Source organism: Lissotriton helveticus, chromosome 4_1 (genome assembly GCF_964261635.1).
Source record: "Lissotriton helveticus chromosome 4_1, aLisHel1.1, whole genome shotgun sequence".
NCBI classification, from domain to species: Eukaryota; Metazoa; Chordata; class Amphibia; order Caudata; family Salamandridae; genus Lissotriton; species Lissotriton helveticus.
Genome location: NC_136063.1, coordinates 149,965,476 through 150,988,714, shown reverse-complemented (window position 1 = coordinate 150,988,714; position 1,023,239 = coordinate 149,965,476). Strand labels below are relative to the sequence as shown.

The following is a 1,023,239-nucleotide window of genomic DNA, read 5'->3' as shown; positions in this document are numbered from 1 at the left end:
TGGGGCAGGGAGGGGCGTCGCTTCGGGGGGCCGGTGTTTGGGGGTATGAACATCCCTGCATAAATGCATACTTGGCTTTGCAGTTGGGGCCACAAATTGGGTTTCAGTTTGCTATTTTTTTGTGTGTTTGCTCATAGCTGGTAAGTTTCAGATTGCCATGTGTGACGTTTCATAATTTCAGTGTAATTATGAGTGACATTTCAACAATTATGTGTGACATTTTCTCGCAAACAAAATCAAGCAGTGAAGATGAGGGAAACATTAACAAATTACATTCTTTTGAGGAACGAGAAACTTTAATACCTTAAAACAGTTGTAAAGCAACAGAAATGGAAGGCCACCAACCTAGTAAAAAGCAGTTACTCACAGCTAATCCTCGTGAAAAAATAGTTGTGCAAACATGCGAGGGTCATGTAAGTTAACAGGTTTCTGTAAAAAGCTGTAGTTTTACGTTGCTCTCTGACAAAGAAATGTGTCCGGGCGCTTTGAAAATCCAAGTTTTGCTTAAAATGCAATGCTTTTACAGCTAAGAGGACGTGAATGAGGCCTGCAGATCTTTGCCCCAGACTCCTCTCAGGCGGGGTGAGGAGAGAGTGGCACATTCGCATTAGGCCGAAGCTGGCAACCCATCAACAAGAAGGTGAGTGATGACTTCTTCCACCTGGGTTTGTTTACAGTCTGGGCTGTCCCAAAGTTGCCCTGAGAGGCCAATAGCCTGCCCTCTGGAAACTGAGCAATGCAGGCGATTGTGTCCCAGTTGGGCTGGCGCCCTGTTACCAGCCCCTGCTTGGCCTAAACCGCCCTCCCTTCCTTTTTGGAACCAGGCTGCGGAGTACAGTGGGGCTTCCTCGCTTCAGTGCCTTATGATACCGGGCCCTGCCAGTGAAGGTCACGGCAGCGCCGGCTGCCATTCCCCTCTGCTTGCGCCAAATCGACACATTTAAAAAGAAAAAAAAAACTGCAGCAAAACATAGCAGTGCAGCATGGCCACAACAAACGGCAATCTTCACCTATAATTAACTGATTAATAGCTGGAGCAAGCAGGTGCGTGGTGTGCCTATAATGATCAGCTGTGAAACAGTCAGGCGCGTAATTAAAGAGGAATGTATTGTGCCACAAGGGTTCTGCGTGCTAGCACATTCGACCGTAAAATTCTAAAATCACGTACTTGAGCTATGATGGGCACTTCCTGCGTCGAGGGTCGGCCTCCAGCAACCCAACTCGGACCCCGCTCGCAGCATTGAACAAGGCCAGCCGCCGGGGGCATGAGGTCGCGGCTCAGCTACATAGCTGCTGCACAGTCAGGAAAGTTCTCTGGGCACTGCAAAGCACTCCGGTTCCTGGTTCAATCATGAGCCTAAATGTTTGCCGCCGCGGCCAGCTGGGGATGCAACGCACTTCTAATTCAACTGCGGCGGGCGGGCAACTGCAGCATGACTCACGCCTATCACCCTGGGCACTCGCCGACTCCTCCCACGTGATCAGTGAAATGGCCACGCAGTGAACCCAATCCTAATAACTGTCTGTTACATTGTCAATAGTAGCAGCTTACCTCGAGCTCAGGCAGCCCGAAAGCCTGTTGGGACAAGCATAGAGCGAGCGTTGCCGCTCAGCACTTTTGCTCTGCACGTTGTTCACAGTAAAAAATGGTGGGATAGCAGCCAGCTTTCTGGGCGCTTCACAGCCCAGGAGGTGCTTCGAATGCGTGACTTTGCATTTCAGTGCGGTGATGCGGATCACCACACTGAAATGCAATAGTGTCACTCCTGATGCATGATACTTGGCAGGCTTGTTTGCTGCCAAGAATAAAAGACAAACCATTGTCTTTTGATGTAAGAGAGACACAGAGATGTCCATCTGATGGCTGAGTTTCAGGATGTGAAACCAGATACTCTGGAATGAATAGTCTTCCTGCTTGTTCAAACCATGTGACCCTAAACATACTTTTTTTCTTTATTGTCACATATGAGAGTTCTTTTAAATACGTGAGTTCAGGATGTGTGCTGTGCAGGCCTCTCTTATGTTTGATTTAATAGTCTATAATATTGCTCAATGTATGATAAGAATGTATACCACATTTAGGGTTTGCTTTACTACTGACTTGCCTCTTGATTCACCAATGGCAGCGTTGGTGGGGGTTAGCTTTTAATGTTTCTAGGTTCACATTTAAAAACTATCACTTTTATTAACTGTCTGTCTATGTAGCGATGTAATCTAATGTACTAAAGTAAAAGGCTTCCACGTTTTAAGGAAATACACTTTTAAATATTTTGAAGAGACTTTTATCACATTTTTACATTATATTTGTTGCACAATATACATGCTAAAAAGTTTTCATTGCTTGGGTTGTGAACAGACTCTTGCACCGATTTGACAAATCTACCATTTTTTTAAAATATATTTTTATTGCAGGAAACAGTCAAAGTTACAAGTTGGTCACCCGTATAATAATCTGTGATGCAAGCACCGACAATGAAGCAACACCCATACACGGCCATTCAGCCCACAACCCGGAGGTCGGGCGGCGTTGACATCGAATCATTGCATAAGGGCCCAGCGGCCTTTCAATGTTGAACAGGTGAAAATAAAAGGTTCTCTTCTGCTTTTCTAAACAACCTGAAGACAAAGAAAAACTTCCTTCCCCTCCCAAGTAAACAGACATCCCCAGAGGACTAAATTCCAAATCTACAGTGCCATAAATCTCCAGTGCTGACGGAAGCTGATAACGCTCCCCCTCCCTCTATCCACCTCCCTCCTCCCACCCCGCCATCGGTGTTCTAGTATACGTGCAAAGAGCGTGCGGTAAGAGACTTTATCCTTCCTGACGGGAACACCACGTCTGTGCTACTCTACAGGGACGGAGGCTGGTCACCATCAACACTATCAGTGTCAGTGGGTGTGTCGTGATCGCACAGGGCCTGCACCAATGCCTCCCACGCCTGTGCCGCCTCTAGGGCCTGCTCGTTCTGTTGCCGCCTCGCCAGCTATCGCAAGGTGCTCTCGCCCCCTGCCCATTTAAGAAGTTCATTGCGCCATTTAGTGCCTGTTGGACCAACCCGTGCCTTCCACTGTCTGGTGAGTTCCCGCTTTGCCAGGAGCAGCCCCAAGTCGATGAATTTACTAGAAATTTTATTTTTGGGGGTTGACAAATCTACCATCGCAGCTTCTCATAGCAGAGACAGAGATGAGTGTGTGTGTGTGTGGTGAAAATACATTTAAGTGATCCCAGGGCAGAGACTCTAAGCCTTTGTGTTGTACATGGCCATAGTCATGAGTTTCCAGGGAGCACTACTAGGCCTAGGTGGGATGGACAGGGGCATAGTTTAAGGGGGGTGTTTGGGTTGGGACTTTCCCAAATGCATTCTTGGCATGGTAGTTGGGTTTGGGAACCCTAAGTTGTGTCTGCTATATCTGTATTGGTTTTTCTTGCAATTCTCATTTCATTAAGAGCTTTAGTTTGTTCATTTTTTGTAGTGTAAACTTATATATGCTCCAAAATTCCTGCCTGATCGAGAAAGGATGCCAGCACTCACGGGGCTTTTGGTTACATCAGTGATTTTATTTCAGCAAAACAAACACGTTTTGGATGAAGTCCTTCGTCAGTGTTTCAGAAATTGCGTTGTGAGGTGCCATCTTTTAAGTGTCATACACTTGGGCATAGAAACAAATGAGGAATGGCGATACGTATATTACGAGCACCATTTTGGGATGATATTCATCCATGGTCGCTGCACATTATTATATACAGATATTTTATATTTGAATCGTGAAATACGAAAAAAACATTCAATTATGTGAAAGATAACATAATCAATTATCACTGTGTATTCACAACCATTTCATTTGATATCGCAGTGGATCGGCAAATAGCAACCTCCTATGTCGGGTTGCTAACATTTCCTCTAATTTGTGTTTTATCTCGCCGTGTATCGGCACCCAATTTATGAGACATGATTAGAAAGATATTTAGATAAATAGATAAAAGCAACTTCATACAATAGTTCATTAATTCATGTGTAACCTAGACCTCAGGCAGCCAACATCCCTGTACAATCTAGATCCCTAGATGCACTGTCAATTCCTCCCCACTATTTAGCCCATTCAGGGTTTTCATCTGGAGGTCAATGATATATTGTGACTCTAGTCTTCTCAATTTCAGCACTCTGTCCCCCCTCTGATGTTTACTGGGACACAATCAATGCTGAAGAACTATAGCAGATCTCTGTCACTCTTATGTTTAATGGACCGCGATGGGCACCTGCTTCGCCCCCAGCTATGCAAATTTATTCGTAGGCTGGTGGAAGGAGCAGGTGGCCCTTTTGTGCTCCTGCACTTCTTCACAGACTTTACTATGGGCGTGCATTGGCAGTTTTAAAGCACCTGTGATATATCTTGACACCTGCCTCAGTGGGTGTGGCCGCTCGCACTGCTTCTTGTTATCCGTAGTGCTAAAGTGTTTCTTCAGTGAGTTGTCATGCACCCCATAAATAATATTAAATTCAATCAAACCCCAGTGGGTTTTGGTGCATCCTTCTGCTAATCCACAGACATCTTGTTGCCGCCATTGTAAGTGCCTGTCCCTCAAAATGGCTCCGCTAGTGGAGAAGTGCAGAAGCACAAAACGCATCGCTTGGACTTATAGACATTTATGTGTGGCACTCCTTTTGTTACCCAAGCGGCAGCCTCCATTAAAGATTTGAAAGCTACACTTCCCTGTGTGGACCCTTCTGTTGTGGGAACCTTTCTGTTGGATTATAACAGCTTGCCTGAGCCGTGGAAGGAGCCCCACTGCATCAAAGCAGACCCGAGGTGACACCAACCATCGGAGCCATAGTGAATGGTTACCAAACCAATAGTACATTTGCATCCATAGAAGTGCTGCTTGAATAGGTGCAAATGTTTTGCTTTTTGAAATTCACAAACATTGGCAGTAGTAGGCTTGGAAAGCTGTGTCAGTCCTAAGTTTCCAGATATACCACTGGTAATTATACACTTAAAATGCAGTGAGGTGAATGCTTACAAACAGTATAACCACTGGCAGACTCATGGGGAAGCATTCCAACCCTTACAGAGATATACAGGCACAGAGACAAGTATTTGTATTATGCTCCTCCCTCGGTGCTTTAGTTTCTTGCCTGGTCCACACATACATTTAGTAAGAGGCATCGTAATTGTCACATTTTTCAAACTCTCCTGTAAGATACACATGTACATCTGAGTTTGTCACTCTGTGTAATGTTTAGTGCTAAGGTCAAATTTAGTCTATTTGAGTGTATATCTTGAATATTTACATGGTTTACATTTAATTGTGTGTTAATGTCCTCTTAGTGTATATATGTGTATGTTTTTAGGGCTTCATTTATGGCATTTTGACATAGGGTAGTGCAACAAGGCACATTTCTTTGTGTGCTGAAGATTGCAGCACACATAGAAAGAGGGGGAAAAAAGAGGAGAAATTAACATATTTCTCCTTGTTACTACTCACCTCAGGAGGCGTATGGATTTGGCACTTCACTAGGTGTACATCACTTTGTAAATCTGGAGCAGCGTCAAATTCCATGGGTGATGCATGGGAAAACTCACCGCAATGCCCATAGAGTGCCTAACAAGTGCAGAGTAAGGTGACGCAGCAATCTGAACTGCGTCGCCTTACTCATTATTTATGAGGCCACTCAAAGCCATGCAGGGAGGCTTTGTGTACCTTCATAAATCTTTATGGGAGCCCTGCGTCACGCATAAACCACCTTACTAGGTGCAAAAGTGACGCAGGGCTATCATAAATAAGCCCCTGATTCTCAAGCATTGTGCCAATAGCGTACCTGAGCGCACCCCTTAGTATGTTGCTGTACCACTGAGTTTGCGTGTGTGAGAGTGAGTGGCGTTTTGAAAATATGTGTTCCTTTCAGTGTCTCTGATTGTATCTTTATGCCTACGTGAGTCTGAGACAATGAACATTTATGTTTTTTATGCTTGTAATTTTGGCACCATTTGTTGAATCCTCATGAAATTTAGCACAACACTATCAAGATTAGCCAAGGTGTGTGTGTTATCTTGGGTTAGCGGTCTAGTGTTTATTCCTTAAAATATAGAGGTCACTCCACTTTGGAATGTATTGTCATTAATGCTGTTGAGGTGTGGACTTAAACAGCTGTGAAGATTGCTGGATGGTGGTAGTAACTTCTGTACTTGGAAATAAACCAGCTGCACCGCACCTTGTATTCTGCATCCATGCTTCCAGGAATTACCACAGTTTGGCATGGCTGGTTCCAAGCAGATCCATGCGGTGTAAATAGTTAGAGGGGATAGGACAAGAATTATTTCTAATTTCCATACTCATAAAGAGTGCCTTTTGTTGGTTGATGTAAAACAATTTGCTAGTCTTTGAAATATAAGTGCAAAATAAGCAAATGATGGACGGAATGCTGAACAATGTAAACCTTCTCCCCCAGTTACAAAGAGCAGGGTTTAATCCATCTTTCTTTTGCTCACCACACCACCCCAGTTTGGACCCAGCCATATGCAAATCAGTATTGACCCTGTTCCTCATGAGAACAGTCCAGCCCAAACTGCCAAGCCAGGTCCTTCCTAGACCGGAAACAAACCTCTTGGGACCAGTAATGGGGCATCAGCACTCATCTGCCAGGCTAGCTTGAATCCAGTGGCTCAGTGATCATGGGACCCTCGTCTGGGCATACCCTTTCCACTTAGGGCGACAAATGAAAAAGAAACAAATGATGGATGGAATGCTGAACAATGCAAACATTCACCCCAATCACAAAGATCTGGGTTTAATCCATCGTTCTTTTGCACACCATGCCACTGGGGATGAACGTTTGCATTGTCTACATTCCACCCACCCAGGTGGGGGCCTCGCCATCGCCCACAAGAGCACCCTCTGTCTCACCACCTCCAGCGAAACCTTCCCCTCTGCTGAACACCTACACTTCCATATCCAGACCATCCCCAAAGCCACACTCTGAGGAAACCTCGTCTACAGACCCCCGGCCCCGAACACCCTTCGACACCACCATCACTGACTTCATTGCACCCCACGCCATCGCTGAACAAACTACATACACATTGGAGACCTGAACTTCCACCTCGACAACTCCAGCGACCCCAACTCCACTATCCTTCGTGACAACCTCGCCAGCATCGGACTTAAACAACTCGTCAACACACCGTCCCCCAGAGCACGACACACCCTCGACCCCATCTTCGCAGCAGGAAACAGCGTCCAATTCAGCCACACAATGCAGCTGCCTTGGACCGACCACCACTGCGTACACTTCACCCTCAACAAACCCAAGGCACCCAATCCAGCCCCACGAAGAAACTGGAGCAAGGGTACCGACGAGCAACTTAACTCCACCCTCACCCGAGACAACCACACCTGGACACCCGACGCAAATGACGCAGCCAGAGAACTCCACACCTGGATCTCTGACTGCACAGATGAGCTTGCCCCGCTGTGCAACCCTGACATACAATGCCCCAGGAACGCCACCTGGTTCACCACCGCTCTCCAAGAAGCCAGACGCACCTACAGATGCCTGGAGAAGAACTGGAGATACACCAAGACAACCGAAAACCACACCACCTACAAGGATGCCATGACGAACTACCACAACCAGATAAGAGCCACCAAGAGGAAATTCATCCGCAACAAAATACTGGCCGACTCCACCAACTCCAAGGAACTTTTCAGTGTCATCCAAGAATTCACCAACCCACGCGGCGAAGCCACAGACATCACCCCATCCCAAGACCTCTGCGACAAGCTTGGAACCTATTTCCACCTCAAGATCAAAAACCTCTACAACAACTTCATCAACCATTCACCAGGCCCCCCAGAAACACCAGCCAGCCCACCATCTCCAAATGGACACCGATCACGACCGAAGACACGGCCTCAACCATGAAAAGCATCCACTCGGGGGCCCCCACCGACCGCTGCTCCCTCACATCTACCACAGAGCCGCGGCCGCCATCGCACCCGGACTAGAACGCACCATCAGCACCACCTTCAAAATAGGCACCTTCCCAGACGACTGGAAGCGCCCTGAAGTCAGACCTCTGTTCAAAAAGCCCACAGCTGACCCCACTGACCTCAAGAACTATCAGCCCATCTCGCTCCTCCCCTTCTCAGCCAAAGTTGCAGCGAAAACAGTCAACAGGAAACTGACACAATTCATTGAAGAGAACGCCGTCCTCGACCCGTCCCAATCCTGATTCCGAAGCAACCACAGTACAGAGAACGCCCTTTTCGCCACCACAGACGACATCCGCACCCTCCTGGACCAAGGCCAGTCCGCAGCCCTCATCCTACACGACCTATCAGCAGCCTTCAACACCGACTCCTACCGCACACTAGTCGCCAGATTACACAACGCAGGCATACAAGGAACAGCCCTGGACTGGATCCGATCATTCCTCACCGGAAGAAGCCAAAGGATCAGACTCCCACCCTTCCTCTCCAACCCCACGAAAATCCCCTGCGATGTCCCGCAGTGTTCATCACTGAGCCCCACCCTCTTCAACATCTATATGGCCTTCCTCGCAGCCATTGTCCAACAACACGGCTTCAGCATCGTATCCTATGCCGATGACACACAGCTCATCCTCTCCCTCACCAAACATCGCATCACTGCCAAACTAACCTACCAGAAAGGAACGCAAGACGTCGCAGTCTAGATGACCAACAGCTGCCTGAAGCTCAACGCCGAGAAGATAGAAGTCCTCATCCTCGGTACCACCCCTTCTGCATGGGAAAGCACCTGGTGGCCGACCTCCCTGTGAAGCCCACTTACCCCCTCAGACCACGCCAAGAACCACGGCCTCGTACTCGACTCATCACTCACCATGAACAGACAGATCAACTTTGTCACCTCCAGCTGCTTCAACACCCTCCGTATCCTCCGCTAGACCTTCAAGTGGATCCCCCTGAGTCAAGGAAGAAAGTCAAACAAGCACTCCTCACCAGCGGACTGGACTATGGAAATGCACTCTATGCTGGCATCAACAAGTCCCTACTCTGCAAACTCCAGACAATACAGAACACCGCTGCCAGACTCGTCCTCGGCATCCTCCAGCATCAACACATCAGTCAACTCCCCTTGGAGAAAATAATCACTTTCAAAATCCTCACTCACGCCTACAAATGCGTACACAACAACAGACCCAAATACCTCAATGACAGAATCAACTTCCAGGTACCCAAAAAAAACCTCGGATCTTCCAACCGCGCAGTGGCTGAAACCCCGCGCATCCACAGAACCAGAGCAGGCGGAAGATCCTTCTCGCACATTGCAGCCAAGACCTGGAACGAGCTACTGGCAGACATCAGATGCGCCCCCTCCCTGAACACCTTCAGGAAAACCCTCAAGACCTGGCTCTTCAGCTAAACAGATCTGCGAACCCCCCCTCTCCCTCCAAGCGCCTTGAGACCCTCAGGGGTGAGTAGCACACTTAAAATCCCCTGATTGATTGATTGATTCCATCCATCATTTGTTTCTTTTGCTTTTGTCGCCCTAAGTGGGAAGGGTATGCCCATATGTGGGTCCCATGATCACTGTGACACTGGATTCAAGCTAGCCTGGCTGATGAGGGGTGATGCTCCGAAACCAGTTTCAGGATGCTTGTTTTGGGTCCAGGAAAGACCTGGCTTGGCAGTTCGGGGTGGACTGTTCCCATGAAGCACAGAGTTCAGACTAATTGCATATAGCTGGTCTGAACTTGGGTGGCAAAGTGAGGTAAAGAACGATGATGGATTAAACCCAGATCTGTGACTGGGGGTGAGTGTCTGAAAAGTCTCAGCGCTCCGTGCATCATCTCCTTGTGTTTGTTTTGTGCGCCCTACGTATATCGTATTTCTTATCACAATTAATGCCAGTAGGATTGCATTGTTATGTGCACCATATCCTAGATATAGCATGTCTCGAAGAGACAGCTCAGGCGCTGCCTATGCAAGACCTCAAAAATAGTGTGTGGGGGGGGACTAATTAGCAAAGACAATGCACCTGGAGTGACATCGTCCCAGTTGACGTCACAGGATGGGATGTTACAGTCCTATCACATCTATTTTCAGGCTTTTGGTAGGTGTGTGACTGCCTTGATCATAGTTAGGAGGGGAGTGCGCTGATTAAAATCACATGAGCTAATAGGTAAACTCTTCAACAAATTGAAAACTAGAGAAGCAAAACAGTTTAGCAGTTTTTAAACGGCCGAAGATTTCATTTTTATTTTTTACACAAATAAATATCCATGTTTCAGCTTGAAAATATACTGTTTTGAAGATTGTTCATAAGGGTTCTGATGAGTCGAATTTCTCTCTCGCTGCCTCGGTGTTCAAAATGGACGTGCGACATCGGAGTTAATACTCCTTCATTCCACCAGCAGAGGTCACTGTTGCCTTGTTAACACATCCTTGGATTCCATCCTTCCCTTTTCTTAGTATAATGTTTTCTGTTTATGAAAGGGAGGTTGAAACTGGGATAGGGCGATGGGGAGGGAAAACCCAGGTAATTAATCTTATCGCTTTGGAGAGCATGGGGATATTCTTCAAACTTGGGATTGCCACGCCTTTATAACAGGTTGGATTGGAATAAAAAGAAAAAACGTAGAATTGTCCATATTTGGGAATTGGGATTTTTTGGGGGGTGTAAAGGGCATAGAAGAGTACACACAATGGACATAGGGAATGACAATATCACTGAACAGTTTTCACAATCGTGACAAATGGGGTAGAATGCAAAGCTCTTCGGCACCCTTACATAGGGCCAAGACCACGCTATTTTATTTAAAACATTAAAAAATAAAAAAATACACAGAATGGCTGAGTAAGTGCGGCTCGTGGCTGAGAGTTGCAGCACTTGACTGAGAAAACACGAACCCACTTCTGTGGCTGGGTCGAGTGCCTACAAAAGGAAGAGGTCAAACCAGGGATAATGGAAGTCCTCATATTCAAACTCACATGGTCCCTGGGTGGAGAGTTTCCTGTGGTGAGCACTAGGCCCAGCTACACAGATGGAGTAGCGCTTTTATCAGAACAAGTGTGGGATTCCTAGGTGGTAGGATTTTTGAGGATCTCCACAGATTCCGAAACTTTCCCTCGCAGAAATGAGAGGAAAATGTGTGTTTTTAGCAATATTTTGAGGTTTACAAAGGTTTCTGCTTAAGAAAATGTCACAAGATCCATGCAAGTCATGCCACCCTGGACTCCCCGCGTATCTAGTTTTCAGAAATGACTATGGGGTTTGCTAAGTTATATTGAGTGGTGTCCGATCCCAGGCCCAAAATCCACAGCTACCAACATTGCAAAGAAGTGTCCATTTAGAGTGGATGTCACCTGTTCATGATGCATTTTTTGGGCCTTTACTGTCACGGGTGCTTGGACCACCCACACAAGTGTGCTCCTATTTTGATTGGCAGATTTGTGAAAATGCTAGGTGGTAGGAAATATGTGGATACCCAAGATTCCAGATCTTCCTATCTGTGAAATGTGAGCAAAATGTGTGCTGTTAGCCAAACTTTGCACGGTCTTTTGGGTATGAAAACTACATGTGATCCATGCAAATCACAGCATCTTAAGCTCCTCTTGGTTTCTAGTTTTCAAAAACGTCTGGGTTTAGTATTTTCCCTGGGTGGAAAGCGAGCCACAGACTTAAATCCCCAGTTAACCACACCACCAAACCAAATCATTTGTCTTTCAGATTTTTTCCACAGGATCTATATGCAAGTTCAGAAGAAAGGTCACAACTTCCCCTACCCACTGAGTATACCCAACAGTGTCAAAGCAAACCTGGTGTAAGGGGGAAGAGGGGCAACAAGGGAAGAGTAGTGTCCCACGGAGTACCCAGTGAAGCAGGTAAAGTTCAACTCAGTCACATGTGTTTCTTGTATGTAAAGAGCAGAGAAGAATGATTAATGTATGTACCAGTTTTATTCCAAGGCTTTATAATTCTATGTACCTGTATATGTGATGTTAAGCATTTCACTACCTGCTTCACTCCCCTCTTCCACTATAAACCAATCCCAGTCCACACTGGAACTTTGGTGCAATCTATATGAAAACGAAAAGAGAATAGAGACAGATTTTGTACTTCTGCTTTGGTATAGCAACTATGAAATTATAAATGCAAGGAACAACAAAACACTTGCCTGCTATTAAGAAGTAGCAGAGAGTTAAGTATAGCCCAAACATTAATTTATCCATAAGCAAACTGATATGGGAGTATTTAACAGTAGGAATAGTTCCCTTAAACTTAAAAAGAAGAAATATGCAAAAATATGCAGGCGATAAGTATGTCTCCTTAACATCAGGGAACACTAAATGTGCTTTATCTTATTTTACAGCTTTACTAAGCATGCACAGCGAGAACCCGGAATCTCCAAGGCCGAAGAGACTACAATCAGATAAGTAGTTTATGTGCTTAGCATCCCATCGCAAGGCGCGTTTCCACCATTTAAATGTTTTTGGGCGCTTTAGAGATTTTCTCTTTTCTATGTCTTTGCAGGAGTTTCAAATACGGGATATTGAGGCACTGACGATGAGGATGACAGCAGGAGCCGGAGAGAGCTGCCGCACTAGATCGTCAAAGGAACGCCGACCGCAGCAGGATCCCAAACAAACCAGAATGGACAAGGTGAGAAAATCAGACGTGGAAGAGCAGCATGCAATCACTAAAACGCGTAGTGCTCTTCCACAGCCCCAGGTTCGTTTTAAGCTCACATCGCTCCACTCCTGCCGCAACCTATAGCGGAGGAGAAACATTCGTGGCAGTCTACAAATCATGTTTTAAGGCATTATGGGGCACATGCATCAATGTAGGCTTTTGCGATTCATTAATTGCGATTATTAATGAATCGCAATTAAGAAATTGCAAAAGCCTATGCATGTAGGAATCGCTATAAAATTTGAGATTCCCAAACATTCCTTAATTGCGACTCGCAAACTGCGAGTCGCAATTAAGGAATGCCTTCCCATTCATTATGCCCATAGGAATGAATGGGAAACTTTGAAAAATGCTCTTTGTGGTATTTTTCAAAGTTTTTGCAAATTACCATCAAGTTCAAATTGATGGTAATTTGCGACCCCTATTAGCGAAATCGCTATTTGCGATTTCATCATGCATTGCATTTAAGGAATCACAATTTGCAATTCCTTAAATGCAATCGCAATTTAAGAAATCGCACTAAATTGTGATTTCTTAATTTGTGAGAGTCTTACAGTTTGATGCATCGCAGAAGCCCTTTTTGCGGGTGCAAACAGCAGATTATTGCGAATCGCACCATTTGCGCTCACAAAAAAGGTGAATGCATGTGCCTGTATGTGCAGTGAAAAACAACAAAACGTAACAAGTGCCAGTACTGAGTACTATTAGGTAAATCATTTAATATTTAGACCCATGAAACTATGTGTGGCTTCACAGAAGACATCGCGATGTTCCGCGTCACACGCTAAAGTGGGGTGAGGCGCGCGGACGGCTTTTTGAAAGACCTGTAATCGGCGAATTCAGTTCTTTGGTGGAATTTATTTGGACACAGTTTACGAGGATCGCTCTAAACACTTGGGAATTTTTCAGCAACACAGTACATGCTGTTTAGCAAATCAAACCTATGTGAAGACTAGCTGGAGACACCCCCTTACACATCCTCATTTCTCTATTCTTGATACAGCTGATTCATTCTGCTGTTTGACTCAGATTCTGTGGTCCTGATGAGAACCCTGCAACTTGTTGGGTTCGAAACGCATCTCCTCCCCCCCTTTTTCTGTGCTTGTTTTTTGTCAAACAAACCTGGTTGTTAATTAGGTCGTCCACTGGTGCACTGTAAATTATTGTTGGACATTGTAGACTGTGGCAATTTCTTGATTTAGAGGTGCGCCACTGTGAGATTGTAGAGTTATTGTATGGTTGTTTGACCTGTGTGTGCAGTATGCCTCCCTGGTTTGTAGCCATCCTTAAATTTGAGTAGTCTGGTTTGGCCCGACCCGGTGAGGTCTGTGGGTTGAATGGGTTCGAGTGAGTGAGGCTGTGAATGAAGGGTTGTATTGAATGTATGTGGGTGTCTTTATGGTGTATTGATTTTTCTCGAACTTTGTTTTTTGATGTGCTTGTAAATACAAATTGTGTATAGAGTGATTTTTGATAAGCAACTAAAAAGCTTACTGCCAAATAAATTGAATAATGGCTCTATAAATAGTGTGGACCTGCTGATTTAGTTTCATGGGTCTAAATATTAAATGATTTAGCTAATAGTACTCAGTTCTGGCACTTGTTACGTTTTGTTGTTAATTTGACTCAGCAGCCATACTGAGTAGAGTCAAGGCCCTTTGGTGTTCTTTGATGTATGTGCAGTGGGCACCTGGCCCAGAGACACAAGTTGGACACAATCTTTATTGGGTGAATTATGGAAATGCTGTGGGTAGGAATGTTGTGGCTCATTGCAGCTTCTGGAATATTCTGCCACAGAAACATGAAGAAAATTGGTGTTGTTGCCAAAGTTTCATTTTTGCAAGGCCTTCTGGATAACAAAAAGCTTTGTGGGATCCACACGAGTCAGATCACCCTGGATTACCCTGGGTAATATCTGGATTTGGTAAGTTTTCCTGGGTGGAGGTTGTGCTAGGCTTCAAATTCTGCTGCTACCCATATTTAAAAAAAAGCCTGGTATTTTGCCTGGTGGAATTTAATATTTTCAGGTTGCATTTAGGGGCATTTTATATCACATTCGCAATGTCTAGCAACACAGATGGGTACCATTTTTATTGGAAGATTTGTGGAAACACAGAAAAGTAGAACAATTGTAATTAGCAATTGGATGTCTCTGCATTTAGGCTTCCAAATATAAGCCATTGTGCAAGACATTTTGCAAAATACCCTTTGAGTCTATTGGTAGCATGAATAGCCCTATTTTCAGAGTTTTGTAAACTCAGTATCATGTACACATTTCAGAAATGCATAGAGTTCCTTCATACACATTTTGTCTGTACACAATAAAAAGTCATTAAAAGCTGCAGCTCAGTTGTCAGCTGTGGATATCGTGTGTTTTGGAGAACCTACAACACATCTCTATCCCTGTGAACAGATGGGTCTGTCAGATGTAACATGTTGTATTTTGCTTTTATAACTCAGCCATCGTGACAAAATTTTACAGATAAAAAACATTTTTAACAACGGCTAATTTATATTAATTTTGTTTATTTCAACAATTAGTTTATTTGGGGGAAATCTTGAGAGAGCTACATAAATGGCCCCTGCTGAATTTAGAATTGCATTTACTTTTCAGAAATATATAGCTTTCAAATATCACCCATGGGTTTCACACCTTTTTCCACCACAAACTGTAAATAGGTCGAAAACACATAAATTAGGAAAAATTGACTACCCTCTATAGAAATGCAAAAACGGTGTTAAAATGTTTTTGATACAACCTTACTTCTTCCTGAAAGCTCCTGAGTTGGTGGTCCGAGCAAATCAAACCTTTCGCTGATCCCATTTTTTTTTAAAAACAGGCTTTCTCGAAGTATGCTTTTCCCATATTTCTCCAAAACACAAAAAGTACTTATATGTTGGCTATGTTGACAGTTCCCTCCAGGGAAACCTACTAACGATTTTGATGCCCCATGATGTTGGAAACAGGACACAAACTTGGCATGGCTCCCTTTTGTGGGACAATAAAGTTATGACTGATTAAGTGTGAACTACTACAAACATACAAAAAGAGATTAGCAATGCAGGGTGTGGGTAGGGGGTCTTTTGTAGCTAAGATGTTAATAATATGCACTAGAGCATTAAGGGGCATATTTATGAGTTCTGGCGCATCTCTGCAAATCAGAAGGGATGCGCCAGAACAAATGCGTCACGCAAAACTACCCTTGCGTCATGGCCGATGTGCCGCATTTACAATGTGGCGTGCCGTGGCGCAAGGGTAGGCAGATGCGGGACGCATCTCGTGACGTAAGGCCAGCGCATCGCTGGTGTCGCGTCGCAAGTGCGACGCGACTCCAGCAATGCTCGGGTGTGCCCTATACTTAACGTGCTGCGTCAGTCCTTACGCCTGCTTCAAGCAGGCGTAAGGAATTGATGTAGCAGCGTCGCACAAGTGCCTGCGTGAAATCTTGTAGATTTCACGCAGGCACTTTTGCGAGGCGCACCTGCCCCGGAACGCCCACCCTGCGCCAGAATGCCCACATGTGGCGCAGGGCTTTACAACGTGACGCATCTGCCTAGATGCGTCACGTAAATGGGTCGCAGGGATGCGCCACATTTACGCTGCCGTTGCGTGACGCAACGGCGGCATAAACATGGCGCAAGTGCCTTGTAAATCTGCCTCTAAGTATCCACCATGTGACCCTTACAGGGTCTTTCCTACAAATGGAGGACCAAGCTAGTTAGGCACTGAATTACAGGCACAGCAGTGCATGATAAGAAAAAATCTAGCGCTAAGCTAAAAAATAAATGACTTTATGAGTGCTAATTCAAACTTTTATTTAGAGTTATTACTGTTTTTTGAATGCCCTCATTTCTGAATGCCGCCATTTCAGTTGCTGAATGACCCTATTTCTGAAAGGCCAATGTTTGTTTTAATATTGTATGGCAGCACAAAGGTTTGCAATAGATGAAAATGGGTTAAAAAATAAACAATTGTGACGAACAGAGGGGGCAAAATTTGCCTTACCCAGGGCCCAAAAAATCTTTAAGATGCCACTGGTGGGCACAGAGAGGGAAGAAGAGTCTGCAGCAAAGCAGCGCTGGGTTGGGGGACGGCTGCCCATTTGGGGACCCTCAACTCTTCAGGATGGTCATTCAACCCATGGTCAATGAATAACTCAAGAGCCACTCTTAACGTTCTTCACGGGGCCCTATCATTTCCAGTTGTGCCACTGTGAGGAATATTCACAAGAGCAACCCACTACACAAACACAATGGGCATCTTGGGGTACCCCCTTGTCCATCCAGCGCATCACAGTAATACTGACCAGTAGAGATGGGCGAGCCACTGAAAGCTCAAGCCAGATTCTGGCAAAGCTTGAGGTCCTGTTGGAACCTCAAGCCCATAACAAGCCGAGCCTACAAGTGGCTTCTGCCTGCCACTCTCCCTCTACCCAGAATGTAGTGTTACGGCCAAAGATACAGAGTTCGGAACAGGGAAGCCAGGTTTAATTCTTGGTGTCGGCTTAACATCCTGTGATTCTGGGCAATCACTTAATCTTCCCGTGCCTATATAAAAAAATTAATTTGACTTTCTATAGTGTAACTGGTGCTCATGTAAAAATGAAAGTGACTTTCTAAAGTGTAACTGGTGCTCGCGTAATGTGCTCCAATACCTACAGGTCGAGTTTGTTCTATATTAAAAGTGCAGAAAAATGCACACGGAGGAGAAAACAATGCATTAACAAAAAAAATAGAGACCAATAGATATCCATTTAGTGGCTGAGTTGTAAAAACTAAAACCAGAAAACCTGCATAAATCACAGCTTCCTCACTTAAATTGTGTGATCTTAGGGAAATATTTTATTTCTACAAATCTTTTTCTTCCTCATTCTGTATGAAAGCACTTACAAATATGCAAGTTTAGTTTCATAAAATGGGCGTGTGCATCTGCATTGTATGCCCTCAGACCACAACAGTATTACAGAAGGGACTACAAATGCTTGTGCGTCCCCTTCTGTAATACTGATAGTGCTGGCTCATATATAGCACCAGCGCTATCATGAGAGGGGGTCCCCTCATTTAATCACTTTGCCTCTACGCCTGTTAGTTGTTCGCGCGTCCACTTCTACTGTGTAGAAACTAGTCTTCCGAGGCACATAAGGCAGCAAAGAATTTTCCAGAGGGTTGGTAGTTCATTTTCCAGACCTAACATGTGGATAACAAGCATTTATAATGCAATGGTTTCGCCTTTGGAAAAGTTAGAGCTATTGGCCTTGTAAATGACAACATTTGTATTTATGTGTTGGTTTTGAAAACAGATAAATAAATGGCATTGTCATTTACATTGCCATTAGCTTAATCTCTCCTTACAAGATGTATGTGCACTGTGGGGTTTCCAGGGCTGAGGCCCGCGAGCCCAGACACTCATTAAAACCCACACGGCGATTTCATGCAAATCAGGAGGCCTCGGTCACTGCCCTGTGCCATATTGCCCCCCTCACTGCCCTGCTCTTCAGACTGAGCCTTCCTTGCTCCGCTGGTCCAGCCTCAGAGCCCTCGCTGCCCTCCCACTGTCCGGCTCCATACTCAGCCCCTCACAGCTAAACTCCACACTCAATTCTTCACTGTCCCTCCTCAATCTGAGCCTTCTTCGCCCCCTGGTCAAGTCTCAGCCCCTCCTGCCCTGCTCTGATCTCAGCTCTCTCACTGCCCCTCTCCGGCTCATCCCCTTCACTGCCCCTCGTCACTGCCCCTCGTCAGTCTGAGCCTTCCTCGCCCCTGGTCAAGGCTCAGCCCTCACTTCCCTGCACCAGACTCTGGGACAGGGAGGGGCGGCCTCTCAAAGTGAGCTGGCTGGCTCCTATGCTGCTATGTGTCCGCCCCCCCCCCCCCTCCGGCTCTTTATTCTTTCAAGTTTCTCTCCCTTCCCTCCACCGCTCTCAGGTGCCGCGGAACCACTGTCCGGATCCCCCTGCCCTGCACCGAGCCCCCGGCGACCCCGGGGCCCCTCCCCTACAAGCCCCCGGACCCCTGCCCCACCAGCTGTGAGTGAAACCCCGCTCGTTTCTCAAAGACCGGACAGTGTTCAATGGGACAGGGCTAGTGTCAGCTACTCCAGCCGTCAGTACCACAGAAGTGACGTCACTTTAACATACAAAAATGAACATGTGCAGACTCCTGTAGAGCCAGTGGTTACATGTGCAATTCAGCACTCCGTGGGTTAATTATTAAAGACATATGATGTCATTCACCATCACAGCCTGTTTGTGACAGAGGGTTTTTTTCGAATTATGTGACGTAATTCACATATGTCCTGCCAAGCACCGCGTTCTCTGCAATAACGATGTTATTGTATGTTATGTTATAGTATGTTACTTTATAGCATTATATGCTTGTGTTACGCTACCGTCTAAATTTTATATTTGTGTTTTGTGTTGCTATTCTGTTTTAAATTTGTTTGAACACAAATGTTTTGTTTGTCAAGTGATTTTTAGGTTACTTATCTTGTGTTACATTAAGTTATATTTTATGACACTTTTGTGAAGTTGTATTTTTTTTTTGCTGGTATGTTGTGGCATCCTATTTGATATCACCTGAAGTTAAATGTGTTATTTGTTTTACACCCACGTTAGATTTGTCAATTTTTTTAATGGCATGCAGTGTCATGGCGTGAACCCTTGCTTGTATGTTCATAGTTTGTTTTTACTTAATGTTTGTTGTGTCTTGTTTTGCTAACTTAATGTTTGTTATGTTAAATTATTGTATGTTAAATTATATTGTATTGGTTTATTGAGTTATGCTATATTGTTATGTTAAACTGTGCCGTGTTGTGTATGTTTTTATTGGTGTGGCCTGTGATAAGTTACAGAAACGTTTGTAATGTATGTGCTTTTTTGCGGATGAGCTTTTATTTCACGATTTAGGGGGCGGGGCGGGGGGCTAAACGAATCCACGCCTTCTTTTTTCCTAAAAAAAACATGTATTCTGGACGTGCGATGGCAGCCCTTTCCTGGGCTGGGTACACGGAAGATCCGAAACAACCAATAATCAGGCTTGTACGATGGATATAACACACACGCGCACACAGACTCTCTCTCACACTCTCTCTCCCTCACACACACAACACACACTCTCGCACACATACACACAGCACACACCCTCGGGCTGTCTCTCACACACACACAACACATACACTCTCATACACACATTCTTTCTCAAACAAACACAACATATACACTCTCTCATACACACCCTCTTTCTCTCTCACACACAAACCACAGCACACACTCTCTCACGCACTTTCTCCCACACACACTTACCACAACACTCCCTCTCTCTCACACAGTCTTCCTCTCTCTCACACACACTTACACACACACACAAAACCCACAACATTCACACTCTCTCACACACAATCTGCCCGCTTCTAACCACGCCGTTCTCTGTAGGGATTGTGCTTTGTGCGGCACGTCGGAGGTGAGCGGTGGAGAGCGAGGCAGTAAGCACACGGGTTCTGCCCTGAAATCGCAACGCCTGTAACCAAACCCGCAGCCAAGAAAGGCGCAGCACTGAGAAAAGTGAACTCTGCCCGATTTTTGGAGCCCTCAACTGTTATTCGCAATTCCCTAATATTAAGTTGTTTTTTGAGATATCCCGTGGCTGTTGCTTCTAGGCGTCACAAATAGCGCGTTACTGTTAAAAACGCAAACTTTCGATGCTGGATATGTGTGGCTCAAAGTGAGGAGCCGCATGAAAGACTGCATGACGCGTTTCCCGTGTTCGTTCTAAAGTGTTTGAAATACTACACACATCCAAGGCGTTTTCACGTGCTCTGAAGTCGACAAGAGTGAATGAGTGACTTTCTTGTTGGTTGCCGTGTAACCCGATTGAAGTTTGCGCCCGAGGAGCTGTGTGCAGGGAGCTGCTCCGTTCCTCCCTGGAACGAGCTGTTCGCTCGTTCCAGGGAGTGGCTTTTTGTTTGAAAATTGGCAGAATAAAGAAGTGTACACCTCCCCCCCCCATTCTGTGTTGGGAGGCCGGGCAGGTGTGCGACCAGGGGGAGGAAACCCCATATCCTCTGGATAGCAGCTCAATTGTGAACAAGGAAACAGTGGCCGCCGTGTACAAAGGACATCCGGCCGCCGAGGTGAGAGCAGGGCGCCGCCTTGAAGAAAAGAAAAAAATAGGAACCGCCCACCACCGCAATGACGTTGTCAAAGGGGCAGGATGAGAAAAAATCACCGGGAACGCCCACCAATCGCCTCGCACAACGACGGACGCCTCTCTCTTCCAATGGTTAGTCTCCATTTATGGAGCTAGCCAATGGAAGACAGAGGCGGAACAAAGCCCACATATTATTCTCATAAGATTTCGCCTGCGCGAAACGCTGCTTGCGCAGCTTTCGACAGGCGAAACCTAAAAACTTTTCTGACATCTACGATGAACTTCCACCCTAAGGCAGATTAATAACAAAACGCAGCAACCTGCAGTTAGTTAAATAACCGCGAGAGGGCAGACTGTGTCTGCACCTTGTGATAATAAGCCCCTGCTAACGGAACTCTTCTCGTTCAGGAGACCAAAATAATCTTCTGCCAATAAGCTCCGAATTGGAAAGACAGAATTTAATTTTCTATTATTTAGAAAGTAATGCATGAGCAACATAACTCAAAAAAATAGGAGGGGATGTGCTTCCAATTAAAAAATGATGAAAAAATAAGAAATACAGAGTTTGGCTCGGGCTTGGGCTACCAGCCTTGGTACTGAATCTCAGTATTTTTTAGGTGAATGGCTGGCTGAATGTGGCTCATTCAAAGTGCAATAAAGCTAATGGATAAAGATTGTGACCCATGAGCTCCTGGCAGGGCTCGAGTCGGGGTACCACGCGGGTGGACGGCGTCCCCTCACTTATTTTACCGGGAGCTCAATAACTGGAGCAAATGGAGCCGCACATTCACTCTTTGGCCTCTCTGGGGCGAGATCGCAGCTCATTCAGAACGCTGCTCACACGCTGGCTTCTCTGATGCAATCGCATCTAATGGGTGAGCGAAGGGAGGCAATGAGTCTGATGGTGCAAGCCACCTTTCGTGACGTCACTTTCTGTCGTGATGTCAGCGTCCCCCCCACTTTTTTTTTAGGACTTGTGCCCCGGCTCCTGGTGTGGTTGGAAGCAAATGTGAATGACACTTGAATAGACCAATGGATGAAGAGCAAAAAACTAAAATGAATGTGTCCTTGTGTCGAGTTCGCGATATATAAAAACTACGAAAAAACAAAAAAGAGGGATGACTGAAAACACTCCTGCGCATGTGTATGCAAATATTTTGTTTACGATCATTCTATTATTAAACGAGGCTGGACGGACAGCTAAGGTTATCTCTAGTACAGTCTAAAAGCAAGGACGGAGCCACGCACTTGTTCGAATTCATTCTTTTTCAAATTGAAATGCGGTCACCTTTGCCAGCAGAATCTCCCAGCAGTTCAGGACACCCCGGGGGAGCGCGCGGCTCTCTGTGCCCGAGAATGAATTCTTGGAACAGTGCACGGTTGCACTGCCCCCTCAGCACTGCTTGTCAAATGCATTCATCTTTAACACTCCAGGTTTTATTGTACTAACTGGGAAAAATGAGTGATAATCCATAATTAAGCTTTCGCGTCTGATAGATCTTTTCAGATAAGATTAATAATTCACTCTTTCAGAATAATCTTTCTGCAGAAAAATAACGAGCTCTTAGTTGCTGTATATTTTGCAGTTCACAAAAAGAGACTAAATGCAGCTTCTCTCATCAGTGGTCATTGCAGTCCTTGCTCCCCTCCTCCCCAAACTCGCACCCTTCCTGGCCTGTCTTGCAAGTTCCAAAACCCTAGATTAGCCGCTAAATTGACACTGCAGACCTCATTACAGTGAAGAGCACTGGCCCGCATTGCATGACGGGAGTATGGCTCGTTGAGCACTCCTCACCCAACATGGTCTCCCCAATGCCACAAAACTGTGGTATAATAAGAACAGGCGGGTCCAGCTTACCTGTGGAACTGAAACCATGCATAAAGAGGCCAATGAATGCTTGTCAGTAACGAGGCCTACGGACACGTCTCTGTATCTCCACCCACACCTTTGACACATACCTGTCATCTCTCACCACCTAAACAAGGCATTCTTTGCATCCAGGGCACAAGTCCTAAAAAAATTAAGTGGGGGGATGCTGACGTCACGACAGGAAGTGATGTCACAAAAGATGGCTTGCACTCAGTTGCAGTTCATAGTTATCGAACTCCCGGTAAAATAAGTGGGGGGATGCCGTCCACCCGCGTGGTACCCCGACTCGAGCCCTGTTTGCATCACAAACAACAAACTGCACCTCAACAAGCCAACCTCTCTCCAAACATTACTGACCAAGACCGGTTCAACTGTGTTTGAGGGAAATGAGAAATGCAAATACCTGATCCATTCACAAAAAGGTTGCCTTTTAACCTTAATCGTCAACCTCTTGTTCACTTTTTGCAGCTCACCAGTGGCTAATTTGTAAAAGCGTAAGTGCCGGTGCTCAAAGCTCTGATCTGGTGGTTTCAGAGTGCATGGAGCCACAGAATTATATACATTCTGTGGGCCTATAAATATGTATAGAAAGCTGAACTCTGTATAATCAAAAGCAATAATTAGTTCACAGCATATTTCCGTCTAACTAAGTGTATTTTCTTTAGTTAGCTAGAGTGAGAGTAGGCCTCAAATGCTTTCACAATTAAATAAATATTTCTTACAATGTGTTAACACACTTTTTTTAGTTCCAGGCTAAAGATAACATCTTCTAGCTAGAAGAATAGGTCATTGTTTGTTTTAGAGAAAGTTAGAGTAGATAGGAATGAATTGAGAGTTAGTGGGATTTGCACTATGCATGGGGATGTGAAGAATCCTCCTGTGCCGTTAATGGTCTTTATAGTTGTGTTAAAAACTATACATTCAAGCATTTAATATTGGTTTGGAATTAGCAACCACCTCACATAGAAATTTCTACACTAAACTGGTCCTGAAGAAAGCCAATTGACTCACTAGACAGTAAATGGCTGAAACATGCCAACCTTAGATGTCTAGGGCCATTAAACCACTGGGACATTCCACTGTTTTTAACCTTGCCAAAGCACCTAATTAATAAATAGGAAACAAGGATCTGGCAAGCAAATTTAATTCACTTTTAATCCCTACGCCATAGCTTAAGCACTCCGCTTACAAGCAGGTTGAGCTCTCCCACTCACACTAGGTGAGTAGGGTGTGAGTCAGATAATGAAGCAGGCCACAAATGGGATCTAACAAAAAATATCCTGGAGATGTGCTGATGACACCGATTTACCAGGGTGTAGCTTTCATACTCTGAAGAGATATACTATGGGCCACACAACTATCTCGTGGAAAAAAACAGGATTTCTAAGATAGGTCAACCTTCCTTAGTGTGGTTACTTCAAATAGGCTGAGGGTTGTACATAAACATAGCTTCTCAGTCCTTGATAATGTTTTATCAAGATTAAACAGCGCACAGCTGTAGGAGTAAAGGGACTGTGCATCCCTACAACAACCTAGGATCCACAGAAATACTTAGATCCAGGAAGAAATCAACTGATCAGAATACTTCCCCTTCTTGCTATAAGAATCCCTCACACACCACCGTCTTTCTATAGCTAGGTACTTTTTAATAAAAAATCACCACTCCATCCATCGTGGCGGAAAAGTTTGGTATGACATTTACAGATCATGATGTCAAACAAATCCTGGCAGGTCCATCTCTCCTGTCTGACAATAATATCGTACAGACAATTGTACAAACCCAAGATTGGGACACACTAACGACGAAAAAAAGAAATAGGATTAGAGTTATATTGCATGGAGTAATTATGACCTGGTACCTCAGAGTGAATTCGGCTCCTAGAGGTTTGCTGGTCCACCACACACCGAGGATTTTCCTCGAAGATGACATCTTTCGCAAAGAATGGGCCCAGATAGTTTGGCATTGTACCAAGGACAGGCCATTTTAATCATTAAAACTGCACAGAGACTCTCTGAGGGCATCTTAGTTGACATACAAACCAGAGAGGGAGAAATGAGAGCAACAGTGACAGTTTTTAAAAACAAAAAAAGGCTAGATGAAATAAACAAAGTCAAAAATAAAGAAATTCCAGAAGGATGTCAAAATGTTTTCTTTCTGTAAAGTATGCCCTTAATACACCCCAGAGTATAATAGATATTTAACAGATAATAATTCTGACCTGTCTGTGACAAATTCATCGGATGATAGTCAGATTCCAAAAATTGGGGAAGCGACAACAAACGAAAATGGGGGACCAAGTCTAGAAACAGACTAAGATCCTGGGCAAGGCGCTGGCAAGGATATAACTACCCAACAGCTTCTCCATACTTCCAGGTCCCATTCCCACCACATGGTTCGTGAAATGATGCCATAGGGGCCCACTTTTAACCCAATGATCCCTTCTCAATTTCCAAACAACCAATGCCCACCGTTTTATTCAAAGGCCAGGAATGCAGGGGAAAAGAGGAAAGGACAACAGGGTCCAATGGGATTTAGCAGACTCACAAATGCAAACAAGGAGCATGTCCCATCCGCAACAGAGCCCCAGCACATCAACAACTTAGTAACTACCTTAACTCCTTGGCTGCAGGGTCGATTCCCCCCGCTGTGCTGGGGGCAGGGGGGCGCACACAGCGCCCCGGTGCTCATGACGAGATCAGCTCCTCATGAGCCACGTTTCTCGTGTGCTCATGACGAGCTGAGCTCGTCATGACCACACCCGTTCGTTAGAACGCCCAGCATAGGAGGGGAATTAGCCCCGCACCTGAGCGTTCTAAAGGTCATGACGAGCTGAGCTCGTCATGAGCACACAAGAACCGTGGCTCATGACGAGCTGAGCTCGTCATGAGCATGGGAGGGGTTAATGGATAAACCCCTTAGAGACTCAGACACAGGTACCTAACAAAGGCCTAGGGTTTGTACCAACACTAGTTCTGGATACGTTTCATTTACACTGTGATTTAGCAGCCTTTTCCCATGAATTACAGCTCATAGCCCATTATGGCGCACAGGACTTTGCTACAGAGACTTTAACCGCAGGCCTACGCAAAAAAAACACTTACTACCCTCCTTCAAATACCAACCCAGTAGAGATTATAACTTTTGAGAAGACAGTATATGCTGAAATTTAGAAACTTGATGTCAGCACAATTGGCAAATTTCTGAATTTGAGTAATGAAGAAAGAAAACTACTAGAGGAACTACAAAAGGACACAGAGATCACTATCAAACCGGTAAACAAAGGCAGTGGTGTTCTGTTACAAATTACCACGGCATACACAACAGAATGCCATAGGTTAATAGTGGAGAAACAAAACAATATGATCTTAGACACAGAGCCCACACCCACGCTGATGGCAGAAACCAACACCAAGATTGAAGAGGCAGAATGCGAAGGGTGGATTAGCAAACAAGGGAGATTTTATAAGAAACACCAATCCAAGAATAACCTACTTTTACACAGTGCCTAAACGCGTAGCAGGCATTTTTTGCTTGCTCACGGTCCTTAACGTCGAGTTGGCGACCGCGAGCGAGCAAAATGACATCCAGGCGAGACTTTTTCCTCGTTCGCGATCGGCAACATCAAGTGGAAAAAAAAAACTCCCAGCGAGATTCTCAACACAGGGAGGTCAGATTTCTCATTGCGAGTGGTCGCGTATGCTCGCGACCACTCGCGATGAGAAATTACCAGTCCGCGTTGCGAAAACTGCAGCTCCAGTACAAATCTATTCGAGCGGCAGAAAACAACAGCTTGCACCGTGCAATACGCCGTTTGCAATGATTGCACAGTGCGGACAAGCATCCGGCACTGTGCAATCAGTGCGGACAGCATTTTCCCTACAGCACTACGCAGTTCGCGTAGCTGGCGTAGTGCGGAGTGCACTTCACGTAGCCTAACGCTACTACGCAAACTACGCCCAGGGTTACACATTACCACTTTTAAACATTATATTGCTGATATCTTTGTGGTATGGGTAACAAGACAACACTGCTGAGTTTCATTGCATGGCTAAACAGTCAAGATAGGAATCTTAAATTTACCCACACCATGAGTGTTAAACCTCTCATGTTTTTGGACATAAACATCTTTCACGAAAGCAGCTAACTACAGACGGACATCTTCCATAAACTGCAGGGCCGGACTGGGAACCAAAACTGCCCCTGACAAAGTGATCGGCCGGCACCCCTGCCCCCGGGGGGTTGTGGGTGCCGCCGAGCTCTTTGCCAGGGCCGGTTTTCGGCCGATTTTGTTACAGGGCCGATTTTGCAGCTATGCTGCAAAAACGGCCCTGTAACAAAAACGGCCCCCAGGGGCCCAAAACCGGCCTCCCACCCGTGCGGCGCACCGGGGGATTGTCCGGTGCCCCCTACAGCCAGTTCGGCCCTGATAAACTGACCGCCAAAAACAATCTGTTAAGATTTGACAGTTTCCGTCCTCGACCTTTAAGGGAAAATCTACCTTACGGACAGTTCCTGCGTATCCGCAGGAACTGTAGCCAGATTAAATAATTCAAACATCAGACAGAACTTATGGCTGACAATTAAAGAGCATGCAACTATTATGAACACACAATCCAGAAAAACAAATAAAAGGGTAAGAAACCATGAGGCCTTACTAGAAACTAACCCAGTGCAGAGCAGGCAAAGTGCATCTATGCGAAGTTCCACAGATTGGAAAGCAACTTTGTGGAACTTTGCTCCACTCCGTGCCCTCCAAAAATATTTAAAATTGATTAAAAGGCACTTACCTGCCCTGTGGCTGCTTCCTCCTCTACATCGCCGCCCTGCTTTACTAATGACCCTACATTGTCCGTCTTGCATGTACGCACCCGCAAGATGTACAATGTAGGGGTTATCAGTGAAGAAGGATGGTAAGGAGGAGGCAGGAGAGCGGCCATGTCCAGGAGGAGGTAGCCACAGGGCCACCCCTGACATCAGAACCTCAGTTCTGAACAACCTACATCAAAGAATAGACCCATGTCTGTGACAACAGGACTTGCACAAAGCAAAAGAGGGATACTCTGCACCTGTAGCACAGAGGGGCCCTGTGGAAGTCTGAAGCACTCTCAGACTCCACTAAACTAGTGGTACTAGCTCGCTGCAAACTGCAGTTAAAAGAAATCCCTGGATCCGAAGAATTGCTGGCCATCGAGCCCTCAGAGGGATTGCCTAAATGTAGATGGGCTAGTGCATTGTGGGAACTGTAGTCATGCCTTCCATAGAGTTGCAGGCAGCTACTGCGTTCCCCGTGACCACTGGACGTCAAAGTATTGCAGAAGTCTTTCTTCCACCTTTGCGTTATTCCATCTGGAGAATGGCAGTGCATGTTCGTGTTGACTTTCATCCCCTGCTGCAAGTTTTAGTTGGGGCCAATAGGCTGCTAGTGACCACCGTGTGTACTGCAGCTTGCTAAAGGGTGCTTGCCCACAATGAGCACCATTGCTGCTTCGAATAGGGGGGGAGGTGACATCTCAATTCATGCAAATGAGCATTTTTCATGCAGGCACTGTATTGTTATTTATTGAACCGGTTTCAGCAAGTGTGTGAATGTAGTTTACCCAAAATAGTGCTCGCCAGGCTGCCAAGCTGTCACAGGTGGTCGCTGGGGGATGCAGCTGTCAGGTCTGAGCAGGAGATAGAAAGAGAAGTGCCTTTGAAACAGCAGCTGCCCGCCTCCTCTCTCTTCTGCCACTCGCCTCTGCTCCTGGTCTGCAGCCAGCTCCAGTCCAGTAACTAATACTGTATGTTTTGACATCGGGGGGGCTCACCTGAACACTGGGGGGCTCACAAGTGACTGGGCGAGGTCACAAGTGACTGGCAGTACCTCAGATGAGGTTAGGAGGACGGAGTTTACTCAGTGGAGTGTGGAGGATCTCCGGTGGCAGGACATGAGTGACTGCAGAAGATCACCCGGTTTCGATGAGCGATGGTCGAGAAGTTGGAGCCACGTGTGGATCCAGTCTGTTTACTGTAGCACGCAAGTGGAGAAGGGGTCAAGAACAGGGTGGGATTCCTGGAAGTTGAAGAACCGGGTCAATCAGAACCGGCGGCGTCAGGGACACGCCCGATGTCTTCGGATTCCCCTGTCCTGGCAAACAGAGACACGGAATGCTTCTAGGTGGCGTCAGAGATCAAATTTATTGGCTGCAGCCAGTAACAGAAGTCCTAGAAGTCATCACGGTATGAGTTCTCAGGAGACTGCTCAATCTTACAAAGCAAGTCATCCCTTTTTATGCCAAACATTGTGCTTCAGGCAAACATTCCTAGTTTACAGTTCAACCAATCACATGTTTCCACAGCAATAAGTATTGCATAACGACAAACCCATTTTACATTTGTTCGGCCCATGATCAATCACTGAACAAATCCAACATTCTTCTTTAGACAAGCCGGACAAAACCCATAATAAAAGGACCACAACCCATATCATAAATAGACCATAAAAGTAGGAACAGAAAACAGATAGAAGTAAGATAAGGCATGTTTGTGTGCAGTAAAGTTTTACGACGTCCTGTGCTCTGATTCTTAATCTAGATCAGCTAAAGGGCAGGAACTGGTTCAACAAGGTCAGCTTCAGGCAACAGGGTCAGTTCACTCAGCACGAACTGGAGCTAAGGTATACGTATACTTAAAAAGAGACCAGTTCATCCACAGTCATCGGCCTATGTGAGGGCAACCACAAAATGGCTGCCACACACAAAATGGAACCCAAGGGTTCAAAACGAAATCCCTAAATACGTAGTGAATCCATCGGTCTAACATGACGAAAACACTCATACTTGCCGCACTAACTAGTTACGGTTCGCTAATATCAAATTCATAACGAAACCATGCCATTTATAGAACGGGTTCAAAATTCACGGAACCACAGACCCTCCTTTTGCCCTTACATAGGCAATCACTCAGTCTGCGTCTGAGTCGATGTCAATATTCATCAGATCATCAAGATGCTGCTGGAGCATCATCCTATTACTCAGGACTTCTCTCGAGACAGGTCTTCTCACACACGTAGTAGCACAAAGGCCACACACTGTACACAGAGACAACATGAGAAGAGAATCGCGAAAACCATCCCAATGATCATCAGAATCTTCCATCCCCAAGTGGATAACAATCCCCAAAACCATTCAGTCAACGACCAACTGTCATTATCCACATGTATAGACTCGGAGATCTTATGTAACTTAGAAATGGCCTGGTATACTGTAGGAGCATTGTCTGGAATGAAAACGCAGCAACTCGATTGGATCACTTTACATACTCCACCTCGGTCCGCAAGTATGACATCTAAAACCATTCGATTCTGTAATGTCATAAGGCGATCCGCTTGAAGCTCAGCAGTCAAATTACGAAGGGCACCGGCAGTTTCATTTATGGTGGATTCAACCACTCTCGTTAATTGCCGTAAGTTTCTACTATTTGCCATAGGTCCCCAAAACGGTAGGAAACCCATAAAGAAGTCTCCCACTTCTTGTCCAGCGGTATCTTCCTGATCGAAGACACCTCTAACAACTCTTGTTCTGTGGTAATCTACAGCAGCAGTATACGTAGGGGGCAACAAATACGCCACATAACATGTGCCCGAAAAATCAGGGGGCAACCATGTATATGCTATATCATAGCAGACAAAATACGTGCCCTTAGCTGCTAAAAACGGTGGGGAAGTTTGGGACGCAAAAACATACGTCTGAGTACAAACACGCTTCCCTAACTGAGCTCTCGGAATCTTGCCTTTCCCTTGCAGACAAAAATGACCACGATGGGGTACAATCCAAATCGGGGGTGACCTTTTTCGTCTCTGCTTCTCACCCAGACTAATACTATATCCAGTTGCATTCCAGCCAACATATGCTAATAACTCATCCTTGGGAATAGTCTTATACGTTTCGATATCTCTACTCATATCTGTAATTCCCTTCACCAAGGCTTTATTACTTGAGTTATCTCTCATAGAACGCAGGGGATAAACTTCGATGGCATAAACAAACATCGTCTGATATGCCCATACGGACCCATTGTAACTGAATGGCAGAACCAGATAAGGAATACCTCTATCCATAGTATGTGGCATAAGACCACACACCCAACAATTAGTGGTGTTTGGTGTTGATGCAGAAGTTGTACAAAAGAATTATTCACAAATTCCGACCTTCTAATTTGCTCGTGTTCAGGTAGAGTATGAAAAGACTGCAAAGAAGTAGTAGTAGGAAAAGACATAGGTTGGGAGGTGGGTGCAGAAGTCAATTGGGAAGAAAAAACAAGATATCCCACTAAGAACATCGTTATGCTAAGTAACATTAAAAGACATGTTATCAAAAACATTTGCTACTCATTAGTTTACAAAGTTTCATTTTCAAGTTCTTTTTCTCGGCGGCTCTCTCAATCTCAAAAAACTCCATCCTCTAACCGATGCCGTTGACGGCGGTTGGTTTTCTTCTGCTAAAGAACGCTTCTGTCAGCCCAGGGAACTCCCTTAGACCAACCAGAACCGTCGACCTTGCGTCTTCGGCTGCACTCTCTAGTCTTTTCACTGTGACCCTACAGCTGAACCCGGATGGTGGTTCACAAAAATATACCAAAAAAGTTTCTTGGCTGAGACAGTTCAGTTCCAAAAAAAATCAAAAAGGAATTGCTCCTTTTATTAGTTCATTGTCCCTAGGTCGTAGATTATAACGGTCTTTTCCAGGCTTCGTTTGACTTCAGAATAATAGTTCAGGTTCAGTGGTGTCCAATCTTAAATGTGGAGGCACAGCAGCTTGTAGAACTTCATCATCCTCACGTTCAGACCTTGTCCATGTCAAATGAGCATCACTAAATGGAATGAATCTAGGGACCTTCTCACAATCAAAATCAGCTTTACCATCCCTTACCCACTGATCATATGGCAAAGGCAAAGGAACTTTTTTACAATGGGTGGCATGCACCCAGTTCTTTGTGCCTGCTACTCTAACAGCGGTTCTAGTAACCAACAAAATCAGATAGGGGCCGGTCCATCGAGGCTGCAAGTTCTTGGTACGCTGAAAATTCTTCACAAGTATGTACTGTCCAGGTTCAAGTACGTGGCCTGGATCTGTAGTGACTGTCGGCAGAGTGTCATAGACCTGTTGGTGGAGAACACGTAATTTAGCAGTCAAGTCATGTAAGTAATCCACCAACATAGGGTATTCAATACTGCTGTATTCTTTCGGACGAGGCACTCCCCAAACATTCGCTGGACGACCAAACACAACTTCATACGGACTAAGTCCCACTCTAGAATGTACAGTCGTCCTTGTTGACAAAAGAGCCAACGGCAAGGCATCTGGCCATGTAAGACCAGTGCTCGCTTGTACTTTAGCCAATTTTGGCTTAAGCGTACCATTGTAACATTCAACAAGTCCAGCAGACTGGGGGTGATTCGCTGCGAGGAACTTTTGGTTAATTCCTAATCCAGAGCATACTTTCTTCATGATCTGACCCACAAATTCACTCCCATTGTCCGACCATACAATTCTCGGCAATCCATACCTAGGGAAATACTCTCTCAACAAAACCTTGGCTGTAGACAAGGCAGTATTATCTTTTAGGGGGTAAGCCTCTATCCATCTAGAAAAGGCGCAAACAACCACAAGAACGTATTTTAGGTTGTTGCATCTCTCCATGTGAATATAATCTAACTGTATCACCTCAAACGGATACAGCGGAGGAGCAAAATGACCAGCTGGAGTTGGAATTGCCTTACCAGGATTATATTGCAGACAAATCATACAATGTTTCACCACGTTCTCTGCACATTTCGGGATTCCAGCATTCTGCCAAACTGGAGCCAACAACTTGCATATCCCTTTCGAACTTATATGAGCCAATCCATGAGCCATTGTAACCACTGGGAGCACATACACATCTTGCAACAACCATTGCTGGTGTTCCGACAACTCAATCCAACAACCTGTAGAATCCAACATACCCGTACTCTCTCTCCATACATTCATTTCCTTTTCTGTAGCTTCAGCCTGAATCATCTTCACACTTTCTATCGTGTCTTCACACATTCCACCAGCCATAACCCAATTAGCTGGGCCTGCAACATACATACGGCTCATCACATCCTTCGCTGTTTCCTTTGCAACTTCATCCGCAAACACATTCCCTCGACCAACATCGTCCACAACTTTCTTATGCGCACTACATTTCACAATTGCAATCTGCTTTGGGAGAGTGAGAGATTCCAAAAGTTCATTCACTAACTGCCCATGCTGAATTTTCGTCCCATGGGAAGTAAGGAACCCACGCTCTCTCCACAAACGCCCAAAACTGTGAGCAACACCAAACGCAAACTGACTATCGGGGAGAGGCTATAGTAATACCAATCTTTAAAAAAGGAGACAGGCACTTGCCATCGTGCTACAGGCCCATATCCCTCCTCGACACCTTAATGAAAATTGTTGGACGCATAATCCTGAAAAGATTAACCACCTGGATAGAGGAGAAAGATATACTCTCGAAACTACAATATGGTTTCCGGTCTGGCAGAGGTACAATTGAACAGGTCCTCAATTTACATCTAATCAAGTCAAAATACATCGACACCAAAAGGCACAGTCTCTATATAACATACATAGATCTCACTTCAGCATTCGACTGTGTCCTGCATGACCAACTATGGGACATCTTAAACCATTTCGGGATGGATCCGTCAATCCTTCTTTTCATTAGGGCCTTGTACCGTGAAGCAGGAGCCAGAGTGAGATACGGACTGAGGGGAGAGTGCTCGCCACGATTTAACATCAATAGAGGGGTTAGACAGGGGTGCATTCTGGCTCCCCTGCTTTTCTCCCTTTATATAAACGCGATCGGCGAGCATCTCAAAACCATCGAGTGTGACTTCCCTAAAATAGGAGGTCAACCGATTCCAATCCTGCTTTACGCAGATGACGCTGCAATTCTATCCCGGACCAGAATGGGCCTACAAAAGGCAGTATCAGCTTTCACGACTTTCATGAATGACAGGGGCCTCAAAGTGAACATAGCAAAATCGTACACCATGCTATGTAACAAAAGACAAAAAAAAAACCATGCCCCATCTTTATTGAGGACCAAAGATTGGAGACAGTGGAGGCCTTTACATATTTGGGAATCTGTCTACACAGAAAGCTATCCTGGAAAGCGGCAATAGAGAAGAGGAAACTTGCTTATAGGAGAGCGATTGGAGGTCTCCGGGATTTTGCAGGAAAGATAGGGGGCAGACCGGTTAAACAACTACTAACTATATATAAAGCTAAATGTGCATCTACCGCTATCTACGGGGCTGGCCTCTGGGGCGTAGACAAAAATATCTCACAGATACAAACTCTGGAAAATCAATTTTTAAGGTATCTTCTCGCCGCCTCAAAGGCAACCTCTGTATATAAAATGCACATCGAACTGGATCTCCCGTACATAACAGATACTATAAAAACTGAACCCCCCCTTCTCTGGCATAAAATTTGGACTACCCCTGAGACTGCTTTTAATAGAGAGGTGCTACAAGACATTTTTAACTTGGAAGGGGCTAAACATTTCAATCAATCTAATTGGCTGAATTATGTGAGAAATTTCTTCTTTGAGATTGGGCACCAAGAGTGGTTCATAGATCCCTCGTCACTAGAAAATATCTCGCGAAAACACCTGAGAAAGAATTTAATGGCCCATCTGGAAACAGTCAGATGGAACAAACAAAAACTTTCTGACACCATCCTGGCATATCAAAGGGTGACACCTCACAAGGGGCTCCAACCATATCTATCATCAGATTTTCCGTGCTACTCAAGGATGTTACTCACCAGATTTAGAATGGGCTCTTTTTATCGATACGTAACATTCCCAAAATGCAATGACTGGTCACGGATCACCTCTTTCTGTCCCTGTGACACTACCTCACAACAATCTAATATTCACACCATCCTCTTCTGCAAGTTTTACCGGATTTTGAGAAAAGCCCTATTATTACCCTTACTAAAGAGATGGAATATCAGGACATGTAAAACTGCTTTCGAGCGTCTACAGGAACTTGAAGATAAGGAGGTGACAACCAAAATGGAACAGTTCTTAAAATTAGTGATAAAATTTAGGAAAACTTTAGATTGAAATTGGAGATAGTGATTACTCCTATTTGTTTTTTATCTGTTTTTTACGTAGACTTTTTAACTTTCCCTGAATCTTTGTATGAAATTTTTAATTGAAATATACTTAATCATTTGTTATATAAATGCATTTTTTTAACTATGTATATTAAGGTATGCTTATATGATATTTGTCTAAATATCGAATAAAGCTTATTTTGAACCTTTGAACCTTTGACTATCGGTATATACATTCACTCGCTTTCCTTCCGACAACACACACGCTCTAGTCAATGCAATCAGCTCTGCTGCTTGCGCAGAATTATGTGGTATGCGTGCTGTCTCAACAACTGTATTTAAAGTTGTGATAGCATACGCTGCAGTCGTTTCACCATTCGGAAGCTTAAAACACGAACCATCAACCCACAGCGTACCATCAACATTATCAAAAGGAGTGCCCTAAGATCCACTCTAGCTTTTGTTTCTTCCTCTGTACGAAGAAACAATCATGCTGTTCTTGAGCATCTGTCTCTGTAGAGATCGGCAACAACGTAGCTGGATTCAACACGTTACATCTCCTAATATGAACATGGCTAGCCAACAGTGTCAACTCGTAACCTGAAAGACGTGCACTAGTAAGGTGCTGTGTCTTAGTCCTGTTTAATAAGGTATCCACTGCATGCGGAACCATCACAAGCAACGTATTATCCAATACCAGACCAGCAGACTGTCGGATAGAAACGGCAGCTGTGGCTGTAGCTCTCAAACAACTCGGCAATGCTTTAGCAACTGGGTCTAACGTCGCTGAGAAATACGCGCATGGACGCTGCTTGTCCCCAAAAGATTGTGTCAACACTGACAACGCACATCCTTCTCTCTCGTGCACGTACAACGTAAAGGGCTTGCTATAGTCTGGAGTACCCAACACAGGAGTCGAACACAACGCATCACGTAATTCAGAAAAACTTTTCTGGCATTCATCAGACCAGGGAAGAGGATACGGAGTATCTTTCGTTGTCAATGCTAACAGAGGTTTCGCCAACAGTGAAAAGTTGGGGATCCATTGCCTACAATACGACGTAATACCCAAAAAAGCACAAACTTCTCTCTGTGTGGATGGCACACTCATTTGCGCAATCGCTTGAATTCTTTCTGGGGTCAATCGCCTTCCCTCCTTCGACAAGAGATGACCTAAGTAGGTTACTTCTTGGCGGCAATATTGCAACTTTGAAGGTGACACTTTATGGTGAAGGTCAGACAAATACCGCAGCAACGAAAGAGTAGCCTCTTTACAAATCTTTTCCTCATCAGGAGCAATCAACAAATCATCAACGTATTGAATAAGAGTAGCACCAGCAGGCAACACAAAACCATCAAGGTGAGTTTTCAACGCTTGACTATAGATTGAAGGACTTTCACAATAACCTTGGTGAGCTCTCTTAAATCGGAAGCTTCGTCCTCCTAAAGAGAAGCCGAAAATATCCCTACTCTCCTCAGCGATCGGAATGCTAAAGAAAGCATTCTTCAAGTCAATGACAGAAAACCTGGCTGCCGAAGCAGGAATCAACGTCAACAATGCAGTAATATCAGGTACCACGGGAAACTGTGGCACGACGATCTTATTGACCTCTCGAAGATCGATCACAAACCGATACACAGGTGGCTTAGAAGCATCAGTACGCTTGAGAACAGGCAAAACAGGACTGTTACACACATTTCCTCTCGTTTCTTCAACTACACCCTTCTCAACCAGATCCTAGACAATCGCCAAAAGAGCTCTCTCACCATCGCTCGATATTTTATACTAGGGAATACGAGGTAGCTTAGCATTAGTTTTAAGGGTAACAACATACGGTGGAATCTGCAAAAGACCAACATCATTTGGACCCGTAGCCCAAAGCGTATCAGGAAGAGAACGCAATTCCAGTGGCAAACAATCTTTAGACAAATACATTGGAGAAATCACTTTCTTACCAAGAGTGAGCTGTACTCCCGAAGGAGAACAATGCAATGTCGCATACAATCTTTTCAGCAAGTCCAATCCTAACAGATTCTCATTACAACCAGTCGTTAGAATAAGTGGAGCTTCCAATTCACAAGGGCCAATGGAAAGGGACAAAGGACTAGAAACTGGGTTACAAACTGGGGCGCCTGAAAATCCTACGGAAACATTAGTTAAGCCAGACAAAGGTGCGCCAGGGAGTTTAGAATGCATAATAGAACTCTTTGTCGCACCAGTATCCAAAAGAAAAGGCTCTACTACACCTGATGTAATTACTTCAACATAAGGTCCACTCTGACCTACTGGAACTGACACTACCCCCTCTCTTTGCCCATGGCTGTCCTAGCTATCATTATAGCCAACACTCTCACCTTCGACGCAGTAATCCTCAACATAATACTGGGCAGACTGTCCACTCGGAGCATTCTGTCTGTCAAAATAATTCGCAGAATTCTGTAGGGAAGAGGAACGCTCATTCTGGGGAATCACACCACGACCTCTTCCTCTAGGCGCTTGCTGAAAACCACCACAACCTCTCTGACCTGGTACACCATTCGCACGCTGTAACAGAGCCGGGCAACTATTCTTGAAATGACCTTCTCTACAATAAGCACACTGATTAGGGCCAGGAAAGAATCGCTGAACATAGGGCTCAGGTTTCTGTAACAATCTCTGAAATTGCGGAGGTTGCTGAAACTGAGGCTGATTCTGACAAGGCGGATAAGCTTGCTGCAAAAGAACTTTCGTCTTTAAATCTTTCGTTTTCTTCTCCGCTTTATCCTTCTCATCTTTATCCCTATTCTCGTAATATTGGGCAGTAGCCAATATCTGGGCCGACGAAGAAACGGCCCATGAACTCTCAGAAACTTTCAACTTATTGGAAAGTTCGGGAAGCAAGTTAAAGACAAATTTATCCACGAACAACCTTTGATCACCTTCCGTACTCATATCCTGACCACTGTGATCATTAAACGTCTCTTCAAACCTAGTGAAGAAATCAGACACACTCTCGTCTTTCTTCTGCTTACATGCTGCTAACTTATCCCAATTCACTCGTAACGCAGGCATCATCGTTTTCATCAAAGTAATAATTCTACCTGGCAGTTCTGAAACCAAAGGTTCAGGTTTAGCACCTCCCTCTTGTCTACCATCTGCAGCAATAATATTCGCCCAAGTATCTCCTAATTCTGCTGCATGATTCTCATGACGAATCAACAAATCATCAACGTATTGAATAAGAGTAGCACCAGCAGGCAACACAAAACCATCAAGGTGAGTTTTCAACGCTTGACTATAGATTGAAGGACTTTCACAATAACCTTGGTGAGCTCTCTTAAATCGGAAGCTTCGTCCTCCTAAAGAGAAGCCGAAAATATCCCTACTCTCCTCAGCGATCGGAATGCTAAAGAAAGCATTCTTCAAGTCAATGACAGAAAACCTGGCTGCCGAAGCAGGAATCAACGTCAACAATGCAGTAATATCAGGTACCACGGGAAACTGTGGCACGACGATCTTATTGACCTCTCGAAGATCGATCACAAACCGATACACAGGTGGCTTAGAAGCATCAGTACGCTTGAGAACAGGCAAAACAGGACTGTTACACACATTTCCTCTCGTTTCTTCAACTACACCCTTCTCAACCAGATCCTAGACAATCGCCAAAAGAGCTCTCTCACCATCGCTCGATATTTTATACTAGGGAATACGAGGTAGCTTAGCATTAGTTTTAAGGGTAACAACATACGGTGGAATCTGCAAAAGACCAACATCATTTGGACCCGTAGCCCAAAGCGTATCAGGAAGAGAACGCAATTCCAGTGGCAAACAATCTTTAGACAAATACATTGGAGAAATCACTTTCTTACCAAGAGTGAGCTGTACTCCCGAAGGAGAACAATGCAATGTCGCATACAATCTTTTCAGCAAGTCCAATCCTAACAGATTCTCATTACAACCAGTCGTTAGAATAAGTGGAGCTTCCAATTCACAAGGGCCAATGGAAAGGGACAAAGGACTAGAAACTGGGTTACAAACTGGGGCGCCTGAAAATCCTACGGAAACATTAGTTAAGCCAGACAAAGGTGCGCCAGGGAGTTTAGAATGCATAATAGAACTCTTTGTCGCACCAGTATCCAAAAGAAAAGGCTCTACTACACCTGATGTAATTACTTCAACATAAGGTCCACTCTGACCTACTGGAACTGACACTACCCCCTCTCTTTGCCCATGGCTGTCCTAGCTATCATTATAGCCAACACTCTCACCTTCGACGCAGTAATCCTCAACATAATACTGGGCAGACTGTCCACTCGGAGCATTCTGTCTGTCAAAATAATTCGCAGAATTCTGTAGGGAAGAGGAACGCTCATTCTGGGGAATCACACCACGACCTCTTCCTCTAGGCGCTTGCTGAAAACCACCACAACCTCTCTGACCTGGTACACCATTCGCACGCTGTAACAGAGCCGGGCAACTATTCTTGAAATGACCTTCTCTACAATAAGCACACTGATTAGGGCCAGGAAAGAATCGCTGAACATAGGGCTCAGGTTTCTGTAACAATCTCTGAAATTGCGGAGGTTGCTGAAACTGAGGCTGATTCTGACAAGGCGGATAAGCTTGCTGCAAAAGAACTTTCGTCTTTAAATCTTTCGTTTTCTTCTCCGCTTTATCCTTCTCATCTTTATCCCTATTCTCGTAATATTGGGCAGTAGCCAATATCTGGGCCGACGAAGAAACGGCCCATGAACTCTCAGAAACTTTCAACTTATTGGAAAGTTCGGGAAGCAAGTTAAAGACAAATTTATCCACGAACAACCTTTGATCACCTTCCGTACTCATATCCTGACCACTGTGATCATTAAACGTCTCTTCAAACCTAGTGAAGAAATCAGACACACTCTCGTCTTTCTTCTGCTTACATGCTGCTAACTTATCCCAATTCACTCGTAACGCAGGCATCATCGTTTTCATCAAAGTAATAATTCTACCTGGCAGTTCTGAAACCAAAGGTTCAGGTTTAGCACCTCCCTCTTGTCTACCATCTGCAGCAATAATATTCGCCCAAGTATCTCCTAATTCTGCTGCATGATTCTCATGACGAATCTTCGCCCACAAAGGTTTATTTATTTATTTATTTAGAAGTTTTCTATAGCGCTAACAAGACCCGAAGGTATCAGAGCGCTTCACAGTAGTGGGCATGAAAAAGAGAACAACATGAAACAAACCCAATAAAAGCAATCGCCGAGAGACAATTTGGAAAGAAGAAAAGTTCGGACAGCAGGGCTTCAAGGTTGCGGAACTACATTACCCATCAACATATCTATGTCAGCTAGATTCAAGATACATGCTTCTACTGTCTGAGACAACTCTTTGTAATAACCAGCAGGATTCTTACGAAGGTCAGGTAAGGTCTGCTTAAGAGCCAAGACCTCTGATCTCTTCCAAGGAACATGTACCCATATTCGCTGAAAATGCGCCGGAGCGGCAACAATACCCAGATTTACATTAGCCTGAACTGCTTCCTTCCATACAGAAGGAACTTCTCTCATTGGATACTGTCTCGCTTTTCTCCTAACAGAGGAATCAGGTTTGTACAATGTCTGAGGCGGAAGTCTAGACCTAAAAGCCAGTATCGTCTCTACGGCGTCTGTAATATCAGATTCCACTATCATCCCTTTAGCAAAATCCGACTGAACATCAAGTAGTTCCTGCGGGATCAAACCCAAATCATTATCTTCCCATTCCTGACGCAGAAACATACACATCACATTAAAAACATACCTTTGCTTAGGCGGTTCCCACTGAAAGAAAACATCCATAACTGCTGGCAAATCATATCTTGAAGCATTTATAATCCATCTACGAGCCAACAAATCCAACACAGCCCGTTCCTCGGAACCAGGAAGCTGACTACGACTCTGCTTACGTTCCGAAACAGGGGTCATATTCAGTGACCCAAACAATGGAGACAACAGAGTAGAAACAGTCTCTGTCATTCTTTTTCGAACAGAAGGAGAAGAAGCAGACATAAGAACAGGAGAATAAGTGTTTTGAGGCAAAGAAGGTGTAGGAACAAGAACAGTAGGAGTCTCAGATGCAGAAGCGGAAGGCAAAGGAGTTTGAGGCAAAGCTGGTAGAAAAGCTGGCGACCCTAGAGCGGGTTGCGCAGGAGGAGGCAAAACCATCTGTAGATCTGTAGAGCACCGCAGGAGGTTGAACAACAAAGGGTGGAACAACCGGTGGTAATGGAGGCGCAGTAGCACCCTGTACATAAGGAGGAGGCAATCTCAACAAGTGAGAAATCAAAGTATCTTTCTCAAGATCTTCAATCGCTTTTGGAGGAGGAGACGGCAAGGCCGGGTAACATTTATCTATGGCCATACAACGCTGCCTATCTGACACCTCAATTGCTTTATCTTCTTCGTTTTCTTTAAACTGCCTAGCAGCTTGCATTATTGACACATTCTTTTCTCCTTTATCTCTTTTAGCTTGTTTAATTTCTCTCTGTTTGGCTTCTTTACGCCAAAGGCGGAAAGAGTCAAACATTGCCGGCCGGGCTTTCTTCCTAAACAATTTTGTTTCTAGATTATCTAAAATCTCAGTATCAAAACTACCATGTTGGGGCCATCGTAAAACACCATCCTTTTTAGTGTAGCGGATCCATACTTTATTATAAGTAATAGGACCCACTCCGTGTTTTTAATAGAGCTCATAAGTCAGAGTTCCAACCGGAGGTATCGGACACGAGTCCTCTAGTCGGGAATCTTTGTTGCAACCACAACTAAACCATTTTCTAAGTTTGCTAAGACCAGGCATCTTATAGCTCACTAATCTAGCTTCCAACTTCAAGGGGTTATCGACTATCGATACTCTCGCAAATATACAAGCCCCTCGGCTTTCATTGCTGCTGCAGCCGAACCAACCAAGAACCAAGAACCAAACCAAGAACCAAGAACCAAACAAATTTGTGGGAGCGACCCACTTATACTTAACCAAAATATCTGTCACGCCACCAGAAGACCGTCTATCGTCTCGCTCTACAAATCATCTATCGAGGGTCCAAGACAGGGCGACAGTCAGGGCAGCAGTCCTTCGTAGCCGTCGGAAAGCGGGAAGCCTCGCAGCAAACACCTTCGGTCCACGTTGACATACAGGGGTCGATGAAGTGGCGGCCTTCCTCCAGAATTTCCTCACGAAGCTCCTCACGATCCTCGGGCTTGGACCGGTACCACTGAAGTCACCCCATCTTGGGCGCCAACTGAAGAACCGGGTCAATCAGAACCGACGGCGTCAGGGACACGCCCAATGTCTTCGGATTCCCCTGTCCTGGCAAACAGACACGGAATGCTTCTAGGTGGCGTCAGAGATCAAATTTATTGGCTGCAGCCAGTAACAGAAGTCCTAGAAGTCATCACGGTATGAGTTCTCAGGAGACTGCTCAATTTTACAAAGCAAGTCATCCCTTTTTATGCCAAACATTGTGCTTCAGGCAAACATTCCTAGTTTACAGTTCAACCAATCACATTTTTCCACAGCAATAAGTATTGCATAACGACAAACCCATTTTACAGTTGTCCGGCCCATGATCAATCACTGAACAAACCCAACATTCTTCTTTAGACAAGCCAGACAAAACCCATAATAAAAGGACCACAACCCATAGCATAAATAGACCATAAAAGTAGGAACAGAAAACAGATAGAAGTAAGATAAGGCATGTTTGTGTGCAGTAAAGTTTTACGACGTCCTGTGCTCTGATCCTTAATCTAGATCAGCTAAAGGGCAGGAACTGGTTCAACAAGGTCAGCTTCAGGCAACAGGGTCAGTTCACTCAGGTCAAACAGAAGTCAGCACGAACTGGAGCTAAGGTATACGTATACTTAAAAAGAGACCAGTTCATCCACAGTCATCGGCCTATGTGAGGGCAACCACAAAATTGCTGCCACACACAAAATGGAACCCAAGGGTTCAAGACGAAATCCCTAAATACGTAGTGAATCCATCGGTCTAACATGACGAAAACACTCATACTTGCCGCACTAACTAGTTACGGTTCGCTAATATCAAATTCGTAACGAAACCATGCCATTCATAGAGCGGGTTCAGAATTCACGGAACCACAAAGTGCAGCTGGCAGTGGTGATGGAGTGAATGCTGTGAGTGTGTACACCAAGGGTGGGAGCGGGCTAACAACGGCATGAGAAGGGCCAGTATTGTGCTATCAACCTATTTAAAGTGCGCCTATGCTTCGCCAAGGACAGTAGCACTGCCGCAATTTGGCCTAACTGCAATCAGATGGTCACAATGAGCACGCACAGCCGTTGATTCCACCTCTTGTGGAACTCTGTGGAATCCTGCAGGATTTTGAGTTAACTCCATGGAATTCCGCGGAGTAGAACACCATAAGTTCCGCCCACCCCTAATATATGCATATGGCCATGTCTGAACTGGGGTGGTGGAGTGAGCTAAAGAATGATGATGGATTAAACCCAGATCAGTTGACTGGGGGTGAGTGCTTGCAATGTTCAACACTCCGTTCATTATCCCCTTTGGTTTTGCTTTGTTCGCCCTAATTTGGCAGGGTATGCTCAGACGTGGATCCCTTGCTCACTTTGCCACTGGATTCAAGCTAGCCTGGCTGATGACAGCTAATTAGCCAGAAACCGGTCCCAGGATGCTTGTTTCCGGTCCAGGGAAGACATGGCTTGGCATTTCGGGCTGGACTGTTCCCATAAGGCACAGGGTGAGACTGATTTGCATATGGCCATGTCTGAACTTGGGTGATGGAGTAAGCTAAAGAATGATGATGGATTAAACCCAGATCAGTTGACTGGGGGTGAGTGCTTGCAATGTTCAACACTCCGTTTATCATCCCCTTTGGTTTTTACTTTGTCGCCCACCCCTAATATGCAGAGACAAATCCTCCAATAAAGGCAGAGGAGCGTCGCCACACAGGAAAAATAAAAGGATAATAACTACGTTATCATAATTTTCTTAATTGTTATTGCCTTTGTAAAGGGTGCTAGTGGGGTGGGGCTGCGATTCCTGCAGAGCGGGGGGGGGGGGTTAGTGGTGGCACCCTCCTGAGTGTGCATTACGGTTTGTCCGACCGTCTTGGGCCAGCCAAACCACCATAGGCACTTGACATTGTTCTCCACCGGGCTGTGTTGTACAGTCTGGTGGAGAACATGCCCAGCCTCCCAGCCCCTCACTGAGCACCTAACCACGGTGCTCAGACCAGTCATAACGCTGCTGTAGATCAGCTTAGTGATTGGCCAAGGCAGTAGGGATTCTGGGTGCTTCCTGTTTCATTGACTGAAGAGGACGAGGACAGAGGAAATGCGGCACTGGGCAGGTAAGCATTTTTTTTTCTTTACCCCTTTTCTTTTTTTCAACCCCTCCCTTCCCTTCCCTCCCCACCACTATTGCCCAGCAGCATCCACTACTGCTAATATGGACCGGTGAATGATGGCAGAGCTGGTGGTCTATGAAGGTAGAGATTGCTCGCAGAAATGGAGGAAAATTTGGAATGCATATTGAGGCAACATATGTGAAATTATAGACCAAATTGTTGATGAAATATCACATCCCATTGACAATGTGGGTGCATGCTACGGCAAGGGGAGGGTGGGGAGTTCACGTGGTTGATGATGTGGTGCAGCAACAGTGTCAACTTTGTAGACAATGGTTATGCTCCTAGTGTTGATAAAAGACTTTTATAAAAACAAAATAGATGTATATGGTCATCCCAAGTTTGTTTCCCAACACTGACACCTTCCTTTCCCGCATCCATGCGAAAACCCAATGGTTCACGGAGTAGACCTCTGTTCTGCCTTCTTTTCCATAACTGTACATGAAGATGATTTATTGGTGGTGTTTGTTACTTTAGATCACTGAAAGGTGGACTCCATCAACCTGCTCAATAAATTAGCTAAAAAATAAAAAGGCATATGGCTTTGAAGGAGGAATTGGAATTTTGTCTGCAATGCTTGCAACACTTTGGTCAGGAAATGTCCACTGGCCAGCGTCATTTATGTTCTGACCAAGCCATCTGAAAGTTGCCCTGTCCTGTTTCCCAGGTGCATACTTTTTTGAGTATGGCAAGATATTGTAGACAGCGGATCCGGAGATACACCGAAATGTCAAAATCTTCACAAGATTACAATAGTAAAGATACCCATGAACAGTTGCAGTTGTCTACGGAAGTTAAAAAAACACATTTGTTGAAGTTATGCAAAAACGTGCATCTACACCCACCCGATTATGATAATCCTTTCGCGAATTCAATGGGTTTGCCCTGCCACAAAAACCTGTTGGGAGCCCAGTCGCGGCTGGGCTCTCACCATGTTTGCTTCCTGCTGCAAATCTTGTTGAAGCTCCTGGAAATATTGTATTGCGTTCCCATTTGACTGTTGTGGTACTACAGGCTATTGTTGCGATTGCTATTACCACAAAGACAGAACACCTATGTACAGCATAGGTGTCCAGTTAAGAGATTTGTTTGTTGTCAGCTTCCCACATCACCCTTGCCTTAATGCCTCGCCTTTAACCCCGCTTATTTTGTGCCTTCCCTTGAGGAGGGAGAGTCCCACTACTATTTATTTGTCCCCGCTCATGTTACCAAGCTATTTGTTGATTTGACTGATGTACCCCTTTTCCAACTGTGAGCCGATATATTTCGTTGATGGTTCTTGTCTCCGATATAATGGTGGGTTCCTGGTTGCAGGTTATGCTGTATGTATGGTATACCGTATTGTGGAGAGTTGTTTGCCAAATGTCAGATCTGCCCAAGAAGCTGAGCTCTTCTCTCTCACCAGAGCATGCGTTTTACCCAAAGAAGAGATTGTGACTGTGTACACAGACTCAAAGTGTGTATTTGGGATGACTCAGGAATTTGGGCCCCAATAAAGGAAATGTGGTTTCCTCAAAAATGGGCATAATTTCCAAATCTTCTCAATGAACTACAATTACTGAAGACATTGGTTGGAATGGTGGTTAAGTGTGCCACACTCCAACACCCCTATTATGAGGTTTCTAGGGGAAATGCCCTCGCTGACTCAGACACTAAATATACTGCTTTGTGTGATGCCAATGGTACCATGTATGTAATAAGAAGCAATTTGTTGCCCATATAGTCTCTGAAAGATTTTTCTCTATTGAGATAACAAGGAACCAATCTGTAAGGAGGGGTAAAGTTTTTAGAAAAATATTTATGGGCAGCTAAACAAAGTATGCACATAAAGTATGACTAGTATGTTCATAAAGTGTGCCAAGTCCACGTACACTTGTAATGTCTCTAGTCTAAACATAAGTGAATGGTCTGCAAAGCATACCTAACACGAGGCGCCCCTGGATCACCGTCTAGACACTTATATCACACTACCCAACCATGGTAAATACCATGTACACCAATTATCCATTACCACATTGTTAGTGACAGAGATTGTGTCTCTGTCTTGAATTCCCACAATGCCTACAGTGTAGAGTATGGCCACACTTTCTCCTCCCGGGAAATGAAGTTGGGAGGCCTGGGAGACCCTCCACCAGTTCTGAGGTCATGTTGGTGTATCCTGAAATCCAAGGAACAGACTCTTCCCCCATTGGTGGCTCCACCCCTTATGGATTTCTTCCATCGAGCGCCTTGTATTGTATATGGCGTTCACAGTTCTGGCCCACATTTTCCTTTTATGGCTAAAGGTTTTAGTCTTCACCAGTGCTCCCATCAACTGGGGACCAGCTCTCAGTATCTTATCATTATCACAGTTAGCTAATTTTCTGAGAACCTGGGGGCTCTTCTCAATATTTTCAATCCAATGGGAGTGTAGCTTCTGCTGTGTGTGGTGAATAATATATATTTTGGTTTGTTTCTGAAGACACTTTTATAGTGGGAGCTACAGGTGTTGGTGATGCGTTGGTTTTCAGCTGGTGTTTATCAATAGATGAATTTGGATGGACAAGTCGATCATCGTAAATCCTGTAACTCTAAACATGACAGCCAAATGTCCTCCATACCAACCTTGATGTAGGTTTGTCCATTGAGGAGGGAACTGGCGTCTGAGGACTGCTATCATTCCTTCCTACGTAATGGCAGTCAATCCAACAAAACCCTGAATACGGCATACAGCTATACAGTTAGCCGCAAGCCTGACGGGTAGACATGGCTCTCTATAGCAGAGGAATGATGGTACGTCTATCGAATTCTAAATAAGGCCCTAAGAGCCAGATGGACAAAGCCTTTTTGCGGTTGCAAATGGCCCGATTCATAGAATCAGACCATTTGCAACTGCAAAGCTGCTTTTTCTGATGTAGCAAACCCAAATTGTGATGCGGTAACATATTATTGAATTGCAGTTTAGGTTAGCAATCAAATAGCGATTCAGTACTGGAAAGAGGTGTGTTTAGGGTGTCCCTTCTAAATACTGAATTGAAATGGTATGTATTCATGTTTTGCGACTGAATTTCAGTTGCAAAACATTAATATTTTACCACCCACTCAAAGGAGGTAGTAAGTCACTCACAAACAAATTCATTTGTGAATGTTGAAAAAAGTATTTTTTTAAAGTAGGCAATGACACTTTTCATTTTGTTTTTTTGTTTAAAGGTATCACATTTTTCTTTAGGGAAACTAGGTTACATTTAAAGAAGAAAAAAATTGTTTTATTTAAAACTAATCACAGACATGGAGGTCTGCTACCCACGCTGTGATGGCTGTGATTCCTAGCAGGTCACAATTTACAACCTACCTCATTAACTTTCATGAGGTAGTTCAAATTATGACCCACTACGAATTGATGATTTGCAGAACAACCTATTAGTGCATAGGTCACTTTGCAAATTACCAAAATACTACCAGTTGTACATCTGGCCCCAAATTTCCTTCTGGTGAAGGAAATCCACCTGTGGATTCAGAGGTTCTCACACACAATGGTGGATTTTCAATATCCTCTATCTCAAAAGGAGGCCATAACAACACTGGAGTCATCATGAAGGTTAATTTGTCCTATTCTTATGCCCTAACTACTCCCCAGTCTCTTCACAGAAGAAGCATACATATGTGGAAAGAATGTTGGAAGAATGATCCACTTCTTCTACAGTACTCCTGACATAACGTTTGGAGTAAAGGTGGTAATGGTATAGGACCTTAGGAGCACTTGGGGCGGTGAAGTTCATTGAATATCTTTGGCGCCCCTCTGGGCGTGCAGCTCAGCTTGTGTGCTTGGCCTATCTTCTATAGCCATGGAAGAAAGACGTCTTGCATGAGGGGCTTTAAGTCAAACAATAGCAATAGGGCCCCTAGAGTACAAAGGGCCCCAGTCGGAAGGAGCAGATGCCTCAGACCTATCAGATGCCTTTTGAGTCCTCATTGGCTGAGGAAAGAGCTCACCTGTTCTGATATGCCTCAGAGAATAGGTGAGTTTTGCAGAGTATCACCGGCTGCAACCCTTCTTCATTTAGATGGTGTGAAAAAGACAGAACATGTTTCAAGTAAGAAGATGCATTTGTTTTGAAGGTGCCCAACTGCAGAATGTTAACCATTTGCTCCTGCGCGGACTTCCGGTGTAGGGCGGCCTGCAGCCACTGTGACATCCAGTTTCTCTTTGCAGATTTCAAGGTATACAAAAGTCCTCATAAATCTTGTGCTCCAATTGGTCATTTGTAGGGAGGAGTGCATCACTATCTGCTCAGGAAAGAGCGGTGGTCTCTCTGACGTAGACAGAGCAGGTCTGAGTATTGACCCCAAAAGAAAAACCTGACTAACACACCTTTTACTAAATTACAAAAACATTCTCGACCGTATGAAAGCTAAAGTAACATCCCAGTTAAACCAATAAGGCGACTCAACAAAGTGACTCAACTGCAGGACCAGCCAATGAGGGACAATGTTGAAGAGAAGATGCTGAAGCGCATCCTCCAGGGTGGTCTACAGATCTTCTAAGAAGGCAGTTCATTGGTTGTGAGTGACGCCTCTTCTGAAAGAAGGACCGGTTGTGGCGTTGGAGCATCATAGCACAAAGTAGGCGGTCCTCTTTTACTGGTGGTGCCTACTCTTCATGGAAGCTCAGTAGGGAGTAGTCAGTCCCAGAGTGTGCATACAGGACTCGTGACTGCACAGGCCAGACAGGATTTTGGTGGCTACCTCCCCCCAATAATGAACGCGAAGGCCCTCATTACAGGTATGGCTAAGCAGCATACAGGGCAGGGGGCGGGGGTGAAGCTTCTGGAGTTTGAATTACTGGATCTAGATAGGTTTGTATTGGTAAGGTGGGCACTCGGGCAATGCGCCAGCATCCGAGATGCAGCTGTGGGCTGCTTTTCTGGCCTGCGTGAAGGCCAGTTTGGGCTTTTTGTCTCAGTCAAGTTAAGAAAACAAGCCTCTTTTAGACAAACCTACCCCTTCTTATCATAATGCTTAAAAAATTGTAGCAATTTTTTTGTGAAAAGGTGCAATCCGCACTTTTTGTAGGGTGTCTGGGCCTATTTCGCATTCCAATCCACCCATGGATCTAGATACTCCATATTCACATTTACTGGGTGGGAAGAAGTGGTGTGGGGGGCTCCAACTTTTCTCTGAACTTCGACTTCATTCTGTTATAAAGACCTATCATCATCATATTGTAACTACGTAGGGAACAAAATATTCAATATATTCAAGGGAATCATTTTAATTGAAAATAACATTAATAAAAAGTACAAATGAAATACAAAAAATTGATGCGGTCTCCAAACTTTCTTTTATCTTTAATGATGCATTAAAGCAGGTATGTATATGTATATGAAGTAAAAGCAACACCTCCAAGAAAAGGCCGCTCACTCCCGTGTATGTCAATAAGTAGCTGCATTTAATCGAATTCCAGCGCTATTTAGAAACTCCCTTTCGAGCATGCACTCGTAATGACATATCTATAACTAACACGACTTAGAAAGGGATTATTGAATATTCAGTGGCTACTCCTGTTTTAGCTTTAAACCGTCACTAACAAGTACAAAGCATGGTATGCAAAACAGGAAGCCTCCTGCCCCCTCAAGGAAACATATATAACAGGTTAAAAAAATTGTCAACTTAATTTGTCCATGTCACAATTTTCTTAAATCTTTTAATCCTTTCTTCATATATTTATATATCTATATTTAACATTTGTACAAACAGCTGGTTTCGTTTGACTAACTGTGAAACAACACATATGGTAAATTATTCAGCTCTGCTGACGTCACAGCGTTGCTCCTCCCCTTCTCTCTTTCTGCTACCAGAACACACGGCGAGGCTCCGCCTCATGGCTCACAGTAAAAAAGCTGGACCACAACAAAATCCAGAGTTGGCCTTTTTTCTGGGAGCTATTCTGACCTCACGTCATCTTATCGCCCACCTGAGACGTACAATCCCTTTCGTCTGCCAGCAGTAAAAAAATTGCTTTGACAATAAATAAAAACACAATGCTTAAAAATCACAATTAGAAAAATAAAATAAAAAAGATAAAATGTTACATACAAATAAAGCATTCAAAATGTATACATTTGGTTCCAGCCAAGTTTATATTTTTTAAGGGCCACAGGTGATGTGTCTGTGTTCAATTTGCCTCTGAAGTCCATAGGTTCGAAGATTGCGGATGTCGGTGACGGTACACAGACTCGCACACATATATCCATGGATTCATACCAACTTGAACTCCTGATGAGGTTTGCACTGAAAACACATTTAACTCATGTGATTGTTATTACACTTTAGAATTTGGGAGTAGAGCACAGAGTAGTTTGTGAAATTACTAGTGGGCTTGGTAAGGCTGGAAATCCACCATATTGATTGATTTATAACAGTGCCCAAAGCAAAAAATCACAACCATTAAAGCATAAAGTCTTGAACACTAGAGGACATCACCTTGTTCAAGGTACAGCCCCTTTCTAACAGAGGCACCTTCTCAAAATACAGGGCCCAAGCCATCAGAATGCACTGGCTCAGCCCAGAACACAATGCCCAAACTATCATGCCACGCTGCTTCAACTCAGGACGCAGCACTCTTGTCGTCGGACCAGACCACCTCACGAAGGTTTACTACCATCAGCCCAGACTTCATCAAGACAAGGTGTTCTATCATCGGACCGTACCTTCTCAGGACTGTGTACTACCATCAGACCAGAACTCCTCAGGACTTTGTGTCCTACCATCAGACCAGACTTCATCAAGACAAAGTATCCTACTATCAGACTGGACCTCCTCAGGACTGTGTGATACCATCAGATTAGACTTTATCAAGACACAGTGTCCTAGTATCAGATCAGATTTTATCATGACACAGTGTCTTATCATCAGACTACACATCCTCAGGACACATTGTAACATCCGACCACATATTATCTTGGCACCATGTCTTACCATTAGGCAACACAACCTTAGTTTGGTGCCTGAACATCAGACGAGACGTGCTCAGGACCTTTTGTCCTACCTTCGGATCAATCAATCAGGTGGTTCTTATATAGTGCTCTTATCCCCCGAAAGGGTATCCAGGTGCTGTGCTCAGTTGGCAGTCGAAGAGCCCCTTCCTGAAGTGGGTCAGTGACGGTGAAGTACGGAGGTAGAGGGGAATGGTGTTCTAGGACTTGGCCGCAAGGTAGGAGAAGGAGTGTCCTCTGGTGCGGCAGTCGCGGATGCATGGTATCTGTGCGACGGCGAGGTGCGCGAAGCGATGTTTCATGGGAGGTAGGTGGAAATTCAGGCGGTGGTTCATGTAGGTGGGTCCTTTGTCGCGGAGGGCTTTGTAGGTGTGGGTCAGGAGCTTGAATTGGCATCTTTTCTGGATGGGGAGCCAGTGGAGGTCCTTCAGGTGCTGGGTGATGTGGGTGCTCTTTGGCAGTCTGGCTGCTGTGTTCTGGATCGTCTGGAGTCTTTGCATGAGTTTGGTGGTGGTGGTGCCTTCATGGAGTGCATTGCGGTAGTTCAACCAGATGTTGATGAGAGCCTGCATCACAGTTTTCCTGGTGCTGATGGGGAGCCACTTGTAGATTTTCCAGAGCAAGCGGAGAGTGCAGATGCAGGCTGAGGAGATGGTGCTGACCTGACGTTTTATGGAGAGTTCGCAGTCTAGGGTGAGGCTGAGGTTGCCGGTGGGTCTGAGTTCCGATGGCCACCAGGAGTCGTTCCAGATGGAGGAGTCTCGGTTGAAGATCAGTTCAGACCACACATCATTAGGTCACTGTTTCCTAAAAACACACAAACCATTCAAGGCATTGTGTCCTGCCTACAGACCACACCTCTTCAAGACTATGTATCCTACCATTAGACTACACCACTGCAGAACCCTGTGTCCTACCAACAGACCAGATCTCTTCAACACATGGTGTCCGACCATCGGAAAACAACCAATTCAGACCAGTGTCCAAATCATGTGGTGCCCTCCTCTCAGCATGAAGGGCCCTACCCATCGTACCACACCATCTCAGACACAATGTCCTAACCAGGCAACTCCAGACCCGCAGAATACAGAGTCCTACCACCAGACCACAACTCATCTCCTCAGTACAGAATGTTCCAACCAACCAACTACACCACCTAAGGACACAATGCATAACTATAATACAACACCCTTAGAATAGTGTGCCCTAACGATCACCCTAAACACTTAAAAAAACAGAACCCCTAACCATAACACCATCCCTCAAAACACAGTGCCCTAATCCACACCCCCTTGGAGCAGAGTTCCAAAAAAAGGCCTCTTAGAATACAGTGTCCTAAGCACCAGACAAAACCCACAAAACACAGTCCCCTAATCATGATGTCAACCCCCTAGAACCTGGTGCACCTTTTAGTACTCTGAATGCATGAAGTGCACACGTGGGTGAATTGTCTTTCCAGTAACTATCACCCATTGTGCTTGTATGGTTGATGATCTCCCAGGGTTCTTTTGCGGCATATTTGGTGGCCCTTATTTCGTATAATTGTCTAGCACACATGACAGCACAAACCTTCAGATTGCTGCGAAGCATTCAACAGGGTGTTACGGCCCCTCCTTGGAGCTGGTGCTGTGCTGGACTGCACTGTAGGAAGTTGGTAGTGAACGTCCTCTTGTCGAACTGGTTACCTTGCATTGGAATTTGAGGCCTTGACTTTCACAGCAGGCTTCCACGCCACCCAACTTCACTGATCCAGTGAGTTATTTCAATCTGAAATATTTTAGTGAGAAAAGGAAGGTGTCAACAAAATGTCTCTTAAAAAAATAAAAAATAAAAAAAGTAAACATTCCAATCAGCCGGGTTAGTGTGCCAATGATCGTGGCTTCTCCAAAATCTAAAAAAAAAACTAAAAATGTCTGCCAAGCAGACCACTGACAACAGAAAACCTTAGTCGAATTGACCTCTCGGCCTAAAAAATAACCCTTAGTGGGCGTGGAATTACTCATGCCCCACCAAGACTAGAACTTCACCAGGTGATATTCTGAAAGTCTTCAAAGTGGGCTCTTCTCTCCAGGGTCAGCCTTTTCCAGATTTTTGTGCTGCAATTTTCCAATTAGAGGTGGACGAGCCACTGAAGGGTCGAGCCAGGCTTGAGCCAGATGCTTGGCTCAGCTCGAGGTCTTCTTGGAACTTCAAGCCAAAAATGAGCCTCACGCCTTCAGGTGGTTTCTGCAATTCACTCTTTAATCTCAATAACCATTTTCTAAAAAGTCTTCTTGCTTCAAATTAATTTAACATGTATTAAGTGGATTTGCTTCCCATAATGTCTGGTGTAGCTCTTCAGAGAATTACTTTTAAAGCACTAACCTTTGATGTAAAACAGGAGAAACACATACCCCTTAAGGGGCTGATTTTACACAAGTTAGCCATTCTCATGTTTGTCGATGGGGTTCTTTGATCTTTCTATCGGCTAGCTTTAGACATGAGAGGCGCTACACACATTGAGGTGCTACAGAAGCACCTAAGAACTTTACAGGGAACGGGAGCAGAGAATCCAAAAGGCGTATCAAGCTTGTGGCACAACGGAAGCAGGAAACCTTAACAAGGACATTGAGTGTTTGAGGACTGCTGGTCAAGTCAAGGGAGAAGTCAACTCAATTTTGATTTTTTTGAAGGAAAACAGTGTTATTGTCCTTTTAAATTACATCCAAGAAAATGAAATGCAAATGTATGCTTTAGTAATAGATATTGATATTAGCCAACTCAAAGTGCGTATTTTTTCTTCAATTACAGCTTAAAAAAACAATCTATCTATAAGAAGCATCTTCATTTTAAACTACTTGCCCATCAGTAAAGTGTCTTCGCTTCTCCTCATCAGCACATTCCCTAACCCCTTTTCTAGGAAGCCTCAGCCACATTGGTATACCATCGTATTTTCCTTGGTGTTTGTTGAGGTGCCATGAAACTAGATACTCTTCAGGTAATTGTGGTGCCAAATTTATAAATAAATGAAAAGACCAATAAAATGCTGAGTCACGCCTGGGAGTCTTGCCAATGTCCCTAGCTTACAAATAATTGACGATTTTAACTCCATCATCTGTAACCAATTGGTGGACTTAGACAGCCATCGTAAAATGCAACATTCACTGGGACCAGTAATGGTAGCCATGGAAGGGAGCTGATTAAGGCTTTGTGCTAACCAGCAATAACATGGGGCCTTAGGGAAGAGTGATGTAGCAAATTGGTCATTGGCCCTAATGCAAGCAAGAGTAATGGTCCCCAAAGCTTTTTTTGTAGTAAACATAACAGCCATATCTGGAATATAGGGGGGCCTCAAGCCCCTAGGCCCCAGTATCACTGGACCTGCTGCTCTATTGATAGCTACGCCTCTGCGAGGAAGCGGTGTGCCAGAGAGGTGTGGTGTCACCAACGTATTGTCGTCAGCCTGTGCGAAGGGATGTATGGGACCTGTGCACTGGCATGTCCTTGCAAAGCTGGCCTCGCACACCGTTGCTGGCCATGTATATCTCTTATTTTCAGTTTTGTTACTAGATGACAGTGATCCCCAATTGCAGTCGGGGACATGACAGGGCACCCTGGAAGAGCGTTTATGTTCGGAGTGGTTCTGGGCACCCCTTACACCAGGCATCTCTTAGCTCCACAGCTACCATGAGTAGCTCTCCTGTGTACAACCCAGTCTGCTAAATTACAAGCATCTGCTTGGTTGCATTACTATATGTATACCGAAATTGAGAGCATGTATTCAAGACGAAATGTTTGTATTCAGAACTCCTAATTTAATATTTGGCGAAAAATGGCTACAATTCCATAATATATTTAACACTGATATTTGAGTTCAAAATCATGTGGTGCTGTGGAGATGTATTAGTAATATTATCTTGGTGCCAGGGGCATTGCTGCTATGGCTGTTATGAATTATCTGTGTAGAGGCATTCAACATGGACCAATCTTTTTTTTTTAGGTCGAGCCTAAGCAGCGCATGCGCCCTCTGTGAGGCATGCAGTAGTGGAGTATGGCTTTGTAGCCCCGCCCACTCTCCACCCATATTTTTAATTGGCTTGTGTCATTGTCCTTCGTAAACACTGGTTTCCGAGTTGATCGTAGGCTTGTTAGTCCCTCCTTGTCTGCATTTGTTACCTCCCATAACGACTATACCTTTCACTGGTGTTGTTACATGGTCTGCTAAATCAGTTGGTGAGAACTATTTTTTTGAATGGCCTTCCCCTATTCCACCCAGGACATCGCAGCAATCTTTGACTACTGTATTTATTTAAATTACTACACGGTGCGCTTTAACTATAGCAGCCACGCTTATTTAATTATTTAATTGACGGCACGGTCCGCTTTCAGTTTTGTGGCCATGCTTATTTAAGTATTTATTTTACAGGCGAACGCTTTCACATTAGCGGCCGCGCTGGTTTTATTAATATATAGCGCTGGCCGCTTTCACTTCAGTGGCAGCGCTGCAGAACGTTTCTAAAATAATTATTTTTTGTTGCTTTGTGTGAAAGCGCACCATATGCGCTTTCCCTTTAATGGTGGCCACGCCACTATGTTTAGACGCTGCTCATTGTAATCTGAATATGGTGAGCAGCGTCTCAAGAGAGGGGCGCGGCCAACATTAAAGTGCTCTTGCATTTGCGAGAGCTTGAGCTATTGGCATTAAAACAAGCATTAGAAATGCAATCGGGCTCGGATTTATTTGAGTTTGAGCTAATGGCATTGTAAATGGTAATGTATTTTTGCTAAGTGTTATGGAGTGTGTTAATGTGGTGGTGGTGGTAGTGGTAGTACTGGCGGTGGTGTTAGTACTGTTGGTGGTGGTAGTGGTAGTACTGGTGGCTGTAGTAGTGGTAGTACTGGTGCTGGTAGTACTGGTAGTACTGATAGTGGTAGTACTGGTGATGGTGGTGGTACTGGTACTGGTACCGGTAGTGGTAGTACTGGTGGTGGTGGTACTGGTAGTACTGGTGGTGGTACTGGTAGTGGTAGTAGTGGTAGTACTGGAGGTGGTGGTACTGGTAATGGTAGTACTGTTGGTGGTAGTACTGGTGGTGGTAGTACTGGTAGTGGTGGTACTGGTGGTGGTGGTACTGGTAGCGGGAGTACTGGTGGTGGTGGTACTGGTAGCAGTAGCATTGGTGGTGGTGGTACTGCTGCCCGTAATACTGGTAGTGGTAGTACTGGTGGTGGTGGTGGTTCTGGTGGTGGTAGTACTGGTGGTGGTAGTAGTGGTACTGGTTGTGGTAGTACTGCTACTGGTAGTACTGGTGGTGGTGGTGGTAGTACTGTTGGTGGTGGGAGTGGTAGTACTGGTGGCTGTAGTAGTGGTAGTACTGGTGGCTGTAGTAGTGGTAGTACTGGTGGTGGTAGTACTGGTAGTACTGATGGTGGTAGTACTGGTAGTACTGGTGGTGGTACTGGTAGTGGTAGTACTGGTGGTGGTGGTACTGGTAGTACTGGTAGTGGTGGTACTGGTAGTACTGGTGGTGGTGGTACTGGTAGTGGTAGTACTGTTGGTGGTAGTACTGCTGGTGGTAGTACTGGTAGTGGTGGTACTGGTGGTGGTGGTACTGGTAGCGGGAGTACTGGTGATGGTGGTACTGGTAGCAGTAGCATTGCTGGTAGTGGTACTGCTGCCCGTAATACTTCTACCAATCTGCACTCTGCACTACCACTCTGCACTACCAATCTGCACTACCACTCTGCACTACCACTCTGCACTACCACTCTGCACTCTGCACTACCACTCTGCACTACCACTCTGCACTACCACTCTGCACTACCACTCTGCACTACCACTCTGCACTCTGCACTACCACTCTGCACTACCACTCTGCATTACCACTCTGCATTACCACTCTGCACTACCACTCTGCACTACCACTCTGCACTACCAATCTGCACTACCAATCTGCACTACCAATCTGCACTACCAATCGGCACTCTGCACTACCAATCTGCACTCTGCACTACCACTCGCACTCTCAATCTGCATTCTCACTCTGCACTACCACTCTGCACTACCACTCTGCACTACCACTCTGCACTACCACTCTGCACTACCACTCTGCACTACCACTCTGCACTACCACTCTGCACTACCACTCTGCACTACCACTCTGCACTACCACTCTGCACTCTGCACTACCACTCTGCACTACCACTCTGCACTCTGCACTACCACTCTGCACCACCACTTTGCACTCTGCAACACCACTCTGCACTACCACTCTGCACTACCACTCTGCACTCTGCACTACCACTCTGCACTCTGCACTACCACTCTGCACTACCACTCTGCACTACCACTCTGCACTCTGCACTACCACTCTGCACTCTGCACTACCACTCTGCACTACCCCTCTGCACTCTGCACTACCACTCTGCACCACCACTGTGCACTACCACTCTGCACTACCACTCTGCACTCTGCACTACCACTCTGCACTACCACTCTGCACTACCACTCTGCACTACCACTTTGCACTCTGCACTACCACTCTGCACTCTGCACTACCAATCTGCACTCTGCACTACCAATCTGCACTCTGCACTACCAATCTGCACTCTGCACTACCACTCTGCACTCTGCACTACCACTCTGCACTACCACTCTGCACTACCACTCTGCACTACCACTCTGCACTACCAATCTGCACTACCAATCTGCACTACCAATCTGCACTACCAATCTGCACTCTGCACTACCACTCTGCACTCTGCACTACCACTCTGCACTACCACTCTGCACTACCACTCTGCACTCTGCACTACCACTCTGCACTCTGCACTACCACTCTGCACTACCACTCTGCACTCTGCACTACCACTCTGCACTCTGCACTACCACTCTGCACTACCACTCTGCACCACCACTCTGCACTACCACTCTGCACCACCACTCTGCACTACCACTCTGCACTACCACTCTGCACTACCACTCTGCACTCTGCACTACCAATCTGCACTCTGCACTACCAATCTGCACTCTGCACTACCAATCTGCACTCTGCACTACCACTCGCACTCTCAATCTGCACTCTCACTCTGCACTACCACTCTGCACTCTACACTACCACTCTGCACTACCACTCTGCACTACCACTCTGCACTACCACTCTGCACTACCACTCTGCACTACCACTCTGCACTCTGCACTACCACTCTGCACTACCACTCTGCACTACCACTCTGCACTCTGCACTACCACTCTGCACTCTGCACTACCACTCTGCACTACCACTCTGCACTACCACTCTGCACTCTGCACTACCACTCTGCACTACCACTCTGCACTCTGCACTACCAATCTGCACTCTGCACTACCAATCTGCACTCTGCACTACCAATCTGCACTCTGAAGTACCACTCGCACTCTCAAACTGCATTCTCGCTCTGCACTCTGCACTACCACTCTGCACTACCACTCTGCACTCTGCACTACCACTCTGCACTACCACTCTGCACTCTGCACTACCACTCTGCACTACCACTCTGCACTACCACTCTGCACTCTGCACTACCACTCTGCACTACCACTCTGCACTACCACTCTGCACTACCACTCTGCACTACCACTCTGCACTCTGCACTACCACTCTGCACTACCACTCTGCACTCTGCACTACCACTCTGCACTACCACTCTGCACTCTGCACTACCACTCTGCACCACCACTTTGCACTCTGCAACACCACTCTGCACTACCACTCTGCACTACCACTCTGCACTACCACTCTGCACTACCACTCTGCACTACCACTCTGCACTCTGCACTACCAATCTGCACTCTGCACTCCCAATCTGCACTACCACTCTGCACTGCCACTCTGCACTACCACTCTGCACTACCACTCTGCACTCTGCACTACCACTCTGCACTACCACTCTGCACTACCAAACCAGCCCGAAGCACCCACCACGTCGACCCTGAAGTATCACCTCACATCAGTGCTCTAAAACAAACTCGCTTTACATTCCGTGTTCAAACAAGGAGGTGCAAGCTAGCTGAAAACTGTAAACCTTTTATTCCAAACAAACATTTTAAATTTCGGTAAAAGCATTTCAGCTATTCAAACATTGAAATTAGCCGAGTAAAGCTGAGATGAAAGGAGCAACAAAATAATGCATGGCGCGCGCCCACCAACACGCACTGCAGAATGGTGAACGCATCTGGATTCCATTACAGCACTTCCCTGACAGCTCCTAATTGATATTTATGGACGGCCGTGCGCGAAACCGCCGAGAAAATGCCAACATGGCCGCCTAATGCCCTATGGCATCAAGACTACTACAAAAACAGCACCGCAACGACCAATCAACATTCAGATAAGAAAAAACTAAGGAATGTGTCTTTCCCGAAGCCCTAAAGACACTTTTTTTTTTCTTTAACATTAGGATCTCGGAGCTCCGCCCTGAGCCCTAAAAAACAATGCCTTTTATATGTGTTGGCCTTTAAAACAGATAAATAAAAGATTGGTGGCCTCCTAACTCCGAAGCACCCCAGAGTGCGGTCACCTCAGCCCGCAATCTTGGAGTCCAATTCGACTCATCCCTTAGCTTCGATGAGCATGTGCGCATTACTGCGGGGCGCTGTTTTAGCCTGATTAGGCAGTTAAGGAAATTTTTTGACTTTCTGCCCATCTCCGCCAGGAAATCAGTCGCGGTGGCTCTTATTCTCTCCCGGCTGGATTATTGTAATGGTCTCCTAGCTGGCATAAAGAAATCTTCCCTAAAGAAATTACAAAGTGTGCAACACGCAGCGGCCAGGCTTGTTCTGAAACTCCCCCGCAGGTCGTCGGCCTCTGCAGCTCTCAACACTCTCCATTGGCTGCCCCTCCATAAGAGAATTCTCTTTAAGCTCCTTGTCACAGTGTTCAAATCTACCAGGAACACCGGCCCATCTTATCTGACCAAACGCTTCCTGCGCTACACTCCCACTCGCTGTCTGAGGTCCTCAGGAGCGAATTTAATTTCTGTACCCAAAATTAAACTAAAAACTAAAGGTGGGAAAACTTTTGCTTTTCTGGCTGCCAAGGCATGGAATCGTCTCCCCCCCAACCTTAGGCATGCCCCCTCAGAAAGCATCTTTAGGAAACTCCTGAAGACCTGGATCTTCTCTCAGTCTGACTCATCGGTCCTCGCAGCTATCTGATCCTTGCTCTCCTTTGCTGGTTCTCTGTATGCTCAGCGCCAAGATGCTCCTTCCGGAGCGATAGTCGCGCTATACAAATTCCAATAAATATCAAATATCAAATTGCAATTTACAAATCTAATCGCTTAAACGCTCGCAAAAGCGAGACCTATTGCATTGGAAATGCTTGTTTTACATTGCTGCTCGCAACTCTCTAAGGCGATCACTTGCTGATAATCTTGCATTCAGTGGGCCACTGATGTAATCTTGTTTAATGACATCACTATTACAACACTCATTAATAGCTTGGGGTGAATTTTATTGAACGTAAGTAGCTCTTATTACAGAAAAAGCTGGTGAATTCTGCCTTAGGACAAGAAGTACCAAATAGATTTTTTTTTACACAATTTTTTGTTTTTTAATGAGGACGTTTTAGGCAATCACCTGAGTTTAAACGTCAGTGTTCCTGTCTGCCGTGGGCAGCCACTTCTGAACGTAATTACACCGCGCAGGCAGTAGTCAGAGTTGATTGGCGCTGTAATGCAACAGCGCGCGCGCTCCGCCCTGCAGCCACGGCGCGCGAGCCGCCGCTTCACTCCCAGCGCGCGCTCATCCCGGTGCCAGCCAGAGTTCCCCTGTCTCTCCCGGCGATGAGTGACAGCTCGCTGACGTGATCCGGGGGCGGGAGCAGTACCCACGCGTGACCCCTCATTACCCTCGGCTTCCTGCAGGGGATCGAGTTAGCAAGATGGCGGATGAGTCTAAGGGGATCTGTGCATCAAGCCTGCCCTCAGGAGGGAAGATTAATTGTAACGCACGCTCTACTTGCAAAGCACAGCTCTGGGTGGCAAAGAACTGCGCGCGCTGCAACGAGAGGATTCCACTTCTGTCATTTGGATAACTTGTTTTTTTTGGAGTGGTTACTATGATGACGTCAGTGTGCTTTGTAGGGCGTTGGGTCCCGGGTGTGGCAGAGGCCAGACAGACTTTGAGTAGGCAAATCATCTATCTCTGGGGTTATGAGGCCCCGATGAAATATTTAGAGGCCCCCTATTCAGAAACTGAGGCATCGGTTACCAGTGCCCTGATACTAAATTAACCATGCACAAATACATGCTAACAGGCAGGCTAGTTTGGAAAGCACCAGATTTGAATATTGTGCTAGGCTAAACTATTATTAGGCGATATTTACAAACCTGCTACAGGACAAGCTCTAGGGTACTGGATTTTAACAGGCGGATTAACTGCCACTCTGAGGGGGGTCTTAATGGCGGCCTTTGGGTCTCATTAAAGCAATGCAGGATTCTGGTGCGGAAATACCGCACTGTATACATACAAATGCCTGCGGGGCCGTGTTTGCTGAGTGCATCATCACCTCACGTGTTATCACATTCTACATGCAACCCCCTGGGCTGTATTAGTAAGATATTGTTTCATTATTTAATAATTAAGTTGTTACCTACAGGTGTTACTGTCACAAATACACCGCGCCCAGTCAGCAAACCCCCACCCCTCAGTCATAAGTGAAGTTACTTGCAGCTCTACAAGGCCCACCAACGGAGACATTTTTTTTACTTCAAGATAACTTTGGAAGAATTGCACGGTGTTAACACACAAGAGCAGGCCCTTTCCTCAAAGTTTCTGCTAGGAACCACATTCAACACTATTCCTTCCAAATAAAACATCTGTCTGCACCAGTTCATCGCAACCACTTAAAATTAGTTTTAAAGTTTTCAATATAAAAAAATGGATTGAAGCCATTTTAAATTGGATACAAGGGGGCTTAATAGGGCAATATGTGTCCATTGCCAAACCTGACCCCCCCCCCTTTTTTTCTGGGGGATTTTGGGGGGCATTAAAGGGCATTTATTATAAGAATTAGTACTAGTGATTGGCAACTGCCATATAGTAGGTAAACAAGTACATTTGTCACAATAAGAAATAAAACAATAATGCCTGCATCACAACATACTTTAGGTACATCACAGACTTCCTACAGAGCTGACGCGATTAAGGGTCTTGTTTTTTAATTCATTCTTGGGAGCTTTTTAATCTGGCAGTACCTCCTAGATCCTATGATATTAGATACTTTAATTTGATGTTTTAGACACACATTCTAACTCAACTGTGCAAAAGGAAGCATTTTTTGGTCCTAAACTCCCATCACAATTCATCAGTATAAGTGGAAAGTAGTACTCCCGAAAAGTTATGAATGACAAATTTCAAGGAATACTGCATGGAATTTTTATGACTCCCATACGAATCGAAATTTTACTACTAACTTCGAATGAATCTGGGTCTGTGTTTATGGAATTGGCATTGTAATACTAATCCCTCAAACTGTTAACGTTAATTAACAACATTTGTACAGCGCACAAATACCCTCAGGTGTCTTGGCGCTGTTTGCAGAGTGACAAATTCTTGCCCCACAAGACACTAATCTGTAACAGAATTTTACCTGATTTTCCAAAAAGAAAGACACCTTTTGAAATTCGTCAAAGCCCCAGTGGCATCTCTTGGGCTGCAGATGAAGCTTTGCACTTGTACCCGCACAGTGACTTATCGCTCTACAAGGTTTTATCCAAACCTAGCTACAAGTGGCCACTCACAGGGCAAGAATGAAGCTCTTGCTGTGCTTGGCTGGACTCCCAAGGTTGAGGCAGAGGCATGGATTGTAGGTGTAGGTCTGGAGTAAGAAGTTCCTGGATCCCAGGAGGACACACTGCAAGAACTTACCCAGAATCTGCAACATCCACCATGAAGCTTATAATAATAATAATCCACATTTGTAAAGCACACAATCACCCGTAAGGGTCTCTAGGCGCTGGGGGCCGTCGGGAAGATTAAGCAAGCTATTGCCCAGAGTCACATGGTGCTGGGCTAATCTGCCGCCGGTGCCGGGGATCGAACCCTGATCCCCAGATTCCAGCGTCAGCCGCCCTGGCCGCGGCGCCACACCTCTCCCAGCTTCACATTCACTGCAAACATTTAGCAAAAGACACAAGACCCCGCCTGCATGCTCCAGTCTTCAATTCACAGCAATCTGGCTTTCTTCTAACAACTCCACTTCTCATCTTCCTCTGAAAATGCAAACTTACACATACATACATTTCACCCTCCAGGACATTCCAAGGGCACACCAATCCAAGACAGCATAGGGCAAAGATAAAGAGCTGCTCCATGAAGTACAGCCTCAAACTTTATTTACTGAGCCAGGGATTTTACTCTCATTAATGAATTTATTTTTTGACAACTCATTTACAATGTTCTTTGACACAAAATAGATTGTTTGCTCCTTTCAGTAGTTTCCAAGAACATTTTAATGTGGATATCAACATATGTGCCTGTTCTCCGAGAGGCTGATCGTACCAGAGCGATTTGGCAATTCTTGTGTATCTGTACAGCTAGTTGTAGGGTACTAATTACAGTCATCATCGCACACAACGCGGAATGCAGTTTCCGAATGCTGGCTCATCAAATTCCCATGAAGATCTTGAATAACTCGCGATGGGAGCTGCTAATGGTCAAACATAAAATCAAGGTTGCCACCTGGCTCTCTGCTTCCAGTCCTGGGCTTTACTATAAGGTGTACAACTGGATTTACAATCAGATGTACACAACTGGTTTTAATATGGGGTATACAACTGGCTTTACAATCAGATGTACACAACTGGCTTTACTATGTAGTGCACAACTTGCCTTACTATAAGGTGTACACTCAGCATTGCTATCAGGTGCAAAACTGGCTTTACAACCAGATGTACACAACTGGCTTTACTGTGAGGTGTACAACTGGCTTTACTACTGGGTGTACAATTGTTTCAATGGAAGCAAACCAAGATGTCAACTCCCAGAACACTTTAGGCTGTCATATAAAAGCCCAGGACTAAAAACATAGTGCCTGATGACAGAAAGTGACATGATAATCCTACATAAAAAGGACATTTCACAATTGATCAGTATAAGGCTCTGTAACAGGGGTTTCAGCACAGTTGTACTGCTCCTGCCTACACCAGACAACCACAATTTTCTAATTAGGTAGAGTACTGCAAGCATTTTGGCTCATCTTGAAAATGTCAGGATGTTTGATATTTACCTGGGTAATTGTTAGAATTGACTTCATCTGTAATACCCGGCATACCCCCTGAAGTCGCAAAATGCACCAGAAACAAGGACATCCTTGAAAATCCAATGGAACAAAAATTACACCAGGACTGCAAATGTGAGACCTAGTAATGGTTTACACTTTGAGCTACTTGTGGCTTCACCAGGAAGTGATTTAGTGATTACAATTAATATGAGCAGCATGGGTTCTATGCAAGGGTGGCGTTTGACCTATCACTCAATCCGCCACCCTACGGAAGCTACTGGGTTCGGTTAGGCATCAGTCTTGTTTCTAGTTCCATCATGGTATGGTCCAGTAACATGACACAAGGTCCAGGTCACACTTGTGAGAAACTGAACAAAGAAAAGGCAGCAGGCTTTGAAAAAAACACCACAAGTCCAAGGGCAGAGGCCCCTGGCTGCAGTCAAGTTCATAAGACACACATTCTCAATCGAAATAAATAGCAACATAACACAGATTACAGTACATGGGACATTTTTGATTATTTGCAAGTGGTTACCCTGTTATGACAATTAAAAACTATTTACAGTCGCCTGCACTGTACAAGGTTTCCAGTATATACAGAGAGAGCAGAGCTCATTCCAGTCCAGGGAAGGGGAAAGCCGTTTCAGAGTTCGGCATCCAACAGGGGAAGCCATGATGTTTCTTGAGAGTGACTAGAAAATAGGAGAACAGCTCTATTTAGGGCTCAGGATGGCCACTGTCCCAGCCTGTCCGGGGGTTTTCACGTTCTGTTGCACTAATGGCACATGAGAGGCCTTAGTAGGCAGCACAGAGTACCAGCACAATTCCAAAAAGCATTGGTAAACACAAGCACTGTGTGGCTTTGTAGAAATTTGAAAACTGACATTTAATGCTGAGAAAATGTATTGAAAGGGGTACAAAACCCATTGTTGAACAAAATACCCCAACTCTCTATGAAATAAATAGCGAGCAACCTCCTACGAGTCTCCAATTTGACAACTACAATAAAATACAAAAATAGGCTATTGTTTCCAGTACACGGCACCAAAGGGAGTGGAAGCCTTCATGTGGTTAGTAACCATGGTGGAAATTCCAGCTCACCGCTTACAAATGCTTTGTACTGTATTCAGTTGTGTGCTTTGTCTATTGTACATATCTACATATGTGCAGAATGCAATATGTTTTTAGTACAATTGTGTAGTGTTGTAAAAGGTGAGGACGCAAGAGAGGAAAAACCTTAAGTGGGCCATAATACCCCTATCAACTCAAAAATGGGTATAATAGTGTATGACACTCAGCAGATATGCATCGATTGTTTATGTCATGCTGTTTTTTTCATATGCAGTATTTATGAAAACATGTAAATAATCATATTCAAAGCACCAGCAGTTAAAACTACGTAATGAAATAGTATAATTGTAACTAAGCTGTGTGTGTAAAGCCTGATTACTTTGTTCTCTTAATAGATTGTAGGTAGAATCTATGAGATAACAAACATTGTATTCTCAAGTCAGTTACACTATACTAACAACAAGTTATGTGGCCTTTGCACTAGAGAATTGAAACGGGAAAGTGTGTTTATAAGTGCAAAAAACGTGTTATTTGCCATATTAGAACATTAGAATGTTGGGGGCCCCATTGTAGATAATGGAGTCCTCCATGCTTCTACGGGCCGTTAAAGGCCCGCAGAGCAACATTCCAATATTTTAGAAAGGCCTCTCGGAGCTCGAGGGGATTTAAATCCCCTCGGCCTCCGAGAGGCCTTTGTTATATTTGTTAGAATATTCTGCCCTCTAGTGGCAGAATGTTCTAATAGCCTTATAGCCCTTCGTAGCAGGGCTATACCGGCTATTAAAGTCCCGGTCCCTTGTTAAAGTCCCTCGCCTTCGGCTTGGGCATTTAACGCGGGAGCGGGCCTTTAATAGCCGGTATAGCCCACTGCCGCGGGCTATAAGGCTGTAATATATGTTCACTAACATGGAGTAAAATATAATCATCTGAAAATGTACTAGCTAAATAAAAATAAACCTGACCCCAAAAACAATTCATTTTAGTGGACACCAATGATCAATTGCAAGATCCAGCTAGAATCAACCAAAATGTTTTTTGTAGCAGGTCGGGAGATTAATTTCCAAGAAAGTAAATGCCTAGTGGGTTAGTAAGAGGACATTTATACCTACAATAACACATCAAAGAGCAAGAGGAAACGTGAAGGAGGGTAGGACAAGGTAACAGAAAAGAAGAAAGATAAGAGAATATGGTAATGCGAGAGAGGATCATAGAAAGACCAAGAGAGGCAGTGGTAGACGGTCATCTACAAGTAATTCATAGAGAGAAAACCTACTTGATGTTTCATATTAGAGATGTAATTTAGATGCAGTGCTACTCATGGTAGAGCAGAAGACTACATTTTGAAGGAGATCTGGACTGTGCAATGCAATGTCCCACATCCTCCAATGCTTTAGAACAAAACAAACTGGATTTCCACCAGTAATGTCCTCACGGGCCTCAACACTGTACTAAGGACACTGATCATTAATTTCCATTTTTTATATGTGCATTTCTTAAACTTAGAGGAAAAATGCATTCCTGTCAGATTGGCATTACTTTTAAAAAGTTTGCTAAAAAGGCATCTTTTCTGTAAAGTTTCCCAGTGACTCTGCCTTATTCCTGTGGCCCTTTGGGTATATTTAAAATGTTTCCATCCAAGCAGCTGACTGAATGGGAATTTTCTTAAGTAAGAGATAAGGTGGGACTGCCGCGTCCTCTTCCAGTTTCAGAAAGGATCTTAGGTCTAGTGGTCAAGTTGTCTCCTGTAGAACAGCGCTGTATGAACAATAGGCCTGTCGTCCTCTTTGGGGCTGTTTATGTTTTCTTGACCAGGAACAGCAGAAGGATTATCTACTTCATAGGCAATAATGCATTTATGACTGTGCGGGTCCCGACCCTCTCAGCAACTAGGTTAAAGTTGCAACTTGAATTTCAAATCTGTGCACATTGCTCGCCATTCCTGGAGATACATAAAGGCAGTGACTACCTTACTGCGCATTAGGGATGTATTGCTCCTGTTCTTGTATTAATCACTGTGGAGAAGTGTGGCTCACTGGTTAGAAGCAGCAGACCCTGAAGCAGAGGTCAACCCGGGACCAGGGTTCAATTCCCGACGCGGCAGGGTCTTGGGTCAATGTCCGCGGACTCGATAATTCTCGCTTAGGTGCCTACGCTAACCGTGGGTCCCACTCTGCAACTCTGGGTAATAGCTTGCTTAATCTCCACAACGGCCCCAGCAACGCCGGGGATGCCTGGCTTCACCTTGGGGTGCCTTCTCACAGGGAAAGCCAGGATGGGTTCCCCAGCGGTATACAGCGCCAGGACGCCACGTAACGAGGTAACAGTGCGCTTTACAAGTATACATACATTACATTACTGCAGTTCATTAAGTGACAAAAACACATTGTGCCTTGTTCAATCAATGGTGGTAATTTTGCCACCAGTAGTAAACGTGAATAACCTTTGGTAGTAACAAATCTCCCATTGCTGAACGGAAAAATACCACAGTCAGTCCATTTAATGTCAAGGCTAACATTTTGGGCAGCTCTGAGGGCAAGATCATTGGCTTTTATCATTGCAAGAAACAATATAAAAAATGGCGGTATTTATCACTAAAATGATCTTAAATGCCACACTCTGAAGCACAGTCTAGCTATGGTCAAAATGCACTCATAAAACGAGGGCTTTGGCTTTTCCACAGGTTTATTGTCATTTGAGAACTTACCCCAGACTGAGCTATCGTTCATTTGGCACTGGGATGCCTACGGGTTGCCACACGCTATACAAATGCGACTAGTTGTCTCTCTCTGCTAAGCGCCTTGAGACCTTTTTGGTGATTCGTGCGCTATATAAGAATCTATGACTTATGACTAGTATAGTAGTATAGTATAGCATTGCCCCTTCATTTCCCACTTGTATTTTTGAACAGTAGTTATCAATGACATCTAGGATACAAATGTACCTTTGTTGGTAATACAAATACAGCAATTGTAGGAGCCGGAAAGTAAAAAAGGATGTCTTCCTTGACCATCGATAACAACGCTGTACCACAAGTGGTAATGAAGAATTACTGGGGAATGGGGAATACCACACTAGATTCTCACTGAAACTCCCTATGTCACCTCGGAGTTTCCCATGGATTATTGAAATGAATTGCACTGAATCTGCAGAAAACATCCACAAAGTTGACAAAAAATCAAAGGAAAGCTTGCGTACGGGCAGCAGGAGTACATAAGATACTCTAATTTACTGGTAACAATTTGTCATCCATATGTGGGTAATTTCTTTCACTGTCAGTATGTGCCTAGCGACTGACTAGCTCATGGAGTCCACAGTCCCAAGGGAGCCATTATGTTGTCCTTGCCGCACACATCATCTTACAGTACAGCGGGGGAGCTCGGCAAGTAATTTTTAAGTGCGTCACTGCCTTCACACACTGGAGTGCCGAAGCAGTCTTTCAAGAAAGATAAGTAGAGCTGCAGGGAATGGATTCATTTTTGTGTTTCCTGCCTACTGCATGTAGGTCACTTCCTTCTTTATGTTCTGACCAGGCCAGGAACTCAAATGGAAGAGAATTGGATGAAACATTGGTATTAGCACTGAACAAGAATCAGACCTGTAGCAACCATCCTGTTAGCCAAGATATGCCTTGGACTTCACCAAACCACTGGCCAATGCTTTCTGTGGTCTGGATTGACAGTGCAACTTTTACCACATATTTATGTGAGCATTACCAGAGAGGGGTTTTGGCTCCGCCCACTTGTAGGAACCCAGAGTACATGTTTTGATTGAGCAGAAGTTGTGTGCTTCCTCAAATAAGTTCTTGCCTCCCCCTGCCCCACCCCACCAGCTGTGATTATTTTGCCTATGTATCCAGCTGCCTAAGCTTAGAATTTCAGGGGCACACTTTGGAATGTTATTAAAGTGTCTCAGATAACTAGATAATTTATGTTGTTTTCTTCTGGCAGAGGCACAGATGGGAGGAGAGCGGTCACTGAACTACACAGATTTTTAGGTCTAGCTTGACAGTGCAACGGTCACCTGATTTTTTAACCTACTCCCATATTGTTCTACAGGTCTTTGCTTTTACACAAATATATATATATTCCCCTGCTATTTATTTGTAATGCATCTCATTACCATACAACATTCCCTTAAAGCCAGACCTATTGGCATTGCCAATGTTTGAGGGGGGTTTGAGGGGCCATCCAAAAGGATCTGCGAAGGGGTGGTGCCACAAAGTTTCTTCCATTGGTATAACATCCAGGCTCGCTTGATGATGATTTGCACTTAGATGGACAAGAATATTCATTAAAGTTTAAAATAAATACACTGAGTGTAGCCTGGTGTACCTTTCTCAACATTTTTTGGCATTGATATGAAGAGCATTAATATGAATATAAAGAGTAACCTTCACAGATTTTTCCTTCTTTTCCTGCAGAAATGTGAAAACGATTTATGAAAATTTTCACATATTACCAGCATGAGAGTAAGAGCTACCGCCTGCCTAAATGTTTAATAGACGAGTGCAACAAAACAACCACTAACTTTCCTTCATTGGGGTCCTTGGGGACATACTCCAACATGGGCGGCTAAATGGGACTGGCAAGGATGTACGTGTAAAGGCGGTGAACGTCATGTAACTTTATAAGTAGAGGTAGTGTGGGATGGGTCAGCCTCTCGAACCTGTTGAATAACGATGCACAGATTTAATATTGAGGAGAAATGATTTGTTACCTGTATCAGACACCTACGTTCCATCAGTTTACTGATTCTCTGACTTGTGCAACGCACTGAAGTCAGTCGTCAAAATATTTTAGATTACCATTAGGACGCCATTGCCTACATCGATCATGTAGGAGCCACCTTCTTACAGCGATCATTTGGGATCCACCTACTATCAGTCGTGTGGCAATCAGGTTCGTTCATCAATCGTGTGGCAGCTATTCTCATTGATGGATTCTTAAGTGTTATTGCACTCTCCAGAAGGATTTTAACAGTGGCTAATGCCCTAAGCATGCAGTCTCCCTCATCCCACTCGACACAAACACGCCGACTGACTCTGCTAGCTTCATGTCCCGGCCACTGCGGTAGCCCATGAACAGTACTACGATTCTCTACAGGGGGGACTCCTACTCGGATCTTATGGAAGTCCAGTGGCACAACAAAGGGCCCAGCTGTGCGGGGGCAGAGGAGTCGCCACAGCACAGTACACTGTCCTGGGAGCTCCTGATTGAGTCCGGAGGAGGGGGGGCTCAAGTTTCGTTACGTCACTGTGGAAGCCACTATCACCGGCTTTTTTGCACTCACCTTAAAATTATTATCTAGAAGCCATCTACCTGGATCAGGGTAATTGGCACCTACCTTACCGAGAAAATCTTGGTAGCCATCACCCTACATTCATCATCCAAGAGGTATCTTACCTTCTTTTAGGCAATAGTAGCTACCCTTACGACAAAAAACGTTTGGCAGCTAACTTCTCTCTTCAAACAGTCCAATATCAAGCACTTGTCATCCACTTTCTTCCCAGAAGTGTTTTTGCGGCCTCTCTCTACACTGGTCATCTAGCGTCTGTCACCCTACCTTCATCATGTGCAGCCCAGTACTCAATTTGTAAGTGCCAGGGCCCAAAATTATGACAGGAGCAAGTCTCCTGTAATTGACAGGGTTGCGATACCAAGGCTGCGTAGTCTTGATTTCATCTAATGCCTCTTTCTTCTTCCCCTCTACACTTCCTGCCTCTTTACTTCATTCTTCCGGCTTATTTTTCACCCCTGCTTTCAGTATGTGTCACTGTTTTCCAGGAGCGGCCTGTGCAGGTAAGAGCGGTGAGGCAGGGCTGATGGGGGAGTCGATAGACAACGACAAGGAATAATAGAAACAAAACCACCTACCTTGCGCTCAGCGCATCGCCCAGTTGGCGATGCGGCGAGCATAATCTAAGGAGTTTTCTTTTCTTTTTTTAATTTCCCCTCCACGTCATCTGTCAACTCTCCCCCACCCTGCCACCCCCTCTCACCTGCACTGGCCGCTCCTGCTGTTTTCATATCTTTCTCATTTCTTCCTTTTCTACCTTACTCTGGTTCACACTAATGATGCAAATCAAGTCCTAGTCATCCATAAAAGGGAGTGCTGGTGCCCCCGCCACCCCCACCTGCAGCCACGAGCAGAAATTAAACACTGGCGCTGTCCCCTGTCTATGAAGCATGTGGCAGCCATCTTCCTGCACAGGGTTTTTGGGGCCAGATGTACAAAGGCCTTTTGCATTTCTTAATGGGCCGAATCGAAATTTTGGCCCGTTAAGAAGTGCAAAACAGCCTTTTCCTATGTACAAAGGCCTTTAGGGAATCGCAAAATGAGATTTCTACCTAGTTGAAATTGCATTTGAAACTCCCTAAATAAGAAATCGCAAATAGGGATTTCCTATTTGCGAATTCCTAGCACACGTGCAAAGCATTTCCTAGGTGTAAAATGAGCATATAGGAAATGCAATTACTATCGACTCAAAGTAGATGGTTACCATGTAAAAAATTTAAAAAGCCGTCCACGCTGCTTTTTTTTAAAGTGCAATAGAGTGCACACATGCCCCTATGGCATATGTGTGCTCTATATGTACACCACTCTTTTTGGGGTGCATTACGGGGAGCTTTATGCACATAGCCATCCTTGGTTTAGCATCTCCAATATAGCAATTTCCTAATAGGAAATCGCTATTTTGGAAATGCAAACCCGGCCCCTTGGTATGAATGGCATTTCCTAATTGCGATTTTATAATAGCGACTCCTACTCTGTAGGAATCACTTTTAAGAAAATGGTAATTTCACACATATTTTGCATTTCCTAAATAGAGATTCCTATGGACTTGCTATTTAGGAAATGCAAATTGCATTTTCGTACATCTGGCCCTAAGTCACCACTCCATATGTAGGTCATTTGATGTTTCACACCGGTGTTCAAGGGAAACAAGAGTGTTCAGATTTTCCATATGACTTGAAGGAGTTTCAAATGTGGGGCAACATTAGAGTCATGCACAGGAGCCAGAGAGAGGCAGGGAACCGACTTGTGAGTCCATGCCTACCGCCGGACTTGATCAATTTACCAAACCTGATAACAGGCAATCACACGCGTTATCGGAGAAGGCGCGACAATGATGATGGAAAGACTGTGGCAGTCGAGCGAGAGCATTTAATTTCTTCTAATGGAAAGATGTGACAATGACTGAGCGGTGCAGCGTGTTGACTGACAGCCGCTGCGCGAACCTATCTCCTTATCATGAGAACAAAAGTAAGCTCCAGATCTGCCTTCCTTTGCAGGTGGCCTGCCGCCCTCAAGCCTTCCAGTCAGCTGAATTATCTGCAAACGATGCATATGTCAGGAGCACAGACCATGGATGAGACGTCCAGGCGGATCCTTTGATTATCCACTCAGGGTTGGAAGCTGACAGCATTGAACGCAAACCCAATAGATGTCCATTTTACCATGGCTTGAGTGGCGCAGTAAAGGAGGAGGTGGCCTACCAAGAGCACAGCAGCCGTAATGAAAATTCAGCAATCAATGGCATGTCTGGACCGAGCGGGATCTCAGGCTCCGCTGCAGCGGCAGACGACAGATTGATGGAGTCGATGAGCTAATCATGTTAGAAAAGCTTTCCACTCCATTAGCAGGAAGCAAAGAAGGAAAGGACAGGGGCGTGCCGCCATCTTTCCCACACTGACAGCATGGCTCCTTATGGCCGCTCTGGGGAATGGAGGAGGAGGGGCAAGCGTTGGGAACGCTGTCCAGCCACGGCGGGCTCTACTCTGAGAAGGGATACATGGAGCCACGTGCCCTGAGATGAACCTCAGGCCTTCCTTCCTGGGTCTCGCGGCAACAAGTCAATATCACTTTCCCATTCCCCGCCGCGTGCGGCCCGCGTGCCTCCACAGTGCCAGATGCGCCAATGAATTATGCAGCTTAATGGCTGATGAGACCGAGTCGGGTTTTTAACAGGCACACTTAACGAAGCCTGGTGAGATTTAAAATGGAAGACGCGGAGAGTGCTCTGGGGGAATTCTGTGAACGGCATTTCCTGATCACACGTCAGCTGACAAGGAACACAGCGTTTTGGGGAGTGAATGAGCTGAAAGACAGAGAAATGGACCCATGGGTCTCTTTTCTACACAACATTAGAAAACGTGCAAATGTATGCTTTTTGATATATATATTTTTTTCAATGATGTTTGATCTCAATATTCTTCTTATTCTTCTGTAAAGTGCTCTAACCATTTATTTTTGAGGTTTTTCAGTGCAGGAACTTGCTGCAATGGCACTAGAGCACTTCACATAAGAATATTAAGCAGAATACAGGTATCAATCATCATTGGAAAAAAAAGGCAAATATAAAAAATTTAAGTGTGGCAGCAGATGCTGAAGCAGATATCCCAGACCGTTTCCTGTAGGAAATGCAATAGTACATAATGCAATTAAAACAAAAAATAAAGTACGGGGGCTCACAGTAGTCAGGAATAGGTGGTCTGAGGTGGAGGTGCAAACTAAGGAAGAGATGTGGGCTGTGAAGAAAGTTTGGCCCGTAGAAGAGGTGCAGCCTAAGAAGCAAGCGCATTGAAGCGGGAGATAGAGTGTAGTGCTCTCCGGAAATGCACAGTTGCTCGTGTGGAGGGCCGGAAGATCTATTCGGAGGCTTCCAACGTTTTTCAGGGTACACGTTGGTCATGTCCATATGCTCTGTATTTAATTTGAAAAAAAGTTACTGCAGGGGCTCAAAGTTGATCTCAGGGGCCTTCCACAAGTGATGCCAAAGGCCAGGGCAACCAATGCTGCCTAGTCTTGATTCCACCTCATGCCTCTCTCTAGCTCACTGGTATAGGTTTGCTTTCGTCCATGCCTTCTCTGTAGAAATATTTTTCTATCTTTCTCTCCATCCTTCGTTCTTCCTTTCCCGCCTTGCTCTCTCTGGTCTGATGATGAAAAAGAATGAGTGAGTTGAAAAGGGTGAAGGAAAAAGTGAAGACAAAGGAGGACGGTAGGGGTTGTGGTGGTCAAGAACTGTTCAGGAATCCTCTCCAAAATTATAACTTTGAACCTTTGACAAAACTTTTGTAGTTTGCTTCTGATGCTGGAAATAGAGTTACATATACAACATCCTAGTGAAAGCCTGTCTGCATGGTGGGAAAATGGAATGCCCGCTCCACAAATTGTACAGGGGTGTAGCAAAACAAGTTTTTCCAGTGGAAAAATTACCTACCCTATAGGTAATAATGGAAAAAATATAACATAAATGCAGTGCTGTCCCTAACCAAGCAGAGTTCTCATAGTGAAAGAATTGGTTGGAGTAGGGTTAGCGATTACAGGCATTCTCCTTGAAATCTAAAAATGGCAAAGTTTCAGAAACATTCCATGAAATCCCAGAAATTTCCAAATCTTAGAGAACAGCAGATGTATTGCTACTCACATGGATTTACAAAGATCTTTGAGACTCAGACCTGGAGTGTTCGGTTAGATGTGCCGGAGTACAGAAGGTTACCAGATATAATTCTGTGGCCTTGCTCTTTCACAAATAACAGGTTAAGATGGCAATGAATTATGGAGGATGCAGTTGCAAAATGTAGCCTGTTGTCCCAAAATGTTAAACCTAGTTAATAGGTAGTGCCTAGTTCTATTAAATGATATAAAATATGCTGACACCAATTTCAATTAGGGTTTGCAGCGCTCCAAAACAGAATGTGAAGTTGGAGTTGTTGCAAACTTAAGAAAGGCAGCCAGACTTTAACAAGATGGAAAAAAAACACCGGCTAGAGGAAAAGCAAAGAAAGCGGTTTCCAAAGCACATGGACTTCTGGAAACAAGAACGACTCGGTATTTATTAGGGTAGGGCAGTAAATATCTTCAGCATCTTGGGTAGAAGATCTTTAGTCAGTTGTCTTTAATATCCAGCTGGCCTTCCGACGAGGCTGAAATGCCAGAAACCGGTCCCCGGAAGCTTGTATCCTTTCTGGTGAAGAATTGGCTTGGTAGTTTGGTCTGCCCTGTTCCCATGATGCACTGGGCCAGGGACAGACTAATTTGCATATAGCCAGGTTCTGAGCTGGGATGGGGCAGTGAGCTAAATAACGGTGATGGATCAAGCCCTGATCTTTGGACTGGGTAAGAGTGGTCTGCTTAATTCAGACACTCTGTTCATCACCACCCCCTTTTCTGAATCGGCCTTCCTCAGGTGCCTTCCCAGTGAGTGTTTATGCCTGATTCAATACAACACAAGACGAGCACACATGTGTCTAACAGCAGATAAGCCCACCTTTGTACCATTCTTATTATTCCACCACCCTCAGACTATCAGGCCGGGAGATGGGAGAAGCTCAGTCTCATGAACTAAGACTCTGGCCTGATTCAGCGTTCGGTGGTAATTTAAAACTCTCCAATTTCTGCGGGAAAAGCTAATGATTGGGAGTGCATTGTGAACAAATTTAAGCTGGTGAATTCAATCCATATTTAGAATTTCCTTCAGAAGTTGGAGAATTTTCAGATAGCACAAAATTTTAAATCAAGCCATTGGTGTCTTGGGCAGAGGACGTTTCTCCAGGTCAATGGGAGTTACTTGGTTTCATTCCATGTAGGGACAAATTTCACAGTTAAGGAGAATGATTACAAAGGATGAAACAATGCTGGGGAAGAACTCATTATGGGGTTGGAGTAGGACACAAATATAACTAACAAGTGATAATAGCCCTGATGGACAGCTCTTCTAAGCTCCACACAGCAGCATGTTGGTTGGGTAGGATGGGAGATCTGCTCCTGGTAACAGGCAGCAGTTCCTGGTTGTGTGCTGGTAACCATGCGCTAATGACTATCATGCATTACAACAATCTACCTTTGTTTTCAGATGATGTGGGGTATTTTTAGTATGTGAGCACGGTAGATCCGAACCGATCCAGCTATCCATGGGCAAGCAGAGCAGGCAAACTCACCCTGTTCCTAAAGAAACGCCCCCTGCCGGACACCTTCGACAGGTAATTATGTACCCCTTTCCCAATTGCTTTGAGAAAATACAGGCTGCCTGGTGGACTACTGACTTCCAACAGCATCCTGAGCCGTGATTAAAGACGATCCACAGTGTACGATACATGGAGCAGGTAACAGCTCCCGTACTGCTACCGTACCATATTTATACTCAAGAAGGAGCTTCCTAGGTCTTACTTTCAGAGATTATATGAATTTCAATTTTGAGACAAACGCAACCTTCCCTGTAGTCCAATACAGTTGCTCAGTAGCATGACATTTGGTACTGTTCATAATAAATCTCATTGTTCTATTTTGTTTTTACAAATACATAAAATTGCCGAGACGCCCATCTTTTTTTTCTTAAGTGGTCTTCACATTTTTTACAGGATAACTTTTTTCTAAACCAGCCATGCCCTGAAGAAGCCTCGCTTATTTTCATCTTGCCATGGCTTGGTAGTACATCTGGACATATGACCCCCTGTCTGTCTGGAGGTGGAAGGGATGGCAGTGAAGTTTCTGAGATGGCTACTGTCCTTCATGCTGCAAGTGAAGGACTATGTACATTTCACATCACCGTTGGATCCACCGTTTACTTTACAAAAGGAAAAGGCAGGTGGCGACTGTGGTGGCGTCAGAGACAAAAGTGGCAGGGCAGTGACGCGGCACGGACAGAGGACGAGATGCTCTACAAACAGCTGTAAGGTCACTTCCCTTGGTCGCGTTCCCTTTGAGTCTTGCTAGTGATTGGCATTCATTGTTCAATCCTCCATTTTCTTGTTTGTTCTTTCTTTGTACCATCCGCTAGGCTATAGAGCTGCTTCCAGGAAGCTGGTGTCCAAATTCTGGATCAGGACCCGGATGAAAGACATTTCTTTCCTGGTGTTCTCGAAGATGATGCGCGGGTCGTCCGACTGGCAGCGCAGGCAGTTCGGAGCCATGACCATGGCCAGGTTGTTCACGTCCATCTTCGTGACTGCCACGTTGGAGGGTTGCACAAACACCTGGGTTCAAGGGCGATAACAAAGAGTTAGATGTTATAAGGAAATCAATCAATCGGGGATTTGTAGCAGCATGTTCACAACCCTCCTCTTTCCTATTCACATGGTATAAATTATCATGACATACACATTGCTCATAAATGTCAAAAGCACTTCCCTTGCTTGTTCTTCAATAGCACGTGTTAGAAAAACATCCCTATAACTACATAATGCGACACACTGCACCTTTTACCACGCCTGTTTCTTTCGACAGCACTACTGGTATTTTGATGGCGTGTTGAGAAATCACCAACCGGTGTAATGTTTCCCTTAAAACATGCGGAGAACTTGAAAAGCTCACCAGATGAGTTGTTTCATACTTCTTGTATGTGTTTTTTGTACCAAGGTCTGAGCACAGGCGCCAGGTCTTCCCTCGGAATGACCTCAAGGGGTCTGTAGGATAGAACTGGGGATGGGAGACATCTCTGCAGAGTATGTTCAGGGGGTAAAGCACCTTCACCCCGCATCCGTGAGTCCGCATGCTGTCACAACGGGGTCGTTACAACGACCATGTTGCGACGACTTATACCATTTCTCTGCAAGACGTTACAACGACTTGCGGAGGGGGGGGGGAGGTGTTGGATTAAAAATCCAACTCCTTCCCTAAAGTCCGCACAGACTGGAATTGGAATAGTAAATTTTACTATTCCAACATCCAGCGCCCCCCCTCCGCAAGTCGTTGTAACGACTTGCCGAGTAATGGTATGCGTTGTCACAACGCGGTCGTTGTTACGACCGCGTTGTGACAGCATGTAGATTAATTACATGCGGAGTGAAGAGACATATCCTGGTCAGGGATATGACTGCAGAGCATCATGAGAAGTGCAGCTTAGGCATGTTTTTCAAGAGGGCGGAATTATAGGTCAACAAACCAGTTTGGGTGAGACCAGTGTTTTTTTTTTTAACTAGAACAGATTTGAATGCAAAATAGCCTTTTCTGGGAATCTCTTATTAGCCATTAGGGGTGGGAAATGTTTAGAGGTTTTGAAAAGCTTATGTCTGTCCAGTCACCTTAGATAGATCTGACCATGAGTGAGGACCCTGTGGTGATCGCCGGGCAGGAGTAAGGGTGTAGTGTCAGTGTAGGGTCATTCCCCGACTCCTGCTCAGATGATCATGCCTGGCATCCCTTCAGCGTCTGTATACCCTCACAGGTGACAAGTAGTGCTCTACCAATCTACTGATTGATCGATTGAGCAGTAGAACAGACTTGGAATCTTCACATGGTGTAAAGATTGCAAACCCACATGGCGTGTGGCCAAGATAGGGGGAGCGGGGGTAGAAGGTTAATGAAGAACCTGCTGGACTTGGTGCACGAGAAAGGGCATCACCAACCACAGCCCGGAGAGCTTTATGTGATTCTCAGAAGGATCTGGAAAGCTGATCTCCTGGGGGCCGCAAGGACGAAAACAGCAGAAAATAAATTCTTAAAATGGGACGGACCAGTAACCATTTGGAATTGGGGTGACACTGGAGTGGGGTTTAAGAGTATTCATTCTTCTTGGAAGCAAATGACAAAAACAACTTCTACTCATTGTGAGCTGGTACTCTGAAGGAGGCTGTGTTCTCCAGGGAGAGGAAGCCACTGGTGGGTAATTGTGGGTAAAGTGCAGAGATGTCAATTGACGGCCTCTGATGAGCTGAGTTTAAAGTGGACAGTGGAACCATTATATTGAAATTCTATTTTTTCGAAGCGACTTTTATTATTTTGCTCTTATTTTAATTATAAAGTGCCTTCTATTTTACTAAATTGGTGTGGGGCTTTTACTGAGTGATTTATTAACTAGGTCTTGTGTTGCATCCTTAAGATGCCTGTTCTGAAGCATACCTACCATCTCATTCTGATTAGGAACTAGATTACTACTGTGGTGAGAAGCTCTTTTCCTGCTGTGATACCCAGCTGCCTACATATATCTACATAGGTTTGCAGACCTGATTGCAAAAACATTTAAAAAGTGAGGCTATGGTCTATAACCTATTACACAAAACTAATTGTGAACATTAACACTCGCGTGAATGTAAAGGTGGCACGCACATTTTGCACTGAGATTGCGCATGATGTCATGCCTGCCGACTGTAACCACATCAATATGCTCTACATTTGACGGACACAATACAAAGACCTGAAGGTCCTCTTGAGTAGACATGTCTGTGGTATGTGGTTGTAATGCTTGGCATACTTCAACGTCGATCGCTACCCGGTCAGCACCTCATCAAGGGGTTAAAACCCAAGGTAGAGAGAGATGAATACATTAAAAAAACACACACAGAAATGGGGACACAAGGGACCTCTGTATTTTTTTAAGAAAAAAGAAGGCATGGGTTATTGAAATCACTAAGCAGAAGAGCATGCTACTAAAGGTGTTCCGCAGGAACCACAAAGAAAAAATCTGGTTAGTTCACAGACCGCCTACTACCCAGTTCTTTGTGCGTCTTTCCTAAAGAGAAAGAGGGCTGAAAGAGTGTAACATCAAGACAAGGTTATAGGAAAGGAAGAGGCGTGGAGGAAAGCTATGAGACCAAGAATTGACAGGAGGATCTTAAATAATGGCTGCTCCACAGACATCTGGCAGCCAAGGGTCTAAAACTATCAACATTCAGCCTGTGAAGCCCCACAGACTTAACTGGAGTCCATCATCCTGGAAACTGCAGTGAAGAAGGCATTGGTATCATGTGTCCCCTGGTCAGATCATGCAGTGATGAATGTTGTATTCCACATCCAAAAAGCTTTTAGCATCTAAGATTAAAAGCCTCACATCTGATCACAAGGCTTGGGGACTACATCTGGGAAACTTGGTGTGGTCCCTGGCTCTGCCTGCGTCAGTCAATGGCGATGTGCTCTTCCTCCCTCATGGTAATTCACATCGAAATAGCGACACAAAGAATCCCATGTAGGGGAAACGACAAAAATCACAGAAATGGTCCTCAGAAGCTCTGAGGGAGATGAAAGCCAAGCTGCGAGTGGCTACCTCAAAATGTCAACAGTTGAAAGTAACAGGTCATAACCATATAAAACGCAGTAAGACTCGAGTGGTGGCAGGAGATTGAGCAGATCACTAAGCGCTGTTCCTCAAACCTGGTGCAAGCGGCCAGTAATTGTTCAAGATACAGAACAAGGTAGACACGGAAAAGATCCAGGGCAGCAGTGTGAGAGCGGTGATGGGGTCAGACCCCAGGATGTCTTTTTTGTACAATACACAGGATCAGGTATTGTACTGAAACAATCAGCTGAAAAATGGAGGGTGAAAGCCAAAGGATTCCTGCCAAAGTTTAGGCAGAGGCTAAGAAGATAACAGGGAACGTCTATCCCTTTGTTAGTAATTAAGGACAACATAAGGGAAATAAATCCATCTAGCGCTCAAGGGAACCCCGTCCCTCCAGGTGACATCCACCATTCACTTGTAACCTACTCCTCTCCTCCTGGTAAAGGAATGTGCTCAGACATTATCAGGAGCTTTTGTTAAGGTTGTGAATACTCCTGCTGAAGGACAATGAGTACCTGTTTATACGAAACATTTTCGGATAAACGTCCAGCTAAAAACCCATGAATAGATCTGGCAGACTCAAAAATATTTCAGCTCAATTTTAGGCCCCAGCGTTGAAGAAGTTCCTTGAAAAAGTAGACACTCTGCAGTTATCATATCAAGTTCAAGTATATGTGAACTGATTCAAAAGCAAGCCAGAATAGGTACAGTGTATCAACATTTGTTGTCCGGCCTTCCGGACGATCTGGAGGCACAAAATCTTAAGTGGGAGGGCAAATTTGGGAAGACCAGGGTTGGTTTGAGGCCTGCATTGGATTTAGCCAGGGACGTCTTAATCTCTGGTTGCCTCCAGACCCAAAGTTACATGGCAATGTTCGATCTTTATTATACGCCTGCAAAAATAGCAAAATGAGGTGGCAGGAAGGGCGATCATTGTGCAAGGTGTGGGCTGCACGCAGCGGACTCTATTCATATGTTTTATTCTTGCCCGAATCTGCGTGAATTTCTGGTTGATGTTGAGCGTTTTATCAACTCTATGCTTAATATCCAGTGTTCACTCTCCCCGGAGATGGTGATGATGGGTTATGAAGGTGCAGTAGGGGCTAGTAATACGTGGTATGTATCCGCGTTCTTGTTCATAGCCTTGTCAATGGTTCAGCTATGTATTACCTCGCAATGGTTATGCCCCGATGCACCTACATTCACTAACTGGAGATCCAGGTTACTTGCTACTTACAACCTGGAGATCTCAGTATTCTCACTAAAGGGTAGGCAGAGGCGGAGGCTGGGCTGCAAGATCTGGGCCCCGGTCGAGGAATGGCTAAAATAGCTTGTGTGTCCATCATATTCAAGATGTTTGGTATTATGTTGGTATAGTTCCATGAATTCTTGCTGTCTTTTTTTTCTTTCCGTTCCCCTACCCCATTGATGATTTTGCTTTATTAATTACTGTCTCCCGCTGTTAATGACATCTGATGTATGTAATTGCTTTGTTATTGACAGCCATGACTGCAGTGTCTGGTTTTTTTATTCTTTCAAATGAAAAAAAAAAAGGAAAAATAAATTTCCACCCAAAAAAAAATCAAGTACAGGGCCACAGACTACTACAATATTAACAATTTGGTTTAAGTGATGATGTGCCCCTAGAGGGTGAAACTTTATGGGTGCTGGAAATGGAGAAACAGGGACATGCAGCACCCTGTTGCAGCTGCACCTCTTCATCCCCCCCTGACATGATCGAACTGGGGATCCTGATTGGCTGGTAGCAAGAGGTAGCCAAGAAATCTGAAGCAACACTTGGTTACTTCGTGTTGTTTTGTGCCCAGAGCTCAACAGTGGTCCAACGCGAGGTGGTCATGCCACCTCCTGTAGAATTTTCTTCTAGACTTTTCCAAGGTTCCCGTCTCCGGCACTGGTACTCTGCAACATGGACCCGGAACAGTTCCATGTTATGTCGGTGGCCTGAGGCATGGGCTTTCAGATCTATGCTGACAACACTCTACGGTGTTCCCCATTAGTGGAACAGGTAAGGACAACAAATTGGATCTGATTATTATCCATGATAGATAATCCATCATTTTTCAGAGAAGTTCTGCATTTAATGAATGAGAGCGGACGGTCTTTTAAGGACCAGCTGGCGTTAGTGGGGTGCAGTGCAGCAACAGCTAAAATTGGAGGAAGACCACAAATCTACTCGGATTTGTGAGTCACCAGTCCTTCTTTTCCATACTGCCTAATGTTTGGGCCCACTGCTTGACTACTCTGGAAGGTAAACATAAGCATCTGATAGGCCCTGCGCCATTTAACCCGCATTTTGGCTAACTTGCACCCTCTTTTGGAAAAAAATTAGAGGACCCCAATAGCCACAGCTATTTTGTTAAACACTTTGCTAATTTCAATCTTTATTTCTGGGATTTATGAGTAATGAATCTTAAACCTTTTTTCCAATGTTATTTCATAATCTTAATAAAAATGTGCTCTTATTTATATAAACTGGATTTGGATCTGGACATTCTGACTCTGTATCTTTTGGCTGCGCAGATGATGTAGACTGTGTGAAGTAATTGTATACTTTTTGCCCAAGAGGACAGCCTTGGAAAGCCACTTTGCAGTTCTGGACTGTTATGCTGTCTCAACAGGCCCTGCCTGCTCTCTATGGAATGGGAGAGTCATTCTGGGTCAGGAGCTCTGAGCCCTCAATGCCAATCGTTTTTAAACAAAATATCCCCGAATTCTGCTTGCTTCCGAGATTTGGCAGTAAGGTGCAGATGGAAGTTTAGAGGGAAGGCTTCTGTCTGGGAGAAAGGGTGGCTACTCCCATGTCTCTCAGACAGTCCAATCTCTTTAGTGAACACCAGCACAACACTAACATCACTTACACTGAGGTGTTGTACCTGTGAAATCCAGGTAATTTAAGGGGTTTTGGAAAAAGATGCAGTGAGGGCAGAACCACACTCTTGAAGGCTCAAACAGCTATGTTCCTATCACTGGACCAGCGAATCAGGACAGGGAGAGCAGAAGGAAATTCTCCAGTAAGAATTCTAGGAAGGACACAATTAACTCTTCTCAACTCAACACAATTGGTGCCTGGACCAGCTCAAAGGGGATTTGTGAAGAAAAGGCATGTGTAGCAATAGCACAAATGTCTCACAGGACAAAGGAAAGCTTCAAACCTGTTTAAATATTTGTGTTATTATTAGTTATTATTCCCTGATTTTAGGCGCCCACTTACCGGCATTCTAATTGTTTGACACCGCCGCTTGAGCGGGTCCGGGTCCTGGGAGGGATTTGTTTGGACTTTGGCCGCCATCTTGGAGTGGAGTGGAGTGGTGTTTAGGCGGCACGATTGGCGAGCGCTCTAGTGCGCAGGAGACACTCGGGGGCAGCTACTTAAGGCGAGTCGCTCCAGCGCTCGGCCTGACAAGGTAGCGTTTTTGCTGCTCAAGCGCGTCGCGCTTTCTATTTGCTAAGGCGATTTTAACTTAAACCTGTTTAAATATTTGTGTTATTATTAGTTATTATTCCCTGATTTTAGGCGCCCACTTACCGGCATTCTAATTGTTTGACACCGCCGCTTGAGCGGGTCCGGGTCCTGGGAGGGATTTGTTTGGACTTTGGCCGCCATCTTGGAGTGGAGTGGAGTGGTGTTTAGGCGGCACGATTGGCGAGCGCTCTAGTGCGCAGGAGACACTCGGGGGCAGCTACTTAAGGCGAGTCGCTCCAGCGCTCGGCCTGACAAGGTAGCGTTTTCGCTGCTCAAGCGCGTCGCGCTTTCTATTTGCTAAGGCGATTTTAACTTAAACCTGTTTAAATATTTGTGTTATTATTAGTTATTATTCCCTGATTTTGGGCGCCCACTTACCGGCATTCTAATTGTTTGACACCGCCGCTTGAACGGGTCCGGGTCCGGGTCCTGGGAGGGATTTGTTTGGACTTTGGCCGCCATCTTGGAGTGGAGTGGAGTGGTGTTTAGGCGGCACGATTGGCGAGCGCTCTAGTGCGCAGGAGACATTCGGGGGCAGCTACTTAAGGCGAGTCGCTCCAGCGCTCGGCCTGACAAGGTAGCGTTTTCGCTGCTCAAGCGCGTCGCGCTTTCTATTTGCTAAGGCGATTTTAACTTAAACCTGTTTAAATATTTGTGTTATTATTAGTTATTATTCCCTGATTTTAGGCGCCCACTTACCGGCATTCTAATTGTTTGACACCGCCGCTTGAGCGGGTCCGGGTCCTGGGAGGGATTTGTTTGGACTTTGGCCGCCATCTTGGAGTGGAGTGGAGTGGTGTTTAGGCGGCACGATTGGCGAGCGCTCTAGTGCGCAGGAGACACTCGGGGGCAGCTACTTAAGGCGAGTCGCTCCAGCGCTCGGCCTGACAAGGTAGCGTTTTCGCTGCTCAAGCGCGTCACGCTTTCTATTTGCTAAGGCGATTTTAACTTAAACCTGTTTAAATATTTGTGTTATTATTAGTTATTATTCCCTGATTTTAGGCGCCCACTTACCGGCATTCTAATTGTTTGACACCGCCGCTTGAGCGGGTCCGGGTCCTGGCAGGGATTTGTTTGGACTTTGGCCGCCATCTTGGAGTGGAGTGGAGTGGTGTTTAGGCGGCACGATTGGCGAGCGCTCTAGTGCGCAGGAGACACTCGGGGGCAGCTACTTAAAGCTCCCCGCCCCGCGCAGCGGTATCGCGCAGCGGTGACACCTTCACTTAGCCTGAGTCGTGCCAGAGTCCTGCCCGTCTGCGCCCGTCCGCGCTCGGTCGCGCTGGTCCGGTGGTGACTCTGTTTCCGTACACCTATGCACGATGCTCAGCTATACCAGGGAAGCTCTTTTGTCTGTTAACCACCGTCTGCCATCTTGCGACGGAGCCCGTGTTGACCCCTTATGTGGCCTTTATCGGTGCGCGTGTGGCGGGTGGCTGCTTGAAGCACCCTCCCTACTGGGGGCTATCGGAGCAAAGTCTGCCATTTGCAGTAGCAGCCCCTTGGACCATATTACCATCTGGAACCTGAACGTAAGGTCGTTAGTCAAACACCATCAGGACATAGCTGACCTTATGGGCAAGGAACCTCCTGATATATTTTGTATGACAGAGACCTGGCTCCAGGACTCTGATACAGCTGTCCTTAACCTGGCGTTTCCCTCTGAGTATTCCACCTATACGCTCAATCGCTCTTCCAGGGGCGGAGGAGTAGCACTTGCTGTAAAATCTTGCTACCCATGTACCTGGAGAGTTCTAAACATAGCGGGCTGTCAAAGCGCCCTGTTTAAGGTTTCTGTTACATCTCATTTTACCTTCACAGGGTTGCTCATTTACCGCCCGCCGGGCAGCGATGTGGCATTTCGAGAGGCTCTCCCTGAGGCAGTCAGTTCACTGGCAGTAGGGTGTGCCAACTTTTCCATCATTGGAGATTTGAACCTCCATTTTGACACCATGGCCCTACCCTCAGTGAGCAGGATGGGGGCTGATCTTGAGGCCCTTCAATTGGTCCAACTGGTCTCGGATCCCACCCATGTCGGGGGACACACTTTGGACCCCTTCTTTTCAAACTTAGCGGGGGTAAAGGTGGCCCCCTCTCTTCCCATGCCTTGGACAGACCACTCGTTGGTGACGATTCACTGCCCACTGTCAGAGGCTCCTTTTAAGTCCTTGTTGCGAGTTTTGCCCAGGCGACGTTGGAGCAAATTAAAGTTGGAAGACTTTCACCGCCTCCTTACGGAAGATCCATTGGGCTTAGTGGAGGACGTGGAATCTGGTTATGACCATTTCTGCGAATGGGTAACCAGGGCCCTTGACTCCCTTATCCCGATGATATCGAGTAAGTGCGGTCCTCGTGACCCCAGCCCCTGGTACAATGGTACTCTGCGCGTATTGAAAAGTTCCGGCAGACGTGCAGAGAGAGACTGGCGGAGAACGTTCGATCAGAGCAAAAAAACCTTCTATACGGCTACTGTCAAGGTCTATCATCGAGCTGTCTGCAGAGCCCGGGCCGCTTTTTATGCTCTGGAATTTCACAACAGCTCGAATCCGGTTAAAACCATCTTTAAGGCTCTTAAGGACCTTGTGGCAAAAAAGCCCGCTTCTGATACCATCAGCTCTAATGCTCACTGTGAAACGTTGGCGGCCTTTTTTCTGGAGAAGGTTCATACCATCTACAGAGCCTTTCCTGTTGTTGTGCAGGCCGACGCCGGGCCGCATACCCTGCCTGGACAGGTGGTGTTAGACTCTTTCCCCTGTCTTTCTCCGGAGACTTTCAAGAGTTTGTCTCTCCAAGTCAAATCTGGGTCTCCGGCAGATCCGCTTAAGCCAGTAATGTTTAGAGACTCGACACTCTCACACCCAGTCCGCGAGCTGATTAACATCTCGCTCACATCTGGCCGGGTGCCTTCGAAGTGGAAGCAGGCAGTAGTAATGCCCATTTTGAAGAAGCCATCTCTCGACCCCAGTAAATCGGAGAACTATCGACCCATCTCACTTCTCCCGTGGCCAGCCAAACTCGCGGAGGTGCATGTTAACACCGCCCTCACTGACCATCTGTCGCGTACCAACGTTCTGGATGATACGCAGAACGGTTTTCGAGCTGGTCACAGTACGGAGACAGCTCTCCTTTTTATGGTCGAGCATTTGAGGGCAGTGCTTGATGCAGGTCAAACGGCGGCGCTTGTTTTGTTAGACCTGAGCGCTGCCTTTGACACTGTCTTGCATGAGATCCTCCTTCAGCGCCTCGAGGAGGCAGGTGTGACCGGTACTGCACTCCAGTGGTTCCGCTCGTTTCTAGCGGATCGGTCCTTCTGTGTGGCCGCCCCGCCCTACCAGTCCAAATCCCATCCTCTGTCGCTTGGGGTCCCGCAGGGTTCCTCGCTGAGTCCCACGTTGTTCAACCTTTACGTGAGGCCGCTGGCTGAGGTTATGAAGCTCTGCGGTTTGACTATGGTGTCATACGCAGATGACACTCAGCTAGCGGTCACGATCAGCGGGGATCCCGAGGTGGAGGCCCCACGATTCAGGGACGGACTTCGGGCGGTGGCCAGTTAGATGACGTCCAACTGTCTCCAACTGAATGCCAAAAAAACAGAGGTGATGGTCTTCGGCAAGCGGACGGATCTCTGGGGAGATACCTGGTGGCCCTCTGAGTTGGGTCCCACCCCCACTCCGGTCTCGGAGATTAAAAATCTGGGGGTGTGGTTGGACCCCTCACTCAATTTTGTTGGCCATACCAAAAGGACGGCGGCCTCCTGCTTTGGCATTCTGCGTAACCTGAGACCTGCACTCAAATATTTTGATGCCGCAACCCGCCAACTTGTGGTTCAGGCGACGGTACTGGCTCGGCTAGATTATGCCAGCTCCCTTTTTATAGGGTTAAATCAGGCCGAGCTGACTCGTCTCCAGAGAGTGCAAAATGCAGCAGCCAGAGCAGTTGTAGGCCTTCCTAGGTTCTGCTCGGTCTCTCGCACCCTGTGTGCTCTCCACTGGCTGCCTGTCAGGCAGCGGATTCACTTCAAGGTGCTTTGTTTGGCTTTTAAGATCTTAAAAGGCCCTTCTGCTCCAATACTGCATAATCTTTTGCACCCCTATATCCCTGGCCGTTCCTTCCGCTCCTCGGATCACGAACTGGCAGCAGCTCCACGCTTCAAACGTAGTCGAGCTGGGGGACGTTCCTTCAAGGTGCGGGCAGCAGCTCTGTGGAACGCATTGCCTCGCGAAATTCGGACCCTTGCCGACCTGCTTCCCTTTCGTAGGGCTGTCAAGACTCTCTTGTTTCCTTAGTTCTGTTAAAACTCGAATTTTTAAATAAATCTGCTCTTTGGTTATGTTGTGTGGCTACCTTGTCGGGCGCCGGGACGCTCCTTCGCTGGAGCAGCTGCGCGCATTACAAATGGCATTAACATAACATAACATAACATAACATAACATAACATAACATAACAAAACAGCTAGGAACCTCTGTCATTAAATCACTTACTCACACAGACTCACAGACAGACACACAACCCTACACACTGCATTGGCCAACTCATGCAGCAGTGCAGTGAACGTGGCTTGTTTTCTTTGTCTCCTGCAAAGGGCTCAGTAATTGTCTGGCTTATTCCTCCACAAGGTATGCCATCTAGAATGTTGTGGAGATGGAATATACCAATGGGCTATACAATAAAAGACCACATTTGCAATCCTCCTACAACAGCCTGGTTAGATGAGAATCATGGAATTTAAGGCCACATCTTCTGCCACGTACTGAGTCGCAAGCTGCAGTCGGACTCACCTGCAGGAAGCGGATGAGGTAACAGAGCACCATTTTGTTGATCTTGGGCAGTGAGTGGACGACGGCGATGGCCGCCTCTGGGTCCTCGTAGTGGGTGATGCACTCTTCGTAGAACTCGTGGGGTATCAGCGGCTCCTCCAGTTCTCGGTACCACAGCTTGAGCAGCGAGGCTAAAGGGAGGCAGAAGAGAAATGGACTGATGTCAAACCTGAGTACCGAGGTGATGGGACATTAGTCTCGTTAGCGCTCTAGCTATGAGGATACATTGTTCTGTACTCAAAATATACAGCTTAAAGAATTCAGACAGACATAAAAGAGACAAAAGAATAACATCCGTAGTCAGAGAAACAACAGGACTACCATCCATTCAATCACTGAAATACTAGGTCAAGCATGAATACATTTTACATGTCTTTAGCCGAATATCTTTCTTTTATGTCCACCATTTTCTTACTATTCGCAGAGCTCGTAAGGTAACAAGAGTATGTGAAAGGGATCCTCCAGGGGGTGAAATGCAGTGCCACTGGAATTATGCGGCAGAGTTAACTATATGATGCAGCAAGAAAAGACAAGTTATGTAGCTTAACCCCTCCGCTGCGCCGAACATTCCGCGCTGTTACGGAACGTTCTATTGCGCGGGCGGGGCCAGAACGTTCAGCGGATGTGCGCAGCACTACCAAGGTAGTGCACGCGACGTCCACTGAACGTGCGCCGCACTGAAGGGGTTAATGTGCATATTATATGTTAGTATTACTTATTTTTTTGTTATTTTATTCAAGTTAACAGTCAATGGACAAATGTTTCATCTCATCAGTATCACTTTAACACAAAAACAAGAGGGACTGAAACATGACCAGTCACACTTTGTGAAGGGCCTTACACAGTGCAGCAACACATGTTGCTGAGTTTTAGTAACTTCTGATCCACTTGAGCAAGACACTAAATATTCCTTTTTGTTCAGATCTGCATATTAAGCAGCAGATGATGGATTGTGTGGTAAATGCAGCAAATCCACAATTATGCAGAAAACGAAGCGATCATAGAATTGCATAATTCCAGTGCCCCTAGTGATATGACACAACAGTTCGTAAAACACCACCACACGTCAACAAAGGGACATTCAGAACCCTTAAGTTTGGTGAATGTTGGTAAAAGGAGTTTCAGTAAGAAGAACTGGGTGCTTTTATTTTCACTGAATTACCTCTTTAAGTGTGTGCTGTGAAACCAATGTGTAACCTGTAGTGGAAAGGTTTGAATTAAAGCAGGGCTGATTTTCGCAGTAATAACACCTGTTCTTTACAGCACTGTGAAAAATCACACTAAACAAATAAAGAGCTATATAAAAATACGCTATGTTGAAGATTGAGTACCTCACATGCCATCATCTACAAGAACACCATCCGCTGCATGACCTCCACAGACATCTCGACCCTGAAATAATGGAGCATCTCACCTTCCAACTCCATATATATGGAAAAAATACCATTAGAGGCACGCTCTACTACAGACCACTGGAACCACACCCCAGCTTCTGCAACAACATGCTGACCTCATCGCCCCGATCGCCATCGACTCCAAGCACTACATCTTCTTTGAGGATCTAAAATCCACCTCAAAGACCCCAGCTACACCAAAACAACTGACCTCCTGGAATGCATGAGCAACAGCGGCCTCAAGCAACTAGTCACCAACCCATCCACAATGCAGGAGACACGCTCAACCCCATTTTCAAGTCCAGCGACTCAAATGAGTACAGCCATGTCCCACTGCACACCCGATCCGACCAATACAACGTCCACTTCACCATCTCAGGACCTACTGGCACCATGGCCACCAGCTCCACGTGCAGAAACTGGAAAAATATATCATAAGACCAGTGGAAAAAGGCTCTCAACTCCCACTTCCCAGACACAACATGTAACCCAGAACAAGCTGCGAAGAACTTCTGTCAGTGGATCACTGAATGTACTGACAAAATCCCTCTTGCCAAGCCAGCCAAATTCAAAAGACCTGACGGAAGAGCCAGCTGGTTCACTGCGTTTCTGAAATCCACCAAATGCAACTGTTGGGAACTATAAAAAAAGCGACGCACCTGATGCAAAGAGACAGGCGACCATACCACCTTCAAGACAGCACTCAACCAGTTTCACCATTTCCTGAAAGAAACAACGAAGAACGCCCTGGCAGACCACATAGAAACTAGCATAAACAGCAGGAAGGAGCTCTTTGGCATCGTGAAGGAGTTCTCCATCCCTGCAGCCGATGGAAAATACATCCCCCCTCCAAGGAACTGTGTGACACCCTCGTGGACTTATTCCACAACAAGATCTCAGCCATTTACGAAAACGTCAAACCCCGACCTATCACCCCTGACAGCATCAGCAGGCTCACACCCATGATGACCAACCCCAAACACCTGCTCAGCCTCTCACAACTTAAGCCACAATCTCCATGAACGGTGTGCACTCGAGAGCACCAAATGACCCCTGTCTCCACCACGTCTTCATCCTCTGGAGCAATTGGCGACGAGCTCAAGAAAATCCTGAAAACCTGCATCACCTCAGCCGCCTTTCCTGAGCACTGTAAAAATGCTCAAATGAGGCCCCTCCTTAAGAAATCATCTGCCGACCCAGCAGGACCGAAGAACTATGGGCCCATCTCCTTGCTCCCCTTTCCAGCGAAGGTTCTTGAAGGCAATCAACCAGCAACTCACCGAATACCTGGAAAACAACTACCTCATGGACCCCTCTAAATCAGAATTCTGAGCCAACCACAGCACAGAGACAGCCCTGATTGCAGCCACCTATGACATCAGGACCCTCCTGGACCACGGATACATTAAAGCCCTCATCCTCCTGGACCTGTCAGCAGCCCTCGACACTGTCTTCCATCACATCTTGATCACCAGACTCCACCACATCGGAATCTAGAGAGACGCCCTCAAATTGATCGCCTCATACCTCACCAGACGAACCCAGAGAATCAGTTGCCCACCGTTCACCTCGGAACCTAAGAAGAGCTGTGGCATCCCCCAAGCATCGTTCCTCAGCCCCACCCTCTTCAACATGTACATGACCACCCCTGGCCAGCATCGTTAGATCACATGGACTCAACATCATCTCCTACGCCAACTACACCCAGCTCATCTTCTCACTGTAAGAAGACAACTCCACCACCAGAGTCAACTTCCATAGATGTATGATGACGTCGCTGACTGGATGAAGGGCAACTGTCTCACACTCAACACAGACAAGACGTAAGTCATCATCTTTGGGACCAAAACCTCCCCATGAAACGAATCATGGTGGCGTGCAGAACTCGACCCATCCCCTGCTCTGACAGACCATGCCCGAAACCTCTGCATCATCGTGTACAGCAAGCTATCTATGAAGAAACAGGTAAACTGTGTCTCATCCACCTGCTTCCACAACTTACGCATGCTCTGCAAGATCTTCAGGTGGCTCCCAGTCAACACCTGGAGGACCATCACACAGGCCCTTGTCACCAGCAGGCTGGACTACGGGAACACACTCTACATTGGAATCATCACACTCCTCCTGAAGAGACTACAGATAACACAAAACTCAGCAGCCAGACTCTTCCTCGACCCCCTCAGACGAACCCACATCACATTGGCTCCCGATCCAGAAGAGATGCCAGTTCAAGATGTGGCCCCACGCATAAAAAGCACTGCACAATGAAGGACCAGCTTACATCAACAAACACATGACCTTCCACCAACCGACCAGACACCTGCCTCTTCCTCACAGACACCCCCCCGGATCTACCGAAGCAACAGCAGGGGGCATTCCTCACACCTGGCGGCCGAAACTTGGAACCCTCCCTGCACCTCAGAACTGTCCCATCACTCCAACAATTCAGGAAAGGAATCAAGACCTGGCTGTTCGAATGAACACATCGCCATGAAGCAACTCCTGCACCTTGAGATGGTCATGGGTGATTTACTGCCTTTTACAAATCCTTGATTGTTTGAAGGAGTCCCAAAGCTGCAGACATGCAGATGGCATGTGCTATTGCTCCCAAGCGATACAGAAGCAGCATCACCTGAGACCTTGAGCTGTAGACATACAGATGACATGTGTTATCCCTACCATGCGTGTCACCTGAGGACCTAGGCTGTAGACAGAAAGAGGACATGTATCATGCAGTGTAGCTCGAGTCCCTAGGCTCTAGACGTACAGATGACATGTGCTATCCCTACCATATGGTGTTGCCCAAGGCCCTTTCTGTAGCCACTGAGATGACATGCAACCCCTACAATACAGTCCCACCCAAGTCCCTAGGCTGTACTCATATAGATGACCTGTGCTACCCCTACCGTGGGGGTCTCCGGACTCCCTACGCTGTAAGCATACAGATGACATGAACATGCTCCATGATGGTAGCTCTGGGACCCTTCATCTTCATCACTGCCAGTCACTCAGCTTTCTTGAAATGACTTTTTCCAGTCCTCGGTGCCTGGATACGGGTGTTTATCCCGTGGGAGGGAAGGGATAGTCATAGAATAAAAGCGCTATGATGCGGCCAGCACTGACGGCGTCATATTTTTTGTTTCCGTTTCATCGGGTGGGGTGGGGTGGAAGGCAACATAGACAACGGCATGGTGCGTATGCAAAGAAATAAGTACAAGAATAGTAGGAAACAGTGTATTTCACAAGAACTACATTTCTGTAGGCCAGCTGCAGGGTAGTTATATGTCAAATATGCACCATACCGCCTAAAATGAGTTCCTCTGAGGGGTCCAGTGCTTATCCCTCTCAAAACATATCTGCCAAGTAGTTCTGCGTCATGTATGACACATTCATCCCTTAGTTGTCTCAAGGGGATTTTTGGCACCCTGGTTCCAGTGTTTCCACACTTGCAAAGAATGTGCTCCAGTCCCCTGTCACAAGTAGATGCAGAGGTAAGTTTGGCAACTTATATATGATTATTTCATCCAACTGATAAAATCATGAAATGTAATAAAGACTCAAAGCTGATCTGAAGCATTTTACCGACGAGAGAGTAAACAAAGAAACAATCAAGTATGTGGTGTGCATTATAAAAGTAATCAATAATGGTACACATAGGGCAACATATAGCCCTTTGTGCCATAAATTACACAAAACACACTTTCAATTTTGGGTGAACACTGAAAGCAAGGGCTCGTGTTCAAGTCACTCGAGATAACTTCAAGGGTACTGGTCCCAGCAGCAAATGCGGCTGCCCGAGGCCACCGCAGGAGGCCACTCAAGAAGGCAGCCCTCTAGTGGCATCAGGACCCCCCTCACCCCCCTCCTCCTGCTGAGGGGGCAGGGACTCTGGGGGAGTCCCCTTCTTGGCGGGGCTGTGCCGCATCATATCCAGTGCGCGAGGCGGGGTGAGGTGTATATAGGTCCCCCTTACCACGCTGACGACCTCTTTGTCGCACTGGACACGCCACGGTTGCTGCCTCGTGGGTCACGCCGTCTCCCACCCTACCGCTTACCCGACGTGGCTAGTGGTAGGAAGTATGGTGAGAATGTTGTAATCTTGAACTTTTTTCGTTGCAGGCGGAGTTACAGGGCGATCTGGAAGCTAATGGGTACAGAAGGGTACCTCTGCACGGCACATAGGGGTGCCAGAGCCCAGGAGCCTCATGGGAGGTTCCCGGAAACAGTGTCGGCGCCCCGTTAGTCATTTGGGCAGTTGTGGGCCTGAACAACCGGGGGCTTGCCTTGCTACTCTCTGCCCTGACAGGGGCGTGAGTAATAAGGGACCAGGTGTCACGTGATCCGGGAGGAGGATCACCAGAAGGGGCAGCACAGATGTGGTTCGCCCCAGTGCTGCTCGGCTTATCAGGCAGGCAGGTGGCGAGAATGCTGCTTGCCCTTGGATCGCCGTAAGATAACGCACCATATTACATAATGTTGTATGTAATAAACCTGCAGCATTTTTCATACAAAATCTGTGTGGTGTATACTTATTTGCATGCATTCTATGTGTTTGGGGTGGGGAGTGTTGCCATGATGGTACTATGCCTCGTGCCGGACATTTATTTGTGAAATCTGTCTCACTCGAGAATTTCTGCTTTCTGCTTGCAGCAGTGCCCGTCTGTAAAAAAAAGAAAACAAAATGTTTACGTCGAAAAGCCGCAAAAGTCTGCATTTTACGCGAAATGTCAGGCGTACCACCGGCCGTTTAATGAAAATTTTACACCAGCCTTTAATCTATACTGATGAATTGTTTTCCCACCATGAGTCCAACATACATAAAGCCAATTCATTCAGCACTCCAGAGCCTTGCTCTGGGTGGGAGGCTTTGCTGTGCCTGGGAAGCCTACGTCATGCTTCCTTTTATTGATATTTGGACATGTGGTGGGCGGCCACGCTGGTAAACACCGCAGTAGAACACTAAGCATCATTTGTTCCCTCGTCTGTGTCACTGAGTCAGCCTCATCATTCATTATGCAGATGAGCCGCGCACCACAGAGGCCCGCTTCAATTAGAGTCGCGGAGACGGGAATGTACGGAGACAAGAAAGGGCCATAACTCTGCCGAGAAGGCCTGCGGCCCACCAGCTGTCCGCCCGCCCGCGCGCCTCTTCACTTTCTGCCTCGTAAGCAGGACCACTGTGCGCTCTGCGCAGTCTGGAGGCCGGCGGGGGCTTTTAATTTAATGTGCATGTTATTTTACCATAAGAGGGCACAAGGACGTTTTTCCAAGGCTCTTGTCACTCACAAAAACACCTTAAATCACAGCAACAGGGACCAGCTCTCGCTTCCTGCTCTGCAACCTTAGCCGGGCTTCCGTCCACAGATGACTTGGATGGTCCAGAGGGGCATCCGCCATCTTTAGCCGGACACACCTATAATTATATAAGGGAATAGACCTGCCCAGCTGCACAACACGCATCTCTAACAAACACTACCTGACCAGCTGACTTTGCACTGCGCTGTAAATTCTATGAATGAATGATTTGGGTTTTGTATGGCGCAACTTAGCCCGTAGGCGTCAAGGCGCTGCAGATGGATAGATATGTGTGAGAGGGGAAGGGGGTGCGCCGGCTATAGGTAGGCTTCCCTAAAAAGCCAGGTCTTCAAGGCCTTCCGAAAGAGGGGAAAGGAGGGTTGATCCTTGAGCTCCGCTGGAAGGGAGTTCCAAATCCTTGGAACAAGAGTGAAAAAGGCCCTCCCGCCCCACCTTGCCTTAAAGATTCTGGGTACAGCAAGAAGATTTTTATTTGTTGAGCGGAGTGCCCTGCCAGGGGAATACGCAAAAACTGCCCGAAAGGCAACCCATCTCGTAAGCCTCTAGGATGGTTACTGGAGTATTCGAGTAATGTATTGCGGGAGGTAGGTTTAGTAAACAGCTTAGTAGAAAGTCCACCATCATGTGGAAAAATAGTCAGGTCAAGAAAGCCAATTTGATCTTTGCTGGAGTTCGAGGTGAACCTCAAATCATAGGAACACGTGTTGCGCCAATCAAGAAATAAAGATAAATCGTCCGCACTACCAGTCCAAATAAAGAAAATGTCGTCGATATATCGACGACAATTAAGAACGTTGTCAAAATAAGGATTAACATCACAGTCAAAAATATATTGTTGTTCAAAATCGTCCACAAATAAAATAGCAAAATTGGGGGCATAAGAAGCCCCCATAGATGTCCCCTTAATCTGTAAATAATATTGTCCATCAAACTCAAAATAGTTGTTGGTTAAAGAAATCCGTAACAACTCAACAATAAACTCCGTCGGGACAGGTACAGGAGCCATCCTGGTGTCCAAGACTTTCCTGATCACTTCCAAACCCTCTAGTTGTGGAATGTTGGTGTATAAGGACTCAATGTCTAAACACACCAACAATTGAGTTTGAGGGCAGAATTGCATCGTCTCTAACTGGGAAATATATTTTTTCCAGCCACAGTATTGGGTACTAAGCTGGCAGAATAATTTGCTGCTATTGCTTCAAGCAAGTTCTATAAGAAATATTCCACTGATCAAGTGTGTCTTTTCGTTTTTAAAGTAAGTTTGGTTTTCTTTAGTTATTTTGTACAGTATTAAATTGGCTCTGTACAGAATTCTTAATTTTGTCCTCTTTTGCTCTAGCTCTTCAAATTTATATGCGGATGACCATAAATTAATAATTGGTCCTCTTCACTTCTCTGAAAGGTGATGTTGCCTGGTTTATATTTGGTTGTGGAGGTTATTTCTTTAGGTCACTTTTGGACGTTTTCACTGGGTGTTCTCTTTTTCATTTTACTTAGCTCTTACACTTTCTCACTTTTTAGTTTTCTTTGGCTCACTTGCTTTCTGTCTAAACTCTATTTGGAATAAGTCATGCTGAATGAATAACGTATATGAATTGTCACATTTCTGAAACCATGTTTTTATTGTATAGATTCTCAACGCTCAAGTAAATTCCTTGTCCTGAAGATGACCGCTTAAAACAAGCAGCGGTCGAAACGCCGTTGACGCTTCTGTGTGGCCCAAATTTATTAAGGACAATGTGTTTATGTTCATGTTGTTCATTTTTATTATGTAAAGATCTCATGTGCCACTTGTCTGGTTTTTGTTATATGTCTTTTGATGTATACCAGCATTGTTTGTCTTGAGCGTAGATTTTTTAATGTGTTTTTTAATGATTTTAAATAATAAACATTATTTGTGATATTGATTACGTTGTTCCATAGGCTTTTCCTTTTTCTTTTATTCCAATTTTCTTTTTCTTTCTGAGTTAGACTACGTACAGTTAGGAAGGTGGTTTTGCTTTCCCTGAAACTATTGTTTGATGTTATAACTGATTGTCCCGGGTTCGGGGTTTTTGGACAGCCCCTGTGGTTGTTAATGATATTACAGACAAAGGCGCAGAGTCAAAGGATCCCTCAGAAGGCGCCCTGACAGTGCGCCATTTAAAAGGTGGCGCACTGTTAGTGTACCTCCTGACAGCAGCCGTTTGCAGAAGGTAAAGGGGGTCCCATGGACCCCCAGACATCCACTTGCAGGTGGGTGCAGTCACTGGCTGCACCCGCCTGCAAAGGGATCTCTATTACCCTGTAAAAAGTGCAGGCGGGTGCTGCCTGCACTGTGAAAACACGGAGCAGCTGCTCCATTTTTTCACATGAATGCGCTGTCCCCAGGGCAGCGCGAGTTCATGGCTGCCCTGGAGGCACTGTATACATCATAATAGGGCGCATTGTAATTCTTTGCGCCCGGCGCACCTTTTAAAATATAATATATCATTTGTAAAGCGCACTACTCACCCATGAGGGTCTCAAGGCGCTGGGGTGGGGAATGCTGCTACTGCTCGAAAAGCCAGGTCTTCAGGAGTTTTCTGAAGGTCAGCAGGTCTTGGATCTGCAGTAGGTGGATGGGGAGGGTGTTCCAAGTCTTGGCGGCGAGGTGGGAGAACGATCTGCCGCCGGAGGTGCGCCAGATGCAAACAATCACAACGCATAATACGGCCCCAGTGTTCTTCAACCTGGTCTAGAATGAGAGCTACAACTGAGCGCTGAAAATCCAACTGAGCTCCTGACTTTGACAATTGTTGCAGCAGTGACCATCAGAGTAATGACCATAGCTTGCAGGATTGCGGATTGCCAGCAGTAGGGACCTCCCAGATATATATCATAGCATCTGAGTGACACCAAAATATATCCAGAATGACGACTAATACAATACTACGATGACTCTACTGTATGCTCTGTACGTTGAAGGCGCTCAGTGTACCGCTCCACCACAGGGTGACCTCCGACTGTACTGTATGCTTTGTACGGAGAAGGGACGCACTGTACCGCTGCACCGCAGGGTGACCTCTGAATGTACTGTATGCTCTGTACGTAGAAGGCGCTCACTGTAGCACTCCACCGCAGGGGGACCTCCGACTGTACTGTATGCTCTGTATGTAGAGGGCGCTCACTGTACCGCTCCACCACAGGGTGAACTCCGACTCTACTATATGCTCTGTACATTGAAGGCGCTCACTGTACCGCTCCCCCACAAGGGGACCTCTGACTGTACGGTATGCTCTGTAGGTAGAAGGCGCTCACTGTACCACTCCACCACAGAGTGGAGTGGTGTGGCTCACTGGTTAGAGGCGGCAGACCCGGAAGCAGAGAACGGCCCGGGACCAGGGTTCAATTCCCGACGCGGCAGGGTCGTGGACCAGGGTCAGCGGACTTGATCATTCTCGCCTCGGTGCCTACTTTAACCAGGGATCACACTCGGCAACTCTGGGCATTAGCTTGCCTCATCTCTACAACGGCCCCCACATTCGCTGGGGATGCCTGGTTTCACCTTGGAGATACCCAGTAGGGACCATCTAACAGGGATAGCCAGGACGGGCTCCCCAGCGGTCTACAGCGCCACGACGCCTCAGGGCAGCAGTGCGCTTTACAAGACACATACACACCTCTGACTGGACTGTATGCTCTGTCGGTGGAAGGCACTCACTGTACTGCTCCACCGCAGGGTGACCTCTGACTGTACTGTATGCTCTGTACGTTGAAGGCGCTCACTGTACCGCTCCACCACAGGGGGACCTCCGACTGTACTGTACGCTCTGTACGTTGAAGGAGCTCACTATACCGCTCCCCCACAAGGGGACCTCTGACTGTACTGTATGCTCTGTAGGTAGAAGGCGCTCGCTGTACCGCTCCACCGCAGGGGGACCTCCGACTGTACTGTATGCTCTGTAGGTAGAAGGCGCTCACTCAAGCGCTCCACCACAGGAAGGTGAACTCGGGCTGTACTGTACGCTCTGTAGGTAGAAGGCTCACTGTACCACTTCCCGACAGGGTGACCTCTGACTGTACTGTATGCTCTGTAGGTAGAAGGTGCTCACTGTAGCGCTCCCCCACAGGGTGACCTCCGACTGTACTGTACGCTCTATAGGTAGAAGGCGCATACTGTACCGCTTCCCTACATGGTGACCTGACTGAACTGTATGCCCTGTACATTAAAGGCGTTCATTGTAGCTCGAAGGCACTCACTGTACTGCTCCACCACAGGATGACCTCTGACTGTACTTTATGCTCTGTACATTGAAGCCGCTTACTGTACCGCTCCACCACAGGAGGGTGACCTCTGACTGTACAGTATGCTCTGTACATAGAAGGCGCTCACTGTACCGCTTTTCCACAGGGTGACCTCCGACTATACTGTATGCTCTGTATGTAGAACGTGCTCACAGTACCGCTCCCTCACAGGGTGACCTCCGATTGTACTGTACGCTCTGTATGTAGAATGCGCTCACTGTACCGCTCGCCCTCAGGGGGATCCATGACTGTACTGTATGCTCTGTACGTAGAAGGCGCTCACTGTAGCGCTCCTCCACAGGGGACCTCCGACTGTACTGTATGCTCTGTACGTATAAGGCGCTCACTGTACCGCTCCCCCAAAGGCGGATCCATGACTGTACTGTATGCTCTGTACGTAGAAGGCGCTCAATGTACCGCTCCCCCACAGGGGGATCTCTGACTGTACTGTATGCTCTTTATGTAGAAGGCGCTCACTGTAGCGCTCCACCACAGGGTGACCTCCGACTGTACTGTATGCTCTGTAGGTAGAAGGCACTCACTGTAGCGCTCCACCACAGGGTGACCTCCGACTGTACTGTATGCTCTGTATGTTGAAGGCGCTCACTGTACCGCTCCACTGCAGGGTGACCTCTAACTCTTCTGTATGCTTTGTGAGTAGAAGACGCTCACTATGGCGCTCCACCACAGGGTGACCTCTGACAGCACTGTATGCTCTGTACGTAGAAGGCGCTCACTGTACCGACCCACCACAGGAGGGTGACCTCTGACTGTACTGTGTGCTCTGTACGTAGAAGGCGCTCACTGTAGCACTCCACCACAGGGTGACCTCCGACTGTACTGTATGCTCTGTATGTTGAAGGCGCTCACTGTACCGCTCCACTGCAGGGTGACCTCTGACTCTACTGTTTGCTCTGTGAGTAGAAGACGCTCACCATAGCGCTCCACCACAGGGTGACCTCCGACAGCACTGTATGCTCTGTACGTAAAAGGCGCTCACTGGACCGCTCCACCACAGGAGGGTGACCTCTGACTGTACTGTATGCTCTGTACGGAGAAGGCACTCACTGTACCGCTCCACCACAGGAGGGTGACCTCTAACTGTACTGTATGCTCTGTACGTAGAAGGCGCTCACTGTACCGCTCCACCACAGGGGGACCTCTGACTGTACTTTATGCTCTGTATGTAGAAGGCGCTCACTGTACCGCCCCCCAAAGGGGGATCCATGACTGTACTGTACACTCTGTACGCAGAAGGCGCTCACTGTACCGCTCCACCACAGGGTGACCTCCGACTGTACTGTATGCTCTGTACGTAGAAGGCGCTCACTGTACCGCTCCACCACAGGAGGGTGACCTCTGACTGTACTGTATGCTCTGTACGTAGAAGGCGCTCACGGTACCGCTCTACTACAGGAGAGTGACCTCTGACTGTACTGTATGTTCTGTATATAGAAGGCGCTCACTGTACCGCTCCACCACAGGAGGGTGACCTCTGACTGTACTGTATGCTCGGTATATAGAAGGCGCTCACTGTACTGCTCCACCACAGGGGGACCTCTGACTGTATGCTCTGTACGTAGTAGGCACCCACTGTACCGCTCCACCGCAGGTTACCTCCGACTATACTGTATGCTCTGTACTTTGAAGATGCTCACTGTAGCACTTCCCTACAGGGTGACCTCTGACTGTAGTGTATGCTCTGGACGTAGATGTCACAGACTTCCATCACTTTACAACATGTAGCTATCACAATATGGTGAAGGAGACGTTTCACTGTATAGCATGCTCTGGGCTCCGAAGGTACATAGTTCACCGATCAACAACATGCCCCCCACAACATGTAACCTGATGGCCACTGACCCATTCTGTCTCTTGTACACCCAGAAGGCACAGACCTCCCTTGCGTCACAACAGGGACTTATCACAGTGACTCATAAAATGTCACAGTAGCTGCCTTCTGGCTATAAAGTATTCTATTCATACATTCTGGAGTTTTTAAAGCCAAGAACCGCTGACTGCAGGGGTACAACGTTACAATCTTGCATTTTGTCCATGGTCTCAAAGCGAGTGTGTTGCAGGGATTCTGCACATTCACCGAACTATGCGAAGGAAAACAGGACTTCAGTGTACAGGGGCTAAGCCTTCCCACCACCTCAGAACCCTCAAACCCAAAACCGACTAGCTATAGTGTCTCATTTGTTCTCCTACATAATCACAAAGCTACGAAGGATTAGACAACCCAGAACACAACACTCCTGACTCTCTCAGGAATCGCGGGAGCAAGACATACCTTTTTGTTCTCTCACTCGTACTAGTCCACAATAAGAATAGTCAGTGTTATTATTATAGTTTAATATTTATAAAGTTTTATATAGCGCGAACAAGATACCGAAGGATATCCGAGTGCTTTACAAAAGGATGGAAGGAAGGTAACAAATGCAATAACGGCATCAGATAAGATTAACAGACAGAACAATTAGAGGACAAAGGGGTCAACAGAGAATAATACAATAACTGGTACGTAGCGGGCTAAGAGGGGAGCAAACAAGAGGGTAACATATGTTTATTTTAACTATAGTGCTCTGGAATGCAGTATACGAGCCACTACCAGCAACAAAACACATAAATCTAAAACAGCATTGTAGCAAGTCCAAAGATTACAAAAGGGGATATTGTGGTAAACAGACAGTGGATAAAGGACTATAAGGCCTAACCACCCTTCCCTGGGAAAGGTAAAGTTTTATTATATAAAAGAAGATCTCTGGGCTTTGTCAGCAGACCCCATACCTTAGTGCCTAGATAGTGGCGTTACATCTTAGGAACTGAATAGCTCTTCTCCTTGGAAAGGTCCCTCTCCAAGCCTGTGTTAAATGCACATGCATCCTCATCATATCAATGCACGGGTTTCCAGCAGCTGCAGCTGTGTAGCATGTTTTGTCTAAGTGCTAGGGACTGACCAGAACAGAATAACAAGGGGCATTGTTTATCGACCTTGTACTCCGTCTTCAGACTAAACTCCAGGAACAAGCAGAGAATGCAGAAAGCAGACAGTTCTCATGTGAAAGGCACAGACAGAGTCTTGCAAAATAAAGTAGTAACATGCGCAAAAGCAGCATCATGGCAGCAGAGCTCATGCTAACTTAGCAATATCAACAATGACCCTAACGGCCATATGACATGGGACTGAGGCGCAATGCGGACTCTTCACTGAGGGTCTCTGTAACTGATGGTGGGACATGGCAGGCTTTTAAAGCAGGGATCGGCCTCATTCCTTCAGGGAAAGAGGTGGGGATAATTGCAAGGCTTTTCGCAAAATGCTATTAATTGGTTAACTGAGCAAAACAGCTTCAGTCCGCAGGGGTGTAGCTATCAATGGTGCAACAGGTGCAGTGGCACAAGGGTCCACTGCCCTAAAGAGGCTCTGAGCTCCAGTTATTCTACTATTTTACAAACAAAAGAAAACCCAGTGAGCATTTCCATTGCTTGCCCTAGGGCTCACTGCACCACGGTCAGTCCTTTTCTGAACACATGAAGGCCTGACTCGGGGGCTGGCACAAGCTGTTCCACAGTGCAAGACGCAGCACACTGGGGTCCATCCTCGATGGTTTGATCTCTTCAAACTCTTTGGTCAGTTCGCTGAGGATTGTCTGGAGCACAGAAGCTGAGGCTGATGGTGGTGTTTAAAGATATATGTTCCAGAATGCACTATGTAAAACATGCAGAGCTCTGTGCCTTATTTGCTGCACCAACTAGAGGAAGAGGTGTGTTTTCATGGCAGAGGGTATGTGTTTGTGTTTCTTCGACTTAGACACACCCTAGTTTTCTTTTTTGCATCTTCTGGCATTGCTGGGTCTGCATCTTGTATACCTCATACTGAAGACGCTACTATATCTAGTCTAGAAAGGACCAATGCTCTCGCTAGATTAACATAGTGGTTCACACTCACTAGAGATATCGCCTTTCTTAGCGTGCTATGTTGATGGTTTGCACTTTAGACCACTGCGTATTCTGGAGGGGTGAAACATTTTGTGAGACACGGCACCCATGTTTGTGGCCCTTTACAGTGGGTTCGCAGCCATGCGTCATCTGGTCACTGTGGACAGCAGTGGCGGCTGGTCATCTTTTAAAGTGGTAGGATGTAATACTTGCCCCGAAATGCCATCATGTGAGGAAGCAAGAGAGGCCAAAGTCTTCCAGAATGAGAGCACCAGCAATTTGCCATGGGTACCCCATACACTAAGAATTACTTACCAGGTACCAGCGATGTCAAACATGGGCGCCAGTATGCCAGCATCAACATTTTGTAATCGGGGATGCCATAAGCCATAAATTGCCTCCAGTATGCCAGGGCTGTCTGCAGACTCGCAAGCATAGCACTCACACACATACACACACACACTCACTAGCTCAGGCTCACTTCATTTACTAACTCATTTGCACGCACTCTCTCCATCTTTACCACTCGCTGTCACTAACTCATTTTCACTCAGTCTCGCTCACAATTAATCTCAGTGTCACTGACTCTCACTTATTCTCACTCACATTATCTACCACTCATTCATTCCCTTTCACTCACACGGTCACACATTCACATGCTGTCTCACACACACAAATTTTCAGTTACTTATGTTTACGCAAATTCCCTCACTTTGATTCATTCTCACTCAGTCTGTCATATTGCCACATATATTTATTCTGTAGCACTATCTCATTCTCACTTGCTCTCCCTCACTCCTACTCTCACTCACTTTCACTCGCATACAAATGCTCACACATACACACTACCTTCCACATGTGCACGCACTCACTCATTCTCACTAACAGTCAATCTTACTCTGCCTCACTCATTCTTACTTACAGTTACACTCTGTCACTTTTCTCACTCACACTGACTCTCACTCACATACTCAGGATACACTGTCTCACACACACCCCTCCTCGGGCATGCACAAAACATTCACTAGTTTTTTCCCAGCTTACCTTCAGCTGCCTCTTTAGCAACTCAGCTCAACAGATGCTCAGGCAAGCACACAGATCCCGCACGCCTGGAGCACTGAAGCAGAAAACTGAAAGCTGAAGCTTGTGCACTGTGCTTGCTCCAGCCTTTACCTACTTGCTTTATACCCTCACCTTCTCCCAACTCGTCACAGGACGGGGTGTGGTTAGTGAGGTACCTGACCCAAGACATGACACATAGCCAACAGTGGGTCTTCGTGGTGCTACTCTGGCGACAAGCCATACAGCAACAGGTATGGCACCCACCTGAACCCATCACGAGACGGCCCAAGGGTATGTGAGGAGTTAAATATATTATTGGCTTAGGATGAAAACAGTTCTAACATGTACTAATACCCATAGCATACAGGCCCTTCCCAGGAGCACAGGAGAGAACACTGTATCCACAGACGCACACAATCCCGGCTTGCCAAGGGGCATAGCTTCAGGCGGGGTGTTACACCCCCCCTAATAAATGTATTTTCAGATAAATAGTTGGGTAAAGGTGCTCTCAGCCGGGTATGGTGAGACGTCTGTTGGATTTCACCTGTGATTTTTGCTTACACACACTGACAAAAACACACACTCTCATCTGTTTTTGAAAGCCATAAAATGTTTTCTTTTTCAAAATATTGATTCTCTCATTTAGTACTCCTATTTATCCGTATTCCTCTCTTTTTCCACTGCCTCTTATGCCCCTCTCATGAGCCCTGCTTGTCCCTCCCACCCCAATCTTGCTGACTAAGCCACGCCCCTGGGCTTCCCCTTCAGTCATGGCGGGCACTGCCGCAAGGGCTCATGGGAGCTAGCTCTCCTCTCCCTGGATGCGACGTCCCCGCCTCCGAGGCGGAAGGGCTGTAAAGGGGACGACCTCCCGCGCTCACGGCGGTGCGCCTGTGTCTTCCAGGATGTGTTACGCCTGATGATTTATCACATCTGTCCCCAGACCGAAAGGCCACGCAGTGAAGCGCCCCTTCTGCTGACATGACTCCCAGCAGCGTCTGACCTTTTGCTGACTCAGGCCTGAGCACGTGCGCTGCGCCGTGCAGAGAGCATGTTTCTGTGGGCAGCGCCCTCACATGAGGGAATGCGTGCAGTAACAATGCAGCAAAGCAGCCTGCGAGCCCCACTTCATGCTTTCAATGCGCAAAATGGAGAGATGTTTGGAACGGCATAGGGTGCAAGCACTGGAGCATCAACCAGAGGTGCCAATCTGCCATGGCGTTGTGGGCGATGCCAGGGTTACGTATCAGCAGGTCACACTGGAAATATGCGGCAGGGGCGGGCCAAATTATGTGATATGTGGCAGGGTTGGGTAAATAAAGGGACAAGACGGTGTGACCAACGCCGCCACTCATGGAGTACCACTCCACTACTACTTAGGTGAGACACCCTGAGACCAGGGGCTACCCGTGTTATTGTAAGACCGGCCGCTTGGGGAGCCACGGAGGGACCTGCATGGCATACACTCGTTCTACGGTGTAGAATCGGGGGCAACACCGGGTTCTCCCTGATGCGTTCCCTCCAAGGGGCTTGGTCTCTGCCTGTCCTCTTGGGAATGGAAGGGGAACACTGGCATTTTGACATGGTAACACTGCCAGGTTCACTGTACCTAGAGCTAGTGCGACAGCACTTTGCTGACTCACTGGCCTACCATACAGCCCACCGTGGCCCAGTAGGAACACTTGCCTACCCACCACCCAGAAGTACTAATTTTCTCTCATAGGACCAGAGTCTCCTCTTAAAGACGACCCGACCTATGACTTTTAAATCTATTTTTGCAAATACCACCCGAGTCTGATCATGTCCCTGTATTTGTCTCCCATGCTTTTCTCTTTTGCTTTCTAGGTTGCACTGGGGCATAGACTAATTGTCACGTTTCTGCGGTGCTCTAATAGGGGCCTTACACAGCAGACACCTCCAGTACCACATAGGGGCGCACATATCCCCTACACTTGCACGTATTTTAATCTACACAACCACCACTTTCCTCTCACTGGTCCTGATGAAGCGCACTGGATCGCTTTGACCACGATAGCGCGAAACATGTCGACCTGACCACACTTTCTGTTACGTAGGGTACATTATTACCCACATTGTAATACTCAACCTTCCATTTATTTTTATCATGACAGGGGTACCCATAAAATAATTAAACTACTATTCCCTGGTATCCCCGGACCATTTTTACACCACCACCTGTATCACCACTCCAACTAGGACCCTCCCCACTCACCCGCACTCATCATACGGCTGTTCTCTGAAAAGATCTCATAAAAAGTGACCCTTCGGGGGACCCGTAGGGCATTGCAGCGCCGGCCCGACAAGGAGCACCGCCCGATGATGAAGCATGACATCCCTCAGGGTGTGTGAGGGCATTAAGAGACAATAAACGTCTCCCCCCCAGTCCCCTCCTGCCTCCTTGCAGAGGGTCCTTACTATACCTAGCTTCTCTTTACCCTCTTTCTCCACTTCTTCCTTCCCATTATCCAATGTTGGGCTTGTGAATCGCACAGCACACATTCGGATGGAACAGTGACCCCCGTATTTGGTTGTATTCCTAGTCTCTGGAGCACGGGCACTGGACCTCAATCAGCTCCCGCACCCCCCCCCTCTTTTTTTGACTCACCAAAATCTAGGCATCATATCTGGCGAATAGTTTCACAAGGCACAAACACCCATGGGTCAAGTGGCACCCACTGGGTAACAGGGCTGCAGGGTTAGGATCAGTCTCTTATCTATGCCAAAATACGTCCAGAAACATAACAGCAAGAGAGGCACTTCAAACGGATCCAGACAACCAGCTTCAGCAAATGGACCAAGGTGAAAAGACAACACCCAGCTCATCCTCTCGCTCTCAAAAGATTCCTCCATCACTACGACCAACATGCACAACTGCATGACGAGTGTCGCCGACTGGATGAAGATCAGCTACTTGAAGCTTAACATGGACAAGACGAGAGTGCTGATTTTTTGGAACACCTCTCCGTGGAGCAAAACCTGGTGGCCCTCTGAACTCAGAAACACACCGATAGACCGCGACCGCCACCTGTGCATCAGATCAATGCAGTCTCCTCTGCCTGCTTCCACACCCTCTGCATACTCTAAGATCTTTCGATGGCTGGCCGTCAGCACCAGGAAAACTGTCACTAAAGCACTAGTTACCAGCAGGCTGGAGTACAACATGATCTACGCAGGAATGACCACCCAACTCCTGAAGATGCCAGTTCAAGATCCTGAGTCACGCCTACAAGACCCTCCACGATACATCAACCACTGCCTGAACTTCCACCAACCCTCCAGACACCTTTGCTCTACCTTCCTCGCACACACTCCCTGCATTTGCTGAAGCTACAGTGGAGGACGATCCTTCTCACTCGCCGAAAAGTCCTGGAACGGTCTCCCCCTTCACCTCCGAACAGCATCCTCTCTTCCGGAATTCAGAAAAAGACTTAAGACCTGGCTTTTCGACTGATCTCAGCAAGAACTTCGAGCCTGGATACTCTCTAAGTGATTAGCCACGCTCTATAAATCCGAGATGATTGACTGAAAGGAAAAATTTCCCGTCTTCGCCCTGAGGCCGGAAAGGGTCACTTCTGATTATAATCTGAGGGTTAGGGTAATGCGGGCTCCGCAGACTCAGTCATGAAATGTTTCCTGTAGGTCTGTCAGCTGCTTACAAAGGAGACTCCTTCAGTTTGTCCCATCCTGAAGCTCTTAATTTCTCGGAGTGTCTCGCTTTCTCGAGATGCCCTCCACGCAGGCTTCGGTATGGGCTTCGATCGTTCTTCTCATGGTGATGAGTTTGCTCCTACCCCTCCTCTGGGCAGTACAGATTCCTCGTCTTCCAGGGCAGGTCACAGCGGCAAGGCTTCCTCTAGATTCCTACGCAAATTCCCAGACTTGGCGGATAACCCTGAACGGCAGGAGGGGAGGTGCTATGGAAGATGCAGAATTGAAGTGGGTGTGAAGACAAATATGGGGATAATCATTTTTAAATTGTGCTCTATGCTTCTGGTAAAGCTACAAAAAAATTACACCCCACCAAACATTGTTGCGTTTAGTCTTTCCTTATATGGTTAGAGGTGTAGCTATTTCTTTAAATCATTTCTTCTACCGGTAGACCTTCCCAGCCAGAACTCTTGTATGAGCTGCTGTTTCCTCCAGGAAGCGGCTTCTAAAAGAAGATCCCTTCATCAGGCTCTTGCCAAACGGAGGTCCAACCTCAACCCAGCGCCGCTGCAAGGGCATCACCAAGACAATGCTCAGAATCAACGTAGCACAGGAGCACATTCTGTTAGTGCGGCCTGAAGTGGGCTCCAGAAATCACCAACGAAGGACACAAAATAAAGAGAACTAAGGCGATCACCTAAATCTGCATGACGCAGTGGTCCTTTGAGAAACAGATGGACAGGTATGACCAGCCAGCGCCTTTTTGAAAGAATTACAGAAATGGATTATGACAAAGAAACTAAGTTGTAGCGCTGTGTTTGAGGGTGATGTATGTGTGATCCCCTACCCTAATGCCGCCACATCCCACCCTGCAACGTCACAGTGTTCTAGTTACTACAAGTAATGTTTCTGGCCCTCACCCCGTACTAGGCATTCTCAACAGGCCAGAGACTAGGAGGGAGACACGTGGTAAGCACTATAATGGGAAAAGTGCTGACGCTAACCATTTGGTTTGATCTAAAGATTACTTTAAATGTTTCTGGAGGTCTTGCTTCCTTCAAGGCTACACATGATATGAAGCAATTACAGGCCTCGCAATATCACACGCGGAAATTGGAAGAGTCATCAGAGCATAAAGAGATGAATAATAGCGTTGGAGCACCTGGGGCTGACGAGGTGTCAATCAGAGTCACAAGAAGGGCGGTCCAAGGACACGAACCACCCTTGGGTGCGCGCGCCCTGGCTATGGTGGGGGATGGGTGTCGGGCAGCCCCTGTTACGTGACCAATCCATGGCCCCCTGCCCCCAGTCCCTCCCAATGCACATCCAGTGTACGGAGGAATGTAATGCACTGCAACACTAGAGGGAGATACATGAATTGAGGCACAACTCAAATTGTGGAAATGAAAACTACTTTGGACTACCGTGCAGAACAGAACTAGGTATGTAAAGTGTGTGAGCAGGGTCACATTGGGAACAAAATTTGGCCCGAGAACCGAAAGAAAAAGTGGCCAACATTTGCAGATCATGACCTTTCATGAAACATTGCTTACTATCTGGAGTAATTTTGGGAGAAATATCTGATAAATTCAGCTTTCTAAACTCGTGGGGCCAGTAGCATTGGCCAAGACTAGACGCCCCATTATTCCTCTGCAACTTACCCCCAGGTCTCCTCACCTGATCTTCAGGCCTATACATTTCTCTACTTAGGGTGCCTGAATTTATTAGTCACCTATTGGTCTCTTAGTCTGTGCCCCCACCCCCATAGATCCCTGAATATCCTGTATATATCAGGCAATGAGTCAGAGAACCATGCATATCCTTTGTGTCTGGAGACTTCTCTTGACCCTCAAGGAACCAGGGGTCTTCCTATTTTGGTTGTCACTCAGGAGCCTCTCTGCAAGCGATATCTTTGGGATTGCATACAACTTTGGTACTTGATGTGTTTTGTATTTTGGGTAGAAACTTGATTTGAATCTGGAAAATCCACAGGAATTCACTCCAAAAGCCTTTCTTTCTGTAGGTCTTTATACCCCTTTCTTACTTAATGTGTACATCTCTCTCGCTTTCCCTATCACTTTTAGCCCCTCTCTCTAGTTCTTTCTTTTTCTCTCATACTCTACTTCTTTTCCTCTCATTGGTGTTTCTCTCTTCTGCCTATGGGCTTCACTCAGTCTCTCACATTTCCCCTGACTCTTTTCCCATCTTTCCCTCTGTTTAGAAATACCCCCCTCTCTCCCACTCCCTTCTCCCCTATGGGCTCTATCTCCAGTTTTTTTGTATATCTTGCAGGCCCTTATTCCTCAACATTTTGAGGAGAGATACAAAATGATATATTTCATTTCTCTATCTTGCAAACAATCCCCATTTTTCCTGTGTTGTTTTGTGTTGTCAAAAAGGTTTTCTTTTTGCTCATTTTGGTTATTTGTGTTATTTTATTTTCGTTCAGTGGTGAACTGGAGTCCCTTCCCCGTTTTTAAGATGACAAGGTGGCAGCGGGCGCCCGTGGCTCCTCTGTCTGTCTCTGGAGACAAAGGTAGAGCCTCGTAGATGGCCACCACGCGTGATCTGTCTCCTGGCACAGCCCCCTTTCACACCAACCCCAGGTAACATTACTGCTAGCTGTAAGGCTCAAAAAGATCACAACCACTCCCAGTGGCCTCACTGTCACGCTGTGACTCGGGACAGGAGGGGACCCACAAAATGCTGTGCCAGTTCAGTTTGGCCCATTGTCCTACTGCACAAGACAACGAGGCAGGCATGATCTGTACTTCGTTATAATGAGCTCTGAATTTCACCATAAGGCTGCAGCAGCTTTTAACCCCTTCGCCGAGGGGGTAATTCCCCCACGGTGCGGTGGAGGGGGGGCCTTGCCTAACACACCCAGCCCAGCTCGTCATGAGGCACACTGCAGCTGTGCTCATGACGAGCTGGGCTCGTAATGACTCCGCCCACTCCCGTAGAACGTCCGTACAGGCGCAGAATTCACCGTGCGGGGGAGTGGCACGGCCGTTATGATGAGCCCAGCTCGTCATGAGCACAGCTCCACTGTGCCTCATGACAAGCTGGGCTCGTCATAAGCACGCAAGTGGTTAAGGTTAAGACCCAACAGCCAAGCCGGCCCAGGAAACTGTAATTTTATCTACAGCTGAAAAAGCTGCCCATCAGCTGGGCCTTTGCCTCAATTCAACGCTGAGAAGAGCACAGAGAACTGAGAGGGGAGGAGACTGAAAAGTGCAGTGAAAGAGCGAATGAATGATGATGAAACATTGAGTAATGGAAGGAAGCTGCTATGTTACAGTGCAACTTGGTGCCAGGTATAAGTGGAGACAGCATGCAAACTAGAAATAGTTTTTCTAGAAGAAAGGAACAGTGGTGGCTCCTCCGCTAAGGCAGAGGAGCGTCGCCCCATTGCTTTGCAGCAGTGGAAAAAAGGAAAAATAAAATGATATTAACAATGTTATCATTTTATTTTCTCCTGCTGCAGCAGCTTTGCGGGGCTGCTCAGATGATCGAGGCTCTGTTAGTGCGCATGAATGTTTTTTTTGGCATTCATGCACACTTTGCATGTTCTCCACCCAAGCTATATTGCAGCCTGGTTGGAAAGCATGCCCAGGCTCCCACTCACTGCCTGTCTGAGCGCCGAACCACGGCACTTAGACCAATCACAATGCTGCATCGCAACGTTGTGATTGGCATAGGGGAGCCTGGGTGCGCTTCCTGTTCCAGCCGGAGGAGGGACGACGAAGGAGACACGCGGCGAGGAAGTACGTTTTTTCCTTCTTTTTTTTTTTCACCCGCCCCACCACTCACAATCTGTGCCGGCCGCCAATGGGAAGGAAGTTTAAGTTAAAGTGGATTAAATATTTCTGCAGGTTCCGTAGGCAGCTCGTGCAGCTCCATTCGCACTTCAAATGAGGCGATTTCCACGTGACCCTAGCCGGTATTTTTTGTAAACAGAGCTGGAAACCCTCGTTGAGTATGGTGTGGTAATATTGAACCTTGTAAATAGAGCATATACAGAATGTACAGCCAAACGGCACCCTCACAGCTATCAATGGTAGAGCAGGTGCAGTGGCTCCATGGCACACTGGGCCCTGGTTATTGCTGTATTTTACTAGCCAAGCAGCGAACAAGGGGTACATTTCCCTTGTTTACCGTAGGGCCTCTCGCACTATTGAATTTCCCACTTTCATATAGAAGCTAATTAACCACATGCAGCCACAGCGAGGCAGCAGTCACCCTAGGCCGCACGGGCCAGGCGCACAGTCACTTTCAAAAGGAGGATGTCCATACCAGTCCTGGACTCAGGGATTATTTTTTAAATGTACTAGGAATTCAAAAGTTTAAATTAAGATGGCTGCTTGATAGAAGAAGTTGCAGCCAGGAGGGTTCATCTCTATGCGCCACGGGCTTATCCGTGCGGTGTCTTGAGGAACTCATGACCATTGGGGCGGGACCATAGCGTCACTTCCTGTTGCTAAAGCAGCATCTTGATCTCAGCGGCATGGCTTGGAGAGGCTAAGGTGCAGTTGTTTGACGTAGCACTGGAAGCGCCTATCAGAATCGTGAACAATGCCTCCACACTCAAGTCTGAACCGTGGGCCTGCACATGGTGACACTCTTACAAGAGATCCTTCACAACCTCTGCAAGGACAAGGAACTTGCCTAACACACCCAGCGTCAAACAGAGCCAAGAGCCAGGCTTGAATGAGGTGCCAGCAGCGGTGCTGCACCATCAGGACTGAACATCATCCCAGCTGCGACTGTAGCCTGCTATACCTTCTTGCTGGCCACAGATCGACGAAAAAGCATTGGGAAACCCAGCAGGCTTCACCTATGACATCAGGCCACAATTCTATTAGTCTTCCAATGATTGTTTTGGTTTTGATGTTGCTTAGAGTCAAAAACCTCTCTTGCATGCACGGCCAGGCTGGCCAGCCGGGCAAACGGGCAATTTCCTGGGAGGCTGGTGCCACAGGAAGCCAGTTTTGACACTTGGAGGCTGGTTTTGGGCCGCTGGCGAGTTACGCGATCCCTGCAGCAACTTGAAAGAGTTGCTCTGGGTCTAGCCGGCAGTAGCACGTTTGCACATGGGGGCTGAATTTATCTTTTTTGCCAGGGCTGTTTTAAGTTCCTTAACCGGCCCTGCTTTCATCCCTGAATGGAACTCACCAGAGGCAGCAGGGTGGTTGCTCGACATGTTTGCTAAAGAGAAGGTGGCATGACTTTGGCTCATTATAAGGATGTTGTTGCCGTGCCACCCAGAAGAAATAGGGTTTCTGTGAGAGAGTGGCTCTATATATACTGGACTAGAAGGAAGTACAGTGTGTATAGAGTCCACCAACCCCAGAGGTATAACAGAGGTTAAAGCAGAACTGACGTTACTCTCCAAAGTGGTAGCTTGGTCGAACAGTAAGGCAGTACCAGAGGACAGTGTAAAGCATTTGCTGTACACACTCAGTCAGCAAAAGGTTTCACACACTCAAAGACTGAACTCCAGGCCAATTGTTGTTATATCCTCAGATATTGTTGTTTTATTTTTAGAACCAACAGTTCTAAAAATATACTTTTCAAGGTACGAGTACTCTCATGTAAATACTTTGCAGAGGAGTAATACATTTGTACACACAATAATTACAGGATAGATAATAAGCAACACAGTTTTGAAACACACTCTAGCATTGAGCTCAATGGATTTTTCATAGGAAAGTACAGTTGATTACTTTATGGATTACTTTGGTAGTTCCAGGACTAGATCTAAGATTCAGTCCTGGGGTCTAAGCTGGAACCAGGTTAGCAAAAACGAGTAAGTTACTGTCCAGAATTTTCAGGAATATAAAGCGGTGTTAAAAGTTAGAAACTTTTCAAGGTAAATCTGACAATGTTATTCAATAGGAGGAAATTCAAGTTGCAGGTAAAGTACAATCGCGTTACTTTTGTAACCCAGCACGAGTCTCCTAGGGCCAGCACTGGGGACTTAACTCATCACAGGTAGGTAATCGAGTTTCAGTATTTCGTACAATTTTTAAAGAATATTTGCGTTTTTCAAAAGTAGACAAGACACTTGGTGGAGAAGAGTCTTGCCGGTGGCAGAGGCAGGCTCCATCTACTTAGCGCTTGTGTACTATCAGCTGCACGGATAGCGCTGCACTTCTAGCGCGCTGTTTTTAACTGATGCGACTGAGGCTCATTTTAAAACGTTATCGTGTGTGTTGATATTTTAAAAATTGAAATTGAAAACTGTACCTCACTATACCTGTACTTCACCTCATCTCCAGGCTGAGTTAGAGCTTGGGGAACCACGTAGTCCGCCCACTCCCGCCCCGTTCCGCTGCGTCCAATCATGGGCGTTTGAGCGGAGGGTGAGGAGGAGCCCAGCACTTCCGGGTTCAGGGCTCACAGCTCAGCGCTCTAGCGACACTGTGTGTGGAAACTATTTAAAGACCAGGTAAAGCGCACTCGCGCTGTGGAGAAGAGTCTTGCCGGTGGCAGAGGCAGGCTCCATCTACTTAGCGCTTGTGTACTATCAGCTGCACGGATAGCGCTGCACTTCTAGCGCGCTGTTTTTAACTGATGCGACTGAGGCTCATTTTAAAACGTTATCGTGTGTGTTGATATTTTAAAAATTGAAATTGAAAACTGTACCTCACTATACCTGTACTTCACCTCATCTCCAGGCTGAGTTAGAGCTTGGGGAACCACGTAGTCCGCCCACTCCCACCCCGTTCCGCCGCGTCCAATCATGGGCGTTTGAGCGGAGGGTGAGGAGGAGCCCAGCACTTCCGGGTTCAGGGCTCACAGCTCAGCGCTCTAGCGAGACTGTGTGTGGAAACTATTTAAAGACCAGGTAAAGCGCATTCGCGCTGTGGAGAAGAGTCTTGCCGGTGGCAGAGGCAGGCTCCATCTACTTAGCGCTTGTGTACTATCAGCTGCGCGGATAGCGCTGCACTTCTAGCGCGCTGTTTTTAACTGATGCGACTGAGGCTCATTTTAAAACGTTATCGTGTGTGTTGATATTTTAAAAATTGAAATTGAAAACTGTACCTCACTATACCTGTACTTCACCTCATCTCCAGGCTGAGTTAGAGCTTGGGGAACCACGTAGTCCGCCCACTCCCGCCCCGTTCCGCCGCGTCCAATCATGGGCGTTTGAGCGGAGGGTGAGGAGGAGCCCAGCACTTCCGGGTTCAGGGCTCACAGCTCAGCGCTCTAGCGACACTGTGTGTGGAAACTATTTAAAGACCAGGTAAAGCGCACTCGCGCTGTGGAGAAGAGTCTTGCCGGTGGCAGAGGCAGGCTCCATCTACTTAGCGCTTGTGTACTATCAGCTGCGCGGATAGCGCTGCACTTCTAGCGCGCTGTTTTTAACTGATGCGACTGAGGCTCATTTTAAAACGTTATCGTGTGTGTTGATATTTTAAAAATTGAAATTGAAAACTGTACCTCACTATACCTGTACTTCACCTCATCTCCAGGCTGAGTTAGAGCTTGGGGAACCACGTAGTCCGCCCACTCCCGCCCCGTTCCGCCGCGTCCAATCATGGGCGTTTGAGCGGAGGGTGAGGAGGAGCCCAGCACTTCCGGGTTCAGGGCTCACAGCTCAGCGCTCTAGCGACCCCCGCTCCCCCTATAAATGTGTGTGGGTCAGCGTCCGCGCAGCGGACGCGTGCAGCGGGCGCGCCGGAAGCGCGCCGAAGTCGAGCCAAAGTCAAGCCCGTCTGCGCCCGTCCGCGGCAGGACGGGGCGCGGGGCCATAACCCCTGGCTCTCCTACACCCGCCAACATAAGGTATGGCAGACAGGAACTGTTAGACCTGCAGCCCCACACTCCCTTATGCTGCAACCACGCCATGAGCGCACTATCTATGAAGAACTGTAGCGCATGTACATTTACGCCACTTAATAATGTGATATTTAACAATGCGACAAGTACAATAAAAGCAGCTTTACTTAACTGTAGATCTATGCGGAAACACCGTATAGAAATATCTCACTTACTTGAAGATGATGATATTAAGATTCTGTTTCTCACGGAAACATGGCTGGATGAATATTCAGATCCTGACATTATTCAGGCCCTACCACCGGGCTATTCCCTCTCGCGACTGGACAGAAAGGCTGGCAGAGGAGGTGGCATTGCTATCGCTACTAAAGCGCCTATAGAATGCACCCTCTCTCCTATTTCTGTCGACCATAGTGAAGCTGGCTCCTTCACCATAACCACAGGACCTAACCACTCCTTTTCCGGTATTCTTATATACCGTCCTCCTGGTAGGCTCTATGATTTCATTCCCACTCTTATGGAGTCCCTAACCCACCTTGCTCTTAGGAAAAATCGCTTATTAGTACTAGGCGATCTCAATGTTCATTTTGAGGACTCATCAGATAAAGAGGCGGCAGATATCATAGCTGAGCTACTCTCCATACAACTAGAGCTAAAAAACTCCGAACCCTCTCACCAACAAGGGCATCTATTAGACCCAGTATTTGGGAACTGGAAGGGAGTCCAAATCCTGCCTCACCAGCCTATACCCTGGTCTGATCACTTTGTCATCCCTATACTACTCCAAATGGATGGCAATGTGCATCACAAACAAAGCTCACAGCAATACACACGTAGGAAATGGAAAAACTTTTCCATAGACTCCTTCATAAAAATCCTCCAAGAGGCTGGGCCTCCGAAAGGACTGGATTGTGAGACAGCATATGATCACCTGCAAGTATGTATCATAAAAGCCCTGGACATCACTGCCCCCAAACGCACGGTGACGAATGCCACGAGGAAAAATAAATCGGCCCCTTGGTTCAGTCAGGAGCTTCAAGGCGCCAAAACTGCTTGTAAAAAGCTTGAAAGAGAATGGCGTCAAAATTTCTGTCCTGAAACTAAAGCCCGGTACAAAGCTGCACAAAAAGAATATAATAAAAAGATACGAATGTCCAAAGCCTCTCACTACAATGACCGGATTCAGGAAGCTGAAAACTCCTCGAAGGAGCTTTTTCAGATATTTAAGGTAATATCAATAATTGACTCGAGCCCTACCTCCCATAACGATTCCGTGGAAACCTGCAATAAAATCGCGAACTATTTTTCTGGCAAAATCGCGAATATATATGCAAGTTTTCCTGGAAACAAAATGCCTGGTATTGATTTTGTAGAGAGTAATGATCACATAAGCACCCAATTCCATCTAGACGCTTTCTCTGTTCCCTCTGCCAATATACTAGTGTCTACCTGTAAGAGTATTAAATCCGGCTCCCCAAGTGATCCTGCGCCTCCTAAAATCCTAGCAGCCAGTCTGTCGGTTTTAGAGCCCCACCTCAGACACATACTGCAACTATCCTTTTCCAATGCCTGCCTACCTGCAGAATGGAAGAAAGCTATAGTGCTCCCCATCAAAAAGAAACCCAACATGAGTCAGGATCTATTGGAGAATCTACGCCCCATCTCCCTGCTACCTTATGTGGCTAAACTAGCAGAGAAAATTGCCAATGTCCAACTTATGACCCATCTTGAAGCCCAAAATGCTTTTCACACATCACAGTCCGGCTTCAGATCTAGATTCTCCACTGAAACAGCTCTCCTGAGAGCTACCGAAACCCTGCGAGAGGGAGCCGATGAGGGCAAGACTATGGCCCTTATCATGCTAGACCTCAGCGCCGCGTTTGACACTGTAGCTCATTCCACCTTGCTACAGTGTCTAAACCGGGCGGGTGTCACCAAAGAGGCTCTGGGATGGTTGAAAGTTTTTCTCACCAACAGAAGCTTTCAGGTCCAAAGAGGGATCTTCCTCTCAGATAGTATGACACTGGGACAAGGGGTACCTCAGGGCTCTGCCCTGAGTCCTACCCTGTTCAACCTGTACATGGCTCCTCTGGCAGAGGTTGTTCAATCGTTCGGCGTAGAGCTAGTCTCTTACGCCGACGATACTCAACTATTGATCTCCCTATCTCAAGCTCCCTCCTCTGAGGCCGAAAACTTCAAATCCTGCATGAGTGAACTTGCAAAATGGATGAACGAAAACTGCCTCAAATTAAACGGTACAAAAACGGAGGTACTCGTAATAGGAGGAAAAGAGACAATGTGGACAAAAGACTGGTGGCCTACCTGCTTAGGACCTTTACCTACTCCTAGTCAGGAAGCTAAAAACTTGGGTGTCTGGATAGACAACAAGCTCTCTTATGACAGCCATGTCAAAAAAACGGTAGGTAAGTGCTTTGGAGTCATGAAAACTCTCAACCGTACCCTGGACCTGCTCCCGCTGAATTCCAGGCGTACCATGACTCAGGCACTTATCACCTCCCGAATAGACTATGGCAATGTGCTGTTGTTGGGAACATCGGACAAAAACATCAGGAAGCTACAAGTCCTGCAAAATTCAGCTGCACGCCTTGTGCTAAGACTTCCTCGTAGGGCTCCTTCTAAACCCTCCCTGGCCTCCCTTCATTGGCTGCCTATTGGGCAGAGGATACTATTTAAAGCTCTCCTATGGTGCCATAGGAGTATCCATCAAAAAGCCCCCTCCTATATGTCCGACTTAGCCCTACCATATGAACCGAACAGGTCCCTTCGCTCCAAGGGGATGGGGCTGCTTAAAACATCGCTCGTGAAAAAAGCTAGGATGGGTGGAAGGTCCTTCCGCACTCTTGCGGTCAGGAAATGGAACACCCTCCCTTCTCCCATTAGGCTAGAAAATAATGAGGCCTCTTTCAGGAAACTGCTGAAGACACATCTGTTTACCCTTTAAACCACCTCCTTCCCTGGGTTTGGTTAAGATTCTCTCTCCACAGCGCGGGGACACGCCGGGAGGCGTCACCAGGCGCTTTAAACGCCCCTTTAAAAAAAAAAATTCATAGAAAAGCAGACAATGGGTTCCTATGGGGAAAAATACAGGTTACTAGTAAACCCGCTAGGGGTTACTTTTGCGATTCAGTACTGGGCTGAAAGGTGCAGTACTGGCTTCTCTCCTGATCAGAGGTGAGTATTTTCGGATTCGGACTTTGGCTGATTTTATGGGAATATTTTCAGTTTTCAAAACTCCACACAGAAAATGTTCGAGTCAAAATGGGTCAATGTTATCTAATGGCAGGTAAGTAAATTACTGGTTTCCAGGTGAGTACTTGGTTGGTGAAGTTAGGGTTCTGGGCGTAGACTCAGGGGTCCCCCAGGGTCAGGTGAGTACAGTTAGTTCAGTCCCAGCGGCACAGGGGCGGCCGGGTGCAGAGGTAGGTAGGCCCAATGTTATCCAATGAGGGAAGGGGGGCCCTCGGTTGGTGGCGGCTGGCTAGCAGGCCACACGGTTCTGGGAGCTGGGCTCCTGATCACTTGCTCAGGGCAAGGGGGGAAGTAAGATAGGACAGAGAGGTCACATCCAGCGGCACTTGGGCGGCTGGGTGCAGGGTGCTTTTGAGCCTTCGGGCGCTCAATGTTATCCGATGAGTATCTTGAACAAGCATTTACAATGCAATGGTCTCGGCATTATTAAAGGTAGAGCTATTGGCATTGCTTATGACATTTTTTTTCATTTTCTTTTTTTTAAAAACATAAATAAATGGTATTGTCATTTACAATGGCAATAGGTGAGCATTAGACAGTAGTAGAGAGTATTCCCGGACACAGAGCCACACACACAGACAGAGCCTCTGTGTGTGTGTACGTGGCTCTGTCTGTGTGTGTGTGTGCGTGGCTCTGTCTGTGTGTGTGTGCGCGGCTCTGTCTGTGTTTGTGTGTGTGGCTCTGTGTCCGCGAATACGCTCTACTACTCTCTAATGCTCACCTATTGCCATTGTCAATGACAATACCATTTATTTATGTTTTAAAAATAAAAAAAATGAAAAAAAATGTCATGAGCAATGACAATAGCTCTAACTTTAATAATACTGAGCTTGGGAGGAGGGATCCCTGATCTGAGAGCTCCGGACTGTCCCCGAACCATGGAGGGGGCTCCCTGCATGTACTTTGCAAGGGGGCCCCCTCAAGTTTCGTTACACCACTGGCATAACGTTACTCTTTGATGGTAGTGACGGGTGTGGAAAGGAGCTTTATGGATTCTGTGGTTTGAAAATAAAACGCTGCCTGTGGTGAATGGACAAAGTGGGCAGGAAAGATGAGACAGTGACAACAGGGTGACAGAGTGACGAGGAGGGACCAGACTGTAATGAGTGCACGTCTAGCTGTGGTGCGCCGGAGCTTGTGGTTGTGAAGGCTACTAATACAGCACTGCCCAGTTCCTAGCGCCTTGAAGTGGAGGCTGGGTTTACTATCGGAGCTGATCACCCCAGATAACGCATCTATTCACCGAGTGTAGTTTCCCAGGGCCGGCCTGTGCGGTAATGCTGCTCCTGTGGAGTACGGCGGCGCGATGCACACTGGTGTCCGGAGGTCGGGAGAGCTGTCAGATGCGGGAGCGCACGGACCCTGCTGGGGACACACGGATGTCTCTGGTGAGAGCACGATTTATTTCCTAGCCCCAGAGCAGCATACAGTGAAAAGCTTAAGGGACTATACTGAGAACACCCAGTTTCAAAGTCCAAAACAAGTAAGATGTAATGGTTTGTAGAAGTGAAAATGGCCCATTGGGTGTTATCTGCTCAGAAGGGCAATGTAAAGTGAATCTTGCCTTACTAGGACATAACAAATTGTAGAACATATTTGAATCAGAAATCTACCATGTTTAGTCTTTGTCTTCATTACGACTTATTGAGGACTACGATGTCATCATCAATGCATATAAATGTCAACACTGATAAAGAGCAAGTCAGGGTCTAGGGTATTTGCGAGACTTCACCAGCGTAAAAAAAAAATTACTAAAAAACTTGACTGCAATAGATTTACTGTAGACCATGACCCACATACTTCAATCTGCTTCGAGGCATCCAGAGTAGGGTGCTGGTGCAATACAAATATACACCATTGCTAGGTTTTCCAACAAAAGGGACTGGAGAATAAGAAGTGCCCCATGATGGGCCAGCGAAAACCACCCACTAGTAAGATTGCACAACAGTAATTCATAATTCACCTGCCATGGGCCCCAGCAACTCCCTTTATGGTTAGGGCATCCATTTAGAGTTGTTAACTGCCACTATAAAAATCATATAATCTGAAAGGTATAATGGTCTGTCCAGGTGAAGAAAACAACTTTAGAAACGTTAACATTTTACAGCAATGTTATGCTTGCTGATTTCACAAACCTTATAGATAGGAAATAGTGCTATTATTTTGTGGATGGGTTTACTGGCCAAAAAGACTTAAGTACCATGGACACAGTCATTCCCTTTCAAATAAAAACGCGCCAATGCAATAGGCAGGTCTGTGGGATTGATGAGGAGACATCCTACCAAACTAGCCACTTGCATTTATGTAAACTAACTCCCAACCATAAATATTAGCATCAAATGAGTACTTATCGCATAGTATGTTTTTTTGTGCTAAATTCAGCATTTCTCGTTACTTTGTTGTGCAAGAGGCTGTGCAACGCTTTATAATAAGTTTGAAATTAAACGTATTGAGACACCAAGTGGAAAGGCAAGTAATTTCAAGAATTACAGAACTGGGACTCATGTCCGAGTCCGATTTCCTACAGAATTTTGATCAATGTAATAGGCATTGTACGAACCGGACCATAGCTGCACGTCAGCACTCACATTCTGAATGGTCTTTAAATATATATTTCCAGTCATGAAAAGCAGTTTAAAAACAATGTACACAAAAAAGCTCACTCACGACTACCTCCTCCCCTTGCACCATTCAATACTCAGGGAACAGGCAATCTGTAATACTACGACATCTGCTTGCCCGGCCTGCTCCCGGCTCACCACTAGGCCTGCCCATCCAAGAAACATGGCGAGTTTTTCATACGACGGCCTCGGTGCAAAGATATTAATTACTGCAGTGTGTCGACCCCGCACTCAGCGGGAGCAGGACCCGTTTAAGTGACCCAGAAACAAAGGGAAACAAGCAAAAGAAAACAACATGTTGCAATGGGCACTACTTATCGTGTAATCAAGGTAAATCTATGGGGTTAAATACAGAAGCTGGGCTTTGCACGAGACATATGTCTGCAATTAATCTTTTAGAAAACGCGGAATGTAAAGACCGACATTTGTTTTAACGTTAACCACTTGCTGCTAGTATCTGCGGTCACTATATGGAATATTTATTTGTGCAACAGTTAACATGCTAACAAATGGTTAAGTGCTCAAGTAGACAATCCTTAAAGAACATGGCATTCCTATAAACCTCAAGTGTAACTGTAGTAAGGGGTATGCTTTTCAAAGATGCTCACCTAGAGAGGGTTATGATAATCAAAGGGTTAAAATAATTAACCCGTAATTAACATTATAAAAGTGATATTTAGTTTCTGATCAAGGGACGAGAGTTATGAATGATGCACCGTGTGCAGTGGCACCAAGGACCTCTGTGCACCTTTCATCTAGTGTTTTACTCTTCAGTGCGGTTCTTTTCTCTGTGCTTCCAACAAAGCAGATGGCAGTCTCGTACAGCAGGATGCGAACCTTTAAGATTTTAACACTTGAACAATGGTACATTAAATGAGAACATGTACGTACTGTCGCGCATCGATAAAATAATATACATAGATGAGATTTAAGAACAGCAAAATAAGTCCGTCGTCCTATAAAGGAATCTGAACTAAGGACTGAATAGTTATGACACACTTATGTAGTTTTTTTTAGCGCGAACTCGACACCAACGCATTGGGGCGCTTTACATGAGCAATAGTTACATTACACAAGGACACATTCATTTTTTTTAGGAACAGGGAGATTAAATTATGTGACCAGAATCAGAGGGTCTTGCACCGACGCGAAGCCAATTCCAAAGCCGGCAGCTCTGGTCGTAATACCACATCCTCCCCGATTTCATACTTGAACTGTGTAATGCACACACTTTAATACAAAAAAAAGTATGAAGGCGTTTTTGTTACTGTAAATAAAACTATTTTGTTTAAGGGGCCATCTGTACACACCCCCTCCCCCCGAACCCATCCTCGCGTTAGAGTGTGCTAAAGGGCGGCCTCTGTTGTAAGATACACCACCACCAATCACACCATAGCTGCATGACGTCTCAGAGCTGAACACCCTTGGTGAGCAGCATTAACGTGTGCCCCCACCGTCGTCCATGCCCCCATGAAGACCCAATGTCCACTCCTCGGACCAACAGCATACAATACTTTGCCGCATACGATTGAACAATTAGACAAACCACCGGGAGCTCGGACTCACCCATCGTGACGAGCAGGGAATCCTTAAAACGCAGGGCCAATCCTAACGCGGCCCAGGGGGGTGACGTCAGCAGTGCAAGGACACAATTCCCGGGCCGCGGCGTTGTTACTGTAAATAAAACTATTTTGTTTAAGGGGCCATCTGTACACACCCCCTCCCCCCGAACACATCCTCGCGTTAGAGTGTGCTAAAGGGCGGCCTCCGTTGCATGTCTGCTATTTGGAGTTTGAGCTAGAGCTGTCCTCAGACTCAGACCCTACGGTGATGGGTGAGTATTGGTCAGATCATCCCCGTCACTCGAACTTCCCCGCACAACGCCGATCCCGACGGGTGCTCACAGTTACGCTTTTGCAAGTTCCTTCCCCACACCGACACAAACAAGCCGGCTAACCTCATTATAATACGTTAGGAACGCATCTTCTGAGGCGCCAGAAGAGCCGCCAGCTCCGAGAGCCGCCATGTTCGCCGCAGATACTGCGTCCACGTGATGTAGGTATCTAAGACGCACACACGCAAAATGCCGTACTCGGAATAACATTGAAAACACTATGACACAAAGTGAGCAAGAAACAAATAAAAACTTACCTGGAGTGGCAGCTGCGCTGATCCTCACCACAACAACCCAAAAAAAAAATGGCTGCCGCGAAGCTCTGATTTTTTCGGAAACGGGGGCGTGGTTTTGCTGTCCTGAGTGACGGACGACGTCACAGGGCTAAAGAAGGCAAAAAATCACGCCCCCGAATCCGAAAAAGACGGGGCTTGTTTGGAGTGATGCATCTCTCCTCCAATGGCTGGCCTCCTTTTAGGAAGCCAGCCAATGAAGGAGAGACAGGGCAGGGAGGCGGGACCTTCTGCGCTACTAAGAGTCATTAATTCTCCGGCCTAAGACTGCGCAAGCGCAGCCTTTTAGGCCTTCGACCTAAAAAGGAACAAAGGCTGCAGGCTCGGGGACGGTGACTCTCCAGGGGCGACCAGCACTTCGAGAGGTAAGTTGGGATCTTGGAGCATAGGTAGGTACCCCAAAGGGAGGCACAGGGGGCCGCGGGGCACCGGGTGCAGGGGTGTCTTTGGGGGTCGGAAAAACTTACCCTCGGCTGGTCGCAGTTGGGGTGGCCCCTGGTTCTGAGTCTGGTTCGTCAAAGAGGGTCTTTGGGCACTGGACTTCGGGTCCCATTCGCCGGGGGACGTCCTCGTGGTCTTGGTTCGGGTTGGCCGGGCCTGGGCTCGGCTGGTGCAGAGTGGGCTGGTCCAGAGCTTCCTGGTGGGCACCAGATGGGTTGTTGTGGCAGAGCCTCTGCCGATTGGAGTCCCAAATCTTCGAGAGGGTCAAGGCAGGCAGGGCCTCTGGGTGTCCCAAGGTTGCTGTCCGCGGAGGTCGCTGGGATTAGGCAGGAGCAGGTTCCAGGATCAACAGGCCGGTAGGACTGGGGCCAAGTCAGTTGTTGTTGTCCTGTTAGCAGCTGCGCGGCGGGTCTTCTTCTTCTTGATCTTTTTTCTTCTTTTGGTATCGGGATCTAAGGAAGGAAGGTTCAAGGAGCCCCTAAATACTGAATTTAGGGGCGTTACAGGTAGGGCAAGGGCAGGGACCAATGGGTCCCTGTCCTGGGGTGAGTACACCACTAGCCTGCTCCTCTCCTGTGGGAGGGGGCAGGAGCCTAGCTGTGATTGGGCAGGACTCCCCATCTACAAGATGGCCATGCCCGGGGTCGTCCTTCATCTCGCCTCCTCCACCTGAGGGGTGGAGTTGGCACAGGTTTGCACCCCCCCTTCCTGACGTAGTTTTTCCCGCCAGTCTTCCCGCCAGCGTGGGGGTAGGACTGGTGGGGGGCTGGTTGCTGGGTACAGCAAATGGTTTGGAGAAGCTCTCAGAGGCGGTATGCCTTTGAAGCTTCCCCCTGTCCATCCTGGGGGAGGAGACATAGCCCCTCGCCCAGGATGTGCTTTGTTGCAGACCCAGGAGAGCGGGGGGCTCTCCACCCAGGGGTCCAGCAACATGTCTGCTGTGTGGCAGCCTCTGCAGCCACTCAGCCCAGACGTGGATTGTAGGTTTGGGTTTTTGGAGGGCATCTCTAAGATGCCCTCTCGTGCATTTTACATTAAATCCCACACTGGCATCAGTGCGGGTTTAATATGCTGAGAAGTTTGGTACCAAACTTGTCAGTCTTCAGTGAAGCCATTATGGTGCTGTGGAGTTCGTGAATGACAACCTCCCAGCACCATATACTCTTAAATGGCAACACTGTACTTACAGTGCCCAGGAATGGCCCTGGTTACTGTAGGGGTACAGGGCTCATGAACCTGGGCCCTCACCTCTGGCATAGGGCACACCCAGCTAGTGGGGTGACTGAAGTATGCCAGGGCAGTGGGTTCTGTGGGCATGGCCCACAGGGATGTGTTCCATGTCGACTCTCGCTTTAGTTCTGTACTTAGGCCCTCAGCCTGCAAAGGCAGTGTGTAGGTGCCAGGGTACAGGGCCCCTGAGGGTGGCACAATAAGTGCTGCAGCCCTCAGGGGACTTCTCTGGTCACTATGCCCTGGGTACCTAGGGTACCATTTACTAGGGGCTGACAGGTGTCCAGAGATGCCAATTGGGTATTTTGTTTCAGCACAGCTTTTCTTTGTAGGGAAGGAACACAGGCCCAGGGTACCTGAGTGGCAGGGACCCAGGGCACACTCAGTCAAAGTACATCAGCAGTTCAGAAAAAGGTGAGGGCATACCAAGGCAAGAAAGATGGCACTTTCTCACACAACCCCCCCCCCCCCAAACGAAAGTTGAGGAGACTAACCTTGCCCTGGGGAGTCTTCATTGTCTAAGTGGAAGAACCTGGAAAGTCCATCTGCATTGGCATGGGCAGTCCCTGGTCGGTGTACCACTTCAAAGTCCATACCCTGTAGGGAGATGGACCATCTCAGTAGTTTGGGATTTTCCCCTTTCATCTGCATTAACCATCTGAGAGGTCTGTGGTCAGTTTGAACCAGGAAGTGAGTCCCAAACAGGTAGGGCCCCAACTTCTTCAGGGACCAAACCACAGCAAAGGCCTCCCTCTCAATGGCACTCCAACGCAAATCTCTGGGGAGTAGCCTCCTGCTTATAAAAGCAACAGGTTGGTCTTGGCCTTCCCCATTGATTTGGGAGAGGACTGCTCCTATCCCCAGCTCTGAGGCATCAGTCTGCACTATGAACTGCTTGGAGTAGTCTGGTGCTTTTAGAATGGGTGCTGAGCACATTGCTTCTTTCAGGGTGTCAAAAGCCTTTTGGCAGTTAACAGTCCAGTTCACTTTCTTGGGCATTTTATTGGAGGTGAGTTCTGTGAGGGGAGTCACAATAGACCCATATGTCTTCACAAACGTTCTGTAATATCCAGTCAAGCCAAGGAATGCCCTGTCTTGAGTTTGGGTGGTTGAAGCTGCCCAGTCCAGGATGCTCTGGATCTTGGCCTGTAAGGGTTGGACCTGCCCTCCACCAACAAGGTGGCCCAAGTACACCACAGTGCCCTGCCCTATCTGGCATTTGGATGCCTTGATAGTCAGTCCTGCAGATTGCAGGGCTTGCAGAACCTTCCCAAGGTGGATCAGGTGATCCTGCCAGGTGGAGCTAAAGACAGCAATATCATCAAGATAGGCTGCACTGAAGGATCCCAACCCAGTCAGGACTTGGTTCACCAACCTCTGGAAGGTGGCAGGGGCATTCTTTAACCCAAAAGGCATCACAGTAAACTGATAGTGCCCATCAGGGGTGGAGAATGCTGTTTTCTCTTTGGCTCCTGGGGCCATGCCAATTTGCCAGTACCCTGCAGTCAAGTCAAAGGTGCTTAGAAATTTGGCTGCCCCTAGTTTGTCTATCAACTCACCTGCTCTTGGAATGGGGTGAACATCTGCCTTGGTGACAGAGTTGAGCCCTCTATAGTCCACACAGAGCCTCATCTCTCTCTTTCCATCCTGTTGATGAGGTTTGGGGACTAGAACCACTGGGCTGGCCCAGGGGCTCTCAGAGGGTCCGATCACCCCTAGCTCCAGCATCTTGCTGACTTCAGCTTTGATGCTTTTCTTGACTTGGTCTGATTGTCGATAGATTTTGTTTTTAACAGGGTTACTTTCACCAGTGTCCACATCATGGGTACACTAGCTGGTCAGACCAGGGGTCAAGGAAAAGATGCTAGCAAACTGCTGCAAGACTAGCTTGCAGTGAGCCTGCTGTTGGGGAGTGAGGGTGTCTGAAAAGACTACTTCATCCACTGACCCATCTTTGGGCTGGTAGAGAGGAGATCAGGGAGAGGTTCACTCTCTGCTTCCTGTTCCTCATCAGTCACCATCAGCATGGTGAGGTCAGCCCTGTCATGGTAGAGCTTGAGGCAGTTCACATGGATAACCCTTTTGGGTGTCCTGCTGGTGCCCAGGTCCACTAGGTAAGTGACCTTGCTCTTTTTCTCCAGGATAGGGTAAGGATCACTCCATCTGTCTCGGAGAGCCCTTGGTGCCACTGGCTCCAAAACCCACACCTGTTGCCCAGGTTGAAATTCAACCATGGTAGCTTTTTGGTCATACCAGTGCTTCTGCAGCTCCTGGCTGGCCTCAAGATTTTTGGATGTCTTATCCATGTACTCAGCCATTCTGGACCTTAGGCCGAGCACATAGTCCACAATGTCCTGTTTGGGTTCTTGGAGAGGCCTCTCCCAACCCTCCTTCACAAGACAAAGTGGTCCCCTTACAGGATGACCAAACAGAAGTTCAAAGGGTGAAAACCCCACTCCCTTCTGTGGCACTTTACTATAAGCAAAAAGCAGGCATGGCAACAGGACATCCCATCTCCTTTTGAGTTTTTCAGGGAGCCCCATGATCATACCTTTCAATGTCTTGTTGAATCTTTCTACAAGACCATTGGTTTGTGGGTGGTATGGGGTAGTGAACTTGTACTGCACCCCACACTCCTTCCACATGTGTTTCAGGTAAGCAGCCATGAAGTTGGTACCTCTGTCTGAAACCACCTCCTTAGGACATGCTACCATGGTGAAGACACCTAGGAGGGCCTTGGCTACTGCAGGAGCTGTAGTCACCCTAAGGGGAATTGCCTCAGGGTACCTAGTAGCATGATCCACTACTACTAGAATGAATTTGTTCCCTGAGGCTGTGGGAGGTTCTAGTGGACCCACAATGTCCACACCTACCCTTTCAAAGGGCACCCCCACCACTGGCAGGGGTATCAGGGGGGCCTTTGGCTTGCCACCTGTCTTGCCACTGGCCTGACAGGTAACACAGGAGCTCACAAACTCCTTCACTTTTTGGTTCATCTGAGGCCAGTAAAAGTGGCTAACCAATCTTTCCCAAGTTTTGGTTAGCCCCAGGTGTCCAACTAGGGAGATGTCATGAGCCAAAGTTAGGAGGAACTCCCTGTACTTCTGTGGCACTACCACTCTCCTGGTAGCTACAGGGTGGGGGTTTCTTGCCTCGGCATACAGTAATCCCTCTTCCCAATAAGCTCTGTGGGTACCACTGACATCTTCCTTTGCTTCTGCAGCTGCTTGCTGCCTCAGGCTTTCAAGAGTGGGGCAGTCTCGCTGGCCCTGGCACAGCTTTTTCCTAGTGGGTCCCCCTGGGCCCAGGAGGCCAGCCTGGTAAGGCTCAAGCTCCATAGGCTCAGTTCCCTCTAAGGTTTCCAAGGCTGTGTAGAAGCTGGTTCCCTAGTCTCCTTGCTTTTTCTCTTGGTTGGTTGGGCCATACTTTCAGGTTCCAAACCCACTTGTTCACCCTTATTTTTGCTCTGTGCTCTGGTTTGGACACACACCAGTCTAGGGATACCCAGTATGGCTGCATGGGTTACTTGCTCAACTTCAGCCCAGGCTGAGGTCTCCAGGTCATTTCCAAGCAGACAGTCAGCTGGCAATTGTGGTGAGACCACTACCAGTTTCAGGCCAGTAACCTCCCCCCATCCTAATGTTACCATAGCTAGGGGGCGTTCGGTGGTAATGCTGTCAGCATTCGTGACTGGTTAAGTTTTCCCAATCAGTTATTACTCTGGGGAAACCAGCTTTTCCCTTACCATAGTGATGCTGGCACCTGTATCCCCAAGGGCTTCTACTCTTGTCCCATTGATGGAGGGGTATTGCATATATTTGTTACAGTTGGTTGGCCACCCAGCCACACTGGCAAACTCCATATTCCCCAAGCAGACTAGACTAGCTTGAGTGTATTCCCAGACTTGCTCTGGGCACTCCTCTGATCCCATCTGTAGATTTACTGTCCCTGGTGTAGCTGGAGTGGGTGCCTTAGGGGCTTTGTTGTAGGGGCAGTTCTTGTCTACAGGTAAATGTCCCAACTTATTACAGTTGTTAGGATCAAAGTTTCTTCCCCTATAGGGGAAGAGGCACATAGGGAGTAGATTGGGACCCACCCCCCTGAACAGGCTTTTGGGGCCCTTTGCAAGACTCAGACTTTTCATCTGGGGGATTCTCACCACCTTTTCCCTGGGGGGGGGGGGGCTGGGGGGGGGTGTTTGTGACCACTTCCATTTGGTCACCCCCAGTGGCTGTCCTTGTCACCCTAGTCTTGACCCAGTGGTCTGCCTTCTTTCCCAATTCTTGGGGAGAAATTAGACCTAGGTCTACTAAATGCTGATGTAACTTTTCATTTTTGCAATTACTCAAAATGTGTTCAGTCATAAACAAATTATACAATCCAGTAAAGTCATGCACATTGTGTCCAGTTAACCAACCATCCAGTGTCTTTACTGAGTAGTCTACAAAATCTATCCAGGATTGGGTCAGGGTTTTGTGAGCCCCCCTGAGCCTAATTCTGTACTCCTCGGTAGTGAGTACAAATCCCTCAATCAGAGTCTTCTTAATGAGGTCATAGGACCCTGCATCAGGCCCAGAGAGGGTCAGAAGCCTGTCTCTGCAGTTACCAGAGAACAGTTCCCACAGCAGTGCCCCCCAGAGACGTTTCTTTAGCTGTCTGATATCACAAGCCCTCTCAAAGGCTGTGAACCATTTGGTGATGTCATCACCTTCCTCAAATTTAGAGACAATCCCTTTGGGGATTTTAGGATCATAAGATTGCTCTCTATCCTTGTTATTGGTATTACTGCCACCAGAGATGGGGGTTAGCCCCATCTCTTTTCTTTCTTTTTCTAGAGCCAGGAGCCTGGTCTCTAGGTCTAATCTCGTGGCCAACTTTGCTAAGAAGTTGTCCTCTTCACTGGGGCTTTCCCCAATGTGTTTCCTGGGGACTAGTTCACCTGTGTGGTTCCTAGGCTCCCAGAGGTTGAATCTTGGAGTCGGGGGTACAGGGACCCCCTCCTCCCTAGGAATGATGGGAGGATTATCAGTGTCATCCTCCTCATCCCCTCCTTCTTCCTCTGGCTGGGTGTCACCCTGCTCAGAGGGGTGGTCTTTTGCATACTCAGCCAGGAGCTCTTGGAGCTTTTGTTTGGTTGGATGCAGACCTACAGTTATTTTCTTTACTTTGCATAGAGCCTTTAATTCCTTGAAGTCCAGGTGCAAGTAAGGTGTGAGGTAGAGTTCCTCCGCCATGTTTGTATTATCTTCACTAACAGCTGAGTTCTGTTGAGACATTCTAACCTGATAGTTCTAACCCTCTACCCTAGCCTGTAGTGACTTATTTTCACAAAATTCTAATGGGACTTAAGCAAAGCTCTATCAGATTTTTAGTATTTTTGGAAAAGACCAATTTCAGAATTCTAAAGGCAATTTAGGAGTTCTGTTGTGTGATCAGATGGTAACCAAGTAGTTCAACAAATGCAAGTTTGTATCCCACCGCTGCCACCCATGTGAGAGAGTGGCTCTATATATACTGGACTAGAAGGAAGTACAGTGTGTATAGAGTCCACCAACCCCAGAGGTATAACAGAGGTTAAAGTCAGAACTGACCTTACTCTCAAAAGTGGTAGCTTGGTCGAGTAGTAAGGCAGTACCAGAGGACAGTGTAAAGCATTTGTTGTACACACTCAGTCAGCAAAAGGTTTCACACACTCAAGAACTGAACTCCAGGCCAATTGTTGTTATATCCTCAGATATTGTTGTTTTATTTTTAGAACCAACAGTTATAAAAATATACCTTTAAAGGTACGAGTACTCATGTAAATACTTTGCAGAGGAGCAATAAGTTTGTACACACAATAATTACAGGATAGATAATAAGCAACACAGTTTTGAAACACACTCTAGCATTGAGCTCAATGGGTTTTTCATAGGAAAGTAATGTTGATTACTTTATGGATTACTTTGGTAGTTCCAGGACTAGATCTAAGATTCAGTCCTGGGGTCTAAGCTGGAACCAGGTTAGCAAAAACGAGTAAGTTACTGTCCAGAATTTTCAGGAATATAAAGCTGTGTTAAAAGTTCACACTTAGAAACTTTTCAAGGTAAATCTGACAATGTTATTCAATGGGAGGAAATTCAGGTTGCAGGTAAAGTACGATCGTGTTACTTTTGTAACCCAGCACTAGTCTCCTAGGGCCAGCACTGGGGGCTTAACTCAACACAGGTAGGTAATCGCGTTTCAGTATTTCGTACAATTTTTAAAGAATATTTGCAGTTTTCAAAAGTAGACACTTAAAAGAAATTTCATAGAAAAGCAGACAATGGGTTCCTTTGGGGAAAAATACAGGTTACTAGTAAACCCGCTAGGGGTTACTTTTGCGGTTTAGTACTGGGCTGACCGGTGCAGTACTGGCTTCTCTCCTGATCACAGGTGAGTATTTTCGGATTCGGACTTTGGCTGATTTTATAGGAATATTTTCAGTTTTCAAAACTCCACACTTAGAAAATTTTCAAGTCAAAATGGGTCAATGTTATCTAATGGCAGGTAAGTGAATTACCGGTTTCCAGGTGAGTACTTGGTTGGTGAAGTTAGGGTTCTGGACAAAGACTCGGGGTCCCTCAGGGTCAGGTGAGTACAGTTAGTTCAGTCCCAGCGGCACAGGGGCGGCCGGGTGCAGAGGTAGGTAGGCCCAATGTTATCCAATGAGGGAAGGGGGGCCCTCGGTTGGTGGCGGCTGGCTAGCAGGCCACGCGGTTCTGGGAGCTGGGCTCCCTGGTCACATGCTCAAGGCAAGGGGGGGAAGTAAGATAGGACAGAGAGGTCACATCCAGCGGCACTCGGAAGGCTGGGTGCAGAGTGCTTTTTAGCCTTCGGGCGCTCAATGTTATCCAATGAGGATCTTGAAAAAGGAACAAAGGCTGCAGGCTCGGGGACGGTGACTCTCAAGGGGCGACCAGCACTTCGAGAGGTAAGTTTAGATCTTGGAGCACAGGTAGGTACCCCAGAGGGAGGCACAGGGGGCCGCGCGGTGTGGGGGTGTCTTTGGGGGGTCAGAAAAGCTTACCCTCGGCTGGTCGCGGTTGGGGTGGCCCCTAGTTCTGAGTCTGCAGGCGTCGTCTGGTTCGTTGAGGAGGGTCTTTTGGCACTGGACTTTGGGTCCCAGTCGCCAGGGGAACGTCCTCGTGGTCTTGGTTCGGTTTGGCCCGGCCCGTGCTCGGCTGGTGCAGAGAGGGCTGGTCCGGAGCTTCCTGGTGGGCACCAGGTGGGTTGTTGCAGCAGAGCCTCTGCTGACGGGAGTCCCAATCTTCGAGAGGGTCAAGGCAGGCAGGTCCTCTGGGTGTCCCAAGGTTGCTATCCGCGGAGGTCGCCGGGATTAGGCAGGAGCAGGTTCCAGGATCAACAGGCCGGTAGGGCTGGGGCCCAGTCAGTTGGCGTTGTCCTGTTGTTAGCAGCGGGTCTTCTTCTTCTTCTTGATCTTTTTTCTTCTTTTGGTATCGGGATCTAAGTAAGGAAGGTTCAGGGAGCCCCTAAATACTAAATTTATGGGTGTTACAGGTAGGGCAAGGGCAGGGACCAATGGGTCCCTGTCCTGGGGTGAGTACACCCCCTACCCTGCTCCTCTCCTGTGGGAGGGGGGCAGGAGCCTAGCTGGGATTGGGCAGGACTTCCCATCTACATGATGGCCGGAGCCCGGGGTCATGCTTCACCTCGCCTCCTCCATCTGAGGGGTGGAGTTGGCACAGGTTGGCACCCCCCCCCCTCCTGACGTAGTTTTTTGCCGCCAGTCTTCCCACCAGAGTGGAGGTAGGACTGGTGGGGGGCTGGTTGCTGGATAAAGCAAATGGTCTGGAGAAGCTCTCAGAGGCGGTATGCCTTTGGAGCTTCCCTCTGTCCATCCTAGGGGAGGAGACATAGCCCCTCGCCCAGGATGTGCTTTGTTGCAGTCCCAGGAGAGCGGGGGGCTCTCAACCCAGGGGTCCAGCAGCATGTCTGCTGTGTGGCAGCCTTTGCAGCCACTCAGCCCAGACGTGGATTGTAGGTTCGGGTTTTTGGAGGGCATCTCTAAGATGCCCTCTCGTGCATTTTACATTAAATCCCACACTGGCATCAGTGCGGGTTTAATGTGCTGAGAAGTTTGGTACCAAACTTGTCAGTCTTCAGTGAAGCCATTATGGTGCTGTGGAGTTCGTGAATGACAACCTCCCAGCACCATATACTCTTAAATGGCAACACTGTACTTACAGTGCCCAGGAATGGCCCTGGGTACTGTAAGGGTACAGGGCTCATGCACCTGGGCCCTCACCTCTGGCATAAGGCACCCAGCTAGAGCGGTGACTGAAGTATGCCAGGGCAGTGGGTTCTGTGGGCATGGCACACAGGGATGTGTGCCATGTCGAATCTCGCTTTAGTTCTGTACTTAGGCCCTCAGCCTGCAAAAGCAGTGTGTGGGTGCCAGGGTACAGGACCCCTGAGGGGGGCACAATAAGTGCTGCAGCCCTCAGGGGTCTTCTCTGGTCACCATGCCCTGGGTACCTAGGGTACCATTTACTAGGGGCTGACAGGTGTCCAGATATGCCAATTGGGTATTTTGTTTCAGCATAGCTTTTCTTTGTAGGGAAGGAACACATGCCCTGGGTTCCTAATTGGCAGGGACCCAGGGCGCACACAGTCAAAGTACATCAGCAGTTCAGAAAAAAGTAGGAGCATACCAAGGCAAGAAAGATGTCACTTTCTCACAGTTTCCCAGTCCTACCAGTCTGGTTCCCCATTAATGGCAGGATTGTCAGAGAGTGGTACTGAGTGCTGGGTTGGGAGATCAGTGGGTGGAGCCTGGGAGCAGGGAGGCTAAGAAGGATGGTAAACAGAAGAACCATTGTCTTATGGAGGAAATCCATTTTCTTCATCGCCCACTAGATTCTATTCAGATTGTTGCTTCCTTTATCTGCAGCAGCAATTCACAGCTGGGCATCTCTCTTGAAAGATTTATGCCGGGCTGTCTCAGAGTAGTTTTGGGGCTTTGCTTTTCAACGCTCGCATCATTCATCATCTTCAATCAGGAGCTACCAATCTGACAGACCCTCAACAGACTGCCCAGGAGCTTGCTCAATATTATGACTCCTTGCACGCAGTCAGGGATCCCCCCCTCCTGCAGAACGTGCTAACCCCATTATAGAGCAGATAATGCCACAGCTCTGGCTGCTGACAGCCACCGGCTCGACGAACCCTTGACAGCGAGGGAGATAGCGGAGGCCCTAGCCAATCTCCTCCATGGGAAATGCCAGGTCCCAACGAAATCCGGTTAGAGGTTATCAATAGCTACACATCCCATCTCACTCCCTCACTACTTTTTTTTAAACCATTTTATTGCATTTTAATAATATTATTTAATGGAACACATGTCCACTTCTCAAATTTCATATTTCACTATACTAATTCACCACTAATCCTTTATGGGTTCCAGAGTAGCGTGCTACTCGCCAAAAAAAGCGCTTTAACACCCCATCAGGAGTAACAAGCGCTATATAAATGCAAACCTTTTCCCTCTTCTATCCTTCTGAATCCAAATAACTGACTAACCTATGCACCACTCAAATTACTTTCATATTTCACTATACTAATTCAACACTAATCCTTTATGGGTTCCGGAGTAGTGTGCTACATGCCGAAAAAGCGTTTTGACGCCTCGTCAGTGGTTGTAAGCGCTATATAAATGCAATTACAATACAATACAATACAATACAATACAATACATGGACATAGTACATTGACAGTATGTATATACTCATCACCAAAACAGGGTCGTTTTGACATCATACAGAGTCAGACAAAGACATGGTCTTTATCATAAACTTATGTAACCAACTAAATGTTCGAAAACATGCGGCAACACTCCTTCTGCTCAGGACAGTTGTAAACATTGGCTAAGTCTTTTCCAGTCCAAATCTACGGCAAGTTTGTTGGGATCTGATCACAGTACCCACAGTGCCAACAAATGCCATTAGACTATTACTTAATATCATCCAGGCTTGGGGAAGAAAAAAAAAACAGTAAGTAGGATAAACTATAACATGGAGAGACAAGAAATGACAGAAGCACAGGCCCATTAATAACTTCGTGCTGGTAAATAGCGAGTCACGGTCTCTCAGATACTTAAGGAAATGCATTCGCTGTCAAGGCATACATCAGCATTCATCTGAATGGTTCTCGCTATAAGTTTGTAAATCCGCAAAGAGAACATCCCTTTCTGCGGCTAAAGGATACTTCCGTAGCCCACGAGCTCACTCCCGCCTGAGGGCTACTTCCTCTCTACTTGGTATGTATGAGAAAAGAGACCGGTTTAGGAGGCATTCTCAAGATTTGAGAGGAGTGATAATATCCGTAAGACTCAAGCACACAAAGCCGCCGGAGGATTGCAGCTCATATCGACCCATTTTATTAACCTAGAGTCCAAGATAAGAGCCAAGGTAATGGTCAATAGGCTCTTGATGGTAATTCATAATTTAATACGCCATGACCCAAAACTTTTTTTACTAGGCCGCAGTGAAGGACATGGCCTCAGAGGGTTAAATAATGTCTTGCTGCGCTCAGTGGATCCGGAGGAGAGGTGAGCCGTGAAGTCCATTGACTCTGAGAAGGCCTTTGTCTCTCTACACTCGCGGTCATGTTCCGCCTGCTTGAGCATATGAATTTCGACCCTGTATTTCTTAGATATGTCACAATAGTAGACTGGGCTCGCGTTAAGGTTAATGGGATATTGTTATCACCCTTTAACAGACAGTGGGTGGAGTAGGGCACAAGACCAGGATGCCCGCTTTTGCCCCTCCATTTTGCATTGACTGTAGAACCTCTGGCGTGATGGATCCGGCAAGATGCAGAATAAGTGGGTTTAACTGGGAAACTTTCCAATAGGATAGAATGTCATTGTACGCAGATGATACCGTAATGTATATCACTGATCTCGGGAGATCCAGACCCACATTAATACAGATGCTGCAGGTTTCTGGGAAGTACTTGCACTTAACTGTTAATTGGGGAAAATCTACATATCTACCTGTATCAGGCAACTACACAAATATTTTTGAGTCAGTTCCATTGCGCTGGGCATCAGACCATTGTAGATAATTGGGTGTGCAAGTCGCGATTAACACACAGAGGGCATGGGATAGAACCCTTTAATGAGGGGTGGGTGGGGGGGTACACTTTTTAAGATGATCTTGCTCCCACGTCGGATGTAAATTTATTAAAACTTTCCACATGAAATACAATGTTTCTTTTTCCAGACACTACAGTCGGTGTTGCAAAGATTTTACTGGGCAAGGAAACAGGCGTTTCGGAAATGTGTGATTGTAGCTTTGGTCCTAATGTCAACTTATATTACGGGGCAAGTCACATTAATGATTTGCAATGCATAGACCGCGAAGAACCTACGGTCACTTCTGAACTCAACTGTACATAGTGGCGTGGCATACTTAATCTATTATAGGGGCAACATGAACTTTGAGACCTTTCAAGTTACCAATTGGACGACATTGGCCTACTGGCTCGTTGCACTCAGGTGCATCAAGTGGGAGAAAGTTTTAACTGCTGAACCCCCCTCACCCCCCTCTCCACCCCCTCCTGTTATACGGTAACTGGACCAAAACACAAGAAAATTAAAGAACATTCTAATCTTGGACCCCATAGAAATTTCTAGGCCTGGGAACATCTGCAAGGGAGATCATATCCGACCATTTTCGTATCTGGTAGAATCATATAATATGCACAACTCCCAGCTTTATCAGACTTTGACATGCCTTAGAAACACATTGTCAAGAATTAACCAACCTTTCAGATTATAATCCCTTGGAATTTCAGGTAACTATCAGTTTTGGAACCAAGCTGTATATCTAGACCTTACTGTCTATTGGTGGCCAACACCTCCGAACCCCCTCTTGACACTCCATGACAACTAGGCTCAAGATGTGAGCTCTTTGGAAGAGGCAGATTGAACTGAAGCAAAGATGGCCCCTGTGTCTTGTCGATATCAATGAGACAAAGACTCATCCAATTGAAATATTTACATAGGGTATATTAGAATATTGGAATGCTGGTAGCTCCATTGAAAACAATGGAGTGCTCCGGGCTTCTATTGGCCGCTAGAAGCCTGGAGCTCCAAAATTCCAAGGTTTGTTATTCACAGCTGTTGCTGTGAACAAAGGCCTCAGTGACCTTGAGGGGATTTGAGTCCCCTCAGGCTCACTGAGGCCTTTATCTATTTGTTAGAACATTCTGCCCTCTAGTGTCGGAATGTTCTAATAGCGTCACAGGCCTCCTTAGCGGGCTCTACCGGCCATTAAAGGCTCGCTCCCTTGTTAATGCTGCAGCAGGACTTTTATGGCCAGTAGATCCTGCTACGGCGGGCTTATAGCCCAAATGGACATACTAACATGAAGGAGAGACTCAATCCTTGTCAAAACTGAATCAGGAACATTCTACCACGTGGTGTGGACTTGTCCTATCACACAGCAGTATTGGAAGTGCATATATTCAATATCAAATTCTTAACAGTGCTGTAGGCAGCCAGGTGACTCCTGATCGTAAGATGGCCCTTTTAGGCTTCATGAATGAGTGGGAGGCCCACAGACGACCAGACTGCTGGTGGCAATGGGTTTATTATTTGCAAAGGGAGACAATGCCCACCATTCGCGATTTAATATTTATAAAAGGGAGACACTGCCCACCATTCGCGATTTAATATTTATAAAAGGGAGACAATGCCCACCATTCGCGATTTAATATTTATAAAAGGGAGACACTGCCCACCATTCGCGATTTGAAAAAGCCCTCCAGCACAAGAATAGAACCATGATATGGACTGCTGTGTTAGGGCTGAAGAGTATGTCTATAAATTCAGAGTATGTCCACAAAAGCATTTGAAAGTGTGGGGCATGTGGTGAAAGTATACTTAAACATTGCATTGAGGAGTACGTAACTAAATTGTGCATATGTTCTTCACATACTGCACTTAATATATTTTCTGATGTAGACTGTGTTGATGCCTATAATACCTTTGTGTTGTAAAACAATAAAAGGTGTTGTAAAAAAAGAGGCACCAATATTGCCAAGGTTTTTTTCTGTTCTCAGTGACTTTTTCTCCTTTCCTAGTCTTAAGGAGACAACTTTCTCACGCATAGTAATTGCAGGGTGGCAATGTGAATACTGTGTGAGTCACCCTTCCCTCGATCAATCAAGAACAAAACAAGAGACATCTTCACAGCATCCGTTGTTTGACACCATTATTATATGACTGATTGCGCATGTGCACTTATTAATGGGCATCTAGGAATGCTTTTTCATAAAACATAACAAACCTCATTTTAAGATGGCTGCCATGCATGTAAATACATGCACACGCACACTTGGTGGCTGTCTTGGAATGCTTTTTCTTAAGGGTTATGAAAAATTATTCCAAGATGGTCATCTGTAGCTTTGAACACACTGCAGCCATCTTGAAATAGTTTTTCCTAAGTTGCAACAGAAAGTATTCCAAGATGGTTGACAAATGAGTGCACATGCATAAGGATGTCAATGTCTATAGAATAGTATAGAAAACATTCAAAATGGATGCCCGCTACAGTCTTTGCAGTTGGCAGTGGACAGAATGCTGGAGCAAACGGGTGCTGGTTGGAGAAAGTTTAATAAACGAGAAAAGTGTAGGGAAAATAACAGAGTGTAAGAGGGGAAAGCAGCAAGGGGTGAGAAAGGAGGGGAAATAGGTCCTCTGTGTGTGATAAACACACAAAGAGGAAGACTAGCCACCGAATCAGGAGCAGGGAAAGGAGATAGACAAGAAGCATCCAAAACATACGCAAAGGGCGGACCTAAAGTCCGCTCTGTATTATTGGATACAAATGGTCTGTTGGCAACAAACAGCTAAAGCTGGTTTTAGGCAAGACCTAAAAAACTACCATCCCAGAAGATATGAGGAGTGATGCAACCAAAACTCACCTCTGTCCCTGCAGATGTTTGGAGAGATTGCGGCTGAAACCCATTTGATAGATCTGGCTATGAATGGATCCCGCCCGCCCTCTCCAACCCCGAGCCAACAAGTCCGCACTGAGACCAGACAATCCCTCTATCCGTTTGATTCTGGCTCTCCTTTCTGTAATTTCACCTAGCACTCTGAAGCGTCCATACGAGGTGCTCGGCTGGGTCCAGCAGCTCCCACCAGGCCTCCTAAAAGAGGCCAACTCTGCCTAAATTCAGGTGCCACGAAAAGCACAGCATGGACAGGTAACTTGAAACATCAGCGATGCAGAGAATGAACTCAACGCTTAGCAACTCAAGGAAGAGATCCATTCCCCCAGAAGTAACCCAAATAAGAGACACAAACATCCAGTCTAGTGAAGTGTCTATGTTGTCCCATAGGATGTTGGATTTTGGACTTGAGGTGAAATGGATATGTAGGATTCTCCACCCTCAAAACAGGTATGATGGATACTCTGTGTCTGTGCAAGGGTGTAGTCTCAAGGTCACTGAGGAATTAATCTGACATTACAGATCAAAAGACAATCTTCATGCAGCTCCAACGCCTAAATAGCTTTTGTTCAATTGAGTTCCCTTTATGTAAGTGTTTATTAAATATAATATTTCTGTGCATGCACACTGATGTCAACCTGGCTCTGCGCGACCTAATGAACTCAAAAGAAAGTTGTTTTATCAGTTGTGTATTTTCAAGGGAGCCCTTTGGAGCCCCTATGAAAGAATGTAATGTTTGTCCATCAACTGATGGCAAAAGCTGTTGTCTCTATAAAAGCGAAGCAAATGAAGGCGGATGACCTTGCACTTTGCACCCTCACACCTTGGTGGGTGAGGGGGTGAAGGTGTGGTAGGGGGAGGAATTATTTTGCTTGGTTTGGAAATGAGTCCAGAAGAAGAGGAACATCCTATGGGCAGTTCCACATTGGAAGGATCTTTGAAGGGTTCTGTGCAGCGACAGCTCCTCTGCTAAGGTGGAGGAGTGCAGCCCCACTGCTCTTTGAGCAGTGCAAAAAGGAAAAATAAAATTATAATAACTCAATGTTATTATCTTTTTATTTTTCCATACAGAGGCAGTTTTATCGGGTGGGCGGGCAGGGTTCAGAGTAGATTAGAGTGGCTTAGAGGGTATTGGCAGGGTGCACTGGCGTACAGTGAAGTCGTACAGAGTAGAGTGCATTGGTGTAGACTGCCGTGGCATAGAGTGCAGTGTTGCAGAGTAGCGTGGAGTGGTATAGAGTGCAGTGGTGTAGAGTGCAGTGGTGCATAGTAGGGTAGTGTGTGGTAAAGTGCATTGTTATAGAGTAGAGTGGAAAGGTGTAGAGTAGAGAGACAGAGTAGAGTAATGCAGAGAAGAGCGCTTTGACATGGAATGTAGTGGCGTAGTGTGGAGTGGTGCAGAGTAGAGTGCAGTGGAGTGGAGCAGTGCAGAGTAGAGTGAGGCAACAGAGTATGCATGGTGTGGTAGCACACTGCCATTACAGACAACACATCTTCCATTGAAATGACCATTACATTTGCACTCATATAAAGTTTTACTGATAAATGTACACAACGCACAAACTATAATGCGTGAAATGTCATCACCCAATGAATTAAGTTGACTGTCAGCACAGTTCATGTACAAACATTGAAATGTTGTTGTGTGCTAGAAAAATAAAAAAAAAAATAACATTGTACAGCGTTCATCAAGCAGGCCCCCAGTAGCCAGCATTTTTGTCACATAAATCCTCTCACTTTAAAGTGAGAGAAAGAAAAATAAACACCAGGCTCCTAGGAAGACACTGCCTGACATTTGTCCTTGGTCTCTGAATGCACAGCAAATTTGACAAGATAAGAACAAGATTTAAAGGCCTATTTACAGAAAGCAAGCACTCATGGAAGAATATAGTAAACAAGGTTTGGGCAACGGCAGGGACAAACTCGAGCTGGACAACCTAAAGCGAATCAAGCCAGCAAATAGAAAGCCAGAAAATGTGAGCTACAAAACACAAATCCAATGGTAAACAATGGGCGGAATGCATTCCTAAGTAAACCTGCGGAATGTCCTCAAGATGTCTTCAGCAAACCAGGCAGCTGCCCTGCTGCCCTGTCTGGTAGGCTGCAACTTAAAAAAGAGCCCAAACATTTCATAGGCTGGCGGCTGTGTAATAGGACATTCTTGAGCCATGCTGCACAGACTCGGGGATGTTGTGCAGGCAAAGGTGAAAACCTCTGGCAAAACCAATAGGTCCCATTGGCGAGGCCTATCGGCTTTGCCAATGCTTGTTGGGCGTTATGAAAAACCTTTTGAACTTTCTGAAAATATATGAATAATAAACGTGTTTAGAGGGCTTTTGGCAACTCTTCATCCATTGTTCTGTTGTATGATGTAATGGACTGAAGACAAATATAAATGACACATCATGGGGCATTAGCTGGATAACTTCGCTTTGAGTGACAGCATTTTACCCAATCACAAGGAGCATATCCGAATACAAAGTAGTTCCTTCAGTGCCAAAGGTTAAATTGGCAATGAGTATATTTTGTGACAAAAAATTATTATGCTTTTAGCAGATTTTTTTATTTACTAGATTGAAGAAGGCCCAGCAGATTTCCCAACAAAGGTTTGGGAAAACCATGACAAATGTAACAAGCATTAACAAAACCAAAAGGCTGGAAGCCAATGTCAGACATATCAGTTTTGCTAATGTTTGGACATATATTGGAGCTGCAAAAAACATGCCGGAGTGGCAGTGTGACAGACATTGTGAAAGAATTGAGGCAGCTTGATAAGCTAAGGAGAAAGCTTGTACTCCCTGCTGGGGAGTGTTTGAGGAAATCATCAAAGATGTGACATGAACGTGGTTAAAAAGGTTGAGTCATCATCACATACATCTAGGGCCATCCTGCAGACATACCTTCCAGTTCTGCATCTCCAAACTCTGAAGGCAAGGAAAGCAAATATAGGGAGATGTGGCCTAACGGCTAAAGCTGCTCACCTTGGAAACGAGGACCCAGGTTCTAAGCCTGGCCTTCTTTATACAACCTGTGATCCTGGCCAAATCACTCAACGTCCCCATGAGTACAAATGTGCACCGTCTGGCTCAGCAATGCCTTTAGGCCAAGTCAACACTATCTAAAAATACCCAAAAAATTTGAATATGGAGTGCGGACTCTAACAATCTCGTTTGTGGAAGTCAAGCTCAATTTTACTTGCTGGGTGAGAAAATGGCACCACCGTGAGATTGTTGTCATTCAAAGAGATCAAAAACACAGAGTGCACCCTGAAACCACATCCCCATGCTACGTCTTACTCATTGCTTATCTTTTTGGCACGGTGTTCGCCTTTGGAGTATGCATGGTGGACAGTGCACAGAGACACTTTCCGCACTTTCACACCAGTGGTGTCATCAAACCGAAAAGCTTAACAAGAGGCTTCAAGAATAAACGAGCATTGGGCAAACCAACATGTCTGGTTTTAATGTGCTAATGTTTAAAGCGTTAGCAATATTAGAGCGATGCAAGTGGGAGGAAGCCAGTAGGAGTGGAGAGAGAGCTGTAGTTGTGAAGTAATCGGTCATAGAGTTCACTGCAAGCACTGGAGTGGAGGCGGAAGAATGAACTCAAAAAGTCAACTGAATTAGGTGAGAGCTGAACACTCCACTGGGCTGAGCCGAGGCATGATTGACATTCTCTCAAGCCAATGGCTGAAAGAGACAGTGCAAAGTAAGCCAATGATGCAAAGGGCGGGCTCAATGCCCCCTCTATATACATTATTACCAACAGATCTGTTTGACAGGTGTGTTGTCAAATCCCATACCTAAAAATATATGATTGTCCACAGGACCTCATCAGCACATGCGAGCCAGGCCAAATAAGGGTGGATCAAACAGAGCCACATTCTGAGTTGCAATTGACTGCCTGCGTAGCCGTTTCCAGTGGGCCACTCAGCACAGGCATTTGGAGAAGTGTGGCTGTCATCAGTGTCTATGATCTCCAACATCTTCTGGGCGACAGCAATCCAAGCATTCAGTTACACCTAGGTCTTCGGTTTGGCACCACTGCCCCATCTTGCCCTTGTCAGCTCGCTGCTGTCTTGCCTTTATCCTCCTGGAGGCACCGGCAGTGATGCATCGAAGGCAATACCTCAGTGGGTGATCCCGAGAAGATCCGCAATATACCCGTATCCACCCAATTTTCCTAACAGCTTAATTTCCTCCTTCTACTTATATAGTGTAAACATGCCACTGCACAACACTGATTCTTTTAGACCAGAAGCCTTCTTTAGAATATGCGGCAGGAAAGGAGAAAATTATGTAGCAGGGATGAATACATTATGTGGTAAAAAGCCAAATTATGCAGCATAATACGCAGTATTTTGTGATAGTATTCATTATTTGACATTTTTACACATTATTACACTGTCTAGGGAAAGATTTCACCTTATTAGTACCAGTGAAACACCCAAAAATAGCAATAGCCATCAGATAGGTGACCAGTCAACCGTTGAAAAAGGGCTTTCCACTGAGTGGGGACATGTGTTGCCAAGTTTTTGTAACTCTCGATCCATTTGAGCAAGAAACATTTCTTTCGCTAAAATCTGCAGATTCTGCAGCAGCTGGGACATTATGTGGAAAACGCAGCTAATCCATATTTCTCCAGAAAAAGCCAGAGAAACGCATGATTCCAGTAGCCCTGCCTGTATCCTTCCACAATGAAATATAAGATCTTGTGCGTGGTGGCGCATAGTGCTTACCACCGACCAACTGGACTGGGCTGATATCGCCGAACCGGGCCAGTCACTCAACAGTATCTGCTTAGGGCAGGAGGAGGTAGGGCCGAAAAAACTGAATTTTGAACAAATATTATTTATTGCATTGTGACATTTATATAGCACTTAATGCCCCTACGTGGGGCGCTGATGCGATTGCCTACATGGGGTAGAACCGTACACCATGTACGGGTTTGGTTGGAAGTGTGTTATCTTGTTTTCGTCCTATGCGGGAAGTGTTTGCATGTGGTGTGTTAGGATCACCTAGGTGCAGTTATTGACTTATGGGACACAGCGCTTAGCAGTGTGATGGATGACGAAGTGTGGTCGATGTAAGCGCAGTTTATGGTTTTCAGTAAGGTGGCAGCTTTGAGCAGCTTTGAAGGTTCTTATTTGGTATTTCTTATGCTCATGGTCCACTCTGTCCATTCTGAGAGATTTTGTTTAAGTTTATGATCCTGAGAAGGCATAAGTTGAAGTGAAAAGTGGTGGACAGGTCTGCTGGGATGGACTTTATTAATATCATCCCAATTTCATTGTCATTGTGTGATGCCAAGATGTATGTTGCTAGTCGTGACCTGCAGTGCTGGATTATGTGAGAGTCCACAGTTACCCTGCAGGATGTGGGACATCTCTCCAGTTAATCTGTGTCTGTGCAGTTGGTGATGGGCGATTTATTGCGGTGGACTTGACCCTTAGCAGTTTTGTCTTATGTGGGTGTAAGAATGTCAAGCAGTAAACGGAAATTATTAGGCAGCCTGTATGAACTACAATCAGCTGAAAAGAGGACTGGTCTAATGGCTAGAGTAGTCGAACTTTAAGCGCGTTCGAGTCTCGGCAGGGACGCTCAACATCCTGTGATTCTAGGCAAATCACTTAATCTCCCCCTGCCTAACAAAATGAATGTGTAACGCAACAAGTGCTCATGCAAAGCGCTCCAATACCTTCGGGTCGAGTTTGCGCTATATAAAACTTTCTTTTTTTTAAACCTGTCTGACTGATGAGTATTACGGAATTCGTTTAAGTGCGGGTTATATATTGTATCACAATGGCATTATATAGCCTTACTACCCCTGATGAGGCATTGTTGTGCTTTACGCTGGCCAGCACGCTGCTCCAGGCCCCAGGGTCAGTGGTTATTTTGGTAGTTATTGCTGGTTATTGGGATTAGTCTTCTGCTCTAAGGGTTCCATGCCATGCCCTTTACGCCCGGTCGATGTGGTAAATTACATTAGTGTGATCTCAAGTGGGAGAGCGGGATAAGTAAATCTATGCAATGGTTGGCCGCATAAATAGATGAGTTCAGGGCACAAGTCGGAAAAAAAGAAGTGGGGGGACGCTGTCACCGGAAGTGACGTCACGACAGGAAGTGACGTCACGAAAGGTGCCGAGCTCCTTGTCCCAGAGAGGCTAAAGAGTGAAGTCCAGCTGTTTGGCAGGGGGGAAGGCATCCCCCCGGTTAAATAAGTGGGGGGACGCCGTCCAACCATGTGGTACTCCGACTCGAGCCCTGGATGAGTTACAGAAGATTGGGTATTGTTAGGGCGCAGGGAACGACCTTTAAAGGAGAGGTTGTGACCTTTGAAATGAGGTCTGGGCAATCTGCAGATCTACAACAGTAAGGATTAAGGCAGACATGCTTGTGACTTAGAGTGGGTTGTGCTCAGAGAGCGGAGGTGTACAGAGGATGGAAAGGAAGGAGATAGTCCTTTGAAAGAAAAAGGAGAATCGAAAGGTGGAAGTTTTGAGTCAAAGTCAGTTTTCATGCAGGGTGTTTGGGAATACCACAGAGGCTTTTTGAGACAGAATTCAAACCAGTAGAAAGAAATAACATCGCAACGGCTGCAGGTACGAGCGGGGGAGGCCGCCGCCCCCAAAACTCGTGCTGCTCGGGGCCGTCCGCTCCACCCCTCTCTTGCTACGCCACTGTGTGCTAGAGAGGTTGAATGCGCCACTGTTATATATAGATACTTTCATTTTCCAGGCTTCATGATGGGCCTTTAATGAGAGCCGCTGCCAGCTGGTACAGGCGGAACAAAGGGAATTTTTGATGAAAAATCAGCAGCGTGTGTTTGAAAAGCAAAGGCGAGAAGAAGGGAAGCACATTCCCGTGGCTGCCTTTGAAAGGCAGTCTTGTGTAATGACCTGAAATTACAATAATACAAAATGTTTTACCTACTTAACGCCAGGCTGCTTCCAGAACGGCTTTGCAGAATGCCGATCGCCAACTCCTGGGGTGAGTTTACTGAAATGAGTGATGCTGAACCGTTCTTCTCTCGGCTTTCACCGGGAACAAGAGGTCAAACGGGGGCTCCCTGTATGCGCCTCCAGAGAAATAATGGCAGGAAATGGAGACTGTAAATGCCAAATCAGCTGCCGTATTGATAGAGAGGTGTAACAAGCATTGTCAATGCCAATAGCTCTGGGTTTAAAAGATTGTTGTACGGTAATATGAAGCATTACAAGTATATAACAAATGAATAGATATGTATTTGTGTGGAAGCAAAGAACTGTAGAATTATATTGGTGTAGGTTATAAGGCCGGGTGCACTGTCAAGCCAGATCAAACAAGCATTGGAAATGCAATAGGTCTCGCAGCATTAGAGTTTGTGCTTTTAGAATTGTTTATGTTTTTTTTTTTAAATCTTTAGCATTTTTGTTTCCTGTAGGCAATGCCACATAAATACAAAATGTGTCATTTACAATACCAAAGTTGAGAAACCAAAAGCGAAGCGAAACCACGTGACAAGGAGGAATGCAGCTATTAAGCCCCTGTACGGAGAGAGTGGCGCGCTGCATAAATGCTCTATAGCATATCATACATATTAGCCGTATTATTTTATATTTTAATATGTTTTGGTCATGAGCGTACCGGCAAACACCGGGTGAAATTAAGCCCCTGAATGAAGAGACTCTCTCACCACACAACTGCCATATAGCATACCGCGAGCACCTTCTGTTAAAACAACTTTGAGAGGGAAGTTTGAGGCATTCTTCGAGTTCATTTTTGTGCTCAGGACAACATTTTTATGACTGCTGTTCTAAAATGCAGTACACGACTCTACTGTGTATTATTATTTAATAAACTTGGCCAAAAACAGTGACGAAAAAGGTTATTTGGGGACTGCTTTCAATTACAACAAGCATTTCAAAGAAAAGCCGTGCGGAAATCAATTAGTAACAGGATACTAGGTTAACCAAGGGCGGCAGCATCTGGAAAGGCCATGCATTTCATTAGCAGATAACAACCAAAAGCGAAGCGAAAGCACATGACCAACGAGGAATGCAGGTATTAAGCCCCTGTATGGAGAGAGTGGCGTGCTGCACAAATGCCCTATAGCATACCATATATATTAGCTGCAGTTTTTTACATTTTAATATCTTTTTGTCATGAGCGTACCGGCAGACACCGGGTGGAAAAGAAGCCCCTGTCTGGAGAGAGCGGCGCACTGCACAACTGCCCTATAGCAAACAATCTCTCCCAACTAACATTTGGACACTTCACTGAGTACTGCCAAATGTTAAGCTTTGATAACCGAGATAGGGCCTAATATTAATTTGCCATTGAGATGGCATTTCAAAGTGACAATAAATAACCATCAAAATGTTCCCCACCTGCGTGCAGTGACTAAACTGTGTTTAAATGAAACTGCGTCCAGGCTACTCCAAAAACAGTGTGAGGCACGCCTGTTTGTTGGGGTTCTGGTATGATGGTCGTGGTGGCCCGACTGCACAGGTGGTTACTTTTGGTATATGCTGACCATCTGCGCCATTCTTTTGACTCGGTGTAAAGTGCCCCCCTTGCCTCTGTTGGAAAGATGGCTGTTATATAAGACACCCAGCTAGTGTGCGCCCCACTGCACTGAACTCCCGGTAGGAGAGGAGTGTAAACGTTTTTGCCTATCCACCAGCGTGCTCACCAATTTGTAATTTCAGACAGTTTGCAAGTCAGGTTGTGGAATAACGCATAAGACACGATTCCACAGGCTCGCTAGCAAGCAGAGCGCCTAATGAGTCGCCTCATAGACATATGACTACAAGATATTTTCTGTTCTGACGAAGGAAAGGGTTGTCTTCTGTAACACTGTTATTTCTTGACGCACAGATCAGTATCCACTCGCACAAACAGGCGGTGGCACTCTAGGCAACGTCTATGTGCTGAACTTAAAGCAAGGGGGCTGTCAGGGATTCACCAGTGATCTCACATAGAAAAAGTCCTGAGGCACGGACGTCAATGCCCTAAAATGCAAGTGTAGCGAAAATAACATCACACACATTGTTACCCGCGATGACATCACAGGTTGGCCCCTGGGCAAGGAGTGGAAGGTACAGACAATAAACCGGGCTGGAAGCCCTGTCTGCTTTCTGTTCTAGCCGGTGCCTTCTTGAGCCCTGAGATCGGGGTTGGACCACGCTCCGGGGTAGCAGCTGACACATGATTAGGGCTGCAGCCTCTCACTCTAAACACAAATGAATGACGCGCTGCCGGAGTAATATGCCAAGTGGGGGAGGTGTGCTGTGTAGGGACGGCTCAGAGGCCTGAGGCAGAGCGCACCATATGGAGAGGGAGGGGGGTGGCAGTGGGAGGGTGATTGATGGGCGGGGCAGTGCTGGGGAAGCATTTTTGTTTCCTGTAGGCAATGCCACATAAATACAAAATGTGTCATTTACAATACCAAAGTTGAGAAACCAAAAGCGAAGCGAAACCACGTGACAAGGAGGAATGCAGCTATTAAGCCCCTGTACGGAGAGAGTGGCGCGCTGCATAAATGCTCTATAGCATATCATACATATTAGCCGTATTATTTTATATTTTAATATGTTTTGGTCATGAGCGTACCGGCAAACACCGGGTGAAATTAAGCCCCTGAATGAAGAGACTCTCTCACCACACAACTGCCATATAGCATACCGCGAGCACCTTCTGTTAAAACAACTTTGAGAGGGAAGTTTGAGGCATTCTTCGAGTTCATTTTTGTGCTCAGGACAACATTTTTATGACTGCTGTTCTAAAATGCGGTACACGACTCTACTGTGTATTATTATTTAATAAACTTGGCCAAAAACAGTGACGAAAAAGGTTATTTGGGGACTGCTTTCAATTACAACAAGCATTTCAAAGAAAAGCCGTGCGGAAATCAATTAGTAACAGGATACTAGGTTAACCAAGGGCGGCAGCATCTGGAAAGGCCATGCATTTCATTAGCAGATAACAACCAAAAGCGAAGCGAAAGCACATGACCAACGAGGAATGCAGGTATTAAGCCCCTGTATGGAGAGAGTGGCGTGCTGCACAAATGCCCTATAGCATACCATATATATTAGCTGCAGTTTTTTACATTTTAATATCTTTTTGTCATGAGCGTACCGGCAGACACCGGGTGGAAAAGAAGCCCCTGTCTGGAGAGAGCGGCGCACTGCACAACTGCCCTATAGCAAACAATCTCTCCCAACTAACATTTGGACACTTCACTGAGTACTGCCAAATGTTAAGCTTTGATAACCGAGATAGGGCCTAATATTAATTTGCCATTGAGATGGCATTTCAAAGTGACAATAAATAACCATCAAAATGTTCCCCACCTGCGTGCAGTGACTAAACTGTGTTTAAATGAAACTGCGTCCAGGCTACTCCAAAAACAGTGTGAGGCACGCCTGTTTGTTGGGGTTCTGGTATGATGGTCGTGGTGGCCCGACTGCACAGGTGGTTACTTTTGGTATATGCTGACCATCTGCGCCATTCTTTTGACTCGGTGTAAAGTGCCCCCCTTGCCTCTGTTGGAAAGATGGCTGTTATATAAGACACCCAGCTATTGTGCGACCCACTGCACTGAACTCCCGGTAGGAGAGGAGTGTAAACGTTTTTGCCTATCCACCAGCGTGCTCACCAATTTGTAATTTCAGACAGTTTGCAAGTCAGGTTGTGGAATAACGCATAAGACACGATTCCACAGGCTCGCTAGCAAGCAGAGCGCCTAATGAGTCGCCTCATAGACATATGACTACAAGATATTTTCTGTTCTGACGAAGGAAATGGTTGTCTTCTGTAACACTGTTATTTCTTGACGCACAGATCAGTATCCACTCGCACAAACAGGCGGTGGCACTCTAGGCAACGTCTATGTGCTGAACTTAAAGCAAGGGGGCTGTCAGGGATTCACCAGTGATCTCACATAGAAAAAGTCCTGAGGCACGGACGTCAATGCCCTAAAATGCAAGTGTAGCGAAAATAACATCACACACATTGTTACCCGCGATGACATCACAGGTTGGCCCCTGGGCAAGGAATGGAAGGTACAGACAATAAACCGGGCTGGAAGCCCTGTCTGCTTTCTGTTCTAGCCGGTGCCTTCTTGAGCCCTGAGATCGGGGTTGGACCACGCTCCGGGGTAGCAGCTGACACATGATTAGGGCTGCAGCCTCTCACTCTAAACACAAATGAATGACGCGCTGCCGGAGTAATATGCCAAGTGGGGGAGGTGTGCTGTGTAGGGACGGCTCAGAGGCCTGAGGCAGAGCGCACCATATGGAGAGGGAGGGGGGTGGCAGTGGGAGGGTGATTGATGGGCGGGGCAGTGCTGGGGAAGCCTTTGATGTGGCCTGGCGGCCGTGGAAGCCGGGCCTTTGAAGTGAAGCTAAGCTTCACTTCAAAGGTGTCGGAGGAATGCGGGCGGCTGTGCACGTGCTTTTAAGCTCAATGCGCATGCGCATTGAGCTTAAAAGTCACGGGCACTGCAAGGAATCGCCACGATTCCTTGCAAGTTAGATAAAGAGTAGATGAGCCCCTATAGTCTCGCTTGCTCGATGCGCATGCGCATCGACAGGCGAGACCTAAAAACCTCATGTAGGTTAAAGAATGCCCTCCTCCTATCTATGCTGCTGCCAGAAAAAACAAGCATTAGCAATGCAATAGTCTCACATTTACGAGAGTTTGAGTTATTGGCATTGTAAATGACAATGCCTTTTATTTATGTGTTGTTTTTAAAACAGATAAATAAAAGGAATTGTCATTTACAATGCCAATAGCATAAACTCTAGCAAATGTGAGACCTATTGCAATGCAAATGCCAGTGCCCATGGTATACATTTTTTTTAAAGCATTAGGAGAGAGAGGTTCCGCCTGCAACAGCAGGCAGAACAAAGCTATTTGAGAAAATAGTACTCGGAGGCTGTAATTAAAACCTATCGAGTAACAACACACGTAAAGGGGGTGTCGCCATGGGAGGTTACAAAATGAGACAAGGCACTACTAAGGAGGGACTACTAAGCCTATTGACCAATGAACAGCCACAGTTGACAGTGGACATTGACACAAGCCAATGCACAATGTGGGTGGAGAGTGCGCGGAGCTTCAAGTCCCTATTCAGGTTTAGGCATCTGGATAAAGAAAACGATCACATCTGCTGGTGGGCCACACTGTTTTTGAGGAAGCACACATGCTTCTTCCCAATCAAAACATGTATTTCTGGCGCCCAACATGTTGATGGAGCCAAAGCCTCTCTCTAGTGATGCTCACATATTTGTCTGGCAACAGCTGCGCTGTTAAGCGAGACCATAAAAAAGGGTCCGGCCAGCCAGGGTGGAAGGAAAATGATCCAGACTGGTTCTTATAACATTGTTTTTCACACTTCGTGTCTGTGTATTCATGATCACAGAAGCTATTCGATGTAAGACAGTTTGTCCTTCCGGGGATGCAAATTCATAGATTTGTTGAAGCAGCACAACCATTTACACTTCCTCCGGCTTCCTCACCATCATCCAGATGGTGCTTCAGGAAGGATAGACACCCTCGTATCAGAAAGAGGCTCTGCCTTGAATTCTATCCCACAGTCTTTCTTCTGTTTCAATAGCTATTCTATTCACACCCGCCAAATAATTCCCAAATCTCACTACCTGTTTTCCTATCGCCATCTGGACACATCGTAACCCTAAGTAGTTTGTTTACTCATCAGTGTCCAGTTCCAAACAGTCTGTATGCATTCCAGTCGAAAGAATAAACAGTCTTCAGCAATCACATGGTTTTGGGTGCAGAGTCTGATGGCAACAGCAGTGGCACCCCCAAGGCACGCCTCCACGTCTTACCTCTCATACAGCATTGTCTATCCTTGAGGAGTTGTTCTCCAAAGAGCTTACCGTGGCTTGGTGGGTGAAAGCATCTTACCTACAAGTGTTGAGGCACCCCGCTTCTGGTCAACTTAGTAATGGATATCCGCCTTTTGGAGTCATGCCGTGTCATGGGAGTTAGGCTACTGCTGGAGGAATAGTGATCACGAGACGCCTAGAAATGCTTCAGTAGGAGCGAGCTCATGATAATCTATCACACCGTCTGAGTGATAATGGCACTTTTGCAGGGGAATGTAGTCCTGATTAAGACTCAAAGTTAGAGGGGTGAACACAGTGACTGAAACTGGCTGAGGTGGCAAATTCAATGAGAACATGAGTGGTGGTACACCTAGCATCACTAACAGCATCATACATATCTGGGTCAACAAATGTATTCGCATATCAACACAGTTGGGCCTACCTTTATCCATCTAACACTATTTACATCCTTGAGTTTTCCAGGAGGAGATTCAATGCAAACCCTGGACATGTTTGACTTCAGGGAGGATGCTGCGGTCTCAGTTTTTGGACGCGGGGTCCGTATCCCAGGAACCTGTGAGCGGATGTGCAGTCCTTCTACAGGCTGAGATGCCATTTGAGCAGAAGGGTTCCATTGGGTGATTCATAGGGAGATTGCAGTATCCGTGACCCCACAGTGTCCCAGAAGGCCATGGGTCCCCTTGTCAAACAGACCTTCAGAGACTTCTCGATAAAGGCAACCAGTACAGTCAGTCCTCCTCGGCTCGCGAAACTTTTCTCTGCCAGCTTTCTTTGCCTAATGGCGTGGGAGATGAAAATGTAGGGCTGCAGAGAAAGACCTGTACCAGAGAGGGAGCCCTCTGCATGGAGGAACTTAGAGGCCTGTCCCAAGCAGCACAGAGTTCATGTTGATCAATAAAGCAGGGTGCAGTATTTGTATACTCAGCTCTGCAATCCCTGCTGAGTCCTTCACTTCCACAAGGCTGGGTTTTATTCAGCGTCAAGGGTCAGGAATCTACAGCATCACTATATTAATTCTGGTAACAGAGGTATAACCAAGCACAGAAGGAGACGCACAGATCATCATACATAATTTGTATTTTCCACTGGAAGAGGTGCCAACTCTCTAAAGATCCATAATTAAAATGTCAATTTTATTGAAACAAATGAATACCATCATATGGCCAGGGTCCACCCCAAGCCTTGTTGATACTCAAAATAAAACAGGCAGCGACAGGGCGGGAGACACTCCTACGGTCTGATAGCAGTGGGGCTATAACAACTTAAAGAGCAATAGAAAGAGTAGCAATAAGCCTTGGAGGGCAGAATGTTCTAATTTGTAAAACAAAGGCCACTTGGAGCCCGAGGGGGCTTAAATTCCTGCGAGCTCTGTGATGCCTTTGTTCACAGCAACAGTTTATAGTTGTCTATCTCGGTTAACAACAGAGCTTGCACCCAAAAAACACCACAAACCCAACCTCACACCACTTGGCAACTGACAAGCCTATTGATCTAGAAGACAAATAAGAAATTGGGAGATGAACCTTGTCTTAGTAATTGAAAATTTGATTTATACACACAGAGTTCAATGTATAAAACACAGTCACCTAACCGAGAGTACAATCATGACGGATCCCTTCAAGCTGAACCAGACAGCGGTCTACGATGGCGACCCAAGAACCATATGCTAAATGCTGAATGCTCTAAAAGGCTACGCAAATGGAAGAGTATGTGCTGTACATGTGCTAGTGACACAAACTAGGATATTTCATCGAAACCTGCAAACTGCACCTTTGATGGAAATCTGGGACCTCCACGTTTGATGGAAACTTGGATCTCCTTTTTTTAGGATCAGAACATGAAGATATCATAGTATATAATCGCACCCTACAACATGCTTCTGATGTGACAGAAACCTAAGATGACCCTCATGAACGGTATGAACCTGTCCTTCGTAAGGCATGGTTGGAAATGTCAGCCTCTTTTCTGTCATAACAGTAAATTGGGGCCTCCTACTGGAATGAGAAACAAGGAACTCATCAGTGTGATGAGCACATTGGATCCACACGAACGACAGGAACTTGGAAACGTGTGTGTATGAGACAGGAACATGGGATCCCTTTCATGTATGGTGGGACCTGGAACCTACTTGAGTGTGATAAAAACAGGGACCTTCGCCTGTCATGGTACGAACATGGGGCCGCTTATCTTCGGAACCTTGGAAGGTGTTTAGGTTTGAGAGGAATGGTGGCCTTCTGTCGTTATACTGGGGATCGGAGGCCTGCGTCATGAACGGGAGAACCTCCATAATTCGATTTTAGGTACTACTTCTTTCCTTATTTGAAACTGGAATCGTATCATTACACAATGGACCCAGAGAACTCCAATACATATGATGCATACTGAGGTGCTTCATTTGAACCGGTGGTTTCCAGCGCTCGGCACAGGCACTTAAATGTCAACACCGGCACTTATGACGGGCTGTCACATGGTGGCGCTGTTTGTCTAATTTAGAGCCAAACAGAACAACAGTTGTTTAGCAATTCAATAAACATTCAAAATGATTACTACCTGCTGCCAAATCCATTCTTAGAGCTTTAGGGGTCCGGAATTGTCACACTTGTAGGAGTGTGAGGGCTAATAGTTGTGTTGAAACTGTAATTGGCAGTGCTGACAGCGGCAATGTACGCTGCAAGCAGAAGTGGACTCATGACAGGGCCCTGGCACTTATTGATTTTTACAAATCAAGCACTGGACCTACATTACTCCATTTCTCACTGGCACCAAAAAAACTTGGAGTGGGAATATTGGGAGCTCCTGGTAATATATTTTCTTTTCCGCTGGATTACAAGCACCTTGGGTGTTTCTTTTGCATCCCCATAAAGGCGTCATCTTCCCAATGACTCCTGAAGCAGATGTTTTAGCCGAAGGATCTGGAGACCTCACAATGTCTGTTTTCTTCCAAGCTGGATACTTTTGCCACCATTTCAGATTCTATGGACGTCACTGCCCAAGTGATCTCACATGTTGGTTTTGGTCAGCCTTGCCGTGAGAGCCGACTCTTACCTGGCACGTGCGGGTCCTCCAGGCCGGTGGGAATTTTCCATTGATCCACCTGCAGCTTCAGGGCGTTGACTTCATCAATGTCACCAGGGACTCTGAAAGGACAAAAAACAAGGATGAATATCAGATGTGCCCTGCGTTGTCAATGCAGCTGTGATGAGCATCTGCCAGTCCCATACACATTCAACGCCTCGTCAGGGGTAGTGAGCGCTATATAAATGCAATTACAATACAATGTAATACGCGCCTGCCAGGTGGAGGAGTATTCCTTCAAATAAAGTGCTTTGAATGATACATACATGTTTTTGTGCTGTAATTTAGTGCTCATGAGTGGTGCGGGAGTTGGAGAACTGAGAACCTAAGTTCTTTACATCTGCTTACACCCTACAATATATGCCTGTCCTGATCTCGGTGTGGTACAGAGCATACACCTGGACTGACAACTAGTGTTGCAACTATGCTGACAGTCTGTAATGAAGGAAATGCCTGTCCCTGAAGTAGCACCATCACTCACCATAAACCATCATTCACTCTGTGCAACATTCAGACTGTAATCATCGCCTCGCTGGTGCACACACTGTGAGTCACATTGGAATACTTTCATTTAAACATTGACTCAACTAAAGACAGCAATACAACAAAAACAGAAAGAAAATGTAAAAAATAAATCAACAAACACACAAATCATATATACAATCGTTTTTATAGTGGAACAGACATTACGCACAGATATTTTACACAACTTCTTAGTACCCGAGTCCTATACTAGGGATGCTGACTATTGATCAAATGGCGGTACACATGGGTGTGTAAAAAAAAGAGTTCAGTCACTGTTGTCCCATGCGATGGTACTTTCGAGGTGTCCAGTTATCGTGTGGGTGTCTGCTTGAGTTGTGTTGAGCAAGAACTAAACATTCCATGATAATGGCACGTGGACACTTTTGTGCCAAGCCTACACGTTTCGATCTCTGTTGGGGGGGGGATCAAACGGGAAACAACCTTTACAACGCAACTTTTACAACGAACTACCATTACAACGAAATTTTTACAACGCAAAAACTATTACAACGCATGTATTTACAACGCATGTTTTTACAACGCAGGTACCTTTACAACGCATACCATTACAACGTAAGTATTGGTAACTATATAATTATATTTAAAATTTTATATGTTTGGGTTTTTTTAAGGGTTATTTTTAGGGTTCAGGGTCAGTTTTTAGTTTTTGGGTAAAGGGGTATTTTTAGGGTTCAGGGTCAGTTTTTAGTTTTTGGGTAAAGGGGTATTTTTAGGGTTCAGGGTCAGTTTTTAGTTTTTGGGTAAAGGGGTATTTTTAGGGTTCAGGGTCAGTTTTCAGTTTTGGGTAAAGGGGTATTTTTAGGGTTCAGGGTCAGTTTTCAGTTTTTGGGTAAAGGGGTATTTTTAGGGTTCAGGGTCAGTTTTCAGTTTTTGGGTAAAGGGGTATTTTTAGGGTTCAGGGTCAGTTTTCAGTTTTTGGGTAAAGGGGTATTTTTAGGGTTCAGGGTCAGTTTTCAGTTTTTGGGTACAGGGGTATTTTTAGGGTTCAGGGTCAGTTTTCAGTTTTTGGGTAAAGGGGTATTTTTAGGGTTCAGGGTCAGTTTTTGGGTAAAGGGGTATTTTTAGGGTTCAGGGTCAGTTTTCAGTTTTTGGGTAAAGGGGTATTTTTAGGGTTCAGGGTCAGTTTTCAGTTTTTGGGTACAGGGGTATTTTTAGGGTTCAGGGTCAGTTTTCAGTTTTTGGGTAAAGGGGTATTTTTAGGGTTCAGGGTCAGTTTTCAGTTTTTGGGTAAAGGGGTATTTTAAGGGTTCAGGGTCAGTTTTCAGTTTTTGGGTAAAGGGGTATTTTTAGGGTTCAGGGTCAGTTTTGGGTTTTTGGATAAAGGGGTATTTTTTTTAAATTATTATATTATTTATTAAATATAATATATTATTTATATACAGGGTAAAATTAAATTGATTAAATTAAATAAAATTAATTAAATTAAATAAAATTAATTAAATTAAATTAATTTTAATTAATTTACATTAAAAAAATATTATAAAATTACCAATATTTACAATAAATTAAATTAAATTAAACTAAATTAAATTATATTAATTTTAATTAATTTACATTAATTTTTTTTATAAAATTACCAATATTTACAATTAATTAAATTAAATTAAACTAAATAAATTATATTAATTTTAATTAATTTACATTAAAAAAATATTATAAAATTACCAATATTTACAATTAATTAAATTAAATTAAATTAAATTATATTAATTTTAATTAATTTACATTAAAAAATATATTATAAAATTACCAATATTTACGTTGTAATGGTATGCGTTGTAAAGGTATTTTCGTTGTAAATACATGCGTTGTAATGGTACTTCGTTGTAATGGATCCTGCGTTGTAAAAACTGCGTTGTAATGGTAGGCGTTGTAAAAGTATGCGTTGTAACGTCATACATCCGGATCAAACAGCTCAGCAAGATCTTCCTCGGGGCTCATCAAATATTTAAATTCAAGTCAGCACTGTCCAATAGTGGTTGAGAATTTCTGCAATAACTGGGTAATTGTTTGCTGGGGTGGTTTGCCTGTAGATTCCCACCTCTCGGAACTGAGCTCGAGTGTGAGATACCTACCTTTTAATTATTCAAGAATACATCAAATCGTACGTCTGACATCATAATGTTGACAAAGATTCTAGCATTCAAAATAAACATAAATGTGATTCCTGGATAGACGAAAACGTTAAGATTTGGGAAGAACCACATATGTAAATGTGTGATCTATCAATTTTTGTATTTTTATTTTTTTTAAGTTAGATTTATAAGGAAAGAGGGACAGGGGTCAGATGCCTGGAAATAATCCCTAAACCCCAGGTGAAAGGGAAGGATGTTTGGACAATGCTTGGAATTTCAGACACTAGCATGTTATTAAATGGCCAGATTGCTTTGCATACCTGGATCCCTTATGCCGAAATCCTGCACCCAGCGCCCCTCTAACATCATGTATCAATGAACTGTAATTTGTTTTTTACACGGGGCAAGTGGCAAAGGTAAAGCAGGGATAGAGAGCAGATGTGGCTACGTCGTCAGCTTGCAAGCAGGGAGGCATGGAGGCTGATTGCTGGTTCTTAATTCAGAATCTCTTCTCTCTCTGCCGTGGTTCGTTCACAAGCCAGACTGCAAGCAGTGAGAAAGAACACACTACCCGGGCCCGCTGTAAAACACTGACCAGAGGCATTTACCGAAGACTCGCCCAGAGCCTGTAAGATAGAGATGCATTCAAGAACGCTCCGAATATTAACGCTCCGAATATTACCGCTCCGAGATCCCAGAGTGACCGGACGAATGATGTCTCTGCAGGTGCAAGGCCTGCATAAGCCCTTCAGAAACACCGAGTGTGCACTAATAACGCTGCATTCACAGCAGCATATATATATATATATAAGAATTACAAGAAATGCAAACACAGAGAAGGAAATAGGCGAGCATCTCTAGGGGATGCTGGGGGGGGGGGCGGCTTGTAGGATTTTGCGGAATGCTGACAAGAAATACGATTCCGAGGGACCTATTATTTTCTCGAAATTAATAGGTGTAATTCTAAACACTGCAAGCGAACGAAGCTACTGAGCAGAATGTTTTACAGGGATGTCCTTTTAATACACCTCATTGCTGCATTTTTTATTTCTCTGCACAATGACGCATCTTTACATATCCAATAATGCATGATGCTCAGTGGAGACTTTTGAAAGAACAAGATTAGACCAATAACTAGGCCTGATAAAATTTCATTTTTTTGATTGCATTACGATTGTTCCGCGAAATGCCAAAGATTACGCCATTACGAAACATTGAGTAATTGAGGCTTAATTTGGGTAAGAATCATATCATGGGAGCAAGGGCCCAAAGGTTCATGTTTATATTTTAAATCTATTATTACTAGGAGTGTACTGGGTGCTGCCCACCATATGCAACGCACCTTTACGGGGCCATCCTGCTGTTCATCCTTCACCACATCACCAGGAGTGCCTCCATTCTAATGGGCCCGCGGTCCCCAGAAGGAGGGTCTTATTCTCCCTCCCACAAGAAACAAGGTCTCTGCTACACTGCATAGCTTTCAATTCCAGGTAATATAAAACAAAGACTTCTGTAAAAGTAATGTTGCCCATTTCAATTCAGTCATCTTTTTCCAATGGCCATATGTCGATGCTTCTAATCAGAGGAAGCCGGAATCTGTAGACGCCCTATCACTCTTTGACATACTGAATGTTAAAATTGACTGCGCGTTGGGACAGGATGGGAAAAGAGGGGTGTACCCCCGCCCGGAGTGACCCAACACCTACTCGGAGTGACCAAACAGCATGTGAACTTGGTATCCTGGCCTTTGTGGGGAAACAGGGGTGTACACCCACCCGGAGTGACCCAACACCTGCCCGGAGTGACCCAACCGCATGGGAACTTGGAATCCTGGCCTTTGTGGGGAAACAGGGGTGTACACCCGCCCGGAGTGACCCAACACCTGCCCGGAGTGACCCAACCGCATGGGAACTTGGAATCCTGGCCTTTGTGGGAAACAGGGGTGTACCCCCGTCCGGAGTGACCCAACACCTGCCCGGAGTGACCCAACCGCATGTGAACTTGGAATCCTGGCCTTTGTGGGAAACAGGGGTGTACACCCGCCCGGAGTGACCGAACACCTGCCCGGAGTGACCCAACCGCATGTGAACTTGGAATCCTGGCCTTTGTGGGAAACAGGGGTGTACACCCGCCCGGAGTGACCCAACACCTGCCCAGAGTGACCCAACCGCATGGGAACTTGGAATCCTGGCCTTTGTGGGGAAACAGGGGTGTACACCCGCCCGGAGTGACCCAACACCTGCCCGGAGTGACCCAACCGCATGGGAACTTGGAATCCTGGCCTTTGTGGGAAACAGGGGTGTACCCCCGTCCGGAGTGACCCAACACCTGCCCGGAGTGACCCAACCGCATGTAAACTTGGAATCCTGGCCTTTGTGGGAAACAGGGGTGTACCCCCATCCGGAGTGACCCAACACCTGCCCGGAGTGACCCAACCGCATATGAACTTGGAATCCTGGCCTTTGTGGAAAACAGGGGTGTACACCTGCCCGGAGTGACCCAACACCTGCCCGGAGTGACCCAACAGCGTGTGAACTTGGAATCCTGGCCTTTGTGGAAAACAGGGGTGTACACCTGCCCGGAGTGACCCAACACCTGCCCGGAGTGACCCAACAGCGTGTGAACTTGGTATCCTGGCTTTTGTGGAACAAGGGGTGTACCCCCGCCCAGAGTGAGCCATCAGCATGTGAACTTGGTGTCCTGGCTTTTGTAGGAAACAGGGGTGTTTCTTCCCCCCCCCCTGCACGGAGTGACCAACAGCGTGTGAACTTGGTATCCTGGCCTTTGTGGGAAACAGGGGTGTACACCCGGCCACAGTGACCCAACACCTGCCTGGAGTGACCCAACCGCATGTGAACTTGGTATCCTGGCTTTTGTAGGAGACAGGGGTGTTTCTTCCCCCCCCCTGCACGGAGTGACCCAACAGCGTGTGAACTTGGTATCCTGGCTTTTGATGACCGAGCCAACTCACAAATCTAGCGTGTGCACTGAGGCCTAAGTCTGTCCATGGTGTTCCAAGATCTAGAACCTGTCCTCGACCCTGCTGCGTGCAGTACGTGTGCCCTCTTTTTTGACCTGGGACTATTGTCCATGCCCTTGGTTGTGGACAGGGAGCGTTGGCGGCAATATACTCATTTTTTTTTAGTTGCTAGAACTCAGCAAACTATTTCTTGAGGAAGAGTGTGGCCCACTGGCCCCTCTCATGTATCGTTCCTTACACGGACATCCTCTGTGCATGTCGAGTGTATGTATAGTGCGATCTCTCTTTTGTTGTGAGAGTCCGATTGTTAGGAACAGTAGAGTCCACTTTGGAATGCACAAAATGGCGGAAGGAATACAACTTGCCCAGGCAGCTGAAGAGTACTTCCTGGATTCCTGGAGCTGAAGCGAGGAGACCCAGACGCTGAGGTGGGAGAGGATAGAGACAGGGCCACCCTTAGAAACTCCATGAGGATCTTTTTTAGCAAGGGATTGCTGATTAGTCCTTCCGGATCACTGCCAAGTGGTACAGGGGCGGCGAGACTCGGCGAGTCAGCATATTCTGTTGTCATGGGTTAGAAAGCTTCAGGCACTTTTGATTTTCCCTCATTGCTACTTCTGGAATGCTCATGACAGGTGCAGAATTATCACATTTCATTGTGCCCATGCCTTGGGAAACTCCTCCTTGGAGAGCCGTCAGCTTGCACAGAGGTGCTATCTGCACTTCAGCCAGAAAATGTCATTTGAAAGGGAATCACCTCAAACCAGTTCTTTCTAGTACTTTACACAGAGGCTCAACATCTTCTATCAGGAAAACGAGTATAAAGGGGAGCTCTAAACCAACCCACTGGGTTCTAGTTTCAAGTTCTTCTTGACCACAGAAGAGAATGCTCTGAAGGGTATTCAAAGAGCTACTGGTATCTAGGGCTTGTGACTGCAAGACAGCTAGCCTCCCAAAGGAGACGGTACATCGCAACTTGCTGGAGAAGTTGTGGGGCTTACGAGCACCTAGGAGCCTGCCTGATCAGAAAGGGAAGGGATGTGCATGGACAAGCAGAAGGAGAGACTGAACAGGAGGAGAAGCAGAGCTATGGGAACACCCAGAAGAGGTGAACTTGTGTACAAGAGTGTACCCGGCCCGGACACAAGCGGAGAGGAACACCCAGCCTCTCCTGCATAGTTCCAAATTTACCAGCCTAGCACCCTGCAACTTCCCCTTGTTCTATGGGACCTGCTCTGCTGCTGAGCTGTGGGCCAAGATATCGTCATCACCGTAGCTGCAGGACCACTGATGGCCTGGAGGCCACATCTGCTGAACATGGACGACTGCAGATTAGAAGCACCAAACACAACTCAACTGCAAGATACAAATTGAACTACGGGCCCCTATATCGAGAGATTGCTCACAAAAAAACAAGTAGTGAACTTGCACCGGAGCTGATTCTCACCCTACGCTTCCGTTAGTAGGTCCTTGAGGTAGGTTGGAGCTGCAGCTATTGTGATAGACCTCTGTAGCAGGACATGATCTGCCACAACTGAACCAGGGCACTGTTGTGGGTGCGGGGCCTTTAAGCCTTGTTTTTTGCTCACAGCATCGTAGAACCGTGCAGCTGCACCCCTTTACCGTGTGTAGTTAGTATTCTGTTTTGCTGTGCCATGAAAATACATCCCTTTAGCTGGACAAGGATTGGCCTAGACAGTAGATTATTGTGTCTGTTGTTGTTTGGGGAGTTCTGAGTCTCTGCCCACACACTGCCTCCCTTGGAAGCCTTTGACTGGTCGCCCCCGTTAGAGTAAAGTGCCGAAAAGGTGCACATGGCCCAGTCTGCAGAGTCACAGCAGGACAGGCCCCAGGACATCAGAGGCAAATGACCCCAATCTCTACACTTGTAGCCCAGTGGCCCCCGCCTTCTATGCAGCCCCCTCTATCTGGCACTGTGCAATGGAGGATACAAGTGTCAGACTCACTCCCCCTGGCGTCATGGCAGCACCTGTCTCTTCTCCCTCAGACCACCCCCATCTTGTACATTCTGCTCCACAAAATGGGAAGCAAAACATTCCTCTCATATGTCTCACCTACAAATACAAATACACTGTCCCCCACTAGGCTGAACAGAGAAAAAATGAGTAATTCACTTTAAGGTTTGTGCTCTCTCTCTCCAAATTCCCCTACTATGCTCTTGCATCTAACCTACATTTCTTGATATGATTCTACAAAGGCGGTATATGCAGAGACACCAGCATAGTTCCATTAGTTTAACCCCTTCCATGCTGATGACGGCCCCTGTTTGTCGTGCACTACGGTGGGCGTGTGCTGATGACGGCTGGGGGCCGTCATGAACCCGCCCACTCATTAAAAGCGCAGCACAGGCACAGAATCGCGGCCGAGCCCAAGGGGTTAATGCATGATGAGCCAAACACAGGGTCATAATAATAATAATAAAGGAATTTGTAAAGCACATGGTTACGCCATCTCGGCGTGTCCCCGCGCTAAGGTGAGAACGGAAGAAGCAGCCCGTGCTACGTTTACAAGGCAACTGCGGAATTAACTTAAGAACAGATAGGTTTTAACTTCAGAGGTCTCCATCCGGAGTTTTAGCAGGAGTTTATTCCAGTTCTGAGCTGCCAAGAACTGGAAGGATCTACCTCCCATTCTGGCCCTCTTCACCTTCGGGATCTTCAACAGGCCAGTCCCGCTCGATCTCGGGGACCTTCCCGGCACGTAGCTGGTGACAAGATCCCTCAAATAAGAGGGACCAGTTCCCTTGGTGATGCGATTGCAAGTACAGAGTGCCTTGGTGGGAGTGAGGATTGAGGATTCCAGTTGGTCTCTACAATATGTGATGCGACAGGAAGAAGGGTAGGGTTACTTCTGGGACTGTGGCGCTTACTTCGAGTTTGGAAGACAATGCCACAAACTCACAGCCTCTCAATATATTTAGGGTCAGGATGTCCACCATGTTTCTGCCAGGAGAGCTTCCGCAGGCGGAAAACTTTGATGACGGCCAGACTGCCATTGGCCCTTCGGTCATAGTGTCTAGGACATTCCACTGTATTTAGGGCGGACATTTCAACATTTCTTTTTCCTCTGTGGGACAGCCACAGAAAGCCTACTGGGTCAGAACAGGAAAATAAACAAACAAACATCGCAAGCTGAGAGAAAACTCCCAGTGCGCCAAAGGTATTTCATTCATAGTTTTAAAAACTAGCTTACAGTTTGAGTATTTTTTCTAAAACCCAAAAACACAAATTGTTGTGCTGGCGCATTTAACATGGTGCTTGCCCTGCAAACCTTCAGTGCCTCCAGCCAGGTCACCATGATGGCAGCTCTTCTGAAGATCGAAGACTCTGACCAACTGGTGGAGATGTCTACCTACATATTGTGGACTACATTTATTTATTTATTTTAAAGGTTTTATATAGCGCTGGCTAGACCCGGAGATATCAGAGAGCTTTACATGAGCATCAGATCATAGTTACAGGTTACATCGTTACAAAGGTTATTAGAGTTATTAGAGCATGGCAACATAGTTACTTGTAAGGTCAAGATAAACAATAAGCACAAATACGAAAGGGGAAAAGCAAGCAAGGGAGGTGGGAAGGAGCTGGGGAAGTAGACAGGTAATGAAGGCGGAAAAGAGGAGGGGAGGGTGAAGGACATCGCATGGAAAGCGGAGGGGAAGGGCGACCGGGACACAAACTGGTAGACAAGTCAAAGCAACGTCCAAAGTCCAGTAAGCTGTGATCCATGGGGAAGTGGTATCACTTCCCTATCTCTGTTGCGGGAGGCTCCCTATACGCAGTGGACTCTCTCAGAGGGGTCCCTGAGACTCCAAGGCCTACATACTGGATCCTTCCTCAAAAAGGGGAGAGGGAGTGCGTTGGCAAGGGATGCCATACCGTACCTCAGCTGTGAGTGGCTCCCTTGGTGCAGTGGACGTGGTGCATATTCATTTTTCATAGGACAATAATTAAGTGAATTTAGGCACGGGGATATTAAGTGATTTGCCCAGGACTGCCATGGTATCGGAGAACATCCGTCCGCTACCCTGTCAGAGCGAGTGCAGCCCGTCGAAGGATAAATATGGCCTTAGGGCCTTATTTAGATCTCAGCAGATGGGTTACTCCATCAGAACGGTGACGGACATCCCGTCCGCTGAAATGTAAATCCCATCATATCCTATTGGATTTATATCTTGGCGGACGGGATATCCATCACCGTTGTGACGGAGTATTCCGTCCGCTGAGATCTGAATCAGACCCTTAGTCTGGCTGTTTTGGGAGAAGCACAGAGAACCTCAGCATCTAGAAAGCCCATGAACTCATGGTACTCTGGAATAGCCAAGCACCACTTAAGCACTCGCCGCTCTTGTTCAAACAGACTGAGGCAAATCTGAATCCATGAGAAGGCACGAGCACCTATCAAGTGCTAGCACACGGCAGACTCACAAAACGTCTGTGGCATCATTTTGTTTTACACTCTAAAGATATCCGGGTTTGCCATCTGGTTCCACAAATAAGCCAGTCACGAGCTAATGCTTCTAATAAGGTCTTGTGTGATCTGGAAGGAGACTCTTTGAAATCTGTATAGCAACTCTACCTTCTTGGGCCCCCACGAGGTTTTTTGACTCCCACTGCTGATCTGCCAGATCTGACTCTCTCCCCTGCCCCCCTTCCATCTTTGCTCTGCTGGGGACTTGTTTCTTCTGTCTTGGACTTGTGCAACTCTAGCTATTGTAACAATGTGCCTTTTACCAAAGCACCCCTTCTCCCCTTGTTGGGGAGGGATCCAGTATGTATACTCTGGAGTCTCAAGAGACCCCTCCGAGAGAGTCCACAGTGTAAAGGGAGCCACACACAGCGGAGGTGTGGGAATGAAACCATTCCACTGGGATCACCACACACCGGTCGTTGGACACTGTTTTTCCTCGTCTCCCGGTTGTGTTTCTTTCACCCTCTCCCATCTCTTCCCCGCTTTGATTCTTTGTCTACCTCCCCTGCTCCTATCCTCTTGCGCCTGGATCTCTCCCCTTACCTGCTTTTTACCTTACGTATGTTTTTTAACGCATGTAGTACACTCCACCAACTTGTAATTGTACTCTGAAACTGTGTAACTATGTAAACTATAACTATGCTCTAAAATAATGCTTATCCTCATGTAAAGCGCTCTGATACCTCCAGGTCTAGCCAGCGCTATATAAAACTTTTCAAATAAATAAATTAAAACACAGTAGGAACTTCCACAAAGAGTAAAGTAAGGCCATAATACAGATTCACCCATAAGCATCCTTGCGTGATGTGTGGGGTGCGGCTAGTAGGTCCATCGGGGAGTGGACCCTGGTTGGAGGAGGTCATCGATGGTGGAGCGGTGCTAGTGCATGTCGGGCATCCATCTAAGGTCACATTAAGATCAGAACAGAGAGTGACTACCTCCCTCTGCTGAATTAGATGAATGATGTTGGTTCCTTCCTTAGGATGGGCCAATGTCAAAACTTGGAGGCTATAATTTTGCATTAACTCTTTAATGCTACTCTCACAAAAGCAAGAAGCGCATTAACAGGATCTGTTTTAATAAATGTATGGTCCTGCATGGATCGCGCCACCCTTCTCTTACCGGCCTCCTTTCTTGCTCGTCCTCAAGCAGCAAAGTCATTTTCTATGTAATTGTTTCATGTGTGCTTTACTGTTCCATTTAAATTTAATTTAATACTACATTTCTTACAGAATTGTCCATCTTTTTACATTTACATGCAGGACATGCATGATAGCATGCAGGTTTTGAGCTGAAAACACGGATCAAAACAAGCATTGGCAAAGCCAAGAAGTCTAGCCTTTGCAAGTGTTATAGGTTTTGCCAATATGTTTTAGCCATGTTGTACACCAGCGTGGGTGCTGTTCAGCATGGCTTAAAGTTAGTGGGGTAAAGGAGAATGGTGTGGAGTGTCGTAGAGTGGAGTATTATGGAGTGGCGTGGAGTGGTGTAGAATAAGAGTGGAGCGCCGTGGAGTGTCAGAGTAGCATGGAGTGCTGTGGACTGTCGTGGAAGAAGTACAGTGTTGTAGAGGGGAAGGGCGCAGAGTTGAGTGATGTAGAGTGCCGTAGAGTGGACTGGCATAGAGTGTAGTGGAGTAATGTAAAGTGGAGTGGCATAGAGGGCATTGCGTAGAGTGGAGTAGAGTGTTGAAGAGGTGAATGGCATAGTACAAAGTAGATTGTCGTAGAGTGGAATGGAGTAGTGTAGGAGAGCACAATGACAGTGAAGTAGAGTGTTGTAGAATTGAGTGGCATAAACTGGAGTAGAGTGGAGTAGTGTGTCATAGAACAGAATGAAATAAAGTGGCACGGAAAGGCATAGAGGGAGTTGCATAGAGCATCATAGAGTGGAGTAGAGTGCCATGATGTGGAGTAGAGTTTAGTGGAGTGGAGCATCACAGAGTGGAGTATTGTAGAGTGGAGTGCCATTGAGTGGAGTAAAGTGCCATAGAGGGAAGTGGCGTAAAGTACAGAGTAGATTGGCATAGAGTGCATTGGTTTTGAGTAAAATGGTGTAGAGTGCATTGGCGTGGAGTGCAGTGGCATTTTGTGGAGTGGCATAGAGTGATGAGGAAAAGAGTGATGCAGAGTAGAGTGATGTGGTGTAGAGTCCAGGGGCACAGAGTGGATTGTTTCAGAGTAGAGTGGAGTGGCGTGGTTCAGAGTGGAGTGGTGCAGGGTAGAGCGCAGATGAGTGGAGTGGTATAGAGTGCAGTGGCATGAAGTGCAGCGGTGCAGAATAGATCAGAGTGGCGTGGAGTGATGCCAAGTGTAGTGGCATAGAGTCAAGGCCAGACTGGCCATAGCGGGCATCGGACATTTGGCTGGGAGGGTGGGGGACGGTTTTGGAGCTGTGAGAGCCAGCTTTGTTACTGGGGGCCTGGCTTGCAGCAGTACTGCCATATCAGCCCCCAGTGGTTTAGAGTAGAGTTGTGCAGAGGGCAGTGGAGTAGAGGTCAGTGGTGTAGAGTAGAGTGAAGTAGAGTGGTGCAGCGTAGAGTGCAGTGGGGTAGAGTTTGGTGGCAAAGAGTCCAGTGTTGCAGAGTACAGGGTTGCAGAGTACAGTGTTGCAGAGTACAGTGTTGCAGAGTAGAATGGATTGGCGTAGCGTGCAGTGACAAAGTGTTGCAGAGTAGTGTGTAGCGCGTAGAGTGCAGTGGTACAGAGTAGATTAGCACAGAGTGCAGTGGTGTAGAATGCACTGGCAAAGATTAGATTTCAGTGGGGCAGAGTAGAGTGAAGTGGCACTGAGTGTATTGGCGCCGAGTGCAGGGGTGTAGAGTAGAGTGGCATAGAATGCAAAGCAGATTAGAGTGGAGTGGAGTGGCACAAAGTGCACTGGAGTGGTACAGAGTAGTGTGCACTGGCATAGAGGGCAGTGGCATTGAGTGCAGAGTGCAGTGTGGAATGGTGTAGAGTGCAGTGGTGAAGAGTGCAGTGCTGCATAGTAGAGTAGTGTGGGGTAGAGTACTTTGGCGTCGAGGGGTGTAGAGTTGGGAAGTGCAGAGTAAAGTGGCATAGAGTGGAGTGGTGCATAGTAGAGTGGAGGGGCGTTGAATATGTATGGTGTGGAAGCACATTGCCACTATAGACAACACATCTTGAAATAAAATGACCATTACATTTGCACAGACATACAGTTGTACTGATAAAAATATACAGCGCCCCAACAATGGGTGGAAATGGCATCACCTCGTGTACCAATTTATTTGTTATGATCGTAATAAAATGACTGTTTCCACCACACTTTATAATTTCAACAAAAATGTGCTTAATTTGTGCTTTGACAATTCTGATATATTGTAAAACATCTGCATAGTTCATTTCAGACATTTAAATTTTGTTCTGTGCTAGAAGAAAAACAATTGTCCAACCTTCTTCAGGAACACACCACTGTAGCCGGCATGTATGTCACATAAATCCTCTCACTTTGAAATCAGAGAAAGAAAAGTAAACACTAAGCTCCCTGGAAGACAGAGTCTGACACTTGACCTCTAATGTTCAATGCACAACAAATGTGACAAGTTAAGAACAAGAGTTAAAGGTCTGTTTACAGAAAACTCAAGCTGGACAGCCTAAAATGAATAGAGCCAGCAAATATAGAGCGATCAAATGTGAGTGCAAACCGCAAAGCCAATGGTAAGCAGTAGGCAGAATGCATTCCAGGGAAGCTTTCCGAATATCCCTAAGATGTAGGCTTCGACCTAAACAGGGCATAAAGCTTTTGCAAAAAACACAATAGGGAGTTAATTATTCTGTAAAATAGTCATATTATTTAGGATAAGCACTTTAACCCCTTAACTGCGCGTCAAATTCTCCCACAGTGAGGGAGGAATAATGAGTGGGCAGGGCTGCGTCGGCCAACGCAACTGAAGTGCGCAGCACCAGCGAGGTAGTGCTTGCGTCGGCGGTTGGCCGACCCAAGCACGGAACGGGTTAATGACCATTTGGTCCAGGGCGAGAAGGAACCACATACTCCCTTGGAGAAAAAAGGACACTTTCTTTTGGACTCCCACTGTAATGATGTGCCATTATACCCCATTTCAAGGCGCCCGCATGATGTGACACTTGTTCTAACCACAGTGGGTAAAGGGAATCGTCTCCTCATCCCCATGAACGCATCAAGTGTTTTCACTATCCCAATTTTCCCACATGGATGTGGTGATCTAACCATTCCGCTTGGTTCCCCAACTCGGATACCATTGCGAAGCAGCGGGAGGCGGATCCTGAACAAAGGCTACCATCAGGCTTTCATTACGCAAACGTAAGTTATAAGCCCTCTGCTGACATCATCAAACACTGACTTTTGGATGTCATGTGGGAGATAAAACAACAGAGGCACTAGCACCACAATGGAGGGAGGAGGTGGTCCTCTCTGCACCGTTGGTATAAGCTGCAAAGTTAAAATGTACCTTGGGAATTAAAAGCAGGCTACACAGATGCACACAGATGCACAAGGACAAACGTGCTGTAGAATGTAATGTGCAGGTGTGCTTGGAAGGGTACACTACATTTTTCACTCAAGACACACACACGCACACACAGTGTGTCTGGGTGTTGTGTGTTTACATGAACAGGATGGGAAACAACCTTTACAACGCAGTCATTACATCGCACTACATTTACAACACAGTCATTACATGGCAACATCCTTTACAATGCATGTCACTACTATGCAGCCATTCCATTGCATATCACTACAACGCATGTCATTACAACGTAGGCATTACATCGTATGTCATTGCAATGCATAGTACCCCTACGCTATCCAACACCTACCCTATTCTTCCACCCACTGGAGTTAGAATAGTAATTTTTACCCCTACACTATCCAACACTTACCTTAAATGCAATGTAATGGTATGCGTTGTAATGGTATGTGTTATTGTGTTATAATGGTATGATGCGATGTAATGGGATGCGATGTAATGTAATGCGTTGTAATGGTATGCGTTGTAATGGTATGAAGCGATGTAATGGAATGCGTTGTAATGGTATGTGTTATAATGGTATGATGCGATGTAATGGAATGCGTTGTAATGGTATGCATTGTAATGGTATGTAGCGATGTAATGGAATGCGTTGTAAGTGTAGTTTTAAAAAATGCGTTGTAATGGCATGCGATGTAAAATGATGCGTTGTAAAATACGTTGCAATGTAAAAACTGAGTTGTAAAGGCATGCTTTGTAAATGTATGCGTTGTAACGTCATACATTCGAACAGGTTTGGTGACTAGAAATAGTCTCACAGTATAAACCAAGGTGGATTATTTTAGCATGGAACTTTGTAGTCGGTATGTCCAAGAGATAGTGGACATTGGCAGGAAGAGATGGAATAGTGGGTTAAGTGTGGAACACGTAGGTGCTATAACAGATGCCAAAATGAAAAGTGCATTGGGCCGAGTAGTCTTTATGTGTTCTCACTGTCCAGGAACCTAGATAAACCGGTGATGTCCCAGCACACCCAGGTTTAGATCACTGGTGTGCTCACATCTTCTAATGCCAGGGCCGGAATGGCCATAGCAGGCACCGGGCAATCCCCCGGTGAGCCGCACGGGTGGGGGCCGGTTTTGGGCCCCTGGGGGCCGTTTTTGTTACAGGGCCGTTAGCTGCAAAATCGGCCCTGTACCAAAATCGGCCCAAAACCGGCCCCGGCAAAGAGCTTGGCGGCACCTCCAACCCCCCCCCCCCCTCCAAAGGGGGGGGGGGGGGGCAGCAATTTGCCAGGGCCGGTAGTGGTTCCCAGTCCAGCCCTGTCTAATGCCCCCGACTCAATCCATTTCCTGCGTCTCTGTGCCTTTTCTGTCTCTAGCTTTTGGTGTGAAGTACTTTTGTATGCTTTTAATGGCTCCACATAGCGGTGTGTCACATAAGGCTTCCGGAGTTGCGACCCTCCGGTGATGTATAAACTACAATGGTTTAATGGGCTGTAAACTCAAGCAGCTAACTTGTACAGGCTACAATACTTAAAGCCTCATTTAGTCATTCATAATTCAACACACTCTATAGCTTCATTATTATTAATATAATACGTAAAACTGAGGCGTTCGTAGACGTTTCAACAGCTAATGCATTAACAGGTACTAAATATTTCATAAGCACGGTATATTATATGTAGTATGCTTGTGTAAATGTATGTTGCATGAATGAGAAACAGGACGAATCACATAAAGTTCACTGTATAACTACCATACTCGCTCCCGTAGGCAGCTGATGCAAGCAGCAGCCGGGTCCAGATAATGTAAGCTGCTTGGCATCATTTATGTAACCTGCTTGTCACTCATCTTTACTTGAAGCTCTCTTCAACGAAAACATACAGGTAACCATTTCCAACATACCCTTTCAGCTACCAGTTAATGGCGCCCTTTACATATTTTGTGTGCAGTGTGGATGGACATCATTAATACCTCTAGGACAGAAGACTGGTTTCGTGGTAGCCAGGGCACAAGTCCTAAAAAAGAAGTGGGGGGACGCGGTCACCGGAAGTGACGTCACGACAGGAAGTGACGTCATGAAAGGAGGCTTGAACCATCGGACCCATTGCCTCCCCTCGCTCACCCCTTAGATGCGATTGCATCTGAGAAGCCAGCGCGTGAGCAGCGTGCTGTGAGCTCCGATTCCGTCCCAGAGAGGCCAAAGAGCGAAGTCCAGCTGTTTGGCAGGGGGGGCGGCGGCGTTCAACCGGTAAAATAAGTGGGGGGACGCCGTCCACCCGCGTGGTACCCCGACTCGAGCCCTGATGGTAGCTTCAGGGTCTATTGGGTCACATTCATTCACATTATGATTAAGAAGGACCCATAGACGCGTACACCTCCAATCCCAATGAAGTTTTCAAAAAAAAGAGTAGCTTGTCCTCTCCAGTATAAGAGTGGTTGGGGCCTAATTACGTGCAAACCCTTTTCTCTGCAATGTAATCCATTTTGCTGAAAACGGTAGGTGATGCGAAACGTGGTCAGCTTGTTAAAATCGCAGCCATGATCAGGCATCACTGAAAGATTGCCTCTACAAGATGGCTGCCACACATGCCAAGCACAGATGACTGGGCAAGGACTAGATCTGCAGCAGCCATCTTTTTTTTTTATACTCACTTTTATTGATTTTGAACAAAAAACACCAGTGAAAATTGAAGCACAGCACATTACAGTAATAATAGATCGTCGCCACAATATGTCCCAGGAGTTTAGTTCGCTTTGCAGTCCATGACCCATGAGGCCACATACAATATATATAGTCAGTGGAATATGGCATGTTTATTCTATCTGACCCAACCATTTTCCCCAAACCTTGTGATGTTTAGCCAAGCATCCTCTGGTTTCATACAGAGGTTTCTCTTGCGCCGCGCACCAATCCACCCCTCTGCGCCACTTCGTTATACTAGGTGGGCTAGGGTTTTTCCAGTTGGCAGCAATATCTCTTCTGGCCACCACCATGGAGTGTTAAGGAATAGCTTATCAGTTCTGGACCCACTGAGCCCATCCGTGATCCCCAGGTGCGTGTTCAGTGGATTGTTTTAGAAGGGGGCAGGTCCACACCATGTGAAAGAAGCCTGCCTGGTCTTGTTCGCAGCGAGTGCAGGATGCAGTCGGCTTCAAGCCAGCACTATGAAGATGTGTTGGGGTTATGTAGGCAGCATGCAGGTAGTACAGTTGGACCAAACGGAGCCTGGCTGAGGTGGTGACTGTTTTGGGTGCTATCAGTGTGTCCCTCCAATCTTCTTCAAGGGGTCCCACCCAGCCCTCCCATTGACTCTTGAGCCAGTCTAGCATGGTTGGAGTGTTGTTGGTTAGGGAACAGTAGATACTTGAGATTCCTCCCTTACCCACATTTCCCATCATGGTTTGTGCCTTCGGAGGGCAGTATTCTGGCAGTGTTGTGCCATTTGGCATGTGTGTATGGAGGGTGTGGTGTAATTGCAAGTATCTATAAAATTGTGATGAATGTAGGCAGTATCGGGCATGCGGATCATGGAAAGTGCGCATATGGTCGCTGGCCCACACGTCCCCATCTGAGAGATACCAATCCGGTCCCACGCCAGGAACCCCTCCAATTCACTGACTTCCTTAAGCCAAGTGCCTTGCCCGAGCGGTGTGCATTGGATCAGTTTGTTCATCCACTGGGTATGGCTTAGAGAAGTGTGCCAGGTCAGGAGAACTGCTTGTGTCACCACAGGCAAAGTTCTGGGTATAGGCCCCCGTACATCATCGCCTCGATCCTGGGAAGGCCTAGGTCGTTCAGTTCGATTCTGTACGTTGGGTCAGACCAGCACCCATTAAACCGGGCATGCAGTGTGAGTAGGCGGGTTGCCAGGTGGCACAGATCTAAATTGGTCATGCCATGCCTCCGTCAAAGGGTGGGATCCGACATTGGGATAAGGCCATTCGGGGTCTCCGCCCATCCCAGAGAAACTTAGTGGCTAGACTGTCCAGTTCTCTGAAAAAAGTCTGTGGGAAGTGGAATGGGGTGTTTTGGATCATGTAGAGGAATCTGGGGAGGATCATCATTTTGAAAAGGGCAACTCTCCCTAGGGGGTTAAGTGGTAGTGTTTGCCACTTACGGAGGTCTTCTCTGGCTCTCTTAACTAATGGGGTAACATTGAGTGACCAGGCGAGGTCAGGGAGCAATGCGACCCAGATTCCCAGTTTTTATTAGACAATTGCCGCATAATAGGTATTGTGTATTTATTTATTTATTTATTTCAGGATTTGTAATGCGCATGGCTGCCTCAGCGACGAGGCATCCCAGCGCAACCAGACACCAGACAAGAAACAGGGAGACACAGCGAGCGACGGATATCAAATAGTAGGGAACAGCCAAGTCTTCAAAGATTTTCGAAACGTCAGAAGGTTGGGGGTGGCTCGGATGCTTGCTGGAAGGGAGTTCCACAGCTTGGCCGCCAAGAGGCCAAAGGAACGACCCCCTGCCCTCGCTTTCTTAACTCGAGGGACACAGACCAGACCTTGATTAGTCGAGCGCAAAGCGCGTCTAGGCCAGTCAAAGCAATCTCCTGATCTATGTAGGGGGACCAGGACAGATTTGCTTGGATTCAGTCGCAGGCCGGAGACCTGTCCGAAGGAATGAAACGCCCGGAGGCAGTGGGGGCCAGACTGAGCTGGTTCTGCGAGGAAGAGCAGGACATCTGCGTACAAGGTGATTTTGTCTTCCTCTAAAGTCTTGCCACTTCCATCCCTGAATTAGGTCGTCGGATCGAATGAGGCATGCCAGGGGCTCCATCGCCAGGGCAAAAAGGAGGGACGAAAAGGGGCAATCCTGCCTCAGACTCCTCCTATTGGGGAACATCTCCGATAGTGCTCCATTGATGAGCACTTGCGCTTGAGGTCGAGAGTACAAGACCTTAACCAATTTGCGGAAATGTTGGCCCAGGCCGATTTCGACCAATACATCCTCCAAGTACTGCCAATCTACGGAGTCAAAGGCCTTCTCAAAATCAATTAGGAGAAGTGCCAGATATAGAGGTAATAATGGTGATTTGCTAGGGCCAGCAGACATCTTTAAAGTACAAGCACTACTAAAATATAAAGGTAATTATTACAATGTGTATAAGCTTCACAATGGCAATCCTGCATTATCACGTTTTCTACTCATCAATATTTCAGAGACAGCAATGCTGCAAAACAGGAATTGTAGCAAATGCATTCTTACATCAATATAAAATTTGGGAGCGCTAGATGGAGACAGACATTCATTGGCCTGATTCACATCCATTGCTTTGCAGAGCACTGCCAATAACAGTCCAATGGGGGGGAGGAGCCAAGCTCGCGTCCGAGATGGCCGCGTTTTAGCTCGGCTCCGTTCACTCTCCTGTCTGCAACACATATCCTGTACTTTATCCTGCCCTGGGAAGTATTCCACGATGTGCAGTGGAACGACGATAACTCACAGGCACTTACCGTTTGCTCCGGTGGCTCCTGGGTGTCACGGATCCTGAGTTACGCCCCTGTCTGCTTCGGGGCCTCCGGAGCGGCCGGGCCTGGCACTCCCTGGCGGCGCCCGGGCTGGACGGGGCGCGGTGGCCGGCCCTGGGTGGTGGTGTGGAGTCGGTCGGAGGGGGCGATGTGCTAATAGACCGCTTGCGGCCTCCCGGGCCTGGTCCGGCGGTCCTGCAGCCTGGTGTTGGGGCGCTGACTTCCATGGACGGGATTAACCGTACATCTGGCTCGTCTCCCCTTTGTTCTCCGGCCCGGCCATTTTGAGTTCCTCCGCCCGGACTCGGAGAACGGTGCCGGCGGCGTGTGGGGTGCCGGCGCATCGCCTTCTTCTGGTGGCTTCCCTTCCTGCCCTGGAGGCACCTCCGCTGGTGGTTGCCGGTATCCTGTTTTGCCCCGCTGATATCCGGGCGGGGGTCAGTGTTTGCAGCGGCCCCGCCGGGCTTCTAAGATGGCGGCCGGCCCCATGACTCTCGGCCTCGCTGGGACCGGCATAGCGGGTCCGCCGCACGGCTCGTTTTCTGAATACTGCAAAGGTGATCCTACACTTGGCGACATCCTGGCCGCCCTGCGCTCCTGGGGGGCGCCCATAGCCGCACCTATCGCCATCCTGGAGAGAGGTCCCTTGGCTGGGCCTGCCGGACCCCCCTCGGTTTGTGCGGCGTCATCTCTGTTGTGTGCTGCCGGAACTTTCCTTGGGGTCGTGGACCTGGAGGCTGCTGTTGGTGTCGACGTCCGGGGGTCCGCTCCCCTTCTTCATCCTGTGCCTCCTTTTGCTCTGGAGGTTCGCCAGCCGGATCCCGTATTGACCGACCTCGATGGGTCTCCTTTTCCTCTTTTGCCTAACATGGCCGAACGAAGATCCTGTGACTGCGCCGCTGGACCGGCTTTCTCCGTATTCCAATCGGAACTGTGCCTGCTTTGCCTGAGGTGGTTACTGTACTTTCTGGATCATCCGGGACGCGATCGCTATAACTTGACTGTTTTTTTGATTCGAATCCCTGTTCTTCACCTCCGGTTCAATGCGATCTGGTTCCTGGTTCGTCGGACTACTACAGTTGGTGAAAAACGAGTGTCATGTATTCCTATAGGTTCTGAATCGATCCCTCTATTCCTGACCCTATTCTAGTTAAACAAACCAACAAGTTAACTAGCAGTCAGCCCATGAGGCAGAAAATCCCCATGATGCAGATACCGTTATCTGACGCAGTCACACTACGGCACAGGAACGTGTTATCTGATTAGGTCATAACGCTTGCGATCTAATTAGACAAGCGATATTCCTCCAGCCCCTGATAAGGCATACGGAGTTCTCATAACAAATCAAACCTATGACAACCTGGGCAAAACCCTGCGGCCATTGTTTTGATTTCACCGAGAACTTTAGTAAAAGAATGTGCTAACGAGCAAGTCGTATGACATCTTTATTGACGTATCTATGTCCATCCTTACGTCAATCTCGGCACCTTAAAGGTATAAATATTACCGATCTTGCCCTATGCAAACACACGCGTGGTGACGAGACGGAGCAGCCATACTTGCCGAAGCCAAGAGCAGAGCAGACCCCGCTGGCAGCAGCCCCGCCTTCCTGACGCACTGAGAGACGCACTGCTTTCTCCTGCCGAGAATCCAGCCCCGGCGTTTCTGGGTAGCCCTCGCAGGCCGCCTGGAATATCGAGACCAGAGAGAGAGATACCATTCCTCATTCATCCTAACTTCCAGGTACAGAACTGAATAACCCCTCACAGAGAATTCTTTAGTTATTCACTTGGCAAAAACAAACTTAACTTAAACTGTAACTTTCTATTCCCGCCCACGTATTAGACTTAGGTCAGGTACACGGGGTAGGCGTATCTAGAAACACCAGTTGAGTACGTTTAGTCAAATGTATACGTGTATGTAATATATTTTATTCATTTTAAAACATCTTATGGCTTAGAAACCATATCAATGTTTTTACAGTATTACTTTGTACTATTGCTTTTAATGTATGCACTTTACTTAACTATAAGTATTGCAATAATATCGATCCATTTCTCTTGTACGACAAAAGAGACTGATCAATAAATAACACCTTTTTATTGAACACGCCCGTCTCTTCCTTTTCTCTACAATCTGATGAGACTAAGAATGCACGTACTGACTGAGTAAAATAATTGCCTTTTGTTCACACGACTCTCGAGATTTACTCTTGATTAGGGGAGAGCAAAGTTGTCATGTTCTATGGTTGTCAGAAACTAAATCCCTTCTTGTCTAATCAGGGAAGTTAAGTCCTCCTTGAACATTCGAGAAAGTTTCTAGTGAACTCTGAGCTAAGCTGGCAAACCCAAAACTTTAAGTCTAGTATCGACAGTAGTAGACCTAGTTAACGTCTGGCCTAGGCCTTTACTGCTGTAGGTATTATTCCAATGCGCAGAGCCTATTGGGATGATAGGAGCTACACTACATGGCGCCCAACGCGTTTGGAAAGGGCGATAAAACTAACGTAAGACATTTAGAGTAACTCAGTCGTGCTTTCTCACTCAGACCCTTTTCCCAAATACTCCAAAGACGTCTGGAGTGGGTGAAAGGTTATATCCGCCAGACCTCGCAGGAGGGAACTCCTATGTATGGTTCTTGGTTTAGTCAACGTTGAAGGATAAACAGTTCCAAAATATTGTGCATCTAATCTTTGTTTCCATAAGAAACCTGATCTGCAAACTAACAAAATAACCTTTTGGACAGTAAAATGTCAGACAATGAGGATGAAAGAGAGGCAATTAGATTAGCAACTGAACTCGCAGCAGCTGATGCTAGCATGCAAGCAGCAGCCGCAGAGATAATACTCATCCCGGTCATCAAAAGGAGATCTATAACTCTAAAACTTATAGAAAATGGACTGACACCTAGAGGTGGCACAGTCATATTCGTAATTGAGGCACACGAATATCGGCAGACAGAGGTATATTATTCATGGATACATTTTCCAGCAGCAAATGCTGTAACAAAGTACTTCCACTATTACAAAATAGAGGAACCTCCTGAAACGTACACTCCTTTCGAGGAGGTGGAAGTACCACTCAAATTTCAAGAGCATTTGCTCTTATTTGATGGCGCCCTAAAACACAATAATCACATCACCAGGCTCGGTCCTTTAGGTAGACCAGGAGCAACGTGGCCGGTCCTAGCCGGATACACACCACACCCAGACATCGAAGGGATGTCTACAGGAGAGCTGTTAATACAGCTAAAACAATTAATAAAAATTCATAGACAATTAGTCCAATATGTAATGCGGACTTCAACAATTCAGCCAGCGATTAAACTTCCACAGCTGACCCCTCACCAGGGGAACACAAATAAAATTACACCACAGAACATCCAATCCTGCCTAGGTAAAGTACCGGCTAAACGGGAACAAATACCATTCTGGTTGGCACAGAAAATTACCCAAATAGAGGCGGTGTTTCCTGACACCACCCCGCTAGAAAAACACAGGATTCTGACTATATGTCTTCCAATGGGAATCGCACCACACATTGAGGACTGTGACACTTGGGGTACAGTCTTTGCTTCCATCTACACAAAAACGCACGGTGTTCCATCCATCTCGGTAATACCAGATGTGCTAAAACAAATTCAAAACGAATATGGTCCGGAACCCGCTTTAACTCTTGGTATGAAATTACTGAAAGACTTCAAGCAGGTCTCGGCTATATTACTAGCCAACATAAAAGGTGAAGCAGCAAACGTGGCGATCCGCCAGAGGTTAAAAGAGACAGATATAGCAGACCAACCAGCTGAAATTGCCAGAATCATAGAAAAATCCTATGAGGAACTAGGTAGAGATAGTTTAGGTGGAATACCAGTAAAACCGCAACTGATTGAAAGTCCAGAAAAATTATTTTTTTAATAATAATTCACCAAAAAAGAACTGGGATGGAAACAAACAATTCAATCCTAAAGAAAAGAAATTCCAGTCCCGAGGAAGGTCTCCTAGGCGAAGAGAAAAATCTCCGAACCAAAGACACAGGTCACCTCAGAGTGACCCCTCTGGGAAAAGATATAACCTTAGAAATAGGGATAATATAAAAAAAACCTGATAGATATCAAGACATTGATACCCGTCCCTCTCAATCTTTTCAGAATTCCTCGCAGAAATCGGAAAGAAGAGGACGATCAGAACAAAGAGAAGAGCACGCCAAGTCCAAAGACAAGGAACCTGCTCAGCTAAAAAAGAAATTACAATTTCCAAAAAAGAAGGTAGCCAGTATCAAGGTAGTTAACAATGCCGAGAATACTGAGGACACAACTGAAAAACGGGGAATGGGCTCAGACAATGCTAGACAGCGCAGCAGAAGTGAGCATAGCTCGCAAAGTCCTTATGAATCATCTGGAGACAGTGGACACGAATGAATATCTTCAAGTGGAAACTGCAGACACCAGGGTTAGCAAACCTCATAAGATATACGAGATAACATTACGTATAGAGGGAGATAAGACTAGGAAAATAAGGGGACTATTTTGGGATAACCTCTCCGAGGGCTATGACATCCTTCTAGCTGAAAAAGACTGGCCACCAGAGTTTGTTAGGGAGTGCCCTCATGGCGAAGAAATAATTATGCCTGCCTTCTCAAATCAAATTCCAATTCATAAAAAATACACACTTGCTAGAAAGTGGGCAGTGGCTCTAGCTCCTGCTTTATATAAAAATCATGTAGGATGGGATGAGGACTTCCCTCCTCACAAAATCCAGCTAAAATCACAACCTACTGCACAAAGGCAGTACCCAATTAAGCAAGAAGCTAAAAAACAGGTAAATGAAATACTAGATCAGCTAGAATACCAGGGGGTGATTGAAACTTGCACCTCACAAATGAACAACCCTTTGTTTCCGGTCTCCAAACCAGACAATTCATATCGTCTAGTTTTGGATTACCGACACCTTAACACATGTTGCAAAACTTTTGCAGTGCAAAACTCACACAGTGCTGCACTAATGAATAACATAGTGCGCAAAAAATACAAAACAACATTAGACATCTCTAATGGATTCTTTTGTCAGAACATAGCACCAGAGAGCAGATATTTAACTGCATTCTCAGTAAATGGCACTCAAAAACAATTCTGTCGGTTAGCCCAGGGGTACAAGAACAGCCCGGGGGTATTCTCCGCGAGGGTAACAGAATTACTACAACTATATGATGATGAAGCATTATCTTATGTCGATGACATTTACTTAACAGATGATGACTTGGAGACTCACTTGAAGAGAGTGAACACCATAATACTTGGGTTCGCAGCAGAGGGTTACAAATTCAACTTTAAAAAATCCAGAATTGCCCATCTGACAGTCCTGTTCTTAGGATATGAATTATCAAGTGAAGGCAAAAGCCTGGCAGACAATTTCCTAGAGAAATGTGCCGTACTCCAAGCACCTAGAACACTAAAAAACTTACAGTCAATTCTAGGCTTCCTAAATTTCGGAAGAACATACATTGCAAATTACGCAGAAAGGGTCAAACCCCTTTATGATCTAATTAAACCAGATTTTAAAAGATCCAATTGGACTCAAATACACACAGAAATTTTGAGATCCTTACAAACAGACATGCTAATTAAAACAAAATTAGAAACACGTGATAACACACGCAATCTTGTGATTCGAGTCATCCCAGGGAGATGCGGATTCACATACCTGACCTCTAATGAGGGAGAAAAGGTACCAATTGCATTCAAATCACACAAGTACACAGAAGCTGAACAGAAATTCAGCAACAAAGAAAAAATTGTTCATGCAGTTCAAACCGCAATAGCTAGAGAAAAAGACATAGCTGACGGTAGACATGTCACAGTCAGAACAGCTGAGTCAGCCTTTGAGGCATTGACAACACCGTGTAATTTACCAACAACAACATTGGATCCAGAATGGATACAATGGGTGAATTCAATTACAACGGACAAAGTATACTACTACTTTGATCCAGAGCTAGAAGAATTAAAAAATCTAGAATATGAAAAAACATATCCTCTGCCGATCGACATTCTGCCTTTACGACACTACGCCTGTGTAATCTATACAGACGGACATGCTCAACCCTCCGTTTGGGGAGAACAAGCATACAACCCCACATGTGAGATTACAAAAGAAGTGTGGCGCGGAGGTAAACTAAAACCTCTATTAACAAAATCACACTCAGTAGAAACTAATTCAGAACAACAGACTGAAATAATAGCATTGAAAATGGCGTTAGATAATGCGGATCGCGAATTCCCGACACTCATAGTGTCAGATTCATATTACTGCGTCAAATCATATAACAGCGATTTGCAGACATGGATTCAGAACGGTTACAAAGATGACACAGATGCACCAATAAAGCAGAAACTGCTCTGGGAACAAATAGCTCTTTTACAAAAAGAACTACCAAAGGCTCACGTGACACACTCACTGAGTCATCAGCGTGATGGCGTTCACGTTGCAGGGAATTCATTGGCTGAAACAGCCGCAGCGGCAGCCACTAAATCGGCTCCCGTAGTTCGAAAAAAGCGTACATTAAAATACATTGACGGTGAAACAGTGCTGGCGGTGAAAACGTCATCAAAAGGCGACTGCTCAGCGTTACCGATCAACTATCCACTCAATTATACATACATAATCGATGCAAACTCCGTCCCTTTTGCTCGAATCCCTGGAGTGGGGGATAGAGTGATTCCAAACATGGACAGGAGAAACTTGTTAATCGCAGACGCACATATGGGCGAGGGTCTCAGACACCTTAAATTAAAAGATTCTCTGGAAGAATTACAATCACGGTACTGGTGGCCAGGCATGAGCCTGCGTCATACCATGTTTGTAAAACGCTGCCCAGACTGCAACAGAGATCGCAGTGGGGAGAGAAACAGTTTAATACCTCATCGTTCTACTCCAGGAAAAATCAGGAGTAAGAAGGAAGGGTTGCGATTAACATATACAGGCTAGTTCCACTTATAATGTAGATCACCAGCACTCGGCTGACGTCCGGACTGTTATACAGAGATTTGCGAGTCTAAATGGCATATACACTAAGAGCATGCTACGTTTGACCATTGTTTTCACTCAAGCCCTCCGGCCTGGGGGGAAACATGGCCAAATGAGCATAGTCCAGCGGGAATCTTCTCACTTCCTTCCTGAGGGTACGGGATGGTGTAAAGAAAAAACCAAGGCATAAAGCAATCTATAGCGGAAAGGATATTAGGTTCGGGGGCTGGGTGGGTCAAACATCTAATAAGTGTCCAACGTAGTCTCAATAACCTGCCAAGAAATTCTCTGAAGGGATTCAGTGCGTACGAATTATTATTTGGAACTAGGATGATGATCTCTGACATTGATAGTCAGACTTCAGTGGTGAAAGAAAAAAGCTTTGATATCAAAGACCGTTTGGCTATTTTGCAGGACTTAAACAAAACAAGAAAAGACCTGAGCAACATAAAGTTGAAACAACAGCCAACAACCACTGAAGAACCACCACCTGTCCCAGCAAGACCTGTCTGGATTCCAAAAGTCGGGGATCTAGTAAGGGAAAAGATCGCGGTAAAGAAGGAATTTGGGCCTTCTTACAGAAAAGCAGTTCCTGTCTTCTCTGTCAACGGGACAAGATCAGTTGTACTACCGCCGCTTGCTGGTAAAAAGGAGAACCGAGTTGTATCCATCGACCTGGTAAAACCACAATCATGTGGCCGATAACAAACAGTAGGCCAAGTGGACTCCCAATAAGTAGCAGAACACCAAGGTTTGCTACCAGTACAGAGGTCCTAACAAAGAGGCTCATCACATTCGAAACGCCTACAGAAGAACAACAAGGACTATGCAACAATGCAATAGAACTCAGACCTCTGAAAACCCAAATAAAAACATTTAGCAGAGACACACCAATCTATAATGAAGTACCAAGTGAAAATGCAAGAAACAAAAATCCTGAAGCAATTGGAACAATTGACAGAACTGCATCCGGCTACTTCATAAATTTCGATGATTCCTCTGAAGGCTTCAGTGAATCAAAGACACAGCCATCATCAAAAAGCTTTAAAGATAAAGCTAAGGAACTTTTGAAACAACTGAAAGAAACATATCTGATTTCTCCATGGATTGAATTTTGGGTGGGTTTTGGTGCATTTATCCTCATACTTTGGCTCATCATGATACTAACTTTGGGACGCTTCATTGAGGGAAAATATGCTAAAATGGACACAGCAAGTCAGAAAATCAACTTGATCCTCAAACCACACACATCTTCACACGTCGAGAAAAGAGAACTTTCTTCAGCCAACTTCACAGCCAATCCGATACCTGGTGGGGTAGCCTGGGACAACACTGACTATGAAATTTATGGTCCGGTCGAGATCCTGAAATATCCACACCAAATTAGATCTCCTTGAGTGACTTTGCAAAACCAAACTCATTTGCTGATGATTGGGACTTCGAAAGCATTAATAATATGATGTCTGACTTAGTAATGTCTGCTAAATTTACCAAACATGATTATTTGCAGGGTTCTACAAATTATGATAGTATGTATTGCTATAACCACTATGGTAACCACTTTTTACATAGATCTGCACAACCTAGAAATGTTTTAAATTATAATCAATGGGAACATTGTGCAACACCTCCAAAAGGGAGCTCAAGAACCGTATACGACAAATATTCATACTTTTCAGGTTTTAACACAAGTAATGCTGAAGCATTCTATTTTAAATTGTCGAACAAGACAGGAACCAAGACTATGATAACCAACACAAAATTGTTATATTCAGACTCATTCTTTGAAAAAATGAATACTTTTGGTTTTGATTATTGGGACAAAAATGTTGAATTGAAAAGTGTTTGGGGTACAAAAGAATGGCAAGTACAGGGTATAGAAGCTTTGTTTAGAGCCTGTATGATCCCAGAACAAATGATATTTTTAAATGACACTGTTCAACAAACCACCTGTCTTGGTCTAGCCAAAATCAAAGATTTAAATAAACCGTCTATTCCAAAGCCAACAATGTTTAGCAATAACTCTGATACAGATGAAGAGATAGACGTAAACCATATATTAAACCAAAACAGAACACATCCTGATTGGAAACAATGGTTGATCTGGCCCACAGATACAAATAACTGTCAAGACAGATTCCTGAACAAAACACAGGGGTTCAAAATGACCAGGCCAGACCCTAGATATCCTCAAAGACATCACCCAGGGATAATAACAACCTACAGTGTGGGCAAATTATGCCTTCAGTGGCTACAAACTTCCACACTGGCAGAAATTAAGCAACACCTAACTTTACTTACTGATGGTGCTGACTTGCGTGATTTCACTTTGGGACCACGCAAACAGCGTCAAAAACGTTTCATAGCAGCCTCTGTATATGCAGCATACAATGAGGCCTGGAAGGTTACTCAAATTGAAACAGCAGAGAGAATACGGGAAATTGACCGTATTAATTTGGAAAAATCACTTTCTGTAGTGGACAATGGGTTAATGACTCTGTCCTCCAGAATTTTTTCTTTGGACAGCATTGTGTCGTCAGCAATCGATATATTATCGCAAGACTTACTGTTATTACAACACGGTCAGTCACAATTGCGCTCTATTGTACAGCTTGGCTGGACGTTACAAAACCTGCGTTCAGGCTATGTGCCTTGGCGTTTAATCAACACAACGTCACTATTCCAAATCTTTAACCTTACTGATAGACAAATCGGTATGGCGCAAAAGGGTGCTGATTATACAATCTTGAGCATTGAAAAACTAGAAAGATTACCAATGACAATGTCAGAACGACCTGTCAGTGAATGGATAATACATGGAATAATAAATATTCCAATCTCAACCTTCAGGTTTCAATACTGCCAACAATATATACAGGCTGGCATGTACGAGAAATTGGGAAAGGGGTACCTTAAAACAACTTGGAACCTACCCTATTCACATGCATGTGTCAGTAATAAAGGACAGAAAGTGTTTCTTAGTGGCAACAATTGTGCGATGTCACTAAGTGGCACACTTCTGTGTAACGGAATTAGTTTGCATGGAGCCTGTGAAGGGAATTCATACAACCTTTCATGTCACCAGCAAGGCGCACCTGCAACTGAAACAGAACCATTCTTTCAAAGACTCTATAATGGGAGTTACATTCTTATTGTAGACCGCAGATGTTGTAGTCTTATGCCCGGGACTCCTTATCTATAACTACGACTGCGAAGGTCAAGTGCTGTGGACGCTCATTGTTCCCCAGCTCCTTCCCAGACAGGGAGGCAAGGGCATGGCCCGATTTGAAAATTACTTCTATTCGAATAGATACTTTAAGCAGAATGAAAACAGTCCTTCTTCAGACGCCTACCAGGCTCTCGTCATCAAAAGAAACGTATGATCTACAAGTCGCAAGGACGACTGCAGAGATACATACATTATTATCAACTAATTCCCCCGTACATTTCGCGGAAATCCTGAATGAAATCTTAAATATTTCTGATACCAATGGGGTCTCAAAGGTATTTAAGACAGTATTTTCGATGGCATTAACACCATTCAAAGCCATACTGGGTATTTTTCCAGATTTCGTCCATTCGATTTTTGCCGGACTTCCCCTGATCTTGGGACTAATTGCAGGAATCCTATTCCTAGTCCTTATTTTTCGTTATGGCAACCCATGTCACAGACAAAACTCTTGCGACAAGGGAAGAAACAATCCTAGCCATTGGATACCGGGACCGGATATCAAAAATCCTGGGACTCTCCCGGCTTAGAGACCTGAACATGACTTGGTTTCTATCATTTCGACCAATGTGGCAAAGATGTGTTTTACCTGTACTAAGATGTCTGCTATGCGGAGAAGAATGCGTGTTAGACACCTGTCTGACGCTACAATCGGATGCGCCGATGGATGCAGAAACATTGTTGAGCCCGATCAAGGTTCATGCTTTGTGCTGCCCTCAAAGGCTACCAATCCTGATGACGGCATTCGTGGAAGCTTCACCACTACGATTGATGGGTAGTGAAGTTCAAGATAAAAGCAGCATTGAACAGGTACGACCTTCTGTCAGTAATGCAAATCAGAATGTCAATGGAGACAATCATGCGCACGAATGCATGATTACACCTATTTCCGAGTTAGTGGAACTTTCCCAGGAAGCTGTTGACAGTTTTTTCGAAAGCCTAAATGATATGATGTTCTCTCCAGAACAGAAATAGAAACTTTTGAGCAAGCTCGCACACGGCGTTCCCTGAATTCGGCCTTCAACTTTAAAAATAAAGTCACATGAACAGATTTTCCATCCAGTTCACGGACAGCAATTTTTCAGCAGCCCAAAAATATTTTTTCATATTTTTCGGGACACTGTCTTCTGCTTAAAGTAAGAACTATTCTTAAAGAACTAAGGTTTCTAAAAAATTTTTTTAGATAGCTTATAGACATTAGCTGCCCGCTGGCATGTTCATAATTATTTTATTTTGTGATGGAATGGTCTCGAACCTTTTTTCTGTATTATTTTAAGAGCCATTTCATGTGTAAATTATGATATACCAAATAAGCAATAATGTATACAAATGCGATTACCTTGGCATTATTCTACAGCTTGAGTGCATACAATATATATGTTTGCAATTTTTCCGTATATTTGAAAAAAAAATTCAAAATGCATTTATGTATTTTGGGGTGGTAAGGTATACACACTACTCTATAGTATGTTGTACTATGTTATACTATGCCTAGATTAGTAAATATGTCCATAGTTAGCGTGGAGTGGGTGTCATGTATTCCTATAGGTTCTGAATCGATCCCCCTATTCCTGACCCTATTCTAGTTAAACAAACCAACAAGTTAACTAGCAGTCAGCCCATGAGGCAGAAAATCCCCATGATGCAGATACCGTTATCTGACGCAGTCACACTACGGCACAGGAACGTGTTATCTGATTAGGTCATAACGCTTGCGATCTAATTAGACAAGCGATATTCCTCCAGCCCCTGATAAGGCATACGGAGTTCTCATAACAAATCAAACCTATGACAACCTGGGCAAAACCCTGCGGCCATTGTTTTGATTTCACCGAGAACTTTAGTAAAAGAATGTGCTAACGAGCAAGTCGTATGACATCTTTATTGACGTATCTATGTCCATCCTTACGTCAATCTCGGCACCTTAAAGGTATAAATATTACCGATCTTGCCCTATGCAAACACACGCGTGGTGACGAGACGGAGCAGCCATACTTGCCGAAGCCAAGAGCAGAGCAGACCCCGCTGGCAGCAGCCCCGCCTTCCTGACGCGCTGAGAGACGCGCTGCTTTCTCCTGCCGAGAATCCAGCCCCGGCGTTTCTGGGTAGCCCTCGCAGGCCGCCTGGAATATCGAGACCAGAGAGAGAGATACCATTCCTCATTCATCCTAACTTCCAGGTACAGAACTGAATAACCCCTCACAGAGAATTCTTTAGTTATTCACTTGGCAAAAACAAACTTAACTTAAACTGTAACTTTCTATTCCCGCCCACGTATTAGACTTAGGTCAGGTACACGGGGTAGGCGTATCTAGAAACACCAGTTGAGTACGTTTAGTCAAATGTATACGTGTATGTAATATATTTTATTCATTTTAAAACATCTTATGGCTTAGAAACCATATCAATGTTTTTACAGTATTACTTTGTACTATTGCTTTTAATGTATGCACTTTACTTAACTATAAGTATTGCAATAATATCGATCCATTTCTCTTGTACGAGAAAAGAGACTGATCAATAAATAACACCTTTTTATTGAACACGCCCGTCTCTTCCTTTTCTCTACAATCTGATGAGACTAAGAATGCACGTACTGACTGAGTAAAATAATTGCCTTTTGTTCACACGACTCTCGAGATTTACTCTTGATTAGGGGAGAGCAAAGTTGTCATGTTCTATGGTTGTCAGAAACTAAATCCCTTCTTGTCTAATCAGGGAAGTTAAGTCCTACCTGAACATTCGAGAAAGTTTCTAGTGAACTCTGAGCTAAGCTGGCAAACCCAAAACTTTAAGTCTAGTATCGACAGTAGTAGACCTAGTTAACGTCTGGCATAGGCCTTTACTGCTGTAGGTATTATTCCAATGCGCAGAGCCTATTGGGATGATAGGAGCTACACTATACGAGGACAGGGTTGAGCTGATCTTGCCTCTGTGGACTGTTATTTTGTGGTATGGTTGGGTGATCCGTTCATAATTGTATGATTATGTTTGATACTTCTTTACGTTCCTGGAGCTTATCCGTGTGTTTACTATCTTCCCGTGGGCTCTGAGTATTTTTGGGCGGGGGGGTGGGAGCTGCAGGGGGTTTTGATTATGTGGCTCCTCTCCCGCTGTTTTTCCCTGTTTTCCCTCCCCCCCCCCCTTTTTCGTCTACGTGATTCTTTCTTTCTATATTCTTCTATATTTCGGGTTCTAATTAGGGCGACAGGCACGCTGCTGGGGGGTAGGCCATAGCCTTCTGCAGGGGTGCAGGGTGGGCTGTGCGGGGTGGTGGGGGGGGTCTATTTTATTGTATCTTCCCTTGTTCCTCTTTTTGGTTCTATGGCTCTCATGTATCCCCTAATTTCGTGGCGCGGTGTCGGCGCGTAGCCCCCCGGGGTGTTTGTGCTGGCATGGCCCTTTTGGTATATCTGCTGTCACGGTTTACTACGCATTCATTTCTCCTGTTGCCACTAGTTCCATGTGCCGACTTAGTATTGGGTGCTTTGTTAGCCGTGGGGGACATGCGCTGAGGCTGCGCCCTTACTTACTTTCCCCTCCCCTTTTTCCGATGTCCTCTTCCTCCCTTATTTTCCCTTTCCCCCCCCCATTTTCCTTTTTCCTCCCTTGGGTTGTTGAAACGGAGGGCTTTTAGTTTTGTAACCGTATTTTTCGCTGTTTTATTATTATGTGCCCTGGTAGTGGTGGGAGGGTGTTGAGCAGCGATTGTGATTGTTCTTGATGTGGGACTCACGTTCTGCCTTTGCCAAAAATGTACTGTTCTTTTGGTCTTTTCCTGTATTCGAGACCTCGGCTTGCTCACGGCTCACCACGGCCCTCTGGACTTTACAGACTGTTATTATCCTGCGATACCCTATTTTCAATTATAAAATTAACCTACTCTTATCCTGTCCGTGATGGTGACTCAAAGACTTGCTACCTTTGCCTTCCATATGAGCTATTTAGAAATCCTGTTGTCTTTCCTGTATTGCCTCGTATGTCGCTTTATTGTGGTGGCCGGCCCGGTGGGTTGTAGGCCCTTATCTGTGAGCGCCTTCTGTACAATAAAGGTTTTATAAAAAAAAAAAAAAAAAATAACAGTCCAATGCTAGAGCCATATATTTTCGAAACAATACAGATATCAAGATATTTGCACATTTACAAGGTGATCGGCCAGATATATATCAAAGTGAAAAGGGGGTAAGGCTGATAGGAAGAGGTTGTCAGCACATACTTAACAGCAATGATCGATACTATATCAGTCAGAAAATGTTGTATTTATCAGTAACTATGCTACCTGTAATATAGTTTTTTTGTTTAAAAATGTTCTATTGAATTATTTGCCCACATGCATCATTGATAATTGCATTCGCAAACGGTGCGAATCGCAATTTTCGGCTGTTTGCGAATGCAATTGTCAAAATTGGAATGCATAATGTTTTCGCAATTTTAGAAATCGCAATTATGTTGCGATTTCTAAAATTGCGATTGCATTTAAGAAATCGCAATTTGAGATTTCTTAAATGCAATGCATGATCATTTCAAAATTGCGAATTCGCAATTTGTTAGAGGTAAATTAGCATGAAGTTGGACTTCATGCTAATTTACCGAAAACGTTCAAACATGCAGAAATTTGCATTTTTGAAAGTTGCATTTTACACACACACATGTGTGTGTGTAAATTGCACTTCAGTTTAATTTCAGGGGTGCAGGGAGGGGTTCTTTGGACCCCCCCCCCCATCACCCTTGAAATTGCATTTTCAATTTGCGATTCGCAAATTGAAAATCGCAAATTGTGAATGCCTTCCCATTGATTCCTATGGGCCTCTTGGCCCATAGGAATCAATGGGAATGGGATTCCTTAATTGCGATTCGCAAATTGAGAATCGCAATTAAGGAAGAATAAGAAATTGCAAAAATATTTGCGAAATTTTGATGCATTGCCGTTTGCGAATTCTTAATTGCGATTCCTTAATTTTCGCAATTAAGGATTCGCAAACGTCAACATTGATGCATGTGGCCGATTATGAAAAGCTGATAGAAGCCAAAAGGAGAGTACAGAGTGGTACATTTCACGATCTTGTGGAAGAAGCTTTGCATGCATAATGAATAAGCGATCGTAAAATTGCATAAAGATAGGGCTGAAGACAATTAAAAGCTTAAGAGTATCCTTGTAACATTTCTTGATACTTAGTTTCAGGAGGAAATAGATGCGGTGTAATTAGGAAATAGAAATCCAATACAAATGGCACAGCAGTGGTGAGCTTACTTGATCAATTGAAATTTCAATTCGGCTAGTCTATATGGTGAGCAAACGAGGCGCGACACTGAGCGGAGAAATCCAACAGAGTAGCGAGAAAGAGGAGGACAACAGGGGCGGCTCTAGGCTCATGGCCGCCCAGGGCAGGGAGCATAGGTAGGGGGCCCCGGAAGAGGGGGTCCGGGCGGAGCGCGGAGGCCAGTGAAGAGGGGGCGGGGGGGTCAGGGTGTTTGGAAGTGGAACAGAGCCGGAGGCCGCCAAAATCCCTGCCAGGGGCCGCTATGCAAATATGTATCCATCCTCAGAGGATTATTATATTAAGTGACCTGACCTGACTGTGGTCGGTGACGGTCGCTCCACCCGCCGCGCGCCTCCCCGTGAGTGTGCCCGGTGCCCCCACCTGCCTGTCCCTGCTCGCTCCCAGTGCTTCTGTCCCTGAGCTTGTTTCTAGACTTTTGGTTTCTCCTTGGTTGTTCTTTGGTTTTTTGCCTTGGTTCTTCCCTGGGCTTCTCGCCGTCTCCTCGCCCTCCCCGCTCCCTGCCGCTGCTCCCCTGCGGCCCCCGCCCCCCCCCTTGCTGCCGAGTACCCGATCCCTTCCCCGCGCCACCCCGCTCCCGCCTCCCAGCTGCTCCTCCCTCCCTCCGGATCACTTAGGTGGCGGTAAGCGCGACGGGGAGCTGTGACCTGACCTGACTGTGGTCAGTGACGGTCGCTCCACCCGCAGCGCGCCTCCCCGTGAGTGTGCTTGGTGCCCCCACCTGACTGTCCCTGCTCGCTCCCAGTGCTTCTGTCCCTGAGCTTGTTTCTAGACTTTTGGTTTCTCCTTGGTTGTTCTTTGGTTTTTTGCCTTGGTTCTTCCCTGGGCTTCTCGCCGTCTCCTCGCCCTCCCCGCTCCCTGCCGCTGCTCCCCTGCGGCCCCCGCCCCCCTGCTGCCGAGTACCCGATCCCCTCCCGGCGCCACCCCGCTCCCGCCTCCCAGCTGCTCCTTCCTCTCACTCCGCCCCTCCCACTACGCCATTTATGGCGGAGTCCGCACGTACGCGGAGCGTTCACGCGCAGCGGGCGCGCCCTTGCGCGCCAAAGGCAAGCCCGTCTGCCCCCGTCCGCGCCCAGCGCCAGACCCCCTGGCCCCCACAGATGCCACCCCTCCCGCCGGGCATACGACGCCGCCACCCTCAACGCACTCAACACCGGTCGGATCCCGGATTGCCACCGAGCCACCCCAGGACGCACCCACGGACCCTTCAGCAGCCAATCCTGCAAGTTCACCTGCATCAGGACATGCACCGCACCAGCACCCGCCAAGCCGAGCACCAACAGCAACCACCTGAAGTGCATCCTGCTCAACACCCGCTCCGTCCACAGACACGCCGTGGAACTATGGAACCTGCTCGTCACCACAGCTCCAGACGTCGCCTTCCTCACGGAAACCTGGATGAACGCCTCCTCAGCGCCCAACATCGCCATAGCCATCCCGGACGGATACAAGATCACCCGGAGAGACCGCGTCAACCAGACAGGAGGAGGCATCGCCATTGTCCACAAGAACACCATCCGCATCACGACCAACTCCGACGATACCCTCACAGCCGCCGAACATCTTCACTTCCAGATACACACCGACCCCAAGACCATTCTCAGAGGCACCCTCATCTACAGACCCCCAGGACCCCGCACACAATTCAGCGAAGACATCGCAGACTTCGTCAGCCCACACGCCCTCGCCTCCGCTGACTACATCCTCCTAGGGGACCTCAACTTCCACCTGGAGAACAACAACGACAACAACACCACCACCCTACTGGACAACCTCGCCAACCTCGGACTCAAGCAACTGGTAAACACCCCACCCACTACGCTGGACACACGCTTGACCGAGTCTTCTCCTCCAGCAAGTACGTCTCCTTCAGCCACTCCACCGGACTCCACTGGACAGACCACAGCTGCGTCCACTTCAACAACAGAAGGACCACAACTCACCACCACCCGCAACAGGCTCCCCGCAGGAGCTGGAACAAGATCACCACCGACCAGCTCACCACATCCCTGAACCGGAATCCTCCTGCCAGATCAACGGACCCCGACCATCTGTGTGTGTTTTTATTTCTGTAATTAGGGGGGTGGGTTATTTGTGTATTTGCGGGGGGTGGGTAGTAATACCCTTATCGGCCCATCTCTTAAACCGTTAGCAGCTTTTAATTTCACTGTAGTGTGCGCTGCATGTCGTATTATACACCTAGGAAACCCAATAAAAACGTTCCTATAAAAAATAATGTTTACTATTTCATCCCGCCATTAACCCCTTGGCTGCGGGGCACATTCCCCCGCTGTGCTGGGGGTTGGGGGGGCGCGTACAGCGCCCCGGTGCTCATGACGAGGTGAGCTCGTCATGGTCACACCCGTTCCCATGGAACGTTCAGCACAGCAGGGGAATCAGCCCAGCGTGCGAGCGTTCCACGGGACGGGCGCGGTCATGACGAGCTCAGCTCGTCATGAGCACCGGAGCGGCGGAGCTCATGACGAGCTCAGCTCGTCATGAGCACCCAAGGGGTTAAGCGCCTTCGCCTTGGGCTCCGGTCAATAGTTGAGTGACGGGCAATTACCAAGAGTTAATACCATTTGCATAGAGTTTGATCCTCTGTTTACACCCGAAAGCAGGGGATAATAATGCTTAATTAGTGTTCAACATGAAAGTCGAATGATCGAGCTGGAAAAATACACTAGTTTACCAGTAAACAATACTTTGCTTAGAGCAACAAAAAAAACCTTCTCCACACAAACCTTCCTATGGTCATTTTTCCACTGAAAATATGATCATCTCTGCCTGTAGAGCTGTGCTTTCAACTGGACTTACCAAAATGTGTCAAACAGTTAAAAATACCTATATTCTCTCCCAGGATCATAACACAGTAATACAAAAAAAGTAACAATTTTCTTTTTTTTTTAATCTACACAATACCGTAATGCTTTGCTGTCTTGTATTGCTTCTCACTTGGAACTTTGCTAACATTCCTATTAGGGTTCATCATTTGCAAAGTCCTCTTGCTTGTTGTTTGAGGTGTAGTTTATGCTACAGAAATACTTGTATTTATATAAGATTTCATGATGGGCAGCCATTTGTTTTCCTCCACATAGTTATCTTTGTGGTGTGCTGGACCATGGTTCATGTAGGTAGACGCTGAACCTGAGAAGCCAGCTGAGAAACTGTTTAGTAGACAGCCATGAACGCGCCAGCAGCCCCATCTCACAATGATACAAGCGTAGACCTTGACCACAAGATTATCTACTCTACCTGAAGATGCCCTCGGTCTGGTCTCCGTTGAGGGCCAGCACCTCCTCCGAAAGCCTGGTCTGTACCCAAGGCAGCTGTCGGTCCGGGTACCGCTCCTTCTGCATGGTCATCACCTCTTGTAGCGAGCTGCTGAACATCGATGGGCTAAAAACAGCGTTCCTCGCATGCTTGATCTCTTCAAGAACAGGCTTCTTGAGGCCCTTTATTGGGAGAATCCAAAAAAATCATGTCAGTGAGAACAATCAAACGCTGCCCATACATTATTCCAATTGTGATTCAGCTTCTTTGTCGCTCAGTGAATAAATGGCCGAAACATATTGTAATCGAGAACCCTCAGCACCCCAAGTCACCCCAGAATAAAACAATGTATTGTTTAATGCAACCAGAAGAAGACCAATGAGATCCAATAAATACTTTATGGATTCTCAGGACAATACACTAAAATACATAACCCTGGACTGTATTTATATAAGCAAGGAGCCAAAATGCAATGAAAAAACAGCAAAGACTCTCTCGATTTTAGTCTCCAAGTCTGTGCTAAATTAAGCTTTAGGTTTGCTCAATTTTCTAAAATAACTCAAGTCTCAAAAGAAAATATAATTTCATATGGTAAGTCATAGTGGTTTCACAAATAAGACTATTTTCTAAACCTAGGATTAACTAAAAACAATACCAAATCTGTGAATTATCGATTATCAACCATTTGAGATAGAAAATTAATCTTGTGTAATAATGCTATGCGAAGTTCTCGTAACATTTAACATGTTTTAGTGGCCCTAAAAAAGCTACCCAGCTGCACCTGCTGTACAGTGCTAGGATGAAACAAAAGGGTCATGGCTAGAAAACGACTATTAATCTCAGCCACTGGCGATCGCAAGACCAGCATTCCCGCTCATCGTTTTTCAGCCATCACCATGGCACTATAGAAAGAAGCCCGCCTTATGCAAATCAGAACTGACGCTGTACCTTATGGGAACAGAAAAATCCTGCAGGGTGATGGACTTAGTTGTGGCCCCAGAAATTAACAGCAGCTGAGATTAATTCAACCATTACACCCATCAGTTTTTGTAATCCTCACTGCGACAACCTAAAGGTACGTCCAGACATGGGTCTTGCGTAGGGTGTGGGCCTGCTGAATTGTCGGAATTTGGCAACTCTGTGTTACTCTTATAACGTGGAGTTCTGGGCAAATTCTGCCAACAGCTGTGTGGCAGATTTTACCCCCGCAAGGCTACAAAAAAACGACGGCAATTTGGCGTCCCCTAGCACCATTCTCTAACGTGAGCAGTGGTGGTGTGAGGGCTGCTTCTCGGGTAGATTTGCTGCTTTTCAAGTAGATGTTCCACTCGAGTGGCAGCACAATCAACTCGAATGGATGTGTGCCCTTGCGTACCACATGGTGCCATTCGCACAGATTTTTCGGCACTGCTCACGCTATTAGCACTAAATTGCAGTGCAAGCAGCACAACATGCATATTTCCGCCAGATCACTGAACTCTGCGGAATCTTATGCTCACTGTGCTACTGGAACTAAGCTGCACCCTGCTGACAGGGCCAAAATGGTTCAGAGGCCCGAGTAACTACCAGTGGCTGAGATTAATTCAAGAATTCCACCCATCACTTTTTTGTATTCCTCAGTACAGTGCTAGAATGTATGTCTCCAGGACCCACTGTACTAGCAGTTTTATTTATTTTCTTTTATAAATTAGCTCACATTGCTCTCCACTCCAAATGTGTTCTTCCATAAAACTTTAGGGGACCCTCATATTTGATTTCCATTGAGAATGCAGAATAAAAGTTAAAAACATCCTTAATACAGTCCTTAAAATCAATATTGCAGTCCTTAGCAGCAGTCCCAAGCATACATTTTGCAGTCCCAAGTACCCTTAGTACACTGCCTAGAATACTTATTTCAGTCCCAACATCCTTACTCCAGCCCGAAGCATCCTTACTGTAGTCCCTTGCATCCTTACAGCACAAGGAAGCTCTGCCTCTGCATTGTTACTCTATTTCAGGAACGTCCATGGTGGCTGGATCCATGCCAGATTTGTACACTATCCACATAAAGTAAGTTTGCATCAAGTGAAGCTGAATACAAATAATTGACAGTCAGTGGATAAGACCCTACTGCTCTAGCTGGTTGGGATATTCCTTGGTGACCTGCAATGTCCTCGTCACAATGGAGGGGCTACTATACCCCGGGAGTTAGGATGCTCCAACACCTATCAGAACCCTTCAGAATGACCAGCATCAATGTTCTGCATAAGAATCTACAGCAGAGGATGTCACGGCCACCAAAACAAACCCAATGGCAGGAGTGTCAAGCACTGCATTACTAAAGCACCACTGCAGGATAGTCATTTCAAAACTTCAAAGGGGAGACATGCATGCATAGGAAGCAGTCTGTACAGGTTCAGCTAGGAACAACCTACCATCAAGCCAAAGAAAAGATGGAAAAGTCCTTCAGCACATTCACCCAGACACACAAAACACTTAAAAAAATCTGTACCTGGATCAAAATACTATTACTTTCAAACTAACGTCCAAAAACATTTAAGTATTGGAAAAACTCTGTGCTACCCTCACACAATCAGATACTAACATGCACAAACCAACTGTACGGTTCCTAGATCTGAACAAAATGGCAACCAGATTAAAATAACGCTACAGTCAGTGGTGTTACACAAACTTCCACACAACTCTAGGTGTGGGGCAGGAGTGTAACACAGACCCCTGCAGTGCAGGAGGACCCTCCATCCATCAGGGGCCCCTCAACCCTTCAGGGGCCCCATTTAGCACTAGACCAATGAATACCTGAGAGATACATGGGAGACTAAGACAGAGGTGTTGGAGACACAAAATTTCAAGGAGGGGGGAAGGGATAGCCTTTGGGACTTTCTATGGACTCTAAACAAATTGCCCATGGTCTGCGAGCCACAGATTCCGATAAATGTATGCAACTGCATAGTTTTGAAGTGAAATAGAAAGACAAGCATGTAGTTACAGAGTGCAATTATGTTTTATTGTTATTTACACTCCGCACAATAATTAGAGTAAAATGTGAAAAACATGTTTATGTTTATAAGGGTTCTGGGTGTTAAGGGTTTTAAAGAGGTTTTAGTGTTCTGGTGTGGGCTAAGGAAGAGGGTAGTAAGGGCAGTAAAGTTGTTTTAGAGCTCAGGAGTGAGGTTGAATACAGAGTAGTAGGGGCTTTATAGAGGTTTTGTAGGATTCAGAGGTGGGCAGTGGTAAATGGTTGTAAGACTTTTTTTACTGCAATGGGCAGGTAGAGGGGTGGAAATTGGGACATATATTCAGGGCCAGCCTCGAATATGTAGGCCTTTTTGCTGAGCCCTATTTTTGCTGGCTATAGAACTCTGTGCACTTTACCCCTGCTGACTCATTTCAACAAGTAAATTGGTATGCTCCTGAAGGGCTCATTTAACTTACCAATCAGAACCTAATATATTGTACAAAGTTTACACAGGGCCTGTAAATTAAATGTCACCATTGGGGGGCAGCACTCATTGTGTCAACCACTACAATGGCCAAGGAAAGCACGTCTCCAGAGCTACCAATGTAGCCTGGCTGTGTAGTTTTAAACTGCTAATACGTCAAAATCAACCCTTTTAATAGGCCTAAACCTTCCTTTTAAATATGAATAGGCCCCTTAAGCAAAGCCTGGTGCATGATATTTAAAAGCAGGGCATGTAGAAATGCTGCACATATCCTTACAGTGAAAAAGCATAAAAGCTATTTTCACTGTAACAAGGTTGGCTGCTTCCACAGGGAATTACTGAATTGCATTATAACACCTAAAATGCTACTTTCAGATTGGCTAACAGCTAGGTAAATATTTCAGGGACCCACATTAATAGTTAAAGAAACTCCAATGCAATGGTAAAGTCAAATTTTGTCTCACGATTATAGAAAAGGTATTTTTTAGGAAAGTTACAAAGGGCCTTGGGGTGGGGAGGTGTTTTCCTCCCCTTGACAGAATGTCTTGGGGGCTGTGCCCAGACCCTTGCTGTACTTCAAAGGGGCCTCCCCTGTCACAGGCCGATGCAGCTCACACCTGGGCCTCGCTCCCCATTTGTCCTTTTAGTCAGCCAGGCACCAACTCCAGTGGGAGGGAGAGCTGCCCGAGAACTAGTTTAGAATGATTGCTGGGTGGGGCCGAGAGAGAGTGACGTCTTTGACATTGGAGTGTCAAATTCTGCTTGAAAATTACATCCTTTTTGACAGGTTTATTAGGGTTTTACATATAACACTTGGGGGGGAGGGGGGGTTACTTCAAAGAAGGGAAACAGAATGCCAAAATACTATGTGTGCCTACCGTTTGGCTACTGAAAGATCAGTGTTGATTTTAACAAACTTTTCTCTCCTTAGGGCGTTCAGGGACTGGCTAAAACTGGATGTTTTCGTTTGTGGGAGGACACTGGCATCATCACAGTACACTCCTCATGCACACCCGTACCCTTAGAGCCCAAGGTCACTGTGGCAGAAGACTTCAGCCATCTTCAAAATGCCCAAAGTGAGTAGTGTTTGCCCCAGGAACCTTACCCCATCGGTTCCGGTGTACCCTGGGGTCGTTCCTACCCACAAGATGAGGCTAGGCATAACTGTGGTATCTCAGGCACCCACTTCAGAACACTCCTGCACCTGTGGAAGATTAGAAGAGGACTGAACCTTCTATCTGAGACCCGAGAATAGCATAAAAGGACTGGACCTACTCTCCCTCTTGTACCCACGAAAAAAAAGTGGAAAGTCATAAGCCTGACCTCCTGTTTAAGCTACAGGGATACAACAAGCTCCAAGAGGCCTTTCTTGCAACTGCCCAGCTGATCTGTGGCAACTGGACCGGGTCTGGAATCTGCCTGCCAACCTGTAAGCTTCTATGTGCTTCCCCAGGTCATCAGGGTCTTTTGAAGTGTACTCCAGTGGTGGATTGGAACTTGAAGGACTAAAGTCAGAAGGTAATATCGTTGCCTAGAATGAACCTGGTTGGTGTATGTGACCTGTGCTCCGTAAGTGTCAATGTGCAACTAAGTCCTGGGCTTCCGTGACTATTGACTATCATTTGCACTTTGTGTTCCTTGGTGTTATTTCTACTCAAAAATGATAAAATTCAAATCTCTGGTTTCCCATATTGAATTGTTGTCATTTTGTTATTTAAAATCTGCTCTACTTTTATAATTCTTTTTGGGGCGTTTTATTGTTCTGCATATTGACTTTATCACTGTTTTAATACTGTATACATACTTAACACATTGCCTCTATATTAAGCCCATCTGCTCTGTGGCACAGCTACCAGGGGGTTGAGTTCAGGTTTAAACAGTGACTTTAGTGGTTTATCCTGACAAGGATTGTGCATATAACCTGAAGGGGTTATTTGCACCCCTCAACTAAAAAACTATTTTCTTACACAGTGGTTTTAGTGTTTAGAGGTTAGTAGTGGTAAAGGAGGTATGTACGGGTAAAGAGAGGTTAGGGGTTTTAGAGTTTAGGGGCAGGTAGAAGTAAATGGAGGTGATTTTAAGGCTTCAAGGGTGAATAGGAATAAGAGGTTTTTAGGGTTCAGGGGCGGGTCGAGGTAAAGGGAGGTAAGGGGTTTTTAGGTTTCAGGACTTGTAGAGCTAAAGGGAGGTAATGGGTGTCCAGGGTTCATATGCTTGTAGTGTCAAAAGAAGGTAAAGGGTTTTTAGGCCGCAGCGCTGGGTAGACGCAAAGTGAGGTAGGAGGTTCTTCGGGTTCAGGGGCATGCAGATGTAAATGGAAATTAGGGGGTTTTATGGTTCTGGGAAAGGTAGAGGTAGTCTAAGGGTTTGTTAGGGTTGAGTGGTGGCTACAGGTAAAGGGGAGAGGGGCTTTAGGGTTGATGGCAAGTAAAGGGAAGTGAGGGTTTTTAGGATTTAGGGGCAGTTTAAGGTAAAAGGAGATAAGGGAATTTAGGGTTCAAATGTGAATAGGAATAAGAGGTTTTTAGGGTTAAGGGGCGGCTCAAGGTAAAGGGAGGTAAGGGTTTTTTAGGTTTCAGGACTTGTTGAGCCAAAGGGGGGTACGGGGTTTCCAGGGTTCTTATGCTGGTAGTGTCAAAAGGAGGTAAAGGGTTTTTGGGGGGCAGCGGTGGGTAGAGGTAAAGTGAGGTAGGAGGTTCATCGGGTTCAGGGGCACGCAGATGTAAATGGAAATTAGGGGGTTTTATGGTCATGGGAAAGGTAGAGTAGTCTAAGGGTTTTTTAGGGTTGAGCGGTGGGTGCAGGTAAAGGGGGAGAGTGGTTTTAGGGTTGTATGGCAAGTAAAGGGAAGTAAGGGTTTTTAGGATTTAGGGGCAGGTTAAGGTAAAAGGAGGTAAGGGGATTCTAGGGTTCAGGGGCGTGTAGAGGTAAAGGGTGCTAGGAGGCATTTATGGTTCACAGGTGACTAGAGGCAAAAGGAAGGCAATGGGTTTTTAGGGTTCAGCGAAGGGAAGAGGTAAAGACTAGCAAGGGTTTTTAGGGTTCGGCGGGTAGAGGTATAGGTAGGTAGAGGGTACAGGAACATGGAGGAACTGAGATTTAGGGTTCAGAGGAAGGTGAAGGTAAAGGCCTTTTAAGGTTCAGAGTTGGGTAAAGGTAAAAATTGCCAAGAGAATTATAGGGTTCAGGTCTGAGTAGGAGTAAAGGGAAGTATGGTTTTTTTAAGGTTTAAGGGTGGGAAGAGGTAAAGGGAGGTCAGGAACGTTTAAGCTTCTTGGGTTGGTAGAGTTAAGTTAAGGGTTTTTTAGGGTTCACGGGTGGGTAGAGGTAAAGGGAGGTAAGGGATTTCTAGGGTTCAGGGGTGGGTAAAGGAAGGTAAGGACTGTTTAAGGTTTAGGGGTGGATGGAGGTAAAAGTGGGTTAGGAGTTTAAAGGTCCAAATGCAGGTCGAGGTAAAGGGAGGTAGAGGATGTTAGGGTTCAGAGGCAAGCTGAATGAAAGGGAAGTAGGGGGTTTAAAGTTCAGACGAGGAAAGAGGTAGAGGGCGCCAAAGGAATTGTAGGGGTCAGTGGTGGGTAGAGGTAAAGGGAGTTAAGGGACTTTTAGGGTTCTGTGGCAGATGGAGGTAAAGGGCATTAAGGGGATTCTAGAGTTCATGAGGGGGTAAAGCTAAAGGGAAGTAAGGACTTTCTAGAGTTCAGAGGTAGGAAGAGATAAAGGTTTTTTAAGATTGAGGGGCTGGTAGGGGTAAGAGGATTTTAAGATTCAGGGAAGGGAAGAGATAAAGGGTGCCAAGGGGGTTTTAGAGTTCAGGAGTGATTAGAGGTAAAAAGAGGTAAGGGTTTTAGAGTTCAGGAGTGAATAGAGGTAAAAAGAGGTAAGGGTTTTGGAGGGTTCTGGGGTGGTTGAGGTAAAGTCAGGTAAGGGTTTTCTACAGTTCAAATGCTGGTAGTGTTAAAGGGAGGCAAGGGGTTGTTAGGGGGTAGCAGTGGGTAAAGGGAGGTAAGGGGTTTTGATGGTTCCAGGGCAGGAAGAGGTAAGCTAAGGGGTTTTTAGAGATCAGGGATAGGTAGAGGTAAAGGGAGGAGAGGGGTTTTAGGGTTCTGGGTAGGTAAAGGGAGGGAAGCATTAGTTAGGGCTTAGTGATGGCGCGTAGTGATTTTCATTACATGTGTCATGTTAGCATGTAACAATGAAAGGCTTTCCACACTTGAGTCAAGATGCCAGTTTGAATTCGTCTCGCGGTGTTGAAGATTTTCTACTCTCTGCAGCTCAAAGGGAGACAGCTCTTGTGGTCTAGTGTGACTTTGAAATCCAAGAAATTCTACTTGAGGCAGACTATCAAAAGCAAGTTTGTGGCAGTGACAGGCAGAGCTGAAGTCTTATCTGATACTTCATGTGTCACTTGAAGGGTTTGTAGGCAGGGGATTACCTCGGAGGCGGTGGAGCTCTGCTAGTTTTATAACTATCCTGTGAACCTCTCATCAAAAGCTGCAGGCACCAACCCAAACAGCAGGCAAATGGTGCATTCTGTGCACAGCCCTGCATCAAGAGGAGCAGATATCATGCATGCAGTGCACTGCTCCACATCGAGAGGTGAAGATATGCACGGGGTGCACTGCGCCACATCGAGAGGTTGAGCTATCATGCACGCGATGCACTGCTCCACCTCAAGAGGTGAAGATATGCACGGGGTGCACTGCTCCACATAGAGAGGTTGAGATATCATGCACGCGGTGTACTGCTCCACCTCAAGAGGTGAAGATATCATGCACGGGGTGCACTGCTCCACATCAAGGGCATGAAGATATCATGACCGCGGCGTAATGCTCCACATCACAAGGTGAACATATCATGCACGCAGTGTACTGCTCCACCTCAAGAGGTGAAGACATCATGCACGCGGTGCACTGCTCCACATCGAGAGTTGAAGATATCATGTACGCAGTGAAGTTCAAGACATCCAATGCACCACTCTACATCGGGCGTTGAAGACAAGCATACAGTGTGCCACTGTATATAAAGAGCTGCAGTTAAGATGCATGCAGTGCACTGCTCTACATCAAGAGCTGTAGATGAGATGCATGAAGTGCACCACTCTACATTGAGAGCAGTAGATGACTTACAATCAATGCACAGTTCTACACCAAGAGCTAAAAATGAGATGCATGCAGTGCACCCCTCTACATCAAGAGCTATAGATGAAATGCTTACAATGCATCACACTACATCAAGAGGTAATCATGACATTCATGCAGTGCACCCCTCTTCATTAAGGGGACTAGATTAGATTCATGCAGTGCGACACTTTATACAAAGAGTTGTAGATGACATACATTGAGTGCACTGCTCTACATCAAGAGCTAAAAATGGGATGCATGCAGTGACCCACTCTACATAAAGAGCTGTAGAAGAGATGCTTCCAGTGTACCACTCTACATCAAGAACTGTAGAAGAGATGCTTGCAGTGCACCACTATACATCAAGCGCTGTAGATTAAATGTATGCAGTGCACCACTATAAATCAAGCGCTGTAGATTAAATGTATGCAGTGTACCGCTCTACTTCAGTGCACAGCTCTACACCAAGAGATAACAATGAGATGCATGCAGTGCACCCCTCTACATCAAGAGCTATAGATGAAATGCATACAATGCATCACACTACATCAAGAGCTGTAGATGAGATTTATTCAATGCATCGCTATACGTCAAGGGCTTCTAAATGAGATGTATGCAGTGCACCACTTTACATAAAAAGCTGAAGATGAGATCCATACGGTGCACCACTCTACATCAAGAGCTGAAGGTCAAATGCATGCAATCCAGTGCACCACTCTACATCAAGAGCTGAAGATCAAATGCATGCAATCCAGTGCACCACTCTACATCAAGAGCTGTAGTTGACCTACATTTAGGTGCACTGCTCTACATCAAAAGCTGTAGATGAGATGCATGCAGTGCATCACTCTACATCAAGAGCTGAAGATCAAATGCATGCAATCCAGTGCACCACTCTACATCAAGAGCTGAAGATCAAATGCATGCAATCCAGTGCACCACTCTACATCAAGAGCTGAAGATCAAATGCATGCAATCCAGTGCACCACTCTACATCAAGAGCTGAAGATCAAATGCATGCAATCCAGTGCACCACTCTACATCAAGAGCTGTAGTTGACCTACATTTAGGTGCACTGCTCTACATCAAAAGCTGAAGATGAGATGCATGCAGTGCATCACTCTACATCAAGAGCTGAAGATCAAATGCATGCAATCCAGTGCACCACTCTACATCAAGAGCTGTAGTTCAAATGCATGCAATCCAGTGCACCACTCTACATCAAGAGCTGTAGTTCAAATGCATGCAATCCAGTGCACCACTCTACATCAAGAGCTGTAGTTGACCTACATTTAGGTGCACTGCTCTACATCAAGAGCTGTAGATGTGATGCATGCAGTGCAGCACTTTGCATCAAGAGCAGCAGATGACTTACATTCAGTGCACAGCTCTACACCAAGAGCTAACAATGAGATGCATGCAGTGCACTGCTCTACATCAAGAGCTGAAGATTAGATGCTTGCAGTGCATCAATCTACATCAAGAGCTGAAGATCAAATGCATGCAATCCAGTGCACCACTCTACATCAAGAGCTGTAGTTGACCTACATTTAGGTGCACTGCTCTACATCAAGAGCTGTAGATGAGATGCATGCAGTGCACTGCTCTACATCAAGAGCTGAAGATTAGATGCTTGCAGTGCATCAATCTACATCAAGAGCTGAAGATCAAATGCATGCAATCCAGTGCACCACTCTACATCAAGAGCTGAAGAGCAAGGCTGGTAAAGTCCCAAGACTGGAGGAGTCTTGGGAGAGCGCTCCACCTGGCTGGTGAATCCCCAAGGCTGGAGGAATCTTGCGGACCTGCAACCACTGGGCAGCAATAGGGGTCAGACTTGCAGAGAGCACGAGAGTGCATTTTAATTATCCTTGCGTATAGAACGCTTTTCCATACTTGTATGTTTGTTTTAATCTGAGGGAGCACTGTTGTTTCTGCGCTGTTGAAGCATTTTACTTGAACTAAATCTACTTCACCTCGCCCTCCGTCCCCCTTCCGCCGCGGCTTGTGCCGTTAGTAACCGAGGGACTGCTTGGGCTCCTAGGTCTTCATCACTTCCGGTCTCTCCGGCTGGCGAGTGTTGGTCGGCGGTCTAGCTGCACGTCCTCCCACAACTATTTAAACACAGCTGGGGTGCGGACACGCAGTGGACCTGCAACCACTGGGCAGCAATAGGGGTCAGACTTGAAGAGAGCACGAGAGTGCATTTTAATTATCCTTGCGTATAGAACGCTTTTCCATACTTGTATGTTTGTTTTAATCTGAGGGAGCACTGTTGTTTCCGCGCTATTGACCAACCCATCAGGCTGGTCATACTCTGGATCTTCTGTTTATGAACTCCACCAGGATAATCGAGGATCAACCCGTATAGCTCCTTTGGACAGATCATTATTTAATACAGTTTAGTCTTCCTGCCAAGGAGCCGAATATAAGATCGATCAATGAAAGCGTCACAATTAGACCTTGGCTCAAAGTTACATCTGTCTCCTTCGCTAATAATTTCAGCCCTGAAGCTGAACTGAACACCAAAGATATTTCGGTAGCTATTACTGATTTTGAACAGGCAATTACAACGTCATTTAATAAAATAGCGCCTTTTTCTAGAGTTCAGATGAAGCATAAATCGTCGCCCTGGTTTTCTGCCGAACTCAAAACTCAGAAACTAGCCAACAGGAGGGCTGAGCGTCTTTGGAGACAAACGAAAACAGCCAAAGATTAAGTTAATTATAAAGTCACCGTGCATATCTAAATAATATCAAAGAGGCTAAAAAGATGTATTTAGCGGGGAGGATTAACAACGATCCAACTCAATTAAAGAACTCTATAAAATCATGAAAGAGTTCACCACCCCTGAAGCCATACAATCCTCTGTGGCTCCTTCTCAGGATTGGGTCAACAAACTATCTTCTTTTTTCGATGAGAAAATAAAGGCTATATACCGATCCTTCCCGCAGGAGGACGGGATCGATCTGCAGACTACCAACAGAAGTGACCCACAAATCTCCCTGTTGACTAAATTCCAACCAGTAACCAGGGAGCAGGTTTTGGAGGCTACTGTCAAAATCAAATCCGGATCTCCCACAGATCCCTTTCCCCCACGAATGATTAAGAAATTGTCACCCTCTCCGATACCGAGGCTTACTGAGATTTTCATTCTTTCTCTGGACCAAGCCATCGTCCTGGGCAGATGGAAGAAAGCCCTAGTCAGGCCCATCCTGAAGAAGCCTACATCAGATGCTAGTGAACTAGCCAATTATCGTCCCATCTCGTTGCCCTATTTTGGGAAAGTTCTTGAAGCCTTAGTAAATAGACAACTAACTAGCCATCTAGAAGGGCATAGTCTTCTCGATCCCTCTCAATTGGGGTTCCGCGCGGCACACAGCACCGAAACGGCGGTAGTCGAAATGATCGACAATATCAGGCTTGCCCTAGATAAGAAGGAATCAGCTATTTTGGTGCTGTTGGATCTATCAGCCGCTTTTGACACCATCTCCCATGACATTTTGTTACAACGGCTCTGGGAGATGGGGGTCCAGGGGAAGGCCTTGGATTGGTTCAACAACTATTTAGAAGATCGTTCTACCACTGTGTACCTTGGCCCTATGGCAGCATGCAGCAGATCAGTATGCTTTGGAGCACCGCAGGGATCCATTTTGAGTCCCATGCTTTTCAATCTGTATGTTACTCCTTTGGCCAAGATAATTAGATCCTATGGCTTTGAAACGGTATCATACGCCGATGATACCTAATTGATGATAACCTTTGGCCCTGACCCATCGGACAATATCATTCGGTTCAAGAAATGCATTACCCACATTGACTGCTGGATGGGTCAAAATAAACTGCAACTGAACAACAGCAAAACTGAGATAATTGTGTTTGGCAGGGCTGAAGATCATAGCTATAGTGACTGGTGGCCCCCGTCACTGGGCCTCTGTCCATCTCCTAAACTAACTATATGCAATCTGGGGATCACAATCGACAATACACTTTCGATGAAAGCTCATGTAAACCGTGTAGTGGGCACCTGCAATGGCATCTTGTGCAAACTGCGGAAGATTTTCAAGTGGCTACCAATCGAATCTTGCAAGCCACTCATTCAGGGCCTAATTATGAGTCGAGTGGACTATGGCAATGCCCTACTGACTTCTATCAACAACGACCTTTATGCCAAACTACAAACTCTTCAAAACACTGCTTCTAGACTTATTCTGGAACTACCTATGTGATCATCTTCCTGTGCCAATCTGAAATCTCTTCACTGGCTACCAATCAGGTTGAGAGGCAAATTTAAGACTCTCTGCCGCATACAGTCTCTATTACACTGGCCCAGGGTACCTTGGCAAAAAGTTGCGAAAATACCAGCCTACCAGAACTTTGAGATCTAGTTCAAAATTTCTTTTAACCCCTTGAAGGATACACGCCGTGAGACATGGCGGGCGATCTTTTTCTTATCTCGCCCCCCATTTTTGGAATAAGCTTCCCCCACATATCTCGTCCATCTCAGATCATCTGTCCTTCCGTAAGGAATTAAAGACCTGGCTGTTTCCCAACTAAAGTGTCTTACTATGTCTGCAAGCGCCCTGAGACCTAACGGTGATATGTTGCGCTATACATGACTTTCTGACTTCTGACTTCACCCAGCTGCCGAAGATCCAAGACTGGAGGAGTCTTGGGAGAGCGCTCAACCTGGCTGGCCAAGTCTCAAAAATGGTTGAGTCAGGGGAGAGCGCTACACCTAGCTGGCTAAGTCCCAAGACTGGTGCAGTTTTAGAAGAGCGCTACACCTGGCTGGCGAAGTCCCAAGACTGGCGGAGTCTTGGGAGAGCACTAAATCTGGCTGCCGAAGTCCCAAGACTGGAGGAGTCTTGGGAGAGCGCTCAATCCGGCTGGCCAAGTCGAGAGCGTGCATAGTCACCGACATGGGGAGCCTTTAACATACATCTTCTATCTTTGTACTTGATGAACTACAGTAGTCTCCACCTAACCATTTACATTTATATTCACCAAAAAAAACACATTAAAAAAAACACGTTTCACTTAGTGCAAACAATGTAACAATAACATGTAAAATAACAAAGAAAGTCACAGAAAAAAAATCACAGGTAAGGTAACATTATGGTCCCAATTCAAAATTCCTTTAAATTTGCTAGTTATGGTCTGCTACACGTACCAACACTCACACGTCGCCAGGAAAAACAAAACTCACACTCAAATGGACGGCTCACGACCTCTCAAACTATATGACAGATGCCATCAGGCTACTGATGACAGCACCAGTGACATTATAGATCACCTTACTAGCTACATCACTATGGATACAGTACAGATTACAAGTTATATACCAACATTGAGCAGTGGGATGTGAACACTCAGGGGCCTGAATGCAGAGCATGGCCGCTAGCCAGAGAGCCGTAGCTGTGCACAGAAGGGACTAGGCGCAGGCCCTAGCCTTGAAGAGACCCACCAGTGCATCCCAAGCGGCCGCCAGCCAACCATAGATCTTGTAGCCTCATTTTTTATTTCTTTGAAATTCACAAATTTCTTGCAACTCAGTTCTTGCAGCTTGAGAACTTGTGCTGTTTGCAAGTAATGTGTTTTGTGCCTTATCGAGTGCCCTGTTCTCTCCTCTAGTAATTCTCACTTATTGGTGCCCGTTTCTTATTACAAAATGGCAGCTGCATGCTTCCACTGTTTGAGAATTCAGAAGCTCACAACCCACTAAAACCGTTTTTTCTTCATTTATGTCTATATTTTTCCATGCCTCTGAGCACCAACTTACCCACTGTTGAGTCCTCGACTGGCCATTGCATTTTACTGTTTCTTCGTGAATTTTTTTTCCTGTTGTGCAAAACCTGTACGTTTTTGCAAATTTCGAGCTGGCAGAAAATAATTCATTCCTTCATCAGCCAATCACATTTCATTTAAAATGGAAATGTGATTAAAAGAATTTGCTACTTTCCAGATCATGAGTTTGACAGACAAGATATGCTAATGAATTAACCCTTCCAAGCTGAACAAACACCTTTTTCAAACACCTTTTTCAAGCACAAATTTCTCAAAAACGACTGAACGGATTTACATTGAATCAAAATAAAATACCCTTTCTGAAAGAAGTGGATATTTGATGTAAACGCGTTCAGAGGTTTTTGCTGTAGAGGAGTCCAAATTTCCTATGGGAATAAAAAAGAAAGATGCATTTTTTGTAATCCCTTCTCTCCCACCTTTATTAATTTATCCCCACTCCCCTCATCAATCTACAAAAACTTGGCATGCCAAACCAAACATAAAGGCTATCTGGGTTCTCTATCCTCTTCCCAGCGGTCATGAGTCACGGTGGGCGTGTGCTCATGTCGGCCGGGAGCCGTCATGACCACGCCCGCGATCGGAATATAGGAATGTCCATATTAGCAATCCTAACAATGAATGACAGAGTAGATGTCACTAACTTTGTAATATAGATCGAAGTACGTCAGAATACTTGTGGTTGCATGTCATATGAGATATATTGGTTATCACTTTTGATCTATTAATTACAGTTATCCACGTATTTCTCCCTTTCAATCTAATAATCTATTTATTATAATTATCAGTATACATCTCCTTTTTAAAGCAAATGATTGCATATGTAGTGCACATCTTTTACGATCTGTATTATATGCCTCTCACTATTGCACTAATGTCTATTTAATGAAACTAATTAAAATTATTTAAAACTAAAAAAAGAACAAAACAACTTTGCAATATACATGCACACAACAGTACATGTATTTATAACAACCTTATTATTTCTCAATTAAAATTACCATTTCAAAGGTATGTGGGTTTGTGTCTTGAGACTAACAGCTAGATTCATGAAAGGGCCGTTTTGCGAGTCTTTAATAGCGATTCATAAGGAATCGCTATTAAGGACTTGCAAAAAGGGATTCATGTAGGAATTGCTAAATAAATTGCGATTCCTACACATTCCTTATTTGCGATTAGCAAATTGCTAATCACAAATAAGGATGCGATTTCAAGGGTGCAGGGGTGTCCAAAGGACACCCTGTAGCACCCTTGAAATGTGATTTTACACTGATGTTGTGCAAACACATGTCCAAAGGACATGTGTGTGTGTAACATGCAACTTAGAAAAATGCATTTAAATGCATTTTTCTAAGTTTTAGCTATTTACCAAAAGGTTTGACTTCGTGGTAAATAGCGGTCCTAAATTGCGATTTCGCAATTTCAAAATGGTTCATGAATTGCATTTAAGGAATCTCAAATAGAGATTCCTTAAATGCAATTCCTCGCAATTGTGCGAATTCTTTATTAGCGAATTTTGCATTTGGGATGATGAATCCCAAATGCAAAAATTGCACTCGCAAAGGGCCAGATTCTCACAATCTGGCCCTTTGCGAGCGCAATTAAGCTTGATGAATCTAGCTGTATGACTCCTGTCCCTGCAGGATTAAGTTAAAAGTACGAGTTTCTGATTCTTTAAGACTTATCTCTCTCTTATACATGTTGCTTGCATTATTTCAATGATTAATTTTTTCTCACACCATATTTATTCAATAGTCTACCTATTTATCTTTATAGTTGTGTTATTTATTGGTGCATAGTATTTATCATATATGCATTCTCTTTGTTTTTTCCATATATTCTGTATATTTATTCATATCATTCAATTTATAAATTATTAACTTTATTGTACTTATGATGCAATTTTATCAAAATGTCAATAAAAACATTATAACAAAAAAAGGACCAGTTTCCTGGAGTATAGTGATGCTCTCGCTAACTTTAAAGTGCTACTTCTGATGACATCATCACTTTGCGTCGGATTCCTTCCTGGGTCCCAGCATCCCCCCGGATTGGTCTAGAGCGGATTCGTGCCAGTAATCTCCGTGACGTGGCTGCCATTTCGCGCCGCCTTTGATCGCATTAGTCCATCTCGCGGATCAATGCCCCTTGAAAGGAGGCATCAGTGGTACAAGGAGGCTCGTGTTGATCCGGGGTACCGGCGAGGGGGAGGCTTTGAGGGTCTCCGGGGGGACAGCGCCTTCCTGCAGATGCTAAAGCCTGGAACAGGAGATTATGCGCTGAGCCCGGCTCTGCAGGCACATTAAAGGGAGAGAGGCAGACGCTAATGCTCCCGCGCCCAGGCCTCATTAACATGCTGCAGGGAGCACATGAAAGTTTATTCTAATGCGGCGCCGGCGGAACCGCGCAGTGTTTTTTTTTGTTGTTTTTTTTTTGCTAGTTTCCAGCAGTAGAAGAGATACCAGTGCGAACGGGGAAATGTCTCTTATCGAAGGATCGTTGAAAGAATTCTTGCAGCGATCTCCCATCTGCCAAAGAAAGAGTGGCAGGCAGTGGGATTTCTATTCCAGAAAGACGGGCAGGGAGTGGGAATTCTGTTTATGGCACAGAAAGAGGCATGAAGCATAACAGATGTTTATTGTTACCTAACTCAGAGGTCCTCATTGTATCGACCTCAGAAGGATGAAAGGCTGAGTGAACCCGTCGGCATTTGAACCTGTGACCATGAGGTCAAAACCAGGCCCCATACTGTTATGTTTATAATAAAACTTTCCTTTTTGCAGTAGTGTTCTATAGGTCCTGATGAAAGCCGGGTAGGTTAATATTTCCTACAATGGCTGAAACAAGTTGACCAAGTACCATCTTTAGCTGACAGTTATAATTTCAAACTGTCATACACTTATTTTTAATATTGACACCATGATATTTCCCCAATAAAGTTTTCCTTCAGGTCATGGTAGCCAATTTTAGATTGCACTGTTGATTTGATTTTTTTCACATATTTTGTTCACTGCAATTGATATCCCACACCATTACGAACATATTTTCTCTTTGGTACAGATCCATCACTGGTGGTTCCTTTGGTTTGTAGAAGCACACAATACCAACAGGTGTGTGGCTCCTTAGCCGGACCGACTTCTTTGGAGTTATCCCAGATGATGATGCTCTGCCATTTGGGTGGGCTGATGGGATTAATTTTCTTCCTTTTTGTTGTACACACTTTATAGGTAGACACTGAATCTTGTGCTTTCTCTTCGCCCATATCGTTCAAACAGACTAGTGACAGGGTTTTTGTTTTGTCCCATACAGTGGAAGCCACGTGACAAAGACATAGAATGGGACATGATATGGGAATTCTGTGTCTGGCACAGAAATAGGACACGGGGTGGTAATTCTGTTTCTGCCACGGGTCAGGGGTATGGAGTGGGAATTAGGTTACTGGCACAGAACGGGGGCATGTGGTGCGAATTCTTTTTCAGAACGGTTTGCACAAACTACCCCCGTTGTGTTAATGCATGTATGCATCCCGCTGTGCGGTTACAGAAAACCGGTCTTGTGAGCAGTTGTCAGTTTGTGCTGGCGGTGGCATCGACACTCATTTTTAACATCAGCACTTATCTTTCATTCGCAGATAAAAAGTAGAAAAAAGAGGCTGCCAGAGCGAGCGGTAGAGACAGGCGGTGCAGGGTGGTGGGCGAGAGAGATAGGAAGTGCAATCAAGAATAGACAGCCTTGGTATGTGGAAACCCCAGCATCCTTCTGGGGTGGCTAGCGCCTAAAAAACTCTTCACTCGCTTCACTATTTTTTTTTTATTTTTTACAAACTAAGCATTGTTTAGAAGGGGAGCGCTTCTCTCTGGCAATGCTCCCTTCCTACAACCCTTCCTTAAAATGCCTCCTTGTGCGCCCACTTCCTGGTTCGTTATACCCCATGGAAAATTTCTGATGGCTGCTTGTGAGCGTCTGCTTGGCAGTGCCAGTGTGTATGCCTGTATCCGCCTAAGGGCATGTGTGTTTGTGAACGTTTATACATAACAGAAGATGTGTGAGAATGGTTTGAGGTGTGAGTGGGTGTGTTATAGAAATTGAATGTGTGTAACACTATAAAAATGTGTGAGCATATGCATATGACAGAATGGAATGTGTTTGTATCATTGTGCACATGTAGGTCTCAGCACATGTGTACGTGACTAGGATGTAGGTAATGCTACACGAAGTTGCAGTCGGGTGTGCACCTTTAGAACATGTGATGTGTTCCAGTCTTGTCCTGTACCTCACCCCTGTGTATGCCCTTCCGCGAGGCAGATGTCGTCACTCATGCAGCGAAGGAGGTCATTTGAATGGTGCAGACGTCCATCCTCATATGACTGTGGTTTGAGACTGCTGTGTGGTGGTGCAGGACGGTTCAGACCCTCTCCTAGGGGACTGTGTACCTAGTCTACTCATGGCTGAGCTCACTCTACTGGACTAATCTTTGCCCACTGCTATCTCTGGAGACGTGATCTAGCGCACTCCCCTCCCCACTCATATTATGGTTGCTCTAACCTCGTTACGTAATTCAGGAGTGACGTGCACATCTTGACGTCACACCCCGTTATCTATTAAGGAGAGCTTAAGGTGCCGATGGGACCAGCGTGCCTCAACCCAACTTTGATGGGCCACATACGTCATACACTACGAGCAGCACCGAGTTAACCAATAGCAACTAATATGTCAGAGACTCAATAATGATGTCACTCATTGATGACTTGTTTGGGGATATACCACTGTAAGGCTGGCCTGGTGCTCAAAGTGCCAGGCCAGGGAGCAGAAAATTCCTGAAACAGGAGGAGTGATGGATCATCGAACCTCACTTTGTGTCAGAGGAAGTATGTAAGACCCAACTTTGATGGCAAGACATGAGGATTGTCATCTGATGTACCCTTAAGCTTACATTTGTCGAATTCAGAGGATCAGCCTGTGTCGACGCGGCAGACCCTCAGATGGAACAAAACCAGGCAAGGCCATACGGTGACAACGAGTAAGCAAAGGTTGTGGAACTGAAAGATGCGAATAGCCTTTAACCACTCTTGTTGCCACCTCCTTCTCCTATCCACGGCAAGTTACTTCGTACTTATTTGTAGTATCAGAACATGAGCTCAGAGCTGTTGTCCGCATAAGTCACTAACACCTGAGGAGGCTGCGTACTGTCAACTGCGGTCCTGCAATTGTTGTTCCACAGTTTTCTCTTAACATGTTCGATCTACCGGAACAGCGTATAGGGGCAGCTCTTCCTCGGATTAGTACAGAATGCCGCCTACACTGACACCTCTAGTTATTGGAAACAGGCCATCCAATTTAGTTGACCTTGTTTACCAACACTTTTTTTAATATGCCCTTGGTGATCAACCATTAAATCAATTTTTGATACACACAAGCCATTTTTAAGTCACCACATCACTCTACTCACGTAAATCTATCACCTAGCCTTCACATCTTCACATTACCCGCTCCGCAGTAAATCTGGCGTTGAAGCACACTGGGGTGACATTCGGTCACACCCAGTGGGGTCCGATGATGAAGCATGTCACCGACTAGGTCGGTGAGTGAGGGCTTTCTAAACACACCTAACGGGTGTTGTTGACTTCTTGTGCTCAGCTACCTTTTTGTTTTCCATCAAGTAGCACTCTTTTGTTGTTATATTTTTACCTCTAGTATGGCTACAACTCATATCCAACTCATATTGTCCACTATGACCTAAGAAGCTCTGCAAGCTGACGGCGCGGATACTTCCAGTACAGTGTGACTCCTTGAGTAAATACCCGTAACTCCCTTTGGTATCAGGAGCCTTACCAGCTTACCTTCCACTGCCGAATGGCCCCAGTAGAAGGACAAAGCTGCCCTTGGTAAGACCCACTGGCACCTCAGACCTCGTGTCCCGATGAGAATGAAGCCATGAGGAGCTGCAACACTCACAAGCTACAGAAGAGAAGAAACCCTTAAAGGAGATTAGGATGTCTCCATGCAGAGCTCTTCAATATGGAGAGGAGAACGGGAGTGCGAGAACTTTGCAAGAAGGTCTTTGTGGGCACTGACCAATGGTGGGGACTGGGGCTATGGAAGCCAGTGATGATGCTAGGAAGGGGAGTAGGCCTTCATGCAGGTGGTGCTGGGAAAGAACCAGGCTATTTTTAACCTGTGCAAAAATAATATCCGATCCCTGGTCTGCAGGTCAAGATTGTATTGAAAACTGAATATATAAATATATATCGCTTGGGCCCTGAGTCAGAGTTTGGTGAGAATGGAAACCCTCCAATTTCTGAACAAAATAGGACACTGGTAGGAGAATCCACCGGTGGAATTTCCTCTATTACCCTTGCTCTATGGTGGTGGACATTCAGATCTTATGGTTCTGGAAATTGCACTTGTGAATTCTTTTTCAGATTTGACACTTTGTCCAGAATTCGGAGGATTTCCAAAGCCACCCAACTCTAACTTAAGCGACAGAGACATGATATACAAGTCATCTACTAGAGCGAAAAATACCGTTATTTTTACCCATTCTTGCTGCAATAACAATATGCATACTAAACATTTATTGGTGGGTGGAAAGGATTGGCACTGAAATATGTAACTCTGTTTTCTGCTGGACAGAGGTATGCTTTTTCTACTTGCCCTCGATTAATCTTGAGCTACCCACAATCCATCACTTTGGCTGCCATATCTGCATATTAAGAAGCTTCTCGGATCTTTCCCTCTGTGACCATGAGAAGGTCATCTTTTAGTGCAGGTGATCACTGCCGTGTTGGAAACTTTAGCCAAACAAGGATAGCTCTATGCTGATATCACTGTAACACTCTCAGGACCTTCAGAGTCAAACTCACAGAGGATCCTTCCTGGGCACAGGGTGGGACAGACAGACGTACCTGTTCTTCTCCAGATTCTGGGATCGAGCCAATGGATAGGAGGTGTGTGGAGAGGAACATAGAGGGTCACTTAGTAACTCTTTGTTCTTCAGCATGCATGGTGGCAGAATTATTGAAGATCCAGATCTACCAAGACTTCCAGCCTGACCCATGCAGTTGTCCATAAAGGGATATAATTGACATGTATTTATTATATGGCAGCTCATAACCAGGATACAAAGACCTGGTGAAGCCTGGTTATACTTGGGGACTTCAGCGTAGAAACCTTCCTCAGACACATCACGTAATTTTGATGAGGAGCCTGCTAGGTAGCATGTTCTAAGAAAAAAATCAGCAGACAGAGGCAGACATTTGCAAGCGGTAGAGGGGAATGTGAGGCATAGAGGCACTTGATTTGGCTTGACGCCTACTGCCTGCCCATGCAGCATGCCCAGCAGTGGAGCTGGGGCCTCAAAGGTTATTAGTTCACTAAATCGGTCGGTTTTAAATATTCAATCCTGATGGGAGCCCTCAGGTGAGGGGGAAGGAGGAGGACATGCTTAGGGCCTGATAAGGCATGGCTCACCTATCTGCACTGAGATTTACTTACCAGTATATCTCATTTACTCAGTGATGCATTGATTATGACTTGCTGGTGCATGGTCTGGTGGGGCAAGCATCCTTGCAGAACCTCTAGTTAAGGATTATCTTTCTTTACGATCCCCTTTCCCACTGATGTGTGAGTTAAGCTTCCTCTCTTTCTTCCACAGATTATAAATACCATTGAGTATCTCATGAAGGAGTAGGAAAGTTACTTACCAGTAACTAGAGTTGGGTGATCCAACAAGTTAATGGGGAAAGCCGAGCCAAGGGTCTGGCTAAGATCTTGGAGCCCGTGCATGAGCAGAGCCCTGAAAATGTTTGCTGTGTAAATCATAGACCAAACAGCATGGAAAATATGATAAAGTTTCTTCAGAATTCAAAAAGGTTTATTTCTTTAGCCTGTGGAACCATTGACATTAATAAGTCACATTATAGTGATGCACTGAGAAGTACTTTTTTTAAAGTGATCATTGGTATACATAAACGTTTAGTGAACTAAGATGCAAGGCGATTGTCATGTAAACCCTGCACCGGCCCAGAATATTATAGAGCAACATACTTTATGTTAATGCTTTGTTTTTTCCGTCTATGTACATAAGCACCCATTATATTATACAACGGCAGCATTCATAGTTAATACGGATGGGGAGATGAGGTGATTTGCTGGAAATCATTGGATGTCGAGCCGATGCCAAGCCTCAAATCTGGTTCCCCAACACCAAAGTCAACAGCATTGACCTGAACATCGCATCCAGGGAACGGGGGGGGGGGGGGGGGGCAGGTAAAAGCCACATGAAAGATCGTCTAGTTATCGGCTCGCGGTTCCATGGGGACCTCGATCTGAGCTAGAACCAGACTTCAGACTCGAGCTTTCAGTTGCTCACCCACCTCTACCTGTAACCCTAGTACCTATACTCTTATGTACATAGAGAGATCATAATGTACAGTTTAACATACATTTCTCTACATAGGGTAGAGTGTACCTCTCATCAAATCAATCAATCATTCAATCATAGCATTTATAAAGCACACTACATACCCGTGAGGGTCTCAAGGTGCTAAGGGGGGGGGAGCAGCTACTGTTCCAAGAGCCAGGTCTTGAGGAGTCTCCTGAAGGTTAGAAGGTCTTTGGTCTGCCGCAGGCAGATGGAGAGGTTGTTCCATGTCTTGGCAGCGAGGTGGGAGAATGATCTGCCGGCGGCGGTCACTCTTCAGATGCGGGGGACGTTGGCTAGGGCGCAGACTGCGGAGCGGGGCTGGCGGGTGGAGGTGTAGAGGCTGAGTCGGCTGTTGAGGTACCGCTTCATTTTTGTTCAGAATTGGATGTCCAATACTAACCCGAAACTTAACTCGACCAAGACAGAATTACCCCATCCCTGGAGCACACATTGGCTGGATAACTACCTTTGGGAAAACAGCTGCATTCAAAAATAAGCATAAATATATATACCCATATTCACCTATAAACCAGCATGTCATTAGCCAGAATGCGCATTGATGCGGGGCTCTACAAGGTCCATTTCTTTACAGTCTTGGAGGCAATGTTAATATATAATCTTCATCCAGTAGAGAGATCATACTGACACTGGGACAGGGAATACAATGATAACGGGGAGAAGGAGGCCTCAACACCGGGAAGAGCAAGCAGATGATTGGAGCAGGAGGCAGACAAGAAATGCACAGACACCAGGAAAGGAAGAATAGTAACACAGGAACAGGCAATGCATTATTTCATTGACATAGAGGCATGGACACGAGCAGGGATAGACTCGGTGACACAGGAAGACGCTGATACTTTCACTGAGATGGGAGACATTGACAGAGACCGGGGACAGACAGACACCGACAGTCGGATAGGGAAAACTGACACTTGCCCAGAGAAACACAACTATGCACATGAAGAGAAATAGGGATGCGCACACTATGACACGCACACTAGAATGTTAATTCACACAATTGGAGAGGGAATCTACTGAGGCGCATAAGATAGATGCATTGATCACACCTGGTTCAGGGAAGTATACATGACACAACCTGACTTAATCATCCGGAAAACTCACAAACAGCAGCTAACAGTCTGCAAATCGAGACATGTGCAAAGAGGCCTTGTGGAATGGGAATGCAATGCTATAGACACAAAAAAGAGTAGGCTAGGAACTGTATTCGTCCTCTGGTTGATATTATTATTTGAAATAGCAGCAGGGGCATTTAGAGAAAAAAGTATGTGCATGGTGGCAGCAGACACTTCATCAGCAGGTGTGAACGACCCATACTCCTTTCCTGGACAGTACTTTAGTTGCCATTTTGTGCACATTGACCCAACAAGCAATTGATTGTTTTCAGTGCTTAATTTGAAAATAAAATAAGTGTCAAGGCTCTCGTCAGGAGGCCACTGCAGCTTGCATCACACATTGCCCCTGCCAACGCTGCCAATGATGGTAACAACACAACTACTAACCATCACACTCCAACAAGTGAGACAATTCGGACGATTCCAGCTCCCTATAGCTATAGAAATGGCTTGGGAAGCAGGTAATAGCCATTTTTAATGTATATTAAGTTACTATGAGACTGTTGTTGTCCTCATCTCTAAATTAGCCAGACAGTGCCACCTTGTAGCAGACTGTCACAAGCGCTTGTGTTGACATCTAAGTGCCAGTGCCAAGCACTAGAAACCACTGGTTCAAATTAAGTACTGACTGTTTGAAAAGGAGGAGAAGCAGGAAAAAGACTAGCCAATTTCAAGGCTCTGCCTTTGGACAAGGCGCGCTATAGGCCAGCCCAATCTGTGCTCACGCGGGTGCGCTTTCTTTCTGTTCTGGCGACGATTAGCCTTTTCGTGTGTGATCAGCAGGCAAGCTCTAATTATTCCATGATGAAGTCACTTCTCCTGTGCAGTAGCTATTACTACTAACCAGGAGTGGACTGATCTGCGCGTGACAGGTTAAATACTGGGTAAACCACATTAATATGTCACAAAGAGAAGGCCTATTATAATCTGGGAAGAGAGTGAAGCAGAAATGGCATTTTCAGCTGTAACATATTCAGTTTAACGTGGAGGCATAATACTATCTTCAACTGTATATGGGCACAATTAGTGTTGCAGACCTTTTGCATGTAACACGGCTGTGCACTGTCAGACCTGGTGGACACGGGCGATGGAGCTAGCTAGGGGCCTGCAAGTAAAGCGCTCCGATATCCTTCGGGATCAAGTTCGCGCTATATAAAACTTTATCAATAAAATAAATAAATAAATGTTTCACAAACAAGAACAGAGGTCATGTTGTAAAGAGCGACCTTAATACTCCCGCTGTTTGTCTAAGAGGCTGATTTATCTACAAATAAGCAGTGCTCAAATTATATGAACTTTTTACATTTTTATGGTCTGATGTTGAGCAAGTTTTATTGATTTTGATTATATATAGAATATACTTACAAAGGCTTTTAGACAGCTCCCATCATCCATAGCGTGTGGTGATGTGTCATTCAAATTTCGGTTTCTGATTGCAAGTATATGTCTGTATAGGGTATTCTATAGTGAGAACTCAGCCAGAGGCAGCAGAGTGTTGCACCTCTCAATATAGAAGAGGGGTCCCAGAACATAGGAAAACGTGAATATATATACATGTGATAATTAAGAGTCTAATTCTGAAAATAGTAACTATATATGAGACCATCCTTACCATGATCATTACATCCTCTGCATGGTAATTATACCATACCTTTGCCTTTTAACCTTTTGTGCTGTAATTGTAATATACACATGATTAGTTCAGTGATTGACCCCTTGGCAACCTGTCCCTTATCCCCTTTTAGATAACCCGCCCCACCCCCGTCCTGATGAAGACCCCCCAGTAAGGCAACATCCACTGCCTGCAACTATCTGTGGGTCGAAACGTTGACAGCTCTTCTCCATCTAAGCTTCCGTCCTTATATATGATTTATTGTATTTTTCTTGGAAGCATGTTATTTATGTGAATATTTTTGAACCGCTGGTCCGAATTCTATGAACCATTTCATTTCTGTGTATAGTAGGGTCACGCCCCTTTCCTTCTCCTTCATGGGGCACTTAATACATGCTAATTGTGTGAAATGATTTTGTATGATCCAAAAGTACGTACACATTGTGATTAAATTACAATGATGTTACTATTTTCAGAATTAGAGTCTTAATTATCATATGTATATATATTCACGTTTTCCTATGTTCTGGGACTCCTCTTCTCAGTACTACGTTCACCCAGGCCCCAGTGACTACTTTGGGTATAACCCTTGTTCTTGTAGCACCTCTCAATATAGCATGCGTCATGGGGCAATGAGTAAGCCTTTATCAGCCATTGGCTCTCTTGCACTATGATTGACAGCATTGTCACAGACCCCCAAGAGGACCCCCACCACCACCACCCGAGTGCCCTTCAGTGCCTGAGCTCATGGACTAATACTTCACTTTTCAAATCATTATCCCTTAATATTTGTTGTGTGTTTAAACGCTGTCTTTGTGCTACAATAATTTGAAGCCTGAAGAAAATTACATATTTATATGTATTTGTGCCCCCACGCGCTACCCTCTCACCATCTGCCATGTTGAATAAAAACCCCTGCATTACTTCACATTCAGAGGCCTTATTTCTCTGTCACCAGGCCCCTTCATGCCAGACCCTGAAAAAGGCACACGTTACATTTCTCTGCAGCACATTAGATATTTTGCTGAGCAGTCACGGAGAAGAGGCCCAGCCCGGGGTGTCTTAGTGTCAAACAAGGGTCGACCTGATAAAGCTGCATTCCGGCCCTGAGCAGGAGGCGAGCAGAAGCCCCTCTGCAGAGATAAGGCCCAGTTTTGCTGTCGGCTCTCAGAGAGAAGTGGGGCCCATGTCAAGGGAAACCTCCAAGACAGTTACACAAGGGGTGGACAGGAAGGGCCAAACCAACTTGCTAGTATGAAGCAGTAACACTTCTACAGATGAGAGCAATCTGCATGCTGCCCCGAGCTAGAGATAAGACCAGACATGCTAGTCACTCTGACACCCAGGGCCCTCCCTGACCAACAGAAAGGAAACAGCCCTCGTGTAAAAGTCTGATAAAGTTACGCAAACAGGCAGTGCGAGTTTTTGCTGACCTTGCTGACCCCTCTATGCACCCACCCACCTATGACTCATTACAGTGAACGCCTACATGCTCATATCTTTTTCTTTCCTTCTGCTTGGAGGGCTCCTCCCTATGTATGCAAAGAATGTATAAATATTGTACTCTGTGAACAAAGCTCAGACCACTCCTGTGCCCGCTTGGTGCTGGAGCTCTCCCTTCCTCTCGAGTTAATGCAATAAAGCCCATTGACTATCACCACGGACTCTGCTCCTCATTTATATTTGACCCTTTTTGCATTTATAGAAATTATGATAGTGTAAATAATTTATTTACCACATTTTCTGGCACCCGAACAGGAACGCACCCCCTTCCCCACGCGCCGGCGATGTAGGTCCGGCCCCTGCCCCCTTCTACAGCCTAGACGGACTTCAAGTGTACACGCCAGCGGGACTTCCCGCCAACTCCATCAGGCCCACGGAGGAGGCGGACTGCGACCAGACATCCACACGAGGCAGTGAGGAAGATTGCGGAGCGTCCTGACCCAGAGCCCAACCCGTGAGAGAGCCGAGTCCGAGGTCTTCAGAGGTCCGCCATTCCTGCGCAAGAGTCAAGCGTCCGATGACCAGGTCTTCAAGTTCTGCTTCCCGGTGAGTACCACTGAGAACGCATAAAGACGGGTTCATTTAATGAACACGGTAAAGACGTGTCTCCTTCACGAGACCGGTATGGTTGTACTGTATTTCAGTACATAAGTATATGTTGTATATGTTTTGAGTTTGAAATTGTTTTAGTTAGGTTCCAGCATGCCGTTGTTTTCAAAATTGCGTAAAATAGGCACTAAAAAGGGAATATTAGAAGAGGCAGTTAATGTCCCGCCAAGAGATACCCCCGGCCATTTTATGTATAACAAACATGGCATAGGCGCCGTTTTATACCTTGATCTCTGGGTAGATTATACAAAGGATTTAGAGGCAATGTATAGATGGCCTGTTACGGGAACATGGGATGCAGAATGTATCATGAGAGTAGAAGAGGAACTATGGAAAAGGAAATCAAGGCCTTCTCAAAAAGAAGCCATTGACTTATGGCGCAAAGAAGCGAATAGGAGAGCCCAGAAAGAACTCAACAAAGCTGAGAAAGGTAGACAGATGTCAGAACAGGCTAAAGAAAAGAAGTTACAAGATGAGGGTGAACAGGTCAGATCAGAACAGATGGATAGGGGGAGAAACGCTCTTGTTACTGGTATCTACCCTGTACTCTCAGAGGAGATCAAGGAGGAAGTTCCCCAAGATGTACCCCTTAAAATTAAACCAACGGCACCAGAGGCGTTCCTTTCCGCCTACCTAGCAGAGCCACCCCCAGCCTACATAGACGCACCATTTCCCCCGCTCCCACCAGAGGCCGTGCCCCAGCCAGTCCAGAACCAACAACAGGCTTCCGGGGGTGCGGAAGGGGGGGGGATAAGGAAATAAAGGATGACGTCGAACTCCCTAGATGTATATATGACTTACAGCCAGGTATTACTGGTCCAATGCGCGCCATATCAATACGAGTAAGGCAAGCCATCGCAGAGCTAGATGGACTGCCTGATATGAATACACATTTAAATGCCTTGTATGAGTTCATCAGAACAGGACGGAACCATGAATGCGTAGCTCAAGCTATGGAAAATAGAAAAGTAAAAGCTAAGAACAACATCCTCCGTTTTATTATCAACTGTCTGATCAGGGAACTTGATGGGGGTGATGGGGACGTGAAGGCTAGTTTAATAGAGTGGAGCGACAACATCAATGACGGTAAACATGATAAGGCAGCGCAGACAGAAGCAATGACGAACAAGATTAAAAAGAAAATACTAGCAATACACAACGCCGAGAAGGAAGGCAGGGATAGTGTGTCAGAGGAAGGGGATAACAACGAGCCGGCAGACAAAATGAATTTTCTGGGCATAGCACGACACTGTAATGGCGCCAAACACCATCGACCTCAGAAAACAAGGGTTAACAAGGAAACACACATCTCTCCTGAGGATTTGTTTCAAACAACTGAAAAGGCCCTAGACCATTGGATGGACGACGCAGTGGGTGTCCCAACATCATGTATATAATCCCGACATAGTGGCCCAGATGTTCCTGAGCCTCCCACCACTCGAACAACGCCTGGCCAGCATCTATATGGTCCAACACTTGATCACGTTGTATGAGAGCCAATATCACCACCCTGGCAAATTATATAAAATACTGGAAAAGGTAATACTAGATAGATGGATGAAACAGGGCCCAGAACTGATTAACACCATTTTAGACTTGCGTCTCCAATATGAACAATTCCTGTTCGCCTCTTTGACACCCGATCCTCGCCCCAGAGGACAGTACCCTCTGCGAGAGGTCCACCCCATAAGAAAACAAGATGGCACTGTCCAGCGGGTATATGTCTATACCCCTCTCACCAAGCTAGAAATACTGGAAATGAAGAGGTTATTACCTTCCCATGATAAAGACCCGGGGGGGTTTCACAGAGAAATAAAAGATATACTCCGTATAGGAGACTATACTTACCCTGATATCCTAAGGTTACTAAAGGTCTTGTTACCAGCAGGCATTTACGAGAACCTTAAAGAGAAAGACTGGGATGTGGGAGATAAAACTTTGAAATGGGCAGAGTTGCAAGCTGAAGATGCAGGTAGGGCCGCGGGGGATGGCCTTGGTGAAAAAAATTAAGGAGCTCCCCGAACTCCTTATACAAATTTTACCAAGACTATTGACGACCAAAAAGGAAGACTGGGATGCAATTTCAGCATGTAAACAGAAACCAGAGGAAGACACGAGCGATTACTACACTAGGTTGGAGAAATGCTTCGCTGTCAACAGTGGTTTAAAACACAGTAGTGAAGCCTATCCCCACCTTTTTGTGACCAAACTGGTAGATAACGCCCTTCCTCAGATTAGGAATAGAGTGCTGAAGGTTGAGAGTACTTGGCAAGCAAATAGCCCCTCACAAATGTTACAGATGTTGCAATACCACCAAAATAGAATAAGGGAAGAACAAGAACAAGAAAAGAAGCGCATGAAGGATACAAAAATGAAGGTGCTAGTTGCCCAAACAGTACCTGCAAACACGAACAAGAATGGAACCGCACCCACTAAAGGGACCTGCAATTATTGTAAACAACAGGGTCACTTTGTAAGGGAATGCCCCGTCCTAAAGCACAATATAGCCACAGGTAAAACAAAGGAACGGCCCTATACACCTAGACAGTACAACATTCAGCAGACACAAGCCCCCACCCCGCAGCAGGTCCAGACGCCCGCTGCCGCTGCACCTCAAATGTATCAGTACACGCAGTCAGACTACCCAGAATACCAATCTTTTTCATGAAACAGCCTCGAGAGGGAAGATCGCTTGCCCCTTATCCCAGTTCCTGTGGACCAAGAGGGTCCTTATGTACATGCTCGTTTGCTGGGCCAAGATAGAAAGTTTCTGATTGACACAGGGGCAAGCAGGACTACCATCAGTCATGACGAAGTCCCAGGGGCACCTCTCTCGGGCTCACAGAATATATCCCTGGGATTTTCTGGAAAGCCAATTGTCAACAAAGTATCAGAACCAGTCTCTTTAGGGGTGGGTCCACTGACACGCACCACAGACCTACTACTCACTAAAACATGTCCAGAAAATTTACTAGGTATAAAGACCCTAAAAGAACTGGGAACAGTTATCTGTTGCTCACCAGAAGGAGTAAGACTGTTTTGCGTGATTTCAAAGGGCATTTCACGGTTAGAGATTTTGATCCCAGACTTCAGGATGTCCCACAGTATCTATGGGCACAAGGTTCGACTGACGTAGGTTACATGGATATAACACCACACGAGGTCACTCTTAAGGAAGGAGTAGTCCTACCCCGAATACGACAGTACAGGATTCCACCTGAGGCTGAAACAGCCTTATTAAAAATAATTCAAGAACTCATTGAACAGGGGGTGGTGGTGGAGACAGACTAGAATGTGGTTAACTCCCCCGTCCTCCCTGTTCTTAAACGCACAGACCCTCAAGCACCCCCAGTTTACAGACTAGTAGTTGACCTTCGAGAACTGAACAAATGTGTGGTCCCACAATACCCAGTGGTCCCAGACATTTCCTCATTATTTACTGCCATTGATTCTGAGGCAACATTTTTCACGGTCATTGACCTGAAGAATGCATTCTTCAGCATTCCAATACATCCTGACAGTCAATATCTTTTCGGATTCAGTTTAAAAGGACGCAGCTTCAAATTTACAAGAGCTCCCCAAGGTTTTACAGAAAGCCCCAGTGTTTACAGTCAGGCATTAAAGAGACAACTTGACAGTATAAGTATGCCTACCAACACAGCATTAATACAGTACGTGGATGACATTCTCATCACAGCAAGATCAGAACCTGACTGTGAAAAGGCTTCCCTCCGAGGCCTCTGAAGTCATTTGCGGCGTACCACAAGGATCCTCACTCAGCCCCACCCTCTTCAACGTATACATGAGCCCCCTCGCGGCCATCGCACGCCAACACAACCTCAACATCATCTCTTACGCGGACGACACTCAACTGATCCTTTCTCTCACCAATGACCCCAGCACCGCCAAAACTAACCTACACGAAGGAATGAAAGAAGTTGCCGAATGGATGAAACAAAGTCGTCTGAAACTGAACTCAGACAAAACAGAAGTCCTCATCTTAGGTACATCCCCCTCTGCATGGGACGACTCTTGGTGGCCGGAAGCCCTTGGAAAAGCACCCATCCCGACAGACCACGCACGGAACCTTGGCGTCATCCTGGATTCTTCACTCTCAATGAACAGACAAGTCAGCGCCGTATCCTCTTCCTGCTTCAACATTCTTCGCATGCTCAGAAAAACATTTCGCTGGATCCCCTCCGAAACAAGGAAAACAGTCACCCACGCTCTGGTCACGAGCCGGCTGGACTACGGAAACACCCTCTACGCTGGCACCACCGCTAAACTCCAGAAGAAACTCCAACGAATCCAAAACGCCTCAGCCAGGCTCATATTAGACATCCCACGCAACAAACACATCTCTGGTCACCTTAAAGACCTCCACTGGCTACCCGTCAATAAGAGGATCACTTTCCGTCTGCTTACCCACGCACACAAATCACTCTACGACATCGGACCAGATTGCCTCAACTCTCAACTGTCCTTCTACACCCCCTCCCGCCAACTAGGCTCTTCCAGCCAAGCCCTCGCCACGATACCTCGCATTAACAAGACCACCATGGGAGGCAGATCCTTTTCATACCTGGCTGCTAAGACATGGAACTCACTCCCCGCTTACCTTCGCCTCACCCAGAACCACCTAGCGTTCAGAAAGCAGCTTAAAACGTGGATATTTGACAAATAATCCTCCTCCCCTCCTAAGCGCCTTGAAACCCGCTGGGTATGTAGTGCGCTATACAAATTTTATGACTTGACTTATGACTTGACTCACGGTCCTTCACTTTCTGGCGGACAAGGGGCACAAGGTGTCCCCTTCGAAGTTACAGTTCTGTGAACAGCAAGTGGCTTACTTAGGGCACTTGCTGTCCAAGGAGGGTAGGCAGCTGACACAAGAACGAATTAAATTGATTTCCAACATTTCACAACCCAAAACACAGAAAGAAGTACGTGCATTCATTGGCCTTACTTCCTATTGCAGACAATGGATTCCCCAGTATGCCCACATAGTCAAGCCACTCATACAATTGACTACATTGGAGGTGGCCACCTCTAACATCCTCCCTTGGACATCAGAGCACACCCTAGCATTTGAGGAACTAAAACGGGCATTATGTCAAGCGCCAGTTTTAGCCACTCCTGATTACAAGAAACACTTCACCCTGTTCGTGACAGAGCGGGATGGAACAGCACTATCTGTTCTCACACAAGACCAAGCAGGGAAACACAAGCCATGTGCTTATTTTTCTAGTACACTGGACCCTGTAGCACAGGCTCTGCCAGCATGCTTGAAATCTGTTGCGGCCACAGCTTTGGCCATAAGACAAAGTGACTCGATAGTGCTGGGACACTCCCTGACAGTACAAGTAGCACACGCAGTGGAAGTTCTCCTGAATAGGACACAGACACAACACCTGACTGTAGCAAGATTGACAGGATACGAGCTGACACTATTTCAACCCCACATAGAGATTAAAAGATGTAACATACTCAACCCTGCCACTCTTTTACCCTCAAGCACAGATGACACCACACCCCATGACTGTGTGGAAGTAATAAATGTAGTGACGAAGCCAAGACAAGACTTGACAGACGTTGCACTCCCAGACCCTGACATAATGTTTTATGTAGATGGATCATGCATGAGAACAGGGGCAGGAGAATTAGTGGCAGCCTACGCCGTAACTACTGACCATGAGATCTTAGAGACACAAAGAATAGATATCCTGTCAGCACAAGCAGCAGAGCTCATTGCTTTGACGCAAGACTGTAAACGAGCAAAACAGTTAAGGGTTAACATCTACACTGATTCACAATATGCGTTTGGGGTAGTTCATGACTTTGGGGTACTATGGAGGGAGAGAGGTTTTCTGACCTCACACGGGGCCAAGATACAGCATGGCCCTCTCATACAGGCCTTGTTAGAAGCAATACACCTACCTATAGCCATAGCGATCCTGAAATGCAAAGCACACACCAAGGCCACAGATGTCATTTCCCAAGGTAATGACCTGGCAGACCGAACTGCTAAACAGACAGCTCAGACTCCAATTGACATAACAAACTCACAGGTATTACCACTGACAAGGACTATGACAGTCAGGGATCCCTCCAAAGATGTACAAGATATACAGACCCATGCCACTCCAGATGAAATAAAGAAATGGACTGAACAAGGAGGGGTCCAGACTGACCAGGGTTGGATGACTAAAAACAAAAAAACATGGTTTCTCCCAGATTCTATGGTACAGGTGATAATAGAGACAGCGCATAGCCCGGCACACTTGGGAGAGAAGGGAATGTTGGATGGCCTGCAGAATATCTGGTTTAACTAACACTTGCGAGCGGCAGCAAAACAAAGTGAAGACTTGCATGATTTGTTGCCAATTCAACCCTGGAAAAGGCATCTCAGTGGAACAGGGTGGATTTCATCCCCCTGATCGCCCTTTTGAGGTTCACCAAATGGATTATATCCAAATGGACAGATGTAGAGGTCACAAGTACGTCCTGGTAGTGGTGTGTGCCCTAACCAGATGGACAGAAGCTTACCCAGTCCCAGATTATACTGCAGTTACAACAGCCAAACAGTTAGTGAGGGAGTTCTTCCCGAGATACGGGTTGCCACGTGTCATTTACTCAGACAATGGCCAGCCCTTCTCCTCTGAGCTCATGAAACAGGTGTCCCTTCTGTTGGGATATACCTGGAAGTTCCATTGTGTAAGGCATCCCCAAGCAGCAGGTCTAGTAGAGAGACATAACCAGACCCTCAAAACAAAATTAGCTAAAATCTGTGCAGAAAAGGGCGTGGATTGGATGGTAGCCTTACCGGTTGCCCTCTTTTACATGCGCATGGTAGCTCATTCTAGAACCGGCCTATCCCCATATGAGGTGGTCTTTGGAAGACCGCCGAATATGTGGGGTACACCAATACCTAAAAGAATAACTGATGTTGACAGTACTATGCTTACAGATTACCTGGCTTCCTTGATGTCTGCACTACTCTCTTGCCGTTCGCAGGTTGCCGCTGCCTTCCCTGACAACACCCAGGTCGAGGACCATGCCATAGCCCCAGGGGACTGGGTGCTAGTGAGGAACTTCGACCGGACGAGCCCTCTGGACCCCAGGTGGAAGGCACCAAAATTAGTCCTGCTGACGACGAGGACGGCCATCAAAGTCGAGGGAAGAAAGGGGTGGCTGCATGCCAGTCACTGTAAAAAATACTTTGGGACTACCAGAACATTTGCTAAAAACAAAGACAGTACAGACTTTGAGACCCCCTTTTTGGAAAAGACTCCCCAGCAAGAGTACACTTCCAAACTGAGATCTAGAAGGTCAGTCGACGTTTGATTGTCTAAGTCCACTCGGTGGTGAAGCGGTTGAACATGATGTCTGACTTGAATAAACTAGTGAACAGTAAAGAAAAAAGGACTAATATGAGAGAGAAATACTGCAAGCTATTACACAGCAGATGTATAGTGTCTCTGATTATTGTAATTTTTATGAGCATTGTGGTAATAAGTATTGGCTGGTTCTTACATGTTCTCTATCCACCTGCTGTCTCACAGAACGCCACCACAGTACACTCACATGTTGAGCTCCCAGTACACGTAGAGAACAGAAGAAATGAATTTAAGAACAATACTTTCATCACCCTTTTACAACAACATCAACTGGCCATAAACACATCCAACTGCTGGGTGTGCGGTCTTCTTCCCCACACAGTTGCCAAAGGCATGCCTTTCATCACTCTCCCTTTTTCTTATGAAGGCTCTTGTACTGGTTGGTGGGAAACAAACAAAGCTTCCTATATGGCCAACACGGACACAAAAGAGCAGTCTCAGCTCCGATATCACCTATACATTTTATGTTGGCGAGGTGAAAAGAACAAGGCATGTGGTACCCCACTAGAGCAGGAAGCCTATGCTGACCACGGTAACAGATCTAATAAGTTATATTATCAGTATATGGACAGGAGAAAAAGATCCGTTTCACCTGTTTTTGTGGCATCAACGAAAGCCCCTTTTTGTGTCCAAAGTAAAGGAAAGATACGTATGGGTGATAGCATCTGCAATCACACAGTCAATTTGAATGGAACAAACAATACACGGCTTATAGCCGCACAGGGCACCTACTTCATATGTGGGGATAAAGGTTATACATGGCTCCCACAGGGCTGGTCCGGCACTTGTTACATTGCTTTTCTCCTTCCCCCCACCTACACTGCCCCTGCGGACTATCATGAAATTGAGCCTCTGACTGTCTATAACAGACGGCGAAGGGGGGTCATAGATACAGAAGATACAGCAGGGCAGGAGGCGGGAGACTTCTTTGCCGGAGTCATTCCATTTTGGGGTCCAATGGTAAACGGCAGGAACATCCGCCACCTCACACGAGTGGTGCAAAACACGATAGATGCAACGGCAGGTGCCCTCTCTAATCTCACAGCCGAGGTGGTCGCGGATAGACTCATGACCCTACAAAATCGCATTGTTTTAGACATCGTTCTGGCTGACCGTGGTGGTGTATGCAGATTGATCTCCACGAGTTGTTGTGTGTTTATTCCAAATAACGCACCTAGGGTATACCAGGCCATTGCCAAGCTACACAAGATGTCAAGTCAGCTAGACATGGATAAAGGAGAATGGTCCTTAAGCAGCTGGTTGTGGGGATTAGTATCAACATGGGGATGGAAAGTGTTGACTGTAGTAGGATCAATACTGTTTATCATCTTCAGTTGTTGCCTCTGCATCCAATGCGGCCCGGCCATCTGCGGTCTGTGCGCCACTGCCTGCATTCCCCGTCCACATGTGCAGAGCAGAAAAAATGAAAAGATCATGTTGCAAGAACACATTAACGGCCTGATGAAAATAGAGGTGTATTAGAGGGGTGCGCTTGGGGACGAGGAGGGAATGAAGAAAATTACATATTTATATGTATTTGTGCCCCCACGCGCTACCCTCTCACCATCTGCCATGTTGAATAAAAACCCCTGCATTACTTCACATTCAGAGGCCTTATTTCTCTGTCACCAGGCCCCTCCATGCCAGACCCTGAAAAAGGCCCACGTTACATTTCTCTGCAGCACATTAGATATTTTGCTGAGCAGTCACGGAGAAGAGGCTCAGCCCGGGGTGTCTTAACAGTGTCAAACAAGGGTCGACCTGATAAAGCTGCATTCCGGCCCTGAGCAGGAGGCGAGCAGAAGCCCCTCTGCAGAGATAAGGCCCAGTTTTGCTGTCGGCTCTCAGAGATAAGTGGGGCCCATGTCAAGGGAAACCTCCAAGACAGTTACACAAGGGGTGGACAGGAAGGGCCAAACCAACTTGCTAGTATGAAGCAGCAACACTTCTACAGATGAGAGCAATCTGCATGCTGCCCCGAGCTAGAGATAAGACCAGACATGCTAGTCACTCTGACACCCAGGGCCCTCCCTGACCAACAGAAAGGAAACAGCCCTCGTGTAAAAGTCTGATAAAGTTACGCAAACAGGCAGTGCGAGTTTTTGCTGACCTTGCTGACCCCTCTATGCACCCACCCACCTATGACTCATTACAGTGAACGCCTACATGCTCATATCTTTTTCTTTCCTTCTGCTTGGAGGGCTCCTCCCTATGTATGCAAAGAATGTATACATTTTGTACTCTGTGAACAAAGCTCAGACCAATCCTGTGCTTGCTTGGTGCTGGAGCTCTCCCTTAACTCGAGTTAATGCAATAAAGCCCATTGACTCTATCACCACGGACTCTGCTCCTCATTTATATTTGACCCTTTTTGCATTTATAGAAATTATGATAGTGTAAATAATTTATTTACCACAAGCCAATAGTACCTTTTCTTTGTGCCATTAATAATCATATGTTCTGTGAAGTGTAGTGAAACTAAACAGGTTTTCTACATATGTTCTAAGAGCATCTACCTACTAGCAAGCAACAATATGGTTCTCTTAAATTTATATGCTATGGTTAATTTAATGTATTTGTTTCCTTTTAAGTATATAGAGGCCACGATTAGGCAGCGGTATGTTGTCTTTCTTCTTTTTGTGGTTTGCGTTTCCAATAAAAAATTTAAATTAATGTACCCTTTCCATCAGCTGGTCTAGGCCAGACCTGTTGGCTTTGCCACTGCTGGTTGATCTTTGCCCAGACGCCTGTCAACAAAAACCCTGCCTGTGGAGCGTCACTCTCACCCCGAGGATAGTCAGAGAGTTGTGCTCACTGAGCCATCTTGATTTCTGTAATAACCCCTGTTCCTTCAAACACAATTACTTCTGCAAAACCACTGACATTTGTCGCAGTCCTGATTGAAGCAGTTCATCCCCTCCTGGTCTCCTGTGCACTTCTGTTCTCAGGTCTTTGAACACTTATGTGCACTCTGAGTGGAAAGTCCGAGAGGTGAGGGCTCAATAATGAGAAGCAGAGAGCGGCAGGCAGAGCGACAAGTGATCACAGGAGAGGCACATGATGGGAACAAACACAACAAAAGCCACCGACTAATGGAAATCACAACCCCGCGTGGCCATGGAGGGCCTGGCAGAGTCCGGATCAAGTGTGAAAGGACACTCGAGGGAGCCGAGGAACAGGCTGATGACCCGGTGCTTAGAAAATAAACTATTAGTCCCACCCGAACCTTGTTCTACCCGTCCCTGCATGGGATGAGCGCTCAGTGCTTTCCTGGTTGTGAATAAGGGAACTGCGACAGAATATGGGGTGAAAAAGTCAAAACATGAGCACCCCCCCAGCATATGGCACTCCGGCCCATGCAATGTGCCACTAGAATGGAAAAAGCACGCGCATGGTCAAAAAAACTTTGGGATGGACGCACTAAAGAGAGTAGGAATACATCCTTTTTGCAGGAGGCACCTTTGCTTTAGAGCATTCGAATAATCCAAGAAAAAGACGGAAAGAAAGGTAGACGTAGAACAGTGGCAAGCCTTCCTAAACTGGTATGAGGCAGCCACCAAACAAACATGACGCTCAGTTGCGAGGGAGGAAAGAGACCCACAAGGGACTCAATTTCCAAGTTTCCCACTTGAGGAACAGGGTAAGGGCCAGCACTGCCCAGATTCCTAAATATTTGCCCAAATCGCACCTGAGTAAACAAGGCAGATAGAAGAAAAGAAGGAGGATTTACTAGACGCTTTGAGATTTCCCATTCCAGTGGCAAGACACCAGAGGCACAACAGCAGAAGATATTGTAAATGGGGCAGGGTCAGTCGATCAGGCAGAGGCAGAGGTGCCCGCAAACAGCACGCGCGGCAGTACAGAGGATGCTGCAACCTGTGGGAGCACAACTTGGTGAGAACTGGCTGCACAACAGATAGCAATGTGTTAGAGGAGGAGACAGAACCAACCAGCTGAGAAGCTGATACCAGGGAGAGGGTGTGGTGTAACGGCCAGAGCTGCTGACTTCGGAGCTGGGGATCCAGGTTCCACTTTCGTTGTCGGCTCAACATCCTGTGATTCAGGGCAAATCCCTTAGCCTCAAATGCCTACAAACAGCACCTAGAGACCCTCGCGGGTGAATCGCTGTGCTATACAAATTCAAGCACACACACACCATAATGAGACATACTTTTTCTAGGACTCTTGCGCGCTTCTGTACCGATGCCTGACATCAGCTTAGTGAGGCACGCAGTCTGAATATAGGATAGTCCATGACACACTGCTAGCGGACAAACAAAAAAGCTTGGGCAAAACCATCGAAGTGACTGATATAGTCTCTCATCTAGTGATGGTGAAAGTTCCCAGGATGCCTTCTTCTCTTCGATGGAGAATACCCGAGGCCATCGGTGGGAGGAAGGGCTACCGTTTAACTCCCTTGTTTCCTAACAGATCTTGTCAATATTTAGAAACAATTCCCCTACATCTGTGAAAATCCCATTAAGGGCTTCCAACTGTGTTTGAATGCTACAAACCTAATTGGGCTGATGTGAGTTAAGTGCTGAAGTCCTGGTACTAAGACAAGAAAGAGGACGATTAACGGAAAAGACTAATTGGCCGTGACATGCCCCAGATGATGCTGTGGTCCTGCAGCAGCACAGGAGGGGTTGTTAAAAGGTGCAATGAAGGTATGTCCAGGCAAAGAAAGTGGGACCAGCATGTCAAATTGCAAGCAAAACAAGGGAGAATCCCCTGACAGATATTTAGATCTATTAAAGGACGTTTCTGAGATATATTCTGGGATTTCCCAACATGCTGAAAATGCTCAGAAAGCTGTAGGTGTTGCTCTTGTCCAGGGTCTGTTGTCAAGGTCGGAAGAACAACTTTGTGCCCTGTGCATTGGGTGGCAGACAGAGGCATCAGCTCTATAAGTTTCTGTTGCCAACTACTCCCTGGCAGTGCAAGAGAGGGAAATAAATCAAATGAATCTAGGTGGATACCTTTAAAAGTGAATCATTTCAACAAACTGTAAAAGGAGGAGAGTGGTTGAATGGGCAGATTGAATAAAAGGGGGCGAACAAAGGGGTCGAAGAGTGAGGTGACACCCAGGACGGGTTTGGGGAGATGTAGCTCACCTGGGAGGCTCATGCGTTAGGTGTGCACCATTGGGCATCTGGATACGGGAACGTGCCAACCAAAATTCTAACGCCCCTCCCCAAGCGGATCAGCCTGATTTTACACAACTTCCCCCAACCCTATATTCTACTCTTTAGGACAGCCTGAGAGGTGTTGAATGCTTTGTAAATACTCTGATCCCCGTTAGCTCCTTCCGCGCTGATGACGGAACCGCTCAGTCATAAGCTGTGGTAGTGCTGTGCTGATGACGGAGCGGTTCCATCATGGCACGGCCGACGCGCTGCGCGGTGCGTTCTATTGAGCGGGCGGGGCCATGACGGAACCGCTGTCATGAGCACAGCTCACCCGAGGCTGGTGACGGAGTGGTTCCGTCACTAGCATGGGCGCGCCGCACGGCCCCCCCTCCCCCTTAGCGCTGCGGCGGAATAGCCGCCGCAGCGAAGGTGTTAATCAACATGGCCGCTATGCAAAATATGTAATAAATGGGAAATGCTCTTTGTGCCTTACTGATGCAAGCGCTAGCCGATTAGCCCTAAAATGCAACTAGTTCCCATCATTCTCCCTCTCAAACTTGTCTATCAATGCAGTCGGCATTTGGAATAAGTATTTATCTGAAAATTCCTGTTCCCTTCTCCATTACCCTGTGTCCAATCACTGATTACCACACACTTTTGTTGAGCTATATCTATTGGAAAAGGATCACCTATGAAAATTGAACTGTACTGTTTATTGTACTAAAGATATGTCACTTATTTGAATATACTCGAGGTAAATGAAAAGGAAGTCTTAGCTTAAATGTAAAGCTGATATACTTAAATTCGTAGCGCGCACAGCATCGCATTTTGCGATGCAGTGCGCACTACGAAATTCGTTTTAATAATTAAATTGTGTACTTACCTGCAATTATCCATATGCCGGTTTTTAGGTCCCTCCACCCTGCCCCTCCCCCTCCCCGCGGCTGGCAATAACCATAAGAAACTACAAGTGGTTCCGTTGGGTGGAGTCTATGGAAATTACTTTTTTTGACACAAGCAACACTTTTGTAAACACATTGATTAAAAGAGCCAATTATTATCAGTTGTCGCTCTAAATATAAGTAACAAACCTCAAAAGATGTACAATGAATAGATATTCAATTTAATTAATATCACATGTGGTTTTTCACAAAAACAAATTTGATTAGGCTGTCAAACAGAAAGGGAACACCAATATCACAAAAGAGAAATTCAAACAAAATTACGACTAGTAGTGAAACAGAAAACAACATGCCAAAGTCAAAATGGAGACAATAACAGATTTCTCTGTCCTTCTTTGGGTTCCAACTATAATGTGCAAAGTCCGTTCAATGTATAGTTATAGTGAACCTGGACATGAGACTACTATACGGCGACATTTCGACCCTGTAGGGTATGTGTGCATAGATGCATTCAGTAGGGTCTTCCTCAGGACAAAAAAGTCCAAGTGTCAGCCTGAACAGAGAGTAAAAATGGAACTACTCTTAATGGGGTGTATATATAAAAAGATACAAGAAGTTAAAACCCCCAGGAGGGCTACTCACCCCAGGAATCCAAATGGAAAAAGACAAAATTACTCCTCCGTACATGGAGGGTGTGTGTCCAAAGAAAAAGAATATCAACCCCGGACAACCATCACATGGCAGCGGATTCTTTAATGGAAAGAATAACATAGTGAATCCACAGGGGTAGGATTATGGCCAGAGGCTTAACTATAGCCATATTTCAAGTGGGCGGAGAAGAAATTTCGGGGGGAGGGCAGGGGGGAGGCTAATTCTAGCCTCACTAACAAGCAAATTGTCTTTTAAAGACCTGTTAAGTACTCGGGTAAGGCTGTGTATGTGCCCGGGAAGCTGTCTCAGCCCGGGCTGACCCACACGACGGGGTGGGGGGGTCCTCTGCCTTTGAGCCCAATGGGCGTTGCGCGCCCGATTATGGCCATGGTGAAACCAGACTAAGGAATTTAAAGAGGACTCACCAGAAGGCACATAAACAGAAGGTTCCAAGCGCACTGCGTTCTGTCTGGGGACAGGGCAAAGGAAGTAATTTGTGCCATTTTTACCAGACAGTGTTGTTGTGCTTGTCTCTATATTAGACAAACCGCCATCATGCGGTACACTGTCATAGGCGCTGGTGTTGAAGATTAAGTGCTGGTGCAGAGCACCGGAAACCACTGGCTCAAATTAAGCACTGCCCTGCACCCTGCACCATTCAATAGTCCTTTCTCTCTCCTTGTTCATTTTCTTCATTCCTAGCGCCCTAAATTCAAAAAACTCAGCTTAAGTAAAAAAGAAAAATATTAAAGTAGGTAAGCATAGAGCAGCCACAAAGTATAAGGTAGGCATCTCATGTCGACTCTCCACACTGCTGGTGCGCCTACACTGCATCACAGCAGCCTAAGGCCAAGCACAGTATCTTAAAACTAGTAGGGGAGGTGGAGGGGGCTGAGTGGCCACTCACACAGAACCTGGCCCTGCAGCCTTCAGTAACACTGCATGGTGGAAACACACCTCCAGCCCCAACCAAGATGGAAGCTGCACAGGTCCTTGATAAGATGAACACTCCAGCTGTTGACAAACACCACTCTTCCCTGGCATCTACGTGGCAGTGCTTATACAGACAGACAGATGCCCATGTGGCAGTGTCACACATTTCAATCAAGGCCGCCTTCAGACACAGCAGGGTTCTGTGTACTTTAAGCAGTGTAAAGTGTCACAACCCCACTCCAAGCCAGGTTCAGAAAGGAGATGGGCGCACGCCATCAGGCCATAAGGCTCTATTTAAACGGTATAACATTATACATGGGTTTCATTGATTTAAAGATGGCATTTGACTCTATGGACAGGTCACTGCTATGGTCCTCTTTAAAAGCTGTAGGTGATCTGGAAAGACTACTCATAGCCCTTCATCATCTGCACGTCTACACCAGAAGAATATGGCCAGGGCCCATTTTGGGCCAAAAGGTGAGCGTACCTAAGAATTTAAAATTGAGTAAGGGGTACTTCAGGGATGTGTCCTAGCTCCCACACTTTTAAATTTATTCAATAATGATATTGGTAAATGATTCATAGGCTTGAACCTGATGTTCCAAAAATAGGAGATTTTAAACTTTCGATTGTGCTGTTTGAGGTTGATGCCCTTCTACTCTCCTAAACTGGATTGTCCATGCACCGCTTGCTCCTCAGAGTCAAAAAACAGTCTAAATAAAAAAATTAACTGTCTATGGCTCTAAGACAAAATATATGATACTTAATATAATTGTAATCATAAAATCGTCCTTCAAGATAAACAGAAACTTGGATACACTCAAGTCCTTTGACTATCTTGCATACGCTTTGATGGCAAACTCAATTGGGCAGATCAACTGGCCAAAAGAGTCTTCAATGACTGAAAGCACTGCAGGCATTATTAGCTTTACATAATGTTTGGTTGGTATTTCTTGGAGACGGTTATAACCACCTATAACACCGAAGCCGTAGCTGCCGGATCTTATGGTGCAGAATTATGGAGCTATAGAATACCCAAGTCACTCCAAGTGATCTAAAATAAGTTCTGATGCCAAATCCTCCACCCAGGTCCCAGTGCCCCAATGGGGGCTCTAAGGGCTTAACTAGGCCTCACTGGGAGAGGAATCGACATCTCTCCTAAACAAGTTAAGTACTGGGTCAGGATATGGTCAAGCAAGTATTTATTAAGCTGTCGTAAAGCTCTTTTGGACATGCTAGAAATCAAAGGTAATAGAAAACTCTGTTGTTGTGATTACATAGCGGCTACATGAAAATAAAAATTAATTGTGCTGATATCTGGGATCATCCCGAATCAAGATCTGCTGACAGCAAGGAGTTTATAAAGAAGTGATAATTAGATCATCGAAGGGCTGAGCGGGTTGGAATGGAGACCGACTAACAAAATCTACTTTGCCATCAAAACTTCCTTTGTCCTGGAGTCGTATTTGCTCTGTCTACATCCTGAGGAAAAATTGTCTCTTTAGGTCAGGTTCTAGCTTGGGACTTTACCAGTGCTGGCTCATACCTTTCCATGGTCAACAAATTTAGGGAACTCAGATGGCTGAACATGCAAGATTGGCAGCAGAGAAACCAGTGCTTAATTTGTAAACCAATAAGTGCTGGAGCTCCATTCGCCATTGTATGCTCTTAGACCCTATAGAAAAGGAGGGAAATACTTCATCCCTTATTTTTAGAGCACAATACAAGAACATGTTCTGAAGTTAGGTCACTCTGTCTAGGAAGAGAATCTCAAAGTTTATTTCAAAAGGGGACTTTGTATCGCCGTTGTGCCTGGAGAAAGACCAGATCTGTACGTAGTGGGTTAACTGATGACTGAGATATGCCGGCTGTCACCTTAGACATCTACATGGCTCTTCGGCATCTTGTTTCTTTTATTGTAAGTACTGTGTTTTTATTCTCAATTTTAATGTCTTATATTATGCAATTTTCTATGGCCCTCGGGCTGAGACAAATTAGTAACCGAGCAAGGGAATGGCAGAGTAGTTACCAAGCCTTCTACCTGCGTAAGTACTACGACAGCACACTTCGCCTACTCTTGTAGGCGTAAGGCAGATGGAGAGAATGCTTGAGACTTCATGTGCTGACAGTGTGAGGTGACTTGCAGTGCCACTGAGGCCTCCTGCACTCAGAGCACACCAGCATTTTGAGCACTGAACGAATATTAAACTTCCCTACTTGAAAGTAGAGCTGAACATGTTACCAGATGTAAGCATGGACGTCCATTCACCAAAATACCAGTGGAAGCGGAAGTGACATCACGCTCCCTCTGCCCCAGATGACATCGTTGCGTTGACACTTTGTCTAGACTTTGCTTCAAAGCCGTCTCCTATTTGCTTTGGATGGATTCGAGTAAGGAGTGGAAAATACAAAAAATGAACCTAGGTCTTAAAGCGCCGCTCGTCTTGGAGTTCCTGCCACTGCTGCTGTGGCCCAAATGGAGAGGGATAGGAAGGGTAACCCAGAGGTAGGAGTTGGCACCCTAGTGCATAATTTGTGCCAGTGTTTGCAGGTTCTCAGCCACAGCACTTATTTCTTTGCACTGGCACAAATTTATGAAAGTCCACCATATGGTGGCGCTGTCTATTTTTATATATCACCAGACGATTTAACATTATAAACTGCATTAAAAATAATAATACCAGCAACTTCAGGCCATTCTTACAGACGTGGATGGCCAGTAATAGTGCACATTGTCACTGGCCTTTGGCAGCGGTGAAAGGAAGAGTTGGTGGTGCAAGCTGCAGTGGCCTCCTGAGAAATACCTAGGCCCTTGCACAAATCTTTCAACAAATTTAGCACTGAGCACATCTCGCTGTACCCTTGAATCTATAAGACGTCCATAGATACGATTATGTATCCAAGACCTCACTCCACACAATTTCAAGACAACGATCAAACAACAGAAAGAAGCTGGAAGGAAACCCAGTGGTCAGTGCCTGCACCCTCTTGTTGTGCTAGAGGAATCATTAATCTACTAACAAACTGAATTATTTCATTGAGACTGACATTCACCGCCAAACATAGGTTAACTCTTCCTTAAATAAGTACTCTAGTGATTGGAAGGTATATCTGAGTATCAAAAGTCATAACCAGGTCCAGTTGCTTAGTGGACCGATGCGTGTGTTCGACCTCATGGTTCAAATCCCGGCAGGTCCACTCAGCGTTTCATCCTTCTGCGGTTGATAAAATGAGTACCATTGAGTTGGGTAACAATAAACATCTGTTAATCAGCGCCAAGATACCCTTCTGGAGGAACGTGTGCTTTACAAATACACATGTTATGTTATAAACTAATGAAAGTTTTCCCATTCTTGCTTATTCCCTTACACATCTCAATTAGACCATGCCTCTTTGCTTGAAGGTTAAACACTTGACATTCTTTAGATGCCACCCTAAGTTCGCAGATCTTTCTTAAATTTAGACAAGTTTGTATGCTATTTAGGCAGCGGAAACAGAGCACAACATTTCGAATATGGCAACACCAACACACAAATACACATCACTTCTGCAACTCTTTTACAGAACAGCTCTTAATAAATGTTGTTTTCAGCTAGTTTGCTCCTGAATCGCATTGGAGGCTGTGACATAGTTTGTTGAAAAAAAAAAAATAAAAAAAAAATTGTCAATGATATAGGGGCAAAAGTACCACCCTCGTACATATAGGATACTGCATGCCACCAAGGAGTTTCATTACTATATATAGGAGTTAGATCCAAAGCAAACATTTCTCGTACGGTCACGAAACTCTAAAATGACTTTTAATTTCCTTTTAAGGTAAAGCAGACGGTATTTTATTAATTCCTTAAAATATATGGTGACATCATTAGCCTACCCACAAACCACTTAAAACCTTGGTGTCTTGATCTTTTATATAAAAGAGACAGTGCGTTGCAGACATGAATAATAAAATCATAATTTGCAGTCAGAACTTACACACACCAAAACGCATTACCTAATTTGTTACAGTTATTAGAATCAGCTTAATGTAGGTCAGATTAAAAATGATGCATCTCAGAATGTTTTGAAACAGAGATACAGATTGTTTAGTCCCCGTAAGGACCTGTAGAGTGCAAAAGTTAAACATGTTGCTATACAACTCTCCTTTCTGCTGATTAACCTTAGTTTTAGAAATGCAGGACCAAACAAATGAAAGCCATTTGGTTTTCATAATTTAAATTGCAGCAGCAGTTATTCTCCAAGACATGCCTTTTTCCATGGCTGCAGGATCTGACACCAGCAGAAGCAGCTCTAGAGCCCCTTTACCCCTTCGCTGCGGCGGCTATTCCGCCTCAGCGCTAAGGGGGAGGCGGGGCCGCGCGGCGGTCCCGTGCTTGTGACGGAACCGCTCCGTCACGGCCCTCGGGTGAGCTGTGCTTGTGACGGAACGGTTCCGTCACAGACCCGCCCGCCCATTAGAACGTCAGCGCAGGCGCGGAATTCGCACCGCGCAGGCACGGCGAGTGGGCCGTGACGGAACCGTTACGTCAACCAGCACAGCCTGCCCGAGGCTCGTGACGGAACGGTTCCGTCACGAGCATGGGAGGGGTTAAGATCCATGTGTATTCCATGGATGACGATTCATCAAAATGCAAGGGTCAGTGGAAATGATATCACATGCACTTTGACCCACAATGAAATCAAAGGCTCAGTTCCTTACGCCACTTTTAAACCTTTAACAGCCTACCTATTGTTTGCTGCTGAGGAGCTATGGGAAGGACAGGAACGTCAAACGTATCAGTGCCGATAAGTTAGTCTAACAAGCATTTGAAATGCAATAGGTTTCGCATTTATGAAATTCTTGTAGATGCAAGACCTACTGCTTTGCAAATGCTTGTTTGTAAATGAGCCCATGCGGCGTTTCACTTTAATGTTGGCCGCGGCCCTTTTCTTAGACGAACCGAGTCTAAAGAATAGGGGGTGTCCTCATGGAAGGTTACAAAATAAGACAAGGCGGTACTAAGGAGGGACTACTAAGCCTATTGACCAATGAAAAACCTCAGTTTCCAAAGGACAATGACACTAGCCAATTTAAAATGTGGGTGGAGCTTCAAGCCCAAACCTGAATACAGCATGCCTGCCCAGGCTCGACCAAAAAATGAATGAACATTCACTGGAAGCCCAGTCCACGCCCTGCCTGCTGTTTGAGTCTGCAACACTGGGCTTAGAGAAGTCCAAAGGGGAAAGACAGCCTCCCCTGCTGAAGACAAACCTGACACACAAGCTATGAAGCTGACAAAAAACTGTAACAGAGAAAAAAAATTTAGATCCCCCCATGACACCCTGCCTAGGGAGCCCTCCTGCTCTCTTGTATGCAAGCCACAACACAAAGCGAGAGTGTCATTCATCCCTTATTTATTAGCAAATGTTCATTCATGCAAATTGAAAAATGTGCTCTTCTTTGATGCTGCTAATATGATTCGCTGTTCCACAGAGAAAGACAAATGTTCTTAATAACTAGGGTGTTATGTTAATTTAAAAGATTATGCCAAGGCGGTTGTGGGAACAGACATGCAGATTTACTTCCAGGGCACTGTGAAAATATATCAACTAGTAAATGATGTTATGGAGACAATTTGTATCATTGTTAGCACTTTAATGAGAGGCATAGTGCAGGCGGCAAACTTCAGAGAACCGGCTGGGAGAGAAGGGAATGTGACACCAAAAAGAACCGGTCTTAGTACATGGACATGGGGTCTGTACACGGGGACTGAGGGGAACACACCAGGAGTAAGAATCTATGCTATGTATATATAGAAAAATGGGATATTGCACATGGGGACCAAGGGGAGTACACCAATAGTGGAATCTGAGTTTACAATATGGAAATTGTGCATTGCACATGGGGAAAGAGTGGAACACACCAGTTGGAGGGAGGAAATAGTCCGGGTCTTGAAGTCCTTAAAAACCAGAAAGCCAGGAACCAGATGTATCTGTATCGGTCCTGTTGAGAGATGGTTGCTATCTAAAAAACAAGAACTGACATAATCAATAGGTATCTACTTTTAAAAAAAGGGAGAGACAAACTATTGGCTTTGCCAATGCTTATTTATGTTTACTTTACAATTTTTAAACAGACGTCAGTCTTGTTGAAACATTAAACCAGCCACTAATGCATCATGGTGCATGTCTGCATAGGGTGGCCATTTTGGAATTTTTATTATGTTTTTCGAAACGGATGCCTGTTTGCACAGGAATCGTGAAGAATACACACGTGTCATGATGTAGCGGCAAATATTTTTCCAACATGGCTGCAGGTCCTTTAAAAAAAGTAAAGTAATAGAAAACAAATGAAGTGCTCAAGGGTCAACAATAGGTAAATGACAGTGTTCGAGTTTAGAACTACTTGTTAAGCTCTGAGAAATGGTGTGGGCTGATTTGAGCTAATGTCTAAAGCCAGCTAAACCACAGTGGCCAAGGGCTACGGTAAGGGGCTTTTCATAACCCTGTTATAGTCTATATGTATCTGTGTGCCAGTGTATGTTGTGTGTTTTGTAATGACAATAGTTATCGCCAGACAGCTAAAGCGCTTTGTAGGCAAGACCTAAAAAGGAGCACTGACAAACTCAATGAATCTTTGCTTTACACCACTTCTGGAGTCAGCTTCCAGGATACATGCAAAGCTACTGGCGCGACAATGACGAGAAAGCAATGACGCGCTGCAAATCATTAGGCAACAGAGATCTCCAATGGACCACTGATGCCTTGCCAGTTAAATGGTAACGCAACAGTGTGGCAGGTGAATACCTGTCTCTGTGGGGCCCATACTGACTTGCAGTTCTCTTTCAACACTAGTGATAGGAACTTGCTTAGGCTGGCAGTGGGTGCAAGGGGAGTGGGCAAGGGTTTACTCTGTGTTGAAAAGAGACTCTACAGAAACAAATAGGTTGAAATGACTAACTCCTAGAGGGAGGAGGTCGTCTGGATCACAGCGCATAGAGGACTAAAACCATCAAGCCCATTGGCACCTGCCTTGTTAGTGTTTGTCTTGGGCATTCCAGCATCACTCAGGATTGCTGGCTCCTCTCCTCAGAGATCAGGGACCAATAGTGTTCATCTTTTGCAATACGTGCACGGTTCAGGTGCTTTAGGTAGAACCCAAAACGACCCTCAAACTATTTTTAGACACTTTAGGAGTCTATGCAAGAAAGGAACATGCTAAAAAAAAATCATCGCCTTCTCCAGAAGAAAATTACATTTTGCATGTACGTGGATGGGTCTACCATTGGAAGAGTACGTTTGTGTAATAATCTAGGGGTAACATTTGGAACTGCGAAATCACAAGGCTATCAAAGCAGTGAAAACTAATGTTCGATATGAAGGCCTGTCCATGGCCAATTACTTGGAGGCAGCTCCTTCGATTAAATAAAAAAGGACTTTGAAGCAAAAGCTGAAATCTTTTTAGGGTATAACTAACAGGGACCTGGCATTTAATAAAGTGATGTTAAATGAGTCAAAACTAAAACATGTTTTTCAGTCTAGAGTCCTTCACGCAAGAAAGCGGTGCTGCAATGTTTTCTGAAACAGGTGAGGAATCCAGATGTCAGAAAGAGATTTCTTGGCAGCTACACACACTCTACCCCAGGCTGTCCACGAACCTATTTGTTTCCTAGGCACGAAAACAAAACGATACAAAAACAAAGTGATCTACCACAATGTTGTATAGAAAGCACAAGGCGCATTCATGATACCTGTGGTTGGTCGCCATTTTGTAAAAGTACACAAGACATCAAATAAAAAATAAAAAAATAAAAAATAAAAAAGACATCAAATAACAAGGCCTTGCATGGATGAGAGGCTATGATGAAAAATAAACTCAATGTGTAAGTGCATTAGAGTAGAGACCTAAGCAACTCATCGAGAAATCTGAGAAAGAAACTGAAGGGTCCTAAGAGAAGCAAGTTACAAACACAACACACCTGTCCGTGTGAACAGAGCGCAGTGATCTGCATGAATTCATGTGGCGAGGTAGGGTCCAAGCTGGACATGCGACCGGTGTGAGGCTTGACCAGTGATGGCCAGTGGCAAAACAAATCCATTTCCTTCGGATTAAACATCTCCACATGGACACCACATTTGCTGTGGAGCACCATCTTGCTCCTCAGCGCCTTGAGACCCTCCCCTGGGCGGTACTTGTGCTTTATAAATACACGTTATGTTTAGTTAGTGCGCCTGGGTGGAAGGTCACTGGATTGGATAACTCCACGGTCATGATTGAGGGCATCCAAGCATCTCATCCTTCAAGTTGTTCAGGCAGAAAGTAGCTAGATGCAGGGGCTGTCATTTCTGCAAGACACACTGCAAGGGAGTAAATGTGTTGGAAAGGTGTTTGTAGCCGCTTCAATGGCAATTGGGTAGGACGGTGATAATTCACGTAAAGGCAGATGAAGGCTGCAGGAGATCAAGGTAGTGGAAAGACTCAGATGGTGGGTCACTGTTGTTTTCAAAGGAGATACACAGTTTTCTGCATAATAAAAGGGAATTCAGTGGCCAGTGAAAACGCGTTTTAGGAAGGTTGAGTATTTACATACTCGATCATGGCTTCTCTCAAGAAAACCTAATATTTTATTGGAGGCTGAAATGTGATTGTGGTGGCTTTGGGTGTGCTTGTTTATTAATTGCTCCAATTTCAGTTTGGAGTTGTGGGACAGCTAAGTTTGCCCTTCGATTTGGGCTTCCAGAGAGAGCCAGCAGGAGTGATCCTGCAGAAGCTTTGATCCTACTAGAAGGGTTTGGGTTTTCTCACTCGTAGCTTGTCTGGCCAGCCTCCATCCATCGTTCGATGATGGGAGGAGGTCACTGAAAGCGCCAAGGTCTTTGTTTACGCCACCATTTAATTATCAGAGATTTTTGTTTGTGCTCCACTTATGTGTGAAGGAAGAGTTGAACCGGGTAGGGTAATCAAGAAGGATTCACATAGGTTGCTGAAGCGCAAGGTATAATAACGTGCCCTGGGGTACTCCAGTTTTCGAGCTATGCGGTCTTCTTGCACCATCAGTTGTATGTGTTTTTTTGGATAGACATGAAGTAAAACATTGTTGGAATCTGTTTTCTATTTTTATCATTTCTTGGATTCTTGTTGGGTACATCGGATGGTCGGCAGCGTCAAAAGTGCCAATTGGGACTCGTAAGCCTGTGAGTACTACTGAGTTTGGTTTAAAAAAAAAAAAGAAAGAAAAAACAAATACCTGTTCTTTGGCCTCAAGATGCCCAAGGACAAAGGCGTGCTTTAAAAATACAGGTAACGTAATGTAATCCCAGCTGCCAGTCGTAAATCACCCAGGAGGTTGCGGTCCTCCATGTGCTTGGCGTGTCGTATGATTATGATGAATCGCTCCACATTTTTCCCAACACAGCTTGCCAGTGATTTGCTGGGTTATTTGCTTCCATTGATTGGTTTTCAGTAGAGATTCGATTTATCCTTGTTTTGGTAATTGCACCATCCAACTATACTCCGACAGGCGTAACACTTGACCACCCTTGACCAGCATTGGCTACCAGGGTAAAGAGTGACGTTCATGTGGCTTGCGATTGGTGTGGTTTCTCCACTGTTGCAGTGGGTGGAGTAGAATTAGTTAATGCGATGCTTGCCTGATGTGTTTGTTACAACAATGGTATAGGTTTTTAGGTCATTGGACGCAAGTTTTTTTATTTTATTATTAGTGTGGTTTGCAGGACTCAGCTAAAAATCTGATAAAGGTGTAAGGGCCTCCTTACATGAAAATGAGCGTTGTTAGGAATTCACGTGATCTCTTTTGTGTATTGCGATTCCCTATGAAGGGGGTATCACAGCTGTCCACAGTGAGGCACAGCTGTCCTTTTCCATACGTTTGTACTTTCTGATTAGTCTTAAGGAGAACAGAGACCCACTATTTTTGTAGCAGTTGTGTAAGATTATTTTTCTAAATTGTTTGCACTGGTGTGATAGGTGGTCCAGTCATTCACCTCAACAGTGAGGTTTTTGGTGTGGGTTGTCAGAGAAAGACAGTAGAAATCCTGGTTTATGCAGTGGGTTGGACCACTGCCCATTGGCTACGATTCAGTGCTATGAGAAGTATTTCTATATTGGCGATTTCTTCTGCTTCATGTACTGCTTGTAGCCAATTTAGTGGGCGAGAAGTAGGGCGAACTAGAGGGAGGAAATCAGTGCTTAATTTGAGCTGGTGGTTTCCGGTGCTCAGCATCAGCACTTAATCATCAACCCCTACACTTTTCATGAGCACCAGTTAAAGACACATTTATTTATGGTCGGCATGGGAAGATTAAATGATTTGCTGGGGATGTTGAGAAGACGCTGAGACTCAAACCTGAGTCCCCAGCATCAAAGTCGGCATCTCTGGCCATTACGCCACATCCTCCCTCCACTTTCTCGGTTAGTAGATGGTTCTGTGTTAAGCGGTGTTAACACGAGAAATGGGCTGGGGCAAGCTGCTTTCTGAGGAGAGCCCTGCCACTTATTTTTTTACAAATTAACCACTGAGGAGAGCTAAGCTGTGAGTAGGGGGTAGTGCAAATAGAAATAAGTAGACCCTTTTGGTAATACTCAGGGTCTCGACGTCCCCAGCTTATGTGTGGTTTTGTTTTTAAGCAGGCTTTCCTTAACTGGCTGATTTTTGCTTACTTTCCTTAAAATACAACTGCCTAAAACAGTCTGTCTAAAGTCATGGATTAGAGTAAGGATCTAGTCTTCGAAGTCCCAAATACCGCCCCTTATGTCACACTTCCAATCCCCTATATCCACACGCAGCCCTTCATCCTAACTTCCATTCGCTTCTCACTGCCCCTCCTCCTACTCAAGCAAGGACAGCAAGGAGGCGGGCCCTAGGCACTGAAAATAAATATCAGACACTGAGCACTGCAACTTAGCTTGACACAAAATATTTGGGCGTAGACTGTTTCTATCTTTCTTCTGAAATTTGTATTAATAAGTGTGTTCTGAATTTCTGAGAGTAGTAACCATCAGGGAGTACTCACATACAGAAGAAATACACCTAGTAAATTTAATTTCACCCAAACATGCATTAGCTTCTCTTTCTTTTTTTCTTTGGTTCCTTGGAAAATATTTCCCTTTAAAACGGGAGACACCCATTAAATAGGAGTGTGCTCCCTCAAAATGCATTTGCTCCTAAACACCGGTGTGTGTTCATCCGCTTTTACCGGTGGATCCATTCAGGTGTGTCCACAACCCCACCCCTACAACTACACTCGCTAGTTCTGTAATTCCCCACACTGAAGGTAGTTCTGTCCATGCCACAATACTTCCATACTTTGTACGTAACATTCTGCCAATCCTGATTCAAAGAATCATATTTGGTGTCTGCATGTGTAAGTTTTGCAAATCCAAGTTGGGCTTACATGCACATACTTATTAGTAAATCTTTTTAAATTTTATTTTTTTGCTACCCTCCACTTTTACATATTTTTCAATTTTAGACTTGTTCAGATTTTACCTCTAACGATGAGCGGGCTTTTGCACCCTCTTGCCTAGTCATTTGAACTACAAACTACGGTCAATGGTCGCCAGCTCAGGCCATGCTGGGGGGCTCACTGAAAAGGCGAACGCGAAAAGTGTGGCCAATAGTTGGCCACGCAGTCTCTCTAAATCAAACGTTAATATCCCTCAGTGTGTACCCTTTCCCATGGTCACTTTCCCACTCCAGAAGATTTATGCCCTCAAAAGATTACTTTTGTGGGCAATCTGAATTCAATTGACGCCCCTGTTAAAATACAGAAATACGACTAGGAGTAGTCAAATTCAGATGTCAGGAGGCCTTTAAGGCTTCAGTACACAAATTAAAAGCATTTCACTTTTACTTTATGGTCACAGCTTTTTTTTTAGCTTTCATGCAGAAGGAGATGCAATTTATGCTTCAATGAAATCCAGATATATTGACAAGTGATATAAACAATGACCAGAAAGGGCGTTGCGTCAATATTTCCATTTGGGAGCTATCTTGGTGTTCACTCAACAAATCTATATTTTTATGTACATTTTACAGCAGTGCTCCATAGTTGGTTTTTAAGAAACTATTGTTGCCTACTGATCAGTTTAGTCAAAGGAGCATGCCCCTTTTTTTCCTACATTGTAAATGGAAGTAAATCCCGGTACTAATCTGCCTTTTTTTGAGATCCACTTTATCTACTTTGGACTGGAAAAAACGGTGAGGAGTAGGTAGAATCTTGCAGTGGCATTTGGACAGCTGAGAGATGACCATTCTACAAGCAAATCTTGGACAGTCTGTGAAAGTGCTACCAGCAGCCAATTAGAATAGGTCTAACATATGGTCCTAGTCAGATTGGTTGAAAGGATGGCCAATTAGATTGCAGAAACAACAGAAATCTGATTGACTACCCACACTTCCCCTCCAGAGGAGTGGAACATATTTGGGCATATCGGGCATTTTCCAACCAAATTTTGCTCTTTGGCCACGCTACAAAAAAGTGATGGATTTTGCAAGTTTCCCCTTTAACTAAAATGATCAACGATCCATTAATGGGACAAACCATTTTATCACTGGAACACATCTCAAGGGACAACCATCAAAGGACCTAAACTGCAAAACATGCGCTCTCGATTTCAATGTTGCTCATATATGGCTACCTCAATACCAAAGTAAGGATCTGTGAAATCCTGAGTAACGGGCGAGGTAACTCAAAACTGAGAATCGAGCACAGTAGGATGAGGTACAAAGAATCTACAAATAGACGTGGTGTGGGTCGAAGGGAGTAATATTATTGGATGGATTAACTGCTCATGAACACCCTACCCTGTCTTTCTAGAGCATCAACTTTCCACCAAATCTAACCACAGAAGTCATTCTGGACAGGATCACTTTCAACAATGGGACTCTTCAAATAGTCAGTCTATAGCCTGTGAAATAAAGTTTTCATTATTGAATGTTTTGTGCACAAATATTAACAGTTACATGGCCTTTACACATGTTTTTTCTGCACATTTTCCACGTTTAAACTGATTCTAGTTAATGTAGTCCTGTATTTTAAAAAGGGCTCGTGTTAATTGTTACTTTGCTTGCAAAATTGCGAACATTTATTATTATTTGATGAAAAGCGGTAGCAGCATATGAAAACTTGTAATTGTTACTTTTCTTGTCTCTCCTGCAGAAAATAATGTTTTGCTCTTTGAGATTGTGGTGGAATTTGTTAATTGAATAGAGTCCTTTTAGCTGCACCTGAGAGTGCAAGCGGCCCGTATTATTTGCTAGTTTGACGGTCACAGTCGAAGCCTGCTTTTGAGAAAGTTTTGTATATTTTAATGAGATTGGAATTGTATCTTTTCTGTCTTCACTTGATTGGCTGACTGTTCTGAGACATTACGTGTTACTGACATTTTTAGAATTCTGTCCTTTTAGGAATGTGTTTGCAGCCCTATAGATGCACAAACCCTTTTAGTTTCATTTACAGCAGATTCCTTTTTCCCTTGCCCGAATGAGTTTAACTGACACATTGGGCAGATGCCTTCTCCACTTGCAAGGCAAACCTTTATTTGATTAATATGTCCTGACTTTCAGAGACTTTCTGAACTGACACCTTCTGCCTGATGATTGTATGACGTTACAACAAATTCCGTTGCAACGCATGCCTTTACCACGCATGCGTTACAACGGAATTCGTTTTCCACGCATAACCTTTACCTCGAATATTCCTTTACCACGCATACATTTAAAACGTTTTTCGTTGTAAATGTATGCATGGTGAGGGCATACTCTTGATAAAGGTTATAAATCTCCCCTTACATGCCCCCAGCCTCCACTCCTTATATTTACCCCTGCCCTTAACCCTTAATATATATATATTTATTTTACTAAAATGCCCCTTACCTTTTAACTCGCCTTCTCTCCATCTTCTTTGTTTACGTCGGTCGTACGTCGTTAAGAGGAAGCGGAAGTTACTTTCCGTTTCCTCTCTAACGACGTTGATTGCTTCAGCTTCGGCTTCGGCTCTTCAGGTTAGTTTTGATTTTTTGGGGGGGAGACCCCCCTAACCCCCCTTTTTATCCCAACGCTTTATTTTTTTTTATGGGGGAGACCCCCCAAACCCCCCTTTTTTTCTTTTCATTTACCACTAATGCCTTTACTACGTATTTTGTAGTAAAGGTATGCGTGGTAAAACCTCTCGTTGTAACCACGCATGCGTTGTAATGCATGCGTGGTAAAGGATTTCGTGGAAACTGCTTCGTTGTAGAGGCCGTTTCCCCTGCCTGATGTCTCCCAAACTTTGCAGACCTTTCCCTAACTTAGCTGAGTAGGGATTTCCCTAAATGGAAAACTGAGCCTTGCTTTGAATTATTTTGAGACGCCTTTATAATTTGTTTTGTATTTATGAATTTGAATTGTTTTGAATTATATCGACTAATACATATACATACTGGCTATTGTCTTACAACTAATTTGATGATTTGAATTTGTAACGTTGCTAATCTTTTAATTAAACCTTTGTGGTTTGTAAATGCAATACCCGCTTTCCTCTTTGTGGGTTGAAATGGGCTTGACAATATTTAATTGTACGGCTTGAACTAATGATCCATCAGAGGGCAACCTGAATTAGCACCACAAATGTGCACCGTGCAAAGTGCTGCATCACTTGTGGTACCAGCATCACTTGTGGTACCATGAGTATATAATGGTGATCGCTGTAACTCTCCACAGAGTATATTAATTCCCACGGCTATTAACCCCTTCCATGCTGCCGTGGGCCAATGGCCGACGAGGCCCCGCCCGTTTTTCGCAACTGCTACGAAATTGCGGCAGTTAAATGTCACTGTTTGTTGTGAACATTGATGACACAATATCATAGAAATTCCCTATGAAAGTAATGGGACCCCCTCTAAAGTGCTAATTCACAGGTCAGGGAGAAGAGGGGAAAAGGATAACATGTAACAACTACTCCGAATATACACTCCCTCATTACCTCTCTATTTATTTAAGGGTTTTAGCCTCTTACAAATAAGCATGGGCATAACAGAACACAAATTTAGCTGTTACTCATTTCCATTCTCTTTATTTATCATTTGAATTACTTTTTCTTTTGTTATTTTTTTAATAACATTATAATTATTAAAAAATACAAAAAGACATTACCTATGTACACAATTTTAGCAACATGAAAATTGATTCATAAATTCATATATTAAACACAATATGACCAGGAAGAGAACAACTAACACACAAACCATACATGCATACTTCACACAGAATCACACCACAAATTATCTGTGCAATTTGTCGCGTTTCGTTGGCTCTAGTTAAAGGCCCTACCAGGGTCACTACAAAATGTAGGATATTATAAAGACATGGTCGACGCGTTTCGGTGGTAGTAGATAACAGTAGAAGCCACCTTCCTCAGGACCTGTCAGATTATCGCACAGTGTTCTCTACACCCTGGTACTTCTCCAGTAGAACCAATGCTGAAACTTTTCCTATTTTAACCCTAGACGACCTTCTATGGTGAAATGGTTATGTATCCCACAGGAATCTCCTTTAGCTCGATTATTCCTAGAGTGGATTCATTTTGAAATCTCTCGTACTTCCATTTTAGGCACCATAGACTTTATTTCTACTTAGACGTTTTATTCTCTAGGTAACATTAGTTATCTTGATTCCATAGATGTATGTCTATTCTTTTTATATTGCCTTTTCTCCCTTCACAGGTACAGTCTCTCCTCCAATAAGTTTCAAAGGTCGTCCAACAAAATGCCACGCACGTCTCCAATATCATAGGAATACCTCTAATAGTATCTTGAGCAGACTAAGTTCTAGGACATGTATGCAAAAGAAAGTCGCTGTTGCAAACTCTCCACCAGTGAACACCCAACAGCGTTGTACTTTCTGTGTACCTTGTGTTTTTACGTGTCTGTGTATGAGGAGTGTTCCCTGTGCCTAACAGCTCGAGGGGCCGCTCCTTAAAGAACACTATCTTGAGAAGCAGTCAGAGCCCGTGTTCTTGTTTGCAGTGTTCTCTGTCAGTATGAAGCGCTGCGGTGTCCACGTGAGACGCTTTGTTAACCAGACATAAATAAAACCTTGGTGGGGGCATAGGGGTGTCTCAGCTCCCACGCTGAGAGGGGAAGGGAAGGGGGGGCAGTGTGAGGATTTGTCCAGCCGCCACCTGTGTTTACGTCAATTGTTTGTCTGGCCCCGCATGGCTTCGGCTGTGGCGCTCGATACAAACCCGGCCATGCGTGTGCACACGTCCCTGTGCTGAAGAGCGTGTGCTGTGTGGTAACGAGACGCCGACGCGGGGAGGGGGCGTGGGGCACGAGTGCTAGTGACCGCTCATGTGTGTCAGAGAAAGAAAGCGCGGGAGAAGTGTCCGTGAGGGAGCTGCAGCAGCAGAATGGCGTCTGAAGCAACGCGGCGAAAAATGCAATTACCACCACACCTCAGCAGGTCGGCCCCGAAGGATGAGCAGCGCTCCCCTGAATCTGAACTCGGCGAGGGAGGCATGCTAAACGGGAAACCCACTGTCAACAAGCATCTTGCATTTTTTAAATATTTTTTTATATATATAGCGCGAACTCAACCTGAAGGTATTGGAGCGCTTTACATGAGCACCAGGTATGTTACACAAGGGCATTCATTTTTCGTAGTCACTGGGACAATAATTAAGTGAATTCAGGCACGGGGACATTAAGTGATTCGCCCAGGATCACAGTATGTTGAGGCCATGCAGAGATTCGAACCTGGTTCCCCAGCGCCAAGGTCGGCGGCTCTAACCCTTAGGCCACATCCTCCTTGCTCCAGTCCTGCATGCAGGGCCAGCGCTAGGAATGGGCAGTGTGGGCAGCTGCCAATGGCCTCGCACCCTGCCTACCAGGATGGGGCCCCGCACAATGGTAACACCCCACCAGTCCTTGAGTACCCCTGCCAATCAAAGTGAAGGAAATGTGGCTCTTTACAATTGAGCTCATGGGAGGGGGCCCCCCTCCCGCGGCCTCTAAGGGATGGTGTGGGAAGCCCTAGGGGAGGGGACACCTCTCTGGCTGCCCATTCAGACTCCACTGGGCACCCATTGTCAGCACTTTAGCCCACACAGGTTTAACTCCGCCCCCAAGCAATTCTCACACCTTCAGTCCGAAATGGGCTGTACAAGAGGTACGTGGTTGGCTGACAGGAGGAGCTGCGGCCCAGTTGGAGTCTGCACAAAGCAGCTTCCCTGAAATCAGAAGGTGTCACTTATGTAAATTTCAGGGACCTAGCACATTGCCTTTTGCCCAGGGCCCTGAAAATCCTAGGACCGACCCTGCCTGCATGCGAGCAATTACAGACAAGAGGCGTTCCAGAATGTTCCTTTGCGTGAAGGCGCCTGCTTGGGCTTTGAGGCGCATTGTGACATCATTCCTTAGATGGCCCCTTTAATCCTAAAAGAGCCCTACAGGCGCCTTCTGGGATTCAAAGATTGTACTTCGTTCTACCTAGAGATGGGGCGTTTGGGTTGCTTCCTGTGACGCGGTGTGTACTTGCGGTACTCTCCTTGCTTCGCCTACTGACTAAAGCATCATTCATGTACATGCTGCACTCAAACATTAAAGGCCATATAATGGTGGTAGCCAGGGAAGGGCAGAGTCGCACTTCCTTAAGGGTGAAAATACTAGTACAAATTGGAAAGGGGGAAACAACATTCACACATCTGGGCAGGGGTGAGGCTGTGCCACCCTTAGGCTCCTGTCTGGGTGTGTGGGACCATGACTTGTGATCCCGTGAGTGCACACATTAAGACTTTTGTCAAGTGTGGAGCTGACATTGCTTGCATAACTCCTGCTTCTACTCTTCCACAGCAGTAGTAAGGGGGAGAAGCTTCATTGCCAGCAGAACCAACACACCATCCCTCAAAACATCCACAATTCCATTCGTTCTAGAAAATCCGTTTTCAGAAGAATTTACAAATGCAGATTTAGCACTGCCATGTGGCAGCCATTACCTGTAAATGCCAAGGTGAGGAGCACAGCTGCCTCATTGTGCCTCCTTCTAGCATGGTCAGAGTAATGCCTTCCACTGTACAAGGCCCGAGTACTTCAAGTAATACAGTCTTTGGACATACAAGATACTGTGAATTAAAACTTTGAACCTTGGGCTTGTCGGGTCCGTATAGCTCTCAATCTCCTGCTCTCCTTGGGTGGTGCTCAGCAAGGTGGTAGCCCACCACCGCCTCCTACTCTTCTTTCACCCAATACCAGTGCTCTGGGAGCTGAGATCTTTCGGGATCTGGATCAGTTCTTAGAGGGAATGTCCAGAACTCTCAAGAGTCCGCATGAGAAACAGGATCTACGTATGGTGGACCATGAGCTGCAGCCTACTCAACGGAGGTATGGATCGCAGTATCGGTCGCTGGACGGTAAGTGAAAAAGGACATTGATTTGGCCAGATACACGAGGGCCCTACGTGGGAATGTTTTTAAATTTTAGGTAAATTTATAAATAAACACTAGGTACCAACAGAGATGCAGTACTTCTTGTAACATCACCTCATTTGAAACATATGTTATAATAACATTCTCTGGAAAGTGCTGCTTGAAGAAAAGTCAATAATACATGAAAGGCCTGTAAAAAAGTAGGGACAGCTGGGAGTGCTCAGCAGAAGCAATGAAGCCTGTAAGAAATTGCAGACCTAATATTTATTTTCTACACCGGCTTCTTTATGGAATAATGAAGACATAGAAAGGCAGCCTAAGCATTCACTGCCAAGTATTGGAAGAGGAAGAGGGTGCCCAAATGGATAATCTTTTTTTTCCTGTAGAACAGGGTGAAACTGTTTGACAAAGTACCTAGGTCTTTGCAATACACGTGGGGCAATGCCCATCTCACAGCAGAATAAACAAGCAGCTAAGGTGTTCACTGCCAAATACACTAGGTACCAACAGAGATGCAGTACTTCTTGTAACATCACCTCATTTGAAACATATGTTATAATAACATTCTCTGGAAAGTGCTGCTTGAAGAAAAGTCAATAATACATGAAAGGCCTGTAAAAAATATGTAGTCCCACCCTCTTTCCTTCCATCCATCCATCACAGGCCCGGGTTATTGTGTATGTGTTGGGTGTGTGCCTTGCATGCACTCTGCATGTTATAGAATGGGGTTTGTGCCTAGGTAATTTGAGTGCATGCTTCTGTGTGCCCTAGACGAGGCTTCTCCAATGAGTAGCTTGTGAGCTACTTTGCACCTCTCCAGCTGCCTGTAAGTAGCTGTCCTGTGTGCATCTCAGCCTAGTAAGTTAGAACATTTTTCTTAGTTGTATTAATGTATATAAGCCAAAATTGTGTATCCATGACACTGTGTATTTCAGACTCATAAGCAGATGTTTGGCTGAATTTCCAAAATAATATTTAAAGGTGATTTTGAGTGATAAATGACGCAGGGAGACTTTTTACTAATACAATTTAATTTGTGCCAGGGGCATTGCAGCTGTGGCTGTTGTTTATTACCTATGTATAAGCGATCAAAGTTGACAAAGCTTTTTTTACATTACTGCTCGCAGCCTTGTCTGATGCCCTGGGGATCACTGCCGGTAATCCTGCATATGGTGGACACTAATGTAATCTTGTCTGATGTGGTCACAATTACAATATTGGTAATATTGTTAGTTTGGGATGGGTTTCATAGAACACAAGTATCCTTTCTCCAACCCTATTTAATCTCTTTATGGAACTCCTCACCATTATTCTGAAGCAAGCAGAGGTCAAATATCACCTACATGCTGAAGTCTCACAACTCAACTACAAAATAACGTCACCCAGAGATAACCTTCATCTGAATGCCACACTAAACAACATACAAACCTGGTTTAACTACAACTACCTAAAATGTAACCCCAATAACACCAAACTGCTACTCCTCTCCCTAAATAACAGTCCTCTTCCAATCCGAGAATGGCTCAATAATTTGAACGCACTAGATTGATCTCTCTCACTTTCTAACTCTGTACAGTCCTTATGTATCATCCTTGACAAAAATATGTTTATGAAGGAACACATCAACAATTCAGCCAAAAGAGCCATCATCACACTAAAACATCTAAAAAAAAATTAAACCTTTCGCCCTCCTCAACGATCTTAAGACTGTTGCACAATCACTAGACCTCTCGAAACTGGATGTACGGCATTACGACGTGTACTTTTACAACGCGTGCTGTTACAACGCGTTTTTTTCAACGCAAGTCGTTACCACGACTTGCGTTGGAGGGGGTGCGGACTTAGGAATTTTTTAATTTACTATTCCAACACCAGCCTACGTACAGTAGGGAAGGTGTTGGATAGTAAATAAAAAAATTCCTTGTCCTGCAGCGCCCTCCAGCGCAAGTCGTGGTAACGACTTGCGTTGAAAAGACCGCGTTGTAACGGCACGGCGGTGTAACAGCCGCGTTGTAAAGGCTGTTCACCCTCGAAACTGGACTATGGCAACGTCATCCTCACTGAAACTCCAAAAAGTCACCTTGCAGCCTGAAAGCCACTCTAAACGCGGCAGCCAGTCTCTTCACAGGATCGAAGCAGTCTGACCACATCTCACCTGCCCTCAAGAGTCTGAACTGGCTTCCCATTGAAAGAAGATGCATTACAAGACAGCCTGTGTTACCCGCAAAGCTCTCTGTATAACTAACCCCAAATACTTTGCAGCCAGACTCTCGAGAGCAGGTAGTGGCCTGATTCTGGTAGGCTCCAACTCGCTTCTTCTCATACCCCTAAGCTGAAAAAGAAAGTTACCCAGGCATGCTTTATCTTAGGAAATGCTTCCAAGATATGGAACTCACTCCCCATAGATCTCTGCTGCAACCCCTCCTTTTCTTGCTTCAAACACGACCTCAAATCTCTACTTCTAAACGACTACTTCAACTCGATCACAAGTGGATCCATGTTTCCCATAAACTCAACCACCCTGTATTGACTCTTCTGTTACAGTCACCTGACCCATTCAGTCACTATTTTTGCTATACTATCATTACCTAATGTTGTTTAGTTATGTACTTGATTGTCCTCACTATATTATTGTTATACTGTTTATACTTCTTTAGACTGTGTTTGACCTACTCGTATCCTCGCTTGTAGCTCTAATTTTCTATTCCCACAACTTGTAAAGCGCTTGGCAACCTTTTTGGTCTAGCTAGTGCAATATCAAACTCAATAAATAAAATAAGGTGTAATATGGTACATTTCCACATTTACTTAACTCATGAACATGCACTCATACTTTGATGCCTGTCGAGTTTCAGCAAATTAAGGAGCCAAATATAACAAAACATTACACCCACAGATAAACTTTTATACTTTACTTATACTTTAACATACGCCTGTATTTAAGGAAATCAGGTCCTGTTTTTTTAACTCCCCAAGCTCTCTAACTGCTCAGCTTTGGACCTGGAATTCACGAATGATAGCATGGCAAGGCACTCCAAAGGAGCACAATTTTCAGTATTTTTCTGCTTTGAAAAATAAATGCAGACAGGAAACACGTTGTTTTCTGTTTGAATTTATCTGTAAAAATCAGTAAGAATGGAAAACTGGGAGCCTTAATCTTAATAAAGAATCATTCAGATTTACACATAGATGGCCTTTCAGTCAGCCCCCTTCATCCATTGGTCTGTTCAATCACACTTTGCTTTTGCTCACCAGTTACACATCTATCATGAACTGATGCGAAAATAGATGCCATTAGTCACTCTGTACACAATCTTGAATCACACCCCCTTTTAAATCTTCATTTTTTAAAATTGTTTAAGCATTTTTGATATTCATGCTTTTCCTGCAAGAAAAAAGTTACATATAAAATCATTTGGTCTGTAAACCAATGACTAAGAAAAATAAATAAACAGGAGAGCGAGGTAAAAAATAATACCCTCTGTTTCTTCACGGACAGTATTCCACTGTGTTATAAATCCATACTTACGACAAAGCCCGCTACCCCGCGAGACCACCTAGCAATAACAAATTTGCTGTCACACTGGATACTGGGACTTTAACAGCTCAGTGGATAGATTCTCTGTGCTGAATTAATGGGTCAGTCGATGTCGGTGCTTCAGCGCGAATGCACAATATGGCTTTGTTTCTGCTCCACACTTGTGAAAATAATCCAAGTAAAAGACCATCACATGCTCTGCTGGGCAGCAAGCCGGTGGCTGAAAGGAGCTCTCCGGAAGTGCAGATCTCAGACCGCCAGTGACGTATGCAATCCACGCACTGAGACTCCCGGGTCGTATTAGAACCCAAAGCAGCCTTGGCAAATTTTGTCAGACCAGCCCCTATACGGTTTGTAGCGAGCAAGCGCAGTGAGCGTACCTCACCACCACGAGGGAAAAAAATGATGCATTCTACAATAGATTTTTCATTCTTTATTCAATTGTATTAGCTTTCAAAGTATATTAGATCATTGGAATGTTGGGAGCTCAATTGCAGACAATGGAGTGCTCCCTGCTTCTACAGGCCGGTAAAGGCCCGCAGAGCAACATTCCAATGTTCTACAAAGACTTCTCGAAGCTCGAGGGGATTTATATACCCTCGAGCTTTGAGAACCCTTTGTTTAATTTGTTAGAACATTCTGCCCTCTAGTGGCAGAATGTTCTAATAGCCTTATAGCCCTTCGTAGCAGGGCTATACCGGCAATTAAAGGCCCGCTGTCTCGTTAAAGTCCCTTGCCTTCGGCTCGGGCCTTTAACGATTCAGCGGGCCTTTAATAGCCGGTATAGCCCGCTACGGCGGGCTATAAGGCTATAGTAAATGATGGCCTTACAGTGTATCCAGATACCAAGTCATGTCCACACACATTCTTATGGAGAACACAAAAACTAAGATGTCAACCATGAAATCTGAATCGCAATATAACATAAGAGTAAACATTCAATGTTAAGCACAGTCAAAAACTTGAGAACAAAATAAACATTTCGAGGGATGTTAGCATCCTCCAACTCAGGGCCAGATTCAGTGCAGATGGCGCTCAGGGCAACAATATTTTTGGGTGACCTCCCCTCCCCCCCATGACCCCCTCCTCCACAGAATCCCTCAGTATCTCTCTCCAACAGTGCCCCTCATCTCTCTACAGCCCCACTCGTACATGAATTTTATTTGTTTTATAGCGTATCTCGTACAAGTGTAGGGTGTCAGAGCACTTTACATCACACACATGGAGACAATGAATCATAAGTGTGTAAATCAGTGTATAGAAAATGTTGCATGAGACAAAGGGGGCTACAAGGTGTAGGATTCACATGTCAACCAAACTTGTAGGCATTTTGTAAGAGTGCTTGATCTGGAGAAGCACAAACTCAGGATTCAAAACGTACCCCAATGGTTAGGGTTGGTTTTACTAATAATAATTCATTACGACCCATACAAACCCATTTTTAGCAACATTAGGATAATGAAAGAATGGGAGAAAGCATAACTTTATAACCTGTATCATGCAGTTTGCATGCAGCTCGTTGATGGCAGTTCATAGGTCACTGTGCTACATTAGGATCATAACTTATAGACTGTACAGTTATAAAAATGATATATATGACAAAAGCAGTAACCCTCTGAGCTATCCACATAAAATACAGTTCTATGATCTTCATGGTACACATTCTTTGCAGTAGGCATGTTAAAAATCTACACTACTTTAGATGAGTCACTAGACAAAACTCATATTCCTCTCCAGTAGGAACAATGTTTACCAAAGTTACCTTGACATTTTAATTGTTGCCTTAAAACTGCTGGATATCAAATGAACTATGTAGTGGGTGCTTTTAAACCCATAACAATTTACAAAACACATTGCACCCCAGCTCAGCGATAAACTGGCCCCAGTAACAAAACAAAACCCCAGCCTTCCAGCCTTCCAGCCGCCCAGCAAAATGCCAAATGCCCAGTACGGCCAGCCCATCCTTGGGTCAAAGCCAAGCCAGTGCTCATCCTCAGCAAAGAGGTCTGGAGGGAGGTCACACATACCAGGTGCAACTTGCACACTGGTTTTCTGCAAACTGCTTTTTGCTTGACACTCTGCATATGTAATATTATGTAACATCGCACAATGCAGTGGCGTAACGAAAATTGAGGGGGATCCCCCTGCAAGGTACTTGGAGGGTCCCCTGAGCTGTCCTGCCGAAGTGCTGTGCTGAGGGGGACTCCCTGATCTTGGGCCCCCTCGCCACCGCAGGGGCTGGGGGGGCCTGTGTTACGCCCCTGATTAATGATTTTAAACAACAGTGGCCCCTGGAGAAGGGAGAATATAAGGACAATGAATATAGACTCAGTCGTTGCTATATTAAATCGACATGTCCAGCCGGACAGAGGGCTAATATTTACTTTGTAACAATATAAACAAGGTTTTTTCAACAATACAGAAAGTGGGACACAAGCCTGTGCCCTACTTAACATGTGGAAAACATTACAAGCAGGTGAAAAGGACAAACAAAGGGCTGTACGGTTTGTTGTACTTGATGAATAACAGTGTCAAAGGGCAACAAATCTCATTCAACACCTTTACAAGGTTGTAAAGGTTGTTTTCCACGTGATAAGTAGGGCACAGGCTTGTGTCCCACTTTCTGTATTGTTGAAAAAATCTTGTCTATATTGTTAAAAAGTAAATATTAGACCTCTGTCTGGATTGACATGTCGATTTAATATAGCAACGACTGAGTCTATATTCATTGTCCTTATATTTTCCCTTCTCCAGGGGCCACTGTTGTTTAAAATAATTAACTCTCAAGGTCCCTGGCCGACTTGTTTGGGTTCCCTTGTTTCCTTAACCCCTCCGTCACGCCCCTCGGGTGGGCTGTGCTGGTGACGGAGCGGTTCCGTCAAGGCCCACTCGCCGCACCTGCGCGGCGCTGATTTCGCGCCTGCGCGGTGCGTTCTATTGAGCGGGCGGGGACGTGACGGAACCGCTCCGTCACAAGCACAGGCCAGCCAAGGGGCGTGACGGAGCGGTTCCTTCACCAGCGTCGGAGCGCCGCGCGCCCCTCCCCCGCCCCTTAGCGCTGTGGCGGAATTGCCGCTGCAGTGAAAGGGTTAAAATATGTGTTACGCCCCTGGCACAATGTCCAATTGCAGGGGACCACCGAATGGCATGCCTAAAGATTTATATTTAGGCGGGGCGCTATTTACAACACGTTGCGATTGGCTACAAACACAGGGACAGCGGCCTGAAAAGAACAGCAGACCATAATCCCATTGCATTCTCAAACAGGAATCCTTTTTTTTCTCCAACCAGTTCGTGTTCCCTAAAGGAACATGTGTTGCTTCAAAAAACAAATTTTTTCCGTTTGGAAATGCATTGTGGGGAGCATGCAATGGTTCAGTGGGCCATTGCTTGCTCCCCCAAGGTCGCTTATCGTGATTCTCAAAGTGGACGCTCTCCAATGGCGACTGCTTCCCATTTGCGAATGGGTTACTACCTCCTTCAAGGTGTAGGTAACTCTTCCGTGGCTTAAGACCACCTGGGTGGTCACAAACTACTGATGCAGCTCATTGCAATTCACAATCAGGAGGGAATGTTTATTTACGCCCCCTCCTTCTCCATTAAAAATGAGTCGCAAACCACTTTTGCTATTTGGATAGGCTTATCCAAATCGCAAAATGGTTTTGGTACTTTGAGAAATTTAATTTTACGGTCATAATCACTGTAATTTTCCGAATCGCAGAGCTTGCAACCGCAAAATCATTTTGTACATATGCCTCAAGAGAGAGAACAAAATACCACTTGAAAATGTCGGAACATAGTAAACACGAAACAAGACAGAGTCAACTACGTGAGGTCCATACGTGCTCAAAAAGTGTCTTCAATGACAAACACATGACATAGGACAGACATGTACAGCTCATGGAAGAACATGAGTCTGATATGTCCTAACTCCAGCAGGAGAGTCCTCAGGAGGAGCGCCTCATCACGGCCCAAGTCGGGGTGCTAATACCAAATGAATCTAGTGTAGCTACAATTATTGGTGTAGCTACAGGGCCTTGCTGTAGTTGGTGTTGGCTGACCATGGTGGGTTGGCTGCAGATGTATGACGGTACAACGCGTGGTATTACCACGCATAGTTACAACGCAGGTTTTACAACGCAAGTCGTTACAACGACTTGCGTTGGGGGGCGCTGGATAGTGAATAGATTAATTTACTATTCCAACTCCAGTCCCCGTGGATAGTAGGGAAGGTGTTGGATAGTAAATTAAACTTTTCCCTATCCTAGAGCGCCCTCCAGCGAAAGTCGTTGTAACGACTTTCGTTGTAAAACCTGCGTGGTAAAGGATGTTTACCAAATAAAATGCATCATAAAAAAAATGAGAAATTGGCAGTCTTCTCTAACTGGGATCTGTCACTTCCGCCCAAACTGAGAATGTGTGATTTTTTGAGACACACATGGATACCATTTGTGGTTCAGAAGATTTTGGAGCGCGATGACAGGGTCTAGCTCACTTTTGATTCCATGTCCCATGTAGCAGCATCTGGGACCTGTGCCCCAGACTCCCGGTGTTTATTTTACCGTTGTCTGAATCCTAACTGCTGCCTAGAGTCAGCCAGACCTGCCCTGAAGATAAAGGATTGAACACATCCGGTGTGGACTGCTGGGCAGCCATGTCCACAGTGACAGATCCTAATGCAAAATGGCGTTGTATCTGTACTTGCTCTTTTACACACCCCACCGAGCAACTGGCCGTTCCTTGTGTGCTGTGTTTGTACCTATAATCAGGAAGGTCCCCCATCAGGACAATTGTACTGTGTGTCTTGAATACAACCCCAGCTGATGAGCAAGTGCTTCTTTCTACAGGTCAAGGTTGACAATGCCGTGGAAGATGTGTGTAGCATATATCGTGCGTGGTTGCACACAACACTGAATAATTTCAACCACTTCTGGCCATTTCTGTGAGGTACAGGCTCAAAGTGCAGATGTGCATGGGTGCGCACTGTCGGTGTTATTCAATTTCTAGGTACAACCAGCTGCCCGGACAATTGATTGTGGGACCAGGTGAAGCCGTAGATTCATACCAAATCTGTGTGTAGTGGCCGCTCTCATCAACCACCTCACCCCAATCAACTGGAAACTTCCCTAACCAGAAGTCTCCCTTTGTGGGTTGGAGACCACAGAGAACGCCCGAGTAGTGGGTTTTTGGGATCTAGTCAAGATCTCAGTAGCCGGTGATCAAACCCCCTAAACTAAGTCCCCGTGGACCGAGGGACACTCTAAACTAAGACAAAGTTAGCTATATATCACAACATACTGAGGCAACATTTTCCAGGCACACAAATTTGTTGGGGAACAGAAACACAAGGACATCCAGAGATTGTTGAGGACATGAGAAATCCAGGCTGTAGGATACCACCCCTCATGGACAAACACTATTGCAAGTACAGCATCTTACAGTGTGATTAAAACAGAACTATTGGGGTTATACCCCAGCTCCAGATGGGGCTACAGCTATCTGCCTGTGCATTATACGTGTCACTTTTCTCCATTTTATAGTAAAGAATGACCCATGGTCAAACATATAACTCTGGCTGAACAGCAACCTTTATTGAGTGCTATTACTTTGTGTCATATTGTATCTAAACCCCAAGCCCTCTCCACCTGCTAAAGGAAGCCTAGTTTTCTCCCCTGCTCACTTGAGTACGCCCATCCAAATTGGAATACTTGGCATGGGAAACATCCTTTACCACGCATCAATTACAATGCGGTATGGTACATCGCAGTTTTGACTACGCAAGTCGTTACAACTACTTGCACTGGAGGGCGCTCTAAACTAAGGAATAGTATAAATTACTATTCCAACACCTTCCCTACTGTACGTAAACTGGAGTTGGAATAGTAATTCACACTGTCCCTAAGTACAGCACCCTCCAGCGCAAGTCGATGTAACGACTTGCGTTGTCAGGACCGCGATGTAACATACTGCATTGTAATAGAAAGCATTGTATCGTCATACATCCCTTGGCATTGGTCTATGTAGGCTTACACCAAGAGGCAACCAAAGAGCAGAATATTCTCATTTCTTAAGGAGAACTCCTCAAAGGGAACAAACACACAGTCTGTATCATCCCACACAACACATCTTAAGAGAATGGAAAGGAGAGGTCATTTTAGAGCCACAGTACCTTCTTCGCTCCCATCAAGGCTGCTTTCTGTAGCTTGCTGTAGCAGTACTTGGCGTAGGTACTTATGGCCACTCCTGCAAGGGACAGAAATAGGAGAAACACATTAAACCTTGGACACCAGGCCTCGAGAGAGGCACAGATATATTTAGACACATCTCCAGGAGGAGGGCTCTTTCTAGTAGTCAAGAGTGTTCTCAAACCAGTGCATCAAATCAATGCATGTAAGAGTTGCTTTCAATGTAGCGTGGGAGTAAACCTATTCTGTTCCTTAATATATGATGAGTTTCCACGCACAATTTTATATCCAACACGGTCTAATTTCATAAGTAGACAATCACCACACACTTCTTCAAACACACCCTAATCAGCTGCAGACCATCAATGAATGAAGCCTTAGTTCCAGATGCACCCATTTCAACAGAAAACCACAAGTTTCCCAAGAGCCCAAAGTTCATGTTCTGTAAATAGCAGCAATACCAATGGAACGTTCCCGAATCAACCATCAACATATCTTTCTTTCAACCTTTCTTCTTTTAAATGAATCTCACTGCATGCTTTGTGCCTGTTAACTTAATGTTTATTATGCTGATGTGAAGTCCTTTTTCATATAGCACATCACACTGCACTTCTTCCCTTACTAAGCACTTGTAAATAACAAATGTTACTATTACCCAATTTCTCAGTTCAATATAACAACTTTAGATTTGAAACTTGGATCTCCAGGACACCACATTTTGTCAGCAGCAAATGTTCCGCTTTCCAAGCCATTCTGTGAACTGATGAATGACTGAGTGGTTTACGTTGCCGGCCATAAGGAGCTCAACACTCTTGGAAAGAGCAAGAGTGGTATACGTTTCCAACATGTTGCCTTCCAAGGTTTAGTCTTCACGTGTGAGGTGAGTGCTCAACATAGAAAGAGATATTTCATTTTTGTCCTATATTGTCAGTCTTTTTAGACCAGGCCCCCTTTAGACAGGTCTAACATCCAGTCACTCTACAACTACATCCAGTAGTCGTCAAGCAAGAGAGCTATGGAGGCAACAGCCGAGGAGAGAGCGAAGGAAGGAAGGAAGGACTATGACAAGAAAGACTAGACTTTGGCGGTATGTAGATTACCAGTAAGAAATCGGGGCATGGGCGGCTGTTTGGACCGTAGTGTGCTTTGAATGATTCCGCGTTGTATAAACTGACAAATGTGAGGGGATCTTCATCAATGTAAACCAGTATTTTACAACATAAAGAGTTAAACATCTTTTGTGTGCAACAGATATCATCACCTTTCTTTCCTGTCACAGGTCCATCATGATCAAAGAGATTTGGTTGTGGTCTCATGCCGGATTATGCAAGAGGATTGGTGGTTAAGGAAGGGAAAGATTGCCAAGATATTTCACACTAAATTTATCAGCAATCAAACGTGGCAAGCAGCCAGACCCGCTGTTCCGTGGGGTGAGCGAGCACCAGATAATTTGAGGTTGCTTCATTAGGAGTGCTGCAATGTTCATTTGATGTCATGTTTTTGTATCCCTCAGCACTCAAGACTTAATCGCCTGAAGATGGACAATCCACAGAAGCACAGAAGAGCAATGGGATGCTAGATCAACCGGTCTTACTTGTGAGGATAGGGTTGGTTTTATAGGATACAATCCTCTTCTAACTTGTCATGATGGATCTGTCAACGATACAAGTCACCGGCTCTGCGGGGGACACTCTCGGGGGTTCACTCTTGTCTGGATCTTGTCCTTCATGGCAAGCAGGACTCCGAAGCTGGCACTTGGCTCCCATGTGGCAAGAGTATGTCATACACCACTGGATCTGTGCCCGCCTCCCATGTCAGTCACTGTGTATGAAGAACCACTGGGAGAGGACATCTACAGGTACAGCCCATGGTGCCAAGTACGTATGATCTAGGCTACGACGAGACACCTACTAGGGTGACTATTTCTTTTCAAGGGCAGCTGCACCCATCAATTCATTGGTCACCTGTGCAATTACAAAGCATAAACAAATCACCTGACCTCGCTTTACTAGGAGCATGACCCTTCTACACTATGGGGACTTGTCTGAAGTGTTGTTGTTTTTCCCCCAAGGGGTGGCTGCGTGACACCACAATTAGGCATCACTTTTCTGTTTGTCAGACATGTTCAATTAATAGGTGTCGCAAAGAAAGAAGCATTAAGTGGTTGACAATTTAGTCATCATTGAATCAATCATCAATATTTACTTTACTCGATTGCTTTTTATTGTATCTTTGATTGCTGATGTCAATCTAAAAAGGATAATAAGCACATCAATTGATATAATTTCATATTGTTCTTTATGGATTCAGTCTCAAGGTTAGGCATGGTACACAGCTATTAAGAATCTCGAGACATACCAGCAAACAGTAAAATTATTTAAAAATTGTAGGTATAGGAGAGTGGGTCTCACTTGGTTAAAATTCCTATGTACAAGTAATGGGCGAATATACGTATGTTGCACATTGGCCCATTTAGGACAAATTAATACGATATATAAAGTTTCCAGTGCTGAGTACCTGTCACATGAAAATATGGGAGGGTCTTGTGGCTTATGCCAGCCTGCTACAAGTTGCAAAAACATGTTCAAACGAAAATATGTTACAAATCTTCTGTTGTTAACTGGCATATCCAACATATTTAGAAGCCTTACTGCTTCTGGGTCCTAATGTCATAATATGTGATTTTGAATAATTTATTTTTAACCCCAAATTTTCAATAAAATCATGAAAATGGCTCAGTAGAAGTTGCAGGCCATTTGCTGTCCGGGAAACCAGAACGGATTCATCCACATACAACAAAGCGGGAACCATTCTATGTCCTAGAGAAAGAGGTGTGGCGCCGCGGCTAGGGCGACTGACGCTGGAATCTGAGGATCACGGTTCGATCCCGGCACCGGCGGCAGGTTAGCCCAGCACCATGTGACTCTGGGCAATAGCTTGCTTAATCTTCCCGTCGGCCCCCAGCGCCTAGAGACCCTTACGGGTGATTGTGCGCTTTACAAATGTGGATTTATTTATTATTATTATTATTATCCTCGGAGCATCTATGTAATGATCCCTTAAAAACTGATCTAATTAAATGTATGTATAAAATAAAAAGGAAAGGTGCTACCCCACTACAGCTCCCTTTTCTACCACTTGCCCCACCTGCTGTGCTGTACTGGATTAGTTTGTCTAAGGGTGGGTCAGCACAGTACTTTTAGAATATATCCAACTCGCCACCTCTTTCACTTCATGCATACCCCCTCGCTATAGAATACCCCCCACTTTCCATACACATGCCGCCAACCAATCCTGGGTAGCCCAACTCAACTCCAAGTCATTTCTCCTTTCACCCGATATCTATGGGCCTGGTTGCTCGTGGCCCCAGTCAAATGCAAGTATTGTCACACCTGATAAAATCGACACCGAGGTGTTTGGAATTTATTGGATTAGATAATTCATTGCTTATTCCAACTTTTATTTTTTGGAATAACGTGTGGATTTTGGTGCTTGCCAAACAAAAAATGTGCATATCCCGATAAATATCAGGCCTTTCTACCCCAATGAAATTTACCATTGGGTTCAAACTTCATAACACTTTGTAATTATGAGGTGCAATGAACATCTCACCATCTGTTTGCTCAGGGATTCTAACAGGAGACCTAGAATCAGACATTAACTGTCTCAGCCTGCCCCGGGACGGCTGAAGACAGGCTGGTGCCCGCCCATGCCCACAAGGCCTACACAAGGCTGTTTGCCTCACTGTTGGCGCAATAACAGTTGTCCTCCATAGAAAAGCTCAAAAGTCATGGATGTGCAATGATCCTCACATGTTGGCCAAGCCTACATTTGAAATTTATATTTGTTGCAAAATAATGCAATGCATAAAAAAGCGAGATAAGTGGCTGCCATGTTTTTAGGTCATAGTTTTCACACTTCGAACGTAGTCATTGGCTGATTTTACACAGAATCAGGCTCAAAAAAAGTTTGCAGTACCAGGCGTGACGGAAAGAAAAGACGTGCCCAATCCACTGGGACCTTGACATGGAGGAGAGCTATTTAGGAGATGTATGGACACTTACTAAGAGGGAGAAAGATACTCCACGTGACGCCAAGGAACTGTGGTGTCCATCAGTGATTGTCATCATACTACAGAACACATTGACAAACAAGGTAAGAGGAGTCTGGCAAAAACAGCCAAAAGCATCATCTACCAGCAGAGCAGCGGAGCCAGGCTCAACAGTGCCAGGTGACCCTGGGCCATGAAAGTAGTGCACCAGCTTAAACATCAAGTGTGCATGGAAGAGCCTTGTTATCTAGACAGAGGCACAGAGGAAATGACACCTAGCAGAGGCGTAAGATGTGATCCAAAAGTGGTAAGTCAAGCACACACAAGGTGATGGGAGGATGCATGAAATAAATATAACCACTGGAAATCACTCGGGATATCATTCTAACTCATCCTTCTTCTGTTCACCTCAGATTAGACCAGCCATATGCAAATCAGTCTTGCAAAGCCAGGTCCTCTCACATGGAACCCGGGGCAGGTTTCGCCCTAATGGGCCTTCTTCAGGGCAGTGCCGCTTGGCTTCAGTGACACAGAGACCAAGGGATACCAGGGCACGTCTCCCAAAAGAAAGCGGGGTTCTGGTTTTCTTTGTAATTTCTTAGAGATGATGGGGTTCTTGGTCACCGGGAATAGAGTTTTACGTAACTCATGGATCGCAGTTGCCAAAGGTCATGTCACTATCGTAAGCAGTGAGAGGATAAGGAGTCTGTACCGATTCAATAAGTCACTTTTTCGCTTCTTTAAAGAGTTTGAGGCACTATAAAACCACAAAAACAGAAAAACAATGACATAATACCGACAACTTATTGGCAGGGACCAGAGAGGGTCCTAGCGGGGCAATTAGCTGTCAGAGGAGGCACATAGCTCGAGGCTGGGGGGTTCCAGATCCTTCTCTAGTCCGACGAGGCGCTAGAGACCCGCAGGCGCCCAGGTTGGCGCTGGACCAAAACAATGGGAGCGGGAAAGCCTGGGCCGGGTGGGCCCCAAATGCCACCAGGCAGAGAGCGCGCGCGCAGGGCGCTCCTGGAAGTGACAGGCGGCGGCGCGCTGCGGGGGAGCGCACAAAGGAGCTGTCACCTTAAACGCCCCCTTACATCCAACGCGACAGATTTATCACCGCGTGGAAAGAGCCCGTTCATTATTAATGCTGAGCGAGGGTTTCCGCCGAGCGGGTGCCCTGCGTGGAGCCCGGCGAGCGGCAATCCCGGCCTGATGACGGCAACAAAGAGCCAAGTACTGCCGCCCGTGGGCGTCGAGGCGCTGCCCCCGTGGCAGCTGTCAGCGCTAAGAGGCGGGGAAAGTGTGCTGTGCCCAGTGGGAGCGGGCACGCGGTGTTTGGACATTTACACGCACCCCCTCGAGTGGGAATGTATAGCATGGCCATTTGACCTCACCTCGGGATAGGGCATGTCATGAGGTGTGCGCCCACCCGAGCAGACCTTATTAGTGGCGGTGGGTGGACTTGTAAAGTAGCGGGGCGTTGATCGTGGCGTAAACTGCTCACCAAACTGTAACAAGTGTGCAAGAGCTAACCTCCATGTTAGCACTCATCGTAGGGTGCAGACACACTCCCAGTGATTAACCGGAGCACCACAGCACTGGAGAGAGGAATAGACGACCTTCTTGGAACATGACCTCGGGTAACCCCCACTGAGGCAACAACCCCTACAGAGCTATTGACAGGTGAGACAGAGACAGTGTATTTTATCTCACTTCAAAGCGAAACTTATAAGAAGTGCAGAAAGCAAGCAGAATGGACCACTTCCATCCCTACCTGCCTTCCCCGTCCACTGCCTCTTAAAGCCTCGCCCTGCTCCACGCTGCTCTCCTCCTTCTGCATTCGTTTCCTACCTTTGCACTCTCTCCACCACTCACAAGCCTTATTGCCACTCCCTCTAGGTTCACTCATCTACCCTAGAATGTCTACCCCTAGCGCCTGTCTGCCCATACCCCTAGGGCCGGTCTACTCCTAGGGCTTGTCTACCCCTAGGGCCTGCCTACCCCTAGGGCCTGTCTACCCCTAGGGCCTGTCTGCCCATACCCCTAGGGCCTGTCTGCTCCTAGGGCCTGTCTACCCCTAGGGCCTGTCTACTCCTAGGGCCTGTCTACCCCTAGGGCCTGTCTACTCCTAGGACCTGTCTACCCCTAGGGCCTGTCTACCCCTAGGGCCTGTCTACTGCTAGGGCCTGTCTACCCCTAGGGCTTGTCTACCCCTAGGGCCTGTCTACCCCTAGGGCCTGTCTACCCCTAGGGCCTGTCTGCCCATACCCCTAGGGCCTGTCTGCTCCTAGGGCCTGCCTACCCCTAGGGCCTGTCTACCCCTAGGGCCTGTCTGCCCATACCCCTAGGGCCTGTCTACTCCTAGGGCCTGCCTACCCCTAGGGCCTGTCTACTCCTAGGGCCTGTCTACTCCTAGGGCCTGTCTACTCCTAGGGCCTGTCTACCCCTAGTGCCTGTCTACCCCTAGGGCCTGTCTACCCCTAGGGCCTGTCTACCCCTAGGGCCTGCCTACCCCTAGGGCCTGCCTACCCATACCCCTAGGGCCTGTCTACCCCTAGCGCCTGTCTACCCCTAGGGCCGGGCTACACCTAGGGCCTGTCTACCCCTAGGGCCTGTCTACCCATACCCCTAGGGCCTGTCTACCACTAGGGCCTGTCTACCCCTAGCGCCTGTCTACCCCTAGGGCCTGTCTATCCCTAGGGTATGTCTATCCCTAGGGCCTGTCTACCCCTAGGGCCTGTCTACCCCTAGGGCCTGTCTACCCCTAGCACCTGTCTACCCCTAGCACCTGTCTACCCCTAGCACCTGTCTACCCCTAGCGCCTGTCTACCCCTAGCGCCTGTCTACCCCTAGCGCCTGTCTACCCCTAGCGCCTGTCTACCCCTAGCGCCCGTCTACCCCTAGCGCCTGTCTACCCCTAGCGCCTGTCTACCCCTAGCGCCTGTCTACCCCTAGCGCCTGTCTACCCCTAGCGCCTGTCTACCCCTAGCGCCTGGCTTTCCTTAGGGCCTGTCTACCTTTAGGGCCTGTCTACCTTTAGGGCCTGTCTACCTTTAGGCCCTGTCTACCTTTAGGCCCTGTCTACCTTTAGGCCCTGTCCGCCCCGAATACCTGTCTATCCCTAGGACCTGTCTACCTGTGGTATTTTCTCCCGCCCTTTGCGTCTTTTCAACACAATATCCTTGTGTCCCTCCCTCCCTCTTTCATGGTCTTTAGTTTATGTCTCCATGGCCTCTTCTCATATGAAAAAAACGCATTTACAATAACATATGAACAACAAGAACACATTAGCAAAGCAATTGCTTCTTTCCTGGGTAATCAGACCCCGCCTATCCTAATTGACTCAAAGTAAATGTGGGCTTCTCTTTTCACTCTTCTTCACTTTACTCTCTTTACTTTCATCTCAGAATTATAGTTTCTTTTTCTCTCTGGGTCAGCTGATTAATGTTCTACAAAACTCCAAACATTAAATAAAAAACGGTCTGTATACTAAATGCAATATGTTGCACATTTTGCTGGACTATTTAAAGGTTATACAGCAGCGGAGACAGTTTTTACGCCCAATATTTTTTAAATATGAAATTAGGACTCGTGAGCAAGCTGCAGAATTTTTAACTGACATGCGTTTTCTGGATATAGCATGTGCCATTTGGAGATTCATGAGGACAGTCAAAAAAATGTGATTATTGAATTATAGTAAGAATTGTGTTTTAAGTAATTTATAGGATTGTACTAGGTATTACACTCGAAAGCATATTTTACTGAGCAGATTTCTAAAAGATTTTATTCGTTGACATTTAATGATGGTTATTTATGTTTAAAATTATTTAAAATGAATTGAACATGTATACAGGGTGATGGTTATAAATTGGTGTACTGTTTAAAGACCTATTGTCTGAATAAACATTTTTTGATTGATTGAAATAAAAAACGTAAATTAAATGTAAAAAATATTCACCTGAAGCAGGCAAGGACTTCGAGAGATATGGGATTGGTTAATCAGACAACTTTCCAGCTTATTTCGAATTCTTTCTTACAGTCAACACTCGCCTCCCGTAGGAAGGGGAGTTGACTGTAAAACTTGTTGGAGAACCGTCAAATGAAATCCTGGTAGCCTATGTGCATTTCTCTATGAATTTCCGATATGGATGCACTTTAATCCAGAAATAAGTCGAGGAATAACGATCAGAATTTCAGAACAAGTGCAGACAGTCAGATACTAGAGGGGCTTTACCAACCGACCACTCCATCATTGCAGCAGAGTCAATTAAGGATAAGATTAATTTCATGTAAAGATTAGGACTTGGAGTAATTTTAATTACGACTGCATAATTAGAGTAATTTTGGTAATTCCACGCTACTCTTCGATGCAGAAATGGCAATAATTATGTAATTATGCTCACTCTCGTTATTAAGAGTAATATGAGGGAGGAAATTAGCACAAACAACAAATTTCACGAGCGCGGGCACCTGCTTGCGCTGCCGTTTGTGTTTTGGATTTAGCGCCATTTTCTTAGCGCAAAATGCACCCTAGTGCGCATTTTGGACGCGAAGGTGCATTTGTGATAAGAAACTAGTGCTAACTGCCAGGGGTATATTGGGGAAAATCCTACCCCAAAAGCACATTCAGCGAGCACGAGCAACTGCTTGCGCTGCTATTTGTGTTCTGTTGCATTTAGCGTAATTTCTAAGCGCAAAATGCACCCTCGGGTCCATTTTGCATGCAAAGGGATATTTTTGGGTTAAGAAAGTAGAACTAAATGCAGAATTACTCTTCTCACATAATCTTGCGGAATTACACGAGTTACACCCAACCTTAGCAAAAATAGGGTAAGGAGAAATGTATAAAAAATTAAATAAGAAGGGGGCCAAAGTGAGGTCTCCCCCTGAAACAAGGTAGCACCCCATGATGTAGTGGTGGGGTGATGTAGTGCCAAGCATTAATGCAACATATAACACACAAAGGCGTAGCTTCGGATTCCAATATGTAGTGCAAGGTGAACTGTCGAGGCAGAGATACAGATTCAATTTGCTAGTGGGTGGCTGAGAGGTCTAAATAGTGAATTAATATATATTGACTTTTGTTATCAAATAACCACTGGGTGGTCCTGATGTATAAAGGGATATTGTTTCAGAGCCTGAGTGCAGATATGCCAGTGCTTAATTTGTAAATGAAGGAGTGGCAGTATCCAAAGCTCTGCTCAGACACCTGTGGCTGGTGCAATTAAATGCCAGCGCACCGAATACCAAGGCTGCAGAGTCTGGACTCCACCTCATGCCTCTTTAGTCCACCACCAGACACTCCCTGCCCCTTTATCTCACTTGTGTAGGTTCCTGCTTTCTCCATTTGTACTGGTTCTTCCAGTATTCCTTTGTCTTTCCTGTTTGTTTGTTTTTCTCTCTCTTTCTCTCGGTGTGGTACCGGTGGCCCTCACTGGCTCAAACTAAGCACTGAAAATGGAGAAGGCAAGTTGTCTAGTTATTTTTTCTTTCAGAACTTCTTTGTGTCTTTCTTTTTTTTTTTTTTTTTTTAAAACCTTTATTGAAAATTGCAAAGTATTACATGCGCAGGCCCACAACCACAGGGGCCGTCCGCAAGCGTATCAAATGAATCAGGATGTAAAAACGAAAACACGACCGAAAAAAGCAATATCATAGATACGTCATGTGTGGGTGCGCACTGCAAAGCATAAGGATATATGAGGTTTTCGTTTTTTTAAAGTTATGTAGAGTAGGAACGGCTGCAGGAGCAATGGCGTCACACCACATAATAAAATAAGAAGAGGTAAGGGGGGGACGTACCCCGCAGAGCAAACAGAATCAGTTGATGAACCACACAGTTGTCAAAACAATACAGCTTTTGGCACCAATCGACGTATGAGGTGGCACCACCAGCCAGTGTCGTGAATCACAGGTGGTCCTCATACGATCATTCCGACTCTCACACACTCACTCCGCATTGCCACGCGGTGAGACAGGTATCAGCCAGTCCGTACGGCATTTTCCTATAAGCACACACGCACCCAGCACCCTGATGAGGCTTCAATGGTACCCAGCAGGTAAATGGTTCACCCTCTGCAGACTCCATGGCCCAAGCCTCCTGCCTTCCTCTATTTCACACCGATTGTCCTATACCCCCAGATGGAAGATAACCAGCTTTGCCTCCCGGACACTGGGCCACACGCGGCCATAGTCACACTTAGTCTGGGTCCTTGGGAAGCAGGTGGGAATATTTAACAGTTTTAATTAGGAGGTAGACATAAACAAGGGAGAGGTTAGCAGCCACTCCGGAAGGTCGTCCACAGGTCTCAAAACACAAAGGAGTCATGCAGCCTCTTGCCCCACTTCTGAACTGTCCCGGAAGTACTTCTTCATCCCAGTCAATCTCACTCACTACTACCTGGCGCCAAGATGTTTTCAGGAGAGGTCACGTGTGGAGTGGGCAGTTGGTCCGCCGCAATGAGGGTCAACAAGGGAACAACTAATAAATAGGGAGCAATATAGGGGAGCCTCTCGGTAGGATGAGGTGCCACGATCGATACACAATGATCCAGGTTGTGCCCAGGTGATCCGGGTACAGCTACTGGTGCATGTAGGGATGAGATGCAACAGCCACTTCAGATTTCAAACACAATGAGTGCAAATTCCGCACCTCCCTGGTAAGGAAGCACAATGACCAGTGCACGTCGAGTTGGGTGGCATCAGGCAATTCTGGTCACACAGACAGGGAAAGTTGCAATTTCGTACCTCTCTGGAAATGAACCACAACGTCCCGTGGACGATGATACAGGTTGCACCAGACCAGCCGGTTATACACACACAGGTGTCAGTACAGCAGAGCCACATGAGGTAGAATAAGGTGCTACTCCAGGTCCACCTCCACCTCCAAGGGTCTCACCCTGTGAATCGGACACTGCATGCAATGAGCATGCAGTCAGTGTGTGGCTTGAGAAAAAATGCGGCGCAATGGATAAAATGGGCAACGCGGGGTCCCGCAACTGATGAATCCACTCACCACCACTAGACGCTTATGAGTGTTGCGGTCCGTGCGGTACAGGAGCAACACGCCTCAGATACAGGCAAGATTTCTTGAGCTCTGCATTAGGCAATCTGGTCCCCAGACATGAGTCTTATCTCCATGCTCAAACCACGCTAAAAGTTTGAATTTAAAATCCGAGGTGGGCACTTAAGAGGGCACCGCTCTCCACATTTCACAGGTAGATGGTGTAGGTCACTTGGGCAAAGATCTTTCATGCCCCTGAGATCTCTGAAAGGACGGGAGGCCGGCCATCGGGCCCTAGGAAAGCTCCCTTCATGGCGCCACACTTCAGGCCAGTCTCCATTTGGACAGTTATCCTCCATGTGCACAACAGACTCCTCTGACAAGGGAAACATCCTTTACCATGAAACCATTACAACGCGGTATGGTTACATCGCAGTTTTGACAACGCAAGTCGTTACATCGACTTGCACTGGAGGGCGCTCTAGACTAAGGAATAGTGTGAATTACTATTCCAACACCTTCCCTATCATACGTAGACTGGAGTTGGAATAGTATTTCACACTATTCCTAAGTCCAGCACACTCCAGCGCAAGTCGATGTGACGACTTGTGTTGTCAAAACCACGATGTAATATACCACGTTGTATCATCATACATCCTCTGAAAATGTCCACCATGCAATCTGGGTTCTCCAGTCCCACGTCCCCACAAGGGTATCTCGCCCTTTTGCTGAAGGATGGCTCCCGCAGTTATAATAGTGTGTGTTTTTGAAGTCGATGGTTTAGAGGTTTTTCCCTTGGCACCACAGGTGTCTCCCCTGAATTGTAGGCCTATCTGCCATGGGGCCTTGGAACGCAGATCTTACTCTTTAGCGGGGCCATGATCCCGCCGCTAGAGGCTAAGTGTCACAACCTCTATTTTCAATCTCACTACCTGAGCGCACACGTGCTTCTGCGCACCCCCATCTGCGATGGCAGGAGGCACACATAGATCCCAGCACCATTGGTGCCAGTGCTCTTGCCCAAGTTTGCATAGCAGGCTGGACACAGGTTTAACCAGTACGTGTGTCAGGGTGCACGCACAAACTGCGTTGGCAGGCAGCACACACAATCACAAGCACAATTGGTGTGGATGTGCACTCACAGCAGCTTATTCTGGAAAGCTACTCATGAGTTTTACCCTTGATCAATACCAGTGAGCATTCACCGGTCTGCAATGACAGATCGGCCCATGTTCCAGGACATGTGATCAGTGCCACTTCCCAACATGGATAGGAATGGCGTGCACAGTTTCACGAGCATAGCTTACCCAGGCCCTAGCACCTTTCATGCCAGTGTGCACACACCACCCTTCTCGGCGCAGCCGGACATCGGAGGACGCCCTCATGGTATGGTTGCGCACCTTCGTCCGGCGACGGTGGCCTGGGCACTTGCCGCTAGCAACACAGATGGAAGCTCGCAGACACAGGCCTGCACTAGCAGGCCTGACCCAGAGGTTATAACACCTGGGATGCAGGTATATACTCATCATAAGGGAGAGGTGTGGCGCCGCGGCCAGGGCGACTGACGCTGGAATCTGGAGATCAGGGTTCGATCCCCGGCTCCGGCGGCAGGTTAGCCCTGCACCAGGCGACTCTGGGCAATAGCTCGCTTAATCTTCCCGACGGCCCCCAGTGCCTAGAGACCCTAACGGGTGATTGTGCGCTATACAAATGTGGATTATTATTATTATTATTATTATTATTATTATCAGCCCACTATGACAGGTTGGAAACCTAGCCAATGCGTCATAGGTGCCGGGCCGCATCCTTCAGCCTGCCACAGAAGGCGGGACACATATCCCAAACAGCATCAGGGCTGGTGAGCACACCCCGGTCTGCATTGGCAGACCAGTCCATTTTGCGGAACAGCGCCTCTTCCTAACCTGTGTAGGAAGGCGCATGCACTTCCCCACAACTTTGACAGTGAGGATGTATGCCGGACCCTGAGGCTACTCCAGAGATTTGGTAACTCCCCGGGAGTATCCACGGGAGAGCTGAACTCTAAGGCAGGGTAAGCCCCATTTGGGGGTTCCTCACTATCAGGGCAGTGAACATTCATATGTGCCCGCCGGGCCTTCAGCCTACCACCCCCAACTCCCCAGTGCCCGAAGGGCATCCCTTGGGGGGTGCCCTCATGATATGGGCTGGCTGAGGCTTAAGTGATGCAAACTAAGGCAGGTGTGCTATGGCGCCCCACGGGCTTGCTCTGGTAGACTCGATATAGGGTTGACGGCTATCTGGGGGGTGGCACACTCAGCGCTATGTTCCACTACTTAGCCAATGCTGTACCCACCCTGGCTATGTGGTGTACCTGTTTATAGGGTGCACAGGGGTACGACACCAAAAGCCCATCGTATCTGCACCCCCAGTCCAATGCAGGCGAGGTGGGCGCACACACCTTCCCTCTGCCGTACAAGGGGAAGGTGCCCAGTTTCCTACGGTTATGCAGGGAGAGTCGGCAAAGACTAGGAGAAAAAAAGCTAAACGTTTTGGGGTATTTTCCCATAAGGAGGCCATGTCCAACAGAGCGACAGAAGGGAAGGGGCTGGGTCGTTGCCACACCGAGACCCACTCGTTCCTTCCAGTGCCTAATTTGTTTTGGAAAAAAGGTTAAAATGAGTGCCAGGGCCCAAGCTAGTTCACGAGAGGCCATTGCAGCATGCACCACCCTCTGTTACCCTCAGAAAGGCCAGTGTCACTATGACCTAGTCACCATCACATTCCAACAGATGTTACATTTCGACTATTGTATTTCACCCAAAGCTTTAAGAATGGCCGTTATTAGGATTTTAATTTATTTTGATTTTGTAACACTCTACTGATGAGCTATGCTCAAAAATGAAAAAACGCATTTAAAATGCATAATTTACCACGCATCCTTTACCATACAATGCCTTTACCATGCATGCCTTTACAATGCATGCCTTTACCATGCAAATGTGAGTCTATATCAGGTAAATGAAAACTATATTATGTAATTATAATATTATATTATTAAAGCTAACACCCTTATCTTAGGCTAAAGGCGTTTTAAGGGTTATGGATGGGTAAGGGTAGAGGGTGATTGACAGGTGTTGGTGTGGGTAAAGGTATTATGCTGTAAGAGTATTTTAGATTTCAAGGTAAGGGTATTGGATGGTAAGGGTGTTTTTAGGGTTTAGGGATGGGTAAGAGTATTGGATGGTAAGAATGTTTTTAGGGTTGAGGGGTGGGTAGGGGTATTGGATGGGAAGGATAGACTTAGGGATTGTAGAGTTTAAGGGTTGAGGTTGATAAGTGATCGCTAGCTAGCTAGACAGTCAGATTAGATAGATAGATAGATAGATAGATAGATAGATAGATAGATAGATAGATAGATAGATAGATAGATAGATAGATAGATAGATAGATAGATAGATAGATAGATAGATTAAGGATTTCACTTACATGATTTATGCTTACATGTTCATTGTAAAGTCATGCGTGATAAAAGCATATATGCGGTAAATAAATAAATACCAGCATTCGTAAAGCGCACATCTACCTCTGGAGAGATGTCCCGGTGCTGGGGGGCCATCGGGAAGATTAAGCAAGCTATTGCCCAGAGTCACAAGGTGCTGGGCTAACCTGCCGCCGGGGATCGAACCGTGAGCCCTGTGTTCCGGAGATAGCCGCCCTGGTCGCTGCACAACACCCCTTCACTAAAGACTTGCGTTTGAGGGCAATGCATGGTAAAGGCATTGCATGGTAAAGGATGCGTGATAATGGCATGCATTGTAAGTGCATTTGTGATTCCGTCATACAACCATCAAAAATAGGCCGACAGAGCCAGTTTGTGAGGGACTGTGAGAAATAAGTGGAAGATCTGAGCACCAGCTTACACCAGCACAAATTAAACCCTACCTCCTTTAATACACAAAGAAGAGCTTGGGAGAATGCGGAGGTGACCAAATCTTGCTGGATATTAGCTGCGCCGCACCACCACACACAAGCGGGAAACCCACTCTGCAAAGATTTCCAGCTAACTTTACCTCTCACAGCAGTCCTTAATTTGAGACTGTGGTGCGCGGTGCTCGGCACCGGAACTTAATTATCAGCACCGGCACGTATGAGAGCTGCCACATGGTGGCCCCGGTTGTGTAATTCAGAGATAGCCAGAACAACAGAAGTTTATTAATTGAATATTCGTTAAAAACTATTAATACCTGCCCGCAAGCCATTCTTATAGCTTTGGGGGCCTTGAACAATCTGAAATGTCACACCTGTAGCAGTGTGATGGTTAGTAGTTGTGTAAGTACTGTCATTTACAGGGCTACCAGGGTTATTGGGTGATGCAAGCTGAGGTGGCCTCTTGCTGAGAGACATTGGCACCATTTTTTAATTTTTTTTTTTTTAACAAATTAAGCACTGAAGTGTGATACCAGCTCCTCAGTGGGTGATCTGGAGTTGGTACCATGTGGCCCACAGTGGCATCTTGCGAGTTAGCAGGTCTGTGAAGATCAGGGCCTTTGTTATCTTGTGAGGAGCCATGATTGGAGAGAACCCAGAGTTGGAGAAACATTTGTACTTCGCGTGCACTAGTTACAAGCACGCGGTTACAGTATGGCGCGGCCTTCATGCACACGTAGTAAACATGCCAACTTGTTACAACAGCCCTTGCACCCGCATTCCACACGGGGTGCTGGTGTGGACCTTTTGAGGGGGAGCTTCATGGACCTGGCACAGGTATGTGGGGTCTCCACCTGCACCTGGACTCATGGGTGCCCCAGCTCCCCACTACATGCCTGGGTGCACGTGTTGACTCTCACCCTGCCCCCTCCCCCCCACTCACACCTCCCCTGAAGCACAGACTGAGCCTCACCAGGGGTGTTACTGCCCCAAGTAATGTCCCTTAATGACAGCAGGCAGCACCCATCAAAGGAATCATGATCTCCGCCATACACATGTGGAAATGTCATATAGGAAACATGCCAGTGCAAGATCAGTGTTCAAACATGTTTCCGTCTCTTCTGTGATGTCATGTCCACATAGCACGTCTTCTCGTGTTAACATGTATAGACTGCTGATACCCGAGGGTGGAGTGTGCCATATAAGAATGCTTAAATAAATAAAACATGTGTTACCCACATAAGTGTGTCTGCTTTTAATGGGACATGCACATTGCCTACCAAGGCTCCGACAGTAAAGTGGGCAAAGCTGCCCTTCCCTCAATGTTTCAGTTCAATCTTTGTTCTTCTGCTGCAACGAAACAGAAATTTCAGAAGAACTTTGTGCTAAATGTGTTTTGTGAAAAAAAATGTCAACACCAGTTCGTCTCAGCCTTCATGGCTTAATAAGGCATTGATAAAAATGCTCTAATGCCTTGTGGCAGGTGTTAAGAAGCACAAACCTGAAAGGTTCCCACCGGGTTTACAACCAACCAATGAAGATGGGGTTGTACTTCCTGCAGGTCCACCGTCCCCTGCGAGACCTTCACAGCCAGGCTCAACCCTGCCCTTGCCTGGTTATTGGCGCTGGCCTCATGAGTCCGGTGTACTCAAGTGGGCAAGTCGGTGCTCCAGCCTAGGATATGCTTTGCTAGTTATCTTTGGCAGTCAATGGTGGGCATCCATAGCACACTGGTCTTGTTGCTATGGACAGTCGTTATCAATGATGGATGGACATTCTAGCCCGGTGTGTACCTGCTAAGGCTCGGAACCCTTGTCTGATGTTTCATTTCTGGTGCTCATTCGAACGCCAACGTTAAACCAAGGTTTGCATGAAGATTGACCAAGATTGCCAAATTTAAGTTTCCAGAAACACCAAACCAGAGAGCTCTCTACCAGAATTAAGTGTTGGCGTAGAATGAGCCCTATATATATCTCTGCCACTGCCAAGGCTTGACAAGCATTCCCAGGTGCTACCACTCCTTGGACACGGTAGTTTTACACATCTTTCATACAGAGACTGGAGTGAGAGTTTTTGGTGGAACCTGGCTCTGCGGCTCTGGCAGCAGACGGGCACCCTTGGGATGCAGGAGAGAGGATGGCACCGCTGGGATCCAGACACTAGGCACGCTGAGGGGTCCAGTGCATTGCACTCATACCTTTATGCAGCATATGCAGAATACGCAAAGGCCGCTGGGTGTGGTGGTACCCTGAATTATGTCACTGGTTTCTTGACGCACACTTGGGGCCTTATTTAGATCTTGGCGGATGGGTTATACCATCACAATGGTGACGGATATCCCGTCGCCGAAATTGAAATCCCATTATATCCTACGGTATTTAAATTTTGGCGGATGGCCGAGATCTATATTCGGCCCTAAGTCATTAGTGCTGTGAAAGGGTCCTAGTCTCCAGTGAGTTCACACACGTGCCCATCGCCAGTGACTTCCAACCTGTCCTGTGTCAAAACCATTGGCTCTTCACTGCATCCTCCGGCAGCGCTGATGTCTTGGGGTCTTTATTTTTGCATAGGGATGATCAGTGGAGATTGTTTCTTTTTTAGGTCTGGCTTTTGATAATGCAGCAGTTAATAAACCTTTTGCTAACAATATACATGGAGTGAGCTTTAGGTTTGATATCAAATCGTCGCTTCATCAGGGCATTCGCATTCCTCTCAAGCACGCTTTTCAACCATCTGTGTTTCCGCCCACGGGTTAAAAATAGAGCAAATAGTACACAAGAGAAAGCAAAGAGAAATACACACAAGGGAAATAAATGCGAGATCTCGAATTATATAAAAGAGACATAATATTGTGAACGAGCATTTTAGAATTAAATATCTTATGCTTAAACCCATCACTATTCAAGACATCAACATTCCTGAAGTGACTGGAAATAAGGGTCGCCTAGATATTATTGTCACATCTAATGGACGCAGCATTCAACCCATATCCGGGGCAGGTTCTGCAAAATGAACCCGGTTCGAGTCACAAGCCATCAATTCATTAGAATAAAACACTTGGATTTATATTCAATGATGACTTTTCCCTCTGAACCAGCGCCTAGAGAAATACTCAGTCACATGCCAACTGCTTCTGTGCAGATTCTAACCACACCCTCCTGGACAGCTCGGTTACTTACTGCAGTCCTTTCCACAGCAGCAGGCTGTCTTTCCACCTCTCCGAGTGTCAGGCACACAAAAAATTTACAATTTGCTTTGTGGTTAAGTCTGATGCACCAATGTACACATTGGGGGTTGACGGGGAGGGCGAGGGGCGTTAGCAGTTGAATAATTCATTGATCAGTTTTGCTGAAAGCAGTTTCCTGAATCGTGAACGTGAGAAGCACCGCCCAAGCCCTGGTCCTTTCCCACCTGGATAGTCCCAATGTCCTAGTCAGCGCCATCATTCTCAAAAGGGCTAGCTGGTGACAAACGCCCTGTGCTTCTTGTCACCCACTTAGTCAGTAACCCTACTGACTAATATTTAAATCAACTATATGCAGTCGTGGAGAGCATTACTGTATGAAATATTATAGAATTCTCAAGCCCGCGATAATAGCATTTCACATGTATTGATTCACTAGTTCGTTCGAAAATACAAATCTACTTTTTTTTTTACTCCTTTACACTATGCAAGCACTTAATTCAATAAAAATAGTTTATACATTTGATTGAGAAGGAATCGGAGTAATAAGGCTTCCACGTAGTACAGTGCACCCATTATATACCATAAAAGAATTCTCATGGTATCGAATCGAACGTTCATGTGATAGATATACTCCCGTGTTTTCCTAATTCTTAGAATCCACCATGACCAATGCAGCTGCAGACAACACATGTTTCGGAGTGATACGCTGCTTCTTCAGGGCTAGGAGACAATATGGGTAGGTCCTTACAAAATATTCAATAGGTTTCTTCCTGTCTGTCCCATCTGATCCTACATACATCAAATAGCCTTCACATTGGAACCCTTAAAGGATTAGGTTGATTCCATTTGGATTTGCAACATTATCCTCACAGCTCATAATGCTAAACGCATCATTTGATGTCCGTACAATTATCAAACATTATCCAAATGATATGCTGTTAACATCTCCTTTCCATTCATACACTATATTCCTCTTCAAAACAGTCATCACTAATCTTTTTTTAAGAATTAGAAAAACATGTGAGAATATGTTTGACATGAACATTAAGGGAATACCATAAGAATTCTATATGGCATATGATAGATGGACTAAATTAAATAGAAGCCCTGTGACTCAGATTCCTTCATAATCAAATGCATAAAAAATGTTTTGTTCAATCAAGTGCTTGTGTTGTATAAAGAAATCACAAAAGACATTTTTATCATGTTTTCCAATAAAATAGTAAACAAATACAGCTGGAGCGTTATTATTGGGTAGTCAGCAATATACATAGCTTCTTCCTCGAGTCCACCGAGAAGTGTCTGCACCTTGTTGTTAGGTTCAAAGTGCAAAAGAAGCACACATCATCACACGCACTCTAGTAGACCTACACTGAACAACAAAGTGAATGAAAATATTAAGGTCAGTATCAGATGAATCCAACATACTCAAATTAATTGATCATCCTTATATGATAATGCATGAATGTAACTAAAGATAGGCAGAACATGCTAGCACATCAATAAAATATATGGAATTTACTTTGAACAGGTTTTTCAATATTAAATATTAGAACAAAAGTGGTATGTGTAAATAGGGTCAAATTAAATGCACTCACTGATATCCACCACTGAGTGATATGTTACGAGTCCATAGCTATGCAAGGGGCAGCGATTACATAAACAACCACTTTGCAAGAAATAAAATGTCCATCCAGGCCTGCATATTTGTGATGAATGAGGCACTGCGGACAAATTTAGGGCCAATGTGGACTAATCGTCAATGTTTTTATCTCATCGGTGAACAGTACATGAAACCCACCTCAGGAATCTGCGACATATTGCCAAAAGTGACTGACCCTATGAATCCTAATATCAAAGGAATATATGCATCGATATATATCTATATGTACATTTATTGAGACAGCATGAAAAAGCACGACACAAGTATGACTAAACGGGGCTGATCATACAAGAGGCATAGTGTTGACCAGTCACCTACAGCCAGTAGTACCAGCCACCACCTCACAGCAAGCGCAAAGAGAAACATATAGACACTAATAGTGGAAGAGATTGAGTCTGCCGAAAGGCCAGATCATGACTCGAAGGACAAGATTTCCATCTTACCTGATCGTAAAGTGTGTAGTAAAGTGTGAGCAACAATATTAAGTTAAAACAAGACAGTGAACAAAAAGAATCCTAGAAATAATCATTAAATATCATCAAACAAGGTCAGAAAACCTACAAAAGTCACCTAGATAGTACCAATCGGACGACCAGTCACACCCGGACATCCAGGAGCTCACGGCACTCTAGATGAAAATGAATCAGATCCTACAAACACATAGATGGAATCAATGCCTGAATCTACTAATCATACCAAATAGACAGTGTCAGCGATCTGAAGCAGAACTTTTACCTTTCTATAACTTGATCGCTGTATGGGGAACATCTGACATGGAAATCAATTCTACAAACATATAGTTGGTATCAGTGCCAGAATCTACTAATCTAACCAAACATGATCAATCACTAAAAATTGAGTGTGTACCGAAGCGAGGAATGCCCTAGAGGGGACAAAGCCCAAAATAGGCATTCTAATGGATTAATGGCAATAGCATCCTCACGCTACTAGACAAGAGCCTATAGGTCATATATAGAATGCAAGACAAGAAGATTCTTTAAAGGCGGCAAGGGAGCACCATTCCTCTGCCAATCTAATAAGACCTCTATTAAAAAAACTAGCTTGCCATATTCACCTTTGCTTCTTGATCGTCAGTAACCAGGCAAAATCCCGTTTCCTAAAGCTAAATGTATTGTATTGTATTGTATTGTAATTGCATTTATATAGCGCTTACTACCCCTGACGAGGCGTCAAAGCGCTTTTTCGCCGGGTAGGACGCTACTCCGGGACCCACAGAGGATTAGTGTTGAATTAGTATAGTGAAACATGCAAGTACATTGTAAGTGGTGGATAGGCTAGTCAGTTATTTGGATTTGGAATGATAGCAGAAGGATAAAGTAGGACAAAGGTTTGTATTTATTTATCGCTCGCTTGTTGAACCATGCTATTCAGGGAGCCTATAAAGGATTAGTGGTGAATTAATACGGAGAAATATGAGGTAATTTCAGTGGTAGATATTAGTTTGTTACTTGGAGTGAGAAGGATGGCGGATGGATAAAAGGGGAATAAAGATTTGCATTCATATTGCACTTGTTACCCCTGATGGGTGTTGAAGCGTTTTTTTGGCGAGTAGCACGCCACTCCGGAACCCATAAAGGATTAGTGTTGAAAATTAGTATAGTATAAATATGAATTAATTTGATTAGTAGATATGTTATTCAGTTATTTGGGCAGTATATTAGTATAGTTGAATATGGAATATGGAATTTGAGAAGTGAACATGTTAGTCTGTTAATTTTGATAGAAAAAGGATAGTGGAGGGATAAAAGAGTGAAGGATTTTTTTTATTTTATTTTCTTTTTTTAAGTCAACTGTGGAAGGATCATTATATATTTGTTAGTGATAAAAGGTGGACTGTTAGGTGTAATTACAGCAGGGAGAGTGTGTCTGAGTGGGATGTAGTTATTTATGGTGTTGATTGGCGTTGTGTTAGTAATGAGTGTATTGGTTAGTGGTATAGGATAGAGTTGTATACTGTTTGTGGGTGATGGTGGATATGTGTGGTAGTTGGGATTGTAGGGTGTGTAGATGTAGTTTGGTTGGGTTGGTGGTGCATGCTGGTACATTAATCTGTGCATTGTGTTGTGCGTGGTGTACATTTGGTGTGAGTATGTTGCTCTGTTTGTGGTTGTGGATGGTGTGGGCTGGGTATTGCTAAATGAGAAAAAGGGCAGCATTTCTGGCCCTAGTCCCGACCAGTCTCGAACAGGCCCAAACAGGCAACTACCCTTGTCCTCTCCACCCTTAACAGGCCCAAACAGGCAACTACCCGTGTCCTCTCCACCCTTAGCCTCGACGCCCGGGCTGAGACGCCCTAAGCCTGGCCTTTTTTGTAGCCCTAGTAATCAGGTGACCCCTTCAGCCAATGGGAACCCTAGCCCTAACACTATCCAATCACAACACTAGCCCTAAAATCTAGAACCAATAGGAGACCAGGACCTTGCAGCCAATCTTAGCCTTAGTCCAAGCACCCAATCAGTTAAAAAACCCTGATCTCTACGTCCAATAAAGGCCTTAGCCCTACCACTAGTCCCAACCCAAGTCCAAGCAGCCAATGGTACAGGTAGCCCTAGTCCCTACTTCCAATAGAAAGCCTAACCCTACTCTTAGTCCCACAACTGGTCCAACAACCAATCACACCAGAAGCCCTAAATAGCTACTTCCAATTAAAGGTCTAACCCTAGCCCTATTCCCACCCTACTCCCAACAACCAATAACATAGGAAGCCCTAGTCCCTACTTCCAATAGAAATCCTAACCCTAGCCCTAGTCCCAACCCTGCAATGATTGAATCACAGACCGAGAAACCAACCAGAACCCTAAAATACCCAACCAATGAGGACATTAACCCTAACCCAATAGAAACACCAGATACAACCACCAATCAGTGTACACATGTGCCAACCACTAGCACACCATATAAGGTCCCAGCAACCTCAGACAAGGTTTGCTGGCCAGGGAGTTGGAAGCTGCTTGCTCCTCTTCAGAATCTCCTAGGAGACAGACAGGCTCAATCCACAACTTTGGACTTCAGCAGGTAAAGGCTTCACTAACTCGACATCTAACAATACTGTTTGAATAAAGCTTTACTCCCCCTGCTGGCCAAAAAACGAAGTGCACAGGCCCCAGTAAATACAGTTTAAACAGCTCACAGAAGTATGATGTAGAAAATCCCTGTTGCTTGGGGGCTGGCCTCACTGGCTTGTGAACACAAAATGGTGGCTGGGGGTGCACTGTTTGAGCACACAGGCCTAAGCACAGAGCAAAGGAGAAATTTGGAGGGAAAACAGATTTGTCACCAAGGAATGAGAGGGACAAACTACAGTGGTTGGACTGCAAATCCCACAATTCAACACACTAAATGAAGGCAATCATGGGCAGGGAAAACCACACATTTAAAACACAACACAGGTGATAAAATATGCGATTACAGGCAGGCTAAAACTACAATTTTTAACTGTAACAACCACAAGCATAGACAGTAAACCCAGAAAGTGAAAATCGTTTTTTAAACAACTTTTTGTCTTGGGAAGAGACAGAACTAGTCTGTCTCCTTACCACTTCCTGGACTCTGCTCACTGCAATCTGGGGCATATGTGGGCTGCAACTCACAAGATGGAGGAGAATGATTTGGGGTGCACCCAGCAAGGCCTTAAGGGGCCTGGGCAGGTGTGAGAGGAGGGCTCAGACTTGCCTGGTAGCTGAATAGCCAATGGTCTGCTGGCCAGGGGGTGGGGTCTGGGGAGCTGCTTGCTCCTCTTCAGAATCTCCTATGAGACAGACAGGCTCAATCCACAACTTTGGACTTCAGCAGGTAAAGGCTTCACTAACTCGACATCTAACAATACTGTTTGAATAAAGCTTTACTCCCCCTGCTGGCCAAAAACGAAGTGCACAGGCCCCAGTAAATACAGTTTAAACAGCTCACAGAAGCACCCTCTGATGTAGAAAATCCCTGTTGCTGGGGGGGTGGGGGGCAGGGGGGCTGGCCTCACTGGCTTGTGAACACAGAATGGTGGCTGGAGGTGCACTGTTTGAGCACACAGGCCTAAGCACAGAGCAAAGGAGAAATTTGGAGGGAAAACAGATTTGTCACCAAGGAATGAGAGGGACAAACTACAGAGGTTGGACTGCAAATCCCACAATTCAACACACTAAATGAAGGCAATCATGGGCAGGGAAAACCACACATTTAAAACACAACACAGGTGATAAAATATGCAATTACAGGCAGGCTAAAACTACAATTTTTAACTGTAACAACCACAGGCATAGACAGTAAACACAGAAAGTGAAAATCGTTTTTTAAACAACTTTTTGTCTTGGGAAGAGACAGAACTAGTCTGTCTCCTTACCACTTCCTGGACTCTGCTCGCTGCAATCTCATTTCATGTACTGAATATTTTTTCTATCTGTAGTGTTCAACCAAAGGGTGACTGGGTACAATGCTTTGAGTTCTGAATTAATGTAATAAAATGTGGCGTGTTATTCTTTTTGATGTTTTTCCAATGAAGTGCAAACTGCATGGGCATTCAATGCAATATCTCACATGTTTAGTTCCAAAGTCTTGTTAGACCTGGCATCATTGGCGTGAGTCCCCTTCCATTCTGACAGATTGCCTCCTCTGTTTTGATATGTTTTTGCTGGATGTATGCTTTGGGCACTGTGCCCCTGCTAATCAGTGCCACAGTGCAAGTGCTCCCTATGTTAAATCTATGTTAAATTAATGTACTAATTGGTTATTCCATGATTGGGTTATTTGATTTATCTGTCAGCCCCATGTACAGTGCACCATGTGTGCCCAGGGCTTGCAAATCAAATGCTGCTGGTGGGCTTGCAGCACTGGTTGTGCCACCCACAGAAGCAGCTTGTAAAGTGTGTCTCAGTCCTGCCATTGCAAGGCCTATGTGCAGTCTAGCATTGCCATGTCGACTTGGCCAAGTGCACCCACTTGCCAGACCCTAAACCTTCCCTTTGCTTCATGTTAGACACCCCTGTGATAGGCCCAAGGGCAGGGTGCATTGTAGGTATAAGGTAGGACATGCTCTGATGTGTGTAGCATGTTCTAATAGTGAATTACAGCCATTTTCGTTTTTCACTATTGAAGGCTACCTGTTCTCCATAGGCTAGAATGGGCAGTTAGATTATTACATTCTTATAATCCTAACTGACTCAGGGAACATGGTGGAAATTCGAATTTAGAATGCCTGAACTCAGAATAATAAAATATATCTTTTAGTAAGGTTGGTTTTAATATTCTCGGTTTGAACATACCACTTTTAGAAAGTAGGTATTTTCTTGACTAACTATCCAGGCCTGCCTCTGCTGGGTTGTGTATTCCTTGTCTGGGTTTGTGAGTGACAGGGCTGGGGGATTCCAGGAGACAGGCTGGGGCAGCCCGGTTGTGAATGGAGGGACCTGCATCTAGATGGGAGGGAGGAGTTGTACCTGGGACCTGAATAGGGCTGGGCCTTCCCTCTACAATGCTGGGTCCACCCCCTGTGGCTTGTCTGATGTCTCTACCCTGCACTGCGAAAGGAGAGGAGGAATCATGTCAACAGAGTGCTCCAGAGCTGAATCTTCCCTCCCCTGTGCTGGCTCCACCTCCTGTGGGGTAGCTGATGTCTCGGCCCTGCACAGTGAAAGGAAGAAGAGAGTCATGTAAACAAAGTGCTCAGGAACTGGTTTGGACTAGGCAGAGGCCCCTCTGCCTTCAGAGAACAATGGATTTTGGGGTATAAATATTGGGACCCTGATCCCAAGAACTTAGATCACTTCTGGACAAGAAACCTTTCTGCCAAGGAAGCTGCAGGAGTTTGGACTGCCCCTTTGCCAGTGTGCTGTTTGCTGGGTTGGCCTGCAGTGGTTGCTTCATTGCCACGGGAAAGGAGAAGGAACTTTGTAAGGACTTTCATCTACAGAATATTCTCCAAGGGCTTGAACTGTGCTAGCCTCGTGCTGAAGTCTCAGGGACAAAAGACTTCACCTCTAGCTCCCTCCTGAATTTCCTTGCTGGGAATTCTAACTCCAGACACTTGCGTGCCGCTGGGAGCTGGAAGCGCGACGCATCGAGAAGAAGCGTGTCGCCGCCGCAGCTGAAATCACCGCAACGCCGGAGAAGCGAGCCTTTGCTGCATCTCCCTGGAAGTTTGTGTTCATCGAAGCTGCCTGCTGTCGTATCACAGGAGAAGCGTGTCGCAGGGCCTGTCGCGGTTCCAAAGTACAGAGTCGTCGCAAGGCTGCCAGGGCGTCATCGCATCGTCATCGCATCGCCGCATCAAGGCACCATCTTGCGCACCGCAATGGGCCTGCAGGCCGAGAATCTACGCATCATCTCAGCACCGGTAAGGCTCACGACGAGTCCCCTACTCGTGCAAGCATTGAGGCAGGACGCAACCGTTCACCCATGTCACGGAACAGACGCATTTCCCCTTATGCGAGCCTTTTGTTCACTTTGCGTTACACATCCAGGTACTTTGTTGAGAACTTTGTCGCATTTACCATCAACTTGAACTAAGCAACTTTAATCATCTTTTAGCAATCTTAAGTGTAGTATTGTGGATTTTTGTCGTTTGTGGTCTTGTGTTTAAGTCTATATAAAGAATACTAATTTTTTATAAAACCTGTGTTGTGTCCATCTGTAGTGTTTTCACTGTATTACTGTGTATATTCACAAATGCTTAACACACTGCCTCTGAGATAAGCCTGTCTGCTCATGCCAAGCTACCAAGGGGGTGAGCAGGGGTTATTAAGGAGTGTAACCCCCTTATCCTGACTTAGAAGTAAGGGTCCCTATTTGGACAAAGGTGAATACCATTGCCAAGAGAAACCCCCAGATCTAACAAGTCTGTTAAGTGTTGAAATTGCCATTCTTTGCCATTAATACAGGATTTCACAGTACAAGTCATTTAGCACGCTAATCAACTGCCACTGATGGTGGCTAACAATTGGTTCCAAAGCCTACATTTGTATTAAGGTGTTTTTATTGGCTCATACTAACCCATCACGTACAACTTATTTTATGCAAACAAGGGTTTTTCGATTTCCAAATTGTCAGTGTATGACAAATGTCAGTTTTTTAAAGCAATCTTTTTGATTCCATTGGACACAGTGCCAAATATGGCGATCCACACCAAATGGGGTCCACGTCTTTAAGCCATTCATGAAATAATTGTAAAGTGGCCAATGGTCCCCTCCAAATCAACAGGACATCATCGACGTACTATAGCCATTTTGTTATTTTAAAATTGTACGGGTCGGTATCTAGATAAATGGGATTGTGAACTGCTGCCATGTAAAGGTTTGCAATGTTTGGAGCAACACAGGGTTCCCCTTCCACTCCTTTAATTTCAGCAAAAAAAGTGCCATTAAAAATGAAGTAGTTAGGCTAAAGTGCTATTTCAGCACAATCAACAGTGAATGAGGCAGGTCTCTGGTGTGGCCTGATACAAGTTTCCAGGACAGAATCTAAAGCTCCAAGGGCTTCAGTTTGAGACATTGTGATGTAGAGTTTTTCTATATCCATAGTGACCAGTAGGTCCATGGTTTTATCAGATGTAAAGCCCTCAGTTTCACTGATAACAGACATGCTATTTCTGGTGTAAGAATGAGGCAGAGGAACAAATGATTCAATGAACAAGAGGTTGGAGAATGGGTTGCCAACCTGCAACGAAGGTACTGCCAGGGAGTTTGGAGCACTTTTTATGTTTTTTTAGTTAGATTTGTGGGTTTTGGCAAAGACACCATCTATGCGTTTATACCATTGATTTCCATGTAAGAGATTCTGCTTTAGAACACAATCACTTCTATTTAGTGTGAGGTGTTACATGGCGACTGGTACTGCTGGTAGTTGGTGATTGGTCCACAGGTGCCTCTTGTTGATCAGCCCCCTGTCTAGTTATACTTGTGTTGCGCTTTTGGGAGTTGTCTCAATAAATGTACATATAGATTTATATCTGTGTATACTTTCCTTTTATATTAGATTCAAAGGGTCGGTCATTTTGGCAATCTCTCAGAGTCCTGAGGAAGGCCTCATGTTCTGTTGACCTACAAGGCTGAAACGTCAACAGTAGCGACACATTGGCCCTAAATTGGTCCGCAGTGCATCCTTCTCACAAATATGAAGACCGGGATGGATATTTAATTTCTTGCATAGTAGTAGTTTCATTGATTGATGCCAGTTGTATAATTATGGACTTGTGATATATGAACCATGTGACAGATATCCGTGAGTCTGTTTGCTCTGACCTTATGTACACCTACCAGCACTGCCCCAATATTTGCTATTGAAAAAACCTGAAGTTAGACATAAATGTGACATGTCTTTTGTTGATGGGTGCGGAGTACACCGATCTGTAGTTACATTCATTTTATATCGTCTGAGGATGATCCAATCATTTGGGTAGGTTGAATTCAGATGACAGCGACCTTAACATATATTTATTTACTCTGTTGTACAAATTATTGCTTCAGGAGCTCCTTTTAGTACTTACAGATTCTTAAAAGAGATTGAAAATCATCCGTGAAGCAGAGGCATCTCTACCAGGTACCAGAAACCTCCCAGCCCCTTCTACACCTGAGGCGGACTCTAAAGACTGCACATCTTCAGCTGAGCCACCGGTTGTGCATGAACTGGACATCCTGCTTTACTCCTACTCCTAGTTTGTAGTGTACTTTACTTACAAAATCCCCAGGGAGCGCAGGGGGTCACTTCACATTGCTCTAGGATTCACAGCCCACGTGAGGAGTGACGTGTGTACAATGAGACCTCCTGCTACGCGTGGAGATCCGATGCATCCAGCTTGCTTCTCGCATGTATAACCTACACATGTATGTACGCATGCATGTGGTAAACTGAACAGCGCAAACCTAGCCAAAGGTTAGCCAAGGCCTGGATGCATAGCGCTGAAAGTGAACAGAATCGCCTCTAGGTGCTTCAGATTCTTGGCTGATAAGGCCACTGAGGCACAGCAAGCTCAAATCATTTGCCCAGGATTACACAGTTTGGTTATGTGGGGAAAGTCAGAGGCTCGAATCCAATCCTCGAGGTTCCAAAGTGCTCAACCTGGCTGCCAGCACGGTGCACAGTGGAAGCCTCCCGGATCTACTCTGCACTTTAACAAACCTTGAACCAGCATACAAAGCACTTTGGCCAGGCCCAACTGTGATGTGCAGCAGTTTCCAAGTACACATGCACTTTGTATTAGCGTAGGCCTCACGGGGCAGACCTCCGAGTTTTACATTTTACTCCACAGAGTTTTACAAGCACTGCAGATGTTTACATCTGTGAAGACAAGGTGACCAGCTTCCTTCTACGAGGCGTCATTTCCATTATGTGGTCCTCGCGGGACGCTCTGGGGGCCAAGCAGAGACCGGCGCAATATCCTGAGAGCAGCTGCGCTGTGTTCTGTGTCTAAGCCCCCCAGTACCTGTAATCCCTGCGGCCCAGACCACAAACTAAGCGAATCCAGACACGGGGGTCTTCGAAGGGCGGTGACAGAGCAGGCGGGAGGCGGAGGCTTTACAGAAAGGGCGGGAAGAAGGCCACCTCATCTCACTGCTGATGCAGAAGGTTACAATAAATAGAATTTACCCAAGCCTGTGTCTTTGTTCACCTGTGCAAACCACTCCGCAGGCTCTGGGCGCGGAGCGCAGGAAATCCACGCTGTTCTGCCTCTTCACCCGCCCCTCTGCCGCCAGACCATATTACAGGACACATTGGGTCGCTTAAATGAAGCTCCCTTCAAAAGATATGGACGACCCCAGGAATATGAGGCCGGATTCCTAGCGAAGGAGATTTTCTGTGCAGAAGTCAGGGTAGGTTTCCCAAAGTGCTGAGACAGACTGCCAGCACTCCTTGGTGTACAGTAGACCTGGGTGGTGAACTTTGCTCAGTTCGTGGAGTTTTCTGCACTCCGCGGAGCTCACGGAGTACAGAAAACTCAGCTTTGCGATATGCAGCTGAGTTTTTTTACCCGCTCGCGATCGCTAAGTTTGCGAGCGTGAGCTGCCGCTCGGGTACAATTTCTACCCAAGCGGCAGGAATGCCAGCGCAAACTGCAGTTTGGACTGCACTCCACCACTCGCGGACTTCGCATAGTTTTTTGTAACTTCGCAGAGTTCTGCGTAGCAAAACTCAGCAAACTATACCCAGGCCTATCACCGTTTTGAACTTTTAGAGCATCTTGGTATGTTTAGGGGTTATCTTAATTACGGTCGGGCATAAATTGCATAATTCTGTGTAGCGGAATCATGCAGAATTACCAAAGATGCTCCCTCGAGTCCAAAATGGACGCCAGGATCCATTTTGATTGCAATCTATTTCCCAGCAGTCTGAGAAATGGGCAGACGCTCCTTGAGAGTCTCCAATACCATTGTCTACATAGTGTTTTTCATCGACAATGTCTACGAGGCAGTGAACAGCCATATATTAATCACGAGTTGGAGAGGGATGTTCCGTTACAAGCCAAGAGTACATGTCAAATTTGTTTTAATGGGTCCTAGGCCATCATATTGAAGTGGGGCTCCTCATTGGAGGAAAGCCTGATCCAAACTTTACAACTGTCTTGTAGAGAAAAAAAAACATGTCAGAGCAGCATCTGACGCCATCTAGTAAAAGTAGCGGTCCTCCCAGGGTAGCTTTGTTTTTAAAATCCATAAATATCTTGCTGCAATAGTGCGGAAGCCTTTACAAAGTGGGGGTGCGGATAAGAATCACCCCTCTGCTCCACACCCCTTCTGACAGGTCTGGAGCTAGTGCCACTGGGGAAGGCCAAATTATACAGAATGGTTGACTAAATTATGCAGCAAGAAAAGGCAAAATATGCAGCATAATGCAATACCCTTTGTGATAGTATTGCTACATTATTTCTGCATTTTTACACCTGTAAACATTGTCTGGACATAGGTAGCACCACATTAGTACCAGATTAACACTAAAATATAGAAATAAGCACCAGAAAGGTGACCAGTCAACCTTTGCAAAGGGCCTTCCACGGTGCAACATGTGTTGCTGTGTTTTTAGTAACTTTTGAACCATTTTAGCTGGAAAAAAATTTTTTCAGTTAAAATCTGAAGATAAGGCAGCGTATGATAGATTATGTGGCAAATACGGCAAATTCATAACTATCCAAAAATGCAGCAGCCGCACAATCGCATAATTCCAGTGTTCCGCGCTACCGTAGGAGCGCCATGCATGTGGGTAGGTTGACAAGCCTTGGCTGCACGCACTAGAGGTACCATACCTTACTGTGCTGCCCCACGGGAACAGACTGCGGGGCCCATTAGGGACACCCTTAGGGTCACCCCACTACTGCAGGACCCCTTGGCCTGCCCCCTTACAGACCCAGAGAGGTTGTATTTTTCTTTTCTTTATTGTTCTTTTATCACTGTGTAGTACTGAGCACTTGAGGTCCTGAGGAATTGCCATTTGGGCAAGAAACATGTCGACCTGACCAGAGGGTCCGAGGTAGTCAGCTGTGCCCCTTACAGTCTCTATCTCCCCTCCCACCTTTTTAATCAAGGGAGTTAGCCACGCGAATAAATGTCCTTGTGAACTGACTTACCTTTTTCAATTCACAATCCCCTCACGACTACACCTTCACTTGACCCCTCACACTCACTCAACCATTGGCTGGAACAAAAGAACTCCGACAACGAGCGCCTATTAGGCGCCCGTCAGACATTGCAGCGGCAGTCTGACGAGGAGCAGGAGGCCAATGATGAAGCATGACATCTAGCTCGCTGGGTGTGTGAGGCCTCTTAGTTCCAACAAGGGAACTCCTTGTTCCCTGTCTTTGCTCTCCTCGTATACAAACATATACACTTTCTTTTCTATTCTCCCGGGAACTTTGTACCTCCTGCTGTCTATGGTTGATTGGACATGTACACTGGACCCCGTTAAATAATGTCCAGAATTGGTTCCCCCTTTTTGTATTGAACTCTCAGGGATCCGGCCACAGAAGAAATGCCTGGTGGAATAAAAGGCCTGTCGCCAATGGTGGCAAGTGGGCCTATGCTGTGGGCCAGAGGCAGCCAAGACTATCAGCATAGCTATCAAGTTTCCCTGGTCCATGCGTGATGTGCTGCTAAAGTCCAGTTTTTTTCCTTTGAACTCTGGGACTTGCAGTTCGGTTTTAAACAAGACTGGCATAAACAAGACACCAAGTCCCAGAATTCTAAGAAAAAATCTGGACTGGACACGGATGGACCTGGGAAATTTTACAGTCCTAGCACTTCTCAGCAGGAAGCAGGTTCTCCTAGACCATAGTATCTATGGTAATATTTCCGTTTGAAGCGCTGGGCCACTTCACCAGGGTGACCAGGCGTCTCGGATTCACTAGCACAGTCCTGGTTTTTCACCAGCTGTCCCGGCAGACTTAGACAGATTTGGCTTGTGTCTCAATTTTAGGAGAGAGTCCACTGAATACAAAGGGAGGCATGATTGTATGTGTTACAACGCAGAGCTAGTTATCAGCTGTTAGAAGAAAGCACTTTAATTGAAATGGCTCTTACTGGTTTTAAAAAATTGCACTTCAGGATATGATAGGGTCTCGCCGCCAGCCCAGTTGTTGCTCTGGCCCTTTGGCCATTCTGTGGGACCCGCCCTGCCCAGAAGCACTGTCTTTTTCCCGACAACCATGCCACTCCCAACCCCCTCCCTCTCTGCTAGGCCATTACATTCGGGCATGGTGGGAGTTATGCAGGGCCTTGCCGGGGGGGCTGGGGGGAGGGAGTGCAGGTGAATTTCTGACCATTGTGACATCTTCACCTGTGCTCCCTGGAGCTGCAGCTTTGTGCTTTTCTTGACCCCTCCCCTGCCATGCCATTGAACTGAGGCACAGGTGGGCTGCGGAGAGGTGCATAAGAGAAGTGGCATGGACCTTGCTTGGAACCAGGTGAATTTGTGCCCGTGGCCCCTTCCTTCTTGTTGCTGGAGCAGTAGCAGCTGTGTGCTTTTTCTGACCCCTACCCCAGTCAGCTTGGCTCCAATGTCTTTGCCGCTGACCGCGTGCCACGCAGGGGGACATTAGCGAGGCAGCACTCTAGTGCCATTCGTCGTAGCTCCGGCCAATGCATGGGGGGGTGGCGTGGTTGGAGGTAGGCAGGGCTCCAGGCCCCTCCCCGCGTTCGCCAGGCACCCGGCCAGGGCTGGGCTTACCTGCTGGGAGGGGCATACCCCCTATTTAAACCTCGGCTGCCCACGGCTCGGCCTCTTTGGAAGCTGTCCGCCCGCTGTTCGAGCGCTGTTTCGTCGCGTCGTGTTGTCCTGCTAAAGCCAGGTATGTGCTGCTCTCTTCCCTCGCCCCCAGCCATGTCCCTGGGCATGACCAGGTTGCACGAGGCCCCAGTGGTGAACACCACGGGGGGAGGAAGAGGTGGCCACGTTAGTTGTGTGTGCGGGCGGACGCACCTTAGAAGAGCACGGGATCGGGGCGGTGGGGGGAGGTTCAGCCGTCCCGGGCAAGCATGCACGGCGTTGCACGTGGTCGGGGTACCGTGCAGTCATGTATTGCTGACCTTAAGTGCCCCACATTACCGAGCGTGGTGCTCGCCCCCATCCATTGCTGCCTCGTGCTATCGGCTCAGGCCATGCCGGCGCAATACAGTTGGACATGTTAGAGTAGGAATAGAGCCAGGGCCTGGTGGGGGGGCAGGCGGGGGGGCTAAGATGGCGATGGCTCATCTCCCCTCGCCACCTCCCAGACTCAGCAGCAACGGGCGTATGGCATCATGGATCCGCGAGTGCTCGCCCCGCATATCGAGGCACCGGTTTCGACCTCCTTGCACCGTGTTTTTAGTTAGCTGATTACCCTTCGACCTCTGGGCCCCGGTGCCACTGCACAGGCTGCACCACTGAATGCCGGAGACACCTGTAGAGCCAGCCAATCGAAAATCCCATCCCGGTACACGTTGAAAGTCACTTGAAATGCTTGTTTACCGAGACGCCTGCAGGGGTCCATGAAATGTCCGTGTTCGGAAAGACCAGGAGACTCGGGTGCGACGCCCTCACTCTGAGACTCTTGCAGAGACACATGGAATGATCATTTAATGTGACTGCTGGAATGTCATTGAAATGTTAATTGCGCGGGGCACTTGGAGAGTTACATGGGATATTTATTGTCTGGGACCTCACGAAAGCCACGTGAAAATCCCATCTCGACGTCACACCGTCACATGAAAATCTCATTGCCTGAGACACCCAGAGAGTGACTGACCCCTACTTTCGGCGCTCAGAGGCCTGGACAAAACTGCTGGACATTCTTATCCTACAGTGACGCACATCGTCCCGTTTTCCGTTGAACTGCCTCCGTTATTTCAAAGTTATGGGCTGCCCTCTCTTTTCTTGACTACTAGTAAACAGTCGACTTATTCTAGTGATCAGAGGTTTTTAGGTCTCGCCTGTAGATGCGCATGCGCATCGAGCTTGCGAGCCTATTGCGGCTTAAACAACTTTTAACTAAGAAGCAAGGAATCGTGGCGATTCCTTGCAGTGCCCGTGACTTTTAAGCTCAATGCGCATGTGCATTGAGCTTAAAAGCGCGTGCACAGCCGCAATCGCCGTCAGCCGCATTCCTCCGACACCTTTTGAAGTGAAGCTTAGCTTCACTTCAAAGGCCCGGCTTCTTAACACCCACATGCCGCTCTCCCCGCTCCGCCCCCTCCCCTGCCCGCCTTGTGCATTTCTCCTACACCCCCTCCCCACAGCAATGCCCTCCGTCTGTTGTACAATCCACATGCCTGCCCAGCGCTCCCTTCTCACTCTCGATGCCACAAACAGTCCTTTGTCTCCAGTTAAAGAGTTGACCTCGCATTGCTGTTGTCCCAGGCTTTCTTTAATCCATTACTTTATTTTGAACTCTGAGTGCTTGCTACACTCCTTTACTTCCTCTCTTTTAAAGAATATTTTCAGGATTTCCGCTCTCCCCGCTCCGCCCCCTCCCCTGAGTCATCCTGCCTGCCCAGCGCTCCCTTCTCACTCTCGATGCCACAAACAGTCCTTTGTCTCCAGTTAAAGAGTTGACCTCGCATTGCTGTTGTCCCAGGCTTTCTTTAATCCATTACTTTATTTTGAACTCTGAGTGCTTGCTACACTCCTTTACTTCCTCTCTTTTAAAGAATATTTTCAGGATTTATATTCTATTAATTTCTATTCTTTTACTTCATGATTTATATTCTTTACATGCACTCATTCATAAGCATTACCTACAGCAACATTTGATCTTGGAGTATTTTACTCCTATTTATTTTTATAGCTTTGCATTAATGCAGGTTCAAAGGCTTTACAAATGCCTAATGTTTAACACTGTTCATGCTTAAAACGAATTCCACCATGTATAGTAGTAAGCATTATGCACTTTAAATCTGTTTAGCACTGTTAATAACGATTTTAAACTGGAAATGTATACTTGTGTACATACTTAAAATTGCAAGGAACAGTATAGTTACATAAATGACATGCAAGTAAATTAAACCAATGCCCATTTGAATGTGTAAAAAGTCCCACACTCCAATAATCGAGTAAACTAGTTATCTAGTGATAACTGCAGCAATCAGCACTCCATCCATCCACCCCCCCACTCCCCCACTCATCCATCCATCCACCCCACTCCATCCCCCCCACTCCATCCATCCATTCACCCCCCCACTCCATCCATCCACCCCACTCCATCCCCCCACTCCATCCATCCACCCCCCACTCCATCCATCCATTCACCCCCCACTCCACCCATCATTCACCCCCACTCCATCCATCATTCATCCCCACTCCATCCTTCCATCCATCCACCCCCACTCATCCATCCATCCATTTACTCTCCACGTTTCTGCCTCTTTCACTCTCTCTTACAACTCTCTCCCCCCTCTCCATTTACTTACACAAATCTCGCAGATACCCCAAGCAGCAGTGCCCGCACTACCAATCCTTCTGTTATGCCACATCTCTCAGCTTACAGATTCGCACTTTCTTTTCCTCTCAACGTTTCTGCCTCTTTCACTCTCTCTTCCAACTCTCTCCCCCCTCTCCATTTACTTACACAAATCTCGCAGATACCCCAAGCAGCAGTGCCCGCACTACCAATCCTTCTGTTATGCCACATCTCTCAGCTTACAGATTCGCACTTTCTTTTCCTCTCAACGTTTCTGCCTCTTTCACTCTCTCTTCCAACTCTCTCCCCCCTCTCCATTTACTTACACAAATCTCGCAGATACCCCAAGCAGCAGTGCCCGCACTACCAATCCTTCTGTTATGCCACATCTCTCAGCTTACAGATTCGCACTTTCTTTTCCTCTCAACGTTTCTGCCTCTTTCACTCTCTCTTCCAACTCTCTCCCCCCTCTCCATTTACTTACACAAATCTCGCAGATACCCCAAGCAGCAGTGCCCGCACTACCAATCCTTCTGTTATGCCACATCTCTCAGCTTACATATTACTTCGCTCTTTCTTTTACTCTCCACGTTTCTGCCTCTTTCACTCTCTCTTCCAACTCTCTCCCCCCTCTCCATTTACTTACACAAATCTCGCAGATACCCCAAGCAGCAGTGCCCGCACTACCAATCCTTCTGTTATGCCACATCTCTCAGCTTACATATTCCTTCACTATTTCTTTTACTCTCCACGTTTCTGCCTCTTTCACTCTCTCTTCCAACTCTCTCCCCCTCTCCATTTACTTACACAAATCTCGCAGATACCCCAAGCAGCAGTGCCCGCACTACCAATCTTTCTGTTATGCCACATCTCTCAGCTTACAGATTCCTTCGCTCTTTCTTTTACTCTCCACGTTTCTGCCTCTTTCACTCTCTTCCAACTCTCTCCCCCCTCTCCATTTACTTACACAAATCTCGCAGATACCCCAAGCAGCAGTGCCCGTACTACCAATCCTTCTGTTATGCCACATCTCTCAGCTTACAGATTCGCACTTTCTTTTCCTCTCAACGTTTCTGCCTCTTTCACTCTCTCTTCCAACTCTCTCCCCCCTCTCCATTTACTTACACAAATCTCGCAGATACCCCAAGCAGCAGTGCCCGCACTACCAATCTTTCTGTTATGCCACATCTCTCAGCTTACAGATTCCTTCGCTCTTTCTTTTACTCTCCACGTTTCTGCCTCTTTCACTCTCTCTTCCAACTCTCTCCCCCCTCTCCATTTACTTACACAAATCTCGCAGATACCCCAAGCAGCAGTGCCCGCACTACCAATCCTTCTGTTATGCCACATCTCTCAGCTTACATATTCCTTCACTCTTTCTTTTACTCTCCACGTTTCTGCCTCTTTCACTCTCTCTTCCAACTCTCTCCCCCCTCTCCATTTACTTACACAAATCTCGCAGATACCCCAAGCAGCAGTGCCCGCACTACCAATCCTTCTGTTATGCCACATCTCTCAGCTTACATATTCCTTCGCTCTTTCTTTTACTCTCCACGTTTCTGCCTCTTTCACTCTCTCTTCCAACTCTCTCCCCCCTCTCCATTTACTTACACAAATCTCGCAGATACCCCAAGCAGCAGTGCCCGCACTACCAATCCTTCTGTTATGCCACATCTCTCAGCTTACATATTCCTTCGCTCTTTCTTTTACTCTCCACGTTTCTGCCTCTTTCACTCTCTCTTCCAACTCTCTCCCCCCTCTCCATTTACTTACACAAATCTCGCAGATACCCCAAGCAGCAGTGCCCGCACTACCAATCCTTCTGTTATGCCACATCTCTCAGCTTACATATTCCTTCACTCTTTCTTTTACTCTCCACGTTTCTGCCTCTTTCACTCTCTTCCAACTCTCTCCCCCCTCTCCATTTACTTACACAAATCTCGCAGATACCCCAAGCAGCAGTGCCCGCACTACCAATCCTTCTGTTATGCCACATCTCGCAGCTTAGATTCATTCGCTCTTTCTTTTACTCTCCACGTTTTTGCCTCTTTCACTCTCTCTTCCAACTCTCTCCCCCTCTCCATTTACTTACACAAATCTCGCAGATACCCCAAGCAGCAGTGCCCGCACTACCAATCCTTCTGTTATGCCACATCTCTCAGCTTACAGATTCGCACTTTCTTTTCCTCTCAACGTTTCTGCCTCTTTCACTCTCTCTTCCAACTCTCTCCCCCCTCTCCATTTACTTACACAAATCTCGCAGATACCCCAAGCAGCAGTGCCCGCACTACCAATCTTTGTTATGCCACATCTCTCAGCTTACAGATTCCTTCGCTCTTTCTTTTACTCTCCACGTTTCTGCCTCTTTCACTCTCTCTTCCAACTCTCTCCCCCCTCTCCATTTACTTACACAAATCTCGCAGATACCCCAAGCAGCAGTGCCCGCACTACCAATCCTTCACACACGCAACGCCACTCACACACGCAACGCCACTCACACACGCTACGCCACTCACACACGCAACGCCACTCACACACGCAACGCCACTCACACACGCAACGCCACTCACACACGCAACGCCACTCACACACGCAACGCCACTCACACACGCCACTCATCCACGCAACGCCACTCATCCACACAACGCCACTCATCCACGCAACGCCACTCTTCCATTTGCAAAAAGAAAAATGTCTAACTATTCTATTGCGAGACCAATTGCATTTTCAATGCTTGTTTGTAACTCTAACGCAGGTGATATTTGGGGGACCATCTTGCTTTTGAGTTATTGTATATATTTTCTGTTCATGGGTGTAAGATAGGCTTTTTCGCTCTCTAACCATTAAATCATGTTATCGATCAGCATTATCCAATCTAATTGATTAAATGTTTGCAAATACTTTGGATTTTAAACTAATCCTTTCCTCCTATTACAAACAGCGCACTCATATCGTATCAGGATTCAATTCCTGAATAAATAGGCGAGGCATACGCGAATGCGCCGTGCATCGGGTATCGCTACTCGGGCTTCACTTAACGCTGCTATCATGTTTAGACTAGAACTATGGTCATGCGCGCGTCGATGGCCCAGGACACGCAGGCGAATAGGTAGCGCTCAGCCTGTGTAACTCGGCGGTTTGACCCGAGGACCAGCGTCATAATTGGGAGGTATCCCGGTAGTGGGACTGGGACCCACTACCTAGCCTTATTTAGTACGCTTTTGGTAATAGTGATTTTAGAAGGGGGATTACATGAGGACCAGAGTGCCTGCGGGGGCGGTGACAGCAACTATTCATTGCGGATACATTAAGCGGAATTGCGGTGGAAACAACCGCGGCGTGGCACTATAGTTGGGCATTCTCAAGTGCTATTGCCGGAGCCAGCCGTGGGTCTTTGAAGGTGGTATGTGCATGCAGTCCGGGCACGTGGCCTGTGCCGCTTGTTCGTGGGTTGTGTGAGGAAGGATGGAATCGACAATATTGAACGCCCCTCCGCCTCCGAACCCAATGTAATACCACAATACGTTTTACCCTCCGCTTGGTCCTTAGAGCGCGCAACCTGAGATTAAGTGCCAGCTGCTTAGTTTACGCAGAAGGTGAGGTTCAATGGGAGCAGGTCACGGTAATCAGAGCCAGGATGACCCACTCCGCACCATTCTTCTTTAAATGCATTGCATTCCGTCTTGTCCATGTTTAAGCATTGCCCAGTAATTCCAGCAAATTTGACAACACTGGTAGACAGTAGGACACTACTACAAAAATTTTAAATTAATGGTGGCGTAGAGTTTAAACTTATAAAATGTTCATCATTGAAGGACAATGCGGATGGTCTCTTTGTGGGCTATTCCCCACAGATCAAAAGCATGATCAGATCGAGATTGTGCCCTGTACTCATATTTTGCAAATTAGATTAATTCTTCAGCATTCTTAATTTTACCAAAGTAATTTATCTCCAGGAGTTGATCTCACGTGACAAATATGGTATCGTTCACCGCAATGACACAATATATCATTGAAATAATTGCAACTTTCTTTATAGCAGTCTTTAACATGCTGTTCGATATTCCACAGACTGGCCATCCCCATGGTTTCAACTTATAAATCTCTTTTATAAAGAGCAGTTGCGAAATATATTCCGTTGATACTTCAGCAACAGTGCATGATACTGTTTTATTCATTTATTTAATTTATTTCTTTTAATCCCGGATGCTCTGTTTATGGTAAATGTTGCCTGTTTTTAATGAATCATGCAAAGTGAAATAAAATTACACACATTGCACCTAAAGCAAGTGCACTCAAAGACATATTGTCTCCTTACTCCAAAATATTTTATGTTATTTAATGTCAAGTTACTTGGTAGGTCCATGATATTACCATCTTGCATAATTTCGCCATGTAGTAATGGATTTGTTTTGGCCACATCATTGTTGTTCGGTTCCTTTGTTTATTTAAGATGAGGATTTAAAGACATTCTTTGCAACACAGTCCTATAGGTGGGTGGGAAAGAGATGGTTGAAAGGGGGGAGGAACATCAGCCATGGATTTATACCAGCTTTACTACATTTAAGTGGTCATAGTATGAACATTACCGGGTGTGCTGGATTCTAGTATTTAAACATTCCATGCCAGGCACCAAAGGTCCTATTCAGATGCAGTTATTGAGCTTGGTGGCGATATTTCTGGGAATGTGCGACACCCAAGGGGATAAAGCAACTTTTGGGCTGCACATGCCCGTCTTATGAACTTCAAACCCCTGCATTATAAGTTTCAGCGCTTAATCCAATGTACAGAAGTACTCTGAATCAAAAATATTCCTCGCAACAAAACCACCATGTGGCCGCTAATCTAAACACTCACACAACAGCGTTTGTATGAGGGGTAGGGCAAACATAATGCAGTACATAGCCTTAAATGACATAATCCGCTGAACTGTATTGTGGATAAACATATATAATCATCTATGACTCAATTTATACCGCAAGTAGATAAAACGATGTTCAACCCAAGCTGTTTTGGTCAGCGTTGGATACACCTCTTGCCTATCCTTGACCCAGGTGCATCCAATCATAACTCCACTTGACGGTAGTGTCTGTTGCGCCCCCGGGGCACTTATTGTAATACGGCCACTAGAGTTTTTAAAATGCCGTTCTTCGCATCTGCCTCTTCTTATTGATAGGGATATTGAAATGCATAACATTATTACATTTTCCCTTTGGTGTATAGAATAGGTATACTCCTTTTCGTCCTTTGGCCACAATCCCAATGAGATGTGTGAGGGTGACTATTACAATTATTACAAGGCTCGACATTGGCAACTTGAGGAGCAGAGGCATCATTTTCCACAAATCCAGCTAGCGCACAAGTAAGCTGATACTAGAACTTTGTGGAGCAATACAGTGTCCCAGGGCCCTCAAATGTAGCCTGGGTCACTTCACTGGATCACTTCCGCTAGCACCCAGTCCACCCACGGTGGCGACGGCTTGTGTTCAATGCTCTGCTGGGTGTAGGCTGGTTGGTACAGGGAAAGGGAAAGTCGCAGGGTCATCCCACAAAAGTGAAGAAGCAAATGGGATAACCGGGGCAGAGTGTGCTTTCCAGGGAGAATACACATCTGCTACATGCACTTGATGGGTGACCTTGGACAGCCATCCCCCGGCCTCTGTTGAGGAGTAAAAAGGGCTTCGTGGTAATTTGTCTCTGTGCCCATATCTCTGGATTTCTTGAAGTGGCTATGGTCTTCCACACAGACAAGGTCAGCAGAAACAGCAAGTCAGGCCATCAGGCTTTATTCTAGCCCCAGGGAAATGGCCAGTATGACAATGTTCAAGAAGGGTTAAAACTGGGTCCATGCATAGTTGTCACATTGTAGATCTTCAAATTACCCTGGTAATGATCATGATTATACTTGGCAGTAGTCTACTGCCTATTAGTTCAAGTACATTGCAATAGTTGAAAAATGCAAGCTTCTCACCATTCAGCACAGCAGACCCACTGGCTGTATGAAACCGTAAAGAATATGGGAGCGGGGGCCAGAAGCAAATGGTGCTTGAGGTGTCCTCCCATCACACCACGATGGACCCGAGTGGCTTGGGACCTCTATTACACCTTTCCATGAGGAAATATTCGTGTTTACTAAAATTCTGCTAGCACCATCCATATTAAATTGAACTTTTCGGCGAACATCAGAATTTTGCTTCAAAACTTGGAAATGCCTCTAGCAATTATGTCATGTTTACACCATGAAACTGGAATGACAATTTGACTGTTAAAATATATCTGCTAGACTGTGCTCGGACTATTCCAAGTAATGATCTTGCATTGATTTGCCATGACATTCACTGTCATAATTACTACTTCTTTCACTGAAATCAACAGAACCCCCAGACGCTGTATACGGAGGAGCAGGGAGGCCAGCTTCTTTTATCCAGATGCTTTAGAAATTGCGATGACCAGAATTAGCCGACGAAGCACATTTAGCACGCGGCTACAGCGATTGCATAAGCAGTATCATTGTGCACGCTTACCTACTGGTGGCCCCTCCGATACAGTGAAAAACTAACAGACCTTATATTTAAGATAAAGGCAAACATTATCATATCCCGAATAATTGGGACTTCAGTATCTGTGAATGTGGACCAAAAACAGGACACCTCTACTTTTGTCTATAATACATTAGACCTCAGACTGAATAGCTGAGATAAACACAACGAATATTCTGAGAAACTGTCCTGAGGAAGGTTTTTTAACAGAAACGCCGCGTCGACTTGTGTTCTCACGAACATTTTTAACATTTTACGAAATTCTTTGTATAACATGATGTATTTTAAAATTGTATGAAATTTTTATTTTTATTTTTTGGAAATGTGTAATAAACTTATGTTTACTTCCTAACACTATTGCATTGTTTTTTCCTGTCTCACAAAAAATTACTATTATCTTTGATATTGTCATTAGCATGATTAATATTATTGTATGATGTTGTTTAAATTTGACCATTTACAGTACTTGTTGTGATACTTGGTGGTTGCGTCCAGTAATCGAACTCGTGCAGTGGGTACCCATACCCGGAGGGACTTTTCCCAAGGGCATTCTTTACCTTTGGGACACTGCAAATTTCTCTTATAATTACTACACCTACTGTGCTCACACAGCAAGAAAGTAATTCTGACTACAGGATAACTTTCATAATCCCATCACTTTTTGCTTTCTTGGACAAATATCACTGGTTTTCCATTAGCATGAACTAAAATAATGCAAATAGTCACTCGCCGATCCCCTGTATTCTATTTCCGAATGAAAACAGCTAACGTATTGCATATTAAGCAAAAACAAGGAAAGGTGAACAAATATGATATTTTGAAATAACCTCCTTTCAGTTTACAGAGTGAGATAAAGTTAAGTAATTAGACTTCAGGCAAACAAAGAAATAACTTCTGGAAAAGAGCCAGAAAAGCGATTTTCTGAGTGTTTAATTTCAAACTGGGGTAACCGTGAATACTTATAACCCCTGGAGTTAACAGTACCCCAATTATTTTGGGGGTAGGCGAAGGGAATGACAGGTTAAAATCTACTCAAACACGCAAAAAGGATAGGAGGAATGCTAGCAATTTGTCTAACCACTGGCAGTCGCTCGGGGTAGTATTTCAAGCCATAGGCTTTTTTGACCACCATGCCACTTTAGATTAGACCCGGGCAGCGTCTTAAAATGACCAAAGAGGTGTCTGGGAAATAACCCTGGCTTACAGGTTTTAGCTATTTGCATAATAACTTTAGATAATATATCTGGAAAGAAGCTATTTGCATAATAATTTTAGATAAGATATCTTGAAAGAAGAAAAATTAGAGACAGAGTAGGGAATGATTTTAATTTAGGGGGAGACTCCCGAAAGATAAGACACGTGCGTAGAAATTATCACATTAACATTTTTTCCTCACCCTTCCTGCATTTTGATCCTGTTTAGACTGAGAACAAAATGTAAGATACTGATCACCTGGTGGTGAGCTTACATTTAAAACTCCACCAAAAAAGGATATAATTAATTTCCTATGCACTGTCACCGAGCTCGCCTTTCTGAAAGCTTAATGAACATTGATGGCAACTAGTCTTGACTAGATTTGAGACCTGCTCTTTGTAGCATGATCAAGTGCAAGCAGTTGTTCAGAAGGGGTCATTACTATGCGATAATCTTTGTATCCATTAAGTAATAAACCACTTTAGGACACCTTTACAGATTTAAGAAAGTATTGGCGAAGCCAGTAGGTTGGCTCTATTGTGCTCACACTTGCAGGGTAGGCTCATTGAGGCCTAACGAAGAAACACAAGTGGACTGTATTGAAGGCTCCCTTGATTGTTATGTGAATATCTCTAGAAGAAAGACCATTAGGGTCGTAGAGTACGGAATGATTTAATTTTAGGGGGAGATTCCCAAAAGAAAAGACACGTGCCTAGAAATGATTCCATTAACGTTTCTTCTGCTCCTTTCCTGTATTTTGATCCTGTTTAAACTGACAAACAAAATGTAAGATCCTGAATACCTGGTTGTGAGCCTGGGTGGGCCACCCAGGAATGAGATGGGGCAATTTGAGGCTCAAGCTAGACCAACACCTTGCTTACGGGGGGCCCCCACCCAATATCCTCATCTTTCATCTGGGGGGGAACGACTTAGTCACCATTGGAAGGAGGGCACTGATTCAGGTCATGCAGAAGGACTTGGTAGTGATGGGCAATAGGTTAGGAGCGGGCGGGCTCCTGTGGTCTGAGGTTGTCCCTCGCAGAGCTAGATCACTAGTAGCAGTAGAACATTCCTACAGGAGGGTCAACAGATCCATGCAGAAGTTCATGGGAAGGAGAGGCCTGGGTTTCATTAGGCAAGTACCGATACAAGAGAAAACTGAAGGGTACTACGATAAAGACAGGGTACACTTGTCTAGATTGGGAATGGATATATTCCCACTGGACGTACAAGAGGCACTAAACAGCGTCAGGATGTAATTAGCTAAGTAGGTGGGGGGGCTCTGTCATCGACGGGGGCCTCCTCCAGAGCTGTGGCGGAGTACAGGGCGATCTGGAGGCAGACGGGTACAGTAAGGGTACCGCTGCGGCAGAATGGTACAGTAAGGGTACCTCTGTCTGGCACAGTAAGGGTGCCTGAGCCAAGGACCAGGAGCCGCAGGAGGTTCCGGGAAACCGCGACGGCGCCCCGTTAGTCCTTCGGGCTGTCGGGGGGCCTAAACCGACCGGGGGTGTGCCACACCGCTCCGCCCCGACAGGGGGGGCGGGAGTATAACGAAGATGGCAATGTGCTGCACTGTCCGAGCATCGACTCACCGTGCAAGACGGCTCTTTAGGCATGCGGGACAGCGAGCGGCTGCCTGCTTTGGATCGCCCGTAAGATGACCCACCTAAACGTCATACGTTTGTTGTATGAAAATAAACCTGCAGTAGTTCTTTCCCATACTACGTGTCCAGAGTATCATTTGGGTTGGAATTGTGATATGTGTAAGTGGGCGGGAGCGAATGACGGCATGGGCACTATGCCGCTGACCGCGTGCCCCGCAGGGGGACATTAGCGAGGCAGCACTCTAGTGCCATTCGTCGTAGCTCCGGCCAATGCATGGGGGGGGGGTGGAGATAGGCAGGGCTCCAGGCCCCTCCCCGCGTTCGCCAGGCACCCGGCCAGGGCTGGGCTTACCTGCTGGGAGGGACGTACCCCCTATTTAAACCTCGGCTGCCCACGGCTCGGCCTCTTTGGAAGCTGTCCGCCCGCTGTTCGAGCGCTGTTCCCACTCTAACCCTTACCCAGCAGCTCGAGAGGCGGTACAAAGTGATAGAATGTTGTAACGTTGTTTTTTGTGTTGCAGGCGGAGTTACAGGGTGTTCTGGAGGCAGACGGGTACAGTAAGGGTACCTCTGCGGCAGAATGGTACAGTAAGGGTACCTCTGCGGCAGAATGGTACAGTAAGGGTACCTCTGCATGGCACAGTAAGGGTGTCAGAGCCAAGGACCAGGAGCCGCAGGAGGTTCCGACAAACCGCGACGGCGCCCCGTTAGTCCTTCGGGCGGTCGGGGGGCCTAAACCAACCGGGGGTGTGCCACACCGCTCCGCCCCGACAGGGGGGGCGGGAGTATAACGAAGATGCCAATGTGCTGCACCGTCCGAGCATCGACTCACCGTGCAAGCCGCTCTTTAGGCATGCGGGACAGCGAGGGGCTGCCTGCTTTGGATCGCCCGTAAGATGACCCACCTAAACGTCATACGTTTGTTGTATGAAAATAAACCTGCAGCAGTTCTTTCCCATACTACGTGTCCAGAGTATCATTTGGGTTGGAATTGTGATATGTGTAAGTGGGCGGGAGCGAATGACGGTATGGGCACTATCAGGCCTTGGTGGATTGGGGTATGTGTTTGCCTAGGCCTGCTGCAACAACACCTTTCTTAGAGGAAAAGGAGAGGATGTGGTGTTAAGTTCAGAGCTACTGACTTCCTAACTGGTAACTACACTCCTGGAGTCCCGGCCTCAGCTCAACATCGTGTGATTCTGGGCAGATCACTTTAAGCCTAAAATTAAAATTAATTTGATCCTGAGCAATGTAACTCGTCAATTGCTCTGGTGCTTTTGGATTGCATTCATGCCATCTAAAACGGTAATAACCTGCTATTTTATCATGTTTTAAGATTCTGCAAAGGCTACAGCATGATAATGAAAGAGGGCTCTTTATATAAAAACGCCCGTATTTCTTATCAGTCATAAGGCAGTCAAAGTGTTTTTTCCTTATGTCTACTGTTTATAGTACACAGTGATGAGAGGAAAAAATGTCAGCTTTTAGTGATTTTTCTTTATTTTAGTACCAGCCAGGACATTAAAATACCAGTCATGTCGCAAGGTGGTAGCCCTAGCCCCATCAGGTGTTTTTTCACCTCACCAAAAAGTAATGCTTCTAACTTTTTCCAATGTTGCGTGGCTCTCTACGCTTAAAAAACGCTTAATTTACCAAACCTTTCTCTAAAAATGAGTTCAATAAGACTAACCAAATGGTGTTTCATTAAAGGGCGCGATCCGGAAACGTGGGGCACTTTTTTGGGGGACTGCTCCGGCTGAATTGTGATGACAATCCGACACTAGGCTTCTCCAAACAAATAGAGCCTTTACCCGAGCAGAAGTGCCGCACTTGTGGACGGTCTGACAGCTGCAGCCATTCATGAGACAGCTGCAGTCTCGGGCCTCCCGGGGCAGGCTGTAAGGAGCCCCCTCTCCAGAGCGGAAGTCGCTCTGAAAGTTCCCTCGCCGGTGCTTTTGCTTTTCGCGCCCTTTGCCTGACGTGCTCTGCTCGTTTCTAGGCTGCCTCACCCTCATTAACCTGATATTTTTATCCTGTCTCGCGCGCGCAGGAATCTTCCTCGGTGTAGCTGCGCCATCCATCTTGTTATGAGGCTCCGGGGCCTTTGCTCCGGCCTCGCATCTGGCTCCCAGAAGCCATCTCTAGACGTCATGTTACTGCTCCAGCTGACGCCTCAGAGGGGCTTCAAGTCACAGCAACGCTGGCTAAAAACATGGACGTACATGATAAACAGTATCCAATGCTCAATGATAATAATAAAACAAGCACTGGCAACGCGCCTTCCCAATGCGAGTGCCAAGCTGCTGGGTTTGCCTATGTATGTATAGTTTTGTTTAAACAAAATAAAAGAAAACACAAGTAAAAACACCAGAGGAAAGGCAAATACACAGCTTACCATATTTCAAAACTGTACATTGAACTCAATGTTTTCAAGCTCTATAAATGTTGTGGTTTATTTTCCAAATTCTTTTCACTCCCAAACACTTTGAAAATTTAAATAGAATAAGGAAGTGCTAGAAAGTATAACGGAACACTGGTCAATACCTAATTCACTTTCCACAGGATTCCGCCATTTGGTCCTCTGCAGTAGATGAGGAAGCAGATCTTTGAGCCTCCAGGAGAAGTGTCATGCTAAGTACACCTGCTTCCCCATGCGCCATAAAAGCCTTTTTGGGCCAAAAAGGGGGGCAGCACAGACCACAGACTAGCTTGTTGGTGTGAAAAAGGCTGCTTTAATGGAAACAGGTGCACCTTACATACAAGTTCCCTTGGCCTGTGCCGTACAAAACTAAACCTCACTAAATACGGTCTTCCTCCTTTACCCCTCACCCCCTCCCCTAAACATGTTCCCCCCTGCAACAATTATAAATACAACTTGCAATTTCCTAATCTTTCTACAACTACCTAACTAGGTAAACTTCTTATGTTCTTTCTTAACTGTAACTATACATCATTATACCACAACTGACCTAGGAACAACGCCCCAAAGAAACATAGCGCACCACACCAGCACATGTTCCAGCGACAAGCCCAATACAAAATCCTCCCCCCCGATGCACCTGCTCCCAAGAAAACTACCTAGCTGAAAAAGTAATAAGCTATCCAAAAACAAACCCCGGAAAACCCAGCCAGAAGCTCGTTCCCTAGGGGGGGGAGGGGGTGGGTGGGACAAAGCTAAACTGACCAATGTCCTCCCTGACCGGCTGTTGTGTCACAAACACCAAAATGGTGGCTTGTGACACAAGATGGCTGGTTATAAAACCCCCAAGCCCAAAACTAGCCCAACCCAAGCCCAACCCAAGCCCAATAAAGCCCAACCAGCCCAATGGGCTCTGGTTGCCCTCCAGTCCCAAACACCCCCCCGGGGGGAGGCAGGCCTCCCGCTGGACAGCCGCACCCCCAAAGCCCTATTGTGTCAGAGCTTGTGCTTTCATGCAATATGTAGAATGAAGGAGATGTAACAAAAACACACATTAAAGACTGCTCTTCAGACATACACATGCACAAATATCCCTGTTGCTGCACTTTTTACCGACAAGCTGGGAGGGGTGAGGGGAAATCATCCCTCGAGGAAGGGAGGAGTGGAGATGCAGATGCAGACCATAAGGCAGAGAGCTATAAAACACATTTATTCTCATGGAGTGCTGAATGAAAAAGGTGAGGAGTCATGGGATACTAGTCAGCAGGGTCATATTGATAAGGCGGACACTTGGGCAATGTCCGAGGGGCCGGTATCGAAGTTCCAGCTGTTGGCTGCTTTTTTGGCATCCCGGGGGCAGAGTTGGGCTGTGTCTGGTTAGTTCAGATGTCACCAGCGGCCCAGTGGGGCCCCGAGTGGCCTTTCAGGAGGCAGATGGGAGTCCATTACCTCCCTTTTATCAACGGGGAGAGGTGTCACCACTCCTTTTCTCTCGTTAGGCTGGCTAATTAATGTGTGCTTACTGAGCGGGGGCAGGGGGCCTGAGCAGAAGTGGCCTCACTTGTTTTCAGGTGTTTATAAAACTTTGCCGAAGCAGTGTTTTGAGGAAAGCAATATGCAAATGTGGGCCACTTTTTTTTTAGCGTGCCCGGGCCGATTTTTAATCCTAGTCCAACCCTGCTAAGTCAGCCAAACAAAATGATCACTGGGAGGCTACACTCCAGAGGAGGGACAAACACAAGAAGACAGTAAAGCTAACATATTGTAAGCAATTGGTGGGCTGAAACCCCTCTGTAAGCTCACAACAGGTCTCCCACATTCAGACAGCTTGCACTGTCTCATGGCAAGATCTAACAAGCAATGGCAAAGCCAATATGTCTCGTCTCTGCCTAAGCTATTGGCTTTGCCAATGGGTTTTCGCCATGTTGCACAACAGCTTTGCTGCTGTTCAGCATGGCTAAAGGTTAGTGGCATAAAGGAGAGTGGCGTGCAGTGTCATAGAATGAAATGGCTAAGAGTGGAGTAGAGTATTGTAGAGTGGAGTTGAGTGGCAGGGAGTGTCGTGTAGAGAAGTGGCATAGTGTGGAGTTGCGAAGGGTGGTGTACAGTGGAGTGGCGTAGAGTGGAGCGGACTGGTGTAGAGTGAATTGGGGTGTTGCAGAGCATAGTGGTGCAGAGTGTAGTGGCTTTTAATTCAGCGGCTTGCAATGTAGCGTCATAGAATGCAGTGGCGTATAGTGGTGCCTAGTAGAGTGTAGTGGCACAGAGTGCAGTGAGCGTAGAGTGGCGCAGAGTGGAGTGGCGTAGAGTTGAGTGATCAGAGGGCAGTGGCGCAGAATAGAGTCAATTGGCATAGAGTGCAGTGGTGTAGAGCGGTGCAGTGTAGAGGAGTAAAATATATTCTTCTCTTGGGAAGGGAAATAAATCCACCTAAAATGCTTCAAGCATTCAATTAACAACCATACAAAACGTATCAAGGGTCTGCAATCATCAACCATACATGTGAGTATAAAATGTGCACAAATGTTATACTCATGTGGAACGGACTATGATTGCAGAACCTTGATATGTGTTGTATGGTTGTTAGTTGAATGTGAGAAGCATTTTAGTGAGATTTATTTGCCTTCCCAAGGTGAGAAATTGTTTGACTGTGGATACAGTGCTCCGTCTCCTTGGTCTGTGGGGCCCTCCACTTGTCTAGCAGAGTAGAGTAGAGTATAGTCTGTAGAGTGGAGTGGCGTAGAGTGGAGTAGCATAGAGTGGAGTAGAGCGGCATAGAGTTTAGTGTCAGAGTACAGTGGAGTAGAGTGGCATAGAAAGAAGTGATGCAGAGTATAGTGCAGTGGCATGCAGTGCAGTAACAGTGCAGTTGTGTAGAGTGCATTGGCATAGAGTACAGTGGTTAAGAGTAGAGTGGCAGAGAGCTGTGTCAGAGTGGAGTGGTACAGAGTGGAGTAAAGAGGAGTAGAGTGAAGTGGGGTAGAGTGGATTGCTTCAGAGTAGAGTGAAGTGGCATAGAGTAGTGGTGCAGAGTAGAGTGCAGTTGCATAGAGTGGCTTATAGTGTAGTGGTATAAAGTACAATGGTTGAGAGGCATGGAGTGAAGTGGTACAGAGTAGATTAGAGTTGCATACAGTGGATTGGCGTAGAGTTCAAGGGCATAGAGTTGAGTGTTACAGAGTAAAGTGCATTGGCGTACAGTTTATTGGCATAGAGTGCAGTGGCATAGGTTACAGTGGTGTAGATTAGAGTTGTGCAGAGTAGATTGGTGTGGCCTAGACTGCAGTGGCGAAGAATGCAATGGTGTAGAGTAGCGAAGAGTGCATTGCCTTACAGTAGATTGGTACAAGGTAGAGTAAAGAGGCGTAGCGTGAAGTGGCATAGAGTGGAGTGCTGCAAAGTGCAGTGGCGTGAAGTAGTGTAAAGTGGAGTGGTGCAGATTAGTGTGCAGTGGTGTGGAGTGCAATTGTGCAGTGTGAAGTGGAATGCAGTGGCATAGAGTGCAGTAGTGCTAAGAGAAGTAGAGCAAAGTTGTGTAGAGTGCAGTGGTGTGGTGTAAAGTTGAGTGGTGGAGAGTGAAGTGGCAAAGAGTGGAGTATGCATGGTGTGGTAGCAGACTACCATTATAGACAACACATTTTCAAATGAAACGACCATTACATTCACACAGATATACAGTTTTACTAATAAAACTATGCAGTGCACAGACAAAAGTGTATGGAAATTGCATCAACTCAGTGTAATGATTTGTGTTGATCATATTAAAGTATTTGTTACCAGCACACCAGAATTAACAAAAAATAAGCTTCAGTTGTGTTCCTAATTCTGATATATTCTGAAATACTTGACAGTTTATTTAAATGTTGTTGTGTGCTAGAAAATGACTCTTTCCTAACCAGAGTACCCACCAACATTTTCACATAGATCCTCTCACTTTCAGAAAAATAAAAGTTTACCAGTGCCCTTGGAAGACAGCGCCAGACATTTGGCCTGTGCTTCAAATGCACAGCAAATGTGGCGAGATAAGAACAAGATTTAAAGGCCTGTTTACAGAAAACGACTTTGCGGCAGAGTACAGTAAGCATGGTTTAGGCAACGGGCGGGGCAAACTGAACCTGCTGAGCCTAAAACAAATAAAACCAGCAAATGGAACGCCAGAAAATGTGAGTTACAAACCACAAAGCCAATAGCAAGCAAGAGGTGGAATGCATTCCAAGGTCAACTTTCTGAGAGTCCCCTAGATGTCTTCAGCAAACCAGTCAGCTGTGCAGGCTGGTAGGCTGCGGCCTAAAAACGGCAACATATATGTGTACAGGCTGTACCAATAAATTCCAAGTCCTCAACTTGTCCCACGTCTGCCCAATCATTCTATTTCTAAATAATGAATGTTTATTTCTTTTCCAGTTTCGTGGCTGTGCTACGCTATTTGCAGCTTGAGCAGCAGCCCAGTTTCCCATGCCTTCTCTCCGCCCGTGTCAGTGTGCCACCTTTTTTGACTGAGGGCAGTGTTACGAGGCCCAGGTGAGGGAGCCCCCGCCCTTGGACCTCAGAGCCTTGCGGCAGCGCTGCAGTACCCAAGAGAGGGGATTCTCCTCTCCTAGGCCTCAAAGCCATGATCCAGTTCTATGAAACCCAAGGGAGGGGACCCCGTGCCCTGATCCTTACTCCCATCTTGAGGGTATTCAACCCTGGCAGCCCTCACACCTTCCGGTGGTGGTGGGGATGTTCTACATCAGCATCCTGAAAGTCCTGCTGCGGTCACTCAAGAGACTTTCTGTTTGTGTTGAGTCCTGAGACAGCCGATACCCAGTAGGGTAATTGTTTTTGGAGGAGTCCAGACGCATTCTAAGTAACTATGAACTAGATAGTTGCACCAAGTGCACCAGCTTCGAAAAGGTTTTGAATGCATGCAGAACAGATGCTGAGCAATTTCAGTCTTAATGCTGCACCGGTTCAAACTGCAGAGGGTACGCCATCCTGTGTTTTGTGCATTCATCCCACCATCTGGTAATTTGTATAGCTGCCCACATTGACCTGGTGAAGGACAACAAATGCCCTACACTTTGATGCTTTCAGAACTATCATATATAAGGATAATTCTGAGCCTTCAAGAGTCCTGGCGGGGTGATCATGCTCAGTTTTTCAATACAGCATTTCCTATAAAAGAACTGCTGATATATGCTAGCTGTTGTCTACTGCAAGGCTGGGAGGGAGGGGCTGCAGCACAGGAGGGGCGCAGCACAATGCACCTTCAGGCAAGCAGGCGGCTTTAGAGATGTTACCCTGAATGTGGGCACCTGCAGTTAAAGGCCCTGAATGTATGAATAAAAACCTCGATGGGGGAATATTCTGAATATATGTCTTTGGTGCTTCTCTTATTAAGCCTGATTCAAAGTGCACACATATGGCCAGTTTATACCGAGGCACAGAGAAAGGATGAGTTTCTCAAGATCAAACATGACTCCAACTTTAGCATCCTATTACATTTTTATGAATAGATGAAGCATGGCACTGCTGACCCAACCCCCCACCCACCCACCCACACAAACCCCCATGGTAATGTTATGTTATGTTATTAGAACTTATAAAGCGCACTGCTACCCTGGGGTGTCCTGGCGCTGGGTCCTAGTTACCTGGGGAAAACAGTGAGCTGATTATTCGGAGAAAAACCAGGTTTTCAAACCCTTCCGAAAGGAGATAAGATCTGGGGCATTTCTGAGATGGAACGGAAGCTCGTTCCATGCTTTGGAGGCGCAGTGAAAGAAACTTGGGCCTCTCCAGTTAGTTTTCTTAAACATGGGAGTTCGAACTAGTTTAGACCCGGAGGAGCGCAGGTTTCTGCCGGGGACATACCAGTTGAGCCAATATTTAGGAAACTCTGGCCCAATCCCGATCACTGCCTTAAAGACCACACAAAGGGCCATAAACCGTGATCTAAGTGGGATTGGGAGCCAATGTAATTTCCTCAGCTCTCCTCTAACCGAGGCAAACCTAGCAGTATCCGACAGCAGTCTGACTGCCGCATTCTGGACCAGTTGCAACTTGTACAAGTGTTGTTTCTGTACATTAAGATAGAGGCTGTTACAATAGTCCAGGCGGGACAAAATTAAAGCCGTAAGGACCGTCCTGAGGTTGCTGGCTGAGAGGAAGAGCTTGATTTTTTTGATTATCCTAAGGACCATAAAACAGGCAGAAGTTACCTGATTCACTTGGTCCCCCATGGTGAGTTTGTTATCCACCAGGACTGCCAGATTCTTGGCTTTCCTAGAGGGTATAGGGCAGGCTCCCAGCCCTTCAGGCCACCAGTCCGGTGTCCATACCAGGGGATTGTTGCCAAACGTGGCCACCTCGGTTTTTGCTGAATTGAGCTTTAAGCAATTAGATGACATCCAGATGGAAATGGAGCTCATACATTTCTGAAACCGGTCCCATAATATCCAGTCAAGTTTTATATTTTTAGCATACGCTTACTACAAGCTTTTAGATCACTATTAAAGGTGTCCATGATTACAAACCATGTCTCCTGGACCACAACTGGGGTGGTCCAGCGATTCTGATGGCCAGGACAAGAGACTAGCATTTCCAGGGAAATGTCACCAGGTTGTCGGTCTTGCTCTGATTTCTTATGCAGTCTTTATTTCCAGGGTGTTTTGGTAAGGTGGTAGGTAAAGCTAGGATTAAAGGTAATGTCTCCCAGTTCTTTGACAATACGTATTTCTGGACCACATCTAGCGGTGGTGTTTGCCCGCTCCAGTGAATTGCAGATCTTGTTAGGGGTGCTGTCAATGTGGTTTTTTCATCATTCGCTACTTGCAATCAGCATGTTTTAAGCTCACCCAACATTTTATGGAATGGGAAAAGGTATATATTGGGTGCTATGTGAGTGTTCCGTAGCAAAGCCCTTTGTCGCCCTGTTACATGATTTTATTTAAGTGTATTGTACTTTGTACATGTTTAGTGTTGTCTTTTTAATATCCTAATATAATGGCACCTTTCCATACCACGAGCTATGTGCACATTTTTATATGCTTTTAGATAATAAACATAATTATGAATGAATGTATTCTTTTAGCATTCATCATACCTGTAACAATGTATGCACTTTCATCTGTGATGTGTTTTATGGGTGAATTTTTAAGTGTTTTACTTATTATCTTTATTTCCAATTATGTGTACTATTATGGCCCTGGAGGCCAAAATAAAGTGCTTTGAACTGAACTGACATATATTGGGAGACCTTGACTTTGGGTCGGGGCAGCAGGTAGTTAATTGGCAGTATCTGTGGGGGATAGGGCTATTTATGATTGATGTTTCAGAGATTAGGCCTATTTCTTTTCTTTTGGCTAAGAGTTATTGATTTTGGAAATATGTCTCTCCAAAGGTGGCAACAGCAAGCAGCCACGGCTTAGTCCAGGAGGTGGAAAATGTATCAGAACTCAGAGGCAATATGTCCCATTAACCAGACCCAATAAGCGCACTATCCAGCCAGCCAATGTGTGTTTTAAAAGGGTCTGATTTAGAGGAGGTGGGTATGGGATAAAAACCAAAAATGTGCTCCCTGACTAACAGTCCCCCAACAAACGTCTGATGATGGCTCCATGTACACAAAGTGTCCTGCAAAGTGATAACAGAAAATAGGCCACCCTGCAAAACCAGCTGGTGGGACAATTACATTTCTATTGTGTATAAACTAGCTCCTCTGCCTAGGCTGACTTGGCATGTGGCACACAACATAAAAAGCTGCTTCAGCCTTAGGGTGGTGTGCACAGAGTCAGTCTGGTCGTTCTCGCAAAGTCTCAGTCATGTGCAGAATAACAGTGGACCGGCCTGGGCAGGCAGCCCATGAAGTGTGCCTTCTCACACCACAATGACTTTCATGGGGTACATCACGGCACATGGACTGGCCTGCCGTCATTGAGCCTATGCAAGAAGAGGATTAGTAGATTCAGTAGAGCAAGAAGATTGGAGTGACTTGTGGTTGCTAGAAAGGGCCTTGTATTCAATTATCTATTTAACAGGGAGTCAAAGGATTTACCAAAGGGAATGTGCAGTTTAGTTATTACATCTTAGTCTAAACATAAGGTCGAGAAACATGACCATTTGCAATTTGGCAAGGATCGCTTCAGATATTAGGGACACAGGATTGGAATTTTTTTAAACTTCAAATCTCTGGAATTTTAGTAACTTTATTTTACATGTCGAGCACCATCTCCTCTCGTCCTACTCATTCCATGTCGCTGGATCTCAGTTTCACCCTGTAGCTGTAGGCTGAACAGAGACTATTATAATAAGTCCTTTTGTTGTGTTGCTTTAAATTACACTTGTTTGTTCAGTGACTGGCTCAGTGTCGATTTTTGGTCCTTGATAGCCATCTCGTATTGAGTAGTCTTTTAGTTCGTTCAGCTTTTAAACTTAGAAATGGAAATTACTTGCTCCGTTTAGGTGCTCAGTGTGAGTGGGTGGGTGGTTGTGGCCCAGGCTCTGATGCTTCTACCTGCCAACATATCATTCGCCCCACCAGTGCAGGGCATCCATGTCATTTCCTCCTCTTATCTTTTGTGATGTGTGTTTTATGTTCTCTGCTGCTGAAAACCAAATGCCTTATGGTTGCACCTCACTACCATAAAGATAGTAATTTGTTAACATCTGAAAACCAATATTAGCGTTGGAGAAACCCAGGGCAACATTTTCTACACAGTTGGGCTTCTTTAAGCATTTCCACGTAACCGAGCTTAAAAATTATAAGCATTTATTTTATTAGAGCTAATATTTATATTTTTAGCCCTTTCGATGATACCGGCAATAGGTACGGAGCTTTTTGCAAAGCTTCAACGGTGCTTCAGTGATGCCAGAGAATTAGTGGTCAATTCATGTCACTTCCTGTAATGTTGTATCATATGTTAATTAGAGGATGCTTACATGTTCCTTATCTGTCCCGGCCCCACAAATTCTACAGCCGGCCCCACTTATTTCATCCCTTCACGCACTACCATATCCATGGGTGTCTTGTGCTGTATCAAGGGTGTAAGTCCACCCAAAGGTTGATGGTGTTTAACCCTCATGACATCAATAACCTTATGTATGATCTATGGAAGTAAAGCCTAGATCCCTCGACCAAAAAGTACCAACAGTAAAGTCACAGCAAAAACTGTGGATGTGCACAGAAAGATCTGAGCAAGCAAGAAAGAACCTTGGAAGAACTTCACAAAAGTGACCACAGGAGAGGTTTCCACAACTCCAATTAGAGCGATCAACATACTGCAACCACCAATCAGCTGCCCTCTGCAAAGGAAGACAATGAGATGCACCGTGTATCACAAGGTCGAAGCAACAATGTGAGTGGCACCTACCACCAGAGTGCATCACATGCTGCGGTGGAGCAGCGCAACCGTAGTTTCTTCTTTTCCACTTTAGATATGCTGCGCTGTATTGTGGATGCTGTGCAGTGCAGATAAAAAGCCATTGGCAAAGCCAACAGGTCACACATGCGAGACCTATTGGCTTTGCCTATGCTTGTTCTGTTGGGCGTGAAGAGAGGGATCGCAGACTTGCCGCTGCTGTGTTTACGCTGCCTTGAATCCAAAGCCTACATGGGAGAGAGACCAGGGGCCAGCTGAGCACTACATCCCCACACACAATGAGTAGCCTGTTCATGCGGTAGACGGACACTTGACATTAGGCCTTCATCAGGGCATATTCCAAGGAGCCCAATGCAGAGCGACAGCTCCAGCTGCCAGCCCAGGGGCTCCCACTTCACTGTGTTTAGGAATGAAGTGTGAACTTGGGGCTCTAAAGTGGATCTGATTTATTTAGACTTGGCTGGCTGTCCTCGTTGTGCGGCTATAATTATTATATAGTGAATCTCAGAGAGAAAGAGAGAGGGGACCTGTGCCCTGAGTAGAACTAAACCAGTCACGGCTACACACAACACCAAAACCAGAGTCGAGCCAGCAAATGTCTGTGGTGATAAGAGGGGACCTGTGCCCTGTGTAGAACTAAACCAGAGTCACGGCTACACACAACACGAAAACCAGAGCCGAGCCAGCAAATGTCTCAGGTGATAAGAGGGGACCTGTGCCCTGTGTAGAACTAAACCAGAGTCACGGCTACACACAACACCAAAACCAGAGTTGAGCCAGCAAATGTCTGAGGTGATCAGAGGGGACATGTGCCCTGTGTAGAACTAAACCAGAGTCACGGCTACACACAACACCAAAACCAGAGTTGAGCCAGCAAATGTCTGAGGTGATCAGAGGGGACATGTGCCCTGTGTAGAACTAAACCAGAGTCACGGCTACACACAACACCAAAACCAGGGTCGAGCCAGCAAATGTCTGTGGTGATAAGAGGGGACATGTGCCCTGTGTAGAACTAAACCAGAGTCACGGCTACACACAACACGAAAACCAGAGCCGAGCCAGCAAATGTCTGGGGTGATAAGAGGGGACCTGTGCCCTGTGTAGAACTAAACCAGAGTCACGGCTACACACAACACCAAAACCAGAGTTGAGCCAGCAAATGTCTGAGGTGATCAGAGGGGACATGTGCCCTGTGTAGAACTAAACCAGAGTCACGGCTACACACAACACCAAAACCAGGGTCGAGCCAGCAAATGTCTGTGGTGATAAGAGGGGACCTGTGCCCTGTGTAGAACTAAACCAAAGACAGAGTCACGGCTACACACAACACGAAAACCACACAGCCGAGCCAGCAAATGTCTGAAGTGATAAGAGTGGGCCTGTGCCCTGTGTAGAACTAAACCAGAGTCACGGCTACACACAACAAGAAAACCAGAGTCGAGCCAGCAAATGTCTGGGGTGATCAGAGGGGACATGTGCCCTGTGTAGAACTAAACCAGAGTCACGGCTACACACAACACCAAAACCAGAGTTGAGCCAGCAAATGTCTGAGGTGATCAGAGGGGACATGTGCCCTGTGTAGAACTAAACCAGAGTCACGGCTACACACAACACCAAAACCAGGGTCGAGCCAGCAAATGTCTGTGGTGATAAGAGGGGACCTGTGCCCTGTGTAGAACTAAACCAAAGACAGAGTCACGGCTACACACAACACGAAAACCACACAGCCGAGCCAGCAAATGTCTGAAGTGATAAGAGTGGGCCTGTGCCCTGTGTAGAACTAAACCAGAGTCACGGCTACACACAACAAGAAAACCAGAGTCGAGCCAGCAAATGTCTGGGGTGATAAGAGGGGACCTGTGCCCTGTGTAGAACTAAACCAGAGTCACGGCTACACACAATAAGAAAAATACAAAGCTGAGCCAGTAATGTCTGGCATGATTACACTGCCACACAAATGCCATGTTCTCAGCTTCATCTTAAAACCTAAATGTTCATACAGCTTTTTTACATCTTGCGTGAGTCTCATCATCAACTTAGGAACTAGAAAGGTGAAGGTTCTCTCTCTTAATCTAGTGTTGCTGATTTGTGGCACCTGAAGTATCTTTAAGGCCCAATAGCGCATTGTCCGCGGGGGCGTGCAGGCCTTACATTTTCCTGATGATTTTGAGTGCCTTAGGAAGCAAAGAGGGCTTTAACCCGTTCGGTGCTTGACTTACAAGTCAAGTCAAGTCAAGTCAGAATTTATATAGCGCACTACATACCCCGAGGGTCTCAAGGCGCTTGAGGAAGGGGGGAGGTTTACTTATCGAATATCCAGGTTTTAAGCTGTTTTCTGAAGGCTAGGTGGTTTTGAGTGAGGCGTAGGTGGGTGGGAAGGGAATTCCAGGTTTTGGCCGCTAAGTAGGAGAAGGATCTTCCCCCCATGGTGGCTTTGTGGATGCGCGGCACAGCGGCGAGGGCTTGGTTGGACGAACGCAGCTGGCGGGTGGGGGTGTAAAAGGAAAGGCGCGTGTTGAGACAGTCAGGTCCAAGTTCGTATAGGGCTTTGTGTGCGTGGGTGAGGAGACGGAATGTTATCCTCTTGTTGACGGGGAGCCAGTGAAGGTCTTTCAGGTGAACGGAAATGTGGTCTGTGTGGGGGATGTCTAGTATGAGTCTGGCAGAAGCATTTTGGATGCGTTGGAGTTTTTTCTGCAGTTTCGCGGTGGTACCGGCGTAAAGGGTGTTTCCGTAGTCCAGACGGCTTGTAACCAGTGCGTGGGTGACCGTTTTTCTTGTTTCGGTGGGGATCCAGCGAAAAGTTTTTTGGAGCATGCGTAGGATGTTGAAGCATGATGATGAGACGGCGTTGACTTGTCTGGTCATCGAGAGCGAGGAGTTCAGGATGATGCCCAGGTTCCGTGCGTGGTCCGTCGGTATGGGGGCTTTTCCTAGGGCCGTTGGCCACCAAGAGTCGTCCCAGGCGGAAGGGGGTGCGCCTAAGATAAGGACTTTCGTTTTGTCCGAGTTCAGTTTTAGGCGGCTGTGCTTCATCCACTGGGCTACTTCTTTCATCCCTTCATGTAGGTTGGTTTTGGCGGAGATTGGGTCTTTGGTGAGTGAGAGGATCAGCTGAGTGTCATCAGCGTAGGAGATGATGTTGAGGTTGTGTTGACGTGCGATGGTTGCGAGGGGGCTCATGTAGACGTTGAAGAGGGTGGGGCTGAGTGATGATCCTTGCGGGACGCCGCAGATGACTTCGGTGGCCTCTGACTTAAAAGGGAGGAGGCGGACTCTCTGAGTTCTTCCAGCGAGGAATGAGATGATCCAGTCTAATGCTTTTCCTTGAATTCCGATGTTTCTGAGGCGTTGTATCAGGGTGCTATGGCAGACTGTGTCGAAGGCTGCAGAGAGGTCAAGGAGGACGAGGGCGACTGTGTCTCCGTTGTCCAGTAGAGTTCGAATGTCGTCTGTTGCTGCGATGAGGACGGTCTCGATACTGTGTTTGGCTCGGAAGCCAGACTATGAGGAGTCGAGTGATTTGTTGGTTTCGAGGAAGGCGGCGAGCTGATTGTTGACGGCTTTCTCAATGACTTTGGCAGGGAATGGGAGGAGCGAGATGGGGCGGTAATTTTTGAGTTCGGTGGGGTCAGCTGTGGGCTTCTTCAGAAGGGCGCTGAGTTCGGCGTGTTTCCAGCTTTCTGGGAATGTGGTGGAGTTGAGGGAGCAGTTGATGACGTCTCGGAGATGGGGTGCGATAATGGAGTTTGCTTTGTTGAAGATGTGATGGGGGCATGGGTCTATAGGGGATCCTGAGTGGATGGAGTTCATTAGGCGAATGGTGTCTTCTGTGGTGATTGGGTTCCAGTCGAAAAGGTTATTCGGAGGAGTTACGGGTTCGGAGGTAAGTGAGGTTGACTGGTTTGCGGGTTGGTTGTCAAAGCTGTTATGAATGTCGGCGATTTTGTCATGGAAGAATGAGGCGAGGGAGTCGCAGAGGACTTGAGAGGGGGTGATGTCGTTTGAGCTGGCGGTGGGGTTGGTGAATTCTTTGATGATGTTGAAAAGTTCCTTGCTGTTGCGGGCGTTGTAGTCTAGTCGGTCTTTGAGTGCTGATTTCTTGGCTGTCCGGATTAGTTGGTGGTGTTTGCGGGTGGCGTTTTTGAAGGCGGCTTGGGTGATAGTGTTTGGGTCTTTTTTCCAAGTTTTCTCAAGGGAGCGACAGAGCTTCTTGGATTTCTTAAGGTCATTGTTGAACCAGGGGGCGTTCTTGCTTCCTTGCTTGATTTGATGTTTTTTCAATGGTGCTAGTTTGTCGGCGGTTTGGGTTAAACATTGTGTGAGGTTGATGGCGGCTTGGTTAGGGTTCGTTGAGTAGGCCGGGGGTTTTTGAAGAAGCGATGTGGAGATCTGGTCGATGGTGATTTTGTTCCAATTTCTTCGCAGAGTTGGTTGAGGGTGGTTGTGGATCGTGGTCTTATTGTAAATGAAGTGGATGCAACTGTGGTCCGTCCAGTGGAGGGGTGTGGTGTGCGTGAAGGAGATATGCTTGCTGGAAGTGAAGATAGGGTCGAGTGTGTGTCCTGCATAGTGTGTGGGGGTGTTAACAAGTTGTTTGAGTCTGAGATTGGCGAGGTTGTCCAGGAGGGTGGTAGTGTTACTGTCGTTGCTCTTTTCCAGGTGGAAATTGAGGTCTACCAGTAGAATGTATTCTTCTGAGGGGAGGGCGTGTGGGGTGATGAAGTCAGTGATGTCTTCGCTGAATCTAGTACGGGGTCCTGGTGGCCTGTAGAGGAGGGTGCCTCTGAGTGTGGTCTTGGGGTCGGTGTGGATCTGGAAGTGAAGGTGTTCGGCGATAGCGAGGTTGTCTTCTGAGCTGGTTGAGACGTGGATGGTGTTCTTGTGGACGATGGCGATGCCTCCTCCTGTTTGGATGGAGCGGTCCTTACGGATGATCTTGTAGCCGTCCGGGATGGCTATGGCGATGTCTGGAGCTGAAGAGGCATTCATCCAGGTTTCTGTTAGGAAGGCGATGTCCGGAGAAATGGTGTCGAGTAGATGCCAAAGGTCGATGGCGTGTTTGTGAACCGAGCGGGTGTTGAGAAGGATGCATTTAAGGTGGTTGGTATTGGATCTTTGTTTGGTGTTTGTGGGTTTGGTGTGGGTCTTGCTGCAGGTGAATTTGCAGGAGCGGCAGGTGAAGGGTCCATGGGTGTGTCCTGGTGCTGTTTGGGCGCAGTTAGGGAGTTGGCCGGGGTTAAGAGCTAAGAGGGTGGAGGTGTCGTATGTAGTGCGGGAGGGGTGGGTGATGCGGGGACGAGGGGGTCTGGCGCTAGGTGCGGGCCAGGCACGGACGGGCGTAGACGGGCTTACCTTTGGCGCACCTTCGGCGCGACCGCTGCGCGTGGACGCTGCGCGAAAGTCCATCTGTCTCAAATGGATAGTGGAGGGGGGCGGAGCGTGGGAGGGGCAGCTGGGAGGCGGGAGCGAGGTGCAGGGAGGGTCAGGGACGGGCCGAAAACAAACAAAATGGCAGTCAGGTAAACAAGTGCTGCGAGGGTCTCCCACAACAAAAGCTATAATGATAATGGAGCGCTATGGGGGCAAGATTATTTCAGGCCAGCAGAGGAAAGCGCTATACCAAGTGAAGCCAGAAAGCCCTGTACAGAGCAATTACGAAGCACACCACAATCAAAATACAATTGTAATAGGCAGCAAGGCACAGCAGCGTTACAGAGCGCGGCGCAGCTATGTGTTTAAATAATGTTAAATGCGAGGCAGAAATCAGCAATAGGTACGATACCAGGAGAGGAGAGGAGGTGGGGGAGCGACCGCTTCTGGAAGCAGCAGGGCGGTCACAGCTCTCCACGAGGACGTGCGCAGCCTGTATCTCTGTGGGTGGGAGGGGCAGCTGGGAGGCGGGAGCGAGGTGCAGGGAGGGTCAGGGACGGGCCGAAAACAAACAAAATGGCAGTCAGGTAAACAAATGCTGCGAGGGTCTCCCACAACAAAAGCTATAATGATAATGGAGCGCTATGGGGGCAAGATTATTTCAGGCCAGCAGAGGAAAGCGCTATACCAAGTGAAGCCAGAAAGCGCTGTACAGAGCAATTACGAAGCACACCACAATCAAAATACAATTGTAATAGGCAGCAAGGCACAGCAGCGTTACAGAGCGCGGCGCAGCTATGTGTTTAAATAATGTTAAATGCGAGGCAGAAATCAGCAATAGGTACGATACCAGGAGAGGAGAGGAGGTGGGGGAGCGACCGCTTCTGGAAGCAGCAGGGCGGTCACCGTACGGTGGGCGTGTGCTGATGACGGCCGGGAGCTGTCATGACCACGCCCGGGATCGGAATGTGCCGCACAGGCGCAGAATTCCGGCCGCAGCCAGGGGGTTAAGGACCAAACTGTGTGTAGTAATCAGCACAACACAGGTGATGATGAAGTCAATGTAGCTTTATTGAAGAGTAGATAAAGCAGGTAAGAAGGTCTCTGTAAGAAGTCCTAAGTATCCATTAACAGTCCTACCGGGAGCAGCCTGCTAGCTGCTCAGCCCCATCCATCCAACTGTCACTCTGATCCAGTCATCCAAGCATTCCCCACTCAGGCCTCACACCAACATTCCTCGCAAAACATACACAGACTGAGCAGCTAGGGACAAGTAAACATAAGAGATAAATAGAAATAGGAGAATACTACATATCTCTTTCCTTATAAATGAAAGACGATACTCAACATCTAGAAACTATAGACCTAAAAATACAAGATAAGATAAATAATATTAACATCTTAAAACTACAAGTATGAATGTATAAGACAAAAAGAATAGCGAACATCTTAAGACTGTATTAGAAACAGCAAAAGATAAATAACTTAGTCAGTAACCCAGGGATGATATAAATAACATCACGAGAGGGACAGCGACTAAGAGAGATAAAGAGAGAAGAGAAAAGGTACATAATATAAAATATGAAATACCCATCTCCCCCTCTTAAATTGAAGAAGAAAATATATAATCCCTTGTAGGGAAAACACCATGTAAAAGTGTGAATAAAGGGACTTGCACCCAAATTCCTACCCCCAGCCTGAACAGGGGACAACCAACGTGTATGTAAAATGTGGACGATAGGTAAACATACTCAGCGTCCTGCCCCCACCCTAAACAGGAGATAACGTAAATGTAAATGTGGACAAGACGGACTATAACCCTATGTCCTGCCCCTATCCTAAACAGGGGACAACATATAAGTAAATGTGAAAAAGAGGGACTTATACCCAACGTCCTGCCCCCGTCAACCAAAAGGGACAACCTGAAATAAAAGCATCATGAGAACATAGGGACTTACACCCTATGTCCTGCCCCACCAGTAATTAAGGGACAACCTGTGAAATCTCTCCAATGAGAGGAGGCAAACAATGTGAAGACATAGCAAATCCTGCGGCGCAAGGCGTCTTAAGCACGCAGGGACCCACCCCTGCAACCAGTCAAAAAGACCACCCTTACGTAAGGGTAAAAATTTAATATAGATGTAAAATTGGACATAAAAATCCCAAAACTTACCCGGACGTAGGGCCAACCCTATTATAAGAGAGCACTCACCCCGTGTAAGGGTTCACCCCTGTGTAGAGGCCATGTGAAGTGTAGCTAAATCCTGCAAAGAAAACTACATGTCCCTAATGTAAAGGACAAATGAATATGTAAAACTGTAATACTGTAAAACTGTACTTGAAAAAAAAGTCTGTATTATAGTAACACTGTACTTGAAATAATACATTAAATATTGCTACATACATACTGATGATGAAGTCGACGTAGCTTTATTAAAGAGTAGATAAAGCAGGTAAGAAGGTCTCTGTAAGAAGTCCTAAGTATTCATTAACAGTCCTACCGGGAGCAGCCTGCTAGCTGCTCAGCCCCATCCATCCAACTGTCACTCTGATCCAGTCACCCAAGCATTCCACACTCAGGCCTCACACCAACATTCCACGCAGAACATACACAGGCTGAGCAGCTAGGGACAAGTAAATATAAGAGATAAATAGAAATAGGAGAATACTAAACTGTTCCAAATGGGGATCCCAGGGAGCCTGGCAAAATGTTGTGATATGTGTGCTCTAGCTGGCAGATGAAAGAGCCGAGAGTCCCAAGCCATCAAGAAGTACTTGATGGTCAATGGTATCAAATGCCATGGGCGGTCCCGGGATTAAGACAATGCGTTTTATCTTGGGCTACTGATTTGAAAAATCCCTCCCTGATGTTTATATGCATAGATTTCTTGCCTCTCCGAAGAACACTAGGAATTCCTCAAAGAAGCAGGTAGGGGAGTCCTCTTTTCTCTCCAGTTCTAGGCAGGTTCTCTCAGTGAAGTGTAAAGTTATTCCAGGGCTGTTAAGAATATAGGCTTTTCAGCAACAATATTATGTAGGAGCTTTCTGCACCCAAAAATCCTGAAAAGAGGTTCCCTGCCTCAGCTGCATGAAGCTCCCTTAACTCCCAACTACAAACCCTGCCCAGAAACACCAGCACACTGAACTTCAAAAACGAATTACCACCACTGAACCTGCACTAGGTCCAGATTTAGGCAAAGCCCAGCCCCCTGGCTTCTTTCCCTACACACATAGATGTGATGGAAATCAATTAAAAGACAGGTGTCCATCTTTGCAGCCCTCAGGGGTGCTCCCTCGCCAGACCCGGAGATGGACTCCAGCTTTTTAACCCGTTCGCTGCTGCCGTTGGACGTCGCGCGAGCTACCTCCCTGGTGCTGCGCACGTCCAACGGCGGACGTGGCCGCACCCATTTCTTCGAACGTTCAGCACTGGCGCTGAACGTTCGAAGCAGAAAACGGGTTAACACCTTCCATGCTCATGACGAGCTCAGCTCGTCATGGCATACACCTCTCAGGTGCTCACGACGAGCTGAGCTCGTCACGACCACACCCGTTTTCATTGCTGTCCAGCACAGCAGGGGAAACTCTTAAGCAGCGATGTGGTTAAGGAAGCAGATGACAGGTGGGGGTCATCTGAGGTGTGAATGATGTGAGACCACTGACAAAAAATGCGCATGCCTTTTAAAGTAAATTTCAGATGAGCTCGTTTAGAATTTAGTTCATTTACTTCAGCGTAAGACAGTTTGCCCATAGACTGCAAATTCAGTTTCAAAGAAGAGAAAATAGGAATCAAAACAGCTGTAAAAAAGATCTCAAAAGATCAATGGTGTCCGGGCTAAGCCCAGGGATTGCAATAAGTTGAGCACAAGAGAAGCAGGTTCCATTCCACATTGTTTGGCACAAAAACGGTCGTTTGCAAGAGTGTGTGTAGGCGACGGGATGGAGTACCCCGCAGCCATACATGTGAGACACACACACACACAGTTCCATTTTAACAGCTGTAGAAGATGCCCCTGGCACTATCAAGTGTCAGAGTACTCAAAAGATTAAAAATGGGGCACAGCTAGGACACATTAAGATTTTGGAGCACCTGGGACAAATATATTCTTCCCCCTACACCTCAGATCTGCTCTGAAAATGCAGAGGGGTTCAATGCACAGAGGGACATTTATGGAAATTGGGAAACAATTCTTGCAGATAACATGTCTTTCTTTTAAACACCCTGTAACGTGGTGGGTGCGCCTGCCATACATGACTGGTGGGACCCTCGCAATGCTGACCATCCACCGACTCCTTCTTTTCAGCCAGGTCAGCGGAACGAAGGACGGTGCTATCCGGAAGAAGAAGATAACATCAGCGGCTCCTTTAACTGGGCGTATGCTGAGAGTAAGGAGGACCTGCCCCAGAGTGACGTAAGGGCGACGGGATTGGAGAAAAGCCGGGAAGTCCTGTATGTCGGGTGTGCAAGCACCCCGGAGGAGGAGGAGAGAAAGGCGGAAGTGAGCGGAACGGAGTACGGAGGCGGCGAGGAGAAGAGCGAGGAGAAGAGCGTGAAGAAGCCCAGCCCAGATGACCAACCCGGAAGGAACGGAGAGAAGCCAGGAGGCCAACGACCCTGCGGACCGCCGTGCCACGCTCCCGAGGGAGGAGTGTGGCTGTCACAGGTACGGCGGCGTTGGGCGGCTTGGTTGGGGAGGCGAAGTGAGAACGTGTAGATCGTGTACAGCCCCAGTTCGTACCTACCCTGTGTTGTGTTCCTTCCCCTTCCGCGCATCCCTACCCACCCCTACTTCTACCTAATTTTCCCCTCCCCTTCACGAGCACCGAGAGCACTGTAGAGTGAAGCGGCACTGTACACTGGGTTTCCCTCACATCCCCCGGACCCCCCTGGTGCGACCTCATTGAGGACTGAACCCTAACGGCTCCCTTTTCTGTTGGTTCCCTTACATGCACCGGAGCCTGAAGCCACGGAGAGCCATCCATCTTCCGAAGCCACGGCAGAACCACCTTAACCCCTTCCACGACCAAGGAAAGGAGAAAACAGACCTCCGCCACGGACCCCAGTGCGTTTGCCCGTGAAAGACTGACTCTGAGGAACAGAAAGACTTTAATGTCTAAACCTACCAGGGTGATAAAAATAAAGCCATCGTTAACCCCTCAACTTGGTGTCACGGTCGTCCCTAATCCCACGCCTACACTGGTGCCAGAAGTGGGATCCACCTCCACAGAACCGACCATGGCAATGGAACAAGTAATCCAGACCCTCATAGACGGGCAACAAAAACTGGAATGGGCAATAGGTCAGCAAATCAACACGGCGGATGCCGACAGAGAGTTGTTCAGAACGTCCATGACACAACAGATGGACAATCTCCATAAAGTTGTACAGGCCCCAAGCGCAGCGGTACCCCGACTAGGAGGACATCACCCCTCGGGAGTGGCCCTGCAGAAATATATGACTGGGGAAGATCCGGACGCATTTCTGCTGAACTTTGAGCGGGCGGCGAGGGCATGTGGGTGGCCTGAGGAGAAATGGCCGTTCTTCCTGGCTCCCTTGTTGACAGGAGAAGCCCAGGCCGCATATCAAGTGGCCAACCATTCCGGTACGACCTCATATGTCGACATCAAGGCAGTGATTTTAGACCATCTAGGCATGGATGCGGAGGCATACAGGCTCCGTTTCCGAAAAGAGAAAGGAATCACCGGTGAGAACCCCAAAACCATGTACCTGAGGGTGAAAATGGCGGCAGAGAAATGGCTGAGACCCGACATCCATACCAAGGAAGACATAATGACCAGTGTTATCCTTGAACAGTTCATGGAGGTACTGCCATATGGCACCCAAAGATGGCTCAGACAGCATCCGGGATTAACGGCCGCACAAGCCATTGAGATGGCCTCCAATTACAATAGGGCAGCTCCCAGGTCTTTTACATGGGATATGGACAAGAGCGGCAAGCCGAACCCGAGTACTGCCAAACCGGAGAAAAAGAAACCAGTCCCCGAACCTCCTAAACCCCGACAATATCGACAGGAAGGACCTTCCCCCATGAGAGGGCCCCAATGCTATGAGTGCGGAGAGTGGGGACACATAGCCCGAATGTGCTCCCATCGAAGAAGCACCGAGGAACCTATGGAGGTCGGCTACATACCTAAAGCCGTGATGTACTCGGCCGAAATGGGTCCTTCATTTTACATACAGGTACGGATAAATCACAAACAAGTAAAGGCCCTCCTAGATTCAGGGTGCCGGCAATCGGTAATACAGGGGAAACTGTTACGTCCTGACCAGATAGGCCGGAAGGACACCGTGCATATTAGATGCGTACACGGTGACGTAAAGTCGTATCCTCTAGCCCACATAACCATACACCCGATAGGTAGAGAGCCCTGTTTGGTGAAGGTGGGGGTGGTGGAGTCCTTGCCCGAAGAACTCATATTGGGAGTGGATAACCCTGATTTTTTGTCCCTTTTCAAACGGGAACTTGAAGACCACCCGGCCGAAGCATACCTGTCGGTCGAACCATGGGTTTTGGATAGGGGTTTTAGGTTTGCGCAATCTAACGACCCTACCCTACTGAATGCGTGGGAAGCGGCTCATGTCGCGCAAAGTACCCCTACCCAGGGGTTCCCTAGGTTCAGGATAGTGAACGACTTACTGTACCGAGAAGGGAAAGCGGGCGATCCATCCCAGCTAGTCGTACCAAAAGAGTTCAGGGAACAGATCCTGTTTTACGCCCACACTCACCTTACGGCCGGACACAGTGGGGCAGAAAAAACAACCCAGAACATAGTACGCTTATTCTTCTGGCCCGGGATATACAAAGAGGCGGAGACATACTGCAAGCAGTGTGAAGTCTGTCAGAAAAAGAACCTGACACGACCCCCAGCGGTACCCCTACAACCTCTGCCGATTATCGGCAACCCATGGGATAGAGTAGGGATGGATCTCATTGGTCCCTTACCCCGGACCACCAGAGGGCATACATACGCTCTAGTGGTGGTGGATTACAATACACGGTTCCCTGAGGCTTTTGCTCTCAGTGCACCGACCACAAAGAACGTAGCGGAAAAACTAGTAGAGCTGTTTTCCAGGGTGGGGTTTCCACGTGAGATCCTAACGGATCAAGGTACCCCGTTTGTTTCTCGGATGATGGGGGAGGTGTGCAAGTTGCTGGACCTCCACCACATCAGAACGTCCGCCTACCATCCACAAACGGACGGCCTCGTGGAGAGGTACAATAGGACACTAAAAACCACTCTAAAAAAATTGTTGAGCGCGGAAAACAAGGATTGGGATAGGATGTTGCCCCTAGCCCTGTACGTAGTGAGAGCCCAAGTACAGAGCAGTCTAGGGTTTTCACCTTTTGAGCTCCTCTATGGACGGCAACCAAGATCCCTCCTTGAAATCACAAGGGAAGCCTGGGAGAGGGAGGAGGCGGCCGAACAAAGGAGTCTTCTGGAGTATACTCAACAACTGAGGTCCAGACTGGGAAAGCTCAGAGACTTAGCGTATTCAAACCTGGAAAAAACCCAACGAGTCCAGAAGCAATATTATGACAAGGGCAAGAAGTGGAGAACCCTAGTAGTAGGGGACTGGGCCCTTGTACTCCTTCCTTCTTCGACACAAAAGTTTAAAAGTGAATGGAAGGGTCCATACAAAGTTCTAGACACCTATGGGAAAACAACCTACCAGCTACAAATGTCTCCCTCTCGAAGACAAACTTTCCACATAAACCATCTCAAACGGTGGCTAGGACCACCTCCTAGAACCGCACATCTGGTGTTACCCTCCAGCGTCCCAACCACCACTTTGGGGGATCTCCCGGTAAACACCGAGCTGAAGGAAGCAGAAAGAAAGGAACTGTTCCAAACGTTGAGCCCTTTTTCTGCTATATTCTCGGACACCCCGGGATGTACACATTTAGCAGAGCACCGGATCAAAACCAAGGAAGGACAGGTAGTGAAACAAAGGGCATACCGCATACCGGCGGCAAAAAGGGCAGATGTGAGGAGGGAGGTACAGGACATGCTACGCCTGGGGGTAATACGACCTTCCAGGAGCAACTGGGCTTCTCCCATTGTCATGGTCCCGAAACCTGACGGGTCCACCCGTTTTTGTATGGACTTCCGTGCTTTGAATGCTATCTCGTCCTTCGATGCGTTCCCCATACCACGGGTGGACGAATTGATCGAACGGATAGGGGAGGCTCGTTTCATCACTACCCTTGACCTTACCAAGGGTTATTGGCAGGTCCCATTGAGGGAGGAGGACAGGCATAAAACCGCCTTCGCAACAGAGGATGGACTCTTTGAATTTAATGTACTCCCTTTTGGACTGCACGGTGCCCCTGCCACCTTTCAAAGGCTTATGAACAAGGTGTTAGCTCCCCATGTCCGATATAGTTCCGTATATCTGGATGATATAGTCATTTTTAGTACCACATGGGAGGAACACCTAGGACACCTGGCCAATGTTTTGAAGGCTCTACAGGAAGCGGGGTTGCACGTGAACGCACGAAAATCAAGAGCTGCTTTCCCCAAGGTGAAATACCTTGGATTCATGCTTGGGGAAGGAGTGATAGCCCCACAAGAGGAGAAAATTAAAGCCATCACCCAGACCCCCTTTCCATCTACAAAAAAGGAACTACGAGCGTTTCTAGGCCTAATTGGGTATTATCGACGCTTCGTTAAGGACTTTGCTGCCCTGTCCAGTCCCCTGACTGACCTACTCCAGAAAAACGTCAAAAACTCCCTACCGATGCCTCCCACCGAAATAGCCCAAACCGCCTTTCAGGCGCTAAAGACTGCTATGACTACCAGTCCGGTCCTCATACCCCCGAATTTCGAAAAAACATTTTCCCTTGCTACTGATGCATCCGATTGCGGTATTGGTGCAGTGTTGTCCCAGGAAGGTGAGGATGGTGTGGAACACCCCATACTGTTTGTGAGTCGGAAACTACACCCAAGGGAACGTAAATATCCCACGGTGGAAAAGGAGTGCCTGGCCATCCGCTGGGCAGTCGACAAACTGCGTTACTACTTGGAAGGCAAGGCCTTCGTTCTCTTCTCAGACCATGCCCCACTGCAATGGATGCAGAAGAACAGGTCACAGAATGCAAGGATCCTAAGGTGGTTTCTGTTTCTGCAACCATTCTCTTTCACAGTGATACACAGGAAAGGAAGGGACAATGGGAACGCAGACTTCCTTTCCAGGATGCCGATTCCCCCCAAACGGGAGAATCCAGGGGGGGAGGAGTGTAACGTGGTGGGTGCGCCTGCCATACATGACTGGTGGGACCCTCGCAATGCTGACCATCCACCGACTCCTTCTTTTCAGCCAGGTCAGCGGAACGAAGGACGGTGCTATCCGGAAGAAGAAGATAACATCAGCGGCTCCTTTAACTGGGCGTATGCTGAGAGTAAGGAGGACCTGCCCCAGAGTGACGTAAGGGCGACGGGATTGGAGAAAAGCCGGGAAGTCCTGTATGTCGGGTGTGCAAGCACCCCGGAGGAGGAGGAGAGAAAGGCGGAAGTGAGCGGAACGGAGTACGGAGGCGGCGAGGAGAAGAGCGAGGAGAAGAGCGTGAAGAAGCCCAGCCCAGACGACCAACCCGGAAGGAACGGAGAGAAGCCAGGAGGCCAACGACCCTGCGGACCGCCGTGCCACGCTCCCGAGGGAGGAGTGTGGCTGTCACAGGTACGGCGGCGTTGGGCGGCTTGGTTGGGGAGGCGAAGTGAGAACGTGTAGATCGTGTACAGCCCCAGTTCGTACCTACCCTGTGTTGTGTTCCTTCCCCTTCCGCGCATCCCTACCCACCCCTACTTCTACCTAATTTTCCCCTCCCCTTCACGAGCACCGAGAGCACTGTAGAGTGAAGCGGCACTGTACACTGGGTTTCCCTCACATCCCCCGGACCCCCCTGGTGCGACCTCATTGAGGACTGAACCCTAACGGCTCCCTTTTCTGTTGGTTCCCTTACATGCACCGGAGCCTGAAGCCACGGAGAGCCATCCATCTTCCGAAGCCACGGCAGAACCACCTTAACCCCTTCCACGACCAAGGAAAGGAGAAAACAGACCTCCGCCACGGACCCCAGTGCGTTTGCCCGTGAAAGACTGACTCTGAGGAACAGAAAGACTTTAATGTCTAAACCTACCAGGGTGATAAAAATAAAGCCATCGTTAACCCCTCAACTTGGTGTCACGGTCGTCCCTAATCCCACGCCTACACACCCTTTGATCAAATAATAATTTTACTAATACAAGACCTAAGTATCTGAAACACAATGCAGAGGCAGAAACCTATAGAGAGCTGTATTTTAAGGGAGGGTGGTGGGAGTGAGAAGGGACCAGACAAGGAAGCTGTATCCTGGCTTTAATGTTTTCATGCCACCTTATGCTCGGCCAGTGGAATGTTCCATGGATGCTTTATTACAGAATGTTGGGAGTCAGAGATGTCAGTTGAGAAGGGCTGGCTGCTCCTGGTGGGGTTTTGTTCTAGACTTGACTGCATTTCCTGTAACTATCTACAAATAAACATCTGAAGATCCTCTACACGTCTGCACTCAGTTACTACACTCAGTAGGGTAATTCACTTGTTGAGGCGGACATAAAAAGTGCTTTACACAAAGCTCACAGTTCCGAGACGAGCAGGTCTAAGATTTATCAAATAAGGAACTACCAAATCTGTGCCAGGCTGCTCTTGAAGCCAAAATAATGGAAGCAGGTTAAGTCTTCATTCATCACATTAGATTTTTTTAAACCCTGAAATGTCAATCACTGCTAATAATGAAAATGGAAGTTGTTCTAGAAGGAAATTCTGGAAGGGCAGGAGGATGCCTCTAATGTAAACTAGAAACAACAAGGGTCTCTGGAACTTAAGAAAAGTATTGGGTTCGCATGTAAATGTAAATGTACAGGAATTTATATAGCGCAAATCACCAAGCGGTTTCTAAGCGCTTGCTTAGGGAACCCGTCCTAGCTTTATCACTGTGAGATAACCCCGGCAGGGTATCCGCAAGGTGAAAGCCAGGCATCCCGCCGCGAGGGGCCGTAGTGGAGATTAAGCAAGCTATTGCCCAGAGTCGCAGAGTGTGAACCTGTGAATCGAGTAGGCACCGGAGCGAGAATTGTCGAGTCCATGGACATTTTAGGACTCAAGACCCCGCCGAGCCGGGAATTGAACCCTGGTCCCGGGCTGACCTCTGCTTCCAGGTCTGCCTCCTCTAACCGGTGAGCCACACTTCTCCACCCGCATGGAGGGGTGAGGACAGCAGAGCAATGGAAAGCAAGACAATCTGCCCTTGCGCTGTCGGGGCAGCAACAACTCTCGCCCTTGCATGTGACCGGCGCCAGCCTGGCTGCTGTCCAAGCCATGACCCAGCTAGAGCTTGTCCGCCTTTGACCGCCCGGGAGGAACATGGGGTGTACACCCCAGGTCAAAATCATGGCTTCCTTCAGCCTAGCAGTAGGAGGTGGAATGTGGGCTTTTTAAAGTTTGTGTAGTTTCTGCCCAGGTTGCCCACCTTCTTTGCTATTCAACTTGATACCTTTTTCATGAGGTTTATTTATTTAGCAATAGGGACTATACCTCCCTTAAAATAAATAAAAATAAAATGACGTATGGCTTCTGCTTACATCACCAATTCCCACTCTTGCCCATTGGTATCATTTTACTCCTTCAACGGCATCTCTGCCTGGCGCTTATTGCGTATGGATTCCTGGGCTTTCTGTGATTATCCCCCTTTTTGGGGTAAGGGCACACGCTAACCCTGGGGCGGAGCTAGTTAGTCCAATTATAATGATAATTAGCGCGTCTATCTCTCACACGCCCTCACCCATCACACCTCAAAGCGCTGCGTCCCATAAGGCGATAATTGCACCTCTGTGGTCATCACACACGACATGAAAACACTGCCCATATAGAACCAAAACAAAAACACCACCCTCCCAACTACACAGTGTGACTTGCCATCACGTGGTAAGCGCTTCAGCACTCCACGTAGGGGTAGTAGGAGCTATATATACATGCCACAATACAACGGAAAGTGAATACAAGTGACAGATGTGAATGTATTTAGCATTGCCATCAACAGAACATTACAAATGATTGGTGCTATGAAATGGAGATGGTGAAAGAAAAACTATGCTGTTGACTTCACAAAGCCCGTGGCATTTCTATAAGTTATGCACTCATTAGCACAGAGGCCATTCACGCGGGCCTTCACTGCGGTGCTTAATCACAGCCATTAATTAGAGCAATGAGTCAATGCCTTCTTTGGCCGCCTAGGTGACATATCACGAGCCAGCTCAGTTCCCGTGGCTCTGTTTGGGGAGAGAGTGTGTTTTATGGCTGCCCACTCGCCTGAGCTCTGCCAGGTGTTGCCAAGGGGAGGACATGTTTGTAAAGAATTACAGATTCTGGTGGTACCGTACTGCACAGGTCTGTATAACCCGTAGCGTAGATTGGGGGTCACGCGCCCTAGTGCAAGCGATGAAACTAGGACCCCCAGCAGGTATTAAAACACTGCTATAAATGAGGTGCAATACGACCATCACACCCCGGTGTCACTGCACCTGCTACACTAATTCAATTTACTAGATTGCTTTCTCTTCCTTTCCTCTTGCCCACTTTGTTCATACTTCTCTCTTTTCTTTGTCGCTCAACTTTATTTCCTTCTCTCATTCTGTAACCTTTTCCTGCCCTCCCCCTATCCTTTTACCCTCTCCTTTCTTTCATCCCTTTCTTCTTTATTGTTCCCAGATCGTCTAGAAATGTAAACACAGCCAAGGCCACTGGCATGCACAGCCAACAAATAAAATCAGAACAGGCAGCCTCTGAAATGTCATCAGCTGGTGCTGGGCAGACGGTGCCCCTCTAACCTCTGGGACCCGGTGCACTGCACCGGCTGCACCCAGGATAGCTTTGCCCCTGCGCGTAACCTGTACCAATAGGCATCCGAAGTTACAGATTCACATGTTTCTCGCTCAAATAAAGTTTCCCTACTTCCAGAATCTACCACGTTTTCGAATAAATGCTCCTTTGTCTATGCTGCGGGATGTAATTAATTGAAATCACAGCCTTCACTCACAATCAGTGCATAATGCTGCAGGTTTCTGTCATGTTAAATAACATGACGGTGCATACCACAATATACAAGTTGTACAGGGCTTCCATTAGAAGCCTCTGTACACAATAATGACTTGGATGCCACGCTGTCCATCATACTCACACGAGAGCACTAACAATGTGCTTTGTTTTTCAGAGACTGATGGAGAGGGGGGGATGGTCGATGGCGGATGGTCCTTGCCCTCTCGCGTGTTACTGCAAACAAGAGTTATGCCCAGGATCAACCACTATCTCCCCCGCCAGTGGCGAGTCTCTATGCAGCCCTACGGCTGACAGATTTCAATCCTTGTAACCATGGTTCACTATGAGCCATGACCGTGTCCTGAGTGATGTAATATGTGAGGTGATAGGCGTAAATTATAGTTAGCTCAGAGAACTAGAACTGCTGAATTTCACTGGTTTTGCATGAGGGAAATTTTAGGCTAACTAAAGCATCCCTGTAACCTTTGGTGAATATAGATCAGGTCCCACCAGAACATGCCGAACTCACAGCGGGTGTTTCTGCTGACGTGAGGTTAGGCCAAAAAAATTGCAGGGCACTCATGGGGCCAATTCAATGTTATTTTCATCAAAGCAGACGCGTTTCAGCTGTAACGCCTTCCTCAGTGCTTGTAGATCAAAAATCACACGGCATACTATGGTTACGGTCTTTAAAAAGTCACACCTCTGCCCCCATTGGTGGATTTTACGTCACAACCAATGGCAGGGGCCTGCTGCCGTCATATACTTGATGTTCATAACTCGGGCACCATGTCAGCATGATTTTGCTAAATTTCTTATCAAGTGACAGTTCCTGTGTTTCCCACATAGCGTAAAAATAAAGGTACAAGGATTATTATTTTTTATTGTTTTGGGTCACAATCAAAGACAATACAAGGCACCAATTTAATCAAATGGATGATGGTGATGAGGAACTAGGGAGGATTATAGGCCAACCATTATGGAGCTGCGGCCAGGTAAGCTTAGCAGGTCGCATTGGTCAAAAGTTTGATCTTGGGTATTAGCCTTTTTTGTAGAAGCCTAACTGCTCCAACGGGGCAAGTCCGAATGCTGTAGATGGTGGAGACCCTTCCAAGTCAGATGCATCAAGTTTGGGTTCCCACCAAAGCCTTCGGTTTTGGCAACAAATACCAAAAAATGCACACACCAAAGTCACTTCGCATTTGATAACTTCACCACCCTGGGTTTTACCTTCAGACACAGTCACTTTTTCGGTACTCGAAATTTACAGCAGGGCGAGGCTGTAGCCTCAGAGGGAGGGCCAATCGAGATACTACAGAAGCTTGAACCTATATCTTGAGGTCGTATTTAGATAGAGGATGAGTAAGATTTTGTAGTATCTGTAGGTGGATTTGGATGTGGCTAATCAGCTGGAAATGTTCCTCAAGGAAAAAGCTAAGGAATGTGGCCTGGTGGAAATTTTGGTAATTAATACGCATGATTTCAGTGTAGATACACTTTTTTATTGTTAGGTACAAGAAAAAGGACTCCATTTTTAAGCATTACATTTCAGGTGCCTTTGTGACATCAGAGGTTGAATACTTGATTTTAGAGTGGTGATTGGTTCCTGTGATTCAATCTCCAGATACGCTCGGTGCTGTACACATATTCCGTCCATCACCACCCCCTTTTGTACCGCTTTGTTCGCCACAAGTTGGCAGGGTATGCTCAAACGTGAGCCCCTTGCTCACTTTACCACTGGATTCAAGCAAGCTTGGCTGAAGACTGCTGAATTGCCAGAAACCGGTCCTAGGAAGCTTGTTTCCGGTCCAGGGAAGGCATGGCTTGGCAGTTCGGGCTGGACTGTTCCCACGAGGCACAGGGTCAGACTGATTTGCATATGGCCATGTCTGAACTGGAGTGGCAGAGTGGGCTAAAGAACGGTGATGGATTAAACCCAGATCTGTTGACTGGGTGTGAGTGTTTGATTGGTTCAGATGCTCCGTCCATCACCACCCCCTTTTGTACCGCTTTGTTCGCCACAAGTTGGCAGGGTATGCTCAGACGTGAGCCCCTTGCTCACTTTACCACTGGATTCAAGCAAGCTTGGCTGAAGACGGCTGAATTGCCAGAAACCGGTCCTAGGAAGCTTGTTTCCGGTCCAGGGAAGGCACGGCTTGGCAGTTCGGGCTGGACTGTTCCCACGAGGCACAGGGTCGGACTGATTTGCATATGGCCATGTCTGAACTGGGGTGGCAGAGTGGGCTAAAGAACGGTGATGGATTAAACCCAGATCTGTTGACTAGGTGTGAGTGTTTGATTGGTTCAGATGCTCCGTCCATCACCACCCCCTTTTGTACCGCTTTGTTCGCCATAAGTTGGCAGGGTATGCTCAGATGTGAGCCCCTTGCTCACTTTGCCACTGGATTCAAGCAAGCCTGGCTGAAGACGGCTGAAATGCCAGAAACCGGTCCTAGGAAGCTTGTTTCCGGTCCAGGGAAGGCATGGCTTGGCAGTTCGGGCTGGACTGTTCCCACGAGGCACAGGGTCAGACTGATTTGCATATGGCCACGTCTGAACTTGGGTGGCAGAGTGGGCTAAAGAACGGTGATGGATTAAACCCAGATCTGTTGACTGGGTGTGAGTGTTTGATTGGTTCTGATGCTCCGTCCATCACCACCCCCTTTTGTACACATATTCAGACAGTTCTCAACAACCTCTCATCTGTAGTGTTTTCAGGGTAACACTCGGTCGCTTTGCCAACAGAAGTTCCCTCCATTAAAGAATATTGGCCATATACTCATTAAAAGTAGAACTGCTGAGAAAATAATGAAAAGCAAGAGCATGCACATGGTAGCTCTTTAGAGAGTCGGTAGCAATGCAATAACGGCAAAAAGCGGGTACATATTGCTCCAACAATGGGAAAAGTCAGTAGTATACAATATGTTTCGGTATACTACCCTCTCTGTGGAGGTCTGATCAACACATTTCCATCACCTAACTATTTACTAACCAACCCTTCAAAGCTTATGATCTTGGGTCGAGGCAACAATGGGGTTGGTTCACAGTATTTAGACTAATGTATCGCTCTGAGTCGACAAACTAGTGAGGGATGCAATTACCAAAGTTACTTTGAGGAGGTTGGGTTGAAGAAACTCTTCAAACCAACGTGGTTTAGAAAATAAATGATTTAATCATAAGGTTCAGATGGGTCTAAAGCTTAGATATAGACATTAAAATCGAAATGTCTTTATGAATTATTATAAGAAGCTATAAAAAAACGTACTGCCTCATAAATTCCCATAAATTAATAGAAAGAAAGGTCCTGCATACACTGTGTGGGACTTCAGCAAGGGCCCGATTTAGAAGTAAGGAGGCCTACATGAATCAATGTCTGTTTTAGCTGTTTTCTCATTTTCTCTTGCCTCCGGGAACCATGTAGTGACCAAGGAAAGAAGAAGACAGATGAAGATAGGTAAAGTAAGTGTAATTTTTGACTAATGTGACCTTTTCCATTCACAGGTAAAGGTCAAAGGGATAGCTTGTACACTTGTTGTCAAGTTTGTTAAGAACGACTTACCAGTAAGAGATTTTTGCGAATGGTGATGATTGTGTGTTGAATTTCTGACAAGGAAAAAAAGAAATCAATGTAAAGTCACACACTATGCTTTGCAAAAAACAAATAAATATGGGAATTTCAGATAAAGCATTTGGTTGATGGGATATCTCCAAGTTTCTGACTAATTGGGGGAACACAGTGGACTTCCTCTACAAGCCGATCTTCCTTTCACAGATGGAGATGGGGAGCGGTCCAAGGCAGACAGCTTGACGCGGTACCCTTCGTTCGCTTGTCGTTTGCAGCCAGATGGTTGGACCTGAAAGATTTCCAAATTTCGCTCGTCAGAGCCTCAACTATTTATACACTCTGCCCACATCCCTGGCGCCGGGAAGAAGCTTGGTTTTGGCCACCTGCTGGATGTTATTTTGCTCCAAACACACAGCGGCTGATGCTGCCAGGCATGCTATATGTACATTGACAACATGACTAGTCACAGCATATGTTAGTAGCTTGGTGTTGTAGTGTTGCTGCAGCAGCACCAGGCAGCGATGGAACCTGCGGGATAGCCGCGTGCTCATCGGCTGTAACAATATGCATCACCCAGACATTAGCCTTGTAATCTGCCAACACACCTGCTTTCATCCTTCTTAGGCCGCAGCCATCTGGCGAGGCGCTGGGATGAGCGGATTGCATATGCAAGCAGCAAGGCTCGCGTGCTGCTGCAGCCGCCATGTCTCTCCTGGTGCTATTTCTCCGATCCACTGCCGCTTGATGCGAAAAATGAAAGTGAAACCTTCCTGCCTGAAACTGACTTCAGAACAACAGTCCTGTCCGCCATCTTTTCTGCCTGGTATATTCCTGTGACAAAATGTCCCCTCAATCCACGATCCATGTCCTTTTATTTTGTAAATTGTTTTCCTGTGTTAGGAGGCTATTGTTGGTACCTATACTCAAACAGTCTGGGCTACGTCAATGTCGTCCTGCTTTATTGTCATTACAATTTTTAGATAGCGAAAACAGTGTTCTAAGAACCACAGCTTTTTTGAAAAAAGTTTTGTATATTAGGAAATCTGTGTCTAATTGAATGTTTTTGTACTGAAATGACGGTTTTCCTTTTAAAATAATGTAATACTGTAACATTTAACATGATTTTATGTAATGTTCATTATGAATTTCCACCCATGAAATTGTTTATGTATTTTATATTTATGTGCTTTTATGATTGCTATTTATCAATCGAATAAAGCCTTTTTGAACTTGAACTTGGACTTCGGAACAAGAGTCCTGTCCGCCATCTTTTCTGCCTGGTGTATTCCACATGCTTACCGAACATCTGCATTTTATCATAATTTCCTCAGTCTCACCTCTCACTTAACATTATCTCTGGCACCCTGGACCATAGCTTATATCTTATGCATGAGTAAAAGCCATCTTTTGCACCAACCAGTGCTTAATTTGGAAAATAATGAGTGCTGGTGCCCACAGCTGTGCTCATACATGTCAGCGAGCAGAACACCAAGAGTCCTAGTCCTGAATCCACCCACTGCCCCTTCAATCCACTGCCGACACTCCCTTCCCCTCTATCTGACTGTTGCAGGCCTCCGCTTTCTTTCTTGGTAGTGTGTTTTCTGTCTATCTCTTCCTCCTCCTTTTTCTTTGTGGTTTTCCCTCTCTAGCTTTAGGGAAATCTCTGATGAGGAAAGGTAAGTGCTGTCCCGCACCAGGAACCACCAGCTCAAATTAAGCACTGTAGGACACACTAGATGTGATTCTGTTCGACTCCCTAGCTCTCGTCTTTCCTAATTCTGGCTACATTATTTTTTAATAAACAGTTCTATACATGTTTTTAATTCCTCATGTGCATTTTATTTCTTAATTCGTAAAGAATAATAACTGTACTGCCTCATTATTATAAGCCTACATTTGCGTCCATTGGTTATGTGTTGACTTATTGCTCACTATCAGTGAATACCTGCTGCCTGTTCATGTTGTTTATAGATATTACAGTGAGTTATTATGACTCACAAGCTTTTTGCTCCTAAAATGTATTGTTAGTATCTTTTTTCTATGTAAAGTTCTCCAATGCTCTCGGGCCTTGTAGGCGCTATATAAAACTGGAAATTAAATTAATACATTACTTATACGATACCAGCAGGTGACAATTCCTCACAAAGATTCCAGCGATGCTCACTTCTCTTGATTGTGTTTACCTTCCTAATCATTGTGCACACAGCATGTATGCAGGCGGTGTGTGGGACTCCAGAGGGGTGTGTGTTACACCATCTTGGTGCACAGCGAGTCCAGTTAAAGAGACCGACGCCTGCAGGTTCTACACTTCAATCACATATTATTATGCATTGGCTGGTTTGTACCAATGTTCCCCCTCCATCAGTGGTGTCCCCAGCAGAATGTGGCGAGGGGCCCCTAAGTCTCCCATATCTCACAGATATTCAATGACCTTGGCCTGAAGGGGACCCAATTGAAGTGTTGGGGAGCCCCGGAGGGTTGGGTGAACCCAGCACCCCAGGGGCTAGCATTACGCCCCTGCCACCCTTGCTGCCACTGGGGTTAGGGTGGTCGTGCCACCACACTCCGCTTCGTCAACATTTTTTTCTGCAACCGATTAATTGTGCAGCCTGTCCGGGAGCATTGGTGTCATAGTCTATGCCTCCGGTGCCAGGCTCTATGCTTCTGCACAAGAGTTCCTTAGAATGGTTTTAGAGCGTAGGCGGACTGGCATGGAGGCCGATTCACCAATATGGCCTAAGCAGTGCAAGCGACATCACACAACTTGTAACCTCCAATAACATCACACGGGTGCTCCACTGCTCCATCCTTAGCGCTTCCCCTAAAACAAACCTTTCTAAACTCTTCCCTCTGAGTCCTCCCCTCCAAAACTCCTTTTTACTCATCCAAAAGCCTCCTCCTACTGCTAAGACCTAACATTTTTTTTTTTTAATCCATCAATCTTTTATCCCTCCACTATCCTTTTCAATCTAAATTAACAGACTAACATGTTCACTTCTCAAATTCCATATCAAACTATACTAATATACTACCCAAATAACTGAATAACATATCCACTACTCATACTTCATATTTTTTACTATACTAATTTTCAACAGTAATCCTTTATGGGTTCCGGAGTGGCGTGCTCCTCACCAGAAAAGCGCTTCAACACCCATCAGGGGTAACAAGTGCTATATGAATGCAAATCTTTCTTCCCCTTTTATCCCTCTGCTATCCTTCTTACTCCAAATAACTGACTAATATCCACCACTGAAATTACTTCATATTTCACCATATTAATTCACCACTAATCCTTTGTAGGCTTCCTGAATAGCGTGCGTCAATAAGCGCTATATAAATACAAACCTTTGCCCTCCTCTATCCTTCTGCTATCCTTCCAAATCCAAATAACTGACTTACCTATCCACCACTTAAAATGTACTTGCATGTTTCACTATACTAATTCAACACTAATCCTCTATGGGTCCCGTAGTAGCGTGCTACTCGCCGAAAAAGCGCTTTGACGCCTCGTCAGGGGTAGTAAGCGATATATAAATGCAAATACAATACAATAAGGCACTATACCGCAGCAAAATAACTCTGACCCTCAACTTCATCACATCTAGCATCCCCTCCCGCAACAGTCATGGGAAGTAGATCATTATTACTTTTTACCTATCTGGTGTCTACCTGACTCTATTAACCATTGTATTTATCTAGGATATTTATCCTGTGATATGGTAGTTATGTAGACGTGGTAGACGCAGTGTTCCTACCATGCAGTGTAACTCATGCACTAGAGTGGCTGTGCACCCCTCACCAACCCCTGATGTGCTGCTGGTGAGAGGGTGGGGGGGAAGGGCGGAGCATGGAAACTATAAAAAGTAACCTAGGTATATTTGAGCCATGTTTACCTTCTCTTCCTGCCTCCACCTTTATGCCTCCCTGAGCTCAAGAGCAGCAAAGGCAGGCACAGAGCCAGTGAAGGGCAAGTCAGGAGTAGCAGCAGCTACCATTAATTGGCCTCCATGGGTAATAGTGCATTGACAATAATTTTTGCACGCGGGAAGAGGGTTTGTGCGCCATCTCAAATCGATGCAGACTTTTCATGCAAGAGCCTGAATGAGGAAAACATGGCGCCGTTTGTGACCGCTGTTGCCTCTTCTGTAGTCATTCACGGATGAAGGGCCGCTGACGTGTTTATCAGAGGAGTCACCTCTGCAGGAGATGCTTTCTTAAATAGATGGCTTCATCTGCAGCAGGACGCTAGCCCGTGAGTGGATGAGGCAAGGCACGCGTCAGAAGAAGTGCTGCTCACGCGCTGCTGTAGCAACATATGAGTCACATTAGATATGTCCTCCGTCCTCGTCCCAGCCATTACTCAATGAGTTGAAGCTCACCTGAAGAAAGAACCCTCCAAGAAAATGTTGTGGACATAAGCATCACCCATCCCAAGCTGGGTGCCAACATTAGGCTGATATTCCCAGCATCCTCTTGGCTTTCCCTGTCGCTGGCTACATGATGACTCTAGGATTATACCGAAGGATCTGCCAGGTTTAGGACCAGCGGTAACCCACCATGCTAATATTATGGGGAGTGTGGAAATTCACAGCCGTTGATAATTTATAGAGAGAACAGATTACGGCATTGTTAAGAGAACAGAATTTCCGAACGGGCTTGGAATACACTTGTTAAGTGGCGCTGGTGTTTAGTGCATGACGTTCATTCATGTTGGGTCTCCTCATTTGCCAACCTCAGATTTTTTTAAATATGTCGAGAATGAGGTGAAAAAGAATCTTAGTCAAAATATTGTAGGGATTCAGGAAACAAGAAGCACTTCTTCGCAATTGTGCTGGTTGACTTTCTGTTTCACCACCAATGTCCTGCTCAGGCCTGGCTAGATGTTCTCTGTTTCAGTACCCCAAAATTTTAGCAGTACAGTACCCTCATATTTAGACTTTAAAAGCATCCCATAGAGAAGCTACTTATTTAAATAATCGCACATTAGCATCATAATAGCTTTGAGTCTCAGTGATAATTTCTTCTCTGGATACCCCCTCTATCGGTGCCTATGGGGAGAGCCTCCAAGGTGACGGACATCCCACTCCTGAGGGAATATTCAGTGGCAATAGCCCAGGAGGAGGGTTAGACCGGTTCTTGGCCAGGTTTGCGATCTGTGTAGTCCAAGGACCGACATCTTGTGTAGAAACCAAAAGTATAACCTGGGCCACATATTCTGAACCGTGGGCTTGTGGGTGTTTATTATGCAAAGGGGGGAATGACACCCTCCAGATATCCAGTTAACTATGATCCGTTAAGATGCCCTGTAGAGTCTTTGCTATTACAAAAAACAAGGGAACCCAAAAGGTATGGCATAGGGACCTTGGGCAGTATCATTCTAGAGAACAGTGGTCGCTATTTTGGAAGTGAGAATAGGAACATGCAATAATCATACGATGAATAGTCAGTATGTCTCTTGTCCAGCCGGACAAGAATTTAATTTTCATATACGTTCAGTTTCAAGGAGTTGTTTTTTAAAAAAAAAAAAAAAAAAAAACATTTGATGGCAAGTGGGCACAGCCGTGACCCACGGAACACACGACAAAACAACGAAAACAGAGTGGCCAAAAGGCAGGGCACAATATGTCTGTATGCTTGTAATCAGTTTAACAGACTCCAATCAGTATTTTCACACCATTGCACATTACAATATTACTTATTCATATTGCATATGGCGTTTGGGTGTCGACGACGTTTCGATGCCACAATTAAATACAGGGCATCATCTTCAGGGCAGTTAATTGTATCATTGTTTGTCTTTAGAAGGTTAAATATATTATGCCTTTTTCACATTAGTTTGAAAACTCAGAAGTGGAAAGGCGCGGCGGCTCACGTTCAGTGCGGGTGGAAGGTCGGATTCAATCACCGCCATCGTGCAGCAGGATTAGCCACCGAGCACCCGCCTCACAAACGATGCGATCGTGCACTTCCTTGTGATACTTCAGCTCCCCATAAGCTGGAAGTCCTTATCATTACGGTCCCATTAGCCGACCTTCCACCCGCACTGAACGTGAGCCGCCGCGCCTTTCCACTTCTGATTTTTCAAACTAATGTGAAAAAGGCATAATGTATTTAACCTTCTAAAGACAAACAATGATACAATTAACTGTCCTGAAGATGATGCCCTGTATTTAATTGTAAAGGAAGAACAGGAGAAAACCCATAGACCTCGTTGGGATGGGTGTATCGTATAAGCCAGAACAATTCCCAACAGGATTTATGCAAAGACAATTTCAAAAAATGTATGCAATCACAGTCACTTAATGATCGAACGCTGATGGATGTGATTTGAGCAGCGGGCGGGACAAGCAGCGCCTGAATAAAGCAGGAAACCCGCATTCATTGCTGGTAACCGACACTCGAGAGAAGAGCCCCTTCAGCCTTCCGCCTCCCTGCTTTATTCAGGCGCTGCTTGTCCCGCCCGCTGCTCAAATCACATCCATCAGCGTTCGATCATTAAGTGACCCTCCGGACCTCCAGTACCCTCGCTCGTAAGCTTGGGGTAACTCACTGTGTCCATCGGCAACCCTGTCCTGAAAACGATCCCGACTAAAGGGGATCGAAACGCCGTCGACTGTACAGCTTGAATAAAACGACGCATATCACGTTTTTGTGCTCCTGTATAAATAATTGGTTGTCAAGTGATTATAACTTGTTCTTCAGAGCCATTATTTGATGTACATACTTTGGTTAAATGCGTCGCCAATGCTGTTGTTTTTAGCACTTGCACCATCACTATCACTAAACTGTATATAGCACTCGCACCAAGTGTCACTGGGTTGTCACAAGATACGCTCTGTACAGTGCTGTTTTAAACTGTATTGACATATACAAGATCCTTTTTCCTTGCCTCTTGGTAAATTATACCATTTCCTTTGAAAATCAATTGACTCCTTGTGTTTCCTTGTCTTTGTAATGCATATTGCATACATTTTTTGAAATTGTCTTTGCATAAATCCTGTTGGGAATTGTTCTGGCTTATACTGTATTTAATTGTGGCATCGAAACGTCGTCGACACCCAAACGCCATATGCAATATGAATAAGTAATATTGTAATGTGCAATGGTGTGAAAATACTGATTGGAGTCCGTTAAACTGATTACAAGCATACAGACATATTGTGCCCTGCCTTTTGGCCAATCTGTCTTCGTTGTTTTGTCGTGTGTTCCGTGGGTCACGGCTGTGCCCACTTGTCATCAAATGTTGTTGTTTTTTTTTTTTTTTTTTAAAAACAACTCCTTGAAACTGAACCTATATGAAAATTAAATTCTTGTCCGGCTGAACAAAAGACATACTGACTATTCATTGTATGATTTTTGCATGTTCCTATTCTCACTTCCAAAATAGGGACCACTTTTCTCTAGAATCTGTAGAGTCTTTGCAGCAGGGTGTGTATCTCTGCTTGGTGTATGTGATCTATCTATGAGTGGACCCAGCACTACATTAAAACTCCCCTTCGCCCCAAAAGAAAAATATTAGTTTTCAGGGACAATTACATAAAACAGTTCCATAGAGCACTGTAAAAGGAAGGATAGGCCATCGCGTAACCCTTGCTTAATAGTTTAGTGGCTCTGGATATCCGCCTCTCTGTGTGGGAGTGGGAAGTGCACGCCCCTTTTAATCAAAGCGATTACCCCACTGGTATATGTGGAGGAAGAGGATGCAAAATAATGGACCGCCCATTGTTGCCTCTACTGTCTGGGAGGTGGGTTTCCTGTAATAGTGCAATACCTACCCGGTGTCCTATATGCAGACACGGTATGCAATATAAAGGGGAGAGGATGTGGCGTAACGATCAGAGCTGCCAGCTTTTTATTGTTGGGAAACCGGTTCGAGTCTCAGCGTCAGCTTAACATCTTCTGATTCTGGGCAAATCACTTAATCTCCCCTGTGACAACCAAAAATGTGTCACGTAACTGGTGCTCATGTCAAGAACTCCAATACCTTTGGGTCGAGTTTGTGCTACATAAAACTGCAAAAAAATATATAAATAAAGATCTTTGTGCGGCAGGTGCCTCCCAAGACTAACGTCAGAGAGTCTGGTCTGCCCAAGGGAAGTCAGGATGGAACTTGATGTCTCTCTCCCTCCCTCCCTGTGCCAGGTCCAGGGCTGACACGCTGCTACATGACGCTTCAGACAGCGCGACATGGATGAACGGCCACATCCCTCAGCCCTCTCAGGCCCGGGTGATGCAGATTCCAAGACAGCCAGACAAGCAAGAAGGAAAGCCTCCCCCGCAGGCACCGGCCATCGCGTCCCCCGGCTCTCGGTGTCTGCCTGTCTCCTCTCCGTCTCATCCGGAGGCCTGGCTAGAAACACGGGTGCGCTCTGTGCAGATGGACCTCGGCGGCGGCCGAGGGATGCTGCGTATTACAGAGCAGCTCGAGGTGTCGAAGAGCACGAGAGGATGAGGAGAGGAGCATTTTATTTTTATTTATTTATAAAGTTTTATATAGCGCTAGCTAGACCCAGGGGTATCAGAGCGCTTTACATACATAAAGGAAAAGAAAAGTTGCACTACATTGCAGGATATGAGGATGCATAAAATATATAAGCAAAGACATCACACTTAAGTATACATCGAAGGAGTGAAAAACGCGCGACTGAACCGTGACGGAAGCCCAGAGGCCAGTGTCGTGAGCGGCAGAGACAGGCTGCCCTGGCTCCTGCACTGTTCCAATAGTGCCTCGTGTGGCGCCAGGAAGGGCAGCGCTGGGATCGAGGGCGTCTCTGTCCCAGACGGTGTGCTGAGTAGCACCCCTCCCACCCTGGACATGAGGCGGGAGGAGAAGGTGCCCTGCTCTCGTCCCTGCCTGCACCAGGCTCAGCCAGAGGACCCATCAGAGCCCAGCTCAACCCCACTACCCCTCCCCTCTGTCAGGGTTTATGAGGGATAGATCTGTGCGGCACACAAGACTATACCTGACCAAATGCGTTAGCACTGGGCATATGTAATCATACCTGAGCATACTCGGCTATACCTCCACATATGTGCACAGCCACAATGCCCACAAGAGGTATCCTTGGGTTTGCAACCATTTGCACGCTGTGTTCATCACTAGCGCTAAGCACTGTTTTGGTTTTATTGTGTTTGAGTAATTCTCAGAAACTTTGTATATCTAGGGACGTGGAGACTCCGCAGATCCCAACAGTTCTCAAGCTGAGATTGGATTGGCTGCTATGACCTCAACTAGAAAATGGTGGCAGCTGTTTTAGGACTTTGGGCTCAGCCCTGAGTCCTAAACAAAATTTAAAAATAAATAAATAAAAAAGACATCAGTGGGCATGGCAGGGATTGCCTTCACTGCTTGTTTTTCTGTCGTCTGTTTAGCCCTCTTCTGCTCTGATTTGCCTTTTCTGCTTGCTTTTTGCCCTTTTGTCCTTCCTGCTGGTTTTTCTGCCCTCCATTTTTCGTTTTCTGCTACTTTTTCAGCCCTCTGTTTTGCCTTCGCTGTTCGTTTTTCTGCCCTCCTCTGCTATGTTTTGGCTTTTCTGCCCTCTGTTTTGCCTTTCCTGCTCGTATTCTGCCATTTTGCCTTTCCTGTTCATGTATCCAACCTCTGTTTTGCCTTTTCTGCCCTCTGTATTACATTTTCTGTCCTCTGTTTTTCTACCCTGTGTTTTGCCCTCTTCTGCTGTGTTTTGCCTTTCCTGCTCATTTTTCTGACCTCCGTTTTGCCTTTGCTGCTCATTTTTATGCCCTCAGTTTTGCGTTTTTGCTTGTTTTTCTGCCCTCTGTTTTGCCTTTTCTGATAATTTTTCTTAGCTCCTTTTTTGCTTTCCTGCTTGTTCCTCAGTCTTCTGTTTTGACTTTCTTCTCATTTTTCTGCCCATTGTTTTGCTCTCTACCACTCTGTTTTGCCTTCCTGTTAATTTTTCTGCCCTGTTTTGCCTGTTCTGCTCGTGTTTCTAGCCCTCTGTTTTGCCCTCTTCCGCTCTGTTTTGCTTTTCCTTCTCATTTTTCTGTCCTCGGATTTGCCTTTTATGCTTGTTTTTCCGCCCTCCGTTTCGCCTTTTAATGCTCTTTTTTCTTAGCTCCATTTTGCCTTTTCTGCTCGTTCTTCTGCCGTCTGTTTTGCATTTTCTGCACTCAGTTTCCTCCTCCGCTCTATTTTGCCTTTCCTGCTCATATTTTTGCCTTCTGTTTTGCCTTTTCTGCTCCTTTTTCTTAACTCATTTTGCCTTTTCTGCTCCTTTTTATTCCCCTCCCGTATTTCCCTTCTGAGGTATATTACTTCTTATCCTTCCAGGTCTGGCTTTAGTTACAGATAGCTCAGGGCTTATGAACTTTCTCTACTGAAGGGTCCTTAGGGCAGATTTCCCCTTCCCCATGTCCTGTGAATGAAAAGGTCCCCGCTACTGCGTGAGAGACAAAAAGGCAGGAGTCATTCCCATTCTATTTCTGGAAATGTTCTCCCTCCTCTAACCATCCCTATTTAATTGTCCCTCTTTTTTCCTTGTTTGGACCAGTTTTCTTAGCTGGGGGAAGAGTTTCCTGTTGTAAAGGCTCTCCACCCACCCTCTTCCTCTGTTTCCAGATGTTTAAAGGGCTGCTTACGGGTGGCCCCTCATGAAAACCCGCCTCTTCCCTCAGGACTGGCTCTCCCCACCCTTCAACTTCCTTTACTTGATATTGTCTGATTGGCTTTTGTTCTTTAAAGGGTATCACTGGCTCCGCCTCCTTTAAACACCTCTCACACCTCTCTTACCTGTGAGTAGAAAATAGTATAGCTGTTTGGGTCAGTGTGCTCCCAGCAACTATGGTGTATGAAAACGCTGCACTTCTCGTGATCACAAATTTTTGTCTCGGGCAACCGATACTCTGTCCTACTTATCCCCCTCTCTGCTAAATGTGTAAACTCCCCTGCCCTAGGGACCCACCCAACTTCTCTAGGTGGCTTCAGACGGAAGCTTGCTATGAGCCATATAAGGCTTTGCCTGCCTTCCCTCATACTCTAGTACGTGGGTCCTGAGGAATCGGCGAATGGATGTGTCAAAGCCAATTGAAACTGAACCCCAATAAAACAGAGCTCGTCTTAACAGGAGGCTCTCTCAATCCCTGGAACCCCAACTTTTGGCCATCCTCTTGGGGCTCCGCCCCCTCCCCTGCCGACTCCGTAAAGAGCTAAGGGGTTATCCTCAGCAAAGATCTTTCTCTTACACCTCAGATCAAGGCAGTTACCTCGTCATGTTTTTTCCACTTACGGAGAATTCGAAAAATTTCCAGGTTTCTGACCACTGAGGCTCTTGTATTAGTCATTATGGCTTTGGTCACCTCCCGCCTTGACTATGCCAACATTCTTTACGTTGGCATCCCTGCCTACCAGCTTCGCCAATTACAACTGGTGCAGAATCAAGCGGCGAGACTTGTTTTCCGTCAACCTAAATATCAACACGTCTCCCCCTTGATGAAAAAGCTTCATTGGCTGCCGGTGGCGAAACGTGGTATCTTTAAACTTGGTTGTACTGTCTTTAAATCAGTGACCGGCCACGGCCCTGCCTTTGTAACATCTAGGATTCACCGTTATGTCCCTTCTCGTAACCTTCGTTCTTTGCACCACAACCTTCTTTCTGTTCCCCTCTTCAAGCGGAAGAAACATGGCGGCCTCAGGTTCTCTTTTTTGGCACCCAAGCTTTGGAATTCTCCTCCTTATGCACTCCGGTCCGCCTCCTGTTATACATCTTTCAGGAAACTTTTAAAAACTCACCTGTTCCGGCAAGCGTACGATGATTGAACACGTGCATCCTGCCCTTCACCTGTGCTTATCCGTTCTATAGCGCCATGAAACCAGTGGTGTCCGTGCGCTCTATAAATAATTTTTACATTACTGTGGGGCACTGGGTTAGAGCCTTGGCCGAAAAGCTTTTACTCTCATGTGTAACAAAGGTGTGCCTATCACAAGTACCATCTCTTTGATTTTTGAGCTTTTAGCCTCTTCCTTGCGACTGGCAAAAGATGGTGAACGATCCTGGCCATTGCATCGCTTCAGTGATCGATGAGTGACTTTTACTCAAACGCAGCTGATCGCATTGAGTTTTTGCAGCAGAGGAGAGGAGTGATTTGTTACACAATCGCAGCCTCTATGCTAAAGTTACTTGTTCACAAAGGGCGTTGTGTGCTTCATCTGGCTCTCAAGTTGGCATCTAACATCCCAGAGCCTGGGCCATCGTGACTTGAAACCGAGCTCGTCTTATTTAAGGGTCTATCAGTAAGGTTTTACACCACTAGTAAAAATGACAAATTATGCAGTATTCACTACACCCTTTGCAGACAACTAAACAAGGATTTGCAAAGTAAAAATACGCAACCATATAAAAAAAAACTTTGCTCTTGGGTTTATTTGCGTCTCCAGACATGAAGACTGTTCATAACTAGATCACTGCGACCTGGAGGTGTTCAGTAATCTTACTTTTCCCCTTCAAGGGGCAGCAGATAAAGAGAAGGGCGACGAGCCCTGCGGATGAGCCTTCGAGCGGAAGTAGATCATCTAATGAAACGAGCACATCCGGCTGAGTGAACTCTCGTTCGCCTGAAGTCACAGCAAGGGCCAAGACGCAGCTGTAGCGACGACTTCCATAAATGCCCTATGGCGGGACAACAGCAAGAATTAAGGTTTTAATTTGTCTGATAGAAATTCTTAATGTAAAATAGAGTCCCCCAGACTATTACACAGTTTAATCTAACCATTATCCTTACACAAAGGAAGTCTTACCTTGACCCCGCCTTAAATATGTCAATCTTAAAGCGAATTTTAGCAGTGAGACTTCTAGTGCTGCCGATAAAAGACATTAACATGCGCTGGAAATCATTAGAGGTGGTCAGTAGTTGCCGACTGTGCCAACAGTATGAGGAAACCATGGCTCATCTTTTCTCCATATGCCCTTGTTTAGCACAGGTACGCCGCACTTTACTAAAACCATTGTTTCTAAAATATGGAACGCGTGCATGTCAAAATGCGATGGAACTTTTCTTTAGCTTGGACATTCCAACCGAATTGGCAAGATTTGCGAAATTCGCACACAAGGTGAAAGAACTTTTAGCTAGTGCCCCGCACATTGCACTTTAATTGAAGTCCTTGCGTCAAAAGCACCGAACACGTACCCGCACAATCGCAATGGAAACTTTTATAGGTCCCACAAAAATGAGCGAAAGTTTGCACTTCAATGAAAAAACTCAACATCATTGCTTAATCTGGGATTGTAACTAATTCAAGGCATTGACACTATTTGTACTGTTTTACTTATTTTACTGCAAAATGTAACATTTAAATCTATTTTACTCATGTGGTATTTAATATTTGTTGACTAGATACCGACCATAACTGAATTAAATCCAGCGTTGGAACATCTCCGCTGTTTCTCCATTGTAACAATTTTAATTAATTGAAACAATAAAAATGTATATCACTAGTAGTTATATATATTTATATATATCACAAAGGAAGTCAAGGTAACTTCTGCTCTGCCTTCCTTTGTAAACCTCGCTGCATTGCTATCTCACATGTGAGCCATACATCCCTGTTGGAACGTATAGACCACGAGATCAGGGCGACTGTGGCCTACTGGCCTCGCTCATGTAAAGCCTGGCTAAGATGTTACACCCAGAAGCTAACCTTTACCACTGTGAACTCTTTGGCTCAAGAACTGATTGAACTGACCTACAGGGTGATTGCTTTGTGAACTCACACACACTAGTAATTATGGCAGAATTTCTGAAAACATTACCTTAGATGTGCTGGGATGGGCACCCTAGAACCGAAATAGGGCATTGTGGGTGGAGTGATGATTAACTGGAGCCCATAGGTGAGATCATACAACCTTGTAGGCGCGCTCCAGCAAACTGTTTAATATGGATGTATGACATTACAACGCATGCTTTTACATCGCATGCCTTTACAACGCAAGTATTACAACGCAGTCCATTACAACGCATAGTGCTTTGGGGTGCTGGATAGTGAATTGTTTAATTTACTATTCCAACTCCAGTCCCCGTGGACACTAGGGAAGGTTATTGGATAGTAAATTAACCTATTCCCTATTCTAGATCGCCCCCCAGAGCAATGGGTTGTAATAGTTTGCGTTGTAATGGTTGCGTTGTAAAGGCTCTGCGATGTAAAAGTTGCGTTGTAAAGGTTGTTTACCGTTTAATATTGCATTTTGCTGTGGCATTAAAGTGTTTTCTTTTTACTGAAACACGCACTGGATTGGGCAGGGAATTATTGTGCCTATTGTTTGACAGTTTCAGTTCTGAGAGAAGCCCTTGACTGCTCACCTTGCTACCATGAGAGTGGGGTGCAGGTAGAGTGTACTCGGCGCCATTTGCAGAACCATAGTAGGATGGACATTAGGGCACCTGAGGCAAATGACCTCAACCACCAGAGTTATAGCTTGGTATCCCCTGTCTACCTGATGTCAGACCCTATTTGGGGGGCATCGGGGCAGAAACGAAAAGCCTCTGTGTCCATCTCAGGTTCAAATGTACAAATGCAGGCTTCTACAAAGTCAGGGAGGGTACGGTGCTGGGTAGAATTATATAGGTTAACAACGTTTTCAGTTCTGCAAGGGTGTATACGGGTCCTCAACTCTAATAATGTTACAGAGATTTAACAGATTGTCCCTACCCTGTTTGGCTGTACGGCTCCTGGATAGCTGTAGACAACGTCCACACAGGCTCCAGTGTCCCCGGCCATGCTCTTTGTACCTCTGCTGGGGACCTGCTACTAACCATACCCAGGGAAGGACAGAGCTACCTCTTTTTCAGGACAGGTCACAGACAGAGATTCTCTTGACTTGGTCCTAATCTTGAGGAGACACCATAATGCATAAAACTTTGTTCCTCGTTATAGCCACTGTGTGGTCGTGAAACAGGCAAAATGCAACCTCCTGGCTTGAAAAGGTTGGGATGCGCTCGCAACCCTACACACCATTGTCAAGGCCTCCCTCACTCAAGGCTTCTTCCCAGAAGCTTTCAAGACAGGCCAGAGTGTCCCATTCCTAAAGAAACATACATTAGATCCTTACGATCTCGGTAACTACCGCCCCATCACTGGCATACAATTCATCTGCAAAATCATTGAAAAAGCAGTCTATGTTCAACTCCAAGATACCATTAATGATGAGCATATCCTGCATGACTACCAGTCTGGCCTCAGATCATGCTATAGCACAAGGACCACCACCGTAATGCCCTCCTAACCACAGATGAAGATGACCCCTGCCTCATGCTGTTGTTGGACCTCAGAGCTGCCCTCAACACAGTCGACTATCCCAGCCTCATATGCACCCTAGAATCTCGAATGGGAGTCACTGGTTCTGCTACCTTTCCAACAAATACCAATTTGTTCAGATGAACACCTCTTGGTCCCAAAAGATCCTGATAGCCTGCAGAGTCCCCAGGCTTTAATACTGTCTTCTGTAAACATCAACCACTACATGAATCAGATTGGTGCTCTACTTACAGATAACAGCATAAAGATTAATCAATATTTCGACGAAACACAACACTTCTTGAAGCTCTCCTCCGCTTCAAAGATCGAACACCTCAAACACTGCTTGCATATCCCCCCGAACTCAGTTCCTACCTAAAGCCCAACCCAACCAAGATAGAATTCCTTTTATTTATTAAGAATTACAAACATGAAATATTATGCACCTGTCTCAATAACGTAAACCTTGGCAGCTTCGAACCCTAACTTTCACTGAATGCCAAGTCAGTTTTATTCACACTGGATATCAACCTCACACTCAAGGAACACACTGCCACAAAACAAAGACAGCCTTGTTCCAGCTCTCTCTTCTCTTTAGAAAGCGACTTCAGAACTTCGGTTCAAGCCTGCATACTCTCACATCTGTATGATGGCAACACCCTGCTATGTGCTTCCAAACTCCACACCAGCACCCCATAAGGGCATCCTACACACCGCAACACATGCCATCTAGGGTCTGATCACATTATCACTACACCCCCACGCAGATGGAATGCCATTGTCCTCCTTGCCAGCCCCATCATCTTCAAAACTAGCTGCATCATTTATATAACCATCACAACCAGCACCCCTTAATCTGGAAACAGGCACACCATCTCTGGCGGTTCTCGGCAACCAGTCCCCTATTATCTATACCATGGCACCTTATTGCACAAGTGCTGTAAGTGTGTTTGGGATCATATCATGAACCCAGAAGGTGCTATGCCTTTGTTTAGTGATGTTCCTTATATTAAAGTTCCAATGGGTAAACAAGAGCATGCATCGTGCAAAGGACCCAACAGCAAGACAACCAAATCACCCACAACAAAAAGTAAGAAAATGTATCTTGCAAAGAGAACCACACCCCTTCCCACCCACAACAGCAAGCAAGAGAATGCATCTTGCAAAGGACTCAACAGAAAAGACAACCACATCACCACACAAAAAGTAAGAAAATGTATCTTGCAAAGGACCTAACAGCAAAGAGAACCACACCCCCTCCCACTCACAACAGCAAAGAAGAGCATGCATCTTGCAAAGGGTCAAACAGCAAAGACAACCACATCACCCCCACCCACAACAGCAAGTAAGAGAATGTATCTTGCAAAGGACCTAACAGCAAAGACAACCACATTCTCTCCCACTCACAACAGAAAGCAAGAGCATGCATCGTCCAAAGGACCCAACAGCAAAGATAACCACATCACCTCCCACTCACAACAGCAAACAAGAGCATACATCGTCCAAAGGACCCAACGGCAAAGACAACCACATCACTTCCCACCCACAAGAGCATGAATCTTCCAAAGGAGCCAACAGCAAACACAACCACATCACTTCCCACTCACAACAACAAACAAGTGCATGCATTGTCAAAAGAACCCAACAGCAAAGACAACCACATCACCTCCCACTCACAACAGCAAACAAGAGCATACATCGTCCAAAGGACCCAACGGCAAAGACAACCACATCACCTCCCACTCACAACAGCAAACAAGAACATGCATCTTGCAAATGACCCACCAGCAATGACAACCACATCACCCCCACTCACAACAGCAAACAAGAGCATGCTTCGTCCAAAGGACCCAACAGCAAAGACAACCACGTCACCTCCCACCCACAAGATTCACAAATCCAACACTGGCAGGTGGGTGGAAGGTCACAAGATTCACCCACGCCATGAAGCCTTCCACAGGGATAGCCACAAAACTGCAGACAATGGCACTAAAACAAAACCAATAGGAACACATTACACCAGTGTGAAATCCACACAATTTAGGAGCATAGCAGTTGTAGGGCACAAACATGCAAAACAAGATGGAAAACAGTAGTAATACTGCAGGCAGACTCATCCTAAGATCACGTTGGTGGAAGGCGAGAGGACCAGATACCCGGAAGAACACCCTAAAGTGAGAATGATTAGATAACTTGGATGATAAAATCATAAGCCAAGAGTTTTATGTGGAGACGTTTACAGAATGTTGAATCGTCTCATTGTCAAACCTAGAAGAGCTGAGCAATTTAACTGCATCATCCCCAGACTCACAACAGCGAACATCAAGGGGTCCTAGGAAAATGTCACACCCCCGCCAGGCCTACCCTTGTGGTCAGAAAATGACCACTCTGGAGGAAGCATCAATTCTATTTTTTGTGAATTGTCATTGGAGGAAGCCTCAGTCAGGGCTGTTTCCTTTCGCCCCCAACCTGCGGGCGTCATATCCTGTCCAGAAATCCCAGGGAAGTTGTTTACTGTACTTTGGAAACGATCATGGGTGGCAAACGGTGTGCAAGAATAAACTATTAAGAAATTAGATAGATAATAGGGTAAATGTATTTTTGTGAATTCTCGGGCAATGGCAGTGATTGCCAATTACACAACAGTACTTCAAATTAAAGCAGTATTGTAAGTGAAGCAAAGCTAGCCCAAAGCCAAGCACAGAGAATTTGGAAGTAGAAATAAAAAGCAGACTACACATTCTGACTGACATTAAGATGCCTCTAGGATTGACAGCAAGAGCCCTCGGTTTGAAAGCACCAATCCAGCCGACCGCCTTATGTTGAGCCAGTAGGCCAGGACCTGCGGCTGATCTTGAGGAATCATGCCTCCTGGTTACTGGAAATCATGCCAATATGCCTCGAAGATGGGTAACCATGGGAACCCCGCAGGCAGCAATGTGTACTATTGTAAGATGATTGCCTTTCATAAAAGGAGCATTTAATTCAGTTTCTAGATACTTCGAGCCCCCGCTTACGATGAGCTGGGGCTATAACATGGCCGGCATTAACCGTAATTAATGTAAAATGAACATTCAGCCTTGACGACACAAATAACCATTTAGAATGGAGCGCGCCAGCTTCAGGGGACTGAAGGACACCATGTGATTGCGCAAGATAGTCAGGAATTTCACCCAATACTCCCATCTGGAGAGATTTACCGACGCTCTTCAGTGACAGAGTCAAATGATGGAAGGAGGCGTAAGGATGCACTCTTTTCCCGGCTCCCTGCAGCATCAGCACCAGGGGATGAGCGGCCGGGGACCCTGCGAGTCCCGCTTCGGTTCAAGAACGACTGGGAGCAGATCAGTGGGGGCAAAGGAGGCCTGCTTCTTGTCTCCAGATGTGCAACCTGGCTAGACTTAATCCATTTAGTTTAGGTTTTTAGGCAATAATCAATAACAACAATCAAGCACAGCAGTGACCCCAGCATCTGAGACAATCGATCTTTGTGCGGCTGGAGGTCTGTATACGTTTCAGTCTCCGGTAATAATCACCTTTTTAGGACAGTGTCCAGAGATCTCAGCCATTCGATCTGTTTGCTGCCCCCGCCCACCCCAGGTGATCTAGTGCCATGAATGGGACCTACAGGATCAAACTCAAGATCTCTTTACAGATGTGGAAAACTATTCACAAAAAGACGTCACCCAAACTCGCAAACCTGCTCATCATCTCGGGTGGATAAAGAAGGATCATGATTTAGTGCCAACATCTCATCTGTCTGGAGGTGCTGAGGCTCAAAACTGCACAGGCACAAAATGGAACCTTCACGGGCACTGCTTCAGCAGTCGGGACTCTGCTGGAGAACGTCATAACACACCCCAGCCTTCTTTCATTCAGGAAACAATTAACACTCACTCTCCCCGTCTCTGCCTGAAATAAGCACTGAATGTTTCAGTGTTTAAATCACCAGTACAGCAAATGAGGTGGGCCCAGGCAGATACCGGATCCGACCGCTATTATTGAGCAGAATCCGGCTGGTCCCTGTGAAATATGTTGAATGTGACCAGGTTTCATTTGCTGACATCACACTTCCAACAGCCCCATTTTGTTTGCTTTCTCTTCGAAGCAACAACCTGCAAACAGGAGGCAGCTTTCTTATTTTTACTTCAATCTCCAACCAAAACAAAGGCCTGATTTGAAGGGCCATCAACCCTCCTTTCATTCAGATATCCTCCTAACTGGGAGCTGTCTGGAGCTTAACACCAATACAAGGGAGGGAAACGATGGCTACCTGAACTTCCACCAGGTCAGTTTCCGTCCTGCGCATTCCATTGAGTCAATCATTCTCGCTCTTATGGCCAAAAGGAGGAAGGAAGCAGACAATGGGTCCACCCAGGCACTGGTCCTGCTGGACCTTTCAGCAGCATTTGACATGGTTGATTATACTAAATTGAACGACAGTGCCAGTAATGCAGGAGTGTGTGGTACTGCACTTGTGTGGTTGACCTCCTTTCTTAAAGATTGGATTCAGTCAGTCTCCCTTCCTCCAAATCACTCTGCCAAGATCCACTTGGACTGTGGTGTGCCTCAGAGATTGTCCTTGTTCACCCACTTGTTTATCCTCCACATCCATCCTTTAATACACTCTCTCCAGAAGCAGGATGTGAAAATGTTTAATTGCGCTGATGACATGCAGCTAATTTTTGCGATAGACTCTAAGCTACTCTTTCAAAACAGATATATTCTCTGTGGTGGTAATGAAAAATAACTCGATCCAATGGAACCCCTCCTTCTGGCCTTTAGAATTAGGTTCTTCCCCATGCATAGGAGAGCAGTGAAAGCCTTGGGATTCTCATTGATGAAGGCTTATCTCTCAAACAACCACTGTGCTGTGTCATCCTCTTGCCATCTCCAAAGTTGAAGAATAAGGAAAGTCCACAGATATTTTACAGAGAAAGCTGTCATTCAAATTAACACCACCCTACTGATATCGCTTATTGACTATGCAAATGCCCTCTACTTAGAACTCCATACTGGATTATTTCACAGGTTGCAATTGGTACAAAAAACTGGTGGCCCATCTGATCTTTTTCCAGTCACGACATTGTCACACTAAGCCACTGATGGAAAAGCTCCTACGGCTCCCTGTGGCCCAGAGGACCATCTTTAAAACAGCCTGCAAGATTTTTAAGGCTCTTCATGGTAAAAGCACCGGTTTTATACCGATCAGACTTCAGCGCCACATGCCCACTCGCCATCTTACATCAGCTCATCTCAATTTACTAAGGGAGCCAAGAAGCAAAAGGAAAAGGCTAGGAGGGGCGAGCCTCTCTGTACTGGCTCCTCTCACATGGAACGCCCTACCTTGGATATTAGATCAGTATCCAACTACGCGAAATTCAGGAGACTCTAAAAAACGTGGTTGTTCCGACAATCCTATGCCTAAACCGGTGATCGATGCTTCCCTCTGCTACTAGCGCCAAGAGTCCTTATGGTGAACGTGCACTCTACAAGTGACCTATAACATATAAAAATGGCGCACAGCTGGTTATTTCAAAACAACTTAAGAGAAACTATGATTTGGGGGCAGGCTTTTCACTTTGTTCAATCCCTGTAAATAAGAGCTATACACACACTGCAAAAATGTCAGATGTAACTGTCTGTATGCATAATTACACAAGTAATTTAAATAGCACTTACTAATGTATTGCTCTTCTTTCTTTTACAGCACTACTCAATTCAATTTAGGGCGTCCAAGTGCATCACTTCACACACCCAAATTATACAGAGGATATAAACCATACAAGTGTGCATATGAATGTATAGAAAATGTTACATAAGAGAATGAGGGTTGCAAGGTAGGAGTGACATGTTATTCTTACTGGTAGGCATTATACATTAAGAGTGCATGTTTCGCTGTTAAAACTGGCTGAATGAGCGATGATCATGTTCACTCTTTTTGCCCAGTATTGTTAATATACTTTGACCTATCATATAGTCTGGGTGGTTTTACAAGAGTATTCACAGATTGGATACTGTTTATTGATAATAACTGTATCAATGTTGATATCCTTTCCTGCATTGTTTTGCTGATGAAAAATTAAAAACACAACCAAAAGAAATGAGAGTGCACGGTCGTGAGAAACACAAAGTCAGGATTTAAAATGTAATGTGGTGTTTGGGGTTGCCTGCACTAATACGACTATTACTACCCAAAGGCACCCTTTTTAGCAACTTTAGAATAACAGATTGAAAAAAATGAGTTCTAAACCCATGCCTTGTAGTTTTAATGCAGCCCCTTGATGTCCGTTCATAGTTCACTGTGCTATAGTAACAGGATTGCAACCTATGAACTGCAAGTGACAAAAGGATCTCTGTGCGGAAAAGCAGTAACTCATTTACCGATTTCTAAAATACAAATTTGTGATCTGCATGTTACGCGATGTGCTTTGCAACAGGCATCTTAGCCCTCTATGCTACTTTACGAGGCACAACTGTGACTAGACAAAGCACAGATCTCTCCAGCAAGAGCAGTAAACATCAGAGTTATATTTAACATCATTATTATCCCAACAAAGTTGCTGGGCACACAAGGATATCTGCAGCAGGTGCCTCAACCCTTTGAGAAATTTTAGAAGACAGCCTCTCTGTGGCAGCTATGAAAACCAGAACAGATTTAACTGCCAGTATTGTCCTTGTTGTCAGTTTCTTTTGAGTTGAAAGAAAAAAAAAAGCTGACAGCCAGACCCCACTTTTGTGAATCCACTGCTCGTGACAGCTGCCACACCTTGACCCAAGGAGGAATGTGTTTCCCAATTGCAGAACTGTTAATACCCCACTCACCTCTCCTGTATGCTAATATTTTGTCTGCTTTCTACCATTTTTTACTATGATACTTAGTTTTCTGTAAAATGCACTAATATCTAATGGTGTAAGAGCGTCATAAACTGTTGTATAACAAAGAAAAGCAAGTACATACCAACGTGTCCGAGAGTGGCACATTGGGCACTAAATGCCATCTGAGAAGTAAAACAGACTACTCATCTAAAGAAGAGAATTCAAATAATTTCCAGGTCCTTGAAGTGAAACACCTCCTTAAAGTAGTCCCAAGAATAAATGCTGCACTCTTTTAACAATGTTGGGGTACCACTCAGGAATTCAGCTAACGCGCTTTTCAAAATGCTTTAAATTCCTGTAAAACAGTGCAATTTAAATGCTAATGATGCAAGCATTCAGCAGCATTAAGGAAGACCATTTTGGAAAATGACTGTGTATATCATGAATGTTAACTGCTGCTGAGGGAAGTTCCTTTGTTAGTGAGTGTTATTAGCAGAGGCACAGGGCTAATAGCCTCACTTGCAAAAATATATGTGTGAAATATAAGGTCTCCATCTCTAGAATACCCATATATTGGAAGTTAAATATCCAGGCATTTCCAGGGGATGTTTAGGGAAGGGTGTGTGGGGCAGAGGTTGCAACCTTCTTTCCTGGGACGCCCTAAAACTCCTACTAACTAGAAGAAAACGGCTCTCCACTGCCTCCTTAGGTGAACCGACTGTGTATTCTCCTGTTTTTCTTCAGAAAGTACCATGGTTTCTAAATGGACATAAAATATATCAAAATATACATTCTTCAAAGTCCGTGAGGATGCAGTGATACACAGCTGCAAGATGGCCGCCTTCCTGTTGCCACAACCAGATCAGCAACAGCTGGTATTTTCTACATAAATTTAGTGTTGGGGAAATATCTACTTTAGTTTAGTACGGAAGTAGCCTCTGCGGGTATTCGAATCCTCTACAATAACGCGGGGAATGATTTGATTTTGAGATTTATATAGCACTCGAATGCCCAGGGGCGTCTAGGCGCTGCAACAGAGGATTCTGCCAGTAATGAAAGAAAGAGGTAGGATTTAATTTGAAAAGAGACATGTTTTCAGCGCTTTTCTGAAGGAAAAGCAGTGTTGGGCAGTTTTTAAAGGCTAAAGGGAGCATGTTCCACAATTTAACGGTCTTCAGGATAAAGCTGCTTCCTCCCCAGCGAGCTTTCCTGAATTTGGGTATCTGAAGAAGTTTACTTTGCGCTGAGCACAATGTTCTACAAGGATGATACTATGAAAAATGCTGTTTCGGGTACGCAGGTCCTGTTCCATGTACAGCTTTATACGGAATTAGGAATACATGCACAGAAGCGGAGTGTTGTCAGGAGGAGAGAGCTGTCACTTGGTTGATAAAATGTGGACTTCCTTCCTAATTGAACAAAGGATCCAGTTGGCAGTGGAAAGGCAGAGTCCAGTCAATTCTCCTATGGGTTCATGTGCACGTGGAGCCAGGGAAGGGCGGCAGAAGAAGCCTGGACGGGGCGAAGACCAGAGCAACTTAAAGAAATTAAAGTTATGCGCTGAGCATGGCAAAGCGTGGAGACCTTAATCAGATCTTTGAAGCTGTGGACAGGCAAAGGTTGTAGAGATAACAATATCCGGGTACTGAAGGTCAGGAGGTAAAGACAGCCACAGACGTGTTGAACTGAAGAATACAAATAAGTGATAGGTAGGGTGCTTGGATTTATCTCAGCCACTGGTAAGTACATGGGGCTGCATCTCAGTCCATCATTTCCCCCCACAAAGCCACCTTAGATTAGACCCAGCCATATGCAAATCGGCCTTGATCCTGCTCCAATAGAAAAAGTCCGTCCTGAACTGACAAGCAAAGTCCGCTCTAAACTGGAACATAAGCAACCCAAGAAGAGTTTCGCTCTATTTGGGCCTCATCAGTCGGGTTCAGCTAGCTCGGTGGCACAGTAAGAAAGGTACCCATGTCCGGGCATACCCATTGCACCGAAGTCTACAAAAAGATGATGGATGGGAGGCTTGGATTTATCTTAGCCATTGGTAATTACTCGGACTGCATCTCAGTCCATGGTGGACACGGTGACTTCAGAGCAAACAGAGAGACCACCGGCTGAGGCAACAGAAGGCAGAAAGGGGGGGATACGTCGATATATGAAAGCAAAGAGTGGGGAGGTCTGGTGCAAGCAAAGTCTCTACAAGGCCACAGAATGCTTGAACACAAGAAAAGTGATGGGCAGAGTGAGAAGCTGACAATGACAAGAGGCGGGATGGGAGGGGAAAGCAACAGAGCTGGCAAGAGTTATTTAGAGGTAGGAACCGTATGAAGGGCTTTGGCCCACACAGTCCAGGCATTCACACAGACCTTTTGACTAGTCTGTGTTAATGAGCAATAGTGGTTATAGGGTCAGGCCGGGGGATGGGGGTCTGACGAAAGAGGAAACGGAGGGAAAGGCGGAAGCATTTAGAGGATCCTGCTGCTTCTTGCTTCTTCCCCTGATGTGGCTCCAAACGGCATATGTGGGACCAAATCTGGTGGGATAATAGCTGTGATGGCAACTGCACCACGCACTGCTGTCATTAAGGTGGGTGTTGCAAAAATACCAACTAAGGGGCAGGTTTCCTGTACGTACATTACAAGCCGACAGGACTTGCTGACAGTTCAGTGCATGCACCACATTACAAGGCAATAAAAAAAGATGCAAAATAGGTCTGTCCCAATCACAGACTAAAATTTTGGTTTCTAGATATCACACAGTGGCGGCTGCCACAAAACAAAAAGGGGGGGGGTTTAGGGGTAAATAATCATTTTAAAAACATACCTTTCACTGCTGCTGCCTCCAACACTGATGGCCGCCTCATTGCTTCTCTCCCAGCAGTCTCTGGGAAAGCAGAGGCTCCTCACCCAATCCAGACGCTGCTTTCATGCTATGAGAGCAGTGCCAGGATTGGTCTGAGTGGCCTGATTTGCACTCAGACAGTGCCGGAAGCCTGCAGCTTTTCATCTATTGTGCAACACAGCTGTGTCTGAGAAATAGAAGGGCGCATGTCTGTTTGGCCAGCCTAAGATGGCTAGCCAAACTGACATGCGCACTTCTAAGTGCCCACCATTCCTCCCTGTCATGGTCCCGCCCCGCCCTACAAGTATGCCTAAGCCGGAGCCAGTCACAGAAAAATAAAGGGATGTGTTATTATCATTTTATTTTTCTGTCACTGACTCTGACGAGTGGGGTGGCGCACCACGCCATTACGGAGGAGCCACCCCTGATATAACAAGACAGAGCTTATGGTGAGCCAGTACTATTTTCTGGCCGCCATTATCCTTCATTATTTTAGAATTAACATTTAGCTTTGATAACAAATAACCACTTGGATTAAACTGAATGTGAAAGACGAACAGGACTTAGGAACACGACCTGAGTCGCTGCTTGTATTCCTGAATTCCCACCTTTATTTATTATAACTTCCAGCACCACTAGGACGAGACCAACATACCCATCAAACAATAGGGGCTCTTCTTCCATCCCATGGATTAGCCCATTGCTGCATATGCACAACACTACACTCCTCCCAAAATACAGAACATAGAAATAGCCAATAGAAGAGTACACAATAAACAACCTATTGCTTCGTTTAATGCACCAGGTCTCGATATTTCGGAGGTTGAGTAGGATCTGCTAGGACAGTGTTTTGAAATTGGTTCCCTCACTCCCCGCAGCCCAGAGGGTAAAGACGGGGGAACAGGAGTATCTCACCCGCCAGCAGGCTTGAGTCCTGAGACGTCAAACTTTCACTAGACTCCACGGGACGCCCTCGAGACGCGGGGCCCTCACCAGGCTCCAGATGAACTTCTTTCGCTAGGGCCACCACAGCACCTTTGGGATGCAGCATAGAGCAGTCACTGCCCCAAAAGCTATGGAAAAAGGATACAATTCTAGTGATGTCCTCCTCGATGCACCTGGCCGTCACCATAGTGCCGTGTACCCCGACAATTCAGCAGGGAAAAAGTTGTAATGGGAGTCGAAACATGCTGCAGGGATGGATCCCCTTTATCAACAGCGGGTCTCCTGCCTGCAGATCACATGCTTTCACCCGGCAATGGCAGCTGAAAGGGGTATGCTATCTTTTTCTTTGCTGTAGTGTGGACTTGTCATCTAATTTAGTGGGAGCCCACCCTGGGTGATGCAGAATGCCATCTGCTACTACTCTGCCCGTGCACAGCTGGCTCGGGTGCTGGCCGGTGGTCCCATGGGTTGTCATTTGGCACTCCCGGATCAATGAGAGGATTGCCCATTCTACCTTCTTATGGGTGGCCTGGGCTTTTTTGGTTAATTAGAGAGGGTTCACATGAAACTTTCAGCCTGTTAGTCTGCCTGTGGCTAGCAAGTGTGATTTTTCGGGGTGTATATTGTCCATCTGATCTCTTGTATTAGCCCATGTGTGACCATTATTTTCTCCATCATAGGAATCAAGTCGCTGGCAGGAGTAGCAGGAACAATCTCAACGTCTGTGTACCTCCAATGGTTGTATATCACTACCAGCATATGCCGGCCATCTTGCAAATTGTCACAATCTGCACCGATTCTGACCCACAGTGATTTTTGCGATCTCTTCCATGACGATGGCCGCTGGTGGATCAGGGCTCCCCATAGCTTGGCACAGCGTAATCCCACATGCTATGGAAAAGACCCGGATAGGCATTTGCTTAGCATCAGAAAAATATGGGATGTACAAAGTCTTTATAGGAAAAATTGAAAAAAAGATGTGATGAACTTGTGGAATAAAATCATGGTTGAAATAAGGATGGAATATTGAAGAAAGTCGCATTCTTCTACTTTTGTTGCTGTGCGACATGTGTCTGTAACGTAATGAACGCTCCATTTGTATTGAAACCAGTTGAAACATGCTGCTGGGGCATAGCATGAGCAAGTCTGCATGCAAACACCTTGCCAAAAGAGCACAGGTTAAAGCAATTGATCAAAGTTGACAAAGGAGGGCATTCTGTTATTTGCATGAAGAAGGTTCAGCAACATGCCACCGCTCCTCTTGTCAAATATACCTTGCCTGAGGTGGTTACACCGTGACTTAAACAAACCAGATCAACTTTCCTTTGCATCTCTCTATACTGATAAATATTCTCCATCAAGAACACTCAAATACAAAGGAAAGTGCTGTACATACATCTGCAATTAGCCTTAGAACCTCAAATTTACGTAAGGATCTTTCCATAGGTTTTCATGCATTTACACAGGAGTTTACCTTTTACCAAATCATTTTGCTAAACAGTAAGCACAAGCTGGGACAACACAGACAAACGCTGTAAGTTAACTCATCGAAACATATCCTGAAGAAGGCTTCAGAGAATGCAGGCCTGCCAACATTTCCAAACAATACATTACAGCCACACACAGACATTGCATTTTTCAAATGATGTTTCAGAATGTTTGCAAATGCCACAATTGTAGTACTTAAAGAAGCTACACCACGCTATCTCATAATAATTCAAGTGTGTGCATAATTTCTTCACAAACTAGTATTTTCACACGCAGTTACACGCCACCTTTTAAGGATATCTACATAACATAAAAGAGATTAGCATAAAATTAATCTAAATGGAAATCATTTTCATGGTCGGAGATTAACCTGAGAGGATGGGATGGACCCGACCCTACATATTAGAACACCTCCTCTCTAAAATGATGTGATTGAGATTTTAAATGGAATCTAACACAGTCCTATACATTTGCATAGAGAGAACTTCCGCAAGAAGCATAAAAAGTTTTTAGTGTACATGATGTTTCATACACAGTATAAGTTAAAAAAAAATTGCAGAAGACTCCAATTGTTGGTTTCTGCAGCGATGGAAGGCCATCCAAGAGGAACAGGATTGTTTGTCACTGTATCTGCAGCATCCTCCGTTAGATGCGACTTATTGGCTTTCTCCACACTATAGTACACTTTCTTGCCCAGGCTTCTATCATCTTTTAATTTACAGTTTTCCAGGACTTGTAGTTTTAAATCCTATTTCATTCTTCTTAATTTTGCATTCCTTTTTTTCTAGCTTCATTTTTCTCCTCTTTCTCCCTCTTTTTTTTCTTTGAGAGGAGCCATCTTCCCCTCTTCTTTTTAAAACCAGTTATCTGACCATGGTGGTCGTTCATCTTCAAGGCTTAAGATGTACGATGCAAAACCATAAATACCAAAATATTGTGCAACCAGAGTAAGATTCTATGATAATGTAGGAAGCAATTGCAGTTTGTGGCGGTCATCCAGGTTTTTGAGTTCAGATATTCTCTGAGAAAATGTTCTTCATTTTTTATCTAAACAGTAATTGGTGGCAAGTATTAAAGAGAGCCTATGTATTCCAATGACTGTAATCCAGTGGTGTTAATAACAACTAAAGTTACTAAATTGGTCAAACCGAGTGCTTTTGAAAACCGAGTTTGGTACTAGGCTGTCAAAGAACAACATATTTCACAACTGTTATGCAAATGTGATATTACAACCAACAAAGTGAGTAGTAAAAATTCACCAAGATTGCCTTAGTATTGGTAGGTTTGTTGAAAAGACTTACACCATGCTTCACCCTATACACTGTGTCCCACTTTCTGTTTGTGTATCTTCACCCAAAATGTAACCATTGCTGATATCACAGATCCCACCAACCACAGCATTCCCTGCCACACTGCCATTAATATGTTGAATTCAATACAGCAACAATTTAAAACTAATAGTGTGGTTTATCATGTTTTAACAGAAACCTCCAGGACACAAGTATATCACCAGTTGTTTTTAGGTTTCAGCGCTGTGCCGCCTTTTTTGGTGTAGGTACGAAATAAAATTGAGAAATTATGGGTTACAGCTGCAGATTCTGCTCACACGGAGTATGTTGGCTACCGCCTCATGAACCTGGGCTACCGAACACCCTTCCTTTCTGAAAAGGAACTACCAACCTCCATATTTAAATTTTAAATTCCAACAAGCCACAAAGAAAAATTTGATTTGCGCATGGAAGCACCAATTATTTGCCTCAGCTCTGGCAGAATTGCAGCTAGTGAGGGCTTTCCTTGAGGCAGAAAAGAATGTTTCCTAGAATGATCTTCACAGTATGGGGTCCCTGGATACAGACCTTTATGTTTGGCTTCACCCCAGAATCAAGGCACAGGCTAAGGGTTGAGTTATGCATATTTTCATTGACAAATGCAGACTTTTTATCTGCTATGTCTGCAAGCTAATCTTCACCAAATGTAACAATTTAAAGGTGACACTTTTAATTGACATAATCAAGTACACAGAATCTCCCAAAGATACTTTACAGATGTGAGTGATCAAACCTCTAGACCACACAGCTCTTCCATAAACAAAGCACCAATGACATCCTCTTCACAATGACCTCATCCTCAACAGCAAGGACCATCAGTAGTTACCCTAAGCTGGATAAACCCTCTAAAGAAAGAACTCTCTGTCAACTCCAAAGAAGATATACTACATTCTTAACCCCTTGGCCGCGGCGGTATTTCTGCCGCGGCGCTAAGGGGCAGGGGGGGTCGCGTGGCTCCGTCATGCGCCACTGCGGCTCGTGACGGAGTGGTTCCGTCACGAGCCGCGGTGGCGCTGTGCTTGTGACGGAATGGTTCCGTCACGGCCCCGCCCGCTCAATAGAACGCGCAGGCGCGAATGGCCGCCGGGCCTTGACGGAACCATTCCGTCACCAGCACAGCCCCCCCGTGGCTCGTGACGGAATGGTTCCATCACGAGCGCGCAAGGGGTTAAATAGATGCTTCTTACTATTAGTAGAGACATGGCGACTACTTCAATGAAAGCCTCAGAGTCCAAAAACAAAAAAGCTAGATAACGGAATCCTACTGGAGACAGTCACCAACCTCATCTAATCTTGCAAACAATAACACCAGCTGCAATTAACTTATTTTTATTACAATTATATGAGCTTATGAATATGAGTCATTTGCAATTAATACAATAATGCTGTGATGTACAGAAATATGTTTTCTAGCCTATACCAAACAAGGCCTCAATAGGACTCGACCCCATCTTGTCTTTAGGAGCATCCGTATTAATCATGTGTTTATATTTTTTCATTGACACTGCACATAGAACACTGTGCATTGGTGTTTTGTAATGACATGCTGTTCTCAAAGAAATTCTGAAGGAAGCCTTTAGTTACTTTTTCAAGGCTTTTCCTGTTCACTAACTATAGGGACCTTGTCTATGAACCTTTGCATTGTTTTGTAACCACATTTGTGCTAAACACATCTGATGATATGAGGTCACTGTGAACATATTATGCAGTTAGGCGGATAGCACTAAGATGGAGGTGTTATACAACGTTTTATAATACTGTGCTATGATTTGTCAGTGTATTGTTACATTTGCTCACCCGATGCTCACTGTGCAAATTCAATTTCTTTCTACGGTGAAAACTATTACAAAAGGCCCTCAATTTGGTGGTGAGACAAATCTCTGGGTCTCTTCTAGGGAGGAATCACGGTTCTTTCTCGATTTGCTGCACATTCTGGGCTTAGCCGGTTTTTCAGATTCTGCTCATTACTGCGTCTTATTTAAACTGACTATATCTTTGCCTTCTATATTGCATTTTAATATTTTAATAAACCTTCTTAGTTCTTTTTAATGTACTGATCTTGAACTCCCTTTTTGAGTCACTCAACTTTTATGGGTTGTATTTTGAAATGCTGTTGTGAATCCTATCTTTCGGGACACGTTGTCTGGTCTATGCTTGAGGACAACACTGTCCCAGTTCCACATAGGCGCGATGACTATGTTGTAAACTATCAGAGATAGTGCCGTCACCCTGGAGCTGTCTACGTGCCAACAAAGACTTTTTCACTTCAATTGCAACAATGCCTCAAACTGTCCCCCAAGCTCATCTCCCATGGACTAAACCGGATACGTCTAGAACCAGCACAGACCGAACCCCAACAATTCAACAAGGTATCAGTTATCTAGATAAGGGAACATTTCAGAATAAACATTGACTTTCAGCAGAACAGCAAGAAAATCGACCTTGGACTTTTAAGAGTACAAGGGGAAAAAGAAGTTAAAACCATCACTTGGAAATCTACAAATCTGTAAATCTTCTGAGAAAAGTTAATTTTCATACTTTGGTGTCTACAAATGTTTGCATTATTCATGCAAGTTAAGGCCATTAGTTGGGATCACAAGAAAGTGACTCAGTTCTTTCTGTTTTTAGGGAAGCAATATGTTTTAGTAAGCGATGTGAGAAGTTAGGTGAGGTAAGAGAGAAGCTGGAGTCTACAGAGGAGAGACTGTACTACAGAGGCTATGGCGTCAATGCGGCTTTGACTATGGTTACACTTTTCCGTATACAGCAGAGGGCGTTAGCAGGTAAGAGAGAAGTAAGAGTTGAGGACAGAGGGTTTTACTAGGACTTAGGAGGTCAGTAGTCAGGTAAGAGAGAAGCGAGAGTCGGAAGACAGGGCGGTTGTACTAGAGTGACTAAGGAAAGGAGTCGCGGTTATGACACCCCTACCATCATTCTCTTCGATATAAGGCTTTGGTTTCTTCCTCAACTTGGATTTCTTCTTGTTGTCCTTCTCCAGGAGCTGCTTTATGTGCTGAGTCGCTGGGGAACAAACAAAACGATGAACACAAATGAACACAACAAAAACAGAAATCATAATGGTTGAACCATGAGGGCCCTGTTTTCAAACCATGCTGGAGTGAAAGGGGGAAATGCAAACCCAGGGAAAGGCAAACCCAGGGAAAGGGCGGTCCAAAGGGCAATGCAATCTGGACACACAGAGAGGATGGTTAAAGGAGGAGAAGAGTCACACCAAACAAAGATAAGATGGACGAAGAGGGCACAGCCATTTGGCAACCAAGAGAAAGAATGATCTAAAAGGGCAAAGTAGTCTGGCCGGTGGAAGAACAAAGGGGCCAAAGGACCATGACAAAATCGACACAAGTTGAAAAAAAAGGCAAATAGGTCCCGCAAAAAACAAAACAAAGTAGTTTGGAAGAATTTCTTTAAAGGCAGAGGGGCTGGCAACAAATTGATACCTGGTCCCACTTCCCCAATACAAATAAATATTTTTTTTGAAAGATGGCGGGCATGGGGGCAATGGAGGATCGGGTGGGGGGGCAATAGCGAGTGAGGGGGAGGCGGGGAAAAGCAGCACACGAGGGAAAGCAACACTGGTGGTGGGGTGATAGGCACAGATGCAAGAACACACTGAGTGTGGGGAAGGAAGGAGTTTGACAGGGGAGAAGCATGCAAGAAAGAGCTTTCAACATGAGTGACACAGCAACATGGAACACTGGGGTTAGGTATTATAAGGGAGCAGAAGCAAATGAGGGAGAAAGCTGGAAAACACATGCACTCTCACAGAGTGATTAAGAAAAAAAGCAGTTCACCAAAAGAAAGCAGTGAAACGGTGCAAGCAGTCCACTCAGAGTGACCGTAAAGAGGCTATGCTCCAGGGGAGGGACTAATACAAGATAGATAAGTGGGGGCAAGTCACTGAATAAGAAGGAAGCAAATGACAATAAAGCCAACCAATAGTAAGCGATTGGAGGGCTGAAAGCTTCAGTATGTTATTGCCTGCATTTATTCCTTTTGCAAGCAGGCAGCGTGTCTTCTCTGGTAGGCACAACCACAAAATAGAGGCACTGGTCGCAGCAGTCAATCAACAAAGAGAAAGGGAGTTTCGAGGCACCCTGGAATGTTCTAGGCACACTGGAATGTTCTAAGGGGCGTGGCCATCTGGAAGTGGAGCAGGAGCTCAGCTGCACAACTAGGCATAGGGGTCGCCTAAGAGAAAAAGTGGGCACTGCCCGCTTAGACAGCACAGGCAAAGGAAGGAAAAGTGGGTATTGTAATCTGCCAGATAACAAAGCATGGTTCAAGTGAAAACAGCAGTCTGGCAAAGAAGAGAGTGGCAGCGGAACAGTCTGGCAAAAAGAGGAGAAAAGAGCAGAAGTGGACAGTGTGTAGTCAAAGTTCACCTGATGGCGGAACAACGAAGAAAGGGCGGTAGAAGTGGACAAAGCAGTCTAGCAGCATTAATAATGGGTTGTTAAAAAGAACACCAAAGGACGGCAACACACACGATCAGAAAAGGGAAAGGCAGTCTGGCAACACAGAGAAAGGATGGTGAAAAGAGGCCCAGCGGTCTAGCAAAGCAGAGATATGCAGAAAAGAGACTGACCAGTCTGGCAACAGAAAGGATGGTCAAGCTTAGACTGAATTTACATTTGGAGGTTAGTGAAAATTGCCATATAATCAGGAATTAATTTTAAAAAGATATATAGGTGGAAGAAAAATGTAGAAACTCCGCACAGAGAGTCATTAAGCTGGGATGGGGGGGATCCTTTACCCATATACTCCCCTAGTCTTTAATAAGGAGATCAGGGAGGTTGCTAAAAATACTTAAATTTCCTAGCTTTTGTATGGCAATCTGGGGTTACAACCGTGAATTACAAAAAGGAAAATGTATCTGTGCTCAGGATGCAACCAAAATTTCGACATAAAAGATTGCACATTTTGGGAGGTGTACATAGATCACAACACATGGTTTGAAAACAAGGCACCAAAAACAAAACAACATGACATAAGAAGCATGCAAACTGAAATGTAATACAACAACAAAATGGCAGAAAGGTGTAAACCGCTCATAACATGCTTCTTAAAGGGGGAGGGAGTGGTATAGTGACCATGGTAACAATGGTGTGTCATATCAACGGGACATGACCCTTTCAGCCCTAGGATTTAACCAACCATTGAAACCTGGTGTTTCAGTCCAGTTTTTTTTCAGGCAGTGAACCATTATTACAATTGCTTTTAATTGAAAGTATGGTAAGATGGCGTCCTGTTGACAAAGTCTACCTGAGAGTGTGGTGGCGCACTGGCTTCCCCACACTGGGCTAGCGGTCCACACATAGGGATGAAGGAATGGAGCTTTCGAGAGGCAGAGACCAGACATTAAATGATGAAATCCAGCACCGTGACTAAATACACTAGCATAGAGCACCCTACTTCAAAGGGTCTAGGCATCGGAAAGGGGGACTGTGGTCTGTCCGAGGAGAGCTACTTGTGCTTTGCTGATCACCAAAGGGGTTGTTACTACGCCCCTGATACACTGCCCATGCTACAGAGTACCATGGGAGTGGCGCACAAGGTTGGACCCTTCCCTCTGGAGTATTACACAAGCCATGAGACCAGTATAAGCGCCTCTTACTCCAAAGCAGCTAAAGTTACATGAAGAAAATACATGGTGCTCTGGAAGCGTTTAGCTAATTTAAATAACAAATGAAATTGTAATGTTAGCTCTTGCCTCTGGATTGCTCTGACTATTCTCTGGTTGTGTTTATTGAGGGCCGCTTGGCGGTAGACAACACATACACAAAGTCGGATGCAGTGCTTTTATTTGTGAAACAACATGCAGGAGATCCGATGCAAGCCTTAATCAGGTGGACACCATTTTGCAAAACAAAAGCATTTCAAGCAAAGGTGCAATAGAATGTAATGACAGACTACTCAAACTACAATCTGAGTCTATCTTTAAGGACAGGTTTCTCAGAAGTCGTAAACACACACGTTGTAATGGAATTTCCAAATCCATCTCTCCCCAGAAGACTAGCATGGCATTGTCAGAGCAAATATTAGTTATCTGACTAATAAACTATGCTATATAATATATTAGTTATACAAATGTGCATAGTTTTTGCTCTGCCAAATTCACAATTTCATAGTTCTGTTACATAAAACATAAATCTCATCAGCAGGCCGTCATTACTAAATGTGTATAATATGTCAAGAACATTCTTTTGCATTATTCACTTAGTAATGCCATACAACGCACCAATCTAACCCTAGTGGATAAATGTGTACCATGTGATGCTTGTATTTTTTACAAAGTCGGCCATCCCAAAACAAAATAAAGCCTCAGTGAAACAAATCTGAAGGAATGGTTGGCTTTGTTTTCGGCAATGATTAGAATTTAAGAGTATCTGATTATTTGCTCCATAAACCAATAATCAGCCTCCAGAGGTGCCCATTTGAAAGTACTAGACATAAAACATAACAGTAAACTGGTAAAACATGGTCACTGTGGGAAAAATGTGGCTTATGTACCGTGTGTTCATCCATCATCGATTCCACCATGAACAACTTCCTTTGTTATGAGCTTTTGCCAAGCATGGCAGGGATGAGGATGGCATTGGTACCAAAGGTGGCACCGAACGAAATGAAGAACAATTTGCTTTATTTATGTACCACTTATGCTTGAAGGGCCATCAAGATGAGTCCTTCAGAGGAGTCTTGGCCAATAGGCCCCGGATCCCCCAGCCTGCTCCCCGCTCCCTCCTGAGAAACTGATAACCCACATTATAATCATCAACAGAGATTTGTGTGGGTGTAAAAACGGCCATGTTTAATATTTGACATTTCATAAACATGACAAGGCATTTCAAATTCATTAATTACAGTTATCAACACAATTTTAATATTGACTTTCCATATCTTCTTCCGCAAGATTCTAATCCTCCAGCACTAAGGAGCCATCTAGCTCGCATCTTCCATGCAGCGCATCCACGCAAGGTGCAACCCACCTGCGCCCATGAGGAGTGGGCCCCCAAACCTATGATCCTTGTCCGCCCTCTCCAGGGGCCCACCCTCAGACCACCTGGCTGACCAGGGACCCAGGAGGCTCGTAACCGGTCACCCTAGCCTCCCCAGCCGGGGCCATATTTTACAGCGGAGAGCTTATTGTCTCCCCCCTCAGTGCTGGCCTGGGGAGTACGCAAGGCGGACTCCCGTCCATTCCGTCGGTCAATTTTACTGTTCCAAGGTCTTTCTACCACAACACGCCCCTCCAACCTGCTGAGCTAAAGGGACGGGTGGGTGGGAGTTTAAACTAGAAGCCGGGAGGGACGAGGGAGACGATTCTCGGACCCGCGACCGGTCCGGTGCAGCAGAGGAAAGAGACCGGGGTACATGCCCCAGGAACCTAAATAGGTCCCCAGTCTCCGCCCTCTGCCCCACCGGAAGTGCGTCACCTCGTTGCCCTGGAAGTGCTAAGTGGCCGGTCGCCCCTTGGGGCTGACCGGCCACCAATGAGATTAGCGAGGTAGGGGCGGGGGCCGGGGGGCCGGATCCTAGGAGCGCGCTCCTTGATGCTCGCGCTTGGCATCCTATGTGGCTGCTTTCAAGCCTTGTCGAGTCGTTTCCTGTTATACGTGAGTGAGATGGTTTATGATAGTTCTACGCGAAGTTCAACTCAGATTGGAGAGGAATCAACAACATGGCAGTACCAAGCAAGTATTCAGCCTCCGAAAAATACCTGCAGAAAACAGCTGCTCCTACAAAGACCGCTACACCTACTTAAAACTTTTAAAGGACTGTGTATATTTAGAAATGGCGCTTGCCCTCGTTTCTTTTGCAGAAGAGGTGACAAGCAGGGCCGGACTGGCTACCGGGCGTTTTGGCGTGCTGCTCAGATGCGGGCTGATTTCGTTGATGGAGACCTGTGTGTGCTTAAAACCATTCGTTTTGCTTTGTTTATTTAGAAGCACACGCAGGTCCCCATCAACTAAATCAGCCCCCACCGCAACGAAATCAGCCCCCAGCTTGGCAGCACGCCAAAACGCCCGGTAGCCAGTTCGGCCCTGGTCACCAGCGATTGGAAGGGAGGAGGAGAAGGACTTCAGACTTAAATAATGAGGGTATTATACTGTAAAATGAACTACCATGTCTCCTGTCCATATGTGTCAAAAGAACAGCCTACTCTCCAACAAGAGCTTCCACCCCCGCCCTCTGAAGGAGAATTTACCATACAGCCAATTCCTCAGATTGAAGCGCAACTGCAGTAACATCACTGAGTACAAGTCACAGGCTGACGACCTTTGCAGTAAACTGGAAGCCCGGGATTACCCAAGGAAGGTGATAAATAAATGTAAAAAACGTGCCAGAAACCAGAACAGAGAGGCACTCGTCGAAACCATACTCAAACCACCATCTGAGGAAGTCATAACATGTGTAACCACATACAGCCCAGTGACCAACAAAGTTAAAAAAATTATAAATAAGAACTGGCGCATTTTGACATCAGGTAACCTCTCATGGCCAAAGCCGAGGTTTGCAAACAAGAGAAGTCGGAATCTAAAAGATATCCTAGTCCACACAAGACCTGCCCCAAGGATAGCGAGAGAACCCACCAACCCATGGGGGAACCCCCAAGTGACAGGACACTACCCGTGTGGCTCTAGCTCTGTATGCAGCCTTACAAAACCTACAAATAACTTCAATTACTGCCAGACTTTAAATGGACCACGCGTAGCCACACTAACTGTAATACCAGTCACGTGGTTTACATGATTACTTGCCCTTGCAACCTCAGATATATTGGCATGACATGCAGAAAAGCCAAACAAAGACTTTGTGAACACCGAAGCAACGTGAAATGTAAAAAGAGTACCACAAAAATGGCCAACCATTATCTAGAAAAGGGCCATACAACACAAGACCTTCATTGGGTCATCCTTGAGACTTTACCAAACAAAGACAGAAATGCCGAGAAGATCCTCTTTGAGAAGGAGCAAAGATGGGTACACAGGCTTGGAACTGACCATGAAGGTTTGAATGACAACATCCCCTGGCTCAGCCTGAATAGGAAATGAAAAGTCTATACTAGCCCTGAAAAACCAATGAATATAATCCCTCACTACGACCCATTGAGAACCGTTCCCGAACAGAAGTCACCCCTACACCGGAGCGAACTATGTCTCTGATGCACCTACACCGCGTAACTAACGTGACCACCTGCCATACGAAGAATTAATATTGAACTACATTACTCAATGTGAGTTTGATAGATCACTAGAGGAATATCACTATTATATTCCCAACAGACACCACTTCGTTGGCCCCAGCCTCAACATCGGAGCACACACCAACTCATATAATTGTTGTACATATGTTGTGTAAACAAAAGCCACAACTTTCCACCTCGACATTGATCTACACGTTATGTCACACTTTTATTTTTACAACATTTATAAGTAAATCACAAACTTACATAAAACTCGCTGGGAGTTTTGTGATCGGCCCCCCAGGTTGCCATAGCGACATAGAGGAGGACCAATGAGATTCATTCCCGATGTTTTCACCGCCCTTAATACCGAACCAGAAACAGAATCGATCGTTTCCAGGTTGATGAGAGCAGCGTGTACACAGAGGACGCCAGGACAGGACGCAATAGGTAGCGAGATCGGGGGAACAAGAACGCTGAAAACCGCAAGTATCATGTAGAACTGAGTCTTAACTCAAACTCTCCCTTCGTTTAGTCCTCCTGAAGCCCAATCACCCGACTGGAGCGCATTAGCCACACACGCGAGGTAATATGTACTTTCCAAATTTATGTAGAACAGACCGAGGTCTGTCGGGGGCACATTTAATAAAACAACACGTCTGAATAGGTACTATATCATATAATAATGAAATATTTCTCGTGTGAACCAGCGAAGGTGTAGATATACGTGTGGAACAGTTCACTACGAATCCAATTGAAGTGCACTATCAGAGAATCGTGTGGGGATAAAACCACTGTGTATCTTACACTTAGACCAACGCTGTAAATACATGCATGCAGCACCTACCTCTGAGCATGCCTTAGCCCTCTGCTTGACTTTGGAGTGTTTGAAGAGAGAGTTGACATTGCCATTTATACCAGCCGCTTTATGAAGTATTGCCATTTTTTAGTTGTTAAGAGAGTCTATCAATGGATAGATCTGTTAAGCAGATTTCTGCTTGGTGTGTGTCCCCATGTACCCCCTCCCTTGTGTGTTGAAAAACATTTGTGTTTGATTTTTCCTTACAGGTACATTGAGACCTCAATTACAAAGAGACAGGTCAATATACCTAATTCTTATCACTTGTTTTGAGAGCCCATTATTTAAACCCCTTTTTCCACGTTATTCACTTAACGGTCCTGATAAAAGCCCATAAGTCCTAATCAAGGCAAACGAGGCAGAAACATGTCGACCAATTTTTAATTCCCTCCCTTCTCACTATTTTTAACAACAATACTCTGAGTGCACCTACTACTCATAAGAAAGTTCCCAAGATGCACTATTTTAGAGTTTACTAGACCCGAACCCAGACCTAATTAAAGTTATTTTCTGGTTTTCCGGGCCTTTTTTAAAGAGAACCCCCTATCACTGGCTCACTACTGTTTCAACCTTGGGTAAGAACCTCCTGGTGGAGGTTGCATAACCTGATCGACCTGATGATTATGCACACACGTGACTAGACAGCGGAGAACCAAGATATAACGCTCAAACACCACCATACCCATCACGTGCATGAGGGTCTTTTAATTTGGGACACCCCCCGTTCCTCCAACATACCTAAGGTTGGTCAGGACAAGTGATCCTTTCTCAATTGATTAGTATATAATAGCAGAGGGGAGCCATGGCTCTTTGGTCCTAGCCCACTAGTTATTGGTGGACCCGCGCTCCTAATATAGCATGTATTTGCATAATAAGAAATAAGCTTGTCCTATTCACTTGGGAGACAGCTAACGCTGCAAAGCCACTAGTTAGCACCAAATATAGTGTTTCCCTTCCCTCAATGGATTTATCTAGAATTGGGTGATGCAACTTGGATGGGACACCTAAAAGGGACTGATCACCTAAAAGGGCCCGCAAAATATTTAACTTCTGACATGCCTGCTCACCAGGTTTGCTTTACAGCCTACTCAAATTGACCAGTGGTTTCTCCTTCATGTGGCTTCTTTCATTCCCATACATTCAGAGTCATTGTATAAAACAACAATGTCTGCCTCCCCCTCACATGGAGTCCAATGTGTCTGATGAATTGGATTACTGCATGCACCCGCTTGTGTGTTCGCAGAGGGAGCGGTCTACACATATGCGAGCAGTTCTTGGAAGCCATTGCTTTTTTACCGAACTAGCAGGGGTCAGCAGTAGCCCACAGAGGCCCTACTGTATCCTGGCGATGCCCAGAGAGCGCTGCTAGCCTCTCTGGACCTCTTTTGTGCCAAAGGTCAAATGAGAACAGGCGCATTGTGCTTGTGCCGCCCACAAGAGCGGCCTAAAAACAGATGGACATCTCAAAACGAGAACAGAGGAGGGACAGGGGGTGATATCATCAGGGGAACTTCAATGCTGCCTCTTTTTGCTTTTACAAATGACTCCAACCTCTTAGGAACAAAAGCCTTGGTGTGTCGCTCTCACAGGTCAGTGTGCAACTCACAGGAAGGAGGGTCTGGGGTCTGGAGGGGGGGGGGCGAGCCTTGTGAATCAAGAAAGGAGACTTACACTTTTACAGTAGCATGGTCCATGGTCTGACAACTCTTCCCGATATAAATATAATATAAACACGAGGATGCTGTTACTTTATCACCAAGAGTGCCAACCATAACACTAGAAGAAACAAACTTTTGTAACAAGTGGATAAATGTTTTATAGAGACGAAATCAGTTTTTCCAAAACTCTATTTCTATGTGTGCATAAAGTAAACCTTTAGATTTTAAGATAAAGAAAACACAAAGATAAAACGTGTGTACCAAGTGTCTGACCAGTACTAAACCCCTTTAAGTTGTTGTGTCATGAGCACAGACAGAGATACAAAGAAAACTTGGATAGATCGAATGAAGGAAGAAAGAACAAAAAAAGAATAAAGACAATAAAAGAAAAAAAAACAGTTACCGATGTAGAGGAAAGAGCACGAAATACCTGTATGAGGAAAGTGTGGAAATGATTTACAGAAAAAAAAGACAGTGAAAAAACACTGTAGAGTTAAGCACGGTTTATGCAAAGACGTGATCATAGGTGTGCAGATGACTGACAGTAGCTGTGCCATTGCCGACATTTATTCTTGCCGCCCTATTCTCCACATGGGCTTTTGCCTTTTTGCAGAGTTTGTTGGGTCACTAGTGACTCCCCAGCTCGGAGGCCTCGAGGTTACCCGAGAATGGAGAACCTGTGTTGGTACCACCTCCCGCATGAAGCCTCAAGCAGGCAGCCCCCCTTACACCCCTCTGCGCTGTCCCTGGGGAGCTGCCTACCAACACACACATGTAAAACCAGGTCCAGAGATTGGGGCGCATGGGGTCCCACTAGGTTAGCTTATTTTTTGTTAACAAATGTAGTGTTCACACACATTATGCCACTCACCCCTGGCTGAATCCTTTACTAACATGAGTGTGAATACTTTAAGTGCTTGAGATTTTAAACATTAAAACAAGGAATGAAACTGCACATTTTCTTAGGGTTACCCTATACTGTTTGGGAGCGCCTCCTTCAGAGCAAGAACAGTGTTTGCGAGAGGAAGGAAGGGTGCTGCCTACAGAGGACCAGCCCATTACATCCTTCTTCTCTGCGACACTTTGTTTAGGAGCTGGTAACCCAAACTCATCTCTGAGGAGGAAAATGGTGCCCAGGCTGTCTGGCTGGAAGTGTGAGCTGTATGGTTTGCTGGCCAGTGCTTGGCAGTAGGCATCTCCCCAACTGCCCCGCTTTGGCGCTATTACCTGGTGATGTCCTACAGCCGCACTGACTTCAGTAATGGTGAGTGTTTGAAAACATCCTCTAAACCCATCAGGAACACACCTGAGGCAGAGGTGTGCTTCCGGAGGGATCAGGTGAGATGGTGGCGGCTCTGTGGATGAGCTCAACCCTCCGTGGACCAGCTTTTGCTCGGTTTGATGCACCCATGTCCTGCGGCGCACTTCGGTCCAGGGCCAGCCAATGGGATCCTGACATCCGTGGCGTGTTCGGAGCCCATGGGTCCCTGGTCTGGTACCAGGGACCCATCCTCAAGTCTGGTGTGTCTCCATGCCGTCCGTAAAGTTATCACAAAAACTGTCCACTTCTTTAAAGACACCTTAGCCCCGCACAGCAGCTACTACTGTGTCTGCTTCACAATGTGTTACTTTTTACATGATCAAACACCTTTAAGCTCGTGAACTTGACTCAATATCACAGAGGTACAGAATGACTCGTGTTGCCGAAAAGTTGGAAATATTCCATTTAGCTACATTGCCAGTTTTCTTTTCACTGACTTTGATCTTTGCACACCGGGCGCTCGTTCCGTCTCCTCCCGCTCTAGGTGTCGTCTGAGTGTCGTAAAAAATGAGAGTTCCGCAGAATAGAACTCTGCAAACTGCACACAGCGTGTTGCCATGGTGATTACCGTCTTCATTTGTAATTATAATTCATTTGAGATTACCCTTTATCATTTTAGCTTTCCAGTTCCTTCATAAAATTACCTGTCTCACTGAAGATTTTTAGATTTCTTGAGTTAAAGCCAGGCTCCCTCCAGCAGCCTTTATTGGGTGTGTTTTGTGAATTTACACTATTTCCAATGCTGTTCATATTTCATAAGAGGTTATTAAAGTTGGGGTGTTCCACACAACTTTGTCAGGAAATGCACACTTTATTCCAACTTTGATCATTGTGTTATACTGCACCCCACACAGCTTTTGCATTAAGCAACTTTCCCACATTGATCCAGAGAACGAAGAAAGCGTGAGAGGGGTAGAGCTCAAAAGCTGTGACCCCGAAATCTGAGGAAATAGAATGAATATAGGGGCAATCCTAGCCCTCCTCCGATCTACATTGGCTCCGATGCATCGATCCCTAATCAGTCTGCCATGGGTGTTGAAATTCATGATACTACGGGCAGGAGGGGAGGGGACACAGGGAATGACTGACTTTGAGGAGAAATTGAAATGTATGATCCTGCCGGTGTACAGCAGCGCATTGTTTTTTGTTCTTAAATGCATCACCAATAAATAAGATTTGTAAATAAAATTATATATATATATATATATATATATATATATATATATATATATATATATATATATCAATCACGAACCGTCCTGTCGCAGAGGGAGCACTTAGAAGCTGGTGCTGGAGTCAGGACCAGGACGGGGTCCCGATATTAATTCTGCCACAAAATAATAATCCAGCACTCCGCTCGTTAGTTTAAGTAGATTTATTCAACACACTGCTAACAGCCTACGCGTTTCGAACCAAAGGGTTCCTTCTCACGGCAGTATATATATATTGAGACCCAGACCTTTCCCTTATGAAGTGAGCTTGGTGGCCCCAGTAACTACGCACTCTGGAGTGTCCAACCGGACAGTCGGTGAGCCGGAATCCAACGGGATGTGACCTGGACGCCTTTATGTAACATTTCCTCGGTTACTCTCTGACCTTCGGAGGGGTTAGTTGAAAGCAATTTGATCAGAATCAATTGTCTGGAATTTTTTGAAGGGCGTGAAGTTTGCTTTTACATATTAGGGACTCTGCCTCCCAGAGTCTCAGTGTGTTAGCTGCTGGAAAACCTGTTAGTCAATCAGGTGTGGTTGATAAGCATGTCAAGGCTGACACTTTCTGTTCCTACCCGAGCTCTTTGCTCCATCAGGTCTTATGTATGGTGCATAGAACTTTCAATTTTGACCCTTGAATCCACGGGCAGCCAGTGGATCGCGTTCATGGCCAGTTTCCACCGATTCAGACAACAGTCCAGCTGCCAGGTTCTGTAACATCTGCCGGCTGATTTTCTTCGAAGTCCAATGTGAATAATGTCACAGTAGATCAGGTGTCCCTCACCTTAGAGGAAAGCTTCAGCTTATGGAAACATCCAACATTGGGAGTTTGATTTCTAATGGACCTTTGGTTGAAGAAGTCAACAAACAGAACAGCTGCAGTGCATACAAGTGGGGATCTGTGCACACATTTTCTTAATATCACTTCAATCTTGTTATTCAATACATAAAGACCAACAGTAAAACGTATAGTAATGCACATATAGTCTTGATTGATGGCGTCCGCGTGTGTATGCGGATGTACTTCCGCATACACACGCGGACGCCAGAGAGGCGGAGATACCGGATCTGCCGAGTACATGATATCAACACTAGTGTTCTATTTGTTTACTGGTACTGACCAGCTTATTCGTCGCTATTAACTGTCAGCGTCAGCGCCACACATTCCCCGACAGCCGGAACGGAAGTACAACCGGCGGAGAGCACATTAATTAGTGCAGGAAAGCGCTGATAAGACAGCCCGATCCGAGCCCTGATGAAGTCGTGGGCAGAGTGCCCTGACGAAACACGTGTTGGCTGGGCGTTGTGATTAACGAAATCGTGAAGAATCAAGACTATATGTGCATTACTATACGTTTTACTATTGGTCTTTATGTATTGAATAACAAGATTGAAGTGAGTGATATTAAGAAAATGTGTGAACAGATCCCCACTTGTATCATTTATATGTGGATTTAGGTCCCTACTGGAGGTGTTGGGTTTTTCCTCCTTTCTGTAGCACCGTTTTACTAGGCAGCAGAAGTGATAAACGTGACACACTGTGGGCGCCATTTCTGATCGACCACAAAAAAAGCCCTTTTCCAGTATTGAGAGAACAGCTGCAGTGCAGCAGGCACCCACAGAGGAATCCACAGTATTAGGACGGAGTAAGAACTAGAAGAGGTTCAACTCGCCCATCAGTCATTTTCGGAGTTGAGGAACGGTTCGTCACCATGCTAGTTTTAGATTGAACCTGTTGCATCATTTATTGGCCTCACCTTACACTTTGTATTTTTACGTAAATATTTTGCTTATCCAAGGCGACTGTTTCTTGAATCATCATTACGATTCATAATAATTCTGGAAGAGTGGAGAGTCCCAATTTTCCCTTTACATTGACAGTTTTGGGAACAGCAAAATGTCACTCTATGGCTGCTGATCGCACCTTCCGCACTGTGAATGATGGACGGCGTCTGCGGGTCTTTTTGGCGTTTTTTTTAGCAGGACTCAATAGAACGGACCACAAGATAATCATTACAGTTTTGAAAGACTGTGGGTTTTAATGGTGGACCCCAAACTGGGTTTCATCCCTTTAAATCAGGGGCGTAACACAGGGCCCCGCATCTCCTGCAGTGTGGGGGGTGGGGGCCTGAGCTGCAGGGGGCCCCCTCAGCACTGTACTCATGCCGGAGAGCTCCGGATTCAATCCGGAGCGGGGGACCCTCTGTGCATCTTGCAGGGGGGCCCCTTCAACTTTTGTTACGCCATTGCTTTAAATAAGTACAAGGGGTGAAGCAAAGCAAGAGGGCCAAAAATGTAAGGAAAAAAAACAGTGAGAAGAAAAATAGACAAGACAGAAAAAAGATACATAAAACCCCAAATGCCTAACGCCCAGAACCACAGGTCCCACTGGAACAAGCTGCCAGACGACATTCGCGCTAGCCCCACCTTTAGGCAGTTTAATAAAAGTCTTAAAACCTAGTTGTTTAGTCACTTATCAGTTGTCTCCCCTCCGCTCTTCTGATATTGTAGCGCCGAGAGATCCCTGTGGGGATGATTCGTTTTGCGCCTAAAAAATGTCAATAATAATAATTTTCCTTTTCTACAAATCGTCTACCCACATACGAGAGGTAAGATGTCCAAATGTGAAGACAAAGACAAAACCGAGCCCTCAGAGTGTCCGAATTCAGACAATCCGAACCTATCCCACGCATGACAGTATTTTGTCTCGCACTTTATTCAAGTTGTCCACTCCTCATTGTGTAGTTGACACCTGGTTTTATCTTGGAAGGCACCACAATGAAGAAAATTCTGCCTCAGAAGCAAGACCTGAGAGCACCCAGGACTGAGTGTGGTCATACTACGTAAAGTTTATATCGCTTGAAAAGCTGGACTCATGCACTTTACATGAAAAACCTCTCACTGCCTGCTGAGTCTTGCCTTCCATGTGAGATTTGGTTGTATCTTAATACAACGCGGGCTTTTACCCCGCATGCCATTACAATGCGGGGATTACAACGAAAGTCGTTACAACGACTTTCGCTGGAGGGCGCAGGATAGTGGAATAGTTTAATTTTCTATTCCAACTGCAGCCCACGTTGACAGTAGGGAAGGTGTTGGATAGAAAATTTAACTATTCCCTATCCAACAGCGCCCTCCAGCGAAAGTTGCTGTAACGACTTTCGTTGTAATCCCTGCGTTGTAATGGCAGTGCGGGGTAATCCCCGCGTTGTCATGGCTGTTCTCCGAGGTTCACTGATGGTCCTTATTCCATGGTAAGTCGGGCAGGATTTACCGGACGCTGATGAGAGCGGTGAAGCAAATAAAAGAATATTATAGAGTTCACCAGTGATCTTCTCAATGTTTCAAAGGAAAAAGTAATTGCATTTGATGAAACCCTCAGAGCGTGGACTTAAGTCGATGAAGGTAGTTTTTTTTTCTCATGGCGGTAGTACCTTATAACGTACAATTCAGAACGTAAGACTACTCCTGGGTGCATATATGTCTTTAATACCCCAGATCTATAAGAACACCAGGACGAGCATCAGGTGGGCGCTACGCCTGCTGCCCACCCAAGAAAGAAAAATACTAGCAAAGCTGAAAAAGTACAAATATAAAAAATATTAAAAAAATAACAACTCTCCCTGTTTCCTGGAAAAGATGTCACAATTTTCTATAGAACACGCGCTGAAGAGGCGGGAATGACAGCTCCTGCTGAAAAGAAAAGCTACAACCCCGCAATGTACAGAAACTCTAATCTCCCCCTTGTAGCTACCCCTCCTTTATAGCCTCAGATATGGAGAATCCCTCAATGTGTGAATCTCAGAGAGCTGGGAGCGGGGGAGGCAATGCTTTCAGTACGCCTTGCCTTTTTAAATGGAAATGCTGTCCCCAGGAGTGAGGGAGTGAGTAGGAAGCGGTAGCAATACCCGTCATCCTCCGCTGGCAGGAAGACGCATAAAGGGACCAGTGATTGTCTATAATCGCAAGAGGGAATCAAAGCGTAGATTCAGCTCAGTAAAAGCAAATTGTACAATTTGTTTCTTCCACATTCATAAAACCTGTCTTCTGCCGCTTTCCCTGCTGCTCTCTACCACCTACAAGGAGTCTTAGATTACAGTACTACGCGCAGGTGTTGCAATTGGTTTTTACTGAACAAAAAGAGAGGGTAAGGGCTGGACTGGCCATAGAGGGCATTGGGCATTTCACCGGTGGGTCGCCAGGGTGTGGGATAGTTTTGGGCCTCTGTGGGGCCATTTTTGATACCGGGAGCCGGCAACATTGACCCCCTGTAACAAAATCAACCAAAACCGTCCCTAGCAATCAGCTCGGCTGCACCGCCCACCTCCACCCCAGGGGGGGCGGCCGAGCAGTGTGCCAGGGTCGCTTTCGGTTCCCAGTCTGGCCCTGGAGAGGGTACAGACCTCATGAAAAGTCACAAGTTCCCAAATCCATTTTAATTCTCTCAAATAAACGGACTAGACCAGCGGTTGACTGGTTATAACCCAGGAGCCGGCTGCAGCTGTGCGGTCACCTGGCTCCGTGCTGCCACCTTCAGGTAGGACGCCAGTGTAGCTTGGGACGTGGTAGGACCAGGTTTAAGATCAGCAGGGCATGGCATAATCACCTGACGGTCTCCTCATTGGCCTGAGCCCCAATACTCCACTTTGTGAGGCTACAATCAGAGCCTATGGGAAGTTAGGAGGATGTGCTACAACCAATAATACGCAAGCGAATATACATTGAACCAGCCCAACATTAAGCCATCAATCGTAAACTTTAGACTTGCACCTTTAAATATAGGCAACTGACGCTAGCCAAGAACACACTTTAGCTCTCCAGGCAGCATTTTCTATATTTTTGAGCTTCTTGCACTTTCTCTAAAAAAGCCCCTAATGGACTTGGTGATGCTAAGGACTAAAGCTCTTCCTGGTAACTGCTCATGAAGAGGGCTCTGCGCTGACCTCCCACGCTTCTTGCCATCTGCACTGGGTCCCTGTGGACTGCTGGATCACAGCGGGATGGTTATGGCTCACAAAGACTTGCCAGGATGCGAACCTCAATGTCTGAAATCTGGATCCCTTCCGCAAAGGGTTGAGCGGTAGTTTCTAAGATCCTCTGTGGCGGTCTGTCTGCTGAAGTTCCTCTGTGTCGGTCTGTCTGCTGAAGTTCCTCTGTGTCGGTCTGTCTGCTGAGCATCCTCTGTGTTGGTCTGTCTGCTGAGGATCCTGTGTCTCGGTCTCTGCTGAAAATCCTGTGTCGATCTGTCTGCTGAAGATCATCTGTCTGTCTTCTGAAGATCCTCTGTGTCGGTCTGTCTGCTGACGATCCTCTGTGTCGGTCTGTCTGCTGAAGATCATCTGTCTGTCTGTCTGCTGAAGATCCTCTGTGTCAGTCTGTCTTCTGAAGATCCTCTGTGTCAGTCTGTCTGTTGGAGATCCTCGGTCTGTCTGCTGAAGATCACCTGTCTGTCTGTCTTCTGAAGATCCTCTGTGTCGGTCTGTCTGTTGAAGATCCTCGGTCTGTCTGCTGAAGATCATCTGTCTGTCTGTCTGCTGAGGATCCTCTGTGTCAGTCTGTCTTCTGAAGATCCTATGTGTCGGTCTAACTGTTGAAGATCCTCGGTCTGTCTGTTGAAGATCATCTGTGTCAGTCTGTCTGCTGAGGATCCTCTGTGTCAGTCTGTCTTCTGAAGATCCTCTGTGTCGGTCTGTCTTCTGAAGATCCTCTGTGTCGGTCTGTCTGCTGAAGATCCTCTATGTCGGTCTGTCTGCTGAGGATCATCTGTTTCGGTCTGTCTGCTGAGGATCATCTGTTTCGGTCTGTCTGCTGAAGATCCTCTGTGTCGGTCTGTCTGCTGAAGATCCTCTGTGTCGGTCTGTCTGCTGAAGATCCTCTGTGTCGGTCTGTCTGCTGAAGATCATCTGTCTGTCTGTCTGCTGAAGATCCTCTGTGTCGGTCTGTCTGCTGAAGATCCTCTGTGTCAATCTGTCTTCTGAAGATCCTCTGTGTCGGTCTGTCTGCTGAAGATCATCTGTCTGTCTCTCTGCTGAGGATCCTCTGTGTCAGTCTGTCAGCTGAAGATCCTCTGTGTCGGTCTGTCTGTTGAAGATCCTCGGTCTGTCTGCTGAAGATCATCTGTCTGTCTCTCTGCTGAGGATCCTCTGTGTTAGTCTGTCAGCTGAAGATCCTCTGTGTCGGTCTGTCTGCGGAGGATCCTCTGTGTCGGTCTGTCTGCTGAAGATCCTCTGTGTCAGTCTGTCTGCTGAAGATCCTCTGTGTCGGTCTGTCTGTTGAAGATCCTCGGTCTCTCTGCTGAGGATCCTCTGTGTTAGTCTGTCAGCTGAAGATCCTCTGTGTCGGTCTGTCTGCGGAGGATCCTCTGTGGCGGTCTGTCTGCTGAAGATCCTCTGTGTCGGTCTGTCTGCTGAAGATCCTCTGTGTCGGTCTATCAGCTGAAGATCCTCTGTGTCGGTCTGTCTGCTGAAGATCCTTTGTGTCGGTCTGTCTGCTGAAGATCCTCTGTGTCGGTCTGTCTGCTGAAGATCCTTTGTGTCGGTCTGTCTGCTGAAGATCCTTTGTGTCGGTCTGTCTGCTGAAGATCCTATGTGTCGATCTGTCTGCTGAAGATCCTCTGTGTCGGTCTGTATGCTGAGGATCCTGTGTGTCGGTCTCTGCTGAAAATCCTGTGTTGGTCTGTCTGCTGAGGATCATCTGTGTCGGTCTGTCTACTGAGGATCCTCTGGTCGGTCTGTCTGCTGAAGATCCTCTGTGTCGGTCTGTCTGCTGAAGATCCTCTATGTCGGTCTGTCTGCTGAGGATCATCTGTTTCGGTCTGTCTGCTGAAGATCCTCTATGTCGGTCTGTCTGCTGAAGATCCTCTATGTCGGTCTGTCTGCTGAGGATCATCTGTTTCGGTCTGTCTGCTGAAGATCCTCTATGTCGGTCTGTCTGCTGAGGATCCTCTGTGTCGTTCTGTCAGCTTATGATCCTCTGTCTCGGTCTGTCTGCTGAGGATCCTCTGTGTCATTCTGTCAGCTTATGATCCTCTGTCTCGGTCTGACTGCTGAGGATCCTTTGTGTCGGTCTGCCCGCTGAGGATCCTCTGTGTTGTTCTGTCTGCTGAAGATCCTCTGTCGGTCTGTCTGCTGTATCAAACAACATTAAACCCTAATCTGGGCACGCCGATAAGCTTTTCTACGTAGAGCGTGTTACTCACACTCTAATGGGAAGGGTTGCAGTAAATATTGTGGTACAGTAGGACTGGCCATGAGTTGGGCAGTCTGCACAGCCCTCCCTGCAAGGAATGTGTGATATCCCGTTGTGTTTACACTGTTCCTATGTACCTGGTTCCGAGCTGCTCAGCCAGTGTGAGTGGTCTGTGTGGAATGTTGGTGTGATTGACATGTTTGGAATGCTTGGGTGCCTGGTGTGAGTGTTGACAGTTAAAGGTGGGCTGAGCAGCAGGGAGGCTGCTCCTGGTGGGGCTGCTCTACATGATCTTTACAACATGTAACTACAACTTGATAAATCTACTTGAAACTAAATCGTGACCACAGACTTCATTACTACACATTTTTGGCGACTATCTGGAGACTAACTGATGCTCTACATGTGGTCTTAAGGAAGTTAATGGGACATGGCAAAGAAGTCTTCAATGTGGAAGGAACCTACAGTAATGACAGGCACAGACAGCACACAGTATGTTCCAGGAGGAAGTGTTGACACAAAAGAAACAAAATCCTCAAGAAACAAGTCAAAATGGAGCATCACGCCTTGCAGCCCCACCAGTGTCCATCACACCGACAGCCCCAGCCTAGGCATGCTGTGCTCACCATCATCACATCTTTTGGACTTTAAAGTAACAAGACTTGTTTGCCACATCAACCTCTACAAATTCAGCTGTGCCTCTCAAACGGGGTTTGAGTGTGCTTTGAAAATATGTTTGGCAGCTCAACGCAGTGTGCTGATATTTTTGTGTAATCGGGCATTCAAAAAGCTCAACGTTTGTCTGCCATGGGTTATGTTTCACAGCCACTGATGGTTTGGACTTTGCCTGTAACATTCATGACATTGCCTTTTACATTTCGCTACTGTTTGCGCACAACAACGTAATCAAAGTGGACTCTGAGCCGTGCCCATTAGATGTTGGACAAAGTTTGTGGTGAGTTTTTTTTAATTGACATGACTTCCATGGATCTTGGGCAGTTGAACGTCACGGCCCACTTTCAAAATTGTGGCACAAGCCAATTAATGCGCATGTAGCTTACCTCGAGCTTGGAGTCGCGCAGGGCAGCTGGAGGAAATTCTGTGACGACGTGCAGTTCCTAGGTGATGTTGGATGCTTCCCTCCATGGACGTGCCTTGAGCCACCAGGCGGGAGTCACCAATGCGTGCCACCAGCTTGGGTCTGGAGGCAACTCTCTACAAGCTTGGTAGCACCCTGAGCTATCCGTTGCCTTTCACGCATGCATGGCGCAATTGTTTTTTTTTTTACTGTGGGTGTTTGATTCTGGTTGTAGAGGAGGAACTGTAAGCAGTGGACGCCTTGCTTCCAGCACCTAACTGTGGTGAGGAGTCGTCTGTAGCATCACAGTGATTCCGGTTCTAATCAGGATTAATTTCCTGCTCTCCTGGCAATGATCGACGGATGGAGGTGCAGCCAGTCAATGTCGCCATACGTTTGTGGTTTGTTGAGGACTGGTATCCAGCAGTCTGATGAAATGTGAAACGTTCCACCCATGTAGTAATTCCAGGGTGTGTGCTGCTGCTGTAGTATGATAGCTCTGCCACCCTTGTTCACCACTTTGGGAATAAGTGTGTGAGAGCGAGTTCCAAAGGATATTCTTGTTGAGAGAAGCTGGCTACTGGTGAGGAGTTCCAAGAGACATTCTTGTGAGGGTCTCTCAATTCTGTTACAGCCTGGTGTCAAAGTTTATTCCAGTTCAGTGTGGCACACTTTGTTATACTTTAGATAGTCTTGCTTTACAGCGTTGATTTACAGGGACTAACAACAGTGTGTGACAAGTATCTTTTGGGTGAGAGCTCACTCACCGGGGTTGTGGTTACCTTGTCAAGTCTCATTCTGCTTTGTTTGCATTACTGTTTTTCTCCATCACATCTAAATGTGCATGTTCCCTTTTATGCTTGGTGTTGAACAGGGCCGGACTGAGAACCAAAACCGGCCCTGGCAAAGTGCTCGGCCGGCACCCTGGGCATGCGACAGAGCTCTTTGCCGGGGCCGGTTTTCAGTCGATTTTGTTACAGGGCCGATTTTGCAGCTATGCTGCAAAAACGGCCCTGTAACAAAAACGGCCCCCAGGGCCCAAAACAGGCCCCCACCCTTGCGGCGCACTGGGGGATTGCCCGGTGTCCGCAACGGGCAGTCCGGGCCTGGTGTTGAAGCTTCTGTTATACCTTACATGAGGTAGTTTCCAGTGTCATAGTGGGTGGTGGTCTTCACCCATTTCTTGGTTATGCTCTACTTACTCTTACGTGGGTGTGGCCTTAAAGTTTTAATGTGCGTAAGTCACCCTGTGCTGCAGGTTGTTTTAATGTGTGTAAGGAACCCTGTGTTGCACGTTATTTTAATGTGTGTAAGTCACCCTGCGCTGCACGTTGTTTTAATGTGTGTAAGTCACCCTGCGCTGCACGTTGTTTTAATGTGTGTAAGTCACCCTGCGCTGCACGTTGTTTTAATGTGTGTAAGTCACCCTGCGCTGCACGTTGTTTTAATATGTGTAAGTCACCCTGTGTTGCACGTTGTTTTAATGTGTGTATGTCACCCTGTGCTGCACATTGTTTTAATGTGTGTATGTCACCCTGTGCTGCACGTTGTTTTAAGGTGTGCAAGTCACCCTGTGCTTCATTTTTTTTTGGTTTGATGTACCGTGTGCAAGTCACCCTGTGCTGCACGTAGTAAGTCACTGTACCCTTACAGGAGGGGTGGCTTAAGGGGTGTATCTCCCTTATACACGGGTAATGGGTTATAGTCCCATTTTTATGCAGTAAGTCATGTGTCCCTTAAATGAGGGATGACTTTATATTTTTACTCTTACGTGAGGGAGGTTATGATAAGTCATTTTACCCTTACAGGAGGGCTGACTTAATGGGTGTTAGTCCCATCTACTCGGTTTGCATTATGGGTCCCATTCCCATTTTTGCAAGTTTTGTCCCTTACATGAGGAGAGGCAAGTTGCGTTTCAGTCCCTTCTTCACAGTTTTCGTTTTTGCTCCTTACATGAGGAGTGTATACATGGGTGCAGTTCAACCACAGTGATAGAGTTCTGGGGGGTACGTGTATCCCTTGTTTTTCTCTTCACAGTGCTTTGCCTTGCTTTGCGGTGCATGGTTGGATGCTTCCTTTGCATCTTTCATGAGTTTATGTTTCACGTTTTCATGTGGTGTTATCTCACTTTGTTCTTGTGAGGTTAACGTTCTTGAATCCTTTAGATTCATTTTTAATAATAAAGGGGGAGGATTGGTGATATTTTGTGCGTATCTATTCATTCTTCTTTTCTCCTATGTTTGGTCTTCATTCCCTCTCGTGATGTGGTGTTTTACCTTGCATCCCTGGGTTCCGCACTATTTCCTTCTTTTGTACACTGGTGTGTATAGTTGTTTCCTTTTGGTATTCTTTATTTGATTTAAAAATTTTAAGGGGAGAAGATATGTGATATCCTGTTATTGTATTTACACTGTTCCTATGTACCTGGTTCCTAGCTGCTCAGCCAGTGTGAGTGGTCTGTGTGGAATGTTGGTGTGATTGACATGTTTGGAATGCGTGGGTGCCTGGTGTGAGTGTTGACAACTGAAGGTGGGCTGAGCAGTAGGGAGGCTGCTACTGGTGGGGCTGTTCAACATGATCTTTACAACATGTAACTACAACTTAATAAATCTACTTGAAACTACATTTCTGCCACAGACTTCCTTACAACAGAATGGCTCTGGTTTCGGCCTGCTCAGAAGGGGACGGCAGTGGTTGTGGTTGAGCCGGACGTGGAGCCATGTGAGGGAGTGGACTCCTGGAGAGATTCAAAGAAGCCCCTGACCTTTGATTGATCTTCTGGTGCAAGGATTGTATCCTAAAGGGTATACCAGTAACACAAGTCTCTATGTATTCACTCCTATCAGGTTGAAAGGCTGTGTGTGTGTAAAACATCCAATTAATGGCTGATGGGGCCAAAAGCTGGGGATTGCTAGGCAAGGTTGTGACAATGGGTCACATATGAACGTTCGGTCTCGGGTCACGGGTCCACAATTCACTTTCTTTCCAGGTGCACCCCCAGTTGCTGGGTCCAGACCTGCATAAGGAGCTTGCTAATGTGAAGCAACGCTGCAGGTTGATGATGAGGACTTGGTGCCAGGGACCATGACCTGCAGATCCAGAGATACCACATACTTGCAGCAATGATCATCTGAGGACTGCACAGATTCAGTCTTACCTGTCAATAGGAGACCTCGGCTGCCTGCAATACTGCCTCTAGGTGGCCGCCAGGAGTAGTGCACGCCATCTAGGTATGTTGGCACACACCCTGGCATGCTCACAAAGTCACCTGGGATCAGAGCTGCCTTATGAGCTTCAGACTGCCTGAAGCTCCGAGTGTCCTCCAAACGGCGGCACCTAAGGGACTCCCGCCTTAAGATACAGAAATTACCGGTGCAGGTCTATCCTCCATAAATGTCCTCCTGGACTTCTTTTGCTGAAGCCTCTCTGTGGTCAGAATCTGGATTACTCGATATTTCAGGCCTTCATTACCGCTTTTAATATGAAATACCTGGAATATATCTTCCGCGTAATCTTTTGTTAGGGAGTCTGACTCAGGCCCAGACGACCCAGAGATGCTGCTCCTATTTGGGGACTCAAAGAGACCCACATCTCCATCTTTCTCCTTCTCATGGGAGATGGGCCCATCCATGCGCCCCTCCCACAGTAAAGCATGGAAACAAACTCAGTCTCCTGATGTGCGATAACGCATCGGATGTGCTTTGGACCGCCGGCTTCGGGTTCACAGCGACTGCTGATGCTCTTCTTAACACGTTGATGTTAGTAAGCTAAAACGATGTGTGTCGTCACGGATGATAGGAACCTGGGGTGGGAAGGCGGGGGGGGGGGGCATCGGCTCATTCCACAGTTGGCTATCTTCCCAGGCTAGCAATGGTTTATGGATTTACCTTTGCCTTTAGTCGTGCCTGTGTCCTTACAGAAACTGTCTGCTTCTGTGGTAAATCCCTTCTCGTTGTACCTCAAGCCAGCCCAATGGAAGATCCTTGTAACCATGTGTAGGAGAGGGTTTCAGAGTGGCTGCTATACCCACAGTCCTGATAGCATAACTTGTTCTGGCTTAGCTGCTCTTTTCTGTTTTTATGCTTCTTTGTACAGCAAATACACAAAGACCTAGACTATGGAAGCACATGTGAAAATTCACCCTTATTTAGAATATTTCGTTCGTTGCTAATCATTAGCAAACATTACTCCCCTTGTTACATCTTAATTGGGGTAGCCAAAATATCTGGGGTTAGTGCTTAATTCAAAAAATTGCCTGATTCTCATGCAACAGTAAAATACAGTTGAGAGACCAATCATACCACACTTAATCTCGTGACAAACAAATATAGTGATAAACCGAAAAAAAGTGTGTGGGAGCGAGATGGCACCTCACGGGCGCACCACCAAGCGGGGACCTGACTGGTACTCGTCAGGACTGCCCTGTTGTCATCATCGGTACCATCAAGCTTAGAACAGAAAATAGTGTCCAAATACACAAAAGATTTGTGCGGAAAAAGTGCAGTGAGCATAAAGAAGAAAAGTAACCAGTACAGTGTCAATCAACACATTAAAACACTCATAACACAACACAGACAAAATACTTTTATTCAATTTCTTGTGTTGTGTATGGAAAAAATAAAAGGAAAAAAGTAGATGTGGTTATCACTTTAAAAGACAAGAAAAATCGCAAATAGTCGATAGTTCACTTCTCCCTTTCAGAACGCGGACAGTAGAGAAGCGGCCGCTGTATCTCAGCCCGTGCCATGGCATTGTCTTTTAAAGTACAACCGCGTCCCGTCTGGCTGGTAGGAGCACCTATGGCCTTTTGAGGTTGCGAAGACATGTGGGTCCACCTGCAGTGGCTTTAATATACATGACGCCCTGATGAAATTGCCTACAAGTTACCAGGCAATGAAACATGTCGGCAAGTAAAAGTATGAGTGGTTAAATAGGTGATAACCACATCTACTTTTTTCCTTTTATTTTTTCCATACACAACACAAGAAATTGAATAAAAGTATTTTGTCTGTGTTGTGTTATGAGTGTTTTAATGTGTTGATTGACACTGTACTGGTTACTTTTCTTCTTTATGCTCACTGCACTTTTTCCGCACAAATCTTTTGTGTATTTGGACACTATTTTCTGTTCTAAGCTTGATGGTACCGATGATGACAACAGGGCAGTCCTGACGAGTACCAGTCAGGTCCCCGCTTGGTGGTGCGCCCGTGAGGTGCCATCTCGCTCCCACACACTTTTTTTCGGTTTATCACTATATTTGTTTGTCACGAGATTAAGTGTGGTATGATTGGTCTCTCAACTGTATTTTACTGTTGCATGAGAATCAGGCAATTTTTTGAATTAAGCACTAACCGCAGATATTTTGGCTACCCCAATTAAGATGTAACAAGGGGAGTAATGTTTGCTAATGATTAGCAACGAACGAAATATTCTAAATAAGGGTGAATTTTCACATGTGCTTCCATAGTCTAGGTCTTTGTGTATTTGCTGCATATTGAGTGGAGGGCGACCTATTGACTGGCTTTTCCCTCTAAAGCTCCTTTTTTCTTGAAATGCTTCTTTGTACGACAGGAACCGCCATCATCTGGGAGAGGATGTAGCCTTACAGCTAGAGCGGTCGACCTCGAAGCTGGGGAACCGGTTCGAGTCACGGCAATGACACTCAACTTACAGTGATTCTGGGCAAATCACTTAATATCCACGTGCCTAACAAAAATATATGTGTTCTTCTGTAACGAAACTGGTGCTCATGTAAAGCTCTGATACCTGATCTCTCCGGGTCTAGTTCGGGCTATATAAAACTCAAAAAAATAAATAAATAATATTAATAATGTTTCCTCGCTAGTCTCGCACCTACTGGTTTATTTACGGTACAGCAGCAGCATGGTCATTAAAAAAAACATCCGGCGGCCTTTGGCCATTGCCTGCCCTCTTAGCGACATTTCAGTCAATGAGGGAGTGGTTGAGCCTATATTACAGAGACCAACCGGTGAATGATGTCACAAAAGATCTGAAAACCTCAAATGACATCATCAAAGAAACATTCTAGAATGCCTATTGTTCCTGATTGTTAGTGAACCAAGGTTGGTCCCCCAACAAATGTGGTTGCTTGATGGTCCCTTTAAAAGAGGGTCAGGTCATTCCTCTTGTAAAAAAAGAAAAAGAAAGCTAATCTCGAGTCAAACATTTTGACCTACTATCATCCCATCACAAACCAGCCTGTCTCAGCTAAAATCTCGGAAAATTGGTAGCAGAGTAATTTCAACTTTTTTGGATCTTAAAAATGTTCATCCACAATCCAGTAGTGATTTTAACCAAGACATGGTATAGGAACATCACGGACACCCCTTGGATGGCGGATGAGTCAGGAGGTCCTGTTAGTCATGCTGGATTTTTATTCTGCCTCGGGCACCATGGACCACGGAATTATGGTTAAAGACCTCACCTTCTACCACATATTTGCTTTCTGCTTGGTTCTTGGAGATACAAATCAAAACTGTGATTCTCCTTGTCTGACAGGATTCCCATTTCGTATGTGGGAGGCTAGTCCTGTTCCCATGACGTCCACCTGTATTTTAAGGTCCCGAGGTTTCCAAGATGCTCAAAATGTGTCTGTCCACCTAGATATTTGACTCAGAAAGAGAGATCACATCTTCCTGCCCTGGCTACTAGCACAAGTGTTGGCACTACCGAATGTTGGAAGTACTGAATACCAATGCTACATAGTCTTGATTCGACCCCAAGCTTCTTTCATCCAACACCAGACACTTCCTGACACTTTATCTTACACTTTCAAGTTCTTTTTCATCCTTGACTCTGATTTTACTTGTTTCTCTTCCTCCATTTCCTCTTTTCTGAGTTTCCTCTCTTGCTCCAGGGCAAATTCTGATAAGGAAAAACAAGAGCCGGTCCACAAAAAAAGGATCATGGCCGGACCCACCTGAAACTACCAAAACAAATACACCAGTTTCAGGAGTTTCTTCCAGCCCTACAGTTAACGCAAAAGATACAAGACTGGCGATTTTGAACAAGGATTGAAAACAAGCATTGGCAGGACCAATAGCTTTTGCCTATGCTAGACTTATTGGCTTTGCCAATGTCTATTAGCCATGTGTGCAGCAGGGAGGCTGCTGTTCGGAATGACTAGAAATTAGAGGCATGGCACAGAGTAGAATGGTATAGAGGAGAGTGACGTAGAGGAGAGTGGCATAGAGTGAAGTAGAATGGAGTGCTGTAGAGCAAAGTTGCACAGAGTGAAGTGTAGTGGCATAGAGTATAGTGAAGTATAGTAGAGTGGAGTGGCCTAGAGTGGGGAGTGATGTCGTATGGAGTGGAGTGAAGTGGTGTAGAGTAGAGTAGCGTACAGTAGAATGGTGTGGAGTGAATTGGGATGTGTAGAGCGGATTGGAGTGGCATAGAAGAGAGTGGCGTAAAATTGAGTGAAATGGTGGGGAGGGGAGAACTGTGTGGAGCTGTATAGAGTGGAGCGGTGTAGAGCGGCGTGGACTGGTTTAGAGTGGTGTGGAGTGGCTTTGAGTAGAGTAGAATGGCATGGAGTGGCAAAGAGTGGAGGAGCGCAGAGTAGAATAGAGTGGCGTAGTGTGTTGTGGAGTGTGTAGTGTGTAGCGATGTAGAGTGGAATGGTATAAAGTGAAATGGCATAGAGTAGGGTGGAGTGGAGTGGCATAGAGTGGCATTGTGAGGAGTGGATTGGTGAAGAGTGGAGTAGCCTTGAGTAGAGTGGTGTACAGTGACAGAGTAGCATTGACTGGCATGGCATGAAGTGGCGTGCAATAGAGTGACATGGCAGAGTTGGGCAGGGTAGAGCAACGGAGAGTGGAGTGGAGTAGAACATAATGGCATAGAGTGTCATATACAGTAGAGTGCCGTACAGTGTGGTAGCATAAAGTAGAGAAGCGTAGAGTAGTACAGTTGTTGGTGTAAGTAACAAATGAGGAACTGAACTTAAAATCAATGCAAAGTTATGAGGCATAAAGGGGATGAATGGCTTAAATCAGCAACAACAGGTGTGCTGAAGCAGGCATCATGAAGATGTAAATGTGTTGTTAGTGCAGCATTTATACATTATAACAGGTTAATCCAACCCACTTAAAATGTTATTTTATTTTAGTTGTACGAGTAAGTCAAAAGATGTAGGAGTAGATGAGCAATGTCTAAAAATGTGTTTGAAAACAGAAAGCACCACATAACTGGAAACAGAGGAAGTGTCATGAAAAGCGTACCCCAATCACAGCGTGATCAGCGGATGGACATAAATGAAGATGTATCAATCCGTGCTTGGTCCATGCTCCACAGAAAGAAAAGGAAGTGACATCTGGCATTCACTGGTAATATAGAAAGCAGCAAAGAAGAGTAACAATGAAGTCAGCAAGTGTTAAGCATGGGCGGGCTCCAAGCCCTTTAGTGTAAGTAATATCCCTCACAAGTGAAGGCGCGTGCAGCACATGTGCTGTCGCAGGCGAGACCTAACCAGAGACGGGCCTGGCTATTCTGCATGGGCAAAAAAATCAAGACAGGGGTCTGGATATTTTGAATGGGAGCTAAAAGCAGACACCAGCCTGGCTATTCTAAACTGGCAACAAAAAATCGAGAGCAGAGCCTGGCTTTTTTTGAATGGAAACTACAACCCACAGAACGACAGGAAACCACAGGAGTTTGAAATTATACCAAAAGCTGTCGCTCCACAGACTGCAGTTGACAATATATTACCCATTAATAAATATGAACCTGTATATTTCTGAGACCTCTCCCAGCCTTAATGCAATCTGCAAGACAAACAAGAACACACAAAATTTCAGTCTACCCCCTGGCAATTCCCAGGAACTAGGTATGAATATTTCCCATGCTTTCAGTCATTATGCAAGAGGCACAACAGGGGAATCTGCACATCTATCGCCCTCTAATGCAGGGAAGTGCTTTGAATGGCACCTGAGAACAAATACTAATTCAGTTCTTCCCCTTCCTATTTCTTCTAAACCTGCTCTTACTTTTCATTCACAGTAAAATGCAATTAAAATAACCTTATCTAAGAAGAGGGTGCAGGTTTTAAAAAGAGGAACACATTTATGTCTTGAAAGCCTGCCGGAGAATTATGCATCAAACTAATAACTTCATTATCTTCACAAGATTGCCTGGTCTTTTTTTTATTAAACCACTCATATTGTAACACTTTATTTTTCTTACGCTTGGCTCTAAGCCGCTCATCGCAGCTTTTCCGCCAGATGGAGAAGCCGGTGCTTACTGTACGGAGACTGAAGGAGGACAAAAGTCCACAGATAAACCCAAAACAACGACTATTACCCAGTGTTGCAACCCTCCTCAAGGTAGAGGTGTAACACAAAATGATGGGCCCTCCTTACAAAATATGATGAGGGGCCCTGAGTCTCACATATTTCACAGATATTCATTAGCCTTGGGCTGTTTGGGGGCCCACTGAAGGACTGCTCCCCCCTCCGAAGGACTTAGCCTCCCCCTGCACCACAGGGGCTGCAGGGGCCTGTGTTATGCCCCTATGTGGAATCCTGCATTAATGATATCTTGTTCACTATGTCTATGTAAGAATAGTAATATGTCAACGTTAGAAGTATAGGCATGTCATCTGGTTTAGTCACATAGGAATTGTAGATATGTCATTAGATTATGTGTTAGGATTTAAAGTAGAGAACAAGTAGTTGCTGTCCTGACCTACTGCATGGTGGATGGGATCTTTTTAAGAATAAACCTTTCAAGAACCATAACCTGAAATGCATCTTTATTTATAAGAATAGTTCACCCTTGTTTAAGGTATAGACACCAACACACAGGTGGGTTTCATATACATTAATGAGAGATTTTTTTTCCAGTCCCAGGACATTAGAGCACTTTACAACTAAACCAGACTGGATACATTTTTTTAAAGACACAAGGAGACATTGTTGCTTTGTTTGAACTTGTCCATACTATCTGAAACCAAACTATCAATTTTTCCAAATTAAATGTAAATTCTCACTGATACACCCGTTTGCTCACTGGAGTAGCCATCTCACTACTGCGGTACTCATTGCCCATGTTATAAAAATCAACGACAGAGCTGCCTCCAGGCTGAGCGGCTTCACTGAGAGCAGTACACCATCTATCATAGACGCCGTCCTTCGATCTTACCTTTCGTGTCGTTCACGGGGTCCATGTGCCGGTAGATATACCCCTCCAGGTAGGAGTGGAATTTTGGAGTAGGTGGGAAGAAGGCGAGGCAAATGGCCATGAGTTCCCAGCCTCGGGCCAGGCTGTCGTAGCGAAAGTTCTCCGTGGTTTGCCGGCATAGCTGAATGTAGAGCTCGTCCCGCAGACCTTGCATGCTCCATCCTTTGGTCGCGATCTCCAGCGCCACGTTGAGCTGGTCGGTCTTGGCTCGTCGGTCACCCATGTACATTTGGATCAGCTTGAAGATGTCGCAGGCCTCCTTCTTCACATTGCGGTCGTTAGTCATGATCATGGGCTTCTTGATGGACTCGCTGCTCCAGGCCAGCATGTTGGCGATGGACACCTTGCGGCGGAAGAGGCCCTGGGTGTGTTTATTGAAGTGCTTGGAGGCCCAGTTCTCAATGTCAGTCTCCGAGGAGGGCTTCCGCAGCGTGAACGTGGGGAAGACGCAACTGGAGCTAGGCATCCGGTGGTGACGACTGCCGTCAAACTGGGCACAAGCCCCAAGGTCTTCAGACTGAAAAGGAGGAGGCAAAACAAGTTATTAGGATAACATATAGCATTGAAACAAAATCAGCATCATGGCTTCTAAAACTGGACTGCAAGATTTGACTGTTTCGGAATAGACTAGAGGTATTCTAGTGTCACGTTTATCATAGGGGTGTATGTTAAATACATCTAAACACAGAGTAACTGGAACAGTGTCACATGGAATCTCAGAGCAGGCCCCTTCCATCCCAACCAAGTATCACGTATCAATGGTCAGACAAACGCATTTTAGTGCTAGTGTCCGCATCACTGCATTAAAATGCACCAGTTGCGCATTACAGCTCCTCTGGGAGTGTACGGGTATGAAGCAGTAGTGCAGCAATTAACAACAAGCTGCCCGGGCGCAGTGACGTAACAATATCCCTCGCAGCGCACAAAGTGCACGGGGGCCGTTGAGCTCCAGGGGACCCCCCTCCGGCACTGTGCACGGGTGGCGGGCCCCTGACCTGAGAGCTCCTGACTGGGTCCGGAGTGTTGTGAGGTCTCCATGTACTTTGCAGGGGGCCCCCTCAAGTTTCGTTAAGCCACTGCACAGGTGCATTGCTCGTCTGCTTGCTGTGCCGCTGTCTTCCCCAGGCAATGAAACAGTGGCAGCTCCCCCACTAAGGTGGAGGAGCGTCTCACCGCTGCTTTTAAGCAGTGCGAAGCAGAAACACAAAATGATAATAACTTTGCATTATTATCATTTTATGCTTCGTGTCCTGCTGTTTTGCGGGGGCGGGCGGGTGGATGGGGCTGCTCAGCTCTAGGGCAGGGGAGGAGTGGTTTGCACACTTCTAAGTCCGTAATGACTGTTTGGTCGGCCCTCTAGGGCCACCCAAAACAGTCATGCGCACTTTTCAGGTTCTCTATGCAGTCTGTATTACAGCCTGCATGGAGAACAAGCCCGGCCCCCATTCCCTGGTTGAGCGTCTAACCAGGACGGTCAAAACCAATCACAACGCTGCAAAGCAGCGTTATGATTGGTCAGAGGAGCCTGGATGCTTACCAATCACAACGCTGCATTGCAGCATTGTGATTAGTCAGGGGAGCCTGCTTCCTGTTCATTGATATGCAAGAGGAGAGCAGGACCCGAGATGCTGTCACGGGCAGACGGCATGGTACGTTTATTTTTTAATTTGAATTATTGCACAAAGTGCGACACCCTTCCTCCCGCAATACCCCTGCGTCCATGCCGGCCACACGTACAATGAAACACCCCAGCCAATAAATATATTCAGCCGCAGGATCACCTGTCCATCTACCGTCGGCTATGGCTTTTTGACCAATTCACTTTTAGAAAATAAGGGAACAGAAACTATTTTAGAAGGATTGGATTTCTTTGGATTTAAAATACTGTCAGGACAGAAGTAATGACGTGCAAGAAAGTAAAGATAGCTGTGGTAGATTTCAACGATAGATTAAGTGGTTGTTTTAAAATATAGTTTCTGTTCCCTTATGTTGTACAAGTGACTGGGTCAAGAAGAAACAGCTGACGGTAGATGGACATTTGACCGAATACAGGTTTCCGGTGCATGAACATGATCTTCGAGATAGAAGTATGGACGATATTGCAAGTATATCATGGCGGGTGCCCTTGGATAGTTTTTAGATGTGGTCTAAATTATGTAACAGTAATACTTTTACCTAAACAATATTTTGATCAAATACTTTTTTTATCGGTTTGGTTTAAGGTCTAGTGAAATGGTATGTAAACAAAAGTATGTAATCTATAGTCAAACTGATGAAATCATTACAAAAGACAAATGTTAATGACCACGATTTGGGGTGAGTTTTGATTTGAAGTGCGCATGACTACCTTCCTTGCCAAACTTAAGATTAAGTTGCCAACAAGTGCTTTTGACTTCTCATCAATTTATGATATATGGGTCCTCTCAAAATCAAATAAGGCTTGTTTTTAACAAAAAGTTTTTTTTAACTGTTTAAAAAGTATTTCAGTTTGTTATCTGGTTCAGGCGTTTCCTTATTAGCAAAGTAAGAGTGTTCTGCAGATGAGATAAACCAAAACGCTAAATGTTTACGTGACAGATAGTACTATGAATTTGATGTGATCATGCACATAAACTTCTATAGGGAATGTGTTAATGAGCCCAGCTGTGACTATTTAATGTTTTTTGCTTTACATGTGCACTGTATTTGAAATGTATGTGTGCAGTCCGACTGTCTAGTACTTATTTACATATGTCATGTGACATACATTTTGAGAACTAATACATGTAGATATATTTTTATGAATACTTCTGCAGGGATCTATTCTGATGGGGGAGGGGTCGATTTGTGACCTTCCATTTCAGGGGGTAAGCAGTGTTTCGAGATCTTTTTAGAGCTGTTCATTACTTAAAAGGGTGTAATTTCTGATATTAACCTCTTTCCAAGCACCTAATTGCTTGGTTTTATTCATGAGAAAGTGTCACTCTAAGTGTCACACATTTGACAGTTGAATGTCACTCAATGCACTGAAACCATGGAAATGTCACACATAAGCAATCTGAAAACTTGGCAGCTATGCCCTCCTAGACACAAGTGATCAACAGTATCAAAGTCCATGAGGCCGGCTCTCTGCAGGTCCCGGAGAGGTACCGGGCCAGAAGCCGTGGGCTGTGCCGGGTCAGAGGACAGAGAAGGTTGGAGAGGAACCAATGATTGTATATATTGGTCCCTACATATAGCTCAAAGGCAACAGAGAACTCAGTGTTGTGGAGTGTGGGATATGCAAGAACACACAGATTATGTATTTTTTCCTCTAATTTCCTTCTACTGCCAAGATACCAGTGTATGGTTTTTCTCTTGGCACAATAAGCCACGGGTTGACATTCATTTTCATGGCCCCGACAGACAATTCACACAAGTATGGCAGGACACTGCGCCCTTCGTCTTTGTAGTTCATCATAGGAATTTCAGGAGATTAAGCTATTGAAGGTAAACCTATCAAGCCATTACAGCCTCAAGAAACTAAATGCAAACAATGTTTGAAGGCTCATCCTGGAGTAAGTGTATCAAGGGAATAATTATAAAAAACTTCATAAAGCTCATCTACTCTCAGCTTACTTATTTAGTCTGGGTAGGTTTTTAATTGGTAGCAAATAGAAATTCAATGGAGGGTTGACTACTTTACCTGTGCAAAGGTGTCACATGGGTTCACATCTTTCTAAAGGTTACCGGATCAATGCAAGCCTAGGACAATCAGTTTGCTGAGCCAAAACCAGAGTTTTAAGACGACATCGAAACACTGTCAGACATCATGACTGCTCACCTGCTGCACCTCTTTCCATATCAAAGGTCAGGGACAGTGGCTTTCCTCACGGTGGAGCTGCCATCAGCTCTAATGCTGGGAAACACCTCTTTGGGTCTTCTGCCTTTGGAGGTACACCCTAGTCAAAGAAGTCCCTCTGAAGCCATGGCTGCCTGTTTTTTCTTATCTGTGGTGGGCTGGCAGCGTCTGTGGCTCGGCTGCCCTAGTGCAAGGCTTGGCCTCCATCTTCTATAGGACGCGATAAATCGTCAGTCAACATAGTTTGCTTTACTAAAGTTTAAAACTATTTAAAAAATCTTAATAAATACAAAACAATGATTTTACAAGAAATCACTGACATTGCAATGAGCAAAGCCTCCGGTTTTGGACCTTCTATGCAAAGCAATTAAGCAACCAAAAACCTTTTAATGATGTCTATGTCCATTCTGTGTACAGGTCATAAATTAAAAAAAAAAAAAAAAGTTCCACTAGGAATCATTTGGAAAAGCTTTATTAAACTTGAGCAGGGACAAACTGGCTGAAGGGCCCTGCGAGACCAATACATGAGCCACACAATCCCCATGGAAGTGGTTTAATCATTTGTCGATTGCTTGTACAAATATATACTATAGCCATATAGCCCGCCGTAGCGGGCTATACCGGCTATTAAAGGCCCGCTCCCGCGTTAAAGTCCCAAGCCGAATGCGAGGGACTTTAACAAGGTAGTGGTTCTTTAATAGCCGGTATAGCCCTGCTACGAAGGGCTATAAGGCTATTAGGACATTCTGCCACTAGAGGGCAGAATGTTCTAACAAATAAAACAAAGGCCTCTCGAGCTCCAAGAGGCCTTTGTAAAACATTGGACTGTTGCTCTACGGGCCTTTACCGGCCCGTAAAGCAGGGAGCACTCTATTGTCTTCAATGGTGCTGCCAACATTCCAATGCTCTAATATACGGTACTGAATGTATGATCTTAGCTCGACAATTCCAAAAATAAATAGGTGCTCCAGGTATTTGCTGTAACATATATTTGTACAAGCAATCGACAAATGATTACATCACTTCCATGAGGACTGTGAGGCTCATCTATCTACTCTCCTGCGATCAAATGCCTTACTTTGCTCCTGCTCAAAAAGGTCGACTCCGGAGCAAATCCATTTTCACTTGCCTGACTGACTCCTTATTTTATTCTGTCTTTAAGAGGCTTTATTTGCCGACACCTTCTGCTCTACTTTACCCCCAACCCCCATTCTCTCTCAGCTCGTCAGGTAGAATAATAGGGAACCTCACTTCAAGGTAAATTGAATTTGCTTGATTTGCTTAGGGCAACTTTAAACAGTTTGTCTTTGCATTTGCTATTTTGAATCACCTTGAATCATACTGACCGATGCTCTTATATGATGATTATTGATTTATGACTAATGGGAACGAGTTGATTTTGTAACTTGCTAATTTGCCAATAAACCTTCATGGTTTGCAGATCTACTACTCTGTCATCCTTAGGGGGCCTAATGTGCTTCACGGTTATTGATGTATTGCTGATTTATTGATGTTAACCCTCAGACTGGGATTAAAGGTCCATCCACCAGGGTGCAGCTTATCCCCGTTGCAACATGAGTGACAGAAGTTGCTGAAGGAGGCTAACCCACAGCCCATTTCTGCATGCAGTATTGCTTAGAATATGAAGTAATAAAAGTCTCTATTAAAATTGGCTGGCTAGACAGCTAAGGAGGTCTCTAGGCCACCCCTAAAATAACAAGCATTGGCATAGCCAATATGTCTTGCCTTTGTGACCTTATAAGAACTGTCCTTAATAAATCGTTAATTATAGGTCCGTAAATAAACACAGAAGTAGTTCTGGCCATCCGCTAGCTCCCACTTTCTTTCGGTGGCGATGGCCGTGTTGGGGGTGTGTGGTTTCCTTCGTTCCTTTGATGGTTTTGTAGTTACGGTTAGGAAATGTTGCAATGGTGCACACAGTTAGCAAAGCTGACAGGAATACTGTTCTAGTGTACCAAAGAAAACACCCGCCCAAACTGCCCTAGAAATAACACTGCCGAAAAAGGAACTCAGAAAGATAAATCACCCTCTCTCAAAGGGCACAGTCTCCACGGCCCACAAAAGCAAGCAAGGCAGCAAAACACAACCAGACTTTTACTAATGGCATTGTAACACAGGACAGCCTTTACCAAAACACAGCAATGCACATAAAGTACACGGTAAAATAATACTGCCGTACACTGAGGGATCCTCATCTTAGAAGTGACACGATAATACAACACCTAAAAAAGTAAAGTGCCACACTTCAACCATCTCTCAAAGGACACAGTAACACAACATGACCACACAGCAGAGGACAGTAGCAAAACACAGCCACACAAGCCCTCACACAAACTGTAAATTACCGTATTTTCTGGCATATAAGACGACTTTTTAACCCTTGAAAATCTTTTCAAAAGTCAGGGGTCGTCTTATACGCCGGGGTCATTTTACGAGCAAGCAAATATAGCTCAAACCCTATATTTTAAAAGAAAAGTAGGGGGTTGTCTTATACGCCCAGTCGCCTTATACGCCAGAAAATACGGTACAAGTGCCTTTCTGCAAAGGACACGTTAACAAAATTGTCATTCATAGGATAACAGTGACTAATACAATTGCGCAGACAAGACGTGACAAAACACAACCCTAATTACAAAAGAGCACAGCTCAAGAGGTCGTTAGAAAAGCAGAAGCCCAAGACAGGAAAGAGAGAGAGGAACCATGAATGCCTGACATAAATGCGAGCCTCTCAGTCATGCCAACAGAAATCCGAAAGGAGGTAGATGTTTACTTGGGAATGTTTTAAAGTGTGCCCGAGGAATTCGCGGTTTGCTAAAATCCGAGGGCTTGATCAGGCTTCCACTGCAGCAGGTGACCAGGGTGCAGATCGGGGAACTCAGTTATCACAAAAACAGCTGGCTGAAAATCGCAAGTGGCTGAGGAGAAATTGGCACCAAATGCAACGAGAGTCCTTGGTGAACAGCCAGGATGACCTGAAACTGCTGAGCTCATGCACGGTGCACTGGTGGCTGGCTGCGCGCCACAGTGAGGACGTTTTTGCCAGTATCCGGGAATGTCTATTCGACCACCCAGCTGCAAGGGGAGGGCTTGAAAGGAAAAAGTAGGAAAATCAAGGACATAACAAACAAGAACAGACACTCACAGTGCACCTTTGGCCAGCAAGCCACACGCACCGCAGCCGGCCACCGATGGGGCTGCTGAGCAGCTGAAAGAAAATAGTGCTCACCGAGTATACAATGCCAAACGTGTTACTCCGCCAGTAAAAGATCCAGTCCAGGTGGGCGGGGCCAAAAGAAGACAGGGTGGTAACCAGGAGGGACTAAAAAGCCTCAGTTACAATCATAACACACTGTTTAGTATAACCAATGACGCACACCAATGTAAAATTACGAGCAGAGCCGAAACTCAACTTCTGTAAGTATATTGATTCCAACAAACCCTCACAAAGCAAGCAGCACATGCGTGCTGCAACGCCAGGCGAGACCTAAAAAGGAGAGTGGCCCTTTTACTGCAGTTTGCATTCTATGTAAGGCAGAAGCTCTGCTTTAGCAGACAAGCCCACAAGATCAGAGCGCAAGGTTCCTACCGAACACAGGCATGGAACACTAGCGGCCTAAACGTTTAATACATTTCAAAGCAAGAAAGGGAAACACAAACATGGGGCTACACTGTCCGGGATGTTGAAGCACACATTGTGCAGAATCTGCCCAGTCAATTAGTATTATTAAGAGACAACCCAAGGAGCCAGTAAATTGTAATTATCTCCTGCACTGCCATTATCACAGGAGGACTGATGAGGCGGCTTCAGAGGGGCGGGCACACGAGATGTCACACACCTTCTGCAATCCATTAATGTCACTCTGATTAAAATAGAAGCATTTGGTTCAAAACAGGGCTGTTGCTCTCTTTTGACAATCTACACACCTCCTCCTTCTGCATATGTACCTGCACGAAACTGGGGTTAAACGCCTCAACAGAGGGTTAACTTAGGAGTGTCTATATGGCAGGAGGTTTGAGGCTCCTTTACAGAATAAATTAAATCAATTAAGGGCAGGGTCACTGGAATCATATGATTTTGTAGTCATGGAGATTTCCACATAATTATGGATTTATTGCAGTTGCCACATAACCCATCATTTGCTGCATAATCTGCGGATCAAAAGTTACAAAAAATGTGACAACAAGTGTTAATGGGCAGTGAAAAACCATTTGCAAAGGTTGACTGTTCATCTTTCTGTTATTGCTGTATTTGTTTCAGACTAGTACTAATGAGGTGAAATCTTTGCCCAGATACTGTTAACATGTGTAAACCAATAGCGGCTTGCCCATAGGGCATCAACCCACCACCTCCCTCTGTCATTAATTGTTTAGCAGGTACAGCTTGTACATGAAAGCAAACAATCTCACAGATCGTTTGTTTTCATATAAAAGCTGCAATATCACCTTGAATAGAAGAGGGCTCCCTTGGGCTGTACTGCGCATGTGCCCGGCAGATGCAATGCCTATCGGACATGCTGCACTTGCCTCACGCAGTGCAGCACATCCGATAAGGGAGCTTCAGGGCTTGTCAATCAAGAGACCTCTAGCCCTATCAGAGGTCGGGATTCAGAAAAAAAAATTATATCTTGGTACCTCCAACCCTATTCACTTCATTGTATGAATTTGTGCTCCTCCACTTTAAAAGGTCACCAGCCACCACTGGTGTAAACATGACAAAAAATGGCGGTAATAGCATCACAAAACATGCCGCATTACCCTGCATAATTTGCTTTTTCTCGCCGCATAATTTAGTCAACGCTGCTGCATTATTTAGTCCTCCGCTGACCACATAATTCTACGGCCCTGCTTAAGGAGTAGCAGAGGAGCGTGCAGACAGCAGTGAGTGTAAGGATCCCTTATAGTACGATTGGCCCCAATACATAGCTGCCAGGTTTCCCAGGTCCTTGAGGGAAGAGCTCCTCCTAGGTTTTTCTTTGAATTCTGGTTCTTGTAGTACTGGTTTTATAATGGAATAGGCAAAACTACAAGTCTCAGAATTCAAGAAAACCCCAGACTGGAGCAGCTAGTCATGCATTGACCTGGGAAACTTAGCAGGGCAGTCAAAGAGTAGAGGGAGGTGTGTGCAGATGGCTTTGAATGCAAGTATCCCACACTGAATGACTGGCTCCAATACACACTTAACAGAAGAGTGTGCGGACGGCTATGATCGCAAGGGAATCAAAACGGAGATCTTACTCTTTGGAAGAGCCCAACTGTTCTGGTCCCCAGCGGAATTAGCACAGCACTTACCCCTAAAGCTACAGTAAAAACCTGGGGGTTCACCTATATCAGATGCTTACCATAAAAGTTCAGATAGTGGCTACCACTGGCACCTGCTTTCATATGATGCGTCTATTGTGCAGAGTCTTTCCTTAATTTTCACTCTCGGTGTGCAAAACTTTGGTCCAAGCGTTGGTGATTAGCCGCCTGGACTATTGCAACACCTACTAGCTGCCACAAACGAGTCTCTACTTACCAAACTTCAAGTGGTCCGAAATACAGCGGCCCGCCTCATCCAAAATCTCCCTTCCAGGGCAGCCTCTACTCCCCTTTTTACGCTCACTACATTGACACCAGATGTGTAAAAGAATAATTTTCAAGATCTGCTGCATAGCGCATGATTTGATTTGATTTGATTTGATTCGGATTTATAGAGCGCGTATCTACCCAGGGGCGTCCCAGCGCTGATACTCGGCCTGCTTGATCCAGAGAAGGGGTTGTTTATGGGAAGAACCAGGTTTTCAGTAACCTACGGAAGGCCAGTAGGTTAGTTTCCCTTCGGATGGTGAGTGGAAGGGCATTCCATAGCTTAGGGGCATTATATGAGAAGAGGCGTCCCCCTGAACGTGCTCTTCTTATTCTGTGGACACTGGCCAGGGAGAGGGTGTATGATCTCAGCTGTCTATTGAATTCGTGAGGTTTGATGAGCGGTCTCAGAATGGGGGGGCCTCTGCCATGGAGTATTTTGTGCGAGATACAGAGGGTTTTAAAGGTAATCCTTTCTTGAATTGGGAGCCAGTGTAATGATTCGAGGGCAGGTTTGGCAGAGCATCTGGGCTTTGTCCCGGTGAGGGGCCTAGCGGCAGCATTCTGGGCATACTGTAGTCTGTTGATGACTGATATTGGGGCACCTAGGTACAGGGCGTTTCCGTAGTCCAGTCTTGAGATAATTAGGCCCTGCATTAGAAGTTTTCTGGACTGGAATGGGATTAAGGGGAGGATTTTCCGTGCTGTCCGTATAAGGCCGAAGCATGTACCGGCGGTTTTCCTTGATTGGACTTTAAAGTTAAGGTCTTGGTCCATCCAGATGCCAAGGCTCTTAATTTCCCTTTTCGGGGTGGGGGGGGGGGTCCCCATGCAGGGTGGCCATGAGAGCGTGGAGGGAAGTTTGCGAGGGTCGCCAAGTAGTAGGATCTCTGACTTCTCTCCGTTGAGTTTAAGGCGGGAGTCGCACATCCATTTTGATATGTTCTGGAGGCAGGTGGCCAGTTATCCAGACATTTGGCCGACTGGTTTATGGAGACGACCAGTTGGGTGTCGTCAGCGTACATGACTACCTTTATGCCGAAAGGTGCCACGATGTCTTCTAGGGGGGACATGTATACGTTAAAAAGTGTGGGGCTCAAGGAGGAGCCTTGAGGGACCCACACTGAAGGGGGAAAACTCGAGTGGACATGACCGTCGGCCACCTCGAAAGTCCTGTATTCTAAAAAGGACTTGAGCCAGGACAGGGCGGTACCGGAAATTCCTGCCATGTTAAGACGGTGGATGAGGATGGCATGGTCTACTGTATCAAAAGCAGCGCTCAAGTCCAGGAGGATCACTGCCACTGATCCTCCTGCATCTAGGATGGTTCTTGCTTCTTCGATCACGGCCAGGAGTGCGGTGTCCGTGCCCTGTCCTGGTCTGAACCCTGTCTGGGAATGGCGGAGGAGGCTATTGGACTCCAGGAAGGTGGAGAGTTGTTGATTTACAATCTTTTCAGCCACCTTGCTGATACCCGGGAGGAGTGAAATTGGTCTAAAGTTGGCCAGATCAGCAGGGTCAAGGTGGGATTTTTTCAGTAGCGCACAAACTGTTGCTTTTTTCCAGTTGGTGTGGACAATGCCTTGGGTAAGAGACGCATTAATTAGTTTGGTGAAGGGGGGGGACACCGTGGGGGCAACCAGTTTTAACTTGTTCATGGGAGCTGGATCTGTTGGAGCTCCGCTCTTCACAGAATTTAGGGTGGCAAGAAACAACTCCGTGGATACCGGGGAGAAGGCATCGAGGTGAGGGGTATCCGGGGGAACTGGAGGGGGCAGTGAATCTGGGAGAGTGTTATGAGTGGGGAGTGTTTTTAAAATATTGTTCATTTTGGAAGAGAAAAACTCGGCTAGCTGATTACATCTGAGGCCTGAAGGATCCACAGTGGGCCGTGGTTCCGGGGCTTTAGTTAGCAGGCGGATAATGCGGTATGCTTCTTTAGAGGATTTGGCTGCGGCTAGTATTTTTCCTTCGAAAAAGGCCTCTTGAGTGTTTTCTATGCAGGTTTTATAGTCCTTCATAGCTGACTTATATTCACCTTTACTCTTCTTAGCCCAGTCCTTTCTCCAAAGGCGTTCAAGCTTTTTACATTTCTTTCTTAGTTCACGCAACTCGGGTGTGAACTAGGGTGATTTGAATGTTCCCTTCTTGCTAGAGAGTAGTTTATTGGGGAGGACTGAGTCGAGGGATTTTTCGATCCAAGATCGGAGTTGGAGGTCCGCCAGGGATGGATCTGAGTCGAGAGCAGGAGCAGTGGCTGCCAGTTCATATGTCCAGGCTACTGTATCTAATTTTGGCCAAGGGCGGGATGGAGCCTGGGAGGGAGGTCTGTCTGGGACTTCGGTGGAAATTTGAAGCTTAAAGGGGATTAGGTGGTGGTCTGACCAGGGCATAGGAAGGGGCTCGTTTACCGCCAATTCGAGGATGTTCGTAAAGATGGGGTCCAACAAGTGGCCCTTGGAATGGGTAGGCTGATTGTTTTTCAGATGGAGGTTGAGGGAGGCTAAGTCTTCCTTGAGGTCTTCCGCTATTTTGTCTGACAGATCGTCAAGGTGGACATTTAGGTCTCCTAAGACAGTAAAGTTGGGGGATAGGCAGGCGAGGGAGGCGCATAAATCACTGAATGGCATTAGACTTAGTTACCTGGCAGAGAAGCTTCCACCTTACCAGCCTGGCAGACTCTTACGATCCATGGACAAATCCTTTCTTACTATTCCCCGAATCAGAAAATCGCACTCAGGTGGTACATCTTTCTCCTACTTGGGCCCTCTGGTACTGGAACAAACTACCCATTCATTTACATAATTGCACAGATCACCTTAATTTTAGAAAGCTTCTTAAGACTCAGCTGTTTCTAAACTATTGCTGCCTTTGTCGCATGAGGTCACTGTTGCGCCGAGATACCCTTCACGGGGTGATCCGTGAGCATTATAAGTTAAATTAACGTAACAGAACATAACAAGAGTGCCTTACATCCTTGTGTTTGCTTTGCCCGCCCTAACTTGGCAGGGAATGCCCAGACATGGGTCCCTTGCTCACTTTGCTACTGGATTCAAGCTAGCCTGGCTGATTAGGGGTGTTACCCCGAAACCGGTCCCAGGATGCTTGTTTCCGGCTCAAGGAAGACCTGACTTGGCAGTTCGGGCTAGACTGTTCCCATGAGGCACAGGGTCAAGACTGGTTTGCATATAGCTGTGTCTGAACTGGGGTGATGAAGTGATCTAAAGAACGATGATGGATTCAACCCTGATCTGTGACTGGGGGTGAATGTCTAAACAGCGGCGCGAATTCCGCCGCGGTGCGGCGGTTTTAACGAGTGAGTGGGGCTGCATCGGCCAGCGGACGTGCACAGCACTGGCCACTTTGTGCTCGCGATGACCGTTGGAAGCACGGAAGGGGTTATAAGTTTCAGCACTCTGTCCATCGTCTCCTTATGTTTGCTTTACATAGAGATTGACATCAATAAAGGGTTAATGAAGAAGCGTGTAAATTGGTGTGTGTCGAATTTTCTTGTACAAAGTAAAATGGCTGACATCAGCTGAGGCCAAATCAAAGTGTGCATGGCTTTTAGGTGGGCCAGTTTGCCATGGATGCATGCAAACTGTGGTATTCATTAGGTGGCAATGCTAAACACGGCCTACCGAGCAAGGAATCACTGGCATTTACCACTTGCAATAGGAGATTGCCCTCATCTTGCCAAGGTAGGGCATGGCTTTTGTTATACATTAGGTCAGTGTGTGATTGGATGTGCATATGAGGAGCGTCTTAACCCCTTCGCCGCGGGGCTAATTCCCCCGCGTTGCAGGGGGGAGGGGTGGCGCGCGCGGCATCGCTGTGCTTGGCCCACTCAATGGAACGCCCCGCACAGGAGGGGAATTAGCCACGCCTGGGCGTTCCACGGCAGTTATGACGAGCTTAGCTCATCATGAGCACAGCTCCACTGTGACTCATTACGAGCTGAGCTCGTCATGAGCGTCCAAGAGGTTAAGAATGGGAATGACCTCCCTCTATATGGCAACACGGTGCCATGTACACCAGCTAAGGCACAACAAGGGAAAATCATGTTTTGGTCACCACGTAGGGCAACCAACTATGTAGACAGGATTGGACCCATCTGTAGAACCAACATTTAGTCCACTGAGGGTGCTGACCTGTTAGTAGCTGCGACAGTCAGGATTGGGGTCCAGCTGTGACTTGAATTGAGCTCTGCCAACCCAGATTTGTGGTAGTAAGTAGCTCTACTCAGGTGGTAGGGAGGAGAGGCACCCTCACAAGAAAGAAACATGGAAGATGAGGAAGAGTTAGTGGATTTAGGAGGGACGAGAGAAAAAAGGAGCAGTTACGCTTTTAGATATAGGTTAATGAGGTGTTTCCAGTTTTTTTCTGAATTGTACAAGGCCCTCTTGGAGACTGGGAGCTTCAGGTAAACGGTTGCACAATGATTAGACTGCACACTGGAAAGTTTTTGAAGTGACCATGTGGAACTTAACTTTGTTTGTTTCTAGTTGAAAGTTATTTTGAGAGTTCTTATTCCTCTGCACCTTTTTTAGCAGGTAAGAAAGAGCAGAGGTTGACATTAGCTATCTTAAACTTTACTATTCCATCAAGGAGAAACCAGTGGAGTTCTTTTTCTAAAGGAGTGTTATTATGATCAAACCTACTCTTTCGAACGATTACCGGGGAAACCTATGTGAACCTCCACAAGAAGCGTCTGAACCTGAAGCAAGCCCATGATGGGGAACACTTAAAATATGGAAGGTGTAATGCATGTGTGCTAGGGTGTGTTGGGAGGGGAGGGAGGACTACTATTATTTCACTATCCATGGTCGATGGGGAAGAATTTAGGTTATATAGAGTCTGGGGGTCGCCCATGAAAGGGGGACAATCCAACGATCTAATCATCTAATGCCTACAAATGTGTTGAAATGTGAGCTAACGGATGTTGATATCTAAATGCTATGCCGGATTCTATAGGTGTAAAGATTTCTCTATGTATCTACATGCCGGAAAAAGTGAATATTACATGTTGTGTGTAATTTTTTGAAAAACCAATAAAACTTATACAAAAAAAACAAAAAACCTACTCTTTCGTTAAAGAAAACTGGCAGAAGATTGCAACGCTGCTGTATGAAGTGCCGGGGGGCTGGAGTGTTGCATTACCACAGTCACTATAAGCACTTAGTAACCCTTGCACAACTCATCAAAAGTCATTTAATTTAATAAATGGTTTACAGTTTGAGAACGAAGTAAGGCTCTTACCGCTTTTTGCGAATCTTCGATATCTAAATACATTCTTGCAGAGATGATGGTCATTAAGCAGTTTGTGGGTTTTAACTAAGAGGTTTTCAATGTCTAATGCCTTCAATGGAGGACATTTAAAAAATGCACATGTGCGTCATCCTTCTGCTAGACACCACTGACCTGGAAGTTTCTTCATCAAGCTTCCCAGAGGCTCCATATACATGGTGAACAGAGCTGGAGAGAGAGCAGATCTTTGAAGGACACGAGAGGTGATAAAATCAGGGTCCACAGAGCTATTCCCCATCCAAACAAGGAGATTCATAAAGTTTTGGTAAGAGGAAAAACAATGTACAACCCTGTCTCTAAAGCACAACTATGACTCCTGATGTACATCAGTCTGGCGGCGAGGCTGCCGAGGGGTTAAGAAGAAAGTGGAGACACGTGTCCTCATTTATCTATCACGCAGTGGAGGCAATAGGGATTGGATATTGGTGGAAGGACACACCTGCATTCTCAAGGATCAGATTCAGGGGCTCTAGATTCAAGTAAAACACAGCAGGTGCTACATGGGATATCTACAACATGTTGGATGCTCCGTAGATGAACCCCGCTACCTTCACACCACTTGCGGCCTGATGGTGAGAATAATCAACTCATGACTAGGCCTGGGCAGTAGATTCTGTGCCGCTTGTGGAATTTGAGGAATTTCCCATTCCGAGGAGAACGCTGAATTGCCAAAAATTCCGCGATCCACTGCTTCGTGGAATTTTTTGCTTGTTCGCGCTTTCAAAATGCGTGTTCACGAGATATTTTCCCCCGAGCACACAAACAGCATTCGCGAACAGGAAAAAAGCATCGCAAACAAACGGAACTCTGCATGCTCGCAGCGATTTTTTATTGTTTCACAGAGTTTTGCGTAGCGCGACTACGCAAATTCCACCCACCCCTATTCATGACAGGACTCCTGAACTCCAAACTGAGATTCAAGTCACCCAGAATCTTTAGTGACAGTTTCAAAATGTTCCTTAGCCATTAAGTTCTTCAGTTAATTAGAGTTTAATTTCTTCACAGATTTTCCTAGCTATAGTGGATTGAAAACTATGCAAATCTTTGAGAGCAGATAAGGATGAATGTTGGGTTTTTAATACTGGGGTGATTGGTCCAATCTTTAGAGTCTGGGAAAGTGTCTTGTCTTAGGGAAAGAGAATCATTTATTATTTATAAAGCAACCTGGTCATGGTTAGTAGTCTCTACCCAAATGCACTGTCAATGATCTCATACACTACATCATTCATTGCATCACTTAGATGGCATAAAACCTTTTCATCACAAAGTTTGCTGATTTTGCATTGGGTTAAATTTGCAAAAATGTGCAAATCTTATAGTTGCAAATGTCTGCGCAATGCTTGTACATTTTTTCAGCAGGAGACTGGTTCAAGTATAAAATATCTTGCAAGAAACATTTTTATCATGGAACCAGTCCCCTTGCTTGTTTCTTTAATAACTTTTGAACGTGTGGTATGCCTTTATGCTCATTTTCATACAGTGCACAAAAGAGTTCATGGAAAGTTTTGCAACTACATAACTTTTGCAAAATGTGTGGACATTAACTTCCACAACTTTGTACAGGCCCTCACATCACAAACGACATCATCAGTGATAATATTCCATTTCCATACCATAAACAGACTATAGCCAAGCCTAGTATGGCCAATGTATCACATGGCAGACAAGGTCTGAAATCCTGTGCTATGTATTGGAGTTTCATGTCCTGTGTGCAGGGTAAGACCCATGGCTATGGGGCTATGCCCTATATGCATGGCACAGGGGACATGACCACTGCGTATGCTTCATGCAATCGACCTGTGCATAGCATACATGGAGCACGGTCACACAAGCTAAGAGGATATGGCGTGGACAAGTGGCCTGAGCGCCAATGGCCTTGAACTGTATATACCCATGTCCAGATATAAGGACACATGTTTTGGAAGCTTATTCCGCTGAGCCTGGTTGCACCGGATGTTTATAAATGTGAGCAGCTCCACCAAAAGTTCCTGCTGCTGCCTTCGGCAACTGTAACTTTCTTCCACGAACACATTCTGGTGCCAGAGAAAGACAACTTTGTTCGGTTTAAGTCTATACATCTGCCTTTTTCTACATTGTTATGCACAAATCTAGACTGAAATCTGCAGATTTATTTATTTCGTTATTTTATTTCAAGTATTTATAAAGCGCAACCATTATCCAAGGGGGCATCCAGGCGCTGGACCAAACACCAACTCTGCAGACTCAGTGCCACTAAAGGGGGAGGTGCCAGGTCTTCACACGTTTACGAAATGCAAGGAGATCCTCCGTAAGGCGAATCTCCAGAGGTAGGGAGATCCACCAGGTCGGCCCGGTTTAAAATTTTAAGGCACCGTCACCAATCATATTACAACTAAATATTTCCCACAAAGTATATATAAACAATGTTTGCTGCCATTTTCAGAATATCTCAAAAAAAGCTGGTCATAAATTTACCATAACAAATCATATATAAATAGAATAAATCAGGCGCTGGATTGAACTCTGCATGCTAAATTTGGAGTGGCACAGCCAAGGAGTTTTGCAGGATCACCGGCCAAATCTATCTTATAGCAGTTGGATTGGTTCAAAATCCCCTTCTATAACGGGCGGCGCACACGCCATCGCTCCACCGGACCAACATGCAATCAAGGGAACAACCATTGATCGGTGGATCAATATTTTTAGGTGGAACTTAGATGCAGAGCCCAAGTATAAGCCCCAAAAATCAATTCTTGGATGTGAAGATTAAACTTACAGAGAAAGTCACCACAATGTGAAATAACTGTAAGCCTTCCATTAGTCTCAGCACAGAAAAGTGGGCAGGTGAAGACACTGTACCTACCTCAGGAGGGGAGGGTCTTTTTCATGCTGTGTTTCTTAGATACACATTCTCGCAGATGACTGCGTAGAATGCAGGTGTGTTTTGTTCATACCGTAGGGTGTGACGCTGAAGAAACGACCTGTCACTGTCTGCGTAGAACGGAAGTGTGGTGTGTTTACACTTTATGATATAATGCTCATGAAAGGAAGAGTAAAGGTTTTTTGCACGGAATACCCGCATGCCCTGCTTACATATTAAGGTGCGGTTATTAAGCAAGGTAGCACTGAACGTACATGTTATGTTATGTTATGTTATATGTTTATTTTTATAGCGCACGGCTACTCCAGGGGAGTGTCCCGGCGCTTTATCAGGCAGCTCAGAATAAAACAACATAACACCAATGCAGAAAACAACAGAAACAAAGAAAAAACAAAAAGAAAAGGGACTCCTAAAGATTAAAAAGCCAGGTCTTAAGGCCTTTCCTAAACAAGAGCAGGTTTGAGGAGGAGCGTAATGCCAAAGGCAGGGTGTTCCACAACTGAGGGGCCCTCAAACTAAAGGAACGACCCCCAGTGCGTGCCTTCCTCACTCGTGGCACTATGGCCAGGAACAGAGACTCCGATCGCAGTGATCTAGTAGGACGGTAGAAGGTCAACCTGCGCTGCAGATACTTTGCTCCTGCGCCAAATAGCGCTTTATGTGCCAAGGTCAGAGCCTTGAACATAACCCGCTTTCGGATGGGCAGCCAGTGAAGCGCCTGCACCAATGCGGAAGCTCTTGCTCGCCTATGAAGGCCGAAGATCGCGCGGGCCGCGGAATTCTGCACCACCTGCAGCCGCTGAACTAGATAGTCTGGGAGTCCTAGATAGAGGACGTTGGCATAGTCCAATCTGGACCCCACTAGGGCCTGTATGGTGATCTTCTTATGCTCCTCTGTGAGCAAAGGTAGGAACTTCCGGAGCATCTTGAGCAGCCCATAGCAAGTCCCCGTCAGACCCCGTATGTGTGGAACCAACGACAGGCCATTGTCCAGCTTCACTCCCAGGTTTTTGGCCACCAACGATGCCTGTGCCGGGGGACAACTATCCACGGGCCACCACGCATGCCAATCAGGGTCTTGGAGGCAGCCGAAAAACAGCACCTCCGATTTACTGGGGTTGGCCTTAAGACTGTTTCGCTGAAGCCAGCTAAAAACCAGCTCCAGACACCCCCGGATGTTCTCTCCATCGAAGGCCTGATCCTTCCCACACGCAAAAAGCAGTTGTGTGTCGTCCGCGTAGGACATGATCCGGGCCCCAAAAGACTCCACCAGTGCCGCCAAAGGTGTCATAAAGATGTTAAATAGAGTCGGGCTCAACACAGAACCCTGTGGAACCCCGACTCCCAATGGCGGCATTTCGGCGGAACTCGGAGAGGCCCAGACCGTTTGTCGGCGGCCCTCAAGAAATGATGTAAACCAATTGAGCACCGTCCCCCTCAGACCGATGTCCTGTAGTCTGGCGAGGAGCACCCCATGGGGGACGGTGTCAAAGGCCGCCGATAGGTCAAGCATGACCAACATGGCCCTACCTCCAGCATCCAGGGTCTCCCTAATGATCTCTCACACCTCCAACAGTGCCGTCTCCGTGCTTAAATTAGGGCGGAAACCGGACTGCGAAGAGTGAAGCAGATCATTGGACTCCAGATAGCCGGAGAGGACGCCATGCACATGCTTCTCCGTGATCTTAGCCAACGCTGGAAGAAGGGAAATTGGCCTGTAGTTAGCCAAAACCTCTGGGTCCGAACCGGCCTTCTTCAGAAGGGGGATCACCATGGCTCTTTTCCAGGGCGACGGGACCTTCCCGGCACTAAGAGACTGATTCACAAGTGGATTCACCAGTGGATTAACCACGGTAGCCATCCTAGCCAAGAATTTGGCCGGACAGGGATCCAGAGGCGAGCCCGATTTCAGGTTGGACAAGAGCGCTAGTGAAGCATCGCTGGAAATGGCAGGAAACTCTTCGAGAACCACAACCGGCGCGGACAGCCGTGCCGGTCCTGTCACCGCACTCACACCCTCCTCTGAAGACTCCACTGTGAACGAGTCCTGTATAGTTTTAATCTTATCTGTAAATAATTTGGCCAAGTCACAGACCCACAGCTCCGATGGAACACCCTGGGAGGTGTTGGATCTAGGGGCCATAAACTCCCGGACCACCGAGAAAATCTCTTTACAGGAGTTGGAGGCGGCATCAATCCTCCTAGCCAGATAGTCTCTTTTTTCCCAAAGAATATCGCGATGATATGACTTAACCATGGTATTATAGGCCAATCTCGCCCCCTGATCATAATTAAGGCGCCACGCCCTCTCCGCCACCTTGCACTGACTGCGGGCAACCCGCAGAGCCTCGGTAAACCATGGTGCCGAGACCCTCTTAGCCGTCTCCCGCAGGGCCATCGGGGGGGCCAGATCGTTCAGCCTGTGTTTTCTCTATACTTCAGGAATTGGTGCTGAAGAAAGGAAGGGTTGCTGGGTGCGTAGAATGCACACGTGTTCTATTTACATGTTTAGGCTGCGGTGCTGAAGAAAGGAAGGGTTGCTGTTCGTGTAGAATGCAGACCGGTTTATATACATGTTAAGATGTGGTGCTAAATAAAGGGAGAGTTCCTGTTAGGATAGAATGCAAACCTGTTTTATTTACACGTTAGTTTGTGGTGCTGAAGAATGGCAGAGTTGCTGTTTGGGTAGAATGCTCATGTTTTACTTACACGTCAACAGTTGCCGTTTGCGCAGAATGCACATGTATTCTATTTACAAGTTAGGCTGCGGTGCTGAAGAAAGGACCAGTTGCTGTTTGTGCAGAATGCACATGTATTCTATTTACACATTAGGCTGCGGTGCTGAAGAAAGGAACAGTTGCTGTTCGCACAGAATGCACATGCATTCTATTTACATGTTAGAATGCGGTGCTGAAGAAAGGAACAGTTGCTGTTCGCACAGAATGCACATGTATTCTATTTACATGTTAGAATGTGGTGCTGAAGAAAGGAACAGTTGCTGTTCGCACAGAATGCACATGTATTCTATTTACATGTTAGAATGTGGTGCTGAAGAAAGGAACAGTTGCTGTTCGCACAGAATGCACATGTATTCTATTTACACGTTAGGATATGGTGCTGAAGAAAGGAGCAGTTGTTGTTCCTGCAGAAAGCACATGTATTCTATTTACACATTAGGCTGCGGTGCTGAAGAAAGGAACAGTTGCTGTTCGTGCAGAATGCACATGTATTCTATTTACACGTTAGAATGTGGTGCTGAAGAAAGGAACAGTTGCTGTTAGCACAGAATGCACATGTATTGTATTTACATGTTAGAATGTGGTGCTGAAGAAAGGAACAGTTGCTGTTCGCACAGAATGCACATGTATTCTATTTACATGTTAGAATGTGGTGCTGAAGAAAGGAACAGTTGCTGTTCCCGCAGAATGCACACGTATTCTATTTAGATGTTAGGATGTGGTGCTGAAGAAAGGAACAGTTGCTGTTCGCGCAGAATGCACATGTATTCTATTTACATGTTAGAATGTGGTGCTGAAGAAAGGAACAGTTGCTGTTCGCACAGAATGCACATGTATTCTATTTACATGTTAGAATGTGGTGCTGAAGAAAGGAACAGTTGCTGTTCGCACAGAATGCACATGTATTCTATTTACATGTTAGGATGTGGTGCTGAAAAAAGGAAGGTTGCTATTTACATAGAATGCACACGTTTTATTTACACGTTCGGCTGTGGTGCTGTAGAAATGAAGAATTACTGAATGCATAGAATGCACACGTGTTTTATTTTCATGTTAGGCTGCAGTGCTGAAGAAATGAAGGGTTGCTGTTCGCGTAGAATGCACACCTGTTTTATTTACATGTTAGGCTGCGGTGCTAAATGAAGGGAGGGTTGCTGTTAGCCCAGAATGCACACCTGTTTTATTTACACTTTACTTTGTGGTGCTGAAGAAAGGCAGAGTTGCTGTTTGGGTAGAATGCACACGTTTTACTTACTCTTTAGGCTGCGGTGCTGAAGAAAGGAACAGTTGTTCGCGCAGAATGCACATGTATTCTATTTACAAGTTAGGCTGCGGTGCTGAAGAAAGGAACAGTAGCTGTTCGCACAGAATGCGCATGTATTCTATTTATATGTTAAGATGTGGTGCTGAAGAAAGGAACAGTTGCTGTTCACGCAGAAAGCACGTGTATTCTATTTAGATGTTAGGATGGGGTGCTGAAGAAAGGAGCAGTTGATGTTCGCGCAGAATGCACATGTATTCTATTTACACTTTAGGCTGTGGTGCTGAAGAAAAGAACAGTTGCTGTTCGTGCAGAATGCACATGTATTCTATTTACAAGTTAGGCTACGGTGAGCAGTTGCTCTTCGCACAGAATGCACATGTATTCTATTTAGATGTTAGGATGTGGTGCTGAAGAAAGGAGCAGTTGTTGTTCCCGCAGAATGCACATGTATTCTATTTACACTTTAGCTGTGGTGCTGAAGAAAGGAACAGTTGCTGTTCGCACAGAATGCACATGTATAATATTTAGATGTTAGGATGTGGTGCTGAAGAAAGGAACAGTTGCTGTTCGCGCAGAATGCACATGTATTCTATTTACACATTAGGCTGAGGTGCTGAAGAAAGGAACAGTTGCTGTTCGAGCAGAATGCACATGTATTCTATTTAGATGTTGGGATGTGGTGCTGAAGAAAGGAACAGTTGCTGTTCGCGCAGAATGCACATGTATTCTATTTAGATGTTAGGATGTGGTGCTGAAGAAAGGAACAGTTGCTGTTCGAGCAGAATGCACATGTATTATATTTACCCGGTAGGCTGTGGTGCTGAAGAAAGGAACAGTTGCTGTTCGCGCAGAATGCACATGCATTCTATTTACAAGTTAGGCTGCGGTGAACAGTTGCTGTTCGCACAGAATGCACATGTATTCTATTTACATGTTAGAACGTGGTGCTGAAGAAAGGAAAAGTTGCTGTTCGTGCAGAATGTACATGTATTCTATTTAGATGTTAGGATGTGGTGCTGAAGAAAGGAACAGTTGCTGTTTGTGCAGAATGCACATGTATTCTATTTACACATTAGGCTGCGGTGCTGAAGAAAGGAACAGTTGCTGTTTGTGCAGAATGCACATGTATTCTATTTACATGTTAGAATGTGGTGCTGAAGAAAGGAACAGTTGCTGTTCGCACAGAATGCACATGTATTCTATTTACATGTTAGGATGTGGTGCTGAAAAAAGGAAGGTTGCTGTTTGCATAGAATGCACACGTTTTATTTACACATTCGGCTGTGGTGCTGTAGAAATGAAGAGTTACTATATGCATATAATGCACACGTGTTTTATTTTCATGTTAGGCTGCAGTGCTGAAGAAATGAAGGGTTGCTGTTCGCGTAGAATGCACACCTGTTTTATTTACATGTTAGGCTGCGGTGTTAAATAAAGGGAGGGTTGCTGTTAGCCCACAATGCACACCTGTTTTATTTACACTTTACTTTGTGGTGCTGAAGAAAAGCAGAGTTGCTGTTTGGGTAGAATGCACACGTTTTACTCTTTAGGCTGCGGTGCTGAAGAAAGGAACAGTTGTTCGCGCAGAATGCACATGTATTCTATTTACAAGTTAGGCTGCGGTGCTGAAGAAAGGAACAGTTGCTGTTCACGCCGAATGCACATGTATTCTATTTACACGTTAGGATGCGGCAGTGAAGAAAGGCGGGGTTGCTGTTCGCGCAGAATGCACATGTATTCTATTTACACGTTAGGATATGGTGCTGAAGAAAGGAACAGTTGCTGTTCACGCAGAAAGCACATGTATTCTATTTACACTTTAGGCTCCGGTGCTGAAGAAAGGAACAGTAGCTGTTCGCGCAGAATGCGCATGTATTCTATTTACATGTTAAGATGTGGTGCTGAAGAAAGGAACAGTTGCTGTTCACGCAGAAAGCACATGTATTCTATTTACACGTTAGGATATGGTGCTGAAGAAAGGAACAGTTGCTGTTCACGCAGAAAGCACATGTATTCTATTTACACTTTAGGCTGCGGTGCTGAAGAAAGGAACAGTAGCTGTTCGCGCAGAATGCGCATGTATTCTATTTACATGTTAAGATGTGGTGCTGAAGAAAGGAACAGTTGCTGTTCACGCAGAAAGCACATGTATTCTATTTTGATGTTAGGATGTGGTGCTGAAGAAAGGAGCAGTTGTTGTTCCCGCAGAATGCACATGTATTCTATTTACACTTTAGGCTGCGGTGCTGAAGAAAGGAACAGTAGCTGTTCGCGCAGAATGCGCATGTATTCCATTTGCATGTTAAGATGTGGTGCTGAAGAAAGGAACAGTTGCTGTTCGCGCAGTATGCACATGCATTCTATTTACCCGTTAGGCTGTGGTGCTGAAGAAAGGAACAATTGCTGTTTGCGTAGAATGCGCATGTATTCTATTTACATATTAGGCTACGGTGCTGAAGAAAGGAAGGGTTGCTGTTCGCGCAGAATGCACATGTATTCTATTTACATGTTAGGATGTGGTGCTGAAGAAAGGAACAGTTGCTGTTCGCGCAGAATAAACATGCATTCTATTTACAAGTTAGGCTGCAATGAACAGTTGCTGTTCGCGCAGAATGCACATGTATTCTATTTACACGTTAGGATATGGTGCTGAAGAAAGGAACAGTTGCTGTTCGCGCAGAAAGCACATGTATTCTATTTAGATGTTAGGATGTGGTGCTGAAAAAAGGAACAGTTGCTGTTCGTGCAGAATGCACATGTATTCTATTTACACGTTAGGCTGCGGTGCTGAAGAAAGGAGCAGTTGTTGTTCACGCAGAATGCACATGTATTCTATTTACACTTTAGGCTGCGGTGCTGAAGAAAGGAACAGTTGCTGTTCGCGCAGAATGCGCATGTATTCTATTTACATGTTAAGATGTGGTGCTGAAGAAAGGAACAGTTGCTGTTTGCGCAGTATGCACATGCATTCTATTTAACCGTTAGGCTGTGATGCTGAAAAAAGGAACAATTGCTGTTTGCGTAGAACGCGCATGTATTCTATTTACATGTTAGGCTACGGTGCTGAAGAAAGGAAGGGTTGCTGTTCGCGCAGAATGCACATGTATCCTATTTACATGTTAGGATGTGGTGCTGAAGAAAGGAACAGTTGCTGTTAGTGCAGAAAGCACATGTATTCTATTTAGATGTTAGGATGTGGTGCTGAAGAAAGGAACAGTTGCTGTTCGCGCAGAATGCACATGTATTCTATTTACACGTTAGGCTGCGGTGCTGAAGAAAGGAGCAGTTGTTGTTTGCGCAGAATGCACATGTATTCAATTTACACTTTAGGCTGCGGTGCTGAAGAAAGGAACACTTGGTGTTCGCGCAGATTGCGCATGTATTCTATTTACATGTTAAGATGTGGTGCTGAAGAAAGGAACAGTTGCTGTTTGCGCAGTATGCACATGCATTCTATTTACATGTTAGGCTGTGGTGCTGAAGAAAGGAAGGGTTGCTGTTCGCGCAGAATGCACATGTATTATATTTACAAATTAGGATGTGGCATTGAAGAAAGGAACAGTTGCTGTTCACGCACAATGCACATGTATTCTATTTACACATTAGGCTGCGGTGCTGAAGAAAGGAACAGTTGCTGTTCACGCAGAATGCACATGTATTTTATTTACACATTAGGATGTGGCATTGAAGAAAGGCAGGGTTGTTGTTTACGCAGAATGCACATGCATTCTATTTACACGTTAGGATGTGGCATTGAAGAAAGGCAGGGTTGCTGTTTACGCAGAATGCACATGTATTCTATTTACACGTTAGGATGCGGCAGTGAAGAAAGGCAGGGTTGCTGTTTACGCAGAATACACATGTATTTTATTTACATGTTCGGCTGCGGTGCTGAAGAAAGGAACAGTTGCTGTTCGCGCAGAATGCACATGTATTCTATTTATACATTAGGCTGAGGTGCTGAAGAAAGGAACAGTTGCTGTTCGCGCAGAATGCACATGTATTCTATTTACACGTTAGGATGGGGCATTGAAGAAAGGTAGGGTTGCTGTTTACGCAGAATGCACATGTATTCTATTTACACGTTAGACTGCGGTGCTGAAGAAAGGAACAGTTGCTGTTCGCGCAGAATGCACATGTATTCTATTTATACATTAGGGTGGGGCATTGAAGAAAGGTAGGGTTGCTGTTTACGCAGAATGTACATGTATTCTATTTACACGTTAGGATGTGGCATTGGACAAAGGCAGGGTTGCTGTTTACGCAGAATGCACATGTATTCTATTTACACGTTAGGATGCGGCAGTGAAGAAAGGCAGGGTTGCTGTTTACGCAGAATGCACATGTATTTTATTTACATGTTCGGCTGCGGTGCTGAAGAAAGGAACAGTTGCTGTTAGTGCAGAAAGCACATGTATTCTATTTACACGTTAGGATGCGGCAGTGAAGAAAGGCGGGGTTGCTGTTCGCGCAGAATGCACATGTATTCTATTTATACATTAGGGTGGGGCATTGAAGAAAGGAACAGTTGCTGTTGGCGCAGAATGCACATGTATTCTATTTATACATTAGGGTGGGGCATTGAAGAAAGGTAGGGTTGCTGTTTACGCAGAATACACACGTGTTTTATTTACACATTAGATTGTGGTGCTGAAGAAAGAAATGTGCTATTTGCCTAAACTGCACTTGCTATGTTCATACTTTAGAATGTGGGGCTGGAGAAAGGCGGAGCTGTTCTGTAAATAAATCACATGGGCCTTCCCGGCAGGGACCCTCCCTTTCTTCAGCAACCCATCCTCTACTCACACTCCACAATGGCGAGCTGGGGTAAGATGGGAGGCTGATGACCGAAGTGCTTCATGAGGCAGTGCAAGTACGGTGGCTAGCACGGAGATCTGTGTTGATGTAAGCAAGCTCGCAGGCCAGCTAACCTTGAGTTTTGAAACATCTCTCACCACCTCCAGGTTGGCGATTGGATCCCCAGCCACTCCTTTAGCTTTGGAGACCTGCAATCATCTTAACTGTGCGATTTGTGGCGAGAGAGATGGTTCCTAGTTGTTTTGGCAGCGATGACAGCGGCTTTGGGTGGTGCAAGCTGCAGTGGCCTCCTGGTCAGGGCCCTGGCACATATTATTTTACAAATTAAGCACTGATCTGCAGCTGATTTAAGGACAGCAGGAGGGAAGTCACAAGCCTAATATATGGGACTATACTCCTTTAGACTCCTGTAATTAGAGCAAGAGCCAGACACTAAACATCAGGAAGGTCCAATAAGGGTATCAATAGATCTATCATAAATTACTGACCTAGAGTACAGCACAACAAACCCTGTGCATCTTTTCTCATGCACAGGATGTGTCATGTTATTGACAAAGTAATACACTTTCTTCTGCTTGGTCTACCTGGCTGGCCTTGTCCGCGCCTGATCGCCTTGCCAAGTTTGTTTTTATCCTGTCTGTTGAGTAATCGCAGTAGACTGCCAAGTTTTCGTAGTAGACTGCCAAGTTACTTCCGCCTCAAGATTTCAATCTAGTTGCAATCTGGTTCCAGGCCAGTGCCTGCTCTGACAGAGAACCCTCACTTCAAGGAAACTATTTATATATTTAATCCATCCAGTTCTGTGTCCAGTGCATTGCATTTCCACCACAAAACTCAATTAATAAGCCCTGATGGAAGCTTTTAAAGGAGTCCTGTGCACTTTGTGGTTTTCAAGTTCATTGTTACACTCAAAGTTCTGAGATGAATTGATAAAAGTCTCTTTCAGGTGCATGTTGCCAATGTATTTTCTATCACTAGACCCCAATGGAAGAGTTTAATTGTCAAACTTCATATTTCAATTCAAGAGAATCAATAGATAAATGTAGCGCGGCATGTCCACTACTAGAACATTTGATATAAATTATCCATCTACAAGAACGCAATTGATTTATGATCAGCTTTAGAAGAGACATTAATATATCAGTTTACTTGTTTGGGTGTTCTGGCCATATAGTGGGTACAATGCATTGACTTACAGCTTGCCTTACTCCTGGAGATCAGTGCATCATGCTTTGATACCTATTTTATAATTGGTATTTTAACACTGTCTGGAATATTGTAGGTAGTTAGGTTGAAGATTTACTAATTACCTAAGAACATTGATATACAGACGTCACCATGGGGCTGTTACCACTAAGCATTTTAATATGGTTGATCAGTTTGCCCATTACTCAAGAAACACCGATTAAAAGATGCCATAATTTACATTTGGTCTGTTTACACTAAGCATCATAACCTACCTAGTCACCTTACCCATCACGACAATTTCTAAATTCCCTTATTGTATCAAATTATAATACGCAGCACCACATCCTTTACTATAGGAAACAATCATATCTCACTTCACTGTCCAGAGCGTATTGCATGGTTAGCAGGATAAGGAGATGTTCCCTATATATACGGATCATTCCGTCACCTAAAGACAGGTAAGAAGGACACCTTGAATCAGACACATCATTTTTTCACAATATATTTTCTCTTGTGTTTCTTAACTCCTGCTTCTCTGTTATATTTGGACTGAATTGCTTGCTCATTACTAGAAGAATAAGAAACACTTGCCTCCATCTGTCATTCATTTCTATAATTTGATTATAGAGCCTAAATGCTATATAGCGCCCAGAAAACTTACTATATCTAACTGCAATAAAAAAAATATATTTACTAGACTCCCTTTAGATATTACTATCCAATATGATTTAATGCCGCATTTACATTCCCGTCCCTCCTTTACACACATCATGTCTCACCCCACTTTACGATGTCACATTGACATTTATATCTTTGAGTTTATTATCGCTAAAAAATAAAAATAAAGATATGTCTTACAAGCCAGCCTCAAACTGCTGCACATTTAAGCCTACATATGGGGTATGTGATTCACCACCTAATGCACCTGAAAATTTGAATCTTAATGTTTAATCAATTTTACTGGTGAATATCTGACAAAAAATGTTTTAACATTAATACTACTTGGCTACAGACCTATATGAAATCTTCACTGACATTCACCTACGGCATCACAAACCACACATCTAGCGGCAAATTAGAATTGATATTCTTAAAACAATCATGATTCAAGTGCTAGAAAATATACTTTTCCTGGCAATGAATATGAACAATGAGGTAATAGCAATGCTTCGACTTAATTGTAACGCTCAATCCCCCTTCTCCCTCTACCAATCAACATGCGGACTTGAAATCTCTGTGCTTCATCTAAAAAGCTCTGCACAGCCGTCCTCAGGGGTACATGACCAAGTTGTTGCTTCCCTGCCTCCCATCCAGAAACCAGAAACCAGAAACCGAAAAGCATGTAAATTTCCATCTATCCAAGTATATTGAATTGGCTGACGTCCTTGACTGTTCCCAGTCTGGGTTTAGGCCGAGGCATAGTACGGAGTCCACTCTGGTATCTGTGACTGACGATTTGCATATGTACCAAGACAAGGGCTTTTCAGTGATCCTGGTTTTGTTAGATCTATCAGCGGCGTTCGACACCGTGTCACACTCCATCTTGACAGAACGGTTGTCGAACGCCGGGATCAAAAATAAAGCCCTTGCCTGGCTAAAGAGCTTTCTATCCGGCCGCACCCAGAGTGTCACCATGGGTGCGTATCGGTCAGCGGAGGTAGAGATTTCCAAAGGGGTGCCACAGGGCTCTTGTTTGAGCCCCACTCTTTTCAACATCTATGTGGCACCCCTGGCAAGACTGATGCGTAAGTATGGTTTCATCCCCGTGTCATATGCTGATGACACGCAGCTCCTCTTCCCGTTCAAAACTATCTCCGCTGAAGTGAAGAGCTCTTTCTCAGCTGGTATGAAGGCAGTGGCACAATGGATGTCGGCCAACTGCCTTCAATGCAACGTCAGTAAAACTGAGGTTATGTTGTTTGGAGAAGCTAAACTGCTTTGGTCCCCAGATTGGTGGCACAGCGACTTGGGAGTTGTTCCTGAACCCAAGTCGATTGTAAAAAACCTAGGGGTCCGTCTGGATCAAGACCTGACACTCAAGCAACATGTTAACTATATCTCAGGTATATGCTTTCATACCATCAGCTTACTGCGCAAGGTCTTTCCTCTTCTGCTTGATTCGGTGAGGAGAACTTTAGTTCAGGCACTTGTTCTAAGCAGGATTGACTATTGCAACGGTCTACTGCTTTCTGCCAATGAAGGGGTGTTGGCCAAACTTCAAGTCATCCAGAATACTGCGGCTCGTTTGGTCCTTAATGCCCCTCCCAGATCTGCTTCCAAACCCCTTCTTGACCAACTTCATTGGCTTTCAGTCCGGCAGAGAACGAAATTTAAAACATGCTGCCTGATTCACAAGTGCTTAAATGGACAAGGGCCTGCCTATTTGGAAAAGAAATTTGTTCCATACACCCCCACTCGATTTCTTAGGTCCAGTAATAATCTTCTTCTGCTGGTGCCACGGGCCAAGAAAGCCAGACACGGAAGCAAGGCACTTTCCATAGCAGGACCTACTCTATGGAACAAACTCCCTCTGTCACTTAAACAATGCACAGACCATTTAAAATTTCGGAAACAATTAAAAACCTTACTGTTTAAAAATGAAATTTAGCTCCCACCCCCATCTATCTCCTGGTGTTCTTCAGGCGTCAAAGCGCAGAGATACTCCACTGTGAGTTGGTTCCAGCGCTATACAAACCTATAAATAAATAAATAAATAAACCTCAGATCCACTTATCACAACCTACTGTACATCCGCTCAAGCCGCAATAGGAAATTTGTTGGTAGGACTCTACACATTACAAACCTTCTCTGTGGAAGTTTCTTCGATTGCATCTAAAACTGGAGCAAGATTTCAACTGATTCAGAAGTCAGCTTAAAGCACATCTTTTCTTACAATCACAGGGGCACCTCTTAGTATTGCCCCGGATTGTTCCTGCCCTGGGTTGACTGGACCACTAAAACCAGCCCAATTTCCTTTATTCAGCCCCCAAGCTTATCATCCATTCTAAAGCGTCATCATCTGCTTTCCCATGACGGCGCTCTGATACTACCTTGATGGTTTGTAGTGCTTTAGAAACATTCCAAATAAGTAAATTAATATCTCTTGAAGAGTTTTGTGCATGATTTAAACTTTCAGTTACGACAAACATTCCTACATTTTGAACCATATTCTTCCACATTCGTGGGTCCCAAAAAAACTCAACAGTTGCACATCCTTTTATCGGGATATCCTTTTGGTCAGTCAAGTGGGCTTAGAATTAACTACTAAAGCAATTTAATCTGCGGTGTCTCTAAACTCACAATTCTTTCTAGCAATTTGTGGTATTTTTCATTAAGTGCATTGTGTGCATTTCACTTCTCTGCTGCCTTTGGCATAGGTTACATTTTTTTCCTGTCTTTTAATGTTGCTTCAGTAATTGCCCACCACAGTAAGATTTCCTTTCGGATTGTCTTTGCTCAGTTCCATTATCTTTATGCTTTTCTTCCTCTAAGTATGAAGACTTCAATGGTGTATGGTGTCCAGCACTACCTCTGCTTAGGATAGCCTGTTCCTGGCCTCTTCAGCTTCTTGTAATATGTGTGTCCTTGCTCTTGAGGTCAACAAGTGGCCATGATCAAAGTCTTTCAAGATTTTCCAGAGAAGTGCAACATCACCACTACTTTTGCCTCAGTGACTTTCATTTTTAACGCTCTAAGGCTTCTTGTGTTCTATCACTTTCTCTGGATCAGCCACAGTTTTCTTACTTGGTTTGTTAGCAATTTCACTTTTTTTCTCTTTAATGGCACTGGCTGCTGTTACTAATGCACTCACCCTCTTTGTTGCAAATGGCGTCTTTTTTCTTTGTTACTCATGCCATGACATGTTTCTCTAGTCCCTACAAAACGAAATGTGGGCTGTGTTACCAATCCCCCTTAATGATGGATGCTTTCTAATTGCCACTGCTAAGTGTTCCAATGCCAGGATGAAAACAAGCTGAGGCACTGGGCATCCTTGTAACGTTCCTCTCCTGGTTGATATTTGTCTGGTAGGAAGTGGTTACTGTTTACTATTGCTGTGGTGTCTTAATCCAGCCATTTAATTATGGATTTAAAGTTAAGGTCAATGCCTTCCATTGCCAAAGAATGGACTAGGTACCCTATTCTACTCGATCAAACGACTTTTCGGCAGCAAGGGAGAGAGACAAATGTTTGTTGTCTTCATGTCTGTCCTCCCATCACGAAGGAAGCAGAGTAAGCCTACGAGTCCTGGATTACCGTCCAGGTACAAAGCGCACTTGAGTTCTATAGATAAGCAATCGGATGACCTTTCCCAGCCTCAGGGCTACAATTTTGGCGTATATATTAATATTGGAATTAAGTAGAGAAATGGGCTGTGATTAGTGAAGAAAGGTGGATTGCTCGCCGGTTTAAGAATTAAGGAAATGTAGGCCTTGTTGAATTCAGAGCGGAGGCCTCCCCTTTCAGGAAGACTTTTTCCAATAGTGGAACTGTCATTAAAGCAGGGATCTTATAAAAATAAGAAAAGAAGCCATCTTCTCGCATGGCCTTTCCAGTCATTATAGATTTGAAGGTATCCGCAATTTCCGTATCAGAGATTTCTCGAATGAGATTATCACAAACATCTGCAGTGACTCAGGGTATAGTCAGACTTCCCATGAATTCTTCTTTGTGAGTGACTGCACTGCTTACCACTGAGGAGTGGAGATCAGAGAAAAAGGAGGCAAAGGCTTTTGTTGCATCTACTTGGGTGTGAAAGCAACCGCCCTGATGGAACATACATCGCTCATATCGCTTATCTGGTTTCCCTTTGTACCGGTTGTAGCGTTAACACCCTCCTGGATGTCTATTAGGCTTGGGCGAAATTTTAATCATGCCAGAGTAATTGGAATAATTTTAGTAATTATGTATTACTCTTGATGGAAAATTACTGAAATTACGCTATTACTTCAGCTTGAGTAATTAAGAGTAATTGGAGGAAAAATGCTAGCACAGGAACAATAACTAAGAGAAAGCAAGCGACTGCTGGCTACTGAAGTAGCATTTATGGCTACTCTCTTAAATGCATCATCTGGCCTATTTTGGACGCGAGGGTGCAAAAAATAGCTCTAAATGCTGGATTATACTTCTCACACAAGTACACATAATTACGAGTAATTTTTAGGTATTTACAAGTATTTACGCTAGAGAGAATTACATCAGTTACGCCCACCCCTACTTCCTATCCATGCTTATATGATTTGATCTTCACACAAGTAAGGGCTTTTCAACCAGGTAAGAGAATAAGGTGTTCAATTGGGTTTCTTCTTTGTCAAAGCTCTTAGATTTGTATCCTCTGAGGTAGCTCAGTACTTCTATTAGGTTTGGGAGAAGGTGCAATTAAACCGGAGTAATATAGGGATTACCTGTTGCTCATAAAATTTGGAAATTAGGCAACTGAATGTTTACTAAGTTCCAAGTATGCTTTTAGATGGTTTTGCAACTTTTCTTTTCTTCTGGAAAGATATATTGCATCACATTCATTCACCAGGCCTTAGATTTGGGTACAGTCATTTGTACGTCAAGGAGTAATTGGGCAAGTGCAGGTCTGAAATATTTCCACCAGTGATCTTGCGGTCACACAGTCTAGAAAACGGTGCAAAACTCAATACGGATTAGTCGGTTCTGGTTTCATTGCCAGTGTGCATGGAGTGAGCACATATTTCCTGCCTGAAGGATATGGAAGACACTAGGGGTCTAGAAGTGAATGGCCTGAACTAAGGTCACAAAAAGGGCCTCGATCATATACATTGCGCAGGTCTGAGTACGCAGACCGATCCAGCACAGTATATATGGTGATATTCTAGTCTACTCCACCTACAATCTAGAAAACTACAAATTGAGTAAAACGTATATTGCAGTTTGAAGTGGAAGGTGTATTTAGGTCCATTAGGGGTCTATATAGAGATGAGAATGGAGGTGGTGCCTTCACAAACCCATATCGACCTGATGGATCAGACCACACTTTTATTACCCTGATCGCCAATTATTTATGAATGACAATAGCAATGCCACCTTTTTGTAATGTAGGGGGGGGATACAGAATGGTCATGTAAGGTGTCATAACCGGAGAAGGAGATGTATTTCCCCACTCAGTCTCTCTTCGGTTTTTCAGGTGCACTTTTGGTTCGGTGAGTCTCCTGCAGCAGAACAATATCTGTTTTTTGTCGCAAGTTAAATTAGAGACTTTTTAAGGTGAATATAGCAGAGAGGACATTGGAATTCAAGGACCCTGTTGAAAGAGCTCTACTTTGAGACATCTGTACTAGAAATCACTACAAAAAGTTCTGAGGTTCTGTAAAGCCAGATGGGGAGGGCGTTCCTTCTCTGTTGCCGCTGCGAAACTGTGGAATACCTGTTCTCCTTTTTGATAGAATTAAACATGCCTTACCAGTTAACATGTCCGTTTTTCATAAGAAATCTTATCCTTTGTGATTGGCCAGCCATGACTAGATTTCCTAGGATATCTCTTTCATGCTGGTGCGAGGTCTGAAAGGCATTGGAACCTTGCTAGGCCAATTTAAGTAGGGATCTTGCTGTGGGTGTTTGGGTGGATTGGATTCAGTTTTCAGTGTTGAAGTGTTCAAGCCTTCCAAGTTGTCAGGATCATATAATTCTCCAGACCTGATACTGATGGCCAACCACATTACAGCAGGCTCCAGCAGACCATATCTACCATATTTTTCTCAAGCATGGCATAAAGTGCCAAAAATGTTTTACCTCGATTTGTTTCCTGTGCAAAATCAGCCACAGAAAAAGATCTTATGGCTGTTGTAAAAATAGGGACCATGCTTCTGGCCAATACGGGTTATCATCACTCATGATGCCTCGTATGACAGGCGGTGATTGGTTGGGGTGTGTTATTGTTTTGTCTTCTTCAACAGGTTCTCTGCATCTCCTGGAACTCTAAGGGCGGTGAGGATTCCAAGTCTATCAGAGAGGAATAGCACCACCATTATCCCATTCTTCTGATTGTGGAACCCAAAAAAATAGGCTATTGTGTCTGTTACAGCTCATTTCGACATCAGTCGTTTTTCTCGTAGGTCCCATAATAAGGTTCCCCAAATCCCTCAGCTTCAGTAGCTTCCAGACTTCTCTCTGATCTAAGTGTACTCTGAATGGCACAATCCCAGGATGTATTATTTTGAGTACTCTAGTGATTTCAGCTACAGAGAGTTCTTCTGTGGTTATTGTTTTTTGATGCCATTCAATTCAGTCTTGAGAAATTAAAATGCAGCCATTGCTTCGGCACCAGGCCGAGGGGCCTCTTTTTTCCCCGGACAGTCCTTCTGAAAGCAGCAGTTGTCTATAAGCCTTATTGGCTGGCACGGAGGAACAGTGTTGTGTCAACAACAAAAATGCAGGAGGAAATGGTTACCAATTTCTATAGCTTAGTGATAGGAGACCATTTTTTCAGAACTTATATCCTAAATGGCTAGAGACAGCAGCAATTTCAGGTTTGTGTGTTTAGTTCAGTATCCATGAATAAATCAAGACCTTAGAACAGCATCCTGGGAAGGGTCCAGCCAAGGTTATCATGTCACACACAAAGTAGAAAGCCCAGTGTTGCGTCAGAGGCCTTTGCATCCATTCTAGCTGCAGTGTGTTGTGTTTCCTAAGTTATAGGGCTCAATAACATTGTGTTTCTACCTGCGGGTTGTGAATGTAGGTGTGCTTAGAGACAGGTGCTGGCCTCCATAGCAACTCAGTGCGTCATGCAAGTCCATCCTTCCCAGTCCAACATGGCACCCGGCTACCGGGGGAAAAGAGTGTCTCCTTTTTGTGGCTGTGATGTTGTGCTGGGGTGTGTGCGCCATTTGTCCCATTAAAACTACTATGACCACAGTGGACCAGGGATCCCAGGCGGGTCATCTCTTCTCCACTCACCTCTCAGTAGGAACCCAGCATCTGGGGGGCTAGGGGGAGGCAGCCTGCTGTGCGACCTACACCAGACGCAGCATCATCAACACATCTCAATTGCACCCTCCAGCAGCCTCCGACGTAGTCCAGTGACGATGCACCTCTACCGGTGGGTACCACGTTCAATCATATGCTCCATGGATTGCCAGCAGCATCACATCTGACACGGAGGGGAGTCAAACTTGTAATCTCTCAGCATATCAGTCAGTCAGTTGATTCAGGGGTCTCCTCTGAATGTGGCACATGGAAGTAATTAAAGAACACAAGACTTATGACTATGTTATCATTTAAATGGTGTAATAGTGTAGTAAAGGCCCTTATTTCAAGTTGGCCATTTGCAGTGCGGCCAGACTCCGCCTCCTGGAGTCTGTTATCTGCGCAAAGCGAGCCTAGGAAGTCAGATGACTGCTTTAAAGATGGCGGCGCTCACTGGTCCAGACTCAGGTGCTCTATTATACTCCCATTCCTACAAGAAAGGTGATTCTTGAACCTCTTGATCTCATGTCTTGCTGCATCACATACACCACTATCATTTCCCAATCATTTTGCCTTTAATGGAACTCTGTAAATGTAGTTTTCAGTTACCTGGAGTCCAAGAAAAAAGGTGACAGAGGAAATATTGTCCATAGCAAGTTCTATTCTATGCAGTAGTCCTCTTTCTACCTCAGCCTCACACTGGGGACCGCCGGTTTCCCACCTTCAGCTCCAGGGTGCACCCCATCTGTAACGCTACCGTGCGTGGCTACGTACACTGCTGTAATCGAAGTTCCCTCCTGCCCTACAATGGCGGGTTCCTTCTGATGGAATAAGAGCGTGAGTGAGAGTGAGTGATGGTAGCTGGTCTAGAGAGTGAAAATGGCAGCTGTCACCACTCACTTGCTTCTAGGAACTTACCTCAATGTGCCTTCACCGTTCCCTCCACCCCGCAGAACCTCAGGGCTCTTTTCATTGCTTTCGTACACTGATGCATGTAGTAGAGCCCTGACTATTCTCCTGTGCTGTCATGACAATTTTTTTGTTTAAATGCTTCCTAGTCCCCATCCCCACCCATGCACTGTCCTCATTCTCTGTGCCGCCAGTCACCGAAAGTCTATCTCAGGTAACAGCGCTGCGGTAATGCTGATAGTGCGACTGAGGGAGAGCCGTGCAGTCTTAGGGTGACTGAGGGAGATCAGTGAAATCTTAGGGTGACTTAGGGAGAGCCGTGCAGTCTTAGGGTGACTGAGGGAGAGTCGTGCAGTCTTAGGGTGACTGACTGAGTGAGATACGTGGAATCTTAGGGTGACTGAGGGAGAGCCGTGCAGTCTTAGGGTGACTGAGGGAGAGTCGTGCAGTCTTAGGGTGACTGACTGAGTGAGATACGTGGAATCTTAGGGTGACTGAGGGAGAGCCGTGCAGTCTTAGGGTGACTGAGGGACAGCCGTGCAGTCTTAGGGTGACTGAGGGAGAGTCGTGCAGTCTTAGGGTGACTGAGGGAGAGTCGTGCAGTCTTAGGGTGACTGACTGAGGGAGATCCGTGGAATCTTAGGGTGACTGAGGGAGAGCCGTGCAGTCTTAGGGTGACTGAGGGACAGCCGTGCAGTCTTAGGGTGACTGAGGGAGAGTCGTGCAGTCTTAGGGTGACTGAGGGAGAGTCGTGCAGTCTTAGGGTGACTGACTGAGGGAGATCCGTGGAATCTTAGGGTGACTGAGGGAGAGCCGTGCAGTCTTAGGGTGACTGAGGGAGAGCCGTGCAGTGTTAGGATGACTGACTGAGGGACAGCCGTGCAGTCTTAGGGTGACTGAGGGAGAGCCGTGCAGTCTTAGGGTGACTGACTGAGGGAGATCCGTGCAGTCTTAGGGTGACTGAAGGAGAGTCATGCAGTCTTAGGGTGACTGAAGGAGAGTCATGCAGTCTTAGGGTGACTGAGGGAGAGCCGTGCAGTCTTAGGGTGACTGAGGGAGAGCCGTGCGGTCTTAGGGTGACTGAGGGAGATCCGTGGAATCTTAGGGTGACTGAAGGAGAGTCGTGCGGTCTTAGGGTGACTGAGGGAGACCCGTGCAGTATTTGGGTGACTCAGGGAGAGAGGTGCTGTCTTGGGGTGACTCAGGGAGAGTCGTGCAGTCTTAGGGTGACCGAGGGAGACCCGTGCAGTATTTGGGTGACTCAGGGAGAGAGGTGCTGTCTTGGGGCGGGTGACAATCCAGAAAAAAAGCTGTGATTCTGAGGACCACCCACAAGATGTGGATCACCTCCTGGCTGCTTGCCACCTTTTGTGTTTTTATAATGACGTTCCCCTCATCCCGGCTGTACATCTGAAGTGTTGGTTTGTTATATGCAGGAAGAGGCAGTGATGTGAGACTCGTGACAATATACAGACAGCATGAAACCACACCTTCTCAATGACATATCAAGAAAGCAGTACTGCACATGACAGGGGGTGGAGCCATATTTCTCTACATTCACAGTTTTTAGGTTTTCATTTTTCGCATGTGTGACATTTCCAGATTTTCAGTGTTTTTATGTGTGACATTTTTAGGCATTATGTGTAGCACTGTGAGTGACAATTTATCGTAAGAAAAAAGCATTAATATTCATGTAATGAGATACAGTTTTTTAAATGCACCGTTTTGTGCATTATAATGTCTAAAAAGCCCTAACAATTCTACGGGGCTCTGACATGGCATGACACATTGGCAGCTATGTCATGGAGAAACATTTCCTTATACAGAGTGATGGGAGTTGATATTTACTATGGAGTGTGAACATGGACTCAATATCATTTCTCTTCCTCGGAGAGAAAAATATAAATTTCTTGCAAATTGTATTAACTGACCTCTGTAAAAGTTTTAGGAATGTAATAATGCCTAATGTAGGGACCTAGCAGCACGTGCGGTGTGTGTGTGGTTTTTTTTGCCGGGAAACAGCCACTTTTAATGTTACTCTGCAACAATTTAAAGTAAACTACTTAGCGGAGCCCAGGCTGAGATCTCCATAGCAACCCGCCACACACTGGCTGCTGAAATAAGATTCTATTGCAGCGCTTCGAGCCACGTAGAATCTACCTTGAAGGTAATGCGTGACAATGGATTTTTAGTAAGGTGATGCGGACACCAGCACTAAAATGAGTAATAGTAACCCATGAGGGGTGGGACTTGGCAGGGTGTACGTTATAATCATGTTTGATATTGACCTGTGACACTCGGGGCTTCTATCACATAACCACAGATCCTCTCTTCAGACTACTGCAATGGACATAAACAGACCTAAACTGCCACCACACCTGCGTCCACTCGCACCTACACCAACTGCTACTTCTATCCGTAGGCACACCTATTTTCTCTACACTTGTCCCAACCGAGAAAATTTATGGTCAAAACACATCTAACAATGATTGCCAGAATAAAAACTGGCACCAAGCTATGCTACGGCGATAAAATACATTTTAGCACCCCCAAACGATACAGACATCGCTGCAGATCACTGTCACAGGTGTAGTGAGGGGAGCAGTAAAATGACTGTACATTGCACTCATTGTAAGACAATCGCATTGGTACCAGTTGTTGCCACAATTCATTTTAAACTTGTATCCTTAGTACACAGCACCCATTGGGGCTCCGGGCTAGCCTCAAAATATGTTATACTGACCGGTCTCGGCTCCAAGCTTCCACCGTAATTCCTCTGCTAAATTGCCCTTGCCCATTTCAGGGTGCAGTGATTTAAAGACTGACTTCAGTAGGTGCTGCAAGTTGCATTGGGGACTGCAAGTTGCTGACATTGAGTAAAAGTCATCACCCCTTATGTCACAAGCATCTTTTTGTGCCCATTTAGCTGCTAGAAGTCCTTTCATACCCCTGAGTGCTAGCAATAGAGATGCTATAACAGAATCAAAAACATGCTCTTTAGCTGTAAACTGTTCTTGTAGTAAGTCGAAGGTGGCCATGAGGTCTACAAAGACTATGTATTGGTGGCCATACCTCAGGTTAGTATATTTCCAGTTGATAGGATAAGCCTCAGGACTTGGTCTATGGTGCCTACTCTAGATTTAAATCCCGCCTGGTAAGAGGTCAAGATCCCCATGGCCTCAATCCAATCAGTAGGTTTATATAAAATCTGCTTTGCATAGACTTTCTGTAGGGTGTCCAGGAGGTTAATTGGTCTATAGTTGCCTGGATTCATGCGGTCACCTTTCTTGTAGATGTGAATTATCTCCACGCCATTCCAGGTGTTGGGGATTAGAGCACCTGAGGCTATGGAGTTACACAGTCAGTTGACACATGGGACCCAAATTGTCAGATCATGGCGCAATAACTCTGCTGGAATTTTGTCGGGCCCAGTGACCTTGTCCAGTTTAACAGCTAACATGCCTGGCTTTGTCTCCTCAAGGATACAGTAGAGATCTGATGGAACGATCATTGCACTGTGTGCTAAGGTGTCGCTGTGTTGTTTTCTGCTTGAACTACATAGATAAATTGCTATATTTTTTCATCAACAGTGGTCTGACATGTCTTTATTGATATATATCGTATAGGTCATTGGGTGTATGTGACTATATAGTGAGTTTATTGGAAGTCATTGTTTTGTAAATGATACCAGTGTGAACCATTGTTTCCATAAGACTGTTACGTACCCAGGTTCTCATTGGTTTAACGGTTGCTTTTATAGCCTATGTACGGATGTCATTTGAGGGTAGTCAGGGGTCGCATCTGCGACCTCTAGCTTGCACCCTGCTACTCCTGGCAATTCCTTTGCAACCGCTGGCCTCCGGGTTGTCCAAGCATTTTGCCTCCTCTGAGGCCAGGGGTCGCAAAGGAAGTGCCAGGAGTCAGTGGCGGCTCCTTCGCTAAGGCAGAGGTGCGTGGCCCCACTGAAGTTTAAGCAGTGCACAAAAGACAAATATAATAATAACAGGGCGTTATTTTATTTTTCGATGCGGCCCTCGGAGCCAGGTGAATGATTGGCTGGGCTCCGTGACGGCAAGCAGAGTGAGGAATGGTTTGCACTCCTCTAAGTGCACATGACTGTTTGTCCGGCCCTCTGGGACTGACCCAATCATCATGCGCACTTGGCATGTTCTCTATTGGGCTATGTTGCACAGCCCCGTGGAGAACACGCTCAGCCCACCCAGGTACCGCCAGAGCATCCAAACAGGACACTCAGACCAATCAGGACGCTGCTGCTGCTGCACCGTGATTGGCTGGAAGAGCAAAGAAGCCTGAGTGCTTTCGGTGCTGTAGCAGACCTGAAGAGGACAGAGAGGCAGCAAAGGAAAAGGTAACTTTATTTTTTATTATTACTATTTTTTTTAATCCATTTCCACTCCTCCCCTCTACGGCCCGCCCCAGCACCCTCTTTCTGAGGCAGCCGCCACTGCCAGGAGTAGCGGGGAGCACGTTTGACGTCGCAGCTATGACCCCTGACTACCCCAGATGATGTCCATATTGATATAAGTACAATGGAACTAGTGGACATCCTTCAGTAGATAGTCACCCAGTGCTGATTTCCTAGTCAAAAGTAAACTGGTCATTGCATCTGAGAGAAAAGATCATGTTCTCTCTTGAAAAGATCCTGTTAAGAAGATCCTCGTCACAGGTCTTCTGCCCATCCTATTTACTAGCAATAGGCCAACCATATCCATGAAACTTCAGTCCACCCAAAGGTTTTGCAAGACTATAGTTTGCAAGAGTTCAGAACTTCTGCTGATGTAGGAATACAGTTAGAGCCAGCTGTAAACAGGGACTGAGAAATCAGGGTCTTGAAAACCATCTCATGAGCTTGCAAACTTCATTTTCAAACATCCTTTCATACACACTAGTCTTCCTTTGGTAGATAATCACTCATTAAATCTCTGGTTGAACTTTTCCAGGAGGGAATTAAAACCTTCCTGTGTATCCTCAAGGAAAATACCCTGCATATACTTGCAAATGCTCTTTTGTTATTTGAAAAGATCCCGCTAACTCCTACTAAGCTGGAAAGCTGTGGAAATGTGGATCCCACTGTGGAGCGTGAAAGGTATCGGCTACAATTCAGCCCGATCCAATGAGCCCTTTATGCCGATCACTGTTTCCTCCCTGTACAGCTAAATCTCTCCCTGCACTACCCTCCCTCACTCAGGAATCATGTTTTCTGCTCTTTTCAAAGAGACTCATCTCTGCAAAGTTTAGAAAGTGAAAACTTCATCACCAATCTCCAGAGAGAAGTTGATCAATAGAGGGCTTCAGTGGAAGATCTTCAGTGTGGGCAGGCTGTCTTGCACAAGTGAATAATTTACAGTGCTGTTCCCTTCACATTAGACACACTGTCCACCAAGCCGGTGTCAGCAATGACCTTGGTAATATTTTGCTTTAATCAGCAACTCAGCAAGGCCTATGCAAAGCTATACCATAATACATCCAGCAAAGTGCTAATACTGCCTGGAAAGGAATACACTTTTTTATAACACTGGGCTTTACATCTTTAGAATGCACTGACATTCAGGGTGTCACTGAGTGAGTGCTGGGTGGGGAAACGAGACACATTTGCTTATTAACTGACATGGAAGATAAGTGGCCCTGGAAAAGTCAAGCCACGCGTGGAACTCTTCAATCAACTACTGAGGAGCCAGATATCAAGAAAAGTTGTTAATATGCACCGCATATGTACAGATTTAAGACAGTTTGAAATTCACAAAAGTTCATCTGGACAATTGCACCATGCGCAGGTTTGCAGGCATACTCCAGGAACACGTTGGTGAATTCCTTCTTACATCTGTGTGTTGATGCGTAGAACCATTATACGTGTTACACTGTCATCACTTTTGTGCAATGCCAAACATTTTTTCATTTTTTTTGTCAACGGGGAAAAGCCCTTCTCCCAGACCCAACCATTTTGAGGGTGTTGCCCTGCCCTCCCCACCACTTAAGGTATTTGCTACTTATTTTGGCAGGAGTAAAACTCAAAACACTGTCAACAACAATGGCCTTCCCTGTGGTTCTATGGGATGTGTTTCCCTAGATCAATAATTTCACTTTTACTGATAAACAGACCCAGGATCATCTGCACCCTTCAAGCCTGCTGCGCTGCTAGCGGTCGCATAACTATACTGCCGTATATCTAAAAACGTGTATGCGTGTTTGTGTAGGTCCCCCGGTCGCTGAAACCTGCTTTCTCCACCCTCCAACTGTGAAACAAGCATTTACAATGCAATGGTTTTGCCTTTGTTAAAGTTAGAGCTATTGGCATTGCTCTTGACATTATTTTTATTTATGTTTTTTTTAACATAAATAAATGGCATTGTCATTTACAACGCCACTAGCTTTATCTCTCGCAAATTGCACACACAAACACACACCGAGCCCCCACACACACACACCCACACAGAGCCCCCCACACACACAGCCACACAGAGCCCCCCCACACACACAGCCACACAGAGCCCCCCCACACACACAGCCACACAGAGTCCCCCACACACACAGCCACACAAAGCCCCCCACACACACAGCCACACAAAGCCCCCCACACACCCACACAGAGCCTTCCACACACCCACACAGAGCCTTCCACACACACCCACACAGCACAAGCAGGCAACAGGGGCACACGGAGGCACAAGCAGGCAACAGGGGCACACGGAGGCACAAGCAGGCAACAGGGGCACACGGAGGCACAAGCAGGCAACAGGGGCACGAAAACGGAGGCACAAGCAGGCAACAGGGGCACACGGAGGCACAAGCAGGCAACAGGGGCACACGGAGGTACAAGCAGGCAACAGGGGCACACGGAGGCACAAGCAGGCAACAGGGGCACGAAAACTGAGGCACAAGCAGGCGACAGGGGCACGAAAACGGAGGCACAAGCAGGCAACAGGGGCACACGGAGGCACAAGCAGGCAACAGGGGCACACGGAGGCACAAGCAGGCAACAGGGGCACACGGAGGCACAAGCAGGCAACAGGGGCACGAAAACTGAGGCACAAGCAGGCGACAGGGGCACGAAAATGGAGGCACAAGCAGGCAACAGGGGCACGAAAATGGAGGCACAAGCAGGCAACAGGGGCACACAGAGGCACAAGCAGGCAACAGGGGCACACGGAGGCACAAGCAGGCAACAGGGTCACGAAAACAAGCACAAGCAGGCAAAAGGGTCACGAGCAGGAATTTGTAATTTAGACGGGGCTGAAGTGGAGAACGGTCAGTAGGGAAGTAGTGCGGCTGGTGCAGTGGTACCAGGCCGAAAGGTGAGAGGGGCTGCGAGAGGACAGGCTGGGAGAGGACAGGCTGGGCGAGGGCAGGCTGGGAGAGGGCAGGCTGGGAGAGGGCAGGCTGGGAGAGGGCAGGCTGAGAGAGGGCAGGCTGGGTGACAACAGAAAGTTGATTGTCCTCTAGGTGCTTCTCAGTTGTGTCTTTGTTATAACTATGGCCTCATTTAGGCTCCAAATGGTGAAGCCTCTCCTCTTCCATAATGAGATGTGGGGGAGAGAAGAATGCGAGAAATGACGTTCAAGTCTGAAGCACCAATTTGTCATGGATAACAGTGGTATATGCCGCTGAGCAGCCACAAAACACAGCCTCAGAGATTTTACATACAGGCAGGGTGTTGTATGTTGATGGTGCTACATAAGAAATCTCTGTTCTCCACGCCATCCAGGTTACTTCACCGGCCCTCAGAAGATGTGTTCATTAATACGGTGAGCTCTGGATAGGACAGGAAGAATGGTATGCCGCAGGTCAGGCTAGCATCTGTCACCCACAATAGAAGGGCTGCAACGTCTGATATGTGGTTGTTGTCCAAGAGGCATCCACAGTGTTTGGTTCATTGAAGTTGAAGGTTCCACTGCGGAGCCCACATGTGCCAGCGAGTACGATGCTCAAGGATTATGCACAAGACCAAGAAGCCTCAGGCCAATCTGAGTCGGAAGCAAGGCATGAGCTAGAAATGTTCCCCGACTTATTGCGAAGATGGAAAAGCCTTCAAAGGCACCATGTCCAGGATGGTCCCTATAAAGGTACTCCTCCATACAGGTTGAAGACAGGAGATCCTAGGGTGGACAGCAATGAAACTGTTGCTTTCAAGTGGCATAGGACAGCCTTTAACAGCCAGTTAACGAGGTATGGAAAAATTGAGCCACAACAACTAATTGCACTTTTGTAAATACCTGGGAGGACAGAAGGGTAAGACAGTAAACTTAAGTACTCCAGCCCCACAACAAACTGGAGGGAGAATCGGACTGCAGAATCAACACGTTAAAGTGCATGTCCTGCAAGGTCAAGGACACCATTTGATCTTGGGAATCCAAGGCAGAAAGGATTTGAACTTGTCTTGAGAACCAGTATTGGCTTCACTCCTCACAGCTCACTTCTCCCACCTGGCCCCCAAAGAAGTATTGATAGTAGCATCTTGCGCCCCGTGCTGCCTTGGGTCAAATTTGATCGCACAACTGGCACCCAAACGTTTCTGATGAGAATGCTGGCATGCTCTACCAATGTCTGATCACCTACTGGTGATACATGTGGAGGGCTGGACAAAAAGGGAAGGGACGTAACCAAGTAGAACAATTTGAAAGACCTGCTGTTCCAGAGTAACGGCACGTCAGTGAGATGAGCAAAATCGGATTCTCCCTCATAAGACCTATGTGACACGTGTAGGGGAAAACTAAAGCAGCATGGTGGCAGCTATATCGAGTGATGAAGAGGACGAGGATTGCTAAATCTGTCATACCCTGGACTCTACCACCGTCTCTCCCTCTAGAGCCATGAAAAAGCTGCACAACCAGTGATGGCTGCCTCTGTCAGTACAACAGAGTACAACACTTCCCATTACTGTTGGTGGAACTGGCTAGCTACGGAAAGTAATCCGCCACAGCTATCCCTCAGCTCGAGGTGACAAGAGATGCTAGCGTGCATGTCGACAGCAGCCACTGCAAACAGGTTCCTCAGAAATGATAATTAGCGGGTGCCTAACAGTCTCCCGCAGCGAACCACAAAGAAGTACATTTTCCACCTACAGTTCACCCTGCCCTTTAAAATACCCCAGACAGAGATGCGACTTACCAGGTAGATCTCCTCATATAATGCTTCAAGGCATCGCTGCCAGAATCCCTTCCGCCGCCGGTATGCTTCTCGCCACCTACAATGCACCAGAGCGGTTACTTGAAGCGTGGGCTGCGGGGGGGGGGGGGGGGGGGGGGCACTTCCGGCCGGCCGCGCTAGGATTGGCCGGCCGGCTAGTCACTTCCGGGTCGCCACGGGCAGCGCGGCGAAACCGTCTCTAGCTCAGGCAGGCGGGCGGCGAAGTTTCCCGAGGAGTGGGCTCCCTCAGCTCACGGGCAAAAATGACTATCTTATGTCTTGAAACTGATCTGTGTTTTTGCTAATAAAGTTAAAGACAAGAATATAAAGCCAGACAGGGAATCTTGTTAAATTCAGCTTTTAATTATTGCCAGATCTGAGACCCAGCAGGACCCGCCATACTTAATGTCTCAAAGACGATCAATGTAATTTAGCAATTTTAATATCAGAAGTGTGTTTAACAGCATCTCATTCAGCCTAGGACTCGTGGAAGCAATTTTAATATCAGAAGTGTGTTTAACAGCATCTCATTCAGCCTACGGGGCAATGCCGGACCAGATTCGGGGGCGTTCCCGGCTTTCGGCTGACGTCGCGTGACGTCGGCAAAAGCCAAAGAATCTCGGGAACGCCCCCGAATCTGGTCCGGCATTGACGGACAGGCCCCTCGTCCAATGGCTAGGCTCCATTTATGGAGCCAGCCAATGAATGACGAGGGCCGACCCAAAGCCACACTACAGTTCTCATCAGGTTTTCGCCTGCGCGAAAAAGATGCGCAGAGCGCATCTTTTCGCCAGGCAAAACCTAAAAAGGGGGAGGGAAGGTTGACAGGGCCTCACGGGAGCAACACCCGGGGGGGGGGGGGACGGGGGAATTTTACAGACTGGTACTCGCCTGAATCCCCACTTCTCATCATCAGCTCCTGTCAACCCAAACAGAAAGGGGATACATGGTGTGCAAAGAAATCAAAAAACCATATGTGTAACAAAGTTTAGAATGACCCTTATGAGATTAAAAAGAGCTGTGCTGAACCGGCAACTATATCTTTATTATTTGCTTCCGCTCACGAAGGGTGAGCGGAAGCCACACCATGAGACACTATCGATACCGACCTCCTGGCGGTATACGGGACCCGCTAACGTGTGAGGGGGATTCCCTAAAACACAGATTCTTCTACGGGGGCCGGTAGGCCAGGAAAAGAGAGGCCACCTGGTACAATATATGGAGAATCCAGAGGTGCAAATCATACGCTGACCCAAACAAAACCCTGAAGAAATCACCAGTAAAGTAAGAATGGTGATGAAACATGTTGGTTTTTGGTTTTTATTAGAGTGAGCGAACAGCAAATAATAAAGATATAGTTGCCGGTTCAGCACAGCTCTTTTTAATCTCATAAGGGTCATTCTAAACTTTGTTACACATATGGTTTTTTGATTTCTTTGCACACCATTTATCCCCTTTCTGTTTGGGTTGACAGGAGCTGATGATGAGAAGTGGGGATTCAGGCGCGTACCAGTCTGTAAAATTCCCCCCCCGGGTGTTGCTCCCGTGAGGCCCTGTCAACCTTCCCTCCCCCTTTTTTCACAGTTGGAGGGTGGAGAAAGCAGGTGTCACCGACCGGGGGACCTACACAAACACGCATACACGTTTTTAGATATACGGCAGTATAGTTATGCGACCGCTAGCAGCGCAGCAGGCTTGAAGGGTGCAGATGATCCTGGGTCTGTTTATCAGTAAAAGTGAAATTATTGATCTAGGGAAACACATCCCATAGAACCACAGGGAAGGCCATTGTTGTTAACAGTGTTATGAGTGGGGGGCGGCCTGTCCCTGTCGCGATTTCCCTCTTAGGCTCCTTTTTTGAATGAGTGAGGAGTAAAACTCAAACCATTTCCAGGGTAGGAATGTGTCAGAGAGCAGTTTGGGAAATGCCATAAACTCTTGTTTGTCAGTGTACTCAAACTTTTCTGTGCAATCCCTTCTTGAGTGGGATTTGGTATTACACATATTACACCATCATGGGGTAATACTTAGCATGAGTTAAAGGCTTTACGAGTGTGAACACCTAACCCTTGTAAATCCAGCTTTTTAAGCAAGTAAATGACATTTAAACCTAGGAACAGCCCTGGTCCCTTCAGGAAAACAGAGACTGTACCACGCATAGCTTTCTAAGAGTTACAGGGCGCTCAGGTAGATGTTCAAGTGTAGGGACAGTGTCATGTCCACAGCAACACCTATTGCTGCTGCATTTGTACACAGCTGAAGACAAACTGTGAACCTATGAGAAATTACAAGGGTTGAACGAGAGGCTAAAATCATCCTTATGAACAAAAGCCCTTGTCATTGGTAGCCGGAAGTCACCTACGCATAGTAAGAGCGTACCATCGCTCTAAAAAGAAGATGTTTCCTCTTATAATACAAAACCCCACGATATGAAGCGGCTGCCATGGCTAATATGAAGAAATCGCTCTTGTGGCTGAAAAGGCTGCTAGGACCTTCTTGGCGGCCGCTTTCATCGCAGCCTCCTCTCTATCCATCCATGGTAAGAGTGAAAGCCAAAATGAATGGCAGCGGTTGGGATGACAACACTGAAGAAAAAAGTTCCTAGAGGAAGACGCAGTGCTACAAGGTCCTATAACCACACGGGACGCCCCGTTAACTAGTTGGTAGAAGTTCTGATCTGCTCAATGGAGGACACTCGAAAGGCGTTGGCCAACAGCGTGGCACTGACCGGTCTAGTGCTCTCTGTGCCACAACTGCCCATCCTGCCAGGGCACTGAACATAAGACGGAAGAAACACCAGCCATGCACCCATCGCTCCCGATGAAAAGGATACACAAAGAGCATAAAGCGGTGCCTCATGGTAGAGCCGTCGTACCATGAAGGATGGACCGAGTGTTCATAGGGAATGAACATACGACTTGAGGTAATGAAGGTAGCACGGTGGGTTTTGGGGGCTGGGAGTGGTCCCACTCCACATGAGTTAGTTATTGTGGGGAGTGTTTAGGTGAGAGGAGGCTAACCAAAGGCTAACAACAGAGTCCATAGGTTTGGGTGAGGGTGGACTGGTTACCCTAGCAGTAATCCTCAAACACTATGTGTGGGGTGAAGACACTGTAGTTGTGTACGGCCACATTGTGCTGATGAGAATAAATAATCAGCAAAAACAATTGGAAAACTAGAATTTGGGTAAAGTCAGACTTCCGAAATGGGACATAAATTGTGCGGCCCTGGTGGAAGGGTGGACAGGAGGGAGGTAGAACACGCCTGGAGGAAATCACAGGGTGTCTGGGACAAAGCAGAGTGCATAATCAAAGAAAGCAAGCAAAGGGGAGCACACACTTTAACAAGCACTGGCACGGGCGATAAGTCTGGATATGCTCAATTTTTGGTTTTGCCAATGCTTTTACCAATGCTGTGCAGCATTAGCAGACAAAAAAAAATAGGAGTAATCACAAGTCATTCAACAGATTCCTGAACACATATGTATCACCTCGCTCGTATTTTCTTTTTTTTTTGCGATGCAAGAAAATGGACGTGACTTTGAACTTTAAATTTAAAAAAAAAACATTATTTGTGTAAAGCAGTATTATGGGTAGTGGTTCAGCTCGGCAGGAAATGGAATCTGCCAAGTCATTTAAATAAAATGTAAAAACAGAGGAGCCGGGTGATTTGAAAGCAACGAGGCCAAAAAAATCGTGCCTTAAAAGGGAGCAGTGGAAGGCTACAAGTCAGGAAATCTAAAGGAAGACAGACCATTGAAAAAGAAGCAAGCAAATGAGTGTGACAATGAAGCCAACCAATCTTAAACTTGTGGCGGGTTCTTAGTTCACTGTACGTTTTTGGTATGGTCCACAAGAGGTCTTTTGCAAACAGACACCTAAAAGCTGCAGGCGAGACCTATAAAAGGATGTGTAATGATGAGTGGAGCAGTAGCCAAGTGGATTCTAGCTGTTAAACTTGTACATATAGTGGAGAATTTGGAACAGGTGGAGTGGGCAAATCTGGGGTGCAAGGGAGGCGACCAGGTAAGCCCAGAGAACTAAGGCATGCGGTCACTGTAGGGAAGCCCAGTGGGAGGGCAAGGGCAAACAAAGTCTCTGTGGTGGGTGCAAGTGGGTGGGCTGCGTTAATTGGGTGAAGGGTTTCTTGCACGGCATTCTCATGAGCCTTCCCTACATCCAACCATGTGGTGTGCTTTGATCTCAGTGCCCCCTCCCGTAATCTCACTGTAGATTTTTTTCTTTGTTGAAAAACATCGACCACCGACGGGCCAGGTATTCTCTTCGAAAGCCGTTTCGCCTGCTGTGGGACTGACCTTGAGAACATTGACTTTATTGAGCCTCTTACCCAGGCCTTTCAAACACTACACAGCTCGATGCCCCTGGAAAATCAACTGCACATCTGTCTCAAATACTGACAGAATTAACATGAAAGCCTTGCAAAATTCTATTAAATCAATCTTTACAGTGTAATGAGATTCAAAGCCTTACTACAGGCTTGCGGTACCTGAGAAGGATGCAAATACGGCTCCGGAGAGGCGAGGTTGGTCTGGACAGACACACTCTTCTCCAACAGGATCTGGGGAAAGCCAAGTTTTTCAAAGGTGTTCCGTTTCCAGTGCTTACTTTCCTGCTGTGCCAAGGCCTCGTCCTCGCTGAACGCCCTGACCACAGGGCCAGGCATGGGCAACGGTACAGCACCGTCACTTTCGTACCCGGATCCGTCTTTCTGCGAATCCCAGCTGCTCCGCTGCTTCATGTGGAAATGAGCCTGTTGGGCTTCCCATGCTAGTCTCGCCTGGGCTAGGAATGGCTCAGGAAACCCCCGCGGCATATCTGCCTCTGACGATCTGCTCTCCGTCCGACTCATCTGTGGACGGGCAGGCGTGGGCAAAGGCCTCTCTTCGTTCATTAGCTGCTCAGCCAGCAGGTCTCGTTCTCCGGAGCCTTCAGACGAGGTGGTGTTGGGTTCCAGAGACAAGGAAGGCTTCCTGCTTTTCCTCTTCCGCGAGTTAGGCGAGTAACCCGTAGACGACATGGTGTCCTGTTGACTTGACCATGACATGGAGTCTTCTCCGTGGAAGAGATGACTAAGTGGTTGGCTGTGTCGAATATCAGAGTTTTCCATGCTACTGTAGTCACCCGACTTGACTTCCCTCATAATAGAAGGGCAGTGCTGCAGTGAGTAGGAACCACCAATGGTGTTGGGTGTGTATTTGTGCCGCATGCCGGTTTTCAATTTTGGGCTAGATCCAGACTGTTCCACATAAACCAGCTGCCTCACGTACTCCTTTCCTGCTGGACTGTAATCTAGGCTCATAAACCTATCGGGACATTTCTGTTTGGTCAGAACCAGTTGCTGGTATGGAGAGTTGGATCCTTGTTTCGGGGATGGCAGGTAGTTGTGTGGTTTGCGTATAGGCGACTTTTGCGGCGACCCAGCCCTATAATTTCCACTACCATCATAGTGCATGTCCACAGGGGGTTCGTCATAGATGGGGGCCTGGTACTCCATGGGGGGCTCCTCGTACAGAGGGGGTTCATAGGCATAGCGTGGCGAGGAAGGCTGGGACTCGCTGGAGTGTTTCCGGTGCTGAGACTGGAGGGAGCAGAAGGAATCGCCCCGGCCAAGCAGAGGGGAGCAACCACTCCCGTGCTCCGACCTCTTGAGGAAAGGAGATTGCTTACGATCGGGGAAGAAGACGGAGTTCTCAGTGTCCACAGAAAATGTCTGTAGGATGGGAGACTGCTGTCCCCCTGAAGACCTCCGAGGACGATTCCCTTGATGGCTGTCGAGAGTGTACCCATTTCCTTGGTGCATGAGAAAGCTTGGCTCCCGGTCCGTTACTTTGATCAGCATTCGCTCTTTCGTACCTGAATTCCATCGCAGGGACGAGGTCCTGTGAGAAACAAAAGAAAAAATACAGAATACAAGGGTTAGGTTTCATTAAGCTTAATATTCATGATTACATGCTTCATGGTAGCAAATTATAAATTATGGAAAAGCCTACTAAAGAATTGTTAAATAACGTAAAGTGATCACAAAAGCTTCTTCTACACATAAATCTTTCTGGTATCAATCTCTCAAGCTGGTGGGTATCATCCAACAAGAAAATACTCTAAGTCCTTTAAGAGGCCAACATTCGTACAAGGGTCTACCACTGATTCTGGTACCTCCAGATCACAAACGAAGCAACAAAGACCAGTGGATCAAACGCTTTGTCCTCCACCATACAAGCTATCAAGTGAGGAACAAAGACTGGAACCCAAATTTTCAAATGTTAAATGAGATCTCTTTGCCACCGGGCTTACTGTGTGAAGACCACTCCACATGATGTCATCAAACACAGAAAATGTCCTTCCAAATTTGTCAATTAAGCATTGCACCATTCCTACAGCATAGAAATCTCTATTTTACTACTGTTCAGGATCTCAGCATTTTTTACAGAAATAAGAATTGGAGCATTTTTAACACTTCTGCATATTTAATATATACAGTTCTTCACGTTTTCAGCGTACTGGGATTATTTTTAACACCGTATCCACCTAGCGATATTAGCATTTTCATTATTATTGGATCTTTACATATTTACACAGTGAATCAAACACGGTTCTTTGCATTTTTCCACATTTATTAACCACACAGCTATCGTGACATTTCAACTACACATGGATCTATGTAAATGCATTAATTAATTACACAGGGAGCATACAGCCTGATTCATGTACAGGCCGTTTTGCGTGGCCCTAATAGCGAATCATAGCGACTCGCTATTGAGGACACGCAAAACGGCATTCATGTAGGAATTGCTAATTAAATAGCGATTCCTACATGTTCTTTATTTGCGAGTAGCAATTTGCTACTCGCAAAAACTCCTCATTCATTCCTATGGGCCAAGAGGCCCATAGGAATGAATGGGGAGTATCCCTTATTTGCGAGTAGCAATTTGCTACTCGCAAATAAGATAGCGATTTTAAGGGTGCCAGGGGTGTCCAAAGGACACCCTGTAGCACCCCTAAAAAGCACATTTGAACAGGTGTTGCGCACACACATGTCCAAAGGACATGTGTGTGTGTGCAACATGCAACTTAGAAAAATGCTTTTAAAAGCATTTCTCTGAGTTTTTGCTATTTACCGAGAGGTCTGACCTCTCGGTAAACAGCGGCCCCAAAAGTGCTAAATCGCAATTTCTTGATGTGTCATGAATAGCATTTGAGGAATCTCTAATAGAGATTCCTTAAATGCTATTCCTCGCATATTTGCGAATTCTTAAATAGCGATTTTTGCATTTGGGATTGTGAATACCAAATGCAAAAATCGCACTCGCAAAGGGCCAGATTCTCAGAATCTGGCCCTTTTGCGAGCGCTATTGGCTACATGAATCAGGCTGTTAGTGTTTGACTACATTTACTACATCTGGATAACAGCATATTCAGCACATTAATCGCACAGGGATCTCTGAACTGTTTTAATAATCATGGTACGGAGCCCAGTAATATAATTATGTGTGCTAAAACTAAGTTGAAATGTGATGAACATGTCACCTTTTGAGCATCATTGTGCCATAACTTGGCTCCGAGCTTCCTGTTGCGACGTAGAGGAATTACTAACATTGCACAAACCATGTAATACAAGCACCGAAAAGTCAGTTGGTCCCAATTTGCCAATGCTTGTTGGTTGCCCGTATTGGCTTTGCCAATGCAGCACACACATTGACAGAGCCAATAGCAGTCAACAGTCAACTCGAAAATATAGAAAATAAAGATCCTAGAAACCCGTTTATTATTATCTATACTTCCAAGATGGCGTCCATAATGTGTGTAGCTGCAATGTAGCAGTCATCTTGGAAGAATAGAAAATACGGATTAAAAATGGCCTCCACTCCTACTAGAGGCTTTCACAATGTTTTTAAAACTGCATTGCAAGCACTGGTAAAGCCAACTGCAGGGGGTGGCTATCTTTGAAAGGCATTTTCTACACTCCCAAGATGGCCACTATGTTGCATCTACAGCAAGTATAGACAATACCTTTTCAAGATGTCTAGCTACACCTAGAGCCAGCACTTTTGCGCAAACATTGGCAAAGCCAGCAGCGTAAGGTGCCGGGGAGTGGGCAGGAGATAAAGGTAGAGAGCTGAGGGGAGGGAGAGAGGCACAGAGCTGCATCAAAGCTTGGTGTCCGAAATGGAGGGAGGGGAATAAAGTCTAAGGAAGCAGCAAAAGGGTAGAGAAGATGACTGGAGAGGTGGATGGAAGAGACATGGGGAGAGAGGCAAAGAGGGGTACTGTGAGGGGTGAAGGAGCAGTGAACCTGAAATGGCAAATATAAAGCAAAAGAAAAATAGTGTCCATGGGTCAGCAGTAGAAGGATACAGCAAATCAAACAAAAAGCAGGGTGGAACTCGAATGCTGCAGAGGCAGAACAAGCACATGAACAGAACGGAAAACCATCGAACTAGTAGCAGGCAGGGAGCTCAAACAGACGGAATGTATGTTACAGCACTGCTTACAACGTGACCATCTGCAGATCAAAGCAGCAAAAAGTAAAACTTCTGTTGAGCCCTAAAAATTCCACTTAGTGTAAAGAAACGGAACGATGAGTCGCAAAGAGACAAATTATACATTTTGAAACAAAATGCAAGTCGATGCAGATTATCACCTGGTCCTACGGATAGGTAAAGGTGTGCACGACAGCACGCACCACCGGTAACGGTGATAACAACAGCACGCACCACTGGTAAAGGTGTGCACCACAGCACGCACCACCGGTAACGGTGTGCACCACAGCATGCACCACCAGTAAAGGTGTTAACCACAGCACGCACCACTGGTAAAGGTGTGCACCACAGCACGCACCACCAGTAAAGATGTGCACCACAGCACGCACCACCGGTAACGGTGTGCACCACAGCACGCACCACTGGTAAAGGTGTGCACGACAGCACACACCACCGGTAACGGTGATAACAACAGCACGCACCACTGGTAAAGGTGTGCACCACAGCACGCACCACCGGTAACGGTGTGCACCACAGCATGCACCACCAGTAAAGGTGTTAACCACAGCACGCACCACTGGTAAAGGTGTGCACCACAGCACGCACCACCGGTAAAGGTGTGCACCACAGCACGCACCACCGGTAACGGTGTTAACCACAGCACGCACCACTGGTAAAGGTGTGCACCACAGCATGCACCACCAGTAAAGGTGTGCACCCCAGCACACACCACCAGTAAAGGTGTGCACCACAGCATGCACCACCGGTAAAGGTGTGCACCACAGCACACACCACCGGTAAAGGTGTTAACCACAGCACGCACCACCGGTAAAGGTGTGCACCACAGCACACACCACCGGTAAAGGTGTTAACCACAGCACGCACCACTGGTAAAGGTGTGCACCACAGCACGCACCACCGGTAAAGGTGTGCACCACAGCACGCACCACCGGTAACGGTGTTAACCACAGCACGCACCACTGGTAAAGGTGTGCACCACAGCATGCACCACCAGTAAAGGTGTGCACCACAGCACACACCACCAGTAAAGGTGTGCACCACAGCATGCACCACCGGTAAAGGTGTGCATCACAGCACGCACCACCAGTAAAGGTTTGCACCAAAGCACGCACCACCAGTAAAGGTGTGCACCACAGCATGCACCCCGGTAAAGGTGCGCACAACTGCATGCACCACCTCTAAAGGTATGCATCACAGCACGCACCACCAGTAAAGGTTTGCACCAAAGCACGCACCACCGGTAAAAGTGTGCACCACAGCATGCACCACCGGTAACTGTGTGAACCACAGCACACACCACCGGTAAAGGTGTGCATCACAGCACGCACCACTGGTAAAGGTTAGCACCAAAGCACGCACCACCGGTAAAGGTGTGTACCTACAGCACACCCCGCTAAAGATGTGCACAACAGCAAACACCACCGGTAAAGGTGTGCACCACAGCATGCACCACCGGTAAAGGTGTGTACCACAGCATGCACCACTGGTAAAGGTGTGCAACACAGCACGCACCACCGGTAAAAGTGTACACCACAGCATGCACCACCGTTAAAGGTATGCGCAACAGGTAAGGGTGTGCACCACAACATGTACCACAGGTATGGGTGTGCACCACAGCATACACCACCAGTAAAGGTGTGCACCACAGCATGCACCACCGGTAAGGGTGTGCACCACAGCATGCACAACCGGTAAGGGTGTGTACCACAGCATGCACCACCGGTAAGGGTGTGCACCACAGCATGCACCACCGGTAGGGGTGTGCACCACAGCATGCACCACCGGTAAGGGTGTGCACCACAGCATGTACCACAGGTATGGGTGTGCACCACAGCATGCACCACCGGTAGGGGTGTGCACCACAGCATGCACCACCGGTAGGGGTGTGCACCACAGCATGCACCACCGGTAGGGGTGTGCACCACAGCATGTACCACAGGTATGGGTGTGCACCACAGCATGCACCACCGGTAGGGGTGTGCACCACAGCATGCACCACCGGTAGGGGTGTGCACCACAGCATGCACCACCGGTAAGGGTGTGCACCACAGCATGCACCACCGGTAAGGGTGTGCATCACAGCATGCACCACCGGTAGGGGTGTGCACCACAGCATGCACCACCGGTAAGGGTGTGCACCACAGCATGTACCACAGGTATGGGTGTGCACCACAGCATGCACCACCGGTAGGGGTGTGCACCACAGCATGCACCACCGGTAGGGGTGTGCACCACAGCATGCACCACCGGTAAGGGTGTGCACCACAGCATGCACCACCGGTAAGGGTGTGCATCACAGCATGCACCAACAGTAAAGGTGTGTACCTACAGCACACCCTGGAAAAGGTGTGCACCACAGCATGCACCACCGGTAGGGGTGTGCACCACAGCATGCACCACCGGTAAGGGTGTGCACCACAGCATGCACCACCGGTAAGGGTGTGCATCATAGCATGCAGCAACAGTAAAGGTGTGCACAACAGCACACCCTGGAAAAGGTGTGCACCACAGCATGCACCACCGGTAGGGGTGTGCACCACAGCATGCACCACCGGTAAGGGTGTGCACCACAGCATGTACCACAGGTATGGGTGTGCACCACAGCATGCACCACCGGTAGGGGTGTGCACCACAGCATGCACCACCGGTAGGGGTGTGCACCACAGCATGCACCACCGGTAAGGGTGTGCACCACAGCATGCACCACCGGTAAGGGTGTGCATCACAGCATGCACCAACAGTAAAGGTGTGTACCTACAGCACACCCTGGAAAAGGTGTGCACCACAGCAAGCCCCACCGGTAAAGGTGTGCACCACAGCATGCACCACTGTTAAAGGTATGCACCATAGGTAAGGGTGTGCACCACAACATGTACCACAGGTATGGGTGTGCACCACAGCATGCACCACCGGTAAGGGTGTGCATCATAGCATGCAGCAACAGTAAAGGCGTGCACAACAGCACACCCTGGAAAAGGTGTGCACCACAGCAAGCCCCACCGGTAAAGGTGTGCACCACTGTTAAAGGTATGCACCATAGGTAAGGGTGTGCACCACACCATGTACCACAGGTAAGGGTGTGCACCACAGCATGCACCACCGGTAAGGGTGTGCATCATAGCATGCAGCAACAGTAAAGGTGTGCACAACAGCACACCCTGGAAAAGGTGTGCACCACAGCAAGCCCCACCGGTAAAGGTGTGCACCACTGTTAAAGGTATGCACCATAGGTAAGGGTGTGCACCACACCATGTACCACAGGTAAGGGTGTGCACCACAGCATACACCACCAGTAAAGGTGTGCACAACAGCATGCTCCACCGGTAAAGGTGTGCACAACAGCATGCACCACCGGTAAAGGTGTGCACCACAGCATGCACCAGCAGTAAAGGTGTGCACCACAGCATGCACCAGCAGTAAAGGTGTGCACCACAGCACGCACCACCAGTAAAGGTGTGTACCTACAGCACACCCTGGTAAAGAAAGATGTGCACAACAGCATGCACCACCAGTGAAGGTGTGTTCCTACAGCCCGCCTCGGTAAAGGTGTGTAGCACAGCACACATGGGTAAAGGTGTGTACCACAGCATAGCACGCACCGGAATGGAAATACATAAGTGCAGGTACTTCCTATACGAGTGCCTGTTTGCTCTTTAGAAGTGCAGGTACTCTCTCAAAAGTATTGCAGCAGTACTGGGAAGTGCAGGTACTCTCCCTTTCAAAGTAAGGGAGTGCAGGTACTCTCCCTTTCAAAGTAAGGGAGTTCAGGTACTCCGTACCGGACACCTCCCCTTTTTAAGCACTGGGTATTTTACCATTTGAATGTGTTCGCATCGTTCAAAGTCTGCACCAGGCGGTTAAGATCCTCCGAAGAGCTTTGGTGGAAGGTGAAATGAATTATCAGGAAGAAATGACACTCTTGTAACTGTTTCGGTGAACGAGATTAAAGGTGGATCAGCATCTAAGCGCTTTAATGGAGACTGAGAAGGGAAATGAAAAATGCAAGGACTGCATCTCCCATGAAGCTCTGGGGCCTTACAGAAGGTAAACACTGTCATAAGCCTCTTTACTCCTATGTCTGAAGGCTCCCACAGTCGAGGACATCAAAGTAACAAAGTCGGCTCCTACAACTCCGAAAAATTGAAGAAGACCAGCGCCCTTTATGAAAATTGTCATGTAAATGGTTGAGAGCTTTTTGGGAGTTTGATATAGCGCCAACTCGGCCCAGAGCATTGGAGTGCTTTATATGAGCACCAGATTAAGATAGACAAGGGCAGATTGATATGTTTTTAAAGGCATGGCGAGATTACGCGATCTGCCCAGGATCACAGGGCGCCGAGCCAGCGCCGGGACTCGGAGAAAGTTCCCAGGTCCTGCTGGCGTTTGATTCTCACCCTCAGGGCTCAGCCTCCTTTGCTGCATGGCTGGGTTAGCTGTGCGCAGCCACCTCTGCGGACGTGCGGGGTTGGCTTGACACACACAAACATGAGAGAGATGCGGCCGGGATGCGTCCGCGGAGCCGCATCATAAACTGACTCGCTAATTGGCTGCCGGAGCGCGAGCGCACCCCGGGGACACGAGGCGCGCTGCATCGTAAATCAGACGCTAATGCAATTAATACTTCCCCGGCCACTGCCCCGGAGGAAGAGATGCTGGGAACAAAATGTGCCTTTGTGGCTGAATTTATCTTTTCTGCAGAGTGAATGCCTGGGATCATTTACATAAAAGGTAACTAATGGCTGCAGATAAGAGCCTCGCCTCGCGGTGCAGCGCCGCGCACGTGCCAGGCTCATAACAAGCCTTTCTGCACGACTGCCAATTTACCACTGACAGCCTCCCCCCGTACCTCTTCCCCCGGGCACAGTAAGTCAGATCAAGAATAACAACGAGTGATGTTAGAAAAACACCACGATAAACAGAGGTCGCCAGACTCCCAGTGGACACGACAGCACTTGATTCACCCATAGCGCCTAGGTTAATAACAAGGCGCAATGCGGAGGTTGGTACAAACCTGCTCCGAGATGTTTAATAAGAAAATCCATACCTTAGGCAGCCACCTAGAACAGGCTGGCAGCCATCAACAACTCTATGACAACAAGTACAACGTGCTCCACTCCTATGGCTTGGTTTGCATTCTGGGGGTTATAGTTTAAGTTCGATTGAACTAACACCTGAAATCGATGGCGTGAAACAAAAGCCCAGAAGTGGAGGATCAGATCTGGTAATCATAACACACCTAAAAACCCACACACTTATCTCACACTGCATCATTAGCCCAGTCACTCATCACACACTGCAGACTGCAGTGCAGGCTACACTCACAAACACTGCAGTATTAGCCCGCTCACTCACACACACACTGCAGCACTAGCCCGCTCACTCATCACAAAATGCAGCGTTAGCCCGCTCACTCACACACACACTGCAGCATTAGCCCGCTCACTCATCACAAAATGCAGCGTTAGCCCGCTCACTCATCACAAAATGCAGCGTTAGCCCGCTCACTCACACACACACTGCAGCATTAGCCCGCTCACTCATCACAAAATGCAGCGTTAGCCCGCTCACTCATCACAAAATGCAGCGTTAGCCCGCTCACTCATCACAAAATGCAGCGTTAGCCCGCTCACTCATCACAAAATGCAGCATTAGCCCGCTCACTCATCACAAAATGCAGCGTTAGCCCGCTCACTCATCACAAAATGCAGCATTAGCCCGCTCACTCATCACAAAATGCAGCACTAGCCCGCTCACTCATCACAAAATGCAGCATTAGCCCGCTCACTCATCACAAAATGCAAGCGTTAGCCCGCTCACTCATCACAAAATGCAGCCTTAGCCCGCTCACTCATCACAAAATGCAGTATTAGCCCGCTCACTCACACACACACTGCAGCACTAGCCCGCTCACTCATCACAAAATGCAGCATTAGCCCGCTCACTCATCACAAAATGCAGCGTTAGCCCGCTCACTCACACACACACTGCAGCACTAGCCCGCTCACTCATCACAAAATGCAGCGTTAGCCCGCTCACTCATCACAAAATGCAGCGTTAGTCCGCTCACTCACACACACTGCAGCCTTAGCCCGCTCACTCATCAGACACTACAGCATTAGCCCACTCACTCACACACACACTGCAGGCTACACTCACACACACTGCAGCATTAGCCTGCTCACTCATCAGACACTGCAGCACTAGCTCAATCAGTCATCATCATAAACTGCAGCACACTGCAGCACTAGCCCGCTCATTCACCTCACACTGCAGCACTAGCCCGCTCATTCACCTCACACTACAGCACTAGCCCGCTCACTCATTACACAGGGCAGTATTAGCTTATTCACTCATCACACACTACAGCACTAGCCCGCTCAATCATCACACACTGCAGCACTAGCCAGCTCACTCATCTCACACTGCAGCACTAGCCCGCTCACTCATCTCACACTGCAGCACTAGCCCGCTCACTCATCTCACACTACAACATTAGTCAGCTCACTACCTGGCCACTCATCTCACACTGCAGCACTAGCCAGCTCACTCATCTCACACTGCAGCACTAGCCAGCTCACTCATCTCACACTGCAGCACTAGCCCGCTCACTCATCTCACACTGCAGCACTAGCCAGCTCACTCATTACACACTGCAGCATTAGCCCACTCACTCATCAGACACTGCAGCACTAGCCAGCTCACTCATTACACACTGCAGCACTAGCCCGCTCACTCATCACACACTGCAGCACTAGCCCGCTCAAACATCACACGCTGCAGTGCACTAGCTCATTCACTCATCTCACACTGCAGCACTAGCCCGCTCACTTATCTCACACTGCAGCACTAGCCCGCTCAATCATCACACACTGCAGCACTAGCCAGCTCACTCATCTCACACTGCAGCACTAGCCCGCTCACTCATCTCACACTGCAGCACTAGCCCGCTCACTCATCTCACACTACAACATTAGTCAGCTCACTACCTGGCCACTCATCTCACACTGCAGCACTAGCCAGCTCACTCATCTCACACTGCAGCACTAGCCAGCTCACTCATCTCACACTGCAGCACTAGCCCGCTCACTCATCTCACACTGCAGCACTAGCCAGCTCACTCATTACACACTGCAGCATTAGCCCACTCACTCATCAGACACTGCAGCACTAGCCAGCTCACTCATTACACACTGCAGCACTAGCCCGCTCAAACATCACACGCTGCAGTGCACTAGCTCATTCACTCATCTCACACTGCAGCACTAGCCCGCTCACTTATCTCACACTGCAGCACTAGCCCGCTCACGCATCTCACACTGCAGCACTAGCCAAATCACTCATCACACGCTGCAGCACTAGCCAAATCACTTATTCCATTCCCTAGCCCTCACTTATTCACTCTCAGCTTCAATTATCCCTACTCAGTCGCTCACTCACGCCATGCTCTAGTACTCAGCCACTCACTCATTAAGGCAGATCTGCCCATTATCAGTAATAGTTGCTCACTTATAATCAGCTGCACCCCTAAACCTCTGTTTTAGGTTATGTCAGCGATCTGCATCTGTGCTGTGCATCCAGGACTCTTATGCACAGCGTTTCTGGCACTTTTTCCAAGCAAAATAAATACATCAATAAATATATAAAGTCACACTCATCACCCATCCTTTTAGTTTCCCTTGGTCTTCATCATCAAGTGCCACAGGCGGTGTAAACTGCTCTCCCCTAACCCTGCCGATGAAGTTCCTTTGAAATATGGGGTTCCACAAGGCTCAACCCTATCTCCACATCGTTTCAACATACACATGAGCGCTTGGGCTAAGGTACTCCTCTCTCGTGATGTCCACATATCTATGGATGCTGATGTTTCAAGACACTTGTCCGTCTCCATGGAGACTTCACATCTCGCTGCTATTTTCAATGGTGACTTCACATCTCCCTGCCACTTTTGACAGTAACTTCACATCTCGCTGCCACTTTTGACAGCAACTTCACATCTCGCTGCAATTTTCATTGGCAACTTCACATCTCGCTGCAACTTTCGATGGCAACTTCACATCTCGCTACAATTTTCAATGGCAACTTCACATCTCGCTGCAACTTTCGATGGCAACTTCACATCTCGCTACAATTTTCAATGGCAACTTCACATCTCGCTGCCTCTTTTGATGGCAACTTCACATCTTGCTGCCACTTTTGATGGCGACTTCACAAAAGGGAAAGATGACGTATGGTCACCCTGTTGGTGGCCAGACTCATTAGGAGTCTGTCCCACCCCTACCTCCTCCGCAAAAAATCTTGGGGTTATGATTGATCCTGCCCTTGACATGGGTAAACAGGTCAGTAGAACCATCTCCACCTGCTGGGGCATTGTCCATGTCTTGAGGAGGATCAGGCATTACCTATCCCTACAAGCAAGGAAACAGCTTGCTGTTGCCCTCATAGGCGCCCGGCTGGACTACTGCAATGCGCTGTATGCGGGAATGAATAAGAGCCTGCTGCAGCGCTTGCAGGTAGTCCAAAATGCCGCTGCCAGGTTTGTCCTGGATCTCCCTAAACGCGCTTCAGCTACAGCGGCTAGAAAGCTGTTGCATTGGCTTCCTGTTGAGGACAGCATTCACTTTAAGACCCTATGCATGACATACAGGGCCTTAGCTAGAAATAGTCCCACTGGTGTAGGATCCATTCTGTCTCGCTACACTCCCTCCAGGGATCTGCGATCCTCTGGTAGACTTCTTCTATCTGCCCCCCGTTTCAGGAGAGCGAAATTGGGTGGCAGGGCTTTCTCCACTTTGGCGCCCAAGTGGTGGAATGCCCTCCCGTTGAAAATAAGATCTCTACCTTCTCTTCAGGCATTTAGAAGTGCTCTGAAAACCCATCTTTTTGTGCAAGCGTATCTGTAGTGGTGTAGTGATGACATTTTAGGATCTGTTTTGTTAGGCGTCTTGATGCCTTCGGGTTATTGTCTGCGCGGTATAAATTTTATTCAATCAATGAATCAATCACATCTCCCTGCCACTTTTGACGGCAACTTCATATCTCGCTGCCACTTTTGATGGCAACTTCATATCTCGCTGCCACCTTTGATGGCGACTTCACAACTTGCTACCACTTTCAATGGAGACTTCACAACTCGCTGCCACTTTCGACTTGCCTTCATATTAATCTGAGGGGCAGCAACTGGCTTCCGCTTAATGCTGGAAAAACAGGTATATTAGTTTATAATAGGAAACCCGCTCTCTGGGTCGACTCTTTCCATTCTTCTAAAATAGGCTCTCCCCAGTCCCCATTGTGGTGACCAAAGGTTTTGGGAGCCAGGATTGACTACAATCTTTCTTTGGCTAAACAAGTCTCTTCCCTTGGGTCCTCGATCACCTATCATCTCAAACACCTGAGGAAAGTGAAGGCTATCCCTAATGAGAACGCCACACGCCTGGCTGCATCAGCAACTATACGTTCAAGACTATATAAGGACAATTCATTATACCTTCTAGAACCCCATGCTCCTACGCTGCCAACGTGGTCACTATATCTAGATATCTAGAAAAAAATAGGGAGGTCCAAGCTTCTTGGTTTCTTCTGCTGATTGTAGAATTAATTACTTTATCATATAAAGGGGGGGGAGAGGAAGAGCTGGGGGCAAACAGGCACCAGGAACTTTGGATGTGTGATCAAAACGTGGCTATCCTCCAAAGCCTTCCAATTATCATATTCCAGTGCCATTCATGGAATTGTTTACTTCAGCGCCAAGAAGCCCTTTTCTGCTTTACAAGCTCCCATAACACAACACACAAACTGTTCTAAAAATACATTGGCATAATATAATGTCACATGTTCACTCAGTAACATTCTGTCCACACACTCACATATATACACTCATTCAACAGCACTCGCTACCACTCAGCTCAGACACTTGTGTATAGTCTCCTCTGCACCTTCATTCGTGATTTTAAGTAATACTAGAATTCCAGCTTTTGGCATTTTAAAGTATAGCCTGAGATTACCCGCCTGTAATGGTTTCACATAATAATTTTTTACATGTTTTAGAAAAATCAGGTAGGCTTTGTATTGTCAACCTCTTTTTTTTCAACTGAAATAATGTTGAAGGGTCATATTCATTAATGTAAAACAAAATCTGGTGTTGGGGTCATGTATCTCCTACGCCACTGTCAACAACTCAATTCTTACCCACAGGAATTTTTTTTTCTTTATTTACCCCTTGTGTGAATAATTCCTGACTCCCACTTCCATCTCATCTCCAATCACGGTTGTAGATGGTCATAAGGTCCAGTGGTCCTCTTTGACCATCTTAAACGCCAGGAGCCACCTCTGCTGGTCACAAACCCCGGTTGGCAGTTGTACATTACATGGCCCTGATCTGAATGACACAAACCAAGCATCCCCTTCCCCACTCATACATCCCAGGGCCCTAAAGCCAATAATAAAAAGGGTCACCCTTTGCCAGTCATAAACACACACCAGAGCCTCCCTTTCATGGTCATAAACTACAGAGTACCACTTTAATTGTCTTAATCGCCACCCATCATAAATCCCAGGGTCCTCCTTCGATGGCCATAAAGCCCAGGACCACCCATTGTAATCAATTAACCCCATGCTGATGAGAAAACACATGGTGCCTTCTCTGCCTCTGTTGCTTCTAGGCCAGACCAGTATAGACCCATCCTTATCACCGCATCTTCGTTTTACTCGTGCCCGGTAGCTGCCACGTATACATCTACTTCCACTGCACAGCCATAGGGACTAGATCCTAACACTGAAGCAATAACCCCATTCCTACAATTTCACTTCTCAGCGAAACAACCACATGGTTCCCCATCTCCTCCGTTGCTTCTTGGCGACCAGTGTAGACCCATCCTTCTCAAAGCATCTTCACTCTGCTTAAGTCAGGAAGCTACTGGTACACAGCTACTCACACTCAATGGAACACACTAGGAGTGGATTCCAACATTGATGCGATCACAATATCTCTACAAAATCAACCATATTCTTGAACACGTATTGCACCCTTGACAACCAGTCATTACAGCTCTCCGAAGAATCAGCCCCTCACCCCTAGACTCTTGCTTCAAGATCTTCTGAAGTTGCCTTGCCTCCTTCCATGGGTTTCCTAGATGTATTTGCCTAAATTTCCTTCCCTCGTTCACATCTCTTCAGCAGCACCTCTTGATCCGCAGACTTGACCAAATACTTAGTATCGATGAGCTGATCGTAATATTGGATACCCTGCTTCTTTTAGAACTTTCAATGTCCACCTCTAATTCTTGATAATTGCAGATAGAATCTGGAATAACAAAACACTGCAGAGCAGCCTCGTTTCATCACTTCTCTGCTTCAGGAAGAACTTAAAAAGTGACCTCCTGAAGGACCACCTCACCCACAACTGATCAGGAACTTAAGCTATTGAACCCCCACATCCTTCCCTCCAGCCTGCCCAACTGTGTGTGGCACCAGAATATTGTTGAATAAATATCAACCAACACAAATTTTGTGTCCTAAATAAAATATAACCTAATTGGAGTTAACAGTAGTAAAAAGCACCCGACAGAGCAATATTTACGTCAGACAATATGTCTGTTAGCGATATTCTAGCATACAGCTCTGTGCCTGGGCTGGAAGCGGTCCCCACTGTCTTGACTATGCTCAGCCCTTCATGTCTTACTAGCCGATGTTACCTTATTTACGCACTCGGTGCAAGACTATGCCATTTTCCTCCCACAATTGCATTACACCACTCTAGTGTGCAGCTTGTCATTACATCTTTGCCTTCAGTCTCTTACAGTTTCCTTAATGAACTATTACAGAGCATCGGTGATGCAGGTAGGAGGCTGGCTACTGCTCTCCTTTTAAGTGCTGTGGGGGACGGTAGGCGCATCTTCGGCTGCCTCAGGTCAAAGCCACTTACTACTAGGAATGATGGGGTCCATTTTGTATAATATAATCCAATTTCTACAGAGATTTTTTTATTTTTGCGAGAGGCCTTCACATGTTATTGTTCACCCAGATGTGCAAACCTTTTGTTTTTTTGATGTTTAAAGTCGCGGCAGTGTGCACTTATGGTCTGTACACCATGGCGGAATTTGTGCAAAATTTAATCGGCGGCACTAAAAAAACGCTATACATGGCAGAATAAATGGAGAATTACATATCATTCTCACATCGTGTTCTGCTGTGCCTGAATTTGGAAATTAACCAGAAAACGGCTGAATTGCTAGACATAGGTCATTCTGTACTGGTAATAAGGCAGTTTTCTTCTAAATTTAAGAGCTTGAGAAGCAACAGGTGGTGTGAGGTTTTTATAAATGCTGCTCATATTTCTGAAACAGAGTTGTAATGCAGTGTAGGGGGGAGATGTGGCCTAGTGGCCAGAGCTGCTGACTTGGAACTGGGGAACTAGGTTCTAGTCCCAGCTTCAGCTCAGCCTCCTATGACACCGGGCAGACCTCTCAATCTCCCTGTGACTAAAACAAGTAAATCAGATCTTGGGTAATATGATCTGGTGCTCATGTAAATAGCTCTAATGCCTCTGGCCCAAGTTTACACTATATAAATACCTGCAAAATAACAAAATGTATAGACTGTCGCTGCTGGGGGTGAGGGAGGTAGCTAGCAGAGGCTACAGCCATTACTAATTTGGGGGCGCCGCAAATGTAGAACTGCACAATGAAAAAATAAAGGGAAAGGCGTTCACTCAGTTGCACATTGTGAAGCTTAGAAAATGATTGTCTCAAAGCAACGGCTGTGGTGTATTTTGCCATCTGAATAGCAGCGCGAGGTGCAGGTGAACTCGAACTGCTCGTGCGCAGCAGCCACTGGGGACGCTGAGCACTTGCTGCTATGGGGTTCTCACCCTGCTGCAGTTTCCTTTGGGAGTCAAACAAATATCGCAGTAGGACTATTAAGAACACTTTCTTCCCAAATGTAAATCGGCTTTAATTTATGAAAATGGCGCAGTGCATTTTTACTGCACAAAACAATAATGAACTGTCACTATTGCCCTTTGTACACCTCAGTTTGTGAACATGGGTCCTCGGTAATGGCAGTCTTTTTAGACTCAGGTCCCTGGAAACCGTGGGTTCTACACAGAGCGGCCACTCACCCACCCTGCCTTATGTGAGAACACCATATTGACCTTATGTCAACCTTTTCCTCGTCTACTCAAAGGTGTTCGTCTCGTCTTCTCCTCCATCGCCTTTAGTGAATTTACAAAGATAATGTGTTAGTTGTAAGCATAACGCATACGGAACTCCCCGTACAGCGCAGACGCCTGACTGGGGTATCGACGGACAGAGCGGTGCCCCTATCTCCTGAGCTGTGGCCAGGCGAGGAGCGGCGCCGGTCTCTCAAACTCTAGCTTCTACTAAACAGGAGCATTGAGAAGGCCTATTCAGGTGATATCCGAATATTTGTATTATTTCTATTATGCACACACGCACCTTTTTGAAGCAGTAGCAAAATATAACTTTGGTCCTGAAGAAGCAGATGATACAAGTAGTATCTGTAACTGCAGAAACATGTCGACCTATCTATACATGCAGTAGATATTTGCTTAAAACTACTGTCATTCTGCACTCCATGTTTTTTAATCTTGGAAGTGGATTGCGTCTCATTAAAGTTACTTTTGCACCCACTATCCATTTTTAATCACTCACTTTCACTTATTATTTTTTATGCACTGCTTTTCAGTTACCAACGTCTGTGTGCACTGATGGCACGTTGTGGACATACCACTTGGTGAGATTGGCCCAAATGATGACCAATAGGGCGGTCCAGAGAGTGTAACTGATGGGTATCCATATCACGCAGTGATGGGTCCTAACGTTTCGTGTAGTGGACAAGACACATTCTGAATACAGAGCTCTGAGTTTCTTTAGACCCACAGTTATCATTATCGTATACTTAGTTGTAAGCATGCCTTTAGGGCCAAGCGTCCCTTACTTAAGCCTGCCACAAATTTACAAAGGCATTCCTGGCAGGTGTAAGTGCACAGCTGTCCGCACCCGCCTCCACAGGAGTGGGGTTCAAGGTTTTCCTGGGCGCTCCAAGGTGTGCTGAGCCTTGGAAATGTATGAATGTTGTCAAACAGATATCACAAACACCTCACAATTGTCTATCCAGCAAAAAAGGGACAGATGTATGCTCCTTCCAAGGACTGCCATCAATCTTTTTATGGGTAGAAAAGGAAACCAATCAGACCTAGATTTGGTGAGATGTAGGGGGGGAGTTTCTCCTTGGATGAAAAACAATTGCCTAGCAGGAAGAAAAAACAAGCTTTACAAATGCAATAGGTCTCGCATTTTATTGTGTTAGAGCTACTGGCGTTGTAAATGTATGAAAGCAGCGTGAAAGATCACGTGCACGTCGTTGCCATGGGCGCCGCTACTAAATGGGTTCATTTACAGACAATTGATAAAACGTGAAAGGCACCTCGAGATGCAAATCACTCTCGCGGATTATATGAACACTGAAAAATGGAGAAACCAATGCGATTCTTACCAAAGATCGGCGTCTAAGTGATTACATGTGACCTTGCGTACGGAACCGAGACGCCATTTATGGCGAGTGTGTATTAAAGCAGTGTGAGAGGTTATGTGCACACTGCTGCCGGCGAATCAAGGTAATACACTAACAGCATCTCGCGTTGAAAACCACTGCTAACGATTACACTATGCAATAGGTCTCGCATTTGTGAGAGTTAGAGCTATTAGCTTTGTAAATGACCATCTTTTTTACCCCTGCGCTTTGTTTTGGAGTGTAGTGGATGTATGTGGTGTTGAGTGGAATTATGTGGGTTGTATTGGAATTGTTAGTTGTGGAATTGTGTGGTGTGGAATTGTGTGTTGTACAGTGTATTGGAGTAGTGGAATTTTTGGGCATATTGAATAGATAGTGATGGAAGCTGCAGTGAATAGAAAGGACGAATGAGAGGGACAGGTAGTTTGTTTAGGAAGCGGTTATTGAACTTGAGACAGAGAAGCAGAAAGTGTGTGAGAAAGATAGAAAGAAGGGGAGAGCAGGATATAGATGCATAAAGAGGGAGGTTTTGTGTAGGCAGAAGACACCCTGTGAAGAGGAGAGAGGGGGTTTGATGGACAGAAGCTTTGAAAAGTTACGAGATAGAACCTGGGCTTGAAGATCTGAAGTTAACCACATGAGAGAGGTAGGAATAGTGCATTAAGAGAGAGAGAGAGAGAGAGGGTGACAAAGAGAGATAGAGGGACAAGTGGAAGGGGCACCTAGAGTGGAGAGGCAGACTAGTTCACAGCATGAGTAGGCAGTATAGCGAGGAGACAGGTAGTGTGGGGAGGGATGAGAGAGGGCAGTGGTATTGCAACATGAGAGTGGATAGTGGGAGTGTGAGAGAAAGATGAAAGGGGAAGTGGGTGTGTGGGGTAGAGAGGACAGTGTTGGGAGAAGTGCAATGGAGAGATGAGTTTTGGAATTTTTTTGTTGTGGAATTGTGTCGGGTGGAATTGTGTGGATAGTAATTAAAAAGTGTTTTGGAATTATGTACAGTGAGAATGTGGGTTATGAAGTTAATTATGTGGAATTATGTTGAATAGTATTGTGTGTTATGTAGTGGCATGTTCTGGAGTTGATTTATGTTGTGCGTTACATTTTGTGGGATTATGTGGTGTATACTGTTGGTATGTGGTATGTTGTGCAACTGTGTTGTGTATTTGAAATATGTGTTTTTGTCTGAAATTATGTGGTATGTATTTGAAATGTGTGGAGTTGAATTGTGTGGTGTGAAATTATGTGGTATTTAGGGAAGTTATGCTAATTTGAATAATCTGTCATGCTGTGTAGTATATTTATGTGTATTGCAGGTATGTGCCATTGAGTGCATTTATGTGGGGTGTATTTATGTTTTATTGAGTAGAGTGCAATTGTGTGTAGTGTAATTATATGGTTCTTAGTGATGTTATGTGAAGTGTAATTATGTTGTGTGGTGTACAATGGTGTTGCATGTGGTGTGTGGAATTATGCGGCATGTTTCTAGTGGTATTATGTGGCATGGTGTGGCGTAGTATGATATGCTGTGGAATTATGTGACTGAGGGGAAGGAGAAAAAAAGAAAAGAGTTACGGCGGGAGAGAATGAAAAAGAGTGAAAAAGGAGGAAATGAAGAAAGGAGAGAAGATATGAAAGATAGAAACAAAGAAATATATTGGAGATAAGACAGCAATAAGGAGGGGATGTGAAAGAGGGGAGGGAAAGAAAGGAGGGAAAGAAAGTATAGAAATGAGGATGGAGAAAGAAGCAATAATTGATTTGCCTCGAATCACAGGATGTTAAACCCACGCGGAGACTCAAACTTGTTCCCCAGGTCCAATGTCGGCAGCTGTAGCAATTACGCCACCACCTCTTCCCTGATGGCACATAAATATAAAGCGGTTTTCAAATGCTCACAAATTATCACCCAAAAACATAATAAAATAAATATGAGGATAGAATAAGATTTAACACTATTTACATCCAACACTTCTATCCTTTGGGGTAACTGCGGTCCAAGCAATATAATAGCCAGTTTCAAACAACCCATCTGTCCTGGGAGGTAACTGAGAATAATTCAATATAACACTGTGCTCGTTACACAGGTGGCTTCAGCAGAAAAACAAACGTCCTAAAATATGGCATCAATGTAAAGCTAACAAACAGGCCAACAGTGCTTCTCTTGTGTAATATATCTTCACAAAAGTCACAGAAAAGGACATTTTTGGAGGATTTATGACATTACAACGCATGCTTTTACCACGCATGCCTTTACAAATCGGTTTTTACAACGCATGCCTTTACAACGCATAGCGCTTTGGGGTGCTGGATAGTGAATAGTTTAATTTACTATTCCAACTCCAGTCCCCGTGGATAGTAGGGAAGGTGTTGGATAGTAAATTAAATCTTTTCCCTATCCTAGAGCGCCCCCCAGCGCAATGCGTTGTAATGGTTTGCGTTGTAAAAGTTGCGTCGTAAAGGCAGTGCGTGGTAAAAGTTGCGTTGTAAAGGATGTTTCCCATTTTTGGACCTTTTGTTGCTACTTGGCATCACAGTTACGATGCTTACTACCTTGCAGTATAAAAACAATAAGCTTCAAATCCAGCAGAAGGCCTATACCATACCTTTAATTAGTTATACGAGGGAGATGTTATTAAATATGTGTGACATTCTAATATTTAATATGTGAAAATGAAAAGTAGTTCACTCTAAGTATAAGCATTGATAAGTAGATTTTATTAAATAGTGTCTTAGCGCATCTTGTGTCACAAAATCTTCATACAACTTTACTTAGCATCAGAACTATTGCATTGAATGTGTTTGAATTTTTTTTTATTGTTGAAAGAAACACAATCATAATGTATAACGTGTATTTGTAAAGCGCATGTTCACTCAAGGGTATCTTGGCACTGGAATAACAAATGTTTATTGTTACCCAACTCTATGGTACTCATTTTATCGACTAAAGGCTGCGTGGAACCGCCGGGATTTGAACCTGTGACCATGAGGTCGAACACAGGCCCATACAGCGGAGGCAATAGTCCAGTAAGCTACTAGACCGGTCTCACCCAGATCTTTTGTTGTTTTACAGTTGCCAACAATAATCCTGTAATTCTTTCTGTATCAAACAGTATGTTTTAACATAAATTAACAATAGTATTAAACTTTTTCTGCTACTACACCCCTCTGAGGCTTCTGGAACTAATGGATGCTCTGGGGCCGCTACACCTGGGCTCTCCTCGCTCCTCATCCCCCTCATTTCCGGGTGTAAGGCGCCAGTCACCGGTAACACAGCACCTGCTCAGTGCTCGGCACCTCGGGCCTGCCTTGGGCCACGTCTCCGAAGACCTCATCAAGGAAACACACTGGCTCTGAGGGCCATGCTCTAGCAGCTGCACCAGGGGGGCCTGCATCAGGGAAGAACCTGGTCGGCCATGGGCTCTGCACAGTAACTGCGCAGCATCATGGGCTCCAAGGCAACCGGGGTCACACAAGCGCCAAGGCAGGTGGCAAGAGCAGTCTTGACTCCGCCCATTCAGTTGCCACACTGAATTACTTAATCTCCCTGTGCCTACCAACAATGAATGTGTCCTTGTGTTACTTAACTGGTGCTCAAGTAAAGCGCTCCAATACCTATGGGTCAAGTTCGTTCTTTATTTTTTTTTAAACTGTAAAGAACTATCAGGTCTTTTCCTGGTCTGGTCGGACCGTGACTGCTGGCATCCGAATGAAAAGGCGAGGTCATAGAGCGCTATTCATCTGACCCGTGTGAAGTCAGGGCAGCCACCCCTGATAACAAGCATTAACAGCAGGGGAGCGATTCATATCTGACAAGAGGCTCACAAATGGTGCGGGTGGGAAGGAGAGTGGCTGGGGCAAACAATAAACGGCACAGGAGCAATTCAATAAACAACATGCAAAAATAGGAGCCAAGCCTAAAGAAAAAAAGAGTTCCTCGATAAAACCATAAATAAACAAAGGAGTATGGGGGACACGTCACAGAGGCAGTCTCAATGGGAGGGAACAACACACCCAAAGCTGGGAAAAATAGCAACATTTCACCAATGAAAAGAAAAGAATTTAGAAAGGCACAGGAAGTAACAAATGATAAGCAGTGGGTGTGGTGAAACCCCACAGAGTAGATACAGCAGGTCTTGCAGTGACAGCACATGCGCTGCCTAGGTGAGACCTAAAATACATTGCAACGGCCGGCAGCTGTCTACTGAAAGCGAATCTCAAGATGGAAAATACGACAGCAGGGAGAAACAAGTGAACTGCGACAGCTCCTCCTGCAAACGTACATCTCATAATAGTAGCAGCAAGATAAAACAACGAGGAAGCACAGAAGTGGAGGCCTACTTTGGTAAGTACGCGATGATCGGGAGCACTCAAGTCAGTCCCTGCTTGTGCCCCGGGTGAAGGGGGGACTGCTAAGTGCGAGCTCGATCGGAGTATATGAATGCTTTTTTAATGGTTTTTATAGCACCAAAAATATTTAAATGCAGCCTCAAAATTAATACAGTATGCGACCGGGAACAAACATATAAATGCCTGCAAAACAAAGGGGAACACGTATATAAATGCTTCTTAAAACACTTTTTTTTTTAAACGCAACGTCCAAAGAAAGACTAGCACAGAACACGACTGGAAATTAATGTATAAATGCCTTTTCAAACTGTAACTTCTCGACTTAGAGTACAGCACAACATATATCACAGGCAGCGACAGCGGGGTTGGGACAGTCAAAAGCAGCGACCTGGGAGGGGTGATGGTATCTTCCGAACACACAAGCACTCTGCAATGATAAAAAGAGTGCGCAAACTGGAAGGAAAATACAGCAAATTTAAAGGATACCGTAATAGGCCAATACTACAGGGGAAGAGCAAGATACAAGAAGGCGGGACATATAATGCAAAGAAACCACATGGAAGCAAGCTCCTGCGTGTGACGCTCTCCTTAACCAGTCAGAAATGAGGGGCGGAATTAAAGCCCACACAGTGAACATGGCATGTCTCGAAGACATTGCATGCACGCTGCTAGGCTTGACCTAAAAAGACCCATTTGCATAGAGGAGTCCATTTTCCTTGTGTGGATTTCTCCGTACAGGGGGAATGGATTGCCAATCAGAAACTCATGCACTTTCCCAAACAATTCTCATGGAAATCTGCAACACTGACAAGGGGCGGGCGGGAGGGAAGAAGCAACACTGACAAGGGGCGGGCGGGAGGGAAGTAGCAACACTGACAAGGGAAGGGCAGGAGGGAAGTAGCAACACAAAAAAGGGGCGGGCGGGAGGGTTGTAGCAGCATGGAAAAGGGGCGGGCGGGAGGGAAGAAGCAACACAGACAAGAGGTGGGTGGGAGAGAAGAAGCAACACAGACAAGGGGTGGATGGGAGGCAAGTAGCAACACTGACAAGGGGAGGGCGGGAGGGAAGAAGCAACACTGACAAGGGGAGGGCGGGAGGGAAGTAGCAACACTGACAAGGGGAGGGCGGGAGGGAAGTAGCAACACTGACAAGGGGAGGGCGGGAGGGAAGTAGCAACACAGAAAAGGGGCGGGCGGGAGGGTTGTAGCAGCATGGAAAAGGGGCGGGCGGGAGGGAAGAAACAACACAGACAAGGGGTGGGTGGGAGAGAAGAAGCAACACAGACAAGGGGTGGATGGGAGGGAAGAAGCATCACAGACAAGGGGCAGGAGGGTAGTAGCTACACTGACAAGGGGAGGGCGGGAGGCAAGTAGCAACACTGACATGGGGAGGGCGGGTAGTAGCTACACTGACAATGGGAGGGCGGGAGGCAAGTAGCAACACTGACAAGGGGAGGGCGGGAGGGAAGTAGCAACACTGACAAGGGGAGGGCGGGAGGGAAGAAGCAACACTGACAAGGGGAGGGCGGGAGGAAAGAAGCAACACTGACAAGGGGAGGGCGGGAGGGAAGTAGCAACACTGACAAGGGGAGGGCGGGAGGGAAGTAGCAACACTGACAAGGGGAGGGCGGGAGGGAAGTAGCAACACTGACAAGGGAAGGGCAGGAGGGAAGTAGCAACACAGAAAAGGGGCGGGAGGGTTGTAGCAGCATGGAAAAGGGGCGGGCGGGAGGGAAGAAGCAACACAGACAAGGGGTGGGTGGGAGAGAAGAAGCAACACAGACTAGGGGTGGGTGGGCGAGAAGAAGCAACACAGACAAGGGGTGGGTGGGAGGGAAGAAGCAACACAGACAAGGGGTGGGTGGGAGGGAAGAAGCAACACAGACAAGGGGTGGGTGGGAGGGAAGAAGCAACACAGACAAGGGGTGGGTGGGAGGGAAGAAGCAACACAGACAAGGAGTGGTTGGGAAAGAAGAAGCCACACAGACAAGGGGTGGGTGGGAGGGAAGAAGCAACACAGACAATGGGTGGGTGGGAAGAAGCAACACAGACAAGGGGTGGGTGGGAGGGAAGAAGCAACACAGACAAGGGGTGGGTGGGAGGGAAGAAGCAACGCAGACAAGGGGTGGGTGGGAGGGAAGAAGCAACGCAGACAAGGGGTGGGTGGGAGGGAAGAAGCAACGCAGACAAGGGGTGGGTGGGAGGGAAGAAGCAACGCAGACAAGGGTCGGGTGGGAGGGAAGAAGCAGCGCAGACAAGGGGCGGGTGGGAGGGAAGAAGCAGCGCAGACAAGGGGCGGGTGGGAGGGAAGAAGCAATGCAGACAAGAGGCGGTGGGAGGGAAGAAGCAACGCAGACAAGGGGCGGGTGGGAGAGAAGAAGCAACGCAGACAAGGGGCGGGTGGGAGGGAAGAAGCAACGCAGACAAGGGGCGGGTGGGAGAGAAGAAGCAACGCAGACAAGAGGCCCGTGGGAGGGAAGAAGCAACACAGACAAGGGACCGGTGGGAGGGAAGAAAGCAACACAGACAAGGGGAGGGAAGGAAGCAACACAAGCATGGGGAGGGAGGTAGGGAAGGAAGCAATATGGACAAAGGGGGGATTAGTGGGATGAACCGACAAGGACGATAGGGGAAGAATAAAAAATAACACATGCTGGCCAATTACAATGCAAAAAGAACAATTAATGGACGGAAAGCTGAACAAAGTCAAACATTGCCCCTATACAAAGATCTGGGCCTAAATCCATTATTTTTGTTGCCCACCATGGCATTCCAGTTTAAACCCAGCCATATGCAATATCAGTCTTGACGCTGGTCCCAAGGGGAACAGTCCAGGACAAACTGCCAGGCCATGTCCTCCCTGGACTGGAAACAAACATACTGGGAACTTTTTCTGTGTATTACCCCTCATCAGCCAGGCTAGCTTGAATCCAGTGGCATGGTGAGCAGCAAATAAAAGTAACAATGAAGCCATTAATTGGTAAGCAATGGGCAGGCTACAAGCCTGTTGTTGTATACATTAGTTCTTGCAAGCACAAGCGCATTTAGGGCAGGCGCTGTTGCAGGAGATAGCTAAAAAAAGCAGGCTGTCCCTATGGAGCTTAAATAGCTGTAGACGTTCATGTTTGTACAGCTATGCCAATATTTGTAGATGCATTTTATGACTGCTTTATGTGCAAAAACCCATCAGACATCGACGTGTCCCTATACATTTATTTGGTAAATGAATGGGGAATTATACTACTTATAGCTTAATTTTCCATAACACAACAGAAATATGGATAAATACAAATAAAATGGACACGGTGTTAAATTTGTGCTGTAGGGCAGGGCGGGGGGACACAAGCACTCACCGCAAATTCTTGACGTCTTTCCTTATGAGCAGAACTTCCAAATGTGTTACTCCGACACCTTCCCTTGAAATGTGGTGCTCCGCAGGAATCCACTTTGAGCCCTACCCTTTTGAACCCGCATAGGAGCCCTTTAGCAGAGACAGTACGAACTTTTGGGTTGAGTATAGTATCGTACGCAGACAGTACCCAATTAGTCGTTTCTATCTCTGCAGAACATGGCTCCAACTGCCAACAACTCGTCCCTTGCTTAAAGAAGGTGGCTAACTGGATGGCTAGCTGCTGCCTCAAGCTGCACGGGGAAAAGACTGAGCTTATGCTCCTAGGTAACAATCTGTCCAATTGGGCATTACTGCCCTGGCCGGAGTATACCTAGACACAAAAACCTTATAAAAAGTCTGGACGGCTGGCTGGATGACTTGCTCACTACTGAGCTGCACGCAAACAAAATGGCCGCAAATTGCTATGGCATACTAAGACTGCTGAGGAACGTTTTTGATCTTATGCCCTTCCTTTCCAGAAGACTCATCCTGTGGACCCTGATTAGCTCCTGGTTGGATTATGGGAACTCTCTATACCTTGGCTCCCCTCACTTTGTAAAAAGAAGGTTACAGGTTATTCAAAAGGCGGCCGCCCGCCGCCTCCTTAATATTCCGAGGCATCAGTCAGCAAGTAGGGCACTGACTGACCTTCACTGGCTCCCCACTGAGCAGCGGGTTCAGTTTAAAGCTCTCTGCATCGCTCATACGGCCTACCATAACAAAGAGCCCCAATTACTATGTGCTCTCATTGAACCTTACAACCCCTGGAAGGTGCTTGAGATCGGAGAACGCACTTCTTGCAACTGTGCAAAAAATCTGCAGAACAAGATGGGGAGGCCATTCTTTTAAGTACGTCCCATAAATTGTGGAATTATTTGCCGATCAAATTGCGCAAAATAGACTCAGAAGTCATCTTCACAAAATTCTTGAAGATCTGGTTGTTGGTTAATTAGATGTCCCTTCAGTTCCCAAGTGCGGTCCGGTTCTAGGGTTATGCTGATTGGTGTAAGCGCTGGGATGCCTTCAGGTAGCCATGCACTTTATAAATCCTCTAGCTAAGATTAGACTAGATTAGATTTTTGAGGACCAGGAGTTACTTTTGATCATCACATTTTGACCCAGAGCAAGAGAAAAAGGCAGAAAAGGAAGAAGGAGCTACAGAAAGATAGGGTAGAGCGCCAAAGAGAGAAAGCGGGGTCCAAAGACAACCAGTAAGGGTGAGCTAATGAGGCAGGAAATGTGGGAAGGAGGAAGAAGAAAGAGGAGGATTCATGAGTGGGTGTTTTTGGTATTCAACAACTCTGGCATTTGGCACCACCGGTGGTGGGCTCCTGTATGTGTTTTTTTTTTTTTTTTACACAAACAGGGACCTGTGTGTAAGGGATAGACCAGGCAGATGCAGTCTACAGAACTGGTACTACAAAAAGGCGAGGCGATAGGCAGCAGGTCCACTGGCCACAGAGATTCAGCCACAAGGAACACATTTATGTTTGACATAACAGGACAAGCGGCAGAGGAACCGGTGAATGCAGTGCTTTACAAAACAATGAATCACATGGATGGGTATACTGTCTGCCTGTGAGGGACAGGCAGGGACCGTGCAGCCCTGCATTACCTTTCCTGGAAGAAGGGGAGGTGGACAGACCAGTAGACTGCAGGACAGGGAGATTTAAACACAATCATGAGGGATACAAAGACAAGAGGCCAAGGAAGAGGTCATGCACAACATGTGGCGCTACAATAGCTAACTCTCAGAGTCAGGCATTTCCAGAGGCAGCCTGCCAGGGTCTGTCCATGGCAGGGGTCTGCAAACATTTCTTTAGTAAGAGCTACTTTTGTTTAAAGAAAATCATCAGAGCTACTTATATTATGAGCATTATTGTGTTAGAATAATCACCACATCAGACCAGATGACATTAGTGGCGGCCACCGTTTGCAACATTAGCACCAGTGATCTTCACACATCAGGCAGGGTTGTCAGCAGTAACATAAAGGGTTTGTCAATTTGGAATATCTCTACATTGGTAGTACCTAGCAGACATAGCTCAAATGCCCCTGTTACAAAGGTAATACTATTAGTGATACATCTCCCAACTGATTTATCACTTAAATACTAGCTTTAAATATATTTTGGAAATTCAAACATGTTTTTCTCCAAACATCAGCTTAGAGGTTCCAAAGATGCACGTAATTTAATTTTGAGGACACACTTTTCAATTTCCCTTTTCATATAATAATTCAGACAAGCAAAAGCTTTTTAATTTAGTAAACTGGGCTGCACACAGGAGAGCTACTTACAGGTAGCTTGAGAACTACCAGCAGCTCACGAGCTACTCGTTGGACTGCAGAACCGCAGGTCAGGAGGGTTTGGGCACAAGAGAAACAATTATTTTGTTAAGAAAAATCCTTTCTTTTTCGAGCAGTTATTAGAAAAAATCTCATTCATGTCCCGTACACAAAATAGAGTTTGGCATGCTAATTTATCCCTGTGCAAGGAGCTATTGGAGCAGTGCTTTGATAAGAGGCTCCAACAGCAAAGAAAAAGAAAAAAAAAGTACAGGAAATGTTGCAAACAGCATCAATCATGAAAAAATATATTTCTTGTCATTGCACCAATATTACCACTTCTTCATCATAGTCTTTAGCAGGTGAGAATCTATCCAGCCATACAAAATCATTAGGCAGGTAATATCCAGGGCTCAAGCTCTACAATACATGTTAATATATATATATATATATTAATGAGCTATAGATGCCAAGTCAGAGTGATGGAACCATATTGCCTGCACCACAAGTATCAAACGTTGTTCTGAAATCCTGAAGGGAGCCATGAGAGCGAGATGAACATTCTCGAACCTCTCCACACCAAGGTAATTTAGGGCCATTAAATAAAGAAGGAATTGGCCAATTAAGGTGGACTTTACATTGGACTTTCACAAAAGAAATGAGAATCAGGGTCCAATTGGTGACTTGAGGGCTAGACTCGTGGTTCTGCAGGCACGCAACCCACCCACCAATCCCGTCACAAGTGTAAGTTTACAAACTTTGGTCCCCTCTATAAGACCTACTGATTTATGTGGTGACATTATTGACATATAGGGTATCAACTATCATGTACCCCAACAAGAATCTATAACGAAGCTATAAAGATACTACAAGTAGCAAAAGAGTCAGTAACTATATACAGCCTTGATACGCAAAGCACGGAATATCAAGAACTTTTAAATTCATGCCCTCTGCTGCCCGCTTCAAAAGGCACACTACGGCTGTCGATATTGCAATGAAAAGAAATACTCCAATGCAGATTATAGTTGATTTGCAAAATACATTTCAATTGTTTTAACTCCACAAACACACACAATGCTATAAATGTCAGTTCACCGGCGAATTACCGAACAAAAAAAACAGAAGAAAATGCTGGAAGGCTAGTTGCAGAATTCATTGTTTAAACAGCAGCTGTAACTCTGCTCTGTCAGCCGCCTTTCTCAGTGTCTGCCGGCTCTGGCAGTAGGCCTCGGGGCGTCACAACTGTACTCAGTAGAGTATGGTGTTATTTTGTTTTTACAGATGAGAAATGATGCTGCAAGTAGATTGTAATGAGCAAATTAGAGACGGTATTTTATGTCGGTTTCACAGACTTCCATGCACGCATAAGGCCCACAGTGATCGCCCAGAGTAACAATTGCTTGATATTTTTAGCTATTTTAAAAAAATATTTTTTTTAATTAATCAAACACAATAAAAAAATAAAATAAACTTGAACAATGGCGGTGTGTTAGGTGCCAGGTCTGCGCCTAGATCAGTCACATCTCACCACTCTGACTGACATCAGGGGCCTGGGAAGATGAAACACCGGCTCAGCCCAGCAGCAGCGCATAGCTCACGCGGAGTGATGGAGAGATGACACGCCTCCCCGCCGCGTGAACCCCTCAAACATCACACCATTATGCTGTCGGCTCGTGCCAGGCAGCCTCCAGTCACAAAGGAGATTTACTGCACATGAGTGCACGAAATAATTGAAAGCCCCTCAGTTATTCACTCCTCTGCTTCACCGCCTGCCTCGCTTCCAAAATGCAGCAGTAGTACACGGGGGAGGGGTACATAATGCACGTGCTCACAGATTCAGCCACTTTAAGACATTAAGGCGCGAAACGTAAAGGGCTGGATGGAGATTGCTGTCGCAGACGTCACCAAAGGGACCTATCCAGGGGGGTGAATGAAGGACGGCTTAGAACACGCATTGCATCGTCTCTGCTCTTAAATAACTGGTGTGGTTAGCTTTCTTATCTGTCCTCTAGGGTCCACTGAGCCATGGACAGTCTGTGACGGGGCAGGGACGTGTCTAGCAACGATGCAGCGGCGTCAAGGCCCACAGGTCTCTGGGGACCGCTGGACCTCACTTACAGTTGGATTTTAATACCTATTCAGGGATTGGGGCCTGTTTTGTTTACCTGCGTTGGGGCCCCTGGCATCTTTGCTATGCCACTGACACTGGGCATGGGTGTATACAGGTGCTGGGTACCACAGTCTAAAAGACACACAATTGATGGACGAATGCAGAACACATCAAAGCATTCTCCCCCTGTCAATAGATCTGGGTTAAATCCATCATTCTTGTGCTCAGCGTGCCACCCCAGTTTAGACCTAGCCATATGCAAATCAGTCTTGTCCCTGTGCCTCATGGGAACAGTCCAGCCCGTACTGCCAAGCCAGGTCCTCCCTGGACCGTAAACAAGCATCCTGGGACCAGAATGTATGACATTGTTCTGCATTCTGTCCATCAATTGTTCTTTTTGCATTGGGTACCACAGTCTAGGCACACTCAGCCTCCAGTGACCACAGTGTCTCTGTACGTCCTAGTGTATGCCGCCGGGTCCAGTGGTGGCATCATTTGCACAAGGGCCTTTCTACCGCAGGGATAGCACCGCTGAGGTCTTGTCCCAAAGTTGAACCACAGGAGAAGTCTGCAAGAACCCAGATTATGATCCGTAGCGCTGACCTCACCCTCCAGACAAGCCATGGATGGGTTCTTCTCCTGGAGAAGGGCAACTCTGGACCCATCATGGTTGACACCAACTGGCTTCAAGGGGTTGACCCTCCAGAAACATTGAACCTTGGAGACTCTGCAAATTGAGAGGGCGGCTGTCCTTGGGTTTCATTTCTCTAAGGCCCCTCCGATTCTATTCCCAACGGCCAGGTTCATGGAACAATATTTTCGGCGCTTGTAACAGGATGTCTCTTTTTCTTTCCTTTTATTATTTGCATTTAATCAAACTATAACAAACCAAAAAAAGGGTACAAAAGGCAAACGTAAAAAACAGATGCATTGATATGCATTGATGTGGCGGCCCACATACAATAACATTGGACAAGCGATCATGCATCAAGTGGGGCAGCAATAGAGCCAAAGTACCCGGGGCTCGGCCACGGGAGTTAATCGCCTGCCCGCCACCACCACAGGCATCCGTTGGTGCATTCAACCTCAGCCAGGTACCCACAATCTATCAGACCATCATACTCTAAACTGTTTAAAGGCTGGTCCGCAGAGTTGGAGGCGTTCATCGCAAGTCAGAGGAAGGAGAAGAGGTCCCAGAGAGCGGATCCTGCTCTACAATCTGCCCATCTAGGCCCAGTCTGGGGCAATTGCAAAATGTCCTGAGCACAACTTCGCATGTAATACAAAGAAGTCCAGTCAATCTTTTTTCACGGCGATTTTATTCTTGTAGTTTGATAAAATCTTCTGTTAATCACAGATGACTTTCTTCAGATCATCTATAGCCATTTTATTTTTGACTGCAATAAACAATGCCCTCTAGGTCTTGATCCGGAGGGTAAAGTCTGTAAATAAGGAGACATTAGCATTTTCCACTTCGAACAGCCCATGTGTGGGGGCCTGCTGCAAAAGAAGATCTCTAGCATGAAACTTGAGGAGGCGAGCTATCACTGGAGGAAGCAGTCTGGGGGCACCACTTCCTCCAGTGACAGCTCACCTCCTCAAGACTCCTTGTCTGGCAAGAAGGCAGTGCAGGCATATGGTGAGCCCATTCCAGGGCATATTGTTTGAATAGGCCCTCCAGGGTCTCAACTTCCTAGAGCCAATCCTCGAGGAAGAGCAACAAGGGGTCTCCCTCAATGGCCTCTGGGAGGCCCACTATTTGAATATTGTTCTGGGTGGCCCTCTCCTCCTGATCGTTCAGCCAAGCAGCCAATCGCCTCATTTGGGCCTATAGTTCCTAGAGGCAACGTTCCATAGACTGCATCCCTGGTGCCAGCAACTATGCTGTGACCTCCAATGGGGTGACCCTCTCCAACAGCTTCCCGGATTTCCTCCTGCAGAAGGCAGAGTTCCTCTGCTATAGAATCCATCTGCCTCTAAATGCATTCCCCGGAGCCATCTATCTCAACCAGAAGTTTATCAAATTTACAATTATGAGATGACTCGTCTACATCACTTGCGCCCTGCTTAATCGCCTCCTGGAAAGCGCTTGTGGGTGCATTCTCCTTCCACCACTGTGTGCGGCCCGTGGTGCACTCAACCACACAAATAGACATATATTAAGGAGAACCTTAACTGCAAGCACTAGGATGGTCTGATCTCCACAATCGGGCGGTGATGCTACTGTTCTGATGCTAATGAGAGACGCTGTACCAGTAGCTGTCCATGTTGGTTCAGTAGACCGTACCACCAACCACCAAAGGGGGCCTCAGGGCACAGCAGCAAGACATACAGCCCAAGTAGCCCGGCTGGCAAGTCTACTGAAAGGAACTGATGGACAGGGGCTGCTCCCAAGAGGCCCTCACAAACGGGCATGGGTGACAAGCTGGCCAGGGTGAGGTCGTGTTTCAGGGGGCAACTCAATTTGCCACAATCAACCAAATTATATGCCAGGAGGGCATTGGAAACCAGTTATCCCCAGTAACTTCCAGTGATGGCCTCAAGCCGTCACGGATGCTGTCCAGCATCGTCATCACTCCATTACCCAACAGCAGTAAGGTGAACTCCACTACCACCCCAGGCGTCCGCAGCTCCTAGCACTGGAGTCAAAGGGTAGCCACAATCGGAAGGCGCTATCCAGCCACCAGGCATCCACAGGTGAGGGGGAGGAACCACACAGTAACAGTCGGGAGCGGTCAATATATGCTCCTCGCTATGTGAACACCCTCTTCTGCTTCTTCGCAATAGAAAGCGTGCCCCCAGGCCAGAGGGGCACCAGGCAGTAACCGGGCAGGCTCCTCACCAGAGGGTGAAGCCAGTTCAGACACAGGTCCAGACCTGGGCCACCTCTTCACTGGCCCCCCCAGCAATGTTATGTTATATTATGTTATCTAATTTATAGATATGCAATGGTTACTCCAAATGAAGTGTCCCGAGCGGAGAGAACACACTTCAACAGTGACCTAAGCTGCCCTGCCTAAAGAAAAGATGGCATTCAAATTGTCTAACATAACAAGTTTTAGTTTTTTCCGGGAGATTATTTTGGACCGTTCTCGCTCAGATCGATAGGGAGAGATGTCCCCAATTTTTTCGCTCGATAACTGAAGGAGAGACCTCCCATACGTGCTCTAGTTATCCTGGAGACTATAGCAAGTGCAGCAACAGAAGTCTTTAGACAACGATTGAGGTTGATCAGAGGATATAGATATCAAAGACCCCTCGAATTTATAATTCTTTGGCAGAAGTATAATGATTTAAAAGAGATTCTTTCCCTCTTCGGGAGCCAGTATAGATGTCTATGGGCAGAGCCTATAAAGGAGAATCTAGTGATGTTAAGCAGCATTCTAGCCACAGCATTTTGAACAGACTGAAGAGTACTCATTCTACAGAGGTTAACTCCAGGTAGATCACGTTGAAACACTCCAACCTGGACACCAGTACAACTTGGACTAATGTCTTTTGGCCGTGTCTGGGCATGACCCCAGGATCTTACTGAGCATCTTTAAGATTCCAAAACAGACCGCTGCAAGGTTGACAATTTGATGACCAAAAGTGAGAGTACTGTCAAACCATATTCCAAAGTTTTTGATCTTAGATTTCGGAGTTGGAATAGGTACCAGCTCATCTGGCCACCAAGCAGTGGACCAGATGGAGGGATGTTACCCCCACAATTAGCACCTCTGTTTTTCCAGCATTAAGTTTAAGGCAAAGGCAGGCTGCGGTCCCTCCAGTCAGATATGCTTACCAAACAGTTACTGAAATTGTCTGCAGAGAGGCCTTCATCCTGGGATAGGGAGATGATTAACTGGATGTCATCTGCATAACACACATTTCTGACGCCGAAACACTCCACCATATTTGCAAGAGGGCGCATGTATAGATCAGACAGGGTCGGACTAAGTTCTGAACCCTGTGGCAACCACTGCTGTAAGAAGATCTCTGAAGCAAAGGGCTGTTGGATCAGCAGAAAGGAGCGATTCTGGAGAATGTCCAGCAATGTCAATGGGAGAGCGGGGACGTCCCTTGTATTGACTCTTCAACAATCCTAAAGCCAGCGGGTCCCCAGTTCTCTACAATGGTGCCAAATCGTGAGATGTTGACTCCTTGACTGGCTTATCTCCCTTCAAGTTTAATCCCCGGGGTCCTCCACCATGCATGGCAGTGCCACTCCAGCCAGCAGCCTCCTCAACCAAAATGGCAGCCAAGGCAGGGTAGGGACAGCCGCGCAAGTAAATTAGGCTCTGCCACCTCACGGGCCCATCGCCATTCTAAGCGGGTGTCAAAGGAAATGTCCAGACTAGGTCCCCTCTGTGCTTCGGGGGCTCGAGGAGCATCTCTGGAACCCTGTGGGAGCGCGATCCACGCAGACGCTGCTTCTTCAGCACGGTCCCACTAACACTGCAGCCGCCATCTTTAGGGCGCCAGGATGCCGCGCTCGAGCCGGAATCAGTACCTCCTGCGAAAGCGGTGCAGCCATTCTGACATCTGGCTCGATGGGCTCCAGAACAGTGGTGTGGAGGCTGCAGAGGGCCTGGGGATCACGGTAGCTGCCCGCGTCCTCACCGCATGGCGGCAAGCTCTGCCCCCCAACATGATGTCTCTTTAAGGGCCTCATTAAAAGTTCTTCTGTATTTCTGAAGGACCAGTGACAGCAGCTGCCCGCAGGAAAACCACATGTCCTGTGTCATTAACCACGCTTTTTAGGTGGAGTCTCCTGGTAAAATTCTAAAAATCCAGGACAAGATAGAAATGGGAGGGAGGGTGTATGAGGTGGTGAGGGGCACAGAATTACTGATTCCCCTGGTAATTCCTCATTTCTCAGAGGAACATAGACGTCCAACTTATAATCTGCCAATGATACCCATCCCCTGGAGTTACCAGTAATTTGGTATCAATAACTGGGGAGAACTTACCAGCCACATTACCAGGTCACTGGTTATGAGGTACTAAGAGTGTCTGCACCTGTATGTTTTTATTCGGTGAAAAGCATACGCACGCCTTGTCTGTCTAAGACAGACTAAAAATGCAAATACAGCAAAGAGGAATAGTTTTGTCTGTCATTTCCTTCATGAATGGCAGTGACAACAGTGGCTCACACAGTGTGACATTAAAGAACCATCTCACGAGGCAGAGCTCTGCACAAATTAAACAATTATCCCATCAGCAGTAGTTTTCAGAGCCAGGCTCCCTGTTCAGCATTCTAACAGCCGAAGGTGAAGCGAGAGCCACCTCCGCGTGGGGACTTGTCGTGATGTGAAGTGACGTGTGCACTGGCATCAGACAGGCCGGAGCGGTCCTCCCTTGGCACACATCGAAAAGCTCTGGGAGATGGAAGCGGAGAAGGGAACGCGAGCAGGGCCAGTGTCTAAACTGCTTGCCGTCAACAAAGTGGGCAGAATATAAGGGTCACAGCACCTGCCTGGTCGGCTCAGTCCACGGCCACAGAGGAGGCCGCCTGACAGGTAGCGCCTTCTCTCCCTTTAAGACCCCAGATCAGCCGAGGTGGCCCGAAAGTTCTGCAAATTCATTACAGCTGCTGTCATTCCTTTCAGCAAGAGTTTCTTCTCAACTTCTTAATAAATAAATAAAATAATCTCGCTGGCAGAAAGCTTGGGGAGAGGATGTAACCTTGCGGTTAGAGTTGTCGACCTCGAAGCTGGGGAACCGTGTTCGAGTCGCGGCAACGACGCTCAACATCCTGTGATTCTGGGCAAATCACTTAGTCTTCCCGTGTCTAACAAAAATGAATGTGTCCATCTGTAAGGAAACTGGTGCTCATGTAAAGCGCTCTGATACCAGATGTCTCGGGTCTAGTTTGCGCTATATAAAATTCTGTTACACAATGTTCTACACAGCAATTAGCCTTGCTTCTGCGCAGGCCACGGAACACAGACTGCACATCTGGGTGCTGAGGAGTGCGTCCAGGAGGCATAAGATGAAGCCAGTCTCTGCTGTTCCGAGTTGCTTGGTTTGGTGGCCCTCAATACAACAGAGCCTCACAGACTCTACCGGGATCACCCCAGAAGCCCTGAGCTTCTCTCCTCCTGACCGCATCAATATGTATCAATTGAAACTTTCTATTCCACGGCAGCAGACTTACGTGGAAAAGGAAGACTCCAGATCATACTCTCCTCCAGTACACCTGATTACCTCTCGCCAACAATCCGGGAACTTCTTCAATTGTGCACATATGCGTAAAATAGTGTCATGAAGCGAGACAGAGTTTCTGGCGACTCTTTGCAATGCTCGCTCCAGCCTTTACTAGTCTGAATGAAGCTACCAGGTCTTAAAATTGTGTCAGAACTGAGGTCCTAGTCCTTCGGTCTACCTTGTAATTCCAACATCTTTCACCTCACCTTACCTCTAGAGGGTTCCCTGTCTCCTTAATGGAGTGTCTTGAAAATCTTGGAGTCAATTTCAACCAAAAAAGCTGAAATGGCCAAAGCGCCTTAATAGGTAACAGAGTGCCTTGTGCGTGCCCATTACATTACAGGTATTTCATCCGTCAAATCATCCACGTTTCTAAAAGCTGATATTTTTACTTCAACCCGATTCAAGTCATTGCCTCTTTTCCTTCACTCAAACTCTATATATTGCACATTAGGGCCATCAGGCTGCCATTGGACTATGAAATTAGTGGTGATGACGGACTCGGAAACCATCACAGATCCTCAGATGGTCCAAAAGGTTCAAGGCACATTTTCAATGTTAGCACTTCTGGGAACACACTCAGCCAGCACATAAAAAATCCACTCACTGTATCACCATGGATCTAATTTTAGGGTCCTGCCTTTTCTTGAATGAGCCCTTTTTTCTCAAACCGCACTCCCAAAATTACTGTTCACACGTCGTCATGTGCTGCAAGTTGTGACACCACCGCGCTACGTTGGTGGCATCGTAGGTTGGGAATGACTTGACTTTCATCATTTATGTTTTTAGCAGCGTTCAGACTGAGTTGGATTTCGGTGATTAGCACACCTTATTAATTCTATGTGGAGGAGCATCGGTGACTCGCACACCATATACTGAGTTCTGTTGACGGCCATCTTAGATTGTGACGCCTTGAATTTCATTGTAGTATGTTTTGCAGTGATCAGAACTAGTCGGATATTGGTGGTTTGCACAACGTATTAATTGTATGAACAAGATCCTTTGTGATTCACACACAGTTGTGAGTTTGTTGAATATCATTACTATGACTACTGAAGACTGTAGTAGAGCTTGTTTATCCTTTTGGGGGTCAGTTACATGAACACTTAAAGCATTATTGAACAGTATGTATGAACTACTGCTACATCTCTGTTTACTTGGATTCTCTTAGATACATCAGTAATGTTGTGTTTTTATAAGTCAGCATTTAACTACCCCTGTTCTTTCATCAGTACCAGGTGATTCTCCAATAAAATGGGAGATTATGGCTGGAATAGTTTAAAGCCTATGTACAGGTTTTTGAGGAGGGTGAATGCTCTCTAGAAAGGCAGTCATCTTTACTAAAACAGAAGTCATACGGTAAAGAGAATTTTAAATGTTACCTCCATTAGAAAATCCTGGCAACATAAATGTGTATCAAGTTGCTATTAAACAATTGCATGAAAGGAAAATGAAAAATGTTTTAGAAAGATTCAAATTTTATTGTAGTTCACAAAAAGAGGATGAAGTGATTGATCAACGTATGGCAGCTTTGAGAAGGTTGGCAGTTGTGTGTCATTTCGAGCAAGTCATATGATCTAGTTTTGAGAGACAAACCTTTAATGAAAACTAAATCTAAAAAACAAACAGGTGAAGATATGGTTGATGGGTGAAATTATGTTGAATGCAGCTTTGGATGTGCCAAGAAGTATACAAGTTTCTGAAAAAAGTATACAAGCTGTAAGGAAAGAGAATGAAGTATCAGGTACGATTAACACAGTAATAACTAATACCAAGGATGGGAAGAACAAAGGGAACAATTTTGAAGCACAGAAAACTAGTAGCAGCTTTAAGAGTTTGTCATGTTATGATGAGGATCTAGTGAACATTTAGCCAATGCTGAATAGTATACGGCTTTGAGTAAGATATGTAGTATGTGAATGAAAAGAGGGCACTTTAGCAGATTTTGCAAGAGTACAGGTAGGAAGGTTAACTAGAAAGCAGAGAAGGTTGTTGGAGAAGTCTCGAGTATGCATGGAGTGGTATTAAGCATGCAAGATAAAGTCATACATAGCGGGCATTATTGAGCGTGGTATACATAGTTACATTATTGGATTAGTTTCCAGGCAGTTATAGTGGTCATAGAATACCCATGGTAAGTTTCGTCTGGGCAGATTTGGAGTTTGATTCTAGAAAATATCACAGCAAAGTATATGTAGCCGATAATTGTGAGAAGATTTTGGGGTGGCCTCATATCACTGATTAGAAATTTAATTAGATCTGAGGTTGAACCCACCAGTTTATGCTGTACAAGAAATTAATTTTGAGTACAAAGCATTTCAAAGAGAATTTTTTCAGTGTGTCCAGTAAGACGTTGGGTAAGCTAAAAGATTTCAGTCATAAATTTGTTCTTCGCAATATTGTGCGTCCATTGTGAAAAATGTAAAAGTAATGTTGCTGTGTATTATAGGTATAAACTTAAAGAAATGCTAAACTATCCATGTGATTAAGACATATTAGAACCAATTGAAAGCTCAAAGTGAATTACTTTGGTGGTGATTTTGCTTAAATCTAATGCTGATTTAAGATTATGTATGGACTTGTGGTGTTTGAATGAGGCTATTTGGTTGGATACCTTTTCCTGACATAATTTGCATAGGTTAATGTCCACTGTTGGTGATTTTTTCTACAATTGATCTCACTAGCACATAACATCAAATTAAGCTTGATGTTAATTCAAGCTGTTTTACAACATTTATAACAATGAAGTGGGCATTCCAAAATAAAGTTATGCTGTAGGATAATAGTATTTTCCATATGTCTGATGTGACTTAATTTGAAAGGTTATACTTGAAATAATGTAGGGATGTTAATTGTTATTTATGTTAATTGTATCATTGTATGCATTATTACCTTCTGTATGTCAGCTTAGTAACTTAACAATTTAAGTTTAAAAATTAATTACAATGTTGTGGAAAGGGAGATACGTGGTGCCTGCTAGCAATGTAGGCGATGAAAAAAAATAGATTAAGGGATTCGATGAGAGGCGGTTGGAGGAAGGATTGGGCTGAGAGGTGGCTGTGAATTGGGGTCACTCCTTTTAAGTTGAACCAGTAATAAATTCCAATAAGATCTAACCTGCAGTTGATTCATTTTCTTTTTGTAATAGATAATTTAATTTGAAACAATCGCATGCATTGGGGAGAAGCCAAGAAAAAAGTGTGTATCGTCCAAGGGTAATTGGATGCCACCATTGTCTTAATATCTTTGTGATTCTTCACGGGTACCAGAAAAGCATCAGATGAAAGAGATACCTAAAGAGAAGGACCAGTAAGGGATGCTCAGAACATCTCTGGGTGAAAGTCATCACACAAAACACATTGTGAGCATCAGAGAAGGGAGAGCCTTATTAACCTTCAGAGGGGAGAAGAGGAGACATGAAAACCATGCTTTGCTGATGGCAGTGAATGAAATTAAAGGGATCGCGCGGGCCGGCATGCGCACAGTTCACGCATCAGCGGCCCTCGCCTCGTTTTGCTCCTCAAAATGTCTGTAGATGATTGGATGAATAATTCAGGACCTGGAGGGGCATGTTTATTTTAAGATCAGCTCGAGTGAATACTAAGAATTGCCAGGCCTTCAGGTTTTGCAGAGTCTGTTTTTTATTTCATTTTAACGTGGCTGACATGCGCGCTTCTGACCTTGGAGTGATTTTGTTGAATTGTTCTTGGCAGAAAGACATTTGGATCCAGCGAAGCGTGGTAGGTATGCTAGGATAACTGATTCCTTGCTCGTTTTCTGGCGATATTATATTATATTAGAGAAATTCGATTGTCAAATATCATGAATGGTATACTGCTAGCTGAAGAGATATGTCAGGTGTTGTATGTATGTATGGCTGTATGTATTTATTAGGCTGTGTACATGTGTGTGTGTGTGTGTGTGTGTATATATATATATATATATGGCTCTCTTTAAATGTGTTTATATTTACATATGTATTACCTTTTTAAAAATTTATAAGTATTTATAAATATTGAGATTTGTGCTTGTACCTATTTCAATTATATAGAATTATAATGTACATATATATTGAAAAATCATGCTTCTTTAATGACTTATGTCTATGATTACGTCGCTGTCACATGTTTTGGCACTTGCACTTTAAATTGTGAAGGCACTCCGCATGCACGTCATGTGATCAAGGCTCCTGAGGCTGAAATGCGTCATGGCGGTGGTGTAAGGGCTCCAATAAATGTTCTTTGGACCAACAAGTACGGGTCTGCATTCGTCTGTTTCCCTTGGAGGATTGGGAAAACTACAGGCGAAGTCTGCAGCAATATATATTGATATATATTGCTTCAGACTTCGCCTGTAGTTTTTCCAATCCTCCAAGGGGAACAGACGAATGTGGACAGAAGGTAGTTATAGTTAGGACCATGTTTCTAACAGAAAAAGCGTTTGTTGACTAGCTTATATCTTTAGCGCCGTTCGACAAATTTTCCCAAAAGTTTAGAAAAGAAAAGTGTCATAGTGAATCTTGTTGTGTATTGAAAGTTTTGCGGTGATTCGTCAAGTCGGGACCAAGAAAAAAGGGAGTAAAACCAAACAAAAACAAAAATATGATTTCCCATTTTAATTCCTAAATTAGCTTTGAACACAACTAGAGCCCGAACCGCTGGATGGAATTACACCAAATTTGGCAGGAAGGTAGATTTTGGTTCACAGATCACGCTTTAAGTTATCCGATGGAAATCAATTTAGTGGTTGTTGAGAAATGTAATCAAAGCAAATAAGGATATCTGGGCAGAGCCTAAGCAGTGATCTCATGGTGATATCCGATTGGCTGCCAACCGGGAAGTGTTGGCAGCCATCTTGGGACTCTGCTTCCCACAACAAACATTTAAATAAAAGAAAGGGGGCAGGGTAGGAATACCCTGACCCACTAGGTGGGGTGGTGGGGTCCCCTGTGTACCCAACAGGGCCAAAAATCACTTCTTGAATAAACAAATTGCACAGAAAACGCAACTGAGAAGCGAGTCCGCAGCAAAAAAAAAAACCAAGAGGTTCCTGCACTCGTTTTGAATACAGCCCCCGAGTAGGCCAGGTCCCGGGGCATTTTTTTTTTTAAAGGAGGTGACGCACATTCCCCGCCCCTCCTAAGGCTCATTGAGCCCCAGAGACAACCACCTCCCAGAGGCTTCATTGATGAAAAGGAGGGGGCTCACAGCGCCCCCCTCCATGGGCTCTATAAGCCCTGGGGACCACCACCTCCCAGGGGCTAAAGAAATATTAATGGGGACTGAGTAGACCCCCAGGGACCACCACCTCCCCAGAGATAAATAACACCCACAAGTAAGTCCCCCAAAGGAGAATAGCTCAGATCTTGTCAAATGCCCGCCTCCTTTCTCAACCATTCTGCAAACACACCTCCTGGTGTACTACTGGTTGGGGGATAAAGTCGTCTGGCCTGCTGAGGGTCGTTGGGGGGCCAAGAACCCCTATTGTTGCAACAAGTAAGTCTCCCATAGCAGGACTCTCAGACAGCTTCAGAGACTTGGCCCCCTTTCTCAACCACTCTGCTAACTCATCTCCTGGCACACTAATCGTGGGGGGAGGGGAAGAAGTCTAGGGGTGAGAACGCAGGTATACTCTGCTCCGCTGGCGGTTGGCGGAGTTTTTGCCAAACTCCGCATTCAAAGCAAAGTGGTAAAACTATGCAAACTCTGCCGGTGGAGCAGAGTTTACCACTCACCCCTATCCGAGACTCACACACCCACCTACAAACCTACTCAGACACTCATACACCCACTGAGACTCCCATTTACTAACTCACACCACACACTCAGTGTCAAAGGTTAGTGGTCACTGTTAGGAAATGCAATTTAAAAAACCTGAAAAATGTACTTTAAAAAAAACAAAGGTTACAGGGACCTTATAGTTAGGAAATAGAATTTAAAAAAACATAGACATTCACTGAAAGAAAACAAAAGGTACAGGCACATTATAGTTAGGAAATAGAAAACCAATTAGATTCAGCAGTTATAGTTACCTGAGCTAAATATAACTTATGCCCCCGCAATGCACTGCTTATGACCTCACATATTACATCACTTAGGCCATGGTCGGTGACATCACTGATGACATCTCAATTGTCAATTTTTTCTTTGTAGGTGCCTTGAAATCCTCAGCAGGCAGTCTAACATCGAATTAAGGCCGCAAAGATGAATTCATGCACACACATGGATGAAAAAACTCTGATACATGCACTACACTATAGTGTATACGTGGTATAAAAATGTGCCTGTTTTCCCAGTGCAGATATTTATATAGTGCTTTATTGTAACATTTACTCCATTTCCAGGACTTCCTCTTTTTTAAAAATATGGCGATTGAAGGACAGAAAGACGGAGTGTTTTTCCCAGGATCACACGAATCACTTCACGTGGAGAAGCTGGGATTACAACCCGGGTTTCCGGTATCTAGAGCTGTCGACTTAACCACTGGAGTGCATCTCTGCTCTAGAACTGTATCAAAGCACCTAGTAAGAGGTGTCTCCCTGAAACTTCAGGATGGCAAACCCACTGACAACCTTTTGATGGCAAGCACACACTACTTCATGAAGGCAAACACAGCACACACCGCTTCATGAAAGCAAACAACACACTACTTCGTGGAGCCAAACACAACGTACTACTTTGTGGAGGCAAACACACCGCACTACTTCGTGGAGGCAAACACAGCACACCGCTTCGTGGAGGCAAACACAGCACACCGCTTCGTGGAGGCAAACACAGCACACAGCTTTGTGGAGGCAAACACAGCACACCGCTTCGTGGAGGCAAACACAGCACACCGCTTCGTGGAGGCAAACACAGCACACCGCTTCGTGGAGGCAAACACAGCACACCGCTTCGTGGAGGCAAACACAGCACACCGTTTCGTGGAGGCAAACACAGCACACCGCTTCGTGGAGGCAAACACAGCACACCGCTTCGTGAAGGCAAGCACAGCACTACGCTTCGTGAAGGCAAGCACAAGCACTACGCTTCGTGAAGGCACACACAGCACACCGCTTTGTGAAGGCAAACACAGCACACCGCTTCCTGGAGGCAAACACAGCACACCGCTTCGTGAAGGCAAGCACAGCACTACGCTTCGTGAAGGCACACACAGCACACCGCTTTGTGAAGGCAAACACAGCACACCGCTTCGCGAAAGTAAACACAACACACTGCTTCATGAAGGCAAACACAATGCACTGCTTCGTGGAGGCCAAACACATCACACTAATTCGTGGAGGCAAACTCAACACAATAATTCGTGGAGGCAAACACAGCACACTAATTCGTGGAGGCAAACATACCGCATTACTTCGTGGAGGTAAAACACTGCACTACTTCATGGAGGCAAACACAAAACACTATTTCGTGGAGGCAAACTCAACACACTAATTCGTGGAGGCAAACACAGCACACTAATTCGTGGAGGCAAACATACCGCATTACTTCGTGGAGGTAAAACACTGCACTACTTCATGGAGGCAAACACAAAACACTATTTCGTGGAGGCAAACACAAAACACTACTTCGTGGAGGCAAACACAACACACTACTTCATAAGGACAAACAGACCACACTGCTTCATGGAGGCAAACAGATGCATACTTGTAATGCAATGTAGGAAGTTAATTGGCCCAGTAACATCGCACAAGGTTCTGGCTGCAGCAGTAACCCGGCATTTTTCCCCATGTTTTCCTGCCAGGGAGAGCATCCCCTTCCCTTTCCCTTCCCTCCTCTATATTCTACACCTCTCTCTCTCTACCCAGAGGCAGAAGCAGGTGGTAAATGTATGCAATAAACCCCACGGAATTGGTAAATCTGATCCCAGACAATATTTCCCCGTTTCATGTAAATGTAAATGTATGTATGTAAATGTATTGGCATTTATATAGCGCACTACTTACCCGTAGGGTCCCAAGGCGCTTCGACCGCTGCGAAACCCTTCCTGGCTTCCCTGAGAGATGTTCCCTTAATGGGTATCTCCAGGGTGAGACCAGGCATCCCCGGCGGTCTGGTGGGGCCGTTAGTGAAGATGAGGCAAGCTAATGCCCAGAGTTGCCGAGTGTGATCGCTGATCAGAGTGGGCACCGAGGCGAGAGAATTATCGAGTCCGCTGACCCTGGTCCAGAAACCTGCCGCGCCGGGAATCGAACCCTGGTCCCGGGCCGTCCTCTGCTCTCGGGTCTGCCGCCTCTAACCAGTGAGCCACACTCATGGGGCTTAACGTGTCATTGCATGGTCCGAGCATAGTTTTAATGCACAATAATGGAAAAATTGCATGCATATTTATCCCCACTCCCAACCAGTACCATGCAACTCGAAACCAGGGCCTAGCCGTCATGTTGGTAAGTTAGTATGACAGCTCTGGTTCCCTGGATCTGCAGTTAGCAACTGAGCCATTAGATCACATCTCCTGCCGAAAAATGCACAAAATACTCTGTAATGAGGATATTCCTGAAAGCTCAGGAATTCAAAACCAGGCGAATAGTTATCATTTAGAATGCACCGAACTGAAGTGATGGAAGGTGGAGTGGCATTGGGCGGTAACCACAACTACACAGAGTGACTGACAGGCAGTACTTACATCACAGCGAAACCTAGAGGACTCTTTCACAGGCTCCATGAGCCGAGCCCTACACCAGAGGTCTGTCCACCCCGGTGCAACTCAGGTCCTTTGGATTCACCAATTTGCAAATGAAGTTCTCCCTTCCACCACCAGAGCGGCGATATCACAAGGCTTGCCTGTTCATGTGTACTTTTCATGGACTGCCAAATAAAACAAATATCTTAAGCTACAATAGCTGCCTATGTTTCACAGCCGAGGTTAGTCAAGAAGGCAGGCGAAAACACAATAATACAGCTACACTAGTCTCAATATAAACATTTCAAAACTAATGAAGGGCACGTTAAGAAATATGTAGTTTAAAACTTCCGCCCACAGTGTTTTACAACTCTAATGTCAGCCCAAGAGAACAAGTGAGGCTGGTGGTGGAGCCTGTGAGCTCACGACACCAGGTGACATTCTGCCACAGTTGTCACTGACAGACAACTTTGACAATGACCATTAAAACCAATTGAGGACAGAGGTTCTCTTAAAATCTGCATTTGGGGTGTGTCCTCCGTAGCTTATTTCAGTTAATTATACAAAAGGGGTGTCTACGGCTGCTGAGAGCTTCCTGTCTGGGGCCCTCTGGCACATCTGGGGGCCCATGAAAGGAGCCTAGGTCAGGATGATGCTACCATCCTTGTGATTGGCAGCCAACTTCCACTGCTCCACAGCCACACAACTCATTTCACTACTAAGCCTTGAACATGCCATACTAACAGAACCCACCCACTCTCAGCATGTTGACCAACCAATGTGCAGTGTCACCGGTCATGCCTCTACCACATGAGTCTGCCCTCCCCGGCCAGGTGACAGGGTTATCCACCGGGTGAAAATGTGAAAGACATAGGGTGCAACTTTACACGCATGCAGATCCTACCTACATATGTCCTTCATGCATATACACCACTCGAGCAATGTTTTGCATTCTCTTTTCTACATTGAGCTCAATCACATCAGTGACTCCAGAACAGCGAGTGCCCTGCACAGCCTTCCATGCAGGGGCTTGGTCTTTGCCGGTCTTTGCAACAAGCGAGGGTGGCGGGCATGTCGCTGGTCTGTGAAGCTCTAGAACTAGAGATGCTGCATCAGGAGCGGCAATGGAGCCACCCGGCTCTTTGTAGGACGAGCAAAGACTCCCCTGAGAAGCACTTACCTCCAAATGAGAGGGTCCAACTGCCCCTTTGATCAACCAATGCACCACTCACAGGGATCTTCGAACCCAGATATCCTGGAGACCAAAAGCAACCAAGAATTGCCAAGTCCTGATTTGAAACAAGCACATAAAGAACAGATTCCTGAGCATCAAGGACACATGCCACCTCCACCGTGGCCTAAGGCAGTGTGTCCCCTATGCGTTGTGTGAACCGGGTGCGCACCCACGCTGTGCACAGTGGTTCCTTCCGGAGGAGGTGGAACACAGGGGACAAGGAAGAGTAAGAGGACCAGGGGATGAGTAGACTCTTGCAGCACTCACCGCTCCAGTCACTGCTCGCAGGGCTCCAGGACCCTCTTTTTCCTGCCCCATAATTACTGACCAGTCCTTAATGTAAGAAATATACTTTGCCAAGTCTGTTTCTTTCCATAGAGGATAAACAGTTCCCAGTGCAGAAGAAGCATTACAGACTCCAGTCCAAGAAGCCAAACCTCCAGTCCACCTGTTGGAAGAAACTTGCTTCTGCCACGGGGCAGATGCTAGACTAAAGCGGTATTGCCCCCGGCACAGCCAGCTCGGGCCTGCCTGATGGAGGCTATATATCCCTCTCGTCCTCCTAAAGACGGCCACCAAGCAACTTGTTAAGGAATTAAGGGCCACATGCATCAACATAAGGAATTGCGATGACAAAATACCGATTTTTAAGGAATCGCTATTTAGGAATCGTAATACCTTATGCATGTAGGAATCGCAAAATAAATTGTGATTCCTAAACATTACCGAATAGCGATTCGCAAATTGAGAATCGCTATTAGGTAATGTCACTCCATTCATTCCTATGGGCCTATAGGCTCATAGGAATGCATGGGAATGCATTCGCAAATTGCGATTCCCAAATTGGTAATCGCAAATTGCGAATGCAATTCCAAGGGTGCAATTCCAAGGGGGCCTAAGGGGCCCCTGATGCACCGCCCCAAAAGGTAAGTGTGCACATGTGTGCGTCACATGTCACTTTGAAAAATGCACCTTTGTGCATTTTTCAAAGAATTTGCAAATTACCATCAACTTGAAGTTGATAATAATTAGCCTTTCCTAAATGCACAGTTTGCATTTAGGAAAGGCTTGATGCATCGCCTTTAGGGGATCCCAATTTGCGATTCCCTAAATGCATCTGCAATTTAGGTAATCGCAAAAAATTGTGATTACCTAATTTGCAAATGGAAATGGGTTCATGCATCAGAAAAGGGCTTTTTCAGGTCGCAAAATTGGCCCATTTGTGTCCTCCACCCAAGGCCTTCGAGACCTTGAGTTCTGGTAAACCCGAAAGGGGCATAAACACAATTTTACAACTGGACCAAATTAGCTGTGCGGTAATTTCTCACTTTTTCCCCTCAGTAATTTTGCCTAGAAAAATCTGGCAGAATTTGTGACAAGCAAAATCCTAACAATTAAGTTATGCAGCTTAGAATCAGGGGACGAGCTGAGATGAACGCAGGTGTACGTAAGTCCCCCAATATTTTTAGAGAGGGACAGCGTTCCCCTTACACAAGACTGAAAGAGGCTGAGAGGTGTCACCTTGTGTCCCAGTGCTGCAGCTGCCTGCATCGGTTAACACTGTGTACGTGTAACCTTGCCTCAGTTTGTTTTGAAACCCCCTTCCCCCTGGCCACATCTCATTTATTTGTGAAGGTGGCTCAGTAGGGAGTGGTCTTTCAATCACTTATCTAAGAGGTAACAGAAATTCACACCGTTAATTCTCCGATTCTCTAATGATCTTCAACAGTGCGCCTTATTTGTTCTAAAATATATACTCCATATTTTATTTGCTGTCAGAAGGAAGTACAGAAACATAATACGATGTTCGACGTGTCTAAAAAAAAACTTGTATGAGTTTCAAATGTTCCTGAATTCCAATAGCACACTTATGTGGAAAACATGTATGTGATTTATAAAAAGTAAAACAAACCAAAAATGTTCTTTTTAATGTCTGCTCGATTATTTTGGCTTCTTGCTTTGGTGAAATAGCCTCGTTCCTTGTTTGTGAAGGAGGAATATTATAAAGGCATGACGTTACTAATAATGACATCACTTCCTGTGAAGTCATTGTGAATTGCAAATGGTAATTTGTCCCTTCAATACTTTTCGTACGACGTGTGTCCTGTTTCGACTGAATGGAAAACATATGATGCTGGGCATTCTGGCTAGCCCAACAATTTTGTGTTTAAGGCAGCTCTACGGCTCTATCTTTGAGCTCAACCGCAAACACCCACATTGTTAGAAGTTGTGATGTCTTTTCTAGTTCTGTCGAGTCTACCAAACGGCCACAGACAGCGCAAACTGTCTGGTTGCAAAAGATATATTGTGGCCTTAACAAGAACTTACAGGGGCTTACAGCCCGCCCATTTTTCAGAATCGGTTGACTTTATTGTCACTCTCATTTGCTTACTTCTTATTTGATGGCTTAGTCACTTCAGGGCCACAGGAACCCCCCCGCCCCCACATAACAAACATCCCGCAAATAACACACAGAAATAAGTGTTAAGATTGGGAAAAATTGCTGCAGGTTTATTGTTACATATAACATTATGTAATCACGTTGGGTTATTTTACGGGCAATCCAAGGGCAGGCCGCATTCTCGCCACCTGCCCGCCTGATGAGCCAATCAGCACAGTGGCGAACCACCCAGCTGCTGATCATTATGGTAATACACTACTCACGCCCCTTGCGGGGCGTATCTAGGCAACCCCCGGTTGCACAGGCCCACAACCGCCCGAAGGACTACTGGGGTGCCGACTCGGATTCCTAGACCTCCCATGAGGTTCTAGGTTAGGCTCTGGCACCCCTATGTGCCCGCTGAAGTACTGTGTTGCACCTCTCTGTTTCCGGATTGCCCTGTAACTCCGCCTGCAACGAAAAGGAAACACATTAAAACTCCCTCAGGAGCCCCCCCATAGCTGACACTCAGGGTTAGAGGTAGGGAGGGAAAGAGTGTCCCGACGTGTTCGGCGCAACGTCCGGAGCGGCAAAGAGGCCACCAAAATGGCCAGTGGGTGAGATATACCCTCTCCCTGCCAGCCCCGGACGTGCGTCACAGGTCCGCCCACCTCCACCGGGCAACTTGCCCTGAGGGGAGGTGGCAACCATTAGCTGGGGGCGGGGGCAGCCCTACGTGACTAAGGGCCCGCCCTCCTGATGGCCACCGGGTGGCCTCGGGCAGGCGCATAGTCACTTCAGGGCCACAGGAACCCCCCGCCCCCACATAACAAACATCCCGCAAATAACACACAGAAACAAGTGTTAAGATTGGGAAAAATTGCTGCAGGTTTATTGTTACATACAACATTATGTAATCACGTTGGGTTATCTTACGGGCAATCCAAGGGCAGGCCGCATTCTCGCCACCTGCCCGCCTGATGAGCCAATCAGCACAGTGGCGAACCACCCAGCTGCTGATCATTATGGTAATACACTACTCACGCCCCTTGCGGGGCGTATCTAGGCAACCCCCGGTTGCACAGGCCCACAACCGCCCGAAGGACTACTGGGGTGCCGACTCGGATTCCTAGACCTCCCATGAGGTTCTAGGTTAGGCTCTGGCACCCCTATGTGCCCGCTGAAGTACTGTGTTGCACCTCTCTGTTTCCGGATTGCCCTGTAACTCCGCCACAGCCCGTGCGATGGTCCCCGCCGCCGCACGGGCCCCCCACCAACGCTACTACCTTTACCTGCAACCTTTGCTCAGAAGAGCCTCTTTTAAATAGAGGAGGAATAGGTCAACGCCCACAGGCGTGAGATGAACCCCATCCGCCTCAAAAAGCCTTAGACTTTGTCCTGAATCGTTTCAAGTTTGAAGAAACCCCGCCCCTCCGTTTGGGAAAATGTCTTCATGGCGCTGTGCTTTACTTCCTAGACCTTCAATTGCTTGGCACAACTTAGCGCCCCACCAGAGACCTGATCCTGACATGAAATACATGCCTGAAGAAACCCAGGCCCATCTGCCACTAATCTGCAGATACCCCGGGTCTTACTCCTTACCACATTAGTGTAACCATCCCCGGGTCGTGTAGTCATACTACCAGGTAAGTGACAAAGTGAAGAGGAGTGGCCCCTACTGCTGAAGGCGCTTAGTATCAATTAATAGGCGTTCCAGCACAAGCCATGAAACTGAAACACCCTTCGCGACAAGCGCCAGCAGGCTACACCCAGCTAAGTTACAACCTGCTGTAACGCCGCTCTCCGCATAACATAGGACAGTGTGCTTACGATAACGCTTGTGCTGCTATAGTCAAAGAGCACAGAGGCATAGAAGGGATAAACATATCATACTATATAACTAGGACGATGTCCTTGCATGTGCCAATACAGATTGAAAGGTATTAACAGCAGGCATCACCTGCCCTCTCGGGTTTTAGTCTGGAACAGCTTAGGCCATGCTACCTCTAAGATAGCTTGTCTGTAAGGTAGACTTACGACCACCACCCAGGGATTGCAGGGACTGGAACCAAGTGCACACTTAAGATCCCGACCTGCATCATGACATGCCTGATGACCAAAAGCCCCTCTGACACTATTGAGCATATACCCCCGTGACAAACCCTCTACAGCAATAGTGTAGACTATCCCAGGTTCGAGGGGTCATACCCCTGGAAAGAGCCCCGAGATGAGGGGGCCTCCCCTGCTGATGTCACTCCCTAATCTAAACAGTAGGCGAACCAGCGCATACCACTGAGACCCCACCACACACTTTAACACAAAGCAGCAGCAGACTACACCCCGTAACGTATAACTTCTGCCGAAGCGCAGTTCTCCAAATTCAACTGTAACTGTGCTTAGTGAATGCTTGTGTCATTATCCTCAAGCACAGTACCGAGGGATATTTCAGTGCGCAAGCATAATTTAGTATAACTTGCGAGGTGGACTTACATTTTATATACAGGATAGCCAAGGTAAACAGCTGGTATCACATGCCCCCTAGACCTGGCGGCAGCTCAACTCTGCTACCTCAAGAATAGCTTGTATATAAAGTTGCATTACGACCCCCGCCAAGAGGGATTTAAAAGCTGAACCAAGGTGCTCCCAAAAATGGCGCTAACAAACCTCAGGCCATCTTCTCACCTACGGAGGAGCACAAGGAAACCAGCGGATACTCATGTTCAACACAAGGCTGTAAGAACGCAAGCCAGGGGAGCCCAACCACGCTGACCCTGAGCGAGAAACCGTGAGTCCAATTCCTGATAGGAGCCCATCGTGCAAGCCACCACCCAAATAGTGAAAAACAAAAAGGGGGGGGCTGGACCACCAGCAGACATTCTGTGTCTTCATACAGCTGTTACTTCAATTCCTGAGCAATTCTATATAGAGAGTTTTCTGGGGGCCCACTACTATAGGTATTATTGGCAGTCCAGGCTCAGGCAGTGGTTGCAGTTGCTCCACTAGTACGTGAACTGATTGACACTGCAGGCTGTAGACCCTACATACTACTGGGAGGCAGCAGGAGCTCCCGAACTGATGGCGCAGCGGGAAGGCTGCCTTCCAGATACCAGAGCCTTGGAAGAACAGACAGACGACAGCAGTATTAAGGACGAGCAAAATGACCATTGTCATGTGACCTATCTTCCTAGGTTAAGTTAAAACAGTGCAGGTCCCGGGAATGTACATAAGCAAGACTAACTCTACCGCTTGGTAAGGCCCCAGGATGATATGTGCATGGTTATACAAGTCCTATTAGCTTAGGGCTAGACCTAGGATTTGCTACTATTCTAATTTTGGCACTTCAAGATAGACTTCCATATACTAGAGCCATTCCCTGACAGTGCAGTCAGAAGAAATGAAAAAGTGAGGGCCCCACACAAAGAGCGCCACCGGAGTCTGTCATATGTATAATATTAAGGGGCAATATTAATTTCCACACAACCAAAAGAGTCACAATACGCGGCTTGGGGCTCCCCATAGCACACAAACGTGAATCACGGGGTGCCTGCTCTTCTGTAATAAAACAGACGCACAAGACGCCAAATTGCATAAGAAGTGACTGAAAATTAGCACCTTTGGCACACTGATTCCACACTGTTTTAGTCTACGTACATTCTGTTCTGATAGTTGCGGCACTATTTCAATATGAGATAATGTTAGATGGAGTCCAGAAACGTTCCAAATGGCCTTACAACTGCGCAAGAGCAGGTGTCCATACACATACATGTACACTGAGCGCTCAGCTACGCGCCTCCCCTGGACCGAGCAGTCATTCAAGTCTGCTGATACTCGGTCGCCTGTATCTGCTGATCGCCTCGTGCATAGTTGGCTTACTGTTTGTCTGTAATAACACAAATCTCTTAACATGGACACACAGTTACCGTGCTCAACAGACACATCTTGCAGTTCTAACTTGCTGCTTGTCTGATGTATCACACCTCTTGCGCAGAGGCACCCAGACAACTGTACACATTGGCGGCCTACTACAAAGTACACTAGCTGAAGGCCTGTTGTACCGCACACCTCAACAGGCAGATCCTGGCAAGCTAGTATTATCCCGATCATCATATATAATTGCCAGTTGTTAATATCCCAGCCTTCTCCAGACCGGCAAACACCACCGTGTAAGTGGTGTCCATCGAATGGCACTTACAGCGCCTCTATACTCAATGTGTTACACCCATACTCAAGAAACATCATACCCCAAGCACAACGTGCAAGTCTTCAGATGAAAGGTATGCTCAGTGACCAGCATTTGGTTTATGCAGGGGAAGCAAGGAAGTGAAGAGCACAGTGTCGAAGAGCGGCATAAGGAAGACATAAATGAACAACTTTCACGACAAGTGACTGGTTGTTAATATACTACCGTATATACTTGGTGTGAACGCAAAGTTCCCAACAATACTTGCCGGCAGCTGCAAATTCCTAATGCCGCGTGGGATAAAGGTGCTGGGTCCCCCAGACATGTGATGCGGAGACCCGAGTGGCACAACTGGCCTACACATATAACACCCCACATTATAAATTAATAGCAACGAGAGACGACCGCGTGTGACAGTTGGAACACCATTTAGACAAAGAATCACACCTGAGTTGCCCAGCGGCCGCACTGAGATGTAACTAATCGGTGTGCCAGATAGCACTGTAATTCTCGCCTATACCCAATTTTGCAGGATGTACATCAGGTGATGTTGCATCTCACCGAGTCAGCGGCCTGCCGGATGCCTTCGGGACGCTACCAAGGGCGTCTACCAGCACGTGCTCTTATGCTCACTAGCTTAACTAAGTTAACAAGCCTGCACTCCGCGCAAGCAGTGGTAGGCCAGGAATCCGTCCCTGAGACGCGGCCTAGGGGAAAGAAAACACTGCACGACCCGCGAGAACTCAACCCCCACGAAATGGGGCAAGGCATGAGAATCAGAATTCCTGCTCATGAACACCTGGCGATCTCCAAAGGAAAGCAGAGACATAGGTTCACCGCTTCCCTAATGGTGAGTCCCCCACTATAAACAGGGGTTGCCGCATCCATATATCGCGACCTCTACGTGGACTTGACCGGGACTCCAGGTCGAGCCCCCTAGCCCGTAAGATACCACTACCTGGAGCGTGTCCGCCTTAGAACCTGTACCCGTCTCCATATACCGTCTGACACCCTGGGCCAGTGCCCACATAGCCCATGCCTTAAAACGTCTCTGTATCTACCCGGATTAAGACCTGGGCTGGTGGGGCGAAACAGATTGCAGCAGCCAGACCAGAAGGGACTCTCACCGGGCCCGTACGGACACATCTAGATGCCAAAATGAAGGAAGGAAAACACCTCGCCAACATCCTAGAGGCCTGGCCCAACTCATAAAATAAAACAATATTATTCAGTCACTGAACATGAACACTTGCGAAAGGAAGACTGGGAAAGTATACGCAGCTTACTATAAAGTGTTGTGTTCCTAAGCGAGCGAACCGAGGATGCCGCATAGTCTCGCAATGATACAGGCAGCCCTGCCAAGTCTTAGTTACCTCTTGTCTCTCGTTGCTACAAGAGTCACTTCTGCCTCGTGTCATTAGCGTATGCTTTGTAACTTGTACACTTTCCTTAATTCCCCGCCACGCGTGCCATTCCAACATGTTATGTAGCGCTCTGAAAAATCTCCGTGAGGAACCGCTCAACACAATAGCATGGACGATAATTAAAGCCGAAACGGATGGGCAACACACGCGCCAAAATTAATGACAATCAAGCCCCTGCACTACCATGCTTGGTAGGCGCTACCTAATAACACGTGTATTTGGAAAGCACTCTTCACCCAGAGATCTCGCGGCACTGATAACAGAAGTTCATTGTTACCCAGCTCTTGGTACTCATTTTATCGACCTCCGACGGATGAAGGCTGAGTGTCCCCACCGGTATTCGAGCGTGTGACCAATAGGAACGAACACATGACCCTGCAAAGGACGACTGAATCCACTGTGCCACAATACCCGTTATTATGTTAGGCCACCGCAAAGACAAGGCACACGGCCGACGTGCGAGAGGGGCCCGGCATGCGAGGAAATTAGGTATAACAGCATTACCGTGTAGGGGAAAAGTGAAGCAGACGAAGCCTGATCACCACCCCGTCGAACCACCGATGCTGCACAGGGTACGGGTGGGATGACCATCCTAATCTCACTCGACCGAGTGTCTACTGTACCCTAAACAACACTTGGGCGCCACATGTCCGATGCTGTAGTATAGCTTTCCCCTACAAACGGCTCAGGACGGGGGGCCGCAGCCCGGCCTTCAGAGAGTCGAAGGCACCAGCACCGTACACACCCCAGACCGGACCCCGGCTGCCGTCACCTCAGCGTACACCGAATTATCCCTCGCCGGCCCACCCCAACGGTAACCGAGAAGACCACCGGGGGGGGGGAAGGGGGGCGACGCAAGACAGCATGGTGAGACCAATGGGGCCACCACCCTCGACCATCGCTACCGAGGCAGATGAGAGAAGTCCCCGACCCGCCCGCTCACCTGGTCCCGCAATCCACCCCCAACTGCCGCAGAGGGCCAACCAGGATCAGCACAGAGGAACTGGATCCACACAATCGGCCTGGGTGAGGGGGACCGGTAAGCCAACACACTGCAACGCGGCCCGGCAGTAGAATCACCTGAGCTCCTCAGGACAGATTGCTACAAGCAGCCGGATCGCTGAGTAGCGCCGAAGCTCCCGGGGGAGGGGCGGATGTACCGGGGGCGAGTGAGTGCAGTCCTCGAAGCCCCACAAACCGGCAAATATGGAGCCCGGGGGTCGCCCAGCGCAGGAAGACAATTAATTCCCCGCTTATCAGCCCGCGGCTTAAAACATAGCAACCCCCACACGCAACCGCCGCCGGCCACCCGGGACAGTCCGAATGACGGATACGGCTGCATACTCTTTACGAGTGCACGGTAACACAGGGGTGCGATGCGGGCGACCTGACCAGCCATGGGGGACATAAACAAATCCCCAAGGGTGCACACCATGTAACTAGTAATAAACTAGGAAGGTTCTGAGGAGTTTGTATGCCACGCATAGCTGGCAGCATTCTTGTTTTCCCCATAATGGAGTCATGGGTGGTCAGAGACTAAGCAGTTGCAAAGCACCTGTTGACACATCAGCCTCAAATTCAGACCACATGAACTAAAACGTAAGTTGCTATGAGAACCAGGGCATTTAACAGCATAGGTGCAAGTAACCACTAACTCGCCGATAAATGGCCTGCGACAATACAAACATGGCGACCCCAATTCAAATATGGCCGACCACATCTGTAAATCGATCAACAAATAGGCGCATCTTTCTTTAACCAAGTGATCGGTTCTTGTATTTACAGGAATCCTCCAAATATTGGCCTTGAATTTCACCGCCATTCAGTCATTCTTTTCATTTCAAGCACACGCGGTGAAACGCGGTTAAACAGCCCATATGCATGACCAATGCGAGTGCTAGTAACATCAACCCACCCTGCAAACAACATTGTTAATTACTTTACAATTTAAAACACTCGCAATTTAAAACACTCGGAATTGGACTACGATTCTTGCAATAAGCTACCTAAGCGTCCCGCACAGTGAGCCGCACCTGTGCACACGCGGAGACCAAGGGAACGTGGGCGAGAGACCGCACGAGGCAACACACGTCTACCTCTCCGGGCCCAAGAACCGTCGGAGAGAGACCCGCCGGGCCAGCGCTAGAACACCAACGATGGCCTGCAGGAAGCCGCACTACAAAGCACGGGAGAGAGCGGGGGCCTAAGGGGGGGCCACGCTCTAGAAAGCCTCGGCCCGCTTCCGGGAAATTCCTCGATGGCGAGTCGCAAACCCCACCTCCACGGCCATAGCTCCTACCTCCGCAGTGAGGGAGTAGGCGGGAGGGGGGGGATAAAGCCCGAAGGCCACACTCACCGCGGAAAGTGTCCCGAAGCAAAGAGTGTCCCGACGTGTTCGACGCAACGTCCGGAGCGGCAAAGAGGCCACCAAAATGGCCAGTGGGTGAGATATACCCTCTCCCTGCCAGCCCCGGACGTGCGTCACAGGTCCGCCCACCTCCACCGGGCAACTTGCCCTGAGGGGAGGTGGCAACCATTAGCTGGGGGCGGGGGCAGCCCTACGTGACTAAGGGCCCGCCCTCCTGATGGCCACCGGGTGGCCTCGGGCAGGCGCATTCCTTGTCCATCTTGTGCTTTTCCCACCTCTGGAACATAGCCCCATAACCATACTCTTGACTGGCTGACTTGTGTCCTTACACTTCTCAGTTTTAGGGAACAACTTACACTTTTTATGCTTAAGGACTTCATTAGAGTGCATGTGTTTTCCATCTCTCTTCCTCAAGTGTTTCTCTAACTTTACTCCCAAAATACCCCACTGCCCCGCTTTGTGTTAACTCTCCATTTCTCTTATGGCTGCTTTCTCTCTCCTGTGTACTTCCCCCTCCCCCACGCTCATTGGCACTTAGCACTGAGCCCTCTGCCAGCTCATCTGTTGCTGCAGCACTTGTTTCATTGCTCGTCTCAGACTGTATTAAAGAGATGCTGCAGTGTTTACATTGGTGACGGGTGGGGGCGGGGCTGCTGCTCCCAGCTGCACAGACAAGAAAGGGCACTATTGAGCGGGATGCATGGCGGCGCTTCAGGTCATTTGAGTTTGTTTGCGACTGCTGAACAGAGACAGCGAAAAGAAGGGTCACCTCTTGTCCTGCTCTGAATATTCCACAGACACAAAAGCCTCTTGCCAGCAGCGCCCTCAGCTGAAGGCACAGACCGGTTCAAAGTCAAGGGAACTCTCTGACAGTGTTTATTTAGCACTAAATCATGGAGACGGTCTCCAGGGCCTGGCACAGGACCACCGCGCTCCCCCCTCCCTGGCTTTGAGGTGCCCCTGGGTGCCGCACACACAGAACGTGCCCTTCCTCACAGCAGACAATGCCCCTGTGTCTGCAGCTTCACGCATGTCCATTATATGATCACGCTATTCTGTCTTTTATCTTCGAAAGATTATGAGCCAGGTGATCAGATGCTTCGAGAGCAGAAGTGCATTTGTAAATGTAAATCCGTATTTGTAAAGCGCGAACTACTCACCCTTAAGGGTCTCTAGGCGCTGGAGGCCGTCTTGGAACTTAAGTGATCTATTGCCGAGAGTCACATGGTGCTGAGCTGAGCAGCCGCCGGAGCCGGGGATTGAACCATAAACCCTGTGCTCCGAAGTCAGCTGCCCTGGCCGCTGCACCACACCTCTCCACCACCCCCACCCAACAGCGCGCTCACTTAGCAAAGCATTGGAAATGATCAGCGGTTGAAGTGCATAAAAAAAGCATGAGAACTCGCTAAAGAGAACAAAACATTCCCCACCTTTTTTCCTGGCTTTTTACCATCCTGTAAATACACATTAAATATAATGCACAAACCTTATATGCAAAATAAATGCAAGTTAAAGTAATAAATGGGAACCGTTTACTCTTTGCTGGTATGATTACTCAATTCGTTAATGTGACTTCTGCAGACGCCTGTGTGGGTAGGTCACCGAACTGTATCCTGGTTGGCGCAGTGAGGAATAGTGACGTGTATTTAGAGTGCTATGAGGTCCCAGCCTGCGAAAGAGAGCAGCGTACTACCCTGGGCATATGATAGGCTGCTTTCAAATGTGATACCCCGCCCATTGCTTATCATTGGCTGGCTTTATTGTCACTCTCATTTGCTTGCTTCCTATTCAACAGCTCTCCTTGTCCCAGCTTGTCAATCTTGTGTTTGCCCCTGCCCTGGAGCATAGTCTCTTAACCATCTCTTTCATGGATGGCTTCTATCCTTCCACTGCTCATTTTTATGGAACTACTTTTCTTTTCTTCCTGGCTAGGTAATAAATGACCGTGCATGTGTTTTCCATCTTTATCCCTCGTGTGCTTCTGCTTCCCGAAATATCTACCCCCGAGATGCTGTAACCCGTGTGTGCTGCAAGCTCCATTTCATGCACTTCTTCGCCAGCAGCGGCTCCCCTGCCAAGACAAAGCAGCGTCGTCTCACAGTTTTTCAGCAGTGAAAAACGAAATATAAAATATTAATAACAAAGGCTGTTATTTCGTTTTTCCTCGCTCAGTTCCTGCAGCCGAGGGAGGGGAGGGGCGGGGCCGCCCATTCTGACACGACACATCTGCAAGAAGGAGGAGGAGTGGCGGCACTGCTTCAAGTGCGCATGACAGTTTGGCCGGCCGCCTAAGACCGGCCAAACCATCATGCGCACTTCAATCACTCCACTCGACCTGTGCCGTACAGCGGGTGGAGATCAAGCCCAGGGTCATAGTCCCTTAGTGAGCGCCTAACTAGGGCACTCATGCCAATCACGGCGCTGCTCTCATGCTGGGTAAGACCAGTGTCTGGATTGACGTAGGGGAACCTGTGGCATGCCGGGAGTCGATGAGCAGAGGCCAGAAGAGCACCAATGCTGGCGATGGCAGTAAAGCATTTTTTAAACTCCTTTCCCTGCACTGCCCCACCACGTTAATGCCCCAGCAGCTGCCACTGTTCTTCGTCTCGCCAAACTCACTGTGCTGATTTCTCCCTTGTGCGCTTCCGGCTCGCACTCCACACAGCTTCTCTGTTCGCTGCTTTTCCCCTCCACCCACTCCATGTTAATTCCCATCCCTGCCCACTCTCTGTTGCTATCCCCGCCCACTTTGCTCTTCTTTTAATTATCTTATTTGTGGGGTCTTTTGGAGGGCTAGGCAGCAAATGCACATGAAAAAAAGTGTTATGGTTCTACTTCAATTTCAGATTTTTTTAATGCATCTATCCATATAGGACAAGTAAATTAAAAAGCAAATCCTGTCCATGTCATTTAGTAGGCGTACCTGTTGCGTAATGCATTTGAGCACCCACAAAATCATGTGGCCAGCCACGTCATTCTGCATTTTTATTTAAACCTTTGGCCACACTGCACATCATCCTGCCGATGCGGTACAGCGCAGCCAAAAGGCAGTGACAATAGGCAAGACCTATTGGCTTTGTCAATACTTGTTTTTCTCTGATCTTCTTCTCTGGCTGGTCCCAGCACTGAGATGCTTCGGTGGACATGCGCTGAGCTGTGTGTTAAGGCACTGCATAGGGGGTCTAAGACAGGCGCCAAAGGTCTCTTTAAGGCAGAGCACGGCACGCTGTAAACACAGCCATTATGGCGAATCACTTCTCTTTACGAGACGCAAGGCGTCAGAGAAGCACCTGTACACCCTGTAGTTATGTTATGTTATTTATTTTATAGAGAGTTCTGTTACCTATGCAGGTGTCCTGTCGTTATAGCAACGCCAAATAGGCGATTACTGACTGCGGCAGGGACAGAAGCAACTATTGAGTGTGGGGACAAGTTTTTGAAGCCTTCCTGAAAGATAACAGACCCTGTATTTTACTCAGTTAAGGGGGAAGGGAATTTCAAAGTAAGACCCCTCTTACTGAGAGAGATCTACCTGTAGCCACCCGCTTGAACGCTGGGATATTTATATATTTATAGGTTTTATATAGCGCTAGCTGGACAAGAAGCTATCAGAGCGCTTTACACATAATGCGAGAACATTTGAATGAAGTACATGCATAAACACAGACCAAGAAAATCTTTAGGCGGCAAAGGGATAGCACCAGGTGACCAACCTGCGGACAGGTAAGTAGTGAACCTAGTCCTGCTGGATATAAGAAGACACATCCTATAGATAGCCCTGTGCACACAGCATAGAGGCTTGAAGCTGACCCTCAGAGGCAACTGATGGTATGAATCTAGGGCGGCAGAGGTGGGGAATGGCGAGGCCATCCAAACCAACTCTCGAAGCATCATGTTGACTCCCCTGTAGCCTGTCAGAAGGCCAACTGGAGAACCCAAGAACAGAGAGGTACAGTAGCCCAATTGGCTCAAAAAAAGTCAACTGGACCACCAAAAGCAGAGCAGAAGCAGGGAGAAGCGGCAGGATTTTCCGCAGAACTCACAACGAAGAGAAACAAGTAGCAGAAAAGTGATTCACCTGTTTAGAGGGGAACAGATGGTCTTTCAAGTGGAATCCCATATTGCGACCCGCGACAGCAGGGCAGGGAGCATAGTGGAGGGGGAGCCGGACTAGCGTTTACAGGAATGGCCTGCAATGGGATATTAGAACTGCAGCACAACACTTCAGTATTGTCCATATTAAATAGGACAGCCATGATGTGACTGCCGTCATGCATGGGTGCAACGTATTGCGAAGGCAGGGCATGGTGTTATCAATTGAAATCTGCATAATTCACACCGTAGGATCTTGGGAGCTTCGGCGATGGGTGTATATACAGGTTATAAAGGGTGGGGCTGAGCGGGGAGCCCAGAAGAACACCTTGACCCAATGCCTTAAATTCAGATTGAAAAGGGGGAGATGAACAGATTGGCATCAATATGAAACCTATTGACAGAGCATCCACCAACAGAGGACGAAGTCAATTTTTTTTAAAACTAGGTGATCCTGGTAGGGGTCCTTTTGTGCGCAGTGGTCAGTCCTGGCTGAATACGTCATACCAGTGCGCGGCCTGTTAGCACACACTCGTCCCTTGTCACCTCACCGTCATCACCTATGCAGTTGCTAAACTGGAGGTAAGTCCATGTGAGGGGGTGAGGGAGAATGAAAAGGGGAGTGGGGAAGGGGGAGGGAGGAAGGGGGAGTGGAGGAGAGGTAATCGGAGGGGGGATGACAATAGTCAAATCACTACCATTTTTGGTGGACCAGGCCAGCCAAACCAACACTACCCCACTTTTCCCATGCTTAGTTTAATATCCTCAGCATTTGATGGAGTGGACTGGAAAATTCCCTGGAACACACTACATATCTGGGGAATTCCCCAAAAATTGCTGGACCCAATAATCTCGCTCTACTCCAAAATATAGGTGATAATTAAGTTGACATAAAATTAGTCAAACTCTAAAGTCTATACTGACAAAGGCCTAAAGCAAGGATGTCTCCTGGCACCCATGCTCTTTAACCCCTTCTCTGCAGGGCGTTTTCACCTGCTGTGCGGGGGGGAAAGGGGCCGCGTGCGGCGCCGCTGTGCTTGTGACGAGCTCGGCTGGTCATGAGGCACAGTGGAGCTGCACTCATGACGAGCTGAGCTCGTCACGACCACACCCGTTTTGGAACATTCAGCACAGCGGGGAAATTATCCCCGCTAGTGAACGTTCCAACGGTCATGAGAGCAGCTAAACCGTGCCTCATGACGAGCTGAGCTCGTCATGAGCACGCAACGGGTTAACTAGTATGTTGCAGATCTTGGTCAATCTCTAAAACATGCAAATTTGTCCGTACCCAAAATTGGCCAGAAGAGATTATTTTTGATGTAGTATGCAGACGAAATGATTTTACTGGATCATACCAAGATGGGGATGCAGAAAGCCTTGGATGCTCTTAATGTATATAAGATAAAAAACAAACTGGTTCTGAACTGCACTAAAACAAAGGTAGTCATTTTTAGGTGGTATACCAACAAGTGAAAACTACAATGGAGATTAGGCAACCTAAAGAAAAACAGCAACACAAAATATAACTATCTGGGCGTATGGCTCACCAGCATCAGAAAGTCAATACTACATACCACTCGTATGAAAGAGAAAGGAAAGACAGTGACCTACGCTTTGTGCAAACTCTATTTTAATTTACACAACCCGCCCACAGCAGTAAGAGCCAAAGTCCTCCCAACTATCAGCTATGGCCAATGTGTTTTTCCGTGGGCCTCAACGGTAACAATGGAGAGGGCGCAGTGCTGAACCTATAAGCGCATTTTTCATACACCCTCACATGTCCGAAACTCCTTACTACGCCTAGAGTTCGGCTTGTACAATCAATCCTTTGAGAACATGGTGGGATTTGTTCTGCACCATCACAAAGTGTGTGCCTCGCCTGCTTCCACAATGAGAGAGGCTCTGAAGAAGCTATTCGCACCTGGGAGGAAGCCCTGGTCAGACTGTCAGTAGCTCACTCCAAATTAAACCTGGCCTTGGAAAAGTGTTTAATCCCACAGAGAGCACTAAAAACCATGTAGAAGAAACAAGTTGGGCTCCTTTCCAGGCAAGAAGACATTAATAACATAGAAGAGTCCAAATTCAAAACCAAGGCAATCCAACTCCTACAGGGAAAAGCTCAGCCAGGCTTACTTTAACAGCGACTGAGGAAGAGCACACTCAGTATTTTCTAAACGCGAGACTAATGGCTCTTCCGATAAAAGAGCTAAACGAAAGCTGGAAGTCATCTACCGAAGCTGGCTTCTCCAGACTATGTCCTCTGAGTGAGGATACTCTGGAGCACCTAAAATGCATTTGCCCGGATCTACTTAATGCATGATGCACTTTAGTAAAGCCAGCTTTCCTAGCACAGGAAGCTCGCACTTGCAGGGAAGCCAAAGATATACTTTACCACCCGGAGACTCCGGTAGACAGGGCAATATTTGGTAAATACATGGCTTTGACCCAAAGTTTGCTAAAAAGCCAACCTTCAGTAGACTTTACGGCAAAGCCTCAACATTTACAACGTTCACCTTCCTAATATGCATTTGGACTTTTGTAGCTAGGCCCGCGCACAAATTATTCTGGTACCAGCAACAGCTAGCAGCTTGCCCTTGAGATGCTCTCATAACAGCGCCTCCACTCAGCACGGGGAGCAAAAAGTGGTGCCGTCTTAACGCATGGGCACACTGGGCAGTTGCCTGAGGGCCCCACAAGCATAGGGGCCCCATGCAGACCAGAATTTAACACTAATTTTCCGTTAAACAGTTTTATTCCTGTGAGTGGTTGGGCCCTACGCGCTGCTGTCCTCGAGAGCCTATATGGCTATTAAGATGGTCCTGGGAGAAGAGCATAAGCCCCAACAAGGACTGGTCATACCAGTATCAGGAAGAACACTACAGAGGTGGGACACGCGGCTCACTGGGTGGAACATCAACCGAGTCACTAACGAGTTATTGTATATTATAAACTACTGTTGTAAGAATTACTAAGAGTGCACTCCTGTGTTGGTTTTTTTAAATTGTTTTTTTATTCTCTTTAATACTAGGTATTTTCCCTTGCCTGACTTCCAAGTAAAGCGATATCTTACTGCGATTTATGTTACAATGCCTACACTCTTAGAAGATCAATGAGATGTTAAGGAATTTTAACCTGAGTTATGTGATGTCTTTTTTTGTAACAATTTTAATTAATTGAACAAATAAATGTATTACTTACACTCCAAAGGTAATGAACAGAACGGAGGCCTGGAATGAAAGCATTAATGTATGCAGCTTGGGAGGTGATATATGTGTGTGCCTCTAAATGTAGGTGCCCCGGCCCTGGGCTCAGCTCGCCCATGTCAAAGCCGGCCCCGATTAACGTGTGCTGTAGGGTTTTATATGGCCTGGAAAACACGTGCACCACCAGGCTATCTAGCAGTCGATTGCGCGCTATCTCGAGTCTGGAACCATGACACCCACATTGTCAGAACGAGTGAAGGGCATAACTGTGTGTTAGGTGATAAAGCATGTGTATATAGTATCTCCCACGTGGGAAGCAGCAGCGTAACGTGGGTGGGTCCACAGGGGCGGTTGCCCCAGGCACAAAATTCTTAAGGGTGCACATTTTTAAAAGAAAGAATGGCGCCCTCGAACCCGTGGATGGTTAGCACTTTCTAAGCTAACGGTCCACAAGTGTGGGGGTGCTTTAGTTTTGTTTAAACGTTTGACCCAGGTGCTAGCAACCCACGCTGTGCCACTCTGTGTGGGTATTTAAATTGTGCAGCCCTCGCCAGAAAAGACGCATCACTGTTTTTGATGTGGTCTGGTGTTTTACAGCAAACGCTGCTGGTGCGCGCGCCCAGATTGATGGGGTATCTAAGAGCCACGCAGCACACGTCATGCAGAATTTGTTTAACATAATTAATTAAATGGTTGTATGCTCCCCTGTCTTTTCCGATGTCACAAGTCAAATGCAAATTCAAAATAGTCTTTATTCGATATTTTTCAATCATAAAAGACATTTACAATACAAATTCATCCCCCACCCCATAGATAATAAGATCCACATTTGGTCAATCGTTACCACTATATCTAAAAAGAGCTTACTAGCTCATACATGATTACAAAGAATTAAATATCACATTTAAAAGGTTAAAACAGTATTAAAAGGATAATTCATTCAGTGCTAAGTATATCGATTTCTCAATACAATTTACAAAATCAGATAGCAGCATATAACAACTGGCCTTGGGGTTATTCCAAACTCATTTTACGGGCGCGAATTATCCACATCCAATGTAAAAATTTCGACATGGCTATAACAACTGGCTGAGAAGTGTCAGTTCTTAAGATCCTAATTGCCTCACTAGCAGTTTTGAGCCCTAACTGAACACAAATCGGTTTAAGCCACGACTTTCTTGGTACATTGTATTCAGGGCAGGCAAACAATACATGCCCTATGTTTTCCCTTTGGTCGGGGCAAAAGGGACACACCGAACTTTGGTTCCCACGCCATTTTGCAGTTAAAGTATTCAGTGGTAATGTCCCCACCCTCATTTGGTGATACTTCTTCCGGTCCCCTGGAATAGTAATCCAGTCCCAATAGGGTTCTAGGGCCGGTGCATGCTTGAGCTCTAAGAAGTCGGTAGTAAATGATAATTCAATATGACGTCCAAATGTCTTGGCCTCAACCATGATCCAATACGGATCACAAAGTATTTTCTTAGGTGGGAAGACATTCCCCACAGGGTCATCCCATAATGCAGATAGGCCCATAGCCATGTAAGTTGTTTTAACCTCCCTCATCCACTGGATTTTGTGGGACTTATCCGAGTCTCTAACCTCGAGGAAGCCCTGGGCATACTGCAGGAGTTCCGGGGTTACCCATAATCTCCTCCAGTAGGCAACTGATCTATATTTTGCCATGTCCTCGAAGCTATGAGCTCCCAGATCATAGTGGAGAGGTATCAAAGGAGTGGATACTGGTAAACCAGTGATATTACGAAAAAATTTGTTTTGGGCAACCGTCAACTTAGTGAGGTTGCTGGTCCCCCAGAGCTCTGCCCCATAAAGGACCGCTGCTCCCACCTTAGCATTGTGAATCTTTAAAACAGGAGTGATAGGCCTGGTATGTGATGAATAAAATTCCTTGGTGAGTGCTCCTGCCAATTGTGCATGCCTCGTAACCAGCTGGTTGGTGTGCTGTTTCCAATCTAATTTATAGGACAGGGTGATGCCCAAGTAATTAAAGACTTGGGTCTGTTCAAGTTGGACCCCATCCATGACCACCTTCCCTCTAACATATTTCCGTTTGTGCAGAACCATGAATTTTGTTTTAGCTGTCTTAATAACAAGGCCATGCTCTGCACAAAACACTTCAAAGACTCTAATAGCCTTCTGGAGCCCCTGTTGTGTCTTTGATATTAACAGGGTATCGTCCGAAAACATCAACAGGGGGATCAGTTTTCCGGCCAACTTAGGTGCGTCGGTCGGTTGTTGTTCAAAGTACCTGATCACCTTGTTGATGTATAGCGAAAAGAGGGTTGGGGCTAGTACACAGCCTTGGCGTACTCCCTTTGCAATGGGAAATTTGTCGGTTACGCTACCCTGCTGGTTCCATCGGACTTGGGCAAAATTATTCTCGTGCAGTTTAATTAAGAGAGATAGAATTTCAATTGGGATGCCCTGTTCCTGTAAAGCTTTCCACAACTTAGCACGAGGGACCAAGTCAAATGCTGATTTAAGATCAACAAAGGCTGCAAACAGCATACCCCCACCAAGTAACACTACCCTCCAGTATATTAAAACAAATCTAAAAACGTGGTCAATGGTGCTAGTATGACAGCGAAACCCTGCCTGTAATGGTGACAAAATATCTTGCTCGTCTATCCAAGCATGGATACGTTGCAATACAAGCCTTGCCACTACCTTTTGAATGCATGCAATAAGGCTGATAGGCCTATAATTTCCTGGATCCGAGCTTTCCCCTTTTTTAAAGATTGGGATAATCTCGGCTCCCTTCCAGGTCTCAGGGATAGGTGAGCCCCTTGCAATGCCATTGGCTAGCAGCTGGATATAGGTAGCCCAAAGGTCCTTGTCGTACATAAATAGATCAGCAGGGACCAAATCCAGGCCTGGGGCCCTCGCTTTTGGGATGTTATTCAAAGTTTTTAGGACATCAATTTTAGTGAAAGATAGATAGCTAGTGCTCTGATTTATATCCAGAGGTACTGCGCAACCATCTTCTTTGATGTCCTCCAAGCAAACTGGGACGCATAGTGGGAAACCCAAGCATTTGGTGACACATGATTCGTGGGTTCTCCTCTTTTGACCCCCCTTCCCCACTTAACAATATCCCAGAAAGTGGACATGGATCTTTCTTTGCTGGCTCTCATGAGGTCATTCCAATAGCCATCATCCCATTCACTGTTTCCCCTGATTTGTGTTTTTTTGTACATGACACGGGCATCCTTTATCTTCACTATATCTTTTGTCTTTACTGCCTCTGACAAGGCCCTGTAGGCAACCCTGCAGGATTTGTCATACCATTGATCCTCCTTCTTTGCTGGCCTGCTCCGTTTCTTAGTGACCTTTTTTACAAAGAAGGATCTCAATTTACTAAAAAACACATCGTGGATCTTGCTAACGTTAGATACCGGAGCCTCAACAACGGAGTTACTCCTTAGGTCTGTAATAGCCTGGGTAGTTAAGTCCCTCATAGCTGCAACACTCCATTTATAACACAGTTTGACCATCTAATACGTCTATAATCATTTGAAAGGAAAATTTGCACATTATCACTTTGTACTTCGCTATTAGATAGATCAAACAGCCTAAATAACAAGACTAACGGGTCATGATCACTTTCGGCCCGCGGCTCTATCCACATATCGATAAGACTAGACCAATTCACAAGTCACAAAGACTGGTCCTCTGTGGGCAAAAGTTGTCTGATCTCCTTGTGCGCGACTTCCTATTTGTTTCTGCGTCTGTGGAGTGTCTTAAAATCGGAACCACTAGAATTATACAGCAGGCGAGGGACAAATTATAAGGCAGGGTTGAATAACTTATGCAGCAGGAACACACAAACTATGTGGCCCATTTTGTGATAGTACCCTGCGGCGCAGCACCTCTTGGCGCCCGAGCCTGGTCTGTGACACACCAGCGCATCGCGGGAGAGCAGAGGGTTCAGACTCTCGGACCTAGGAAGGGAGCCAGAGACACCGCGGCTGGAGGTACCCAAGAGCCCGGGGCCTGAAAGCATTCTATCTGACAGAGACCGTGTGACGCGCTCTTCAACACATCACACGGCAGAGGAGCGGAGGGGCGGAGGGCACCGGAGCCACAGGCGGAGAGCGCACCCGGCAAGCGGTGCGTCCACCGTGAGTGACATGCGCATCACTGGGAATCCTTACAATCCTCTTCGCTTACAGTCTCCAAGCATCCTTACACTGCACTGTTTACTGCGGGCAGAGAGTAAGGCTGTAATCAATGTGTGTTTGTATCACGTGCTTATGACAGCCAGGCAGCCTCGAAGCACTGTAGGTGATGTAGAGAGCCACCCGGCCTCTAAACAACAATGTATCTAACACACACACGCACGCATTCACCCTCGGGACGGGCACGCCCGAGGTATATAATAAAAGAGCGGAAGACCGCTTGCGGTCTTTCCGGCATACCCTCCAGCTATCGTGTGTGTGTCCATTATTGCGATAACGTTGCTGCGTGCAAGGCCCCGCCTCGCACACCACATTGGCGACGAGGCCGGTACCGCCCCCGCGCGTGCCTAGCCGCCTGTCGGAGCTGTTCGCTCCCTACCTGCTGCCTTCTACCGGCTGTGGCTGGCCGCGGAGCTCGTCCGCCGGCCTGCTGCCTTTGCTCGCTGAAGGCTCCCGCCCACGCGCCTCCTGTCGCGGAGCGTGTTCAGCCGGCGGGAGCTGTGCCTGGCCTTCCTCTTGGTGCCGGGTGAGTACGCTGTCCCTGCGGCCCTGCTTAGGCCCCCCCGCGCTACGCGCGCCGCTGCCTGGGGGCTCACCCTCCGCCCCGGCGTGAGTGCGCTTCGTGAGGCGCGCTGCCCCGGCGGGGGAGGGGTGAAGAGGGGAGACGCTGCACGTCAGCCCCGAGGTTCCAGACACGCGGAGCCTCCAACGCCCGCCCTGCCCTGTGCCCTCACACGCCATCCCTCACTCTGACTGGGAATACACTGTGGAAACGATAAATAAAAGAGATAGATAAGGACACTACGTACCGGAGCACATTTGGGAAAAAAAAAAGCACTGGCAAAACCAACATCACCTAAGGACACTATAGAAAGCCTACTGCCATCACAGTGCATTGGCAGCCTGCCAAGGCATTACCCCTGCCCCATACCAAGCAATACAGTCAGGGCAAGGGAGGAGTGAGTCCAGAGAAGGGACACAAGCATGACTGACAACGCCACCTGAGGCGCGACCGCAGCGCCTGTCACCAATGCCGCCCAACCAGGGCCCGCTGGCCCACCTCAACGCCGCGACGCCGACACACATGTAATCAATCATGCACATACCGGGGTGGCCCCCATTCCACCTTTCAGTGAAACAGCAGACCCCGCAACTGCGGCACCGCGGTGGAAGGCGTGGCTGGGGCGTCTGAATCTATATTTCAAAGGGACCCGAGAAACGGACGACACCGTAAAGAGATCGCTCTTGATCCTCTACGGGGGCCCAGAAATATATGACCTCTTCGAGTCCCTCCCGAACACAGGAGAGGAGGACGACTATGACGCGGCGGTGGCCGCGCTAAACACACATTTTGACCCCCAGGTGAACACCGACTATGAAAAATTCAAATTTAAGCGGGCGTGGCAAACTGATGCTGAATCTGTAGACATGTACTACGCCAGGCTGCGCCGGCTGGCCAGCAGCTGCCCATTCTCCGACCCGCGTGAGGAGATAAGGGACCAAATCATTGTAGGGTGCAGGTCGAAACTACTCAGAAAGCTCATCCTCAGACAACCCGTGATCACTTTGGACGCCATCCTTGTCCTTGCTCGCTCCCATGAACTATCAGACTCAAGAGCGGACGAGATGGAGCTGGCACTCCGGTCCCCCATGGCCCCACCAGCCACGCCCAAAATGGCGCCCATCAAAGAAAAAACAGTTGACGCCATACAAAGAAGACCAGCGGGTGGACAAACACGACAGTGGCAACCCCGGGATGCTCAATGCGCATACTGCGGTGGAGACCACGCAGCGACAGCTGTGTGCAACGCGAAAGGAAAGATCTGCTCGAAGTGTGGCAGGCTCAATCACTTTGCCGCCGTGTGCCAAGGAGGGAGATACAGGCCCAATGCCCCGAGGCGGGTATGGGTCTCGATCGATGACCTCAAGGGTGAGACAACTATCGCTGGAGCCAGAACACCCACCTCCCGACGCGCATGCCCAAGACAGGAGGCCGCACTATGAAGATGAGGATGACGACGAAGTGTATGTGATATCGTATGTCAGCCGGATCTCCACCAGGAAGAGACCACCCCCCATGTGCACCATATCCGTGGAAGGCTCGAAAATCAGAGCTCTCATTGACACTGGAGCCTCAGTGAATGTCATGGTCTCTGATCAGTATGAACAAATGTCCCCCAGACCTCCACTCGCCCCGTCGAACGCCCGAATATACACCTACAGGGGCACGGAACCCCTGCCGCTGCGCGGAGTCATTAGCACCACCATCAGCAATGGAGACTACACCACGGAGGCACGGTTCCACATTACCGAGGGGAAGAAAGGCACACTGCTCAGCTGTAACACAGCCGAAGATCTGGGACTGGTTTTCTTCGCCAACCAGGTCCATCAATCACACGCCGACAACATGCTACAAGAATTCCCTGCATTATTCAGTGTCCTTGGAAAGCTCAAAGACAAGAAAGTCAAACTGCACATAGACACCTCCATACGTCCTGTCGCGCTAAGACACCGAAGAGTGCCGTTCAATCTCCGCCCTCAGGTGGAAGAGGAACTGAAGAGGCTTGAGGATCTGGACGTCATCGAGAAGGTGTCGGGACCGACTCCCTGGGTATCCCCGCTGGTGGTGGCCCCAAAACCCAAGCAGCCGGGCGCCATCAGGCTATGTGTCGACATGAGACTGCCAAACGCTGCCGTGAAGAGGGAGCGTCACATCACGCCCACCATGGATGATATCATTGCCGACCTCAACGGGGCGAAATGGTTCTCAAAACTTGACCTCAACGCGGGATACCACCAGTTGGAACTTGAACCAAGCAGCCGATATATCACAACTTTCTCTACTCATGTCGGACTCCGACGGTACAAGAGGCTGAGCTTTGGAGTATCATCAGCAGCCGAGGTATTTCAAAACGCGATTAGGGAAGTTCTATCTGGGCTGAATGGAGTCATCATCAATCTGAGCGATGACATTCTCATTTACTCGAACACGCTGGAGGAACACCACGCCCATCTAAGAGCCACCCTACAGAGACTCCAAGAACATGGGTTGACTCTCCACCGAGCGAAATGCTCGTTCTATCAGGAAGCCGTCGATTTCTTTGGCTACAGGTTCACGCGCGAAGGCCTCCGGATTGACCCGAAGAAAGCAGAAGCCATCCAGAATGCAAGCACGCCCAGGAACCCATCTGAAGTGAGAAGTTTCCTCGGGATGGCCACGTACTGTGGCCGATTCATACCCAATTTAGCAGATCTGGCTGAGCCCCTCCGAACACTCACAAAACAGGATCAGGAGTGGGAATGGACATGCGCAGCGAACCAGGCCTTTCAGGAAATCAAGGCAAGCCTTCTGGATAAGGCCACGATGGCCTACTTCCAACCGCGCAGGAAAACTGAACTAATCGTAGACGCCAGCCCGGTAGGCCTCGGTGCAGTCCTGCTACAAGAACACGGCCGGGACGAGTGGAGACCTGTGGCGTACGCGAGCAAGGCCCTCACAGACACTGAAACTCGGTACGCTCAGATTGAGCGAGAGGCGCTAGCCATCAAGTGGGCCTGCCACCACTTTCACCTTTACCTCTGCGGCCAGAACTTCACCATCGTAACCGACCACAAACCACTCCTACTACTATTCACAGGATCCTCCAGACTCGCTCCCCCGCGAATTGAGCGATGGGCAGTCCAGCTACAAGGCTACAACTTTACCCTGATTTTTCGGCCAGGTGCCCACAATCCGGCAGACTATCTGTCCAGACACCCAGATGTGACCAGGAAGGCGCTCCCGCTTGCAGATGGGCAGGTCGTGGAAGTGTTTGTACACATGGTGTCCATGGCTGCATGCCCGGACACACTCACCCTGTCGGAAATAGGGGAAGCCACGGCTGCCGACGAGACTCTGGCCCGAGTCAAGAAAGCCCTAGAACATGGAAGCTGGACTCGATTCCTAGATGGAATACAAGGACTACGACCGGAAGTGAGCCACGCCCGACAACAGCTATGGCAGATCCGCCATGAGTTGAGCATAGGAGACGAAGGAATCGTACTGCGAGGACACCTCATCGTTGTGCCCGCGAGCCTTCAGCAACACATGCTCACGATAGCACACGTGGGCCACCAAGGGATGGCCAAAACAAAAGCCCGATTGCGCAACAAAGTGTGGTTTCCAGCCATGGATCGCATGGTGGACGACATGGTGCGATCCTGTCACGCATGCACCATCACGGGTCCGGACCCAGCTCCAGCCCCTGTCATCACGGAAGAGGCAGCGACGACCCCCTGGACTCAGCTAAGCATCGATTTTGGAAGCTTCCCGGATGGTCGACATACGTTGGTGGTGGTGGACTCATTTTCAAAGTTCCCTGTTGTAGAGTTGCTCACCTCCACAGCGTTCGGGCACGTCAAAAAGGCGCTGGACCACATTTTTGCCACAATGGGGCTCCCAGACGAAGTGAAATCGGACAATGGGCCGCCTTTTCAAGGGAGAGAGTTCCAAGCTTATCTGGAAGGACTACGGATTAAACACCGGAGAATCACACCTTTGTGGCCGCAAGCGAACGGCGAAGTGGAAAGACTCATGCGGACCCTCAATAGGGCCCTCCGCATCGCCGTCAACGATGGCAAAGACCCAGAGGCCGCTTTAGACCAATTTCTAAGTGCATACCGGCAGACTCCCCACAGTACCACACAATGTGCACCCGCACACGTCCTGTTCAAAAGAGCCCCAAGGGGAAACATCCCCACGTCCCCCACCTGGACACCGGAAATAAGGGACAGTGAGGCGATCCAGTCAAGGAGAACCATCACAAATCAAAAGGCAAGCGAGGGACGACATGCCAGACGACCTGGGCTACAGGAAGGGGACACCGTGGTGGTGCAAGATCGCCACCCAGGGTGGAAATTCAGGACCCCATTTGAGCCGGAAAGGTGGATCGTTGAAAAGATTCGAGGAACGATGGTGACCGCCCGCCTCGGCCAACAGACTGTCACCCGCAATGTGTCGTGCTTCAAAAGAATAGAGAGACCGGATGGTAATCCCAGAGACACTGAAGAAACAACCGAGGCAGACTCAGGGCGTCAGGACGACGCAAGACCCAGGGACCAAGAATCGGTGTCCCAGTGGAGAAGCGTGGCTCAGTGGTTAGAGGCGGCAGACCCGGAAGCTGAGATCGGCTGTGGACCAGGGTTCGATTCCCCGCCTCGGCGGGTCTCGGGCTCAAAAATTCCACGGACTCGACAATTCTCGCTCCGGTGCCTACTCGACTCACGGGGTCACACTCTGCGACTCTGGGCAATAGCTTGCTTAATCTCCACTACGGCCCCTCGCGGCGGGATGCCTGGCTTTCACCTTGTGGATACCCTGCCGGGGTATCTCACAGGGGAATACCAGGACGGGTTCCCTAAGCAAGCGCCTTGATACCTTCGGGTGATACGTGCGCTATATAAGTCGCAATACACCCGAACCCTGACAGGGCCGGCGAAGACAGGCGTCAACCCATCAATCCCCGAAGTGAAACATCTGAGCATACACCCTCAGATCGTGATGGTGATGCAACCCCGGCTGGGGCTGCTGGGTCTCCTGTCCGCCACAATCACCGATATCACCTACGGCCCAATCCCGGCCCCAGTCAGAGGCTACGAGACTTTGTGTGGACTTCCCCATAACTCAGTAAAAGAGCAGCCCGTCAGATGAACTAAATTGAAGGAGGGATGTAGAGAGCCACCCGGCCTCTAAACAACAATGTATCTAACACACACACGCACGCATTCACCCTCGGGACGGGCACGCCCCGAGGTATATAATAAAAGAGCGGAAGACCGCTCGGGGTCTTTCCGGCATACCTTCCAGCTATCGTGTATGTGTCCATTATTGCGATAACGTTGCTGCGTGCGAGGCCCCGACCTCGCACACCACAGGTGTGTATCATGTGCTTCATGCAGCCAGTCACAGCCTGTAAACATGTGAGTGCATCAGGTACTTACGTCACCACACACACACACAGCCTGCAAACATGGCACGGGTATCATGTACCCCACACACACACAACTCGTAGCATTACGTTTCCTCACGGCGGCCAGCCTCACACTGCAGGCACTGCATATTTCTATCATGTATTAACTGCAGTCGGTCTCTTTCTGTAAACACTGCCAATTTTTTTTCCTGTGTTTATTGCCACAGACTAGCACTTCAAGTGTTTAAGACAGACAGACAGACTGTAAACACTGCGCATGTCTCCTGTGCTTCCGGCAAGCACAGAGAGTGCTAACCCTGCACGGCTCGATTCCTTGCTGGCTGCAGTCAGACACAGACTGCTGACACCGCCTATTTCCACCGTGTGCGGATCAGGTTTCATCACTCGGATCAAAAGAGGGAACGCTGCCTATTTCGAATGTGTTTACTGCAGTGAGGCGCGCACACTGTACCATTCTGCGCATTGATGACGTGTTCACTGCAGTCAGACACGGGCTCCAATCACTACACTCCTCTATGATGTTTACAACAGTCAGACGCGCAGTAAACAATGCACATTTGTATAATGGGGGGACTAAAATCAAACATTCACTCAATGCGGTCAGACCGATTAACTGTAAACTGCACGTTTATATTTCTACCATATGTTTCCAGTCCTCAGATACATGCAGTAAACAGGCCATCTTTTGTTAAGGGTTCACTGCAGTCAGACACAGTAAACACATGATATTTGTAAACGCTTGATGACCACGTCTCTAACTCACCTACTCACAGATCACTCACTGAGCACTGCACACTTCCTCCACGTTCCAGTGACAGGCAGCCACAGTCTGTAAACATGGCATGTACTTCCTGCATTGATGCAAAGGCTGTAAACCCTGCATGATTCCATTGTGTGCTTCCTGTGCTTATGCAAAGGTTGTAAACACTGCATGCTTCCATTGTGAGCCTCCTGCAGCCACGCAAAGGTTGTAAACACTGCACGATTCCATTGTGTGCTTCCTGAAGCCATGCAAAGGTTGTAAACACTGCATGCTTCCACTGTGTGCTTCCTGCAGCCAGGCAAAGGTTGTAAACACTGCATGATTTTATTGTGTGCTTCCTGCAGCCAGGCAAAGGTTGTAAACACGGCATGATTATATTGTGAGCCTCCTGCAGCCACGCAAAGGTTGTAAACACTGCACGATTCCATTGTGTGCTTCCTGAAGCCATGCAAAGGTTGTAAACACTGCATGCTTCCATTGTGAGCCTCCTGCAGCCACGCAAAGGTTGTAAACACTGCACGATTCCATTGTGTGCTTCCTGAAGCCATGCAAAGGTTGTAAACACTGCATGCTTCCACTGTGTGCTTCCTGCAGCCAGGCAAAGGTTGTAAACACTGCATGATTTTATTGTGTGCTTCCTGCAGCCAGGCAAAGGTTGTAAACACTGCATGATTTTATTGTGTGCTTCCTGCAGCCAGGCAAAGGTTGTAAACACTGCATGATTTTATTGTGTGCTTCCTGCAGCCAGGCAAAGGTTGTAAATACTGCATGATTCCATTGTGTGCTTCCTGCAGCCAGGCAAAGGTTGTAAACACTGCATGATTTTATTGTGTGCTTCCTGCAGCCAGGCAAAGGTTGTAAACACTGCATGATTTTATTGTGTGCTTCCTGCAGCCATGCAAAGGTTGTAAACACTGCATGCGTCCATTGTGAGCTTCCTGCGTTCATGCAATGGTTGTAAACAGTGCATGATTCTATTGTGTGCTTCCTGCATTCATGCAAAGGTTGTAAACACTGCCTATGTCCATTGTGTGCTTCCTGCATTCATGCAAAGGTTGTAAACACTGCATGATTCCATTGTGTGCTTCCTGCAGCCATGCAAAGGTTGTAAACACTGCTTGCATGCAAAGGTTGTAAACACTGCATATGTCCATTGTGTGCTTCCTGCGTTCATACAAAGGTTGTAAACACTACATGCTACCATTGTGGGCTTCCTGCAGCCATGCAGAGGTTGTAAACACTGCATGAACATCCTGCATTCATGCAAAATGCATGATTCTATCGAGTTCTTCCTGCAGCCATGCAAAGGCTGTAAACAATGCATGATTCCATTGTGTGCTTCCTGTGCTTATGCAAAGGTTGTAAACACTGCATATGTCCATTATGTGCTTCCTGCATTCATGCAAAAGTTGTAAACACTGCATGCTTCCATTGTGTGCTTCCTGCAGCCATGCAAAGGTTGTAAAGACTTCATGAACATCCTGCGTTCATGCAAAATGCATGATTCCATTGTGTGCTTCCTGAAGCCATGCAAAGGTTGTAAACACTGCATGCTTCCATTGTGAGCCTCCTGCAGCCACGCAAAGGTTGTAAACACTGCACGATTCCATTGTGTGCTTCCTGAAGCCATGCAAAGGTTGTAAACACTGCATGCTTCCACTGTGTGCTTCCTGCAGCCAGGCAAAGGTTGTAAACACTGCATGATTTTATTGTGTGCTTCCTGCAGCCAGGCAAAGGTTGTAAACACTGCATGATTTTATTGTGTGCTTCCTGCAGCCAGGCAAAGGTTGTAAACACTGCATGATTTTATTGTGTGCTTCCTGCAGCCAGGCAAAGGTTGTAAATACTGCATGATTCCATTGTGTGCTTCCTGCAGCCAGGCAAAGGTTGTAAACACTGCATGATTTTATTGTGTGCTTCCTGCAGCCAGGCAAAGGTTGTAAACACTGCATGATTTTATTGTGTGCTTCCTGCAGCCATGCAAAGGTTGTAAACACTGCATGCGTCCATTGTGAGCTTCCTGCGTTCATGCAATGGTTGTAAACAGTGCATGATTCTATTGTGTGCTTCCTGCATTCATGCAAAGGTTGTAAACACTGCCTATGTCCATTGTGTGCTTCCTGCATTCATGCAAAGGTTGTAAACACTGCATGATTCCATTGTGTGCTTCCTGCAGCCATGCAAAGGTTGTAAACACTGCTTGCATGCAAAGGTTGTAAACACTGCATATGTCCATTGTGTGCTTCCTGCGTTCATACAAAGGTTGTAAACACTACATGCTTCCATTGTGGGCTTCCTGCAGCCATGCAGAGGTTGTAAACACTGCATGAACATCCTGCATTCATGCAAAATGCATGATTCTATCGAGTTCTTCCTGCAGCCATGCAAAGGCTGTAAACAATGCATGATTCCATTGTGTGCTTCCTGTGCTTATGCAAAGGTTGTAAACACTGCATATGTCCATTATGTGCTTCCTGCATTCATGCAAAAGTTGTAAACACTGCATGCTTCCATTGTGTGCTTCCTGCAGCCATGCAAAGGTTGTAAAGACTTCATGAACATCCTGCGTTCATGCAAAATGCATGCTTCTATTGAGTTCTTCCTGCAGCCATGCAAAGGCTGTAAACAATGCATGATTCCATTGTGTGCTTCCTGTGCTTATGCAAAGGTTGTTAACACTGCATATGTCCATTGTGTGCTTCCTGCAGCCATGCAAAGGTTGTAAACACTGCATGCGTCCATTGTGAGCTTCCTGCGTTCATGCAATGGTTGTAAACAGTGCATGATTCTATTGTGTGCTTCCTGCATTCATGCAAAGGTTGTAAACACTGCCTACGTCCATTGTGTGCTTCCTGCATTCATGCAAAGGTTGTAAACACTGCATGATTCCATTGTGTGCTTCCTGCAGCCATGCAAAGGTTGTAAACACTGCATGCTTCCATTGTGAGCTTCCTGCTTTCATGCAAAGGTTGTAAACACTGCCTATGTCCATTGTGTGCTTCCTGCGTTCATGCAAAGATTGTAAACACTATATGCTTCCATTGTGGGCTTCCTGCAGCCATGCAGAGGTTGTAAACACTGCATGAACATTCTGCATTCATGCAAAATGCATGCTTCTATTGAGTTCTTCCTGCAGCCATGCGAAAGCTGTAAACAATGCATGATTCCATTGTGTGCTTCCTGTGCTTATGCAAAGGTTGTAAACACTGCATGCTTCCATTGTGTGCTTCCTGCAGCCATGCAAAGGTTGTAAACACTTCATGAACATCCTGTGTTCATGCAAAGGTTGTAAACACTGCATATTTCCATTGTGTGCTTCCTGCGTTCATGCAAAGGTTGTAAACACTGCATACTTCCATTGCGTGCTTCCAGCAGCCATGCAAAGGTTGTAAACAGTGCATGATTCTACTGTGTTTCCTGCGTTCATGCAAAGGTTGTAAACACTGCATATTTCCATTGTGTGCTTCCTGCGTTCATGCAAAGGTTGTAAACACTACATGCTTCCATTGTGGGCTTCCTGCAGCCATGCAAAGGTTGTAAACACTGCATGAACATCCTGCGTTCATGCAAAGGTTGTAAACACTGCATATTTCCATTGTGTGCTTCCTGCGCTCATGCAAAGGTTGTAAACACTGCATACTTCCATTGTGTGCTTCCAGCAGCCATGCAAAGGTTGTAAACACTGCATGATTCTATTGTGTTTCCTGCACCCATGCAAAGGTTGTAAACACTGCATGATGTCATTGTGTGCTTCCTGCGGCCACGCAAAGGTTGTAAACACTGCATGCTTCCATTGTAGGCTTCCTGCAGCCATGCAAAGGTTGTAAACACTGCATGATTCTATTGTGTTTCCTGCACCCATGCAAAGGTTGTAAACACTGCATGATATCATTGTGTGCTTCCTGCAGCCACGCAAAGGCTGTAAACACTGTATGATTCTATTGTGCTTCCTGCGTTCATGCAAATGTTGTAAACACCTCATGCTTCCATTGTGTGCTTCCTGCAGCCAGGCAAAGGTTGTAAATAGTGCATGCTTCCATTGTGTGCTTCCTGCAGCCAGGCAAAGATTGTAAACACTGCATGTACATCCTGCATTCATGCAAAGGTTGTAAACACTGCATGATTCCATTGTGTGATTCCTACAGCCATGCAAAGGCTGTAAACACTGCATGATTCCAGCGTGTTTCCTGCAGCCATGCAAAGGTTTTAAACACTATATGATTCTATTGTGCTTCCTGCAGCCATGCAAAGGCTGTAAACTGCATGATTCTAGCGTGTTTCCTGTATCCATGCAAAGGCTGTAAATGCTGCATGATTCTAGCGTGTTTTCTGCAGCGATGCAAAGGCTGTAAATACTGCATGATTCCATTGTGTGCTTCCTGCAGCCACGCAAAGGTTGTAAACACTGCATGATTCCATTGTGTGCCTCCTGCGTTATGCAAAGTCTGTAAACGCTGCATACACTACTAACCATCACACTCCTGCACGTGAGACAATTCAGGCAGTTGCAGGCCCCTAAAGCTATAAAAATGTATTGAGCGGCATGTATTTATTCATTTTTTTGTACACTGAATTAATAGACAACTAAACAACTATAGTTGTGCTTATCTCTAAACTTCACAAACAACGCCACCATGTGGCAGACTGTCATAAGTGCTGGTGTTGCCAATTAAGTTCCGATGCCGAGCACCGGAAACGACCAGCTCAAATTAAGCACTGACCCCGTTTAGTGCAAGGAATCCCCGTATTAAACAAGAGAAAGTTTTGGATCTGTCGGACCAGGCAGACCACTTCATTATTTCACATAGACAATGGGATCTTGGATATAAAATAAAATATTCAAAGACCGGCAGAAAGAGACTCAAGACCTGGCTCTTCGATGGAGACCCCGGGCCCAGATACCTCTAGGGGTGAAAGAGTGACTATTTACAAATGCTGATTGATTGATTGATTGATTGAATGCTGGGCCATTTCTGCACCTCTTTGCAGAGATCCATCTGACAGCAAAGACTGAACGCGAGAGAGCTTTCTCTGCCCAGGAGTGATTTGTCCTGCTCCCACGGGGCCCTGCGGTGATCCACATCTCACAACAACCACACCAATCTGCCATTATGCATGTACACTTGCATTTGTTAATGGGTTTGAAAGTAAACATGCACTGAGAGCTTTGTGAAATGCGGCAGAGGCTTTTAGGTGACAGTTTCGCAGTGTTGTTAGTAGGCGTGATTGATGTTTCGCTCTCCATTCTATTGTCGTGCACCCTTTTGTTGCTAGCAACGCTGCTGGGCGATAAGGTATTGATTTTGCAGCTGTAACCACATATGTCGGTGGGATCTCTAGGGTACGAGTGCACCAGACCATATACGGTGAAGCACGTGTCGTAAGGCTTGAATAGGCCTCGCGCTCTCGCACTGAGGATGCTGGACCATCCCCGCCATCACCGTAGCCGGATAAGATTGAAGGAAATGATCCACCATACCTTCCGGGCTTGATACCTACTACTTGAAAACCACTACAGGGGATGTGACGGGGGCTTCTTCTTTCTGTGCAATTAGATCACTTACATCGGCGACTGTTGAATTGATTAATGAGCTATGACCACCAACCCTAAAAATATTCCCCATAAAGGAGAACGGAAAATGGATTTAAGTCGTACCTTCATCTCAAGTTGCACATAACGATGAGGAAGGGTTAACGATGGGCTAGGATGCGGTATGCCCTGGGCCTTGTTGCAGGACAGAGTTGTTCAACGCGACTACTAAAGTGTCTCACTAGCGACCAAGGTGAAATTTGGCAGAAAAATTGAAGCATTACAGCCGGTTGCTGAGGGCTTTACAGACATTTTCTGCCCGCTCACTGCCCGCTCCCTGGTGCGTACAACTGGAAGAGGCAGAAGATACGCATGTGGTTTCTACAAGAGAATGGGGCAGCCCACGGGCCGCGCAGGAGCCCGCATCAGGCACCCGCTTAGGAATCAAGGACAGGGAAGGGACGACAGAAATTGGGCACATTTGTTATCAGTGGTTATGAAATGATAGCATATCAGAGATCTCAGGCCCCTGTAGATGTGTCGGAACCATAGGTGGGTCCTGCAGTCCGGGGCACATCAGCCCCCCATGATAGATTAACAGATGAATTAAGTTTTGGGGTACATTCCACCAAAACCTTGCCCAGCACCCCTCTACAAAGAGCTATCATGACCATTCGTGATAATTCGATCAAAAAGTCAGACCAAGTCAACCGCCCCACCCTACAGGCTGGAACCCAACAGTGCACAGTGGCGTCGCTTTCTTAAATGGAGCTAAGAACATTTGCAATGTTGGAACGTTCTTTCTTCAATATTTCCTGTGAGACATCCTGGGGTAGGGGTGGTGGCATTTCTAAAACAGAGGGATTTTACCAGAATAAGAAAGGTGCAGGATGGCAGCATGTGTAAGTGCAGTGGAGTGCAAGAACAGCACTTTCAATACCACTATCTGGCCTTCCGCTGCCTTCAACAATGTCTATTTCCAAATATAATCCACGCACTAGTCTTTACAGAAGGGGCGAGCCTGCCTTTTAACTCTAGGCATGCTTAGGTCAGTCCCTGTTTAATGTCTTGTTACAGCACCCTTCTTTTTTAAAAGCAGTGCTGATGTTTAAGTCACCTTCAGTCACGACATCAGAAAGGCACAAGGTTTCCAGCACGAGGACACTCTTCCTGAGTAGCTGTACGCTCTATAAGTACCAATTTAGCATAACTTAACATGAGGGCTTATAGGCAGGAACATTTCCGCCCAGCTCCCGGGACCCCTCCCGGGGCATCACTGTTAATAGCCCGGCACAGGCTGACACTTCCAGGGAAACCTCTGCATTGTAGCGGAGCCCAGAGAGGAGGCCACCTACAGGCAGAGGGAGCGTCAGTACATGCCCCACGCTGCGGTATTCGGACACCACACTGCCCCTTAGCGGCCGCTGATGTCATGGCACTGACGGGCCAGAGAAATTGCACCGTCCGAGGGGACCCAAGTGCGCTATGTTTTATATCGGGCATCTAAAAATCACTGCTGCTGGAATAGTTCTGGAAGAGGGGTGCTGCTATCAGCAGAGTCCGCCTTGGCCAGGACAGCACCCTGGGCGGAAACACATTTATCACCCTCGCTGCTGATCAAAATGAGGCAGAAATTAGCCCGTTTTATGTTCCGAGAACAGTCCTGACTGAGTGCATGAGAGGCGCGACTGACCTCTGAATACATACATCTTTACACCTCCCCCCAACTCACCTGCATCACTCACACTCACAGATCAGCAGCTCACGCTGTGGCCAAGTGCTTTGGGGGGATGAGGTGTTAGTGTGAGAGGGAGATAGGGGACAAGAAAGCAGGCTGAAGGGGTGTTAAAAACTGCGCCTGCAGCACAGGAGCCAGGGACTCTGCCGCCTTAGTGCACACTGCTACTTACGCCTCTTTGAAGACTGGCGCCCTGGGCTTGGGCCCACCCGCCCATGCCAAAATTTGTTGCATCACTGACGAGACAGCATAGTGAAACATCTAAGCGCTACCCAGAGCAAGTGGTGCAGGAGAGCCATGCACATTCAGCGACATGTGCCCAGTGGTGCCCTTCGGAGTGCACTGTCCCATATGTAAGAGTAAAGCATGATGTACGAGGGCACTGCCACCCAGTGTCGGATTGGTAACGCGGGCACTCGGGCAATGCCCGAGGGGCCGTTGTCCAGTCCAGCTGTGGGCTGCTTTCTTGAGCACTCTGGGGTCCGAGTTGGGTGGTGTCTGTGTTGTTCACATACCTCCAGCAGCCCAGTGGGTGTCTGAGTGGAGTTTCTGGAGGCAGATGTCAATGTCAATGTCAAAGGTTCTTATATAGCGCCTTATCACTGCAAGGTCTCAAGGCGCTTGCTTTGGGAACCCGTCCTGGCTTTTTCCCTGTGAGATTACCCCTACTGGGCATTCCCAACGTGAAAGCCAGGCATCCCTGCCGCGGGGGGCCGTAGTGGAGATTAAGCAAGCTATTGCCCAGAGTTGCAGAGTGTGAACCCGTGATTCGAGTAGGCACCGAAGCGAGAATTATCGAGTCCGTGGACATTTTGGGCTCAAGACCCTGCCGCGTCGGGAATTGAACCCTGGTCCCAGGTCTGACCTCTGCTTCAGGGTCTGCCTCCTCTAACCAGTGAGCCACACTTCTCCACTTTGATGGGCGTCCATTACCTCCCTTTTATCAAAGGGCAGAGGTGTCACTCCCTTTCTCTCCCTGGGCCCGGCCAAATAATGCGAGCATACTGAGCAGGGCAGGGGGCCTGAGCAGAAGGGGCCTCACTTGTTTTCAGGTGTATTTCACCAGTGTAAACTAATCTGTGCATTTGTTTTTTCTACCCCTTCCGCCTCTTTTTTTAATAACATTTTGTTGAAGCAGTGTTTTGCGAAAGGCAATATGCAAATGTGGGCCACTTTTTTTGCGTGCCCGGGCCGATTTTTAATTCCAATCTAGACCTGCTGCCACCTGCAAAGAGCATATTTTCCTCTTGAAATACCCACTAAATTTGCATCCGACATGCGATTTATTTTACCACTACACGTGCATGACACACTAACGATAACTTGTGGAAATCGGGTTTCAGCGCATGTTTATTATTTGCGCAACATACATGCGTCTTGGTTTGTTTTGATCCTATTAAAATCCTGGTTTCTATCTCACCTCAGAATCACAAAAACTCAACATGCCTCATTTGTAATTCCTTTACTGGGGACATATTTTGAAAAATGTGTATAGTTAATTTACAACTATTTAAAACTTATTGTGTGTTGGAAAACATCTGACATTCCTACCGTCTTTCCTTTCACTCTCTGTACCCCCACCTAGTTCACATTTTACACTTCCCCTACCTGCAGTTCGAGAATGGATTTATAAGCGCCACAATCCCCAGGTTAAAAGAATAAACAGAAGTTTGTCAGAAAACATTTCCTGGCATTTCACCTCTGTCATTAAATGCACAACAATGGCAACGAGACAAATATTAAAATGTCTCTCTAATGCTAATTCTTTCCTGCCTTCTAGGTCATTTTGGGGGTGCTGCAACACCTCCTGCAACCCTCCTGCGAGCGCCCCTGTCTGCAATGTGCGTCTTCTCATTGCTTATTCAAACTTCAGGTTTAGTTGATGGCCACATAAACATAACACACTTTGCAGATCAAGGCGTCCTACAAAGTAGTTTTGAGGGCTGTGGAATTTGATGCCCACCCCTGGCTCCTTTGTACAGTTTGGACAGGGTTCCTCTCTTACTGAACTCTGAAATTGGGGGAAGGGTACGCGTGTTGCACTATAAATCCATGATTTCTGGGGTGTGCAGTTAGATCATTTCCTGTAGACGTGTTCTACAGGTGGACGTTACACCAATGGCTGATTATGAACTATATAACTGTCAAATAAACATAAAAACAAAAAAATCACAGGTCAATGCCAGCCAATGTAAAAAACACAAAAAAATCTTCACCATCCTCCCAAGACAACTTTCTTCCTACAGTAAGCCTAGCGCTGCTTTACAAAGAACCCCTAGGAATCACTAGTCAACAATGGGTTGCATACAACTATTCTTGAGTAGTCAACAGTGGTAGACAGAGGTCCAGCACACAACACAAATTCTTCCAACCACAAATACAGCAGTAACAGAAGTGAAAATGAAGGACAAACTCATGACTAGTCAACTTTCCCCTCAGACAACCAGGCTCTCATTCTGTGACATACTGACCAGAGCGACTATCCCAGCGTCACTGGCAGCTGGACATCAGCTATCACTAAGGAGGGGGAAAACTCAAAACAAAGACGGAGTAATCCTTACAGCTTCTTGAGTTTAACCTAAGACCCACCGATCCTTAAGTCTGCTTGGGTTTACCCCAAGACCCATCGATCCTTATGTCTCCTTGGCTTTACCCCAAGAAGACCCACCGATCCGTAAGTCTTCTTGGCTTTACCCCAAAAAGACCCACCGATCCTTAGGTCTGCTTGGGTTTACCCCAAGAAGACCCAACAATCCTTAGGTCTTCTTGGCTTTACCCCAAGAAGAGCCACCGATCCTTAGGTCTTCTTGTCTTTACCCCAAAAAGACCCACTGATCCTTAGGTCTGCTTGGGTTCACCCTAAGACCCACCGATCCTTAGGTCTGCTTGGGTTTACCCCAAGACCGATCGATCCTTAGGTCTCCTTGGCTTTACCTCAAGAAGGCCCACCGATCTTAGGTCTTCTTGGGTTTCCCCCCAAGAAGACCCACCGATCCTTAGGTCTTCTTGGGGTTCCCCCCCAAAAGACCCACTGATCCTTAGGTTTTCTTGGGTTTACCCCAAGACCCACCGATCCTTAGGTCTTCTTGGGTTTACCCCAAGACCCACCGATTTTTAGGTCTTCTTGGGTTTACCCTAAAACCCACCGATCCTTAGGTCTTCTTAGCTTTACCCCAAGAAGACCCACCGATCCTTAGGTCTTCTTGGGTCTACCCCAAGAAGACCCATCAATCCTTAGGTCTTCTTGGGTTTACCCTAAGACCCACCGATCCTTAGGTCTTCTTTGGTTTACCCCAAGAAGACCCATCAATCCTTAGGTCTTCTTGGGTTTACCCCAAGACACACCGATTCTTAGGCCTTCTTGGCTTTACCCCAAGACCCATCGATCCTTAGGTCTTCTTGGGTTTACCCTAAGACCCACCGATCCTTAGGTCTTCTTGGCTTTACCCCAAGACCCACCGATCCTTAGGTCTTCTTGGGTTTACCCCAAGAAGACCCATCAATCCTTAGGTCTTCTTGGGTTTACCCCAAGAAGACCCATCAATCCTTAGGTCTTCTTGGGTTTACCCCAAGAAGACCCACCGATCCTTAGGTCTTCTTGGGTCTACCCCAAGAAGACCCATCAATCCTTAGGTCTTCTTGGGTTTACCCTAAGACCCACCGATCCTTAGGTCTTCTTTGGTTTACCCCAAGAAGGCCCATCAATCCTTAGGTCTTCTTGGGTTTACCCCAAGACACACCGATTCTTAGGTCTTCTTGGCTTTACCCTAAGACCCACCGATCCTTAGGTCTTCTTGGCTTTACCCCAAGACCCACCGATCCTTAGGTCTTCTTGGGTTTACCCCAAGAAGACCCATCAATCCTTAGGTCTTCTTGGGTTTACCCTAAGACCCACCGATCCATAGGTCTTCTTTGGTTTACCCCAAGAAGACCCATCAATCCTTATGTCTTCTTGGGTTTATCCCAAGACCCACCGATCCTTAGGACTTCTTGGCTTTACCCCAAGAAGACCCACCGATCGATCCTTAGGTCTTCTTGGGTTTGCAGGCCCATATTGAATTCTTTCTCACTTTGCATCCGCTATACACTTGGGTATGCACAAGTTAAAATGCATTGGACTTAGTTCATATTTTTACATCTGACCCAGCATTGCACTGTTCTCAAGTGATACAAATGATATGATGTATTGTTTATCAGCATCTCTTTAGTCCCCATACACAAGTCAGAGTACCACCATGCCATCTTTTTCAAATATCTGTGCTTTAATTTCACAGAATACAGTGGGATAAATGCCCATATTTCACAGTGGAACATGGAATAATTACATTTAGGAAATACTGTATGGGTCATGGTGGAATAAGCACTCGTTGATTTAACGGAGTCGGTGGTTGCCAGTGGGAGCTACCGGAACTCAGTTTTGGGGACCAGCACTTGGAAAAACGCATAAAGCGGAAAGACAAAGACAGACAGAAAACCATGACAAAGTCAGAAAGCAGGAATTTGTAAGACTAGAGTGAGATAAGGGGGCAGGGAGGGGCTGGCAGTGATTAAAGAAGCATTGGTGGATTCAAGGCTACGCAGCCTTGGCATTCGCACGCTGCGGGCTTCTGAGAAGCATTGGGCACCGGCTCCTATTCCATCACAAATTAAGCACTGGAAACAAGGGCTCATTGTGACAGCCTCCAAATTACTCTGCTTTGCTTTACCATGATCGATGCCATAGGCATTATACGGCAATGAAGGTCCTAATTGCACACAATCAAGTTATCTATATGATGTGACAAGAAAACGCAAATTATGTGGCATTTTGCAGTACGTTTGCAGGCATTTGAGGTACAAACAATATTTTTTGTTAAAATGTGAAAGTTCTGCAGCTTTTACGAGACACGTGCGGTAAATCCTTAACATGCTTAAATGCTGCAGTCACAGATTTACATAATTTCGTGGCCCTGACTGTTGTGCATCGTTTTAGCAACAGTCTATTCATGAAAAGTAAACAGAATCAAAGCATTTTAAATCAATCAGTGCTCTTTGTTAGTTGCACCATCAAGAGAGCAGCTTCTGCTCATCTCCAGACTACAAATAAAATGTGTTTTTTAACACAACAAATATTTTATTTTCTAAACGTTTTCATTTTTAATACCTAATTAAATATTGTTCTCTTCTTTTGACTGCAGAAAAACAATTTAGCCCCAGTTTTTCACTTGCTATTTTGAATAAACATTTTCTCAAATTGAAAAACTCTTTCAAGGGAACAACTTCTAACTAAACATATAATATAAAAATAAGCAACAGGAAATGCATAATGTGGCCCATGTTGAGGTGCTGGTGACATTTAAAAAACACCCAGGCGTCGGTCGGCCTTTTGGTTTATGATAACACGAGATACCAAGATCCATTGATGCATTATTGGACCATACAATATAGTAACCCGTTATGCCTTTTATGAGTCATAATCCCTTTACATACTTTAGGAGTAATAAATAGTATATTACATTCTGCACATCTGCATATACTGTATATATGATACCTTTCCAACAGTGGGTCAGCTTACCACTATACTCAACTATTCTTCCTGGTGCTAACACAAAGGAAACTTTCAGACCCCCCCCCAGGATATTGCGGCATAGATTTGCAGATTTTTTGGCACAAAAACTGAAATTTAGCAGCACAAAAATAAAACTTATGCAGCATTATTGCGGCACTTTATTTTAATCGCAATCATCCCTTTTCATCCTATAACCCCTTCGGTGCTAATGACGGCCCCCGTCCGTCATGCACCGCGGTGGGCGTGTGCTGATAACGGCTGGGGGCCGTCATGAACCCGTCCACTTCAAAAAACACCGCACAGGCGCAGAATCGCGGCCGCGCCCAAGGGGTTAATCAATTAAAACTGTTATAGCAGAGAATTCCACTTTAAAATAGGCATGTTTAAAGCGTCTGAGAGCGTTTGTTATGTTTGCATTTGGTACTGCCACAGTATTACTTAAAAATGGTGTCCTTTTTACAAAATTGCCGGTTATGTGATCTTTTTGCAAATGGCGAAATCCCGGAGGGTCTGAACCTTAGGATTAACAATGTTCCTCGTTTGAGAAGAAACTGCAGACGTCTGCTTATTACTCAATGCGGAGCACATGAGGGCAAAAGATCTCACTAATGCATTTGGAAGTGGTCGCTGTTGGGTCATAGCAGGGCTAATCTTTTTTCAGCCTCTGAAGTCATATATTCAGTCACATAGTTTACCCCGTGACTTATGGGTTACTTAGTTCTACACTGGTGCCACTGAATGAGCAAATGTCTCGTTTAACGAGTTGTTTGCATGTGGACGCTCTTCTTTGCAATGTCTTAAACAGTTTGGGCATTTAATTTTTTTAATGAGCTATCCCTCCAGCAGTGCTTAATTTGAACCAGTGGTTTCTGGCGCTTAGCAGCGGTACTTCATTGTCAACACTGGCACTTATGACAGTCTGCCAGATGGCGGCGCTGTTTGTCTAATTTAGAGATGAGCACAACATTAATTGTTTAATATTTCAATATACTTTAAAAAAGACTACCACCTAATACCTGCCGCCCACGCCATTCTTCTACCTTTTAGAGGCCTGAAATAGTCTATATTGTCACACTTGTAGGAGTGTAATGTCAGTAGTTGTCATAAGTAAGCAATTTAATTAACAGTTCTGCTGGTTTTAATAATTACATTTTATTTTCTTAGTGCTTCTTCTGTGTTTCTATGCTGATAAGAGTTGTAATTCTGTGCCGCTCTGTTGACGTAAAATTTTAGTCCCTCTTCTATTTTTGCAAAATATCCCGGTTTTTAGTTCTCAAGATCTTGTCACTCTATCCAAAGGTTTGCATGAATGTGGCCTATCGCGGCACTGGAGTATGACAAAATGACCATGGAAGACAGACAACTGGAGTCTCGGTGCCCTTCACAGCCACAGGCCCCGGCGTCACTGCTCCTGCTGCACTACTGCAAGCCCCCCAGCTACCCCCGACACCCTCCCCGGTTTAAACTACTCGGTAGTAATGAATACGGATAGAGGGCAGGCAGGGCTGAGAACGTAAAAACCGGTTTAACTAAAACCTGGGAGCAAATAACCGGCGTATTTACAAGCGGGAGTCTTTTACCTAAAGTAAATGTAATTTAATTAAAACTAAGCCTGTTAAACATTCCGGGGATTGTGGATTACGCATTCCGGGGACCACCAGACAACACAATTAGTCAGAGTGTCGAGGGGCAGGGACTAATCTGCCCGGTACACGCTGCTCGCTAATCCCCTTGATGGGGCCCCCGCCACTGTGCACTAATGCGGACTCCTCGTGCTGAAGGTGGGAGGGGGGGGCAGGAATCGACCCCAGCTGAAGCAAAGGGCTCCCAGTGGGGGTGGGGAGACCCCGGGGGAGCCATGGCACGCCTACAAACCACGGGGGGCTGGTGAGGCTTCAAGGCACCCTTGGCTCTGCTGGTGGGCACCTCTGGTGGCATCGCGTGCATCAGAGGCCTGGGGCATGCTGGAAACGGGGGGTGGGGAGACTGTGTATATTTGAGGCCTCTTCTTGTCTCAGGACTGGTGCCAGAGAAGCCTCGCGAGAACAGAGCCCCTGAGGCAACAGAGAGCTGGATTCGCATAGGCACACGCGTCAATCAATCAATCAGGGTTTTATAAAGCGCGCTGCACATCAATAAGACAACCTAACCAGCGACTACAAAATTCTAAATGAATATGGAGTATAATGAGGCTACTGCCTCGGTATCCAAAAACTCACCATGACTCAGGCCGTGAGGGTCTCAAGGCGCTGTGTATGGCGAGGGAGGTGCTACAGGGCAGACTCATTTATTTAGGAAACGTGCACATGGATAAGGGGGATTCTGTATTTAGAGTGCGGCAGCCTGCTATCCTCCTCAGGCATGCAAGCTTTACAGCAGCGAAAAGCGCAGCTAGTGCAGTCGCACCAGGGCCAGCCGCGGCCGGCAGTGGGAGTAAATGCAGGGCGGTGACGTGGGGAGGGGGAGGGGCAGGGTGGGGGGTAGTAATGTATGGATTACGGAGTTTTACAGGTAAGTAAACATTTGAATAAATAAAACGAATTTCGTTGAGTACACTGCATCCCAAAATGCGATGCAGTGCTCGCAACAAAATTAGTTTGATGTATTTAAATGTTTACTTACCTGTAAAACTCCATAATCCATACATTACTACCCCCCACCCTGCCCCTCCCCCTGTCACCGCCCTGCATTTACTCCCACTGCCGGCCGTGGCTGACCAGGGCCAATGGTTTGAGGGACCGACTACATCCCAGTTTTAGCTTTTCTTTTACTAGAGATTGAGAACCTGTACAGTGCTTATTCTGTAAAAGAACGAGTGCCGAGGTCCAAAGCTCTGCTCATATGCCTGCAGCCGGTGCAATTAAATGTGGCGCACTCAATTTGGGCGAGGATGTGTCTTAACAAACAGAGCTGCCGACTTCGGGACTGGGGAACCGGGTTCGAGGCACGGCGTGCGCTCAACACCCTGTGTTTCAGGGCAAATGACAATCTCCATGTGTCTACAAAAAAATGTAATGTGTCCTTGTGTAATGAAACTGATGCTCCTGCAATGCGCTTCAATACCTTCCGGAAGAGTTGCACTATAAAAAACTGCAAAATATAAATAAAGTTGCGCAGTTTTGAATCCCCCCCCAGGCCTCCTTAATCCACTCCCTGCCCCTTTACCTCACTCTTTGCTTTCTCCCTTTATGATGGTATTTCAGACTTTCTCATCCTACAACCTTCTTCTTTATTTGTTTTTTCCTCACTTGCTCTTGGTAAATGTCTAATGCAGAAACACAAGTGCCAGTCCCCAAAAAATGAGTGTTGGTGGCCCCCACTGGCGCAAGTTAAAAACTAGAGCCAGAGAACGGCATGTATGGCAATGTTGTTTTAGGGTTATATAGTGGGAAGCGCACACCGTGTTCAAGTTAGACAATTCCCAAATTATAAAACAGTTCAAATACAATGGTGCCACAGTGGAACCCTTGCTGTCAAACAAGAGTGAATAAGACAAAGTTATACAAATGCTACCGAACCCGGTAGTAACACTGTGCACTGTACAATTTGGTCACCAACGGACCCTCATGATATCTTAACAAAAATAGTATGATGTATCAAAAATGAAAAACATAAACAAAGGTGCACTTGTACATAACCAGCTTATCAACAAAACATTCAAAACCATGTAATGTCATTACAGTGTGATATTGTGATTATTCACATGTTTACATACTGGAGAAGTGTGGCTCACTGGTTAGAGGAGGCAGACCTGGAAGCAGAGGTCAGCCCGGGACCAGGGTTCAATTCCCGGCTCGGCGGGGTCGTGAGTCCTAAAATGTCCATGGACTCGACAATTCTCGCTCCGGTGCCTACTCGACTCACGGGGTCACACTCTGCGACTCTGGGCAATAGCTTGCTTAATCTCCACAACGGCCCCTCGCGGCAGGGATGCCTGGCTTTCACCTTGCGGATACCCTGCCGGGGTTATCTCACAGGGGAATACCAGGACGGGTTCCCTAAGCAAGCGCTCAGAAACCGCTCGGTGATTTGCGCTATATAAAAAAATTCCTGTACATATACAAAAATTCTTGAAACGGCCCGATGCATTTTGGGACGGAAATGTCCCTTCTTCGGGGGCCAATCTACAAATTGTTACCAGCTGACAGGCAAGCTGTAATCATCCAAAGTCGAAGAACAGCGTCTTAGGGAATGCAATAGAAGTGTGAATGCTTCCTCAACATGACTCCACAAACTGTGCTCCAGAAACATGCACTTCTATTGCGCCGTAGCCATGACTGTTAACCCCTGACGTTCTTAACCACATCAATAACGACACTCCGATTAAACTCCTGACCGTTAGATGACGAAAGCTATACTCACTAATGCAAAGTGAGCACAGTTTGTTGATAAGCAGGTTATGTACCAAAGCACTTTCGTTGTGTTTATTAACAACTGTTTGTAAAGACATACATTGACAAGTGCACCTTTGTTTATGTTTTTCATTTTTGATACATCATACTATTATTGTTAAGATATCATGAGGGTCCGTTGGTGACCAAATTGTACAGTGCACAATATTGCTTTAGGGCCACTTTTGCTATTACTCGTCAACATGCAGATTGGGAAGGTCCACTTCATAATAAGACGTCATTTTATAGACACGGCAAAGCTCAGAGAAATATCACTCAATTCCATTGTCTCTCCCTCTAGCTCCAAATGGTGGACCTGGCCCTTTCTGCAGGGTTGTCCCCAAACCTTTTGCCATCCTTCTCCTATTTTTCTGACCCTCTTATTGCTGGCTTTAGGATTCTGGGCACTTTACCACTGCTAACCAGTGCTATACTGCATATGCTCTGTACTCTAAACATAGTAACATTGGCTTATCCACAATTGGCATATTTAATTTACTTATAATTTCCTAGTAAAGTGCACTATGTTTGCCCAGGATGTGTAAATTAAATGCTACTAGTGAGCCGGAACACTGGATGTGCCACTCACTCTGTAGCCCTTTTAACATGTCTCAGGCCTGCCATTGCAGAGGCTGTGTGTGCATTTTCAAACTTCAATTGCGACCTGGCAAGTTTACCTACTTGCCAGGCAGATAAGTCAGCGGTAAGGTCTGCCCCAGGAAGCCAAAAGGACAGGGTGCAGTGTTTTTAAAAGGTAGGAAATTCTGAGTTTTACATGTCCAGTTAGTGAAAAACTGCTAGATTTGTTTTTCACTACTGCAAGGCACATCTCTCCCGTAGGTTAACATGGGGATTGCCTTAAAACATCTTTTAAGTGTATCTTCCCATTGGGAACAGATGGAAAATTGGAGTTTGGAATCTCTGGACTCACAATTTAAAAACACATCTTTTAGTAAAGTTGGTTTTTAAATTGCAGCTCTGAAAATGCCCCTTTTAGAAAGTTGCCAATTTCTTACTTTAACCATCTTGTGCCTAAGTCTGTTTCTGAACACACATTTGGGTCTGTGACAGCTGGGCTTTGCACAGCTTGGGTGTGACATTTGCATCCAGATGGCCCATCACCAGGCTGATGGGCCTTCCTGCTGTAGAATAGAAAGGAGGGGCTGACACTTGCACCTGAATAGGGCTGTGCCTCTCCCCACACAAAGAGCTGCATACTCCCCTGTAGTGCACCTGTAGACAGGGAAGGAAGGGCAGGGACCTTGTGAGGATAAAAGGCTTCTTTTGTTGTCTCACCCACTTCGAAGACACATCTTGGTATAAGTACTGGACGTCTGTCACCCCCAAACTAGTTCACTTTAGGATCCTGAGGAGACTATGTAACTAAGAGGAGCTGCGCTGCCACTCGGGACTGCCACTTGGCACTGTGCTCTGCTGTGTTGGCCTGCTGGCTGCTGCCTCTGCAGTGAGGGAGGGTTGAACCTGCCCCCTCCATCCCCTTTTGCACCCAGAAACTACAAGGGCTTGTTGGCTTTCCCCCGGTTCTCTTAGAAGTCTCCAGAACATCAAAGACCACTTGACTCAGTTCACTGCATCCTGTGCGCTCTGTGTAGCAAGGGCGTGCCTTTTCATCACTACAGGATTGGGCATGGTGCTTCATTTAGCCCTTGCAACGTCTTATGTTATGTTATGTTATGTTAGTATGTATTTGTAGAGCGCACGTTCACCCTGGGGTTTCTTGGCGCTGTCTACCGCTGGGGAACCCATCCTGGCTTTCCCTGTGAGATGGTCCCTATTGGGCATCCCCAAGGTGAAGCCAGGCATCCCCAGCAGCGAGGGGGCCGTTGTGGAGATTAAGCAAGCTATTGCCCAGAGTTGCAGCGTGGGACCCATGGTTAGAGAGGCACCGAGGCGAGATTTATCGAGCCCGCTGACATTGGTCCCGTACCCTGCCGCATCGGGAATTGAACCCTGGTCCCAGGCCGACCTCTGCTTCTGGGTCTGCCGCCTCTAACCGGTGAGCCACACTTCTCTTACCGTTAGTGAGCCCGCCTTTGGCAATTTCTACTTGACTCCCGTTTCACGAGGCCAGGGAGGAGCGCCTCTGTCTGGGGTCATGCACCGCGGACTGTTGCTTTCCACCGCAACTTCCACTGGGAGTTCTGAGTGGCGTGGGGACCTCACTTGGTTGCCTGCCAACCACAACGCACTGGGTGTTCACTTGACAGACATCCCCCGGGGCTACTGGATTGGCCAATTCATCCATGTGACCTTACCCCAGCCCTGTCCCGGAACCCGTGCGGCTCACAAGCAGCGTAACTTCTTCGTTGCCTCTTGCCAACGCAGGCCCCATATACGAGGCCCACCGACATCGCTGTAACTTGCCCTGACCCAGCTGTGTCTTTACAGCTATGCACCGCCTCCAGCACAGTGGGCCATGTGTGTGATGGTCACAAACGACCGGAGCTACTGCTCACAGCACAGGTACTGTCCCGGGGTTCCGCGAGGCATACCTTCATCCCCACTGAGTAGAGGACACTTGAGGTGGAAAAAGTACTCAATCTGCATTCCTGTCTCCTCCTTTACGATGCGGAGGCAGCATGTGGGCCTGTATGAGAATTACTGAAACTCTCTTGAAGGGAACGCCCACAATTGGTTTCTTGAGCACTGCTAACCTTGGGGTCACATTGCTTTATTTTCTGACACCTTTCGACGTGCTAGTGCTGCTAGCTTAGACACAGATGAACATCAGGACCAGACCCAAAACCAGCCCTGGCACAGTGCTTGGCCAGCCCCCTAGAGGTTTGGGGGTGAGGCCGAACTGTTTACCAGGGCCGGTTTCTGACTATTTCGTTACAGCGGCCAATATCGCAGCTGTTGGAAATGGGATCCCAGGCTGGCCAGGGCTTTCGCCAAAGTCAGTCAGAGACCACCACACCCAAGTCAGGGCAAGGGAGTTACACGCCAAGATAACCCCTACTCACCCTCTAGGTAACGTGGCGCGAGCAGCAAGGCTAAACTTGGAGGCGATGTAAGTTAAGTATTTGCGCACGCACCCCAGCAACAACACCCAAAGGCCCACCACAAAGGAAACTCCACACAAGGTTATATAAAAATAGCCTTTGTATTACACCAAAACACCTTAGATAAAACACACACTTTACAATGTGCCAGAGGCACGGGCAGAATTTACAAGGGATATGTACAAGACAGGGCCACCAGGACCACTGTCAGGAATCAGAAGTAGCACTTTCAGAAATAGCACTTAGTACATAGAATATAGCACAAAATAGCACACCACCAGTAATCACTGGTAACAGGACCTCACTAGCACCACCTGTACTAGGGAGAAAACAACCACCTACACATCACAATACCTGTGGGGGTGGAAGCACATAACACATGATGCAATGCATAACATTCATTCAGAGGTGTAAGGGAGGAAAACACATGATGCATCACAATACATTCAGAGGTGTAAGAACAATAATAATTGCGCCAATCTCACAAGTCACCACCTGTGACTGTCCATGTGTCCCAATGTCAGGGTCCTAAACGTGGCAGCTGCCCACGAAGTGCTGGGCAGCTGGAGATGAGGATGGGGCCAACGTGGGAACCTCTCTAGGCTCTGCCCAACTGACTGTCTCCTGAGCCTCTCTGGGCTCGTGAAACAAATGGCCCCTGAGCCTCTCTGGGCTCCTGCAACAATGGGGGCGCCTGAGCCCCTCGTGGGCTCTCAAAAATGCCCCCTTGAGCCTTTTAGGCTCAACACAAAGTGCGCTGTCTCTAGAGCCTCTCCGGGCTCTAAATCAACTGATGCCCCCGGGGCACCTCGTGGCTCCAAGGAAATACTCCCGGAACCTCTGTGGGCATGAGGAAACAATTGGGGCCTCAGAGGAGCCTCGCAGGCTCCCACCACACCAATGCCCCCCCCCTGCGGACTGCCAACACGGAGCCCCACTCACCGGGGCTCCTGCCGTCTGACTTCTTCACTCGCGGTCGGGCAGGGGGTCAAACAGAGCTCCACTCACCGGTGTGCAGCACAGGGACTCCGGCGGTGAACTCAGGTTGGTGCGGGCGGACTTCCTCACTCGCCGCTCCGCTCACCAGACGCTCAGGCGGGCTCTCCCCCTTCTCAGGAGAGCCCTGCTGGAACCAGCGCTGGCGTCTGGGCACTTCTTCTCCCTTCTTGCACCGGAGCACGGGGTGGGCTCCCGTCAGCTTCCGGTTTGCCTCTATGTCCTGCCCCCGGCCTGCCTGACTTCCGGGTCGCGGCTGCGGGGGCGGGACTTCCGTCGCCAAGCTCTCTGGTTGGCCGGCTGGCCAACCACTTCCGGGTCGTCGCGGGCAGCGCGGCGGCCCGTTCCAGGCACTCGTAGGCGGGGGATTAATTAACCGAGGGCTCCCCTCGAGGTAAATTTAAAAACAGCGGCAAATCACCGGGACAATGCCGGGTGGGCACCGGCTTTCTTAAATAAATACTCCAATCGAGGTGGGCACTCGATCTGGCAGGCCAAGCGCTCCCAAGCGCTAGAGGGGCAATCACAGCGCTCCAGGCGCTATAATCAAAAAACAAAGCGCTTCCAAGCGCTAGAGGGCATAAAGCGCGCTCCTAGCGCTACAAACAGGATTAAGCGCCCCCAGGGGCAAGGACAGAGCCCCAGCAAACAAGTCCTTGGGCAGGCAGGGGGCAAGGCTGGGCCCAGAGCCAGCACACTGGGTCTCCAGGCAGGGAGACACCCCAAGTGGCGGTCCTCTGGCCCAGCAACAGCCCCCTCTGGATCCTGGAAAAGAACAACATCTGTGGGGACACAGCCCCATTTTTATACAGTGCATTCCTTTGTTCAAGGGTGCAGAGTGGGGGCGGAACCAGTCGCAGCTGGTTCTTGAGTACTCTGTTTACCTCAACCACCCTCTCTATTCACTGGCAGGGCTTGGGTCATTAGACACACCACAGGGGGGCGGAGCCAGCATTGTGTGGGGAAAACCCAGCCCATCCAGGACACAGGTACACTCCTCCCACACATCACTCATGCTAATCTCCCACTCACCACCGGGCAGACCCATCCAGACTTCCTGGAGCCTGGCATGCCAGCCAGCTCCAGCCAATCACATGCCAGCACCCTCACAGCACACGTACAGCCATGTCTAGAAATGATACTTCCCCACTAGACACATACAAGCCGCACATACCGTTGCGCAGCTTTCATTCTCACGAGTTCACACATACCAGACTCAAGCCTGTACACCCCACGCATCAGGAACTACCAGGGACACATACATTCCCCATGCATTCCTATGGGCGGGCAGGCCTAGCTCAGCACATGCACTCAGAGTGTGCACGCACTTTCCACTGGGACACAGTGAAAGTGCGCAGAATCCCAAAAATCAACATTGCCAGGTCACCATTTCACGCAAAAAGTCTAGGGGTGAACCTGCCCTAAGGGCCAAAGTCCAACAGCAGCTATGCTGCAAAAACGACCCTGTAACAAAATCAGCCCCCAGGGGCCTAAAACGGCCCCAACACTGGCGGCCCACCGGGGAAATGCCCGGTGCCCGCTATGAGCTGAGCTCGTCATCAGCGTCGAAGGGGTTAAGAACTCTTCAACAAACAGCAGTATGAATCCAAACACCAGGCTACCTCCCCTATCACGCAGTGACTGAATATTTGCCTTTGGCCCAGTACAGAGCTCTGCTGACCTCCACATCCATCCATCCATCCATATCACCCTCCCTCCCTCCTCTGTAGGTGCACAGTTGTGTTCCCCTGCCCCAAGTTCCAGACTGCGTGTAGTTGGTATCTTGTTGTTTTATTTTGGCTCTAGCCTCAGACTCATCTTGTGTGCGCAGAGGCCTAGGCCTGTCCTGTCTCTTGGCCTGAGCGAGGGTCCTAGACCTGCCCTGTGGCGCACCAAGCATGTCCTGTTGGCGCTGGCAGTGGACGGCCATCCCCATCATGAGTTTTAGGATGCAGAATCATGGTGGCAGAGCACCCTGGTTGGTGGATCCATTTTGGGATGCCCCTGGTCTGGCCTTGTGCATGTGATGGAGACAGTGGAAGTGTATTGCTGACATTCCTGAAGATGGAGGGTGGAGACCCTCACACTGGAGTGGGGAAAGAGGAGACAACGCTCCTTTAGGAATCCAATTAGGCCCTTTGCTGAAAGGAGCTGCCGATCAGCCTCCCTGCCATTTGGTAGATGATTGGGGTGAAGAGTGGGACTTCAGTCTCTGTTGTTCAGGGTGAAAGGGGCACAGTTGGTGAGGCCGGCCTGTGGTCTTTCTCTGGTAGCTCTTCTATGTTGCTGTTGATAGCCAGGTGCAGTTTTTGTGGTTTCACCAAGCTGGAGACTGGACTGCTGTCGGGTGTATCACTCTACACAAAGACTGTGCCGGACAGCAACCTGGAAAGGACAGCTGAAAGGAGAACCACTCTGAGCAGGTTCTAAAAATGGTGGCCACATCTCCTGTCTGCTTTGACTGTATACAAGAGGGATCCGCTGACCCATGTGTTGATCCTATTCCAAGTTCTCTAAGACTAAAGTAGGAAATGTTCCACAGAGTACCTATAGGACTTCTGTGCCACCACCACTAGTGCCTGCCTGAAACCCAACTTCCCTGTGGTGAGGGGGGCATCACCAGAGTTTATTGCTTGCTGGAAGAAGCTGTTCACCTGATGAGGTCATTAGAGTGATCTTATTTCCATTTCAGAATTCACCTTTTTATATCAAGTCATCACTGACCTCTCTACTTCATCCACCATTTGGAGAGCAATTCCCATTCATGACTGGTTGCTTCTCTTTTTTTCTTGATATTGCTGCTTTTAACTTATGTCTCTTGTTTTGCAATAGACGGTCACCTGATGAAGGCTGACAAGCCAAAACGCGCGTAGTGTTCCCCATCTACCGCTTTGCCCCCATCATCTTTCTTGTCTAATGCTTGTTATTGTCTGTTATGTTTTTTATGAATTTGTATGTCGCTGTTGTATTCATAATTGATTACTCTCACAAAATCTAAAAGCATGAAATTTAACAAAGAATTATAAAACAAAAATATTGACTTAAAATAAAATAAAAAATTAAATAATCTTTCTATCAATTTGGTGATTAGTCTTTCCTATGTGGGCTCCTTCTATTTCTTTGTAGGTTACCAGTTCAGTTTATTTATTGTTATTTGTTTACTCAGCTATAGACCTTTTTCAAATTGATTGTTCTTCCCTATGTATATCTAGTATATTCAATATATAGGGGTCCCCTACTTCTAAAACAACACCTGACCCGAAGTGTACAGAAGTCAGCCTCTCTGCTGAGAGATGGTAGCAGCCGACTCATCCTGCAGGAGAATTGGCTGTTAAGGATGAGCCAGGGACAGCATCACCCTGCTGTTAGTACGGTCTACCAGAAGAGAAAGACTGAGGAGAATGATCGCTGTGCCACAGGTGTTGGTAGGTATCAGACTATCTGTTTGTGGTTGCAACAATGAAAAATGTGGCTAGACTTGCACCACTGAGACCAGAAGGAGATCTCAGCTGATGTATGCAGCTGTGCCCAGGAGAAATAAGCCAAGCCCATGTCACCTTGTCATGAAAAGTGGAACCTGTGAGTGGCTTTGCAGCACCGGGCTATAACTTTGCCCCTGGGGGTGCACTGCCTGGAACAGAAAAGGAGGGGGGGTACTAAGGGGAAGTAGCGAATACAGGCTCAGTCAAACCCAGCATCCACTGCACTAAATTGCATGTTGCCAACACGGTGTATGTGGCATGTACTTCTATTGTGCATAAAAGTACTTTTCTTCTTGAGAGTAAAGCGCAGGGTTGAGCAATGAGTTATTGATAGGTTTGTGATTTCTGAGACCAAACACCCCCACATTGTCCCGCTAAGAAGCCTGAGGCTGCTCGCCACCACTACCACTGTGAGTCAAGGGCTGAAGAGGCTGTACTCGGCTCAGCCTCTCCACTACTGCCCATAGCAGCCACTACTGCCGAGAAGCCTGCAGCTGCTCGCCACCACTACCACTGTGAGTCAAGGGCTGAAGGGGCTGTACTCGGCTCAGCCCCTCCACTATTGTCCCATAGCAGCCACTACTGCTGAGAAGCCTGCGGCTGCTCGCCACCACTACCACTGTGAGTCAAGGGCTGAAGGGGCTGTACTCGGCTCGGCCCCTCCACTACTGCCCTGTAGCAGCCACTACTGCCGAGAAGCCTGCAGCTGCTCGCCACCACTACCACTGTGAGTCAAGGGCTGAAGGGGCTGTACTCGGCTCAGCCCCTCCACTATTGTCCCATAGCAGCCACTACTGCTGAGAAGCCTGCGGCTGCTCGCCACCACTACCACTGTGAGTCAAGGGCTGAAGGGGCTGTACTCGGCTCGGCCCCTCCACTACTGCCCCATAGCAGCCACTACTGCTGAGAAGCCTGCGGCTGCTCGCCAGCACTACCACTGTGAGTCAAGGCCTGAAGGGGCTGTACTCGGCTCGGCCCCTCCACTACTGCCCATAGCAGCCACTACTGCTGAGAAGCCTGCGGCTGCTTGCCACTACTACTACTGTGAGTCAAGGGCTGAAGGGGCTGTACCCGGCTCAGCCCCTCCACTACTGCCCATAGCAGCCACTACTGCTGATAAGCCTGCGGCTGCTCGCCACCACTACCACTGTGAGTCAAGGCCTGAAGGGGCTGTACTCGGCTCGGACCCTCCACTACTGCCCATAGCAGCCACTACTGCTGAGAAGCCTGCGGCTGCTCGCCACCACTACACCACTGTGAGTCAAGGCCTGAAGGGGCTGTACTCGGCTCGGCCCCTCCACTACTGCCCCATAGCAGCCACTACTGCCGAGAAGCCTGTGGGTCCTTGCCAGCGCTACGACTGTAAGTCAAGGGCTGAAGGGGCTGTACTCGGCTCGGCCCCTCCACTACTGCCCCATAGCAGCCATTACTGCTGAGAAGCCTGCGGCTGCTCGTCAGCACTACCTCTGTGAGTCAAGGGCTGAAGGGGCTGTACTCGGCTCAGCCCCAGTTTTGCAGATCCCTCAGTAGGATGGACCCCGGGACATCAGAGGCGAACGAACCAAGCCCCCATGGTTCCAGCTCTCAAGCACCTGCTTTCCCAGTTTCCCCCAAAGCAGGGTCTGCCAATTATTTGTTATTGCTTACATACAGTCTTGTACAATTTTAACTTCTTAAGTTAGTGCCTAGACACCTCCGGGCAGTAGCGTGCTTTATAAAGTCACATTTAATCTCGAAGTCCAAGAGCACCGGAAACACAGAACCCCTGACACACAGAGCCCAACAGACAAAGTCCAGAATCCCTAGTGTCACAGATATCTAGCGCCGTGACACACAGAAGTTCCATAGTTCTCTCTAAAAAGAGCGAATCCATTCTTGGCGCTACACTCTGTTATTTTTTGCTGCAGCAGAGACTACAACGGAGGTAAAACTGGAGAGTGGAGTAGAGAAAGAGTAGTGAGCGCATCCAACAACCTCCCAGCACAAGTGAGTGAGACAGAAGTACAAGGCACAGGACAGACTCAGAGGGGCTCAGCGCCGACAAAGAGCCGGACAACGCAAATATGCGACAAGCACGCACACCAATTTACACCTCGTTTTTTTTTTTTTTTTTTTTTAACTAGGAAGAAATAGTAGAAGAGACAGTGATCCGAGTAATGGGACCAGACGCTCCGGCCAGCAGCACTCACCCAGTGAACACCCCTCACACGAGGCCAGCATTACAGCCCTGCCAGCTACAGGCCACAAATGTGCGGAGTCTGACACGGCTGAGCCACCTGGGGTCAACAACTCATTTTACCGGCACTCCTCCTCGGGGGCAAACAGGCACTCTAAAGAGTGCGTCCCTGCACTTTTATCTTTTCATTGAAAGCTCTGGTTCATCTGGCACTCGCGCCACTGCCTGGCCACAGCGGCTGCTCCCGCCTGCTGGCCAGAAATCGATCGCCGTGCGCGCTCCCAGCATGCACCTGTGCCCAGCCACAACACCTCTCGTGAGAGCCATCATTAGGTTCTAATTCAGGCTTTGATTTCTTGTTTATTATCCCGTTTCGCAGCCAAGGGAGTTGGCATTGGAGCCCCCCTCCACTGTGAGCCTGGCCGCGGCCTGGACACGCACTGCCAACAGGAAGAGAGTCCGACTACACAACCTCACAACATAACACACCGCTGGCAGGAGATACGCAAACAAAGGCTACAGAAGCGCGGCCGCTGCTGGGGGAGCCGTGGTACCCTGATCTTCCATGAGGCCCTCTCTATAGGCATACATAGGTGCTACATGCAGGCTGCAACGTGATTGGCGCACACCCCAAGCATCACGTATAACAACAAACATGCTACTTCGAAGCCACACATGAAGGCCCTTCCAACAGTGCATAACAAACGGAGCAGCTCCTCACTCTACCGCCAGAAAGCGCTTTGAGGCCTCGCATGGCACATGACAAGACATTGACCCTTCTATAGCGCCAATGACTAGCGCTAATTTTACACTCGGCAGCACTGGTGACGTGTGTAGTAAATGTCCTCTCTAATGTTCTTCACTAGATGGAATGTACTATGTCATCTATGACATAATAGAATGCCTGGGTGACTCTCTGGCTCACAGTGTCTCTACCTAGCTGTGACAGTTGGTTAACTCAGGCTGAGCTGCTAACAGCTAGCTCCTGGTGGGGTCTTACTTATATACCTAATATCTTGGAAGGAACTAAGAATAAAGGAACTTAACTCTACAGTGGACTCTGCATCTTCCTTTACTACAACGTGCATGCCTCTGTCCCTGCTGGGTGAACACCCGGTCCCTTTCACACCCTCTTCCCATTTCTCCAGCCCCCACGACCGTAGACAGCTGTTTACATCCGGGTTTACATGCGAGAGCCTCTGGTGACATCCTTCTCCACAAGACTTGTAGGTCAAGCGGCTCGTCACTGCCTCCCAGAGCGCGAGGCTGACGGACAGCTCTGCCCAGGGTTCATCCCATGTTGTGTCTGTATCCAGTGGTACTTCATGCAACACGCTCCATCCTCCTCGCGGCCTGCGTTGCCATGGCAACGGAGGAGGACTGCTGCTATCCGAGACCGGCTTCCTTTGGCCCCATTCATTCATACAGGAAACACGATTCCTGGCCCGGTGCGGGGCAGTGGACGGAGCCTAAAAGTAGGTGGTGGAAAGGCCTGGCTCTTCCTGCAAACCATGAGACACCAGGCTGCCTGCCCTTGACAGGGGAACTCAGGGGGATGATGTCACAATAGAACGCAAAGCCCCAGCAGACGTCATCCAGCAAACAAAGCCACGCTCGACAGTGCTAATGGCTGGTGACTGTCAGGGAAGCAGGTCAGTGTGGAAAGGACTGTGTTTATTTTCACTGCAGGGCCCCTCTACAGAAGCTAGGCGCCCGGAGAGAACGGCTTCCTTTGAAGAGTTGGAGCCCCCTGTATGGGAGAGACGTCAAGGGCCATGGATCCAGGTCGTTCCACTATTAAGGCCCCAAACTCCTAGAGAATGGAGTCATTGTGTCTTATCTGTAGAAGCAGCCGAGCGTGGCCACCTAGCCTCTTGAGTACAACATTCTCCCCGATATCTGAGGATGGAGAGAGCTCTACACATTCCTGCCTCCGGCAGCCCTCCAGACTGCCATAACCGGCACTCCTCGCCTTTGGGGTCAGAGTTAAACTGTGGGACCAGCTTTTTGATACACTGCTCTCTTCAAGTACACGTTTTGACATTATTACACAATTACAGTGTCATCAAGTAACAACCTGGACAGCCCCTAGACGAGACTTGTGGAAGATTATTGTGGTAGCAATATATTCATTCATTCACTAGTTACATTCATTGACTGAGTTATAGTAGGGAAAGAGAGACCCAGACACAGCCAACCAATGGGGATAGACGGCGCCCCACGGTGGGGATAGACCATATCCAAATGATAAACTATAGGAGAGAGGAGCAAAAATTAATGAACTGCAAATTTAAAGAGCATTTATGGATTGTAGTATAGCACCCAGGTCCTATTTAAATGCATTATGGTTGTCTCAAGAATCTCACCTCTGTAAAATGAAAGTCCAGCATGTTTGAAATGAACCTCTGTCGATTTATAATAAAGAAGAAGAACTTTGCATTGAATCTACTGCCTGAGGACTTATTATTGGAAGGATTTCAATAAATGATTGGGACACAAACTGATATTTTGGGTGCTCCTCTCCCCTCTAGTTTAGTTTTCTGCAAGGGTGGTTGATGTGCGGAGGACCACGAGGAGTGAGCACCAGCATTCATTGAATATATTTTTCCTAAAATTAGTAATCAACTAGTGCGCTGTGGTGCTAAGCCCTCACCGCTGGAGCTGGATATCCAAATGCTTCTTGTAGCCGACGAGGGAGGTGGGGGATGGGGTGGGAGGTGTCGCAGGAAGTAATAGTTTATCAAAAAGGCATCAATAACAAATACAGCACTATTCTTCAAAGCGCAACCAATACCTGAACGTAAAATCTACACATAAGGGATATGGTAGATCATCTGACAGAAATATTGTGCTATAAATATTTACACAGAAATATCACCTACTCTCCATGGGACAATATTGTTGTAAACAATATGTGGGGCACATTATTTCTGTCAGTCAATATTTAGGCTAAGGACATTCTGGTTTACATCTGCATAAAGATCTGTAGGATAACTACCCAGGTTTATATGCTGCCTTGGTCTGTCAGTCATAAATCCGGCAAACTCATAAATCTGAGATATGAGACAACAGGAAATTGACCCAGCCGACTCATAAAAGGAAGAATTCTAATTGGTCATCCAGTGACTGATGTCACAATAGGATTCAAAACCCAAGCAAACATCTAATCATGCCTCATTCTAGAATGCATATTGTTGGTCAATGCTAGAGATATAGGACCTGACAAAGAGAACTGTTTTTGTGTTTTTTGTTTGTTTTTTCTCTACAGTGGATGGAATCTATAACTCTCCATAGAACGCTAGTTGGAAAGGGAAAAGCTGACGGGGAAGGAATATTAAACTGCAGAATAAGCAAACCTCCATTTCCTCGTGATTCCACCTAAAGCGTTGGAGTAAAGCGCTCTCATGGACACTGGTAGAAGACTATGGAGTATAGGGTTATAGGAAACAACAAAGAATCCAATGTTCAACGGGTAAGGAAAAAAAGCAAGAAATCAGTCCCGGTGGTTGACTGGGCCGGTTTAGGCAAAATCCGAATTAGTGGCAGAGTAAAGATAGACAACCAGTTTTGAAATATTTGTAGTACTGAGTGTTTACAGCAAGAAAACGGTATCGAATCCACTGTTTAATAAAGATCCAAAAAATCAAGACTGTATTAATACCTTGCAAAGCTATTAAAACTGGAACGGCTCTGTACCAATAGTATTCGACCCAGAAGTATATAATGTAACCTAATGAACTCCTGTCAGCGTCCACATGTCAGATTTTAACATTGCGGTCACTCAGTATTTCAAGCTCGCCTTATGGTCTGAATTCTAATAAACCTCATTTGCTTCTGGCATTATTGGTTTTGCTCCAGGAGACAAACTAACACATTTGAGAGACTGTGGGGTTGGCAACGGTGGCGTAACGCAAAATGATAGGGCCCCTTGCAGGTGTAATGAGGGGCCCCTGCATCTCACAGATCGCATAGACATTCATCGGTCTTGGGCTCAATGGGGCCCACTGACTGGTTGGGCCCCCCTATGCTGCAGGGCCATTTTCGGGAAAGCAGAGTGAATTTCCCAAATATTGAACTATTTTTTATTCCATAGCATTGCAAGCATTCTGCAAGGCATGCAATGGCATGGCTCCAAGGGTGAGGGGCCCGTTCAAAACAAGAAGCTGGGCCTCTGTTACACCCCTGGTTGGCAATCTCAGAGAATGAATCTTCCTTAACCCCTGAACCGCGAGCGTTATTCCCCTCCTGTGCAGGGGGAGGTGGGCCGCGCACGGCGCCGCGGTGTTCATGACGAGCTGGGCACAATGGAGCTGTGCTCATACCGAGCTGGGCTCGTCATGACTCCGCCCACTCCCATAGAACATCCGCACAGGTGTGGAATTCACCTCGCGGGGGAGTGGCGCGGCCGTTATGACGAGCCCAGCTCGACATGAGCACAGCTCCACTGTGCCTCATGACGAGCTGGGCTTGTCATCAGCAAGCAAGGTGTTAATAGGAAACACTTCGCCATGCCCTATAGATCATCTTTCCACCCAACTCCCCGAACGCGGTAGAAAATTTTCACTCGGCTATGCTTCACATCCAGGACTGGATGAATTCTAATCAGCTGAAATTGAACCCTGGGAAAACCGAGCTCCTTCTCCCGGGTTCTAGCCCCTCTTTTTGGGGAACCCAGTTCTGGCCCACTGAACTGGGCCTTCCACCGACCCCCGCGAATTCTGTAAAGAGCCTCGGCGTGATAATCGACGCCGAACTCTCCCTTCGATCCCAAGTCAGTTCTGTAATATCATCCTGTTCCTTCCAACTCCGGAAGATTCGGAAAGTCAATCACCTACTCCCCCCAACTGCTCTGATCCAAGTAATCATTTCTCTCGTGCTCTCTCGCTTGGACTTTTCCAACTCTCTCTATCACGGACTTCCTAAATCACTTCTCCACCGCCTTCAGGTAGTCCAGAACCAGGCAGCTCGCCTCATTTTCAAATCTCCCAAATGGCAATCGGCCAAACCCCTGCTGTACAAACTGCACTGGCTGCCTGTAGAACAGAGGGTGGCCTTCAAGCTGGGCTGCCTCACGTTCAAGGCTCTCCACTGCCCCAGCCTCGCCTTCCTGACCTCACTCATTAATCCCTACCGTCCAAATCGCAACTTACGCTCTGCCTATCTTCATTCGCTTGTCGTACCCAAAACCAGAACTATTAAATTCGGCGGGCGAAGGTTTGCCCTTTTGGCCCCGAAGTTTTGGAATTCCCTTCCCCTGATCATCAAATCAAGCAGCTCCCTCCTCCATATCAGGAAGCAGCTCAAAACCTTCCTCTTTCCCTCACCCTGCTAACCCCCCAGTCTGTGTCTCACCTCTGCTCTACAGCGCCAGGAAACCCATGGTGTCAGCGCGCTTTACAAGTTTCATTTAATAATACAGTTGCACACAAGGGGTACATTGCCAACACCCAGATTGACATCTTTGGAGAATGTTGAGCAGCGGGGAGTAACCCACGGATTACAAAGGGGCCGTGGGCATGCATTATGGCGAGGCTGGAAGTACACAGGTGTAATTCAGGTGGTTCACGCTCTTTGAAGAGGACCCCCCAAAATGGACAGTAGATATTCTGAAATCAGGACCACAGTAACATTGGACACACAGCTGCCACTCTAGCGGCCCCCAGAACGACTAAGGAGTCCGTGCCTGCTCTGTACAGATATACCATTGCACATCTGGGTCTGGGAGAGATGCTTGGAGCAGACACTACAGTCTCTTCCAAACATGTTACTTGTTCTTTTCCATCAGTTCAACATTACCCATCAGTCTTTCATTGGCAGTGGATGGAAACAGGTCTCTGGGTAAACTCACCAGGAAACACCAGAACTAATGGGCTCAGAGTCGTAGAACAACCAGAACTCGACACTGGTGCAGTGTCATGCCAAGCCTTTACAGACCTAAAGACACAAAGCACAACACTTTCACTTCTTGCTAATTATTAGAATAGATGTTTTATCGTAAACATCTTGTCAATTGAAACTTCTACTCTTCCTCCAAGTCCCTTTTCCCTTTCACCTCCAGGCACTTGGTAGCACCCTGCGGAAAGCACGGGCACCTAATAAACCACCAACAAGTTCATAGGAGGTGTCCGTGGACTATGTTCCCAGCCTACTGCATGGGTAAGGTCTGCCCACCGATGCTAGCTGAGAGTGCGCTCCGAAAACCTTCTACCAGAGCGGGCACTTATTATATAACAGATCTTGGCAACTCGACAGGTACAAGCGAAATAACAAGACACAGCTGTAATGGGTAAAGACAAAGTGGTACCCTGGATTCCAAAACCCGTTTTAGCCCTTTGTAGGCTGATGCCATGATCAACAGTACTGAAAGTGGTCATTATATCAAGGACTGATGCAATCTCTCAGTCTTTTCTCTGGACCCTGTAGAGCCATCCCAACCTAACCAGGCAAGTGATAAGTCAACGGTAGTGATTGGCGACTATCATAGTCCATTGTTATAAATGCTCACAGATTTTAACATCTAGAGAATCTGCAGGAACCAGGTCTCCATTCAACAAGAAAGACCATTAACCAGAAAATGGAAATGTCTAGTTTTTATAGAGAGGATAATACCAGCAGTAAACCTCTACCTAAGTGCTCCTGGTTTGTCAAATAAGTGAGCCGGGCCCATGGACAGAGTGATTTGCTTAGGATTAGTTCAGGTGAGGTCCACAGGGTAGGACTTGCATCTCCTGGATCTCAGTCAAGAATTCACTGCTACATCACATCACACCTGGTAGGTACAAGCAGCCCGAATGAACCAGAGCAGCTCGGACAGGAACTTTGTAAAGGAGACTGACTCGAAAAAAGAGCTGGGGACCCACAAACCCACAAACTAAAAGGAGCTGAGTGTTGGCGTTATCAATTCTACTGTGAAAAATGTCCTTCTGCGACTCGAGCCATCCGCAGCAAGTGGTCCTCAACGGCAGCTCATATTCAATGATCTATATGGTTCCTCTGCAAACTCATACGCCATCTGTGTTGTACTTCATTGTGGTACCATCGTATAGCATCTTAGATCCATGATGAGGCCCTCTGCGGTGGACCAGTGACATTCTACTCCATTTGTTGTGCTTGCTTGATGAACGGCAGGAGAACCAGAGAGGTGACGCCTTTGTGTCAATGCAAACTTGTAGCAGCGCTAATTCGAGGAATGAGGAATGTTAATGCGGATACATATAAATTTTTGTTGAGTAACCAAATGATTCTTCCTTTTGGAATCCCTAAGATTAAATGGACACTTCCCGCAGGTTTCCCTACATAATCCAATAGTTTATTCCCTATGGAAGGATAACACTGCAGATACTTCTCTCAAAGGTCCAATGCTTTACAAGTCTCCAAAACACCCTTGTTGTTTACTATACACAGGGCTCTTCTTTGCCAAACCCTCCATTTTTTCTGCAAGCAGGTTTGCTATTTAGAAATGGAACTGAGGACACTGCCAGCTCCGCCATCTTGCACTGTCAAGCGTCAATCACTGAAAGACCATAGCCTGCACCCGGAATTAGCGAAGCAAGGCCCTTAGCCGCACGAAGAGTTTTACCACACTGGACAATATTTTTCCCCCACACTCAAGGAGACAGCCAGGTCTCCCTGAAGGGGCCTGTTGCCGCTCCCATACGGGCTCCTTTCTCTGCTTGTCTCAAGGTGGTCTGAGGTAAAGGCACGCTACTGAACGATGGATGAGCGGTCTCGATCGGACGGGCACAACCAGGGTGTGGTCTTTGATAGGAAGGGACAGGTGGGTGAGAAGCCCAGTCTATTTCCATTGAGCCTTCTTTGTCTCTTCTCTCATCTGCACTTACACAAGGCTGCCATTTCCCACACACCCATCCCTATGATTCCCCATGGCAGGAGTTGCTGAATTTCACGAACATATGCGGAAAAAACAAAGATCATGGACAAGCTTATGACACCTGCTGTCAAAGTAAAATCGGGCTAAACTGATTTTAATGTGCATTACGGGCTGGCATGAGGTGAAGGGGGCTGGTAGAATTTGTCTTCTAGCTCTACCCATGTTTGCTCACATCAAGGTGTCTTCATTCTCTGGGAGCCTGGGTGCTATGGTTTTATAATACATGGGATTCTGTAATCCCTGTATAAATGCCTGTCTCAAATTTCTTCATAATATGTGATTTGTGATGCACCCAGGCAACAATTATGAAGAAAAGGCGTGAGAATTTGATATTATACGTTATTACAGTGGTGTTCTGACATCACAATGCCTGCTTCCAGAGCCAGCAGCCGAGCTGAAAGGCAGGTTAGGTCTTCGCATAATTGAAGTAGCTGTTAAAAGCCAAAAAAATTGACATTTGCTTTTCTTTCTTCTGCTCTATTTTAATAGCTTACAATGGTAAGCAGATATAACATGTTCATTATTTTGAACTCTTTAGATAGAGAACTCTTTCTGCATGTTTCTACACATTCTGCGCAACTGCAGCTTTTTTTTTATTTTTCAGAACAATGACTTGTATTCAACTGTTGCTAACACCTTAACTGCGCCGAACGTTCCGCGCTAGTGCGGAACGTTCTATTGCACAGGCAGGGCCGCGACGGCCAACGGACGTGCGCAGCACTCCACAGGTAGTGCACGCGACGGCCGTTGGCCGTCGCCAGCAGCCATGAGGCTAATATCTGTTAGTAACAAATATCTAACAGGTTTTTGATGTGTTTAATTTTGCACCAGATGTTTTATTTATGTTCTTCATGTTTGCCACCATGCTCACTCTTTCATATGAAGGAGCTAGGCACCAAAGTTTTAAGTAGTCTGTGGGAAAGCTGATAATTTGTCCATCTATTATATGAGATAAAGCTCCCCATGGCATACATGATAAGGATATTGCAAATCACCTCAGAGTTCCCTTTGGTCTTGTCCCTCTATATGGTTATGTAACTCTTCAGTAAATTCCCGGTATGCCACATTGTAAAGAAATAATATAATCCACATGATGATTATATTTTTGACAATGATGTTAGAAAAAGGAAGTTACGCTACGCTGCTCAAGATGTTGAGACTGGCAATGTTGTCATTGTGTCAAAGTCTGCAAGATGTATTATCACGTGCATATGGCCCTAATATCTGCCATACCTTTTTAAGTGTGATGTAATAAAATAAGCTACGACTTCTTAATACCATACAGTGGTCATGTCTTCTTATGTGGGTGAAAAATACCTGAGTGTTCAAACAATAAGCAACGAAGACTTCGCAAAACAAAATGGATTCCTCCTCAGCAGAACTGTTTAAGGCGTCTCGGAAACAAATCTTGACTTTCTGTATTAGCAAATCTATGATGAAGCCCGAGGTAGATGTAAAAAGCTAATCTTAATTGGACGAGACTTTCAGCAGGATAGCAGCGATATAATTAAACAGATCTCCGAAAGCGGAATTTAATGAGATTTCATTGTCTCAAGATTGAGAATTGGTAAACAAAGCCCTACAGCGCTCGGTTGCATAATCGCAGCCATAGATCTATTTTTTAATACAAGTTTAAGGCTACTTACACGTCCCAAATTAATAAAGCTAATCGGTGTTCGGCAAAACACAGTTCTGCTAATTTTCCTCTAATCTTTCTCGCCCTGAGAGCTACTGTGGCCAATTAAATATGGTACAAGCAAGGATGGCTGCCAGCCAGGTCGGGTTATGGGCCTGGCTGCAGCAGCCACTGGCGGGAGCCTCAGGATATATTTAGAGAAATATTTTTTAGAATGAGTGCCTCGTGCTTTGATCAAATGCTTCTAGGTGGGCGCAGGCTCCCCGTCAAAACCAGGGTGGGACGCCTCGTTTATGACTCAGGAGTGAGTGCTTTACTAAAGGGAACTCTACTGTCACCAGGACAGGCCCGACATGCACAGGGCACCTTGTACCTTACAGAGAGAACCTTGGGGCTTTAAATAGGACACATTGTGGCATGTTAATAGTAGATTTCGTGACATGAACAAGAAAGCATCTAGTGCTAGTGACAGGCACACAGCACCTTGTGCCAGCATACTGTTGCACAGAAAATTACGTGACATGCAAATGCTTGCAGAGACAGGCAAATGACCCTAATCTTTTGGGGGGTTTGGGCAACACCCAGCCCCGCTGTGTTCAGTAGCAACCAGTAAAGTGCCGATACAAAAAGTGCAGTGACGTAAGCAGTACTGAAGAGCCACAGTGCAAGTCTGAAGATAGGTTAAGAGTCAAAGCATCCATTTATTAAACCTGGTGTGTCACGTGCTGAATGTGCACAGCACATAGGTTAGGAAGGCCTCCTGGCTATGGAGTCCACGCTCTCCTTTATTTACCCTGGTCAATAACTCACTCAGTGGCAGTTTTGTTTATAAGAACCACAACTGCAGTGTGTGACGCCATTATAACAAAACATACTGAGGTCCCCTGAGTTTAGGCCAATTCTGCCAAAAATAGCAGAGAGGGAAGAAATATTTTGGTTTAAAAAAAAAAAAAAGAAAAGTTACACAGGATACAGTAAGTGATCAACACATCGACTCGAACAATGACTGCAATTAACAAGTCATTTGCATGACCCCGTCCATCTCAGAGACCATTCACTTACGTAAAGGTAAAGAAATAATGCACCAACACCGAACTCAAAGACCCACGCTTTGGCACAGACACCCGCAAAACCGAAATCACACTACAAACCCAATACCATATATACACATATACGTTGGCTCCAGCTAAAGCAGTACGTAATCTGGGAGTTATGCTTGATGCCAACTTAACCATGCAAATGCATGTAAATAAGGTGGCGGGGAACTGTTTTTCCCTGATTAGAGCTTTAAGGAAGATCCCCCCCGCTGCTGCCAAAGATGGCTAGAGCGTTGGTCATAGTAGACTGGACTACTGTAATGCCCTAATGCTGGAGGCCCCTAAATTTGTGATTGAACTCCTACAAAGAGTTCAAACTGTGGCGGCCAAATTGGCACTGATGAAATCATGACCCTCATCAGGCGCATTGGCCCTTGCAGAGCTCCATTGGTTGCCTATAATGCAGAGGGTCCAGTTTAAGTCTCTATGTTTGGTCTTCAAGGCCTTTCATGGCCTTGGACCAATACCTCTTCAAGAGACCTTTTTTTTTTTTTGCAGTTTTATATAGCGCAAACTAGACCCGAACCGAATCAGGTATCAGAGCGCTTTACATATTTTCCAGTTACGTTACATGAGGACACACTTTCATTTTTTAGGCACGGGGAGATTAAGTGATTTGCCCAGAATCACAGGAGGTTTTGGCGTCGTTACCGAGACTCGAACCCAGATCCCCAGGTCCGAGGTCGAGCGCCCTAGCCGTTAGACCAACTCCCCTCCTTTACATGGTATACTCCAACAAGGTGTCTTCGCTCTGCCAACGCTTGTTTGATGAAAGTTCTGAAAAATCGAAGAGCTAAGTCAGGAGGCAGGGCGTTCAGTTCGGCCGCTGCCAAGCTCTGGAACAGTCTTCCTTTGGAATTTAGACAGCTCCATGATCTTCTGCAGTTTAGGAAGATTAAAACATGGCTGTTTCCCAGAGCTTGACAGCTCTGGAACTGCCCTGTATAGTCTATGCCCACTCCCCTCCACTGTCTGATGAGGATTCATGTACTATAGAGCCAAGATACCCGTTGGGTGATAGCTGCGCTTTACAAATGTCATATACAATACAAACATCATGATGTACATTGATAAATGGAAAGGACACAAGACATGGCTCAAAATGTAGCTTTTATTCAAAGCAAAGGCAGAAAGAGTAGAGATCCAGCAATGACCAAGCATGCAAGTAAGAGCACAAACCAACGGGACACACAGTGTCCACAGGAGATGCCTACAGCACCAGGATCAATGCAGCGATGGTGGCACCCAGGCTCATCCACCTGCATAGACAATCAACATACAGACTGGCAGGCTCGCATCCTCACGGTTCCCTCGCAGTGCAATAGCAAAGCAGTGCGCCCTGAACCACAATGAAGCAGAACTTATTGTCACGCACATAAAGCTCTGCCTGGTGCAAATCATCATGTTACTTCTCAAGACGAGGAGGAGGAGGCAGAGGAACACGCAGGGTAAGAGGTCCAGGCCAAAGATACCACTCTGAGATCCCATTGACTAGAATGCAAACAAAAACACAAACTCAGCAATGCACCATCAATGACCCCCTACAACTCATCACACTCTGCGTCTTCCTAAAACCACAGATGCACCATGACAAAAGAAACAAGGCTCCCATATTCACTATGTTTTAAGCAGCTAAATCCATGAGGAAAATTGCTGGAGACACAATTGACATCTTAAAACTATCTTCACTACTAATGCTAAGTGAAGTCAGACCATCAAGGACATCAAGGGGACCAGTTGTAGCTTACAGACAGGGAATGGTAGGAACTCTCAGGAGAGTCCTGACTACTGCCACAAGATGGCTGCCGTGGCTGTGATCTCTTCCCAGATGCCTGCGCATTACACCACAAGTAATAAACCATATCAGCATGCAGTGGGTGGGGAAAGGCAAAGGCGTCTTTAGTAGCCAAAGCACTCCTCTGATCAACAGATAGATATGGTGCAACAAAGGATAAGGAGAGGTGGGTGGGGCTTGCAGTCTGTATCGTCTGCAGACACAGGACTGAAGTATCGCCAATAGTCTGCAAAACAAACACATGAAAATCCCAAAGTTGCACTGAACGTGTTTTCTGTATGGCAAATAGTTCTGAGCGGGACAAACCTAGTGTTCCTGCCTGCCTAGGGTGCAAGAATCCTCAACAAGTCTAAGCACCATATTCCAGTCCTCTGGGGTTTAAAAAAAATCACTGAGTTCAACTGCTGAGAAAGTTACTTCTAGTTAGTCCTGTAGCCCCTGGCTCCACAGGGCAAACTACTAGGCACAAAGTTTCTCTCCAGCCACGTCTGCTAAAGAGAGAAGTCCTCTGTGGTCATCTGGGCCCGCTTGGAAGCAGGAATCTTTCTGCTTTGTGCATCCCTGAAGCAGGCAGCTAAAGGCTAATATTTGTCTCTTGGAGAGCAGTGCCAGAGCTTGTTCTGCATTCTGTCCATCAATTGTTCATTTTTACTTTTGTCACCTCGAGTGGGATTGGTATGCCCAGACGTGGCTCCCGTGCTCTCCATGCCACTGGAGTCAAGCTATCCTGGCTGATGAGGGCTGAAAGCCTGAAACCGGTCCTAAATTGCTTGTTTCCAGTCCAGGGAGGACCTGGCCTGGCAGGTCGGGCTGGACTGTTCCCATTGGGCGCAGGGTCAAGACTGATTTGCATAAGGCATAAGGCTGGGGCCAGTGCCACTCGGCAGCAGCTGCCCAGCCCCGGCACTTGTGGTCCGTGGCAGCGGGGAACGGGACGCCAGTGCCACTCGGCCCCCCATGTTGAAGTGCAGTCACAGCGCTAACGTGTAGCACGTTTCATGAACTTGTTTCTGGTACACAGACTCCAAAGGCTCGTTAGTTTGAGTTTTCAGAGCCCAATACGGTCTCAAAACTACCTGGGCATCAAAATACGACAGATCAGTTTTGCACTCTCGAGGACGGTTCTGTCACCCGTCCCTAACACTATCACAACCCGTGACAATAACGCCCACATTATGAACGACGGACCAGTGCCCCAGGCAGGATACAGACCCGAAACCCCCCCATTACTTTAAGTCCTCGGGTGTTACCGGAACCGGGCTGCTGGGTCTGGGGCTGCAGGTCAGACATGCGGATTTTCACCCGTTATTTCCAGGCCCGCAGAGTTATTGTCCATTTACGGGACTCTGGCTCGTAAACTTCTGACGCCCGATGACCTGGTCAACTCCTAATAGGAACATTAAAAAAGAAAATAGAAACACCACATGTCTGACTACTTGTAGGACGGACAACATCCGCAACAAACGTGCATTTTTACACATTTTCAGATCCAATCACCAGCAAGGCCAGCGCACGCACCTGCTTGTACAGGCTGCCTGCAGTGACGTGGTGCGGTGCTCAACGTACCGCGTTTGTGAGTCCCGTGATGTCCCAGGGCCGTCAATCTTGTAGTGCGCGAAAGCGCTACCAATGACTGCCCTGGGTTTAATGTTTGGCCAGCCCACGCCCTGAAAAAAAATTCAGCAGTGACTCATCACGCAGCGTGCCACTTTGAAGCTGCCACTTTCTTTTTATGTTTGAAAGCTTTATTGAAATAAAGTTGTTAATACAGTAAGGTGACATCAACAGAACAAAATGAGAAAGGGGAATTCATGGGAGAGATAAAACAATCAGCTGATGGCACAATGAAAAAAAAATCAAAGCATTTTAAATATTTTAAGGGGGGAGGGAGGAGAAGGGGAGGGAGGGGAGTAGAAACCATGTTAATACAATTCAAGAATAAAATAGAAATAAGCATAATGATTGGTGGCAATAAAGTACAGTAAATGCACAAAAATCTAGAAAATATGTGGAATAAGAACGTTATAAAAACATGAGTAAAGACAAAACTACATTAGTGAAATCTAAAGCATGTAACTACAAGCAGGAGTACAAATGTTCAAGGAGGCTTGAAATTATCAGAGGAGAGCGGAGTGTATTTCTTTTTGGCGGATTGATCTAAATATAGGGTAAGAGGCAACCAATATAGTTCAACATTGCGAGAAGGTTTGCAGGAGGATGCAAAAGCAACATCCAGTCTATGAGAATGACATAGTAGGTTCCACCAGCAAATTATGGAGAGTTTGGTCAAAGACTTCCAATTAGAAGCCATATGTTGGAGTGCAAGGGCTAGCATAAGATCAAAAAGTCCATGTGAATGCGGGGAGAGGTCAAAAGATTCTGAAAGGCTACCCAAAAACACCAAAGAAGCAGAGAAAGAAATAGAGAGATTAAAAACATGGGAAATGCGAGACCATACCTGTGTCCAGAAAATTCGGACTGCAGGACAGAGAAAGAAGAGATGAAAGAGATCAGCATTGGGAGCGTTGCAGGTCCAGCAGTTGGCAGTAGAAGAAGAAAGAAAACGAGAAAGAGAAAGTGGAGAAAGGTAGAGTCTGTGATAAAATAAGGATTGAGTGAGAGATGCAGTACGGGAAGTCTTCAAGGATTTAGCCCAGAGTTTGTCCCAAAGAGAGGTCGGCCATGCGCAACCTAAGTCTTTTTCCCAAGAGAGTTCCAGTTTTGATTTGGAACGAGCAGGATCAGAAGCTGAGAAGTATTGATAAATAAGAGAAGCCTTAGGAATAGTAGAGTGAATGGTAAGTAGAGAGGAAGACGATATGGGTAGTACATCTGATGTGAGACAATAGTATCGATCCAGAACGGTTTCCATCAGGATGCAGTATTTCTTTGCAAACGAGGGAGGACAGTGAAATTGGGATTGAAATTGAGGAAAGGAACAAGGAGACGAACCATCAAAAAGATGGTGAACCCAGATGATACCCTTCGACCTCCACGAAGCCCAGGCAATAGATCTATTTCGTATTAGAATGAGTGAGTTATACCAAATGGGCATTAGTAGAAAAGACTCACGAGAAACAGAAACTGTGGACACCAAGGACCGTAAAAGAGAAGAAGTATGTTTGAATAATGGGGGATTAAGACATGGAGCCTTAGCAGTGAAGCGAATGACGTCCTGAAAGGAGTAAGGGAGCAATAAGTCACGTTCAACAGAGAGCCAAAGGGGAGAAAAAGGGGACATGTCCTGTGATAACCAGCGGGAAGCTTGACGAAGAGAGAAAGACTTATGATATAGTCGGAAATCTGGAAAATTAACCCCACCATTTGATTTAGACTTACGAAGGGCTAAAAGAGATATACTTGCCTTCTTCTGCTTCCAGAGAAACTTAGACAAAACAGAGTCGATACGACGGAAGTAGAGAGCTGGGATATGGATTGGGAGCATGGAGAGTAAATAAATCAAGATCGGAGCAATCATCATCTTAACAGAGTCAAGACGACCCCACCAAGAAAGGTATAGGGGGTTCCAAGAAGAGAGAAGAGAATCAATTCTAGAGATGACTGCATTCATGTTAAGTTGGATAGAAGATGAGATAGAATTAGAGAAGAGAACACCAAGGTATTTTATTTTCTTACTATTCCAAGCAAATCCAGTGGAAGCGAAGAAATGTGGAAGGCAAAATTTAGTTATAGGAAGAATCTCCGTCTTATCCGAATTTATTTTATATCCGGAGACCAGGGAACATTTCTCAAATTCATCTAATAAGGAAGGAACAGAGGTAGCTGGGTCTGAAATTAATAAAAGTATGTCATCCGCATAGGCAGATAGTTTAAGGTGATGATCACCATACGGAAAACCAGAAATGGAAGAATTGTTACGAATAGAGGATATGAAGGGTTCAAGCGCTAAGATAAAAAGAAGAGGGGAAAGAGGACAGCCCTGACGAACTCCACGTTTAAGAGTGAAAGGGGAGGTAAGTTGACCGTTGACGAGGACTGATGCTTTGGGCATAGAATATATTCAAGAAATATAAGAAATAAATTTAGGACCAAAGCCATGCCATTTCAGTGAATTCATCAAAACGGACCAATCAACCCGCTCCAGAAAGACTGCAGTTCAAAGGCATACAGAGAAATGCTGGGAGGTAGGAGTCCTGGGAATGGGCTGAAAATAGCCATATATGCAACCATTTGTTGCTGGAAAAACTGTGAAAAACTCTTTGTTAGGCGTGAGTGCCTAGACAGGATGCTATTGCAATGCAGGCGTGTTATATTATACAGTAACTGGATCAGGGCTTTAAACGTCCGGCCTGTGACATTCCCTGTGTATCTCTGGAGGTACATACAGTATGACTTGTTTTCACTCGAGTCACATTTTACAGCACGCCTGTGTGCATAGGTTTTTTGTATAAATATATGCATAGCTGCCAAGGTTTCAGATTGCTACATGTGACATTTTTATAATTTCAGTGTAATTATGAGCGCTATTTCCACAACAATGAGTGACGCTTTCTCTTCAGCAAAATCAAGCAATGAAGACGAGGGAAACACAAATATCAGAAATTGGCTATGCAACCCGTAAAACTAGTTACCATTGGGAATATAATTGTTTTCTGTTTTCACTGATAGTTCTTTCAGGTTTATTTCGTTCTACAAAAAAGGTTTATTCGGAGAGCAACGGGGTGTCTGTGTAAGGCAGCACAGCAACCTAGAGCTTGAGCCCGTGAAGGAAATAAGAGCAGTTACTTATAGTGTCTGGTCCTGGAGTCTGGACCCCTATGGGTGTGACTGGACAGCAACAGCATCTGTTGTTGGGAAATAACGACGCTGATGTGGAGGCCCTGCAATCTGTGCGCAGCAAAGTAAAAGTAAAGTAAAGTCCACATTTGTAAAGCGCACAATCACCCGTAAGGGTCTCTAGGCGCTGGGGGCCGTCGGGAAGATTAAGCGAGCTATTGCCCAGAGTCACATGGTGCTGGGCTAACCTGCCGCCGGAGCCGGGGATCGAACCGTGGTCCCCAGATTCCAGCGTCAGTCGCCCTGGCCGCGGCGCCACACCTCTCCCTAGCAGCAACGAGTGCACCGTCATTTAGTGGGTAGGTGATGCTGCCGTGCGTGGTCCTGTGACACTTTCCTGTGTTTCGGAGAGATACTTCCAAGATTCATGAACAACTCTCTGGGCCAGGCTTTATTAGCGCTGGCGCATGCACGAAAGGAAGTGGGGGTGCAATCAGCTGTGCAGATGATCACTCCACATTCAAAATGAGTTTTGCGCTAGAAGTTAATAAAAGTCAAATCTCAATACTTCATGAAAGTGGGCTTGAAAGGCTGATAGTGCAAAACTGTAGGAAACCACACAAAGTCAGATCAGTGTGATGCAAAGTAGCACGTCATAGCTTAGTTTGATAGCACAGAAGCAAATGAAAACAAATGCAAACGGTGGACAGTCAGGGGGTAGTTGCGACTAATTTTCCTGCTCGTAATTTGAGAATATATATTCCATGAGCGGCGTAGTGTTTGCCTACACCAAACAAAAGTATGTCTAAGCGCTAACAAACATAGTGGGCGGAAAGTGAGTTCAGTTGTGTTTACTCACTGTCATCCAGCAGACTCGGAATTTTGCCTGACAGCCAGAGCGCGTCCTCCTCTGCAGCATTAAGCAGCATCTAGAGTTGCATGTTAAATGCGCCACTCTAGCTGACCCAGGCGCCGCAAGGAAATCCATACATGCTGCCTCAAGCGCCAATCAGACAACATCACGGTCATATAACTGGTGGCTCCTTGCCAGAAAACACCAAGCAAGTCGCCACCCCCGGATTCACTAAACGTAGTCACTGCCGGGTCCTCGTTGCATTTGTTAACATTAGAAAGCGGATCTGAATGAGATGAGGTGGTATTGGCCCACAGCAGCAAAAAGTAAACACCTCTGTGTTGACTGGTGTCATGGTACATTTGTAATTGAAAAAAGGTGCATGCCTGCATGGAGTCTCCTCCATGCAGGCAGGCAGCATGGAGGGCACTCAAGCCGTATGGCGTACTCAAGCCATGTGGCGTTTCCTGCTTGAATGTAGCTCTTTGTCCAGCGCTCCTCGCATACATAGTCGGGGATTCAAAATTTGAGTCAAGACTTTACCGCACACAATCACAGGACTGCGGATGCAAGGGGCGGCAATCTGAGGGATAGCCCGGGCGCCACAAGCTCTAGCTAAGCCCCTGCTTTAAGCCATTCAGCCATCATAAGTACATTTTCCACGCCATCTTCTCTGTCTTTACAGGCAAATAAAGCACCAATTGGGTAAAACAATTTTACAATTACAATTTGGGGACCAATTTATCACAGTGCACAGTCATAAACCAGCAAAAATATGGTCAGAAAGCGATGAAAAATATGAGGTAATCATGTGGAAAACGCAAATTTGCTTCACTGCCTATCCTCTATGACAGCCTGCTAATTCTGTTCTCACATGGATTCACACATTCCCTCTAACACCAACAAACATTCCTGCTGCACATTCAAAACTGTGGCCATCACCCGGCTGCGTGCCGCCACTTCCATGCAAGTCTTCTGATTCTCCTCTCCGCTTTCCTCTTTTGAAGCCGCCCATTGGTGCTGCACCGGTTCTCCTGCCGGCTCTTGTCGAGCACACACATCACAGTGCTAGACGCCCATGGTGCCAATCACTCTAGCTGTGACGTCATGCTCTGTTTACACTTGACCCTACCACTATGACTTTCTTGGGAATACCACAGTTCCACAAGGTCTGTTGCTTGATGAGTGAATTTCCCTTGACCCTATTGGTCCATGGAAACCCTACATCTCACTGATGCACTGGGGGTGTCCGCATCCACCACCGCGTCTGGCCAAAAATGAGTCTCCCTACCCAAGGTGCAGTGCTACATCCCGGTCAACGTCATTGCTGTAGAGGGCATCATTCACTACACCTCTATGCACTACCACTACTATGGTCATTGACCTTCTCTGCAGTTCTCGCCACAGACGTGGTGAGCTGGGCGTGTGCCCCACCCCTGCAAGGCATGGTGTTTAACCACCATGAAGCTACTCCTTGAGGCAAAGGTAAGCTCGACTTTGTGTCCATGTGAGACGAGCTCTCTAAATGTAGAGGACAATGTATTATACATACACACAAGCATATTTCATCTTACTCATTCACAGCCCTAAACCATCCTATACACACAATCCAAATGCATCCTTCACACAAAATCCGAACCCATCCTCCACACATAACCCAAATCCATGCTTCACACAAAACCCCAAACCCTCCTTCACACATAACCCAAAGGTCATCCCTTCACACAAAACCCAAATCCAGTCTTAAAAAAAAAAATCATTCTTCACAACAAAAAAACAATGCTCCACACACAACCCAATTTAATCTTTCACACGCCACACAATTCCATCTTGCACACACAACGCAAATCCATCCTGCACTCACACACGAAATCGGCACTGTACACACACTCCTCAAATACATCAAGCACAATCAAAGCCCTCCTCTAGACACATTCCAAAACTATTCCAAAAACAAACACACAACACAATCCTCCAACCAGAATCCAATTCAATCAAGCACACACAACCCAAAGCCATCCTTCACACAAAACACTATTCTGCCCTCCACACACACAACTCAAATCCATGCTTCACACACAATCCAAGTCCACCCTAAGCACACAACACAAATGGATCCTGCAAACGCACACAGCCTAAATCTACCATGCGCACAAACGCCCAAACCCTAAACCCACACCTAAACACACGATGTAAATACTTCCTATACATAAGCTCCAAATCTATCCTACACACAACCCAAGACTATGCTGCACCAACGATCCAAGTCTGTCTTTCACACAATCCCGTTCTCTCTACGCACTCACAGCCACGTGCTAAACAAGCAAAAACAACCCCACCCTGCACTATATCTCACCCTTCACCTACAACACTGACCCACCTGCAAAAACAGCCCATATCGATTCTACACCCAACCCCATCCATCTGGCACATAAAACCAAAAGTCTGACTACTCACGGATAGCCCTAATATGTCCCACATACAGAACCACAAATAACACATATCCATCTTTTAGAAATCACAACTGCTGCACACATAACCCAGGTCCTCGTTATAGGGCCATTCTCCTGCAACACACAGCACATACTACTCCATACACTACACACCCTAATGCATGGACAAAATGGACCCTTCACACCCATTATATTTCAGTACCCAGGTCAGACACTCCATGCACAATGCACACCCTCTATATGAAGATTTCACCTGTGTGATCAGGCAGTTGAGGTAATAAGATCAGCCATGTAATTTACTCAATGACGTAGCAACACTCTGGGGTTCTTGAAGCGCTGAGACAGAACTCTCAAGCGACCCAGCTCCATACAGGAGTAGCTCATCCAGTTCAGTTTTTTTTTGTTGAAAGCTGGGATTTGTAGTGCCATGTAACCCATCATAAAAGCAGGACTACAAGGACCAGCATTAAAAAAAAAGAATCCTGAACTGAACGAGGTACTCACGCATGCAACTGGGAAACTGGGGAGGTTTGCCCAAAAGCTCTATAAAGTGTTTGGATTTGTCGTGGCCAGGTAAGTCGCCACGTTGGGATATTGAGCCTCCACCCACCAAGAGTAACACTAAGATGGGAGTAAAGGTGTTCGCTTGATGCTGAATGTTAACTATGTAATGGAACTATATATATGTCATGGCCGGCTTGAAATCAAATTGACCGGGGCATTGCCCTGGTGGAAAGCAAATTTGGTGTTTTTTTGTGGGGGCGGGGGGGTCGTTGTGGTGTGACGGCAGGAGGTGTGAGGAAGATGGCAGGGTGTTGATGGGGTGCAAACAATTACGCTGAGGTACATTAAAGCCTGATTAAAAAGTCTTTAATGGGGCCTTATTGAGACCAAGTGGGATGGACATTAAGTCAGGCACCTCCCTGCTACGCCCCTCGGTGCCCCGGGCCTGAGCCCAGATCGACCACGCCCAACGCCCGCCATGGTGGTGTCCCATGCTTGTTTATCTTGGTCAGTTGTTGTTGTGGGGCCTGTCCTTTAGGTGTCAGAGGGTTGCCGCTGGACAAACTCCATCTTGAGTCGAGACTTCTCTGCCTCCTCCAGTGAGCAATGGTCACACTCCGATTTAGATGAGGCTGAACGGAGCAGGTTTCAGGCTCTCCCTCTGCTTAGCACTCCCTGTAACTGACTGGCAGTGGCGGCTACTCCGCTACACGGCAAAGCGTCTCCCCCCTGCTGAAAGCCAGCAGAGGCAAGGACATAAATAAAATAATAAAACTTTTTTATTATCATTTTATTTTGCGTCCTGCAGGCTGCCTGCCAGCCGAGCCGAGTGAGGGGCGGGGACAGCCACACTGACGCTGAAGCAAAAGGGAGACGGGGGTGGAGGGAGTGGTGGGCACTGCTAAATGCGCATGATAGTTCGGCCAGCCACAGAGGAATGGCCAAACTGTCATGCGCACTTAGCCTTTCTCCACCTAGCTCTGTTGTACAGCTGGATGGACTGGAGAAACCAGCACAGGCTCCCAGTCCCTGTCTGAGCGCCGAACCGAGGCGCTCAGACCAATCCCAATAGCATTCCGAGCATGTGAGCAGCGCTGGGATTGGGAGCTGGGAGCCTGCGCAGTGCGCAACAGGTTCCTGACAAGGACGAGAGGACCGGGAGGAAGGCAGCGGCCGTCGGAGCAGGTAAGTGCACTTTTACTTATTTTTCATTCTTTTTTTGTGTTTCCCTCCCCCTGCCTCACCACTTCACAGTATGAGCGGCCGCTCCTGCTGACTGCACTGTAGCAAACATGCTCCCTGCCTGCAGTAATGGGGCTAAAGCTGCCTCCAGCATATCACCAGTCACACAGATGAAATGGTCGTTTAACCTTTGCAAAGGCCTCCGTTTAACGGGCAGAGAGGTGGCGCAAAAAGGCATTTTTATCCTTTAATGCTGAGCATCGCAGCCCTGTGAGATCAGCTCCAATGCAAACCCTGCAGGGGATCTTTTTACAAGTCAATTTTCTTATGTTTTCTGATTACGTCTAAAGGGCGGATAATCTTGCACCTTCAGCACTAGATTGGAGCCTCCTACGCAACACACAATAGTCTAAACATGGGCTACTCCCTAGGCCCATCACCAACCAACCACGCAGAGCAAACTGAACAACCACTTACTCCAGCAATCAGAAAGAGCCTTGGGACACACTAGGGGTATGAAGCACTCGACAAACAATAGCATTCAAAACATTTATGAAAGAACATCAGACGGATCCATCTAGCACTCCCTAGTTTGGCATAAAACCTGCTAGGTATCCCCAGAAGTTATAAAATGTCAAAGAAGCTGCAATTTATGCCACATTTAAATTAAGCTAGCAGATGCTGAGTTTGCAGAGGACACAAAAGATTACCTTCACAGCCCGTAAAACCAAAGAGGTACGTAAAACCTAAAACTAAAAAATTAAAATCTGAATACATGTAGGATCCATAGATGAGCCTTTGGGCAGGGGTCTTTTTAATGATTGTGAAGTATTCGGCTTGTTAACGCGTTTAATGAGGAATTAGGAAACACATTTTGTTCCCGTCTTCCACAATGGAGCACACTGGATGCGATTCACAAAGATGTTTCAGTCACTTACACTTACTGAATCCTACGAACAAGCCATAAAGAAGGCAGGAGTATCTCTGCCTTACTCCTGAAATTCATGAGTAGGCCAGGGGATCTACAAAAGTCACACCTACTCATACACCAAGCTTTGCGCACCTCTGTACAAGTCAACAAAGATAGTTGAGCTGTGAAAAATCCGTCTACCTACAGTCCATACTGAATTTGTAAAAAAAAAAAAAAGAAAAAAAAAATTAAAAGCAACAATGTTTTACTTAGGCGCCTATTGCTGATGCTGCTGAATGCTGGAGTTGAAAATAGCAAACCTGACTAGTCTTTATTGCAACTCATCCCTCTTTCTTTCGTCGTCCTGCAGCTTCTGCCTCTTTAACTCACTCTTGCAGGGTCCTTTTCATCCTTGCCTTCTCCCTTTGTCACTGTTTTCCTACTTCTCACCTCCTTTACCCTTTTTCTGCCTCTCTTACTAGAGTTATAGTCTGATGATAAAAATAAGCCCTGGTTCCCATAAACGACTCGGGATTGTGTTACTCTTGTGTGCGATTAAACTATCCCCCCTACTATGAGGGCTTCACAGCGGAAACACTATCTGATGTTTACAAAATAAGACCTGGACCCTTGCGCCACACCAGGTGAGACACTTCATAATTTGGGGTGCTCCTTGCATGCCACCAAATTTGCTGGTAGGCAGACTCATCCTGAGCTGCTATCTTTAATGATTGTGAGTTTATGTGCCCTGACGGGGTTCCTAAACAATTACATTGTCTTAACTGGGATTAGGGTTTACTTTATTAGTCACAACATCACTTATACAAAGTAAAAAGCAAGTATAAAATGGGTATCTGTTATTTTAAGAAACTCCCTACATAGCTAATTTAATAGTTAACATGTTTCTGCCCCGTCTTAATTGGCCTCAGGAACACAGGGCATTCATCAGGACCTGAGGATCAAACCTCATACTGCCTACTATGCATGTAATGTAGTTTAGTGATAGTAATGAGATCATCAGGTTTGCCAAGGAACTCCAGGATTTGTCATGCCTCTAGGATGATACCCTAGGGTAGAATGCTATACGTCATAAGGCCCCGGGGGAGGTAGGCTAAAATGATCTGTTATTTGCTGCAAGTTCTGCTTCTGAATAGGCCTGTGCCCTTACCCTGGCACATTCCTGGCAAGGGTCTTGCTTGACACATTGACTTTGTACTGAGGGCCTAAGTTAGTGTCGGCGACAAGTTGCAGACATGAGACAACGCGGCAATGCTAGTGAATAGTCAGGTTGGGATTATGAGGGAACTCACAAAATTCGCATCAAAGGTTTCGGCGCAGTGCACAGACATGACAATAGAAGGAACTCGAAGTGACACAAACGACACAGTTGCTGTGCAGAACGAGAGAAATGATAAACAGAGTTACATACAGCATAAAAGAAGGCATGGATCAGAGCACAATTGTACTGCATAGGAACCCAGAATGCAGCATGCCATAGCACATCTTGAGTCAATGCAATAGGAAACAAATCAAACTGGATGGGCGCAAGACGGGTGACTTGGGGGAGAGGGTCGAGTTCAATGCAGCGATGGACGCGGCCTCTCTGGGTATTTAGACTCAGCAATGCTAACCAGGTGAGATAAAAATGTACGCCTACACTGCCATGAAAAGTTTTTTCCTTGTAGAGTAGTGAACACATTGGTTACAACTGGTTCCCTCTTTTGCTTCTTATGCATCAATGTTTTCCCCTTTTATTTGAAGACAGGTTAAGGCACCTAGAGCCAACTGGACTTGTGGTGTGCACCATACAAATGTATATAAAATGTATTTAAAAAAAAGCAAACGTATGGGTTAAGTCAGAGAAAGAACAAGCTTAAGAGAAATACAATAGAGGCCAGAGGGGTGGGTGGGTTGGGGAGGTAGGGAGTAACTTGGACAGGTGGGTTTATTTCTCATCTGGATAGATTTCTCATTTAGGAGGCCTTTGAGTTAATATTTGAAAATGTGAGTATTGGCTCCTTTCTGTTCGAGAGAGGCAGTGAGTTTAGGAGTTTGGGGGCAGCTCAAGAAAAGTCCTTCTGTTTTTCAACCTAGAGACCTCTGGAAATAAACCCCCGCGGCTTCTGGAAGAGCACGCAACCCCAGACATCATAAGCTCCTGCAATGGTGATTTTGGAGTATTTGGGTGAAGTGCCTTGTATGTAAAATAAGAGCTATAAGAGATTGTGTAACACTGCGGTGGTGTGGTCTGTAGTGCCTACACCATGGTGCACCATTGCATAGATGACTGCATTCAAAGGCGCTAATCTAGATTTAGGGAAAACGAGCACACGCGCATTCTCTCAAGCGATTCTGTTTAGACACAGGGCATGTACCTCAGCTTTCAAGTGTTTTGTGGGAGTGAAGGGATTCAATGTGCAGAGTATGCAGCATATGAAGCGGATATTGCGCCCCTTGTGCAGCATTTAGGCCTGGCTTGACAGCACAACGGCCTGCATGACCTACTGTTACCAATTCTTTCAAGTTCACATAAAGTGGCTCAGGTCCAGTCAGAGGTGTATTTACTTCTAAATGTCTTCTATTGGCTGCTTAGTGTATCTTTCCACTTCCTATGGAGTGCTTCCAATGGAATGCATGAGGGGCATCTTTACACCTCCAAAGAACACTAAATCCGCACAATTTAACTCAGTTAACCCACTGCTGCAGTGTCTACAAATAAACTTGTTTTTGTTTTGTACTTCACTGCAGCAGGCTTTTGTTCTGTATCAAGACTAAAAATGCAAGCCAGACCCATTGACTTTACCAATGCTTTTTTGTTGTCATGTGGTGAACCAGATGAAGTTTACTGTCAAGCATGAAACCCAATAATTGAGCTTTTTGGACTGTTCTGAAGAACAAGGTTGGTTAGAGAATGGGAGACCTAGGCATCAGTGGCCTGGAAGACCGGTGCGGCGAGAGGAAAACATGGCATGGAGCAGAAGGGAGGATGTAAAGTAACATACATGGAACACAGCAACAACACATGGGGCGGAGGGAGGTCACACCAAGACCCAGATTAGCCATTGGCTGCAAAGGAGTCAGAAAGTTATACGATTTCTGAACATTAGGGTTTTCTATGTGACACGTGCCCGGTTTCTATAGCCATTTTGACCACACATTTTCAAGGTTAACTCATGTGTCTTTTTCAAATTATAGAGAGATACCTGTCCTGCCTCGTCGCCCTCCAGGGGCGGTACTTCCGGGAGCAAGTGTCAGGTCACGGTCTGCTCGGCCTATCAGAAGCTCCGATTCAAGAGCATCCTTCTGGCTGGAAGGCAATGGATCGATACACTTCAGGGCTCGTTATCTTTCTTAATTAGCTACCAGTGATCAGTCTGGAATCAGTGTCTAATTGCAGCAGTTATCTCAACTCAAGCTGCTAATGGCCGCAGCCATTCAATAAACTCGTAAAAGCAGGAGTGCCCAAAAGCCGGAAAGCCACAACATGTCTTATGCAGGTAAGTGTCGCGCTCTGTCGGCGTTTGCTCGTCTTCACGATGTGCAAGGTCATGATGGGCAGAACCAGTGGTCAAAGTGCATTAAAAAGTATGAGAACTGTGATCCTAAGTGCAATGTGGGTGGGGTTAGTGAGTGGGGGGAGGGGCCAAAGGCATGGCTAAAAATAATAAAAAATGATATAACAATTTTGTTGATTTTTCATTTTCAGATCACTGCATATAAAATAACACACACATGAAAAATAAATGCAAGTTGAACTAATCAGTGGGAAATACACCATTTTATATGATTTGTTAATGCGATCACTGCAATGTCTGTGTGACCAGAGAACCACGGAATTGAATTCAGGTTGGTGCAGCGGGGAATAATGGCTTGTGTATTTTCTTTTAGTATTACAAGGTTCCAACCAGTGACAGAAAGCACTGTAAATATGCAAGTCAATATTTTAAATTAGCACTACACACAGTATCTGCTAGGCCGCCACAAAATGAACAAAAAGATTTAGGTTGAAAATTAAAAAGTTCTTTCAAGATATAGATTTTAGTAATATGCAACCGGACTGTACCGAATGCAAACATGTTTTTAATTGTCCATTAAAAGCACTCTCTCCAGGACTCAGCTGATAACATCCTTGCATTACCGCTTACAAATAATACATATTTATCATCATGAAGCTTCAAGTGGCTCCATCAATTAAAGACAATACGAGCTTCAAAGCAGCCTTTACATTTGCAAATTAACCGTTTGCATACATTTGCATTTGTTCCAGGTAGCAGGCATCCTGCCAATCAGGCGGGTTTCATCTTTAGCTCTGTCACTTTCTGCACAGCACAAAAGAGTCCCTCCTTTCCCTTTCAGCCGAGGCATCTTTATTGTCAGAATTAACCATTCCTGGATGGTTGTCTTTTAACAAAAAAAAAGTATGAGCCAGGACTGGCGGAGGACGGTTAATAGAGATAGACTGTGATGTCAGCATAATGAGCGAGGAGGCAGTATGATCAGAATTGTTTGATAAGAATTTGCTCAGGTTATTGCTGAATTACAAAAAAACAAAAAAACTTTGAAAGTAATTAAAAAAAAAAAGTCATTAGTCCTTAAGGAGACATTTCCAAGGTACCAATGAAGGCCGCACCCAGACTTCCATCTAACATTTGCTGCAGATGGCTGCAGAAGGGGGACCTCCCACACCGGAAAGGGGGTTCTCGAGGGCGGGTTGTCATTGAGGGTGACCATTGAGGGAGTACTCACATTCTAATGCACTTGCTGGCTGAATCCCTCGCATATGGTCCACCTCAAGTAGCAAGGACTGGGATGAGGAACAGGTGTGGTAATATTTTGATTACTTATCAGTAACCTTTATTACTCCTAGCCCTACCTTTTCCCTGTCACAGTCCCTAAAACCCACTTTTTCCCCCTAAGGACTAGTACGACCAGAAGTCCTACAAATGTTGTAGAAATTATACCACCCATGTGAGGCGGAAAGGGCAGTTTCCAATGTAGGTCTCCAAACAACAGCACATTTTCCTGTTCAAAGGTTGGAACTTCTTAACTGGTAACTACTGAGTGGGAACTTTAGAACTAGGAGTAATAAAGATTGCCAGTAAATAATCGAAGTATTAAAATACTGTGATAAGAAATTGGTGATAAAGCTAATGAAAGGACAGACTCGAAATTGAAAACAATGCCAGGGTCGCTGCCACGGATCCCTGCGACTAGGTGTCCCGGATTTGCTGGGACAGTCCCGGTGTTGGCCATTTGTCTTGGCAGTTTTCACCAAATTCAGCACTTGTCCCGTATTTTTAGAGGGAGTCCAGTGAACACACTTTTGTGTGGTCCAGAGCAGGATTAGGTTCACGCCATTTCTGAAATCAATTTATAAGTTACGACGGTTGTGTTAAAGTTGTATATAATGTATTCCCCTTCGTGCCTCCTAGTCTGTGTTTGCTACGTTGGTGGGTGCCTTCTTTTAACCCCTTCCATGCTGATAACGGCCCCCGGCCGTCATGCATCACGGTGTGCGTGTGCTGATGACGGCTGGGGGCCGTCATGAACCCGCCCACTCTTCAAAACGGCCGCACAGGTGCAGGATCGCGCCCGCGCCCAAGGGGTTAAGTCACCCTGGATGTGACATTGTAGTCCTACCTCAGTTTTTGTGAAATATGGCAGCGCGGTGGGACACTTTCCCCGTGATCTATAGACATTGAACGTTTCCGCTACACTTAAGTAAATATCTATTCCAGGAAGATGCTATGAACACAACCTGGGCCTGTCCAATAACAGGCATCAAGGGGTGAGCGCGGCGGGGGAGATATCGAATGCAGCAGCCATAGGCGGCAGCCAATCAGAGGAAGGAAGGTGAGGGGGAAGTGGGTCAGAGGGAACTCGAGCCTTGCTAGACTCACAATGGTGCACAGAAAAAGGCCTTCAATGTGGAAACTCCCTTTGAAATGTAGCCTAGCAGGGAATGCACGTGCTGCTGTGCCGCCATTGTACCCAGATATTCTAAACTATGCATCGTGGTTGTATCCCGAAAGTCACAATTCTAAATGTGCTGTTGTATGAACAAGCATGGGTTATTTTCACTCTCGGATTTCACCATGTATCTATCTTCCTTAGAATACACCTTCAAGGGAAGGCCCACAACTGTCAGCATCCATGCCTGAGATTTAATTTGTATAATTTTTAAGAATCATTGCAGAGAGTTTCACTGTATACAAAGCAGGGGTGTGCAGAGATTGACTTTCAAATACCCTCACAAGTACATCTTTTGCTACTGGCCACAATTTCTCTTGGATGAGTCTGATGCTCAGGTCACAGATGCATCAGTGTTCTGACCACATGATGACAGATTTGAATCCCTGCGTGTCCACCTGGCCTTCCATCCTTCTGAGGTACCAAAAAATAAATAAAAAATGCTCCATTGAGTTGGGTCACAGTCCACATATGTTCCATGTCAACAGAGGGGGTCGGGGGGGAGAGTGCGGGTGGTCTCTCATGTGGGCGCGGTCTAAGAGCTAAGACTACTTTGTGTGTCCTATGAAACTATCAGTTTGACCTAGTATGGCTGGAATAAACGCCTACTGCTAACAAGTTCATAAACTTTGTTTATAAGGAGAGCATCTCGAACCAGAAGCGACAACATTTTTTAGCAGTTTCTGTACATCTCTTATGATGGCAATAAGACTTGTGACATAGTACATGTAAAATCTAAGTACGCCCATTATTTTTTAAATTAGCGCTTTAAAGTCACCTACGTCTAAACCCACTATGGCCCTTTTCACACGCAACGCATAAAGGTGGAAACAAAACTTTTTTTTTTACCTTGGTTCTTGGTGCTTCAGTAGTTCTTTGAATTAGCACAGTAAATAGCGCATTATTACCCACCTCATGTGATCAACTTCAGAAAGGGGAAAAGCTGTGTTGGCCTCAACAACATTTTGAAATGCGATCCTCTCTAGGCCCTACAGATTTCTAAAGTAGTAATGTAATCCATGGTTGGCAGGGTGCGGGTTGCATGTTGGCTCGCATGAAGGTGAGGACCATGAGGTTTGGAGACATGTTGCACTGACCGGATAGATGCACATAAGCAAGGTTTGTTGCTGAAAAGTGGGAGAATAGCAGCCCCAGGGCATTGTCTACATCCTGCGGCTACGCAGCTGAGAAGCACCAGGCTTTTCTAGATCTCTGAAATTTTAGATCGTTGCCAATTGTTCATATTCCTGCAGGAACCGAGCTCCAGATCTTAGTTGTCCCAACAGAGAAAGATCTACTGCCCGTTCTGCCCGTTCAATGCTTCTTGAGTAGCGGGAAGATCAATAGTGCAGCTAACACAGAATGCACCCTCCTGCGTGGCGGACGGGGCATGGTTTATGTTTTCAAATAGTGTCAAAAACATGGTTGCCATTAAGAGCTGGCCACAGAGCGGCCATGAGCAATCATAAAAGAGAACCATCTTTAACTGTGCAGATGTCCTGAATCAGATTATGGTAGCCAATCAGAACATGCAAGCTTAATGCCGTGAGGCTGCTTTAAGGTGGTCCTCACCAGTAGACACCACTGAAGAGCGTAAACACTAAGCCATTCAATTTCCGCCAAGCAATCCTCCAGAGGGGCGGGCGTGATTAACAGAGTCTGGAATGGACAGCAAAGCCGATTTAATTTCTTTGCTAATCAGAATTTGGCGTAAGTGGCAGAGACATGCCTTGGGGGTCGAGGCGGCCGCGTGAATGCGGTTATTGATGGGAGGCGAGATGCAGAATTTGCAGTCCGCATGCCCAGTCCTTCGATGGGGAGGGTGGCAGAATCCAGCAGCCTCCTGCTGTCCAAGAACGCCACTGGCACACGAGGTCTACCCTCCCACCAGGCCTCACAAGTGGTGGTCTCTTGTTAATCCCTGCTCAGCTGAAGCTGGCAGCCACCCAAGCGTGTGAGGATTCAATGCCATTCGGATCCCACTTGTAGCCATGGCGAGGAGTCTGAAGATTAGCAGCAGAGGGAGCAGCCTGCACACGGTCCCAGAGGCGGCGGGCATTGATGCTTTGGCTCATGGACCAAACACAGAGGCCGCTGGCGACCAACATCACAGCTGGCGGCCAACATCACAGGATTCCTCGGTTGGAGGAGCATGAAACATCTATCTCCGTAGCACATGCAGTACTTAGAGGACACCCCACAGAAGGCACCGGGTCCAATTCACAAAGCTTATTCAAAGCGTAAACTGTGCTTAATTTGTAAAAGAATACATGCTAGGCCTCAAAAGTGTTCACTGAAGCCCACCACCGGCATTTCACATGTAGCTGATTAGATGGAGGTCCGGTCTTGGCTCCACCTCATGCCTCACTCCCTGCCTCTGTATTTCACTTTTGCTGGTTCTTTTTCATCCCTGCTTTCTCACTTTGCCACTGTTGTCCTATCTTTCTTTTTCCCTAATTTTCACTTTTCTCTGCCTTTTTCTGAGTCAAAGTCTGATGATGAAAACTAAGTTCCGGTCCCAAAAAGGAGTACAAAACGCAACATCGGCTCATATGAAGCACTGCTAATAAACGTCATTTTCGAAAGAAAATAAGGTTTGTCAACTCTGGCGATGCAAACCCCACTTTTTGCGAGCAGGGGTGGGTGCTGGCCATCTGGGCAGAATTTACATCACGTTAGAGAACATCCAGAGTTGTAATTAAAGCTCCCAGTTTTCCGTTTTTACTGATTTTTACAGATACATATTATGAAGCTGGGAGCCCTAGTTGCAATTGACCACCATTTGTGGGAAGCTGGTGTTCCGAGTGATGCAAATGAGAGGAAGGCCCAAAAAATTAACATTTGGTATTAACTAACTTTTGAACGTGTCTCCCACTCTCATCACTCTCCTGTGCAGCTCCGCTCGAATGATCCAGATAAAGGGATGCAGAATATGTCAGGAAATGTACCAGTATTACAGATTTTCAATGGAACAGCGGAGAGATGAGTAAGTAGCTTCTCTGGAAAAGTCATTCACTGTTTATGAAAGGGAAGGGGAACTTGAAAGGACTTTTGAAAAGGTCTCTATTTTCTTAACCCTATGCACGCAGAATCGCTCTGATCCCCTAGACGGTGCAAACAGGCAGATCACCGAAGTGTGTGCCGACGCCAGATATTTAATTCACAATTACTTAAATTTACTTGTAACTTATTGTATGTAGATGCCTGCAATTTTTGTGAGCGAGGGAAGACATTGTAGATCTCAATTTGCAGCGCACAACTAGCATAGAGAGATGTATGCATTTCTTTGTGGATCACGCCCGGTCCATGGAATTAGACCATGTTATGCAGCTTGTACCCCACGTACTTATAAAGACTACAATCTCTGCATTCGCACCGTCACCATAAAGTATTGTCAACTTCGAAGATAGTATGATGGCAGCTCATCTCTATGTTCAACCATAACATACGTATCCTTTTTTGCATAAGCAGTTTTGCAGCTGCTCCCTCAACTTTGGTTCCTGGCTTCTGGTCCTTGGCTGGATTGTCCAGTGAAACCCCATGTTCACCCACTGCTAGGATATCCTCACCAAGGTGGCAAACGATACATCACTTTGTCGCTCATATCGATACAGTGGCTCAGCATCGAAGCCAGAAGCATGCTCGAGATTGCATGGAGGACACATGAAGCAATACATATCGACATCTTGAAGAACCTGCCATGCACCCTCTCGGATGGCAACCATTCACAGCGCAGCGCCAGCTCCCTCCGATCGAAACCTCTAAATACAACAAAAGTATATTCTTCACTCGAACCTTCTCTGGCTCAGCCACCAAAATCTGGGACTCCCTCCCACCTGAGATTCACACCAACCCATCAGGGGTCTCATTCGAAAAGCAGTTAAACTATTGAGGTGAACAAGTTCTGCCAATGACAATCCACCGTATCTCACGAGGCACCCCAGGTTGGGCCCGCCATCAATCTATTCCTGTACTCAAGGGATAATACAACGAGAGACCTCTCTGGCGTGGGCGCCACCACTCGACTACTCAATGTCACAAAAATAGTCCAGTTGGCAGCTATGGAGAATCCTAGACGACTTGTTGAGCTACAGACTATCCAGACATCGTAACGGCTAGGGCGCTCGACCTCGGACCTGGGGATCTGGGTTTGAGTCTCGGTAACGACGCCAAAAACCTCCTGTGATTCTGGGCAAATCACTTAATCTCCCCGTTGCCTAAAATGAATGCGTGTCCTCATGTAACGTAACTGGTGCTATGTAAAGCGCTCCGATACCTGATTCAGTTCGGGTCTAGTTCGCGCTATATAAAACTCTACCAAAAAAAAAAAAATCACCTGAGTAGCTCTACACTATAGGTATTTGACTACAGACTCCTATGCTTTTAGTAGCTGCACTGTTCCAACTAGGACATGACGAAGGTCCATCTGCAGACTCTATGTCGGTATGGAAATAATGACATTACTGGTTGAACTATAGATTAATCCGACATCAACTTGATGTACAGTCGCCTGAGAGTTAATGATATTACTTGAGCCACCTGGTTATGTGTTTATTAACGCCTCTCTTCAGACTATACCTAACAACGACTTCCATTCATAATCTCTTCGAAACTACTTGCATTGGTAGATTCTATGTATATGTGAACTGATTGCCATGTCCAGCTTCTGATACCTTCGGTCACGTTTGAGCTTTAGAAACCTCTTTAAATATATAAATACAAGTACTGGCAACCCAACAGGTCTGGGTCTAATTTGGTAAAGCAAGCAGCATTGGCACATTAGAGAGAGCCAGCTGGAGGAAACAGAAAGAACCATAGTTGTAAAGTAGTTCTTCATGCAGTTCAATGCAAACACTCGAGTAGAGGAGGAAGGATACAACCAACAGCCACTAGTGTTAGGTAAGCGATGAATACGTCACTGGCCTGAGCCAAGACATGATTGAAAAAGTCTCCAGCCAATGGCTGCAAGTGGACTGCTTGAAAGAAGTTAGTGGTAGAGAATGGGGAAGCCAAAGCCCACTCTATACATATTGCTACAATAGGTCTGTTTGACAGCTGTGACGTCAAGACCCAGATCTAAGAAAAGTAGACATTTGAAACAACTGCTCCCTTTCACGGTGGTGCAGCAGGCGTACATGCACGTGTGAATCATAACAGTGAAGGTTAAACTGTCCTGCACGCACAGATATATGTGTATTGCTAGAAGTGTGATGCACTCAGGATGGATTAATTGTCACTATCTTGTGAACACTTTTACAAATTCAATTCCAAAAGCACCTTGATAGCTTATTTCTTTACCGTCACTTTACCACTGGGATGTATTACTGCATTTTTTAATCTTTCACTATTGACACCCATGCATTACATCTATTTCCACGCTCTTAGACGGAGGTAAAATCCAAAAAGTTGCGTGCAGGAGGCTTTTCTGAATCCATCATTAGCTAATGAACAAATAATCCCCAACACCAGCCAAATGCAAACATTCAGTGCAACATTTTGCCCTGTTTGGGCCTAGTCAGTAGCCGGCACTGGAGAGGATGATTTGCTAGAGAATAATAGAAGTTGTATCACTCGTAAAAATACAGCAAAATCTTGCCACTCGATGTAGCTGTCCAATCACAAAATAAACAAGCATTGCCAAAGCCATTAGGTCTCGCCGATGCAAGAGCTATTGGCTTTGTGCACCAACGTGGCTGCTCTTCAGCATGGCTAAAAGTTAGTGGGGTAAAGGAGAGCGAGTGGCAGGTCATAAACTGGAGTGGAGTGGCATAGAGAGTCGTGAAGTGGTGTAGAGTGGTGCAGAGTTGAGTGAAGTGGAGTGTCATAGAGTGACAGAGTGGAGTGGTGTAAAGTGTTGTGGATTGTTTGGGGGAGAATAGTTTTGTAGAGGGAAGGAAAGGGTGTCGAATTACGTACAGTGTTGTACTGTGGAGTGGCATAGAGTGTAGTAGTGTAGATTGAAGTGGCATAAAGGGTGTTGTGGAGGAGAGTGTTGTGGAGGAGAGTGTTGTAGAGCAGAGTGATGGAGAACGGAGGAGATTGTCGTAGAGTGGAGTGGCGTAGAGTGGCGTAGAGTAGGAGAGTGGAATGGCAGAATGGAGTAGAATGTGGCAGAGTCTAGTGGCATAGAGTTGAGTGGGGGTGGTATAGAGTGGAGCAGTGGAACAGGTGGAGTAAAGTGGCACAGAGTGACGTAGAGGGATTTGGGTAAAGCATTGTAAAGTTGAGTTGTGGCTTAGAGTGGAGTAGAGTGTTGTAGAGTGAAACGGCATTGGATGGAGTAGAGTGTCAGAGAAGAGCGGAGTGTTGTAGACTGAAGTAGAGTGGTGCAGAGTAGATTGACAGAGTGGTCTTGAGTAAAGTGGTGTAGAGTTCATTGGCGTAGTGTGCATTGACACACAGTAGAATCTTGCAGAGTATATTGAAGAGGCGTAGAGTGCAATGGAATAGAGTGGAGTGGCGTAGAGTACAGTGACGTTAAGTAGATTGTTTCAGAGTAGAGTAAGGTGGTGTAGAGTGGAGTGGTTCAGGTTACAACGCAGTGATGCAGGCTAGAGTGCAGAGGTGTAGAGTACAGTAGCGTTGACTTCCGTGGCATAGATTATAGTAGTGTAGAGTGTAGTGGTATACATTGCATTGGCGTAGAATGGCATAGAGATGAATTGTTCAGAGTAGAGTTCAGTGACAGAGTGCAGTGGCATAGAGTAGGGTGGCGTTGAGGTCAGTGGCAAAGAGTGCCGTCTTGCAGAGCAGAGTGCAGCGTCGTATAGTGCAGTAGGATAGATTGCTTTGGCAAAGAGTAGAGTGGTGTAGAGTACAGTGGTGGAGTGGCGCAGAGTGTGGTGGTGCATAGTATATTAGAGTGGTGTAGAGTGTAGTGGCCTAAAGTGCTTTGGCGTAGAGTGCATTGTCATAGAGTGCGGTAGAGTGGCATAGAGTAGAGTGCAGTGGCATTAAGTGCAGTGACACAGAGTAGAGTGATGAAGAGTTAAGTGGCAGAGAGTGCAGTGCTGCAGAGTAGAGTGTCATACAGTGCAGTGGTGTAGAGCAGAGTGGCATAGAGTGCATTAGGGTAGAGTGCAGAGGCATAAAGTGGTGGAGAGTAAACTGGCATACAGTGCAATGGTGTAGAGTGTTGCAGAGTAGAATATAGTGGCATATAGAGCAATGGTGCAGAGTAGATTAGCGTAGAGTAAAGTGGCGTACAGTGTATTACTTTTGAGTAAAGTGGCAAAGAGAGGAGTAGCTTGCAGCAGTGTAGGGTGAAATGGCGCAGGGTAGACTGCAGTGGCGTGGAGTGGCGTGGAGTGGCGTAGAGTGGAATGGAATATGCGCATACTGGAATAGAGAGGCGTTGAGTGAAGTGGCGGACAGTAAATTGTTCAAGAGAAGAGTCAAGTGGCAGAGTGCAGTGGCATTAAGTGGAGAGTTGTAGAGTGCAATGGTGCAGAGTAGTGGCAAAGAGTGCAGTGGTGCATGGTATAGTAGTATGGGGGTACAGTGTATTGGCATAGACTAGAGAGGTGTTGTGTGGCGTGGTGTAGAGTGGAGGGGTGCAGAGTAGAGTGCGGTGTGCATTGATGCAGAATAGAGTGCTGTGGAGTGGTGCTAAGTAGAGTGGGGTAAAGTGGGGAATGCATGGTGATATAGCACCCTGCCGTTACAAACAACAAATCTTGAATTGAAATGACCATTACATTCACACAGACATACAATTTAACTGATAAAAGTATACAGTGCACAAACGATATTGTGTGGAAATGTCATCACTTACGATATCGATGTTTCGAATATATTAAAATATTTGTTTTCACCACACATCAGAATTACCAAAAAATGCTTTTCATGTTCTGAAATATCTACACAGTTAATTTACAGACATTTAAATTTTGTTTTGTGATAGAAAAAAAGACACTGTGCTGCACAACCTGAGTAGCTAGAATGATTGTCACATAAATCCTCTGACTTTGAAGTCAGAGAAGGAAAAGTAAACACCGAGCTCCCTGGAAGACAAAGCTTCACATTTGACTTCTATTTTTGAATACACAGAAAATATGACAAGATAAGTACAAGATGTAAAGGCTTGTTTACAGAAATTCAGTATTAGTGGAAGAATTCAGTAAATAGAGTTTGAACAAGGGAAGGGCCGAACTCAAGCTGGACAGCCTAAAACAAAACGTAGCCACCAAACAGAAAGCAAGAACATGTGAGTTACAACCCCCAAAGCCAATGGTAAGCAACAGGCGGAATGCATTCCCAGGGAATCTTTCAGAATGTCCCCAAGATGTCATTAGCAAACCAGACAGCTGCACTGTATGTAGGCTACGACCTAAAAAATGACTACCACAGCCAAGAAACACAGTGACAACACAAGTTCTTGATGGGGAAGTTTTGCAGCTAAAGAAAAGACAGCCAACAGAAATATTAGCATTAAAGGCGGAAAAGCCACAAGAGACCTTCTCCCCGTGGGAAGCCGGGCATTTGGTGTTCATTCTGAGACTTCTAGGAGCTTGAAAAGATACAAATATAGAAAAGATCCGTGGACAGCAGACCTCATATATCCAAGCCAGTATGTGATGGGACACCACAGACCACACTTGGCCTGCTTGACCGTTTCCCCTTGCATTATAGCTTCAGTGAAAGTCTATCACTATGTTCTGTAGCACTCTGAACACAAGAATAATTCCCCACAATAATCTCCAATACATACAGAGAGACCTAACAAAATAATCCAAATTTAAGCTGTGTGCATGTGCATACAACCAATGCTTTTAAGCTCCAACTTTCCAAGCAGAAGCGCAGTACAACGTTATGACTTAAAGGCGATGGTACTTTGATACCTGCTGGAAGCAGACATTCTAAAAGATCTCCAGCCATGGATCCGTTTAAGCCAATTTGGAGTGTGTTAGTTGCACTTAGTTGGGCTCATCTTCAGATTAATGAAACATGATGTACAACAAGAGTAACAGTAACCATAATAATCATCATCTTTAATCACAAGCTCAATGATCTGCATAAGCAGCCTTGACCTATAGGGATTCGGTACAGAAGAAAAAGTGACAAAACAGGAACAGAGCCCGGAGAGAGGACGCGTCACACGCCGCTCCCGCTCTGATACAGGCCTGGGGTATCCTGTGGTCCTTTTCAAGTCGCACCCGACGAGAACCGACATGAAAATACCTTAAAGAACAGTACCGTGTTCAACGTCTCCGTTATTTTCGAATCATTGACATTGTGATCTCCGGGCATCTCAGCTCCCGCTAATCATACGATAGCACAAAGAACATTACCCCGTTATCCCATTCGCATATATGCCAACGGTCACGGGCCCGGCTGGGTCGGAAATATCACCAGCTGAGCGACCTTCTGATCTCGACACAGCCATCTAGCCCTGAGGAATCGCGAGTGCGATGAAACACGTGTCGGCTGGCTGTATGATCCATTAAAGGGCTCCACGAATTACCCTTCCACTGGAGCGTCTGAGAAAACTTTTTGTCACTTTTTCTTCTGTACCGAATGCTTGATTGTTACATAACAATCTGTATACTATTAATTTGAGTGCACCGGTAACAAAGTTAGTTAGTTCATTGGTAGTTCATCTACTCAATCGGGGTGGTTCTAGGGTCTTTCCACTCGCCGGCTTTGCACCTTATGATTCATGTGTTCTGTAAACTCTCGTGCGTCTATAGAGGCAGTGCACCCAGTGCTTTACTGACCAAAAGCCTTACAGGATCCCCACTTGACCTATAGGGATATTAGGAAATTCCCCAGTAGCAAAGTCCCTTGGATAAGTCGTGAGTCTGTCTCATGTCAAGCAACTCTATAACGAGTGCCGCATTGCGCTTGATCTTTCAGGGGGACCAGCACGTTGGCAAATTAGATGATTTTACTGCACAATCTTGAACATGCTGTATATTCTCGAGCCTTGACTGTGGATTTGAATCATTTCACAGGCTACAAAAGAGGGGCTCTATGGTGTGCAGATTATCATGGGGTACATTTATACTCCTGCTTCACCTGCTCTGGACTGACCACACGCATGACCAGGTCAGATGATCTTCTCAACAATTGATGGTGGAATTGCAAGGACACACTCCCTGTACCAACTCAACCTTTTCTCTAGAACAAAAACATAAGAGCAGCCAAGACACAGGCATATTCCGTCCATAAGTTAGCGGCCAGTGTATTACCTGTCTGCTTCGTTGTTGACGATGCAGTAATGGCTGGAGAGACGGTTGGTCTTGATCGGCTCGGGGGCCTTGTCGCTGCTCTCCAGCTCCTGCTCCAGTGACGAGTGGGTGCTCCCATCTCGGCTGATGTTGCTGTTTCGACTGGGGCTGTTCTCCGTCGACAGTCGGGGCGAATCTGTGTTCTGCTTCAGCGTCTGTAGCTTGGCCAGCGGGATAATGTCGCAGTTCTGCGGCCGGTGCCACACTGTCCGCTGGGTGCTGGCATTGTAGTAGTAGAAGCGAGAAGTGTTTGGGTCGAAGAGCTCCCACCACTGGTTCTCGTTGGTGCGTTTGATCCGGACGCCGGGGGGCGGATCCCACACACACTCCCCCGTGATGAGGTTGGCGTACATGCACTCCCGGGTGCGCGGCTCGATGATTTCCACCCATTCGAGCCTGAGGATATGAAAAGAAGAAACAACATTTGAAGCAATGTATCTATCACTCAAGAAGGCAAATGTATATTATACAGGCAGCAGGTTTTAGCTTAAAGTTTAGATAACTGCACTAGGTTTTTATTGTCTGAAAGAAACATGGTTGTCATAATATGCAAATGTACTCCAAATCTTGCTTTCTAGTCTGACAATTGTTGGACCTCCTTAAATCTGACACCAGTGCCTAAATACCATACCTCCACCATTTGAGTACTATGTCTATTACATCTACAGTGCTAACAAAACCAATAGGTCTGGGATTAATGTGCTCATTCATGCAGCGTTAGCACATTAGGGCGAGACACTTCAGAGGGTGCCAGCAGACATTGGTAAAGTAGTCCCTCATGCAGTTCCCTGCAAGCATTGAAGTGGAGGTGGAAGGATAATCTCAAAACAGCCAATACCATCAGGCGAGACATCCAATACCATTAGGTGAGAGAGACCTACTCCACTATGTAGAGCCAAGACATGATGGCAAAGTCTCCAGCCAATGACTGAAAGAAGCTGCTTGAATAAATCCAACGGTTGAAAGGGCCAGGCTCAAAGCCCACCCTGTGTAAACTGTTAGAAACAGGTCAGTTTGACAGTTAAGCTTTCAAAATTAGACCTAAAAACGCTACTTGTTGTCAAAGCGTCTGTCTAGGTTACTGACTGGCGCCATCATCAATGCATCCTACATGGAATGCACAGGCCGTACCTTCCATCCGCGCATGAATCGCCCATGGTCATTATCTGCTGCGTCTTTGCCATCCCTACTTTCACTTACACTGCTCGGGCGTGCTTTGTTTAGTCCCTGATTGTGGTCAGCATTTGCCCTCGTCTGGTTAATTATATCTTTCACATGGCTGCACGGTGAGCTTCCAATGTATAGATCCTGTTATATATGTTTGCTTGACTCTCTCTACATTTGAAATCTACATTCCAATGTCTTGCATGTTAGAGGATCCCATAAATTAGAGTTACCCCAAACTCAAAGATCCTCCTCCCCCCATATATGAAACCAAACTAAGTGACCACCACCTAGGACAAAGAACTCCAAGACAGTGTGGCACCAGAGATTATGAGGAAAGTGCAAGGGTGGAGTTAAGAGAAGGTTTCTTTATGTCACAGTAAATCTCATTCCCAGTTCTCAGAAAACACACCCTACGAACACATACCCTACTGATACTCCTAACAACAGCATTCCCTAGGTACTGTATCACCTGCAGCCCAGGCCCTGAAGATCAGATTACTAAAAATAATTTAATCGATGACACATGAGCACCAGATATAATTTACTTTTGTACTACTGAAGGCAGGGAAAATACGTTTTCTTCCACTCCAAGTCTAGCCCTTATATGATAAATACATTTCACTCAGCTTGCTGTGCGCTCGCTGATTCACGGAGGCAGTGATTTCTAGTTGTAGCTTTAGTCTGTCTTGTGTACCATGCCACTGCAGGAAAGTGCCAATGCCCAGTGCAGAAAAGTTCAAGTTTTTGACCAGTACCAGCTAAAACAAGATGCCTTAATCTCATAGTTACACGAACTTTTAACACTGCAGTGCTGCAGGCAAATAGTAGGGAGACCACATTCTCCAAAAACAGAAACCGGTTCAATAAAACAGAAACAAAATGTAATATTTTTATGCTACATAACAACTCTAAATAGAAAATAAACCACATTAAGCAGGAAAATTACAAGTACAATGCTGAGCATCTTCTAAAAACAATACAAGTAGAAGGAAGGTCATTCACAAATGTTTTGAAAAAAAAGGCAAATAAAAAAGTTAATATTCTATATAACGGGCCATTCTTGAATTCTGTATTGCATAATGTATCATTTGTAAAGTTTAACATGGCTGCCGTGGTTAGAAGCAATGAATCGGCCTTTTTGGAACAATTAAGCAATGATATACTATGCATAATATCATTCTCATAATACTGGGCAGCCATCTTTATATTGTGTTGTGCCAAGTTTATCATTGTGTACCGAACCAAAATGCTGAATGTTGATTCTAAATGTGGCAACATTTGAAAACGATACAACAAATGATTTACTATGAATAATCCCATTCCAAGATGGCTGCCTAGCTTAGAAGCTTTGGGATGCAGCAAACTGTCTATGAAATGAATGGCAAGGGGGGCGTGGCTAGCAGCCGATGGACGCGGTCGCAGCCTAGCGAGGCTCCCGACCCTCAGCCCTGTAATCCGCCTTTCATCCTGATTTAGACCCGGGATCCCCGTGGAAATCGGGTCGATCCCGGAGCCAGCCCACAGGTCTGTTCCGGTGGGGTCGGAGCGCCGCTACGCCGAATATACCGGACGCTGAGGGGTGAGAGGTTCCCGAGACGGCTGGGGACAAGATGGCGGCTCCCTGCATCGCTGCCACTGCGGAGTAGAGACGTGCCCGCTCCGGAGGTCCTGAGGCCACAGCGTGGGGCACAGTGGAGTGCGGGTCTGGTGGAGTGCGGAGGCGGCGGCCCCCTGGAGCGGCGGCAGATCCTGTGCTCGGTGCGAGGTCCGCCCGGGAGTGGGGTTCTGGCGGAGCTCCGCCCACAACAGCGAGGGGGCTTACTCGAGGCCCCGGCTTTGAGGCCTGTGATCCCTTTGGACGCCTCTGAGCCCTGCACCAGCGCAATACCCCCGGAAGTGGCCGTGACGCTATAGACCTGCTTTGGGAGGGCCATCCATGGACACTGTGAGTGGAGGCTGCCCGGAGGGAGCACGACCCTGCTCAGGGGGACACTTTATAGCCCGACGACGGGGCCTGCGACTTGCTTGGGCGGTGGCCCATCCCGGACCGGCCGTGCAGGGTGCAACTGTCTCCGCGACGGAGGGGCATTGAATCGGCCCTAGACCCGAGGGAAGAGGGGAATCGAGACCGGAGGGAGAAATACGGCCGCTGGGGCCCTGTGGATCCTACGCTTTCCACCCCACCTCTGGCGCCCGGTGGTGATCCCTGCGTGGAGGGTGGCTCCGGGTCAGTGGCGCTGCTGTACCGCTGAGGGGAGCTCCACGGACTGCTGACCGGCAGGCGGGGCCGGCTGGTGGACCCCGGTGCAGACCCCTGGCGCCTGGCTACCGGGAGAAGCGGATGTGCCATAACGGTTCACTGGCGCCAATTCTGATTTCTGCCGCACGACCCCCAAAGACCCGGCTCTCCGCCCGACGACGGCTGGTTGCGAGACTGCATTGGGGCTAGCAGCGGCCTACTGCGGGAGACATCGTTGACGCCGGACCACCCGGAGGGCCCTGAATTGCTGGGAGGTGCAGGATGGGTAAGCCTAGAGGACCCAAAGGGGATGGGAGCCCAGCCACGGAAGCGCCAGACGACTCCCCGCAACCCCCCACGGAGCTCCAGCTGATGCAGGACCGGATTCTAGACGCCATTGCTGCCACGAAGGAGGCCCTACAACACGATATTGGTCAAGTAGCGACGGGGCTGGGGCACCTGCGCGCAGATCATGCGAAGCTACAAGACAGGGTCAAGGCCACGGAAGTTGCCCTACAAGATGTCGTGCCGGCCCACAAATCGATGGAGGGACGACTCACGGAAGCGATGGAGCGGATACAGGCCCTAGAGAAGAGAGCGGAGGACGCTGAAAACCGCAGTCGGCGGAATAACGTACGCCTGGTTGGCCTGCCGGAAAAAAAAGAAGGCACGGACATGGTGGGCTACCTGACTGACTGGTTCAAAACCGTGGTTGCCCCGGAGGGCTTATCTCCCTTCTTCACACTTGAGAGGGCGCACCGCGTGCCTTCCCGACCCCCACGCCAGGGTCTCCCGCCGCGACCGGTGGTTATCAAATTGCTCCATTATAAAGACAGAGACTGGCTCCTTCAGCGGGCCAGGGAAGCGGGCCCATTTCAAGTGGACAATAGTAACGTCACGCTGTTCCCAGACTATACATTTGAAACCCAAAAACAGCGAGCCTCCTTCCTAACCATCAAAAAGGAGCTACGTACCGAGGGCCTGCAATACTCCCTGCTGTTCCCGGCCAAGCTACGTGTGATAGTAGACGACAAGGCGTTGTTCTTTGAATCTCCGGCGGATGCCTGGGCCTGGTGGGACACCTACAAGGCGGGCACGGATGGGGCTCGCTTTCGGGCCGAGGAGGAGCACCAGAATCATGCGATCAGGCGGTCGAGGAGACTCCGGGGGCGCAACCGGGGATCCAAGAAGCCTTCTACGTCGCAAACTGAAGAGGAACGAAGAGCTGCGCTACAGGCGGTTAAAGAGGTGTCGGGAACGGCGTCGGTCCACTCGGCAAGAGAATCGGCCTCTGAGGCCCTGGCCACGGGATCGGACACTGACTTCTCGGGTCTGGAGGGGGCTAGGGGCCCGAAGATCACCCCCCAGACGTCGGGGGAAATCGTTGAACCCTGACAGCTGTCCGCGGCCTCTGAGTGAAGAGAACCTGGAGGCGGCGCCCCCCATGGATATTGGAACAGACTACTGTGAGACTTTCCTTTTATAAGTCGCATTGAGTATTGTGGGGCAGAGGGACCTGGGACCGAGGCTTGAGAGGTTCAGTAGCCAGCTCACGCACCACAGGGCCCATAAGGCCTCCGTGGTGATTACCGCGGACTACAAGTTTACGTGAGCACGTTTGCTCACTAGTTTGGATGGGTGCCTCAGCTTCGCAGTTGGGTCCTGTTCTGGGGGAGGGGGGACCTGGAGTAGTTGGGGTGACTCGAGGTGCACTTGGGGTTGGGAAGTTGGGCGGGGGGGTGGGGATGGGAAGTGGTGGGAAGATGTCTGGTGTCCGGAAGCGGAAATTTATTGATCTAACCTGCGCTGACTGGGGTGATGGCTGACATGGGTTCGTTGAAGTGTGTGTCCTGGAATGTGCGGGGACTAAATTCCATGACTAAGAGACACAAGATACACGCCTACCTGGTTCGCAGGGGGATACACATTGCCTTCCTCCAAGAGACCCACTTAACTAAGAAGGAGGGCACCGCACTGCAGAGGAGATGGAGGGGGCACTTATTCCACACCACGTACTCGGCGTTTGCCAGGGGAACACTTCTCTGGATCCGGGCGGGGGTTCCCTTTCAAGTTACTAGGCACACAGTAGATCCGGAAGGGAGGTATGTGGCGGTTGAGGGTTTGCTTCGGGGGCGTCAGTTGACACTTTGCAGCGCCTATGCGCCAAATGTAGAGCAAGCATCGTACTTCAATAGACTGACCAAACAGCTAGCCTCCTATTTAACAGGTTCAGTGCTACTGGGGGGGGATCTCAACTCCGTGGCAGATGCCACCCTCGATAGGTCGCACCCACCACTACACGCATCCCCAGTTCACAGACTGGCAAAACACAGATCAAACTGGCAGGGGCTATGGGACCTGACGGATGCGTGGCGCGCCCAACACCCCACTGCGAGGGATTACTCCTTTTATTCGGGTATACACGACCTCCACGTGCGCATTGACACGTTCCTCTGCTCCCAGTCGGTGTTACCAATGGTTGCCCGTACTGAATATCTAGCACGCACGATCTCGGACCACAACCCCCTACTTCTTACCTTTGCCTGGATGAATGTGGTTTCACCAATTCCGACGTGGCGGCTTCATCCGGACACTTTGGACGATCCGCCGTTCAGCGGAGCGTTGGAAGATAGAATCACCCACTACTTTGCCGAAAATGAGGGGACGGCCTCTTCCAGGGCGGTGGAATGGGACGCGCTCAAGGTGGTAGTAAGGGGGCATTGTATAGGGAAGTTCGCGGGGGTGCGGCGAACACTGGTGGAAGATGTGGACAAGGCCGAGCGAGCCTTGCGGGAGGTGGAGAAACGTCGGCCCAACCGCCCCGACATGCAGGATAGCGTATGCTCGGCGCGAGAAGCGCTGGCAGTAGAGGTGGAGCGCCTTCGCTGTTTTGATCACAAAACATACTTAACCAAAGCGCTCGCTGAGGGAGATAAGACGGGGACGCTCCTAGCCTGGTTGGCGAACCCCAATAGGGGTGCTGCTCCAATATTGTCCCTGATTGATGCGAACGGCACCAAGTGTTACACCCAGCCAGACATTTTACAATGCTTTAAAGCGTACTACGAGCGACTGTATAGGGGAAGCCCAGCGGACCGAACCGAGATATTAGAGAACTTGTTGTCTGAGATACACTTGCCGTGCCTAGAACCGGACCAAGCAGAAGCCCTTGGGGGCCCGATTGACCTAGCGGAAATTAGGGGGGCCATAAAGAAAATGGCGCGCGGGAAAACGCCGGGAGTGGACGGCCTGCCCGTCGAGTTCTATGGTAAATACATTGATATCCTTGCCCCACGGCTCCAAATCATATATAACGAGGCGAAAGAGAGGGGGGAATTGCCCTGTTCGATGCGCGAGGCGCTCATGATCCCCTTGCTCAAGCCGCATAGGACCGGCTCTGACCCGGCATCGTACAGACCTCTGTCGATGCTCACGACGGACTATAAAATCTTGAGCACTGTCCTGGCCACCAGGCTGATGGCCCACATGCAAGACTTGGTTCACAAGGATCAGTCGGGCTTTATCCCCACTAGGAATACGTCTCACAACATCCGTAGGTTGCTGAGGCTCATAGCGGATCCTCCTCCGACCGCCAAGGCCCCGGTGGTGATGGCGATCGATATAGAAAAAGCCTTCGACAGCCTGGAATGGGGCTACTTGTACAAAGTGCTGCGAAGCTTCGGCATTGGGGATGAGTACGTGCGGTGGACGGAGGTGCTGTATGCGTCAGCGGGCGCTAGGGTGCGAATAGGCGCGTTGATCTCAGATAAATATGCAGTGCTTAGGGGCACTAGACAAGGGTGTGCACTCTCTCCCTTGCTGTTCGCCCTCGCGATAGAGCCGCTGGCAGCACTAGCTAGGAAAGGTGACTCCTACCAAGGACTGGAGGTGGACGGGACCCGTCATTACATATCATTATATGCGGACGACCTCCTACTGTTCCTGGAGAATGCCGAAGAGGCAGTGGTGGGGGCGGAAGACCTGTTGGCGCGTTTCGGAGAGGTATCGGGCCTGAAGGTGAACTGGGCGAAGACTTGCCTCTTTCCCCTCCGGAAAGCGGAGAGGTGCCCCATGACCCGTCCCGTGCCCCGCTGGGAGCCGGCCTGTTTGCCCTACCTAGGAGTGTACATTTACCACGAACCCGCAGATTTGCTAGAAGGCAATATAAACCGTTGCATCCGAGCACTGCAGGGTAACATGCTTTTCTGGGCCACCCTCCCGCTGTCAATGACAGGCCGGGTCTCGTTGCTAAAAATGATCGCCCTGCCGCGGTTACTGTACTTCTTTCGAACCTTGCCAGTGTGGATTCCAAGTGCCGTATTTCGACGGCTAAGATCCCAGGTGGTGTCCTTTCTGTGGGGGGCTGGCAGGCGGAGGATAGCCTTGGCGACCCTGACCCGCCCGAAGAACGAGGGCGGACTCGCGGTCCCTGATTTCGAGTATTATTATTTGGCCGCCCAGTTGCAATTCCTCACGCAGGAAGTGGCAAGGGTATACCGGGGCCCGGAGCAGGAAAGGGACACTGGCACCCCTCGCCATGTGCTAGCATACATCACCCTGCAGCAGAAGCTAGCACTCAGAGACTTATCTCAGGAGGAGCGGACATTGAGGCTCTGCTGGAGCCGCGTGCATAAGCGCGCGGGCACCGGTCACCCGTACGCACCCGAAATTCCACTGGGTATGCTCACGGCACTGCCGCATGGAGGCGACTGGTCGAGCCTTCGGAGTTGGGAGGAGGCTGGCTTACAGATGGTGGGAGACCTTTTCACGGACGGGGTACTCGCGCCGTATCAATCCTTACAGGAACAATTCAACCTTCCGAGAGGTGGCTATTTGCTACACGCGGCGGTGGTACGAGGGATCCAAGCGCACTGGGGCGAGGGACTGTGTGAACCCACGACGTCGCCACCGTGTCAATATGTGATGATGGCCGCAGGCACGGTCAAGGCGGTCACGTGCCTACACTCCAGAATACTCGAGAGCACCTTACGACCCCTTACGCGCTTAAAAACCCAATGGGAGACTGACCTGCAGAGGGAGATCCCGGATACGACGTGGGCCCAGTTGGTTCAGAGGCCCAAGAAGAGCACTAGGAACGCTCGGTTCCAGTTAATACAGCTCTACATCCTTCATAGGGCTTATCTCACTCCGCACAAAATAGCGCAATACTTTGGAGCAGAGGATGCAGCGTGTCCTAGATGCGCACGGTTGGACGCAGACTTACTGCACATGCTGAGGGACTGCCCACACTTGCAGGACTTCTGGAGGGATGTGGGCGATACCATGAACGCGGTCACAGAGAGGGAGCTACACTACGATAGTGCAACTACACTCCTTCACTGGTTTCCGCACACACGTAAGAATAAACTGACAAGCAAATTTATAGACATGGGCCTACTCCTTGCGAAGAGGGAACTCACTAGGGGATGGAAAGCGAAGGCAGCGCCGACACATAGGAAATGGCTGACTGAGTTCCAGAAATGGGCGGCGGCAGAGAGCACGATCAGATATCAACTGGCTCGACGGGGGCCTGACGAGAAGGCCCAGGAAGCGGCACTAGCTTGGGAAACTCTAGTCCAGGCACTTAGAGATAACACAGTGGAGAGCGAGGGAGAAGATGAAGCTGAGGACCCTGGGGGACCCGGGGAGGTGATACCCGCCATAGCTCCCACCATGGACACACACACTCCTTAGACATCTCCAGACTCCGCAGATCACCAACACACTTCACCATGCGACAACCCAGACACGAGACACCACTGACCACCGTGGGTGGGGGGAGGGCACGGAAGGGGGGGAGGGGGGTTGCAACATTCCATTGCCACCGACCTAACAGTTTGAACGGACCGGATGCTGGAAGGGGGGGTTGGTGGAGGGGGGAAAGTAAAGTTAAAAGCAGACAGCGGTTGATCATCAGATACGTCATTGAGTAGTGATGAAGGGGAAGCAATTGGTGTGACAACTACCACCCAGCCCCAGACCACGAATTGCGATGATGTGGAAAATTATATTGCAGAGACTTGATTATTTTGAGATCCCGCATGCTCTTACATGAGAAATACCTGTAATGTTTGCATTATTATCTGCAATAAAAATTGTTTTACAAAAAAAAAAAAAAAAAAAAAATGAAATGAATGGCAAGGGAGTGATCCAACAGCACTAAACAATAAATAAATAAATGCATACAAAAATAAGTAGAAGACCAGGCATTAAATAGGGCATATAAAAGGACAAAATGTAAAACCAAAGTACTGGTCTGGAGAGTGTCTCTGGCATTGAAGCAATCTAGTGTTTAGGCTATTGAGTTCATGAGTCAACGTCTGTAGTAGGTTGACCCAGTGCTCTTAGCTTTGTGTTGCCATGGGTAGACACAATGTGAATGATACTCAAGAAGACCAGTTGATGAAGAGGGCTGGCCTAAAGCCCCTCTATGTACATGAATACAAAAAAAAACATTATTGCAGGAGCCTAGCAGACAGCTAAAACGGTCACTCCAGACTTATACAAAACTCTAATAAACTCAGAGCAAACAACTGCTCATGAAAATATAGATATGTGCACAGGACATAGCAAGCATTCTTACAGTGCAAATCTTCTAATCCCAGGTTATATAAGAAGGGGAGAAAAAACACCAAAACCCTTGCCTACTATGGTATTCTGTGAGATTCCATGTAAAAATAGAATGCCTGTTTACAGGCTTAAATGCCATGAAAACAATGCACTGTTAAGATCTACTGCATTTAACATATGCTTTCAACAATAAGTGAAGCCTACTGAATTTGCCATAACATTTCATAATAACAGCTCAGACCTAGGACTTCTGACATAACTTTTCCTAATAAACCAAGCAGCCCCATAGCCTTGATTATTAGCTTGTCATCATAATCAAGCTCATAATAAAACTCAAGCCCACCGTGCAATGGGCATACGCCTCAATTTGTCACAATGACCAATGGGAATCCATCTACACTGCAAAATAGGCATGCGCACCCAACTTGTCACAGTCATGTCTCCTTGCAACTTTCAGAACAATCCGTCAAAATAAAGTTGACGATGCATATGTAACCTCCAAGGTCAAAATAAGCATTTACACTTCATGATGTGTTTACTTACTGACAAAGTATAGTACAGACTTACAGCAACACAGCCCAAGTGATGTGAGAAACAGACTACATCAGACTAAAAAGTAATAATGGCCAGGATTTCAGGCAGAGCTTTGCCCTAGTCAGGGGAAAGTGCTCCTTTTATTCTGGAAAACTCTCTGTAGAAGAACCTAAGAAGCATCGCTTTTTCAGAAACCAACAAAGGAAGCTACATTTTGAATCCATACAGTATAATAAACACAGAGTGCTGCTTCTTGAAAGCATAAGTTTGCGGTCGGCTGCCATGTAACTCATTTTTGCAATAAAGTGAGGGACACGTTATTCTAAACAACAGCAATCTTGTTTTCTTGAATACGCAGAAACATGTCATCGGGATGGATACAGACAGAATTATAGCTTTGGAATTATGAAACAAACGTAAATGAGAGGGAAAAGCAGTGCTTAATTTGAGCCGGTGGTTTCCGGTGCTGAGCACCGGCGCTTAATCATCAACACTGCTTCTTTTCGCGAGCAACAGTTAAGGACACATTCAGAGATTAAGATATTTGCTCAGAACCACAGAATGTTGAGCCGACGAAGAGACTCGAATCTGGTACCCCAGCGCCGAAATTGGCAGCTCTGGCCATTAGGCCACATCCTCGCCCCTCTTTCATGATTAGTAGTTGGTTCTGTTTTAGGCAGCGCTAATAGGCCACATGGGCTGGTGCAAGCTGCCTCCTGAAATGAACCCCCGGCATGTATTTTTATTTTTTTTAACAAATTGACCACTGACGGGAAAGGGCCAGCGGGATCTTTCAATTTAATCTGAATAACTATATCATCAATCAGTAGTGCAGCTCCAGATGAGGCGCCCAGGTGTTCATGTCTCTGTAGCCAGCCCTAGTTCTTAGATGCTTGCACGGCCTGGCTGCTCACTTGTTCTAAGCATTATACCACTATGGCTATCCCACTTTGGCTTTCTTTGTGCATTTCCAGTTTATCAGTATCCCTTCCTCGCCATCACCTCTTGCCTTTGAATGAAAACCAATCCATTTAATAGGGAACAAACCAATCAAAAAGATAAAATGACTTGGTGCACAATTGATAAAAATCCGCAGGTAAAATCATGCAGCCTGGGAGCATTCCCTTTTTCCTCCTTGATGTAATATCAATGTCGGAAATATATATCTATCCCAAAACCATCTTTTTATAATAATGAAACTAATAAAAAATCCTTATGTCCACTCACCAGTTTTATGTAGACTAGACGAGCATAGATGTAGATCTGACCGTCATATAGATCATATATAGATAACTGTATATAGAATATATATTAGAACGCCACAAGAATAAAATGTATCAATTAAATCTGTGTTTCTATTTTATCTGATTCAGCATCAAATATTCTGCAGAACTTAGACCCTGCATTACCTCTATCTGAGCATCAACTTGGTAAATATTAAAACGCTACATAGATATTAAAATAACACGTGGAATTGCCAGGTTCTGGGACTTGTCGGACATCATAAACCTGCTGCATAAATGAGTGCATAAGGTTCTCAGATGTGGTATTTTAAAATAAACAGTAGCTTGTGTGGATGTTGTTCTGTAAATGTGCACTTACTTGTGTAATTGGAATGTGGAAAGGTCAGTAAAGATCTTGGTGCCCTTTGTAATTTGCTTATTTCGTAAGAGTTTACATAAAATCAAATCCAGGCCGTCAAGGAATATTAAAATATATTCCATGAAAAAAAAACTAAAGGTAAACGCTTAATTATAGTTAAGAAAACTTTTTTCTCTATACAAACCAACTTTAAGCTACACAAACTTAAAAAATTCTAAAGTTATAGTTACAACTTTCATTTACATTTACAATTTATCCACCACCTTCAAAGTATCATAAGTAGCGTACCTCATTGCACTCATTTCAGCTCACTAACCAGACAACATTAACTATAACTCGTCACTCAGAACATAATATACTCACACCCAACACTCTTAAGTTAAAAAAAAAAGAGTTAATAACAAAAGCAAATTAGCACTGCTGCGATTTTTCTACCTCTAGTCTCATCTACCTGCCTGTTCTGCATGCACCCAACGAAATGAGGCAGCAAATTGCAGCATAATGACGGAAGGGAATGAGGAACAAAAGTCAGTCGAACTAGTGTAATATTTGTACAAAATTTCCAAATCTGGAGAAAAAACAAATCACACTAACATTATAAAGCGATCTGATATCCTTCGGGATCAAGTTCGCGCTATATAAAAGTTTATAAATAAAGAAAGAAAGAAATTCAGTGATTTCAGACCTGCGGGTGTTCTCATTCCAGATTAAGTCACGTGCCTAAGAAAGGTTCATTCTACATCCGTCTACAAGACATGATCTACAGAGTATGTACTGTCTACAGTTCACATTTGTGTGCTTCGATCAGGGTCGGACTGCGACAGAAAATAGGTCCAGGCATCAAATTAAAGTTGGCCCGCATTAGCAAATCAGATAGCTAAAAAAGTGGCCCACTTTTACAAAAAATTTCTTTTTAAACTTGTAAAGACAAACTGTATAGGTATTTTGCAAGGTTTGGGAGAGTGCACGCATTTGTGCTTGTTGCAGGCAAAGTTTGCAGTAATAACAGAGAAATCAAGAGTAAAAACCAGCCCAGCAAACCACACAACAGGCCCACAAACAAACAAAAAATACAGCCCATACGCAGTTCTGAGAGCCCAGCCCTTCTGGCACTGCCAGTGCTTTATTTGTAAAATAATAAGTGCCAATGCCCAAACCTCTTCTCAGGTGCCAGTGACCAGTGCTATTAAATGTCAGCATGGTGAATACCAAAGCTGCATTGCCTTGAATTCACAATAAGCCTCTTTAATCCCCTGTAAGACACTCCCTGCCCCTTGGAAGGGCGAGATTTTGATCGATACCTTATCACTATTGATCTAAACCCCGATCTGGTCGACTGAACCTTTGTTGCCTGTCTTTGAGGAAGAAAGTGCCTCTGCTATCAAGTTAGTACACCCAATAAAGGACCCCGCTCCAAAAGATCACAAACAACTTCTAGCTTTCAAAAGTTTATTGTAAGGATAGGATAAGCTGCAAATACAGGCATCTCAGAATGAGATTCACGAGATACACAGGTCCAACTACATACATGTGCTCTCTGAAAGCCCTCAGACGAGCAACGGAAATTACCAATACAAGTTCTAAGAATAATAAAGCTATCAGCATTGACGCATATCTCTCCTTCATTTAAGTTGGAGGAAAACACACAGGTTAGGCTGTCCCTACCCTGCTCTAGATGGTATCCCTACTTAACCAAATCCCAACCTAACAAAGGTGTCAGCAGTGAATGACCCCCAAGGGAAGTCACTCACTCTAAGTCTCTTGGTGAAAACCTATAGTTCTCCAGTCATGACCCCTCTCTGCCTACCCATCCGCTCTCTAAAGGGTCCTCAGGTATCTGCTCTAACTCCACCCAGGGGTGCTGTCCCTAATACAAAACAGTCAACAACATTTGAGACGCCCCTCATGAGACGCCTCTCACGTGGTGTAGCTTCTGGCTTTTTCCATGCTGCTTTGTATTGGGCCTCATACGTTGGAGTTGACCTTGCTTCTCAGACTCTTCTCCGGCCCGCTGATACCCCTTAAACATTCCGGAACCCTCCTCCATGTCTGGGCCGTCTACTGAACAGACCTCTATTCATATTATTTATAATCGGATCCTCCCTTTCTCTTGCAGACAGACATCTGCAACCAAGAACCCAACTCTCATAGACTTCCAAAAAGGTTTGCAACATTTCTCGGCCCAGACATGTACGTGTAAATCAACGTTAAAACATTTCAGGCCTACAGCATTTCTCATAATAATTATAGCATTCAACTTCTTCATTAATTAAAGCATGTTAATACTCTTATTCTATTATTCAGTAAACACATCTATAAATCATGGCCCATTAATGCAATGACCAAAACATTAGTTCATTTATGTCGTGAAAAGAAACACCTTCCCCTTCCCTTCTAGCTCTGGCCCTGAGGCCTACCACATTCTGCGTTTTAACCACATGCCATCTTATATTTTAACAGCTACACGACATGAATTCAGGAATAATCACATCTAATAAAATCATATAGTGTCACACATTTCTGTATTAGTTCCACTTCTACTTAAATCTCTACATTAGCTATACATTCAGAATATAATTGCAGATACTACTAGCACTCATGGCATTTCTCCTCATGATTTGTGCTTACTACAGGTAAGTGTGATGCACTCATACATTTAGGTCAGTTTGCGCTCTCTCAGTTCCCCCCTTTGATGACCTCTCGGGGTCATCACTAACATTTAAACTGCAGTTATTGCTAGCATAACTTGTCTCTGCGTTTCCAGAGCCCTCAGACTCCTGTACTGATTATCTTGTATGGCAGCCAATCTCTGCAGCTGCTCTCTTTGGGCCCTTTCTGACCTTCTTGCTCTGTACCATTTGAATACCCTCACCAATCCCCACAATATAATCCCACAGATCAATATTATGATGATAGGTTTTAGTATATACCACACAAAGCTTTTGCCTAAGGCGGAAATCCACCCTCCAACTTCACTCATTCCGTGGCCCACCTTTTCCCAGACATTTTCTCTACTCAAGTCTTCGATCTCCTTGTGAATATCAGTTATGTTCCTAATAACTTTCTCAAGGGGCTTCGAATTGTCTGGAATGTAAGTACAACATTCCTGGACCTTCAAAGCCTTACAGACTCCGCCCTCTTTTGCTAGTAGGACATCTAACGCAAGACGGTTCTGAAGAACCATAGCCCTTATCGATTGCATCTCTCCCTCTACCAACATTAAGGACTGAGCAGTGCTGGCAGACAACCTGTCGACGACTGTTGCCAGTCGTCTAATTTTAACATCATTAAGGATTACTCCCAAAAGAGGGAACATAGCTCCAAAGACATCTCCAACCATTTCTGCATCTCCTATATCTCTCCTTCCCCTCGATGATGTCTTGCCCTCGATGATCACTAAGTCTTGTGCATGATATATTTTGGGGAAGACAATTGCTAGGTAACATGATCCATACCAGTTGTCAGGTAGTCTCACGTAAGCATTTCTTCCACACACAAAATACACATTTGGAATCACTTGCATTCCCTTCAGGAAATCCTTAGTATAGTACTCTATATTGAAAGCATGTTCACAGCTGACTTCTCCCACGTATACATTTTCATAATACGTTTTGGCTCGGTGAAGACATAGCTTTCCTCTCTGCGTCTTATCTAAAGCTATTGGACCACTACTACCCTTTCTCTTGTGTGCCTTCTCTTCCTCGGTCCAATCTGTTTTCCATTGTCCTGATTTTTTCAAAATCTTTTGTCTCCTGTAACGATCATCCACCTGCCCTATGAACTTCTTCTCGACTTCTGACACCTTGCATGTCAGGTTATTTCTACGGGCATGTGAAGTATCTAAGGTAATCCAAGGAATGAAGAACTTGGCCAGTCTGTCTTCACTCTTCCAGTAGTCCCATTTGTTCATCTGCTTATAATTTGGGACTTCTGGCAACACTGAATCATAGTTGGAGAAATAGTATTCAAAACTATCTCTCTCATAAAATATACTAAGCAATAAGCTACATGTAATGCCATATGTCAGCGGGAGGTGATGATATCTAATGCCTTCATCTACAGACGCCGGCAACTGCATGCAGACGTAACAGTCCTTAACCTCCATGGCATCCACGTATTCATATAAGAGTTTGGCATAAGCATTTGACCTAAAGTCTCCTTGGGACTCATCTACGTGTAACCTGCGGGCTTCTGCAGCTAATAACGCTTTCTCTTGAGTGTTTTCCCTTTTCTCACCAGCAACAGTGGGTGTAAGCGTTTCTACAGATTTCACATCAGTTACCTTCGCCTCTTCCTCATGTCCCTTTACATAAGAAATTGTTACCACTAAAGCTATTAATATTATCACTCCTACTATTAGTGTACCTATTATACATTTAGCTCTGCGGTTCTGGGTGCCGGCTTCCATTTCGTCAGACAATATGGCTCTCTCTTATCTTGGCACAAAGTTCTTTTCTCCTCGTTCCTTTACAGTCTCTTTTTAATCCTTTTGTCTTTTAGAGTCCACACAACTGGAAGCTGACAACCTTTTTCGCAAAAGTCCTTTAACAGTTCAATAAAGACAACCCTAGCCCTTCTCCATCAACTCAAGGGAAGTTCCCTAATATTCTCTGCTTCCTGGGCGCTAGGTAATCTTCTTTGTTTCTGCTCGCTTTATTTACAAAGTCCTTTAAGCATCTACTATCAAGTTTGTGCCTGCAGCTTCGATAGCAAAGTTCAGTATTTCCAAACGAAGATTGTGCTCTTCATGGGCTGTTATCGTTGTACCAAAGTCGGGGAATTGCAATTCTGAAAGAAACATATGTTTTAACTTGCTGAGGCGGGGAGGTCTGGGGAGCATGAATGTTAGTGACCCTTCTTGTTCGACTCCGGGTACCAACAGTCGTATTTCCACGGTGACGATGGGCTCAGAACTGGACACCACCACCGCTCGAATCCTCCCTGTCTCCTGTTTCAAAGACATTTGTCGCCAGATATGTCCACTCAGGTGTGGAGTATCTTCTGTTAGGCACACGTACTCTTCTTGACCTTCTTCGGTCCGGTGCTTCAGCGCCCTGAACACCTTCTTCCGGGTCTGAGTCTTCTGATATCGGAGGAAGGGTTATCTCTGGAGTTGACCTCAGGCTAGAGCTCCTTCTGTGCGGCCAATTAGCTTCTCCACGTGCCCTTCTACTCCTTCTCCTTCTTGTCTGTTCTCGCTCTCTGTCAGACCTGTCAGTGTCTGACTCGTACTCCCAGCTACTTTCTCCTTCTGTAGCGTCGTCTGTTTCGCTGTTGTACTGACCGTCCTCAGCTTGGTCAGACTCGTTCCCTGCTTCCGCTGGCACCTCTTCAGCTTGGCTAGCCCCCTCTATGGCTTCTCGGTCCTCTGCTGGACGTCTGTCCGAGAGAGGAGCTGTTTCTTCCCGAGGTGCTGGAACCCTTCGCGTATGTGATGCGTGGATCCAATTGGGCAGGCCTCCCACCTTCACAGCCGTATTCGCAATCAAGATGATCTGGAAGGGCCCACGCCAACGAACATCCAAGCAGCTTCTTCTCACATGTTTTTTCACCAGGACCCAGTCCCCAGGATACAGGTCATGGCACGGGCCCTGGCACGATGGAACCTCGGCAGCCTGCACCTGAAGGGACACAGAATGAATGGCGTCAGACAGCCCCTTACAATAGTCCAGGATCATATCATCTGTGATATTTAACAGTGCAGTCGTTGGGACAGATGGCAGCCTCATTGCTCTCCCCATTAACACCTCATGTGGTGACAACCCCGTTCTTCTGTCTGGGGTACTACGAAGGCTCATGAGGACCAATGGCAGGGCGTCAGGCCAACTCAGGGTCGTTGAGGAGCACACCTTTGCAATTCGGGCTTTGATCGTGCCATTGATCTGCTCCACAATTCCTGAGGCTTCTGGTCGGTAACTACAATGCAACTTCTGATCGATATTCAGAGCTGCACAAATCATCTTCACAAGCTCGCTGTTGAAATGCGTTCCCCTATCTGATTCCAAAGAGGCCGGCACCCCGAAGCGCGGAATGAGTTCCCTAAGCAGTAACTTAGCCACTGTGAGGGTGTCGCACCTACGTGTAGGGTATGCCTCAACCCATCTGGAGAACACACAAACAACCACCAGGACATAGCGGAGGCGGTTGCATCTCGGCATTTCAATGAAATCTATCTGCATTCGATTGAATGGACCTCCAGACCTTCCTATGTGACTCAGTGCAACTGGTGTTCTTTTCCCTACGTTCAGCTGCTGACAGGTCACACAACGCTGGCACACTGCTTCCGCTGCTATTCTAAACTTAGGATTGTACCAAGTCTGTCTAAACACTCTCAGCATAGCGTCTCTCCCTAGGTGTACGGGACCATGTATGTGTCTGGCCATTGGGCTCACCATCTCATTGGGCAACACTGCTCTGCCATCTGCTGAGACCCAAAAATGGGACTCACCCACTACACATCCTGCCTTTTCCCATGTTTCTTTTTCAAAATCAGGAGCATTTTCTTGCATGTTTGCCAATTCGTCCCAAGTATCAACAGTTTCCAATATCATGGCTAATTCAGTCCTTACATTTATTCCACCCACTTCCACCTCTGTGAAAGAGTACCCTTGTTCCGCGCAATACCGCGCGACTTCGTCGGCATATCTATTGCCTTTCGAGACGAAGTCCTCATTTCTGGTATGTGCGGTGCACTTTACAACTGCGATACCTGCTGGACATTGCAACGCCTCTAACAACAGGCGCACAAACTCTCCATTGCGAATGGGAGAGCCTGAAGAGGTCATGAACCCTCTTTGAGACCATAACTGCCCGTAATCATGAACCACCCCATAACCATATTGGCTGTCGGTGTATATGGTGACTCGAATTTGATTGCTTGCCAAGCAAGCACGTGTCAAGGCAATAATCTCGGCTACCTGAGCGGAGTGTACTCCTTCCAGGCACCCAGCTTCCACAACTCCAGCAATTGTACAAACAGCATAAGCTGCTCTCAACTGCCCAACTTCGTCTCTTACACATGAGCCATCGACAAAGAAAATTTCATCTGGGTCTGTCAGTGGCTCATCTACGATGTCGGGTCTGGGTTTGGTGCATAGTTCAGTCACATCGAGGCAGTCATGGTCTGTACATTCATCATCATCCTCAATATCATTTGGGAGTGGCATCAAGGTGGCAGGGTTCAAAACAGAGCATCTCTTGAGGGTCACATTCTCTGCAGCAAGAATAACTTGCTCATAGCGCGTGAGCCTGCTGTTGGTCAGATGCTGTGTTTTGGTCCTGGTCATCAATAGTTCAACAGAATGGGGCACGCACACCTCTAACGGGTGCCCCATGACGATATTTTCACATCTCTCAATGCTGACACCCGTTGCAGCAACGGATTTGAGACATCCGGGCAACGCTGCGGCTACTGGGTCTAAAGTAGCCGAGAAATAAGCAACTGGTCTACGGGCATTCCCATGGATTTGGACTAACACAGACAACGCGCAACCTTCTCTCTCACAACAGTAAAGCAAAAATGGTTTATTGTAATCAGGCATTCCCAATGCCGGAGCACGACACAGGTCCTCTCGCAGCTGTAGGAATGCCATCAAACAGTCTTTGTCCAATGGTACCGGATCGCTCACCTCCTTATGCGTCAGTTTTTGCAAGGGCTTTGCTTTCAGTGAAAAGTTCGCGATCCACTGTCGGCAATAACCCACCATCCCTAGGAACATCCTGACCTCTCTCTGTGTCTTAGGCGCATTCATTTTCATGATCGCCTCTATCCTGTCTGGTGACACCTTTCGCTTGCCTTTCTCTATTCTGTGTCCCAAGTACTGCACTTCTGTCAGGCAGTACTGCAACTTTCCCGGGGACACCTTGTGCCCATTGGCAGCTAGGTGATTTAACAAAGCAATAGAGTCCTCCCTGCAAGCTTCTTCTGTTTCTGATGCCACGAGGAGGTCGTCTATGTACTGGACCAGAACTGACTTCTGGGGCAGCACTAGACTTTCAAGATTTTTCTTCAAAAGCTGGTTAAAGATCGATGGGCTCTCTGTATACCCCTGAGGAATACGACACCATGTTAGGACGCGACCTTCCAGCTTAAATGCGAAAAGAAAATGGCTTTCTTCGTCCAGAGGGATCGAAAAGAAAGCCTGACAAAGATCAATCACAGTGAACCACTCAGCTTGGAATGGAATCTGAAACAGTATCACTGATGGATTCGGTACCACTGGACAACACGAAACGACTATGTTATTAATCTTTCGAAGGTCCTGCACTATCCGAAATTTCCCATTTGGTTTCTGCAGACCCATAATCGGGGAGTTGCATGGACTACCCACGATTTCTTTCAGTATTCCCTGTTTAATCATGGACTCGATCACGGGCTTTATGCCTGCAATCGTTTCTGGAGTCAATTTATATTGGGGTGTTCTTGGGAACTCAGCATGCGGTTTCACTACAATTTTCACTGGGTCCACCCCTTTGACCAATCCTATCTCTTCCCCAGTGAAATCCCATACTTCTGGTGCCACTGTCTCTCTCAAGTCCCAGGGGAGCTCATCTACTGTCAAAGTAGGGTACAGCTCCACGCATATTCTTGAGTTTGCAACTTTGAAGTCTGCGTCATCATCATTGGTCAATACCTCCACTCCCTGAGGTGTACAGTATATTGTACAATTCAATTTACACAACAGGTCTCTGCCTAGCAGACACACAGGACTTGAATCGCAAACCACAAACTGGTGCTCATCGCTGTACTTCCCTATCTTCACCTGTACCGGTTCTGTCAATTGGCTGGTTATTCTCCTGTTTGCGACCCCCACCACTTGTATGGTCTCTCCAGACATGGGCAGGTCTGGAACTGCAGCTGATCTGATCGTGGACCTAGTGGCTCCTGTGTCCACCAGAAATGTCGTGGGGCACCCTGCTACTTCTGCTTCGACATAGGGTCCCCTCTGGTCCACCTCCAAGGCTGCCCCGAGGGTGCAGTCTTCTCTTTCCACTCTCTGTCCGGTTAATGGGTCCACATAATAGCACTCTTCTCCTTCTACAAACAGGGGCATCTGTCTATAGGTCTTACCCATATTCCCTACTCGGGGAGGTTGCGGGAACTGGGCTCGGGGAGGGGCCCCCCCCCCTTTGAGCACCTTTCCCTGGTATGGCGTCACCCCTCTCGTAGGCGCTCTCTGGACCTCTTCCTCCTCTTCCTCTTGTTCTCCTATCTCTACATTGTAAGGACACTCGCGTTTCCAATGCCCCACCTCGTTACACTGGTGGCACCTAGTCGTTTTCTTCAAGGCAGCTATGTCTAATCTGGGTCTAAAGGTGGAACTCTCCTCATTGCCCTTGTTCTGACTGTACTGCTTCTTTCCTCCTGTACCTATTCCTTGCTGCTGTTGCTGCTGTCCCCCCTTTCCTGCTGCCTGCATCTGTACCACCATCAACTTTTCTTTTAGTTTCTTAGCCTTGGAGTCTATCTCGTCACAGCAGTACCTGGCATACCTCAGTATTTCGTCTAGGGGTTTACTTTGCCAACAAATCGAGTGTTGCTGAATCATTAAACTAATATCCGGTCTCAGTCCCAGGACGAACTTGGACACAAATTGCCCTATGTCTTTTGGATCCATTACATCCAGACCGCTATACTGTTTAAACGCTTTCAGCAATCTCTCATAATATTCGTGGACTGTCTCTTTGGGTTCCTGTCTAGTTCGGTCTATTCTGACCCAATCTATGTCTTGCATTGGCACTTTCTCTTTCAGCCAAGTCATCACTCTCTCGAATTTTGCCATCACAATCTCGGACGGCCCATTAGTCTTAGCATCTCTCTCCGGCTCCGTTGTGGGCCACTCAGCGCTAACCTTGCATGCTGTCCACAGATCTCCTGGTACTACAATGTCAAACAGCGTGTTCAGATCTATCCATAGGACCTTTGAGATTTTTACAAATCTCTCAACTTGCTTGTACCACTCCACTGGGCTTTCCCGCAATTTGGGGAAGGAGGTGGTAAAAGCAGCTAAATCTCCCCTACTCCAAGGGACATGTACATAATTCCCATTAGCGACTTCACGCAAAGGGTATGCTTCTATTCCCTGCAGCCCTCCTGGTGTCATACCAAACGTGCTTCTCCTGACGGTCCCTTTCTTGGACCACCTCTCTTCCCACTTATCTAGTGCCCTCCATGTCCTTATTCCAGTGATCAGTTCCCTTATGTGCGTTTTCAGCCCAATCGTTCTCCTCTCATCTAGGTCTCGATCTGTATAATGTAGCCTGTGGTTACCCTGTAATGCTTTGGTTCTTGACAGGTCCACCATATATTTGCCTGCTAGTTCGACTAACTTCTCATGGATTGCTCTCGCTTTTCGAGTGATGTCCTTTGCCATATACAGTATTTCATCCTGCTCATACATTTCCATTCTTTCTAAAGGCAGGGTACCATCTATCATGTCATCCAGGTCTGACCTTAAGCTGGCGACATCGAGTCTCTTAGCTTTTATCTCAGCTCGCAATATGTCTTTCGAAGGGGGCTCACTGGTCTCCCTACCATCCCAACTCCGAGCTCTACGTTTGGGCTCGGGAGAGTTAATGAGTGCTCTCCCTTGCTCCCATCTCTCCAGGTCCCATGCTCGGCCATCCGATCTTGGAAGGTGATGGAACGCGGGCCTGTTACCCCCACTCTCTCCTGCTTCTCTCCTTTCACCGTACGCCTCTCTGTTATTTTCTCTCTGGTCGCTACTCTCCCTTTGCCTAGTATCGCTCAGTATCCGATACGATCCTTCCTGGTTCCCCATATTCCCTGGGCTGCGCTCGTTTCCGTCATCACAGGGACTATGGTGCGACCTCTCACAACTCCCATTCTGTTCTCTGGTGCCGGGCACACAGTGTGGACACTTAAAGCTGTTTCTGTACTCTTGCGCTCTCCTCTCCCCTTCACTGAGTATTGGGCGCGCCACCCCTCCACTCCCGGGGCCCCCGTTTTCCAGGTCTGTTCTATCTCCACTCCGGGCCCAATGGGTGACTCCCCTACTATCTCTCTCTCTACAGTCCCACTCCGGGCTGCTCTCCCCAGCCCCGCAGTGAGTCCGAGCTCTGCTGTCCTGACTTTCCCTTTCAGCTTCTGCAGCTATGATGCTCTTGTGAGCCTCCACTGCCTCATCCCACTTCTTCATGTACTCATTTAGCTCTTGAAAGGATTTTCGTCCAGTTCCCCTCAGATCCGCTGGCCATCTAGGGCCCCCAGGATCCCCTCCTGGGTCCCCTGCTGTGTGCATCGGGGTGCTCCACTCTCTGGGTATCGGCATCTGACTTGGGGAATTGATCGTATCGTTCCTCCTTGCCGTCTCTGCTCTTTCTCTGTCCTTCCGTACCCGTTCTTCCCCTCTTGCTCTCTCTTGGTCATATATCGATATTATAGGACCTATGGTAACAGGTACCTGTAGTGCATCTGGTAATCCGTAGGATGTGGCGCACTCCGTTTCCGGCGCTCTTTGTACCACAAACCTCCCGACTACCTGTTGCACCTGACTAGGCTGGGACAGCTCTTTCTTTGCCTCAGGATCCCACTCTGAACTGGGAAGCGGTCTATGCTCTCCTGCATTGCCCCCCTTTTCTCCTTCACTATGCTCGACCTCTCCCCCTGCTCTATTATACGGGGGTGGCCTGTCTGTCAGTAATCTGTTTATCAGGCTGTCCTCTGTTTCGCTCTCATCATCTTCTTCTAGGGGGCTTTTATTACCGGGCACCTCTAACACCGGGTACAGTTTATTTACTTCCATGTTATGCACTCTCCATCTTTTAGCATCCGCATCCCACCTGGCATCCTGCACTGCTCTTACCGATCGTTTCACCCTTTCTTGTCGTCTGTTCATATTCTTTTCATGCGCTGCCCTAATCCATGCATCAAGAGCTTCAAACTGGGTCGGTCTAGGCAAGGGTCTCATTGAGGTCATGACTGATTTTAATCGATGTAACACCTCTAATCTGAACGTCCCGTACTTCGGGAACGTCAGTTCCTCATTTCCTTCAGTAATCTTACTCCACTCTGATATCCAAAGGATCGTATGCAACCCAACATTCACTGCCATGTAACGAGCCGGCGTACCCTCCGGCGGGGCTTCTTCCCCTTCATACGATCCCCGCTTCTCTTTTTTAAACGCCGCTCTCAACCATTTAAAACACTTCATAATTATACGCACAATATCCAGCCTCGCTACTCTGTTTACTTCCTGATGACAATCCACCAATCCTGTCGCGGCTTTGCTAACTTGGCCTATCGCAGCGCGGTCTTTCTCCGGTCGGCCAATCACAGAGCGACACTTTCTGACGTCTTTGCTAGCTGGCCTATCACAGCGCGGTCTTTCTCCGGTCAGCCAATCACTGCGCGACACTTCCTGACGTCACTTTTCTCCGCTTCGCAGCAGCACCCCTCCTTTCTCAACTCGTCTCCCGGTCATGCATGCGTCCCATTCATACACCGAAAAATGACTACTTCCGACCAAGCGGTCACTTCCCTCGACTGTACGTCCACAGTCTATATGTAATTGTCAACACAACTGACGAAATGTCTATCGTCTCTCTGATAGGTTGCTTACACACACAGTAACCTCCGACCAGCGTCCGTTACTCACGCACTCACTCTTACGTTCCCCCTATCTCGGTCTTTCGGGTGATCAATGGTACCTCATGACCCCCTTCACACTATTTGACAATTACTCTGGGTGTCCGATACACCCGAACCACTTAAGCTCTCCTTGAACTTAAGATTTCCACCGGTTGCGCGCGCTCACAACCTGTTCCACAGTCACTCTACAAACATTCAACTCCGCCAGACATTACAACATAGATACAATACAAAAACACCGCAATCTAACACGCATGACCCTTTATACTCACTCTCGACCGATACTGCTGCTTTTTCTGTCTCACGTCATCCGGATGTTCTTCGGCGGGCGGTTCTTCCGATCATCGATCTCTAGGGGCCTTGGGGTAAGCTAACCTGGCCTAGGTCACCGTCCTCAAGAAGGCAACCATCCTCTGCTACCAACTGGAAGGGCGAGATTTTGATCGATACCTTATCACTATTGATCTAAACCCCGATCTGGTCGACTGAACCTTTGTTGCCTGTCTTTGAGGAAGAAAGTGCCTCTGCTATCAAGTTAGTACACCCAATAAAGGACCCCGCTCCAAAAGATCACAAACAACTTCTAGCTTTCAAAAGTTTATTGTAAGGATAGGATAAGCTGCAAATACAGGCATCTCAGAATGAGATTCACGAGATACACAGGTCCAACTACATACATGTGCTCTCTGAAAGCCCTCAGACGAGCAACGGAAATTACCAATACAAGTTCTAAGAATAATAAAGCTATCAGCATTGACGCATATCTCTCCTTCATTTAAGTTGGAGGAAAACACACAGGTTAGGCTGTCCCTACCCTGCTCTAGATGGTATCCCTACTTAACCAAATCCCAACCTAACAAAGGTGTCAGCAGTGAATGACCCCCAAGGGAAGTCACTCACTCTAAGTCTCTTGGTGAAAACCTATAGTTCTCCAGTCATGACCCCTCTCTGCCTACCCATCCGCTCTCTAAAGGGTCCTCAGGTATCTGCTCTAACTCCACCCAGGGGTGCTGTCCCTAATACAAAACAGTCAACAACATTTGAGACGCCCCTCATGAGACGCCTCTCACGTGGTGTAGCTTCTGGCTTTTTCCATGCTGCTTTGTATTGGGCCTCATACGTTGGAGTTGACCTTGCTTCTCAGACTCTTCTCCGGCCCGCTGATACCCCTTAAACATTCCGGAACCCTCCTCCATGTCTGGGCCGTCTACTGAACAGACCTCTATTCATATTATTTATAATCGGATCCTCCCTTTCTCTTGCAGACAGACATCTGCAACCAAGAACCCAACTCTCATAGACTTCCAAAAAGGTTTGCAACATTTCTCGGCCCAGACATGTACGTGTAAATCAACGTTAAAACATTTCAGGCCTACAGCATTTCTCATAATAATTATAGCATTCAACTTCTTCATTAATTAAAGCATGTTAATACTCTTATTCTATTATTCAGTAAACACATCTATAAATCATGGCCCATTAATGCAATGACCAAAACATTAGTTCATTTATGTCGTGAAAAGAAACACCTTCCCCTTCCCTTCTAGCTCTGGCCCTGAGGCCTACCACATTCTGCGTTTTAACCACATGCCATCTTATATTTTAACAGCTACACGACATGAATTCAGGAATAATCACATCTAATAAAATCATATAGTGTCACACATTTCTGTATTAGTTCCACTTCTACTTAAATCTCTACATTAGCTATACATTCAGAATATAATTGCAGATACTACTAGCACTCATGGCATTTCTCCTCATGATTTGTGCTTACTACAGGTAAGTGTGATGCACTCATACATTTAGGTCAGTTTGCGCTCTCTCACCCTTTATTTCACCCCTGCAGACTCACGCATTCTCCCTTACACCATATGGTTCCGTCTATCTCTTCCTTCTTTCCGCTTTGTCTATTTTCCCTCTCTTGCTCTCGGGAAATGTCTGGAGAAGAAAGTTAAGAGCAGCCTCCAAAAATGAGTGCTATGGGCCCCACCAGCAACCACTGCCTCAAATTAGGCACAGGGCACAGTCACATTGCCCTATAGGCCAGTCTGACCCTGCCTTCAATGAGGGAGCTTGCCGTAATGAGCGAAGGACCCACTAGACCTAAAATATTCCAGATGTGGCTGGGACATGGTCAGTTTAGCTTTGTTGCTGAGCTGTGCGTTTGTCCTGCCTCAAGAGTAGGCAACAGAAGGCACATCAGCCTAAGCCTGCTTCTATCCCGCTATACTGAAAGGGGCATTTCCTAAAACATGGTGTGTTTTACTCCTAGGGATCTTGCCGTCCACCATGCTGGCCCTCCATAGTCCCAGGTACATGCGTGATTTGCTACTCCCGCCAAGGGTGTTTTCTTCACATGCTGTGACTTGTAGTCCTATTTTATAATGGAATAAACAAGACTACAAGTCCCAAGAATTCAAGGAAACAAACTGGAACAGCACATCAGGCATGGACCTGGGAAACCTGGCAAATCTTTCCCTATGCTGGTCTATATACAAATATCTTCTCTCCTTCCTAGACTTCCAGCCGCCACAGGAAGTGGTGCCCAGCACCACCATCGGATTCAGTGGATCAACAGACTTGTCTTAACTCAGAGTGGACTGGCGGCTCCAGGTGCCATGTTTTGAAGATGGGACGTAGCTCTTGCAGCTCACAAGACCATAGGATTCAAACTGCGCCTCAATGACGAGGCCAGCAAGCCGCAAACTGTTGGGGCGCTGCTGGTGTTTTCGTTCTGTGTGTCATGACTGGCAGATCGAGCTGTACTGTTCCTATTATGGTTGTTCTCTGTCTAGAGTGGGTCACTAAGAAAAAAAATGATGGACTGGAATGCGGTCCAAACAACTACCCGCGGCAAAGATTATATAGATCATGAATGGCCTAGGATATGATCGGGGACAGAAATCCCGCCCGGTCGTGAAAGTTTGCGCAGTTCCCTATCCCCCACAAGCAAAGTTTTTTTTTTTAAAGAAACACTCCCGTGTCCCTGGATGTTGAGGTAATTGTTTCATTTGGGATCCCAATGCCCTTTGTGGCCCAGGTGGTGTTACTGCATAACCCCCGGATTCTGTACATATTAACCCTTTCAAGGTTTTACTGACGTTTCCGCCCACGGGTTGTAAAGCTGATGCTGCGTGAATTTAGCAGCTATGGCTGCAGGATATTCTTGCTGCATAGGGAGTGCAGCTGGCACCCTGACCGAGCAGCAAGGGGCTTCACGGTTCACCGGACCTAGTGTCATGCACGACCAGAGTGCACGGTGAGCCATGCGCTACACACCAAGGCAGTTCCGGCAAACTGCTGTGACAGGAGTAGGACTGCACCACAAAATCTTGTAGGACTCGGGTAGGGTAGCGCTAGAGCTCTTGTTGCCAGAGCTGGGCTGCACCAGAGCGCGTGACAGGACTGGAGCAACTCACTGCTGCTTTGTAGCAGATATGGGAATGCGCCAGGGCTCGTGTGGCGGGAGCAGGGCTGCACAGCTCATGCCACAAAAGCGCGGCTGCTCCCTGCTTCTGAGACAGTGACAGCGCTGCACCAGAGCTCGTGGAGCACAGGCAGAGCTGCAGTAATGCTGCTATGGCAGGATTGTAGCATGACCGCAAAGTCAACTGGGTGGCGCCAGAGCTTATGTGGAGGACTGGGTCAGCGCACCCTGCATAGCTTGTGTAACAGAGCCTGTGCTGCACCAGAGCTCGCTTGACTCCCGGGAGCAGGGCTGCACGAGGGCTCTTGTGACAGTACCAAACTGCACCAATCCTTGTGTGTCAGCCAGGAAGGGCCTGCACCTCGCATGTCGCAAGGGAATCAGGGTTGGCCCAGAGCTTGCGTGGCGGGAGCACGGCTGCACCAGAGAGCACATGTGACAAAGTATGGCTGCAGCATGTGACAGGGACAGGATGGCACTAGAGCTGGTGTGACAGTACTGGTCTGGAGCAGGGCTACTTCACAACCTGTGTGACTGAAATAGCATAGGGCTGCCCAAAGCTCATCTCACCCTGGCAGGGTTGCATGCCCTGCCACCATTAGCAGCCAGTTTTTAAGATACGAAACTGGTAAACAGGCAGGGAGTATTGACTGCACATTTTAAGCTCTAAAACAGTATTATTGGCAAGCTCCCAGTCCCCTGAGCTACAGTGCTGCCATTCCAAATTAAGTGAAAGCGCAATGCAAAAATAAACTGCCTTTAACAAAGACAAGTGAAAGAAAATAGTGCTCATCCACCAGCCCACTATGTAATCTCCGCGAGTACACGATCGAGTCCAGATGGGCCGTCGCAGAAGGAGACAGGGCGGTCACCAAAAAGCCTCGCTTTTAATCGGGGCCAGCGTTTACCATAAAGAATGAGGCGCGCCAATAAAAAGCATGGGCGGAGCTTCCCCTCCACTTCCGAAATCTCCTTGATTACAAGAGGTCTCGCAGAGCGAGCAGCGCATTCACTGCAACGCTAGGTGAGACCTAAAAAGCGTCCATGTCATTTTGTAGGTGCGTGCATGCGTGATGCTCACACCTACAAAATGATGTGGACGCTTTTTTTTCTTTTACATCAGCTTCAATTTTGTTTTTCATTCTTTAGCCATGCTACATAGCAATGAGTATGCTATGCTGCAGTGCTAAAAAACATTGCTAAAACCGATCCCAAAGGCAAGACCTGTTGGATTTGTCAATGCTTGATTACTATGCTAAGCTCATTAAGTTGTCATACTTTTTTTGTTAATCCTGCAGTGAGAGTTTGGTGTACTCAGCAGTAGATGCACACTCACATTTTATTCTCTTACTTGGATTTTCCGGGGCAGGGTTCTGCAACAAAACATTATGCGGCCAGGTAAGGGTCACGAATTTCAGGGGAGAAAAGCCTTCTCCCCCCCCCCCCCTCATCACACAGGACACCCTGGATTACATCAGGAGTGCCCAAAGCTTGTGAGAACTGCTGGGTCCAAGCCACAACTTTAGGATATCCACATTTCCATACAGTGACTGAATGAGAATCCTTTATGCTGTCACTGATTGTCCTTGATAATAGCCAGGGGAAAGGCCCTCTCATGCCCCCTTGGACACCCCACATTTCAATCACTAACAACCAAAGTAATCACACCAGAACTGCTCCCTGAACATTGACATTTCTCAGCGTTGGCGTTTGGCACAAGAACCTTACTTTTATTTTAAACAAACATTGGGCAATTTGGCAGTGCCAGAAGGGCTGGTTAGACAGGTCTGTGTTTGGGACTTTTTTTGGCAGTTTGTGGGCTTATTTTATGGTTTGATGTACCGGTTTTTACTGTTGATTTTCCTGATTTTACCACAAACATTGCCTGCAGCCTGCCGCAAGCACAACTGAATGCAGTCTCCAATACCTTGTACGGCACTTATACAGAGAGTCTTTACAAGTTCAAACTGTCCTGGTTTGCAAGTGTGGGCCACTTTTTCTTTTCTCTCAACTATGTGTTTTACTAATGGAGTCACTTTTATTATGATGCATGGGCCCATTTTCTGTCCCAGTCCAATTCTGTTTCCATAAACCTGTAAATAGACTGAAATAAATTAAGGCGAGTCTGCGCACACCTCACTTCTCTTATAAAGAGTACACCTGTTGACTTTCTAGCTTATTTACCTTTTGTGGACTGACGGGGAATGTTCTAACAATCTAACAGTATGTCCTAGAGCTGAAATTATTAACCATAGGGGTGCCAGACGCCTACTCACGAGGTGGGGAACTGGTTAGAAAATTAAATAATATTAATATATGTAACGAGGGGGACCCGGACCCTCCAGGCTTACCTGTGTCCCCTCTCTTTAAACAGCACACCGAGACCTGGAAGACACCGAATGCTGTGTACAACCCCGGACCGGAGGTAGCGGCGGAACCCTGTTTCTTTAACTGGGCGGAGTTAGACCCTGACCACGCCCTCTCGTCCGAGGTAAAACCCTGCCCCGAGAACCTGCAGGTGTGTTTTACACCCTGAGGTAGTGGAAGTGACTGGCGTGAGGACGGAGAGGAGTGGGAGTATGGAGCGAGCGAAGAGGACTGGCGAGAGGACGGAGCGGAGGAGACGAGCAGAGACCATCGGAGGATGGAGGAGGCGAGCAGAGACCATCGGAGGACGGAGGAGGCGAGTGGAGACCATCGGAGGACAGAGGAGGAGAGTGGAGGAGAACAGCGGAGGAAAGCGGAGGCGAGCGGAGAACAGCGGGAAACGGAGGAGGCAGGACGAGGAGACGAGGAAGCCCCGGAGCCTGGAGCCGAGGAGAAGAACGGGAAAAGCGGAGACCGGGACGAGACGTCCGCGACAAGCTAGGAAGGCACCCTAGAGGCGCTTTGCCCTGCCACACTTCAAGGGAAGGGTGGCTTGAGCAGGTACGGTCACGCTTTGCGGGTTGGGCGGGGCGTAGGTGGGTTAAGCCACCCTGAATAACCGGACATATTCTAAAGTAAAACCCTACCCTCACGAACCCTTCACTTGAACCTGGGTCGAGTAGAGACACGTGTGTTCCTCACTCCCTTCCCTGTGCACAATCGACGGCCCCCAGCCTAACTACACTTTCTTTCTTCCCCGGTACGCTGGACGGGACGGGACGACATCACGAGGAGAAGCGGCCTACAAGTCCCAGAAGACCCCGGGAATACCGAAGACCCGGAGCGGTGAAGCGTCTAGATCGACTGTCAGAAGAAGCGGACACGCCTCTCCCCTACTATCGAAAGACGATTCAGAAGAAGCGCTCATATAAATTAATAAAACCGTCCTTACCCCGAGTACCAGTGTCCATGAGTCTGTTCGAAAGCCCACAACATATTATGTAAAATGTACAGAAACAAAGAAACAAAATGTAAAATTTACAAATTTTAAACTTTACATAAATGTGAAGGAAATTGAAATTGGAGGCAAAAAATTAAGTTGATTCCCTCAGATTGATTTGAGGGAGCAGTGCAAATGCATCAAACAGAATACAGTATGGACAATGGGTGGCCTCAGTTGAATTAGGAAATGCCCCAGGCTTCCCATCAAAAAGAAAAAAGAAAATATATTTGTTTGTGAACGAAATAAAATATTTTATAATATGTGTTTTTGTTTGATGAATGGTTGTTCTATGTTTTTGTGTACTGGTTTGAGGTACACATTATGGAAATGGCTCAAACCTGTGTTCTCATGGTTCCAGTAATTATTCAGTGGGGACCCTCGAAAGGTTAAGAACCACTGTCCTAGAATGTTTTATGGCACAGGATTTGCCAGGTTTTCTGTGGGGTCCATCCAGGTATGCCCAGACTCCCTCCATGTCCTGTGCCCCAATACATTGCCTGCCCCTTTCGTGGTGTTCTCTTGCATCAACTGATCATGAGTAGAGAGCCACGGTTTGTGTGACCCTTCGCAAGCAACGGTCCCTTTGCCAGACATAGGTTATTCATGCTTGCTGCTAATGCGTAATGTAATTCCTTGGGAATGTCTACTAAGTGCCCGCTTAGTGGGCAGCGAATAACCAGACTCTCACTCTCGCTCTTGGACGCGGTCCATCGAATCGCAAGTAGCAGTCAGATTCCCATCCCCAAATGACGACAATCACTCCCTGTAAAAGGTGAGCATAGTGGATTTTAAAAAAGTACGGGAACTGTGATACTGTGAGCCAGGGCCGGCCTGGGGCATGACAGAGCAGGGCCCAGGCCACCAATTTTCCGAGGGGCGCAACAGGGATCTGCTTGACTTAATGTTATGCAAACAGCAGCTCGTCCATCCCACTTGGTCGCAATCGGGTCCCGTTAAAGACTTTGTCAACACCTTCGTGTAATTGTTAGCACCCCATCCAGCGTCGGATTGGTAACGCGGGCTCTCGGGCAATGCCCGAGGGACCGATGTCCAATTCCAGCAGTGGGTTGCTTTTTTTGAGCAGCCTGGGGGGCGATTTGACGGTTTCAGCACGTTGTTCCTGATGCCACCAGCAGCCCAGAGGGTGCCTGAGTGGCCTCAATTACCTCCCTTTTATTAAAGGGCAGAGGTGTGGCTCCCCTTTTCTCCCTGGGGATGGCCCATTTAAATATGCATATTGAGCGGGACAGGGGGCCGGAGCAAAAGTGGCCTCACTTGTAGTCAGGTGTGTTTCACCAGTGCAAGCTAGTCCGAGCATTTTTTTACCTTCCACCCTTTTTTTTTATTATAAAAGTTCGCCGAAGCAGCGTTTTGCAAAAGCAATATGCAAATGTGGGCCACTTTTTTTTATCTTGCCTGGGCCGATTTTTAATCCCAATCCAACCCTGACTCCTCACATCTTCCTCACACCTCTTGCTGTCACACCGCAAGAACCCTTCATCACCACAACAAACACCAAATTTCTTTTTGCCCTGGGAATTGCCCCAGTCAATCCGATTTAGGGTCGGCCCTATTTAGGGTCGGCCCTGCTAAGAGCATAGGGGGGTGGAGAGCGCATAGAGTGAATAAGCATGGGGTGGGTATAAAAGGGAGGGAGTGTGATTGAGGGTGCAGTCGGGGTCAAAGACAACAGTAAAAAAAACTAAATATTCTATAACTTTTTCAGTGCTTCACCTTCAGGTAACTACATATAAAATAAGGTACAGCTTAAATTAAAAAAAAGTTAATCAATGGGAAATGCACTACTACTGTACATTATGAAACCTCTATTATTCTGCACTGCAGAAGTCTGTGTGCATAACCAGAGAGACACAGAATTGAATCCTCATCAGTGCAGGGTAGAATACTGACTCGATGTTCAGAGATAAGAGATCCCAGTCTGTGATAGAAAGCACTGCGAATATTTGTCATTATTTTAAACTTGCATTACACAGAGTGTAAGATAGCCTGCTACAAAATTTGCTAAAATGTTTACGATAAAAAAGTGCTTTCAAAATAAAGATGTTAGTAATACTCAGACTGTACATAATAGTGCAGTAATACCCAGACTGCACGCAACCGTTCACCTGCCTCAGCTGCTGAGTCCCAAGATCGACAGCCCTTGCAGAACCCGTGCCTAGCCCTCTATTGTAAGTGGATACACGCAGACAGGGTTGCTTGTCAGTCTTCTTCTTTATTAGATAGTATCAGGTAATACAGCAACATGAACACCGGACCTCCTCCGCCTCTCCCTCCAGCAACTGCCTCCCACCTGCATTCTACAATTGCTCTACCACGCATTCCACACTCACACTCCATGCACGCTCTACACTAGCATACCATACACGCGCCACACACACACACGCGCCACACATACAATACGTACACGAATACCACACACCCTCCTCCTTGAAAAGTTAAGGAACCGCCTTTAAGTTCACCCTAACTTGAAATCCAAAAACCTAGCTGGCATCTTCCTTACCCTATCGCCCCGGCGGAGACATTCACCAGTAATGTCGACATCAGAGCGAAATGGTACAACACCCTCAGCATCTATAACATTCCTAGCACTAGAAGGACCAACATCACGAGCGTCAACAACATCCCTAGGTTCACACAAACCTGCATTACCGGTCAGCCTCAAGTCCTTAGCCAAACCAAAATCATCACCTAACAAATAACCACTACAAGACCCATCATCGGAACGTATACCAACCACATCCCTCCTCTCATTACAATAACTCAATCGACGAAAGTTCCACCTTTTGCCATCCTCCAACTCAACAGCACCACTAAAAACCTTAACTACCTTTAAAGGTTTGGACCAGACACTTTCACCCTTCAATACCTTCCTAGGGTTCTTTACCCTAACCATCTGACCTACCTTAACTAGAGGCCAGTTACATCTGTTCCCATGATACAGCTGATTGCGGTTTTGATACTTTTCAACTTCAGATCTGACTTCTTCATCAACATTCTTAGAGTCACATTGCATCTTATTATTCCTCTTTCTCAACCACCAGGGAACTAATCCCGCAAATGGCTTTCTGCCTCTTAGAATTTCAAAAGGGGTCTTCCCTGTAGCTGAGTGAGGAGTTACACGATAGGCAGTCAACCTCTCTTGCAAGGCTTTCCTCCAGGGTAACCCTGCACTTAATGCCAATTCAATCACTTCCTTGACCACCCTGTTGAAGCGCTCAACTTGGCCATTACTCTCTGGGTGGTACAGGGATGACCTAATATGCTTAATGCCCATTGCCAACAAGAACTCATCCATTTTCTGTGAAACAAATTGGGGCCCATTGTCGGAGACCAACATTTCAGGTACACCCTCTCTCGAAAATACATCCTCTAAAAACTCAATGACAACATCCGTTGTCATCCCGCTCACCATTCTTACCTCGGGCCATTTCGAATAGTAATCCACCAATACGATGGCATAACAGTCTGCAGAGGACAAGGCTGAAAATGGTCCCATAAAGTCGATAGCTACCTTCTGCCATGGATACTCAGGAAGCTCCACCATGGTCAATGGTACACTCAGAGGTTTAGCTACTTTATCACTGTTATTACAAATTTTGCAATCCCTAACTAGTTTGTCCACCATAGAGTCCACACCTGGCCACCAAAACCACTCCTTAACCCTTCTCTTTGAACTAGACATGCCTCCATGTCCCAAATGGCTTCTCTCAGCAATGTCCTTCCTTAACCCAACTGGAGGCACAATCCTGTCACCCCTTAAGATGAGATCATTAACGATACACAACTCATCCTTAATCTTGGAAAAGGCAATAAATTCACCGCGTAATTGTGACTCTCTAGGCCATCCTTTAACTATGAACTGTTTAACTTCTTTCAGGACCACATCCTTCTCCATCTCACTCACCCAAGATGCTTCAGAAACACTACTAACAGTATTCTCTGCGTCAATAAGGAATACGTCCTTAGCGGTAAACGCCACTTCGCAATCAGTGTTGGTCTTCAAATCTGACATACTTGCATTGGGTAGTCTAGACAAACCATCAGCCACAACATTGTCCTTGCCAGGAATATATTCAATGTCGAAACTAAACATTTGCAGCTTTGAAGCCAACCGAGCCAATCTTGGTGTTAAATTCTTCCCGCCCTCAGGCCTCAAAATGTTCACTAATGGTTTGTGGTCAGTACAGATTTTGAACTTCCTTCCCCATATATACATTCGAAACCTTTCAGCTGCCCATGAAGCAGCTAACAATTCCTTTTCTATAACGGAGTATTTCCGTTCTGCTTTGGTTAGGGTACGTGAAGCATACGCTACTACCCATTTTTCAGACTTATACCGTTGGGAAAACACAGCACCAATGCCATACCCAGACGCATCCACAGATAGAACACATTCTGCCATTGGTAAAAAAGGTTTCAAACAAGGTGTGGAAACTATTTCCTTCTTCACTCCCTCAAAACACATTCTCTGTTGATCACCCCATGAAAATGTAACACCTCTCTTTAGTAAGGATCTTAGCGATTCAACTTTTGAAGCATAGTTCTCAATAAATCGTGAATAAAATTCTGTCAGTCCCAGGAATGACATTAATTGTTCTTTGCTTGTAGGTTCTGGGACGGCTAAAATGGCATCAACATGGCTAATCTTGGGTCGAATGCCATCCTTAGATATGACATGACCTAAGTATTCCACCTCAGGTTTCCCAAACACACATTTCTCATTCTTGATAGTCAGTCCACTCCTTCTTAATGCTTCCAACACTGCAAACAAGCCTTTGTCATGACATTCTTTGTTTTTCCCAAATATTAAGATATCATCCTGAAACACTTTTGCATTATCGATCCCCTGTAAAACTCTACACATTTCCCTTTGGAATACTGCAGATGCACTAGCGAGCCCAAAAGGCATGCGCTTATACCTAAACATCCCTTCTGTGGTAATAAAGGCAGTGCAATGTTTGGAATCATCCTCTAACACGATTTGATGGTACGCACTAGTTAGGTCTATCTTGGAAAACCAAGAAGAACCACCCACAGATGATGTCAATTCTTGCAAGTTTGGAAGAGGAAATGTGTCAACCCAAATAGCCTCGTTTAAACATCTTAGGTCTACACACAGGCGCAATTCGCCATTGGATTTAAGCGAAATAACTACTGGTGAAACCCAATCAGAGCTTTCAACCGGTTCAATAATACCATCACTACACAGTTTTTTAAGTATCTCGCCCAATTTTTCTCTGTAACTGATCGGAACGTTTCTAAGTTTTTGCCGAACAGGACATACGCCATCCCTTAGAATTATTCTGTGCTTAAATCCTACCATTTTACCAATTTCACTTGAGAATACATCAGAAAATTTTTCTGGAAGGCTTGAGTAATCATCTTTTTCAATATACTCATCTTGAATAGAATAAACTGGGAATTCTCGTCTAGGGTCAATTTTCATACCTAAATCGTAAATGTGTGGCCATCCCAAAATTGTTGCACCCTTATTGGCCACGTAAATTTTTCCCTGACAAGAATTACCTCCAAAACTTATTTTGGCTACTATAAACCCTTCTAACGGTATTCTGTGTCCAGTGTAACCTCCAGGATGTATATCAGGGCCTAATAATGGCCTGCTGGGCCATAAGGATTTAAATGAATCCATACCCATAATAGTATACCAGGCACAAGAATCCACCATGACCTTTACTTCTAGCCCATCAATATTAACAAAACAAGATGGTAACTTTTTAACTCTGCATGCCCCTTTAACAATTTCATCGTGAATGCTGCATATGTCACCCACAACATGGAAAACATCATCTTGATTCTCATCTTGGACGCAATTAATGTCATCCTGTTCAATATCTTGTAAGTAGTTAACTTTAGCCTTGAAATTCCGACATACTCTGGTAAAATGTCCTTTCTTTTTACAGTTGGTACAAAATTTGTCAAGAGCAGGACACCATTTGTAATTGGCTAAATGAGTAGAAGACCCACACCTAAAGCATGCAAATTTTTTCGGGTCATTATTTCTTTCAAAACTTTTTTCATTTCCTTTCTTACTAGGATAGGAAGAAACATTTGTTACTTTATTATCACTCTTGAATTTAGACATGTCACCCTTATTTACAGCATTAATGGAATTAGACTCAGAGTCATTCTTTTCATTCCTGACCTCACGAATGCACTGATCAGAAATTTCTACACCCCTAGCGACCTCAATAGCATTCTTTAAAGAAGTGCTTCCAGATGACCATAGTTTCTCTTGGATTTTCTTTGATTTTGTCTTCATGAGAATCTGATCACGCAACACTTGGTCATATGTCATGCTCTCAAATTCACATGTGACAGCCAACCCTCTTAGAGCTGATACATATTGGTCAATGGATTCATCACTTTTCTGAGCCCTTGAATAAAACTTGAACCTTTCCATCACTACGTTAATTTTCCTCCCAAATCTTTCTTGCATTTGTTTGACAGCACATTGGTAAACCCCCATATCACCAGCATTCTCAATTTTAGGAAGATTTTTAAATTCTCTTAATCCTACAGCACCTAATCTATGTTTAAGTAATGACACTTTCCTTTCTTGTGAAGACTCCTCTTCAGCTAAAACTTCTACATAAGCTTCAAACATGTCTAACCATAAGTCCCATGCAATGGGAGGTTCACCAGATTCTGCTAGAAAAAATGGTGGTGGGTGAATTGAAGACATTTCAATGAAGTATACGTTATAACCATACAAAAAAAATTTCTTTTGTAAGTACTTGCGCAAAAAGTTCACCAAAGTTCAAAATGGAATAATAATATTTGACTTCTTCTAATTATGTTGCTCACTCAACTGCTAATGCTTGCGCAAATAGTTCGCCAAAGTTCAAAATTAGAATGGTACTTAACCTCTGGTTGTGTTGCTTAACAGTTCGCCGGTTACACGGTGTTAAAACTGGTAATTTGCAGAGAAAAAAAAACAACCGGCGTTAAAATTTACACTCACAATACTGTTAATTTGCTTCTTTCCCAAAGCGCGTTATTTCCTTAGCGCATCTCGTACTTGGTGTGTTGCTCCGTAAACGCGTTGCTATGCAACGAAAGCAACAGAGATGGCCGCTGTACGTAGTAGTCAGCGTGAGCGTGTTGACGATACTACGTGGTGACACTCGACGTAGTACTGACGTTGTAGCATTACTTGCCTGGAAACAACCCGCGCGAGCTGCTGCCGGTTCAGAGAACAACTTGAAAGATGCACTATAAGAAATAGTGTATTTGAAGGTAAAAACAATTCCTTTTTTTTTTTTTTAAAAGAAAAGCATACCAATTCGTCGAGGAGATCGCCGCTTGGTTTAGTTGAATCGTATCGTTTTGAAGGTAGTTGAGCAACAGTTGAATGAACAATAAAGTTAAAATAGTAAAAAATTTTGTGCTCAATGTTGCTGTCGCTGAATCCCGCTCGTCGCCATATATTGTAAGTGGATACACGCAGACAGGGTTGCTTGTCAGTCTTCTTCTTTATTAGATAGTATCAGGTAATACAGCAACATGAACACCGGACCTCCTCCGCCTCTCCCTCCAGCAACTGCCTCCCACCTGCATTCTACAATTGCTCTACCACGCATTCCACACTCACACTCCATGCACGCTCTACACTAGCATACCATACACGCGCCACACACACACACGCGCCACACATACAATACGTACACGAATACCACACCCTCCCCTCCATCCTTTACCTCACCAGAACCATTCTGATGCCTCTTGATCAATACCAGATCACTCTGCACACATGCCGCAGTCTAGGACACCATCTCCGTCCTAGCCCCCGATGTGACTGTCATAACAGAGACCTGGCTCACACCCCTCCCCCCATCAGCCCCTCACATTGTCACCTTAACACCCAATGGATACAAGATGAAACACCAGGACCGCTCCAACAGACACAGAGGTAGCATCGTAAACAAGGAACCAATCATCTGCACCACCACCAAAGTTGAAAACACGCCAATCATGGAACACCTGAACTTCCAACACCACACTGACGACAAAACCACAATCAAAGGCACCCTCATATTCCGACCCCCAATACCACAAACCGCCCTTAGCGATGCCATCACAGAGTTCATCACCCTGCTCGCCTTCAAATATGAACACTATATCTTCCTGGGAGTTCGTAACTTCCACCCGGACGACCCCACAGAAACCAACTCCACCGCCCTCTGGAATGATTGGACAACCTTGACCTCACACAGCTGGTCTTGATATGAGGGCCGTGCAAGCCCATTGTCGTTTTCCCTAGGTTAGCATGAGCACGTTATAAATGGTCCTTTGCTTTGCACATGTTATAAATATGTTATGCTATGTGCCGCAATGTTCTTTCACAAAGAACACGCTGTTTTTGCAATCTGTTCTTTCCTGGGACCTTGTACACAAGGTCGAACAACAATGCTCATTGTTATTCTGTTCAGGCCCTAGCACCTAGACAAAACAAACAAATGCAGCTGTTGTTTGAGAAGATGTACTTCTTGTGATATAGGTATGCACAGATATGTAACACACACTTGGAGAGGGGCCTTTCCAGGGAAAAGATTGTGACAGCGCTTGGGATGTAGAACTTTCATCTGTGTATACCTAGGTACGGGGTCTGGTGCTAACACCTAGAGATCTTCTGATATCAATCATTTTGCTTCTGTATAAGGCATATAATGACAGCTCCATTTATGATCTACGGACTACTTGCTATGCTAATCGTTTTTGTATTAGGCATTTTCTTACTTGCTGAGGGACGCATACTGCATACTAGAGCATGATAGTTAAAATAAACATTTTAAACTTTTCTCATGTTTCGGTCAGAACTTATTGTGGACTAGTACAAGTGTGAGAGCGAAAGGGTGTGTCCTGTAAGCGCGATTTCTCAGAGGGTTGGGAGTGTTGTGCACATGATCGGACCATTTTATGTTCACTTCACGATCGCTGGACCACTCGCACCACCCCCAACTGCCACAGCACCACCTTCCGCAGCTGGACCAAAGTAGCACAGCACCAATGGACCGATGCCCTCAGCATCACCCAGCCTAATGTATCAACCAACCTGAACCGGGCAGAAGAGAACTTTAACACCGCCGACCAAGTCGCCCCCACAAAATCCAGCCAAAATGCACAGATCCACCAAACGAGCCAGCTGATACACTCCAGAACTCAGAAAATGGAACACAGATGCAAACAACTACAAACAAGATGACGCACCAGGAGAAATTACAATGACCGAGCCACCTTCAAGTATGCCCTTCAAGTATGCACCACCAACTCAAAGATGTGAAAAAAGGAGGTCCTGGCAAACCGCATTGAGGCCGGCCCAAACCAGACCAAGGAACACTTTATCGTCAGAGAGTTAACCTGCCCATGAGCTGCCGAAAACTCGGCCCCCCTCCTCACAGGAACTCTGTGACACTCTAGCAGACCACTTCCACAACAAGATAGGCACCATATTCAGAAACTTCAACCCGCCAACCTCCTCAGCCTCCCCACACCCACGAAGAATGCCACCGACAACCCGCTCACCACACGGGAACAGCTCAGTACACTGAACACCCCAGCCTTAATTAACTCCATCGACTCTGGACCACCACGCTCAACACCACAGCCACCTTTCCCGATGGCAGGTAACACTCAGAGGTCAGAACCCTCCTTAAGAATCCCTCTGCAGACCCAGAGAGCTCCAGAACTACCGCCCCATCTCGCTGCTCACGTTTCCCGCCAAAGTCAAGGAGAAGACCATCAACCTCCAACTCACCGAACACCTGGAGAGAAACAAACTGCTAGACCCCTCCCAATCAGGATTCAAAGCAAACCACAACACAAAGATGGCCCTGATCGCTGCCACAGGAGACATCCACACCCTACTCAACAGAGGAGAATCAGCCGACCTGATTCTGCTCGACCTCTCCACAACTTTCAACACCATCTCGCACTACGCACTCATCAAACGTCTGTACCAGAACGGAATCAAAGATGATAATCTTAGATGAATGGCGTCGTTCCTCACAAGGCACACTCAGAGAATCCGTCTACCTCCCTTCACCGCACAACCCAAGCGCACCATCGACGGCATCCCTCAAGGTTCATCTCTAAGACCAACCCACTTCAACATCTACAAGACGCCACTAGCACTCATCGTCAGAAACCACAACATTAAAATAATTTCCTGCACCGATGACACCCATCTCGTCCTCTCGCTTTCAGCTGACTCCGCCACTACGAAATCCAACTCCCACAACTGCACGAAGAAAGCCTCAGCCTGGATGAAGGACAACTGCCTGAACCTCAACGCTGGCAAAACCGAATTGCTGATTTTCGGCAGCCAAACCTCCCTCTGGAAGGACACCTGGTGGCCATCGGAACTTAGACCCACCCCCACACAGAAAGACCAGGCCCACAACCTCGGCATAATCCCAGACAGAAAACTCTCCATAAAACAACAGGTCAATGTGGGCTCCTCAGCCTGCTTCCACACTCTCGCATACTCTGCAGAATCTTCAAGTTGTTCCCCATCAGCACCAGAAAAACAGTGATGCAGGCCCTCATCACCAGCACCTGGACTATGGCAACACACTCTATACAGGCAGCTCCAGCGAACTCATGAGAAGACACCAGATGATGCAGAAGGCAACAGCCAAACTGATCCGCAACCTGCCTAAAAGGACCCACATCACCCAGCACGAGAGACCACCACTGGCTCACAATTCAGAAAAGATGCCATTTCAAAGTACTGGCCCACGCCTTGAAAGTCCTCCATGACCAAGGGCCTGCATACATGAACCACTGCCTGAACCTCCACCAACAATCCAGAAACCGCCGTTCTGCTTACCACGTCCATGCACAGGCACTGGGCATCCAACACTGCCGCACTGGAGGACGGCAGTGTTATCTCACCTAGACGCCAAGTCCTGGAATGCCCTCCACCTCCGAGCATCACCCTCGCTGACAGACTTCAGGAAGAAGCTCAAGACCTGGATCTTCGACTAAAACCCGCAGCTCTGCGCCTAGATACCCCCCAGTGGTGACAAGCCACGCTATATAAGCACTGTATGATTGATTGATATAGCTGTCCTTTAAAAGCATGCACACCACAGCTCAGCTGGTAACTCTCTTGCAATACCACACAAAAAGAATAAATCGGTGTTATCAGGAAACTTCAAGTGATCCATCAGTTTAAGTCAATACCGGCTTCCTAACACTTTTTACATTTACATATGCATATTAACCAGTTACGTACAAATATATTTCTTTCAGGCTTCAGGCACCCTGGCAGGAAGGCTTGTTTCTTGTTTAGCTGTCTGCTCCTGCTTCCTTAAACTTAAGCTTTTTACCTGGTTGCCCTGGTACAGTTGTCTTTTCACAAAAAGTAGGTGAACGGTTTACTTAGTTGAAAAAGCAAGGGCATGGGACAGGAAATGGTCCAAATGGAATGTGTATAGTGGAGACATATACGTATCCCCGAAGTTGTAGTTAGAAATGCGCAGAAACAACAACAGAGATGTGATCAATTGATGTGTGTGTGATACTGACCCCTGTATAATATGTAATGATATGAGTAACTTGTTAATTAATCATTGGGTGCTGCATGCATAGTTGTCACTGAAATCAATAAAAAAATCAACAACAAAAAAAGAAAAAGCACGGTCATGTTGTGTCCCTCAGATTCTGACCACTTCGCCCAATAGGAGAGAGTGAACCCATGCCTTTGCTCCACAAAATGCAGGGGACGCTCGCTTACAGAAATGCAAGGGAGAACCCTGAACTCTTCCATGCCTCCTCGGTACAGCCAGTGTCCACCCCCTGGCAGGAGAGGCAGGCGTTTATCCACTCAGACCACCAATGCATACAGAAAACAAAACCTACAGGCACCAGTGCACACCAGACCTGCAGCCATGCACACAGACCAACCAATATATAGGTACCCATAGCCACACAAAAACTTTTCTTCTTGGAGAATTCACTTCCACTAGGTGATCACAACACTCAGTCTCCATGTCAACCCAGTGTTCAAAGAGTTAAAAAAATTAAAAATAATAGAAACTATGAGCAACAAACAGTGACAGTCAATATGTATGGCTTGCATTTTAAATCCAAAATAAAAAAAATAAAACCTGCTGCTGTGAAAAACAAAACTTAAAATGTTGTTTTCTGCATAAAATGCATCTCTGAAATAAAAAAATTATTATGTGATAATTTGGCGTACTTTTGAGATGTAAAATAGTCCCTCATGCAGTACAAAGGTAGCACACCTTGGGATATACTAGACAGCCAATGGCATGCGTTGAGAGCAAAATACTCCTCTCGGGGAGGAGTCAAAGCCAAGACTATGTATGTTAAAGAACTGGTAACAATATAGGGGGGTTCAGAGCTACCTCATAGTTAATCTGCCTATTGACTTGATTGCCTGTCCATACTCACAATAGATTCTTCCAGCTGAAAGGATAACTACATGATTGGAGGAAACTCTGAGTGTGCCCCGATAACTACTACATGACAGTAGCAACTCTGAGCACGGCCTGAAAATTGCTCAGTGACACGTGACACACCCTATTATGTCACTGTGATGGCATATTTGAGCAATCACTGAGGACTTCTTGATGGAGGGGTCCACATCTGGGCATTATAGCTTAATTTCAAGGAAAGGATGCTCACTGCATATTGATGACGCCCTGTAGGAATGGTTGAAAACATGAGTTCATTTAATCATATCAATGTGCTTTTTTAATAAAACAGAGAACAACAGTTCTGAAAAATCAAGACTATATCTGAGACCCTGCAACATAACATTATGGGCCTGATTTAGATATAGGCGGATGGGTTATCCCATCACAACGGTGATGGATATGCCGTCAAACGAAATATAAATCCCATTATATACTATATGTTTATTTGTATGCTCACCCATAAATGTATCTCAATGTTGATGTAACATGTTTATTACACATACTTTTTTGTCAACCTCAGAAGCATGAAAGGCTTAGTAGCCAGGACTCAAACCTGTGACCATGAGGCCAAACACAGATTCATGCAGTAGATTTATTAGTCTACGGTGCCACCAGGCTTGTTTGTCATGGACCGACGGGAAATAGGTATATCAGATGGGGCTAGGAGTATTTAAAATAGATTGTTTAAAAACAGTGCCTCTATAATGACATGTAGGAACAATAGTATGGACAAATCAATGTAAAACCCGAGACCTTGTATGGGCCTTACGTCATGAACAACCAGGAAGTGGGAGGAGTAGGTGGGACTAGAGCTCCTTATCTGCTGACCCTTTCTAAGCTTCTAGATAAATAATTGTGCATAGGGGTCAATGTCCTCTGAAAAACACTGGGCCCATCACTCCTGTTCTTAATTTTATGGTGTGATTGAAAAGCATGCCTATAAGAGCCACATCCTCACATACAGAAGGTAAAGTACCATATTATAAACATCTCCGATAGCTACACAAGTGTCCAGAAGGGGTCAATACTCCCGTTTCACAGATCTTATAGTGCCAAAGCTAGGCATAAGATTCAGCAAAATTATCTGTGCAAACCACAGTGACCATTTTTAATGGAGACATTATGACCTGTGCTTGTTTTTCCCTCAAGCAGGAAAATGCACTAGAACAGCGAATGCTGCACAGAACGCAAAGGTAAAGTGCCTTGTGCAACTCTCACACTGCCGCACAGTTCCAGTGCTGCTTTCAAATTAAGAAAAGCTCACATGCATGGTAAAAATCCATGCTTGACAGAACTCACGCTGTCTTTCAAATAAACACAAAAAGACATTGGCAAAGCCAATAATGTAAAACAAAATTCACTCACAGTGTGAACTGCTCAGGTAAAAAACTCAAGGCATCTTGGAGGTCACGATATTTCTTTACTAACTCAGCTGCTTCTTTATAAGCTGCACAGGTTGCGGTTACCAAGGACCCTAGAGCCAACAGTATGCATATTAATTTCTTAGCAGACTTCTCTCCTATGACCATGCAGAGCAGGAGTAAGTCAGATCAGACAGTAAAATCATATTTATTAGCAGAGTCCTTTCTTGGTATCCTGACACACAAAACAGTGCAGTGTGACACTATTTGCAATAACAGAGCATCCCACAACTAACATCTCTTGCATTAACAAGAAAAGTCCCATTCAGACGTTCTTTGTCTTGTCAGTCTGAAGAATAGATCCACTGGACCACGTGCTTAATATTCTATCTGCTGCAATCAACGCGTAATGAGATGCAAGGATATCTCCATCCGGGCACATCTTGGCCATGGGGTGGTACTGGACTGCTGGAAAAACTAATTTGAGTGTTGGGAAATGAGACAGGAAGGAAGGTCAAGGGAATAATGAAATGGTACTGGTAAGAGTACATTTTAGGAAAGATACAAAAAGGGATGAGGAGCATGAAAGAAGGAGGAAACATTGATAATAGGAAGGAAGTGAAGAAATTAAAGCTAAATTCCTGAAAAGCACTGGAGAACATCATCTCCATGTTTGTTATATGTATTAAACAAGACTACAATAATAACCACAGATTTTTCAGTTTTTTGAAAAACCTAGAAAACACTGAAAAAAACACACTGGCATTCACAACAAACAGACACTGAAAACAGGAAAGCTACTATCCTGCTAATGAGTTTTTTTTTTAAAATAAGTAGATACCCCAATGAATAGGAAAAATAATGCTGAGTAGATACTCACATTGAGGCATTGCAATAAAACTCTGGGAACTATATGCGTTGAGCATCAAGAGGGATATTGCAGATCCTGCGGCAATGCAACTAACAAGAGAATGCACAGTTTATACTCAACAGCTGGAGATGCTGCCAGTGGTGTTGATCACAAGCCTGAAGTAAGTCCACTCCACCAGTACTCTGGTACCATATGTGAAGGTCTTCGAGACACCCTCAAATGTCATTTATCGAGAAGGAAACCTTGTAGAGAGCCGCTGCAGATATCTGTACTACACGTGATGTGCTTGAATCAGCAAGCACATCTTGCCATCAGAGTGGCCTCCTAAAGACACTTCATAGGTACCAAAGGGGGCTGCAGAGAGGAGGCTTCCTTCTTAGAGAAGCATGGATATATAGATATATATATAGGCATAGGTGCCCATGAGTATGAAAATGTTGAGCTCCTCAAGGTCAAAGTCTCGGACTTTTGACAGTGGGTGCCCCTAAATCTGAGCGTGGTCACACAAGCCGGTACCCTTTCAACAGAAAAATAGCTGGATAATGAAGAGACCGTTGCTAACAGGCATTGGCAAAGTCAATAGCTCATGATTAAACGCGCTAATGCATGCTAACACAGTTGTATGTGTTGCATGCAAAAATGTTGGAAAAATCATTAAAGCTAGCCCTTTTGACTTTGGAATGGTGGGAACAAAGTAGCCAAGAAAAGAATGCATATAGCAAATAAAGAAATGAATGTGACAAAGAGGGTGATGATTAGGTGTACTTTCCAGATGTAAAACAGTCCTTTGTGCATTCCAACGTAAGCCCTTCCTAGAGAGAGGTATGATGCAACAAAAGCCAATAGCATGATGCGAGTAAGAAATATTCCTTTGGGCACAGCGAAAGTCCACTGTATGTATGATTGAAAGAATTGGTAACATTAGGCCTTGCCGACAATAGATTTTCCTATCAAACCAGCCCTAAAAATGGGAAATTGTGCACAGGCTACTCAGACTACAGTTGTATCCATATATAGCTTTAATGTATCCCTAATGCATTGAGGAAGCTCAAGAAACACTCTTGCATTCAGGATTCTCCTCCCTCCTGGGGACCACCATACCAACATGATCTTCTGGGTGAATCACCTGCCCAGATCTGCACAGGCTGGTGGGATGTGTCACAACCATTCGCACTTATTGGTTGTCAACATTCAGTACCAAAGCGGGTATGTGCTGAAACTGGGGGCACTGGTTCCTGGTTTTTCAGAGCTATAAGGAGGGATTAGATACATTGGAGAACTTGCTCTCACCTTGTCTACACTCCAACATGGAACCTCTGTTGCAAGGAGTGTTGGGAGTTTTTTTGCTTTTTTTGTTCAAATCTTTTCATATTGTAGAGCAACAACAGAGAGAAGAAGAAAAAACCAACAGAGAACTCAATCATGTTTCTTACTATTTCCGTTTGGACTTAAATGCTTGTGGTAATAATCATGAAAAACACGGCATCAGAATTAAAACATTGGTATACATGAGATTTGCGTTCAGCATCATTGAGAATGGTAATAATTTGTACAACAAATTTGTAGAAAGGTTCTTGAAAATTCGAATGGCAGCCTCCATTAAAAACTCATGACCCAAGATTTTTTTTTTCCTTTCATATTTTGTACACTATTTCCCAACCTTGACTTTGGTGAAACATCACAGGGGCATTTGATTTTCAGTTTAGGAAGCTTCTTTAAAATATATCAAATAAATATATAACTATGTTGTCCTTTTGCATCGAAGAAACTGGAAAAATTGAAATGGTGAAGGGGGAAGGGGATTCAAGGATATGAACATTGAAGCAAACCAGGAGAGTGAGCCGCAGAGAGAAGGAGAAGGTGGCGGTGCCATCAGAGTCGACCTTTAAATCGGCGCAGACATATCGCGTCAGGTCTGTTATTCCTGGGAGCGGCGGGCTTACCGAGCTTTTACATGACATCAGAGGAGGAAGAGGCTTTGCGATGGCCAGACGGCTCAAGACGCAATTTATCATACCAGCAAGGTCACTTGAGCAGGAAGTCCCAAAGGTGATGGAATTAGCATCTCATAATAACCGCCGGCGCACCTGCAGCCAAATCCCATTATGGCATGGTAATTCTCTCTGCATACCGCCACTATTAGGCGGGGTCTAGACGGGTGCCGCTGGCGCACCGCTCGCTGCTCTCCGCGCTTGTTATAAGAGAGTGATTTGCAGACCCCCAACCTTAGAATATTTTTCACTGTGTGAGTGTTAACGGAGAAGGGGGCATGGCCTTGGGGAGTAAGGGGCGGGGCAATGTTGAGTGCAACATTGGACCACCCGCTCTGCCTAAGCAGCCACAGCTACCCTCCCCCACAGCAATAAGGATGTCATCTGGGGAGGGGTTCATTGGAGTCCAGTTGTGTAGAGCAGTCAGACCTGAGCTGGAGCCCCCTTCTGTGCAAGGGTTTCTAGATCACCATGTGATAATGCGTCTACAATTGGAGGCTGTGTGGAGAGGCATGAAACAGTGCGTCACGCAGCATAGTGTGACTGGGCAGGCCTGGACTTGTAATCCTTTCTGAAACTCAGAGTTAGGAAGACCAGGTGGCATTCAAATCTCAAAAATCGTGAGATAATGGTGCGTGGAATTCCAAGCTTCATTGGCTGCTGTCACTGACCACTGTCCTGGTCTGGATTGGTATACTGTCATTTTAAAGGTCACATTTGCATATCACCTCCACTCTTTGTCCCCGGTGACCTGGCAGTGGTGACTCCAAGCAGCTTTCATGGATTTCCACGTATAAGGCCAACGTGATGTCCCGCACAGCTCAGCTTAAACAGATTATTGCCATACTACCATGCCTTTGAAGGCCTTTGACCGTGGTGCAAATTAGCTATCTAAAATGTACAAAAAAGCTTAGGCAACTATTTCTTCATGAGGTAAAAATTCCATCTTCACAAAACTTGGGGCACAAAGTGCAATGACCCCAGGGACATATATTATCAAAATTGATTAATTTATTTGTCAAAACACTCATAATGTTGCACATGCATACACAAACATATTTTACAATGAATCATCTAAAAGGCATCAATAACATTTCAATTCATTATGATTACAACCATACAATAGCGCTCCTAGCGCTTGGACGCCTAAGGGCAGCAGTCGCGCTCAATAAAACCCCTTTTCATTTCATTTCATTTCATTTCTTTTCATTTCATTTCATTCACAATCACTCATACCCTCTCATCCTTCCACAGCATATAACAGTTCCGCACAAACCGAGAAGATATATAAAAGACAAACAAAAATGGTTCCATAGTAATAAAGAATACAGATCATTTATGTGAGGCTTATAGATAATGGGCCTTCCCTTTATAATATGTGTCAAAGATGATTATACAAATAAATTGTTATATATTTTAAAATAAATGTTATCCATTATGTTTTTTACACATTGGCTACAATATCATATATATAGAAAATTATCTAGCTGTCCATCCATCTTCAATTTCCTGGCATTAGTGATAGCAAACAATTAAAATCTCACATTCTGCAAAACAGAAAGGACCATCGCCAGCTGTGTGGCCCACTCCACTATAAACATTCACCGGAATCTAAGGAATCTTTGGTCTACCAGAATAATCTCCGAACCCATCACACAGATTTTATCAAGGGATTTCACCACAGATTCAAGCACAAGTCCGTGCAGTGGGCAGAGGCAGTAACCGCGGATTAGAGCAAATGCACCCTTAGAGAGGTGGACTCTCCACAGCGTAAGACGCTCCGGCTCAAGCGTAGCCAGGCAGAAATGTTTAGCCGAAGGGATGTAGTAGGGGGTGTGTGATGTGTAACAGAATCAAGAGGACTGCTGCCAAATGACTTAAAGCAGGCTTCACCCCCACAACCAAATACCTGTGGTTAAAGGGGGAGCCCTCCTGCCAACATTAATCTTTGAGCCTCATTCCTAGCTCTGCAGAGAACTCTTTAAACCCAGAGGCCAGTCTCATGATGTTCTCCAAATTCTCAGTTGACCTCTATTTGTCTTGCTGTCCTTCACAAGGGACGTGGAGTTAGGACAGACACTCATGGACGTGTGGGTACAGTTGTGCTGTGTGCCTATGTATTTTCCTGTAGTGAGAGTGTTCGCTCCAACACTGCCGGTAGCGAGCAGCCCTCTTATGTATACTCACTTCAAATTGGGGAGGTCATACAAGCCTCGGCCCTGCCTGTCACGAGCCGGGAGGAATTTTACAGTTAAGGCTATGGATCTCTCTCATTTAAGGAGAGACCAAGCAAAAACAGGATACAGGGACATCTTTGAGGAATCAGTCTCTCAATGGATGCTTCGACCAACAGGTCATCAGAATTCTAATGATTATGGTGATTTAGTCCGAAGGACTCAAGCGGACATCCCTTCACCTCATCCATGCGGCCACTAGTGAGTTGATTATTTTACTTTCCTCGTTAGTCAGTGGGAAGATCCAAAGTTGGGCGCCATTCCAAGTTTTAGAATCAGTCGTTGACATGGATGTATAGCACGGCTTGTGCATTGTGACATTATCAGACATCTCATTTATGACATCATTGTCCACGTCATTTGAACATATAGTTAGTTTGTAGTGTGCCCCAGCTGTGGTCGAGCGAACAGAGATGGATGATGCAATTTCTGCTGCCCTGCATGAGTCCATGACACCAAGTGTGCAAAGCTGAGAAGATAAGCAAGATTCAAAGTGCACAAGTGGTGAAGAATAAAAAAAAAAGACAAACAAAGGCAAAGTCAACAGGTCTGGCTTGCATTTTGAATCCGGAATAAAATATTTAAAAAGCTTACTAGAGGAAAAAAAAATGTTTTAAATGATTGCTTTTTGTTCACATTGCATCTACAAAATCAATTTAATGTGTCTTGATTCAATGTACTCTTGAGATGTAAAATAGTCCCTTCGTGCATTGCAATTCAAGATTCCGATAGGTGCTGGAATGAAACACCAAACAGCCATTAGCTTGAGGTGATATACATATATTCACTGAAAAAAACAAAGTTAAAGTAACGTCATAGTTACTTGAATAGGTCAGTAATGACATTAACATTTTGAACTAAATAATAACACAGAAATTCACCAGATATAGTTAGCAGAGCTAACTATAACTTTTGTCCCCGCCATGCACTGCTTAGGACCTCACATACTGAATCATTCATGACATGCTCTATGACATCATTTATGACATCACTGATGACATCTTAAATGACATCACTGATAAAATGAACTGATTACATCATCTAATGAGTGTGGTCATTTGTTTTCAGTTTATATAGTGGTGGATAACTTATTTACCTAATTTTGTACTGCCTGTTTCCAGCTAATCGGTGTAAGTGTTTACAAAATGCACACACTCCTAATGCATCATAGGTGTGTAGAGGTGATGAACACATTATACATCTCTGTATTGAAGAATAACTCTGTGTGCAGGCGACAGCTGATGACTTGTGTCCAGTATTTTCCACACAAGTCTTTTAGTTCTGCAGAAAAAGATTGCAACAGGGCAAAGATTCTACGTAGTACATGCTAAATATTGTAAGCAGCCTTGACTATTAGACAGAATTGCCTGAACCTGACAATTTCTACATAACATAGAAGACTGTGTGCACCAGGTACTTTCCTATGCAAATGTGCTTCTTTTGCTTCAGAAGATAGGCTATCTGTAAAGTTTTCACCACAGTACGAAGGCTCCTGGTAGTATAATCCTTAGCACCTTCAGACTTTGGTTATTTTAAGTGAATAATGTCTTTTTTGACGAATTTTGCATAGATGGTACACTGTTCTTAGTACTTTTTAATGCTCTGTGGTGTATTTCTCATAAGAGAGTCACTGTCTGCAAATAGTGTAGTACAGAGTAAACTCTCTCCATAGAGTAAACACTGTTTAAAATTCTCACTTTTCTACTCATATCAGTTTTATTTTTTAGTGTGGGTTCGGTGACTGTGAGGGGTTTGAAACAGATAAAAGGTGTGTGTAGTAAGGCATTCATTTTGGAACAGGTGCTGAGTATCTAGAGGAACTTGGCTTTCTCTGAACAGTTGTATACAGATCGAACATCATATGCAAGGAGGGTTTCCCCATATATCGGTGGTTGACTTTTAAAGTGAACTAGGCTACCCGTGAAGTTTATGGTATAGGGTCAGTGCTGCACACAGCCCATGCTTGCTACACCCAAGGGAGCTGTATCTGTTGTGTACTAACTTCCAGCCCTCTAAAGCCATACTAATTTATAGAGCAATATGTGCAAAAGAAGCTTGGATGAGGTCATCAGTGATGTCATTTGAGATTTCATCAGTGATGTCATAAATGATGTCATGGAACATGTGATGAGTGATGCAATGTGAGATCATAAGCAGTGCATGGTGGGGGTACAAGTTATAGTTAACTCTGCTAACTATAAATGCTGAAATTCTGTGGCTTTTTTAGCTCTAAATATGTCACTGACATATTCCCCTATTATAAAGTTACTTTACCCTACTCCGCCCCTTCCCCAAAACTTTAAATGAAGAAGCCAAGTTGGAGGAAAGTTTTGTGAAGGTTCGTCAAATGGTGCCAAAGTTATTAACAAACCAAAAAATATATCTTTAATTTGTGCAATGCATCATACAGATATATAGAACATTGTATAGAATTTCAGTGACAGCGTAACGTTTTAAACATTCAAAACCACTGAAGTTCTTCAGTGATAGTCATCTCAAGTACATATAACTCGTGCCCTAATGTAGCCATAACTCACACCCTTGCCATGCGCATTTATCTCATCAATAATTTTATTGCAAATGGTGCAGTGATACTATCACAAATGACATATAAGATGTCATCATTGGTGTAATATGTGGAGAAATTAGCTTGGCATGGCGAGGGCGCCAGTTTTGGTTACTTTAGGGCATGAGTTATCGTTACTTGAGATAACTATAACTGGTGAATGTCTGTGGTTTTGTATGTTTAAAAATGTTACGCTATCACTGACAATTTCACCTATTTGTAACCTTGGTTTTTTTCAGTGAATTTCTAGGGCTATTTTGACAAAGTAATATTTTGTTACCATACATAAAGGCAACCCCCCCGGCGGATGGCCAAAGGAAGCAGGGCCTGGCCTGCAGTCAACCCATGCAGGCAGCCAAACCCACAGCAGGCACGAGCACGGCCTGTGCGTGGCAGGGGGTTATCTTTAGGTGTGGTAACACCTATATTACTTTATGTTATAAAAACACCTAGAAATTCACTGAAAAAAACAAAGATTATTTTCTTTATTAATTCAATATTAAGTATGAAGTGGGAGACAATGCCGAGCCTTTAAACAAGCAAGAAAAGACATGGCCAGACCCAATGGGAATGAAGGGATTTGAAACTGCACTTAAGGTATTTGCTCCATGGAGATCTAGATTGACAATTTTGGCAAATTAAAATGTTTTATATTTTACTCCTACCTATCCCCTCCCTCAGCACATCTTAAAACTAAGAACTAAATATACAAAGGTCTATTATTTTCAGCATTTTGGCGCTTAGTTATTTAAACGAGACAGAAAAACAACCAGATCAGGATAACAGTACATCTTCTGTGGGTTAATTCTATCCGGATTAAAAATCTCTAAATTTATTCTATCTTTTAAATTTGATTTTAGTGAAACACGTGTGAATTAGATAGGTTTTCTCCTATATTACAGGAGACCTCAAACTGTGTTTCCCAACATGAGTGACGACCAATCCTTCGTGAACTAAGAAATACCACTTCAGTTCAGGTCTTGGGGAAAAAACTAATTTTGCTTATTTGTATGTCCAACTGGACAATGTGTATAAGTATGTACATACCAAGCGGTGTCAGATGGCTTTTTATTCAAGTACTTACTTCTTGATCAATAATAAAGTTTATTTTTTAATGCTTTCTTTATGTATCACTTCAATGAGCCTTGAAAAAGTCCTATAAAGGACTAAACATGTGTCGGGTGAGATGATTCATGAGGAAATGACAATATATACCTACAAATTGTCACCAAACAATTATACCTGCAACTAAGGGACTGATAAACAACAGAGTGTGGATTGAAGATATGATGTGTAATCCTTTTGGGATACTGATTTGAAGTAAAAAGAAAATATAACTTCCTTGAATGTTTGGAGTTGATTTACGAGGCATCGTCTCTATACTATCTAAGTGATATGAATGTTGTATATACCATGATGCATTAATGAACACACACAGGGACTTATAACAGTTATGGTAGTAGGTATTCATACATGATGAGGGCTCCACTATACAGGGCTCAAGTTGAGAGCGATGTGCAACCAAAGACTTAATTCAAAGCCTTCGTAAACGAGGCTCACAGACTTCTGACTACGATAAACATTGTAGAGCAATGCTACTGGTTAAAATGAAAATCCGGCAGCACTTGGGGGTGAAACGAGGTGGATACAGTGTTTGAAAGCTGTAACCGTGAAGTATTTGCAATAAACCTTCTTCAGGACAGGTGAAAGCCCGGCCCTGCCTCCTTCCCAGCATCATACACGTGAAGCTGAAAATGTGTAACTCAAGGTTACCTGAAGTCTGTCTCTTATTCCTGGAACTCGCCTGTGATTTGTCGCCTAATGCGTGTGATGTTTCACCTGCACTCAAAGTGGGTTTTTTTCCAAGCAGCAACAGACGGAAAAGAAGAATTGTATAATGCATTTAAATTGCTCATTTTAAAACTATTTCGCTCAAGACGCTGCCTCAGGACCGGACGGCAGAAGACCGCTCTCTTACAAGAGACAGCCGGGCCACTGTGCGCAGCTCTCGGAGACAGCCGGGCCACTGTGAACAGTCCTCTTACACGAGACTGCTGGGCCACTGTGAACAGCTCTTTTATGGAAAACAGTCGGGCTACTGTGAGCTGACTCCAACGCATACAAAACGCCTCCGAACACCAGTTGTAAAGAGTCTCGGCATCAAATTAGATGCCAAACTTATCCTAAACAATCAGGTGTCGGCAGTGGTGGGGAGCTGCACAAATCTGCTGCGACAACTTCGAAAGCTGGGTACCCTGCTGTCATTTTCTATCATGCATACCGTCGTGACAGCCCTAATACTGTCACGCTTGGACTATGGTAATGCAATATACATAGGGCTCCCTGAAAAACTCCTGGGGAAACTTCAGGTAGTCTTAAATGATACAGCAAGGCTGATCTTTAAATCTCCAAGAAGAACACAGATGCCACCCCTCTGCTGAAACAGTTGCACTGGCTCCCTATTAGGCAGAGGATCAGGTTCAACGTTGCGCACAAAGCCAAATATGGAATGGCACCAAAATATATCAGAGACCTCCTGAAGTCCTACGTGCCTAGTAGGCACCTTCGATCATCGGAGGCCAGCTTGCTGGCCTGCCCGCGGTTTAATAGAACCACCATGGGAGGACGGGCTTTCTCAGACGTTATCCCCAGGCCTGGAATAAACTTCCGGTTAATATACAAACGGAAACTATGTTACTGCCATTTAGAAAAAAACTCAAAGCCATCTTGTTTACTGAGGCATTCGGCTAAATCCATTCAGTGCGCTGACTACTCCTGGGACCAATGGACCTTGGTCCACGCTACCAGCGCCTAGAGACCTATGGTGATTGGCGCTCTACAAGTATAAAATAACATTAACAAACAGCTCTCTTACCGGAGACAGCCGGGCCACTGCAAACAGCTCTCTTACAGGAGACAGCCGGGCCACTGCAAACAGCTCTCTTACAGGAGACAGCCGGGCCACTGCAAACAGCTCTCTTACCGGAGACAGCCGGGCCACTGCAAACAGCTCTCTTACAGGAGACAGCCGGGCCACTGCAAACAGCTCTCTTACAGGAGACAGCCAGGCCACTGTGAACAGTCCCCTTGCACAAGATGGCTGGGACACTGAACAGCTCTTTTACAAGAGACTACCGGGCCACTGTCAACAGCACTCTTACAAGAGACAGCGAGACTACTGCAAACAGCTCTCTTACAGAAAATAGTCAGGCCACTGTGAACAGCTCTCTTACAGGAGACAACCGGGCCACTGTGAACAGCTCTCTTACAGGAGACAGCCAGGCCACTGTGAACAGTCCCCTTACACGAGACAGCTGGGACACTGGGAACAGCTCTCTTACAAGAGACAGCCAGACCACTGCAAACAGGTCTTTTACAGGAGACAGCCGGGCCACTGTGAACAGCTCTCTTACAGGAGCCAGCCGGGCCACTGTGAACAGCTCTCTTACAGGAGACATCTGGGCCACTGTGAACAGCTCTCTTACAGGAGACAGCCGGGTCACTGTGAACAGCTCTCTTACAGGAGACAGCCAGGCCACTGTGAACAGTTCTTTTACAAGAGACTGCTGGGCCACTGTCAACAGCACCCTTACAAGAGACAGCCAGACCACTGCAAACAGCTCTCTTACAGGAGACAGCCGGGCCACTGTGAACAGGCCACTGTCAACAGCACCCTTGCAAGAGACAGCCAGACCACTGCAAACATCTCTTTTACAGGAGACAGCCGGGCCACTGTGAACAGCTCTCTTACAGGAGACAGCCGGGCCACGGTGCACAGCTCTCTTACAGGACACAGCCAGGCCACTGCGAACAGCTCTCTTACAGGAGACAGCCAGACCACTGCGAACAGCTCTCTTACAGGAGACAGCAGGGCCACTGTGAACAGCTCTTACAGGAGACAGCTGGGCCACTGTGAACAGCTCTCTTACAGGAGACAGCTGGGCCACTGTGAACGGCTCTTACAGGAGACAGCAGGGCCACTGGGCCACTGTGAACAGCTCTTACAGGAGACAGCCAGACCACTGCGAACAGCTCTTACAGGAGACCGCCAGACCACTGCGAACAGCTCTCTTACAGGAGACAGCCAGACCACTGCGAACAGCTCTCTTACAGGAGACAGCTGGGCCACTGTGAACAGCTCTTACAGGAGACAGCCAGACCACTGCAAACAGCTCTTACAGGAGACAGCAGGGCCACTGCGAACAGCTCTCTTACAGGAGACAGCCGGGCCACTGCGAACAGCTCTCTTACAGGAGACAGCCGGGCCACTGTGAACAGCTCTTACAGGAGACAGCAGGGCCACTGTGAACAGCTCTTACAGGAGACAGCAGGGCCACTGTGAACAGCTCTTACAGGAGACAGCCAGGCTCTTGTGACCAGCTCTTTTACAGAAGGCAGACGGCCACTGTGGATACCTTTCTTTCAGAGACACCCGGCTGCTGTCTGAAGCTCTCTTAGGGATCCTTTCCTCTATTTGTTTCAGTTGGAGTTTAAGAAAACAAGTCCGCTTTTGTTGCAAGAAACTAATTGGCAGCCCACGCCACCATGACAGAAAGTCAATTGTGCTTCATTGAAGAAGTGACTGAGGTTTCCACTTTGCGATGTTCTTGAAGGACTCTGTGAAAGGCAACAGAAGCAGTGTGCCTGTTCACTAGGAACAGTGTGTCAGACTCCAGCAAGCGAGAACATGGCAGACCTTCCATATAACCGGGCAAGAACAGTGGCGTAACGCAAAATGTTGGGGCACTCCTGGAGTATGGGCTTGATGGGGGCCCCCTGAACGTAGGGCCCATCTACACTGCAGGGGCCTGCTCAGTGAAGCAGAGTGGCTTTCCCAAGAGTTTAACTATTTCCTATTCCATGCCATTGCACGCATTCTGCGAGGCATACAACAACATGGCTTATTTTGGTAAGGAGGGGCCCCTCCAAAACACGAAACCCTGAGGGCCCCACATACCACACGGGTGCTGCGGGGGGCTCCATTACACCCTTGGACAAGAGGACAACCTCCTACCTGGAGCAATGGGCATTGTCTGTAGGTCATCCCTTCTAGATCTGGAGGAATGGACTAAAGACACAATTTCACATCAATGCTTAAAGTCCCAGTTTTCACAGTGCTGAACAAAGCAGCACACCTTGTCACCGGGCATTGATGCGGTTGGGTAGCCTCCCACCATCATGCCATTAATGTTTTCCATGCTTAGAACAAGTGTCAAGTTGATCACTTGGCCCTTCCTGCACAGCACAGTTTTCCATGGCGTGTCTCTTTCAAGTCTGTGTGAAGCCACTGACGGCCCAACCAGTTACATTCCACTATATCAAGGTTGTAAATATAAACCTACAATAACACTACACCCATTACATCGCCGGGTGAGTGTGTTTACTGTTCCTAACTCCACATCTACTTGCCTAGACTCACCTTGAAATGTAATGCTTGGGTCAGTGTAGTGGTAGCGACATCAATATGCCGCATGGTATATATTGCATCTACACCACCCAACCTCACAGAATCAGTTTCTGGATAACGGAGGTGTCAGGCCACCCCACAGCAGCCCTACTACGGCAGTAGAGTAGCCTTCCGTTCTTAAAACTTTTGTGTCTGCCATCGTGCATAAGCGCTAGGTCTGGCTTGAAGGAACAGCCAGATTCATCAAGGGAAATTGCGCTCGCAAAGGACCAGATTCTGAGAATCTGGCCCTTTGCGAGCGCACTTTTTGCATTTGGGATTCCTCATCCCAAATGCAAAAATCGCTAATACAGAATTCGCATTTTAGTGAGGAATAGTATTTAAGGAATCTCTATTTGAGATTCCTTAAATGCAAATCATGAAACTTAAAAATTGCGAATTCGCAATTTCCGGTGGCTATTTACCGCGAAGTCTGACTTCGTGGTAAATAGCGAAAACTTAGAAAAATGCACTTTAGTGCATTTTTCTAAGTGGTATGTTTCACACACACATGTCCTTTGGACATGTGTGTGCGCAACATCAGGCTACATTTCCATTTATGGGGTGCTACAGGGTGTCCTTTGGACACCCCTGGCACCCTTGAAATCGCATTCTTATTTGCGATTAGCTAATTGCTAATCGCAAATAAGGATTGACTCCCCATTCATTCCTATGGGCCTTTAGGCCCATAGGAATGAATGGGGAGTTATTCCTTATTTGCGATTAGCAATTTGCTGCTAATCGCAAATAAGGAAGCTGTAGGAATTGCAATAAAAATTGCGATTTTTACATGTATCCCATTTTGAGAGTCTGTAATAGCGATTCCTTAATAATCGCTATTACAGACTCGCAAAAGGGGACTTTGATGAATCTAGGGGTAAGGGTCATATGTACAAATAAATTTTCCCATAGACACAGAATGGATAAAACCCGTTGATACATCTGGCCCTAGGTCTGGGGAGACATTTCAAGAGCAAACCATTTTTCAGTCCCACTAATGGATACAAATCATCTCCAGGTTCACAAAAAGGCTGATGTTTGAAGAACTGAATTGGTGATTTCATCCTGTCAATCACATATGTTGAGACATAGTATACAGACAAAAGCGATACTGTCACGCATTTCCCCACCTTCATTCCACCTCCTTGTGAGGTGGGTGATGCTATACATTTTTAGCCTACATTAAGGAGTTATTGCTTGGGGCTAGTTCCCACGAGATTCCTACTTTTACACAGTATCCCTGTCTGTTTTACTATTTGAAGTCAGGCTAATAGTCCTCCATTGTACAGCAGAGTGTGTCAGATCCACAGTTTACAGACACCCACTTCCACCAGCCATGCTCAACGGCTTCATGTTAAAATGAGGAGTCTGTTGCTGCTTGATCTGGGGACGGTCTTAAGGTAAACACGTTTATTTTCATCGACTTCAAATAGAAGTAATTCGACCAAAAATGTCCACATTTTAACATCAAAATACAATTTACTCACCTCAAAGTTCTCCTTTCTGAATTTACATTTACTCTTTCAACACCTTGAAAGTTAGTTTACTCCCAACCTTCAGTATGAGGCAGCTGAATACCTCCTGCACGAGATCTCTCCTGGAGCACCGATTACCCTGTATTATTTACTGAGTTTCACCATGGCGCTGACTTACTCTTTGTAAAATGAGCATACATTCTATCACAAGATCATAGCACACAGAGGGTTAAAATATTTCCAAGCACACACATTTTTGACAGATGAAAGAACTAACGCAAAAGGACACTTTAAGATGGCGCACATCACACGATTTAGAAAAATGGGGAAGCTGGGATTAGGAATCAGGCCAGGCAATTTAGCCACCGAGACACAACTCTTCCTCTCTTTCCTTTATCTCAAATCTTAACAATGTATCATCTTCAGCAATTTGTATATCAGTATATCACACAAGAGGTTGCATTATGAGACTTTATTTAAAAAGATCTCAAATCGTTTTCACGCACGGACTAACAAAACCTTAAATAATTAATAACCCAATAAGAATCTATATCAGAAAGAGAAGTTGATAGCTAGGTGGAAATCTCTACCGAGCTACCAAAGCACGCCAGGTGTTTCTTAAGCCGGGCAGCCAGGTGGGGATAATTTGAAACTCCTTTAAATTCACATTAAAGAAAGGAACCATTTGGTTTCCCTCTATGAAGAGCTTGGGTCAGAGGCTTTCACTCATGCTGTGCTTGATTCACAGGGAAATGTATATTTCTGCTGCACAGATTTATGCCTGGACACGGCAGAGATTTGCCATTTCCCCAATTTACAATAGCAGGATGATTATGCCGCAAATCTAAAGTAGGGTTAGCCCTTGTGCACTAACCCTACATCATTTGGTCCCTCCACAATGCTGAAAATCGACAGGTAAAGGGTTATGTAAATGTGAACCTTCAGATTTCTTTATCCTATTCTTGGAATGAAATGAACTTTCTATTTGAAGACATGCAGTCCCCTACAAATATTTCATACATGTAGGTTGGCCAGGTATGTATTTATAAATGCATTGAACTACTTCCCATTTCGTAATCTACATACTAAGTGTTTGTGTGTGTCAAAAAAAATTCATTCATCCTAATATTCTCGGATGGTCCAATGAGTGTCATCAAGTTTTAAAAAGAGATAAAAGGCAAGATAATAAATAGCCTTTTCTAAGAAGGCCCACTTGCAAGAAGTGGCTCTGAATGGACCGTATGCCCAACATAATACCTTTATGAATATTGAAGAAGACCCATCTGCCTATTTAACAATCAATTTATGTTCTGAGCTAAGGCTTTGTTTTCTAAAGAGGCTATTTGAGTCTTTTTTAGAGCGAATAAAAGGATAGGTGCCTGGGCAGATGTCTCTCTGCCTGAAAGCTTTTGCAGGTTTTCGGATTCAGGTCCTTCAGAAGCCAAGATACATATTTACTACATGGCTTGCATCTTAGACACACAACAAAATGCAGTATGTATTAACCACAATGTTAGAGCAGGTAGCGTATTGGAATTGAATAATAGAAGATTAAACTCTGATGATGAAGAGATTATCGATTTCATAGATAAACTCTGGGTACATTTTAGCTAATTTTCTATCAATATTAAGTTAATTACATGTTAAGGTAATATGATTATTTATCATTAAAAATGTTTATTCTTGTTTTAATGAATTATTAGCGTAATATAAAATACTCATTGAAATAAACACTGCATACGTTGGAAATGAGTTATCTCCAGTTTCAAAATGAGATAATGTGACTGCACTTATTGTTTGTGCCATGTTGACATTATACACAATTATCATGAAAACTTATCTTGAAAAAGAAAGTGCGGGAAAAGCATTGTAAATATCAGTGAACAGTCACAAAGCTAGGACTTTGTAGACCATCTCCGTGTTTGCAAAGGTGGTTCCTATCAGGGACGGCCTAGCCATAGCAGGCACCGGGCATTTCCTCGGTGAGCAGGTTCGTTTTCATCCCTACTTTCTAACCTTGTCACTAACTTTCCTTCTTTCTCTTCATTTCCCCTGTTCTGTTTTTTTTCTATCGCTCCTGTTGAAAGTCAGCTGATGAAGCATAAATAAGTGCTGGTCTTCAAAAAGATTACCAGTGGATCCCACCTGCAACCACTGGCACTGGGAGATAATTCCTGTCCCCACGTGCTATTTTTAAAAAATCTCATAAAAGTGGGTATTTCTGCTACCTAAACCCCTGGAGCAGAGGTTGATAATGGGGCCAAATTCTGCGTAACTTCATTCCGGCCCTTGAACACTCTGCTGTTCCTTCGCTGGATCTCACAGGCAAATACATATCCGCAGGGGACGGCGTGACAGGCGGGCTAAAATTGGAAAACTAAGGTCTCCCCCAGCGCCCCCTCCCCAAGGTGCTGCCGAGGACACATTCACCGCTGACTGGGCCCGTCTCATTGGATTTCGCTGTTAAACGGGTCAAGCTATTTACGAGAAGCCGCGGGGGGAGGGGCTGAACCGCTGGAGTAAGCACCATTCCCTCCACCGAGTCACCCCGGGGTCAGGGGGCTTTATTGGCGCCATTTCGGAGCCCCCTCCTGCAGGGATGCCGGATGCCATTATCCGCAGGATGCGGGCTGCAGTGCGCCGGGTCATTCCCTTTAAGGGCGCGCGCGGTAATGGTGTCGTTCCCCCGGGGACCGCCGGGAGATGAGTCGCCCCGTCCTCGCGTCGAGTGCAGATGTGTTAATTGACATCTATTCATTCCTCGTCGACGCCAGCTGCTGCGGGCCCCGCCCACTGCTCGCCTCTGACCCGGTGCACGCGGTCTCGGATGTGAACCACGAGCTGCAATGTGGTTAGAATACTCGGGGCCACTGGAGCTATGCGGAAGGGGGGCACCAAATTATGCGACAGGGGAGCACCAAATTATGCGGAAGGGGGGGGCACCAAATTATGCGACAGGGGAGCACCAAATTATGCGGAAGGGGGGGGGCACCAAATTATGCGACAGGGGAGCACCAAATTATGCGGAAGGGGGGGGCACCAAATTATGCGACAGGGGAGCACCAAATTATGCGGAAGGGGGGGCACCAAATTATGCGACAGGGGAGCACCAAATTATGCGGAAGGGGGGGGCACCAAATTATGCGACAGGGGAGCACCAAATTATGCGGAAGGGGGGGCACCAAATTATGCGACAGGGGAGCACCAAATTATGCGGAAGAGGGCACCAAATTATGCGACGGGGGGCACCAAATTATGCGACGGGGGAGCACCAAAATATGCGACAAGGGGGGCACCAAATTATGCGGAAGGGGGGCACCAAATTATGCGACGGGGGAGCACCAAAATATGCGACAGGGGAGCACCAAATTATGCGACTGGGGGGCACCAGATTATGCGACAGGGGGGCACCAGATTATGCGACAGGGGGGCACCAGATTATGCGACAGGGGGGCACCAGATTATGCGACAGGGGGGCACCAAATTATGTGACAGGGGAGCACCAACATATGCGACCGGAGAGCACCAACATATGCGACCGGAGAGCACCAAAATATGCGGGGGAGCACCAAATTAGGCAGGGAAAAACGAATTATGCGGCACAATGCGCCACAATTGTTGGTAGTATTATTTAATTTTTGTAATCATTTTTGCACATGGTAATCCTGTCCGTGCAAAGATTCTACCTCAGTGGTACTATTTTAACACCCACATTCCAAAGGAAGCCTCTGAAAGATGACCTCTTTGGAAAAGGACCCCCTCCACTGCACACGCTGTAACGCTTTTAGTAACCGTTGATCTGTTTGAGCTAGAAACACAATTTTTTGTTGAAATGTGCAGATTATGCAGTAGATGATGAATTATGCAGCAAATGCGGCAGATCCATAACTATGCAAAACATGCATCAGCATTGCATAACTCCCAGAGGCCCAGGTTATGCTGCTATTACTTACCGGTAATCGCATTACTGTTGCTTATCTCCATTACATCGTGAGGCCCCTGTGCCTCGTAGACACACCCCCTGTCAATATTAAAAGGGCCCAATCCCAACACATCTCCTGTACGTTCCAAGCCGATTAGACACAGTTGGCTTGACAACCGGGAGGGAGGGACGTAATGGAGATACGCAAGAGGAGTACTCATTACCAGTAAGTAATAGAACCATTACCAGCTCATCCCTTTCGCTTATCTCCATTACATAGTGAGACATCCCAAGCCAAAAAAGACCAGGACAACCACAAGCATTTGCTTAGAAAGACCCAAATAAAAAACACAGTAAAGGTCAACCAAACAGGAAAGACAGCCCAGCAGACAGAACTATGGAGCCAAAACTGGACCACAAACACCGAAAGAAAGGCGACAGACCAGACAACGACTGGAGCTCCCCCAACTGGCTAGCAGACATTACCACCACCAGAACAAACATCTGCAAAGGCAGCAGGCATAAACCTACCCCCCAGACAATAGAGATACAAACGGAGGATTCTGAAGAGCCTGCAAAACCAGATGCAAAATGCACTCAGGATATCCCACCTGAGGAAATGGACGGGAAAGGGCGATCCCTCAAAAAATCTGGAGACTCGACCCAGACCAACCACCAGATCCCCGTCAAGGGAAACTGAAAGTCGCAAAAGCCCATCAACGAGGCATACAATCACCTGAGGCAAGGAAAGAGAAAGTGAAACCCCAGGGGTCTGATCACACCAAGCCCGCAACAACAGTCAATGTTGAGCAGAAGAAGACCAGACAGACATCTGGGAAAGGTAGTTCTTTTAGAGGTCGCAGCAAGGCGGGGATTTTAGGATGTGTTGAGCCAATCGGGAAGGAGAGTTAGGGGCGAAAGGCACTTAAGAGAGTGGGCGGGAACTGAAAGATTTACCGTTGGAGGCACAAAGTGGGAATGAAAGGCGACGATAGACAAGCAAAGAGGTACGCTGATTAAGAGAAAGAAACGCTTGCATTTAAACATCTAATGTACAGTATAAGAGTGAAACCTTGTGTTTTTTACGAGCGGTAATGGTAATACGACATGCATATTGAAACTAGTTAAAATGTTAGCAATTGGTTCCGTAGGAGGGTAAGACGAATGGGATTGGGAATACGAATAGGATCTGAATATGGGTGTTACACTCTGATGACTTGCAGAGGTTAAGCGGTAGGAATACAAGGGCGGGTGCATGCCGGTTTACAACTGGAGATGAGGAGATTGATGTAATGTATTAGAGGAACACATAGGAAGAATGATTGAAATGCAGTATCAAATGAGCTCGTTTTCATTAATACACGTGATTATTGTGAACATGTTGCACTATATTTTTCTTAAAAACAAAGTGCTAATTATTTATTGTATTATGATTGTTTACAGAGACCCCTGAGGAAGGGCATGGAATAGCCCGAAATGCATTGGGTTTTTAACTAATAATAAATCTTTGCTTGTGACGGACTTCTGGCACTGATCGTATTCTTTTTAAAGTAGCCCGGATGGGCACGATTTGAATACTAGAAACTTGAAAATTGGCCTTACACTGCACCATGGATTATGGATTTACAAGAGTATGGATACATTGAAGCATGGACTAAAAATATGATTAAGAGTGAAAAATTAAATAATGGATGAATGCGTTGAAAATACATGCACGCAAATGTTGCGGCATGATGCTGTGCAATTGGCTTTGGGGCTATGTAGTCCCATTTCTTTGCTAAGTTTCTAAACTTATGGCAGTGGGGCATGCCTATAAACCTATTCTGCACGCAAAACTACGAAGGAAGGACAAAATTCAAAACGAAACATGATTGGATCAAGGAAATGGTGTGCATTCCCTACTCTCATAAAACAGACATCCTCCGGATGCCAGCCCTGAAGAGTAGACAGAAGTGGAGAGACCCTACAACAGGAGGCCACCCTGCTAAATCGCCAACTAGAGAATTGCCAGAGCGGGCACCAAGAGACTCGGAAACCCCTGGTGCAGATGGAACTAACGAAACAAGTCGGTCTTGCCTCACCACCATCTCCAACAACATAGGAAAGCACATAGAACAGGCCACACTGGAGCCACCTTCACCACCACCTGAGCCCTCCATCTCTGAACTCAGACCAGAAACCTCTGGAGCAAGAAAATGGAGGGAAGCAATCAGGCACACACACAGAATAAGCACCTACAGGGCACCCAACCTTGAAGTCGACACTGCCGACCCTCCGGAAACATAACCAAGGAAGAGGTGCAATGGCAGGGCGTATAAACAGGGCAACCCAGGGGCGACTCTTGCACAGGCGAATGACCCGACAATCCAGACCTCCTCGAGCAAGAAGGCCCTGACGAACTGGCAGTCGATGAAGCCCATAGAAACAACTGCCTTGCAAACACTAAAAAGCCAGGAAGACAAAAGAACAGCCACCAGTAGATCCCACACCATGGCAAAAAACTAGAAGAGCAGCCCACAGGCAGCCCACAGCCAGAACAGCTGGACCATAAACAGGAAAAGCCACGGCACACAGCAAACCCCAGAAACCTCCAAAGACACACACAAAAGAGAATGTGAAGGAACGCAACCTGAAGAACAATCGCAGCCACGAAGACCCCAGAAAACCTCAGGGGAAGCAGCTGCTGCAAGGATAACATGTGAATGGAAGGACGCCACCCAATAGACGAGATGCATGACCCAACCCTGGCCAAAACACTTCAAAGACTGTCAGTACCAGGAAAGGACAGCCAACAACCTCCAACTGACCAAAACCACCAGCATGCCACGCAACAGGAGCAGGGAGGCACCTTGTAACTGGAAGAAGGGAGATGAAGTCGAAGAGAGAACAGCGCCGAATGAAGCTCCACATCTCCCAGAAGGAAAGGCAAGTACCCACGCTGGAAGGAACGCCGTACCAACCACTCACAGGCCATTTGCCCATCGGACCGCCAAGCCAGGAGCATTGTCCATCGGACGCATCGTGGATAGGGTGACCAACCGTCCGTAAATTTCACGGACAGTCCGTAATTTCGGCCGTCTGTCCGTTGTCCGTGAAGGATTCTTTAACGGACGCCGTTTGTCCGTAATTTTAACTGTTTGCACAACCAGCAAAGCTGGCCCCCCACCTCCCTGCTTGTCTCCAATGCTGTTAAGGTCGGGTGTAACTCCGATGCTGTACCAAAGCTCAGCCACCCAGCAGCATTGGAGAGGCCCAGCGGGATGGCAACCCTCACACCTCCAGCCCTTGACGAGCTGTTAAGAGGTGATTGAAGGGGACGGAGAGGGAGGGGCGGCAGCTTCAAGGAGCAGGGGCATCTATTCAGATGCAAACAGCCCTGAATGCCTCATGTCTCTGCAATTGGTGTGACACATTCCCTTTCTGTCCCAGGCCCCAAACATCCTAGACTCGACCAGATTGCACCGAGGCAGCACATGGTTCTCTTCGCAGAGCTTAATTACTGTCACTAAATTGTAATCAAACCTCGATTCTTCAAACATGCAGTCTATATTGTAATAAAATAAAGAAATGGCACAATCCCATCCACACTGATTAACTAAGTATGGAGGAAAATCAGTTATATCAGTTCTCTTGGAGTATCTCCTTTCAGTATTGTACATCAGTGTGGGGGGAGGGGGGCAAAACTAACATTTTGGAAACAGAGCCTTTCTTCTCGTCGTCTTGTCCAGGAGGGGGTAAGGAGCCCTCCCCCACCCTGGAAGAGACCAAGATGATACTAGAATACTGCATACCCACCCCTGTGCACACCCTGGTGGCTCCTGCCCCCCCCCTCCCCGCCTGTGGTGGCTCCTGTCCCCCCGCCCCCCGCCTGTAATGGCTCCTGTCCCCCCCCCCCCCGGCTATGATGGCTCCTGCCCCCCCCCCCCGCCTGTGATGGCTCCTGTCCCCCCCTGTGGAGGCTCCTGTCTCCGCCCTGGGTGGCTTCTGTCCCAGTCCTGGAACGGCCCCTGCAGCGAGGGTGAAGTTCTTGATGGGCCTCTTCTCAAAAAGGCTCAGCTCAAAATTAATATGAAAAGGTGGGCGAGAGAGTAAGTGAAGGGATGGGTGGATGAATTAGTGAAAGGGTGAATGGATGAATGAAAGATTGAAAAGATGGATAATGGGAGAGGATGGATGGATTGATGAGTGAGTGGAAGGATGTAAGAGAGAAAAGGAAAATAGCTGTATGTATGGGTGGAAGGGTAGCTGGATGGGTAAAAGGGTGGATGGATGAGTGAAAGGATGGATGAGTGAAAAGGTGGATGATGAGTGAGTAAGTGGGTGGATGGATGAGTGAAATGATGGAGGGATTGATGAATTGATAAGTGCAAGGGCGAATAAGATGGACGGATGAGTGAAAGGGTGGATGTAAGGATGGATTCATGAGTGAAAGGGAAGGTAGATCGACAAAATGATGAATAGATGAGTGAAGGAGTGAAAGGATAAATGGATGAGAGAAAGGATGGATGAGTGATAGGGTCAATGGATGGATTCATGAGCGTATGAGTAGATGGATGGATGGGTGGGTGGATGGATGGAAGGAAGGATTGCGAAGTGAAAGAGTCGATGGAGAGAGAAAGGGAGGATGATGGATGACTGAAAGGGTGGATGGGTGGAAGGATGAGTGACTGGGTGGATGGATGAGTAAGTGAAAGGATGGCTGGATTGGTGAAAGGGTAAATGGCTGGATGGATGAGTGAATGGATGGATGATTAGAAGAGTGGATGGGTGAGTGTACAGATGGATAGGGTGAAAGGGCGGATGGATGGCTAATGGATGGATGAGTGAAAGGATGGATGAAGGGATGGATGAGTGAAATGATAGATGGAAGGATACATGATGGATAGGTTTGCAAATGGCTGAATAGGTCTAGATATGGCTGGGCTTACTTATATACTATTGTGCGACCTCTGATGTGTCTGTAAAACTTATCCAATTGTCCTGAAGTTTTGTCCTGAATTTTGACCTCCTGTCCTGAATTTGTGTCCTGAATTTTTACCCTTTGTCCTGAATTTTTACACTCATCGTCCTGAATTTTCACCAATGCCAGTTGGTCACCCTAATCGTGGAGACATCCTGCCACCAATCCCACCTGGGCAGAGCCTGCTCACCCACACAGAAGGTACAGGACTCTACACGCGGGAACCACCGGGGGCACTGCGGCAGCTGATTGATCCCAAGACAAAGAAAAAGTGCTAGAAGAGGACCAGCAGGGGCAGGCATGCAACCAATCCCTGAAGGACAGCCAGGCAGACCACCCAACCATTCCCCCAACAGCTTGGCACCCCTATCGGCAACACAAGAAACAGAGATGAAACAGCCAGAACAGTCTACCAGTACCGCAACCAGAGGAACCGTCAGGCCATGATAGCAGAGGGGGACGCCACCCCAGTAACCAGAACTGCCAATACAACAGCCAGGAAGACAATTTGCCGATCCAGACAAACCCGGACATCTAAACAACCAACCAGTAGGAATGTGTCAACAATGTCACCCCTACACCCAAAACACAGGTGGACCAGGAGGAAGAGACCACCGCCTCACAAAACGGCCCAAAGTGCATGAATCTTGCCTTTACTTTAGAGGAGTTAATATGGGTGAATTTTTATAGTGCTTCATACCAATGGCATGGCTATAAAGCGCTCCCCTTTACGTCGGATCACCAGGCGGCTTTAAAGAGTGCATAGTTGATAGGATGTGGGTTATACCTTTGTCTAGGTGAGATTTGTGGGGTCTGGTGTGACAGCATCATAAACATTCCAGTTGTGGCGTGCTGAGTTGTGAACTTTGCATAAGCACGAGACGTTGCAGAAAAGCGTGAGAGTAGAGGTTGATCCTGGTGCATCACCAGTTACAGAACATGTCTAACTCACACTTACTTCATTGATTTTACTTCATTGATTTAGATTATTTATTTGCATATGAAGCACTGCGGCCAATCGCTGTCCGGGTTGTTGAACAGACATCATGGATTCTTTAAAGAGACAGAACGCAGCCCCAGCCAACAGAACATTAACTATCCACCTCCGTGACATGGGTAAAACAGCTTGAGGGCAGAAAGCGACCACCCACCGCAGCCCCTGCACACGCATACAAACAAACCACCGGCTTTGTACCGATGCTCAGCAAACATGAGGCAGAAGAATTTTTTATTTCCATTACTGTGTTCCTCACTTCAGAGAAAATAAGATTTTTGGGCGGGATCAGCCTTAGAAGAAGCTTGTTCAACTAGAAAGGCAAATGTTTTATCCCTGGGCCATATTAAAGAAGCACCGCCCTGCTGCAAAAACAGGATACATCATTGATATGAATTATGTTGCTCGTGTCTTAAGGAATTTGCACCGCGGAACAAATTTACTTGATACCATTTTTGCTGTTTACATATTTATAAGTGGAAGCAATATATCTTCTCCTCGTTTGAAATGCAAAACAAAGGCTCTTGAAGCGAAATATGTTTTTTATTACATTAAGAGGAAACAAAGTGCAAAAAAAGTTGACTATTTTTTAAAGTTATTTGTGAACTAGGATTTCACTGTTGAAATATATATGATTTAAATGATTTACAAGCAATACGTGTGCAACATTCGCTTTCTGCGGTGTGTGTGTGTGCAGTGCCTGTCTGCGGTATGTGTGTGTTGTCGGCCGACTGCGGTATGTGTGTGTGCATACGCATCTGTTTCCATGGACGCCTATGGGTTTGTGGCTGAGGGGATTTCCCTCCAAGGCTTTTGTTTCAATATTGCTTTTTAGCAAACATTGACAAAACCCGTAGAACAGGCTATGACAATTGTGCTTTTTTGTATTTTTTTATGCTTACGCATTATAAATTAAAAGAATAAAAAATTGTTTAAAAAAACCGAAAGGAGTGATTGGCCAACCAGCCTTGTCACTGAAGTGCTCTACTGTCAAGGTGCACGTGCACGTGGTACCAGTAAATTCTATCACAGCAGCCACGGAAGTGGGCTGATCCATTTTATCTGCAGTGGTGGGCATTTCCAATCCACACCACAAAATTCAACACCAAACCACATTATTCAACTAAACAATACAATTACACAGCATACCACATACAGCCAATCCACACCACAGAAATCCACAGCATGCCACAACATTCTACAGCACACCACATAATTAAACTCCAATATATACCACTCCACAACACAAAATACAATACCACGTAATTACACTCCATAACACACAATCCCACATAGTTAGTGTCCACACATTTCCACTGCACAACATGCCACATTAATTCCACTACACAAATCCACAATTCCACGCCTCACAATCCACAAATAAGAATTCCAATCCAACGCACATACTTCCACTACACACTCCATAACCATAACTCATAAGTAAACAACATTGTTATTTACAACACCAATAGCTCTATCTCAAGTAAATGGGAGGCCTTTGGTATTTCTAATGCGGTTTTTCTGAGCTGCGAGACTCAAAATCTTGTGTTTTATTTCCCCCAAAAAGTTTGCCACTTATTATCGGGCAAGATCTGTGCAGGTGAATGCCCACTGGTCAGTGTGAAATATGCACTATACAAGCACAACTTCTTTTTTGTGTCTGAGTCGACATTTCCGGCCAATTCAGAAGGAAGTTCTTGGTGAGGCTACCATCAGAACAACAGCTGCCTGGACCGTCCTCTATCGGACGGTAGAAATTGTCCAAACATTAAGGAAAGGAGATAGAAACCAGTTCATGGGTTCGAGAACTGACCAGAATTCACACTTAACTCCTCCTTTCATAGAAAGCATCTACTAACTGCAAGTCTGACTTTCCGCTCATGGAAGACTATGTTGCTACTATCTGGGGTAAACAAACAGAGGGGGACAGTGACGCTAAGGGCTATGGATATGGGTAAAGAAGATTACCGGTAAGTAATTCGAATGTTACTTGTAAGAGGAAGACAACGCAGAGTAGATCGAGCCGCACGAAAGGCCTCAGTTCCAGTGGCGTAACAATAGCCCCCATGGTGCGGGGGCCCCCCTCCTGCATATTGCACGGGTGGCCGGCCCCTGGCCTAAGAGCTCCTGGCAGGGTACTGAGTGTGGGGGCCCCCCTCCATGTACTTTGCAGGGGGGGCACGTTAAATGTCATTCCGCCACTGCCCAGCTCTAGCGGCAGCACGTTATTGACCAGCAGGCTGGGCTTGCGCTGCAGCAGGTTGTAATTAGATTTGAAGGTGATGTTTGCGTGCACAGATATTGGAGTTGTACAATAACTGCTCAATAGAAAAAAAAACACTTGAGTTATATCCAATAAAATGGCTTCATTTGTTTTCAAGCAACAGCGGCAGTGTCAGAGTACCTGAGGGTCCAACAGCTGCATATCATTACTCAAGCCACGGTAGAAAGCGCTGAGGATCAGCAGAAAACAGCATCGACAAGTCAGTCGCACTCGCTATCCACGAGCGCGAATATGATTAAGAGCCCATAGGATAAGGCGAAGAGGGATGCTGAGGAACGGGCTTCCGCCGCAACCCTCCTCTGCGATACGTTTCGAAACCACAGATTTGTAGGTCATGCGGCACATAATGATAAACATAATGCAGGGCAGCGTACTTGTCCTAAGTAAATCTTTCATAAGGATGAATGTACCGTAAAGACCAAACATTCAACTGGACTCACTTCACGAGACCTAGACCTGCTACTTGGAACTAAGCTGCATCTGTGAAACACAAGAAAGCTACGAGAAAGACACAAGAAACTGGTGCTCACATTAGGGCTTTGCCACCAAGAACATAGAAAAAGTCACTTAGTAACTGACTATGATTTCTTTTTAATTGTTTTTGTAGGTTATGTAAAGCGCTACAAACAACCTTGTGGCAGTCAAGATCTACAGATGGAATCCGACAGATACAAGAAAGACAGTCACCCAGGCCGTGGTCAGCAGCAGACCCGACTACTGAAACGCCCTCTACGGGGGAGCCCCGACCAAGCTCATCAATCGACTACAACGCATCTAAAACGCCTCGGCACGACTGATCCTCGATGTACCACGACACGACCACATCACCCCCCACCTGAGAAACCTGTACTGGCTCCCGGTCAACAAGAGGATATCGTTCAAGCTCCTCATCCACGCACACAAGGCACTCCACAAGACCGGCCCAGCCTACCTCAACAGACGGCTCTCCTTCTACACCCCCAACCGCCAGCTACGCTCCGCCGACCTCTCACTAGCCACCGTCCCGCGCATCCGAAGAACAACCACCGGCGGGAGATCCTTCTCCCACCTCGCCGCCAAGACATGGAACACCCTCCCACTGAGCCTACGACACACCCAAGACCTGCTGACCTTAAGGAGGATACTAAAGACCTGGCTGTTTGATCAGTAGCGGCCCCCACCCCCTCTGCCCCCCAGCACCTTGAGACCCTCGCGGGTATGTAGTGCGCTTAACAAATGACTGATTGATTGAGCATTTGAGCGCATCAACACAAGATTAGATACTGAAAGAGTCCTTGACACCCCAAATAGAGCAGGTAAACAACCATTCTAAGTATATGGTCAAGGAGGTTACAAAGGCCCCTCAGTGCAACCCCCCATGCCCTTCCCTTCAGGAGGCCCCCAACTCAGTCTAAAGCCTATGATATCTGTGAGATATGGGAGTTTCAGGGATCCCTTGCCCATTGGTTAATTTGTAAAATAAAAAGTGCCGGGGCTCTCCTCAGAAGGCAGCGCTAACAGGACAAATGTGCTGGAGCAAACTGCCTCCTGACTAGAGCCCCGGCACGTAATAACCTGGAGAGGACTTGTCCTAATGGGTAGAGCTGCCGATTTTGGAGCTGGGGAACCCAGTTCGAGTTTCAACGTGGCTCAACATCCTGTGAGTCTGGGGAAAATCATGTGCATTATAAATTAGTGTGTCCTTAACTGGTGCTATAAGCACCGGTGCAGAGGATTAGGTGCCGGCGCAGAGCACCGGAAAGCACCCCCTCAAAGTAAGCACTGCCCTTGCCACATTCTGCAAGGGGCCCACATCATTTTGCTTGTATGTGGTATTTGTATAGCGCAAATGTAGCCAAAAAGTCAGTGGAGCGCTGTATAGGGTGAATGGCAAATCACACAGTCAATCAGGAGTAAGAGGGGAGGTAGCATATTAACCAAATTGTTACTGCACTGTGATTTAGTATCCTTTAAAAAGGTGACTCTTCAACTCTTTCCTAAATTGGAGCAGGTTCGGAACAGTCCGTGTGGATACAGGGATGTTGTTCAGATCCTGGCAGCATAGATACAGAAGCCCTGCAGCCTTGTTCCCCCCCTTTTTTGTTTACAGTTCTTTGTCTCCAGTTTGATTGGGTCATGGCTGGGGGTGTGCTGAGAGCCGACAAAGATGGGGAGCTTGTCCGCAAGATGAGTGGAGGGACTATTGGTTGTGGTGTTATTCTATAACCAGGGGCTACTCCTCCGTTAATGCGGGGGAGAGTCACCCCACTAAAAAATTGCCCCCAGAGATAGAAAAAATAAAATGGTAAAGAAATTAATTTATTACCATGTTATTTTTCAAAACCCCGTCCGGAGCGTCAGGATGGGGGCGGGGCTTTGTGATTTCTGCTGCTGTCAGTCAGGCAGCAGCAGAAACCAGTGATTGGCAGGGCACTTGAAATTCAAAGTGGGCATGTCTTTTTGGCTGGCTGTCTTTTGACGGCCAGCCGGAAATGTGCATTTTAAATCTCTCTTAGCCAGCTGGGTTAGATACAGGATAGGGTTCCAACCTCCTCGCCGAAGGAGGCCGCTCCCTCCAATCCTGGCGCTTCTTTCATGCTGCATGAGAGCAGCACCAGGATTGGTTACTGCAGTTCCCTGGGCTGGAGTTGCAGCCTGCCTGGAGAAGACCCAAGCGAGGAGTACGGCGCCCGTAAGTGGAATTATTTTTTGTTTATTTATTTTGGTAGTTTTATATTTGTGTCCTCCCCGCCCCCCACTCTCCCCTCCACCTGCCCCACTACCCTCCTTACATGCCCCCCACCGCACTACCACCCTCCTTACATGCCCCCCACCCGCCCCACCACCCTCCTTACATGCCCCCCACCCGCCACACCACCCTCCTTACATGCCCCCCACGCGCCCCACCACCCTCCTTACATGCCCCCCACCCGCCCCACCACCCTCCTTACATGCCCCCACCCGCCCCACCACCCTCCTTACATGCGCCCCACCCACCGCACCACCCTCCTTACATGCCAGCCGCCACTGTATAGAACTGAGCATAACATGCCCTCCCACACACCACACCAGAGCTGCAGGGACACGTCACAGGTGACCAGCGCGAGCCTGCAGGGCCTGCCTTCTAAGGAGCTCTGGGGTAGGAGGTCTGTCTTTATTGGCGAGGGTCACACGTAGGGGAGCGGGTTGCAGCAGCACGTGCCTCTCCTCCCACTGGCCCTCCATTAAACCTCGCTCTGCATGCTGGGCAGGGGATGCGATGTAGCACGTTTTTAATTAAATCTCCCCGCCATACATTTTAAAAAGCGGAATTAATAAAAGAATAAAAGCGGCTCGTCCCTCAAAGAGCGGCAGCCTCCGCCGATTAGCGGCAGGCAAGGGGTGATTACCCTTTGCAGCCCCCTCCAATCCCCCCTTCCATGGGAGGGTTAGTAATCAGGGGCTGCCTCTCGACACGGAGGGCATTCTTTGACGCGCTGGGCACACCAAGGGGTGCTTCTGTGTGCCAGGGCCAACCATTAGACGGAGAAGCGACGAAGGAGCCGGCGGTTTAATGTCTTTTAAATCGTGTAGATAGTTCACATTTCATGGGGTCAAACGCCGCAGCGAACACAGCGACCTTCTGAGAAGCAAAAGGAAAACGGCGCGGTCTGTGTGCAGTGGTGGACTTGTGGCGATAATCACGTGGTGGGGAGCGTGCACCTGGCGGGGAGCGTGCACCTGGCGGGGAGCGTGCACCTGGCGGGGAGCGTGCACCTGGCGGGGAGCCTGCACCTGGCGGGGAGCATGCACCTGGCGGGGAGCATGCACCTGGCGGGGAGCATGCACCTGGCGGGGAGCCTGCACCTGGTGGGGAGCCTGCACCTGGTGGGGAGCCTGTACCTGGTGGGGAGCCTGCACCTGGCGGGGAGCCTGCACCTGGCGGGGAGCCTGTACCTGGCGGGGAGCCTGTACCTGGCGGGGAGCCTGTACCTGGCGGGGAGCCTGTACCTGGCGGGGAGCCTGCACCTGGCGGGGAGCCTGTACCTGGTGGGGAGCCTGTACCTGGTGGGGAGCCTGCACCTGGTGGGGAGCATGCACCTGGCGGGGAGCCTGTACCTGGTGGGGAGCCTGCACCTGGTGGGGAGCATGTACCTGGAGGGGAGCATGCACCTGGTGGGGAGCCTGCACCTGGCGGGGAGCCTGCACCTGGTGGGGAGCCTGCACCTGGCGGGGAGCCTGCACCTGGTGGGGAGCATGCACCTGGCGGGGAGCATGCACCTGGCTATTTTATCTGTATTTATCCATATTTCTTTTGTGTTTTGCATATAAATTAAGTCATAAAACTGTACATTTCCATATCTATTTAACTGATCGACGCGTACCTCTTACTTTGATGTCTGTTGTGTTTTAGCTATTTAAGTTGCAAAAAATAACATAACAATACATCCATCGGAAAATACTAGCATTATACCATACATTTCTTATTTAAAGAAATTTCATCCTGTTTTTTAATTAACCATGCTGTTCATCTGCTCACCTGCTGGCCTATAATTCATGAAAGACAGCACGTAGGGTCACTTAAAAGAAGCAACATTTTTTGTATTTATCCACTTTTAAAAATAAATACAGACAGCAAACACATTGTTTTCTGTCTGTATTTATCTGTAAAAATCCGTAAAAACTGAAAAAGGGAGCCTTAGTTATAAGTAACTTCGAACACTCAATAACTGAATTCTAGATCGATGAAAACTAAAAGGGATTAGTTACGAAAATCTCAAATTAAACATGTAGAATTTGCCATGAAGGCTCACATACAGAGTACATAGTCAGAAATCATTTAACACTAACCCAGTTCAACAGAAAGGAAAAATCAACCCACTTCAATAGCAACAGCGCAGTACGGAGATGCACAACACAATATGAATTTAAACAAAGGGTCATACTCGCATGCATGCAAGCACGCCTACATCGGAACGTCCATCGGAAGTGTCCTTGAAATTGATATAATCGGTACACAAAGAAAGTTTCATTCACAATACATGGTCTCTAAGGAAAATAACTATATATGTCACAGTGTCCTGTGATCTGCAACGAATGTGGGAAGATAAGACATGCAAGGGACATTGATTGGGAGGGGTGATGAGCAGGAGCAAGATGAACAGAGTATCAAAACTGCACCCATTTTAATACAAAGGTATCACTGCAAAAAAGTGGCACAACTATACTACATCAATAAACACACTTCTAAACACCTAAGAAAAATGGTTTCAAGCCAACATTAATAATTCATCTGTTACAATTAGAATCATCCTAAAAATCATTAGTATTCAAAATAAATTTGTCATCCAGAATTAAATATTTAGAAAAAGCTACCTCTCGCTTTAAGCCACACCCTTAATAAGACAGTAGGGCCTCTTGGAAAGGACTCCCATTTATGCATCTCTGGCCATGCCCCTTTAAGAGACCTCCCCAGCCTTTTTCATGCCACAAAGCACTGCCAATAGCATTGTTTGATTTTGCTGATGTTGATCGATTACCCTTGTATACCGTGCAGATCCACTCGTATCACCTCCTCTCTCTCGTTAAGTTTACAAGTTGGTAAACAGCTATTCAGACCCCTCGTTCACATCTCTCGAGTCCTTTCTGTCTCCCTCTGATCGACTTCCCCAGAAATCTGGCGCATCTTTTGTGATCTATCATTTGGTCTTAAACAGGCCTCGTTGTAGCGAAAACAGTTCTCTTCATCCAGTCCTGCATCACTAGTAACCATCAACAATAGGCGTTCCAGAATATCTGCTTGATGATGTCTGAGGTTTTGAGACATTACCCACTAAATAGCTGAACACAGAATAGGGCAACCTAATAATTCGCATGGAGATGGAGTATGAACATTTAAATATGATAGCCGGACTGGAAACCACAACCGGCCCTGGCAAAGTGCTCGGCCGCCCCCCCCCCCCCCCCCACCCCCCCACTGGGGCGTTTGAGGTGCCGCTGAGCTGTTTGCCGATTTTGTTATTTGTTTTTGTTATTTGTTATGCTGCAAAAACGGCCCTGTAACAAAACCGGCCCCCAGGGCGCCGGGGGATTGCCCGGCGCGTGCGGCTTTGGCCAGTCCGGCCCTGCAAAGGATTCATTTTAGGAGAGTATTAAATCAGAAGTTGCTGGCTGGCATCAGACAAATTCAACTCAGAAAATCAATTAGTAAAGATCGAAGAAGCAAGCAAGAATGTCAATATGTGCAAGTCTAGAGATGAGCTCTGTGTCAAGCAACAACAAATAAAGACAATTTATTAGAACAATAATTTTTTCAATATGGAGTGGCAAATTGTAATGATATATCGGTGCATTCGGTAAAAACAAGCATTGAAAATGCAATAGGTCTCGCCTTTGATTAAGTTAAAGCCATTTGCTTTGCTAATGGTATTGTATAGCACAGCAAATGGCTTTAACTTAATGAAAGGCGAGACCTATTGCATTTTTGATGCTTGTTTATCTATACTTGCGCACCTCACACAGTCTCAAGATTTCCCTTTGTTCACTCATGGGAATCTAGAAAACAATACATTGGCATTTTTCAGCCGTTGTAGAGGGCAGAGAGTACTAAAGTAAGTGCTTTTTATTCTCCACTTTGTTTTAATATAATGAAACATGGGGTGACGTACAAACACAGCTAAAAAAATGACCCCATGTTATGCTGTAGTTAGTGGTTTGGGATTCTCCTGACTTAGAAGTGTGTAGCATTCTTGAATGTCATGTGCTGCTTAGAATGCTCCACATAACAGAACAATACAGGAGAAACACACAATTTCGGACAACACAGGAGGAAAATGTTTAATATCAGACAAGGAGGAGAAAGCCACACAATCACAAACTATCACACTACAAAAGCAATACCCACTAAATGCAGGGCAACTGATGAAAAATATATGTCCCTGTTTTTGGGACTAAGGGCAAGCAGACGAAAACAAGCGTGGGCGTGTGGCTGCAAAAGTGAAATAAGCTACAGCGTCCCGCGAGTGGTGCGAGCGTGCTCGTGTGAAATCTGACTACAGATGGCACACTGTGCGCCGCTGCTCGTAACCGTGAGCTGTCCGCCTTTTCACACACACGAGGGTGCGTGTGAAAATTCCAGAGCGATTCCAAAAGGTCATTTTCCTAGAGCAGTGCATGCGCACTGCCTAGGCAAAACGTAACAAGGGCTCTCTTCCCCACACCCACTCATGCACAAGATGTCACCTAATCAAACACAATTTACATTCACACCGATAGACACAAAGCACTTCTAAACATGGAAGGTGCGGTCCACTAATCTGTCACAATGAAACATCAAGAAACTTCCGACACAATTAATTTACAGCTTCACAGATCTAAATGACCAGCACTTTAAATAATATTTATTCCCGTTTAGTCTATTTCCCAGCACCTCCATTTTTTGTACATAAGGGAACTGAAGCACAAAGAGATGGAGGAAATAGCCCAAGACCACACAAATTCAGCCAAGGGTCAAAGCTGTGATAAAAACACAGGTATTTTGACGGTGAAGAGAACCTGGTACCCGCACACTTCCTCCCAAGGTGAGGTGATTAGAACCCAGATCCTGTACCGCACACTTCCTCCCAAGTGAGGTGATTAGAATCTAGAACCTTTTACCTGAACACTTCCAGGTGAGGTGATTAGAACCCAGAACCTTGTACCCGCACACTTCCTCCCAGGTGAGGTGATTAGAACCTAGAACCCAGAATCCTATACCCGCACACTCCCAGGTGAGGTGATTAGAACCCAGTACCCTTACCTGCACACTTCCTCCCAGGTAAGGTGATTAGAACCCAGAACCTTGTACCCGCACACTTCCTCCCAAGTGAGATGATTAGAACCCAGAAACCTGAACCTGCAAACTTCCTCCCAGGTAAGGTGATTAGAACCTAGAACACAGAATCCTGAACCCGCACACTTCCTCCCAGGTGAGGGGATTAGAACCAGGAACCCTGTACCCGCACACTCCCAGGTGAGGTGATTAGAACTGTAGTGTAGTTCCTATATTCGCAATAGGCTCTGCGCATTAGAATAATATAAACAGTAGTGTAGACGTAGGACTGAGGTCGACTAGGTCTCTACTGACTATATTAGACTTAATTAGTTTTGCCAGCTAGCTCAGAGGTCACTAGAAACTTTCTCGAGTAAACAAGGAGGAGTTTAACTTCCCTGGATAGACAAAAAGGGATTAGCTTCTGACAACCATATAACATGACAACTTTGCTCCTTCAGAATAAAGAGTGTATCTCTAGAGTCGTGTGAAAACAATAGACAGTTATTTCACTCAGTCAATCGTGCATACTTAGTTTCACCAGATTGCAGAGAAATAGAGAGACTGGCGTTTTCAATAAAAGGTGTTATTTATTGAGCAGTCTTCTTTCTCATGCAAGAGAAATGAATTGCCACAATTGCAATACTTATCATGAAGTAAAGTGCGTACAGTAAAAGGAGTATTATGAAATAATACTGTAAAAGCATTGATATGGTTTCTTAGCCATATGATACTTTAAAATGGATAAAATATATACATACATAAAAACATTGACTAACGTACTCAACTGGTGCTTCTAATCTAAGCCTACCCCGGTGTACCTGACCTAAGCCTAATACGTGGGAAGGAGTAAGTAAGTTGCAGTTTAAGTTAAGTTGGGTTTTTGCCAAGGATCTGAATCAAGAATTCTCTTAAGGGTTTAGTCAGCTCCGTACCTTGGTTCTTAGAATGAAGGAGGTCTTGTATCTCTCTCTCAGGACTCGATATCCCAGCAACCCGCAAGGGTGACTGGAAACACCGGAGCTGAATTTTCTCGGCTGGAGAAAAAGACAGCGTCTCTCTCAGTGCGTCAAATGGGAGGGGCGGCTTCCTTCGCCTCCTCGCATCAGCTGGGCTTCCGGGCAAGTAGATGGCCGCTCTGCTCCAAACCACCGTCTGTTTGCTTAAGGCAACTTTGGTATAATTATACCTGAAAGGTGCCGGGTTTGACGTAAGGTTGGACATAAGACGTCACCAAGAACTAACAGTTCTTTCTGACTCTAGGAGTTCTTGTGCAAATCAAAACAAGAGCAGGGGGATTTCCCGGGCTGCTGGAGGCTTGGTTTGTTTAAAGAACGCGTTGTACTTTCTAGGAGTCTAGGGGAGTAGCCTTGCCGTATTTGGACTGCATGGGCTATTACTAAATATGGATATGATTCTTATGCCTTTATAAGGATATTATTTATTATAACCACATAAGGGCATAAATCGGGAATATCGAATTAGGGTCCTAGATAGAAACACAACACCCACTCCACGAATTAATGTCCATCATTACTAAAAACTAAGCAATATTAAACATAACTATGCATGTGTGTTTTCCAACCCACCCCAAAATACATAAATTGCATTTGAAATGGTATATGGCAAATACACGAAAATGAGTATTGGTACTGTACACTTTCCAAGCAGTGTTATCATTCAGTTAAGGGCATATATATATCAGCTGAATGAATTGCGAAAATTACACATGAAATGGCTCTGCATACAGAAAAGAAGGTCGAGACCATTCCATCACATATTTATACAAATGCTGTACATGTGCTAGAGGCTGAGGTACAATATTGTCTCTAGAGTTCCTAAAATAGAAGCTCTGTTCTCTAAGAATAGTTCTACTTTAAGCAGAGTACTTTGTGCCAGAAAAAAGGGTAAATATTTTGGAAGTGAAAAAAATTAATTTCGCTTTCAGGGTAAAAAATAGTTCCAATTGTTTTCAGTAGCTGTGTTTATCAAAAACTGAAGGCCGAATTCAGAGTTCAGGGAACACTGTGTGCTCGTTGTTTTAAAAGGTTATTCTTTTTGTTCAGGGGAGAACAATATTTCAGACAGGCTTGCAAAAAATTGGTCTACAACATCAGGTGAAAGTACGACCAAGTTTGAAAATGCTGCAATTGTGTATATGTGAGAATGATTGATATCATCGATGTCAGGATCAGCAATGCTCACAGAAGGTTGTACCTGTTTGGTGCTGCTTTCCTCTCGTACTTCACCGCCACCTACTCATAGTGGTGAAGTCTCAACGAATGCCGTCATCAGAATAGGTAGCCGCTGGGGACAACACGATGCACGAGTCGTTACCGGACCTAACAAAGTATCGATATCCATTGGTACTGCTGATGGTAGCGTAAGACAGATGTCCAACACGCATTCTTCTCCGCATAGCATACATCGAAGCACAGGTAAGATGCAATTTTGCCACATTGATCTGAATGAAAGAAACCAAGTTGTACTTAGGTCTCTTAGCCGGGCAAATCCGAGGGCTTTAGTGATGTGGTCCCGGTAGCATATAGCAAGGATCGTTTCTCCCATCGTTGCTGGAGTCTTGTCTGTGGCTTGGCTTGCCATGTCGGAGCAGAAGGATCAAAAATAAAATTCCTGCTACGAGTCCCAAAAGAAGAGGCAGACCGCCAAATAATGAATGCACAGAATTCGGGATAATGCTCAGAACTGTTTCAAAGGGTGCTAACAGTCCCGTAAAAATTGTCTTAAATACATGTGCGATGCCACTGGTATCAGACATGTTTAAGATTTGACCTAACATTTCTACGAAATGCACGGGGCAATTTGTTGATAATAGGGAATGTATCTCTGCTGCTGTCCTTGCAACTTGCAGATCATCTGTCTCTTTGGACGAGGTTAACGGCACAGTTGTCTGTAAAAGAATGGATTTCATTCTGCTTAAAGTATCAATTCGAATAGAAGAGATATTCAAAGAAGGCCATATTGCCGCCTCCATGTCTGGATTGCTGTTTGGATACAATACTTGCATACAGCAAGTGACCATGGAACTAACGCTCACGAGATAGACTTTTCCTGGCACCATGCCACAACAGCTGTGGTCACTTATTAGAACGTAGCTGCCGTTGGAAAGCTGTCTAAAGAATGGCTCTATCTGTGCTGCAGGAGTGCCGTGCAGGTGACATGAAAGGCTATTGGTACCGTTTCTCCCTCATTAGAGGTTAGGTACGTGAATCCGCATCTTCCTGGGATGACTCGGATTGCAAGGTTGCGTACGTTTTCGCGAGTTTGCAATTTAGTTTTAGCTAACATGTCTGTTCGCAATGATCTTAAAATTTCTGTGTGTTTCTGAGTCCAATTTATTGGTTTGAAATCAGGTTTTATTAATTCATAGAGAGGTTTAACCCTCTCTGCATAATTTAGAATGTATGTTCTTCCGAAATTCAGGAAACCTAGTATTGATTGTAAGTTCTTCAGCGTTTTAGGTGCTTGGAGTGCAGCACACTTCTCTAAGAAGTTGTCTACTAGGCTTTTGCCTTCACTTGATAATTCATATCCTAAAAACAGGACAGTTAGATGGGCAATTCGTGACTTTTTAAAGTGGAATTTGTACCCTTCAGCTGCGAACCCAAGTATTATGGTGTTCACTCTTTTCAAGTGTGTCTCCAGGTCATCATCTGTGAGATAGATGTCATCGACATAAGATAATGCCTCATCATCATATATTTGTAGTAACTCTGTTACTCTTGCTGAGAATAATCCTGGGCTATTTTTGAATCCCTGTGAGAGTCGACAGAAGTGTTACTGCGACCCCATTATCGAGAAAGCGGTCAAATACCTGCTTTCAGGTGCAATGTTTTGACAAAAGATTCCATTAGAAATGTCTAATGTCGTTTTATATTTGTTGCGCACGACGTTATTCATTAGTGCTGCACTGTGTGAGTTTTGTACTGCAAATGTTTTGCAGCAGGAGTTTAGGTGTCTGTAGTCCAAAACTAGACGATACGAATCGTCTGGCTTGGAGACAGGAAACAAAGGATTGTTCATTTGTGAGGTGCATGTTTCAATCACCCCCTGGTATTCAAGTTGATCTAAGATCTCCCTGACTTGCTTTTTAGCTTCTTGTTTAACTGGGTACTGCCTTTGTGCAGTGGGTTGAGTTTGTAACTGGATTTTATGGTGAGGAGAATCCTCATCCCATCCTACATGATTTGTATATAATGCAGGAGCTTGGGCCACTGCCCATTTTCTTGCTAATGTGTATTTTTTATGAATTGGAATGTGATTTGAGAAGGCAGGCATAATCATTTCTTTGCCATGAGGGCACTCCCTGACAAACTCTGGTGGCCAGTATTTCTCAGCTAACAGGATGTCATAGCCTTTCGAAAGGTTATCCCAAAAGAGACCCCTTACTTTCCTAGTCTTGTCCCCCTCTATACGTAATGTTATTTCGTATAATTTATGGGGTTTGCTAACTCTGGTGTCTGCAGTTTCCACTTGAATGTATTAATTCATGTCCACTGTCTCCAGAAGATTCATCAGGATCTTGCGAGCTATGGTCACTTCTGCTGCGCTGTCTAGCATTGTCTGGGCCCACTCTCTGTTTTTCAGTTGTGTCCTCAGTATCCTCGGCATGTTTTATTATTTTAATACTGGCTACCTTCTTTCTTGGAAATTGTAATTTTTTACTTTGATGAGCAGGTTCCTTGTCTTTGGACTTGACGTGCTCTTCCTTGTGTTCTGACCGTCCTCTTCTTTCCGATTTCTGTGAGGAAGTCTGAAAAGATCGAGAGGGACGTGTATCAATATCTTGATATCTATCAGGTTTTCTCAATTTATCCCTATATCTAAGGTTGTATCTTTTCTCAGAGGGCTCCCTCTGGGGAGACTTGCCACCTCGTTCTGGAGATCTATCTCTCCATTGAGGAGACCTTCCTCTGGACTGGAATCGTTTTTCTTTGGGAGTGGATTGTTTATTTCCATCCCAACTCTTTTTTGGAGTGTTTAGATTATTTTTAACACATGTTTTTTTGAGGATTTTCAAGTAGTTGGGGTTTTACTGGTTTCCCACCCAAACTATCTCTACCTAGTTCTTCATAGCATTTTTCTATGATTCTGGCAAGTTCAAAAGGTTGTTCTGCTATATCTGTTTCTTTCAATTTCTGGCATATCGCCACAGATGCTGCTTCTCATTTTATGTTGGCTAATAATATAGCCGAGACCTGCTTGTAGTCTTTCAGTAATTTCATACCCAGAGTTAAAGCAGGTTCTGGACCGTATTCATTTTGAATCTGTCTTAGCACATCTGGTATAGACGGAACACCATGTGTTTTTGTGTATATCGAAGCAAAGACTGTGCCCCAAGTGTCACAGTCCTCCACATGTGGTGCGATCCCCATTGGAAGACAGATAGTCAGAATTCTGTGTTTCTCATGAGGAGTAGTATCAGGAAATACTGCCTCTATTTGAGTGATTTTTTGTGCAAAGCAGAATGGAATTTGTTCCCGTTTTGCGGGTATTTTGCCAATGGCTGATTGTATATTCTGTGGTGTGATTTTATTTGTGTTCCCCTGGTGAGGGGTGGTCTGTGGAATTTTTGTTGCTGGTTGGACTGTTGAAGTCCGCATTACATATTGGACTAATTGTCTATGTATTTTAATTAGCAATTTTAGCTGAGCTAAAAGTTCCTGGTTTTACATTGTTTGAATGTCTGGATGTGGTGTGTAGCTGGCTAGAACCAGCCACGTGGCTCCTGGTCTACCTAGTGGACCTAGCCTGCTGATGTGATTTTGATGTTTTAGGGCGCCATTAAACCAGGGCAGGTGCTCTTGGTAAGTTAGTGGGATTTCAACGTCCTCGAAAGGAGCGTATTCATCCGGAGGTTCCCCTATTTTGTAATAGTGGAATTTGTGTGTTACAGCATGTGCTGCTGGAAAATTTATCCATGAATAGAATACCTCTGTCTGCCGATATTCATGGGCCTCTACCACGAATATGACTGTACCACCTTGTGATGATACTCCATTTTCTATAAGTTTTTTAGTTATAGTTCTTCTTACATTTACCGGAATGATAATTGCATTCGGGTCTTCATCTTGGAGACTTGTGTCTTCCGCTAGGAGTTGAGTTGCTATTCTAGCTCTCTCTGTTTCATTATCACTTTCCACCATTTTACTGACAGAAAGTTTTGTTGCAGCTCAAGTTTCAAGGAAACAAAGATTAGGTGCATAATATTTTGGAACACTGTATCCTTCAACGTTGACTAAACCAAAAACTATACATAGGAATCTCTTTCTACTAAGTTCCGGCGGATATTAACCTTTTACCCACTCCAGACGTCTATTGGAGTTTTTACGGGAAAAGGGGTCTGTGTGAAAAAGCACGACTGAGTTACTCTAATGTCTTGCGTTAGATTATCGCCTTACCAAACGTTGGGCGCCATGTAGTGTAGTTCCTATATTCCCAATAGGCTCTGCGCATTGGAATAATATAAACAGTAGTGTAGACGTAGGACTGAGGTCGACTAGGTCTCTACTGACTATATTAGACTTAATTAGTTTTGCCAGCTAGCTCAGAGGTCACTAGAAACTTTCTCGAGTAAACAAGGAGGAGTTTAACTTCCCTGGATAGACAAGAAGGGATTAGCTTCTGACAACCATATAACATGACAACTTTGCTCCTTCAGAATAAAGAGTGTATCTCTAGAGTCGTGTGAAAACAATAGACAGTTATTTCTCTCAGTCAATCGTGCATACTTAGTTTCACCAGATTGCAGAGAAATAGAGAGACGGGCGTTTTTAATAAAAGGTGTTATTTATTGAGCAGTCTTCTTTCTCATGCAAGAGAAATGAATTGCCACAATTGCAATACTTATCATGAAGTAAAGTGCGTACAGTAAAAGGAGTATTATAAAATAATACTGTAAAAGCATTGATATGGTTTCTTAGCCATATGATACTTTAAAATGGATAAAATATATACATACATAAAAACATTGACTAACGTACTCAAATGGTGCTTCTAATCTACGCCTACCCCGGTGTACCTGACCTAAGCCTAATACGTGGGAAGGAGTAAGTAAGTTGCAGTTTAAGTTAAGTTGGGTTTTTGCCAAGGATCTGAATCAAGAATTCTCTTAAGGGTTTAGTCAGCTCCGTACCTTGGTTCTTAGAATGAAGGAGGTCTTGTATCTCTCTCTCAGGACTCGATATCCCAGCAACGCGCAAGGGTGACTGGAAACACCGGAGCTGGATTTTCTTGGCTGGAGAAAAAGACAGCGTCTCTCTCAGTGCGTCAAATGGGAGGGGCGGCTTCCTTCGGCTCCTCGCATCTGCTGGGCTTCCGGGCAAGTAGATGGCCGCTCTCCTCCAAACCACCGTGTGTTTGCTTAAGGCAACATTGGTATATTTATACCTGAAAGGTGCCGGGTTTGACGTAAGGTTGGACATAAGACGTCACCAAGAACTAACAGTTCTTTCTGACTCTAGGAGTTCTTGTGCAAATCAAAACAAGAGCAGGGGGATTTCCCGGGCTGCTGGAGGCTTGGTTTGTTTAAAGAACGCGTTGTACTTTCTAGGAGTCTAGGGGAGTAGTCTTGCCGTATTTGGACTGCATGGGCTATTACTAAATATGGATATGATTCTTATGCCTTTATAAGGATATTATTTATTATAACCACATGAGGGCATAAATCGGGAATATCGAATTAGGGTCCTAGATAGACACACAACAGAACCCAGAACCCTGTACCTGCACACTTACTCCCAGGTGAGTTGATTAGAACCCAGAACTTTGTACCCACACACTTCCTTCCAGGTGAGGTGATTAAAAGCCTGAACCTGCACACTTCCTCCCAAGTGAGGTGATAAGAACCAGGAACCCTGAACCTGCACACTCCCAGGTGAGGTGATTAGAACCCAGAACCCGAACACTTCCTCCCAGGTGAGGTGATTTGAACCCCTGTACCCGCACACTTGCTCCCAGGTGAGGTGATTTGAAACCCTATACCCGCACACTTCCTCCCAGGTGAGGTGATTTGAACCCCTGTACCCGCACACTTCCTCCCAGGTGAGGTGATTTGAACCCCTGTACCCGCACACTTCCTCCCAGGTGAGGTGACGAGGCTCCCAGGAGCAGTGGACAGAAGGGAGCGGGTGTAGAGTCACAATAACCTTGTCCTTTGTAGACATTTAACACCAGCTTTTGTTCACATCCCTTCCTATTGTTACATCTGCTTAATTATCTCTCTCTCTCTCTGCCTTGTGGCAAGTTGTATGGTAATTTCAATCCGCACGGTGTGATTCGTAGATGCTACATTCCATCAGGGCACATGTAAAATGAATCAGTAAAAAATGCATCAGCTTGTAAAAATGTTAACAATATTCCCAGCCTGCTCCCAGGCGTCTCGCTGATTTATTTTTCAATAGCACAAAAACCCTTCTGGGGGATTCTGCAGGTATTAGTAACTGTTGCTGCATCGGTGTAGTGCCAACCCAAAGGAAGGCGCCGACACGGGATCAGACGGGCATTGGGGCACTAGATGCAGATTTCAGACATTGCTGTGTTTTGTGAAATGGCATGGACTCTTGGCCGATGGCAGCAACTGGTCTCAGAGACTCGGCTACAAATATTTATTAAAAACTCACAAACCCATCAAACGCTTCCTCCCGCGATTTGCTGTGACGGCACTTTTGAGTAGCACCAAAATAAACAAACATTGGCAAAGCCAATATGTTGGGCATTGGCTGTGATCCTTTTGGCTTTCTCAATGCTTGTTTTGTCAAGGCTTGTTTTGTCATGGCTTTTGGAATCCATTATTATAGCTTGTTAAGGAGAAGCTGGGCCCTCATCAATATGTAAAAAGAACAGCGGCAAATAGCAAAAAATTGTTACTGCCCTCAAAAAGCATACGTAGCCATAGAAGCCCCTGGTACTGAAGGGAACTAACCTGTATATGATGCGCTTCTTGTACAAGGACAGAGTGTCACAATGACCCAAGGCAAAGCCTGAAGTGCGCTGCCCCACTGCCCCATGTTGTATGATCAGTGGGCAGAAGAAAAATGTGAATGACAAAACAACAGAGTAATAGATTAAAGGGTCAGGCAGAAGCCCCTGCAACTATGAATACAATATATAAGTGGAGCTGTTATTTTTACTGCGGACACCAACGCGGTTCGAAGCACCCGCTTTTGAGAGTGACTCGTTTTTTGGTGTGAAAGGGAGCGTTATATTTTTTTCTAAACGTATATATATATGTATATATATATATATATATATATATATATATATATATATATATATATATGTGTATATATATATATATATATATATATATGTATATATATATATATATATACATATATATATACACGTTTAGAAAAAAATCTAAATAAATTGGCTAACGGCAGACTTACAAAAGGAGTATGCACAAAAATAAAAAATAAAATCCTAAAATTGCATACACCTTGTAGTTGCTCCTGGGACCTGCTTGCTGGACAATCTCCTGGAGTAAGTACTGGAGCGACAGACATTAGCAGAGACTATTTTTTCCCCTTCCATATTCAAAATATCTTTCTAGAAGGTGAAGCCCATTCCCCAGTATCCTAAAGAAATATAGGGGTATGCCATACTATTTTCAAAACTTCCGCCCTGGCAAAACACACTCCTACCCGGCTTACGAAACAATCATTTGCAAAGCCAATAGGTTTAGTCTTGGCAAATTGGTGCAATGATTGTAAATTTTTTATTGTAATATGTGCCACAAAAAAACTAAAAAGGGAAAATAGAACCTCCTGCCACCTAGAGATGGATACCATCTGCTTTCAATAAAACGTTTTTAATAAAAATAAATCATTCATGTGACATTTTTACTGGTCAAGTTTTCAATAACAAGAATTTAAGTTGTGCCACGCTTTTTATTATTATTTGTGAAGGAGAAAGGAAGAAATCATCACCTGTCCAACCACTCAAATCACAGGCAGCTACAATGTTGCAATGTCATAGAATAAATTACCACCTAACTGGGCTTCGAGAGTGCAGGGAAAATAAATAGCCAGGACTTTAAAGTTAATATTAAAAATACAGCATAAAGGGAACTTGTGACCCCCTTTTGTCACTGAAGAATAAGAAACGGTCTTAGGTAGATGGGAACAATGTGGACAGGTGTTATGCAGCCACTCAAAGTTACGGGAACCAATGAGTAAAATGGGCTGTCCCAATGTCCCTTTCTGTATGCTGCGGTGGGCGGGAGCAAAATGTGACTGACGATTTAACAGACCAATGGATAAAGTCCGCTTACCAAAAAACCCTTTTTATTGATCTGTGTGTGGATTTTGGGAAAAACATGAATGTAGCAAACAGCTAAAGATGTCTCGATCGAGAGTGGGAATGTTTGTGAATCGCAATAAAGGTTCGGCTTAGTGGATGCTCCAAGCAGTCAATGGACAACGTCACTGCGGACTCTCTCCTTAGCCTCCCACGTTCCCATGCGGATGCCTAAATTTACGACTCAGAAAACTCAGGTGTTCTGCAGTCATAACAGTGAATATAGGTATGCGAAAATCCAAGTGGCCTGATTCTGTCAATCAGGATTTGAGATTTCTGGCCTCAAATTGAGATGTATACCCTTTAATTGACAGTGATGAGCTCAAAACGTTTTGTGAATCAGGCCCCAAGGACGTGACTAATATCAAAGATTAAAGCACTGTGGCAATATTAGAATATTTTGTCTTACTCCCATTTTGGGGGATTTTAAGTAAAACCACAGTAATGCCTACAAGAGCATTTGAATATTCTGCCCAATGACACACTTGGAAATTAATAAGCTACACTTTTAGACTGTTTGATGCCATTTTGGTTTGTAAAATGTATTCATCTACCTCCTTCCTCTATAAAAATGCCAGAAACTTGGAAAAATGGAATCTACAATGAGGTTTTCTCTTGGGAGTACACAGCTCTGTCCAAGAGCTGAACCAGACCTTCTAAGGGCTACTCACAATTTCCAGATGAATTTACTTCATCTCTGCAGGAAGAAGGAAGAACTTTCCCAGACTGACCCTGGCGAAATATCCCGGATCACTAGTAGCTTCTCCAGACGTCCCGGGATCATCCTTCAACCTGCAATGTGAAATCCAACCTAGAGCAGGGGAGGACATCCCATGCAGGACCACTGTGATGACAGAGACATGGGTCATGGGGCAGTGTACAGCAGCACGCAAGTCTTGCCGCGGAGTGGATTGGCCCATCCCCGCAGCTCCTGAGGCCTTGGTGTAGACAAGTACAAGTGTCCCATAACCAAATCAAGGCTAGGTGGCAGGGCTTTGTCCGTAGTTGGCCCCAGTCTTTGGAACTCACTCCCGCTTGCACTAAGACAATGTCACAATCATCTTCAATTTAGGAAACTATTAAAAACTTTCCTTTTTAATTTATTTTAAATACCAATTGCTGGATTATAGGAGTCTATACTGCATTTATTTTCATTGTTCTGTTGTCAGTTTCTATTCTGTTGTCAGTTTTTACTGGTTCGTCATCAGCGCGGAGATACACCTACGGGAGTTTATTCATAGCGCTTTACAAACATGCAAATAAATAAATAAATAAATAAATAAATAAGAATCTTTTGGGGGGAGGGGGTTACCCTCCCCACCCCCCAATAATTCATTGGCTGAAGGCAACTCTAGCATCCTTGGCCTGTACCATCAGAAGGAATAGCTGCACCTCCCAGTATCAGGGATGTCCTTCTCTGTGGCCCACGACTATGGCAGATCCCGACACTACAATGAGACCAAGTCCTGGCCCTCGTGTGGTTCTCAGGATAAAAGAGAAACCCCCAGATAAAGGGCCCCTGCATCATGTCTCAGGAGGCAGGAGATGAGGGGGTGGCAATATCCTTTCACACCAGAAAAACATTTTATTCCAGCCGAACTGATTTATTGTCAGAGTTTGTTTTTGTCAAAGAAAATGTAAATGAGATTGGGAGCCATGGAGAGGCTTGTGTGGGTCTTAATAGCAGCCTTCAGTCTGCTGTCACAGAGTAAATAAAATGTGCTTCTTATGTTTTTTTCTTTTCTAAAAGGTAATGGTTTTGTGTGCCATCCTTCAATCTTAAGAAGTAACCATTATCTTTGTTCCCTAAAAATTTTTTAAAGGGCGTTTTATTGGCTTCGTGACAGCGAAAAGTGCACATTCTAAGTAGAGAAGAAAAATACTTTACCATTTGTTTATAAAATGTTAACACTTAGTTGAAAGTTCAATTACTGGCTTAGAGCCACAATTCCATGTAGTACAGTAAATCCGCAGTAGTATGAATTAATTAATTTTTTATGGTTTGGTTACTCAAAACCATTACATTAAAACCAAAGTACAAAAATTACAAAAGTTAAAAGTAAATCTTTGAGGCAAGTCTGTGTAATTAAAATCTGAATGCTTGTAGGCTGAGAGGAATAATGTCCATAGTCTTGTGGGCCACCGTGCCTCGGCTGAGTCTCTGGTCGTTTTAGCTCGAGATGGCCATCAACTTAGTGCGAGTCCGCAGTAGTAGTTTTCCACCTGACGTTACCAATACCGTGTTGATCAGTAATTTCAGGATACAGAACTACTGTGCCATTCCGAGTTATCCCCTCCGGAATGGGGAATTACTGAGGAAGCCATTCTTACTGGTCCTCGAATAATTCTAGCGATAATATCCCACCAGGTTCTGTTCTACCTGGTGGAAATGTCCCTGCAGGATCCAGAGGTTGTGCTGCTGTCGCTAGTCAAACTACTGTACAAATTGGAATGCCCAATTTGATAGGGAACTCCAGTGACTGGCCAAAATGGGAATTCTACCTAGGTATATTGTTCTAGGGAATCGAATCTATAGGGTAGGTCAGGAATAAGGTGGCCTCGTGGGACTCATGGCCTGTAGCTAGAATGCTGGGGAAGAACAGCATATGGACATCCTTTTAAGATTGACCTCTCAAGAACATTTCTGGGACAGACCAGCCTGGGCCAGGGCAAACAGGATTTCTTCAGGTCCCCGGCATCTGATAGAAAGAGGTCGACGCAGATGCCACACAGAGGGAAGGGCGCATTGTACAGGAGGTAACAGGAAGAAGAGAAATACATTCAAAATCAGAAGGCAGCAAACAGGGTGACTTGGGACAAAGTAATAGGAAATCACTATCCCACCAAAACAAGAAAATTCAAGAAGCAATGGCAAAGGCAATAAGTCTAGTTTTGTCATGGCTTGTTCCTTGTCATCATTTCTGTAAAACTTTATTGGCAGAGGAGCAAGAAAACTTCAAAATGTAGGGCAAAGACATGGGTATATGAGGATATTAAACGCGAGTTAAAAAAAGGTAAGGTGCTATGGTGAGTAGTTATGAGGTGAACAAGAGAACTTAAGGATGTGCAGCACAGACAAGCTTCCTGTTTTCTTTCCTGGATGAACACTGAAGCTTTTTTTTTTTTAACACAGCCAGAAAGGGCCAATTTCAAATTGATGCATCATCTTTTAAATTTGCATGATTTTTCATATTTCATACTCTACTATAAAAAATAAAATGCACATCGCTCAGGTCCCTGCTTCTCGGATGAATCCTTTCAGACGTAAAGGGCCATTATTAAGCTGAGTTTAAAATGATCAGAGGAAAATGGAAAGCCACACTGGCGACAGCGAAGTGTAAATGGGACATTCCGTCACCGCTGAGATATGGCTCGCCATTTGTCGCTCACTTATCATTTTCCGGGAAAATAGGATTGGCCACGTAGGAAGGATCTGGAACAGGTACAGCCTGAAAAAGTATCTACCCTGGTACAGCGGGGGCGCATGAGTAACCCAAAGTCCTTGGTCTGCGCCGACGCTCTCCCCGTTCTACAGAATCTTTAACCGCATCGGTGTGGCGCATTTTCCCGCTGTGCGCGGAAGATTGCGGAATCCCGCGGTTCATGACGAGCTCAGCTCGTCATGAGCGTACGAGAGGTGTACCTCATGACAAGCTGAGCTCGCCATGAGCGTTGATGGGGTTAAATATCCCAGTACACAATAAACTGCGACCCGGGGGTCCAGTATCCCTTCCTTCCACTGCCCCGTCTGTAAATGAGACCAGAACATGGTCCGGCAAATGAAAACCCTGCTGGGATTCGCCTAAATGTAAAAATGGTGTCTTTACAAATTCAACTAGACTCCTTCTAGGTTTCAATCAATCAATCAATCAGCATTTATAATGGGCAGTTAATCACCCGATAGGGTATCCAGGCGCTTGCAGGTCCCGGAGGCTTATTCGAACAGCCCGGTCTTGAGGGTCATTGGCTTAACACACAAGATGATTACAAAACTCCTGATGGTCGTACAAATTGTTTGATTTGAAGTATCAGGAGCACCATCTGGAAGCTTTGACGGGGTGCCTAAAGCTCCTAACGCTTGACTCGTATATCCAAGGCGCTTATGTTGGCCGACTGTCCAATGGGAGCTACAAAAGACTGCGATCACTTGAGCCGTAGTCAATGGGTGTCAACAGGGCGTAGAGTTGAACTATAAAGCAATTGTCAGCCACCCATATACTCGTATTCCAAGGCGGCAGAGAACGAATGATGCATCAGCGGATGGACGGATGCCAAGAAGCGCCAGTGAAGCCAAAGGAAGATTTAAAATGGGGCGAGATTACATTCCAAGAGATGAATTATCCAAGAAGTAACTGGTGCTCTTGTTCCCATGTCCCATAACAGATTGGTAATCAGGGAACTGTTCTGGGTCACTCAGGTGCAAGCTCGCCTGGGCTCCTTGGTTTAGCCTCGATTAAAGGAAGGACAATTATAAACAGAATGAAAGGATCTCTGTGTGCTCTCTGGAACCTCTCTCTGGGCTCTCCAGGTTCTGTGAAAATTTACCTCAAAGACTGGGCTGTACTCCAAAGACTTCTGCTATCCAAGGTGAGGTGTTCAGTCTCCGGTTGGTCTTCTCCACTGGCTTTGGAGCGCTGATGTCCTGATTGGAAAATGCAAAAAGAACAACAAAAAACCTACAATGCAGAAGTGTCTCTTGCATGGAACTGAGAGGCTGGGGAGCGGAGCCACCATCCTCCGTTCTCTCTCTCTGTAGCTCCTCCCCCACCGCTCTCTCCAGGAGACCTCTCTTGGCATTCAGTGGCTGCCAACTCCTTGTCTCTCAGGTGGGCGGGGAGCAGCTGAGGACCAATGAAACAGGCAGGCTAACAACAAAGAGTGGGTGACAAGCCCAACCAGCTTCGAAAACTAGGGTCATCCTCAAAGCCTGGTCAGTGCTGGAAATGGAAAAACTAACCTAGGGGCAAACAAGGTGAACTCAGGCAATCAGTATCAGGAAGAGGGTAGATTCCATTACAGTCTTGCATTAATGCTTTTAATAAAAAATATGTAATACCTGCCTCAAAAGAAATTGGCTGCTTGGCAAAACCTGTCCCTAAATGTAATTGTCCCCAAACAAACTTTTTAATGATATTTTAGAGAGTAAATGCTCCAGCTTACAAAATCTTCAGGATATATCTATCGGAGGTGCTATAACGCAGGGGGATAATGCACTTGCTGCGTGTAATTTTGACTCACGGGTTTGGATCATTATAAATAGCTCAGAGGGTTAACGTGTTTACCGCAGAGCGTTACATGTTGCATGTAGATCAGAAAATTGTGATATGTAAAATGTCTCCCATGGTTACCATTTTAGTTGCAAAGATTCCTCTGTAACGTTCAAGTTACAATGCAGATGAAGTTGACGTAAATAGAGCCTTTCTACCTGCAGGACATGGTTTAGTTCTTGCAGGTTTTACCTCCATTTTTTTGTTATGCTAAGATTATTAACATTGGTTCTGGTGGCTTGGAATAAACATCTAAGAGCCCAAAAACCTAGACTGTATTGTTTGTTATATAAATGGTTATTATTAATAACTAGACACCTGTACATCTCTGTTTATCTCCTGGCAGCTTTTGCAGTGACCCACAGACGGAATCTTTCTTGTCTTTGATTGGTGGCTTCCTGAGAATGGCAGCAGGGTGTGAGGTTCCAGCTGTGCCTGTACCCAGCCACGACACCATGGGGACAAAAAGAAATACTGACTTGTTCCATAAACAGAGACCTTTTGCAGCCAGGTTGCATTGCAAAGGCGCAGGAGACCCTGCAGTCACCCTGCAGGCGGCACGGGTATACATCTGTGAAGATCTGTTAGGGATCTACCAGGATCCTGTTACAGACCCAGGGGGATCCCAGACCTGGAATCTGGCTGGTCCCCGTTGACTGTCAGCGTCATCTGCAGTCACGGTGGTGAGGTCGGTGGGCTTGTAAAGACGTCCTCAACTTCGGGCAGCGCCGGCACACATTGCGAAAGGACCTTTAATGGAAAAGATCAAAGAAGTGTTTATAGGCACGTACTAAAAACAGAGCTGGAGTGGGTCGCCTGTCTCTTAAAGGCGGGTGGAATCACAATGTGTCCCAAAACCCAAACTGACATTATCAAACAATACTAGCTGAAGACGGCTGATAGCCAGAAACCGGTCCTAGGATGCTTGTTTCCGGTTCAGGAAAGACATGGCTTGGCAGTTCGGGCTGGACTGTTCCCATGAGGCACAGGGTCAAGGCTGATTTGCATATGGCCATGTCTAAACTGGGGTGGTGTGGAGTGCAAAAAAACGATGGATTTAGGCCCAGATCTGTGACTAGGGGTGAATGTATGACATTGTTCTGCATTCTGTCCTTCAACTGTTGTTTTGCAATTATCAAACAATACAACACTCTAGAATTCCTATTGTTGGTGATTGTTATGGACGTAGCACTGGGCAAAATATGCGCAAAATAACTCAAGTGTTCCTTCCCGCTAGAAGGCCTCTTTCCCTATTTTTCTGTCTTAGGTGCTTAAAAAAAAGTCACTACAAACCTACTTGTAACATCATGTGATTTAACTCATAAGAATGAAGGCTAAATCAACCCTGCTGGGATTCAAATTTATTTCATGCAAAATGCGCCACCTGCCAGCAGCAGGTTCTACAGCCATGTACCAATATTTGGCTTCAGCTAACCCTGATATTTTCTAGCCATGGTCATACCTCCAGCTGGGAAGCTCACGTTGGACAGTGGTTATCACGCTTCACAACACAACCAGTTTTCTTTTTCTTGGAACATAAACACGCTGCCCGGTCATTTAGTGCGTAAAGCATACTCTACAGCAGTGGAAACACTGGGACAAGTACTGCAGGTAGAGTGTGACGTGCCCGTTTTAAAGCTCCCTGTTCACTAGTGCTACATAGGTTCCATCAACTTAAAGAAACACCTTCTTTTCTCAGAATTTAGTTCAGTCGTGTCCATCGATCTGCTCGGAGACCTTAAAACCAAGGCTTGCACTTTAATAACACAAGGTGCTGTGACAGCAGTGTAAAACAAATAAACATATAGGGGCATATGTAGGTAGGCGTTTACAATTCGCAAACGCCGAAATGCGAATTGGTATGTAGGTGGCATTTAGCAAAATAAGGAATCACAATTCGCAAAAATTGCGATTCCTTATTTTGCTTATAGCATTTAAGGAATCGCAAATGTATGATTCCTTAAATGCTATGTAGGGGTGCCTTAAAAATTGCGATTTTGGCATAAGGAATCGCAAAATACCACCTACTTCAAGTAGATGGTATTTTGCGAATTCCTTTAAAAATGCATTGTTTTTAAAATTCAAAGTGCCATGTGGCGTACAGACATGCCCTTCGGGCATGTATGTGCGCCACATTTACTTACAGGCACATTCCAGGGGTGCAACAGGTGTCCTTTGGACAACCTGGCACCCTTGGAATTGCGATTCTCAAATTGCGATTTCCTCAGAAAATCGCAATTTGAGAAGGTATCCCCATTCATTCCTACGGGCCTTTTGGCCAATAGGAATGAATGGGACACTCATTCCTTAATTGTGATTCGCAATTTGCTAATCGCATATAAGGAATGTTAGAGATTCGCAAAAAATTGCGAATTGTTACCTACATCCCATTTTGCTATTCTCAAATAGCGATTCCTTAAAAATCGCTATTTGAGAATCGCAAAATGGAAATTACCTACATATGCCCCATAGTGATTAAGGAATAACCAATTGCCTTTATGACAGGCTTGGGCATCCAAATGCCAACCACTTCCTAAACAAAGAATCCATTAGTCAACAATTTCCATGTCAGCAGAGTAAATTAATTAAAAACCCAGGTTGTCTCCAAGTACAAGCTACGTGTCGTTGCATCAGTGATCAAGCAAAAACACTACTGGAGTCTCCATCATCGAATCCTAATAGAAATAAAACTGGGACAACTTAACCATCCAGGATATACCATGGGAGTGATGGACAGCCCATCCAGGCAATGACAAGCCGTGAACAACACATTAAAGCCAGTGTCTGAAGGGGGTTCACACACAGAACGCTCTTCCCCTGTATTTCCCATTTTGGTTATTTTTGCAAATTGATTAAATGAAATGTTTCAAACAGTTAAAGCAATCTATTGAGAGAACGATAAAGAAAGAAAGAAAAACGGAAATGAGTGAAGAAAATGGGGGCAAACAAGGAAATGAGACTATGTGTGGGGGGGAAGATAAACTGTTTGAAATAAATGCAAAGACAAAAAAGTGAAAAAATGATAGATAAATAAAATAAGTGAAGCAACTGAGAAGTACATAATTCAAAGACATGAGGTACATTTGATGCAAGTATTTCTTAGATTTACCAACTACGTGCCACTGATGTGCATTTCATAGCTAACTTCTAGTTTTTAACCAAGTTGTGAGCACAAACGAGCAGTTTGGAGCCTTTGCCTCATGGGGAGATGCTCAATACACAAGCAAGTACATAATGTACTAATTGCATGATATCCCAGGGTTTTCTAAGCTAGCAGATGCCAGGCCTGCTGGTAAATTACTGCCACCCGGTGCCAAACATTCGACCACCTTCAGACCTGGTGGGCTGCCGCCTATTTAAGATTCAATTTCAGCCAAATAGGAAAACAAAGGGTGCCTTGAAACTGCTTCATTCTGGTGGCATGAGCACTTTTGAAAAGTATCTGTGACCATCTGGGAGCAGCCCACCCTGGAATAGACAAAGGGTGTGGGCAAGCAGTTGGGCTCAAAGCAAGGACGATAAGCATTCAAAACACAGCATCTTAAGCTACACTGTGGCTTACCAGGTTTATGCTGCACTATGGCTCAAATAGCAGTCTCTCCCCCCACTCCTTCCTCTCAAATTACATCCACAATGCTCCATACACGGCTGCGTGCCCCCACAATCATTTCCACAACTATCCTAGGATGTTTCAGTTGCTTATGGATGGAGTTACTCGCCCCAGTATTGAGTAGTGTTGGCCGACTCCACATCCTACAGATTAGCTAACTGCATCCCAACATACTGTCAAAATAGACTCAGTGCTTATTCCATGTACAGTCATTCTCCATCTCGCCCACAACATTTTCCAGCTTATACCATATGCTACAAGCTGTACCAAATAGCCCCAAATCATCAGATCTGACCCATGCTGCACATGCTTCAACTAGACAGTTTGAGCACATGTACAGCCTCCATTTTAGGTTCGCCTCACTCTTTATTCCTCGCTCTCCAATCAGCCCTCATTCCTCACTCCTCACTGCTCAGTTTTTATCCCTCCTTCCTCATCACTTATTCCTCTCTCATCATCCCTCAGGCCTCAGTACTCCTCAATTCTTACTCATCTTCTACCTCTCATCCGTAGCCCATCAGTCCACATTTTTAACTTTCCATACTTAACCGCGTCTCCTTGCTCCTCACAATCACTCATCAGCCCTCCTACTCTTTTCAGGAGAAGTGAGTAAAATGGACAAATGATATCCTAAAAAAGTACACTTAAAAGGTCCATTTTAGGACATCCTCGTCCCTCACCTTTCGTTCCTCACTTCCTCGTCGCCAAATGTTATGTCTGGCAGCAAAGCTTGGCTGCTGCGCAGATCAATAACCGGCACACAATGTCGTACATGGTTACTTCGTTCATTGAGTCTAAAACAACAACTACCACCAACCCCAGCGCAAGGCCCTGAAATACCCTTTGTGACCTCACTGCCAAGACCAAACCAGCCTGATCTAAAGAGCAGGGGCTGAGGGGGCAACGATGGACCTCACCATTGCCCAACGCTTACCAACCCCAGACTGACCGTATCCAACGCCCGCCCTAACCCTTGGGAAATGTGTCATTAGGACGCTAAGCCACTGGAGGCAGGAAGGCTTAGGAGTCTCAGACACTGCCTTGAGCGGGAAGAGGAGCACGTTGGCAGAACTCACCACCATACAATTTATAGAGATCACCGTCTTCGTTTATTTTAATAGTATCACACTTAGGGAGAGCTCTAGCCTCAATGGGGAACAAGCGAGAGCTTTATAGCAACAACACATTAACAGACTGATAAGTCCAGTTCTCAAATGTCATATTTCACTATAGTAATTCACCACTAATCCTTCAATGGGTTCCAGAGTAGCGTGCTACTCGCCGAAAAAAGCGCTTCAACACCTCATTAGGGGTAGCAAGTGCTATATAAATGCAAACCTTTTTCCCTCTTCTAGCCCTTTGTTACCTTTTCAATCCAAATAACTGACTAATATCCACCACTCACATTGCTTACATATTTTACTATACTAATTCACCACTAATACTTTATGGGCTCCAGAATAGCGTGCTACTTGCCGAAAAAACAAAGCACTTCATCAACACCCCATCAGGGGTAGCAAGCACTATATAAATGCAAACCTTTTTCCCTCTTCTATCCCTCTGCTATCCTTCTGCATCCAAAAAACTGACTGACCTATCCACCAATTTACTTTCATATTTCACTATACTAACTCCACACTAATCCTGTATGGGTTCCGGAGTAGCGTGCTACTCGCTGAATAAGCGCTCTGACACCTCGTCAGGGGTAGTGAGCGATATAAAAATGCAATTACAATACAATACAATAACCAGTGTTCTGCTGGGGCATCTTAAGTGTTGAAAAAAGTTGCCAGGAGGGGTGGGGGGTTGCTGGAAAATTCACCAGTGCCTGTCACTGCTGATGGACTCTCCACCACAAAATGCAGGCAGTGAAAATGTAACCCGAAAGTAGCGTCACATGGTCAGTACTCGCATATCAGGTCTCCGTAACATGTTGGAAAATCCCCTGCAAGGTAGGGACACAGTACTTTCCATTCCAAGAAAGTTCACCACCATTTTCACCCGGCCATAGATGATTAATCAGCCAGTATGACGGGGGGGGGGGGTTGACTCAGAACCTTGGTTCAACCAGAGCTGGGGGTAGTCTGCACCAGTGGTCTGTCCGTCACCTGCGGGGTACTGAACACGGTGTTTACACTGTGAGAGGTGTATTAATCTGCATTAGAAACCTTTCTCTCCATCAGGCCCTTACACTTCCTAAATCCTGTGAGGCAAATGTAAGCATAAATATAGCTTATAACAATGAGACACTGTGCAGGATGTTCCCACTTAAATCCAGAATGTTCACCAAAAAATCAAATATCCACCAGCAACATTCAATCTAAAAGGCGGACAAAAATGTTTGTTTTCTGAGCCTTAGGCATACAGATTAATAACAAAAAACACTCACAACAAGGGAGAGAGATTTAAGCAAACAGCAATCAAAGACCTTTTCAGATGCTAAAACACCTTTCAGGAGCCTCTGAGGGGCATCTGTGCCTGTTTTTTGCTCCTTTCATCAGCAGTCTAGTCAGACAGATGACATTTACCTTTGAAATCAAATACAATAAAATAATGTTCATGAACTAACAGCCATAGGGGCATACAGACTGATTTAACTAGTTTAAATCATTCCATCAGGTGGAATATATTGTGTCTGGTGTTTTATTGTACACTTATCAAATATGTAAGTTTGGAGGGTGAACATAGCATGAACATCGTAGTCCTGTGTATGTGGATGGAAAACAACATTTGTGTATAGTTGCAATAAAGCAGTAGCTGACACAGGTTTCGCTCCTGTTGGAGCTCTTCCGAGCAGTGCAGCTAACCAAGGCGAAGGAAAAGTACATCTAAAGAAAGTCCCCACATGCATAAGAATGTATTTGGGGTGTTTCTGTAAAAATAACACTGATTACTGTTACCAACGTTATGGTAATTTCGGATAATAATGTTTTGGACCAGACAATACTCTCTAGCACAGACAACATCTCTGGCACAGTTGGATACCCATCAAGCAAACCTGGGTGTGTTCTGTGTACCCGCAGAGTTGGAGAAACAGTCTAGAAACGGCAGTCACTCTACCACCAGTGAGACTTTCCTGGCACACAGTTGTGCTTCTCTGCCACAGGTATGTTAGACTCTGGCATGATTAAGCACACTCTCTGGAACATTTGGGTCTGTTTCATGGAGTGGTTGGGCTTACTCTTTGGAAGAGCTGGGCATATCCTCTCTAATGAATTCACTGACACTTTTCCGGGCACATTCACTAGCCCTCAAAAATGAACCCAGTGATGAAGCCAGTCACCAACTTTGTTGGTGCTTGAGGTTCCTTTTGAATCACAGTTTCTCCTCTAATCACCTTTTGACTTGAGCTTTAAGGTAAAGTCATTTTCTCCTAGGTTGCATGGCACCTTGTGTGTCACTCTTTTGTTGTCCGTAAACATATCCTCTCCAAATCAAAGGATATTATTCAGCTCAAGAAGAGCCTATTTTTCAGCACAATCATCACAATATTCTGCAAATATCAGTGTAATGTGTTCTGTAGACAATGGAATACACACACTCAATGTCCTCCTCCTCAAAACACCCAAAAATACGTGCCACATGAACATACAGGCAGACCAGCAGGTAGGTGTGCTTTAATCCCCTAGTAAACTCCCCTTCCTACTGATGATATTGCTAGCCACTAAAGATGCCCGTCTAGGAAGAAAGACCAGGCGTCAATGGTGTGCTTGCTGTTGAGGGTACCACTTTCCGAAAGTCGATGTGATTATTTTGGCCACAAAGAGTGAATACGCGTTCTGGTTTGGTGTCACTGTGGAGTGATGCTGGTATCAAAGCTAGCATTACCACTGCTGATCAAATCCCACAAAAAACTGAAGTGTGAGAACGTTTGCAAATTAAGTTGTGAAATACATGAAATGTGTATGTTATTACATGTGATTTTCATGCTATTATACATACTAAACAAAATATATCTTACCGGTACCCTAAATATCTTCCCTTTGCACGGCATTCTTTGTAAAAAAAAAAAAAAAGGTAAATGTGTATGTCTTGTTGAAAAAGGAAAATCCTTTCCATAAATGTTTTTTTGTGTGGTTTTTTATACAGAAATCAACCTTCTTTGGCCGAAAATCACCTGAAATTTCACATTATGCAAAATGGCAAAAGCTTTGCACATTTCAGGTAATAAAAAATTCAGGAATTAAACGTGATTACTCCGACCTAGCAAATATTCTGCACCTGCCAAGAAACAATACCATCAGATCCGACAGAACGTGAAGAAGTAATTAACAATTGGCCGTTGTTATCAAGACGCCTAATAATGCAACATCATCTACGGTTCTCAGAAGCCGCTAACCTGTGGCTGTAAATACCACATATCAATAAAGTTATTTTCGGTTTCTCAAATCCTGATTCGCCGTGTATGTGCAGGTCTACACACAGGAGGCAGTGGGCATGCTAAAACACAAAAAAATATCAAGAACTTCGGGGAATGTAAATACAACAATCGAGGGTTGATCCAGAACATCATTTTAGAAGCTTGAAAGAAGCTGTTCTCCTTCTCTGCTTACTCAGTGGACAAGAACATCAACAATCACTGGACAGGCAACAGCTTGGAGCGTTCTAACCGGCCTAGATGATTTATCACAAGCGTCACAAGCCAATAAGCTTAATTTCTTCTCAGTCCTTACTTTACAGTCTCATTGTGCCCCAGGGGGGTCACTCAGTGCACAATCTTTAAGTGGAAGAGGAGAACCAGGCACGTGGCCACCTTGTCATCCTGTCCGAGCTGGAAGAACAGTAGGCCGTGGCCATTCGCAGTCAAGTCTCGTGAGTTCACGGACATGCCCTGGTGAGCAGTTCTGAGGACTTCAATGCCTACAGTGGTAACAATACTGCAGGTCATCAGGAAAGGTAATGTAATGTAATGGGTGGTCTTCCATCGCCAACATGAGACACGGCAGATAACCACTGTGCCAGTGCTGCCGCCAATGCAGTACTGCTTCTGTCTGCTTTTTATCCGCCGGCAGAAGTCCCACCAAGGATGCCCAATCAGAGTCGTTTTTTCAAATATCTTCTGTGATGCTGTACTTGAATCCTAGCACTGAGACCATGCAACTGCCAATCAGAGGACAGCAGTGCTGCAAAGATCTCCGATGTCCATGGACCACACCTTTTCTCATGCACAATTTGCCATGAAAATGTGTCCTTCTACTGAAAGAGAACTCCCACTCTCTCATGTAGTTGAACAAAGCCCTTTCAAGTCCCCATGAATCTCACAATAACTACATTAAATCCAAATACAGCTAGTGCCCAGGATTGCAATAGAGGGTGATCCGATTTAGACTTCGTTCAACATAAGCAGCGCTATAGATGAATTTCCACACTCGCTCTGTGATACAGCAGTGAGCCACAGAAAGATCCCTGGAGAACCCCGCTTTGAGGAACAACAGAACGAGTAGTCATGTATTCCCATTATTTCTGAGGTCCAGGTCTCTGCAGAGATTTACAACTGAACGTGGGCAGAGAGAAGGGACCCGTCATACTTGCCCGAGGTGTTTGTGAGTGGGAAGACAGTGTGGGGTGATGACGCGCTACGTGGTTCCAGCGGGGACTCTCCTTCCCCCAATGCATTCAAAGAAGTCCTTCTCCCACCCTGCTAGACGGCTAACAGCTTGTGTGGGCAATTTAGGCGGGAGAAACTTTTGCTGTTATTTGCGGTAGTTTAAAGCTGGAAGCAGGCAGAAAGATTAATCAAAGAAGAAGAATTAGTGGCTGGTAAAGAAAAGGAACACCAGAGGAGGAGAAGAAGTAAAATGCGCAGGAAAGTAAGACCGGTCCCTGTTAGAAATTGTATTTATTGGGATGGGGAATCTACTGTGTTTTCATGAATAGAAATGAGGTGGTGTTCTGTACTGTGAGGCCTTCTCTCGCTTGCTTGTCTGACTGGTGCCTGCATCACTGTGTCATTTCCTGTATGGCCCACCCAGGGAGTGGCCATCTCTTGCTCAATGCATTCAAGCCCCCTCTGACCACCTGGAGTGGATTGATAAAGATAAGACCACAAGCAGCTGTAAGAGGAGTTCAAATATGCCAGTCAGCATCCCTGCTGGGAGAAGAATGTATGTGACAATATGTACAACTACTCCAGGAAGACTATCTGTGGTGCACAAGTTGCATACACTAAAGCTTAGAGAGTTTGGCCTGTGTGCCTCCTGTAACCCCTGACCCGTCAGAGGTCCAACCTGAACTGACCCCTGATGACATTCCTCTGTGTCAAGCTTCACACACAGCTCAGTGTTTCGTGTCAAGCTTCACACACAGCTCAGTGTTTCGTGTCAAGCTTCACACACAGCTCAGGGTTTCGTGTCAAGCTTCACACACAGCTCAGTGTTTCGTGTCAAGCTTCACACACAGCTCAGGGTTTCGTGTCAAGCTTCACACACAGCTCAGGGTTTCGTGTCAAGCTTCACACACAGCTCAGTGTTTCGTGTCAAGCTTCACACACAGCTCAGGGTTTGTGTCAAGCTTCACACATAGATTAGGGTTTGTGTCAAGTTTCACTCACAGCTCAGGGTTTGTGTCAGACTTCACACACAGCTCAGGGTTTCGTGTCCAGCGTCACACACAGCTCATGGTTTTGTGTCAAGCTTCACACACGGCTTAGGGTTTCATGTCAAGCTTCACACACGGCTCAGGGTTTCGTGTCAAGCTTCACCCACGGCTCAGGGTTTCGTGTCAAGTTTCACTCACAGCTCAGGGTTTGTGTCAAGCTTCACACACAGCTCAGGGTTTGTGTCAAGCTTCACACACAGCTCATGGTTTCGAGTCAAGCTTCACACACAGCCCAGGGTTTCGTGTCAAGCTTCACACACAGCTCAGGGTTGTGTCAAGCTTCACACACAGCTCAGGGTTTCGTGTCAAGCTTCACACACAGCTCATGGTTTCGAGTCAAGCTTCACACACAGCTCAGGGTCTGGGTCAATCTTCACACACAGCTCAGGGTTTGTGTCAAGTTTCACCCACAGCTCAGGGTTTGTGCCAAGCTTCACACACAGCTCATGGTTTCGAGTCAAGCTTCACACACAGCCCAGGGTTTCGTGTCAAGCTTCACACACAGCTCAGGGTTGTGTCAAGCTTCACACACAGCTCTTGGTTTTGTGTCAAGCTTCACACACAGCTCATGGTTTCGAGTCAAGCTTCACACACAGCTCAGGGTCTGGGTCAATCTTCACACACAGCTCAGGGTTTGTGTCAAGTTTCACCCACAGCTCAGGGTTTGTGCCAAGCTTCACACACAGCTCAGGGTTGTGTCAAGCTTCACACACAGCTCTTGGTTTTGTGTCAAGCTTCACACACAGCTCATGGTTTCGAGTCAAGCTTCACACACAGCCCAGGGTTTCGTGTCAAGCTTCACACACAGCTCAGGGTTGTGTCAAGCTTCACACACAGCTCAGGGTTTCGTGTCAAGCTTCACACACAGCTCATGGTTTCGAGTCAAGCTTCACACACAGCTCAGGGTCTGGGTCAATCTTCACACACAGCTCAGGGTTTGTGTCAAGTTTCACCCACAGCTCAGGGTTTGTGCCAAGCTTCACACACAGCTCAGGGCTTGTGTCAAGCTTCACACACAGCTCAGGGTTTGCATTTAGCAGCTCCCGGAGTGATGTTTGCCTCAGAATGGATTGCTATGTTCCTTTTCTATCACACATGCTCTCTGTGGTACACTGGCTCCAGTGTCGTATCTCTTCCTTCCAGAGGAGTGAATTGTACCTTTTCGCAGTTGGCAGCCTCGCCTCATTGCCCCCTGTGGCTGGCTCAGGCCCAGTCCACAGCAGTCGAAGGTGTGGTCTGAGTCAGGCTGTCCCGAGGAGACAGAGTCTTCCCGAGCACTGGCTGGGTGGGAGGATTAACAAAGTAAACAGGTGCAGGGAAAGGTAAAGAGCTCAGAGGAACACGTAGATAGAAAGCCGGTCCAATGTTAGTTTAAAGTTATTCGGTCAAGGAGAAGAGTGGTGGGAATTTGCCTAGAGGGTGAGGAACAGGATAAGGAATGATTGCTCATTATGCTATTCAGGGAATTTTAGAGAGTATGACAACGCTGAAAGGTGTGTGTTATGTGAACCTACCTTGCTCCCAAATATAACCGGCCTTTCGACTCCCCCAGGTGTGGTGTCAAACGGCTTACTTTCCCAGATGCTTCAGCCTCTGTGGAGGCCGGTGCAGCTCAACGAGTGACGGACGGGCGTTCAAGACGAAGGAAGTTAACCTGAACACGAGACTGACAATATTGTGGGCAAGCAGCAATGTCAAAATAAACCACATGAAATTGTGTGATCCTGGCCATTTCAGCGCACACCTCTGTCCATTAGGTTTGTGTTTAAAAATAATAAAGTGCTCTGAAGATCCATTCTAACCCTTAGTATCAGTGTTTAATTTGGGCAGGTGGTGGGAAATGGTGTGCACCAGGACTTAATTTTCATCATCAGACGTGAACTTAGAAGCAAGGGAGAGAAGGACAGAACAGAGAAGAAGGAGAGGGAAACAAAGATAGTAAAGCAGTAACAAAGGGAGGAAGCAGGGACAAAAAAAGACTACAGAAACTAGATAATGAGCGAGGAAACTTAGGAAGGTGGAAAAATGAGGCATGAGGTTTGAGTTTGAGTTTAAAAATACTTGTACAGCGCACATACACCAGCGGTTTCTTGGCGCTAAAACTGAAAAGATCTGGGCCTAGGGAGCAAGTGAAGCTAAAAATGTTTAGTCAAAGGCCTTGGAAAACAGGTGAGCCTTGAGGTGTTTGCGGGTGTTTGAGGTGGGATCAAGACCAAGCTGCTTTGGTTTGTGACAACCCTGGAGGCAGCCACCTAAGAAAAACTTTGGGCCCATGAGCTGATTGTTTTACAAATTCACATCCGGCTCGCACCCAATGTAATAAATACAACCTGAAAGGTTACGAGATTCCTCTCGGTCAGTGACTGATTCACAGAACTGTAATTTAGCGCCCATAAAGGTATTACTATGATTAAAGTACATTTTATACTTTCTTTGAATTCTCAAGGATGTCCAGAAGTAGCCCTAGGAAGCCATCATGGTCACCAGATCCCCAAGCTCCTCATACGTGTAAGCATTACGAAAGGTAGCTAATCTACATTAAAATGTGGGCACTGCTGAACCTTTTCTTATTTTGCATCTCCCACAGGAAAACATTCTCCCCACGGAAGAAATCTTTCCCATATATCCTCTTCAATCTCCTACTCTGAAAACATATTTACTCCTGCCCATGACAGAAGTAAATCTACAATCATTATCATGGTGGGAGGCTAATTGCAAAAGATTTGTGAATATCCATACACCTGTGAGGTTGTGGCTTTTTACACCTCTGACATTTATTTCCACTCAGGAACCCCTACAACCCACTCCTATGAGATTCCCTCTCAATTAAATATTTACCATAGTGGTGTAGTTTTAAGTGGAAGTAAATCTGTTTAGGTAGCCCAAATTCCACTGTCCTCGAGTCTAGATTGGATTTTGACCCATTTGTCTATGACTATTTCCACACTTAATTTATCCTTAAGTGCAGGCTGCAGACTGGCAAAACCGCGAATCCTTCCTCAAGACTATCTCTGGCTTGACTTGCCAACTACAGACGGACAGTTGTCGACAATGTTAAGGTTTGGTCAAACACAGAATTTCTGGGTTGAATTTTGTTGTAGTCCAGACAAGACACACATGGCAACTGTACGTCCAAGCGTAGTTTACAGAGTATCCCGTTTGCTCAATGAACGAAGAGCCATTTTTGGCTGCAAATGAATCTCTCTCAGCTCGGGCGGTAATTACATTTCAGATGCTGGAAATGAAATCCTCACTCCTTGAACGCTAACAAGCCGGCGATATTGATTCAACTCCAAGTCACGCAGAGAACGCAATAATGAGGTTATCGATCCAGGGCGGGCTCCCTATGCAGATAGGGATCTGTCCGGCTAATCTGTGGATTCCAAAGCCCATGTGGTTGCAGTGATATCTTTGGGGAGCCGTTACCCCCTTCGCCCTCTCGTTAGCCGATGCTGCCCTGCTGGTCTGTAGAGGTCTTGGCACTGTAAATGTTGTATAATTCAAACACCTCATATTCTCCTGTATAATTTTCCTCATGCAGAGAATATTTAAAAAGGTATTGTTATCCCATTTGCTTCCCCACTACTTCTCCGAATACAGATGGTCCGGTAGAGTGCCTAGAAATGACCCAGTTGATAGCTAGGCACTGAATGCACAACAGAAACAGAATACATGCTTGCTTAGGGATAATGGGTGATATGTATCATTCGAAATTGCGATCACAAACGCCAAAATTAGGAGAATTTCGGCGTTTGCAATCGCAATTAGCTAAGTGGGATGTATGAATGGGAAACAGCCTTGCAAAATAAGGAATCGCAAATTTGCGATTCCCTATTTTGCGATTGCTTTTAAGGAATCGCAAATTGCGATTCCTTAAATGCCATGTAAGAGACCCAGAAAAAGTGCAATTTGGCCATAATGAATCGTAAATTACCACCAACTTCAAGTTGGTAGTAATTTGTGACTTCTTTGAAAAATGCACTTTTTTGCATTTTTCAAAGTGCCATGTGGCGCACATACCTATGTGTGCCACATGTGCACACATGCACATTTCAGGGATGCAATAGGATGTCCTTTTGACACCCTGGCACCCTTGAAATTTCATTCTCAATTTGAGATTCTCTAATTTAGAATTGTAATTGAGAATGTCATCCCATCCATTCCTATGGGGCCTCTTAGCCCATAGGAATGAATGGGGAGGTACTCCTTAATTGCGAATCACATTTTGCAATTCGCAATTAAGGAATAAGTTGGATTCTCAAAATTATTTGCAAATACTACATACATAGCGTTTTACGCTTCTTAAATACCGATTCCCAAAAAATCGCTATTTGAGAATCGCAAAACCAAAGTTTCATACATGTGGCCCAATGTTGTTAATTCGCCAGAATCCCGTGTGTTCGTTACATGGGGTGCACATGTTGTCGATCAGCTCGAGGCCGGGGGGAACACGTGCACTGGGTGGGGCGGGAGAGAACACAAGAGGGTTTGTTTGCAGCTCAAAGAGGTCTTGGATCGCCGCGCCGGGGGAGACGTGGGAACAGCGCGAAAACTGCTGGAATTTGCATTAAATCCGCCGGATCTGGGTTTGGTTTCGATGCAGTCATCCGCCGCTGACGCGTCCCCAGGGCAGGCCGCGTGTCCATCTAGATCTGTGCGCGTGACTGCTGTCAGGATCTTTACTCTCGGGCCTCGGCTGCAGGGGCCCCAAGCACTCTAATAGAGAGTCCCAGGGCCCCTCTAAACAGGATACCGGACATGGGACTGACTCTCCAGGAAGGCGTGGGCGACACATCAACAACCCTGGTTGCGTCTCTTGGTCCCGCACAAGACAAGTAGTACAGACAGTGGCAATGAAATGTCAGTGTGCAGCCAAAGCTGAGAGTACACAACAGTTTAATAACAACTCAAGAATGCACGTACAGGGACAGTACACATGGGAATGCAGATGGAAGACAAACAATTCACAGTAAACAACGCATGCACTCGTTTAGAGTACTAAATGCAAACCAGATACTGCTCATTAAAACTAAATGATTGCGCACTTCACCACACTCCTACAACATAAACAGACAACACCACAACAATGCAGTCACGGAAAGGCTAAGCAATGTTTGCAATTATTGGTCACAACTACTACCCGATCGCAATCAATACACTGCACAATGGCGGATGACAATCATCTCTGCAAAATTAAGTTAGTTTGTTACAAGTCAGTAATATCTATTCTTGAGCACGGTAGTGTTCATGAACAGATAAGACAACAGTAAAACACAGCAAGAGAAGTGGCAAACAAAATGAAGTGTACTTGGTCATCTAGAAAAGAAGGGGGAAACCACATGGAGCAGGGGTGCCGGCACTTTGAGAAGAAGCAAGCATTGCACTTCACTTCATCTCCCCTGACAGGAAGCAGCCACTGCAAGAAGAAATGTGCTCTACACCACAATGCCCACTTCTGTTATTACAAGCAACAATCACCTACACAATCACCACACTAGACCTGGAAATTGAAAGAAATAACTGCAGCATCACACTTCCTGCAGGATAATCACCGAAGCTATTACATGACCACTCCACAACATAGTACCGCCACCAGGATAAATCACCCACCATACCACAATTCCCACCTTCAGCACTCCATGGAGCATCTCCACAATAATGACCATATGTCTTCTAGGCGATACTGTACCTCCTGCATCCTTATCTCTCGCATTCCAAAGCATCTGCTAAACCGTGAATCCTACCTCTAGTATCCCACTGTGGTACTTCCTACACAATCACCAGACCTGTCACGTGAAGAATAATTTGTTTGACCACACCGTCTGCCTGAAAATCCCCACACCATATCTCCTACAAGACAGAATTATTGACCAAATCAAACCTCCACTGGACAAAGCATCTACTAAATCACAAAGCCCACCTCAAGCATCACTGCAGTACCTCCCACACAATCACCACGCTGCCTACATGGAAAGATATCCTCTGCATCATACCTTCTGTGTGAGCTCTTTATGCTAAACTGTACGTGTAGCATGATGGAGCGAGATAGAAAATTACTTTTTATTCAAACTCGCAAAGTCACACTTCCATAATATAAAATAATCCTATTAATGATTTGTGATGTGTTTGTATTAATTCAACTAAGATTTAACTTTTCCACGCGGGAACATTAACATATGTGCTCATAAATGTGCATTACTGTTGCATCTTTTGTTCGTGCAAAAATAACAAATTAATTTTGTCGTTCTGTCATGTCATAACTAACTGCAGCTGAATTTAAAAAGTGGCATGTGCTTATTTTGCCTTCCTTGTCTATGTGATGTCATTCTACTCTCTATAGGTGCATAAAGGATTTCGTGGATTTTTGAAGACTGGTAGATATAAAATGCTGCTTTATTTGTTTGCTTTTTGCTAGGTAACATTAGACTAATGGGTGGGTTAAATAATTAGCAAACAAAGGGTGGAAACAGAATGAACAATATTTCTTTCATTAATTATTTTCTTGTGTTTGTTTATACACTAGAGAAATTAAATTGACTGCTTTGGGCCTAGTTTACTCGAGTTTACTAAAATGATGGATTTAATTTCTGCACGAAGCACGAGTGTCCATTTTAAAGTTTTCCATCAAAGTAACATTTACTGAACTATGATGAGGCTTTGACAATGTTTTGGTCGAACGTGGTCAAGGCCAGGAACCGGCAGAAGGAACATTTGATAACTTGGCATCCGAGGAAGTGAAATGAAACACAAAATTGTTGCAAACAGAGGAAGCCTCGGAGCACGTACAATAGAGACAATGGTCCTAAAGAATATGACGGAATTGAGGTTTTGAAATATGGGGTGACATGTCACTTGTCACTCACGGACCAATAGGACATCGATTTTTGCATAAAGTTTTACTTTTACTTAGATTAGCTTAGCGCAGAAAGGTATAAAGATCCATGCCCCGTGGATGGGTCACGCTGCTGCTTTCTAAGCTTTGGATGAGGGTGTCGTGCTGTCGTACTTGCTTGGAGCACGTAAGAACCTCAAAGACTTTATTTTATTTCCATTTATTTAGCTTAGTTAGGGACTTAGGTTTTGAAAAATGCTAAACTTATAATTCATTGCATTTAATCTGAATTTTTCTATGATGCTTTCAAATATGCTTACAATGATTTTAATAAAATTGTATTAATAAAATTATATTCTCATAATTCAAATAACTAGTTAATAAAATCTTACTTTTGAAACAAGCTGGTCTTGTTTATTCAGGAGTGCAGGTTATCATTAGCTAGATGCCATCGCCATGGTGGCCAATTAAATAGTTGGGGTTGTTCAAATGATGTCATTTTTTTTTACCGCGGATGTATATAAATGTATATATAAGTTAAATTAGGCCACCTGATTCAGTTGGTCAAAATATGTCATGTTTGATTAATGGGTCCATGTGTTTGAATAGTGATTTTTATAGTGAGTTGTAAAGTAGGATAGCGTAGTTTATGGCATATTTCCTATAGGCCGCTGGATCAATTCTTCTGGTAGCAGATTTTGATGGTTGCTATGGTAACCAATTTGTTCTGGTATGGATATAGGATCGATGTTTAACACATGGTGAGTTTGTTCTCGTGCTATATGTGAGTTGTACCGGTACAGATAGTGTGATGAGAAGGTAGTCACACAGTACATTTGATCTGTTTCAGAGTAGTGATATCGTCGTGTATCACAAGTGTTGTGGCCGTGCAACACAAGTTAGGGCTAGGTGTGAATGTTGTATAGTGAGGATTATCTAAGAAATTTGAACAGCATGAGTATAGGGACAAAGAGCCTGCTATAAAACTCACTGTGATAAAAGTATTAGTATATATTCGAGCTTGAGTGAAGGGTAGGATAACGTCAGTACATGATTATCTATAAACAGGTGAGAGTCCTGTAGGGATACATGTTTTATATCTATAAACAGGTGAAAGTCCTGTACGGATAACGTCGCTTATTTTATTAACGGTGCATGATATCTATAAACAGGTGAGAGTCCTGTACGGATTTCATGTGTGTTTGATTTTAGGGTCTTTCCGTTTGAAAGTGCGTGATTGTTTTGTAATTGTGTTCAAGTCGAACTTTCGAATTGTCACTTAGTTGTGCATTCTGAGGGAAAACGAGTTCATTAATTACTTGCTTGAAGGATAGAGTAAAGAGATTACTTTATTAGCGAATGTATATTCTGTGAGAATAGCGTCGTCTATTCCACGCAAAGAATTTCTTGTGTGATTGAAATTCTGTCACTTATTAGAGAAACAGACAGATGAGTCTTTCTTGTCGTTGTTAAAATTAATTTTCACCGAAAAAGCGTTCTCAAAATGGCGCTGTGAAAAGATTTTGTAACGGAGGGGTGAGCGCTGGGGGTGAGACGCGAGAAACCGCAGCTGCTGTGTACGTCACAGGGTCGCGCTGTGATTGGGTGACATACGTCACGAACTGTGTTCTGATTGGTTCTTGAATCTCTGACGAGCTGTAAGCTGATTGGTTCTTTAGTAAAACTCCATTTCTATTGGGTGAGCAAAGTAGTGACGTAGCTCAACCCTGATTGGCTTGTTGGTGTGTTTCGCGCACGGATTGGCTGGCTTTGCGGAACATCCAGGAAATATTTTACGAACAATTTTATTAATTGAATTTGACTTTTAAAAATGAGTTATCATTTTAAACATGTGGAGAAAAAGCCTACGATGCTTCAGAAACGTACAATTTTTATTTCACCTGACAAGAAAATTGAAACGAGAGGTGGTAAATTACTTCATAAATACAAAACACCTGCAGCGTATATGGAAGGTGAATATGGTTATCATACTGTTTTGTGGTTTGATATTTGGAAACACTACACTAAGGATGATGGTGTTTTGGCTTGGCCTGACGATGGTTCATTTAATGTAAAGGTTTTGAGAAATTTGAGAGAGAAGATGAGTGCTCTTGTACCAAAGCCTAGACCTACTCAATTTGAAGCTTTAGTTGAATGGGAGGATGAAATGTTTCAACTACAAAGGGAAGCAAGTGGTATTAAAAGACCTCCAAAAATACCAAGCTATAGAAGGGAAACGCATGAAGACAGGATGAGAATGTGGAGACAGGGAAGCATGAGTGATGGACTCTATTTAATTAGAGAAATGGTTTTAGGTTCTCCGGTTGGAAAAAGAACTGAAAAGAAAAATAATGCCCCTGTAGAAAGTGAAACTGAAGATACAGTTTTAGAAGAAATTTTTACTTCTAATAAAAGAAATGAGCCTTCGAGACCTCCTCGATCATGGTCTACTCCGATGGTTTCTACAGAGACCACACAGAGTGCACCTCCGATTAATGAATCTCCTAAAATTTATCCAAATAATTCTGAGTCTTTTGAAACTCCAGAAAAATTAGAAACTAGGACAAATGCTGATGTCTGTATTGGAGGTAACATTTTTCGTTAATTCCAAGAGAAAGGGAAGCTCCAAAAAACTATATGAGAGATGAAGAAGTTGGAAATTCTTCTGAATATTTCCGATCAAAAGAAGAATTAATTCGGCAAATGACAAAAGGCATGGAAGCTGTGACAGTTCCAGTAACGATTGGTCCTGTTCAGCCTGTTTTTGAACAAAGGGAAAATAATAAGCCAGGTTTAACAATTCCTTTAAATGCAGAAATTCAAAAAGTTGCTGAAAAATTTTACTCAGATATATCTGAAATTAATTCTGGAAAAACGAGAATGCCTGATCTGACTTTTAATGAAGGTTCTTTTTCCAAATCACCGATGGGTGCAGAATCTGATGCTGAAACTTCTGACATTAGAAAGTCAAATTCTAAACTTGATGTTGCAAAATTAAAGGCAAATCTGGAGGAATTAATAATTGGTACAATTGGTCCTGACAGTTTAAAATTTTACCATAATAAGTATTCAGTGGAAAACAAAAAACAAATATGATCAGTTAGAAGAACTGGCAGTAGAGCTTGAAATTGATTTAAACAGGCAAAATAATTTTGCAAAACATTACAGATTAGATTTTACAGAAAAAGACATTGAAAATTTGAATTCAATGGGAAGAATAATGCACATTAAGGATTTGATTGTTTACATCAAAAAATTGGGAGAGTTGAGTAAGTGGAGAGTGAAATGGACAAGAAAGAAGGAAGATGAGAAATTAGAAAAATTGTCAAAACAGTTTCCAATGAGAGAGATTGCAGGTGGAGGGTACGTTCATGTCCCTTGGTCAAGACAAGACATTTTGTTGTTCACAAATGACTTTCCGAGATTGAGAGAGAAGCCTGTTGAATGGTACCATCAGGTAGACAGGTTCATTAAAGTCTCGAAAGTTCTGTGGATTGATCTGGATGGATTTTTTTGACATTGTTGTCCCATCAAATCTCTGGACAGAATGCAAAATAGCTATAAGTTGGCCAAAAGAGGAACCAGAGCGAGTCAAAGAAACAGGTGCTCCAGCTCCGATAGTGATGGATTTTTACGGAAAAGTGATTTACTGGCTAAAACAAAAAATTCCACCAAAAGAGGTTGACTGGGTTAAAATAGACAGAACAAATCAGGAACCGAAAGAATCAGTTCATTCATTCTATGAAAGGTTACTGTTGGTTTTCAAACAATACAGTGGCTATGAGAAACTGGATGAAAAAGATATGAGCCATTTCATCTATAGATTTGTTTATGGTCTTAGACCAGAAGTTGGAGAAATGATCAGGAATAATATTGTCGGATGGCAATCACTTTCTGTTGATGACATTTTGAGAAAAGCAAAATACTGCAGTGATGAGTTAGAGGTGAAGCAGAAAAAGCTCAAGGAGAAAGCGATGTGGGCTCAAGTAAAGGTGGCTGAGCAACAAATTGCTAGTCTTGGAAATAAAAATACAAACTTCGTTCAAACTCAAAATTCAAATCAGGGTCAAGGAAAATTTAAATTTAATATTAACAGAAAATTTAAACCTAAAGTTGAAGAATTAAAACAGAAATTACCTTGTTTCAATTGTGGTGAAATTGGACACTGGAGAGACGAGTGTAAGAAACCACCCAGAAATTTAAAAAGTCCATTGTTAAATCCACAGATGCAGAATGATGTTGATCTGCAGCGACAGCTACAGTTGCAACAAAGTTTAAATGACCTGAGTCTTCAGCGACAGCTGCAGAATCAACTGAGTCACCAACAAAGTCAAATACCACAGCCTCCTTTTCCCAATTGTGGGGGAAGCCAAAAATATAATCCAAGTGTGGGATTTCAAGGAGACGATCAGGTAATAAGAACCCAAAGACAAATTGTGCAAAATGCTTCGGGACAATTTTTGTTGACAGAGCAACAAGGAAGTGACTCTCATGCTTACTTCTGACGGTGCCCGAGAGAAGGGGAAGAGTGTGTTATTGGAGCCACTCTTGAGGTTGACCAGACTGGTCCATTTGTAAATGGGAAACTTAATGATGTAGACATCACTTTTCTAGTGGACACTGGTGCTACCCGTTCTACTGTTAGATCAGTGGAAATTGAAAACCTACCTCTCTCTGGGGAAACCATCCAAGTAGTCGGAGTAAGTAATCAACAGATCAGAACAGATCTAACAGATCCAGTACCAGTTGAGATTGGAAATTTTAAAGACAAGCACGGATGTGTGGTTTGTAACAGCAGTCCAGTGAATCTATTAGGTAGAGATATATTGTGCAAAATGAATTGTAGAATATATTGTTCTCCTGAAGGAGTTGAACTACAAACAATGGAGGAAGATGGTTTGTACAGAATGACAATGATGTTGATGGAAACAGAAGAGACAAAATTGTTTCCTGCATTCGAAAAAGAAAACTTACCAGAAGAGCTTAAAGAAACAGTAAAAGCTGAAATTTGGGATTTGACTGGAAATGAGATGGGTCTGATGAAACATGTCGATCCAGTCAAAATTACACTGAAACAGGGAATAGAATTTCCAATTATTCCTCAGTATAAAATGAAAGCAGAGACAATTGAGGGAGTTATTCCTGTGATTGAAAAATTCATTAAACAAGGTGTTCTGAAAGAAATTGAGAGCAGTCCTTGTAATTCACCGATTATTTGAATCAAAAAATCGAATGGAACATATAGGATTGTTCAAGATTTGAGAAAAATTAACCAGATTGTTGTACCATGTTGTCCTGTGGTTCCAAACCCAGCAGTTATTTTGTACCAGATTCCACATGATGCAGAATGGTATACTGTCATTGATCTTTGCAATGCGTTCTTTACTGTTCCATTGCATCCAGAGAGCCAGGAAATTTTCGCTTTCAGATTCCAGAATAGGACCCTCGCATGGTGTAGAATCCCTCAAGGGTATACAGAGAGTCCTTCTATCTTTAATGAGCTGTTGAAAAGATCTTTGGAAGATCTAGATTTACCTGGCAGGTCGACATTGGTGCAGTATATCGACGACTTGTTGATTGCTGCTAAGACAAGAGAAAATTGTGTGACAGACACAATTATACTTCTGAATCATCTGGCAGATGAGGGACATAAGGTGTCTCCAGCAAAGTTGCAGTTTTGTAAACAAGAAGTGAAATATCTTGGTCACAGAATTGCAAAGGGAAAGAGACAGGTGACAGTTGAGAGAATTAAAATGATTCAAGCAATGCAACCTCCAAGAATGTTTCTAGGAATGGTTGGTTACTGTCGACAATGAATAAGTGGATTTTCGGTAATTGCAAAACCACTACAAAGATTGACAAAGTCAGATGTGAGAGACCCAATTATTCTAAATGAAGCTGAGTTGGAATCTTTTGAAAATTTGAAAAGAAGCTTATGTGAAGCTCCAGCTCTAGGCATGCCAAATTATGAGAAAGATTTTGAACTGTATTGCAGTGAAAGAGAAGGATGTGCATTGTCTGTGTTAATTCAAAGACATGGGAATCTAAAGAAACCCATTGCATACTTCTCTGCAGTTCTCGATCCCGTTGCAAAAGCTTTACCAGGTTGCTTAAAAGCAGTTGCAGCAACAAGTGTCAGTCTTGAGCAGAGTGAGGGGATCATAATGGGATTTCCTGTGAAAGTTTTTGTGCCTCATTCAGTTGAAATATTACTGACGAGAGGTAAAACCCAACATTTAACTAGCAGCAGGTTGACTAAATATGAGAAAATCATTTTGGGAGCAGACAACATCTCGATGGCGAGATGTGTAAATCTGAATCCTTCTACATTGTTACCTGTTTCTGACATCATTGATGAAAATGACGTGGAACATGAATGCTTGGATGTTATGGAGTATTGTACCAAGACCAGGCAGGACATTAAAGATGTACCTTTGCCTGAATCAGATTTTGTCTACTTTGTGGATGGCTCCTGTCTGAGATCAGAGGGAGGTGTTCTAAAAGCAGCATACTCGGTTTGTACAGTTGCAGATGTTGAAGAAGCATCATGTCTTGAAGGAATTCGTTCAGCACAAGTGGCTGAATTGATTGCTTTAATTCGTGCTTGTGAAATATCAAAAGATTTTAGAGTTACTATAATAACTGACAGCCAGTATGGGTACGGAGTTGTGCATGATTATGGACAGCTCTGGTCTCAGAGAGGCTATTTAACTTCAGCAGGGTCACCAATAAAAAATGCAACATTTATTAAAAGGCTAATTGTTGCTATACAATTGCCAAAAGAGATTGCTGTGGTTAAATGTGCAGCACACACAAAAGGTAAGGATTATATCACCAAAGGCAATGCTTATGCAGACGAGACAGCAAAATATTGTGCAAGAAATTGTCGTGCATATAATCGGGAAAAAAGTAAAGAATGTGATTCAAATTCATTGATGCTAACAACAGTAGTGGAAGCATGGCAGGAAATCAGGGATTTGCAAAATGAAGCTGATGATGAGGAAAAAGACACGTGGTTAAGAGCAGAATGTAGACCACGTGATGAGGATGGAGTGTGGACTTACAAAGATGGCAGAGTAGTTTTACCAAATTGTATGATTGCTGACATGGCCAGATTGTATCATGGCCCAGGTCACATTGGAAGAGATTCTATGATCAGACTTTTTAAAGAGACTTGGTTTAATACCAAATTTAGGACGATTGCAGAATCTCTTTGTCAGAGGTGTTTGACTTGCCAACAAATGAACCCAAATAGAAAATCAATTGTAGGTACAGGAATTATAGGTCGAGAAGGTGGTCCTTTCACCAGGTTGCAAATGGATTTCATTGAAATGCCTTTACACAATTGTCTGAAATTTGTTCTTGTGATTGTTTGTTTATTTTCAAGATGGGTAGAAGCATTTCCTACACGACATTGTGATTCAGTTACAGTAGCAAAACTGCTGCTTAGAGAAATCATCCCAAGGTATGGTTTCCCAGTCACTATTGAGAGTGATGGAGGAAGTCATTTTGATAACAAACTCTTGAAGTTAATTTGTGAAGCATTAAACATGGAGCAGAAAATACACTGTGCATACAGGCCAGAGGCATCTGGGGTAGTTGAGCAGATTAATGGAACCATTAAGACCAGGATTGGAAAAATGTGTTTAGAAACAGGTGTAAAGTGGACAGATGCTCTTCCACTTGTTTTAATGTCTCTGAGAAGTACACCTGATAAAAAGACAGGTTTGAGTCCTCATGAAATTCTAATGGGCAGAGTCATGAGACAAGCTTTTGTACCAGTAGGCAAATTGTTGAGTATAAATGACAGTGCTATTTTGGAATATTGCAAGAGACTGTCTGACGTAGTGACTTCTGTGTCCAATCAGGTGGGAACTGAAGTACAATCAGATGAAAAAGTGCAAACACATGATCTGAGACCTGGAGATTGGGTCAGGACAAAAGTTCATCGAAGAAGGAATTGTCTAGTTCCAAGGTGGCAGAAACCTAGACAGGTAATTCTAGTCACAACAAATGCAGTGAAATGTAAAGGATTGAAAAGGTGGATTCATCCTAGTCATACTATACCAGTACCTACTCCTGAAAATTCTGATGATGAGAGTGATTCAACAGAAGATTCAGATTCTGAAGTAGAAAGTGAGGGAGTTCAAGATTCTGAAGATCGACAAGGAGGTCGACATCTGGAATGAAAAGTTAACAAGAAAAGATTTGGAAATCATTGAAATAGACTCTGAAAATGAAGAAAATCTGTTAGAAAAGAAATCAGCAGAAGAATCAAGTATGAAAGTGAAAATAAATGGAGTGAGTTCTACTGAAAATTTTGAAGACAGAGAAACTGAATCGATTGAAATTTCTGACCAGGAGAGTATCGAAAAGCAGAAGATAAGCTCTGATAGAAGGAACAAAGAACCAGAAACTGGGAAGTTGAAGGTAATTGAAGAGGAGGAAGAAAACGAATTGCCAAGTACCAGTGATGGAAGACAAAGTATAGTTCCTAACGGAGTGAAACTGCCGATTAGAAAAATTCCTGTGTCAAATATTGAAATTTCAGACAGTGACTCTGGAGAAAGTGACGTGGATGGTGAAAGAGGAAGTGTGAAGAAAAGATCTTGGAAGTCAGAAACAAATGTATCTGAGCCCAAAAGAAAAATCTTGAGAAAAGGAGATTTGTGGCCAAGTGTAAATGGAAGATTGAGAGTCAGATTAATTAAAAATTCAAAGGAGCAGGTAGATGAGATTACTAGTCAAAAAGAGCCTGAAAGGAAAGCCGAAAAAGGAAGAAAAATAGAAGTAGTGACTAGAAAAACTAAAAGAGCTGTAAGGCCAAATCAGAAATACAAATCTCCTGAGTGGACTTATTTGATAATTCCACCTGTTATTGAGATTAATAGCAGCAGCCAAGAAGAAGAAGAAATTGAAGAAATTAGTGACAATGATTGAAGTACTGATTTATTAAAGGAATTTTTGATTTTCAATTTTTTTTTGGGCAAAAGGCCGAAGAAATTGTGTTAGGGGACATAAGGTCGAAGAAAACTTGTTTAGCAGAAAATTATTTGTGACATAAGGTCGAAGAAACACTGTAGGGGTAAAAAACAAAAAAAAAATTCTTTTAAAAAGGGGGGTATATATATTTTTAGAAATTTAAACTAATATTTTAAAATAATTTTTTGTTTCTTTTTTACTTTTTTGAGACAAAGCTAATAAAAGATGCCTTACGTTATGGAACGGAGTACTTCAAAATGTTCCATTTTAAAAAGATGCTGTAAGATGACTCTGGTGTGTGTGCTCATGTTAATTCTGCTCTGGTTAGTTTTAGCTATTATTATTCCTTTTGAAATCAACAAAGATTTATACAGAGCCAACATAACAAGCAAAGCTTCAGTTAGTCAAAACAAACATAGTGCAACAGGCAAAGTTATTGATCACAGACCTGAAATTCACCAGGACAAATCTATTAGTGATTTTTCAAGCAATACTTTCACAAGGCTTTTAGGAGAATATGTTAAAGTAATGGATGCCAAAGATTGCTACGTGTGTGTTAAGTTACCTGCTTCTGTCTCTGAGGGAGTGACATACAATATGCTTCCTCTTACATATGGTGTGACATGCAGTGTGCTGGCTAGTTTGTTCTATCAAACTGGACGCTTAGAATATTATTATTCAAATTTTGATGAACTTTTTGCGAATTTAAAAATTGAGAGGGCTTTGAATAAACATAAAAAAGCTAAACAGATGAGGGAATTTTTCCTTGTTACTAATGAACTCACTTATGAATATGCTTACAAAAATAATTTGACATGCAAGCTGAGCACAGAAGGAAAGAATTTCCTGAACCTAGTTGAGGAGAGAAGAGCGATTTACAAGAGAAATGAAATAGTCAAACAGACTAAATCTAGATTCTGGCAAAAAGAGGATGAGAAGCTTAATGGCAAAACTTTTGATAATGTTGCAATTCACATAGACAAACCTATTAGTGGCAAGCTTTGCATTAGAAGAGACAATACGCTTTTTGATAATTATTTTGTGGGTGCTAGCAATTGTGAAGACACTTATCAGATTATGGGAGGTTGGGGATTCAAAGGTGGCAAGGATCCAATTTTTCCTGGAATTTACTTTGTTTGCGGTGACAAGGCCTACTATAACCTCCCAGACCACTGGTATGGGACTTGTTTTGTTGGAATTGTTTTCCCAAAGATATTCCATGTTGACAGAAATTCAGAAGGACTGTTCAAGATCAATAATCATGTAAATAGATATAAAAGAGAAAGTGTCACAGAAATGTTGGGAGATATTTTTGAAGCAGTGATACCTTTAGTAGGTATAACCCTGAATGCAGGAAGAATCAGAAAATTATCCACAATTGTTGACAGACTGTTGACTGAGACAGCAGATGGTTTCCAGTTATTGAATGTTGAGGTCATTGCAATCAGATCTATGGTGATACAAGATCGCCTTGCATTAGACATACTCCTGGCAAAAGAGGGAGGAGTCTGTGGCATTTTGCATGTGCAACATTGTTGCACCTACATACCTGATGAAAGCAAAAATATTGAGATGTACATTAAAAACATTACAGAGATGCACTCTGAGATAATTCCATTAGAAAAAGAAGATTTTTCAGAAAGACTTTCAAAAAGATTTCAAGCTATTAAAACCTGGTTTCAAGAAATAGGTGGTTCAGTTCTTGGCAAGATTTTGACACCTTTGATTGTGATAATATTTGTAATAGTTCTAACAAAAATGTTCTGCTTACTACACAAAAGAAAGAAACACATGAAGGAGAAGAAAAGAATTTATAAAATCAAAAAGGAACAGGAAAGGGAGATTGAGTTACAAGAATTACACAGAGCCCAATATGACACTTGCAAGGATTTTGCAGAAACAAATTTTTAGAAATACTAACTCAGATGAATTTGAATCATTTTTTCAAGAAGTCTAAATTTTTCCAAATTTTGGGTGTGGTGTGGTGATTTGTTAATCACCAGATGAGGGAGTTGATGGAGCGAGATAGAAAATTACTTTTTATTCAAACTCGCAAAGTCACACTTCCATAATATAAAATAATCCTATTAATGATTTGTGATGTGTTTGTATTAATTCAACTAAGATTTAACTTTTCCACGCGGGAACATTAACATATGTGCTCATAAATATGCATTACTGTTGCATCTTTTGTTCGTGCAAAAATAACAAATTAATTTTGTCGTTCTGTCATGTCATAACTAACTGCAGCTGAATTTAAAAAGTGGCATGTGCTTATTTTGCCTTCCTTGTCTATGTGATGTCATTCTACTCTCTATAGGTGCATAAAGGATTTTGTGGATTTTTGAAGACTGGTAGATATAAAATGCTGCTTTATTTGTTTGCTTTTTGCTAGGTAACATTAGACTAATGGGTGGGTTAAATAATTAGCAAACAAAGGGTGGAAACAGAATGAACAATATTTCTTTCATTAATTATTTTCTTGTGTTTGTTTATACACTAGAGAAATTAAATTGACTGCTTTGGGCCTAGTTTACTCGAGTTTACTAAAATGATGGATTTAATTTCTGCACGAAGCACGAGATGTCCATTTTAAAGTTTTCCATCAAAGTAACATTTACTGAACTATGATGAGGCTTTGACAATGTTTTGGTCGAACGTGGTCAAGGCCAGGAACCGGCAGAAGGAACATTTGATAACTTGGCATCCGAGGAAGTGAAATGAAACACAAAATTGTTGCAAACAGAGGAAGCCTCGGAGCACGAACAATAGAGACAATGGTCCTAAAGAATATGACGGAATTGAGGTTTTGAAATATGGGGTGACATGTCACTTGTCACTCACGGACCAATAGGACATCGATTTTTGCAGAATGTTTTACTTTTACTTAGATTAGCTTAGCGCAGAAAGGTATAAAGATCCATGCCCCGTGGATGGGTCATGCTGCTGCTTTCTAACCTTTGGATGAGGGTGTCGTGCTGTCGGACTTGCTTGGAGCACGTAAGAACCTCAAAGACTTTATTTTATTTCCATTTATTTAGCTTAGTTAGGGACTTAGGTTTTGAAAAATGCTAAACTTATAATTCATTGCATTTAATCTGAATTTTTCTATGATGCTTTCAAATATGCTTACAATGATTTTAATAAAATTGTATTAATAAAATTATATTCTCATAATTCAAATAACTAGTTAATAAAATCTAACTTTTGAAACAAGCTGGTCTTGTTTATTCAGGAGTGCAGGTTATCATTAGCTAGATGCCATCGCCATGGTGGCCAATTAAATAGCTGGGGTTGTTCAAATGATGTCATTTTTTTACCGCGGATGTATATAAATGTATATAAAGTGTATATAAGGTAAATTAGGCCACCTGATTCAGTTGGTCAAAATATGTCATGTTTAATTAATGGGTCCATGTGTTTGAATAGTGATTTTTATAGTGAGTTGTAAAGTAGGATAGCGTAGTTTATGGCATATTTCCTATAGGCCGCTGGATCAAGCACTAGGTCAACATAGGCAACTACGTAGCTCCAAGTGAGAAGACTACAAGTCTCAAATGAGTATCCTCTTGATGCTGTACTATTTTTTTCTCTGCAGGGCAAGAAGTAGATTTTGTGATGTACCAAGATAAGAATAACCCGGCAGATGGTGCCGACTACCATTCCTGACACTGGGATGACACTGCCTACAAGTCAAATGGGTTATGTGCGTTTTCCCCTGATCACACCCTTGTCCCGTTTGTATACCTTTGTTATATTTTTTAAGTAGACACTTACTCTCTACTATAATCCCAGTGTGTTACTAATTGTGTTACGCAGCTTCGCATCTTAATGAGGCTTGAGAGTGGGCAGAATTGAAGGTAAGAACGCTCATAAATGATTTCATTGCTCTAGTGTGTACGTTGTTGCTGGAAACTGTCACCCAAGTCAACTCACATGATTTTGGCAGTAGACGGTCTTCTTATGTGTTGTGTGGAGAATGCTTTTAATGTTATTTGTTGTTTACTCATGATATAGTACACCGGTTGATGCCCCACCTCCAAAATAAAAACCAATTGTGGGCCACTGACTGTACCTCCTGGCCAACTAACAATAGGCCAGCATCAGGTTTTGGGGGCATACTTGAAAGGGAGATAACAGGATGCCAAGACAATTTTTGGGGATCCCCTGTCTGATTGCTGAAGGATTCTGTTTTTGTCTTACCAGACTTCTGTCTCTGGCTTTGTTGCGGGTTTTGGAGCCTGCCTCAATGTGGATTTTATTGTTAGACATGGGAGAACACTCGGTTGAGTGTGGTTAAAGACTTTCGCCATCTTGGATTTGCCTTCATACATTTCATTGTGGGAATGTTTGCAGTAAGGCAAAGAGGAACTAGTGCAATTGTAGATATGACAGGGTTTAGGATACTTTTAACATACTGCTAAGTATGCTTCGAGGTGCCAAGTGGCCCCATTTCTTAGAAGCATCTTCAGCGAGTCCTGGTTTTCTAGCCAACAATGCACTGTATTTTGGGACTTGTAGTGTTGTATTTAAGATAGTAAGTAGGGGCTCAGCCATTCCTGCATGCAAAGTGTTTTGGCTCAAAAGACAGGCTGGAAATAAGATGGGACAAGTTACCAGCAGGGTAAAATAACGTTATAAACTAAAATTCAAGAATGAACATCAATTTCCCCCCAAATGTGTTAATGTCTACTAAAATCTATTATCTGTTCTAGCTCTTTTGCTGCCAAGAGGTTTTAAATTTCATAATTTTTTATAAGAAGAACTTAACATAAGACATTGCTTCCAGAAAAATCTTTTAATATCTCACTCTGTCCCAAACTAATTAGAAATGTTTGGCATGTTTATTATACTTTACCCTGCATGTATGCAAGAAATTAAAAACTACTGCTGCAATGCAGTATCAAGCCTCATAAAATTATTTCATTTCCTTGCAGTATTTATCATTGCATAGTATAATTGTGAGAATTTATGAATGTCATTTTGGGGGGCTCAGATGAAATTATTTTCATGCAGTGTTATTTTACACAGCAGTAAAAAGCTTGCTTTACAGGCTGGGGGCGTGTTCCAGCAGGAGGTCTGATGCTGCCTTTCGAAGCTGTGAATGCTTGAATTATCAAATTCTAATCAATTTTAACATCCAATATCTAATATCGTTTGCTCCCCAACTGGTAAAGGTGCTTTGTGAACTTACAAACAAAAAATTGACCAATTTAAAGATGGTGTTTAGTTTCTTCTCAGGAGCCAGGGATGCCACCTTTCCCAGAGAAAAATATGGCTATTTGTTCACGTTGTAACATTCTGCACAGGCCTGGACATGATTCTTGAGTAGAACTTTGTGTGAAATTGTATGTATTAATTTTGAACAGGACCTTCCTACAGGCTTTAGGTTATTTTTCTTATTTTTGTACCAGACAGGATTTTAAAATACAAATCAATCTGGTATTAAAATGAGCTGGTGCCAACTCTACAAGGAGCAGATCAGTGCAAAAAAAAACGTAACCCATGATAGGCAAGGCCGGATTGGCCTATCGACAGTGTCATAAGGGCTGGTATAGGCTGCCTTTTTTTTTTATCCTGTTTTATGGTCTGATAGGCTGGATTTTACAGTTAATTTCCCTGATGTCATCACAAACCCTGCATGCACCAGGCACAAATCCAAGCAATCTTCCATACCTTGCAACACACCAATACAGCGTGTCTTTACAAGTTCAAAACTGCCCCGATTTGCAAATGTGGCCCACTTTTTTAGCTATATAATTCGATAATTGGGGTAACAATTATTTTGGTGCCAGGGCCCATTTTCTGTCCTGGTCTGACCCCGGTTGTTGACTATCATTTGTACCTCGTAACTCAGCTGAAAGGCTCATTCAGGCAGTGTCGGCCTTTGCATTATTTAAGATGGGAAAAGCAAAGTACGAGGACCCATGTGCATTCCACAGACGGCAGACAAGAATGCATACACTATTTACGCGTGGCTTGGGACAACATGCAATCCGTCACATGCTTTGGTGTTCTACTAGAAGCGCCTTTATTCTATGTTAAGCATGGCGTAAGGTGGTGCATCCTGTGCTCTCCAGGTGCAAAAGTATGCAGAAAGGAGGAGTTTTCCATGGCTTGGCTATGTCTTACCATGCACCCACTTCGGGCGCAGCCACATGGAGTACCTTAATATCACCTGGAGGTAGCGCCTGGAAGACGAGAGCAGGGCCTCTGAGCAGTCCTGGAGCAGCTGAAGGCCCCTCATTGCACCCCTTGTGACGCACTCTTGTTGGTGGAAGGGTCATTTCATACATTAGCCATATCTAGTGCCAGGCAATAAACTCAAGTGTGAATTCAAACTTCCATTAACTACAGTGGGTTTGTGCTATGTGCCGCATGCTTCAAAATAAAGCTTTAAGACTTTCTAACATGAATACGTTGAAGTGTGTGTTGCTTAGTTAATGTTCTATTGTACCTCGGCCACCATCTGCTGCTTGAGGGCTACACTAACCGCTTTACAGCCAACTTCAGGGACACAGATCAGGTTGAAAAATGTTTCTTCTGGTAGTGTTTGTCATTAAATAAGACAATTATGTTTTGTGGGGGTATGGATGTCCTCTGCTAGGCGAACCAGACAGCGATCACAATCATTCACAGCCTAATGTGGCCACAAAGAAATATCTAAGATACAGATCAATATTGCGTATGAATTCTAAATTTAGAATTTTGAAAAAAAATGATAAGATACCAAGTTTATGGTCTGCGGATCGCATAAGGCAGCTGCTACCACAGACTCAGATTCTTTTTTTAATTTAATTTTTTCGTGCTGAATGTAGCGATGGCCATCCACGGGGTGAAATTGCCTCACAACTTCCTAATGTTGGAGCCAAACCTTGTAGAAGGCCTGGAAGGATTTAATGTCTTTACCAGAAGTTAGCCACAAGGGTTCAACAATGGATGTGAGCTGCTTTTTGTCTGTTAAGTCACCATGTTCTGAACTTGTTGGTATTTTTTAGAGTAACAAATAAAGCCTGGTGTAATAACACAAGTTGGAAGATATAATGAAGAAGGCAAGAATGGGTTGGCACTGGTATTCAGGAGTAGCAATAAAAGTCTATTCAAAAGCCAGAAAAGGTAATGGAAAGATTTTACAACTGTGTCAATCAGAGGGCAGAGAGGCATTGTCATTAATCAAGCATCCCAGATATTTCACTACAAGCACGGATTACCCCCGTTTGCTTGAGTTTTAAGACCAAACTCTGTTAATTCAGAAAATTTTCTTTACCTAAGAAGTAAAGACTTCCAATTTATCAGCTTTTATTTTGAGTTGTTTTAATATATCGATAATGTAACAGGCAATATACAGCAAAAAAAGGGCCAGAATGCCGTCTTGATACTGTTAGATCTGTCAGCGGGTTTCGATACGGTGTCACATGCTTTACTATTACAACGAGCTTGGAATTTGTGCCCACACTTTTTTTTGTTTAAGTTTGTTTATTGGGATTTAGCATTTCATTTTACAAATTGACATAATATCATTATAATAGATTAACATGCATCTGTAGGTAGTTGAGAGATAGCTGTGGAGAACAGAATTCACAAACTTATTGCATACCCAGCACATTAGACAAGATACAGTAAAATATTCTGGGGGGTACCCTCTTGCTTAACTTTTGGTTCCGTACTAGTGTTCTTGCTAGAACCTGGCTGGGTGAGTATCCCATGATCGTGGAATTTGTGGCCACACTTAATGAAGATTTGAAGCGTTTAATGCTAACAGGGAGTCACTGCTGCTGGTTTCAGCTCAGGTTCCAAACTGCTTAATTATGGTGTCCCTCAGGGCTCATCCCTGAACCAGACTTTGTTCAATATTTGCGTGACCCCGCCATCTCCCTCATTAAATCTTTTGGGATCACAGTTATTTCTTACAAAGATGATGCCTAACTAATTGTATCCTTAGATTAAAGCTCCTGCGGCTCTGAATTTAATTATAAAGCATATTTAACCCAAGTCATCAGCGGGATGGAACATAACCATCTTATGTGCAATACCGATAAGACGAAAATCCTTTTTGGTAGAAATAGCAACTTTTCCAACATGGATTGGTGGCCTGATGAACAAGCTAAATGGGGTATCAGTGAGCTCAACAGCCTTTATTTAATTTCCTAAGACAATCATCACGAAATAAGAGTAGATTTGCCACCATGTATTAAAAAACATCCCCAGGTGCAAATGAGAGTGGTATAAACAAAGAACCCTGGGGTACTAGGCTGCTCATGAACACAAAAAACCGTGGCAAAGCTGCACATGGTGTTCCAGCTACAAAACAGAAATACATTATCCAATAGCCAGATCTCAAGTGTATTCTTGAATAAAGTGAGGATAAAATCATGATCAATTGTGTCAAATGTGGCAGACATATCTAGTGTTTGAAGTGACGTAAGGGAATCAAAGAACGGGCTCCACTCAATCTCATCCTTGTATTTAACGTGCATAAAATCCAGTAACTTCAAGGAAGGGATAAATTTGGAACGAGAATTGAAAAGAACATTTATACAGTTCTGTCTGAGCCTAGGTGAATTTTAGTTTCTGCCGGGGTAATTACCTAATTTCTGGGATCTCATGGTATGATTGTTATGTAAAGTGACTGAGATTATGCCATTATGCCACTTGGCATAATAGAGATTTTGTTCGGAGAAAAATTCTATTTCAGGAGTACGGAGCAGCGCAAATGAACTGAAACGAGCAACTGTTGTTCATGCGTTCTTTAGCATTTGTTTTTTTAGCACAAAATTCCTGCCCGATATTTCACTTAATAATCCGCAATTTTGCATAATTTTTGGACCATTATGCGTACTTTTATCCAAGCTTATTGCTGTCATATATTATGGCCTCCTCTAAATTGTAGCCAAGCAGGTAAGTCACAAAATCAGGCCATTAGTAAAACAGTGAGCCTGGAATATGTCATACAGCCATGGTTATGGAGCACCTGCTCTTCCAGTCTACATATCAAGATCACCCCTCCGCATGCAATTGCTGTACAGACTGATGCTTTACCCTAACCGGGTGCTACTGCGCCAGTGCTTCCACCAGAGGAGCTTCATGTTTGTTTCAATCACCTCCTAGTAATGCACCTATTACAATAGTCTGAAAAGTACAAAATAAGTAGCTTGTTCCAATTCTAACAGAATAAATGAATTAATTCATTAATAAAGTGACAGTTTTTAAAAGGTGCACCCTACATAGGAAAGGTTACCACTACCCAAAAAAAGAAATTTCCTGAAGACTGTGAATCTAGACGCCTCTGGCAAGGATGCTACACGTGACAAAATGGCGACCATAAATACCAACATTTTGTAAGCCAGTAAGTCCCAAAACCTTGTAATATTGGTGTTCACTCACTACAGCTCAAAGACGGGGTCTGTACTTTTGTCTTATTGACCGGACACTCAAAAGCCCAAATAATGCAGGAGCAAGTTTGTAAAATGCTCTTTGAACTTTTAGCTATTTTGATGAGGTATGGCAGTTTGTTTCACAATCGGCCAAAACAGCAAATCACAAGCTGCCGACACGGTTCAGTGGGACTCTAGGATGCGCTATAATCCATTCTCTGCGGTCTTAAAGTAGTTATACCACAAAACTTTTGAATAAAGGTCAGTTAAGTCAGCCATTTCTGGGGAACTGCATCTAAGACAAGCAATGGCAGAGCCAACAGGTCTCAGCGTTAAATAGCTAAGCTGCTGGCTTTGACAATGCTTGTTTAAAGCATCATACAAGCATGTGCATCAAAATGCATACGGAAACATGCACAGCATTCTATGAATGGGTTTTCTTTCCCATTAAAATAAGTTCATTTGAAAAATGGGCACCATACTTCATGAAGTGTGGTGCATAAGGGTCACACATACACATGGGCAGGCCTTGTGACGCGTGCGCCATATATGTATGTGAGCTACATGATGCATGCATGCACGCAAGCATCATGGTGCGTGTGTATCAATAAAGCTGCCATTTTGTTTCTTTTTCTCAAATTTACCGCCCAAGACCGTCCATCTTTATGCGGTAAATAAATAAATAAATACGGTTCTGCAAACGTACTTTTTGAGAAAAGAGCAGCCTGGCAGCAAATTGCAATTGTCTGGCCCTTCAAAGAAATAGTACGTAATTTAAAAAATGGATGTAACCGGGAAGGGAGGAAGAGGAATGGTAGAGCTGGTCGGAGGTAGGGAAAAGTAAATGCTGCCTGACGGTAAGGAGAGGGTACAGCAGAGGAAATAACTAAATAAAATAATAAATCCAAGGTCAGCAGTGAAGGGTACAAGTCAACCAGTCAGAACAATGTGAGGCTTAAATGCTCCTGAATGGGACAAACACAAGAAATAGGAGGAAAGCCATTGTAGCAAGAGCAGGGAAGTGAGGCAGACAACAAGGCCATCTAATCATGCACAAGACACAGACACAAAGCACACTCTATGTATATTGGAAACAAGAGGGATAAGGAACAGACAGCTAAAGCGGTCCACAACAGACACCTAAAAGCAGCCATGGCAGAGTAACGGGTCTCAAAGTAAACATTCCCATTAAAAACAGGATCCTCAGATTCTTTTCTCTTTATATTGGGGTTGGCATTGACCAAGTTCAGGAAGCTCTAGTGATCGTTTGGCTGACCGACCACCAAAACCTCTGTCTTGGATGGATTATACTTTAGTTGACTTCTTCGCATCCAGGCCAAGAGGCCCTCAAAGCATTGCTAAGCAGGACTGCCTTCTCTCCAGGCTGGAACAGAGGCCATCAAGAAATGATTGGATTACAGGAAAAAGTGAACGCGAATTTGAGCAACAGAAAGCAATGAAGAGATTTGGGGATTCAGAATGTAAACGAGTTGGCAATATTTTAACTACAAATGACTGCCAACATGGCAAGGCTATGAAGCCCAAGATGACCAAGCGTTCAACCAGGACTGCGTATAAAAGGCCGCAGCGAGGTCAGAGAAAACCAGTCTCATGGTGTTGCCTGGACTCCGCTCTCCACTGAAACTCTTCCATACAGAGACAGCAATTGATTCTGGATTGTTGGTGCTTTGACCATAAGCAAGGTCCCAACTAGAAATTTACAGCTAGAGGTGAGCGAGCCGCTAAGCGTTGAGAAGGCTGGCTCTGGTTCCACTTGGGATCCAGTTGGAATCTCCTGAGTTCATAACGAGCCGAAACTATTCAAAATTCAAAGCAATTCTTTAAAAAGTAAGTGGAAAGGCTATCACAAGCTCCTGGGAGATAACTATGGTTGTTTTTTTTGTTGTTTTTTTAAACACGCCAGGTAATTTAACCTCTTGGACACTCATGAAGAGGTCAGCTCGTCATGAGCGACGGCGCTCCGGTGCTCACCGCGCCCGTTCCGTGAAACGCTCGCACGCTGGGCTGATTCCCCTGCTATGCTTAACGTTCCATTGGATCGGGCGCGGTCATGACGAGCTCAGCTCGTCATGAGCACCGGAGCGCCGTGGCTCATGACGAGCTGACCTCGTCATGAGCATGGGGACGCTGTACGTGCCCCCCCCCTGGCCCCCAGCACAGTGGGGGAATCCCGCCAGCGGCGAAGGGGTTAAAAAGAGCCCCGTTTACAGACAACCTGATTCTAGAATATATCAAGAGTAGAAATCTTTTAACAATAGCTATCAGAACGTTGTAGCGTCTTAACTCCTGGAAAAAGTGCCTTTGCCATTGCCTGGTTATCATACTTAGCTCTTTGTTGTCATTTCACCAGTGTTTTTATGTTTTACTGATGCAGCACCAAAGGGTGCATACTAGCTGCCATGTTACAGAGCAGCTTACTGCAGAGTATAACTAGCAACTGTGACGTGCAATCACTGGGAAAGCCAGTAAGATGGGCAAGAGCAGATATCGCCTGATATATGCGCAACCACAGAGGTAAGCTGCCTTGTTGGGACGGGTCATGACACGGTTGCCTCTACTTGTCATTTCAACCACAAAATATCAGTGCAATCTGAAGTTGGGCTGGAAACACGCCCCACCCAAGATGCTCTTTTTTTCTGGGTACATTGAAAATATTCTTCCCCTTGATCGCATCCACGTGCAGAGTCCGTAGCAGTTGAGAAGAGCCAAATCATCCACAAGACCCAAAGCCTAAAAATATTTTCTAAAAATTACTACACTTAAAAAATCCTTATGTAATCTTTCTGGCTGGAAGAACCCCGAGAATCCAGCTACCTCCATTCACCTCACAACTCAAGAACACCATATAAAGAGTCCCTCAAGGATCACCCCCCAGCTCTATTCTCTTCAACACCTACATGACCGCCTTGGCCAACGTCATCAGAGTTCAGGGACTATACATCATATCCTACGCTGATGAGACACAGCTCATCCTCTCGCTGTCAAAAGACCCCTCTGACAAGCTGACCAAATTCCACAAATACATAGTGAACATCGCTGAATGGATGAAAGACAACTGCCCACAACTAAACACAGACAAGACACAGGTTATCATCTTAGGAAACAACACCTCCTCAAGGAACGACACCTCGTGGCCTCCCGAACTAGGGCCTGCACCCACTCCGATCAACCACCCCTGCAACCAACCTTAGCATCATCTTGGGCATTAAAGTTACCATGAAAAGACAGATCAACGCAGTCTCAACTGTCGATTTCCTCTCCCTTCGCATGTGCCACAAGATTTTCACGTGCTCACCATCAACACCAGGCGCATCATCACCCAAGCCCTAGTCCCCAACCAACTGGACTACGGCACTCTACATAGGAATCAGCAGTCACCTCCTCAAGAGACTACAGACCATACACAATGCAGCAACGAGACCTCCGTAAGTGGACCCACATCAACCCCCCACCTCAAGAAACTACAACCTATTCAGAAGAGATGTCAGTTCAAGATGCCAGCCCACACCTTCAAAGCCCTTCACAACCAAGAACCAGCATACATCAACCACCACCTGAACTTCCTACTTCCCTCCAGGCGCCGGCGCCCTGCCTCTCTCCGCCACACCCCGCATACTCTGCAACAACAGCGGAGGACGCTCCTCCTCCTACCTCCATGCCAAGTCCTGGAACGACCTCCCACTACACCGCTGGCCTTATCCTCTCCAGTGGAATCCTTAAAAGGACTCCAGATCTGTCTGTTCAACTGATCCCTCCCCGGCAGAAGTGTTCTCAGCGCCTAGACACTCTCACGGGTGATTAGCCACGCTCCACCAAGCCGATTGATTGATATTAGCAATCAATGCACACACTGCTCTCCTTCAACACGTACTCCACTCTCTACCAAGGATCAACCCCTTCCCCACTTGACAAGTAGATAATTACCAGTCTCAGCCCCTCTCTGTTCCACCCCCTCCCTCTAATAAGGTGAGCACAGTCCGTGCTTCTCTCTTCCACCAATAAGGCCGTGCATTGCAGAATGGAAGATGGACCATCCACAGCACAGACGCTGACAAAATGCATCATTCACACTTACTAGCAGGAGGCCACCAACTGACTATGAACCACGAGTCACAAAACTGAACTCTTTCCAACAAAGGTCGGCGCTCAGATTGGGTAGTGGCACACTCCTCTTTACCAAAACGGTCACCCATACCGCATTAACCACTAGGCCAACGCCTACAGATCATTTTACTTTGCATCTGCATTTTTAAAACAACTGAGAAAGCACAAAACCCTCTTCCTTCCAGTGTTTAATGTTTAAAACAAATCAAAATTAAATTACAAAATAAGTACAGGAACCCATAGTTTTTCTTTGGAGCTTCCTCTGGCACAGCCGAATAATAGGGCCCCTGATTTACCTCACACCTCTATGTTCCAACAGCCTACCCTTCCTACTTCCTCATTCCCACCCTAGCAGGTTATGTTCCATCCCTCCTTTCATCACTGTTTTGCATCTTCCTGTTCCATCTTTGTCACTTTTCGGTCTCTCTTTTACTCCGGGTCAAAGTCTGATCATGAAAAATAAGTTCTGGTCCCCAGATATGAAAGCCAGTGCCCGACACCTGCATCCATCCGCAGCCCGCAACCTCAGACAGTGGATCAATGACTGCACCAACACCCTCGCCCCACTGAAGAAACCCCCCAGCAACCACACCAGCAAGAAAGCCACCTGGTTCACCGACGAGCTCCTGGCCTCCAAACTCGCATGCCGGAAGCTGGAAAAGGAATGGCGCCACGAACGCACACCAGACAATCACGCAGCCCTCAAGGACGCCACCCACAGACACCACCACCTCATCAGATCAGCCAAGAGGACCTCCTTCAAAGAACGCCTGGATAACAACGCACACGACAGCAAAGAGCTCTTCCGCATCGTGAAAGAGTTAGCCAATCCCAGCGCCAACATCAACGACATCCCGCCCTCACAGGATCTATGCAACTCACTGGCAATCTTCTTCCACCGCAAGATCGCGGACATCCACAACAGCTTCATCACCATGACCACGCCAGTCCCCACCGCCCCCCCCCCCCCCGAACACAAGCAACATCAACCACCTTACCTCCTGGTCCAACGTCAGCGACGACGAGACGCGCAAGGTCATGAACTCCATCCACTCAGGATCCCCGACAGACCCCTGACCCCACCACATATTCAACAAGGCAGACACAGTCATCGCCCCCCAACTACGTAAGATCATCAACGTCTCCTTCGAAACAGCGACATTCCCGGAAAGCTGGAAGCACGCCGAAATCAACGCCCTCCTCAAGAAGCCCAAGGCAGACCCCAAGGACCTCAAAAACTTCCGACCGATCTCCCCACTCCCGTTCCCGGCGAAGGTCGCCGAGAAGATCGTCAACATACAACTAACCCGCCACCTTGAAGACAACAACATCCTGGACCCATCCCAATCTGGATTCAGACGGAACCACAGCACCGAGACCGTCCTCATCGCCGCCACAGACGACATCAGGCGCCAGCTAGACAACGGCGAAACTTCTGCCCTCATACTCCTGGACCTCTCAGCAGCCTTCGACACGGTATGCCATCACACCCTGAAGACACGCCTCCAAGAAGCCGGAATTCAGGAAAAAGCCCTAGACTGGACCACATCCTTCCTCTCCGGCAGAACCCAGAGTGTCCGCCTACCACCCTTCCGCTCAGAAGCCACCAACATCATCTGCGGCGTTCCCCAGGGCTCTCCATTCAGCCTGACGCTGTTCAACGTCTACATGGCCCCCCTCGCACAAGTGGCCCACCACCACGACCTCAACATCATCTCCTACGCCGACGACACCCAGCTCATCCTCTCCCTCACCAAGGACCCTCACACTGCCAAAACCAACCTCCACGAGGGAATGAAGGCCGTCGCAGACTGGATGAGGAGCAACTGTCTGAAACTGAACTCTGACAAGACGGAGGTTCTCATCCTCGGACACACCCCCTCAGTCTGGGACGACTCCTGGTGGCCAACCCCACTGGGAACAGCACCAACCCCCACCGACCATGCACGCAACCTGGGATTCATCCTCGACTCTTCCCTCTTCATGTCCAAGCAAGTCAATGCCGTCTCCTCCTCCTGCTACAACACCCACCGCACTCTCCGCAGGATCTACAAGTGGATCCCGACCGAAACCAGAAGAACAGTGACACAGGCCCTCGTCAGCAGCAGACTGGACTACGGCAACACACTCTACGCAGGAATCCCAGCCAAACACCTACGACGACTACAAAGCATCCAAAACGCCTCCGCCCGACTGATCGTCAACGCCCCCCGCCGCAGCCACATCACCCCCCATTTGAGAGACCTACACTGGCTCCCCGTCGACAAGAGGATCACCTTCAAGCTCCTCACCCACGCACACAAAGCACTCCACAACGCCGGACCAGCCTACCTAAATAGCGGACTCAGCTTCTACACCCCCACCCGCCAGCTCCACTCCGCCAGCCTCGCTCTCGCCACTGTCCCCCGCATCCAACGAACCACCTCCGGCGGCAGATCCTTCTCCTACCTCGCCGCCAAAACCTGGAACACCCTCCCCACCCACCTGCGACAGACCCAAGACCTACTCGCCTTCAGAAGACTCCTCAAGACCTGGCTCTTCGAGCAGTAGCAGCCCCCCCCCTCCCCATAGCGCCTTGAGACCCTTGCGGGTAAGTAGCGTGCTTTACAAATCCTATGATTGATTGATCCATCGACAAATTAAGCATTGCTTCTTTCCCCACACTTAAAAACACACATACTACGTCCCTTACGGCAAATATGCTAAATGAATTTACACGCCTTTAACATTGTATAACGCCATATATCAAAAGAAAACATTGTATAATTTGCGTTTTCTTCCGTTTTGCTGTCTTATATCTCTGAAATTGTCTCTTTTGCTCTTCCTGTGCATTCGATTTCTACATTCTCTTACTACTTCCTGTTTCTTTTCAACTTTCTTCTTCACTCACCTTAAACATTATTTCCACTGCTTCAGAGTTCGCTATTTTTTATCACCCTGCATAATAACGGCACTTAATATCAACCAATTCAATATTTATGGTACTGAACTACCAGCCTCGGAAGGATGGACAGGTCAGTTGGTCTTGCTGCAACCTGAAATCGAGACCTGCAAATCACAGCTAATGTCAACACTTAAAGTGTAACTCGCTGAGCCACCTTGCACTGCTCGTTATTACCAGTTGCTGTTTCTACCTCTCCCGCCTCACTCGCTCATATTGCCTTTCATATTTCGAACCCGCAACTCAAAACTGTGCCACTTACCGTTTTTGAAGGAGTCGCAAGATCTGCGCAAAGGCCTCCAGCTCGTGAATATCCATTTTACACCCAAAGCAGAGAGGGCTTCGAGGGAGTAAGCACCGGATTCACCTCCTGCCAGTGCCACACCCTCACTACAAGCGGCCCTACTACAGCTGGCGACGAGGAGTGAGGATGGGCCGCTCTGGCGCCTCAGCTGTAGCTCTGAGGCCATCCATCCATTCCTAGCTCCTCATGCTCCACTTTGGCTTCCCTCGAGTGGCGCTGCTGTCAGCCGGACCCAGCAGCACGCTGCTCCCTGGCTCACGCTCCTTCTGGCTCCACGCCCCCGCCATGTGTCCGCTAAGGACCGCAGCTAAAGGGCGGGCGCCTGCTCTGCAGCGGCGGAGGCCGGGACAAGCGCTACAACAAAGGCCGCATTGACCCTTCCCGGGGCACTCCATGCGGCTCGAGCAGGCCTGGCCCTTGCCAAGACCGGCTCAAGTGCCCGCGCATGCCAGGCATGCTGAGGAGGCCCACACGCTGCCATCAATGGCGGCCTCAGGGTGCGTGCACCTGCTGCTGGGGGTGCAGATGGACGAGGGCGCGCGCTGAAGGACGAACAAGTGGCGCCTCGAGGCCGCGCGCTGCATAAATAATACAAACTCCGAGCAATCACTGCTGAGTCCTAGTAGCATACCTAAGTTAAGATTTCCCTTTTCTCAAGAATTAGTAAACGACAGGCGCGAGCACAGCCCTCCTCACGTGCACTACCAGAAGCTGTGCACATAGGATCTGGATGGCACAACTCCCAGGCTGCTACAAAAAGAGCCTTGAACCATTTGTGATTGGCAGACACCCCCTGGGACTGTGATGGACTCATCCATTGCGTCACTAATGCAGTGACAGGATGATAACAGACACAAATTCATCTATTATCAAACTTATCAACACAATGTCACCCTCCGACTATTCATTTTGCTGTATGTATATAAAATCGCAAAAATAAAATATATATATAAAAAAAAGGAGTACATTAACATTTTCAGGCCCAAGGGCTCAGCATCATGGAGATTCACTACACTGATTTTTAAATTGAACATTAAAAAACACAAATAGTATTTCATGTAATATAAAGACGACTCAGACACTTCCCACCTGTAGGACAAGACTAGTTGTGGGGGGAGGGGCGGAGAACGATCTAATCCTTGTTTTTGCACGAAGACTCGACCAATACTGTTTCTGGTACTCACTCGGGGTGTGGCTCCCATGTACGGATTTACTTTGATATGTATTGATGACATTTAATACCAGGCATGGACAAAACATAATATTTACACAGCAGAGATCTTGTCATCAACTCGTGTACTCAATTTGAAACCAATCAAAGCTTGTACATGAAGGAACATTTTACATATAGCACTAAAGTTACTATTTCTATCCCATTTGGGGAGTTGGGGGCGTGGCTGGAGCCAACATAAAATAGCGCCATACAACAGTAGTAAATAAATGCATGTCTAAGACAGTATCCTACACAGCATCAAACCAACAGTAGTAAACGGATGTAGGTCTAAGATAGAATCCTACAACAGTAGTAAACAGATGCATGCCTATAGTACAGAGACGCACGTGTAAGATAGTATCCTACGATTGTAGCAAACAGATGCATGCCTATAGTAAAGAGATGCACATGTTAGATAGTATCCTACGCTTGTAGCAAACAGATGCATGCCTATAGTAAAGAGATGCACATGTTAGATAGTATCCTACGATTGTAGCAAACAGATGCATGCCTATAAGTAAAGAGACGCACGTGTAAGATAGGATCCTACAATTGTAGCAAACAGATGCATGCCTATAAGTAAAGAGGCGCACGTGTAAGATAGGATCCTACGATTGTAGCAAACAGATGCATGCCTATAGTAAAGAGACGCACGTGTAAGATAGGATCCTACGATTGTAGCAAACAGATGCATGCCTATAGTAAAGAGACGCACGTGTAAGATAGTATCCTACGATTGTAGCAAACAGATGCATGCCTATAGTAAAGAGACGCACGTGTAAGATAGGATCCTACAATTGTAGCAAACACATGCATGCCTATAGTAAAGAGACGCACGTGTAAGATAGGATCCTACGATTGTAGCAAACAGATGCATGCCTATAAGTAAAGAGGCGCACGTGTAAGATAGGATCCTACGATTGTAGCAAACAGATGCATGCCTATAGTAAAGAGACGCACGTGTAAGATAGGATCCTACGATTGTAGCAAACAGATGCATGCCTATAGTAAAGAGACGCACGTGTAAGATAGGATCCTGCGATTGTAGTAAACAGATGCATGCCTATAGTAAAGAGACGCACGTGTAAGATAGTATCCTACGATTGTAGCAAACAGATGCATGCCTATAAGTAAAGAGACGCACGTGTAAGATAGGATCCTACAATTGTAGCAAACACATGCATGCCTATAGTAAAGAGACGCACGTGTAAGATAGGATCCTACGATTGTAGCAAACAGATGCATGCCTATAAGTAAAGAGGCGCACGTGTAAGATAGGATCCTACGATTGTATCAAACAGATGCATGCCTATAGTAAAAAGACGCACGTGTAAGATAGGATCCTACGATTGTAGCAAACAGATGCATGCCTATAAGTAAAGAGGCGCACGTGTAAGATAGGATCCTACGATTGTAGCAAACAGATGCATGCCTATAGTAAAGAGACGCACGTGTAAGATAGGATCCTGCGATTGTAGCAAACAGATGCATGCCTATAAGTAAAGAGACGCATGTGTAAGATAGGATCCTACGATTGTAGCAAACAGATGCATGCCTATAAGTAAAGAGACGCACGTGTAAGATAGGATCCTACAATTGTAGTAAACAGATGCATGCCTATAGTAAAGAGACGCACGTGTAAGATAGGATCCTACGATTGTAGCAAACAGATGCATGCCTATAGTAAAGAGACGCACGTGTAAGATAGGATCCTGCGATTGTAGCAAACAGATGCATGCCTATAAGTAAAGAGACGCATGTGTAAGATAGGATCCTACGATTGTAGCAAACAGATGCATGCCTATAGTAAAGAGACACACGTGTAAGATAGGATCCTACGATTGTAGCAAACAGACGCATGCCTATAAGTAAAGAGACGCACGTGTAAGATAGTATCCTACAATTGTAGTAAACAGATGCATGCCTATAGTAAAGAGACGCACGTGTAAGATAGTATCATACGATTGTAGTAAACAGATCCATGCCTATAGTAAAGAGACGCACGTGTAAGATAGTATCCTACGATTGTAGTAAACAGATGCATGCCTATAGTAAAGAGATGCACGTGTAAGATAGTATCCTACAATTGTAGTAAACAGATGCATGCCTATAGTAAAGAGACGCACGTGTAAGATAGTATCCTACGATTGTAGTAAACAGATGCATGCCTATAGTAAAGAGACGCACGTGTAAGATAGGATCCTACGATTGTAGCAAACAGATGCATGCCTATAAGTAAAGAGACGCACGTGTAAGATAGGATCCTACAATTGTAGTAAACAGATGCATGCCTATAGTAAAGAGACGCACGTGTAAGATGGGATCCTACGATTGTAGCAAACAGATGCATGCCTATAAGTAAAGAGACGCACGTGTAAGATAGGATCCTACGATTGTAGCAAACAGATGCATGCCTATAGTAAAGAGACGCACGTGTAAGATAGGATCCTGCGATTGTAGCAAACAGATGCATGCCTATAAGTAAAGAGACGCATGTGTAAGATAGTATCCTATGATTGTAGCAAACAGATGCATGCCTATAGTAAAGAGATGCACATGTTAGATAGTATCCTACGATTGTAGCAAACAGATGCATGCCTATAAGTAAAGAGACGCACGTGTAAGATAGGATCCTACGATTGTAGCAAACAGATGCATGCCTATAAGTAAAGAGGCGCACGTGTAAGATAGGATCCTACGATTGTAGCAAACAGATGCATGCCTATAGTAAAAAGACGCACGTGTAAGATAGGATCCTACGATTGTAGCAAACAGATGCATGCCTATAAGTAAAGAGGCGCACGTGTAAGATAGGATCCTACGATTGTAGCAAACAGATGCATGCCTATAGTAAAGAGACGCACGTGTAAGATAGGATCCTGCGATTGTAGCAAACAGATGCATGCCTATAAGTAAAGAGACGCATGTGTAAGATAGGATCCTACGATTGTAGCAAACAGATGCATGCCTATAAGTAAAGAGACGCACGTGTAAGATAGGATCCTACAATTGTAGTAAACAGATGCATGCCTATAGTAAAGAGACGCACGTGTAAGATAGGATCCTACGATTGTAGCAAACAGATGCATGTCTATAGTAAAGAGACGCACGTGTAAGATAGGATCCTGCGATTGTAGCAAACAGATGCATGCCTATAAGTAAAGAGACGCATGTGTAAGATAGGATCCTACGATTGTAGCAAACAGATGCATGCCTATAGTAAAGAGACACACGTGTAAGATAGGATCCTACGATTGTAGCAAACAGATGCATGCCTATAAGTAAAGAGACGCACGTGTAAGATAGTATCCTACAATTGTAGTAAACAGATGCATGCCTATAGTAAAGAGACGCACGTGTAAGATAGTATCATACGATTGTAGTAAACAGATCCATGCCTATAGTAAAGAGACGCACGTGTAAGATAGTATCCTTCGATTGTAGTAAACAGATGCATGCCTATAGTAAAGAGATGCACGTGTAAGATAGTATCCTACAATTGTAGTAAACAGATGCATGCCTATAGTAAAGAGACGCATGTGTAAGATAGTATCCTACAATTGTAGTAAACAGATGCATGCCTATAGTAAAGAGACGCACGTGTAAGATAGGATCCTACGATTGTAGCAAACAGATGCATGCCTATAAGTAAAGAGACGCACGTGTAAGATAGGATCCTACAATTGTAGTAAACAGATGCATGCCTATAGTAAAGAGACGCACGTGTAAGATGGGATCCTACGATTGTAGCAAACAGATGCATGCCTATAAGTAAAGAGACGCATGTGTAAGATAGGATCCTACGATTGTAGCAAACAGATGCATGCCTATAGTAAAGAGACACACGTGTAAGATAGGATCCTACGATTGTAGCAAACAGATTCATGCCTATAAGTAAAGACACGCACGTGTAAGATAGGATCCTACAATTGTAGCAAACAGATGCATGCCTATAGTAAAGAGATGCACGTGTAAGATAGGATCCTACAATTGTAGTAAACAGATGCATGCCTATAGTAAAGAGACGCATGTGTAAGATAGTATTCTACGATTGTAGCAAACAGATGCATGCATATAGTAAAGAGACGCACTAGTAAGATAGTATCCTACGATTGTAGGAAACAGATGCATGCCTATAGAAAAGAGACGCACGTGTAAGATAGTATCCTACGATTGTAGTAAACAGATGCATGCCTATAGTAAAGAGACGCACGTGTAAGATAGTATCCTAAGATTGTAGTAAACAGCTGCATGCCTATAGTAAAGAGACACACGTGTTAGACAGTACCCTACAATTGTAGTAAACAGATCCATGCCTATAGTAAAGAGACGCACGCCTAATATAGTATCCTACAACAGTAGCAAACAGATTCACCTCTCTAGTAAACAGATGTACATCTATAAAGAATCCTATAACAGTAGTAAACAGATGTGCATCTACAGTAAATCGATGCACACCTATAATAGTATCCTACAAATGTAGTAAACTGGTGCACATCTACGATAGTAACCTGTATCGGTAGTAAACTGGTTGGCAGTAAAAGCTGAAAAAGAATAGCAAGGCTGGAAACAAAAATACAATCTTTTAAATCTTATAATTTCATTATGCTACTATACCAGAAGACTAAAATACCTCACAAGCAAAAACAATGAAGGAGTTTTTTATGAAAAACCTGATGGATGAAGTCACTGAGATACACAAGATGGAATAAATGAGATTAGAGCAGTTTCTAGATAAGTGGTCTATCTTCGAGAGAGCAAGCAACGAATCTGCGCTCTAAGAAAAAGAACAGATCATACATAATTCCAGTTCTATAATAACCTGGGATCTCTTTACTAAAACTATCTAATTATCTTTAAGTAAGTAGGGCACTTAAAATCTGGGCAAATGCCCTCACTCTTAAACCACCGAGCATTCCTGCTGTCAGGTCGTGATACCTCCCTGTATGCTGAAAGGGTGTGTGCCATTAAAAGTGTGCATCTAATCAGCGCCTTTACTTGCTAACGAGGTCAAGATCTCGACATTAACTTTGGTTACAACCTCTTCACAACATAGTTAGCCTTCTTTCATGACCAACCCCCATATCTTGGAAAGATGATGTTGAAAAACTGGTCAAAAATATTACAGCTCTCTTCATCTAGTGAAGCTGTTGTTATTTGGGCGATCACTTGTTGAGAGTTCGGGGACTGTGCTGGCTTTAGTGTCCTTTTCGGGCTGGACTGTTCCCATGAGGCACAGGGTTGGACTGATTTGCATATGGCCGTGTCTGAACTGGGGTGGCAGAGTGGGCTAAAGAACGGTGATGGATTAAACCCATTTCTGTTGACTGGGTGTGAGTGTTTGATTGGTTCAGATGCTCCGTCCATCCCCACTCCCTTTTGTACCACTTTGTTCGCCATAAGTTGGCAGGGTATGCTCAAACGTGAGTCCCTTGCTCACTTTGCCACTGGATTCAAGCAAGGTGGGCTGAAGACTGCTGAAATGCCAGAAACCGGTCCTCGGAAGCTTGTTTCCTGTCCAGGGAAGGCATGGCTTGGCAGTTCGGGCTGGACTATTCCCATGAGGAACAGGGTCAGACTGATTTGCATATGGCCATGTTTGAACTAGGGTGGCAGAGTGGGCTAAAGAACGGTGATGGATTAAACCCAGATCTGTTGACTGGGTGTGAGTGTTTGATTGGTTCAGATGCTCCGTCCATCACCACCACCCCCTTTTGTACCACTGTGTCCTTGCATCAGCACCACCACCAAGCCATAGCCTCAGTAAGGGGGTTTGATTAAACTTCAAAGCCACATCTGCCATCTCAATGACCGTACCAGCGAACAAGCTGCCACTTTCTTCCCTTACACCGACTGACACTTTCAACATGGTCTGGCCAGCTCTTATTTCTGGACATGGCACCTTCTATACCAATGAAAGAATTTGACTATTTAAATGTAATTTCTGATATACTTTAGATCGTTTTATGTGTCGTCTAATGAAAAACGGTTAATAAACAATTGATTTAAAAAAGCAACTCGTCTTTTCAGGGAGCACTTGTAAGCCATGTCCCCTTCATCTATGCCAACTCTAAAACCATACTGTAGAATTTCTAAACACATTAGGAGAATGACGTGGGTCATGCTTAAATGTGTAGGACTTGACCACTCTTACCACAAAGATGCAAAAACAAAAGTAACTCTACATTTGAAATAGTAAAATGTACACAGTTTCTTAATGTCTGCACTTATCTGGCCCGCACCTAAAAATACATTAAATCAATTAGCTCCAGAGAGTTGATGGAAAAAATGACCCCCTGACTTATTTTAGCACTGGCCTTTATCGTGCCAGCCCAGTGCATCTATTGATCCATATTGAGGGGAGTCAACCTTCAAGTAGGAATTCCATAACCTACTTGTACGATGCCAGCTCTTGTTTTTCTCACACATCTTTTCAACTGATATCAACAAAACTCACGTAACAAATGTCTGTAATAATATTTGAGTTGTTAATTGTAGTGCAAAAAGTGTAGCTGTAGTGGGATTGCGATCAGCCAGGGCAACATTACAAAAGGAGCTTCTGTAATAGACTTTGGCAAAAAAGTCCAACGCAAGAATAAAACAAATTAAGATCTGGTATTGTAATAAAGATGTTTTGAAACGTATTTATTTCATTCAAAAGTATGCATAGGACCAAGTGTAAAAAAAACACAAATATGTAAGAGCAAATTGAATAAAGAAATATAAAAATACACAGCTACCAAGACTATGGACTCCTCTAGTTTTGGAAGGCAATTTATTAGACTGCTTGGGAAGGCCATTCCCAGTGGGGTGCCTAGTGCCTCCAATGTATACTCTTAACCTATCACATAAAGTTGGACATCCTGTGATCACTATGGGCTTTTCCTTTGAGAAGTTCTCCAAATAAGTTATGGTTTTCTAAACAGAACAATGCATTGACAAGTAAGAATGATCCTCTCAAAATAAATATGTGATGGAGCAGGGTCACCCAAATAGGTGGGGCTTTCAGTTTAGCATATGGTAATGTTAGCATCACACATGGGGCAAATAATATTAGAAATGAAGATAGTGAATATAATGACCAAGACTGCATACTTTCTTTTAGTGCGAATCTAAACAACAGATGGAGTTAGAGCACATCCCCAAGTTGCCGCTGGAAGGATGGCCCAGCGAGATCCTCAATGCAGGCGAGTTATACAGTGATGTACAGACAAAAAGTTGAATTCCGACAAGAACAACATGAACTTCTAGTCTTTCAAGATGGATACACTAAGTACCATTAAATTAAGGAACGGTAACATTTCTAAGTTACACCACCTCAAAATGGCAGAAATACCCCATGAAGTGCTATATAAACAAATTATTATTGGAGACGGTCCTTCACATCGACCCAGCATGCAGAGTGCTGCTCGTGTGTGCTCTGCACTGGATTCTTGGGGGCATACACACAGAGTTCCATTGTCTAGTGCAGATAATCAAGCTCTTATTTCACTCCAATCCCACACTGACATAAAAAATACATGTAATCATAAGAATAAAATATGCCTCATTGCTCCTCTCCTCCCTCCAGCTATTTTGAGTGTGCTTTCCAAGGGTTTCGGTGCAGACTTGATAATAAATCTTTGTAAGCTTGCAGATAGCGGTGCCCCAAGGAAAAGCGGGATGAGAGAGCATTGTGTCTCAGGCACTTCCCCAGGATCTCAATTCTATTTTACAATGTGCCGCAGATCCATCAGTTTGGCATTAAGGATGTCATTGGAACAATAATAAACCATTAAGTAATTCAATTTGAATGAAGCGTACAAATCATAATAATTGGAATCCCAGTATAGTCCAATATAATACATGAAGACATTCCTCCACTGGCACCGCATTGCTACCAGTGACCATCAATCAGCGTTGAACAGAGCCGCTGCAATCAAACTACATTTTGCCTGAGACAGCCATTCGTATGTGTTTGAGTCTGGATTTGTAACTGCAAGGAACTCACAACAAGCATTTACAATGCAATGGTTTTGCCTTTGTTAAAGTTAGAGCTATTGGCATTGCTCTTGACATTATTTTTATTTATGTGTTTTTTTTAAAACATAAATAAATGGCATTGTCATTTACAATGCCAATAGCTTAAATCGCTCGCAAATGCATGACCTCTTGCATTTTACACCCACACAGAGCCACACACATAGAGTCACACTCTGCACTCTGAATCTGCACTCTGAATCTGCACTCTGAATCTGCACTCTGAATCTGCACTACAGGCTTTGCCAATGCTTCTTTGGTGACACAACCCTAGTATAATGGACTAGCTGTAACCTTCATGCCATGCTTAGTCTACCTGTTGAAGAAGGGCACGAATACTCTTAGAAACCAATAATTTCATACTTAAAAGCGACCATTTCCTCATCTGTCATATAAAATTGTTATTGCGCATGTATTTTTGTGCAGTATAAAACAGTCTGTTCATTACCAGCGCTTGTGGATGCGTGTGAGTTCCTTGAAAGCAGACCTGGAAATAAAACTCCTCCCAATAGCCCAAGGTCTAGTAAAATGTTACCAGCGCAAGTTGAATTCTGACTGCAACCAATTATCTTCACAGGGATTGTTATGCGTGAAAAATTGGGAGCCGCCCAATGTTTAGGGCATAATTCAGAGCTATGTGGTAATGTTCAAGTGCATGTTTTCCCACTTTAAAGCAACCAGTTAAACTCCATCCTGCCTTGTCCCACACTTTGAAGTGTGGGTTCCTAGAAATACTGGTGGCCAAGCTTTACTTGCACCCTGAATGCGCGTAACACTATCCCGCAGAGCCGAGCAGGTGTTAAGAGTTTATACGCTTGTAGAAATAATGCGCTTAGAAGCACCTGTGGAAAATGTAACATTGACTGAATGCTGATTCAGACGCTCTCCGTCCTCGTACAGAAAATTGTTATTGCGCATGTATTTTTGTGCAGTATAAAACAGTCTGTTCATCGAGAGGGACGGGGGGAGGGGGGCGGGAGAGGACACGGACGACGGGAGACACCGGAGCAGGAAGGCGGGTGCCGGCAATGCCGGCTGTTTATCGAGAGGGACGGGGGGAGGGGGGCGGGAGAGGACATGGACGGCGGGAGACACCGGAGCAGGAAGGCGGGTGCCGGCAATGCCGGAACAGATTCGGGGGCGTTCCCGGCTTTTGGCTGACGTCGCGTGACGTAGCCAAAAGCCAAAAATTCTCGGGAACGCCCCCGAATCTGGTCCGGCATTGACGGACAGGCCCGTCTTCCAATGGCTAGCCTCCATTTATGGAGCTAGCCAATGAAAGACGGAGGCCGTTCCTGTCTCCCGTATACAACTCAAGAGGTTTTTGCCTGCGCGAAAAAGATGCGCAGAAGCGCATCTTTTCGCCAGGCAAAACCTAAAAAAAGAAGTGGGGGACACTGTCACCGGAAGTGACGTCACAACAGGAAATGACGTCACGAAAGGTGGCTGGCCCCATCGGGCTCATTGCCTCCCCTCGCTTACCCCTTAGATGCGATTGCATTTGAGAAGTCAGCGCGTGATCAGCGTGCTCGTGAGCTCCGATCTCGATCCAGAGAGGCTTAAGAGTGAAGCCCAGCTGTTTGTCAGGGGGGACGGCGTCCACCCAGTAAAATAAGTGGGGGGACGCCGTCCACCCGCGTGGTACCCTGACTCGAGCCCTGACAATAACTGTCAATCGGTGACAAGAGCATTTAGTTTTAAATACTGCATCAGCTGAGATACCGCCCTGCATCTTTGTCTCTGTAATGTACCTTTGTATTTCACTTCACTTGACCAGGAGATCTGAAGGTAAGAATTGAAAATGTAAAATAAAAGTTCTAGTTTGTGCATTGCTCATGCTGCTGGCGTTGAGCCTTCCAGGCGCTCTCGGTTCCACAAAAGGATACCTAGCAGGTGTAAATGAATGTAGAAGATGGCACTGCACACAGCTCTGCAGTGGTAAAACATGCACATGGGGAGGGTAGAGGGGTCGAGGAGTGGTTTGCCTTGAAAGTTTGTGAACACCCGCAAAACGTTGGTGTTTTTTAGCATTACGCAGGCGGGACTGTACTGTGAGTGCTATTCCACATTCCCAGAAATGTACTCACGGTTTCACCTGTGGATGCCTGGATATCTCCCAATGGGGTGGGTTTCCAGGTCTGATACTGGAAATGCTCAGTCACTTACATACATCTGAGCATGGGCGTATAGGTACCAATCCATATACATATATCTGAGCATAGGCGTATAGGTACCTATCCATATACATACATCTGAGCATAGGCGTATAGGTACCAATCCATATACATACATCTGAGCATAGGCGTATAGGTACCAATCCATATACATACATCTGAGCATAGGCGTATAGGTACCTATCCATATACATACATCTGAGCATAGGCGTATAGGTACCTATCCATATACATACATCTGAGTATAGGTACCTATCCATATACATACATCTGAGCATAGGCGTATAGGTTCCAATCCATATACATACATCTGAGCATAGGCGTATAGGTACCAATCCATATACATACATCTGTGCAGAGGAGTATATGCACCAATATAAATATATGACCTTTTGAAGATGTTACTAGTCAAGAAAATTAAAAGAATACAATGACAGTGAGATAGATTAATTTGCACAGGATCACATAACTGGGGAAACAGAGGAGCTGTGAACCCCACGTTATGCCCCAGCAGTGCGCTTCATTCTGTGAGTAATAAGTGTAGTTATTACAGAGTAGTTCTAACCAGACGCATACAGCGCTCAGCATGCCTGGCATGTATAGCGCTGCTCTGTTTGTTTCATATTTACAATGTTTTACGTGCTTCCGGGGAAGCATCTCTTGACACTCTTTCGCTTGCGTCTCTGATGAAAAGCGGCTGCTTTGTATTCTGCATGTTTTCATAAACAACTGCACAAAACTCCCCGTAAAAAGACAAACTCGTCCCGGCTAATGAGCTGATGGTATCTGCGGAGAGCGCGCGCAGCTCTCAGCAGCCGGCAGAAAATTGTTTTATGTCAAGGACCGGATTGAGAACAAGTTTAGCGTCCATAGTCCGCACAGAACAACCCCCACCTATCACAAAAAACAGGAAAGATAAAACATATTATCAAAAGTCCAACCACAGAATATTGCTGTACAAGTGCACACACTTGCTGTGTCTATTACAATAACTGCACAGACCCCCTACAATGACAGGGGTGATTTGTTTAACACTCCCACCCACAGCCCTGTAATAAACTGGTACATAATTCGAAATCGAACCCAAAATGTTTCACGAGAACCTATTTGAAAGCAGCTGTTTATTCCGTAAAGTGCGGGGCTCGTGTTGTTTCTGGGCACAGGCCTGTTTTGGCAGATAATGAAACTGGTGGAGAAGGAGGTCACGTGACAGCTCTGCTCACACAGTGTGGGCACGTGGGCATCAGAAGTCAGTCAGTCCCCTTGAAGGGAGGCCTGCACACTCCTCGGGGCAGATGCTTCCATGTTTGTTAGCACACACGGGGTTACACATAATTTCTTACTTTCTTTCAATATCTTCCATTTTTTGGTGACATGAGTTTCAAATTTTATTATACAACTTTGTAAAGAATTCACAGTTTTTAACCTATGGATATTTCATCATATTGTACAATGTTATTTTTGGTATAATTGTTTTATTGATGTCTTAATAAAATGTTTACTTTTAAACTGAAACAAAGGGTTCCAAGTCAGCCACCAAAGTCCTGTGGTCAGCGTGGATCGCCCTTGCTGTGCCAATTGCCAACCAGTAAATTGATTTTTCAGGAGCATAAAATACACGATGCATAGATTTCTCAGTGAAGCCAATGGAACCGGAAAGTACACAAATGTAGTGATGACAGTACCACGTGGTGTGACTGAGCTCCTGACAGTGGACGCCACCAGGCAAGCCCCTCCTGTGTGCAGTGCTACCTGCAGGGGGCGACACTCCTGCCGTGCCCTGGGGTGGCGGCATGTTTTCTGCAACAAATGCACACGGGACGCTGCAATAAAGGTCGAAGTCGGTAGGCAAAGACATATGTGCACTTACCCACACCAAAGTGTGGCTATAAAGGTGCAACACACTGCTGCAAGGGATGCTGCAGAGAAGCTTCCTGCAGCCACTGGGTAACTTCAGGACTGTTTACTGCCCACGTGCCGTGCAGTGCTCTAATGTACATTGCGCTTCAAACGCAAGCACTGGGCCAGGAAGGGCAGAGGCTGTCAGCTTTTCAAGAACTGACTGCTCGTAAACGTATCGTATGTGAATATGCTGAATATACGGCCGGGTATCAGAGTCGGGGCCCCAGGGGTCAACGCGGGGTCACCCATGCCTGGGACAGTAATAAAATATTCTTTTTTTTTCAGTTTTATATAGCGCGAACTCGACCCGAAGGTATCAGAGCGCTTTACATGTGCACCCAGTGCAATCCAGACGGACACATTCATGTTGTTAAGCACGGGGAGATTCAGGGATGTGCCCAGAATCACAGGATGTTGAGCGTCTCTGCCGAGACTCCAAACTGGTTCCCCAGCTTTAAAGTCGGCTGCTCTAGCCCTTAATCCACATCCTCTTCAGGTAATGAAGGGGATATCCTGATTTAAGACCGTTTTATGGCTGCCATAAGCCAGGTGAAACGGCCTGATCCATGCAGGGTTTTACCCTCAGAAAATCTTTCGAAAGTTTCAACGCACAGCTGTTAGTCTGTCTTAAATGTCGGGAAATTACTTGTAAATAAGGCCCAAATGTCTAAAACAACCGTTTCTTTCTTTAGACGATAGTAACTGTGACTTAAGCCGGTGAAACTGTGCAAAACCGACCCTACTAAAGCATAATTTCAGGGTCCAAGGGATGCCCCCGCCATGAAAAGGACGTCCCGCCGTGACCAGCGCCGGTTGATCGAAAAGATCACACTAAAAATAGAGGTAGTAAGAGCTTTGGGCGGTGTAGGCACTATACTGAACACAATACACAAGCCACAACGGTGCAGAAACACCGAATGTAAACAGCTGCGTGCGCCAGCGGCGCGAGTCCCCCTACCTGCACATGCCGGCGCTATAATAATCACTCAAACTACGGGTCAATAGCGCAAAGGGAGAATTCTTCGAAGTGGTCCGGGGCGGCGGAGCGTCGTCCAATCACGGGCGCCGGGCACTCTATCACAAGTAAACAATTGATCAATAACGGAAGAAGCTGTTCATCGAGAGGGACGGGGGGAGGGGGGCGGGAGAGGACACGGACGGCGGGAGACACCGGAGCAGGAAGGCGGGTGCCGGCAATGCCGGACCAGATTCGGGGGCGTTCCCGGCTTTTGGCTGACGTCGCGTGACGTAGCCAAAAGGGAAAAATTCTCGGGAACGCCCCCGAATCTGGTCTGGGATTGACAGACAGAGCCCTCTACCAATGGCTAGCCTCCATTTATGGAGCTAGCCAATGGGAGGAGGGGGCAGATACCCGACCCCACATAGAGGATTAGAGGATATCATTAGATTTTGCTAGCGCATGCGTACTTCGTACGCATGCATCGCTAGTCAAAACCTAAAAAGGATATCTTGAGCTTGTAAATCTTTTTACACAAATGGCATCGTACCCCGCTATCCCCAAGGTACAATAATATCCGCAAGTAAATTCCACTCATGGGGTAGGTAGAGGGAAGTTCAGGGTGGGCTTTCCCCAGAAAGTTTGAGAACACCCAAAAACCTGTATTGTACATTTCCTCTCCAGTTGCTTTCCACCCTGGTAATGGTCAGATATTTGCTTCTGCCATATGGATAGGAAAAAAGGAAAGATTACCCCTTAAACTGATGTGGGTGTAGGCAAAAGGGGTTTTCCATGGAGTAAAAAAAATGCCATGACACAAAGGTGATGACATTTCAACATGAGTAGCTTACAAAACACATCACAATCACACAGGTGGAAAATGCAATGAATGGGCTAAAAATTTAATTTAGAAAGTTTTCCTCAATTATGCTTGGAAATCTACCATTGAGTAAGTTTTCCTGCTGGAAACTTATGTGAACTCCCAGAAGTTGATAATATGTACTCATGCGCATAGCTGGGCTAGGAACAGCAACCCGCCCTGGAAGATTGCTACTCGACCGGCACAGGGAGCATGGGGTGGGTGCTCGTGAGAAGCACCGCTCCCGCTTTTGTTACAAGGGGCTGATGTTGCAGCTCTGCTTCAAACCGGCCGCCTGTAACAAAACCGGCTCCCACCCCTCCGACACACCGGGGAAACACCCGGTACCCACTACGGCCAGTCCTGCCATGCTCATGGAAGGTGGTCACTCTGTGGAAGCAGCATATTCACATTTTGTGTCAGCCTCATTATCTTTCATGGAGGGCTGGATGTGCATACATGCCAGAGCCTTGGAAAGTAGACAAGCAGATGCATCAGGCCTTCCTTATCGCATGGAGCCTCTCACCCCCATATCATGTATTTTACACCAGAAGATACTTTGGTCCGTGGCATCTGCGTTGACCAGAGGTAACCCCTGGTTAGTTAGAGCTCATTGTACCCCGCAGTGGTGTTGTATCCTAGCTTTATTGTAGTTTATGTCATCCATCGCTCGACTGGTGGATGACAAAGTACAATATAGCTAGGATACAACATATCGTCTTTTCTACCAAAAAGGAAAACAAAAAAGAAAACCATAGTGGACTAGAAAGAAAACAGAAGCAGGATGAGCAGAAAAAAGTTGAGAGAACAAGAGAGAGACAAGAAGAGCAATAAAGGAAACAATGGAAATATAAACAAGCATTGGAAATGCAATAGGTCTCGCAGCATTAGAGTTAGTGCTTTTAGAATTGTTTATGGGTTTTTTGTAAATCTTTAGCCTTGGCCTTGCGTGTGTATCAATGCAGCTTTAGCAGGCAAAAGGCAAAATGCACGTTCTAGGCCCCGAGTGGCTACACTGAATAATCCTTCTAATCACAAACTAACTAAAAATTACTCGAGTGCCTGCTCTCCACTTTTTTTAAGTTGCCTACAGTGTTCAAATTAAATACCTACTCGATAACATATAACAATGTCTAATGCACCACACAATTCATCTAACACCCTGCCAGTAATATTCGGTTTCTGTGCGTGTCAGATAACTAATCTCTATATATCTAATAGTGGTGCTGTCAAGCACTTCAAAAGTGAAGTACGGCTGTTCTTCTACCAAAGATACATCCATCTTTTGTAGTTATAAATGTTTCCTGTTCAAACTGGTCAATTATGTTTTAAAACAAATTGATTTCCAGTGTTCCAAATGACCTCAAAAATAGGGACATGGTTTCCCGCCTACTGTATTCCTCCCTGGGGGCTTTTGGACACTGGAGTGCAAACAGTGGTGGTTGAGTACAATCGCTACTGAAAGCTGGGGAAAACCGGGGCCTTAGACGTCTGCAGCAGCGAAGTACCCCTTTTGCGCACTACGCAGCCTGGCAGCAGTGGGGGCAGACGGACGGCAAAACTGGATGTGGCGACTGGCTGTGATAACTCAGGGCGGTTAGTCTCCAGTGTGAAAGTATGGATGGTGATAGTTGCTTAGGCTGGAGGGATGAGGCTGGGCATGCACGAAGGAGAACGTCTAGCGGAGAGCTATGGCTTAATCGGGATGTGCCTGGGAGTGAGACGGAGAAACAACTCTGGGGCATTATTGCGTTTTGTGTGACCGGTAGTAAAGTAAAGTCCACATGTTGCCTGATAAGTATGGAAGATAAACATAGGAACAAGGACGATTTTTAAAAGCACAAGGGGAAAGCACAGCGCAAAGGCAACAACACTTCATCTATGCTGGAGCCAGAGCTCACTCATGGAGAAACAAGACGGAGGGAAGAGAGGGGAGGGGGGAGGAGAAATGCGACACGGCGGGAAGGGGCAGGCAGGATGACTCAGGGGAGGGGGCGGAGCGGGGCAGAGCGGCATGTGGGTGTGAAGAAGCCGGGCCTTTGAAGTGAAGCTAAGCTTCACTTCAAAGGTGTCGGAGGAATGCGGGCGGCTGTGCACGCGCTTTTAAGCTCAATGCACATGCGCATTGAGCTTAAAAGTCACGGGCACTGCAAGGAATCGCCACGATTCCTTGCAGTGTGGATAAAGAGTGGATAACTCGCAATACTCTCGCCTTGCTCGATGCGCATGCGCATCGACAGGCGAGACCTAAAAACATACAAAGATAATCCATTAACCATCCTCCCTCCTCTATATAACCAAAGAAAAGAAAGCGAAAGAAACAAGACAATGAAAGAGTAAAAGGAGAAACCACAAGTGGCGTAACACAAAAAGATGGGGTGTCTCTGCAGAGTGTGACGGGGAGCCCCTGCGTCTCGCAAATCTCACGGTTATTCAATGGTCTTCGGCTAAATAGGGTCCACTGAAGGGTCGGGGACCCCAAAGTACTAACTTACACCGCAGGGGCTTGTGTTATGCCACACTTCCATGTTTTGGGTTCCATCATAGATGGGTGTATGGACCAGCCTTTGCAGTGCATGCCGGGAAGTATTTGTCAGAAGTAGGCAGGGAGCGTTGCAGAGTTTATCCCAGCCAGACCCACCATGAGCAATGATTGCTCCATCACTAGGGTAGGTTGCGCAAACCTGCGAGGTCATACGTCATGGAGATGCGCGTCAATCACATGCATGGCTATTTTGGAATACATTACTTATAACTGGAAGGGCACACAGATGAGGCCGTGAGGCGTGTTTCATGCTATATACTTACAATGTAAATATACTACGTGTTTTTCTTGTTGTGACTACATATAATCACAGCTTATTTGTTCTGTTTGTCAAACTCTAAACAGCTTACTTCGCATTTCCGGTTATACTTTCCTTTTAGCACAATTGTCTTGTGTACCGTATGTCTATCCGACCTTATATACAACAGTTATAAACGATATGTTACTCACTGTTCCACAAAAGAAATAATAAATACATTGATAATGCTTGTTAATATTTAAGTATTACTGTGCATGCTCGTCCTACACTTTTGAGGATTATTTTGCTAAAATCACAAGGGCGCAGAAAGGAGTAACCCAGAAATCCACCAAATCAAAGAGTTCAGGGTTTGCACTCCAACATTTTGCTATTAAGATCATTCTTTCTACTGGGACCATGAACCAGATGTTCAAAGGAGCTCCACAACGGAGCTGCTACTCACTGTTGAAGGTTTGGCTCTGATTATGACAACCAGAAGTCCAAAGTCAACGGTAGGCGCCGTCTTGCACTGGATGCGCCCCGTTGACGGTCACAGCCTGCACCACGGGTACGTTGATAGGTTGAACAGATACGCCGTGGCAGAATCATCGTTCTGCTGGATTCGTAGCATGGGCAGAGTGTCGCTATCGTAGATGCAGCAGGAGAAGCGGCATCGCCTCATTTCTGGTATACAGAGGAGCTCAATGTAACCAGTTATGACTTTAGGGATCATTGTCTTGCTTGCATTAGGGCACTAGGTATCCTTGTTTCACCACTGGAAATGCTTTCATCATGTTTATCATTAATCCTGCCTCTAGTGACTGAAAGAGCTGGTCTCAGGCACTGAATTGTGCCAGAAGCAGCCTCGCTTTCGAGATCCTAGGAAGTCACTCTTCTGGGCAGCTTGTCTGGGCGAGCGTAAGAAGTTTCCTTTAGGAGCCCTGTAACTTGGGAGGCGATAAAGGAAGATCAGATTCCAAACAATATGAAGTGCTCAGTGGCAAGCGAACACTGCAGAGCAGAGTTCTTCCTGAATTCTAAATTTAGCTATCAACTTTGTTCATCCTCTGCAAATAATTCTTGCATCAACACAGAATGCATTTTCTGACAACAACATGCAATAGGACCAAGATTTTAGCTCTCATATCTTCTGGTAAATTTAAAGCACAGAGAGAACGTGAGTCTTTAAAGGGAGATTGACTCTTGGCAATCGAAGGGATCGGAAAGTAATTGTGTCAGTCGCTCCTGCCACTCGCCATTAAGAACTCCAAGCCCATTCATCAAATCACCGCTGGCGCAATGTCCATCATGCAGATGTGGCCGAGCCACGGAGTGACCACAATAAGCTATGTTTGGGCCTGTTCACACCGGTATCACCCTTATTGTTGATAACTGCAAACTTTTAAAGAACTCTGCGTAGCGATAAGACATTGAACTACTTGATTCTAAATCCAACACTCCACCTAGTGTTGATGGGACAGTAGGTTAGCTTTATGGGTAAAAATGTGGCCCTTAAATCCTTCAAACACACCCAACTGTTTAGATAAGTGTATTGTGCCATAAGGCACACAACGACAATAAGCGGATGCGTCTAAGAGCTAGGATCTTTATTTAAATATGGAACTAAAATATATAGGGTCCTATACGATTTGCCCAGAGGTTAGTGCCAAGCAAGTGTTTGCCCAAAGGTACATGGTGGCTGCTAAACCACTATACAGCAGGCAGAGGAATATAATAACTTCAGCTCCATAGTCCAGAGATGGAAATACAATAGGTTTCTAGGAGCTGCCTATAAGAGTAAAAGAAGATTTTAAAACAGTTTACCACAGGCCAATGCCGCCCTCTTCCGTTGTGTAAACAGGGGTATGCTTCAGAGTCTGCCAGTTCAAGACCAGACAGGTAAGATATATCCTCATGGCTTATTTGTAGTTGAAATCTGACTCAAACAGGACAGGACCAGTTAATCTCTACAGCAGTTTCAGCACCAAGTAGCGTTCACAGTTTTCAAAGGCATTTCAACAAGCAGTGGCAAAGGCAATAAGACCTGGGTTGCATTGGAGTCCTGACTAAAACACTAAAGAAAAGTGCTTAAGTGGGGGAAAAATTATCTGTGTATAATGCATTTACGAGATAAATAATTGCATGTGTGATGATACAGTGTACTTCTGAGATGTAAAAATGTCACTCATGCATTTCTATGCACGCATTCCATAGGAGGTGGAATGATACACCGAACGTCGTAAAGCATGAAGTGAGAGAGTAATACTCCTCTGGGTAGAACCAAAGCATGCTCTATGTATAGTCTAAAGAATTGATAACAATAGATACTGCAGACAGCTGCGCTGTCACGCCAGACTTAAAAAGTATGAATTGTGGTAAATTAACAGAGCTGAATAATAATACATCTGGGCTATGTACCAAACCATGCTCCTATGCAGCTTACACCGTGATAATGGACTGGGCCACTTGAATCCTGGAGCTGGTTTCTCTCTGCTTTCAAAGGGGGTTGTTCGGGCCGGCACTAAAAGGATTCATGCTCCAGTCTCAGGTACTTAGAAACATCTGAGCACTTAAGGAAGAAGCGGGGATTGAATTAGACCTGAGGGAAGCTATGTAGGTGCATATGTATTTATGTGGACCTACAGAGCGCAAACTTGGCTATAAGCAGCAGAGCGCTATGCAAAGAGAGATGATGTACATCTTATATCGTAAGCAAGGTGAATAGGTTAGTTATCAAGTAGGGTGGAGGGTATAGCTAAAAGGGCTTTGGGGAAGACGTTGTGAAGGGGCGAAGGAGTGGGCTGGAGGAGACGAGTGTATCACGATCTGGAGGAGGTAAGGGTAGGATTACAGAATACGGACGTCTCGCCGCAGTGAGATTTACACATCCCAAGGATTGCTTTCCTAGCGACATCTTGCAGAGGGTGGTGACATCCCAGCTGGGAAGCTGTCGGGATGCAATGCTTCTGTGGGTCACGTGGTCTGGGCTGGAAGATGGCTGTGTAGGAGAGGCACTCCTGGTTTCTGTGGTGCAGAATCTCCTGTGGGCTATCAATGGGAGCAGATTTATAACTTCGCCGCATTGGACACCTTCATAATAGATCACAGGTTTTGCTCAAGGATACCTGAGGGGGCGGTTTAGGAGTGGCCATATTATGGAATACCCAAGAGTAGTGTTCAAGTTGTAAGAAAAATATAAAGAGGGGCCCAAAGTCTCTCTTTGGAGCCCGCACCTGGAGTATCATGGACTTGCCAAATACCTAGGCTGTGTAGCCATCTTTCTTCCACCACCCCCCACTTTCTCTTTATCGCAATCTGCCTGGTTTCTTTCAAATATGTTTTCTACCTTTGTCCTGTTTTCCTCTCTTTCTCTTTGTCCTTCTTTATTCCTTTTCTATTTTCTTCTCTTCTGCTCTGCATCAAAGTCTGATGGTGAAACATATGACCTGGTGCTTAAAAATGAGTGTTGGTTCTCCCCATCTGCATAAATTAGGCGCTGCCAATGGGTTCTGCGTAGTCGCCTGATTGTTCAAAACTTATGTTAGATTATGGTGGGGTACACACTAGGACTGGCTGCTCAAGGACATATTTCTAACCTGATGAACTATGAATGAAGTCAGATGTCTCAAACATAATTATACAAAGATGAACCCCGACAATATGTGGCAGCAAGAACTACATGGATGCACGCCATCATCACCTACCACCACCTGTCTCCACAACTCCTGTGTTTTCACAACTTCATCCACAATACATGACTACATTAAAAAAAAAACATCTTGGTCCATTGGGTAGAAACGCACAATATCAAAAGGTGCCCCCAGTCATTCAAGATTTCATAGTCTAGAAGTCTTGAAATTATTATTGGATTCCTTTATTTAATTAATCAAAACAGCCAAACAGCCAACACGTTTCATTCAATAGACCTGAACTTCCTCAGGGCTCTTTATGATAAACATTCTTTTATGCAGTGATCCAATCCAATGAGTCGGTTGTGAACTGTCATGGCCAGATGGGAAAATCATCATGAATTCCAATAGCGGGATTCTACCCCAATCTGGACACCTGAATGTGTGTCAATTGCCACTAACGCCATCTCGAATTACAAAGGACATGAAGAGCCCTGAGAAAAGTCAAGTCTATTGAACGAAACGTGTTGGCTGTTTTTAATAATTAAATAAAGGATTCCAATAAAAATGTCAAGACATTTGGACTAGGAGTTCTTGAATGACTGGGTACACCTTTCAATATTGTGTGTTTCTACATATTGTCTGCTGAAGCAGCAGTACCTATCAACGGCTGGTACTGTTTACGGAACTCTGTGGGAGGTGCGGTTTGGAGTGTCCGCTGTTGTTTCTTCATATGGTCCATTGTAGTGCCTGGCATCCTACTTCAAGGGGTGCATGTCTGTTGATGAAGGTATCTATCTTGATGGGGTCAATTTTGGACCCTGCAGATACAACCTCTGTTTGCCCTGTATCTTCTTATAGTTAAAGCATCAGTTAGTTGTGTCAATGTGGGACTGAACAATCCCTAAATGCTTATAGATGAGGTGAACGGTGCATGCAAGCTGCATACGTAGAAAGTAGTAGTTGTATAATATGCAGTTAAAGATTTTTACTGCCTTTACGTGTACCCAAGAGGGTAAACACCACCACGGCGTGCAACAGACTAGACAGACTCTTCTGCTTCTTCTGAACATTTGCAAATCTTTTCTCAATTTCAGGAGTTTGCCAACTTGCCTTCTAAAGCCACAATTCAGCCAAGCTCGCAGCCTAGACATGCTGCCTACTGGTCCATGTAAAGCACTCTGATACCCGATCCGGTCAAGTTCGCGCTACGTAAAACTCCCTAAAAAAAAAAAAAAAAAATTTAAAAAAAGAGTCGTAGATGTCTGTACACGCGCCCATGGGTGGCTTCTCAGTGGATTTTGAGTGGATTTTAGGGAATACAGAGGGAAATCCACATTTCTGAAGTTCTTTCGTAGGAAGAACAGTCATGTAATTGATTCTTGCACAAGCGGTAACTTTGTTATTCAGATAAAGAGGAGTCCACAGAGAGGGGTCTTTTGGACTTGCGCTTCCTTGTTAAGATGGATCTCTGAAATGCAGCCTTGCTGAGACCTCACTCTAAAACCTCAGGTTTATTGCATCTCAGCCGTCATTTTAGTTGTTTTTATTTATTTATTTATTTATTTCAGGTGATGCTCATTGCTCACCCCTAGCTCATGAATCAGTATTACACGTCAAAGAAGTTATACATATTGGAATAGAAGCACCTCAAACAGAGAGTGCATAACAGAGAACCAGATGATGTGTGTGGGATTCAGAGTGACGCAACCAGGATGTGAAGAGAGGGTTAGACCATGTAAGGGAGTAAAATCACACCCCACACCAGGCAGTGCTTTTACATCACTCTTTTACAGGTTACATTTTTACAAATATGCGCATTACATTTTGTGTTTAATGATGTATATATGCACATTACATTTTACGTACTTAATAATTCATATGAACATTACATTTTATGTATTTACAATTCGAGGCGGTAGCAAGTAGAGGCAATGGCTTGAAGTACTTACGGATTCAGAGGACATAAGCTTGTTTCAACAGAGAGCAGGACGAGCGCATTTTTTTTTTAACTCGAAAATCATTTCACATTTTCATATCACTCAAGCAATTGTTTTTCTGCCGTGCTTTCCAAGGAATTACACAGGTACTGTTTAAAAGGCTCTTTACAGCACAGGAGTGAAAACAGATCGTTCTTATTCCAAGAACCCCAGCAGGGTGATGATAGGATCTCCCAGGCCTGTCACCTACCATGGGTCTTCTCAAGGCCACAAGCAAAAGCATTCGACCTTCTACTGATGACTCGGTCATCTCTGGATTCTGTTCGGACTCAACAACTGCCCTATCACAGCGCCCTGTGCAAGAGGCAACAGTGCGTCCATAGCAACCGGAAAGGGATGCATCTATAGAGAAGAAGCCAGAGCAGGCAAATATGCGGCAATCAGTGAACTGGCAAACTGGTATGTGGCAATCAGTGAACGGGCAAACAGGTATGTGGCAATCAGTGAACGGGTAAACAGGTATGTGGCAATCAGTGAACGGGCAAATAGGCATATGGCAATCAGTGAACTGGCGAACACGTTTGAGGCAATCAGTGAACTTGCGGGCTGCTATGTGGCAATCAGTGAACTAGCGGACAGGTATGTGGCAATCAGTGAACTGGCGAACACGTTTGTGGCAATCAGTGAACTTGCGGGCAGCTATGTGGCAATCAGTGAACTTGCGGGCAGCTATGTGGCAATCAGTGAACTAGCGGACAGATATGTGGCAATCAGTGAACTGGCGAACACGTTTGTGGCAATCAGTGAACTTGCGGGCAGCTATGTGGCAATCAGTGAACTTGAGGGCTACTATGTGGCAATCAGTGAACTAGCGGACAGGTATATGGCAATCAGTGAACTGGCGAACACGTTTGTGGCAATCATTGAACTTGCGGGCAGCTATGTGGCAATCAGTGAACTAGCGGACAGATATGTGGCAATCAGTGAACTGGCAAACAGGAAAAGGCGGCTATAGAAGGTGAGGGACTTCAACAATCTATCCGGTCCTGGACTTTTAAGGCCAGGGTTAGCACTGGATCTCATCTTGTCATCAGCAGAAGATGCTCCTAGGTTTACCATACATGGCCAGGAATAGTCACCACGGTCCACCGGCCCAGTGTGCCCATCACAGGGGGTAAAAGCTTCTTCACCGGATAGAAAGGCCAGAGGATGCATGTACCTAATGGTGGCATCTCCCTTACAGGCAGGGCCACTGGAATTGCAAAACAATAGAGGCACAAATTATGCAGTAGATATAACTAAATTATGTATTAAGAAGAGGAAAATTATGTAGCATATTGCAGCCCATTTTTTAATATTATTACTTCATTGTTTTCTCAGTTTCACATGTTACACATGTCTGGAAAATGGTAAACGTATTTTTGTTAAAATCTGCATGTTATGCAACAGATGGCCAATACGGCAAATCTAGAATCATGCAGTAAACGCCACAACCTCGCAATTCCAATGAGCTTGCCGATAGACCATGGCGGCTGTGACCAAAGGACTGGACTGCCCATGCGCAGAGGCGCAGTGACTCAGCTTTAATCCCTAGACCTAATGACAACAACACCCCCAGCGCAACATCAAATCATCTGATTGCAGCAGTGCTAGGCCGCCACCCCTCCACCTTGACTCTTCGTCTGCTCTGTTTCGTATTCCTACACCTCCTAGTTGCCAGGTTCCTTGGTTCTTGTTTAGATTTCCCGCTGCCCTTCCCTTACACCTTTTCCATGTGTGGGCCTAGGTGCTGGCTTTATTTCCAGTTATTCCCCCTGTCTGAACCTCAATAGTTGTGAAGCCCACGGGCAAGAGTGTTGGGGTTCCATGATGTGACGCTAAGGTTGTCACCTTTCCAAGAGAAAAATACCAGCCATTTGTTGTTGTTTTAAGAGCCTGCAAAGGCCCAGATTTGATACAACATAGGACTTTAAACAAAATTGTATGTATTCATTTCTAGCACAACTTTTCTGCGTTTCTTTATTTTATGTATTAGTCAGGGATCGTTAACGCAGCTCTAGACCACATTTAAACGTACTTTAGGTTTATATTTGAAATATGTAGATACGGGCTAAAAATACTAACTTTGAGTGATTTTGCTTATTTTTGTACCGACCAGGACATTAAAATACAGCCAGTCCCAGTAAAAAACTAGCCAGGTGGAAATCTTATGTGCAACAGGTCCTTCTTGAATATGCCGGAATGAATATATTACTATATTGTTTCATCTGGGGATCCTCTGTGGGCGATGCATTCCTTCTTCTATTTCCATGCCAATCAGAAAAAGGGAACCACAGGGTCCCTTTCATTAACCCCCAGGAACAACGCCCAGAAAAATCCTTAAGCAAACCACTACCTCTCCCCTGACCACACCCTCTCTGCCTAAATCAGAAATTCACTTAAATTAAACCAAACAAATCAAAGCAATTAAATCTGGACTTTGAAAAAGCAACCTTGTTTTTATTTTATTTTTTGCACACATATGAAATAGAAATCAAAAGTTTAAAAGTAAAAAAAAAAGAAAAGTAAAACTGCAACTGCTGGGAGATGACAGGCAAAAGTTGGCAAGGAAAAATACGTTAAAATGCATTCATTGCCAAGCAACGTTGTACACCTGGTCAGACGAAATGCCATTACGCACAGTGAAAAGGAGCCAATGGATGAAATGCGCAGACCTGTTTGCCCATCTTCTATGCTGCTTTGGGTGGATGCAAACCATGACTGATACTTGAACAAACCAATGGGTGAAGAGGGCTGTCTAAAATCTATGTAGACATTTTTATTATGAATTTTAAAAAAAACATAAGGCGACAGTTCAGTCCCAAAAATGAACAGTGTTTCTCCCCCCAGAAATACAAAGAGTTGGCTTCCAGTGGTAGAATTATTATTAGGTGCTCTCCAGGTGGACTCACCCATTGACATCTTGTCTGTCTCTGCCAAGAAGATGCATTAACAAGAGTGCCCTGTTCCGGCTAAGTGTTCATTGAACACCAGGGCAGTCACTCGTGAACACATCACTCCTCGTGGAGGACTTGGAGCAGGGCCCGGACGAGAGGATCTTTCCCCGCTATCCTTTCCTCCCAACAAGCAAAACTGTATGGGTTAAAAATCTGGTTTAGGAAAAAGGCTTCTAATTAAGGTCTGACGACAGTGTTGGTCCAGAGAGGTTGGCACCCTGCAATGTTCAGAGCATGATGCAATGCTGGCTCAGCAGTTTCCCTTTCATTGACTAATGCACGTTCACTCTTTGGTCTTTGTGCAAGAGCTCTGCAAACTAGCACCGGTTTTTACAAATGAGCAGCTAGGGCTTGGATCAATGGTGATACGTTTCTCCCGCTTGAAGGGGTAAGTAGAGGCGGAGGGCGAAAAGACAGCGAGGGGATGAAGGCCACACATAGTACATCCCAAGTAGAGTCAAGAAAAGAGCTACACTTTATTCTTGTTTCAGACAGGATAAGGCAAGGGAGGAGGCCAAGATCTCGTCATAGAGGTCCTACGAAAGGACCACGCCCAGTACCCGGGAGATTGGCACTTTTTTATTTATTATTAACACTTGTATAGCGCATAAATCACCCGAAGGTCTCAGAGCGCTTGTAGAAAACCCCTAGCAGAAACCCAGATATGGCAAGGGCAGATCAGAAAAGCCATGTTTTTAACTGTTTACGGAATCTCAGGTAGTCAGGTTCCGTCCTAAGCTGGAGGGGAAGAGAGTTCCAGGCCTCGGGTGCCGTTTTACTGAAGGCCCTGTCGCCGTTTCTAACCGTGCGTACCCTAAGGACACTCAGAAGAGACTTGGAGGATGATCTGAGAGACCTCACCGGATGGTAGGCCTTCAGCTTGAAGCCTAAGCCATGGTTCCTTACCACGGGATGTACCGGCTGAAGCAATTATGCACCGCCATATGCAAGGGTATACATTTGCAGCCAAACAACGGACAGCTCTAGCAAGCATTTCAACCCGGTGCGGTCTACACATATTATACTGCATGCGGTCAATGCCGATAAGAATTTTCACCCAGACAAGGGTCATACATGGATCACAAGTATAAATGCACATGGGCTGCAGGCATGGACACCAAATGTAAAAACTTGGGGTCAGTGCATAAGGTTTATCGTTTTTATTTCATCAAGGTATTATCTGATCTGTCCTTGCTGATCGAAGTGTCTGTGGTCGCGGCTCGCTTTTTAGGTTCAGTACTTCCAGTTGGATCCAGGAAATGCTTTTGTGTTCAGCACACAACAGAAAAGAACATGTTTGCTCCTGATGATTTCGGTCATTTCCACTTTTGAGTGGGTTTTCCTAAAACTCTAAGAATGCATTTATTGCACGCAATGAATTCGCTGTACTCCTTGTACTCACAGAGCAACCTTCCCTTCTCAAACTACAAATCATGTGTCGTGGGAGCATCTCCCCCTTTCCCACGGATTGTGAGATACACAAACTTTGTACACAGTGAGATTTAACAGACTACTATGGTAAATGTCACTGTAAAATGCAAGTAAACCCATTTATTCAAGCCGTGCAACCCAAGGGACTCATGGTCGTCTTCGATCTCCAGAGCATCTTTCTCAGTTTCCGGTCTCATCCATCTTGGAGAGGTTCCTGGGTTCTGTTATCGTCAGCACAGCGAGGCTTGAGCTTTTTGCTTCCATTGCATATAATCTACATTGGATTCACAAACGTGTTACTGCCACTCAGGAGGATTTGTGTCCTTACCTGTCAATTCTGGTGTGAACAAAGACCAGTGTTGCCTTCAATTTCATTGATGTTACATTGCTTTTTTCAGTCTAATTCATTTCAAAGAGATACAAAAAGACTATGCTATTGAGGGGGATTTGTGAGAATGCCACCCTGACAGCGAACATCAAAAGAGCGAAGAGATCAGAAGTAACTCTTGGATGTAATTCGTCATTGAGCAACCACAGTCAATAAGATCCGATAGGCTGACGGGTTAGCGTCGGACAGAACACCTCAAGGTGATAAAAATCTACTGAACATGTCATTACTCAGAGCGGAGGCGATGCCAGAGGGATCTATCAAAGTAAGATTTGCATATTAACATTTTGCAGATATTCGTTAAGCTTGCGGAGGGAAATCTGTGTCAGGGCTTGGTAGAAAGTCAACACTTGGTTTGTCCCTTTGGTAGCGGAGACCTGTTGACAATGCTATCACCCTCCATCAAGGCATCATCCCGCACAGGACCATTCTGGAATGGCCATCGTTAGCGATGTAGGACTGGATAAAGCAAGAACTTTTTTTCCTATAAAATGTATGGCCCTTCGTTATGTGTATAGTTTTCAGGCTAAATGTTCCAATACCTCAGCCGCGGGCGGAAATAAATTCACACCCCTCCACTCTATAGATGAAGAAGATTCTCACCATCTCAATCATCCAGACACTAGAAAGCCCCGGGGAAGTAAACCTTTTTAAAATTCTTAGTACGCAACTTGTTGACCGTTGGATAGCTCGATCTCTGTAACCCACTCCATTCCATTCCGACAGGCGAGGCATACCCTTTATATGTCTTCACTAACCGACCAATTAAGGTGTGTCTACATTTGGCCCAGCAATTGGGGTAATCAGTATCAGATCCAGGTCATCGTTACAAGGTTCGAGAATTTTGGCTAAACTCAAAGCTTTGCTAAAAACAGAAAAGAAAGGCCAAGTTGCTTATTGAGAGATCTTTCGCAAAAAGGTAAACCGGTGCCAAGTGGTCACTGCCGTGAACTGCATCCCTACAGATCCTTGGATTAAGGATTACTTGCATCTGACTCCGGGCTGCTTTGGTACCGGTTTAGAGGTAGTTGCTTTCTCGAAGGCATTTCCGGTTGTGCAATCTCTAATTCCTGCCTGGCATCTCTCCCCATACACCACTCACAGGGGCAGTTTATCTTCTCACACTCCCATCACTCAATGTTTGCAACCTATTCTAGTCTCCCGTTTCCAGTTCCCACCGTTTCGCCGAATGTTACTTATTTTAATGCAGCATTATATACAATTCTACTTTTCTTTCAGTTTCTATGCATTGCCAACTTCCCATAACCACTGCCAGTAGTGTCAATCTAACCGGCCTTTGGTCCTTTAAACTTTTAGCTGTAACTTATAGACACCTTTCCTATCATGGTGCACCAACATCATTTCCATCATGAGAAGGCGGCTGTGTTCTTGCAGGGAGTTGGTCTATACCACTCTCTTTGCACATTTCCTTCTTCAGCCATCTCATACGGGGTCTCTGGTCTAAAGCTGCAGATCCTGACCTGCTGTGGAATGTTTGGGGCAATTCAGTGACTTCTCAGCGCTAGAATTTAACTGTACTGAAGTGAGTCTGGAACTGTTCTATGGGCGACAATGCTCTTTTCAAAGCTAGGCCTAGAAAATCCACCATAAATGTTAATAAGCTAAAACTTGGGGTATTCGTGTTACCGTAAAAGTCTATGAGAACTCCATAGTGGACCGCAGATTACACATCGCCTCCTGCCTTGTGGGTTCGGTGCCGTTACAAGAACATCGATTAAGAATGGGAGCCCTGGTCCACACTGTTTGTGCAGACGAGCTGTGTTGCCTGCGGTGCGATTGATAAATGCTCCTTCAGCTAATCTGAGGCTACAGAAAGTGGTCTGAACGGAGAATAGCTTCCAACATCATATGTGACCATGTCTGACAAGAGAGCAGAGAAGAAGCAGAGTGGACACATTGGGTCACCCTGAACTTTCTCAATGCACTTCCTAATATTCATAAGAAATGCCTCAATAACGCTTGCCCTAGTTCAGAATGCGGAAATTGAAGATCAGAGCTGCCAAGGATGGTGGTGCCTGTTGATTCACCTTGAGTTTGATGGACAATTTTCAACAGTAAATGGTGTAACAAAGATCCTCGACCATCTGTGAGGCATTGATGGTCTTGTTCTCACTGCTAAGGGATGATGGACTTTCTCCTAAGGGGTCTGACCCCCATCCTAGGTGCCTGGCTGCTCCCCCTAGGTGGGTCTCATGCTGATAGACTGCATAAGGTGCAGAGTCTGCTGGAGATGGTGAGGTCTGCACTCTTCCTGTGATGACCCGTAGACAGAAATGTGCCTCAGATTGGGAGCGCGGCCTCCAGGTGCCCCTCAGATTGGGAGCGCGGCCTCCAAATGCCCCTCAGATTGGGAGCGCGGCCTCCAACTGCCCCTCAGATTGGTAGCGCGGCCTCCAAATGCCCCTCAGATTGGGGGCGCGGCCTCCAGATGCCCCTCAGATTGACAGTGCAGCCTCCAAATGCCCCTCAGTTATGGACACGGCCTCCAGATGCCCCTCAGATTGGGAGCACGGCCTGCAAATGCCCCTCAGATTGGGGGCACGGCCTCCAGATGCCCCTCAGATTGACAGCGCAGCCTACAAATGCCCCTCAGTTATGGACACGGCCTCCAGATGCCCCTCAGATTGGGAGCGCGGCCTCCAAATGCCCCTCAGATTGGGAGCGCGGCCTCCAAATGCCCCTCAGATTGGGAGCGCGGCCTCCAAATGCCCCTCAGATTGGGAGCGCGGCCTCCAGGTGCCCCTCAGATTGGGAGCACGGCCCCCAGGTGCCCCTCAGATTGGGAGCACGGCACCCAGGTGCCAGTCAGATTTCGAGCAGGGCTTCCAGTTGCCCCTCAGATTGGGAGCACGGCCCCCAGGTGCCCCTCAGATTGGGAGCACGGCACCCAGGTGCCCGTCAGATTGGGAGCGCGGCCTCCAGTTGCCCCTCAGATTGAGAGCGCGGCCCCCAGTTGCCCCTCAGATTGAGAGCAAGGCCTCCAGTTGCCCCTCAGATTGAGAGCAAGGCCTCCAGTTGCCCCTCAGATTGAGAGCAAGGCCTCCAGTTGCCCCTCAGATTGAGAGCAAGGCCTCCAGTTGCCCCTCAGATTGGGAGCGCGGCCTCCAGTTGCCCCTCAGATTGAGAGCGCGGCCTCCAGTTGCCCCTCAGATTGGGAGCGCGGCCTCCAGTTGCCCCTCAGATTGGGAGCGCGGCCTCCAGTTGCCCCTCAGATTGGGAGCGCGGCCTCCAGTTGCCCCTCAGATTGGGAGCGCGGCCTCCAGTTGCCCCTCAGATTGGGAGCGCGGCCTCCAGTTGCCCCTCAGATTGGGAGCGCGGCCTCCAGATGCTCCTCTCTGTCCAGGTCTGTCTAGCCGGGTCTGGTGGCTCAGTGGACTAATGCATCCATTATAGGGGCCTGTGTTTGACCTCCTGGTCACAGGTTCAAAACCAGACGTGTCCACTCAGCCTTTCATCCTTCTGAGGTGGATAAAATGAGCACCATTGAGTTGGGCAACAATAACCATATGCTATTCACGCCAACATACCCTGCTGGGTGAACCTGCGCTTTTCCAATGGGTATGTAGGTAGAGTACATCTGGCTGTTCCAGCACAGACTCTCCATGCAGGTCAGCAGCGGGCGCGTTTACATCCACTGCATCAGAAGCCCTGTTTAGGTTTCGTACAGCAGCAGGAAGCATTTAGAGAAAAGACTATTCATCTTTGCAAATATCAATAGCTCCAATTGATTTGTTTCTGAAATAAATTTCCTACAGGTGCTGGGAAACCAATTAGCACCTGGCAGCCTGTCGCTGCAAGCGCAGCAGCTTTTGTTTTGCTCGGAAATGGCTGTCCCCACAAACAATACAGCCTGTGGAAATATTTCAAAAGAGACCTGCGGTGTGCTCAGTGCATATATTATACATTTATATAATTGAGCAACCGCGCATCCAAGTATTACAAGGCAGCGGTGCCAGTAACTCTGCCCCGCAAAGAATGCCTCTTCCATAAACATTCATATCACGACTATTGCATTCTGTCCCTGTGGCCTGAAGAGGGAAAGGGAACTCGTGCTTGTATGGCCATCATTTTGCTTTCGCTTTAACCGCATGCGCGCTAGCGGTTTTCCCGCTGTGCGCGGCACTTTTAAAAAAAACGCATTTCATGACGAGCTGAGCTCGTCATGAGCGTACGAGAGGCGTAACTCATGACGAGCTGAGCTCGTCATGAGCGTCGAAGGGGTTAAAGAGCCTGAGTCAGAAATTGATGGACTTCCCTCCTGCTGGTGGTGCCTTTTAAATGTTGCACTTTGTATAAATACATTGAGAGAAAAATCAGGATAAGTAAATACTGCAGTATCATTTTAATGTATTTTTTACTTTTCTACACTCTACGCCTTTGATTTTGCCAACATGTGATGAGCACTGACATCATGGGGAAGACACAAATTGTTGTTGCGGGTTCGTCTGGAAAGCAGTTGTGATAATTGGCCAATGCCAGTAGCTGGCTGCCAACCTGGAATTGACGAAGTGGGGAAGCAAAGTCTACGGGAAGGTCCCACCAACTGCACCACGTGGAAGGAGGGGGAAAAAACACCCAAACCTACTAGAAAGGTCGAGCTTAGGAAGAGACAAATCATATGGAATTATAAAAGGTAGCCACTCACACAGCATGTTGTATTGACCGCCTTCTTTGTCCTCAAAACGCTGAACCTGCAAAAAGACACCGGCAACCCTGTTCCGCCAGTCTAAAAAACAGTCAGCCAGAAGGTCTGTCTGAAGGAAAACTGCTTTGTAAGCCATCCGTGGCCAGATCAACCTTCGCTAGAGAGCCAGCCACTGCGGCGGGCTTCAAATGTTGGCGATCCGAATATCTAGCATACACCCCACCCAGGTCTGCGTAACTGCTGACTTGATACACTGGTGAATTATGCATCTCTACCCAGTGAGGTTGGGAACCTTCACTAACACTGCAGGGGTCTGAAGCAGCCGGCGTGGGTGAATGCAGCCTTTTTAGACAATGTGTTTCATATTACACCAGGGCTTTGTGAGGTGGGACCGCAGGGCTTGGAGGAATGGGGGGAGGCAAGCCCTCAACCACATCACCTTTACTGCCACATATATGCAAAAATTAAAGGGATAAAAAACAATGCTTAATTTTAGCCGGAGCTGGTAAGGAGCAAACTTACTGTTTGTTTTTAGAACGGGGGGGCTGGATGCTACAGTACACACCGCACCTCGCCTGGCTGAAAACTGGCTTGCACCTCATGTCATCCAGGCAACATACATGTGCCAAGTGGCATTATCAAATAACTGACAAGCCCACCAAGCCCCATCCACACCATAACACCATGCCAGGAGCAGGGAGAAAGCTGCCCGTCCTCATCTAAGTGGGTCCCACACCAGGTCAGCCCAGGCATAAGAGCCAGTACCGACACAGGACAATGAACTTGTGATAAATATACACATGAAGTGGCCTGAAAGGTCCAACAACTAAAGTGCAAGAGAATGATAAGACACCGCTACTCACTCCCCACCCATGCCTACAAAGAGACCAACCCCTGCCAGATGGCAGCGTGCATGAGTGAACTCCACCCTACCCCAGAAGAAGAATGGCAGCCTAGAAGGGTCACAGACTCGTCTCAGCAAAGCTCTTGATAACTATGAAAACAAAGTCCCGCTTACTTTGGCAATGAATTAATCAACTAATTTTTAATTACCAGCTACTAATAAGGAACATAATGCATTTAAGAATTGTGGTATTAAAAGCCTCACATTCAGAAAAGGAGGCTGAGAAACTAACAGGAACTAACACACGCAAATGCCAAGGTCTGTTGACTTCCATCTGCTGGAAGAGCTGGCCTTATTATTCAGCATGGGCCTAGAATTTCGAGAAATTGAAAATGTTCACTATTCTCGTTTGGAAGTCGCCCTCTGGAGCCGGTCGGTGGGTGTTAAATGCCCCTCGAGCACAGCTCAGTGCAGATAGTGGCGCGTCGGTGGGCGGCCATGAATATTCCACGGACAGGCTCTGACGTAGGCACGGCATGTCTGGCATACCTCTCCCCACCAGGCGGATGATTTGAATGCAAACACAATGCTGCCGGAGCTCGTGGGCTTGTTATAACCACGATCAGCACCGCAGGCCGCCCCAGGTCACATCTACGGCCGAGGCGCGCGCTCGATAGAAAGCTGTGAATACATCACTTTGCTCTTCCAACCAGAGACCACTTAAAACTCGCATAAAATACCTTTTCCGAACAGGATCCCTCGGCCCTAATTGCACATGCAAACAATATTCACAAGACATCAAGCGGCGCCTTCTTCGCCTCTGACGACATGCATGTTCTCTTTTTCCCATCCTACAGCAGCGCCCTCTATGGGTCAGTGTTTGACATACCTTGCTTTACGAATACTTTCTTCACACTTTTTCCCGCCCGTCAACGGCGTGAGCTAGTGCGCCCAATGACCTTCACTGGGAAAGATGAGAAAATAAGAGTCTCAGGCACTTGCGGTGCAAAGTAGCCACTGTGGCAAAGCTGGCAAGGTACACACCCATGCACCCTGACCGAATCCGTTCTACCTCCCACCAGACCTGCTGGCGGGAGACAGGAGCCATATGTTAATGCTATGCCCTGTTCCGTCTGGCAAAAACTCAGAGTTCAGGCATTGCATTACCCTAGATTTAGAAAAAAAACTGGGCATGTTTCCGCTCCCGCTCGCTATGTATGAGATCCCAGGAAATCCTCTGGGAGGGATAGCGGGAATTCTGGGGATTCCCTAACAGGTACTTTTGTGGCTGGAGATCCATGTGCATCCCAGGGAATGTAATCTTAGGAATTACTGGCCAAGAGTGCGCGGTGACGGAACCCCACATCCCTTCTTGAAGATTCAGGAATCCCACAGGCTTTCATGCCCAGCCAGGCCCCTCAGAGGGGGGTGCAGGTGACTCCCAGCAGCCAGGTCTGGACGGCCGCTCCACCATCCTACCTCGGCCCCTAGGCATGTTGGAGTTGGGTGGCCAGTACTCCAGAGGTAGGAAGTCCACCATCCACGTGGCCGTGTCCCTCGCCTCATTTTGTAAATAGTGATCCGGGGTAGGCGGCAAGAGCACAGCGACCGCCAAGGGTTGCAGCATTCTGGTCTCCAGCCACGGTGCTGGAACCATATCATGCAAGAGGGTCAGTTGAACAATACAGCTCTTCCATTCTCTAAAGACAGAGGTAAACATCTGCATGGGTATAAGTGGAGGATACCAAAGCAACTTTTGTTTTTACTACATCAGGAGTTTCTCCCTTTTAGATTCATGAACAGGCCACAGGCGGCCACGTGCACCCACAGACACAACTTTCAGAGCCCTCTGAAAGTTGTGTCTGTGGGTGCATTGTTTGAAGGACTGTGGCTTTATTTGTTTGAAGGGCACAAATGCAGGGTCACTTATCAGCTACACACCTCAGATCTACTGCGGCCAAATTGTTGGCCACCCAAGGGCTACTTCTGCCACACATCGAGCGTGTGTCCCCTTCATAGAAGAATGAATATTAAAGCCTTCTATAGGACTCCAGGAGACACCAAGTGAACCAGAAAGGAAACTCTGAATTGCTTTTCTCCCAAACATTCCGGTTTCACAATTTAGGCACTACTACATTAATCGATTCCACAATGCCTCTTGCTGTGAACGCGACAGTCTGATATGTCCATATATGTAACTGTCGGGATTATAGTGTTGAGGGTGCTCTCATGCAAGGTAAACTAGCCCCAGCTGTTTGCATGACAAAAATATTATATTCCTATAAAAACATTTGGTTTTAGGTCATTTATGCTTCCTGGGGTTGGCAGAAGGCAATACTCACAATAGGGCAGTAATAAGTGGACTAGTGTCCACAAGCTAAGCTGAAGAAGACTTGGAGAACTTTATGTTGTAGCAGGAAGGGAACGGGCAACTAGGTGGGCCTGACCGCCCTTTTCTGTCCCACTACAACTTGTAGCTCAATATTCCTAGTGGGAGTTTAAGCGTAAGTCGCCTTTGGTGTTTTTCAAAAGACCTGCAATGCTTCTGCTGCTGGGTAGACTGGACTCTTCTCTACACTCTCCTCAACTCAGTGGCCAGTTGTGTTACTAGAAGTGTAACCAGATATTGAATGGTTTACCTCGAGTTTGCCTCACCTGGACAAGGACTTACCTGGGTTCCACAGTGGTACCCAAGTGATGGCATGAATAGCAGGAAAATAGACAACTCGTACAACATACACAATTGGAAGGTGATGAAAACTCAGCTGTCCTCCATTTTGTCTCTGTTCTTGGATACTCTAGGAAGGATGTTAGTAGTATCCAAAGGCAAAAATGGATAATAAATAGAGAAGAGACACACACTAGGTTCTTCGTGGCTTTACGTGCATGAAAAACCTAGAAAAAGCCATATAGTAATTTGGTAGCCTAATACATCTAAGCCTTTGTTGGCATAATGTAAGAATGGCTCCTTGCTCTCTCAGTCCTTCTGTTTCTGCCTCCCTCTACCCTTGTCTCTCAATAATAACACACCCAGTCACACAGTGGATGGAAGACCCCAAACCTTTCTTTGGAAGGCACGAGGGAAGTGTGCCGGCATGTATTGTGTGTACCCTATTGCCTTCTGAAATTCAAATTCTGCTAGGGACAGAGATATTCTAAAACCCTATTCACACAATGAGACAATGATGGATGAGACGGTGAGTTCCGGTGACGGGTGAAGACCCAGGGGAGCGCTAAGCTTTCAATACCACATCCGACAGCTGTGGAAAGCATCGTGGAGGAGGGGACGGCCATCCGCGAGGTATGTACCTCTACTCTGCATTATCTGCCACACGCTCTTAGCAAAAGTATGAAAAGGCTTAGTTTAATGTGATCTAGAGGATTCTGCTTCCTGTGGCAGACCGGGAAATGCACATCAGGATGAGATGGGATGGATATCTCAACAAGCATGGCAAAGCCAACAGGTGTTGTTTCATGTGCTAAAGTCTGCATCGTTAACACATAAGAGCAATACATACAGTCGGAAGCCAGAAGGAGGAGGCAGAGAGGAATTATGGGCCCGATGTAGGTAATTCTTATTTACCACTTCTTAAATACCGAATTTTACCGATTCGGTATTTAAGAAGTGGTAAATATGAAGGGGGGAGATGTAGGTATTTCAGAATCTGTAAATACCTAATCGTTAAGATTCGGTATTTACCGATTCTGTAAATACCGAATCGGTATTGCCCATTGATTCCTATGGGCTTTGAAGCCCATAGGAATCAATGGGAAATACCGATTCTGTAATTACAGAATCGGTAAATTACCGAATTTGCAAGGGTGACAGGGTGTCACTTTGACACCCTGTTGCACCCCTGTTCCTGGCTTGTGTGCCATGTGACACACAGACATGCCCTTAGGGCATGTCTGTGTGCCACATGGCACATGTACACTGGAATTCGTTATTTAATTCTAAAGGCCCTGTAGCACTGTTTAAAGTGCTACCTACATAAGAAAATACAGATTCGGTAATTTTACCGATCGGTAATTTTACCGAACCTGTAAAATTACCGATTCGGTAAAATTACCGAATCTGTATGTTTTTCACAGCCCTACATACCAATGTCCAAATACCGGTCGGAAACGGCTGAAAATCGGTATTTTCGGCCGTTTCCGACCGGTATTTAGACACCTACATCTGGCCCATAGTTGTAAAGTAAACCCTCATGCAGTACAATGCAAGTACTGAAGGCGGAAGGATACATCCAGGGCTTTAAGTGGGCCGGGTCTCCAGGGGTCTGAGCACCTGCAGTTTTTTAAAGGGGGCCTCGAAACGGGTCTCTATCGGGCTCTGTTTTTAGCCCTGGCACAGGCGGGCCGTTTTCCGGACTACAGTGACAGCAGTTTGCTGATGTAATGATCAGAACATGAACAGGTTAATGAAATTCCCAGTAAGTAATTTAAGCACAATATACAGTGTGCACAATTTGATCATTCTGATTTCAAACATTACTTATTAATGTGCAAATAATCGTTCCTCTCTGCATCATCAATGCATTTAGAGATGGGAGGTCCTGTTGCCTTTCTCAAAACGCTGTCTTGTAAACACGACACAATGAGAGTTCTGTGATTTCAGGTGGGTGAAGAAAACGGTACTTCGTTTTGAAAAGCTTGTCATGTTCATAGACTTGGTCATTGTCATTGTAAGTGACAGCAGTCCGGAAAAAAGTGCCAGGGCGCAAAACAGCCTGAAAGAGACCCATTTCGAGATAGCAAGCACATCAATGTGCGCTGCTCACACTGCTCACTTCTCATTAGTGGAGGAAGTTACAGCATGACGTCATGGCAGGTGAGCGCTGTGGGGGAAGGGAAATCCTTTAAAGAGTCATTTTCTTCCTGGATTTCCCTTCTGTTTCTGAAACGCAAGAGCAGCAACATTGTGGTAGGGTCACCAGGGCTTAAATTTGAAGCTTTTTCAATATTATATGTAACAAGCCCTAGTTGCAGCTTATTTATATTATGCAACTAGTAACCATTGACAAAGCCAATAGTCCTGACTTGTAGGTGTGATGTTGTTGTCTCACATATCTGGATGCAATGACGGAAACCGCAAAATACAAGTTGGGCGGCACACTATGGTAAACACAGATTTTTAGCGTAAGTTTGTTAAAGCCACGCCCCTAATTACACTGGCCACGCCCCTTTGAGAGACCCCCCAGTTTTTTCATCCCACTTAAAGCCCTGGATACATCTGAAGAAGCAATGCCATTAGGTGAGAGATAAATGCTACACTGGGATGAACCAAGACATGATTGGCAAAGTTTTAAGCCAATGCCTGAAAGAGGCTAGTCCTTTTCAGTCAGTGACTGAAAGGGGCAGACCTGCAGCCCACTCTTTGTACATTGTAAGCAGCAGGTCGAGTGACAGGTGCGCCATCAAAACCCAGACATGAAAAGATGACGGCAGAAATGACAGCTGGCTGTGCCATGCCGTGGCAAAGCACCATCAATGCACCTCCAGGCTGCTGTCTCTCTACCTCCAACATCTTTCGCTTTCACCCCTGCCCCCCCCCCCCACCCCCAACCACCAGCATCCCCTCACCCCTGCGTCCTCGCATTCTAGAATCTTTGGATGAACAGTACAGGATGGGGCCGCAGAACGTCGGGGTACGGGACAGAATATGAGTGGCATCCCTGGTCGAGATCTGGGGTACAATCCGTGAGGTCTGTGTGTTTGTGGGGGGTGGGGTGGGCAGGGTTCATTAGTTATCGTCCTGGGTGAGGTGTTGTTTGGACAGTAGGGGAGACGATAGGGAGATGCTGGTGGGAGAGGCAGAGATGGCAAAGAAAGCTTCGGCCTGGGCCTAACAAAAATGGGTCCGTCTGTAACGAAACTGGCACTCTTGTAATGCGCTCTGAACCCGATGTCTCGTGTCTAGTTCGCGCTATATAAAACAAAACAAAAAAAATAAAAATGAAAATTGGCGGAGCTGTGGAAAGACTCAGGGATGACAGAGAGGGAGGAGTGAGTGTGAAGGAGTAAGAGGGAAGTGGAGACAGGAGTGAGAAAGAGAGTGACACGTTGGCCGAGTTGTGCAAAGACTCAGGGTGATCGACAGAAAGAGATGAAAGAGTGAGACAGATGGGGAGAAACGGGTGGGGCCGGTCCTAGTTTGAGAGAGGGGGCTTTCATGATCCTGGCGGCGTAAACACAGAGTAATTAAAGGGTGCGTGTGTTTAAGGCATCAGCACGGAGGTGCCCTGGCGGAGCCGCGCGAGGGACTGCGGCAGGAATATCACTTAGTGTGCAAATAAGCGGTGATATTTCAAAGCACACATCAGGCACGTTGCCATGACTACCCGCCTCCGCGCCCTCCCTTGTATTTGGTCTTCTCTCTCCCCAAACTCCTCAGCTCGCGAGCCCTCCCTCTTGACAGGGAGCTCACCGGCGCGCGGTGCCGTCACGTGACCCAGCCGCATCCTTCCTTGTGCATCATCATTATTCACTGTACTGACCCGGACCCGACTCTTGCCTAAACACATCACACTACAGTGACCTCTGCAGGCCTCGCGCCAGGTCCGCACTTTCAATGTGCACATATGGCCGACAGCATGGCTCGATATTAGGGGTGGGCGGAATCTCCGCGAATGGTAAAAAAATCTTTGCGAACGCGCAGAAATTCCGCGAACACGCGGAATTGCTTGTTTGCGAAGCTTTTTTACTGTTCGCAATCACTGTGTGCGTGCTCGTGGGGAAATATCTCGCAAACACGCATTTTGTGAACACGAACAAGAAACACATTTTGCGAAGTCGCGGAATGCAGAATTTGGGGCAATTTTGCGATCTCCGCGGAACGAGAAATTACCCAAATTCCGCAAACGGAACGGATTTACCGCCCAGGCCTACTCGATATGCGATGAACAAAGGGGCGTGGCCTATAAGGCATAACTAGAATGACTATTGCAAACTGAGTGCATGGCTTAAAACATGCAAAGTAAAATCCTGTGCTTCCCATAGCGTGCCACCCAAGTAGTATTTTGGTGCCTCTCTGTAAGAATTTGACTATTGCATGCAGACACATAACACAGTAATAGACGTGCACTTAAAACACGCCAGACCTAGTAACTTTGTCAATGTTTGTTTGCAATATAAAATAAATGAGTAACAACAATTTTGTTTTGAATAATTAGAATAGAAAAGGTTTCAATTCTGAAATGATGAGACTGGATGATTGCTCGTGTCTGTGAAAGGAGCAGTAATCTTCGGAGTGCGTCAGTCAATAACATTAAGCTCATCACCCCACTCTCTTCTGCAGTCACTTGGTTAGACACACCCCTTTCACCTATCTATCTGCATATCTCACACCTCCTCTCTTAACCTTTCAGCACACTCTTTTCACTTTCTCCAGCATGTACTTCCTTGCCTCTCCATCGTTTCACCATTTCCCGCACACTCAAGGCACCCATCATAAGCACCACATTGTCTTTAAGTCACGCACTTTCACTATTTCAACAGCTGTGTACCTCCTTCACACAGGCTCACAATTACATCTGGCAAACATGACAATTGCTCTGTGTTCTCAGCAGGGAGACCAAGGACTGGATGGGCGGATATTCTGAACCCATTCATGACCCTCCGATGTACACTGGGAGAAACTTGCACTACCTCCGGCTGGCACGCCAGAGCTTCTGGCCCACCCACAACTTGAATTCACACAGATACCTAGAAGCGACTTTTTTCATAGTATGCACTGTACAATTGTAATGTGTTGCATTAAAATAAAATACAAAAACACAACATCCTGAGAAAAGCAAATACTCTTAGGTGGTGTAAAAGGGAGTAAAACGTGAAATGTAAACAGGAACTACATCACGGACATCGTTTACCTTAATGTTTTACAGGCAATGCTCAGAATTTGATCAGTGGATTTGCCTGTAAAGTTAAGGGCACCATAATAGGGCACGACAGGCACTCGTTTAAGCTTTTAATTAGTGTTGCGTCTGGGATACGTTAGGACCTGTGCTGTGTTAAACCCCGGCCAACAGGGTGGAAGATCAGAGTTGGTCCATTGGAAGCAGATGGGGGGCTGCAGTCCCACTCCAGGAATGGGTTCCCTGACAAAACCAGACCTAGAAAGAACAGCATTAAGCATCAGAACCGTTCACAAGATGCCAACCACCACCACTGTAAGGCTGGCACCAGTAGAGGCACTTACAAACTCATTATTTCATTGTGACGCTTTTGGTCTCTCTACTGCATGGGGTCCTGCCAGTGATCTCTCAAGGCCATCTCTCGATTTTCACTTTTTTGGGCCTAGGTTTTGAGGGTGCAGCTGTGAAACAAACATACTGGTAACAATACAGATAGAGCGTGATTTGGGTCCAACCCTTTCAATCACTGACTTTATTCAGCCAACCTCTTTCTGTCACCGTCTCAATGCTTTGACCATTGTGTTTTGGGTCAGTAAAAGTGGGGTACTCATAACTCAGTGCTATTGGCTGTTAGGGTGTATCTTTCCACCATCACCAAGTGTATTACTTTGCATCAATGCTCTGTGCCTCTCTGCTGCCTCTCTACCATGTGTCTTGCTCAAATATGCCAACTGCATGCATTAGCACATTAAACTCAAACCAGTTGGCTTTGCCAGTGCTTGTTTTAGTTTTTTTTCTTAGTTTCAACCAATGAGAACAGCACGTAGTACAGCATTCTTTGTATCTGAGACTATTGCCACTCTGCAGGAGAGTATGAGTAAATGAGTCAACTAGGACTCAGCATCTATCTTACCCCAGATGCCAACAACTCAAAAGGCTCCAATCACAATATCCGAACAGGCAGGGCATGAGTCGGGGGTACACGCGGGTGGACGGCGTCCACCCACTTTATTCACAGGGTGGATGCCGTCCACCCTGCCAAGAAGTTGGGCCTCAATGGAAAAGATGCTGAATTCGTCCCGGTGTAATTTCCAAACACCGGGACACTTGCAGCAGCGCCTGCACGTTGTTATTTGCTTTCGATCCGCAACAACGTGCAAGCGGGTAAGGGATGGGGCTTTTTTTTTTTTACTCCAGCTGGGCCCATAACAAAGGCCGAATTTGAGGTGTCATCGGGCCTCCTTTTGTTTGAGTCTCCTGGCTGGCAGCAGTAGTCAAGAGCCTCACACCTCGAAGCAAATGAAGCAGAGGGGAAACAGAGGCTCACACCTTGGTAGCACTTCAGACATACTTATGAGAGACAGCTTTTCACTTTGTTCAGACTCTGTTCAGGAGATTGCATGCACTGTAGGAATGTCAGATGTTTTGGTCTTTCCCAATATTTACACAAAATTAATAGCATTTATGTAGCGCACACTACCCCTGAGAAGGCGTTGTAATAATTTAAATATCACTATTTTTTCTTTTAAAGCACTATGGGTAACGGAAGCTTTACGCTGACAAACGGCAACACTAGTTTATGTAAAGCTTACAAAAGTGTGAATCTTCTGCCTAAATCAATCTGCTCAAATGTACTCGATAGCCCTGCTAAACATATATATGAGGGCTTAAGATCTGATGTCACTTCCTGTGATGCCACTTCCTGTGATGTCACACGCTGTGATGGTCACGCGCCACGATGTTTACGCGCCACGATGTTACGCGCCACGATGCCTCTTGCATACTGATTAATTAGGTTAGTCCCCCCACTTTTTTTTCAGGACTTGTGCCCTGCGTACAGGCTCCCGCTAGGGCTGGCTGCCCCACCTCCGACTCAGCACCTGTGTACCCAAAGACGACCAGATGCCTTTGGGACCCTAGCTGACATTTATGCATGGGTTTAAGCAGGCTGTGCTCTGAGGTATCCATAACAAGCCTAAATAAAGAACAACCAACTTAAATCGAGCAATGGATAACCACAATCCCCAGCAGAATGAAATAAACAACTATGTTTTTTCGGAATAAGCATCCATGCACGTAAACAGCCACACAGGATATACACTCAATCCCTAAACAATGCCCTGTTCTGTTCTAACTTCAGCCACCACCCAAAATTACTCCACTCTAAACCATAAAAAACACTGTACTTAAAAGCAGCAGACCACAACGACTCCAGTCAACAAGTATCCCAGAATAGTATCGGCCATCCAGATTTCAAGGGCGGCTTTACAGTGAGAGCTGGCCTGGCTTGCCTTCAACCATCTCTGCAACTGTCCAATATGGGAGTGGAAGAAATAAGCGGTTTAATCAAAATGAGACTAGCTCAAATTACTTTGTTTTACAAAAGTTATTTAGGGGAGGGGGAAGACTCTGGTGTGTTTTGCCACGTAGTGGGAACACCTTGCAGGTGTGTTCATAAAGCCCTCACCCACCAACCTAGTTGGTGGCATGCTTCATCATCGGGCCCACCCAGTAGCACCTAGCGTGCCCCGGGTGTGCTTCAACGCCTGACTACAGCGGAGCTGGTATATTGCTGAGTGTGCAGTGATGAAGGATAAGAGAGTGATGTTAAAACGGCTAGACGGTGGTCCCAGTACCCGAGGGTAAATTAGACTTTAATACCTGGGCCTCCGTCAGCGGTTAAAAATAAGGCAAGGGGATGTGAGAGGCGAGTTACGACCAGTCACATCCAGTGGGTCAACATGTTTCAGCCAGTGCCTTATGACTAGACTGGCTTTCTTCAGGACCTAAATAAAAAAGGTGAGTGTAGGTAAACTAGTGGGAGTGTAGTTGGGACTATGTGTCTACACGCCCTAAAGTGTATATATGTGTGAGAGGGGGATTCCCTTCTCAAGACCACCTGTACACATAACATTAATAGACAAAAGACAAAACACACATAGGGAAAAAGAGAGAGTCATTGGGATGTACAGAGTAGCGCACATCTGATTGCCGTCACTATAGCGAGTGCTGGTGGGCTATAGGCGGCTAGGGTGTGATGGTATTGGTGGTACCATCACAGTGAGAATCGCACTGGTAACTCGAGGGTGAAGTGATTAAAAGACGGAGAAAAACATGGTGCATTAGTGAAATGCGGCGCAAGATTGTACTCTTACGCTAGTTTTTGCTCAGTCAGACCTCAAGGTTGGGAGGTGGCAAGGGCTTGACCCTGGGGGGACAAACATTTACCATACTGATTAGGGAGACCTGTTAGGAAGAAAATAGCGCTTACCAGGAGTCGTGGTGGTTGTTTCTCATACTCACAGCATTTCTGGGTAGAGCCTGCTCTGGACCTGTAGTGCCTCCTTCGCATACCGGTGAAGAATGAGCGTTTTCCCTGCTCTTAAGTAGTCTGGGTAATTGGATAATTGAATGCACCTGTGGTTGGGGAGGCAATGGTGGAAAGACTCCGATGTCCGAGTCATGGTGCCTGGACATATGAGGTGCGCGCGCGCTGCAAGGTTCAATCGCGCTGGGAAGCATTGATTTGGGCGTGTCCCCGCTCGGGAGCCTCCTGGGAGCTAGCGTGTGTAGTTGCGCGCATGCGCGTGTAGTCCCGGGGCGAGGCATTGTTGTGAGCCTGTCTCCTTCGTGGTAATGCCTGGTGGGTAGCGCATGCGGTGCGCGCATGCGCGTGGGGACCGGAATGGTCTGCGCATGTGCGTGACGGGAATGGTGTTGGCCGCGCATGCGCGGTGCAGATTACTGCGAGTATATGCGTTTTCCAGTCCAGAGTTAGGACATGGGGCATAATAAGTGTCTGGGTTGATCCTATGAGATCAGAGGGGGGGACAGTCCTTAATACCAACATGGGCAAGCGGCTGGGGATAGTCCTGGAACAGACCCAGGAACGTTAATTCATGATAAAAATGTGTAGGTGCTGTTACACAAGGGGCATGGTCCCGGAAAAAGTCCTAGGAACATAAATTCATGATTGGATGCTGTTGCACAAGAGGCATGGTGGTCCACTAGTGGTGGGTCAGTGAGTTCCACGGAATGGCATCATTCAGACCCTGGGTGGCTGTGGAAAGGCGATATATCCAACGTTGTTCCGCATGTAGTAATTTGCGGTCATTGTCCATTGAGTCTTCAGGGATTTGTTCTATGACCGTCCAGGTGAGGTCATTAGGTGAGTGGCCTTGAGAGATGAAGTGATTGGTCATTTTGCTTATGTTTTTCTTACATCGTATAGTGCTGCGATGTTCAGTTATTCTGGTTTTTATTTTCCGAGTGGTCATCCCAATGTACCGGAGCCCACATCTACATGTGATTAGGTAAACAAGATTGCGGGAATTGCAGTTGGTGTGACTGCGTTGGGTCCACACCCTGTTCGGTTCCAGGTCCAGAGTTTTGGTATGAGTGGTGAGGTGGCACACGCTGCAGTCATTGCAAGGATAGTGTCCACTGATTTTGGGGAGACCCCACATAGTAAGAAGGGTATTGGTGACAGTTGGGTGTTGTAGTTTGGGACGGGTGCTGACCAGTCGGTCCTTAAGGTTGGAGTTTCGCTTGTATGCGAATCTGGGGGTATCCCATTCCCTCTGTCCTGAGTTGATGATTTTCCAGTGTTTCTTTATGATTTTCGACACTGCGTTGGATGCCGTATTGTAGGTTGTCACGCAGGTGATGGGTTGGGTGTCAAGGTCCTTGGTGACGGTCTCCAGGAGAGCTTCCCGGTTTTGGTTTCTGGCCCTCTTCTGGGTTTTGTTGATAATGGGCTTGGGATAACCCCGTTGTTCCAGCTTGTTGGCCAAATCCGCTGCCTGTTTTTTGTAGTCCGCGATGTTTGTGCAGTTCCTGCGTATACGTAGGAACTGTCCGTAAGGCAGGTTCTCTCTGAGAGGGCGGGGATGGAAGCTGGTGAAATCAAGCAACGAATTCCTTGCTGTTGGTTTATAGTACGTGGTAGTGGTCAGGATGCCATCTTTGACTGTGATGTCCAAGTCTAAGAAGGGGAGTTGGCTGTTACTGGCTGTGCTGGTAAACCTAAGGTAAGGGTCCCTGTTGTTTAGCCATGTCATGAATTTCTCCAGGTCGGAGTGGGAACCCTGCCAGACCATCAGGACATCGTCTATGTACCTGCGCCAGCTCAGGATATGGTTGATGAATGGGTTAGTGTCTGTTGTTATGTGGCTCTCTTCAAAGTGGTGGACGTAAAGTCCCGCCACGCTCGGAGCAAAGACACTGCCCATAGACGTCCCGTTGGTTTGTAGGTAGAGGGTACCGTCGTATTCAAAGAAGTTTTCTTTGAGTGCCAGGGTTGCACACGACAATATGAAGGCCCTTGGCGTATGGTAGTCCCAGTTGGTTGCCATGAGGATGTCATGGAGTACTTTGAGAGTTGCATCTTGTGGGAGGCTGGTGTACAGGCTCTCCACGTCCAGTCCCACCAGTAGTTGTGTGGTAGGGTCGAATTCCTTGTTGTTGAGGACTTGCAGGAGGTGCTTGGTGTCCTTAATGTACGTCGGGGTCGACTGTACTAAGGGATTCAGGAAAAAGTCGCAGTAGCGTGACAGCGGTTCCAGTAGGGAATTGGTCCCTGACACAATGGGTCTCCCGGGAGGGGGGCTGACCCCCTTGTGTACTTTGGGGACAGTGTAGAAGTATGGAGTTCTGGTGTTCCGTGGGCAGAGATAGTCTGCTTCCTGTTTGGATATGTGCTCAGCATCCTCTGCCCTCTTGACCAGTGTATGGATTGTGGTCCTCAAATCATCAGTAGGGTCTCGTTCCAGTCGCCGGTAGTTCCTGTTGTCGCTCAATAATCTACGGCACTCTGTGTCATAGTCTTGTTTGTCTTGGAGGACGATGCCTCCTCCTTTGTCCGCCGGCTTGATGATGATCAATGGGTTGTTTTGTAGGCGTTCTAGAATATTCCTCTCTTCCCATGATAGGTTATTGAAGTGATTCGTGGGGTTTAACTTTTCTACATCGTTATACACAGCCTGTTCGAACGTCGTGATTTCAGGGGGGATAGCAGAGGGAGGTGGTACAAACGTGGATTTCGGTCGGAGTCCAGTGACGTTGGGGTTGTCATGGACTGGTTCTATTTCGGGAATAGGTTTCTCGAAAAATGACTTCAGTTTGAGTTTCCTGAAGAATTGTGCTAGTTCCACATGTAGTTTAAACTTATCAAGTCTGGTTGTAGGGACAAATGATAAGCCCTTTTCTAGTACCGATTGTTCCTTGCAAGTCAGGGGTGTGCTGGACAGGTTGAAAACTAGTGACCGTCGTTCGTGTGTTGTCACTGTTTGCTGGTTCCTGGGGTGCCCTCTTTCGTCTTCTGGCGTGTGTTCGCGCTGACCGGGTTCTCCTCTCCGCCCCAGTGTACTTGGGGTTGTTGCGGGTTTGTTCTTCTTCTGCCCCGTGCTCTTCTGCCCTGTCCTAAAAAAGGAATGTTAGGTCCCTGGTGGCCTGTGAACAGGGGCATGGGCCCGGGAGGGTACATCGGCGGAAAGCCAAAGTAAGGGTTCTGCATTGGGCCGAAATTGGGTGGGAAACCATGGAATTGTCCTGGTTGTCCTCCTTGCCAGTTGTTCTGCCAACGTTGTCCACGTCTACCACGTCCACCCCGTTTCGTCGAGCCAGTGCTGGAGTCGCTGGACGCAGAGCTGTCATCTCCTGAGGTGTTGGACATGCTGGTGTTCTTGTTCTGGGGAGTATAGTCTTCCTCTGAGTATGGGTAGACTTTGGCATAACTGAATTTTTTTAAATCTTTGTCAAATTTCTTTATTTTCGCCTGAGTCAGGTAGTCTTTGTACTCATTTATGTCTCTGTTCTGGTCATCTAGTTTCTTTTTGTAAGCGGTTATGGTTGCTTTAAAGTGGCTTTCTGTGGCTTGAATTTCCACCAGAAAGGCTTCCGAGAGACGTTTTGCTGTCTTAATGATGAGGATCATCCAGTCCCTGGTGCAGTGCCAGGCAATCTGGGCCCAGTCCTTCCTGAAGGTGACGTCATCAAGGAAGATCCTGGGGGCATTAGTGACTAGGAGTCCCCTAGGTGCCGTGTTGGTTCTGAGGTATTGTGTGAGGATTGTCCCATGAAGTACAGTGGAAGAAATAAACCATAGAGTTTACACATTCATTGGAAAATACAACTTGTGCCCTTTTAGCTTTTGAGCTGCCAAAGAATATTGCCTAAAAATCAATGGAACACTTTCTAAATAGGATCAAAAAACAGAACACCACAATTCCAACCACACACCCTACCAGGAATAGCATGCCACCCTTGCGGGCAAGAGTCTGACACCCTGCATAGGGGCAGCAAACTATATATGAATGTTACAATATGACACAAGGGGTTTCAAAACATTTCTCGCAACTTTAATACCCATGAGTTTGCCAATACTGGTGACACACACACAGTTGTAGTGTGTTTTAGGGAAATCGTCTCCAGAGCTACAAATGGTTTTCTTAAAAATATAAAAAACAAAGGGTTTATTCCTCTCCTTTGGAAAAGCAGATGCAGTGTCTCTGTGCATCTAATGAAATGAATAACCGAAGCGTGCAAGTCCCAGCGGAGAACCAAACCATCTTTAATTAACAGGTCGGAATCCATCTTCCAGATCACTATCGCAGAATAACAACTATCTGCAAGAAGAGAGCTCAAAGCCACTGCTTCCAGAACCTCAACTTCCCTGGTTGCATCTAATTAATCTGTACTTAGCAATACAAACAAAATGGACTCCTTGCTGGGGCTGATGCGGTATCTAAAGCCAAAGGAAGTCAGAGGCGCAAAATCAGTCAATGTTCCTCATCTACGAATCACTGAACCAGTTAAGGAGGCTTCCATCGCCAGGTGGCAATGATGTCCGAGCTGAAGCTCTCCCAGGGCACAGTTCAATATACCATGGACCACAGTGCAGGGCCCAGTTTGCAGATTGTCGAAATTTTACCCTTTAATACGGATGTACGTTGTTACAACGCATGCTTTTACTACGCATGCCTTTACAACGCAGGATTTACAACGACTTGCGTTGGGGGTGCTGGATAGTGAATAGTTTAATTTACTATTCCAACTCCAGTCCCCGTGGATAGTAGGGAAGGTGTCGGACAGTAAATTAAACTATTACCTATCCTAGAGCGCCCCCAGCGCAATTCATTGTAATGACCTGCGTTGAAAAACTTGCGTTGTAAAGGCACTGCGTGGTAACAGTTGCGTCGTAAAGGATGTTTCCCTTTAATACCGTTCATTTTCTTGAGGTTTACTCAATATAAAATACCTTGCACCTCTAGTTCTAATGTATTTGTAATTATATTGTACCACGCAGCTGGGGAGAGGCATAGTGCTGTAAATTAATAGTCTACAACAAGCGGGAATTTACACACTTGAATTCACAATTTATATTTCATAATTTTAGGCAGAGGGAAGTTGAGTCATTTTCCCACCATATTTTCACTCAAGTGCCAGTCGGTATTAGAAATCACGTCCACACGTTCTAAGGTCTGGCACTTAAGCCACTAGTGTATGGTACATAGATGACATTTTAATGGTGTGGGACGGCACTCAGGAAGGACTGGTGAACCAGTTAACTGCATTAAACACCTGTCATGATCACATAAAGATCACTTACTCCATAGATAGTACATCTATTAATTACTTGGATATACTCATAGAGAACAAGGGAGATGGTTTACAGACAAGGCTGTATAAAAAATCCACTGACCGCAATAGTGCACTACACTACAGCAGTTTTCACACTTTTTCCTTGAAGAACCACCTACCTTATTCACAGTTCCTACGTGCTAGGAGAATTTGTTCACAGGAAGAACAAGGCACACATGAGATGGAAGTCATGGCGCAGGCATACAAAGAGAGAGGATATCCCGAAGCATTACTACAACAGGCCAAAGATAAAGCCAGTCAGAAAGACAGACAGCAATTGCTCACAAAAACAGTCAGACAACCATTGAAGAGGGAGGTATTTGTCATTAAACACTCCACATCGAGCAGACACATCAAGAAAAGCATTTTGACAAGATGGGAAGTCATAGAACAAGAGACTGATTTCAAAAATGTGTTCTTTGACAAACCTATGTTTGCACACACGAGGTCCAAAAATATTAAGGAGATATTAAAACAATCTCAGACAAGAAGGACGGACGTCCGACACAGAGGCATGGTAAAGTGCCACAACTGTGGACATTGTGGAAATGTAATGGTAGGGGATGTTTTTACACACCCTAAGACAGGCAAGCACATACAATTGAGGCATACGTCGGATTGCAATACCAGTATGGTAGTCTACGCTATCAAATGCCCGTGTGGGCTAGTATACGTAGGGAAGACCACTAGAAAGGTTAAGGTCCGCGTGACAGAACACAAAAGTCTCATAAGAACCTGCAACCCCAAATCTAATCTGGCCATGCATTGGAAGGAGAGACAACACACAATTCCACAATTACGGTTTACAGTTCTAGAAAGTATCAATCAGGAGGTACATGCTGATACCAATCGCCATTTGTCACAAAGGGAGACATACTGGATTCGCCATTTGAATACGCTGGAACCGGAGGGGCTTAATGACAAGATTGAATTGATATGTTTCTTGTAAATGTGTATTTGTATTGACAACAGCATCAGCATGCTTTATAGTTGTTATTGTCATTGGATATATGTAAGCAACTTTGTCAAAATCAGTATTCACTTAGTCTAGCTTCACATGACGTTTTCGTCAACCTTTTTTATAGTATCCCACGTTTTATTTTGTATTTTGGTTTATGTGGTTCACAGGTGTGTTAGGAGTGATAATATCCGATTCAGTTTCTTTAGGTTAGACAGTAATGGCGCCCACAGTAAGAGCTATTACACAAGTCCGTCTTTAGTGTTTATACGGAAACGCCGGTTTTCCTTTAAAGAAGGTGGAGGGGTGACTGCTCGAGGACGCGACACGAAGAGCAGAAGAGAGGAGTTTCCATTTGGCAGGTACACGGACGAGAAGGGGGCAGCAGTTAGGCGGTGAGACACTAAGTCACACGACGTGGAGGGCGCATAGTGATGGTTACATTTCTTACAGATAGAGAGACAGCGAGAGAGCGGACCCGGGTTGATTATCAGTAGACGGGAGAACGAACATTGATTAAGGTAGGCGGAGGTCGCTGTCTGGTCGTTTTGGTTTTTTGATAGAAGTTTTTTGTGAAGGATTGCTCAGGGAGTCATTTTCGATTCATTCATTTAGGAACACCATTTTCTTGAAGCTTCGAGTCTACCATTGCGCAGAGTCAGGTACTTGTTACATAGAGTACACTGTGCATGGACATTGGATATCACACGTTTTTCATTTATTTTTTCCTGCACTTGGTGGTGAGGGTCTATCAGTATCATTTTAAGCCCACGGAGGTGAGGGTTTAGCTAAGTTGGTACTTGTCATGACAAATTTGCACAACAGTTCACATGTACATGAGGTGGAGACTGGGGCTCCCTCATTTCTAATTTTGATTATTGTTATTGCATTGATTCTAATTGCAGTATTCCCCTGATGAAGGTATAACCATACCGAAATGCATTGGGACTAACTGAACAGAAGGATGGGATGTACATGATGTAATGTATCATCTGACTGAAGAACCAAGCATAAGAAAAAAGAAGAATAGCAATTAAAAATACAACGTTTCTTATTTAGTTTGTGTTTATCTTTGAGCATCACGGATATGTGTATATGATTTTGGTTGAATGCATTTACACTATGAGTTGTTCAGAAATTGTTTTCTAAATCTGGTGAAATCATGAACTACTTTTGGATATAGAGCACCCCTAGGGGGCATGTGAATAGTGCGTCGCTTCCAAACAGTACCTGTTTGTGTTCACTTAAGCCACTAGGCCACATTGCCTCACTATTCTAGCGTAATTCATCTTTTTTATATAACTCTAAATAAAAGTCCTATTTTTAAGATAGATTAGAACATTGGAATGTTGGCAGCTACACTGAAGACAATGGAACAGCAGTGGACTATGAGCAGTGGTACAGGCTGACTTCTGTCAACTTTCTAATGCCCTTAATACACACCCGATGACTCTCCTTCTCTACCACCTCTCCGGTATATGTGGATTGCACCGTGGAATGAGAGAGGCTGAGGAAGGAAGAAAAAGCGAGCCTTTCCCCTCCCTACTCTTGTGGATCTCATTGTCACTGTAGAAGGAGATGGGGACAGGGTAGGATTCTCCTCAGCTCCTGTAATGTGGCAAACTCCAAGCACAAGCTGTGGTTAAATGCTGGCCTTTTCCACAGCTGGCGCTGTCCATGTTTGGCATTACTGTCATGGCCCTGCAAGTGGCTATTGTTATCAATCATGCACAGCAGGAGATGAGAAGTTAAACCCCTATTTTCTCATGAGAAGCCTTTGTTTTTATTTTGAATATTATCGCCCATGTACGGTGGAATATTCTAATAGCTTAATAGCCCACCTTGGCGAAGCCTAGAATGCTAAAGTGGCCCTTTAACGGTCAGGATAACCCGGTACGGTGGGCTACAAGGCTACGTCAATTGCAGAACATTGAGATCAAGGAGTGTTATTTGCTCTCAGACCGAGTTCTTGTCACTTACCACCTCCCGGTGTAGGCTTTGAAGGCTCGACATCCTGACCCAGAGTGCGTAAAGTGCCGAAAGAGAGTAACTTGGTTGTCCAACTGGATGTATTTAATACCAATGGCCCTGGAACGCGAGTGGTATACAATAGTATCCAGACACCATAGTGCCATACAGACCATAACGGCAGGCTGTCTGTGGACGTAATATTCTAGCATGCTTATGGCTGCTAATGGAAACATAGTGTACCGCATGATTTATTTATATTTTTATAAAGTTTTATATAGCGCAAACTTGATTCCGAAGGATATCAAAGCGCTTTACAATTTGATGCAAAGGTAACAAATCAGAACATTATATTATCCAGGCGGTGATATGCATTGTTGACATAAGGCAGACTGCTCCCAACCCACTCCTGCCCTCCTCACAGAACCCAAACGCAAGCCAGGAGCACCACAAAAACAAGCCACAGCAAAAACCCGCGGAGACCGCGCCCCGCATCCCCTCCCCTGCAATGCCACCACACATAGAAAAACCCCGCAAAAGTAAAACCCGCGGACACATCCCCCCATCCCGGCCAGCCCCGTTGAAAGCGAAAAAAATACACTGCCATGCAGCAAAAACTACCACGCCACGCAGAGACAAACCCCGTTGGACCGCAACGGGAAACCCCGCAAGCCTCGCAAACAGAAAGAACCGGACACTCTACAAATCTCCGCAAGTCAAAAACAGCACCCCCCGCACCCCAACCCCCAAGCCTGCCGTGCATCAAATGCCGCCCCCAGGCCGACACCATCCCACACACCCCCTGCATGCTTCGCAAAATCAATAACAATGCACTCAGAAATGAGACAAATCAATGCCATGAGTGTCCCAAACGTACCCTCGATGCACAACAAGCAATCCAACCCAAATAAAGGGTCAGCACATAAAATATAAAGCAAAATGCAACTGAAAGCTCCCCAGCAACCCGGCGCACAGCCTTCCGGAAACCCCCGTACAGACGCAAGCGCTGGGACGCCCCCGGGTAGCCACGCGCCACACAAAAGATAACAACAACAATAAAGCTACATTCGACAACAAAAAAACGAAACACTGCATGGTCAAGCACCACCCAAAGAGCACACTCTCCCAACACCCAGAACCCGCATGCACCAAATCCCAGAGGACCCCCAGCATGCCCAATACAATTCAGCCCCCTTGAAAACGTCCACACAATCCTCCAAGCACAGGCCACCCGACCACTTCACGCCGCCCACAGTGCGCCCAAAATGACCCTGACGAATGGACGACCACCCAGACACCAAGACAAACAACAGCGCGCAACAAATAAACATCTGGAAATCTCCACAGCACCGTCCATCCTTGCCTTTTTATTTATTTATTTATAAAGTTTTATATAGCGCAAACTTGATCCCGGATATCAGAGCGCTTTGCCTTGATCAAGCCTGGACCCCCAGCCAACATCCACCAGAGCAGCCGACAGGTCCCAAAGGACAACCCCTGGGTGCAGGGCCAGCCAAAAGCTCAAACCGCCTTCCACCCAACATGCAAATGGGGGCCGGTCCCAGCGCGCGCAAGGCGCCACGCGGAGCCGCACACAGGACCGACACGATGCCCGCGCCACGATCGAAGCACCAACGAGCGCAGCTCCACACCTCGGCATTTCTTCAAAACACACACAGTGCCATACCACCATGCCGTGAAGAAACATATACACCAACCTCCCAACCTGTGGTGCTCCTCTGTCAGCGCGCCCCCTTCAAACATGCAATTCCAGTCGGTCACAACCCCCAAAGCACACTACCTGCACGCCTATCTGCAAGGCAGCAACACGTGCACCAGCACCAAACCTGAACCTCCGACCACACGGCCCCGGTGCAACCGAAACACCCCAATGACCAGAGAAAGGACCTCCACATGAGGAAATGGAAGGAGACGTGACTCAGCAGCCGCCTGCAGGCCGCCCCGGCAGTGCCCACAGGAGCAGGCGAACAGCGCCGACCACGCAGTCCACTCCGCGCACACGACCCGACCCACCCCACCCTGCAGAGCAATGCATGATGGCGTGCAGATGGAGCATCAAAGGCGAACAGGCAGCACCGCGGCCGTGTGAGCCCAGCCCCCGCCTCCGAGGCCGGCAGCACCACGGCCCTATAAAGATACACATACATGAGTACCAGCTTACATGTCAGGTGCAACATCTTAGCTTTCCACTTATGGCCAGTGTAGCGCAAACGGAAAGAAGTGGGGGAAGGGGCGACTGTTGATGGACAGCAACCAGAGGCTGACGGATGTCTTGCAAAGCTGGAGGGGTGAGATATTAAACACGAGACTGGCAGGACACTAGAGAGGGGCCCGTGCAACACTGGAGGGGGAGTCATTATGCCCTGCTTTGCACGCAACTACCAAGAAAGCAAACAAGCACTGGAAATGCAATAGGTCTCCCATTTGTCGGAGTTGGAGCTATTAGCATTATAAATGCCAACACTTTTACCTATGCAATAGATATGCCCTCCCCACCTTAATAAAAGAAAGAACTCTGTTGTGCTTTATTTAATGTAGTACACCTGCAATGGTGCCATAGCGCTGGGAGTGAAAACGGCAGTTCCGAGGCTACGTTAAAACAAGCAGCGCTGTGAGTGTGCAGTACCACGGGCTGTCACTAGGTGCCCTGGGGACCTCTTGTGGCCACATATTGTACTGCACCCAGCAACATGACTGGGCAAAGGGTATGGCGCAGCAGTGAGAGCTGCCGACTGGTGAGCTGGGGGATCCTGGTTCGAGTCTGTTGTGAGGCTCAACATCCTATGATGAGGGCTGATTGTTTAATTTTCCCGAGCCCATGACTAAGTGTACTAAATACAAGTATTTGTAAGGAATATGAAGCAACCCAAGCAGTATTGTGGGAGGGGCAAGGGGGAGGCACAAGAAATGAAGCAACACAAGCAAATGATTCAACAAAAGTTTTACTGCACAATTAAACAGAACAGTGAACGAGACATGAGGCAAGCCAACTAGTTCTCTCTAAGTATAAATAACCTGATTAATAAGAACACATGTAAGAGGGGCAGTACACATGAGAAGATAACAAATTCCAAAAGGAGGTGCCACTCAGTGTATTAACCAATGAAAAGCCAGGATTTCTAAAGTACAGCAATAGGAACCAATGAAAAAAGGGGTGTTTTTTCAAGACCATATCCTAGACACAGCATGTCTCAAAGAGATGGCACAAGCACTGCCTAGATGAGACCTTAAAAATGATGGATGGAATGCTTGAATGAATCTCACCATAGGAAATTACTTGGGGCCTCGTGCCAATTCATGTTTTTTCCCCAACTATACCACTTCAGACAAGAACCAGGCATATGCCAAATCGGTTTTGGACCTGCTGCAATAGGAACAGTCCAGCCCAAACTGCCAGGCCATGCCCCCTTCAAAGAGGGGTTTAATAAGAGAGGTGCAACTTAAGTGCGAAGGCAAAGAAAACAAAGGAGCCATGTTGGGGAATAAAATATTGTATTCACGATCACAACATGTGTGAGCACAGAACGAAGACAACTCCTGGGCCCCTGGAGTGGACACATACCTTTACAAACAGAGTATATCGTGGGTGTCATTCTGAGATTACAGCAAGATGATGGGCCGATTCCCTGACAAATGCAAATGTGAATTATGCAAATCGCTGGCGTATGATTCATTGGCTTACCCTCACCTCAGAGCCATTTTACGGCAGGGGCAAAGAGGGCTCTGGCCCAGGACCCCACAATTGCAGGCCCCGCCCCTAATAGATCCAGCTTTTTGCCACACAGTCCTACCCTGCTGACCATGAACGATTCTTAAACAGATTGTTTTGAATACGATTTCCTTTAAAAAAAATATATAATTTTATATGAGTGATGTGTGGGAATGTAGTGCAGACATTTTGCAGAGAATTTTTTTATTTTTCAACCTCACACAACATCCTTAAAAGAGTTCCTTTTAGATCAAAACATGACCATAGACATTACAAATGTGAGTGGGTCATAGAGATTGTGTGTAGTAATATTAGTGAGATGCTGCTATATTACAACATAGAACTCACATATCACTATCCCTGAACATTAGATAGCAACACATTCAAAATTTGGACCACTGCGCCTGTGCAGTGTTGATGACTTGGCCAAAGAGGTCATGAAAAAGCTGAAATTGGATCAAATTCAAAGCTGTTCCGAACGTCGTGTCACCAATATAGGTTTGGCCCACGGCCCCCAAAATCCTTCAGATGTCCCTGCCTCAGCTACGTTGCAGCTGCAGCTCCCCTTCAAAGGAACCGCAGAAACAACTCGGAAAAAGTTTTGTCTCCGAAGGGCAGACGCTCTCACTATGAATGGGTCGGTGATTTGATATTCAAAGCTGCTTCCTTCGGCTTTGCATTAACCATCACCCAGGGACTCAGATCAGGGGAGTCACAGGAATAACACTACTATCCCTGCTGGGAATCTCAATGATGAGGGTGGGAGGAAGAACTACTTAAAAACCCCACTCCAACATCAGAGGGCGCATCTCTCTTACTACGGGTGCAAGTGGCACAGGACTGACCACTTCACCAGTGCAAAGAGGATGAAAAGGAACCACATCCCTCAAAACTATACACAATTAAAAGACAATTGCTGCTTGTAATGATGTAACAAGCTGCCGCAGTGGTCTCTGGGGTACAGAGCCCTGCACCTATTGTGCAGATTGACGAATAAAGTTTGTTTAAAAACTATGCACAACACTCCACAACACTAGAATACGTGGTCCTGACATGAGCTGGCTGACTCCTTCTTCTCATACTAGACCCAGCGAATGAGGCTCCTGTCCTGAACCTTAGAACCCAAGAACCTCATCTGCGGAGTCCCTCAACGATCATCACTTAGCCCTGCCCTCTTCAACATCTACAAGGCGCCACTCGCCCACGTCACACGATCCCAAGGAATCAATATTGTATCCTACACAGAGGACACTCAGCTCATCTGCTCCCTCACATACAACCACACCACCAGAACCAACTTCAACATCTGCCTATCTAACGTAGCAAACTGGATGTAACATAACTGCCTAAACGTCGAAACAGATCAAACTGAAAACTTATGCAACAAGAGCTCTCCATGGGACTTCTCCTGGTGGCCAACAGACTTGGGACCCACGAAAACCCCCATGACCACACCAAAAAAATGTGCATCATCATGGGCGACAGACACGCAATGGCGACACAACTGAATTCCACTGGCTCCCCACCGACATAAGATGCACAGCCATGCAGGCCTAAATTACCAGCAGACTAGACTACAGCAACGCACTCTACACCGGCATCAAAGACTCCAAATCACTCAATAAGTCCCTGCCAGACTCATCCTTACCATCCTCCACAACGTATATATCAAGCCCCTCCTCAGAGAACTACACGGACTACCAATCCAAAAGCGTTGTCAATTCAAACTGCTCATCCATGCTTACAAAGCCCTCCACAATATCGGACCTGCCTACTGCAACCACCGCCTCAACTTCCACTAACCAACCTGGCAACTGAACTCAGCCTTACTCTACCTCGTGCAAATACCTCACGTCGCAGGAGCAAGTTTACTACATTGCAGCCAAATCCTTGAACGACCTTCCACACCACATCAGGACCACCACAAGGAACTGAAGACTTGGCGATTTAACTATGAGCACGGTTGTCCAACTCATTTACTCAAGTGCTTTGATACCCCTCGGGTGATAAGGGCACTTTACAAATCCAAATAACATATCATGTGGACCACAAGTGACAACACAATTAAGTTACTAATGTAAATTCAATAGGATGGTTGCCAAGTAGAACAACATACTGAGTTTCCTGGCGCTTAGCACTGACCCCATTCTGGGAACCGGTCCCAGTGAAACTCTAGTCTCCGTCAGAGCAGCCACAGAGGAGAACCAAGCACTCCTCTCGACTCCGCAGCAGCTTCCGGCCAAACAAGTCCAACCTACCAAAACAATACGGCTCTGAGGATCACCACACAATCCTCAATCGATTCATTGCAGACCTGAGGCCAAGGCATGTGTCACGTGTCCCCAGGAAGGCCTGCAAAACCCCAAACAAGCTTCATTACAACCACACAAAGCAAGAGGCGTCTTAAATTTCTGCTTGAAGGAGTAGAGCGTAATGGAGAACGTCAAGGCAGGCACCTGGGTATCTTTTCCCACAAGCCGTTCAGTCAATTCCTTAAGTCAGTAGCCTTCGGTAGCGAGATCCTTGCTCCACCGCCATTTCACACCGTGCCTTGCGCTTACGGCCTGCTGGGTCAGGTTGAACTGGAAGTGTACTGGGTGCAAGAGTATACTTGTTACAAAACCGCAAATACACATGGCGTCCCCTGCACACATGCTTACGTGTCTATAATATTTATGTCTGCCTCATCCTATGGCCTATTTTGGTGTATTCCAGTAGTGCTTTTACCTTTTATAAATTGGTGTTTATCAGTGTCTGTTCTGCCCAACTCCAACATAGATGCATACAATGCTTGCGATGGACAAGGACCTCACTGGAGTGCTACCCCAACAATAATATTTCTTCTAAAGCCTCAATATTACAGGACAAAGAAGATTTTCTCTGTTGTGCTGACAGATTATAAGAACAATCTTTCCATGTTTTGCATGACCACACCTATTTTTTCCTTTTTTAGAACACATGAATGGCCCAAGACTTTGTGATCTTCACAGTGTGAAATAAATTTAGAATTGCTCCTAAATATTATTAAGTTAATCCGTACTACGATGCTATGTTGACTATTACCCTTCCGAGATGCTTCCAATTTATTGGACCTCCTAAGCAGCAGCGACTGACATGAACAGAGGGTGGTGGGCAGGTGAGGTGGCGGGGCAGGGGGGGTCACCCAGGGGGGTGATAGAAACAGATTTTTTTTAAAAAAACATACTTTTTGCCACCGGCCGCCTCCAGCGTTGTGTCTCGTCGCGCCGCCTTTCCTCTTCCTGCCTGGTTCCAGCAGCCCCTGGACAGACTCCCTGTCCAATCCCCTTGTTGCAAAGCAGCACGAGAATTGGTCTGAGCGTGCATAAAAGATGCTTCACTCAGGCCTGGGAGTCTGTGGGGCTTCTTCAGCACGGCTGCTCAATGCAGCTGGGGTGGAGAAAACCTAAGTGAGCATGCGTGTTTTGGTCAGCCTGATATAGCCGGCCAAACACATATGAGCACTTAGGGAGTGGAGTGCACTAGCACCCATCCCATGCCTCGGTCCGCCCCTCCCACACCGCTGGCTAAGAGCTGGCAAATGTAAAATAAAACTATGCAAGAACATCATTCTATTTTACATTTGCAGACTCTGAGAAAGGTGGTGAGGCGACGATCCTCCGCCATTGCAGAGGAGCCACCACTGCTCCTAAGGGGTGACACAGAGCTATACAGAGCAGGTGACCAAGAGTAGGTGGAACAAAACCATTTCTTCCATGAGCACAAGTCTTCATTTAGACTCACAGTAGGCGCCGAAACATCCATAGCTGTCATATGAACATCAAGCAGGAGCAGTCACGCCTCCCGGTCAATCTGCCGCCTATGACACTGCTGACCACGAGTTACCATAGGCAGGCTGGAAACACTGGGGGAATAGCATGTCTTGCTCTAACCTGCACCCAAGCTTTCCTACAGTCATAAGAATCAGGAACAAAACAGATGGACTGTCCACACGCGCCCGCTGTCCTGTGAGGATCATTCATGGTCAACATCTCTGTATGCCCCGTGACAGCTTCTTTCAATGTGCAAATGTACGCACACGACAAGCAATACCATTTCCAGCTAGAAAAACACCCTAGAGACCACAACCAACATCAGAGTGTGCTTGGACCATGCCTGCCGCTGGATGGAGGAGAGCTTCCTCTGATGAAAAGGAGGAAGAACGAGGTCATCAGAATGGGAAGAAGTGGGACCACCCCACTGGCTTTCGACTGGCCCCCAGATCTCGAGTCCCTCCTCAAGCCACCCCAAAAGCGCTGAACCTGGGTATACTGCAACGGCATCTCTAACACGCACGCCGCCAGCCTACAAACGTTACACACCCAGGCCGCCTGAATAATCCTTAAACTCGGTCAACTGGACAACATACTGCCAGCTATGAGCAACTTCCACTACTTACCAGGTGAAGCCTGGGTCAAATTCCAGACTCTTTCAACATCCACAAAGGATCCTTGGAAAATGCCCTCAAGGGATGAGGTCTCGCTCAGGTTAGATCTGGATGAACAGGTTGGGAAGTTATATTTTATCGAATATTTGAATTATTTTGCATGGTTGGAAACCTTTTCCATCCGGCGTTAGAAGCAATTGATGCAAGAAGTGTGGATATTGACCAGTTACATCACCCAACTGGACGGAACACGTTTTCTTGATCTTTAGTTTCATTTTAGTTTATTAACTTGATAATATGCCGACATGGCAAAACCAACTTTTAAAATTACAACTATCCGGTATATACATTTTTTTTATAAATACATACATTTTAGCACAAGTAAATAAAAGAAATATATACAAATCATAAAGACCTTTATACCCCCATGCAGCTGTTTGCAGTAAATTTCCAGAAAAACAGATTAAAAAAAGATTTCAAAACTCTAAGGACAATAATAAACTTCGATAACTGCATCCAACCCAAGCGTACCGCTCTCCTAGATAAATATATATTTTTCACTCGGGCTAAAATTTCTAAATTAAGCCTTACCCCTCAGCATATCTCAACGACATATCGTCTAGCCAAACCAAAAGTAGCAAATAATTAAAGTGCGTTTAGAACGAAGCAGCCAGAGACAATTTTTGTAAATGCATACATCAAATCATGTAGGGCCTACCCCTAGGACCAAAGTGTGTATGTTATCTAACATACATGTAGAGGCTTTATCTTGAGGCCTGTCTCTGACTTTATGCCCATCCACCACTTAATTATATCAGAAGGTTAACCTGCGCCAAAATACAAAACACATTATCACATTCCTCAATTATTCAAAAACTCTTAAACTCCAAGAACGATTACATAAGGTGCATAATAGGGTCACAACTTATGACCTCCCTCTGTAGCCAGATACTTCAGTCTTAGGTTATCCTGTCAAAAGATCGGCTTAGTCTAGAACACAGGGTTATATTTTCGCATATCATAACCACATGCAACAAAATCGCAATTCATTGTCCTGTTATCCAAAGTTCTAACAACAGGTAATTAAAGGACTCATTTTTCATGTTTAAAAGCTGTTCAAGAAACTAAATGGTGACCCGTGTCCAAAGATCAATTGTACGAAATGGTCATTTTTAGAGCGTTCTAATAAGTTTATAAGTCGGTTTCAACATCTTCAAGTCAATGAATGGCGGCACCTCACCCAGTCTTCACTTCTGCGTCCAACGTCTAATACTCATGGCCATTATGTCTTTTAGGTATTGCTGCGTTTTTCTGTTCCCGCTGATCACCACAAAGTCTAGGATGTGGGACAAATGTGGGTAGCAGCCACAGTCCACAGAATCGCATACAATAGTTGTTTCCTTCATCAAAAGTTTGACGACTTGCTTCTTGCTGCTCTTTGACACAGTTCTTGGTTTAAGGCCCCCATCAGGTGAGGTCCACAAAACTTATGATTTTTAAAGGATGAAATCCTAGATGTCCCGGCTATTACGACTCAAAGCTGCAAACAAAATGTTAGGCCCAGATCTTTGCAGCCGGTGCCTAACTGAAGTTATCCTACTGAAGTTGATAGGGTGCCAGGCTGATCTTTTGGGGTGGAGGTGCTTGTTGCATCTAAGGAGCCAAGTCTTAGTTGGGCAGAATAGAATCCCCAAGGAGACACGGTTCTGCCCAATTCGGAGTTGCGACTGTTGCGAATTTGCACCTGTTGTTAGTGCTTTTGCACACAGATTCCTCCTCTGGTATCTGTGTGCGAGAACACAGAATCGGGAACAACAGACCCTGCGGACCTGATAAATCCAGTTCTTGCGTGTTATTCCTCATTTTATTGGTTATTTCAGCCCTCTTGTGCGGCACTACTAGTAGTAAGGTCCTAAGTGTTTCCATGTGAACTGTGATAAACGGATGCCCAGAGAATGCCAATACATTGCTCACAATCACACAGCGCGCTGAGGGATGCTTAGCTTTCACTAATTGTCAATCACTCTAATCCTATAATGTAACCTTTAGAAACGCCCCCCCACCTCTACTTATCCAAACCCTAGGCACAGAATAAGACGTGCAAATGTGCACCAGCCTTCTACACTGTGCTTTACCGGTAGCTCCTAGTGACACAGCCTCTCGGCGCACCAGCAGCAAATGTATCCAAGACCATGCCAGGTACAGACTATCCTGAAAAAAATCCGCTCTTTATGAGAGACTAAAATAACAACAACAAACGACTCTAGAAAAGTACATAACATAAACGCTGCACTCACGCCGGAGCAGGGAGTGGTGGACGTGGTAACTGAGAAGGCCAGGCGACACCTGGAGCCGACCTTGAATTTTTGCAGGCACTGTGCATGCTGGGACGTGTGGACGCATAGTTACCATGGGAACAGCAAGCCTAGAAGTCTCAGAATGGAAGGTGCTCTTTAAAAAATCTGGGCTGTGACCAATGATGGACTGGCCTTGCCAGGCGGCACAGCTGGGAAGGGCCAGTCGATGGGCTGTATTTTTGGCTCCAGTAAGCAGTGATGGTGGGACCAAAAAACGAGTCTACACGCTGGCCCTTTCGAGCTGGTCCACATGGAAGCTGCAGAATGCCTGCCCAACACAGTGATAACTCTAGGACAAAGAGGAGGCGACCTTCGCAGGGAACACTCCTGGCTGCAGAGTTACCTGGAGGAAAGTTTGATGGAATCATGGCATTCTGCAACCTCTGCGTTGTCCTATTTGAATTTGCCGCTCGTCACACACACTGCTCTCTGCTGCATAATTCCATTATCCATTCGCAGATTTCAACCATATAAAACAGTTTCTATCTGAAATTAATCAGAAGTCCCTCAAACGCTGCTTGGTGCCGGCATCGCATCTCGAGATGCTTCACACAAGTGAGCTGGCCACAGTTTGATTCTTGATCGGTGAGTTCATGCCTTACCAAGGGGTAACTTTTGCCCAGATGTCGTTAATTAGGCACCACACCGAGGCCTTTAGGTTGCTTGAATATGAAACACACCTATTATTTGTGTTTGTCATTTCCAGGTTTCTATTTGCTATGTGGTGCATACGCAGGGCCATTTTAAAGAAAAAGAACTTGGAAAAAACGTAAAATTTTTGCACAATATTTCAGCCAGAAATACTGTCTGAAATGTTTTCCCTTTGGGCTCCTCAATCTTCTTATTCCTTCTTTTTAATGCATAGATCTTAACTGTTTTTTAATGTTTTTAAATACTTATGTCTTATGGATTACCAGTCAAAGATAGACATTTTAGGTTGCTTAGTCCGAAAATATTGTAAAATCTGTACTTGTATTTCCACCCTTGGTTTTATGGATACTTTTTATTATTCTGTGTATTTGCCCTTTATATTATATGTAATTGTATTATTGTATGTGCTTTTATGGCTGTAGAGCCGAAATAAAGTTCTTTGACTGACTGACTGACTGACTGTTAATATGCGTAATGTATTGACTGCGAAGTGGGGTGGGCAAATTTGGGAATACAAAAACCGGAACCTCACAAAAACATAGAAGGAGGACTACAATTTTTGAATGGACCGTGGGATGCAGAGTGAACTCACCCCCCCAAAAAACTGCTTTCTGCTACCAATGCTGCTCTAGGGCAGATGAAATCTTGCTCCCTATCTGTTCAGTCGGCATGTGACCCAGGGGCAGAGCCAGCACAAGACGCCAGGATTCCTGTAACATGCGGCTCGGGTTGCACTGCCTTCCCACGCGCCCTGAGGAAGATAGCGAGTATCCCCGTTAAGGAACCTAAATAACGTTCTTAACAAGTGTTGACTAATTGTATACACCTTTACGAAAACTACACAAATGACACTGCTATTCAGACCAGAGGTTGCCTTGGATAAGGCAGGCATACAGCACGTTATTGGACACCCGATGACTATGCCATAACGCTCAGTGTGGGGCGGAAAAAAGATATACACCGCAAACAATAACCAGTGTTTATGAGGGTGTTCCATTATAACCAATGGTCTTACAGCTACAAGTGTCCATTGTCCTTTCTGATCAATTGACAAAAATTCCCACCGGATGGTGAAAATGTAGAACTTTGCCACAAATCCGGGACACCTGATCACCATAGGTGCAAAGGACTTTGTCATACTGAATTACTATTCAAAGAATGATGTATGCGTCATGAAACTGCACACTGCTATGCATGCATACTTAGGTTAATATTGAAGGTCTTGTAAAAGAGGGCAGGCTAGCAGAATCCTACATATTTTCAATCTTTTTTTAATGTTGGCCCTTTTGCATCTTGAGCTGGTTCAAGTAGGGCACTTCCTAAAGGACTTTGTAATACACAATATTGCTTCTTGGGTGTGTTACTTGCTGGAGAGGGGTGTTCCTCGCAGCCTATGGTGGGAACAAAGGGTTAGCCTGAAACTGAGGTCTAGAGAACACGTTTTACAACATAGCTGGAGCTGCCAGCACAAAAGACTCCCACCCTTAATTCAATGAATTGTGTCTCTGTAGGTTTGTTTTCCAAGTACACGTTATATGCTGTATGTTACCTTATTTTATTCTGCACTGTAAGAAAGTAAATTGCTAATCAAACTGTGTTTCTTGTTTATGTTCATTATTGTTGGTGAATGACAGTCTGGATAAGATGCACTGAATCTGTGTAGCTCTTTTTGCTTTAAAAACAGTACAATGGCTCCGGAACCACTTACGTTTGTTAATGCGCCAAAGTAATGAGATACTTCCAATTAATGTACTATACAATATAGTCTCATAGCCCGCTGCCGAGGGCAATGCCAGTTTGTAAAGGTACCGATCTGAGCTATAGGGCTGAACAACGGCCTATAACGGGGAAAGGGCCTTTAAGAAGCAGTAGAACACCCGGCAAAAAGGCCATTGAGCTATTAGAACATTCCACCCATTGAGGGCAGAATGTTCTAAATTAAAAACAAAGAAACAGAAAGACAAACTTTGGGATGTTGGAGCACAAGGGTTATACCAGCCATTATTAGCCCTGTGCCATGGAGTTCCCGACATTCCAATGTTCTAATATAGCCTAGAAACTCTACCGGCCATTAAAGGCCTGCGTTAGAGGCCCAAGCCAAAGAAGAGAGCCTTTATCAAGAGAGCAGGTCTTTAATGTTCGGTAGAGCCTGGTACGGAGGGCTCTAAGACTATTTGAACATTCTGGCCCATATAGGGGTAGAATGTTCTAATTTGTAACACAAAGGTCTGGTGGACCCATAGGGGGTTAAAATCCCCTCTGGTCTGTGAGGCCTTTGTTAAACATTGAAATGTTGGTGCTCCGGGCTTCTACCGGCCATTATTAGCCTTGTGCCACTTTATTGTCTTCAGTGGAGATCTCAACATTCCAATCTTCTAATTGGTCTTTGAATACATAATAAGCTGGTAATTCACCCAACAGTGCTGCATTTTTTGATCTTTCATTTTCAAATACTGCAGTGATCTCGCATCTAGGTGTGCTCGACAAATATGCAAAATCGGAACAGAAAAGCCAGTAAAGGGAATTCTGGTAAATAATATGTGCATTTTGTTAATACTAGACTTTTTACTGGGCATAGTTCAATTGTGCTCACCAAGGACGTGGAGCACAAATAAACTGAGATTTGTACTGTACAGTTCTGATTTGATCTCTACATAGTAAATGAGAAGGAAGGAAGGCGGCTGGAAAGGGAACCTTTGTAGTGTAGGGTAAACAGAGTGCCCCAAAAGACGTTAATTTGAGCTAACGCATGGCCTCGGAGCACTTTTCTAGGAAAGCAGGTCCCATATAAGACGTGTCACTACGTGCCACACCATATTGGCACCCATGGCCAACCTGCAAAGCGCTACTATCATACAGAAAGCACCAGGAGAGATGGAGACCTCTTCACAGGGTGGGGTTCCAGCTCGTGTGGAGAGCCCCTGGGCTAAGGATGCTCATTCCAGATTTTTTGGGGGGGAGGAGTTTCATGTAGCGCAAACTAGACCCGAAGGTATCAGAGCGCTTTCCATGCGCACTGGTTGCTTTAGATTGACAAATTCAATTTTTTTGCTTTGTTAGGCACGGAGAGAGTATGTGATTTGCCCAGAATCACAGGATGTTGAGAGTGCCTGCCGAGACTTGAACCTGGTTCCCCAGCTATGAGGTCGACCGCCCTAGCTATTAGGCCACATCCTCTCCTTAAGTGATTTCACCACCTCCATAGGACGCACATGGAAAGAGACCTCAGAAGCCCTTGGTATGCTTTGACCCTGGGAGTAAGGACCACCCCCTCCAGCGCCAGGAAGCCGCTTGGCCGCAGTACGCTTAATCAAGTACTTTTTTCATTTCATTTCATTTCCAGTTTTCCTCCAAGGTACATCAGGTTGTGATGGCTTAAAAGCCCCCCCCCCCCCCCCATCATAAGGTCCCACCCCCTTGGAGAACACACCAGGTATCAGAAGGCAAAATGATTCCACGTTGGCAGGTCTGAGTCATTCTTTTTCTTACTAATAGAAAGGTGACTTTGATTAGCATAAATGTACCGGACGCATCCATGCGTGCAACAAAAGGAAGCCGCGTGGCTGCTGACCTTTGCAGTAATGGCTGACAGAGCGTTGCATTAGGATGCGCATTCCCCGGGCCAGCATCTAGGATGCGAGAGACGACGCGCAGCATCCCTTCAGATTAGCGCTAGAGAGGACAACAAGCACCCTCAAAGCACATCTCAGGTAGAGGGGGGCCGGATGACGGGGACTCCAAGCCGCTGCACAATAACGGGGCGCGCGCATCCTCTACAAGAGGGAGCGAGGCTTCTTACAGCCCAGATGAAACAAAACATGCTGGCATCACAAGGAAAAGAGAAACGGATTGGGAAACCATTGTCACACACACATATATACATTTATTGCTTACTGGTGATGGCAGATGTGTAATAAAGTAATCCCGCTTCACAAATACCGTTTATAAAAAAAGCTGACTTAATGTTTCTCCGTGGCCCCTTGTGTTCATTGGTCTCTCTCCTCTGTGCTCTTCCTCGGCCCCTTCCTTCTTCTCTGTGTGTTTTATCAGTTCCCTGTCCACCTCATGCCTTAGCGCGGATGTATGACGATTCAACGCAAACAAGCACAACGCACACCATTACATCGCATTCCTCACATCGCACACACCATTACATCGCACGCACTCGCCACGCAAACCATTACATCGGACCCTGCATTCACACGCATGCAAAAGACTTTTTGATCGCACACTACGACCACGCATTCAATCACACCGCAAAATTCTCCCTTACGGCCCCGCCAAACACAGTACAACGCCCTGACACTTCCCTTCAACCCTAAGGTGTAAACAGTAAACGCAAAACAGTTCCATACACTAACAACCCTAAAGTGTAAACGGTAAAGGCAAAACAGTACCATATACTAACATTAACCCTAAGCCCTAACCCTAAAGCCTAAAACAGCACCATATATGACTCCTAACCCTAAGCCCTAACCCTTAAAAACTTAAAAAGCACCATATACGACTCCTGACCCTAAGCCCTAACCCTAAAGCCTAAACAGTATCCTATACTACTAATAACCCTAAGCCCTAACCCTAAAGCCTAAAACACCCCCATATTCGACTTTTAACCTTTAGCCATAACCCTGAAGCCTAAAACACCCCCTATATTCGACTTTTAACCCTAAGCCCCAACCCTAAAGCCTAAAATTCCCCTCCACTAAAGTTCACCGTACCCGTCTCTCGCCGTGTTCCGCATCCCTGCGTTGTAAAAGCCCCCGCGATGTGATGGCACCCACGATGTAACGGCGTGCGTAGTGAATGTTATGTTATGTTATCGATATTTGTTATGCGCACAGCTGCTCCAGCGAAGGAGCATCCTGGCGCAGTGACAAGGTAGGATATAACATGACAGGAACTAAACAGGCAAGACCACTAGGAAAGAAGACTAAAATAAGAGAGTTTTAATAGCTTTCCGGAAAAGCATAAGGTCCTCCAGCAGGCGGATTTCAGACGGAAGGGAATTCCAGATGGTTGCAGCTTTAACACAAAAAGAGCGTCCACCCGCCCGGCAGAGCCTGAATCTAGGGACCACAGCAAGAGCCTGGCCTTGAGAACGGAGGGTGCGTGTAGGTACGTAAAAGGACAGAAAATTCGACATGATTTGGGGGCCTATACCTTTCAGAATTTTAAAGGTCAAACAAAGGACCTTAAAATGAATTCGCTTCCTCATTGGAAGCCAGTGCAGGGAGCGGAGGACATTTGACGCAGAACAAAATCTGGGCAGGCCAACAATTGCTCTCGCCGCAGCATTTTGTACCCGTTGTAAGCGGGTAATTTCTGCCAGATTAGCCCCCACCAGGAGAGAGCTGGCATAGTCCAGGCAGGAGATGACAGTGGCCTGGATTACCAGCTGCCTGGTTGGGGCATCAAAAAATTTAAGGGCAGGTCTTAAACCCCTAAGGAGGCCAAAACAGCACGCTGCTGTTTTTTTAGTGTGGCCCACAAAGGTAAGACCAGCATCCAGCCAAACTCTCAGATTTTTCAGTTCCAATACCGGAGTTGGAGTTGGTCCCAATTCTGCCGGCCACCATTGATCACCCCATAATTCCACTCTCTTTCCGACAATCATAACCTCTGTCTTGGTGGCATTAAGCTGGAGACAGTTCCCTGTCAACCAGCTGGCCACCGCCTTCAGTCCATTCTGGAACCTGGGGGCATCTTGTTCCGCATCCCCGCTGAGAGTAACCGCCAGCTGCGTGTCGTCGGCATATGAGACCAAGGACAGGCCCCACTGCCTGGCGACCTCAGCCAGCAGTCTCACGTACAGATTGAATAACGTGGGACTCAGCGAGGATCCCTGCGGAACCCCCATGGCCAGCGGCTGGAAATTGGACTTGAAGGGAGGGATGGCCACACAGAAGGAACGACCGTCGAGGAAGGAGCGGAACCACTGCAGAATGCACGCGTCGTAACGTTGCGTGTGCTGTGACAGCACGCGACGTATACGCATGCGATGCGACGCATGCGATGTGATGGGTTTTCCCCCTCAGCGCCATTGTTCTGTCAGGCAAGCTCTCACCTTACCCACCTTCACGAATCTGCTGAAGTAGCACCTATTGGCACCATCCAGTCAAGACTCAGCAGATCTTGGAAGTTATGTTTGGTGTTTTTTCCCCTACTTTATACTGTGCTGCACAAAGGTATAAACTATAATAAATAAAACACATTTTGAGCGCTTTGTGTATGTTTTAAGAAATTCAAAGCGCTATCCCGGCAGAACAGGCACCAAAGTGCTGTATATATTGTCACGAAATGGGCAATTCCAATATGTTTCCAGGTGGGCAAAGGGTTCTCTTCCAGGTGGGCCTCGGAGCATGTAGGAGTGCGAGGGTCTTTAGCGATTGCTGTTGTAAGTGGGATGAAAAAAAGGTGAGTCTGGACACCAATGTATCACAATCTACTATCTACGAGGAGCCTAAGATGGGTAGGTCATCAAGGTGCCATTGTAAGGGTTGCTGACTGTGCAGCCAAGGGAAGGGCCAGTGTACCTGCCTTTGTGTGATTTACATTTCAATGTAACCTACAACAGAGTCAAACTGAGCACAACAGCACATTATCTGCATCATTAACTTGGGCATTAAGTATAAACAACTACAAGGTACATGCAGAATAGAGAGCTCCCCCACCAACCACCAGACTGAAGCACAAACCAAACCAAGCTGTCTAACCACAACAGACCATCTGAAGAGCTCCTCCCCATACACCAACAAACAGACAAAAGGAAACCCACAGAAAATGGCAACAAACTGCCAATACTCACCTTCATGACTTCAGGATTCATCCAATGGCAACAACACGATCCTACAGACGGGCAAATCTTTTAAATCTAACATCAACACTCTACTAAGCAAAAATAACCACCATGACCTGCAGTAAACACTATGAACAACCACCTGAGCATACCCCAGTTAGCTATACACAAGGAGACAATATAAAGGACTGGCCAACCCCACTGACATCAGTGACAAGCACATCAAACTCCCAAACAGGTGACACAAAGTCACCCTGAGAGGAATCTGGCACAGTAATCTCATGTTTTTTTCCCTCTAAATTTGTTTATTCAGATTTTCATTTAAAGAATACAAGAGACTACTTAGCAGCATTTTCACATATTGACAAATACATTGTTATCCAGGGGTGGGTAGCGGGAAGCGGGTCCCTACCAGGAGAGGGGGTCCGACATACATTTTCGTAGCCTGAGACAAGAGGGGTGAAACCACCAACCTCCCTCCTCAATCTTATATCACAGCACCTGGTAGAGTGGCGCGTGTGGTGGAACAAGGGAGCTCTATCGTATCCAATCCCACCCCTGCAGCTAAGCGAGGTGGGCACTAACGACCTCCACCCAACCCGATTGCTATGTCCTATAAGGTGACGAGCGCGAGCCCGTTTCCCCCTCCCGCTCGCTCTCACCAGTCACATCTGCGTACAGCAATTTCATGGTTAACAAAATGGCCAATGATCTGCTTAATTAGCCCTTAAAAACAAAATTTAAATGGGTCCTAGTAACCTGAGGAGCTGTACTCCCAAACATTGCTGCTCTCTGTGCTTTGCTGTAGAACAGGGACCTCGCTTGCCCTTTTTGCTCCAACTCTGACACTTGGTTCACACCAGTATCTAAAGTTGTCACCAACACACTGAAACCAAAAGGGCTCCACAATTCTTTGTAAAACAGAGTTGTAATGACAGGAGTGAGAGCGACCCTCGTTTACAAAGAGCACCTAAGCCACAGCATCAGAACAACTCAATCTGCCTCCACATATAAGACCCCAATATAAAGTTTCCCATCAACAGGGATAAAAGAACACAAGAGGCATCATCTACCACCCGCCAATGCTTTCCTTGATGATCTTATTATAGTGATGGCCGACACTGGCACAAATGCAAAAACAACAGTTGATGGACAGAATACAGAACAATGTCATACATTCACCCCAGTACAGAGATCTGGGCCTAAATCCATTGTTTTTTTGCTCATCATGCCATTCCAGTTTGAATCCAGCCATATGCAAATCAGTCTTGACCCTGTGCCACATGGGAACAGTCCAGCCCGAACTGCCAAGCCAGGTCCTCCCTGGACTGGAAACAAGCATCCTAGGACCGGTTTCGGGGTTTCACCCCTCTTCAGCCAGGATAGCTTGATTCCAGTGGCATGGAGAACACGGGACCCACGTCTGGGCATACTCGTCCCACTCGGGGTGACAAATGCAAAAACAACAATTTATGGACAGAATGCAGAATTATGTCAAACATTCACCCCAGGATGCTTGTTTCCGGTCCAGGGAAGACATGGCTTGGCAGTTCGGGCTGGACTGTTCCTATGAGGCACAGGGTCAGACTGATTTGCATCTGAACTGGGGTGAGTGCTTGCAATGTTCAATACTCCGTCCATCATCCCCTTTGGTTTTGAGTTGTTCGCCAAAAGTTGGCAGGGTATGCCCAGATGTGGGTTCCTTGCTCACTTTGCCACTGGATTCAAGCTAGCCTGGCTGATGACGGCTGATTAGCCAGAAACCGGTCCCAGGATGCTTGTTCCCGGTCCAGGGAAGACATGGCTTGGCAGTTAGGGCTGGACTGTTCCCATGAGGCACAGGGTCAGACTGATTTGCATATGTGTGAACTGGGGTGGCGGAGTGAGCTAAAGAATGATGATGGATTAAACCCAGATCAGTTGACTGGGTGAGAGTGCTTGCATTGTTCAACACTCGTCCTTCTTTGGTTTTGCGACACTGGCACAAAGGCAGAAACAAAACCACTTGTCGACTGAAAACCTTTCTGGATTCTCAGATACACAATAAAGGCTTCATTACTTACATAATCATAAACAGGCCATGGATCCCACAAACCCTAGACCCTCTGCCAGAAGAAGTGTCCGATCCCGTATACCCTTCCTTTTCACCTTCATAGCTCCTGGGCGGCCGCTCCACGCAGAAGGAAATCCCTCAGACCTATCTAAGATCAGGAGAACATCAGTTCTTAAGAGTACAAGGACATGGTTGTCTCCTTACAAACTATATGCAAACCATCGCGCTCTTACATACTGGCCAACATTGCCCCTACTCTCAAATTAAAAGGAGCACAAATACTTCCACTGGTACACTCGCAAGGTAAACATGCAACGGGAAACAGTGAAAGTAACTGAAAGGAAATAGAGAAGTAACTACCTGAAGACACCCCGACACTACCTAAGATGCACCTACAATATTCAGTGGATGTCTGGGAAGTACGGATTTCACCGTCATAATGACAAATGCCAAACCACTGTGCACAGCTTTAACATTGTCAGGTTTATACGGCATTGCACATTTTGTGCTAAAGTTATCTAAATGATGCAGTAAAATGCAAATTATGCTGCACATTCGCTGTTAGTATTTTTTATCCATTTGAGATAGAAACACAATTTTGTGTGAAATCTGCAAAACTATAATCATGTGGTAATCGCTGCAGCCACAGAATTGTTTAAATCTATTGCCCCCTCACTATTACCTGGTTGTTTTATCAACAATGTATTCAAGAAAGTTAAATAAAACCTAAACAGTCTAATTGCAATCAGTGCCTGTTGTTACCTGCACTTTGAAGAAAACACCCTTTTCAAGCTAACTGCTCCAAAATAAACATGCAATATAATTTTAAAAAACATAACGGGTATCATGTATAACGTGGTCCTATAGTGGCATCTCCAGGTTCTGATAACAGCTATAAACTGCTTGGCCTTTGACCTCTTCATGGTTTATGAGGTCACCATCCTCCTGTCCCCACCAGAGCCCTCCCCCGCCCCCATGGCTATATTGGACCATATAAATTAAGGGATATGGAGCGTTCAAAACAGCACAATTCTCTCTTGCCTAAAAACAGCACAATTCTCTCTTGCCTAGAGTGACATTTATTTGTATTTAGGAGCATCAATAACCATTTTATTATAGAAATTTCACGAGAGCAGCGCTGACGTTAAAGAGAGCAGTGTGGGTGGTTAGCATAACATCTGTAAAGCAGCGGTGACACATTGAGTGATGGCTGCTGTTATGATGTAGTTACTGGCGACGAGAGACTAACATCTACTATAGACGCATTTCAAATTTACTTCAGAGTACAGGTGTGAAATGTACCTACTTCTACAGTGAGTGGAGGGCAGTGCTAACTGGTTAATGGCAATAGCATTTCATGTCCAGGAAAGAGGTAGTTGCCAGCAAATGTATAGTAGAGCTAAGGCTCTACAGTGGTGACGTCTAGTAGGCAGAAGGACTGGAACTGTTGGGTCAGTAGAGGGTGGTATGGGTCTGACAAGATAATGATGGTGGTTCATCGGTGGCAGCTTCTGGGCGGGTTGGTGTTTAGTAGGATAGGCGATCAGAGAGGTAGCTTGGCCTATGCCTTTTACTGTCATCAGTGCAAGAGTTGGTAGCTTGTACACGGCCCTGTTTTGGGAAGTGAGAAAGCCAGCTTGGTGAGAGTAAAATTAGGTTGCCGTATGCCTACGTAAATTTTACAAAGTTCTGGCTACGAAGTTTAGAAATTTGTTAAGTGCCGCATAGGAATACTGGAGAAGACCTATTGCAATATTACACTCTGCTGAGTACAAGTTGATTCGTGATGGTTTTTGCTGTGTAAATGGTGTGAGGGTGTGGTACTTGTGTATCTTTAACAATCAGTATTAGGATGCAGTTACTGCGTTGGTGTTGGTTGCATAGAATACAGCTTTTATTGAATCCTTGACAATTTTGCCAACATTTTCTGGCAATTGGAGGATTTTTTTAAGACTGTCCAGGGATGAGAAAGTTAACTGGGACAGTTAGTAAAATGGGCACTGATCATGCAGGAAAATACAGTATCTGAGTTTGGAAGGAGAGCACGTGTGAGCGTAGAGCTATGCAGCCAGATGGCATTGAGATAGCCTTAGATGAGTGATGGAAGATGGGATGTAAAGGTTAAAAAGATAAAGATGTAAAGACGTGGGTATTATTGGAATAAAGGTGATACAACAACACCAAGAGATGAGATCCCCAAGGGAGAGTCTAGGATAGAGTTGTGTGCTACCCTCACCGGAAGTGAGATGGGTGTTGATGCCTTGGATGTTGGTCATCTGTGAGGTTTTTAAATATCAATGTTAGAGAGGGAGCTACCCTTTTGACAGGAAAAGGATTGGGTCAACAATCTTATAAAAACAAAAAAACTCCTTCTCCTGAGTTTGGCAAATGATTAGTATTGCTAAATTCCCTTGAGGGCATTTACATCCGGTTGGGGGACTGAAGTGTTGCGTAGGTTACCAAATGTACACCTTAATATGTATCAGACCAAAACTAGGCATGAAAAATATTAGCATGAAAATATTACAACCACAAAAAATTAAAAGTTTCGTTCATTTATTTTAAAATAATTTAAAAATTATAATGACACATGATTACATCAAGAACAATTTTGTGCATATTCGTCTTTGCTGTAAGCCAGCTCAATTAAAAAACTCCAATTTTTTATAAAAAATGCCGTTAAGCATAATTACACAAATCTACATATACATCATATTTATTAAACATAAGGAACAAACTGCCGACGCGGCGTTTCGGTGCTTCAAATACTCTCGCACGTTCTTCAGGACTTGTTCATTTAACTCATATCCAGGTATATATTTCCTTCCTGGCAGTATCTTCAGGAAGGAAATATATACCTCACATCTGCACATTTAATTAATATTTGCATTTTTCATATAGTCAACAAAACATTCGGTTACCAGATAAAATATGAAGTATATCATGTGCACACTTAAATGTTCCAAGATGGCTGCCACACAGCCTTCCCCGCTGCACATGACTATAAGGTACAGCGCAGGCAGCGTGCGCGCCACCGTGCTTTTTAATAACCGCCACGCACATGGACTTGTTTCACTTCACCAACAAGCCCCGCCATAACCCTCAAGAGATTCTCCCTTCTTATATATGGGCCATATGGATTTAGTAGTGATGTTCATATACCCTGTTCTTTCTGCAGGTTTGCTTGCTCAACGTGCGTTTGCAAGCCTCGCATCGCAAAGGTTTTTGTTCACAGGAAAGGGTTACTACTTTGGTCTACATCCCCCATCTCACAATGGACGATACTACCTCTTATGATGCTATACATGAGTGGAACCAGCGACGCTATCCGTGACCTTATATAAATGCATGTTGCTTTGTAGTCTGAGACACTAGTGTTTGCACTCCACATATTTTTGCCGACATAATTAGATGTGCTTGTGCAGTTAGCAGGTTTGCATGCAGATGCTTTGTGCCTCTATGTACAACCCAAGTAACAGATGAGCCTGAGCAATAATGTAAAGCCTTAAAAAAAATATTGCATAATACCGGAGCATCACTCCGGGCGTTTTAGTCTAAGCATGTGTGATGGCTGGTTATTTAATATACCCATGGATAACACAATGATAAACAGCATGCAGCTGTCTAGTGTCAAGAGCCATTAGTCATTTACCCACTGCATATTTTCCTCCATACATTCAGATGTGCTTGCATAATACTGGATACTGGATACGCCAGACGATCTGTTGAAGGTCTCATGTGTTAGCAAAATTAATTTGGCAATTATGTAAATATGTATATATATTTGTAGGATAAATGCACTTGCTCTTGTATACGTCCTGGGGGAGCCTAAAAGGACTGATGGCTGAAACGCATTCCACGCACAACAGAGGACTTTTGACAAAGACTAATGGGAACTAAAGGACCTTTTTTTCCAAATTTTATGGCTCAAGACAACAGGAACGAGCCTTTTCTTGATGAACTTCCTCAGGGTGTAAAATGAGGACTACAATCATGTGTAAATGCCCTTACAAATTTCAAGGACTGTGTCACTTTTTATGTTTGAGTTCTCTCCATTCACACTGTTGAACACATGAATGTCTTTTCAAAATAAACTGATTTCACTTTAGTATAAAATTCCTACAAATTCACAATAATTGTTTACATCTTTGGCCTCAATATGAAATAACGGTCATATAATTTTACCACACCTTGGTCAGATAATGGTTTTAAATTACCAAACTTAGAATAATTGCAGTGCTCAATAATGGTGTATGAATTACTGAGGACTGAAATAAATGTGTTTAAAATGTATCCCTCAAGGGAATCCCCCCTTTTTTTAGATCTCGCCTGTCAATGCGCATGCGCATTGAGCTTGCGAGACTATAGCGTCTTAAACAGACTTTACCTAACTGGGCGATTTGGTGCTGTGCCCGTGGCTTTTAGGTCAATGCGCAAGCGCATTGACCTAAAATGCGCGTGCACATCATCAAATCGCCGTCTGTTCCCTCAGCCGCACTCCTCCCACACCTTTGAAGTGAAGCTTAGCTTAACTTCAAAGGCATCCGCTCCCCCCGCCCCCTGCTTCACACGTCTCACGGCCGCAAGGCCGTCTCGTATTTCTCCTCCCTCCCTCGCCTCCCAAGTGAATGCCATGCAACTGTGGGACACTCTGTTTTTGAGAATCCAGTGACTACCTGGTTGCCATTAACTTCACTTGAGAGCACAAGCCCAGAAGAAGCACAAAACTTGTAGGATAATCGTGCTCTGACACTACAGGTTCTGTTGCTGGCTACCTTGACCAAAGCCTGGACCTGATGACATCAACTCGTGTTAGTCGCAGCGTGCAGCTGCATTAAACCGATTTGCATATTCTGTGGCCAGCACGCCTGTGTTCATTCACCTTTGTTTTAGGATTCAAGTTATACTTTCTTATTTCGCTGTGATCTTGTGTTTTTTTGGTAACTAAATAATGGTATTAATTACTACCAAACGCTCTCATTTTAGCAAATACCTCGCACATATTCAAACGTAAATCTCGCCATTTGCATGTAGATGTTTGCTCCAAAGACATAGCCCACTGCGTTATTTTGCAAGGACTGGAACTTGTTACCTGCAATTACAACAAGAACTCCTGCTATAAACAAATTAACCCTCTGTGGTATATTCTCTAAATTCAGTGATCGCTTCAGGTTATTCACAACCCTCGGTATCAATCAGGCAAGTTAACTGTAAGCTGTGTCTACGGTCTGTGGCCAGAGGTCAGGCGCGCGCACACATTTTCTCTCCTATATTGCGCGCATTAACCTGCTGAGTTATCCTGTCTGGTGATTTATGAATTCCTACATACGATTAATTCATTCTGAGGCTGTTTCACATATTTTTTTATTCACGTTATAACCGTGCTGAGACTTTTAAGAAATTAGAAATTTTCAGGTAAACCATATCCCATTTTAGATGCATCGCCAACCTTGCATTTCTAAAATTATTTGCCCTACAGCGGGCTGAGTCTTCTGTTCAGTTGTTGTTTCCTGTCATGTCCTCTTCAAATCGCTTTTGTTCTTGCCCAAGATTGATTGATTAAGCCAGGCACAGATTTTACCGATTTTGTAATTTTAACGCTTCTTGCCCTCCATTTGGCAGCAGTTATCCAAGAATCACATTTTTACGAGCTGCTGATTATCTTCACTTTTATTGTAATGCTACTGGATTTGTGTTGGTGTTGCGTCTCTCCCCTCTCTCTACACCCCACTCTCTACACCCCTCTCTCTACACCCCTATTGCCATTATAAATTACAATAACTTTTTATTTAAGTATTAATTATAAAAAAATAAAGGCCATTGTTATTTGTAATATGAATACATATAAGTCACGTAAATAAAACATATTGCATTACAAATGCTATAGGTGTCACATTTGCAAAAGTTATAACTATTGGCATTGTAAATAACAAAGCTATCAATTTAGCTATTTTAAAAACCAACACATAAATAAAATATGTGTCATTTACAAGACCAATAGCTCCAACTTTTCTAATGCGAGACCTATTGCATTTCCAATGCTTGTTCTACATATTGGAGTGAGTTAAAATAAGCAACCAAACGCAATAATACTTATGACAATGGTCGCATTACGACCCACTCCGATTCAGTATTTTATGAACCAACTAATTCCAACATAGGTCATTAAGTAAAATGTATAACTTTCCCTAAATTCGGACAATTTTTTAGACCAATATTAAATACATCTGTCCCTGTGCTAGAATACGGTCAACCTTGTCAGAATACAAAAACAGGAATTCAGGTGTGCTGTCAAACATTGTATCTAGAAGTGTCCAACAGGTGATGGCGACAAAGATGTCGGCTCGACTTGGAAAAGGTAATAACCAAAAGCGCGGCCCTTTGCAGCAAGGTCAAGGCAGTCCGGCAGGTCACCTAAATAGTCCAGAAGGGACCTAGTGTACAAATATTTTTATATAGGAACAGTGGTCACCACAGCATAAATTAGAAGCAGTAAAAAATACAATGATTTTATTTTCTAGGCGTCCCAATTGGGAATTGGGATTTTTTTACATAAAAAAATAAGGATACCGTAAAAAGTGGGACAGTATTAAGAGAAAAGGGGGCGGGGGGGGGTAGAACTCAGGCATAATAACATATGGCCGGGAAACAATCAACATTTAGCCCATAAACATACGAGTCGCACCACTGCCCTTGCATTTATGACTTTCTTGCCGCCTATTTAACAGCCCTGGCTGGTTCACCAATTTAGCCCTCACTTTGTTACCTCTCACACACTGTGACTTGAATTATCGACCAGGCCAACCTTTCTTGCCTGCCTCTCTGGCATGGAGCCCGATCATTATTTTTAAACCACCATAGGCGCATACTAGCATGCCAGCTCTATTTCTGACGGTCTGATTGGTGCTTTTAGCAGGTAGAACAATTCTAATTGTAAATACCTTTCCTTGTTTCTTCTTTCTCCCCTTTCTCTTTCTTTCTCCAGCAGGTGTTTATCTCAGGCATTATTAGTTGTGTCCTGATGATGATCCCATTACCACGATATGGATCGAAACGCCATCGACTTTAGCACCATGACACTAAATTGTTCATACCTTTATTGTATATACGTGCAATGGTGCGACTCATATGTTTATGGCCTAAATGTTGATGGTTTCCCGGCCATAGTTCTAAAAAAACCTTTTCCCTGAATACTGTCCCACTTTTTATGGTTTCCTTATTTTTTGATGTAAATAAATCACAATTCTCGGTTGGGATGCCTAGAACATAAAATCATTGTATTATTTGTGTTTATTACAGCTTTTAATTTATGCTGTAAATGACCACTTTTCCTATTTAAAAATACCTACACACATACTAATCGCAGTACCAGAGGCATTTCAGATACACCGTTGTGTTCCCTGTATCAGTACAGTATGTATACAGATATGTACATACAGAAATGTGTAGTGTGTGAGCCTATTCAGAGAGCAACAGAGTGGTACCCAAGGATGCAGGATCCCCGAGTTACGATTCACGATGGTTTGCAATGACTCACCATGACTTACTGCGAAGGTGGATGCACGTGGGTGGGGAACATTATCCAGCAATGATGCAGTGAATACATTTATGCAAAGATATTTGTAGAGCCCATCTTCGGGAGAGTCAGGAAGTGATCAGCAGCCCCGGGTTCCCCAACCACACACATTTCCAGGTCATTCAGCCCTGCCAAGTATCACGCATTAGGCGTGACACTAACACATCCCCGTGCAGGTGTCCGCATCACCGCACTAAATGAATTAGTCACGCATAATTAGGGACCTCCGACCACCCCCAGGCGTGGTATAACAAGGAGCTGCAGCAGCGAGGCAATTGCGCTACGGAAAGCGTGCATGTGACTGTCTGCAAATTAAATAGAATAGATTGATGAATGTTGCACTGGAGAGCTGGCAGCACAGCCTGGTGAATCACTAATAAACACCAAGATGTCTTTCACAGCTCATCGTCGTCGTTTTCTATTAAGGCGCGCTTCCCTGTGATCACGTGCAGGGTGATTAAGCACCCTAGGCTGCAAGGCAGCCAGTCAGGAGGCTGGCGGCAGCTTTGTTTTTCAGAGCGCGCCCGTCTCTGGCAGAGCAGTACTTTTTCCTCACTTGCGAGTTGGAGTCGCACTCAGGCTTTGCTGGACAAGACACTGAGGTAGGAGGCAGCCGTGGTGTAGTGGCGCATACTAGTTGATGCACGTCACGTCATGACGTGACGTGCGGCGGCCATCTTAGAGATGCGCGCGCAGCCTGCAGTGAAGGCGCGAGTTCCGAGAGGAACACAGCGCCGGCTCGGCGCTCTTCAGTTAGGGAATATATAATTTACAATAAAGAGAGTTATTCATCAACAGTGGCTCAGAGCTTCATTACGGTGCAACATTACAGTGGCGACGAGGTCGGGACGCGACCAGAACCCTCGTGGGAGACTCATGAAGCCAAGGCAGGCAGACCATGGCAGGAACAGCTAGAACCTGTGAGGACACACGAGACACGTGAAGCACCAGTGAGCACAGCCAGGAATGGGACACAGATAAGTGCCTATACAGAGAATAGACATCCAAACTGAAGAGCGTGGCAGAGCCACAACACCCGAACAGAGAAGTCAGCAGGGGGGCGGTGCGCACGCTATGCACAAGCCACAAAAAGCGCGCCAAACCTGAAAACGTCCCACCACACTAGGGACAGCGAGCTGGCAACCACAAAGCAAGAGGAGGGGGCTGACACCGAGAGTCCCCGGGCACAACCCTACAAAGCAGAGGCAGACAGCACCCCAGGCAGCCCCACCAGCAAGGCGGACAGAGCATCCACAGGCAAAGGAGAGAGGATGAGCACACCAGCGGGGTTACGCCATAGCGCCGGTCCAGTTCCTACCGAAACCAGGGGAGCCATTGATGAAATGGGAGGACTGGCGTGAGTACATAGACAACTTTATAGGTGTTCTGGAGGATGAAAACGAAGAGGAATTCACCTCCAAAAGGAAGAAACGCATATTACTACTAAATCTGGGACCAGAAGGACTCAGGATATACAAGAGCCTGGTGCCCAAACAAAGAGATAGCACGGACGATGATGTATATGCCCATGCCCTCGACGACCTAAATGAACATTACCGGCCCACGGTATGTGTGTCAGTCGACAGATTCAACTTCCAGCAGAGGAAGCAGAGATCTGGAGAGTCGATCGAGGAATATGTGGCAGCCCTGAAGAAATTAGCGACCACGTGCAGGTACAAAGAGTGGGAGGAGGAATTTATCAAAGACCAGATAGTGATGCACACCTCCAGCACCAACGTTCAAGACAAGCTATGGGCGAGTGGAGACACCACACTCAAGGACGTGATGGTCATCGTCAAGAGGGCAGAACTGGCACGCAGGTGCGCCGATGCTACCAAGAAAGACACAGCACCTGGCACCATGGTGAACAAAGTATACGAAGAGGGACCGCGGAGAGACCAGAAATACAAGGGCCCGGAAAGGAAAAGTTACAACAAAGGGCAAAGTAGCACTGGACAGCATGGACGACAACCCAACAACGACACGAGAAAGGTGTGCTACAGGTGCGGAAGTTGGTCACATGAGGCACACGACAGGAGATGTCCCGCGTTCAGGGCTAAGTGCATGCACTGTGGCATCATCGGCCATTACGAGAAGGTGTGCAGGAAGAAATTGTCGAAGAGTGCGGTGCGATACGTCGATCAAGAAGAGGAGAACCAGGAAGAGAGCCAGGATGAAGAAGTCGTCACAGTCTTGTGCATTTATGATCAGATCTTAAGCGTGGAGGGGAAGAGGACAACAAGACCCGTACTGGAAATGAAGATGGGTGGTATAGCCGTCGAGGTGGTGGCAGATACCGGCTCACCCTTCACCATAGTACCAAGAGTGGTGTGGAACGACACATTCAGACCCAAACTAGGACCAGAGTTGGAGAAACTGGATATCCGACCAGTCACATATAATGGTGACCGCATCCCCATGGCGGGGTTCCGGCTCCTAGAGTTCGAGTTCAGAGGCCGTTCAGCGATGTGTAAGCTATACGTCTCAGAGAAGGGACCGTCCGTCCTGGGATGGTTGGACCAGGGCGACTTGGGAATAAAACTGGACCCGGGAGGAAAAGAACAGATCCTGCTCACCGAACCGGACACCTGGCCCAATTTGACGAAATGGAAAGAGAGTTATCCAAAGGTATTCGGAGGCACAGTAGGGAAACTGGAGAGATTCCAACACAAGATTATACTTAAGGATGGCGCCAGTCCGGTGGCCCACAAAGTAAGGAATATACCAATTGCTGTAAGGGAGGCAGTCCAAACAGAACTTCAGGACTTGGAAAAGAAAGGAATAATTGAGCCTATCACCTGTGCAGAATGGCTCGCACCGTTGGTGGTAGTCATGAAGCCGAACGGAAAGGTCAGGCTCTGTGTTGACCTGAGGGAGTTAAATAAGAACATTGTCGTGGAAAAATTCCCCCTCCCCAGAATCGAGGAGATGTTGGCAAGAACAAGAGGGGTCAAGTGGTACTCCACCATCGATTTGACCTCCGCTTACCACCAAATAGAACTACACCCAGACAGCAGGAAACTCACCTCATTCATCACCCCGTTCGGCTGCTACCAGTTCCGCCGCATGCCGTTTGGACTGGCCTCGGCAGCCGCCGTGTTCCAGAAACTTATGCACCAGTTGTTTAAGGACATAACGGGCATACAATATTTCCAGGATGACATCCTGGTGATGGGGCGAGACAGAACAGACCATGATCAGAAGCTGGAGAAGGTGCTGAAAACATTGGAAACCAAAGGCCTTACGGCTGAATGGGCGAAATGCCGACTGGGTCTGGAGTCGGTGACCTATTTGGGCCATGAGATTGGGGCCCAAGGCATCACACCAAAGGCAGGAAACGTGAAGGCAATCGCTGAGGCTCCGCCACCCTCCAACAAAGAGGAGGTAAGATCGTTTTTGGGCATGGCGGAGTACTACAGCAAATTTGTGGTACACTTCGCTTCCAAGACACACCACATGAGGATGCTGACCAGGGAGAACACCAGCTTCCAATGGACACCAGAGGCACAACGTGAGTTCGACACAATAAAAAAGGACGTCACAGGAGCAGTACCTTTGAAGGGATATGACCCACAGGGTGTTACAGTACTCACGACTGACGCCAGCGATAAGGGACTAGGTGCAGTCCTAATGCAAGATCGCGGAAAGGGGCTGATGGAGACGATCAGTTTCGCATCCCGGACATTAACAGCCACAGAAAGCAAGTACAGCGTAATCGAGAAGGAGATGCTGGCCGTGGTGTGGGCCACATCGAGATTCCGACAGTTCTTATGGGGAACTCGATTCTTGCTCAGGACAGACCATAAGCCCTTGGTGAAGGTATTAACATCTAGTGGGCACGCCATCGCTACCCCCAGGATATCTAAAATGACATTGAAGTTACTTGAGTTCCGGTATGACGTGGAGCATATTCCTGGAAATCGAAATCGGGTGGCAGACTACCTGAGCAGGGCGGCAGCAATGGAGCCAGGCGAAGAGGATCCCACGAGCCACAGTGAATTGGTGGCCCTAATAGAGGACCAGGAAAAGATTATCAGCCTCCAGGAGTGGATGGATGAATATGAGGAGGACAATGTCATGAAAGAAGTGAAAAACAACATTGTCAAGGGCTGGCCGGACAAGAGACACATGAATGAACAGATCAAGCCATACTATGAAGTGAGAGAGGAACTATCAGTAGGAGATAGAGGAGTGTTTGTATATAGAGGGGACAAAGTGATTCCCCCAAGGAACCTAATCAAAAAACTACTGGACATGCTACATGAGGGTCACCTCGGCATTGGGAAGTTGAAATTAAGAGCGAAACAGAACTACTGGTGGCTTGGCATGGACATAAGAGCAGAGAGGCATGTCAGGGAGTGCCCCCAGTGCCAAGGGGCCGACAAAACGCTGAAACCTTTGCGTCCTGCACTAGGACAGTTTGAGATCCCACAGAACCCGTGGGAGGAATTATCCATAGACATATTAGGACCCATCCTCGACGACCAAGGCACTCAGAAATATGTGTGTGTTCTCATGGATCGATACTCCAAATGGCCGGAGGTGAAGGTGGATGAGACTATGGACACCGAGAACATCCTAAGATTCTTGTCAGACACGTTTGTGAGGGAGGGCATTCCCAAAACCATCCTCAGTGACAACGGTCCCCAATTCACGTCCGACAGATGGAACCAATTCATGCAGAGGAACGGTATCACGAGCAAACACACAGCCATCTATCATCCGGCTGGAAATGGTCTGGTGGAACGTTTTAACAGGGTAGTGATGGGTGCTGTACAAGCTGCAATCTCAGGCAACAAGGACTGGGAGAAGGCCATAGAGAACATGGTATGGGCTTACAGAATAACACCAACTGGCACTGGATACAGTCCGTTTCAGATTTTGAGAGGGCGCGAGCCTTTCACCCATGACAATCGGGTCTGGAAAGAGAAAGTTATCACCAGCGAGTGGTCTCCTGCGATTGTACGCGCCAACCTAGAAAGGGCGCAGTCCATATACACCAACTACTACAACAAAAGGAAAAGTGTAAAGGGAACGAGATTAGAGCAGGGAGAGTGGGTCAGAGTGAAGCTGGCAACGTTACAGAAGAAAGGCGACAGTAAATACAGCAAGCCCATGCAGGTCAAAGAGGTGTATGATCGGGCGGCCTTACTCAGTGATGGGAATGTATGGTCCCAAGACCGCATGGCCAGGTGCAACAAGGTCTTACGATGGAAACAGATGGGGAACGACTGGGGAAATGGAGATGAACAGGATATTGAGCCGGGACAAGAAGCTGATGTGCCGCAAGAAGGTAGAGATGCTGCAGATGGACTTACAGAGGAAGGAAGTGATGGTGATGACCAAGGAACAGATGGGGAGTTACGAAGGGGGAACTCCGAAGGAGTGGCAGCTGGAAGGAGAGAGGAAAGTAATGAGGAGGTGCAGAACCGAGGCCCTCCGGAGAACACTGCCAGAGTGACCAGGAGCGGTAGAACTGTGATAAGACCCTCCAGGTATCGTGATTTCGAAATGGACAGTGAACTGTAAGTGACTTTATTGTTGTATGAAAAAGGGGAGATATGTAGTGGCGCATACTAGTTGATGCACGTCACGTCATGACGTGACGTGCGGCGGCCATCTTAGAGATGCGCGCGCAGCCTGCAGTGAAGGCGCGAGTTCCGAGAGGAACACAGCGCCGGCTCGGCGCTCTTCAGTTAGGGAATATATAATTTACAATAAAGAGAGTTATTCATCAACAGTGGCTCAGAGCTTCATTACGGTGCAACATTACACGTGGGTTTTAGTTTTAATTTGAAGTCGTGTATGGCCCACCCACGCTCGCAGAATTCACCTGCCAAGACGTTCACCATTAGTTAAAAGAGGCACACTTGTCCACCCCTGTTGGTTCATGAGCATAATCGGCTCATTTGTTGGAGGCTCGCAGGCGGGAGTCCGGGGCTCACTTATCCAGTCACGCTGGGGTCCCGCTTCTGAAATTCATGCCCTCGATCATCTAAAAAAAAGTTTTTGAAAATAGCAACCATCATGCATTCATTTAGATATTATTTTGTCCGGCCTGGTTATGATGCACCCTGAGACTTTGAAATAGCAGTTATATATTACATCACATCGGAAGCCTCCTAGAAAAATCGAGTTCTAACTGTGCACCAGCAGGAGTCCTCTTTAAACAGCAAATGGCGAATCATGGAGCATTGGTTAATTTTTCTTTTTCATTTTGTTTTCAATGACTGGGTGCACGGAAACTTTTGTTTGAACTGCATCATCGGGTTTAAGGTCATAGTTTATTGTTAATTTAGGCAGCATTCACTGCAGTGTGCGCTTTTTACAATTGTGATTATCACTATTCATTGCAGCATATTTGACTGAGAAGTGCTTGGTATCATTTTCACGTAGTAGGCATGGTGAGTGAGCCCAATATGATTCACTGCAGAGGGTCACGTATTTCTTGGCACAATTTGTGGTCACATGTTTGTAGATGAACTGCGCCACATGTTTAAAAGGATTGTTTCCACCTGTGTTACCACGAATTTGCTATCAGTTTGCTTGGTGGATAACTTTGTTTGTTTTAGGGATGGTGTAATGGGGGGCTAAGCTGCCAACATTGGCACATGGTGTGAATCTGCGGGTTTCCACATTGGATCTTATCTCTACTCACATTGTAAGTCGACCGTTTGCCTATGTTTGGTTTACTTTAAGTTTCATGGTTGCTTTTACTCAGGCCACCTCTCCGCACAGGCGCATTGATTGACCGAGCAGCTTGCCGGCGCTGTTTGCAGGCCCCTGTTAGCGCACTTTAGTTCAATTACTTCTTATTGTTTCTTGTTGCTTAAATGGGTGTAATTTCTGATATTTATATGTTTCTCTTTATGTTTCGTTGCATGATTTTTGCTCGTGAGAAATGGTCACTCATAGTCGTTGAAATGTCACTCATAATTACACTGAAATTATAAAAATGTCACACATAGCAATCTGAAACCTTGGCAGCTATGGTCATTAAAACTTGAACCTGTGCGTGGGAGCGCGGGCACCTCTGAACGCCACAGATATTGAGAGCGCTCTGGGGCAGGAGGCTACCTTTCCCAAACCCAACCGAGCAGTGAGGTCCCAGCTCTGGTGACAGAGATGTCCAGAGCATGTCCCCCCCGGCTGGGAGGGGCGGGGAGGACCGTATCTAGAGGCAGAAGCGGCCAGGGCTGCGGAGAAAGGCATGAAAAGGATGTAATTAGAGGCCCTGACAACAATGGCGGATGCTGACACAGATAGCGCCGCACCCCGAGGCCTTCCAGGCTCCAGGAGGGACGTGCAGGGAGATTAGTTTTCATTCTTCGAAATGGGAAAGTGCTTCTCATTGTCTTCAGACAGGAGGCTGCTCTGTTATTCGAGGTTTCTGAATATCTGCATGTGTGACGCAAAGAAGCACCGTGTTCATTCTAAGTCCTGTCACTCACTGCCTTGTTCTTATAGTTCTGTAATATAGAATACCGTAGAGGGTAGTTAATTCCTTATTTTTTTGTGTTTTTACGTATTTTAGGTCAATCATATTTCTAAAGAGAAATAAAAAGCTTTGATATACATAAAAAGCATTGCACTTTGAGAAAGGCGGTTGCCGAAACGCGTCGGTGCATTAGAATCAGCGAATAAAGATTATGCAACACGCTACTTGGAGTGCCCGCTGTCTTTTCGGTCTCTTGATCAGAGTTTAGATCATAAATAAAAAGCAATTAAAGTTTTTGCAAAGGACAGGGATGTTTTCTTTGCATGTCACCAAAAGGCTGGCATATCCTATGGCCCCGGACTAGAGCGCTTTTTTAAATTGGAGGTAACGTCAAGCGCATCAGAAACATCACCTGATTTTCAGACTCAGCACCTGCAAAGAGTTACCTGCAGAAGAGGTAACTCTTACAACTCTGAAAAATCCAGCAGGGTGGCAGGATTTACATATAAGATACATTTCTACTAAAAGAGCTAAATGGAAGTCACTTGCATGGTCAGTGCTTGTCATGATTATCCGGCATGGATGTGGCGCTCGATAATCTACATCTGACACGTCAGTACTAAAGATACTTTGTTTGGCATGAGGCACTTTGGTGCAAATCCCTGTTCTGGCGGGCTGAACAGAAGTCAATATTTCTTTACATTTTTGGTTAGAAAGAATTGAGCGTGTACCCCTTTCATAACTTTAGTAGTTAGAGGCATTTGAAGATTTTTATTGTTTCACCATCATTCTTTACCCAGGTGTTGTCCGATTCATTAAAAAAAATGATATAAAAAAAAATACTTCTTTTGCATTGATCTCGACTTATTAGAAAGTAAACTTTACATTTTAGGGTCATCCTCAATCACTTCGTCAATTCTGGCGAGCAGTGCGTATTCAAAACATGCTGTAGTACATCCGTACACATTACATGCATCTGATCGAACAGAATTCATCTATACTATTCTCTTGTAGAAGCTAATTTAATGGAAACAGCCTTTGTTGTTTACTGCAAAGATATGTAACTTATTTGGAAAGCAATGCACTATCAAAAACATAGCTCTTTAGATCCAGCACAAACAGAACACAAGGCACCAAGAATGATTCCTACTCATGGGGTTCGCGACTGTGTTACCAAATTAAATAATATAAACCTAATACAATAAAATGAATAGTATGTACAAATAAAGAAGCAACACTGAAAATGTGAAAACTTTTTCAATATTGAATTGTGAATGAAACAAAATAGTTCAATATTTTGGCATTTGTTTGGTTTTGTTTTTGTATTTGTATTTTTGTGTATTCTTTTATAGTTCAAACTGGGGAGGCCAGGGGTTCCCAAGTTTCTGATAATGCCCCAGTGGGGGGGTCCCAGGGTTCCAGTTGTGATTCAGTAGGGAGCCTAAAAGTTAAGAACCACATTGCATCTAATAAATAAACAATCTAGGAAATGTTCCTGAGCGCACATTCTTGCAATGACCTAGTGTTTAATTAGATTTTGAATCAAAACATGAATGTAAAGACCCGGATTTCAATGCCCACACTGCACTCCATACTTTTGTTCTAATGCATGGATTTGGAGTAAAAAATACAATATCTGTGTTCATATAAGCATCGCACAAGCCCCTTCTTGCTAGATTTCAACCCAGAAGTCTGACACAAACAGAATATGTTGATCTACAAATGATCAGCCAAGACATTTTCTATGCACCAAACTAACAGTAGAACGGTCATCAACAGTAGTGAAACAGTGTGGTTATTACTTCATGAGGCACCGATGGTATGGATTTCGATATAGGACTGAACCAAGATGCAGGGTCTTTGTGGTATAAATTGGTGAAAGATAAATAACAGGTAGACGGTTGGCTTTGGTGTGATACATAGGTGACCTTCAAAGAGGAAAACAATTGAGATAGACCAGAGAGACTGTCATTTTGTGAAAACAGAAGACCAGGTTATTATTCGTACCAGTTTAACGCCTGGAAAAAGAAGCCAGAAGCTGAAAGATCACCAGTTAAACTTTACATGGAATCTGCCTCTTCCCAGCACCACGTGTGACGATTTCTTTACTATCTTTTGACCTGTCTCAACCAGAAATATTTATTATTTAAATCTGCACTTTACGCAGTAGATAGTAGATTATATAGGTGGTGTGTATTATACACAATTCTGTGGAAAAAACACAGCTATTGCAGAACCAAGTTATTCCAATGGCCTGGTGTAGAGTTAGTGGAAGCCATTTGTACCATCAGGAGAAAGAGAGCAACGGCTCATGGGGACGTCAACATGCAGATATGTGTTCCTTGTGTTTGCATCAAACAGCGCACCAAACTTACTCCGGCATACATTAGAAGGACATGTGCCACTTCCACCATGGGTACTCGCGAGGCCCTTAGTAGCAGAACCTACTTCAAATATTTCCAATAGTAGCACATGTTTGAGAGAACGCTAGATATTGTAAGATACTCTCTTTTAGAGATATAGCCACCAAAAACTGTGTGTTCAGTCTAAGAAAAGAACCCAGTTTAGTGCATAGTGAGGTAAACGCCCAGGACCTCTGGAAAGTAAATTTGAGAATGTTACTTGTATTGAGGCCCTTGCAGGGGTGACTTTCAATGGGGTAGAAGGCTAGCCTCAAAACAAAAGGGAGTATCTAGTTAGGGATCAGGGGTTCCTGGTTGTAATGCAGTTGAGAGAAGCGTGGCTCAATGGTTAGAGCGGCAGACCCTGATGCAGAGGTCTGGCCCGGGACCAGGGTTCAATTCCTGCCTCGGCGGCTCTTGGACTCAATCTCCCCGGACCCGATAATTCTCTCCTCGGTGCCTAGTCTAACCATGGGTCTCTCTCTGTGACTCTGGGCAATAGCTTGCTTAATCTCCACAACGGTCCCAGCAGCACTTGGATGCCTGGCTTCACCATGGGGGTGCCCAGGAGTGGACACTTCACAGGGAAAAGCCAGGAAGGGTTCCACAGCGGTATGAGTGCAGCGCCGGGACGCCCCGTCGCGTGGGCAGCCGTGCATTTTACAAATACAACACATTTACACATTTACAAGTAAGAGGGTAGCGAAATCTGCCACTCAATGTGATAGAAAGGGTAAGGATTAAAGGAGTTATGAAAACAAACGGGTCACAACAGCAAGTTAGCAAAAAAAAAAAAAAAAATGTATAAAAGCAGAAGAGCAGGGGACGTGGTAAGGAAAGCAAGTGCACAGAGAAGAAACCTCAGTTTCTGACCCTTTAAGGCAAAAAACCTATTTAGGCGCGTCAGTCATGAGAAAGGATCTTGAAGTGAAGTCTGTAAATTGAACTGTGATAACTAAGAAAAAAACTGAACAGTTAAGAAAAGATTAGTTACTAGAACATAAAACAAGATACCCAATAATAAAATGATCTTGGATGTTCTGTAGATTCCAACACACTTGACAACACCCCAACAAAAGTTAATCTTAAACAAGCATTAAAAATGCAATAGGTCTCGCCTTTCATTAAGTTAAAGCCATTTGCTTTGCTATACAATACCATTAGCAAAGTAAATGACTTTAACTTAATCAAAGGCGAGACCTATTGCATTTTCAATGCTTGTTTAAATGTGATACCTAATGAAAGGGTTTGTCCCTTTATAAGCTTTATAATAAGCATAATTGTCCATTTGCTTTATTCAACTTCATGGTAAGCGACATAGAAAACAGACAAATAGTACAAAACTTAATGGGAGACTTCATCCCCCAGCAGCCATGTTATGCTGTGTCGGTTTTGTTTTGATGTCTTGTATCTTTAGGTATCCCCGACTGACCCGGAGTAAACTCAAGTATCAGGCAGCAAGCTGGTCCTTTGCAACTAACTCGCCTTGTGCCTTTTTCAAAAATGTTTACGGCTGAAAAATCTCAGTTTTAGGTCAGCAAAGTTATTTACTCAGGCGAAGTCTTACCCAAATTAAAACCTGGGGCGGCGGTACAGTTATCAGACTCAATTGTACTGCGCAAGCGCACTGGGTGCAGGCGGGGGAGGAGAAGGGGGCGCAGGTAACGGTGAAAGGGGACGAGAGAGACAGAGGAGGCAAACAGGGCGGAGCAAATGTATATTGAGGTAGATTAGAAGAAATGGGAGGGTCAGACACGTTGAGGCAAGTAGCGAAGAGTCGATGCGGAAAGAAAGAGTGTCCACAAGGAGAAAGTAAGAGGCAGTGACCGGGTGAGGCGCAAACTGCAAGAATGTGAGCAGGTTGGGCTAAAGTAGGGAGATGAGGGAATAGGCGAGAGAAGTGAAGTTCGAAGAAAGAGACCTTGAAGCAAGCCAGATGCAGAACACCGGCTGCGGGCTGTGGAGGGCATGACAGCTCGGTTGAGATGAGGTGGGCGGTACAGGGAGGAGGAGCTTTCAGGGGAGACGGTGAGTGTGAGATTAGACATAGCAGCATTAGGAAGGAGAGGGCGGAGTCCTATGCGAGCCGCCCGGAGGGGCCGTACTTTGAGTCAGGATTGCTGCTGGCAGGCTGAGGCGGACGGCGTCCGTCGGAAACCGGCACCTGGCCTCTGCCTCCCGTTATGTGTGTGTACTTACGAGCTCACGGTAAGGGAATATCATGGTCGTATCTTTGCAACACTATCATCGCTGCTGCTGTTAAATCTTTAACGGGTGAAAATTGCGGCGCCGGACACTAGCTGCTGTTTGTTCCTCATTTCAGAACTGTGGGGGAGATTGTGTGAAAAGGACGGTGTGCTCGTGATGTTACAAGTTCCAAGAGCCAGACAAGCCTTTCACCGTAACACGGCTGGCAGGGGAGGGGGCGGAGAGGGGAGAGGTGCGACACGGCAGTAGGAGGAGGAGGGGGGAGGAGAGTAGGGGAGGCACGGCCTAGCGGCAGGCAGGCAGGGGAGGAGAGGAGGAGGGGGGAGGAGAGTAGGGGAGGCACGGCCTAGCGGCCGTGCAATCAAGTAGTGAGGGGGCGGAGCTGGGGGAGGCTGTGAGAGAGAGTAGGCAAGGCAGGCGGCTGGGGGCATGTGCACGCGCTTTTAAGCTCAATGCACATGCGCATTGAGCTTAAAAGTCACGGGCACTGCAAGGAATCGCCACGATTCCTTGCAAGTTAGATAAAGTCTGGATGAGCCCCTATAGTCTCGCTTGCTCGATGCGCATGCGCATCGACAGGCGAGACCTAAAAATAAGGGGTCAGATGGATTTTGTTGCAGGAAAATGAATTCTTGTTCATACTCAAGCAGGAGACATTGGAACACCCATAGTAGGGTACAAGGGTGCTTACGTAGGAATCTGACACCGTGGGATCAGGCAGCAGTAGTTGTTAAATCCGAAAAATATTGTTGTTTTCTTTTTGAATAAAGAAATTGTATTTGCTGCTCTGTAAGCGGCATCTTGTGTCAAAACTAAATTGAGTCTGTTCACACAGGCTCGTGTAATCTTTATCACAAATCTGAAAAGCATGAATGTGCTTTCCCTACGACCAAGGCTGGGTGGCATCATCTAACTCTGTACCAGTGCAGAGAGAACTGCTTTCTGCGAAGTGACATTTCTTTTGATCCGCACACCAGAGCAAGAAGTTCAAATTGTAGCTCATTTTCGGCCTCAAAGGCGCTGTCACTCTATCTCAAGATATGTCATGATAGCCGGGCAGTAATCTATGCCACTGCTGAAGCTTCCTGCAATGGGTTTCTTAACCTATAAAACAGCCCTGAATACATTTCACTGCTCTGGCCGGACATTCATCCCTGGAAATACATCTCCCGCGGTCCAGCGCTCTATCAGACGCAACGAGTCATTGAGAAAAGGAGCTATTTACAACCAAAGCCATCACATTGGGAATAAACAGATGTTGCGAGAAACAGCAGCAGAATACGGGTGATGGCTCTGCACAGTCCCTTGCTCACTTTGCCACTGGATTCAAGATAGCCTGGCTGATGAGGGTTATTAACCCGAAACCGGTCCCAGGATGCTTGTTTCTGGTCCAGGGAAGGCATGGCTTGGCAGTTCGGGCTGGACTGTTCCCAGGAGGCCCAGGGTCACACTGATTTGCATATGGCCATGTCTGAACTGGGATGGTGGAGTGAGCAAAAGAATGATGATGGATTAAACCAAGATCCGTTGACTGCAGGGGCGTAACACAGGCCCCCGCAACCCACGCGTTGCGGGGGGCCCCTAGCTCCAACGGGCCCCCTCGGCACTGCACTGTGGCCGGAGAGCTCCTGATTGAGCCCGGAGGTGGCTCCCCTAAGTACCGTGCAGGGAGGCCCCCTCACTTTTCGTTACGCCAGTGGTTGACTGGGGGTGAGTGAGCGATTTGCTCAAACGCTCCGTCCATCATCCCCTTTGGTACGGCTCTGCACAGTACGGCACGTGCATCACCAGCATGTGACGCACACTGGGGTCTTTTGGTGGCCAGAAGCCAAAGACATCTCTATATTGCATCATCTGAGAGTCAGCAGGTCAGGAAAGCTTTTACCACCTCTGCCTGCTTTCTAGATGATTTACAGCACTTTCTGGGGGAAGAAGGAATTACAAATGATTTTCACAGAGAGAACTGCAAATAGGTTTCTCTCACTCTGACCACACAAGAAAATGCTGATGTGATCTATAGGGACAGAGGCTTGTCTCGCTCGGTCTATAGAAGGAGGAGGTGACTCTGCTTCTCCGACAGCAGCTCTGCTGGACTCACAGTTTTTGCTTGCCTCGTGCTCAGTCCTGTGATGTCCTGCTGGACTCGTTCTAGTGTTCAGCTTTCTGCTGTACCCACTCTGAACACCCACCCACAACAGGCGTCACCTGTCAGGTGACCCTGCAAATAAAAGCAGCCGGGCACACGTGCCCTGGGCCAGTTCCAGTACCCTACTACTGTGTGCCAGTGTGGTTATTTGGCCAGCATGTGGGCCTGGGGCCCTAGACCTTGCCGGGTAAGTTTCATTGCTGCCTGTAACAGTTTTGTATTAAGTTCATTTAGCCTCACTGTATATGAGCCTCGCTGTTCACTTACTGTTTGTTGTTTTTACTACTGTTCCGTGCTTTCTCCACCCGGCGCCCCACCCCTCCCCCCCTTACAGGACCTAGGTAATAGAGGCTGCAGCGTGGCCGTGCCAAAGGCATGCCCATTTGCACCCATCTGCACCTGCACCGCTCCCAGCGTCTGGAACCCTGGCCTTATGGAGACCGGCTGACACTCCTCAGAACTCCAAGCCTTGGACCCCGGACACCGCAACAACAATTGCTGCCTCACATCTCCTTGATCAATGGTAGGGCCTTTGACCTGCCGCCACGGTCTCTTCACCTGCAACCCAGCACCACCCGCCCTCACGGAATCCTTTATCACACTCTGTACAGTGCGACCACCATGGAACCACTCCACTCCCTTCTACTGAACGCCCGATCACTCTGCAAACACACCTTCGAAATCTGGAACATCATCACCACCTTCATACCGAATGTTGTCTTCATTACAGAAACCTGGCTCAACCCCTCTGCCACCCCAACATCACCACTGCAATGCGCAATGGATACAAGATGATACACCAAGACCGCACCAACACGGAAGTGGCATCCCCATCATCCACAGAGAAACTATTCTGTGCACCACCACCGAAGACAGTACCATGCCAATCATGGAGCAACTCAACTTCTAACTCCAAATTGATGGTAGAACGACCATCAAAGGCACCCTCGATACAGACCACCAGGCCCACGCCCCGCCTTCTGCAACACCATTCCCGAATTCATCACCGCACACTCACCATCGACTCCAACCACTACAATTTCTTTGGTGACCTCAACTGCCATCTTGACAACCCTGAAGACACTGACACCGTAAACCTCCTGGAAAACATAAGCAATATTGAACACACCCAACTGGTCACTGACCCCACACACAATGCAGGACACAGGCTTGACTCAATCTTCACAGCCAGCGACAGTCAAAGACAGCCGTGTCATCAAACTCGCCTGGACCGGCCACGCCATCGTCCACTTTACCATCGCAGGAGCACCAACAACAAGACCCTAAGCTCCTCCTACTGCAAGTGGAACAAAGCAGCCTGGATACCCTCACAGGAGATTATCCCTGCTCTATAAATCCAGATTGATTGATTGATGTGATATCCAGCATTTCAACTCCTAGACACATGGAGCCTCTCGACAGTATGGTAACCAATACAGTCACCATGGACCACTTTCTTGACTAGAGACTGTTGCACCCCTCACATTCTAAAGGACATCTTCACTGCCCTGCCACATACCGTGCTGCCCTTTTTAAATGAGTCTCTCTCGCAGGGCAGGGTCCCCAACGCATTCAAGAATGCAATAGTTGTCGCTCTCCTAAAAAAAAAAAACAGGAGCCGACTCCCTGAATCCATCAAACTATCGCCCCATTTCACTGCTCCCTTCTTGGCCAAGATATTAGAGGCCCATGTTGCCAGGTGTTTATCCAACTTCATTGAACACTCTGAACACCTAGATCCTCACCAAGCAGGGTTCCGGCCCGCCTACTCCACTGAGACTGCAATCCTCGCGGTTCTAGATGCCTTACGAGCAAATGCGGACAAGGGCACCCCTCAAGCCTTGGTGCTCCTGGATCTGTCGGACGCTTTTGACACGGTCGACCATAAAATCCTGATGGACCGTGTCAGACAGGCCAGCATACAAGGTTCGGCTTTCAACTGGATAAAGTCCTTCCTCGAGGGCCGCACCCAAGCAGTACGCCTTGCCCCTTTACTGCCCCCAAGATCGCTACCACATGTGGGGTCCCACAAGGATCGTCACTGTCCCCCCCATCTGTTTAATCTTTACCTTCTGCCCTTAATTCACTCTCTAAGGAACAGAAAGGTAACCACATTCAACTACGCTGACGATCGTCCGCTTGTCTTTACCATTGATAACGCGCCTGACTCAATCCAGGAATTCCAAGTCACAATGCCCCATACCCAGAGCTGGATGGACCTAAACCATCTGAAACTTAATCCGGGCAAGACCGAACTAGTCCTGCCTGGAAAAGGCCAGATCTTCTGGGGCCCACATTATTGGCCGACTGAACTGGGATCCCCATCCCGCCCCTCTCTGTGAAAAGCCTAGGAGTCACCTTAAATGCTGATCTCTCACTTAGAGGCCAAGTAGGGGCAGTGGTCTCCACATGTTTCTTCCAGTTACGCAAAATTAGGAAGATTGCCCACCTGCTTACCCACACCGCTCTCATACAGGTACTGATCGCCTTGGTACTCTCTCATCTCGACTTCTCTAATTCTATTTACCTCGGCCTTCCACTGTTCTTACTCAAACTTCTCCAGCTGGTGCAAATCCAAGCGCCGAGATATCCTCATGGGTGATTCAGCGCAATACAAACCAATAAACATAAACCTAAACATAAACTGCAAGATTAATTCACAAATAACCAAGATGGCAATCTGCCAGACCTTTATTATCAAAACTTCAGTGGCTCCCAATCGCCCAACGCGCAGCTTTTAAGACGTGGTGCCTAATATTTAAGACCTTTCATTGCAGGAGCCCTAAATTCATCAGCTGTATGATATCGAGCCAGGTCCCCCCCCGCCACCCCCCACCCCCCGCAACCTGTGCTCAGCACATCTCCAGCTGCTAACTAACCCTCCCTTTAAGCTCAAACGCCAGGGAGGGTGTAGGTTCTCCTATCTGGCCCGTAAATTCTAGAACTCCCTTCCACTAGTGATTTGATCCTGCAACAACCTCTTGGGGTTCAGAAAAATGCTCAAGACATGGTTGTTTGAGCAGGCTCATGCGTAATCCGTCTCTGCATTGACACTGCCCAAAGTTAAGCACCAAGAAACCTCTCGGTGTAAGTGCGCAATAGAAATATTTATTAACATAACATTAACATAACATTCAGACAGTGCGGTTTTTCTCTGTCTACAGAAGTAGGTGATGTGATCTCTGTGTGTAAAAGACAGTGATGTGATCCCCAGGGACAGAAGTTTGCCTCGCTCGGTCTATAGAAGGAAGAGGTGATGTGATCTCCAGGCACCGAGGTTTTACCTACATTGTCTATAGATGATGGTGAAATGATCCGTAGTGACCAAGGGTTGTCTCCCTCTGTCTATAGAAGTAGATGTGATCTGTAGGGACAGAGACTTGTCTGGCTCGGTTTTAGAGGACTGATGTGATCTGCAAATACAAAACTTGACTCACGGTGCCCATAAAAGGAGTGAGTGACGGTGCCCATAAAAGGAGCGAGTGATGCGATGTGATCTAAGGGGACAAATACTTCTCTCCCTTGATGAGTTTCCAGGAAACAGAAAAAGGTCCTTCAGCCACTGTCCCCAGACACATTCACACATCTCGGCAGGAGGTGCGGAGCAGGACGTCAACACTCTGCACAGCACTGACATCCTCCGCATCAATCTCATCACCTACCTGGTCCTTAACTATATAGTTCTAAGCATAGAGAGCACGGATGTGCTACTGTGCAAACCAGAGAACCATCACAAAGCATCCATCCAGCCAGCAGACCTAACCAAGGGGATTATGGTTATGTGTTCACATGGTTACTGAGCTTTGAAGACGAGGAGCCAGCCGAAGCATCTTCAGCTCAGAAGGCTGGGTGCCCATAGTCTGACCGGCATGTTTGGGTTGAAGGTGGCCATCTGGTCACCTCTTTCTGGTGAGTTGAGTCGTGTGATCCGGGGCATGCACGGTCATGGAACACAGGGTGCAGGTTGGCGGTAAACTGTGAAGGCTCCATTTAGTACAGAACTTAGAGGACTCACATCTGTATTTAGACACACATCGGACTGCGGTGTTACGCTTTGTCAGAGCAATGATGTCAGAAAATAAAATGCTAAGAATGCAGTAATTCTGACAATTTTTTAAAACTAATGATTCACTTAATCTAAAAAAAATTATTTTAAAAAATCAAAATAGCACTTATATTTTTATTTTCATACCCTACAACTGAGCGTCAAAAACACGAATGAGGAACAGCAATGTATTCTTCTATTTACCAGCAGAATCACATGTACTCTAGAAGTATCACCATACCAGTCCCTTCATAGGATGTGTATAACACATTTTATTAAAACTGTCACTCAGAAGTCTCTTTTGGCACTTTCAAGCTGCCCGGGTGTGCCGCATAATGCCCAAGACATCAATGCAAAACTAAAACAAATACCCCTCTCGGTGTGTCACTCCCCCTTAAAAAAAAAACTTCCCGCTGCAAGCATCACCCGCTTGCGCTTCTATCACAGCTGAAATACCAGAGCAAGGCAGAGCGTCTCAAAAGCAGGACATGGTTCCTAATGGTTTATGACAATCATTTATTTCAGATGCACCGAAGCGGTGTAGCAGAACAGCCACGTCCCCTGTGTGTACTGTGTTTACTGCGAGCAGGGCTGGCTGTGCTATCCACTGCGGCATGAACTGAAGCCAACATTTCAACCTGTTGCAACTGGAAGCTAAGAAATAGGAGCATATTGAAAGGAATACATTTTCTAGGTGCTCCGAATATTTAAAAATATAAGAAATAAGATACAGTAAAAAAAAAAAGATTTACCAGAATCACAAAACTTGGCAAAGTGTGAGAGGCCGGACCAGAACTCACATCACACGTAGGAAAAATATTAAGGCACTATTAGCTTCGATGGATGGGCGACTTTAACACAGAGACTTTGTATTGTGATCGCAACTGAGGGAGTGAATCAGACAAGTATGGTGTAATAATGGCATTCTCCTACATTAACGTACAAGACAATGATGACTGCATCTCATTGTCTCAAATTCACACCTGGCTCATTGATCTACTGCGACACTGTTCTTGTCTTTGGCTGGAAGGATTTTTTTAAAAATATAATTAGATCACACGAACTCCTACATCACACCAGCTGAGCTGGCCCAGCTAAAGGAGCCTCTTAGATATTTGACGTAATTTGGGGCCCCCTGTTCGAAACAACTTTGAATTTTACAGCCCACTTTTGTGCTATTTGTAGTCTGCGTGATGGCAAAATGTTCAGAAATAGATTTCTCCCACAGTTGAAACATGTCTTTCTCTGGACCCCAAAGATACTTCAAATGACACTAGGCAAAGAGAGGTGGGGGTAGAGGAGGGCAGAGAGAAGAGGGGTCAGATCTAAATATAGACAGAGGTAAGTAAGCTAGAGGTGTGGCCGCTACCAATCTAAAGTGGAGAGGCAGGTGGGGGGGGGGGGGACGAGGGTTGGGGAGGGTTAGAGGAATACAAGTAAATAATTTTTTTTAACGTACTAATGCTGCCTCTCCAGCTATCCTCCTACCTCCCGGCAGTCCAGGGACTTTAGCTCAGACCTCCCCCCCCCTCCCACTCCCCCACCCAATCCAAACATTGCTCTCATGAGAAAAGCACCTGGATTGGCCTGAGCAGGCTGGCCGGACGCTTCATTAGGCACAGAGAGCCTGTGGCTTTTCTGCAACCCAGCTGTGCAACACAGCTGGATTGGAGAACTAAAAGTGCGCATGTTAGTTTGGCCGGCCTAAGACAGCCGGCTGAGCTGACACGCGCACTTCGGAGTGCACAGTCAGTCACTGCTCGAGGCAGAAGAGGACACGCCCCCGTTTCCCCCTAACTCAGGCAGGCTGGCGTCTGCGGTACTCCATTGTAAAAAACTGAATGGCAATGAAATGATTTCATTGCCATTTTATTTTTCACAATTAGCGCAGCACAGTGGATAGGGGGCAACTCCAACACCCCACCCCATTCCCTAGTAAACTAGAGGAGCTAGAGAGAGATAATGTTTCCCTTCCCATGGGGCCACTTGGAAGGTGAGGGCCGTGGGAATTTGCCCACTTTGTCCATGCTTTAAAAAAATCTCTGGGGTATTGCTTCTGTCAAAGTTTGGGTTATGATTAAACCATTCTGAGCCCCAGTGCACACTAAGTGTTTTAATCTCGTCCCTGATTGAAAGAAAGGTGTGGGTAATCAACCCATAGCGCAGTATTACGCTAGGGACAGCAATGTATGATTTATCAGACCTAACTGAATGGACTGGGTTGGCTTTGGTATAAACTGGGCAGCCTTTGAATTTTGAGCATGAGGACGTGTGTTCTGCATGAGGGGTGCACCGCTGCTTAGAGCTACGGGTGCAAGTGCACCACAGAGCTGGTTTCCTCCCCTATGCCCTACTTTCCAGCTGTGTGATGGGCACCCAGGTCGATGCTTTTAACCTAGAATGCTCATTTTTCTCGTAAACTGAAAAATGTATGTTTCTTGAAAGGAGAGTTCACATTGGTCCAGATGACGAATGTGGTGAGTGTCATTATCCAGTGATTATTTTGAAAAGCTACTGAAGCCGGGCACGCCTCACAGCCCTTATGTTTGCTTTCGATACTTGCACAAGTGCCACCATTGCCTACGTAACGTTTGTTCTTGTGTTTGAGTGTCCTCCATTTATTGCAGTATTATACCTCTACTTGTACTTTGTACGCTTTTGTAACCTCCACACGTCACTTTTTCCTCCTGTAATGCACAGTTTGCTACCTCTTGTATTTTGTTTGCTCACGATTGTCACTTTTGCCTCATGTAATGTAACGTTTGCTTTTGTAATTTGTTCACTTGTAATGTTCTCATGTATCAGTTCTGTTCCTATTGTGAAGCGCTCTGACACCTTCGGGTAAAGTCCGCGCTATATACAAATGCATAAATAAATACACACAAGTTCCTGTACATTGGGATATAGTCGAGAGCAGCTACTGCCTCCTGCTCCAAAGTGATCAGGCGTACACTACGAACATTGTGGCAAACAATTAACTATGTTATAAGAATATTCTGAGAACAAATAGGTATCCATCTTATTTTAATTTCTGTGTATAGTTATGACTTTAATATAAAAAAAAATGTAAATAAAATGTACAGTTTGTTAATGAATGAATCACACGAGCCACGCGGTTCTCAACTCTTGCAGGATGGACAAACACTCTCGACTGTCAGAGAGAGACCGGCAACAGACCGGGGAGTAACAGGTTGTAGGGACAGACAAAGCAGACAGAAGGCACATGAAACAGAAGCTTCCTCTTACTGTCAAGATGGCTTCACAAATTAAGTGCTCGCTGCTAACATCTGGTGCAACCTATAGGTCACAAGCTCAAAACCCAACCGAGTCAACTTTGCTCTTTGACCTTTAAAAAATGAAGTACTGATACATTGACATCAACCAGTAATTGACAGCACTTAGTTCCTGTATTGTATTGCATTTATATAGCGCTTACTACCCCCGACGAGGCATCAAAGCGCTTTTTTGGTGAGTAGCCCGCTACTCTGTAACCCATAAAGGATTAGAGTTGAAATAGTATAGTGAAATATCAAAGTAATTTGAGTGGTGGATAGGTTAGTCAGTTATTTGGATTCCGAAGGATAGCGGAGGGATACAAGGGAGAAAAAGGTTTGCATTTATATAGCGCTTGTTACCCCTGATGGGGTGTTGAAGCGCTTTTTAAGGCGAGTAGCATACTCCGGAACCCATAAAGGATTAGTGGTGAATTAGTATAGTGAAATATGAAAGTAATTTGAGTGGTGGATATTAGTCAATAGGATATGAAGCGCTTTATAAACTTCAAGTTAATATTGCATTAATAATCAAAAGTTCTTCATCATCAGAGCGCTAAAGCTCTCCTCCCAGACCTAAAAACCCCACAGCATCCACCTGATGGACTAGCAAAACTAGAAAGTGTTGTAGCAAGGCCAAAAACGACCAGCCTCTGTGCGGCTCACATACAGAAATAAAATACTGAAAGCGTCGTTTCTTTTTTTCTTCTCTCGAAGACAGATTTACAGCTCCGCCAAAGTAAAATTTGTAAGATTAAAAAATGATCCCTGGCTGATGACGGGTTCCGAAGTTGAAAAGCAGAGCCCGCGCTCATAATGAATGGATGTGACATTTCTGTTCCCGGCACCTGTGCTATGAATCTCCCCCAAAGCCACCCTGCAGCTCGGATGTCAAGAGTGGCTTACCAAGATGGGTGGGGGAGGCAGGGGGTGAATAATTCTCTCTAAGTGCACTGTGCACACTTCCCTATCACTGCCTCCTCGCATATGTCTGGGATTGCACAGAAAATAAAAAATAATGAATCTACAGTATTAAAACGAGTTATGGCTCGACTACCAATTAGGCACATGAAACAGACGAACCCTTTCCTTTAGAAAAAAAACAATTTTGCAGTATTAAGAGAGTTACGATCGGGCGACCAATCAGGCTTCTGAAAGATGAAGCGCGCAGTCTGTCTCTGGCCTGAAACGTGTAGCAGTAAAAATTAGCATAACTCTATTTGAAGAATCTCGTAAAACGGCTGCAGTTCGCAGAGCTTGGTAAAGAGCGTCCCTGCCTAGTAATGATGGATTCTGGTTCATCATCATTAGAGGGTTGCGTAATGGCCAATGTTGCGATTGGCCATTAGCGTGATGGTACATTCCGCGCACGCCTCTGGATTTCAGATGGCAGAGTCAACTACCTCAGCAATGCCAGCCAGGATCTCCAAAACCAGCCAGGGTCTGAGGTCCACCATCTGCGCCTTGATTCATAGAGGCTCGAATGAATGGGTGAATGCATCCCTCGCCTTTGGGTATGCGCCGGAAGGAGATCCAAACAGACTTCTCAGTACTCGAGGCTTACCGGTGGTAAGGGGATGAGACAGGAGCTTAGAATGCTACTCCACAGAGAGAGGCTTCCATGCTCTACCTGGAAACATGGTGGTCACTGAATGGACAAAGCGCTGGTTTTAGGACTTGCTAAAATTCAGAGTCCAAAGCCATGACTCTTCAATAAGGGGCAGTTGGTCCAATTGCCAAATAGTTTGCTGCAAATGTTCCTTACTAACAATATTCTCCTGGAGAAAAGTCTCACCTACTATAGAAGGTTTGGTGAATCAGGCACTCATCTGCTACACTGATGCTGGATTAAGTTATTCACACGTGTGATGACGTCAACAAACCTCCTCCCTGGGATGAGACGTGTTAGAATAAAGCTCTGTCCTGCTGAGGTCAGTTCTTTTTACACCTTCAGTGCAGTGTTGCTAGCCCCAAGACTGTTGCTACTGTAGGCTCTGGATCAGAGGGCATTAGGTCTCTCCTATTTCCCTACCTCCCCAGTAGAGCCCTCCGGTCTTCTACAAAAAAATTCTTCCTAGTCCCTAGATTTGTCAAAGCCAGATGGGGAGGTAAGGCTTTTTCCACCTTGGTACCCAAACTCTGGAATTCCCTTCCCCCTGATCTGGCAGGACAACCATCTTTGGCATACTTCCGCAAAGATTTGAAAACGTGGCTCTTTCGAGAGCCCTACTCATAGGCCCGGTGATCTGAGGCCTGTTAGTTTGACATCTACCGTTTTGGGCGCCTTGATGCCCTTGGGCTAAGTTGCGCGTTATAGATCTCTCTTCATTCATAGGGCTTTTCTCTGGCTGCTGTTAGGACTCCTTCAACGGGATTGATTGTGGACTCATTTCAGACCAAGGATAGGGTCAATTTATCAAGCCATCGTGCCATCGCGGAGGCTCAGTTTCGTGACCAACTAGTTAGACATTTCACTAGCCACATGAGGGAGAGAAAACAATTTATTTGTGGGAGTGCTGAATCAAAACGAAAAGAGTTGCTTAAAAAAAAACCATGTCAATTCCTCCATGGAAGCTTGCCCAACTCAGAGCATTCTCTGTGCATCTATTTTTATTCGCATAATCGACAGCAGAAGGAAACCTTAAAGGGGCCCAACCATCTAACGATGTCACAGTATGTCTCAAAACCCAACCTGACATCAAACACAGCAGCATTCTAGAATGCCTACTGCTGGTGATTTTATGGCAAGGCACGGAGGCCAATATTATATAGAACCTCTTTATTGCAGCTAACAGCAGCAACTACAACAAACGATAGAACTTAGAATAAGAATGATAGTGATGCAGGACTTAGTGAGGAGAACTGTTCTTTGCACTTCTCTTGATGGCCTCCCTTCATCTGCTGTATGCGGAAAGGTGACCAAAAATGGCTGATGGTATTGTGAGAGCGTTTAATAGTACCAGAGTGGTCACTGAAGTCGAGAACACCATCCTCTTCCAACTTGTGGAATACATGACGTGGTCCCTTTAGATGAGATCCCGCAGTGAGGCCTGGGTCAAACTTCATGTGAACATGTTTCAAAGGGCAGTCTGTTCACAGTAGTGGGAGCAATGAAGCCACTGCTTCTTTGGCAGTAGGGTGAAGGAGCTCTTGAACTCTTAGAAACAAGGCAGAGAAGCAGCCTTGCTGGTTGCATCACCCACTCTCAAAGCCAAGGATGGCCTTACTCTTTTTAAAAGGATGAGGCTAGGGTACCGGAGATGGCAAAGAAATCTTGCTTTGTAGTCACTCATATATATTCAATATTGATGGAGAGCCAGAGCAAGACCGCTAGACTAGGCTCAGCAAAGGTCTATTTACCTAACACAGAAACATGCAGATGTCATTGAAGCTGACATTCCTACATCAGCCACATGCTTTGATATGTGAGTCCTCAGCAACATGGGTACACTTATTTATTTATTTCGATATTTCCTAAACTGCTACAAGAGTCATGCTAGTTACTTCAGAGTATTGAGCATCTTATAGGAGTCTACAGCCTCCAATTGAGAGGAGAATAAACTCTGTTCGGAGAGGGGGGAGCCTGGTTTCATGTTCTTAATCACGACCCCCAGTCTTGTGTACTCGAGGTTCAATCTTTTTCTTCTCCCTATTCATTTCCCCTGTTTTTGCTTTTCATTATAAAAACCAATAAAATGTATTGAACCAAAAAAAAGTACATCGACGATATACATTTTCCTTAGTTTTCAGAAGTGCATTTAGTTTTGTTTGGCTCACAGGCTTGATTTTAAATCTTTCTCTCAGGCTCCTCTGCCGTGCTTCAGCCATTTGAAGGCACCTTGAATAATGGGGCGTGCGGTATGCCAGCAAAGTTTTGGGTGCTCCATAGTTGAGGGCTAGGGAGCATAGTTAGATTGAGGTATTCCCCTTGTAAGCGGTGTTAATGCAAAAGACCTTGACATCAATGCTTGCATCCACTGGGTAACAAGGGAGCCGGCTGGGTTGGTTTTATGACGCCACTGTGCTATGGTCCAGGACCGCATCACTGCCTGAAGGATTCTGCAGCCGGTGTAGTGTATCCAAGAGATGCTGTGGAATCGCTGTGTACACAGCACTGCTACAATTGAAGCACACCTGGGCCTGGGCTCTCCTGAGCTCCACCGCATGGTTGGTGTGGAGCAAAGGGAGATTTTTCTAAGGTGGACAGTTTTCACTCTTCATTGACTGAGGAGCAAAACCACGTTTATTCAGCTTCAAGAAAATACTGAACACGTATATATATATGTTCCAACTCCAGCAAATGGTTTGTAAGTTGCTGCACTCCTGCTCCACGCGCCTGGACACCCGCTGGGTTGTAGTATAATATGAAGAGGAAGTGAAGAATCTCTGGTGGTGTATCCAGAAGGTAACTCATGCAGAGGATGTTCAGAGAGTGCGGTGTGCCCCACTTGTACACTTAGATCTTTAGGACATGGTGCAGGTGCGGTCCTGCCTCTGGTTGGACATGCACTACGAGTTTATTGAGAAGAACCTAACAGAATTCTGAGATGCAGCGAGATGCTAAACATTGGGCTACAAATGCCTTTGCACATATGTCTAGGGGCTCTATTGCCATAGGTGACAAACAACACATGGGTATCTCTTCGTATCTTTATGTTAATATAGATATCCACGCCATATTTTACCAATATTAATATTTTTATTGTTCTTATGATTATGTTGCTTTTATAGCGGTGCCTGCACCACTGAAGAACTCACAGCGCTTGGAAACCACACAATGAAGCGGGAGGTTGACAAATCGCTTACTTTGCTGCAACGCTTCGTGGAAACAGTGAGGTATTAAAACCTTCGTGGAAAAAAAGGTGAACTTGCTCTTTGGTCAGACCCCTAAGATGGCATTCAGATGTTTACGGCTCTGAAGCCAGTGGCATCTGACTCCTACTTGGGTTTATTGGCATAGGGTGTGCTGAAGGTTTGGGGATGTACGCCCTCTGTACTTCAAGCAGCTGGTGGACGCACGGCTGTGGGCTCTGAATGAGATGCTTGTCTTTACCGGCATCCAGAATAGTGCACGGTCAAAGAGCCATCTGAAGAAGTGCCAAGACCAGTGCCCCTTGCTGTGGCTATGAGGCATGGGGTGATGTTATTGGCTGAGGTACCATGAAGCTCAGTGATCCCTTACTTCCCTGATCTGGTCTCTTTCCTCCCATCTAGGGCCAGGACAACTCCTAGTGAGGTAGCTGTTCGCGCTTAATAAAATTCTGTATTATTATTATTATTATTATTATCCAGTCTGCATCACACCAGTCTTCCAGTGAGGAGGTTTCTTGCTCTGGCTTTGAGGCATGGGGTGATGTTATTGGCTAACTTAATGTAAAGGCTTGATTTCGGCTTACAGCAGTGAACAATTCCAGATAACGGGGTGCCAGAAATGATGGTAAAACTTTTTGCGAGACTCTGTGGTTTAGGGCCTCGTCCTAATATGTGAGGCCAGGCAAAAAGAAAGGAGGACAGGCTGAGTTAGCCGAATTTTAGGCCTTGCATAACTCACAAAAAGCCTACAGTCTCCTCAGTGTTAAGAAGTACAAACAGGAAATAAGCAACCTCATGTTGCCAGCCTGACGAAGCGAAAGTTCGATCCTGTTAAATAATCCTTCCCATCGGTCTATGGCGTCATCCTCCCTTCTATCATCCCTTTTGCAGCTTATTTACCATAAATGTTCTTACGTTGAACACTAACTGATCCATCCACTCTCGAGCTCCCCTTTGCCTGATTCTCTCCCCCCCCCCCCCCCCCCCCCGGCTCACCTTGCTCTCACAATTCAACAATAAACTAGTACCTTCGAAGTTATTCCATTTACATTATATTTGCAGGATTCAAAGTGAATTGCGTAAATGCAAGTTTAACTATGAAAAGTGCTTTTTTGTGGCTACCCTTACCGTCAAACTGGTGAATTCTGCACCGGAGCTAAATGCACCAACCTGGAATATGCTTTTTGCTGGTGGATAACTCACTTCCCCTTAGCATCTATGCTGTGTGGGGTGTTAAGGTGTTTTTCACACACAATGGTCATGCTTGACCTTGTGAACCGGAAGGCTGTCCGGGGGGTGAGATTGACACAATATTCAGAGGTCTACATTAAATACCAGGGACTCAGTCACCTGTGGTGAGATGTCTCACGTATGGTGTGTTTGCACATGTAGGGTGTTGTGCAAGACTAATAGTGTTCTAAAAAATCATGAATATTATACATACTTAGGCACGCTTTTGGTAAGAGGGCTCCATTTATTAAATCTGTTAAATTGTCATTCATACTTTGCTTCGGTCCAATATTGCACACATATTGCACACTGCATGGGCAGTGGGTCGCCATCGCTGTACCCATTGGCTCCCTTCACTTTGAGCGACTGCCTTTGCAAAATGTTCGCATTCGCCGAAAAAGAGTTCCTGTCTCTTCAGTGACAAAGCTGCATTAAAACGTGCTATTTCGTTTTAGTCATTTTGTCTATTACGTTTAAACACCAACTACTTATTCTGCCTGCACTTTGGGGTACTCGGTGATTTATTTTCGGTCTCCTTTTTAAGGTTATTTATTTATTTATTATTAACATTGTAGCTACCAGTTACTGGAGTGGTTTCTTACGTAGTGGTTAATACTCGTATCCTGTACAAATAATTATAATAAAATGCACGGTACACCTGAAAGATTTATTTCAAAAACGTCACAAGTGAAATGGCCACGAGTGAAAGATATTTAAATGAAAATATGTCATGCAAGCATGTGTGAGTCAAGTTTAGATTTGGTTTTTTTGTGGCATATGCTTGCAACTAAATAAAAAAAAAAAAAGCACCGCTTGTCCAGACCGGAACTATTGCTTTTCTTAGGACAGCAACAAGCCCTGCTACAAGACAGGTGGTCATGCTAGATTACGGAACTTCCTTCTGCCCACACCTCACATTACAACACTAACCACCCCCCTCATACGGGAAATGTCATTCTGATAGATGATCAGAATACAAAAACACACTGTACGCCGGAACCACCACCCAACTCAACGACTCCAGACCATACAGAAAACTGCAGCCAGACTCATCCTCAACCTCCCCAAATGGACCAGCATCACACCACCTCAGAAGCCTCCACTGGCTCCCCGTACAGAAGAGATGCCAGTTCGAGCTGCTGACGCACACCTACAAAGCCCTCCACAACACCGGACCTTCTTACATCAACCACCACCTGACCTTTCACCAACGTTCCAGACAACTCCTCTCCACCACCCTCAATCTTGCACATTTCCTGCGGAGGCACAGTAGATGTCGCTCTTTCTCCTACCTTGCCACTAAGTCCTGGAATGACCTCCCAACTCCACATTCGAACCTCACCTTCACTCACCGACTTCAGGAAGGGACTCCAGACCTGGCTCTACGACTAAGGCCGACAGGGCCTCAGCACCTGGATACCACCCGGTGTGACAAGTCGCGCTATACAAATACTGCTTGATTGAATCCTGTCAAGCAGATTCGAAGGACATCACGAAGGACGGCACTGAGTGTCATAAGATGCATACTTTACCAGTACTAGAAGAACTGGTGTTCCAACAAGCATCATGGCTGAGGATGGTCAAAAATCTGCACTACAGATGACATTTCCTCAGTTTGATGAGAAGATTCACGGTGGTCTGGCCATGCAATTCATAACACACAAGTAACTTTAATGTATAGTACACATCTGAAGCAGTCGTGGCCAGCATGACTCGCGGGGGTGGGTGGACTGGGAGGCCTTCCAAGGTCCCAAGCCGCTTCAGGTCCTGGCCGGGTCCTGCTCTCCTGAACAGGAAGCAGCCACAGACAGCCTCCCCCCTCTCAGCCAATCACAATGCTGGAATGGCAGTATTGTGATTGGTGGGGACAGCACCCAGCTGGGCGCCTACGGGGAGGCCATATTCTCAATGTAGGCTGCATGCAGTCTACACAGAGAAAAGGCAGAGTTCGCATGACTGGTTTGGTCGGCCCCAGAGGACCGACCCGCCCGCCCCCAACCAGGCATACTCTTCTGCTTTCTCGCATTGCGAGAAGCAGAAACATAAAATGGTATCTAAAATACCATTTTATGTTTCTGCTTCTCGCACTGCGAGAAAGCAGTGGGGCGACGCTCCTCCGTGCTAATGGAGGAGCCGCCCCTGGTCTGAAGGTAGAACCAAACTGCGGTCAGTTCGGGGAAAGTCTCAAACTGAATTGTTCGGGCTTGGCTAGAGCCGATATCTGTTCACAGGGAGTGGTGGGGCTGAAGAATGTGTGAATAAGGTCTTCCCTGTACCAAGTGGACTCTAGTCCCCACGTGCAAACATCGCGCTATACCTGGTGCTGCCATAGCGCTCTGAAGCGACGAAAAGGCAACATGCCTAGCTTACTACTTTATAAGTCAATGAATGGCGAATTGAATCTTAATAACTTATTGTTCGTGTATGAGCCTTTATATCAAAAGAACGGTAAATTTGTCTCAGCAATTATTTACAAAAAACAGGGTTACGAAAAAAATAGATTTCTAGTTTAATGGCATCTTTTTTTGCGTCCTCTATTTGCTCTTTTTTCTTTTTGTGCATTCTTTTCTAACCTCTTCTTTTTATTTTATTTTATTTAGATTTAGTAGGTGTACAGTAGAGGTCTGAACGCTTCTGGTACCATTTGCCAGAGCCCTGTACAATTGCCTGAGTTTAGCAAATGCTATTTTGGATGCATGCATTTAAATGTTTTATTTTGGGCTCAGCTGAGAGGCAAGATATTTATGTCTATGCAAATCAAAGCTGCCAGGGAGTTTGTAAAAGAAAACGAAGCAGCGCTTTACGTAACTGGGTGGGGAAGTACACGCAGCGATTTCGTTTTTAAGCCTTATTCTCTTTCTAGGGAATGCAAACATCAGACATGACATGTCAGCCCCTCTCACAGTTCCACCTCCATGGGGGTCGTGGATGAGAGGCACTACAATTGGTGGGAGAGGGGTCGTTAGAACGATGAAACATATTACGTGCCTTCTCGTTCCAAGAATATTTATCTAGGTTAGCCTTTGCGGTCTCACAGTTCAAAAGAAATCAACTTAGCAAAGGAAGAAATGGCTTTTAAAATGCAGCGCCTTGATGCCTACGGGTTTAGAGCGCTGTATGTCTCTATTTTCATTTTTTTCATTTCATTTTCAAAATGCGTGCACACGAAGAATTGTCCGCTGTGTAGATTGTCATGTGTAATAAATACAATTCTTTATTCATATGCACTTAACATACCAAGTGACTCATTTTTGTTTGAAAAAATAGACCTCAAACTTTTGTGCAATTAATTTACATTTCAGTTTTTTTCGATGTTTATTTCAGCGATTGCATTTCTATCAATAGTGTGTGTAAATTGCAGGTGGAAGGTTAGAATCTTGGCAAGCATTGCTTTTTCAGTTCTGGCGTTAGCCAAAACCTTAACAGTTTACACAAATGTGTAAGTGTAATATTCTTACTAACCAGGGCATTCAGCAACCCTCTTTACTCATTGGTCTGTCTGTTCTTGTGTCACTCACATTTTTCTTCTGGTTGCGGAACATGTGGCCCTGCGTCAGCTCACTTAAAACATTGTCTAACTTCACCGTGAGTGATCCCATTGTGCCCTTTCACAAGCAGCACGTCAACACACAAAATAGTTCTCTTCAGTGCCAAGAAATACTATGGCACCAAGTCTATTTAAAACCCCAAAAATATTTTAGAGTTCAGCCAATGCTCTGTTTTTTAGATTGATGAGGGCCCAGCAGCTTCCCCGTCATTCAAGCTTTTTAAAAAAATGATGACAAAACAAGCACTGACAAAGCCGAAAGGCTGGCTGCCAAGGCTGGCCGCCAAAGCCAGACATCTTGGCTTTGCCAATGCTTCTCATACTGGAAGCAGGTGCATGGTTAACCTATTCTAATCACAATCTTCAGCCAGCATGACCAGACGCCTGGTTCTCCTCTAAAGCTTTAACATTTTCACTTTAGCATCAGCTAATGTGAGCTCTGGCCAACTGATGGCAGCGCCTCAACAGGCTGACTGACATCTTCTTCCATCTCCATGGCAACTGTGCATTTATTCATGTACCCCTATCCAAAGTCCCCTTATGCCTTCGCCATGTGTAAAGCAGCGCGTTAAAACACTCCAAATAAAAAGAACAATGGACGGCTATAAATTGAAAACTACAGTATTGTGGACTTTTATATTAGGAAAAAGGGATAACGTTTGAGATATGCTCTGCATCACCAGCCTTCATTACTACACATCATTGGTACACATCATGTCATAGACATTGCAGTCCGTGTTCATGTTACACCACCACCAGTATATGGAAAACTGTCAGTCGGAAGGGCAACCCTGCTGTGAATTCCTATGTTTGACAAAGGGGTATTTAGCTGCACAGACGAACAAATATTCAGAAACCCTTGAACACATACAGGCACTCTTGCACACATACCAACATGCATACAGGCACTCTTGTACACATACCAACATGCATACAGGCACTCTTGTACACATACCAACATGCATACAGGCACTCCTGTACACATACCAACATGCATACAGGCACTCCTGCACACATACCAACATGCATACAGGCACTCTTGTACACATACCAACATGCATACAGGCACTCCTGTACACATACCAACATGCATACAGGCACTCCTGCACACATACCAACATGCATACAGGCACTCTTGTACACATACCAACATGCATACAGGCACTCTTGTACACATACTAACATGCATACAGGCACTCCTGTACACATACCAACATGCATACAGGCACTCTTGCACACATAACATGCATACAGGCACTCATGTACACATACTAACATGCATACAGGCACTCTTGCACACATAACAACATGCATACAGGCACTCTTGTACACATACCAACATGCATACAGGCACTCTTGTACACACACCAATAACACTACAGGCACTCTTGCACACATAACAACATGCAAACAGGCACTCTTGTACAAACACCAACATGCATACAGGCACTCTTGTACAAACGCCAACATGTATACAGGTACTCTTGTACATATACCAACATACATACAAGCATGGATGCACAGAAGCCATTAGATATGAAGATTCTCTCTCACACATAGAAGCACAGAAAAACAGGTACACTTGCACACAGGCACCACACACACATACACATACATGAAGAAACATACCCACTCGTAGACAACAAGCAGACACACATGAATGTGGCAGGATAAATGAATGGATCGGGCGTACAAAAGAATGAGCACATAATTAGTGCTGGGGTTATGCAGGTCTCACGTCCACTTATTATTTAAGGTTTAAAGAGATGGGGGAAATAATGGATGTCCAACGAATATTCATTCTTTGTCACTCCTCAGAGAAATCACTTTTATTAGGTATTAGAATGTCAGGAGTTCCATTGAAAAGAATGGAGTGCTCTGTGCTTCTAATGGCCGGTAAAAGACCGGAGTAACCAACATTCCAATGTTTGTTCACAGCTGGTGTGTGGAACAAAGTTCTCACTGAGGATTTTAACCCCCTTAGGCTCCATGAGGCCTTTGTTTTACTAATTACAACATTCTGGCCTGATGGGGCGGAATGTTCTAATAGCCTTATACCCCGCCCTAGCTGGGCTATACCGGGCATTAAAGGCCCGCGTCTCTGTTAAAGGCACTTGCCTTCGGCTCTGTCCTTTAATGCTGGAGCGGGCCAAAAATGGCCAGTATAGCCTGCTACGGTGGGCTATAAGGCTACAATAGGTTGTAATCTGTACTCTCCTTTCACCTATGGCTTCATTATTACAATCAAATATATGTAGCTTCCTTGTTACAATCAAATATATGTAGCTTTGCAATTCCATGCTTAATAGTGACCACATGTGTGTATGTACGTCGAACATCTTGTGTCTAGTAAAATGTTTTCCTTTTACAAAAATGGTAATTAGTTGAGTGAGTTCAGTTCATTCATTTCATGAAGCTTTATTCGGTACATATAAAAATGACCATAAAAGCACAAAAAATACATACATCATATAACCCTCCAAGTTCTGGTCGATCTGGTTTATGACCTTTCTAACTGTCATACTAATTTTTTAGTATTGGGTGATTTTAACCTGTGGCCTTCTGGTCCTCATGACGTGGCTTTTCGAGAACTCTGCCAAGCGTGTAGCAATATTCAACTTGCTCAACTGGTTCTGGTACCCACCCATGTTAAGGGGCATACACTAGATCTGGTATTTGCTGAAAGGAATCTAGTTGTGGTGGAAAAGGTTGTAGATCAGGCCTGGACTGATCATTCATTGATTGTTATGAATCGGCAATGGAATCGTCTCCTTAGGGAGCCGAGCCGACCCGCACTGCTACCGGGAATTTTTCTAGTGGAGGAGAATGTGGACAAGAGCTATGCATCTTTCTGCCGGCACATTGTATCATCTCTCGATGAGTTGGCTCCTTTATGTAAGGTGAGAGACAGGCCTAGAGGCTTAAATGCCTGGTTTAGTGAAGATCTTGGACAGTATAAACTTCGCTGCAAACAGGCGGAGCGGAGCGTACATGGAGGAGAGGGTACAGGGAACAGGATAAGGCAGTATATAAAGTGGCCCTGCATGAATACAAGGCCCAGTTAAGAAGTGCAAAAGCTAAGTTCCTAGGAGACACTCTGGCGAAGGCCCCTAACAAATCACAGACCCTGTTCAGGTTGGTTAAGAATCTGGCTGACCCGCCTTGTACAGCGTCAACAATCCCGGCCTCGCAGGAACTGTGCGACTCGCTGGCCCTTGCATTTGAGGAGAAAATCAGGACTATTCTGACTGGACTTATAAGATCTGAACAGTCTGTGCCGCCTTTATTTTCTCTTTCGGAGTCTTCCGACAATTCGGGATCCGAGTGGGCTAATAGCGAGGAAGATCTGCCTCAGCTGTCCTGCTTCCCTGTTCCCTCGTTAGAGGAATTTGTTATCCTGGCCAATGGCGTATCCTCAGGGTCACCACTTGATCCAATGCCTCATAAGATCTGGAAGGCCTTTCAAGATGAGCTATTTCCTCCATTGCACTCCATCTGTTGCCAATCATTGACTACAGCGACAGTCCCAGACAGCTGGAAGATGGCAATTGTAACACCTTTGTTGAAAAAGGCTTCTCTGGACCCTCTCTGTTCGGCCAATTACAGGCCGATTTCGCTATTACCATTCGCAATAAAAATTCTTGAGAGATGGGTCACAAGAGCTTTATCCAACTTCCTGGAAACAAATCTCTGTCTGGATGCTGTTCAATTTGGCTTCAGACCGGCTCATGGCACCGAGACTGCCTTGGTCACCGTGTTGGATGATCTACGAACGCGAGTCGACAGGGGCAAGTCTGCATTTTTGGTGCTACTTGACATGTCGGCCGCGTTCGACACGGTAGACCATGAAGTACTACTAGGCCGTCTTCGGAGTGCGGGAGTGAGTGGTCTGGCCCTAGACTGGCTCACTTCTTACCTGGACAACAGACAACAAGCCGTGGCATTACCAACATTTCGATCAGCCACTCGGCAGGTGAATCAAGGAGTCCCCCAAGGGTCGGCGATTAGCCCGATCCTATTTAATATATATCTCCGTCCCTTGGTAGCACTGATAAAGTCATTCGGCATATCAGTCATCAATTATGCCGATGACACTCAGTTGATTTTTTCATTTGAGGGATCGGAGATAATTTCAAGGGACGCCTTTCACCGCTGTATGTCGGCAACAGCAGCATGGCTGCGAGCCAATTCATTGCAATTCAATGGGTCGAAAACGGAGGTACTTTACTGCTCCTTGGACCGAATTCCTCGCACACTACCGCTTGATTTTTGGCCAACTTCTATCCCGGGTTCGGTGGAGGCTGCAGAATCAGCTCGTAATTTGGGAGTCCTGTTCGAACCCAATTTGCAGCTTGATGCTTCTGTAAATAGGACGGCAGCGACATGTATGGGCCTGCTTCGTGCCCTTCGGAAAATCTTGCCACTTCTTCCTCGGGGATCCAGAGCAGAGGTAGTGCGTAGTTCCATCCTCAGTAGGTTAGACTACTGTAACGCACTACTTCTGGGAGCCCCGAAGACTCTGCTCCTTAAACTCCAAAGGATCCAGAACATGGCCGCTAAACTGGCCTTGTCTCGACCGCGATCTGCCTCCTCATCGGTAGCTCTGGCCGACCTTCATTGGCTACCAGTCCAGCAGAGAATTGCATTTAAAGCTCTATGTCTTGTTTTTAGGGCCCTGCATGGGCTAGGACCAATACCCCTTCAGAATCTTTTTTCCTGGTATCAGGCCGCCAGACCTTTGAGATCCTCCTCGGCGTTCCTGGTAAGGGTCCCCAGGATAAACAGAGTGAGGATGGGCGGACGTGCCTTTAGCTTTACGGCCGCCACGTTGTGGAATACTCTACCTCTGGCACTGAGGAGTAGCCACGACCTGCCCATGTTTAAAAGGGACCTTAAGACCCACTTGTTCCCAAGAGTAATGTAGCCTACCTAACAGATGTTTGGATCGGTCTCAGCGCCAGGATGCCCTTTGGGTGACAGTTGCGCTTAACAAGCAATAAATACATACATATACAACAGATTACAGACAAAGGGAAAACAGCCAAGTATAACTTACAAAGATGATTTAAAAGCACATACTTTTCCTGGCATTAATTGATTGTGTTAAAAAAGTTGCAGTAAAAAACCAGATATCGACGTATTGTAGATTAAAAACTAAACTCATGGCCTGATTTACTGTACGTACGTCATATTTAACAAACATAGGTTTTAAATATGCAATACGAAGATTTGTATACAGTTTACAGATTAAAAGAAAGTGCAGAGTGCTCTGTTTGGATACGCCATCACACATACATGGTCCCTGCGGGTGTTTGTTAAGTGTTGGCAGTGCCACTAAGTGATGTGCTATACCAAGCCTCAGTCTTGTCAACACATACTTATGAGTTGGCCTAGTCACCCAAACTAAATAAATGGGGAAACCTTCAACAATTGTATGATTATTATAAAACATAACAGTGGATAAGGATCCGCTGGCAACCGCCCGTTTCCTCGCAGCAAGTGCCAAAAATTTAATTTTCATCTCTTGTTTAGGTATTGACAAAGCTGCGCTAGGGTCAACCAATATGTTTAAGTTAAAAATCTCGGAAAAACATCGGACGACATAATTTAACCAGGGAATATTTAAAAATGTGTCCAACGAGAAACAATCCTCTATGATCGATCCAGTGAGTTCAGTTATAACAAGTGAATCACATTAACCGTGCAACTCCCATAATGCAAAGATTTGTTAAATAAAAGGTGGATGCTAGAAATATCGTGCATGGCATATAGGAGGTGATCTGGCAAAACTAGTTGTAGTACAATATGAGTGAATTAACTTTGCCAAGTGTAATTTCTTACACTAAACACACATCTGGCATGTATCATTTTGAAAAAGACAGTTATTTACATGTCCCTCTTTCTAAATAAATAACATTAGTGTTTTATTGACATTTGCAACTGTCTGATGAAAAAAGAAAACGTTTAACAATAAAAATGTTGTTCCTCCAGGAGCCTCTGATTTTTATTCGCTTCCAGTTCCCCTGCACCCATGAAGAGAACAAAGTAAGAAATCCTTCTGATGCAGCACGGATTAAATTGGCCAATAAATGCTGTTGGAATTGTACTTAAGGGTTGGTATTATGCAGCCATTCCATTGCAATCTAAAATATGCCTTGGTTGTGATGTTTATAGGTGAGCAATATTCAGCAATTGTAAATAGTTATTTATTGTAAATCCTAAATAAAAACAGCAACATTGATTAAGATATCAGCAGCAAAACTATTTTGAAAGGAATGATTTGATTCTGTCAAGTCATGCAGTAATATGTCCATAAGTCCATTAAGCAAAACGTATTGTACGAAAACGGGATTCTTCAGCAGTGAGACCAATAACATATCAGCTTCCACATTAGAAGGTCAAAGAAGTCATTTCCAATTCCCTCTTGCTGCTCCAATAACTAATCTTACAAATCCATATAGTATGCCCAAATACCTTATTACGGGCCAGATCTAGGTATCCAAATACCGGTCGGTACGTTACCGACCGGCATTTGGATACTGAGATGTAGGGCCACCCAAAATACAGATTCGGTAATTTTACAGAATCGGTAATTTTACAGATTCAGTAAAATTACTGATTCTGTAAAATTACCGAATCTGTATTACGAAATGTAGGTAGCACTGTAATCAGTGCTACAGGGCTATTAGAATTCATAATTTACCACCAACTAGAAGTTGGTGGTAAATAATGAAAAGCCTTGAAAAAGCATTTTTTTTGCTTTTCAAACGCTGCCATGTTGCAGACATACATGCCCATAGGAATGAATGGCAATTACCGAATCGGTAAATACTGATTCGGTAATTACCAAATCTTACCGATTCGGTAATTTAAAAAGAGAAATTACCTACATCCCATTTACCTACTCTTAAATACCGAATCGGTATGATTCGGTATTTAAGAGTAGGTAAATCGAGATTAGCTACATCTGGCCCTTAATTTCAAAAATATTTTTGCATGATGCAGCACTGATTAAGGCAAACTTAAAAAGGAAGAAGTGAATATATGGTGTATTGATATAGAAAATGTTTGCATAATTACCCTGGGGGAGCTCACACACAGCATGCAGATCCAATGAGTAATACAATGTCTATATTGTTCTCTACTACTGTTGCAGTTACCACATGCCTGCAGTATTTAGCCCACTGGTGTGCATACCTGCCAAATTACAAAAGAATGTGACTGTGTTCAGAGGAAGTGGGGCCCTGGAGGGGGTGAGGCCTCGTGCTGAGAGGCACCTAAGAGGCACTTTGCCCCTCACTAAGGCCCCCACTCCCGTGGGGTCAATGAGGCTGTCGAGGTTTACAGTGGTTTGCAACTCATTTTCCCTGCCACCATGTGATTTCAGCTCCTCACTGGGTGACCACATGAAGGGAGCCAAAATCACGTGACAACGTGGCACCGTGCGACTGATTTGCATATGGCTAGGTCTGAACTGGGGTGGCGAAGTGAGCTAAAGTATGATGGTGGATTCAACCCAGATCTGTGGCTGGGGGTGAATGTCTGAAAGTTTCAGCGCTCCGTCCATCATTTCCTTGTGTTTGCTTTGTTCTCACCAAGTTGGAAAGGTATGGCCCGACGTGGGTCCCTTGCTCACTTTGCCACTGGATTCAAGCTAGCCTGGATGATGAGGGGTGTTACCCTGAAACCGTTCCCAGATGCTGGTTTCCGATCCAGGGAAGACCTGGCTTGGCAGTTCAGTTTGGACTGTTCCCATGAGGCACAGGGTCAAGACTGATTTGCATACGGCTCAGTCGGAACTGGGATGGCAAAGTGAGCTAAAGAACAATGTTGGATTCAACCCAGATCTGTGACTGGGCGTGAGTGTCTGAAAAGTTTCAGGGCTCCGTCCATCATCTTCTTGTGTTTGCACCGTGCGAGTTGACAGGTCTGAATGTGTGTGTGTTTTCCCCCTAACACTGAATGGAAGTCCTGTCTACTCCGAGTACACCCAGTGTTTCTGCTGCTTGACCATCCTTTCACCTAACTCTGTAACACAGTCTCCCTTTATATGCCCATCTGCCTCTGGTGCACTGCGAACCACCACACGCTCATCTAACCCCTCACCCCCATTCAAACTCACAGGCAGGAGAGCCCAACATACCTTCAATGTCTAAAACCTCTGGTACAACCTTCTCGCCCATACTGAGCATCACACTTTAAACCCTGCTCACCACCTGGCCACAAAGCACCAACAGGAAAACTGAGATGTAGAACAGTGCAGCACTCCAGCCACCATATGTACGCGCTTGCTCTTTACGATCAATGCAACAGACAAGAACATTGTCGCAAACGCCAGCCGTGAATATATGAGACTGCAGCATGAATTGCTTGCGCCAGAGATTGGAACAGAAGGGTCTGTGTTCATGAAAGCGACTACCGAAGACCAGAAGTAAGATGAGATTAGAGCAGAGAAGACATACTAAGGCAAAAAGAGGGGCAGAGAAGAGATGAGCAAAGCAGGTTAGGCTCAGAGAAGGAGAGACTACAGAAGGAACAGGAGTGGGATTAGCTCAGAGGAGTCCAGAGAGGAACAGTGGGGAGAATAATAGAGTACAGTAGCAAACAGAGTTAGAAAAATTAGATTAGGAAGGAAGATAAACTTGGGTAAAATACAAGTCCAGGAGACTAGAGAAGAAAAACATGCATAGTTTGAGAGTAACCATTTCTAGAGAAGAACAAAGAGGAAAGATAAGGTTCCAGGAGCCTGGAGAAGAACACATAGGATAGGATTAGATGAGAGGAGACTAGAGAACAAAGCAGTGGACAGGATTTCAGAAGACAAAACTAGAGCAGAATGCATGCAATAAATAAGAGTAAAGAACAAGAAGCTCAGCACAGAAGCTTCTGTAGGGCTGGGCTTAATCAAAGAAAGGTACGTGTGCCATTCGACCTACTGAAGTGAGGGAGCATCAATGTTAGTTTTGGAAGGACGAAGTCGGTTTTGGAAGTAAAGCATCATTTCGGATCAAGAGGCTAGAACAAATAGAGTCCATGTTCTAATCAACATTTATGTAGGCTCTGCGGGCATAGCTTGAGTGCTCCTCTGCAAAGCACCAAAATTCCAAATCGGTCACAAATTTACAAAAGTTGAAGGCGCACGGAGTTGAGATATGTAATCTCACGCAAAACATTTCTTGAACGAGTTAGAAATGTTACTTACATTTTTTTTTAAATATAACCTTTCTAGAACAGGCACTGCTCTGAAACCCTTTTATGAAAACTCCGAATATTACCCCAGTCCCACTGAAGGGCATCACACCACTTTACGGCTGTCCTGAGTCTACCAAAAAAGTATCCACTTTTGGGCAAGTGCGCTTGTAATGAGATGTCACTACGACTAAACGACTCACTTGCAGGTAGCTGAGATATAAAGCACATCAGATTCAGTCATAAAAAGATTCTTGATTTAAAGAGGAATGACGTCACAATAGAACTCAAAACCCTGACATCACCAAACAAAGGAACATTCTAGAACAACCACCAACCAATGTTAGTGGTTGTCAATCATGCAGGGCTGGGGTAGGAGAACCCTTCTTTTCGGCTTAGTGGGCGGACTCTCTAAGGAAGCCGGGACGAATGCTTTGAACTTTGTTCCAGACAATTTTCTACTAAGTCCTTGAGCAACTCTGCTCTTTCTCTGTTTTAGTACATTGTGAGTACATGGTGAGGAGAGTTCGCTCCAATAAGAACTGCCCATTCAGGGCTTCGCATGGGCCTTCTTGATCATATACAACCACACTATGTAACACAAATCAGATCTTGGCACCACAAAAATATCTTGAAATGTGCCAGAGGCTACAAGAGTGCTCCTTTGCTCCTACTACTACGATAGTTGTGTTTGTCTTGGCTTCTCCGAGTAGGCAGAACCCAAGATGCAATGCGGACTCTAATGGAAGCCCCACATGTCCACTTCTGAATCTAGCATACCCACATTTCTAATAGGACTTTTATTTCTTACATCGGGGACATTCTGTGAGATTTCCACCGGCGCCAGCCAGTGGGCGAGAAACAGAGCTAAAAAGGACGGATAATCCCTTCCAGAAACATCCACTGCTACAAGCTACTTTTTAGTAAGAAATCAAAGCTGCTTAGTGATGTGGCTACAGGCTACAAAAGGAGTCAGAACCTTTATTCTGTCAACACAGCACTTTTAAGTAATATTGACAAAAAGTTCAAAGAGAATGTACAAAGTGGAAGGATAAACTTCTCTTAATCTAGATGAAATCAATCAAATTCAGCATCATCATCAAAGCAAATCCGATAGCAGTTTTTTGCACTTGCACACTGGGTGACATTTCATTCACATAGGTGGCTAGATGGTTTAAACCAGGGGTCTCCAACCTTTCCTGTTGTGAGCAGTGGCACCGGCATGGCTCATGGGGGGGGGGGGGAAGGGGGGGGAGGAATAAAAAAAAAAAAAAAAAAACTTACCTTGAGGCAGGGTCCTATGTCTCTGCTCCTGCTCTCCTGTCTCCGAGTCCAAATACAGTAATCAGGCAGCCAGGCTCCCTCTCCTAACCCAATCATGGAGAACGGGGAAAGTGCGCATGACTGGTTGGGGCGGCCCGAGAGAGCCAACCAAACAGTCATTGTGCACTTAGGAGTGGGCAAACCACTCCACTGCTCCGAGAGCAGAGCAGCCCCACCCACCTGCCCGCCCGCAAAGCAGCAGGACACAAAGTATTAAAAGATAAGAACTCCAAGTGTATTATCATTTTATGTTTCTACTTGGAACTGCTTGAAAGCAGTGGGGCGACACTCCTCCGCCAGAGCAGGAGCCGCCACTGGTAGTGAGAGCAACTTCTGATCATTGAAAATCAGTGTGAGCTACTGAAGGCCAAGCCACTCGCGCAATGTTACCAGACACCCACGCCCAGTTTCATTGATTAAGCCTAATTGTTCATAGAGCCAAAGACTATCGTTTGAGCAAAATACTTTGGTTAGGGGCACTATGACAGACAGGGCGGCTATGTGTGTCAGTGAGAGCTTGGCCTTTGGAGATGTATGAACATGGTTGCATATGAATGGATATGTGTGTATGGATGAATGAGATACTGTGTTGTATGTACTTGCGGCATAAGACATAGCTTTCACCGTATGTGGCACTGTTACATGTATAACACAAACATACAACCATTTTTTTTAAACGGGAGAAAGTTGCAGAAAAATGTTCTGCACATTTTTTTTATTATATGAAACATTTTTCTGAACTGAAAATTGGCTGTATTTTTCAGTTACAAATATGACACAGTGTCTACCAGCTACTGGGAGCAAGACGCTTGCTGTGTGTAACATGGTGCCATATTTACAACATAAAAATACAGCTCTTTGTTTAAAAAGGAGGAATTTAAAGTGAAGAAACAAGGCTTTATAAAATATTAGATTTAATTGGCCTAACTGAAAGTGGAGAAAAACATTGACTCGATGTTTCATAGAAATATATTTATCCACTTTAAATTTCTCTCATTTGACGAAAATGACAGTATTTTTCAGTTATAAATATGGCACAATGTCTACTGATCACTGGGAGAAACAGGCCTGCTGTTTGTAAATTCAACAATTTGAAATGAGATAACATTTAAATAAAAAGTTAACTTAATTATTAAGTTGCCTCTTTATTTTATTTTTCTCCTATTTAAAGGCATTCAGAAACATTTTGTTCTCATGCTTCAATACTGAGCTGACAAGAACCTTTATTTAAGATTTAAATACCTCTGTAATTCAGTTCTTCACCTTTGTGCCCCAGCCCTAGTCTGAGTCATAAATCTGACTCCAGCACTTCTAATTATCCATCTCTACTATCTGCATCCTGAAGATAATAATGTAAAATAATCACAGCCTTTCCTTAACTTTAAAAGGAAAATGGGACCTCGTGCTTATTGAAAAATGAACTCAAGGCCGTAAGCTACTCTGACGAGGTCTGAGAGCTACTAGTAGCTCATAATCGACTGGTTGGAGACACCTGGTTTAAACCCAGTGCTGGGCCTCAGGCGCTTTCATCTCATGTGCAATGCAACTTTGTCACATTGTTGAGCTCACTCCACAATGGGTAGCAGAATATACCCTCACCCACCACAAGTGTTTAATCGAGAGCCATCAGGAAAGAGAAACGGTCCATTAAAGTAGCTGACGATCGGAGCCATGCAGCAGCAAATTAATTTTCTCTGTAGTAGAGTAGGGTCATCCCGCGCCCAAGATCTGATGTCCTCAGTCTGCGACCTCCTCCCGACTGGCGAAATATAAAATGGTGGAACATTTCCTGACCTCTTCCTAGAGGTGTTCATAGGTTCACCAACAATCCTTTCTCGCTAATCTGGAAAAGCAGCCCGGGCCTACATAGTGGGCGGTCAGAGTCGGATGAGCCTTCGTACCGTTGACACGCCATGACATTTTTGCCCTGAGCCCTGCAACAACTTCCGACATGCCTGGCCGCAAGCAGTGTGATGGAGTGATTGGACCAGAACTGGCATGCATCGATCTGTAACCACAGCAGGTCGCTAACCAATGGAATGCGTCACATCCAATCAGGAGAGCATCATATCCTTCCACCTTGTGCCTGTGCAGAAGTGCATGGTCGCAGGGCTGAAAACACCTTATTTCTTCAGTTACTCCTCGACTAGACGGAATATAGTATTATTAAAAATGTATGCATCAGCTCTAATGATCAGCTCAACAGTCGGGTCTCCTTTGCTCCCAGCAAGGCATCCACAAAATCCTTCCTGACTCGTTAATGAAGCTGCTATCAAAACTGCAGCAGACGCAGCAACACCAGCTGCATGAGCGGTCCACTGCACCCGAATTATGGATTTTTTTCCAATCAAGCAAGTGTGGGGGGAGGGCACGCTCATTCTATCAATTTGGGCTAACGGCACCGTTGCTACCACACTGGTATCAGTGCATTATTCATACAAACAACAGTATTTGGACGGTGAAGAGTGATAGAGTAATTTTTTGTGTGCTAAGCAAATGTATTTTGGAGCTGTGCTGTCCTGACCGGCTGGTATGATCCTACAGCACCGACACAGATCGCTGGAGCAGAAAATTAAGTCGAACCGATGAAGACGGAGGTCTGTCTGCTAATAGAATTGGAGTCTGCATAATTTCCCGTGACCTTCATGTCCCATTCCTTTTTTCTCAATATGTCCAACACAATATCAGTCACTGATAGCAGACAGGAAGAGGGCGTCAGCTAAAAGTGTAGGTCAACTATTTGCATCACAGGCTGTATGTGCTTTTAGGGTTTTTTTCTGGGGCCTCCGTCCCACTCTTGGTGACAGCCTCTACCTGGTGGGCACTAGGACTGCTCTATGCAAAGTAAACTACATACTGGGCACTGTGTATCTCTGAACCCTGAGCTGTACGGAGGCCACTCCCTTTCAAGCCCCTCCCATTGGGTCCGGTGCAACGCTCTAGTGGGAAGAGAAATCCAAATATTAGTAGTGTCAATGTTTAAAGCCACATCTGCTGGAATTTTGCGGGCAGTACAGATGTGCATGAAGGTGATTTTGGAGGCTACAACTGATGTAAAAATCAACCTCTCTGTGAAAGAGAAACTTCAGCTAAAATAAAAAATATAGGGTTTTGTGAAACAAAAGTACATAAAGTTGACTAATAACGTCGTTTTAGGTTTTTGAAAAAATGCAGCGAGCTGATAGTTGCTGGAGGAGGGTGCATGAATTTGGGCAGACAGATCAGACAAGCCTGACAGTCAGATGTTGATCCTTCCGATCATGATTGGGATTGTGAGCAGCAGCTAAAGGAGTGTAAAGGGGCATCGGTGAATGAGGTCACAATACTTCACAAACCCCAGGTGACATCAAACAAAGCAACATTCTAGAATGCCAACTGCTGGTGATTGTTGGCGATGCAGGTCTGGGTATCGAGAGTTGTATTTTCCTCTACATGGCCCGGTAGGTCCAGGTCGAGTTGGCAGACGGACTTGCAAAGGTTGTGTGAAAGTGTTTGTACAATAGGGGTATGGTTGGTGGACGTCAAGCGTCAGTCTTTACTCTTCGGCGTCTCACTGACCGGCTATGCTTTGATACATGGAGAATGAGGGTGGCCAAAGCACACAGGAGGACGCAGAGTTCGAACCCTCCAGAAGGTCCATCTTCGGAAGAGATGGCCCATCTACTGACGTTTCAGAGGAGATCTTCTCGTCTCGGATGTCGGGGGAGGTCAGCATTGAACATGAAATGATCTATCCCCAAATCTGTTATATTGTTGGGATGATTATGATGATACTGTATTTGTAGTGCACAAACTTTCATCCAGCAGGGCATCCTGGCGCTAGAGGTCTGTGATACGCGACTATAACATCAAAGATTAGACTGAGTGTGTAAAAAGGTACATTTTGAGGGCTTTCCTAAACAAAAGATGAGATTATTAATCACAAGAAGTGGAGGCGAGGTCCAGGCTTTGGCTGCCAAATGGGAAAAGGAACAGCCTAAAGGCGAGACTTTCTGAAGGTGAGATGGACGAAGATGGCAAATTAGTTCAAGGTGGACATACTAGGGAGTTTAGATGGCTGTGTCAGCTGGAACGCTGCACACAGACAGCTGCCTCACCAGCCTGACCGCTATCACAACCCGGATGATCTGTGGTGCAGCTCAGGGCTACAGTGGATGTAGACCAAATGAAACTTTCTTTTCAATGTCATCTGCCTACTCAGCATTCCTGGCTATCTCTACTTCTCTGTTTCATACACTATATAATAGTTAAGACGACTTATGTCTTCACATGCTACTTAGTGGACGTTTTCAGTGCAGAATTCACATCCTGTTATTGAGATGGCATTCATATTTACATTTGTAAAGTTTTTTTAACCAATGTAAATATATATATTTTTAGAACTAGTCATGCCTCAGCTGCTGAGTACAGAAGGGGTGGTTAACGTGTCATCTGCAAAAAAGGTAAAGAAAGCAAAGGATGTATAGAACATCACCTGCTCACATTTGCCAAACAAATTTTCATTCAAATGCAGAGAGCTAGAGAGCTCTTACCTCGCTGTGAAAAGAGAATGCGGCTGTTTTCCATCGCAGAAGACCAGCACCGTGCCATCAGAGACACAAAGTACTTGCAACAAATATCTTAATCAAAAGAAAAAAGGTGTGGGGAACGTTACTGTCAAGAGAGTGCACACATGGAGCATTAAGCGGACTTGTAAACGCTGTTGTACAGAGTGAGAGTACCAACTAATTCCCTGCCTCGGGGTGCAAGACAGTACACAATGTTCCAGCAGCAGCACTGAAGCCTAAATCCTTCCAGCTGCTTCATATCACATCTTAACCCCATCACACGGAATTACAGCAGCCTGGGCAGGGGAAGCCACCTTGAGAAGAGGCAGAGGTCATTACAAGGTGACATCTTCTCCCGCCTCATTGATGGGTGAATTTTTGATCGACTGGTAGGGAACAGGGCAGGCAGATCCTCGACTTGCCCACTACCCGCCTGTGCTCGCTTTCCCTCCTCGACGCAGTGCCCACTCGAGGGCGGAATCAAAGGTACCCACACAGTCCGCATAGAGGGACAACTGATGGATGTTGCACTCCGAGTCTCTGCAGCCCTGGCACGAACAAGGGCTTGGAGGCTTTCTTTAATGTTTGCATTGTGACGTTTGATGAATGTGCCTTCAGGTGGAGTGATGGCCCCACCCTGTGCAGTGACACATTACAGCCTTGGCTCCTGCCAGAAAAAAACACGCAGGTGCCAGCACGCGATGGATTCAGTGCATAACTCATGGGTCAAGGTAGGAGCCTTCTGGCCACCGTGTCAGATCTGGAGAAATGAGCAATGTGTCCACCGCATCGGGACTGACAGCAATGCGTAGGTAGATTGATGCAAAAAGTGGCCCAAAAACAGGGCTCCTCTGTGGCTCCAGCAACAAGAGCGTTCACTGCCTTGGCAGCAGGCAGAGACTGTTCAAGGGCAAACCAACAGAGTCCAGCTGCCAAGGTCATCCAGGTAAGAGGCTGTAGGCCCCTCTGGAGGAGCTGCTGGAAAGTTCGCACCAATGCAAAGGAGCAGGAGAGAGAGCTGCAGCAGAGTTTTTACTACAAAAAACTGACTAATATCCACCACTCAAACTACTTCAATATTTCACTATACTAATTCACCACTAATCCTTTATGGGTTCTGGAGTAGCATGCCCCTAGCTGAAAAAAGTGCGTTAACACCCCATCAGGGGTAACAAACGCTATATAAATGCAAACCATTTCCCCCCCTTTTATCCCTCCGCTATCCTTCTGAATACAAATAAATGACTAACATATCCACCACTCAAATTACTATCATATTTCACTATACTAATTCAACACTAATCCTTTATGGGTTCTGGAGTAGCATGCTACTCGCTGAAAAAGTGCTTTGAAGCCTCATCAAGGGTAGTAGGCACTATAAAAATGCAATTACAATACAATACAATCCATCATTTGAAAGCCCACAGGCCATTCTACAGAACTGACCGTAGACAACACAGTGAGTGCAATGGAGAGCCGCCTGCGGTTAAGTCTACAATATCTATCAACAACATCTACTTTTAAAGCAAACCTGCATCTGGCATTCCCTCAGATCCAGGCCAGGATACAGGACCAAGAAATACTGAGATCCTTTTTAGGGGCCACTAAGAACAACAAGGGGTTCCAGCCACGGAAGGGGCACCACCAGAGAGTGCCTTGCTCGGTTGACTCTTCCTTCTGGGACAGACACAGCATTGATGAGAATTGATTCCGATGTCCCTTCTGCTCAGCGTCTTCGTCAGCGGGCCGTTAGGCTGTGGTTTCCTCTTGCGGATAGTTTCTTTGCGCAGTGACGCACTTCCATGATCTCCTTCCACAGCACGTTGGCTTCTTACTACAAGCCACTACTTCCAGCAGGTTTCAGGACCCTCCTAATCCCCCATTGGAGGGTAGTTGGCTATCAAATATCCGCGCCCTGGAGCTCAGTATATCACTGCTGTGCATCTACTGTCCTTGGTACAGAAATTTCCTGGCACCCGGGGTAGAGCATCTGCCCAATATTTATTCTCTGATCAGCGAATCATTGTGTTTTTCCAAATTTAAGGAGGCTCTTCTGTTGAAGATACAGAATATTATTTCTGGATGCTCTCTATGCAAGTGTGTTGGGCCTGTTCCTGAGTTTAGTATATTCAGCTCAGATTGGTCCAGCCACAACCTTTGTTCAGAAGATGAAGAAAGAAGGGGAAAGGTGGAGCGGAGAGTGCCCTAACGGGGAACAAGGGCTACATTTTAAGGCAAAGCACAGCACAGATGCTCCTGAATCCTCTCTTAATAGAGCTGATGAGGATATGGAAGGAGGGCCTACTCCCAAATTACAAAGGAGAGGTTATACTCAACCTCCCACCCTACAGCTACTACAGTTATACCTCTAGAGGAAATTTATAGAAAGCCACAGAACATACTATCGGATTAACAAAGCACCTGGATGGGAACCATGCCAGGACCAAGATGGTGTAGAATGCTCGCCTTGGAGCTCCTGCCACTGGCCCTTCCTCCTGCCTGACATTCTCTCAGTGAGCGGCACCCCGGAGATATCCCCTTGCCTGAGTCGCTGCCGGAGGTTTCGAGGGAACGCTGCCAGAGAGTGTCGGCAGAGACCCTGCGGGCCGAGGAAAGCAGCGAGACACCCTTGCTCCATGGCTTAAATTTCCGTGGTCCCTGCAGGACGCCTCGTTCCCACTTGTAAGGAGAAAGCGGGACCACCCGCCTGTATCGGGACCTGAGCCATTCCCGAAGTGTGGGACAGGCCTGACTGCAAGAGGACTCCGCCACGGCGCCCGGACCAGTGAGAGAAAGGAGCTGTGGCCAGGAGTAGAGACTGGCGCACCCAAGCCTGCCTCTCCCCATTACCTGGGGCAATTGTATAGGCCCTGTGCGGGCTAACAGCACCAAGCATACTTCTGAGGAGGTGCACATGGGTGACCCTGCCCCTCGATACCGGCACAAAATGCCTAGCATGCTTTGCTTCCCTTTTGCCGGGAGAAGTGGAACAATATTGGTTGGGATTAATGCCCCCGGATGGATTGCAAAGGCCCTACGGTGGGGTGCGGGGGGGGGGCGGAGGGGAGGGAGTTCAGGGGAACTCTAGCGGATGCTGCACGCAGGATCCCTGAACTCCCCAACAGATTCCAGTGCAAACCACCCGGTCCTGCCTTGAGCTGGGAGCAGCAGTATGGATTGATGCTCTCTGGACAGACAGCTGGGGAGTGGCGGAGGGGCTGCTGAAGAGAGTAGGCAAGTATCCTGGGAGCTGGACCTCCCACCAAGCCATAAGATTGTGAGGTGTTCCAAGATGTGGTGAAACAGGGGCGGGCTATGGACCTGGCTTGTGGGCCCACGGCCAAGACTGGCAGTGCCTCCACCTTGAACATGGTAAAGCACAGTTCAGATAAGACCCCCCACGGTGAAAGGGTATCAATCCCAGCCTCACAGTGGTTTGGAAAACAGTGGGGAGCATACGCTCCGGTCCATGGGAGATGCTCTGGCAAATCAGGCCAACCAGCTGGGGACGATACTGGGAGCATCACAGACTTGAAGACCTCCTTGGAGGCCAAGATAGACCATGTAGCCCTGGATCTGGGCCTGCTCAGGATAAACCACCCGGAACTGGCTTCCAGAGTAACAGATGGTGGACAACGCGATGAGGCAATTGACCTCAGATCTTGGTGAAATGAAAGCACAGCTACAAGACTTGGCTTCAGCGGTGAAGCAACTACAGGAACAAGCAGAAGATGCGGAGGGCCACTGCCGCCACAACAATATAAGGATAACAGGCATACCTGAGCTAATCGAGGAGCAATATTCGGAACTCCACTTGGAGCAGTGGCTCGAGGGCAATATATGATGGAGCCCAGACGGTCTTGTTCTCAGTGGAAAGAGCACACCACGTACCAGGTTACCCACCAGCCCCGGGGGCACCACCAGGACTAATATTGGACAGACTGTTCAACTATGGAGACCGGGAACACATCCTTCAGACAGCCAGGTCTCATGGTCCATGGACAGTAGTAGAGGGCAACAAAGTACACCTCTTCCCTGACTTCACGCTCCAGGTCCAGCGCCAGCACACCTCATTCCTGGAAGTAAAAACCAAACTGCAACAACTGGGTCTACCGTATGCACCTCTCCACCTGGCCAAATATCCGGGTTATCAAGAATGACTCAGTGCGCTTCTTTGTGACCCTTGGATAAGTCTGGGGATGGTGATGGAAGGGACGAGAGCCTGGCAGCCAGCCGGATGGAGGTGGGGCAAGTGGCAAAGGCGAAGGACCCCGCACCCTCCCTCTGTTTGGGTCTCTCCTCGTCTTCACAGGTGTGAAAAGAAAGTGTCGGAGTGGTGGAAGCGGTGGCAACTATAGACTCTCTCAAGACTCTGCAACACCGACCAGCACTGGGCCTTCCTGCACCACATGGGACTCGGTAATGGACTCCTTCGGAGCAGGCCCTGCGGTAACACCAAGGATTGCAGATGGTATCATCTGACATGGCCTCAATGGACTAGTGGTGGGTGTCAAGCATGTCAAATACTCAATGACACCAGGTACCTGGACTATTGGAGGGCAATCCGATGTACACGTTTTCACCTGTGTAAATTGAAAGAGTGGGGGCGGGAAATTGGTGGGCAGGAGCCACCATTGTTAAGTTACAGACCTCCGTAGCACCCTCCTTAGAGGGTTGTTATGAACTGCTACTAGGTTCCCTAACCATTGTTTCAAGTTAAAGTTCGTTTTAGAGTTGGGGTGGGGGGGCAACAGACCTTTCCTGGGGTGGGGATAAGCATGTTACCACTTACAGAGAAGGAATGTGAGTTCAAGGTAGTTTGGGGACTGTTAGATTAAAGAGCATTATCTAATACAATAAGGATGTTGGCCACTGCTAGGAGGGGAGGTAAAGCGGAGTGGACACATGAGCCAGGACCACATGGAGGGGGTAACCCTGGCAGATTTAAAATCCTTTCCTGGTATTTTAATGGCCTAGGGGACAAGATTAGTAAGAGAGGGGTGGTAGCTCAGTACATAAAACGTGTGGCCACCGACGTGGTATTTTTACAAGAGATGCACCTCCTAGGTAATAGCTGCAAATTTCTAAGATGAGGCTGCTTTGTATCGTTGGGCCACTCAGGATACGTGAAGGACTTACAGAGGTAGCAATTCTGAGTGGACCACAACAGGATGGTACTAGGGATTCAGGAGCCCAGAGGCACTCTAGGTTATACGCTCATAAAGTCTATGAACCAACTTGTCTCCAGCAGGTGGCACTGGATATGGTAGGCCCCATACTGTTAGAAGCTGGCCACACTATCCCTCTGGTAGGAGTGTCTGGAATGACATCTTGCACCCGAACAGGTCGCTACCAGTACTTGGAGGAACAGCCCCCTAAGAGCGCTTAGTGAAATTTACCCGGGCGCTGGGGTTCTTGGACGTTTGGAGGTTGGTACACCCCACAGATGTGGCCTACTCTTTCTATTCCAGAGCTCATGGGACATTCATTCTCAAGGCTGGACTCCCTGTTTACTCTGATGGGGATGATGTCAGTAATCGAGGGGGCAGATTACCTGGTGAGGGGAATCTCTGACCACTTAAGACTCTGAAGGGCAGTAAGCAACCGGCCAGCCCAAGCTGGTTCATTAATGCCTGGGAGCAGCAAGACCCAGCCATGGTGACGCAGATTCGGGCAGACACGACAGTGTATTTTGAGGAATATAAAGACTCAGTGGACTCGACCAGGGTGGTATGGGAAGCGAACAAAGCAGTCTTGAGAGACCGCTTGCAGACAATTATCGCCCGTAAGAAACAGGACAGACGTGGTAAAATATTTGAGCTGGAACAACAAGTGCAGCTCTTGGAGCGCCAAATGGCGCGGAGCCCAAGAGGGATTGACGTGTAAACTCCTGGAGGCAACCTGGAGAGAGTACCGCAATACCGCGGAGGCGAAGACCCGCCGTTCGTACCTCTCTGTGCGGCACAGGATCTATGAGGTCAGGGACAAAGTTGGGTGTCTCTTGGTACAGCTGAGCCGCAGTGAGGAAGAAGCCAGATGGGTGGGAGAAATAATTGCTAGTAGGGAGGGCATAATTACCCAGAAAGAGGGGATTTTTCAGGAGTTTGCCCAGTATTATCAGTCTCTCTATGCACCCGGCCATATAGGCAGTAGAGATAAAGTATTTCCTCAGAACACTGAGACTCCAGCAGCTGGAAAGTGGCAAGATGGAATTACCGGTAATGGAACTCCTACTTGGCGAGCTTTCAGAGGTACAGAGGGTCATGAGCAGTGGGAAAACTCCAGGCCCCAGTCGTTTGACTGTTTACAAGAGGAGTATGGTCTGTCACACTTGCAGAACTACAAATACACCCAGCTCTGGCTTGATCTCCGTGCAAAGATGGTGGACTGGGCTTCCTTGCCAGACCGGTCCCTTCTGGAGACCCACCTCATACTGGCCCCTTAGCCAAAAGGCCGATATTGCCTACATACAGTGTCATCCTCACCAATAGCCCCAATGGCCTTGAAGGCCTCCGGAAAATGCTGGGAGCGAGACATGGGAGAGATGTAGGACCTGGATTGGGAGGCAGCGCTGATGCACCCTCAGAAGGGGACCATTAGGGCATGTTTCCGCTTGATGTAATTTAAATTCCTGCATAGTGTCTACATAACACAGGACAGACTGCAGAAGATAGAGAATATCTCACACCCCACCTGTCTGTGCTGCTGAACGCATGTTGGGTCATTCTACCATACCATATGGGAATGCCCGGAGATACTGAAATAATGGTTGACAATATTGACAGAGCTGGAGGTCCCAGTAGAGGCAGAAATACTGTGTAGATGCAAATTTGTGCTTTCGGGAGTACCTGGGGACATAGATATGCTCCACAAGAGGCTATTGATTTGCTCACCGAACTTGGTGGTAGCTAAGAGGGACTTAGCAGAGGTGTGGGATGTACAGGAGGTCCACAACAAGGAAAAATAGATTGTGGGAATGGACGCTTGCAGTCTAAGGTGCCAGGGGCTGCCCTAAGAAATATGAGAAAATATGGGGTCGATGTAGGAGGTTCTATGGCCTGGAGAGGGAGGGCTCTCAGTTGACACCGGACTGAGCATGGCCTGCCTAATTCAGAAATCCTGGATGCAGGTGGAAGGTGGCCACTCATGCTGTTGTCTCCCAACGCCTCCGCCGAACTACTTCCAGGACGTTCGTGAACTCTTATAAGCAGATTTTCTTACCCAATGTATGATGGCCCGACACATTGTCCGTGTAACTTTTCCAAAGTAATGTGGGTATGCTCTTTTTGTGAGTTTGTGCATAAAAAAGACAAAAAGATTTATAAAATAAAAAACCCAAAAGTTACTCCCATTAGTCCAATTTCAAGGTGTATCTTTTCAACGGAACTGGAAACTGCTCAGGCCAAAGTAGTATTTCCAAAATTGAGATTCAATACTTGGAAATTTGTTTAGAGAAGTCGTTGTTTGGTGCCTTCCAAGATACGGGATTTGAAAATGTGGAGGCATTGTGAAAATATTGTATCTCAATTTGGGGCTTCTAATAATATTAGCTGTTCTGATTCACTGTTTCAACACTGACACCACTAGATGTTTTTCTAGATTCACATCCCCTTCTCCACCACCGTCTGACTCTCCCCCTCTTAGCTTTTATCTGATCAACACTAGGGATACTGTCATCCACTCTAATCTCAATCACCATCCATTTCGGTGACAACTTATTAGAAGAAAACCTCCCCCTTAACAACACAAAAGGGGCCTCCCCAGTGGTTGAATGAGGCGTGTTGCGATCATACCAAAATCGATCAGCGACTGCTTCTTGCACACTCAAACCTGCAGAGAAAGCCAATTGAATAGCCTCCTTGAACATCTGGTTCAACCTCACACCCATACCATTCACTTGCGGGCTATGAAACACAGTAGTGAGGTGCTTGACACCCAAACTCTTCAAAAACCCCTCCATTTGATGAGACACAAACTGTACCCCGTTGTCTGTGATCACAAATTGTGAGATTGCTTCAAGGTGAAATAAATCTTTCAAAAAAGCAATCATATTGGAAGTATTAGGCTCTCTCATACACTTGTACGATACCCATTTAGAATGATAATCCACTACAGTCGGCACAAATAATGTACCCTTATTCAATCCATCTATTGTGCCAATAAAATCCATCCCCAATTATCCCAAGGACACCCGGGTTTCTCCACAAAACAAAGCGAAATGTTGCAAGTTTGAAAGGATTTGTCCACATTGACACATTCCCTGTAATTGACAATCAGACCCTCCCTAGGCCAACCCTGACCTATTTACCTCTTCTGACAATTATCTTTATTTACATATTCAACCCAGTTTTGACGCGTAATGGCCTGTGCAAATGCCATCAGGCCATCTATAACTCCCATCCCCACTTCTTCCTCACACACCACACTATCCTGAGAACATGCTGAACGCCATCTGGATAAAAAATATCCGCTCTGCAATTTTTCCCTCCAGAAATGTGTTTCACCTTGAAATTGAACTCAAACATTTTGGAGAGAAATCAAATGAATCTTGAACTGGCAATGCCCAACTCCATCATTCCAGATATATACAAAAGGCTTGTGACCTGTAAAAAGGACACATTTTCTAATCCACAAATACATGGAAAAATGATGAGCACCCTAGATGCAAGATAAAGCCTCCCTCTCAATGGTACTGTAATTTTGTTCAGTACGGGACAGCCATAAGGACACAAAGGCAATAGTATTTTCCTGTAACCACTAGGTGTCAGTGGAGAATTCCACTAATACCATAAAGGGTAAGAAGGGTAGACGTATGGATGCCTCCTCCTTAGTATTCAGATTTTTTCGAAGGTACAGATAGCTGTGCCCTTCACCAATACCAAAACTTTAGATATTAATCACAAAAAATCTTATTTTAAAAAAGCATTCATCACTGTACGGGGAATATTTATCCTCCTACCTTCCGTGTTTGAAAAATTCCACCCAACTTGGGGAAACCCGCGTGTCTCATGGGGAGGGAGAATGGTTATTCAGCCATATGTAATTTACACCAAGTATGTGAAGACTGGATCAGAGATGATAGGAGGCGGAGTTGTGATGAATATGGTGATATTTATTCCCTGCCAAAGAAGTCCGCACCGGCGTCTCCCTGCGACTGCTCCAGGACCACACAGCGGCAACTGTCAGTCTGGAACACTTCCAGAGCCTCACCAGTGACAACACGGAACCCACTATAAAATTTCAACAAATACAGAAAAATGTCCATGCCCCTGCCCCTAAGCCCATAACTGTGGCTTAAGTAGGTGGCAATTAATAAATCAGAGAAAAACTGAACAAAAATTAATTAGAAATGTTCATACAGGAAAAAACCACAAAGCCAGTCTAATAAAACAGTATATGTCAGTTCAACCTGCATTTCAAATTTTCATCATATTATCATTTCCTTCCTTAAGTGAAGATGTTAGCTGAAATAACTAGAGGTGGGCAATAAGTTTCACTCCGCTAGCGGAGTTTCAGCCACTCCACGTAACATTACAGTCAAACTTTGTCAACTGCAATGTGGTGAAATTATTTTCTCACACGCAGCTCGCCAACGGTAAGTTGGTGAGCACAAGCGGGAATTGGCGTACACTATCGTCAGGGCTTTAAGTGGGGGGAAAAAAACTGGGGATGCTCTAAAAGGGGCGTGGCAAATTATTTAAAGGAGTGTGGCCTATCCGAGTAGGGGCGTGGTCTAAATCAAGACAACTAGCATTGTGTGCTTAAGAAAATCATGAAGTCGCATCCAGCAAAGGATAGTAAAATAGGCAAAAAAGTATATTTATTAAGTTTTAGCCATAAAATACCAAAAACTTTAAAAAAACATGTAAAAATTATTTACATTACTTCGAAATCTATTGCAGGATTTCCCAAAACCGTTGAAGATATTCACTGTGTCTATTTTGCTGGGGTTTCTCACAACAATCTTCTTCAGCAGACCTCCTACCTTTTGCCAGCCAACTCTTTACATACAGCTTTGCGTCAAATGTTTCAAATGGAGGACCATTGAGTTTTACCCATAAGCATGAAGAAATGGGCTCTACAAGAAGAGAAGCCCTTGTTGGACTAACAATTAAGTTCAATGTGCTGAAACCTCTTTCGCAATCCGCATTACTTGCTGGCAGGGTTTCCATGCAAGCTACTAACTTTGTTAATGCTTCAGGGGTTTTCTTTCCGCCGAAATCTATGAAAAGTCTAAAAATTTGGATAGTATCTCTTGTTGGCAGCTGAAACTCTGAACACGTGTGGAACGTTATTTCAAAACTAATGTGACTGAGATGTTTTTCAAAAATGCCCCAGCTGCACTCGTGGAGTCACAGAATCACCCAACGTAGCGTTTTACCATATATCACAACTGTTAAACACCTTATTATTACACTACAATGGTGGGGCAACTAATGTGTAACTAGAGGTGGGGTCAGCAGAACGTACTTAGGTCTCATCAGACAGGTATAGCTTGGTTCCTATGACAATTGAGCGCGATACCCACAGTTGGGCGTAGCCGCTGCATTTAGGGAGTCAGCCGCAACAACCAACAAGGTGATGGAAATAATTCAAACATGAATTGCTGTCAAGTTTCGGACTCATGAATCCACTGAAAGCCCGTGCCATCCCTCAATCTCTGCACTAATGCACAGGATGGAAAGTGCCAACAGGTGAACAGGATGGAAAGTGTCAACAAGCCCAGAAATCAGGTGAGAAAGAGAATCCCTCTGTCTTTAGAGAACCAGGGAATGGGAGCAGAAGAGCAATGGCGAACTGGAGCCCTCCTCCTTTGCACAGCTCTGTTTCAAGAGACAGCATCCCCTGTCTTGCTGTTACAAGGGGAGAGGGCATGTGCTGTACAGATAATACTGGACATATAACAAGGAATAGATTCCTTATGACACAAGCCGTACTGGTTTCAGCAGTGAGTGGTACAACAGTGACCCGGGGCCATGCCAGAAATCTGACTGAAGGACCCGGCACACTGCTGCAAACACACTTGTAAGACCCACCAAACAAAGTAGGCAAGAAGCAGCACTACAACAGAGCATGGCAGGAGACGTGCTAACGGTGACCCAAGAAATAGAGGGGGCGACAATGAGCAACTGCGAGGGCTGCCAACCAGATGTGACCGGAATTATAAACTGGAAAGCAAGGGCAGCTATTGGTCTAAAGTCCAGACTAAGTTTTGAATATGGATCTCCCCCCAGTGGTGTAACAAAGGCCCCCGCAGCCCCCACGATGTGGAGCTCCCCAAGCTCCTGAGTGTGGTCAGAGGGGGCCCCCTCCAGGTACTTTGCAGGGGGGGCCCTCAAGTTTTGTTACGCCACTGACACGTAAGTAGCAACAGGGTGACCTGTAAAGAGAAGGCAGGCCCGCCGGTATCGCGTGTGATCATAATCTCCCCCCTGTGCAAACTCCGTTTACCTTAAAATGCGAAAGGGGCACTGCGGTCCGCGCTGATCTCCGGTGAAGCCCCTTTCACCAGTGGGACGGGCCTCTGCCTCAGGTTCAGGCAGCTCCTTTCCTTGATGACAAGCACGAGGGAACCCGGTTGGTAGGGGACGCATCGCGCCTCTCCAGACACAACGTAGCTCCGCCTGGGTGCTGTAGAACTTTTGTATCCCTGAGTTCACAGCTCTTCTTAGGCCCTTGGAGACAGGCAGGCTTCAGAGGGGCAAAGCACACAGCACAGCTCCTCTTCAAGTTAGGGGGACACAGCACACAGCAGACAGTCCCTTCCTTAGCAATCACAGTAACTGTAGGTCAGCTCCCAGACACTCAGCATGGTTTCCATCTTGTTCTCAAAGTTTCCTAATCTATTTTTACTGGGGCTCCAGTCCAACTTTTATACCCCAAAAGGCTTTGTTCTTCTTGTGTGAGGGGTCCTGGACCCAATCTAAACCAGTTCTGGGTGCACTCTGCCAGTGCACCTCTTCTTCCTTTGTGAGTGTGGGCCAGGGCAATCAGACGCACCGCAGGAGGTGGAGCCAGCATTGTGGCAGGAAGGCACAGCCCTATTGAGACCCAGGTGCTACTCCTCCCACCAATCTACATGCAGATGGGTCTATTCAGCCTTGCCTCCTGGAGCCGCCCCCAGCCCCTGACACTCACAAACCAGACAGTCAATACACAACCAGGCAGAGGCACACCGAAAGGTTGAACAGGAAAATAGCCACTTTCTAAAAGCTATATTTCCAAACTTAGAATTTAAAAACCATCTTCAGTAAAATATGCGTTATTAAATTCTGATTTCAGGGATACCAAATTTCATATGTCTATCTTGCCGTTATGTGAAGATATGCAGGTAAACATGTCACACAGCATTCCCCATGTTATCCTATGGGCAAGATAGCCTTTCAATAGTGAAAAACGAAATTGGCAGTATTTCACTATCAAGACATGTTACGCACACTAGTAACACCAAACAAAAACTGGGATGTCTGCTCACCATACCTTTGACCTTTGAGGCCCGAAAATAGAGTCCCCTTTCGAAGTCCACCCAAAAACCTGGGGGGGCTCAAGCCCCCAGAGCTCCATCCCCCAACTTAAAGCCCTGCCTATCGTGATGTTCAGGTGCTAGAATGGTTCCCGGCGAGATGTTCTCATCACGGTTGGTCACGGGCAGTCGCTACCGGTTTGCGGTGAGAAAGAAGCTGCTCGAGTACAATGTCTATCCAAGCAGCAGCAAAGAAGCAGCGCCCTCTTTGACGCTGCCTGGTTCAGTTCGTGCTGATTTTGCAACGCAGCACAAGCTCCTGCCGCTAAGTGTCAGCGAATGCAGCGCAATGTGCCGATTCCAGCCCGTTTGAAGAACTCCACGGAATCTCAGAATTTTCATGTAACTCCTTGGAATTTCCAAGAATGAAATTCTGCAAGTTCCCACCATCACTAGGAATAACATTATCATGCATATAAAATGTGTATTGATAACATATTTCAGGAAAAGAGTCAGCGCCCTTATTGACTGGCAAGGAGGTAACTTTGTTATATATCGGAATCTACTGTGCCACTCCTGGCATTTATGAACCTAGGCTAAGGAGGAGGAGCGTCACCCAATTGCTCTATGAGCAGGTCAAAAAGGAGAAAAATAAAATAACGCATTGTTATTATCATTTTATTTTTCCGTCATTGCTCAGTGGGTTAGGGCGGGCGGTTATGGGCTGTCACAGACGAGCAGGGGCAGGAGTGGTGAGCACTCTCTTAAGTGCGCCTGACATTTTGGTCGGCCGTCTTGGGCCAGCCAAACAGTCATGCGCACTTTGCATGCTCACCACCAGGCTGTACTGTACAGTCTAGGGTGGGGGGGAGAACATGCTCAGCCTCTCAGTCCCTAACTGGGCGCAGAGTCTTTGCGCTCAGACCAATCACAATGCTGCTTTCAGCAGCGTCGTAACTGGCTAGGGGAATCTGAAAGCCTGGGTGGTTCTTGTTCATGCCACTGTAGTCCTGGAAGCCGGAGAAGAGGACCGAGAGGCGGCGACTGGAAGGCAGGTATGTAATAAAAAAATGAATTCATTCCCTCCCTCCTCCCTCCCGCAACCCAACCCCTCACAACCATTAAGTAGCAGCAGCCACCAACATTTTTGGGCGTGAAGGTGCATTTTGCACTAAGAAAATAGCACTAAATACCCATTCCACGGGGTCACTGAATTTGAAAGTGAAAGCTTCCTACAAAAAGGATGCGCTTCGTCATTGAAAGCAAGGTAATAACACAGGCAGGTGGGGAATGCCCACAGTAAGGAACTGAGCTGGGAAGTGTAATAAACACTTCACACTAAGGAAACAGCCCTTTTTTGGAAAAATCTATTTTTTGTGCCAGCTTTAATCAGCCCGCAGCAACCGCAGAATGCTAAAAATAAAGCTGAGTGATAAACTCGCTAATTAAACCCATTGTATTAGACAAACTACTCCTGTCCAAGGCATCGTGTGCTCTTTCCGGCAAAAAAAAAAAAAAAAAAAACACAAGAGAAAGCTGCGGCAAAGCTGAATCCTCGAGGTCTGTAGCTTTTTAGGTTCTCCTAAATCTGTTAGACGCCATCAAGTGTTACCAATGTCTAGCTGCCTAGCAAGGAACATGGTGATATTACCATGGCAACCAGAACTACAGAATCATTTAGTTTAGTCGCTCAACTACTCCTTTCACCGCTTAACCCGTTTACTGCGCCTGCGATTTTGCGGAAGTGCGGCCCTTCTGCAAAACGGGCGGGGCCGCGTCGGCCATTGGCTGACGGCAGCACTGGGGAGGTAGTGCTGCCATCGGCCAGTGGCCGACGGCAGCATGGAAGGGGTTAAAAGGGACAAGTTGGGGAATGATGTACCAGGAGGTCTCAACACCCAAGCAGACATCAAACAAAGGAACATTCTATAACACATTGTGTTGGTAGAGAGGCGGAGCTATGTGACGGGAACTGATTTTATTCTCTACACTGGATTGTAGGTATAGTCTAGTCCGTCAGTGGTCAGTAACAGTACTGTCAGACACTGCGATGGGAGAACTGAGGTGAATTAACAGGAAATACGTCTTCATTGCAAATATCTAGAATTTCCGTAGCTGTCAGACTATAAAGATGCATTTTGAAGACATGCAAAGAGATTACGTAAATCTTTTCAAATCTCCCGCAAAGGAATGCACCCTATCAAGCCAACATACTGATAAAGCGCAATTGTGCTCTTCCATTTGTAGGGGTGCATTATAATCAAAAGTAGTTCGCACCTACACACATAATCCTTTGTCGTGTTAACATTTGGTTATTAGAATGTAATGTAATAACGTGTGTAATAAAGTGACGTGATAGAAATTTTTTGTACAACGTGGACAAATTAACACTGTAATTGTGTTCTACATAATGAAGTCTTAACTTTTGGATTTCACAAGTGACTGATAGACTAATTAGTTCTTATGTAACTCCTTGATTTAGACGTGCACAGTTATAATGTTCAAATACACGTGTGTTTAGTGCAGTTTTATAACGATTGTTAGGATGGTCGAATTTGTTTCCCAAATTTGTAGTTTCCCTGGTTCTCTAGATGGATTGCTCGTAAGATTCATTTGCATGTAGAATCTGTTCTTTCTCACGTTTCTGTTGCAGGTGGAGAAATTCATCTTTACAAGTTAAAATAAAGCTTTTGTTTTAGGAGCTAGGCTTAGGGAGGAGAGGATACATTTGAACAAGCGGTGATGATAATGTGGGGGGATGTTCTTTCTCACTGGAGAAGGCCTAGGAATCAAGGTCATCGATCCAGAGCCTGGAAGCATTGCAACCGCATGGAAAGTTACCTATGGGGAGCTATTCAGCTTAATGGGGCGATGGGTGTGTCCTACGATTCCGGTGTTGGGGTTAGGGACAGAGTCTGGGAGTACTTCGGCCAGATCTACAGAGAGGAAGAAGCATCTTAGAACAAGCCCTGAAGCTTTATGCTACATGACCAATTCATCGTGAGTGCACGTCTTAGGAAGTCATCATACGCTGACACCTTTTCCTGAACTTACCTGGGAAATGCTCAGTAGGGATGTCACGTTAGCGGTAGAGTAGGGACAGACTAATGCTTTTTACGTACGAACCTCCAATGAAGAAGAATCTCGATGTTGGCGCAGATCTATTCTGCGTCCTGATTCTAGAACTGGTCATTCTTTGTATGTTGCAGTGACTCAGCTTTACCCATATATTTGCTTTGTATTAGTTCCAATGTATTTCTAAACCCTCATCTTGAGGGTTTGTCCAGTTGTTTTGGGCTTCGTAATAAACTAACTAAACTTTGAATTAGGAGTCTGTGATTCTACGGAGTGAGGGTTCATTGGAATTGTGATAGGCAATTGCCTAATGATTTTTCTACCCTCTACACTTTTAAGCAGGAAACAAAGAGCCATCGACCAGGGTTCCAACGTAAGTTTAGAACGTGGAACCCGGCTCCTTGTACTTTGTCGAGAGGAAAGCCTCAGGAAACGTTTGGGGCACATCATAACAAAGGGCAACTCAGCGCAGCGTCAACAATAGAGATTTCTCGTGGAGATCCAGCAAGATCAGATCCATGCCTGGTTTTCAGGAAAACAATTGATAAGGGCCATTCAGATTCATTGCATGCCACATTAACTTAAGGTAAGACAGTCATAGGCATATGTTGGTCACCCCTAATCTATATTAACATGGATTCCTTAATAAAACTTTGGCAGTTGTAACTGAGAGGCCAAAGCAGCAGCAGAAGTTTTGACAAGAGTTTTTTCAGCATCTTACCACAAAACACAGGACCTGGACATTACAAGATGCTCCCAGCTGACACACTGCACGCGCTCAGTCTATGCGGAATGTGGATAGCAACTGCACTAGGTTCAAGAGGCACAGGTGGCAAGAGAGCTTGGGAAAGGGAAGAAATTTGGGAACCATTGAGAAAGAAACCTGTTATTAAATAGACCGCCACCACCAGTGTTGTATCTGCTGATCTCCGGGTGGTGGTTCTATATGGAGAGGAGTGAGATAGGCAAGTGTTCTTTCTTGAGCCCACACTCTGTCTCTACAGTGTGGTGATATAAGCGGAAGGCACAACAAGGAAACATTTTAGCTTAAGAAAGGGGTACACAAGTGGTGTCTTGAATAGAATGGCGGGTGTGGCATATGTGGAAACACGGCACTAGTAATGGGAGAAATATTGCTGCCATTAGGCGTGTGGAGCATCAGGGTTGTAGAGTTATTCCTCCAAGAAGCACCCTGGTATTTTTTTCTGACTGAAAAAGGCAGGCCTCTCAGCAGTCTGCATTTTTTGGGGGCTGAAATATAGCACATTCCTATCCATTTTGGAGCAACCATGGTTGACGGCCAAGTTCTCCTTGGATTTCAGCAAAGCCTATTCTTCTATATAGAAGCCTCGATGAAGACCCAGGTAGCTTACGCGTGGCATCAGAACGACGAAAAGGGTTTAAATACAGCATGGGCATCCCAAGGTACCGTGGAATGGGTTCACGCCGGGTACAAAAGAAGGACTCAAAAAGGGAATCAAACTTGAGTACCAATCGTAACAGGAGATCCATTGTTTGTTCAATAAAAATTATCTGCATCTTCGATAGAAAGGCAGCTTTCATTCAAAGTATATGGAAGTAACTAGCTCATGGATGCCTCCCACTGCCTTATTTTTGGTTTTAGCAAAGGGTACCAGGCTACATGCCACCCACCAGCGTCTCTAGGTATGTAGACGCCCCACCCACGCCTACTGCATTTCCCTGTATCTTCTACACAATCTTTGCTGACCCTCTTGCGAATGTTATGATTTGCATTGAAACTGCAGGAGACACAAGGTACACTTTTAACTTAATGTTAAAACATCTTTGACAGGCACAAGAGAGCAATCGTTGTGCAAGAGAAACAGAGGAGCTAGACGAGGCACGCACAAGCTGAGGTCTAACAGCGGAGAAGGTAAGGCATTGGCAAGAAGGGTTGAATAAGCTGCAGCCAATGTAGGCAGCTATGTAAAAGAAATACAACTACTGCCACATCATGACTGGTAAAAATGGAAGACATTAAATAGAAGCTTCAGGGCACTCAAACCAAAATACCAGCGGCCAATTGCAGAATGGGCGGTAAGGGGAACAGACTACTACATTGTAGTGTGCACTACTGTGCAATATCTCACTCTGCAATGCAGATGCAAGGCCTGTAATCCAAGGCCAAATTGGCACGCTTGGCAACATGCTAGGATGACCCCATGACTAACTTATAGGCATATAAATGTACGTGTACATGTATATTAGAAAAAGAAGTATCAAGTATGCCTCGAGAACACATAATTACTTTGGTGCGCGAGGCACACATGTCGTGGTAAGAGCGCCCTCATGTTTTTACAAGATCTGTGCACTCAATGGAGACAGCCTCTGGGAGTGCACAGGCACCAGTACCCTAGTGATGCTCTTAATCCTCACGGTGCAGAACCCACCTACATACCAGCTTCGTTAAACACCGAGGAGGTGTTAGGGGTTCTGAACGACCTCTGCACACCCCATGGGGGCTACTACAAGCTGCAATTTTAGCAATGACTAACACAGGTCACAGAGGCTCATTTAGCTGCCACCATGAAATAGCACAGGATTGTTCTGTAATCTACATTTTTGTGCTGTTTAACACTCACAAAAAGAAACCCACTCGCCGCCTAAGTAAAATGGAATTTGCTGGACTAGAGTCAAGGTCTCGGATACGGCTCCTCGGTGCAAAGTACGCTGAGAAATCAGTGCGTCAAAAGGGCTTCTATATGCTGACAAAATCAGTACATCAAAAGTGCTACTTCTTGCAGACAAAATCAGTGCGTCGAAAGTGCTGCTCCATGCGGGCAACATCAGAGCATCAAAAGTTCTTTTCCGTGCTGCCAAAATGAGTGAGTTAAAAGCGCTGCTCCATGATAACAAAATTTGTGCTTCAAAAGTGCTGCTCCTTGCTGACAAAGTCAGTGGGTTAAAGTGCTGCACCATGTTGATAAAAATCGGTGCTTCAAAAGTGCTGCTCCATGCGGGCAAAATCTGTGTCGAAAGTGCTGATCCATGCTGAGAAAAATCAGTGCATCCAAAGTTGTGCTCCAAGATGACAAAATTACTGCATCAAAAGTGCTGCTCCATGCAGATGAGATCAGATTCGTCAATACAGCAGCTCAATGCTGACAAAACGAGTGCATCAAGAATCAAGTGCTTGCTGTTATATGCTGACAAAGTAAGTGTCAAAAACGTACAGGTCGAAAGTGCTGCTCTGTGCGTATCTCAAGCGTGCTGTTCCATTCTGACAAAAATCAGTGGCTCAAAATCTCAGTGTCTCAACAATGCTGTTAAACGCAAACAAGCAGCTTAACGTACACAGGGTTTGTTTTTCACCCCAAGCTACAAGAGAGAATGAAGAAACAGGCTGGGGTTTCTGACCAGTAAACCAACTATACAGTACTCCGACATTTCCTAAAATTATGGTGGATTTTAGTCAGAAATGAGAACATAACCAAATACTGTTTTGAGACATCGATTTGTATCAAATTACCTGTTTTTTTTTTTTTAAACCAAAAATTAGTTTGAGAGGCCAACATTTCTCTATCTGATAGATTCTTCCTCCAAACCCTGCTTTTCAGGTAACACTACGTCAAAGTCTGCTGCTGTAAGTGTAGCTTTATTCTTCATAGGCTTCACCCACGACATGGAACGACTCTCTGGTTTGAAGGTCGAACCGCAACTGCCCTTGCCAATCGAACCTTTCTACCAGTGTTCGCTCCATGCTCAACTATACTGGTGAACCACAACACTCAATGGCCATTCCAATACATTATATCCCAAAGAATACTCCAATAGACTACCCAATGGTCAGAATGGATGGTATGTCACCTGTCCAATACATTCCCAATACTACATCACCTCCCCTTCCGTAAAATAAATAAAAGGAAAAAAAGTACCAACAAAAAAAATATTTAAAAAAAAATCCAAACAATAATATAAAATAATCAAGCAATTAACTCCCAAACCAATAACAATTACCTTGCATGGCCTCCCTCCCTCCCGCCCCCCAACATCTGACAGGGAAAGGCTAATATCTTACAAAATCATTGAATCCAATAGGAGCTCTTCTGATCCAGTGACTAGACTCTTCCCTCAAGGCAGAAGCCCCCCACCACAAACCCACTAACGTTTGGATCTGTCCTCAGAGGAACCACTTCCAAGCCACCAACAATCACTGTCCCGCTCCCCGTCTCCAATTGTAGCCAATGAGTCTAGTTGTGATCCTTCGTCGCTTCCTTCCTGTGTCTAATGATTTTAGCCTGGTCCTGTGTCACTTTCACTAGCTGCCTCTTGTTCCACCAAACTTTACCTACCACGAAAGCTGCTCCTCTACTGACCTTGATAACCTGCACTGGACTCGGAAATACAGAGTCCCCTTTCCTTACCATGAGAGATTTTTTAATTATCACCCAATCTCCTGCTAACATGTCCCTGTCAGTCGGGTAACTCTTTCTGTCAAAATGTTCTTTCATCAATTGCCGTCACCTTAGCTTCACACCTCCTTCACTAAAACCCACACCTGCTTTCTCGGTCTTCATTTCCTACAATCATCCCGTAAACAGCATGAATGGAGTAAGCCCTGTGGTACAGTGTGGTAACGTGTTATAACTCCACACTTTCTGCTCCAGGAATTCCCCCACATCCAGACCAAGTGCAATTGCAGTTTGTATCCCTTCCTTCAACACTTTATTACCTTGCTCTACCAAGCCATTTGAACTGGGCAAATATAACGCCACTGAGGTGTTTAATTTCCCGCACATTAATGAACCTGCACATTGTTCGGACACAAAGTGTGTCCTGTTGTCCGAGACTAAAGTCTTAGGTGCCCCCTCCAACAAAAAATATCCTCATTAAGAATTCAGTAGTATTGTTCCTCTCCGGTGATTTCACAAATTTGAAATACAACTACTTTGAATAATAATCCATAGCCAAAATCAAATACTTCATTTCAGTTGGTTAAATATTATATGGCCTGAGAAATCAAACCCAATTTTTTCCAAGTCTGCCTTTGGAAATTGAGTCCAAATAAACGGTGTCTGTACTGTCTTTCAATGTTTATCCGACTCCGCACAATTATTAATCTTCCTCCTAACCTGAGTATCCATCAGCCTCTGGAACACACTGGCTGCTGAAGCCAGTCCAAACGGAAGCCACAGGAGCTTATACACCCCAAAAGGGATAACGAAAGTCATCAGCTCCTGAGAGTCCCTTGATAATGGCACCTGATGGTACGCTGACCTTAGATCGATCAAGGAGAACCACTTGGCTCCTCTGAGGTTCGCTAAAAGGGCCTGAATTTTAGGCAAGGGGTTGCAGTCCACCACACTATTTTTGTTGAGGCCAGAAGGACCGCACACACCCTAACCTCCCTGGACTTCTTACGTGCCACCACTATGGGTGCCACCCATTTTGACAACTCAGTAGATTGTATAATGCCTTGTGCACACAAACCCTGTAACATGGACTTTAACTCCTCCCTTACACTCATAGGTACGGGCCGCATCGTGTGCGCTACCGGCTGCACATCCGGCAACAGTGTAATTCGATGGTCCACTTCTTTCACCAGTTCCACTGGTTCACAGAATCCGGTTTTTAACTCAGCTAACAGTGCCTTGACATCATCCCTTGTATCATTCACATTACACAAAGATACATCCTGCACCCTTATAGGTTTGTCATCGCCAGGCACCAAACACAGCCCATTTCGTGCCAGATCTTTCCACCCAACTATATTCTTCTCCTTGACCGCTACATACACTTTAGTAAAAGTCTCTCTGCCCAGCAACTGTATTTTGGTCACGAAGTATCCCATCATCTCGATATCTTTCCCCCCCCGAAAGCCTTGGGATTTACATCTGTTTTTATCAAAGCAACGTTTTTCGCCAGTTTTCATAAAGCGTGGAGTCCCTAAGGATGGTTAAGGGTGACCCCGAGTCCGCCATGACCTGTAGTTCAATATCATCAATAGTAGCCACACAGCACTCCTTTCACTTCTATAGGCTCCACCTCATAATCCAATGTTAACACCACATTGTTAAGAGATTCCGCACATATGTCTGCTTCCACATCCACACTGCCCACCTTCATAGGTTTCTTATACCCCTGCACACCTTCTGAAAATGGCATACTTTCTTACAATTCAAACAGCGTTTGCCTAATCCCGGGCACCCAGCAAAATTGCTTAAATGAGATTTCGAACCGCATCTGTAGCAAAAACCTCAACCCCTTTTCTGCGTAAAGTTTTGAGATTTAACCTTAGTGTCTATTGTGTATAGCCCTTCTTGATTGGTCTCAATCTGAGAAGAAAAAGTATAATACTCTAGAAACCGTCTCCAACGGCACTGCCTTTGTTAAAATCTCTGATCTTTCTATGCTCAAAGCTAAGTCAATGACTTCAGTTAGAGATGGATTTTTACAGCTCAGTAACCTCTTTGATCTTGTGCGAAGCATAGTTAAACACAAATTGGTCCCTAATGTAGTCATCCGACAAAGGGCTAAATCCACAAGAGGTCGCCAACACTCTCAGTGCTGATATGTATTCCTCTACCTTCTCGTCTTCCATTTGTTTGCGCTTGTAAAAGTTATGCCATTCCAGCTTAATATTAGGGGTGTCAGAAAACTATTTCTTAAGTCTGGTTATTGCTTCCAAATATACATTCCACTGCCTGTCCCCAGACTGTCCCCGAGGAGGAGGTATCGGAGGCAAACTGTCAAAAATGAGTTGCGCTGCTTAGCCACGGCTTTAGAATAATAAGGCAAAAATGTAGGCGCTGGAGCATATTCCATAGCGTCAATGGCCACCAAATGATTCTCGAATAATCTGAATCATTCAGGCCACACCATCGTTTTTTCCCCGGGTTTACTAAGAAATGGAGGAGGTTGCGTGATCTGATGCGCGTATACCACTTATGTATCGAGCAATGGGTAAACAAAATAATGGTAATAAAATAGCTCCTCTTTTTTGTTGTTGCTTAAAATGCTGAACAGCGCCACATGAAAATTAAACCAGAAGCCAGTGTGGTGATTCCTCCACACCACTGAAGCACTCACCCTTCCTTCCGTGTTGCTCCCGTACGTAATTGACCCATCAGACACCTCTTACGACCTTCCTGGAAGTGACTAACGAGATATTTTATTGCTCTCTCTGACTCGTTAAGTCTCCGTTTTACCTCCCTGCTGGCAAACTGATGTTCGACAACCGCAGCGTCGGAGGCACAGATACGTCACCCCTCAGCTGGGCTTCTCCACACGCAGGTGCAGAAGCGGCGCATTCAGCCGGCTGTAAATGCAGGAACTACGGAAGCAGTGTCCCTCACCTAAAGCTAGATTGAGAGGGATTTCTCCTGTATTCCATTCATTCTTGATGCGCTGCAGCACTTGCCCTTGAATATGCCTCCTTATAACGCATGCCTTCACTCCTCATGCTATTACAACGGGGTCGTTACAACAACCCCGTTGTAACAAGGCAACCGTTACCCCGCAAGTCGTAACAACGACTTGCGGAGGGGGGGCGCTGGATGTCAGAATAGTATAATTTACTATTCCAACTCTTTTCTGTGCAACAGTAGGGAGGCTGTTGGATTTTAAATTCATCACCTTCTCCCCCTTTGCAAGTCGTTGAGTAATGGTATGCGTTGTTACAATGCGGTCGTTGTAACAACCGCGTTGTAATTGCATGCGGAGTGAAGGATTCGTTGTAAGGGCTGTTTACCCTTGCCCTCCTGTGCCCGGCCACAGCTCACCAGGAACTCCAATCGTCACACTGGGCAATCAGTGTGTCATGTATTCCTATAGGTTCTGAATCGATCCCCCTATTCCTGACCCTATTCTGGTTAAACTAACTATCAAGTTAACTAACAGTCAGCCCATGAGGCAAGAAAAGCCCCCATGATGCAGATACCGTTATCTGACGCAGTCACACTACGGCACAGGAACGTGTTATCTGATTAGGTCATAACGCTTGAGATCTAATTAGACAAGCGACATTCCTCCAGCCCCTGATAAGGCATACGACGTTCTCATAACAAATCAAACCTATGACAACCCGGAAAATCCGTGCGGCCATTGTTTTGATTTCACAGAGAACTTCAGTAAAAGAATGTGCTAACGAGCAAGTCGTATGACATCTTTATTGACGTATCTATGTCCATCCTTACGTCAATCTCTGCACCTTTAAGGTATAAATATTGCCGATCTTGCCCTATGCAAACACACGCGTGGTGACGAGACGGAGCAGCCATACTTGCCGAAGCCAAGAGCAGAGCAGACCCCGCTGGCAGCAGCCCCGCCTTCCTGACGCGCTGAGAGACGCGCTGCTATCTCTTGCCGAGAGACCCAGCACCGGCGCTTTCGGGCAGCCCTCGCAGGCGGCCTGGAATATCGAGAGCAGAGAAAGAGATACCATTCCTCATTCATCCTAACTTCCAGGTACAGAACTGAATAACCCCTCACAGAGAATTCTTTAGTTATTCACTTGGCAAAAACAAACTTAACTTAAACTGTAACTTTCTATTCCCGCCCACGCATTAGACTTAGGTCAGGTACACGGGGTAGGCGTATTTAGAAACACCAGTTGAGTACGTTTAGTCAAATGTATATGTGTATATAATATATTTTAATCATTTTAAACATCATATGGCTCAGAAACCATATCAATGTTTTTACAGTATTATTTTATACTATTGCTTTTAATGTATGCACTTTACTTAACTATAAGTATTGCAATAATATCGATCCATTTCTCTTGTACGAGAAAAGAGACTGATCAATAAATAACACCTTTTTATTGAACACGCCCGTCTCTTCCTTTTCTCTACAATCTGATGAGACTAAGAATGCACGTACTGACTGAGTAAAATAATTGCCTTGTGCTCACACGACTCTGGAGATACACTCTTGATTAGGGGAGAGCAAAGTTGTCATGTTCTATGGTTGTCAGAAACTAAATCCCTTCTTGTCTAATCAGGGGAGTTAATTCTTTCCTGAACATTCGAGAAAGTTTCTAGCGAACTCTGAGCTACGCTGGCAAACCCAAAACTTAAGTCTAGTATCGACAGTAGTAGACCTAGTTAACGTCTGGCCTAGGCCTTTACTGCTGTAGGTATTATTCCAATGCGCAGAGCCTATTGGGAAGATAGGAACTACACTACATGGCGCCCAACGCGTTTGGAAAGGGCGATAAAACTAACGTAAGACATTTAGAGTAACTCAGTCGTGCTTTCTCACTCAGACCCTTTTTCCCAAATACTCCAAAGACGTCTGGAGTGGGTGAAAGGTAATATCCTCCAAAACCTCGCAGGAGGGAACTCCTATGTATGGTTCTTGGTACAGTCAACGTTGAAGGATACACTGTTCCAAAATATTGTGCATCTAATCTTTGTTCCATAAGAAACCTGATCTGCAAACAAACAAAAAAACCTTTTTGACAGTAAAATGTCTGACAATGAGGATGAAAGAGAGGCAGTTAGATTAGCAACTGAACTCGCAGATGCTGATGCTACCATGCAAGCAGCAGACCCGGATATAATACTAATCCCGGTCACCAAAAGGAAATCTATAACCTTAAAACTTATAGAAAATGGACTGACACCTAGAGGTGGCACAGTCATATTCGTAATTGAGGCACACGAATATCGGCAGACAGAGGTATACTATACATGGATACATTTTCCAGCAGCAAATGCTGTAACAAAGTAATTCCACTATTACAAAATAGAGGTACCACCTGACATTTACACTCCATTCGAGGAGGTGGAAGTACCACTCAAATTCCAAGAGCATTTGCTCTTATTTGATGGCGCCCTAAAACATAATAATCACATCACCAGGCTCGGTCCTTTAGGTAGACCAGGAGCAACGTGGCCGGTCTTAGCCGGATACACACCACACCCAGACATCGAAGGGATGTCTACTGGAGAACTGTTAATACAGCTAAAACAATTACTAAAAATTCACAGACAATTAGTCCAGTATGTAATACGGACTTCAACAATTCAGCCAACGATTAAACTTCCACAGCTGACCCCTCACCAGGGGAACACAAATAAAATTACACCACAGAACATCCAATCCTGCCTAGGTAAAGTTCCGGCTAAACGGGAACAAATACCATTCTGGTTGGCACAGAAAATTACCCAAATAGAGGCGGTGTTTCCTGACACCACCCCGCTAGAAAAACACAGGATTCTGACAATCTGTCTTCCTATGGGAATCGCACCACACATAGAGGACTGTGACACTTGGGGTACAGTCTTTGCTTCCATCTACACAAAAACGCACGGTGTTCCATCCATTTCGGTAATACCAGATGTGCTAAAACAAATTCAAGATGAATACGGTCCAGAACCTGCTTTAACTCTTGGTATGAAATTACTGAAAGACTTCAAGCAGGTCTCGGCTACATTATTAGCCAATATAAAAGGTGAAGCAGCAAACGTGGCGATCCGCCAAAGGTTAAAAGAGACAGATATAGCAGACCAACCAGCTGAAATTGCCAGAATCATAGAAAAATCCTATGAGGAACTAGGTAGAGATAGTTTAGGTGGAATACCAGTAAAACCGCAACTGACTGAAAGTCCAGAAAAAATATTTTTTAATAATTCACCAAAAAAGAACTGGGATGGAAACAAACAATCCAATCCAAAAGAAAAGAAATTCCAGTCCCGAGGAAGGTCTCCTAGGCGAAGGGAGAAATCTCCGAACCAGAGACACAGGTCACCCCAGAGTGACCCCTCTGGGAAAAGATATAACCTTAGAAATAGGGATAATATTAAAAAACCTGATAGATATCAAGACATTGATACACGTCCCTCTCAATCTTTTCAGAATTCCTCGCAGAAATCGGAAAGAAGAGGACGATCAGAACAAAGAGAAGAGCACGCCAAGTCCAAAGACAAGGAACCTGCTCAGCTAAAAAAGAAATTACAATTTCCAAAAAAGAAGGTAGCCAGTATCAAGGTAGTTAACAATGCCGAGAATACTGAGGACACAACTGAAAAACGGAGAGTGGGCTCAGACAATGCTAGACAGCGCAGCAGAAGTGAGCATAGCTCGCAAAGTCCTTATGAATCATCTGGAGACAGTGGACACGAATGAATATCTTCAAGTGGAAACTGCGGACACCAGAGTTAGCAAACCCCACAAGATATACGAGATAACATTACGTATAGAGGGAGATAAGACTAGGAAAATAAGGGGACTCTTTTGGGATAATCTCTCCAAGGGCTATGATATCCTTCTAGCTGAAAAAGACTGGCCACCAGAGTTTGTTAGGGAGTGCCCTCATGGCGAAGAAATAATTATGCCTGCCTTCTCGAATCAAATCCCGATTCATAAAAAATATACACTTGCCAGGAAGTGGGCAGTGGCTCTAGCACCTGCTTTATATAAAAATCATGTAGGATGGGATGAGGACTCCCCTCCTCACAAAATCCAGTTAAAAACACAACCTACTGCACAAAGGCAGTACCCAATTAAGCAAGAAGCTAAAAAACAGGTAAATGAAATACTAGATCAGCTAGAATACCAGGGGGTGATTGAAACTTGCACCTCACAAATGAACAATCCTTTGTTTCCGGTCTCCAAACCAGACAATTCATATCGTCTAGTTTTGGATTACCGACACCTTAACACATGTTGCAAAACCTTTGCAGTGCAAAACTCACACAGTGCTGCACTAATGAATAACATAGTGCGCAAAAAATACAAAACAACCTTGGACATCTCCAATGGATTCTTTTGTCAAAACATAGCACCAGAGAGCAGATATTTAACTGCATTCTCAGTAAATGGCACTCAAAAACAATTCTGTCGGTTAGCCCAGGGGTACAAGAACAGCCCGGGAGTATTCTCAGCGAGAGTAACAGAATTACTACAACTATATGATGATGAAGCATTATCTTATGTCGATGACATTTACTTAACAGATGATGACTTGGAGACTCACTTGAAAAGAGTGAACACCATAATACTTGGGTTCGCAGCAGAGGGTTACAAATTCAACTTTAAAAAATCCAGAATTGCCCATCTGACAGTCCTATTCTTAGGATATGAATTATCAAGTGAAGGCAAAAGCCTGGCTGACAATTTCCTAGAGAAATGTGCCGTACTCCAAGCACCTAGAACACTAAAAAACCTACAGTCAATTCTAGGCTTCCTAAATTTCGGAAGAACATACATTGCAAATTACGCAGAAAGGGTCAAACCCCTTTATGATCTAATTAAAGCAGACTTTAAAAGATCCAATTGGACTCAAACACACACATAAATTTTGAGATCCTTACAAACAGACATGCTAATTAAAACAAAATTAGAAACACGTGATAACACACGCAATCTTGTGATTCGAGTCATCCCAGGGAGATGCGGATTCACATACCTGACCTCTAATGAGGGAGAAAAGGTACCAATTGCATTCAAATCACACTTGTACACAGAAGCTGAACAGAAATTCAGTAATACAGGAAAAATCATTTGTGCAGTTCAAACCGCAATAACTAGAGAAAAAGACATAGCTGACGGTAGACATATCACAGTCAGAACAGCAGAATCAGCCTTTGAGGCATTAACAACACCGTGTAATTTACCAACAACAACATTGAATCCGGAATGGATACAATGGGCGAATTCAATCACAACGGACAAAGTATACTACTACTTTGATCCAGAACTAGAAGAAGTAAAAAATCTAAAGTATGAAAAGACGTATCCTCTGCCAATCGACATTCTGCCTCTACGACATTACGCCTGTGTAATCTATACAGACGGACATGCTCAACCCCCCGTTTGGGGAGAACAAGCATACAACCCCACATGTGAGATTACAAAAGAAGTGTGGCGCGGAGGTAAACTAAAACCTCTATTAACAAAATCACACTCAGTAGAAACTAATTCAGAACAACAAACTGAAATAATAGCATTGAAAATGGCGCTAGATAATGCGGATCGCGAATTCCCGACACTTATAGTGTCAGATTCATATTACTGCGTCAAATCATATAACAGCGATTTGCAGACATGGATTCAAAACGGTTACAAAGATGACACAGATGCACCAATAAAGCAGAAACTGCTCTGGGAACAAATAGCTCTTTTACAAAAAGAACTACCAAAGACTCACGTGACTCACTCACTGAGTCATCAGCGTGATGGCGTTCACGTTGTAGGGAATTCATTGGCTGAGACAGCCACAGCGGCAGCCACTAAATCGGCTCCCGTAGATCGAAAAAAGCGTACATTAAAATACATTGACGGTGAAACAGTGCTGGCGGTGAAAACGTCATCAAAAGGCGACTGCTCAGCGTTACCGATCAACTATCCACTCAATTATACATACATAATCGATGCAAACTCCGTCCCTTTTGCTCGAATCCCTGGAGTGGGGGATAGAGTGATTCCAAACATGGACAGGAGAAATTTGTTAATCGCAGACGCACATATGGGCGAGGGTCTCAGACACCTTAAATTAAAAGATTCTCTGGAAGAATTACAATCACGGTACTGGTGGCCAGGCATGAGCCTACATCATACCATGTTTGTAAAAAACTGCCCAAACTGCAACAGAGATCGCAGTGTGGAGAGAAACAGTTTAATACCTCGTCGTATCAAGGCAGATAATATCACCAGTAAAAAGCAGGGCTTGCGATTAACATATACAGGCTAGTTTCCACTTATAATGTCGATCCTCAGCACTCGGCTGACGTCCGGACTGTTATACAAAGATTTGCGAGTCTAAATGGCATATACGCTAAGAGCATGTTACGTTTGACCACTGTTTTCACTCAAGCCCACCGGCCTGGGGGGAAACATGGCCAAATGAGCACAGCCCAGCGGGAATCTTCTCACTTCCTTCCTGAGGGTACGGGATGGTGTAAAGAAAAAACCATGGCATAAAGCAATCTATAGCGGAAAGGATATTAGGTTCGGGAGCTGGGTGGGTCAAACATCTAATAAGTGTCCAACGTAGTCTAAATAACTTGCCAAGAAACTCTCTGAAGGGATTCAGTCCGTACAAATTATTATTTGGAACTAGAATGATTATCTCTGACCTCGACAGTCAGACTTCAGTGGTTAAAGAAAAAAGCTTTGATGTCAAAGACCGTTTGGCTATTTTGCAGGGCTTAAACAAAACAAGAAAAGACCTGAGCAACATACAGTTGAAACAACAGCCAACAACCACTGAAGAATCACCACCTGTCCCAGCAAGACCTGTCTGGATTCCAAAAGTCGGGGATCTAGTCAGGGAGAAGATCGCGGTAAAGAAGGAATTTGGGCCTTCTTACAGAAAAGCAGTTCCTGTCTTGTCTGTCAACGGGACAAGATCAGTTGTACTACCGCCACTTGCTGGTAAAAAGGAGAACCGAGTTGTATCCATCGACCTGGTAAAACCACAACATGTGGCCGATAACAAACAGTAGGCCAAGTGGACTCCCAATAAGTAGCAGAACACCAAGGTTTGCTACCAGTACAGAGGTCCTAACGAAGAGGCTCATCACATTCGAAACGCCTACAGAAGAACAACAAGGACTATGCAACAATGCAATAGAACTCAGACCTCTGAAAACCCAAATAAAAACATTTAGCAGAGACACACCAATCTATAATGAAGTACCAAGTGAAAATGCAAGAAACAAAAATCCTGAAGCAATTGGAACAATTGACAGAACTGCATCCGGCTACTTCATAAACTTCGATGATTCCTCTGAAAGCCTCAGTGAATCAAAGACACAGCCATCATCAAAAACCTTTAAAGAAAAAGCTAATGAACTTTTGAACCAACTGAAAGAAACATATCTGATTTCTCCATGGATTGAATTTTGGGTGGGTTTTGGTGCATTCATCCTCATACTTTGGCTCATCATGGTATTAACTTTGGGACGCTTCATTGAGGGAAAATATGCTAAAATGGACACAGCAAGTCAGAACATCAACTTGATCCTCAAACCACACACATCTTCACACGTCGAGAAAAGAGAACTTTCTTCAGCCAACTTCACAGCCAATCCAATACCTGGTGGGGTAGCCTGGGACAACACTGACTATGAAATTTATGGTCCGGTCGAGATCCTGAAATATCCACACCAAATTAAGATCTCCTTGAGTGACTTTGTAAAACCAAACTCATTTGCTGATGATTGGGACTTCGAAAGCATTAATAACATGATGTCTGATTTAGTAATGTCTGCTAAATTTACCAAACATGATTATTTCCAGGGTTCTACAAATTATGACAGTATGTATTGCTATAACCACTATGGTAATCACTTTTTACATAGATCTGCACAACCTAGAAATGTGTTAAATTATAATCAATGGGAACATTGTGCAACACCTCCAAAAGGGAGCTCAAGAACCATTTACGACAAATATTCATATTTTTCAGGTTTTAACACAAGTAATGCTGAAACATTTTATTTTAAATTATCAAACAAGACAGGGATGAAAACCATGATAACCAACACAAAATTGTTATATTCAGACTAATTTTTTGAACAAATGAATACTTTTGGATTTGATTATTGGGACAAAAATGTTGATTTGAAAAGTGTTTGGGGTACAAAAGAATGGCAAGTACAGGGTTTAGAAGCTTTGTTTAGAGCTTGCATGATCCCAGAACAAATGATATTTTTAAATGACACTGTTCAACAAACCACCTGTCTTGGCCTAGCCAAAATCAAAGATTTAAATAAACCGTCTATTCCAAAGCCAACAATGTTTAGCAATAACTCTGATACAGATGAAGAGATAGACGTAAACCATATATTAAACCAAAACAGAACACATCCTGATTGGAAACAATGGTTGATCTGGCCCACAGATACTAATAACTGTCAAGATAGATTCCTGAACAAAACACAGGGTTTTAAAATGACCAGGCCAGACCCTAGATATCCCCAAAGACATCACCCAGGGATAATAACAACCTACAGTGTGGGCAAATTATGCCTTCAATGGCTACAAACTTCCACACTGCCTGAAATTAAGCAACACCTAACTTTACTTACTGATGGTGCTGACTTGCGTGATTTCATTTTGGGACCACGCAAACAGCGTCAGAAGCGTTTCATAGCAGCCTCTGTATATGCAGCATACAATGAGGCCTGGAAGGTTAATCAAATTGAAACAGCAGAGAGAATACGGGAAATTGACCGTATTAATTTGGAAAAATCACTTTCTGTAGTGGACAATGGGTTAATGACTCTGTCCTCCAGAATTTTTTCATTGGACAGCATTGTGTCTTCAGCAATCGATATATTATCGCAAGACTTACTGTTATTACAACATGGTCAGTCACAATTGCGTTCTATTGTACAGCTTGGCTGGACGTTACAAAATCTTCGTTCAGGCTATGTGCCTTGGCGTTTAATCAACACAACGTCACTATTCCAAATCTTTAACCTTACTGATAGACAAATCGGTATGGCGCAAAAGGGTGCTGATTATACAATCTTGAGCATTGAAAAACTAGAAAGATTACCAATGACAATGTCAGAACGACCTGTCAGTGAATGGATAATACACGGAATCATAAATATTCCAATCTCAACCTTCAGGTTTCAATACTGCCAAAAATATATACAGGCTGGCATGTACGAGAAATTGGGAAAGGGGTACCTTAAAAAAACTTGGAACCTGCCCTATTCACATGCATGTGTCAGTAATAAAGGACAGAAAGTGTTTCTTAGTGGCAACAATTGTGCGATGTCACTAAGTGGCACACTTCTGTGTAACGGAATTAGTTTGCATGGAGCCTGTGAAGGGAATTCATACAACCTTTCATGTCACCAGCAAGGCGCACCTGCAACTGAAATAGAACCATTCTTTCAAAGACTCTATAATGGGAGTTACATTCTTATTGTAGACCGCAGATGTTGTAGTCTTACGCCCGGGACTCCTTATCTAGTCACTACGACTGCGAAGGTCAAGTGCTGTGGACGTTCTTTGTTCCCCATCTCCTTTCCAGACAGGGAGGCAAGGGCATGGCCCAATTTGAAAATTACTTCTATTCGAATAGATACTTTAAGCAGAATGAAAACAGTCCTTCTTCAGACGCCTACCAGGCTCTCGTCATCAAAAGAAACGTATGATCTACAAGTCGCAAGGACGACTGCAGAGATACATACATTATTATCAACTAATTCCCCCGTACATTTCGCGGAAATCCTGAGCGAAATCTTAAATATTTCGGATACCAATGGGGTCTCAAAGGTATTTAAGACAGTATTTTCGATGGCATTAACACCATTCAAAGCCATACTGGGTATTTTTCCAGATTTCGTCCATTCGATTTTTGGCGGACTTCCCCTGATCCTGGGACTAATTGCAGGAATCCTATTTTTTAGTCCTTATTTTTCGTTATGGCAACCCATGTCACAGATCAAACTCTCGCGACAATGGAAGATACAATCCTAGCCATTGGATACCGGGACCGGATATCAAAAATCCTGGGACTCTCCCGGCTTAGAGACCTGAACATGACTTGGTTTCTATCATTTCGACCAATGTGGCAAAGGTGTGTTTTACCTGTATTAAGGTGTCTGCTATGCGGAGAAGAATGCGTGTTAGACACCTGTCTGACGCTACAATCGGATGCGCCAGTGGATGCAGATACATTGTTGGTTCCTACCAAGGTTCACGCTTTGTGCTGCCCTCAAAGGCTGCCAATCCTGATGACGGCATTCGTGGAATCTTCACCACTACGATTGAAGAGTAGTGAAGTTCAAGATGAAAGCAGCATCGATCAGGTACGACCTTCTGTCAGCAATGCGAATCAGAATGTCAATGGAGACAATCATGCGCACGAATGCATGGTTACACCTATTTCCGACTTAGTGGAACTTTCCCATGAAGCTGTTGACAGTTTTTTCGAAAGCCTAAATGATATGATGTTCTCTCCGGAACAGAAATAGAGACTTTTGAGCAAGCTCGCACACGGCGTTCCCTGAATTCGGCCTTCAACTTTGAAAATAAAGTCACATGAACAATTTTTCCCACCAGTTCACGGACAGCAATTTTTTTAGCAGCCCCAAATTAATTTTTACAAAAAATTTCGGGACACTTATCTTCTGCTTAAAGTAAGAAACTATTCCTAGAGAACTAAGATTTCTATTTTTAGATACTTTATAAACTTTAGTTGCCCGCTGGTATGTTCACAAATATTTTATTATGTGATGAAATGGTCTCGAACTTTCTTTCTGTATAGCCATATTAAGAGCCATTTTCATGTGTATTTCTCATATACCATATAAGCAATAATGTATACAAATGCGTGTTTACTTTGGCATTTAATTCATAGCTTGAGTGCATACGATACATATGACTGCAATTTTTCAGTATATTTGAACGTTTCAAAATGCATTTATGTATTTTGGGGTGGTAAGGTATACACTATACTCTATAGTATGTTGTACTATGTTATACTATGCATAGATTAGTAAATATGACCATAGTTAGCGTGGAGTGGGTGTCATGTATTCCTATAGGTTCTGAATCGATCCCCCTATTCCTGACCCTATTCTGGTTAAACTAACTATCAAGTTAACTAACAGTCAGCCCATGAGGCAAGAAAAGCCCCCATGATGCAGATACCGTTATCTGACGCAGTCACACTACGGCACAGGAACGTGTTATCTGATTAGGTCATAACGCTTGAGATCTAATTAGACAAGCGACATTCCTCCAGCCCCTGATAAGGCATACGACGTTCTCATAACAAATCAAACCTATGACAACCCGGAAAATCCGTGCGGCCATTGTTTTGATTTCACAGATAACTTCAGTAAAAGAATGTGCTAACGAGCAAGTCGTATGACATCTTTATTGACGTATCTATGTCCATCCTTACGTCAATCTCGGCACCTTTAAGGTATAAATATTGCCGATCTTGCCCTATGCAAACACACGCGTGGTGACGAGACGGAGCAGCCATACTTGCCGAAGCCAAGAGCAGAGCAGACCCCGCTGGCAGCAGCCCCGCCTTCCTGACGCGCTGAGAGACGCGCTGCTATCTCTTGCCGAGAGACCCAGCACCGGCGCTTTCGGGCAGCCCTCGCAGGCGGCCTGGAATATCGAGAGCAGAGAAAGAGATACCATTCCTCATTCATCCTAACTTCCAGGTACAGAACTGAATAACCCCTCACAGAGAATTCTTTAGTTATTCACTTGGCAAAAACAAACTTAACTTAAACTGTAACTTTCTATTCCCGCCCACGCATTAGACTTAGGTCAGGTACACGGGGTAGGCGTATTTAGAAACACCAGTTGAGTACGTTTAGTCAAATGTATATGTGTATATAATATATTTTAATCATTTTAAACATCATATGGCTCAGAAACCATATCAATGTTTTTACAGTATTATTTTATACTATTGCTTTTAATGTATGCACTTTACTTAACTATAAGTATTGCAATAATATCGATCCATTTCTCTTGTACGAGAAAAGAGACTGATCAATAAATAACACCTTTTTATTGAACACGCCCGTCTCTTCCTTTTCTCTACAATCTGATGAGACTAAGAATGCACGTACTGACTGAGTAAAATAATTGCCTTGTGCTCACACGACTCTGGAGATACACTCTTGATTAGGGGAGAGCAAAGTTGTCATGTTCTATGGTTGTCAGAAACTAAATCCCTTCTTGTCTAATCAGGGGAGTTAATTCTTTCCTGAACATTCGAGAAAGTTTCTAGCGAACTCTGAGCTACGCTGGCAAACCCAAAACTTAAGTCTAGTATCGACAGTAGTAGACCTAGTTAACGTCTGGCCTAGGCCTTTACTGCTGTAGGTATTATTCCAATGCGCAGAGCCTATTGGGAAGATAGGAACTACACTACAAGTGTGCGATCCGCCGGTGGGTGAAGCAAATTCCCCAATCGTCGCCAAATGCAGTAAGTGTAGCCTCACACCGTAATCTTCTTCAAATGTGTTTTATTCTTAATAGGCTTTACCCACGACATGGAACGGCTCTATGGTCTGAAGGCCGAACCGCAACTACCCTTGCCATTCAAACCTTTCTACTGCCGTTCGCTCCATGCGCAGGTACACAATTGAATCGGCAACTTCCGGGCATGAGAAGTCCGATGCTAACTCTACAATTTTTCCTGCCGTGGACGAGCTCAGCCCTTCTTTCCACCAGGGGGCAAACTCCCGACCGCATCCCCCCCGTAATGGTTAGCAGTCTGGCGTTTCAGTCTGCTAGCCAGAATTGTGCCAACGTCATCCGCTGGCCAGGCGTGGTCTGCTAGGTTAAATAAAAGGGGAGAGCCCGCTCAGGGGTTATACCACAGCATTGTAAAACGGAGTGTGCATGTGTAATTATTGCTAGGCAAACGCATTAAAGCTTCTATAACTAACCTGCACCGTAGTGCCCACAGGCCAACGATTCCCCTCAAACATCCTGTGATTCCACTTAGTCTCCCCCGCACTAAAAAAAAAAAAATGAATCTCACCTTGTGTAATGTAATTGGTGCCCTTGTAAAGAGCTGCAATGCCCTTGGGCAGAGGCTGTGCTACATAAAACTGCACCCAAAAAAGTACAGCGCTCCATTGCTTTGAAGTGAGGCGCGAGTTACATAAATCAACATACACACTTAGTAAATAAAGGGCAATTCAAATGCTCCAAGAGGGCCCATCTCCAGAAATATCATTAATATTACATTGTAAATCAAAATCTTATTTTACTATAAAGTTTTTCTCCTGGCTGGCACGCGCATTTGTAAAATGTCAGCTCTTCCGCAGAGCATTAATGCAGCCTGGCTTCAAGCTATTAAAGAGACAATGAAGCACCGACTCTAGTTATACGACACCCCGCCCGCCGAGCAGAGGCGCAGCCATTCACAGCTGTGAAATCTCTCAGAGGCTGGGCACGGGCAGAGACATTCTAGAGCTCACAACATTAATTTGGGCATTATGGGTTGTTACACACGGTGGCAGCGTGCCATCTGGAAGAAGAACAACAACAAAAAAGTGAATTATTTTCTTTTTAATTAAATAGTAGTAAAAAAAAAAGGCAACTACATTACATTTCAATCGCTTTTACACACCAAGGCCCACATGCATCAAGCATTTTTGTAGTCGCAAACGGTGCGATTCCTTAAAATCGGCCGTTTGCGAATGCAAAAGTGCTGTTTGGAATGCATCATGCCATTTTAGAAGTCGCATCTTTTTTACGATTTCTAAAATTGCGTTAGCATATAAGAAATCGCAATTGTGCGATTTCTGAAATGCTATGCATCATTACAGAAAAATGTTCGATTTTTAAAATTGGAAGTGCAAATTACCACGAAGTTCAACTTCGTGGTAAATTGCGAAATTGTTTAAAAATGCACAAAAATTCATTTTTTAAACTGTTAAGCTACAGACACACATGTCCTTAGGACATGTGTGTATGTAACTTATGCTGAAAAGTATATTTCATGGGTGCAGGGGGGGGGGGTCATTTTGACCCCCCTCTCCACCCTTGAAATGCATTGATGAATTGCAATTGCACATTGTGAATTCGCAATTCCCATTCATTCCTATGGGCATTTTGGCCCATAGGAATGAATGGGAATTGTGAATTCGCAATTGAAAATTTGCATTTTTTTTGCAAATCGGTAAAAATAGCGATTTTTACCGAATTGCAAAAAAAATAAAAAAATATTCATGCATAGGCTTTTGCGAATTCTAAATTGCGAATCGTTATTTTTCGCAATTTAGAACTCGCAAAAGCCGATATTGATGCATGTGGGCCCAAATGTTTTCACTCTTTTTTTATATAGTTTATTTCTTATATATTTGTGAGAGGATACATCTACTTCTGAATAATACATTGCTGCAAAGCCCACGTCGTTGGTGACTTGGAACTCTTACTTAAAAAGTAAAAAAGAATAATATATATATATATATATATATATATATATATATATATATATATATATATATATATATATATATATATACACACACACATACATACATATATACACACATATATACACATACATATATACAGACACATATACATATACACATATACATATATATACATACATACATACATACATATACATATATATACACATACACACAAACTTTGGGCGTAGCTTCAAGGTGGACTGTTTGGGGTATGACCCCCCCCCCCAACCCCCCTGCTTCAGTTTTGGGTCTGGGGACCCGGATTAGGGTCTAAGCTTTTGTTGGTTTTTCCTCATTCCTTGTTTGACTAGAGCTTCGACAGAGGCCCACCTAATGCAAATCAGTGTTGATCCTACTCCTCATGGGTACAGTATATCCCAGCCTTGGCCATCCCTCCACCCTTCGGCATACTTGTTGTAATGGAAATTGTGGGCTTGTAAAAAAAAAAAAAGTAGTCGAGCAGCCTGTCGTGTAAATTACGAGGGGAAGGTGTATTAAGACTTTGTTACAGGTAAAATAAGTAAGATGGTAAGTAGTAGAAGAAGCCCCACCAGGAGCAGCACACCAACGGACACTCATCCACACCAGGCACTCCATCATATAACATGGCGCTCCAGCATTCGATCACATCAACAGGCACTCCAGCATTCCATCGCATCACCAGGCGCTCCAGCATTCCATCGCGTCACCAGGCGCTCCAGCATTCCATCGCGTCACCAGGCGCTCCAGCATTCCATCGCGTCACCAGGCACTGCAGCATTCCATCGCATCATCAGACGCTTCAGCATTCCTTCGCATCACCAGGCACTGCAGCAATCCATGGCATCACCTGGCACTGCAGCAATCCATGGCATCACCAGGTACTGCAGCAATCCATGGCATCACCAGGCACCCCAGCATTCCATCGCATCACCAGGCACTCCAGCATTCCATCGCATCAACAGGCGCTCCATAACTGTTGGTGCCAACACATGTAAACTTGTGCATTCATGAGTCTTTTTCTCCTGTTTTCTTTTGCGATACGGTCACAATGTAAGTTTAATGCTATGCTATATAAATGAAAAATGCAATAAAAGATATTCAAACAAACAAAAAAAAAATCAACAGGCGCTCCAGCATTCCATCGCATCAACAGGTGCTCCAGCATTCCATCGCATCACCATGCGCTCCAGCATTCCATGGCATCAACAGGCGCTCCAGCATTCCATCGCATCACCATCTCCAGCATTCCAACACATCAACAGGCGCTCCAGCATTCCATCGTATCAACAGGTGCTCCAGCATTCCATCGCAACACCAGGCGCTCCAGCATTCCATCGCATCACCAGGCGCTCCAGCATTCCATCGCATCACCAGGCGCTCCAGCATTCCATCGCATCACCAGGCGCTCCAGCATTCCATCGCATTACCAGGCTCTCCAGCAGTCCATCGCACCACCAGGCGTTCCAGCATTCCATCGCATCAACAGGCGCTCCAGCATTCCTTCCTTCCTGGCAGTCCATCGCATCACCAGGCGCTCCGGCAGTCCATCGCATCACCAGGCGCTCCGGCAGTCCATCGCATCACCAGGAGCTCCGGCATTCCATCACATCACCAGGCACTCCATCGCATCACATTCACACTGGCTGAGCAGCAAGGGAATGGTGGAGGATGCATAGCAACAATTCAAGTCACAACACATCGCCTCTCCTTAAGGAAACAATAGACAACATCAAACAATGTACAAAGGAAATACACATCATCCAATAACAAACGCACAACAGAGAAAAGAAAAGATTCAAACAAACGAATCACTAGTTAAAAGGAATAAAGATAGAAAAATACAACAGTCCTATGATAATAGATGCATTAAAAATCACAACAGTATAATCCAGTGAAGGACCTGGGGAACTAAAAACACCACTGAGGTGTAACACCCTCACTCACCCTTCTGCACACACAAGGACATTAAAGTGCTACATTCGCACCAGCTAGGGTACATGACCCTACAACGCATCACACACTCTGCACGCCTGGCTGGACCAAAGGTCTCAGGTAACAACACTAGGGTGCACAACCCTACAGAGCATCACACACTCTGCACACCTGAATGGACAGGGGTCTCAGGTAACATAACACTAGGAGGGTACACAACCCTACAATGCATCACACCCACTGCACACCTGACTGGACAGGGATATCAGGTAACACCACACTAGGATACAAGACTCTACAACGCATCGCACCCACTGCACACTTGCCAGGACCAAAGGTCTCATGTAACACTAGGGTACACAATCCTACAACGCCTCACACACTCTGCACACCTGACCGGACAGGGGTCTTAGGGAACACCACACTAGGGTTCACAACCCCACAACACTGGGGTACACAACCTTCCAATACAACACTAGGGTACACGACTCTACAACGCATCACCCACTCAGCCCACCTGACAGGACCAAAGGTCTTAGGTAACACAACACTAGGGTAGACGACCATACAATGCATCACACATTCAGCGTATCGGATTCTGTCCCTAACAACCTCAACAGGAATAGTAGTCACAAGGGTTAGTAACATACACTCTGGATTAGATATGGTTCTTGCGCCTCTGCCTCTCATAATCTCAAAAGGAGTTACCTCTAAGGCCTCATCCGAGGTAGTCCTATACACACACACACACACACACAAACACACCGCTTTAAAAAGTTGGTTTTCCCAGTCTGCCCCGTTTTTAGTAGCTAACAAAATGGTGTCCTTTAAGACTATTAAATCTCTCAATCATTCCGTTCCCACTGTTGTACAGAGATGTAGTCCTACGCACAACACCTATTTTCACAAAATGCTCCTTAGCCAAATTGGATACAAATTGAACGTCATTGTCACTGATAATCTGTGCACGTAATCCCTGGTTTACAAAAACCCTGTATCTAAATCGCAAAACTTCCTTAGAATCCACTTTCTCTACAACCTTGATCCCAGGCCATCTTGAAAAAACATCAATAAGAGAAATAATGTACTTAGCAGGGGTGCCAATAAGTCCCATTGTGCCTATTGCTATTGTGTGCTAAGGTTTATTAGGTATTATGAACTCGCACACGTTGGGTCTCAATGTCGTCAAAGCTTTATCTGAATTGGCACACCAAACACAATTTCTAACAAGTCTTTCAAAGAGCATAGCCATGCCTAGCCACCGGTACCACTTTTTAACCCTTTGTTTAGTTTTGACAATGCCACTATTACCATCATTTCAATATAGTCAATGGTTCTGTCGGGTATGAACCTGATTGCTTCAAATCATGCGCAAATCTTTCAACATGTGAAAGGCCATAGTTATGTCAATTAACATGACCTCCAGAATAGATCTTTACATGCAAATCCAAACAAACCAAAGAAAAGGGTCATAAAAGGTTTTAATCACTGAATTGTTTTTCATTCATGATTTGTTTTTTCATATCAAGACCCTGTAACAATGCATAGAAAATAACTCAATCGTCAAGTTATACTTTGTGGTAAAACGGCACATCAATTGTCGTGAGTGAGATGTGACATACCATCAGGACACAAATTTACAATGCGTTTCCTCATAGAATCTGGGGAAATATTCCTATCACCCCGGTGAACAGATCCTTGAACTACAGTTAGTTCATTTCTGATTTCAAAAAATGGTTTTAAATCGTATTCATCAAACTTTTCAAACCTTTACCTGACCATCCAAGCTCCACAAACACAATGAGCAGCTGTAAACAAGTATCCTGATAGTATTGAAATGTCCACTCTTCTTCCTTTACACTTATCACCCCATCCCCATGCACCAATGCTGCTTGAAAGCCATCCCAATCATCCTCACAACATTCCAGAATGCCAGTAGGTATTCTAGATAAGTAATCAGCAACAACATTCTTTTTGCCTGGCACATATTCAATTTTGTAAACAAAATCTTGCAACCTCATTGACAACCTGGCAATTCTTGCCGATGCATTGTACATACCTTCAGTGGATAACAGCTTTACCAAAGGTTTATGATTACTACGTACCTTATATTGTATACCCCAGATAAAAGGTCTACAATGCTCCAGGGCCCAAACACAAGCTAATGTTTCTATCTAAATGAGTGAGCATCTTTCCTTTGTGGGGATAGGGCTCGAGAAGCATAAGCATAAGCTACTATGGACTCCTTACCATCAGGATTTAATTGCTACCACCAAGGCGTTTGTTACTAGCATTCACTGCGATAATGTTTTTACAATCAGGATCACATCCTCAAAGTACAAGAGCTTCAACAATGGCTTTTTAGATGTCAGAAAATTCCTTACTACATTCTTCCGTCCAAAGGAATCTCATTTTATTCTTGAGTACTTGTCTTATATTATATACTCTGTTAGAAAACCCTTTAACAAATTTGGAATAGAATTCAACTAACCTAATAAATGATCTTACATCATCTTTGCTTGTGGGAGGAGGAGCATTTTGTATAGCTTCAACGATAGCCGGTTTAGTGCAAAACCCCTCACCACACAAGACATGTTCCAAATATGTAACTGAATGTACCTCAAGTTTGCACTTGGAGTGCTCAACAGTAAGGCCCTTCTGTTGCAGAATATTTAACACATTTGCTAAGATATCGTCATGTTCCTGCTAACTTTTACCACAGATGAAAAAGTCATCTTGAAACATTTCACATTTGCTAAATCCCCAAATAGTTTATGCATAGGCCTCTGAAAGACTGCTGCAGCTGATGCCAGCCCAAAAGGCCTTTCTAGTGTATTGAAAACATCCAAATGTAGTGATGAATGCTGTTAATGGCTTGCTTTCATCACTCAGTGGAATCTGGTGGTATGCAGCTGAAAGGTCATGGGTAAAGAAATATTTAGTATCTTTGACTAAAGCTAGCATTTCCGAAATTTTCAGAAGAGGAAATTTATGAATTACTATAATATTATTAAGGCGTCTCAAATCTGTACAGAGCCTAAATTTTCCATTACTCCATCTCGCTACAAAATTGGAGAAATCCATTGTGCGGACTCAATGGGTTAAATAATGTCAGCATCCACAAGATTTTTTAACTCCTTGTCCACTTCTCTTACTAGGATAGGGACATTCCTAACCTTATGAGTTTCAGGGCACGCTTCAGGTCTCAACATTATGTTATGTTCAAAATTGTTCAATCTCCCGTATTTCTCCACTAAACACCTTTGGGAATTTTCTTAACATTTTTGTACTCACAGTTTCACTTTCACTCACCAGCATTACTGGCTCTGGATTGTTGGGGTTCAGAATAATACCTAGTTCTCCCTGATCCTTCCACATTAACAACGCTGGGCCCTTCTTAGCGACTTAGAATTTTCCAAAAGATTCTCTATTTTTAAATCTGACAGTTAAAGGGCAGTACCCCAACATATCAATCTTTTCTCCAGAATAGCCCTCAGAGTGAACATCGATGTCAATCAATTCATGGCCAACATGCTTAACAAATTCAGTCAACCACAGATTCTCATTGACAATAGTGTACGGAGAGCCAGAATCCGCATACATCTGTACTTTAACCCCTCAATACACATGGGGCACAAGGGCTTTTTCTTGTCACAGAGAATGTCGTCATTAATGTTTAAAATAAAGTGTTCTTTAGAATCAAAACCTTGTATGACACATTCTGGTTCATCTATGGTCAGTTTCCTCACTCATCCCTGGAGTCCCCCTCATCCCCACACTTCACCTTTACATTAGGGTAGACGACCCTTCAGTGCATCACACATTCAGCGTATCTGACAAGACCAGGGTCTCAGGTAACACCACACTAAAGTACACGACCCTACAACACAACACTGGGGTACACAACCCTCCAATGCAAAGCTAGGGTACAAAACGTACCCTTACAACGCATTACACAATCCACACACCTCACAGGACCAAAGGTCTCTAACACAATGCCCATACATTGGGCCTACATAATGCCCCAAAAGAAGGATGGTAATACTAACATGTCACAACTGCATGTCACAGGTACATCATATAATCTCAGCACATTATACACACACACACAAACATTTCGGTAACCAACAAACAGCATGGCAGTGTGGAGAATTAACAATATACCTAACATTCATTACCACTTTCGACAGCATCACTAAAGAAATCAGCATTAAACATCAACGCAAAAACAGTGCTAAAAATGTCACAGGCAGGTAACAAACAACAAAACCTCAACCCAACCCTGGTGAGCGATACCTCACCAGAGTTTCTTCTCAACTCTCTGGTAATTGGAGAAACTTCACTGTTCCTCAGATGCAGTGTTCTTCTTGCCCCCCAATGACTTTAGAGGATCTGGGGTGGAGCTACTGCAGTTAATCAGCTAAACACAAGCAAGTGTTATATCACTAAATATGGCTCCAGCCTCAGCTTGGATGTCCCCCATTGTGCTGCTTTATTATTATAAAACGTGTGTGACATGAGTGTCAGCGTCTCAGCTTGAGATTTCAGAGCAGTCAGTGTCTCTGGATGGCAGTGACCCTGATTCACAGCACTGTATGCAATCAGGAAATGGAAATACCTCCGCCCTTCCATATACCGCATCCAGCAAGTGCGCATATTTTTTTTGAGGGGCACTGTAATCGGAAACAAAGCAGCATCCTTGCTGCTCAGCCCACACACTCCAATTGACACTCATCGACACCAGGCACTCCAGCACGCCAACGCACTACCAGGCGCTCCAGCGTTCAATCGCATCACCAGGCACTTCAGCATTCCATCACCTGGCCCTCCAGCATTCCATCACATCACCAGGCCCTCCAGCATTCCATCACCAGGCCCGCCAGCATTCCATCACATCACCAGGCACTCCAGCATTCCATACGTCAGCAGGCCCTCCAGCATTCCATCACATCAACAGGCCCTTCAGCATCCCAACACATCACCAGGCACTTCAGCATTCCATTACCAGGCCCTCCAGCATTCCATCGCATCACCAGGCACTCCAGCATTCCATTACCAGGCCCTCCAGCATTCCATCGCATCACCAGGCACTCCAGCATTCCATTACCAGGCTCTCCAGCATTCCATCACATCACCAGGCCCTCCAGCATTCCATCACCAGGCCCTCCAGCATTCCAACACATCACCAGGCCCTCCAGCATTCCATCACATCCCCAGGCCCTTCAGCATCCCAACACATCACCAGGCACTCCAGCATTCCATTACCAGGCCCTCCAGCATTCCATCGCATCACCAGGCACTTCAGCATTCCATTACCAGGCCCTCCAGCATTCCATCGCATCACCAGGCACTCCAGCATTCCATTACCAGGCCCTCCAGCATTCCATCGCATCACCAGGCACTCCAGCATTCCATTACCAGGCTCTCCAGCATTCCATCACATCACCAGGCCCTCCAGCATTCCATCACCAGGCCCTCCAGCATTCCAACACATCACCAGGCCCTCCAGCATTCCATCACATCCCCAGGCCCTTCAGCATCCCAACACATCACCAGGCACTCCAGCATTCCAAACGTCAGCAGGCCCTCCAGCATTCCATCACATCAACAGGCCCTTCAGCATCCCAACACATCACCAGGCACTCCAGCATTCCATTACCAGGCCCTCCAGCATTCCATCGCATCACCAGGCACTCCAGCATTCCATTACCAGGCCCTCCAGCATTCCATCGCATCACCAGGCACTCCAGCATTCCATTACCAGGCTCTCCAGCATTCCATCACATCACCAGGCCCTCCAGCATTCCATCACCAGGCCCTCCAGCATTCCAACACATCACCAGGCCCTCCAGCATTCCATCACATCCCCAGGCCCTTCAGCATCCCAACACATCACCAGGCACTCCAGCATTCCAAACGTCAGCAGGCCCTCCAGCATTCCATCACATCAACAGGCCCTTCAGCATCCCAACACATCACCAGGCACTCCAGCATTCCTTTACCAGGCCCTCCAGCATTCCATCGCATCACCAGGCACTCCAGCATTCCATTACCAGGCTCTCCAGCATTCCATCACATCACCAGGCACTCCAGCATTCCATTACCAGGCCCTCCAGCATTCCATCACATCACCAGGCACTCCAGCATTCCAACACACTACCAGGCATTCCGTCGCATCACACTCACACTGGCTGAGCAGCAGAGGAATGGTAACTAAAGAGAGGATTCATATTGAGAAATTAAGTCACAATAATACTGTTTTTGAGGTGGGAAATTTGTAATTCACACTCCGCACCCCTCTGAATTTCACTGACTAAGCTATGCCCCTGGCTGCCATGCTGCAAAAGAAAGAGGGATATTGTTGAACGGATTAAGCCCACTCCGTAAATATAATGTATCCTACCATCTGCAACTCAAGTTCACACTGAAAAAGGCCCCAGAACACAGCAGATACACGTTACTACAGACTGAATAAATATTCACAGTAATCAGCTCTAGTGTGTTGGTACCTGTTCTTTGAGTGGCAGACGGGCGGATATGAGAAATATAAGGCCCTTCTGACAAAGGCGGTGGCAGTGTGGCGTTGGCCATTCAAAGCATGGTTGTGGGCTCAGGGACTGGGCGGATGTCACTTAACATGTCTTGAGTGTTGCAGTATGCGAAGTCATATTCAGTGTATGGCTGGGCACAAGTTATGGTTAGCTCAGTAAACTGTAACTGGTGAATTTCAGTGTTTCATTGGTTTTTTAAAAGTTTGTTTTACCGTCAATTGAACCGATGGCTTTTTCAGTGAATACATAGCTGTAGACAGCGTGGACTAGGCCCGTGAGGGTAACAGAGGAAAACGTGCTTCAACAAAACAGTACAAGAACACAGTTTCAATTTACAAGGGATAATGAAAAGTGGAATTGAGATATATATGTATCTTAGGAGGGTCAAAAGGTTACTAAAGATGGGAGGGGATCGAACCGATTTAAAAATACTAACAAAGCTCGTAATATAGAGATGTACTTTTGTATTTTTCGTATAGTAGTTTCCTGGTTGATATAGTTAAGGGTTGGGAAGGAGTAATGTAGTTGTCAGAATTGCCAGTGTATTCGGGCGTATCATTTATTCTCCGTCTTTGGTGAAGTGACAGTGGAGCAGAAGATACTTTATTTCTCTTTCAAAAGCTCAGTATGTGAGATCTTATTTAATAGGCAGGAGGATGTCATTTCAGGCCTGTCGCCAGGCCCTACACACAACCTCCCCCAATGTAGGAAAGTTAGTTATTAGTTGGGAAGGATGTGGGGACAATCTGTAGTAATAAGCGAAGCAACATTGCATCAACTGGGAACCAAGATCCCTTTTGTAGCACTTGACTCTCTCGGGGAAGCAAGGCACAGCAGTTCAACGCCTACCCAGGCTAACTTCGTTCTATTCTTTCCATGTGTTGGTAATTCAAGCAGGGGCGTGTGCGAGCTGCGTAGCAGTTGTGTCCTCCTGAGAGGGTCAGTTTCAAGGCTAGGTAGTCCAGTGTACCCAAGTAGAGCTTTCTGTGGATGATATGTCTAAGCCAGAATACGCTAATGACCTCAATAGGGAGCCACTGCAAGAGATCACAAATAGGGTAATGGCGGTGAACTTCCTCAATCCAGTGTCCAAACTGGCCCCTGTATGCAGAGGGACAGTATTGGGGCTTCCTGTCCAAGGCATTGCCTTAGACTAAACTTGAAAAGGCATGAGGTTGCATCTTTAAGTTTTTTAATAGATAGGACGTTTTTGATTCTTCATAAAAGTCTCATTTGGAAATGCACCCCCTTTGCTAAGGACTTTATGTGGGCTTGAAGTTTGAGGTTCTTGCCCAACACCAACCCCAGTGTCTTGGCACAGTTGACGATGGCCAGGCTCTCTTCCATAGACGGCCTGTGCTGCTTTCTATTCATTTTGGTGTGCCTAGCAAAAAAACAATCAGGATGGAGCACATGGGACAAGATACAGCAGAAATTCAGTTTGCGTGTTTTATTTTGAGGTTTTATGTACAACTAGATAGTATTTTATCGAGGGTCTGAGACAGGGATGAAGTATCACCAGTGGCGGCTCCTCAGCTAAGGTAGAGGAGCGTCTCCCTACTGCTTTTTAGCAGTGAAATAAAGGAAAAATAAAATGTTAAGTAAAAATTATCATTTTAGTTGTTCCTGCTGCTGCAGCTTTGCAGGGCAGGGCTGCTATGACGACTGGAGCAGAGGGAGTAGTGAGCACGCTTTGTTAGTGCCCATAAATGTTTGGCCGGCCATCTCAGGAGGAGAACATGCCCAGGCTCCCACTGCCTGTTCCAGTGCCTAACCACGGCACTCAGACAAATCACAGCGCAGCATTGTGATTGGCTACGAGGAGCCCGGGTGTGCTTCCTGTTCCAGACTGGAGCGAGGGACTACCGAGGAGAGATGCGGCGAAGAAGTACATTTTTTCTTTCATTTTAATTTTTTTACACCCACTTCCCCAGTCTCCCCCTCGCCACATCTGATTCGTGCCAGCCGCCACTGAGTATCCCATCGCAGGAGATGTCCATACAGAGCAGTGTGTCGTCCGCATACAAGTGTTAGGATGTATTAGTTGAAAAGCATCAAGAATAATTTTCAGCATTGTGGTACTCATTTTCTGGGAGGGGGTAAAATAGAAAGGTCATTTAGATTTTACACATTGACTGTTTTGCATTGTATTGGTTTAGTGCCAACTACCCCTATGTGGGGTGCTGAAGCACTTACACTGATAGCTAGTTACATCGTGTGGGGTGCATGTTGAGAGGGTGTTGTTTTTGTTTTCAGCATAGGTGGAAGAGTTTTCAAGTCATGCACTAGGACCACAGAGGTGAAGGTATTATGTTATGGGATGCAGCACCCGCTGGTGTGATGGGGAAGATGTACACACAAGCAGAGGCGCAACTAGAGCCCAATTTCGGGGGGGCTAAGAAAAAATTTCGGGGGGGGGGGGCTGAACCTTTAATCAGTAGGCAGAGGAGCTGCAGGGGCTCTTAGAAGGGGTGAAACAACTGCAAGGCCTAATTGACATTCAAATGGTCTTTTAAAGACCTGTGAAACGTTCGGGTGCGGCTCTGTGTGTGCCCGGATCTGTCTCATCCCGGGCTGACACACACAACGAGGGGGGCTGAAGCCCGGTGAGTCCAATGGATGTTGCGCGCCTGCACACAAGGTATACTCAGGATGAACCATCATAGCCACAGGGGCAGCAGGATGCTGTGTGCCCGTACCAATAAGGTGGGGGGTAATCAGAGAAGGCCCAGTAAACCATATGTAGCATGTACCAGGCAAAGAAGCTGTTGGATCAGTAACAGGATACCAAAAGGGTGAGAATGGAAATTGTGGATATAAAGTTTTGGGTATTTATTGACGGATTGTCAGGGTAGCCTATGAATCCAGTTAACACCGAGCCATGCAATGTCATTCTTTCATCAAAATCCAGTTAACCTTTGCGCCGCGGCGGACATTCTGATGGGGTGCGGCTGAATCCAACGCGTGTGCAGATCGGACGGCCCCCGGTTGTCCGACGTACACGCCCACCGTGACGTCGGGCAGCCGGGGTCGTCCGACACATCGAAAAGGTTAAAAACTAATACTACAGTTCCATAAAGTATCATTTTCACTCTGCTAATCATACATTTCTTTTTCTTGATGTATAATTTGTCTTTACAACTTATGTTACTTTTCCATCTACCCAAGCATATTCTTTTATATTCAGTGAACTATTCACAATATGTGCCCGCAGGACGCACACTGCATATCAACGCCTTCTCACCCGGTTGTTTCATGAAATTGACCTCCTTATTGTTCCCCTTCAAGTCATCAAAAATATCACACTTACAGAAAATGCCGCAGTTTTCAATAAGTCACACATCGCATCTGCGTGTTACTCACACCTAGCTTCGGAGTCTAGCCCACCATATGCTCTTTCTGCCAAGAATATAATCATTTAGCAGTTCGGAGGTGTGTCACCTCTTTGCTCAATTGAAAACATACTACTACTAACATACTCCTACTCTGAATGAGTGATTATATAGTTTTATGGAGATAACAAGCAGCCCCTTCCATTAGCTTATCTTCTAGAAAATATCTCAATAATTCATCATGCACTCACACTTCAAGGGGAATTCTTTTGCATCTCTTGTATGTCATTCAGAGCACCACCTCGTCCTTCTTTATAGCTTGTGTGTAAGGATAGTGGCTCGAAGTGTCTATAACACTTTAAAAATCATCGTGATGGGCCAGGAGATCTGGGCATACACAGTTAATGAGTTATAAGCAGCTGTGTGTGCGATTCACAGAGAAAAGAGTAGATGAAATTGTAGTAAACTGCTCCTGGCATTGCAAACTTTCAAGCTCAAAGCAGATTTTTCCAATGACGAGGCAGCAGAAGGCGCAGAAAAACAGTGGTATTTCATAGACATATTGAGGAGTGCCGGTCTTGTGGCTTAATGCGTCCACTGTTGTGGCCTGTGGTTGACCTCGTGGTCACAGGTTCAAATCTTCCAACTTGCTTTTAGCCACATCATTGATATGAGGGATTTCTGGCTGAAAACAACAGCTTTGAGGCCTGCCTCCTGAGCACACCCCTTCTCCTCCTCTTCTCATGTCAGTAAGTGGTGGACCCCTCTTCCACATCAGGAATGGGAAGTCACCAGACTGACTTTGGCCAGGTTCTGCAGGGCATAAAAAGCTTGATTCACAGGGACTGCGACTGTGGTGTCTAAACTTGCATCTACAACATAAGGTTCAGAAGATGCGAAGAAGCAAGACTTGAGATTCAACTGGGACATTCCACTCTCTTCTGAGGCAGTGGTAGAAGTAGATGACCATGAGTTCCCAAGAGACCACCACCACAAACATTCAACCTCACAACAACGACAGCTGGATCCTCTGTTGATTTTTTCCACCCTATCAAACCAGCTTTTTGTAGCAACAGCTACGAGACAAACAGAAGTGCTGCATAAGCGAAATAGGTCAATGCACAATTCGCAGCCAGTTTAGCTCGCTGAGGACCACAGGCACACATTTGTACAGAAGTAGCCAATGTTGGCCTTTGAGAGTGCCAAGGTGCCGGAGACCCTGGAATACATTATGAAAGCCTGCTTCGGAGTGGTGCACAGCCACTGTCACCTGCAGATCACAGAACTGCTGCAGCCCCCGCGTAAATTGATTTCATGCTGCATCCTTCATTTTTGCTGAAATGTTTCCTTTCCCTTTAATTTTGTCACAGATATTACAAAAAACAATGTAATGTATGCATTGATTTCCCTTTCCCTCGTGTAATTAAAATAGGTTTCCCCTATTGCTTTTAAGGGAGGACGTGTAAATTAAGTTTACATAAAGTGAGACGGTAATGAGAAAATTGAAAAATCAATGGACAAGACTCTGAAACCACCTTACGGTGTGCAGCACGCTGAGAAATTAGTTTCCGCTTTGTGTTTTTTTTGTTGTTGCTTTGTTTTAGAAATTAACAACAAAAATGCTTCAGGAAACATGCAAACATTTTTCTACTTGCATTTCAAATAGTAGAACTAACTATTTTACATACATGTTATGTTGTGGGGATGTGTCACAGCTTGTGCACCCGGACTCATTTGTGTCAAGGATTCAGTCATAGGGTAGAGTTCGGGATCTGGTTGTATGAATAGGATCACATGTAGTCTGGAGCGTGGGTAATATGCGTGTGCGTAAATGTTTCACTGTACGCGTCTTAAAATGAGCAGTAGACCAGTGAAATATCGGGCGCTTCTCTGAAAACAATGGGTGGCAGAGGGCCAAAGTACCATCTGCATCGACATACTGTGCTCGTGTTTCTGTTTTTCCCTCTTTAGTTTAGTACCTTCTAGCCTCAGTGGATTGAATGTTCCAATAACATTATAGTCCTTCTGCCTCAGGCTCTACCAGTCGTTAATGACCCGTTCTCTCTTAAGAGGTTGTTATTGTGCTTCGCATTGAGTTGTAATGCAATGGTAATGTTTAGCGAGTGTATGAGGCGATATTCGACAATTCAGGAAGGATCATATGTGAGGATTCACTGGCTTGAATTAAGCCTCTGAGAGAATTGAGAGTATAGACTCTTTTTAGGGCCCGGGTTATCACTTTAAACAAGTTTAGCTGTGGGTCATTAATGTATTTTGGTTGGATGTATGACGGTACGAAGCGGGCTATTACCACGCGTACCGTTACAACGCGTGTTTTGCGCTGTAGGGTGCGGACTTAGGAATAGTTTAATTTACTATTCCAACACCAGTCCCCGTGGATAGTAGGGAAGGTGTTGGAATAGTAAATTAACTATTTCTTGTCCTTGAGCGCCCTCCAGCGCAAGTCGTGGTTACGACTTGCGTTGTAAGAGACGCGTCGTAATGGTAGCACGGGGTAACATCCGCGTGGTAAAGGATGTTCCCCATTTTCATTTAGTATGTTATGAGTTGCCACCAAAGTGTTATGCACAACTGAAGTACAAGAGAGGCTTCCACTGGTTCAGACCTGTGCTGGCGAAGAATAGAAGGGTCAAATCCCGATCCATAAAAGAGACTGGAGAGCTAGAGTTGGAAAATCATTGAATTTGGGAAGGAAGAACAATACCAATCGGAAAATACCCTGGTACAATCTCCTCCACCGAAGGGGTAGTGCGGTGAAGGAAATACCAATACTGGAGGATGGTCTTTCAGTCTGAGCACTTCCTTCAGATATCAGAGCTTTTTCTGTTGCCACCCAACTCTGATCCCGAATGTATGGGGAGTAGTAGGTATTTATTGATTGATTGATTAAACTCTTCACAAAGAGTAAATGCTCATTTATATACATTTGAATTACAATACCTCATTAAAAGTGCTTTTTAAATAGCAGTGAATCTTTAAAATTATACGCACATTATTAAAACTGGTTTAAATAAAACAAATTCATATGTTTAAGAATTAGTGGAGAATATAGACATTATAATGATCAATGGTATTTTGTTCTAATATTTTCGTTACAATTATTAAACATGTTGTGAAAGCAGAATTAATGGATACATCATCTGAGCAAAGACATCGAATCAATGCCTGTCTGCAAGTCCTTATCGCTCTTTCATTAAATAACCTTTTTAAGAATGTATGGGGAGTAGGTATTAGTGAGAACATAAAAGCTAGAAGGTCTTGGAAAGGTTGTATGAAAGTACCACGCCTGCCAATACAACGCATGCCACAACACAGGCTTTACAATGCATGCGTTTCTACCATGCATGCCTTTACCATGCAAACCTTTACAAAGAATATGCCTTTACCACGAAAATGTATGTATTTTACCGGTAACTATAAAGTCTTTTCATATACATTTGTTCAAAAAACCCACACCAGGAACTCACTAAGTCTTTGTTTCAACCAGCATATATTGCACCATACAGATGCACTTTGGCTAATGCCTTCATCAGTGTTTGCAACATAAACGAAGTGGGCTGAATTTAAATTATTTCACTTGTCCTCAGCCTGGGAACTACGTCAGTCATCAAAGGAGGACTGCGCCATTCAGAAATGCAATTAGGTCTTTTCGGCCACCATGTCGGAGCGATGGTATATGTATCACAAGTTCCACAACGTATATTTTACTAATCACAGTCTCAGCCTTGGACAGGCAATTTAGATCATTTTTGCCACAGGCAGAGAACAGTGTGAAAAATCACTACGCTGCTACAAGCTCAGATATGGCACAGCGCAATTAGTCCTCCAAAGTCAATCACACCCCAGTTGGGCTTTTCTTGAGTGCATCGAAAGCCAGGCAATTTAAGTTGGCACAATTGCCGCTTCATTACAGCAAATATCCTGATAAAATCACCCCTCGTTGTAAACATATGGTAGCAATACGGGCACCACCCAGTCAGAATTGCCCAATGATTGACTTTGCAGGACTGATTGCATTAGACTCGTCCTGGATCTCAGACAAACCCACATCACCACCAACCTTAGCAAACTCCACTGGCTCCCGGTATAGCAAAGATGCCAGTTCAAGCTAATAAGTCATGTATACAAGGCCCTGCACAATTACGGACCAGCCTACTTGAACAACCGCCAGACACCACCACTCCGCATCCCTTTTTCAAACCCTCACCCCGCATCTGACATAGCAGATGCAGCGGTCACTCCTCCTACCTACCACCAAAGACATGGAATGAGCCATCCTCTCATCTATGGACCTCCCCATCTCTTCTAGAGTTCAGAAAATCCCTGAAGATCTGTCTATTTAACTAATTAACTGGGCCCTGCCAGCACCTGGATACCCTCACGGGTGACACGAAGCGCTATACAAATCTACAGGTTAATTGATTCACCAGAGGGCGTCTTTAAAGCAAATAGGAAGAAGCCCACACTTCTCACTGCAGGTAGCAAACGACTATTCAGTGTAAGCTCATGTATGCATCATAAATGTTACACAGTAACAAGGTAGCCGAAGGACGGTGTACTCCTTTTAACAACTCCTTTTATTATTTCTTAGAGGAATCCATTTATTTGAAGTGACAATTATGAATTCTTATTGTGTGCGAGACACTCTCCTGGTGTCAATTCTTTGCTGTCACCAATGCTCCATACTCTGATATTTTTGTTTGTCCCAAAGATGAGCGCCATATATTTAGTTTTTTTATATCCACGTCATTTCTTCACTTTGTAGGAATTTCTTGGTAGAGATGGCTCTCCAGGAGGTTTAAAGCATCCTAAAAGCAGTAACCTGGGGAACCATTCTTCCTGGTCAGCCAGTGCTTTCAATGGGCAGGTACAGTAAGGTGTTTAGTTCCCGCACTTCTTTCATTTGAAACGAAAAGTACCAGCACTTCTCAGCAGGGGTCCAATACTTTTAATGGGAGAGTACCTCACTTCTCAGCAGGGGTCTAATATTTGTAATGGGAGAGTAGCACTTCTCAGCAGGGGTCTAATATTTTTAATGGGAGAGTAACACTTCTCAGCAGGGGGACAACATTTTTTAACGGGAGAGTACTGGCACTTCTCAGCAGGGGACCAATATTTTTGAAGGGAGTGTACTTGCAAGAGACCAATAATTTCAGTGGGCGAATCAGCACTTTTCAGCAGGGGTACAAAACTTTTGATGGCAGAGTACCAGCACTTCTCAGCAGGGATGTAATATTTAGTGGCACTTCTCAGTAGCCCGCAGGCGCTCTGTGATGATTAGAAACAGCACTTCTATATCTCCATGTCAGGCACGGTTGTCACCTGTGCTCTGCAGACTAGCATCTCAATGGATAATACAATTATTTGATGTCCCTCTTCCCATAAGCCATGTGGCCTCTCCCACCCGCCCCTTGCAGCGTGGAGAACCCGAGGGTGGCATTCTGCGGCTGCCCACCTCTCTAAAGACTCCAGGGTGAGAAGAACAAGAAGATGTTCCAACCTGAGGGGGCAATTCTCTTTTTAGGAGGTTTAATAAGGATAAATATTACAAATATTTAAGGAGAGGGTATTAATTTGGGAAGGAGCAGACTCAGGCGTTCATTTTTTAGACCAAAACTAATTTCTCACCATCTGACTTTGTTCTAGACCAATAAAGAGAAGGGCAGAAAAAGTAGAGGAGGAGGAAGAGAAATACACAGAAAATGACCAGGAGGAAAGAAGAGAAGGAAAAGAGCCTGCGAGAGTTGGAGAAAGAGACAGGAAGCGTCGGGTGCAGGAAGCAAGAGGCATGAGGAGAGATCAAGACCAGGTAAGCTTGAAATTCCCAATCCAGGACATTCAACTACACTTAAGCGCAATATTGCGGCCTGGAGTTATTTCTATTTCTTTATTTATTTTAACAAAGCAAGCACTGAATTTTACAAAGCCTAGTAGTCTTGATGGAAATAATATGCATTACGGGCATGGCGCGAAGCGAAAAGACCCACAAAATGCAATGAACCCTGCCAAAGAAAACATATTGTGGGAAAAAGGTCCCTGTGCACTTCTGATAACTCCAGACAAATGGTTGGCTGGGGTGGGAGGTCAAGGTGTTGGAAGAAACCATTAATGGAATCAGGGTGGGGCAGCAGCAAAGCAAAAACCGTAACTGAACCTTCACTTCAGTGAAATGGAAACTGAGGTCGACTGAGGGAGGGCATCCCTGTGCACTTAGGCCTGCCCTCTCTTTTGGTGCTTGAGGGCCCATCCTGACACTCCCAGGGAGCCCTGAGCATTCCATTGGAGGCCCCGCAGCTGACGCTCTTTCTGCAGTGCAGAATCAGCCGCCGCTGCACGGCTCTCCCTTTTACCCACGGAGAGCCGCGTCCTCCCCCGCTGCCTGGTCTCAGCTGAAACCTCCCAGTGAGAGAAAAACAGTTTTAAAAAATCTTTCTGAGATCCGCTACCAACGAGGACCGCGGGAGCTGCCTGGGAAACAGAATTATCTCGGAGGGCGGCGGTTTGCTTTTCTGGGATTCCTTCTGCAGTAACCAGCATGGGATTTTCAACCACAACGAACAAAAAAAAAATCCCCTCTCCTTTTCTAGACCGAAAAACAAAGACCAGACTGTTATGTTTTTTTCTGTCACTGCCTGTCCTCCGCCGGATGCCTGCTCCTGGAAACAGAGGAAAAAGATAACAGCATATATGGTTTTCCTCCATCTAGTTCCTGAGAGCTGCAACAGATATTAGATTTTGCAAAACATTAGTTACTAAATGCATGAATGGATTTCTGCCTCTGTCCCATTGCAGACCCCAGCATCCTTGTAGCAGCGAGCAGCAGAGCACACTAGCTCAGAACCGCTTCCATCTCGTACAACACCCCCACCTGCCGCAGGGGCAGCCTTCATCCCAGAGGAGGCAGCCCGGACAGAAGAGGAGGCAGCAGAAGTCCCTCTGTCGAGGACAGAAAGGGCCAAGGAGACCAGTTACAATATACACTTAGAGTTTGTCTCATTTCACATTATCCTGGTCAAATATTTTTGCGAGGCCTGAAGTCAAACCAATGCGGGGCCCTTCAGACACTGCTGCAGTTTCAGCAAGCGTCATAGGCACCTACTTCTAAAGATTAATGAAGAGAAAACATGGTATCTGGTGTCATCAAGTGGGTTGGAGATATAAACTCTCCACTTATTGATGAAGGTGGCAGGCCTGCTTACAATAAGAAAAACAAAACAAACAAGATGATGGACGGAATGTTGCACAATGGGAAAACATTCACCCCCAGTCACAGATCTGGGTTTGATCCATCGTTATTTTGCTCACCAAGCCACCCCAGTTCAGACATGGTCATATACAATCAGTCTTGACCCTGTGCCTCAGCCTGAACTGCCAAGCCATGTCTTCCCTGGACCGGAATCAAGCATCCTAGGACCGGTTTCTGGCTATCAGCCGTCTTCAGCCAGGATAGCTGTGGCCCAGTGGCACAGTGAGCACGGGACCCACGTCTGGGCATACCCTTCCCACATAGGGTGAATAGCAAAACAAATGGCAAAACATTCACCCCCTGTCACAAATCTGGGTTTAATCCATCGTTATTTTGCTCACTAAGCCACCCCAGTTCAGACATGGCCATATGCAAATCAGTCTTGACAATAAGAAAAACCTCAATCAATAAATATTACTGAATGACTGCTAGGTCTTGGGCAGGGCGTGGCCTGGGCAACCGCCTCCTCTTCCTCCATCCTTGTGACAGCTCTAATGCACATGTACGAAGATCTAGAGTGAGGCCTTAAGGAGGGGGGGGTACGAGATGACAAACTATGGTTTGCTATTATGGATTAAAGTAGGCCACTTTTTTTGTGGAAGAGAGAAGGCACGAGTTGAGATGGCAAAGGGTAAGATTAAATGACATCTTTGCAAAGTACAACCAAGAGGGAGAACAGGGCGCGTTGTGTGTCAGAGTGAGGAGAGGATTCCCCCACAGACAGCAACATACCTCAAAAGCAGATTCAACACTATTTGAAGTAATTGCCTTCCATCCTACCAAAAATTACTTCCTGGCCCATATTCCTTAGACACTACTTTACCCACCATAACCGATAAGGAACACAGATACAGCAAGAGCATTATACGAAAGTTGAGGATTAAAAGATAAGGTTAAATTGCTACTATCCTTTTAAGTCTGGTTTAACAATACAGCTGTATCCAAGACCTATTATTGCCAATCCTTTGAAATTTGACTCCAGCCTGAGTATTTCTCTCTAGCCTCTTGCTATTGGCTGTTTGCTGTATTATTCCACGTCCTATGGCGTGCTTGAAATGCACGATGGGTTACTTTCTGTACAGAAAATCTATTTTATGTTATCAATACAGTAGTATTTTTAGTGTTTTGGCAGCAGTCAAAATTCAAGCAAGACCTATTGACAGTGCTTAATTTCAAAAAAAAAAAAAAAAAAATTAAAAAGTGACATGGCTCTTAACACGTCACCAAAGCAGCTTGCACCGCATATTGCCCCTGCCATGCTGCCAGTGATAGTCACAACACAACTACTACTCCTACAAATGTGACAATTCAGACTAGTCCAGGCCCCCAAAGCTAACAGAATGGCTTGGGCAGCAGGTAATAGTAATTTTTAATGCATATTGAATTAATAATGAACTGTTGTTGTGTTCAGCTCTAAATTAGTCAGACTGTCACAAGCACCGGTGTTGACAATTAAGTGCTGGTGCTGACACCCGGAAACCACTGGCTCAAATGAAGCACTGCCTAGTGGCTTTTTCAATGTTTGTTAATACGTGCATTGGGTGCATGCACAACAGAGAATTATCTAAAATCAAGACGGACAACGGAGGAGATAACTTCACATTTTATGTCCTGAGCTTTAAGCAAACACTACTGAACCAATGAGAGAGTTGTAAAAACAAGAAACCTTTGTTTTCTCCTTAAAAGCCACCACTTGTGTCAGCAGCAGGCACTCGTTTGATTTTACAGCAAGACCACCACCATCTGTCACAGTCCCAAAAACGTTTCTTTCAGAATTTTGCTCACAGTCAAACGGATAATCCAGGTCGTCAACTGGGCTGCCAGCAGGGAAATTAACTCAGTTACCAGTCAATACGTTCATAGGTATGTTTTACTCATCACTTTAAAGGTGTCCAACATTAATCCACAAGGGCCAGCATAATGCCCAATTTCAGGATATCCACAAGATGCATTTTTGATTTGTAAGCAATTCAATGGGAATCCTTTACACAGCAATTAGTTATCCTCAATATTGTATAACGTTTTTTCTGGCCTGACCCACTCTAGGCCTGCTCATCAACGACCTTAATATGTCTTACCGCATTATCAATTATGGGGGAATTTTACACTGGTTGAGAATAAGGTCAATGACACCCCTCTGTATTCAAACTGTTATTGTATAGAACGTGCATTTCCATGAATGAGTATTAACATATGATACAAGTTAGGAAGATTATTCATATGAAAATGTATTAAGCAAACTTTTGTTGGTCCTGGTCAATATTATAGATGCCTTAATGGGGCTTGATATGATTATCCAGTGATTCTCAGATATACATAATACGATTTCAGTTGCCTCTCTTATGGTATATATTGATTTTGTATACTTGTGGCCCCAATTTGGCTCTTCTGTCCTAGATATGGTATTCTTATATAGAGTATTGCAATTTTTTTAACCTGATGCAGCCAACACACGTTTGGCCTCTTAATGGCGTACAAGTCTTGGGCTTTCTCAAGGCTGTTATTGGGGAATACAAGATTAGGCCAGAGACAGTTTTACATGTATTAATTGCTAAATCCGAGTTATAGGTGCCACACTTTAGTGGATACACAGCACTCCGGTGATAACAGTTAACCGTGCATATGTCTTTGAATTTATCTTTGTGCATGTGCACAGTGATATTGTGATTTTTTTTTTTGCTAGTAAACTAAATAAATATTCTTTAGTTAATCCCAAACTCATTTTCTCAAAAACCTATATTTAAAGTCGCTTTTATCTTTATATTCTTTTAAAATGTTAATCATAAATCATAATATGGGTGGGCATGAACTGAAATATGTTAGTAGGTGTTCATATAATATATATTTAATTATTTCCACGCACGGCCAGCCAGAGCCCCTAGCAGGCATTTTATTTTTCTGTGACTGACTGACCAGTGGGGCGACGCTCTAACGCCATTAAGGAGAAGCCGCCCCTGAGACAGATACCCTGACATCAAGACTCGCACTGTATTTGAAGAGACAGCGGTGCAAGGGGGACAAAAACCCTTCATAATTCAATTAGCTATTTGCCTACTCATCAGGAATGCTGAAAATAAATACAGTGAATGCGGTTTATGTACTTCTCTGATTGTTTTTGCCATTAGTTTATGAAACATTAGTAGGAATTGAACCCATCTTGTTCTCTTCCTCAGACTTTACCTTTCATTCCTGAAGACATAATACATCTTTTCCACAGACCTTCATAATTGTATCCGCAGATCTGTCCTCCCTGTAAATTCAGTGCAGTCTCGCACACAAGCCAAAAATTGGACGGTCTAATCGAATTTTGGGGAAATCGCGATTTCGTGCGAGTAGATGTAAGAAAATAACTATACAAATAAAAGCAAAAGTATTTCTACACTTCACAACAAGCTAAAAGAGTGTGTACTCATTTGATTGCATACGCTGATCAATCAGGATTTATAAAGTGCTGCTAATCACTCGATAGGGTATCAGCCGTATTACAAAGGCTGACCAGCTGTCCTTTTCAGACTGCCCTGACCCCCCTCCACCCATTCACAGCAGAGCAGATCTCACCAATGGACTTCATTAACCCTCTTCTACACTCAAAACACCCCATTGACATCCTCACTCCAATCTAACCATTCCCTCGCAACCCATCTGCACTGTCACTATTCCTAGAAAGCAACATAAATTAGAAATTGCATTTTACAATAAATCTAATAAAAAGTGTGTTGATTGAATAATCATTACCTTTTCAAACTTGGCACTTTTCTGCATTTGCCATGTTTGCCCCTAAGCCCCAAACTAATTCAGATCGAAGCACAAAAATAAGACTTATTAACTTGTCATTCATTGCAATAAGAAACTGCTTCTCTTTCTGGTCTTCAGGACAGCTTAGAGTTATCACATTTTGCTCTGTCCTGTTGACCGATGCAGGGAACAAGGGTAGCTTTACATTAGACAATTTTGCATTCAAATATGTTTTACTGGCTAAACACACGTTTACATATTCGGTGAAGTAGGTAAACATAAAACATTGCCAACAGCCTAATGTCTCATAGTGTGAGACCCATATCTAGAACTGCCAGAGACATATGTTCGCCTGACCCAGCTCAAGTCTCACCCACTTTACCTTTTGCCTGAACAACTTTAGGAGGCTCGGAAAAAAAATCTCCATTCCCAAGTGACACAATCACTGCATGAAAGCCAAACACACTATCAATGAACATGATTTGCTGGTAAACTAAAATAGAGACTTCAGTGGCACAAAGTACATAATTTCCCTAATGTTTTAAGACTGTGAAAATGTTCCTTAATAAGAGACCTTTAAGAAGCCCTCTTCTGATTACCTGAAATCTACTAAAATTATCACAGGCAGGCAGTGCATATTGCTCTAGAAGGGAATATTTATTTAAACACTTCTAAGCAATTATGTGCCGTGCAGCCTTCCCTGGCAGTCTCAAAATAGATCAAAGGAAAGACTCATAAACCACGGTTGCATTGCCCGTTTAACTGTTTCTTGGGAGGAACTGGGAGGACGCTCAACAATGCTTCCTGGATTAGTTAAATAAGTAAATAAATCACTTGCAAACTGTTTTCATGAGTATTGGCTCTTAAAACAGGGGTAGTATGGGACTCTGTTTATTAGATGCCAGCATTCCTAGATTTAGGACATTAACATGCATACATTTTTCCCAACCTCCGCCACTCCAACTAAAACATCAACACCGCTCTCTCCGTAATGAAGATTAGGTAGGGCCCTCATACCAATGAATATTCTATGACTGGAGTACTTTTGTTTTTGATTACTTTCAATTATACCAACCAGCCCTTAAGTTGCAATAATGAAAATCGTCAGACCAATCAAACACGGATGCTTCACAACAGCACTATCAACGCCTACCAACAGCCAAACTTACATCATACAGGTTCCCAATACTCTCTCTCGCTACTTCATTCGATTCAGACATTCTGCACACACAGACGTTTTGCGACTAACTTGCCCTTTGAAGTCATGGCGATGAAAAGTGCAGTGGTCCTCTTCCCAGCAAGTAGGGATGTTCTTTATCTTCCTCAAAATCATTCACATCTGTTTTCCAACATGACCTTCCACGCCTTATTCTCTCAGCTTCCAACCACTCTCATCTAGATGACCCTGTTCGCAGATGTTGAGGAATACTACCTATAGGTTGTGGCCTCTATAAGATCCACAGTACCTCCAGCAGGCCAAAATGTTCTTCATGACCAACTATGACTAAAATAATTCTCCTTTCCCCTCCCTCTGCTGCAGGCTTGGCCCATGTGGCGCCCCACAGATCTCTCTACTTTTACCACCATAAGTTTCAACTTTAATCACTGGACCAGATGTCATCAGATGGTTTGGCTTACCCATCTATATGAATGATGACCACATGCTAAAGCTGGAACATACAATGCTCCTCTCTCTTTGCTGCCTCCTTGTATCTTTTCTGTGTTAGCAAAATTCTGGATCAAAAGAATACATCCAAGATTGAAAACACTGCCATCCGTAACCAAGTCCATCACTGTAATGTAATTACCAAATATCAGCCGATATCCGCAGGCATACAGGAACTCCATTGGCTCCCGGTGAGACAGCGAATTAAATTTAAGTTGCTCTGTTTGGCCCATAAAGCCTAGCACAGGGAAGGACTGAAATTTTTATGTACAGTTTTTAACCGGCATACCCCAAACAGACATCTTCGATCAGCTAATGCTAGATTGATTACCATCACTAGAGTCAGAAAAGTGAACTAGGAGCTACGCTGTGGAACTCTCTTCCATTGCATCTTAGGACCATACCCACCCTCCTTGTTTTCAGAAGGGAACTCAACACTTGGCTGTTTAGCAATCAGTAATATCCCGGCTCAGTATGCTCATGTTTCTGCAAGCACCAAGACACCTATAGGTAGATGTGTGCTTTATAAGTCTCTATAAAATCGAAAAACGATGCCACATTTCCACGGAGTCTGACATCCTCTTAAGCTCTCTTTTTTTCCCATCTGTCAGACTGAGAACTATTAGCAAATCATGAGTTCAAGCAGAATCTAACTCATCTCTGAGGGTTCCCCCAGGATGGTCATCACACTGCCTTGTTGTGTGTCAATTCTTCCAGATCTGTTAAAGGGAGCTTTCACATCATCAGGGTGGGATGTTGTAGTCAGGGAAAAATCACGAGCCATAACTATGAAAAGAATAGCTCACAAGCCAAGTAACTCGCAGGATAACACTTTCCAAGACTGGAATCATTAGAATGTAACTACAAGACCTGAGGGTTTCACGTGCTCACGCACGGAAGTCATGGATCTATACTGTGTAAATAAAAACACTGGTGTCATTACTATGTAAAGCATCATTCAAAACATGTGCGTCATCACTACATAAACACAAGTCACAATCTCAATATTTGTATGTAAATAGAGAGCGAGTTCTGGGTCATTACTGTGCAAAGACTAGGTCATGACCGCTGGAAGGCACAAGAAGGCCCTTGTTGCTGCCATGGGAATGCAAATGGGTTGCACCAAAATAACCATAAAAGACATGTGTCTTTGGGTCTTGTATTCCATGAAAAGCACAACTCAAGACCTGGGTCATTACTCTGAAAAGACAGAGTAATTGGTCATTCCCATGTGAGCACGATTCAAGATGCGGATCACTACCTTGTAAACACGATCCAAGGCCATGGTCATTGAGAGGTAAAGACAGTGCAAAACCCGGGTCTTTCCATGTAAACAGAATAGTATGTCAAGGCATGGAGGCCAATGTTATGCATACCTCTTTAATTGCAAACTCACAGCAGCAACTACAAACAATCAAAAAGAATTTAGAATAGGAATTCAAGAACATGCCAATCTCTATATAATCCCATGTCTGGCAGCCACCTTCCTTCTTTTTGCTGCTAACAGGTAAGATAAGTACATGTATCCTGTTCCTTCGAAGAAGTAAGTTATAATATCAGCCTCTGTGTCTTTAATAAAATCATGAGTTTCTACCCACCTCAGCTGTGGAAAATCTGAATTCCTTGCAAACACAATCCATGACCAAGGCCATTATGAGGTAAAGACAATGCAAAACCTGGGCATTCCATGTAAACACGATCCAAGACCAGGGTAATTCCATGTAAACAAAATCCAAGACCATAGTCATTCCATGTGAATACAATCCAAGACGAGGTTCATTATGAGGCAAAGACAATGCAAAACCCAGTTCATTCCATGTAAACAAAAATGCTGGCCAGGGTCATTCCATGTAAACACATATTACCAAACTGTGCAAACATAATTCAACACCTGGGTTCTTAATCTGCAAAAGAATTTCAAATTCGAGTTAATACCATATGAATGCAAGGCAAGGCCCGGGACAGAATGAATCGTGACAGATATCAGCCATTATCTCTATGCTTTAATGTGTGTAAGTGATGTTACCGTATTGCAATACCCCAGCATGGGTCCACCATCATCACAGCCCTGGCGCAATCTGATGATAACCCACCAGCTGCGGTCATGGCACTGGCAGATAAAATAAAAGGTGGATCCATATGGAATCAAATAAAAGCAGGAGATGAGAGAAGCATGTTGTGATCGGAGAAGGAAGGCAGGAGAGAGATTACTGTAATGCTGCTGCTTTTCAAAAGCAAACCTTGTGGAACCGGGAGGCTGAGCAGAGATTGACATCTGCTGGACACCGGTCATTTCATTCCAGAGCCGTGCAGACAGGATGCTCCCATTCGTACCTTAGATATGCAGGACTGTCCATCACAGATACGGAAAGGAGGCCGCCTAATCCCGTTTCCAATAGCCATCAAAATCGACAGACAATCCTTTAAGTGCATTGGTCTGTCCCCTGGGTCTTCCGTCCCATCTGTCAGCCACAGATGCAAGGTGGGGGGGGGGGGTGATTGGGGCAGGGAACATATTAACTAAAGTAACAGACTAACAGTCACAACAGTTACGAGAAACACCAAAATATAAAAAAAATGCAGGTTTGCATTTACAACAAAACGTGACGTGTGCAACTAAACGGCGCACGAGCCATGTGAAGGTGGCCTGTCAGTGATGGGGCTCACGAGCTAATTACCAGTTGCCTCTCACGAGAGCCGCCCACTCTTACTAGCAGAATTAACGTGAGGTTGCACGGTCTGTGGTGCCCTTTCAGAAGCGAGAGAAATGTGTAACAGCAAATTAGACAGCAGATGAAGTGGAGCTAAATTGCTCGGAGCTCGCAGTGGCAAGGAGTAATCAGTGAACTCCTGTGCTGGTTTCCGGGTCCACCTGTCACTCAAACAGACCATGAAAAAGAACAAAAACATAGGTGGTGGATGGGGGAAACAGAGGGGGCGGCGATGTCCTCACTGGTGTGTGGATGGGTGACGTCTGTGGGCTAAAGATGTTGATATGCTTTTTTGTTGTTGCAAATTTGACAAGCATTGGCAAAGCCAAACGGTCTAGCTTTAATGTGCAAATGCTTGTAAACACAGGCTTTCACGAATGTCGTTTGCCTGCGTTTCGAGCACAAAAAGCTCGTCATTGAATTACAGACAACCTTGGTGGCTTTGTCAATGATGGGGGGGGTGTATCTGAAAAGAATTGCTTTCTGTGTTGAGTGGGTACCGAAGCTAAAGAACTGAATGTGGTAAACAGTGCGATGATTGCGTGCACTTTTCAGATGTAAAATAGTCCCTTGAGTAATTTAGTTGGAAGCACTTCCAAACAGCCAATAGGATTGGGTGAGATTTATACTCCTCTGTGTGGAACCAATGCATTTTAAAGAACTGGTAACCGTATCTGCTCTGTTCACCCAGACCTTAAAAGCCAAGGGTCAGAGTGTGACTGTAGCTCCGGTGTGTATATGTGCATATAAAACAAATTTGCTGATCTATATGTGAAACTGGGGGCTATATTTTCCATACACTCAGACTTTAGTAGCACCGAGGGCTGGAGAGCCAGCAAGCACCCTTCAGCAAGTCGGTGACTGTGGTTGTGAGGGAGCTGGGAAACGTGGCCTCTCTTCACCGGGTGATGTATGCTGCGTGGTGGTCGCTCTCTTTCCGCAGATGATGGTGGTGGTTGTGTGGCATGTTACAGGTTGGTGGGTTACCCTTCCCTGATACAATGTGTGCTGTACAGTGACCGCCTCTGCTTGTGATGGCCCGCAGAGAAGGGGCGTGAGACTGTCTCCCATTTGGGGGGTGATCTTGACAGTGTGTATGCCTCCCCTCTTTACATAGTGTTTTCCTCCACAGGAGTGGGATTCTGCTATCACTGTGAGGTGTTGGTAATGGCAATGGATGAGCTGCTATCCCTTCAGACGGTGGTATGATTCTGCTGCGTAGTCTCCCACTCCACGCACAGGTGGTATTGGCAGTGGCTGAGCTGCTCTGCTCTCAGGAGGTGGGGCACAGCTGTGACGTGCCCTCCAACCCCCTGAGCACGTGCTCTTGACCGTGGTTGAACCTGCTCTCCTCTCAGCACGTGGTGTTAAGAGGTGTGGTACACTCCCACCCCCCGAGTGGGATTTTGACAGTGGTTGTAGCTACAGATGGAACACAGCTGGGGCGTGCTCTCCCACCCCCGGAGCATGTGGTGTTGGCAGTGGTTGAAAGCTGCTCTCCCCTGGGCATGTGGTTGCTCAGCTGTGAGGTGCTCACCCATGTAGTACTGATGGTGGCTGAAGCATGTGGTATCGGATGTGAGGTGCTCGTCTACACCCTTAGCATGTAAGACTAACAGTGACTGGAAGATGCTCTCAGCAGGTGTTATGCAGCTCTGATGTGCTCTTCTATGCGGCACTGGCAGTGTTTGAAGCTGTTCTTTCCCCAGGAGGTATTATTCAACTGGGGCGTGCTCTCCCATCCCAAAAGAATGTGGTTTTAGCAGTGGTTGAGGCTGATCTCCCCCAGGCAGGTGGCATACAGCCGTGTGGGGCTCTTGCCTGGGTGAGTGATGTTGACTGGGAGGTGTTCTCCCGAGCATGTAATAGTGACAGTTGTTGATAACTGCTCTACCCCTGCAGGTGCTTATGCAGCCGTAAGGTGCTATGCAGCTGTAAGGTGTTTTGGCATTCTCACTCCCGATCCCCAACCCACCCTATATTATATCGACAGTGGTTTAAACACACACCCTCTTCTCCAGTCGTTTAGCAGGCTGTTTTCGGCTGTGAGTAGTGTATTATGTGAGGTACCCTCCGCCCCCTGAGTATGTAGTGTTGACAGTGAGGTGTAATATTGAGTGGCTGGACGCTGCCTCCTCCTCGGCCCGGTACTGGGCCATGTCCTGATGTTGACAGTGACGGGTTTTCCGGTGCCCATGAGCATGCAATGTTGACAGCTGTTGATCGCTGCCAGTCCTCAGCAGGTGGCATTCGGGTGCTCCCTGCTGAGACATCATTTCCACTATTTCGGTCCCTAAGTGCCAGTCTCCTCCACTGGGGGGTGGGTTTCGGGTTCGAGTGCTGCTGTCCCCCCTCTCGGGTGCTGCACCTGCTGTGGTGCCCGGGAGAGGCGGGCACGCGCACCGCCCTCCTGCAGGTGAGGCTGGCAGCGGTGCCCGCCGGGGTCAGCCGCGGGTCCCCGGGCGGCGCGCGCTGGCAGGCGTGGGGGGGGGGGAGGGGGTCCTGGGAGGCGGCGCGCGCACCTGCAGCAGCAGCGGGGGGATGATGCCGCATGCATGCTGTTGCAGCAGTCCACTCTCGGCGCGGGTGCACCGCACTCACCTCTCCGCCATCTTCCCTCTGCGGCTGCCGGTGTCAGCAGCAGTGCCCGGGGGCGCCCGCTCCTCCTGCTCCTGGTGCTCCTGCGCGGCGGGCACCGCCGGCGGCGGCGGAGACACTCCCGCTAACCCCGGGCAGCGCTGCCATGATGCGGAGGCTGCGGAGGACGCCGTGGCGGCGGGCTGGGGGGCGCGGCGAGCGGCCCCTGCCTGTCCGAAGGGGAGGGTGCAGCGGCGCGCGCGCGCCCCGCTCTCGCCGCCTCCCTCGCGGCCCCGGCTGCAGCGCGCGGCCAGGCAGGTCCCTCCTGGTGCTGATGCTGCTGCCGCCGCCGCGTCCCAGTCACCCTCGACAACCTGACGTCACGGGCCCGCCGGCCGCGTGCAGGCCGCGAGGGGGCGCGCGAGAGGCGCCGAGAGGAGGGGGAGGAGGAGGAGGAAGGAGGCCTCCGGGTCTCCATAGCAACCCCTGCCAGGCCTGGACCAGGAGAGGAGGGCCCGAGTGACTGACACCGATCACTGAACAGCGTTTACCCTCCAGGAGAACCGCGCAAATACCCGGAACACGCCCGGGCCTAGTAGTCCCTGGCTGTATTTAAAAGTCTTTCGAAGCCTGAGCCAAGGCTCAGGCGCTGAGAAATGGCAGCACTTCAGTGGCTGTATAATAATACACACGAGACACTATACATAGATTAAACAACATAAATCAATGATTAAAAAAAAAATCATAAGAATAAAACGGATACGCATCAAGGCATATACAGGCAAGGCCACTTGATTTTTTTCGCAAGGAACTAGTATTACAACTGGCTTGACTACAATATGCAGGAAATTAAAGCTAAATCATGCATTAACAAACATTATGTATGCGGCATAGTATGCAATTAGCACAATATAGAACATATTTCGCAATTATATTTTGTAGCTCTTTTTATATTTGAGACACGTTGATAGAAGAGGTATCTACATGTATGAAAAATACATAGGTCCCGTAAGAAAGAAAAACATATACTAACAACAAATTCAAATACAAAATGTATTCACCAACATATGATGAATTGGTCATGTATTGAAGAAAAGGGTAAAACTGTATCAGACCCCGTTTTACACGTTGCTTGTAATAAAAGGTGCACTCTTTTTATTTTGAACATTCTCATTGTTTTTTTAATAACCAAATTGTATTAGTTTGAACAGTTACCAGCAGCATCTAGCAATAATCAAGAAACATCATCACATCTCGAGTTGGGTCAAGGAACAGAGTATCAACAGCTGTAAGCCACGACAGCATCACATCAGCAGGTCAAGATATGCCCATTGCCCACCACCCATCCCGTATCTTGTCGTGTTTTTCGGGGCAGCCCCTCGCTTCATAAATTGGCTTAACCTAGCGCAAACCGCAGTCTACTCTATTCCTCCAGAATGCCAACGGGAGGGGTTCTGGCAGTTTCCAGGCATGGGCAATGTGCCGTTCCGCCAACAAGGAGGACACACCTAGGAAAGCACTTTCAGACTTGCTCCACCAGCTCCCTCCAGGAGTCCCAGTAGGCCCATCCATTGGCAGTCCAGCACAACAGAGGTATATGGCTCCACGCAACCCCACCCCAGAAATTAGACATTCCTAGTACTATGTTTTAAAACTGAGATTCAGTTTTGAGACTACTCAGTGTTCACACTGTTGATCCCTGGAAGCACATCTTTTCAGTAAGAAGCAGCCCGAAGAACGCTGGCCGTGGCCTTGGTCAGGCCAAGTGTATCATTACACCCCCTCTCGCAGGCATACCGTGCTTATAAGAATGGAGGTTGCAGCAGAGTTGCTTCACGTGCAGTCATGCCTTGGAACACCCTCACTTCCTGATTGGTTGATAGACTCATTGGCAGTATCAGTCTATGACGCAAGGCGGTGGGGGCTAGGTCTCTGCCTCCTCCTATTTTTGGCTACAGCTGTTTTGCATCTCCCTAAGCCAACAAAAGGGTTGCCATCTATGCCCCCATACATGAAACTCACATGTAACTGCTTCTTCCATATTTCAAACCTGGTGTTGGCATAGGCACTTCTTGTTGTTTTAAATACTCACAAAGAACCCCAACTGTGAGGAGAGCTGCCCGTTGAGTTCCCATATTTTCTAAACTTGTCCTCTAGCGCTCCATTGCTAGGTTTGCATCATACGAAGACTTTTACATGCATTGACAAGTAATTCCCTTGACACTTACCTGCTTTGGAGAGGAAAGCTTCTCCAAAGTACATGTGTGAGGAGGTATGGAGGGAGCAAAAGGCAGCACTAATTAAGTATGTCTTTGTATGTATGATACTGTATTTACGTAACTGTATGCGCACGTGTGTATGTATGTTTGCACATATGTGTGTTAGGTATGGGAGATCCGTCCATTCAGTGCCATAGAAATTATTATAGTTCCAACTGAAAGCGTCATGGACAGTAGGCGGTATGCGTGCTTGTGTGTGTACATGCATGTGACTTCGTAGAATCTGGCAGAAGGTCATAGGCCGGGACATGACGCATCAGGAATGGGATAGGATGCTTCTCCACCCACGGAAGGTCTCTCGTAATTCCAGATTCCAATATATTCAACATCATATTTTGGCACAGAGCTTATTTTACTCTGGCAAGACTACATACAATATTTCATGGCTCAGCTCTTCTCTGAATTGCCGACGATGTATGGCACCCGGGGCAGATATAGCACACATGTTTTGGAACTTCCCCATGGTTAATGATCTGTGACTGGTGGTTACGACCAAACTCACCGACCTCACGGATCGTACTGACCATCACACTATGGCAGGTTACGTGCTTGGATGATACAGAAAGAGGCGGACATACCTGTCTATGCTACTAACCTGCAGATTGATAACTGTGCACTGGAAGGCCAGGGCACTGCCCAGGGTAGAGCGATGGAGCGCGTTGAAGATTAAATGGGGTAGAACGGAGGTGATAGCATTAAGGTGAGAAGAAGCGCAGGGCTTGCGAAAAAAACATATGGCAGCGGAATGGGAAGGGCTATTGAATGAACTGCAGACAACCATGGAGGGTTGAGGAATATGCAAATATGTTAAATACAATAATGCGCATGGAGGGGTGGGGTTACCATAGCGTAAAAACGGAGCTGTGGGAGCTGTCCCAAAAGGCGTTAGCTGTCTACACATCATGGGAATGCGAGTACGGGGCTTAAACCTCATAGGATGGTTGTGCTTCTTCTGCCATCAGGGGACTCTTTAGGCAAAACGACTGTGGGCTTGGCTTATTGTTGTTTTTAGTTCGGTGGTCTTTATTATGGAGGAGTGTGGCTCAATGGTTAGAGCGGCAGACCCTGATGCAGAGTTCTGGCCAGGGACCAGGGTTCGATTCCCGCCTCGGCGGGGTCTCGGGCTCAATTTCCTCGGACCTGTTAATTCTCGCCTCGGTGCCTATTCTAATCACGGGCCCCACGCTGCAACTCTGGGCAATAGCTTGCTTAGCCTCCACACCGGCCCCAACAGCGCTAAGGATGCCTGGCTTCACCCTGGGGGTGCCCAGGAGTGGACACTTCACAGGGAAAGCCAGGAGGGGTTCCACAGCGGTATGAGTATCAGTGCCAGGAAGCCAAATAGGCGACCCCGCAAGGTGACCGTCTGGTGACGACAGTGCGCTCTATAAGTACCATGACATTTACATTTACATTTACATTTACATTCTTTATCACCTCAAGAGCATGTAACTCCTGTAGATGCAGAAATGAAGTACTGTGATAACAGAAAGTCTACTAATAAATTGTATTCATATTGAGAAATAGATCCATCCGGCACCAGCTGTCGCAATCGTTCAACAATATAAATGAAAAATGCTAATAAAGATGGTAAGGAAAACGCACTACTTACCCGTGTGTGTCTCAAGGTGCTGGGGGTGGCGGGGGGGTGCTGCTACTGCTCGAAGAGCCAGGTCTTTAGGAGTCTTCTGAAGGATAGCAGGTCCTGGGTCTGCCATAGGAGGATAGGAAGGTGTTCCAGGTCTTGGTGGAGAGGTGGGAGAACGATCTTCCGCCGGAGGTCGCCCTTCGGATGCGGGCGACTGTGGCGAGGGCAAGGTCGGCATAGCGGAGCTGCCGGTTGGGGGTGTAGAAGCTGAGTCGTCTGTTGAGGTATACTGGTCTGGTGTTGTGGAGAGCCTTGTGTGCGTGGGTGAGGAGCTTGTAGGTGATCCTTAAAGGATATAAACTGTGGTAAATTTGTAAAAAAATAAGTGCTGGGGCTCTCGTCAGGAGGCAGCTTGCACAATCCCATTTCTCCTGTTAGCGCCGCCTAAAACAGAGCCAACTACTAAGCATGTAAATGGGGAGAGGATGTGGCCTAATGGCCAGAGCTGACGACTTTAGAGCTGGAGAACCCGGTTCGAGTCTAGGTGTCAGCTCAACATCCTGTGATTCTGGGCAAATCACTTAATCTCCCTGTGCCTTCCATAAATGAATGTGTCCTTAACTGATGCTCATGAAAAGCCCAGTGCCTATGCTAAGCGCCGGTGCCAAAGGGCTCAGTCTTCAATTTAATATACTCCAGATCTGTCCACCAGGGCACTGGGTCTCAGAGAATCCACCTAGATTACCAATATAGTTATTTTTTATAACATTCAGAAAGGGGAGGGTAAGTAAAGGAGGAGGAAAGGGTGAGCTATACATCCGCCTGAGTAATAATGAGTATTTAGGGTGGGGAATACATAATGGGGCCATACAAACGTAAACGTAACCATCATACTACTGTTTGCAATCAAAGGTCCTGATTCACAAAGGTAACGTACATTCTTCAATAATATATACTTTTGAGTAAGTTTGCTATTTTTGGCTATTCCCAAAATCAGAGTGTAAATTACTGCTTAAAAAGCAAAGTAGTAAGCCCAGCACCATACATGGCCAACCATTGGTACTGCAACACCCTCCTATAGAAAATAATGGAGGTAAGGAATTAAAATAAATAAGAAATAATATTAGACTGAATTACGTTTTAAAATAGTTAAAAAATATAATTAATTATCATTTAATGTTAAAAAGTATTTTTAAAAACAGCAAATATTATTCAATTCTAAAATATTTTTTTCTTTTGAAATTTACAATTAATGTAAGCAGGGTGTGGTTGCAATGCGGAGGCAGATGGCCACTTAAACCAGCAACTCTGTGTCAGTGAAATCAAAACCACTGCTGCATGCAGCTCAGCGGGTGGCCTTACACACAAGGAGACCAGATTTGATGCCCTAAGTGTCTGGTAGCGACCTCTGCCACACTCATCTCTGTAGTTCCTAGGCAGGGAGGATTGGGAGCGCGAGCTTCATCAATAACATGGTGGCTTGCATAATGTTCCTGGCTGCTTTGGAAACTGCTGAAGCTAACGATTAGTCCCTTAAATCTCCAACTAAGAGTTTAGCTTAGCACAGTATTATAATCTGATTGAATTTGAGTTTGATGTATAAAGAAGAAAGCTTTTTTAACTGGGCCATGATTTTGGTACAATCCCTCTAGAAACTCTTCTGAGTATTATTTGGCCTTTTGAGGTTTATTTGGAGTTCTGAGCGGTTTGGTTTGTCATCTTAAAGTTTGAAGCATTGTGATTATCAATTGCCAAATGGATGAGAGTTAATAAGAAAGGTGTGGTTTTATTTGGGCTATAAGTTTTGTAGGAGTTCCACAAAGACATAATATAGTGGTGAATCCACTGTCCAAAAAGCCTGCTTCGAGCGAAGTTGTTCAATATCCTGATCTTAAGCCCATGTACAAGAAGGTGGATAATTGTCTGAATAATACTGATGTGTTGGGTTACTGTTGGAACATCTGAATAGGTACAATGTTAGTAAAGATAATTCTTGATTTCTGCGGCTGCACATTACTAAGATCTCTTACCCATAAGCTCAACATTTGATAGTCACTCTTCACACAATCAGATTGTGGCGGAAAAGGAGCAAAAACTAGGAATGAAATGAACTAAGGCCGAACCACCGTTACAGTAGTTTCGCCATCAAAAATAAATCTGATTCATCAGTGTGTATGGAAACAATTCTTAAAAAGCTGGAGGAAGTCCACAACCTTGCTACATCAACAAAGCTTAACACTGATGCTATATATTCTGAAATAAGTGCGACAAGGAATGAGGTGCAAAAAACAATTCAGAAACATAAGGTGGAATCAGTAACCTTGAGGACCGAGACCCATACCACATTAAAGAACTCTCCTCAGTTATGACTCAAATGCTATCTCTTCACAAAGAAGTTTCAAATTTAGAGGACCGCAACAGAAGAGGAAACCTGAAGATCTTTGGAATCCCTGAAGGCTCATAAGGTCAAAGTCATAATGCCTGCATATGTTTTTTGGAAACCTGGATACCAAAGATGACTGGCATACACTTTAAGAAAGAGTTTAAATTCGAAAGGGCACATTGTGTTCCATCCAAATCACTGTCTCATAGGAAGTCTCCTCGGCCTATAGCGTATAAAGTACTCAGATTCCAACATGCAGAATCTATTCTTCATTCCATGAGAAAAAACAATCATATTTTATGGGAATATAAAAAAATATTTCTTTCACAGGACTATTCCAAAACTACTGCCAATCTGAAAAAGGAGTTTTGGCCATGAGACCCTGACTGAGAGAAAGAGACCTTGTATTTTCCTTTGGAGGCCTATCACAACTCAGGGTTTTACTGAATGGCTCTGCATGCATCTTTCAAATTGACACTACATGCAACAGGTTTCTAGACTAACTATGTGGTGTAGAAATGGACATCATCTCCAAAGTAACTTTTTCCTCACCCAAACAACACAGTTCAGAACCTGGGCCTTAAAGATGTGGTAATGCTTGTATGCTCAAGTTTACTTAAATGCTGCAACCTATGTTTACTATGTTAATATCTGCTTTAGTGTCGTTCTATCCTACATACGCTATTTTCTTAATCCTCAGATATACTTAGTAGGCCCTGTGGTAACCCCTATTCTCATTTCTCCTATTGTGGTTTTCTGCAATCTCAAGTTAATATTGTTTAGCTAACATCATTAATAGGTATGCAGGAGGTTATCATTCATTTAAACCCTTGCCATATTTCAAAATGGTGCATTTCCTATAATGTTCTCTGATTTGAGATAATTCAGAAGTAACTTATATTCCTATACTGTGTATATTCCTTGTTCTGGGTATTATTCATAGCACCGGGATGTACATATTTGTGTTCATCCTATAGAACTTACATGTCTTTGAAACATACTTCTCCGTGGCAGTATTTAAGCTCATCAGTAACCAACAGTGTCACGTCTCATTTGTTTCTCCACATCACCAAAGCATAGAAAAGGTGGGTGGGGGGAGTGATGAGGTTGATCTGTCCTTTTTACTTTCTTTGCTGTTGTTCTTTATTTTGTATATTTAGACCATTCAAGGACTCCTTATGATGTGCCGTCCTCTTATCATTTTCTTTTTATCAGTTTCAATTTTTATTTTCATATCTGTCTGCTTCTCTGTTTTTTTAATCATTCTCAGTTCACGAAAGCCCATATGGTTTTAAGATGGGTATGATTGCTTTCAACTTTTATTTCTGCAATTATGTGATGTACAATGCAAAGAAATTACGTAGTTGTTTCGTATATATAATGTTAGATGACATTCTATGTCTCAAATGGTTCTCACTTGAAATTGTTTAAAATGATATCTTTTAACCCAAAGGGCTTAAATCACCCAGTGAAGAGTCACACCGTCTCAGATTATATGTGTAAACTAAAAGGTGATGTAATACTTTTACAAGAATGCAAAGTTGGTCAAAAGGAGGCCCTATCTTTGCATTCCGAATGAGTTGGTGATGTAGGCTCTTCCCCTGCAAAATAGGTTAGTCACGATGATATCCAACAAAAACTGATATTTCTATACTTCAACCGATACTGAAGGTAATTGGATAATTTTAAAGGTGAATAAGGAGTGCACAGATTTTTGAGAGATCAACATATATGCCCCAGATGGGGACAAACTGGAATTTTGGGTTAATTTCGCCCAAAATATGGGCTCCTTACATGATAATGCATTGATCTTACTTGGTGGTGATTTTAATTTACCTATGGATTGTATACTTTGGATAGGTCATATCCTTGTAAATATGGACCACCTGCATTTCTTAAAACTATGAGTAATCTGTGTCAGAAATATAAACTAATGGGTGCTTGGAGATTGCAACAGCTGGATACTTTAGACTTAAATTTTTCTCCCCACCACTTAAAACCTACTCCAGAATGGACTATATTTTGATTTATGGTAATCCTATACAACCATTGAAAGAAACCTCTGAAGAACCGGGTTTTAGAACCCAAGCTCCTCACGATCTTCAGGCTTGGACCGGTACCGCTGAAGTCGCCCCACGTTGGAAGCGCCAACTGAAGAACCGGGTTTTAGAACCCAGTGGTGCCAGGGGCACGCCCAAAGTCTTCGGGTTCACCTGTCTTAGAATACAGAGACATGGGATTCTTCTGAGTGGCGTCAAAGATCAAATTTATTGGCTGCAGCCAGTAACAGAAGTCCTAGAAATCATCACGGTATGAGTTCTCAGGAGACTGCTCAATTTTACAAAGCAAGTCATCCCTTTTTATGCCAAAAATCACATTCCAGACAAATACCTAACATTTACAAACTGTCCAATCACATGTATCCACACCAGAGGTATCGCATGACGGTAAAACCCACTTTTCAGTTGCCCAGCCCATGATCAATCATCGGTCAAACCCAACATTCTTCTTTAGACAGGTCGAACGAACCCATAATAAAAAAAAGGCCACAACCCAATCATAAATAGACCATAAAGAAAGGAGCAGAAACAGGTGAGAGTAGGATAAGGCATATTTGTGTGCAGTAAAACTTTATGATGTCCTGTGCTCTGATCCTTAATCTTGATCAGCTAAAGGGCAGGAACTGGTTTAACCAGGTCAGCTTCAGGCAACAGGGTCAGTTCACTCAGGTCAATCAGGAGTCAGCACGAACTCGAGCTAAGGTGTACATGTCCTTAAAAGACTAGTTCAGCCACAGTCATCGGCCTATGTGAGGGCAACCACAAAATGGCTGCCATACACAAAATGGAACCCAAGGGTTCAGAGCGAAATCCCTAAATACGTAGTGAATCCATCGGTCTAACATGATGAAAACACTCATACTTGCCGCACTAACTAGTTACGGTTTGCTAATATCAAATTCGTAACAAAACCATGACCTTTATGAAACGGGTTCAGAATTCACGGAACCTCACCTCCATAGAACCAAGGCACATTTCAGGCCACTCGTATTACACCTTCACTTTCGTGGGGCTCTCCCTCTAGGCATAGAGTCTATGAAAGCTTAACAGTGAGATCTTGCCCAACCTGGTTTACCTGACCAAAATACATGATGATATTGATAACTTCTTTAAGGAAAATTCTGAGGAGGATACTTCCTCTCTCATTTACAGGGAAGTTGTAAAAGTTGCACTCAGAGGATCCCTAATCAATATAAAATCGTAAATGAATATGGAAGTGATCAATTTCTTATTCAGCTTAGAAAAAGAAATTGAATTATTAGGCATCAAACACAGGCAATCAAAAGATTCACATATTCAAAACTATCTGAATAGTAAAAAATAAATAAAATGTAATACAATTCTGAATACAAGAGCAGGCATGTGGATAAACAGGCAGAAAAGCCACAGACCCTGTGACCCTGTAAGCCTAATACTAACAGAACATTTAAAAAGAATAAAATTGTACCCCTCTCAATCAAAAATGAGAAAGAACATACATATTTAAAATCGTTAGGGGCGTGGCTACGCAAGCGGCGATGGCGGTTGCAGCTTGATAGAGCTCCCGCCGGCCCGCCATTGATCCGACGATTTATCCTGGTCCCCGAGCCCTTGACCCACAGCCAAAACGGGGTTACGGATACCGGAAGTGCCTGTGACCGTCCAGTGTGTCCGGTGGAGATCCTGCGCATCCGAGCGGCGCTGGGCGGCTGAGTGCGTAGTGCGGCCTGGTGGACTGCGGCGCAGCCGGGGCCTCGATTGTTGAGCTGCCGGAAGGCGGGCTGCGGCCGGGGGTCGGCGGCGGCGCCCCGCGTGCCCTGGGGCAGAGAGACTGCGGACGGATTGTTCCTCCGGGGCCTGGCTGAGCCCTGGGGCGGCGTGGACGCTGCGGACTGCCCGGAGCGGCGGGGGCGGCCTGGTGGCCCGAGTGCAGCCGGGACCTCGATTTTCGCGGCCTGGGGTCTGGAGCCGGCAGCATACAGGGGAGACGGGTGCCCTGGAGAGCCCTATCGGCGCCGAGTGTGCCGAAGCGACTGCACTGCATTCCAGCAGCAACTGTGAGTAGTGGGGGCCCCACTTATCCTTCCCCCCCCCCCGGGCCCACGGACCAGAAGGGACAGCTTCGCTGTGGCGCGTGCAGCATTGAGTCCACGCTCCGACTAGACGAGCAATACTGGCCACAGCGAGCCATGATCACTGGCGGCTGGTGTGGGGGCAGTGACTGAGATCCACACGGCGCTGCATCCGTCAGTAAGCCGGCCCGAAGTGCCCTGTCTAGGATTCCCAGGGGCCAACGGCGGCCGAGTGGCCCTACTGCCGCTGCCATCATGACCAGAGGGGGTAACAACTCTGCTAAGCAAGTCACCATGGATAAATTCACCGGGCCTAGTGGGGGCCCCGGGCCGTCGGGGGGTGGCCCGCCTGGAGGAGGACCGGATAACGCGGCCCTTATGGCGGCCATAACCCAGTCACGAGACATGCTGGACGCCAAGATAGGGGCCGTTGGCGCAGATGTCACACTATTGCGCCAGGACCTGAGGAACGCAGTGGCGCGGATCACGGAGACAGAATCCAGGGTGTCAGTGGTGGAGGACGATGTGAGCAACCTTAAAAAGAGAATGGCGGCGATGGAATCGGCACAGCGGATTACGGCGCTCCGTGTGGAGGATGCAGAAGGGCGGGCGCGCCGTAACAACCTCCGCTTCCTTGGATTTCCAGAGAGCTGTGGGACGGGTGGCATGGAACGGTTCCCTACGCAGTGGTTAGAATCATGGATGCCCCCGGGGACGCTGTCTGCCTGCTTCATCATTGAAAGGGCGCACCGTGCCCTGACACAGAAACCACCCGAGGGCGAGCGACCTAGGGCGGTGATCGCACGGCTGTTGAACTACCATGACAGGGACGCCATCTTGAGGGAAGCTAGAAATAAAGAAACCCTCTTGTGTGAGAATCAGAAGATCTTGATCTTCCCTGACTACACCAAAATCGTCCAGCAGCAGCGCCACTCCTTCATGGCAGCCAAGGCAAAGTTAAGGGGCCTTAAGCTACAGTATTCCCTGCTGTATCCGGCGCGCTTGAGAGTGATCTTTCAGTCACGGACGCTATTCTTTGATACGCCGGAAGACTTGTTCAAGTGGACCGATGAAACGGTACAGGTCAGATCGAATCCGCAACCGGGGCTCAATCCGGGCTCCCCTGGGGGCTCGCCTCGGCCACAGCGAGACCGACCGTCTAGACATGGCCGACCCAGACGTTCCAAATCACGCAAGCGAGCGGCCTCGGCCGATGGCACACAGCACACTGCTAGAACCGAGGGCTCCGAACAATCTAGCACTGATCATTGAAGCCTTCGGGGCCTCGGCTCCGTGCTCTGTTACTACGACTGCGAGTCCCAGATAGACGCACCTGGTCGCCTGAGTCCTGCTAAATTGATGGCTGTATCGCGGCCCTGTGACAGTACTACTACTGTCTACTGAGAATGGATGAGACTGTGGGGGGGGGGGGTTTCGGGGACTGCGTAATGGTGGCTGCCACTCTCCCGTTGTGAGAGGGACACCGAGGGGAGGGAGGAGAGTTCGCTGTTTCTTATTGGGTTGTTGGGATCCATTGGTATGAGTGGGCCTGGGCCCGCTGTTTCGGTCTCGGGACTGCTCATACCGCGACAGATACTTCATGGTTCTTTGAGGTATAGGGTGGGGGGTGGCGGGGGTCGGGCGGTCAGGGTTGTGGCTGCTGAGTTGGGGTTTGGGATTGTTGGGGACTGTGGGCCAGGGGGGTGGGTGATGTTCTTTGGGGTAGATGGTACAGTGCATGTGTGTGTTGCTATAATGACTCATGTGGCGCGTGGTGGGTGGCGCTGGAGCGGAGGGCTTATGTGGTGGACTCCGAAAGACTATGGCTGATTCGATTCATCGGACTACTGAGGACTCTATGCGAGTGGTCACGTGGAATGTCAGGGGGTTGCTGGACAAAATCAAGCGTGGGGCAGTTTTGCGATGGGGTAAGAGGGCGGCGGCAGATGTGTTATTACTCCAGGAAACTCATATGATGGGCACGAAGGCACTGGGCCTGCAGAGGTTTGGCTACCAACAAGTTTTCCATGCCGGGTTTACTAGGGGATCCAGGGGAGTGGCCATATTGATTCACCGTAGGATATCATATACTCATGAGAAACAATGGATAGATCCACAGGGTCGCTACTTGTTTGTGAAAGGCAAGGTGGGCGCAGAACCTATAGTGTTTGGGTGTGTGTACGCCCCCCCTCCCCTGCAGTGGGCCCTGGCTGAGAGGCTGTTCTCTGTGTGGGACGATATATCTGGGCCGATGGCAGTAATTGGGGGAGACTGGAATGACGTAATGGATGTGTGCATGGATCGCCGGAGGCGCCTGGAAATGGCTGAATCTCCTTCCCCCTCCCCTCCGCCCACTAGACTGCATGCAATGAGTGAGGGGCTGGGCTGGGTGGATGCTTGGCGACATATGCATCCTGCGACCCGTGAATATACATACATGTCGGCGGTGCATGGATCATTTTCGCGCATAGATTGTGTGTTTTTACCCCGGGAATGCCTGAGTAGGGTGCTGAACGCGGCCATTTTGCCGAGGGGCCTCTCCGACCATTCCCCAGTCTCAGTTAACATAGACCTCATGCGGACACGGCAGCCATTCCGGTGGAGGATGTCCTCGTGGCATCTGTTACAGCCAGCCTATACTAAACACTTGCGAGAAACCATAGACCACTACTGGCGGGGGAACCTGATAGAGGGGGCGGACGTGGAAGTGGTATGGGAAGCGATGAAGCCTACCGTGCGTGGTGTAGATATCGCGTGGTGCTCGGGGGCCCGTAGGCGGCGCCGGGAACAAACTGCAGTGGCGGCTGAGCGGGTGGAGGCCCTAGAACGGGAAAGCCGCGAGGGTGGAGATGAGATCGGGCTCAGGCTGCTTTTACAAGCACAGCAATCGTATGCGTCCCTCTTGATGGATGAAGCCAGACAGGCGTGGCTGGCCACCAGAAGTAGGGTGTATCAGTGGGGGGACAAGTCGTGCTCCATGCTCCACCGCTTGTGCCAACACAACTTTCAACCACTTGTGCTGCCGGGCATCATGGACGGTAACGGAGAGGTCCTGACTGACCCTAGCGAGTTGGCAGCAAGCTTCGCCTCATACTTTGAAGCCCAATACGCCTCTTGTGACCGATTGCCTGAGGGTGCCTTAGACCAGTTTTTCGCGGGCTTACCGCCCGTACAAGTATCGGACGAGACCAAGGAGCTCCTAGATGCACCCCTCACAGCGGAGGAGCTGGGAGACGCTCTGGGGCAGCTTAATGCGGGTAAGGCTCCTGGACCTAATGGCTACCCGTGTGAATTTTTCAAAAAATTCCACGTACAGCTAGGGCCACACTATCGCCGAGTTCTTGAGGTTGCGAGGACGCGGGGCACGTTGCCTCCCGATTGGCGCCATGCCGAAATAGTGGTATTTCAGAAGCCTGGTAGGCCCCCGGGCAGCCATGACTCGTACAGACCTATCTCCCTCATCAACATAGAGGCAAAAATTTTGGCCAAGGCCCTGGCGAACCGCCTGGCTCCGTATATTACAGATCTGGTTCACTCTGATCAGGCGGGCTTCATGCCCCACCGGGCAACGCGACACAATATTAGACGGGCACAGGCGGCGCTAGGCGCTGTTGGAGCCGTGGGGGACCAGGCGGCACTGCTGTTGGCCGATATCAACAAGGCTTTTGATTCGGTCAGCTGGTCATACCTGTTTACGTTACTATCGTGGCTCAACCTGGGCCCGGTTTTTCGCTCCTATATCGAACTGCTCTATACGGACATCACGGCATCGGTGCGAGTCGCCGGGGCGGTGTCAGAGAAGTTCCGCGTTGGCCGAGGGACAAGACAGGGGTGCCCACTTTCCCCATATCTTTTTGCCTTAGCAATGGAACCCCTAGCGGCCAGAGTTCGTAGAGACGCGTTGATACGGGGCTTTGAGTGGAATACCACACTGTCGGATAAAATTGCATTATACGCGGACGATGTCCTCTTCTTCCTCACCGATCTACAGCACTCCGGCCCACGTGTCCTGGAGGTCATGCAACTCTTCGGAGAGGTATCGGGTCTATACCTCAACGTCCGTAAATCTACCCTATGGGTAATACAGGGAGATGTGGTGACGGATCCCTGGGCTTCGGAACTGCAGGTGGCCACTGCTGGCCTGAAATACCTTGGGGTATTCCTTTCGAACTCAGTGGACGCGGCCTGGGAACATAACCTCTTGCCCGTATGGGAGCGGGTCCAGGCGGATATTAAAACTTGGTCCAGAATGCCTCTTTCCATTTTTGGCAGGTCGGCTATCTTTAAGATGGTTGCACTGCCGCGCCTACTCTACCAACTACAGAACCATCCGTATCTTATCCCGCCCCAGTGGTTCCGGCGGGTTGACTCAGTACTGGGCCGCTTCCTTTGGGCTGGCGGTGCCGCCAGGGTGGCGCTGCGCACATGCTTCCTGTCCACGTACTGTGGGGGCCTGGCCACCTCGGATATACGGTCCTACTACCAGGCCGCCCATCTTCTTGTTCTAAATGAATGGTGGTATGGTGACGGTGGAGATCCGGCGTACGCTCTAGAACGTGCGTTGATGGGGGATAACTCGCTCCACACCATCCTATACTCGCCCCGGCTACGTCGGCCATTGCCGAGAGTCACTCAACTTGTATTTGGGATATGGCGACAGGCCCTGCGTCGCATGGGTTGGTGGGGTAGACTGACCGCGGAAACGCCGTTGTGGCGTAACGGTTTGCTACCAGAACTTTCTAAGTTATCAGGCTTCGATGGATGGGACTCAATAGGAATATCGCAGCTCGGTCACGTGATGTCCGGGACGACTCTCAAGTCCTTCCAGGCTCTTAGTGCTGAATTTGGTATGCCCCAATCTCAATTTTATCGCTATTTACAACTTCGACATGCATTGACGCCCAGTATAACTAATCTTGACTCGCTCCCGGAGTTCAGCCCGATCGAGGCGAAGGTGTTCATGGGCGACCTTGGAGACAAAAAAGTATCGCGCATTTACCAGACCATGGTTGTACATTGCTCTTCCACTCTTCTTCGGCTGAAGGCGCACTGGGAGGCCGATGTGGGGCCGCTGGATGAGGATGACTGGCGGGAGGCGTTAGAATCCCCGAAGGGGGCAGCTATAGCAATGCGGTTTCGCCTCATACAGTTCAAGATTTTGCATAGGGCTTACTATACTCGAGAGCGTCTGTGGAGGGCAGGCCTGATTGAGTCCCCGGAATGTCTGAGATGTGGGGCGGAAGTGGGTACATTGCTCCACACGGTGTGGTCGTGTTCAAAACTAGCTGGTTTTTGGAGGGGTGTATGGGGCTGTCTGTCGGAGGTGTTGAGCTGGACCCTTCCCCGTACCCACCGCCTGGGCCTGCTGCACATCCTGGAGGGGGTTGGTGGTAATGCCTATAAGCGTCACCTGCTCCTCCTGGGACTGATGGTAGCCAAAAGAGACATGGCCCGAGCATGGAAGGAGGTGAGGCCCCCCCCCCTGGCTGCGTGGAAGGCAGGCTTAGATTTTTGTATGGGTCTGGAGAGGCCAATCTTTGAGGCGCGGGGTTGCCCTCGCAAACATTTCAAGATATGGAAGCGGTGGGCAGATTACAGAGGTTTGACACTGGATCCCCCGGAGGACCCGGAGGAAGACCTATAGCCCAGTCTGCTCCGGAGAAGTCCACTCCCACACTCACACTTGCTGCGCAAAGAGATACGGTACATATGGCTCCCACACACATGCATGGGGTTAGGGAGGGTTGAGGGAGGGTTCGGGGAGTTGGGTGGGTAAATTCTGAAATGAGGAAGATGGGGTTGGGGTTTTCTGTACCAATGGTTCCGCTGGTTCATTGCTTCAATGCTCAGATTTATTTTGCAAATGTAACTACAATGCCTGGTGGTATCGTCCTGATTGTGGGATGCCACTTTCATCCATATGCTCATCTTTATCAATAAAATTGTTGTGAAAAAAAAAAAAAATCGTTAGTGAATTTTAAATGAACCTCTATGATAACTCTTTTAAATTAGACTCGCTTGTTTGCTCCACATATTTGGAAGGGCTAGACCTCCCTTGTACTTCCAAGGAGCACAGGATAAAGGTTTATTCACCTATAACTGTTGACGAATCTACTAACTGTATTAATAATTTCAAAATTAATAAAGCCCAGGACCAGATGGTTATACAGCTTCATTCTATAGATCCTTCAAGCTGAGCTTACAAGTTCCTTTACTTGAACTTTTTTTCACCAGTTTTCAGAAACGTGTTAAACGTGGGTACCCAGCAGAAACAGTTATGACAGTCATTCCAAAGGCGGGGAAAGAGCTTACTCAATCCAAAAGCTATAGACCAATTTCACTGATTAATATTGACTGAAAGATGCATGCAAAAATCCATGAGATTAGGCTAGAAAAACTATTAGCCGATGTCAAGCGGGCTTTGTCAAGAATAGTCTTGGCACCAGGTTATTCTTCCATGTTATCAAAAAAGATCATTTAGCAAGCACACTATCTGCAGCTATAGCTCGTGATGCCGAAAAGGCTTTTGACAAAGTTACCTGGCCTTTCTTAAGTGTGGTTTTGCAAAAATTTCAACTCAGTTATGATTTTAAAAATTGTTGGTGGCCCTATATGCAAAACCGACCACAAGAGTTATAATAAATGGTACTCTTTCTAGTGCTTTTGACCTAAAACAAGGTACAAGGCAGGATTTCCAATTATCACCAGCTTAGTTTTTGTTAAATATTGAACCCCTGCTACACATGCTTAGGACAAATATGAGTATCATAGCTATTCATTTCAATAATATCATAGTTAAAGCAGCAACTTATTGCGACAACATGTTAGTATTTACCGAAAATCTATTACAGCTCAATCTTTTACAGCCGTATCTCAAACTATAGAAATGCACTCGCCTTTTGGCTATATATTGATTTGAGCCAAATCTAAGGTCAGTGGTTTTAAATAAATTGGGAGGGAAAGAAATCCTGGGTACTTCAGGGTTTGCTTGCAATCCAAATGCTGAATTTAACGATGATCTCACAGAGGCGATTAAACAGAACGAAAATATTATTTTAAAAGAGGATTCAAGATCTCATCGAGAGCTGGTCCGCAACATTTTTAACTCGGTGGGGTAGGATTAAGACTTTTTAAAATGATGATCACCCCAATGGTAAATTACCTGCCTCTGCAATTCTGTCATATGAATTTTATGTCAAACCAGATACTATTTTAAACAGTTTTCTCAGGAATGGTAATCATCTTAAGATATCCTTATAGAAGATTAGATTTGTGTGGGCTAAAATGGGCAAATTATAAGCACTATCAAGCAGCTTTCCTCTTTAAACAAGGGCTAATTGAACCGGACTCATACCAACCAGTGTGGCTAGATTGGAAAATTCAATCCTATTAAATGCTAAACTCATCTTATATGTGATATCTCTTAAAGCTAAGTGTCTCCATTCCAGCACTATTCTTAGAGGTACTAATTAGGCTATATTGCATATTGATTTCAAGATAGAAACACAACTTAAAAATGTGTTGTCCTTTTGTTGTTAGAAATGGGAGTCTCTAGTTGGCAATGTTTTACACCTGTGTCCAAGTAGGCACCCTTCTTCCTAGTCAGGATAAGGGGGATACACTACTGAAATAACCACTGCGCAACCCCTTGGCAGCTTGGCACGAGCAGTCAGGCTTAACTCAGAGGCAGTGCGTAAAGCATTTGCACATAACCAACAGTAAAATAGTGAAAACACTACAAAAGGACACCACACCAGTTTAGAAAAAGATCCAATATTTTTATATATCCAAAACAAGACCGAAATGACAAAAATCCAATATACAGTACTTAAAAATATGCACTTTCCAAGAATAACTTTAAAAATTCTGTTTCTTGAAGTCGGTATCTCCGTCCGGTGCTACAGAGATACAGAGATACTGAAATCAACAGAATCCATCCAACAGTTCCTAGTGACCGTGTCAGAGCAGGTCAGTGGTGGGGTCGACAAACTCATAAACAGTGCCTTTTTCTTTGTGACCGATGCGGCTGGATGTGGAAACCGTTGCAGTTGCGATGTGAAGCGTAGCGGTGTGCCATGCGATGTCCTTAGATCGTGGTGCAGGCATCAGCTCCGTGACGGTCGTCCAGGGGCGTCAGTGAGACCAGGGCTGCGGTGCGAAGGGGGTCGATGCTCGATGCAGTGCGGTCAGATCGCGGTGCAGACGTCAGAGCTGTTTGGAGAGCAGTGATGGCGTAGCTGAGACCCAGGTGCCAAGGTGAAGTGAGGCGGTGCAGAGTGCGGTGCCCACAGGTCACGGTGGAAGCAGCGGCTCGGTGGCGACTGTGTCGGTAATCTTCGTCAGTGAGACCAGCGTTGTGGAGCAAGATGTTCCTTCTGCTGTGCCTTCAGGACATGGAGCAACTGAAACCCACAGTTCCAGAGACGTTGCCCAGAGGTGAGTGAAGTCTTTGCTGGCCCTGAGACTTCGTGAACAGGAGGCACGCTTGGTTACAAGCCCTTGAAGATACTCCGCAAAAAGTTAGAGAAAGTTCAGTCCAGTCCTTTCACTGCCCAGGCGGAAGCAGCAACTGCAGGCCAACCCAACACAGCAATAACTCAGCAAAGGGGCAGTACTCCTCCTGGCAGCTCTTCCAGTTCTTCTTGGCAGGTTCCTTGATTCCAGCGAGTTCTAAAGTTCTGGGGTCTGGGCCCCAAAAATCTATACTAAAATTCCTTTGTTCTCTCAGGCAGAGAGAGTCTGCGCTTAGTCCAAATCAATTTGGTCCTCTCTGGCCTAGCTTCCCAGCAGGAGGTGGAGACAGCATTGTCTAAAGCAGACCATGGCCATTCAGGTGCAAGGAAATCTCCTCTAAATGCAGCCCAGCCTTGACTCATCCAGGAAAGGCAGGACACATCTCAACCCCAGTGGCTGACTGAAGAGAATGTACATCCCCAGCCCCTGTCACTCCAAAGCAAGACGGTCAATCCACAAACCCAGCAGAGGCACACAGAATGGCCAAGCAAGAAAATACCTACTTTCTAAAAGTGGTATTTTCAAACACAGAACATAAAAATCATCTTTACCAAAAGATGCATTTTTACATTCTGAGTCCAGGCACACTAAACTCTATTTCCCCATCTTGTCCCAATGGGAAGTTATGCTTATAAGATGTTATAAGTAAAACTCTGTTTCCATCCTATGAGACAGATAGCCTTGCCATTGTGAAAAACGAAATGCACTGTAATTCACTACCAGGACATGTCAGACACACCAGTACATGTCCTACCTTTAACACGCACAGCACCCTGCCCACAGGGGTACCGTGGGCCTACCTTAGGGGCGACATATATGTAGGAAAAGGGAAGATTAGGGCCTGGCAAGTGGGTGCACTTGTCAGGTCGGTATGGCAGTTACAAACTGCGCGCAGACTCTGCAGTGGCAGGTCTGAGATAACTTTGCAGGGCTACTTCTGTGGGTGGCACAACCAGTGCTGCTGGCCCACTATTAGCATTTGATTTACAGGCCCTGGCACTCTCAGTGGACTGTATTAGGGACTTACTAGTTAATCGAATATGCCAATCATGGAAACACCAATAGGAGCACTTGCACTTTAACACTGAATGGGAGTGAGAAAATGCTTTAGAGACACTCAACCAGTAAAAACAGAATCAAAACTGAGAGGTCAGAAAGCAAAAAGACAGGAGAATCACGGCAAAAGATGCCAGGTCTAATATTTGTCATAAAAATTGTTTTAAAGGCATTGGACAGGGTGTTAATTGGGAAGAGTGGTCCTCTAGAGGTATTTTTACAGAAAGGAAGTTGGGCACTAAATAAAACCAATTGTCAGTTACTAATTTACAAGGTATTTCCAAATTGAATAATATGGAATTTTATCAATTTTTAACAATCTGCATCTCATTAGCCAAACTAAAGAAATTTAATTTGGATCCCTCTAATATTGAATTAGCTACCTATTTAAGTAAACGTGGTCGTGTTGTCTGCAGAACATACCCCATTTTTTCCTAAAAGTCTATAAAGTTGACTAGTCTGTTTCAAACTAAGTGAAAATGATAATCAGCTCATGACAAATCTAAAAATATCATCTCCTTCACAGGACATTTTGGTCCCCACAAAGGTTGCACACATGTAATTTATGAAAGAACTCATTATGTTGGAATTGCGATCCCTTAATAGTTAACTGGTTCACATATTATTCCATTGTCCAAATTATAAGGATTCTGGGCCAACATTTTTCATTTTATGGGGGAGGTCTTACAAATTACACCCTCCCACTACTTTTAGTGCCTCCTGACTGGCCCGGAAGTCCCAATACTGTTGACAAAGATGATGCCAATCTCTTAAATTTGTCTATTCACGTTAGCCTGTAGAATTATTTTATGTAATTGGCAGAATTTTTCAAATCTATCAGTACAGAAGTGGAAAGAATGGTTGTTTAGGTCAAGCATTCCAGACCTCTTGTACATACTTTAGTACATACTTATTATATACTTATATGTGTATGTACTTTGTGGGCTCTGGAAATCAGACCTAGAACTTGTCTGCTTCCGCTTAGGGACTTTATTTCTGTTCAACTGCCTCTATTTAACTGTCTTGATAGAAAACGACCAGCAGAGGTCAGTAAAATACCAGAATTGCTTTCTGCTGAGGGACTTTATTTTTTTATTTTTCTGGCAACTACCTCTATTTAACTTTCTTATTAGAAAGCAACCAACAGAGATCAGTAAAATACCAGAATCACTTTAGCATTCTCTAGATTGCAGTCCATAGAAATTTTCTTCCACGAGCACTCGTAGACAATAACATTTCTTTCAAATATTGTATTTTCAGTGCTATGACCACCGAATGCCCTGATTTTATATATTAAAAACAGAGCTTTGCAGCGCGCAACCAAGAAGGCCGCGTGAGCTCAGGGCTCCCGAGACCCTCGCAACCTCCCGCATCTATCCTCTCGTTTATCCTGTCCCTCATTGATGTCTTCTCGAAGGCGAACCACGACTGAGGTGAAATCTGCTTTCAGATTTTGAATCGAACCCTGGGAGCCGGAGTTACGGCGATTTGAAGATTGCGGCCTACATCTCCGTGATGCCCGGCGGTGGAGTTGGCATGGTGCCCGGGTCGTAGTTGAACAACATCGGCTTGAGGGGGCTGGGACGTCCGGTCCGGTTGCTTTCACTTTCAGTTTCGCTTTCAGGGGAAGCTGTGGCTGGAACCGAACCCACCCCTGAGCCTGAGGACGGCCGCCCAGCGACACCCACAAGTGTGATCTCTCATCGACTTGCCGAATCCGGAGGACATTTGGCCTGTGCCCCCTGGCTGGGGCTGCCTCCGCCCGAGGAGACCGAGAGCCGACATCTTCCTGACTTGTCTCCCCTATTTATGTTAGCTTATCTCCCGCAATGACGGGGAAACCAGAGGACGAAAAGCAGAAACTTAAGACCACTCGGCGAGGTGGCTATACTCAGACTAACATTATTGATCGATATGCCCAAGCTAAGGGATCTCCCGGCGGATCTGGTAGGTCGCAGGAGGACACTAGAGATCCATCTACTCCGGCCAATGAACTGACCTTGCAAGATGTCCTGGCCGCCATTGACGGGATTAAATCCTCATTAGGGCAACAAATTGAGACTCTCGCCCATAAGCTCGATTCTGTGGCGATAGATGTCAACCTGATCCGCACGGACCTGGCAAAAACGAATGAGAAGGTCAAATCACTGGATATCAAGACTTATAGTCTGACGGGTGATGTCGCTGACCTACAGAAGGAGGTCCGTCACCTACAGACTACTAGTGATCTCCTCACACGTCGTCTGGAGGATTATGAAGGAAGGGCCAGGCGGAACAATGTCCGTATTATTGGTGTCCCGGAGAAGGCGGAGGATCCTGCAGCTGACCTCTTTGTTGAGAACCTTTTTGTTGGACACCTCGCACCTAAAGGATTGAGTAAATTCTTTACGGTGGAACAGGCTCACAGAGTTCCGGGTGGCAAACCGAAACTGGGTGCCCCACCGCGGCCTATTATTGCGAGAATTTTCAATTTTCGTGATCGAGACGCTATCCTGCAGGCCTCACGGTTGGGTGGACCTACAAAGTTTTGAAAACACAAATATTAGCTTCTACCCGTACTTCACCCAATCTGTCCAGAAACAGCAACTTGGTTTCCTGGGGGTGAAACGAAGGCTGCGCGATATGGGACTCAAATACGCCATGCTGTTCCCGGCCAAGTTGAGGATTGAACATGCGGAGCGAACTTAATTTTTTGATCGACCAGAGGTGGTGGCCGACTGGCTGGACACTCTACCTAATCGACATTCATCGGAGGAGCGACCTGGCGGAGCACAGGGCGGACAAGCGGAATAAGAATAGTCGCCGGCTGCTTGGTTCCTGGGATATTTTCGTGGACCTTGGACAGTGGTTCGATAATCCTGATATGTGATTTAATGCACATTTGGGGGGTTGCGGGGCTATTGGTGGGTCTTTTTCCTCCTCTGAGGGTCTTTTTGTAGTTTAGTTAAATGTGGGGGCGACAGGCACACTGCAAGTTTGGGTGGCTTTTTAGTTTAACGCAGGGGTGCAGGGTGGGGGGCTTTGTAACGGGATGTTGGGGGGGATGGGAGGTTCTGTTGGGGTGTGTGTGTGTTTTCTTGCAAGGTGCTGTATCCTTAATTCGTTTTATCGAGGTGTTGAGTTCTTATTGGGGTTGGATTTTCTTTCTTCTTCGGGATGGGGGGTAGAGGGCTGAAACTAATGAGTTGGAATGTGAATGGGCTGGGGGATAGGATAAAACGTGGGGTGGTGTTGCAATTGTTGAAACGTCTCTCCCCTGATGTGGACCTTCTTCAAGAGACGCACTTGATTGGTAATACTTGTCATGCTATGAATAGGAGGGGTTACCGTCTGGTTGCACATGCTGGGTTCTCCTCCGGCTCTAGAGGGGTTGGAATCCTCATTAAGAATTCTCTCCCACTTGAGATTGACTCCATTGTTCTTGATGATAGAGGGCGCTTCGTCGCTCTTACGGGAAGATGGGAGGGCTGCACCCTCTCTCTGGTCTCGGTATATGTCCCCCTTGGCCTGCAATCAACTACTTTCGCGGACTTGGGGCGGATCGTTCTGTCTCTCCCTGAGGGGTCATTGCTTCTGGGTGGTGATTTTAATGCAGTAGTTTCTGGGGAGGTTGATCGACAACCGCCCAGAGATCTAAAGGGATCACAGAACTGGCTCCAGGGATTCCTTGACACTTTGAGTCTAGTAGATTGTTGGAGTTTGTTACATCCTACTCAACGGCAGTATATGTTTCATTCGGGTGCTCACGGTAGCCTCTCCAGAATTGACTATGTTTTGGTACCGGCTGCGCAGGCTCCTTTTATTACTGAGGTCAAACATTTAGCTCGGGGAATTTCAGATCATTCTCCACTATGGCTGCTGATGGATTTAGATTCCGGGTCCGAGGGACGGGTTGCCCCGATTAATCCTTGGTATTTCCAAACCCTATAACTCGTACTGCCCTGGTTAAATCTCTTGAACTGTATTTTTTGGAAAACTAGGGTTCTGTTTCATCAGCGATATCGCTTTGGGAGGCTTTCAAGACCGTCCTTAGGGGTCAGGCCCTGTTGTTGATAGCGGGTGCTAAGAAACGGAGAGATGAGGAAGTGGTTCGGCTTGAAACGGAGATCGCTGACATGGAGCTTGACCTGGAGCGGGGGGTCACCCGTGCTAAGACCCATGTTTTGCAACTCAAACAACTTGAGTACAGGACATTGGTTACCGACGCGGCTAAGGCCATGGGTAGGGAGCAGCAGGGACGTCTGTATGACGTGGGCGACAAAGCTGGTAAATTGATTGCGTGGTTGGATAAGAAAGATCAAGCTAATCGGGTGCCTGTGATTGAGACAGATGCGGGTGTTCGGATCTCTGACCCTAAGGAGATAGTTCAGTGTTTTGCAGATCACTTCAAATCTGTGTACTCCTCTGTGTCTGACAGACCGGAGGAAGACTCACATCTATTATTGCGAGATATTGCTTTACCGCGTCTCTCTGACATTGACAGAGACCAAATGGACGCCGCTATAACACCTGATGAAGTGGCGCTTGCGATTCGTTCCTTACGTTCGGGGAAAGCAATGGGCCCTAATGGCCTGCCTATCGAACTTTACAAGCTGCGCCCTGACAAGATGGCTCCCTATCTCCGGGATATGATTCTGGAGTCTCGGGACTGTGGCTCTCTCCCCCGTGATCAGCGTTTAGCGACTATTGTGGTGATTCACAAGGAAGGGAAGCCGAGAGATAAGTGTGCGTCGTATCGACCTATATCCCTTTTAAATGCGGAACCTAAGATCCTTGCGAAAGTATTGGCTAACCGACTGATCACTGTAATTAGCGACTTGATACATCCCGATCAATCCAGTTTTATCCCGCATAGAAATACTGCCCTGAATCTTAGGCGACTGCACGGTGTTCTCGCGAGAGCTGCGACGCTACGTGAGCCGGCCATCTTGGCGTCGCTTGATGCCACGATGGCTTTCGATACTGTGGAATGGCCGTATTTATGGGCCGCGTTAACTAAGTTTGGGTTTGGACCCGGTTTTATCGGCTGGGTGCGGCTGCTCTACGAGGACCCCCATGCGCAAATTGTTGTGAATGGCCGAGTTTCGGCTCCGTTTGGTCTTGGGAGGGGAACTCGTCAGGGTTGTCCTCTGTCACCGCTCTTGTTCGCTCTAGCTCTTGAACCCCTCGCCGCGTAGATCCGATGGGAGCCCTCGATGAAGGGTATTCGGTGGGCCCCGGAGTTTGAAGATCGCATCTCGCTTTATGCAGATGACATCTTATTGTATTTGACTTCGCCCCGGAAATCCCTGATAGTGTTGTGTGATGTTTTGAATTCATTCGGCAGAAACTCAGGACTAATCATTAACTGGACCAAATTCTATCTTTACGTCCTTTCAGGTGAGGTTCCTCTTCTCCCAAATAATTGTCCCATCCAGATAGCACACACGGGGTTTAAATACCTCGGTATCTACGTTTCACTGGACCCCACGACTCGGTATAAGCATAACCTCCTCCCTCCCTTGTCTAGATTGAAACAAGATGTCGCAGGTTGGCGTAAGCTTCCACTTTCACCGTTGGGTCGCGCGGCACTTTTTAAAATGATGTCTCTGCCTCGTTTTCTCTATGCACTCCAAAACACTCTTGATGTAGTTCCGGCCAGCTATTTCCGCGCGGTCGAGGGTCTTCAAAGGAAGTTGATTTGGGATGGTAGACCTCGTATTGCACTTGCTAAACTGACGCTCCCATGGTATGACGGGGGGATCGCTCTCCCTGATATAAAACGTTACTATTGGGCGTCTCAACTGGGAGCCATCAATCATGCTACGTATGGTCCCGAATTGAACCCTGCCTTTGCAATGAATAGATGGCTGTTACCTGGGGGTAACTACTACAGGGCACTATATTCTAGATCGGTGATTAGGGACTTGTCGGGACCTACCAAGACGGCGGTGCGTCTGTGGCGGGATGCAACTAGTTCGATGGGGTGGAAAGACCGCTTGACTCGGGCGACCCCGCTTTTTGGCTCTGATAAACTGGGTAAACTGTGGAAGACCAAGGGGTTTGATAAGTGGGATCTCATCGGTATCAGTAAGGTGGGAGACCTCTGGGTTAAGGGCCAGATTAAATCATTTGAACTGCTAAAGAAGGAGTATGAACTAGGTGATTCAGAGTACTTCCGTTACGTTCAAGTTCGACATGCTTTGAGATCAATTTTCCCAGTGGGGGAGGTCATTCCGGAGTCGTCCCCGCTCGAAGATAGATTGTTAGACGGTCATGTGCCCGATAGTACTATTTCCCTAGTCTATAAAAAACTAATAAATGATAGGTCGGATCTCCTTTTGCATCTTCGTGACCTGTGGACCCATATCGGCCTTGAACTGGATGACGAAGACTGGCAATCTGCGATCTCCTCTCCCAAGGAGGTTGCGATACCAGCTCGACTCAGACTGGTTCAACTTAAGATTCTTCAACGGGTATATGTCACAGGCCCCAGATTGGTGCACATGGGCTTTTCTGAAGAGGGTTTGTGCAAGCGAGGATGTGGCCAGATGGGGACATGTCTACATATTATCTGGGAATGTCGTGAGGTTGCCGCCTACTGGAGTGGGGTGCATGAGGTGATGAAGGAAGTAACAGGGGGTTGTCCTCTTACCAGAGGCTAGGAGATGTCTATTGAATGTTTGGGAACCCACGGATTGTAGCCCAGACACAATGGGCGACCTTGGGGGCCATGATCGCCAAGCGTGATATAGCTCAACTGTGGGGATCCCACAAGCCACCTACAGTTGCATTATGGAAGGAAAATATGGACTGGTGCATGTTCCGACAAAAAACAGTGTATTCGGCCCGGAGTAGGTCCCGGAAGTGGTGTAGAATATGGGGACCATGGAACACCTACCGTGGAGATATTTGTACACCGCCTCTTGCAAATAATACTGATGTCCCACCTTCCCCCTGACCATACATTCTGACTGCCTATTTATATGTGTACTAGCAGCCCGTCCGGACGTTGTCCGGGTATGAATTGCTGCCGGCCAGTAGTATATTGTTTTGTAGGATTTCGTTTTGATAGCATTTCTTATCTGTGACAGCCCTGTGAAACGCTCCGATTCACAGTGCACTGCTGATGCACTTAAGAGTGCACGTTCAGTAGTGTGTGAACTCGAGTTTCCCTCCTTGCAATATTATATAGCGCGAACTCGACAACATGGCATGAGCACAATTTACATTACAGAAGAACACATTCATTTGTGGTAGGCACGGGGAGACAAAGCGATTTGCCTGGAATCACAGGATGTTGAGCTGATGCCGAGATTCGAACGTAGCTCCCCAGCTCTAAAGTTCGCAATTCTAGAACTTGTGGCGGGAGGTGTGTCTAAAAGTGTATGTCGGGGCTGGACATCAATGAGAGAGACCTGTGCCTTTTTCAAATCGGTGGTGAAAAAATATGAGTATGTTGCTGGAGATGTGGGCCGCCGTGCCACCAATGTACTTACCGGGGGAGGGTAAACACCCATTATTCCGCAACTTTCTTTCCGCATACCATCACTCCGCATACTTTCATTACGAAAGTACCATGACTCTGCAATGCCATTATAACGCATGGCATTATGTTTTATATGCTTTTACCACGCATACATTTACAACGAAATTCGTTGTAAATGCATGAATGGTAAAAGCATGTTTTTTTTAATGTTTGGATAAGGTAAGTATGGGTATAGGGGTATATGTTTTGGGGTACTGAGGTATATGTTTTGGGGTGTTTGGGTATTTTAAGGGTTCAGATATAGTTTTGGGTTATGGGGTACAGGGGTAGTTTTAGGGTTTAGGGATAGGTATGGGTTTTGGAGTACAGGGGTATTTTTAGGGTTCAGGGCTAGGTTTTGGTTTTGGGGTTTAGGGGTATTTTTAGGGTTCAGGGGTAGGTTTGGGTTTTGGGGTACAGGGGTATTTTAAAGGGTTCAGGGGTAGGTTTGGGTTTTGGGGTACAGGGGTATTTTTAGGGTTCAGGGCTAGGTTTGGGTTTTGGGGTACAGGGATATTTTAGGGTTCAGGGATAGGTTTGGGTTTTGGGGTACAGGGTTATTTTTATGGTTCAGGGCTAGGTTTGGGTTTTGGGGTACAGGGGTATTTTTAGGGTTCAGGGGTAGGTTTGGGTTTTGGGGTACAGGGGTATTTTAAGGGTTCAGGGCTAGGTTTGGGTTTTGGGGTACAGGGGTATTTTAGGGTTATGGGGTAGGTTTGGGTTTGGGGGTACAGGGGTATTTTAGGTTTCAGGGCTACGTTTGGGTTTTGAGGTACAGGGGTATTTATAGGGTTCAGGGCTAGGTTTGGGTTTTGGGGTACAGGGGTATTTTTAGGGTTTAGGGATAGGTTTGGGTTTTGGGGTACAGTCTATATTTATAAGGTTAAGATGGGTTAGTGTTTAAGGGTGTTGGGGTATTTTAAGGAGTAAGGGTGGGTTTTGATTATGGGGTGCAGGGGTATTTAAAGGGAGCAGGGTGGACACCCGGAGCTGGAATGTACAGAACCTGGGAAGAAAAAAACAATGAAATATTGGGCACAACGCTCGCTTTTTTTCCCCGTAATCCCGCGCCCCGCACACGCCCACGGCCCAGCACACGCCCACAGCACACGATATGAGACATGGCATGAAGGGCGAAACGTACCACATGCCCCCAGCGTTTGTCACGCCCCCAGCACATGCCCACAGCACAACGCAGACACGCCCACAAGGGACTACTTTGCTGGCACGGTTCTTTTACCTTTTAAATGTATATGGTGGGCATCTGCATAGCCTATGTCCTTCTGCTGCAACTGCCCTTTCCAACACTGTATTGGGTGTTGTGATTAGTGCTGTGGTTCCTGAGATTACCCGCCTCAAAGGTTTGGGCTCTCTTTATTATATTAGTATAGATTGATTTTCCTTTTGTCCTCCCCCCTTTCACCTTTGTACATGGCTGGCTGATTTCATTGTAATGACTATTCCTTCCCCACTTGAATTGACACTTTGTGTAATATATTCTTTACCTCGCTGTTTTTATATTTTTTCAATAAAAATAAATATAAAAAAAAAACAGAGCTTTGGACTATACCATTTCCCGCTGAAAGGCAATAGTTCTCTCCATGTGTTCCCATACCTGGCGTGTCAAACAGTTTGGTCCTTACTTTCCCTCCATGTTAAAGAACAGTAGATGTTTCAGCACCCCGGCTAATCTGCTGCATAGCTAAATACATATAAGGTACCAAAGGCGAGACCGATTGCATTGCGAATGCTTGTTTTCATCAGAGGCGGTGATAATATCGCTTTCCATCAATCTCCTTGGAAGCCGAAAACACATCCTATTTGGGACGAACTAGACTTCTATCTTGAAAAAAGTAAGCTAGGACCAGATGGCTATGCAGCCAAATTCTATAGGTCCTTCTGACCTAGCTTACTAGCTCCTTTACTTGCACTTTTTCACCAGTTTGCAGACACTTGTGTGATAAATGGAATCCCAGAAGAAGCGGCAATAGCAGTCATTCCAACGGAGGGGAATGATCTTGCTCAACCCAAAAGCTATAGACAAATCTCATTGATTAATATTGATTTCAAGATACATGCGGAAACCTTTGAGATTAGATTAAAAAAATGATTATTATCTAGGTGAGGAAAGAGGTGATCCAGTTGAGGACTTTATTAATGAGGCACATGGGATCTAGAGGATCTTGATGAGCCTATGGTGATTGACGGTGTCCAAGACTGCTGACTGGTCGAGGAAGATTAGTTCACATGCGCTTCCTCTGTCGAGAAAGGTGTAGATCTCATTGAGTATTTTTAAGATGAGAGGTCCAGAGTTGCAGCTTTTGCAAAAACTAGATTGATAGGGGGCTAGGAGATTGTTGATGGTGATGTGTGACATTTTGCAATGACTTTTCCAAGCCATAAAAGGTTGGTAATAGGTCTGTAAGTGAACAGTATCTCATGGTTTGCATTCTAATTTTTGGGTGATATGCTCAATTTTAGACAATTAGTCAAGGTGCCTTTGTTCAAATAGAGGTTCATTAGCTGACACCAACACTGGTTGCAGAGATGAACATTTTTCTGCCACGATTTTTGCTTGACTAATGTAATCATGGTAAAAGGTTTGCTTTATTCCTTTGATGGTTTCAAGAAAATTATACCAGTAGAGTGTTTCAAATTGGTTAAATGATTGTTCGATGTAGAGGCGATTAATGCTCTTGGAGACTTGATTTTGTTGAGGAATCTTTTGATTTTATTGAGGAAGTTTTCTCTGATTTTGTCATATTTTCTTTGATTTGGCTCAAACAATTGCTACCTTTAAAGCTGAATATCCAATCTATTTCCCCTCTTGGAGGGAGGATTCATCAATATGTTCATGATTGGGTCACAATCACACAAGATGCATGGGTACTTCAAATGGTTTTGAGATTTTATCTCAAATTCTTTGCCACTCCCATCCAAACCTCTAAAACCAATCGTTTTCTCAACACAGCAACTGATCTCTATAGACCAAAGGATTCCTTCTCTGATTCAAAAGCAAACCTTCAAACTTGTGCTCTTCATCCCAATGGTTTCCTCAGTAATAATTTGCTTGTAGACAAAAGCGAGGGGAGAATTTTGCTTGGTAATAAATCTAAAAGAATTCATCCTTTATAGACACTTCATGGTGGAAGGAATCCATCTTCTGAGAGACCTTTAATGAAAAGGCGACTTCATGGTGCGATTGGATCTAAAAGATGCCTATCTAGTGGTTCAACATTTCCCTGCTCCTTGATGTTTCTTTCGATTGCTCTTGAAAGAAGAGACCTACAAGTTTATGGCTCTTCCAATGTGACTCCTTTGTGCTTCACCACATTACTGAGACCGGTTGTGTAGTTTCTGAGAGCTTATGGAATTCTTCTGATTATATATTTAGAGGATATTCTGATTATGTGTCATGATTGCCTTATCCTTCAACGCCGTCCAAAAATGACAATCCTTCATCTTCAGAACCTTGGGTTCGTAATAAACCAAGTCAAATCAGGCCTTCATCTTGCAAATCAGATGACTTTCCTCGTATTCACCATAGATTCCAGCTCAACTTCCCTATTTTTACCAGTTCAAAAGATTTGCACCATCAAAAAGAAATCTCACGAGGTACTGACAAAAAACATGATCATACTTTAGTGGGCCTCCTAGCCTCTTACATTGCGGTTATTTTCATGGGTCCTTTATAGTATTGAATCCTCCAAAGATTAAAGATACTTAATTTAAGGAAAGGTCTCTTATTCTCACATCAAATTTTGTTATCTATGGAGGTACATCAGCAATAGCAGTGATGGATCGATCATATGGAGGCATGGAATGGGAGGGCTATTTTCAGTCTTGTTCTAGTCTTGGATGCCAGCGGTTTTGCCTGGTGTTCCAGATGTTGGGATTTAACGACGGGAGGCAAACGGTCTCAAGTAGAACTATCTACCCACATAAATTGCTTAGAACTTCTGTCCAGCCCCTTCCCGATCCATTTCTTCTTCTCCTAGAGGTTCCACTGTTGTATCCCTTTGACTATGGACAATGATTCATCAGTACAATACTTTAATCACCTGGAGGAACAAGGTATTGCTTTTTAGCAGAGATTCCCAAAGAGATTTGGCATTATTGCCCGACCTCCAAAATACTAAAAATGTATCTCCCAGAAAAGGAGAACAGGCTAGCAGACTTCAAATCCAGACATCTCAGGTATTCCAGAAAATTGAAATTAAACTCATCGTTGTTTCCCAAAACAACGCAGAATTTGGGCCTATGTCAAAGGGATCTTTTTGCTTCTTATCTGACATCACAACTCACATTGTTCTACAGTTGGAGACCGAATCCATACCTCCTTCGACAGATGTCTTTCTATGGGACTGGAAGGATGTAAATCATGCCTTCCCTCCTTTCTTAAGGCTTTTGAGAGTAGACTCAGAGTTGGTTTCCAGTTCTTCTGTTATCTTAGCAGCAACCCTGGATTCTTCTAATCTTCCCTACTCTGCTCCTGGATCCAATAAGTCATCCTCATCCGTTAGTCTCCCAAAATCAACCTTGATTAGTGGACTAGAGACTACTTTCCCAGAGATGCTGGCAAGTCCCAGGACTTTTGGAGCAAACTCTCAACCTTATTGACAAGACCTGGTCTGCATCTATTCACAAAACATACCAATCAGCCTGAAAATGATGGTCTAGATGGTGTATTGAACAGAATTTGTAACCCGTGGCAACAGATCTAATTTTTTAAGTGAGTTTTATAGCATCTTTGACAGCTGAAGGTCTCTCCAATAGAACGGTTAACTCCTATCACTCAGCAATTTCTGCGGGTCATATGCCAGTAGCAAATCACGCCATTGGCAAACATCCTTTGAGTTCTAAATTGTTGTGGAACATTAGATTGTCTTTTCTTCCTTGTCCTAAATATTCTTATTGGGTGTCTCTACTGTTCTAACACCCCCCCAAGGTATGGTCTGAAAATGAATATTTATCAAGAAATAATTGTCTGCTAAACTAGTCATCCTCCTTTGGGTAACCTCTTGTAAAGAATGTCGGATGTACAAGCACTAGATCTTGCAGGTAGGTATTTTACTCCTGAGGGAGTTACTTTTCTCATATTTAGAAGGACTAAATCTGCTTCTCGATAGGTTTGATTTCATGCAGACAAAGAATTGTGTGCGGTACCAATGCTTAAGGACCCACAAGAATGTCGCTGCAGAACTCAGATCATCACCTGCAGGTCAATTACTTATTTCCTTTGTTCCCTTTTATGGCCTGGTCTCCTGTCCCACTTTGGCTCAATGTATCAGATGGATTCTATCAGATGCAGGTATTGATACCTCTATTTTGGGGCTCACTCAGCTAGAGGTGCAGTATCTTCAAATCCTTTAATGCTAGTGCACTGTATGGCAGATTGGTCTTGTATTCTATGCTTAAGGAATACTATTACAACCCACTAATTAATTGTTTTTCTGTGTGTATTGATCGTCTATAATCAGGCATAATCTGAAGCCTCTTGTCACAGAATCAAAAAATTCTTAGCATACATGAACAAGAATTTTCAGTTCTGTTAAAGACACGAAGGCGAAGATTATCCCACCCAAAAATATATTACTTCAGTTTATTAAATGTATATGTAGGGGTTCTGTCATATATCGCCACTGGGAAAACTGTCTTATTGCTGTTGTAGTCTATTTATTCATACTCAGAGTGTTCACATTATTTCTAGATACCAACTAAGATAGGACGTTGTGAGGTTTGTTTTCCTTTGCATTACTCTGCTTAGCTTTTTGTACTTTTAGGGAACAGGGGTTCTCTGGTTCCTTTGTTATTGGTATTATTTTCTCTTCTTTTGTCTAGGGTTCTCCCACCGGGCCGGGTTCTCAGTTGTCTTCCCCTCGGAGAAATGCAGATTACACAGGTGAGTATTTATGGTCAGTAGTAATCTGTATTCTCTTTTCTACCTTATCTTGTAGAGCCCGATTTGAGATTCCAAATGTATAGTCTGCCTCCAGGTAGTAAGGGGGCCCCTCTGACTTCCTTGTCTCTTCTTTTTTCCCCCTAGGAAATGTGTGTCTTCCATTCTTGTAAGAAAAGAGGAAGATGTAGAAAATCAGAAAATAACTAAGTGGGGAAAAATGTAATAGAAGAACCAACATGCTTCCTGTTGTTTCAAGTGCTGACCTTTAACAGCCCTTTCATGCTATTTTAGCAATTTTATGCTTTGTTATCCTCTTGCCCTTTATTATTTTTGTTTCCCGCTGTACTATCCTTTTCACACTTTTTCTAACTACTGGAAGGTAATTTAGCCCTTTTAATAATTTTTCCCAACACCTCCATTTAGGGACTCATTTACAGGGCTCTAGCATAGGTTTTCCCCCCTCTCTGTTATACAACAGGGTAAGTTTCAGGGAGCTGGGTTAGTGACTGTGACCACTTCCGCAAACAATAGACCACATGACGAAGAGAGGCTCCTCCAGGAACGTCATGGGAGTCTGTTGTCTGCCTGGATTGGCTGTAGGTGGGAGGCACTTGGGCTGCTCGGATTTGCTTCAGTCCATCTTCAAATTTGGCTCTCCTGTTCTCTTCTCCCCTTCAGTACTCCTCCCGGGACACCTACGCCTCCAACTTTAGCTGCACTTCTCTTTCTCCCTCAGCATCTTCTCTCCTTTTGGCTTTTTCCCATCTGACCTCTTGGCAGTGTGCCTATTCTCACCTCTTCTGTGTCGGGGTCCTGGAGCTAAGTAAACAAGAGTCTGTCTTCTATATCCATTATTTCTTGACCTTGTGTATGTTCTCCTTCCTCTGTTTTAATTACTTAGTTTCTCTTCCACGAAATGGAGCAATGTGGCGGGGCCTAGGCAGCAAACGTCCCTCAAAAAAGTCATCCATTTCTTTACAGTATATTTGCTATGTGTAGGAAGCTACAAAGGGCACTAAAATAAAGTACACTGTGCAGAGAGTCTAGCGAGTCCCAGATTGGTACACATAGGCAACAGTAGACAATAATAATGCTTTATTTGTGTGAGCAGTTAGGCTTATCAGAGGGTAGTGCTAAGCATTTGTTGTAGTCACAGAGAAATAAATGAATAAATACAAGACCAATTTACAAAAATAACACCGATTTTTATATAATTTTTAAAACCAAGAATGTCGTTCTACAGGAAGTACTTTTTAAGATAGCAATCTTTAAAGTTTGCAAAATGAATTACTTTTGTGCACAATTATGCACATTGAAATCAATGCAAGAAAATTGAAAATTGCATATTAAATCAAAGTTCACCATTGGGATTTAAGTAAGTAGCAATGTTCCACCAGCGGATTCTCCAGAGTGTCCCGGATTCAGTCGGGAGCAGGGTGCTGAGATTGTTGGTAGCTGGAGCGCAACGAAGAAGGGGGCCACTTGAAAACACACTGCACAAAGGGACTTAAAGGTAAGTCTGAGGGGTCCCACTCGAGGGAGTAGGTCGCAAGGGCCTCAGGAACACAGGAGCACAGCTTGATCATCATTACGAAGGCCGATCGGGTTGGGTTCAGAGCAGATAGGTCAGCTGGGCACAGTGCGTCGTGATGTCCTAACAGTCAGGGGCAGGCAGGTTTCAGGAACTATTCCAGGACAGCTGGCCCACTCAGGAAGTGGTTCTCAGGGGTCTCGACATCCCATAAGTGGTGCTTGTTTCCTGGGCAGTTGGAGTCTGGATTGGACTCCTCGTCTCTCTGTGGGTTGCAGGGAGTCGGTCCCGCGGCTATTAGTATGGCACAGTTCCGGTATGTACTCGTGTCTTGACACTTGGTGGGAAGACAGATCTGACCCTCCAGATCAGATGTACCTCTACTGGCTCTGGTGCTGCATTGCAGTCGCCGGGGACCAACAAGTCGACAAACTAGACTTTGCTGGTTCGGTGCATGCGAGCTGCAGTTGAGGAGTACCTCTACTCCAAGGGAGTTCGTTGGCAATTTGTAGAAGGTTGGAGGAGTGCTAGAGTTCTTGGAAGCCTCACAGTTGCTAGATGAAACAGCATACCATGATTGTCAATTCCTTAAGGTAGCAGGCAGGGTTTAGCGCCAACATTCTGCAGCATGTCTTCAATTCTTGGGTCATCAGTTCTTCTGGGTCTGTATCTTCTTTGTGTCTGTCAAATCTAAAGTGCAGGGTCTAGGGATACCACCTAAATACTAAATTTAGGAGAATTATAGGGAGAGACAGGTAGTAGCCAATGGGCTACCTTCATTTAAGGTGTCTACACCCTCTACGTGGCTACTTCCCATGGGAAGGCGCACTACCCTAGCCCTGATAGTCTAATTTCTGGCATCCCAAGATGGAGCAATTGGAAAAATTGTGCTCACATCACCTTCCCCACCTTAGGGGTGGTGCTGGCTAAATGTGGCCACACCTCCTAATCTAACTAATGTTCCAGCCTGTCCTCCCACCGGATGTGGATCAAGAAAAGGGGATTGGCATCCTCCACTATCTGGGGAAGCCTGGGTTGCATTTCAAAGGCGGCATCGCCGTTGAAGCTTCCGGCCCTGGAAGGCCATCCTGTCCCGGGGGAGGTGTGAAGCACCTCTGCCTAGAGAAGGCTTTGTTCCTGGCCTCTGAGAGTGCTAGCTCTCACCCCATGAGGTCAGAAACATGCCTGGTGGTGGCAGACTGGCTAAGACTAGTCTGAGACCACACCAGCGCTTGGGAGGTTTTCAGGGGACCCTCTAAGGTATCTCCTGTGTGCATTTATTAATAAATCCAACACTTGCATCAGTGAGGGTTTATTAAGACAAGCTGTTTGGTGCCAAAAATCCTATAGTACAGTGGAGCCGTCATGGAGCTCAGAAACTCGTACTGGCAAGTATTCGGCCCATGCACTCTCTATGGCTTCCCTGTGCACTTACAATATCCACAAATGGCTCAGATATTGCAGGGTCATATCTGCCTAGGCAGATATGACCACACATGGCATATAGTGCAGACTGCCTTAGGGCTATAAGGCGTGCAGTAGGGGTGACTTACCTATATCTCATGCAGTGTCTGTGGTTGTAGCACACAGGGCTGTGTGCCATGTTGACTCTTCGGTTTTCTCTGCACCAAGACACGCAGCCTGCAGTGGCACTTTGCATGGTTTTGGTGAGGGGTCCCTGGGGTGGCACATTTGTGATGCAGCCCTAGTGGTCCCTCATCAGTCCCAATGTCCTAGGTACCAGAGTTACCATTTACTAGGGACTTACAGAGGTGGCTGAAGTTGTGCTAATTGTGGTACTGTTTTGGGGGAAAGAACACTGGAAACTTGTTAGAAGGGACCCAGTGCACCTCAGTCAAAGTTACATCTAAAAACAGCCAAAAGTTTGTATTTGGGGTACTGCACTTTGACACCCTCCCTAGATTTGTTATTTAAGTTGATCTGTAATAGGCTACTTAGCGCTAGTGTTTACTTCAGTTTCAGACCAGAGGCAAAAATAATAGTCAAAGTTACAGTTTCCTGATGACAGTGGGACTTCACAGCAAGAAGAGACGGATCTTATCTAGTCACCATTGTTTATATGGGGACCTAACAGCTGATTGGCCATTGTGTGTTGGACTCTTGGGACTAGTGGTTCTGGTTTACTCTTATATGTTATAGTTTTTTTGTTACTTTCTTCAGTGTTTTATATCGTATGATGATATGGCCGCTGAAAATAAAAAGAGAAGAAGAGATTGCATAACCCTCATTTGTGTCCATAATAGAATTAAAAACTCTTATTTGCATATGCTATAAAATATTTCATTATCATGTATTGTACTGGTGAGAAGCAAATCTTAAAATGTGAGAAGTGATGACATGACATTGGAGGAATACAGGGATAGCACCCCAGTGAAGAAGACTTATTAAGGTTCCCAGGTCCATGTGTAAATAACGCATCAAGACTCCGTTTCTTCTTTCGTGTTTGGGTTATGGTTATTCGATTATAATATCAGGAATACAAGTCCCAGCATGCAAATTAAAAACCTGGACTGGATGAGCTACTCGCACTTGGGCCTGGAAAACCTTAAGCCCTGACGAAGCCTTATTAGCTGAGGAACGCATGCATGAAGGACTGACACACAAGCCCTACAACGATAGGAGAACAGATGCAAGCGGCTCGATGATGGTCCACATGATGGCAGAAGGCCTGACAGACGGATACTCCATTCAAACTTAAAAATAAGCCAACAAATCTCAGCAGGCCAGAGGGGGGGACTTCTGCTGATGGAGCTGGTGGGATTGACCAGAGCATGAAGTGTGACATGAGCCTGGGGCCTTTGAATGCCCTAGAAGTATCCCCAAGATCACAGGTCTTCTTTTTTTTTTTTTTTTGGTGTAAGAAGTTTATTGCACATTTCATAGTATCTATAGACACGTTGTCGCCTACAACCTCATCAGGCCGGCCATGCAGTTGTATCATTAGCATAGTAATTGTTCATGTACACAGCCCATCAGCCGACATCCATGGGCTCGGCGGCGTTATAGCAAATGTTGACTCAGTACTTAGAGTAGTGCTTATGCATACAGTTATTACGCTTGTCATCTTACTCTTCTCCTTTTTGTTTTTGTTTACTCTTTAAACAGTCGAACCAAACATATAGAACTCTAAAAAACCTATACCCCTGTGTCACAGCATCCTTCCCCCATCTCAATGCGATATTTCTTCATTACATTTCACTAATCTTGTTGTATTCCATGCTATAAGTTATCAACATTTTCTACCGACTCATGTTCTAATAAATAGGTGCGTAAATACAGCCAATAATCTCTAGGACGTGATCTGGCTGGCAACTCTTCCTCATAAGTGACTAGCATATCTCGGCAATATGTTAAATCTTCTAGCCAGTGTTTAGCCTTCGGTCCCATTTTGCTATTCCAATGCATTGATACCCTGCGCCTGGCCATCAACAGTGCCACCACGCAGAATTTACGCCTTTGTGCTCTCAGCTGTGGAATAATGCCTAACAAGCACATCTTGGCCTCGCATTGCAGTGACGTCCCAAGCATTCCACTAAGGGCTTGCATCACCTCCTCCCAAAAGCCTGCCACCCGGCGACAATTCCACGCCAGATGCAGGAAATCAGCATTCTCCTGTCCACACCTTACGCAGCGTGAGTCATCCCGTAGGCCGTATCTGAATAACCTCAGCGGGGTATAGTACATTTGATGTAGATACTTGTAGTGAATGATCCTCAGATTCCCATTTGGTGTCAGCATACCCGTAAGTAGGCATGTCGTTAACCATTCGTCGTCTGTTAGTTTTGTGTCTAGTGCAGTATTCCATTTATCTCTCGCCCTCTCGGTGGTCCCTCCTACATCTCGCTGTAAGCTAGTGTACAATTTCGACACCATGTGGGAAGCTGAAGGAGTGGTGAGTACTAACTGCAGAGGCGCCAGATTCTCAGGCTCATTTGGATAGTTCGGGAAATGTTCTTTCATCGCCCTCTGCACCCTGTAGTAGGTGAAGCTAAACAATAGCGTCGGGTTAGTAACATATTCCAATTTATCTAGTGTCTGAAAGATCCCATCTTTGTATAAGTCACCTAATTTATCTATCCCAGCACATTTTAGCAGATCCATGCCAACCTTCTCCTGCGTGACTGAGAGTGCTGGATGGTGCGCTAGTGGAAGCGCCGGTGCATAAAGCGGCAAGCAGTTTGCAGCCTTTCCCATCAGTCTCCACGCTTCTGTGGTAGTGTTTACCGGGTTAATATCATGGTCGTGTAGCCTAGGCCTTTTGTGTGTTAGTATGCTTGTCAGTGGAATCGGGTCTGCATCACCCGCTTCCACCGCGACATGCGTCAGGAATGGTATCTCGTGGTACCAGTAATGCGCGAATTGCGCCTGAGCGCACAGGTAATAAAGATAAAAATCTGGGACCTTGAAACCCCCCTGAGCAAATGACAGTGTCATAGTGTGTAATTCAAGCCTGGCCTGTTTTCCCGCCCAGAGCAGGTTAAGCACCAATTTTGTAATGTTGCGGAAGACCTCTGCAGATGGTTTTATTGGGATATTATTGAATAAATATAGGAACTTGGGTAGTAGTACCATTTTGATTATTGCTACTCTATCAGCCAAAGATAACGGCAGTTTATTCTATCTGGCAACTTTTTCTTCTAAGGACATGATTGTTTTACCATAATTAGTGCGTATGACCAGTTCCGGGTCTCTGTGGAACCACACCCCTAGATATTTGGTCGGTTCGTCAGACTACTCCAGAGGGTAGTCCAGTGTCGTGGGGCGCGTGCTGTCTGTCAATGCTAATACTAGAGATTTAGACCAATTTATCTGCAACCCCGAGTGCTGGCCGAATTTGATATATTGAGGTGCTGTTCCGGATTTTTAACATACAACACCATATCATCCGCATAAAGTGAGATGTGTATGGGCCGTTGTGGAAGTTGTATTGCTGAATAATGATGGTGTTGACCTATTTTGCATGCCAGAGGTTCCAGTATTAACGCAAATAATAACGGCGAAAGTGGGCACCCCTGTCTGGTACCCCGACAGATCTTAATGGGCTCTGAGACATATTTGTTAATTCTTATTCGCGCTGTTAGGTTCGTGTATAACATTGTTATCCACCCTAGGAAAATGCTTGGGAAACCCATGCGTATCAGCACTGCATGTAGAAACGGCCAATCTATGGTATCAAACGCTTTGGCTGCGTCCAACAGCACCGCCACAGCTTTAATTTCTGGTGCCAAATAGTGAGCTAGCGCGAATAGCGTTCGTGTGTTATGCATGGTGGATCTATCCGGTATGAATCCGGACTGGTCCGGTCGTATCAACATGGGCATCAGTGGCTTAATCCTATCTGCCAATAAGCTTGCTATTATTTTCGTGTCAACATTGATGAGTGAGAGAGGGCGATAGGAATCACATTTATCCTCCTCTTTCCCAGGTTTCAACAACGCAATAAGCATTGCCTCCTGCATTGATGCTGGTAGTGTCTGCGCCTCATGTGCCGCTCCATACAATCGCACTAAATGTGGGGCTAGCAAGTCCGCGAATTTTTTATAAAATTCCGTCACGAACCCGTCTGGCCCTGGCGCCTTGCCATTCGGTAGTCTTTTAATAGTGTCTGTGACTTCTTCAACAGTGATAGGGCGAGCTAGGTATTCTCGGTGTCCATCTGCCAGCCCCGCAATTTCTACGTCTGCCATATATGACAATAATTCCTCTTGTGGTATAGAGGGGCGTGCTTCATACAGTGCACCATATGTGTCCATAAATTCCTTCTTTATTCCCGTAATGTCCCTGGTGACATTTCCCTCCCGGGTTCGTATAGCCGTGATATTTTGGGGTGTACGACCTGAGCAAATCTTATCTGCTAGTGCTTTACCTGGTCTGCCTCCCTCCCCATACATTCTAGCAGTTTTACGTTTGGATACATATTTAAGCTCGTCTGCTGCAAACTGGCGGTGTTCCACTAGTAATGCTTGTATGTCTCCCAATAATTTAGTGTCTCCTGTTTGTGTGTATATCTGTTCTAGTTTGTGTATCTCGGTCTCACGTGTTTGTAGCTGTCGTCGAATGTCTTTCAATATGCCTGTTGAGGTACTGATGCTTACCCCGCGTATCGTGGCTTTAAATGCTTCCCACAACAGACAAGGATCTTCTGTCGTGGGGCCATTCAGCTCGAAGTATTCTACCATTGCTGTGTGTAGGGTTTCTACGTATAAGGTGTCTTGTAATGCCGCAGCATTAAATCTCCAAGTGAAGGGTGGCGGCTCGTAGTGTGGGATAGCCATCTCAACCAGCACCGGGCTATGATCCGACAGTGTTCTAGGCAGGTGTTTCATAGCAGTGGCCCATGTTGTCACTTCATGCGTTCCCAGCCAATAGTCCAGTCTGGACCAGCTGTTGTGCACAGCGTTTATATGTGTCGCCACTTTCGTCCCCGGATGCTGAACCCTCCACATATCTGCCATGTTTAGGTCTTCTATGGCATCCAGTATCATCGCTCTTGCTCTGACATGCGGTTCTAGTGTGCCTGGGGTCCTGTCTAGCCCGTCCTGCAGCGCTACATTAAAATCCCCCCCCCCCCCACAGCACGTGGTCTACCTGAAGGTCTGAAATGGTGTCCCATATTTTCCTAAAGAAACCTGAATCATCTATATTTGGGCCATACGTGTTTACTAAAGCTATCCGTCGCTGCCGCACGGTACCCACCACTACAACATACCTGCCTTCTTGATCAGCGTGCGCGTTTTCTACCTTGAAGTGTACCCCTTTTCGAACTAGGATGCTAACCCCTCTGGAGTAAGATGAGTAATTCGAGTTGGTAACTGATTCTGCCCATCTAGCACCCAGATTAGATGCATTGGTGGCTGCTATGTGCGTTTCCTGCAGAAAGGCTACGTCAATATGTAATCTATCGAAGTAGGTAAACATTTGTCGGATTTTTTTGGGGTTACCCAGGCCCCTGACCTTCCACGTGATGAATGTTAAATTGTGTGATCTAGTCATGTTGGTGTTATCGGTTGATGCCCTGACATGCCGGTGGCCACCCTCATGTGCCGAGTGTCAGTATTTGGTCTCATCGCTAGATGCAAAAGGTTGAGTTTGAAATGCAGTACAATAGTCAGCACAATGTGTTTCAGAAATAAGGAGGTCGCCATGCTTCTCAGACACAGTGGTTGGATTCTAATAACTCCCAGTCCCCCCTTCCACCCCCTCCCACTTCAGCTCCCAAACTGTGCCAAAGCCTTCCCTTGATACCATTCAAAACAATAGTAGAACTGGAATTGGGGCGCACCCACTCGGGGGTGGCACCAGGTACACACATCTCCATCCACATAGTGGATGTGGACAGGAGGTAGCGGTCTAGTCAATACATCGCATATGTGTCCTTTCCCCCCCCCCTCACCCATCGCTCAAATGACCTTTACCTCATAGTTCAACACCTCCTCACTATTATTGTGATTGTCTTGCTTTAGAAGTCCAATTTGCTTACTGATAGTTGTGCTAGACTGTCTTTGTCGGTGCGACCAGTGGGACCTTGCAGCATTGTTCAAATGTTCATCCCTGCACGTTAAATCTAGGCCCATTTAGCCCTTAATCCTCTAATTTCAGAATATTTTACCTAGGTTGGTGTCACCCAGTACACCGCAATCTGGATCTTTCCTCCCTTCACCCAGATTTCCCATGCATGTTCAGTGTACTCACTGCGGGTGGCACCCCCTCCAGTGCAGATAGCGGGCGTGTTCATGAATGTACTGCAAGGGGGTTCCCCCTTACCGTGCGGCATCCGGAATCAAGTGCTGTCCATTGTCTCCTTGTGGCCGTAATGTCTTTCCGCTCAAGCGCCAATCTACAGCGTCCAATTGCGAAGTTGTACTTCGTCCTGTCTCACACATCAGTGCTTAGTTCGTTCTCCCTAAGCTTCATTCGACATCGCTAGTCTGCTCGTCCCGTTCTTGTGATTTCCTCCGCTTCCCCATTTTCTTGATATATTCCTGTGCCGCCTGTACCGTTGGGAGCACAACCGGTTTACCCGCATTCGTGATTTTGAGCTTTGCCGGGTATAGCATTGCGTACTCCAATCCTAGGTCTCGCAATTTTTTCTTTACCGGGGCGAATTCCTTGCGTGCCATCTGCACTGCCATAGTGTGGTCTGGGTAAAATTCCAGTGTATTTCCGTGATGAGTGATTTTGCCCATTTCTCTGGCCAATCTGAGGACCGTGTCTCGGTCCTTGTAATTTAATAAGCGGGCTATAATCATGCGTGGGGCCGCCCCTGGCTTAGGTGTCGGCGCCAGTGATCGGTGGTCCCTTTCGACCAGGAACACACTTGACAGTTTTTCTGCGCCAAAGATCTCCTTCAGCAACATCTCGATGTAGGTCTCCATTTTACCCGTGTTGGTGGATTCCGGCAGGCCAGAAATTCGTACATTATTGCGCCTAGATCTCGCTTCCTGGTCTTCCACCTTGGCTCGAAGGTTCTCCAACGTTTTATCAAATCCTCCGCATGTTTTCAGTGCGTTCCTGGAGTCGTCTTCCACTTTAGAGATTCTCTGCTCCGCTTCTACTAATCGCTCGTCATGTTTTTCTATCTTGGCCGCCATACTGTCTACACGTTGCACCACATAATCAAGTTTACCATTCATCTCCTGGAGACTTTGCTGGATAGCCCTCAGGGCTGCCTTCATGCCTGTACTTTCAGTCGTGCCTTGTTCTCCGTCTAGATCCGGGGTAGTCGCGTTGTTCTTGGTCTGTTTCTTGGTTTCGAATGGTAACTTGGACTGCTGTTTATCTGGTTTACCCATATCACCTGTGTAAACTGGGGGACTGTGCCTTAACGGGCTCACTGCTGTCTGGGCGCCCGTAGTGGATTGGTTGCGGCGGGCTGGTGGCCTGGACCCCGTTTGTGCAGCAGATCTACTCATCAGGTGCAGACTGGTGTGTCACTACGCGCTGATTCTTCTGGCAAAGAATTAAGGCAGCTTCAGCCCAGGCAATTATTTCGGCTGTTTCTGCAGGGTATTAGCGCCTGTTTGCAGATGTGTGCTCAGCGCAGTTCTATTTCGTCCCAGCTTTGTCTTATTTTCAGGGTGCCTTAATTGCCGCTACGCTTTAGGCCCGTCTCATCCTGAATAGTGCAGCTGGATTGTAGCGTGGTAGCGTTTATTCTGTGAATCGCCGTCCTCCCAGCGCTGCTGATGTGCTCCTTATTATAGTATGCTTGCAGTAGAAGTCTCAGCGTTCTTGTTGTCACCAGGATCACATCGCGCGCCCTCGGTTACATCTCCGGTTGATCTGCCGTCTAGCGCTGCTACTCATGCTTAGTTCCTCGCCATCTGAGCTATGTACCTTCCACAATCGGCTGCACTTCTCTTTCCCCTGCCCTCCGGTCCTCCGGTGATCAGTTCTCCCCCGTGCTGTGCGGGCCTACATTCGCTGCATGCGCCTCACCCGCTGTGGCTGATGTGCGTTCCAGTTCCTCCGCCATTTTGCGTCCGCTGGAACGCAAGTCTAATTTCCGCGTTCTCCCTGCTCCCCCGAGTCCACAGTCAGCGCGCTTACTTGTATGCCAGGAGAGCGCCTCGGCAGGTCGAACATCGGGGCTGGAATATGTAGTTGAAGGCTGCCAGTCACCAGATTCCGTGGCAGCTACGAACGTCGGGTGCGGCCATTTTGTAGCTCCGCTTGTCTTCGCCGCGATTTTCGCCGATATCTTCGTCTGGCACCAGAAATTCGTCCTTTCACCACGTAGTTAACATGTGTGATGCATTCCGACGGTCATTTCTATCGATTTTTCCCAAGTTTGCTATGTGCAATGGGGGTTTAAGGCCGCGATTTAGCTCCCGTCTGGCGGAGCTGACTCTCTCAGCCAGCCATTCCGCAGTGCGCCCTCTAGCGCCCCCCCATCACAGGTCTTCTTCAGGAGGTAGACCACAGTTGTACCACCAGGTGGATGATGCCAGACCATAACCGCGAATTGAAGGCAGGTTTGCAGCAACCGAGTGGGTCACCAGGCTTTGTTTTCTAATCACAAAGACAATGGAGCTGATTCAGAAAAGCATTTCTTCATACAGGACCTAGTTCTACAGGAGTACTCGTTTCCATACTCTTACGTGCATTTGTGAATCCACTCCGAAACATCCAAGTCCTTTCCATTTGTACTAATTGTATATGAATATTCCCTGAAAATCCTCAGTTTATTTCCATTTTAGATGTTTCAGGGGCCAATTCACCAAGGCATGTAAGAGCACGCAAAAGAGTGCCACTGCGGTGCTACTTTACGCAGAAACCTCTTAAGAATTTTGGGGGCCAAGGCAACATGTATTTCTTGGGGCCCCCTATTTGGAACACATTAACATTTTTTTGCTCTTGTTTTGCTAATTCAAGCTTTAGTGACATCAAACGAAATTGAATTAAACATTCAGAAATGGGGACTGAAAGCTCAAACTCCCTGTTGCCACAAATTCAGATAGAACCCGAAGAAAGCATGAATGGGCACAGATTAATCCATTTCCTTTTGCAACTGCAGATAGTATTTTTAGATCTAGCTCTATTGCAATTTTCTAAAAACAGACCGCTCCTATATTCAGATTCTTACTGACTCTGAAAGGTGTTCCTTTTAATATAAACCTCCAAATAAAGCCTTTGAGCTCTCAACTGTGCACACAGCAACACAGCGTGCAGGGGTGGAATTGTACATGGAAAAGGTTTCAACACTCACTTTACCAGGGGGGCCTTGGAATGTGGGCGTCCTGGGCAGTTGCCCACTTTGCCCTTGCCTTTGAAACATATGTGACGTTACGTACTCCAAAATGCCTTTGTGAACAGGCCCTATGGTGGATAGGTAGCACTACTTCCCCTACTTATGAATGCTTTTGTGAATTGGCCCCAATGTCTCCTGTTAGACACTTGATTGTAGAAATAGTTCAGCTATGAGCCATATGTCAATATACACATTTTGTGAACTTTACAGAGTTTTTAACACATTCATAATCCCATGCCATCTGACGTGTGCTCTTCGTCGGTAGCAGCTCATCTACACACTGTCTGGGGGCAGCACATCCATGCACATCCAGCCCATCCATGCATGTGGATTCTGAAAACGAGAAAGGATCTTCAGATCTGCATTTTCTGCACGCACTCCGCAAAGTAATGTTTTTCAGTAAGTGTTTACTAAGAAGGAAGGAAAGTCAATAAGCCACTTAAATGTTAGCAGGAAAATAAATAGTGGAAATTGTCAATGAAATTATTCTGAATTGCCCTTGGCCCTTGCAGCTGCTGACTAGAAGGCGAGTTGCATGATGTATGTTTATGCTTCGGAAACAATTTGTAATCTTAATTCAGCTTTATTATCCATCGGGTACGGTTTGGCCATCGTCCCAAGGGGCCGCAGAAAAATTACACTGGGCTTTGACACTTACTATTTTTACAAATTAGGCATTATTTCTAGTCCATGCGACGCTATTTACATATTAAACCTAGGCATGTTAATCTAAAGTATTAGTTTAAAAAAATCAGTATGAATCACCGTAAAGTTTGCATATGGATTAGGATAAAAGCACCTACATAACAAGCCTTTGGTTTCGAGGGGGCTGGGAGCTTGATTGCACTGCTGGGGGCTGACCGGGCGTTCTCAAGGCTCTGCAGTTTAAAGTGAGTTCACACTAATGATTTATAGCAATGGGGTCATGAAAGGTCGCGTGGGGGTGGGGGGAGTGTGACCCCGCTATGGGTGTCCTGGATGAATGAAAGCCCAGGGTGAAATGTGGAGCGTAGGGTGAAAAGCGTGCCAGCTACAGTATCTCCCAATCAAAGTTAACTTCTGTGCACTTGAACATAAAGAAATTGTGTAAAACATAAAGAGGAATTCACTGTACGACCAATAATCGAAAGGGGCATTATACGCCTCACAGTCTGAGGTGTGTTCTGCCTTCTCTATACTCTGGATACTTTAAAAGCCAGAGACCGCTTGGGCTTTATCAGGGCCCACAAACCAAATTTCCTTGAGAGCAAGACGTCCGAAGGTCATAATCTAAGTTTTATTCTAGTTCACTTGAAGATTGTTCGCCAAAGCTCCCTCATTGAGGACACTGGCCCTCCTCTGTAGTCCCACTCGGGTGTCACTCAGGAAGGTAAGTCCATCTACACAGAGCAGTCTTGATGTGAGGACGCTCTCCCGTTTGGGATGGAATAGTCCAGCTCTGATAATGGTCTGTCCCAGGTCACTCATCCAGATGTTAAGAAGCGAAGTTGGGGGGACACAGAACCCTGGCAGACATCACACTTGCTGCAGATCTACTGTTCACACCTGGAAACCTGGCTCAGGACACACCATCTCTGCGCGACTCTCTAGGAAGATTCACTGGCCAACCAGGAGGCCTCCAACAATTCATATTCTCTCACGGCTTGGAACGAACATCCTGGTCAGGTGCAATGCAGAGGTTCTCAAAGCACAATAAAGGTGCAGGTACCCCATCTGGTTTCACCGGCTCACCTTACTAGACCCACAGATTTGTGTACAGTGGACATCCCTACATGGCCCTCTTCTTCAGCATCTTTGGATGTGCGCTGTATTGCCTGGACCACTCCACGAGATGCCCGCTTACGTTCCTTGCAGACATGCACACATGCCAGTAGTCTGTAATTAAAGGGGCACATTGTATGCAGGGACCAAACTCACACCTTTCCTACAGAGGTGATGTGACACAAAGAAGCACCTACAAGACCATAATAGTATTTAAGACATCCACCATTGTGATTCTACTCCAGTAATCATTGGGCCAGCTCATCCCCGACTCGATAATCTAGTTATAAATACTCATTTTTGGAAGGGGATTCTCCCGGACATAAGAAGGAGTACACAAAACAGTGATGGCTATGCCAAAATATTCGCACATCCCAAGCCGTACTACAATTAGGGATTAGGGGGCACATGCATCAACCTATTTAGGAAGTGCATACGGTCCGAATCGGTAAATTCGGCCGTTTGCACTTCCTAAATACGTTTTTGGAATGCATCAAACTCAATTTCAATATTCGCATTTTTTTGCATTTCTTAAAAATGCAAATGCATTTAAGGAATCGCATTTGTGCGATTCCTTAAATGCAATGCATCAATTAAAAAAAAAAATGCGAATTTTGAAATTGGAAGTGCAAATTAACACGAGGTTGACCCTCGTGGTAATTTGCGAAAATCTTTCAAAATGCAAAAAAATGCATTTTTTACACTGTCATGTTACAGACACACATGTCCTTAGGACATGTGTGTTTGAAACATGCACGTTCAAAAACATTTCAAGGGTGCAGGGGGGGTCCAAAAGGACGCCCCCCTGCACCCTTGGAATGCATTAACAAATTGCGAATTCGTAAATGCCTTTCGGCCCATAAGAATCAATGGGAGTTGCGAAAAAGCAGTTAGGAATTCGGTATTTATTTGCAATTCGGTAATAATTGCGATTTTTACCGAATCACAAATAAATACCGAAAATATTGATGCATAGCATTTTGCAATTCTTAATTTGCGATTCGGTAATTTTCGCAAATTAAGAAATGCAAAATGTAAGAATGATGCATGTGCCCCATAGTTACATATTTATTTATTTATAAAGTTTTATATAGCGTGAACATGATCCCGAGGGATATCAGAGCGCTTCACAATTACGGATGGTCAAATACATATCAAAGGAAACAGTTACAAAGGGTGCAACACATCATCACTGTAGTTGCTCTCATGGTACAAACACCCCGCGACCTAGGGTGAGTTAACCAGAACAGGAAAGGCCCCCTGATCGGCAAACAAATGAAGAAAACAGTATCGAAGCACACAGAGAAGCCCAATGGTTGTGATGTATGGCCAGTAATAAAGTAATACAAAGTTCCAAGATTTGTTGGTTGTTTTCATTCTTCCCAATGTTATTCACATTTCTTGCATCAAGACGTAATATCCAATAGAGATAGGCAGCCGACACGTGTTTCGTCACAGAGGCTTTTCCATGACTGAATTGAATGAAAAGTGCCAATGTTCTGAATGGTATAACGGCAAGGTACTCCCTCACAGTATTGCGTCCTTTCTTCAAGGCAGTATAGGCACCACGTAATGCTGGCAGTCGTCAAGAGCTGTCTGGTAATGGAGCAAGTATCTAGCCAAGAGTGGACATGTGTACAAGCATGTGAAGGAATAATCATGAAGGGCCATCCAGTGGCTGTGGGAGAGCAATCTCGCGAGAAAACGGTGCAGCACTTAAACTGAATTGAAAGAACAATGTACGGGCAAGGCCTTGATAAGCCTAAAAGCGTGCAAGTTATCCCGCGTGTATAATTGCGAATCTGTGCCAACTGGCCATACATCATAACCGTTGGACTTCTCTGTGTGCTTCGGTGCTGTTTTCTTCATTCATTAGAAGAATGAGGGTGGTTGTGTCTCCATTCTCTTCATCCGCAATCAAGGATCATGGTGATCACCTGACCCTGGTGAACCGGATGACTTCATAGGCGGCCCTGCCTGACGTATGGGATACTCCAATTAAATATGGGCTCGCCATATGCACGGAATTAGAACAAGCACGCCCCAACTTAGACAACCCAGTCCTGATGACGATCCACACTTACACGGATCGAAACGCCGTCGACCTAACAGCGCATTCATAGGCGTACTCCTTTCCTGTGGCTCAACAAACAATTGAAAAATCTTATGTACTGTGATATCACGCTGTCACTTACCCTCGAGCCACCCACTGTAAATAACTTGCACTTCATCACAGTGCGCCGTTTTTGCTGTTCACTTATTCCACTTGCGTCGCCACCTTCATCACTATCACTCTTAAGCACCAAGTTTTTTGTGGTTGTCTTCAATTTATTTATGCAGTGCTGTATTTAACTGTATAACTCTTCGACCATTACTTATGTGACATAAAGATGATTAACTATCTTGCTCCAAATGAATGTGGATTCTCCTTCTTTCCCTTCTGAGTAATGCTGTATGCATGCACAAGTAACTGCCTATACATTATAACCAATCAGGACACTGTTCTAAATGTACCTTACCTACCCAGTCCTGAACCGGTCTATGGGTTACACTCCTGTAAACTTTACAACACACCTCTAACGCTAGGCACATTGAGGTTCTCTGCAGCAGTATTAGGGGCTCTAGATATGTTACCAAATACCTAACTATAATTTTCACATATTATTTTGTGCTTATATCAGAAATTAATGTTAATCATACCTGAGGGTATATCTCGGTGCTGAGGCAGCACAGAAACACCACAACAGATAGAACCGCCAGGTCTTCAAACATTTGCTTAAACTTGGTAAAGTCCGAACAACAATGGAAGTTAGTTTCCAGGCCGAAGGGGCATGATAGGAGAAAGCTCTTCCACCGGGAAACAACCTTTACAACGCAACTTTTACAACGAACTACCATTACAACGAAAGTTTTACAACGCAAAAACTTTTACAACGCATACCATTACAACGCAGGATTTTACAACGCAAGTACCTTTACAACGCATACCATTACAACGTAAGTATTGGTAAGTATATAAATATTTTTAAAATATTATATGTTTGGTTTTTTTGGAAAAGGGGTATTTTTAGGGTTCAGGGTCAGTTTTCAGTTTTTGGGTAAAGGGGTATTTTTAGGGTTCAGGGTCAGTTTTCAGTTTTTGAGTAAAGGGGTATTTTTAGGGTTCAGGGTCAGTTTTCAGTTTTTGGGTAAAGGGGTATTTTTAGGGTTCAGGGTCAGTTTTCAGTTTTTGGGTAAAGGGGTATTTTTAGGGTTCAGGGTCAGTTTTCAGTTTTTGGGTAAAGGGGTATTTTTAGGGTTCAGGGTCAGTTTTCAGTTTTTGGGTAAAGGGGTATTTTTAGGGTTCAGGGTCAGTTTTGGGTTTTTGGGCAAAGGGGTATTTTTAGGGTTCAGGGACAGTTTTGGGTTTTTGGGGTACAGGGTTAATTTGTAAAAATAAAATAAAATTATATTTAAATTAAATTAATTAAATGTAATTAAATAAAAATTAATTATATTTTAATAATTTAAATTAATTTAAATTAAAAAAAATATTTTTAGGGTTCAGGGTCAGTTTTGGGTTTTTGGGGTACAGGGTTAATTTGTAAAAATAAATTAAAATTATATTTAAATTAAATTAATTAAATAAAATTAAATAAAATTTAATTATATTTTAATAATTTAAAATAATGTATATTAAAAAAAATATTATATACTTACCAATATTTACGTTGTAATGGTATGCGTTGTAAAGGTACTTGCGTTGTAAAATCCTGCGTTGTAATGGTATGCGTTGTAAAAGTTTTTGCGTTGTAAAAAATTCGTTGTAATGGTAGTCGTTGTAAAAGTATGCGTTGTAACGTCATATATCCCTTCCACCCAGTCTGGTGGCACAGAAGTGGGGAACAGTCAAGAGTGCCCCATCACTCACTTGATCTAAGCATTGAAGAACCATCTGCAACAATAGCCCTGAGCAGAATGCTTTTTGTATAGGAGAAAGATCCAGAGATGGAAAACCCATACCCAAACCGGTTTTTCTTTGGCCATGTAGTCCACTGGTAGCCACACCTCTAGGGTCAGTAGCCCATTGGCTGTTGACCTTGTGGTCTCCTCTCGGCTCCTTCCTGGGATAAATGTGGCCCCCATGCCTTTCTGCCCATCAGATTGTGCCTCAATCAGAGAGAGGGCCGAAAAAGTACTGCCCTGCTACCCTTGAAACTGCACAGAGGATGCAGCATTGGAAGGACTGCACCTGATGCACTATGGGCTAGCAAGGTGTGAACTGTGCCTGCGGCTCCTGGCTCAGGGAAAGTTGATTCCTACATCCAACCTACAGTAGTGACTCCAAGGATTAGTTGGCATTCCAGGGACACAAGTGCTGAAGAAGCCCAAATCAACAAGTTGGAAGCCATTGCAGAAGTTTTGTCTACACCAATAGCCAGGTGCACAAAAGGACAAATCAAGATAGGACCACCCCAAAGACACCCCTGTGGCCATCCTGGGAGAGCAGGTTACACCTCTCTCTGTAGCTGCTTTCTTTGTTCCTGGTCCTGGGAGCCATCCAGAAGTCTTCCCAGGCAGACAGAAAGCTGTCTGTGTGCCAAGGCCTTTCAGGGGTCGCTGCGCTAGCTGGAGTGCAGGGTGGCAACTTTCTAAAACATGCTTACTTTAATACAGACATGGGGTGCCAGCGGGTAACCCTGTGTTAGCCAATGGGCCTACCAACCTATTCACAGCAAAACGACAATCTGAAAGTGTTGCTGTTAAGACATATGATAATTGTATGTCCTACCTAATAATAAACCGCTCCCTGCCCTTGGGCTCCATATGTCATTCTTAGGGAAGACTAACATATATCATTAAGGGAAGTGAGGGCTTTGCCATTTGTTGTAATGGAAAAGTCAAACTCGTAGTGTAAACACTGCACTTTCAGTCTGCAGTGGCAGGCTGGGGTCCACTTTGTCGTTGGTCATGCTTAGGGTGGCACAAACAGTGCTGCAGCCCTGAGTGAACACTCTGCCTTACATGCCCTGGGTACCTTGGGCACCATATACTGGGAATTATAAGTAAGTCAGCACTTGCCAATTGGTGAATCCACCTCAACATATCTTTTGTATAGGGTTAGAATCACTGCCACTGAGGTATGGGTAGCAGGCCTCAGTGCACTCTCAGAGTCGAAAAACCAGCAGCACAGTCCAACAAGCATTTACAATGCAACGGTTTCGCTTTTGTAAAAGTTAGAGCTTTTGTCATTGCTCAAACATGCAGAGCATACATACCAAGCAAAGACGAAAAACAGACACGACAGCCACGAGGCACGCACAACAATACAAGGAGACAACAGAACACCAGAACACGGAGGCAAAGACGAAGACGGAAAACAGACGGAAAACAAAGACGACAGCCACGAGCCACGCACAACAATACACGGAAACACCAGGACACGAAGGAAATGGAAATGGCTTACCTTAAACACGAAAACAGGATAAGCATACCGCCGGAAGCATTGCATGCACGAAAAACAGAGACGACAGCAACAAGACACGCAAAGACGGAAAACAAACACGGAGACGACATGAGACGGGATAGACGTACAAAGTGAAAAGAAAATTATAACAAAATGCTGCTTACCTGATCGCAAATAGAAAGTACTTCCTGGCAACTTAAATCTCGCAGCCCACTCCTGCAAAAGACATTTTCAAAAAGACGAAACATGCCGAAAAAAAAAAAAATACCGCCCACCTCTGAATGACGTACGAAAAAGGGGCGGAGCTGGGAAAAAACACCGGAACGCCCACGTATCTGCTCCCACATTTACTGGCACATCTCTCTTCCAATGGCTAGCCTCCATTTATGGAGCTAGCCAATGGAAGAGAGAGGCGGGTTAAAGCCCCGTACTGAAGATCAAAAGATTTCGCCTGCGCAACACTACTACCCTAAAAATGTGGGGGTGAACAAAAAGAGGCGTTTTCTTACAAACACCTATTACGATTTCTGGGAAATAACTTGTGGATATAGCACCCTTTTCCCATGCTAAATTCTGTCACTTTTGACCTGCCAAAATTTAACAAAGGGTGAGATATTTAACTCACCTGGTAATTACTAGATGCAGTAAATATCACCCAACTCATAATTCCAACCCCTTCATACGCTGCCCCAACCCAATTGTAACCAGGGTATACATTTTCAAACATTAAAATGATCTTGTCAGGGAATAGTTCTCTGTCTATGATAACTTGCCAGACCTGTTTAAAGGCATCAGAATCTAGGATAATGCACACAAAACCTCAAGGGACCCATAATGAATACATGGGGTAGACTTAGTAATGGCAATTGTGGCAACTCTAGGAATGATGGTAAATTCTGGGAATGGTCATTCTCCAGAAGGTCAGAGTGAACTATCTACATGTGCAAAAAATGATCACTGATGTATTTATAAACAATCATTGAACAAGTCATGTGTTTGACTCCGGTTGAGGCAGCCCTAGCTCTAAAACCTGCTTTCATTACCTTAGTATTTTTACACCTATTGTCTGTCCTACATTGCAAATCGTTGTGTCTAGTATTTTATTCCCTTGGAGTCCAGAGGACTTGTCCATTGTGTATGCCAAGTAAGCCACTGGGCATGAGCCAGCTGTCCGGCCTTTGGTGAGCCAAGTAGGTTTACCAAACTTTGAGCACACTGCTCTCAACAACTGCCTATTGCAATTATTCTCTGGGCTCAAGACCTGAGCTCAGAGTCATATCCTCTGAAGTTTAGTGGGTGCTGTGGAACAATCTCTTGGTACGTTTACGTGTTGATCTTCCATTCCTGGATCCAGAAGCTGAATTTTGGTCCTCATGCTTGGCCCCAGTGATGTGCTAATCTCTTATGCAAACTACAAATGAACTTATTGCAACAGCCACTGCTCAGAATCAGCCCTGGATGGGGTGCACCACAGTATATCAAATAGCTTTTTAAGTCAGATATAGTCCACCAGACACATCTGGTATGACCTACAGTATATGTTGCCTCAACTTAGACACAACTTTGTCTGTCTCCTGCTTAGACTTTGCACGTGTTCTTATTAAACTTCATTCCCCCACTTGTGTATCTTCTCTCTTTCCATTTTTACTCTAAATGTAACTGTGAGCCATGACAAAGTAAATGGGAATAGTGGCTCAAGAACCTTCACAGTTGCATTGATATGTATGTATTTTATTTTATAGAAGCTTTACAACAGCAAATGTGGGGAATCATATTTCATTGGTGTCTTCTGAATAAGAATTGTATCCCATGTGTTCTACCAAGTCTTACATGGATATATTACTCAATAAACAGATTTCTAATTGTATAATAAATCTGGCAATGCTCATTGGCTTTTGATACCAGCCAGGCTGGTAACAGGGAGGAAACCCTACGAGGCAATCATCTCCATCATGCAGAGCTTCCTCTTGCATGCCCAAGTCACCTTCAAGATCCTCGCCCTCGTCTTCAAATACATGCTATAAAGGAAATACCTCAATAATATAGCACCCTAGGCTGCTGCATCTGCTTGTCGGGCAATATCATAATCCACACCCCCAACAAAGATAATGGTTCAAAAGGAAAACACCAATATCATACATGCTCCTTAGCACCCACTCATTCAGCAAGCAAGCCACTGAGATCAGCGACCTGCGACCTGCTGGACGACGATGCCCCAGATCTCATCTTTCTCACGGAAACATGGCTGGCTGCAGCTTCAAAGCCGGATATCACTACTACCATCCCCTACAGATAAAAGATCACTAGGCATGACATCCAAACTGGCCCGGAGGAGGAATAAATATTGTCTAAAACGACACTTTCAACTGCCCCGCCCCCACTGATGCTGGAACAATCTAGATGCAGCGCCACAACTTTAAACTGAAATCACAGCAAACTTACCTCCTGGGTGGAAACCTAGTCTATCACCCCCAGATCCTGGAGCCAACTTCGCTAGCAACATTACTTAATTCATCGTCCTAAACTCCAGTGCATTAATGCTCCTAGGGGAGGTTGATCTCCATCTAATAGTCCAGACTGACCCCAACTCAGCCACCCTTCTTGACAGCCTCGGAAACCTGAGACTAATCCTACACATTATGGAACCCACCATGCCACTGGACACATCCTAGACCCCGCCTTCATATCCTTCAACAACATCACAATCAACAAACCAAGATTCGTCACCTGGACAGACCACGCCATCGTTAGTTTTACAATCAACACCCATCAACACAGTAAAACCCCTGCAGTCTCCCCAGCATGCCATCACTTGAACAACCTAAAAGAGGCAGATTGGATGACTGCCCACTAGAAGAACACACCAGAAACCACTGGCCTCTTAGTGTGCGACATCAAAAACTTCAACAAGAGAATCACCAACTGCGCTGGCACTCTGGCACAAGATACAAAATCACACAGCAAAAACTAAAACACAAGCCAGTTGGTACATGGAAGACCTAAGAATGACCAAGAGACACTGCCAAAAATTGGAACGAAAATGAAGAACCAGATAAGTGGAAGAGTTAAAAGACACTATCAAAGCTCACCATAGAAGGTACCACCAGCAAAACAGAGGAACTAAGAGGAGGCCCTAGTTGAACGAACAAGCCCCAGCTCAAACAGCAGCAATGAAATCTTCCCAATCGCCAAGGACTTCACCTCATCAACAGCTGCCACCTGGAACATCAGCCCACCACAAGGGTCTGTGTAACGAACTTATAAACATATACAATAACTTTGCCCCAAAACTGGACCCCCTGACCCTCTCCAGAAGTCTCCCAATGATAAACGAAGACAACACAATTAGCACAAGGGACACCATTAGCACAGAGGAAACAACAACAATTATGACAGCCGTACAGTTCACAGCCCCAGCAATCCCCTGCCCCATCACACCTTTGTCAAAGGAGTGATTGTATCAGAGAGGCCCCCACCCCCATCCTCAACACCTCCATCAGTACAACCAACTGTCTGGAACCATGGAAAAATGCAGCTGCCAATGTCGTCTTAAAGAAACCTTCGGCCCACCAGACCAAACCCACCAAATACTGACCAATATCCCTCCTTCCCTAAACCCGGCCAAGGTTTTGGAAAAGAAATACCAACAAGAGCCTCTCTGACCAACTCAACATCACCAGCTTCTCGAGAGCACACAATCAGGATTTTTTGTACCGAACCATAGCATGGAAACCATTCTCATAGCAGCAACGGATGACATCTAGATGATCTTCGATAGAAGGGAAACCGCTTGCTTCTAGACTGATCAGCAACCTTCAACACAATCTCCCTTCTTATTATAATCTGACAACTCCATGTAGAAAGCATCCAGAGACATGCCCTTAAATGGATCTACTCCTTCCTTACCGGAAGAACCGAAACCATCAACATGCCCCCTACTACTTTGAAGCACGAGAACTAATCTGCAAAGTCCTGCATGGGTCCTCACTCTGACTGACGCTCTTAAACATCTACACATCTCTTCTGGCTGATGTTATATGAGCCCACATCATAAATACCCTCTCTTGTGCTGATGACATGCAACTGATACTGTCCCTCCAAGACCAAACATCCAACACCAGGAACAAGTTCATCACATGCATGATCGATGTGGCTACATGGATGATATCCAATTGCCTCAAACTGAACTCGGATAAAACCAAAGTGGTGGTCTTCGCAAAAGACACCTCACCATGGGACCACACTTGGTGGCCCACAAACATTGGACCCACACCTTGCTCACAAGCAAGAAACCTCGAATCATCATAGACAACAAACTACACGAGTGCTCAAGTCAACACAGTGTCTCGTCCTGCTTCAACACTCTAAGGATGATGAAATTCTTCAAGTGGCTACCAAATAACACCAGAAAAACGAATGCCAATTCTCTGAACACTAGCAGACGAGACTGTGGTACATCCTGTACTGAAGGATAACCAACGAGCTCACAAGAAGACTGCAAACCATCCACAACACAGCAGTTAGACTAGTCCTCAACCCCCCACGCCGAGTCCACATCACATCACACCTTAGGGAACCCTACTGCACACATTTCAAACTCCTCACTCACACCTACAAAGCACCCCACAACACAGGCCCTGCCTACCTGAATAGCTGCATTCATTTCCACCAACTTTCCAGACAACACTGCCCTGCCAGTCTCTCAAAAACACATCTCTAACACATACACAAAAGTGGAGCAGAGTGCCGCGCCTTTTCATACCTGGTTCCTAAAGCTTGGAAGGATCTCCCACAACACATCAGAGCCTCCTTCCCTCTTCTTGACTTTTGCAAGAACAGAAGACCTGGCTTTTCAAGTAAGCCCTCCAGGGCTGGCCTCACATACACCGACTACAGAGCACCTAGATACCTTCACGGGTGATTAGCGCACTATAAAAGCATACATAATACAGCATAACACTGGATCTACATTTTCACAATAGCATAGTGAAGTCAATGTGAAGCTGGTATTACGAAGTTATACATGAGTTAAAATATCATCTAACACACCTTACAAGGACATTGCAAGTCACTGGGGACTTCTGTGACCACATCAATGCATGGTCATGGAAGTCTGAACTGATTTGTAATTTAATGCAAGACAGGTGTTTCTTTTCCCAAATAACATATGGGCACACATTACCCGGATGTATGACGTTACAACGCATACTTTTACAACGCCTACCTTTACAACACATTTTTTACAACGCATAATGCTTTTGGGCGCTGGATAGTGAATAGTTTAATTTACTATTCCAACTCCAGTCCCCGTGGATAGTAGGGAAGGTGTTGGATAGTACATTAAACCTATTCCCTATCCTAGAGCGTCCCCAAGCGCTATGCGTTGTAATAGTTTGCGTTGTAAAAGTTGCGTCGTAATGGTAGTGCGTTGTAAAAGTTTCGTTGTAAAGGCTGTTCACCACATTACCCTTCGCCCAAAAAGCCTATATCCATGGTCTCTTCATTTTAATATGAAATAGTTACTTTGGTCACTGAGAAGTAGGATCTGTAGTGTGGAAATAAATACACCAATATGTAGCGTAAATATGTTTGACATATAAGCAGCTTAACACAAGTCACTTTACAAAATGGCTATAGTTGAAAATGTGTGGCAACTTGCTGATTGGTTCCTGCTTTTGTGTATGTAAAAGGAACTCAAGCAAAGCAATAAATAGAACAGCTGCTATAAACGTCTCCGCTCTGCTAATGACTGTTTGTTTTGAAGGAAAACACATTCATTGGAGCTGAAAAGCTCGTTTTCCATTAAATTGATGTGTCAGTGTTTTTCTGTTTTGTGACCGTCCCTTTGATCTTTCCCCAGTCTCTGGCAGAGGCCTTGTGGCATCACAACTTAACTGCAACAACTCTATGTCATTTCCTAATTGCAGGTGAGTAGTTATAGCTAGATTATAATAGGAATATTAAAGAGAGGTGTCTATACATATATACAAATTATATACAAGTATTGCAGGTTTCTGTGTATTAAGCTGTGATTAAATGTCAACCTACCAGAGTAGAAAGAGGCTCTTTGAAGCATTAAGACTCTCAGTATATTGGCTGTTTTTTAGCATGTTTGACAGTGCACTGAAAACAACCCGAAGCAAGTGGTTCTGCTTGGCAAAGCCCAATAATGAGTACAGGCTGAAAGCCAGGAGGGCCTTGTTGCAGACTGTTTGCACTGGGGGCGACACAGGAAAAATGGTTATAGGTGGCGGTGGAGCACAGGACAGGAAGAGAGAATTGTAGCTCTAAATTTCTCTCTGAAGGTGCACTTACAAAAGATTGTTTTTAAGGCTGCATTGTGCACACTGTTGTAAGATCCATGGTGAGGCCCCAGTTATGCCATCTCCAGGTCTATTGGCAGACCATGCATCCCAGATGCGTTATCAGTCACGTCAGGGTTGTGGGTACGGTGGTCCACGATAGCCTTATAGCCCATCGTAGTGTACTATAATGGCCATTAAAGACCCGCTCCAGCGTTTCGGCGAGGGCCTTTAACAAGGGTGCCAGCCATTAATGGCAAGTATAGCCGAGCTATTGAGTGCTCTAAGGCTTTTAGAACATTCCGTCACTAGAGGGCAGAATGTTCGAACAAATAAAACAAAGGCATCAGGGAGGGCTCCATAATGCCTTTTTTCACAGCAACACTTGTGAACTGAAAACATTGGAATGTTGGAGCTTCCCAGCCTTTGGAAGCCCGGAGCACTCCATTGTCAACAATGGAGCTCCCAACATTCCCATGTTCTAATACCTCCTAACCTGTACAGCTTCAAAGCGAAGACGCCTCTATGCATATCTGTTAAGTTATCCACATTTGGTGGGTGTCACCCTATTTAAACTTATAATCACATTTATTGCATTCACTTTAGAGGCTAAATGGAGCAGACGGTGGATTATTATCTTATCTGTCTTTCTATTTCTGAAACTGTTCCTGAATTTTCTGCAACTCAGTACCCTTTACACAAGATGTCACCCTCTCCAGTTTCTCCTTCTTTCAAAACACAAACTGACATTTTGTTCTGCCCCATCCAACATGGCCGCCACTGTCAATGTTGCAGCTGCCATTATCCCGATCCACCATAGCGGGCACCCGTTTCACCCCGATCAGCAGTAGAATGCAATGCAACCAAGGCTACTAGGTTCCGCCCTGTAATTTAAGGTGGCCTAACATCATCCTTAGCCGCCACTTTTTCAACATACACATCCCCCATAGACCCCAGTGGTGCCCGGTCACTCCGCACTCTGAGCTACGATAGTGTATCAGCCTCCTCTCTGGCCCATTTCAATAAACTCCTTGTGCATGGGCCACCTTCTAGGATTGTCAACAGCTTCCAGGCCATGGCAATCCGCCTCTTAAACAATGCCAGTGCCAGCAGATCCACAAATCTGGATTCCAATCGATTGCCTTTGATCGGAGTCATGAGCCCCCGCAGGCAGAGCTCAGATGTACATGGGATCGGGCTGTCCACTATCTCTGAGGTGGCATCATTACCTGCACCCACAACGGCTTCAGCTCCGAGCAATCCCACAACATGTGGTAGAAATTTGCCCGCCGACACCATGTCTGTCCCTAAGTGCACCACCAAATATGCGGTATATGAGATGTGGGGTAAGGTATGTTTGATTCACGTAAATGACTTTTGTATTGTACTGTACTGTATTGTAATTGCATTTGTATAGCGCTCACTACCCCTGACGAGGCGTCGAAACGCTTTTCCGGCGAGTAGTGAAGTAGAAACGCGCATTTTGGGGCACCCACTGGATCTGGGCCACAACCATGCACCACTGCTCGGGCAAAAATACTGGAGCAAGGTTAGTCTCCCACTTCACTGTCACTGGGTGTTGGGTTGTGCAATTGCACCAACAACAGGCTATATAACTTTGTTACCGCCTATGCCGTGAGTCAGTATTCCTGCCAGCAATGGAGAGGGGGACAGCCCAGTTGGCATGGCTAACCAACACTGGTGAATAATGTGTATAAGGGCTGGATCACATACAGTTAATTCAGATTTTGGAACACCTCGAGCTTCCCATCCAGGCACAAGTCCCCCACACACTTCACTCCTGCCTCCCTCCATACATGTGGCTTGACCAGACCCGCCTGGTCATAAGCCTCAGGCAATGACCACAAATCCAGTTGGAGGGCATGCAGGACAAGACCCACCTCCAGCATGTACATACCGTCAGCCACGGCCGGTAGTAGGTGTAACTGCAGGGCGGTGACGTGGGGAGGGGGAGGTCCAGGGTGGGGGGTAGTAATGTATGGATTATGGACTTTAACAGGTAAATAAACATATAAATAAATAAAACGAATTTCGTTGCGCGCACTGCATCACATTTGGTGATGCAGTGCACACAACGAAATTCGTTTTATTTATTTATATGTTTACTTACCTGTTACACTCCGTAATCCATACGTTACTACCCCCATCCTGCCCCTCCCCCTCCCCACGTCACCGCCCTGCAGTTACACCTACTACCGGCCGCGGCTGAGAGCAGAGGCAGGTGCCCTCCTAACTGCAGGCCAGAGAAGCCTGCACAAGAGAGGTGTATTACCCAGCACACACGCCACCCTGTGCTGCTCCCTTTTGGGGCCCTTACCCAGGCCATTTCATTGGCCACTGCAGCTGCGCCCCCACCCAATACAACTCATAGTTGGGAGCTCCGAGACCCCCCTCCGTCATGGGGCGTTGCACTTGACGCAATGCCACTCATCTCTGCTCCCCCAAATGAGGTCCGAAAGAAGGCCATGCAGTGTACGAAAAAAGGAAGGTGGGGGGCACCACTGGCAACGCATTAAATACAGCAACCGGGGCAAGATCAGCATCTTTGTGATCGCCACCCTCCCCACCGGGGAGAGAGGAAGGGAGGCAGGTCCAGGATGGCATAGAGGTGTGAATCGTGCTCAGTGCCCTGCCCAAGTTACCCTCCAGCAAATCAGTCTCTGTGTGGCATACCTGCACCCCAAGCTTAAAGGAGCCGTATTGCCAGGCAAGTCGTGCCGGGAGGACCTCTGGGCTCCGGGTGGGCGGCACCCATCTCAAAGGGAGCAGGTAGGACTTGGGCAAATTGACATGGAGTCCCGAAAACCTCTCAAAGGCTTCCAACAAGTCCTTGAGCATAGGCAGACTCACTGCTGCATCCTGAAGATAGATCAGAGTGTCATCAGCATATACCACATCCCCCACTTAGCCCCCTGGTGTGGAGCAAGCATGCCAGAGGCTCAGTGGCCAACGCAAATAATAATAGGGACAGCGGACAGCCGTGTCGTCGGCCCCTGCCAGTAGAGAATCAATCCAATATGGTCCCGCCTGTCTTGACTCTGGCGATGGCCAATTATAGAGGGCCCAGATTCACCCCAGGAACCCAGGGCCCACACCCATTTTTGCTAGGACAGTCAGGTGGAAAGGCCACCCCTGCATGTCAAAAGCCTTCTCTATGTCAAGCAACGCAGCCAAGAAGTCAGAGTGAAGGCTGGAGGCATCACCCAAAAGCCTATTCAGACGCCTGATACTCAAGAGCACACTCCTGTCAGGAATAAACCCATTCTGGCCGGAGTGGACCAGGGTTCCCGTCAACTGCAACAACCGATTCGCGAGGACCATCCCCAGTATCTTGCAGTCCAGGTGAAGGGAGAGAGGCCTACAGGATTTCACATCAATGGGGTCACGACCATGCTTAGGCAGTTACAAATTTAGGGCTTCCCATAGGGTCTCTGAGAGCGTTTCAGATTCGTGTGCAGTGTTGTGCACCTCAAGCAGTTTAAGACACAGGTGGGTGCTACAAGCAGTATAAATTCAGCTGGCAACCCATCCGTCCCGGTGTCTTATTGCATGCCAACAGTGCCACAGCCCTGGGGGCATCCAGCTCGCTTGTCAGCAGCAAAATGATGCAGGGAACTGGTATATCACGGAGATATGCCAGCAGCCGACCGGTTGGCTGCTTGGGATCCAGCAAACACAATGGGTGTCATATTTGTTGATGGCCACACGTCAGCCTAGGATGTGACCTCAACCCTTTCCAAGCCAGTTATCACCACATTGTGATACCACCTCGTGCTGCAGCCACACCAACACCCTCCTATCTCAATCGCTTTTGCCATGCTACCTGGTTAAGTAGGCAATTGCAAAAACGAGGTGGTGGATGGAATGGTCGAATTAATCTCATCCATTGGCTATCACTCATGGCTGTATCTTATTCCATTATTTTTTGCCCACCATACCACCTCAGTTTGGAGCCAGCCATATGCAAATCAGTCTTGACCCTACTCCACATGGGATAAGTCTAGCCCGAACTGCTAGGCCTGGTCCTACCAGAACCAGAACACAAACAACCAAAGACTGGTTTCACCCAAGTTAGGGCTCGTCAGTCAGGTATAGCTTTATTCCAGTGGCACAGTGGGCCTAGACCACACTTAGAGCGGCAAATGCAAAAACAACAAGGTGATGGATGGATTGGTCAAATTAATCTCAGCCACAGATTTGCATATTCCTGGTCAAACGGAGGTGGCATGTCTGTTTCAGTGTTTGTGATATCTAGGGACTGCCGCACCCCCCATGAGGTGGCTATGCATTTTCCCCTAGTCACAGCATTGGAGGCCTCCCATTCGACCAGCCGGGCTCTGAGCAATCCCACATTGACCCCCCATTAGCCGCAAAATGATCCATAATTTAAGCACCATCTGTGTCCAGAAAGGGTACATTGTGGAGTGACTCTGGCTGAAGAACCACGTCGGGACCTTGGCCGTATGCCTGCCCAATTGCATTGTCAATTTAAGACGGTTGTGATCCGAGAAAGTGTGATATATCATGTCAGCTACCTTAGCCACCAGCTCCCTAGTACAGAAAAACAAATCCATATGCGTGTGCAGCTGCTGCACCGGTAAATAGAATGAATACACCCTGCCTGATGGGTGATGACACACATGCTGAACCTGCAAATCCTGCACCCAACGCCACACATGCTGAACCTGCAAATCCTGCACCCAACGCCACACATGCTGAACCTGCAAATCCTGCACCCAACGCCACACATGCTGAACCTGCAAATCCTGCACCCAACGTCACACATGCTGAACCTGCAAATCCTGCACCCAATGCCACATAAGCTGAACCTGCAAATCCTGCACCCAATGCCACACAAGCTGAGCCTGCAAATCCTGCACCCAACGCCACACATGCTGAACCTGCAAATCCTGCACCCAATGCCACACATGCTGAACCTGCAAATCCTGCACCCAACGCCACACATGCTGAACCTGTAAATCCTGCACCCAATGCCACAAATGCTGAACCTGCAAATCCTGCACCCAACGCCACACATGCTAAACCTGCAAATCCTGCACCCAATGCCACAAATGCTGAACCTGCAAATCCTGCACCCAACGTCACACATGCTGAACCTGAAAATCCTGCACCCAACGCCACACATGCTGAACTTGCAAATCCTGCACCCAATGCCACACATGCTGAACCTGCAAATCCTGCATCCAATGCCACACATGCTGAACCTGCAAATCCTGCACCCAATGCCACATAAGCTGAACCTGCAAATCCTGCACCCAATGCCACATAAGCTGAACCTGCAAATCCTGCACCCAGCGCCACACATGCTGAACCTGCAAATCCTGCACCCAATGGCACACATGCTGAACCTGCAAGTCCTGCACCCAACGGCACACATGCTGAACCTGCAAATCCTGCCCCCAATGCCACAAATGCTGAACCTGCAAATCCTGCACCCAACGCCACACATGCTGAACCTGCAAATCCTGCACCCAACGCCACACATGCTGAACCTGCAAATCCTGCACCCAATTTCACACGTGCTGAACCTGCAAATTCTGCACCCAACACCACACATGCTGAACCTGCAAATCCTGCACCCAATGCCACAAATGCTGAACCTGCAAATCCTGCACCCAATGCCACAAATGCTGAACCTGCAAATCCTGCACCCAACGCCACACATGCTGAACCTGCAAATCCTGCACCCAATGCCACACATGCTGAACCTGCAAATCCTGCATCCAATGCCACACATGCTGAACCTGCAAATCCTGCACCCAATGCCACATAAGCTGAACCTGCAAATCCTGCACCCAATGCCACATAAGCTGAACCTGCAAATCCTGCACCCAGCGCCACACATGCTGAACCTGCAAATCCTGCACCCAACGCCACACATGCTGAACCTGCAAATCCTGCACCCAATTTCACACGTGCTGAACCTGCAAATTCTGCACCCAACACCACACATGCTGAACCTGCAAATCCTGCACCCAATGCCACAAATGCTGAACCTGCAAATCCTGCACCCAATGCCACAAATGCTGAACCTGCAAATCCTGCACCCAACGCCACACATGCTGAACCTGCAAATCCTGCACCCAATGCCACACATGCTGAACCTGCAAATCCTGCATCCAATGCCACACATGCTGAACCTGCAAATCCTGCACCCAATGCCACATAAGCTGAACCTGCAAATCCTGCACCCAATGCCACATAAGCTGAACCTGCAAATCCTGCACCCAGCGCCACACATGCTGAACCTGCAAATCCTGCACCCAATGCCACACATGCTGAACCTGCAAATCCTGCACCCAACGGCACACATGCTGAACCTGCAACTCCTGCCCCCCATGCCACAAATGCTGAACCTGCAAATCCTGCACCCAACGCCACACATGCTGAACCTGCAAATCCTGCACCCAACGCCACACATGCTGAACCTGCAAATCTTGCACCCAATGCCACACGTGCTGAACCTGCAAATTCTGCACCCAACACCACACATGCTGAACCTGCAAATCCTGCACCCAATGCCACAAATGCTGAACCTGCAAATCCTGCACCCAATGCCACAAATGCTGAACCTGCAAATCCTGCACCCAACGCCACACATGCTGAACCTGCAAATCCTGCACCCAACACCACACATGCTGAACCTGCAAATCCTGCACCCAATGCCACACATGCTGAACCTGCAAATCCTGCACCCAACTCCACACATCCTCAACCTTCATATCCTGCACCCAACGCCGAAAGAAACATGAAGTGGCCAAACAAGCAGCTCCATGGAGCGGGAGTGTCGATCGATCCTTATCCATATCCAAAACACAATTGAAGCAATTGAAGTTGCCCCCCCCCATATGCATAGTATCAGTGGATTATGTAACAGCAACGGAGTAATCATCTCCAGGAAGCCGGATAGGTCTGTATTAGGTGCATAAAAGGATGTTATATTCAAGGAGCTACCATCGAGGCGCCTCTTAAGGATGACATACCGATTCTCTGGGTCCACTTTGTTGGTGGGTACCTGTAGGGGAACTAGCCATATTAGCATGCCCCTGCCATATAAGGAGTAGCAGGTGCCATATTTTTGACCTCCCCATCTCTTGCGCAGCTTCACTAGTTATGCCACAGTCAAGTGTGTCTCCTGGAGCATGCAATCTGAATGTGGCAGCACTTAAGGTATGCATATACCGCATGTTGATTGCGTGGAGGGGTCATGCCGACAATGTTCCATGTCAAGATGTTTTAACTGGGTGTCTGTGTGGTCATGTTGTCAGACATGAGTGCACTGTAAGATACCCTACATGCACTAGTATGGAGCCAGTGGCTCCACCACTGTGGAGCCACAGTGGAGCCACCTGGAGTTGCTTCAACACTCAAATGAAGAGACGGTCCCCCCATCAGCTCGAAAATAGAGGGACAGCCCCTGTGGGCATCCCGCTCACCCCTGGCCATTAGAGAGGACAGTGTCTGGAAGTAAATCTCTGCTTGATGTGCTATAAGTAGACTGTGATAAACAAAACCACCCTTGAACCCCTACCCCAGCATGTTGCTGTATACATTTTTTTTTTTTTTTTTTTATTTGTTTATTGAAGTAAGAGGATCGCCGCACTTCATGTAGCTGACAAACAGAAACACAGAGTAAACATATACAGTGCAGTTGCCTACATCCATAAATGGCCGGCTACCCGCACTCAAAAATCAAAATCGTTTGCATTAGTGTTACACGGCCCATCAGCCGACATCCAGCGGACCGGCGGCGTAATGATTGTTAGCATCCATGCGTGTGTCAGTGCTATATTCGCTCACTTATAAATCAGTAATCTTACATTTTCAAATTTCTTTTGCTTCTTATCTGGTACCGTAACTTAAACAAAACCAAACAATGTAGTCCCCAACTTTTAGTTCACATCCTGCAATTATCTTTCTGTGTCACAGCATCCTCCCTCCTCAGTTTCACTACCACTAAACTTGTACATTCTGAGTCGTCAGTGTCTTATCTGTTGATCCCTCTATATCTCCGTCTCTGATCCAGAACCAACATGTGCCAGTAAATATACTCGCAAGTATCCCCAATAATCTTTGGGCCTAGAGCCACCTGGCAGCTCTTCTTCATACGTTGCAAGCGTTTCTCGACAATACACCATATCACTTATCCACTGCTTCACCCCAGGGGCCCTTCTGCCATTCCAGTACATAGACACCCTTCTCTTAGCCAGTAAAAGCGCTATAGCACAAAATTTGCGTTTCAATGCTCTTAGTTGCGGGATAATGCCCAACAAGCAGAGTTTCGCATCACACAGCATAGAGGTCCCCAGCATCTCGTTCAGGACCTGCATCACGCCTTCCCAAAACCCCGCCACTTTGCGGCAGTGCCACGCTAGGTGCATGAAGTCCGCTTCATCTTGCTTACACCTACAACATTGTGAATCATCTCGCAAACCATATCTATGTAATCTCTGAGGCGTGTGGTATACCTGATGTAAATACTTGTAATGTATTATTTTCAAGTTCCCGTTAGGGGTCAACATACCAGTGAGCGCACAAGAGGAATCCCATTCCAAATCAGTGAGAGGTTCTGCTAGTCCAGCACTCCATCTGTCCCTAGCCTTGTGAGTATTCGCCCCCGCCGCCTCTTGTACAGTGGCATACAGTTTGGACACTAGATGTGACGCTGTCGGTGTAGTGAGGAGCAGTTGTAGGGGTGCTAGTGTGGGAGGTTCCTCCGGGTGTGTCGGGAAGTGTTCCCTAAGCGCTCTTTGTAGTCTATAGTAATTGAAACTGAATAATGGTGTCGGGTTTGTGATGTAGGTCAGCTTGTCCAGCGTTAGAAAGACCCCGCCATCGTATAGATCCCCAAGAGTGTCTAGGCCCGCCCGCCTGAACAGGTCTATGCCTACCCTTTCCTGCGTCACCGAAAGAGCTGGGTGATGTGCCAGAGGGAGTGTTGGTGCATACAGTGGTAAGTTGTGTGTTGCCTTGCCTATCAGCCGCCAAGCCTCAATCGTGGCATTAACTGGATTTATGTCTCGTTCATGCCGTTTACTGCGTTTATGTGTTAATATGTTGGCTAGTGGGATAGGGTCAGCGTCACCCGCCTCTACGGCCACATGTGTCAAGAAGGGCACCTCGTGGTACCAGTAATGCGCGTATTGCGCCTGCGCGCATAAGTAATATAAATAAAAGTCCGGCACCCTGAAGCCCCCCCTAGCATATGGCAGCGTCATGGTACGTAATTCCATCCTCGCTTGTTTTCCCGCCCACAACAAATTAAGGACCAGTGTGTTAATATTACGGAATACGGCAGCGGGTGGTTTGATTGGGATATTGTTAAACAAGTACAGGAACTTCGGAAGAAGCACCATTTTTACAATGGCCGCCCTGTCTGCCAATGAAAGGGGTAGTCTGTTCCACCTCTTAACCTTATCCTCCAGCGACGATATGGTCCGCCCGTAGTTCGTCCTTACCACCAATTCCGGGTCTCTGTGGAACCATACACCCAAATATTTCGTAGGTTCTTCTTGCCATTTTAAAGGATAGTCTAGTTTTGTCGGGTGGGTGCTGTCCGTTAAGGACAGAACTAGAGATTTATCCCAGTTAATCTGCAACCCGGACTGTAGGCCAAACCTAATGTACTCTCTCAGGAGTGGATTAAGGTGCTGCTCAGGATTCTTCACATATAGCACCATATCGTCTGCGTACAGTGAGATATGTATGGGTCTGGAGGGCATTTGTATCGCTGAATAGTGGTGATGTTGCCGGATCTTACATGCCAGCGGCTCTAGCACCAACGCGAACAGCATCGTCGAGAGCGGGCACCCCTGTCGAGTGCCTCTGCATATTGGAATGGGCTCTGATATGTACCTGTTTACTCTGATGCGTGCTGTCAAGTTGGAATACAACATCGTTATCCAACCCAGAAAGATCTGCGGAAATCCCATACGCACCAGTACTGCTTGGATAAAGGGCCAGCTGATTGTGTCGAAGGCTTTTGCTGCGTCCAGTAACACAGCCACCGCCTTCGATTCCGGTGTTAAATAATGGGCCAGTGCGAACAATGTACGAGTGTTATGCGTAGTCGCTCTGTCGGGGATAAAACCTGATTGGTCTGGCCTGACCAGCAAAGGCATAAGGGGCTTCAACCGGTCCGCCAATAAGCTAGCTATGATTTTAGTGTCCACATTCAATAAAGAGAGAGGGCGATATGAGTCGCACTTATCGCTTCTTTACCCGGCTTCAACAACGCCACGAGCAGTGCCTCTCTCATGGATGCTGGTAGCGACTGCGCTTCATGTGCCGCCCCGTACAGCCGCACCAATTATGGTGCTAGGGTATCCGCGTATTTTTTATAGAATTCCGTGGCGAAGCCGTCCGGCCCGGGTGCTTTGTTATTTGGCAATCTCCGAATGGTATCAGTCACTTCCTCTACTGTTACCGGGCGTTCCAGATATTTCCTGTGCCCTTCAGCTAGCCATGCCAGCTCTATATCTTCCATGTAGTGTAGCAAATCACCCTGTGGTGGTGATGGACGTGCAGTGTAAAGTGCCTCGTAAGTTTTCATAAATTCAGTCAATATCCCCTTGGTGTCCGTGATCGCCTCCCCTGTGTCTGTGCCAATGGACGTTATGTTTTGTGGGGTTCTACCCGCGCATATCTTTGCGGCCAATTCCCTACCAGGCCTCCCTCCTTCCCCATATCTCCTCGCTGTCGCACGCTTCGATACATACTTTAGTTCATCCGTCGCGAACTCATCGTATTCGGTTAGGAGTGCTTTAATTTCCCCCAAAGCAGCAGCGTCGCCCGTTTGGGCGTACGTCTGTTCCAGGGTTTGTATAGCCCGTTCTCGTGTGTGCAGTTGTTGTCTGATATCCTTGAGGATGCCAGAGGTGGTGCTGATACAGATCCCCCGTATCGTGGCCTTAAAGGCCTCCCATAGCAGACCAGGGTCTTCAGTGGTGGGGGCGTTGAGATCGAAGTAATCTATGATTGCTTTGTGTATGGTCTCAACATAAACAGGGTCTTGCAATGCAGTCGCGTTGAAACGCCAGGTAAAAGGTGGTGGGTCATAGTATGGTATAGCAATGTCTAATAGTACTGGACCATGGTCCGAAAGTGTTCGCGGTAGGTGAGTTATGTCCCTGACCCACGAAAGTACCTCCTGTGTGCCCAGCCAGTAGTCCAGCCTAGACCAACTATTGTTTGCTGCATTTATGTGCGTCGCGACAGTCGTCACTGGGTTGCGTGTCCTCCATAAATCTAACATGTGCAGGTCTTCCATGGTGTCTCGCAGCATCAATCGCGCTTTGCCGTGTTGTTCCAGCGTATGTGTTGCCCTATCTAGAATATCCTGTAGGGTGACATTGAAATCTCCACCCCAAATTATGTGAGTCGTCTGCATGTCGACGATAGTGTGCCATACCTGTCTGAAAAAGTCCGGGTCATCCACATTAGGCCCATATGTGTTCACTAACAGTATCTTCTGCCGTCTCACCACTCCAGCTAGTATGACGGTCCTCCCCTCTGAGTCTCTATGTATGCTCGTGATCTCAAACCCCGTTCCCTTTCTGATCAATATGCTCACCCCTCTAGAGTATGACGAGTAGTTCGAGTTGGTGACAGACTCAGCCCATTTAGCGCCTAGTGTGGATGTACTGTCTCGGGCTAAGTGCGTTTCCTGTAAAAACACAATGTTAACTCGTAACCTGTCGAAATAGGCAAAGAGTCGCCTGATCTTTTTCGGGTCGCCTAGCCCCCTTACATTCCATGTTAGAAATTTGAGCGTGTTAGTACCTGTTATGGGCATGTGACTGGACATCAATGGCATAGACCTTACTTTTATAACTTTGTTTGTTCAGTTCGTATGGACGTAAACAGTTTACAGTGACCGGCATTAACGTTGGGACGCTCTGCACATAGACAACTCTCACATCATAATACACAGCTAAGGAGTTCGCCATGCGTCTCAGACACAGAAATTGCAGTTGTAAGTATTTAGAAATTCCCACCCACCCCCCACCCACTTTAGCCCCCGAACTTTGCCAAAGCCATCCCTTAACAACCTTTAACTGTAATGTCAAATTCTTAGTGGGGAACACCCACTCGGGGGTATCACCAGGTTCACACATCTCCATCCACATAGTGGACGTGGACGGTCGCGATATCATGCTGTAGTGTAGTACATGCGCTCCAGGTCCCCCAACCCCCCATCCCTCCAGTATAAGCAGGGCCGCCAATGCGGCATGACATCAGTACGCCAAGTCCCCCACTTTTAGTTACATCTGCGTATCCACCAGATCAAGCCTTGGTATGGACAAAGTGCCGTCCGTCAGTTGAGCTATGTAAGCCATATTGTCTACCAGAGTGGCCGGCACTTGGTCGTGATCACGCAATCTTCATAGCCGAGTGGCTAATAACAAGCCATCCCCACGCCCTCTATTGCAGAGATACTCACAGTCATGATGACTCTGCCGCGGCGTAGCTCCAGCAAGGTCCATACTTACAGTGAGTTCGCAAGTGCCACGCCAGGTCACCATCCGCTACAATCACAACCGCTTAGGGGTGTGCGAACATTCGCTCACAAATGCAGTGCCCGTCGCCTGCGCCTCTCTGATGGGCACCGAAAGTCAGTCCCGTGTGTCCACAGACTGGGTCAGTCATTCCACATCGCTCGTGGCCGCACTTTGATCTTGCTGCTTGCGCCTTTTCAGCTGTTGCCTAACGTAGTCCTGCGCCGCCTGTACTGTTGGCAGTATGACCGGTTTCCCACCAGTGAAGATTTTGAGTTTCGCTGGGTACAGCATCGCATATTCTTGTCCTAGCTCTCTCAGCTTCTTTTTAACTGGTGCGAATTCCTTCCGAGCCAGTTGCACCGCCATGGTATGATCTGGATAGAACTCTAGCGTGTTACCTTGATGAGTGACCTTACCCATTTCTCTGGCCAGCCTAAGTATTGTGTCGCGGTCTCGGTAGTTGAGTAAGCGGGCTATGACCATGCGGGGGGCGGCACCAGGTTTCGGCACAGGCGCAAGTGAACGGTGTGCCCGTTCGACCAGGAACACGGAAGACAGTTTCTCAGAACCAAATATCTCTTTCACCAACGATTCTATATAAGTCTCCATCTTCCCCGTGTTTGTGGATTCGGGCAAGCCCGAAATTCGGACGTTGTTGCGCCTGGACCTGGCTTCCTGGTCCTCCACCTTGGCGCGCAAGCTTTCCACTGTCTTTTCCAGACCTCCGCAGGACCTGGACATGGCCTGATGGTCATCCTCCACTTGCGAGATTCGTTGTTCGGCTTCCGTTATACGCCCGTCGTGCTGTTCAATGTTCGCCGTCATGTTGTCCATTCGTTGCACCACATTGTCCAGTTTTCCGTTCATTTCCTGCAGGCTCTTCTGAATCGCCCGCAGCACTGATTCCATGCCCGTGGCGCCTGATTGTTCCTGACCTCCTTCCGCCTCATGGTCCGTCGCAGCCATTTTATCTTGTTTTCGCGCCTCAAATTGGAGCTTAGTTTGTTGCCTGTCTGGTTTCCCCATGTCCATCTGCTGCTTCGGCGTAGTTTGTGTCGACGACAATCTGGGGCTGCTAGCCGTTGTCCCACCGGCCGTGGAGCTGACGCGGTGCGTTTTCGCTGCAGCCCCCCACCGAGCTTTGCGTGTAGTCATTAGTCAGCCACGTGCTTTGGAAATAGGGCCGATCGCCTCCGCGAAGGGCCGTCCGCTCAGGGCCCCAAACGGCGTTATGCTAGTGGCTGCAACGCGTTGGGGGGTCTCTCCTCAAAGCTGGTGCGCGGAACCGATGCGCGTGGCAAAGTTATGGGGCTCGCTCCTCATAAGCGCAAGCACCATGTATAACTCTCTTCTTCGGAGCAATGCGCAGCCAGCCTCATCTCCCGCGCAGGGGCCAGAGATAGTGCTTGTGGACGTCAGGTGCCACTGCGTGGTGCAGAAGTCTCCTGCTGGCAGCTGAGGCGTGCTATTGTGCCGATGTCTTATGCACTTCTGTGCACAAATTATGGGCGCCCCGCGTATTATCTGGACTGTCTGCTCACCTCCGAGGCTGTCACACCGGCGGCCCTCTGCGTTGTCCCGCTGTCAGCGCCGATGCAAGGCATGCATTTTGGTGATCGCTGGGAGCCTCCCTCCGTTACCGGTTCACATGTGTGTTCTGCGCAGGCAGTGTATGGTGGGAAGTCGACCTGCGGGAGCGTCTGCCGCCGTCTCCAGTCCGGTGCGTTCCACGGGCGCCGCCATCTTGTCCGCGGTGAAACGCACGTTTGTTTGATGCGGCGCTGTGCCTTGGGGGCTTACTCGAGCCTCGCAGTCGTCGCGCTGGTGGTCAGTGGCCACTCACCAAGTGGCGCTGGGTGTGCACCGTTGTCTCACTTCATCAGGAGCCTCGGTAAGCGCCGATCCGCCAGGCGCCCGGAGCGGCCATTTTGGCGATGTTGTAGCCCGGAGTCCGAGTTTTGGGCTGATTCTTCCTCTCCCCGCAGAAATCGCCTTCCAGCGTTAACTCGGGATGACGGCCTCACCTTCCGATGCCCATATTTACAATCGCCGCTTATTTTTATGGGGTTTCAAGGGGTGAAAAGGCCGCTAGTTACGCGACCGTCCGGCGGAGCTGACAAGCTAGCCAGCCATTCCGCAGTGCGCCCTCTAGCGCCCCCCATGTTGCTGTATACATCCCATACCACACAACAATCAAAATCACATCAGAAGGTAAAAAACTCTTGGAAGAAGGTAGTCCAGTCACCTTGGGGGTGTGAGGTGTGTTGCTGCCGTAGTTCAACAACAGGACCCGGGGACAATCACATAGGCCATATGCCCACCTCGCCAGCACCATTATTAGGGCCCATTGCCCCCGTGGATGAAGATAACATCATCAAACCAACAACAGTCAAAGGATATCATCTGCTAGTCTGGGAGGGACAGGGCCGGACTGGCCATAGCGGGCACCGGGCATTTCCCCGGTGGGCCGCTAGGATGGGGCCGATTTTGGGGTCCTGGGGGGGCGTTTTTCTTACCGGGGGTTGGCAATATAGGCCCCCTGCAACAAAATCATCCGAAACGGCCCTTGGAAACTGTTCGGCTGCACTCCCCCTCACCCGCGGGGGGGGGAGGTGGCTGAGCAGTGTGCCAGGGCCGGTTTCTGTAACCAGTCCGGCCCAGGGGAGGGAGGGTCGACCCAATCCTCTGAGAGCCTTCTGATGAATGCATGCTAGTGTACTGCCCAATTCCGACCCTGGATCTGAGTCTAGCACTGTAAAAGGGTTACTGCTATGTTGGAGCACCTCTACCACCACCTGTGCCTGCTCTTCTAAGGGGCGACCACCAGGCCACTGGGAGTGACGGCTGCAATGGGTGCCTCCTGAATCCCCGCAAGGTGCATCACCAGCACCCGCAGGGTGTGAGACACCCTTCTGTTGTAACCAAGCTCAATCCTCCTCTGGAGTGTGGAAGAAGTGATACACTTCGCCCTCCACCACACGCAGTCCGGCCGGGAAGATCAAGGCATACTTAATGCCCATTGTTCGCAGGTGGCGCTTCACCGCGTTGTAGGAATTATGAAGTTCTGGACCTTCTCTATGTAGTGAGGATAAGACTTGATGAATACGTCTTCATAGTGTCACGAGCCCTTGTTTCAGAAGACCTGCAAAATAAGATCCGTGTCCCTGTAATTCAAAAGTCTAGCAATCACTAGTCAGGGGCCTGATCCGTGCGGAGGGTGGACGCACCGGATGCGGAGTGTCCTTTCAATAGAGAAGAACTTGGGGAGGCGACACCCCAGCATCGCGTCCGACAGGCAGCCCTCCAAAAACAGTTCCATGTTAGAGCCCAGAAAATGGATATATTTGCACCTTGAGTGTCCTTCTGCATATTCAGCTCAGGATTGCAACTGCTACACCGCCGTGTGCAGAAGTCGAAGCTGCAACTGCACCTCCTGCAACGTTGGCCAACGTCAACGTAAGCAATAACTCGGTCTCATCAACTCACCCCACTAGTTTCCTGGGATCTGTCCAGTGAAGGTTCACCTCAGTGTTAAAAGCATTGCCCTTGTGTTTAAAACTGCCTGCAGGATCTTCTCAAATTCTGCAGAGGGTTTTCCAGTGTACTCTGCGGACTGCTGACAGACAGTGTTTGTGGCACCAGCAGGTCCGCAATGTCCCTGTGAGCCGGAGGGGGCAGCTTCCTCTGCTTAGGCTTCACCATCAGTGCGTGCAGGACCAAAATTCCCCATATGTGGCATCCAGTACTGAAGTGTGTGTTGTAGTTAGCCGACTCCAGAGTCACCCCCAAACACGAAGGGCGAGAGTCAGTGTGAGAAGTTGGCCTGGTATATACTGTCTACTAATTAAAGTGGGCACCTTGCACCAGTCCAAACAACCCTTATGGTGATTTAAGAGGTCAAAGATAACCTTAGAAAGCTATCTAAGTGGTAGCTGTGGAAAGCAGCCTTTAGGCTTAGTCTTGAAGGAATGTTAAGCAGCCTTTTTTTTACTAGAATACAACCTTATAGCATTGGTTAAATGAAAGAACCACACAGTAGTTATAAAAATATGTATTTATTAATAAAATACTATCTAGTATGACACAGTATCTCCTACATGGAGATAATCACAAAGCACACAATACTTAATCACAGAAATGGCAGTAAATAGCACTAATACACAGTGGGCCCCAGGGGGGACCAAACCATATATTAAGAAAGTGGTATAAGAACCACGACTTGAATGAAGACAGTGTCGAGAGGATGTAGAATCGCTGGGACCCAAAGGAACCACCCAAGGTGAGTAGATGAGGACCCCACGGAGGACAGGTGCCATGTGGGAACACGACTGCGTGCTCCGTACAATTCTATGGGAAAGTCACGGTTGACGTTTTAGAGTTTAAGGACCCTTCCCAGAGGACTTCGACGAAACCCCAAGGAAGATAGGAAGTTGGAGAGCCACCCCACCCATCGATTTCGAGGTATCTAAGTTACCTATCCCAGCGAAGCCGGGTGCATAGGTCTGAAGTGGCCTTGGAAACCGCAGTCGGACCCAATGGAGGACTTCGAAGAAGAGCCACTGCTGGAAGGAAGAAAAGTGTCAGTTGGAACCCAAAGGTGGGTTCTTGTTGAGAAGTACCTGTAAGCAGAGGGGACCAAGTCTGGGTCACTTGGGGGTGACCAGGGGCTCGGCAGACGAATGCCCACCGATGTCGGGTGCTTCAGGTTGGTTGACGGAGTCCTTAACACTGCAGCTTCGGGAACCAGGAGGTGTTGAGGACAACCAGGAACCAGATACGAGTTGTCCCACAAAGGATGTTGAGTACTGAGGGGTCGGTGTCCGGCGGGAGTACCAACAAACATTGGCAACGGCAACCCATGCAGCAGGTCAAGGACGCCTACAGTTCAGACCAGCAACGTCCAGGGGATTCACCAAACACAGGAGGAGGTGGTGAGTGGGCAGTGGCAGGGCCTTCATACCGCTGCATTTTATGCCCGTTTTTAACTGCACTGGAGGTCTAATTTTTAATATTTAGTGTGACTACTGTGTTAGCAGAACTTTTACAAAAGTATATTTTACCTGTTCTGGGGGCTTGCTGAGACCGACCCGAGGCCTGTACTTGATCTCCTCCTTCCCGCCCTGGTCCGACGCGGTGAATAGCACCGTTGCGTGGAGGGCGAGGAAGGGTAGAGACAGGCACTTCCGGTTGGCTGGGGGGGCCGGTTAGCGGTCTTGTCGCCATCCCTTGCTCAGTCTTTAGGGATAAAAGGTGAATGCTCAAGCGACCTCGCAGCGGATGCGCGCCGCCTGTGCGCCAAAGGCAAGCCCATCTGCACCTGTCCACAGCCATACGGGGACTGGGGCCAGGACCCCTGACCGGTTTGCGGTCAGAATACAATATGGCAGGGCGGAACTGCAGGCATTATGCCCCCGTATAGATAGTGCCTGCAGACACAGCATGTCGGCTACTCAAGTTAGTGTCTGTAATTACTGTCCATTTAGCTGGAACCTGGATCACTTAAGGCAGGTAGGGAGAGGTGTACTCTGTTGTGGGTTACTGAATTGTAGATATCTCAGTAAACACAAAATCAAAATCTCTGACTTGCTCTCGGACACTAAGCTTGATCTCGTGTTTCTTACTGAGACCTGGCTGGAAGCCGATTCTGAGCCAGATATTCTAGAGGCACTCCCCTCAGGCTATACTATAGCCAGAATTGATAGGGCGGTGGGCAGAGGAGGGGGGATAGCGGTGATCTTTAGACCTCCCCTTGAATGCTTCCTTGAACCAGTTATGCTATGTGAAAGTGAAGCCGGCTCCTTCACGTTGAACATCAGCCCCAACCTTACGGTGAAAGGGTTTTTGGTCTATAGACCCCCGGGTTCCCCTACACGCTTTATGCCCAGTTTGGTGGAGGATATTGCTCATTTGGCCTTAAGACATGATAAGTTCCTAGTTCTGGGTGATCTGAATCTCCATTTGGAGGGTCCTCTGAATAAGGTGGTATTCGATCTACCCCAGGACCTTCAGTCACTTCACTTATCCCTGAAATCATGCGTCCCTACTCATCAGCATGGACATCTACTTGATCCGGTGTTTGCTAGCTGGGAGAATGTTGAAGTATCCACCCACCTCCCCGTTCCCTGGTCGGATCACTTTCTGGTACCTTTTGTGATAAGGGTGCCAGAGATCGAAAGCCAGGATGTAGTCACTGGCAATCCCCCGCTGGAAATGGAAACATTTTGTACAGGATGATTTTAATAGAGAGTTGACAGTGGGCGGACCCCTGGTGGCTCAGACAGTGAAACTGCCTGTTTGAATCTGGAGAGACGCATAAAGGACGCTCTTAATAAGGTGGCTCCGCTGCTCTATAACAAATCGATGGGAAGGGTACACAAATCTGCTCCCTGGTTGTCCCCTGCTTTACATCTCGTAAAAGCTGAATGTAAACGTCTGGAGAGGCAGTGGAGATTTCTGTGCCAGGATAGATTAAAATACAGGGAGGAACAGAGAAAATATCATGGTCTTTTAAGACGGGCTAAAGCCACCTATTACAAGGCCAGAATTGGGATGGTGGAAAATTCTACAAAAGAACTTTAAAAAATATATAAGGAGATCTCTTCCCTGGCTGCTACGACTGTGCCAAGTATGGGCTCCACTGAGGCTTGCAATCGGGTTGCGAATTATTTCTCGGAGAAGGTGAAGGAAATCTATTCATCCTACTCAGGGACCGTAAGGAGGGGCGCAGAATTTGAGGAACAGATGGGAGAAACGAAGGCAGGGCTGAGACTGAGCAACTTTACTGTTCTCTCTCCGGAGACTCTTAGTAAAAGCTGTCTCAGTATTAAATCTGGCTCTCCCAGAGATCCTGCCCCACCTAAAGTGCTGGACGAGAGTTTGGAGATTCTTGCGCCGTTCATCAGGCATGTTTTGGAGGTCTCGTTCAATTTACACACGGTGCCAGGGAATTGGAAACGAGCTATTGCTCTCCCAGTTAAGAAGAAGCCGAACATCAGTCAAGACAAATTAGAAAATTTGCGACCTATCTCGCTTCTGCCATTTTTGGCAAAGGTAGCAGAGAAGGTGGTTAATCGGCAAGTCATGACTTTTGGAAGAAGCGAGCCTCCTAAATCCGTCGCAATCTGGGTTTTGGGCGGGTTATTCTACGGAATCCGCTCTACTGCGTGCCACGGAAACTATCAGACAGGGGGCTGACGCTGGGCACACTATGGCTCTGATCATGTTAGATCTCAGTGCCGCCTTTGACACTGTAGCACATTACACCTTGCTGAAGTGTCTGAATAAGGGCGGTGTATCAGGCCCAGCCCTGAAATGGCTGAAGTCCTTCCTGGTAGGACGTAGTTTTCAGGTTAGACAAGGTGCACATTACTCTAATGACATTAAACTGGAGCAGGGAGTGCCTCAGGGCTCTGCCCTGAGCCCTACCCTGTTCAACCTGTACATTACTCCTTTGGCGGAGATAGTACAGGGTTTTGGAGTTGGAGTTGTCTCTTATGCTGATAACACCCAGCTGTTGATCTCCCTATCCCAGGCACCGGAGGTAGCGGCCTCTAATTTCAGGGCTTGCATGCAGGAGCTTGCCTCCTAGTTGGATAAGAACTGCCAGAAACTGAATGGCAGCAAGACAGAGGTGCTTGTGGTGGGGGGGTCAACGTAAGCAATAACTCGGTCTCATCAACTCACCCCACTAGTTTCCTGGGATCTGTCCAGTGAAGGTTCACCTCAGTGTTAAAAGCATTGCCCTTGTGTTTAAAACTGCCTGCAGGATCTTCTCAAATTCTGCAGAGGGTTTTCCAGTGTACTCTGCGGACTGCTGACAGACAGTGTTTGTGGCACCAGCAGGTCCGCAATGTCCCTGTGAGCTGGAGGGGGCAGCTTCCTCTGCTTAGGCTTCACCATCAGTGCGTGCAGGACCAAAATTCCCCATATGTGGCATCCAGTACTGAAGTGTGTGTTGTAGTTAGCCGACTCCAGAGTCACCCCCAAACACGAAGGGCGAGAGTCAGTGTGAGAAGTTGGCCTGGTATATACTGTCTACTAATTAAAGTGGGCACCTTGCACCAGTCCAAACAACCCTTATGGTGATTTAAGAGGTCAAAGATAACCTTAGAAAGCTATCTAAGTGGTAGCTGTGGAAAGCAGCCTTTAGGCTTAGTCTTGAAGGAATGTTAAGCAGCCTTTTTTTTACTAGAATACAACCTTATAGCATTGGTTAAATGAAAGAACCACACAGTAGTTATAAAAATATGTATTTATTAATAAAACACTATCTAGTATGACACAGTATCTCCTACATGGAGATAATCACAAAGCACACAATACTTAATCACAGAAATGGCAGTAAATAGCACTAATACACAGTGGGCCCCAGGGGGGACCAAACCATATATTAAGAAAGTGGTATAAGAACCACGACTTGAATGAAGACAGTGTCGAGAGGATGTAGAATCGCTGGGACTCAAAGGAACCACCCAAGGTGAGTAGATGAGGACCCCACGGAGGACAGGTGCCATGTGGGAACACGACTGCGTGCTCCGTACAATTCTATGGGAAAGTCACGGTTGACGTTTTAGAGTTTAAGGACCCTTCCCAGAGGACTTCGACGAAACCCCAAGGAAGATAGGAAGTTGGAGAGCCACCCCACCCATCGATTTCGAGGTATCTAAGTTACCTATCCCAGCGAAGCCGGGTGCATAGGTCTGAAGTGGCCTTGGAAACCGCAGTCGGACCCAATGGAGGACTTCGAAGAAGAGCCACTGCTGGAAGGAAGAAAAGTGTCAGTTGGAACCCAAAGGTGGGTTCTTGTTGAGAAGTACCTGTAAGCAGAGGGGACCAAGTCTGGGTCACTTGGGGGGTGACCAGGGGCTCGGCAGACGAATGCCCACCGATGTCGGGTGCTTCAGGTTGGTTGACGGAGTCCTTAACACTGCAGCTTCGGGAACCAGGAGGTGTTGAGGACAACCAGGAACCAGATACGAGTTGTCCCACAAAGGATGTTGAGTACTGAGGGGTCGGTGTCCGGCGGGAGTACCAACAAACATTGGCAACGGCAACCCATGCAGCAGGTCAAGGACGCGTACAGTTCAGACCAGCAACGTCCAGGGGATTCACCAAACACAGGAGGAGGTGGTGAGTGGGCGGTGGCAGGGCCTTCATACCGCTGCATTTTATGCCCGTTTTTAACTGCACTGGAGGTCTAATTTTTAATATTTAGTGTGACTACTGTGTTAGCAGAACTTTTACAAAAGTATATTTTACCTGTTCTGGGGGCTTGCTGAGACCGACCCGAGGCCTGTACTTGATCTCCTCCTTCCCGCCCTGGTCCGACGCGGTGAATAGCACCGTTGCGTGGAGGGCGAGGAAGGGTAGAGACAGGCACTTCCGGTTGGCTGGGGGGGCCGGTTAGCGGTCTTGTCGCCATCCCTTGCTCAGTCTTTAGGGATAAAAGGTGAATGCTCAAGCGACCTCGCAGCGGATGCGCGCCGCCTGTGCGCCAAAGGCAAGCCCATCTGCACCTGTCCACAGCCATACGGGGACTGGGGCCAGGACCCCTGACCGGTTTGCGGTCAGAATACAATATGGCAGGGCGGAACTGCAGGCATTATGCCCCCGTATAGATAGTGCCTGCAGACACAGCATGTCGGCTACTCAAGTTAGTGTCTGTAATTACTGTCCATTTAGCTGGAACCTGGATCACTTAAGGCAGGTAGGGAGAGGTGTACTCTGTTGTGGGTTACTGAATTGTAGATATCTCAGTAAACACAAAATCAAAATCTCTGACTTGCTCTCGGACACTAAGCTTGATCTCGTGTTTCTTACTGAGACCTGGCTGGAAGCCGATTCTGAGCCAGATATTCTAGAGGCACTCCCCTCAGGCTATACTATAGCCAGAATTGATAGGGCGGTGGGCAGAGGAGGGGGGATAGCGGTGATCTTTAGACCTCCCCTTGAATGCTTCCTTGAACCAGTTATGCTATGTGAAAGTGAAGCCGGCTCCTTCACGTTGAACATCAGCCCCAACCTTACGGTGAAAGGGTTTTTGGTCTATAGACCCCCGGGTTCCCCTACACGCTTTATGCCCAGTTTGGTGGAGGATATTGCTCATTTGGCCTTAAGACATGATAAGTTCCTAGTTCTGGGTGATCTGAATCTCCATTTGGAGGGTCCTCTGAATAAGGTGGTATTCGATCTACCCCAGGACCTTCAGTCACTTCACTTATCCCTGAAATCATGCGTCCCTACTCATCAGCATGGACACCTACTTGATCCGGTGTTTGCTAGCTGGGAGAATGTTGAAGTATCCACCCACCTCCCCGTTCCCTGGTCGGATCACTTTCTGGTACCTTTTGTGATAAGGGTGCCAGAGATCGAAAGCCAGGATGTAGTCACTGGCAATCCCCCGCTGGAAATGGAAACATTTTGTACAGGATGATTTTAATAGAGAGTTGACAGTGGGCGGACCCCTGGTGGCTCAGACAGTGAAACTGCCTGTTTGAATCTGGAGAGACGCATAAAGGACGCTCTTAATAAGGTGGCTCAGCTGCTCTATAACAAATCGATGGGAAGGGTACACAAATCTGCTCCCTGGTTGTCCCCTGCTTTACATCTCGTAAAAGCTGAATGTAAACGTCTGGAGAGGCAGTGGAGATTTCTGTGCCAGGATAGATTAAAATACAGGGAGGAACAGAGAAAATATCATGGTCTTTTAAGACGGGCTAAAGCCACCTATTACAAGGCCAGAATTGGAATGGTGGAAAATTCTACAAAAGAACTTTTAAAAATATATAAGGAGATCTCTTCCCTGGCTGCTACGACTGTGCCAAGTATGGGCTCCACTGAGGCTTGCAATCGGGTTGCGAATTATTTCTCGGAGAAGGTGAAGGAAATCTATTCATCCTACTCAGGGACCGTAAGGAGGGGCGCAGAATTTGAGGAACAGATGGGAGAAACGAAGGCAGGGCTGAGACTGAGCAACTTTACTGTTCTCTCTCCGGAGACTCTTAGTAAAAGCTGCCTCGGTATTAAATCTGGCTCTCCCAGAGATCCTGCCCCACCTAAAGTGCTGGACGAGAGTTTGGAGATTCTTGCGCCGTTCATCAGGCATGTTTTGGAGGTCTCGTTCAATTTACACACGGTGCCAGGGAATTGGAAACGAGCTATTGCTCTCCCAGTTAAGAAGAAGCCGAACATCAGTCAAGACAAATTAGAAAATTTGCGACCTATCTCGCTTCTGCCATTTTTGGCAAAGGTAGCAGAGAAGGTGGTTAATCGGCAAGTCATGACTTTTGGAAGAAGCGAGCCTCCTAAATCCGTCGCAATCTGGGTTTTGGGCGGGTTATTCTACGGAATCCGCTCTACTGCGTGCCACGGAAACTATCAGACAGGGGGCTGACGCTGGGCACACTATGGCTCTAATCATGTTAGATCTCAGTGCCGCCTTTGACACTGTAGCACATTACACCTTGCTGAAGTGTCTGAATAAGGGCGGTGTATCAGGCCCAGCCCTGAAATGGCTGAAGTCCTTCCTGGTAGGACGTAGTTTTCAGGTTAGACAAGGTGCACATTACTCTAATGACATTAAACTGGAGCAGGGAGTGCCTCAGGGCTCTGCCCTGAGCCCTACCCTGTTCAACCTGTACATTACTCCTTTGGCGGAGATAGTACAGGGTTTTGGAGTTGGAGTTGTCTCTTATGCTGATAACACCCAGCTGTTGATCTCCCTATCCCAGGCACCGGAGGTAGCGGCCTCTAATTTCAGGGCTTGCATGCAGGAGCTTGCCTCCTAGTTGGATAAGAACTGCCAGAAACTGAATGGCAGCAAGACAGAGGTGCTTGTGGTGGGGGGGTGATACATTGAGCTTGACGTCGACTTGGTGGCCTTCGAGTCTGGGCCCTACCCCCTTACCATGCACCGAAGCGAAAAATCTGGGGGTCTGGTTGGATTCCACTCTTTCCTATGATGGACATATTAGACGTGTAGTGGGGAAATGTTTCGTCATAAAAAATCTATGCAAAACATTAGATCTCCTCCCGATAGGGGCTAGGAAGACGATGGTGCATGCTCTTATTACATCTCGCCTAGACTATGGCAACATACTCTACCTTGGCGCCATCGCAAAAGGTCTGGGGAGACTACAGGTCTTGCAGAATGCTGTCGCACGGCTGGTACTTATGCAGCCTAGGAGGGCGGCTTAAAAAAAGCCCTGGATTCACTGCACTGGCTTCCAGTAAAGTAAAGAGTGATGTTTAAGGCATTATGCACCTGCCACCGCATCACCCAGAACCTTGGCCCTTCATATCTGAGCGACCTGGTCACCAGCTATGTGCCAGGAAGTTCCCTTAGATCCAGCGGGACCGGGCTGTTGAAAATTCCGAAGGTAAAGAAGGTCAGAATGGGAAGTCGTTCCTTCAGGTACTTGGCAGCTCAAAACTGGAATAAACTCCCTGTAAAACTCCGGATGGAGATCTCTGAAGCTAAGTTTAGGAAGGCGCTTAAAACACATTTGTTCTCCGGGTTAGCATAGCGTGTACCACAGGTGCGGCTAGCTGTTACCTCCCTCTCACTCAGCGCGGGGACACGCCGAGATGGCGTAACCATGCGCTTTATAAATTTTCTTTATTATTATTATAGGAGAGTCAGGGCAAACCTGGAGCAACCAGGGAGCCCAAGAAAAGCAAAGATGACCCTTAAGGGGACTCACAGGTCGGAGGAACAGAAGTTGCAAGAGGACCTTGAGCAATTTCACCAAACAACAGCCACCGGAGCACTCAGTGCAAGGAGTACAGAGTTCTTGGTAGAAAATGGTGCCAGAGGTTGGGGCTCAATGCACTTGTTCGAGAAACACCAACAAGCATATGCACTTGCAAATGTATGCAGTGCACAGAGGTTCGGGTATTGCAGCCCCCTCAAGAGATTCTGACCTCAAACTTGGTGAGACGGCAGCTTGGGCCTCAAGGGATGTAGAAACCCACCTCCTATGTTGCTGAAGCTTTCGGAGTCCGTAGGAGCTTAGGATCAGCAGACCAGACCGCAGTGTTGTGGTGCTTGCAGATGCAGCTCCTTCATTCCAAGGGAGATGTCTTCAGTTGTCCTTGATGCTCCACAGGTCCTGCACGGATCCCGTATGGTGCACAGGCACAGACGATGCAGCAGCGTGAGTGGGGTACAAAGTCGGGCCCAAACGAAGTCCAGAGTGTCCAGACGGTCGTAGTTCAGTGGTTTCTGGTTCAGAATCTTGTCCATGTCGAATCTAAGGTCTTACGGCCAGGTAAACCCTTACGTACCCAAGGAAGAGGGTTGGCAAGGTTTAGAGGACCCTCCCAGGGGAGGGTCTGGAAAGTGGGAAGGTTACTCCCATGTCCTTTGTTCAGTTTCACGCCAAAGTGGGAACCAACGGCTCATAGGACTGGTTTGAACTGGACTATGCTGTAGAGAAAGGTCTATAGCTAAGTCAAATTGGCTGTGAGAACAACTTCATAGGAAAGCCCATTCAATTATCTCATACAGTTATGACCTATACATAACAAATTTAGAAACACGTAATTCAAATTATATATCATTTTATTTTTATAATCATGTTTTCAAAAAGTATATTTTTTTAATATTTTTGAAATTGTTAGACAATCATATCAAAACATTGTTATTATTTCATTGTTACAGATAAGGTGATGAAAACACAGTACAGACTAAAACATAGACAAGGTTGATGGAGGCTAGACAGTAGTGAGGACTACGCGCGTTTCGGCGTTATCGCCTTCATCAGGTCACCGTCTTTTTGTACTGAAAACAGAATAACATAGGACATAACTATTATTTTGAGGATACAAAAATAGAGCATTTTTTCTACAATGATAAAGACTAAAAACAGCTCATTAATCTCATAACAATTTACAGAATATGACCACATAGTTAACATTTAATCCGTGTATAATACATAGTTGCTCCAGGGAAAGTGAACATAAGTGTTATATCAATATATATACAGTACAGAACGAACAAATTGTGCATTACAAACACAGGTATTAAAACATGCATTCAAAGTCAACATTGAATATATAATGGGTGATGTCTCTTGTTCCTGTTACTTAATAATATATTAAATAATATGCCTAAGTGAAATGAATACCGAGGATTCTAACATGGTATATGCATTTGAATGGGGTATAATCCAGGATTTGAGCAACAGAAAAAGAACCTTAGCGGGCTTATGCTTATACTAGCCATTAGCACCCATATAGATGGAGTGGACACAAAGGTTTCTAACATGGCATATACAATTTATTGGAATAGGATCCAGGGTATGGGCAGCGAAAAGGGGACCTAAACAGGCTCTTACTGATATTTGTCATTCACACCAAGATAGTACGGAAAAGAGAAAATAAACTATAGTACTGACACACAGGTGCGGCTATACTAGCTAGTGACCTTTAATAATTAAGTTAGTGCTAGTGTCATTTAAGGAACCCTATGAGGGAAGCCAAAGCTATAATATATATGTTACCTGTTCAAAAGCACGATAAGATGGTCCAATTATATTGTGGCTGAGAACACAAGCAGCTATCGGTAAGGCCGAATACTTTGTGTCCCGATTTAAAAACCAAGATTGCTAGAAAGACATAGAAGCGATCATATTATCATGGCACAATATGGGCCAATGAGTGAAAAGGTATCACAAACAATAACTTTACATGTACCAAAACGGGGACTTATCACTTACATCAGATGTTGGAGGATGTTGGTACAGAGATTAAATGCCTTGAATGGCCAGAATAATGCAGAGTTCTAACAATGCTTCAATAGTATCTGGGACAAAAGTAGTACTCTAGATGGAAAATTAAATAAACATATAGACTAAGCCAGTACTTGGTAGAAAAAATTGGATGAACAGCCTACCATAAATTTAGCAGAAAAAATTAAATGAATCTACCTGAACAGCAGTAAGATAACACCAATATTCAGGTTGGATAAAAAGCTGTCAACCAGAGCGTAGCTGCTGCAAAACTGCACAATCGCATATCCTATACCAGGAGCCAAATGTATTGATATGTTCAAATACCATGAAAAAGCACAATGTAGGCACATATTGGTACATAACAGTTATCAATGCTTGATACCAGTTTGTACTAGATATGCGAAGAAATGTAAACACACCTGAAACGCTAGAACTGGACTATGCACAGGGACACCAAATGTGCCCCTCATGCAGACTTTCAGTTGCTGGCAAGCACACCCACCCAGCCCTAATACACTAAATCCTGTCTGGTAGGTGCCTATTGTTCTGCCTTCCCCTGCTTGAGCTTGGCTCAGCAGCAGGAGGGCATAAATGTGTCTTTGGTCGGCAGCAACCATTTTTTTGTGCTGCCCGGGACTGGAAGGCTGGTACCGGGAACGGATGTATGACGTTACAACGCAGGCTATTACAACGCCTGCCTTTACAACGCGGTTTTTACATCGCATACCATTACAACGCATAGCGCTTTTGGGTGTTGGATAGTGAATAGTTTAATTTACTATTCCAACTCCAGTCCCCGTGGACACTAGGGAAGGTGTTGGATAGTAAATTAAACTTATTCCCTATCCTAGAGCGCCCCCCAGCGCAATGCGTTGTAATAGTTTGCGTTGTAATGCCCACGTTGTAATGGTAGTGCGTTGTAAAAGTTTCGTTGTAAGTGATGTTTACCACCGGGAACACCAGGGACCTCACGAAGCTCGCTTCTGAGGGGTGGAATCATACCCCCACTCTGGTTACCGGTGTGGGGGTAGGATTCCAACATGTTTGACATCAAACATGATAGGGTTTGTCTCAGCTGTTTAAGAGTTGGTTATCAAGCGGTTACATAATGCCACTCTATATGTCGTAAATGGCTGCTTTACTGACAACCCTGGAGAATGTACTCCGTAATCTGCAGGGGTGTCCTGCTCATGCAGTGACACCCTCTGAATTAGAACCAAGCACCCTGCTATCAGGATTTTTCAGACATGCTATAGGGGTGACTTATAGGTTTTAAGTGCAGTGACCCTTTGATATAGTAAACAAATATCTTAAGTAAGTGGCGCATGCACCAACTTACACAGGCTGCAATGCCAGACCTGTAGTTCAATTTTTCATAGCCTCTCATGGGTGACATAATACTTGCTTCAGCCCATGGGAGGCCTCTGGGGTACCTATGCCCTGGGTACATGTGTACCATATACTAGGGACTGACAAGGGTACCCCAATATCCAATCTGGAGTGTACATAAGTACAAAACCTAACAGTTTAGGGAGAAAGCAGATAGACTGGGGTCCTGATTAGCAGGATCCCAGTCAAACCAGTCAAAAACAGTAGTACCATAAGAAGCAGGTCCCGCTTTCCTACAGTCAGGGCCTGGAGCAACACCAGTCTTGGGCTCTGCAGAGGCATTAGAAAGGAACACTCCTCCACTGCGACATAGTCAGGATAAGCACCACAGGACCCCAACATCTTTTTCTGCACTACAACGCCCAGGCCAGGGTATTCACAGACTCCAGAGCAGGTGGCAGACCTATACTGTGCTCGATCAGCACGCCATCCACCAGCCTTCTTGTCTTTCCCAAAGAAGTAGGGCTCTGAAATATTAGGGGGGACACCCGCCGCAAAGACTACGGAGTGGCAGGAAGGCCAGGCACCCTACTGCCGCCACAGAGGTCCCGAGCTCTCCTTGCTGGTCCAGGTATCAACTACCTCGGTAGGGGAGAAAGGTCTGGTGCCACCCGCAATATCCAGCCATCACGGCCCTGGCCACAGTCCCCCCAATATCTGGCCAGGACGCAGTTCTCTCAGTGTTGGCCGGAGGGCATGGCTGCACCATATAAATGATGGAATAGGGAAAATAAATACATAAATAAAACTACTTACCTTGCACTCGCTGAGTCGGCAATGCGGCAAGTGCAAGGTAAGTAATTTTATTTATTCATTTTATTTTCCCTATTCAGTTGTTTGTCACTTCCCCTAACCCCCAATTCACTGCGCTTACCTGCACGGGCCGCCACTGCCCTGGGCACCCCACAGTTAGTAGGGCCTCCACCCCTCCCTCCCACTGGTGACCTGAGCTGCACCAACATCTGTCAGTTTCCTGGCGGTCTGCCTGGGGCCGCTTCGCCATTACGCATCCCAAGTGCCAGCGGGCCGCGGCAGGACCCCAGGCTGCTTCCCCAGCTGCGATTTGCGGACGCCACTCACCTGTGGCCCCATGCCTGGTTGAGCCAAGCTCTTTCCTCAGCCTAGTCGGCCCCACAGTAGGCGGCCGCATGAGCAATGAAGGCACCGCTTCATGCTTCACCGCTCTGGTCCCCTGCTCTGGTCCCCTGCGCTCCTAACATCCAGAAGGTATCAGGAAGTTCAGCCAACCAAGTATCACGCATCAAGCGTTAGACTAACGCATTTCAGTGTGGTGGTCCACATCACCACACTGAAATGCAATGACATACATTAGAGCGTCTCAGCTGTCAAGCGCTGGAGGCTGCTATAATAATGCACCAGAGACAGCTGCAGAGGCAGCATGGTGCGCTCTGCTCCCAGCAGGCTTGGGGGCTCTGTCTCAGTTGCTGGAGCTCAGCCTGCACAGTGCAACAATGTAACAGTATGCACCTGGCATTTACCATTAGCAATGCAAATCACTCACCTCACGCATCACGGTCGGAGCATCAGTGCCCAATGCAACACATAGAGTTGTTTGGAAGACACAACATGATGACAGTAGGCGGTCTGTCCGCTCATGCTGCCTCCTGTGGCTCGAGCGGGCTCGCAGGTGCAACAGTTCTTATAAAGCTTTGGGGTGCTGCTGCACAGATGCAGCTCATGGGCAGATGGCAGCGCAGCTCGCTGCTCCACAGGGGGTGGTATCAGACGGGCAACTAGAGCCAAATTTCTGGGGGGGGGGTGAAAAATATTTCGGGGTGGGGGGGCTAATTCTTCCAACCATAGACAGAGTGGCTGTAAGAAGGGGTGAACACACAACAAAAGCCTCATTTACAAGTAGATGGTCTTTTAAAGACCTGTTAAGTACTCGGGTGCGGCTGCAATTAGATGCTCGCCAGCCCGCGAAGCTGTCTCCGCCCGGGCTGACACACATGACGGGGGGCTGAAGCCCCGTGAGCCCAATAGGTGTTGCGCGCCTGAGTGGTATCAGGATCCAATCCTGGTGATTCCCACGACGGACCCAACCCGCCATGGACCACCTTGCTCGATGCTGCTGGCAGCACACACTGGACGGCTGCCTGCCAATGAATATGGCATTGGCAGCACCGCATGCCCATAGCCAGTATCCCGCCACCGGAGGACCTGACCCGATTGTTGGCGGCTGAAAACAGTGTGTGTAGTGTGCAGTGAGAGCTCAGGGCTGAGCCAGGATTGCTGCGGAAGTCCACAGCGACTCAATGTGGCCACCCTGTGGCCCAGCAATTGCTGCGGCGCAGGCTCGCTTGCTGGGCTTCCGCCTCCGAAAGAAGTAAGTGGGCATGTATCTAGTTGCACTTGCTAACTTAACAGTACGATGAGGTTACAAAGGTACTAGGTTAGTGCCCTTCAATTTCTGGTGTTTTGCTGCAGTTTTAAGATCATTTTCTCATTGCTCAAATCGGTGTAATTTCTAATATTTATGTTTCCCTCGTCTTCATTGCTTGATTTTGCTCACAACAAAGTGTCATTCACAGTCGTTGAAATGTCACTCATCATTGCACTGAAATGATGAAAATGTCACACATAGCAATCTGAAACCTTGGCAGCTATGGGTGTTAACAATCTTGAGTGGGGCGTACGATGAAGTAGGATGAATACCGGGGCCGCCATCTTAGACATGCCTCCTTTCACCATGAACATTGAAGCCGCTGCACCTGAGAAGGCTTCTGATGCCTTAGGATGGTGACATTTGTTCCAAGTAATATGTTGCATTGGATTTGACACAGACATTCCTGCTTGAATTAAACTGTTATGTTAATAACTTCTTGCAAGAATTCAACTAGCAGGGTTATTTCCAAGTCCTTGCAAGACAAGAAGTGCACACAACAGGGTTGCCGCCTGCACCCTTGTATATCACACTGGCCATGGAAATTCTGGCAGGCTACCTAAGGCGCGAGGGGGGATGTTTGAGCTATTTGGGTGATGTGAGGGAGTGCTCCATGTACTATCCAGTAAATGTTAGTACTAAAACAGCACCTACTATTTCAAATTAGCAAGCAGTTTTTTGTGGTAAGCACAGTGGTCGAAGTGGGCGGGATCAAGGGCAGGACTGGGAACCACAACCGGCAAAGTCCTCGGCCGCCCTCCCCTCTCCACTCGAGGGGAGGGGGGGGCAGGGAGAGGGGGTATTGAAGGGGTGCCACTGAGTTCTTTGCCGGGCCGGTTTTCGGTCGATTTTGTTACAGGGCCGATTTTGCAGCTATTCTGCAAATACGGCCCCGTAACAAAAACGGCCCCCAGGGGCCCAAAACTGCCCCACCCGTGCGGCGCACCGGGGGATTGCCCGGTGCCTGCTATGGCCAGTCCGGCTCTGGCGGGGTTCGGCAGGGCACAGCGTGCCCCAACTTCTTTCGTTTATTACAATCCGTTCCCCAACTTTTTTATTTTAGAAATGTGTCCCAGGACGGCAGAAATAGTCAAGGCCTATAGATAAGGTTCGGCCGATTGTGTCTCTTTCTCCTTGCACTGAGAAAACAAGGACAGTGTCCGCTACTCCTGCTCTGCTGCTCCCCCCTCTTTCTTTCTTTTAGTTTCTCTCTTTCTGACCCACTCTTCCTCACTTGCGGAAAACCGTGACTTTTCTTTCCTCTCCTTTCTTTCATTCGTTCCCCTGTGAAATGGATCCAAAAAAAGAAGAAACACTTTTGCTACAAATTTCTTTTTCTGACATTTTTCTATTCTAAAATACAGCTTCGGGAGGAGAAAAAAGTGTAAAATACTAACAATAAATACATAACTAAATAAAGCAAGACAGAGAGGGCGTAAAGTGGTTAGGTTGTTTTTATGCACACCCAAACACATTAGCGTCACTTCACAGAGTTTCCCAGTGAGGCGCTATTTTCCTTTTTTCGTCTTTCTTTGAACATTTTTTGTCCGACTGGGGCAGTGCACCATTCCTAGACGTACTGCAATACCTGCTTGATGGGTGGATTGGAAAACGTTTAATTGGATCCCTTGTAGTGTAGTTCCTATATTCCCAATAGGCTCTGCGCATTGGAATAATATCTTCAATAGTATAGACGTAGGACAGAGGTTAACTAGGTCTTCTACTGACGATATTAGACTTAAGTTTTGTGTGCCAGCTAGCTCAGAGTTCACTAGAAACTTTCTCGAATAGGCGAGGAGGAGTTTAACCTCCCTGGATAGACAAGAAGGGATTTAGTTTCTGACAACCATAGAACATGACAACTTTGCTCTCCCTGATCAAGAGTATATCTCTAGAGTCGTGTGAAAACAAAAGACAGCTATTTTACTCAGTCAATACGTGTATACTTAGTTTCACCAGATTGTAGAGAAAAGGAAGAGACGGGCGTTTTCAATAAAAGGTGTTATTTATTGATCAGTCTCTTTTCTCATACAAGAGAAATGAATCGCTACGATTGCAATACTTATAGTTAAGTAAAGTGCATACAGTAAAAGCAGGATCATAAAATAATACTGTAAAAGCATTGATATGGTTTCTTAGCCATATGATACTTTAAAATGGATAAAAGATATACATACCACAAGCTCCTAAATGGACAAGGCCCCTCCATCCTGAAAGAAATGGTTACCCCGTACAAAGCCTTGAGGTCACTACGATCAGACAACGAGCGACTGGCGAATGTCCCCAAGTATAGGAGGGCACGCACTGGAGGCCGTCGCTTCTCCGTAAAGGCAGCCTCTCGTTGGAACCTGCTTCCCCGCAGCCTGCGACTGGAACCCTGCTACCTTCGCTTTCGCAAACAACTTAAAACGCTGTTCTTCCCTAAGTAAAGATTTCCGTTCCTCCTTTTTCCCCTTCCTGGCTTTTTCTTTACAGTTTATAGCGCGGGGATGCCCTCGGGTCACCAGGCGCTCTACAAATCCTTAAATAAATAATAAATAAATAAAATACATATATACATTGACTAATCATACTCAACTGGTGCTTCTAACTACGCCTACCCCGGTGTACCTGACCTAAGCCTAATACATGGGAGGGAGTAAGTAAGTAGCAGTTTAAGTTAAGTTTGTTTTGCCAAAAATCTGACTCAAGAATTCTCTATAAGGGTTTAGTCAGTTCAGTACCTGGGATTTAGAAGGCTGGAGGTCTGGTATCTCTTTCTCAGGACTCAGTATCCCGGTCACCCGCGAAGGTGGGCTGGAAACGCTGGAGGCTGGATTTCTCGGCAAGAGAAAAGACAGCGTCTTCCTCAGCGTGTCAAAAGGGAGGGGCAGCGTCCGTGGGCTCTCGCATCAGCTGGGGTCTCCGGCAAGTAGTCACTGCTCCAGGTTCATCACCACCGTGTGTCTGCTTAGGGCAGCGTTGGTATATTTATACCTGAGAGGTGCTGGGTTTGACGTAAGAATGGACATAAGACGTCAATAAGAAGTCACTAAGAACTGAGCGTTCTTGCAGTGCTTTACAGGAGTTCTCGGACCAAATCAAAACATAGCAGGCGGGGATTTCCCAGGTTGTGTTGTGTCTCATGGCGGAGCACAGGCTCGAACACTGCCTTGAGACTTGTTTTGCAGGCAGAACTACATTCCCCAGACTCCTAGGAGAAGCGCACGGCGGAAGACGCAGGTGACGTCATCGCGCAAAGTCACAAGAGGAAGTTGGGAACAGCGGAGCACCGCCATTGATTCTGCGTCCATCGAGAGTTTACGGTAGGGGTGTTATCACCAGTTCCTGAGTATCCTTTTTAGTAGAACC

General features: G+C 46.0%; 1 protein-coding gene across 1 annotated transcript; it reads right to left on the bottom strand.

The window, feature by feature from the left end:
* Window positions 1-75,703: 75,703 nt before the first annotated feature.
* On the bottom strand, window positions 75,704-929,995 carry ARHGAP39 (Rho GTPase activating protein 39). The gene is made up of 10 exons (XM_078686621.1): window positions 929,695-929,995; window positions 597,266-597,700; window positions 455,864-457,256; window positions 405,753-406,308; window positions 376,000-376,092; window positions 265,555-265,628; window positions 194,766-194,965; window positions 155,897-155,988; window positions 88,776-88,945; window positions 75,704-77,495 (listed from the first exon to the last, which is right to left on the bottom strand). Exons 1-10 carry the CDS (start codon window positions 929,703-929,705, stop codon window positions 77,301-77,303), a joined length of 3,219 nt encoding a protein of 1,072 aa, XP_078542747.1. The 5' UTR covers window positions 929,706-929,995; the 3' UTR covers window positions 75,704-77,300.
* Window positions 929,996-1,023,239: the final 93,244 nt, after the last annotated feature.

What these genes read in the sequence shown, in the direction of transcription:
- ARHGAP39 (XM_078686621.1), bottom strand. An exon ending in GTCAACAACGAAGCAGACAG is followed by an intron (nt 457,257 to 597,265) that starts GTAATACACTGG and finishes TGTTTCTCACAG; the next exon opens with GACCTCGTCCCTGCGATGGA. An exon ending in TTATATCGAAGAGAATGATG is followed by an intron (nt 265,629 to 375,999) that starts GTAGGGGTGTCA and finishes TGTCCCTTGCAG; the next exon opens with GAGTGGCCATAAGTACCTAC.